Consider the following 888,434-nt stretch of genomic DNA (forward strand, 5'->3'; position numbering starts at 1 on the left):
AAGTGGTTTTATTAAACTTACTTATTTTCCAGAATCTTACCGTAAGTTACTAGCAATTTACGTTTAATCTCACTGGACGACGGGACAACTAGTTTCCTTTTAAAAGTACCTTCCTATTACTTTACCACAACAGCGCTGCAACTGTTCTTCCCATTCTGGCAACATGTTTTTTGTCGATATCTTCTTATCCTGAGTTGTTACACGAAAGTTCAACAGCCTCTTTCTTTCTTATTCTTCGTTGACGAGTTAAACCGTCTTGCCTCTTAACCCTTCTTCCAACGTAAGAAACAACCAAAAGTTGACAGGGTGCGAGGAGTCCGGGCTAGGGTATGGGGGTGCGGAAGACAGATAATTCTCGTATTATCCATACCTCTTTAGTGCACTTGAGGGCCGTGTGTGGGGCGGGCGTTGACGTGGTGCAAGAGCTAATGACATCCTTCCATCTCGGCGCTTCTGGCATGTGCTTACGTAGTATCATCAGTAACAGGAGCTTATTACTCCTTAGGTAGGACTATGTCTGCCCAAGACGGAATCAAAAGAGTTGGTACACCAACCCTCTCGAAAATCAAATATGCAATAAACTAAAAAATTCCGTGGGAGTTGGGTCAGTCGAACATCTATCATTTTCAAAACACTGATAAATTAATCAATTTTTTTCACTTAGAGAAGCATCGGTATTGAGGTCTATCTTTAAACGGATATTTACTAAACATTAACTCTTACAAAACGCAATTTTGATATATGCTTACCGTCGACCCCCAATGAAAAAATATAGTGCAGTACTCTTTTGACACCCTATATCTTATTATTGAATATCTCATTTGATTAAATACAAATTAGATTTATCCCGTTGAATGGGACGAATAAAAACTGAACCAGCCTCAATGCATTTGATGCCAATTTTCGCACAGAATGAGGGAAATCATTAGATAGGTTCACTTCGTCGTATCTAAAAAGCGAAATGCCGATGAGCATACATTTTCTTTTCGATAGGATTTCTTAACTATAAAACTACTCACCTGCAATCAAAGTTCTTCTACATGCTCCGACACATGATAATATGAGAAATCAATTTGGCTTCATAGAGCTTTCTGCAACTTTTACAACTCTGGTGTATCTCACCCTCATGACAAAATAAAACAAATATTAGTGAGAATTGCCCTTAAAAAAAATCACTTTTATCCCAAGACAAGAGCGAAATACGATAAATAGCGTTTGACCGAGGACATATGAGAGTTTAAGTTACTTAGTTCACTAGCATGTTTACTCTTTGATATTAGGCGAGAAAAAACAAATATACACAACGAGAGTCAAGAAATCAACTCCTGAACAAGAATGTAAGTTGTTTCACATCGACCATTGAGGTTAAACTGCAAAAATACAAAAGATGTTCATTTGTTTTATCAGAGCTTCCCGATTTCTATAATTTATAAAATTATTCGCTACATATCCTATTCTAAATATCTATTTCTAATATTCTTCCAACCAGATCTTGCGCCCTAGTATGAGTATTGCTTCGTAAAACTCTCTTTGGTTTTGCTGATGATATAAAGGCATATGTTAAGATTCAATCATGTAATGATATTCTTTCTTTTTCAAATCGGACCCATATATTAATGTTCTAGCCGCTCGGGTATGAGCTAATGGCTTTGCTATTACAATTTGAGGACCCATTGTTTTTTTTTCTTATGATCATCATCAAGAATCGTATCTTTTGCGATAACAATATACAATGTTAATATCATCGCCTCCTTACAGTGCAAAGCTATACAAAAGAGCCGCGGTGGCGGATGTTTGATCCATACATCTTTTTCCTTTGCCTGATAATCAAATAGCGATTATGAAAGTACTCTAAAAGCGCTTAAATATAACTATACTTTGTTTTTCAGTAAGTCTAAAGAATTCTTAAGACGTCCAAAACCCTACTTGAACACATTGAAACTCTTTTGTTATACCATTATAACTGTATGTCAGTCACTACCTATAATGGACACATCCTATCTCAACAAGTGCAACTAATTGCAAATTGACGCAAACGAAGGGTTAATAGCAAAAAGTTGAGCGAAAAGAATTCAAAGAGTTTTTCTCAGATTCAACTTCTGTATAAGGACTAGAAAAGCCTGTATCACTCTTGATCATGACCTGTCCCCCTCGGCTGATATCCTCACTACAACAATTGTTTGAGCAAATGTTAATACATTATTTTAGTTACAATGATCCTTATTTATCTAATTTGAGCTGCTTCCATGCGTTTACCTAAAACTCACCTGAACTTAGTTATAAACTATTTAAAATCTTAGGCAAAGGATTTTCCCAGCCAGGTTCATTGAGCGATCTAGGAACATTAACGTAATACTAATTCAAATAGTTTTGATAGAGGACACAGGTCGCCAGAAATGAGGTAAGGCGTGGTTAACATCTGTACCAGTTTATGACCCTCTTTAAGCTATCTAGCATCTGAAATATTAAAATACTGCCTCAAGGAGGAAATTCCTTTCTGAATACCTAATTAATTAGTTTGTTGTGATTATGTCCATCTTTTAAAATAAATCAAATTTTTATAAGTTAATTTTACCTACTTTATTATCTTGTACCGTTTTTTATCTTTATTACCTATTTCTTTTTTTTCTAAACGACTTATTTGCCAATCTATCTTGTTTCTTATAGTTTCAATTGTAATGTTTTTATGCAAATGGGCCCTTTAATGAACCCGTAGCGGAACTGTAAAATAAAAACGAAAAAAATATCTTAATTCAGTGACTTGGTGGCAGAACTTTGTATTGGTGAATTCTTATCTCCGAAAGAGTATTAAACGGACAAAGCTGACCGCATTTTTTCTGGGTTTAAGAACTTTGTCTTCTTTGAGAAGAGAGATAAAATTTATTGCTTCTCACACAAGCGTCTCATGAAATTGAAAAAAAAATAATTCATTTGCGGAAGAAAAATGGGGGGTCACGCAGTCCCCTGCAAGAATCACACTTCTTTACCAGAGTTTGGACAAAAATCAATTTAAACTTTTTCACGACCCCATCTAACAACAAATTTTGAAATTTTTTGAAAGGGAGATCTTGGATCCTAGCCATTGAAAGGTTCATATTTTTGAAGAATTTTCGGACATTTCAAACTCCAGATGGAGAAATCTTTAACCTTTACAAACACCCTTGGCCAACGATGTTCGGAATGGGGCAGAGCATGGACTAGAATGGTGGCCGCATGGAGAATGCACGTTTCGCACGAGTGCTTAGCTCCTATAGCAACAGACAAAATAGGATTGTCAATTGCCAAACTCTGACAGAAGTTGTGAAACAGTTCCGTCCTGGCATCGTGAGGTATTTGCATGATATTGTTTAAATTGTAGCAGGGATAATAACCTAGTACCCCTGGAAAATAGAAGGTACAGATTCCGATGAATTACTTTTCACTCACCATAAAACATGACGCCTGATTAACTGCGACCATGAGCAGTCCTGATAGCTTATTATACCATTACCAGAAGATCAATGACGTTTCAAGGAATTTAAATGAGTACAATTTGAGAAGGAGTCAGTTAAAGGATATTTTTTTCAAGGAAGCGAGGTTGAGTGGTCATATCCATATTAGAAACCTATCAGCCATGCAAAACACCGCCCGACTCGGATTTTGATGATAAATTTATTTACTTGATCAGAACCACCTAATAATGAACCCTATCACACATGCAAATGATTAATGGGGATTCATTCTAAATCGAAAAACCACACACATGAGATATTTTTGTAATTTTTGTTTAGGTTTATTTAAGAATTATTTTCAAGAAAAGTATAGACTTCAGTTACTTTTCATTTACCGAGACACGAGAGGGTCATTAATTTTCTTTATTTTTTTTTTCTTATTTATTTATTTTAGGTTATTTGGCTATGTTTTCCCAAGAAAAATCAACCTTCATCCCCCGCCCTAATATATTGTTCGTCAGGAATTGATATTGAATAAATATTTTACTACGATTCGAATACTTCAATGAAGAGTATGTAACTTGAGAGTCAAATGCATAAAATGAATAGACAATACCCTCCATGACTGTTGCTAGCGGTTGATATTAGAAGTATGTAGCTCTAGTCAGCATTTAGCGGCCCACCCCCCAACCCCCAACACCAGCCCCTCCCTATTATGCGCTGCCCGAACATATATAAGCACCCCAATATATTAAAATCCCCCCCCCTTCACCCCCGTCCGACATCGCCCCGCCGCGGCCTCCAGGGGCCACACAATCTTGTGGGTATTGGGCTTAACGTCTCTTTATTTTTTTTTATATTATTTTTAATGAATATTTTATATTATATTAAAATTTTTTTTATTTATTTTTTATTTTTATTTTATAATTTTTATTTTTTCACTTTAGGTCCTGTCCGAAAAAGGCCTAAAACAACTGAAAATACACCCTTACCAAAGAATATCCAGATATTATCTCGAGATTCCCTTCTTAATAAGTTAAATCACCCCCCTGAAAAGCCACTTCAATTAATCTGTTGCTCAATTTTTTGACCTTAAATATGTCCTTACATGTCTTTGTCATTCAATGTATGTGTGAAAAAGTGAAAACAATGGTATTTTGGTTTTCAATTTAATCTTTTACGGACTTTCTTCGGAGATTTCTATAGTTTATTATTCTTTTTTATTTTTTTTTAATTTTTTTCCCGAAAAAAAGGTAGGACCATGCAAAAACTTGAAAAAACACTGAAAATTATTATCTGTATTTTATACCAAATATAAAACACCACCTTAACTTAGTTACCCTACAACTCTACATCACTAATACACTTTCGTCAAAACACTGTATTAAATTACCCTGCATACTCACACACCCGTACCACCTGTACCCCCATACTACATCACCCTGCGCTCTACACCCTCCAACCCTTTTCACCCAACACCCGCGCTAAACCGTACACCTATATTCAACCTCTCCAACCACTCTTCACCTCCCATAAACCAACAATACGCCACAACTGATCTCCCCCCCCATACCACAAATACTACCAATCTCTCTCACCTAACATCAACTACCCAGTTACAACACCACCACCTTTATCAGCGGACCTAACTATTGAAGTAGTACAATCAAATAAAAACGCAAAAATTGCTTACATCATCCTTTATGTGACTGACAATGTTTAATTCTCAAAGCACTTGGCATGTATGAAAACGGAATGTCGGTGGAAATTATAAAGTTGAAAAGCAGTTATTTGTTGGGGGTCCGGTAAAAATACCCTTTTCTCTTTTAGTCTCAATCTTATGCTCCCAAACATTTTTATAAAAATGTAAAAAACTCAAGAGACGGCTCGCTTAACGTGAAACACAGCCCTGCCTTAGAAAAATCACTCATTATTTATAAAAAATAAAATAAGAAAAAAAAACTCTAAATAAACCACTCCCGACCATATATGATGCAATAAGCCCCGAGAATGATAAACCATAACCAATAGTGCCTGACCCCACAGCCAATAGATTGGGGGAGCAACCAGAAATTTTCCGCCCACCGAAGGACTCCGTGATAGTAAGCGGGAAGAATCGCCCAACTACCTGTGAGGAGACCAATGAAATATCGTACGGAAAAATTTCAATTGCGTTGTAGTAGTTTTCCCCTTCACTCCAATCTTTACGATCGGCTTTAAAGTAAGGAAATAAAACTGCAGGTATCCCTGAACTGATGGGCGTCCCTATTCACATTTAAATGTGATTTACTGACTCTTGGATGGCATCAGTATGAGGTTAATAACTTTCAAATGTATTCTGAAATTAAAAATCTGAGGAAAAGATAAAAAGTGCTAATAGGAATTATCAGGACATTAAATTGTTAAAAATTGAGGAAGGTTATTCATGCTGACTAGAGTTGTAGTGTTGTAATTATTAGTTTTGAAAAATTTAGTTACCTATTTATTGCCTCAACATCTCAAGCAAGGGTTTCACTCTTAAAGGGAGGGAAAAAATATGTACAAAAATCATGTATTCAGATATTTTGCGATAAATAAATAGAATGTTATCAATGAGGTAACTGTAAGGTTTGCCCTTGATTCACTCAATTCAGAACTTAGTTGCTTTTTCAACTCAAAGTATTAAATTTACTTCAAAAAACTTTATAATTTTCAGATCTAAAAATTAGACTGTTGCTGATTTAGATCATGGTCTTGTTTGCCCTCAATAATTACTCTAACCCAGAGTAAGTTAAAGTTATGCTAGAAATCTCAACAAATTCGTATGCTGCGTGTGTGCATGATAGGCATGGTTCTTTGGGCCTGTTCTATCCAAATCAGAGGAAGGCAACGACTTTGAGATTTCATTTATGTATCCGTCCACCTCCGTGAAAATTAAAAAGGTTTTTGAAGTATATTGAATGCTTCGAGTTGAAAAAGCAACTAAGTTCTGAATTGAGTAAATCAAGGACAAACCTTACAGTTACTTCATTGATAACATTCTATTTTTTTATCGCAAAATATCTAAATACATGATTTTTGTACATATTTTTCCCTCCCTTTAGGAGTGAATCCATTGCTATATTCACTCCTCAAGTTAGTGGGCTTCTCATACAACAGGAGTCCTTTGGTGAAAAATCTGGGCCCCCAATCAATTGCTTTTTCAATGTAATGGTCGGTTAATGAGATTTTCCTGGCGCTTTGTTCAGTTAAGCGAGCCTCTCTTGAGTAAAAATGTTGGGAGAAGGGTTACGGAAACCCAACATACCTTCACTTTTATTCCACAGACTCGTTTCACATGCAGTGAGAACCATTCAGTAAAAATGTGAGCAATTTTTGAGTTGCTACTTCAAAGTTAGGGCCGATAATTGGTGTAATTTCAGTGTTTTTCAGTTTTGCTGGCCTTTTTTCGGAAAAAAACTCGAAGTTAAAGATATTGAAACCCAAAATACCATTGTTTTCATTTTTCAAACATATTGTGCACACAGTAAGGACCATTTAGGCAAAAATTGAGCGATTTTTGAGTTGGCTTTTCAGGGTAATGGTCGATTATCGGAATAATTTTGGTGTTATTTTCAGTTTTTTAGGCCTTTTTCGGACAAAAGTGAAAAAAAAAGATACTAAAGCCCAAAACGCCATCAGAATTGTTCTTTAGGCGTCTTTCTAATACTCTTAGGAGCATTTTAAAAAAAATTGGAGCAAAAAATAACTTGCGGCTCAAAAGTTATGGGCATTTGAAGGGGGAAGGTTTTGCCGCTAAAATCAGACAAAATCACAACGAACAATCAACCGCAGCACATCAATGAGTGAAGTCAAACATTTTATGCATTTTATTCTCAAGTCTACATACTTTCATTGACATTGTGTCAAATTTTCACTTCAATCCGACAAAAAATAGGCCCGGCGTGAAGTTTTTTGGGAAAAATGACCCTCTCTTTCTCGAAAGTTTGAAACGTCTCTTTCTTGAAAATTCTTAAAACTTCAAAAATTCATATCTCGGTGAGTTTTTCGATTTGAGACCTAATATTTTGCAGAAGTTCATTATTTGGTTGTCTGATCAAGAAAAAAATTTATCATCAAAATCCGAGTCGGGCGGTTGCATGGCTGGTAGGTTCTACATGGAATGACCCAGGAATGAACAAACAATATTTTAAACACTTAAAAGAATGCCGTAGTTAAGAAAGATTACTTTTCTTTTCTCTTTATTCTCTGCTCTGCTACATATTCGTAAAAAAGTGAATGCGTGACACTCAAATGACACTATTCGACACTGTTGAGGTAGCTTAATTAAAGCAGTGGATAATATAATAAAAAGGAAGGCATTGAAGAGAGTTAAGATGACCGAACAGTGATTTATTCTAGTTATCACATTATGTAAGAAAACCTGACTACGCTACAGCACGCAGTCTCACACGACTAGGTTAGTACTCCGTACTACCAACTTAACAGTTTTACACTGCATTGCCAACTTGCACTTCAACACTTCTCCTCAATTTGGCAATGTGAAAAAATGGAAGAAATTCATTTGAGGAAAAAATTGAAATGACAGATTGCTAAAAATTTAACACATAAAAACACTTCTCCTCAATTTGGCAATGTGAAAAAATGGAAGAAATTCATTTGAGGAAAAAATTGAAATGACAGATTGCTAAAAATTTAACACATAAAAACACTTCTCCTCAATCTGGCAATGAATAAAATTAAACACGAAAGTTAAAAAGATGTAAAATGAATTTTTGTTTTTTTTTTTTTTTTTTTTTTATTATTTAAAAGATTCGCGTTTAAAAATAGAACTTTGCTTATAAGCCAAATATATTCAAGGAAAATTTTATTAGAATTTTACACTTTGAGACCGAAGCCATTTGCACAGAATTTTAACTTTGGATAAGTGACAATATGCTTTGCAGCCAAAAATTTTGAGATTCACTAAATTTGTGCGCTCACCTGACCACATTTCTTCTGGTGTATGGTCTGGAATTGCTCTGCTTGGAGATCGATTTTTGAGAAATGCAGCATGATTTACTGCTTCTGCCCAATATGATTTTGGAAGATTTGCATCAAACAGCATACATCTGGCTTTTTCGAGTAGCGTGCGATTCACCCTTTCTGCGACTCCATTCTGTTGAGGAGTGTAATCAACAGTAGTTAAATGGCGAACACCTATATCATCGAAAAAATTATGAAATTTAGAATTATCATATTCTTTGCCATTATCAGAACGTAGGCATTTAATGGATCGATCTGATTGTTTCTCAACTAAGTTTTGGAAGATTCGAAATTTGTTAAATACTTCACTTTTAGCTTTGAGAAAATATACCCAGGTTTTTCGAGTAAAGTCATCGGTAAAAGTTAGGATGTACTTTGCTCCATTGTGTGACGGTACAGGCATTGGGCCACACAAATCAGTATGAATAATTTCTAATTTGGCTTTGGCTCGAGAAGAAGATTTGCCGAAGGGCAATGATGTTTGTTTTCCTAGAACACACTGTGCGCACGGTTTGTTTACTCGAGAGTTTTGATATGTGATGCCATCAGCTAGACTATTTTTAAGAAGATTCATGGAGCGCATATTTAAGTGACCAAGTCTGCGATGCCATAAGGTTTGGTTGTCCTGCAACGCTAAGTTTGCTGAAGTAAAGGAAACTTCAGTTTGCTGTTGAGGAAACTCATTGGATTGAACATCTATTGAAATTTTTTTGTAAAACTTTTTCTTACCGATTTTTCCTAAGACTTGTCGATTGTACACTACAGCTGTTTCGGGTTTTCACCCATCGTCAGGTGTTTTAAAAATATAAAAACTAAAATTTTTTACGGTACGTTTTCGCGATCGCGTGTTGTTCGATGTCCGCGTCCGCGTTCGCGTTCGTGGCGAGACTGATAACCCTGGCATTCTTCCTCACTCCCTGTTATCACGTAGTAGTCCATCAAGGTGGGAGGGGTAATCACTGTTGTTATGGTACTTTCTGTCTGAGAATTAAGGATGGGTTTGGTCTTAAATCTATCTATTTCGAGTTGTTCACAAACGTTCATTTTTTTGCCCTTTTTGCATTTTCTCATCACCTTTACTTCACATTTTTCAAGAGGATGTTTTGAATCAATTAGATGGTCAGACAGAGATGAGTGGCCGTATTTCTTGTTTTTGGCATGGTTTAGATGTTCTTTGGTCCTTGTTTTAATACTTCTGCCCGTTTGTCCTATATATAGAGAGCCACATTCACATGTTATTCTGTAGATACCACTCTGTTCTAAGCTGTCTTGGTTCTCATTTATTTTGCCAGTATTTATGAGAAAGCCACCTAGATTTTTGTCGTTGTTGAAGGTCACGTTATATTCACTTTTTACAAGTTGTGTTATAGACTGGGATAATTTTTCTACGTATGGGATTGATATCCATTTTTTATTTCTATCAGGTACTATGTTGTACAGTCTCTGGTCTATGCGTTTTGACTTTTTCTTCATTAGGATTTTCAGGATGTCTTCCTTCTTGTATCCATTATTAATTGCAATTTCTAATATGGTGTTCAGTTCTTTATTGTAATCTTGTTTTGACAGAGGAACGTTGATAAGTCTATTAAGGAAACTGTGGAATCCTGCCATCTTCTGTTGCCAACTATGGTATGAGTTTTCTGGTATTATTGCATCAGTGTAGCAAGGTTTGCGGTATATGCTGAATTTAAGTTTGTTGTTCTTGATTTGAATGGTTAAATCGAGGTAGTTCAACTTCTTGCCACCAAACTCTAGTTTAAACTTGATTTTTGGGTGTAAGTTATTGAGCTCCTTCACAAACTGTTCAGCTTCTCTCTCAGAACCTAACCATATGCCAAAGGAGTCGTCTACCAGTCTGAAATATTTGAAAATTCTGTTTCTCCATTTCTCTAACGTGACTATTTTATGGTCTATATCATCCATAAATACTTCAGCCATCAGGGGGGAGATGGGCGCTCCCATAGGTAGTCCTTCTTTCAGTTTGAAGGTTGTTTGGTTGTATTCAAAATAGTTATTAGTGGTGGTATACTGGAGGAGTTTACAGAATTCTGATATTTCTTTTCTGGAAAACTTTGAGTGTGTCTCTAGGATGTTTTTAGTTTGTAGCACGGCTGTGCCCCCGTCTACATTATTGAATAGGTTCTCTACATCTAAGGATATTAATTTTGCATTGTTAGGCAGGCGTACCTTCTTGAGCTTTTCTGTTAATTCTGTTGAATTTTTTATTGAGTATTCTGCCTTCCATTGGGTGTGTTTCTTAAACAGTGAGATTAAAAATTTTTCTAATTTATAAGTGACTGATCCTTTGGTTGAGACTACTGGTCTTATGGGTACGTCTCTAATGTCCATAGATTCTGAGGCTTTATGTATTTTGACATAACCCTTAAGGACGGGGATTCTAGGGTTCATCTCAATCAATAATTTAGGGTGTTCAGTAAGTTCTTTACAACTATCAACTAGTTTTCTAAAATGATTATTTTGGGTTGGGACAGGGTTCTTTTTGCATTCCTCAATTTCATTGTTATCTAAAAAGTCCTTCACTTTTTGATTGTATTCACACTCTTTCAAGATTACTAAAGAGTTGCATTTGTCTGCTTTGCTGACTATTAAATTATCATTTTTGATCTTTGTTTTTATAGTTTTTATGGTTTGTATTACATTTCTACTACTTAAGCTGTCTCCAATGGTTTCTTGGAGGTAGGTCTCGACTTTGTGGCTCACATTATAGATGGTTGATTTACTATTTACCTTGTAGGCAGGCGTACCTTGTGAAGGTACGCCTGCCTAACAATGCAAAATTAATATCCTTAGATGTAGAGAACCTATTCAATAATGTAGACGGGGGCACAGCCGTGCTACAAACTAAAAACATCCTAGAGACACACTCAAAGTTTTCCAGAAAAGAAATATCAGAATTCTGTAAACTCCTCCAGTATACCACCACTAATAACTATTTTGAATACAACCAAACAACCTTCAAACTGAAAGAAGGACTACCTATGGGAGCGCCCATCTCCCCCCTGATGGCTGAAGTATTTATGGATGATATAGACCATAAAATAGTCACGTTAGAGAAATGGAGAAACAGAATTTTCAAATATTTCAGACTGGTAGACGACTCCTTTGGCATATGGTTAGGTTCTGAGAGAGAAGCTGAACAGTTTGTGAAGGAGCTCAATAACTTACACCCAAAAATCAAGTTTAAACTAGAGTTTGGTGGCAAGAAGTTGAACTACCTCGATTTAACCATTCAAATCAAGAACAACAAACTTAAATTCAGCATATACCGCAAACCTTGCTACACTGATGCAATAATACCAGAAAACTCATACCATAGTTGGCAACAGAAGATGGCAGGATTCCACAGTTTCCTTAATAGACTTATCAACATTCCTCTGTCAAAACAAGATTACAATAAAGAACTGAACACCATATTAGAAATTGCAATTAATAATGGATACAAGAAGGAAGACATCCTGAAAATCCTAATGAAGAAAAAGTCAAAACGCATAGACCAGAGACTGTACAACATAGTACCTGATAGAAATAAAAAATGGATATCAATCCCATACGTAGAAAAATTATCCCAGTCTATAACACAACTTGTAAAAAGTGAATATAACGTGACCTTCAACAACGACAAAAATCTAGGTGGCTTTCTCATAAATACTGGCAAAATAAATGAGAACCAAGACAGCTTAGAACAGAGTGGTATCTACAGAATAACATGTGAATGTGGCTCTCTATATATAGGACAAACGGGCAGAAGTATTAAAACAAGGACCAAAGAACATCTAAACCATGCCAAAAACAAGAAATACGGCCACTCATCTCTGTCTGACCATCTAATTGATTCAAAACATCCTCTTGAAAAATGTGAAGTAAAGGTGATGAGAAAATGCAAAAAGGGCAAAAAAATGAACGTTTGTGAACAACTCGAAATAGATAGATTTAAGACCAAAGCCATCCTTAATTCTCAGACAGAAAGTACCATAACAACAGTGATTACCCCTCCCACCTTGATGGACTACTACGTGATAACAGGGAGTGAGGAAGAATGCCAGGGTTATCAGTCTCGCCACGAACGCGAACGCGGACGCGGACATCGAACAACACGCGATCGCGAAAACGTACCGTAAAAAATTTTAGTTTTTATATTTTTAAAACACCTGACGATGGGTGAAAACCCGAAACAGCTGTAGTGTACAATCGACAAGTCTTAGGAAAAATCGGTAAGAAAAAGTTTTACAAAAAAATTTCAATATTAAAGTATGGCCGATAAAGTCAACAAGCGAAGTGGATTGAACATCTAATTTATAAACACCATGAAATAGAGATGCTGTTGCAATAATATCTCCATCAGAATTGATGATTGTTCCTCCTTCATCATCAAAGAGGACAGATAAACCTTTGGAGATTAATCGGCTTACAGATAACAAATTGACAGTTAAATCAGGCACATACAACACATCATGAACTTCAATCGGTTCTGTGGATCCTTGCAACTTAATCAAACAATTACCTTGACCTTGTGATTTAATGACCGTGTTACTGGCAGTAGTGATACATTCTGGTGGTAAAGTTTGAAATTCAGTGAGGATCTCACGATAGCATGTCATATGCTGCTTGCTGGCGCCAGAGTCTAGAAACCATTCATTACAACTAAAATTAAAAGATGCTAGTGCTGTGAAAAAAGAGTGTTTAGGTTTCTTTTTCCCATGTTGTTGATTTGTTTTTATGTCTGAGTCTTTGCCATTAGAACGAGATGAGGATGATGCTGAGGCATTGTTAGTGGATGTGTTTGACTCACCATTTCCTTTGGGTTTCTTACGGCAGTTAACAGTGCGATGACCTAATAAACCACAATAATTACATTTAATAGTTTTGTAGGGTCGTTTACCAGTGAAGAAGGCTTGCGCATTTTCTTCTACTTTCTTATCGGCATGGTCTAGAAGCTTACTCTTGATAAGGTCAGACGTGATTTTAGTCTGAGAATGCTCTAGAGCTAGGACCATTGCATCAAAATCTGCAGTTAAACCACTAAGAAGAATAACACCGATAAATTCATCATCGAGTGGGGCACTGATGTCGTTCAGTTGTTGAGACAAATTTAAAACTTCTGAAATATAGTCCGTCATAGTGGGGAAATTTTCAAGACGAACATTGAAGAGGTTTCTTAACAACCTTAAACGACGAGATAGACCAGAGCTTTCATAGGCTTTTTGAAGTTTTTGCCATGCTTGACTGGGGGTTTCAGTATTGCGAACATGCACAATGCAACATGGTTCGATCATGAGATTAATCTTTGCTGAAGCCTTCCGTTGTTTCAGTTTGGTAGCTGAGTTGTTAGAAAGTGAATCATTACCTTCTTGTGTAGGATCTGTTACATCCCAGAGATCATCATAGTTTAGGAAATTGAACATCTGGAACTTCCAAGTTGACCAATTTTCTTGACCTTTGAGTTTCTGGAAGGTGGGCAAGGGAGCCGCTCCAGCAGCCATAGTGGAGTCAGAAGTTTGCTGAGGCTGTGATGCAGGCAGCTTGTCGTTAGTTTCTGATTGATCCTCCAAAGTTGATTCCACTGATTGATCGTCGTCGTCAGTCGTCATAGAAGATTTTTCAGTATTTTCTGAAGAAATCTGCTTCAGGACCGGTACGCGGCACGAGGTGTAGGCTCACGGACATGATACGGCGACGGAACGAAAAAACAAACTCGCGATCGAAAACTGAACAACGCGTAAATTTTACTTATAAGGGCACATAACCTGTTGAGGTAGCTTAATTAAAGCAGTGGATAATATATAAAAAAGGAAGGCATTGAAGAGAGTTAAGATGACCGAACAGTGATTTATTCTAGTTATCACATTATGTAAGAAAACCTGACTACGCTACAGCACGCAGTCTCACACGACTAGGTTAGTACTCCGTACTACCAACTTAACAGTTTTACACTGCATTGCCAACTTGCACTTCAACAGACACTACAATGACTAAATAAACAAAGAGAAACTGATCTTTCTAACAATTGCAAACAAAAAACAAACAAAAAATCATTAGATTCATTTCCTGGTGAACATTCATATTAGGCTCAGGAATTTACTTTCCAAACTGGCAAGTGCATCCATTACTTAATGACTGAAATTTGAGGAGAAAAAACGTGACTTAAGTTCTTCACATCAGATTTTCTCTTGCCGAGCAAAGCAAAAATGTTACATAACCTAACCTTCAGATTTTGCTATCTTCTTCCTTCTATTAAGTTCAATTTGGAGGAAACTGATCCTCACTATGTGTCATTTCTTCGATTTGTATTTTCAATGATGAGCCAAAGCCGTACTGAAAATCTGAAGAATATGTATGCACTTGCGTTTGTTTAATAATACATTTTCTCAGAAAAAAAAGTGAAAATCTAGAGTTGAGTTACAACGTCTTTTCTTTTGATGGCAGATTTACTGGTCCACTCTCTACATTTGTCTCCATACTGCCGCACTAAGGAAGAACGCCGTATAAACCTTCAGGCATTGCTGTATTTCCTTTGATGAAACTCGAATTTCCTGGTAAACTTATGAATATTTTCCTTCCAGTTAATCAGATAATTCCGCTCGCAATTCCACTGAAAGGTCCTAAAAATTTCAAGGGAAAATATTCATAACTTTCATAAAAATGAACAATTTATCGAGGGAAATTTGGCAACTCTCGAATGTTCACACAGCGTTTTTCCTCAGCACGGCAGCATAGGGAACAAAACAAGTTCAAAAAAAGAAGAATCAATCAGCAGATAAAAAAAATAGGATGATAACTTGAACAAACCTGGAGATCAATAGTCATATCATGGAAGCTTGCATGTTTTGGGCATGGCTTCCATCGAAGTCTTAGTAAACTGAAGGAGGTTTCTTTGGATGAGTAATTTGACAATTTTGAGGAGCTCTTCCATCACTATTGCGATGCCTTGGTAACCTAATAATCTACACATATGGTGCAAGTGGCAAGGGCTGACAAAACCTACAACAGAGGCGGATAAGAGTTGAGTGCAAGGATGATAATGACATTGAAACATAAATTAAAGCTTACAAACAGGGAATTCATAAGGTAGGATAAAGACATTTTGGTCTTAATTTAATACATTTCAACGGTGTAAGTCTGCAACCACGTATCTCGTTTTGCGATGCTGCAGACTTCCTGACATACTTAATTTTTTAAATTAAGAACTACTCAATGGCAATTCTTAAAAACTGCCGTGATTTTTCTTCTCAGTGCAAAGAAAATTCAAGAATGTTGTTCATTTGTTCTCCTTCAAAAGAGTAAAATAGAAGGGGAGATTTTCAAACACCACAAACATGAAACATGGTTGCAGACTTGCTCCATCGATTTATAATACATGCTAGATTGTGTTTTCTTCCCTTTAATTCGTGGATTCCTCAAACCTGACTACGTCATTCTTTTCATAGTTTCAGAGAAAGAAATCAGAACTGCAGAAGAAAAATCTCTGTTCGAACAGAGGTTAAGTTAGGGACCTTCTTTTCCGCGAGCAAATTTTTCTTAAGATTTGAAAAATGCACGGAGGAAGAAAATATGGATATTTCAGCAAAAATTGAAAGATATTGGGTCCTGAATTCCCAACAATTATTCACTGTCTTGCTTTGAAAGCTGCTCAACTCAGAGAAAACTGAAGTTTTCGCTGAATGCAGAAAAGTGATCTAGAAAGTCAACCACATCTTTTTTTCTTTTAGGAAAATGACCAGCTTCAAGGTTTACAAAAATTCAATTCGCACATTGAGGGAACAAAAAGTATCACATTTTCGGCAATTTAACTCTTTTGAGGAACTGTGGAACGTTTATAAGAAACCTTTTTCATCAGTGAAAAATTGTCTGCTGCATTCCATTCAATCCGTTTTCTGGATTTTAAGTCTTTTTTTTATGGAGTTTGGTATGCTTAAAATGGCCTGAATAAACTTTAAAAGAAATGTTCTCACCACTAAAACCAAGCACATAATTCCAATAGTACGAGGTTTTGTGGAATTGGTCTATTTGCATCTGATACTGGCCATCGATATCTTTCCTTTAAGTCTTTTTCCCACCTGACTTATCCGCGATTAACGACTCCAACATTGTGCGCACCATGTAAAGCTGGGTTGAGAATGGGCCTGAGAAAAAGAATACAATTTTTAATACTTCCATAAAATGGGAACAAATAAATTAAATCAATAATTAACTGGAAATGTTTATGGAGCTTTTCAACCGGTCTGAGTAAAGAGTTGACAATTTACAAAAGAAAACAGGAAGTTTGCAGCTCACTATTAAAAATCAGGCACCAATCAATACTAAAATATCGTAAAAAAAAAACCTCAGTGGTTTCATTGTAATTTATCCATTCCCTCTAAAACTTTTTTGTGTTTCGGCGAGAAGCTATTTCCATTTATTGTATAACATGGTTAGAACAGTCACACACCGAACATCATGAAACAATAATAAACACCATTAACACAGAATCCTTCAAGAGTCTAGGATTGAACAAATGTTTAACAATAATTTTAAGAGATTCTTTACTTAGATGGATTTTCGAGTCACTTATTGAAGTATTCTTATTATATTTCATAGAGTTAATTAAGTACGGGCTAAAATTAAATGACCTTCAGATTTTTTTCATCTTATTTAAGTGGTACATAATGGAGGTGTTGCATGCGTGAGGAATTTGCGATTTGACTGTTGATTCTTATGTAAAAGCTTGCGAGAAACACAATGGTGCCACTGTTTTTCTCTGAAATCAACTCCCAAGCTCAAACAAATCTCTCAATTTGAGGCCAAAATGAAGGGGATATCCCACGCTATCCTGAGAGTGCACCTCTACATCAAAACAAACTCTCCATGCAAAGATGGGGAGCAAATACATTGACAGGGCTGCCACTTCATTTGGGGACTCTAAAACTGAAAACACAGCAACCCTGTTAATGTATTTGCTCCCTATCTTTGCATGGAGAGTTTGTATTGATGTAGACGTGGACTCTCAGGATAGCGTGGGATATCCCCTCCATTTTGGCTTCAATTTGCGAGCTTTTTTTGAGCTTGGGAGTTGATTTCAGAGAAAACCAGTGGCACCATCGTGTTTCTCGCGAACTTTTACAAAAGAATCAATAGTCAAATCGCAAATTCCTCACACATGCAACATCTCCATTAAGTTACATGCCGACATTCCTTCGGGGCACTTTGATACCAAAGCCACAATCAGGATCTTACTTTCCTTTCAGCACATCCGCTGATGGTTCAACCCCTCGCTGCCAATCGGCACATGTTTCTTGAACAGAAATCAAAATACTGCAATGTTAAAATGAAAAGAACATACATTCGGCAAAGTTAACCTCCATAATAAGCCCTGATCATAGTTAAATTTAAAAGCTAAAATCCTGTCTAAATGCATTAAAATTGAACCGCAAGAAATTTTTTGGAGGAGGAGAGGAGGCGATTATTTTCTTATGAATGATTCATTCTAAAATAAAAATTGTCATTTGTGATTTAAAAAATTGAAATGTTTAGCTTAAAACGGCCAAAATTCCACCGAGAAAATAAATGCAAGAAAGAAACAAAAACTGACTAGAGCCAAGAGATTTTGATGATTAAAAGATTTTTGTGGTGCACGTAACAAAATCTACTGTATAGAGACTTAGATCACAAAAATCACTTTTTTTTTTTGTTTTTTTGTGCCAAGATGTTATGGCCTGCGGAAAGAATTTCGAAGTTCTGGAATGGAATGCTTTGCCCTTTTCAGGTTTCACCGGACTTTTCAAAACTTTTCACCCTAAAAAATAATACTTTAAAGAAAGGAATTGAAGAAATTTAAAGGAAAGAAAGGAAAAGATAATGTACCTTCTGATTAGGTCTCTCTTGTTCTTAATGGCTTTTCTGAGAATTACTTGCACAAAGTCCTGGAGTTCTGCATTAATATTGTGACTGATGGCTTCGGTAAAGAGGGTTTCCATCGAGACATTAAAACTTGCAGGCCTTTGATCATTGCAATAACCCCAATTAGCGCAAATTTGTCCTCTTTCGTGTAGTTGTAACAAGTTGCCTGGGCAAAGGAAAGTGAAGGTTAAAAACAACGAAGAGAAATTTACAAAGATTTAAGGAAATGCTTGAATAAAGATTGAATTTTTATTTTATTTGTACTTTTTGTACATGGAGCCTACAATTTTTGTGGGCTAAAAATACCCGTCATTTTACAATTTCTTAGCGGATCTTACTGACTAATTGGTTTACAATTTGCTTTTTCACTAAGTTCTTTCAAGGAACAGTATGGGTTCACCTTCATACATTCTTTTAATTTTTTTACAAGATGAATAGTAGGGTTATTATTTTTGATCAAATCTCGCAAGCATTCTGGCAATTTATTATACAGGTTTCTGGCTCTGCAGCTTAGAGAATCTTTACTGGATTCCCTAAGGCTTTCTCTCTGTACAAACTTATGTCTCGTGGCGTAGTGCTACGATAGTTCTAGCTAGTTCCAAGATAGGCTCTAAAGAGCTGTCTGCATTAAGTAATACATTGAAATACATTAACTAACGAGACAACACATGAATTGAGAATTTTGAAAAATACACATTATCCACAGTGCCTCTTTTCTTAGCTTTAAAGGCTGAAAACCTGGCACTTAACAATCAAAGTTCGGCACAAAGGCACAGGCCTTCACTTAATTTTCTCAGTGAGGGGAAAGTTAAATAAATAACTTAAAAAAAATGCTACGACTTGGAGAGGGCATTCCAAGAATGGTGACGTACTTACTCTTTCATATTCTTCAGCTTCTTGTGGGCATTCTTCATTTCGATGATGGTCTGTCGGGTGCAACAACTTCCACGAGTAAGGCTCTGTGACAACACTACTTCATTCCAACAGTAATTGTAAACCACCAAGGCTAAATCGGCTGTTTCCTTGTTTTCCTTATCTGTTCTCATTTCTTAGAATGTTGTGTTAACCTTAGAATTATCGAGAAACGAAACAATTGAACAGTTATTTTCAGATGAAAACATGTTTCAAGATAAATGGTTGATACTGGCAAATAGCGAAAAAGATAACATGCTCAATACACTAGATTTCGATGGAAATTCAATTTCTTACAAGAATGCTCCATGTTAAAAACTTGTTACAATACTTCTCACTTTATTTGCTGGATACTGTTCATTCACACACTTGTTATTTCTAAAACAGTGTTGTAAAAAATTAAAGTAACAATGAAAATGGAGGAGGAATTGGTAAGAGGGAGAGGAGGTACCTCATTACTACAGATAGCAAGCTCACTGATGTACTTGACGTGGTCTTTGCATATTTGCGGCTAGTGTACCATCAAATCAGCTTGGGGACTGATTGTAGTAGAGCTCGATAAAGACCATTTTCCAGGGTCTAAATTCTTCGAGCGCTTGATATAGTTGAATGGCGCTATTTGCATATCACCAAAGAGAGGGACAACCTCTAGATTCTGAAAAGGAAAAAGAGAAAGACATCAGACATGGAAAATTGATTCAGACGATGATCTAAAAAAAAAAAAATAAGATAAGAATATTAAAGATTGATAAAAAATATTCACCATGAATGGAGTTCATGATGGATAGAAAAACGAAAATTCAAGTAGGTATAGTAAAAGCTTGATTTTCCAGTTTTAGTAGTTCAACAAATTTTTTCCATGTCCCTGCCAAATCCCTGTGAGGACATGGAGAACATCCTTAAAATTTGATGGATTTTAATCAATCAGATTTGTGTGCAGTACTATGGCAGGGTGTCACCTTGCATTATCGAATTTATATTTTATTTCATTTTTACAATCATCACAGGATTCGTCCTTTCGTAATTATTACAAAAAACTAAAATAGAAACTTTGGAAAAACTAGATAATAGAACCAAAGATCCAAAATTAATTAATACCATACAGGGTTAAGCTATTATACCGCAAGAACTGGGAAATGGAGGAAGAAATACGGAAAACACTGGAGCAATAAACAACTTGCAATTATTGACTGCTTTATCGAAAAGTGTACAAAGTCAGGCAAGAAAATGAGACACTGATAAAAATTGACAAATGATACCTTGAAAATTCTGTAGATTTTACTGAGATTTAGTTTCTTCTTTTGGTCAAGTTTGTTGATATTGCAGAGCTCATTGTCCATCAAACACAAACCGAAGCCCATGACCTGCAAACCAAGACAAGACGATGTTTTTACTGACAGTATTTTCATGTAATTGTGACCAAATCTATGAGAAGGGACCTTTATTCCGCAGAGAAAATTTCCCATAACTTTTTGCTAATTCAAGGAGGAAGAAAATCTGGACATTTTGACGCAAGTTAGACCCTAAAATCTTAAGAATTGAAGGAGATGTTAGTCCTGAAGTTCCATAAAAACATTCTTGGGTTATAGAAAAGTGTGGTTAAAACGTTGGAAAAAAGTTAAGGAAAATTTTCTTCCAGAAGACAAGGTTCTTTTGCACAGATCTGATCACAACTGAAGACTTGGATGATTCCCAAACTTGATTTTTTTTATCAAAGACGAAATATTGTGAAACCCGAGAAAAAAAAAAAAAAAATTCTGTGCAACTTAGAAGTGTCTTGCTATGAAGTCAAGAACTGCGCTGAAAAGGGACTGACAATGAGACACATGGCCAAAATACAAAATCTTATTACAAGTTCACGAATCGCCTGAACTTCAGTTACATTACTTGAATTTAAAAGTTTAGTTTAAAATCTAAGAGAATGAAGAGAGCTTGATGCAGAAGCGGCTTTTTTTCGCCCCCCCTCTGGAATTTCTTCAGACTTTGTCTACTGATTACTCATACTTGAGCGCTTCTTTTCCTAAATTTTCAGACCCCCAAAAAATTTTGGGGGGGAGCTAGGGGGGGGGGGGTGGAAGTCAAAACTTGTGAACCTCGATATCTCCTGAACGAAGAAAGATATCGAGGTCCGGTTTGGACGAAAAAATCGTCTAAAATTGTATACTTCAATATTCTAGAGGTCGAAATCCCAATATCACATTTTTAAGTCAACATATGTGCTTTTTTCCAGTTTTTAGGTCTAGAAAATTTCTTTTTAACAAAAAATTTACAAAGATCTCAATTTTTTATTTGAACCAAAACCAGTTTTTTAGGTTGTTCGTCTTTTTCTGCATCCAACGAGTGGTCCATTAAGCTGGGGAACCAAACGGTTCCGGAGTTATGATCGATTGAAGTTTCCGTTCAACGCGCGCCGACCAATTTTCGCGCGCAAAAAAGTCGGATTGGACTGTTATTAAATCAGATTGAATGTTCAAACTGAGCAAAATGCATTATTAGGGACTATTGAGGGTAGCTGAGTTCAGAAATTACAGATACTTCCCAAAAATTTACGTTTTTAGAATTACAGCTTATAATGCGAATACTGAAGTATACAATTTTAGACGATTTTTTGTCCAAACCGGATCTCGATATCTTTCTTCGTTCGAGAGATATCGAGGTTCACAAGTTTTGACTTCCACCCCCCCCCCCCCCCTAGCTCCCCCCAAAATTTTTTGGGGGTCTGAAAATTTGGAAAAAGAAGCGCTCAAGTATGAGTAATCAGTAGACAAAGTCTGAAGAAATTCCAGAGGGGGGGCGAAAAAAGCCGTTTTTGCATCAAGCTCTTTAAAATCTAAGTGGTAGGCAGAATTTTTAAAAAACACTTTTCTGAGAGTAGTGTTAAAATCTCAATTTTGAGATCTTCAGAGTCTTAACTGGCTTATGACTGGAACAACAGTTCACTTTTTTCCCAAATTTTTTCCAAAACACAGTAATTTCCTTGTGATAAGAGCTTGAGTCCGCAATTTTGGATTCTCGTTTCAGAAAGAGAGCGATTTCGTTTGTGAACAAGATGTTTTCCTACGATCAACGAAACATCAAAAAATATTTCTTTATTTCTTTAATTTAACTGCTGACTCTTATCAGTAGAGAAGAATTCAAGCACTTTCAAGGCCTAGAAAAAAATGTCAAAACCAATCACTTTCGAAGGTCGAACGAATCACAAAGATGGGATCAGGGTGTCTACAAGATTTTCAAAATGAAATTCCCTGACAATTCCAGGTTTTCCATGACAAAAAATGACAAAATTCCCTGACTTTTTGAGTTTAGCCATACGATGAACTAGTTAGAAAATATTAAAAAAACTATCCTTAGGAATGACCCCGTAAAGTCATATTCTGAATTACCATGGCGTTGGAAGGAGTTGAGTAATACTTTTGAAAGGAACGAGATCCTAAATACTCAAAATAAAGCTAATTCCAAAATGGTATACTCAGACTAAGATTCACCTTCAAAATTTAATTTTTAAGCTCTACTACGCTCTCTTTGTGACATATTGCCCCGTATACTTTTGAAAATTCAAACTATAGTTCACCCTGGTGGTTTCATAAATATTGGCATATTACTTAGTGCCCTGAAAATACAAGTCTCTTTTTCTTAAAATATAAAACAAGAGTTGTGAATGTGCCTAACTCAGGTAGATTTTGCTATAATCAAGAGGAAATACGAGTCTCTTCTCGATTTTAGATAAATTTGCATAATTCGGTTTTTTTTTTTTTTTTTTTTTTTTTTTAAGGTCACATAATTCAATGGATTTCAGAACCTATTGTTGGTATTGAATTTGTCTTATACTCAACAAGCGTTGGCTTGTTAGAATATAATCCATCAATAATATTTATAAGATGGATGCACCAGTTGTGAACATGTTGATTTAAGAACCAGAAAAATTTCATGCAAAATGCAGTTGACATTAAATATTTCTTTACTCAATTGAAGAAAAACTAAAATTCTAGCACTTTCATTAAATTTCCTAACTTATTGAAAAAATTGATTAACCATCTGCTCAAAACTGGGGCACTTAGTTTCCTATCATTATTTACTGTAACTTTCTGCTGTTAGCAAGTTAACTTCATTCAAGTCTATTTAGTCTATCTTGCCATTTGGCATGAATTAAGTAGATAAATTAAATAGGGCAGATCGATTCGATCTTTAAAGTTAGCGAACACAAATTAGTGAACCTAGCGGCCGTGTTGCAAACTGGTTGAACAGAGCAGTTTACATTATCAGCCACGCAAGCGCGCTACTCGGCCAATTCGGCAGTGACGAGCAAAAATAGCCGCGAAATGTTCGAATTGCAAAAATTCCCTGACTTTCACCGGTTTTCGATCGAATTCCTTGACTTTTCCCGGTTTTCCAGACAGTGATCACATTCCCTGATTTTTCCCGGTTTTCCAGACCTGCAGACACCCTGGGGATGACATGATACTCACTTTGACCAGCATGTGCTTTTCGGTGGGTGTTAGGTACATTTTTGTTTCGAACATGTGCACACACAGATTGACAAGATCGGACAGAAGCTCTTCGTAACCGATTATTTATTCCAAATTCTCTTTCACCATGTCTCAAAATTTGTTCTGTGTAACGAGAAATATGGATAAATTTTGCGACTCCTGCAGGGTGTGTGAAGCTGCCAAAACTTTAAAGAACTGGGCGGCACTGAAAAAAGAAGCAATAGTGTAGAGACTTGTCACAATACTTTTGAGCTACAACGGAGGTTTGATATGAATCAGAGGGAAGGGAGAAAACTGTTTGATGTCAAGGACAAAGGACTTAACTCTCCACAATGCCACACAGGGTTGCCATAGAGTTAAGAAAAGGAATTTTCCTAACACATTTGGGTAAAATTCTTTGACAATTGAAGATATGCCAGATGGCTGAAAGACATAGAACTAGGGAAAAAAAAGAAGAGACAAATGTCACATCCAAAAATTGCACCACTCAACAGATATTTACATGCTAACCAATGGGCCAACTGATGATTGTTACACTCTGACTGTGACTTTTGTCTCTTCTTTTCTTTCTCCAGTCCTAATAGACTATAATTAACACGTAAAAGACTTAAATACTTATTTTCAGACAGCTCTTATAGAGACTTTTGCGATATTACTTCTGTTCACACATTTTTTTAAAAGTAATCTTCATTCAGGTACACAGGAGAAAACTTCAAAATAGAGAAATCTTTGAATACTTTACAGACATAAACTTACCGGCGATTGGGAGAGTAATCATTTTTCACACTTGATTTCATGTTTTTCAGTTTATCTAGCCCCGTAAACATATTGATAAATTTTCCTTGGGTGAGCAAGTAGGCTTCCGACACAAAATCCTTCCTCTTTTCACGTGGAACAGCCTTTTTACCTCTGCACAAAATCTTTCAATAGCTTTTCGCTGTAAAAGAAATAATTGGAGTTAGAGATTAATGATCTCATTAAAATGATTTATTCCATGACAGTAAAAGTTATGTGATTAAAATGTGCACCAAACTTAAAAACTTTTTCACCTACGTTTTTCATGATCGGTATGCGCTGTAATAACTACCCTCCTGGCCACCATCAACGTTGACGATCAACTGATGATTGTGACCACAGAAGCTGCTGAAATGCGGATTGAGCGTAAAACATGATTTTGTAATTAGAAAGTAAGACTTTTCTAGATGTCATGTACAGTTTAATAGAAGTAAATAAATTGAGGAACAACACCGCTTAACATGGGTTCTGCCCTTCAAACCAAACCAATTTTTTTCATTTCCTAGGTGCTAAAAAAGTCCAAAAATGACCATATAAACTTCAAAAAAATTGTCTGGTGCTCAGGACGCCACCGTTTTGAATTTTTCAAAATTGAGAAAACCCACGATTAGATTTTTGCAAATATCTCCTCAACGGTTCATCCCACAAAGAAAACAAAAAAATCAGCAGAAAGAAAACAAAATTTCCTACCAAAATCACCCTCCCCTGTTTTTTCTAGCTTGCTTTTCGGGTTGTAAAATTAACATTTTCTTCAAAAATTAGCTTACAAAAGGCGCATTTTTGCTGATTTTAGGAGAAACTTTGCTTCAAATCTCCAGCCACGATCATCTGAGAAAAAAACTGTTATGCTCATTGAAAAGAGCGTAAAATTTACCTCTAGAAAACTTATGTCAATAGCTCCTAAACTTGATTTAATTCTGTGAAACAGCAGTTCATTAGCTCCGCCCTTAAATTGTGATTTTGTCAACCATTTCCTTGAAAATCAAGAAAAAAAGAAGAAAAAAAACCTAAAACCGTGGCTCAAACTGTGTAACGATGTGGTAAAACAGTGCTGGGCCCACACTATTTGGAGGGGGGAGGGGGAGTCAAAATGTTCAAACATTTTCAATCAGAGCCAACAATTTTGAGCTCTGATGAGGATCAGTGCAAAACTGATGGGAGTGAGTGTTCAGCTCAGGCAGTTTGCATTGGAATATTTAGGTGAGGTCACGTCGAGAAATCCATAATTTTAGGTCTTTTTATACCTCATCAGTAGATCACACTAGTCAGTGAGATCAAAAGCCCAAAAGTTCAAAAATTTTCAATCAGAATCCAAACTTTGAGCTCTAATGAGTACTAATACGAATCTTACCATCTTGCAGTACAAGCCTCGTACCTCGAACTTGTGCTTTAATGCCGTCGTGGATTTTGCAAGATTTTCAGTTGGGTTCACTGACGAGTGTGATCTACTGATGAGGTATAAAAAGACCCAAAATTATAGATTTCTTGACGTGACCTCACCTAAATATTCCAATGCAAACTGCCTGAGCTGAACACTCTCCCCCATCAGTTTTGCACTGATCCTCATTAGAGCTCAAAATTGTTGGCTCTGATTGACAATGTTTGAACATTTTGGTTCCCCCCCCCCTCCAAATACTGTGGGCCCAGCACTATTTTACCACATTGTTACACAGTTTGAGCCACGGTTTTAGGTTTTTATCTTCTTTTTATCTTGATTTTCAAGGAAATGGTTGACAAAATCACAATTTAAGGGCGGAGCTAATGAAGTGCTGTTTCACAGAATTAAATCAAGTTTAGGAACTATTGACATAAGTTTTCGAGAAGTAAATTTTACGCTCTTTTCAATGAGCATAACAGTTTTTTTCTCAGATAATCGTGGCTGGAGATTTGAAGCAAAGTTTCTCCTAAAATCAGCAAAAATGCGCCTCTCAAGTTCTAGTTTCCTCTCTGAAAGCGTGAAACTTTATTCAGGGCAATAGTACAAAAAAATAACTATCATTTGGCAAGCGAGAATTTATCATTGTATAACCAATTGAGATCTAAACCTAAGGCATATATATCCTAGAAAAAAACCCATTTTCCGATGAATATTAGCAAAAATAAGATGGAAGTTCAATAGACTGAAAAACTGAATGAATATCAAATAGACTAAGACCTCTGACAAGTCCACAGCCAAGACCGTTTTCTTGCTGAGTGCGCCAGGTAATTTCAGGCACAGTGACCGGCATTTTGCATGTACTATAACAATTTTTATTGTTTCAATTGTACCAAATCATACTACATAAATAAAAGATCATACAGTTGTGCAATAAAGGCACCATTACCAGTTTTTGCAGGGAACTAAAAAGCAGAGGGAAGTAATTTTAGTTGATTAAGGAAATATTTTTATCAAAATTTTTAACATTAAAGACTAAGATAATTAATTTAATCGTTTTATCAGTGTAATTGATGTACTTTCGTTTAGTTATTTGTCTTTAAATTATATAACTAAAGACTAAAGGTGTCAGGTGGGTAACCTAAACTATGTTCTAGCATTGTGGCAATTAGTGGAAATTGTACGGTTTGAAGCATTAAAATATCCCTCTTTTCTTGCATGTTTCTCTGGGCCGGCAAGATCAGTTACACTTCTTAGACACATTGGTAGAGAACGTGATGCAAGTTTTCACCTAAAATACACCACTTCAATTACCTACCGAATGTCGAAAACGAACAAAATTAGAATGCTCACCAGAAAATACATGAAATTAAGCAGCTTTTTCACTTCAATAGCTACTACTTCAGCAGTCTTTTCATAGATTTCCACCCAGTTCGGCTGCTCATTGGAATTCGGTTGCGGGATGGCTCGAGAGCAACATCGCCAGGTGCACAGCATGACCGAATGTTCCAAGTCATCTTCCAACAGTTCCTTCTGGAGCATTACAAATAGATATTTTACAGGATTGGTAGATTGACAACTTTAAATTCACAACATGGCAAAGCTCTGAATTTTTAAAACGACCAAAACCAGAGTCGATTAAATTTCAATGAAAAAACCTATTGACTGTTTTCAGTGCATATAATATAAAGGTTCAAAAATGGATACATTTACATTTAAAGGTCAATCTGCAATGGATTCCTTGGATAGTTTGAAATCTTTCAATTTAAATCAAGGTTCAAATGACCTTCCATCAATAAAGTACATAAATTTCTGATTTTATTCTAAAATAGATGCCTCTACCAATTTTCAAAGTGTCTGCTTTAAGTTGAAAACACTTGCAAGGAACTAGCTTTTTGAATACGATGTTTCTGATACTGCCATAGTTCTGTAATGATTTAGGTAAGAGTGAAAGAGTCTTCCAATTTAAGCATGTCATCGGTACTCGATATTATTCATTTCCTGCTAAAAACTTAGGATTTCCTCTCATTTTTCTCAAAATTATCTTGGAAAAGCAAGATTTTTCTGAAAATCATTGAATATTATTCATCATCCATTCAATTAGACGGATTAACGGCGGTCAAGCAGCAGGAATGTGAAGCTTCCCAAACTGGCATGAACGGTGGCTTCTTCAATGTGCTCTGCTATGCCAGTGATGAACCCATTTCGGTCTTCGAAGTTGGTATCGAAGTTAGCTTTGATACACAGTTGTTAATTATGTAGCGTAAGCTCATCTAAGGCGTCAACATTGCATAAGGCATCAGTTAATGTAACCTTGTCTGCCACCATTTTGAGAAGTTGACCTCCTTTGTGCAAAAAACCATCAAAGACATAAAAATGTGACTTGGCAAGCAAGCATTGTTGTACATGGAACTAAGAGAAATGAATGGCTTTGAAAACATACCCACTCTAATTACTTAAAAACTGAGAGTACACTGTAAACCGAAAATAAATATTCTTGAGTGTTGCACGATTCAATACCAGCAAAGACATAATGTCTTTGAATACCAGAGAAGGGTAACGGTGGAGAGTAGATAAAATTGTTCAGATAACTTTATGCCTTCAAGAGGTAGGACAAACTTGTCTAAAACTATCAGAAGTAATACTGCTAACTTGAGGTAGAGGTGTCATCAGCTAAGTTGGCACTTGAATACATATCGTTTGCAAGCAACTGTAATGTAGTCGTCCAACAGGAATCGAGGATTGACTGAGCTCGGGATCGGGCTGCCGTCAATCGCCTATTACTGTTGGACAATTGCAGCACAATTGCTCGCAAAAGAAATGTAAACAAGTGCCAACTAAGCTGATGACACCTCTAGATAGCAGAGTAAACAGGTAATTCCAAAAAATTTAGACTTGAAACGATGGAAGTACAACATAGGAGTGGGAGAATGGGCCAGTTGTGCTGGTCTCAGAATAATTGTGTTATGATACTTTATTCTTGCAGATCAACTAAAAATGATAAGATCTGGCCAAACAGCAAATTTCTACGTTGAATATTAACCGAGGTATCTCGCCTTGAAAAACTCGATTTATGACGTCATTAACCGCGGTAGGACGTATCATGTTTTGCGATACCTACCGCAGTGGATGACATCATAAATTGAGTTTTTCAAGGCAAGTATTCACAGTTCTTGCTATTTGCAGGGGATTGGGAAACAAAACCTGTTAGACACTCTTCACTGTGCTCAGAGGTTCCTTCTTAAATCTTAGCTTCAGTCTCACACACAGGAATCGATTGTTGAAATTCTTATCAGCATGCCCAGGCGTAGGGGATCAAGGTCTTCCTGGCGCAAAGCTCACACATTCCTTATCTTGTCCTGGCATGCCAACAGAGTTTCAAGAACCGGTCTGCATTCATTGATTGACTAGATGGGAAAAGAGGAAATAAAGAGATGCCTCTTGGTCCACAGCAGTCTCCAAGACAAATCCAGCAACAGACAAAAGGACATGTTCCGTCACAGGAGTCTGATGACAATTCTGTTATAACATCGTAATTATGGCAACTTCACTCCGTTCTCATAGAAGAATCAGTACACAGTGTAAGCTTCCGCGATTTAGTTGAAAGAGAGGCAAATGAAAGGAATACAAGAAAAACGACTGACTCCTACCTCTGTAATCCACTCAGGACTTCGATTTCTCCGCAATTCCCATGGCTTCTTCTTGATTTTCGTTGACCCTGGGGTTAAATCTTCGTCTCGAATTGATGGAATATTTCTAAATGAGAAGAGAAGATGACAGTTTTAACGGTTAGTAATTAAAGAAGTTAAAATTAATTGAGCTTGAGCGATGAGCGATCGGAAGACCGGCTGAGGTTGCGCGGAAAAATGCATGGCATGGCCGCCATGTTGAATTTCAAACAGCTGGACGAATATCGAATATCGTATCGAATGCGATTATTCGAGTATCGCACTATCGATTCTTTACCATAGCTTCTTACGGGGACACAGCTATAGTCGATCGTTCACGAAGTTTGGCAAGAAATCGGCCTCATCCACTGGACTCCGTTTTTCTCGCACCGGCTCACTGTGGAGGAAAGCCGCGGCTAGAATTCTTACGATCAGCGACCTTTCTCCTCATTTTACTTTTAAACTTTCAATCTTAGAGGAAAATGTCATAGGACCCGAAATAACGGCCGTGAAATTTCCTATCGGTTCATTACACAAAATTTTCGAAAAAGTAATTTTCGTGACCAAAAATAAGGGTTTTGAAAAGGGCGCAGGCAAAAATTCTTATGATCAGCGACCTTTCTCCTCATTTTACTTTTAAACTTTCAATCTTAGAGGAAAATGTCATAGGACCCGAAATAACGGCCGTGAAATTTCCTATCGGTTCATTACACAAAATTTTCGAAAAAGTAATTTTCGTGACCAAAAATAAGGGTTTTGAAAAGGGCGCAGGCAAAAATTCTTATGATCAGCGACCTTTTTCCTCATTTTACTTTTAAACTTTCAATCTTAGAGGAAAATGTCATAGGACCCGAAATAACGGCCGTGAAATTTCCTATCGGTTCATTACACAAAATTTTCGAAAAAGTAATATTCGTGACCAAAAATAAGGGTTTTGAAAAGGGCGCATGCAAAAATTCTTATGATCAGCGACCTTCCTCCTCATTTTACTTTTAAACTTTCAATCTTAGAGGAAAATGTCATAGGACCCGAAATAACGGCCGTAAAATTTCCTATCGGTTCATTACACAAAATTTTCGAAAAAGTAATTTTCGTGACCAAAAATAAGGGTTTTGAAAAGGGCGCAGGCAAAAATTCTTATGATCAGCGACCTTTCTCCTCCTTTTACTTTTAAACTTTCAATCTTAGAGGAAAATATCGAAATACTCGTTTCGAATGCGATTGTTCGATTATCACACTATCGATTCATTACCATATCTTCTAACGGGGACGTAGCGATATTCGATCATTCACGAAATTTGGCAAGAAATCCACCTCGGCTGGACTCCGTTTTGCCGGCTCATATCACGGTGGAGCGAAATCCTATTAGAATCCCCGGCCCGGTCATCGCCTTACTTCCTAACTTGTTGCGGCTATTATATTATTCCACTCGTTCCTAGGGATTTCGTGCTAAACGAAAGGGTTCATGGGTTATTTTGATCGTAGAATTCATTTTTGACCTTACTTTTCTCGAGGAAATGACGAAAATACACAATTTCACGCTTTCTTACTAACTTTCCGTAGAAACGTAAAAGTAGAAGTTACTCAAAGATAAATTTTACTCATTCTTGTGGGCATTTCGTGTTGAAACTCGGTTTCCTGGAGGCCTTTAGATCGTAGAATACATTCTTGACCTTACTTTTGTTGATTTGTTGACACAAACACATAACTCATGATCTCGAGGGTACAAAGAAAAGGTACTCACCGATAAATTGCACTCGTCCTGGTAGACATTTCGTGTTGAAACTTCGCAAACTAATGGTATATTGATCGAAAAATTCATTTATAACCAAACTTATGCCAATATATATGTTGACACAAACGACGATGACACATAATTGGGGGGGGGGGGGGGGGGGGGTGGTAAGCGGTCCGGATAAGCAAGGCAAGCACTGCGCTTTCCCAAATATTTCAGAGGAAAGAGGAAAAGTACAAGATGTATTAGTAAGTAAATTGCATTAAAAACAGAAAGAGATAGGTAGAGTTACGTATGCAGCAGCCACAAAAGTGGGAAAGCGGCGGCAGAGCGGACGGAGGTGGCGCATGGCGCAGCGAACATGGGCCAACTCATGAAGAATCACTTGCGAAGGGCTGAGCGGAGCGCCAGGCGCCGGACGACTTATCTGGGCGCCAGACTGCTCGGCGGCGGAATGCAGCGGAATGAAGGCGGGCGGGACGGGGAGAGGTACGCTCCTAGTTCGAGCGCCTCGCTGCTTTTGCCTCCGATGCGCTGTCCGCTGTCCTGTTGCATCTTCCCGTCGCGGTTGCGATTGCTCCCTCCGAGCCAATTGTGTCCTCCATTTCAATAATATGCCGCTTACTTGGATCTACTTGGTGATAAATCAGACAATTCTCAAGCATGTTCATTCGCAGAGAGATGTTTTTTTTGAGAAGTATAATAACTCACAAAATTCTGAACGCTGTGGAGTAACGACTAGATGTACCTCAAATAAGTGGCAAATGGAAATCATAAGTGAGAGAGAATGAAATATAACCATTGTTTTTCAGGACGTTCCATCAGATTTCAACCGAAAAATAGAGTAAATTGAGGTTCGCGAGGATCTAAATTTTAACAATTTTCTAGGGAGGCTCCCTGAGGAGGGAGGAATGGGGGCTAGGTTACGTTAAACAACCCCCTCCCCCCTGGATTACGAACGCTAGAGCTTGCCCTGTCATTAAACCCACCACACGCCACCGGGGGGGGGGGGGGGGGGGGTATTTTCAAACTTTTAGTATCGGAGTGAAAAGAAGTTATTCAAAGATAGATGTTACTAGTTCCGGTTGAAAATTCACGTTTTATTGTTGATACTTGATGGTATGTTCATCGAAAATCCCATTTTTGACCTTGCTTATGTTAATTGATTCACATCGATACGCGATTATTCAGCCCATCTCACTCCCTTAAAACTGCACTTTTTCCTCTCCCACCACCTTTTGAGTCATTTTGATACCATCTCTTCTTACCCTTTTCCACCCGTAGATGCCTTTCCAAAGATTTCAAAAGAAAGAAGAAAATTACACCTGTTACATGCATGTTTTACATTTTAGCAAATATAATTTATAAAAGGTGTTCAGTATGTAAATTGCATTAAAAACAGAAAGAGAGAGAGACAGAAATACGTATAGTGCCACTAAAGTATAGGAAAGCAGCAGAGCGGATGGAGGGGGAGGTGGCGCAGCGCGCTGCGCCAGGGACCAGTTCTATAGGACCCTGGACTCCCGTAAGAGTCAATGTAAAAATTCGTGAGCAGGTACTAGTGCTGCATTCTCGCGTAGGATCCTCGCAACTCACTGCTGTTATCAGTTGTTGGACTTCATTAAAATCCGTAGGATCGCGTATAACTGCAAAAAATCGAATTTTTCACCGTAATACTACATGCGGCGGGCCCTTCCTCGTCGAAAGGGGTCGAAAAACGCCAAAAATATACTTATTTTTCAAGAATTCAGCCGCCTTATGTGTTATTTTTCAATCTCCGGCTTAACCTCACTTTTGGAGCGGGCGATGGATGAGTCGAGGTTCGGGGGGGGAGGATCCTCTGAGTTGACTAGGATCCTACGCGAGAATGCGCTGCAATCACCCGCTCACAACAGAACGGCGTCCTATAGAACTCGTCCCTGGCTGCGCGGCCTGAACACGGGCCGACTCATGCGCTGGAGAATCGCTTGCGATCAGCTGAACCGAGAGCCACTGCTCGGCGGCGGAATCAAGGCGGGCGGGTAGAGCGGTACGTTCCGAGTCCGAGCCCTTCGCTGCGCGATCGCAGCTCGCTTCTCTTATAGCGCGCTGCTTCTGCCTCCGATGCGCTATCTTGCTCCCTCTTTCCGTCGCGGATGTAATTGCTCCTTCGGAGCAAATGCCCTTAAGTTCGCTCACTTGATCGAATTAGTGATGAATTAGGAAATTCTCAATCATGTTTTAAACGCAGAAAATTCTAATTTTCTAACTTATTTTTCTAATTTCTAATTTTAAACTTGAAAATTCGAAATAATGTAGAATAAAGACTACAGTACCTCAAATTTAATAAGTGGCAAAATTAGGAGTTAAGAGCATGGAGCCGTCCTCTAATGCTCAATAACATTCGAAACAAGTTGAGTAAGCGAAATCATAAGTAAGAGAGAAAGTAATAAAACCACAGTTTTTCAAGACGTTCCATCAGATTTCATCCGAAAAATAGAGCAAATACCGTAAAATTTTAACAATTTTCTAGCGAGGCTCCCTGAAGAGGGGAAAGAGACTACGTTAACACCCCCCCCCCCCCCCCCCCGGATGGCGAACGCTAGAGCTTGCCCTGTCACTAAACCCACCGCACGCCACTGAGCAAGGCAATAAGCACTGCTTGCCCCAATATTTCAGAAGAAAGAGGAAAATTACACCTATTACATGTTTTAAATTTTAGCAAATATTATTGATGAAATGTAGGTATTAGTAGGTAAGTTGCATTAAGAATAGAAAGAGAGAGAGAGAGACAGAAATACGTATATAGCAGCCACAGAAGTAGAAAAGCGGCAGAGCGGACGGAGGTGGCGCAGCGCGCTGCGCGACCTGACACACGCAGGAACGCTACCCAGGAAGCACTGAGACTCATGGGTGAGGTAAATCTTAAACCAATGCAAAAGGGCGGACAAATATAACGAACACTTCATTCAAAAGCAAACATGTGGTATTACTTACTTGATGTTCTCTCCATTAAATGCCCAAAATTTGTGTAAGCTAGAATGAAAACAGCTAGCTTTTTTTTCCAACCCCGATTACTCATAGACTCCACGAATGATAAAGGACCCCGCACACCTCTTATAGGAAGCTGCACCACGACCGATTGCCTTCTGACTTATGTACTTTCGATTCTCCTCAAGATGCTGATCAAAAGTTATAATTGCGCCAACTTTCTACGATGCACCGTTTTCGCAAAAAAGCTAAGTGAAGATTCAATTATTTGGCGATAAAAAGCCAGAAAGATTCCTCATTTCAGTACTCGAGTGAACAAATCAGGGGAACTCCCGCACCGACCGGCAGTCTTATCTCGGATTCCGCACGCCGTATTCCTCGACCATCCAAATCAGTTGAGCCTCAAACGGACGCATCGAGAGCGGGAGGAGGGGGATAGCCCTAGAGTCGGCAGGTACAGATAAGAAGACGGACATGCGTTAGGTACGTTTTTTCCTTATTTACATCGGGCCTGTTCTGAAATGCTTTGTTCTTTTTTATTCATATAGTCGCCGAATAATTGAATCTTCATTTAGCTTTTGCGAAAACAATGCATCGTAGAAAGTTGGCGCAATTATAACTTTAAATCAGCATCTTGAGGAGAATCGAAGTATATAAGTCAGAAGGCAATCGGTCGTGGTGCAGCTTCCCATAAGAGGTGTGCGGGGTCCTTTCGGTTAAACGAGCAAAAGTTAAGACCAAAATTGACTTAGACGATGAAAATACTGTAAGTTCATCAAGTTTTTGATTGAAAATCCAACTGATTGTATCAGTTGTGTGGCGTCCAAGTGTTCGCTGAAAACCCTATCATATTTTGGAACAATTAATAAATTATGGCGAAGGATGTGGGAAACAATACTTACAGAATAGTTGACAGCAAATAATTAACGGGCGCTTTGGCTTCCGACAATGGCATAATATGCGGCGCGGCGCACAGTGCGTCCCTCTGTGGACAAAAATCAAAAATTCACAACTCGACATCTGAATATTTTTTTCGGAATTCGTCATCTTAAAGATATTTCTGACTCACTATGATGGTTTATTTTCAAATTTTCCGCTCAAAACTACCTCAAATGTGGGTAGAAAGTGGGCAGGAAATAGGTCGGGAATCACTGGTCCGTAAGTATACACGGGAAAAAGACGTCAACTTCAAATGGAGATTTCTCGCTTGAAACGCAAAATGCTCTGGGTGGTTGACATTTTCTTAATCCTCAGATATCCAACTCCAATTATGCGAAAAAGATCTTGCGACTTTTTGCGACTATCTGAGATATTTGAAGTTAAAGTTTGGATGTTTCACGTTGCTTTTACATTGTTAACACAGAGTTAATTCGAGGTTGCCAACTTCGAATGAACTTTTCTTGAAAAATACGCAAAAAAACCTGAGGTATAACATTTTCTTATTCCTCGAGTGTTTTACTTCGAGAGTGCCAAAGGGTTTTCCTACGTCGGTGCTATTATCTTCATTATTCAAAGTTAAGTGTCTTTTGCCGATTTTTGTCCGCATCGTCCATAAGGGTGCCGCACTGTGCGGCGGGGCGGAGAGAGAATCCTGCGACATTCAAGGGATTCGCCGATTCACACCTATCGGTTACCGAATCTGGATGAGAGGGAGAGGGGAACGGGCGGGGTGAGCTGCCCGCTGCGGCGCGGGGGCAGAGCGTCTGTTGAAGGAGGGGAGGGAGAGAGATACAGGAATGTGAGTCGAAAATATAAGGAGTGGGGGTAAGTCGAGCTCGCAGCCTGCCAGCAAGGCGAAACTATCAACGTCTCCCCTTGCTCCCCAGCGTTGAGCGGCGCGGCGCGAGGAAGAACCTCCTATCTCTCATACATTAGTATGCGGAGGAACAACTTTTCTCTCCTTTGGGCTTCAGCGGCGTTATTTTCGAAATTTGACTTTTCAGACTTATAATAGTGGTTCTTAGCTTCATTCTTGCCAAGTTTGAAGGAAATCGCTCTGACAGTTTTTTTTTGCAAACAATCGGTAAATCTCGTTGTTGAAATCTCGGTACAGTCGCTTTTTATATTTCAACATGTTTAGCCCAGAAAAACTAGGTACGTTGATATTTTAAGAGTTTCTATCACTCTTTGTTTACCTAAATTTTACACCTCGTAAATTTTACTTAAAAATTAGCCGAAACGGGTTTACTAATGAGAACACTTTAACAGATTTTTGAAGACTGGTCTTTTTGAAATTTAAGAGTTATTTTTTAAAAGCTGTTTTCTGCCGATTGCTACTAGAGCAGTAAGTAGTGCGGTTTTCAGCAGAGACAATGCCTTTAGCACCGATTTATCAAAATTAAGTACCGTACAGAATTCGAACAGTCAAACTTTTTAAAATCCCCTGAGAAATTGCTAAAAATCACCAGGAGACCATCACTTAGACCTCCCGTTTAACACTCACGTAATAAGGTATGGCAGTATAGAGCTCCAATAAGTATCTGTTGCGACTTATAATAAGTCACAGAAGTAACAATAGTCTGTGTCAGTAGTCTAGTGACAATTGGACGTATTTCTGTCAAACGGACCTAAGCGCCATATAGGGTGAGGAAGGTTGAGGGGGGCTTGGATTGGCGGCGGAATCGGGCGTCGGGATCATTCCGTCCTATGCTCTCAATGCTTTTCCATGGCGCTTAGTTCCATTTGACAGAACGCGCTATCCGGCATTCTAAATTCCTCAAAAGGAACTCAAATTGCCGCTAGTTCCATTTGACAGAAATACGTCCAATTATCAGTGAGAGGTCTATTTCTTTGATTTTTCTTTCAGAATTTTGGTGTATTTGTTACAAAAGCTCATATCTCATGGCCATTGTATTAAAGGTAGCATATTACAATACACAAAAATGGTGAACCAGGGCTCAGATAATGAAACTCGGTCATTGCGCCTTTGAATGCATTTTTACGTACTATCAATCCCTGGTCATGGCAGCATTCAAACTTAAAATTTCAAAGGAAACTACCAAAAATTAAAACGAAAGTACTCACACTTTATGATTAATTAAGTTTCCTGGTCAGCTATTTCTTGCGTCCATTATTAAAAATGTTATCAATCGATTTAAGCACAGGAACAAAAACACATTATGACTCAGCGCTCCTCATGCCGAGATAGCATTTTAAGCCACTTCAGTCATTTCGGATTTTCGAATTTTGAATTTTTTGAATTTTGACAGATTTTGATTTAAAACGCGTGATACTCAAAATCGAAGCTCATATTCGGATTCCTCGTAAAAAATCGATGCGATTTCATGTATCATACCTTGACACCGAATTTCAGAAAAATCCATCGAACAGGAGCCGAGATAGCATTTTAAGCCACGCCCGTCAATTCGGATTTTCGAATTTGGAACATGTGACTTAAAACGCGTGATACCCAAAATCGAAGCTCAGATTCGGATTCCTCGTTGAAAATCGATGCAATTTCATGTATCATACCCGAGCATAGCGTGAAGGAAAGACACGTAACGTAGGCATACTGATTCGAGCATATGAATGCAACGTGGCAACATGGGTAGTGCTCAGGAATGCCTCGGGACGAAACCTGCGGAACGCTTGTTAACGCCGCGCCGGCCGGCGCGGCGCCTCCCCGTTCGGTTGCATCTCGGGCGACCGGCGCGGCGGCGTAGTTCGAAGGGGTAGTACGACGGATTGGTCTTGATCTAAACGCGTCGTTAAACCTCTTTCCTTCATGTTATGCTAACATATGATACATGAAATCGCATCGATTTTTCACGAGGAATCCGAATCTGAGCTTAGATTTAGGATATTACGCGTTTTAATCTATTTAAAATTGTAGGAGAAATTACAGAATTGTCCTTGAAAATTGATCGATCGCAATTAGTATTTTTTTACCCCGTTTTTCGTTCAGGGAAAAATCCCACTTACGAAGTTGGGAAAAATATTGAGTTTATCAATATTTTTCCCAGTACCAAGTATGGTCCTTTTACTCCTAGGACCCACCGAGAGAGGAAGAAGAAGTGTAAACGGATTGTGCGATATTTTGTTGAATACTCCATTGTTCCTGTTTGTTTAGTTAAAATATGTGTCTAATTGTCAATTGAGTGCACTTATTATTTTAATGACGGTTAAATACTCGACTTTACCTATCTAATTTATCTTCCGCGTAAACTAGTCGCAGGACCGTATGAGCCTCGTCCCGTGGAGACGGTAACTGAGAAAAATCCCAGAAGTTTCATTCCTGCGATTCGAACTTGGGACAAATCCCATGAAAACGTCCCGTGGAGACAAGGCCAAACTTCGCGAGTCATTTCATGGCACTCCAAAACCATGAGCGTAGCTAGGGGGGTCCTAGCGGGGGGCTGCCCCCCCCCAGAAAAACGGGATCCTCCATTCCTCCCCCCCCCCCCCGCTCTCTTCACCACGAGAGGTGGTCCCATGCCCCCCCCCCCCCCGAGAAATTTCCCAGCTACGCCCCTGGCAATCGCAACCGCGACGGGAAGAGGCTGTCAGGTCGCGCAGCGCGCTGCGCCACCTCCGTCCGCTCTGCCGCTTTCCTACTTCTGTGGCTGCTATATACGTATTTCTGTCTCTTCTCTCTCTTTCTGTTCTTAATGCAATTTACCTACTAATACATTTCATCAATAATATTTGCTAAAATTTAAAACATGTAATAGGTGTAATTTTCCTCTTCCCTCTGAAATATTGGGGCAAGCAGTGCTTATTGCCTTGCTTATCCGGACCGCACGCCACTGACACCCCCCCCCCCCCCCCCCTTATTGTGTCATCATATATTTTAGCATAAGTTTGGTCATAAATTCATTTTTCGATCAAAATACCATTATAGTTTGCGAAGTTTCAACACGAAATGTCTACTAGGACGAGTAAAATCTACGGTGAGTACCTTTTCTTTTCACCGCCGAGATCATGTATTTGTGTCAACAAATCAACAAAAGTAAGGTCAAAAATGAAATCTCCGATCTAAAGTCCCCGCAGATGCCGAGTTTCAACACGAAATACCCACAAGAACGAGTAAAATTTATCTTCGAGTACCTAACTTATAAATTTTTATGTTTCTCCGGAAAGTTCGAAGGAACGCGTAAACTTGTGTATTTGCGTCATTTTATTGAAAAAAGTAAGGTCAGAAATGAATTCTACGATCAAAATAACCCAGAAATACTTTGGATTAGCACGAAATCCCCAGAAACGAGTGGCATAGCCGCAACAAGTATAAGGCGATGACCGGGGCATTTCTTTCCGGATGAGCCGAGCGGCCGAGCCGGTGCGAAAACAGAGTCAGTGGCTGAGCTAGCTGAGAGGCGGATTTCTTGCCAACTTTTGTGAATGATCGAATATCGCCACGTCCCCGTTAGAAGCTATGGTAAAGAATCGATAGTGCGATATTCGAATAATCGCATTCGAAACGAGTATTTCGATATTTTCCTCTAAGATTGAAAGTTTAAAAGTAAAATGAGGAGGAAGGTCGCAGATCATAAGAATTTTTGCCTGCGCCCTTTTTAAAACCCTTATTTTTGGTCACGAAAATTACTTTTTCGAAAATTTTGTGTAATGAACCGATAGGAAATTTTACGGCCGTTATTTCGGGTCCTATGACATTTTCCTCTAAGATTGAAAGTTTAAAAGTAAAATGAGGAGAAAGGTCGCTGATCATAAGAATTTTTGCCTGCGCCCTTTTTAAAACCCTTATTTTTGGTCACGAAAATTATTTTTTCGAAAATTTTGTGTAATGAACCGATAGGAAATTTTACGGCCGTTATTTCGGGTCCTATGACATTTTCCTCTAAGATTGAAAGTTTAAAAGTAAAATGAGGAGAAAGGTCGCTGATCATAAGAATTTTTGCCTGCGCCCTTTTTAAAACCCTTATTTTTGGTCACGAAAATTATTTTTTCGAAAATTTTGTGTAATGAACCGATAGGAAATTTTACGGCCGTTATTTCGGGTCCTATGACATTTTCCTCTAAGATTGAAAGTTTAAAAGTAAAATGAGGAGAAAGGTCGCTGATCGTAAGAATTCTAGCCGCGGCTTTCCTCCACAGTGAGCCGGTGCGAGAAAAACGGAGTCCAGTGGATGAGGCCGATTTCTTGCCAAACTTCGTGAACGATCGACTATAGCTGTGTCCCCGTAAGAAGCTATGGTAAAGAATCGATAGTGCGATACTCGAATAATCGCATCGATACGATATTCGATATTCTGTAGTGGGGGATTCAAAATGGCGGTCATGCATGCATTTTCTAAACGTAAAGCGGGAAAGGTGTGGCTTATTTTAGCTCTGAAAACTCGTAACAATGACTTTTTATGTTTCAATATGTTTTTTATCAATGTTTGACTGTAACTGAAAATAATTTGTAAGTTAAAAATATATATTTCAATTAATAACAACTTTTATCTCGACGCGTCCCGTTTTAAAGGAATAACCTATAACCATGCTAAATTACGTTCTGTGTGTCAAAAAAGCAGAAATTGGAGAGTAATTGTAACTAATGTTCGATTATATGACTTCCAAGGTTAGTTTTAGCGGTGATGTAGGTCTTTTCTTTTTTATACAGGTTCCATATGGGTTCCAAATGCATGAAATGTACTTTTTTTTTGAACAGCGCGCCAATTCACCCCGCTGTCAAAGATGCTCTTTTATAAGCACGAGTTTTCACTGGACACTAGGACACCATGTCAAACGGATAAGTAAGGAAGAAATTCGAAAAATTCCTACGACATTATTACAATAACTTTCCAAAGAACCTCCCAAAAATTCAAAATTTGAAGAAAACAATACATTTAAACTGAATTGGATCTAATTCTAGCCGAATAATTGATTTTAGTGTATATGCTATTTCATTTACGGTGAGCCTGATTCTGTTTGGCAGTTAAAAGTTTTGTTTACCAAGTTGAGTTTTCGAAAAAAGTCTTCAAAGTTTGTCACATGTCATGAGTTTCTTTAATTGCTAATAATGTGCCCAACAACTTTTGTAAAGATAAATGTTTTCTCACGATTATTAGCCACACCAGGCAGCATTTGATACTATATTTACTGAAGTTATTGTTGCTACAAAAGATGCAATCCACCGCTGAAATAATCAAGAAGTTGGGTAAGTTACATTCAAATTTTACAAACCATCATCAGTTTCATCATCACAAAATTTAGAAATACAATTCATTTCTCATAACTGAATTGAATGTTTCATGCTTGAATCGAGCCAAGAAAAATCCTGTTTGACGGGGTACACAGGTTTGACGATAGATACTTGAAGTGAACACCAGTGCTTTAACTGCTCTCCACTCAACTGAAGAATATGTTTTAAGTAGCCGAATTCATTTATGTGACCATAGGGAGTATGTTTTTCAATTCAACAACTTTGAGTTCCAAGTACAGGACCTAAAATTTATCACAAGAAATTCGCCCGCAAATTTATGTTCTTTTAGCTGCAAACTTCAAACTGGGATCAATCAGGTGTAATTCTTGTGGGACAATGTTTGCAGACCACCCCTCATACCAATATGCTGATTACTCAATTCTGAGTTTTTTTGGAATCACAGGCTCTTTCTCCGTGGATGCCGCTACTACTCATTAAGTCACACACTGTAATGATGGTCTTTTTAAATTTCTCTTCCATGAAGAAAAACCTGTAACTCTACATGTATCATGACAACTTTGAATGCCCTCTACTTCTATTGTGACTCTTTCAGGTCATGATATTGAAGAGATCAGAGTTCGGGCACTGAATAACATTCTCATGAAATTAAACTGCCATGTCCTGACAGTTGAGGATTTGACCGAAAATCATGAATTGTTCATAAAACTCATCAATTGGTTCAAGTTTCCAGTATGCACCGAAAAGGAAAAAGTATTGGAATTGATATTAACTCTAGCAAAGGTAAGCGGAATATTTCTGCTTTAATAAAATTGTCAATTATTTTCTGGATCATATCATTATGCTCTGGCCTAATTGGATTGCATTTAGCAGAAGGGATCAACGCGAATACAATGTTGTAAAAATCTTCATCTTCTAAAAAAAAAAAAACTCCCAAAAGCTCCAAGAATGCTTCAAATTTTTCCTGAAGGATCGTCAATTTTGAAAGAATACTATTCAGTAAAGATCATCAGAGAACGTGCATTCAATTTTTTAAAAGCAAAGAAGAAAGCGCACAATTTTGAAAACATTGTATTTGCAAGGGTTACCTCTTACTGTATTCGATCCAATTTATCTCATGCATTTTAGTTTGATCGAAGGGTATTGCAGATAAAAAACGAACTAAAAGACATGTTCGAAAAATTCAGATGTTAATCATTTTGAATGAAACTTTGCTTTGGGTCTTCCTACCTAGCAAAAAAATTGAACAGTTGAGAATAGTTTCTGGAAAAACATCATATCAAAAAATGTAATCATGAAGCACGATCGCTCTTACTATTTTAGCAAATGACTTTTTGTAGTACTTAACAACAACTTTCAGTAGCTGTTATATCCCTCAAGGCTAATTTTATTCAACAAATTGCTAGACTGGATCAAAATTTAAGTACCTTGAGGTGCTTGTGCAACACATGGACATAATTACACAGAAGAGGACCAAGCTGCACATTTCTCCAATCAAAAATTTAAAGTCAAGAAAAAATATTTTGATCGTGAAAAACTGAAAATTGGCATTTAAGTAAGTTTATTGTTAACACCGAGTCTTGTGGAGAGGTAAAATTTTAAACCTCTTTTTTTTATGTTCGATCTTGATGTAACTCAAGTCATTTCTGATTAACACAACCCTTAAGTTTCCTTTTTAAACATTAATGTAAAGCCAAGTGAAATCATTGGAAATTTTCCAAATTAACGATCAAGGAAAAAATTAAATGTTTTGTGTGTCCATCAATTTAATGTTCCACTTGTCTACAATTCAGTGCTACCAAACTCTAAGCCATTTTCTACTTTTTGCAAAATTTAATTCTGTCCTCTTTTTTTGACATTTCAGACAGAAACAGGCAGATTGAAATTTTTAGAAATTGATCCAAGATTGAAGTTTCTTCGAGACTTTGACATCACAGCCAGTGAAAGAAAACTCTCAACTCTTATATCAAGCATCATCTTTGCGTTAGAATATACAAGTTACCCTCCAAATGGGCAAAGCAAAGTACGAAAGCCAAGTCTGCACTCAGCGCCCTCCTCCGGGAGATCCAGTCATAGTGAAAAATACGAGTACCAATTCAACCAGGGTGCTCCTCAGCTTAGCAATGATGATCCAAATGATGTAAAATTTACCAGTAGCAAGGCGAATCAGTTTTTCAATCAAAAATCCTCTGGCCATAGTTGTGGAAATGTAAAACCGCACAATCACCCTGATATGTTGCATGCAGATTTTTCCTCCTCCTTTCATAGAGATAAGTACTTTCATACAGGATGTAGAGAGGAAATTCATGTGAACGCTAGTTGCAGAGATTATCCTGTACCCCCAAGAAATATGAAATCACATACTGGTTTTAGAAATGAAGACTCTCCTCTCAGGAACGATTTCACTGACGATATCTCTACGAATAATCTAAGAACTTCAGAATGTCCTTTCAATTTTCAAAGTGGAGAGTCCTCCCGTAAATATCTTGGAAACGAGCGACCTCAGTCCAACGCTTCTAGGGGTGGAGACCCTGCGGTAACGAATACTAGAAATGAAAACCCACCATCTTATGAAGCAATAAAAGATACCGTCAACCAAAACTATGGGAACAGTCAAGAATATTTAAGTCACGATTTCAGCCGAGGGGATCCTGTCTGTCGTGGTTTTGAAGAAAATATGAAGCCCATGAACTACGATCAACACCACAGACTGTATCCTGGATTAGGCGAGTCAGTTTCAACAAACCTAAGGGTTTTTCCGGCCCAAGCGAAGCCCAGTCAACCAATGAGTCCAGAAAGTCGAAGTAGTAGTTCAGTGCACAGGGAAGATGTCTCCTCTAAGAAACAAAAAAGTGACCCAGTTATTTTCTCAGAACCTAGTGCTTCAGTTTCCGAAAGACCCAATTTATATCAGCAGAACAGGGATGCACGCCTGGAAGCAGAGCCATTCTCAGCAAGATCTTCTGGATCATCGAAGACTGCACAATCAAAAAGCTCAATAGAAGGTAGACTATCAAATCATTTATCATACTCTTCTCAGCAGGACCAGTCAGTATGAATCTGTAAATCGATAGCTGAAGTTGAATAATGTGTGTCGCTGATTTTTCGTTGCAAGTATCCACTTAGGTTTTATTTCGTTAAGGATACGAATGAGAGGTTTTTCTTCAATATTTTTGCATGTTTTTTTTTCACTCGTTCTAAAATATTCACAAAAATACATCTAAGGAATGTCTGGATTAGTTTCTCTTAAAAAAATGAAACAGGATCAGAGATTTTTAAATGTTGTGTCAGAGCAGGTACACATTTTTCAATGCTAACCAATTAAATGTTCTTTAAGCTTCAGTTCTCCATTTTCTCCATCAGCTTTACGCAAGCTTTCCAAGCAAAGTAGACTTTTGATTATCTAGGGTTTCTAAGAATAAGCCCATAGCGGAAAAGTGAAAGCTTGTGTTAGTCTGAAGTTCGGAAAAATACTGTATGATGACCATGAGAAAATCAAAATCTTAGTAAGAGTGTCAAAATAGTGTCGAATATTTGCTGCATAGCTTCCCACTAATCTAATTGCTTCTTTACAATCACACATCTGATGATAACACATCCATAAATAAACAAAGCAATTATTTCGAATCGTGTTTTAAGCCATCAAATGTTTAAAATAATCTACTGACTTTATTTTTAAGGGTTTACCCCTTCAAAAATGACAACTTCACTTCAGACCCTACTGTACCCATCTGGTAAGCGGTTGCCGGGTAGGCAAATGAGTAGCTCCCTACAACTGGAAGTTTGATAAGGAATCCATTTATCTCAACTGTATCTCATGTAAAAGATATACAAATCACTGGCAACCTCAATGATGTGAATGCAGATTAGTTCTGCCTTTTTGTAGCTTCTCCTTTGCAAACGTTCCGTACAAATTGTCTATGATTTAATTACATTTTAAAACATGTTTTTCCTCAGAAATTCCCGCACCAAAAATAGATAGTGATTTATGGATCGCGAAGGATAACCTAGGCAAGTTTGAAAGCAAAAGCTCAACTTGGCGGAGCAGTTCTGCAGCAAAGCCTGGAGAACCAAAAAATGGAACGTCAATCGCAGATCGAGAATCTCCATTACCCTATCAAAGTCCTGAAAGGTTTGCCACCAAATTCATTATTATAATTATTTTTAATCTTGCTTGATGCTGATTTCATATTAATATGACACCCTGGAACAGTGTATTTGACTTCTCTAAAATTGCACAACACTAGCTGTGCCAATCTCTCAGTTCCTAATTTTATTTTGGAAGACATTTAAAATGAATCTGACATATTGAATTTAATCGTAAGAATGTTTAAAAAGTAGGTATTGTTGGTGACAGAACTACAAAGCAGATGAATTATCCATTGCCTTGCTTTTGTTGTTCTGTTCATTAGCTTTGTACAACTGGTTGCAAAATTAGTACATGAAGCTCTGCCTAACTTTTTATACCCCTTGTAACTCTGCGCAATGTTAGTGGAAACACCCATCTATCCCCTTGAGCGTAACTTAATGTAACATCTATCCTGTTTGTTGCTTTCATTAAAGAGGAAATTCAGTTGCAATTGGACGTATTTCTGTCAAACTGAACTTAGCGCCAAATGGGTTTCCTTTGGGGGATTTTTGAATCCCGGATAGGGCGTTCTGTCAAACGGAATTAAGCGCCATGGAAAAGCATTGCGAGTACAGGACGGAGTAAGCATCACGCTCCGCAACACTTGCCAATCCAAGCTGCCCTTTCTCGTCCTCCCCCTATGGCGCTTTGTTCCGTTTCAGAGACTTACGTCCAATTATAATACTGAAAATCTATTTTATCTTTCTTTACCAGGTATGTTTTATTGCAATAAATTTTCAATTCCGGCTCCTTTTATTATCATCTGTTATCATTTAAGCTTTCTTAAATTCAAATTTTCTGATCATAGCTTTCAACTGAACGACTTTGATGCGGAAGTTTTTAAAGTTTGCTCGCCAAAGTGGCAAACCCTAATCCTCTCAGACTATCATGTACTGTCAGCAGTGAGTCAGTCTTTAAAGGATCCGAGCCTGGTCGACCATTCTTGTCATTTTTTCATGACAGTTTTGATTCGTGATTTTCCCGCTCCTGTATTCATTCAACACTCGTCAATTTTAAAGGTTCGTCTCTGAACAGACTGTAATTGAAGAGGTAGCTCGATTTTGTGACAGCTTGCGTAGTCAATTAACATGTTGACTACATATTTCTGTTTTTTTTTTTTTTTTTTTTTTTTTTTGTAAATGTTTTTATGAATGACCTTGGGTTGATGGACAACTTTGCTCATCAAAGCTTTAATATTTGATTATTTGCTGTATTGCAATTTGTCACTCGGGTCATAGCCCTTGCATTGCTAAAGCAGTCCTTCAATTGGTGCTTTGATGTGAACACGAAAATATAGCCAAATTGCTATTGTATTTGCTCAGAATGGCTGGTGTGGGGGTTAAACAACTACTGAATCAATGTGATGACCATTAAAAAAGCAATATTTCAATGAAAGAGTAGAAATATTATCCAATATTTACCATAGAACTTCTCAAAGATGTGATTGCTCATTTGCAATCACATGTTTATATTGCTATTGAAAATATTGCGACTTTGTGGCTGAGAAAAAAATACTTTCTCAATCTGTTCGTCTTAAAAAGTTTTGAAATTTTACCTTTCTTCGATATCTGGACTGATTCTTTTATTCCAGATAATAAAGCTCTCTCTCTCTAACGAACATTTTGAAAAATGTGAAAAAGTTTGCCTTTGTTTACAGTGTACGTTGCAGTATATCTCCATATCCTATTACATTCATAAGGAGTTTTGAATCTTAAATGAAATCATGTTAATTTTTTCCTCTCCTGTTTTTTGTAGAGTTTATTGTGGTTGCTTAAATCTAAATCCTCATCATCAAAAGCTATCATTGCCTGTTTGGATCGATTGGTTTCATCATTTATACAGTATTCGAATTTCACTGACAATCCTGGAACTGTATCCACGCAGACAGAATTTGATGTAAGTTGAATTTGCTTTCTGAAATTTTTCGTGCTGACTCCATTGCTTGGTGTCTTTTTGTTTCTTTTTTTTTTTTCAATGTAAGAAGTTGTCTGGAAAAAAATGAAAATTATTCTGCATTTGACAACATTTTTTGTGAGTACTTAATCATATTGAAGAGGGAACATTCTTAGAATTGAATTGGCAGGTATCTTTAAGCAAGCGGGTCCCATCAGTATTTCTGTGAGCCTTGTCAATAGAATGCATCATTCCATAATGTATTACTATGCCATTGCAATTTCTAATTCCAGCGATCACAATAAAGTGGTCATTAGCATAATAAATTCTGTAGATTCTTTATCACAAGAATTAGGCACAGTCAGGGAATCCAAACAATATTTTCTCTTGAGCTGTCACATTAAAATTTATTGCAGATGTCCTGTTTAGTACCATTTCCATTAATGACCCTGAGAATGTTCTAGTTGAAATAGACTGTTTTCCAGTTCCATATTTATATGTCTATTATTGCCACCATGATGTATTGCTCTTATGTTGTTCTTAGACTCCCAAGAGTGTTCAGAGTGGTAGAAAAATTTGATGTGTCAATCCACTGAACCCCTCACTCAGGCCTTTCTTTCTTTTCTACATTCATAGCTCCGTCCATTCTTGGTCTGTTGTGAGCATAATTTTTTTTTCTTTTCAGGATGTGTCGTCTTCTTCTCCAGCCTCAGGAATCGAAGGAGGTGATAGGAATCCTAACCAGGTAACAAGATAGACTACCTTGGTCTCGATTGGTAGATATTGATCTTTCGATTGAAATTAAGATTAGGTCCTCAACTTCATCAGTTTTGAAATTATAGCACCAGTCCCTCGGCTTGAACAGCCTTTATAGCATAATGTTTTGCACAAAAGAACAGAGAGTATCTGTTAGGAATGCTGCTAAAATTGTTCGATCTCTTTTAACTTGTAAGAATATCTGAAAATTCAAACAGTTTTCGTGTGTATTTAAAAAAAAAATTAAGTAAAATAATTAGAGGTCAATGAAATAAGAAAATTACTCTCTGAGTTTCATTCTCCGGGCCTGCTTTCAATGATTTAATCGTATGAAAAATATTTATGCATTCTTGGCAAAATTTCAAAACACAACCCAACTATCAGTCGAGAACCTGAGGAGGCTAGATGTTTGAAGTTTACAAAAATGCAGCAACATGAGGATGTTAAGTTCTAAATTCTTAGTCGTCGAGTATGTATTCTCACTTGTGAACTTCGCATAAAATTTTAAGCGCTCTTCTGATATAACTGCAACCCCTTTTCAAAATGAACATAAGTTTTTCCTGAATTGTGCTTTTACCTTTAAAAGAATCTTGAATGAAAAATTTCTTATTATTTTTTTCTCTCACAGCAAGAGGCAGATAATGAAGACCTCTGTAACGTAAAATCAGAGCAGATCAGTATACCTCAACTATGCTCCTTAATTGCGTTGCATCTTACCAATCATATCTCGGAGGTTTGCAATTCCGTACATTTGTTCCGCTCTGCGTTAAAACTATTCATCTCGCATTTGGTTTGCGATCCGAAGGAACTATGGACATCAACCAACATTGTGGCCATAGATTGTTGCCAGCATTTTAACACTTTCATGGTTGAGAGTGCTGTTGCATATAAAACGTATGTATATTGACACATTATTATCATTTTAAAGTTGTATCACTAATTTTCACTTTGCCTTCAGAAATGCCTTGAAAACACCAGAGATGCCAAGTATTATTAAGAGCCTTTCTCTTCTTTTTACAAACAGAAGTCTTTACAGATGGAACATACATAGTCATGAAAATTTTCCAATGAATCTTCTATGAAGATCCAGATCCAGTGTATCCAAAGATTTAGATTTATTTTTCCTCAAATGCCGAACAGAGCCTAAATTTTGTCGTACGAACTGTTGTTTGCACCACTGCAAACCAAGATACACATCTCAACAGTTTCATCGTCGACATCAGTGTTCAAAACTCACCTTTGAGTTTTAGGAGCCATGTGGCGCATCAAGCCCGATTTTTAGGCGCCATTGAATATTTTTTAGGGGCCAAATTGACTTATTGCCTATATATTACGGCGCATTTAGTGAAAAGTCAGACATAAGATGTTTTCGTAACAGAACTTGTAAGTAGCTGTAACTTGGGGAAGTCAAAAGCACTAAGGATGAAATCGTGAAGAATAGGAAAAGCTTTCACTTGTAGTGCTGAAAATTTTGAATAATTACGTAATGAGAAAATTCAGATTTTTAGGGGCCCTCATTGGCGCAGAGCCTTCTTTTTTTAGGCGCCATGGCTGATTTTTTGGCGTGTTGGCGCCTGTGAGTTTTGAACACTGGTCGACATCTCTCTAATGCTAAATTGTGCTCAAGAATTTTTTCCCCTATATTGTAAAAAATCAGATTTTAAGATGAAGACATTATTACTACTACTTTTAATACTACTACTACTACTTTTTCAGATGGGCTGGCGACTCTTTCAAGCAGCTGCGATTGATAGCGTCAGTCTGCGAGTTTTTAGACAATCTTGTACCTGTCAGCATAGCAAGGAGGGTAGTCCCAGAACTTCTGCAAGAAATTCTATCCCATGCAATTTTAGATCCTATATTGCTTTTCCTGTATCCTAAATTACATGGTTTCATCTGCCAATATGGTAACATTTTTCAGGTATGAGCTGAATACTTGGGTTTTGTAAGTTTGCTTCAGTAATTTCCATTCAATTTTTTAACTATATTTGGAAACTGCAAAAAAAAACATGGAAAATTTGACCAGAATATTGCAGGTGACAGAAAAGTGCTGGGTCTCCACAATTCTGCGGGGAAAGCAATCACAAAAATGAACTCTAATGAGTTTCAGTGCAAGACTCATGACGGTGTTCGATCGCTGTCTAGGATTTTGCAGGGCGCTAAGCTGGACTCCTTGTCTGAGTGCAATCTGCTAATGAAGTCTAAAAAGATCCAAACGGGTTTCCGAGGTCTGTTAGATTAGAAACCAGATTTTGGTGATAACTAGCCCAGTGTGCATCCAAATTAGGCTTCCTTGGACTTTCTTGATAGCTGATAATATACTGAAGAATGCCAGGCTCACGGATTTTGTTTAATTTGATCAGTGTTTATTCTGTGTCCTCTTGAATACAAGTAAGTCAGGTTCGTCTGCGATTTTCATCATGCAATCACTGATAGAGCAAAGATTTAACATTAAATTTTGTTTTAACTCGGTATACCTTGTACCGAAAATTTTGGTATGCTAAGTAAAGTTTACTCAGATCGTTGTATGAGTTGTTCTCACTGTTTTGAGTGGGTTGAACAATTCAAAACTGGTCAGGTGTTCGTCGAAGATGAGAAGCAGAGGAATCGACCATCAACGGCAACTGATATTTGTCACGTGGAAGAAGTGCGGGCAAAAGTGCTCGAAAATGGTTGTTTCGAGCTTGCTGAACAGTGTAATATTTCTGAAGGCTCTGTACATACAATTTTGATAGAATATGTAGACATGCATCGAGTTTCAGGTACCCTTGCCCCTTTATTGTTGTCCGTTGAACAAAAATCCGACCAAGTGTCAATTTCCCTTTAGCTGCTTGAACGTTCTAACAATGATCCTACATTTTTGGATAGGATAATTTTTGGTGACAATACTTGAGTGTACAGCTACGACATGGAGACGAAACTCCAATCATCTTGTAGGTTGAAAAATTTAGTGCAAGACCGAAAAAAGAGACAAGTTTGGTTAACCATAAATATCGCAGAACACCCATGAGGTTGCCTTACTTCAAGCCACATACCAACGAAGCTAATCAGAATTTTTCAAATTTGTGAACGTAGCGTTCTTCAGTATATTTCCAGTTATCAGGAAAGTTCAAGAAAACTTAATTCAGACGCATTGTGGGCTAGTTATGACCAAAATCCGGTTTCTAATCTAACAGACCTTGTATATCTCTCAATGTGACCTCAGCTTAGTATTCCAATGCATCCGTCTGAGGTAAACACTCCCCCCTCTCCTCCCTCAGTCTCGCACTAAGACTCATGAAAGATTTTTTTTTTTTTTTTTTTTTTTTTTTTTTTTTATGTTTTGACTTTGATTCCTCCACAAAATAGTGGAAATTGCTCAACTCCTTCATTCCAAAAATCTTCGAAACTTTAAAAAGATCAAGAAAAATGTTTTTCTTTTGTTTCTTATCATAGCTAGATTTATTTAAAGTAAACGGAAGGGAAAAAAAATTATTTTCAAAAAATATTATTGATTCCATTGTAAATTACAGCTCTGAGGGCCATATAACCTGCAAAATACTTGAAAATATCCCTAGTTTCTCCGATAAAAGTATCGAAATTTTGGCATTATAATTACTGGCTCTTCTTTTTTGCTTGCAATAGAGCCATACATAAAGGATTAAATGAAATCAGGAGCATTAAAAAAGGGTGCTTAAAACGAAATAATAAGTCAGAGTTCTAGAGCTATTAAACCGAGTAAAATTCTCAACTATTGAAAATTCCCAAACAATTTCAAAAGTAATCATTTTTTAAATATATTTTTATTTGAAAATTTAGTAGACCCTCTTAAAGAAAGTAAACCGAGTTTGAAGTTTTTTCAAATCATCTGTGAAAAAGGATTAGGTATCATAACAACAATATCAACAAATTTTGTACTTTGACCCTGAAAGACACAAAAGTCCCTAAATATTTCGAAGTAGAGATCTAAATTATTTTTCAACATTGATTTCGTTATCAGTAGGCCCTCCTGAGTGGAGTGAAATAGATCCTGTACCACTAGCGAGTTTTTGCGTACATTTTGTCGCCTGGTAAAATCAGATCATTCATTTTCTCTCCGTAATGTTAGATTTCATCTCTTAAACCAATTGAAAGGAAAGTAGTAAGGAAGAAACCGTTATTTTGTTTATTTTCAGCACACATTTCAACCAAACAGACCAGACTAACATCAGTGTTTGATTTCAGAAGTCAGAAATTTCAGTCTACAACGAGCTGACAGTTGTCAAGGAATCTATGTCATCCGCAAGCATATTTCTGCAATCAGGTTTAACCATGCCCATCTCTGATGCTCTACAAAATATGTCAGCTGCCCTTCTAAGCATACCTTTCCATCTCAAATTTGAATTAATCCGCTCATTTATTTATTTCTGCTCCCAAAAGTAAGCTTTTTTGTATTCTCATTCTCCAAAATTAATTTCCTTTCAGGTTACCTTGCTGCATTATCAAGGTTTGCCACAGTCAGGGAAAACCGGGAAATGTCCAGGAATTTTAAAAAGTCAGCTAAAACCTGGCAATGTCGGGGAATTTGACGAACATGTCAGGGAAAAATTGTTTGAGTCACCTTTATTTGCATTCTAGGATGTGTTTGACTGTTCAAACAACAGATTTTGCCAGAGAGCTATTACTGATTATGTCTATTTAATAGGGCTGTGCGAATATTCGCAATTCCGACTATTCGCGCCGCGAATATTCGCTTCGTCTGCCTCGCGCACTATTCGCAAATTGCGAATAATCGCGCCGTCGCGAATAGTGAATTTTTGAACTGACATTTTCAAATATTCGCGCTGTCACGAGGAATGAATTTTCAAATATTCGCGCCATCAAAAATAACGAATTTCCGAGTGACAATCGTGAAACGTTGCGAGGACCTACGCAAGGCTTCCGCTTCCACCCGAGACATCGCGAACGGCGGATCTCCTTTGATCTTTACCGACTTTGCCGAGTTTACGAACAGCGAGCGCGATTGCGATTGGGGGAATAAGCAAAGAGCCCAAATTAAGGATTGAAAGACACAGAAATTTCTGAAATTGAAAAAAAAAAGTTCATAAACACATTTTTATTTACAGTGAAAAAAATAAAATACTAAAATGTGTCTAGTGATCCTTCGATACTAGTTTGACTGCCCGCGCAGTTACCTTCAAATCCTGGAAATGCATACGTAACTGCAGGGACAGTCAAGCCAGCATCCAGGGATCTTTGAACAAATTCTTAACAGCCTAGGCTACTATCATAGCATTTCATTGTTTTCTGTGCAGGCGTATGAGCAAATGGAAAATTCTTAAAAATTAGTCACATTTTTTTTGTCGACTTTTGTAATATTCGCGAATTTTCACACTTAGAAAAGTCATTTCCAATTATTCGTTTTACTATTCGTAGCTGTGAATAATTGACTTAAATTATTCGTTATTCGCTTGCTATTCGCGAATAGTTGCCGAAATTATTCGCTATTCGCTTCGTTTGGAAAATTCACTATTCGCACAGCCCTACTATTTAACCATCTAGCACATATTAAATTGTCAGGGAATTTTACCAAAATATGTCAGAGAATTTTATCCTCTAAATTCTGTGGCAACCCTGATTATGCTTTTTTTATAATTTCTTTTTGAAATATCTGTCACGCAAGTGAAAATCTGCTAACTTCAATGCCTGGTTCTTTTCATTTTAAGTGATCCTTTTTAACTTTGGAAAGTTTTCCCTTCACCGCTGAACATTTCTGATCATCATTGTGTTTTTTTCCCCTTACAGAATCATTTCTAACAAGGAGGATATGGAGCTTTCAATTGATATCACTCTAAAATTGCTAGCAAATGGTTGCAGTGATATTCGGTCGTTCATGTATAGCGAGTGTCATAAATTGATTACCTCCAAGTTAGGAGTTGAACAAGCGGTCAAATCGTCAGATCCAGTTCCTCACTTGAAATTCTTGTTGAACTCGGAGGTCATTTCAGAGATTGCTCTGTATGGTGTTTTCGACGATATTCCTGAGGTTAGTTTCTCTCCTGGTAATACATTTGGCACTTGTGAATTTTTTTCCACCAGCTTTATAAAAGGGTGGAGGAGGAAATGAACTATAAATGAAATAACTATACCCCTCCAATATGTATTTGGATCTGTCACTGGATTGCATTTTGCAAAAAGGAACCAGGAACATTGCAATGTTGTTAAGATAGTGCAACTTCTTTTGTCTTGGAGGAAAAACCTGATTACCCATTAATAGTTTCTATTTTACTTGCTAAAAACTGATATTGAAGACAAAAATTACCATTTAAATACCATACTTTTTCAAGATTTCCGTAATTTTATTGCAAAGGATGAAGTTGCACAATCTTAGCATCATCGCAATGCTTCTGGTTCCTTTTTGCAAAATGCAATCCTTATAGAAACTCTCCATGGAAAAAATAAGTAGCTTTCTTAAACATTCATGTAAAGGCCAACCACGAGCTATTCAGCCATGAAATTTACAAAAATTTGGAAAATTTTGGTATTTCTCAATTATTTTCTTTGATAAAATTACCATTAGTCTACCTAAAAAATTGATAAAGAAAGACTTATTTACTAGGATCATACTTTGCATTGAAAAAAAAAGTTGAAAAAAATGGACCAGTGACAACCGGGGGATAGCACTTCGGAAAAAAAAGGCAAACTTTATGGGTTGCCACCTTATTCCAATATTGGGTTTCAGTGTTGCCCCTTAAAAAATCACTCCTCAAAACCCCATGAATATCCTTTAAAACGGGATTTTCCAACAAAAAAGTGCAGGGTTTTTTTTTAAGTCTATGGACTATTCGCACCAATCAGAATTTGAAGGTATAGTTGTAATTTTTGAATGAAAGGGACAGAGCTAAGGAGAAATATTAAAAATTTGCAAACCTATTGTAGAGTCTACCTGCCTAGGTATCACTACATTTTTTTTTTTTTAAAGATTTAATCATTTATGATTACTTGTAAAAAAGTCAATCTTGTGAGTTGAGAGACATAATAGGTACGTAACATTTCCGTCTCCTCTATGCTTGCAATTCAAGACTCACTCAATTTTCTTTCAGATTCAGGAAGAAGCAAAAGATTTATTGATTCATATCTTATCATGCCGTTTACTGGTTCCAAAATATTCTTTCAAAACAGTTCTATCTGCCATTGGGCCTGTACTACCTCTTTTGGAATGTCTTGCAGAGAAAAACACCGAACTTGGCCGTTGCGTTCTTGGGGTGTTGAACCCAGATTCCTCTCCTCTCTCGCAATTACAGGTAACTCAATCAGCCTCCTACTCTATTCTGTAATTTATTTGAAGTATGACCGTTTTGATTTGGAAATCTAGAGTCATATTTCTAGAGAAGTGGCAGAGAATGTCTGGCACCAGGTTGCGGAAAAAGGTTCTGGATTGGGTTCCTCCGGTAGGTTTTGCAGAGGGCGTCTTACGAGAAGGTGGATAGATGGCATCCTGGAGAGAGTTCAGCTTCTGGAAAATCTCTACCTTGAAAGATTCCAGTGGCGGTTGGGTGTTCCAAAGCACCCCAGCGCGTCATAAAAGCAACTGCTACAAGTATACCAGAGAAGTGAGACTTCCTCTTATTTTTGGTGGTATATCTTGTACCAGCAAATGCTCTCTCTCTCAAAAATAGTGGAATGAAAGCTGTCATTACAGAACTTTAAAGATTAAATACTGATATAAAAGCAAGTCGAACGTTTGAAATTTGTTCATTGAGCTAAATACTACAACATAAAAAAGTATACAAAATATGTAATATGTAATAAAAGCTCTAGCATCTCTCTAAGGGAACTCAAAATGATAAGGTGGTTAACAAGTATAATTTTGATATACATATTCATTGCAATCTAATTATCTGAGTATGTATCGAATAATGAGATATTCATTGGTGATAAAAATAATTTAAAGCACAAATTTTTCTGATCTTTTTTCTGTGGTCTTTTGGTTTTAGTTACTCACCGGAAATTTACGGCTCATGTTTCGGAATGATAGCATTGTTCGTGAAGAGGGAATTGCGCGAGTCATGTGGCTGATGCGCACAACAACTGTAGTCGAACAAGCCTCGGGAATATTCATTGTTGAAAAACCTGCTCACCAGCGACAGATCTTAACTGGAGTTTATGAGGCAAGAGTTGTCAACAATTATTAAAACTTTCAGACAAAAATAGTTTTTAGAATACTAAGCGTAGTACTTAATCCCAAAATTTATGATCTTGAATTCACAGACACACACACACACAAAAAAAGAGAAAAGAAGTGCACTTTTTCTAGGTATGGAAAATTAGCCACTTTTCCTCCTTCAATTGTCCATTTTCAATCAAATTTTCATAAAATTTTAGCTAATGATATTTTATTTTTAAATCTGTAATAGAACAAGTAGTTGTTAACTTAGAGCTCGCTTAAACTCTTTTGACAGTTAAGTTTCAAGTTTTAAATATTATCCCTTTAATCTATGTAAAGCATGCATAATACGGTCAGAAAGAAATTGGAGAAGTTTCTCATTTCAGGCAGGAAGTATGATTCGAGTTCTCGAGCTACTAACAGCGCCTTGTGTCGAAGATAGGCTTCGGCGCTCTGCCTTGATTCAGTTGAGTGTTATGACGGAAGACTGGCGACTTCATGATATATTTCTGGAACAAAATGGATTGAAAGCTGTCATAGACGTTCTTAAAAATGAGATTGTAAGTATCAAAATAAAAGTATTTGTTTGCTCTAGTCAATCCTGCAAGAATTTACTTCTTTCTTGAATAGTGCTCTTAGGGAAGTGAGAGTATATTTGTATAGAATTGAGGTTTTCAATTTTTGAATTGATTGTTGGAATATTCCAGCCAAAGATGAGTGTAGGTTGCCTCTTAGGCTTAAAAACCTGAACAGTTGGGAAAATTAAGGGAAAATTTATCTAAAAATTTTAGAAAATTTCTCAAAACGGACCGAAATTTTTCTGCTCCATTGACTTTGAGTATCTTTTCAGTTTTCAACAATACATCGGCAGATTTTGCAAATTGTTTAATCCTCCCCCTTCTTTTTCTCTTGAAAGAATACTCAAAACTTGAAGGTTAGTTTTGAAATCAGCAGTGGGAATTACCCTTTTTATGAACGCATGATAGTAGATTTTAGGCGTGGAAAAGTCAGCAAAATTTGGATTTCCGGGTGCCTACCCTGAAATCTTTTATACATATTAGACAAATTTCCTTAGAAGAATAAAATTTCATTTCCTATTAGATTGTAAAACTCGTCACTTTATTTGATAGTTATTAGTCTCCGGGTGAGAAGTTTCTTCAAATTTTAAAAGGAAAACAAAGAAAGCAGAGGGTATGTAAAATGAAATGGTAATATGTAGCTCGCTATTAGTACTATGAGTGTAAAAGATTCCACGTTAGTTGGGACAGTTCAGACGATGCAGTAATTGTTTAACCTGCATTTTGCCTGTACGGACTTGAGTGTGATAGATTCTTACATACATAAACGTTTCAGTAAAACGTTATTTCCTGATCTTCTTATTTTATGTCCAATTGGTTTTATTTTATCATTTTTCGACTACTTTTATAAGTTTTTCGTATTTTTGCCCCCCCCCCCCCCCCCCTGTATTAGGAGGAACCACGGACCGACTCAGGAAGGGACATGATTTTGTCAACAATCTGTGTTCTGAAGAATATAGTGAGACATAATACACATTTACGCTTGGAGCTATCAACTGATTTTGAGGTTTATAAAGCAGCATTTTTAGGTAAGTTTTAGTCTATTCTTATTTGTCAAAAATTTGTTTCCAAATGTTTCATTTACATTGTTTTACTTCTCGAATAAATCAATTTCAATAATCATAAAAGAAGAAAAAGCTTCAGGTCTTAGCAATCTTTCACAACAAAAAAGCCCCTCTGGCCCTCTCTGGACTAAGAGGAGGAGCGACAAGATACATGAAAAATCTTGTGCGATGGGGCCACAGCCAAAATGACAGAAGAGCAAATGTAGGGCTGGATTTATGAAGATTGCAGTTGCTGTATCTGCTGACCGGTCCCAATGTAAATACACAGTACATTGTAAGATTTAGTTTTAGCAAATTACAAAGCCATTTATGTGGGTGATTTTTTGAAATGTAGCATTCAGAAAGAGAAAACATGTTTTTTACTGGTACTTCAGACACAATGAGTCAGAAGCGCTAGATGTAGAATTTTGATGGTTCAAGCTTATATAGAGTAGCAGAAAACAGTAAGATCTTTTGGAACGCCTAATTTTTACGACCAATATTAACAGAAATATCTCCTTCGAAAAACTTTGTATGACGTCATTCACTGTGGGAGTTCATAAGATGATTTCTTTTGCCTTGGATAAGTGATACACTAATATGCTTTGGCTGCTTGGCTTAAAATAAGGATGAAAATAGTGAAATTAATAAATTACTTTAGTCGGTCCAAGTTGGTTGGGTCCAAGAAGTTAATTTTTTTTCATGTAAGTTTTCTTGAGAATGAGGTATTGATTCTAAATCTGAATACTCTGAACAGCAATTGTACTGAAACCATCATTTCATGCTTTGACGGTTTTTACTGTTAATTTTTCATTTAATAGTCTTGAAACTCCTCACACGAAACACACTTTATTTTTATCTAGGTTTGTTCAAATATCACGATGAGCTGAGGCTGAGGAGGGATGCCACCGAGCTGTTCGCCCTTTTACTCTTTGCAGAGCAAATTTTAACACCAACAATTGCCTGTATCTCTGTGGTTGACCTAGTCAAACGATCTGTTATTTTACCCTTTGAGCTCAATTCTCACGCTAAATCAAGTCCTCATTCTGAACCTCAGTTAACTGGTAAATAGCATTAACTTTTTCACCGATTTCTTTTCGGAGACTTTTATTTTAATTTTGATTGATTGAATGAATGTGTAGTTTCAATGAAATTATGTAAATCAAACCAAGTTTCCCTCCCCCGAGGTCAGACGGAAATGAAATCCCTGTTTTCTGATCCTAATGTCTCTGGAGAAAGCAATTTGACTCTTCATTGCCCAAAATCCTTTTAATAACTTGCTTTGTCAAGTTGCTTAACATTTAAAGGAAATTAAATATGTATTTAGTCAAGAAAAAAGAGCAGCATCATCGGAAATAATCATCTGCTTGTAAGAAAAAAGAAGGAAAATTTAATCCCTTCTTTTTTACTGGGAGACGAAAATTTTGGCTGTTATGAGATTATGTACAGAATTACGGAATTATTGCCGCTGGATACATGTATAGTGTTCCCTCTCTAGAAGGCAAGCAACGCGTAAGGTTTGTTTGAACTTTTCTACTTTTTGAGAGTCTTACTTAAATTGTGCCGTCAATATTTAATGCTGCCTGTTACTTTTACTTTCAGGTATTATACTTTTATCGTACATTTCTTGATTTTAGGACTCTTAAGTGATGAAAACTGTAAAAAGTGCCTGAGTATTCACTGGCATATTGTCAGTTCTAGTGGTGGAAACATCAACAGTCTCATCGAGAATTATGATGATGTCAACAGTGACAGATTAGTAGTTTCTGAGAAGACCATGTTTCAACTGCAGTCAGCATCGCTGCCGTTCAGCATCACCCAGTTACTCTACGCTATTCAGAACGCAACTCATCATACCACTGTCATCGAAACTTTGGATGTCATTGCCAGGTATTCTTATCATCCAATTAATCAACATTTTACAAACCAGACCATTTGAAGGAGAGAGAATAGAAGAAGGAACGTTGAATAATTCAGGGTGGCATGAAACGTAAGAAAGAAATGAAAGATTGGACATTTTAGTGAAATATTTCATGAAATTTCATGAGGTTGTGAAATATCTCATGAAATTTCACGAGGTTGTGAAATATTCATGAAATTTCCCGAGGTTGTGAAATATTTCATGAAATTTCCCAAGGTTGTGAAATATTTCATATTTTTCAAGGGCCAGAGTATTCAACCCGCTCTCAAACACACAAAAATAAAAGTAAGTCACAATTTTTACATTTTGCAAAACATGAAAAAGAACCGGTATTTTTCAATATCTTTCATAAAGAACCCCCGCACAGAGCATGGGCTCAGCGGCTCTCTATGAAAGTCGATGAAACTTTAATAGATTGATATAAAGTTCATAATTAAGGGAAAGCCAAAAAATTAGCTCATTTTTGCGAGTAGAAACCGAGATATTCGCAATTGAATCCGGACTATTTTCTATCATGCCGCAGCATGGCGGAAGAATTCCGAGTCCCCTCTCCTCTCGTTGTTCGGCGTTCTCGATCAGACCTCACGTCACTCACGTGAAGATAGGTGCATATGCGCTCGGCTGGTGCGAATGCTGTACTCCCCCCCTCTCCCTGCATCTGTCAATTCTGTTTCAGCAACTACATTTTAGATTAAACTGGCCGGCAACGCCGGCACGGGAGAGGTGCGAGAAGCAGGGAATTCCATATCGCACAGCCCGAACGGAGCATCCTAATGAAAGGAGTGAGTGTAAACAATGCGACATCATAGTTACCTGGTGGGGAGAGGGGGTTTCCTGGCCGAAGTGCTCAAGCAAGGTAAGGCGACACGGAGAATTTGCTTCCGCCGCACAGATAATAGTCCGGGTTCAATCGCGAATATCTCGGCTTCTACTCGCAAAAGTGAGCTAATTTTTTGGCTTTCCCTTAATTATGAACTTTATATGAATCTATTAAAGTTTCATCGAATTTCATAGAGAGCCGCTGAGCCCATGCTCTGTGCGGGGTTCTTTCTGAAATTTCATGAAATTTTGCCACCCTGGAATAATTAGCTGCTAATGACCAGTAAAATTGAATGATAGAATCCTTGGTAATAAATTGCAGAAAAAAATGTGGTTTAGTTCTCTTGTCTAACCTAGTTTTTGTCTTTTTTTTAATCTTACAGATATCTAGAAATGTATTGGTTGATTACTGCAGAAGAGCTGAACGAAATTCCACTCAGAGCCTCCGTAGAAAGATTTTTATCCTCACCACCGTCAAATGCCATGGATCAGGAACTACTCGTAATTGTACTGAAATTCATCGCAGAGCACTCTCTCATACTCAGACACCATCTTACATGGCTCCCTAGTCTTTTGTGCGATGAAAGGAATGCTTTATCAAAACTTGTGGTATCTCACATTGGCAATGATAGTACTCTCACAAAGGTACATGAGATCTTTTTTTCTTTGTCTTTTCCTTTGAAAATTGTGTTGCATTATTCTGAAAGTCTGAGTCCTAAATGTTGTGGAGCAGTCAAGTGATTCTTTATCGTTTTTTTTTTCTTCTTCGTTCAGAACCCATCTACCCAGAGCCGGATTTAGAAGAGTGCAAACGGTGCCATTGCACTGGACGGCAAATTTCGGATTTTTTTTTTAGTTTAGAGAAAGAGAAGAAAGAGAGAGTGAGAGTGGAAGAAAAAATGAGGGAAAAATATTGGAAGGATTAGACCACAGTCAGGTTAATCTGCACGGTGGCAGCGGCGTAGCACTGACTTCCACTTCGAATTTATTCTATCTCCGGGTGAGCCATCGCACCCCTCTCTGAAAATCATGGGCAACTTTATGGCGGCAAATTTAATGACTGTATAATTTATACTATTTAATTCTAGATAAGAAATTACATGAGCAATCTTTCTCTACTGTAAGGCAAGTGCACAATCATTTGAGGACATCTCAACGGTAGGAAAGGCTTGTGAGTGTTGCCATTATGTCCATTGAATTTGACATTAGTGATGTGCAACTGGAATTCACTGACATCATAGTGGAGTTTGAGCTTGCTAATGCAAGAAAAAAGAATTTCTAGAGCTTTCAATGCCTTGATGAAACTTTCTACCCCTCAAATTTTCTCTCCCTTTTCATCTTAATTAATCCTTAAGTTTTTCAAAATAATTAGTACATCAATAGCCAAATGGCAAAGCCACGTACCTCCATTTGAAATGCTTTTCTGTTATTTTCACTCTTGTATAATGTTTGTTTGAAAAGTATATGCGCAGTCTTGCAAGCATATAAATTATTATATTTTACCCCACAACTCCTCATCTTTTAGGGGATCAAAATACTTCATATTTTTCTCTTTTGAGCACAGAATGGTGTCAGTCTAGAGCATTTTAATGTTATCTCTCGATTCCTCTGCACTGTAATCATCTATCCACAAATTTAAAGTATCCTCTATAGTATTGCAGTGCTAGGAAAAAATGATGTGTCAGCCTTCAAACATCGCAACTTTCCTATGAAAAAGTACAGACTTTTCCGGAAACTTGTGGATATTTTTCCTCCAACTTCGCAGTGAATTTCATTGAAAAATACTTATAATCACCCTTAAAAATAAACACTTTATTGGAGGCAACTTGGCAACATTTGAAGTTTAATTTAACGTTTTTCCTTTACGTGGGAGAGTTCTATCTGCAGCTATTCCGAAATTGGAAAACATCAAGTCAAGTGTCTTCAAATTTTAGGCATCGATATTTGTAATATTGTTGATTTATTATTCTCTTAATAACAGCATGAGTCTCGGTCAGCAATAACAGCAAGTCGACGACTCATTTAATTTTTGTTTCCGGTTGATACTGGAATTGTAATTACCTCAAAACGTTCTGGGTTTTGTCTTTTGATTTGTCCCCCTTTTGTAGCCTTTCTCCAAATTAAGTTGTTCTTTTATTATGTGTTTTTGGCTGATTAAGTTGTTCTTCACTCATTATTCTCTCATTTCAGTGGAAAGAAATATGCATAGAAGTATTCCATTTGAGCAGGAAGTGTGTGCAGCTATTCAGGTCGGAAAATTGGACTCACATCACCAACAATATTGAAAAGTGCCTTAGATTCAGCCACACACAGCATTTCTACAACCTAGCATTTCTGGATGCGTTGCTATCCTGTTTTGTGGAGATCACCATAGCATCTCCATTGCAACCAATTGATTCCACCGAACTTTGGGAGCTTATATCCGCGTTCCACTGCAGCAATCCTCAATCATTCATGGGGCTCAGCGTCACAAGGAACACTTTGATCCTCCTCAATCATCTTTTTCACTTTGCGGTGCGGTGTAAAGTGAGTATTAACAAGTAACCCAAATCCCATCATAACCAGCATCAAAGATGAAACATTCCAGAAGTGAGCAGTCATCAGAAAGTGAAATGGACTCCCTATATTGCGCTGATTTTTAACCATGCCTATTACATGCAGGGTCGCCACAGTCAGGGAACACCGGAAAACTGGGGGACGTCAGAGAATTTTTAAAAATCGGGTAAAACCTGGAAATTTTAGGGGAGCTGACAAAAGTATTAGGTAAAAATTGTTAAGGCACCTTTATTTGCCCTTCAGAATCAATTTGACGCTTAGAGCAACAAATTTTGCATAAAATCTATTTCTAATCAAAATCAAAATGTGTCAGGGACTTAAATTTTTCTAAATTCTGTCGCAAACCTGTTACACATTTTAAGGCTAAAGATGACAAATTTTCAGTAAAAAAAAGAAAAAAAATTAAAATACAGCCATAATTTTTCTTCCAAAAGTTGAGGAACATGATTTATGAAAAATTTTATACCTTTAGTACTCAAGTATCTTCTCAATCTATCAACCTGTTCTAATTATTTTATATCTTTACGAAAGGTGAATGGCTCTTTTGTAACGGGACAAATCATTAATGTAAAAATACTCTTGAAATTAAAGATTGCATTTTGCAATTTTCATCAATTTCTTTTCTTGCAGAGATGGGAGGATGTTTGGCTTGTCGAGAGCCGTATGATCTGGTTCCCGCTGCTCTTCGCAAGCCGTGACGTAATTGTACGGGCTTCAGCTTTCCAGTTGGCCAGCGGTCTGACAAGCTCAAGAGCGGGTGCCGAATTTATGTTGACTGCAGTTGATGGTCTTTGGAGCACGTCTTTAGGTGTTCTTATGAATCATCGAGAAGCGAGTGTTGTAAGAGAGAATGCAGGCATGATCTGCTCCAACATCATAAGCCATGGAACCAAAGAAGTGAGCTCATTCACTTATTTTTTTCTTGCAGATCTGGATGAGAGAATTGGGGAATTAAGTGTTGAACAAAACGAACAATTTAAAATTTTCTATTTATAGAATGGCGCTGTCTTGCAAATAAATAACCATTTGTGACAGTCAGGGGAAAGAGGATTTAAAACGTATTCTGCTGAATTGGTTGTTTTTTTGTTGGTTGCGTCAGGCAAAAACGTTCACAGTCACCAGTGTTTTGACCGGCGCGTTTTCATTGCAGTGACCAGGCGTGTATGATTGATTATCGATATTCCTCCATTTGCAGCTAAGGCAAAGAATCGATTATCAAGGTGTTCGTTGCAATCACCCTGTTTTTCGATCCTTTTCCATAGTATATATGGCTGATCTATTGATATATATTGCAAAGCACGCCAAGCCACTGTTTCATCGTGCTGCTAAGTAATAGAGGTGCTGTCTGTAGGCCTTCCAAGGAATTAATTGTAGAGCACTAGTTATGTATTTAACCAATGCAGCCATGCTAAGGAAGAACCCTGCGTGAACATTTGAGAGTTGCCTTTCTCTGGCTAAAATATGTATTTTTGAGGAAAGTTATACATGTTTTTCCTTGAAATTTTTTAGATATTTCAAGCAAAATTATCTAGAAAATTCGAAGGAAAATATTCACAATTTTCCCTATAAATTAAGTTCATTAAGTTCATGTTAAAAAAATATGGGAACGTATGAAGGCTCATACAACTTTTTTCCTTGGCAGGACAGAATAATAATAAGGCTAGTGTTGTGGCAAATGGTGAAGACTGTGGTATCAAGCATGCAAATTCCGCTGTTTTTTCTTACTGTTAATCTCGGTCACTAGATATCTGTCTCTCCTTCATTTTAACCAATGTATCCAATATTATTACCTAATTTTGCATCCTTTCTCCTTATTTTTCAGTTAATGGTAGACCGGTGTAAAGAAATAGGACTCTTTGAATATTTTTCTGTTATTGTCGCCCAGTTAAGGATATCACCTCTTATGGTCGCAACGCAAGAAGGATCTCCAACAACAAATGGAGACTATGCACCAACCACGCCAGATTTACTGAAAGTCTGTTGCCTCCTCCTAATGAATTTATGTTGTTTAAAGGAAACCACTTTGAGAGACGCCTATCAAGATGGATTTACAGTTTCTTTGTTTAGGTAAACTGTTAGATATGTTTGAATTTATTCCTCAACAAAATTATCCTTCATGTTTAAGAAACCTATGAACGTAAGTCCTTATGCCTCTAATTAATTGAAGACATTACGATGAGGAGTGTTATCCTCATTAATGATCAAAATTTCGGCTATTTTTGAGGATAGTGCTGCGTGACTAGCTTCTATCTTTGCCATCAAAGGGAATCGGAATCAATATCAGGGAATGAATATTAACTGGGAAAAACAGGGAATTCGGCCAAGAATTAGTGCTTAAATTGGGGAATTTTTTCTCCCGAAGTGGTTTGATCAAATTATCCTTAAAACTGGTGATATGTGTTAACTCGGCTTCTAGGAATTGAAGAAAAGATGAAAAAGCAAAATTTGGAGCAAAATTTTATTTTTTTCTAGAGAATCTACCGGAAAGTAAGTGGAAATTGTAGGTTTTCATCAGGGAATGTTTCCAAGAAAATCAGCAAAAACCAGGGTATTATCAGGGAATGGGAAAAGTAAACAATGCTGGACACCATGAATTAGATCTGCAGCTGAGTTAAAGCAATTAATTTTTCATCAGTTAACCTGTATTTATGATGTTGAACCAAATATTTAATTTGTTTCAGATTTTTAAGTTCTTTTCAAGTGCCAAATAATTTATCGCGGGATGTTGTAACTATGTTAACTGCCATGTGTTCGTTACTAGCTCATACAATGAACAAAGTTGAAAATATTCTTGTGCCCAACTGTTCCGTTGCCATTTTGCCTCTGTTGAATACTGATTTGTTTGGTGAGTATTTTCTATGCATCCTCCCATTTTGAAACAATAAATATGCCTAAAAAATCCTTGACATCCAACTTGACTGATTCGCCATGACCCAAGGGACTTGTTATATCTCACAAATTCCTACAACAAAGCTTGTTTTCTCTTATGGGAACCATGAAACCCTGGGTTTCTCCTTCACTATAATACTACTTCTCAGAATGTGATTGTATTTCTTTTCCTTGAATGTTTCTAAACATATATTTTTAGAGATTGAACTGAGTACCTATTATGGAAATTCTAATAAGACAGAATTAAATGTATCCTTTCCTTGCAAAGTTACAGGAATGTTTATTTTAACCAATTTCCCAGAGAACTTTGAGTGATTTCCTATTATGACACATACATTGGGATTGTTCTGTGGAAAATTGCATCATGCCTAGTGTAATAAGCTGTGATATCCAAAATTATATGCATCTGATCAAGTTGAACCTCGATACTCAGGAATTTTCTAAAGATCATCTTAAAAAATACAACTCCAAAACTTCGAACTCTTTCAGGACTGTACATCTTCTTGCTTTCATTTATCTTTTTTTTTTGCAGGTGAGAATTTAACGCTAGAGCGCGATGCCTTGTGGGGTGAATTGTGGTTTTTTATATCTACAATTCCATCATCGTCCAGCACACTAGTCAATTTAAATCCTCCTGCAATTTCAGCATTGTTATATTCCCTCTCCAGCTCCAACCGGACTCTACAAATGAATGCATTGGTCGCCGTTAGAGCTTTGTCTCCAAGTTTCAATAGAGGTTAGTGAGTTTGATGCAAATTATTTTTCGAGAGTTCTCACCTAGAACCTCACCAACTGATAAATGGGGCCCAAAATTATTTAATATGAGCGCAATTGGACTGCATTTTGCAATTTTGAACTATAAATTTAGGCTCTTCTTGAAAAACTTGTATGTGCATAGAGAAACTAGTGGCACATACGCTGTTTTTAAACCGGGCTAGAATTTATAGTTCCAAATTGCAAAATGTAGTCCAATTCATCTTTCTCATCCTTACCTTTATAACACTTGAGTACGAGGGCTGTCCCAAAAGAAACCGGACTTTTGTCATAGAAGGCGAACCGAGCGTCGTAATGAAGTTTTCTTGGGCTTGTTTGAAAGCTGATAAGCTACTGGAGATGCTTGTTTTTACAGAATGCAAAAATTCGTCTTGGTAAGGAAACTACACGCTTTGGAATAAAGGAAAGTCAAACTCGAGTTGCGATTTTTGTCTTTATTTCAAGAAAAATTTGGATACAACTTTAAAAAAAAACCCAGGTTTTAAGTTAAAAACTTCGTTGCTCTCTTATTCAAATGCTTAAAAATAAGGAAATTAACATTTTAAGCAGCTTACCAAGTCATCACCTATCCCCTTCAAAATACTCGCCAGCTTTGTCGATGCATTTTTGCCACCGTTTCTTCAATTGGAAGAAACACTGTTGGAAATCCTCAGGTTTGAATGATCGCAATTCCTTCAAGGTGTTCTCTTGAATTTCCGGAATGGTTTGAAAACGTCGACCTTTCAAGGTAGATTTAAGTCGTGGAAATAAGAAAAAATCACACGGAGCCAGGTCAGGTGAATAAGGGGGATGAGGGAGGACACTCATGGCATTCTTTGCACAAAATTCGCGAATTTGGAGGGATGCATGGGCAGGTGCATTATCGTGATGCAGAAACCAGGAATTGGCTCCGTGTGATTTTTTCTTATTTCCACGACTTAAATCTACCTTGAAAGGTCGACGTTTTCAAACCATTCCGGAAATTCAAGAGAACACCTTGAAGGAATTGCGATCATTCAAACCTGAGGATTTCCAACAGTGTTTCTTCCAATTGAAGAAACGGTGGCAAAAATGCATCGACAAAGCTGGCGAGTATTTTGAAGGGGATAGGTGATGACTTGGTAAGCTGCTTAAAATGTTAATTTCCTTATTTTTAAGCATTTGAATAAGAGAGCAACGAAGTTTTTAACTTAAAACCTGGGTTTTTTTTTAAAGTTGTATCCAAATTTTTCTTGAAATAAAGACAAAAATCGCAACTCGAGTTTGACTTTCCTTTATTCCAAAGCGTGTAGTTTCCTTACCAAGACGAATTTTTGCATTCTGTAAAAACAAGCATCTCCAGTAGCTTATCAGCTTTCAAACAAGCCCAAGAAAACTTCATTACGACGCTCGGTTCGCCTTCTATGACAAAAGTCCGGTTTCTTTTGGGACAGCCCTCGTATATCCTTTCAATGACTTTAGACAAAAGAAAGGCCAAATTGTATTTGCATGATGAAGTTAGGTAATAGAAAATGTATCCTCAGTCAATTTTTCCTGAGTTACTTATACTTGTTGGTAGAATTTGAGGGTGATATTGAAATATGTTGTTTTGAACACATTTAGTTTATTCCTCGAAAAACAATGCGATTTTCTGAGTATCTGATCTTCTTGCTCACAGTAACTCAGGTGCACATGTCACAGACTCGTGTTTTCATACCTGCATTATATAGATTAGGCAATAATAGTTTGATCTATCTTTGATGGTGTCAAGTCATAAGAGGTGGTTTACATCATTACTGCGGGTGTTGTTATAATTTCGAAATAAATCTTTTGTGAACATGCTGGCTGCTAATTAAAGCAAATATCTTCAAAATACTACAGCTGTTTCTCTCAGGTCATCAAAAAATTTTCATGATTATATTTCATTGTTTTGAATATTTCCATCGGCGTAGACATGGAAGCTTGCCGTCAAAACAGATCTCATCTATACTAATGAATCTAATTAACAATCAGAGTACAATCCTGTAAAATTTTCCATTGCTGGTAATTATCTGGATTTTGTCGCATTTTCAGGAGTCAGACAGGTAGGCGAGAACACCGGGAAAAATCCTGTCGGTTCAGTTCATTTTTGGACTGCGTTAAGCAGAAAGGAACCAAGCCACATCAGCTATTGCCAAATTTAATTGGGCAATTTGGTTTTCTACCCGAAAACGGATGTGCAGATTTTTGTGCAAATTTCAGTGAATTTTCTGCATAGTACGAAGCAAATTATTTAAAATTTTCAAAAGAATCCGCACAAACGTTCTCTTGTAAAAAATTAAATTGCCCAGTTAAAGTTGGCCATAGCTGATGTGGCTTGGTTCCTTTCTGCTTAACAGGGTCCATTTAGGATCATCTTTGACTGGTGTGCTTCCTACTTGCAGCAAAAAAAACAACTATGATGGGCTAGTCTAGGGCTGTTCTATCGGTTGTCGGTAAGCCACCGAAACAGTTCCGTCAAGAAAAAGTTACGATAAGAGCGCTCTTGCCGATAGCGATCAGAGTTTTCGGAGATGACAAAATAAGCTGTTGCCATTTGTACATCTATTTTATGCGCCACCGCGCCAGGCAATCTGATAAACCGACACACGGGGCAACAATGCATTGAGTACGAGCTCTCAAAAATCCGATAAGGCCGGCTGTTAACGATATCATCGCCACTGTCTGTACTGCCGCCAGTTTTGGTAAGAGACGATATTGACAGTGTTCCGGCAAGAATTCGTTTGAACACCCCTAGGCCAGTCTAAGCACTGATGGGCCTACATTCTTTGTTATTTTTTCATTCCGTCTGCCCCTGTACATGTTTATACTGTAATTATGTTCATTTTGTTGCAGATACAGCAAATGAGTTAACTGTTTCGTTATTAGCTCATTGGGATGTATTTTCAAGTGGGAGCAAGCGATTGGCTTTGTATTCAGCATTAGGTCAACTGTTCATGGACTGGGGCGAAACATCAGTGTGTGCTTTGAAACATGATTTTGGAAACCTTGTTTTGTTTAGATTGAAAAAAATTCACGTTGATCTCAGTGTGGCTGCTCCAGACATCCTCCGATCGAAAAAAGTAAGACCTAAAACTTCATGTCAAGATACTGATCTCTTGCATGACGCAAAATCAGCTCTTTTGCCGAGTGCAACGCTTTTTGTCAGCAAGAAACTTTGTTGACAAGAGATAAGCATTATTTCAGAGTAAATATGCATTAATGATCTTTCATTTTCATTATATTTTATTTTCCTGTGCTACAGATATTGGCATGTTATGAGGAAAGGGTGCATGGTCATTGGAGACAGCTATGTGAACCATCAATATATCTCCTATTGGCCAACCATGCCTAGCTTGATATAGTCAATGAGCGGAAAATATCTACGAATGGCCTGTAGGATAAAACTGTATCTTCAACCATTTAACAGATGCTGTCAGAGAATAGTAATTTTTTTTAACAACTTCTGTATAAAGAGAATCATGAATTTTTTTTTTTTTTTTTTTTTTTTTTTTTTTTTTTTGTCAAAGAGCCACCCCAGACTCATTAAACTACAGATATTATTTTTTTTTTCTTTTATTCCACGCATAAGTTTTGTACCTTTTTTCTCATTCCAGAATCATCCTACTTTAACTCACCTGATTGATCTTCTAGGCTTATTGAGCAATTTCTTAGCTAGCAGTGAATTAGTAAAAAATAGCATGGCAGAGAATGGTCTTGCAGCTGTCTTTCACAATTTATGGGTATGGTGCTCTTTGAACTCAAACCTTTTCCAAAGGTATTTAGAAGTTCTGTGCACTTTTACTGCAGATTCACCTGACGGTAAGCTTTTTTTTGCCTTAATTATTGAAGAAAGCTTTAAGTATTTAATTTTTTATTCCGTTCACATTCACATTTTTTTAAACCTTCTCCAAGTTCTCATTGAATAATGATCTAATTTTACCTTTCTGTATAATTTCTTCGAAATTATAACAGGCGCTGAATTGTAAAATGAATCGGAAAAATAAAAGAAGAACTCGCAACTGTATTTTGAAAAGATGAAATTTTCAGAACCCTGTGGTTCCCTTTTCAAATTTTAAATCCTGACTACCTAAATCTTGCCGTTTACAAATTGGCTTCTGAATATTTACAGAAAATACCTTAGGTTCCAAAATTTGTTGCCTCATTTAAATAGGTAAATTAATATTTTCATTATCCTTATGTTTGAGTTTTATAATTTTTCCAAATCATTTTTCAGTTCCTTTTCTTATTGTCTTTTTTTTCAATTTTCAGATGTTTGAATTGCTACGTGTAATATGCATTAATGTATTTTTTTGAACAGTTACTTTCTTTATCCTGGTCATTAAGAATGATCAACATTCACCGCTGGTAAAAATTTATGAAATCAAGTTTTAAAATCTCAGTACTTTTGCCAAAAAGATGTTCTCAGTTTTGAAATGACTGATTTGCCTTCGGAATTGTGGTGCTAGATTATAAGCATTGATAATTTCAAACAAAAAATTATCCTTTACTCCATTGCACAGAGTATATTTTCGGACCAGCTCAATTTCAGCTTTTCAAATCTTTTCCCTTAACGAATCAGTCGAGGTTTTGTTGATAGTCACATTTTTGTTGCACATTTTTTCTCCGTACATATTGTCAATGGTCATTCCTGAAACTCTGTAATTTTTCTTTCCTTACAGCCTGCCATTCATTTGTCTCTAGCACCATAATCTGTGGCAAGACACCACGGTCTCCATCTTTGCTTCATGCTTTGATATCTTATGTCATCAGTGAAGAGAGCTTTTCAGTCATGTTTCAAGCAGCTCTGACAGTCCTAAGCCACTGCTGTCAGTCAAAGCAGTGCAGGCTAATTATTTCCAAGGTAAGAATTCAATATTTTTTTGCCTCAATGGTTTCAAAGTAGAACTTAAGACTTTCATGTTTTTACTTCTGCAAATGAGGTTTTTCAGATAGTTTATGTTTCTTAGAAATTACGTAAAGTTTAAAAAAGCTTTGCATTACATAAATTCTCACTATGAGTGTATAATTGTCTTATATTTATTCTTTTGCAGAATCAAGTTACATCTTCTATCACCAAGATAGCCGGGAAAAAGAAACTTAACGAAGACTTCGACTCTCACTGGTTAAGATTTTTTTGTTGCTTTTCTAGTTTCTATGAAGGTCAAATCAGCTTGATCCAATTACCAAACTTTTTTGAATCAATAGTGACCCTCGCCAATCACTCGAAGCAGTCAATTAGAACTTTAGCCCTCAATGTTCTGATGAACTTAGCATTTTGCCATCCTAACCAGTCAAAAATAGTTTCTGATGACAAAGTTCTACTCATGCTCTCAGGAAAGCTAGATAGAGTTACAAATTTGTCAAAGATTGAACTTAAGTACATAGCAGCGACTACTTGGGTTCTTGCCGCAAATTGTCAAAAAGCAAAACTGTCAATGAAGCGAGTTGCGCTTCACAGTAAGTTGCAAGCTGCTGCTGGTTTGGTTGTAGATGATGACATCATCAAATTGTTAGAAAAAATTGCTGCGCTATTCCTTACATAGTACTCCAATGAGCTCCGTGATTTAGCACTGTTCAAGTGATCCCACGGTTCTCTTGTCAATACTTTTTTGTCAATGAAGCTCAATTGTATTTTAAAATTTATGTCCCTTCTAATCAACAATAAGACTGATGTTTTACGTTCATTTCTTTGACCGCACTATGTTTTTGCCTTATTATCTGTGGAGATGCCTTGTCGGTTAAATTTTTTATGTTTTAGCTATGTTTCTTTTTATCTTGTACGATTTTATTACTGACCACGTATAATTCCCAGGAGGAGAAAGTATTTCTGTCTGTTTTCTTTGAGAACTATTTTTATCGTAAATATTGTGAAACTGGTTTCCAAAGAGCACAGCTTCTCTTGCAAAACATATCACTACCTTTTAATTGTAAAAATTTGATTTGCATTTTTTTAAAATTAACATTGCCTTATACTCGTTTACATGTTATTATGAGAGAACAGAAGGAAAAGTCGTAGAGCGAGGCTGAATCTACAGCACTTTTCTTTGTTAGATACCTTGTGTCAAAATTCGTGTTAAAGTTTTTAAAGAGGCCGGAACATTTTCACTTTCGTAACGCCTTTATTATGTATTTTCCTATTTACCTGGGGGGGGGGGGGGGGGCTGTCCTGAACATCTTGACTTCGGGGTCATCATCTCTCCTTTAGACATTTTCGCTCTCTTCTCTCTGAAAATTTTTCTTTTTTTACACCATATTATGAATCCATTCCATCCAGATTTATAATCTATCGTTCCTCAATATCGGAGTTAGTTGGTAAGAGCAAATAGATAGCTCAAGCGTGTGGCAATCGCAGTTTACATTCCAATTTTGAAAAGTTGCGTTACACCTCCGAAAGAATCATCAAAATTCAAATTTCGCGGTTTTTTGTGAGCGCTGTCGACGGTACAGCGCTCTATATTCGGAGATGCGCAACTCGAGACCACGTTGTAGGTTATGTCAAACATGTCAACAATATCTCTTATCAATTATCCCCTTATCAACGTTTTAACACGCCTCTTCATACCGGTCTGATCTCGATTTTTACGTATGTACATGTGTCTAAAGATGTATTTCACTATCTAATATTTTTATCTCAGCAATATATATTTGTGCTAGTGTATTAAAAGTCAGACTGATTATTTATCTTCTGCTTTTTAGACTTATCATCATCTGGATAATCCAGCACTGAGGATTTGATAATTATCGTGTAGAAGGTATGGTTGGGAATTGTTTCCTCTAGATAGTGGCTTTATTAATTTTTCAATAGATTTTAACGTGCAGTCTGCCATTGACTATCCACCTCCTGATCAAAGAACCTAAATCCCTTTACTGAAACACTCTTGATCATTTATTGACTTCTAATCCATGAAGTTCGGAGCTGATACAAGACTTCTCGATAGTACCATCTCAGCCCTAACGCACAGTAGAATGAATTGCGCCAGAATTATTGTTGTAGGCGGTGGAGCCGCAGGCACAGCAGCTGCAACGAGATTGGCTCAAAACGGGTTTGAGAATGTGACGCTTCTGGAGGCTGGAGGAAGACTTGGTGGGCGGTGTCATACTATAGCTCTAGGTGAGGAGCATGTTGACCTGGGTGCTCAGTGGATCCATGGAGAAGAAGGAAATGCTGTATATGCAATGGCAGCCCCATTAAATTTGACTAAAGACTCGATTGTCAGCAAAGCTAGCATAGTCAATGCCAAGTTTTTCAAGCCCGATGGAAGTATGATGGATTCAAAAATATCCGATTCCCTCTTACTTTACTGTTTCAAAATTGCTGAGAAAATTCATGCTCAAGAGCCATCTTCGAACCGTTCCTTGTCTCTTGGTGATGTTTTCATGAAGAGTTTTAATGAAAACCTACTTGAACTGAAAGACGTCAACATTTGTGATGCCGATATTAATCAAATTCTGGAGTGGTTCCATAAATTTGAAAATTCTTTAGAAGCATCAGACTCTTGGTACGATGTCTCCTTCGAGGGTTATCGCAAATATGAAGAGTGTAATGGCAATCTAAATGTTGCTTGGAAAACTGGAGGCTATTCAAACGTTATCGATTTACTGTTGCAGCGGCAACCCAAGTCAAAATCGGAAATACATTTGAATGTGCAATTTGGTAAAGAAGTTACCAAGATTGTCCAGGGAGAGCATGAATTGGTTTTAACATGTGCTGACGGAAGTGTTTTCACTGCTGATCACACTATAGTCTGTGTGTCCTTGGGTGTTCTGAAAGCGAACGTCCCGTTCATGTTTAATCCACCTCTCCCTGGAAAAAAATTGCTTGCAATTAATACATTAGCGATGGGAGTTGCTGAAAAATTATTTATTCAGTTTCCATATCGCTGGTGGCCAGACGAGTGGCCATCTCTTCAAATTCTGTTAGACTCTAATATCAAAGAAGAACTTAAAGAGATGAAGAAAGAATGGTTGGAGGAAGTCTTTTCTTTTTTTGTGCTGGACAATGCTCCAAATACTCTCTGTGGTTGGGTAGGAGGGAACGCTGCTCGCTATGTATCAAACATACCGGATGAGGAAATTAAAAATGATTTACTCTTTCTTTTAAAGAGGTATTTGTCAAAACTTTATCAAATTCCCAACCCAATTCGATTTGCAAGGTCAAATTGGTACGGCAATACCCATTTTAGAGGCTCTTACTCTTTTGTCACCGTTCAGGCGAATGAGAACAATTCATCAAGTGAAGATTTAGCCGAGCCCATCCTAGATGCCTTTGGTAGACCGGTGATAATGTTTGCCGGTGAGGCCACCCACTCGCATTTTTTTTCAACTGTGCATGGAGCCATTGAAACTGGCTGGAGAGAGGCAGATAGATTGCTCTCATATTACAGTAAAGTGCAACATGTGAATACCGCAATCATTGGCGGAGGTATGGCTGGTTTAGGGGCAGCAGTCACACTCGAAAAAAATAATGTGGATTATGTCATCCTGGAAGCACAAAATCACTTGGGTGGAAGAATTCAATCCATAAATGAAGGGTCAACAGTCATGGAGCTTGGAGCACAGTGGCTTCACGGGACGGAAAACGGCTTGTATCAATGGGCGCAGGAAGGTGGTTTATTGTCTGATCAAGTGGGTTCCGAAGGGAAAGGCTTGTATCTGAGGGACGATAAAACAGTGGTGTCGCAAACCATTGTAGATAGAGTCAGTGACGAAGTTGACTTAATTTTGAAGGAGATGGAGGACTTTTCACCATTCAGGATGAAAAATTTGTCTCCTAAAACCACAACAACAAAATCAGTGGGTGAATATTTGGCGGCAGAGTTCAAAGATCGTCTTTCCAAATTACCGGAGGATATTTTGCAAACAGCTCTGCAGCTTTTCAACTGGCATTGGCGATTTCAGATTATCGATAACGCCTGTGATTCCCTTGACTCTCTACCGATCGAAGAGTGGGGCAGTTACTCTTTGAATGGATCTCAAGATAACATTGTATTGAAAAATGGATATTCGTCTCTTGTTAAACTTATTTCTTCAGCTCTATCACAAGACAGGATTAAGCTGAATACTGCCGTTAAAAAAATCCGATGGTATGGAGGTGCATCTTCAGATCATGTCCAGCTCTCCAGCTTTAATATTATATCAAGCAATATCACTGATGAGCTGATATCAAAGTTAAATTTAAAAAATTGCACCAATTGTGAGTCTGCTCATCAACTCCAACCATTGAGCACTTTATACCCTGTCTCGATTTTGTGTGAAAATGGAATTCAAATTCTTGCTCGTCATGTCATTGTAACTTGCTCGTTAGGGTTTTTGAAGAAACATCACCATGAACTCTTTTCACCCCCTTTACCTCTGCTCCATCGCAACATGGTAAACACCATTGGCTTTGGTGCGATAGAAAAAATTTTCCTCATCTTTGAGCAATGTTGGTGGAATCAATCTACAGAAGGATTCCAGCTGTTATGGACGCAAGTCACATCTCACTCCACTGAAAAAGAGTTAGGTATGAGTTGGATTCGGGATGTAACGGGTTTTGATGTTCTTAGTCGTGAGCCGCCCATATTAGTTGGATGGGTTGGTGGTCCCGGGGCTAAGGTAATGCAAGATCTTTCAGAAGAAAAACTAGCCCAAGATTGTCAAGTCCTGTTGCAAAAATTTCTTCATGAGAAAGTGCCATTACCAAAAAAAGTTGTTCGATCGCAGTGGATAAGTAATCCTTTTATTAAAGGGGGCTACAGTCATGCAACTAGAAATTGTCAGCAACTTGGATTAAGACCAGTTGATCTAAACAAAGTTATCGATTTTAGTAGTGTCAACAATACTGTTCGCCATCCGGTCATTTTATTCGCAGGAGAGGCCAATAGTGAACATGATTTTTCTACAACACATGGGGCGTATCACTCAGGTATTGATCGAGCTTCTATTTTGGTGGAACACTCAAAGATAATGAGCAAATTATGAAATAATTATTTGGCACCATAATTGGACTACATTTTGCAATGAGGAACTGCGATTTTTGGCTCATCCATGAAAGCACCTATTTGCATGAAGAATCTATTGGCACAAATGTTGTTTCTCAAATGAGCTGGAAATACCTATTAGTTTTCCATTGTAAAATGTAGTCCAGCTATTGTCACAATTTAATTGTTACTATAAATTAGGGATACTATCTTTGAAGTAAAAAATTTGTTTGGGAAATAAAAATAATGTCTTCATTTTTTGGCACAAAAAATTATTTTGTTTTAAAAGTTACCTGAATAATTTAGCAAAGGAGAGGGAAAACAACAGAATGCCCACTACTTAATTATATTGCCAAAATACTATTTAATAAGATTGAAATATTGAGTATCATGAACAAATGACCTCCAGAGCAAAATAATATTCACAACAAAATTTCAAACTCGAAGTCCTGTATCTTAGTAGTGCAGGTGTTACTCAGGATGTAACTTCATGAATTTACTTAGGTATTTGAATTGAAAATGTGTTTTTATCCCTCACCCAAGTAGCACAGTGCAATGTAAACATTAAAATAATTTTGCAATTTAATGCAATAAAGTTGCAACTTTTTTTTAGCTTGTAATTGAATTGAAATTTGAATTTTTATTTAATTTGGTCAATAAATACCGATTTTAGATAATCAACAAAATACAAGTCCCATGTGTTAACGGAGGCAATTTGCAATGCGAATCAAATCGCTAAGTATTTAAATTTCATTGTTGTAAATTTCAATGAGAGGAACTCCTCCATTTAGTGAAAAGGTAACACACGGGACACTCTGATACAGTAGCAATAATTTTACTATGTAATTGCAATTGATTGCAACCTGTGCTGCTTGGACAGGTCAAATACGGAAACAAGTTACAAATTTTTAAGACACTTTAACCCTGTAACGGTTGCTGTATGGTAGTAGGAACATTGCTGCATTATAATACCTATGTCTGTAGCCAAGAATATAATGTCATAGCAATGTTCCGTAACGTTTTTGCAACCCTCTTGATAACCATCGCAGGGCAGGTTTAATAGTTAAGTAACGTAAGGATTAGGTGAAGCTGTGTTTTAGGTTACCAATAGACTGTGATACTCAAGCATTGAAACAAACTTTATAATCTCTATGCAGGACTTCATTTTGCAATGAGGAGCCGCTATTTCATGTACATCCATAATAACGCCCATCTACAAGAGAAAACTAATTGAACATAAATATGTCGTTAACCTAAGTCAGAGGTAAAAGTTCCGAATTGCAAAATGTAGCCTAATAGGACTGCACTTTGCAATTTGGAACTATAAATTCTGGCTCTTCTTGAAAAACACTTATGTGCATAGGGAAACTAGTGCCACATACGTTGTTTTTAAACCGGGCTAGAATTAATAGTTCCAAATTGCAAAATGTAGTCCAATTGAATTTTAGCTTAATGTAAGTTTCAAATTGTATAGCTTAAGAAAATTTTTGTAAGTGCATTTTTGCTTGTCTGAAATGTTAGAATCAATATACATGTGAGTGAGGAGCAATACAAATAAAAATTAAAGTTTTTTTTTTAACACATCTTAGATCTACTTATCTGTGCCAAAATACCCTCTTCATCTTTTCAAATAGTCTTTGAATATGCATTGAAGGGGCATTTGGAAAAAGAGCTTATGTCCATCTGCTGTTGCTAAGATAAGATAGTGCAACACCACTGTTCCTTTACTCAGATTAAAATGTACTTAACAGCACACAAAATATTCATAATGTTTTGGTCTCCTTCTAAAATTAAAGTAGTGGATATTTTAAAACACTACAGCTGCAATATGCATTTCCGCAGTGTCACTGGCGATGTTTGCTCTTTTCCTGGATGATCCTTCAGATGAGTTCCTTACCTCGAATCTATGAGTAATAACGTACATACTGAAACATGAAATTAGCATCTCTCTCTTTCACAAATTTGTGTAATAGTTGGATGAAAGCACTCAACATTTTTTTTTGTATTTCTGCTAGAAGTTATTTCATGGTTCGTGCTGCCTTGAAAATTGCTTGATTTTGAAATGTTTTTACAAGACCTTAAAATTGCTTGGTTTTCTGGCAGATGCTGAAATTTTTCTCTTTACTTAACCTCAGTGGTAGATGCTTGCCAAAAACCAATGCGATGCTTGGTAGTTGCTTGATAAAACCAAAGTGTTTGACATTAAGTAAATTGTCGGGAAAACATCCTTTTCCATGGAGGAAATTGTGAGTGCATTAGAAATTCTCAACTTACACTCATGATACTGAGAGAAAACTACATATAGAAGAAAATTACGAAAAAGATTGTAGGAAGTGCTAGATTTTTCATTCTTAAGGCTGAAAGAACCCTGCTTTTTTTTAAGAGTATCATCTGAGCTGATTGAATTTCCTTTAAGTGAGAAACGACAAACTACTTCCAAGTACATGAAAAAACAAGCATACTATCAAATTCGTAGGTCATTTTATTTTTTTACATAAAATACAAACGGCACGATTAAGTAATTCCAATAGAAACATATGATGTAGAGTTCAATTGAAAAATCTACTTTGGGAACATGATGATTGAGGTGAATTAAATAACTAATAGGATAATTTACACTTTGTCTTCAACGGCAAACTATGAACTTAGTTATATGATAAAAGAACTCCTGTACTTCGTCACACCAAACCACTTCTACTGGAGTCAAAAAATTTTCTTTCAACTGGCTATACCTACAGGGTTTGCTTAAAAATCACTCGAGCGAAAGAAGACTTAAACATCATTTCATATTACTACTGTTTTAGGTTTTTTTAGTCCATTGAATTTTTATGTGGGGAGGGAAAAAATATGAATAAAATAAAAACTTAATAATAAATGACACACAATTATCTGTTAACGAAAGGGCAAAGTAACATATTTATACTTTGAATAAAAAGAAGTATGCACCATTAACTTAATGCAAGAGGAACGTAAAAGTGATTCAGTAATGACAAATGAGATTTGTAAATGCCATCGAGGCTGGAGGATTGTTGCAAAAAATGAACTGGGACAAGATTAAAATTTTCATCAAATAAAACTTTTACACCGCATTTTGTGGGTGATTCGTGGAGTTTTGTAACAGACACTTAGATCAATGATGAAAAAAAGGGCAAATATCTTGCATAAAGTTGAACCCTAATGCCAGAAGCATTCTTTCTACTGATTTCTTTCTTTTTTTTTTTTTTTTGAAGAGTTCATCATGAAACCGAAGACTAATACCCACACAAGCAATTAAAACTGGTCTATTTAGGATTATAATTAAAAATTCATAATTGAATTCTTAGGATTTAAATAGAAGTATATTAATATTGCACAGCCAAATTTATGTATACAACAATGCCAGCTTCAGCTCTTCGAAGTGGCCAACTAAATCTAGACAGCAATATAAAGACATACCACTTGAAGATTTCAATTATCGTGGTTTTGAATACCAATTAAGTTTCTAATCTTAGACACTTACTACGTACACTTAGTAAGATTACCTGAGGGCTATTCCGCGCAAAGCAGAGAGCAACCTTAAAATACTATACTAGAACCTACCGATCAGACATCAAAAATTGAATCAATGTACATTGATGGTGTAGAGAGATTTATCAGAAGTTCCGCTAGTCACTTCAAATTGTTTGGTGCCAGAGGAAATTTCCTACTAACTACTGATGACACTTGTGTATTATCAAAACATCAAAATTTTAATAGCTGCGTATGAGTAAATTGTACTCATCAAAGCACCAGGTATTGTTCTAATACCACTTAAGGCTCAAACAGGAGTAAATTAAAAAAACAACTGCCTACACTTCATTAATCACTTTTAATATTTTTCTTTTTTATTTTAAAAATTTGAAGTGTCTCAAGTGACATATATGTGACTGTCCATTCAAAAAGGGTCCTTAATCCTAGGAAAGAAACTTTTCTTCAGAAGAACGATTCTTGACGATTTAGATCGATAAGTCAATATCCTGAAGTTGCCAACGGTTTAGTTCAATTTTTGTGCCAAAAGAGGGCATTTAGTTGCATTTTAATCCAGCTGCTTCATGCCCTGAACACAGCAGTTAAGAATTTTCATTACCCTTCCTCTTGAAATTGGCTTTTCCCAACTACAAACTTCGAATTGCCATAACTACAATCTCGTTTGATTTTTTGGGGGTTTTTTGTGATGAGATGTTTGTAGGACTCCCTTAAATGATGTGGTATCTACAAAGGCTGTCCCAAAAAAACTGAGAGTTGCCTTGGTCTGTGCAAGTATTATAGATATTGAAATACGGTTTGCAGGAACTTGTAGCTTAATTGATTAGCTTTTGCAGTCGCATCTTGCTTCTGAAAATGGGCAAACTTCATTTTGAGTGTTTGTTTGTCCTCACAGAAAGGAAGTGGAGATTAAATAAAAAATGACGCAAAATTCCAGGGGGTTTGCTTATATATGTTGCCGAAAAATCGCTGTAAAAATGTGAATTTTTCATCAAATGAGTTCAATAAGGGCTCATTGGAAAGCTAATAAAATAAACTACAAAATCTTGCAAACTGTATTCTAATATTTTCAATAGTTTGCTCAGAGCAGGCCAACTCCCAGCTCTTTTGGGACAGCCTTTGTATTACCCGATAATGAATTTTCGTGGACTAAGTTCCCTTTCTCTGTGGACAGTCACATACATATTTCCCATAAAAGATTCCTGTGATCACTTTTACCACAAGGTAAGTCGTCAGTTACCTGTGAAATTATTTTCTGTCTTGACCAGACAATCAGCAACTCGTATTTACTGAGATAGCATTTTTTCAAAAATTTAAAGCTATCTAAAGCAAATTTATAAAGTTTAAAGCTTTGAAATGCCATTTGGTTATTACAGTCAGTTATAGTTCAAAATCTATTATTGTGCATGAGGAAAGGACTTGAAGTATTCTTTCAACTCTTAGAGAGTTCCCTGGAGCAGAGGGATTTATCTGGTTATGAAATGAGATCAAATTGAGAAACTGCAAACATTTACCTTAAACTCAAAAATAGTTGTGTGTATGTTTTTCAGTTGTTATGCACCAATACAATATATTGACAGCAAAAAACCAGACCACATATCTCGGTTTGCGACAATGCAGACTTTCTGTCATACTTTATTTTTTAAATGAAAACCACCCAACATAAATTTTTCCCGGTGAGAAGAAAGCTCTGAATACTCCAAGGAATGATATTGATTTGCTCTCCGTCAAAAAAATTAAATGGGAGAAGAGATTTTTAAACACCGCACACAAGATACTTATGTGGTCTGATAGTTTCACTGTCAAGATACCAGCTGCTACTTTCATTGTGTATACTTAAGAATCAGGATAAAGAAGAGAGCTATAAGAATTGAGAGACAAGAAAAATGCAAGACCAAGAAAATGACTAAGCTTACTAGTTTTGGACGGGATTTGATGGACTATTTGAGGAAGTTACAGGACTCTGTAAATATTGGTGCTTCCCCTGGGCTAGGACTGATTGTTTGTTGTGCGATGACAGGGTATCATGATTATTGTTCATTATACTCTTATCCAACACAGCACCATAAGGGTGAAACTCGTTATAACAATTACTGTTCGTATCCATGGGAGTTTCTAATTTATCATCTAAGCTTTGATCAAAGAATGTGCTTTTTTGGGGATTAATTAGATTTTTTTGATGCCCAAACAACATGCTATTGATTTCGTCATGTCTCCTTCTTGGACTAATTCCTTGCGTGGACATAACATGGGAGTATGATCGCGGATCAACTGGATTACTATTTTGATCAGAGGACAAGGCGGCATTATTTAAGAGGTTACTATACATGGCTGCTTTGGCACGGTCTTGGTCTTGCGAGGGTGGTGCTAGTTCATGAAAACTAATCAAGTGTCTTTTGAGGTACAACTTGTTTTTGAAAGTCTTGGAGCACAAAGGACACGTCACACACTCTGGATTGTGAATTAGTCTAATATGCTGTCGTAAATTTGATAAATTGCTGTAAACATGTCCACAGACTGGACAAGGGCGAGGATCTAGAGAATGAGATCGAGATCCTTCTGGACCACCTAAAAGAAAGAAAAAAAAAATTAGTAAGAAAATAATCTAACCATCCATGCAGTAAATAAAATGAATCAGTTTTGCAAATCATTGAGTTATGTTTTGACAGTTAAATCCTATAGATTAGTCAAAAATAGATTAGTCAAAAATAATTAGTCTCTCGATACAATTGCAGTTCCCGCTCGTTTCTTAGTGTTTTTTCTCCTAATTGTGATGGAGTTTCCTTCGAAGAGTATCACAGTTACTTATTGTATTTGGAAGAGGAAATCTTGCTGAGAAAAGATCACATTCTCGATATGTGTACCTTGACTGAAAATCATACTCAAAACGAACTTAATACCCTCGGTCAGTAGATAAACGAACAATTTTCCTGTACTTACTTTTAATGGTGACATCGGCAATTACTTCTCCAGGGAAATTGAATATATTTGCTGCTCCCTCAAGGGAATCCGTGTTTCCTGAGGACACAAAGAGTAATTGAAATTTGATTTTTCTAAAGAAAGAGAAAGGGGGGGGGGATTTAATGTGAAGAGTGTTACTTGTAGGAGAACATAAACGAGCGCTGAAAAAGAGGAGGAAGTAGGTGGCAGAGATTTGATTGAATCAGCAGGATGTGAAAACTTTTAGAAAAAAATCTGTCTCTTTTGCCTAAAAATTTTGTTCAAAAAACGCTACTTGCTAAGATTAAATTTGCAGTGGTCTTGGATAAAAATAAAGTATAAACCTAAAAGAATCCATCAAATCGATGGCTAAAGTGCGCAACCAGGTATCTCCATTTACGATGTTGCAAACTTCCTGTCATACTTGACATTTTCTTTGGAAAACTATATGATGTAATAACTTGAAAACTTCGTTGATCTTTCCTCTCGGTTAGCAGAATATTCTGTATAGATTTTGAGCCACTAAGATGGCTTGTTCCTCTTCGCAGAAATGAAAGAAGAGCAGAAATTTTGAAATCGCAATGGAGATAAATCATTTTGCACTTTGGCCATCAATGTGTTGGCGCAACTTTTTTCAATCAGATAGAAAAATCAACTTTCTTGCTACAAAGTGAAAGTAATTTAACACTCAACGATGCACCTTTCTTCACCCCTGCCTTGAGTGTATTGTTGATCTTTTGTTGCAAAAGAATGTCAGTGAACAGCACTAGATTGCTAAACTACCTAATTATAATTTCATTAAATTCACCCCCACTGGAACAGCTTTCAGCAACAACATTCAGACTAAGTTTTGGACAACCATCTTTGTTCCGGGTTTTCAGACGAATATTCCTCTACGAAGCTAAGGAGTTAAAAATTGTATAAAAATCAACAAATTAACAACCATGGCTTGATCAACACTTTTAAACTGTTTCATTTATTGGAATTGGGGTCTAAAGGTAGAGTATTAGGAAAATTTACCTTGAAACTCCATACTGGAGCTCTGGGACTCAACGTGATTGTTACTGAGAATTTCTGGGTTAAATAGTTGTGATTTCCTAGAGCAAGTTTCACTTGTACCTTCAACAACATTTTTCAGCTGCAAGAAAAAAAAAAGAAAAAATGGTTCATATCAATATTCTTGAGTTACATTTTTCCACTTGAATAAATGAAGAGAATTCCATTTTGCAGATAAGATTAAATAATAAATATGAATGCCCACAAGAAAATCAACCTTGGTCCATGAAAAATTTTCAGGCAAGCCCTTTTTGTCAACTTGGGTTAAAGAATGAATTTTGAGATTTTAATGAAAGGCCCTCTTGTGTCTTCTCGAAGAATCTCAGAAACTAGGCAACATTGAAGATGCAAGAAAGTTTACTCGAAGTTGTGCACTCTAGAATTATGATCTATTTTCAGGCGAGCCCTTTTTGTCATACATACATACATGAGTCGCTTTTATAGCACTCTTTGGCGCTGTGCGACGCCTAATCGCCACAAAACTCGGCCTTCCCACAGGTCATCAGGGAGTTGACACTCCCTCATTTCATTTAATACTCCCTGTCGCCACCCTCTCACTGGGCGTCCCCTTCGTCTCCTCCTAGGAGGAACCCAATCAAGCATCTTTTTTGGCAGCCTCTCTTCCATCATCCTCTTGACATGACCGTACCAGACACACTGTTTGGTCATGACGCCGAACACGATGTCATTTTCAACTTCCATGATATGACGTATTCTCTCTCTTTTGACAATGTGGGTTAAAAAATGAATTTTGAGATTTTAATGAAAGGCCCTCTTGTGTCTTCTCGAAGAATCTCAGAAACTGTGCAACATTGGAAATGCAAGAAAGTATACTCGAAGTTGTGCACTTTAGAATTAAGAACTAATTTAAGAATTGGAGTCTAAGTTGTTGCCCTACAAGAAGCACCATAAATTAAAACTACCTGTACTATTCTAAATGTAGGTATGATTGATTTACCTCCTCAAAATGATTAATCCTTGGTTCATCAAGAAGAGTTGACTTCCGTGACATTTTTTTGACTGGAGGCATGACCTCTTGCTCACAGTCTGGAACCTCTCTTTTGATATTCTCGACTGAAGATGTTGACTGGAAAAAGGTTACCAAAATGTACAGATTTAGAAATTCGAGATGAATAAAATTACTGAAAGAATAGTTTGTTGATTTGATATTACTCAGGAAGTCTGAAGCAGCATGGATCACTTAACGAAGGTAAAAATTTAAACATTTTGTTGTAAGAATCCTCTTCAAATTCTTGTGTAGAACATGCCTTTTGTAATGGAAATTACTAAAATTAACTCCTAACCAAGATGTTAACGTTTTTATTTCGCACTGTTCACAAATAATTTAAATTTCCCCCTCACAAGAAAAATTAGAGTTTATGTGATGCACTGAGACGGATTTGGCAGGCTTCTTAATGAAGCAGAGTTTCTTCCTTGCTCTGTATTGTACCAAGAGTAAACAACATGCAACTCAGCTAAGCCGAAGCGTTGAGATTAAGGCTGCTATATACTTATAGGTACTGCAGAGCCTGTTACGATGACGTTCAGTGTCCAATTGAACGCAAGTAGATTGTTTTTTTCATGAGTGGTAAGTTTGAACTTAAGCATAAAAAAAAATGTAGCTATCTTGATTAGGAATTGCTTTCAAAAATGTTCGTTGCACACATCAGATTCTGCATGAAATTTTGATGAAAAAACATGCATGATAATACTTGAATTTGCAACTTGTCTAGAAGTGAATTGTAATACATCGTGAAGCTGAAACTGGTCTTTTTAATATTGACAAAAACTGAATTAAAGAAAAAAGAAAGTAAACAAAATAATACTTTCGAAGGAAGGAGAATTAATGATCAGATTATTTTTTCTGACAAAATAAAATGAGAGTAGAAATTTATGAATACTGTAGACAATAAGCTACATTTTCATCCATGTTTCTTTCATTATTTTTCTACAGCTGTGACGACAGGATATCATAGACAAAAACAAAGAGACGAAGGAAAACTAAGAAAGAGAGGTACCATAGGAACTGAAGTTGAAGAGGTTTCTGTGAGACCCCGTATGTGAAGCATATCAGCTGTACGTAAGAGAGATGGCATGAGTTTTTCAGACACATTTACAGCTCCAGTGTACACATACTCCAGAATTAGCTTCAATATATTAGGATCAACATCTTGCAGCATGACTATAGGATGCTTGCATGGGTTATCCTGAGAAAAAAAGAAATAGGTGAAATTGCATGAATGATACAGATTTCTAAATCTTAAGGTTTTCTAGTATTTTTAAAATTCCCCAAGTTCATTGCAACAACTTGGTTCATGAATGATTCCGATAATTAATCCATATGAAAGACTGTCACAGAGAGAAAATGCTCAGACATAATTACCACTGAAAAAAAGCAGTGTCATTTATCCAATTTTCAGTGATCTTGCCGATTACAAAAGATATTATCACTACATGACTTATTTACCCTATGCTGTCTTTTTGCAGTTAGTTTTCACTGACATAAATACAAAAAAGGTTGGGCCTGCAAACTGATGATGACTGCTACTCAAAGCTATAATTTTCAAAAACTCTCACCAGCTTCATATAAAAAAAAAAAAAAAAAAATCAAAATTGAAAGTTTTTTCTAAAATTGCATGAGTAAACAGCATTTGATCAGATAATAGGGAGATGAGATTGGATCTTACCCATCCACTACGCAACATTTGCATCAAATTGCAAAATATGGTTAAAGTTGCATATTTCTGAAAACCCTCTCAACCCCAAGAGTTGACGATAAACATAGTGGATTGGTGTGGGAAAAATAAAAAAAAAACACAACTGCAAAATTTGAATGCATGACTCATGTAGCAGTTTAATTTGTTGCACATTCCAACTATTTTGGTAATTATAGGATCACCTAAAAGATTTTAGATGTACGTGAGGCAAGATTTCCTGTTTTGGGTTTATTGCAGCCTATCTGAGTTTCTTTTATATTTTTACTTAGCTAATTGGATTGCGTTGAAAAGAAAGGAACCAAGCCACATCAGCTATTGCCAAATTTAATAGAGCAATTTAATTTTTTACAAGAGAACGATTTTGCGGATTCTTTTGACATTTTTGAGGAATTTGCTTCGTGCTACTCAGAAAATTCACTAAAATTTGCAGAAAAATCCGCACAACCGTTTTCAGGTAAAAAATTAAATTGCCCAATTCAATTTGGCAATAGCTGATGTGGCTTGGTTCCTTTCTGTTTAACGCGGTCCAATTACTTTTATACTTTTTTTTAATTATTGAAAGAGGCTTTCAATAATGGAAAGTCAATTATGCTAGATGAGCTTTAAATTCATTTGACCAGATTATTCAATGGTGTTACCTGGAAAATTTGTTTGAAGTATGGACTAGAAGCAGATAGAATTAACTTGTGAGCTTTGATTTGTTTTGCTCCACAAGAGAGAGTCACATCAACAAAATTTTCATCATTCCAAAAAGATTCAAGTTCTGACACAACATTTGTTTGAAAATTGTTCCACCGTAAACAATAATGCTGGTCGTTGTTCATTTTCTGAAAGTAAATAAAATACTTAATTAGACAATTAGATCATTCAATAAAAGTATGAATATTGAAATTTCAACAATTAAAAACACAAGGAAAATGGGCTGGGTAAATAAGGCTAAACTACACAATAAAATTTTCCACTTTTAGAAGAAGTCTCAATCCCCTTACTACTAGGAGACAAAACGCAATAAAATGAGAGTGACAAAAAATTAAATGTAATCAGCAATAGGTACTTAAGTACCTAATCTTTGTTTTGAATTTTTGCTCATTTTATTTCAGTAGTTTTTGTATCTTGATAGACTTTCGAATTGAGACCACCCTGAAACACTATTGGTAGTTGATTGTGTATTTTGGCTTTTACTTACCCACCTATTTTGCATTTCAACATGGTAAGTCGGCAATCACATAACTTGGTTTGCGACGTCGCAGACTTTCTCTGATACTTTATTTTTTAAATGGAAAACTACTCATAGGCAATTCTTTAAAACTGCCGTGATTTTTCTTCTCTGTGCTGAGAAAATTCTGCACAAACTCCAAGGAATGATGTCAATTGGTTCTCCTTTAAAAAAATAACATAGAGGCGGAGATTTTCAGAGACCGCAAACAAGTTATGTGATTACCAACTTACACCGTCGACATGTGATTACAGACCTATGCTGTCGATTTGTTTCATACCTGCATGGAGCTGTCTCTTGATAACAATCCCTGGCGTTCTACGGTGCCTAACTGCCACTGCACTCTTTCAAGCCACAATCCTTTAGAAGTAAAGCATTTTTGCAATTCAATATTCAATATCATCCCTCCAACCTCTCACTGAATGCCCTCTCCTAGAAGAAACCAAATCTAGGACCTTCTTCCGTAATCTGTCTCCTGCCATTCTCTGAGTACGACCATACCATACATATAAGTAATTTGTATGTCATGCTTCATAGTCTGTTGGGCATTCATGGCCCTCTGAACTATCTTACTCTGGAAGCAACCCTTTGGAAATACCGGCTGATCTGCACTAGAAGTCCGCCTCTGTTCTCTCTAAAACCTCTCGGGTCGTCTGTTTCTTCCGCCATGCTTCACGGCTATAGGTTACCATGCTTTTGACGATTGCATTGTAAATTCTGCTTTACTTACTTGGAGGAAAGCTCAAAATTCATTTTGATTTAATGATCAGGAGCTCTAGCAATATCAATTTTCTTAGACCAATCAATGATCTCAATGATCAGAGCTTCCCTATTTTAGTACATTACATGTGAGGAGGCTCTTGAAAAGGTATTTAACCCGTCCATACATCAAGAAAAAAGTTATCTCCATACGAAAACTGAGCCATTTTCAAAATTGAAATCGACTAGTGTGAAAGACTACGGCTAAATAAGTATAAAACTAAATTAGGAGTGAAGAGGCTAACCTCAAAGCTTGTCTACTGGTTGCACACAATAAGTAGACGGTCAATGATTGAATTAAAGTCCATTAGGCAAGAAAATGTGAGACATTCTACGATAATTAGATGACTTCATCAAAATATCATGGTGCCTCTATAGAGTAACAGGAATTTGATGATAAGTATTCACATTATCACACTGTAACTGTAATCACTTATCACTAATCATATGGCCGCACAAACACAACAATCAGCACAACAATAGCAACCTGGTTGCCAAGTTTGCCCGAAATTAAACTAAAAACATCTAAAAATCCCCGTTGAGATTCTCTGATCGTCCACGGTCCAGCACACCACTTCTGAAACTATCCTGAATGCAACCAAAATAATTCCTGAACATTTTACGGCAGAGAAACCTTTGGGAATGTGAAACTACGTTTTCAAATATCACTCCAGTAATTTATTCTGCAGTTCGGCAACAAAGCGTGCCTTCTTCAACACTGGCGTATAATTTTTTGCCTACTGCCGATTTTGAAGGCAAAATGAGGCCTCGATATTTAGGTCTTCGGAAAATTAAAAAAACTGCAGATTTTCTGAAATCCAAAAGCAGGGGTTCTAAAAGTTCATGAACAAGAGAAAAAAGAAGGAGAGGAAGACCAAGAGGGGGGGGGGGGTGTGTGGTCTCACAAAATCATGATACACGAAACATGTGAAATTACAGCACGAAAAGAATGTGATAAACTGCAGGCAAAAAATGAATTGAATCTATTTATAAATAGGCTAAAATATTAGGAATGAATCATTTAATAAAATATATCCAAGATTTTGAAACTTTTGAGTATTTCGGAAAGGAGATATCTAGGCAAGTCATTTCAGGCGCGCTTTACAGACTTCGGAATAACGACCCACCAAATCGATTCCATTTCACTTTCATTTTATTTAACCTTCATTCCTACGGTCCTACTCTTTCTGCGCGACCTCGATAGCTTGAATACCTCACAATAACCAGCCCAAAATCAAAGTAATCAAGTACAATAACCCCCCCCCCCCCCCCCAAATGAAAAGTCTGTCCACGCATCCGCGGATAATGCGACCGCGGATATTGAAGACTACACCATGCACTATTCTGCCTCTCAGATGCGAGGCATTGGTATAAAATAAAGTATGTGACCAAGCAATCACTTACTTCACTCAGCAAGTTCCTTCTTCGATGATACAACACGATGCGATGTAGTTACACGCGCGATTTCAGTTATCCGCGAACTACGATTCGGCGAGATGTTGAGATTCCGCGGTTGAAAAGCTCGCACGAGCGAACTTTGCCACTGCCCGGTGTGTCGAAAATAGCGAAGGCGGCCAGGCTGGAATCTATCCTACACCGCACCAGGATCCGGCCAAGACTCGAATGATAAAAGCGACGAAACAGAATTATGATGATTATAGAATGGTGGCATGGAGGATGGCGAGGCCAAGTCGAGTCATCATCATTATCCTTAATGACAACACATTTGTTGCGGGCGGAGCGGGGGAGAGGGGCGCAGGAGGGAAGACCATTACGACCGGCTTGCTGCTTCGACTTCAGTCATCATCATTAATCATTGACCATCGTTTGAAAGTGCGCATTATCTCGCCGTGCGCATCCCCGGCGCGGAACGGAAGGAGGGAAGTTTCGTTTTGAGGCACTTACTTATCTGTCGAAATTTTCGTACATACCTTCAAATAAGTTGAACATTCGACCCGGGTTCCTCATTGAGTGGATATATGCGCGTTCAACAGAAAGGAATCAAGCCACATCAGCCATTGCGAAATTTAACTGGGAATTTTTTTTTTTTTATTTTTTTTTTACGAGAAAAATTTTCTTGAAAATTGTAAGGAATCTGCTTCGTACTATGGAGAAAATTTATTGAAATTTGCCCGAAAATCCGCCCAACCGTTTTCATGTAAAAAATTAAACCAACTGATTGACTTTGGCATTAGCTAATGTGGCTTGGTTCCTAATTCTGTTTCACGCGGTCCATTTTATATAGCCTCCAAATAACACTCCTTCCCGAAGATCCCAATAACTCTGGCCTGAATTAAGGGGCTTGGAGGTGGAGGACAACGCGCATAAGTGCAGTTTTTGAAAAAAATTGAGATATTAATTATTTCTAGTAAAACTAGCCTTAATACATATTCTTCGAAAAATTCTTGCTTCAAAATTCAATTTATAAGCGCAAGACTCTCCATTTTTGAACTTAATGGAAAATTTGAAGATGCCTCCTGAAATTATGTCGAGCAGAATATTCTAGCTGGGCGTTTGGGCAGCAAAATAATCAAGATCATTTAAAGATACATAGGCTGTCCCAAAAAGAAGTGGACTGATGCTGTAATTTCCGAACTGATCATTGCAGCGATCTTTCTTGGTCGCGTTTTAAAGATCAACTCAATACCTATCGATTAAGACCAAGATCATCAAAATCGGTCAAAAATTGACCGAGTTATGACGTTTTCCGTGAGAGGAGTAACAATTCAGCCTACCGTTTTTTTGAAGAAAAAATCATACCGAGAGTTACGCGTGTCAAGCTTCATCTCCACTGTATAACTTCTCTCCCGTAATGTTTTCCTTCATCAGTGATACAATATGACTAAAAACCTGTTGGTAACAGTGTCTAGTCGGTGTCCGACTCATGCCGTAACCATAGCGACCAGGGAGGACCGGGGAGACTCGCGCAGAATTCGGCGACAATTTCGCCCGCCAGCGACAGTTTTCGAGTTTTTGTGAAATTGTGAAAGAACAGACAATTTCACTGTCCTTTTCCATAATCCCGAAAAAACGAATGAAAGCGCACCCCAAAGGGGGGGGACTCTCCCATTTTTGAAAAATCTTAAATGGGAATAATTTTGAAGGATTTGCACACTCCTGGGAAATATAAATTATGTTCGAAGTCAGATATTCTAAGGCTGGGCGTTTGGGCAGCAAAAAATAATCAAGATCATTTAAAAGATTATTTAAAAACACCAACCCAAAATAAAAAAAGGGTTTTTTTTGCTTTTTTTCCTGCATAGCGATTTATCGTCACCTTCCAGTCATGGCATCACAAGCACCATTAAACATTTCCGCCCCCATTTCAGGTTTTTTACAGAGAAATTGTTCAACGAAGCTGTCCGAAAATTTCAGTGATTTTTTTGTGTCGCCAATCAAATTCGGTAAAATTTTCAAACAGATTCAACCAGCAATTTTTCCTACCAAAAAATAAAATGGCGGCGGAAATTTTTAAACGTCGCATGGCGCTTTTGATATTTTGGCCGGAAGATGACGACATGTATCAATATTACTTTATCTTAACATCCGCGAAACCCGAATGGGAAGGGGATACTATACCTATCGCAACTTCGAGAGAATTTTAATCATGGGGATAGGAAGCAATGTTGCCAGGGGATATTGCATCAGTATTGGAGGTCAAAATTAGCACAAAACAAAAATGGTGCATTTTTCTTAGCTTGTGTGTTTTGTCCGTTGTACTGCAAATTTTTGCGTGACTTTTTTTAGGGAAAATTGCCTGGAAATATCGCAGTCGTTAAGTATTGTTCGGAATTCGCAGAGAACATTGTTTAGTGCCAATATCTCATTGCAAATATTCTTTTCATCTCAAAATAAAGTTTTATCAAGATCATTTTAATTTTTAGAGACCAATATTGCCTAGAAACTAGCGCATGTAATGTTGCCTTTCCATCCCGTCACAGGGTGGGCGATCCTGACTTACAAATTAGTTACGATTTTGCGCGCCAGTGTTGGGCGTCCGTCAATTCAAATTTCGCGGTACTGTTTTCCAAGAAACTATCACCCCTGCTGCCATGTTTAATGACAAAAACTTTTTTAAAAAAGTTTTTTTAAAGTGTAGTATTTACCAGTTCTTTTCGGGAAATAGTCGTGAGAAACCATCATTAATTACGACCAGGATTTTCAATTTTGAATAATCTCACCTTCTAAATGATTATCAAAGATATTTTCGTAGCCGTAAAGGCTTTCTACGGTTAGATTGGCAACATTGTGTATCGATGGTATAAAGTTGATTTGCGATTCGATAGGCTGTCGAACGATCGGGAATCGATATTTTGTTTTCGAGATTTAGGTTCTGAAATAGGAAGATAGGCTATAATTTCTTCAAAATTTCTTTTATCACCAATTTTACGCCCTTATACGCATTGTTTAACGATTAACTGTGTTGTTTGATGTACTTGATTACCATGTAAATCTAATTTTTGTACAGTGGAGTTCTGTAGTTTTTTTTATTCCGAAATCAATCGCTTACTACGTGTGTAATATGGCTGCAGACCATCAATTTTTCTACGAAGATGAAGTGTTCAGAGTCAATAAAAATGGAAAAATTATGTTTGGAATGGTCGTGGAAAACTTCAAACTGTACAGCAGTGATGATTCTTCCTCCTCCAGCGACGATGAAGAGCCGAAAGTTGAAGAAGGTCATATCAGAGTTGCGTGGCACCCTCATGGAAAGAAAGAAGTTATCTCTGAGAAAAAAGTAATTAAAAGCTGATCGATTTACTCGTCCTTCACTGTCGCATGCTTCATGTACCTTCCTCTTGCTCCTTACTCCTTTTTTATCTTCAGATGTCTATGTCCCCATCAGAGATCCCTCCTTTATCATCCTACTTATCATTTTTCTAACTGACAAGTTGTAGGGTTAGGAACTTGCCCTAATGTATCTTTTTGGTTGAGTCACTTTGACACTCCTCCTACTACTTTACCATCCTCTGTAGATGAAATCAGATGATAGCATAAATTCTGTAGTACCATCAATCTGCGTTCTTTAACCCAGTTTTGTAAGTAACACTTCTACCTTTCGATCCATCGTTACATCACTCAGCCTCCGATAATGATCATCCCTAATACTACCATTCGAGAGTTTATTCGTCTCTCCTGTCCAATTAAGGAAATGCTAGTTTGTCCCTTTTGACACTAGCTGTGTTAAATACGTAATGTAATGTAGTCAAAGAAAATTCTATGGATCATTTCAATGATATGCTTATGTAGCTTGTCTACTCTTCGTTGTGACGGACGTTAACCATCAAATCTGAATGAAACAGTGCTCACTAGAGCTTGCGCATCGCATGTTGAGACAAACGTCAAAGTATTGTTTATGTCACCATTCACCAGTGGTGCCACCTGACTAAATGTATTAACCTGTTGAGTGGTGCAAATTCAGAGCTTATCGGAGATTGACGTTTGTCTCAACATACAATGCCCAAGCTCTAATTTGAGGGCAGCAGCACCCTGTGCCGATTAAAACAAGAATTAACAGTCGTGAATTTCAATTAATTTTTGCACTTATCAAAGTAGGCCATGCTTATTACTTCAGCCATTGCTCCGTCTCTTTCTCTCGAACTTCTTACTAATTGCCACCTGATCCTTACTCTTATCCTTTAATAGTTAATATTCCCATAACTCATGATTCTCTTTGAGATACCATCTGTTCTCATTGATGATAATGGAAATGTTATCATATCCTGTACACTCTAGCTGTGATCAACTCTTGAGGTTAGGCAATGCATTTGGCTTCCACCCTAGCCGATTGTGTACTTACCCTTACATTCCACAATTTAAGGAGAATTTGTACTGTAGGAGTAGGTGAATAACTGAATTATTTCTGTCTTATAATTCTGAAACCGCTTCCATGTAGCGAATCTGTTCTAATATGAAATCAATAGATGAGTTTGAATATTACGCCTAATAACTGAAGTGTTTTGTGTTTTTATTACAGGTAGGGCTTGCCAACAGGTCTCTAATGCCAGGAGATGTTGTTCGCCGATTGAGTAGAGGAGAGCACTCAATGAAAGGTTACTGCCGCAATATTCATGTCAGTGCCTGCGTTCAGATTAAAGGAACAAACAAAATTATTGAAAATGTTGACAGTAAATCTCTCATTCCATTTGAAGTAAGTTCATTTGCTCTTAATGCCCTTTACACTTTCGTTTATGGGTGGCTTTCAGCTAATGGAAGAAAATGGTTCTGAAAAAAAGTTGAAAAGTGATTTGGCTGTATCAAGCTAGAGACTACTTTTCTGTTATCTTAGAGCTCCATACTATAGCATTTAATTTTGTGCATCGCAATATCTTTATGATTATTTTTCTTTACCAAGCCTGACATGTCAGTTTGGTTCGGACATGTCACACAACATTTTGCTGTTATTAATTGGATTGCATTTTGCAAAAAGGAACCACTAGCATTGCAACGTTGCTAAGATTGTGCAACTTCTTTTGTCTTGGAGGAAAAACCCGATTATCCATTAATAGTTTCTATTGTACTCGCTAAAAACTGTAAATTTAAGACAAAAATTACCATCTAAATTTCATAGTTTTTCACGATTTCCGCAATTTTATTGCAAAAGATAAAGTTGCACAATCTTAGCATCATTGCAATGCTAGTGGTTCCTTTTTGCAAAATGCAATCCAATTTTTCCTGCCAACTTACAGTAACAAAATGAAACGAATCATAGAGGTCAGGTTGAGAGGCCACCTGTAGATGTAAGAAAAAAATACTTAAATAATATTTGCCCACATATTCCACCAAAAGTTTTGATGGGAAACAGTGTCACCAAACTGATATTGAATAAGTGAGACACTCCAAAAACCTCAGAAAAAACTGAAATCATGCTGAAATTGGACGAAATATTTGGACTTATCAAGTACACGTCTGTTCGTTCTCCATTTCTGTACTCAGTCACGCTTTAATCCGCACACAAGCGCTATCTCTTGAGTGGCCACAAACTAAAACGCTTAGCGTCACCAAACTGACGTAATATTGAGAAATATTGAGTAAATTGAATAATATAGTTTTCTGGTGTTTCAATGCATATTATATCAAACAATATACATTCAAGACTTAAAAAAAAATCAGACAAAGCTCGCAAAAGGTCCTGGTTTATTTATATAACAATTTGATACATTGACTACCTCCGAGTTACACGTCACCTAACTGACATTTTCACTGTCTAGCACGGTGAAAAAAAGGTTTTGAGTTATTCAAATCTCTTGAGGAATTTTTTCGTGGTTGGTGTGACCTGCTTTTACGCCAAAATCCAAACATCGAAAGAAAATATTATAATTGAAAGTTTTGAGCAACCAGTTAAACGTCTTTCCCATATTTTATCCCATTAGCTGAAATCCACCCTTATTATAGTTACAGTAATAAATGCTTTACTTTTAGACAAATGGATCTGATTATGTCTTTGAAAAGGACTTGTCAGCATCTTTAAGAGAAAAAGTTTATTTTTCAAATCTTCAGTTGTACAGAAAGGCAAGAAAGCAGTCCAAATGATAGTAACTTATGTTTCCCACATTTATAGCATATCTTGCCATAAACAAGTGTCATTTTACATTTTACCCTGAATGAACTGTTGGACAGATGACTTCTTTATTTGGCGTTCTTTTACTGGCTCTATCCGGGGTTTATTTTTGTCTTATTTTTTCTTCTCATCATTGGAAGCTAGTTTCTTTTTAAAATGATTATTTTCAACCATCATTATCTCTGTACACTTTCTCTACGTGTTTGTGTTAATTTTGTCAATTTTAAATTATAGAAATTATCGAGTGGGACGTCAATTGTCATGGATTCATGGGTCGGTGGCGTTCAGCTAGTCCACATTCGCCTCACATTATTTCTTCGGGATGGCTCCAAATGTTATTTAAGCGACCCCGAATCGTACTGTTTTCTCTCCTGTAATGAACAGAATGATGTAAGTATTTTTTTTGCCAAGATATGATAAGAATTTCTTAAAGGACAACGTACACCAGAAATCACACTGCTGGTTAATGAAAATCATCCAAGGTAATGGAGGATAACAGAGACCCTCGCTATTGTGCCAATCCTAATGGGTGACTTTTGGGCTCCCAGGTGTAGTCTGTGTTGCAAGTCTTTTTAAATCTTCATCCTCCTGGAAGGGGTTGAGGGTTGGTCGTGAACTTTCCCAGTAGAGAGAGGTGTAGGAGGCCTCCTTTGGGAAAAATTGAAATTTCAGACCCTCTCAAACGCAATTTGAATTATTTTTAGCACACATCATATGTGGAAGAAAGAGGAAAATTCAGGCTGAATATTGAATGTAAGCCCTCTGATTGACTGATCGGCTATTACAAGGTTCTGTTCCCATGATTGCTGACAACAGCCAGTCGTGGAATGTCGAATCCATATCGAATGACTTTAATCAATGAATCCTCATCTTAACAATGCTATTCATGTATCAAAGTTGTTTGATAATATTCAATAATCCAAGCGTTGGAAGCAACAAAAGAAATTAGTCATTGGTGGTTGCTCATCAAGCAATCTCTGGAATCTTCGTTTTTTAAAAAGGGATTAACTGATGAAAGGAAAATAATTTTAATGTCTGTAAGTTGAAACAACCAGGAGTGCAAAAAAGAATCAATCGGGGAATTCTTGTTTCTGTTCATTCGCAAAAGAGTTGCGATCTGCACATTTTTTCTGAGAAATTAGGTATCCTGCCTCAAAATCAGACGTTTAATCGCAAGGCTGAATTGGGAGTGAGGTGAAAATGCTAGATAGTAAGAAACAGATTTTTTTTGGAACTTTTAGCACCTTAGAAATCAACCTGATCACCGTGAACCTGATAAAGCGGTGCTTTATTTACCTGCTGCAAATTAGAAAAGATTCATCAAGACGAGTCAATGAGACAGGCGGCTTTAATAGGTCACCAAATAAATTTATTGTTTCACATAACACTCTCTCCATGAAATTTTTGAGCTTTTTCTGTTCAGCATGTTATCATTTTTTAGAATTATCATGAAATATTTTTTTTTTATTATCCAATGCTATGATACATAAAAGCTGTTATGCAAGCACCTAATCAATTTCCTTTGTTTTCAATTAGAAGTTCGCTGAGAATTACTATCCTGGACAGTGTTTGCGAGGACCTATCAAATACTTGGATACAGCGGAGTGGATTCATTGTACAAAAAGAACTAAAGCACTTCTAGCAAATAAATCAGCTAAAAAAATTAAGGTATGCTCAGCACTAATTAGGAAGGATTTCACTACAAAATGTAGTGAAAATATGGATTATCCAGATTTATCAGGAAGATACTAAATTTAATCAAATTATAAAAAATCCAAACATTTAAAAGGTAACCAACAACCAGTTAAAATAATTAAATATTAATGAAGTAGAAAACACAAACTACCTTGTTTTAATGAAGTAACTCACGCAATTTGTTGTAAAGGGTCTGAAATATACTTGTGGAACTTTAAATCATGTAAGCACCCAGTGTCCCTATTTCATAGAGAGCCGTGCATGAAATGAGTCTATAATGATAATCTTTTAATGAATGGCATATGACTTGATGATCAGATTTTCTGGCTTATTTGAGGGTACAAATTTCATTGTGAGGTTAGAAAACAGTAAGCTTTCTCCTTACATTACCGCCTCACCTATGATATCACATGATGCGCATTAAACAAACATGCGGATTGCATTTAGCAAACAGGAACCAGCGAGATTACAGTGTTTTCAAAATTGTGTGACTTCTTATTTTCTTTTAAAAATACTTAATATATGCGCAGTATTAAAAGTTACACAACTATATTCCCTTAAAATTAACAATTTTTCGGTGGGAAGCAAAAACTTTGTACTATTCTGGGAGATTTATAAAATAATTATGAAAAGGCAACATTTTTACAACATTGTAATTGCGCTGGTTCTTTTTTGGTAAATGCGATCTACATATAAGCCTACGTTTAGAGGGAGACATCAATTTAAGAAATGAGCCTCTGAGATTGAGGGAAAATCAGGTGAATATCAGTTTAATAACAAACTTTAGATTGAATTGTTTAATTAATGGATAAAACTAATGATGTCATTGGAGGCACCAGTTGAAAATTTCATTCAAGGCCTGAGTATAGAAAGTAAAGAAAGGATTATTTCAGAAGAAAAAGTAAATGACTCTTCAAGGAATTCTCTGGATTGTGGAGAATCCCTGCAAAATCTCAAATTTCCATTTTGGAATGAACCTGGTCATTGTAATATTTCTGCTGATTCTTCCTCCCGTTGTTCCTTAATACAGTAAGACCACGATTTATTGGATTTCATAGAACTGACGATTGCAGAATCCATTTTTTGTGCAAGATCATCGATGTTAACAGTTCACGCTGTACTTAAAGCAAATATTCATTCGGATTTTTCAATGTTCTGTGAACCTTGTTTGTGTGTTCAGGTTTATGTTGAAGCTGTTGATACTGTCTCAGCACTTGTCGACTGGAAGTGTCAAATATGTTGCAAAGACGGTGACACCAGTGGTAAACCCCTTCACACCATGATTATGGGCGAAGATTTCAAGAAGTAAGTGTATTCAGCCTTATATTTCAATTGAATAATATCTACATATTTAGTCAGGGTTGCCACAGTCAGGGAATACCGCGGAAACCGGGAAATGTCTAGGAATTTTCCAAAGTCAGGGAAAACCTGGAAATGTCGGAAAAAGATGAAAAAGTGAGGGAAAATTATTAATGTATCAGGGAAAAATTGTTAATTCACCTTTATCTGCCTTTGAGAATGGGTTTGACGTTTTGAACAACAAATTTTGCCTTAAAACTATTTCAAATTATTTCTTTTTAACCATCCGGCATATCTTCAACGGTCAGGGAATTTCACTCAAATGTGTCCGGGAAATCAGGGAAATGTCAGGGAATTTCATCTTCCAAATGCTGTGGAAATCCTGTATTACTTTCAATTTGAACATCAACGTTGTAAAGGAAAATTGCTCACTTAATTAGAAGACAAGTGTCTTCGCAGGGATGCAAGAAGGGTAGAAATAGTACAGTTTACCTTTGAGAAAACTCATTTAATGGTTGTACATTAAGTGGATGAGCCTGAAATTTGGATAACCATGTTTGAAAACATTGATAATCAGCTAAGGGTCCCATCGCAAATTTTAATTTTTGTTTGTTTGACTAATTACAGGCTGCGACTCTTAAATTATTTTAAAGCTTGCACTTTGCAAGTAGGAGATCGCAATATGTACCGCCTGAAAGACTCCGATCAGCTACTTACAGTCTCTGAGTGGAAGAAAGGTTTGAAAGAAAAACTGTCTGTGATCGGTAGAAACTTGCCAAATTCTTCCGATGAGTTGAATAGACTGGCCAGAAAACGATCGTATTGTAAGTACCCATCTGCATTTAGATTCTTTAAATTTTATATTTAGAGTTCCAGGCTACATGTTATCAGGTATCAAGGGTAATGCTGAGGTTATGCTGTAATCAAGGAGAAAAATCCATCAGTGACACTTCTTTCTGATATCACTTCTTTTGTTGACTTTATCGGCCATATTTTATCAAATTTAGTAGAAACTTTTTCTTACCCTTTTATCTAAAATTGTTGATACTTTTTACACTACAGCCGTTTCAACGATGAGCGGTTGCTTGAAATAGCCGTAGTGTAAAAAGTATCAGCAATTTTAGATAAATCGGTAAGAAAAAGATTCTACAAAATTTGACTTCTATCTGATTTACTGCGGCTAGCTGACTTGCTTTAATAAGAGCGAAGCCAGTTCCTGTCTAACAGTGAGAACTCAACGAGGTATTATCAATGCACTTGTCCAAGCTGAACGGACTAGGAGACAAGTTACAAATTTAAGCATACTGATACATGACTCTCATTTAAAAGTTCATGTTGAACATGATCTGCGTAGCAAAAATTACTGAAATCAACTCCTAACCAAGGTATTAAAGCTTTTAGTTTACATTGGTCACTGGAAATTTGACTTCCGCACACAAGAAAAACAACGGTCACTTGAGTCAAATCGCAAACTACAATTGTTTTGGCAGGTTTCTTCATTGAGCACTGCTCCTTCCACATTTTGTGTCGTTCAACATGTTAACAACATGCAACAGCTGAGCCCAGAATTTTATCGAAGACCTCATAGCACTAATTTTGGATTTTGGACCCTGTAGCTTTGATTTCCAACATCTGACTATTTGCTTCTTTTAGTATTAAAGTATCTTATCTCTGCTTAAATTAGATGGCATATTAGTCTTTAAGTGATAAATATACTTCAGGGGAAACCTTGAAAGACCAGAAAATATCAGAAAGCTTGATAAGTCAGAAAAACGATGAAAATCGCACAAGTACTCAAATGTTATTATATCTGTTATCTGATTAAATCTCTCCCCTTGAATCTTCTAAAAAAAGTAACTTTTTGAGGGGGGGGGGACAAATTATGAAAGAATATTGACAAAAGAACAAGTTTTTGCAGTTAAGTCGTATTTTGTTCGACGAAACAACTCGGAACATCTCGTAACAGTCCTATTTTGTTCGAATGTTATTTATGTTAAGGGGCGTGGCCTATTTTTATTCGTTTAATTATTTTGCACAATTTGGCAACGTTTTGCGACATTGTTTCGAAACAATCGGAACGTCCTCGGGGGATTGTTACGACTGTTGTGTACATTTGTTAACAAGATTTCTAACCTCACTTCTAGCTGCTTTGCTCTCATTGGTTGTGAAAAAGTGACACTAATAACACAAAATCGGTAACAGGAAACAATTGTTGCGGCGAACAAAATACGACTTATATCTAACAAAATAGTATCAATTGCTAAGGAACAATACTGCTTATCTGTGTACTGACGATTTTACAGGACAGAGAAAAAACTTTGCCACTTTTGTAATTTGAAAGGTCAAGTTTGCAATTTTTTTTTATACATAACAGCATTATTGCAGCGCTCCCATGCGAAATTGGAAAAAACGAAATAAACCAGCTTGCGTATTTTATACTGGAGAATGCGGCAGAGTTGCTCACTCATTTTCGCCAAAATTCCAGTCATGCAGTATTGTACCTCGGCCCTCAATATGCTGTTTCCTTGAGGGTCAAGTTTTTTAAATTTTTTCCTCCTATTTCATTTCAGGCAATAGTCAAGCTGATGAGCAGCCAACTCCAGCAGAAAAGACGGGTAGTGGTGAAATGGATATTAGTGGAGTAGCTAGCTCTAATGAAAACTCAGATGATAATAGTCTACTTGATTCAAATGTGAAAAGATCTGATAAGAGCAGCTGGATGCAAAATTTACTAGGAATTGCCAAACCCACCATCGATGAAGTATATTCTCTAATTCATCTATCGCAAAAGAAAGTCTGTGGTCATTTCAACAAGACTAATTCTGTTGATGAACTCGGCTCGAAAAATCCACCTCAAACAATGGATGACGAGTCCATTGTCAGTGGGAACTTATCCGCCATTGAAAATAAGGCTAGACTTGAATCTACAGCTTCAAATGAAAATAACTCCAATTTCTTAGACAGTTTAAAGGTTAGAGACTTGCCAAAAATAACAGAAAATGCAGCGGTGAAGTGTAGTGAAGTTTTTAAGTCCACCATGAATACAACTTTAAATGCCCTGAACAATTCAGACTGGCAAGAGTTTAATGTCAAGGGGAAGAATCCCGAAGAAACAGGTCCTAATATCAACAGCTTTGAAGAGTTTCCGCCTTTAGAAGCCAGTAAAAAAACAGATGATGATGTGAACGATACCTGTAAAGAACCCTACGAATTGTCGGAATCATATGATAGCGAATGTGATGAAGACTACTCAGATGAAGAAGAAGAGGATGCAGAAAGTGTGTGTGGAGATGGACCATCCAGTTTGTCTAGCACATGTAGTTCAACAACATCGAATAAAAGCAGCAATCAAAGGCAGGGTAAATCAGTCGTTAAACTAATGGCCAAAGTTCTCAAAAAGAAAAAACTGAAGGGAGCCCGCAAGAAGAAGCCAAATTTAAATGTGCAACCTGGTGATATGCTTGTTGTTGAAACGGTTCGAACATTCTCCGCCGCCGATGTTGTTTGGCAAGATGGATCCATAGAACTTGGCATCCCCTCCACAGAGCTGTATCCGATCCATCATTTAGACGATCAAGAGTTCTTCCCTGGTGATTTTGTCATCGAAAATCGCACAGAGGACACGGAACTCTTAGAGCGTGTCGGGCCTGAAAAATACAATAGACTGTACGGTGTAATTCAATCAGTGGATCATATAGGGCGGACTGCAAAATTAAAATGGTTTCTGACTTACGTGAGCCCCAGCGATCCAGTTCCATCTCTTGTTCAAGAGAACGAAATGTCAGTCTATGATCTTAAGGACCATCCAGACTTTCAGTTTCGTCCTGGAGACGTTGTTGTCAGATTAGGTAATGTCGATAATGAGCATCAAAATGCAACGGCTGGGCAGATACTCGACATCTATCCGGAAGGACAGGTTTATGTTTGGTGGGCAGAAGGATTCAAAACTATGTCCTGGCCTCAGGACCTCTATAAACTGAATGATACCGATAGCGATGATAGTGAGATTTGGGATCACTCTGGCAGTGAAGGCGTTTGGGAAACAGACAGTGAAGAAGTTGTTTAGTGAGTATCTTTATCCTTTAATGGTATGTTGCAAAATTAATTGAGTTTTGGAGCAAAGGCGAATGTATCTAATAATCTAGTCAAAAAAATGTTGAATTATGAATGAACTTCAGGTTCTTATGTTAGAGGTAGAAATTTTGCTCATACCTTAGCAGCCACTTGAGCACAAGCTTTTCAAATGAACAGCATTAACTGTCTAATCACAGTAAACCCAGAGATGGCAGATATTTTTTACATGTTACCGTATCTATACTGTAAGCTTGGAGACCTCTTAAATTTGCATATCTTGTAACGCTTCGTTCCAGCGTTCTACAGGGCTGTTTCTCCTGATTTTTGCGGCTATCGACAGGCAGTTGTCTCTAAATGAGCCTGCTATACTCAGATTTTGAAAATATGACCTAGGATTTTTTTATATCAAGAGGAAAAGTTGGGAATTCTCCCACTTGAACAGTTTCAATTTCAATTTTTTGTCACAGTTCGCTAGAGCATTTTACTGAGCCGATTTCCATGATTTTTGCGGTTATTGACAGGTGATAGTCCCTAGATTATTATCCCTCTGTAATCAGAATTTGAAAATAGGACCCAGGTTCTTTTATATAAGAGTAGACCGAAGAGCTCAGGAAGGGGGGCAAAATTTGAAATTTCCGCCAATGAAAAATTGCGGGAATTTCAAATTTAGCGGAAAATTAATTATAGGGAAATGTTGAATCTTGGTCTGTTAGCAAAGATAGTGAATTGAAGGTATGCTCCTTTGCTACAGAGTATTTAAAAGCGACAAAACGCTCCACTATGTTTCGGTTCAGTCTTGGCGTGAAGATTGAAATAAACGCCGATTTTTTTATTCGATTCTTATTGGTTCAACCGATCCCAGCCAGAGGAAGATTGGACAAATGAGAGTTGGGTATGAAAATCTTTTCATTTTTTTGGTCGTTTTTTTTTCGATGCGGGCCTAAAAAAACGTGAAGTGCCCTCTTGGGGCATAGTCCCCTAGTAACTATTATATACTGTAATTAGCTTTTACTTTCGACTTGAAAGTTAGATATGTTATATTTTGTTTATTCAATAATATTTTTTCTTCTTTTTCAGCACCCCTTCATCACCTGTGGTGGATAACAACTTCCTTGTGAAGATCAAATTAGCAAACAATATTGAAATGGCCCGTGGAACGCTGAAACGCCTAGAAAAAATGATCCGGGACTCTCCCGAGCTGCTCACTAGTGAAAACATTAAAAAGTTCTATGGCGTGTACAGAGATTGCAGGTTTGTCATCTATTTCATGTCCTTTCTATGCCAGTTTTGTACGGTGAATTCAGGCATTTCAGTTCTTTGCATGGCCACTGCTGTGCTGCGTCTAATTATGAATATTTTTGAGGCTGTTCTAAAAAAGTTGGATCCACAGGACGTCGTCATTTGTCTGGATAGTGTAGTCTCAAATGTTAAGGTTATAGCACTCAAATAAAGGTGTCCATTGACGTTCTTCCAATAACGGTACTTATAGATTCAAATTGAGCCATCAAACCTCGCTTGTGTGCAACTTTCAATAGACACCAAGGAAAACATGCAATCTAATGAAACAGCAGAATGCCTTTCAGCAGTTCTTCCATTAAATTTGTCACTCTGAATAATCGAAAAAGTATATAGAACAGTGTAAGAAGATCGTGTCCAAACTGTCCTCATGAAAAAGTAATTGCACATCTTCTTCTGAATCAGAGTTGCTCAATCATAGTGTCATAATTCTATTGCTGCTCAAATCTTACTTAGGTTTATAATTCTGTTGCAGGAGTTTAGATAAATATCTAGGAACATCTTTCTTCCGTGACAAACGCTTCTACACTTTAATATTTGAAGTTAAAGAACTGGAACGAACTGGTGAACAGAAGAAATCCGATGCCAAAGTTGCCAATGATCAAAATAGTGGTAGTGAGATTAAACAGTCTTCATTACACTCTGTAAAACGGCTGAACTTATTAAAATCATCGAGCTTAAATTCCTGCAATGAAGGTTTGTTCTCTTTTTATTCAACTTAATTTAAATAATTAATCTGGTTACTCTCACTGTGCTCCTAGTATTATTTCTGCCTTTCTACTAAACGCACCAAATGTGTGCGCCAACAGAAATGTAAAAAAACTGTCTGGCCTTATATCAGAAATATTATAGCACTGCACATTTATCCAAAGGTTTTCAAGGTGGCACGCTTGGTATTCGGAGCTAATATGAATAAATAAATCAGGCAATCACCAGTTGTAGTCTCATGCGGACTAGCTATTTTCGTCAAGTAGACCTGTGAGGACACACCAACACAGGAAACTTTTCTGTCGAGTCATTCTTTGCCTTTTCGGCAATTCTTGAATTCTTGCAAGACTTCAATCACTCTGTCACTTATTAAAAACCTGCCACTGCTCTCGAATAGGTTAGGAATTTTCAAACATTTCTCTACCACCAGAAAGCCTGTCTGTAAAAGTTAACTTTTGAAATCCTTAACCCATTGATTTATAATTTAATTTGACTCCGCAGGGCCAAGAATTCCGATTCAATTCGGCGAAAATCAGTAACTTTGAACACTTTACAATAATCCAAAAATTCCTTCTTGGAGGGTAAGAATGGACCAAATAAGCATTCACAATACAACGTCTGAGAAAAATGGCGAAAACTTTGAACAAAATGATTTTTTTATTGTGATTTATGGCTGTTAAAGTTGCAGAAATCGCAAAATCAGGTTATGTCATGTTCAAACGCACAACTTTAGGTATGATAATACTGTTACAAAACAAGAAATTACCGTACACAATAAGTCACAGGGTGGTCACACTAATTATATAAACATTGATGAGAACGCAATCTACTGGAGAATTGCCGAAATAAGGCAAACAATCGATGGGCGGCTCTGAGCCGTCTTTTCAGATCTGGCCCAGCGTAGTGCGCACAGCTGGGAGCTGTCAGTTTAAGTCAATGGGTTAAGCATGGAAAGTTTGGAACCAGGAGCTGAAGGCTGGATATTCTTATCTTAGTAGCATCTTCGAAAATGCGCATCTGAAAGTCTTATGTCGTCCCAAACCTTACACAAAATGCGCAGACTAAAACTGTAAGTAGGTAGCTTTTTCTCACAACAGAGTTTTATGAACTGCGAACATCAAAATGCCATAATTCAAGTTTGGTTTGATATTTATGAGCATTTTTTTCCATCTTATCAAACACTCTTCTAAACAATAGTAGGTAATCTCAGTTTTGAGGACCCAGGTTCAAGGTTCCTTTTTCCACGCAGTTATACATAATGTAAATATGTAAATATATTTTATTTTCTGTTGTTTTACTTTGACTTTTTTTCCTCCGTCAGAGACTGAAACTGTTGTAAGCCCGGAATTAGACAAAAGTGATGAATGGAGCTCCCCTGCTGCCAAGAAAAGTTCACGGTCGCTGTCCACTGTCACCGGGGAATTTTTATCTGCCAACCTAGCTAGTCTAGAAATGGAATTCTTTAATAATTCCGTCGTAAATGCTGCCAAATCAGATTCAGCACTTAGTAGTTCAATTGAAGACACGCAAATGGATTCTTGCCAGAACAGCTCAGCCGAACAACCAGTTGATCAGCCCAAAAAAGTGATAGCCGCAACTGGTGGCTGGAAGACCACCTGTCATCCGTGCGTAGAGTTGTGTCAGTTAATCCTTGAGCAGCTTCTTAAAGCAGAAGCAGAGGTCTATAAGCTGCTCAACCATCCCTCTTGTAAATCTTTGCAAGAGGAGTTGACAGGAGTCAAGAATGCTGATGGTAAGTTATTTAAGCCCCCTTAGTTTCATTCTAAGCCAAAATTGTAGACTTCTAAAGAAAGTTTGAGGTCAAAGGAGCTTAATTCTTTACATTATGACTGTGAGGACAGAACTCTAGATTTTGAGAAACGCAACTGTTCAGTTTTCATTAAACTTTTTTGTATCTCAGAAGTTCAGGTGAAATTTTCCTTTCCATACTGGCACGCATCAGAAGAAATGTCAGAAATGAAGCGAATATGATAGGAACTTTAGTTGACCAGGAAAACGGAAACTGAAAAATACAACAGTTTTAATGTGAGGTCAGAACTTTTTCGTCTCAATAGATTTTAAATCTACCTACTCGCTTCCTCTTTCTTTTTTATAATATCTTTTTTTTATTTTCTCTAAATCATTCAATGTCTTTGCTTTTCAGAAATGATTGATGATATTCATAAATATACCCAGATAAACTCCTTTGCCTCTGAGAAGCTGACACCTATCGAGGGTCCAATTCCTGACTCGCCTGAATCGCCTGATCCAGAAACAGCAGATGTTCGTTTTGCCGATGGATCAATCATTTACAGAAGTAAATCTTTGCTAGACCTTCTTGCGGAAACACAAAAGAGTCAAACCATTGTTGTGTATGAAAATGATACATCAGCTGATTCTGGGGTAGATGCTGAGTTTGAACTACCGGCTTCCGTGTCAAAAGTCTTACTTCAAAAGGAAGGAGAAGGTAAGAAATTTGTCAGGCGACACAGAATGCTTTTTGAACCAGTATGTTTACTTTCATTAAGTGATTCTAAGGTGATTCTATGTGATCTACAAGATTCGCCTCTACGTTGCGCTGCTATGCGATTTGTCTTTGAGAAGCAATAATTATCATTACGTGCAAGTTATTGCACGAAACTGATCCGTAATGTGCAGTAGCATTAATACTGAATAGAATGACATCAAATTTGTTAAGATTCATCGTGAATTTATACATACATAAAGCCGCTTGTATAGTGCCGCCTCGCGCTCTGCGACGCCCAATCGCCATTGCCCCCTATCCTCCCAGAGATCATCAGGCAATACCAGAAACAATGATAACGGACATCGCCCATTGACTCAATGTGTAAGAAAGATACGGTGCTATAATGACTGCTTACATGTTGAATCAATGAGCGTTGTCAGTTATTGTAGTTTCAGGTATACATTTACAATTAATCTCCAAAAATTTGATGGCATTCTACTCAGTATTAATGCTGCCACGTATTATGGATCAGTTTCTTATATTATCTTGTACATTACGATAATATTGCTTCTCAAAGACATAAACCATGAGGCAGCGCAGCATGGTGGCGGATCTCATCGGCAGATCACATAAAATCACCTTAATAATCATTGTTAGGAATCATAAATGTGTTGCCTACCCTTCAATACTGTATCTGTAGATGACAACGACAGGAGCCTCAATGATCTTGGTGGTGCTAGGACCACCCTCCAGCTGTAGAAGTAATGAAAATTTCACAATTACTTAGATGGAGGATAGTGGTCTCAGCTGGGCAGGAAAAATTGTTACTAGTTGCACACAATGTATGGAGGCCAGCTCAAGAGATTAAATGAGGGCCAGTATAAGTCTTTTTGCATTTAATGTTCTAAGGCTGCCCTTATATTCTTCATTGGACATGCAAGGGTTGCCCTACAGTAAAACCTGACGTTGTGCTTATAATATGTATTTTTTTCAGTTTGCAGTCAGTTTTTGTCCTCAACTTTCTCAGAAATCACCTAAGTGTCACTATTATCTTGAAAATATCTTTTTTTCAGGTTTTTCTATGCTGAGTGCTGTGCCAGAATGCCATAAGTATGAGTCCTCAAAATATGTACTGCCACATGTAACCAATCCAAGAAACTTTATGAAAACTGTGAATAATGAAATCAAGCTACTTCTCACGTCTTTACCATGTGGAATAACTGTCAAAGGATTTGAAGGTCGAATGGTGAGTGATGGCTGAATTCAAATTATTGATCCTCGTTTAATAATAGAACGAAACCTGAGTAACCAGGTAGAAATACAGCGAAATGGGGAGTTATCCAGAAAAAATCGTGTAACCAAATCCTGTGTGAAGGCCATCATCAGGTTGTCCTAAATGACGCATAAAAAGATTATTGCGGTCTAACTTCAGAAGACCACTTAAAATGCCTAAAATTAAAAATGCCATAGTTTATTTTCTGCGGAAAATACATTAAAATGATATGGCTCTCTAGAAATTCAGAATTTTAAAATAGACAGGTAGAGTCATGTGATGTATCATTTGCTCATTTTAGCCGTAGATTTTAAATGCAAGGTCAAAAAGACCCTTAGGCAACTAGGGTGCCTCAATCCAAGATTTCGACAAAATCTGGAATGCATGAGGGTATATTTGTTTTTTTTCTTTTAAATATTGACACAGTAAGTTGATAGATAGATAGATTGATAGTTAGAATACTTTATTTTTTATCCTGAGGAGGATTTAACAAAGGGGGTTAGGTTGGGAGATCATTTACAAACATGAGATTTCTTCATTATGCTACACTTATCTCTAAGATTTGCTGGGTTTACAGTTATGTACATGAAATAACAGCGTTCATGATAGGCAAACTTTGTTTCTTGGTGCAATTATTCATTTATTATGAACGATCTTATACTCAGAATTGTCGCAAAATAATTATAAATATCTGTAAGCTGTTGCTCGTTTGAGCCTTTGCTAAGAATTAGGTTTATGTCTTTGTTAAGGTAGCTGTGTAAATAATATTTTTGAGTGTTATGGTAAATGGGGTAAACAAAGAATAAGTGGTGCGCATCTTCAGGCTGTTGAGTATTACAGATTGTGCAAATTTCGTCAGGGTTAATTCTATGTTCATCTGATTGATAGTGAGGTTAAAGGAGGTAGCATTGACTTAGTAAGTCAAACGAGGTGTGATTGCCTCAGTAATATTTATTTATTTATTTACAAAATACACAGATAAAGTCCATTAACAAAACTACAACAATAAAACCAAACAAGGATGGCAGAATGGAAACAAAAACAAATGTGAACAAACTGGAACAAATTATAAAATGTAATGTATAAATGTAATTAGTGTAGATTTCAAATATGAATTAATAAATATCCCTTGATCATCGTGAGCATCTCAAATTGAAGGGCGAAAGGGTTCAAATTAGTTAAATATTCACAGAATCAGCCAAGCACAGTATGTATCATTACCCGTGTAGTTTTTGCATTATGTTTCAAATATTTGTATGTAGCAGAAAATGTTAAGAAGTCGAACTGTTTCAGTTTATTCAATAAAATTCGGTACAGAAGTGATGGGTTTTCAATAGATTATTAAGTAATTTATGGGTACAAATAATACCCAAAAAGTAGCCTGAATAATTTTACGAAATAAAACACAAGAAATCGGGAAACCAAGGCTAAATAACTTTGTTCTACCCTCTCGGTGCCTGGATCAATCTGGGAATCAATCTCAGTTTGAATATCTAACAGCGGTCATTTGTTATTTATTACAAAACATATTTATTATTGCTCAACACCTTGGCTAAACCCTATAAAAATACATATCGATAGAGAATTTGCAGGTGTCTGAAATTTGTTGAATTTCTTGTTTAAGTGGAAACTAGTGAGTGAACTGAACATGAGGATACCCTTGGTTCATGATTTGAACAATTATTGGAGAAGATAGGACAAAATGATCTAATCTGCTAAAATACATGTGTTTAAATGGGAAATGTCGCCATATAACGTCACTAAGTGGTGCATTTTTTCACTTTTAAATCTATTTTTATACTATTTCCCATATCAGAAAAAAATTATAAAAAATATTGTGAAATCAGCTCTTTCAGAACTTTCAGATGAAGCAATAAAAAATTTGCACGCAAATTCTCCATTATGGTGTTGCTAATCCCCGAGCTCATTCAAAATAATTTTAACTAGTAGAATGGTATATTAGAACTCAAATTTTGTTCTTTTTTGTAGGATTTATATTCAGCCATGATAGAGGGTCCTGAAAACACTCCCTATGAAGATGGACTTTTCTTCTTTGACATCCAGCTACCTTCCGATTACCCAGATCAACCACCTCTGTGCCACTATACCAGTTATTGCTCTGACCGACTGAATCCGAACCTATACGAAGATGGTAAAGTTTGCGTCAGTCTGCTTGGAACTTGGAGCGGACGAGGCACTGAAATGTGGACCTCCTCCTCAAATCTACTTCAAGTACTTGTCTCAATTCAAGGTAAGTCTCGTTAAGTTCAAGTTCTCTTACTTTGAAGCTTTCTACATTTTTTGGGTAATATTCAAGTCGCAGCTCTCCAAGGATGCCCACAGCTGTAGGAAACAGAAATGACCAGGAAAATTCATTTAAGATATAGAATTTAAGGTATTCAACAAGTGTCAAATGTGAACCACTCGACTGTCAAGTTGATGATTTGGAAAAGACGATCAGCACGGGATCGCAGCCTAAGTGCTGGACCCCTTTGATTTCCTTTGAATGTATTGTGACTGTTGACTTTGGTGGCGCATATTGTCAACTCAAGTGCAGCACCTTAATGCCAAAAGAATCTAGCAGAGTGTCTATCCTCTGGATTTGCCTCCACATTATCTCAGTAAGGTCAAAATCAGTTCAACATTACGTTGGCAAGTCCCCAAATTTCGGGAAAAGTTAAAAAAACGAAATTTAAGGTGATTAAATTTGACCGTTTAAATTTCGTTTTTTTAACTTTTCCCGAAATTTGGGGACTTGCCAACGTAATGTTGAACTGATTTTGACCTTACTGAGATAATGTGGAGGCAAATCCAGAGGAAATTGGCTTATTTCGCAGGAAAATTGAATGACCTTTGAATTGACGTATTTGGGGGTCCGAGCCCCCCCTTAAAATTAAATCGAAGTGATTTCTGCAATTTTTACGTAAAAGCGAACACAATTTGGTAAATTTTCCCGTTTTATTTTTTTCTTTACGATAATTTGAACCGGAGTTATGATTTTTTGAAAATAGGTCAAATTTGACCTTTGACCTATCATAACTCGGTCAAAAATTGAGATATTGATCTGCGGTTTGCGCCAAAATTCTTAGTTTTTTATAAGTCTGGAAAACCAAGCGGCAATTTCATCAAATAAAAGAAATCTGGGAAAAGTCAGGGAATTTTATGCAAAAGATTGGATTTTTGAAGAATCTTGAAACTTGAAATCTAGAAAAACATCAGTGTAGCCTGCATAGTAAAGGAACAAGAAATTCACAAGTCTAGTCCAGCATTCAATGCTCCTATTCCCACTCTAAATAGTGAATCTATTTAGAAGAATAATTTTCAATATGGAATTGTGATTCTATTTAATGGGTCAGTTGCGCTGGTTACTGAATCCTGTTTTGGTGTTTGATTTTTGTGAATCGGCTAAAAATAAAAAGATCTGTCCCATTAGCAACTCTCTACGTTCAATATTAACCGAGATATCGCGCTTTGAATAATTTGTTTAATGACATTCACCACAGTAGTGACACCCTTAGTTTTTTCCACCTTGCTTTCATTTGTCAGTAAGACACACATTTTCACTGTTTACTCAACGTGAACTTCAGATGGAAGCAAAGTGGAAGAAACCAAAGGGTGTTTCTAACGGGGTAGATAACATCAACAACTGAATTTTTCAAAACTCGATATCTCAGTTAACATGGAGTGTAGATTGTTGCTATTTGGACAGATCTTATTATTTTTAGCTGATTGACAAGAATCAAGCATCAAAACACGATTCTGTGATCAGCGCAACCAACCCATTGAACAATTATTACCTGATGAAAAAAGGTTCACATGTTTCTGTTATTTGCCGTGGAATGTGCAGGACTTAGAAAAAATTGTTTACCAAGGCCACGAAATTCTAGTGAGCCAATCAGTCAAATATTTAGGTTTCCATATTGATCAAAATCTAAGCTGGAACTCTCATGCCAGTTAAGTACAGCGTAAAGCTGCGTCCAAAATATTTGCCATTAGGAAACTAGCCAGTAGAGTTGACGGAGACTCCGGAATGAATTATTACTATGCCGACATTAACGCCATTATTAACTATAGCATTCACCTGTGAGGACATGCCTCGGATTCGAGTGATATCGTATTAACCCAAAAGAAAGTTTTGCGAAAAATAGCAAAAAAAGGTAGACTTGAGTCTTGTAGAAGGCTGTTCCCTGAACTCCGAGTTATGACAGTCTCTGCTCGTTACATTTTTATCTCAATCAAGGAAGCGATAAAAATGACATATATCAGTAAGGAGAGAAGTTAAAATGACCATCAAATGGAAACAAGAAACATTCTGGTGAGAACTATGAGAAATTTTAACACGGGCTGGGACTGGGATAGCTTTGAGTTTAGGGCCGTCAGATTTTTCAACAAGTTACCCAAAGAGTTGAAAGAAATCTTTATCAAAGCTGAGTCGCCAAATTTGTTCATTAAGGTATTAAAAGAACACTTTTTACAAAGCCCTCTTTACACCTTGCAAGAGTTTTTGAATTTGTAAGATTACTCTTTTTTGTAACTTTTTCTAATGTCTTTTGTATTGAGCCTTTCTGTTCAGGCTAATGTACTAATCTTATAAAAAAAATTAATGCCAAAAATTTTTCATCTTCAGTTCTACGTTTGCAAATTATCAATGTTAAAAGTCAGGGAATTCCAATAATTTGGCAGGGGAAATAATCGGTATTATTTCAAGCCTTGGAAAAAATTAAGGAATTTTTAAAAAGTTTTACAAATCGAGGAATTTAGATTTTTCCCCAACTTTAAGTATGAAGATTATAAAGCAATGAGCTGAAATTTGTAGCTTTTAGCTGACTACTGGAAATGTTTAACTGCTGCCTCATGTAGGCTGATTATTGAAAGTTTAAAGTTGCCCGATAAGACATCAAAATAGTATATATTGTATGGTTAATATAGGGCTATGTCTTATCCCGTCAAGCCGACATAGTTTCAATAATCGAGCCGCTGGTGAGGTTGCTCAAAGGAGCACCTATTTGTATCGGTGAAGGGAAAGTGGGGGAATTTTTTTCTTACTTGCAGTTAGCTGGTAGCCTTTGCAAGTTTCATCAAAGTCATTTAAGTTTATCTCTTTGGTTCAGGTCTGATTCTGGTGAGTGAACCGTACTTCAACGAAGCAGGTTATGAAAATCAAAAAGGAACACAGCAAGGCCATTCAAACTCTCAGCTTTACAACGAAATGGTTGTTTTGAAACTTGTGCAAGCCATGACGAAACTGCTCATCCATCCGCCTTCAACGTTTCAGCAAGAAATAATGAAGCATTTCACTGCCAGGGCGGAAAAATTGATCACACGCCTCGAGAACTGGCTCTTCATTTCAGAAAACCACTCAGCATACATCAGCGGTCTGATCGATCTACAGGAGAAACAAAATCGGCTCAAGAAGTTAGGAGCAATCAAACTACCAGAATACCCCCTTTTGCCAGCTTCTAAAGGCTTTTGCCTGTCTCTTAGAAAAGCATTAAATAGTTTCAAGGACACATTAAAATCAGTGGGTATTGTTTTTAGTCAAGAACCGGTGTTCACAAGTAACAGTCAACTAGGCAGTGACAAAAGTGGTAGTAGTAGTGTAGGCGAGCCTCAGTCAAATAGAATCTTAGAGTCAAAAATCGGTGAAAATCTAGAAAAGAGTCGAAATTCTGAAGACTCAGTCCAGAAAATTGAGTCTGATGAGAACTTAGTGAATAGGGTAAGTAATATACAAGTGCGGAAGGTAGATCGTAGTAAAAGCTGTGTAGAAAAAGTCAAATCTCTCTCAAAAATTGATGAAAATTTCAAATCTGGCCAAAACAATATCTGCAGTTTGAAATCGTCCTCTTCAAAAAGTTAGGCCTATTCATTTTTCCCAGTATTTTCATGTGTAATTTTTTTTTGTTCCATTTTATTTACATATTTTAAAAGCCCTTTGAATAGGATTGAGATTAGCATACGCTCTATTTTCTTTCTGTATATCACTATTAATTCGATTTTTACTTTGTGTACAGTGTATAAATGAGCGTATCAAAGGATGAATGTGTTGATGTGTACCATAGATTTTTTATGTGCCTGGCAAAAAAATTTTGTTGATTATTTATATCATAATGAAATGTTCTTCTCTTCCCTTTTATGTGCTTAAAATTCACCTTTCCTGGGATCGAAAGACTGAATTGAATGTAACTCTAAAAATATCTCTATGTTCTGAAAAATCACTCAGGCTGCAAGTTGCACACTTATAAATGTTTTGGTTTTAACACTTAATCATTGTAACTTTTTGGCTCTCTTCTTGAACCTAAGGGTTTTCTCCTTCTTAGGCCTTCACAGTAATTTTTTTATACTTGAACTGAACGTAAAGATTGGGTATTTCAAATTTTTTGGGGTTTCCTCCCTGTTTCTCCTTTAAATCTTGTTTTCTGTCACCATAAAATCCTGTTTTTTCAGCCCTTTGTGCATCAAAAATGTGTGACGATTTTGTCATATTGACTCTTTATCTATCATACAAGAAGGCTTTCTTAGTTAAAGAAGTACATCAATTTGATCAAATTTGAGAAGTCAATGTGACAATATGTGACTGAAGTAAATAAACCCAACAAAGACATATTTCCATATTTTAAATACTATAATAATACTGAGGAAAATTTATGTTTAACTTAATTGTACCATTGCAAGAGATGTGCTGGAAGCAAGCAGAGAAAATTAAATTTGTAAGGTCATAAGTATTTCAATTGAAATTAGCAAACTCAAGTTGGTTTATTGCCGGTGAAGAAGTTAAAGGCTCGTATTCAAAGTCATATCTTAATCAGCTCCTTTCCTTAGGTGGCCTAATAAGGTTCACATCGTCACTAAAAGAGGTTTAGGTAGATCCTTAACTAAGCATTATATAAAGGAATTTCGAGTAAAATTTAACGGTAAAATTTTCGAAAAAGATCCTTGCAAAGGAATATAACGATTTGCCACTGCAAAAAATAGAAAGCAAAAACTTTTGCCAAGTTGAAAAATTGGAGGGGCCTCCTAGAAGAAGGAACTGCTTTCAGAATGACCCTGAATATGGCCCACAGTCAAATAAGTACATAAACTAGCTCTGTGAGTTTAAAGATCTCATTGAATATTAGTTTTTCCCTGTAATAGCAGCATTCATGAATTCATCCACGTTACACCGGTGGAATGCCTTCAGTAATCAGAATTTAGCGTATACTTGTTATGAGTTGCCTCACTAGAAACTGCGTCCATTAATTTGTGTCAAAGTATCAGCTTTTGTTTGCTCTTGCTGCCGTTTTTTTTTTAAAATGCTGTTCAAGTATGCCTCTATGCTAGTTTTCTCTTAATTTAATTTGATTTTCCTACGTTTTTTAATTTACTGTTTAACTATTGTTGTTGCTTCTTTTTTCTCTCTGTTTAAAAGCATCAGATTGCTTCAACAGTTGTCTCAATTCATCTTATGTAATTTGTTCGTGTTTTCAAAGTTTAAACTCTTGTGATAGTCCATAGAAAATAAGTATGAACTTTTTGTTTGAGCTGTTCTCTATTTTTTTTTTTTTTTTCAATCGTGAAACTGTCAACAACTTCTTTTTTTTTAGTTTTTTTATTTCCGTACATTTTTTTTCTCTCTTAAGATTCTCACTATGTAACTGATATTAGTCCTAACAACACAGGGTTCTAAAAGTTTTGTTTTATGGAAATTTCGCATGGAATAAAAACAGAGGAGGTAATAAAAATTAGTATATTTTACTCAAATTTCATCAGTATTGAATGAAGGGGGGGGGGGGAGAGGAGGGCAAAGAATAAAAAATCAAAACAATGCTAATCTGTAGATTTTAAACTTTGAAATAGGGGATAGGAGGTCAATATGGACAAAAAAAAATTCCGATCTCAACTCTTGGTTGAAGTCTTAATTGAACCCTCCCGCCCAGTAAAGGTTTGGTTTTATTACTATCCCTAAAGAACTGTTCGAGACGTTCTTCCTGCGTAAGCTGGAGATCTCAATTCTTTTTTTGCTTTTCATTTCATTTAAACATCTCAGATATTTTGCTTAACATATCTTGTTTCTGTTTTTCCTTGATTCACCAGTAAGTCGTGAATAACATTTGCCAGCAAAAGTTCGAAGCAACTATATGATACAATTTTTTTAAGCTGGATCAGGTTCCTTTTGGCCTAGTGCTATGTAAGAAAGTTAAAAAAAAAATTTAAAAAAAAAAAAAAAAAAAAAAAAAAATCTCCTACCTCATATGAAAACAGTTCATCTCCTTTCACATCCTGTTGTTGAACTTTTTTTTGTTCATTATGTATTGTTAAGTCGTTTTACAAGTATTAAGTACACTCTTTCAAAATTCGAGACGGTATGCATTTCTTTTGCCGCTCCTCTTACTCTAGAAATAAGTTGAATACTCATGTTACTAATCATTGATGGCATATTTCAATTCTCGTCACTTTTTCTAATTGCTTGCACACTCTTTTCCAGCAGTTTTTTTTATTTTGCTTGAATATTTGGACTAAATTTTGCACTAAAGAACTACTATTGCTGGCTCGCTTTGAAAACAATGTAGGTGCCATAGTTTTTCCAGGCAGATACGTGCTTTTATAGATGAGACAGGAATAGTAGTTCTGCGTCAGAGAATGGAGTCCATTTGAAATCAAGTGCAGAACGAATAAAGAATGATGTCAGCTGGGCACAAGACAAAAGAAAAGCAACATAGGAAGACTAGTGATCTAGTAGGAAACACGGTTTTTTCAATTCGTCAGAAGCTCAACATTATCTGTTACCGCGCAATTCTTTCAGATCCCTCTGTAGCTTCATCATGATTTCATCTGTCAGAGACTTAAATCTTACGTACTCGAAAGTTTGCAGAGATAAAAGATATGAAGTATGCAGGATCCCATGTGCTCCTATGACACTTGGCTTCTTAAGCAATGCACATACTATACAAAAATGATGGCTGAAGTAAAAAAATGCGTTTCTCAGATTGTGACGTTCTCTGCTCATATTTTACATTATATTCCTTTTAAAAGGAAAACTCTTCAGCTGTATCAATCAAAATTTTCTGTGAATTTACTCTACTTATTATAAAAAAAGTACATTGAATTGCAAGGCACCACTTGGATTAGGTACTTTTCTTCTATAAAAATAATGCATAATCAGAGGTTTTTAAACGTTGCAATTGAGATTCGCATTTAGGCATTGATATTATATATCATGGTCAGGTGTTATGTTTTCAGTGGGTCATTTTTGGAAAATTCTGACCCTTTAGAACATTAGTTTGTTAACTGCAGGAAGAGGTGCACAAATCATAGATTATCCTGCCTTTCTGGGTGATACATAACATATTTCATGTGAAACTACTTTTGCACCAGTCTACTTTTGAAAATTAAGGATAACTAGCCTAACATGGATTAGTATTTGTCCAAAATCACAAGTATTTGAGAAAGTCAATACTTGTTCTCAGCTGATGTGACTTGATCTCCTAAAATAACTCATCAGTAGTAGCCCGGGCATATTCTCTGTCAGTTAAGTATCTACCTTGACACCAGAGTATACTTAAAGGAATGATGGCTAGAACAAATTTTCCCATGTTCAAAATGTAATGTCAATTGCAGCCTTGAGCCATCATATCCATCTGTTCCAAAGTCTGCGGTCAAACTCTTTGAGACTGATCTTACTCAGCTTAGTCACTTTTGGATTTGATCAAAAGTCATAACAGAAACTATGTATTTCTCAAATGCTAGTTGTTTTGCTAACGAAAGTTTTTATCTCACAAGTCATCAGTCAATGCTAGGTTTTGATACCATTTTTCCTCAACGCGATCCTCAGTTGAATTGCCTTTGTTCAGTCTACTTATGTGCGCAGCTTAGTCTTTTATGAACACCTCTCTAGGAAAACAGTTATTAAGCTTGCTTTAGATACATCTCCATTCTGTATTCTTTCTCTTAATTTATTCGTAATGTATAATGTTGTTGCAGTGCCAACCTCAAGTAATGTGAATTATTTGATAGCATAAGAATTTCTACAAAGTTCGATGAGTTATATTTTCCTTGGTTATTGCAGGTGCGTCCTTGCTTCTCCCTTATTTCATAGATTCTAAGTGTACACATGCTTTCATCAATAGCGAGTAACCAATCTACTTTACTTCCAAGCTAATGAACAAGAAAAAAGATGGGAAATTTGAATCTTTGGAGTAGTATTCGGTTTACATGTAAAAATATTTTGTTTCGTCTTTATTATTTTTTCGTTCGTTATTTTTGTGTTTTATTTTTAAAATCAGTTTTAAATTTTTACTTATTTTTATATTTTATTCCTACCGTACGAGGAAATGAATAGAATAGAATAAAGTGAATAAATAAAATCGTTTCAATTTTTATTTGGTGCTCTTAGTTCATTTTTCATTCCACCATCGTTTTGATAACTCTGCGCTGAATAATTGAAAACAGTAATTTTTTCAAGAACATATGATGTATAATCTTGATTTTTTAAGTAAAGGAACTAAAAAAAGGCATACATATCAATAGTAAAACTATAAAATCTTGTACCACACCAGCACTGTTTCATTTTTCTGCTCTTTCTCTACTTTTTTATGGAAATATTTCTTACCCAAAATTTCTGCATGAAATTTCAGTGAAGATTCGTAATAATGGGAAGGATAGTGAAACTGAATACTTTGAAAAGATAATAATCCTTTGTCTTTCAAGGAAATTAACTGCATGGCTAGGAATCTGCAATGTTTCTAACCTAGGTACAGGAGTTTACAGTTTCAGTATTGATACGATTTAGTAATCTAAAACTGCGTGTCTCCGTCAGCAAAAAAAAATAATTTTAGATTTGTAATAAAAATTGAAGGAACCCCCCTCCCTTACCAGAAATAATAAGTCAAATGTCTTTCTTGACAAGAAGAAAATCAGTTGCCACTATAACGCTAGGGTTCAGTCAATTAAGTTTAGCTCCATCAGCATTTTTTAAAGATTTTATGCCATCATTGTTACAGGTTTTCTTCTTTTTCAGAAGGGAGGGGAGAGAGAACATAATCTGAACAAACATATTGAGCTTCAAATGAAGCAAATTTTTACTGATCAAACAAGAAATAGACCACGAGTATTCCTACAGCCTTAATCTGGATTCTGGAAGTACAGTTTCAAGGGTAAAAAATTGAAGAATGGGTATAACATCTCAAAATGTTTATTTACAAAATAAAAGTAGTTTTATTTAAGAGCTAGTTTGTGAGAGTTGAAGAACAACCTTCCACCAATTGAATGTGTACACTATGATTACTATTAGATCAAAATTTGTGTGAGAGGAAAATACTGAAAGAAACTTTCTTTATTTCACATTTGAAAAATCTAGAAAATATTTCATTCATTTGTGATAAATATAGTTATAGAGCTCGGCATATTTCCAGTGTAAATTACAGATAGTGAAGGAAAATAATGGAACATCTAAAGACAGGCATGATATTGTTTAGATTTTCAAAATATTATGAAAAACAGGAAATTGGAAGAAGCTTCAAGCTGCCAAACTTAAATTTCCTGATATTATTGCCAATGATTTTTTCTCCCCCAAAAATGATCACACATTTAGTACATTTTCTTGGCAAGTATATACAGAAAAAGCGGAAAACTCAAAAAGCATTGTACAATATTTAACTAATTGAGGACTTTGCGTACCGGAAGAAAGGCATATGTATAAAAGGTACAGCATTTAAGAAAAAGAACACATCTGAAGTTGAAAAAATCGAGTCCCAATGAACACAGTGGACTGATTGGTTAAATACTTAGACCATTTTTTGAACCTAGCTCATTAAGTTGTGGGACCCAATTATACTTTGAAAAAAAGTAAATTTTATTGAAGGACCTTTTCTGAAAAACAATTAATTCTTCTGAAATTGTCCTTAATTGAGAATTTTCCATTTTACAAATAGATCAACAAATACAGTTAGGAAACTCAGGGCACCAACTAAATGTACAAAATATACAGACAGATACTGCCATCTCTACTTAAAAATAATATGTCCCATTTTGAGCTAAGTAACCTGTTTTTACCTAGTAAGAGGGTATTCCTTTCAGTTGTGGCATGGAATACACTCCACCACACACACGCTACTTACTCATTTGCACAGGTTTGACTGAGTTGTGATCAATGCAATAGTAAAAAAGTCAATCCCACCGCATAAAGTATTAAAATTTTTATTTTTTAAAGCACAATATATTAATTTGAAAAAGTATTGCGCAATAACAGGTCATTGTGATTACCTTTTTGCTCTTTTCATTATTTTCCATTTAGAATTGAACGAGTAGGTAATTACAAAATTAGTTAATCACAAGATTTAAATTGGAATGGGTAATTCTTTTGCAACAAGAGGTAGGATTGATTCTGTTGTTAATTTCCAATTTTGGATTAGTTTTGAGACTTTACACCATTGTTCGCCATGGTGAGGTTCTGCAGCAATGCATCGTTTCTTGACATCTTGCTGAGACTCTTCAGTCCCATTGAGAAGTTCAAATTTGTAGAAGTAGGCCCAAGCATCTCCAAGATCAGGATCAATTTTAACTGTACGATTGAACCATTCCCTACATTTAGTGATTTTACGTTCACACCAGAACAATTTGGAAACTGCTAATAAAACATGGGCGTCGTGTTCGCATTTTTTCAGTGCATCAACACTTTTCGTTTTTCTTTGCGGACGTGGCTCTAAGAATATGGCTTCTGCCCACAGTATGCCAGCATTCGGGCATTCCTGCAAAGCTTTTGCCATCAAAGTATTGGCGATATCACGTAAACCTGCTCGAAATTCTATTCTGATCGCTTCTAACCACAGTTCAGGATTGTTTGGATTTCTTAGACGACCTTTTTCAAGGTAGGAACGAGCTTTAGTGAGCATTTTCCTTCTTTCAGCCAACCGTGCAAGCATTAGCCAGACTGGAATTGATGTGGCACATTTTTTCAACGCTTCATTATAGGTTGCATGAGCGTCATCTGGTCGGTTCAGTTGTTCTTCAATCTGACCTTTCATCAACCACAATTTCGCAAAGTCAGGAAAAACTTGAATGGCGTCTGCAAGTAATTTCAATGCGAGGTCATATTTTTCAAGGTACCATTCCAGTTTAGCAGATTTCATCATAACACGTGGAGTGGGGGCAGATGCTCGTGCCTTTGCTAGCAAACGCCTTGCTCTTTCGTATTCTGAATTTTCAGATTCTAATTTGACGGCAGCCAACCAGATTTCTTCCGAATTAGGATTAGCTTGAAAAGCAAGAGAGAGAATGCCTCTGGCTGCAGGTACATCTCCTGCCATCCACTTTGATTTTGCTCCCATCAACCATAGTACTTCGGATTTAGGGCAATGAGCAACAGCTCGCTGTAATAATGACTCCAAGGATTCACGAGTGCCGTGATTCTTCTCGAAGTATGCAGCGCGTAACCAAATTGATTTCTTACTTGGGAACACTCCTAAAGCATGACTGTAAACAGCTCTGGCACACTCGTACGCTCCTTGATTTGCGCAAGATTCGGCCTCCTCTATCCATGTATGTTTGCGATCTTCTTCTTCAATACCATACCCAATGATAGCTTTGATTAAAGCCCTGCATGTATGGACAGAGCCAGCTTTTTCTGCTTCAATAGCTTCTTTGAACCAATGCTCCCTATTGATTTCAACCCCGTTGGCGGTGAGAGATGAAATCGCACGATCTATGATTTTTTCTACCATATTGATGTTTCCATTAGCTTCTTCAAGTTTTGCAGCAGTGGTCCAAATTTGCCTGTCTGTGGGAATATTTTCTCGCGCTTTGTTCAAAACCTTACGCGCATTTTCGTAAGTTTCCAGTCGAGCTAAGGCAAGCCACAAATCAACACTTGTTGGGCAGCATTCAACAGCACGACTTAGCAAAATTCGGGCGTCCTCAGGTTCTTCCAACTCGACAGCTGCTTTCCACAAACGTACAGAATTAGGAATATGTTCCAAGGCTTTTCTGAAAACTTTCTTAGCTTTTGCCTCTGTTTCTAGCTCTGCAGCTTTAATCCAAATCCTGACGGATGTGGGGATATGTCTAACTGCCTGAGCAATAACAGCTTTGGCTGTCTCTGGAGGCTGGAGTCGGGCAGCTTCGAGCCATAAGTCTTCTGAGTTTGGATTCTCTTCACATCCTTTCATGATCAAATTCCTTGCCGCTTGTATTTTACCAGTTACTTCTTCTAAACGCGCTGAGGCAATCCAGGCAGGAGGGTGATTCGGATTTGTTTCACGGACCGACTTTAAAAGTAAACGAGCTTTCTTGATATCATTGATATCACCCCCATATGATGGAATCATGCTTTGTAAATCTGTGAGGTACCCTTTTGGGTCAACGACCGTTTGCCCCTCAACTGAATCAGAAACTTGGCTCAGCTTAACATTCATCAAAGTGCTTCTAGCTTGTCCCATTTTCCGAAGATCCATATCCCCAGTGGGAGTTAGCATACCAGGAGTAAGGGCTCCATGAGGTATTTGACTCATAAGTCCACTCTTAGGATCAATGGCAGCTGCAGTTTCACCACCCAAACCATGAGATAAAACGGAGTCAGGTAACGGTGTGAACTTTTCAGCACGCGGGTTTCTCATTTTTCGATTACGGGCATCCCCAACTTCAGGTACATTTTTCCACTCATCTTCCGAGACAGTAGTGAGTCCTCTTTTCAGATCACTGAACTGCTGTTGGATTTTTGGACGTTCTTGACGGTATTTTTCCAACTCTTCTCTCAGACGCTTTTCACGGTACTCTTTCCTCTTCTCATCCATTCTCTTATCAATCTCTTCGTAAATCATATCGGCTTCCTCATCATCTTTGTCATATGGATCCTTGCTGAAGAGAGATCCACCATAACCAGAAAATTCATCGTAGTTTGAGTCGTTTAGATCCTCCTCATCATCTTCTTCCTCCTCTTTCTTTTTGCGTTTACTTGGAGGAGCATGACGATCATCGGAGACATCATTTGCATCACGAGCAGGACCAATATCAGATCGAGTCGTAAAACCAGTGGCACCTCGACCAACACCAGCAACATATCCAAGGGGTGCAGGAATACCCAGAAAATGCTTTTTGTTTTTATTGATTGTTGGGGGTGGATTCATCGTTTCAGTTTTTGAGAGATTTTACTACGGAAGATCTCACTTACCGATGACCCAGTGAGGATGAAAAATGGCACATTTACACTCCAAAAACTCAGAAACTGTCAGTGAGAGGTCAATAATATAACAATGAAAGTAGAAATCACGAGTTTTTTTTTTAAATTACGAGAAGAAACTGTAGGAAACGTTCTGCACTGTTTACTGTTTCGTCTTTTACGTTAGGTTATGTTTATGTTTGTTTTGATTGTTCTGGTTTATGGTGCCCGGTCATTGATGAACTTCTGGAGCTGTCAAAGGAGCTTCAAAAAGACCGAAATTTTATCATTCGTCTATTATCATCATTATTATCACTTCAGCGCTCGCATATTCAACCATGGCTCCGTTATTTAGCGCTTTCGGGAAGCAGTTATGCAAAAATACAACGTTCATTCTAGCCCGGTAAGTTCTCCTTCTTTCTGCACCACATTATATTCCATTGATTCAGTATTCTGAGCAAGTAAAGGGCAGTTGTCAAAGCACTGATTTTCATCTGTCAGTGTCTGCACTTCGGTGCTTTCCTGAAACTTTCTTTCCCGAAACTGCGGAATTGACTATTAACTGAGTGTTTTGACGTTTTGCCATTCCTTTTCGCCTTTCCACTCCTCTCGTCTTCTTCCTTGTCCTCATTGATTCTTACTTTTACTAAGGAAGCTCTATCCGCACTCAACCTGAAAATAATTTCCGAGTCGAAAAGGGCATCACTTTTGCTGCTATTTACTGTGCTTCTATAGGTGCCTCTGCTTTAAGTGCATTCATGACTTTCTATCTCACTTGTAAATACTCCTGCACCAAATATCAGTTTGTGGATAGAACCTAACCATCCGTCGACTTTAGATACGGAAGATACTGTTTTGAGCGTCACTATTTAATGAAGTTTAACAAAGTTCCGCATAAGGAGAAGTGAAGAATATCTCCTAAAGACTAGCCTCAAAACTTTGCAGTTTTGCTCTTGTTAAATTGTGTGAACAAGTACGTGGATATGTTGCATGACCTCTTGGTTTTTCCTCCAGGCATTTACAGCTTGAAATTTTAGTAAAATCTCCACCCTGCATTGAGGCACTTTTCTCTGTTATTGTAGCCTTGCCAGAAATTTTCAAGTATCCTCCAAATTCTTAAGCTCATGCAATTCTAATCATTGAACTTTGATCAGCCAAGAACAAATGAGGGGTTTCAGTGATAGTTTGATATTTGTCAGTTGTATATCTTGTCAAGAAAGGAGTGGAATATTTTACACTGCCAATTGTTCATTTGTCCAGAAATTATTAATTCTCACTCATCGACCAATTCAGAGATTACATTACCTGAACCCTTCAACATTTCACTGTAGGTATTCAGAAGAGAAACTATTTTTTTAAATTGTTTCTCAAGTACTGTTTACCTATTTTTTTGTGTGAATTCTTTGTAAACAAGTAGAGATCACGAATTGACAACGATTATAAGTAGGTAGTCCTAAACAATGCTGATAAGTTTTTGGAAACAGCCTCTTCTTCCAATTCTTTCAGAACAATTAAGGAACATGCATGACTTAAAGTGTTGAGGCTATCATGCACTCTTTGTTTATCGTTATAAACACCTGTCCTCGATTTATTTGAACGTTGTTGTCCTACTGCTCATGAGTTAGACTTATCAGTCTCTCAGAGTAGAAGAGAGAGAACCGAATACCTTTGAACATGATGACTAATGTCACTTCAGCATTGTCGTCAGTTTCAAGTTGATTATCTGAGCCTGATAAGAAAAATATGTGGCCACCAGGTGTCATTTATTCAAGTCTTGATAAGAGCCTCTTTTGTTTTATGAAAGTATTCACTCACCAACGAACCCAAAACTTTGATAGAGATAAAGCAGGTATAAATGTGTGCAGTTTCTTATCTATCGACAGTAACAAGTAAATGAAATGATAATACCCGTCTCTAGATATCCAAAAATGTGAGGCTCAAAGGTCAATATGCAGTGCACTTGCACTTATTGTCAGTCGGAAATATCCCCCACAAGGAAACCAAGATTTAGGTTGCACAGCTGCATTCCAATGAATTTTTTCCAATAACAGAAATTTTCATTTTTAAGTTGCAAATCTCCCTCTCCATTCATTTATTTTTACATGAAGCTAACCAATTTTGGTTTCTAGGACCCAATGATTTTTAATCACTATCTATGAATACCTTTTGAAACCTCAAGGAATTTTGGGAATTTTCCCTGGTAGCAGTGGCTGTTGAGAAAAGTTGTAAAAAACTCGTACATTTTAAGAGAACTTAAAATTTACATCAAAACTACTTGAAAATTACTTTAAAAAACTCTTGAAATATTCGTATCAGGAGACCCTTTTTGGGGCTTTTTTACTTAAAATTGAAGAACAATTTTAAGTTAATTTTTTTACGTAAATTTTAAGTAAAATTTACGAATTTTCTTTTTTTTATTATAAATTTCCTGCGTGCAAAAACGAGGGAACGTTTTTGTGAAATTGGAGTCTTTCCCTCAAACCAAAAGTCTTTTCACGAAAATTGTTTTTAAGTAACCTTGATTAATATGAAAGCGAAGAATCTGTCTGTGCCCCTGGTTTTTTAATATTTGAATAATTTCACAAATTTTTTTAAAATTTTTTTAGAAATGTATCTACCACAAGTCCAACAGCCAACTCTGAAGGCTGGCTTAGCAAACTACTCGTTCGCAGAATTGAGCCGACAAAAGAGCCACATTCCAGAATGTTATCAGACAAAGAAGTTATTTATGAGCTTCATACGCATAACATAAGACCTGATCAAGGGGACAAATACATAGCCAATTAGTAAGTACTTCAGCACCCATTTCCTAAAAGAAAGAAAGAAAGAAAGAAAGAAAAAAAAAAAAATTAGAAAAACACTTCAATTCACTGACTACCCAGTTGGATTGTATTTTGCAAAAAAGAACCAGGAGCATTGCAATGATGCTAAAATTGTGAAACTTCTTCTGTCTTGGAGGAAAAACCTGATCATCTTTAAAAAAAAAAGTCCTAAATTACACGCTAAAAACTGTAAATTTCATATTTTTGCATAAATTCAGTAGTTTTATTGCTAAGGATGAAGTTGCACAATCTTAGCAGCATTGCATTGCTCCTAGTTCCTTTTTGCAAAATGCAATCGAATTGATGCTTGTTGTATGAATTTGATGAAAAAGGTATAGCTTGTTTGGAAAAAAAAAACTGTGGAATAGGGTTATTTTGTATACATATTTTTAAATTATTTTTTTAATAAATAGAGTATCGAACGCTCATTCAAATATCCGAGACAATTAAATCTGTGATTAAAAATTTCCGTAACCAACAAAGCCCAATTCAGAGGAGAGGGTCTAGAGTTGTGGAGGTGGAAGGGGCGTCTAACCTACGACTCCAAGCATGAAAACTGTGGTAATTCATCCAGAAAATTAAAACAAAATTTTTTTGCAAGCGTTTTTGATTAGGATGTCCTTGGCCACCTACAAACAGCCAAAAAGATTACATTTTGATTTGATCAGACCCTAAACGTAAAAGAAATGCTAACCAAACCAAAAAAAAATAGTGCAGTTGTCTTGAAGTCAAATTGTTCTACTCTTTGGTGGAAATCTTCAGAATTTTACAGCTGTTAGCTTTCATTTTTTAATATGTTAAATATGAGTTCTTAAGATTGCACCGAAAGTTGAATTTTTAACACCTTCTTCCATTTCTGTTGCATGAATGCTCTTCCTGATTTTTTTTTTTCTTTTTTTGCAGTGAAGAGACTGTCAAATTAATTGAAAGTAGGCAACCAAAATCCAATCTAGACCTTGTTGGGTCTTGGACAGTAACTGTTGGAGACTTAGACCAAGCTCTGCATTTATGGCGTTACAAAGGAGGATTTGCTAGTGTTGACAAAGTGAAACAATCCCTAAATGAGGACAAGGTAAATTTACTCTTCAAAATATAAAATATTGATCTCAATAATAAATTTTAAATTATTTATGTTGTCCAGTACACGAGTAGGTTAATCCATTTTAACAAGTAATCCATCTAGGAAAACTGATGCGATTATCCTTGAACTTTCAAACTTATTTGATTTGTGATTGGTCTGCCTGTGTTATTGGTATTTGCAGCTTACGAGATAGGCCATAGAATTATGGCTACCAGAAAGGCAGCAGTCGGCCATCTTTGCTCCCATTCTTGAAATCCCCGGGACCCCCGCTCAGCCTACCGTTTCAAATTTTGCGAAGAAAAAGAGCAAAGTCCGCCGCTCTTACCTTACGTCTCTCTGCCGTTTCAAATTTCGCGGGATAAAGAGCAAAGTCTCCTTAAAAAAAGTGACCATATGCGATCTTATGGGAGGATCTGCCTGTTACCTTTCCGGTAGCTATTATTCTATGGATAGGCTTCGAGGAAACCTTATTTTGGACAGTCCTAACTTAATTATAATTAACGTATACATTTAAAGTTAATAAATTCATATTTAAATCAATCAATAGATCATATTTTATTACTATTTAAATTATTGTATCTAAGTAATTTTTTTATGAAAACAATTTTATTTTCTTAAAAGCAATTTCAACACTCAATTACGAGTGATGTGGCTAAATTTTTTTTTCACCTGAGTGAGACTAAAGTGAAATAGGTTTAATGAAATATATTTATGATTTTTTTACATGCAATTAGAAAGGCTTTCAAACAAGATAGTGATAAAAATAAAATATCACCTTTACAGCAGATAAGGGTAATATTTCTGTCCTTCTAAGATGAAATGTTTCAACAATTTTAGGTCTGCATCCGGCATCCACAATGGAACGATGAACTGCGCCTGTTGTTTTTTTTAGCACAACACTTGATCTCTCTCTTTATGGGATGGTCTTCTCCTTTTCAAATGTCATTACCTTTTTGTTCATGAGATATTCTGTTACTATTCTCTTTTCAGAAGTATCAGCTATTGGTGAAGGAGCGTGGCAACTACCTTAGATCTCGCCATCTCCAATACCTGCTGGCTTTTAGTTACTGGCCTGCCATTGAGGCCAGAGGAGGAAAGAATTTGTATGAAATAAGGAGCTACAGTTTAAAACCCGGCACTATGATTGAGTGGGGTAACAATTGGGCAAGAGCTGTGAATTATCGACGAAACAACAACGAGGCCTTTGCCGGATTCTTCTCCCAAATCGGCAGACTGTATAATGTGCATCATATCTGGTGTAAGTATGCTTTTATATTGCTAGTGTGAAATGTGTAGAAATGGTTGCAAAGAACAGCCTTTAATGCCAAACACTGTCACTGTATTCGTGCGAAACCACGCATCTTCATTGCTGTGGTTCAAAAAGTCTGCTCCTATTTTATTTTTTCCAAAATAAACGAGCCATTTTCAAAGCTTGAAATTCATGCAGAATATTCTGTCAATAGCAATAGAATAGTCTGTCAAAAACGGGATTCCTTGAAAAAAAAAGGAAGTTTTGAAAACATTACATCGACTACTTTTTCAAAGAAAATTTAAAGTATGACAGGAAGTCTGTAAAGTCGCAGACAGAGATACATTGTTTTGCACTTCGACCATCAAAATATCTCTTCACAAAAAATGTCCTAAAGTATCCAGGAAGTTCAATAGGTTCGAAGTTCGCAGTTTAAAAAATATCGTTCAATGCCTTAGCATAAGAATGAACTAAACCTCTCGCAACTTACTCTTTAGGATGCCAGAGAGTATTCGAGTCCAAAACTCAGACACTTGTGAATTTTTGGACCGAACCTGACAGACAGTTATCCCCTGAGAAATTTATCTCCCTGCGTCAAAAATCTGAACTATCAAACATGCATTTTCATTCTGGAACCCTTATAAATTCTCCGATAGTACCTGTATGGTATGAATTCTAACACACATCTAAAGTTTTTTTAACAAGATATATCTGTGCTGATTTACAGAAGAAAGTAAACAATTGGGTATGTCTACAGCATTTTTTTTTATTCTCAAGTTCTTGAATATCTTGTAAGTTAGGTAAATTGCTGGAAGTCACTTGTAATTGTAACCTTGTGGCTAGTTTAAAGCATTTATTTTCATCCTGTTGGACAATTCTATATTTCATGTGTTTTTTATCAAAGCTTTATATTCTTTACCAGGTTATTCAGACTTGCAATCACGGAAAGAAACCAGAGAAAGTGCTTGGAGATCACCTGGATGGGATGAATGTGTTGCGTATACTGTGCCACTAATCAGAGAGATGCAATCACGCATCTTGTTACCTACCTCCTTCTCACCAACTCAGTGAGGAATATTCTGCAAAATCTTGAAATGTCTGGAGCTTAACGTTGCTGATGCTCATTCAAGTGTCGAACAGGGTTTGTTGAAGTTCTTAAGACAAAATTTGGCAGTCGAAGAACAAAAATTTCGTTGGGGGAGATATTAATTTTCATTCAATCAGAGGTTAATCTTAAAAAATAATCGATGTTACCAAGGGAGTGATATCATGCTTAATTTTATTAAAATTATACCTCCACTTATTGGGGAGTATACTTTTATTTTGGTTCTACTCTTGAAGCGGCATAAACAAAAACATTATTCAGTCTCTTCTTATGATTATGAAATTTTTTGCTGTGCAAACATCTGTTTTGTGGTAGGTAAATTGAATTTAGAACAAAAATTCTTTAAAAATCTCTCTCCTTAGAATTCTCGTTTTAGTCAAGAAAGCTAATAAAAGCAATAATAAGAGTGGGTTAGTTGCTTTAAATACTTGTCTTTTGATGGTTTTAGCATACAGATCAGCAAAATAATTCAGATCTGTCCAAAGCCAAATTTCTATATGTCCAATAACGAAGGAGATATCACCCATTGAAGAACATTGTGTATGATATCATCCACCACGGTATCATATACAAAGTGGTTTCTGCCACTTATTTTTGCGCAACCAGTGCAAATGTGTGAATCTCTAATTGATGTAACCAAAGTGGATGGAATCATCATCCGTGCTACTGCTGTCGGTGATGTCATAACATCGTGTTTCTTGATGAACATTTTCTCCGTCATATTGGACATAGATAAATGGCGTTTAAACAGATCTTAAAATTGTTTGCTAATCTCTAAGCTTAATCCATCAGAACCCAATTCTGTGTCCAGTGAAATTGACTCGTAACGCAGAAAGAATAATCAGTAGTTTGTTACTTTTTGAGTCAATTCTGACTGCCAGTCAGTGTTTTAGCTTATGAACTATGTATAATTTGAAAGACTGATTGTTATGAAAAGGATATTTTAAGTGCTTGAAAGTATCTCTTATTAAAGCTGATTGTGAGTAAAAGTTGTAATAAAAATGCGATGCTGAAAGAATGATTATAAAAAGTCTGCATGGCAAACGATGAAAAAGGAGAAATAAGTTGGAAGATTCCTAATATCTGTGTGGCCCATAAAACTTAAAATGAGATAAGTATCAATCAGGTTTGTTGATCTCATCCAGGGAAGACTGTTTGAAAGATTCTTCTTTTTGCTCAGTTGATAGCTAATTTGGCGAAACTCATATCAGCTGTTTCACTGTATGTAAATTTTGCAGTGTGCAAGAGAGGAGTGTGAGTTTCTCGCAGCATTAAAATTTTTGGAAGAGTTGCGCTAAAATGAGTTTATAAAGTCAATTATTTTCAATGCATCATTTAAAACTATCACGTGAATTAAGCCTGCATTTATTTCCTTTTTTTTTTTATGATGACCACAGCAAGGAAAGTTGACCACATTTGAAAGATTGCATAGCGAAAAGCAAGGTGCTTTTTTTATCTCCAAAAGTGATGACTTTGGCAGCTATCATACATGATTTATCGAAACTTGTAATTTCCCTAATAAATCTGTGGGAATCTCAGCTCATGTCATCTTTCAACCCTGTTGTATGAAATAAGTATTGAGAAAACAGGATAACTTCTTAGCCTAGAAATTGCACAAAGTAAATATTGCTCCAATTGCTTTCAACCCCCTGATTTTACCCTCAAGTCCTCTTGTATATTTTTATTCACTCATTCCTTTTCTCACTGATTTTCATACCTATTTTCCTCTTGCCTGTTGATATGCTCCAGGAAGTTAAATTGCCTATTATGATCATTTCGTATCCATAGGGGTGTAGAATTGTTAATGTTATTTTTTTCTATCTTCTATCTCCAACGTTCTCAGCCGTGTTCCAATACTTAATGGCCACTTTTTCCATTCTCATCTCAGTAGCTGATAGAACAGATTGCTAGAAAGCATGTATTATTATAGGTAAATATACTCTCCCAGTAATTAAGAATATTTGCATTTAAAATGGCAGAATTGTGAGAACTCTCCTGCACAATTTTCTTGTTTTGCGTTTTGGTGAGATAGTTCAAAATCTGAACCATTTCTCATGAGGAGTTTAGACTGAATGATTCAGTGTTATTGTAACTACTCATTGTTATAATTGGCTTGTGTCCGAGCGTACTTTTGATTATTCATTTATTACTTTTACTCTTATTTTTTTCTTATTTATTATATCGATGGTGTTATTCTCTGAGCCCATCTTTCGCCAGTCATTTTTAACATCACCTCTACAGTTGGTAGACAAAGAACCTTTCATCACTTTTTTATTTTTAATATTGTTCAAATTTTATTTTTTACCTCATGTTTTATCGTATGAAAATGTTTTCTCTTTAGAAACTTTATGAAAAATATAAGAGATTCAGTAATTCAGTGTTTTATTTATCTTTTGTCAATGTACAGAAAATTTTCCAATTCCTTTTTGAACCTATGCTCTTACCGTTATTGAAACTTGTTACTGAGGATTTCACCGCGATGCTAATCGTAGAAAATAAAAAAATTCACATCAAGTGCAAACATTTGCAACTGAAGTGAAGGGGGCTAGAAGTGAAAAAACAATTCAATTCAATCAACTATATTTTATCATTCATTCAGAATGTTTCACCTACAGTACAAAGCACTAAAAAATTTCAACAGTTGTCTGTTCTAGAGCATTTTAAAGTCTGAGAATGAAAAAAATTGATTTTAAGGAAAAAGCAGTGACCGTTTTGAAACAATTTTACGCCCAGATTTCGGCATCTTTATCATTCAAAATGAGATTTTGCTCGTGTAATGACCTCAATATTGTATTATGAAGTATTATACCTTTTTAGGTATTCGACGTTATAAAATCTTAACAACTATCACCGAGATTTCATTATAGACCACGCCTGTCATGTCGGATTTACGAATTGTGACAATTTGATTTCAAATTCAAGTTTCTCGTCAAAAAATGCCAACTAGTGTCAAGTTTCTCACAAATCGAGTGAGCAGGAGCCGCATAGTGTCGGCACCAGTCAATTTACATACGTTAGGGCGCCTTCAATTACGTTTGATACTGTGCAACACTTCTGAGGTGGAATAGTCGCTTATGGCGCCTTTGAAAGTATCGCTTCGACTTGATGGTAGGCAATCAGGATTACCGCTGGATCCTAATTTAGTGCGTGCGCAGTTGCACATTTTCCCATCACCGACGTTGGGACAAAAAAATATTCAAACCTAGAATAGCGACGTTGCATGTTTTTCAATGCCTATTTTTGACGGGTGAAGCTACATGAACACTTATAAATCGGCCGTGATTTTTCAGAGGTACGATGAACAATTTTTTCACCGTTTAATCCAAGCTAATGGGTGTGATTGTACGCTTTCGTTAAATCTGACCGGAAATTCGACTTTTACGTCCAAAAGTACCGCTTGACACCAAGTTTCACAAAAATCGATCCAACAGGAGCCGAAATAACATTTTAGGCTACATCCACCCACTTGGATTTTCGAATTTTGAAAGTTTGAGTTGAAATCAGGTGTTTCCTAAAAAAAATGCCAGCTAGTGTCAAGTTTCACAAAAATGAAAAAATTAGACACTAAGATGGCACGAGGATCGCACTTTTGTGTCATGCCTCGGGTCATATCCATGACGGCGTGTTAATGCCGTCTTGGATTTTGCGGCATGTTAAGTTGGGTTCACTGCCGAGTGTGATCTGCTGATCAGGTCTAATAAGGCCCAACAAGGGCGGACTGGCCATGGGGGCGCGGAGGCGATCGCCCCCTAACAATTTGTCGCGGAGGTCCCGAAGGGGCCCCGCGGCGAATTTTTTTAGAGTAATCGTTTTTTTCCCGTAATGTTGTAATTTTCTTATCCTTTTCAATCACTAACAGGCCCCGAATTCCTTGAAAATTTATCTCTAAGAGACATGAAAGGTCGCCTACAGCTATGTGATGAAGGGGCCCCCGAAGAATCCTAAGAATGGGTTATATTGAAGTTCAAGTACTGTAGAATCCAACTCCAATAATGCCTACGTGTTTAAAAAGTGTGAAATTTTCAAAATTTACCGGGAGAAAGCCCCCGGACCTTCTTAGAGAGGCCCTCGAACGACAAGAGGGGCCCTTACATTTAGGTCTCCTCCTAAGTTTTCGACTACAAGTCCGCCCCTGTGTGCCGCTACTGCAGTTTTGACCGTTAAGGCCGTAGTTTAAGGGCGCTAAAGCCAGGATTGTATTTCGCAAATGGATAGTGTTTGCAGAATGATTAAAAATTAAGGAGCAGGAGTAATTTAACTAAATAATAAAAGGATCTCAAATCTACAATATAATGCAAAAAATTTGGAAAATCTCGTCATGTAAATACAGAAGATTCGAAAACGCCTTCAATTGAAGCGTGATACCTCACGCGTTCCGGAGAGTTAAAATAGTTGTATCCCTGCGCCTTAGCAAGGCGATGGAAGTTCAATATTGAAGTAGCGTCCCCGCGTCGTTTTTCTGTTTTCCTGTGCCGCTACTACAGTTTCGACCGTTCAGGCCGTAGTTTAAGGGCGCTAAAGCCAGGGTTGTATTTCGCAAATGGGTAGTTATTGCAGAATAATTAAAAATTAAGCAGTAGGAGTAACTTAACCCTAGTCTGCCTGAGCCTCTGAACCAACGAGAAAGCCTGAGCGGGGTCAATTTGACCCCAGCTGAAAATCAATTAGTTAGCTATGTTTTTTTCTGCCCCCATCTGACCCCACTCAGGCAGACTAGGGTTAACTAAATAACAAAAGGAACTCAAATCTACAATACAGGGTGATCCAAAAGTCCCTTCCACCCCCTCTAACTTTTTACCTAATTGAGGTAAAGATTTGAAACTTGGGGGATATTCCTAAGTCAAAGGGAGCTACTTTTTGGCCCCCCTAAAATTTTCAGGGGGTCCCCCTTGGGGGGGGGGGGCAACGGCCCCCAACTTTTAATTTTCAAATGGGAAGACCCCCTTTGTGATAGCTCGTTCGAAAGAGCATAAAAAAAAACTTTTCGCGCAAACCCGAAGTCAATATCTCAAACCGTTTCGAAATGGCGGCCGGTTAAAGTTCAAAATGGCCGACAATTCACACCGGTTATTTGTCGATGGATTTGCGCGAAAATCGGTATGTAGGGGTATTTTGACACGAGAAAAACGAATTTGACGTTAGATTTTCAAAAAAACCGAAATTTCCAAAATGGCCGCCGGTTAAAGTTTAAAATGGCCGAAAATTTTCACCTCGGTTTTTTGCTGATGGATTTGCCTAAAACTTGGAATTTGAGAGTATTTTGGCATAAGATAAACAAATTTGAACTTAGATTTCTAAAAAAATCCATTTTTGGTGATCAATTTTGGCGATGGAAGCTTAATATTGAAGTAGCGTCCCTCTATGGTTTTTCGGCTTTCCTGTGCCCCTTCTGCAAACGGCATTAAAACGCCGTCATTGATATGACCCGAGGCATGACACAAAAGTGTTATCCTCGTGCCATCTTAGTGTTTAATTTTTTCATTTTTATGAAACTTTACACTAGCTGGCATTTTTATATGAAACACTTGATTTCAACTCAAACTTTCAAAATTCGAAAATCCAAGTGGGTGGATGTAGCCGAAAATGTTATCTCAGCTCCTGTTGGATCGATTTTTGTGAAACTTGGTGTCAAGCGGTACTTTTGGACGTAAAAGTCGAATTTTCGGTCAGATTTAACGAAAGCGTACAATCACATCCATAAGCTTGAATTAAACGGTGAAAAATATTGTTCATCGTATTTCTGAAAAATCACGGCCGATTTCTAAGTGTTCATATAGCGTCACCCGCCAAAAATAGGCATTGAAAACATGCAACGTCGCTATTCTAGGTTTGAATATTTTTTTGTCTCAACGTTGGTGATGGGAAAATGTGCAACTGCGCACGCACTAAATTAGGATCCAGCGCTAATCCTGACTGCCCACCATCAAGTCGAAGCGATTCTTTCAAAGGCGCCATAAGCAACTATTCTACCTCAGAAGTGTTGCACAGTATCAAACGGAATTGAAGGCGCACTAACGTATGTAAATTGACTGGTATCGATTCCAACTGTATACCGACTAATCCTACAATATGCGGCTCCTGTTCCCTCGAATTTGTGAAACATGCCTCAGATCATCACGTGTCTACATTTTTATCGAGGGATTTAAACGATTGGGTAGAAAAAGGGTACGATGTGTAGAAAATATATGATGATGTGAGGAGAATAGATAAACATGGACCGCATTTTGAGCAGGAAGAAACCAAGAAACCCGTACAACGTTAGTACTTCTGTAAAGAAACAAATTTTCAAATGAAATTCATCGATGGCTAATGTGACTCGGTTACTTTTTACTTAACGCGGTGAATCAATCGCTAAAGTGCGAAAGCACGTTTCTCCATGCGGCGTTTCACCACATTCACTCCCATTTTATTTTTCGAAGAGAAATAAGCCATATTTAGAGCTTGGAATCAATGCAGAATAATTTGCCGATAGAAAATAAAAATTAAGGCAGTTTTCAAGAAATCACGTTGACTAGATATTCAAATAAAAAATGAGGCGCGGCAGAAAGTTTGCAACGTTGCAAACGGTGGTACATGGTTTCGCAATTTGGCCATCGATTTATGGTAACCGTGTTGTCTAAAGTTTGTTTTCGTTCTCGAACTGTTAAAGCACTGGTCATTCGCAGCCTTGGTTACGATTTTCACAACTTATCGTGTTGAAATGATGTAAGGAATCTAATTCAAACGCTCCGGTTCAAGAAAACACGCAAATTAATGTATATTTTCAATTTTAAAATGGAGTAACCCTGCATAAAGTAGGTTCTGGTCAGTTATATTTAATGAAAATGTAACATAAATAGCGTCAAAAATGTCTAAAACTCAAATAGAGATGTTGCATGTGTGAGGAATTTGCGATTTGACTTTTGATTATTTTGTAAAAGCTCGCTAGAAACACGATAGTGCCACTGGTTTCTCCTAAAATCGACTCCCAAGCTCAAAAAGAGCTCTCAAAGTTGAGGGCGTAATGGAGGGGATATCCCACGCAATCCTGAGAGTCCACCTCTACATCAAGACAAACTCTCCATGCAAAGATAGGGAGCAAATACATCGACAGGGCTGCCACTTTATTTGAGGATTCTAAAACTGAAAACACGGCAACCCTGCTAAAATATTTGCTCCCTATCTTTGCATGAAGAGTCTCTCTTGATGTGGAGGTGGACTCTCAGGATTGCGTGGGATATCTCCTCCATTACGCCCTCAAGTTTGAGAGCTTTTTTGAGCTTAGGAGTTGCTTTAAGGGAAAACCAGTGGCACTATCGTGTTTCTCGCGAACTTTTACATAAGAATCAATAGAAATTGCAAATTCCTCGAACATGCAACATCTCCTTTAGAGGGGAATTTTAAGTGGTTCCAAGGGGGTTAAAATCTTTCAGCGAAGAAAACCAAGTTTTTGTCGATTTTCCCTCACGAGAGGAGGGACTTCGCACAGGGTAAATTTTGCAGCTATGTGCGGGACCCGTGCGCTTTCCACGGAGAAGAGGAGGAGACATAATTGAGCAAGAACAGGTGGACGATCGATCACATTTTAAGGTATGCCGGCCGCGCCGACAGCTAACAGAGATCACGAGAAGATGAACTCTCGGGGCCTAGGGTGTGAAGTCGTGGGGGGTGGCGGCGTGGGGATGGGGGGGGGGGGCGAGACATTCATCCGTCTTAGTCAATCACGAGGATGAGGAGGACGGAAGCAAGAGAGCAGACGACCTCTGATTACGCCCAACATCCAACTAATTACTTCGCAACTCATCGTTTCATTACGAGCTGAGGCGTTGCCGCCGGCTGCCCTAGTAAAAATTGGCGATGAGAGCTGCGTTTCAAAACGCCATAGGAATTTTTATAGCCAGCTAAAGAAGGCTACAGAAAATCATTTAGCTGGCTGTAGAATGCGGAGAAAATCATACGGTCGGGCTATACGAAGCGATAAAAAATTATGCAGCCGGGCTACAGTTCCTGTCGCCGGGCTTTACACTTTATCGCCTGGCTGTTGCTTTTTCCGCCATCGATTATAAAAGGCTATAAGAAATTGTGTAAAAATTCGTGTGCTTTGGAAATCATTAAGTTTGATACGGAACCACCTTAATATTTACAAAACACACATTATATTTTCCTTTAATACAATATTTTTTTTCATCAATTAAAATGAAAATAATCCATACAGGATGTGCAAACATTTCAAAATCATGAGTTGAATAATGCTGACTCCGCCAGATTAAATATTAGAGCAAAACACAAAGCGGAGCGGCGACGCACTGGCGCCTACAAACCTAACAGGGATACGTCACGCATTGCGCAACGCGTGAAGTATCCCTGTTAGGTTTGTAAGCGCCAGTGCGTGTTTCGCGCTGGCTGCCCGCCTGCCGCGCCGCAGCGTGTCACGGCGCTTGAAGCAACTATTTCACACCAGAGGTATTGCACAGTATCATATGAAACTGAAGGCGCTCTAATATATTAGTAATGGCAGGCATCCATCAAAAGTACGGAGCTTTCCTCGCAAAATAAATCAAGATACTACGGCCCAAAAAGAGAGCAGTGTTCCAAAAACTCACTAAGTCCTAGCATCCGTAATTATCGTATTACTAGCCAGTACAAAGAAAATTCTGAGAATCTCGTCGGCCACGTTTTGTTGAGTTGGTGAGCCATTCAATACCTTGAGCGCTCTACTATAGTAGAACTCTAGTGGCAAAACGAAAACAAGAAGCGCCTGAAGTTAATCCATGAACGGGCCATTTCGAGCCCCTTGTTCGCCGGAAAGTGGGAACCTTCTGGAAACTGTTTGGCATTTTCTAACACGGCGGCTTATGGGAGAATCGCGGGCTGCGAGTAGTTTTCGGAATTCATTCATTCAAATCAATCATTATTTCCGCGAATTTTGGCAAATTGTGTTCACCGAAGTCAGAATCAGTGAATCTCGAAGGAAAATAAACGGAGAATTTACAGCGCCATCGTGAAGAGCATAGTTACGTACGGGAGTGAGGTCTGGCAATTAAAGAAACGATCCGAGGATATCTTACGGGCAACCGAAATGGACTTTTGGCGAAGGTCTGCAGGGATCTCGCGGAGAGAGCGCGTTCGTAATGAACGAGTGCGTGAAATAATGGGAGTTGAGGAAGATATTGTGCACGATATCAAAACCAGGCAGCTGGTTTGGTATGGACATGTGCGGAGAATGGCAGATAGTAGGTTGCCCAGAAAGGTATTTGATTGGGTTCCTTACGGAAGAAGGCGGCGTTGACGTCCAGTAAAAGGTTTGCGAGAGGGAGTGGAGGGGGAGATCAGACGGTGTAATCTGCCCGATGATTTGTGGGAGGATCGATTCCGATGGCGATTTGGAGTCGCAGAGCGCTCTAGTGCGCTGAGGTAGCGGCTTGATATGTATGTATGTGTTCACCGAAGTCATTTAAAATTAAAAAAATTTACAACACTCCCGAATGAATTTTTTACCTGTATTTCCTGAGCTAAGACCGGAGCTGGGAGTTCGCGCATACGGCATCGCTAGTCACCGCAAACTAGTTTCGGGAGTACTAGACAAAACAGCCTCAAAAAGTGACTTCATCGGCGCTCCAGAACACTTGCGATTCTATTGTACTCTATGGCTTAAAATGGCAAATATGTCTCCGAGACGTAATAAGGCGAGTCTTATGTAAAATTGAGGATTCGAAAATGACCTTGATTTTTTTCCATCACCCTCCAATTTTACGTGAAAATCTTTTTCCTCCCCGGAAACAGGGCATTTTTGGGCAATTTGAAGGGCGTAATGTGATATTTCCCAATAGGGCATTCCCTACGTGAAGGGGGGCTTAGACAGTTTTGGCAAAGCAGCGCAAGTTTACGCTATTTTCAGGTTCAAAGTTGATTAATCGTAATGAGTAAAAATTGCAAAATTAAACGTATTGCAGTGACCGACAGACTTCTGAAATTACAGAAAAAATAAAATATTAATGCCACTAGACGCATCCAAGCATCATTCTTTCCAAAAGAACCGAGCCAGAGCTGCGGTTTACATGAGCTATAGATGCGGGTCTGCAAATCCATCCTGAAAAAGAATTAGTTATGAACCTAAAAAAAGAAGAAAGAATCGAGTATCAATACAGCAACAGACGGGGGAGACGTATTCGGGCCTATTTTTTAACTTTTCTCCCGAATCTGAGCGACACCTCATTGACAGCATGTAACAGAGCATTGAGAGTTCACGCATCGCGTCATCGCGCCTTCAATTTTTCAGATGCAGCAGGGACGTCCATCAAGTACGAATAGTTGCATCTCTGCGCCGTTGTAAACGCGCATCCTTTCCCTAGCTCTATTTCCATATTATGTTCGTTTCCGTTTGCCTTCTTCGTAGTGGTGCTTCAAGCACTACTCGAGTAACTCAGCCAAAGATAGGGGACACGTATTCGGGCCTCGTTTTTTAACTTTTCTCCCGAATCTTACCAGCAGCATGGAGCAGAGCATTGAGAGTTCTCGACTCACGCCACGCCATCGCGCCTTAAATTTTTCAAACGCAATGTGGACATCCATTTTGCACAAATATTTTTAGCGCGTTTAGATGTCTCTTTTTTTTGAAATTTGAGATAGGTTAAGGTTGAGTTTGCTCGAAGTATGCTATGGAATGTCTAAATCAATAGTCATTTTGAAAAGGGAGAAATATATTTAAAGGTTTCTCAAGAGCTCTGAAAAGGGTGCATGTTTCTAAAAACCGAACCGACCATCGCTTCTAAGGGAGTTATACATAGCGGATGAAGGACGGGGATGATAATGCGCCTGTATGTCAACAAAAATTTGAAAATTTCACAGAAAAGTGCTCTCGCTTCAGAAAGTAGTTCTCGGACCTCTGTTCACCACATCTTGCGCACGAGCACTTTTCTTTACTCTTTATTCTCTCTCATTTTGTTAATTTAAGACATTTTCTGTAAATTTTCTCGGTCGTAATTTTTTTTCTTTTTCCCTCTACTATCTGTCAGAGGGGCGCTATTTGGCGTGCCAAGGGGGCGTATCAGCCAATGGCAGATTGGCCTTATGGCCAGTCCGAGCCTGGTTTTAAATCGTAGATTATTTCGTTCAGGTGACCAACACTTTCGAGCACCGAGATTGAATTTCGGTACAGCCAACCGAAATTAGACTCCTATAATAGAAAATTCGGGTTACTTGAACCGAATCCAGTCACCGCAATTGCGAGATTTTTTTTCTTAGCGCGACAGATCGCGTGAGAGCAAGTAACACTCGAAATTTCCCATACCGAGATGAGTGCTTAGTCATCTGGGATTATGGAAACTTACTGAATGATGAATGAAGACGTGAATCAAATTCAGCAATTGTTCCGGCACCATTCATTTGAGCTCGAAAATTGCTCAAAAAAGCATCCCCTTTTGTTTTTAGTACTCGTAATTTCCAAGGTCACTTCGCAGAAATCACTCCTATCGATAAAATTTCCACTCTATCCTCGCACGCATTCCGCATCGTTTCAAACTTGTATTTTTCAAAGTAAATAGATGGTATTTTCCTTATATCCGTATCTCACTCATCAAAACATTCTTCTCTAACACCAAAAATTTCACGCCCTGCCCTCGCTTGAAATCTCTTCTCTTACCTGTTTGATATATTACGATGAATAACTTTCTTCTTAGTTTTCATTTTTCAGATTTTCTATCTCTTCAACCTGTTTCTCACAAACTGAAGAGCCGCAGATCGGTGCGTAGTTATATTTTTAGACATTATTATTAGTACAGATAAAAGAAAAAAATAAATTATGCTTCTTCCCTTTTTTGGACATTACAATGATGCACACACTCTCGCCCTCCCTCCTAATACCACCTATCCATCCCTCCGGGCCGATTTTTGAAATTCTGTCTTTGTCGATGACAGGTTGAATGGCGGAGCGTGATTGGTCGGCTATATCTTATCGCTGCAGGTGGAATGGATGACATACTGCCGGAAACTCAAGAGGTGCTTTTCTAGCTTGTTGTGAATTCCACCTGACGAAGGGACACCAAAGCAGCGATAAGACATAGCCAACCAATCACGCCCCGCCATTTAACCTATGTCCGCCCGACGAACACATAATTTCAATAATCGGCTTGCTTAGGTCATTATTGATTGCAGTTATTTGGTCAAGGCTGCGGAGAATACACGGGATCGTAAAAGGAGGATTTAAAATAAATGATTTTTTACTTGACAAAAGTGAATTTGTTCCGGGCATGGAATTTTCAGTTGAATTTCTGGGCGAGATTGATAAGATGAAACAGATTTTTACGGCAGAATCAGGGAATCGCACTTTTAATGAAGGGAAAAATTATTTAATGTATACTAATACAGGGGATTTTGCCCTCCGCTGAACGCAGTTATTACCAAACACACTCTCTTACGATTTTTTGAATGGCCAGTAATGGTGAGTAGAATTTTTTCTCCTGTCGCATTTATTGACATTTAAGAACAATTCTACCAGAAACTGCCTCTTTTAGGGATATTTTAAGCAGGGCAATAGACCGTTCATAAATTACGTCACGATGTAATTTTTAAGTATCTTCCGAACACTCTCAATCCACACCAGGATCGCACAATTCGAATCGAAAATTCGATCAAATTCGCTCTTCTAAATAATTACATATTTATCCCTTTTTTTCCTGATACTGTCATTGCTTTCCTAGAATCATTACCGTTTTTCGTAAATGCGCAGCAGGAGCACCACACGCAACTCAGCACGCGATAAAGCCTGGTCACGCAGCACAAAAGGGGGAAAAATAGATGAAAAAGAGGAAAAAAACATAAAAATCAAGGCGGCCGTTGAAATTGGGGAGGAGGTAAATTGCCAATAGCTCAAATTCCACGTGTTTCTTCGAAAAGCTCTGCTCGAGACTTGCGTGTTTTTCGTAGAATCGCAGTAAAATGTGTTTGTTAATTACTCGTAAAATCGCGGCAATTCGTTCATAGTATGGAGCGCGATCTGTTCCAAAACTGGTTTTCTTGATAGAAACTTTTTACTCTCCTGGAGCAGATTTTTTGTTGAACGAAATTTGAGAACACAAGTTGTTTGAATAAAACCATAAAACAAGCATAATTTCCATCTGTATGCTGCAGTCATGAGAAGCTGCTCTCGGAGAACGATTCCTGACACAGACATTTGTAGACATAGAACTAGGTTTTTAGGTTTTGATTATTACCGAAGTAAGTGTCTATGTTGGAAAAGTAACACTCCCAATGCTGAAAATGAAGGGTGAGGCACAATTAAATATTAAAATCTCTGAGAGGAAAAAGAAACAGATCTAACTGAAGAGCTACTTCGCTTCATCTTCAACCATTAAGAGCAAAACGTCAACGAAACTTTTTCATTTGCAGGTTTAAAAAAATGTTGCACGGTTTGGCAACACAGGAGCCCACCGGAGGAACCGTTGGGGACATCGTAATCGAATCAGCGAATCGATTGTCAAATAACAAGAAATAGCGTTCGACAGGGCAACGTTGGGGACTTGATAACTTCGAAAAATAAAAAATAAAACTATTCATTTTTATCAGTATTTTCTCTCTCATGGTAGTAAATTTCTCTCTCGGAAGACAAACATTTCTCTTGGCAGTAAAAAGTTTCTCTCGAAAATAAAAATATTCTTTCCAAAAAAAAAAAGTTTCTTCGGGGGAAAAACAGTTTCTGTCAAGAGAGCGAGTTTTTCAACAGATCACGTTACATAGCATAGAAGACAAAATTAAGATTTTATACTTGTTTAGGGGAAAAGGGGGGTTTTAAAATGACAGAGCCACTTGGAAAAATAGAGAGTCTAAGAACTACAATTTAGTTTTCCTCATTCCCGCAGTTTTCTGAAATTTTTCCCTTGTTTTTTACAGTTTCTTCCGGGAATAAAAATGACCTCATTCAAATCTGTCTATTTTCGCACTGATATTGCCGACGAGAACGTTCGGAAAATCCGGCGTTTCTCCCACGAAAGAACGTCATTACATTTCAATGTTGCCAAATTTTCCCCCGTAAATTGAATTTTTACCGAGAATATTGCGTATTTCCAACAGAAAATTTCCCTAGATTTTTCCTCCGATCTCATGCAAAAGTCAGATAAAGAGGAAAAATTGCACGGGTTGGTACATTCTTGTAAAATACTGAATTGTTCGAGTCAATTTTGTCACCTTGGAATGGTGTTACGTTCCCTCGTCCGGGGAACCTCGAATCTTGAAAACATCTCAAAAATGTCCCCGAAATATTTCTGATTCATAGGGGACGACGATGAAAACGAGGATCCCGCACCCTCCCTTCAGGGACGTCCACGTGACGATGATTGAAAGGCCCTGCAAATCCACTTTCATCCCTCCACAGCCGCGAGGAGAGAGAGTTACTCGCAATTAAATTCATTCCATTTACATGTGCGGTGCGGGCGGGGCAAAGGGGGGGGGTAGGGTGTCAGCAATTTTTTTAAGATTAATCGGTCACTCCAATCCCTCGGCTGTCCCGGATCAGGGCGGACCAAATAACTACTCTGAGAAGGAAGGACGTATGAGCGTTCGAATGTTGCCGAATTGACTCCTGTAAAATATTTTTCCGCAGGATATTTTTGAATATTTTTCCTCGAAATTTTCACCGGTTCCGGTTTAATTTGTGGCTGATATTCTCTACGAAATTGAAAGATACAAATTCAAAAATTCTCTAGAAAACGCGTATGTATCGAGAGAAATTTGGCAACGTCTGAAGGCTTACACGGCGTTCTTCCGCCGAATTAGGTAACTCCTGTAAAATATTTCTCCTCGGGATATTTTTGAATATTTCTCCTAGAAATTTTCACCGGTTCCGGTTTAATATGTGGCTGATATCCTCTACGAAATTGAGAGATAAAAATTCAAAAATTCTCTAGAAAACGCTTATTTATCGAGAGAAATTTGGCAACGTCTGAAAGCTTACGCGGCGTTCTTCCCTAACACGGGGGGGGGGGGGGGGCATGAGTGGAACCGTCCACTAGAAACGGTCTACATTATGAAATCAGGAACTACAATTTTATTGTGGCTCTTCCGTAAAGACAATTGGAACTCGTTTAGCAAAAAGGAACCAAGCCACATCAGCTGTTGCCAAAAACCGGACGATTCAATTTTCTACAAGAGCACGTTTGTGCGGATTCTTTTAAAAAATGTAAAGGAATTTGCTTCGCACTATGCAGAAAATTCACTGAAATTGGCACAAAAATCCGCACCACCGTTCTCACAAAGAAATAAAATTGCCCAGTTGAATTTGGCAATAGCTTATGTGGCTTGGTTTCTTTCTGCTAGCCGTGGTCTATTTAACCTTGCTCCGAAACTACAAGAGAGAAACACTCGCCCACAGTTAAGCCAGTAGGTGTAACAACGGAAGCGCCTTCAACCGCAGATGCATACAACTATTCATACTCCGAATACAATTATTCGTACTCGATGGACATCCGTGTTGCATACGCCTACATTGAAGGCGCTCGGATTTCCCTCGCCGTCGCGTCGTCTGATGTGGCATGGTATTCCTCTCTGCTCAACACGATCCAGTTTATTGAGTACATCAGAGCTGTGGATGAAGGTATTTTACAATTAGGGTCAATCTTAAATTATGCAGACCCTGCGTTTGAACCGACAGTTCTTGATCAGATTAAAATGAACCGTGACTGTAAATTTGGCTGAAATTTTACAACCGAAAATTACAACCGTTTTCATGTGAAACATTAAACTGCACAGTTTTTGACATTAGCTGATGTGGCTTGGTTCCTTTCTACTTAACGCTGTCTAATTTGTTCAATAAGGAAACTGAAAGTACGTACGTTGTTTTAAAACTAAGCCAGATGTTTTAGTTCCTGATTACAAAATGTAATCATAGTGGACCCTCCCAGAGGTACCTATAGAAGAGACTCTGAATATGATCCTCTACAACTATACTTTACACAAAGAACATGCGACTGCAATTTAGCGTCCGCCTTCAATTCAATATATATGCAATCTGAGCTACACGGAAGTTAAAATAATGGTATCGCGCGTTTTAGCACCAATTAGAGCGTTAGCGTGTGTCATTAAAAAACGCCGTATGCACATTTGAATGTTGCGAACTTTTTCTCGCTAAAACACTTAGTTTGGGAGAAGATTTTGGATTTTATCCTTTGAAATATTTCCGTACTTTAGATTACGTAGCAAAGAAAAATCTCTGTCAAATTGGAGGAAAAATACCTACAAAATTCCACACCGAATTCGTATTCTGTCGAAGGAATTTTGACGACGGCAAAAGGCTAAAAGAGAAATATAAAATTTGAAGATAAGATAAGCCTGTTTTAAAAAAGGAGAAATTTGGTGATAGCGTTGGTAGGAGTTGGTCCATAATTAGATATTGATGAATGAAAAGTTTTATCTTAATATACACTGTCGCATGTCATCACTTGGTGTGGATTGTAAAATCACTGGGCGCGAATCGAAAGTTTTCGCAGAAAAAAAGGAGGAAGAGAGTGAAAATGCATCGAAGCCCGACATGCAGTGGATCAAGTCAATGGGAGGGATCGGACAAACTTTGAAAACTTTAAACGCTTATAACTCCGGTTATACAGTACTTTGAGGTTCTAAAAGTTGTTTCATTGGTTTTCTTGCGAAATTCTCTTCTAGAACCAGCCGTTAAAGTTTGAATTGTGACGAAATAAACATCATAATTTGCAGTTTTAGTCAAAAATTTCATGTCCGACCTCTCTGATTGACTCGATCCACTGTGCGGCACCTCGGTCGTCGACGATACTTCAGCCATTCATCCTGGACTTGGGACGGAAAGGTATTCGAGAAATTGATTAAAATATTCATTGTTTCACGGCTGGAACTTTTGTATTATTTTTTAATCGGAAATTAAACTTAGTCAATTAAGCCCTCAGCGCGGGGCGAAAGTTTTAATTTCTCCGCCGGCCAACTCGGCAGTAATGACTCCCCTGAACTCTTTTCAAAGATAAATATAATTTAATTTGTCTCCCGAAGATAGGGACAACGACAACTATGGACTCTGCTCACGAACAGAAGAGTTAATCATGTCTTTTTAGAGGAAGCCTTTTATGCTCCTCCCGCCTCGGGATTGCAGTGGGCTTCCCCTCTGAGGGTCGATTCTCGAATCGCTATCAGACGATTGATCGATACATTCCTATCTTAACGATGCTATCTACCGATCAAGGTCATTTCGATATCGATTGAATGATCGACCCGTTGATTTAAAGTGCATTTTGAGACTGGAAACTCGGAGATTTTTTTGTAACTTCGCCGGGTTTGGCACTATTGAATTTAAAACGTTTCAGTCGTTTCAATGAAAACTTTCTCTCTGAAGATCCTCTCCAGCGGGGGTTGAATGTGGTGTAAATGATCCTCATCGATCAATCGATTCTATCGATTATCCAGGCGCTTATACGTAAATCTCGCCTTCCCGATCGCAGGTTCCGGGAACGTGGATTTACGAAGACTGAAGAGGGGGCGGGAGTATTTACGGGGGGAGGGGGGTGGTTATAAACTTCAAGAGCGTCTATTATACCGGCAACTGAATGAGTCTGTTGCATGCTAGAGATACAGCTGTGTGAATAGACTTCATCGGGGTAAAAAGGCGGGAAAATCACGAGGTCAAAAAAATAAGTCTGAAATCCACTCCTTCGCACTGAAAAAAAATTATCGGCGTTTTTACCAAGGTCCGTTGGTACCTTTACCATCTCAGTTTTTTGACCAATTATTGGTAATTTTACCAAGACAGACTGGTAAACTTACCTAAAAACCGGTATTTTTACTGTTTTTTTCAGGTAAGAATACCACTTTTATTGGTAATCATTTCCCGGTAACTTAGCCATTTTATCTCGGTAATTCTACCACAGTCGATAAAAAATATTGGCGTTTTTACCGGGGTCCAATAAAACTACCGAGGAATTCAATAATTTTACCGAGATTTCTCGGTAAAATTACCAATTCCATAAATGGTAATTTTACCAAGAAAAAACTGGGATCAAATAGAACCCTGAATTCTTGGCAATTTTACCCTTTTCTTAGTAAATACACAGAGATTTTTTTCTCAGTGCGTGCGATACTTCTATGGTTCGGAACACGCTTTTTCAAATGGACTGCATTTTGAAATTTGGAGCTATAAATTTCGGTTCATCTGAAAAAACACTTATGTGCATAGGGAAAATAATGGCACATACGCCGTTTATAAACCGGGTCAGAACTTATAGTTCCTAATTGTAAAATGTGGTCCAAATAGTCACCGGAAACGAGCAAACTGCAACTTCAGACGGCATCGGTGGCTACCGAAAGCAGAGACGGAAAGTGAAATTGCACGAAATTTCAAAAGGCTCGAATTAATTTTACAAAATTTGAAATTTGCCAATTTTTTGGCAATTATTTATTAAACCTTCAGAGGTCCGGGAAACGTTTCAGGTGATCCTCCCGTTGACGTGGCAGTATATCGACGGTGAAACTACCAAACCACGTATCTCGTTTGCGGTGTTTAAAAATCTACGCTCACATTTTATTTTTTTGAAGTAGACCAAATCCATATCATTCCTTGAAATTTTCACGGAATTTTCTCCGCACAAAGAGGAAAAATCACAGAAATTTTCAAGACAGGATGTTAAGTAGTTTTTCATTTAAAAAATAAAGTATGACAGGAAGTCTGCGACGCCGCAAACCGAGATACGTGGTTTGGTAGTTTCACCGTCGATATGCTACTAATGAGGAGCTACACACAAAGGGGGCAGGGTGGCAAAATTTCATGAAATATAAAATCTTGAAATTTCTCATGGAAAAGTTCATGAAGTTCAGGAATTCATGAAAGATATTGAAAAATACCGGCCCTTTTTCATGTTTCGTAAAATGACACGTTTCATATTGTGACTTTCCTCTATTTTTGTGTGTTTGAGTGCGGGTTGCGTACTCTAGCCCCTAAAAAATATGAAATATTTCACAGTCTCGTGAAATTTCATGAAATTGTTCACTGAATTTTCCAATCTTTCATTTCTTTCTTACGTTTCATGCCACCCTAAAAGGGGGGCATTTAGCCTCAACCTAACCTCCAAACAAAACGAAAACATTTGCAACGGGTGAATGTTTAGACTCGGGGTAAAAATGTCAAGGTCGGATTCACTGATTCTAGGCGTTTCTTAGCCTCCTAAATGCATCCCCAAAAGTTTCAAAAAATTCCGTGAAATTTCACGCGAATAAATTTGCTGATGAAGCTAATACTCTAAACGAGCAGAGCTGCGGGCCTTGGGTGAAGTGGTGAGTACCTGGACACTGGACAGTCAAAACGCCTTCACTTCCGCTCGTATGCAACAGGGACATCCGTGAAGCCCAAATAGCTGCATTCAGGAGTTACAATGAGTGTTCGTCGCATTCGAGATGCGCCTCGCTTGTTTCTCTGGTACCACAATTTGACCAAAACTGCAAATATTGATGTTTATTTCTTCAAATTATTATGATTTAGAGGCGATTCTAAAGATCATCTTACGGAAAAGCAAATGGAGCCAATTTTATAACTTTAAAGTTTTGTAATGACGGAGTCGTAAGATTTTAAAGTTTCAAAATTTTGTCCGACTTCTTCCATCGACTTATTCCATTGTGCAGCGTGGCATGAAGTTGGCGCAGCAAATCCGGTTTTTACGATTGTTTCGCGAGGACAATCAATCAGACACAGATTAAATTGTCCCGACGAATAAAATACATCAATAAAAATTCATCCGCCATTCTGCCTTGCTGAGGAAAAGCGCCGTATGAACACGCGGGTGTTGCCAAATTTCCCCTGAAAAAAGATGTATTTTTTAGGAGAATCATGCATGTATTTCCTTGAAAATTTCAAACTTTTTAAATTATACTGCGGACAAAATTGTCCGTGAAATTTGAAGAAAAACATGAACAATTTTCCTGTTAAATTCAGTTTTTATTGAAGGAAATACGGCAACATTTGAAGGCTTATACGGCGTTTTTCCCTAGCGCGGCATCATTCGTCGAATCCCTGGAACGGGGCAACCGATCTCTTCGACGCTCTCCTTAATTTCAGGGTTTCCGAGTGTCATTAATCAATCCCCGCACAGTGGGTCGAGTAAATAGGAGAGGTCGGACAAAATGTGGAAACTTTAAACGCTTATAAAGTCGTTCATATAAAAGTTTGAGGTTCTAAAAGTGGTTTCATTGGTTTCCTCGTAAAGTTTTCTTCTAAAAACACCCATTGAACTTTATATTGCGACGAAATAAACATCAAAATTTCCACTTTTAGTCAAAAATTGCATGTCCGACTTCTCTAATTGACCCGATCCACTGTGCCCCGGAGAAATCGATGCTCTCGATACGCTCAACTCTCAACGGACCGCTCATAGGTAGATAGGGTACGAATTCGAGCATCTTAGAACATGTTTTCTCATCAGATTTTATGCAAAGTAAAAAAATAAAATAAAAATAAAAATAAATACATGATAAATAACAAATGTACCGAGTTCATCAGAAAGGAACCAACCCACATTAAGTTGAAACTAAGAAAAAGAGGTTTATAGTTTTATTCCGTAGTAAGGCTCAATGTAACAAATAAACTTTAACCTCTCTTTTCGCAAAATATTTTTTGTTTTTAGACTTCCAGTTTATGGCAGGAGAAAATGTACAGCTAGGGAAACTGAAAAACATTCTCGACTGAATTTTTTCGAAAATGTGGGTTGGTTTCTTTCTGATAAACTCGGTCCAAATATATAATATGGACTGCATTTTGGCAAAAGGAACCGAAAGCATTGCAATGGTGCTGAGATCGTGCAACTTCTTTTGTCTTGAAAGAAAAACCAAGATCATCTATAAACATTTCCCATTCTACACGTTAAAATCTGTATATTTAAGACAAAAATTACCATGTAAATTTCATATTTTTGCGTGATTACAGTAGTTCTATTGCAAAGGGTGAAGTTGCACAATCTCAACAACATGGCATTGCTCCTGGTTCCTTTTTGCAAAATGCAATCCATATTATACATCGTAATGAAGCCACATCAGGCAATGGAGATGTTGCATGCGTGAGGAATTTGCGATTTGACCATTGGTTCCGATGTAAAAGTTCGCGAGAAACACGATGGTGCCACTGGTTTTCTCTGAAATCATCTCCCAAGCTCAAAAAAAGCTCTCAAAGTGAGGCTAAAATGGAGGGGATATCCCACCCTACCCTAAGAGTCCACGTCTACATCAAAACAAACTCTCCATGCAAAGATAGGGAGCAAATACATTAGCAGGGTTATGCCGTGTTTTCAGTTTTGGAGTCCCCAAATAAAGTGGCAACCCTGCTAATGTATTTGCTGCCTATCTTTGCATGGAGAGTTTGTTTTGATGTAGAGGTGGACTCTCAGGGTAGGGTGGGATATACCCTCCATTTTGGCCTCACTTTGAGAGCTTTTTTTGAGCTTGAGAGATGATTTCAGAGAAAACCAGTGGCACCATCGTGTTTCTCGCAAACTTTTACATCAGAAACAATGGTCAAATCGCAAATCCCTCGCATATGCAACATCTCTATTAGCCGAGCAAAAGCTATGTTGATGACTAAAGTGCAAAACCACGTACCTCCTTTAGCGACGTAGCAGACTTTCTGTCTTACTTAATTTTTTCTTTGGCAAATCCGTCAACTTAATTTCTTGAAAACCTCCTTGATGTTTCTTCTCAACTAGCAGAATGCCCCGTAGCAATTTCAAGGTATTTTTGTTGACTAGTTTTCCCTTGGTAAAATAAAATAGGCGCAGAGATTTTCAAGCAGCGCAATGTAGAAATGTCGTTTTGCACTTTTGAGCCATCTGCTCCGTTGGTAATCCTTGCTCTCTACAGTTTTTTTCTCTTACTTTTTGCCTTCTCGTAGTTATGATACGGTGCCATACCCAGAGAGCAAGCAGAACAAACTAAACGTACGGAAAAAAATACGCAAAATCACGCAAAGAGGGATCCAAGTTTTTTGTTCATGTGCACTTTTTGAAGAAGCAAAGTCTGTCCTTATGTACCTTGTCCTAAGCCCCTCAGTAATAATTTCTTTCTTTGCGCGAAAACTTGTAAAATGACGCTCAAAACGCACCACTCACTCACACACACACACCCCTACACACCCTAACCCTAGCAAACTTAAAAGCCATCAAGAAACGACATGATGGCAGGAGGTTTGAAAGGTGATGCGATAAAAAAGATGATTTGTCTGGTTGAAAACAATTTTTTTATTGGTACATCATTATGCCAAACGCTACGCATAATTTTTTCTCGTCTGACGTCCATGTTGACGCAATTGCGTCATAAGGCAGCACGCGCGGTGTGCATGATTTTCAGAAATTTCAAAATAGGATTAACGTGTTTTCAAATTTTACAGCAGTTGGTTTAAGAGGCTCTCCTTGATGGTATCTTTCCTGAGAGTACAATGTCGCGAAATAATACAGCTTGCATATTTTGAAGGTCATTGGCACGTGGATTTTCTTCTGATCGCTATTTTATAATTCTTAGTGAATGGATGTTTTTTTTTGTTTTTTGAAAAAAAAATCAATCGGTTTGTTCGTTTTTAAAGGCTTGCAAGTCCTTCAGCATGTCTCGTCCTATTTCTATCTTCTCGGTGTTACTCACGCAGCATGTGTTGACGAATACGGTAAGAAATCCTCTCCTCTTAACGCAAAAAGCGTTTTCTAAGCTGTCGCGCTGAGGTAAAACGTTATACGAACATTCAGAAGTTGCCAAATTTCCCCTGATAAAATATTTACTTTTGAAGAGAGTTATGAATATTTTCTCCTGAAATTTTCAGATACTTTAAGTTAAATTGCAAACAACATTCTCTGAAATAATCGGAGAGAGATATTCGCGAGTTTCCTTGGAAAATCGTATTTTATCGAAAGAACTTTGGCAGCGTCCGAAGCTTTATGAATCACTCTTCCTTAAATATTTTAAAGTCTCAAAGTGTTCGGTTATGCCTTTTGACAACATTTGGTTTCGGGCCCCAAAAAAGGTCAAAAGGTCAAAATTTTTAGAAACGGCAAAAGACGGGTCCATTTTATTTCCATAACCTACCACATATATTTATTTCATTAAAATCGGTGATCCAAAATTAATTCGTGCAACGAAGGGTTAACACAATAACGATAGTGTGCGGGTGGGAACCCCATATCGACGGTGAAACTACCAAACCACGTATCTCAGTATGCGACGTCGCAGACTTCCTGTCATACATTATTTTTTAAATGAAAAACTACTTAACGTCTAGTCTTGAAAATTTCTGTGATTTTTCCTCTTTGTGCGAAGAAAATTCTGTGAAAATTTCAAGGAATGATATTGATTTGGTCGACTTCAAAAAAATAAAATGCGAGCGTAGATTTTTAAACACCGCAAACGAGATACGTGGTTTGGTAGTTTCACCGTCGATATTTTCTTTTTGCTTCATACATATCGACGGTGAAAGTCGGCAATCACATAACTCGTTTGCGGTGTCTGAAAATCTCCGCCTCTACGTCATTTTTTTAACGGAGAACAAATTGATATTATTTCTTGAAGTTTTTGCAGAATTTTCTTTGCATTGAGCTGAAAAATCATGACAGTTTTAAAGAATTGCCGTTGAGTAGTTTTCCATTTAAAAAATAAAGTATGACAGGAAGTCTGCGACGTCGCAAACCGAGTTATGCGATTGCCGACCTTCACCGTCGATATACGCATTAAATAATAATAAAAAAAGTCCACTGATTTATCGGAAATCGATCGATCAAATTCGATGTAATCGCTTCGGTGACATGTCACTTTTTTGAGTATCAGAACAGACGGACTAATATTGAGGCAATACAACTTTTAGACAATTCCAATGAACTCAGACGCCTCAAAAGGATGAAGCCGTGGGAACTGGCCAGCCCCTCGGTTTGAACCAATATAATCTTATATTTTTTATAGTTTTTGTACTTAGATAGGTTACAAACTTCTCGGTTGTTTGTATTTTCACTTTTACTTATTCTTTAGAAACAAAGTGTATATTTTCATTGTGAAAGCTCGCTTGATACTAATAATAAAAAAAAAAAAAAAGAACAGACAGAAGTGCGATCGTGCTGCCGTGTTGAGGAAGAACGCCATATGGACGTATTTCTGCCAAACGGAACTATGTGCAGTAAGACATGAGCCCTGAGACCCGTAGGAATGTATGCATAACACGGCTCACGTCATAATGCACATAGTTCCGTTTGACAGAAATACGTCCATATGAGCCCTAGGTGCCAAATTTCCTTTGACAAAATACACATTTTTAGGAAAATCTTTGAATATGGTTCCTCCGATTTCTAAGTAGTTTTATTCGCAATCAGATCTGAATGATCTGAAGGTTTCAAGAGAAAATGCTCATAACTTTCTTCGGAAATGAACATTTTATCGGAGGAAATCCAGCAACTCTCCAATGTTCATACGGAGTTTTCTCGTGTCACAGCAGCGTAGTTCGCGTGAAAAGGGGGAATAGTTGGACCGCATTTTGCGATTCGGAGCTACAATTTCTGGCTCAGTTTAGAGACAACGTATCGACGGTGAAACTACCAAACCACGTATCTCGTTTGCGGTGTTTAAAAATCTACGTTCGCATTTTATTTTTTGGAAGTAGACCAAATCAATATCATTCCTTGAAATTTTCACAGAATTTTCTCCGCGCGAAGAGGAAAAATCACAGAAATTTTCAAGACTGGACGTTAAATCGTTTTTCATCTAAAAAATAAAGTATGACAGGAAGTCTGCGACGTCGCAAACCGAGATACGTGGTTTGGTAGTTTCACCGTCGATATGAAGTTTTCTCGTGTCACAGCAGCGTAGTTCGCGTGAAAAGGGGGAATAGTTGGACCGCATTTTGCGATTCGGAGCAGCAATTTCTGGCTCAGTTTAGAGACAACGTATGTACCATTAGTACTCCCATAAACATAAGTGTTTTTTACGGATTTGCTATAAATTGTCGTTCCAAATTTTAAACTGATGTCTAATTATTGAAAGCAACGTTGCCTCGTCAAAATTTACACTCATTAACTTAATACAACTCAATTGAGTTGAGCTGGAAGCATTAGCGTAAAAAAGGTGGAGGCGTCTATGAAAGCACCGCACCTATTTGTATACAGAAATAACATTGAACCTTAATGAGCAAAAAATCGTAACATAGAGGAAATTCAGGTGGGGTGGGCCAAAAAACGGCTCTCAACTCCTTTTTAAAATATTTGCAGAAAAGTTATTGAACGCAGATAAACACTTCCGACCGAATCGACAATGGTTCAGTTGTGCTAGTCACAGATGGAAGTTTTTAATTTAAAATTAAGCATTTTATCAAGATCGGATTTGTAATGTTCAATCAACAATCCCCGAATCATGCGAAATACCCATCCAGGAAATCGACCCATCGGTTCAAGGGGGGGGGGGGGGGGGTTCAAGACGTCTGGACCCCATGACTGGAAAATTTTCACAGTGAAACGTCATTTTCCGCGATTTTCAGGAATTTTGAACTTATGACCCGCCCCCCTTTCTTTGAGGAATTGTTCACTCCAGACCAGCTTTGAAACATTCTAACTTCCTGGTCGCAAAAAATTCTAATTTCCTGGGTTCTGATTTTAAGATTACCGGTTGTGCTAAAGAAAATCCTTGTTGCGTTAGGAGAGAGAGATAAATTATCCACGCCAAGTACAATTTCATTATGATGAGGAAACTTCAGTCGTCAGGATGGACATTTGGACGTATTTATGCTAAAAGGAACTATGTGCATAGAGTTTGCGCGAGACGTAGTTCCTTTTAGCATAAATACGTCCATTTGGACGTATTTCTGTCAAACGGAACTAAGCGCCATAGGGAGAGGAAGGTAGAGGGGGGCTCGGATTGGCGGCGGGACCGGGCGTCGGGCTCATTCTGTCTTATGCTCGCAATGCTTTTCCATGGCGCTTAGTTCCGTTTGACAGAACGCGCTATCCGGCATTCTAAATTCCTCAACAGGAAATCGAATTGGCGCTTAGTTCCGTTTGACAGAAATACGTCCATTTAATATGCCGTATCAATCGCTTATTTGATTCAACGGATGTACTGAAAATACTTACATGCGGCAGAGTACTGCCATTTCTGTCCCGCTCAATGATTGGTTCAACAGTTTAAGCCTTATCATGGAGCTCTTGTGACCCCTTGTAAACAAACCTAATCAAAAGGAGTTCGTAATACAAAGAGAGCGATAATCACACTAGAAGTGTAATTTTCGGACAAATATCCATTAAAGTTTATCCATATCCAATTCAGAAGTTGCAATTAAGGTGATTCGATGGACGCTATATTTTGTGTCTGAGCAACATGCGATACATCGCATCGATTAGTTCCATTTCCTCAGCTTTTTGTCATTTTTCTCCAATTTTGAGATCGCAATTCTGTTGTCAAGAGACTGTTCACTTAATTTTGACAAACAAATTCAATTAATTAAAGGCGTGGTTATTTTAGAGAAAAAACATCGCATTCGATACTGATATCGAAACTGCACTCGAATGCGATAATGGACCACTAGACAAGATACGAATTTAAGCAATCTGATACATGTTCCTTGACCAGAATTTCACGTAGAACACGATTCGCGCAACGAAAATTACTGAAACCAACTCCTAACGAAGATATTAACGTTTTTATTTCACACTGGTTACGAGGAATTTGAACTGCCCGCTCACATGAAACTCAAAGCTCTGTCTACGTGAGTCAAATCGCGCACTACAATGGTTTCAGCAAGCTTCCCAATCGAGCAATGTTCATTTCCCACCATGTGTTGTTCAAACTATGAGCAATTTGCTAGAGCTGAGCCAAAGCGTCAAGATTGAGGTTGCCAGATTTTTATATCGCAGAGACTGTCATGATAACGTTTAGCGCGCGATGTGAATCACGTGAGCATTGAGTTTTAAAGAGCGGGTGGTTTGAATTCACGCACCAAGAATCATTAAATATCTTTTTAAGGAGTTGATTTCGGTCATTTTCGTTGAGCGCATCGTGTTTTACGTGAAATTTTAATTAAGAAACATGTATCAGAATGCTGAAATTCGTACCTTGTCTAGTGGTCCATTACCCTCTAAAAAAACCACGCCTGTATTACTTTGAATTTGTTTGATAAAATTGGTAACTGAATTCTTTAGTCTCCTGACACCAGAAATGCGATCTCAAAATTCGAGAAAAATGACGAGTAGCTGAAAAAATGGAACCAATCAATGCGATGTATCGCATGTCGTTTTGACACAAAATATGGCGTCCATCGAATCACCTTACAAGTCTAGAATTCCGTCCTTACCTTACATTTGGTTACATCGCTGTTTGTTTGGAGGGGCTACCGTGTAAGACTAAAACTCGCCGACCAATCAGAGAGCGACACACTTTTTCAATGGTGAAAGGATTGTGATGACAATCAACTCCCATGGCGACGGTGAAATTACTAGATCACCTATTTCGGTTTGCGGCGTTGCAGACTTCCACTTCTCATACTGAATTTTTAAAATTGGAAACTTCTCAATGATGACTCTTGAAAACCTCCGTCATTTTTCCTCTCAGTGCGAAGAAAATTCAGTGCAAACAAGAAATGATTTTGACTTGTTTTCCTTCAAAAAAATAAAATGAGAGCGGTGATTTTTAGACACCGCAAACGAGATACGCGGTCTGGTAGTTTCACCGTCGATATGCAGGCACTGGTACTTTGAAGTGATTCCTTCAGCCGAAGGAAGACTTTTCTCCGTGCTAATCGACCTAATGGAGATGTTGCATGTGTGAGGAATTTGCGATTTGACTGTTGATTCTTTTGTAAAAGTTCGCGAGAAACACGATAGTGCCACTAGTTTTCTCTGAAATCAACTCCCAAGCTCAAAAAAAGCTCTCAAGTTGAGGCCAAAATGGAGGGGATATCCCACGCTATCCTGAGAGTCCACCAAGTCCACCTCTACATCAAAACAAACTCTCCATGCAAAGATAGGGAGCAAATACATTGACAGGGCTGCCACTGTATTTGGGGACTATAAAACTGAAATCACGGCAACCCTGTCAATGTATTTGCTCCCTATCTTTGCATGGAGAGTTTCTCTTGATGTAGAGGTGGACTCTCAGTATGGCGTGGGATATCCCCTCCATTTTGGCCTCAACTTGAGAGCTTTTATTGAGCTTCGGAGTGGATTTCAGAGGAAACCAGTGGCACCATCGTGTTTCTCGCCAACTTTTACGTAAGAATCGACAGTCAAATCGCAAATTCCTCACACATGCAACATCTCCATTTCTAATTTCAGTGATGAGTGACGAACATTCGACGATACCTCCTTACCGATCAAATCGTCGCCCTTCTGACACAGAAGCGTGACCACACTTCGCGATGAACCCTGGCGTCCATTTAATTCAGTGTTTCCCCGGGCTCATCGCAATGTGTACTTACACCCCTTTGTCAGCCAAGCGACGAAATCATGTAAATCATCGGCTCGAACTCATTGTTGTATTTCAATTGATTACAGATAATCGTGGCGGCTCATGATGCTAACAATAATCCTTGCACCGGTTTGGGCCAAATCCAACAGCCAAACACATACAATTGGAACAGCGCAGATGCATACTGCAGAGGGGTCTTAAGACGCGCTCAGAATTATAACTACATTACCTCAGCACAATGTAGAGCGGAATGCCGCCAATACGAAACATACGGAACTTACGGTTACCGGAGCTATGCCTACACATGTGTAGGGATACAGCCAAAGCCAAAAACAGGAATTCTGGCATTCATCAGTTGTTTTAAAAAAGAGAAAGAAGTCGTATTTTATCTTTGGAATATAACACGAGGTAAAAAATACCATTAAAGATAACTTTACAGGGTGAATGTATGGTATCCTCTCTCTAAAGGTGAAAGGAGATAAGTGCGGCTCTCCCAAAGAGCGGGAGGGATATTTTTTTCCTGCAAAATTTGGAATTATATTTGTTTTTAGTCGGATGAACCTAACAATTTTTGCTTTTTTCTGAACAAGGGCTCACTTAATATGACGTCAATGATCAAAATACGAAAGCACGTAACTCTATTGCGCTGTTCCAAACTTTCCGTTCCTCTTTCATTTTCTTGAAGATGTAAAAATTATATAGAATATTCTGCTAGCCGAGAGGAAAAATCAAAGAGAGATCCAAGAAATTACGTCGACTAGTTTTCGAAATAAAAAAAAAAGTATGACAGGAAGTCTGCAACGTTCAAGAGGAAGATACGTGTTTTTGAACTTTGGCCCTCGATACACAAATATTATTTGGACGTCACTAAAAGCAGCCGGTATCCGAGAATCTGTCCATAGTGGATATTTTGCAAAAACCTATACCTACGTCGTTCAGCACAATTCGTCACCCTCCGGCCAAAGTGTCACAAGTGCCGAGCGACACTTCAAAATTCCCACCGGCATTTTATTTTTTTACAGAGAAATTTGTTCAACGAAGCTGTCCAAAAATCTCACTGAATTTTCTTTGTGCTGTCGATAAGAGTCAGTGAAATTTCCAAACAGATTCACCCAACAATTTCTCTGAAAAAAAAAATAAAATGAAATGAAACAAAATGGCGGCGGAAATTTTGGAACGAAGCATGGCGCTTGTGATACTTTGGCCGCAAGGTGACGATTTGGGGGAAAATCTTCTTCCTCACTGGAAAAAAAAACACATTGGATCTAGAGTCCAGACTCTTGAAAACATTGACAAGAAAAAATACTCTTGATTCAATCGGATTTTTGCTTGAATCAAAACAAAATCCGCTTAAATTAAGAGGCTTGGTTCTTGATTTAAGCTAGATTCTAATTGAATCAAGAGCACTTTTTCTTGTCGATGTTTTTAAGAGTCTGGACTCTAGATCCAATGTGTTTTTTTTTCCAGTGCTGTAATGAAAGAATTTACCAATTTTCATCACCATACAATCATAAAATGTAGAATAATCTTGCTTATCTCTCTGTTTCTTTACTTGCTTTATTAATATTTTGGGTTTAATTCCTTATGTACTATCTTACTCTGCTCATCTTGTATTTTCTATAAGATTGGGAAGTTTAGAGACAGATCATTTACACATCTCGTTAACTACTCGTAGTAAACTCGTACGTACTCGTCGTACTCTCTCTGTTTTACTACTCGTTCTACTGTTTCTACTGTGTGGGGACTTAATTAGTTCTAATTTCTTTTATAGTTTTGATTGAAACTGTTGGAAGATCAACCTATGAATTTTTCTAGACGTCTCAAATGTGTAAATATCAGCGTGGAGGATATATCCACGACCAACATCTACATTGTCTCCTGTATGACCATTATCTAACCATATTTCTTACTTTTGTGTCCATGTGAAAGATCAGAGAGTATGGAATACTCAAGACCCTCAAAGCCAACAAGCCCCGGCCTATCAGCCCGCACCACCCCTAGGTTACCCGACTGGCAGTTCTGCTTATTCACAGTCCTCCCCTACACCGAAGGGATACTCAACAAGGGACGGCACAACAGGGGACGGCACAAGAGCTCTGTCATACGGGACGAATTCTGGAAGGAGGCTTCCGAGAATTAGACTGGAGTCTCCTGATACAAGTCCTGTGCGAAGTCCTAAAAATCGTGAAAATGGCAATGGTGGAAGTGCCATACCGGCCGATTACCCATATGCCGAAATAACAGCCAGCGCTGCAGCTTTCGGCGCTAAGGGAAAACGAGATCACATGGAGGACAGATTTGTTATCGACGAGACTCTGAAAAAACAATTTGGTGTTTCAATTTACGCGGTTTTTGATGGACACGGTGGAGATGTAAGTGTATGATACATACTATATTTAAGTAGTTTCAAATAGAGTCCCTTTACACCCAGAGTTAAGACAACTCGATTAACAGCTGACTGGCAGCCGGCCTTGGCTGGCCATGGAGGCCGAAACGAGTGCACCCAAACGAACGATATTGAGGGATAAGGATCAGGAATCCGATGTCTGTCACACAAAAACAACAACATCAACAAATTGATCAGTTAAAACGAAAATGAGACTGGTTTGTGAATAATTTCTTAATCTATTTTCATTTTGGACCGATGGAAATAACAATTTACTCTTGAAGAACCACAATTAGGTAATATTATTTCATTATTCTTGTTCACATTCGAGGTACCGCCATCTTGGTGCACTCGTTTCGGCCTCCATGAGCGAGAACCAATCAGAATTGGATTTTTTTTTCGGCCACTTTCAGCCCAACCCTGGCCCAACCAAAAGTGAGTTGTCTTAACTCTGGGTATAAAGGGACTCTAGTTTCAAACACCAGGTGCACGGAAACGAGAAATCATAATAAATGCACGGTTGTCAGATGCAAAAAAAAAAAAAAAACAAACAAACAAATGCACGGGTCCATTTTCCTCAGATTCCCTTTACTTACCAATTGTATATCTCTGCCGCGCGAAGAGAAAACGCCGTACGAGCCTTCAGACGTTGTCAAATTTCAATTTATAAAACACAAATCTCCCGGTAAACTTATGAATATTTTTCGTCCAATTTTATTCGCAGCTTCACCTAATGTTCCTGAAAATTTCAAGGAAAAATATTCATAACATTCCTCAAAAATTAGCACTTCATCGATGAAAAGACAACTTTCGAGTGTTCATACGGCGTTCTTCCTCAGTGTCACGCCATTGATGTAAATCATATCGATGGCTAAGCAACAATATCGCCTACCTGCGGATCGCAGATTTCGCGGGATTAAGACAGAACCTCGCCATTTTTGTAATTTTGCAATTATTTTATACACTACAGCGTCGACACAGCGCTTTCATGTGGACGTTAGAAAAATTAAAATCATCAGATTGCGTATTTTATAATAATAAAGAATAGAGTCCCTTTATACTCAGAGTTAAGACATCCCAATTTCCAACTGGCCTGGGCTGGCCATGGTATCACAAAAGTGTGCACTGTGCACCCAAACGAACGGTATCGAATTATAAGGAATCCTGCGATGTCTGTCATCCAAAAACAACATGTATTTTCATTTGGGTGCGATCAGAATGACAATCCAGTCTTCATAAATCAGAATCAGGTTATGTTTCCATCATTATTGTTCACATTCGATCCACCTTCATCTTGGTGCAAATAGAGTACCTGAATACGGGAGAGTATTGCCATCTCAATCCTTTTACTACAGAGAAGATGTGCCGCTCACAGGGGCGTGGCTAGGAAATTTCTCTGGGGGGGGGGGGGCATGGGACCACCTCTCGTGGTGAAGAGAGCGGGGGGTGAGGAATGGAGGATCCCGTTTTTCTGGGGGGGGGGCCCCAGGACCCCCCTAGCTACGCCCATGGCCGCTCACTAATTCGTCGACTGTCATGGAGCCCCAAAGTTGGCCCAATGTAAACAAACCCCAGCCCCTCCGCTCCTAGTTTGTTCCAATGTAAACAAACAAGATGGCGACGAAGTTCTAGACGTGATTTTGGATGTGATAGACACTTTTTTCCCGAAAATTAAGCTTCGAGTGTGATCATCATTCATTTCTCCGTTTATTTACATTGGGCCAACTTTGGAGCTCCATGACAGCCTAAAACTGATGAACCAATCAGAGAGTGGCACAAAGATGGCAACACTCTTCCGTATATAAGTACTCTAGGTGCACACTTATTTTGCGACACCATGAGTGAGATCCAATCAGAATTGGATTTTTTTAAGGCCACTTTAAGCCTAACCAAGTCCAACCAGAATCGAGATGTCCTATCTCTGAGTATGAAGGGACTTTACCACAGAATGCAGAGGCTGACTCATTTTCGACAAAATTATTATTTATGTGGTATTCCTCTTTCACCCTTGATTCAGGACCTTTCTAACGAAAATCGCTGTGTAATGAATGAACTGGTATCCCGCCAGGCAATCATGACCGCAATTTTGTCGTAGCGATATTTTACTCTGCCTAGAAACAGCAGAGTGCGCTCCGTCTATCATTACTTTTAAAATCTCGTTCAGTTGGTTTGGAGGAACATAAATTTGCGAGAATAACAACAATAGTTGAAATATCAACGCATGGAAAATCGGGATCAACACGGGACTCGGCAGTCCGGTCCCTGTGACGTCGTGTACGCGAGTCAACAAGCCTGTAAATTTTCTGTGACCATCTATTATTCAAAGGCACTGCACTGATCGTCAGCAAGGCAGTATTTTAATGCCGCGAAGTTTGAACCTGGAAATTTTGATCGTATAATGTTTGACTTATTATTGTTCACTTTGACGCGAAACTAGAGGGAATACCCGCACTGGTATCTTCGTAGAGGGTAAAAGTTACTCTCAGAATTCCCCGCTCAGATGTGCTCAGTGATCTCGGACTGCATTTTGCAATTAGGAACTACTATTCGTAGCTTATCCATGAAATCAGCTATCTGCATAGAGAAGCTGATGACACATACTTTGTTTCCCAAATGAGCCAAAAATATAGTTCCTTATTCCAGAATGGAGTATATATTTGACGACCAAAGAATCTAGCGATATGCGTACGATCGAATTGAATTCAGTCAGGTTGGTTGGTTGGTAAATATATTTATTTGTGGTAGTAGTGGTAATAATGGTAATAGTGGTAGAAAGAGTAGCAGTAAATAAGATTTATTGGGCTTCGAAGCATCCAATGGCTACAAGGCACCTTAAACTCGATAAATAAATTAGTAGATATCGATGGTTAAATTACCTAACCAAGTATCGCGGTTTGCGACGTTGTAGACTTCCCGGCATATTTAATCCTTTAAATGGGAAACCACTGAACGTCAATTCCTTCGTGAGTTTTCCACTGTGTGCGAGGAAAATCCTGAGGAGTAAAATCCTTAAGGAGTAACCAATGTGATTTGCCCCAGAGGCGAAGCGCGCATGATCGATTATCGATATTTTCCCATTTGAAGCATCGGTAAATAATGGATTATCAAGGTGTTCGCTGCGAACTCCTTGGTTATCTATCCTTTCCCTCAGGTTTGAATGGCAGATCAATATTTGGATTTGCGTGTTTACACATTTCACAGGTGCAACGATCCAGCTTATCATCATGAAGTCTATTAATTTCGACAGCAACATTTACGAGATGTGATGTAAAATATCGTAAAAATTTCAAACTTTGATTATGATCATGTTCAAGTTTTGTAATAATGCCCTGGTGATGGCGTTAGCCGAAAGGTACTTAAGTAAAGTATTAAATTATATCCATGACACCTTGGTTCTGATTACTACCTTCAATGCATAATGGTGTTCAACTAGAACTCTATAAATATCAATTTGGTTCGCTTGAACGAATCTCTTCTGTAATAAGGGTTTAAAACAGTTTGGATTTTTATTAATGCTTAATGTTTTTCTTCTTCTGATAGGCTACTTCAGAATGGGCAAGGGTAAACATAATCCAAGCGTTAAAAGACCAAATTCAGCTTGAGAAGCAGAGAATACTATGGAAATTACAAGAAGGTAAGACACTTAATGTTATTGCATTCGTGACTATTCACGAAAAACTGCATAGAAGTTGGTCGGTAGTGGCGTGGTGTGCTTTGTGACTTATCGATTCATCTGCCATTTAAATCTATGGAAAATGATCGATAAACAGGGTGTTTGCAACGAATGCCTTAATAATCGAATCTTTACCATCGTTCCAAATAATGGAATATCAATTATCGATCATGGATGCCTCGCCACTGGTCGGTTGGTTTTTTTTTTTTTTTTTTTTTTTTTTTTTTTTTTTTTTTTACAAAACAGTCATTGACACCTTCGAAAAGAGAGATCGATACAAAGAGATGATAATCATAAGTCAAACATGGGGGAGAAAAGGACAAATAAATAGGAAGAAGGGAAGAAAGGCATTTGTAAAAAATAAAAAAGACACGAAAAGAATAAATTAAAGTTTCTTAAAAAGGGAGGGATTCTGTGAAAAATTTTAAGAGCACCTATCTGATTGAGATCAGAAGGCTGGAAGGAAAATTGTGGATGGAAATTGGTTGGTTAATGGTAACTTAGACAGGGATCTATACTATAAGCTCCGAGACCTCCTACATTTGCATATCTGATAACGCTTAGTTCCAGCGTGCTACCGGGCCGATTTTCATGATTTTTGCGGCCATCGACGGACAATTTTGTCTAAATGAGCCCGCTTTATTTAGATTTTAAAAATACGACCCAGGGTTTTTTTTATATTGCGTGGTAAAGTTTGCGAATTCTAAAATTTAAACAATGTAATTCTTTATTTTTTTTCAAAGTTCGTTTGAGCGTTCTACGGGGCCGATTTCCATGATTATCGACAGGTGATAGTCCCTAGATGAGCCCGCTCTAATCAGATTTTGGAAATAGAACCCAGGTTTTTTTTTACATAGAAGTAGACCAGAGAGCTCAGAAGGGGGACAAAGTTTGAAATTCCCGCCAATGAAAAATAGCAGGAGTTTCAAATTTACCGGAAAAATGAACTAAGTGGAAAATGTTGAATCATGGGCTGTTAGGAGGGTAAGTGAATTGACGGTATGCTCCTTTGCTACAGACTATCAAAAAGCAACGAAACGCTTCGTTCCGTTTCGTCTCAGTCTTGGCGTAAAGTTTTTAAATAAATGCCGATTTTTTTCATTCGATTCTTATTGGTCCAAGCGCTCCCGGCAAGAGGAAGATTGGACGTTTTTCTGCGCATTTCCTTTTATTATAAATGTGTCCGATTGGACAAATGAGAGTCGGGTATGAAAATATTGTCATGGGAATGGAGTTCCCCATGTTGTCATGGGAACGAAGTTCCCCATGATATTACAATCGTTCCGTTGCTTTCGCTATGGGATTCCCTATGCCTCTGAGACCTTGAGCGTTTCGCCCAGTCTTCGATTTTTGGTTGATTTTCCGATGTATCAACAACCGTTGTATTTTTTAGCCAATCATGTCTCTACGTCAAGTTGTGTTGATTTCTAAAATTCGTTTTCGGCGAGTTTTTTTCCACCTTGAGATGTCGTGTCTGACTGGTAAATCTGCGCAGAACCACGAAGTTCCGAGTTTGATGGTACAAAATGTTGATAAATGACACCTCGAAAATAAAAAACACAATAAGCATCACTTTATCGGTCGACTTTTCGATTTACGGCGATGAAGAATCTTCCTTAAAAACCGTAGGCGTAAACTTTCCTCGCTGATTTCAAATTGCCATAACTCGGTCAATTTTTATCCGATTGAGCTGATCTTGGTTTTAATCGATAGGTATTGAGTTGATCTTTAAAATGAAATCAAGATCATGTCTGTATCTATCTTACTTTCGAAGTTACAGAACAAGTCCCGGTGCTTTTGGGACACCTTATGTATACTTTACGCCGAAAAAGCGAACCTGAAACTTAAATGCGTTAACTTCCGAAAACCATATATAATCCAACGAAAATAAATAATTGGTACATAACAGCTTTCTTGTATGCAAAGAAAATAATTAAAAATGTTAAAAAAGAGATGTCAACACAAAATTACATAGCCCCTTCAATTCAGAAGATACTACAAACGAACTGTACCTTAACATTTTCATATCCCAGAAGCTAACGTTCCCATGACGAATATTGCTATCGCTAGCGATTGCAAAATCCAACTTGTTTTGTTTTCATTTCTGAAAACAATTTTTTTTTTCTAAATACAATTTTTACAACTTTTTTACAATTTACAACTAAATTTCTAAATACAATTCTAGCTGAAGCGCACTTAAGCGCATTCATGACTGCAAAAATGTTAACGGAAATCGAAAAGGCCAGCGTGCATGAAGGCTATTTCAATTACAATCTTCCGTCGCATTTCTAAGGCGCAATGATACAACTATTTGAACACTCCGGAATGTGTGAGGTATTACGCCGCATTTGAAGGCGTTTTCAAATCAGCCAAGTTCCGATACCCGGATTATCGTTTTGCATAGTTCATATTCTTTTGTTATATTCCGTGCCACTTGTTTATTTTCAATTAGTTGTATCATTGCGCCGTAAGAATGTGACGGAAGATTTAAATGGAGATAGCCACCATGCACGCTGGGCTTGTCGATTTCCTCTGAAATTTTTGCAGTGGTGAATGCATAGCTGAAGTGCGCTTCAGCTAGAATTGTATTTACAAATGGGTGGTTTTTCTACGAGGATTAAAAATAAACAAGTGGCACGGAATATAACAAAAGAATATGAACTTTGCAAAACGATAATCCGGGTATCGGAACTTGGCTGATTTGAAAATGCCTTCAAATGCGGCGTGATACCTCACCTACCCCGGAGAGTTCAAATAGTTGTATCATTGCGCCTTAGAAATGCGACGGAAGATTACAATTGAAATAGCCTCCATGCACGCTGGGCGTGTCGATTTCCTCTGAAATTTTTGCAGTGGTGAATGCATAGCTGAAGTGTGCTATAGCTAGAATTGTATTTAGCAAATGGGTGGTTTTTCTTCGAGGATTAAAAATAAACGATGGTACGGAATATAACAAAAGAATATGAACTTTGCAATACGATTATTCCGATAACGGAACTTGGCTGATTTGAAAACGCCTTCAAATGCGGCGTGATACCTCACGCATTCCGGAGAGTTCAAATAGTTGTATCATTGCGCCGTAAGAATGTGACGGTAGATTTAAATGGAAATAGCATCCATGCACGCTGGGCGTGTCGATTTCCTAGTACGGTGGGTACACAAAAAAACCCTGCACTTTTTGATTGGAAATTGCCGCTTTCAGGGATCATTCTTATGGTCATAAGAAGCCCTTTTAGAAGGGGAAGCACTCTGGGGTCCGTGCAGGAACCAAGATGGCGGCCGTTAAAGATGGCCGCCGAGCGTTTTTTCAGCGCGCTATATCTCGGAAACTTCGTGTCCGATTTTCGTTTTCTTGGTCTCTTTTTGAAGCTTAAATGCTTCTCCAGAAGTCTACCTCATAACTTTTTTCGCCTGAGGCACACATAAACGGTCATAGGAAAATTTTGAAATTTTGAATGTTCACCCAATTTTCAAGAGCGTATAATTATTTAACACGCGAGAAAATGATGTTTTTGCCTTAAGTAACGACGATGGGAAATTATCTGACTTTTAATTTGATACCAAAACAATTTTTTTACGTCAAAAAATGCACCCGCTAGAGCAATTTAAGTGAGCGTCGCGGTACGCGGTGCGCGGTGAAAACGACGGAATACGGGCAATTAACGCGCTACGCAAGTCATACGCGCGCTATATCTCGGCACACTCTCGTCCGATTTTCATTATTTTGGGCTTGTTTAGAAGCTATGTTGAAAGTCAACGAGTGTAACGGATATACTTGCGTTTTTCCTCGGACTTTTCCGAGTATTTTCCAAATGAATAGAAAATGTTCAAATTGCCAAAATTTACAACGACGAATAATTTTCAATAGGGTGGAGAAACACACCTCCTCTCGTGTTTTGTAGAAAGATCATTTTCTGACGTTTAAAATGATACCACGACCATTTTTGTGCGATGATAAATAAATCCATGAGCTCAATTTGAAGCGCACCCCCGTGGCAAGCACTTTCCGTTGGTAGGCGTTTTGACCCGATTCGTCGCCGCGCCGCGCCGCGCCTTATGCAACCTAAGTGGACGCGACTTTGCGTGACTTCCCGGATTCTAAGACAGATTCTTGATAAATTGCGATGTACAGAGGGTTATCTCACTTCCCATAAAACTTAATTTTTTTATCAAGATGAATTTTTATCGGTATGGTTGGTATATACGGAGGGGAAAAGGGACAGAAATTCGTAAAAATCAACATGAAAGCGTATTCTCTTTTGGCCTTGGGGTATTTGTTGTCTGGTATAAGACGTGATATGAAATGGTTTGAAAGATCGACTAGCTGTTTTCGATGTTTTTTCTGGGAAGTTTTGCAACGACGGAGGAAAGGTGGAACGCGATAGGATTATTTTGACCAAAAAATTACTTCGTACTTATTTAAATTCATTTGTAAATCTTGAGAGAACATGAACATGATTTTGAATTCCGTAATTAATCGGCATTCCGGCCTTTCACTAAAAGTTAGGCAGTACCGCGTCATATCCTCGGTTATTGTGTGCCTGAAGCAGCGATTGTGCACGTATCGTAAAGGTCTTGGGGGAAACTTTTATTTGAGCTACAAAACTCTTCAGCAAAAATCATTATGATATGATTTGCGCTCCGCATGATAGTGAATTTCGATCGAAAAATTCACATCTCCACGTTAGTCCCCCCACCCCTAGCGAATTTTTTTTAATTTGAGGAACAAGAATTTTTTAAATTTCCGAAGTAAGAAATTTGAAATTATTGGAAGTCGGGAAAAGGAGGAAGATGTTGGTGAAGCAATTTATCTGCCTCTGTTATTGCCTGTCTTTTAGAAATGGCCAAATTCAAATACTCGTGGGTAGCAAAAGGAATCATATCTCTGGAAAGGAGAGAACACCATGGAATCTTCCAGCCTTACAGAAAGGCCGCTACGTGCATAATTTATGGATTAAAAAATAAGAAATGAAAACAAACATTAGGTTCTGAGTGTACAATTGAGATGATAGTCAAGCTGACTGATTCTTCAAACTCTCACAAAAATAGAAGAGTAAACTGAAAGAAAATATCATCAGCATAGGTAAGGCCAGGTTATTTCGGCCCCCCTACCACCGAAGAATGATGGGAGCGTTGAAACCCCTCCCCCTTCCTTCACCGTACAGTTCAAAAAGCCTCTCCCTGAAGTTTGTTGTAATTTCAGCTATAATCGGACGAATTTCGAGGTCTTCGTGAGGACATTTTTTCTAAAAGGGCTTCTAATGACCATAAGAATGATCCCTGAAAGCGGCAATTTCCAATCAAAAAGTGCAGGGTTTTTTTGTGTACCCACCGTACTAGATTGGGTGTCCCCCTGGAGGCTCGCGGACTGTAGGAGTGCTTGACAACCAATGACGCCTCGTCACTTCGAGCGATACCGAGCCGTCCCGATTGGCTCCTGCCTCATCGCGGAGGCGAAACTGCGTCCTTCTACGCCTTCGATCACGTTTCCAAGGGGGTTCATTAATAAAAAAAACTGTGTGTTTTGACGTCCGAGTTAGAGGAGAACGAGCATACAGGGAGGGTCATAAAAACCAATGATGGATGAATGCGTGATAATGTGACGATATTTTAGAATTGTGCTCGGTTCATACTATAGGGGGCCGTTCATAAAATACGTAGCACTATAAGGGAAGGGGAAGGGGTCTAGGACAGGGTGGCAAAATTTCATGAAAAATAAAATCTTGAAATTTTACCTGAAATGTTTCATGAAATTTCAGAAATTTATGAAAGACATTGAAAAATACCGGTTCCTTCTCATGTTCCGCAAAATGTAAAAATTGTGACTTTTTTTGATTTTGTGTGTTTGAGTGCATGTTGCATACTCTAGCCCCTGACAAATATGAAATATTTCATTGCCTCGTGAAAGTTCATGAAATATTTCACTGAAATTTCCAATCTTTTATTTCTTTCTTACGTTTCATGCCACCCTGGTTCAGGATAGTGTTGCGCTTTTTCGTTTTGACGTTTTACAGAATTGGGAACCACTTCATAAAAGCGCTAAGAGGGGGTGGGGGTTAAAGATGATACTTTGTCATGAAAAATAAAACAATTTTGTATAGAGAACTGTAAGAATCACAAAAATAGTTAGTAAAATCATATGAGTAAGTTAAAAAAAGTTTAAATAAAAGGAAGAGGAAAAAAGAAAAAATACTGAGCTGAACCTCACATAACACAGAAGAGGGTTTCTCAGAGTCGCAGAAAAACCCGGCCTAACTGTGCCTGCCGGAAGGAGATGTGGGGGTTGAGTGCAGAGCTTAGGATTGAGTTGGCGCAGGATTCGCAGAGAGGGGTGATGCAGTGATGCAGGGATATATTACATGGAGAATGCTTCTAAAGAATATGCCATCTTATATAGAGAAATATTTCGCTCCAAATCTACTGAACTGTCAAAAAGTTTGTAAAAAAGTGAAGAAAATCGGACGAAATCGATTTGAATCAGCCTGATTATATTTCATATTGCCTAGTGTCCCCATAGGTTGTATTAATTTACAGAGAAACCAAGCAACAAACACTTTAGATCTTTTCATCAATATCCTTGATTATGAATCATGTACTCCCAAAATTTGAAGCCAGAATGTTTCTTAATTACTCTTAAAGAAAAGAAAACATGAGAGAAAAGTAGGCAATAATGCGGATAGAGTTAGCCGAATTCTGGTTAATGTTAAAAAAAATCCTATTCGACGAAAATAATCGGTTCTTGAGTGTTTCATATTTAATACTGAGCCACCCTGTATGCGTCGAATCGAAATGTTCTTATTGACATTCCACCCCTGGGCATATCAAGTCCGATTGTAGGGGAGAGGCGGGCAACGTGGAACGGGCGGGCAAAGTGGAATTTGGCCTTTTAAAAAAATCTGTCAGTCCTATGGCGACTCTAGTGGTTGAAATTGAAACTAGAGAGGGTACCCATCTATTAGAAACTGTTTCTATGCAAAAAACAACAACACAACCAATAAAAAATGACGGCAATAGAAAACCGGTCCTCCGCAAATTTTTTTCGCGCCCATGAAAACTTACGGGGCCACGGGCAAAGTGGAATGGGCGGGTAAAGTGGAATTCGGTCATTTTAAAAAATGTATTCATCATGTGATGCTTGAAATCGAAACTAGAGAGGGTACTTATCCATTAGAAACTGTTTTTATGCAAAAAGAAAAATATAAGCAATAATGAATCACGGAAGTAACTAGCCGACCCTCGCCAGATTTGGCCCGCGTTCGTGGGAGCTTGTTCGTATTTAAAAGTGTCAAATTAATAAATCCATTAATCTTACCGAATCAGTATTTGCTCTAGTTTCGATTTCAAAAACAAAATCTAACTGAATCGGTTTCTCCTTTTAATTATTAATACAATATCAAGGGGCGGTGTCTCGAATTCCGACTCGATGTCCCGACTTAAGTCGGGCAAAGTGGAATTTGGCCTCTTTTTTTGTATTTAATTTTCTTGGCGCATTTTGAAGACTTTTCCAGCTTCTTTTACCTTTTTTTGATAAAAAAGCGATGAAACTTCAATTATAAATAAACAGAATGTCTTAGGTAGTTGAGACAAATTTTCTGTAGCGCGTTGAAAAAAAGTGTTCCACTTTGCCCGGCTCTCCCCTATCACCCCGTACCTGGAATTATTTACAGCAACATTCCAATATCAGCTAATGAAAGAGCAGCCCGGGTATTCGTTATTGCTTTTCCCGTTACAATAAGTTAAGCCTGATGAAAACCTAAAAATAAAAAATGTATGAAAGCCTATTCATGTCGCGGATTCTTCCTCTAGAGAAAGGAAATTAATTATGAGGAAAATATTTAATTGCCTTTTATTTTTAAAATTTAATATATTGAACACTGGTATCCTCGTGTAACATCTCAAGATAACTTTCATATTCAATTTCTGGGAAAAAAAGGGGACTCGATCGAAGCTCTTGCATTCGTGAAGAATTTGCGATTTAAGTATTGATTCCCGTATATTTCGCGAGGAACACGATGGTGCCGTTGGTTTTCTCTGAAATCAACTTCAAAGCTCTTAAAAAGCTCTCGAAGTTGAGGCCGTAATGGAGGGGATATCCCACGCTATCCTGAGAGTCCACCTCTACACCCAGACAAACTATCTATGAAATGCAAAGATAGGAAGCAGATACACTAACAGAGTTGCCACCTTGTTTAGGGACTCCAAAAGTGAAAACACGGCATTCTTGCTGATGTATACTCACTCCCTAACTTTGCGTAGAAAGTTTGTCTTGATGTAGAGGTGGACTCTCAGGGTGGCGTGGGATATCCGCGCCAACTTTGAAAGCTCTTTTTTGAGCTTTGGAGTTAATTTTAGAACAGAACAGACAACCAATACCCCAAGTCCAGTTGATTTTTACGAATTTCTGTCCCTTTTCCCCTCCGCATATACCAACCATACCGATAAAAATTCATCTTGATAAAAAAATTAAGTTTTATGGGAAGTGAGATAACCCTCTGTACATCGCAATTTATCAAGAATCTGTCTTAGAATCCGGGAAGTCACGCAAAGTCGCGTCCACTTAGGTTGCATAAGGCGCGGCGCGGCGCGGCGACGAATCGGGTCAAAACGCCTACCAACGGAAAGTGCTTGCCACGGGGGTGCGCTTCAAATTGAGCTCATGGATTTATTTATCATCGCACAAAAATGGTCGTGGTATCATTTTAAACGTCAGAAAATGATCTTTCTACAAAACACGAGAGGAGGTGTGTTTCTCCACCCTATTGAAAATTATTCGTCGTTGTAAATTTTGGCAATTTGAACATTTTCTATTCATTTGGAAAATACTCGGAAAAGTCCGAGGAAAAACGCAAGTATATCCGTTACACTCGTTGACTTTCAACATAGCTTCTAAACAAGCCCAAAATAATGAAAATCGGACGAGAGTGTGCCGAGATATAGCGCGCGTATGACTTGCGTAGCGCGTTAATTGCCCGTATTCCGTCGTTTTCACCGCGCACCGCGTACCGCGACGCTCACTTAAATTGCTCTAGCGGGTGCATTTTTTGACGTAAAAAAATTGTTTTGGTATCAAATTAAAAGTCAGATAATTTCCCATCGTCGTTACTTAAGGCAAAAACGTCATTTTCTCGCGTGTTAAATAATTATACGCTCTTGAAAATTGGGTGAACATTCAAAATTTCAAAATTTTCCTATGACCGTTTATGTGTGCCTCAGGCGAAAAAAGTTATGAGGTAGACTTCTGGAGAAGCATTTAAGCTTCAAAAAGAGACCAAGAAAACGAAAATCGGACACGAAGTTTCCGAGATATAGCGCGCTGAAAAAACGCTCGGCGGCCATCTTTAACGGCCGCCATCTTGGTTCCTGCACGGACCCCAGAGTGCTTCCCCTTCTAAAAGGGCTTCTTATGACCATAAGAATGATCCCTGAAAGCGGCAATTTCCAATCAAAAAGTGCAGGGTTTTTTTGTGTACCCACCGTACTAGGAAATCGACACGCCCAGCGTGCATGGATGCTATTTCCATTTAAATCTACCGTCACATTCTTACGGCGCAATGATACAACTATTTGAACTCTCCGGAATGCGTGAGGTATCACGCCGCATTTGAAGGCGTTTTCAAATCAGCCAAGTTCCGTTATCGGAATAATCGTATTGCAAAGTTCATATTCTTTTGTTATATTCCGTACCATCGTTTATTTTTAATCCTCGAAGAAAAACCACCCATTTGCTAAATACAAGGCAAGGCAGTATTTTAATGCCGCGAAGTTTGAACCTGGAAATTTTGATCGTATAATGTTTGACTTATTATTGTTCACTTTGACGCGAAACTAGAGGGAATACCCGCACTGGTATCTTCGTAGAGGGTAAAAGTTACTCTCAGAATTCCCCGCTCAGATGTGCTCAGTGATCTCGGACTGCATTTTGCAATTAGGAACTACTATTCGTAGCTTATCCATGAAATCAGCTATCTGCATAGAGAAGCTGATGACACATACTTTGTTTCCCAAATGAGCCAAAAATATAGTTCCTTATTCCAGAATGGAGTATATATTTGACGACCAAAGAATCTAGCGATATGCGTACGATCGAATTGAATTCAGTCAGGTTGGTTGGTTGGTAAATATATTTATTTGTGGTAGTAGTGGTAATAATGGTAATAGTGGTAGAAAGAGTAGCAGTAAATAAGATTTATTGGGCTTCGAAGCATCCAATGGCTACAAGGCACCTTAAACTCGATAAATAAATTAGTAGATATCGATGGTTAAATTACCTAACCAAGTATCGCGGTTTGCGACGTTGTAGACTTCCCGGCATATTTAATCCTTTAAATGGGAAACCACTGAACGTCAATTCCTTCGTGAGTTTTCCACTGTGTGCGAGGAAAATCCTGAGGAGTAAAATCCTTAAGGAGTAACCAATGTGATTTGCCCCAGAGGCGAAGCGCGCATGATCGATTATCGATATTTTCCCATTTGAAGCATCGGTAAATAATGGATTATCAAGGTGTTCGCTGCGAACTCCTTGGTTATCTATCCTTTCCCTCAGGTTTGAATGGCAGATCAATATTTGGATTTGCGTGTTTACACATTTCACAGGTGCAACGATCCAGCTTATCATCATGAAGTCTATTAATTTCGACAGCAACATTTACGAGATGTGATGTAAAATATCGTAAAAATTTCAAACTTTGATTATGATCATGTTCAAGTTTTGTAATAATGCCCTGGTGATGGCGTTAGCCAAAAGGTACTTAAGTAAAGTATTAAATTATATCCATGACACCTTGGTTCTGATTACTACCTTCAATGCATAATGGTGTTCAACTAGAACTCTATAAATATCAATTTGGTTCGCTTGAACGAATCTCTTCTGTAATAAGGGTTTAAAACAGTTTGGATTTTTATTAATGCTTAATGTTTTTCTTCTTCTGATAGGCTACTTCAGAATGGGCAAGGGTAAACATAATCCAAGCGTTAAAAGACCAAATTCAGCTTGAGAAGCAGAGAATACTATGGAAATTACAAGAAGGTAAGACACTTAATGTTATTGCATTCGTGACTATTCACGAAAAACTGCATAGAAGTTGGTCGGTAGTGGCGTGGTGTGCTTTGTGACTTATCGATTCATCTGCCATTTAAATCTATGGAAAATGATCGATAAACAGGGTGTTTGCAACGAATGCCTTAATAATCGAATCTTTACCATCGTTCCAAATAATGGAATATCAATTATCGATCATGGATGCCTCGCCACTGGTCGGTTGGTTTTTTTTTTTTTTTTTTTTTTTTTTTTTTTTTTTTTTTTTACAAAACAGTCATTGACACCTTCGAAAAGAGAGATCGATACAAAGAGATGATAATCATAAGTCAAACATGGGGGAGAAAAGGACAAATAAATAGGAAGAAGGGAAGAAAGGCATTTGTAAAAAATAAAAAAGACACGAAAAGAATAAATTAAAGTTTCTTAAAAAGGGAGGGATTCTGTGAAAAATTTTAAGAGCACCTATCTGATTGAGATCAGAAGGCTGGAAGGAAAATTGTGGATGGAAATTGGTTGGTTAATGGTAACTTAGACAGGGATCTATACTATAAGCTCCGAGACCTCCTACATTTGCATATCTGATAACGCTTAGTTCCAGCGTGCTACCGGGCCGATTTTCATGATTTTTGCGGCCATCGACGGACAATTTTGTCTAAATGAGCCCGCTTTATTTAGATTTTAAAAATACGACCCAGGGTTTTTTTTATATTGCGTGGTAAAGTTTGCGAATTCTAAAATTTAAACAATGTAATTCTTTATTTTTTTTCAAAGTTCGTTTGAGCGTTCTACGGGGCCGATTTCCATGATTATCGACAGGTGATAGTCCCTAGATGAGCCCGCTCTAATCAGATTTTGGAAATAGAACCCAGGTTTTTTTTTACATAGAAGTAGACCAGAGAGCTCAGAAGGGGGACAAAGTTTGAAATTCCCGCCAATGAAAAATAGCAGGAGTTTCAAATTTACCGGAAAAATGAACTAAGTGGAAAATGTTGAATCATGGGCTGTTAGGAGGGTAAGTGAATTGACGGTATGCTCCTTTGCTACAGACTATCAAAAAGCAACGAAACGCTTCGTTCCGTTTCGTCTCAGTCTTGGCGTAAAGTTTTTAAATAAATGCCGATTTTTTTCATTCGATTCTTATTGGTCCAAGCGCTCCCGGCAAGAGGAAGATTGGACGTTTTTCTGCGCATTTCCTTTTATTATAAATGTGTCCGATTGGACAAATGAGAGTCGGGTATGAAAATATTGTCATGGGAATGGAGTTCCCCATGTTGTCATGGGAACGAAGTTCCCCATGATATTACAATCGTTCCGTTGCTTTCGCTATGGGATTCCCTATGCCTCTGAGACCTTGAGCGTTTCGCCCAGTCTTCGATTTTTGGTTGATTTTCCGATGTATCAACAACCGTTGTATTTTTTAGCCAATCATGTCTCTACGTCAAGTTGTGTTGATTTCTAAAATTCGTTTTCGGCGAGTTTTTTTCCACCTTGAGATGTCGTGTCTGACTGGTAAATCTGCGCAGAACCACGAAGTTCCGAGTTTGATGGTACAAAATGTTGATAAATGACACCTCGAAAATAAAAAACACAATAAGCATCACTTTATCGGTCGACTTTTCGATTTACGGCGATGAAGAATCTTCCTTAAAAACCGTAGGCGTAAACTTTCCTCGCTGATTTCAAATTGCCATAACTCGGTCAATTTTTATCCGATTGAGCTGATCTTGGTTTTAATCGATAGGTATTGAGTTGATCTTTAAAATGAAATCAAGATCATGTCTGTATCTATCTTACTTTCGAAGTTACAGAACAAGTCCCGGTGCTTTTGGGACACCTTATGTATACTTTACGCCGAAAAAGCGAACCTGAAACTTAAATGCGTTAACTTCCGAAAACCATATATAATCCAACGAAAATAAATAATTGGTACATAACAGCTTTCTTGTATGCAAAGAAAATAATTAAAAATGTTAAAAAAGAGATGTCAACACAAAATTACATAGCCCCTTCAATTCAGAAGATACTACAAACGAACTGTACCTTAACATTTTCATATCCCAGAAGCTAACGTTCCCATGACGAATATTGCTATCGCTAGCGATTGCAAAATCCAACTTGTTTTGTTTTCATTTCTGAAAACAATTTTTTTTTTCTAAATACAATTTTTACAACTTTTTTACAATTTACAACTAAATTTCTAAATACAATTCTAGCTGAAGCGCACTTAAGCGCATTCATGACTGCAAAAATGTTAACGGAAATCGAAAAGGCCAGCGTGCATGAAGGCTATTTCAATTACAATCTTCCGTCGCATTTCTAAGGCGCAATGATACAACTATTTGAACACTCCGGAATGTGTGAGGTATTACGCCGCATTTGAAGGCGTTTTCAAATCAGCCAAGTTCCGATACCCGGATTATCGTTTTGCATAGTTCATATTCTTTTGTTATATTCCGTGCCACTTGTTTATTTTCAATTAGTTGTATCATTGCGCCGTAAGAATGTGACGGAAGATTTAAATGGAGATAGCCACCATGCACGCTGGGCTTGTCGATTTCCTCTGAAATTTTTGCAGTGGTGAATGCATAGCTGAAGTGCGCTTCAGCTAGAATTGTATTTACAAATGGGTGGTTTTTCTACGAGGATTAAAAATAAACAAGTGGCACGGAATATAACAAAAGAATATGAACTTTGCAAAACGATAATCCGGGTATCGGAACTTGGCTGATTTGAAAATGCCTTCAAATGCGGCGTGATACCTCACCTACCCCGGAGAGTTCAAATAGTTGTATCATTGCGCCTTAGAAATGCGACGGAAGATTACAATTGAAATAGCCTCCATGCACGCTGGGCGTGTCGATTTCCTCTGAAATTTTTGCAGTGGTGAATGCATAGCTGAAGTGTGCTATAGCTAGAATTGTATTTAGCAAATGGGTGGTTTTTCTTCGAGGATTAAAAATAAACGATGGTACGGAATATAACAAAAGAATATGAACTTTGCAATACGATTATTCCGATAACGGAACTTGGCTGATTTGAAAACGCCTTCAAATGCGGCGTGATACCTCACGCATTCCGGAGAGTTCAAATAGTTGTATCATTGCGCCGTAAGAATGTGACGGTAGATTTAAATGGAAATAGCATCCATGCACGCTGGGCGTGTCGATTTCCTAGTACGGTGGGTACACAAAAAAACCCTGCACTTTTTGATTGGAAATTGCCGCTTTCAGGGATCATTCTTATGGTCATAAGAAGCCCTTTTAGAAGGGGAAGCACTCTGGGGTCCGTGCAGGAACCAAGATGGCGGCCGTTAAAGATGGCCGCCGAGCGTTTTTTCAGCGCGCTATATCTCGGAAACTTCGTGTCCGATTTTCGTTTTCTTGGTCTCTTTTTGAAGCTTAAATGCTTCTCCAGAAGTCTACCTCATAACTTTTTTCGCCTGAGGCACACATAAACGGTCATAGGAAAATTTTGAAATTTTGAATGTTCACCCAATTTTCAAGAGCGTATAATTATTTAACACGCGAGAAAATGATGTTTTTGCCTTAAGTAACGACGATGGGAAATTATCTGACTTTTAATTTGATACCAAAACAATTTTTTTACGTCAAAAAATGCACCCGCTAGAGCAATTTAAGTGAGCGTCGCGGTACGCGGTGCGCGGTGAAAACGACGGAATACGGGCAATTAACGCGCTACGCAAGTCATACGCGCGCTATATCTCGGCACACTCTCGTCCGATTTTCATTATTTTGGGCTTGTTTAGAAGCTATGTTGAAAGTCAACGAGTGTAACGGATATACTTGCGTTTTTCCTCGGACTTTTCCGAGTATTTTCCAAATGAATAGAAAATGTTCAAATTGCCAAAATTTACAACGACGAATAATTTTCAATAGGGTGGAGAAACACACCTCCTCTCGTGTTTTGTAGAAAGATCATTTTCTGACGTTTAAAATGATACCACGACCATTTTTGTGCGATGATAAATAAATCCATGAGCTCAATTTGAAGCGCACCCCCGTGGCAAGCACTTTCCGTTGGTAGGCGTTTTGACCCGATTCGTCGCCGCGCCGCGCCGCGCCTTATGCAACCTAAGTGGACGCGACTTTGCGTGACTTCCCGGATTCTAAGACAGATTCTTGATAAATTGCGATGTACAGAGGGTTATCTCACTTCCCATAAAACTTAATTTTTTTATCAAGATGAATTTTTATCGGTATGGTTGGTATATACGGAGGGGAAAAGGGACAGAAATTCGTAAAAATCAACATGAAAGCGTATTCTCTTTTGGCCTTGGGGTATTTGTTGTCTGGTATAAGACGTGATATGAAATGGTTTGAAAGATCGACTAGCTGTTTTCGATGTTTTTTCTGGGAAGTTTTGCAACGACGGAGGAAAGGTGGAACGCGATAGGATTATTTTGACCAAAAAATTACTTCGTACTTATTTAAATTCATTTGTAAATCTTGAGAGAACATGAACATGATTTTGAATTCCGTAATTAATCGGCATTCCGGCCTTTCACTAAAAGTTAGGCAGTACCGCGTCATATCCTCGGTTATTGTGTGCCTGAAGCAGCGATTGTGCACGTATCGTAAAGGTCTTGGGGGAAACTTTTATTTGAGCTACAAAACTCTTCAGCAAAAATCATTATGATATGATTTGCGCTCCGCATGATAGTGAATTTCGATCGAAAAATTCACATCTCCACGTTAGTCCCCCCACCCCTAGCGAATTTTTTTTAATTTGAGGAACAAGAATTTTTTAAATTTCCGAAGTAAGAAATTTGAAATTATTGGAAGTCGGGAAAAGGAGGAAGATGTTGGTGAAGCAATTTATCTGCCTCTGTTATTGCCTGTCTTTTAGAAATGGCCAAATTCAAATACTCGTGGGTAGCAAAAGGAATCATATCTCTGGAAAGGAGAGAACACCATGGAATCTTCCAGCCTTACAGAAAGGCCGCTACGTGCATAATTTATGGATTAAAAAATAAGAAATGAAAACAAACATTAGGTTCTGAGTGTACAATTGAGATGATAGTCAAGCTGACTGATTCTTCAAACTCTCACAAAAATAGAAGAGTAAACTGAAAGAAAATATCATCAGCATAGGTAAGGCCAGGTTATTTCGGCCCCCCTACCACCGAAGAATGATGGGAGCGTTGAAACCCCTCCCCCTTCCTTCACCGTACAGTTCAAAAAGCCTCTCCCTGAAGTTTGTTGTAATTTCAGCTATAATCGGACGAATTTCGAGGTCTTCGTGAGGACATTTTTTCTAAAAGGGCTTCTAATGACCATAAGAATGATCCCTGAAAGCGGCAATTTCCAATCAAAAAGTGCAGGGTTTTTTTGTGTACCCACCGTACTAGATTGGGTGTCCCCCTGGAGGCTCGCGGACTGTAGGAGTGCTTGACAACCAATGACGCCTCGTCACTTCGAGCGATACCGAGCCGTCCCGATTGGCTCCTGCCTCATCGCGGAGGCGAAACTGCGTCCTTCTACGCCTTCGATCACGTTTCCAAGGGGGTTCATTAATAAAAAAAACTGTGTGTTTTGACGTCCGAGTTAGAGGAGAACGAGCATACAGGGAGGGTCATAAAAACCAATGATGGATGAATGCGTGATAATGTGACGATATTTTAGAATTGTGCTCGGTTCATACTATAGGGGGCCGTTCATAAAATACGTAGCACTATAAGGGAAGGGGAAGGGGTCTAGGACAGGGTGGCAAAATTTCATGAAAAATAAAATCTTGAAATTTTACCTGAAATGTTTCATGAAATTTCAGAAATTTATGAAAGACATTGAAAAATACCGGTTCCTTCTCATGTTCCGCAAAATGTAAAAATTGTGACTTTTTTTGATTTTGTGTGTTTGAGTGCATGTTGCATACTCTAGCCCCTGACAAATATGAAATATTTCATTGCCTCGTGAAAGTTCATGAAATATTTCACTGAAATTTCCAATCTTTTATTTCTTTCTTACGTTTCATGCCACCCTGGTTCAGGATAGTGTTGCGCTTTTTCGTTTTGACGTTTTACAGAATTGGGAACCACTTCATAAAAGCGCTAAGAGGGGGTGGGGGTTAAAGATGATACTTTGTCATGAAAAATAAAACAATTTTGTATAGAGAACTGTAAGAATCACAAAAATAGTTAGTAAAATCATATGAGTAAGTTAAAAAAAGTTTAAATAAAAGGAAGAGGAAAAAAGAAAAAATACTGAGCTGAACCTCACATAACACAGAAGAGGGTTTCTCAGAGTCGCAGAAAAACCCGGCCTAACTGTGCCTGCCGGAAGGAGATGTGGGGGTTGAGTGCAGAGCTTAGGATTGAGTTGGCGCAGGATTCGCAGAGAGGGGTGATGCAGTGATGCAGGGATATATTACATGGAGAATGCTTCTAAAGAATATGCCATCTTATATAGAGAAATATTTCGCTCCAAATCTACTGAACTGTCAAAAAGTTTGTAAAAAAGTGAAGAAAATCGGACGAAATCGATTTGAATCAGCCTGATTATATTTCATATTGCCTAGTGTCCCCATAGGTTGTATTAATTTACAGAGAAACCAAGCAACAAACACTTTAGATCTTTTCATCAATATCCTTGATTATGAATCATGTACTCCCAAAATTTGAAGCCAGAATGTTTCTTAATTACTCTTAAAGAAAAGAAAACATGAGAGAAAAGTAGGCAATAATGCGGATAGAGTTAGCCGAATTCTGGTTAATGTTAAAAAAAATCCTATTCGACGAAAATAATCGGTTCTTGAGTGTTTCATATTTAATACTGAGCCACCCTGTATGCGTCGAATCGAAATGTTCTTATTGACATTCCACCCCTGGGCATATCAAGTCCGATTGTAGGGGAGAGGCGGGCAACGTGGAACGGGCGGGCAAAGTGGAATTTGGCCTTTTAAAAAAATCTGTCAGTCCTATGGCGACTCTAGTGGTTGAAATTGAAACTAGAGAGGGTACCCATCTATTAGAAACTGTTTCTATGCAAAAAACAACAACACAACCAATAAAAAATGACGGCAATAGAAAACCGGTCCTCCGCAAATTTTTTTCGCGCCCATGAAAACTTACGGGGCCACGGGCAAAGTGGAATGGGCGGGTAAAGTGGAATTCGGTCATTTTAAAAAATGTATTCATCATGTGATGCTTGAAATCGAAACTAGAGAGGGTACTTATCCATTAGAAACTGTTTTTATGCAAAAAGAAAAATATAAGCAATAATGAATCACGGAAGTAACTAGCCGACCCTCGCCAGATTTGGCCCGCGTTCGTGGGAGCTTGTTCGTATTTAAAAGTGTCAAATTAATAAATCCATTAATCTTACCGAATCAGTATTTGCTCTAGTTTCGATTTCAAAAACAAAATCTAACTGAATCGGTTTCTCCTTTTAATTATTAATACAATATCAAGGGGCGGTGTCTCGAATTCCGACTCGATGTCCCGACTTAAGTCGGGCAAAGTGGAATTTGGCCTCTTTTTTTGTATTTAATTTTCTTGGCGCATTTTGAAGACTTTTCCAGCTTCTTTTACCTTTTTTTGATAAAAAAGCGATGAAACTTCAATTATAAATAAACAGAATGTCTTAGGTAGTTGAGACAAATTTTCTGTAGCGCGTTGAAAAAAAGTGTTCCACTTTGCCCGGCTCTCCCCTATCACCCCGTACCTGGAATTATTTACAGCAACATTCCAATATCAGCTAATGAAAGAGCAGCCCGGGTATTCGTTATTGCTTTTCCCGTTACAATAAGTTAAGCCTGATGAAAACCTAAAAATAAAAAATGTATGAAAGCCTATTCATGTCGCGGATTCTTCCTCTAGAGAAAGGAAATTAATTATGAGGAAAATATTTAATTGCCTTTTATTTTTAAAATTTAATATATTGAACACTGGTATCCTCGTGTAACATCTCAAGATAACTTTCATATTCAATTTCTGGGAAAAAAAGGGGACTCGATCGAAGCTCTTGCATTCGTGAAGAATTTGCGATTTAAGTATTGATTCCCGTATATTTCGCGAGGAACACGATGGTGCCGTTGGTTTTCTCTGAAATCAACTTCAAAGCTCTTAAAAAGCTCTCGAAGTTGAGGCCGTAATGGAGGGGATATCCCACGCTATCCTGAGAGTCCACCTCTACACCCAGACAAACTATCTATGAAATGCAAAGATAGGAAGCAGATACACTAACAGAGTTGCCACCTTGTTTAGGGACTCCAAAAGTGAAAACACGGCATTCTTGCTGATGTATACTCACTCCCTAACTTTGCGTAGAAAGTTTGTCTTGATGTAGAGGTGGACTCTCAGGGTGGCGTGGGATATCCGCGCCAACTTTGAAAGCTCTTTTTTGAGCTTTGGAGTTAATTTTAGAACAGAACAGACAACCAATACCCCAAGTCCAGTTGATTTTTACGAATTTCTGTCCCTTTTCCCCTCCGCATATACCAACCATACCGATAAAAATTCATCTTGATAAAAAAATTAAGTTTTATGGGAAGTGAGATAACCCTCTGTACATCGCAATTTATCAAGAATCTGTCTTAGAATCCGGGAAGTCACGCAAAGTCGCGTCCACTTAGGTTGCATAAGGCGCGGCGCGGCGCGGCGACGAATCGGGTCAAAACGCCTACCAACGGAAAGTGCTTGCCACGGGGGTGCGCTTCAAATTGAGCTCATGGATTTATTTATCATCGCACAAAAATGGTCGTGGTATCATTTTAAACGTCAGAAAATGATCTTTCTACAAAACACGAGAGGAGGTGTGTTTCTCCACCCTATTGAAAATTATTCGTCGTTGTAAATTTTGGCAATTTGAACATTTTCTATTCATTTGGAAAATACTCGGAAAAGTCCGAGGAAAAACGCAAGTATATCCGTTACACTCGTTGACTTTCAACATAGCTTCTAAACAAGCCCAAAATAATGAAAATCGGACGAGAGTGTGCCGAGATATAGCGCGCGTATGACTTGCGTAGCGCGTTAATTGCCCGTATTCCGTCGTTTTCACCGCGCACCGCGTACCGCGACGCTCACTTAAATTGCTCTAGCGGGTGCATTTTTTGACGTAAAAAAATTGTTTTGGTATCAAATTAAAAGTCAGATAATTTCCCATCGTCGTTACTTAAGGCAAAAACGTCATTTTCTCGCGTGTTAAATAATTATACGCTCTTGAAAATTGGGTGAACATTCAAAATTTCAAAATTTTCCTATGACCGTTTATGTGTGCCTCAGGCGAAAAAAGTTATGAGGTAGACTTCTGGAGAAGCATTTAAGCTTCAAAAAGAGACCAAGAAAACGAAAATCGGACACGAAGTTTCCGAGATATAGCGCGCTGAAAAAACGCTCGGCGGCCATCTTTAACGGCCGCCATCTTGGTTCCTGCACGGACCCCAGAGTGCTTCCCCTTCTAAAAGGGCTTCTTATGACCATAAGAATGATCCCTGAAAGCGGCAATTTCCAATCAAAAAGTGCAGGGTTTTTTTGTGTACCCACCGTACTAGTGGTGAATGCATAGCTTAAGTGCGCTTCAGCTAGAATTGCATTTAGCAAATGGGCGTTTTTAGGAGGATTATAATTAAACAAGTGGTTAGAAATGGAAACAAAATAATATGAACTATGCAAAACGATTATTCCGATAACGGAACTTGGCTGATTTGAAAACGCCTTCAGATGCGGCGTGATACCTCACGCATTCCGGAGAGTTCAAATAATTGTATTATTGCGCCTTAGAAATGTGACGGAGGATTTAAATGGAAATAGCCTTCATGCAGGATCGCCAAATCCCATCTCGGGCCCTGGTATCAATTTTAAGGTCCGGGCCACAAGCACGGAGGGGGGGGGGGGGTCCGAGGGGCATCCCCCGAGAAATTTTAGAATTTATACGACTAATAGGACGCATTTTGAAGCTTCCATAAAGAACTTTTTTATCAATTTCTGTAGAATAATTATGTGTTTTTTTCTACTTTCAGCACAAAATACTTGCGAATTGTTGCATTCAAAACATCTGGATTTTTTTTTTTTTTTGGGGGGGGGGCATATGATACTTTTTTCAGATCTAAGAGGGCCAGGGCCCCCCTGGACTCCCCCTTCGTTTGTCTATGGCAAGGGAGTTGAGCCATGAGCCATTGAAGTCGAGGATTCCCAGACTGGAGACTCTTAGCATCTGACGACGGAAGAAAATGAAACGCAGTTACTAAAAATATCCCTCTGTACTGAAAATCTTGAAAATAGATAGACATCTTCCAGGAAGTATACTTCTTTGAGAATTTAAGAAGAATTCTACAGTGCCCCAGCGTGTTTCTGAAAATCGATTCACCTTCTGCGAAATTTTTAGGGTAACTTTTTCACTTTTTCTTACGAATCTATGGTTGCATGTGAATTCGTAGTGGTTTTTCACGGGTAACACGGGCCCCCTCCGGAGCCCGGGCCCCGGTACCAGGGACCCAGTATCCCCCCCCCCTTTGTGGCGGGCCTGCTCATAATCATGAGTGTCATCCAAACACTTTGACGGTTTAAAGGTCATTGCATTTTTCCAGGCCGGGCAATTTTGATCTTAGATTGAAACCTTAGAATGGATTTGCTTGTCGTTTCCATTCTAAATACTACTCGATGGTGAAACTACCAGACCACGTATCTCGGTTTACGACGACGTCGCAGACTTCCTGTCATTCTTGATTTTTACATAGAAAACTACTCATCGTCAATGGAGATGTTGCATGTGTGAGGAATTTGCGATTTGACCGTTGATTCTTTTGTAAAAGTTCGCGAGAAACACGATAGCGCCACTGGTTTTCCCTGAAATCAACTCCCAAGCTCAAAAAAGCTCTCAAGTTGAGGCGAAAATGGAGGGGATATCCCACGCTATCCTAAGAGTCCACCTCTACATCAAGACAAACTCTCCATGCAAAGATAGGGAGCAAATACATTGACAGGGCTGCCACTTTATTTGGGGACTCTAAAACTGAAAACACGGCAACACTGCTCATGTATTTGCTCCCTATCTTTGCATGGAGAGTTTGTCTTGGTGTAGAGATGGACTCTCAGGATAGCGTGGGATATCCCCTCCATTTTGACCTCAACTTGGAGAGGGGATTTTGAGCTTGGGAGTTGATTTCAGAGAAAATCAGTGAGACAATCAGTGACAATCAGTCAGAAATCAGTTGTTTCTCGCAAACTTTTACATAAGAATCAATAGTCGAATCGCAAATTCCTCACACATGCAACATCTCCATTCTGGAAATGTTCCGTGATTTTTCTTCTCTTTGCGATGAAAATGCTGTGAAAACATCAAAGAATAATATTAATTTGTCCTCCTTCGAAAAAATAGAAAGAAACCGGAGATTCTTAAACACCGAAAACGAGTACGTAGTCCGGTAGTTTCATCGTCGTGCTGATCGAGCGCTTTTGCGGCATAATTTTAATTGATTTTTCTTCTGTGGTGGTGCGAAAAGGAATTGACTATAAATCGATCTTCGTGAATATAATTGAAGAAATGGATTACAAATACTGTGCGGAGCAGCGCCAGCAGGCGAGGCAGGGGTACATGCCTGGAGGGATGCGGATACAGGGGCAGAAGCAGCCACAAGGAATAGAAGATTCGGGTAACTCAAAATTATTTTAATGTACCTCTTTTTATGTCAAATTTATCTTTTAACATGGACTAACAGCTAAATTCGAAAAAAGAGTATCTTTGTTACAACAATTTTAAATTACGAGCATCCATTACTCTCCTTACCTGAGAAATATCCAACATTTCCAGAAAAACTGTTAGATGGTCTTTTAAAAAGAAAATAATACGATTGGAGGGTTTAAATCTTTCCTGAACTTTTTTCAACTTAAGCCATACAGAAATGAAGACTTTTGCCACGCTACAGATGGACAGTAAGCATGTGCCGAATTTTTGAAACGCATGCCTAGCACGCCGCTTTGAAATCGTTTTGTATTTTCAATTCAGCAGGTGACATATGGCACTTCGATGCCCAAAGTGCGCAACCTCCGTGCCCTCCGAACTTCTACGTGCCTCCGTTTGCGATGTTGCAGACTTCCCGTCATAATCTATTTTTTTCTTTGAAAGGCTATAGGCGACGTATATCTTTGATAGTGTCCTTTACTTTTCTATTCTATCCTCAAAATATTCTGCGTGAATTTTGAACTAAAAAGTTGGCTTATTTCTCCTTAAAAACGTAAAATAGGAGCGGAAATGACATGGAGAAACGTGGTTTCACCATGCCTTACGTAATAATTGAACGATCTAGTATCTGTGTTGGGGGATATCAACGACTATTTTGTGAGAGAGTAATTGATTATCTAGCATCATCCGACTTCGTCATTGTATATTGGTTGGAAAAATTACAATTCCAAAAAAAAACAAGAAAAAAAAGAGACAACAGGGTTCGTTCATTTCACAGCTTTAGTTGATATACGCGTTTTGTTTCTTTTTCTTCTTGGTGTTACAACACTTTATGTAGATGATAGCAAAACTCATTTTTAAAAAGCTTCTAATAGAACAGACCCCAAAAAGTTATTCATACCATTATAGAGCACGCCATACTTAAACTGTTATTTCGGCCGACCCGTTTTTTCGCCCGATCTTGCTCTGGGAATATCAAATTATGAGAGTAATGCGTAACACATGACGCCTGAGCAACGCGCTGCTCCTTCCATACAAACCAACGCCCCTCACCCTTCATCCCTTTATCACTCTGGATGCAAAAAAGTATTTAATATTTAATTTCAAATCTCTTATTTTATTTGTTTTTAGTTCACTTTTTAAATTTGCTTCATTTTTCATTCCTTCTTTACAATTGTCTGTTTCCTATTTCTAAACTCTGTAATGAACATTATGAGAACACCATGATATCTTATTGTTTTTGGAAACCCGCATACACGAAAGCAGCGAAATTCCTCGGGGGGTTGGATCGCAGAGCCGTCAGGGGGCATCCACTTAATAAAATTTATACGCTTAATCTACTGTTATTCTTGAACATTGCATGTTTAAACAAATTAGGTTCCAATGCGCTGGTCAAGATAATTGAAACACTATGCTACAAACGCGTGTAATTGATTAATTGGTTTGCATGTTTCATCGGTGCAACATTCAACTCAGTGGAAATGTCCTATTTTAAGTGTCCAAACAAAATTTCCAACAAGAAATGTCCTTGCAACAATGTCCGCTCTAACATGTTTAATGCACTTTGGCACATAGTAAGTAAATGTTTATGAAGAGAAATGCCCGGTAGTAGATTTTGTCTATATGAATCTAAAAACCTTAGGGTGTTAAATGTCCCGAAGGAGGTATGCGTAAAATCATAAATGACGGAGAAGGTAAAAATGTTGTTGATGGATTCCACAGTATTTTCCAAAAAAATTGTTTGAGCTCACCTCAGTTAATATTTGGCGGTTCATAGGACCAGCAACGTGATACAGAGAAAATCAAAACTTCGTGCGTGGGACCCGAAGTTGAGGTCATATGGATCTCTGAAGTTTTCTGATCACGCATCCGAAAACTTGAGGTCGAGCTGCCAAAGTTCGGGTCAGACATCGAGGCACTTCGGCATGTACCGGAGTACTTCAGATGTGTGACCTGAACCTTTCGGTCTATATCGAAGTGCTTCAGATGTCTGACCCGAACTTCGGCAGCTGGACCTCAAGTTTTTAGATACGTGATCCGAAAACTTCAGAGATCCATATGACCTCATTTTCGGATCCCACGCACGAAGTTTTTTTCTCCGTGTAAATTGGACATTTTAAAGAGGACATTGTCGTGATGGACATTTCTTGTTAGACGTTTTAAACAGGACATTTTCACCTTTCACCGTTTCATCTCTCTTTATTTAAAGTAAAAATGTCTCCCTTTAGGCAGCACTGCAATAATTGCAGTGATGGATGGATCGCGGTTGTATGTGGCAAATGTAGGGGATTCTCGAGCTTTCGTGTGTACTTCCGACGGACAAGTAATAAAGCTTTCGGAGGATCATAAACCTAATTTGGTAAGTGCCTATGAGTTGTTTAGGGCAGTGGCGTGGCCTGCTTTGCGATATATCGATTGATCTGCCATTTAAACCTATGGAAAAGCATCGATTGACAGGGTGTTCGCAACGAACACCTTCGTAATCGATCCTTTATCATACGTTTAAATGGGGATATGTCGATAATCGATCTTTCACGCCTCGCCACTGGCTCTGGGACTCATTTAATTTTTCTTTTACGTAGAGTTAACGAGAGGCTAAGGTCTGGTCTCTTACTAGGGGAGATCCCGATAATTGTTCTCGAAAAATACTTTAAAGGTAAATTTAATACTATAAGATCAAATATTTATGTAGATGCGAGTATCTTCTGCTCAGAGGAGCAACTTTCAGGTCTAGGAAGTTAAATTTTAAGACCATACATGGCAGTGGCGTGGCGTGAATGATCGATGATCGATACTTTCCCATTTGAAGCTATGGAAGAGAATCGATCATTAAGGCGTTCGCTGCGAACACCCTGTTTATCGATCCTTTTCCATAGGTTTAAATGGCAGATTAATCGATATATCGCAAAGCACGCCACGCCACTGATACATGGGCGAAACCAGGAGCTTTTGGTGGAGCAGAGGGGCAGCTCATAAAGGGAGGTCCCCAAAGGGGCAGCTCATAAAGGGAGGTCCCCAAAGGGGCAATAAAAGACACTCCACTGAGGAGCCTTCGCGGGACTCTCCGGGCTCCAAAGCAGTGTTTGAGGGATTTCCCCAGCACCAGAGGGGGGTTTCAGCCCCCCCCCCCCCAAAAAAAAAAAAATATTATGGTGAGCTGTTCCCACCAAAAAGTTATTATTTAGAAGATAAAAGAAAAGTAACGCTTTTACTTAGAAAAATCTGCAGACTTTCTTGGGAGGGATCGAATAGGTATCTGAGGGGGGGCAGGCTGCCCTCTATTTCCGCCCATGAGACCGTATCAAGTTAATTGACTTTCTGAATTGTTCTGCAGCGGAGAATATCTTGGCAGCACTTATCGTGATTTGGGGGTCCCAAGCAGCTGATCCACTTAAATTAAGTATTCTCATACAGTTTTTTTTTATTATCGATTTGCTTCGATATTTGCATCGTAACATTGACTTTTAGTTCCTCATGGAAAAAGACATGAAGGGTTACGAAGAGGCCAGATTGGTCATTACAACGCGGCATGACGTGGCGTCCGTAAGTGCTACCGTAAAGAGTCCGCTTTTCAGGACCCGTACCCGCCGAGAAGTGCCGTTTTGAAATTCATAGTTTTGGGGCGTTCTAAAGGGTCCCTCGTACTTAGACAACCACAGGAAAATGACTATGGCAACAGAACCCTCAATCCTTTCGATACAAAACAAACTAGTACGCATATGAATGCAATAATTTAAAAAATGCAATTATTGTGAATCACGCAACAGGAAGCTCAGAAGTTAACTCATTAACACGAAAAGAGTGCTTAAAAATGACAATGGTCAAATCAGTGGCGTGGCGTGCTTTGCGATCTATCGATATTTCCCCATTTAAAGCTGTGGTAAATAATCGATTATAAAGGTGTTCGCTGCGAACACCCTGTCTATCGATACTTTTCCATAGGTTTAAATGGTCGATCAATCGATATATCGCAAAGCACGCCACACCACTGGTTCAAATGGCTAAAATACAAATAACGTCATTCGATTAATCTGACTTCCATTTAATCTGTGCTAACGATACTTGCTCATATCTCGTTCAGGAGTCGATTTCTAATAAACCTGCCGTCGGGTGAATTGTTTTCTACGTCAGATAATGAAAAGGTAACATGTTCAGTTTTTATCTAGTTCAACCTTGTCTAGTGGTCAACCAACAGGTCAGCTTTTGGATGGATTACAGAATGTTGAATGAAGTAAAATGAAAAAAATCCGTAAAAATCTCAGTGATATATTTCAAATTGAGTTGAACGTACCGAATTTTTAATTTTTTTGTACTTGAATTTTTGATTTTCCATTTTCAGGAGCCTCGCGCTGAGTAAATTTTTGTGATTAGCAGTTTTGTGAAGAATGCAATCGCACAATACACGGGGAGAAAAATGCAAATTGATGGATTTAGGGAATTCATGCTCAAGCACGCTGAAAAGTCAGGGATCTTTGGAATCCAAATCATCCTGACTTTTGGCAGCTCTCCTGAATAGTGAATACCCCTCCCTCATACTGCCATGCTAAGGAAAAACGCCGTATGAACATTCGAGAGTTGCCAAATTTTTTTTGATAAAATGCTTCTTCTTGAGGAAAATTATGTGTTTTTTTCCTTGAAATTTTCAGGAACTTTAGATCAAAATACGAACAAAATTCTCTGAAAAATTGGAAGAAAAATATTCATGCGTTTACAAGGGAATTCGTGTTTTATGAAAGACAATTTGGTAACGCCTGAAGGTTCATACGGCGTTTTTCCTTAGCACGGCAGCATACGTGGATGTATCTCTATCAAATGGAACCAGGGACAGGTGAAAAAGAAGGGGCGTGCTCATTGGTTCTGGGCCGAAAGAATGAATTGGAATTAGAAAGCAACTATGACGTCAGCGGCGACGCGGCCATCCGTGGTCGTTGGGTGAATCATTAACTCATGAGCCCTGTCCGCAACGCTCTTGCCACATGCCCATGGCTCATGAGTAAGCATTTAGTTGGCGTTTAGTTCCGTTACCCGATTCTACAATGGGTCACTGAACTATGAACGAATTTTGACTTGCGAATACAATAGTCTGAAGGTAAATGACGCGTAGAACACGATGCGCACATCGGAAACGCGAAAAAGTACCTCAATAACCGAGAAATACGCAGTTCAAATCGCGCAACTTATCCGCAAAACGCTCCGGTTTCGCGCCGAACCGAGTGATGTCATCCGGCACTAATCAGATTAAGCGAGCACGGGTTTCTACGACTTCCATCAAATGTCCATTTACTCCTCGTATGTGAGAACAATACTAAAGTCGAACTTATATCTTTAGAATTAAAGAATCGAATCTCATTTATGTTATCTTCAGTAGACAAGCAATAATTCCACAAAGAGAGACGTTTTATTTTAACACACATCAGTGGAAAATGAGAGAAGATTGCGATTTGACTACCGCAGTACATCACCATCGACAGTTTCCTGCCATTTGGTTGCGTTTGAAATGGCTTGCATGTAGTTCTTAGATTTTTAAATAGCGATTTTCTCCGCGATTTCGGCTCCATAAAAATGCGGAAAAATCACCACATTATCTCCTCACATAGCACTTTCAGAATATTAAATAAATTAAACAAGGTTTAGTGACCCATTCCCCAAAAGGAATTTTAAATTGTTTCCAGTGGCGTGGCGTGAATTGCGATTTATCTATTGTTATGCCATTTAAAACTGTGGAAAAGGATCGATAAACAGGGTGTTCGCAGCGAACACTTTAATAATCGATTCTTTACCAAAGGTTTAAATGGCATAACAATCGATATATCGCAATTCACGCCACGCCACTGATTGTTTCGTGTGCAGCTAGCACCATTAGCACGAGCATACCCCATCTTTTCAACACCTATCAGTGGCGTGGCCTGAATGATCGATCATCGATATTTCCCCATTTAAAGCTGTGGTAAAGAATCGATTATTTAGGTGTTTGTTGCGAACACCCTGTTTATCGATTTTTTTCCAATAGGTTTAAATGGTAGATCGATCGATATGTCGCAAAGCACGCCACGCCACTGATACTTTATCTCGTTCCGTTTGGCACGTCCAAGTTTGAGCTTTACGCGTTCCGCCTACAAAATGGACGTCTTTATCCTCCCTGATTTTTGTTCATGATTTGCTTTGCTGTTTCCAGGAAAAAGAGAAAACAAGAATTGAAAGATATGGTGGAAGAGTTACTGCACTGGAAAATGATGTGCCCCGAATAAACGGAGGTCTCGCGGTGTCAAGAGCTTTGGGAGACAGCTCATTTAAAAAAGGTAAAACCCCTGAAAGCATAATAACGCTTAACAAATATTTATGAAAACAATGGAATGTTAGAGAGGCGTGCCTTAAAAACGGACGACAAATTAAAACATCTCAAGCATGACTAAGGGTATGACAAACATGACAATGTATAAGGGAATTAGTTATGTCATTTGTGCATTTTTAAAAAGTTTCTACATCATTTTTCAATTTATTTGTAAAACAAGGGAAGTCATTAAAAGAGAGTATAAGTTTTAAAATTACATTTCAAAATCTCAAATAAGAGCTCTACAAGGTCTCATCAATTTTTTCTAGAAAAATATAGAGTAACAATCATCAAATATTTTTATTCTTATTTTAAAATAGCATTTAACAATGGGCTCTCTAAAATATTTTTTACTCTATTTTTATCTTGAGTACCAATAATGAGAACATTTTTTTTTACAGAGATTTGTGGAAAGCATTTTCATGAGAACTGCGAATTCCCAAGTTGTAGTCTGAAATCAACTCCTTAATGACATTTCCTAGATATTTCATAATTTCTTCTGTCTCTTAAGATACATATCTAAACAAGCTTGTTTTCCGTGTGTTATTAGGGAAATTGAATGGAATATTGATCGCTACACCAGACGTTTTACAATATGACGTCAAAAAAGGGGACTTTCTTGTACTTTCATCGGATGGACTGTTCGAGCACTTTTGGAAACAGGAAGACGTTTGCAATTTTCTCCGGCCAAAGCTCACTGAACCATACTTTGGAGCTAAAAGTGCATCTGAGACAGCTGTCAATGGACATGCGGAAGATAATACTACCACTTTAGTGGTTAAGATGCAAACCGGCACTCCGCAGAGGAGTCCGCAGAGGAGTCCGCAAAGGAGTCCGCAACAGCAGATAAGAAGTAGGAAATTTACATAGTTCTAACGAAAATTTCGCGCTAGCGGAAAAATAGGTCAGTCCCTCTTTCATTTGTTCAGTTCCTTTAATTTAAGCTTGTAACACACTTAGAAAACTTACCCGGAGTTCCTTCAGGACGCGGTGGCGATTTTTGAAAATTGGCAACACTGTTTTGCCTTCATATAAATACATGAAAATGATCAATTCTTGACGGGCAGCTTGCCGCACCTAAAATCGATATCTTCAATGGATTCATGGAATATAAACTGGAGTGCATTTTGCAAAAAGGCACCAAGAGCAATCCAATGTTGCTAAGGTTGTGCAACTTGCATTCCTTGCAATAAAATTATTGGAAGCCTGCAGAAAATCAAATCTACAGAGTAATTTTCATCTTGATATTATAGTTTATTGGGAGTAACATAAACTTGTTTGGATGATCAGTTTATACTTGCGAGGTAAAAGGAATGGCACAATCTGAGCAACATTGGAATGCTCTTGGTTCCTTTTTGCAAAATGCAATCCAACTGTGCTGCCTACTTGCGAAATCGCTACTGATATCGTATTGTTGTCATTTTCCCGGTCGAGCGGCGTCATTTGGACGTATTTCTATCAAACGGAACTATAGGCATTATGACATGAGCCCTGAGACCCATAAGAGTATATACATAACAAGGCTCACGTCATAATGCACATAGTTCCCTTTGATAGAAATACGTCCATTTGTACTACCTAACTTCCGCTTTATCCATGTTAAAAATACTTGTTAACATGGTTCAGGAGTTGATCTCCGAACTTTGCTCGTAATGTGAATTGTTGTTTTCGTAAAATTTGGAAAAGAAAACGTGTAACGTTTTTCTCTAGTTAAGACCTTGTCTACTGGCCCATTCTGGTTGTCGTGATAATAATCCGATTGAAGCAACGGGAATTCGGGTTGTCTCAAAATGAAATCCGATGAGGCAGAATACAGGAGGATTCAAAAGTCTCCCAACGCCCCTATAATCCTCAGGGTTGTTGCTCCTTTGAACATTTGGGGATTCTCGAAAGTTGTTTACTTTGATCTAGAGTACCTTTATAGACAGAGTATGGCCATTTCTGTTCCGGTTTTTCATTGGTCGCGAGCGAATAGGCTGACACGATGCTCTTAGGGCCGTGAATAAACAAACAAGATGGCTGTTATCAGCAAGCAAGTTTGAGGTTATGCACATCTTACATCCTCCTGTGATATAGGCGAAAGGCGATTTAACAGTGTTTTCATGTGTTTTTTATGTGTTATTCGTAGATATGCTAATTTAAATTGTTCCTGCCGTGTAATTGAAATTTTTGTCAAATTTTAGCTTCTAATCGATGTTACGGTGAGCCGCCATCTTGTTTGTTTATTTACGGCCCCAAGAGCATCATGAAGCCTAAAAACTCGTTGACCAATCAAAAAGTGGAACAGTTTTCCTGTAGTAAAAAGATACGAATGGCCATACTCTGTCTATAAAGGTACTCTACTTTGATCTCGGAGCACTTACATCTTAAGTCTCTACCTCAATTTGTTAAAAAAATACAGGGTTCTTGGGGCGCGAGACTTTTGGATCACCCTGTATATTAACAGGACGTTCTATAGGAACTCGATCAATCATAGACGCCTCATGCAGTCGGGGACCCAGTTGCGATTTTTGCAAGTTGATAGCAGTGGCGTGGCGTGCTTTGCGATATATCGATCGATCTACCGTTTAAACCTATTAAAAAGGATCGATAAAAGGGTGTTCGCAAGGAACACTTTGTCAATCGATTCTTTACCAGAGCTTCAAATGGGGACATATCGATAATCGATCGTTGATGTCTCGCCACTGGTTGGTAGCACCACTGTGTATTTTCCAATGAAATGTATGTAAAAGAATCGATACAATATCGATTGTATCGATATTGTATATAATGGATTTAAACTGAGGGAAAACAGTCAACTTTCAAGAATCGCAACTGGACACCTGACTGCACTAGGCGTAGCTGCTAGAACTGGGGAAATGAAAGAAGAGACAAAAATCACATCAGTGTGTATGGACCAATTATCAGTTGGCCCATTGGTTAGCATGAAAATATCTGTTGAGTGGTGCAATTTTTGGATGTGACATTTTTCTCTTCTTTTCTTTCCCCAGTTCTATTTACCGTCGGGCAGTTCTAATCAGTAAGCGTTTTTTATTTTATGTTTAGCTTTTAAGTTTTTAGCGTAAGCGTATATTTTATTGTCCTAGGTTACTTTAGACGGTATTTTATACCGAACGTACTTTTAACTTAATTTCATCTCACTACTTCTGTTCTCTTTTACATTTTAAGGACTTGCTGACATGCAGGCACCTTTTGCTTTCAAACTGCCACTAGAACTCTAAAACATTAGTGTTGGCTGCGTTTCAATAGCGCACCAACTCACCAATGAGGTGTCAAATACCGATTCTTTTATTATAGAAAAAGTTTAGCCCCCTACATATTTGCAAATATCTTCAACGCCGAACCCTGAAGGAAATTAAATAAGGTACGCAAGTTCTTTCGAGGACACGGTTCATTATGAGGTCTTTAAATGGCGAACAAAAAATGTGTGCATGGCCACACGCCAGAATGACGGGCTATTTAAAATCCACTATATATGTCGTACAAGGGTATGTTTGTTATTACTTTCTAAATCGTTGTATCTTCAACGCTTAAATCGTTTCGTTTTCTACTTTAAAATGGGTTAGGGGGTAGGGATTTTCTTTGCGGGCTATCTAAAACAACGGTCAAATTTATACATTTTAAAAATCCAAGGCGGCGGATATGCTAAAATGCAATTTCGGGACCGAATCAAACGATCAGAGTGTAATTTCGATGTAACGGTAATTATGCATCGAACATTCAGAATTTAGATTCAAATTGTCAGAATGAGGGATCCGAGATAATCAGTGTGCTGCAAACTCAACCTTGCAGCAGTCTAAAATAATGAATGAAGTATGCTCTTATCTACGATCCGATGGTTAGAATTTGAAAGGAATTCCCTTCCCCACGACCATTTCTAGCGTCCCTTTATTTTCCTTCACAAGAGGTTATTCGAAATTAGGTCCCCTTTTAATACCCCCCCCCCCCCCAAGGTATGCAGAATGTTCACAAACCAACGACCGATCTAACCAAAGGTCGATCGCGAACTGTACAGGCAGTGGGAAAATTGCGTATGCTGTGACTTTGAATAATGGATGATGTAAAATCATTAGATCGGATTCGATAGTAGTTCGATGTATCGTTTGGTACAAAACAATAGAACATAACCTCAAACGAAAAGTTTAGGATTTAAGTAGGGAAAGCTGAAAAGGAGAAAATTCCTATCAATTTTACTTTTCATCGCCATTTTATACTCATGAGAATAAAAAATCTATCACAAGAAACCGTTTCCCTCAGATTACTTTGACTTTTGAGGCTATGTTAACAAAACGAACCAATCGATAGCGGTAGAATTTCACCTGTTTGATGTATCGAATACAATCCATTCCTTTTTTTTTTTCAAAAATGCGCTCCATTTTTGCGCACATCTTCTCCTAAGTTGTTCACGCGTGCTGCCCTGCTCATTTCCAAACAGCGAGAGCATCTCGGATCGGACCTCAGCGCGATTCGCAAGTCGAGTGCCGAGAGTGAGACTGGAGATTGGGTAGAGATTGTGCGGTGCTTGAAGTATCCCCTAGGTTTTGCAGGCGCTTCCCACGATTTACTTTTGCCCGAAGTTCGAAGTCTCCGAAATGTCCTCCTGAAAGACGATCTCTTTTCACAGATCCGGTCACGATTATGAAGGAACAAAATTTTTTCGCATATCCACAAAAATGAAAACAGATTTTGATCTCTATTCCGCTAATTCGGGGATTGTAACGCATTATAGAGTAGGTGGATGAGGTGGAACGCGTGATACATCAATTCAGTCTTCCAAATAGGTAAACTTGCATATCGACAAAATGAGGGAGAATTTTTTGAGGCTGACTCGGAGACTTTAACGCAGGAGTAGAAAAGTTGGATGGGGCGGATTGTGTGGTACGACTATTTTGACCTCCAGTAGGTAAAAATGCATATTCACAAAATGATGGAGAACACGGTGCTCTTTACCATCCCAACTATTCGATTCGTTTAACCCAACTTTCAGCTCTTGTAACCGAACGTCCGGTTCGTATAACCGAACTCATGTGGTTGGAAGAAGTGATGAGAGAATGATGATCGAAGAGGTTCGGTTAAACGAACGCTCGGTTCTTTTACACGAATAAGAAAATAGTTTCTTTTAGAAACAAAAAATCGGTCACATCTTTTTTACTATTTGGAGTGAAAGCCCAACTCACTGATTTTTACAAAGACTCACGGCAAGGTTGTTGATCTTTTGTAAAGATTAGTGCGACCGCACTGATTTTTACTAAATCAGTGTGAAAGCGTTGAATTTTTGAGGAAGTTACCGGGTAAGTGTCAATTTTTTTCGGAATATTACTACTTGAATGTTAAATTTTTTAAAAAAATACTCCGGAGACGGCGAAGTTTTAGAAAATTACTGCTAACGCACAATTTTTTGGTGAAAATTACTGCGAACGCGCAACGTCATAGTGCGTAGGCTGAATCCTAGGTTACTCATAACTGCGTAGGTTGCAATAATTTCCAGTGGCGTGGCGTGCTTTGCGATATATCGATTGTTATGCCATTTAAACCTATGGAGAAGGATCGACAAACAGGGTGTTCGCTGGGAACCTTAACCCGAATAACCTTAATAATGGAAAAAGACGCGGAAAACTCTCCTTACAGTATGATACATGAGAGTAACGCATAACGCGTAACGCATAACGCTCGAGGCGTGGTGAGCTGGGGGGGGGGGGGGTTGGACCGCGAAGTGGTGAGGGAGCGTGTCCCACCAGTATTTTTACAATTCCCAGTGTCACGATATATCTGATCGTTAGCTGACTAATTAACTATTTGGGCTCATTTCTGCCAAACGGAACTATGTGCATTATGACGTCAGCCCTGTTGTGCATAAATTAATTAAAGGGTTTAAGGGTCTCAGGGCTCATATGTCAATGAACATAGTTCCGTTTAGCAGAAATACGTTCACTCAGAGTTTAAATGTTTCAGCTATTTAATGTCGCATTGGTTTGCTCAGTGTATTGCATAGGTACTTTAACTTTGGAAAAGAGGCATTTAGTGTAATGGTGTAATTATTTTATTTTTATTCATACAAATTAATTTGAATTTTTTTATGTGTATATGGTCTTTGTTTTCTATTTTTTTTAGATTATTAGACCGTCATTTTAGGTCTTTCTCATAGGCATGAAGGCATGGGCGGAACGAGGAACTAGGAGGGGGCAAAAAAGCACCTCATGAAGGTGGTTTCGGGGGACTGAAAGGTATTTCACTTACTTAAGGGGATTTGTGTGATTTGGGGGGAGTTTGGGGGATTTCTCTCGATTCAAAAAGAAATTCGACGGTCTCGGGGGAAAATTTTTGAAAAATTGAGTCGCCCCAGGAGCAATTTTGAGCTATTCTCGCCGAAAAATTAATCTAATCACAGTTTTGAAGATGAACGATATCTCACCCACTCATGTAGCAAAATCTCTTAATTTCTTGAGAGAGGCCGAGTAGATTTCTGGGGTGGAGAAGGGAGGCATCTTCAGCCCCCTTGGTTCCGCTCATGCATAAAGGTGCTACTTTATTTAATTACAACAAAGGATGTATCTTCGCACTGCATCAAAGAATTTCAAACATTGTAAATACGAAATTTAATTGTGATTTATATTTGTAACTTCGCAGTTTGTTTAGTTAATTTTGGAGAATGTTTTTGTTTTTACTGTAGAATACATGATCTGCCATTGCATAATGTTGATGTAACTTTGCGAACAGTTAAAGACAATACTTTATATTGTCTTGTGATTTAAAAACTAAAAGTAATAAAATAAAATAAAATGTTAAAAATGCGCTAATTGTGATTTTTTTTAAAGAAATTGTGCGGTCCTCTGTCCTCACCCACCCTTAGTAATTGGGAGAAAAAATGGCCAAAATACTGGTCGTAGTCCAAGGAAAGCTCTTTAGTGAGCGGAAAATTGTGTGGCTAAACCAATAATTTGGATTGTTCCTCCTTACAACAATTGAGAGGCTTGGAGGACAAGGCGCATAAGTGCAGTTTTTACTTTTTCGAGAAATACGTGTTTGAAGTTTCGAAATTGAATGGCTCCTTCTGGCAAAAAGAAAATTCAAACTGACTTTTTGATGTTTAAAAATTGGAATTCGGGAGCGAATTTTTCATAGAGTATATTTTAAGACTAGTTTCAGTTGAAATCATTAATATTTTAATTTTTTCAAAAACTGCACTTATACGCCTTGTCTTCCAAGCCCCTCAGTTACTATATCCTCGAACCTCATTAATATATCAAAAATTACTTCAATATATATGTACATTGAGAGATTATTGTTTTTTAAAGTCTGTATTCACGGAGAAAAATGAAATTACCGATGTAAAAATTCTGTGTATATGATAAGAGCAATAACAAATAAGTGTCCGACATGTTTTAATGTAGATTTTACAGTTAAAAAATGCTAATTTAACTACTAGGCCGGCTAAATTAGCTTCCCACTATTATAAAATGTACGTTTGAAACATGTAGGAAATAATTGTTAACAATTTAATTGTTAAATCAGCAATCCATTATTTTCCGTGTTGATTAATTCCTGTCATTTTATTTTTAGCTCGCCAGCAGTGGGAACAATCTTGTCGCCACATAGCGAATTGTTTTTCCACTTTCTTCGGCGTGCTTTGTCCCAAAATGTTCGTGGAGAACCCCTCTTCGTTCTGTTATCAATAACTTGATTTTGTGCTTTTGCGGAATGAAGCTGCTAGGATAGTCATTTTTCTGAGAATTGAGTCGCTCGAACCTTAGAAAACTGGCTCCGCAACACTGCCGTGCTAAGGAAAAACGCCGCATGAACCTCCGGGCATTGCCAAATTTTCTTTGATAAAACACGAATTTCCTTGTAAACTCATACGAATATTTTTTCTCCAATTTTTCAGATAATTTTGCTCGCAATTCCACCTAAAGTTCCTGAAAATTCCAAGGAAAAATATTCATAAATTTCTTCAAAAATTAATATTTTATCGAAGGAAATTTGGCAACTCTTGAATGTTCATACGGCGCTCTTCTTTAGCACGGCAGAATAAGGCCTTATTTGAATCGGAGCAAGGCGCACAAAGGAACAAGTTTAAAGAAGAGATCGGACATGAAATTTTTGGCTAAAATTTCAAATTTTCACGTTTATTTCGTCACAGATTCAATTTCAAGGGGTGTTTCTGAAAGGAAATTTCACAAAAAACCAATTGAGCTACTCTTAAAATTTTTCGTTTCATATTTTCAAAAGTATAAACTTTCAAAGTGTCCAGATTATGCCCGACTTCTCCTATTGACTCGATCCACTGCGCGTCGGACCCCTAATTTTTTATCCGTTGCGGTATTCATGTTTTATTTATCGTGTTTTCTTTGGCGTTCTCGTGTTTTCTAATTTTCCGAGGAGTCAAGGAAGGACGACGCGGTCGCTTATTTCAGCGGCTCTTTCCTGGCAAAGCGAGCCTGGAGGCTCTCATTTTGAAATTCTAATGACTTGTGTTATTGTTTTCCCTCGTTTGTCGATAGGAAGTATTGAGTAAGTTCCCTCCGCCAAGTTTTTATATGAAAACGGGTCGGAGATTTGGAAGATCCAACAGACGAGAATTAAAAAAGTGTGCCTAGAATATGACTGCAATTTTTCCCGATTTTTTCCATTTCCAAATAATGGTGGCAGTACCCAAATTGAGGAGCTTTCCGGAAAAAGGGCACATAAAAAAATCGCGTTGGAGAAAAATGCATTTGGAGTTTCCATCATTACTCTATGGCCACTGATTGCGACTTACGTTCGAAATTGGGAGTCCAAGCTGCGATGTAAGTTACCATCAGTGGCCAGAAATTAAGAATGGAAACTTAAAATTCATTTTTCTCAGATCGCGATTTTCTGCTATGTGCCCTTTTTCCGGAAAGCTCCTCAATTAAATGTGGTGGTACCCAAATAAATTAGGTTACTGACCAAAATCATCACCTTCCGGCCAAAGTATCACAAGCGCCATGCGACGTTTACAAATTTCCGCCGTCCTTTTACTTTTTTTACAGATAAATTTTTCAACGAAGCTGTCCGAAAATGTCACTGAATTTTCTTTGTGCTGCCTATCAAATTCAGTGAAATTTTAAAACAGCCCTGGTAAAAATTGGCGATAGGAGCTGCGTTTCAAAATACCATAGGAGTTCTTATAGCCGACTGAAGAAGGTGATAGAAAATCATATAGCTGACTATAGAAAGTGGAAAAAATCATACGGCCGGGCTACACGAAGCGATAAAAAATTATACAGCCGGGCTATAGTTCCTATCGCCGGGCTGTTGCTTTTTCGCCATCGGCTATAAAAGGCTATAAGAAATTGTGTAGAAATTCGTGTGCTTTGTAAATCCTTAAGTTTGTACGGAATCACCTTAATATTTACAAAACGCACATTATATTTTCCTTTACTACATATTTTTTTTCATCAATTAAAATGAGAATAATCCATACAGAGTGTGCAAACATTTCAAAGTCATGAGTTGAAAAACGCTGACTCCACGAGATTAAATATTAGAGCCTAACAAAGCGGAGCAGCGGCGCACTGGCGCCTACAAACCTAACAGGGATACTTCACGCATTGCGCAATGCGTGAAGTATCCCTGTTAGGTTTGTAGGCGCCAATGCGCGTATCGTGCTGGCTACCGCAGCCGCAGCGTACCACGGCGCTTGAAGCAACTATTTCACACCAGAGGTATTGCACAGTATCATACGAAATTGAAGGCGCTCCAACATATTAGGAATGGCAGGCATCCTTCAAAAGTACGGAGCTTTCCACGCAAAATAAATCAAGATACTACGGCCAAAAAAGAGAGCGGTAGTCCAAAAACTCACCAAGTCCTAGCATCCGTAATTAGTAACGTTTAGCATACACTTTATCGCCAGGCTGTTGCTTACTCGCTATCGGCTATAAAAGGCTATAAGAAATTGTGTAGCCAGCTATAGAAGCTATTGGAAATCTTACAGCCGGCTGTAGGTCTATGGTATTTTGGAACACAGATTCTACTGCCAATTTTTACCAGGGAGATTCAACCAAAAATCTCTCTCTAAAATAATAAAATTGCGGCGGAAATTTTAAAACGTCGCATGGAGCTTGTGATACTTTGGCGGTATGTTGATGATATGTTGCGGCACTACCCTTAGACTTGAGTTGCGGTACTACCACAATTCATTGAAAATGCCCATATCATCCAACAAATTGAAGTAGTACCACAATTTTAGGGGACAACCCCTAACACTTTTTCCCGTACTGTTAAGTTCTAAATTAAAAACCACGTATTCTTCCTCTTCTTCCCATCAGTTCTTGTATCCAGGAAAAACATTCGAGGAATGCAAAATTTACAAATAATTTCATGAATGGTATAAATGGCTAGTATTTTAATGATTAAAAAATGATCAGGATTCAAAAATGCCTCAGTAAGATACAGAGTACAACGAATCTTCCCAAACATCATAAGTTGAAAGGCTCACGTATGAAAATACTCAGCTTCATAGAGAAAATCGGTGAAAAATTTGCAACTTCCGTGTAAGTGATGATTTCTACTTATATTATATGGCAGAAAATATATTGCGTGAAAGTTGAAGATTAAATTTTGAAACAGCGAAAAATCTACTTACTCAGTACAAAAAACAGACCACTGTGCTGAATATTACTAAATCATATACCCTCATGCGTGATGAAATCATCATTTCGAAAAGAAAGTTTGATTTGAATTTCTCGAATACAAGCAAATAAATATAATGAGTTTTTAGCTATTTTGGAATAGGAATTAAGAAAAAATTTAACCTTGTACCTTGCCTAGATTTATATGTTTTAATAAAATTACTTTCGGATATACACCTGATGGGACTGAAAAACCGAAAAGGATACGATGTATATTTACGTACATTACGAGTCAGTTTCAAGAATATAATAAAGGAGCCCTAAATGAAAACATTAATTCTGTAAAAATTAGATCTCCTCCAGGTAGAGCTAAGTTTTAATATTCAGGATCAAGCAGCAAATGCTACTGAAATTACTTTTAGATGAATAAGTATTCATCTCCGTCACACCTGGCCTCAGCGCGCCGGAGCAGAAGCATGAAAAGGTAGAATTGTGCGTTGATGGAAGTAGAAACTATGTTTCGAAGGCGTTTTTATTGAATTAACGATTACGCCAGCAGCGGAACGACGGTATTAGTATTAGTAACTTTTCATAGTAAAAAGCACGGCAATCGAATCAAATGTGTATGCTGGGAAACAAATTAGTAATGGGTGGATTTGGAATGAATTAGTAATTCATTTTTTCCTCACAAAAATTCAGCTTTTTAAAGTCACTCAGAGCAACACATTTAGAACGTCAAAACAGGGCGTAACGCTGATCTGGAACGTTACGTATCTCCTTTATGATGATTCAAAATTTCCGCTCCTATTTTATTTTCTTGAAGATAAACAAGCCGACTTTATGGCTTGAAATTTATGCAAAATATCTGCTAACAGAGGAAAAAATTAAGGCGGTTTTAAAAAAATTACGTCAACTAAGTAGCTTTTCGAAGAAAGAATAAAGTATGACAAGAAGTCTGCAACGTCGCAAAAGGAGACAGGAGGGTTTCGCACAATAGACAATACATATAGTTAATCAACTACATTTCGCGTTGCCTAATTTTCTCTTATGTTTTATTTTTTGAACAGGGACCTACACTATTTACTGCAGATAAACTACGTGTTAATTAACCTTAGATTGTGAGGATTAAACTCACAAAATTTTAAAGTAACAGTGTCACATACTTGCTTGTTACAAAAAAGGCTGATTTTGATCGAATCCGTCTAAAATAATTCCCAAAAAATTCCTCACTTTGCAGCCAGGTCAAAAACATGCAATAAGCAAAAAAGATTCAACCAATGAGCGCACGTTTTCCAGTTTTTCTAACCACGGTAAAAAAAAAGTTTCAAGGGTTATTCCCCTAAAAATTGTGGTACCACCCGAATTTTTTGGATGATAGGGGCATTTTCAATCAATTATGGCAGTACCGCAACATTTGTGTTAATAACCCAATTTATTGCAGCGCCACCACGATTTTTTCGGGTACCACCACAAGTATTTAGGATACTACCCAATTCATTAGACATGCTCATATAATCCAATAACCCCAATCTATTTTTCTCCTAGGGTCCCTTTATACTGAGAGTCAAGACAATGTGAATCCATTTCTGATTGGTTACCGTATTTTAGGCCTCCACAGTGTCACAAACGGGAATAAAGATTACATTTTCACCAATTGCAAAGATTATAATCTGGAATGGACCGAGGAATTACGGGTTCAACAAGGAAAAAACGGAATGAGAGAAGGAACGGAGAAAGGAATTTGAGAATGAGCCGATCAAAGATTACGGAAAACGTTCAATTTGTGTAATCTATATTCCAGTTTGTGACTCCACGAGGGGGTCTTGTCTTAATTCTCAGTATAAAGGGACTCTATTTTTTCCGCGAGGTTTTTTAAAATTTTTGTGGAAAATAAGATTAATAAAAAAAATTAAAACCTGATTGATTTGAAAAATTTTCCGACGCTCTCGTGGATTTCCCTCGCGGATTTCCGCGCACGGGGAAACTGTGCTCAGCGGAAAAATCGCTACTCTTGTCGGTGAAATGGAGGTAATCGGGGAAGGCGAAGGGGGTGATGTTTGGTGATGTTTCGGTGCGATGCGATGTGGTGTGGTGAGCGGTGGATAGATTCGTGACGCGCGCCGCTCATTTGACGTTTTGACGCGTCGATTTCCACGCTCGCGGTTGAAAGCTTCCTGTGTTCCTCTCAGATACCGTGATGCCAAATTTTAATGTTTCATACATTGATAATTATTTTTTTTTTTTCAAGAAAAAGAGCGAGAAGGGAGGCTCCACATGAACGATCCAAGCAATGTAGGCGAGTGAGGCAACACTCTAAGTAACAAAGTCAACAGTAGTTTAAGAGATCACTTTCTTGTAAATTTTTTAAAAAATACTTCCGGACTTTGAAACAAATGAACCATCGTCGATAGTATTTTCAAGGATTTTTCAACAATTTTTAAGTGATAAAGTCTTTTGCGTTTATCAGCGACCGTTTGGTACTGACCGGTGGACTGGTAACTGATGCTCAGAGTACTGCGGGCCGATTATTGAAATTGATAGTAAAAGCTATAGACAAAGAAGACAAAAAAGATACAACAGGATCTTATTGGTGGAAACCGGTGGTTGTAATGGACATAGATGGTAGGTAATAGACTTACTAACGGCAACCCACGAGGGAGTGAGGGACCCGATAGTCAGTCGATCATTTTCTCCCTTAATCTATAGGAGCCACCCATTTCAACCAATAGGATAGCTCCATACTCCCTATGTCTCTTTGACTATAGCCAATAGGATACCTCCATACCCTATGTCTTCTTTGACTATAGCTTTGTCTATCAATTTCAACAATCGGCCCGCTGGTCGACTTTGGCCTAGCAGCAACCTCACTATATCGTCACCTTCCAGGCAAAGTATCACAAGCGCCATGCGACGTTTAAACATTTCCGCCGCCATTTCATTTTTTTACAGAGAAATTGTTCAACGAGGCTGTCCGAAAATTTCACTGAATTTTCTTTGTGCTCCCGATATAATTTAGTGAAATTTCCAAACAGATTCAACCAACAATTTCTCAGTAAAGAAATAAAATGGCGGCGGAAATTTGTAAACGTCGCATGGCGCTTGTGATACTTTGCCTGGAAGGTGACGATATGTTTACATTAAGGAGGCTCCTCTGCGGCAACGCTGAGTTTTTTGTGAGATAGGCTCCCCTCTAAAGTGAGCATTCGAGGGATTTGTTTTCTTCCAGATTCTGAGGGTGTAACCGCTGATGGGAGTCGGAAGAAAATGCAAAAGACGTGTCTATCAGAGCGAGCCACCCACGCGAGCTCCGCCGTGCAGAGGAAAAACGCCATTCTCGCGCCTTGCCAAATTCCTCGTACTAAAATCTACATCCGCCACTGGGTAAGGTCTCAACTAGGAAAAAACGGCAACGTTGCATCGTGTCAACAAAGCAAAAATCTAATCGTGGGCCCAATGAGTGTTGACGTCATGCTCACGCAGTAAAAGGTCAAAATTGGCCCCAAGCATGGTGTCAACGATCACGATGTGATCAAACCGAAAAATATATCCCTCACAAGTAAACTCAAAAAAATCAGTCTCCAGGAGAGGCTCAGGTCACAATTGGATTGCATTTTGCAAAAAGGAACCGAGAGCATTCCAATGTTGCTAGGATTGTGGAACTTACATTCTTCGCATAAAATTACTGAAATCATGGAAAAAATTAAATTTGTAATGGTGATTTTCATCTTGAATTCATAGTTTGTCGAGAGTAAAGATATAACTTGTTTAGACGATCGGTTTATATTTGCAAGGAAAAAAGGTTGCACAATCTTCGCAACATTGAAATGCTCTTGGTTCCTTACTGCAAAATGCAATCCAATTAGTATACCCAAAGACGCGATACGACTATTTTAACTCTTGCGTAGCTAAGATTGCATAAACATTGAATTGAAGGCGGACCTAGACTTGCAGTTGGTATCCTATCGTTGTCAGCCCAAGTAAATCTGTTTAATAAATCTATACCTAAATTCTCCTCTTTATCATCTTCTCTTCCTTCTTCAAATTTTAAATGCAACTTCATCTGCAAATCGTCGCTCTTAAGGGCGCAACTCCTTTTTGAGTAGATCCTGCTTGTCTATATGACTCGGTGGCGAGGCGTGAAATATCGATTATCGATATTTCCCCATTTGAAACTGAAGAAAAGAATCGATCGATAAGGTGCTCATTGAGGACACCCTATTTATCGATCCTCCCTCTCCAAAGGTTCAAATGGCAGATCAATCGATATATCGCAAAGCACGCCACGCCACTGATACGACTCCATGTGTTTTGAGGCTGACGTAGAAATGGAATAGCCCTCCCATACGTTGGGAAGATGACGAATGTTAGAGGTCCTGCGATCCGAGCCTGTCAGACTACGGCTAAGGGACGATCATGATGTAACGAGTCTCAGAATAAGTGGTTGAAAGAGGAGGATAGGCAATATCTCCACTGTCGCGGTTCCTACTCTGCCGTGCTAAGGAAGAACGCCGTATAAACATTCGAGAGTTGCCAAATTTCCCCGAATAAAACATGTATTTTTGAGGAAAGTTATGCATATTTTTCCTCGAAATTTTCAGTTATTTTAGATTAAATCGCGAACAAAATTATCTGAAAAATTTAAGGAAAGATATTCACAATTTTCTCATTGAATTCGGGTTTTCTTGAAGGAAATATGGCAACGTGTGATGGCTTATGCGGCGTTCTCCCTTAAGCACGGCAGTACTGCGTTGTGCGTGGTTGGATCCTCCCGCAGGTAAGTACGTGACGTCATTAAAATCCGGAATCGTCATCATGGCTCCATTTGTTTGGACGCTTCTCCCGCGAGGAGAGACCCACCCGGGGTCGTCCCTTCCAATTACAGTCATTACTCGGCCGTCGGCGGCGGGTCACTAATCTGCAGTGTTACAGATAAACGCCGCGCGCGCATTCAAAGTTTGCCAAATTTCCTCTCTGATAAAACTTATTTTTGAGAAAAGGGATGAATATTTCGTATTGAATTTTTCAGACGGACCAGATCAAATTATGAACGAAATTGTCTGAAAAATTGGAAGAAAAATACTCTCAAATTTTCTCCCAAAATTCAAGATTTGTCGAAAAGGGGTTTGGCAACGGCTGTAGGCTTATACGGTGTTTTTCCTTATAGTAGGGCAGTAATCCTAGGTGTGTCTCCGTCTTCGGGAACGACACCCCTGCATCAAACTTCCATTAGCCCGCGTGTTAATTTGACGCACAGGTGACACTTCAAACACCCCGCGAGCGCCGTGTGGTCCTCTGTGCTCCCGTGCATAGGAAGAACACCGTATGAGCCTTTAGGCGTTGACACATTTCCGTAGATAAAATACGAATTTCCCAGGAAATCTGTGAATGTCATTATGATTCCAATTTTTAAGCGAATTAGGTAATTCGATGGACGCCATATTTTGTGTCAGAACGGCATGCGATATATCGCATCTATTGGTTCCATTTTTTCAGCTACTCGTCATTTTTCTTCAATTTTGAGATCGCAATTCTGTTGTCAGGAGACTAAAGCACTCACTTACCAATTCTAACAAAGGAATTCAACGTAATAAATCTGTGGTTTTTTTAGAGGGAAAATATCTCATTAGTGCAGTTTCGATATCAGAATTGAATGCGATGTTTTCTCTCTAAAGAAACCACGCTTTCATTACGTTGAATTTGTTTGTAAAAATTGGTAATTAGTGAATGCTTTAGTCTCCTGACAACAGAAATGAGATCTCAAAATTTGAGAAAAAAGACGAATAGCTGAAAAAATCGAACCAGTTGATGCGATATATTGCATGCCGTTCTGACACAAAATATAGCGTCCATCGAATCACCTCAATCTCCAGTTTAATCTGACGCATCTTAAAATGTCAAGGAAATATGGATGTATTTCTGCCAAACGGAACTATGTGCATTAAGACATGTGCCCTGTTATGCATGTATTATATGAGTCTCAGAACTCATGTCTTAATGCACTTAGTTTTGTTTGGCAGAAACACGTCCATATACTTTCAACTGGACCGATTTTATCAGAGAGGAACCAACCCGCATCAAATTGAAACTGAGAAAAAAGAGGTTTGAAGTATTATTACTCCATTAGAATCAATGTAGAATGTAAATTTTAACCCCTCTTTTCAAAAACTTATATTTTTTTTCGACTTCGAGTTTTTGGCAGGAGAAAATATCCAACAAGAAGAACTCAAACACAATCTTAACTCAATTTTCTCGAAAATATGGGTTGGTTCCTTTCTGAAAAACTCGGTCCAACTCTCCTCAAAAGTTAATACTTCAGTAGGGGCATTGCTAGACAAACCCGCCATTCGATCGACAAGCCTGTAAAGCGATCGACAAAACCCGTGAATCGATCGACAAAGTCGTGAAACAATCGACAAACCCGTGAATCGATCGGAAACTCCGCATGACTCAATCGAAAACTCTGTGAATTGATTACAAAACCGTGCATAGATCGACAGCTCAATAAATTGATCGACCTTTGTTGTTTGAGTGAAGGATTGTCATGCAAATTTTTTATTGCTTCATTTGAAAGTGCTCAAAGAGCTGATTTCACGGTATTTTTTATAATTTTTTTCGGATATGGAAAATAGTACAAAAATAAATTTAAAAGTGAGAAAATGCACCGCCTAGCGATGTCATCTGACGGCATTTCACATTTAAACGAACGTATTTTAGTAGATTAGATCATTTTATCATATCTTCTCCAATAATCGTTCAATTCATGAACCAAGGGTACCCATGCAAGTGTTCAGTTTACTCAGTAGTTTCCACTTAAACACGAAATTCATCAAATTTCAGGCACCTGCAAATTCTCTATATTGGTGTCTATTGAGCCGTTATCACTCGATTTACATTTTTACTTTTCGATCAAATCCATACTGTCCATACCCGTCCACAACAATAAGCTGCGGGTTCGTCCGCGTGTCGCAACCCTCTCCAAACACCGCGGAGTAGCATGGGCATGTCTATCGAAAGGTCCCGACTTAATTAGAGATACGGTGCCTGCATAAAAGCCTTCGCATGCTCTCGTAATATACGCGAGAGTTATACTCGACCAGGGTGAAATAAAGCAGCCATTAAGACGCGGCGCGGCGGTGGAGTGCGGAGTGGGGGGTGTGGGGGTGTGGGGGAGGGAGTGCGCTGGGGGTCGGTCCGCTAACTAACCCCCGTCTTTCGGTCGTGGGCATCGCCGCGCATAGACCTAATGGAGCAGAAACGGCAAGAATAACACCTAGAGTGTTTAGTGTTTTCCATCGCGCTAATATTTCACTAACGACCAGAGCGCGCTGGCCCCCGCCGCACGATGGGCTTTCGGGAGACGCTTTTGATCCCAGGGACCGAGGAGGAGGTAGAGTTCCTTCATACTGAGAGTCAAGACAATGTGAATCCATTTCTGAATGGTCTCCGTATTTTAGGCCTTCACAGTGTCTCAAACGGGAATAAAGATTACATTTTCACCAATTACAAAGATTATAAACTGGAATGGACCGGGGAATCACGGGTTCGGAAAAGAATAAACGGAATGAGAGAAGGAACAGAGAAAGGAATTTGAGAATGAGCCGATCAAAGATTACGAAAAACGTCAAATTTGTGTAATCTTTAATCCCGTTTGTGACTCCATGAGGGGGTGTTGTCTTAACTATCAGTATAAAGGGACTCTAGGATGAGGCGGACCGGTTTTTACAGATACGTACCAAGTCGCGTTTAGGTGATTCGAGGGCCGCCATATTTTGTGTCAGAACGACTTGTGATGTATCACATCGATTAGTTCCATTTTTCAGCCCCTCGTCATTTTTCTCGAATTTCGAAATCGCAATTCTGTTGTTAGGAGAATTGGAGAATCGTTGGAGAACAGTCATCAGATGGTATACTTTGATCGGAATCGGTTCGGAAGTTGATCATCTACCGAGACCTTCGGACAAACGATTTTACCGCTCGATGCTGAAATTTCAGAGGATTTTCCGGTAAAGTTATCAACGGAACTTTGACACGTTAGAAGCACTCAGGATCACAAAGAGAACTCGAGGGTCTAAAGTAATGAGAAATGCCCCACTGAGCGTTTAGTTTGAGATAGGATCTATTAAACACCCTCTAGCGTACCGATACAAACTTTTAATACACTGCGCACGATTTCATTTCCTTGTTTTTCCACCCGAGACGCTTGATTTTTATCCCAATTTTCTACCTCTGCCGTTGCCACATGATCTCGGGAAAGTTCATGGGTATTCGATGAGCCAAGATACGAAATAATACACAGGCTCATGACTTCAATTTGCAAAAGTGCAAATAGCGAACATTTCGCTGGCAAAAATAAATTTCAGTTACCATGATGTGAGTACTGAGTACACTGAAAAAAATATTGGTACAATTCACCGTTCCTTCACGCTGTATTTCTCACAGCGTTAATTCAGAGTCAATTTTGCTAGAGAAAAGGTAAACAATACTATGGTGCTGGTAACCATTCCTCTGGCAGAATCGACTTGAAGATTCGTAGAATTTACCATTCCTTCACGCTGCGTAAAATACGCAGCGCGAAAGAGTGGTAAATTCTACCAATCTTTTTTTTCAGTGTACTCTTGCTTCACACAGTATACGCAGTTTAAGCTTTTTAGACATGAATTACCCTAAATATATATAATTATTCTTGGAAACATCACTCAACTTATTTGACTATTATACACTTCATCTGTAATGACTGTACAAAAACTTGAGTAAGGTTTTGTAGAAGATGGAACACGCTCGGTGAACTTCACTTTAGTTATGTATCGACGGTGAAATTTCAGGGTCGAGTATATCTTCGGCGGTGTTTCCAAATTTTTGACTCGATGATTTTATAAGAGCAGAGCAGACCAGTGCTATTGGTTAAATTATTCTTTACACCGGGGAAACAATCTTTCAAAAACTCATTGAGTATTTTTCTGAAACTTGAAATTTTGTGCGTGCATTCCTCATGATGGTGGGTAAATTAACAGAGAGATCAAAGAAACTGAGTTGTTTCGTCCTCCGTAACAAAAATAAAACATTAGAAGAAATTGGGTGACGTGAAATGCTGTTAGGCTGATTGCGCTGAAATCCGTCCAAGTTGAAATGGAATCCCCGGATTCATCTAAACAGAGCTCTGCCATGCTAAAGATAAACGCAGTATGAACATTCGAAAGTTGCCAAATTACCGTCGATAAAATGTTTATTTTTTTTTCGGAAAGTTATGGATATTTTTCCTTTAAATTTTCAGAATCTTCAGGAAAAATTGCGAACTTAATCATCTGAAAAATCGGGAGGAAAATATTCATAAATTTACCAGGTAATTCGCGTTTTATCAAAGGAAATTTGGCAACGCCTGAGGGTTTATACTGCGTTTTCCCTTCGCACGGCAGAGCTTTTCCCTTGCTTTTGCTTCCCTGCACGTGGGTTCCTTTTTCTGTTCACGATCCTGGGTGACGTCACCACCCACGGGGCCATGGAAAAAAGGACCCAGGTTACGAAAACTAAAAATTGACATTGGAGCATAGAGGGATATTTTAAAACCATTTAAAAAAATTAAAAGCCGAGAAACTTCAAACCAAACGCTTTAACATTTCTGGTTCAAAAAGTACAGTTTTAAGAATATAGCTATTTAAATTCCTAATCCCCTTTGTTCAGAGGGTATGCAATTTCTGGATTATAATGTTCCTCTTCACCCTCTTTGGGTACAAACATGATCTTATTCGCCTGCAATTAAGTAGTCTACACAAGACGCTTGAGCGAATTTTTGGTTGAAAAATCTCAATTTTTTGACCTCGCACGATGATTATCGCTCCCCCTAGTTTGTCTTCGTGCGTGCAAAGGCCCCTTTGCGTATTGACGGTTTTTCAAATGGAGGAATCAGTCTATTTATTTGTTCTCTCGATTGCGGTCTTGCCCGCGTGGACGCCTTCATTTCTGAGTGATACGACTTTAGAGACTTGATCGTTGCAGCAGCACGCATACCCATTTATTTGAAGGCGCTTTACAGGGTCCATCTCAGAAATGTCTCAATTACTGAGTGGATAATCTACAGCAGATCTTTTACGTACGCACCAGATTAATTTGATGAACCAAGGTTTGTTTTTCGAAGTCCCTTTTGTATACAAATAGAGATTCATTCTGAATATAAATATGTTCATGGTTCACGCTCACGTGTTAAAAAGAATGCACGAATTTTCAACAAGGAAGTACGTCGATCGATGGCCTAAGTGCGGAGCCGCGTATCTCCAATTGCGGCGTTGCACATTTCCTGTCACAATTCATGGATTCCTGGAAAACTAGTCATCGTAATTCATCAAAAAGCTCCCTTGATTCTTCTTCTCCACTAGCAAATTATTCTGAAAAAATTTCAAGCTATACGGTTAACTTGTTTCTCTGAAAAAAAAAGGAAATAGGAGCAGAGCTTTTGAAACGCCGCAATAGAGACACGTGGTTTCGCACTTTAACCATCGGTGGGTGGCAGCATTTCATGAAGAATAAAATTTTGAAATTCCACTTGAAATATCTCATGAAATTCAGAAATTTATGAACGACATTGAAAAATACGGATTCCTTTTCATGTCTCGCAAAATGTAAATATTGTGACTTTCTTCTTTTTTGAGTGTTTGAGTGCGGGTTCCATCATACTCTAGCCCCTGAAAAACACGAAATATTTCACAGCCTCGTAAAATTTCATGAAATATCTCACTGAAATTTCCAATCTCTCATTTCTTCCTCACGTTTCATGCCACCCTGGTTGTGCTGCGGTGCTTTGAACCTCACCCAGTCTCGCGGTCCAATTATCGGAAGAACACGAATCCGAAGGGAGGGTTTTCTTTTGTCGCTACAAAACAAAAAATCGACCTGTTGAAAGTCATCGTATACTGCCGTGCTAAGAAAAAAACGCCGTATGAACCTTCAGGCGTCGCCAAATTTCCTTTGATAAATCACAAATTTCGTGGTAAACTTATGAATATTTCCCTTCCCTTTTTATAGGTAATTTTGTTCGCAATTTCACCTAAAGTTCCTAAAAATGTCCAAGGAATACATTCATAACTTTCCTCATAAATAAACGTTTTATCGAAGGAAATTTGGCAACTCTCGAATGTTCATACGGCGTTCTTCCTCAGCACGACAGTATATCGGTCCAATTTACCTTTAGAAAAACGGTCAGCGTGTCGATTATCAATATCTTGCAACACTGTTCCCCCTTCCTCTCCTCCCATTTCGACCGTCTCTTTTGTTATATCCTCCGTCTATTCTGCCATTTTTTAATTTCTCCCCCCTCCCCCACCCCAGCTTTCTTTCCCCGTATCTGCATCAATTTTCGCGCACTCGTGCTTCCGAGGGTGGAGACCGCGGTGATCATAAGAGCAGGTGTAATTAAATTTGATATTTATCGGTGTATCGGTGCACTGTTGCCTCTCGCCGCACCATGGGGTCGTCTTTGGATCTAGAGGACTTAGCGAGAGGGTTTTCGGGCTATCGTTGAAATTGATAGACATACTGCCGTGCTAAGGAAAAACGCCGCAAGAACATTCAAGAGATGTAATTTTGAGGAAAGTCATGCATATTTTTCCTTGACATTTTCAAATATTTTAGATTAAATGGACGTACTTCTGGCAAACGGAACTATTTGCATTAAGACATGAGCCCTGACACCCATGAGAACACATGCATAACAGGGCTCACGTCGTAATGCACATAGTTCCGCTTGACAGAAATGCGTCCAAATGGTGAACAGAATTGCCTTAAAAATCCGAGGAAAAATATTCACAATTTTCTCAGTAAATTCGGTTTTTCTTGAAGGAAATTTGGCAACGCCTGAAGGTTCATACGGCGTTTTTCCTTTACATGGCAGTATAAGACAATGCTATGGACTAAGGAAACAAAGGGAAAATGGAGCAATCCATCGGGATGATTGTTAAGGTTGGTAGACAATCCGATGGCCGAAGATTGAACAGGGATTTGAATGGTCGCATTTGGGCGTTCTTGTCACTAGAAAATGCTCACTGCCTTCAATTTCTGGACATGCAACACGAGTATTCATCGAGCATGAATAATCGAATCCAAGCGTAGTTGCTGTTCAGAGAACCGGCGCCTTCAATTTTTTGATATGCAGCACGGGCACCCATTAGGCACAAATATTTGTATCCGGGCGTTGAGTCCACCATTTCCCCCATTGGTTCGTAGCAAACACCCGTTTCAATCATGAGCGGGCTGATTGTTGAAATTTATAGACAAAGCGATAGACAAGGAAGATATAGGGAGCGTGGAGCGATCCTATTGGTTGAAAATCCAATTGATTGGTTGGTGGTTCTCATAGACTAACGGGGAAAATGGTAGGTTTACTATTGGGTCCCTCGTGGGTTGCCGTGTGTTGGTCTATCACCTACCTCCTTGGTCCATTGCAACCACTCGCTTCCACCAATACTGCCGTGCTATGAGGAAGAACGCCGTATGAGCATTCGAAAATTGCCAAATTCCCTTCGGTAAAATGTTTATTTTTAAGAAAAGTTAAGAATATTTTTCCTTGAAATTTTCAGGAACTTTATGGGAAATTGCGAAGAAAATTATCTGATAAATTTGAAGGAAACTAATCATAAGTTTACGAGGAAATTCGGTTTTTATCAAAGGAAATTTGACAACGCCTGAAAGTTCATACGGCGTTTTTCCCTAGCACAGCAGATAACATACTTCCATATCCTTTTCGTCTTCTTTGTCTATAGCTTTGTCTATCAATTTCAACAATCCATACCTTCCCCCCCTCCCATTCGAAGTGTCTGGATCCGCCCATACGACTACGGAAAAATATCGTTTACTCCCGATTGAACTTTCAAGGTATCTCACCATCCCTATCCTTATGAGCCCTACGAAGGTCCTCTATTTGGCTTTAGGTGGAAGTCGGTGGCGGCGAGAGCCTGTGCGGCGGGGGCGGTAATGAGAGACTATTATCTCGTTTGCCTCGGCGGAGTCGGGAGTCTTTTCTCGTCGGAGATTTATTAAACGTTCGATGAGCGGGATAATGAAGCAGAAAATATGAGCCCGCGCCGCGCCGGCCAACTCCTCGCTCGCCCGGTGCGTCCCCCGTCGCCTTCACTTTTCGCCCCCCGACCGCACCCGCCCCCTCCCTCCTCCGCCCACGCCACCCGCCGTCAGTCATAGGGGAGGAAAACAAAAGAAACCAATGAATGGAGAATTCGCAGGTGCCTGAAATGCAGAATTTGCACGCACATTTTTTATTGCTATATCTGAAAGTGCCTAAGGAGCTGATTTCACAATATTTTTTATAATTTTTTTCTGCAATAGAAAATAGTACAAAAATATATTTAAAAGTGAGAAAATGCGCCACTTAGTGAAGTCATCTGGCGGCATTTCCCATTTAAACACGTGTATTTCAGCAGATTAGGTTATTTTGTCATATCTCCTCCAATAATTGTTCAATTGATAAACCAAGGGTATCCTCGTGTTCAGCTCACTCAAGAGCGGGCCATAGGGTGGAGCGAAAAACACTTTTTTTCGAAATCGTATTCGGCAACATTGTACACAGAAAAAAATGGATGGTGCTGGCGACAGAACCTTTTGTTCATACGGCTCCCACAGTTTTTTTGTTACACTTACAGAACTTTCTGTCGTGGGAACAGAGTACTCTGTTCCCACGACAGAAGTTCTGTTCTCACAACAGAAAAGTTCTGTAAGTGTAACAAAGAAACTGTGGGAGCCGTATGAACAAAAGGTTCTGTCGTCAGCACCATCCATTTTTTTCTGTGTAATGGTCATAAATTCAAATCCAAATTTAGTTTATTGCTATACATTAGCCATGGTAAATTAGGCTAGGTACAGGTCACAAGATGAACATAAATGATATTGACGTATCATAATCATGGGGATACGACAGTTTCAAGACGTTCAGTTGAAATCAAACGGCGCTGGCCCGTTTGCCAGGGGAAAAACCGTGATTTTTTCGTAAGGTTCAAAACTTTACACGGAGAAAAAAACTTCGTGCGTGGGATCCGAAGTTGAGGTCATATGGATCTCTGAAGTTTTCGGATCACGTATCTAAGAACTTGAGGTCGAGCTGCCGAAGTTCGGGTCAGACATCTGAAGCATTTCGATATATACCGAAGGGTTCGGGTCACACACCTGAAGTACTCCGGTACATACCGAAGTGCCTCGATGTCTGACCCGAACTTCGGCAGCTCGACCTTAAGTTTTCGAATGCGTGGTCAGAAAACTTCAGAGATCCATATGACCTCAATTTCGAGTCGCATGCACGAAGTTTTTTTCTCCGTTCGGGTGGACCGTGCCAACGGAGGGAGTCAGAATTTCGGAAGGAGAAAAAATACGGGTCCGTTTATATTACGAGAGGCAACTTTTCTGATATAGCCGTCAAGCGATTTCGGAAATTTGTGTTTTTCGCTCCACCCTAGCCTCGCCTATCCTAGCCTAGCCTCCATCCTCGACTATACATATATTTTTCCATTATGATTTTTAACGACTGAATTTATCAACTTTCATTATTATAACAAAATAAAAGTTAGAGTTTTTATATTTATCTCTTTATTTTTATTTATAATGTTTATTAACATTTTAGGTTTGGTTCCCTATGTTTTTTCTTGCTCTTCACTTGCAACTTTTCTGATATAGCCGTCAAGCGATTTCGGAAATTTGTGTTTTTCGCTCCACCCTAGCCTCGCCTATCCTAGCCTAGCCTCCATCCTCGCCTATATATTTTTCTATTATGATTTTTAACGACTGAATTTATCAACTTTCATTATTATAACAAAATAAAAGTTAGAGTTTTTATATTTATCTCTTTATTTTTATTTATATTGCTTATCAACATTTTAGGTTTGGTTCCCTATGTTTTTTCTTGTTCTTCACATTTTGTGTTTTCTATTAGTTTTGGTTTTCCTTTTTGGTTGACTTTTGTGTTTTTGGGTTGATTTAATTTTAATAGTAAGTGTTTTTCTCATCTAGTTCCTTCGGGTACTCCTTTAACTCCTTGTACTCCTTAGCAGAGCGGAGCTTGTGAAATGGAGCCGGGACAGGCGGCCGTTGCGATGCGGCTCTCGAGACGGGACTGTTTAATTCGGCGGGTTTGATGCTGGATTGCTGGAGGTGCGCGCGGGCCGCGTCTTGGCGCCGTCATGCGCCGGGCACTCGCAGCATCGCCTCCGTCGCCGGGTTCGCCGTCCCCCGACGCCAGTCCCGCGTCTTTCCTCCCACGAGCCTGTCGCACCCGCGCGCTCCGCCAGGACGCGACTTCGCAACCCCAACTTCCGCGTCGCGCCGCAAACCGGTTCGACGGAACTTCGCATTCGCGAACAAAAAACACTCCAGGAATCCGTAACGCACAATTTTTGGATTTTCACGGAAACCGGTTGTGATTGAATTGGGCATGTTCTCAAATTGTCCATAATTCTCATCTGTTTCTTCGTACAACTATCTTTAATTGAGTCGGAAAATTGTTTCGCTACCATAGGAGTCTGTGAAGCGCCTGAATCGGATTTTTATTGAAACCGGTTGTGTTTGAATACAGTATATTTCTTGATAAATCTTTCCTATCTCTTCGTAAAATTCTCTGGAAGTGCGTGGAGGAGAATTTACACTGCTGTACAAGTCCGTGACGCGCTTTTTTGGATTTTCATGGAAACCGGTTGTGCTTGAAGAGAGGATGTCTTGAAAGTCCTATCTTTTCAAAAAATCTCCGACAGAAAGAATTTTCGCTCTCTCGAAGTGTACGGTACGTTTACTGGATTTTCAACAGACCTGATTCTGCCACCAGTGATGTTTGTGAAACGCGTGCCGGTTTTGGATATATTTACGAGCATAGCAATCCAGAAACCATTTCGTGCTTCCTACTTTTAGTTCATGCCTGTTGCGTGCAGTTATAGAAGGATAAAGTCTTAAAATATTTCATAAGTTTTCTTCATTTCTAAATAAGGTTCTTAAAAATTGGTTCGAAAATAATCCGTGCCACTGCGAAAGCCCGTACAAAGCTCTTTTTAGATTTTTTCGAATATTGGTTTCAACACTTAGTTACACCTAAAATGCTTGCCATATTTGAAAACATTCACGGGCATAAAAATCCAGAGACCGTTTTGTTGTGCTTCCCATTTTTCGTTTCACGTATATCTTACAATTCCAGCAGACTTACGAATTTAAACTATGTATCAGATGAGTCACAGTAAAAATTATTTTTGTATCGCAAGTGTCGAGGATTTTTGAAAAAAAATCGTCCTACGTGTTGAATTTTTTTCTAATACGATTTTATGCTTTAGACACAGAAGTCTCAAGAACGTATGTTCTTTGTTCCAGCCATCGGCATACACTACTTACCTCAGTTTTGAAAGCAACAAGTTACTGACCAAGGTCAACCCAAAACTTGTGTAAATTCAACTTTTAACCTTTTATTGAAAGCAAAATAAAATACATCAGAACTTGTTTCATTTCGCGTCGAACAAATATTCGTTCTGCGTTCAAATGGACTAAAAATGATAGCACAAATGCCACACGGATCCTCGATTCTCAAAATAGCTCAATCGAATTAGTTGTATCAAATCCCACGGTGAATTCCTGGAAATCAAGCTTGAACCTCCCCATGAAATATTCACTTCTGGTATGACCTACAAGAAGTCAAAGGCACGATTAATAAATGATGATGTTCATAAACATTTATGAGCGTTCTTGTTACTGCAACAGCAACTAATAAACTTTCGCTCGGAAAATAACAGGTCAAACATCGTCTCTGGAAATTGACGAAACAGTTGCAGTCCACCAGAGCGGGAAAAAACATTAAATTTCCGTCAACGTGACAGCCTCTACTAATAAACACTCGCAGGAAAAACTACTCAGGCAACAGGCAAAACAGCCTTTCGGAGCGACTTCAATTCTGCAGAAAAACTTAAGGTCAAAGATCGTCTGAGGAGATTTACAAAACAGTATTTCACCGAGGATTAAAACCACCGGAAACGTATCAAGTGCCATATTCAAAGCAAACAACCTTTGGCCGACGAGCCAATCGGATCTTCGGGTCGAGTTAGCAACGCGAATTTTATTCGCTCTCATTAAGATGATCTCGTTAACTCACAATTAGCGGAGTCTCCAGTGCACTCAAGATTAACGTCAATTACCGCCGGATGGAGTGATGATCGAGTCTCGAACATGTAACGACAATCGTAAATTCCGCCCTCCTCAATTTAACTTCCCTCGTCCTTCCCTTTGAGGGCGAAGAGCCTCCCGGAAGCCGAGAACTTGTTAATTTTTGCGAATTCCGCGCTCATAACTCGGCTTATAGTCGGAAGCACCGAGTTCTTGGAAATTAGCGTCGGTTTGTTTCGCTCCGCGGTGCCCGTCTTCCAATTATCGAGTGCGTCGCTTAGTTTTCGTAAAGCCTCTTCCCGAAACGCGAAATGAGCAAATCGGAAACTTGAAGGGCCCGCGCTTAATTTCACGCTGTCGCAATTTTCGGTCCGCGCGCAAATTCTAAGGTTAACAGTGCTAAATGTCCCGGAGTGCTCAAGATTTTGATGCTTTTTGATGCTGTGGAAAAGCGCCTTGATCCTGCGTTGAGAACGCGAGTGACGCGTTGAATTCTGACGTGGATTTTTCGACGCGGAATATTTTGAAATCTGAGGTGTTTGAAGTGTGCGTTGTTCTGGGATTCTCTGGACGTGGCTGCCCCAGCAAGTTTTGCCAGGTAAATCGAATTTTCAATTTCATATCCCGCGCTGAGAAAAATATTTGACTTGACAAAAAATTAGCCTATATGCATGAAATTACAAAATTGTATTGAATTAATCTAACACGCCGATGCATTTCGCCAAACGCCATTAGCAAAGTACAACTTATAAAAACACATAAAATTAACAAAACAAAGCAATGAAAAGTAATATACCTAGTAAGAAATTAAATTATATTAATTGGTTGAAAAAGAGATACACTTAAGAAAAAGTCGCTTGGATCTAGAGTCCAGACTCTTAATAATATTGACAAGAAAAAATACTTTTGATTCAATCAGATTTTTCATTGAATCGGAGAGCCAAGACCCTTGATTTCGGCGAATTTCCTTTCGAATCAATTAAAAAGTCCGATCGAGTCGAGAGTATTTTTTCGTGTCCATGTTTCTAAGAGTCTGGACTCTAATTCCAAGCTACTTTTTTCCAGTGTGAGGTGTGAGAGGAAAATATATAAAAAAAAAAAAAAAATGTGTTATTGGGTCATTTTCAGTCAATACGAAACACAAATGATCTTATTGAAAAAATACTTTAAAAAATGAGCATGACAAGGCTAAGTGGAAAGTAAACATAGCTAGGACGTTTAAGGCAAATTATATGTCCGTTCTCATCTGGAACATAGCGCTAAAAATTAAAAATTAAATCAAGAAAATGAACGTACGAGGGGCGTTCAATAAGTAAGTATCCCCCCCCCCTCTAAAATCCATAAGAATGGACCAATTTTAAAAAACTTGGGCTCAAAATCTTCCTTAGGATATTTCGAGTTCAACAAAACAAACCGCAACAAAATCGGACCATTTGCGGCCGAACGCGAGCCGTTTGAACGCGCCGAGGTGCTCGACGCTCCCGCCAAATCTGCGAGGATTTGAAGTCCGCTACAGGAGAAGAGCTTCTCTGCCAATGCCTCAGTCGTTCATGACTGACGAAAAATCAAAGAAATTTTTGTAGAATAAGGGGCTTACCTCACTTCTCCACATAACCAGCTCGATCCAAGCAAGTCTGATACTGAGACTAAGACTAAGAGAACAGCTTTTGGATGCCTCGTGCGTGGAAGTCTTTCAGCTGACCGCGGATGAAAGAGTGGACGGCTTGTTTGACCTCTTCCACTGATTCAAAATTAACTCCTCCGAGTTCAGATTTCAGATACGATAATAAATGGCAAACCAGACCACCATTTATTCCCGTTCCTGAAATCTGAACTTGGAGGAGTTAATTTTGAATCAGTGGAAGAGGTCAAACAAGCCGTCCACTCTTTCATCCGCGGTCAGCTGAAAGACTTCCACGCACGAGGCATCCAAAAGCTGTTCTCTTAGTCTTAGTCTCAGTATCAGACTTGCTTGGATCGAGCTGGTTATGTGGAGAAGTGAGGTAAGCCCCTTATTCTACAAAAATTTCTTTGATTTTTCGTCAGTCATGAACGACTGAGGCTTTGGCAGAGAAGCTCTTCTCCTGTAGCGGACTTCAAATCCTCGCAGATTCGGCGGGAGCGTCGAGCACCTCGGCGCGTTCAAACGGCTCGCGTTCGGCCGCAAATGGTCCGATTTTGTTGCGGTTTGTTTTGTTGAACTCGAAATATCCTAAGGAAGATTTTGAGCCCAAGTTTTTTAAAATTGGTCCATTCTTATGGATTTTAGAGGGGGGGGGGATACTTACTTATTGAACGCCCCTCGTACATCCGACCGTGTCACGCGTGTCAGTATTTACGCTCATTTCTGGTCAAATCGCGTACCACGGTTGGTACATGCTCATTTTATTGCTTTGAATTTAGTGTGTTTTCAAAAAATACACCATTTTAACTTTTAGCTTTTGTTCCGGTCAAACATGGCCGAAGCGTCCTGGCTGTGTTTATTTTTCATTTAGCCTTGTCATACCAATTATTTAGTGTATTTTTCTTGTATTCATTGTTGCATCGGGTTATTTCGTCGTGTTTCTCTTAATCCAATGTTTAAGGTAATTTTGTTTGAATTGGTTCATAATATCAAAGGTAACAATGAGTAAAGTGGAAAAACTCAGAACTAACCTATGGGTTCGGTGGTGGCGACAAATTTTCATGGAACTGACGAGTGGATCTGTAAGGTAAGCAGAATTCGCTCGGCCTTAATCCGTGAAAATTTGTAAGCCCGAGCATGGATGTCTACCAAACTCCCTGATGTCTTCGGACAATAAATAGTGCCTATAGATGGCTGTAGATTCCTAAAGGAATAGAAGCCACTAAACTCTCAATTAAAAAAAAAAAAAAAAAAAAAAAAAAAAAAAAAAAAAAAAAAAAAAAAAAAAAAAAAAACCTATGGGTTATGCCATTTACAGCTTTCCTTCTAAATTTAACCAAATGTCTGGGTTATTTTCTTTTCTAATTGTAAATGAGGGAACGTAACTTCAACTCACAGTTGAGAAATTGACTTAAACAATCTCATTTTCTCCAAGTTTACGACCGAGCAAATTTTGTGCAAAATTTTGCCAATTTTACTTGTATTGAGAGAGAAAATTAGTAAAATTTTCAGTGAGAGATGCTACAACATGCTCCCGAAAAGATAAAAGAATACAATATACGAGCGAAAATTGTGTAACGTTGGATTGAAGAACGTCCTTTCGTCCTGGAAATGACGATTATGCGAACATCAGCAAGATAAGGGACCTCACTCCATGAAAACTCTAGATTGAGTTATCGATATGTACAAGACCGAAAGAGTGTCCTGTGAAAATTTTGGGACGAAAACCAGTTAAAGGTATCAAACCGAACCGTAACTGAGGCAATTTTAATTGCTCAATTCGAGGTTCGTGGTATATAGAAAAGAATTCTTCAATATCTTAAACCGGCATGTCCACAGCATGGAATTTCTGGATCACCCTGCGGCTACGCGGCACAAAGAATAAAATTCTTTGTGAAGATTTTTACGCGAATTCATTTTATTTTCAGTCTTAGTTTCAAATTTTAAAAAAATTTACAAGGTGGATTTTCCCTCCGCACTAGACCGCCAAAATTTAATTTTTATCATTTTATTTTAATTTGTTTTGATGTGATTGAAGAACTAAATTTAACACTGTCATCACAGTTTCGTCAAAATATATGTGCACCACTCCGATTTTAAAATCCTCATTTGACCTCGTAAAAAAAAATATAAGCCTCTTCTTCTTTGTTGAACCGAGATTTAAATTAATTTTTTTTTTTTTCTTAACGTTCGTCTAATAAGCCCTTGACATCAGGTTCAAATTGGGTGTAGTAAGCTTATTTTGTGGGCAAATGGTCGAATATAATAAGTGTTTCTCTTCTGGCCAATAGCTGGTTTTCATAATTTCATATTGTAATTGTTGTTCTAGTCATAAATGAGAATTGAATCGGGCTGTGAGTCGGAATCACACCATTTTAAAAATTACATTATTTTTCGAGAGGCCAATTAAACGCACTTTTCAAACTTTCAAGTTGTAAGTTGATTTGAGACACCATGAACGGATCCGCCTTCATCTACTCACATAGGCAACTTGAGCTCCTGAGAGTTTGAATAGTCGCATGGAATCCCCATTTGGATTTTTGAAGGCGCGCTGGCTCGACTGCAATCGCGCATATGTATTGTGGAATTCTACGTATCTGTCTGTTAGCATCTGTGCTCAGGATTTTAATCTCCGTCCCAGTTTTGAGTTCGATGACAAACACTTTATTAATTCACAAGTTTGACGTGCTGTAGCTCGGCTTAAGAGGGAAAACTTGATTTAAAGCCGACGCGATTCAAATCCCTCGGTCTTCAAATGGACGTATTTCTACCGAACAGAACTATGTGCATTGAGACATGAGCCCCGAGACCCATAAGAATGTTTGCATAATAGGGCTCACGTCATAATGCAAATAGTTCCGTTTGGCAGAAATATGTCCAAATATGTCCCCTCGCTTGCAGTGACAACCCATTGGAGATAGTGCCCTGGAAAAAGTTAAATGTATGGTTGAAGAGGACTAGACGGCCTAAAAAAGTTACAATCGTGGAGTTGAAACTTCGGTCGTTTTTTCATTTTTTTTTTCAGGCTGCAATTTAAATTTAATAGATGATGAGAGAACATCGTTAGACATTACAAGATTTTATAAAATGTTTTCCTTGCCACTTAAATAGGTACAAAGATTTCACTCAAAAGTGATGCACCAAATTGGCAAAGCATATGCCTTAATGTGGAAAGAAATCAGCGCGGCGGAGGGTCAAAATAATGTTTAAGTATAATTAAAATTAAAAGATAGTTATTATCTTAGCTGAATCTGATCGTCGTGAAGTAAAAATTGCGTAAAATTCATCGGATTTTTTTACCGGCATACCGGTAGCCAACAGCCTTCAAGTAAGCAAGTCTATCCTCCTGCGCTTTCGCACTTTTTCGCACACTATCCATAACTCTCTCACTTCGTTTGTGCTTTTAACAACATTTGCGGGCTGATTGTTGAAATTGGTGGACAAAGCTATAGACAAAGAAGACATGAGGAGTATAGAGCGATCCTATCGGTTGAAATATGTGGTTCTTACAGACTAAGGAAGAAAATTATGGACTAACTAGTGGGTCGCTATCGAGGGTTGCCGTTAATTTGTCTATTACCTACTTCCTTTGTCCATTGCAATCACCTACTTCCACCAATTGGATCTCTCCATATCCCTTTTGTCTTCTTTGTCTTTAGCTTTGTCATAGTGCACCAAATTGAGCACCATCACCCCTCGCCCCAAAGTTCTACGCGTAACAAGGGCAACCATCAAATTTTCTCGCCCCAAAGTTCCACGATTTTGGGCTCGCCCTAAATTGTCTCGCTCAAGAGGGATGCGACCTTTTGACTTAGCTCTCAATTATCAGCCCGCAGACCTCATTATTCAACGATTTTTCATGTCGATGAATTAATTTGAAGAGATCATTTTTTTTTCATTTGGATGACTTCAAAAGTTCTTCAGTTTCTCACTGTGCTTCGAGGCGACAGCTGTCCGCGTTCCGAGGGAGACGGGCTAATCAAAGACGCTGCGCAGGAACAATGAAACGAATCAGCGTAGTGCGAACCCCGACAAGTAGATTAGGAGCTTATTACTGGAGATTACTCCGGGAACTTAGCGTCAAGGACCATTGTTATTCATTTGATAACGCAACAAACGAAGGAATAATAATAACGTTGACAACTTTCCTCTCCCTCGCAACTTTTATCTCGGCTGCCTCTGCCCCTGCGCGCTGCGCCGGGGAAAAATATTCATGGGAAAGTTTGCGTCGCGCATTTTCAACGGATCATTTTCGTCCCCGGTTATACTTACGACTTGTAGCGAAGCTGCGGAGCACGAGTAGAATTAATTCCGCGTCTGCCGAGGGGATGAGGAACGCCCCAAGTGTTCTCTTTTAGGAGTCGTAAAGTCTAGGGAATCAATCCGATTCATTTTTCGTTACTATTTATTAATGCAATCTCGATTCATTTTGAATGATTGTTTTAAAATTGGATTAAATTTTGCAATAAGGAACCACTATCTCTGGCTCTCCCATAAAAGCACGTGTTTGCATAGGGAAACCAATGGCATGTATGTTGTTTCTAAAATGGGCCAGAAATAGTGGTTCTGTATTGCAAAATGTAATCCAATTATTTTTGCTTATCTAGGCTCAAACTGTGAAACCACGCATCTGCGGTCGGACATGACAAATTGGACTGCATTTTGCAATTTGGAACTATGAATTCTGACTCTTCTGGAAAAACACTTATGTGCATAGGGAAACTAATAGCACATACGTTGTTTTTAAACCGGGCTCGAATTTATAGTTCCAAATTGCAAAATGTAATCCAATTTGTACACAGAGAAAAATTAGGTCGGACATTACGAATTCGTACACAGAAAGAAATTCGGTCGGACGTGACAAATTCGTACACAGATAAAAATTTCTTTACAAAAGTTTGGTTAACACGGGAAGTATAACAAAATAACCCCAGCCTTTGGTTGACAATTTCAAAAGAAATGTCATGAGTTCTTGAAGAAATAAAATATAACGCGTGGTGGATACGAACGTCGCAATTGGAAGAATGCATTTTCCCTGTGGAATTCATGTTTTCTGCGCCAAATTCACCGTAAACTGTACCAGAATTAGAACAAACTTTGTGTTGGTTTGTGTCTCACCTCCTAAATTAATCAAAAGTAACACAAGAACACAAATATTTTTATCAGTGAAGCATTCTAAAACACCTGCGTGCTTGAGTCGAGCGAGCGCCTTCAAAAGTTCCAATGGGAATGCGATACAATTATTCGAACTCTCAGGAGCTGGGATTGCCTATGCGAGCAGTAGAAGGCGGATCTATTTATGGAGTCAACTCTACTTGCAACTAAAAAGTTTGAAAATTGCATTCAATTGGCCTCCGGGAAAATTCTGCAATGTTTCAAATTGCGTGATCTTTGCGGTGTTTCAAATTTCCTTTCCTATTTTCAATAGATTACGTTGACTCTTTTCCGAAGAGCCAGTCTTATTACGAGAATACTGTTCGGTGGCCCAACTACATAAGGGATCGCGTTAAACAGAAAGGAACCAAGTCACATCAGCTATTGCCAAATCTAATCGGGCAATTAAATGTTTTACGAGAGAACGTGTGTGCGGATTCTTTCGAAAATGTTAAAGAATTTGCTTCGTACTACGCAGAAAATTCACTGTTTGCACGAAAATCTGCTCAACCATTTTTATGTAAAAAAATTAAATTGCGTGATAAAATTTGGAAATGGCTGATGTGGCTTGGTTCTTTTTTGCTTAACGCGGTCCATTAAATCCGCAATTTTTTGAAGTTTTACGACTTGCATCAAGCGTCACATACACTGTTCAAAATTTTGGAGTAAAATACTCTGCCGGAGTCTATATATGGACGTACTTCTGCCAAGCTGTTCGTTCTGTACTTCTGTGGAACTATGTGCATTACGTGAGCCCTGTTGTGCATACATTCGTATGGGTCTCAGGGCTCATGACTGGGCACATAGTTCCGTTTGACAGAAATACGTCCATATGTAGTGCCCAAAAATTCCGAGTGATATTCCCTGCCCATCCTCTGTCCATTGCAACTACCCGCTTCCACCCTAAAATCCACCCTTAAATGAAAGCACCCGCAAATCGCAGCGTAGGTGGACTGCGGGCTGATTATTGAAATTGATAGACAAAACGTTAGACAAAGAAGACATATGAAGCTATCCTATTGGTTGAAATGGGTGGTTCCTATTACTATGGAGCAAAATGATGGCGTGGCTGTAGGGTCTCTTATGGGTTCCCGTTATTTAATCTATTACCTACCTCTTTTGTCAATTGCAACCACCCGCTTCCACCAAAAGGATCCCTTCGTATCCCTTTTGTCTTCTTTGTCCACAGCTTTGTCTATCAATTTCAACGTAGGGTACGGATATATTGCATGAAAATGTCTCATTCTCAATCCACCCCAAAATGAACAAATCCGCGAATCGGAGCATGGGTGGACTGGACGGAAACGAGGCCCTTCGAGCAAGCGCGCGAGCGTTTAAGAGCTCCCTTCTCCATCGACAGGTTGAGGCTGAGTCTGAGGCTGGTGGATCCCGTGCTCCTGTGGCAGGTTGATAAGGCTGTCTCGCAAGGTTTACTCCACCCCGATGGAAGCAAGTGTTTTATGTCAAGGGTTACCCTCCCCCCCCCCCCCCCCGACCGCTCGCTCCTTGGCATCCCCCCAGGCGCGAGGCAAAGACCCCGGTGTTTCCCGATACCCGACGGGATCTCTCCGCGATCCTCATGCGAGGGCGGGGGGTGTGGGGCTTTCGAAATAAATATATAGACATGCGTCCGAGGGTGTGAGTGTGTTCCTGTCTTCCGGCACACTGTGGTGCGTGGAGGAGGAAACCTCGGATAAGGCCAGCGGAATACAAATCAGCTCTTGCCGAAATTAATTAAGCACTTTAATTTTTTGCAATCAGGAGTACTAAAATATTTGGCTCCGTTTTAACACAACGCATGTACCTCAAGTTTCCCTATTGACCTAATCAGACCGCGTTAAAGCAGAAAGGAACCAAGCCGCATTAGCTATTGCCAAATTTAATTCAGCAATTTAATTTTCTACATGAAAACGGCTGTGCGGCTTTTTGTGCGAATTTCAGTGACGTTTCTGCTCAGTGCGAAGCAAATTCCTCAAACATTTTTCTCATTATGACATCCCATTAAAATCAATTTCCAATGTACGTGCCATGTCCTCAAAAATAACTATGATTAAAATTATACCCAAGTAGTGATGTGCTCTCAATTAACAATAACCATATCCAATGACGGCATTTTCACCATCGGTAAAATTTTCATTCGATGGTAAAAATATTACTTTCATTGATTGTGGTTAATATCATTCAGAGGTCATGTGAAGCAACAATAATTTGCTTACTTTAATTATGGCTTCACAGAAAAAATCGAAATTGCTAATTTCACAATTTTGTAACTAAAACATTTTCTGAGATGTTTTTATGTAGATTTTACCAAAAAAAAATAAAAAAAATAAAAAAATAAATAAAAAATAAAAAATGCTGCTTTAACTACCCTCGTGGTTGAATCAGCTTTCCACGATTATAAAATGCACATGTGGACGCATTTCTGTCAAACAAAGCTACGTGCATTACGTCGTGAGCCCTGTTATGCATGTATTCTTATGGGTCTCAGGGCTCGTGTCTTCATGCACATAGTTCCATTTGAAAGAAATACGTCCATTTGAAACATGTCGGACATATTTTTTTAACAATTTAAGTGTTAAATCAGCAATCGATTTTTTCCCTGTATTTCTCAATACACGAGCAACAACTTTGGGGGTGAGGGCTCTGTATGCTTTGGCCAGATTTCCAGGTCTCACATCCCAGTGTGCGGCATCTCTCTCTTTGAAGGGGAGGGGGAGGCGGAGGGGGCTTTCGAAATAAATATATAGACATACGCGCGCGCGTGTGTTAGTGTGTTGTATCGGTGCCGATGAATGGAGGGAGGCACGGTGTTAAAAGTCCCCGGATCTATTATTTAAATAATCACCTATTCGGTGAATCCGATGAGAATCTATCCCGCTCACGGCTCTGGTCTGTCGAAAGTCGAGAGGCGTGTGATTTGTGTATTGCACCCCTCCTCCCCTCCACCCCCATTCACCCCCCTCCACTTATACTGAAGGGCCGATTCGGCTCCTGTGTAAATATTAATAGCTGCCGCGAGGTTGTCTATTCTGGTAGATTTGTAGGTTTGCGTTAGGTTGTCGATTGTCGGGTATTGAAATAAACGATTCACCTGCATGTAAGTTATGAGGCCGTATCATTGGGCTGTATTCGTAGTGTTTCGGAAACAGCGTCTACCCCTAGGAAAGCTCCAGGTGGTTTACATTAGGGTTAAGTACGCCATTGGCGCTGCATCATAAAAAGGACAATTTTAGCGAAATGTAAGTAAAATACTTCGGTTCGACTACAGAAATAGATCCTTACGACGATTTGCCACTGCAAAAAATATAAAACACACAGGAGGAGAACATATTAGAAGCTTTGGAAGTATCAGGGCCGGATTTGGGGCAAAGGTGGCCCCGGAGTGAACCTGTGATGGGCGCCATAGGGAGGACACAAAAACATGTTTTACCGAAAATCAATACCTATTAGTGCGGCAAAGTTACACTATTTTAATTGTTAAAAGGAATGTATATAGTATTAGTAGCAATGAGACGGTAACAATAACCCTGACCGATGATATACCTGTTGGTAATTTCGGCGTGTCTCGGGACGCAAACACTTAATTGAAGGAAATCTTGAATTAATATGATATGAATGATATTTAAATGATGAGACTTGTAAAGTATTTGTAAAATTTTGAGATACAAAAAAAAAAAAAAAAAAAAAAATTCCTTATGGAAAACTAGTCCGTATACTTTCTTGAATACTTCCGTGATTTTTCCTCTCTGGAAGTTGAATATTCTGTATTTTAAGCTTTGAAGTTGGCTCGTTTTTCTCTGAAAAATCGAAATATAAGCGGAAATTTTGGAACTCCACGAAAAAGATACGTGGTTTCGCACTTTTGCCATCGATATGTTCCCTCCTGGAGTGAGTCCATATCGCAAGTCGATAGCAGACACTACTATGAAATCCTCAACATTTATCCTGTTTGCTTTTCGAAATGTTCTGTGGAATTTTCCGATTCTTCTGAAAAAATTCAAACGAAAAAAATGCTTCACGATAACATCACAAAAGTATTTTGAGAATATCGTCATTTTGATCTTTTTTATTTTTTTAAAAATTATTTATTATCAACTCAATAATACAAACTCACACAATACGTAAATAACTTTAATCCTGATAATAAATTAAGGGTGACTCTTCCGACAGATTATCCCTAAGTTAAATTAATTTTATCAACCTCTGGTAAGAATTTACTGATAACAAATTCAAGCTAATCTTCGATTTATAAAGGAAATTAAAAACTGTGTAGCACTGGAAAAAAGAAACACATTGTACCTAGAGTCCAGACTCTTATAAACATCGACAAGAAAAAGTACTCTTGATTCAGTCAGAATCTAGCTTAAATCAAGAACCAAGTCTCTTAATTTAAGCGGCTTTCGTTTTGATTCAAGCAAAAATCCGATTGAATCAAGAGTATTTTTTCTTGTCAATGTTTTGAAGAATCTGGACTCTAGATCCAATGTGTTTTTTTTTTTTTCAGTGCAAGGGTAACTTATTCGTAACCAGATTTCAAAATTTATTATCGGCCTAAACGGCCTTTTTGATTCAAGCAAAAATCCGATTGAATCAAGAGTATTTTTTCTTTTCAATGTTTTCAAGAGTCTGGACTCTAGATCCAATGTGTTTTTTTTTTTTGTTTTTTTTTTTTTCCCAGTGCGGCGTTTTGATCTGGCACCGGTGCGGTGGTGGTAGTGGTGTGTGAATGGTGTGGTGGTTTGATGGTTCGAGCCCCCCCCCCCCCCCCCCCCCCACGGATTCTCACACAAGCGCCCTCAAGCTCGTATGGTCGTCCAGCCGTGGTCGTAAAAGTTCGAGAACATCTGTGATCCTTGTCGGGCCGCTGATTACTTGAAATCTCCCCCCCCCCTCCCCCTCCCCAGGGCCCGGGGCCACACTCATCGCCGCTGAAGTTATGGAAAACCAGACGAATGTCAAGGGCTTTGATGTGCTCCTCTTGGATTCGGCCGAGGCTTCGACGACCGCAGACTCCAGGACGGGAACCGGGAACCGGGAACCGGAACCGTGACAAGGAGGAAGGTGGAAGGTTTCCGCCCCGAAAATTTGACGTCTGAGGACTTCATTTCGACCCCGTCCGGGATGAGCATCACGCGTGCCAATTTCACTGAAATTCAGTCATTACTATGGTCTCGGAAACTTCAGATACTGCCACGTATGAAAATAATAGTTTTTAGTCGTGTTAAAACTATTCTGCCGTGCCAAGGAAAAATGCCGTATGAGCCTTTAGACGTTGCCAAGTTTCCTCCTATGAAAATCGGATTCACTGGGAAAATTGCAAATATTATTTTACAAAATTTTCAGACAATTTTGTACGCAATTTAATCTGAAATATCTGAGAATTTCAAGGGAAAATGTGCACAGATGTTGTCAAAAATACATGTTTTATCAAGGGAAATTTGGCAACTCTCGAATGTTCATACGGCGTTCTTCCTAAGCACGGCAGAGTTGATAGACCACTAGACTCAAAAATAAAGCCTATTACAGTCTAAAAGAATTTTTCGAAGAACCTTTCATGCATTTTGCTTAAATTGTTATAATTGTTGTATAAATTGTTTTGACTTGTGCCAGAGCTTTTTACTATAGTAAAAATCTCTACAGCTTATATATAAACTGTATGCATCAATAAATTCCATCTATCTATTTCATCTATCTATCTAACTAGACAAAGTTTGACGTTAAGGATTCTTATACAAAAATTGACCAAAATTTCACGTAGAATACGATTTGCGCACGTAGGGGGCGACGTAGGGGACGCCCAGTGAGAGGTTGGCGACAGGGGGTGTTAAATGAGATAAGAGATTGTCAACTCCCTGATGACCTGTGGGAAGACCGAGCTTTGTGGCGATTAGGCGTCGCACAGCGCCAAAGAGCGTTATAAAAGCGACTCATATATATATATATATATATACGATTTGCGCAACGAAAGCTACTGAAATCAACTCCAGTGGCGTGGCGTGCTTTGCGATATATCGATTGATCTGCCATTTAAACCTATGGAAAAGGATCGATGAACAGGGCTGTTTTTGCAGCGAACACCTTAATGATCGATTCTTTACCATAGAGTCAAATAAGGAAGTATCGATAATCGATCATTTACGCCGCGCCACTGATCAACTCCTAAGCGGACCGCGTCCATCAGGAAAGAACCAATCCACATGAAGTTAAAACTGAGAAAAAGAGGTTTGAAGTTTTATTTCTACATAAGGCCCAATGTAAAAAATAAAATAGATACATATTTTTAAGAGCAGCCCAACGCAATGATAACAGTGGAAAAACAAGGATGAAAAAACGGGAAACAAGGCTAAAAATACACAATTTATGAACCCGAGACGTTTCGACTCAAAACTGAGTGATTTTCAGTCGGAAACGATAAAAATGTAAAAGAAACAACGATAAAAAACCTGAGCCCTACATGGTGGCGGCCGGGATCTGAGAGAAAGAGTAAGAAATAAACGTTAACCCCTCTATTCACAAGACAATTTTTGCTATCAGACTTTCAGTCGTCCACTGCAGATCTAAAGTCATGAAACAGTAAGAATCTGAAATAAATAATTTAAATAAATTATTTAATTTATGAAATAGTGTATTTCCTTCGGAAAATACACTAAAAGCGAAGAAGATGCGCGAAGCGCACTCCCGCGGCGGCGGGCAGTGGCGGGGGGAGGGGTGTGAGTGTGTGAGTGTGACTGCCTCGAGACCAGCTAGCCCCGCCCCACTCCACCGGCCCGCGGGCCAGCGGGCCCGGCTCCGGCCAATTTCGCGCAGTTTCGCGAAAGCAGCCTCACTGCAAGGTTCACGCGTCGCGGCGTCGCCAATCTGTCATGTCCGGTCGGTACCTTTTTGATCCTGCCATTTGTTTCGTTTTAACATTGCTCCTTGCTACTTAGTACGAGTTCTCTCAATATCTGTGCAAGTTTTAATCGTCTCTTCGTAAATTGTGTGTACTCACGACAAATTATGCACTCGGCCAAGGTGAAGGAAAGTGTCTTTTCCAAAATGCCGGGCGTGAACGCATCCCTCCAGCCTCTCGTCTCATCGGTTGAAGTACTCGTTTTCGTGTTGTGCAAGTGAACTTCTCGCTAACGTTCGGTTTAAGTTTTCGTGGACGTGATTCGATTTCGATTAAGACTTTTCTCGAATATGGAAACACGACAGATTCGGAAGTATTGAAAACGGCGGGAACGTATCTTTCCTCTCATCTGTTGAAGTAATTTGGTTTTTGCACTTCGTAAGTGGCCTTCTCTCGGTTATCTGTGGAAATTTTTCGTGGACGTGATTTCGAATTCGATAATTTAGTGCTTTCTCATTCGAAAGAAAACCGATGAGATCTAATTATCTTCTTTGTTGCGATCACTCGATCGATTGTGTTCGGCTGAAATGAGGAGAAATTGCCTGGTGTTCCGTTCGAGTTCGATCGCGTTGATTTTCGAACCTCCAAGGTCCCGTGTTCCCTTGCTTAAACCCAGACATTCCTGTTCGTCTTACATTTGTATTTCATCGGTTTCTGTAATCTCGAAGTTCGTCCGATGTGTGTGTTCTTTTCGTGGCGGTTTCGATTATTTCAATTCCTTTCCATGGTCGCGTTCAGTTTCGGTAATTTCGGTTCTTGTGTTTTCGGATCTGATTATCAGTGGCGTGGCGTAAAGGATCGATTACCGATATTTCTCCATTTGAAGCTGTAGTAAAGAATCGATTATCAAGGTGTTCGTTGCAAAAGTATAATTATTATACTTGTGTTTTCGCGTCGTGTGAAACCGTGAGTCAGTGATAGAGTTAAGTGAGTTGTGTGTGTTCTGTTTTCCATCCAGTGGGATGAGCCTCGGGAATTAGGTCTTTGATTATTTTGGATTATTCTGTTCACGCTATTTCCGTCTGATATTGGTCAAGCTCTCCGGCCAGGTCTGAAAAAATCAATTTACTCTATTCTGATTTCAATTCTGTCCTAATATTTTGCGTTTCTTTGCACTGATTGCCACTTTTATGGTTATCGGGTTGTGCACTGAATGAGTGCATGTTCCCCCGAAGAGGTAACGAGAAGTTGGCTTTTATTTGGACTACATTTTGCAATTTGGAACTATAAATTCTAGCCCGGTTTAAAAACAACGTCTTTGCCATTAGTTTCCCTGTGCACATAAGTGTTTTTCCGGAAGAGCCAGAATTTATAGTTCCATATTGCAAAATGCAGACCATTTAGCCTTTCAACTCCGAAAAGACTTGATTCTTGTATCATAATAATTTTTTTCCGTTTCCTCATCTCTTCAATTTACAAGTTTTTCACCTTCTTTCAACACAACCTTCGCAGAGTCAATGATACTAGATGTCTGGTAGGCGAATTCAATCCGAGTATTGACCGTTTACTTGCTCGTAAATGAATTTAAATTTGAATTTTTTTCTCGGCAAACGTGGCAGCATGATAGCAGCTTCCGGATCAGGTGCAAAACACTCAACGCAAAACCACCATAAAATATAGTATTCAAAAGCTGAAAGTGTTAAAGTTCGTTGAAATTCAGACTAACGAAGGGAAGCTTGTTGCGCGGTAAATTTAAGGGCTAGCGACATCTGGTGCGACCCATTAACATTTTTATAATCCGTTTCAATATGCTTTTTTTCTTCGCGGTGTGAACGACGGTCAACCGCGTTGCCAAGTTTTTGGCTTTGGTTTTTGGCATCCTCAGCGCGGTTTTCATTTTATGTCATTTTGAAAAATATATTCGATTTTAAAATTGGAGGGATCGCAAAGTCAGTCCCATCTCACGCTGAGAAAGACTTTTATTTGCACCAAAGAGGACATACAGAGACGCAGATATATTCTGTCGTTTCCCGCACGAAAGGATGTAACTGCATTTCAATGTTGCCAAGTTTCCTCCCGCAAATTACACTTAAGACTTTTATTTGCACCAAAGAGGACATACAGAGACGCAGATATATTCTGTCGTTTCCCGCACGAAAGGATGTAACTGCATTTCAATGTTGCCAAGTTTCCTCCCGCAAATTACATTTAAGACTTTTATTTGCACCAAAGAGGACACACAGAGACGCAGATATTCTGTCGTTTCCCGCACGAAAGGATGTAACTGCATTTCAATGTTGCCAAATTTCCTCCCGTAAATTACATTTAAGACTTTTATTTGCACCAAAGAGGACACACAGAGACGCAGATATTCTGTCGTTTCCCGCGCGAAAGGATGTAACTGCATTTCAATGTTGCCAAATTTCCTCTCGCAAATTACATTTAAGACTTTTATTTGCACCAAAGAGGACACACAGAGACGCAGATATTCTGTCGTTTCCCGCACGAAAGGATGTAACTGCATTTCAATGTTGCCAAATTTCCTCCCGTAAATTACATTTAAGACTTTTATTTGCACCAAAGAGGACACACAGAGACGCAGATATTCTGTCGTTTCCCGCGCGAAAGGATGTAACTGCATTTCAATGTTGCCAAATTTCCTCTCGCAAATTACATTTAAGACTTTTATTTGCACCAAAGAGGACACACAGAGACGCAGATATTCTGTCGTTTCCCGCACGAAAGGATGTAACTGCATTTCAATGTTGCCAAATTTCCTCCCGCAAATTTCATTTTTACCAGGAGGATCTTGGGTATTTTTAATCGAGTATGTCACTAATTTTTTTTTCTGATCTTGTGCGAAAATTAGGAACACTTTGAACACAAATTGCTCGGGTGCATTCTTGTAAAAAAGATGACCTTAGAATGGAGTTACGTTTTTTCGCACGGAACGAAAACGATTCGAGCCTTTGCTAGGAGATGCAGATCACGAAAATTTCGGCACAAAAGCACCTTCAAGTACACCACCACGTTAGTTTAACTTAGGTACCGTGCATTGTCATTTTTCAATATAAGTACTGAGCATACTTTCATGAAAAATCGATTTATTATGATAAAAATTGAAAATTCACAGAGCATGAAGAGGCTATCAACTCTCGTCCGAAAGTCAAAATTGCATGTAGGCAGGTTTGTGGCTCCGCAACTTGACCTGTACTAAAAACGGACACATAAAAGCGAAAATAATCCATCTTCACCGTAAGATGAGCCACAGGTGTGATAGTCTTCACATGATTTCAGGCTCACGACGGATGGAAGATTCATCCCTTCCGCCGAATTCGGTTCATGTCGTCGCCCCTCTGACGTAAGGCCGTATCTTGATTTCCACGTGACCCCTGTGCTCCATAAAACTCTATACTCCTAAGGCCCGCGTGGAAAAAGAGATACGCCCTTTTGTCAAAGTGGCGACGATATGTCGAGGCATTCTCCCGCGAGGAAGGAGCAAGAGGAACTTTAGTGTCAATAAAGTTTACTGTCAACCAGCGCGAGCGTCCTCGGCTGAGAGCTTTTTAAGAGCCGGAATGAACCCCTGATGACAATTTTGACACGAAAGAATAGTCAGCGCAATATAAGTAGCTCCCAAACACCCGGCCGAGCAAGCAAGTGGACCGAGAGTAACAAAACGCAGCAAGTCGCTTCAAGTTTGAACGCAGAAAAAGTGGCAGCTTTAATTCCTCCATGAGACTCCTTGTAAAGGGCAAATTTATACGACAGTTATCACGATTAACATTTTTTTCTGGATTTTGAATTTTGTCGGGAGAAAATTAACGACTGCTTTAATTTGGACGTACCTACATCGGGGAAAAAAAACACATTGGATCTAGAGTCCAGACTCTTGAAAACATTGACAAGAAAAAGGACTCTTGATTCAATCAGATTTAAGCTTAAATCAAAAGGAAATCCGCTAAAATTAAGAGGCTTGGTTCTTGATTTCAGCTTAACTCTGATTGACTCAAGAGTATTTTTTCTTGTCGATGTTTTTCAGAGTCTGGACTCTGGATCCAATGTGTTTTTTCTCCAGTGTTTTTCTGTCAAACAGAACTAAGCGCCAAATTGAGTTCCTTTTGAGGAATTTAGAATGCCGGATAGCGCGTTCTGTCAAACGGAACTACTTAAGCGCCATGGAAAAGCATTGCGAGTATAGGACGGAAGGAGCCTGACGCCCGGCTTCACCGCCAATCCAAGGTCCCCTCTTAGTCCAGGCGCCTGGTGAGTCTACCTTGAATTTTGGGTACAAAGCGATTTTTTTGCCTTACTTTATGTTTTTTTGGGTCGCTGAATCCGAAACTGAAGTTTCCTACCGCGTATCTGGTGAGCATTTTCCGCGATTTTGAAAAAATGGCCAGAGAAGGCCTTTTTTGCGGTCTTTTTGATATAGCGGCTACGCATGAGAAAAAGTCCCGGATTTAGTTAATGTTTTGAATGGCTGACATAATTTGGAAGAAAATGGTGTATACATATGCTAGGTTTGTTTAAAAATTGAGGAAGATACAGCATCGTGAACATCGCGCCCATTCACGTTTTCGCGGCGCACCCGTCAACGCGCGATCCGGCTCGCCCCGGTCAGCCAAGTTCCGAAGCGTTCCAAAGTTCCGAGCTCCGAGGTTCCTCAATTTTTAAAAAAATGAATTAAATAAACAGAATCCGAGATTCTGAATCGTTACAATACAGGGATACACTTTCACTCAAATTGTGGAAAAAACGGGACAGAGAATCAAGGATAATGACGTGCAGTCCTCCCTTTGCGGTGATTTTAGCGGCGCGCCAGCCAGGGAGATCGCACGGGACGGGACCCAAAAAATTGCTGGAGTGTGGCGCGCCTTCAATCCGACTGGCAGCAACATGCTTACACCCGTGGTCGAATAGTTGTATCACTGCGCCTGCCATGAATGAGCTCAAATATCCTTTCGTGCACGCGTAAGGAAGCGTATTTAGCTCCCACTGCAACGTTGCAGACCTCAAATAATGTCTTATTTTTAATCATTCTTGTTACGGAAGGCAAATACAGTTTTTCTAAAGATTTTCCGCGGATTTTCTTCAGTCGCCGGAAATTTTGACGCAATATTTTCGCTCGTTTCGTACCTCATTTTAAGCAAACCTTGCATATTCATATACCATTTTTTTCCAAATTATGTCAGCTATTCAAAATATTAACTAAACCCGGGACGTTTTCTCATGCGTAGTCGCTATATCAAGAAAACCGCAAAAAAGGCCTTTTCAGGCCATTTTTCAAAATGGCGGAAACTGCTCACCAGACACGCGGGAGGAAACTTCAGATTCGGATTCAGCGACTCAAATAACATGAAGTTAGCCAAAAAAAGTCACTGTGCACCCGAAATTCCAGGTAGCCTCTTTTTTAGCTACCAGGCGCGTGGACTGTCTACCTTCCTCCCCCGATGGCGCTTAGTTCCGTTGACTAAAATACGTCCATTTAAAACCATACCTAACTCTTTTTTTCCCTAAAGAGAGACTTACTAACTCTTCTTTTTTTAGAAAAAAAAAGTTATCGTATGCGAGGAAAAAGTATCATCAAAAAGAATTTAAATGTTGAATCAGATACCTGGTCTACCAGTTACTTATTATTACCTCGATGGGATACGTGACACGGACTGCACAAGTCTAAAATGATTAAAATGATTAAAAAACTATTGAAATGTCGAGCGATCCCATCGGTAGATATGGTTGGTTTGCATAGACTAAGGGGGTAAATGATGGACTAACCATAGGGTCTCTTGTGGGTTGCCGTTAGTTAGTCGCTACCTTCTTTGTCCATTGCAACCACCAATAGGTTCCCTCCGTATTCCTCCAGTCTTCTTTGTCTATAGCTTTCTCTATCAATTTCAATAATCGGCCTGCTGCTGCAGGTCAAATGCTCGTAGGTACAAAATCGTTTAACCATCTATGGTGTGCAACGGACCCATTCGAAGAGGCGGCGATAAAACTCTGTCGCGGATCCAGCGGGGATGTGGTCACCGCACAGTGGGGTGAGTAAATGGAGCATGTCAAACACGATGTGGGAACTTCAAAAGCTCGTATCTTCTTAAAAATGAAACGTGTAACTTTAAAAATGGGTCCATTGGTTTCAACAGGCATCCATCGGAATTGACGATGGTACGAAATAAGCATGAGAAGGATGTGTCCTATTAAGGAGGGTATTTTGGCCCTAACTTTGGTCGAAAATTGAAACAGCTTAGAATTATGTTATGTATGGTCAAATCGACTCTTAATCATCTACTTTGTGAGAACTTGTCCTTATTTGAGGTGTTTTTGAAAGGTTTTTGCCTGATTTACCAGCGCAAAATAGTGAAGTTTTGCAGTTTTCTCGAATAATTGCTCATTTTCGGGCCTGACTTAGATTGTTCATGTATGAGCACAAGTGACTACCACTTTCTCCTTTAAATATGTTGTAATGGGTGTACTAAAGATTCACATATTCGAATATGAAAGTGGTAGTCGCTTGTGCTCCTACATAAACAATCTAATTCAGGACCGAAAATGAGCAATTATTCGAGAAAACTGCAAAACTTCACTATTTTGCGCTGGTAAATCAGGCAAATGAAGATTGCCTAGAATTATGTTATGTATGGTCAAATCGACTCTTTATCATCTACCCTGAGAGAACATGTCCTTATTTGAGATGTTTTTGAAAGGTTTTTGCCTGATTTACCAGTGCAAAATAGTGAAGTTTTGCAATTTTCTGGAATAATTGCTCATTTTCGGTCCTGAATTAGATTGTTTATGTAGGAGCACAAGCGACTACCACTTTCATATTCGAATATGTGAATCTTTAGTACACCCATTACAACATATTTAAAGGAGAAAGTGGTAGTCACTTGTGCTCATACATGAACAATCTAAATCAAGCCCGAAAATGAGCAATTATTCGAGAAAACTGCAAAACTTCACTATTTTGCGCTGGTAAATCAGGCAAAAACCTTTCAAAAACATCTCAAATAAGGACATGTTCTCTCAGGGTAGATGATAAAGAGTCGATTTGACCATACATAACATAATTCTAAGCTGTTTCAATTTTCGACCAAAGTTAGGGCCAAAATACCCTCCTTAATAGGACACATCCTTTGAAGTTTTAGACAAAAATGCGATGTCCAACCTCTCCTAATTGCTCTCACCGATGTGCGTCGGAGGAAACTAAAGCCGTCGAGTGTATAATTTGAAATAATGAAGTGGCGACCGATCCGGAAGTAGAAAAATGAGGTTATTGACGGGAAGCCCGGGAGAACGGCGAGGGGGCCGAAGGGGTGGGGGCGGGGGCCGGTATGTGTGGATGACTGTGTCGAGTTAAATGACACCCTCCGATCCGAGACTCAGAGCGCCTTAATGCTATGCAATTTCAACCTCCCTCACCCCTCCCGCCCTCCGCCCTCTCACCGCACTTGAATATGTCGATTTTCGCGGGGTAAGTGATGGACCTATCGAAGGGGATCTCTAAGAGTAAAATCCTCAGAGTTTCATAGGTCAGATCTGGTTCGCGTTTTGATCGAATCTTTACTCTCTCGTCCTTAGAAAAAACACGGCAACTTATTCGTAACCAGATTTTAAAATTTGTTATCGGACTAAACGTATTGTTACAAAAAATCTACTTACTTCATGCTTGATGTAATTGATGTCATGATGATTATTTTGGCTGTACCGTGGCGGGGCGTGCTTTTCGATGTATCGATTGATCTGCCATTTTAACCTATGGAAAAAGATCGGTAAACAGATTGTTCCCAGCGAGCACCTTGTAAATCGATTCTTTGAACTTCGAATGGAGAAATATCGATAATAATCGATCATTCACGCCTAGCCACTGTCATTATAACTACCCACCTAAGTAATTGTATAACACATTTATGCTGAAGAATCGTAGGATGGATGTTTGCACCTTTTTTAACTGAGATAGACGTGCAAAATCTGGAATGAAGATACGCGTTTTCGTCGTGGACGGTAATACTGTCGTATCATCATAAAGAGTGATAACGATCAAATTTAAAAATCGAGTTTCCTTCAAATTTCGATCGACTTCATTGAAATTTTTCCTATCGAAAAGGTACATACATCGTATTTTTACAAAAAACTTCATTTTTTCTACAGAGTTACCTAACTATTTTTGGCGTGTAGTTAGTCCACCGTTTTCCTCCTTTGTCCATTGCAACCACCCGCTTCCATCTATTCTATTTTCCCTCCGTCCTTTTCGTCCATAGGTTTCCCTATCAATTTTAATTATCAGTCCGCAGTTACCTCGGTCGACAACTGTCAGGAGTGTCAGGCAACGGCGCACGGTGGATCGAGTCAATAAGAAAGGTCGGAAAATTTTTTGAAATTTTAAACGCTTATAATTCTGTTCGTACAAAATGTTCAGGTTCTAAAAGTGGTTCCATTGGCTCCCCCGTGAAATTTCCTTCCAGTAGTACCTCATGAAATTTAAAATGTGACGAAATAAATATCAAAATTAGCAGTTTTAGGCAACATTTTCATGTGCGACCTCTCTAATTGACTCGATCCACCGTGCGGTAACACCGTCTAATTTTTAACGCAATTCATATCACAACGCCTGAATGCAACTATTCGTGCTTAATAGATAGAAGTCCGTATTGTTGCCTGTCGAAAAATTGAAGGCGCACTGAGTCACTCGCAGAAAAAACGGCACGTCTCTGTTATGGTTAAACTCAGTCCAAACAAAGATGTCCATACTCTTCCAATAAAAGCACTCTATCCTGATCCGAGATGATTGTGGGAGGAGCAGAGATTCTGCAGCCCAGTTAGCGCTAGTAAATAGAGTAAAAAGACAACTTTGGGAATTTCGAGAGGAGGGTATCTCGTAAAGCAGTGGGAGAGGACGCTACACGCTCCGTCAGAGAAAATACCGCTGACGCGACGTAGGGTCTCCGCGAGCGTAGTTAAGTTTATTGCGTTTTAGACTGCAACGATATTGCAGCGAAACGTGAGTCCCCGCAGCTTTGCTCATGCGAAATGAACAAGAAATCAATAGGAAAAATGCTCGATATGGAAGCTCCTATCGGCAGGAAGCAACGGGAATACCTTTCAAAGGACGCCCGGATTGTACCTGGAATTCGGTATGGGAGACGTATCTTTTCATCAGGAGCATTGGCACGTTTATGAGGGTGAGACGTGGCGCGCTCCAAAACCACCCCCCCCCCCGCGCCCCCGATCCAACCCCCTGCCCTCCCCCGAAAAAGAAAAAAAAATGCGACCGCTGCCAAACTTTCAACCGGGTTTTATTCCGCCATCGGTGTGCAACGATACAAAAGTTGGTTTCATCCATTCATTTTTATAGACTTTGTGCGCTATGCTGCCGTGCTAAGGAAGAACGCCGTATGAACATTCGAGAGTTGCCAAATTTCCTTGGGTAAAATGTTTATTTTTGAGTAAAATTATGAATATTTTTCCTTTAAATTTTCAGACTCTTTAGACCAAATTTAAAACAAAATTATCTGAGAACTTGGCGGGAAAATATTCAAAAAATTTCCTGAAAATTAGTGATATGCCAGAGGAAATTTGGCAATGCCCGAAAGCTCATACGGCGTTTTTCCTTGGAACGGCAGTATATTTGTGGTCACTTTATGAAAAATTCTCGAGTGATATGCAGGACGTTTAAGTCTCTATATTATGACTAGGGGCTTGAGTGGTTTTGGAGTCGTATTCAAAGTCGTTCCTTTCCGCTCATTTCCTTCCTCAGTGGGCCTCATATACTGTCGTGCTGAGGCAGAACGCCGTATATACCCTCAGGCGTTGTCAAGTTTCCTTTGATAAAATTCACATTTATTGAGACAGTTATAAATGTTTTTCTTCCAATTTTTCAAGCCATATTCTTTGCAGCTTAATCCAGAATATCTGAAAATTTCAAGGACAAATGCATAACTTCCTTTAAAAACAAATATCCTATTGGAGAAAATTTTGCAACTCTCAAATGTTCATGCGACGTTTTTCCATAGCTTGGCGGTATAGTTCACATTCTGATTATCGGGTTCAAGTTTTCTAGTTCATCTAGAATGGAGTTACGGCGGTTTTGCTGAGGACGGCAGTATAGTTGAGCCTTGCCAACTCGAAGAGTCCTCACAGAATCGGAGAAACCCTCGAAAAATTCGACAATGAGAGGGTTTTATCCAGTGGCGTGGCGCGAATGATCGATTATCGATTTTCCCCCATTTGAAGCTGTGGTAAAGAATCGATTATTAAGGTGTTCGCTGCGAACTCCCTGTTTGTCGATCCTTTTCCATAGGTTTAAACGACAGATCAATCGATATATCGCAAAGCACGCCCGTCACGCCACTGCTTTTCGCGGAGACGAATCCCGTGTCGAAACGATGCGTGTGTCTCTGAGTCGGTGATGTTTCACCAGCGGACTGATTATTGAAATTGATAGACAAAGCTATAGACAAAGAAGACATAGGGAGTATGGAGCGATCCTATTGGTTGAAATGGGTGGTTTCTATAGACAAAGGGAGAAAATGATAGACTAACTGTCGGGTCTCTCGTGGGTTGCCGTTAGTTAGTCTATTACCTACCTCCTTTGTCCATTGCAACCACCCGCTTCTACCAATAGGATCCCTCCAAATCCTTTTTGTCTTCTTTGTCTATTGCTTTGTCTATCAATTTCAATAATCGGCCCGCAGGCCACCAGGCCGCAAGTTGAGTCGACACACTCGTGGGCGGAAGTCGGAAACCATCGGTTGATGGGAGACATGCTTTTTACCTCCACTTGAAAATGGCTTCATGCAAAAATAAAGTGAACCTGTGTCGTTGCCTGGACTCGGCGAGAGTTCATAAATTACGCAATGCACTTAGCGATGGGGTTCCCATTGCGTCACGGAAGGGGGATGGGTAGGATGTTGGGGGGCATGTACCCCACGCCCACCAGACTCCACGATTCCAACTATCAGATTGCCTGGAAATGTCTCGGGAATAGTGAAAAAAAAGTGTGAACAGAGACTTTGGAGAGCCTCATCGGTACACGCAGGAGGCAGATGGCGCGGCGACAAGTGCTATGTGGCAGTAATTATGGCGCTGGTTGTAATACTACCGTCCCATGGTAAAACACCATATGCACATTCGAGGGTTGCTAAATGTCTTCTGATAAAATGTCCATTTTTGAGGAAAGGCATGAATGTTTTCTGTTGAAATTTTTAGATAATCTAGATCTATCGCTAATAAAATTCCCTGAAAAATCCTGGGGGAAAAGTATCAACAGATTTTCCCCGAAAGTTCATACTATATTGAAGGAAACTTGACAATGTCTAAAGACTCATACGGCGTTCTTCCTTAGTACGGCAGAAAAGTCAAGAATCCCGTTTTTGGCTATTTTTTAAGCAAAGGTCAACTCTGCCGTGCTAAGGAAGAACGTCGTATGAACCATTAGGCGTTGCCAAATCTTCTCTGATAAAACATGGATTTCCTGGTAAAATTATGAATATTTTCCTCTTAATTGTTCAGATAAGTTTGTACGCAATTGCACCTATAGTTCCTGATAATTTCAAGGGAAAATATTCATAAATATTCTCAAAAATAAAAATTGTATCGAAGGAAATGTGGCAACTCTCGAATGCTTATACGCCGTTTTTCCTTAGTACGGCAGAACTCTACTTAAATTTATGTAAAAAAATACTCGCAAAAATGACTACCTTCATGAGAATTTTTCCACATGTTTTTCGTCAAACATTTTTAATATTTATGAAAGAACATTTGATATTTTAAAAGTTTTTAAATACTTTAATTGGAATGTTACTCAAATTTTATGCCTCGTAAATTTTTCTCACCAAAAATAATTTCAAAAGAAGTATCCTGGTGTTTTAAAACGAACATTTTAAAACAGCTTCCAATTCAACTGAACTTCACCAACGAAAGAGTCACAAAGACTTGTGTATATTATTCTGCGGTGCTAAGGGAAAATGTCATATGATCATCCGAATGTCGCCATATTTACCAATATAAAATTGTTATTTCAGCGGAAAGTACTGGAAAAAAAACACATTGGATCTAGAGTCCAGACTCTTGAAAACATTGACAAGAAAAAATACTCTTGATTCAATCGGATTTTTGCTTGAATCAAAATGAAATCCGCTTAAATTAAGAGGCTTGGCTCTTGATTTAAGCTTAAATCTAATTGAATCAAGAGTATTTTTTCTTGTCGATGTTTTTAAGAGTCTGGACTCTAGATCCAATGTGTTTTTTTTTCCAGTGTGCAATTAATATTTTTCCTTGAAAATGTCGGATATTTTAGATGAAACCGCGGACAGAATTCTCTGAAAAATTTGAGGGAAAGTGTCAACAATTTTCCTAGTAAACACTTTTTTATCGAAGGAAATATGGCAATATCTGAGGGCTCATACGGCCGTTTTCCTTAGCACGGGAGAGTAATAGCGAGTCCTCTTGGATGCTGGCGAGCGCGTCTTAATTGAAGGAGACTCTTCAAGTTAAAGATCTGTCCAAGGGACTCGGGGACTACTCGACTACTCGAGGAGCCAGGGACTGGGTCCTCCATTATTCATGACTGTCCCTTTCTTTCGGGCACGAGGGCCGGAGCAGGGGCCGGGAAATCAAGTCTCATGTCCCTCCGGCGAGTAATTAGCCGAGATTTTAATCAGATTAAGTCCCCGCTGTTTGATACCGTGACCCCCGGGCTGAGGCCGCCTTCTTCGACTCTGACGTCATTCACCCCGCCGGGGTCGTAAGAAAGCCGTAACAACCAAATTTCCTGAAAATCCAGCCGTGAGGTCGTAAGAGAGCAGTAATGCCCGAATTTCCTGAAAATCCAGCCATGGGGTCGTAAGGGAGCGGTAACGACCGAATTTCCTGAAAATTTGATAAAATCTTTTAGGGATCTTTCAAGGGAAATTTGTGAGTACTTGTCCTCAAAATTTTTAGAGAATCTCATTCGCAATCAGATCTAAATTATCTGAAAATTTTAAGAGAAAATTTTGATAGGTTTCTTTAAAAATATAAAATTTTACTGGAGGAAGTTTGGTAACTCTCGAGTGTTCACACGACATTTTTCAGTGAGAGTGCTGAGGGAAAAGAAGGGTATGGATTCGATCGACATGCATTGATCGTGACACCGATTTGATCGACAAAAGTCGATGGATTCACGGGTTTGTCGATTGACTCGCGGATTTTATTGATTCATGAGCGGGGTTTATCGATCGATTCACAGGATTTGTCAATTGACTCGCGGATTTTGTCGATCGATTCACAGAGTTGTCAAGTGATTCACTTCGATCGATTCACGTATTTATTTTTCGATCGATTAACATTTTTATGTTTCGATCGAATCCATACTCTCCGGGGGAAAACATTCTTAAATTTACCTCTAAATAATTAATTTTCTTGGGAAAAATAATTTTCTTAAATGAAGTATGATTCTTCATTTAAGGCATTTTTTTGTTAAATCCAAGCGGTTTTGTCTTATTTTGAGAAAAATTTAGTTTGAATCAAGATTTAAAAAAAAAAACAAAAAAAACAACAACAACAACAACAACAACTAGCTATTAGAGGTAAAATTAATTAAGGATCATCTTGTGTGAGTCAAGAACTTTATTTCAGTGAAGTGAGCAAAAAACATAATCTCATTCATTCCGTCATATATTTTATTGATTGATGGTCAAAGCACGAAATTATGTACCTCCGATTGCAACGTTGCAGACCTCCTATCATACTTATTTCTCTTCAAAAAAATAGTCAACTTAATATTTTGAAAACCTCGTTGATTTTTCTTCACTGTTAGCAGAATTTTCTGTATTTTCAAGCCATAAAATTGGCTTGTTTCTCTTCGAAATAATACAATAGGAACATAAATCTTGCAACACCGCAATGGAGATACGTAGTTCCGCACTTTGGCTATCAATATTCAAAAGAGCAATGTCAATGCCACAAATGGATTGCATTTTGCAATAACAACCTATATGTCATTGGTTTCTTTGGGCAGAAAGGTGCTTTTGTGAAAAAGCTAGAGACAGAGGTTCCTTATTGCAAATTGTAATCCAAATATTATATCGTGAGTAATATCGATGACAACATTTCATTTTTAACGATTATCTTTTTTGTGTTTCAGGTAAAAAATGCTGTCAATTTTTCATATCAACCGGAGTATTGAATGAGTTCTCGTATTGGTGAGTGAATTGCCATCAGCCCTGAAAAGTAGCTTGTTTCTGTATAAAGTTATGTGCTTTCGACATCTTTTTACGTTTGAATTACTTTTTTTTGGCACGGCGAGGATGCAAGATACGGCACGGATTGACGCATGAATCGATCGAAAAATAAAACCGGGAATCGATGGACTCCGACTCGATCGACAAAAAATTATTAAAAAACCATTCGGTGTCTACTCGATTGACATATGAGTCGATTGAAAAACAAAAACGTGAACCAAATGACATGATTCAATTTACACCGATTTGATAGATTTACGGCTTTGTCTATCAATTCACGGGTTTGTCGATTGACTCAATGGTTTATCGATCAATTCACGGCTTTCGATCGAATCGGTGTTGATCAGATCACGTTTTTATTTCTTTGATAGATTCATATCGATCGAATCAACACCGGTTTTTTAATAATTTGATCGCTTCGATCGATGCATGGCTTTGCCGGTCGATTCATGAACTTGTCGATCGATTTACGGCTTTGGCGATCAATTCATGGGATTTTTTATTGAATCGACGGTTTATCAATTGATTCACGGCTGTCGATCGATTCACATTTTTATTTTTCGATCGAATCCATGCCCTCCCTACACCTGACCTTGCGAACCGGTTCAGTTTTGAGGAATAAACCGAATGCAATCGACCGGAATTTTCGTGGAACGTTCCGCAATGATATTCCAAATCATCCGACGGGGAGTTCCGGGGATATTACACGCCACAAGACAAAGCTGACCCAGTTGGGTCGAAACTTCTGCAATATGCCTTTGATGAGCGAAAATTGGACCGCGTTCGCCCTCCCCCACCCCCTCCCTCGGACAGGGCCCCGGTGGCTTTTTTGGGGGGCTTTCATCGACCACAAAATGACGCCTTCTGACTCCTCCTCAGCCATCCCAAGGTTGTCAGGTTGTGCGATAAAATTTGTATAGTTTACATGGGTTAAAAGGGGGAAAATGCAGCTTTTCTAGCACAACCTGGCAACTATGAGCCCTCTCTACCCCGCTGCCCGCCCTTTTGACTCTATATTTGCTAACCAAAGGAAGCTCTGCGCATCGGAAATTTTAATCAAAGTTACTTGACGCCGGAGCCACTGCCTCTTTGAGGTGCCCGCTATCTCTGTGTCTTTGATTCCTAAGAGGCTCGGTTGGGCCTCGCGAAATACAGGATGTCCATAGCTCCGGTTCAAATACACACGGAGGTACTGTCATGCTAAATAAGGACGTCGTATCAGTCTTTAGACGTTATCAGATTTCTTTGATGAAGTATGAATTTTTAGGAAAATCTGTAAATATTTTCCCGCGAATTTTTCAGAGAATTTTAGTCGAGATTAGACCTTGATTATTTGAAAATTTTAAGAGAAGATACTCGTAACTCCTCTCAAAATAAACACTTATGTGAGACAGTATGGCAACTCTTGAGTCCATGTGGCGTTTGTCCTAAGTAACTGTCATGCTCGATATGGAGACGGTTTGAGACTTTAGGGAGTCGCAAAATTCTAAGTACAATTTTACGGAATATTGTGTGAATGTTCACAGAGAGGATGAAATTGCTGATTTAACAATTTTGTGTTTAAAAAGGTGTCCGATGTGTTCCAATGTAGATTTTACAATTAAACAATGCTAATTTTACCACCCCGGTGGTTAACTTAGCTTTCCACTATCGTAAAGTGTACATTTAAAACATGTTGGACATATTTTTTAAGTATTTAATTGTTGAAATAGCAATCCATTTTTTTCCCGTGTGATTCCTCCGAAGTTTCAGAGAACAATCCTCATCTTTTAGTCAAGAGTATCTGAAAGTTTCAAGGTAATATATTCATAACTTTTTCTCTACAATGAATATTTTTGACGGAAGAAATTCAACAACATTTGAATGTTGACACGGAATTTTTCCTGCATGAGGAAAGCAGCACTGTCTGTCTTTGATATCTATGAGACTCCAGAAACATGGCTCTTCGAAATACAGGATGTCCATAAAGTGAATTTACGGCCGTGTTCTCAGCCTTTATGCCACGATAAATTCGAGGGATGTCCCTTCGCCGACACTCCGTAACCCGGCGATCAATTCGCAGGTCGAGGGTGTCAACTTCGCAGGCGGGAACGAGATCATAAAACCGGTTGGTCTTTATTTATGTTCCGGTACAGAGTTCATACTTTTTCCTGCCGCTTTTATGTGAATATTTTTCCATGTCAAGGTCGGTGACGTCCGTTTTCGCTCCTGCAGAAAAATCCTCATCAGAAGCGGATCCAGCAATTTGGCAACACCGGATATCCTCCATTTAAACCTATGTTAAATAATCGATTTTTGTCGGAGCACCTGGCCCCTACAAGAATCGATACATTTCCATAATTCAAATGGGGAAAACAGTGTTGCCACTTTGCTAAATCCGCTAATGTTCCTCATCTCGGTAGGGGTTTAATGCACGAGAAAATGGTATAGTTTACAGAACCGGAAGTTAAAGTACAAACCGAATAGTGCGTTTGATGCAGGACACCATACAGCCGTAGTAAGGAAAAACGCCGGCTGGATATAGACCGCTATTCGGTCATGAATTTCTGCGGCCCGGCGCAACATGCAACTATTCGTGCTCGATGGTTGTCCGAATTGCATATGCGAGCAATTGAAGGCGTACTTAATTTCCACGCTAAGAGCAAGACCTTATACAGCAGAATACTGGAACATCTTTCATTGAACAGCTACTGTAAACATCAGGAACGCTATTGAAATTGAACATTCCACTGTGGCTTCAAGAATTGGCTTAAAGATGATAAAAATGGATATTCATATCCGGCATTCTGGAGTGTTATATCATTTTCCCCCGACTAAATCCTGGCTAATCGGGAGAAAATCTCGATCCAACAGCTCATTCCCTGACAGAGTTTTATAAATCTAGTTTTTCTGTATTCAATATTAAATCCTGAAATCAATGCTGATTCTCCCTCTATGTTAAGAAATGCTCCGATGCTAGAATATTTTTCTATGAAGAGTATTATAAATCTAGTTTTTCTGTATTCAATATTAAATCCTGACATCAATTCTGATTCTCCTTCTGAGAAATCGGAAGGTGTTCGGTTTGTTTCTGCTAAAATTGTAATTACCCAAATCAGTACTAAAGGAAATAAAACTATCAAAATAGAGACGAGGGTCAGGGAATGAGCTCCTGAAAATCAGGGAAAATCAGAGAAAAATCAGGAAACGAGCTTGGTCAAGAATGGAGATGTTGCATGTGTGAGGAATTTGCGATTTGACAATTGATTCTTATGTAAAAGTTCGCGAGGAACACGATAGTGCCACTGGTTTTCCCTTGAATCAACTCCCAAGTCCAAAAAAAGCTCTCAAGTTGAGGCCAAAATGGAGGGGATATTCCACACTATCCTGAGAGTTCACCTCTACATCAAGACAAACTCTCCATGCAAAGATAGGGAGAAAATACATTAGCAAAGTTGCCACTTTATTTGAGGACCCCAAAACTGAAAACACGGCAACCCTGCTAATGTATTTGCTCCCTATATTTGCATGGAGAGTTTGTCTTGATGTAGAGGTGGACTCTCAGGGTAGGGTGGGATATCCCCTCAATTTTGGCCTCAACTTGAGAATTTTTTTGAGCTTGGGAGTTGATTTCAAAGAAAACCAATGGCACTATCGTGTTTCTCGCGAACTTTTACGTTAGAATCAACAGTCAAATCGCAAATTCCTTACACATGCAACATCTCCATTCTAGACACCATGACTCATTTTTCCTCAGTGCAAATTGGCAACGTCGCGCTACCTCCGAGTTTCCCCACCAAATAGCAACTTTTTCCGCTCGGGCCTTTTTTTTTTAGGATTCATCGATCATCCAGCCACCTCGCCGCGCCGTTGCTCAGTGCTCAGTTTCCGTTTCCGGCGCCCTCCCCCCTCCTCCCCGCGCACCGCCGGCCCCTCCGCCACCCGGGTAGATGAGGATCCGGCGAGAGGATCGGAGATGGAGATTACAAGCTGCAGTTAAGATGATTTTAAAGAAATAGGAAGGTGATTACCATCATTAATCACGCCCTTTGAAATCGCTCGCCGCGCCCCCGCCAAGGTGCGAGCACCCCGGCCCCCGGCCCGCTCGCGAAAAACCCCGACGGGGGCGCTGCGGTCAGCGTTGCCGGACTTGGGATGTTTTAGCCTTGCTTGGATGCCCATGGGATGCCGTGCTACCCAAGATAACAGCGAGGAGAAAAATGAAATTGCTGATTGAACAATCTCGTAGTTAAAAAGAGTACCTGACAAGTTTCAATGTACACTCGAAAAAAAACACATTGGATCTAGAGTCCAGACTCTTAAAAACATCGACAAGAAAAAGTACTCTTGATTCAATCAGAATCTAGCTTAAATCAAGAACCAAGTCTATTAATTTAAGCGGATTTCGTTTTGATTCCAGCAAAAATCCGATTGAATCAAGAGTATTTTTTCTTGTCACTGTTTTCAAGAGTCTGGACTCTGGATCAAATGTGTTTGTTTTCCAGTGTAGATTTCACAATAAAAAATGCTATTTTAACCTCCCCTGTGGTTAAATGGGTCAGTTGCGCCCGTCACAGAATCGTGTTTTAGTGCTTGATTCTTGTAGATCAACTGGACTGCATTTTGCAATTTGGAACTATAAATTCTGGCTCTTCTGGAAAAACACTTATGTGCGTAGGGAAACTAATGGTACATGCGTTGTTTTTAAACCAGGCTAGACTCTATAGGTCCAAATTACAAAATGTAGTCCAACTGATCCGAGTGATCCGAGTTTCATGGTGAGTAACTAGTGCAAATGTTTGTTTCCCTGATTGATAAAAGCAAGATGGAAAAAACCAAGGGTGTCTCTACCGCGGCGGATGACGGCAAAAACCCGACTTTTCAAAGGGCGATATCTCCGTTTATATTGAACGTAGAAAGTTGCGGTTTGAACGAATCTCATTAATTTTAGTTTATCTACAAGAATCAAGCATCAAAACACGATTCTGTGACCAGCGCACCCAGACCATTAGCGTTCCACTATTGTGGAAAATGCATTTGAATCGTGTCGGATATATTTTTTAACAATGTAATTGTTAAATCAGCAATCCACTTTTTCCGTAAGTTTGACCAAAAGGGACGAAGGAGCCGTTTACAAGCTATAGGTGACATGAATATCGATGGCCGAAGGGTCAAACCACGTATCTCCGTTGTTTTGGTGCAAAAATTCCGCTCCTATTTTATTTTTCCGAATAGGAAAAAGCCAACTTACAGCTTTAAATGTATACTTATGACTGAAGTTACGAAGAAGTATCAGATACAGAGAGCTTTAAGCTAATGTGCTTATCCCCCAGAATTGAAGGACAGTCAACCATAGAAAAGGCTTTACCATTCGCTTATTCGTTTGAATTGCGAATACAATTATTGTGGCTCCTGGCCACCTGCTTATACCTACCTTGTAATCTGAAGGCGAATCAAGTTGTTCAACAACATGTCGATGACCGAAGTGCTAAACCAAGCACTGGAAAAAGTGGTATGCTGTTTTAGCACCTAAGATGTCAAATATGTGTCTGGTGATCCTCTGATGCTGCCTTGATTGCCCACGTAGTTGAATTTGCATTCACAGGATGTTACTTTAACTGCGGGGGCAGTTAAAAGTGGCATCTTGGGATCACCAGACACACTTTTGACATCCTAAGTGCTAAAAGAGCGTATTATTAATTTCAGTGCGTGGACTTCCTTCAAAAATTGTTCGAATTTTTAAAGCATCTAACATGCAATTTTAATCAATCTCAACATGAATAATTACCAAAAGCGTCTCTCCTTCTTCCTTCCTCCGTTTTCTCCTTTTTTCTTTCCTCCCTTTCTCTTCCTAGTTTTTTTGGACGATCGGGGATGGAAGGAGGGCGCACGGCCCACCCCTCATGGCTCCACCTACGACCCGCTCGATCGCGCGGTCGAAAGCTTTCCGCACCCCCGCGATTTTGATGAGAAAACATGGAGTGCAATACTTGATTTCTAACCTTTTCCAGGAGCGGCCGACTCGAGAGGCGTAGGCCCAGACGAAAAAGGGTCGCGAGGGAGCCCTTTGGTCCCCGGGAGCCGCACTCAGCGGTCATTTTCGTCGTGTTTCCTCTGACTTGTCTTTAATTAATGACCCACTCACCTCGGCCTAGGCTGCGCCGGTCCCCGCTAACGACGTCAATCCTCCCGCCCTTGAATGAATTACTCACCCGTTTTTCGGCCCGATCTTACCTCAAACATTTTACGCCCCGAGCATTCCACTCTACCGGAAGGGTTTCCCCGTCCTTCGGGGCCAAAACATGGGGTGCAGATTCCACATGTAGAAGGAAAATGGAGAACGATCCGATGGTCCATCAGTTAGATCACTTGCATGCTACAGATATTTGCAATGCATCACTAAAACCCAATGGAGAAGTTGCACGTGTGAGGAATTTGCGATTTGACTATTGGTTCTTATATAAAAGTTTACGAGAAACACGATGGTCCCACTGATTTTCTCTGAAATCAACTCCCGAGCTCAAAAAACGCTCTCAAAGTTGAGGCTGTAATGGAGGGGATATCCCATGCTATCCTGAGAGTGCACCTCTACATCAAGACAAAATCTCCATGCAAAGATAGGGAGCAAATACATCAGCAGGGTTGCCGCGTTTTCAGTTTTAGAGTTCCCAAATTAGTTGGCAGCCCTGTCAATGTATTTGCTCCCTATCTTTGCATGGAGAGTTCGTCTTGATGTAGAGTTGGACTCTCAGGAGAGCGTGGGATATCTCCTCCATTTTGGCCTCAACTTGAGAGCTCTTTTTGAGCTTGGGACTGAGGTAATTTCAGAGAAAACCAGTGGCCACATCGTGTCTCTCGTGAACTTTTACGTATGAATCAATAGTCACATCACAAATTCCTCACATGTGCAACATTTTCATTCACACTATCGAACTCCTCATTCAACTCTTGACATAACTTGTCAAATAAAAAGTTGGATAGTGAGACACTGGCGCGAGAAAACGACAATTCGATGAAAAATTGAACGGAAACTTGAATGTGACGTCACATTTAACTTCTCGCTCGACTTTCTATCCAATTGGCGCCGGCAATTGCATGGTAAGTTGAACGGAGGGCAATTAAATCAAATTTTTTGAATTCAACTTTCCATCCAACTATGTCGCCCGAAATACATACATTTCCGATATTTCAATATCCGATAAAGATAATTCCCGAAAAGTTTCGTTTGGGAAAGGTAGGATTTTCAATTTTTTGCACGTTTTTTAAAAGTTTCCCCCCCTCAGCTTGGATTTGTTACGTAACGCTGGGCTTGACCCCCTTCTCCCATTGTAATGCCCCCTCTCCCTTAAGTGCGTTACATAATAATTGGATGTATTTTTATCAAACGGAACTAAGCGCCATAGGGAGAGGAAGGAATAGGGAGCTTTGATTGGCGGGTGTTGCGGAACGCGTTGCTCGTTCCGTCCTTTACTCACAATGCTTTTCCATGGCGCTTAGTTCCGTTCGACAGAGACAGAGATACGTCCAATTGAACGACCTCATAGGTAAAATACTTGTTCACTTATGATGCACAGTGTCTCAGTCAAGTGATTGATAGTGTGCACACGTTATCTTGAACGCAATAAAGGTCTCGTAAATGAGAATCAACGCATCCCGTGGCGGATTCGAGTAGGTTGTTAATCAATTTGTCCACGATGGCATCCCTCACAAAAAGAACCCATCGCAAGCGCGCGTTTCGTCGCAGCTTCACCCCACGCGGTGAGAGATTTGCTCTTCGAGATACGCGGCGAGATCTCGGAACAAAATAAATCATGTTCTAATCACGGTTTCGTCAAAAGCGCGCGGCTAAAGCGTCTTAATTAGCGCGCTCGAGCCGCCGTACTGGTCGAGAGCCGCAATCTTGCCTCATGATTTTCAAGAGCCGACTTGAGAATTTCCAGATATTAAGACGTTCCCAGCTTCGCGCGGGGCGGCCGGGGAAGAGGGTTGCGCCCAAATGCGCTGGGCCTTTGAGGGATCGCCGGGCTGTGGGATTCGAACTTAGGATTTTGGATTCTGGATTTCACTGGAAAGAAAAAAGAAGAATTTCTACGGTCCGGCGCAACATGCAACTATTGATCGATGGTTGTCCAGATTGCATATGCGAGCAATTGAAGGCTTACTTAATTTCTACGCTAAGAGCAAGACGTTATACAGCAGAATACTAGAATATCTTTCATTGAACAGCTACTGTTAACATCAAGAACGCTTTTGAAAGTGAAAATTCGACTGTGGCTTCAAGAATCGGCTTAAATATGAAAAAAATCGATATCCATATCCAGCACTCCCAAGAGTTATATCGTTTGCCCCCAACTAAATCCTGGCAAAATGGGAGAAAACTTCAATGCATTGGAAAAAAAAGTCGCTTGGATGCAGAGTCCTGACTCTTTATAATATTGACAAGAAAAAATACTCTTGATGCAATCAGATTTTTCTTTGAATCGTAAAGCCGAGCCTCTTGATTTAGGCAGATTTCCTCTTGATTCAAGCAAAAAGTCCGATTTAATCAAGAGTATTTTTTGCTGTCGATAATTTTAAGAGTCTGCACTCTAGATCCAAGCGACTTTTTTTCCGCAGTGTTAGGAAGAACAAATTCGAACAATATCTCGAACGTATTATCCTTAGGGGCCGTTCAAGTATTACGTAACGTACTTACGGAGGGAGAAGGCGTTGAACCAGCGTTATGGCACGATAAAAAGGGGAGGGGACCAAGCCAACGTTATATGTAACAAATTTAAGTCGGGGGGACGATTTGAAAAAAATGCGCCAAAAATTGAAAATTCCGCAGTTCCCGAATGAATCTTTTAAAAATTTTTGAAAAATCTGAAAATTAAAATTTTCATGAATTATTTGAAAAAATAATATCTTTTAACCGTTTTCGTGGAATTGACTAGATCCACGATCCATATTCTTGAATTTTCGTCGCACCTCTGTCAGAAAGCATTGAGCTACAAGGAGGACACTGCCGTGCTAAGGAAGAACGCCGATAAACATTCGAGAATTTCCAAATTTTCCCGAATAAAACATGTATTTTTGAGGAAAGTTATGCATATTTTTCCTTGAAATTTTCAGATATTTCAAATTAAATTATGAACAAAATTGACTGAAAATTTTAGGAACAAATATTCACAATTTTCTTAGTAAATTGGGGTTTTCTCGAGGGAAATATGGCAACGTCTGAAGGCTCATACGGCGTTCTTCCTCAGCACTGCAGAACAAGCCCCACGTGAAAATTGAGATACGCCTTACGCAAAGGAGCGAGGTTTTGACCCTTTGAGCGGCAAAGTCAAGTCGGAACGCGGTTCGTCAAGGAGGATAAAACTGAGTCAAAGGCCACACGGAGCCCGGCGAGTAGCCAGACAAGACCCGAAACAATGAAATCCTCCCGTTCTTCCCCGCGGATCACCTGGGATCCCCGGAAATTCGGCAACTCCGCGGGGCGGTAATCCGGCATTCCCGGAGGAGCTTCATTGAAACTTCTGCGACTGTCAAATTTGCAATTTGCATCACAAAAGAAGCGGCGCTTTCGGGTCAAATACGGGGTAGCCAAACCTCCCCGAATCTCAAATCGCGGAAGTCGTTTTCAGTCCTCGCTAAGGAAGAACGCCATGGCGGGTGTCTTAAGATTAACAAGCGGGAAAGTTCTAATACTGTCGTATTAGAAAAGCGCTCAGGTGTTAGTCAATGTATTTAGTGAAGAAAGGAAGTATAAACTCCGTCGACTTGGCTGGGAAATGGAAATAAAACATCAGCTGATAGCAAACAAAGGTTACCAAGGAAACCGTAAACGCGTTTTTTCGTCTCCCGAAAATGATAGTCACCGTTGAGCTCATCAGGCGCGTTTTTTAGGCTTCATTTAAGTTCAACGATCAATTTCGATAAGAATCACTCTACCGCTAAGAATTTTTCTAATAGACAAACGATCGAAACTACCTGCGCATTACGTTAAAAGCATAAAATACAGTTTTCACAGCTTCATTTATTTTAAAAATGGACCTCCCCTAAAAGCCTACACATCGATGAGCTGGTTCGCCGTTTAAACGAATTAGCACTAGTATACTAGTATTCTAGAGGCAAGTCGAAATCAAAAAAGCGCTGCCTATCGGCTGAGCGCTTTAAATACCAGTGCAGGGTCAGACTGGCTCGCATCTGAGAACGTAGACCCTTGGCTGGTTAAAGGGGCGTAATGTGATGTTTCCTGATGGGGCATCTCCTTTGTGGAGAGGGGTTCAGAAAATTTTGGCAAAGCAGCACAAGTTTACGCTATTTTCAAGTTCAAAGTTTATTAATCGCACAGAGTAAAAATTATAAAATTGAACGTATTGAAGTGACCGACAGACTTCTGAAATTAAAGAAAACGAAAAAAAATTAAAACCACTAGACGCATCCAAACACCATTATTTCCATAAGAACCATGTCAGTGCTGCGGTTTACACGAGCTTAAGACAGGGGTCTAAAAATCCATCCTAAAGAAGAATCAGGCAAGAACCTGAAAAAAGAAGAAAGAACGAGTATCCACACAGCCGACGACAAGAAAGACGTATTCGGGCCTCTTTTTTAACTTTTTTCCCGAATTTGAGCGACACCTCATTCGCAGCATATTGCAGGGCATTGAGAACTCACGCTTCGCGTCATCGCGCCTTCAATTTATTTGATGCAGCACGGACGTCCATCAAGTACGAATAGTTGTATCTCTGCGCCGTCGTTATCGCGCATCCTTTCCCTCGCTTTATTTCCATGTTGTGTCGAACTGTGACGAAAAATGAAAATTTAGAGGGTTAGAGAGATCAAAGCAATGATCTCCCAAAGTACTCGAATCAGTGCAACAGCATTCCCTATTTCGTGAGAAAATCATCGTTTGTTTCAAAGTCTGAAAGTCAAAATCTGAAGTTCTACAATTTTGGGCTACATTTGCCATGGAGTGTTTGTAACACCCATTTATGCTGAGGTATCAATGACTCAATTTTCTTTATTTTCCTGATCGAACTCCTTCAGGCTCAACTCAGTTTTTTCAAAAGGTATTTTTAAGAAACGGCTGAAACGTGCCTCGAAGCCTAACAGATCCGTTTCTTATCAAGCACTGGAAAAGATAAACCCACATTGGATCTAGAGTCCAGACTCTTGAAAACATCGACAAGAAAAAGGACTCTTGATTCAATCAGATTTAAGCTTAAATCAAAAGGAAATCCGCTCAAATTAAGAGCTCGGTTCTTGATTTAAGCTTAAATCTGATTGAATCAAGAGTATTTTTTCTTGTCGATATTTTTAAGAGTCTGGACTCTAGATCCAATGTGTTTTTTTCCAGTGAGGTATTTTTAGGAAATGGCTGAAATGTGCCTTGAAGCCTAACGGATCCGTTTCTTATCAAGCTTAAACCAATTCCAGTATTTTATCAAGATTTTTCTGATATGCGGATATTTGCAAACTTCTGCCTCAGATTCTCCTCAAACGTTCAAAATTTCTGAATTAAATTCGCTTATACTGACACAAAATTTCGCGAAGTTCGAATTTTCATCAGGCGCTCTTCGTTGAAGCGGCAAAATATTTTCCATTCCCCTTCAAACCAATTTCAGTATTTTATCAAGATTTTTCTGTTATGCAGATATTTGCATTAGATTCACCTCAAACATTCAAAATTTCTGAATTAAATTCGCTTTTACTGAAACAAAATTTCGCGAAGTTCGAATTTTCATCAGGCGCTCTTCGTTGATGCTGCAGAATATTCTTCATTCCCCTTCAAACTAATTTCAGTATTTTATCAAGATTTTTCCGATATGCAGATATTTGCATTAGATTCACCTCCAAACATTCAAAATTTCTGAATTAAATTCGCTTTTACTGAAACAAACTTTCGTGAAGTTCGAATTTTCATCAGGCGCTCTTCCTTAAAGCGGGCAGAATATTCTCCATTCCCCTTCAAAACCGGCAACGTTGCCCGAGTGATCTCTCAGATTAATTTCGGGCGTTTGCGCCTCGGAACGTTCGATTTTTAATTTGCCCCCCCCCCCACCCCCCACCCCCTCCTCATAACTTCTGACTTTTGTTTCCGGCCAATTTTGAATCGGGGATGCGACACGACGCCCGTCTCGTCCCGAGTGAAAACCGCCTATCCGCACGGGATTTCCTTTGACGTTTGCGCGGTTTTCACTTACGAGATGCTCGTAAGACAGGCGTGCCGACTCCGGGAGAGCTGAGCTTTCTGAAGCTGACATACCGCTGACACGCTCCCCGAAGCGCTGACAAACCCTCCGCACCCTCGACTTCGACGAATACTTGTGCTCGACGCGTAAAACTTGTCTACTAAAAATTCTACCATCCATGAAATCGATGTGTTGATGTTCAATTCAGTAACTTTTAAAGGCTCAATATGGACTGCATTTTGTTATATGTAATGTGCTGGTTACACGCTCAAATTCCCGTCAATTTCCGATCAAATGGTGACTGGTGCGCACCATCTACCATCAAATTTCTGCGTTCTGCAAAAATTTGATGGTAGATGATGGAGCTGTGGGGCTCATCCTTCATCTGATTTCCACACATTCGTCCCTATTTCATGCTTATTTCAATCAACACGCTGTTTTAATTAATTTTACTCATCAACCTAGATGACTCTCCACTGCCATCTTGGTCATAATTTTGATCGGAATTTGACGGAAATTTGAGCGTGTAACCAGGCCATAAGGAACTACCATTTCTGGGTCGTCCGTAATAACACTCATCTGCGTAGGGAAACTGGCGGAACATCCGTTGTTTGTAAAATGAGCTGGTACAAGTACTGCTAAGGAAAAACGCCGTATTGAACAAGTGTTTTTTCTGAGGAAAGTTATGAACATTTTCCCTTGAAATTTTCAGGGGCTCTAGGTGAAATTACGAACGAAATTATCCGAAAAATCGGAAGGAAAATAATCATGAGTTTACCAGGAAATTCGGGTTGTATTAAAGGAAGTTTGGCGACGCCTAAAGGTTCATACGGCGTTAGTCCTCAGCACGTCAGAGTAGTTCTTTGTTGCAGAATGCACTCAAATAATGTGTTGATTCTAGGCGTTTTTAGTATTTTTTGTTCTTTCGTGCAATTAATCAAAGAAATGCGAGAAATTTCGACGCTACTTCTGTTGGCACCTCACGCGAGAGGGTACTTTTTGTGCACCTCGCGACAGACCTGTACTGCCGTGCTAAGGATGAACACCGTATGAACCTTTAGGCGTTGCCAAATTTTCTTTGATGAAACACATCCGTTAAAAAAAAAAAATAAAAAAACCCCTGAGAACCGAGTCAGTATTAAAGTCATTCCTTATTGATTGCGGGGCAAACGCAGGCTTTCGAACGCCGTGAAATCATCGAAATCCAACCCGGGTTTTTCCGAGCTGAAAACGGTCATTTCCATCCCGGGAACGCCGCCACTTTTTTCAAAAAAAAAAAAAAAAAAAAAAAAAATATCCCTGCCGGAAGCAGACGAGCGTGCGATGGCGGACCCTTCAAAAGGAAGGATCAGCGGGCGGACAGGAAGAAGGACTAGCGCTCGGCAATTCACTCGGATAATTGCCCGACGGCAGATTCCGCGAGTCCGGCTCCCCGAGGACCAGATATATTAGCGCAATAAAAGTAAACTGCGTTCTGTTTCTCGGAACCGGGCCCCGGGGGGGAGGGGGAGGGGGGCGAAACGACACGCGCGAAAAAAAAAAACAGAGCGGAAAATAATAAAAAGCGCTGAAATTCAATTGTGGTCGCTCGTTGTTTGAACGGGGGCGAAATTTGCAGCTCGTGCGGTGCGGGGCACTGCAGCACGTGAGCCCTCCCCCCCCCCCCCCCCCTCCGTTCTTTCTTGTTGAGGGAAAACGCCGTATGACCCATCGGACGTTGCCAAATCCTCTTCGATTGGATTTTTATTTTTGGAGGAATACACGCATGTTTGGACCGCGTTAAGCACAGAGAATAGTACCGTGCTGCGAGAAAACATCATATGAGACCTCAAACGTTACCAAATTTAGTTTCATACAAAAATAATTTCCAGGTATCGTTGTGGATATTTTTGTTTAAATTTTTTAAGCGTAACAATTAAATCAAATATATCTGAAAATTATAACGTGAAATGGGCCGCGCTAAGCAGAGAGGAACCGAGCCACATCAGCTATTGCCGAATTTGACTGGGAGATTTAATTCCTTACAAGAGGACGTTTGTGCGAATTTTTTGAAATTTTTGAGGGATTTGCTGTGTACTGTGCAAAAAATTCACTGAAACTTGCACAAAAATTTGCACAATAGTTTTCATGTAAATATTTGCCCAGTTAAATTTGACAATATCTGATGTGGATCGGTTCCTCTCTGCTTAGCGCGGTCCATTTCACCTTGTAATTTTGAGATATATTCGATTAAATTGCGAACAATAAGTTTTGAAAAATTTAAAAAAAAATTATTCACAACTATACCTGGAAATTTCTTTTATTAGAGTAAATTTGGCAATGTTTGAGAGCCCATACGACGTTTTCTCGCAGCACGGTAGTTTTCCTCTGCCTGGCGGACCCTCAATTCTCCCCGGTGACTTTTTTTCTTTTTTTTTTCTCCTTTTTTTTGCGCAAAAATTGTCCGCACACCCGAAATCGTTAGTGGCACGGAAAGTTGGTGGCACTTAGACGTCTATTTTATTTTTTACGAGGCCTCGCCGCGTCGGGGCTTAAGCCACCCCCTCCCTCCCGCCTGGGGACCCCTTTTCACCTCTTTGCATTTCTTCCAGCTTTAATCGCCCCCGCCCGGCGATCACTTGAGGAGCTTGCGGGAATTGCACCTTTTTTTCCGGATTAGATCGGCTCGCCGCCGTCGGCGATGCCCGATTTAACCCTGAAAATGGACCTATTCTTGCTAAAAGGAACTATGTTCCACGCAAACCTTATGCACATTGTTACTTTTAGCATAAATACGTCCAAATATAACATAAACTGTGGGGAAAACGGGACTCGATTTAAGTAGAGGTATTCTTAAATTTGCGGCCGATGAGACATTCCTCTTGAATCATGGAGAAACGATGTTTATATCAATGTCGCTTGAAAAAGGCGCTTATATAAAATAACACTCAACTTGAATCAAGGAAATTTATATTTGCTTAAAGAGGAAATCTGTGAGGGGGGTGGTATTCGGGGTTGTTGTTGTGGATAATGAGTAGGCTTAAAGGTACATAGTACTGACGTATATTCTAGGTGAGGTTAGGTTACAAGGGTGCGGAGAAGCCGCGTCTTTATTGCGGGACGAGCCGCGTCTTAATGCGGGACGAAGCCGCGTCTTATAGCGGGACAAGCCGCGGATTTGAAGGGGTCTACCCCAACTAAAGAGAACTTACTCTGACTGGTATTAACTTGTGACTGGATGCTCGGAGGCCCCGCCGGGTGCCTTTTATAGCTGATCGCCAGCCTCCCACCAAGTTGGTCCATGCAAGTTTGGAGATGGGAGACTGAGCGATCAAGCTGTTCGTTGCGGCCGGCGGAGGAAACTGCCTCGCAATGAGGCAAGTGCGCCAAGCGGGGCGGCCCGGCTCATCACCACTTGAGGTGATGGATTGAGCCGGGTTGCGCCGCCACAAATCTTAAACAAATGGAGCTTATCTTTAAGAACGATTAGTAACACGTAAATAACTATGGAGTTGCCATATAATCATGCGCTCAAAAGTGACCTTACGAAATGGGACATTTTTTGAGAAGCGACGCTTCGGAAAGTGAAAATCGAGAAAAGGAGACGATGCTAGTTGATGACGGCGCAGAGATACAACTATACGTACATTATGGATGTCCTTGTTGCATCTGCAAAATTGAAGGCGTCATGGCGCGAGGCGTGAACTCTCAATGCCCCGTTCTATGCTGTCAACGAGGTGTCGCAGCTTCCTCAGTGTTTGTGGCAAAATATACTTAAGCTGAAGAATTGCGAGTACGCAGTTAAACATTTCCGTGTTTAATGTTACGCTATGTTACTATGTGTGGTAATTTTTATTGTGTCAGGTCAACCTAAAGGGCTTGGTCGTTCAACTTACTTCGGTGTTAAATCGACCCAAACCTTAAACTACTCTGAGACATCGAATCATGAAGGAAGTGTCCTGCCGAACTTATGTGCTCTTGTTTTCCTCGCCATGATCAGTGGTCTCGCATGCGATTGGCTAGCACATCGAACTCAGGGTTGCGCGGGTGAAATGATAAGTATGAAATATTGAAAATCTCCGTAAAATATTTCATGGAATTTCACAAAGTTGTGAAAAATATGAAAAATATGAGACACATTTTCAGGGCTTGGCTATGCAACACGCACTGAAAAACACCAAAAGGGAAAAATCAGCCGCTTTTCTCTTAATTTTGAATTTAATTTCGAAAAATATTTTTCTAAAATTTAATGAAATATTTCACATGAAATTTCAAGACTTAATTTTTCATGAAAAATTGCAACCTTGATTATTGAAATATCACCGATGTGATTCAATTTCGATCCAGGAAACTCACAACTAATTTTTAAAGAGCCGCCACCGCTTCCTAACACACAGATTTGGCCCCTTCAACTCAAAGATTTGGTCGATTTGACGCAGGGAAAACTTACACAAAAAAAGCAACCAACACCTTGTGTTACTTCATGTTTTATTTTCTACATTAACACAAGATTTTAGTTACTTTTTCTTAATGTGTTGGCAAATATCGTCACCTTCCGGCCCAAGTATCTTAACCGCCATGCGATGTTTCAAAATTTCCGCCGCCATCCTTTTTTTGTACAGAGAAACTGTTGGTTGAATATGTTCGAACATTTCATTGAATTTTATCGGCAACACAAAGAAAATTCAGTGAAATTTTCGGACAGCTTCGTGAAAAAATGTCTCTTTAAAAAAATAAAAAGTTGGCGGAAATCTTCAATCGTCGCATGATGCTTGTGATACTTCGGCCGGAGGGTGACGGTGTGTGTTCTTAACCAAGACCCAATGAATGAAACATTAAGACCTAGGTACCATATTGCAGCTTTTTGGGGCTTTGCGTTCCAAGTTCAGTGAAAGATGAAAAAATAAAATTGGCAACAGGGACGGAAGGGAATCCCTCCACTTGCTGCCCCACCCGTCGGTAATGAGGCGGGTTATCTGAACGTTCTCTTAAAGTTTTCAAGTTAAGACTTCTAAAGAGCGTCCCGCAATGCCCATCCCTCGAATCCCCCATCCACTTATTTACCTGGTTTTCGGGCGATTCCTCGGCTTCCACAGCTCAACTTCCACCGGGAGTAGAAAACAATTGGTTTTTTTCGGCATGAAATACTTTTGAATTGTTCGCTCTCCAGCGAGGGCAAATCTCACCCGCCCTTCCGCGTTTCCTGTGAGATAGATCGACGCATCGAAATAGAATTTATGTTGGATCTATAGAAATTCCAATTAATATTTCCCGCACTGGAAAAAAAAAACACACATCGGATCTAGAGTTCAGACTCTTAAAAACATCGACAAGAAAAACTACTCTTGATTCAATCAGAATCTAGCCTCACTCAAGAACCAAGCCTCTTAATTTAAGCGGATTTCGTTTTAATTCAAGCAAAAATCCTATGGAATCAAGAGTATTTTTTCTTGTAAATGTTTTCAAGAGTCTAGACTCTAGATCCAATGTGTTTTTTTTTCCAGTGCGGGCCAGGATTTTTGATGAGTCAACAGGAAATCTTCCTATTTGGACCGCGTTTAACAGAAAGGAACCAAGCCACATCAGCCATTGCCAAATTTAATTGGCTATTTTAATTTTTTTACGTGAAAACAGTTGTGCCGATTTTCGTGCAAATTTCAGTGAATTTTCTCCATTGTGCGGAGCAAATTCCTTAACATTTTCAAAGGGATCCACACAAACGTTTTCTCGTAAAAAACTAAATTTCCCGGTTAAAATTGACAATAGCTGATGTGGCTTGGTTCCTTTCTGTTAAACGCAGTCCATTTAAATGGTGCCTACCTATGTTCTTTCAAGGAAACGTTCCGAAGCTTTCAATGAGCCAAAATCAATTGAATTGCATTTTGCAAAAAGGAACCAAGAGCATTCCAATGTCGTTAAGATTGTGCGACTCTTTTTACCTCGCAATTACATAAAACTGATCATCTCTCAAGTTTTATCTTTACTCCCAATAAACTATAAATTTAAAAAGAATATACCTTTTGTAAATTAAATTGTTTCATAATTTCAGTAATCTTATCGCAAAAAATGTAAGTTGCACAATCCTAGCAACATCGAAATGCTCTTGGTCCCTTTTTGCAAAATACAATCCTTTCAGTTACCTTTCAGTTCAATACCTTTTCAGTTTCTGAGTTTTCTTTACTGCGATCACTGTAAAATCAAACATTAAAACATCGGCCATTAATTTCCCTCCTCCTCCCCCGAAAAAAAACTCCACTTGAGTTGTGCGACGAGCAAGACGGGGGTCGCTTTCCGTCCCAAAATCCACTTCTTCGCCGGGGACTGAAGCGGAGCCGCCAGCCCGCGGGGGATTCTCAAAGATTCCCGGCCCCGACAGAGAGGGAAATTCGGGATTTTCGGGTGCATGTGGTGGTGAAGCGCACAAGTGCACCGCGGCGCAGGGATTAATGCATCCGGTTCAAAGGCAAACAAAGGGCCAACATAAATTACGGATGTATGCGCTGCTGCCAAAGTTCAGGATCGAATATTCGCCCGGAACCTATTCTGGACTACAAGAGTTGGCAAAAGAGTTATTTGGAGACCGATCAACGAGATTTGATCGACAAAATTCGATCGATTCATGGAGACTTCGTGGGGGAGGGGAAGGGAGGGGACGCCACAAGTCAAATTGTGATTAATTGTTTAAACTTTTTTATCGATCGGTTCATGATTTTGCCGATCATATCACAGAATTTTTGATCGGTTCACGGAATTTTCTAGCGATTATCAGGTTTTACTGATCAGTTAACAGGTTTGTCGATTGATTGACGGGTTTTTCGGACGATTCATGGCTTTTTCGGTTGATTGACGGGTTTATCGATCGATTGACGGTTGTCGATCGATTCATGTCGATTGAATCCATACCCTCCCCTAGCGTAGTGGGCATTGTCTCCGTCGTGGTCCAGTGGCTACTCTAAGGGATCGACAGTGATTTTTATCAGAATGACGGCTGGTGAAGTACTGAGCAACAAGTTTGACAAACAAGACTTTGAAAAACTTCCTCGGTCAACTGCTCAGCAAGCCACGACGTTAATGTCCTGATGTCCTTAAATCCTGATGTTAATGACTAGGTTGGACAGGCGGAGTATTCCGTTGATATTGGTTGGATTTTCGCTGATTTTAATTGAATCTCTACCCTATATCGGTTGAATATCTACTGATGCAAGTAAAGGTGTAGCGATATCAGTAAACTTTCTACGTGTCTTTAAACCATCGAGGAAAGATTTGTATGCTGACGAACTCCGGTTAAATCTGCATCTAAGAATCAAATCATTGCATAAGACAACTTTAAGGTTCAAAAAGTGATAATACGATCCTGTCCAGTAACAGTACTTAGAAAAATTTAAAAAAATGTTGTACCGATGTAAGTAGATAAGAGTAATCTGCACTGATGTACGTAGATCGAAAGCGAGTAGGCTTACCCATCGTGGTTTGCATCATCCGACATTCTTGGCACCACTTGGCAACCCAACGAGGGCTCGCTAACAGTGTTGCCGCTTCTCACACGGAAAATATTACCTTCTTGTACATTTCCGACGCGGAAACTTAAAAGACCACGGCTCGTCGGCAATTCCGTCGTCGGGCCGCGACATCTCTCTGTGACGACCAGGCGAAATTATTAACTTTTTATTTATTGTTTCCTGGTTAAATCTTAAGTATATTAAAAAAATGATAATGCGAATAACTCGCGTCGGAAACGCGCCGCCGCACGGTGGATTGAGTCAATAGGAAAGGTCGGACAAAATTTGGAAACTTTAAACGTTTGTAACTACATTAATACACAACTTTGAGGTTCTAAAAGTGGTTTATTAGTTTCCTCGTACACTGACAAAATGGGATGCCGGTTTACCACCTAGGATGTCAAAAAAGGGTCTGGAGATCCTAAGATGCAGGCTTGGTTGCCCACGCAGTTGAATTTGCATTCGTAGGATGTATAGTTAACTGCGAGGGCGGTAAAGGCAGTATCTTGGGATCACCAGACACATTTTTGACATCTTAAGTGCTAAAATAGCTTATTATTTTTTTCAGTGTGGAATTTTCTTCTGGCGGCATCCGAAAAATCGCATCCAAATTAAATGTAACGAAAAAAACAACAAAATTTGCAGTCACAGTATACAACTCATGTCCGATCTCTCCAATTGACTCGATCCACTGTGCGCCGCCTGGCCCCGGCGACTGGGAACGGAAAATGAGAAAGCACTTCAAAGTTGGAAAAAAGTGGAGTATAAATATGGCTAAAAGCACAGCAGTTCCGAGGGAGCCCCCCTCCCCCGCTCTCCCTCCCTCAGGACCCTGCCTAACAGACTCCTCTCAGCGTCTCGACATCCTCGTAATGCCATGCCGGTGCGCTTCACTTAAATTAATGAACATAAGTACTCATATATTTCCTTAATACCCTTAAGTATTAGTTGCCGATGTGCGGCGCTAGATGTCGCTCCGCTCGGCGGGTCCTCGTCGCTGGGACTCTCCAATCAGCGGGATACTCCATGCTCCGTGCGCCCGTTTTATTCGAGGATGATTCGATTCCGAAGATGGAGCTGAATTGACGAGCCGAGATACGACAGTCTCGATTTGTGATTGGTGTTTGATCTCGTTAGGTTATTGGCGCAGTGCCATTGCTCCCGAAAACCTGTGCCTATTTTCTTGGGAAGGGGAGAGGGGGGGAGGTTAAAAGAGGGAAGAGTCATCATTATGGAGGCTTTTATGCCGAATTTGTACGTAGAAAATTTTGTAAGAGCGGAAAACGGACCACCTTTTGCAGTATGAAACTACCATTGCTTGCCTAGGTACACTGGGAAAAAAACACATTGGATCGAGAGTCCAGACTCTTGAAAACATTGACAAGAAAAAATACTCTTGATTCAATCAGATTTAAGCTTAAATCAAAAGGAAATCCGCTCAAATCAAGAGGCCTGGTTTTTGATTTAAGCTTAAATCTGATTGAATCAAGAGTATTTTTTCTTGTCGATGTTTTTAAGAGTCTGGACTCCAGATCCAATGTGTTTTTTCCCAGTGTATAATCAGCCTGCTGAGCAGTTATACCTCAAGACATTTCGACGGTGCAATCGCTGCCATACTTTATATTTTAAATGAAAAACTACTCAACTGCAATTCTTTTTTATCTCAGTGCCAAGAAAATTCTGCAAAAACTTAAAGGAATGATGTCGATTTGTTCTTCTTTAAAAAAATGAAAGAGGAGCGGAGATTTGCAAACTCCGCAAACAAGATACGTGGTTGCGAACTTACGCTGTCGGTTTGAATTTTTTGTGGAGACAACATTTGGCTCACTCGTTACCGTTAACACCCCATGTGACATTTCGCTCCTCAATACATTCACCGAACGAAGCGTGGCATGGCGTTTTTTGCGATATATCGATTGATCTGCCATTTAAACCTATGGAAAAGTATCGACGAACGGGGTGTTCGCAACGAACACCTTAATAATCGATTCATTACCATGGCTTCAAACGAAGAAATATCGATAATCGATCATTTACGCCTCGTCACTGCGAGCGAAACGTCTGGCAGTGAATCGGAGTTTGCTGTGGCATGGGTTTTTACTCAAGATCAAACAATCGGAGTAAAATGTCGTAGACTAGTGCCGCGTTGCGAAATTTCCCTCCAAAAACATAGATTTAACAGAGAGCTCAAAGGCGTCGTTTATAAATTCAGCAGCAGGGATAAAGGGTCAAAGGGACGAATAAGTCAAACAGAACGGGACTGGAAGGGGGGCGGGAAAAACTGAATAAAATTAAAACGTCAAGGGACGCGGAAAGGGAGGAAGATGAAAGCGAAAAGCGCACATCTCCAGGCCGGGCTTCAGCGAGGTAATGGGGTTCTGGATCGGTGGCGGGTTAAATGATTTTCAAACGGCATCAAATTCATTTAAATCGAGTAGTTGGCGGAATAAAAGTTTTGGGATCGAACCATTGCGCTCGGAATTAAATCAGCGCTAAACACTCGCCCCGACCCCGAGGCGGTTGATAGTGCGCGACGGAGTTTTCTTTCTGTTTTTGTTGCACTCGAAATTGAAATTTACGACGTCGGAAATGAAGCACCGACCGAGTCTTGGGCCACCCCCTCGCCAACGCCGCTTCACCGTTCAAAGCCTCCTAAATTCTGTCTGAAGAAATATTTATTTTTAAGAAAAGTTATGGATTTTTTTGCAAGATTCTTGGGAAATCTATATAAAGCTGCAATGGAAGTTTTGTGAATAATTGGATGTATATATATTCTTTATCATCAAAACAATGTCACAATTGAACATAATTTTTCAGATATTTAAGACTTAACAACAACTACCGGCAATTCAAGCCAGTATCGGTCTGTTTTTGAGGATAACACAATTTTTTTCACAAAAATCGACCACATGGCTCATGGTTCGTGCCACCTTGAAAAGTGCCTATATGAATTTTTTTCAAGGCCTTAAAATTGCTCGATTTTTTTTAAAGTATCCGAGTTTCACTCTCTTCGAAATGTCGGTGATAACTAGTCTCTGCATGCACGGAGTTAGTGCTGATAAAATTAAGCAGAGGAAAAACAATTGAATTCTTCTGTATTCAAATTATCATTTGTCACGCCGATCAGATATTCTAAAATCATAATTACCTGGCTTTCCTCGCGACATTTCTAGGATGAAACTATTCATACTAGTCATTCATACGTATACGAAATTACACTTTTGCTAATTTTTTGCAACACAATAATTTTAGAAATCCTAGCCTATCTTGCCAAAACGGCCGCAGCAAAGTGCCCACCCCGACATTCGTCTGCCATCATTATGGGATTCAACATTTGATATTTTGCGCGAGTAATTGCTCATTAACCAGGTAGTTGGCCGAAAATAGCATTCAGATTGGAACTTACCTTTTGTCTTACTCAAGTGAATTGCTGAAATTGTCACTGCAGGGTCTTTAAAATGTTCTGACTCGGAATGTGTACACTTGAAAAAAAAACTCCGGCGGCGGAAGTCGTGGTTCCGGGCTACATAGACATACTGTATGCGTTTCGGGCTCACAGGCCGAAAGTTCCGGGCTTAACACCCGGCGCAATCGAAGCTACGACTCCAGCACCCGAAACTCTCGGCCTCTGAGCCTGAAACGGACGGTATGTCTATACCGTCGTGCTGAGGAAGAACGCCGTATGAACCTTTAGGCGTTGCCAAATTTCCTTTGATAAATCACGAATTTCCTTGTAAACTTATGACTATTTTCCTTCCAATTTTTTAGATATTTTTGTTCGCAGTTTCACCTGAATTCCTGAACATTTCGAGGAAAAAGATTCATAACATTCCTCATAAATAAACATTTAATCGAGGGAAATTTGGCAACTCCCGAATGTTCATACGCCGTTTTTCCTCAGCATGGCAGTATATAGCCCGTAACTTTTTTTTCAGTGTATATTGTTCTATTATCTCCTTCTTTCTACGTCGAGTGTCGCGCAGCAAACTCATCGCTCGCAATTTTTTCACCCAGACTTCGCGTTGGATCCAACGACTCCACAAATTCATTAGCCTCGCCGAGTGAGACGTCACTCCTGACTTCTTGGACCCTTATTAACGCTCGACCGGGTCCGGCCCGACGGAGGGCGCGTAATTTAATTTCCACCCCTGGGGTCACAGACGCCGACCCACCCCGGCGGAAAAATAACGACATTCGGAGAAACAAATTAAACCAGGGATGGCGGAGGGGGTGGCTTCCGCTTCCTTCCCGGGCGCCTATCGCGCGCGCGACGCAAACATAAATAAGACGTTAGGAGGAACAATGCAGCTGTCAATTGGCGGGGAGGAAAAAATCCGCGAGCAGAGACGAATAATGAGAGTGAACTCGCGATTTAAAAAAAAAACGCGCGCCGATCCTGGACTGGTGGCGCTCGTTTCGTCGGGGGGCGCGGGGTGGAAATTATGCACCAGCTGCGGCGTCCTCACCGTCGCGGGGAGGGGGGGGGAGAAGGAGGGCTGGGGGGTCAACCCCTCTCGCCTAGGCCCGTCGAAGTGACAATGAACATTGAACAGAGCCCGGTTAGTTTATTCTTCGCGGCAGATTCCTTCACCCCTTCCCCTGGATCTTGACGCCGTTGCTCCGTTGTCGGCTTGCCCAATGCTAAAAGGAATGATAATCTTCTTCTTTTTTTCTCGGGTGAAGGGAGGGGGAGGGGGTCGATCTAGAAAATGAAGGGCTTGAAGGACAAGGCACATAAGTTCAGTTCTTTAATAAAATTATTTATTAATTATTACAACTAAAATTAGTCCTAAAATTAATTCCGTGAAAACTCACCGCTAAAACCAAATTTTTAAGCATCAAAAAGTGAATTTCAACTTTATTTAGTTGAGGCTTCGTGAAATTTTGAAACGTTAGGGACGACTTTTCTGAATTCAAAAAGGGGATTTTTATGCGCCGTGTCCTCCAAACTCCTCAAGTCAACTTCCGATTTTCCCTCCAAACATTTCAATTTTGGATCGACCCAAAACAGTCGATTTTCGGTGGAATCGCTTACTTAGATTTTGAGCCTGTATCACGAGAGATTTTAAACGAGACTTCGTTTCAGAGAAATACTTCACAATTTGGATCAACATTTGTAAAAAAAAATTGTTCGATTTAAATTAAAGTAGGTTCAAAAAGCTAAATCTAATTTTAAATCAAGCTTAGAAGATGGATTTAATTTAGGGATAAAACAAAATTGCATTTAAATAAGAGTCCGAGACCCACTGAAATAAATAAATATCTAAACCTAAACCAGCATTTGTTTTTAAGAAAGGGGAAGAATATAAGAAATTTTTAAAAAAAATTGTCTTGCTGTTGAGTGATGTGCGGTCTGCATTGCGGCCCCAGATCCCAAGCAAGGCAACTTGGGGCAGTGGCGTGGCGTAAATGATCGATTATCGATATTTCCCCATTTAAAGCTGTAGTAAAGAATCGATTAATAAGATGGTCTTTGCGAACATCCTGTTTATCGATTTTTTCCATACGTTTAAATGACAGATCAGTCGATACATCGCAAAGCACGCCACGCCGATGCTCGGGGAAGAAAAACAGAGAAATCCGACAAGCCTGTCTGCTATCTACTAAGCCCGAAGATGAAAATTGCAGTGGAGGATTTTCGAGACATTTTTATTCAAAGGCGAACATTCGAGCAATTGATTAACGGTTGCCATATTTTGCTAAACATTCTGTCGTTTTTTCCGAGCTGACTTAATTTGTTCATCCAGTTCATCACAAATGTGGCAACCTTGGATTGAATTTTTCCTTCGCGAGAGTATGAACTCAAAAAATGAGTTGGCTGTTAGGGGTTTTGCCCCCTAGAGATGATGAGACACTCCCTTTAACCCGTGTGACAAAATATACCGTGTACCGATGATGGTGGCTGCTGCAAGGGATTAACAGTGATTAAACTTATCAGAATTATAGTTGATAAATGAAGTTTTCAGCAAATAATTTGATGAACGATACGTTGAAAGACTTCCTCGGCAAACTGCTCAACATGCCATTCATGAGCCATTTCAGGACTGCGCTTGTAGATGGTATCTCAGTAGAAGAAAAAATGTTATTCTCGCGTTGGTGACGGCGCAGAGATACAACTATTCGTGCTTGATGGATATCCATGTTGTATCTGCGCAATTGAAGGCGCCAGGGGAGACCTCGCAATGCCCTGCCTGGTTCTATTCTATGCTGCCATTAGGATGTCCCTCTATGAAGCCCCTCAAACTGGAAAAAAATTAGGATCTTTGAAAGAACCTTGAAACTCCTTAATTTTACCATCAATTTTGAAAAGAATGTCATGCATTCTAGTAAGCTTTTTGAAACTAAAATATTCTTGGAATTCCTTGATAGATCTTTAAAATTATTCTCACTCTTTTGACCCTCATGAAAATTGACGGCGTGGCATGGTATTAAAATCTTCCGTTTCCAAAGGAGAACAAATCAACGTCATTCTTTCCAGTTTCCCCAGAATTTTCCTTGCATAGCGAAGAAAAACACGGAAATTTTCAAGAATGGAGAATTTGCATGCACATTTTTTATTGCTTCATCTAAAAGTGTTTAAAGAGCTGATTTCACAGTATTTTTTATAATTTTTTTCTGACATGGGAAACAATATAAAAATTGATTTACAAGTGAGAAAATACACCGTCTAGTGACGTCATCTGGCGGCATTCCCCATTTAAACACACGTATTTTAGCAGATTAGATCATTTCGTCGTATCTTCTCCAACAATTGTTCAATTTATGAACCAAGGGTATCCTCCTGTTCGGTTCACTCTGTAGCTTCCACTTAAAAACGAAATTCATCAAATTTCAGACACCTGCAAAATCTCTTTTGCACAGGAAGGAAAGTCGCTTGGATCTAGAGTCCAGACTTTTGAAAACATTGACAAGAAAAGATACTCTTGTTTCAATCGGATTTTTGTTTGAATCAAAAGGAAATCCGCTTGAATCAAGAGGCTCGGCTCTTCGACTCAAGTAAAAATCCGATTGAATCAAGAGTATTTTTTCTTGTCAATGTTATTAAGAATCTGGACTCTAAGATCCAAGCGACTCACTGGAAAAAAAACACATTGGATCTAGAGCCCAGACTCTTAAATACATTGACAAGAAAAAATACTCTTGATTCAATCGGATTTTTGTTTGAATCAAGGGGAAATCCGCTTTAATCAAGAGGCTTAACTCTTCTCAAGTAAAAATCCGATTGAATCAAGAGTATTTTTTCTTGTCAATGTTATTAAGAGTCTGGAATCCGGATCCGAGCGACTTTTTTTTCTAGTGTGACGTTTCGTGGTTTTCCATTTAGAAAATAAAGTATGGCAGAAAATTTGCGACTTCACAAACCGAGATACCTGATCTGGTAGTTTCACCACAATCGATTTCTTCTTTCTTTTCTTCTTCTTTTTTTCTGCACTTTTTTCTTCTTCCGCACTGAAATGTCAGGTTTAAAAAGGTAGGAAACCCCTCCTTGGAGCGAGCATGGAGTGTCGCTCACGATCGGGGACAGACTCGCTGCGCAGGGACGCGCGATTCAGAGGATAAGTCTATCCTTCATCTTCCCCATTGTTATTACACGATATAATTCTGTCTGATCCTCGTCCCATGAATAAAAGTGTTGTGCCAGCGGATTTAGCCCCTCCCCAGCCCCCCGCGCGTTCCCCTCTCTTTGGCCGAAGAATGTGTTCGGGTATTTGTATTCCGTTAGAATACTTTCCCGCGTCCAGTTTACCGGACCGAATGCAGTAACGGAGATAAAGAGCAGGACAGTTAGCGGTGCAGTGCAGCGTTCTCCCGTGCAAAGGAAAAACGCCGTATGAGCCTTCAGACGTTGCCAGACTCCCTCTGATAAAATATTAATTATCTGGGAAATATTCTGATCTTATTTTCCTTCAAGTTTATCAAAGAATTTTATCTGCAATCAGATCTGTTATCTGCAAATTTCAAGAAAATACATCCATACCATTGCTAAAAATTCAGGGATTTGACGGAGGAAATTTAGCACCTCTTGAATGCTTTTATGACGTTCTTCCTTAGGACGTCAGGGTTGGCGAAAGGGTTTTTGTCGATCGATTGGGGCGGACAAGGAGGATGGTGTGGTAGCCAGGTTCCAAGTGAAGAATTATGTTTAGGATTTATAAACGCCACTGAAAGAATGGTGAGGCTTTTTATTGTCCGCGCGCCATCGTCGGGGTCGAGAAAAATTCGCGGACTAGAGCTCCCGTGGTAGCGAAGAGAGCTGTAAGTGTCGAATTTTCGAAATCGACTTTCCTTCAAAATTCGTCTTATCTCTTTCTGATAAAATCACTGAAATAACTAAAATAGCAAAATTCATCATAATTGTATTAAAACGAGACACATGCACGGAGAAAAAAAACCTCGTGCGTGGGACCCGAAGTTTAGGTCATGTGGATCTCTGAAGTTTCCGGATTGAGCATCTGAACACTTTCCGGACACTTAGGTCTATCTGAAGTACTTCAGATGTGAGAGCCGACGTTTCTTGGATGTGAGAACCGAAGTTTTTCGGATGTGAAAATCGAAGTACTTCAGATGTAAGAACTGAAGTTTCAGATGTGTGATCCAAACCTCAGCAGCTGGACCTAAAGTGTTCAGATGCTCAATCTGAAAACTTCAGGGATCCATATGACCTAAACTTCGGGTCCCACGCACGAAGTTTTTTTCTCTGTGTGAGAAAGCCGCAAGTGCACAGAAATGACGTAGTTTTAAGCAAGACACCAATTATGTAACACTAGTCTTTCGGAGATGAAAACAGTGCTTTCCAGTGAAGTGCCACCTTTCTCTGCTAATCTCTAACCTGAAAATCTGTTTGTCGTGTGTCCAAAACGCAACCACGAAAGCATGCAGAAGATAGCACTTACGGCTGTCTTACCTAATGATAGCATAGGATGAAAATGAAAAATACCCTTTATGTGGGAATGAGATAAAGTCGGTCGATTTTTAATCATTCAAACGATTCCTAAGAGTCATTTGGATAATTAGTGGCAATTTGACAAAGAAAGGAGGCTACTTTAAATACAATCCTTCGACCACATGCTTCTGGGTCAGTTTTCTCAAAACTTCATTTTTGCACTCGGAAGTCCTTCGGCCCGATTATTGAAACTATGTCGCCTCGACACGACAAGACATAGTCCCAGGGGGCAAATCTAAGGGGCGGCAAAATTTTGCAATTTTTTTAAGTGTCGGTATAAAACAAAATCGGATTTAGAAAAAAAATTACAAACGAGAGAAGGCGACAAAATCCTGAGAGTATAGTAATTTCTAATTTTGTCGTCTCTTAGTGATACAAGAGACAGCACTTTTAATCAGTCGAGTTAAGAGAGAAACCAAACATGGAATTTGGCCTGGACTTAGAGAGAAATGATGACGAGGACTTGAAATGAAAAGAAGAAGCCCTCGGCGCGGCGATCGGCATGTAACACATATTGGCGCCCACAAGACTGCACGAATACTTCACGCATTGCATCAAACACAGTGTGGTCATTGCGGTCAGCGTGAAACGCATAGCGCCTACAAGACTGCGTGAATACTTCACGCATTGCGTCCAACACTGTGCGTTCAGCAGCGGTCGGCGCGAGGCGTGAAACGCAAAGCGCCTACAAGACTGTCGGAATACTTCTTGCACTGCGCCAAACACGGTGTGGTCTGCGCGGCGCGGCGGCGGAAGTTAAAATCATTAAACCACATATATACGTTTGTTCTCTCATAATTTTTTCGTTCATTTCTTATGAATGGAAGGCCTCGTCCACACAGAGATAGGTTTAATTACGAAACTTAACTTTCGCGCAAAGTTCCGTGAACTTTTGCTAGTAGTGTTGATAGGGCTTTCCCAAAAAATGTGTTCAACTCTAGTAAATGCGTCTTATGCACCCCTTCCCCGCTGGCACGTTCACTTGATGGTTTTTATCGAGTTTCAAAACGAATGAGAAGGGGACGGCGATATACAGGCGGCCCTTGGGCGGCAAGTATAGCTGAATCCGTCCCTGCGGGCTGATTATTGAAACTGATAGACAAAGCTATAGACAAAGACGACAAACGTGATTTGGAGGGATCCTATTGGTGGAAGCGGGTGGTGGCAATGGACATAGGAGGTAGGTAATGGACTGACTAACGGCAACCCACCAAAGACCCGACAGTTAGTCCATCATTTTCTTCCTTAGTCTATAAGAACCAACCATGTCAACCAATAGGATCGCTCTATACTCTCTGTGTCTTCTTTGTCTATCGCTTTGTCTATCAGTTTCAATAATCGGCCCGCTGCATAGCCCTATCTGAATCATGCAATATATCGCAATTCGATGTCTTATCGGGCTACTTTAATATTTCCTTCGGCCCGCAGTCGGAAATCCGTGCGGAATTCAAGAGCTCCACTCGGCAACAGGGCTCGGATAGAATCGTACTCTGGACTGGGGCCCAAGATCCGGAACGTGGTTGGGGGGGGGGGGGGGGGGGGGGAAGGAGACGGGGGTGAAATTAAAATGACACATAAACGCGCTCGCTTTGCCGGGGTAATCGAAGCCGGCAATCAAATTATTAGCGGGGAGAGCCCTGAAAAATTCGCACGGGGCCCATGCCCGTGATGGCCCGTAAATAATGAAGGACGGGAAATCGATAATGCGAGAACATAACAAGTGTTACAATGTTTGCACTCGCCCCCCGTACCCCGCGCTGCATAGGTCCTTTCCCGCCCTCTCCCTGCCACCTGCCCGCCAATCCTAGGACGAGCCGCACAGTGGGCCTGGGGCTGTAAAGGTAGAACTTAAACAGCGGGCTGATTGTTGAAATTTATAGACACGCAGCGATAGATAAAGAAGACATAAGGAGTATGGAGTGATCCTATTAGTTGAAATAGGTGCGGTTCTTATAGACTAAGGGGGGATGGGACTATGGTCAGGGTCACCAGTCGAAAACGCCTTCAGTTTCGTATGATACTTCACCGTCAACAGCGGAGTTAAAATATTTGTATCAAAAATCATTGTGCATCCTGATACTAATAGATCTTTCAATCGCTTATCGAGCATTAAAGAAATGTTGTCTCGCATTTAGTCCTCTTGCGAATGTTCCGTATATCTTCACAGATTCTAACTTGCGCCAGGGCGAAGTGAGGAGTGGTTTCGTAAGGAAAATCGCCCAGTCAACAGAGGATATTGAAGATGCCAGAGGGTAAGATACGTTCATCCTCTAGACTTTACAAAATTTCGGAGGCTAGGGCGCCGAAAAATCTTTTTCACCAGACCGACTTCTCAATTTCATGAAAATTTGTTGCTATCACCTGGATTTGGACTGGGAATCTACAGCCAGGCGCGCTATTTGCTAGGCCAATAACCTAGCTAACTTATTCTTAACTGTATAATCTGTGTCGGAAATTCGTGTATTTTCATACTGCTTTACGCGTTCATCTTAGCGTTACGTAAAGCAGCCCTAACCACTTCTTTTCCTCCCGGAACGCATCCGTAACGCAGGCTCCAGCCCTCGCCCTTCGAGCGGTACCTATTTTATGAGCCCTCCTTCGGCGTTTTGGCTGTGGACAGTAGCGTCGTTTCCACTTGCTTTAACGATGACGCGACGTCATATTCTGCCGTGCTAAGGAAGAACGCCGTATGAACATTTGAGAGTTGCCAAATTTCCATCCATAAAATATTTAATTTTGAGGCATGTTATGAATATTTTTCCTTGAAATTTTTAGGAAATTTAGGTGGAATTGCGAACAAAATTACGTAAAAAATTGGAAGAAAAATATTCATATGTTTACCAGGAAATTAGTGTTTTGTCAAAGGATATTTGGCAACGCCTAAAGGTTCATACGGTTTTTTTCCTTAGTGCGACAGTATTGCAGGCAGCTATGAGTGGAGTTCGAACCCACCGCGCGGTGAACACGTTGTACGTCCGATGCATTGAGAGCCCGAGCCACTCGAATCGAGTGGAAAAACATGCGGACGCCAACTCGGAAAGAATGTCACTCGGACAAAATTAAATACTAATCGAGCAATTACTGTCCGTGTTCTCCGTTCACTTCACTGTAGAGATTCCCCGTGGACTTTGAGTCCTTTGATCGTCGCACCGATAAAAACTCGACGCTGACTTTTATGCGACTTTGCAAACTAACGAGCTTTTGAGCAGAGAAAATGTATTTTAGAGACCCCGAACTGACAATCTAACGCAATGTGACCGAGTAAGCCGAAATCTAAATTTAGAGGTCAACGCATTAACGAATTTTCGAACGAAAACTTATATAATTATTTAAGTAATGAATGACCGATAAGTCGTCGTCTCTCTGACGTAAAGGCGTGTCTCTATTTCCACGTGAGCCCAAAAAAGCATAGAGTCGTACGTGTTCGCATTGGCGGATCCAGCAATTTGGCAACACCTGATTTCCTCCATTTAAACCTATGGAAATGTATCGATTCTTGGAGGGGCCAGATGCTCCGATAATAATCGATTTTTTAGCATAGGTTTAAATTGAGGAAATCCGGTGTTGCCAAGTTCCTGGATCCGCCTCTGCGCGTTCGAGTGTTCAATGTTTAAACCAAGGGTATCCTCGTCTTCAGTTCACTCAGTATTCTCCACTCACACACAAAATTCATCAAATTTTAGACTGAAAATTCTCCATTTACCGAAATTTAGTTCCTACCACCAGAAACTTCGGTTAACTGAATTGTAAAAGTTCGGGTTGAAGTCTCGTCCCCATGCAACCGAACTTTGTTTCTGATTGTAGACTAATGAAACCAAAATTCTCGCAGAGACCCCTTTACTCAATACTCTCCACTCAGACACAAGATTCATCAAATTTCAGACACCTGAAAATTCACCATATACCGAAATTTTGTTCCTACCACTAGAGATTTCGGATAACTGAATTATAAAAGTTCAGGTTGAAGTTTAGTGCCTGCAACCAAACTTCGCTTCTGATTGTAGGCTGATGAAACGAAACTTCTCGCAGAGACTTCTTTGGATCCCCCATCCAATGCCCGACTAGGCGCCAAGTAAACAAATCAAGGGAGGCCATTAACGTATCAGGTTCCCGTCGTGAGTCGCCGTGACATATTCGCGCCTTGCGCAACCGCGCCAATCAAGACGGCGGCCGTCCCACGGAAGACAACCGTAACTCCACTTCGAGATGAGCCTCGGGACCCGTTAGAACACGTGTCAACCAGGGCTCACGTCCGGGCGGACTTACTGCTCTTTTCCGCAACACGGTGGAGGCGGCGGAGGCTTCGATAAACTCCCCGTGTATTTACTTTCATATTTCCGCGGGCAGACGCAGCGACACGCCAATCTCCGCTCCCCGCGGTCCATTAAAAACACATTACGGGACACAGGGAAGCAGCGTTGCCGGATTGTGTTGGAGTGTCCCTCAGGAACGTGAGGGGGATGGGCGGTTTGGTGCACGAGCCGGCTGGGAGGGTGCCGTGTAGCGCGGGTTGCAGCCCTGCAGATCGCGGGCACGAGCCGCCGCGGCCGTAACTCAGGCGCCGGAGACAGAGACAACCAACGGCCGCAGAGAACGATCGGTGACGACCGGTGGCGCCGCTTCTTGTTGCAAACTCGGGGTTTCACCAGAATCAGATGCTTCAAGCGTATTTTCGCGTCGGATCCAGGGTTGCACGGGTGAAGTGAAATGTATGAAATATTGTGAATTTCGGTGAAATATATCATGAAATTTCACCAACTTGTGAAAATATATGGGCATCGAAACGGAATGGACTACTGGCGTAGATCGGCCGGAGTGTCAAGGAATGATCATTCGGAGTGAAAGAGTGCGTGGAATTATGGGCATCGAAAACAACATTGTGCATGACATTTTCACATAAAAGCTTGTCTGGTATGGTCATTGGTCATGTGCGTGGACATGAAATTTCGAGATGCTATTTTTCATGAAAAATTGCCACCCTGGTCGGATCGGGAAGAGCGTGTAGGTCCGATCCAGGGAATTTTCTCGTGAGCCCGATCCTCGTTTTCGGGGCTCATCAACGGGTGGTTGGTGCTCGTCATCGTTGGATTTCAACATCGTTGATCAACATGAACACGACAGAATTCCACCCAAAAAACCAAACAAACGCTTCAGACGCTCTCTAAGATCAGCTGACCTGTGCGAAAATTTCACTTTTACGATTGGTTATCCTTTAATCATTAGTTTTAACCTGAAATATTAAAATTTCTATAGAGCTCCTTTGACCCTAGTGCGAGAAAGTTGGCTTGATTTCAGGCAAAACAGTAGCAAGTCCACATTGATTAACAGAGGAGCTCGTTCTCTATGGTGCAGTCATTCTTTTCTGCCAACTTTTCACCTTCAAGTTAGTTTTCTACACAAAAATCGTAGCCTCTCACTCGCAAACATGTAGAAGGTAGTACTTACTGCTGTTTTGTCGAACTTAAAAGATCGCTAATCTTCCGACCGATTTCTAAGATTTTCTGTATAATTATTTACAATTTTACAAAAAACGGAGAACTTTTTTCAACAGAATTTCCGCTTGTAAAGCCCCGAATATCGACTATCTCCAAATTTCATTTGGAAGTATTTCTCCCAAACGGAACTATGTGCACTATGACGTGAGCCCTGTTATACATATATTCTTATGGGTCTCAGTGCTCATGTCTATTGGCAGAAATGCGTCTATTTCTTTCACGTACTGCTCTTTGCTGCAACACGGGGCGCGGAACTGCGCCTTCGCGATTTTATCGCTCCCTTCACTAGAGGTCGTATCTTTATTTCCTTATGAGCCCCGCAAAGCATTGAGTTATAAGGAGAGCAGGGTTCACGAGAGGCTCGGGATACGCCCTTGTGTCCGAGGAACCGCGATTTGGCACTTTCGGAGAGGACGACAACCAGCGCGGAATTATCACCCACTTTGCGAACTCTTAAAAGCGTTGCGAAAGGAGTTGAAATTATGTGTCGCGCGGTTCACACCGCATAGGGTGTTACAATGGGTTTTAAAAAGAAAAACTGAGCTCTCTAAAATATTCTTCGGGAGAGGAGACTTTTTTCGCGCGAGGCAAACAGTCGTCGTAAATCAGTTACAGTGTTTCACGTTCCTTCTCGCACGAAAAATTGTCGCCCTAAGAGACAGGCCATCTTTTCCTCATAGTTTTTACAACTTATTTTAGCTTACGTATTCTAGAACGGTAATGCTGTGCTGAGGAAGAGCGCCGTATGAGCATTTGAACGTTGCCGTATTTCTCTCGATAAAAAATTCATTTTGGAAAAATTATAAGAATATTTTCCCTTTAAATGTTCAAGGATTTTAGATCAAATTGGGAACACATTTGTCCGAAAAACTGGGATAAAAATATTCTCAAGTTTCCTAGAAAATTAGTGTTTTAATAAACAAGATTTGGCGACGCCTGAAGGCTTATACAGCGTTTTTCCCTAGTTCGGGGAGTATATTCTGCAACTTTTACTGTTGAACAACCCGTAGGTCCTTTATGAAAAGCGCATAGAGAAAATTAAGTACTCAGCATTCGGACTTACAACTCTCTTTCTAAAAACGACAGCTCTGCGCTCAATGGCCGTCCATATTAACGACGTCGTGTGCGGGGGGGGGGGGGGGGGGGGTAAGCCAAACCTGCCGATCAAAGAGAATTCGACTTCACGCACTGATTCCTAAGAAAATAATTTCGATCGGAAGAAGGCCAGTGGCGATTATGCAAGTCGGCAACATTGTTTTTCCAGCGTTTGAATACATTAAAAATATCGAATTTAGGTGAACCAAGTTGCCTCATCAAGAATCGATTGTTTTACATACATTCAAATGGAGGTGAAATAGAACTACTAATTTTCAAGAATTACTACTGAAGAAGGCTTCAGTGAACGAGTTTTTAAGAGAGGCCTGACATGAAATTGTTTACTAAAACGGCAAATTATTTCGATCTATGTTTGTTACATTATAAATTTTAAGGACTGCCTTTGGAAGGATTTTTTTGAGGAAAGAGGTACAAGGATTTGAACCGTGGCCCTGCAAAATCATTTGCTGCTGACCCAATTATTGTGATAAGAATTTGCGTTCGTGCGGCTCCTCCGTTTCATAAAGACAGGACAATATCCGTTCCTGTCACTCAGAGCCCTTGCACAAACTCGCTCAATCAGCAAGCAATCGAATTTTTGGCGTGATGTTTCAATCACGTTACATATCACCAATCAAATTAGAGATATGATTCACACCGTATTCGTTTTACTAAAGCTAAGTCCTCTTACAACTCGGCTAAGGGAGAAAATGTTAGACTAACTGTAGGGTCTTTCGTTGGTTCCCGTTAGTTAGTCTATTATCTACCCTCTTTGCCTATTGCAGCCACCCGCTTCCACCAATCGGATCCCTCCAGCGGGGCGATTATTGAAACTGACGGCCAAAGCAATAGACAAAGAAGACTTAGGGAGTATGGAGCGATCTTATTGTTTGACATGATTGGTTCTTATAGACTAAGGAACAAGATGATGGACTAACTGTCGGGTTTTTAGTGGGTTGCCGTTAGTTAGTCCATTACCTATTTCCTAAGTCCATTGCCACCACCTACTTCCACCTATAGGATCCCTCCAAATCCCTTTTGTCGTTTTTGTAAATAGCCTTGTCTATCAGTTTCAATAATCGGCCCGCAGATCCTTTTTGTCTTTTTTATCTATAGCTTTCTCTATAAATTTCAACAGTCAGCTCGCTAGCGGTACGAAGTATTGAGATGTGACGGGAAATTGCGGGCTCGTTTTGCGGATAAACCCTTAATTCATGTTGTGTTCACCGGATCCTGGTTTTGAATGCGTTCAGGGTGGCAACGTGGTGCGATTAAACGGAAATTCAGGCTAATATTAAAAGGCAGAATAAATACACACGCACTCGACTCGAGCGTAATTGTTTGGGCGTGAATGAAACTGCAGAGCGAAGGTGGCGAAGCGCTCGGAATTTGGGCGTTGCGAGGGGCGCCGGGGGCCATGGTGATGGAGAGGGGGGTGGGAGGGGGGTGAGTCGAATGATGAGCTGACGGAGCGTCAAAAGTGGCGAGGGCACTGGGTCGCGCGAGAGGGATGTCCTGAAGAACGTGGGGGTGAAACCAGTGTTGCAGATTTCCACAGAAAAGGGCTGATTGAAGCCCCAGAAATTGCCCTGAAAGTACTGCCGTGCTAAGGAAGAACGCCGTATGAACATTCAGGAGTTGCCAAATTTCCTTCGATAAAACTTGTAATTTTGACAACATATGACGCGTTATATGTAACAATGGCGGGTGTGAAAAATTACCTTTTCGAAACACATTCAAAAAACTGTTTTGGCATCGAGAAAATTTTGAGAAAATACTTCAGATGTGATCCTTGAGATCTGTACATCATGCCAGAGTCAAGCATATTAATTTTGTGTGTGTTCAAAACAGTTTTTTATGCGTGTTTCGAAAAGGTACTTTTTCACATCCGCTATTGTTACAGATAAGTCCTCATATATGCATATTTTTCCTTGAAACTTTCAGAAATTTTAGATTAAATTGCGTACAAAATTGTCTGAATATTGTGGAAAATAACTCTCACAATTTTCCTAGCAATTTTGGTGTTAATCTGAGGAAACTTGGCAACGTCTGAAGGCTTATACGGCGTTCTTCCTTAGGACGGCAGAGTTGGTGTTTCCACGGTGAATTGATTAAACACGGAATCGATCAAAAGTAAATCATTTCTGAATCAATGGTAAAAGAGGTAAATTTGAAATAAAGCTAGGTATTCGTGAGGCTGAATAAACATGCAGGGTGGAGGAAGGATGGGAGAAGGGTCGAGGGGGAAGGGTGTAGGGATTAAATATTTTGTGCGGAACTCATAATATGAAACCCTCGAAAGGTTTATATCGAGAATTGAATTTTATATTTACATATTTTCAATAATGTGATGATGCTTTTAAACCCCTAAAAAAGAGTGGAATAGGTACGTCATAACCAATGTTATTTAATTATGGGCCATTTTGATACATGTTAGTCGTTTGTGTAGAACAAGTGAGTCAGTCATCTAAAGGTTAAGAAACGAGTTTCAGACCTCGAAAAAGTTCAAACATAATTTTTATTTTACTAAAATAATAGAGGCTTAAAACTGAAGATATTAATAAAAGAAAGTTTCTCATTGGCCTAAAGCTTATCTGCCATGTGAAGGTAGAACGCCGTAGAAGTGATCAAGTCTTGCCAAATTTCCCCCAGCAAAATAAGTATTTTTGAGGAAAATTACACATATTTTTCCTTGAAATTTTTATATACCTATTTACGATCAAAGTAGGAGTTAAAATTGTCAAAGAAATTGGAAGAAAAATATTTAGAATTTGCCCGGTAAATTCGTTTTTTATGCTTAGCACGGCAATTACGATGTCATTCAAGATGACAACCCATCGTTTCAACCGTTTTGACTCCGAAGCAAAATGCCCGCTGTGTGTTCAAATCAAGCACTAACAATTAAGTTACCAAAAATGGCAAAAGTGTTCATTTCAAACATCGGTAATATTACGATCATGGTCGAGATACATCATCTTTTGTTATTATGTTTACCGAGAAGTAAATAAATAAATGCTCATGAAAGGGTACAGTGTTACATGACAATCAATCCGTCTTATTATGTCACGGAACCTGCTGACGCGATATGTTTCTGCTTGAAATGGGGTTCGATTTTTTGTGACTTTGAAAGTCATTTTCTCAGCTGAAAGTTTAAATGAAAAACGGATGCACGCTAGCATTCTCATTTTAACGTACCTCTTGAAAAAAAAACAAGCAGGAAGCTCCAACGCATTCGCGTCGGAAAGCGGCTCTGGCGACGGTAGTTGTTACGCGTTTACGGTTTCCTCGGTAACCTTTGTTTGCTATCAGCTGATGTCGAGTAGTATGACTAGGAAGCTCCAACCACGGCATTCTTCGAAAAAAGCGCGAAAACTTATAGATTTGAATTTTCAAATTTTAAACGTAAAGTACATTTTTTCCAGTGCGAGATTAAAGCACAGACCCGTTTTGAATTATTGACAGTATCACCATGATTCCAAAAATACACTACACAACATAGCATTCGCTCACAGGAAAAAGATATCAATTAAAATAAAATCAGTCCCCCCTAAACAGCAGAAAATGGCGCCGATTTCCATCAACCAACGCGCGGTCTCTCCAATGTAACATGGTCCAATGATACTCCCCAGCTGGGACCGTCCGGAATAGCAGCTCTAGTGCAAGCACCAGAGCCGCTAAAATTAAAAAAAAAGTGACAGCCCCATTAAGGCTAATTGCAGGAAAACCTGTTCCAAAGCGGTGTAGTTTACCCATCAACAGGATGGAGTGAAATTCCACTAATTTCCGCAGTTTTTTCAACCTCTAATTTTTCAAACTTTTCCTGTCATAGGCAACTTTATTTGTTACTGATAACCTGACGTCAGGTTTAACTTGAACTTTTCTCGGCTGTGAAAGTCTTTTTCTCCAGTAATTTGATCAAAACAAAAAACGGAAAAGTGCAGGCATCCTCATTTTTTACCTACTTCCCGCCAAGGATTTAAAATCATGTGAAACAGCCCCATTATCTAATTGAATCCATCCCTAAATTTGATTTTCTTCCTCAAAACTTCCAATGTGAATGAACTTCTCCCTCACATAAATTCATTCATGTAAGGAAAGCTTCCTCGGTGTGTTGAAGTTCTCCCTCCCCCACCAACCCCTGGCCGAAGCATATTTTCAACAATAGGAGGCAAGAACCTTTCCATCGTCGTGTTTACCCTCGACCAAGCTGGAGCCTCGGTTCCACAAGCAGAGCGCGACGCGAGGTCAGCCGCGCAGCAACTGCATTTTGTAATTTTTTTATTTTTATTTTTGCTATTCTTGGTTCACTGTGGAAACAATATATGTGCCATCAGATTCTCTATGCAGATACGTCATGTGTGCTTTTTACATTACCTAGAAATATTATTCCCTTTTTGGAAAATGTTGGGATCGCGCGGTTGACCTCTTATCGCACTTTGTCTGTGAAGCCGTGGCCTTGGCTGCCGAGCTTTTTACGGGTGGACATGCGGACTATATTGTCAAGAACGGGGACAAGCGCTGAAAAAACATCCACTCAACGAAATCGAAAAGACCGGGCGGTTGCACTCCGCCGAATAAAGTAGCCGATATTACTGCATGAGGACGTTGACATCTTCTCAAAGGTGCACATGTCTTTTACGAGCATGGCTGCCGCTTCGCATCTGATCTGCGGTATACTTAAATCAAATTTTTTATTCCATTGGGTTTTCTTTCAAGTCTTCCCCTCATCTGCATTTCCTTTTTTTCAGGTATATTCTGGTGACAATTTTACAAGGGGTGACGTTCCTTCATATCGCGGACATTTTCAATGTAATCAATCGCTCTTTTTGCAAGAAGGAACTTTAGTGAAATGGAGAATTTGCAGTTTTACACAAACTGACAGCAATTTGCAGTTGTCTGAAATTTGATGAATTCTGCATTTAAGTGGACGCTACCAAGTGAGCTGAACATGAGGATACCCTTAGTCCATAAATTGAACCATTATTGGAGGAAATATGACAAAATTATCTGATCTGCTAAACTGCATGCGTTTAAATGGGAAATGCCGCCAGATGACGTCACTAGGCGGTGCATTTTCTCACTTTTAGATCCATGTTTATACTATTTCCCATTGCAGAAAAAAATTATAAAAAATACTGCAAATTCAGGTCTTTAGGCATTTTCAGATGAAGCGCAATATAACTTTTGCGTGCAAATTCTCTATTTCAGTAATGCTGATATCGTGAAATTTATGTACCTTTTCAGAAAAATCTCGAAATGTTCACAGTTTCTACGTGGACAATACATAAGATTGAGTTATTGAGGTGTTTTTTGTGTTTAAACGGAAGGTGCCTCTTTAACGGCAGTTCGGAATTTCCGAAATTTAGATATAGTTTTCCCTAAAAACTACTTCCAACTTCTAATTTCGAATCGTCATAGTTCGTCGAATGTTCGACTTGGTTTCCAAAATCTTTATAGAATATTCCTTGATACTCCGGTGTTGAAAATGTCAGCTACATTTACACGGGACTCACATAATGCCGCGTTTTCCTGGAAATGGCCGGCACGCTAGAGGCTGCACCTCTTTACGTTTGATCACGTGGAATATATCGAATATCACGTAGCGCATTATTGCTCATGAATCATCATGAGGTGAAAATATCGATAATCGATCATTCACGCTTCGTCACCGATACAGATGAGCCCGGGAAAGCATTGAGTCAAATGAACAAGAGGGTTCATCTCGAAGTGTGGTTAGGTAGGCCCTTATGCGAGGAGTGCCACGAAATGATTCAGCCTGGAGGTGAGGCCTCTAGTTTTGCTTCATTTGTTGACTATGGAAAAACAAAGTGAGGTCTCTCGTCGTTTGTGAGGAAAGTGAGCCTGGATCTGGAGCTAAGACCGAGGATCTTGCCAAGAAAATGCGAGTGGAGGCGCAATGTTAAGCGCATTAATGTCGCGCCTCGCCCTCGCTTACAAGTATTCAAGTCGTCGACGACGAAAATCAAGTTCCCACTCCAATCTAGGACTCGCTAAATAATTAGCCTATTCTTTCTGCAATACTCTTCCTTGTCGAGCAATGATAACATTCATACCACTGCACAGTTTAACTCTTCATCCGGTGTCTGCGAATTTCACCGTCCACCATATGAGAAATTTTCTTGTCAAAAAACGCACCAAGTATGTATCTTTACCCCTCCAATATCTCGCGAGGAACACGATGACCAGTGGCGAATCACTTTTCCTAAAACATTGTTTCCTTCTGCAAGTTTTCCCAATAGCTTTTTCCTACTCGTTTTTTGTCCCATCACAGTTAGTCCTACAAGTGAGATATCCCACTAGCTTTTTTTCTAGGAGCATTTGTCCTAAATTCAATTTTAAAAAAAACAACATAGGTACCTCACAAGTTAAAATTGTGGCCGCATACCCGCAATTAGTGGAGCTTCATCCTCTTCCTCGTATCGAGGGTAAAGAAAGCTCAGATTGTGCTGTCTCCTATTCACGCGCTTATATTCGGCTCACTGGGGAAATTTTACACTTTCTGAAGCCTTTCCCTTTGCTCTACTCGTGTTTACGTTTCAATTATTATTGAATTATTTGGACAAACACCCTTAGGAAAAAAAGCCAGTGGCACATCTCACTCGTAGGACTTACTGTAATGGGACAGAAAACGAGTAGGAAAAAATCATCAGATAAACCTAATGTACACTGGAAAAAAAACACATTGGATCTAGAGTCCAGACTCTTAAAAACATCGACAAGAAACATTACTCTTGATTCAATCAGAATCTAGCTTAAATCAAGAACCAAGCCTCTTAATTTGAGCGGATTTCGTTTTGATTCAAGCAAAAATCCGATTGAATCAAAAGTATTTATTCTTGTCAATGTTTTCAAGAGTCTGGACTCTAGATCCAATGTGTTTTTTTTCCAGTGTAGGGAAATTTTTTTTATGAAAAATGATCTAGCTCCAAAATATTCGTAACTGTCCTGAAACATAGGCATTTTATCGGATGAAATATGGTGGCTTTCGAATGTTCATACGGCGTTTTTCCTCATAGCACGGCAGAATATGAGTGACAAGCCGAGTGACCCTACGGACCCGAGCTAGCGCGCGAAAACTAATCGGAAAAGATAAAAAAGACGGAGGGAGGACCGTCGGGCGACTCACCGGTGACTGCGGCACTTCCGGGGAAAGAACTCACACACTCGTCGAGCGGGGGGGGGGGGGGGAAGCTCCGTCCGTGCGGGGAGTTGGGGATAAGCCCGCCGCGGGAGGGGGGCGGGTAGGGGCCCACCGCGGGTTTTGAGTAAATTGATTGCACAGATTAAACTGTCAACTGATAATATGCACCAGAAAATGTGCACCATTTACTTTCTCCGGTTGCCGAGAGGCGTAAAAAAATAATAAATAAATAACCGCTGTCAACTCGGTGAAACTGTTCCCGGAAGAATTGATCCGGGACGGAGAAAAGTTGCCGCCCGCCACCGTCGCGGCCTCGCTGCCGGACTGAACAAAAAATCCGGGGAAAAAATCCCGGGCTGAAATTTCCGTTTCCCGTTCGAAGGAACGGAACTCCATTCCAAGGTTCCAGCATTGACTCGAACAATGGAGATGTTGCATGTGTGAGGAATTTGCGATTTGACTGTTGATTCTTATGTAAAAGTTCGCGAGAAACACGATGGTGCTACTGGTTTTCTCTGAAGTCATCTCTCAAGCTCAAAAAAAGCTCTCAAGTTGAGGCCAAAATGGAGGGGATATCCCACGCTATCCTGAGAGTCCACCTCAAGACGAACTCTCCATGCAAAGATAGGGAGCAAATACATTGACAGGTCTGCTACTTTATTTGGGGACTCTAAAACTGAAAACACGGCATCCCCTATCTTTACATGGAGATTTTGTCTTGATGTAGAGGTGGACTCTCAGGATAGCGTGGGATATCCTCACCATTTTGGCCACAACTTGAGAGCTTTTTTTGAGCTTGGGAGTGATTTTAGAGAAAACCAGTGGCACCATCGTGTTTCTCGCCATCTTTTACATAAGAATCAACAGTAAAATTGCAAATTCCTCGCACATGCAACATCTCCATTCGATTTCTTGCAGAATGCACTTGGGCAACTCTGCCGTCCACAGCAAAAACGCCGTAATTCCAATTAACCTTCGCATTTTTTTTCAACACATACCATACCGAGAATACACATACTGAGAATTCAGAATGTACAATATAAAACACGTTTAAGATGTAAAGATGTTTTACTTTGTACATTCTGAATTCTCAGTGGTACGCTACAGTTATTTCAGAGCCAAGAAGGAAAAATTGTCGTTAGTTTTTCGGCAGTAAAATATTTTTTCGGTAAAAAGCTGATGAAATCTAAAATGTAGTTACGGCTTTTTTGCGAAGGACGGCAGAACATTTGTCCAATTTTTTTATTTTGTATTATTATTTAGACTACATTCGTTTTTTACTATGTAAACTACCACCAATTAAGGTATTAATTGAAATTATGAGCATTTTTCACGATGGTGCATTGGTCAGGAGGTCAGGCGTCTTGAATTTCGAAGGTACTAAGATAGCGTTTTTGGCAAATTCTGTCATTTGGGATTTTTGAATTTCAAAAATCTGAGTTGAGATTCCAGTTCCTCGTCAAAAAATACCCCCTGACACCATGTTTCATAAAAATCTATTGAACAGGAGCCCAATGCTGCAGGATCAACGGGACTCCAAACAGTGGTGAGCGGTAACAGTCAATTTTCATACGTTAGTGCGCCTTCAATTACATTTGATACGGTGCAATACTTTCGTGGTGGAATAGTTGCATTGGCGCCTACAAACCTAACAGGGATACTTTACGTATTGCGCAATGCGTGAAGCATCCCTGTTAGGTTTGTAGGCGCCAATGCAACTATTCCACCACGAAAGTATTACACGTATCAAATGTAATTGAAGGCGCACTAACGTATGCAAATTGACTGTTACCGTCATAGTGTCAGGAGGTGTTTTTTAACGAGGAACTTGAATCTCAACTCAAATTTTTAAAATTCAAAAATCCAAAATGGCAGAATTTGCCAAAAATGTTATCTTGAGACTTTCGAAATTTAAGACGATTGACCGCCTGACCCACGCATCACCATGAAAAAAATGCTCATAATTTCAATTAATCGCTCAATTGATGGATGTTTACTCACTAAAAAACGAATTGTAAAATTCTAAAGGGAGTCACCGTCAATTGAGTCATAACCAAAGGTGTCAGCCGAGACCATTATCAACAAGCGAGAATTGCACAAAGTATTTACAATGATTATTAAAAACTGATCACGTGCTTAATTCAAAATGTACACATCAGTATCTTGTTCTTTCATTAGAGCGTAGCAAATTTTGACAGGCGGGTTACCCGCAATGTATATACCTCTGTTTGAATGTTTATTGCTCGGTTCATTCAACCAATCCGGCAAAAATCCGATTGAATCAAGAGTACTTTTTCTTGTCGATATTTTTAAGAGTCTGGACTCTAGATCCAATGTGTTTTTTTTTTTTTTTTTTCCAGTGCATACTGCGTTTTTCTTTAGCACGACAGCATTGACCTCTGGCCTTCACTCCATATCGTCACCTTCCAGGCAAAGTATCACAAGCGCCATGCGACGTTTAAAAATTTCCGCCGCCATTTTATTTCTTTACTGAGAAATTGTTGGTTGAATCTGTTTGGAAATTTCACTAAATTTTATCGGCAGCACAAAGAAAATTCAGTGAAATTTTCGGACAGCTTCGTTGAACAATTTCTCTGTAAAAAAATAAAATGGCGGCGGAAATTTTTAAACGTCGCATGGCGCTTGTGAGCGCTTGTGATACTTTGCCTGGAAGGTGACGATATATTAACCAAGAGTAACACAAATATTTGTATCAGTGTACGATTTCCGGGTTCAGGAGCCGTAATTCCGGGCGTTCAACTCAGCACTCGAAGAGTATGCATGTCCTCACGCTACTCAATCGATAACTCGAAGTTTCGGACCGGGAAGTTTTTCCGCCGTTCAAGTCGACCGTTTAATTATTTCTACGAAGCGAGCATCCGAAACAAAAAACTATGAACGCGCGCAATCGATCGTCAACGTCTATTATCCGAAATCCGCGACAACGCGGGGCGGGCGGGCGGCGACCCGAAGTTTCCGGGTTCGATGTCGTCGCCCGGGAGGACTTGCCCGCATGTGTGAAAAACTTTCCGTCAGCTTTGTTGCTCCGCGTTATGACGTATTGAAGGGCTTTCACAGCCGCTCGACAAACTCCGAAAGTATTTAACCGGACGCTTTCCCGCTCAGGTTAGCCACTCCAATCTCGCCGCTTCCACCCCCCCCCCCCTTCGCGCCCTTCTCGGTTGCTTTTAATTACGAAGCGCCGACCCGCGACCCGAGGCTTCGCGGCTGGATTTTTGACAGTTTCCCGGTCATCTACACTAAGGAAGAACGCCGTATGAACATTCGAGAGTTGCCAAATTTCCTTCGATAAAATGTTTATTTCTGAGGAAAGTTATGAACATTTTGCTTTGAAATTTTCAGGAACTCTAGGTGAAATTACGAACAAAATTATCTGAAAAATTGGAAGGAAAATATTCATGACTTTATCAGGAAATCCGTGTTGTATCAAAGGAAATTTGGCAACGCCTGAAGGTTCATATGGCGTTTTTCCTTACCACGGCAGCGCTGTCCTTTGAATTTTTTAAAAGCCAGAAGGTGGGAAAGTGAAATGCTGGAGAGCTACCTTACCGTTCTATAGAAGAGTGCCGTATGAACATTCGAGAGTTGCCAAATTTCCACGGAAAAAATATGTAGTTTTGAGGGAAATTTATGCATGTTTTTCCGTGGAGTAATTAGTTATTTTAGTTTCAATTGCGAAGATAACTGTCTGTAAATTTGGAGGGAAAATTTGCAAAACTTTTAAAAAAAAATCGTATTTTATCAAGAGCAACTTGGCAGCGCCTGAAGTTTCATACGCCGTTCTTTCTTAGTGCGGCAGTACCGCGCGGAATGAGTTCAACGGGGCTGTTGCATGATTTGGGAACCGCCTCGAAAGTAGGTGACTCTGAGGTAAAATTCAGCAAAAAACGTTTCCCCGAGCTTCAAAAGCTTTTTTATTAAGTGGATCGTATTCAGCAAATTGGAACCAGCGCGATTACAGTATTTTCAAAATCGTGCGACTTCTTCTTTTCTTTTAAAAATACTCAATGTATGTACAGTATTAAAATTTACACAATTAGTTCCCTTTAAAATTAACAATTTCTTGGTTGGAAGCAAAAAATATTTGCCATTCTAAGATATTTTTTAGGTAATTATGAAGAAGCAACATTTTTACAACACTGTTATCGCGCTGAGTCCTTGTTACAAAATATGCCATCCAAGTGTGAGTCGCTTTCTACGCAAGATTTTAGGTCTCGATACACGATCCAATTCCCGAACCAACTACCATCAAAGGGTCGGTAGTCATCAGTCTTAAAATCATTACTTTGCTTAGTTTTAAAATGAAAACTTGGTAGAAATGTTTCGCGCCGCAGGGAATGATGAATGGTGGCCCTCCATTCTGATCAAAATTCGACGGTCCGTCCAATTTTGATCAAAGAGGACTGTTGCATGGTGGCCATCAGTCATGAACTCGTTTACTTTGATTAGAATGGACCACTAGACAAGGTACGAATTTCAGCAATCTGATACATGATTCTTCACCAACATTTCACGTAAAACACGATGCGCACAACGAAAATTACCGAAATCAACTCCTTCCCGAAGATATTTAATGATTCTTGGTGCGTGAATTGAAACCAACCGCTCATGAAAACTCAATGCTCTATGTGATTCACATCGCGCGCTGAACGTTATCATGAACGTCTTTGCGATAAAAAAATCTGGCAACCTCAATCTTGACACTATGGCTCAGCTATAGCAAATTACTTATAGTTTGAAAAATACATGGTGGGAAATGAACATTACTCGATTGAGAAGCTTGCTGAAACCGTTGTAGTGCGGGATTTGACTCACGTAGAGCTTTGAGTTTCTTGTGAGCGGGCAGTTCAAATTCCTCGTAACCAATGTGAAATAAAAATGTTAATATCTCCGTTAGGAGTTGGTTTCAGTAATTTTCGTTGCGCGAATCGTGCTCTTCCTAAAGTTCTGGTTAAGGAACATGAATCAGATTGCTTAAATTCATACCTCGTATAGTGGTCCATTGGTTCGGAATTTGCTCGTGTGTCCTGACCTCTAGAGGAGAAAACATGTGAATTATTTTCTACTCCAGACCTCGGCTACAGGCGCCTAGTGCGTTCCGTAGTGGATTATAGACATTTCTGATGCACTCGACGCGACTTTCTTTGGATTCCACCTAGATAAAGTCTACTCACTCGGCCGTATCCCTCACGAGCAAGAGACCCACAGGGATGGCTCGGTGCCGTCTAGTCTCTGCCTCCTCATCCCTGACACTTTTAATTACACGGACTCACCGGGTAAAAAACCCCGGCCGCGGGGGAGGGGGGGACTCCGAGCAGGTGCCCTTTATGTTCATTTGAATGCCTCGCCCCGCGAGAGGCCAGGCGCCCCTTTATTAATTTGAGTTATTGCACGGGCCAAAGATTAATAGACGGGAAACTCGCACTTTTTGAATGGGGGCACCGGAGGGGGATGGTGGGGGGAGGGGGGGATCCGCGCCTTTTTCCCGCTCGGAATGGAGCGGATGATTTTCGAGTTAATTTCACAACCGGTGCTTCCGCTTGCCGCGCTAAGGAACAGCCTTCGAGTGTTGCTACATTTCAGTCGGTGAGAATCCTCTTCGAAGGAAAAGTTGGGTCGTGTCAACCAAACTTCACAGAAAAACCACAGATATTCTCAAGAATAGAGAATTTGCAGGTGTCTTAAAGTTTGAGAAAGTTAAAAATGTTAAAATGGGTAACTCACTTGCACGTTTTAATATTCTTTTTTGCAGACGCGTTTCGGGCATCGGCCCATCATCAATGTCGCGATTTAGCATTGATGATTGGCCGATGCCCGAAATGCGTCTGCAAAAAAGAATATTAAAACGTGCACGTGAGTTACCCATTTTAACATTTTCAACTTTCTGAATTATTTCTTGTGCGGTAAAAGCTCCCCTCGAAAGAATGTCTTAAAGTTTGTGAATTTCATCTTCAAAATGACACTACTAGGAAAACTGAGCACGAGGATGTCGTCAGTTTCTAAATTGAACAATTATTGAAGAAAATATGGCAAAATAATCTGATTTGCTAAAATACATGTGTTTAAATGGAAAATTCCGCCAGATGACATCATAAGGCGGCACATTTTCTCACTTTTAAATCTATTTTTCTCCAATTTCCAACGTCAGAAAAAAAAATATGAAAAATACTGCGAACTCAGCTCATCAACACTGCTCAGATAAACAATAAAATTTGTGTGTGCAAATCCTCCAATAACCGAGTCCAGTCGTAAAAATTGGCCTGTAAGAACTCTCTTATGAAGTGTTTGATTGGTCGATGGATACAATTTCCTGTTTGTTTTAAGAAGTTCCTGTCATGCCATGCCTCGTTCGACTAGCAGTAACGGTATTTGTTTTTGATTTTGCAGATGCGGCTAGTGTTGCTCAACTATGAGATAGTGACTTGAAGAGGCTCCGCCATGCAAGAGGTGTCTCTCATCGTGCTTCTGCTGATCAACCTCCGGATTGCTGCTCCTGCTGATCTCATCCTCTCCGACCTCGACAAACCAAGTGAGTTTCCAACGGCATTTACGTGCCTGCTCATCATCCTGTGATCATTACCCAGTTGCTAATGCCGGCATTCCGGTTGAGGACGAACTAAGAGTGGATACTAGAAACTCCTGCGGGCTGATTGTTGAAATTAATAGACATAGCGATAGACATAGGAGATAGAGGAAAATGAAGCTATCCTATCGGTTAAAATGGGTGGTTGGATTGTCAAAGGAGGTAAGTAATATACTAACTCGTCGCTGCTCTGGCGTAGGGGCGTATCTGGATTTTCATGTGAGCCTTGTTCTCCCTGTAACTCTATGTTTTTCGGGGCTCATGTGAAGATACAGTTACGCCTTACGGCAGAAGAGCAGCGAACTAGTGGCAACCCACGAGAGACGCGACAGTTATTCCGTCATTTTCTCCCTAAGTCTATGAGAAACATCCGTCTCAACCAATAGGATCGCTCCATACTTTCTATGTCTTCTTTATCTATCGCTTTATCTATCAATTTCAATAATCAGTCCCCTGGAATGATGTTAAACAGACAGATGTTCTATGCGCTCCAGATCACCCAATACTGTTGCAGTTTTAATTTCCCAGTGTGTATAGCATCTTGTACACAATTGGTCACTGTCCTTGTGTTTTTATCTAATGCTCTGAAAGAACCGATTGAGAAGATTACGTATTACGATTTATTGCGTATTTTTGGAGTCAAAATCCTGGACAGGCTAGCTTTTATAAAATCTCAAGGACTCGAAAGAATCTCAAATGCGCCGGAAAGGCGGGAGAAATGATCACAGCAAATTACTACGGCAGTCAAATCGCTTACTCCTTCTCATTTTCCGCTTATGTTTTTTCAAAATAAAACTTATTTCAATGTGGAATTGTTGTTTGTCTGCTACAGACATCATTAATGATATTCGATTCTTTGGTTCTGAAGATACAATTTCGACTTTCCTATTGTTTTCAAATACGAGGAGTAGAAAGACATTCGACGAAAGTCGTAGAGGTGCTCGCTTCTGATTGGTGCCGGATGACATTCGGTCCGGCGCGAAAACGAAACGTTTTATTTGTGGAAAAGTTACGCATATTGCGACAGAGCACAGGGGAAAATTTCATGAGCCGCCCTGCGCCGTCCGCAGCGCGCATGGCGCACCACCCGCCTTTCATTATTACACTTCATCTAGCGTTGAGAGTTCATTAATTACTTCACACGACCAGTGTGTAATTTTAAAAGTCGAGCATTTAAAACAAACTCGAAAACAAAATGTATACGATATACGAGTTTCTCAGCCAGGAAGCTCTCCCCGCAAGAAATCGTTCACCACCCAGCCCGCCGGGCGCTGCTCGCGCATGCCAGCGCGACACGCTCACTGGCGCCTACAAACCTAACAGGATACTTAACCCATTGCGTAATGCTTGAAGTATCCTATTAGGTCTGTAGGCGCCAGTGCACGTTTCGAGCTGGTAGCACGCCGCGCCGCGCCGCAAGTGTAATTCTTAGCGACTCAAAAGACATCAGTTACAAAACTTTCGCGATCTTTCAGTCATTATCCGACTTATTTCTTCCTATTCTTGAGTTTTGGACCATAGTGCGCCGCGGGCGGCGGCGCTCATGAAATTCTCCCCTGTGCTCAATCGCGCTTATTGAACTGCGTATTCCTCGATTTTCAAGTTACTTTTTCGCATTTTCAATGTGTACATCGTGTTCTACGCGTCATACACTTTCAGGAAATTGTATTCTTACGTCAAAATTCGTTCATGGTTTAGTGATCTATTATCCCAATGATTCAGTGCGCTAAATAAGATATGTAATTATAAAGCATACTGAAATTGGTTCCCTGGGTCATTTGACTCAAGTGGATTTCGATTTTTTGTAAAGGCGATTCATGAAATTTAGCAACACCGTTTTCGCTCCGTTTAAATGAATGCAAAACAAACGATTCTTTTTGCCTCACCCAAAATCGATATTTTTGATGGATTTAAACGGAGGAAAAATAGTGTTGCCAAATTGCAGAAGGGCTGGTGGTTTTTTGGCGAGAAAGACGTTCGAATCGACAAGAGGAGGAAACAGTGATGAGTTGAATCTGGAAATTTTCAATGGAGCCACCGTGTTTTACTTTGGTGAGCAAACATATACTCTGCAGTTCTAAGGAACAAAAACCGTATGAACATTTGAATGTTGCCAAATTTCCCCTGGTAAAAAATTTATTTTGGAAAAGTCATGCATATTTCGCCGTGAAATTTTCAGATATTTTCAATTAAATTGCGAACAAAATTGTCTGAAAAATTGGAAGAAAATATTACACTTTCAAAATAAATCCGTATTTTATCTATGGAAATTTGGCAATGCCTAGAGGTTTATATGTCGTTTTTTCTTAGCATGACAGTCTTTGGTGTTTAATATATTACCCCAGTTGATGGTCCAAGTCAAGCCAAGTATAGATTAGTATAACTCGGCCGGTTTTTTGTAGGCACAATATGTTGCCTCTATCCTCTCAGTCATATTTTCGTCGGTAAAATTGGACAATTTCTGTGCGGGAACCTCACACAAAGCTCGGAGCTTTTGACTTGAACCGACGCACGGAAAATACGAGCGTGGAAAAATTTCAAATGGGCCGAGGAAACCCAATCCCCGCTATCTACCCCCTCCTCCTTTCCACGCCTCTGAGTCCCTGTGGGACAAGGCGAGAAGTGTTTTCTTGGCACTGTTGTCAAATTGTAGCAATAGTGGTTTATTTAGCACGAATGCATTAAGGCCCAGAAGCCTAAAAAAGTCTTCATGTCAGGTACACTGCCGTGCTAAGGAAGAACGCCGTATGAACCCTCAGGCGTTGCCAAATTTCGATTGATAAAACACGAATTTCCGGGTAAACTATGAATATTTTTCGTCCAATACTTCAGATAATGTTGTTTGCAATTTCACCGAAAGTTCCTGAAAATTTCTAGGAAAAATATTCATAACTTTCCTCAAAAATGAATATGTTATCGAAGGAAATTTGACAACTCTCGAATGTTCTTACGGCGTTCTTCCTCAGTACGTCAGTACATGCGATCGATGATTTTTATGCTATACATGATTTCGGAAATGAAGGAGTCGTCGTTTCTTGTATGAGAGAACGGAGCTACATTTCAGTGTTGCTTATTACCTGTGGTAGTTTTATTTTTACCAGGAAAATGTCAGGCATTCCATACTAAAAATCATTTGGAGTCTCCTGCAGACAGAAAATTTTGACAGTTTTTCAGCCGTATCCCTGCGCAGAGAATGGACTGCTAGCCAAGATACAAAACTTAGCACCACAATAAAGTATCAACGGTAAAATTTTCAAACGACGCATGGTAGATCGAGTCAATCAGAGAGTTCGGACTTGAAATTTTTAACTAAAACTGCAAATTTTAATGTTCACTTTGTCTTATTTGAATTTCAAGGGGTGCATTTAAGAAAAATTTGCACGATGAAACCAGCGGAACCACTTTTAAAATCCCAAAGTTTTAAAGAAACGGTGTTATGGACTTTTAAAGTTTCCAAAGTTTGTCCGATCGCCCCCTTTGACTCGATCCATTTTGCGACGTTTCTCGATTCCGGTGTTTCAAAATCTCCGAGTCCACAACTTGGAGAAAACTCAATTTTGGACGTTTGAGCAACACCGCTCTTTTTGGTCGTACACCGGAATACCACGTGAAACCATCCGGACTCGTGCATGAAATCCATTGCTCTGGAAAATGTGCATATCTTATCGTTCAGCCTGGCATCCACGTAAACCTCTTGAAAGCTCAACAAAAATATCAACGCCAAGCGTCAAAGAGTTCACGTACCCAAAATTTTTTCTCTCTCCTGGACGATAAAAGCGTACAAGTCGATAAAGGACGGAGCATAACCTTTCACTCTATTCCAGCCAGACCTTCGCCCTCGAAGGTTGTAGAAAGAGACGGCATGACCTTCAAACCCGACCAAATCATCCAAAATAACATACAAATCCTTCAACTTAAAGGTTGCCAACTTCGCTAAATTTGGCAACTCTATACGTAGCAGCGATGCCAAATGCTTAGAAAAATCCTGGTTTTTTAATCGGGGCTTGACTTTAGCGGTGCCTCAAACGGCAACATTGTCGGGTATTTTTCGGGCGTGGAGCAGGGAGTATTTAGTAGCTGATAGGGTAAGTTTGCCCTCGGGACACACTGATAATTCTGTTCGACAATGAGACAGCTTTAAGGCGGGGAAGAATGTTGAGGGGGTGAGAGGGGGGAGGGTGCTCTAGATTTTTCTCCCGTACGTGATCACGTTCTTCGTAACGTGGCCTTTGTGAATATTGCGCGGGAATTTTTTCGTGACTTGTCCCGCGATCTTTATGACGTGTGAATTGTAAAGGCAGGGGTTTTGTATGTGACCGTTCACGGGAAAAGGTCAAAAGGGACCCTGGTCTGGAGATCTAAGTCGGAGCTTTTCCGGGAAAGATCTCGTCTATACTCGCTTTTAAGCCACTCTCCTATCCCGGGAAACTTGTTACATGCTCATGTGCTTTCCTATCACTCACGATCAATGGCGAGGCGTGAATGATCGATTATCGATAGTTCCTCAATTGAAACTATGGTGAAGAATCGATTTATTAAGGTGTTCATTGCGAACACCCTGTTTATCGATCCTTTTTTATAGGTTTAAATGGCAAATAAATCGATATATCGCAAAGCACGTCACGCCACTGCAATCACTCACATCGCGTACCGCTTATCCTCCGGAAAAATCTATTCTCTCCAATCGAGTTTGATCACTCTGATTCGATTACACGGATCGAGTTTGACAGATGCGTACCAAATCACTCCATCGAAATGAATGCGTAGTGAGTAGTTTAGGAGTTTACCTAGTTATATATTTTTCCCTGTCAATAATTTTAAATCCGAGAAAAAATATTTCGGCCATGAAAGTTGTCGAAAATCCCTAATCTTTCAAACCTCTTTTTTTTTTCTTTTTAATTTTTGCGCATCATAAGTGTTCATTGAGCACAAATAACCGCATCTAATCGTTGTTGCTACTGAGGAATCCAGCGCGCCTTCAATTTTTGAATATGCAACACGGGCATCCATTAAGCACGAATAGTTGTATCTAGGCATCGTAATATGAGAGGTTCATAACTTAGGCCACGTTGCCTGTCGCCAGTGAGTGGATCATTAGTTGGTTCAATTTCTAAACCCGTGCTGATGAATCACACTTTTTCACTTTTTCCTAGGAGACAAAAACTTTTCTCCCTGTTTTAGATTGGGAACGATTCCGGAATAAGTTGAACAAAATGAACCATATGTCACTTGTTGGAAAAACATGTGTCGGACATGCATTTCGGGTTTACTTAACCGCGTATTCTCTCGTGTTGACAAATCAAATTAAATAATTATTTTTCAAATTTGGAACCAGTCGAGAAACTGCGTCTACAAAATCGTCTTATAGAGGAATGAAAGTGCCGTGATAGCAAATAGAGCGTTAAAAAATGCAAAAATGAAGTTTTGAGAAAACGGGCTAATAAAGTGTCTGACCGGAAAAAGTCACTGAAAGAGGCCTCCGTTCTTTGTCAAATTGCCACGAATCATCTGAAAGACTCCTACAAATCGTCTGGATGATTAAAAATCGATCGATTTTGTTTCAATTACGTAAAAGGGGTATTTTACATTTTCATACTAGGTTATTGTTAAGCAAAACAGACGTAAGTGCTATCCCCTCTATGCTTTCGTGATTGCATTTTGGACACCAAAAACACACATTTTCAGGTTGGAGATTGACAAAAGAGGGCGACTTTTTACCCGAAAGCGCTGTTTTCATTGGCTCTCTGGAGGAATAATGTCACTTACTGCTGTCTTGCCTGAAACTGCGTCATTTTTTTCGCAATTATGGCTTTCTCATGTGTCTCGTTTTGATACAAACCCTATCCGGTCCGCGACAGTTTTCCACGGCCGCCGTGGCAGGTCCGCGTCTTTTTCCCGAATTTCGGCCAATTTTCGGTCACTCCTACGCTTTTCAGTTTTTCCATCTATTTAAGCCTTATAAACTAATTTTTGATGGTTATGGGGGTTCAGTATGAAGAAATGTATGTTTTTATCCACAACAAATTGTATTAACACAATTTAAAGCAGTCGAATATACCCGACACCGGGCCTGCGCAGAATTCCAAACTATTGGGCGACTATATCCGACATGGGACCTAAACGCGTTATTTTTCACGGCGAATATATCCGACATTGGGCCGGAAAGGGTTTAAGAAAAATTTTGCTGTTTTAGCTATTTCAGTGATTTCACCTAAAAGAGATCAGACGAATTTTGAAGGAAACTCAATTTCGAAAATTTGTCTTTTAATGCTCTCTTCGCTATCGTCGCTTCAAGTCTTTTTTCTTGATTTGCGCTGGATTTGACCCGGTTCGTTCCTTTTAAACTTGGTCCAAATATTCATTATTCATGGAGACGACGCAGATAATTCAGTTGCGTTTCCATCCGCTGAATGTTTCAATTATATTTTTAATCACGGAGCCAGAACTCCATTTCAGCGAATTCCTGAAACATTCGAATAAGTCACCGAGTCATCAATTATTTCTACCGGCGCCGCGCAATTTTTAATGGCCGGGCCGGATAAAAAATTGAACATCAGCGTCCGAATCTCCTGAGGATGGCTTCGCCTCCGTCCGCAATAAAAACCATTTGAATATACACGGCGTTGCCAGTTTAAATGCTGAAACCGCGATTATTCGTCTTTTTGGTTTGGAATAGACGGATCGGTAAATGAGTGGTCAATGGAGCGTATCCAATAGTGGTACGATGTATTGTTTGGTTCAAAACAATAGAACATGCGACCTCAAACAAATATTTTAGGATTCAAGATAGAAAAGCTGAAAATGAGAAAATTCCGAACAGTTTCAGTCTTCATAGCCATTTTGTACCTATAAAGATCAACAATTTATCACAAAAAAACCCTTTCCTTTCAGATTACTCAATTGAATTCTGAGGCTATGTTCACATGTTGAACCGATCGATATCGAAACAATTTCACCTGTTTGATGAATCAAATACGATCCATGCCAGGTTAGTAATGTGGAAATACCCCCGTTTGAAAGAAAAACGCCGTATGAGCCTGCAGACTTTTCAAAACTTGTTTTATTAAAATTCAAATTCTCAGGGAAATCTGGTAATATTTTTCCTCCAATTTCTCAGAGAATTGCATTGAAAATCGGATCCAAATTATCTGAAAACTTTCAAGAGAAAATATTCATAACTCTCCTTAAAAATTAACATTTTAGCAGAGGAAATTTGGCTACTCTCTAATGCTCATACGGTTTTTTTGCCGTAGCATGGCAGACTATACTCCCCGCCTTTCCATTAATCCCGAAAAGCGGCGGAAATTTGTAAACGTCGCATGGCGCTTTTGATACTTCGGCCGGAAGGTGACGATATTGTCCCCGGGTCGATCGGTGTTCATTCGGAAGGGTACATTTCTTCCGGCGATTTGGCAGAAGCACTTCGACGAAACCGAGGTAAGGTTTCCGGGAGCCTGAAGTTTATTCGCGACTGCAAACAATGTCTAATTATTTCCGCAAACCCCAGGAGAGTTCTTTTAACTCGACAATGGGCCCAACTCGCCGTTTTTTGCCACTTATGAAATAATTCATCGTTACATCTTCTGTTCGCAGCGAGCTTTTTCGCTGTCGGTCGATTTGAAAGTTTTCCCGAAACTTGCCGGCGAAGTTCTCGGAAAAGTTGCTTTTTCTAGGTTCCTAGAGGAACTCATACTCTTTTTCCAGAGTCTCTCCGTGCCCTGGGATGGGGCCGCAACCTGATTTGCATTAATATTCATGACTTCTCTTCGAAAGCTCTTAAAGTTCCTCCATCGAAACCGACTTACTTTCGTTTCCGATGGGTTTTCCTCGAAAAAGTCAGATTTTAGCCTAAGCTTTAATCGTGTCTCAGCCCTTATGCAGTGACTCTTTGAATTTTCAAGGATTTTTTATTATTATAGCTCTGATTTTCCCCGATTTCTGTTTTTGAAAAAATAATAAGAAAATTATGTTTTATGGGAAATTAGGGCAAATAGAAAACCGGAAAATAGGTCTCACGATTCTAAGTATCTAACCTCACAAAGAAAAGAGTTTTGGGTTCAAGGAGCGAACTTTGGTTTTTATGGAACAACAAGAAGTTCGGTTCACAACCGTTGTTTTAAGTTTATTTATACATTTTACAAAGCGTTACACAATGTAGTACATACCATGATTTCTTCCACCTTGGATTCATCAAATCTATAGCTAAAGTGCGAAAACACGCGTTTCCGTTTGCGACATCGGAGACTTCCTGTCATACTTTGCTGTTTCTCTGAAAAACTAGTCGACATACTTTTTAGGAAATTTCATTGAGTTTTCCTCTTTGTTAGGAGAATATTCTGCAAACATTTCAAGCTCTAAAGTGGTCTTATTTCTCTACGAAAAATAAGAAAGAACCGGAAATTTTGAAACATCTTAAGTGCTGCCGTGCTAAGGAGGAACGCCGTATGAACATTCGAATGTTGCCAAATTTTCCTTGATAAAACATTTATTTTGGAAGAAATTCTGGCAAGATGGATGTACGTGATTTCGCATTTTGGTCATCGAAATAGGGATCCATATATACACTGATCGCTCGACTTGAGACACGGATGAAACCATAAAAAGTAGAGAAAATTGCAATGCGCATCACCGCGATGGATGACGTCATACGCAGTAGCGTGGTGTGCTTTGCGATATATCGATTGATCCGCTGTTTAAACCTATGTAAAAGAATCGACAAACAGGGTGTTCGCAACGTACACCTTAACAATCGATTCTTTACTATACGCCTCAAATGAACCTCAGTGAGAACCGAATAATCACACCAATCTCGAAACAATGAACACTAGATCTAGCTCGACGACACAAAACTGCATAGTAGACGAAGATGTTAGTCCAAGAAAAAGATGTGTGGTGCCGAAAGACAAATACTAAAGGACGCCCTCTAAAGGTCCAAGTTGTAACAGATGCCCTAACTTCAATGGCCATCAGGAAAATCGACTGTCTTCGATTAAAATTGAGTATTTTCGAGTTACCGAGTTGTTGTGTTTTCTTTCTCACTGATCTCAAATGGGGAAATATCGATAATCGATCATTCACACCTCGCCACTGGTCATACGCCGTATTTTTCGATGGGCGACATCATTGTCAATAATTGACGTGAAAATTTGGTGTTTTGACAGCTAAAATCATCAAAACATGGTTCTGTGACCAGCGCGAGTGACCGATTGGAAATTTTAATTTGTCCATCGTGTGCTCCGCATGAAATTCTGACGCGGAAACATATATTTCAATCAATGGCGTGGTGTAAATTGCGATGTATCGATTGTTGTGCCATTTAAACCTAAAGTACAGAATCGATTATTAAGGTGTTCGCTGCGAACACCCTGCTTATCGATCTTTTTCCATAGGTTTAAATGGCATATCAATCGATATACAACAAAGCACGCCACGCCACTGATTTCAATGCTTGATTTTTGGCTGTTGAGTGGTGCGTTTTCGCGGTTGGTGACCGGTGACGGAATTTCATCGGTGATGAGTCCGGCAGCGGCGGAGGGTGCGGGAAGCGGTGAAATATTTGCATGCGGCTTTAAATCGGTTGTCCACGGCCGCGCGGCCCGCAACAGGGGTGACGAGGGACTGGGGGACGAGTATGATAATTCAGCGCGCCGCACCGCCGAGATGCAATTAACTTCCCCGAAAATTAAATTACAAATCAAAGGTCAATATTTTATGATCCGTCCCGGAACTCCGATTATGAACGCCCCTGTAATTTCCGCGTTTTATCCACGTTCTTACGGCTCCGGGGGTTGCCCAATAGGGCAGCTTGAATGGACGTATTTCTATCAAACGGAACTAAGCGCCATAGGGGGAGGAAGAGAGAGGGGGGCTTGGATTGGCGGGTTTTGCGGGATGCGATGCTCGTTCTATCCTATACTAGCAATGCTTTTCCATGGCGCTTAGTTCTGTTTGACAGAACGCGCTATCCGGGATTCTAAAATCCTCAAAGGAACTCAATTTGGCGCTTAGTTCCGTTTGGCAAAAACACGTCCAATTAGCCGGTACTTGTAGTTTTCCTTACGAAAGAACCTAACTTCATTTCAATGTTGCCAAAATCACCTCGCAAGGTGCATATTAAGCAGGAGAATCTTGAGCATTCCTAACTGAAAATCTCACTGAATTTTCCTCAGATTTCACGCAAAAATCAGGAAAATTTTGGATACAAATTGCACAGGTACAACTTCATAAAACAAATTATATATTCGGGTGAATTTGACAACCTTGAGATGGGGTTACGTTCCTTCGTGCGGGAGTCAACGTATTGTGCCTTACTGCCATGCTAAGGAAAAAACGCCGTATAAACATTCGAATGTTACCAAATTTCTCCTTAGAAATTATGCATTTTGGAGGAAAGTTATGGATATTTTCTCTTGGACTTTTAAGGCACTTTAGATCAAATTCACCAACAAGATTCTCTGAAAAATTGGAGGAAAATTATTCAAAAATTTTCCAGAAAATGTGTGATTTGTTACAGGGAATTTGGCAACGTCTGAAAGCTCATAGGGCGTTTTTCCTTGGCACGGCAGCTTAGCCATCGAAACGCGACTAATTTCAAGCTTCATGGCCGACAACCCGACTCGAGGGTTTTCAGGTGGTTCTCATGATTTTTTAAGACTCGTTTTCTTCTTCTTTTCCCTCACCACGGAAACGTTAAACAGAAGGTGTTTTTTTCCGCGCAGCAGTTCAACGGACTGCCATTCAAGGAGCGGACGGAAGACGTTGCCGGAGTGGGCAAAAATATCCCTCAATTACATCAATTCTCGCACGAAAATCCGAAGGAAGTCGCCGAGATTGGCAAGCGCGGATGTAGAATCTGTCCCGGCTCCGTCCGGATCCGCCCGGTTGCGACAGGAAATGTGGGTCAAATTTGCATTTAAATCGTATTTAAGAGCATCTCGTTTACACAATTAAATAGAATCGATTAGATTCAGCGCCGCGGACGAAGCGCGGGAAAATTAAAACCCGTAATTGGGTAAAAAAAGATAAGAAAACTCGAGGAGACGCTTCCTCTCATAGACCGCTCATTCGACGGGACCGCCGCCGAGGAGCTTTCTTCCTTTATTTTTATTTTTAAATTTTAAAAGTGCACTCGAGCACTTGAACCGGAGAGACACGTCTCTGCAATCCTACGCTTTTCATTTCCTTGTTCTCCGGACGAGAACGTATGCACTTCTCAATGTTACAAAATTTCCACTGGCAAATTATTGGACGTGTTTCTACCAAACATAACTATAAGAGAACAGAGGGTATATAATGTCAATGTCGCATATCGACGGTGAAACTACCAAACCACGTATCTCGTTTGCGGTGTTTAAAAATCTACGCTCACATTTTATTTTTTTGAAGTAGACCAAATCAATATCATTCCTTGAAATTTTCACGGAATTTTCTCCGCACGAAGAGGAAAAATCACAGAAATTTTCAAGACTGGACGTTAAGTAGTTTTTTATTTAAAAAATGAAGTATGACAGGAAGTCTGCGACGTCGCAAACCGAGTTGTGTGATTGCCGACTTACACCGTCGATATGCATCCGGTCGGTGGGTCAGGATGTGACGGAGTTCAATTGTAAAAAAACCGCGACGTGTCCTGATTTTGGACGCCGCAATGGGCCAGTTGCGCTGGTAACAGAATTGTGTTTTGATGCTTGATTCTTGTAGATTAGCTTAAAATAAGAAGATCTGTCCAAACAGCAACTTTCTATGTTGAATATTAACCGAGTTATCGTCTTTTGAAGAGTCGGGTTTTTGACGTCATCCACCGCGGTAGCGCATAACATGGTACGTACTCCCGCGGTGGATGACGTCATAAACCGAGTTTTTCAAGGCACGATATCTTGATTAATATTCAACACTGGATTTAAAAAAAATTGATCTAGAGTCCAGACTCTTAAAAACATCGACAAGAAAAAATACTCTTGATTCAATCGGATTTTCGCTCAAATGAAGAACCAAGCCTCTTAATTTGAGCGGATTTCCTTTTGATTTAAGCAAAAATCTGATTGAATCAAGAGTATTTTTTCTTGTCAATGTTTTCAAGAGTCTGGACTCTAGATCCAATGCGTTTTTTTTCCAGTGAACGTAGGAAGTTGCTGTTTGGACAGATCTTATTATTTCTAGTTGATCTGCAAGAATAAAGCATCGAAGTACGATTCTGTGACCAGCGCAACTGACCCATTATGTCGGCAAGTCATGAACAGAGATAAGCTAGAGGTGAACCACCTCTTTAGACGTGCGGATGAAATTGCTCAAGGTGTCATCGTAGCAGGAGAGTATCTTCGTACTCAACGGCCAATGACTTTCTGATCCATAATTATAAATAATACATAAAAGTCAGCAAGTCGTTCCAGGTTAAACACCTTCATTTTAGAGAGTTTATCCAACGTCGTTCGTCATCAAACTCTTACCTCCCGTTCATCGCAAGCAGCTTTTTGCACCACTAAGATAGACCCATCCTCCCTTTGACTCCTATGTCTATAGCTTCGCTTTCAATTTCAATGATCAGGCCTGAGCCGACATCAAACCCGAACCTCAGCTCGGAGCCGAAATGCAGTCGCACCCGCCGACAACCCCTCCCCCCTCCCTCGACACCGGCAACTCAATTGCGCTTGCAAGCGAATTAGTTGTCAAGAGAGTGGAATTTAATTTCACCCCCTCGCACCCCTATCCCCCGCCCCCTCCCGCCCGCGCGTGGATGCGCCCGTAAGTCGGCGGATAAATTTATGTACATATGTTTGCACTATCTTCCCCGTCTGGCGGTGGAAAAAAGGGCGCAGCCATTTATCACGGGATGAGCCGTCGCGCGTCGCTCCGCCAATCGGAACGCCGCAACCGCCGCCCCCCGCCCCCGCGCCACCCCCGCCGGGCATAACGCCCCCGTCATAATGATATGTATAAAAAATAACGTAATAATAGAACAAACACAGTCTTTGTCTTCTTCGCCCGTTATTTTTATAAGTAAAAAGCGCATTCATCCCCCCCCCCCGCCGCCCCCGAAAGCGCCGAGCTGAGCTCCGCGCTTTCTTTTTCATACTTGAAAACAAGCCAATAGAAAGACACAAAAAGTGGGCAGCGATAAATTACGACCTTTGAGGAGAATGCCACGGTTTCTTTCGGCGCGTTTATCACGGCCGCCGCCGCGCCGCGCCACCGTCGCTTCTAATTGCTCGGAAAATAGTGCGAGTTGGGGTGTCCCGTCGGGGGGCGGACAGGGGGGAGGGGGGGTTCGAAAACAATAACAAAAGCCGCGCGAATCTAGCTGAGTCAGGGCGCGGCGGCTGCCAGCACCCTCTAACGCTGCGAAATCGCGTGTAATCCCCTGCACCTATCGTGCGAAATGCGCTGTTTTTGATGCGATTTGGCAACTTTATCGCGGGGCTCACCCAGGGTTGTCGATTGCTGGACGAGTCCACCGAAGGTGGGTTTAATTCTGCCGTGCTAAGGGAGGACGCCGTATGAACCTTCAGGCGTTGCCAAATTTCCTTTCACAAAACGCGAATTTCGCCGTAAATTTATGAATATTTGTCTCCCAATTTTTCGGATAATTCAGTTCACAATTTTACTTAAAGATTCTGGAAATTTCAAGGAAAAATATTCATATATTTCCTCAAAAATAAACATTTTATCGAAGGAAATTTGGCAACTCTCGAAGGTTCATACGGCGTTTTTCCTCAGCACGGCAGAATTGCGGCGCGATTCGGGGAGGTGTGGCAACGCGGCCTGACCGGTGTAAAATGAACTGTGGGCATTCGGTGCCGGCGTATTTTTGTTCCGGAATCTGGCGAGCAAACACGGCTATCGGGTCCATTAAAGGCGCGGCTGCCGATTCGGGGGTGGAATTCGCCCCGGCTCGGGGGTGGATTCCGGGCGATTGCTAACGCTGGTTTAAGCCCCCGCGCGGACTGCCACGTCGATGTGCAAATGCTGATTTATGAGCTCGTCTTTTACCGGGCTTTTGACAGCCAGCTCGTGAATAAAGGAAGGCCTTCGCGGAATGCGGACGAAAAATGCCCGTTATGGGACTGGACGTTTTGGAGCATTGAATGCAGACTTTTTTGATGGATTTCACGTGTTCGTTTCGTTTTTTGAGAATTCTAATTTTGGTTAAGTAACTTCGCTGTGACCGCCGATGATGATACATTATCCGCGAAAGCGAGTGCCCATACATAATAAATTTGGATGGCCACTTATTTTTAACTCCCTGCTTGTTTTCTTGCTACATCAAGCGCGGGCTGATAGTTGAAATTGATAGACAAAGCGAAAGGCAAAGAAGACTTTGTGAGTATGGAGCAATCATACACGGAGAAAAGAACTTCGTGCGTGGGACCCGAAGTTTAGGTCTTATGGATCTCTGAAGTTTTCGGATTGAGCATCTGAACACTTCAGGTCCAGCTGCTGAGGTTTGGATCACACATCTGAAACTTCAGTTCTTACATCTGAAGTACTTCGGTTCTCACATCCGAAAAAATTCGGTTCTCACATCTGAAGAACTTCAGATGTAAGAACTGAAGTTTCAGATGTGTGATCCGAACCTCGACAGCTAGACCTAAAGTGTTCAGATGCTCAACCCGAAAACTTCAGAGATCCATATGACCTAAACTTCGGGTCCCACGCACGAGGTTTTTTTCTCCGTGCAAGTTCTGTTTGGTAGAAATACGTCCTATTGTAACTCTGGCTGTTTTGTTACCTACATCCAGGATTGAAGGCGACTTCAGTGCTCCCATTTCCAGGATGGCACCAAATTTCAGAACTTTTGAGATTTTCCTGAACTTTTCTGGGAACTTGTGAGATTTCCGAAATGTTTTGGATCTTTTGCATTTTCCGGAACTTTTGAAAAAATCTCAAAAGAATCCAGGCACTTTTGACGGTCATGGAGTGGGAGACATTAGAACAAAAAAGTTCCGAATCTCGGAACTTTTGACGAACTTGGAATGGAAGCACTGGGCGACTCATACCTTCACGTTTCTTCAACGTGCATCATTATTTGTAAGTTTGTCTGCATGCTGTTTTGTACGTTCGCTCTTTGAATATTTACAGGAGAATATACTAGCCGGCTACGAGGTCCAACCATTTTTCAGTCATTTTCCGTGCGTTTGCAACAATCCTCCTTTTCATTCGGGTAAAAGTTTGCAACAGACCCATTATGTATAGGGGAGTGATGAGCATACCATTACGGGCACATAATAAAGAGGAAGTAGGAGTTCCATCATTCTCAATTAAAAGGCACAAAAGTCAGCGAGAACGCGGGGATCGGACCTGGCGATTTGGCAAGCAAACGGGCTCGCCATTCGGAGGCGTCAGTGATCGATTACTATCGATATCTGCCCATTCGAAGCTGTGTTAAACAATCGATTATCAAGGTGTCATTTGCGAACGCCCTGTTTATCGATATTTTTCCATTTGCTTAAATGGTGGATCAATTGATGTATCGCAAAGCACTGCTATCAACTTGCACCCTTAACACCTTGTGTATCGATATTTTTCCATAGGTTTAAATGGTAGATAATTCGATTTATCGCAAAGCACGCCACGCCGCTGCCTGGCGGTGGTCTGGTCCTCCGAAGCCGGATTCCGGACTTGGACCCGAAATAAAGGGAGCTTTCGCTCAACTTTTAATTGTGATTGATGAATTTTTAAAGGCGGGTCCTCGGCTCGGCTCGGAACAATGGTGCGTTTGAACAGGAAATACCCGGCTCGGACCACCGAATCAACCCTTTCTCTCACGGCCGTGGCCAAAACCACGCGGATCCCATTGTAGATCCAATGGATGTTACGACGTTGTTAACTAAACAATGTTCCCCTATGCTACTGTGCTTCGGTAAAATGCCGTATGAACCTTCAGGCATTGCCAAATTTTGATTGATGAAACACACATTTCCTTATAAGCCTATGAATATTTGTCTTCCAATTGTTTAGATATTTTTCGCGGTTTCACACTAAGTTCCTGAAAATTTCGAGGGGATATTTATAACTTTTCTTAAAAATGAACATTTTATTGAAGGAAATTTGGCAACTCTTGAATGCTCATACGGCGTTCTTCTTTAGTACGGCAGTATGATGAATCTCGGCCGTGGAGGCGTACCCTAACAATAAGCTAGTTTCAGAATTCTGCTGCGTGCGAAATTCAGGCGAGTTCTGCCGCAAAAAGGAAGAACGCAGTATGCACACTCAAGTGTTGTCAAACTTCTTGAGATAAAATATTTATTTTCGGAAGGAGTTTGTGGAAATTTTCAGAGGGTTTCGATCAAATTGCGAATTAGAATCCTTGAAAAATTGAAAGAAGTACATGATACATGAGGCTCGTGAAAATTCGGGTTTTATTGAAGGAAATTTGGCGGTGTCGGAAGGTGCGTGCGGCGTTTTTTCTTAGAACAACACTGCTGGAAGCCGTGGATCGTCCGAATTAATTGTGACGGTCGGTCGATTCGAGTAATGAAAAGCGCGGTTAATGTAATGCTAAATACGGTGAAAAGCATGCCCTGGTAGCAAAATTACGCTTAGAATATGTTTTTAAAATATCTATTAAACAATAATGAAATATTTCACAAATGTTTTTTCCAAACGGGGAAAACTGAAGAATTTCGAAAAAACTTTAGAACGTATAAGGAGACAAGTTATGATGTCGTCCATGCGTTTTTACATGTTTTGAAGTCAATTTCTCAGCATTTTAATTGAAAAAATCCTGAAAACGTTTAAAAATCTTTAAAACATCGCAACAATTTTAAAGAAACATTTAATACTTCAATACATATTTTACAACATTTTTATGAGATATTTATGAAATATCTATGAAAATAAATTTTCAATATTTTGTTTACACATTTTAAAAGTATTATTTCTATACCAACCAATTCAGTCGACCAACCAAGTCCATTTGATTGATCTGACCGAAAAAAAAGTAACGCAATGTATATGTATAACCCCAAAAAACCATAAACATGGAAATGTTTAACTGTGTGTGCAAGTACGTTTGATTATACAACATCTCCTAATCATCAGCAACACCAGTCGAATGATTTGGTTGGTTTTGGACGAACATGGTGCGAAAGTAATGAAACTGACTCACAGACTCAAGTCTAGTGCGCCTTCAACATTGCGTGATACACTACGCACCACCGCGGAGTTAGTTTAGATGCTTAACCTAACCAAACCTAACTTACCTAAGCTCTCTGTCACTCTCGGGACGTAATGAGCGGTAAGCGTATCAAGTTCACCTCGCAACGACTTGTCCTCTGTGAAATTAGTCAATACTTCACGCAACAGTAAAATAAGTAAGTTATAGCAACCGTTGAGGAATGGATACTTAAAATGTAATTTATTCTAATTTTGTATATTGCGTCTATTTCTTTAGAATGGTTTATTTATTAATGATGGTCATGGTCTAATCTGCTTGGTTTTTCAATCTTATGTTTCCTAGTTTAATATCAAATAGTTAGTTAGTTAGTTTTTTTATTTATAGACATTCAGCATCCTAGGCTATTAACGTCTTTACAAAAAATTTCGAAAATGGGTGTATATACAAAAATTTAGATTTTTAAATTAAGCGAGGCAAAGAGTTTTAATAGTTTGGCGTGTCATTGGCTGTAGTTTGGTCGTGACATTCATCGCATGTTCGTGGGTTTGTATTGTACCACTCACTAAACCACGTCATATATAATTTTTCGCTTTTGTGTTATTTTACTGTAATTTTTTCGTGTAATATTTGTTCAACCAGATCTTCAGGTTTTCGGCCACTCATAAAGCGGAATAAAAAGTTTAGCTATTAGCCGACTTTATAAATAAAATATGCAATAATTGCTACTCACGCCATGCTTTAATAAAAAAACAACGTGCAAGAGGATGTTAATATATTTACAATTTTACCTTAACATGGTGGACACGCAAGCGTTTCGACCAACACTTCGGCCTTCATCAGTGCAAAGGAATAATATGTACTACAGGCTTTTTTAACGTGCCCAACGTGATTTCCTGTGTTTTTTACGCATAGAGAGTACATTTGGACATATTTCTGCCAAACAGAACCATGTGCATTATGGCGTGAGTCCTGTTATGTATATATTTTTATGGGTCTCTGGGATCATGTCTTAATGCACATAGTTCCGTTTGGCAGAAATACATCCATTTATTTGGCTGTATCCTTCGAGTGCACCAGGCCCATTGCAGGATTTTTGAGGCTTCGCCGGCGGTGTTTCCTTCGAGGGCAGGAAGTGGGGTGGAGAAAGGGTGGGGGAGGGGGGGTATTGTGGCACGCGCTGAGAACAGTTGATGGTTGTGAACGGGTGATAATTATTCATTTGAATAATAAGTGTGTGGCTCGGCGCGGAAGGCGTCACAACGCAACGCGCAACACAGGGGCCGAGATTGTCGTCTCGCAATCCGGAGCTGAGCCCAACTCGCGAATTTCCTAACCCAATAATCCGACAATTAGATTTTAAGATTACGCTCTTTCCGGCTCCCGGAAAACGGGAAACTTGCCGTAACTCCTCCGCTCGCAGATCGACCGTCGCGTTGTCGCGTCGGTGGCAAATACTCACGTCGTAAGGAAGAACGCCGTATGAACATGCGAGAGTTGTCAAATCTCCTACAGTCAAATCTCAGGAGGACAGTTCTGAATGTTTTCTCTTGAATTTCCCCAATAATTTAGATCTAATCACGAATGAAATTCTCTTACCGAAAGAAAAAGAATGCTGACTTAATATTCTGGATGTAAAAAAGTGTGCGACAACTCACAAAACGCTGAATTAATCGCCACAGCAGTTAGTTTTACATCTCCTCATTGCTATAGTAATTGCTGTAGCGGTTAATTCAGGGTTTTGTGAGTTGTCGCACACTTTTTCACATCCAGAATGTCGAATAAGCATCCTTTTTTTTCGGTGCTGAAAAATTGGATGAAAAATATTTGCAGGTTGCCCGGAAAATTCATATTGCTCCAAAGGGCATTTGGCAACGTCTAGAGGTTCATAAGATATTTTTCCTCAGCATGTTTGTACACTGACGTGCTAAGGAAAAACGTCGTATGAACATTCAAATGCTGCCGAGCGTGCTCTGATGAAATATTAATCTCTAGAAAAAGTAATGAATAATTTAATTTGACATTTTCAGATACGGTGAAATATCGCCAAGTCAAGTCAGATAGGAACCGAATGAAATTTCGACTCGAACGGATTTTCTTCTTCTTCGCCTTACCGCCTAATAACCCGCGTTGTGCTCAAAAATTTGAGCTGAGCGGTTTCGCCAGTAACTTACAAGTGATTTTTGAGTAATTTAAAGCATCATAAAGCACGGTGAACTTGATAAGCTTATCGCTCATTACGTCCCAAGAGTAACAGAGAGCTTAGGGAAGTTAGGTTTGGTTGGGTTAAGCAACTAAATTAACTCCGCGGTGGTGTGTAGAGTATCGCGTGATGTTGAAGGCGCACTGGACTTGAGTCTTTGCGAATCAGTTTCACTACTTTCGCACCATGTTCGTCCAAAACCAGCCAAATCATTCGACTGATGTTGTTGCTGATTAAAAGCTGTTTTATCACGAAACGCACTTGCACACTCAGTTAAACATTTCCGTGGTTATGGTTTTTTGGGGTGACATTGCGTTACTTTTTTTGTCAGATCGAGTCGAAAATACAGATACGTCCTCCTAAACCTAACCATAGCTCATACAGAAATACGGTTCTCTTCCGTAGTGCGACAGTGTAGCTACGACTTTCGATTACATTGGATCTGAGATTTTCTGAAAAATTGGAAGAAATATCCAAAAGTTCCCTGAAATTTCGTTTTTTATCGGATGAGATTTGGCATCGCCTGGAGGTCATACGGCGTTTTTCATAGAGTACCTGTATACGGGAGAGTATTGCCATTTCAACACAGATTTACTACAGAAAACGTGCGCCGCTCTTTGATTGGTCGGCTATCATGGAACTCCAAAGTTGGACCAATATAAACAAACCCCAGCCCCTCCGCTTCTAGTTTGGCCCAATGTAAACAAACAAGATGGCGACAAAGTTCTGGACATGATTTTGGGTGTGATAGAAATTTTATCATATCCAACTTCTGAATTGCGTTCGGATCGAACGTAGATGAATATTTTTGCCGAAAATTAAGCTTTGAGTGTGGTTATCATTCATTTCTCAGCCGATAATACGTGTTCCTCTGGGTCGGGTTTGTTTACATTGGGCAAAATTTGTTGCTCCATGATAGCCTAAAACTAATGAACCAATCAGAGAGCGGCACGGAGATGGCAATACTCCCCCGTATACATACAGGTACTCTAGTTTTTTATACGTAGCACGGCAGAACGCGGCAGTACATCTGACTTGAAACATTGACTCGGACGGTTGTTGTGGATTTAAAGGAGCCAGGCAGAAACGCATAAAAAGCAGAAGTAAATAAACAACCGAACCAGGAGGAGGGGACAACGGATTGCATTTGTAAATCTCGGTTTCGACCGGGACCGATTCGTCGGTCGGCGGCAAGGGCGGGTGGCGTAGGGGGGGGGGGGGGGGGCTGCGCCGCCCGCCGGTGTTGGTTTTTTTTTCGCGTGCCAGCGTTTAGACCGGGGGCGAGGGGGGCATGTGCGGCTGCTCTCGGTTTGTACCCGACGATTGTGTGGGTGTGTGTGTGTTTGCGGTCGGCGGAACATCGTAGAACGCGTGTTCTGGGTTTGTGTCGTGTACGACCAGCGAGGTTGCCAAGTTCCGGCCCTTGAATCGTTGTAAATCCAAAAACCGTCATTAAAGTTTCTAAGTTTGTAATTGGAGGTTAAATCGCATGAGACGCAAGGAACGAAAGAGGAGGTGCGGTCCAACTTACAAAGGGCGCCTCGCGCCCCCTAAGGCGGTCACAGAAGCCCACTTCGTGAGCTTCTGTGAGGCTCATCAGCAAGATGGACTTAGCCACCTTTATCTCAAGATGCTTTTAATTGTAATGATGAGAAATCGGGAAATTTTGTGGAATTTCACTGAGGATTTTCACAAAAAATTGTATTGACCACGAAGGAATTTTGGCGCCCATAAGTATAGGCAGATGACTAAATTACGGAATTTCAGAGACTCGCATGCACGTATAAAACTTCGATTAGGCCAGGAGGTGTATTGAACTGATGCAACTCAGTGCGATAGAGCCCCTCGGCACCGTGCTAAGTAAAAACGACGTATAAGCATTCAAATGTTGCAACATGTTTTCTTTGAAAATATTTATTTTTGAAGTAAGTTATGGATATGTCACCTTGAGAATTTCAGACTTTTTCTTTAAACGCACGCACGAAATCCTTTGAAAAATTAAAGGAGAAATAGTCACAGATTCTTCTGAAAATTAGTGATTTGTCGAAGAAAATTTGGCAACGCTTGATGGCTTATAAAGCGTTTTTACTTAGCACGGTAGTTCGGAGATAGGGGCACGTTCACAGCCGTTCGGCTCGGCACCTACGTTGGAAAAGCCCCCCCCCCCCCCCCCCACTAACCGGCAAGTCTACCCTCCCCACCCACGCCGGCTGATCCCATCATTCAGAAACATTTTACGACGGTCTGGATTTATTCATGAACTTTCTCCCCCGCGTCTGCCTCTCTGGCCGTATTTATTTTGAATTTATTTGTTGATATTCCCAATGACGATTATTATCAATTTAAATAAAAGTTCAATCGACTCTGTCACCCTGCAATTCATTTCTCATTCATCTTCCCGCGGAAAAAAATCGCGGTCGGTGTCTATATATTTTTAATTTTTTATTTATTTATTCAGGTTTTTTTTCTTTCTTTTTTTAACGGGAGAGGTTCGGTCGGCGCACAGTGGGCTTCAGCGGTCGAATGTTGAAATTGATAGACAAATCGATAGACAAAGAAGACACAAAGAATATAGAGCGATCCTATTGCTGAAAATGGGTGGTTCGTATAGACTAAGGGAGAAAATGGTGAGCTAACTGTAAGGCCTCTCGTGGGATGCCATTAGTTAGTCTATTACCTACCTTCTTTGTCCATTCCAACCACCCGCTTCTATTAATAGGATCGCCGGATAGGTTCGGATTGAAGGTGGTTGGAACCATGAGTTGTTGCCTCATATGAAATTAAAAGCTTCATGCCATTGAGAAATTTACTTTCCTCAGTTGCAATTTTTAGCCTCTTTTTCACTTAGAAAGGTACAGTGCTGAGCTTTTTAAAGCTCGAAACTCGTTTATCGCTTAAAAGACTGGAGAGACACCTGTTTTCAATACTGAGAAATTTTTCCGTCAATTTATTCATTGACAAGAACTCTCCTGCGGGGCGATTATTGAAATTTCTTGTTTGTCGGGACGACATAGATGACATAGGTTAAAAGGCGGAGCGTGATTGGTCGGCTATGTCTTATCGCTGCTTTGTCGTGCCTTTGTCAGGTGGAATGATCGACAAGCTAACGGCACCTCTTAAGTTTCCGACAGTATGTCGATCATTCCACCTGACAAAGGCACGACAAAGCAGCGATAAGACATAGCCGACCAATCACGCTCCGCCTTTTAACCTATGTCATCTATGTCGTCCCGACGAACAAGAAATTTCAATAATCGCCCCGCAGGAGTCAACTTGACATCGCCTTGAAGTCACTGGACGTCTCTGAAAAGTAACAGAGATACCTTTTAACTCTCTCTTTGCACTGGAAAAAAAACACGTTGGATCAAGAGTCCAGACTCTTAAAAACATCGACAAGAAAAAATACTTTTGATTCAATCAGATTCAAGCTTAAATCTTGGACCAAGCTTCTTAATTTGAGCGGATTTCCTTTTGATTTAAGCTTACATCTGATTGAAGCAAGAGTCCTTTTTCTTGTCAATGTTTTCAAGAGTCTGGACTCTAGATCCAATGTGTTTTTTTTCCAGTGTGAAACAAGGAATTTTCGTCCATACTGTCATCATTCATCGTCATCGGATACTGTGCATCGGGATTTGGTTGATCTAACAAAAAATGTTCTCCGTGGAGGCAATTCCTGGTTCCCCAATAGCCCTATTGATCACGGTTACTATCAACCAAGAATTCATGTCGATGGCCAACGTGCGAAACCACGTATTTCCGTTTGCAATATCGCAGACTTCCTGTCATTCTTTAATTTTTTTTTTTATTAATTGCTTGAAAACTGTCTTTAACTTATCTGTTTGTTGGCAGAAAATTCTGTTTAAAAAAGCTATAAAGTTGGGGCTCGCTTCTCTGCGAAGAAATGAGGAGTGGACATTTTGAAACTCTGCCATGGAGTCGACCTCAATCGACGCAAACCGTAGTTCGGGTCGATTTAACACAAAGGCTGTATTGAGCAAGTTCTTTGGATTGATCTGACACCAAAAAGCATCACAAAGTAACACAAAGCAACACGAAGTAACACAAATTAACCCGAATTACACAAAGTAACACAGAGTAACACAAAGTAACCCAAAGCAACACAAAGTAACACAATGCAACACAAAGCATCACAAAGTAACACGAAGCAACACGAAGTAACACAAATTAACCCGAATTACACAAAGTAACACAGAGTAACACAAAGTAACCCGAATTACACAAAGTAACACAGGTAACACAAAGTAACCCAAATCAACACAAAGTAACACAAAGCAACACAAAGTAACACAAAGCAACACAAAGTAACACAAAGCAACACAAAGTAACACAATACAACATAAAGCATCACAAAGTAACACAAAGCATCACAAAGTAACACGAAGTAACACAAAGCAACACAAAGTAACACACACTAACACAGAGTAACATGAAACACGGAAATTTTTAACTGTGTTTGCCTAAATTTCGGTTGTGTCACACGCCGTATTTTCAGACTGAAAGAAGGCGTGGAGCCTTACCACAGTGCGACGCGGTTGCCTTAAATGCGATGTCGAGGGATTTGATGGCGCTTTCAGCAGTTTCAGCGCCACTGATGAGTCTTTCAGCGGGGCAGGGATTAGCTCGCTAAACATATACTTAGTGTTGAGCCTTTGCGTGGAAATAAAAGGCGACCGAATCGTTTAATTATCCCAGAGGATCCCGCATGTGCTCGCCAATGTACCGTGTCGTCTGAAAGGATAGCTCGCGTTCCCCCAGGAATCCAGATGTGCCCCAGTTCTTATTTTTAGAGGGTTTATTTCCGTTGAATCATATTCCCTTCCGGTATCACCCTTTAAATTTATTCAATGGCATCCTAATAAAATTAAATACCGTGTTATTTTTTACTCGAGGGGAAAAATGGACGTATCTCTGTCGAACGGAACTATGTGCATTGAGACATGAGCCCTGAGACCCATAAGAATATGTGCTCAACAAGGCTCACGTCGTAATGCACACAGTTCCGTTTGCCAGAAATACGTCCAAATTACCGGCCGAGCATCCATTCAGTTTAGATAGATTGAAAGTGGCCCAAAATCAGCTGAGGACAAAGGGATTAGTGAGATTTTGAATCAATAAAATCGTTTTCCGAATATTGAAATGGACGTAGGTTCTCTCTTTACGGGACTTTTCTGGGATTTGTCTGGGGGAAAAATCTCACATGCGAAGTTAGGAAAAATATTGAGTTACCCAATATGAATCACAGTATCAATTACTATATATGTATTAATCAATAGCTATTGTAATATAATGTGTATATAGCGACCCATTGTATATACCCCTCCAGCATCCCCTATTTCGGGGGCAAACCCCATGTTAATAGTCCTTAAAACATTAATTTTTGAGACCATTAATGGGTATTTTTACTTGAAATTTTCTGATACTTCAAGTCACATTGCGAGGAAAATTCTCTGGAAAATTTTCACAAGTTTTCCTAAAAATTCGTATTTTACCAAAAAGAAATTCGGCAACAGACGAAGGTTCATAGGGCGTTTTTCCTTAGAACGGCGGTACTGTTCTTTTACAGAGGACGGACGTCCTGTAGCCAATTTGGCAACGAAGAAGCGATGTTTAGGAAGACCGTGGAGTGGAAGGAGTTGGCGGGCAGGAGGGGGGGATGTTGCTCGTAAATAATTAAGCACGGAGCGGTCTTTGTTTTTTCAACTTTCGCACTTTCTTTCACGCCGTCTTTCAATCCCCGGACTCGAGAGGGGCTGTTTAATTATTTAATTTGCCCGACGCCTCGGCTCGCGCCCCGGCGCCGAGTTAACACCTTGTTGCGGTCGCATCTCGTCACCCGTGAAAGGCGTCAGCCGCCCCGACCCCGAGTTTTCCGAGCCGCCATCGACAGTCCCCGCGCCGCAGGAAAGTTACGCCGCCCGCTAAAAAGGGTTTAGGGTTTGGCTTCTCACTCTCCCTTTGTCCCTTGCCACCCCGTGGAATGTCAGGATTGTCCCGGCCTCCCGGCCAACTCCTAAACGTCTCCTTTTAGCCGCGGATCTGTACTCCTGTACTCAGGAAGAACGTCATATGAACCTTCGGACGTTGCCAAATGTCCTCAGAAAAATCGCAGATTCTCAAGAAAATTCGTGGACATTTCCTCCCTAATTTGTGCACCTTTAGAGGGAGAATTTCTTCAGCGAATTTTTTTTTGTATTTGTGAAGAAAAGCTAAAAGGATTTAGGGTTTAGCCTCTCATTTTCCGGTTGTTCCTTGCCACCCCGCGGAATGTCAGGATTGTCCCGACCTCCTAGCCAACTCCTAAACGTCTCCTTTTAGCCGCGGATCTGTACTCCTGTACTCAGGAAGAACGTCATATGAACCTTCGGATGTTGCCGAATGTTCTCAGAAAAATCGCAGATTTACAAGAAAATTCGTGGACATTTCCCCCCTAATTGGTGTACCTTTATAGGGAGAATTTGTTCAGCGAATGTTTTTTTTGTATTAGTGAAAAAAAAGCTAAAAGAATTTAGGGTTTAGCCTCTCATTTTCCGTTTGTTCCTTGCCACCCAGCGGAGTGTCAGGATTGTCCTGGCCTCCCCGCCAACTCCTAAACGTCTCCTTTTAGCAGGGATCTATACTGCCGTGCTAAGAGTGAACGCCGTATGAACATTCGAGAGTCGCCAAATTTTATTCGTGAAAATGTTATTTTTTAGGAAAGTTATGAAAGTTTGTGTTTGAAATTTGAGACACTTTAGTTGAAATCGCGAAAAAAATCATCGGAAAAGTTAGAAGCAAAATATTCATAATTTTTCCAGGAAATTCGTGTTTTATCAAAGGAAAGTTGGCAACTCCTGAAGGTTCATACGGCGTTTTACCTTAACAAGGCAGTGCACTCCTGTATACCGAGGAAGAACGTCGTATGAACTTTCGGACGTTGCCAAATGTCCTAAGAAAAATCGCAGATTTTCAGGAAAATTCGTGGGCATTTTCCCCCTAATTTTTGTACCTTCATAGGGAGAATTATTTCAGCGAATTTTTGTTTTGTATTAGTGAACATTTGTGTGACCTGACAACCCTTAGGGAAAAGATTACCCGGACGACCGCCTAAGAGATGGGCACAAATCTCAACATCGAGGATATCTTACTGCGAAGTTGAGGGACTTGACGATTCCGCAAGGAATCGACCGGAGTTTAATCACATTTTAGGGTTTTGGCCGCCCCTCCCTGGTCCTGAAGGAGGCATGAAGGGGAGGGGAATTTACTTGAAATCTACAGAATTTGAACGACTCATATCCCAAACAAGGTATCTTCGTTCGGCTTTAAACCACTGTAAAGAAGAAGAAAGAACCCCGAAAAATTTGACTTCCTTTTTGAAGTTTCCAGTCTCAAACCACCACATTAATAAGAGTTCGAATGCAGAACGTCGTAATATTTTGGAAGCCATTCTTTGAATAAAACTTAATTTGGCTCATTTTGTATGCAAGAAACTTTTTTAACTTGTAGATTTCTCGTCGGCATTTCAAATTACTCGGAAAGTCAGCCTGAAAAAAGATGCTTCAAGATGACCTGGAAACGCTTAGAACTGCCAAAATTAAGAATTTCAGTCTTTTCCACGGACTCCTCTCATAAACAAGCACGTCTCTCGTCTACTGAGGCATTGAATTAAGTGACTCGCTACCACAGCTTCAAATGGAAAAATATCGAAAATTGATCGCCAAGCCCATGTTTGGGTCAGTATTAGACCCAAATAGAGGCCGGAAATGACCGAATCGTGATGCATTTCGTAAAATATAGGAACTCAATACTAAAAAAATCGCATAGCTGAGGAAATTGAAGGTGGGTCCAAAAATCCTCACTATTTAAACTGGTACAGGTAACCATTCCTCCGGCAGAATCGTCTTGAAGATGGGTAAAATTTACCATTCCTTCACGTTGTGTGAAATGCTGCGAGAAGGCATGGTAAATCCTACCCATCTTTTTTTTCAGTGTAAATAACGCATGAAAATCACGTTGGGCACGTTAAAAAGTCTGTAATACGTTCCTTAGCTCGCAATCTGCGTAGTTTGTAGTACCCTTTTTCGAGTTTCCCTGACGCAATAAATACAAAATTAGAATAAATTAAATCTTAAGTATCCGTTACTCAACAGTTGCTGTAAGTGTGACGCACTTGTTTTACTGTTGTGTAAAGTATTGACTAATTTCTCAGTGGACACGTCGTTGCAAGGTGAACTTGATACGCTTACCGCTCATTCCGTCCTGAGAGTAACAGAGAGCTCAGGTCAGTTAGGTTTGGTTGGGTCAAGCATCTAAACTAACTCCGCGGTGGTGCGTAGAGTATCACGCAATGTTGAAGGCGCACTAGACTCGAGTCTCTGTGAATCAGTTTCACTACTACTCCGAAAAAAATGGTATGATGTTTTGGCACCTAGGATGTCAAAAATGTGTCTGGTCATCCTAAGATGCTACCTTGATTGCCCACGCGGTTGAATTTGCATCCGTAGGATGTAAAGTTAACTGCGAGGGCAGTAAAGGCAGCATTTTGGGATCACCAGGCACATTTTTGACATCCCAGGTGCTAAAACAGCTTACTATTTTTTTCAGTGTATCGCTACTCTAGATGAACCCACGCATTTTCGACTTCCCTCATCGACGTATCCCGATGCTTAGTTGTGACTCCTGTCTGGCAGTCTATTCTATTAAGCTGAGACACTTAAGTCGCGGCGGGGGTTATAAAAAGCGAAACACCATCGCATCGACGACGGTGAAAGTTCCGCTGAGCCACTTCGAGTCGAGACGAACCGAGGAAGAAACCTCTAATGATCTGATCAGTGTCATTCGGGCTGAAAGCAAAGTTCCCGCCGCCGCGCCACTCGGCAATACCTCCACAGTGTACTTAAGATAATTAAGCCCTGAATAAATGAATAGGTGCGCCCGTAGTTTTTAATTAGGGGGAATGTGGGGACGGGAGCGGTCTCGCCTCCTCCCTCGCTTTCTCAGCTCCCGGGTTTACCAAGGACAAAGCTCGAGGTCATCCCTCTGTTTGTCGAGGGTGTAACGGGGGTGGCTCCCGGAGTCTCCGCAGGGATCGTCAGGGAAGAACGCCGTATGAGCCCTAACCTGTTGCCTTTTCTTCGATAAAATTCGGATTCTCGAGACCCACATAGTATCACTGGAAAAAAAAATTGGTAGAATTTACCACTCTTTCACGCTGTTTTTCACGCAGCGCGAAGGAATGGTAAATTCTACCGATCTTCAAGTCGATTCTGCCAGAGGAATGGTTACCTGTACCAGTATATAGTAACGTTTACCTTTTTTTTTTTTAGCAGAATTGACTCTGAATTAATGCTGTGTTAAATACAGCGTGAAAGAATGGTAAGTTCTACCAATCTTTTTTTTCTTAAAAGGAAAAGTAAACGACATTGGGACGTATTTCTGCCAAACGGAACTATGTGCATTATGGCGTGAGCCCTGTTACGCATATATTCTTGTGGGTCTCTGGGCTCATGTCTAATGCACACAGCTCCGTTTGGCAGAAATACGCCCATTTGGTCCGAGTTTATCACAAAGGAAGCAACCCACATTTTCGAAAAAATTCAGTTAAGAATGTTTTTGAGTTCCACTAGCCGTATGTTTTCTCCTGCCAAAAACCAATAGTTGGAAAACAGAAATTAGTAAGTGATAAGAGGGGTTAAAGCTTGTTTTCTACATTGAGCCTAGTGCAGGAATAAAATTGCAAACCTCTTCTTCTCACTTTCAACTTAATGTGGATTGATTCCGTTTTTAATAAACTAGGTTTATTTGGACGTATTTTTGCCAAACGGAACTATAGACGAGTCGAAAAGATGGAGTTTTCTCCAGAAAACTCCATAAGAAACAATGTTAAAGTGGGCGTGATTCCCTTTGGAGAAATGGGAAAGCGGGATTTTACATTTTGTCAAACGGAACCATGTACTGCAACTGAATGCGGCACCCATGAGCCATGGGCATGTTACATGAGCGTTGTGGACAGGGCTCATGAGTTAATGCCGACCATGCGGAGCGGCGACTTTGTCGCCGCTGACGTCACTGGAGCATTATTGTTCCCGCTCATTCTTACGGCCCTCGACTAACGAGCACACCCCTTCTTTTTTACCTGTCTCTGGTTCCGTTTGGCAGAAAAACGTCCATTCTATGTTAATATGGGAATTGCTCGTACGGTACACTGTTAAAAGTTTTTCACGAAAAACGTAGCTATATTTCATTTTTTGCCGAATTTCCTCGCGCAGATTGCATTTTTAAAAGAAGAATTTCGGAAATTTTTAATTACAAATTTCACTGATTTTTCCTCTGATCTCATGCAAAAATCATAAAAATTTTCAACTTAAATTGCGCGGGTGCATTCTTGTAAAAAATTGGATCGTTTACACGGAAATTTTTAGTCGTTTAAGTTTGATACAGCATCTTTTAATCAGCAGCAACATTCATCGGACGCTTTGACTGTTCTTGGACGAACGTGGTGAGAGAGTAGTAAAAATTATTTACGGAGACTCGAATCCAGCGCGCTTTCAACATTGCGCGATACTCCACGCACCACCTCAAAGTTAGTTTAGTTGCTTAACCCAACCAAACCTAACTTAGCTTACCTCTTTGACTCTTTGTAGTCCGCAGGACGTAACGAGCGGTAAGCTTATCTAGTTCACGTAAAGTAAAAGAAGTAATTTAAAGTAACCATAAACACAGACATTTTAATCTTTGTGTGTGAATATTTTCCTTCACTTTTCTAGACAGTTTCATCCGCAATCAGGTCTAAAATCTTTCAAGAGGAAATATTATCAACTCTCCATAAAATTAAACATTTTATCGGAGGAAATATGGCAACTCTTAATTGTTCATAAGTTGTTTTTTCCCAGCACGGAGTCATTGATGTGAGTCTTCAACGCGTGACCGCCCTCCCCCTCGTCCCCGCGAGTCGCTAGGGAGCGAAAAGTTACTGGCGCGAATTTCCTGGCACTCTCGCGGTGGAAGAATGCTCAACACGTGTTGTTCTTTGGCTGCTGAGTGGAAGTGCTCAATAATGAAGAGGGGATTGAATTAAAACTCGCGCGTACGAATGAGATGTCGCGAGAAATGCTCGCCAAAAGAGATGCGTCTTGGATGCCAGGTCTCAAAAGCCCGTATCATAGACAACAGGCGAACTTCCGCCATCAAATGGACGTATTTGTACTAAAAAGAACTATTTTGTACGTAAACCCCATGCGAAAAGTTCATTTTCTATGGTGTCTAGGAAGAAGAATAATCGGGAAAAACCGGGTTTCATCAGGGAATGAAAATTCTTAGGAAAAATCAGGGACTCAGTTCCAGAAACCGGCAATCTTTTCTTCTACCACTTAAAATCATTTCGTTCTCAAATTTTGCGAAAATTTCGAGCACCCTTTTTTCATGGAGGTTTATGTTGTTTCGCCTGAGCAACCACTATTCTGCCGTGCTCAGAGAGAACGCCATATGAGCCTTCAGACGTTGCCAAGTTTCCTGTGATAAAAACCGAAATAACCGTGAAAATTGTGAATATTATTTTCCAAAATTTTTCGACGATTTTGTACGCAATTGAATCTAAAATATCTGAAAATTTCAAGGAAAAATGTGCTTGGATGTCGTCACAAATACATGTTTTATCAAGGCAACTCTTGAATGAACATACGGCGTTCTTCTTTAGCACGGCAGTACTGGCCTGCCCTTGAATGGCATATTGCATCTTCAAATCATCATCATAATAGAGGAAATTTCATTGATCAGATAATATGAACACCACGGGCACGCTTTTGGAACTAATTTCCATGTGCGACAAAGAATCTGCTGAGGGGTAAAAACAACTCGATTCTCAGAATCGGAACTCGAGAGAATTATATGGGTTTTTTTCCCCCAAGAAAATCTCGAGAAATAGAGAAAACTTTGGTTCCTCATCAGAGAATGAGCTGCCGGAAATCAGGGAAATATCATGATCAAAAAGTCTAGACACCATGCTTTTAGCATAAAAAGGTCGTTCCACAGACAAAGAACGATTCGCTTGTAAATGCTTCGAGGAAATTAGTTTCCCGTTTTCCACCACGCCCCGGCCGAAACACGTGAAAACATCATGGAGTCGAGTAATTTAAGTTTCAAAAGTTATTTCGGGCGTGTGAGTGTAAGAAGAAACAATCCCTACTTAACTCGCGTCAAAGTGTGTTTTTCTTGAATTTTTCTAAATAAAACATCATGGAAGCTCTGTATGACGGATTGTCGAGAACTTTTAATATCCGAGCGAGAACTTGGAAGCAAACACCTTGTCGGTCATTTTAATTAGTCAAAACTCTCCATATTAGTCAACGTTGCCAACTTACACTTTCAATTCCTTCAAGCCCATTTAATGTTTAACAGGGAGCAAGAGTGTCAAATTTCAGACAAAAATATCTAATCCTTCATTTGGACGTATCTCTGCCGAACGGAACTATGTGCATAATGACGTGAGCCCTATTATGCATGAATGCTTATGGGTCTCAGAGCTCATGGCTTAATAAATGGCAAAAATAGTTGCCGTTTGGCAGAACAGAATTACGCCGCAATTTCGCATTTATTCAAACCTCGACTCGAATGAGAGCATCATTTTACAGTTAGGGGTTAATTTCTGGATTTGGTTTTTAAATGAAAAATAAGCTTATCAAACCCGAGACCTTCGAATGGAACACATTTTACATTTAGGAGTCACACTTCCTGCCTTGGTTTAAAAACAACGTATATGATATTAGTTTCCTTTTGGATGTATGTTTTTTTACGGATGAGCCAAAAATTGTAGTTCCTCACTGCAAAATGTCTGAACATATAGGGTGTTCCAAGGTTAAGCCACCAGACTGCAGGATACCGTGCTCTATGGATCAGACTTTCTTCCTCTAAACAGTATTTTATTTTTCAAAGTGCCTTTATAGTGACTTGCAGATCCATGTCCCCGATTGCAATGTATCTTGGTTTATTCTAAATTTTGATAATAGTCATGGACAAATTTTTGTTTTAATACACTGGGGAAAAAACACATAGGATCTAGAGTCCAGATTCTTAAAAACATCGACAAGAAAAAGTACTCTTGATTCAATCAGAATCTAGCTTAAGTCAAGAACCAAGTCTCTTAATCTAAGCGGATTTCGTTTTGATTCAAGCAAAAATCCGATTGAATCAAGAGTATTTTCTCTTGTCAATGTTTTCAAGAGTCTGGACTCTAGATCCAATGAATTTTTTTTCCAGTGTAGCCACAGTTTGTTATTAACATGAAGTTTTGCATCTTGGACCGATGGATATTTTCATGCACTTAACCCATTTTTGGTGAAGAAGAAAGTAAAAGCTGAAAATTTTGGAGGATGGGGGGGGGAGGGGTTAGGGAACCTCTTTAAAAATATGTCCAACCTTAAAGTAGCTAAAACGAGGAAATAGCATAGAGCAAAATGACCCCACCTCAGTTTAAATAATCGATCCTTGAAGTTTCCGCCTTTCGATTCAGGACACCTTTTACATTACAAAGCGTGATCTCTGAACTGCATCGCAACTTTTAATTGGTTTTCACTCATGAGTGAAAATTATAAAACTGAAAAAAAAATCTAATATTTTATCAAGAAATGTTTTTTCTTGAATCAAGAGTGACGGTACTTAATTTAAGCTCCATCTTTGCTTAACACAAGCGTTTTATTTGTTCTTGGAGAAATGCAGCTTGAATTAAGATGATAAACAAAAAAATTTATTGGTAGCAAAGTCAAGAATCATTATAGTTGACCCAAGCCTTCTTTCTTTTGTTTCTATTAATATTTATTATTTTTAATTATTTTTAATAATTATATTATGTAAGCTGCACGAGTGATTTTGATGAGACACGTACTGCAATTCTCGCTTTGGGGCTCTGTCTAGCGGTCCAATTGGACGCATTTCTGCCAAACGGAACCATGCACATTATGTCATGAGCCCCGTTATGCATATATTCTTACGGGTCTCAGGGCTCATGTCTTAATGCACATAGTTCCGTTTGACAGAAATGCGTCCAATTCGAAGCGGAGGGAAAAACAGTGTCGCCAACTTCGCCTCGCCAGCACCGCCTCCGCTCTTGAGAGGCGAGTTTTAATTTCGACATTTACAGGGTCGACTGCTAACCCATCCGCCGAACATAATTACAAGGCACGGAAGGGGATTTCTGATTAGCGGCGAGAGTCAACAACTAACTTGTTGCCATGGCGACGCCGAGTGCGGCTGGTCGTCCAATTTGCGCGGAAATTCGCGAGGAGACGCGGAAATTAGTGGCGGGAAAGCGGAAAGCGTAATTACACACCGGCGACGAGAGCCTCTGTCATCGGACGGCCGCTAGAGAGCACTGCGTGCCTAGTTATTCTACAACTCTCCCGTTTTACTAAAGAAGATCTCTTTTTACCAATTTTCCAAGAATCCGACCAATGTTTTTTTTTCTTTCTTCTCTTTGAAAAAAATCCTCTCAACATTGGTGGATCCAGCAAATGGAGAATTTGCATGCAAATTTTGTGTTGCTTCATCTGAAAGTGCTTAAACAGCTGATCTCACAGTATTTCATATACTTTTTTCTAATATGGGAGATAGAATAAAAATAAATTTAAAAGTGAGAAAATGCACCGCCTAGTGACGCCATCTGGCGGCCTTTCCCATTTAGACACTCGTATTTTAACATATTAGATCATTTTGACATATCTTCCCCAATAATTGGACGCGTATTTCTGCCAAACGGAACTATGTGCATTATGACATGAGCCCTGTTATGCACGTATTCTTATGGGTCTCAGGGCCTATGTCTTAATGCACATAGTTCCGTTTGACAGAAATACGTTCAATTCAGAAACCAAGGGCACCCTCGTGTTCAGTTCACTCAGTAGTTTCCGCTTGGACACAAAATTCATCAAATTTCAGACACCTGCAAATTCTCTTTTGGCAACATTGTAATTCCTCCATTTAAACCTATGAAAATGCACCAATTCTTGGAGGGACCAGACGCTCCGACAAGAATCGATTATTTAGCGCAGGTTTAAATGGAGGAAATCCGGTGTCGCCAAATTTCTGGATTCGCCTCTGAAATTGAGTCAAAGTTGACTTTCTCTAATTTTCAAAATGGAAACAGAATAATACCACTTTCAACAATGTAGCGGTAAGTTACACATATCGAAACCCCTCCACGCAAACCACCGCTGTAAGTCGAACTTCAAATGGACGTATTTTTGCTAAACGGAGCTTTGTGCATTATGGCGGGCATGAGCCCTTTCATGCATGTATTCTTATCGGTCTCAGGGTTCACTTCATAATGCACATAGTTCCGTTTGGCCTTGTCTCCACGGGACGTTTTCATGGGATTTGTCCCAAGGTTGAATCGCTGGAATAAAACTTCTGGGATTTTTCCCAGTTACCGTCTCCACGGAATGAGGCTCATACGTCCTCATACGGCTCATAGTCCTGCGACTAATTTGCGCGGGAAGATAAATTAGTTAAAGTCGAGTATTTAACCTTGATTAAATTAATAATTTCACTCAATCGACAATCAGACACATTATTTTAACAAAACAAACATGAACAATAGAGTAATCAACAAAATATTGCACAATTCGTCTTCACTTCTTCTTCCTTTCTCAGTGGGTCCTAGGGGTACAAGGACCATACTTGGTTTTACGAAAAATATTGATTAACTCAATATTTTTCCTAACTTCGTAAATGGGATTTTTCCCTGAGACAAATCCCGTGAAACGGCCCGTGGAGGCAAGGCTTTTGGCAGAAATACGTCCAAATGCGTCAAGGAAATGGCAAAGCACGGATCCTAAAAGCACAAGGATCAAGACCTCGAGGAACCATTTTTTTTTAAATATTCCTCTCAAAAGTTGAAAAAAAATAAAAATCATTCGCAGAATCGGAGGCGGGCGGGCGGACATCGTAAAGGATTTCCGGCCGGTCTGAAAGTCTGAAAGGGACAGTCTGGGCGTCTCATCCGAGCCTTTGACCGCGGTGTCGCCTCTCTTTGTGGAGCAGGTAGACGAGCACAGATCGATAATTTGCATGCAGAACTTTGGCGGGGGCGGAATGGGAGGCGCGGGGGGGGGGGGGGGTTGGCCGCGCTCGAAGAGCGCTTTTCCGCCTTCTTTGTCGCGAGTCAAGAGGTCGAGGTATTTCCGGTCAGCGACGGAAGCGCCCGACGCGACGCGACGCGTGGGAACCGCCGACCGCCCTTCCCGGATTTTGCCGGGGGGGGGGGGGGGGGTCTCGCGGACTGGGCGAGGAAACAATGGAGGAAGAAGTGGACTTTGTTTAGCTCCGGTCGAACAGGGTTTTTTTCTTCTTTTTTCCGAGCGGGAGACTACTGCCGTGCTAAGAAAGGACGCCGTGTGAACATTTAAACATAGCTAAATTGCTCTTAATATAGAACGCACCTGTTTTGAGAGAACGTTCGATTTGTCTCGATATAGAAGCGATCTGGGGGCGTACAGCGTACACCCTCGTTCCTAAATAAAACATCCGACGCAAAATCAGTATTGATCCGTCAGATCGGTGAATATGTCGAAGGCAAATAGTCAAATCAGGCATTTTGGCAAATTTCTAGGCAAATAGTCAAATATTCTTACTAAGATTGAATTTTGATTTCTTACCGTAATTTCAGACAAAATTAGTTGTTCCTCTATGAAAGAATTCTCCGTAAAACTATACAGCATACAATAGTATTTTAAACGATTTTAAGATCCTGGATGCATATTTTTCATAAAAATTTCAGCTTGTCATAAAACAGAATTTTTAAAGCATTAACATTTAAAAGTATACTAAATGCATGTAAAAATGAAGGAACAAGGAGATCTCGCAGAGTTGAAGAATTATTCTTCCCCAAACATTGGAAACCCGTGAAATCCCCGCCGTCACTTTAAAGAATTCCGCGAATTGTCAAAATTTGATTATCGGCTTAGGTATTTGATAAAATGCCTGATTTTACTAATTGCCTTCGACAAATTCAATTGGCTCTAAAAGAAACTCTCTCGTTGTGAAAAATCACATAGAAAAATAATAGGGAAAATAGAGAAGAAGAGGAGGAAGAAGAAGAGTAAGAAGAATAATACGAAAAAGAGGAGGAGGAGGAGAGGATAAAAGAAAAACTAAGAAAATGAGCAAATAGTTATTAAAAAGGAGTTTGATGAAAAAATCAGCTGAAAAAAGAGATGATAAAGAGAAGATGAAAATGCGGAATGAAAGGTTTAACATGAGAATTTATTGTGCGAGGTTTGTTTTTTTCCCTCCGCTCGCAAAATTGCCACGGAAAAACGCTTATTAAACTGACGTAGTTTACGGTGCGTCTCCTGGGTCCCCGAATACTTGTATTTATAATTTCCCGGTATTTAATTTCGCAACTCTGGTCGCATAACGAGCAAACTGAAGCGCATCATTACTCGCCACGAATTACATTGCCGATCGCCGCTAACGATGCGAACAAACCCTTTCTCCTCGATCGTAAAGACGTAAGTGCACGTTGAGACGAGACCCAAGCTCCACGCCCACGCGGGAGTACAGTTACGCTGTTTCGTCAAAGGAGTGACAAGATTACACTCGCACCATCACAAAGCCCCTTCTTCGTAAAAATATCGAGCAAAAAAATGGAATGAAAATAAGCGGCTTACTAATTCTGAGTATCGGCAAGATATTTAAAACTTTCCGGGAAGATAAACCAAAGCCCTTTGCGCACAAAAGCTCCGCCGTGATCGATTCTTCTAAGCGATAGATTCCCCGCCGGGAGACGAAAGCGCTTCGATATTGAACGTCCCCGCTTTTCAATAAAATCGAAGCGTCGCGTAAAAATAACCTTAAAAATGCGATCCTCGTGATTCATAAATTTTCATTAAGACGCTTAAAAGGGAGGCAACTGCTTTGACGCTGCAAAATGTATTAAATCATTTTTTTTTTTTTTTTTATGAAAAAAGAGTCAACAGACTTTCAGGGAAAATAAAAGGGAAGAGGGTTTGAGATAGAGATTACTTTCAACCAACTGCAGGTTGGCACTGCTCATAGGTAACATCGGAACTACTTCGTTCGTGGTATCGTGGTATGGTGCAGTACTCTGCCATGCTAAGGAAAAACGCCGTATGAAAATACTAGAGTTGCCAAATTTCCCGGTTAAAATATTTATTTCTGAGGAATTTCGTGAATATCTTTCCTTGAAATTTTCAGAAAAAATAGGAAAAATTGCGGAAAATATCATCCGTAAAATTGGAAGAGAAATATTCATTTGCTTACCAGGAGATTCGTGTTTTATCAAAGGAAATTTGACAACGTTTGAAGGTCACGTGGCATTTTTCCCGACAGCATTGTCTGCCAGCGTTCTCGTAATAAGACGATGGCGTTTCATTTCTCACAACCTTCAATTTTTCGTTCCGGGAAGAGGGAAAATGGGTTGAGGATAAATTGAATTTGCGAGTTATTTTTAATAATATAAGAATTTCGCCGATGAAACCTTTTGCTTCTTTTGATATGTTAAAAAAAATATCAAATCAGAATATTTCAAATTACGTTGTCGAAGTTTTTCCCAGAAACCAGTCGAGTCGAGCTCACAAAGAAACGTCGTCTTTTTCCGGATCGTAAATCACGATCCGGATGCTGTAGATATCGTCGTTTTCCGCACGAAAGAACGTAACTACATTTCAATGTTGCCAAATTTCCTTTCGTAAATTGCATTTTAACCAGAAAAGTATTGGGCATTTCTAACTGAAAATTTCACTGATTTTTCTTCCGATTTCATGCAAAAATCAGACAAATTTGGATATAAATTGCACACTTACATTTTTGTAAAATAAATTAATTGTTGGAGTCAATTTGGCAACCTTGGATTGGAGTTACGTTCCTTCGTGCGGGAGACGTCGATATGAGTCTAGCTTCTTACAAACGTATTTTTAATTTTCAATATTTAATTTATGAAGGAAAATTCCCGTGTATAGAAAGTTGAAGTAAAAAATGCATAATTCTATTGCCGAGTCTCAAAATTTCTGAGTATGTCTTGTTGTATTCCAAAGAAAACTGGTCAAAGTATCTCCTCCAAATGTTTCGTGAATGTTTTAGAACATTTTCAAATGCTTGCAGGAAAATCATGATTTTAAAAATAACTGCCGGTTAATCGTCTTTCAAAGAAAGAAAATATACGCAAACGCCGTCAGAGATACGCCTGTTCCGAATCTCCCGTTCGATGAATCGTTTTTTTACGTAAGATCTTAAAAAGAAAACTTGCTTCTTTAATCTAATTAAAACCGTAAGTGCAGACTCACTTCAGAAGGTTTTCCTCGAAACTACATTTTTTGGTGCAGTGAACTCGCAACAATTACAGCTTTAATTTAGTTTACGAGTTTTACGTATTTTTCGTCCTAAAATTTCCACCAAACACTATTTTTTGCTTTGGGATCAATTACTTTATTTTAAGTTCGCGTAAACTGCAGTAAATCGATAAAAATATGTAAATATAGTAAACTGTGTTATAAACATGAGTAATTCCTTTTATAGAGTATTGAAAATAAGTTGTGTTCTACCTCTTTTTCGGGAAAAAAGCAGAAAATTGATGAAAATCAACCTAGATTTTCAGCCTTTTTACCCCCAGGGAAGCTTACGACATACGGCATCCTTGGCTTGATCCCCTCAACCCCTTCTTTCCCCGTCGCCCACCCTCATCCATTGATAGACCTCCTCCCCCCCCCCCCATATAGATGACTTAATTGGATGTATTTCTACCAAACGGAACTATGTGCATTAAGACATGGGCTCTGAGACCCATAAGAATACGTGCTTAAAAGGGTTCACATCGTGATACACATAGTTCCGCCTAACAGAAATATGTCCAATTTATGGGCGGCCCCGAAGTGAATTGGGAGCTGCGGTGAATTTAAAAAATAATAAAAAAGAATAAAAAATTATGAAGTTTGTCAACATGGAAAACGTCGATCGTTCCTCGCGCGTTTATTAATCATAAAATCTATAACGCAGCAGTGACGCACCTGCTAATCTTTGATGCTGCACTTTGGTGATTGTCTCGGGCTCTTTGCAAGCGGAACTTTGACGCATCACTTTCCTCTCGATAATAAAAGGTGAAAAATAGGGGGAAAAGAAAACAAAAGCTCAAGATGCGCTCGTGTCATCCGCTCTCATTATCGCATCTCCGTAATTTTTTCTCCTAGGATACTGGGAGATGGACTTAACGGTGTTTTGTCGGAAATGACGTCAAATTTTACGAACACTATTCACTCACGAAGGGCCGTCCGTATAATTCGTTTAATTCTACGAAAGAGAGGAGTCTATAAGAACGTTATGCAATTTTATTTTTACGTACCTACGTCACCATAGCTTACTACGTGATCGTTCCCTTTTATCATGTGATTTGAACGATATTTCAGTTATTCAAGTAGAAACGTGCAAGTGTTTTCAGCGACTATCAGTTTCTCTATGCACAAAGTATTTTAACAGACGAGCCAGAATTTGTAGTTCCCTGTAGCAAAATTTAGTCCAATTGTAGGGTCTCTTGTCTGTTGCCATCAGTTAGTCAATTACTTACCCTCTTTGTCCATGGCAACAACCCGCCTCGACCAGTATGTATAGAATCGCTATATTTTCCCTCTGTCTAATTCTCTGCCAGTCTCTTTCTCTATCAATTACAACAACCACCCGTGTCCACCAGTAGGATCGTTCCATTTCTCCTCTGTCTTCTCTATCTATCGCTTGTCTATCAATTACAATACTCAGCCGGCAGGCAGCTCCTCATGATTCTTTCCTACGAATCATGTTGCCCAATGTCCGCACATGTTCTACCTCTACTGAAAACGTCGCGGCAGGTAGGTTTTCCAGACGTCACATTGTCAAAGGAGAGTAATCCATCGAGCGGGTTGCGTCGAGGGGCTTGAAGGAGTCGCGCGCGCTGCACCGTCGTTGCGTCGTCACACGTGAGAGCGGAATATCCAATACACTTGTTACGAACACCTCTTAATTGTTAAACTCTCGGCGCCTTCAACACCCCCCCCCCCCCCGCGTTGAATTTTCACCACTCATTCCTCACCGGCGCTAGGGGTCGGAGATAAAGAGCTTTAAAAGTACTTTTTCTAGCGCCCCCTCCCTTTATCTCCCGCCCCCCTGCCCGCTCGTTATCTCGGAGCCGCACGCCGCCGCCGCGCTCCAATCCGTCGCGCGTCAAAGGGCGTTTATTTACGGCCCCCCCCTCCCCCGGTGGAACGTATAACTTAACTGCAACTATTCCTTAAGCTTGTTTGCTTAAGTCGTCGGGAACTGAACGTCGAAAAAAAAGGGGGGGGGGGACCCACCCGCGAAACGCCGAAACGCGGTCCCATTTATTCTTTTCGAGAGCGTTTTCACGTCGTCATCGCGTCGAGCGCTCCGAGCACTTCGCTACTCGGGACTCTTATCTACGCACGGGGGGGGGGGGGATGGGTGGAGGGGGCGTGAGAGACTCCGGGGAGACAAAGTGGTGGAGTCTCAGGAAAATATGACTCCGAGCGGAGATAGTGCTCGGGAACACGGAGGTGGTGACCTGCTCGCGGCCGGGGTGCGTTTTTTCAAGTGGCCGACTGGAAATTTGTGCTGACGGAATCCAGCGATATGAAAACTGGACGTATTTATGCTAAAAAGAACTATGTACAAGTGGAAAGATGGGGTGTGCTCGTGGAAGCTGCATGAGAAACAGTGTAAAATTGTGTATAGTTCCTTTTTGAGAAAATGGAAAAGCGGAATTTTCAATTAAATCTAGAGGGACTGAGCGCTAACTCGTGAACCGTGGACATGCGACAAGAGCCTCGAGGACAGGGCTTATGAGTTAAAGAGTCCCGTCACCAACCTTCTGGTCTCACCCGGTCCTGATCGCTGCCGCTGACGTCACTGGCGCTTTTAAAGTCCTATTCATTATTTTGGCCCGAGCACTAACGAGTCTATCCATCTATTCACTTGCACATAGCTCCATTCTAGCATAAATACGTCCAAATGGAAGTATGTGCAAGTGGGAAGATGGGGTGTGCTCCTTAGTGATCGGGCCATAAGAGTGAATGGGAAATATAAAGCGCCAGTGACGTCAGCGACAACGAAGCCGTCTCCGTTTTCGCTCTTGCTCGGCTTTAACTCATGAGCCTTGTCCACAAGGCTCTTGACACACGCCCACGGCTCACGAGTTAGCGCTCAGTTCCTTTTGCTGTAATGTCAAATCCCGCTTTTCCATTTTCTCAAAAGGAGCTATATCCACTTTTACACAGTTTCTTATCCAGCTTCCACGAGCACACCCCATCTCTGCTCGGAGCGCAGAAAAAAATCGGACAGTAATCATCGAAAAACTGTCAGCATCAGCATTCGGAGTTGCTGGCAATGTATTTGTTAATGGAATGTTCATTCATTAAGGTTTACTAACATTTGTGTTGCTTTCTGTTTCAGGTGAGTGATGCTGCCCATTTCTTACAATAACTGCCTAGTTGGTTAAAAGTGAGTCGTTTCGTGAGTACGTTGATTGTTAATCATTACGCTAGAGAAAATCCTTTTTTTAATTAGGAGATGGTCTATAAATATGATGTCTCACGGGGGAAAGCCCTCTGTTCACTCTAATTTAAAAGCAATATGTTCTACCAAAGCACGGAGAGGCGTTTTATCATATGTTCTGTAAGTATAAAAGGCCAAAAAATATAGGACAGGTCAAAATCACTCATTGAACTGAATAATTGTAAACCTGCAGATTAGTTTCCTGAATTTGATCAGAGAATTTCCGTGAACGAGAATGCAAGAGTGTGCAAACATTTCAAATTCATAAGTTGTAAAACCGTAACTCCGCGAGTTTAAATATTAGAGTCAAACACAGAGCAGAGCGGCGCGCGGCTTGCTGCCAGCGCGAAAAACGCACTCACGCCTACAAACCTAAAGGGATACTTCACGCATTGCGTAATGATTGAAGTATCCCCTTAGGTTTGAAGGCGCTAATGCACGTTGCTTGCTGGCAGCATGCCGTGCGCCGCTCCGCTCTGTGTTTGACTCTAACATTTAAACTCGAGGAGTTACGGTTTTACAACTTATGATTTTGAAATGTTTGCACACTCTGCATGGATTATTCTCATTTAATTTGATGGAAAAAAAAATATACATTCAAGGCAAATATAATGTGTGGTTTGTAAATATTAAGGTGGTTTCGTGTCAAATTTAATGATTTCCAAAGAACTTTAATTTCTCCTTGTATTTTTGTGCTTTTACTGTGCTGCAGTGTGGTATACGCGCAACCAAACGCTCAAAATTGGACGTATTTGACTTTAAAAGATCGATGTACAACTGGGTTAGAACCAAAGATCGCGTGCCTCTTGGTTTCTCCCCGCTTTTATTCATTTTTGTACAGTTCCTTTCAACATAACTACTGCTCATTGAGATTAATATCGATGCCATCGCTTGGGAAATAAATATTTACAAATATTATCATTTATAAACAAATACTTGCTACGTTTTAAAACTGTAAATGTTTTTAAAATGAAGTAATATTTTCATTACATAAAAAAAGGGTTATAAAAGTTTTTTTTAATGTCAAAAATTTAAACGATACAAATAAAACCAAATATTCACCAATGATAATTTGAAAAGATGATACCAAAGAAGGAAGTAACATTTCATTGAAAAAATGAGCTACTATAACAACACCCTCTCTCTCAATTTTCTCATTTCGATACTGACAACATGATTTTACATACGGACTATAACATAACACTTGGACCAAGTCACATTTGATTAGTTTACGCATGAACAAAACGCACGGACAAAAAAATTATTGACGAAATGGCATGAAACCTCGAGGCATTTACGCAATTTTTCAAGCAATTTTGTGTGAACCAAAAAAATCGCGTGTCTCTCACCTCAATATCGCAGCATTCATCAAAGTCAGTGATTTGAGACTGACATAAAAACGCACATACCTACGCAAGAGATCAAATAGCAAGCTTGATTTCTACATTTAACGATGCAGATATTAAACCATTCACAAACTTCAGTAATTTGAGACAGGCGAAAAGCTAAGATTTTCCTTCATTTCTGTGTGATACCACATCACATTCGTACTCCAAAATCAGAACAGTTGGTGTGAAAGTTCTACAATTTGCGTTTTATCCAGGGGTTTTATAAAGACGCACAGTGGATCGAATCAATCAGAAAGGTAGGATATGCAATTTCTTACTAAAACTTCAAATTTTAATGTTTAATTCGTCACTTTTTAAATTTTTAGGGGTGGTTCTTGAAGACAATTTTACGAGAAAACCAATAGAACCACTTTTAAAATCTCAAAGTCTTGTATAAACGGAGTTATAAGCTTTTAAAGTTTCCAAATTGGTCCGACCTCTCCTATTGACTGGATCCTCTGTGAGACGTACGAAATCAAAGCGATTTTCATCTCAGTGGCGCACGCCTCCTCCATGTCCGTAAAATACACATCCATATTTAATCCGATCCTCGATTATTTTTTCATTTTCTCCGCCGGGTCCTTCCGCGAGTGCGTTGTTCGGCGCGTTACGGCGTTACCCGCCAGCGTTACGGCGCGGCTGTCGGAATAAAACGCGTGAGATACAGCCGCGTGAGTGGCGGTGGCGGGTCCCGGGAAAAAATGAATATGCTCGTCGTCGGGGCGCTCGCGAGAACTCGTAAGGACGTATCTTCATCCCTACATGAGCCCCAGGATGCATGAATTTGTAAGTAAAACAGGGCTCACGTGAAAATCGAGACGCGCCCTTCGTGTCGGAGAAGCGACGAATTCTCTCCAAGTTCTCGGAGAGCGCTCAGTCACCGTACAAATCGGTCCCGGGACAAAGTGTTGTTTTATAGTTTGATGGTAATCGAAAACAATTCGATCCTCTCGCGGGCCCGCGCAATTTGTTAGACATCATTGGGGGCCGCCCCCCGCCCCCTCACGATTCGCTCCCGCCGCCCCCCCCCCCAGGACGTCGAGTCAGCTCCCGTAATCTTTATTTCCATGCGACACTTATTTCTTTTCGCAACACTCGTTTTTGTTCCTTCCCCCCGGTTGGGGGTGTGGGTGGGGGGTGTAGGGGTGCCTGCGGATATTTTCGCCGTGCAGTTGTTCCGGTGGAAAATGGCGGTTTGGAGAAGGTGCTGCGTAATCAAGTTCGCTTTGCGCGCCTGATAAATTTTAGAGATCGTCGGGCGCTCTGCCCCTCCGAGGATACACGCCCTGTGAACGTCTAGATATTGTCGAATACCTTTTGATAAAATGAGAATAGTTTAGAAAACTTATTGATATCTCTTTTTTGAGTTTTTTAAAGGGGTTTATTCATAATTGGACTACATTTTGCAATTTGGAACTATAATGGGCCTGTTGAAAACTTCAGTTTGAGCAAAAAGTTGAATGAGGAAAACGCCCCGTGAACGACTAGATATTGTGGAATACCTTCTGATAAAATGAGAATACTTTAGAAAACTTACTGATATGTATCTCTTTTTGAGTTTTATAAAGGGCTCAATTCACAATTGGATTATCCAATTCGATCCAAAATCGAGTATCCTGAGAGAATATAGGTTTTTTTATTCTAAAGATAAGAATTTTCCTCCTCATGCCATTAGACCCCTATTAAATGAGGAAAATAGATGCACAATCTTACTCAAGTAGCTCAGATTGCAATAAGTATCAATTACGTTGTAAAAATATTGCAATTCCACTGAATGTTGTGTATATTGCCTAGCTTCTATTTGAAGGGGACCCATTTATTGAAACTTATTGCAATAAAATTGAAATAATGTTGCAATTTTCCATTGCACTGCACATTGCCTATCTTTCTGACACATGGAGCTCACTTTGTTGATTGTTCTAAATCGGCATAAATCGACTGAATGATGTAAAAATATTGCAATTTAATGGTACAAAAATTACCATTTTATTGAAATCAAATTGCAATTTAATTTCAATATTTTCATTGCCCTGTGCTACTTGGGCAGCAATACCTGATGCTTCTTACTTTGTTGGTTTTTGAATTTCCACTTTTCAGTGCGAAACCCCTCGCTCGTCATTATCCCTCCTGGAAAGGGCCCGAACCCTCGAAATTATAGATGACCCTCGAAGGAAAGGAAAGGAGGAGGCCAAGAGGGCGCAAACCTCCCCATTCGGGGACTTTTGACCGGGGCTTTCTTCTGCGCCCCTTTTCACAAATTAGCAGTCTCCCACCCCCTCGTAGGCTTACGTAAATATTGATAGCCTGATGACTGGACGTGGAGGGTGGGTCGCGGGGCACTTGTAAATCGTGAGGGGGAGGGTCAGGTCGGGGAGGAAACAATGAGGGTTGAAATTAGAGCGGGATTACTCCCGTTTATGAGTGAGGGATGCGGTGGTGGCGGTGGGCACGGGGTGCTCGAGGGCCGTGTTTCGGAGTCGGGACGCACTTAATGAGCGGTGTGAAAGCCGCCGCGAATCGATCCTCATTCAATTTCGCCCCGGCCGACCCAGCCGAGGCTCCTTGTCCGACAAGCCTCTCTTCTCGCCGCACCGTGGACGGGTCCCAGGCGAATTTTGGTGATGAGAACCTCATGGAATGTGACAGTTTGTAGGGCCTTGTCTCCACGAGCCGTTTCACGAGATTTGTCCCAGGGAAAAATCCCACTTACGAAGTGATAACACTGGTGTACGTCGGCAAACACATAGTTATGTGATTGACGAGATTCGAACTTGGAATGTCGTGAAACGTCACATCGGGACAAGGCGTGAGTGAGATAGAAATTGTAGTTCCTGATTGCAAAATGTGGTTCATATGGCGTTCTTCCTTAACCGCAGCGTACTGTACAGTGTACACTGAAAAAAAGATTGGTAGAATTTACCATTCCTTCACGCTGTATTTCACATAGCGTGAATTGGACGTATTTCTGTCAAACGGACTAAGCGCCATCGGGGGAGGAAGGTGGATGGGGGTGGATTGGCGGCGGGCCGGGCTTCAGGCTCATTCCGTCCTATATTCGCAATGCTTTTCCATGGCGCTTAGTTCGTTTGACAGAAACGCGCTATCCGGCATTCTAAATTCCTTAAAATGGAACTCGAATTGGCGCTTAGTTCTGTTTGGCAGAAATACGTCCAATTCAAGTCGATTCCACCAGAGGAATGGTTAACTGTCCTGAAAACAGTAAGTTACCTTATCCTTCTGCAGAATTGACTCTGAATTGACGCTGTGTGAAATACAGCGTGAAGGAATGGTAAATTCTACCAATCATTTTTTTTTCAGTGTACTCGGGTATGAAAAACTGCTTCCCAATGCGCCGTCATTCATGAACGACCCCGAAAGATGCTCGTTTGCGAAGCCCGTGTGCGGTTGGTCCGCCCGGGGAACGAGCCTCTTTTCGGGCCGCTAACGACTCGACACAAGCACAACCAACGCGACGTGATACCGGGATGTTTGCCGATCCAAGAGCCAACAACCCCCGCCCCGCGCCCCCAACCCCCGCTGTCCACCCTCGATTTGTGAATGAAAATGCACATCGATTTCACACCGGCTTTTATGATAATTGAGGTCACCGGTCCCCACGCCTCCCCCCCCCCCCCCCCCCCCGCGGTCTCCACTTCGGACCCGTGGATTACGGCTTAATCCCCCGCACGGAGTCCGACACTCCGGTTTCGCTGCCCGTTTCACGCGTTGGTCGTGCTAGGGAAAAACGCCGTATGAGCCTTCACGCGTTGCCAAATTTCCTCTTGCAAATCACTAATTTGCAGGAAAAGTTTTGAATATATTTCTGCCAATTTCTCAGATAATTTTGTTTGTAATTTGATCTAAAGTGTCTGACAATTTTAAGGAAAAATATTCATGATTTTCCTCAAAAATAAACATTTTATCGAAGGAAATTTGGCAACTCTTGAATGCTCATACGTTGTTCTTCCTTAACACGGCAGAGTTGTCCCCTAAAGACAGTGCTCCCATTTCCCGGAACTAGTAGCGAATTCCGGAACTTTTAGATTTTACTGAGTTTTTCCCGGAACTTTTGAAATTCCCGAAATGTTCCGGATCTTCTGCATTTTCCGGAACTTTCTCGGAGCTTTTTTTTGCTGTTTACTTGGCAATTCTCGAATGCACATGCGGCGTTCTTCCTTAGCACGGCAGCACTGTCCTTCCTCCATTTGGACGTATTTCTGCCAGACGGAACCAGAGACAGGTGGGAAAGAAGGGGTGTGCTCGTTAGTCGGGGGCCGTAAGAATGAATGGGAATTATAAAGCGCCAGTGACGTCAGCGGCGACGAAGCCGGCTCCGCGGTCGCTATGTAGATCATTCACGCATGAGCCCTGTCCACAACGCTCTTATCCATTTTATTTTCGTGGAAGGGTTGTTCTTTTTTTTTTAACAGCAGATGCTCATATTTGTTTCCGGCCAGACTGTAAAGATTTGAAATTAAATCTGCGCCACAGCTCTGTGGGTGGACAGGAAGCTGCGTTCGGCCGAAGGGGTCGCAGGGTGTCGATCTCCAAAAAACCACGAAATCGGAAAAAATTAGGACATTTGATGTCATCAGGAAAAGCAAGAAAATATCAGGAAATCGGCCTTGGATCAGGAAAGTCTGAGAGCTTCAAGCATTTAATTCAAGTCATTGAGCGCCGTCTCCACTCGTCAAAATGGCGTTATATAATGCATAAAAAAAAGATGCTGTAGTAACATCTCGGATGTCACGGTTGTTAAAAAAAAAATGTACGACAACACTTGGATGTTGCCATTAACACTCTGGCAGTTAACGTAGGATAATAGTCACAGCCAGAGTGGCAATGTACAACATCCAAGAGTTGTCGCACATTTTTTTAACATCCAGGATGTCACTATAGCACCTTTTTTTCGGTGATGGAAGCTCAAAGTGAATCGATTTCAACGATAAGTGGCTCAAAGTCGGGACTTGATGCGATTGGTGAGTGTTGCAACTCAAAATAGAGCGGCGCGACTCTTTTCTGATCGTATTTATCGATTCACTTTGAGCTTGACGCCATTTTGACGAGTGGATACAGGACTATGTAATATGCTGGTTTGCAAAATCAAACGATCGTAAAATTATTCGCGCAAAAATTCATGAATTTTCATTTAAAATTTCTGAAAAAATCAGGAAAATCCAAATTAAAATATCAGAAGACACCTTGGGTCGGTAAGAGCATACTTACGTTTCACTTACCTCGAGTCCCGTCTTTTAATTGAATTCAGTGCTTTTAACGGCGTTTCTCGGAGACATTAGAAGCGACGGGAGTGACGCACAATTCGACCGCTCGTCTGGCTCGGGGGCGTGGGTGGGGGAGGGAGGTGGGAGGCAAAATTGGGTCATCCGACTGGAATTATCGCCCCGGGATGATAATCTACCTGCGTGATAAATACCCCCCGTCTCCGGTTTCCGTCTTGGACGTTTTCGCGACGCGAGAAGGCGAACACAGAGCGGACGAGGAAAAGAAAGCGGCGCAAATGAGAGGTAAGCGACAGTGAAATTAGCTAATAAAGTGCGCAGTCAAAACCTCGCATCCAGCTCGAGCATCGTTGCCGCTCATAGAGAAAAAAAAGGAGGTGTTTGCATTTCGGGCATCTTGGAATTTTCTGATGATTTGATGACGTAGGTCGGTACAGCGACGTTTAGCGTGAAGGGGACGTCGCTGTACCGACCTACGTCATCAAATCATCAAAAAATTCCAAGATGCCCGAAATGCAAACACCTCCTTTTTTTCTCTATGGTTGCCGCTCAACTTTTAAAATGGTTCTCCCTCCTGCTTGGGGCGCCTACCGGGGTGGCATGAAACGTGAGAAATAAACGAAAGATTGGAAATTTCAATGAAATATTTCATGAAATTACACGAGGCTGTGGAATATTTCGTATTTTTCAGGGGCCAGAGTAGGCAACCCGCACTTACACGCACGAAAATAGAAAAAAACCACAATTTTTACAATTCGCGAAACATAAAAAGGAATCGGTATTTTTCAATTCTTTCATAAATTTCTAAAGTTTTATGACATATTTCACGTGAGATTTCAAGATTTTATTTTTCATGAAACTTTGCCACCCTGGCGCCTACCGACAGTGAAAACCGGAAAATATCAGGAAATTTGATGTAATCAGGAAAATCGGTCAAGAAATTCCGAGTGTGTCAAGCACTTCTTACAACTACTAATTTAGGAAGTCTTTCTCTATGGGGCATCTTCAATTCGTACAGTACACATGTATATCCCGATCTCCTTGAAATGTTTGGTTCAAGTCTCTACGCGACAATGGTCATTTGCCATTGGCGGTATAAATGATTTGTTAAATGTGTTCTGCCAATTTGTATGTTCATCTACCAATAATATTTAAATTTTAATTATTTTGACGCTTTCGCAACCAATGACAGTGAACCCAGTAGAAGAACCTGATGATAAAACTAGATAGTTCCGAAATGGCCATCGTCACTTAGAAACTTAAACAATAAAATTCAATGTTATCAAGATGAAAAGGTATACTGTGCAAATATTTCAACGGCATGCATTTGAGATCATGCAAAAGTGAAACATTCCATTCAACCCATCAAATATCGATGTTGGGTCTTAAATTCGAATAAGTGTCAAATTACTTGCGTCAAAAATCAGGATGTTTTACTATAAATATCAGGAAAAGACCAGAAAATCCAAAATGAAATTTTAGTAGACACCATGTATATTTATGATTTTGGTCATTTTGAGGTGGTCAGGGTTCGTATAGTCCAATGTATTGCCGCCAAAGACAGTATTTTTTGTCTGTGGTGAGCGGCTTATCGTGTAAAAAGCCGTATCTAATGATGATTGATGCATGTCAAAGGGGGCTTTTTGTTAGGCGAGTATTTGGAAAATATGTCAGAATTGCAGTACCTAAATTTTGCTAAGTACCTAGTTCTCTCGTATGATGCACGTGTAAAGCAACCTTGTAAAGCAACATGTAAAGCTTCCTTTTCATCTATATATTTTGCTTAACCGATTGATCAATTGTTGGATCATCCGTCATAATTCGGGGAATCCAAGCGTTTGACTCCTGAAAGTAACTTTTACACTACAGAATAGATAGCGTGCGGGGCCTCTAAAATTTTCTTTGATATTAAGGTGATTTGATGGACGCCATATTTTGTGTTACAACGCCGTGCAATATATCGCATCGATTGGCTCCATTTTTTCAGCCACTCGTCATTTTTCTCGAATTTTGAGATCGCAATCTTGTTGCCCGGGGACTAAAGAATCCACGTACCAATTTTCACAAATAAGTTCAACGTATTAAGGGCGTGGTTTTTTTACAGGAAAAATATCGCATTCTACACTGATATCGAAACTGCACTCGAATGCAATATTTTTCCTCTGGAAAAACCACGGCTTTAATACGTTGAATTTGATACGTCAAAATTGATACGTGAATTCTTTAGCCTCCTGGCGACAGAATTGCGATCTTAAAATATGAGAAAAATGACGATTAGCTGAAAAAATGGGACCAATCGATGCGATATATCACATGTCGTTCTGACAGAAAATATGGCGATCATCGAATCACCTTAACCACAGTTTACGTGTAATTTTGACGATGGATGACGGTGTTTAGCTTCACACCTTATTCAGGGGCCCATTTGGCAACGCTGTACTCCTCACGGTGGGCTAAGTGAGCGGATTAGCCCCGGATTGAGTTTTTCTGACGTTTCTGTTTCGTTAATGAGGAGACGAGTAAACTGTGTCAGGGATAAAAATTTGCGCGAGATGCTAATCTGCTTCGTTATGACGCCGACGTTAATTTCAAAATAATCCCGCTACCCCTGGCATCCCCCCCCCCCCATCTCATCCCGTCCATCTCTGTTTTATATGTTTCCGTGCTCGGCGAGGGGCGGCCGAAGCATCTGTACATTAGTTATAAATCATCGGGGTTGTTGCACACTGGAGATACAGCTAATGAAAAAACGATGAAAATATTGCTCGATCACTGTTTGTAGGTTACAGGGCAGTAGAATATTGCTTGGATCACACTATTTTGAGAGGAAAACGAAGTAGGGGAAAAACAAAAATCTGGAATTTTAGTTACAATGAAATATTTTCAAATGAACCTCATGTGTGAGGAATTTTCCGTTTTTGCATCAATTTGAACCTCTCACTCCTTTTAATCCGGAATTTCCAGAAATAGTAGTGATTTCTTAGAGGCGGTCCGGAAGTACTTAAAAAGTGCGGAAACTCCGCAAGGAGGTTCGGAATTCCTCCTTCATACCCCGCGTGTTTTTAATAAAGGCTGAAAAGTGTGCAATCCTCAATGCGGTGATTCTTGGAGTAGTATTTGCCTGCAAGATTGTGGTTTTTTCGTGACATTTTGACCCGTTTGATTGTGATTTAAAACTCAAACTGTAATGCACACTTATGGGTCGATAATGAAAATGGTTTTTATTTTCTACGTGTACCAGGGTGTCTACTAGTCCGGAATTTCCAGAAATAGTACTGATCATTTAAGCAGGGCTGTCCAGAGTTACTGAAAAAGCGCGGGAACTCCACAAGAAGGTTCGGAATTTTTTCCTTCATATCACGAAGCATGCGTGCTTTTTAATAAAGCCTGGAAATTATTCAATCCCCTGCGTGTTGATTCTTAGAGTAGTATTTGCCTGCAAGATCGCGATCTTGCAGTCATTTAATCTTCAAGTCACCAATGAAATTGTGTGGCTACCTTGTTTTAGTCGCAATTCGAGCGAGAATTTCAAATTTCGAATTTTTCCGGATTTCGCCAAATGGAGGTACTTAAAAGGTACTGATTTCGTCTGTTTGATGAAATATTGAATATTCTGGGAATGTACTGAAAAAGCGTTGTAAAAGTACTGCTTTTTGTCAGCCTGTTTAAATAGACATCCTGTGTGGCCTGTGAAGTTTTGACAAAGAAACGTATCTTGTAGTACATCCAAATGAATTCATTTGAACTATATGTTGCAATAAGGAGCCACTATTTCTGGCTCATTTTAGGAATCACGCATAAGCCATCAATTTCCACACGCAGGTAGGTGCTTTCAGGGATGAGCCGGAAATAGTAGCTTCGTATTGGAGAATTAAGTCAATTTCATACTGTGTCTAGTGATCTACGTCCATCACAAAATGGACGTATTTCTACCAAACGGAACTATGTGCATTAAGACATGATCCCTGAGACCCATAAGAATGTACACATAACAGGGCTCACCCCATAACGCACGTAGTTCCATTTGGCAGAAATTCGTCCAAAATGAAGTCCACTTTACGCTCACAACGGCCGTTGTCACGTCATCGAGGCTCTCCAAAAAACCAGAGCAGGCTCTCATCCTCCTTCGCACCAGTCGCGAGCCCTTCAAGCCCGGACCATTCACATCTCCCCGCGGGAGAAAGTTTCCACGACCCCCCCCCCCCCTCTCAACCGCCGAGTCCTGCGGCCGAAAGCGCCCTGACGAGATGCGAGGCCCGGGCGGGCGGGGCCGACATCCATGTTAAGTACCCACGCAGATTACCCGACATCAGATTAAGTTATAAATACTCCGACAACATTATTCAAAAGTAATCGTCCCCTTTCCCACCCTCGCCGGCCTCCGCCGCCGCCCAACTTCCCCCAAAAACTTCGGTGTCATCACACTCGACCGCGATCCCGAAGGGAAATTAGGCAACCCTGCCGACGAAAGTTTCCTTTCGCTAAGTCTCAGCTTTGAATCTCGGCCGAGGGGGTCGGTGCGTGGGGACCCGGGGGGGGGGGGGGAGCAGGGGTGCTGGCAGCTAGCGGTTAGGCCCGTTCCGTTATTCGCCCCCCCCCCTCCCTGCACCCAAGGTCATTTCGGTGCTGTAACTTTGAAGATTAGGATTGCGGGAACTCTAGATGAGATAATTTCCCGGTGCCCATCTTGTAAGGCCCTTCGTGAAATGCGTAACGCACCGGGGTGAGATGGGACGCGGGCCCGCGGGATGAACTTTCGTTTTTCGAAAGATTATTTTTTATGATAATGATGCTTTTCATTTTTTGCTTTTCCGGTTTATTTTAAACAACAGATTTTATTCAACATTTAATTTGAATGTTTTTCCCTTTTGTTTTGTTGCGTTTCATTTTTCTTTAAATTTTATCACTTTTCTAACCGGTCGCATTGTTTAAAAAATGACGAAATTGGACGATTTTGTTCTCCGGTTTTAAGCGATCGCTCGGTCCGCACCAGTCGCTCCGGAAATTCCCTCAATTTTTTAATCATTTAGTACCTTACGGGACAACTAGACCGAGTTTATCAGAGAGGAACTAACCCACATTAAGTTGAAACTGAGAAAAAGAGGTTTGAAGTTTTATTCCTCCATTAGACTCAATGTAGAAATAAACTTTAATCCCCCTTTTCATATACTAATTTTTATTTTTCGACGTTGAGATTTTGGAGGAATAAAACTTCAAACCTCTTTTTCTCACTTTCAACTTCATGTGAGTTGGTTCCTTTCTGATAAACTAGGTCTAGTTGTCCCGTAAGGTACTGAATGATTAAAAAACTAAGGGAATTTTCGGAACGACTGATGCGGACCGAGCGATCGATTAAAACCGGTTTGCGACCGGTTTGAGCAGTGATAAAATTTAAAGATAAACGAAACGCAACAAATAGAGCTCAAAAACATTCCTAACTCAATTTTTTTTAAAAAATGTGGGTTGGTTCCTTGTTGATAAACTTGGTCCAACTCATCGTGAACTGATCCAACTATCGTCCACCCCCGAAAACGGCCAACATTCGACCGATCTGGATCGCGGCGCGACTGCAACAATATTCCGGGTGATATACGCGTTGAAACGGCCGAACACGACACAGCTAGACGCCGGCGGGAATTAGTAAAAGTAATTTATTCTCATATTCGTCATGCAGGCGATAATTTAGGGGCAGGGTAAAGTTCGAGACGAGCTCAAAATAACCCCTCGAAATCGCGGGTCGATCCTTTCCGGCGGGAGGGTAGAGCGATATCGAGAGAATATCGCGACCAGCGCCATCTGGCGGGGCGGCGAGCGTAATTGAGGAATGCGGCTGTCCCGCGATAAATAGCGTTAAAACAAGCGTAAAAGTAATTTATCGTGTTCATTTATTCTCCCGGTCGGGGCGCCACCGCCAGCAACAGAAACGCTGTTGAAAGATCACACCGGAATATCCCCGGTTTTTATTATTTTTTTTATTATTTAATGATCGTGGATTCAATTTGACGGTGGAGGGACCGACGTTAACTGCCTGGCTGCCAGATTGGCGTTATAAAGCGTGGTTTTATGGTCCTTTTTCAATGATTTATTCTGGGGGCGAACATTAAGACGGAGCGGAAACTGGCTCATCGTGTTGCCTGAGAACGTGGTATTCAATTTGAGAAAATCAGTTGTTATGGCTCATTTTAGAAACAAAATATCGTCGTTTCCCGCACGAAGGAACGTAACTGCATTTCACTGTTGCCAAATTTCCTTGCGCAGATTGCACTTTTACCAGGGGAATTTTCGGCATATCTGACTGAAAAATTCTCTGATTTTTCTTCTGATTATATGCGAAAACCAGACCAATTTTTGACAAAAATTGCACACGTCTATATTCTTGTTAAATATTGAATTGTTTGAGTCTATTTTGCAACCTTGGAAAGGAGTTACGTTCTTTCGTCCGGGAGACGACGATATGTGCCAGTGGTTTCCCTATGCAGATGAGTGTTTTTGTGTATGAGCCAGAAATTTTAGTTCTCAATTGCAAAATATAGTCCAGTTGCACGATGTTACTTACGGATTCTTTATCACTGATAATAACGCCTATTCTATAGTCAATTAGGATTAAATTTTCGATTAATGAAATGTTTTCCGCTGTGTCACATCAATGTTGACACTCGATGTGTCGGTGACATATCTTTGAATTTTAGAGCAAAAGGTCCCAATAAACACGCGGATTTGAGTGACTTTTCCTTCTTTTTTGAGATCACTGACTTCGAAATTTGATAAACTATTCCCGAGACTTGTATTACATTTCTGTGAATTTAATTTTTGTTAGACCTGCTTATGACGGTAACCTGCTGTTGGTGGAAACATGTCTTCGGTCTCTCGGATTCTGTCATGATCAGATGCCACTGTAAATGAAAAAAACTTAAAATGACGCAAACTATGATCTTAAACATGGTGGGAAAATAGTGCTGGGTCCACATTATTTTGCGGGGGAAATAAGGCAAAAAAAGAATACAAATTTCAATTAGAGTCAAAAATTTCGAGCTCTAATGAGTACCAGTGCAAGACTATGGGAGGAGACCGTCCAGCCAGGAGTGTTGGTACTGGCACTCATTAGAGCTCAAAATGTTTGACTCCGATCGAAATTGTTGGCCTTGTTTTTCTCGCAATATAGTGTGGACCCAGTAGTATTTTACCACCTTTTTACATACTGTTCGGGTCACTTTTCCTAATGTTTTTTCCTTGTTTATAATCATAAACAAGCAAAGAGGACCCGGCTAAGACCTGCTTATCATAGAAACCTGATGTTGCGGAAACTCTACTGCGCTCTTTCGCACGGAAAAAAAAATTTGCCGAAGTAACAACCCGAATGTTAAGACTTTGTGCGACAACTCTTGAATGTTGATCTGAACCCTACGGCTGTTAATGCAACGGAGCTAGGAAGTTACTTTAACAGCCGAAGCGTTCGGATCAACATTCAAGAGTTTTCGCAAAAATTCTTAACATTCGGGTTTAACAGAAAGAGGAACCCGACTATGACCTGCTTATCATGGAAACTTGATGTTGACCAAGATTTTACTGCGCTCTTTTGCACGGATAAAAAAGTTGCTGAAGTAAACAACCTGAATGTTAAGAATTTGTGAGACAACTCTTGAATGTTGATTCGAACGCTAGGGCTGTTAATTCAACTTACACTGGAAAAAAACACATTGCATCTAGAGTCCAGACTCTTGAAAACATTGACAAGAAAAAGGATTCTTGATTCAATCAGATTTAAGCTTCAATCAAAAGGAAATCCGCTCAAATTAAGAGGCTTGGTTCTTCATTTAAGCTTAAATCTGATTGAATCAAGAGTATTTTTTCTTGTCGATGTTTTTAAGAGTCTGGACTCTAGATCCAATGTGTTTTTTTTTTTTTTCCAGTGTATAGCTAGGATATTACTTCAACAGTCGTAGCGTTCAGATCAACATTCAAGAGTTGTCACACGAAGTCTTAACATTCTGGATGTTACTTAGCAATTTATTCCCCGTGCGGGTTCTGTTGTGATCAGGTGCAACTGTAAATCGAAATGACGGAAATCCGCACAACTGCGAAGCGTGGACACCGTAAAATGACGAAAACTGTAATCATAGACAAGGACTGAAATCCGACACCGAAAGAGAGACGAGCCGCAGAGAATCGACATGGCCGGTGGGTGGGGGAGGTGGGGAGGGTGTCGTAAATTCCGCGGGTGAAACCGCAACTGCGTTTTGATACGCGGTCTGCAGATCACTCGTCGGGTCACTTTCAGCACCGCAGAGCGCGGACGAAATATTCAAGCAGAATCGTCCCACCAATTTGCGGTCCGTCACCATCTGCGGTGTAATGAAGCCTTCGCGCCGCTGAAACGCTGAAAGTCAATTGAAACGCACGAGTGGCCCCGGTCGCGATGCCCATTTCTCGGAAACGCTGTTTTTTTTCCGTTTGGGCACGTTGTAAATAATCGATTCGCACCAGGGCAGCTTGCCACGATGAAAATCGATCACTGCACATATTTTTCCCAAGATGTTATTTTAACTTAATTCAAACGTTGTTTCTTGTCCACAAAATTTGGTTTGTTTTTGGTTAAATCCGTGTGGATTTAACTTAAGGTCAATTTTTTTGAGTTAATAGGTAAATGAAGAGAAAAAAAAACTAGTTTGGTTTTATGTAATATTATATCATTTGAAATGGCGATAATGCCAACAAACTTTAAAACTTCAAAATCATAAGCTGAACATCGCTGACGCCGCAAGTTTGAATAACCAGATCAAACTAACGCCGCGCCGGCGGCGCGAGGCTGGCGCGCACAGTGCAAACTACAGAATAGCGCCTTACAAGTCTGCAGGATACTGCGTGCATTACGCGTACTGCACGGTGCGCGCCACGCGTAGTATAGCGCCTTGCAAGTCTGCAGGATACTTCATGCATTGCGTGTATAAGACGGTGCGCGCTCAAATCGTTGAGAGGTCGTATTTTCTTGGTGTAGAACCTACCCCGGTGTTCTTAATATCCGAACAGTGCACACCGTGAGCTTCCAATCCTAGGATCACAGGATTGTCCAGCTTTTGCAATCCTGCATGTTGTCCGGTGAAAATATAATTTTTTCCGGCCGGTTCGAGGGGCCAGTCTGCTTCTAATCTTAATGGCAAGGATTCAGAAATTCGGACGATGTCTAAAGTGTTGTTTTTGTTGATGAAAATAATAATGAAAATAGAATGAACGAAACCATCGGGTTGAAATTGGTAACGTTCTTAAATTTTGTTTGAAATCAGTTTGGCGCTTCTGATTCTTTGTACAGTTTTTACGATTGATCAAAGGGAAAATACGTATCGTTATTGCAACGATTCAGAAACTCGAACAACGTAAAATTAATTTGGGTGTAACGAAAAGAAAAAAGGACGAACGAAAATATCTTGCCAAAATTTTGGATAATTCCATATTAACCAATTTTGTACATGATTAGTCGATTTTTAAAACCTAAGAAGTCATTTTCCTGACGACCCCTTAGTTCCGTAAGAATGCTTGTTTCTAGGGCTTATCACGTGATGGACGGGAGCAGTTTTACCACAGACCGACATAGCTCTATCTGGGATATTCAGTCTCCGAAAGAGTTCGCTAATATTGTCACTCCTTATGGGCGTATCTGGATTTCTATGTGAGCCCTGTTCTACATGTAAATCCACGCTTTCTAGGAAATCCAGAATCCAGATACGTCATCTAGTCAGAAGTGTCATGATCTTTTTTACGAATCAGTCCGAGGCAATCGTAACAGGAGAAAAGCAAGGGGGAAAGCGGGAAACAAGACTAAAATACAACACTAAAAACCCGAGACGTGCCGACTCAAAACTGAGTCATTTTCAGTCGAAAAATAAATTTAAATTCGACAATACCGAAGAAAAAACCTGAGTCCTACGTGTTGGTGGCCGAGATCCGAAAAAAACCCAATTTTAGTAATATTATATATTTACCCAATTATTATAATGAATTATTTTATTGTAACACCCAATTATTTATTTATTAACCTATAGAGTTTTCTCGAATCTCGGACACCAACATGCACACGGAAAAAAATGGATTGCTGACCTAACAATTAAATTGCTAAAAAATTTGTCCGACATGTTTCAAGTGCACATTTTACAATAGTGGAAATATATTTTTACTGCGGGTTGATTGAATCAGCATTTTTCTATTGCAAAATCTACATTGTAACATGTCGGACACTTTTTTAACTACAAAATTGTTGAACCAGCAATTTCATTTTTTTTTTCGTGTAGGTCTTAGGTTTTCTCGTCGATATATTTTAATATTGAATTTATTTTCCGAACGGAATTGACTCAGTTTTGAGTCGGAACGTCTCGTGTCTTTGGTGTTGTATTTTAGCCTTGTTTCCGTTTCCCCCCCTTGTATTCCTCCTGATATTACAAGACGCGTGCCCACAAAGCCATACTGATCTGGAGTGCACCGCTCTTATCTTCACGCTTGTCCGGAGCACGAGCACGCCTTGCCGTGACAAAAACTTGGACGACGCAATTATTCCAGGCGTCCGGCAATGCGGAGCATGTCAGAGCCACCCCGTCTGGTCATAACAAACCAGTGCTGCAGTCACAGATGCGTTCTCAGTGCAGGAACGACACTCGCACTCCCAGCTCAAACTCAACGGCAAACGAGGGAACGCGCCGCGCAGTGGGACGAGCCATTCGAAGAGTTCGGACATGGAATTTTTGGCAAAAATTGAAAATTTTTATGTTTATTTCGTCCTGTTTCCAATTGCAAGGGGTGGCTCTGAAGGAAAATTTTACGAAAAGTCTAATGGAGCCATTTTTAAACTTCTCCGTTTGATATTTTCGAGGATACAAGCTTTGAAAATTTCCAAATGTGTTCAGACTTCCACCGCAGTCTTGTTCTACTGTGCGCTGAGGGAGAAAAGCTATGAAAACCATCCTTGTCCACCAATCTTATTACGCAGAGCTGCAGGGTGACCTAAATCGTCGTTTCCCGCTTGAAAGATCGTAACTGCATTTCAATTTTGTCAAATTCTCTCCAGCAATTTGTACTTTTCTGTCGTTTCACGCGTTTCAGTCGCTGGCTCAAACCTCCCCTCCCCACGTAAATGCGTTACGTAATACTTGAAAGGCTTCAAAGGGGTCCTGCGGGCTGATTATCCAAATCGATAGACGAAGCTATAGACAAAGAAGGCAATACAAATATGGAGGGATCCTAGCGGTGGAAATGAGTGGTTGTGATGGCTTAAAGAGGTAAAGTAATAAACTAAATTACAGCAAATCACGAGAAACCCTATGCTTTGTCCATCATTTGGATTACATTTTAAAAAAAGGAACCAGAAGCATCGCAACATTGCTAAGATTGTGCAACTTCACCCATTGCCATATAATAATTCATATGCTGAAAAATGTGAAATTTACATGGTAATTTCTATCCTCAATTTACAGTTTTTAGAGAGTAAAATAGAAACTGTTTAGAGGTAATCAGGTGTTCCTTCCAAGACATTAGGAGCAGCACAATTTTAGCAATATTGTAATGCTCCTAATTCCTTTTTGCAAAATGCAATCCATTTACCCCCCTACTCTACAGGAACCACCCATTTCAACCAACAGGATCGCTTCATACTCGTTGTTTCCCGCACGGAAGATCGTAACTGCATTTCAATTTTGTCGAATTCACTTCAGCAATTTGTACTTTACCCTCTAATGTCTTCTTTGTCCATATAATAGCTTTGTCTATTAATTTCAATCATCAGCCGAGGCAATGGGGGGGGGGGGGGGGGGGTTGGAGGGTCGGGTAATGCACCTGTGCAGGTATCCAGATCCCGGTCGATAGACCCGATAACAAGTGACTCGGCAGGAATTAGAGCTCTCCGCTCCGGTACCAGATTCGCGGGATCCCCGGAGCCCGGAGCCGCGCCGCGTCGACCGCGACTGTTTGTTCGGGGGGCTTCGCGAGGGGCTTAGACGCCGCCGAGGAATCCGACCAATTACGCTCGGCCCACCCCCCTTCCCCCCGCCCCATCGCGGGGGATTTCGCCGGGACGTGAGCCGGGCGCGGGGACGGGAAGGGGGGGATTTTCCATTGAGCGCAGCAATATTCTCATTAGGCCTCTGACTGACGGCATCGTTAGAGATCAGTCTTCGGTAGATCGAGCGGAACATCATCCCTGATAAAACGGGCTCAACCGCTGTTCCCCTCCCCCCCCACCGCCGCGGTTGCTCCCGCGCCCACGGCAATATCCCGCCCTGATATTCTTCTGTTCGGCGTCTTCGGAGGGTGATTTCGGCGCGAGCTCCCCTGGATCGTGTAATAGTTGCGGAGGGGGTTTTCTCGCCGGAGACTATTCGGAGCTTCCCGGCGAAGGAACGTAACTTCGTTCCGAGGTTGCAAAATCGATCGGAAAATGTCTGATTTTTGGATGATCATAAGGAAAATCAATGAAATTTTCTGGTTGAAATTCCCAAATTCTCCCGGTGATTGCGCAATGGAGATGATGCATGTGTGAGGGATTTGCGATTTGACTGTTGATTCTTTTGTAAAAGTTCGCGAGAAACACGATGGTGCCACTGGTTTTCTCTGAAATCATCTCCCAAGCTCAAAAAAAGCTCTCAAAGTGAGGCCAAAATGGAGGGGATATCCCACGCTATCCTGAGAGTCCACCTCTACATCAAGACAAACTCTCCATGCAAAGATAGGGAGCAAATGCATTGACAGGGCTGCCACTTTATTTGGGGACTCCAAAACTGAAAACACGGCATCACTGCTAATGTATTTGCTCCCTATCTTTGCATGGAGAGTTTGTCTTGATGTAGAGGTGGACTCTCAGGATAGCGTGGGATATCCCCTCCATTTTGGCCTCACTTGAGAGCTTTTTTTGAGCTTGGGAGTTGATTTCAGAGAAAACCAGTGGCACCATCGTGTTTCTCGCGAACTTTTACATAAGAATCAACAGTCAAATCGCAAATCCCTCACACACGAAACATCTCCATTCTCCCGGTGATTGCGCAATTTGTTTGAGGAAATTTGGCAACATTGAAATGGGGTTAGGTTCTCTCGTGAGATAAACGATGGATTGTCCAGGTGCTCTCGTTGACAACATCAGTCCGAAAATAGGCGAATTTTAGGGAGGGTCTTGCTCCTCCGTGCTGCGGAAGAACGCCGTATGAGCATTCGAGAGTAGCCAAATTTTCCTTCGATAAAATGTTTATTTCTGAGAAAAGTTACTGATATTTTTCCTTGAAATTTTCAGACACTTTACATCACATTACAAACAAAATTACCTGAGAAATTGGCAGAAATATATTCAAAAATTTTCCTGAAAATTAGTGATTTGCAAACAGGAAATGTGGCAACGCCTGAAGGCTCATACGGCGTTTTTCCTTAGCACGGCAGTGCTGTCCTCTGGAGAATTTTGGAATACAGGGGAAAATGTGGGAAAACTGAGGTTATGAGGAAAACTGTGCAATACTTAGTTCTTAGCCCTCATGTTTTTCAAAGTGGCCTTCCCATTTCAACTCCCTCCCTTGCTGAGTCAAGGAGAACGTCGTATTAGCCTTCAGACTTTACCAAATTTTCTTTGGTAAAATATTAATTTTTAGGGAAATTTATCAATGTCTTCCCTCTACTTTTTCAGAGAATCTTATTCGCGATTTGATCCACGGTATCCGAAAAATGTAAAGGTGAAGGAGAAGAATAGCCGTTAGCTGTGATCAGTTTATTCAATTAATACATTGCCGAAGCTTTTCGTCCTCACACGGACATCTTCAGGACAGAACTAAATACATGCATGAAACTAACAAAATTAAATAAAATACATGCACAAACTACCAAACAACTACATTTTTAAGCAAAGATGTGTGCAGCAGACGGCAGAAATAAAATTTATAAGTTCATAACCTTAAAGTAAATAACATCAAAACAAATATAGACGAAAGCTTATTTTTTAACTACTAGGAGCAGCACCATACGGGTATGTAGGAAAGTAAACAAGCGGGAAATTCAAACACTAGGTGAGGAGGAGGAGTTACAATTCACAACATTTATCCAATAGTACATTATTTGCATTATCTAAATCAGTTTGGATATTAATTAGCTCCTCGTTATTTTTAATTGCTTTCAGAATGTGTAATTTTTCATTTGCTCTTAACACAGCTTTGTTGTTTGATAAATTACAAATTGATACGCTGTTAATAAGGTCAATGTTGTGATTAGTATCCTTTATATGTTTAAATACATTGGAATAATCTTTCGCTAAATGCTCACTAAATCTTAGCCGAATGCTACGCTCGGTTTTTCCGATGTCACACAGCTAACGGCTATTCTTCTCCTTCACCTATTCATTGTTCTTAGCTGTTAACTGCACGATGATGAAAAATGTAAGGATGTACATTGATAACTCTCTTTAAAGATACATATTTTATTGAAGGAAATATGGCAAGCCTCGAATGTTCTTACTACGGTTTCTCTAAGCATTGTGCTATTTTGGCGTGGCATCGGAGAGAGTAGTGCGCCGAAAATGAAGTTTTGAGGAAACGGACAGACTTCTAGAAATTCCTGCTGACCTCCTCTAGACATTCATATCTGTCGCTTTTAGCATCCAAATCAGAAAAATTGACGGCGAAATTCGGGCTAGACCCATAAAATCTCAAATCGAATTCATGTCCTGAAAACTTGATTGAGCGTGTTTTGAGTTTAAGTACGCTTATGCATTTTCACTAATTTTCACTAATTCCAATAATTTTCTGGAGAAAACGAGGGCGTGCATTTGAATTATCATTTGGACTACATTTTGCAATTGGGAAATACCATCCCTGGCTCATTTTAAAAAAGACATATGTTTAATTAGTTTCCTCATGCAGATAGTTGTTTTTATACATGAGCCAGAAATTGTAGTTCCATATTGCAAAATTTAGCCCATTTAACCCTCACTGAAATCTAACTATATAATTTGCTCGAAAATGATTACTCACTATTTTTGACAGCCTCCATTTTTCATACGGTCTCCGATTTAAGTATATTTTTTCTCATTGTTTTTTTGTCTCTTTTCTGTTTCAGGTAAGGAACGAATAATTTTCAAAATACCATGATAATTGTGGTGAGTCAAATCATCATCGATTTTTATGTGCACTAAAATACAGGGCAATCCAGGGTCAAACGGTTAGACTGCAGGAGCCGAAGCACCCCCAAACCCCCTCTTTAAATTAAAATTTCGATTTTTCTGTTAGATCATGTATAAATTCAGGGCATAAAAGTACAGGGGAGTAAAAATTTTCATGAGATTTGGTTTACAACCGTTGCCAAAATTCAGGGAAAAAAAATTTACTTTCCGAAATTTTGGGGGGGGGGGGGTAGCTCCGACTGGGGACATTTTCGGGGAAAACTTTTTACAACCAAAAAGTCCCATTTTGACCCATAGAACACGCCTCTGCAGTCAGGCCGTTCAACCCTAGATCATCCTGTATTGTTTGGAATAAGCAATCACCTTACCATTTTTCTCAGTCCTCGATCAAAATTATCTCTGAATTTCATCCATCGAAAGCCTCAGAAGTCTTAACCTTCTTTTTACTGCCAACCAGTGGTGAAAACGGTCAAGGAAGTACTAATATTCAAAGAGTGAAGGAGTTTTTTTTAATGCCTGAGATTCAGTGAATAAGGAAAGTAGGTAAAGAAACTTTTTCTTTACTTTTTCTGAGCTTGGCTTTGAGGAGCGGGCTCAGTGCCATTCCGCCCCTGGGGGCGTTGTCGTCAAAGTTCAATTTTAAAGAAACGAATTTCCTTTTGATGACTCAAGTGAGTAGAAATTTACTCCGAACTACATGGCACAAGCCGGGAGTAATCTCAGAGTACACAGTAGCTACGCAAATAAATTAAATTCGAGCATGCCTTTTCCGTTCTATTGGACAGAGATAAAAGTTTTTGTGAACCTCGGGAGATGGATGGAGAAAACGCTCTTAATTCTTTTACGTTTTAAATCACTTGTAGCATCTTTTTTCTTCTTTTTTTTGTATACTTTTTCTAAAGTTAGCCCTTACGCGCTTTTCTGCGTAGGCAAACTGCTTTTCCGGATCTTCGTCTTGTCCAAAAATCCAAACTGTTCAAAGAGGCCTTTTACAAGTCGAATAATGAGCTTGATCAGTAATTGCTCGTTCAGACTCATACAAATTCTTACGCGTGATATAATGAATTATTTGCTATTCTAGGGATTTTTTTTAAATGAAAACGCACGGTTTTTACAATCCTGTAATGGCTTTGGTTTCCTTCTACTAAATGCGATGTAATATAGTGGTACCTACGAGAGGAAATTTTAATAATGTATTTTTTGCTCACCATTTTCACCAGGGAGGGCAGACTTTGTCGTTTCCTCTAAAACGACGAAACTACATTTTAATGTTGCCAAATTTCCCTTCATAGTTTGCATTTTTTCAAGGCAAATCTTTAACGTTTCTAACTGCAAATTATGTAGACTTTTCTTGAGATTCATGCAAAAATCAGAAAAATTTTGTTCAAAAATTGAGCTAGTACAATGTTTTAAAACACTGAGTTTTTTAGTCAATTCTGCAACCTTGAAATGGTGTTAGTTTCCTTCGTCCAGGAAACGACGACTTAAGGATACTGATATCGAAACCGCACTCGAATGCGGTATTTTCCCTCTAAAAAAACCACGCCTTTATTACGTTGAATTGTTCTTAAGTCTCATGACAACAGAAGTGCGATCTCAAAATTCGAAAAAAATGACAAGTTGCTGAAATTATGGAACAAACCGATGCGATATATCGCACGTCGCTCTGACACAAAAAATGGCCTCCATCGATTCACCTTAAGCAAGGAAAAAACCCTCCCTGTCCCCGGTTGATCGCGTTGGCAACGTTGCCTCACCGCTGTCTTTTTTATGACCTTAATTTAATCCGGGGGCCTGAGGGTCTGAGCTTAGCGCTGCTCAGGCGAAAAGTTGCCGCTTTTTTGCTCGGGGAAGCCAAGATTATGCCCCCGCCTCTCCTTCCAATCCTACAAGTATTTAAGAAACATGATGAGCCCGGCTTAACAAAAGCTTAGACCCGGAATTATCAGTCATCAACCGTACTGGAATATACATTCAGCAGCAGGTTTTTTATTCGCTCCCTCCCGCCCTCCGTCCCTGGAGAGAATGAATTTTAATCATTTAGTGCTTGGATGTACCCGTGCGTTTAATTTTTTATTCTCTAAAGGACAGAGCGGGGATGTGTTTATTCCGTTGACGAGTGTTACGATGTATCGTGGGAAGGCGTCCTGGGTAAAAGTAATTTCATGATGTTTCCCTAGGTGTAGGAATTTTTCTAGTTGCTCGCAAAAATTATTCATCAGGGTGTCTACAAGTCCAAAATTTCCGGAAAGTTCGGAAATAGTACTGATTTTTTAAGGGCGGTCCGGAAGTACCGAAAAAGTGCGGAAATTCCGCTAGGAGGTCCGGATTTTTTCATTTTTGTCGCAATTTGAGAGAAAAATTCAAAATGTTGAAATCTCGAATTTCGTCAAACGGAGGTACTGATAAAGCACTGAATTTTTCCGTTGAGGAGGTACTGAATTTCTCGGGAATGTACCAAAAAAGTACTGTAAAAGTACTGATTTTTGGCCAGTCTGTTTTAGTAGACACTGTTCATAACAGGAGCACAAATAATGAGTAGCAATACTTTGTTATGATTTTTTCGAATTTCGGGCTACACAATACACGAATGCACGTTGATTCAAATTAACACAATTAAGTAGAGCGTTTAACAAATGGGAACCAATTCCTACAGCAAAGAGGGAATCTAATAAGTTAGGTCATAGATATCTTAAGGTGATTCGACGGTTGGTATTTTTTGTGTCGGAGCGACGTGCGATGTATCGCATCAATCCGTTCCATAATTTCAGCTACTTGTCATTTTTTCCGAATTTTGAGATCGCACTTCTGTTGTCATGAGACTAAAGCATTTATGTACCATTTGACAAAGAAATTTAACGTAATACGGGCAAGGTTTTCAGAGGAAAAATATCGCATTCGATACTGATATCGAAACTGCACTCGAATGCGATATTTTTCCTCCGAAAAACCTTGCCTTTATTACGTTAAAATTCTTTGTCAAATTTGATACATGAATCTTTTAGTCTCATGACAACAGAAGTGCGATCTCAAAATTCGAAAAAAATGGCAAGTAGCTGAGATTATGGAACGGATTGATGCGATATATCAAACGTCGCTCTGGCACAACAAATGACAACCGTCGAATCACCTTATCGCACGTTGGCTAAAAATTCCAACATACTGCGTTACTTAATACTCAAACAGCCCCTTACGTTATACGGGCGACGCAATGGACCACTAGACAAGGTACGCATTTCAGCATTCTGATACATGTTTCTTCAACAAAATTTCACGTAAATACGATGCGCACAACAAACATCACCGAAATCAACTCATTCCGAAGATACAGGGTGATCCAAAAGTCCCTTCCACCCCCTCTAACTTTTTACCTAATTGAGGTAAAGATTTGAAACTTGGGGGATATTCCTAGGTCAAAGGGAGTTACTTTTTGGCCCCCCTAAAATTTTCAGGGGGCCCCCCTTGGGGGGGCAACGGCCCCCAACTTTTAATTTTCAAATGGGAAGACCCCCTTTGTGATAGCTCGTTCGAAAGAGCATAAAAAAAGAAAACTTTTCGCGCAAACCCGAAGTCAATATCTCAAACCGTTTCAAAATGGCGGCCGATTAAAGTTCAAAATGGCCGAAAATTCACACCGGTTATTTGTCGATGGATTTGCGCGAAAATCGGTATGTAGGGGTATTTTGACACGAGAAAAACGAATTTGACGTTAGATTTAAAAAAAAACCGAAATTTCCAAAATGGCCGCCGGTTAAAGTTCAAAATGACAAAAAATTGATTTTTTTGGAAATCTAAGTTCAAATTTGTTTATCTTATGCCAAAATACTCTCAAATTCCAAGTTTTAGGCAAATCCATCAGCAAAAAACCGAGGTGACAATTTTCGGCCATTTTAAACTTTAACCGGCGGCCATTTTGGAAATTTCGGTTTTTTTGAAAATCTAACGTCAAATTCGTTTTTCTCGTGTCAAAATACCCCTACAAACCGATTTTCGCGCAAATCCATCGACAAATAACCGGTGTGAATTTTCGGCCATTTTGAACTTAACGGCGCCATTTGAACGGTTTGAGATATTGACTTCGGGTTTAAGCGAAAGGTTTTCTTTTTTTATGCTCTTTCGAACGAACTATCACAAAGGGGGTCTTCCCATTTGAAAACTAAAAGTTGGGGGCCGTTGCCCCCCCCCAAGGGGGGCCCCCCTGAAAATTTTAGGGGGGCCAAAAAGTAGCTCCCTTAGACCTAGGAATATCCCCCAAGTTTCAAATCTTTACCTCAATTAGGTAAAAAGTTAGAGGGGGTGGAAGGGACTTTTGGATCACCCTGTATTAAATGATTCTTGATGCGTGAGATCAAATTACCCGCCATTGAACTCAATGCTCTACGTGATTCACATCGCACGCTAGACGTTATCATGACCGTCTCTACGATATACAAATCTGGCAACATCAACCTTGACACTTTGGCTCAGCAATAGCAAATTGCTTATAGTTTGAACAACACATGGTGGGAAATGAACATTGCTCGACTGAGAAGCTTACTGAAACCATTGTAGTGCGCGATTTGACTCACGTAGACAGAGCTTTGCGTTTCTTGTGAGCGGGCAGTTCAAATTCCTTGTATCCAATGAGAAATGAAAACGTTAATATCTTTGTTAGGAGTTGGTTTCAGTCATTTTCGTTGCGCGAATCGTGTTCTGCGTGAAGTTTTGGTTTTAACACATGAATCAGAATCCTTTAGTTCGTAGCTTGTCTTGTGGTCCCTATTTCTAATCCATTATACTTTCCCGCATAGATTCGTCCTTATCCCAAGATTCGAGGACAAGCGAGATCGCGATTCAGCTCGACGACAGAATGTTAAACAAGCCCCGGCTCGTGGCTCGTGGCTCGTGGAGTCGTGGCCCGATCCGACACCAGAATTGAAGATGTAAACCTGGGCGCCGCGAATTCCCGGCGTAATGCACTGCTCGCGCTAGCGAATTCCCGCCAGGACTCCAAACCGCGCTCGCGCCCGCTCCGGCTAGATTAAAAAGCTGACAATTTATGGCGCACCGCCGCGCCGTTGCCGCCGTAACGGGTAACGCACGCTGCGCGAAAAGGCGTTGAAAAACATGAAGACGTGAAAAAGATCGGAGGAGATCCGGCAAAACGCCCGGCACCGTCGAGTAACGAACGAAATCGGTTGTGATAGCGTGCTGCTGAAGTGCAAAGCGGCTTACTTAAAATTCGGATGGGAGTCAAGTCGACAGTGTCGCGAGCCGTGCCACGCAACAACGCCCTATGAGTTGTAGGACGTTGCCGAGTGTGCAGGGTGTCTACTGAAACAAGCTGGGCAAAAATCAGTGCTTTTACAGTACTTTTTCAGTATATTCCCGAGAAATTCAGTACCTCCACAACAAAATAATTCAGTGCTTTTTCAGCACCTTCAACTGACGAAATTCGAAAAATTTCGAACATTTGATTTTTCCCTCAAATTGCGCCAAAATGACGACAAAATTTTAACAAATTCCGAACCTTTTTCGGAATTTTCGAACTTTTTCAATACTATTTCCGGACTTTCCGGAAATTCCGGACTTCTAGACACCCTGGAGTGTATCAGTGAGAATGAAAACACATCGAAGGGGCCGTTCAAGTATTTCGTGACGCACGCAAGGGGGGGTAGAGGGGGGTTTGAGCCAGCGTTACGGTGCGTTATAGGAGGGGGGGGGGGTCAAGCCCAGCGTTACGAAAGGAATCCGAGCCGGGGGAAAAAGAACTTTGAAAAAACGTGCCAAAAATTGAGAATCCCGCCTTCCCGAATGAATCTCCTCACACCTTTGTTGATCTCTTCCCTTCGTATTTCAGCGAGATCGCTCCTAAAAAAAAAAAAAAAACCCGAATTTTTTTCAAGCTGTTTTCTCGGCGTTTTCTCGATTCTTTTAAGATGGAGGGCGGGGGGGGGGGGTCGGGGTCAGGCCAGCGTAATATAATTCAAAAAGGAGGTTGTAATGCTGAGTTATGGGTGCGTTACAAAGGCGAGGGGGTAACAAATCGGAAAAACTGCGTGAAGTTAGTTATATACTTGAACAGCCCTAAACCATAAAAATGACTTTGTTCGAGAGACACAAAATAACTCCGTAACACACTCTTAAAGATCGAAGAGTGATATTTGGTACCGGAGTCTATTTAGCGCCCAAAAACTACGAGAGATATGCATTCGAAGAGAAATTTGTGCCAGAAAAACATGTGACACTCCACGAGAAGAGTAGATTCCGCTCGTGATAGTGTAAGTCACTCCGTAAGGAGCGTAGATTTCGCTCCGCATTCATTACACTCGAGGTTTTCAGGCGTTATGCAGACTTCCGCACATTATTTCATTCCAAATTTTGTGACGGTGAGTAAGAATGGAAACACACCAAACCGGAAAAATGAAAATTTCCAAGAATTAAAAACAGTCTGATAGTTGTCAAAGTTGGTCTAAAAAAAGGCTTTTTGAAACCGATTTTAGGCCGTAGCGACGCCATTCTTCCTTAATTATTTCAACTTTCTATATCGATAGCCAAAGTGCGAAACCGTGTTTATCCGCGTTTGCGACTTTGCAGATTTTCCTACCATACTTTCATTTTTGTTTCGGAAGAAGTGTGTATCGTAATTTCTTGAAAACGTCCCTGATTTTTCTCCTCTGTTGATAGAATATTCCGTACAAATTTCAAGCTATGAAATTGGCTTGTTTTTCATCGGAGAAAAATAGGCTGAACAATTTCGAAACACGGCAATGAAGATTATACGTCGTCTCGCACTTTGGCCGTCGATACATTTTTTCGATATTAAGGGGGAGTGCTCCCCCAAAAAAATTGATAAAAATCGGTCCATTTCTACTACTGCGCCTACATTTCAAAGCCTGGCCATTAGTCTTACACATCCATGGATGTCACGTCGTGATTTTCTCTGGCCCAGTTCACGGAGAGGCACACTACGGCTCCGAACAGGCTCTGACAGGGGTTGCCATCGGCTCTCGGATCTCGTTTTTCAGTGTTTTCACGCGTGATTTAAATCAAGAGAATGCGGATCGAAGCGGCAACGCTGCTCCGACACGCGTCACAGTTTATCAAAACTGCACACGTCGGGGTCTCACCCTCTCCCCTTTGTCGCTCCCCTATCATAATATTACGATGTACGAATTCAATTCAGGCGCGAGATATCTTCAGAACTTCCCGCGGCGCACTCGGAGATAATGTATTTCGGAGACCCCCAAACTAATGGTCTCCCAGTACAGTGGACTATTTACTATTTACTACGTAAAAGTGCAGTAAACTGTGAGTATAGGTAACTGGAATGTTTTCTTAAAATGGGAAATACTTTGGAAAAAAAAGTTGCTTGGATCTAGAGTCCAGACTCTTAAAAACATTGATGAGAAAAAATACTATTGATTTAATAGGACTTTTTGCTGGAATGAAAAGGATATCCGCCTAAATCAAGCTTCTTGGCTCGTTGATTCAAGGAAAAATTGGATCGAATCAAGAGTATTTTTCCTTGTCAATGTCATTGAGAGTTTGGACTCTAGATCCAAGCTACTTTTTTCCAGTGTACTTTAAAATATTTTCGCTCTTGTGATACTTTTGGTTAATCTAGGAAGTAAAACACAAACCAACCCTTTAGTGTTTCTTTTGGTACAGTTTGCGGTGAATCTAATGCAAAAAACAATGGAGGGACTGGGAACCCCAGACTCAACCGCATGCTTGGACTATTTTGTGTTTTAATTCTCGTACGAACCAGCCTTTTGTGTTGAATTTTCTCTCTGTGTAGGACACAAAATGACACAAATTTCGGCTAATCATTTCGTTTCGATTTTTTTTCGATGAAATTGACCAATTTTTTTGGTTAATATAACTGCCGCAGTCAAATAGTCAAATCAGGCATTTTATCATATCGACGGTGAAACTGCAAAAATGCACATCTGGGTTACTGCGTTTCAAAATCTCCGCTCCTATTTTAGTTTTTAAAAGGAGACCGAACATCAATCAATCCTGTCGCCACTCTTTCACTGGACGTCCCCTCCTAGGAGGAATCCAATTCACTGGACGTCCCCTCCTAGGAGGAATCCAATTTACTGAACGTCCCCTCCTAGGAGGAATCTAATTCACTGGACGTCCCCTCCTAGGAGGAAATCCAATCAATCATCTTCTTTGGCAGCATTTCCTCCGTCATCCAGTTAGCATGACCATACCAGACAAACTGTTCGGTCATGACGTTGAATACGATTTCATTTTCGACTCCTATGATCTGACGCACTCTTTCATTGCAAACCCGATCTCCTCTGGAAACTCCTGCCGACCTCCTCCAAAAATCCATCTCCGTTATGCAGAGATCCAATGACCTCAACTTCAGGTCCTACGCACGAAGTTTTTTTTCCGTGCATCTTCGATTTTTTCGAAAGATCCGGAAAATTTTGGGAATCTCAAAAGTTCCGAGAAAAATTCAGTGAAATCTTAAAAATTCCGAAATTAGGCACTATCTCTGGAGATGGAAGCACTGCCTTCAAGGAAGAACTACGAACGCGATTCAAGAAGGCGCTTCCCAGAAGTAAAATCCAGGGTCATAAGTTCCGGGATTCTTCTTCGCAATTTTTTCGAAAGATCCGGAAAATTTCGGGAATTTCAAAAGTTCCAAGAAAAATTCAGTAAAATCTCAAAAAATCCGAAATTAGGCACTACCTCTGGGAAATGTAAGCACTGTCTTCAAGGAAGAACTACGAAGGCGATTCAAGAAGGGGCCTCCCAGAAGTAAAATCCAGCGTTTGAGCAGTCTCCCATTCTTGTCTGTCAAAAGTTCCGGATTGGAACTTTTTGTTCCATTCTCTCCCTCCATGGCGTCAAAAGTTCCGGATTATCTTCGATTTTTCGGAAGATCCGGAAATGCGAAAGATCCGGAAAATTTGGCAATTTCAAAAGTTTCGAGAAAAATTCAGTGAAATTGTAAAAATCCGAAATTAAGTACTATCTCTGGAAATGGAAGCACTGCCTTCAAGGAAGAACTACGAAGGCGATTCAAGAAGGGGCTTCCGGGAAGTAAAATCCAGGGCACTGAGCGGTGCGGCTCAACTCTCGACGCGCGAACGAGCGTAAGTGACACCAGTGACGAGCGCGGCAGATAACAATGAAATTAGGAGACAAACGACAGCTCCGAGAGGGGGGTAATAGTAGCGACTACCGAGAGGAATGGAGCCGAGCCGCCAGGAAAATCGAAGTCCCGGAGTGAAAAAATCGCGGGAACATCAATAATTCAGCGGTTTCGGGATCGGGAGCCCGGGCGTACGTGTGGAGCCTCGCGAATGGAAAACGGGACCAGGAGAAGTGGTTTTCGGGGGAGGGGGGAGGGGTGGAGGACGGGGAAGGGGGGAGGCTTATGTGCTCAGCCTTAGCCGGGTTCAAACGGGAGTGCTATTGCAATTTGATGTTGCATTTCCACGCGGGGTCTGAGGTGCATCGAAAGCGGACCCGGCAGATGCGGTGGGTCGATTCTTGAGTCGCTGTCGAGCGGTCACGATCGATATAGAGTACCTGTATGGGGAGAGCACGGACGCGTCAAAATATGGAGCTCTTAAGACCCGAAGAGCAGCGACCCGTCTGATAGGGAAAGCGACAGAAATATGCTGCTGCCAGTCTTCAGATTCCAATATCAAACCAAGATGGTCAAAAATGTTCATCATAGACGGATCGCCTTCAGCAGATGGGAACCAAGCCACATCAGCTATGGCCAAACTTGATCGGACGATTTAATTTTTCACATGAACGGTTGTGCGGATTTTTGGGCAAATTACATAAAGAAATTTGCTTCGTACTTCGCCAAAAATTTACTGGAAGTTGCACAAAAATCCGCACAACTGTTTTCATGTAAAAAATTAAATAGCTCAGTTAAATTTGGGAATAGCTGCGATGCGGTTTGGTTCCTTTCTGCTTGCCATGGTTCATTTAATCTTGCTCCGAAACTACAAGAGAGAAACACCCGCCCACAGTTAAGCCGGTAGGTGTAACAACGGAAGCGCCTTCAACTGCAGATGCATACAACTCTTCATACTCCGAATACAACTATTCGTACTCGATGGACGTCCGTGTTGCGTACGCCTACATTGAAGGCGCTCGGATTTTCCTCGCCGTCGTGACGTCTGATGTGGCTTGGTTCCTCTCTGCTCAACATCAAACCAAGATGGTCAAAAATGTTTATCATAAATGGATCGCCCTAATCAAATGGGAACCAAGCATTATCAGCCATGGCCAAACTTGATCGGACGGTTTAATTTTTCACATGAACGGTTGTGCGGATTTTTGGGCAAATTTCAGTTTTTCTATCCCTAAAAAAGTTGACCCTCAAAAAGTTGCGTTTTCTGAACAAAAAAGTGTTCCATCTGGTTAAAAAACAACTATAAATCTGTTAGGAGGCTATTATCTCAAATTTTTAGAGCTCTGGGGTAACTGCTTCAGCCCTAATAAAATCACAAATCGACGAAATTCGTCAATTTTCGGAATCGTACATTCCAAAAATATGCTATTCGCCAGCACTTGAACTTCACTAGAATTCTGAAACTTGCGCAAAGTTTTTTCTTAACTAAATGATGCACTTTTTTGTCCAGAAAATGCAACTTTTTATGTATTGACTTTTTGTTGGATACCCTACTCAACACCTTCTACGAATTTTGAAGCAGTACGATTGACTTTTGAGTCTACGACACGCACGTCACAAATTTTCATCGTGATTAGGACTCGACCGTTCGGGAGGTGGCAAATAAAGTGCAATTTTCTCTTGCACGGGGATGCATCAGTCAGGTTGGAAAGGACCCAAGAGGAGTGAAGGAGCGGGATTAATTAAGCCCCAACACGTGCGATGCAGCGATGAGTCAGCGTCAGCGATTACGCCGCTCCGCCAACGTAAGGGCATAACCGCTTTTCGAGTCGAGCCCTAGCGTCCATGTAACTCCACACATGCCAGGGCTCATCCGTAGCTGAGTTATGCCCTTACGTCAGGGGAGCGACGATTAGTGGCCGCCTGAAAAATCCGCACACGTGAAAAATCAGCGACCTGCTCAAAGATGGCGCCAACATCTCATCGCGGTGGCGTCATATCGTGAAGAATTCTTCACGCTGGTCACTCAGATATTTCATCATTCATATGCAGAGACAATATATTTCTGACTTCATTTGCACGAAAAATCTTAGCAATGTTTTCTGGTTTTACGGATGTGAAGTGGGCCACGAGACCATAAATGGACTGCATTTTGCAATTTGGAACTATAAATTCTGGCTCTTCTGGAAAAACACTTATGTGTATAGGGGGTCTAATGGCACATACGTTGTTTTTAAACCGGGCTAGAATTTATAGTCCCAGATTGCAAAATGTAGTCTAAATGAACTGAAACTTGCGAGTACATTCCTTTAAAGCTAAATAACGCGTAGAACACGATGCACTCACACTGAAAAAAAAAGATTGGTAGAATTTACCATTCCTTCACGCTGTATTTCACACAGCGTCAATTCAGAGTCAATTCTTCAAGAAGGAAATTAAACGTTACTATTTACTGGTATGTGTGAAATTGTAGTTCCGATGTGCAAATGCAGCAGAATTGTGATATCGGTACTGGAGCATGTAGGAGTTTGTTACAATAATATTGAGACAAAACCACTCAAAAATATCAGACCCAACCGGAGTTTTGGCGATTTGGAATAGCATCATAACTTATGACTTTACCGACATTTTTTGGTTTTGAAAATTCTCTCCAAGTGGCAACAGTGGATGCCACTGACTATCCGTGGTCTAATCGAATTAGCACTGCAGATGTACAGCTCTGGAATTGCGAAGCCTTCTTAACCTCCAGCCCCCTCTCTTCCCCCTCGAAGAAAAAAAAAACAACAACGTTTCTGCTGCTTTAGAAAAAGGGCCAAATGAATGATGGAGAAAAATTAAAAGGAAATTGGACTGAGAAGCTGAATTGTAATCATTAAGCGAAAAAGAAACTCAACTGAACCACTACGATTATATGTTTTCTTTTGAATGATCGAATAAGAAAATAAAAGAATCCATAAGTAAATACATTAGCATAAAAATGAAAATAAATAAATTAGCACGCAGTTTCAACACATGGAAAATTCAAAGTGCGACGACATCGGGATCTAAATTAGCTGAGAGCATATCGAGTTTAAAATCGAATTGATATCTCGATTGCAAATTTGGATAATTTCGAAGGTTCCAAGATAAAACTTTATTTTATACCACTTCCTCCATATTGGATTTTTCCATTTTCAAAATTTAAGTTGAAATTCAAGTTTCTTGTCTAAATGACACTGGCATTAAGTTACACAAACATCAATCAAACAGGAGCTGCATATCGTAGGATTGATAGGACTCTTCAAAGTGGTAAAACAATACCAGTCAGTTTACATACCATAGTGCGCCTTCAATTACGTTTGATACTGTGCAATACTTCCGTGGTGGAATAGTTGCTCAGTGCGCCTTCAGCAGTGTCGCTTCGCTTTGAAGACAGAAGATAACGATTACCACTGAAATTACGCACTAGCGCGTGTGCAGTTGCACATTCTCTCACCTCCGACGGCGAGGTAAAAATCATCTCTGCGACGTTGCAAGTTTTTCACCGCCTATTTCATGTGTGTGAACGAAAATATTACTTTCAAATCTGCATTTTTCCCGAGATTTGATGAAAAATATGATTTTGGTGTTTCAATCAGGTCGATTTGTATGTGTCGCAGGCAAATAGTCAAATCAGGCATTTTATCAAATGCCTGGGCAGATACTTAAATTTTCAGAGTTTACGCGATCTTTTATGTTTTCACAAAGACGTCTCTAATTTTCAATATTTTGAGACAAAAAATCCGTTAAAGTACAAACTGTCATTTTATTTCCTGTTCAAAAATGCTCCTCATAATTTTTCATCCGTCCAAATCGTGAAAACTTTTTATTTTACAAAATGTTGCATATTTTGAGACAAATTCGCATCAAAGGAATAGAAGAAACGTATTTCTGATCGTACGGAACAAGTTTTTACAGGAAATTCTTTTCCACGTGATCAGAGAATTATTTCGTCTACTGTCAGCAAAATAATCAGAATTTAAGTCTAAATAGGAATATTCAACTATTTGCCCAGGCATTCAACAAGATGCCTAATTTGACTATTTGCGTGCGACATATGCTTACGTTAGAATGTGAAAAAGAAGTATAGCAGGAACGTCTTATCGAACAAAGTCGTATCCGAAATTTATACTATTTGAAATGAACGGTTCGGAACAAGATTTGCAAAAGTGTCAAACTGACCGTGCGTTCAAGTCAGCTCGCTTTTGCGAGATGGAAACATTATGCATCTTGATCATATTCCTCCCAATAACCAAAGAAAGAAAATAAAAAACATATAAATGAAAATCAATCACATGAACATATAAATAGTTAGTTAGTCAGTTTTAGTTAACGACGCTATTTACGTCGGGGACTAGGCAATTTTAAATTTTTAAATTTAATTTCTTGAAGAGTTTTAAAATTTCTGTTACTACCATTAAATAAACGAGGAATTGGAAGGTATAACATAAAAGCAGACATCCCTTTTCGTCGTTATTGAACTTGAATTTTCTCGGTAAAATCTCACCGGAACTTTCATTCCGTACTCATATTTTTCAAACTGGAAACTATTCTTTTTCCAGCAGTTGGCTAAAACTAAATTTATGTTGACTTTCTCTAATGGGCTTACATTTTTTTCTACAAAAATTACAATGCTACTTTGTTGCGACGAAGACGGTAAATCTCGTTGCTGCTTAAATACCTTGAAGGAAATCCTATGAACGCGATGCATATTCTGTGTTTTTAAACCAATTTTTAGCCCCCTGAAATGTGCTGTCGAGCTACCTGACTGTCAATAACGCTTGTATATGCAATTATGTTTGATTTGAAAAGGATCAACCCTGCCCACCTCCCTCAGCCCTCACCTAATCCGTAAAACTGTCGCTTCATTGAGAGGGGAAGGGGGGCTTGTTAAGCTGTGAGTTGAATACGGCTCGTAGCAAACCAGGTGATAATTGCGTTGCTCGTATTTGACTGATTAACAAATTAAGCTGCAATACTTGGTGAAATTTCACAGTCAGGAGTCTGATGGTTGCTTAAATTTTTCCACGTAGTTTGAACGTCAGTATTTATTTTCGTCACTTGCCGAGATGATTGCAGTAGATCTGTTACATGCAGGAGAAGGGGCAAACTGAGTAGATTTATTTCAGGTTTCATATCACGAAAATCACATTAAACACGTCAATGTTGCATTATTTGCGGGGTCTGTATTTCAGATTTTCAAAAGTCTGCCCGACTGAAATCGACCTGAATGCCAGTCTGTGTTGCGATGAGTTAAGATTCTTTGACTGTTGCTCTTTTCATTTGACAGGTTAAGAAAAACTGTGCATCACAGGTGAAAAACAGTTTTTATGGAGCTCATGTAACTTTGTTGGTTTGCCCAACAATAAGTTTGATATAGTGACTGATTTGAGCAGCTGTAAATTTAATATTTTTTTCTCTTTTTTTGGGGGGGGGGGGGGAGGCGCAGAAAGTTTGAATTTCCTAACTTTAGGGTAAGCGTCAATTCTAAATACCCGTTTGTAAGTTAATTTTAATTTTTAGAAACAACGTATGTAGTTTCCCAATGCACACAAGCGTTTTGACGGATGAGCCAGAAATTGTAGGTCCTATAATCGCAAAATTTAGTCCAAATCGACGGCGTGAGTCCGCATTCACATATCTCGTTTGCGGTGTCTGAAAATCTTCGCCTCCATGTTATTTTTTTGAAGGAGAACAAATTGACATCATTCCTTGAAGTTTCTGCAGAATTTTCGTCGCACAGAGAAGAAAAATCACGGCAGTTTTAAAGCATTGTCGTCAAGTAGTTTTCAGTTTGAAAAATAAAGTAGGAAGTCTGCGACGTCGCAAACCGAGGTATGTGATTGCCGGCTTACACCGTCGAAATGGTTCCTAAGCTGTCAAATAAGAGATTCCCCGCCCTAGAACAAATTCCGTGATTTTTTTCTCGAAATTTCTCATTTCCTGACGAATTCCGGTCTTCGCAATTTCTCTAAGTTCTAAACACCATACTTCACGCTGATTATGGAAGATTTGAATAGCACGTACTTTCGATACGTAGTCTGGTCCGTCACGCTAAGGAAAAACGCCGTATGAACATTCGAGACTTGCCAAATTTCCTTCAGTAAAATGTTTAGTTTTGGGGAGTGTTGAGAATATTTTTCCTTGAGATTTTCAGAAGTTTTAGATAAAATTACGAACAAAATTATCTGAGAAATTGGTTGACAAATATTCAAAAATTTTCTCTAAGAATTAGTGATTTGCCAAGGGAAATTTGGCAACGAGTGAAGGCTCATAAGACGTTTTTTCTTACCACGGTAGCACGGTGCTTCACCTCAAGCCCAACTCTGTCCCGCGCGGTCTGGAGCCACGTTCCGTTTTTTCATTCCCCGGCGGCGCGGTCCGCGTTCCGACTCGGGGAACCGCACGCGAACGCGGGGAAGCGGTCAGCGGAACGTGAGAGGCGGACGGCGGTGGCGGCGGGAAAAGTGTTCGCTTTTTACCCGCGGGATGATTAATGACGCTGGCAGCCAGAAGCCAATAACCCGACCTTTATTGAGTCACGCAGCGACTTTATCCCTCCGCGACGGCATTTCGTCTCCTCATCGACACAAGAACGCAACTGCACTCCGGCGACAAATCTTACCCTCCGTTTACCTTCATACTTTCCAGGACCAAGATTCAAATGGAGATACGTTGTTTTGTCGCGAGGATGACGATACAGTCGAGTGCAGCCGGACAGCTTTCGTATTATTTCTGCGTTTCGTCTCCATCCGCGTTCGCCTCCCCCGGAATGAATGTCAATCTTAACGTTTTTATCTGCGTTACGGTAATATCTCTAAGGAGCTTTCGGTGCGTTTCGCCGGGGCCCTTTGTATTTATTTGTTAACAAGGCCCGTTAGGCGGCGCGGCGGTGGAGGATAAAATATTCAAACCGCAGCCGTTTTACGCCCCGGCGTTTTTCGCTCCGGGCGCGTGGTTCGGGCTGGCTTTCAGTGGTCTGTCCAGGAATGTTGTGCGGATAACACCGCCGTTCCGAGGAAGAACGTTGTATGAGCTTTCAGACGTTGCCAAGTTTTTTCCGATAAAAACCGAATTCACAGGAAAATGGAGATGTTGCATGTCTGAGGAATTTGCGATTTGACTGTTGATTCTTTTGTAAAAGTTTGCGAGAAACACGATGGTGCCTCTGACTGTTTTTCTCTGAAATCAACTCCCAAGCTCAAAAAAAGCTCTCAACTTGAGGCCAAAATGAGGGGATATCCCACGCTATCCTGAGAGTCCACGTCTACATCAAGACAAACTCTCCATGCAAAGATAGGGAGCAAATACATTGACAGGGCTGCCAGCTAATTTGGGGACTCTAAAACTGAAATCACGGCAGCGCTGCATGTCAATGTATTCGCTTCCTATCTTTTCATGGAGAGTTTGTTTCGATGTAGAGGTGGACTCTCAGGATAGCGAGGGATATCACCTCCATTTTGGCCTCAACTTGAGAGCTGTTTTTGAGCTTGGGAGATGATTTCAGAGAAAACCAGTAGCACCATCGTGTTTCTTGCGAACTTTTACATAAGAATCAATTGTCAAATCGCAAATTCCTCACACATGCAACATCTCCATTTTGTGTGCAATTTAATCTAGAATATCGGAAAGTTTCAAAGAAAAATAAACATGAAAGTTGTAAAAAATACTTGTTTGATCAAGGGAAATTTGGCAACTCTCTAATGTTCACACGGCGTTTCTCCTTAGCACGGCAGAATACTGTCGCTCGTAACGAGAATGTTGAACTTTATACAAGATTTTTGGGTTTTTGTAGGTCGGAAAGTTGGGAATGGACTAGTAGACAAGGTAGCAATTGAAGCATTCCTGTATGTTTCTTAGTCAAAATTTCACGTAAATTACGATTCGCGCAACGAAAATTACTCGAACTAACTCCTAACTACGATTTTAAATGTTTCCTAAGCATTTTGATACATGATTTTTAATCGCAATTCCACGTTAACTACGATCTACGCTATACGAAAATGACTGAAACTAACTCCTAACCATGCTTTTTAATGTTTTATACAATCAAAATTCCATGCAGCATGATTCGCGCGATTTGTCTCTCTCCTCTAAAAAATGGCACCCTTGTGCGATGAAGATTTCAGCCCCCGGCGCTGTCTCTCCGTGTGTGGCTTTGTAGAATTTAGGAAATAATTTATTTATATTCATAATGCAGGGACTCGAGGAGCAGTCGTTCTCACGGCTTATCTCGCCAGCCCCGGTCGACATTAAATTCTCCAGTTCAGTTTTCGGGAGAGGAAGAATCCTGTCATACTAAGGAAGAACGCCGTATGAGCATTCGAGAGTTGCCAAGTCTCCTCTGATTAATTTTGTATTTTTGAGGAGAATTATCAATATTTTTCATTGAAACTTCCAAAATTTTTAGATCAAATTGCGAACAAAATTATCTGATAAATTGGGAGAAAAATATGATCAAATTTTCTTGAAAATTAGTGATTTGTCAAAGGAAATTCGGCAAAGCCTGAAGGCTCATACGGCGTTTTTCCTTCACGGCAAAATTCAACCTGTCACACGATGATCACGATATGAAACATTAACCACCTCTTTAGCACCCCACCTCTTATCCGCTCCTATGATTTTTTCCTGTGTAAATGTTTGCCACGCCTGACATTTTCTCTCGAGAGAGGAGGGTGCGAAGGAAGAGAAGGAGAAGAATAAGAATGGGCCGACGAGGAGGAGGAATTTAATCGGACGTGGATTTACAAATTCTCGTTTCAATGCGCATGGAACCACGTCTTACAGAAAAAGTGTTTGTCACTATTTTTTGTTTGACGAGGAATAAAGTCATTCCCCGAGCATTGAGTTCTCAATATATTTCATTTTCAAATGAAATGTGGCAGGTTTTCCCTTTGAGCACACGAGAACGCGTATGCAGCCGTATATAGTGTAAAATTTTAAGGTATTCAAGGATTTATAACAATGCGGGAACAAATTCGAATATATTCACGGACTTTTCGAACCCTGGTAGATTACATGTATATCTGGTATATACGTTATTTAATGAAATAAATCCAGATAAACAAGATTTTTCCAATATTTCCTTCGTAACGAGGCTTTACACTGCCGTGCTACGGCAGAACGTCGGATGAACCTTGAACCGTTGCCTAATTTTCTTTGATGAAACACGAATTTCCTGCTAAACTCATGAATGATTTTCTTCTGATTTTTCAGATAATCTTGCACGTAATTTAAACTGAAGTTGCAGAAAATTTCAAGGAAAGACGTTCATAAATTTTCTCAATAATTAACATTTTATTGAAGGATATCTGGCAACTCTCAAATGTTCATACGGCATTCTTTCTTAGCACCGCAGTACAAAAAACCATCCTAGTTTTTTTCTTTTTTTTTTCTTCTTCTTCTTAATCATTCCCAATATAAAACATACAGGATGAAAATGCTGAAGGAACTACTAAGAAAAGGGCTCTCTTTTTGGACTAAGAATATTAATCACCTCCTTCCCATTCTTGACCGTTCCACCATGTTTTTTCCTTCCCTCTCTCCATCTACCGTTCAATTTCCTCCCTCCTCTCTGAGCGTGCCCCAGGATGCACTGCACGGGCTGGCGCTCTACGAGAGGACGACTTTAAATTTTTACCGAGCGGGGTCGTGGCACAGTGGAGCAAGTCAGTGGGAGAGCTTGGACTACAAACGGAATACATCGCTTATATTGTCACCCCTCTGATATAATGGCGTATCTAAATTGTTGCATGAGCCCCGAGAGCATGTAGTTTTACCAGTGGCGTGGCGTGCTTCTCGATATATCGATATTTCTTCATTTGAAGCAATGGTAAAGAATCGATTAGTAGGGTGTTCGCTGCGAACACCCAGATTATCGATCTCTTTCCATAGGTTTAAATGGCATAACAATCGATATATCGCAAAGCACCCCACGCCAATGAGTTTCACAGACAATCGGGCTCATGTGAAAATCGAGATACGCCCCACGTCAGAGGAGCAACCATTTCTTCCTAAATATGAAACGTTGAAATTTAAGGGTCGTATTCATAATCGTTTCTTGAACACCTCTTTACCTCAGGAGGCCCCATATTAATCAATTATTTTCAAAATGGAATAGGATTCCCTCTTAAGGGTCCATTTTCGGAGTTTCTCTCTTGAATTTCACTCAAGATTTGTAGAAAGTGTCCACTTCGTGATTGAGACTACTACTCCTTCTTTCAAATTAATGCTAACCATAAGGGAACGAGCTGAAAAAAGGAACGACTGAATGCAATCCTGAATTTTATTTGATGAAACACAAATTCACTTGGCAACTTTGACCCATTCATGCAAAATAAGTCAACGATATTTCAGAAGATACATCTATGTCATAAACGCAAAAATTCTCAAAACTCCTTCATTTGACGTGCGTATGCAATACGCATATCCATCATGTTAGTATAGTTGTATGCACGCGCCTTCATTGAAGTAGCATCCTTGCGTAGAGACCGCGACGCAATAATTGAAACGCTGGGTGCAGAGAGGGCAATTCTTGGTTGCGGTGTTTCAAATTATCCATTAACGGGTCATCCAGTATTATTAAAGAAAATGGATGTAATTCATTGAAACTCTCACCGAATATTCTTCATGATCTTACAATGCTAAGAACTGAAAATTTTAGATAATTCCCCCAATATTTTCCTCTCTGAAACATAAATGAGAAGTGGATTATCTGAAACACCGCAACCGAGCAATGCCCACTGAGCGAATTTTATTTAGAGGTTGGGTATACTATTTTTGTGCCTGAACCTCCAAGCTGTCATTCTATTTGAGTTCGGAACTTCTGATTCGGTGACTAACGCATCGCAACGTTGGCGCGTGATTATGGTACCACTTCGCGAGGTGGTTCTAAAAAAGGTTCGACCTATCGAAAACCTATAGGTTTGACCCGTATGATTAGTCGAATTTGCTAACAATGGTGTCCACTGGGGTTGGTGATTGATGAGACAAACCTGGACAGGACTTCCCAAAGAGGCCCGGAACTTTAAATAAAATTCGCTTTTTCCGAACTCAACGTCTCAATTACATATGCGGACCTAAAATTTGTTTAATTTTCCTCAAGATTCTTTCATTCCTTCGATAATTACCGATCAAAATGTATACAGGGCGATCCAAGGTTAAACGGACTGACTGTAGGAGTCGAACCACCCCAATCCCCCAAACGCCCTCTTCAAATTGATATTTTCATCTCTGTGGTACCATCTCTGACTCATTTAAAAAAAGACATATGTTCAATTAGTTTCCTCATGTAGATAGTTGTTTTTATACATGAGCCAGAAACTGTAATTCCATTTTGCAAAATGCAGTCCGTTTAACCCTCACTCAAACCTGACCGCATAATTTGCTTGAAATAATTTATAACTGAGGTACTATTTTCAAAAATGATTACTCACTATTCTTGACAGTCTCCATTTTTCATACGGTCTCCGATTTAAGTGTATTTTTTCTCATTGTTTTTTCGTCTGTTTTCTGTTTCAGGTAAGGAAACGATGATTTTCAAAATACCATGATAATTGTGGTGAGTCAACTCATCAGCGGTTTTTATGTGCACTAAAATACAGGGCAATCCAGAGTTAAACGGTTAGACTGCAGGAGCCGAAACACCCGCCAAACCCCCTCGATAATTTGAAATGTCAATTTTTTTTTAGATCATGTATGAATTCAGGGCATAAAAATGTAGGGGAGTAAAAATTTTCATGATATTTGATTCCCAACCGCAGCTAAAATTCAGGAAAAATGATTTGATTTTCGAAATTTGTCTATGGGGGGGGGGGGGGGCGTAGCTTCGATTAGGGGCACTTTTGAAAAAACATTTACACCAAAAACAGTCTTATTTAGACCCATAAAACACGCTCCTGTAGTCCAGCCGTTTAACCCTGGATCATCCTGTATGTTCAATTTGTGATGAAATAGACCCAAAAAACCATGTTTTAGTCAAAACTTCCATGTTGAGATCTCTCCTAACAACTTGTTCTATTGTGCGGCGCCGCGGTGAGAGGGATGAAGGGGCGGGGGAGGGGGATAGTGGGGTTTAACTCGCTCAACGAAATTGCCGGATCAGAATACGTGTGTTGGAAAAGGCGGGGAGACAGCCGGACGCCGGACGTAAAAATCGCCCGGCAATTATCTCGTCCTTCTCCAGACGTTCTCTCATCTCTCCTCCTTCCCCCAACCCCGCGGGCCCCGAGTAGGGGGTGGAGGAGGGTTATAGCGCTGCGACGCGACGCGACTAAGTCACGTCATAATTCAATGAAGTCGAGCGGGCCGGGTCAAGATGGAGCTCGAGCGAGCGGACGCATTTGCAGCGCACAGTGCGGAAACATTCTTACAGCGGACACTTTTAGCTCTTCTTCCGGCGTGAGGGTGTAATCCAGATGAACTACATTTTGCATTGAAAAAACTATTTTTTCTGGTTCACTTTAGGAACAATGAGCCTTCAGACGTTGCCAGATTTCCTCTTGAAAATCATAAATTTTCAGGAAAATTTTAAATATATTTCTGCCAATTTCTCAGATAATTTTGTTTGTAATTTGATCCAAAGTGTCTGAAAATTTTCAGGAAAAATATTCATAATTGTTTTCAAAGATTAACATTTTATCGATGTGCAATCGAACACGATGCGCACGATCAAAACTGCCGAAATTAACTCCTTACGAAGATATTAAAGGATTCTTGGTGCGTAAATTGAAACCACCCGCTCATGAAAACTCAATGCTCTCTACGTGATTCACATCGCTCGCTAAACGTTATCATGAACGTCTGCGATAAAAAAATCTGGCAACGTCAATCTTGACGCTTTGGCTCAGCTATAGCAAATTAATTATAGTTTGAAAAACACATGGTGGGAAATGAACATTGCTCGATTGAGAAGCTTGCTGAAACCGTTGTAGTGCACAATTTGACTCACGTAGAGCTTTGAGTTTCTTGTAAGCGGGCAGTTCAAATTCCTTGTAACCAATGTGAAATAAAAACGTTAATGTCTTCGTTAAGAGTTGGTTTTAGTAATATTCATCGCGCGAATCGTGTTCTACGTGAAATCCTGGGTAAGGAACATGTATCAGACGGTTTAAATTCGTACCGTGTCTAGTGGTCCATTGGGTTAAGACCTCGCGTTCGGGAACATTTGCACCCCCTGGAATGATAACCCCTAGAAATACTTAATTTCACCCCTTAAAACTACTGTTAACGTCGTTAAATATGCTGTATTCTGTTTCTAAAAAGTTAGCATGAACCGCGCGCATGGTTTTTTTTTTTCCCCCCGCATTAGGATGGTACTGTGTGAGTTGAATGTGTAAATTTTCCAAGCGGCAACTTCTACATTTCCCTCGCAAAGACTTATTCACAGAGTCTCATCCGACTCCCCAGGAATAATCCCGGAGATTATCCCGTCAGCGGACCTTTTGGCTGACCGCCGCTTCGTCAGGGCTTAAAGACACGCCGCGACATGACACGGCACTTCGTCGCCAAGACGAAGATGACAGATTGAGGCTTTGGGCGCGGTTTTGAACTTTGAAGCACCCGCGGACGAGGCGAAGGTTAAAAATAAGCACCACTTTTAACTTTCATTGTAAGCTTGTCCTTAGCACGAAAAGCCCCTCGTTTTAAAATGGATGGATTAAAACAACATTGTATCGCCCGATCTGAGCGTTGACCTCCGTAACTTTACATTACAAGTAAGGAAGCCTAATTCGGGGTCTTTGAAATAGTTTACCTATCGGCCCAAACCCCTTTCAAGCTCTATTTTTTAATTCGAAAACTAAACTAAAACGGCAAAACGGCTGCAAGCAACTATTGCTGCTCCAAAGCCGCTAAAATTGCCTATTCCAGTTTTTGAAGGCAAAATGGTTTGGCTGTGAGACGTGTGTCGATTGTGGGGGGGGGGGGGGGAGGCTTCAAGATGTTTGGAAGGATCATATAACTTTTTCGCGCAAGAAATCAAATAGCACTTACGATGTTTCCTATATGAGACAAAATTAGTGGTTTCTGATTGCAAAATGAAGACGTGTAATGATGGACTTGTAATTTTAGAGCTGGCATGTCTACGATAGATCGGGCTATATACAGACATTCGACAAACCGTCCACGTTCCGGGCTCAGAGGCCGAAGGTTCCGGTTGACACCCGGAGCAGTCGAAGCCACGGCTCCAACACCAGGAACTTTCGGCCTCTGATCCCGGAACGGACGGTATGTCTGTATAGCTCGTAAGTTCGTAACCCTTTTTTCAGTGTATTTCTTCTCCAAAGTCGCTAATATTGCCTATTCCACTTTTTGAAGGCTAACTGCGGGCTGATTATTGAAATTGGTAGAAAACGCGATAGACTAAAAAGACAAATAGGATATGGAGGGATCCTATCGGTGGAAGCGGGTGGTTGCGATGGACAAAGGAGGTATGTAATAGACTAACTAACGGCAACCCATGAGAGACACCATATAGTTAGTCCATCATTAACTCCCTTAGTCTACAAGAACCATCCATTTCAATTAATATAATCGCTCTATACTCCTATGTCTCCTTTGTCTATAGCTTTGTCTATCAATTCCAGCCCTCAGCCCACTGGTTTGGCTTCCCGAGTTCTCTAATTCATATCATTCGAAAGCTAGGTATATTCCCTTAAAACGTGGCGGCATTGCAAACAGTCTTCAACTCTAATTTCTTCCGCTTTTTCTCCCCCGCCCCCAGCCCTCACCCCTGCCCCCTCCGCGTTTTGATCTTTCGCCGTCATTGCTTTGTTTCATTTTTACGAAAATTGGACCGGTGAGAAAGTTTCATCGAGAAAAAAAAAACACCAAGTAGGACCGAGCCCCGACTAAGAGCCCGGGAAAAGGACGAGGGGGGGGGTGGCGGTAATGCAATTAATTAATGACTTTGCCTGCGTGAAAAATTACGGATGCGGAAATTCGTCCGGGCTCCGGAAGAGACTCGCGAGAGGGATTTCTCGTAAGGGACCGGCACGGCAAATGAATCGGTGTCTGCCAGACGGGCGTAAGTCCCTCAACTCGTGAGCCCTAGCCTCTTGCGAAATCAACGGAAAACAGGGCTCATGAGTTCTCGGACTTAGCGGACACCGATTCGAAGAGGAGGAGGGCTCCTCGGTTGAAATTAACTTTATACACTGCAGAAACTCGGTGTGAACTGAATGCTTCCTAGTTTCTTTGCCCGAGCCCGACCTCCGATTCGTGCCGAAAAACAGTTGATTTTCGGATGGTATATCCGTGCATCGAACATTTTTCAGAGGAAACTAGGCGTTGAAGCTCTCTTGAAAAATTCCTCCGAGGTGGACATGTAAAATGTATAACTGGACGATGGGTCACTAAACCTGACATTTTTATTTGATTTTCTGAAAGTTTAAGGGGAGTAGATAATGCAGTGCGTATATTAGACCGCGTTAAGCAGAAAAAAACCAAGTCACTTCAGCTATTGCCAAATTTAATGAAGCAATTTTATTTTCTAAAAGAGAACGGTTGTGCGGATTCTTTTGAAAATTATAAGAAATTTGCTTCGTATTACGCCAAAAATTTATCGGAGGTTGCACAAAAGTCCGCTGAATAGTTTTCAAGTAAAAAATAAAATTGCTCAGTTAAATTTGGCAATAGCTGATGCGGTTTGGTTCCTTCCTGCTTGCCATGGTTCATTTTAACCTTGCTCCGAAACCACAAGGGAGAAATACCCGCCCACAGTTAATCCGGTAAGTGTAACAACGGAAGCGCCTTCAACTGCAGATGCATACAACTCTTCATACTCTGAATACAACTATTCGTACTCAATGGACATCCGTGTTGCATACGCCTATATTGAAGGCGCTCGGATTTTCCTCGCATCATTTGATGTGGCTTGGTTCCTCTTTGCTCAACACGATCCAGTTTATTGAGTATACTAAAACTGTAGTGGATGAAGGTATTTTACAATTAGGGTCAGTGTAAATATGCAGACCCTAAATTATGCAGACCCTGCGTTTGAACCGGCAGTTTTTGATAAGATCAAAATGAACTTTTAATTTGACAACTAAGACAACTCTCTTTATATCAAAAACATTAAAGTTCGCAGGTTTGTAGGTGTCAAGTTTCCAATACAAGTCGTTTTGCGGGTTAAAGATTCCATGGTTTGCAACAGTATCGTCCGTTGGAAGTTTGCCTTTAATTCACCGCATAAGCATCAAACTGACCAGAGATAGTTCTCCATCGAAAAAACACACATTCAAAGCGATTTTGATACGGTACGCTTTGGTTGAACTGCTGAAAAATTTCAAATAACGCGTTCAATTTCCCTACAGAAGCAACAAATCCACCGAAGGAAGATGTTCGATCGAAAGTAAACACATTTATAACGCATTTTTTATGCCTAGGCTGAACTGGAAGACAATTCCAAATATCGTCTGCAATTTGAATTTGACTATTTATTATTTACTGCATAGGCAACAAACTTACCAGAGATAGTTGTTCTTCCGAAAAAACACATTAAAAGTGCTTTTGATACGCCTTGATTGAACTGATAAACAATATCGAAATTCGCCTTCAATATCACCTTATAGGCATCAAGCTTACAGGTTTCGATACACGATCAAATTCCGAACTAATTCCGATCAAAGTAGACCAGTTGATGACTGATGATCACCATGCAACAGTCCTCTTTGATCAAAATTGGACGGGCCGTCAATTTGATCAGAATGGAGAGCCACCATTCATCATTGCTTGCCACGCGAAACATTTCTGCAAGGTTTTCATTTGAAAATTAGGCGAAGTAACGATTTTCAGACTGATGACTCCCGACACTTTCATGGTAATTGGTTCGGGAATTTGATCGTGATCGAGGCCTTAGAGAACACGAATAGTTATGTACACGGGAGACACCGTTAAACTTTGAAGGCAAATATCCCGAAACGTCTTTTTGCCATTCACGCCGATTTTCCACCTACACCCGCTCCCACATAGACAGAATGACGTTCAGTTCCAGTCGGAAGATGTGAGGGAGTTCTCTGCAGACGCGACAATGTTCGTATGACGTCGCTCTAATTACTTTAAACACTCGCGAAGTTCAGTGCCGAAATTTCCGAGCATCTTACGTGCGCCAATTTGCCGGCGCGTGCCCGCTTTGACGATCCCTGTTTCCCGAGTTTTCGGATCCCGCCCAAGTATCGCATCCGCCTCCGCCATTAACGCGATTGCCCACCTTTTCCTGAGACATTCCTCACTGTGATGGGTCAGTTTTGCCGGGTAGTCACATCAGGATCAAGTTTTGATGGTCACAGCTCTTAAATTAGCAAAAAGTTAAAAGATCCTTTCCATAATGCCAATCGTCTACGTCAAATGTTACCGGAGACATTGCCCCCAAAAAATGTGACGTATGACGTCATTCTCCGCAGTCCGTACCTATCCATGGTGGATGACGTCATACACTGAAAAAAAAGATTGGTAGATTTTAAGATTGGTAAATTCTACCAATCTTCAAGTCGATTCTGCCAGAGGAATAATTACCCATACCAGTAAATAGTAACGTTTACCTTTCTTCTGGCAGAATTGACTCTGAAATTACGCTGTGTGAAATACAGCGTGAAGGAATAGTAAATTCTATCAATCTTTCTTTTCGGTGTATACCGTATTTTTAAATGAGCCACATCCTCGTTAACATTCGACGTGAAAACTGTGAATTTTGGACGGATTCTCTTAATTTTTGCCAATCTCTAAGCGCCAACCAGGAAAACGCGATTCTGTGACCGGCACAATCTAACAGTATCACAGACTTAACCATAAGCTAACGTCTTATCCTCTCTGTTTGAATTATGTAAGATTGTCTATCCCCCCTCCCAAATTTGTTCAAACAATAACGCTGCAGAAAACCTATAAGATTGCTTCATTGGAAAATATTATCATCCATCAAAATGGGAAGCTTGTATACGTAAGGGTGGGTCTAACCGTTTTCCTCTCGTAAGAGCAGCTCAAATCCTCCACCTCTAAAGAAGCTTACGTATAAATCTTGGACGGCGGCGACTGAAGATAGTATAAAGTAACTTGTAATCAAAGTAAAACGATTATTTATACCGTCAAAAAGAAGAAAGAAATGGATTAAGAAGCAAATGGAAATCTACCGCTGAGCTGGTCGCGTTTGTATTAGTACGTCTATTTTTGATTAAACCGAGCCAGTCTTTTTAAAACGGCGCACAGTGGATCGAGTCAATGGGAGAGGTTGAACGAAATTTTGAAACTTTAGAAGCTCATAACTTCGTTTACACAAAACTTTCAGGTTCTGCAAGTGATCCTATTGGTTTTCTCGAAAAATTTTCCTTCAGAAGCACCCTTCAAAGTTTGAAATGTGACGAAATAAACATCAAAATTTGCAGTTTTAGTCAAAAATTTAATGCGCCACCTCTCTAATTGACTCGATCCACTGTCTGGCGCGGGTATCAACGGGCGTTTTCTTCCCGAGAAAAGGACGTATTTGTGCTAAAAAGAACTAAGTGCAGAGGATTTTCGTGCAAGATAGTTGCTTTTAATATAAATATATCCAATACTGCCGTGATATAAGGAAGAACGCCGCATGAGCACTCGAGAGTTGCCAAATGTCCTTCGATAAAATGTTTATTCTTGACGAAAATTATGAATATTTTCCTTTGAAATTTTCCGACACTTTAGATCAAATTACAAACAATATTATCTGAGATATTGGCAGAAATGTATTCAAAAATTTTCCTGAAAATCAGAGATTTTCAAGAGGAAATTTGGCAACGACTGAAGGCCCATACGGCGTTTTTCCTCAGCACGGCAGAATAGGAAGTCGGAGCAGTGCCGCCACCGCCACCGCCATTGCCGTCGATTCCGTTCGTAAGCGAATTTGTTTACCTGAGCAAGTTTATTGGATTCCTACGTGGAATGGAAAACTTTAAACGCAATTTACTTAGAGTAATGTTTCGGAATCACTCCGTCTCTCTGGCGTTCGGAATCGCGAGCTTTTACGAGGAGCCTCCGATGGCAACGAATTAATCATTCGCGGAAACCGTTAGTAATTTCAGACGGAACTTTTGAGAATTTAATCAGCTCCACAGCCCGAACGCACGCAGACTACCATCGAGGCATCATTAACATATTTGGGTGCTTTTAAAATGATCCTTCTGGAAAACTCGTTTACGTACTGCCGTGCTAAGGAAAAACGTCTTATGAACCTTCAGGCGTTGCCAAATTCCCTTTTGCAAATCACTAATTTTCAGGAAAATTTTTGAATATATTCCTGCCGATTTCTCAGATAATTTTGTTTGTAATTTGATCTAATGTGTCTGAAAATTTCAAGGAAAAATTCTCATAATTTTCCTCGAATATCAACATTTAATCGAAGAAAATGTGGCAACTCTGGAATGCTCATACGTCGTTCTTCCTTCCCACGGCAGCGTAGTTCGTCGTTACCCTCACGAAAGAACGTAACTGCATGTCAACGTTGGAAAATTTTCCATTGGAAATGCATTGTCAAAAATCGAGGAGTGAAATTTTGTGCCGGAGTCCAATGAGGGCGGGATTTTTAATTTTTTGCACGTTTTTCAAAGTCCCTTCCCCCCTTGTAGCGCACCGTAACGCTGCCCCCCCCCCCCCCCTAAGTGCGATATGTAATACTTGAACGGCCCTTAACTGGTCTACATTTTGCAATTTGGAACTGTAAATTCTAGCCTGGTTTAATAACAATGTACGTGCCATTAGTTTCCCTATGCACTAGAGTGTTTTTCCAGAAAAGCCAGAGTTTTTGCTTCCAAATCGCAGAATGCAGTCCAACTGTGCCACCGAGTCCACTGTTTCAAAAAATCAAAACTCAGTGTAGAAAGCACACCCCTACACGATCATAACTGGGTAGCCTACAGCCTACACACCGCACCGGGCAGGAAATAAAGAAATTAGACGGTCGATGCCTGAGTAATAATTATTTGTTTCCTACAAGGTAATTTGAATACGTGGGGAGCAAAGTAAGTAATTCGAAGGGCCCGATGTGAATCTTGAGTTGAACAAGCGCTTTCCCCGATTGCTATCGGACATTAACGCTCGCACTATTAACGCTCGCTTTATTTCCCACTCGATACTTCGAGATTCGATGTATTTCACACTCGAGATAGCGAAAATTTTCGAGGCCGGAATCGAAATGCCGCTGGAAGATTGAAATCCGACGTTGCAAAATTGGGTGATCTGTGTTTAAATGGTCATGAAAATGAATCGGAATTTTTCTTTCTTGTCGGCAGCGGTGCCACACTTAATTAGATATAGGATGTTGCATTTTACTCGGTTAAAAATTTTGGAGTGAAATTCTGTGTTGTAGTCTATATAGCACCCAAAAAACCAAAATGATACAAATGCGGAGCGGAATCTATTTTCCTCACGAAGTATGTTACACAGTGGCGTGGCGTAAATCGCGATATATCAATTGTTATGTCATTTAAACCTATGGAAAAGGATCGATAAACAGGGTGTTCGTATTGGCGCCTACAAACCTAACAGGGATACTTCACGCATTGCGTAATGCGTAATGCGTGAAGTATCCCTGTTAGGTTTGTAGGCGCCAATGCGAACACCTTAATAATCGATTCTTTACCATAGGTTTAAATGGCAAAACAATCGATACATCGCAATTCACGTCACGCCACTGATGTCACACTATTCCGGAGCGGATTCCACTCTTTTTTCCGGAGTGTCATACACTTTTATAGAGCTAATTTCACTTCGCATTCACATCACTCGAGGTTTTTGCGTGCCATATAGACTTCGGCACCGAATTTTTCTCCATTTTCAAAGAAGTAAATTCTATATCCATATCATAGGTTGTATTAAAATTGCTTCGGTTATGAAAAGATTCAAGGATTGCTCAATAGTGGGAAAAGAAAAATACGATCCAGAAAAATAAAATAAAAAAACTGGCCGTCCAATTTTGATCGCAGGAGAATAATAGATTCTTTGATTTAGCCAAGGTGTTGGATTCAGATAATTAGTTAGGTACTCCTTATTAGCACCGAAAATTGTTTATTTTATTGATGATCCGAATCCAACGTCTTGGCTGAATCCAAAAATCTATTATTAATAATAGTGCTGTTAAAAATCCTACTAAATTTAAAGGAGAATGTTGCATGGTAGCCAATAGTCAGCAAATCACCTATTGATCGAAATTGGTTATGAATTCCGTCGTCATCCTGATAAAGAGCGTAACTACACTCTACAAATAACCTTGCCTTCTATTAACTTTAACGCCTTTCCAGGATCATGCCAATATGCAGTTACGCCCTTTTGTCAACCGGGTGACGGATTGATCGTTTATCGCGGCCTTAACCCAATGTGCAGGAACTCGCTAAGCAAAGTGGTCAGCCCGACATTTATCAGACATCATTTCGTCGATTTTTTTGTTGAAGGAGTTGCTCATCAACCTTCACAAGATGAAAAGTAGCGTTGACCTCCGAATATAACTATTGCCTTACCCGATTTTATCGTTTAGCTTATTAGGGTGGGGTCTATACAATATATTCTTGGTCATATCGAATTAGAACAATGAAATAGCTTCGAGTTAGAGTGCTTACATGGGGAGAGCACAGAATTGTTGAACTTTTGATCTCTTAGTGCCCAAGAAGGCAGCCATTCTGGCACGAAAAACACTATAAAAATGCCGCTACCAATCCTCAGATTCCAACATCAAAACCCAAGAACTTCAAGAACATTTACAATCGAGCGTTCTTTCGCAAAAATGAGCAAATGAATGCAAAAATTAAGTCAAACACTTAGTGTTCAAATTACGGGTCAATAGTAAACCACTCTGGATAGTTGGACTACATTGTGCAATTTGGAACTATAAATCCTTGCCCGGTTTAAGAACAACGTATGTGCCATTAGTTTCCCTATGCACATAAGTGTTTCCCAATTCCAAATTGCAAAATGCAGTCTAGTTTAAGCCCAAAGGTTGTTTTTTTATTCGGGCCCTAAGCGCAGTATGACCTAACCTCCGAAATTGCCGAGATTCCGTACTCTCCCCAAATAGATACTCTACTTTGCGTTGTGTGTCCTGTCCACAGAATCGAAATTAAAAGTTGATAATTCCTCGTCCATCCGGCAACGAGGCACAGGCGGTGGGTGACCCGGCCGGCGCGGGGAAATTGCAGGATAGCATGCTTTGGGGCCGTTAAACGCGTAGTTGTCCGCCGCGATTCGATAGAGAGCGCTGCTTGCGACTCCGTGGCCGCCTCCCGCTGCGCCGCGTGCGATCCGTCGATCCGCGATAGCTCGCGCTAATCGAGCGTGATAATTATGTGCTCGTGCGCGCAATTAATCGCGCCGCCGAGTTCAAATAGGGCAGGACCGTTATAAAATTAGAAACTAATAACTTCAAGTTCCTCTTTGGTGCTCATTCCCGACACGTCGAACCTGCTCATTTCGCATCGATTAGACAGTCGCTCCCAGAAATTAGCTAGGGTTGTTCTTGTAATCGTTCTTTAAACAGTTCCTCTCTGTTGGGAACCGCCGTGTGATATACCGGGAAGGTCGCCCGGGCCTCTACGCGGCCCAACCTGTAGCGGCCACTTTGCGCGAGGGACGAGTTTTATAGGACCCTGGACTCTCGTAAGAGCCAATGTTATAATCCATGAGGGGTTGCTGATGCTGCAATCTCGTCATTGACAACATTGTAAGTGATGAAAAAACTAGGTTTTTTATGCGATGTGATGTAACGAGGGTACTGAATCCGTTACCGCGTAAAAGTGACCGTTTGAATGAGTCGGTTCCAAAAACAGCTTTTTTTGAGTTTGGGAGGTCATTTCAAGTTTTTTTAGTAGCGTCATAGTTTTTTTTTTTTTTTTTTTTTTTCGTGTTTGCCATTGGAATTAGTTATCAATTCGTAATAAATCCCTGCACCTTGCAACATGCCCATTATCTACAGGCTTGTATACATCCCTGCACCTTGCAACATGCCCATTATCTACAGGCTTGTTTTAGGCACTATACGGTCAAGGATCCATCAATCGGCCGTGAGGGGGGGGGGGGTTGTTTTTGAAATCCGGAACTTCCGCCCCCCTCCCGAATCCCGCATTTGCGTCGTAAAACCTTCGCCAGCCTTCGCCACGTCCACCGAAGGAGCACCGACCCGGTAAATCATTAATTTCTCTCTGCAGGTATTGTGCGTAAAGAGACTAGCGAGTGGCCGGTCGGTGGGGGACGGCGAGGGGGGGGGGGGTACGCGGTCACGAAGAGCTAAGGTTGGACACTGCAGTTGCCGGCCCCAATAAGATTAACTTTTGCCGGCGAATTAACCAGAGATGCTCACCTTTGCCGTGATGCCGAGTTAAGGACGAAAAAAATCCAACAGAAAAATGAGGGTTGGATAGGGTGGCAAAATTTCATGAAAATTAAAATCTCGAAGTCTCATGTGTAATATTTCATGAAATTGCAGAAATTTATGAAAGATAGTGGAAAATTCCGGCTCCTTTTCATGTTTCGCAAAATGTAAAAATTGTGACTTTCTTCTATTTTTGTGTGTTTGAGGGCGGGTTGTGTACTGTAGCCCCTAAAAAATATGAAATATTTCACAGCCTCGTGAATTTCATGAAATGTTTCACTGAAATTTCCAATCTTTTATTTCTTTCTTACGTTTCATGCCACCCTGGGTTGGATATTCGAAATTTTAGAAAAGGATTCAATTCAATAATGCACTTTGGTCATATACCAAACCTATCAATCAGCAGTGCTGATTGATAGGTTGTGCTGACAAATGTGCTGATCCAGCACATTTATAACTTTTTCAGGAATTGAATGGATTCTACTTCCAAATTCCATGTCCTGTGGTTTCCCTGGATTATCCCTGATTGATTGCTTGAACTACCTCTTTGTAATTACCACCTCTGTAACATTCGTTACAGAGGTGTAACACAGCCACTTTCCTGAGGTTCTGATAGCTGACAACTTAAAAGGGCCACCAATGCATTTTGACTTTCTTATATACCCCTACTACCACACAATATTGTTCTGAAAAATATTGTGCTTAATAATGTTCAAAAGTCACACGGAAAAAAAGTATCACTATCCGAACTATGCTCCTGGCTGATTTTGGCGATAGATATTAGATTAGTTGCACAAGCCAGAGGTATGATTATGTCAGCTGAAAGTGTGGTTGGATCAAGCACACCTCTGGTTGGTGCCATCCTAATCGTCATAAGTGGGGCTGCATTAACTTTGTCGCTGGCTGGTGCCTTTACATCCCCAGCCAGTGCAAATACTGTTATGACTGGCGCCAAAAGCACAGCTGGAAGTATAGTTGAGAACGTGATAATTTTTTTTTCAGTGCATGGAAATAAATCACAGATTACAGAGTTAACGTCAAATTTGCAGAGTTTTCCTCAAAATTCCATCCCCTGGGTTTTCCCTGAAACAAGACACCCTAGAATAGATAAATTTTTCTCGTGCAAATTCTCCATTTAATTCCAACTCGACAGTCGCGCCGCGAGGAGCCGCGTCAAAAACAACTTCCCTCGTTTTCCTCCACGGCGAGTTTCAACTATTCTGCCGTGCTAAGAAAGACCGCCGTATGAGCCTTCAGACGTTGCCATGTTTCCTTCGATTAAAAATCGAATTTCCTGGGAAAATTGTGAATATTATTTTCCAAAATTTTCAGACAATTTTGTACGCAATTTAATTCAACATTGCAGAAAATTTCAAGGAAAAATACATATGAATGTTGTCACAAATACATGTTTTATCAAGGGCAATTTGGCAACTCTCGAATTTTCATACGGCGTTCTTCCTGAGCACTGCAGTATTTATCTCCAATTTTATTCCGGCATTTTTCCGGTGTCTCATTTTTCCTTCCACCGCGCTTCCCCTCGCCTTCCCGCCTGTCTATGCCAATTTCTCAACTCCACTGACCGCGTCCTAATTGCTGCAGACTTCTCTTGTTCTCCACGCCAGGAATAGGAGGTGGAAGGGGGGGGGGGGCGTCGGCATGTAGTATCAGGTGTGTGCACTACTAATTAGTTAACCCGCATTCAGGAGTGAAAATTCACTATGTCCGTCTTAATTGGTGGTCTCGAGGAATAAAACCAGAATGCCGCGGGTCTTTGCTGCAGTGTTATCGAAGGAGGAGTAACTGAGGGAGTAAAGTTTTGAAAAATGGACCTGCTGCATGCTGCCGTCTACAGCAAAAACACCGTAACTCCACTCAAAATGGTTTCATTTTCTCCGAAACGTACTGCTCTATTACAAGAAAATGCGATTGCCACAAGGGCTCATCTTCTAATTTTTAGTTCCTAATGGTGTGGCGGAGTTGGATTGAAAAAATGAAGGATGAACATTCGTTAGGTTTTTTGTAAAACAGCATTATGTCAGGAAGAAATTGAAAAAGTGTTGAATGGAAATACGACGTTTTTACTTTGGACGGCAGCATGTTCTTCAGAATTCTTAACCTTGCTCATCCCTAGATTTTTCCCTGATTTTCAGGAGCTAATTTCTCCTATAATGAGAAATCGAAGTTTCCACTTAACCGGGATTTTCGTGGGGAAAAACTCTCTGGAATTCCAGATATGAATGTCGATGTTTTTCCATATTTAAGCCAATTTTTCGGCATACATTCAACCGTTCAATTTCAAGAGCGTTTCTGGTGTTAATATTAAGAGGTCGATGAAAGATTCTCTATCATTCTCAGTATAATCTAATCACAATATGCAGCACCTGTATATTTTGTAAATACAACTAGGATCGGTCCTCCGGCCCACCCATTAAATCATTGTAAATTGCATAAGCTAAATTAATAAGGATCATACATTACTGTAGTCATCTATACATTTCATAAGAAGAAAAAGTAAAAATAAAAAAAAAAATAAATAAAAAATCATGCTGATGATTTGAAGATTCAAAAGTCAATAATGTCGTCTCAAGTGCAATAACATAATGTTAAAATGGTCCCTTAGCGGTAAAATATACGAGATTTCAGTTTCTGGAACAGATGTCCTGATTTTACCCTAATTTCCTTGAATTCTTCATTCCTGATGAATCCGGTTGTAACCGGTCTGAGACACCATACCCACTGGAGTCGGAGCAGAGATTTATCGAGTGAGACCTCTAATTTTCGTAAGATTGTTCTTAATCATCCAAAATTCCCGTTACAAGAACAGTTTTCTACGGTAGATTTTGAAGAGAAAGCAAGCAATCCTTTTTTTCCTACTCCGGACCTTGTTTAGAAGCCATTCCGCAACATTGGAATAGTGTTACGTTCTTTCGTCTTGGAAACTGGAAACTTGGTTACTTTCCCTCCAGGTGCATTAGGATCCGAAAGCCCTTATTGGGGTTGTTCACCTGGCGTCCGGTTCCATGGCATCATCCGCCCACAAGTCGAATCAAGGAAACCCCAACTTTCAAGTTGCTTAAAGTTGGGATCAATCAGTGCTCAGGTTTATGTTTATCTTTCCGGCCGTAAATCTTCAACTTTTCTTGGTCAAAACTTTCGTCTTGAGCACCAGGATATCCGCATCGTGCTTGACCCTATCCACGTCTTAGCCCCCCCTTTCCGCCCCCCACAACCCCCGTTCTGCCCTCACCCACTCCTTCCCCTCGATCTGGGAGAAGCACGTCCACTTGATTCAGATGTTGATCGTCAAGACTTACTCTTCTGTTTTACTTTTCCAATTTAGTTTTGAGGCAAAAAAGGGAATATTGACCACTCTCCTGTGTTGAAACAGTGGGAACTTATTGTAACAATCAAACGTAAGGTATAGCTAAAATCATTCGATCCTGTGACTGTATCTTGCATCGGATTTTCATCGAAGCAACTTTAACATCTATCAGCTAAATTTAGAGCGCATTCTCTTTCGAGTCTCAAAATAATTTTTTGTCATTTTGTAGAAACTAATCGACATAACACCTTACAACTTTCTATCAATTTTCTTTAGATTAGGAGGAATAAACTCACAGGATCTCAATTCAGATCGTTGATTAGTGTACTGTAAGAAAAATGAAACGTAAGCAGAAGTTCACTAACTGATTCAATGCGTTCTGCAACTTAGTTCTGTTAATACTCCATTTGAATCCTTTGAATGTATCGATTCTACGTGAAACAGACTACCTCGTCAAGAATCGATTGTTTAACGTGCATTTAAATGGAGAAAAAACAAAGTTACCAACTTGTAAGAGCCTTACTGGTCTGATTTAATTGGGCTTATTCTGTTTAAAAATCCATCCAATTAATATATTTAAGAGGAATTTTGGTCATTAGGTGACGCGGTTGTGAACTGGAACAAAAGTAACTTGATATGATATGAGCAGGAATGTTCTTGCATTTACTGCCAAGCAAGAAGGAATTTCTCCTCAATCGATGAGAAAGGATGATTATTTCAATGTCAAAATTCCTTGTTTCTGGTCTCAGAGAAATAACAATCACTGGTAAATTGTAATATATTTGTGTCTTAGGAAAAATATAAAAATCCAGAGTAAAAAAACAAGATAGAATGTACTGATATTATGCTTGGGATTCGAACATATGTGTTTTTATTCTTGAATGCATGGTAGCACCTATTCAAACTTGCAAGTGCGTTTTTTGAACTCAGTGGCCTCAGTTCTGTTTGGTCTGAACAGGCAACTAAACTAACTTCCTGGCAAAGCGGAAAGTATCATCGGGCTTTGAAGGCTCCTGAGCCGAGTTTGTGCTTTTGAAATTCTTCTTCCATGAGGACGTTTACTAAGTAGATGCAACTTGCGGCGATTTGAAGAGCTAAGACGCATGCCACCTGCGAGTTGCCGGCGATTTCTGACTGCCTGCGACATTCGACATAACAAGTACATTTCTGCTTGATTAAAACAATTTTATTCTTGATTCAAATGGAAATCTTCTGACGGCAAATTGAAGTCATTTTTCCAGTTTACAAAGCAACGCTGTCAATGACACAATGACTAAAAGAGTCAATACACATGAGTTTTCTACACTAAACCCTCGCCGAAACTTTCGAACGCTCCTTCAATTAGCGCGTCACGCAACCCGCCTCCCATCTTAAAGACACTCCACTCGGCCTCGTAAGCGGATCGGTCCTCTAAGGAATAAGAAGGCCAGCATGAACATTCGAATGTTGCCAGATTTAAATTTATTTTTGAAGAAAGTTATGAATATTTCTCCTTTTAAGTTCAGAAAATTCATGTTTAATCGCCAACAAAATCATCTGAAAAACCGGAAGAAAAATATTCACAAGTCTACCAGGAAATCTGTGTTTTATCAAGAAAAATTCAGTAACCTTCGAAGGCTCATACGGCGTTTTTCCTGAGGAAGAATTTCCGATCGGCGACGAAGCACTCTGCCGAGCTAATGGAAAACGCCGTATGAACATTCAAGAGTTGCCAAATTTTCCCTGTCAAAACATGCATTTTAGAAGAAAATTGCGTTTATTTTTCCTTGAAATTTTCAGATGTTGTAGATAAAATTGCGAACAAAATCGTCAGAGAATTTCGAGGAAAAAACATTTAAAATTTCTCTCAAAAAGTCATTTTATCAAAGGAAATTTGGCAACGCCTCAAGGTTCATACGGCGTTTTTCCTCAGCACGGCAGCTCTCACACTCGCATCATTGCGCCCGAACTTTCGTCGTCGCCCGGTGGGGGGGGGGGTTGGCGTCGAAAGTTCCTATCGGGCGCATCGCATCCCCGTCTGAAACAATTAGACTCGAGTAACCGGGCGTGAAAAATGAGCATCGGTCGCGGGGCGCTGCGGGGGGGAGGGGGCTAATTCTTGCGAGCGCAATTACTGGAACAAGTGGGTAAACGGGGTAAATGAGATTAATGAAGTGTTACCGACGCGGTTAACTTGGCCACCGCCGCGACAACTGAGCCGCCGCCGCGCCCGGATCTCCGAATCGGCACCCTCTACCGCGCGCCGCAGTCATAACTCCCGCGTTTTATATCCGGGGGGGTTGTGGGGGTGATGGGGGGGTGGGGTGGAAGGCGCTCGTTCGGGAATCAATCGGTGTTTTCGCTCCATTAATTTCGGGAGCTTTTTCTCCCCCGCTTATGGGGCCCCGCGATGCGGAAGAGGGGTCGCGAGGCCATGGGATGTTGCGGATTTTTTCACTGGAGCATGTACTGCTGATGCACAGCGGATCGAGTCAATAGGAAAGATCGGACAAAATTCTGAAATTTTAAGCGCTTATAACACCGTTCATACAAAATGTTGAAGCTCTAAAAACGGTTCTATTGGTTTTCTCGTGAAATTTTCGACTGGAAGCACCCCTTGAACTTTAAATTAGGACGAGATAAACATCAAAATTCGCAGTTTTGGTCAAAAATATCATGACCCGACTTCTCCAATTGTCACGATCCACTGTGCCCCGTTTCGATGGACTTAACTGCCGTGCTGAGGAAAAACGCCGTGCAAGCCTGCAAGCGTTTCCATATTTCCTTCGATGTATCCTAATTTGCTGAGAAAATTCTGCATATTTTTCTCTCGATCCTTGTCACAATTTTCTTCGCAATTAAAGCTAATGTACGTGACAATTTCGAGAAAAAATAAGCATAACTTTTCTCAAAAACGAGTGTTTTGTCTGGGGAAAGGCAACATTTGAATGCACTTACGGCGTTCTTCCTTGGCAAGGCGGCATACGGCTGTGCCAAAAAATAATGCTGTATGAATCTTTAAATTTTGTCAAATTTTCCCCGATAAAAACATGCATTTTCAAGACAGCAGGTTAAGAATATTATTTCTTCGATTTTTCAAATGCTTTGAATCAAGATGCAGACAAAACTATTTGAATAATCCTCCGATTTAGTTTCAAAAGCTTTCCAGAACACCCCCTTCTAGAAAACTGAACGGAAACTTAAAAAAAAAAAGAAAATACAAAGTCTGAGATAATTTTTCGAATCAGCAAGCTGCTCAAAGTACACCGATCTACATATCGTGGACCAGGGTTGGCCCTATATTCTGTCGCGCTGAGGAAAAACGCCGTATGAACCTTCAGGCGTTGCCCAATTTCCTTTGATGAAACACGAATTATGCGGTAAACTTATGAATATTTTTCTTCCAATTTTTCAGATAATGTTGTTTGTATTTCCACCTATAGTTTCTGAAAATTCGAAGAAAAAAATTCAAGAATTTCCTCAAAAATAAACATTTTAGTGAAGGAAATTTAGCAACTCTTGAATGTTCATACGGCGTTTTTCCTCAACACGGCAGTAGTTTCCGTAACATTTTTGGTTTATTTAAAAACTAAACCATTAAGTGGTCCATTCCATCCAGTGTCTCCAGTTTGAACGTTCCTCTTCTTGCTTGATTAAAGAAACTGCTCTGGATTTACGAGACGCCTTGTCTGTAAAATACTGAAGGATGTCTGAGACACAATACATTGAGGGAGCGCACCAGTCCACGTTTATCTCCTCCTCCACTTATTCTCATGAGCCGCCCCCCGCCCGCCCGCCCGCCCACGGTGCGTCCCCTCGAGACCCCACGTAAGCTCATCTGCTCGGTGTTTGCTTTGAATATTTACATACGCCGTGTAGCGATTATGCTGCAACAAGCTGAACACGACCGCCCACGCGGATTGAAGACAAGCCGATGTGTATTAAATAAATCATCATTGACGAGACGTCTCCACTCGGTGCTTTCGTTACTTGCTGCGTGATTTTTTTTCTTCTACACTGTGGGATAAATAAACGCTACTAAACGAAATAAGGCTAATGCCGCCGCACTAAGGAAGATCGCCGTATGAACCTTCAAGCGTTGTGAAATTTCTTTCGATGAAACTCGAATTTCCTGGTAAACGTATGAATATTTTTTTCCAATTTTTCCGGTAATTTTTCTCGCAATTCCACCAAAAAGTCCTTAACATTTTAAGGGCAATGTTATCGAGGGAAATTTGGCAACTCTCGAATGTTCATACGGCGTTTATCCTTAGCATGGCAGAATACGTGTCACTGAATCTTGAGTAATTTCATTTAATATCCCTGAAGTATTATGTAAGTAGATGTAGATTACATACGAGTATCAGTTCCTTTTTTTTATTATTATTTTTTATTTTCATTTTTTTAAAATTTCAGTCCAGTTTCAAGACCCAAGACCCGAATTAACGGCATCCCATAAACTCAGAATAAGAATGAAAGTCCAGTGGCTTTTTTCGGATAAATTAATAAGAAGTCGAAAAAAAAGAACAGATCAAAAGCACACCGGGTCAGATTGCCAAATCATTGCTCCTTCCCACGATTTCCCCTTGAATTCGGTCGGTTATTCCACCCGCGCAACACCGGGAGATTCCCTGAATTTAGGGCGCTATCAAGATTTATTTCGGTGGAGATACGGGCGGCGGAGATCACGTCCTCGTCACTGGCGAAGATGTTTTATGCCCGACCTCCGGCGAAAAACGCGGATCTGCATACGGTTTTCGGCGGACTTACGCGGTTTGCGCCGAGGAGGGCAGACCTGAAGTTGGACCCAGAGGGGCTCTCAGGATTCCTCTAATTAAACTTATGATTCAGATCGAGCAACCCCTCCCCCTTCAGCTCTGTTCAAAGAATCGAGATCTTGCCGAGGGCACGAAGGAATTTTGCTTATACGTAAAGGAAAAACAACGTATGAAGATCGGAGCGTTGCTGGATTTCCTTCGATAAAGTAAGATTTTTTTTAGAAAATGAGTAAATTTTTTTCTTCGATTTTTTTTTTAGAAAATTTTAAGTCTTACTCGATGATACTGCTCAAATATAATTTTAAAATAATGTTCAAATAACACAATTTTTTTTTTTTTTTATTAATCATAAGTGAGCTCTCATAATGAAAATATACATTTTGTTTCCAACTTAAATAAGGAGAAAATACAAACAACAGAGCAGTTTGTCACTTATTTACATATTATATATAATGAATTAAAATTAATGACTCAGACCGAGGGGCTGGCCAGTTCCCACGGCTTTACCCTTTTGAGGCGTCTGTATTCGTTGAAGCAAATAACAGAATATTTTGAAAATTGTCCAACTTTCTATCGTATTTGTGCGTTGAACCTAGTCATTTAATTGGAGAAAAAATAAAAAAACCTAGCCATTTATTTTATTTTTGCCCAAAAACCCTATTATCTTCCAGAAATTACACATTTCAGTGGTGAAACATCATATCGAATTATCAAATTTCCGCTGTAATTGAAAATATTTTTTTAAACATTTAAATCAACTTCTAATTTTTGACCTATAAAATAGTCTCTCCCGTAAGTACTAAATTCTTGGTTTTTTCCCATTTATTTATTTATTGAGCTTTTTATGAAAAACCTGTCATGAAGTTTAATTTTTAAAAGAAATAATTTTTGTAAAAATTCTGATGTGGTATTATGTCTTAAATTTTAAAAGTCTCATAAAAAATTTAATTAGAAATTATGCAGTTGAAATATTAACAATCATATTTTGGCAACAAGTTATCCAAAAAGTTTCAAGAAAAAATGTTCATAATCTCTTGTTTATAAATTAGTTTTTTCAGGTTGGATTCGGCAACATTTAAATCTTTTTACTGCGTCCATCCCTAGCACGGCCGTTCAGGCTGTAGCTCATTGCACAAGAAAACTGTATAAAATTACAGCGATGGCCAGGTTACGTTTAAAACGCGGCTTCAGAACAGGGGAACCAAAAAGTTTCAAATCGGATAAAATTTTACCAGCTTCCACGGGGTCAGAAACGAGTGTTTTTTCGCTCTTAGTGTAGTTCTCCAGTTCTTTGGAGGACGATTCGACTTATATACTTTCTAAATAGTGTATAGCATTTCACTTCAAAAATAGACGAACATATGCATAAACTTGAATGAAACATGAAAACAAAATTTTTCATTTTATATCGGAAAAATCAAGGCTGATTTGAAAGTGTCTAGTAGGTTTACCCACGTAAAATAGGCGTTTAAAAATTTGCAAAGTCACAAATTATGGTAGGAATGTTCTTTTCCTTGGCGACGATGATGAGAAAATGTGTCACTGCGTAGGCGCTATAGAGCTCGATCTTTGCGGTAATCAAGATCTTCTACCGTTGAAGGCGCTCCGTGCAACTATTCCACCACCGAAGTATTGCACAGTATCACACCCAATTGAAGGCGCACTAACGTTTGTAAATTGAGCGGCATCGTTTACCTCCGTGTGAGTCCTACTGATCTCACGATATTCGGCTCCTGTTTGATCGATCTTTGTGAAACTTACCAGGTGGCAAATTTTGACGGGGAGCATGGTTTTCAACTCAAATTTTCAAAATTCGAAAATGCAAGATGGTGGAAGTGGCATACATTGCTATCTCGGCTCCTGTCCGATCAATTTTTGTGATGCACCGCTACATTTGCTTCACAGTTAGTGTCTGTGAGAAGCAATAATTGGATAACATTTTGCGAGTAGGATCTACAATCTCTGGGCTCATCCATAAAAACACTTATGCACGCAGGGAACATAACGGTATTTACGTTGTTTCTAAACAAGGTGGGAAAAAAGTGCCGAGTCCGCACTATTTTGCGGGGAAAATAAGGTTCGAAAGTTCAAAAACTTCAGTTAGAGTGAACATTTTGGGATCTAAAGAGAATCAGTACATTACTGAGGGGGGGGGGGGGGGAGGCAGTGTGTAACTCAGGCAGATGCATTGGAATATCAAGTTGAAGCCAAGTTGATCTATAACGTGTTGAGTCTTTTTAGACCTCATCAGTAGGTCACTGATACTCGTTTTAGCTCCAAATTTTGTCAATGATAGAAATGTTTGCACTTTCTAGCCACGTTTTCTCCGGAAAATAGTGTGGACCCAGCACTATTTTTACCGTCCTCAGCAAAAACGCCGTTAATCCACTCTACATTTTCTCTGCTTTTTACCGAAAACACGTTTTATTACCGACAAATCAACGATCAGGCATACCACCGAGAATTCAAATTTACAAACTAGAACACCTCAATGATCAGGTTTTCTCGTAATAAGATAGTACGTGCAGAAGAAAAAAGCACAGCATTGATTGGAGTTACGGCAGTTTTGCTGTTGACGGCAGATTTCACCACCGTGTTACGATTCGGACCACATATTTTAGTGTGTATTCTTGTTGTTTCTACACATAAAAAAAAAGTATCACAATCCCAACTATACTTCTAGCTGATTTTGGCGCCAGATAGAATAGTTGCACAAGCCAGAGGTATGATCAAGTCAGCTGAAAGTGTGGTTAGATCAACCATACCTCTAGTTGGTACCCTCACAGTCAGCATAAGTGGACCGCGTTTAACAGAAAGGAACCAAGCCACATCAGCTGTTGCCAACTTTAATTCGGCAATTTAATTTTTTACATGAAAACGGTTGTGCAGATTTTCGTGCAAATTTTGGTGAATTTTCTCCATAGTACCAAGCTAATTCTTTAAAATTTTCAAAGAAATCCACACAGACTTTCTCTCGTAAAAATTTAAATTACCCGATTAAATTTGGCAATAGCTGATGTGGCTTGGTTCCTTTCTGTTAAACGCGGTCCAAGTGTGGTTGGATTAACTAAACCGCTGGCTGGTACCTTTACACTTCTAGATAGTGCAACTACTCTTATGGCTGGCGCCAAAATCAGCTAGAAGTGCAGTTGATATTGTGATACCATTTCTCCATACATTTTTCAGTGTAAACCACCCCTAACTACAAAATGTAGTAAAATAGACGAAATGCAACTGAATATGCAGGGAATTAAGCCATAACGCTAAGCAGTATTGGAACTCAGTATAATGATATCAAATACGCGACCGGCCAAAATTTGAGATTCTTTGATCTCTGAGAAGACCAGTACCAATAAGTCACGTAGTCCGTTTTGCGTGCATGGACTCGCTTCGTAATTCGCTTGACGAAGTCAGTCGGAGGAGGTACATATGCACGTTTACGCACACATCCAGATGCCTACGTGCACGACGGTCCATGTTAAAACAGCGTATGTTCATCATAAGATGGACTCAAGAATATAGGGATTCCAACGAGGTTCAAGGCATTCAGAGAATGGACTTGAAAATCGGCCGTTGAAACGGCACATGTCTATTGTATGATGGACCCTACAATGTGTGCATTCTTACGGAGTCGAAGGCTCTCCATAAAATGAGACTTTTTAGGTTCGACGGGACCGGTTTACATGTGCATAGAGCGGGGCTCTGTTTGCGGAGCCGGGAGTATTGCAGAGCGCACAGCGGCGGAACATACGTGTAACTGAATAATGAGAGTTATTGAATCGGAGCTCGCCACACCCACACACCCACACACACGCGAAAAATGATAATGGATAAACTTTCCGATGCGCGGTCGTATGCAGAACTTCCCGGCAGCTCGTTAAAAGTTACATGTTTGCACGTGGGTGCGCCGGGCAACTTTTAAAAGCTCACCTCCCTGGTCTTGCGCGGGGTTTCCGGCGCACCCCGGGCCAAATTAACCGGGAGCCGTGGATGGACCCGGAAATCCCGCAGGAAACGATGAAAGAAAGCAATGGGTCAGTTTCGGTGGTCGAGGAATCATGCTTTGGTGGTTTAAGATTATACAGGGTGATCCTGAAGTCCCGCGCCATCAGCTTCAGGCATCACCAGGGTGGCATGAAACGTAAGAAAGGATTGAAAGATTGGAAATTTCAGTGAAATATTTCATGAAATTTCACGAGGCTATGAAAGATTTCATAGTTTTCAGGGACTAGAGTATGCACCCGGCACTCAAACATAAAACTAGTAGAACGTCACAATTTTTACATTTTGCGAAACAAGAAAAGGAACCGGTATTTTTCAATATCTTTCATTAAATTCCCAAACCTGAATGAAATATTTCACGTGAAATTTCAAGATTTTATTTTTCATGAAGTTTTGCCACCCTGGGCATCACCCTTGTAACTTTGGGGCCGCTCAAATATTACGTGACGCTTTCTCCCAGATTTTTTGACTCCCCCTCCCTCCGTGTAACGCACCCGTAACGCAGCCCTACACCCCCTTCCCTTTTGAATTACGTGACGCTAGCTCAACCCTCCCCCTCTCTCCTAAGTGCGTTACGTAATACTTGAAAGACCCCTTTTGAACAGATGATTGAGATGGAGACTTGAAATTTTGTGAGAGATCCTAAGTCAAGAAAACGACTTTTGAGACCCCTTAAGGTAAGTTTGCAGTCCTATCTTTCCCCCCGTAATTTTAGTCAACTTTAGGTACACTTTCCTGAAGAAATATTTGTCCTAGAAAGTTGAAATTTGGTATTCATATGTGTTATCGATGGAAAATTTGAGGTAACCAACTTAGTTTCGAATTTTTGAAGTTTTTGGAAATACTTCCTTTTTCCATTTGTCTTCTCTACCGCCGAAAAAATAGTGAAGTTGATTTAACATTTTGGATGTTAAAAAAGTGTACGAGAACTTACATGAATTACCCGCTACAGCAGTTACTTTAAAAATGTCAAGATGTAAAACTAACTACTGTGATGGGAAGTTCAGCATTTTTTTAGATTTCGCACATTTTTATACATCCAAAATGTTAAAATCAACTTCACTTTTTTTGGGTGATGTCTATCATTTTGTGGAACGACTTCAATAATCAGCCCCTGTTCTGAAACACTAAAATTGAGCCCGACGTTTTCGAATTTCATCATCGATAAGAGGACGATTTTATTTTGTCCAAGTCAGCGCGCTCATTTTCCTTCTGTGCGGCAACTTGCTCAACGAGAACTGAGTTTTGCCCTCAAAAATATCCATTATTTTGCGGCGCTATCGCAGAAGTTGGATCCTCTTCCGTTTTAAGGTCTCGTGTCATCACTAAATTCGCGAGCATATTTGCTCGTAGTTTGGATTCGGCCCGCGACGCGGCGCAGCGCTGCGCCCCGCCGAGGATTTGACTCGCGGTGTTTTGTGTTGAACAAACAACTCCGGTCGGTGCTCCGGGAAACTTTTCGTAAACACGGGTGTAAAAGGAGTTCCGAGATCCGATTTCTCACCGAACGCGGGGTCGCAGGCCCGAGGTCAACCGTACGGGAAAAAGTAGAGTGTAAAAGGGATACGTCAAACAAACTCCAAACCAGAGACAATGTGTTTTAGAGACCTCACACTGTGAACCTGCGTTTCAGAGTAGAAGGTACTTCCGGGAGTCAACGCTCAGATTCGCGTGATCATGACTGATAACCAAAGGGTTCAGCAATTGGTTTATCCCAACCTAATTTACAAAAAATCGCTTAGCAAAGTGTACACTGGAGATGACAAATTTCATGAAATTTTATAAAATGATTTTTTATAATTTTTTTTAAACCTCTGCCATAGACTTTGTATATCACGAGACTCATACTGCTGTGCTGAGGAAAAACGCCGTATGAACATCCGAGAGTTTCCTAATTTCTTTTGATAAAACGTCTATTTTTGAGGAAAGCTATGAATATTTTTCCTTGATATTTTCAGGACTTTTAGGTGAAATTGCGAACACAATCATTTGAACAATTGGAAGAAATTTTCTTGCAACTTTCCCCGAAAATTTGTGGTTTACCGAGGGAAATTTGGCAACGCCTGAATGTTCATACGGAGTTTTTCCTTAGCACGGTAGTATAGTTCGTTGGATGTTTATAAAACATTAAATATTTTTGAAAAGAAAAACAATGAGCCAAATTTTTAATTTTCTTATTCAGTTTTTTGATAATGGAGATTTACTCCAAAAACTTATATTGCTTCATCTGAGAGTACTTAATGAGCTGAGCTCACAGTATTTTGCATAAGTTTTTTCTGAAATGGAAAATTGTAGGGAAATAGATTCATAAGTGAGAACAATTACCGCATTGTGAAGTCATCCGTAGGCATTTCTCAGTCGGTCACTTGTATTCTAGTGAATTAGATTACTTACTTTTTTCGGCAGGTAGTGAGTTCCCAATCTGAGATTTTTACCGCTGAGCACAGGATTTCGGATCAGCCCGCGGTTGGCGATGATTCCGTGTTGCGCATCATCGCATCGTTGTGCAGTGATTTTAATTTGGACGTGCGCAGCGCCCCCCCCCCCCCCCCTCTCCCCCGGGCGGGGGAACATCGTTATTAATGTACCTGTCAAAGGTTATTAATGGACGGGGCGAAGATTACTTAAAATATTCTTCGTTTCCGGGGGCGCAAAAATCCGAATCCGCTGCCGCTGCCGCTGCGAGAGGCGAGACTGCGACTGTTGGCGAAGATAAATGTTCCGGCGGCGCTAATCAATCATACACAAATCGTCTTTTGAATTTCGCGCCACCCGCGACAGACACCCCGAGCCCCCCCCCCCCTCCCCTCGCGCCGAGATGGGTTCGGTGATGATGTCACTATTCGATGTATCACGGGACCGAGCCTCGGGAGAGGTGTCTCCGAGAGGCTCGCCGGTCTGGTCCGCGCTTTCATTTAAGTCTCAATTTCCAGTGCTGCCATTTAATTTCGTCAAAAGATTCCGGAATAATGTCGATTCCCGGGAACAAACGTCGATTTGCCGAAGTTCCGAGAAAAATTCCGGGGGAAATTCCGAAATACGCCCGGATTTAGTTCCGAAGATCGTCAAATTTGCTCCAAAAGTCCCTAAGTTTGGTCAAATAAATGGCCAAACTGGCGAAAAACTGCAAATTTCGAGGAAATTCTGAAAATAGCTGAAAATTCCGGGGATTCAGAAGATTCCGGGAGAAGTTCCGATTATTTAAAAAGTTCAGAATTTTGGAATCAATTCCGGGAAATGACAACACTGTCAATTTTAGGGCAGAGGCGAAGTGCACTGCCTTGTTAAGGAAAAACGCCGTATGGACCTTTAAGCGTTGCTAAATTTCCTTTGCAGGGTTTTAACTGCCGAGAAAACCGAGAAAACTCAATGAATATGATTATTGAGGGATAACGCAGGGAATCTATATTTGCATAACACAGCAACTGTTACGGTAACGTTTAATGCGCAGTTTGACTCTATAAAAGTCTTTTATTTTTTCATGAGCAGGAGGTTTGAATTCGCGCAACGAATAACGGAAAAAAAGAACATTCAGAGACAAGAGACCCTCCAGTCTTATCTCGGCTATTGTGGAAGCTTTTACTTTCGGGACAGCAACATTAAACTGTTGACCTACCTACATGGTTGATGTTTAACACCGTGTTGGCAGTTCCGTTTTGCAAACAAGCCAAAAAAGCCGAAGTTTGGGAAACTTGTTAATTGGCTCATGACATCACCCGAAGCTCATCATCCACCATGTAGGAAGGTCAACAGCCGAATAAAAAGTGATAACTATTGTTCTCCTATAATTGTCCATGAGGAAGTGTTGAATCCCCGAAAGTAAAAGCTTCTACCTGTAGAGAGGCCACTGAAGAGTCTCTAATCTCTGGGAACCCGGAACATTGGTGATTGTGACAACTTTCCTGCAGAGAAGCGGTAACACGGGCCAGGATCACGGCTGGAGAGCTCTGAAGGAGAGGAGGCAAGTAAAAGAAAAGTTGTGCTCGTGTTATTTAAAGTTCATGGGGAGTTTATCAAAAGCCAGGGGAGAGGGGCTCACAGAATTATGACTAATTTGCTTTTTCGATGTAATCTTTTCGTTGGGTACTGCGAGCGGCAGCGTGGCAGGATAAATGAGCGAACATTTACTCGAAGTAGATTTACGGGACTTCATGGCTACGGTCCTCAGATATGCACAGCCACACTGTTGCCACCCCTCCCGCAGGATCAAGGCAGATTAATATCAATTTTTTTGTACTTCTTTTTATCAACGAGTCACTACTCGTGTTTTTTATTTTATATTCTGAAAGTACAAGGTGAGCAGATCACGTGGTGATTGACTGCGTATTATCGGAGCCAAAATCCCGGACAAGCCCAATTTTAAAAAGTCTAAAGACTCGAGGGTATTTCAAAAGCGCAGAAATGGCGGGAAAATGATGTAGGTAATGGACTACGGCTATCTTCTCTGATCTTCCACTGATTTTTGTTAAAATAAAACGTATTTCAATATTGAATCGTCAATTGTTTACTAACTCCTACAAACCTAACAGGGATACTTCACGCATTGCGCAATGCGTGAAGTATCCCTGTTAGGTTTGTAGGCGCAAGTAAACAAGTAATAATGTCATATAAAAATACGTTTTATTTTAACAAAAATCAGTGGAAAATCAGAGAAGATAGTCGTAGTCCATTACTTTTATCATTCTTTCACCATTTCTGCGCTTTTGAAATACTTTCGAGTCTTTGAACTTTTTAAAAGTGGGCATGTCCGGGATTTTGGCTCCAATAAGACGCCGTCAATCACCACGTAATCCACGCACCATGTACTTTCAGAATATAAAATAAAAAACACAAGGTTAAGTGGGTCTTCAAGGTCTTCATAATGTCAAGTCATTTCACAGAGGGTTTAAACGCGGTTAGTGCCTCAGCACAATCTTATCAGTTACCTACCTCATTTTTCCATCGCAACCACCTTTTTTCACCAATAGGATCGCCGTAGTTTCTATTCGTCTTCTCTATCTATTATTTTCTCCATCGATTTCAATAATCACTCAGCAGCAGGCTGATTGTTGAGATTGATAGACAAAGTGATGGACAAGAAAGACACGGGGAGATTGAGCGATTCTATTGGTTGAAATGGGTGGTTTTGATAGACTAAGAGGGTACATGATAGACTAACTTACAGGGTCTCTCGTGGGGTGCCGTTAGTTAGTCTACTACCTACCTCCTTTGTCCATTGCAACCACCCGCTTCCACCAATAGGATCCTTCCACATCCCTTTTGTCTTCTTTGTCTATAGCATGGGTGTCTATAGAGTTCTTGGCAAAGCTCATTCCCTGATTTTTCCCTGATTTTCAGGAGCTCATTCCTTGATGAGAAACCGAAGTTTTCTTCCACTTACCCGGAATTCTCGTGGGGAAAAGAATATAATTTTCCAGAGTTTCAGATATGAATATTGACTTCAATTAATCTTACAGCCATTTCTTTGGCGCACATTCAAAATTTTAATTCAAAAAAATGTTTCTGATGTTGATATTATCTGGTCAATGAAAGAGATTCCCGGTTTCTGGAACAGATTCCCTGATTTTCCCCTGATTTTTCCGGTTACTTTTCATTCTCTGATGAATCCCGGTTTTTAAAAAAACTAGACACCGTGTCCATAGCTTTGTCTATCAATTTCAACAATCAGCCCGCACGGTCAGTGCATGATTCAACAGACTCTTAATATTTTATAATATCATTATTTTATTTTATTTTCATAATATTTTTTTATCTTCGGCGTGGAGTGCCCCGAAGGAGGATGACAACACGGGAAACCCGAAGCGGAGCCCGGGTTGGCTGCGGGCCCGATTCCATAATTACCGCACTCCTCGGCACCGAATCCCGCTCCTCATGCAACATTCCCCATCGATTCGGCGCCGGACCGAACCGGAATCCCCGCCTGCCCGCCAAGCGATGCGGACCGGGAACGAACCGGCAACGCTCGGAGCCCTGCAACGCGGACACTTATTACGAGGCGGGTTAATCATGATCCGGGCAACTTTTTTCGACTTACGGAGGCGGAATAATACTCGTAATGATGACGAAAATGCACGGCCTGTCGTCGCCGTTATGACGCTAAAAAACAGTGTTTAGCCGCTCGGGGCTGCGCGACGTGGACCCCGCGAGGGGGGGGGGGGGGGGGGAGCTTGTCCGAAGGCGTCGATTTCAAGATTTTGGCGTTTTCTTTCCGCGGGAAAAAAACTTCAGTTCGTATATGGAAAGCCTTAGAGTCCCTTTACACCGAGAGTCAAGACGATGCGAATCTATTTCTGATTGGTTCCCGTATTTTATGACCTCACAGTGTCACAAACGGGAATTAATATCACAGTTTCACCAAATGCAAAGATTATAAACTGGAATTGGCCGGGACAATGGGGGTACGGCAAGGAACAAATGGAGTGAGAGAGGGAAAGGAGGTAGGAATTTAGGAATGGGTTGATCAAAGATTACAAAAAACGTCCAATTTATGTAACCTTTATTCGTGTTTGTGACGTCTACACGGAGAAAAAAACTCGTGCGTGGGACCCGAAGTTTAGGTCAAATGGATCTCTGAAGTTTTCAGATTGAGCATCTGAACACTTTAGGTCTAGCTGTCGAGGCTCGGATCACACATCTGAAACTTCAGTTCTTACATCTGAAGTACTTCGGTTCTCACATCTGAAGTTTCAGATGTGTGATCCGAACTTCGGCAGCTAGACCTAAAGTGTTCGGATGCTCAATCTGAAAACTTCAGAGATCCATATGACCTAAACTTCGGGTCCCACGCACGAGTTTTTTTTCTCCGTGTATGAGCCGCTTTAGCTTAACGCTCTCTACAAAGGGACTCTAGAAAATCTCATAAAACAAAAAAAAAGCAAAAAAAAGCTGAAATTTGATTGAGTGGAGTTGCACACTAAACGCCATTGTGACATTTCTTTTCGGGAAAATGAGAAAATGATCATTTATCGGATTAATATGGATAATTATTAATAATACATATTTTTTTTGTAAGTTTGAAATTCGTATTTTAATAAGAGGATTGTGGCAACATCTGAATAAGGCTCATACGGCGTTCTTTCTTAGCATGGCAGTATACAAGAAACGCACCTCCGGCTCCCTTTTAAAACACAGCAGAAATGCATGATATTGACCGTGCAAATTAAGAGTTCTGGAGTAGCTTCTTGATATTCCTAATGTGTTCATCGTTGTTTTTGCGCAATTTTCCCCATGAAAAGTATACGTAGGTTATATTACAACAAATCCATTGCAGTGCGAATGTAAAACACGGTATGAGCCTTCAGACGTCGCCAAATTCCCTTAGTTAAAATATGTACTTTTAGGGAAGCCTTTAAGTATTTTGCTCAGAATTCTTAAGAGAATTTTGTTCATACTCAGATCTAGATTATCTAAAAATTTCAAGAGGAAATATTCATAGCTCTCTTCAAAAATAAACATATCATCGGAAGAAATTTGACAACGCTAGAATGCTCGTACGGTGTTTTTCCCTAGCACGACAGCTCGTTAGGCCTGAATGCTCTTTCTCTGGGTGTTGGTGGATTTTAAATTTTCATCCGGGACATTCATCAGACGCAATAGCTACCCGATTCCGGAGTCTGTTTGACCGCAGCCCCCGGTTTGGGTGTCTCGAGTGAAGGTCGGAAAGTTTGCTTGCTGTGTAATTAAAAATTAATAATAAAAGTGAACGAGGCAATGCAAAAACGGAGTTTCGAACATCGTTGCTAAATCTAAAAAACCCGCGGTACACGCCATTATGAAAAGCAAAAAAACCGCGCGGCATGCTTCGAAAATTCCCGGGGGAATTTATCGACCTCGCGGGACTTGCGTGTTTTGTTTATCAACAGCGAGGAGGGAAATTAAGAATTGAATTTGAAAATACTAAATGGACTGATGATACAATTAAAGTACAGCGCGTTTTTTGTCGGGGTTCCCCGCCCTGCCCGCTGAGTCCCTGGTGTATGTTTGTGCGTTGCCTGTTTGTGAATTCCATGTTGACTGAGAGTTATGCAAGGGGGCGCGTGCACTCATTCCAATTCACAAATACCATTTAAAAATCACTCATGGTCGCGTAAAGTTACTGTCTTTGAATTCTCTCTTTTTTATTTTATTGCTTGCTTTATATCTAATTGTTCGTATGTTTCATTGCTTTGAAATTAGGCGATATTTGTTCGTTTTTATGTCCGACACTGCATAGTGAAAGATTAGGTCATTGATGTTTTTCCCCCAAAAATATTGAAAAATAATTGAAGTGGGTTGTTACGGATTTCATTGTATCCCCGCAGTGTCCATCAAAATGTAAAAAATCACAATTTCTACCGAATTTTCGGAGATACCCACCAATGTTTTCAGCTAACTTAGCGAGTAAACTGAAAATTTGCTGTTATATTTTTAAACCACTCTGCAAAACTCACGGCGCGCTGTTCCAATACTAAGTGTAGGAATTTCCTGCTTATCGTCGTATTCGAGTTGATCGCCGAAGATACTGCACGCATTTTTTGGTAGAGTCCTCAAATCTAAAGTTTCTTTAATTATACCTATTCCCCCTTCCGGCAGAATTTACATATTTCACATATGTTCGCGTATGTTCACATTATTTACGTAGGCTCTGAGCCAATGCTCCCATTTCCCAAAACTGGTTCCAAGTTTCGGAACTTTTGAGATTTTCCTGAATTTTTCCCAGAACTTTTAAAATTCCCGAAATGTTCCGGATCTTCTGCGTTTTCTGGAACTTTCTCGGAACTTGAGAATAAAATCGGAAAAGAATCCCGAAACTTTTGACAGTCATGGAGTGTGAGAAATTGGAACAAAAAACTTCCGAATTCCGGAAATTCTGATGGCCATTCACTGAAAAATAAATCTCGGTGTATTTACTTAGAAAAGGGTAAAATTACCAAGAATTCAGGGTTCTATTTGATCCCAGTTTTTTCTTGGTAAAATTACCATTTATGGAGTTGGTAATTTTACCGAGAAATCTCGGTAACTTTTCTGGACCCCGGTAAAAACGCTAATATTTTTTATCGACTGTGGTAGAATTACCGAGATAAAATGGCAAAGTTATCGGGAATTAATTACTAATAAAAGTAGTATTCTTACCTGAAAAAAAACAGTAAAAATACCAGTTTTTAGGTAAGCTTAACAGTCTGTCTTGGTAAAATTACCAATAATTGGTAAAAAAGTGAGATGGTAAAGGTACCAACGGACCTTGGTAAAAACGCCGAGAATTTTTTTTCAGTGTTGAATGAGAGCACTGAGTGACCCATACTCCATGTTATTTTTTGCGGAACAAGGTTGCGGCAACATGGCGGGGGAGGGGCTTCATTGCGGTCCCATAAATCCGCCACCTTCCCCGTCCTCGCGCGAAAACCCCGTTTTATGGAAAAAAGCAGCCCCCCCCCCTCCCGCCGTTCTCGTCATCATTTATTTCACATTCTTTTTCGCTCGCCTAAACAGTAAACTCTCGTGGCATTTACCTCTGTCAAAATGATTGATTCATAGGCTCCTCCGCTCGTGAATTAACGTTCAATCTGCCTCTCGATGTATCTCACCTTTCGCGCCCCTCACGCTTTCGCTCACTTTAATTCAACTACATTTTCCATTCGGGGACCATTAATTCAGGCTCATCCGAAAAACTCCTGTCTCCACGTAGAATCGAATGCCACTAATGCTGTTTTTATAATAATCCAGAAATTATAGCTCCATATGGACGTATTTCTATCAAACAGAACTATGTGCATTATGACGAGAGCCCTAAGACGCATAAGAGTATATGCATAACAGGGCTCACGTCATAATGCACATAGTTCCGTTTGATAGAAATACGTCCATATCGCAAAATGCAGTACAATTCTGGCGTGCTAAGGAAGAACGCCGTATGAACATTCGAGAGTTGCCAAATTTCTTCGGATAAAACATGTATTTTTGAGGAAAGATATGCATATTTCTCCGTGAAATTTTCGGATGTGTTAGATCAAGTCGCGAACAATATTATCAGAAAAATTTGGGGGAAAAATATTCAACATTTTCCCAGTAAATTCGGTTTTTAGTAAAGCAAGTCTGGCAACGTCTGAAGGAATTGAACGGCGTAACAATCGCACCAAGACGGAAGATTGCCGCAACATTTTTTGAAGGATTTTCACATGTTTCTCAGAAATCTGTATTTTATCACAAGAAATTTGGCAACGTCAAATAATTTTTAAACGATTTTACCGACTTAAACGATTTTTTCCCAGCATGGCTTCTTACAGTGTACCATAAGGTTAAAGAGCCTGGAAAGATCTATTGATTGAAGTTGTTGAAATAGTGTGTACTAATTCAGGATTGGGCGCCTTCAATTCCGGTGATACCTCCAGGCTTACCGTTAAGTTAGTTTAGTTGCGTGACCTAACTTGACCCAACCTGCCTCAGTTCTGATCGGTTACTGAGCTCTCTGGCCGATCAGACTTTCACAACTCGGGCATATTCAATTACAGCAAAGACAAAATGTTTTCTTACGTCCCGGAATTATTTTTTATGTCTTATTTTTATATAAAATTTAAATAAATAAATTTTTATTTTTTTTCAAAATCCCAGCTACACTTATCACCAAAATTACATAGCATTTTTGGCCGGGGGTATTCTTCATCCACTTCATCCATTTCTGCTCAAAAAGGAGAAAGAAATTTATTGCCAAGTGAATAAGGAGTTTTTATTTAAAGCAATGCGCCTCTACACAATTTGAAAAGAAAAGCATGAGTTTGACGATCTAGTTTAATTAGTTCAAGGGTTGCCAGACGTCTTGTATACCATTTCGAGCATTTATTTCACTAATGTCTCCTTCTTCTTTCTGTTCCAGGTATGTGTTCACATTTTTAAGCCGAAACATCAATTCAGTAAGAATTTTTATTTTTATCCCCTAAATTTTTTATCCTCATTAATAAGAGGAACCTCACGGGAAAGTGCAATTTTTGACGATTTTTGAGTGTCTAATGTCAAATTGGGTCAGATAATCAAAAAGCAAGACCGAAAATAGTGATGTCCCTAGAGGGTCTCAAAGACTGCATATTGAGGTTAGGCGCACGGATCAATTATTTGTAGTTTTTTTCATGAAAGAACGTAACTACATTTTAATACTGCCAAACTAGACCTATCTGCATACCAATGAAATGGCACATGCGTTGTCACTACAACGAGCTGGAAATGGACCACTAGACAAGGTACGAATTTTAGCATTCTGATACATGTTTTTGAACCAAAATTTTACGTAAAACACGATACGCACAACGAAAATTACCGAAATCAACTCCTTACGAAGATATTTAATGATTCTTGATGCGTGAATTCAAACCACCCGCTCATGAAAACTCAATGCTCTACGTGATTCACATCGCGCGCTAAACGTTATCATGACAGTCTCTGCGATATACAAATCTGGCTACCTCAATTTTGACGCTTTGGCTCAGCTATAGCAAATTGCTTATAATTTGAACAACGCATGGTGGAAAATTAACAGTGCTCGATTGAGAGGCTTGCTGAAACTGTTGTAGTGCGCGATTTGACTCACGTAGAGCTTTGAGTTTCTTGTCAGCGGGCAGTTCAGAATCCGCGTAACCAATGTGAAATAAAAAGATTAATATCTTTGTTAGGAGTTAGTTTCAGTCATTTTCGTTGCGCGAATAGTGTTCTACGTGAGATTCTGGTTAAGAAACATGTATCAGAATGCTTGAATTCGTGCCTTGTTTAGTGGTCTATTGTTGTTCTCCACCGCAAAATGTAATGCAAAACCATTTGGAAAACATTCTCAGGGTGACCACTGTCAATAAATACCGAAAAATAGGCAGAAATTCAATGCCATTTTGAAAAAGTAGTAAAATTTAAGGAAAATTGGTGGTGGATTCGAAAATACCGAGTGTTTCAAGCAATTTTCAACTAGTTGCAGTTTCGCATATGCAGAAGCGAAACATATTAGTCAATTCATCAAACATGTTTGTTGGTTTGTTAAGATAAACGATGGCCAAGTTTCTCGGGCATAAAACAAGAAAGAGCCTCCCAAAAAAGGGCCTTTTTTGGCCCCTTCTCTGAAACTCGGGGATTTCATTCAAATCAAGAGAATCAGCAGTATTACCGTATCAACAGGAGTATGGATTTGAAGATAAGACTAACTGTAGGTAAAATGTCTCAAAATGACATATTATATCCGATGGAGTTGTTTTTTAAAGTAAGATATTTGAAAATATGCGAATTTTTCAAGCTTAAATATGCAAATTTTGCAACGCTGTATCTTGAAAACTGGACGTATACTCAAACTAAAATTTTTACTGGAGGCTCGTCTCATCATGAGGTTTCATTTAAGCTGCATACGAATGAAATCCCAGAGTTTCAAAAAAGAGGCCACTTTTTGGTAGGCTTTTTCATTTATAATATCAGAGAAAATCGGTAAAGTATCAGGAAAATCCAAACTAAAATTTCAGTAGATTGGTATTATTGGCGATTGGAAGTTGGACTTCATTTTGCAATCAGGATTCAGTTGTCGGTCTCCTATGGTGTAGTAGTTGTAGCGCTAGCTCTATGATCTGGAGGCCCCGGTTTCGATTCTTGGCCAGGCGATCCGAGTTTGATGGTCTCAAACAATGGTTGCCTGGGACTGGTTGTAGCGACGGAGGGGGACGAGATTAAAACCGAAGGGACAAAAAGGGATCAGCCCATGTGGGCTACTTGAAGTAGTAAAAAAAAAAATGAACTACAATATTTGGAGTAGTTTAGAAACAACGTATGCATCATTAGTTTCCCCATGCATATACGTGTTTTTACAGATGAGCCGGACATTTTAGTTCCTAATTGCAATTTCATACCGATCCGACAACCGTCTCGGAGTTGAAAGCAATCGCCTGACTATTTATGACCTTGCCTACAGGTGAGCACTCTCAACGCGGCATTATTTTTACGAGTAAATCATACCCGCGGCGGCGGGCTTGATTTCATATCCCCTCCCCCTCTCCCCATTTAAAAGGCAAATGAAAACGGCACCAATAACTTTTTTTTTACGGCCAATGAAAGGAAAACGGGCCCCGGTGGAAACTTGAACTTGCCGGCTCTATTTGCATATTATCCTCCGCGCGCCCGCCCCCTTCTTCGACGAGGGGGGGGGGGGGCGAAAAAAACCGCGCGCCCCCTATTCTCGCATCTGTTTCCTTTCCGGAGCCGCTGGGTTGAAGAAAAACGACGTATGAACACTTTCAAGTTGCTAGATTTCACCCGTAAAACGCAGTGGCGTGGCATTCTTTGCGATATATTGATTGATCGGCCATTTAAACCTATGGAAAAGGATCGATAAACAGGGTGTTTGCAGCGAACACCTTAATAATCGATTCTTTACCGTGGGCTTAAATGGCATAACAATTGATATATCGCAATTCACGCCACGCCACTGATAAAATGGTTTATTTTCGAAAGAAGTTATAGATCTTTTGCTTGAAATTTGTTGACACTTCTATTCTCCCTTTTCTGGACAGAGTCGGATGATTCAGACTCACAAGCTAAGGAAAAAAGGACAAGCGGGAGACACGAACAAGAAGAAAAAGAGAAATAAGTAGGAGGAAAAGGAAAATATAAAGATGCGCATGAAGAAATTCTGCGCCCTCTTCTTTGTTATTTCTTCTCCTCTTCTCATTCCGCTTCTCTTTCGTCCTCTCCTTATCTTCTATTTTTTCCCTCTTCATCCTCCTCTTATTTTTTCTTATTAAGTGCTCAGCCAATAAGGTGCACTTTTTGATTTCAACCCGCCGCTTGAGTTCTAGAATAGTACAGTATTGCAGGAATTGAACGGCGTAACAATCGCACTTAGATGGAATTTTCTCAACATTTTTTGAAGGTTTGTCGCACGTTTCTCAGAAAATCTGCATTTTATCAGAAGAAATTTGGCAACATCAAATTATTCAGAACCGATTTTTTTCCCAGCATGGCTTCGTACAATGTACCAAAGGAGATAAAGAGCCTGGAAAGTTCTATTGGTTATAGTTGTTGGAATAGTGTGTACAAATCAAGGATTGGGCGCCTTCAATTCCGGTGATACTTCCAGGCTTACCGTTAAGCTAGTTTAGTTGCATGACCTAACTTAACCCAACCTGACTCAGTTGGGATCGGTTACTGAGCGCTCTGGCCGATGAGAGTTCTACAACTCGGGCATATTCAATTTCAGCAAAGACAAAATTTGTTCTAACATCCCGGAATCAATTTTATGTTTTATTTTTTACAAGGAGACTCATCAAATTATTCCATGAATTTGTGTCACGTTGTATGTTTGGTAGGTAAATGCTATCTCGGCTCATGTGCGATCGACGTTTGTGAATCTTGGCATTACAGGGTATTTTTTAACGGAACACTTGAGTTTTTCAGTCCAATTTTCGAAATTTTAAAATCAAAGATGACAGACGTGACCCAGAATGCTATCTCGGCTCCTGTTCGATCGATTTTTGTGAATTATTTTCTGACGGAAAACTCGATATTTTAGTTAATTTTTCAAAATTAAAAATACGTCAAAGAAAATTTACGATGAGAAACTTTAAAACTTCCGCTAACCACTCCCCCGATACCTACATATTAGAGGTTCTCACTCGTTTTAAACACAACTCCTCTGTCTTTTTTCATCTTCTCATCCTCTTCTATTTACTATTTTGACGTTATTTATGATGAAATGAACTAAGTCGTACGCAAACCATAAGCACATCGCTCCGTTCACCATGAATACGTCCGGTTCTGCCTACTTTCTCGTTTTCTTTATCTCTTTCTTCTTCCCTTTCTTCCTCTCTCTCTCGCCTCTCTCTTTTCTTTTCAATTCATTTCTAGTATTCCCTTTTCTCCCAGCTCTTGTTTGTTCTCTTTTACTTCTTCTATTTCTTCTCTTCCTGTTTCACTTTCCTCTCAATTTTTACTTCATTCCCCTTTTTTTCTAGCTTTCTCTTTATTCTCTTTTGTGTCTATTTCTTCCAATTCGGAAGGCAAAAACCCTGCTAACTTATAAAGTTACATAAAAGTTACTTATAAGTATAGTTACTTATAAGTAGGTATAGTTACTTTAAAGTTTACTTATAAAGTTTAAAGTTATTAAAGTTGCTTGAGGTTAAATGGAGAATTTGCAGGTGTCTGAAAATTGATGAATTTCGTATTTAAGTGCATGGAAACTGAGTGAACTGAACACGAGGATACCCTTGCTTGGTTCATGAATTGAACAATTATTGGAGAAGTTGTAACAACATTATTTAATCTGCTAAAATACGTGTGTTTAAATAGGAAATGCTGTCAGATGACGTCACTCGGTGGTGCATTTTCTCACTTTTAAATCTATTTGTATACTATTTCCCATATCAGAAAAAAATTATAATAATACTGTGAATTCAGCTCTTTAAGCACTTTCAGATGGAGCAATAAAAAAATTTGCATGCATATTCTCCTTGATAATACACAATGGTCTAAAAATTAGGAGAAAACGAATACATAGGAGTGCCCCCAAAAATTCACATTAACAAAGGAAATTTGGCAGCGTCTGAAAGCTCATACGGCGTTCTTCTTTCGCACGGGCCCGTTTTATGCGTCCCAGAAGCTGCTCTCGGGATCCCTTGGAGAGGACGTTTACTCTTTTTTATTCGCGTGCAAACAACGTCCCGAATCGTTCATACTTCGCAACTTTGTAGGAGCGTTCCAGAGGCTTATCGGAGAAACGACGCCACAGTCATTGGATCCGTATGACGGTTACGTTTTTTTCGATCAGCCGATCGGGTTTGTTGATACTCGAGCACGGGAACACGAGAGTGGCGGGCACTTACGGGCCCGGTTTTACGACCGGGGTCTCTGATAAGTTGCGCTTCGATTCAGCATGAGCAAGGCTCGGGGCGCCAACTCCTCAGCCTTGAGGTTTGGGTCAATGCACGCACTGTATGAATATGAATAAGTCCACGATGGAAGCTAAAAAAGTTAATAATTTTTTGAAAATTTTAAGGTGATTCGTCAAGCTCAAAAGAAGTGGTCGAACTGGCATGCGATACATTGCATCCTTTAAGTGAAAAATTTCGGCAGGTTTTGAATTTGTAGCAGAACAAAGGACGATAGCCCCTGCGCATGAGCCTAAAGAATCAATCGAAATTCAAAAATTCGCAAATTCAGAGAAAAGAAAGCAGAAAAATGTTAGGGAAAAAACCTCGTATTCGATTCAGCTATCAATTTCTGTATTGAATGCGAGGTTTTTTTCCTAACACTATTCTGCTTTCATTTCTCTGAATTTTGCCGATTTTTGGGTTTAGAATGATTCTTTAAGCTTATGTGCAGGGGTTATCGTCCTTTTTATTCGCTAAGAATTCAAAATCTGCCGAGATTTTTGACCTAATCGGTGCGATATATTGCATGCCAATTTGACTACGTCACTTGAGCTTAACGAATCACCTTAACCTAAATCGAGGTTTTAAATTAGTTTTTTTTCCAATTCCGCATCAAAGCGTTATTATGTATACAAAAACTTAGAAATAAAAACTCAAAATTACAAAAATGGCTATGTTTCTTCGTCCTGTAAAACCGTCTGTTTGCGGATAGGCGGTATATTGCTGCGTTCTACCATAGCACTGCAGAGTAGTGAATCCAGTGATTTTATACCCATCCGCGACTAATTGTGTGATATAAATAGTGCGTAAATAGTATTTTTAATATCATTTTAAATAGGTTTTGTCACCAGATAAAGCTTTTTGCGGCAAAACCCAGAAATTTAACTCAAGTACACAATCTAAAAAGTAAGCAACTTAGCATAAGAGAGATCAAGAAGGACCTGAAGATAGGAATTTTCCCGGAAAGGCCATCGTCTAAAATAATTTAGGAGAACCGGGAGATCAGGAAACAGAAAAGGTACATTTTCAAAAAATTATTATGATCCAAATTTCATGGTCACTTCTTTAGCAAGACTCCACGGTGTCTACGAGTGCACGAGGAGCCGTCATCATACAGCTAATGATGACAGAAAAATTTGCTGAGGAACGGCTCCTCTCAATAAAAAAAAGAGAGGGAGAGAAAAACATGTACTACAGAGAACCCAAACCACGCGGGTCGACAAACGTGGAGGGGAGAAAAAATCCAACCCGGTCCGCGTAAAGAGAGACTAAATGCAAAATGCGGAGGCGCTTGCTTTACTTGTTGCCGGGGAGAATGTGCTCGCTTAGGCTTGACACGAAAAAACATATTATTTTGCCAGCAAGATGCCCTGTCATGTCATGTTATTTACCCTCACAGGGAGACCAAAAAGCCTCCTCGCTCTTACAGATGTTAATAAATGAATACAAATTAACTTCTCCCTGTTGCGGGGAGCAAGAGGTTGTAGACTTGTTTTGTGCTTGTGAATTCACTCTTCTTTTTCTTCCTCTTCCACTTCTCCCTCTTCTTCTTAATTTTCCTCTCTTCTTCTTCCTCTTCTTCCTCTCCTTCTTTCTTTCCTTCTTTACCCTCCTCCTCATCTTCCTTTTCTTCTTTCTATTCTTCCTCTTCCTCCTCAACTTCCTCTTACTCTTATTGTTCTTCTTATACTTCTTCTTATACTTCTTCCTATTCTTCTTCTTCCTTTTATTCTTCTTCTTCTTCTGCTTCTTCTTCTTCTTCCTCTTCCTCTTCATCTTCTTCCTCTTCTTTTGACCCAAAGTGCATTCACAGGGAAAGTTAAAACAACGCGGCTCATGAATTTCACAAACGGGAATAAAGATTACACAAATTGAACGTTTTTTGTAATCTTTGATCAACTCATTTCCGAATTCCTGTCATCGTTCCCTCTCTCATACGTTTGTTTCTTGATATTCCCCGGTCCAGTACACTTCATAATCCTTGAAATTTTTGTAAGTGTATATGTTGCAAGCAATTAGCAATCGCCAGCAATTTGAAAGGCATGAGTGAATAAATAAAAAAGAATAGATTTCAGAAATGTAGGAACAAGATTGAAGTACAAAGTACTGATTATTTTGCCTTTAATAAGAGGGGACATTTTTTCCTCCATAAGAGAATGGTAGTAATAGGTAAACTGACGAGAGCGTATGGTGGAAGCCATGGCCTTAGTTGGGTTCAGTTGGGTCACGCAACTAAACTAACGCCGTGACAAAGCGTTGAGTATCACAAAAAATGAAGGCGCTCCGAAACGAGATCATGCTTTTGAAGGCCTTAACGCATCAGGCCTTCATTAAGCTGATTCACATCGAAAAAGTGTAAATGCTTGCAAACTGTCGACGATTGCCAATTGCCAGCGACTAACACTATCTTCAGTCCCATTTATGACACCGCGGAGGCTTAACATCAGCCTAAAATACGGGAACTAATCAGAAATGGATTTTTATTGTCTTTACTCTCAGTATTTAAGGGACTCAATTTTGGCCGGGTGATAAACCCCGTTTTTCCAGCCATCACGCTATCAGGCTCGTCCAAAAGGAATAAAATTAATAAAAATTGATTGAAAACCGATAGAACCTGGAATCTGAAGTGAGCTTTATAAGAGTAACCATTACCTGTTCCATGAATTTAAGGCACTTCTTTACCATCTTGGGAATGACTGTCTGTATGTTAAAACGCTAAAAAAAATGTGCTATTCTTTATTTCTAGTGGACACTAGTGCAAAAAGCGCTCGCTATCAGCCGGCGCTTAAAAAATCATAATTTTTCACTTGTAAATGCATCAACCACGTACATAACATACTGCATTTCAACGCCGCAAGAAATCTGCGCGCATCTTGTATTTTCACTAGGAAACTGTTGGGCAATATTTTACTAGAAATCTCACTAATTTTCATTCCAAGTGAGTACTTTCAGCTATATATTGGACGGGTATCGCAGTTTTTTTCATGTCAAAATACATCGTATCTTCTTACAGCATATCTAGAATAGCATATTCCGACATTTTCATCGTGATATTTGAGTCATATTCCGTAAGCGTTATCTTTTCTTTTGCCGTTGATAAATTTCGCATCGTACTCATTGAAAAATTCTGAGTCTCATCCTGAAACTTTCGGAGCATGGTGTACGTTTGTATGTAAAACGCAGTAACCACGAACAAATAAGTGCCAGGACGTTTTCCAAGAAAGAGACTTGCGTTGCATGGTTGCGTTGGCCCTGTCGCTTCGCTTCCGACGCGTCACTCTGTTTTAACAAAACTCCATCAAACCCAGACTGTTGCGACATGCAGGGCATACAGTAAGAAATAGGAACCGACATTTTGTTGTTCATATGAGAAGTAGAACACGAAATGGATTGCAGTTAGGAAAAATATCGAACCAGCGAGATTACAGTGTTTTCAAAATCGTGCAACTTCTCATTTTTTTTTAAAAAACAATACTAAATATAGTACAGAATTAAAATGTACACAATTATTTTCCTTGAAAATTAACAATTTTTTGGTGGGAAGCCAAAATCATTTGTTATTCTGGGAGATTTTTTAGACAATTATAGAGAAGCAAACATTTATACAACACTGTAATCGTGCTGACTCCTTTTTGCTAAATGCGATCCAAATAACCTAAACGTCCGGTTAATATTTTTCAGTTAGTTGACTTTTAGATTCCTGGAAAAAAAGAGGTTTAAGGATCGTTGGATGACATGGGTATTTCCAATTAATTGCGGTAGTACCCCAATAAATACTTAGGTCACTAGCCTAAATTATGCAGCATTGTCCTAACTTGAGTTGTGGTACTACCATAATTAATTGAAAATGCTCACATCATCCATCAAACTGGGGCATTACTACAATTTTAGGGGATAATCCCTAACCCTTTTTTCTGTGTTACATCAGCGTGGTGCACATTTGGCAATGTCGGAATGTTTTTGGTCTGACCCCCTGAAATTAATCCATTTGATCAAAAAAGACTCTCTGCCGAGTTTTAGCCAAATCGGATAGTATTAACCCATGCCAACAGAGCCGTCTTTTTTATATGGGATTGTATATTGAAAAGCGCTTTTTCTCCAGAAAAATATTCTTGACTTTGCCTCCTATCTTGAATGAGATTTGCTGACTTTTTGTGCGATTTAATTGGACGTATTTGTGCTAAAAGGAACTATGTGCATAGGGTCTGTGTGAAACATAGTTCCTTTTGGTAAAAATAGGTTCAATTGACACTTGTATGATTCCACAAATCAACATATTTAATAAATTAAATTAATATTAAAATAAATTCGAGAATAAATAAAACTGTTTATTCTATCGATAAACAACTAATTCAGTAGTTCATAGTTCTTTTTATATACAAACACGTCGAGTTTCCCGTGCTCAAACAGACAACAGTCGAATATGAAAAGCACCGGAGGCCTTTCAGTTTTTGCGTTTACATCCCAGGGCGGGAGTTGAAATTGTTGATTTTAAAACGGAACGTAAAATTTCCTTTTGTCCGCACTCGCACCGAAAATGTTCCGAATTCAATCGCGTGCAACATTGTCGAAGCTATCCGCGGAACGGCAAAAATAACCCTTGCACCTCAATTGAACAGCCCACGCGAAAAACAACGTAAATGCTGCAGGTATTCGACGGTAACGACGTCCTTTTTCGAGTAATTCGAGCACTTCAATCAACAACGAAACACAACGGTCCTGTGTATCGATTGCCTCTGTTTTCAATGTTCGTTTCCGACTCTTTCGATCAATGTCGCCGATTATTGCGACTTTAATGCAGATGCCTCACGAGGGAATCGAATAATTTTTATATTTTGGCAACGCTGTTTGTGATACATTCGGTCATCCGCGAATCAAACGTGAAATTCTTGCTCGGTCGAAAATTCCACCCAGTGCCACGAAATAATAGTAAAATCTACAGGAGAGCATTGCGTGTGCACTTTGCAAGGGTACACGGGGCGCATATTGTTATCTATGCTGCCGTGCTTAGCAAGAACGCCGTTAATTCATCAAGATTTTCCCTTGTTTTTTGAAACTTAACACTTTATAAAATTAAAACGGTTATACCCATGCACCTCAGATTTTCAGGATAAATTGTTGATAGTATTTGCAAAAAATTCTTTAAAAATATTGTCCAAAGGTACACAAGTTTTTCTGCTTTGATACATTGTTTCCAATAAATGTAAAATGGCGTTTACGGCGTTTATGCGTTGCACGGCAGGATGGCGCAAAATGAACAAGATCAGCCTAACTGCATTTCACGTTGCGTAATTTTCTCTAATATTTTAGTTTTTTAAACAAGGGACCAAACTACTTTATAGTTTTGAACTCTCGGAGAATTTACTCTACAATATACTTACAAAAATTTCAAGTTTTAGTGTGTTCAGAAATCTGCGACATATCTCAAACATCCAAAGAGAGCGGACTCTTCTAGAAAGCATCGACCACTGATAGCCGCAAAAACTAAGGAACTCAGCCCGGTAGCTCTTTGAAACGGACTGTGACAAAAAAAGAAAATTGTAAAAGCCCAAGAGTCTTTACATTTGATTAAGTTGTTCATCATTTCAATGAAGATGGACCAAAACTTTTATGCATCGCTTCTCTTTATGCTCGCGTACCTCTCGAGGTTCAATAGCGGTATCAAAGGGAATAATAGGAGCTTTTTCAATCCACGGATAAAAGTCTCTTGCGGGTCGATTTTTGAATTGTTGTCGAATGAGTTGATCGAAACCTCCCTATCTTCTTGATGGTATATATCGATCAAGGTCATTCGATAGCTCCCTATCTTCACGATGGTATATATCGATCGAAGTACATATATAATCGTTATCGAATGAGTTGATCGATAGCTCCCTATCTTCACAATGGTAAATGTCGATCGAAGTTATTCGATAACGATTCGATATTCGACCTGCTGTGCGGAGTACTTCTCGAGACGGTGAGTGTGTTAGACCAAAGCTTCACGTCGAAATCATCTCTCGTAAGTCGGTGAAAGAAGGGCGGTCCCACCTTTGGAGCGAGCCCTTATCGAATGGTCCATTTAAATTTGGAGCCTCTCCGCGTAGAGTGTATCGCAAATAAACTTGAGAGTTCAGTGTCCCGACAGGGTTTTCACATCTCTAGAAATCGGAAACTTTTGAGCCGGAGAGCTCAGTCTCAAACACACTGAAAAAAGAGATTGGTAGAATTTACCATTCCTTCACGCTGTATTTCACACAGCGTCAGTTCAGAGTCAATTCTGCCAGAAGAATGATAAACGTTACTATATACTGGTACAGGTAACCATTCCTCTGGCAGAATCAACTTGTAAATTCTACCAATATTTTTTTTTTCAGTGTAGACAGGGTTCTCGTTGATCGGGAAAACAGGGGTTCTTTAATTTTGCAAGACAATCTTTGGGAAAACAAATTGAATCCGTGCAAAAACCTGTAAATAAATGGGAGGTCTGTACCATGTATGAGTAAATGCGAAAGAGATAATTTTTTAGCCTTTAAGTTACATGTATAGGTAATGTATTTGTGCCATGTATAGGTAAATTCGAAAGAGATAATTGTTCAGCTTCAATGTTCCGAAAACAGTCAAATAAAGGCCTGCCGATGATCGCAAAGTCACGAAAAACGTCGCGAACCGAGTTAAGTGGTCTGGTAGTTTTACTGTTGATACTTTAATCGCAGCATGTTAAAAAAAAAAAAAAAAAAAAAAATCTGAACAACATTTTAAATTTTCTTAAAAAGCGGGTTCATTGGAAGTTAGTGACTGCCAACAGCCGCAAAAATCATTAAAATCGGCTCAATAGATCTCTCGAAATGAGACATCAGTTTAAGACTGAATTTGAGCGCACATTGTTGAAATCATCCTGTCGTTTAAGAGTTCATTCATCTTAATGGTGCTCATCTTCTTCGGGAATCTGAAAAACGCGCCTACATACAAAACAGCTGAGTGCTTCTCTAATAAAAAGTATTAGAGCTTTCCCGATTGTTTTCGATTGCATGGCAATCTCTTTATAAGAGTGGCTAGTTCTCCTATGTCAGAGACAAAGTCGCATTTTATGGAGCAATCTAGCAACGCCGCCTCACATTATTCTTTAGCACTTGGTCGCTTTATTGTTGTCCTGGCGATAAATATGATAACTACATATTCGCGCTGAATGTTCGTGAGGACGAGTATACCCTCTTTTTATTCAAGTTTTCCCGTCATAACGGATGTTGCAATGTTTGCACGTCATTATTTCCTGCAATGAAAAAGCGCATAAAGGGGTAGGATCATAAGCCGAATCGATGATTTTGCAAATGCACCGGAACAATTTGGCTCACGTAAGTAGAAGGGAGCCAAACTTAAGGAAAAAAGAATCTATCTGAAAATCTCAGTAACGAGGCAAATGCGCAACATGTTTGCTATCAACTGTCCCTGAAAAAAATTGAGATTTTCCAGTAAAATGGAGACTTTGCAGGTGTCGCATTTTGTAATTTCATGTTTAAAATGATACTGCTAGGAATACTTACCCTTCGTTTCTAAATTGAACAATTATCGGAGAAAATATGACAAGATAACCGCATCTGCTAAAGTACATGCGTTTAAATGGGAAATATCGCAAGATGATGTCACAAGGCGGCGCATTTTCTCACATTTAAATCTATTTTTATACTATTTTCCGCAGCCAAAAAAAAATTATGTAAAATACTGCAAAATCAGTTCTTTAGGCGCTTTCAGATGAAGCAATTAAAAAAATTGCGTGCAAATTCTCCATTCTAGTTCCTACACCGAAACTGAATCAAAGAGCCACACACATGAATATGAAACACATGAACACACATTATTATGAAAGCGTTGGTGAAAAATCATTTTCGTCAGACTTTACATGCAGAACTGCCAACCCGTTCCACGAGCAGGTCTCTTCTCTGCCATGGTTCCTGCCCGCTTAAAGCTGCCCATCCCTGTTGGGGGTAAAGCCCGCCGGAAAACAAAGATATCCTGTTTCTTACGGTACTTTCACACGAGATGAGATACGCGTAAAGTGGGGACTTTAAATTGCGCCGAGGTAAACAGTTTACCGACGCTGGGGATGGGGTTACCTTGAGAAACTATCCGTGTATTTAGGCCAGCGCCCCCCCCCCCCCTTCAGCCGTTTGCCCGCCCCGCCACCCCATAGCTCCTTCGCAGACTCACCCCGTGCGCATTGATTGTATCTCGTGTCAGTCGCGCTAACTAAGCCTGACATTTGCATCAACGGCGCAACCCTTTGTTGCCAAATCACTGAGGCTCCGCCGAAGTTAGGGAACGCACTAAAAAAAATTGTATGCTGTTTTAGCACCTTGGATGTCAAAAATGTGCCTGGTGATCCTAAGATGCTACTTTGAGTGCCCACGCAGTTGAATTTGCATTCATAGGATGTAAAGTCAACTGCGAGGGCAGTAAAGGGAGCATCTTGGGATCCCCAGACACATTTTTGACATCCTTGGTGCCAAAACAGCATATTATTTTTTTCAGTGCGGGCCTCGCATCATGGGTATTTTAGGCTCCAAAAGGGTTGCCAACATTCCCCTATTAGATATCCAATAATGCGTAGATGTATTTTATGCTTAATGCGCGTGAAGAATAACGGAGCTCTTGCGTTAATAAGGAATTTGCGATTTAAGTACGAAAGGGTCATCAGTTGTGCTGATCATAGAATTGTGTTTTGATGCTCGAATCACGTAGATTAGCAAAAAATAATAAGATTCGTCCACACCGCAACTTTCTACGTTCAATATCAACCGAGATATCGCCTTTTTGAAAAGCCGGGTTTTTGACGTCATCCACCGCGGTGGTGACACTCTTGGTTACTTCCACCTTGCTTTCATCCGCGTTTCACGTAGAGTGACCAGTGCTAATGTGTGTCTCCTTGACTGATGAAATCAAGGTGGAATAAATCAAGGGTGTCACTACCGCGGTGGATGACGTCCAAAACCCGGCTTTTCAAAGGACGATATCTTAGTTAATATAGAACGTAGAAAGTTGCGGTTTGGACTGATTACTTTAAGCTAAAATCTACGTGAATCAAGCGTCAAAACAAAATTCTGTGACCAGCGCAACCGACCCATTGATGTGTAAAGTTTCGCGAGAATCAGGATGGGTGGTTTTCTCTGAATCAACTCCAAACCTCAAAAAAAGCTCTGAAAGTTGAGGCCGTAATGGAAGGGATATCCCACGCTACCCTGAGAGTCCTATGAAAAAATAGGGAGCAAATACATTAACAGGGTTGCCACTTTCTTGGGAGCCTCCCAAACTGAAAATATGGTAACCCTGCCAAGTATTTGCTCCCTATCTTTGCGAAGCGAGTTTATCTTGATATAGATTTGGACTGTCAGGGTAGCGCGGGACATCCCCTCCAGCACGACGTCAACTTTGAGAGCTTTTTCTGTGCTTTTGAGTTGGTTTTAGAGAAAACCAGTGGCAGCATGGTGTTTCGCGCGAAATTTTACATGGAAATCAGTGTTTAAACTGCAAATTCCTGACACATGCAAGGGCTCCGTCAGGCGTTCACCTCCGATTACATCGCTTATATTGTCAGAGCGAGGTCTCTAGAATATATTTTCTATGGTCCTCCGAGTAGAGTACCTGTATAGCGAGAGTATGGACAGATGTGAAACTCCGAAAATCCATCAGGCCTTCACCGATGCTTCTGCGAATAAAGTTAGGGCCCAGAAATGCAGCCAACCTATGAATTTCAATTATCCAGAACGATTTACTAATACTATTGTTACGAACCGTCGTTTATTAAGCACGTGTTTGACTCAGTTTTTGCATAAATTTACTCAATTTTGCGGAAGAACGCTCATTTCTGTACATTCTTTGCCATCATTGTTAGAATTGGAATCTGCAGACTGGCAGTGAAATTTTGTGCGTTAGAAGTTGGTTAGAAGGGTGGCTGCACTTTTGGGCCCTAAGCCCTCCATGAAGCGATCTGTCCATACTCTCGCTATACAGGTACTCTACCTCCGAGGACATTTATGCAGATATGACTATATCGCTAAAGTTGGCAACAGTGTTAATTGTATCAGCGCTGTCTCCGCGAGACAGTCTCTCGTTTTTGTGGCGGTTCGCGGTAAAAACTAACCGCACCCTCAAACCCCCTCCTTTACCCTCGCACCCCCTCCATCCACCTCTCGCTCGTCCCATAACGCTGTCGTGCCGGGGGAAAACGCCGTATGAACTTTCAGGCGTTGCCAAATTCCTTTTGATAAAACAAGAATCCCTTGATGAAGTTATGAATATTCTTCTTCCAAATTTTCAGATAATTTTATTCGTATTCTCACCTAAAGTTCCTGAAAATTTCAAGGAAAAATATTCATAACGTTCCGCCAAAATAAACATTTTATCGAAGAAAATTTGGCAACTGTCGAATGTTTATGCGGCGTTCTTCCTTAGCATGGCAGGACGGTAGACTCGTGAAGGGTATCCACGGCCTGGTCTCGGGTCGCAGCAAAAAACGCCCGGGAGAGATCGGTCGAGATCTTCCTGTCAGGTTAGTTTGAGCGGCGTCGGGTCCATCGCAACTTGGCTCGCGGGACAGAGATAAAAACCGCGCAATGGACCACTAGACAAGGTACGAATTTAAGCGATCTGATACATGTTTCTTAACCAAAATTTCACGTAGAAAACGATTCACACAACGAAAATTACGGAAACCAACTCCTAACGAAGATATTAACGTTTTTATTTCACATTGGTTACGAAGAATTTGAACTGCCCGCTCACAAGAAACTCAAAACTCTACGTGGGTCAAACCGCCCACTACAACGGTTTCAGCAAGCTTCTCAATCGAGCAATGTTCATTTCCCATCATGTGTTGTTCAAACTATTAGCAATTTGCTATAACTGAGCCAAAGCGTCAAGATTGAGGTTGCCAGATTTTTATATCGCAGAGACTGTCATGATAACGTTTAGCGCGCGATGTGAATCACGTAGAGCATTGAGTTTTCATGAGCGGATGGTTTGAATTCACGCATTAAGAATCATTAAATATCTTCGTAAGGAGTTGATTTCGGTAATTTTCGTTCTGCACATCGTGTTCTTCGTGAAATTTTGGTTAAGAAACATGTATCAGAATGCTGAAATTCGTACCGTGTCTAGTGGTCCATTCCAGTTAAAATCCTGCGTAAATCCGTCCTTCTTGTCGGGCTATTGTGTAGCTAGTGCGTTCGGAAAAGTCGCGTCGCAAGTTTCGTCACCTTAGAACCGCAGTATGGAGAAACGCTTTACGAATATTGGCCGCTGCAAAATTTCTGTTGAGAAAAAAAAAAAAAAAAAAAAAAAAAAAACAGATTCTCTCAACAGGGTTGTCACGGTCAGGGAATTTTAAATCGTCAGGAAGAACCTGGAAATTTCAAGAAAAAATTGTTAAGCTACCTTTATTTGCTGTCTAGAATAGGTGTGACATTTCGAACAACAAAAAATCGAATTCAAGTTATCAAAAAAAAAGCAATAAAACAGATCAGAGATACTGTAGAAAACGAGAAATTTCGAGACACTTGAAGTCAAAATAATAATTCATCTACATTCTGAGACATTCTGATGATAGTTCATTCTTGTGAAATGTATGCCAACATCAAATTTTCGATAAAAAAAAGCGATAAAATAGAGCAGAGATACTGTAGAAAACCAGAAATTTCGATACATTTGAAGTCAAACAAAAAATTCATCAACATTCTGGACATTCCGAGATGAACAAAATCGACCCATTTGTAATATATAAATTAGGAATTTAAGTATAAAATAATCAACTCAAGTAAAGAAAACACACAATTTAATACTCTGTACCTATCCGTAATGAATCTGTATTTCATCATCATCAGTACTATCATTAAAATAGGTACCCTGAAGGTACATACAAAAATATTCTTGTATTAATGATGTCTATAATTTCTTTTAAACTCTAGAAAGTTTTGATGCATAGAAAAATTTTGTGAGTTGCAAATATTATCACAATTATTGTATTTTAATTGGATATTTGAGAAAGTTTGATGAAACAAAAAAAAAAAAAAAAAAAAATAAATAACGTGGTTTGCTTCTTTCAAACTTGCAGACCTTAATTCATGGATTCGACGAAAAAAATGAAGAAATTGAGCTGGGATTTCTTAAGGAATTTTTTAAAAAAGTAAAGTCTCAGACCTAATATTTATCTCAGTGATGACATTTTTGAATGATTGCAAATGCGTTGTTTCTAGTTTTATAATTCAGAACTCGCGAAATGAACGCAATTTTTGTTCATGAAGATTAGGTACCTGCGAGAGATGAACACAAATGGGAGGAGAAAGAGGAGCGCAGATAAAGATTTTCATTTCATGCGTGAGAATGGTCAAAAACTATCAGTTAAAGCTCTATTAATGCATAAAAAAGGTGCTAGAGATAGGGTCATGAGACATTACAATTTGAATAAATTATTGGCCCCTGTGTATTACTACCAAAACCAGCTCATATTTTGTCGGCGATTAGCCGAGGGTAAAACCCTCGTTTCCACCGTCCACCACGAGGAGGAACCGACATCAGACGGCAACGCTTCCACCGTCCAACTTACAACTCCCATGGCATTACGTTAATTTGAAATTCAAAATTTTGAAGAAATTTTGAAGAAATTGAGAAGAAATTTTAAAAGACAAAGGCATGGGGCTCATGCCTTTGTTTCACTCGAGATCGGATGCCCTATAGCCGGTCCGGACCGACCAGTTTCCTCCTTAAGATCTCTTCTCCGTTCTGCTTTTTTCACACGGACTCCCGCGCGAACGAAGCACAACGGATCTACTCAGTTCCTACGAGATCAGAGGTTTAGTCGAGTGAGATTTAGTAAGGATAACCAGTGACCTCTTCAAGATCTCATGCCATGAAGAGTTGGGTCGCCTCGAGGTCGCGCACCCTCACTCACAACAGTGAACAATTCGCAATGACCGAATGCAGGGAACTCCTCTACCACCGTGCGATCCAGCAGTGAGACAACAAACTCGTAGCTGGATACTCTCTACAGAGATAGAGATTGCTGAAACTTTGTCCGGCTTGTTCGGCCCAGGAGAACAGAATACCCTGAGCCACGAGACCCCGGAACTCTCGTGAAGTATTCGGCTCTCCTGCATCAAAACCTACTTCAATCTGCAACATCGCCCCAACCACCAGCCCGTTTGAGAGGCGTCCGACCCTCCGGTTCCGACTTTGCCTGGTCTAAAGTGTCCCGGGGGGGATGACGGCTTTAGACTTAATGCGCAAGCATCGGCAGATACCGGAGGTTGACCAGTACAGGATTGCCAGGCTTCGATCGGTCACCCCTGCAATTGGTCACTGACGAATCGCGCAAAGTCGGTCACAGATCGGGATTTTCAGACCACTGCGTACCGGTTGATCCTTGCACCTCGCGGTTCAAGGATATGGCCTAACTACTATCAGTGGTCCCCTGAAGATCATCGTTCCCCTCATGTTCCTAAGGTTCCGCTTGATCTCTTCCGTAAGCCAGGATATGGACTAACAACCAAGGTAATAACGTACCAAGGTTCCGCTTGATCCAAGGCTGCAATGGATATGGGCTAACGACCAAGATAGCCCTGCCGAAGCAGGACACCGAGGATGCGCTTGATCCATGCCTGAGCGAATTAGGGATATGGGCAACAACCAAGGTAATAACGTACCGAGGATGCGCTTGATCCCATTTCTCTACGATATGAAGAGATATGGGCTAACAACCAGAGGCGAGGGAGGGTGCTGAATCACAACAGGTCCTCTGAAGATCATCTTTCCCCTCATGTTCCTAAGGTTCCGCTTGATCTCTTCCGTAAGCCAGGGATATGGGCTAAAAACCAAGGTAATAACGTACCAAGGTTCCGCTTGATCCAAGGCTGCAATGGATATGGCCTAACATCCAAGGTGTGAACAGCCCTGCCGAAGCAGGGCACCGAGGAAGCGGTTGATCCATGCCCGAGCGTATTAGGGATATGGGCAACAACCAAGGTAATAACGTACCAAGGATGCGCTTGATCCTAAATAGCTCGTTACGATGTGTGAAGAGATATGGGCTAACAACCAGAGGGAGGGTGCAGAATCACAACAGATTGCCGGCGTTTGGCACGGGTCAGAGACCCGTCCCAGGTCCACCACGAGGAGGCTCCGGCACCAGACCCTTTTCTCTCGCTTCTCACGTTTCCTCTCGCTTTTCCTCTCGATTTTCTTCTCACTTTTCTTCTCGCTTTTCCTCTCGCTTTTCCTCTCGCTTTTCCTCTCGATTTTCTTCTCACTTTTCTTCTCGCTTTTCCTCTTGCTTTTCTTCTCGCTTTCCTTCTCGCTTTCCTTCTCAATTTCCTTCTAGCTTTCCTTCTCAATTTCCTTCTCAATTTCCTTCTCGCTTTCCTTCTCAAGCTTTCCATTTCAATTTCCTTCTCGCTTTCCCTCTCACTGTTTTACTGTGTGCTTTCACTGTTTTATTCTCTTTTATGTTCTCTCTATTCTTCTCTTCTTCTCCCATGTCTCTTCTTTTCTCTCCTCTCTTCTCTCTTCTCTCTTTTCTTCCTGTTCTTTCTCTTATCTTCTTCCTCCTCTTTCTATTCTTCTTCCTCTCCTCAAACTTTGATTTTACCCTATACGAAGAGGTACTTTCACGAATGAGCCGTAAATAGTATTTTTTTTATTGTAGAATATAGTCTATTTGATCCCCAGGGAATCTAGTAGCCAGTAATAGACTTCTGACAGTGCTTCAGAAGACAAACGCACACTCCGTCACCGAGACAGAGAATTGACGAAGGAAGTGATTCGGTCACTTCATTCAAAGTTAGGAATAGTCTCAAAATTGTGAGCAATAGAAAAATGTTGAACATCTTATTTGTAATCAAGAATCTCATTCCTAGACAAAAGTCCTGAGGACAGAAGAACTCGCGATCCCAGTGGCGTGGCGTGAATTGCGATTTATCGATTGTTATGCCATTTAAATCCATGGTAAAAAATCGATTATTAAGGTGTTCGCTACGAACACCCTGTTTATCGATCCTTTTCCATAGGTTTAAATGGTCGATAAATCGATATATCGCAAAGCACGCCACGCCACTGCACGAACCGTCCATTTTTCATCATTTATTCCGGTAAAAATAACGTTGAATCAATAAGAAACTCAATGAAACACAACCACACCGAAACACACTCGCTCATCATATGTATGAACTGATATTAATCAAAATTAATCATTTATTGTCTCAAACTGTGTTTTTTGCTAAGTCCTGACGACGGCTGAGGCCGAAAAGCTTCGACTATTAAGTTCCTGAATTTCAAGTTAACGTGAGTTGACAGTTTATTTTAACCCATAGCACTGGCTACCCGACAAACCAAAAATTACACAAAAACTACTACCATAATGTTGTAAATCAACACTTTCAATACAAATTGTCATTGAAAGAGCAAAATTGACTCTGCAAGACGGATTATAAATATTAGTCGAAAAACAGTAACCTCAGGCGGAATTTTTTTCGTTTTGCAAAACAACTTCTAGTATAGCAATAATGAAAGTTTTGGTGGCTCACTTGCCTCGGCACAGTAAAACTAAACTTAAGAGAGCTCATCGTTTCCCGCATGAAAGAACGTAACTTCATTTCAATGTTGCCAAATGTCCCCTCGCAAATTGCATATTAAGTAGGAGAATCTTGAACTTTCCTAACTGGAAATTTCATTGATAATTTTCCCCGAGATTTCATGCAAAATTAAAATAAAAATTACACAGGCACATTTTCATTAATTTGTTTTACAAAGTTATGCCTGAAAATTGCACAGGCATAACTTTGTAAAATAAATTAATTGGTTGAGTCAATTTGGTGACCTTGGAATGGAGTTACATTCCTTCGTACGGGAGACAAGTTTTACATTTAAACGTCTGGTCAGTTCTACTTATATGTGACAGACGAGGGTTAAATGGACTACATTTTGCAATTAGGAACTAAAATTTTTGGCTCATCCTTAAAAACACTTTTGTGCATCGGGAAACTAATGGCTCATAAGTTATTTCTAAACTGAGTCAGAAATTATAGTTCCCAATTGCAAAATGTGGTCCAAATGAGTCTGGAGGCTATTGGAGCGGAGGAAAACTTATTATTCATGTGGAAGCTACCTTTCATAACAATATGACGGGCCCCTTTTACTAGTGACCAGATCTGTAAGAGGAGACCTATCTTTCTGAGGACAAAATTCTTTTACTCAAGAAATTTGATCCTAAATCTCAAAAACTGTCGTGAAGCTTGAAGACAAAAATTCCTAGGTTGTAGAAAAATGTTGTTCATGTGTCCGCAAAAAGTTAAGAACAATTTTTTCCCGGATTAGAAGCTCTTTTTACACAGATCCACACACAAATGGACTGCATTTTGCAATTGAGCACTAAAATTTTTGTCTCAAGTTTAGAAACAACGTAAGTACCCATAGTATCATATGCACATAAGTGTTTTTATAGATGAGCCAGAAATTGTAGCTCCGAATTGCAAAATTTAGTTCAAATTAAGTAACGTTGACTCAGACCGCTCTCGGCGCTCTCTGCTCAATCTTCACCAGATTGAAGGCAAGAAGGAAGTAAAGCAGATTTCCACCACGACGCACTTTTAGACCCCAGCTCGTCAAAAATTCTTCCAAAGACACGAGGCACTCTGGAAATTCATGAATAATCATCCAAAATTGTTACATATTGTTACTTTGCTCTATGATGACCCATGTCTCCAGTAAAAATCTTAGCTTGAGGATACGTCTGGTTAGAAATACAGCGTTGACAAGTTTCCATATTTAAGCTTTAAAGATTATCGTATTATCAAGTATCTTATTTTCTGTAAACAACTGTCATTGGATGTTTCGTGATATTTTAAGACATTTTATCAACAGTCAGTGTACATTTTTCTAAAAAAATACGTTAATAATAAATAATTTTCCTACGTTAATGCTGTTGATTCCGTTGATACAACGTTGCAAACTTGACATCACAGACCTATAAAAATGCTCATTTTGTTCCGTTTTTGAATTAAAAAACGAACTTATTGAGCACCTAAAGGTATGATAATGTGGTTTAGCTGAAATTCTATGAGAAGATTAGTCTTGTGTAAAAGTTTTACCGCGAGTGTAAGTATAGATCTAACGATACAGCGTTGCAAAGTTTATGTATATAAGCTTTAAAAATGTTTTTATTTTTAAGTTCAGTGTTTGTTTGTTTGTTTTTGTTTTTTTTTTTATTAAATAAACCATAAACGTTATCTGCAGATGTAAGATTGATTTGTAGTGATACAGCGTTGCCAAGCTTACAATTTTGAACTCAACGAAATATGATTTTTTTAAATTTTTTTTTCCAGTTTAAGATAAAATCAATGGGTATTATCCCTCATATCAATCCAAAATATCAAGGTCTGATGTCTGTTCCAAGTGACAATTGGTTTTTGCAATAATATTTTCGCCAAGTTTATTCACAATTCTCTCCAAGCAATAAATAATAGACGATTTTAAAATAAAGATGTTTCCAGTAGTTATTTGATTTTGCTTATTTTTTTATTTACATTGACTTTTTTTCTTTCATTTTTATATGACTTTCTACCGTACATTATTTTTCATTTTTTTTATTTTTATTTTTTATAGTTTTTTATCTTCTTCCTTCAAAATATTTTATTCATGTGATGCTTCAGTATCAGTCCTGTCTTGCCTTCAAATATATAGAAAACGCCTAAACATAATGCCAATTTTAAACTTTCACCCTCCAAAAGTCATATTTAAATAATTTTAAAATTCTCTCTTAAGGAGGCGTCTGGGTTTTTTATACATTAACGCAATTGAGATTTAAATATTCTATTTAGGTTTCAAATTATATTTTATTGTTTTGTTGGTGTATTTATTATTTTTCGTTCATTTAATTTACTTTGCATTTTTTCCCCCTTTTTTTCCCTTCTTTTTAATATTTTCAAATTTTCCATTCTTACGTTCAACATACTCAGTTTTTAATGCATAATGAATGTATCGTCTATATCGAGATTTTTTTTCTACTTAAAAAAACCCAAACGCCTCTATATTCTATGTTAGTTTCTTCATTACACCTAAAAAAGGTTGAATTTGCAACTAAGTCTAGGCAGAATATTTCAGATCTTGAAAGCAACGCTAATGCTGAATCATCCATTGTATTCCAAATATCCTCTGGAATTACATTTTAAAGTAAAATAACTATTGGAAGTATCCTTACTTTTAACTAATTTTATACAATCGAATGTTAAAAGAAAAGCAGATAAAATTTGCAACGATGTTATTTTAATGCAATTGTCACCCAGGATCAACATAAAGCCTCCACATTTCGCTTCACATTATTAACCATTAACTCATATTGTATCATGTCTCCAATACAATAACAAGAAAAAGTAGACATTTTCATAGATGAAAGATGTAAACTTCGCAACGCTGTATTGCCCAAAATTATCGTATACTGATTAAATCTATGCGATACGTCTAAACTTTGCAACGCTGCACTGCCTAAAATTATCGTATACTGATATAAATTTTACCATGAGTCTGCGAGTATCTCTAATTGTATATTATATGTCTCAAATACTGCTACAACATACAAAACTATAACAAATGGGTATTTTTAAAGGACAAGAATGTAATTTTTGCAACGTTGTACTGCTATTAACGGCTCATCCACAATTTGAAACTTTCACTACGGATTTTCTTATAATTTTTCAGTTACGCGTCATGTTTACTTGAAACTTACATTACTTGTTACTTACATTACTTTGAAATTGGCTTTAGGAAGAAATTCTTCAAAAATATGAGGATTTTTAAGACTCAAACATGCAAACTTTGCAACGCTGTAGCTCCAAAACCAATGACGTGGCGTGAATTGCGAAATATCGATTGTCATGCCATTTAAACCTATGAAAAAGGATTGATAGACAGGATGTTCACAGCGAACACCTTAATAATCGATTCTTTACCATAGCTTTAAATGGCATGAGAATCGATACATCGCAATTCACGCCACGCCACTGTTCAAAACCAAACGTATCCTCAAGCTAAAATTTTTACCGGAGGCTTGTCTCATCATAAGGTTTCATTTCGGTCACGTACGAATGAAATCTCCGGGTTTCAAAAAAGGTCGCTCCCCTGACATAAGGACGTATCTCACTTTTCACATGAACCGCAGAGAGCATGGATTTGAATGTGTCCCAGGGCTCACGAGGAAATTGAGATTCGCCCCTTCGTCAGAGGAGCGACGAAACGGGGCCACTCATTGGGAGGCTTTTTAATCTATTTTCCCCCCTCAATTGGACTGCATTTTGCAATTTGGAACTATAAATTCTGGCCCGGTTTAAAAAAAACGCATGTGCCATTAATATCCCTATGCACATAAGTGTTTTTTTTCAGATGAGCCAGAATTTATAGTTCCAAATTCCAAAATGCAGTCCAATTCGTTGTTACCTCCCACGAAAGAACATAACTACATTTGGATTACATTTTGCAATAAGGAACCACTATTTCTGACTCTTCCATAAAACCACCGTTCTGCACAGGGAAACCAATGGCATATACGTTGTTTCTAAAATGAGCCAGAAATAGTGGTTCCTTTTTGCAAAATGTGGTCCTTTTCATTGTTGCCAGATTTCGCCTCGTAAATTTGAATTTGTAAAGGAAAATGTTAGGTATTAATTGTACATTTCACTGATTTTTCCGCTGATCTCATGAAAAACAAAAATAAATTTTGGATAAAGATTTCGCTTTCTCGTGTTTGTGAAAAATTGAATTCTTTGAATCAATTTAACAACCTTGGAATGGAGTTACGTTTCTTCGTCCGGGAAATGACAAAAACTGAAGCTGAATCCTGTCGTAGCGAATTCAGTGAATAGTTTATTCTGCAGAATCTTGGAAAAATAAGACAGTTTCAAGGCATTATGTTCCGTAGTTCTGCAGTATTACAGAAACAGAACATCAGGAAAAACTAAGCATCGTCAAATCGTCGCTCCTCTGACGTAAGGGCGTATCTAGATTTTTGCATGAGCCTTAGAAAGCATAGAGTTATACGGAGCACAGGGGTCACGTAGAAATCATGTTACGCCCCTACGTCAGAGAAGCGACGAAATGTAGCCTGTAGAAATCATGTTACGCCCTTACGTCAGAGAAGCGACGAAATGTAGTTAAGTTGATTCTACGTACACGGAGAAAAAAAACTCGTGCGCGGGACCCGAAGTTTAGGTCATATGCATCCCTGAAGTTTTCGGATTGAGCATCTGAACACTTTGGGTCTAGCTGTCGATGCTCGGATCACACAGCTGAAACTTCAGTTCTTACATCTGAAGTAATTCAGGTGTGAGAACCGAAGTTTTTCAGATGTGAGAGCCGAAGTTGTTGAGGTGTGAAAACCGAAGTACTTCAGATGTAAGAGCTGAAGTTTCAGATGTGTGATCCAAACCTCAGCAGCTGGACCTAAAGTGTTCAGATGCTCAATCCGAAAACTTCAGAGATCCATATGACCTAAACTTCGGGTCCCACGCACGAAGTTTTTTTCTCCGTGTAAAATCGCCCGAATGATGACAGCGGCGATGATCAGCGTTGAAGAAGAATGATGGGCTTGTAGGACAAAGCGCGTAAGTGCAGTTTTTGCTACCTCGAGAAATATGTGTTTGAAGTTTTGAAATTACATGGATCCTTATGGCGGAAAGAAAGTTCATACTGACTTTTTGAAGCTGAAAAATTGAAATTTGAGAGGGAATTTTTCACAAAACATGCACTTAGAGTAGTTTTACTTGAAATCATTAAAATCTGAACTTTTTCCAAAACTGCACTTATGCGCCTTGTCCTCCAAGCCCATATGCCAATATGGCCCATATGCCAACAAGCCAATATTTTAGCAGCCCATTTCAAAAATTGAAATTATTGACGGTAACCGATTCATCAGAAGTTGAGGTGATTCGATGAACGCCATATTTTGTGCCAGAACGACATGCGAAATATCGTGTCGATTGGTTTCATTTTTTCAGCTACTCGTCATTTTTCTCGAATTTTGAGATCTCAATTCTGTTGTCAGGAGACTAGAGCACTCGCTTACCAATTTTAACAATGAAATTCAACGTAATAAAGGCGTGGTTTTTTTAGAGAGAAAATATCGCATTCGAGTGCACTTTCGATATCAGTATCGAATGCGATGTTTTCTCTCCAAAACAACCACGCCTTTATTAAATTGAATTTCATTGTTAAAATTGGTAAGTAAGTGCTTTAGTCTCCTGACAACAGAATTGCGATCTCAAAATTCGAGTAAAATGACGAGTAGCTGATAAAATCTGATGCGATATATCGCATGCCATTCTGACTCAAAATATGGCGTCCATCGAATCACCTTATAAATTGATTTTACCTAAAATCGCCTGAATGATGACAGCGGCGATGATCAGCGCTAAGGAAGAATGAGAGGCTTGTAGGACAAAGCGCGTAAGTGCAATTTTTGCTACCTGGAGAAATATTTGTTTGAAGTCTCGAAATTACATGGATCCTTAAGGCGGAAAGAAAGTTTAAACTGACTTTTTGAAGTTTAAAAATTGAAATTTGAGGGGGAATTTTCCACAAAATATGCACTAAGACTAGTTTTACTTGAAATCATTATCGAGAAATATGTGTTTGAAGTCTCAAAATTACACGGATCCTCATGGCGGAAAGAAAGTTCAAACTGACTTTTTGAAGCTTAAAAATTGAAATTTGAGAGGGAATTTTCCACAAAATATGCACTAAGACTAGTTTTACTTGAAATCATTATCGAGAAATATGTATTTGAAGTCTCAAAATTATACGGATATTTATGGCGGAAAGAAAGTTCAAACTGACTTTTTGAAGCTTAAAAATTGAAATTTGGGAGGGAATTTTTCACAGAAATGCATTAAGACTAGTTTTACTTGAAATCGTCAAATTCTAATTTTTTTTAAAAACTGCACTTTTGCGCCTTGTCCTCCAAGCCCTTCAAATATTTTGGCAGCCCATTTCAAAAATTGAAATTATTGACAGTATTCCATTCAATAGGAGTTAATTATTGAAGTTGGACAGATCTTACCGTGATGATGTGATGATCTGCAAGGTCAGGAACAGCTCTGATGCAGAATGAAGATTTTCATCTTCGTGTCTCGTTTTGTCGAATCCTGACGGAACCAGAAAATATTGGCTGCAAAAAAAAAATGAAACAATATTAGAGATAAATTCAACAAAGAATTGTTATAAATTGTCTATTATACGGAGTTAAACCATTCTCAAGTAACACAGCTCGACAAAATATTGAAATAATGTTGCAAAGTAATGGAATTAAACTGCAATTTTTATACCATAAAATTACACTACTCTTACATAATTTGGTCGATAAAAAACGATTTTTAACGATTAAGAAATTTGACATTGATGGCTTAAGTGCACAACCACTCGTTGCCGTTTGCGACTTTGCAGACTTCCTGCCGTACTTCATTTTATCTTAGGATAATTGGTCCACCTAATTTCTCGAAAACTTCCGTGATTTTTCTTCTCCGTTTGCAAAATATTTTTTAAAAATTTCAAGCTATGAAGTTTGCTTGTTGCTCTTAGAAAAAATACAATAAAAGTGGAATGTTTGCAACGCCGCAATATAGATACGTGGTTTTGCACTTTAGCCATCTCGTGAAGAAATTAGGCAATTCGCAATTGCAAAAAAATTGCAACACATTTCAAAAAGCGGAATATCTTCAAGTAGTAAAATAACAACATGCACAACACTTTGATCGTTGCCAGTAACTGCTATTTTTTTGAGCCGACTTGAGTTGTAGGATAAATCTTAGCACTGCACTTCCCTAAGATACAAGGCATATGATTCTTGCTGCAGTTACGATATATTAAAATAATTTTTTTTCAAATGAACGAGTACAAAACCTCTTAGACTGGCCCTTAAGACGCCATATGATCGGGCCAACGTTTTTGATTTCCTCTCAAAGCCTCTACTCTGTTAACCCCAGTCTCCTTCTTAAAAAGAACCATTTAGTCCCTGTGGCTATAAAAAAGGCCCAAAACAGCCACAGAAAAACCTCAAAATTAAGGTGATTCGATGGACGCCATTTTTTGTGTCAGAGCGACGTGCGATGTATCGCATTGATTCGTTCCATAATTTCAACTACTTGTCATTTTTACTTTCTCGCTCCCATAGGGTAGAGAGGAAGTATTGTCATCCTCCAAAAAAAAAAAAAAAAAAAAGTTGAAATTTCATCATTTCTAGACGTTTTAAGGTCCCAGGAGTAAAAATAACCATACTTGAAAAAATGTGTGTCCGTCCGTGTGGCGTCCCCCAAATCTGTCTACAGCGATATCTCAGAATCTATCTGTTCGATTTCATTCAAAATTGGCACAGGACACCATATCTATGGTCTCCTTATGCACGTTCAACGATTTTGAGGTACGCTAAAATTTGGGGGGGCTACGCTCAATTGTCCATTTTTAGCAAAATCACACGGAAAGCTCATTTTGAAAGACTGTAAATTTTGAAAAATGTCTTTAATTCTTTAACAATGGGCATCAAGCACATCACCTGGGTCATTAATTTAAGTTCCAAAAAGATCTTTGGACTAAACTCAAAATTCAAGAGATACGAGGCCCAAAAGTAGGGCACTTTGCTCCGCGAAACAGCTCATTTTCAAGGACTGTAAATTTGAAAAAAAATAAAATAAAATGCCTTCAATTCTTCGAAAGTTGGCATCAGAGCACCACCTGGTTCATTAATTTAAGTTCCTACGAGGTCTTTGGACTAAACTAAAAATTGAAGGGTTACGCGTCATATAGCGAGGAGAGCACTTCGGTCACACGGAGAGCTCATGGACTGTAGATTTTGAAAAAATGCCTTTAATTCTTTGAAAGTTGGCTCAAAAGCACCATCTGAGTCATTAATTTAAGTTCCTAAAGGATTCATGGACTAATCTCATAATTGCAGAGGGGCCGATAGGAAACGCTCAATTCTCTGATAAATGAGTCGGAGCGCTTCTAGATAATAGCAGCAAACGCTTTGAGTCAGGTGAAACCTAGGAATTCAAATGCATTATATAATGCATCATATACTATTTCCAAAATTACTCCGTAGGTAATCACAAAGCAAAATTAGACAACTAATTAGATACATACTCACATTACAAAGGTACTATGAATCATCAAGCTAACGCCAAGAACTGACACTTAGATCTTTATTAAAAACTAATATGTTTGTTGTTAATGAATTTAGAATCCCGGCAGATTCCATCTTTTGCGGTTCCTTTTTACGAGGTACTAAGCACAAATATAATGTAATAATTCGGCACAAATATGACTGATTTAATGCTTGTTAATGAAGGAGGTTATAATTGTTATAACGTGACGTTTGTTGACTTGTCTCTCGTTGACGTTTGTCGATGGCGCTCTCTATTGTTTTCGCTTTGAGTTACGGGGATACGCGGTAAGGAGATGGCGCTCCTGGCGGGCGTGTCGTGAACCTTCCAGCAGGTAGATTCGCCCGCCAAATTTAAAATTTGGGAGATGCTAAGCGAAAACCGTTTAGTTTTAAGACTATTTGAACATCGAATATTCATTCTACCCATTCAAGTAGATATTTGATGGCTTTTGACCGTGCTTAAGGAGAGATTATAATATAAAATCGTATCTGAAGTATGATGTCAATGAATCTAATGGATCCTAATGAATCGTAGAAAAGCTAAGATTTTTACGGATCGCCATCTTTGACAGGAGACTTAGTTAATCAATTACATATTTAATTGAAGATGCCTCATAAAATCAACAAGTCGAGTCCGAATATATGAATTCACCACATATCGCGAAGACATTTACAATGAAGTTCAATGGTTTGAATAAAAATTTCATAACTATTATCCTGTGATCAAAATTCCAATCAAACTTTATGATTTTGTAAAATTGGCAGTATTTTTCTAAATATTCCAGTAAAAGTGTCTATGCCGGCGCGAAGCGCCGGCTCGAGCGAGAAAGTCCCGTGCGGTCCCCGCACCAATCCGCTAAGCGGATGGGGGGGCGAAGCCCCCCAAATGCCGGCGCGTAGCGCCGGTACGCGGCGCGAAGCGCCGCGCATAAATTGGCCGGAGGCCAATTTTTTTCAAATTTGGAAATCGCTCTTCTGTTGTCATGAGTCTGAAGCATTCATGTTTTGAATTTGACTAAGAGGTTTTTTTAGAGGAAAAATATCGCATTCGATACGGATATCAAAACTGCACTGGAATACGATATTTTTCCTCTTAAAAAAATCCTGCCTTTATGACGTTGAATTTCTTCGTCAAATATTGTGCGTGAATTTTATAGTCTCGTGAAAACAGAAGTGCACTCTCAAAATTCGAAAATAATGACAAGTAGCTAAAAGAAAGTAACTGATCGATGCGATATATCGCACGCCACTCTGACACAATAAAATGGCGTCCGTCGAATCTTCTTCAAAAAATTAATTTATTTTCACCTAATCCTCTTGAATTCTCTACTAAAATTTTATACGTAGCAAAATCTCCTTGAAAACTATATAATTTTTGGTGATATAAGAATTACCTAATCAACACTAAGGAGTGTTTGAGTAAAATGACGCCCAAAATTATATTCTAAAACCAAATATCCTAGAAGTCCCTGAAAAAATGATTAATCATGCAACGACAACAAGCATGACTGGCACAATAGTAACTCCACTGATTGTGAAAAAAATCTCTATAAAACCGCCCACAGGGACTCTCAAATTAGGTATTAAGGTGATTCGATGGACGCCATATTTTGTGTCAGAACGGCTTGCGATATATCGCATCAATTGGTTACATTTTTTCAGCTGTTCGTCATTTTTCTCCAATTTTGAGATCGCAATTCTGTTGTCAGGAGACTAATGCACTCGCTTACCAATTTTAACAATGAAATTCAACTTAATAAAGGCGTGGTTGTTTTGGAGAGAAAACATCGCATTCGATATTGATATCGAAACTGCACTCGAATGCGATATTTTCTCTCTAAAAAAACCACGCCTTTATTACGTTGAATTTCTTTGTTAAAATTCGTAAGTGAGTGCTTTAGTCTCCTGACAATAGAGTTCCGATCTCAAAATTGGAGAAAAATGACGAGTAGCTGAAAAAATAGAACCAATGGATGCGATATATCGCATGCCTTTCTTACAAAAAATATGTCGTCCATCGAATCACCTTAATGGCCAAAGTGCGAAACCACGTAACTCCGTTCTGAACGTCGCAACTTCCTGTCATTATATTTTTTCTGGGGAAAAGTAGTCAATTTATTTCTTGAAAACCCCTCCTCATTTCTTGATTTATTTTTCCTTATCTCCTTCTTTCATTTATTTTTAATTTTTATTTCCTTTTTTCGTTTTGATTTTCTTGATTTTTCTTTTTTTTCTTCTTTTTCTCGGTAAGCAGAATATTCTGTTTAAATTTCAAGCTATACAGTTGACTTATTTTCCCTCGAGAAAATAAAATGGTAGCAGAAATTTTAATTGAAATGCGCGATTTCGCACTTAAGCCATCGGAATTATACGCGACCACAATTCCCTCGAAAAAGGAAACATAACAGTGATAGGAGCAAAGTGACTTACCGAATAAACGCTGAGGAACATACGTATGAACAAAATGACTTCCGGAACTATATCCTCAATCCAAATTTCATGGAAATATCACAGAAAAAAGATTGCCGAAAATTCGCACGATGACAACCGACACGAAACACAAATAACTAACTCCATTGATCGTAAAACATAGCAAACCGCTGAACTGGACTGAAAAACTAGCGGCTCGAAGACTAAAACTTTCGGCGGATAAAAAACGAGCGGAAAATGAGGTTGCTCAACTTTTCACTGCACCTTCTATATTCACAGGATAGTTCACCGAGAAAAACTATTAAAATGAAATACCGAACGCGAAACTACTCTGATGGTAATGCACTTCAATCACACGTTTATCACACGCCGTCCAGAGATGAAACACTCCGAAAGACATTTCACTGTGCTAAAACTCGGAAGCACAAGAATCTAAATATGAATTTTTCCGATTTGTCTATCCTTTACACTCAAGCTCACACCCAACGACTGCTCAAAATCGACTGATAGAACTATCAGAAGTCCCGAGCCTTCGAGGTCTCCAACGTTTTCCTTTTTCTTCCGGAAGACAAAAGAGTGGCCTCGATTTCCAAAATATCCCTACATTTTGGGATTCCCCGGGTGAAAGCGGCACACTCGCACAAAAGAAAATGCCTTTATTGACCTGAAAACCAATGATAATTAATGAGGGTTGGATTTACCGGTCAATGCATCTTCCACTTTTCATCACTTTCCTTGTTCGCTGAAAAGTAGTGAGGGTCCATTCATGAATTACGTAACCCATTTTTCCCAACTTTTGACCTTTGACCTCTCCTTCTCCCTCTGTCACCTGGATGTCACTTACTTCCAGGCACCTTTCCCTCTCCTCTCCGAGAAATTACGTCATTTCAAGCGTGCCTCCCCTTTTCGCGTAGGTATGAGTCGTAGCAAACCCTTGCTCCGTTTTTCATTAAAGGAGGGGTATCGATAAGGGCCTTTTTTGACCCCTCCTAGAATCTAGAAATTTACGCGAGTTTTCTAAGTTGACTGAATGTAGCTTACGGAAATAATCATGATTTAGCCCATAGGCCACTGGATACGTGTTAAACGGTTGCCTAAACATAGGTCTGCAGGCGTATTTTAGCGAAATTCGTGTTTTTCTATCACTCCGAGGCTTTTTTGACACCGAGCGCATCGTCCAACTAAAAAAAGCTTTTAGTATGTTATCAAGGAAGCCTTAGGAGACATTTTAACCATGGTTTGGTTTTAGTTAGATGATGCGCTCATGGTAAAAAAAAAACTTTTTCAAAAGTCGACGTTCAAGGCACATCAGTAAAAATCCTACGGCATTATGTCGTTAGGTTCTTTTTTGGCTATAATTAAAGAAAATCTCCTTGTAAGGGTTTAACAAGGCTTGATAACTGCCCTTGATAATATACGCAGCGTGCATAGAGTTGGAGAGACGTGTTCCCTATGATTTTTGCGGATGTCCCTTAAACGTCGACCTTTGAAAAAGTTTTTTTTTACCATGAGCGCATCATCTAACTAAAACCAAACCAGGGTTAAAATGTGGCCTAAAGCCTCCTTAATAAAATATCAAAAGCTCGTTTTAGTTAAACGATGCGCTCGGTGTCAAAAAGCCTCGGAGTGGTAGAAAAACACGAATTTTTGCTAAAATACGCCTGCAGACCTATGTTTAAGCAACTGTTCAACACGTATCCAGGGTCCTATGGGCTAAATCATGATTATTTCCGTAAACTACATTGAGTCAACTTGAAAAACCCGCATAAATTTCCTGATTCTAGGAGGGGGCCAAAAAAGGCCCTTATCGATACCCCTCCTTTTGCTTGTAAACTAGTTTTGATCATGTTTTGAGAACCATCTAGTACAGCTTAAAATTTAAGAGAATTTCACAAGGATGTGTTCGGGAAATCAGGAAAATGTCAGGGAATTCCATTTTCTAAATTCTGTGGCAACCCTTTCTCAATAGTCCAGGCGCCTGGTAGCTAAAAATGAGGCTACCTGGAATTCTGGGTACACAGTGATTTTTTTGGCTCATTTTATGACTTTTGGGTCGCTGAATCCGAATCTGAAGTTTCCTACCGCGTATCTGGTGAGCATTTTCCGCTATTTTGAAAAAATGGCCTAAAAAGGTCTTTTTAAGCAATTATTTCAATATGGCGGAAAATGCTCACAGAAAGGCGGTAGGAAACTTCAGATTCGGATTCAGCGACCCAAAAAACATAAAGTAAGCCAAGAAAATCGCTGTGTACCCAAAATTCCAGGTAGACTTACCAGGCGCCTGGACCACACTCATTTATGCACGCGCCGAGGGTCAATCGCACTTTAACCATGGAATTGCCTTGGCTCAGCACTGCCTTGCCAATGGAGAACGCCGCATGAATATTCGAGAGTTTCCAAATTTCCACTTTAAAATATTTATTTTTGAAGGAAGTTATGAATATTTTCCTTGAAATTGTTAGACTTTTTAGCTCAAACTACGAACGAAATCCTATGAAAAATCGGAGGAGAAGTATTCTCAGATTTTTCGGAAAATTCCTAATTTGTCGAAGGAAATTTGGCAACGACTGATGGCACATACGACGTTCTTCCTCAGCACGACAGAGTAGTCGCACAGTGGATCGAGTCAATTAGAGAGGTTGGACATGACATTTTTGACCAAAACTGTAAATTTTGATGCTTCTTCTGTCACATTTTAAATTTCAATGGATGCCTCCAGATGAAATTTTCACGAGAAAACCAACGGAACCACTTTTAGAACCTCAAAGTTTTGTATGAACGAAGTTATAAGCGTTTAAAGTTTCCCAATTTTGTCCGACCTCTCCTATTGATTCGATCCGAAAAAGCAAAAGTGGCAGCATGGTCATCAACTCGAACAATCGGATCATCGGGCGGCTCAAACTAGCGTATGCACCTAGATGCACGCAACGGAGGAACAAAAGCGGTGTGCGTTTACAAGCGGCTTGCAAAAGCGGCTTTACAAACTCAACAAAACTCCTCTGATGAACCGCACCGGCCACCGGTTTCTAAGCCAAGACTCCCACTCGCTATTATTCCGCCGTTAAGGAGGAAAACCGTGTGAACTTTCGAATGTTGCCATATTTTCTCCCGTAAAACATTAATCATCAAAGAAGTTTTGCATGTTTGGTCTTGAAAACTTCGAATACTTTAGATCAAATTGCTAATTAAAATCTCCGGGAAACTGCAAGAAAAATGCTCGCAAATTTCCCAGGAAATGCGTAATTTATCGAAGGAAATTTGGCAACATTCCAACTGTGCTACGTTGTTTTCCCTCAGCACGGTATAGTGTTGACCCCCGCTTAATAAATTAATTCCATGCTAATTCATTGCCAATAGGATTGTGAGCTGCATTGTGCTGTGTTCCGCTTTGAGCGGAAACAAATGAAAAATCAGTGCGAAAACGCATATCTCAATAGGGTGTTTCGAAATTTTAGCAAGCCAACTTCGTGGCTTGAAATGCGTACAGAATGATCTGTTGACACAGAAGAAAAACTAAGGGAGTCCAGAAATTACGTTTACTAGTTTCCGGAAGAAAGCATGAAGTATAATAAGAAGTCTGCAACGCCGCAAACGGATATACGTGGTTCCGCTTATCGAGACGTGTACTTACAAAATTTTTCCCAAAGTGTCCATTTAACGACTTGGTCGCATTCGTTTTTTTTTGTCAGCAGTGACGTGGCATACTTTGCGATGTATCGATTGAACTGCCATTTAAACCCATGGAAAAGGATCGATTATCAGGGTGTTCGCAACGGACAACTTCCTAATCGATGCTTTACCGTAGCTTCAAATGAGGAAATATCGATGGTCGATCATTCACGCCACGCCACTGTTTGCCAAGGCATATAGGAGGGACGGTACCTCATATTATATGCGAGGACAGCGTTGTTTTACATTTACATTGCCAAACCTTTTTTCGGAAAACTAACATTGTCACGCTGAAAATCAGCAATAGTTTACATCGTTGTCACAAGAGACAACGCTGGGATTATCAATTAAGTCATAGTGTAAGATACTCAAGAAAAGCTCCATTTGATAGTATATCATGCGACAAACACTAAAAACATTAGAACGCCTGGATGCAACTATTCGAGCCCCTCGGATGTCCGTGTTGCATACTCACGGAGATGAAGGCGTTTTGACGCTCCAGGCACTCACTTCATCACCCGCGGCCGAGGACAGCGTTGGCCGGACTCAAAAAAACAAAGTGTCATTCATTATTCGTTTACATTATACAGACACTTCTTCGTTATTTACACACGAAAAGCTGTTCCGTGAATCGTGCTTGTATCAAATCGCGATATGAAAACTAAAGCTCAAGAGATTCTCATCTTTTGCCTCTGAGCAAATTTTCGTGTTTTAAATTAAGAGATGTCCTCGTAATTGAAACTGTTATTTTGGATTTTCGCAGTACAACCCGCCGCACAGTGGATGGAGTCAATCAGAGAGGTCGGACGTGAAATTTTTGCCAAACACTCCGAAATCTCCGCCTCCATTTTATTTTTCTAAGAAAAGCAAGCCAATTAAGCGCTCAGCCGATAGGCATCGCTTTTTGATTTCGACTTGCTTCTAGAGTACTAGTACACTAGTGTTAATTCGTTTAAATGGCGCATCAGCTCATCGATGTGTAGGCTTTTTTGGGGGGGGGGGGGGATCCATTTTTAAAATAAACAAAACTGTGAAAACTGTATTTTATGCTTTTAACGTAATGCGCAGGTAGTTTCGATCGTTTGTCTATAAGAAAATTTCTTAGCGGTAGAGTAATTCTTATCGAAATTGATCGTTGAACTCAAATGAAGCCTAAAAAAACGCGCCTGATGAGCTCAAAAGTGAGCTTATTTTCGGGAAACAAAAATACGCTTACGGTTTCCTTGATAACCTTTGTTTGCTATCAGCTGATGTTTTATTTCCATTACCCAGCCAAGTCGACGGAGTTTATACTTCCTTTCTTCACTAAATACATTGACTAACACCTGAGCGCTTTTCTAATACGACAGTATTAGAACTTTCCCGCTTGTTTTATAGTTGATATGTTGAAATGCTGGTTTGACTTTTTGCCTGCGACTTAGACTCAAAACGCGTTTCTTGAGTAGATTTCGCTCCCGATCGGCACACGCTAAGCCGGCGAATCTCGTATTTTTCCGGCGCAGTTTCCTCGGGCCGGAGGAGCCGGCTTTGATGTTGCAAACGAGGCATTGATTGTTGTTTACAGTGAGTCTTAATGACCCGAGAAACCCACCGCAACGAGCCGGAGTCGAGCCCCGGAGCCGGTAACAAGATTTCCCGCGGAGGCGGGGGCGGGGGGGGCGGGGGGAGGGGAATTAAGATGCAGAAATGAATGGGGAATAAAAATCCTAATAAAAGAGTAAACCACTCAGCAGTAACGATTGCTTGCCGAGCTCAGGAGTGAATGGAGTCGAAATTGAATTAAAATTACAGTCTCAGGTCGAGGCGTTGCTGCTTCTTGCGTCGCTGCTCCGCGCTCCGCTCCCGCGCTCAAAGGCCCGTGACTTCCGAACCTTAAATTTCATAAGTATCTTTGATTTCGCAATGGAAGGAATCCTCCCCCGGATGCGTAATGAGAGGACGCCTTTGCTCCTCCCTCTTCCCCCCGCTTTTCCTTCCCCATCGCCTTTGCGTCTTGCATTTCCTTTGAAGGCTTTGTTGGCAGACTGCTTGTCGATGCAATGGATTTTAGAGGATTTCCATCCTGAGACCTTGCTCAAAACGACGAACAGGAACAATCGGATTGCATTTTGCAAAAAGGAACCACTAGCATTGCAATGATGCTAAGATTGTGCAACTTCATCCTTTGCAATAAAATTGCGGAAATTGTGAAAAACTATGAAATTTAGATGGTAATTTTTGTCTTAAATGTACAGTTTTTAGCGAGTAAAATAGAAACTATTAAGGGATAATCGGATTTTTCTCCAAGACAAAAGAAGTTGCACAATCTTAGCAACATCTGCAATGCTAGTGGTTCCTTTTTGCAAATGCAATCCAATCGAGAATCATGCTAACACTAGTCGAATCTCAACTGCGGGCCGATTATTGGAAGTTTAAAGCAGTCCGATAAGACATCGAATTGCGATATATTGCCTGGTTAAGATAGGGCCATGTCTTGTCGTGTCGGGCTGACATAGTTTCCATAATCGGGCCGCTGTTGCGGTAATATGAGCCTGTCAAAAACGTGCTCCTTTTTGGGGAAACTCACATTCTTAAAAATCGAGAAGTAAAATTTTGGATCAATTTTTCCACTCTGGTGACGGTACAAGATGGCAGTGCGATACTAGCGTCGTAATGGCGACTGATTTCCTTCACTGACGACCCGTGGAAAATTCTTTTCGCAACAAAATTTTGCGCTCGGGGTGTTTACTCTATAAGCCAAAAGTGTCTCAATTTTGGATCAATTTTTCCACTCTGGCGACGCGACGGTACAAGATGGCAGTGCGATACAAAATCCCCGGGTCCTTTTTTGACAGCCTCTCTTAGTGGTATCAGTAGAATTTCACTTCTCGTTTTTAGTCGATTCATATGAGAAGAGATCTGCAGGCTGATTGAAACTGATGGACAAATCTATAGGCAAAGAAGACGTAGGGTGTATGGAGCGATCTTATTAGTTAAAATGGGTGTTTCTTATAGACTAAGGGAGAAAATGATGGACTAACTATGGGGTCTCTCGTGGGTAGCCTTAGCCTTTTATCTACTTTCTTTGTCCATTGCAGCCTCTCGTTTCCACCAATAGGACCCCTCCATGTTCCTTTTGTCTTCTTTGTCTATCAATTTCAATAATCGGCCCGTTAGACTTGACTTTTGCATCAACCGCATGTATTGCTTAGATATATCGTCACCTTCTGGCCAAAGTAGCACAAGCGCCATGCGACGCGCGACGTTTACAAATTTTCGCCGCCATTTTATTTTTTTACAGAGATTAGTTCCCATGAAGCTGTCCGAAAATTTCACTGAATTTTCTTTGTGCTGCCGATAAAATTCCGTGAAATTTCAAACAGATTCAACCAACAATTTCTCTGTAAAAAATAACATGGCGGCTTAAATTTTGAAACGTCGCATGGCGCTTATGATACTTTTGCTGGAAGGTGACGATATGGTGCAAGGTCTCTAAAATACTTTGTCTCCGAAGAGGCCTCATTTCGTTTTTCTTTTAATAGGCAATTTCTTTGAGAAATGTGGCGACTTAGAGGCTCGGGCGCATTCAGAGCGGAACCCATTTCACATCCATCTCTGCTCGCCGATAAAAAACCGCAAATTACGGAGCGGAGTATGAGAAGGTCTTGCCGAAAGTCTGTTTGCTGGGTAACATGTCATTATGATATAAGCTCGAATGTTAACATGTCTCCATGCTCTGCTCCGAGAAAGAGGACTGACACAGAAAAGTAATAACCGAGGCACCCGAGGAGCCTCCTCGTAAAACTATGTAACATCCAGTGTTGCCAGCTCGTGATTAATTCCTCATTTTTCAGACAGAAGAGCGTAACTACATTTCAACGCTGCAAATTTTTCACTTTTAAACTCCACTTTTACAAGAATACTCTGAAAAGTACCTTTACTTACCTCTGAAATTTTGGCAACTTTCGATTGTTCATATTGCGTTTTTCCTCTGTAACATACTGCCAAACCAAGGAAAAACGTCGTATGAACCTTCGTCGGTTGCCAGATTTCCTCACATTTAATACGAATTTTCAGGAAAACTCTGAAGCATTTTCCGTTAAATTTCTCAGCGAATTTTCTTCGTGATTTGATCTAAATTACCTGAAAATCTTACGATAAAATATTCATAACTCTCTACGAAAATAAACATTTCATAGGATGAAATTTGGCAACTCTCGAATGTTGATACGGCATTTTTCCTTAGCACCAGTGGCGTGGCGTGCTTTTCGATCTATCGACATTTCCCCATTTGAAGCTGTGCTAAATAATCGATCATTAAGGTGTTCGCTGCGAACACCCATTTTATCGATACTTTTCCATGGGTTTAAATTGCACATCAATCGATATATCGCAAAGCACGGCGGTATAGGCAGATCCCGTAAAAACTCACAAAATAGACAGAGACATAATATCTCAATTTTATTTTGTCAACTGCAGGTATGCGAATCGGATGGTCTCCAGGCGGGTTCATTTCAAAAGTTCTCAACCTTTCCGTTCGTCGTAAGCCTACGTAAACAAATTAGCCCCGGTGCTCTCAGAAACCAAGCGGCTGAAACTCGAAATGAGGGAATCGGAACACAATAAAAGTAGCTAAGTTGGTTTTTCCGTTTCCATCATCCACCCAGCGGGGCTAGGGTCACATATCGTTGCCCCTCTGACGTGAGCACGTATCTCGATCTCCACGCCAGTCCTGTTTCCCATATAACTCCATGCTTTCCCATTTCATGTGATATTTGAGATACGCTCTTATACATCCGGTTAGCGGCTATAAGTCTGCAAAAGGCAAACGGAGTTGACAATCATGTGACTCAAGTCTCGATTCTATCCTTGTCTAACAAACGGGTCAAAAGCTGAGCACGATAGGGAAAGAGCGACTTCCCCCTCGAAAAGTGAAGCACGTTTTTTTCGTAAACAATAGGGAACTTACGAGTGGACGAGTATGACGTAAACTCCAGGGAATTGCAAGTTGGTGCGCGGAATTTCGTGTATTTCTCTCGTCGCACAAAGAAGCGAGTCTATGGGAGAGATCTGACAAAATCTGGAAACTTTAAACGCTTATAACTCCGTTTATACTGAACTTTGAGATTCTGAAAGAGGTTTCATTGGTTTCCTCGTGTAATTTTCCTCTTTATGAAGCTCTTAAAATTGAAAATGCGACGAAATAAACATAAATATTTTCAGTTTTAGTGAAACATTTAATGTCCGTAGTCTCTAATTGACTCGATCTACTGTGCGTCGGAGGAGGCGAAATGTGGGAGCGATGTTTACGATTATCCGCGCTCGTTTGTATGTTAAAGCTCGCTCGCTTTCGGAGCTCGTGAAACTATCAAAAAGTGGTTCCCGCCGCACAAAGGATCCAGTCAATTGGACTGAGTTAAGCAGAAAGGAACCAACCCACATTTTTGAAAAAATTGAGTTATGAGTGGTTTTGAACTCAACCACTGCTCTACTATCTATCGCCAAAAATTCAAAGTTTTTGTCGGAGCAAATTTTACAGAAATTGAACTTAAAGTTTACATTTTACATTGAGCCTTATGCAGGAGCTAAACTTTAAACCTCTTTTTCTCGATTCGATCCCGATGTGGCTTGGTTCCTTTCTGTTTAACTCCGTCCAATTAGAGATGTCGGACATCAAATTTTCGACTAAAACTGAAAAGTTTGATGTGCATTTCGTCAAATTGTATAATCAAAGGGGTACTTCTGGAAGAAAAATTCACGAGAAAACCAATAGAACCACTTTCAAAACCTCAAATTTTGTATAGACAGAGTTTTATGCGTTTGAAGTTTCCAAATTTTATGGGACTTCTCCCGTTGACTCGATCCACTGTGCGGCGATTCGGAAACTTCGCTCCGCTTTTTGATGGGCCCTCGGGACGTCCCGATGATTCGTCTTTAATGAGGATTCATCGCACAGCCTGCGCCGAAAGTTTTAACGAACGGGATGAAATCGGGTGAATAGATTTTTAGATGGATCGTTTTGGACTCTTCCGGAAGCTCTAACGGCCGTGAATGGACAACAGAACGGACGATGGAATCCTAGTAGCATCCTCTAAAATATATTTCAGAGACCCCACACTAACATTAACAATCACGGAAATGTAATCGAGTGAGGGGAAAGTTGAATTCGGAGGCAAACGCTACTTTTTGCCGCGTGATGAATGGTGAGAGCAACTTGTTGATCAAAAAATCTGATGTAAAAAGTCCGATGGAATTCACCGAATTATGATTCGTGCTTGTGCAGGGTTGTCGGCGGTCTTGAAAATTGGGGCAAGTCAGGGATTTGCGATGACAGGGAAAAATCAGGGCAATTCTCGGAATTCCTAGGAAAAGTCAAGGAATTTCTGACCATTGGCAAATCTAGCAAATTGGCAACATCGTTTTTTCTCCATTTAAACCCATGGAAATGTATCGATTCTTGGAGGGGCCGGATGCTCCGATAAGAATCGATTTTTTGACGTAGGTTTAAATGGAGGAAATCCGGTTTTGCTAAATTTCTGGATCCGCCCCTGTTACTACCACATTAGGGTGGCCCTTATTTTCGACTTTTCGGAAATTTGAAGTGCGGAACCCTGCAAATGGTTCCTTTTGGTGAGGAAATAGCGGGGAAAAAATGAAAATGAAGAAAAAAAAATTTTAAATGGCGCCTCAAAGAGCCTAAAGTTGCGAGCGTGGCGTGCGAAGTCGCGTTTTTCCGTCATTTCGCGAATTTTTTTCTCCCCTTTTAAATGTTGCTACGGCTTTGAAATTTTCTAAAATGGCACATTATTTAGTGTACTTTACGAGAAAAATCACAAAATTTACCGCGCCACTTTTAAAATGCCCCCTTTCCCCCTCCAAAGTTGCCACATCGTGCGATTTCGTCGACTGTTCGTAACATTCTCCCAGCACGGTTTGCCGGAACGAGTTTAATTTTTTTGAAGAGTCAATAGCAAAAATTCTTCAGATTCTAGAAGTAGAGTGTCTACAGAGTCATCTAAGCCAAAAAGAAAACGATTCTGTTCAGCTGCTGGAAAACAAAGTCGATTTAAAGGTATATCGGGGCTGACATAGGAAAATTACCGGTGTAAAGTTCCGTTCTATTATTGAAAAGAAACGTCCTTCATACTTAAAATGCCTGAAGGTTTCTCAGATATTGTTGTTTAAAGTACTCGAACACTAATACCACCAACTTCAGGCATATCGTAAATGTTGGTGGCCTAAAACTACCCCCCAGAGCTGAAGATTGCTTAAATTTTAATTCCATGAAGCTCTCCAAAAAATGACCGGTTTTTTGGGCAGTCAATTAGGCCGCCGAACGGAGTTTGAAATGGAAGCTTAAAATGACCTAAAGCTCACAGAAAAATTTTAAGATAAGGTAAGGACGGAGACAAGGAACAGTTTTCGAGTTATCGGGTTACTTGGGGGGGGGGGGGGGGGGCAGGGGGGCCAATGGGACAAAAATCCAATCTAATATTTGCTGTTATCTTGTTAAAATGATGCTGCCATGGGCTTCTCATCGTTTTGCAAATGTGTTCAACATATCGATACTTCATTATTTTAACACGTATAATTGAAATTCTATGTCAAGGAGTCGATGTTTTGATTCGTTATATCGATTTTACACTAAAAATCGGTGGTTTTCCGGGATTCAAATTCGCTATCATCGATTTACGTAAGAGATAGTAATCCGTATGAGATCAGAAAAATCGTAACCCGGTAACTCGGAAACCGTTCCTACGCTCATCTTGAAATTTTTCTGTGAGCTTAAGGTCATTTTAAGCTTCCATTTCAAACTCCGTTCGGCGGCCTAATTGACTGCCCAAAAAACCGGTCATTTTTTGGAGAGCTTCATGGAATTAAAATTTAAGCACTCTTCAGCTCTGAGGGGTAGTTTTAGGCCACCAAAATTTACGATATGCCTGAAGTTGGTGGTATTACTATTCGAGTACTTTAAACAACAATATCTGAGAAACCTTCAGGCATTTTAAGTATGAAGGACGTTTCTTTTCAATAATAGAACGGAACTTTACACCGGTAATTTTCCTATGTCAGCCCCGATATACCTTTAAATCGACTTTAACTGGTGAAAAAAAAACCTCTTGAACCAATGCCGCATTGCATTGACTTAAGAGTGCAGTTTCTTGTCGCCGGATTTAAGAGTCCTGAATTCTTGTTTCAAGCGGATATTGCATTGATTCATGCGGATTTTGCATTGAAACAAGAGTCCAGACTCTTAAATCCGGCGACAAGAAACGGTGCGAGTTTCTTGTTGCCGGATTGTCTTGAACCAAGAGGTATTTTTTTTACCAGTTTTGTTTTCCAGCAGCTAAACAGAATCGTTTTCTTTTTGGCTTAGATGACTCGGTAGACACTCTACTTCTAGAATCTGAAGAATTTTTGCTATTGACTCTTCAAAAAATTTAAACTCGTTCCGGCAAACCGTGCTGGGAGAATGTTACGAACAATCGACGAAATCGCACGATGAGGCAACTTTGGAGGGGGAAAGGGGGCATTTTAAAAGTGGCGCGGTAAATTTGGTTATTTTTCTCGTAAAGAACTCTAAAGAATGTGCTACTTCAGAAAATTTCAAAGCCGTGGGAACAATTCAAAGGTAGAAAAAAGACACACCGTGCGGGGAGATTGTTAGGGAAAATCGCACGACGGGGCCACTTTGGAGGGAGAGAGGGGGCATTTTAAAAGTGGCGTGGTAAATTTTGTGATTTTTCTCGTAAAGTACACTAAATAATGTGCCATTTTAGAAAATTTCAAAGCCGTAGCAACATTTAAAAGGGGAGAAAAAAATTCGCGAAATGACGGAAAAACGCGACTTCGCACGCCACGCTCGCAACTTTAGGCTCTTTGAGGCGCCATTTAAAAATTTTTTTTCTTCATTTTCATTTTTTCCCCGTTATTTCCTCACCAAAAGGAACCATTTGCAGGGTTCCGCACTTTAAATTTCCGAAAAGTCGAAAATAAGGGCCACCCTACTACCACATACACTTATCACCAGGACAAGTCACTGATCTCCCGACTACTTACCTCCTCCAGTCATTTTTAAGGCTTGTCGTCTTTCAACCAGCTATACTTTGCCCTGCTGAGGAAGAATGCCGTATGAACATTCGAGAGTTGCCATTTTTCCTTCAATAAAATGTTTTTTTAGGAAGGTTATGAATAGATCTCCTTTTAATTTTCAGGATCTGTAGGTAAAATTGTGAGCAGCATTATCTGAGAAATCGGAAGAAAAATATTTATAAGTTTAACAAAAAATTCGTGCTCTATCAATAGAAATTTGGCAACGCTTCAAGATACATAGTTCTTCCTTAGCATGTTAGTACTTAATGCCTTTTTCCACAATTTGATCTCTCAATATGGAACATTTGTCTAAAAATTATCAAAAGTCAGCGTATTAAAAAACAATTTGTTCGAGGAAATCACAAAAAAAGTCAGGGATAAGTCAGAACATTTGAAGATGAGGAAATTATAGCAACCCTGGCATTAGATCGAGCGTTTTGTCTGAGGAGTTACTGTAAGTTAGGATATAAGGCTTTGATTGACGATCAAATTCTAAATGATTTCTAATGAGGTCAGCATTCCCAAAATCTTCATTTTGCATTAGTTTCTAACTAAAACTTGGCAGAAGTGTTGAAACTTGGAGTCTTAGCATTGTCGAGATGTATTTCCGTTCTCTCGACTAGAAAACTACAAAGTTTCTCGTGGACTATCAAGTCATGTTAAACGTGTCCGAACAAAAAAGGACAAAAGGACAGAATCCAATCATCTTGCAATAAAAAAATCACATCCAAGAGTAGGACCATGAAGTAATTAGGGGAATAGTTTCATCATCATAGTAAAACTGCAAGCAGACGAACAATCAAATAACTCGAGTGCTAACAACAATAATTTGAGTTATTTACTGACGACTGCCTGAGCTTCATGGAAAGCTTATTTTGCGCGGTAATCAAAAAGCTGCCCACAGAATGCCTGTGCGTTCTCTCCCTATTTGGGACCTCAAAGTGGTCACTAGATAATGAACCTTTATTAATGGATTAAAGTGGATGAAACCAGGAATTTAACAACGCTAACTCAATTTCAACCCTGCGGTCTGGTTATTTCATTCTTTTTCCTACTTTCAGGAGCCTTTAATACCCGATTCTATGACGTATCGCGGGTTCTCTACGCTGTCGTGCTAAGGATAAACGCCGTATGAACCTTGACGCGTTGCCACATGCCCTTTGATAAAACACGAATTTCCTGGTAAACTTATGGATATTTTTCTTCTAACGTTTCAGATAATTTTTTTCGCAATTTCACCTGAAGGTCCTGGAGATTTCAAGGGAAAATATTCATTAATTTCTTTAAAAATGAACGCATCATCGAAGGAAATTTGGCAACCCTCGAATGTTCATACGGCGTTCTTCCTTAGCACGACGGTACATGTGCGGTAAGAGCCAATATCTCGAGTTGTTTTTATCTAATTTCTGGAATAATCGCTCTGCTTATTTTTTCGCTTTCAAAGTAACTTACGTTTTGAGATGAATTTCGGACGAAAAATTGTCATTTTACATCGATTTTTCATCATATGTATATCTTTGATTGCACCGGCGGTAGGTGTTTGATTTACTTCTGCACTCCTATCCTGTAATGCAATGGACCACTAGATAAGGTACGAATTTCAGCATTCTGATACATGTTCCTCAACCAAAATTTCACGTAAAACACGATGCACACAATGAAAATTACCGAAATTAACTCCTCAGAAAGATATTCAATGATTCTTGATACTTGAATTCAAATCCCTCGCTCATGAAAATGCAACGATATACGTGATTCACATCGTGCGCTAAACGTTATCATGACAGTCTCTACGATATACAAATCTGGAAATCTCAATCTTGACACTCTGGCTCAGCTATAGCAAATTGCTTATAGTTTGAACAACACATGGTTGGACATGAACATTGCTCGACTGAGAAGAATGCTGAAACCGTCGGAGTGCGCGATTTTATTCACGTAGAGTTTTGAGTTTCTTGTGAGCGGGCCGTTCTAATTCCTCGCAACCAATGTGAAATAAAAACGTTAATATCTTCGTAAGGAGTCGGTTTAAGTAATTTTCGTTGTGCGAATCGTGCTCTACGTGAAATTTTGACTAGAAAACTGTATTAGAATGCTTAAATTCGTACCTTGTCTAGTGGTCCATTCCTTCGTAGACTTGGATCCCTTAGAACGGCAATGAATTTACCAAGAAATTCGTCTTTTATCAAAAGAAATTTGGCAACGATCGAGGGTTCGTACGTCGTTTTTCCAAAGAACGGCAATGGATTTACCAAGAAAGTCAGCGTTTATCAAAAGGAAACCTGGCAACGATCGAGGTTTCATACGTCGTTTTTCCGTAGAACGGCAGCTTACGACGGTAGAGCACCAAGTCCATTCTATGATAACTTCATTTTTGGGCTCACCGCTCTGCTCGGTAACACGGGAGAACAGGGAGCTTTACGACGCCCGGCGAAAAGCGGTGGCGGTGGTGGGGGGGGGGCGAGGGCCCCCGGGTTGGGGGTGGCATCCGGGGGCGGCGGCGGCGGGGGTGGATTCTTTTGTTCCCCCGAAATAATTGCCGGCGTCGCGTCGCGCAGCGCCCGGGCTTCGGGATCCGGATTCGGCTTGGAGAAGTTTTAACTCCCGATAATTGAACGTGGAGATTGGAACAATACGATTAACATGGAACATAAAAGAAGCACGAGCAGACGCTCCCTGTTTAATATTGAAACTTTTAATTAACGCCCCCGATCCCGATCGCGACGACCTCTCCCGGCGCCGCGTTGCCGCTGAGTCTTAAACGGGGAATCCGGGGCGCATAACCTATGAAATCGGATAAGGCCAGAGAGGAGAGACCAGAGGGAGAGACCCTCCACTAGTATTTTGGCCATGGTGGAAGCTTTTACTTTCGGGGTTTCAACAGTTCCCCATGGACAATTATAAGGAAGCAACAGTCATCACCCTAATTTTGGCTGTTGACCTACCTATATGGTGGATGATGAGCTTCGGGTGACGTCATGATCCAAACAAGTTTCCAAAACTTCGGTCAATTTCGGCTTGTTTGCAGAACGAAACTGCGAACATGTTGTTGAACATAAACCATGTAGGTAAGTCAACAGTGGAATGCAGAAGTCCCAAAAGTAAAAGCTTTTATCATGACCAAGATAATAATTGAGGGTCTCTTGTCTCTGGGCAAAACGTGGTGTCTAATACCGGAGACACTGGGATTCTTGAGGCAATGAAGAATTTTAGAGAAAAATCAGGGAATCTCTCACAGAAATCGGGAATCTTTTCTTTATGGTGTCTGGTGGGTTGCCGGCGGTTTGGAAAACGGGGAAAGTCGGGAAATTAACGGTGACCAGGAAAAGTCAGGGAAAGTCGAAAAATTCACTGGAAAAATCAAGGGATATTGTGAGGTGCGCTCTGCAGAAGCGAGTGTAATTTAAAGGGGCTCAGACTGAATACCAAGTGTAGACTGCCGAACAAAGCCCCCTCAAAAAAAAACCCGCCATTTGACTTATCGAATCTTCAAATCGCCAGAAAAACATAGGAAAGCTTTCAGTGACCGGATAATATGAACATAAAAAACGTATCTTGAATTAAGAATTCTAATGTGCGCCAAAAAATCGGCTAAATTATGAGAATAATCTATACTCATACCTGAAAACTCCAGAGAATTATATTGTCTCTCTCCGAGAAACCTCGGGGAAGTGGGAAAAACTTCAAGAAAAAAAATCAAGGGACGAGCGTGGTCAATAATTTTAGACACCATGTAAAATTCGGATGTCAATGCTATTTTTCGTCTAATGATAGTTTATGAGCAACATGTCGGGCAAAATCTCAAACAAAGTTTGCGAAATGATGAGTAATAAATGTCAAGGTGAGCAGATGTCTTTTTCCAAATTATGACAGGACTGCGCTACTTCCTTGTAAATTAAAAGCATTCTCCTAAAATTTCAGTGTAATTGAAATTCATGAAATTTCATCTCTAACCTTTTATTTTTATTTCTGTTCACAGGTAAGTTTTTCGATTCATCCAGTCTCCTAACTCTCCGAAGTTTGTAAGTTGAAAAATTCAATTTTCTTTCCGTTTCTTCCCATTGTCCTCGAATTTTATTCAAAATGCCTGCTTTGACGGCCAAATTTTGAATTAGTCCCTTTTTTTACTGAGCGAATAAAAGTAGCATTTCCTCACGACCTATGATTAGCCTCGTGTCGATTCTAGGATCAAGAGATCGGGAATGTTCTGCATTCCTGGAGCTATAACCTCATCATCAACAAAAAAAATTACAAGGAAAAACACGCTAAAAACAGAAAAAGTTAATGGGTTTGAAGAGCTTCGAGGAAAATTGCATTTGATTTAATCGATAAACACGAGACTGCTAAATGTTGGGACTTTTTTATTCGAATAATGCAGATGAGCCGCTTTATGCATAACTAATCGGCATCAATGGCCCCATATATTCACAGAGCCATCCTCCAACTCGCTGGAAAAGTTTGAATTTAATACACTATTACGAGCCGAATTAGTACTCGCTTATTGCCTCGAAAATTTTGGCAAGACCTCAAAACTTCCCGCGGGGTCGCAGAGTAGTTTTACAGTAATTTTATGATAGCTTTTTTACAACTACGGGCAACTGTTCTCTCAGTTTTAATGCTCAAGTTCTCCGAGTTGGCGGGCTAATTCGTGTATAAGAGACGCATCGTAAGTGCATCAGGAATCGCTCGTCCAAGAATATAGCATCGTTGCTCCTGCATACTCTTGACTAATGCAATAACGCATGCAGAAGCTTCGGATCGTAAGTGGATTAAGAACCGTTCACCTAAAAATATTGCATCGTTGAATCCTTCATATTCTCCGTGCATCGCTGGTTTTATACATTCTATCCTGTGTTAAAGACTCCAACGTGGTTTCCAACACTAGCGCCTCGTATATACGATTTGACTCAGAATCAGCTTTCATCGTCACCAGTGTTGTAAACTCGTTGCTGTTCGTCACGAAACATGGTGTGGATTGGCATTGAAGAATGCATTCTTCCACACCAAGCACTTGGTAGCATGTAGCATTTACGGATTGTAAGAGTAGGAGTTGTTGGATGATATGCATTGCATTTTGCAAAAGAAACTAAGAGCATTCTAGTGTTGCTAGGATTGTGTAACATACATTCTTTGCAACAAAATTACGGATATAATGAACAAAAAAATCATATTTACGAGGATAATTTTCCTCTTGAATTCGTAGTATTTTGAGGGTAAAAATAAAATGTGTACAAATAATCAGTTTAGATTTGTAGGGGAAAGAAAGTTGCACAATCTTAGCGACATTTTAATGCTCCCGGTTCCTTTTTGCAAAATCAAATCCATATGGGCATTTCCATTTCTTTGTAGTAGTATCCAAAAAAATTAGGTTACTAACCTAAACGCTGCGGTGCTATCTCAACTTGAGTTGCGGTACTACCACAATTAATCAAAAATTCCCCTATCGCCCAACAAATTGGGTTAGTACCACAATTTAGGAGATAATCCCTCGCATTTCTCTCCCGTGTTTAGCAGCATTTAGTGTTAAATTTGACTTAAAGAAAAACTTTAACAAATAGTCGAGTGAATGAGTTAAGGAGCCTTTCTTGTTCTTATTTAAGTAAAATTTTATGTGGAATTTACGTCAAAGAAGTCATGAAAAACAAACTGTCATCAAATTTCGTAAAATTCCAAAGATGATTCACATTATGAGCACGCGTATTATATCTCAGATCCAAAATAAAATGCAAAACATGCACCATAAAAAACTCACAATTAATTTAAATTTTTTTCAAGATTATCATTAATTTTATTTCGTATTTTTATCCTATTTTAAATGAAAACGAATAAAATGGGCTCCCAACTCAGATCCTTCAGAGTTTTCCTCACGTCAGAGAAGCGACGATAATGAAGCAACGTTTGGGGGGCAATTTTACCTTGCAGGACAGGTTTGCACGGAAAAAATGAAATTGCTGATTCCACAATTCTGTGGTGAAAAAAGTGTCCGACATGTTACAATGTAGTTTTTGCAATAGAAAACATGCTGATTTAATCACCCCCGCAGTAAAGTTATCTTTCCACCATTGTAAAATGTACTTTTGAAACATGTCGGACATATTTTTTAAAAATGTAACTGTTATATCAGCAATCCATTTTTTCCGTGTGATCGGCAACCGTTCCGGTGGAATTGGTGATATCACCGGGCTCCCCCCCCCCTCCCAAACAGTATCAAAAATCGACAACGCTGGTAAGGCAGAGGGGGTGGGTAGGGGGGGGGTTGAGACGTCGAGAAAGTTTCATTGATCTCGGGGAGCACTCGGTCCGTTATCTCGTGATCGGGATGGCTAATTTCCTCTCAAACACATTTCGTCGTCCCTCCGACGTAAGGGCCTATCTCTGTCTCTACATGAGCCGCGAAAAGCGTTGGATTATACGGAGCGCAGGGCTCACACGGATATTGAGATACGTGGTTACGTCGAAGGGACGACGTTTTAAGCGAAAGAAAGCAGAGAGCTCCTCCCTAGACGAAGGCAACAGGACGGGGGTGGGGAGGGGGGCGAAGCTAAGTAAGAGCCGAGAGGAAAAATTAAGATCGACTTCAAACGTATTAGTCTCGATTGGTAGTGAATAATGAAGGGCCTTTGTCTCTTGTCTGCGGTTAATTAGGCCCCCGAGGAGGGATGGGGGGTAGTGGAGGGGGGGGGGGGTTGACGGATTCGACGGGAGGGTACGAATTCGAAGCCTCCGCGCTCGGTTTGTGTTGCGGTGGATCAACGCTGGCTCCCTTTCATCTGCGACCGCGACGGAGATAAGGTCCCGGATGCAAAGCTCCGGTTTCAGACGCCGGAAAAAATTGAGATGTTGCATGTGCGAGGAATTTGCGATTTGACTGTTGATTTTAATGTAAAAGTTCGCGAGAAATACGATGCGGCCACTGGTTTTCCCTTAAATTAACTCCCAAGCTCAAAAAAGCTCTCTAAGTTGAGGGCGTAATGGAGGGGATATTCCACGCTATCCTGGGAGTCCACCTCTACATCAAGACAAACTCTCCATGCAAAGATAGGGAGCAAATATATTGACAGGGCTGTCACTTTATTTGGGGACTCTAAAACTGAAAACACGGCAACCCTACTAATGTATTTGTTACCTATCTTCGCATGGAGAGTTTGTCTTGATGTGGTGGTGGACTCTCAGGATAGCGTGGGATATCCCCTCCATTTTGGCCTCAACTTGAGAGCTTTTTTTGAGCTTGGGAGTTGATTTCAGGAAAAACCAGAGGCACTATCGTGTTTCTCGCGAACTTTTACTTAAGAATCAATAGTCAAATCGCAAATTCCTCACACATGCAACATCTCCATTTGGATGTTTGATTTATTTCTTTCGGAAAGGTGACCGGGACTGTGAAAAGGGTCCTTATCTTACGGGAGAAGATTTTTCTTGAATTTTGCAAATGCGTAGAGGAAGAGGATCCGGTAACTTTGACTCTGTCAATTGTAATTTTTAGCCTTGTTTCCCGTTTCTTCTATTATGATTTTAATAGCAAAAATATGGAATTTTCACGTTATTATGGCAACGTTACATGCAACGCCCGCTCCTGGTGGCAGCTGAGACGGGCAGCGGCGGCGGTCATGCATAAAGTGTGATGCATGCACGAAAAGCGCAGTGGAAGTCGTCCAGGTGGAAACGGAACGGAAAAGGGCAGCCTGGTATTTCCGCGTCCTCCCTGTCTCAATGTTCCAGGTGTTGAGATTTCTATCACTGCAGCGTGAGAAAAGAAACGCGGAGCGATGCATCAGGAATCCGACGCAAACGGACGCTCTCCTTACGAGCCGCTGGTCAATCTGCGAGGAAATAATTTCCCGACTGTGCTCGTGAATAAAAGGAAAACTTTGGTTTATATTTGTATGGAATACCGAAGTTTTTGGTACGGGTAGACCAATGCTTTGGTCATAATAAGAACGGAACTTCTTTTCGGATAATCCATGTTTTTTCCAGTCGCTCTAAACATGATGTCAGTTGTAGCGTGGCGTGCTTTGGAACATATCTGTCGAAGGCAATTAGTAAAATCAGGCATTCTTCAAATCTGCGAACTCTCCTTGTTCCATTCTATTTCATTTTTACATGCCCTAGTACATTTAAAAGTTAAAATTTTAAATATTCTATATTTTATGACGTGGTGAAAATTTCATGAAAATTTCATTGAGGTTCTTAAAATCATTTGAAATACTATTGTATGTTGCATATTTTAACAGAGAATTCTTTCTTACGGAAGCAACAAATTATTGTGTCTAAAATTAGGGTAAAAAAATCAAAATTTCAATCTACATAGGAATATTTGACTATTTGCCTAGGACTTTGACAAAATGCCTGATTTGACTATTTGCCTTCGATTGATCTACCACTTGAATCTATGGAGAAGGAACGATGAACAGGATGTTCACAACGAACGCCTTAATCGATCTTTTACCATAGCCTCCAATGGGGAAATATGGATAATCGATCATTCACACCTCGCCACTGCACGATTTTAAAAGAATCGTTACTCCTACCAGAGTATCTACACTGCCGTGGCAAGGGAGGATGCCGTACGAGCCTTCAGACTTGCCAAATTCCTTTTAACAAATCATGAATTCTCGGGAAAATTCGTAAATATTCTCTTCAACTTTTCCAAAGAATTTGGCTCGTAATTTGATCTAAATAGTATGGAAATTTAAAGGAATGGTAAGCATGACAACCATCAAAAATTAATGTTTTCTGTGAGGAAGTTTTGCAACATTCGAATGCTCTTACGGCGTTTTTCCTTAGCACAGTAGTACACTTCTACAGGTTCTGAAATTTCTGAAGGTCCCGGAAAAGTCTGTAATTTCTATGACCGGTTCTAAGGTCAAGAATAAGTCTGTAAAATTCACCCGAGATCCCGAAAAATTTAAAAATTCGCGGTTTCTACTCGTCATCATCAACGGATTAAACCTGCACATCGAGATTGAGTGCAACGTTTTGCAACATTTGACATTTGCTTAGAAGTCCAACTTCAGAAACCCGAGAATCTCCTTCATTTTTGCGTGATACCACAAACCTACTCCGGAGTTCGAATAGTTGCGCGCTTGACTTCCTCATTCCCCATCCCCTTCAAAAAAGCAACTCAGCGCGTTTCGTTTAACTCGGTCCATTATATCATATTTAGGCGAGGTGTGAATGATCGACTATCGATATTTTCCCATTTGAAGCTATGGTAAAGAATTGATTATTAAAGTGTTCGTTGTGAACATCCTGTTAATCGATTATTTTCCATAGGTTTAAATGACAGATCAATCGATACATCGCAAAGCAAGCCACGCTACGATTGAGAACTCATCGGTATTCCTCGCGTGAAGAATACTATTCACCAATTTAAATTGCCACGGGAATATTCGCAGAATATACCGAAAATTTTCTAAAGATCCCTAGCGTATTCGCAATAATATCACACCGTATAGGGAAGAATTTTAGGAGGCTCGGCGGTTAGCACCATATGGAGAACAGATGCTCCATCTGCTATCGAATGATATTATTCAAAACCCAGGGGGAGACACAAAGACGGGGGATTTCTCCCCTTTTTTCGTGCAATTACCTGCGATTGCACGCGCGAGGAGGAAGAGAAAAGAAGAGGTCTCTCGGATTCGCTCGTGGATGTTCTCATCCCAAGAGCCGCTCGCACCCACCTCTCGAGAAATTACGTATAATGCCCTTCCGAACTCATCGGGCACGCCCGGAAAAACAACGTATGTGCGGTTTGAGACGAGTCCTATCGCCCGCGTGCATCCCCGTGCTCTCCCGGACTCGCTGTAATATGGAGTTGTGCTGTTTCGTCACCGGGGTGTCGGCATCGAGGGGGGAGGGGGGATAAAATTCGGCGGGAAACCACAATAACTTCTTCCAGCTCCTCGGCTATCCCATTCAACACCCGCGAAAGTTCCCCGCCGCCCATAAATTGCTTTCATGCCAGTGTGAATGACACGTTTTGAATCAAAAGTTCAAGATCGAACTTCGGTCAAAGTTCGGGTCGCCTAAGTTCTAACTTCCAAGGAGCTCTGCATAAAGGCCTAGCCACGCTGTTGACAAAGTTTCGAAAAAAATTGAATTTTAAATATTTTATCGGATTTCTAACAGATGTAACACGAACGGCTTATCAGTTACCGATCATTGTTTTCAGGGCTGAAAACCCGAGAATCACCGAGAAAAAAGATTGGTAGAATTCACCGAATTCAGAGTCAATTCTGCCAGAAGAAAGGTAAATGTTACTATATACTGGTACAGGTAACCATTCCTCTGGCAGAACTGACTAGGAATTCACGCTGTGTAAAATACAGTGAGAAGCAATGGTAAATTCTACCAATCTTTTTTCTCGGTGATTGTTAGAGGATCCTATCGGGTCGGAGAATTTTATCAAAAAGACTAGACGTTTTTATGTCGAGTTTTAATGTGAAAAGTTAATGAATTTCGATCATTTCGGCCAGTTTTAAGCTGAAAAAGTCAGATAATCCCCCTAAGTTTGAAGGCACCGGGTACTCTGATGAGTGATTTTTAGCAAAGTTGCGCAAATGCAAAATAAAACGGGTCATCCTCGAAGCTTTCTACAGAGATACATCCCGTTGATGACTCTATTTTGCAAATTTTGAGTAATTAAAATATTCATTAATCTTTTTTTCTTTTTTAGAGGATTGGTGGAACATTTGAAAGAAAACAAAGGGCCATACTAAACACTAAAGTCAGGCAATGAGTTTATTCAAGTGACGAGAAGTCAGTTTTTTAACCGGGTAAATGGAACTTTAAAAATCGAAACCAAATCTCGGTTAGCTGAACCGAAATTCGCTTTCCGCCCGCGGCAACCGTCGTTACATGAACCAAAATTTTTTTTCCATGTAGCCAGCTCCAAGCTTTACTTAAATTGGATGTATCTGTATCAAATGGAACTATTTGCATAGGGTTCACCTGCAGCTTATATCCTTTTAGCACGAATAGTCTGTTTAGCTCATGAGCTCAAAGTTGTATTTGGACTTAATTTTGCAATTAGAAGCAACACTTTGTGGCTCAGATCAGAAAGAACGCAAGTACTTTTAGTTTCTCTATGAACATAGGTGTTTTTATGCGGATGAACTAGAAATTGTAGTTTCTAGTTGCAGAAAGTAGTCCTTTTGATCGTCTTTGGAACAACACGTGTCCTCAGTTCAGTAACAATGTATGCACCATTAGTTTTTCTATGCACATGAGTGTTTTCACGGATGAATCAGAAAATTGCAAAATGTGGTCCTTTTGATCGTTTCTGGATCAACAATTCAGCAACAACGTTTGTACCATTAGTTTCCCTATGCAGATACCATCAGTTTTCCTAGGTGTTTATACAGATGAACCAGTTCTAATTGCAAAATGTAGTCCTTTTGATCGTTTCTGGAACCAAAATTATTGCCTCAGTTTAGCAACAACGTATGCACCATTAGCTCCCCTATGCACATAGGTGTTTTTACAGATGAGCCAGAAATTGTAGTTTCTAATTGCGAAATTTAGTCCTTATGATCGTTTCTGGCAACGCTGCGATGGTCCGGGCTGAGAAAGGGGTGTCTTAGGGAGCGCGCGCGGAGGGTGAGACGGGCAGCGTGATGAGTTATTGGCCGAAGATTTGTAAATGAGCTAATAACTTTTGATAATTTGGCGAGGGTCCCAGGCTCCAGGCTCCGGATTCGATTTCGAAGAAAGTTTCCTAATATCCTTTGACTAGGGATTTCAGCGCTGATAGGGCCAAGCATCGAAAAGCTGCGAGCTCGACGAATCCGATTGCATCGCCTTTAGCGTCTCTTGCTATTGAAGGAGACAGCCGGCATCCGGTGCACCGTCGTGTAGATGTTGCGCAAGCCTGATAAATGTTGGAATCAGTCGTCTGTGCGTGTCACCGAATTATTGTTCTTGATAGGGAATCTCACGAACGAAATAGATGAACACGAAGGCCTGCAGCCTAATCGTGGAAACCTTATTTGGACGTATTTCTGCCGAACGGAACTATGTGCATTAGGACATGAGCCCTGAGACCCACAAGAATATATGTAGAACGGGGCTCTCGTCAAAATGCATGTAGTTCCGTTCGACAGAAATACGCCCATTTGATTTTGTGTGTAGGATAAGACAAAACATGACATATCTGTTTCGGGTAATACATCGATTTTCGATGTCTTGTCGTGCAGACATAAATTTCAACAATTAGACTGCTGGACTATTAAAGTTACCAAAGAGGGCAGCAATGTAACTTTTGAAGTACAATTTTGTGAAAATTAGCCGAGGAGAGTCCAAAATGGAAAATTTGTTAAAGCCCACTATGCATCTGAGGACTCAAGTTCTTTAAATCCTATAAAACATATCTCAATTTTACGAGAAAATACGTGCAGTTGACCTATTTGAGATGTTTTTAAGAATCTAATTTCATTCAGTGCTCCTATGCACTCTATGATGCAACATCGCTTTATCTCGTACTCCGAACGTCATGTCGTGCGAACCGAAAAAGCCAGTATCGAAATTTGGCTGTTTTGAAAACGCCCTCAAGTGCGGCGTGATACCTCACGCATTCCGGAGAGTACGTATAGTTGTAGCATTGCGCCTTACCAAAGCGACGGGAGATTTCAGTTGAAGTAGCCTCCACGCACGTGGACCTCGGCGGTTTTCCTTTGACATTTTAGCAGCTGTGACCTCACAGTTGCAGAGACGTGCTCAGAAGTGTTGCATTAGCTCATTTAGTACGGTGGGTACGATCAAAATCGACGATTTTTTCATTGGACACTGCCACTGCGGGAGGTCTTATTGGAGGGAAAATACTCGTTTTTGTCTGTAGAACCACTTTCAAATTCGTACAGGATTCGAGATGACGGCCAATCGTGTTTTTGTAGTGCTATATCTCTGTTGCTAATTTCCGATTTTGGTAATCTTTTTTTTGAAGTGAGAGCTGGAAGGGCCCAGAATACGATTATCGACTCGACCAATATTTTTTCCCATGAAAAAATCGTCGATTTTCGATCGTACTTACCGTACTAGTAGTGCGATCCTTCACGGAGAAAAAAACTTCGTGCATGGGACTCGAAGTTGAGGTCATATGGATCTCTGAAGTTTTCTGATCCCGCATCCGGAAACTTGAGGTCGAGCTGCCGAAGTTCGGGTCAGACATCTGGAGTACGTCGATATATACCGAGGGGTTCGGGTCACACATCTGAAGTACTCCGGTACATGCCAAAGTGCCTCGATGTCTGACCCGAACTTCGGCAGCTCGACCTCAAGTTTTCGCGGTGCGTGATCAGATAACTTCAGAGATCCATATGACCTCAACTTTAGGTCCCATGCACGAAGTTTTTTTTCCGTGCACTGGAAAAGAAAACACATTGGATCTAGAGTCCTGACTCTTAAAAACATCGACAAGAAAAAGTACTCTTGATTTAATCAGAATCTAGCTTAAATCAAGAACCCAGCCTCTTAATTGAAGCGGATTTCGTTTTGATTCAAGCAAAAATCCGATTGAATGGAGAGTATTTTTTCTTGTCAATGTTTTCAAGAGTCTGGACTCTAGATCCAATGTGTTTTTTTTTCCAGTGTGCACATCACCATTTTAGATCTTCGTTTAGCGCGGAAGCACACGAGCAGTAAAACCGGCACCCATGTCCTGGGGGAGGATATGACGGACAGCAGATCGTTTCTGTAATTAAAACCTGCGTGACCGAGCGCATTCTATCACACGTCGAAACGAGGTGCAAGCAGACGTATCCCCGCCCCCCTCCCCCCCCCCCCGCCGCCGCGGGGGAACAGCTATGAAAAAGATGCCTATCAAACTAGTGTTACTCATCTGGGCTTTCTTTATTGACTTAATTTTCGTTCTAACGTTTCCGTTGTACTACACCACACCCCCGCCAAGTCTAGCGTCCCGGCCGACGCGAAACAGCGCCTGCAGTCGGGAGATCGGCAACCGGGTCATGCACCGGGGTACAACCTTGTGTTTATTCACCATTACACGGCGCTGCGGCCGCGACCGCGGAAAGCAAACAAGGCTCGCTCCCTCGACTCGTCGCAGCTTTCTTAAGAAGTATCGAGTCTCGATGTATCGATGTATCGATCTATCGAATGTGGATCTCGGCCGGTCGGCGCGATGGCCGGAAGTACCACGGAAGGAGGATTACGATTTCCGGCCGGCCGGCCGGCGCGAGGTTGCCGAATCGGGCCGTACAATTTTTCTATCTTTATTCGAGTTGTATGTGAATTAAGCGGTGATTATTTTTGCGCGATTCGGCAACCAAGGAGCGACATGAGTGGTGTTCTTGAGCTTGGACGTGCGCCTTTGCCTCCGGAAAAAAACTGCGGTAAGGCGGAGTTCCTACAAGGGTCGGGGGCACTTTATTCGAGCCATTATTTCTGTGTAAAACGCGACTACATTTCGTAAATAGGGTACTCAATTTTCTGGCTTTTCAAGAAAACAACATATGAGCCATCGATTTCTGAATACAGATACAAGCTTTTATCAAAGTTGTGACTGTCAGGAACCGGGATGTCGTTAGGAAAAATCAGAAAAATATCAGAAAAATTAGTCACGGACCAGGGAATTCTGAGTGCATCGAGCAATTTCGCCCAAACATGCTGTCCTGTTACGAGAAAACTAGATCACTATGATGTTTCATTATGTAAATTTTGATTCTTAGTATGCCACAGTTATTTTAGAATTAAGTCCTTACTAATGGTCGTTGGTTTTTCGGTAATAACACATTTTATGAATAAAAAGCTGACAAAATGTAGGATGGACAAAATGTGCTGATGTACGGTGTTTTTTCTGAGGACGGCAGTCATATTGGGGTCAGTGGCGTGGCGTGAATTGCGATATATCGATTGTTATGCCATTTAAACCTATGAAAAAAGATCGATTATCAGGGTGTTCGCAGCGAACACCTTAGTAATCGATTCTTTACCATAGCTTCAAATGGCGAGATATCGATAATCGATTATTCACGCCACGCCACTGATTGGGGTAGGCGGTAGGTATACTTTACTTTAGTGGTCCATTCGTCCTATCACGAGAAAACTAAATTACTATGAGGCTCCATTTTGTAAATTTGGATTCTTAATGGTGTGCCACAGTCAACTGAGAATCAAGAAGGATAAATATTTGTTGGTTTTTCGGTAATGAAACATCCCATCCTACCTATAATAATTACCCGACCTATGTCAGCAATTCTTTCGTTCACGATAACTATCGTTAGATTTACGTTAGCTTCTTCAAATTTCGCAATTTTGTCCATCTTGGTCTTATAAAGAACTGTATAAATTTTCGGTTAAATCGCATTTACCGTTTACTTATAAACGGTAATTAACGTAAGTGCCCTACTTACGCTGTTTTCCACTAAACTGTTTTTATGAAAGTTCCATTCCTTGGTTTCCTTGGTAACCTTTGTTTGCTATCAGCTGATGTTTTATTTCAACTTATTTTTTTCTTTTTTTTCATTTTTTTTCTTTCTCTTTTTAATAAATCATTGCTAGGTTAGTTCTAATTTTTTTGCCAGCATTAATTCCCCCCCACCCGCAGCTAATTTTTCTAGCTCCATCACCCTCTCCCCACAACTCGTTTTTCTATCGATTTTATCATTTTTTTGTATGGCATGTCTTGCTCCCCTACCACCATTTTTTCGGGGTTGTAGATATTTTAGCGGCCTCTAGACCCGGGACTCAAGTCACGGGCATTTCGCTAGTTTTGTTAATAGAAAGCTGACAAAGTGCTGGCTGGAGTTACGGTGTTTTTGCTGAGCACGGTAGAATTAGGGTACTTACTCTACTTTAAAGGTTCATTCGTTTGCCGTCCCGGAGTTAGAATGCCACCCCGTAAGGATTTTAGTGCGTCGGAAAGTTCTTATATTACCGGAACGGTTAAAAAAGTCTCGACTCTCGCGACTCAGGAGTTCCGCTTTTGTTTCCGGTCAAAACGCCCCCGTCCCAATCCCACGGATTGAGGGTCGCTTAATACCGTTCATTAAAACGTTTTCATTGGAACGGTGAACTTTTCACGATCCGTTTCAAGAGGCGCCCTCCCCTCAGTCCGTTAATTACTCTTTTATCGGTGACAAAGCGAAACGATAAGTCGGCCCATTCACCGGAAAGCGGAAGACGTTCGTCGCGGAGGTTTCCGAAGGCAATCATTCTCCCGGAGCATCCAATTTCAGTCCCTTCAGCCGTCTCCATGGGGTGTTTTAATAAGGCGACAATCCGCGATTTTATAAGCAACAACTTCCTCCCACGCTCCAGTCGGGGGAGCAACAGGTTTTTGCACTTAGGTGCACTAAAGAAAAAACTCCGGTCGTGGAATCCGCACTTACGGGGGCTATATAAACATACCGTTTGCATTCCGGGCTCAGAGCCGGAAAGTTTCGGGCGTAGCATCTGGAGCGATCAAAGTTACGGCTCCAGCACCCGGAAGTTTCAGCCTCTGAGCCCGGAACGGACGATATGTCTGGACAGTCCGTATCTGTATTTTCAGCGTGGGTTCAAAATGCAGTTTTCCTAAACTGTCGTTGTGATTTCGCACTTGAGTTCTTTTGTTTGAAGGTCGATGGTATGCATATGAAGTCCACGCAAAAATTAAAAAAAATAATAATCCGTGATTTTGAATGGCGGAAAGGTAGGTAAGAACAGGATTTTACAGATAAATTTTTAAGATATGAAAGGCAGCATCTCTCTATTGATAAAACAACAGGATCAAAGCGCAAACTTGGAAACTGTTAGCGAAGATAAGGATAAGCTTTTCAATTGATTATCCCTCTGTGGAGGTCATTTCAATTCTTCCGATTGATATAAAATAATGAAAGGCTAATAATGATGAGGTAAGTATGAAAGAAAATTTATTTACGACTACATTCATCAGCTTTTGAGTCTTGGAACTTTACTTTCTAGAAATTCACTTCCCTCTTGATTGAATACTTGAAAGAAACTCTATTCTTTCGACTACGGTTCTTTTTTACGGACAGTTACAATTCGCTCAAGAACAGTTAAACAATCGTTTACGGAAACCGTCTCATTACCACGTTTTGGTTTAAAATGCGAAAGCACTGTCAAGAATCCAAAGCTAGGTGATGTAAATGTAGCACGTGAGAATGGCCACCGTCGACATGTTCTGGTAAATTATCAAAATGCCATGGTTCGTGGTACGATGAGCCACTTTATCATCTTTTAATATAAAATTTTGGTGACGGTTATTGGCCAGAACTCATAGACATTGTCTACCATCATTCGATTTCAGCGATGAATCGTTCATGACCTGAAAAGTATCAACATTTCAAGTTAAAGGGGGATTTCAAGGCATCTGATCTTCCGACAACACCACTTCCTATTTGGACGCATTTCTGCTAAACGGAACTATGTGCATTTAGACATGAGCCCTGAGACCCACAAGAATATGTGCGTAACAGGGCTCACGCCATAATGCACATAGTTTCGTTTGGCAGAAATGCGTCGATTTCTCCCGCGCCCAGTAAAAACGCCGTAAAAACATTCGAATATCGCCAAATGTCTTCTCTGAAAATATTATCATTTTTTGAAGAAAGTTATGAATATTTTTGTTGTTGAAATTTTCAGATATTTTAGATCAAATTGAGAACGAAATCCTCCAAAAAATCGGCGGTTAAAGATTCCTCAATTTTTCCGAAAATGCATGATTTGCCGAAGGAAAATTTGGTAACGCCTAATGGCTCATGTGGCATTCTTACGTAGCATATCAAATTTAGGCCTGGATTTTGCTCTCAGCACGCGTATCAGGCGTCCGGTAAATAAGTAAGAAGAGGAAAAGAAAAAACGGAAAAAGGAACGAAAACACATAAACCTCAATTTATTGAGATAGTCCATACGAAACAAGTTTGTTTTTACGGATGTTGCACGCTAATTTCCCCTCCCGACAAAATTTACTTTATCTAAAAATAAAACTTACAACCGAACACGTTTCCGCAAAGTTAGACTAATTTCTCAATATTTACATTCTTCCCCTAATTTACGACTCCATTCGTACGGGCGCCAACGTAAACCACGTTTTTATTTCGCCCCTGAAAAGCATTTCGTTTTCACACGTCGTCGTGAGCAGAAAATCGCTCACTCACACCCCCACATCGAGAAGATCCTCTTCATTCCAGCCGTGCTAAGGAAAAATGCCGTTTGAGCATTCGATAATTGCCACATTTTCTTCTACGAAATGTTTATTTTTGAAGAAAATTATGTATATTTTCCCCTGAAATTTTCAGACACTTTAGATCCAATTATAAACAAAATTATCTGAGAAATTGGCAGAAGTATATTAAAAATATTCCTGAAAATTAGTGATTTGCGAGAGGAATTTTGGCAACGCCTAAAGGCTCATACGGCGTTTTATCCTTAGAACGGTAGTGCTGTGACTCTATTCTCCCATCCCCCTTCTCTCCCTCAGGAGGATAATTACGAGCGCGTATGGCGAAAAATAAATTTGGCATGCATGTGGAGACGGGATGTGGGCCACGGAAAACAATGATCATAAAATGAATAAAATTGAACGAAGCGCAGGGAGACCGTTTGCAGAGACGCTGGCCCGACAGTAACACATGCAGTTAATGCGAGCGTGTCTCATGTCCCGCTGTCGCCGGATTTAATAAAATTGTCGCATGGAAAAGTAGCCAGGATAAAGGCATTCGAAACTCAAGCTGCATTGAATTCCGGAAAAATTAAATTTCGTCCATCAGCGAAACTCTAAAGGTAATAATGACCCAACACCTTAATAATTTTCATTTATTTTTTTAATAAAATAAAAAAAGGTAAAAGCCCAAAATAATGAAGACATCAATGTAAAAGTCGAAACAACCCCTAAAACTTGACTGGCTACAACATATCGGTCACTGATTGACTCAAATTTCAGAAGTTCGCACATTCTCTGGAAATCTCTAACAATGACTTGTCTGCGTAGTTGAACTTTTAAAAGTAGTAGGAAAGAAGTTGACTTTGAACTGTTTCTGCGAAAACGCCTTCAATTTTAAAATATGCAACACGGGCATCCGTGAAGTTCGAATAGTTGCATCCTGGCGCCTTTATCGAAGCCAATGTTGCCCGTCCTGGAGCAGCTGTAATTGCACTCTGCGCATCAATTCGCATTGAGAGACGCCGAGCTGGAGAGGTTTTGCTTGAGGCTAATAGTCTCATAGATCCGCTAGCGTGTTTGAAGAAAAAATTTGCTCCAGTATGACTATAATTTTGATGAAATTATGAAGATATTCGGGCGATCGCGTAGTATATGAAATTGACGACTGTTTTTCAATATGCATTCTAGTTGATGTTTGGTGAATATTACAAAATCGTTTTGCTCTGATCAGATATGTGATGCATCTGCAACTTTAATCAGTAATACGTGAAGAAATAAGATTTTTCGAAAGCTGTGCAAAATCTGTACAATATCTGTGCAAAACCGTACGAAAATTGCACGGAAATGATACGGAAACGAAAAGGAATGAAAGGAAAATTGATCACCTCATCATTCTTGTTAGAAAAAACTAGAATATATTTGCGGAAATATGAAATGTGAATGTTTTGTACGAAATATGGTGCAAATTGTGCGAACGAATAAGTAAGCCGAAATACGCGGCAAAAAATGGATTGCTGATTTAACAATTATTTTGTCGAAAAATATGTCCGACATGTTATAAATGCACATTTCATAATAGTGGAGAGCTACGTTCACCCCGGGGATGGCGAAATTAGCATGTTTTTATTGTAAATCCTACATTGAAACAAGTCTGACTCATTTTTAACTACAAAATTGTTAATTCAGCAATTTCATTTTTTTCCGTGTATGAATACACTGGAAAAAAACACATTGGATCTAGAGTCCAGACTCTTAAAAACATCGACAAGAAAAAGTACTCTTGATTTAATCAGAATCTAGCTTAAATCAAGAACCCAGCCTCTTAATTGAAGCGGATTTCGTTTTGATTCAAGCAAAAATCCGATTGAATCAAGAGTATTTTTTCTTGTCAATGTTTTCAAGAGTCTGGACTCTAGATCCAATGTGTTTTTTTTTCCAGTGTGACTCATTTTTAATTACAAAATTGTTAAATCAGCAATTTCATTTTTTTCCGTGTATGAATACGGCCCTGTAACAATATCTCTTCATCATAGATGCGCCGGCCGGGGTAGGCAACCTCGCTTTGCAGGGCGTAATTGTACGAACTCAGCAAGTGGGCGCAGTAACGTCGCCTCTGTTCTCCACCTCCTCTGTGTTCCTCCTGTGTGTGCGGCGCGTTTCGTGTTTCGGCGGTGACCACGCGGGCAGCCGAAAGAGACGCATCTGCTCTTAATCCGAAATGTATTTAAATTATGCAATTTCCAGCGAGGATACACGCTGCCCGGGCTGAGTAATTACCCGAGAGAAAAGGGGGGGCGGGGGGAGACGCTCATTTGGTCACCGAAAAAAGGTCGCCTTGACGAACGTAACGACCCGGACCTATGTCAATACTAACAAGTGTTCCCAGGCCGTGATTGCGGGAACGCGGGATATGGGGGAGGCTTTTCCAGTGCCGTAATGGTTTTGTCGCACACAAAAGATGCAGCCGGCTGTGTAGAATTTTTGTATGTGAAACCGCCCGAAAATCTCGCCGAGCGACTAGGAAAAATGGCTAAAATACACTCTCCACTGGGAAGAAAAAACACATCGGATCTAGAGTCCAGACTCTTAAAAACATCGACAAGAAAAAATACTCTTGATTTACCTTATCGGATTTTTGCTTAAATCAAAAGGAAATCCGCTCAAATTAAGAGGTTTGGTTCTTGATTTAAGCAAAAATCCGACTGAATCAAGAGTATTTTTTCTTGTCGAGGTTTTTAAGAGTCTGGACTCTAGATCCAATGTGTTTTATTTTCCAGTGAGGATATACAATTTGCTTCGTTCGTACCGCGTAGTTTCAACAAGATTGCATTTTGCAAAAAGGAGCCAAGAGCATTCCAATGTTGCTAAGATTGTGCAACTTTTTTCCCCTCACAAATATAGGCTGGTCTCCGAAACAAATTTTATCTTTACTCCCAAGAAACTATAAATTCAAGACGAAAATTACCATCATAATTTTAATTTGGCGCGTGATTTCAGTCATTTTACTACAACGAATGAAAGTTGCACAATCCTAGCAACATTGGAACGGTCTCGGTTCCTTTTTGCAAAATGTACTCCAACTTGTCTGCTTCAGCGGGTAATTTTTTTGTGGTCGCCAGCCATCAAGTTTCCCTTGAGAGGGATGGTAAAAAAAGGCCCCAACTTAACAAACATAGAATCTCGCAAACTGTTTTCAAACTTACTTACCCATAATTTTAATCGTTTAGAGGAGAGCATTTTTTTCTTCACTCAGGAATAAGGCACGAGCAATTACTAAATTCTATGATATAGATACGCTCCGAAACGGAAAAATCACCTGGTCTGTATCCTATACTTTCATTAATATACGGAAGTGAGTTCTTCCTTCTGATCTGCAGTTGCACTGGTCACAAAATAGTGTTTTGATTAGTGGTCCTGTAGATTAGCTAGAACTAATAAGATCCGTCCCGCCAGCAACTTTCTACGTTCAATTTTAACCGAGATATCGCCCTTTCGAAAGTCCGGTTTATGACGTCATCCACAGAGGTAGTGACACCCTCGGTTTCTTCCACCTTGTTTTCATCAGTCAGTGATACACAAACTTGCACTGGTTACTTAACGTGAAACTCAAATGCTAGCAAAGTGGAAGAAACCAAGGGTAACGCTATCGCGGTGGATGACGTCATAAACCTGGCTTTTCAAATCATGTTTTCTCGGTGAATATTAAACGTAGGAAGTTGCTGTCTGGACAGATCTTATTATTTTTTATCTGATCTACAAGGATCAAGCATCCAAACACGATTCTGTGATCAGCGCGACTGACCTATATGAAACATTTGGTCTTGTAGCTTTACTGTCACTTTACGACTCGCTCAGTGCAAGCATAGGATGAAAGGGGCAAAAGAATCTCCATCCTCGTTCTCAAGAGGTCGATGTGCCGCACTATGAAAAAACAACGTATCCCTGTAAGCTTTCACCTGTGGTAATACGCGTTTTTTACTTCTAAGGATGGCTTCGACCCACATTCTAATAAGCTACTTATTTCTCCCTTTCAGATCTATTTTTAATTTGTTTACCCCCAGTAGGGATTTTAGTCGTCATGAATTTTGTAGGAGCTTAGGTTTGTTTTTCAAAACGTTCCGATCTGTAAGTTCCGTCGAGTCCTTTTGGGCGCTTCTAAATCTTTTTGACATTACAGCGACGCTGCAAGCTTTTATGTTTACGATGTGAACTTTCGCATCTTGAAGCTCTTTCTGGAAATGTCAGTCCATTAAGTACTCGCTTTGTTCTGCAAGGGTCTGATGTCTGTTCCGAATTAAAAAGGTTCGACCGAACGTTAGAGTAGATTCTTAAAGTCAATTTTACTATAAGGAACTACAATATTACCGTCCCATACATGAAAACACCTATCTGCACAGAAGAAATTAATGACAAATAGGTCGTTATTCTAGCGCGAGCCACAAATTACAGTTTCTAATTGCAAAATGTAATTCATTTAGTCAGCACTCTTGTTTAAGGAAGAGAATTTCGATAGTACGAACTGTTTAACACCTTAGGTATACGAGCAGGTCTACGACCTACTCCACAAATTGTGTCTTAATAATGCACTTGCTACTAAAATTGTCACACCTCTGTAAGTTTCTTTTGACACTTTTAAATGGTGCCATTTAAATGTAGGTATTTTCTTTTAATTTTATAACATTTTAAGAATCATCACTAGTTTATCCGTAGGTAAAAATTAATTTAAACGTTTCTATCCGTGTTTCAGGTAAGTACCGATGAAATTCATACACGGCTCATACAGTAAGTATAGATAAGCTGAGGAACGGCACTTTTTGTTCACCCCACGAATTTTATTTAAAATTTCAAGAAGCAATACAAAGAATTTGGTTTTTGGAATTTCTAAGGACTTTTTGGACTTGCCAAATAACTGGGGAATTTCCTTTTTTTACAAGAGGACGTTTGTACGGATTCCTTCAAAAATCGCATGGAATTTAATTTTGTACTCTGCCGAAAAATCACTGTTTGCACAGAAATCCGCTCAATAGTTTTCAAGTAAAAAATTTAATTGCCAATTAAATTTGCCAATAGCTGATGTGGCTCGGTTCTTTTCTGCTTGCCGCGGTCCCTTTAACCTTGCTCCGAAACTACAAGAGAGAAACACCCGCCCACAGCTAAGCCGGTAGGTTCAACAACGGAAGCGCCTTCAACTGCAGATGCATACAACTATTCATACTCCGAATACAACTATTCGTACTCGATGGACATCCGTGTTGCATACGCCTACATTGAAGGCGCTCGGATTTTCCTCGCCGTCACGTCGTATGATGTGACTAGGTTCTCGTCTGCATCACACGATCCATTTATCTTGCACACCAGAACTGTGGATGATGGTATTTTACAATTATTAAGGTCAATCTTAAATTATGCAGACCTTGCGTTTGAACCGGCAGTTTTTTATAAGACTAAAATGAACCGTGACTGTACATTCGGCTGAAATTTGCACAAAAATCCGCCCAACCGTTTTCAGGTGAACATTAAAGTGCCCAATCAAATGGCAGTAGCTGATGTGACTTGGTTCCTGTCTCCCAAACGCTGTCCAGTTGATCGTTCGAATATCAAATCGTTTTCAAAGTGCTGACAATGCACCTCAGAATTTAATTTAATGTAGACAAAATTATGAGTTTTTTTTTCTTTTACATTTGACAAGTACCAAGACAGTCTGGATTTCCCCTTAAAATCCACTTTAAATTTAATTTCTTGTAAACGAAAGTATGGTGTTTTTTTTATTTATAAATGTGACAACTAGCGAGGTAGCAGCCTCAATTTGTAAATCTTCCCATGAGTCGGATACCCGGTCTCGGTTTTGTCTCCTCCGCGGAAACTCCCAAGTTGGGAAGATTGATGTAACGACGAGGAAGTTTTGAGGAATCAGTCAATTTGTCGCTTGAAAAAGTTGAGTTTAGCGAGGGGCGCGGGGAGGGGGCGGGGCGTAAAGATGTCACTCTACGTAACAAGGGCTCCGCCGCCAAATCTAAGTCCAAATCTTCGCTCTCCCCGCGTGTGTTCTGCCGTGCTAAGGAACAACGACGTATGAGCCTTCAGACGTTGCCATGTTTCCTTCAATAAAAACCAATTCACTGGGAAAAATCGTCATTTTTTTAAAAAAAATTTCAGAAAATTGTGTTATCAGTTTTATCTCAAATATTTGAAAATTTCAAGGAAAAATAAGCGTAACTTTTCTCAAAAATACATGTTTCATCTGAAGACATTCGGCAACTCTCGAATGTCAATACGGAATTTTTCCTTAGCACTTTAGACGTTTCTATATTACCTCCAATATAAAATGAATGCACTGGGAAACATAGGCGTCTTTTATTTTTTAAAATTTCAGACAATTTTGTTATCAATGTTCTCTAAAATATCTGAAAATTTCAAGGAAAATAAGGAAAACTTCAGACGTTGCCATATTAACTTCAATAAAAAACGAATTCACTGGGAAAAATTATTGTCATTTTTGAAAAACATTTCAGACGATTTCGTTATCAATTTTCTCTGAAATATCTGAAAATTTCAAGGAAAATAAGCATAACTTTCCTCAAAAATACATGTTTCATCTGGAGACACTTGGCAACTCTCGAATGTTCATACGACGTTTTTCCTTAGCACGGCAGTATAGCTAAGTTTTCTTTCAATGAGATAAAACGGTCTTCACCATATCATTTGGATGTTATTAATGCTTAAACGTATTTTCTCTTTCACATATTTCTTAGATGAGTAAAGGACGAAGATAGACCGGCCATTGTCCTCTTGGCAATGGTGGAAGCTTTTATTTTCAGGATTCCAACATTCAACTCTTGACTCTGGCATGAGTCAAATTGCGCACCAAACATTACAGTAACAGTCTCTGCCGTATAAAAATATGGCAACCCCAATCTCGATGCTTCGGCTCAGTTGTTGCACGTTTTTAACACTTTGAACAACATAGAGCGTGGAAGGGGCACTGTGCGATTAAGGAGCCTGCCGTGACCGTTGTATTTGATTCATCCTGAATTGATTCAAGTAGACTACTATTTTTCCTTATGAGCTGGGATTTTAAAATTCATTCAACTAATATGAGCTAAAAACGTTGATACTTTAGTTATGAGTTGATTTGAGAAGTTGCCCTTTCGCCACTCGTGTCAGACTTAAAATTCGCAATGAGAACCTTGTATCTAAATTCTCGAATTTGTCCTTGTCTGCTGGTCCACTCAGCCACGTGTGACATACGTCTTCCTAAAAAAAGAGGGAAAAAAACTGTTTTATTAAAAATAAAAAAAGAACCCTCCAATGTACTAAGTTACCGGGAGGGAATTGAAATACCAACCTTGCGCTGTGGATTCTAAACCTAAATACATAATATTAATCATTTCCATTAAAAAAAATTTGTCAGCTAATTTGCAGAATTTCTCCATTTTTCATCGAGGAGGGGGGGGGGGGGGGGAGGATATCAGGTCGGGCCTCAACTTGCAGAATATCCAATCCGGCAACGTGAATTTGAGAATAAGACTTTTCTCCGACCCCTTTGCCTCCCTGAAGCGATCCCCGAAAGTAGCTCAACTTGGAATGCCGGTAGCTCTTGGGTGTGTCAATAAGACCGTCACTCAAATCGTCGCTCCTGTGGCGTCGGTGGGTATTCGTATTTCCACGTGAACCCCAGAAAACATCGAATCGTACGGAAGACGGGGCTCACGTCGAAATGCCGTTACGGCCTTACGTCACAGGAGCGACGAAATGCGGGCCTGAGACGTCTCGGCCCGCTCCCGGCTCGGCTGAGGTTTATCCCGCAGGTGTCAAAATGCCCTGCGATCATCGCCGCACTCTTTTCTTTCTCTTCTTCCTCTTCTTCATCTTCTCCCTCTTCTTCCTCTTCTTCCTCTATTTCCTCTTCTTCCTCTTCTTCCTCTTCTTCCTCTTCTTCCTCTTCTTCCTCTTCTTCCTCTTCTTCCTCTTCTTGCTTTTCTTCCTCTTCTTCCTCTTTTCCTCTTCTTCCTCTTCTTCCTCTTTTTCCTCTTCTTCTTCTTCTTCCTCTTCTTCCTCTTTTTCCTCTTCTTCCTCTTCTTCCTCTTCTTCTTCCACTTCTTCTTCCAATTCCTCTTATTCTTCTTCTCCCTCTTCTCTTCCCTCCTCCAACCTATGTGCAGTAGGATACTGCACTATATTCAACATGGTCGTCGCCAATCCACCAAAACTGGCCAAAACCGCCAAAACGCACGTGCCGGGACCGTGGCCTAACCTGTGCCATAGTATCGTTTTTGAAGCGAGAAGCTCAAAAAAAACAAAAAAAAAAACGTAAATTTCTCACGTAAATTGTGAAGTTAGGAGTGCATTTCAGACTTTGCCGATGCGCTCATTGTGATTTTTGACCCATTTTCTATAAAAAACAACTCTTACACTCGCTCTAGCAAAAGTTTGCAACAGGCCCATTGAGTCAATTTATGCAATAACTATAAGCTAAGTAGGTACGCGCTTTACAAACGAAAGGTTGTAAACATCGCAATACTGAATCATTCTGGATAATTTGAGTCTACAGATAAGCTGTTCTTTTGGGCCCTAAAAGCTACATTACCTTACCTCCAAATTACGGGTCCGTGCTCTTTCCACATGGGTTCTCTAAATTTCACCATAGAATCATAGTTATAGTCAGAATTGTACAATACTCCCCGCCAGATGGCGCTTGGCGCCCGAAACTCCCAACCTCGCGGTGCGGTCGAAGCGGCAACGGAGCCGGCTCAATTCTCGCGGCGTCGATAAATGGGAATCAATCATAACGTCACGTCTTTGTTTGTTTGCGGAGTCGGACCGGAGCGCAAGGAAACTTTCAGATGAGGTTACTCGGATTCATACTCTTTCCGCCGACATTTCTAATGGCAGGCTGTCGTCTCATGATTCCGTGTCGCTCATCGCGAGACACGAATCCCCACGCTTAACCCTCGCCTCATAGACTCAGTCGAGACACCAGCGGGCTGATTAATGAAATCGATAGACAAAGCTGTAGACAAAGAAGACATAGGGGGTATGGAACAATCCTATTGGTTGAAATGTGTGGTTCTCATATACTAAGGGAGAAAATGATGGACTAACTATTGGGTTCCTCGTGGATTGCCGTTAATTAGTCTATTATCTGCCTCCTTTGTCCATTGCAACCACCAGCCTCCACCAGTAGGTCCCCTCCATATCCTATTTGTCATTTTTATCTATAGCTTTGTCTATCAATTTCAATAATCGGCCCGCTGTGGGATGAACAGAATTGTTTATTCATAGGGAGGGTCTAAACTGTAAAATTCTTGAAAATCACGAAAGATGACGGTGTTCCAGACAAGTCACCAGAAGGGAGGAGATCTAGGACCGGGACCTCCCCACCTTCCCCCCGATCCGAACATAGGCGAATCTAAGGGGGTACGTGTGCCTGCGCTCCCCTAGTTCGTCCGAAAAAAAGGAGGAAGAAGATTGGAAGGAACGGAGTAAAGACGCTTGCGTTCGGCAATTATTCATGACAAAACTGACTTAAACTGCATATTAATGCTTCAAAAATTTTCTGGAGGTAGGGGGGCTCGAACCCCTCTTACGCCCTGCCCTCTTCCTAGTTCGAAGTGTCTGGGTCCGCCTATGCCCCTGAACACGCTACTGCTTGTCAGACTCGAATATCTTTCCTCCGAATATCGCTAATTTATGTGTGTAATAATGTATTATAAATTATTTAAAGAGATCAATTCTTGAAATTCACGGATTTTTGTACCATTTTCCGGCAGGGGTCGGTGAATTAAGAGCCCCACTCCACGTTACTGCTTGTCAAACTCGAATCTCGCGCCTCCAAATCGGTAAAGGATGAATTAGGGAAAAGAAAAAGAGATAAGAATAAGAAAAAGGAGAAAAAATGAAGCAATGTAATCCAATATTTCTCTACGTTTGTTCCTCTTCTTAATCTCCATCTTCGTTTAGCTCATCTTTTCCTCTCTGCTCTCTCCCTTCCCTCTTTCATCTTTTCCTCTTTTTTCTCCTACTTCTTCCTAAACTGATAATTTCTTCTTCATTATCAACGTTCAAGGATTTCAGACTTTATGTCTCAATTGGACTTATTCACTCTCCAATTCGTAACTACTTTTTCCGGCTCATTTTAGAAATAATATAATAGCAAATCGATTCCTCGTGTAGGTAGGTGCTTTTGCGGTCGAACCAAAAATATCTTTTCCAAATTGCAAAATGTAACTCATCATGATATTTGAGTTCTAAGATTAACACAAACAATTTAGGAAGACAATGAATCGGATTGTGTCCGGAATTAAAAAAATTGATACCAAAAAACGACTTTTCGGTCTTCTCTGGGTTAATATTTTTTTGTCAGCAACATCAGCATAGTCTCCTTTCGCTTTCTCGTGAAGATAGGTTGCTCCTAAGAATGCAAAAATAGTAAAATAATATTTTAATCGATGTTATAATTTTATGTAACAAGGTGGAGAAATGGTGCTGAGTCTACACCATTTTGCGGGGAAATCAAAGCCAAGAAGTTCCAAAAATTATAATTAGAGTCAAAAATAATGTTTTTTTAACTCTAATGAGTACCGGCACAAAACTGAGAGGGGGAGAGTGTGCACTGAACACTGTTCAACTTAGGCAGTTTGCATTGGAATATTTACAATAATTTCAAATAGTAGTCTTTTCTTAATTAAAAAATGTCATCCGACTGATTTTAACCAAAGAAAATTTTTTAACTTTTACTTGAAAACTTTTTAGTAGACTTGGCTAAGATTTTCTTTGGGATTTTTCGGTAAAAATCGTATCAATCTGTATGCCAATTCTGCAAACGGGGGAGGACGTACGGCTGCAACCTATGCAAAGGGAGGAATGACCGGCCAACGGGTCGATTATTGAATCGTTATCGAATGATCAATACACCCCTATCTTGGCAAGGCATTTTATCGATCAAGGTCATTCGAAACATAGATTCAACAATCGAAACCCTGGTATCCGCCTCTCAACCCGCTGGGGAGCGACCAATACGAAAGTGCAGAGGGGGAACAGAAAGCATTCACCGGTCCTCCGAGACACTCATTGCGACTAGACTGACCCTCGTCTCATCATTTCCCAGATTGCCAAATCTTGCTGGAAACGGAATCGTCACCTTCCGGCCAAAGTATTACAAGCGCCAGGCGGCGTTTCAAAATGTCCGCCGCCATTTTATTTTTTTACAGAGCCCGAAGCTGTCCAAAAATTTTACTGAATTCTCCTTGTGCTGCCAATAAAATTCAGTGAAATTATCAAACGGATTCAACCAAAAATTCCTCGTTGAAAAAATAAAATGGCGGCGGAAATTTTGAAACGTCGCATGACGCTTGTGATACTTTGGCCAGAAGGTGACGAAATCTACATCCTCCGAAAACCCGGTGTAAAGTGTGAACGTTGCATCACACAATCCGGCTGTTGTGACTTACACAATTCGGCAACTCTGCGTTTCGTCCAATCAAATGCATGTAAAGCAATCGATATCTGTTGAGGTAGCCTGCTGAACGTAGAATCGATTATTCAAAATGGTTTTATAAATCGAAAAAACCGTGCGGCCCTCTTGTAAAATGTGCCGTCAGATGCGACGCAAAATAAAACGCCTTAAATTGACTGGGTATGCAACACGGACAACCATTGAGCACGAATAGTCGCATGCAGCGCCTGAGTTGTGGAATTACCTTGGATTACCTTGATCGATTGACGGCGTTGCTGAGATAATGCATTGTTATCGTTTGAGGTCGATCGATAGCGATTCAATAATTGACCCGCAGGCGTTACTATCACTCAAAAAATTTACATATACCGTATCGCAACTCTTTATTTTCCAAAAATCGTAGTTTTTCTTCAATGAATGTCGCCGAACAAAATGTAGGGAATGGAGCTTTAGTCAGTAGTGACTCCTGCAAGTCGGCAACACTATTTCACCTCTATTTAAATGTATGTTGAACAATCGATTTTAGGTGAGGCAGCCTGCCTCGCCTAGAATCGATATAATCAATGCATTTAAATAGAGTATTGGCATTTTTGCCAAATTAATAGAATCACCACTGTCTCTAGACAAGGTACAACATGAAGCCCCCTGTTCCATGATTTCCTTTCAAAATTAGCTAAGTAGAAAACGATTTATGGAAAGGGACAGAATGGATAACAACTCACATGAGTTTTTATAATTTACCATAGGTAAATTATAAAGATGTTTCCTTGAAATTTTCTATCACATCAGACTAAATTTGGAGTGAGCCTAATACTTCGAAAAATTCAAAAAACAAAAATGGATAAGTTTTTACAGAAAATCCACTTTCTACACTGCCTTGCTAAGGAAAAACGCTGAATGAATATTCAACAGTTGCCTAATTTCCTTCGATAAAATTTTTATTTTTAAAGAAAATTTGATGGTCAAATGCGTGCGAAACCACGCCTCTCAGTTTGCGAAGTTGTAGATTTTCCGGTCTACTCTATTTTTTCATTGAAAAACTAGCGAACGAAACTTGGAAACTTTTTTTATTTTTCCTCTTGGTTAGAAGAATATTCTGCAAAAAATTTCAAGCTGTGGAGTCAACCTTTTTTCGAAAAAATGAAATAGGAGTGGACAATCTGAAACACCGAACTGGGGATATTTTGGTTTCGCACCTAGGCCATGCGCTTTGGCCGTGTGCTTTGGCTTTATGTAAATTTTCTCTTGAAATTTTCAGATAATTCAAATCTGATCGTTAAACAATTATCTGAGGAATTCAAAGAAAACTCCTCACAGATTTCCTTGAAAATTTACATTTTATCAAAGGAAATTTCGACTGTCTGATAGCTCATACGGCGTTCCTCCTCATCACAGCAGTTTAGTCAAAAATTCGGCAACGCCCGAACATTAACATGACGTTGTTCTATACCACAGCAGGGCTTACCAGAACGTCAATTTACACACATTGTAATGAATGTAATCGATATTAATCCAATTTGCTACCGACTCCCAAATACCTAATAACGAAGAGAAAAAGAGGAGTGAATATTCCGACCCAGTTTCCCATTTGAAATCCTGCATGCGTTTAAATCGTCGGTGTCACTCCTGGAAATGTTGTACAAAAAGGTGCAAATACTGTCGCTTTCTCGCGCGAACTCATATCTCCGCTCCTTCAAATTGAGAGCGTAACTCCTTCTCGATGAGCCCTGGCATGTGTGGAGTTATACGGAAGACAGAGCCCATCTCAAAGTGCACTTATGGCCTCTAAGTAGACGGAATGACACTATGGCGTTGACGTCAGTGCGGAAAGATGGCTTCTCAAAGGCATTCATGCTTGAATTGTAGAGCGTATTCCCTTCCGCTGAGACCCACGGTTTTTAAGAATGTATAACTGTGAAATAGAAAGAACCTCATGAATGGAGGGTTGAATTAAGAACAGGATTCGAATCGGATCGAGTTTTAACAGGAAGAAACCATATACACTGAAAAAAAAGTGAAATTGATTTAACATTCTGGATGTATACAAAGTGCGCGAAAACTTATAAAACGCTGAATTGCCTGCCAAATCAGTTACTTTAGCAATGCCAATAGCCCTGTGTCCACTCGTCACAATGGCGTCAAAATTGAAGCTCAAAGTGAATCGATAAATGCTATCTGTTCGCGATTGTTGATCAAAAAAGAGTCTCGCCGCTCTATTTTGAGATGTAACACTCATCAATCGCATCAAGTTTTGACTAATAGCCACTTATCGTTGAAATCGATTCACTTTGAGCTTCCATTTTGACGCCATTTTGACGAGTGGAGACAGAGCTAAGATGTAAAACTAACTGCTGTAGCTGGTAACTCTGCATTTTACAAGTTCTCGCACACTTCCTTTATGTTAAGAATGTTAAATCAACTTCACTTTTGTTTCGGTGTATTCCTCAGGAAACAAGAGATCTTCTGGTTGTAGGGTTTCTTTTTAATTCTTTACGAAGGGAAGTTTTCGTTTGAAATTTCGATTCATTTGAAACAGTCTGACGAAAAGGCGGGACTTCAAATTGCTGAGTATTCCTGATGAAATCGATCTTGGTAAAATTCATCCGATTTTTTAATTATTTCAAGATTATCGGATCTTTTCTAAGCTATAATTTGCATTAATGAGTATGCTTATAACGTTGCATAATAAGATTGCGAGACGATTTCCTCTTTAATCGAGAATACACGCGCTTGAATCAAACATCAGGTTTTTGCTTGATTCATATATGAGCTACTTTATTCTCTTTTGAGCATATTTTCTTCTCATAACAAGGAGAATTCTCTGTTTGCAACCAATTCAAAAACATATCTGCTTGAATCTAGCCACCTGCCTTTCAGCATTATTTTTGCGTGCATATCTATATGCGTTTAATTTTAACTCGAATAATTGCCATCTATTTTTCCTGCTCACATTTCCAGAGTTTCACTACTGAATTTTATTGCCGGTTTGCAAAAAATCGCCTTTTCTCACAATGGTATGTTAAGGATCTCCTTAAACCCTCCGTAATCACGATGTAAACTATACAGGATCTGCCAAAGGAAGGAACTTTTTAAAGAACGACAATGTATACAGCCCTCAGGCTCCTTGCTCGACTAGTGGCTCATCAGGTTCCCTCCCTGTGAGCAGAGATGGAAAGCGAAAGGACCCTACAACAAAACGGCCAAATCGGCCTAAACACGGAATCGTACGATTTTCTCAGGGATGATAGAGGGTCTTCCCAGACACTCAAAACTGGTCATATTTTTTGCCTAACCCCCAGGGAAAAGGGGGGAGAGGGGGTCAAAGTCAAAACCTTTAAATTAGCATAACTTCTCAACGGTTTGTCGTAGAAAGATGATCTTGGTGTCAAAATTTCCAAAAAAATGAGAGCTTTCAGAATATATGTATGAAATTAATTAAATTTTAAAATTTGACCCACTTTTGGGGCATTTTACAAGGTCCCCCTTTCGTAAATTTTCGTTTTTTGAGATTTTCGGTTGTTCGGTTCGCACGGATCAAAACAAAAACAATTTCAAATGAAAGTAGAGCGTTTAAGCTTTAAAACAAGCCCAAGATGATCTTGGGGAAACGATTAGAAGCGGAGTTATGAGTCTTCAAAGTTGACGCGGCGCGCGGGAACCTTGTATGTTCCGAGTCTCAAGGTCACCTGCGCGCCCCGGATTGCCTGCAGGTTGCAAGTTTTTGTGTTTTTATGCTTCTGTAGGTCATTTTTAATGTAAATCATTCAATGAAGATAGAATAATCGAAATTTTTTAATTTTACGGGAGGAGCGAGAGGGGGCTTAGAGTATCAACCATTATGTCCATCATACCTCATTGAACATTTGCTGACGATGACGATTCTGCTCTTATAATTTAGAAGAAACCATGGACCCTCAGTTCAAATATACATAATGCTCCATACAGAACTGAACCATTTAGAAATTATAACCCATTGATGCCAAATTTTGGGGTACCCCTAATTTTAAAATTTTTTAATTGAGCTATAAGCTACAGCGCTTGACGGAACTCACTTGGTAAAGCCAAATAGTTTCTCGTAGAAGCAGACGAGCTTTGAGCTTCAAGACAAGTCTCAGTTATTCTTGAGGGGGCTATTTGAAACGCAGTTAAAATTTTTTGACGTTAATGTGGTGTACCTCGCCGAAGGCCCATTGTGTAAAATTAAAAAATTCTGATTATTCTATCTTCATTGAATGATTTACATTAAAAATGACCTACAGAAGCATAAAAACACAAAAACTTGCAACCTGCAGGCAATCCGGGGCGCGCAGGTGACCTTGAGACTCGGAACATACAAGGTTCCCGCGCGCCGCGTCAACTTTGAAGACTCATAACTCCGCTTCTAATCGTTTCCCCAAGATCATCTTGGGCTTGTTTTAAAGCTTAAACGCTCTACTTTCATTTGAAATTGTTTTTGTTTTGATCCGTGCGAACCGAACAACCGAAAATCTCAAAAAACGAAAATTTACGAAAGGGGGACCTTGTAAAATGCCCCAAAAGTGGGTCAAATTTTAAAATTTAATTAATTTCATACATATATTCTGAAAGCTCTCATTTTTTTGGAAATTTTGACACCAAGATCATCTTTCTACGACAAACCGTTGAGAAGTTATGCTAATTTAAAGGTTTTGACTTTGACCCCCTCTCCCCCCTTTTCCCTGGGGGTTAGGCAAAAAATATGACCAGTTTTGAGTGTCTGGGAAGACCCTCTATCATCCCTGAGAAAATCGTACGATTCCGAGTTTAGGCCGATTTGGCCGTTTTGTTGTAGGGTCCTTTCAAAAGGCTCGAATAAATTTCACAAAACTTGAAATTTATTACCTTTTCCGGAATTATTAATTGAACCTAAGGAGATCCGGAAGCGTTAAAATGTTCTTCCTGTTGATGTGACAGTATCATACTATCCTACTTGAGTGGAGTATACGAAGGGGATGGGTAGCGGCACAAAGGGTAATTTCGAGAGAAAAGCTCCAACCTAACCTCCAGACTAAACGAAAACATTTACAACGTGTAAATGTTTTAGGCTTGTGGTGAAAATTTTCAAAATCTAGTATTTATATTTCTAAGCGTTTCTTGGCCTCCTGAATGAATCCCCAAAAGTTTCAAAAAATTGAAACTTCGTGAAATTTTCTTTAAACTCCCTTTTGTGCCGCTCCTCCTCCCTTGCGTGTACAGCACCTCAGTAGGGTAGCATTATACTGCCACATCAACAGGGAGAACATTTGAAACGTTTCCGGATCTCCTGAGGTTCAATTAATAATTCCGGAAAAAGTAATACATTTCAAATTTTGTGGAATTGTTCAAGCCTTTTGAAATTCAAAACATTTCACGATATTTCATGAAATTCCATGAATTTTCACGATATTTTACAAAATTTCATGAATTTTTACGATATTTCATGAAATTTCATACAGATTTACGATATTTCAAGAAATTTTACCGAAATAAATGTTATGAAATTTTCCATCCCTGCGTGCGAGATGGAGTTTCCTGTCGCTGCGGGTGTTCGACGGGCTGCGTTTGGACGATGGAAGGGGCGTAAGATGGACGGAGAGGGATGTTTTGGTGCCGGGGGGGGGGGGTGGCAGGAGGGTGTTGTTGAGTCGGGGCGAGAGTGGATGGAACTGGGTCGACAGGCTAATTCCGTTGCCGGCTGTTCCGGTGCCGGTGCTCGAGCGAGTGCAGCGCCGCGCGCCGGCCGGCCCTCCAATTCCGTTGCAGCCTGCATCGCCACCCTCACTTGCCAGCTTGCTCACCCAGAGAAATCCCATCCTTTTCCGCCCGGAGGAACCTAACCTCATTCCGAGGTCGAGGAATAATTTACTCAAGCAGCTCAAATATTCCATGTCTGTCAAAAGTTCCGAGATTCGGCACTTTTTTGTTCCAATTTCTCCCGCTCCATGACCATCGAAAGTTCCGGGATTCCTTTTAAATAGTTTAAAAAATCCCAAGAAAGTTCCGGGAAAATGCAGGAAAATCTAAAAAATTTCGAAATTTTGAACGAGTTTCGGGAGATGGGAGCTCTGGGGGCTCTTGGCAGGGTAAAAATGGACCTGTAGCTAACTTAGACCGCGTTAAGCAAAACGGAACATATCACATCAACTATTTCCAAATTTAATCGGAAAATGCAATGTTTTACATGGAAACGGTTTAATGGATTTGTGTGCAAATTTCAGTTTTGATGTAATCGTACGAATAAAATTCTTCAAGGTTTTCATAGGAATCCGAACAAAAGTTCTCGTGTAAAAAAGAGGTTGTTCCGCAGAGAGGAACCATGCCACATCAGATGACGCGACGGCGAAAAAAAATCCCTCTATGTGGGGTACGCAACACGGATGTCCATTAAGTATGCATAGTTTTATTCGGAGTATGAAAAGTTGTTTGCGTCTTCAGTTGAAGGCGCTTCTAAGCAATTTTTGTGCAAATTTCAGTCAAATTTACAGTCACGGTTCATTTTAATCTTATCAAGAACTGTCGGTTCAAACGCAGGGTCTGCATATTTAGATTGACCCTAATTGTAAAACACCTTCTTCATCCACAGCTCTAATGTACTGAATAAACTGGATCGTGTTGAGCAGAGAGGAATACCAAGCAACATCAGACGACACGACTGCAAGGAAAATCCGAGCGCCTTCAATGTAGGCATATGCAACACGGATGTCCATCGAGTACAAATAGTTGTATTCGGAGTATGAATAGTTGTATGTATCTTCAGTTGAAGGCGCTTCTTTTGTTACACCTACCGACTTATCTGTGGGCGGGTGTTGTAGTTTCGGAGCAAGGTTAAGTGGCACACGGCAAGCAAAATTAAATCAAACCACACCAGCTACTGCCGAAGAGACTCCCAAAATAAGGGCTGACGTTTCAAAATTTCCGCCGCCATTTTATTTTTTTTATGGAAAGATTTTTAAACGAAGATGACAGTAAATTTCACTGAATTTGCTCTTCGCTCCCGATAAACTTCAGTGGCATTTTCAAACAGATTCAACCAAACATTCCTCTGGCCAAGAATAAAATTGCGTCGGAAATTTTGAAATGTTTCATGGCGGTTCTGATGTTTAGGCCGGAATGTGACGATTTCTTGCCTGTTTGTTAAATATGGAAGGTTGATGAAGATTTTTTCATACTTTGCCTCAAGTTCGGAAAGTGAATCTCCGGTTTACTGATTGGAAATTCGGTCGTCTGATTATTTAAGAGCCTCTCATAATAAGGGCTGACATTCGCCCCTTTTTCGGCATTCGATTCGACCATCGAACCAACGTTTAAGTGGATGCTCATGATTACAGAAAACTCAGGAATAAAATTTTAAGATGAGTATAGGAACCGTTTTCGAAATGCGGGGGGGGGGGGGGGGCAAAGGGGTTCGACTCCGGCCATAATCTTCGTTATTTTCTGGTTGATTTGATGTATCTACGGGGTTGTTATCGTTGTTCACACATGTAATACACAACGGTTCCAACGTATATTTACACAAAATATCGAAATTTAATGTTGACGAGTCGATATATCGATCGATTAAGGGCCTCTTGGTTGCCCGGGGGCTCAGCCCCGGTGTAGGGCCTCTTGGTTGCCAGGGGGCTCAGCCCAGGTGCAGGGCCTCTTGGTTGCCAGGGGGGGCAGCCCCGGTGCAGGGCCTCTTGGTTGCCCGGGGGCTCAGCCCCGGTGCAGGGCCTCTTGGTTGCCCGGGGGCCAGCCCCGGTGCAGGGCCTCTTGGTTGCCGGGGGGCAGCCCCGTGCAGGGCCTCTTGTTGCCCGGGGCTCAGCCCCGGTGCAGGGCCTCTTGGTTGCCCGGGGGCTCAGCCCCGGTGTAGGGCCTCTTGGTTGCCCGGGGGCTCAGCCCGGTGCAGGGCCTCTTGGTTGCCAGGGGGCTCAGCCCCGGTGCAGGGCCTCTTGGTTGCCCGGGGGGCAGCCCCGGTGTAGGGCCTCTTGGTTGCCCGGGGGCTCAGCCCCGGTGCAGGGCCTCTTGGTTGCCAGGGGGCCACCCCGGTGCAGGGCCTCTTGGTTGCCCGGGGGCTCAGCCCCGGTGCAGGGCCTCTTGGTTGCCAGGGGGGGCAGCCCCGGTGCAGGGCCTCTTGGTTGCCCGGGGGCTCAGCCCCGGTGCAGGGCCTCTTGGTTGCCAGGGGGCCAGCCCCGGTGCAGGGCCTCTTGGTTGCCCGGGGGCTCAGCCCCGGTGCAGGGCCTCTTGGTTGCCGGGGGCTCAGCCCCGGTGCAGGGCCTCTTGGTTGCCAGGGGGGCAGCCCCGGTGCAGGGCCTCTTGGTTGCCCGGGGGCTCAGCCCCGGTGCAGGGCCTCTTGGTTGCCCGGGGGCTCAGCCCCGGTGCAGGGCCTCTTGGTTGCCCGGGGGCTCAGCCCCGGTGCAGGGCCTCTTGGTTGCCCGGGGGCTCAGCCCCGGTGCAGGGCCTCTTGGTTGCCCGGGGGCTCAGCCCCGGTGCAGGGCCTCTTGGTTGCCCGGGGGCAGCCCCGGTGCAGGGCCTCTTGGTTGCCGGGGGCTCAGCCCGGTGCAGGCCTCTTGGTTGCCAGGGGGCCAGCCCCGGTGCAGGGCCTCTTGGTTGCCCGGGGGCTCAGCCCCGGTGCAGGGCCTCTTGGTTGCCCGGGGGCTCAGCCCCGGTGCAGGGCCTCTTGGTTGCCCGGGGGCTCAGCCCCGGTGCAGGGCCTCTTGGTTGCCAGGGGGCTCAGCCCCGGTGCAGGGCCTCTTGGTTGCCAGGGGGGCAGCCCCGGTGCAGGGCCTCTTGGTTGCCCGGGGGCTCAGCCCCGGTGCAGGGCCTCTTGGTTGCCAGGGGGCTCAGCCCCGGTGCAGGGCCTCTTGGTTGCCCGGGGGCTCAGCCCCGGTGCAGGGCCTCTTGGTTGCCAGGGGGCTCAGCCCGGTGCAGGGCCTCTTGGTTGCCCGGGGGCAGCCCCGGTGCAGGGCCTCTTGGTTGCCCGGGGGCTCAGCCCCGGTGCAGGGCCTCTTGGTTGCCCGGGGGCTCAGCCCCGGTGCAGGGCCTCTTGGTTGCCCGGGGGCTCAGCCCCGGTGCAGGGCCTCTTGGTTGCCGGGGGCTCAGCCCCGGTGCAGGGCCTCTTGGTTGCCCGGGGGCTCAGCCCCGGTGCAGGGCCTCTTGGTTGCCCGGGGGCTCAGCCCCGGTGCAGGGCCTCTTGGTTGCCAGGGGGCCAGCCCCGGTGCAGGGCCTCTTGGTTGCCCGGGGGCTCAGCCCCGGTGCAGGGCCTCTTGGTTGCCAGGGGGCTCAGCCCCGGTGCAGGGCCTCTTGGTTGCCAGGGGGGCAGCCCCGGTGCAGGGCCTCTTGGTTGCCCGGGGGCTCAGCCCCGGTGCAGGGCCTCTTGGTTGCCCGGGGGCTCAGCCCCGGTGCAGGGCCTCTTGGTTGCCCGGGGGCTCAGCCCCGGTGCAGGGCCTCTTGGTTGCCCGGGGGCTCAGCCCCGGTGCAGGGCCTCTTGGTTGCCAGGGGGCTCAGCCCCGGTGCAGGGCCTCTTGGTTGCCAGGGGGGCCAGCCCCGGTGCAGGGCCTCTTGGTTGCCCGGGGGCTCAGCCCGGTTCAGGGCCTCTTGGTTGCCCGGGGGCTCAGCCCCGGTGCAGGGCCTCTTGGTTGCCAGGGGGGGCAGCCCCGGTGCAGGGCCTCTTGGTTGCCCGGGGGCTCAGCCCCGGTGCAGGGCCTCTTGGTTGCCAGGGGGCTCAGCCCCGGTGCAGGGCCTCTTGGTTGCCCGGGGGCCAGCCCCGGTGCAGGGCCTCTTGGTTGCCCGGGGGCTCAGCCCCGGTGCAGGGCCTCTTGGTTGCCCGGGGGCCAGCCCCGGTGCAGGGCCTCTTGGTTGCCCGGGGGCTCAGCCCCGGTGCAGGGCCTCTTGGTTGCCCGGGGGCCAGCCCCGGTGCAGGGCCTCTTGGTTGCCCGGGGGCTCAGCCCCGGTGCAGGGCCTCTTGGTTGCCAGGGGGCTCAGCCCCGGTGCAGGGCCTCTTGGTTGCCAGGGGGCTCAGCCCCGGTGCAGGGCCTCTTGGTTGCCAGGGGGCTCAGCCCCGGTGCAGGGCCTCTTGGTTGCCCGGGGGCTCAGCCCCGGTGCAGGGCCTCTTGGTTGCCCGGGGGCTCAGCCCGGTTCAGGGCCTCTTGGTTGCCAGGGGGCCAGCCCCGGTGCAGGGCCTCTTGGTTGCCAGGGGGGCCAGCCCCGGTGCAGGGCCTCTTGGTTGCCCGGGGGCTCAGCCCCGGTGCAGGGCCTCTTGGTTGCCAGGGGGGCAGCCCCGGTGCAGGGCCTCTTGGTTGCCCGGGGGCTCAGCCCCGGTGCAGGGCCTCTTGGTTGCCCGGGGGCTCAGCCCCGGTGCAGGGCCTCTTGGTTGCCCGGGGGCTCAGCCCCGGTGCAGGGCCTCTTGGTTGCCCGGGGGCTCAGCCCCGGTGCAGGGCCTCTTGGTTGCCCGGGGGCTCAGCCCCGGTGCAGGGCCTCTTGGTTGCCAGGGGGGCAGCCCCGGTGCAGGGCCTCTTGGTTGCCCGGGGGCTCAGCCCCGGTGCAGGGCCTCTTGGTTGCCCGGGGGCTCAGCCCCGGTGCAGGGCCTCTTGGTTGCCCGGGGGCTCAGCCCCGGTGCAGGGCCTCTTGGTTGCCGGGGGCCAGCCCGGTGCAGGGCCTCTTGGTTGCCAGGGGGCTCAGCCCCGGTGCAGGGCCTCTTGGTTGCCAGGGGGGCAGCCCCGGTGCAGGGCCTCTTGGTTGCCAGGGGGCTCAGCCCCGGTGCAGGGCCTCTTGGTTGCCGGGGGCTCAGCCCCGGTGCAGGGCCTCTTGGTTGCCCGGGGGCTCAGCCCCGGTTCAGGGCCTCTTGGTTGCCCGGGGGCAGCCCCGGTGCAGGGCCTCTTGGTTGCCCGGGGGCTCAGCCCCGGTGCAGGGCCTCTTGGTTGCCCGGGGGCTCAGCCCCGGTGCAGGGCCTCTTGGTTGCCCGGGGGCTCAGCCCCGGTGCAGGGCCTCTTGGTTGCCCGGGGGCTCAGCCCGGTTCAGGGCCTCTTGGTTGCCGGGGGCCAGCCCCGGTGCAGGGCCTCTTGGTTGCCCGGGGGCTCAGCCCCGGTTCAGGGCCTCTTGGTTGCCCGGGGGCCAGCCCCGGTGCAGGGCCTCTTGGTTGCCAGGGGGCCAGCCCCGGTGCAGGGCCTCTTGGTTGCCCGGGGGCTCAGCCCGGTGCAGGGCCTCTTGGTTGCCAGGGGGCAGCCCCAGTGCAGGGCCTCTTGGTTGCCCGGGGGCTCAGCCCCGGTGCAGGGCCTCTTGGTTGCCCGGGGGCTCAGCCCCGGTGCAGGGCCTCTTGGTTGCCCGGGGGGCCAGCCCCGGTGCAGGGCCTCTTGGTTGCCCGGGGGCTCAGCCCGGTGTCAGGGCCTCTTGGTTGCCAGGGGGCTCAGCCCGGTGCAGGGCCTCTTGGTTGCCAGGGGGGCAGCCCCGGTGCAGGGCCTCTTGGTTGCCCGGGGGCTCAGCCCCGGTTCAGGGCCTCTTGGTTGCCAGGGGGCTCAGCCCAGGTGCAGGGCCTCTTGGTTGCCAGGGGGGGCAGCCCCGGTGCAGGGCCTCTTGGTTGCCCGGGGGCTCAGCCCCGGTTCAGGGCCTCTTGGTTGCCCGGGGGCCCAGCCCCGGTGCAGGGCCTCTTGGTTGCCCGGGGGCTCAGCCCCGGTTCAGGGCCTCTTGGTTGCCAGGGGGCTCAGCCCCGGTGCAGGGCCTCTTGGTTGCCAGGGGGCTCAGCCCCGGTGCAGGGCCTCTTGGTTGCCCGGGGGCTCAGCCCCTGGTTGCCGGGGCAGCCCGGTCAGGGCCTCTTGGTTGCCCGGGGGCCAGCCCCGGTGCAGGGCCTCTTGGTTGCCCGGGGGCTCAGCCCCGGTGCAGGGCCTCTTGGTTGCCCGGGGGCTCAGCCCCGGTGCAGGGCCTCTTGGTTGCCAGGGGGTCAGCCCCGGTGCAGGGCCTCTTGGTTGCCGGGGGCTCAGCCCGGTGCAGGGCCTCTTGGTTGCCGGGGGCTCAGCCCCGGTGCAGGGCCTCTTGGTTGCCCGGGGGCTCAGCCCCGGTGCAGGGCCTCTTGGTTGCCGGGGGCTCAGCCCCGGTGCAGGGCCTCTTGGTTGCCCGGGGGCTCAGCCCCGGTGCAGGGCCTCTTGGTTGCCAGGGGGCTCAGCCCCGGTGCAGGGCCTCTTGGTTGCCCGGGGGCTCAGCCCCGGTGCAGGGCCTCTTGGTTGCCCGGGGGCTCAGCCCCGGTGCAGGGCCTCTTGGTTGCCCGGGGGCTCAGCCCCGGTGCAGGGCCTCTTGGTTGCCGGGGGCCAGCCCCGGTGCAGGGCCTCTTGGTTGCCCGGGGGCTCAGCCCCGGTGCAGGGCCTCTTGGTTGCCAGGGGGCTCAGCCCCGGTGCAGGGCCTCTTGGTTGCCAGGGGGGCAGCCCCGGTGCAGGGCCTCTTGGTTGCCCGGGGGCTCAGCCCCGGTGCAGGGCCTCTTGGTTGCCAGGGGGCAGCCCCGGTGCAGGGCCTCTTGGTTGCCCGGGGGCTCAGCCCCGGTGCAGGGCCTCTTGGTTGCCAGGGGGCTCAGCCCGGTGCAGGGCCTCTTGGTTGCCCGGGGGCTCAGCCCGGTGCAGGGCCTCTTGGTTGCCAGGGGGCCAGCCCCGGTGCAGGGCCTCTTGGTTGCCCGGGGGCTCAGCCCCGGTGCAGGGCCTCTTGGTTGCCAGGGGGCTCAGCCCCGGTGCAGGGCCTCTTGGTTGCCGGGGGCTCAGCCCCGGTGCAGGGCCTCTTGGTTGCCGGGGGCCAGCCCGGTGCAGGGCCTCTTGGTTGCCCGGGGGCTCAGCCCCGGTGTCAGGGCCTCTTGGTTGCCAGGGGGCTCAGCCCCGGTGCAGGGCCTCTTGGTTGCCAGGGGGGCAGCCCCGGTGCAGGGCCTCTTGGTTGCCCGGGGGCTCAGCCCCGGTGCAGGGCCTCTTGGTTGCCCGGGGGCTCAGCCCCGGTGCAGGGCCTCTTGGTTGCCAGGGGGCTCAGCCCCGGTGCAGGGCCTCTTGGTTGCCCGGGGGCTCAGCCCCGGTTCAGGGCCTCTTGGTTGCCAGGGGGCTCAGCCCCGGTGCAGGGCCTCTTGGTTGCCCGGGGGCTCAGCCCCGGTGCAGGGCCTCTTGGTTGCCAGGGGGGGCAGCCCCGGTGCAGGGCCTCTTGGTTGCCCGGGGGCTCAGCCCCGGTGCAGGGCCTCTTGGTTGCCGGGGGCTCAGCCCCGGTGCAGGGCCTCTTGGTTGCCGGGGGCTCAGCCCGGTGCAGGGCCTCTTGGTTGCCAGGGGGGCAGCCCCGGTGCAGGGCCTCTTGGTTGCCCGGGGGCTCAGCCCGGTTCAGGGCCTCTTGGTTGCCAGGGGGCTCAGCCCAGGTGCAGGGCCTCTTGGTTGCCAGGGGGGGCAGCCCCGGTGCAGGGCCTCTTGGTTGCCCGGGGGCTCAGCCCCGGTGTAGGGCCTCTTGGTTGCCAGGGGGCTCAGCCCCGGTGCAGGGCCTCTTGGTTGCCCGGGGGCTCAGCCCCGGTGTAGGGCCTCTTGGTTGCCCGGGGGCTCAGCCCCGGTGCAGGGCCTCTTGGTTGCCCGGGGGCTCAGCCCCGGTGCAGGGCCTCTTGGTTGCCCGGGGGCTCAGCCCCGGTGCAGGGCCTCTTGGTTGCCCGGGGGCTCAGCCCCGGTGTAGGGCCTCTTGGTTGCCAGGGGGCTCAGCCCCGGTGCAGGGCTTCTTGGTTGCCAGAGGGGGCAGCCCCGTAGCAGGGCCTCTTGATTCCCATTCGAATGATATTGCTGTAATTCGTACCCCGGTGCCTGCAGTGAGTAAATCGCCTTCAAATGGGCGGGTATGCAAAATGACTACCTCGACGCACGAATAGTGGTATCAGAATTTTGCATTAAGTTTACGATTGACTTGGAAGGCGCTCATCTGTACCCATTGTGAGTGGTCTTGTTTAATGATGTTGACCAAAAAGTTCATAATTTTGGGTTGTAAATCGAGCCACACATTCGAAAAATTCCGCGGAATTTTGTCGTTTGAAAAAATAATGAGTTTGTTTTAGGTATCCACGTCTTATTTTCAAGAAGAGTGCGCAGGCGGCTGGATTAGATTGTGTTTTATAAGTCTCTTGGTTCGGTCAACCTATTCTGAATTGAAACTGAAAGATTCGCCGTATAGAAGATCGCAGCTTACTCAAAAGCGGTTCTGAATTTAAAATGTTTCGCACGGATAGAATGATCTTTCTTTGATCAAGGGGTCTACTTTGACCAGAATTGGTTCTGAATTTGATCGTGTATCCAGACGTTTCATCCACTGTAATTAAAACAAATGCATGGAATTCGTTGAAACTTTCACTGAATTTTCATTATGATTGGACAATGTTGAAAATTAAATTTTTTCAGAAAATCCACACAATAGCTTCTTCTCTAAAATATCAAACAGCAGTGGATATTCTAAAACATCGCAACGAAGAAATGTCCTTTCTGCACCGAACTCCTCATCCACCCCCATAGTCCATCCCTCACACTTATTACTGGAACTGATGAGCCCCCGTCAGTGGCGTGGCGCGCTTTGCGATAAATCGATTGTTATGCCATTTAAACCTATGGAAAAGGATCGATAAACAGGGTGTTCGCAGCGAACACCTTAATAATCGATTCTTTACCATGGGTTTAAATGGCGTAACAATCGATATATCGCAATTCACGCCACGCTACTGTCCGTGATCCGGCAACATTCCTCAACGCTAAATAAGCCCCTTTCAAGCGGCGATACGCAACATGCTCCACGCTCACACTCAAAGGCAAGCGTTCGCTTCCTGTGGGTAATTATCATCGTTGCTCGTTTGTGCGCGGTGAAAGTACTCATTTCTGCCTTTATTTCTATTTCAAAAGCTAGGGGCCTCCAGCGCAATCAAACAATCTGGGTAATCAGCCGGAATGTTGAGATTATTATGCGAACCGCTTTCGTTTGAGGCAAAAACCTCATATAAGGAAAAAAAAGTATTGCTGATTCAGCAATTCAAATGCTAAAAACAGTGAGTGCAATGTTTCAACGCAGATTTTACAACAACAAAATGCTACTTTAACCACATTGTAAACTAATTTAACCACGGGGGTGGTAAAATCTGCGTTAAAACATTGCACTCACTGTTTTTAGCAATTGAATTGCTGAATCAAAAATTTTTTTCCGTGATAAGGATCGATCATTCGTCCAACCCAACAACGCCGCAGGAAAATAAATACTGACATTTTATAGGTTTTTAAATTTGTGTTCGTTTTTCGTTTGGGGAGGGAAGGGGGGAATTAGAGTACCCTACATAGGGAGAGTGTGGACATGTCGGAAATTTTGAGGTTAGGTGATGGAGCTCTTAGGGCCCAAAAGGGCAGGCAATCCATGAATTCAAATTATCCAGAGTGATTTATTATTACAATTGTAAGGAATTTTTGTTGGTGAAGCACGTATTTGACTTGGTTTTTGCATAAATTTAGTAATTTTTGCAGGAGAGAGCTGATGTATAAACATTCTTTTCCATTTTGTTCTGATATTGGAGTTTGAAGATTGGCAGTGACATTTTTCGTTTTCAAAGGTTACCTGCCCTTTTGGGCCCTAAGAGCTACATATTTCGACATGTCCATACTCTCCCTATATGGGTACTCTAGGGGGTATGTCATGTCCCACGGGTTGTTACGCCGTATTGTTTTCAAGCTAGTGCGCCGTTTGAACGCAATTTCACTAAAATACCAGAATGGGTCAGTTGTGCTGGTAACAAAATCATATTTTGATGCTTGATTCTTGAAGATTAGCTAAAAATAATGAGATCCGTCCAAAGAGCAACGTTCTACGTTCAATATTAATCGAGATATCGCTCTTTGAAAAGTCTGGTTTTTGACGTCATTCACCGCGGTAGTGACACCCTTGGTTTCTTCCGCCTTGCTTTCGTCCGAGTTTCACGTTGAGTAACCAGCGCAAATGTGCGTCACACTGACGGATGAAAGCAAGGTGGAAGAAACCAAGGGTGGATGACGTCGAAAACCAAACTTTTCAAAGGGCGATATCTCGGTTAATATTGAAGTAGAAAGTTGCTCTTTGGACAGATCTCATTACTTTTTGCTAATCTACGATAATCAAGCATCAAATCACGATTCTGTGACCACACTGAAAAAAGTTTGGTAAATCCGAACTAGTTAGGATCATATGGAACCACGATTTTGTTCGGTACACACGACCGAATTTTTCGGTCTGCTCAGCCGAACTGTTCGGTCCACTGAACCGAACTGTAAGAATTTATTATGGTTCGGTCGCACAAACCGAACAATTCGGTTGAACAGACCGAATAATTCGGTTGTGTGTACCGAACAAAACCTGGTTCCATATGATCCTAACTAGTTCGGATTTACCGAACTTTTTTTTCAGTGCAGCGCAACTGGCCCATTGTTGAGAAAGGTTGAAATTAAAAAGAGCTTCCTACCGACTGAGCGCTCAAAAGTGCATGGTATCCGATCGGGAAAAATTTGCCTTAAACCGCTGAGTTACATTTCCGTGTCGCTCGTGAGTAAATTTATCGGTTTGCGCATCGATATCTCCGGCTAAATTCACCTGAAACGAGCCACGTCCACGATGGAAAGACGTCAGTTTGTGTGAGGGAGGCCTAAATACACACACGGCTACAAATAGGCGCATTCTCTCTCCCCGCGAGATCGTCGGTTAAATTGGTCGAGGTTGAAGTGTACCAAGCGCAATTCCTAATGAGCTCCGAGGTCCACGCGAATGCTCGCAGCACAAGGCTCATCAGATAATAAACGTGCACGGGAATATCGAACGATTCAGTTATGAATCAAGTGAAAATTCAAAGGGGCAGGAAGTCAGTGAGCCGTATTGATGACACGTGTTCTATCTCGAATCGACAGCGCGGAAAGCGGTCCAGCGCCGCGATCCTAAGCAAAAACCACGCATTTCTGGGTCGTTTCTAAGTGGAGTTACGCTGTTTTTGCTGGGCAGCGCGGAGCGGGCTGCCTACAGTTCCAGGCGCGGCTGACAGACGGCGGGGAAAAGATTGGTTTTTCGCGGGAATTCGAGTAAAAAAGGCGTAATTAACCGCGAAATTTGGCAGCCTCGGCGGCTGACCATTAGTCGCTGGGACAGCAAAAACACATTAAACTCCAGACCGGTCTCATTTATCAGTCGATATCCGCGCCACTATGAACATCGAGATGATGCCGGATTTTTTGGTTGTTTTTCCGTGGAATTCAAGGCTTCGCCTGGTCAACGGAGGAGAAAATGAATTTTTGCCAAAATTGAGGTGTAGATTTTATAATTACACTGAAAAAAAACCCTTGGATCTAGAGTACAGACTCTTGAAAACATCGACAAGAAAAAATACTCTTGATTCGATCGGATTTAAGCTTAAATAAATAACCAAGCCTCTTAATTTGAGCGGATTTCCTCTTGATTTAAGCAAAATCCGATTGAATCAAGAGTATTTTCTCTTGTCAATGTTTACAAGAGTCTGGACTCTAGATACAAGCAGTGTTTTTTTTCCAGTGTTGATTCTACTTAACGTGTTGGAATTTTAAATTTTACCCGAGGGAAAAAAGACTATTTTCAGGAGGGTGTCTAGGACTAGCCCTATCAGACTGACTTTTAGCGTAATTTATAGAGGGGTAAGAAACAATCGCGCTCAACGCACATTTTTAGCAAAAATGAGTTTGTTAGAAATGAGTCATCGAGATGATGCCGGATTTTTTGGCTGTTTTCCAGTTGAATGCAAGGCTTAGCCTGGCCAAAATTGAGGTGTAGATTTTGTAATTGGATTCTACTAAACGCGTTTGGATTTTGAATTTTACTCGAGGGAAAAACGACTATCTTAAACAGGGTCTCTGGGACTAGCTCTACCATACTGACTTTCAGCTTAATTGATAGAGGGCTAAGAAACAATGCCGCCCAACTCACATTTTTAGCGAAAATGAGTTTGCTGAAAAGTACGCAAGCTGATGTTCTTGGTGTTTTCCAACTCCTCACGGGTGCATTGTAAAGACGCTGTAATGTATAAAAGAAATTGCGAATCTTAACTCCAAATTACTAAAATGACGTAGTTTTTCTTTGTTCTGCAAAATCGTCAGTTTGCAGAAAGGCGGTATGGTTCCTTAGCTACCGATCCTGGATAAGACTCGCAGAAAATGGACGATATTTTGCAATAAAGGAATTACAATTTCTGGTTCGTCCATTAAAACACTTTTGGAAATGAATGATTCATACCTTGTCTCTAACCTGAGCCAAAAAATTGTAGTCCATAATTGCAAAATGTTGCCCAAATCAAAAAACATGTCTCTTCATTGAAATTCGTCCCCTAACTTTCACGGATATTTTTTGGGGTAGGGGCAGGGCACGGGCCGCTGTGGCACCCCGGGTCCCTGAGTTTTACGTGAGGGTACACAATGTCAATATCATATCCGCATCCGGTAAGCGGGCCAGGAGGTGACGGTGTTCAATCATAAAAACCCACAGCGTGTCCTGATTTTAGATTTTAAAATATCAGTTTTGCATCCGCGACCGGCCAAGGGGTCAGTAGGTGACGGTGTTCATTCTTAAATACTTAACGTACTTTAGAGCTTTACATACTTTAGGGACGGTCCCCTGCCAGAAAGCGCAGAGTCTTACAAATGGATCGCACTTCGCAAAAAGGAATCAGCGCGATTAAAGTGTTGTAAAAATGTTGCTTCTTCAAAATTTTGTAAACAACCTCTCAGAATAGCGAACAGTTTTTGCCTCACATCAAAAAATTCTTAATCCTAAAGGAAAATAATCGTGTAAATTTTAATACTGTACATATATTGAGTATTTCTAAAAGAAAAGAAGTTGCACGACTTTGAAACCATTGTAATGGCGCCGGTTCCTTATTTTTGCTGAATGCGATCCTAATTCTCTTTCTACACTGAAAAAAAAAAAAGTTCGGTAAATTATGGAACCACGATGTTGTTCGGTACACACGACCGAATTATTCGGTCTGCTCAGCCGAACTGTTCGGTCCACTGAACCGAACTGTAAGAATTTATTATGGTTCGGTCGCACAAACCGAACAATTCGGTTGAACAGACCGAATAATTCGGTTGTGTGTACCGAACAACATCGTGGTTCCATACCGAACTTTTTTTTTCAGTGTACATGGGCTTTCTAGTTTTTTCCACGTAAAATGGTGATTTTGGCAGCGTTGTGGAAAATTGGGCTGTTTTGAGCTTACGCACGCGGCTGGAAGGTGCATTGAAGTCTTTTTAGGTGAATGAAGTGGTAATTCCTTTCTCGGCCGGGCCGACTAATCGTCTTCTTTGCGTGCCGCTGCCTCCGAGGAAAAGTAGGAGGGGAAGGCTAAATATCGAACGATCTCACCTCAGCCGTGTTGTAATAGGGTCGGAATCATTCTGCATTTACGCTTGATTATCTTTAAAGTCAATTTTCTTCGTTTCAGCCCTATTGCTTTCGCCCTCGCTCTTACATCACGCACAGTGGTCCAAATCTTCCTCGCCTTTCTTTCTTTCCGAGAGAAATTTTGGCGCGTATACGTAGTATACCGCCTTTGCGATCGTTTCGACCCCCCCTCGATACAATAACCGAGTCCCCTAGTGCCTTACCGAAAAGTGACTGGCGCGAACTTTTGAGATTTTCCAAAGCGTGTAAAAAGTTTACTAATCCGTCAATAATAATGATTAAAATTTGTTTCTCATTCTGGGGCTCGCTAGTTTATGTGTAATGAATACCAAGAGTCTACGTTTCTTGGTTTTTTTTAAAAAAACCTTAGAATGGGGCGCGCTGATTTAAAATATGCATATATAAGCAGAAACAAGCTAACTGATTCGAGGATGGCTGACCAGGCCGGCACTCTAGGAATGAGAATTTTACTCCTCCGTTTCGTTCATAACGTTGCTTTGACAGATCTCCACACCACTGTTAGGCTTTTCAAAAGTTGGTACCTTTCCTCTGATAGCGAAGGCCACCCAGGATAGACGTAAGTGCAATCTGTGATGAGCCTCAAAACTCATTAGACCATGTGCTAACCATAACACATACAGAAATCAGTTTGCTTTTACAGAAAACCACTTACCCTTTTCCTCCCCGCACACCGGACCTCTGTCCCGACACCGAGGCAGTGTCTTTTGTCCTCCCGAGCGACCCGACCCGGACCCTCACCCTTGATTTTACGCTTGATTAACCATTTCACCGTCACGCTAGGATTCGTCCAATTTTCAAACAAAATTGTTTCGCGTGTACTTAGCAATTTTTTTCTTACTATCCGTTAAAAGACGAATTAAAGAGAGGTCTCATTCATAAAAATCGGCCGAATAGAAGAGAAGTTACAGTATTCGAAATCCGAAGAAATCGACGAAACTTCTCCAGACAAAAAAAATAAAATGAAGGAAAAAAAGAAATGTATAAATTACAATTAAGTATAATTGACCTCAGAATTTGACAAGCAATTCAATTATATAACGAGAAAAAATTGGGAGAAATTACAAAAAATTCGCCTCTTGCAAGGGGCTTCCTTGTAAGAATTTTGACCTGAAGATAAGGTTTGAATAGCAGCAGTACTCTGTACAATACACGGTGTGCCTGAACGAACATTTTTTTTTTGTCAAATCGAAAATTCTTTATATTTTTAACTACAGTGTCTCTTAAGTCGTTTAAGCTAAAAAAAATCCGTCAAGATTCTGGAAAGTAAAGGCGCTTTAAAAGTATTCTGGGGCTATAATAGCTAAGTCACCGGGAGTAAATTCCGTTATATTATTAAAAAGAAACTGACTCCATAGTTTAATGCCTTAGTTTCTTGAATACGATTATTTTAAGCACTCAAACATTTATACCACCAATTATAGGCATGGGGTGATTTCCTGAGAGCCGATAATATCACGAATTTCTCTTAGAACCTTTCAAAAATGGCTTGCTTTTTGGGCAGCCGATTCGGTCATCGAACCGGGATTTAAATGGAAGCTGATAATAACACAAAGCTCTGAGGAAAATTTTGAGATGAGTATAGGAACGGTTTGTAAATAACGAGGAGAGGCGGGCAAAGCGGCTAAAATCCTATCTAATTTTTACCATTATTCTGTTGAATGAATGTTGCCGCGGACTGCTAACTGTGTCCACACATGGTTTCTGTTCTGGTTCTGGTTTTCTGATATGCATATCGATACGTGAGTATTTTTACACGTAGAATCCAATGTTCACGTCAGGGAGTCGACACATTTCGATTTTTTCGATTTTATACGGAAAATTGATGGTTTTTCGGGATTGAAATTATTGTTTCATGAAAAGTAAATGCACCCAAAATGACTATAGCATATTGATTTTTACATATTTGCACTCACGAAATTGGTAAGTAAATTCAACGAGTGGGTGCATCGACTTGGTACATCAAGTTTCTGCAATTTTTTACGGCAAATTGGTAGATTTTCGGGATGTAGATTGCTTACTTTCAATTCATGAATGAATAAAGCATGGTCATGGTTGAACTTCTTTGCATGGAAATACGTTTAAAATAACAAAATCAAAACATATCTAATGTAATTGCATTTATATCGAGTCAATTTCTTTTCAATAATATAACGGGATTTATAATACCGGTGATTTAGGTATTTTAGCCCCAAAATACCTTTAAATCGACTTTATCTTTCAGGAGTTCGACAAAATTTTTTCTTTCTTCGCTTAAATTATTACTTAGCACTTTTCTTTAAGAATCTGATAAGGTCTTGCTTGGGGCAGATCAAAAAACTTAAACTCGTTCGAATGGCTTTTCACATTCACAATACACGGTCTCGTCAAGGTGCGTGGTTGACCTCTCAGTGTTGGATCGTATGAATTCTCTTGTTGTGCTAGTTTGCCTATTTTGAAATCTCTGTAAATGAAAACTAAAGGGGTTGATATGTGCGAGTTAATGACGCGCCTTATCAACACATAGTGTTGGAGTTCACTGCTTGTTTTAGTTTACAAGAATATTTTTAAAAAATTTTCTGATTTTTTACTTTTTTATATTTTGTTTTTAGTTTTTTTTTATTTTTTTGAAATTTTTATTTATTTTTTAAACTTTTATTTATCTTTTTAATCTTTATCTTATTTTTTTAAATTTTTTCATTTTTTTATGTGTTCAACTTTTTTAAAATAACATTTGGTCATACATACAGATATTGTACCATGGATATTTGGCAAAAATGAGATAGTATTGAAAAACCAACATCATTCATCATCAAAAATTTAGATTCGGCAGTGAAAATCACTTCTGGCTGCAAAATTTCATGACTTTTGCCCCAAAACACAAAACGGTGTCCAGAATTAAAGAGAAGTGGATATTTTTTAAAAACTTTAAAGAGCTGTAACTTAGCAGGGTTTAACTGTCGAATCCACGCACAGAGTGAAAAAACCTGATTTTTACCTGAAGAGTCACCTCTTGCAATCCCATTGGTTATTTCCAAGACACCCTGTATATTAAAGTGTAGGAGTAAAATCATTCATTTTATGTCGGGATTTTTCCGAATGGCTTTGTGTTGTGCACCCGTGATATCAGAGGTAAATCCAATGAAAGATGGATTTTATGGAATCGTCAGAAAATTTAAATTTCATTTGAACGTAGAACAACGCAGCGCAACATTCCGTTTACCTTAAAGCTGTGTGCAGACGTTTTGGCTCTTTGCGTAAGAATACTTCTGAAGTTCAAGACAACGTCTTTACTTTTGTATTTAAGTTCCTTTTAAAGGAAGTTTTCCTCAGATTGAACTTTCACGACTAACCCCCTAAAGTTCCTCCCTCAGCCTCTTTAATAAGTGCAGTCTTTTCCAAACCACGGAAAAGAATAATACAGATTTTTTCTCTTTTTCTTTTTCACTTACTTAGACAATGCCGCTCTCCTCCCTCCTACAATAAAACCCCCGCAGAAATCTCTCTATTTTGTGCTCTGAAAGAATGCTCCCTTCGAGATGCATAACAGTCACTTCAGTGGCTTTAAAGTCTACCTGCTTAGACCCATGACGATTTTTAGGCGAACGTAATTTAAGTTCCGGTACCACTTATCATACGCTCGCATAATATCTGGTAGCATCGTAAACACAATTCCTCGAAGTTTACAGCATTGTTTTTACTCCATTCAGATCTTCAATGGACAAACGTACAACAACCTACGAAATACCCTGGTTTGGTTGCAGACGCCTCAACGGGCTTGTTGCAAACTTTTGCCAGAGCAAAAATGGACGTATTACTGCCAAATGGAACTATGTCCATTGTGACGTGAGCCCTGTTATGCATATATTCTTATGGGTCTCATGGCTCATGTCTTAATGCACAAGTTCCGTTTGACAGAAATACGTCCAAATAAGAGTTGTTTCTCATAGAAAATGGCTCAATATCACAATGAGCGCATCAACAAAGTCTGAAATGCACTCCTATAACTTCACAATCTGTGTAAGAAATTTACGTTTTTTTGAGCTTCTCGCTTCAAAAACAATACTACGTTACAGGTGAACATTCCGTTTGAAGAGTCGTTCCCTCCAACCTCTATGCAGTAGGATACTCCGCAATATTCAACATGGCCTACGCCAATCCGCCAGAACTGGACAAAACTCATGTGCCGGGACGGAATTCTAGCCACTTGTTAACAATCTGGCATGTTTACATTCCCGTTCTCCTCGCGTTGATGAAGATCCATCTTGATAGTGTCGGTTATGTTGAGTATTGCAAAATATGCTAGTACCCAAGGGTTGAATGGAACGACCCCTCTTACGAAATGCTCACCTGCTGTGCCGTAGTATCGTTTTTGAAGCGGGAAGCTCAAAAAAACGTGAATTTCTTACGCAGATTGTGAATGTAGGAGTGCATTTCAGAGTTCGCCGATGCGCTCATCGTGATTTTTGAGCCATTTTCTATGAGAGATAACTCTTATTTGTGCTCCAGCAAAAGTTTGCAACGAGCCCATTGAAAAATGCGGTCCAATTTTTAGTCTGAATTCGCAAAAATTGCCCTCTTTGTAACGCCATGTTAAGGATCTCCTTCCATCTCCATTAATGGACCACTAGATAAGGTACGAATTTCAGCATTCTGTTACATGTTTCCTGACCAAAATTTCACGTTAAACACGATGCACACATCGGAAATTACCAAAATTAACTCCTTACGAAGATATTTAATGATTCTTGATACGTGAATTCAAACCACCCGCTCATGAAAACTCAATGCTCTACGTGATTTACATCGCGCGCTAAACGTTATCATGACAGTGTCTACGATATAAAAATCTGGCAATCTCAATCTTGACGCTTTGGCTCAGCTACAGCAAATTGCTTACAGTTTGAACAACACATGGTGGGACATTAACATTGCTCGACCAAGAAGCTTGCTGAAACCGGTGCGCGATTTGACTCACGTAGAGCTGTGAGTTTCTTGTAAGCGGGCAGCTCAAATTCCTCGTAACCAATGTGAATAAAAACGTTAATATCATTGTTAGGAGGCGGTTTGAGTAATTTTAGTTGTGCGAATCGTGATCGACGTGAAATTCTGGTTCAGAAACATGTTTCAGAATGCTGAAATTCGTAGCTTGTCTAGTGGTCCATTATAAGGTAAACCCCGTGGCGCCTCCCAAGTGAAGGCGCTGGTTAAGGGACGACTACGGATACGACCCATAGCCCCAAGACGGCGGAGGTGAGGGTTGGGCCGCGAAAAAATTGATGGATGGCTGACTCGACCCCAGGAAATGATACGCGGGCGCGGGTGAGCCCGAATAATTGCGCCCCAATTTCATCGCCCAAATCCGTCCCTTCCAACTCGCGGCGCGGCGTTATCCGGGAGGGATTCAAAGACGCTCCGCAGGGACGCCCTCCGCCCGCGCTCCGGCTCCGGGGCGGGATGAGAGGGATGACTGGTGGAGCGAAAAAAGGAAAAAAGCGTCGAGCACTTTACTTAATATGATATAAATTGCAGTCTCGGTTAGGAGTAAAGTAGTTTCGCTGAAAGAACTGATATAATTTCGTCCTCGCGTTAAACTTATTTACAATTCCTAACAGCTTTTACACGGCGCGAGAGGTGTGCAGCGATTCGCTTTACACGCGCCAGCTCTGCGTTTTTAAGCTTTACGCCACGAATTATGACGATCCGGGATGTTGCTAGCTTGTGCAATCAGTTGCACTGAAATACATGTATCACAATCTCAACATTCTCAACTACACTTCCAGCTGATTTCCACTCAGCTTCCACCAGCCAGTGGCATAGTGAATCCGCAGCCATACCTATGGTGACTGTGAGGGCACCAGCTAGAGGTACGGTTGATCCAATCACACTTCCAACTGACCTAAATATACCTCTGGCTTGTGCAACTACTCAAATATCTCGCGCCAAAATCAGCTATAGTTGGGCTTGTTATACATTTTTTCCGTGTGTGCACGGAAAAAATTGAATGTTATTTAAGCATTTACTCGTATAACGTTAAAAAATTGCGCGACAAGTATCAAATGCTGATTTTACAATAAAAACATGCTAGGTTAAGTACGACTACGGTTAAATGAACAGATTCAATGTTGAGTTAGCAATTTTTTTAATGTAAAATCAGCATTTGATACTTGTTCCACATTTTTTCAACAGTACAAGTGCTAAATCAACATTCAATAATTTTTCCGGATATATTATATCATTTTTGTCCCAAAAGGATCTTAAAACATTTCTTGAAATCGATTGATAATTCTATCACGTTATAGTACGTCAGGGCAGGTGTTTGCACAGAAATTTTGAATTGTGGAATGACTTCCATAGCACATCTCGAAAGAACATCGCCAATCGACAAAACTATTTGCAATTCCCACTCAGGGTTTACTATCTGAATTATTTCGATTTGTTCCCTTGTCGTAGATGTAGGTATTTCATTTTAATTTTAAAACTTTTCAAAAATTACTAATGGTTTATTCATATCTAAAAATTAATTGAAATATTTTTCTGTGTGTTCCAGGTACGTACGAATGAATTTCATGCATGGTCCATACAGTAAGTAGCGTGACTGAGTTGAAGAACGGCTCTTTTCGCTCATACTTTATTACAATTTATTTCACTTAGCATTATTTGAAATTTCAATGAAACAATACATGCATACAATTTGTTAATTGGTCTTTTCGTGGAGAAACTGTGTTTCATTTTCTGGCTGCACAAAAAATGTTTCATTTGCTGGCTGCACAAAAAATGTTTCATTCAAGCCGGTTTTTTTCATACCTTTCTGGTGTCAGCGATGAATCGTAGAGTGCTGCTCTTTCGGCCCTAAGCCCTCCTCGAAACGATCTGTCGTTGTCGCACAGTGCAGGCCTCTGTGGACAACAAATAATATTTCACAATTCTACATCTGAATATTTTTTTGAAGTTCGTCGTCTTAAAGATATTTCTGACTCATAATGATGGTTCATTTTCAAATTTCCCGCTCAAAACTACTTCAAAAGTGGGCGGGAAATGGGTCGAGAATCACGGGTCCATAAGAAATACACGGAAAAAACGCGTCAACTTCAAACAAAGATTTCTCAATTGGAACGTAAAATGATCTGAGTAATTGACATTTTCTTAATCCTCAGATCTCCAACTTCAATTCTACCAAAACTATCTTGCGACTATCAGAGATATTTGAAGTTAAAGTTTGAGTGTTTTACGTTGCTTTTACATTGTTAACTCAGGGCTGATTCGAGGTTGCCAACTTCAAATTAACTTTTCTCGAAAAATACGCAAAAAATTCCGAGTTATAACATTTTCTTAATTCTCGAGTTTTTACTTTGCTATTGCCAAAGGTTTTCCTATGTCGGTGCTCCTATCTTCATTATGTAAAGTTAAGTGTCCTTTAGCGATTTTTGTCCCCATCGCCCATAAAGATGCCGCACTGTGCGTCAGTACTCTAAGCCTGACTACATCTGACATTGCTTGCACTTCTCTCATATTATTTTTTTGAGCAAAAAATGAGCGATATTCTGACTTGATATTGCGTGAGTGTATTTTTTATGACCAACAGAACATTCGCAGAAACTTCTTTCGAGTTTGGATCTCTCGATGAACTTCTCTCATATTAATTTTTTGCGCAAAAACTGAGCGATATTCTGACTTTATATTGCGTGAGAGTATTTTTTATGACCAACAGAGCATTCGCAGAAACTTAGAAAGCGTCATGTTGTTCCGTTTTTTATGAAAGAACGAGAAAAAATTATGTAACGTGAAACGCGGATAGGTTGATTCTAGTTTAATTCGTCCACATTGCCGGTTTAGTTAACTCTATCAAATTACTCACATGATCCGCGACCGCTTTTTGTTACCAAAAAGGGTGCTCTTTCAGGGATACACGAAATGCGAGACCTCCTAATTTTAATCCTACATACCTGAATCAACAAAGCGCGGGGTTCAAATGAGGTAATTAGCGCGGCTCCTATGTTTTGCTTTAAAACGCTCATTCCGGGCAATGCATTTTCGTACGTAGGTACACAACCTTGTGCATGTGCACTCAAATGCTCGTCCTTAATTTTGATGAAAGCGCCAGATGGGCTCCCAGGAACCGGAAGTATTCCTCGAGCCAACTCATAGTTGCGGAAATAGTGGCGTCGAATCGGAAGATATCAAAACGGGACTCGAGCTTTCGCCGATGAGCCGCGAGATGCATTGTGACCCTCGTGTACGGGGGCTCATCGAAAAACGGACGTATCAGGTTTTAGAATCGGCCGATCCGGTCGCGGAAATAGTGGAATTGTAGTCGGAATAGGAACGATCAGCGCCCGGAAATGCTCGCCCACATCAAAGAGTGTGGGGCGAGGCTTCAGTTCCCGACGTTGCCTCTTGAAGGGTTTCGTTTTTTTTACGCCGGATACAGGGTGATTTGGAGATTGTGGCCGGTTGTGAAAAAATTAACTTTGCGCGGACACTGAAACTATAACCTTTGGTTATTTCGAGTCTGACCGGCGTAGATCGCAGGACTCCTAACACATTTCTAATGAGAACGCACTGGGAAATGGAGGAAGAGTAAGGTGAAAAAGGAATTGGAGAAGGAAAATAGGCAGAGAATATGATAGCACCGAAGGAAAGGATGCTGGTTTAACATTCAAGATATGTAAAAAAGTGTGCGACAAATCACAAAACGTTGAATTAACCGCTACAGCAGTCACTTTAGCAAAGTCAAGACTAAAACTAGTGAAGAGTATCACAAGAGTAAAACTGATTGTCGCGGTGGTTAATTTAGGGTTTTGTGAGTTTTCGTACAGTTTTTTACATTCAGAATGCTAAATCAGCATCCTTTTTTTCGGTAAAGAAATGGATTTGAGAATAATGAGAAATCAAAGGAAAATTATAGGAAATGGAAAAGATGGTAAGGGAAACAGGAGAAAGGAAAGAAGAGTTTTATGAGCAGAATCATAGGAATTGAAGAGGATTTCTATGATTTAAATAGTTAAAATCCAAAAATGATTTCAATGATTAAAAGGCTGAGATTATGACTAATTTTGCTATGAAGAACTTTCAGAATCTCTTTACGTGTTCCATCCTCAAGCTATTTGCGTAAGTGTGATTTGTTTTATTTTATTTCTTTTTTATCAAAAGTGTTCATGTAGATATGACTATCGTTCGATTTCATCCAATTGAAGCAAGTCTTTGGTCAGGAGAAGATCGTCAAATCTGCTCATGACCCATTTAGCACTCTAAAAATAATATTCTGCCGTGCCGGGCACGCCGCGTTGTATGAGCCTTCAGACGTTTCTAAATTTCCTTTGATCAAAAATGAATTCGAGGGAAATCTTGAATACTTTTCTGCGAATTTTCATAAGAATTCCATTGCGATAAGATCCAAAATATCTGAACGTAGCAAGATCAAATATGTATAACTTTCCGCAAAAATAAACATTTTCAGGTGGAAATTAGACAGTTCTCGGAGGTCCGTACGGGGTTTTCCTTAGCACGGCAACATCACGGTGGTTTATTTTTCTTCCCGTTCAGCGATCAATTTTGAATCACCCCGTGAATACTCGGAAATGCGGGGGTTTCGGGTGACCTGGCAACGCCGCCCACACTCGCAAGTTGCGGCTCAAAGTGCAAAAATGAGCTATAGCTTAGGCGGCTCCCTCTTGTTCTTCCTCCTCCACTCGCGATGGCCCTTCAAGGGTGCTCAAGGCTCCACCTAAATGGGAGTTTAAATGATGCTCCCTTTTTCTGGCCCAAGGGTCCGATCTCCTCTGCAGAACTTTTATCGGGCTGTTTGATTTTTTCCCGCCCCCTCCTCCTCCTCCTCTCCCCCCCCCCCCCCGTTGTGTTTTTCTACCGCGGTCTCGCTGCGAGGCTTTTGTGTGGTCAGCTAGTCGGACAAGTGGACTACATTTTGCAACGAAGAACTACTATCTTTGGCTCATTCATGAAAGCACCTACATATACTGCCGTTGTTAAGGAAGAACGCCGTATATGAACATTCGAGAGTTGCCAAATTCGTCGGAATTAATGTTTATTTTTGAGGAACGCTTTGAATATTTTGTCTTTTTTTTCAGAAACTTGTGAACAAAATTATCTGAAAAATTGGAAGGAAAATATGCACAAGTTTACCAGGATATTCGTGTTTTATGGAAGGAAATTTGGCAACGCCTGAAGGTTCATACGGCGTTTTTCCTTGAAACGGCAGTATATGGAGACTCCAGTGGCGCAAATTCTGTTTCTGAAATGGCCTAGAAATAGTAGTTCTTTGTTGTGAAATGTAATTCAAGTGTAATGCTGCCTTTATCGGGTAGACATTTAAATACCCGTATGGTGACACTAATATCACGTTGTTTCTAAAATGGGCCAAAGACAGTAGTTCTTCATTATACAAGTGTAATACTATCTTTGATATGCCTTTATCGGGTAGATATTTAACCTTTTCCACCTTTTTCGGGAGATTGTAATCTCCGGATCATTCATGAATGCACCTCCTGTATGGAGACTCTGGTGACACAAATGTTTTAGAAACGGGCCAGAGATAGTACTTCGCTGTAATGTAAAATTTACCTAATGCAAATGTAATGCTGGCCAAGTTTAAGACTTGTTTCATTCACACCTTCATCGGTTTGACATTTTGAGATTTTTATTCGGAAACGGTATACTTCGAAATTCCAGTTGAAAAAAAAGTTGGATACATTTTGATTCTAAAATCCTCCTAATTTCAGCTCTTCATTTTAAAAATCGTTTACTTGGTGCAAAAGCAACTTCCATTCTACTGAAAAAATGATATTCACTAGATGAGTCATGATAAAATAGGTGCAAAAATGTTGAAACACTGATGATTTGTTTCGTTCTTTACGGATAAAAAAAGTATCACAATCCCAGCTTTACTCCTAGCTGATTTTAGCGCCTATGTTTAAGTAGTTACACAAGCCATAGGTATGCTTTAAGTCAGCTGAAAGTGTGGTTAGATCAACCATACCTCACTGGAAAAAAACACATTTGATATAGAGTCCAGACTCTTGAAAACATCGACAAGAAAAAATACTCTTGATTCAATCAGACTTTTGCTTAAATCAAAAGGAAATCCGCTCAAATTAAGAGGCTTGGTTCTTTATTTGCAAAAATCCGATTGAATCAAGAGTATTTTTTCTTGTCGATGTTTTTAAGAGTCTGGACTCTTTATCAAATGTGTTTTTTTTTCCAGTGCTCTAGCATGGTGCCGTCACAGTCACCATAGGTGTGGTTGGATTAACTAAACCGCTGTTGGTGCCCTTACACTTCTAGCTAGTGCAACTACTCTTATGGCTGGCGCCAAAATCCGCCAGAAGAATAGTTGAGATGGTGATACCTTTTTTTTTCAGTGTTAAGCCATCGATATCCTCTCTGATCGTAGTGTAAAGAGTAGAAATTGGAAATATCCGAATTGCTGAGTCAACTGGCACCGCTGCTCTTTGATGGAAGTCGGAAATCGAGAGACGATCGGGGTCCGTGGACTTAGACAAACTACCGTTCGATGCCCGTTTTATCAGGAGCATGTGTTACTGCTGATTTATTCAATAGCCGAGGAAGCGACGATAATTTCCAGTAGGGGCAATGTCATATTCCGTGTCTTTCGCCGCGGTGCCGCCCCCCCCCCCCCCTTGCACCCTCGTTGCGGCCCCGACTCGGCAGTCCGATCGATTCGTTCGGCCATTCCCGGCTCCGCCACCACTACATGTCTATTTAAAAAAAAAGAAAAAAAAATACTGACTCAAGATCGATGAGCAGAGAACCGAAAGGAGCGGTAACTTTGGAGATGGAGTCTTGAGAAAATGGACCTAGGAATGTTGTCTGATTTTTTCGAACGGAATTCTGACGAACGGCTGCTCCATTTTCCGCCAGTTAACATTGTCAATCAACACCTGCAAAATTGCTATTAATCGTTCGAGTGGGACATGATAGAAAAGAAGAACACGCTTTTTTTGAAATGGAAATGTAAGTTTCTTGAAAAAGAAATTGGATGCTCATCGGACGTCATCCAATCCATCTAAACAGGTATACCTCGGAAATCTGAGTTTTAGGTATGAATATGGATTTTTTCATCTTTCAGCCCATTTTTTGACGCCCATTCAAATTCTTTACCGGGCGCCCCTGATGTTTATATCATCCGGTTAATGAAAGCTTCTTCAATATTCTGATGATTATATTAATAGGATCGCTCCAAACTCCCAATGTCTTCTTAGTCTATCGCTTTGTCTATCAATTTCAACACTAAGCCCGCTGATGCTCATGGAAACATCACACGGAGAAAAAAACTTCGTGCGTGGGACCCGAAGTTTAGGTCATATGGATCTCTGAAGTTTTCAGATTGAGCATCTGAACACTTTAGGTCTAGCTGCTGAGGTTTGGATCACACATCTGAAACTTCAGATCTTACAGCTGAAGTACTTCAGATGTGAGAACCGAAGTTTTTCGGATGTGAAAACCGAAGCACTTCAGATGTAAGAACTGAAGTTTCAGATGTGTGATCCAAACCTCAGCAGCTGGACCTAAAGTGTTCAGATGCTCAATCTGAAAAATTCATAGACCCATATGACCTAAACTTCGGGTCCCACGCACGAAGTTTTTTTCTCCGTGCATGATAATGTTTTTGTCTGATCTTTTTGTGTGTTCTGATGATTATATTAATAGGATCGCTCCAAACTCTCAATATCTTTTTAGTCTATCGCTTTGTCTATTAATTTCAGGAATGAACCCGCTGATGTGCATTCGAACATCATGATGATGTTTCTTTTTTCCCAGCGGGACAAGGGAGCAGAAAATTGTTTACTTTCGCGTGGATAAGTTATCGGTGGGAACCTTTGGGTAGCGGCGAACCGGGCTGGGAGCGCGCGAACTGCGATTTGTCACGCGCGAGCGATTTGGCGAACGGCGGACAAACGCCGCCGCCGCCGTCGGCGGAGGAATGCGGCGACTCGTGACTCGTCATTTGAATTTAATTTATCGGCATCGGGAAGCGGGGAGCCCGGAGTTAATAAAAATAAATCCGGAGATAAATCGAAGAGTAAACGGCCATCGTGTGAACCCGGCGTATTTGTTTCATGCGCTCCCGTTCCGCCGTGTTATGACTTCATATGTTCCGTCGTCGAGTTCCTTGCGCCGCCCGGTCGGGGAGGAACGTTTCGACTGGAACCACACATGCCCGTCAACGCGGCCGGGTAAAGCGCCGTATCCACATTCGAATTTTCCTGAATTCCCCCCGGAAAATGTTTATTTTCCAGGAAAGATGAATATTGTTCCATGAAATCTTCAGACACATAATACACGGAGAAAAAAACTTCGTGCGTGGGACCCGAAGTTTAGGTCGTATGGATCTCTGAGGTTTTCGGATTGAGTATCTGAACACTTTAGGTCTAGCTGCTGAGGTTTGGATCACACATCTGAAACTTCAGTTCTTACATCTGAAGTACTTCGGTTTTCACATCCGAAAAACTTCGGTTCTCACATCTGAAGTACTTCAAATGTAAGAACTGAAGTTTCAGATGTGTGATCTGAGCCTCGACAGCTAGACCTAAAGTGTTCAGATGCTGAATCCGAAAACTTCAGAGATCCATATGACCTAAACTTTGGGTCCCACGCACGAAGTTTTTTTCTCCGTGTATATGAACGTAACTATGCTAAATGGAACTATGTGAATGAGGGAAGATCGCTATGAGGGTGTGCTCGTTAGTTGAGGGTCATAAGAATGAATGGGAATTTAAAAACGACAGTGACGTCAGCGGCAACCGGAGGGACCGGGCACGACGGGGAGATAGGTGGTGGGACTCTTTAACTCATGAGCCCTGTTCACAATGCTCTTGTCATATGTCCACGGCTCACATGTTAGCGCTCAGTTTTCAAGTATTTCGCAAGTAGCAAGTAGCAAGCATACCCCATCTTTCCACCTGTACATAGCAGTTCTTTTTAGCATAAACACGTCCTATATAACCAGGGTGTCTACTGCCGAAACGAGCACTTCCTAGTATCCAAAAAACTATGAACATAGGCACTTTTTGCCCCCCCCCCCGAAAAAAAAAATCAATAATTATAAGGTCACCAGCGGAGACTGAACAAATTGTTTGCAATTTTTCCCCCTATAACCTTTTTCGTAATGCACGTTCGTACATGACAAAAATTCAAGCACGACACCCCAGGACACCCTGTATACGGTAGAAACGATCCGACAACTAAAAGCTCCTATCATGATCGTCCCGCAGCCGCAACTCTGGGGGGTAAAATCAGCGCGCCAATTTGCACCCCCCGTCCCCATCCTCAGGTACAAAAAGCTGCCTTAGTACGGAAGAGAGTAGTAAGTTTATTTCTGTGTGGACCACGATTAGCACAGTATTGAACATGTTTCGAGGCTCATCCCAGAGTGGTCTGACTGTTGTTCTCCATAACACGGGAGGAAGGTGGACGATGGGAAAAAAGGGGGGTAACAGGCCTCCATTTTTCATGAGCAATCTTCGAGTGTTATCGCGGCAGAGTCGGGCGCGATCTGCTCCAGTTCCACCGGGGGGGGGGGGGGGGGGGGCAGAGGGCCCCGCGCCCCCGTTTTCGCAGTTTCGCGCCCGCACGCAATATTTCATTCTGCACACGTCAAATGCGATTCACTTTGAAAACATCCCACTCAGCCCACGGTTCTAGGATGATGCACCCGCCGTTCGCCGTACGGGAGTGTCGATTCGCAGGCTATTTCAGGATTTTCGCATCGCCGCATTACTCTGTTTGCACCGCGTTAAGGAGAACGGAACCAAGGCACATCAGCTGTTGCCAAATTTAATTGGGAAATTTAATCTTTTACGAGAGAACGTTTGTGATTTTTCTTTTGAAAATTTTCAGGAATTTGCTTCGTAGTATGGATGTAATTCACTAAAATTTGCACGTAAATTCGCACAACAATTTTTTGGACAGATAAAAATGGACTGCGTTAAACAAAAAGGCTGCATCAGCTAATGCCTTTAATTGGGCACTATATTATTTTACATGAAAACGGTTGTGCTGATTTGTGCTTAAATTTCAGTGAATTTTCTGCATAGTACGAAGCAAATTCCTTAACATTTTCACGGGAATCCGCATGAACAACGTTCTCTTGTAAAAAAAATAAAGTCCCAGGAATTAAGAAATTGAGAGGAACCTAGCCACATTAGATGACACGACGGCGAGGAAAATCCGAGCGCCTTCAATGTATGCGCATGCAACCCGGATGTCCATCGAGTACGAATAGTTGTATTCGGAGTATGAATAGTTGTATGCATCTGCAGTTGAAGGCGCTTCCGTTGTTACACCTACTGACTTAACTGTGGGCGGGTGTTTCTTTGTTGTAGTTTCGGAGCAAGGTTAAGTGGCACACGGCAAGCAAAAATTTCCCAAACCACACCAGCTACTGCCAAATTTGATTGGGCACTTTCATTTCTTTACCTGGAAACGGTTGCACGGATTTTTGTGCAAATTTCAGCCAAATACAGCCACGGTTCATTTTAATCTTATCAAGAACTGTCGGTTCAAACGCAGGGTCTGCATATTTAGTTTGACCCTAATTGTAAAATACCGTCATCCACAGCTCTGATGTACTCAATAAACTGGATCGTGTTGAGCAGAAAGAAATACCCTGCCACATCAGACGACGTGACGGCAAGGAAAATCCGAGCGCCTTAAATGTAAGCGTATGCAACACGGATGTCAAATGAGTACATATAGTTGTATTCGGAGTATGAATAGTTGTATGCATCTGCAGTTGAAGGCGCTTCCGCTGTTACACCTACCGGCTTAACTGTAGGCGGTTGTTTCTCTCTTGTAAATTTGAAGCAAGTTTAAATGGACTACTGCAAGGAGAAAGGTACCAAGCCCCATCAGCTATTGCCAAATTTAACAGGAAAATTTACTTGTTAACTTGAAAACGATTGAGCGGATTTTTGTGCAAACAGTGAATTTTCTGCATAGTACGGAGCAAATTCCTTGCGTTTTTTGAAGGAATTCTCCTAAACGTCCTGTTGTAAAAAAGGAAATTCCCCAGTTAAATTTGGCAATAGTTGATGTGGCGTAGTTCCTTTCTGCTAAACTTGGTCCATTTTTTAATTTTCGTGTCGTCACTGCGGTTTGATTATTAAAATTGAAAGGCAAAGCGATAGATAAAGAAGAGACACGGGAAATGGAGCGATCCCATTGGTTGGATCGGTCGGTTTTACAGGCCAAAAGGGAAGTCACGGACTAGTGTTTCTCGTATGGATTTCCGATAGTTATAGGCTATCGCTTGCCTCCTTTGTCCATTGCAACCATCCGCTTCCGCCAAAAGGATCGCATCATTTTCCCTTCGTTTATTTTATCTATCGCTTTAACTATATCGATTCCAATAATCAGCCCTCTTGCGTATTGCAGCTATGATAAGTTTCTTTTTTGAAGAGCCGAAATGCCAAGATCTAGGCATACAAAAAGTTGTCCTTCAACGCTTTTGAGTCTTCTAATAAGTTTAAATATACTAAATATTTCTTTGTGGAAGAGCGTAGCGTCACCTAAACCGTAAATATGGCTTTCTATGTCAGGCCGTATACATCTCAGTTCTTATAACATCACTTACGGTGCTCGAAACGCATTCCCAGTTCATTAAACCGAGGTTTCAAACTGAATCGATCGATTAAAGAAGCTCAATTTCGTGAAACGAGGATACGGTTCCAAAACCAAGAGTACATGGTTACGTGAGCCGAATGCTACACGACGGATAAAAACAAATCAAAACATAATTAAATTTAATTTGAATGAACTTTCTTCCTTAGTGTTATATCCATCTAGCATCGTGAATTGATTACTGTAACCGGAAAATGACTTATTTTCAAATTGATCCTTTTAACCAGTTTCACGCTCGAAAATAGGTCTGAAATGGAGAATTTGCATGCAATTTTTTTATTGCTTCATCTGAAAGTGCGTAAAGAGCTGATTTCACAGTATTTTTTGTAGTTTTTTTCTGACATGGGAAATATTATAAAAATAGATTTTAAAGTGAGAAAATGCACCGCCTCGTGACGTCATCTGGCGGCATTTCCCATTTAAACACACGTGTTCTAGCAGATTAGATCATTTTGTGATAGATTCTCCAATAATTAGTCAATTCAGGAACCAAGGGTACCTTCGTGTTCAGTTCACTCGGTAGTTTCCACTTAAACACGAAAGTCATCAAATTTCAGGCACCTGCATATTCTCTATTGACTTTTACTTTATTTTAGATGTGAAGCCTTTGACAGGAGCTCTTGGATTCGAAACTGTTGGGACGTACATTAGCACTTCGGTAAGTCAAAATTTGTAAAAGGCACGTTCGAAATGGCAACAGTGTGGCGAAGAGATGACACAACTCGGGGTTCAGTGCGCACTCTGATGAGACATTCGGAATAACAGATCGCGATGAGACGGGACCTAAACTCTCTAGAGGTTAAGTGTGGCCAAGACCTGGCCGCAAGGTTGACATATTTAAAGCACGATATTCAGCTCCCTCAACGAGGCAGCAATAACTAGAGGAACGTATATGCCGAAAATTGCACGCTGTGCCGTAATTATTCAAGGATTCGTGGAATCATATCAACCAGAAGAGCGACCTAATTTTGGAGAGGAGCGCAATGCATTCGAATGCTGCGCATTTTAATGCAACCCCACATTTCGTGTCATTCGATTGACAGGTGCTCTTCCATGCTCAAGATCTCGATACACAATCGAATTCGAGGCAATTCCGATCAACGTAGACCATTGATGACTGTTGATCACCATTGCACAGTCTTTGTTGATCAAATTTGAATGGTTTGCCCAATGTTGATCGAAACGGAGTGCCACCATTCATAATTTCTTGCCACACGAAATATTTCTGCCAAGTTTTCATTTGAAAATAAAGGAATGTAACTATTTTATTACTGATGACCTCCGACTTTTTGATATGGTTTTAATTCGGGAATGGGTCAGTTGCGCTGGTCACAGAATCGGTCTTCAGCCGCGAGGTGACGAATGGCATCGCTGAAAAAAAGTTCGGTCGTTTGCACATACCGAAGTTCGGTGTTCCATATCATCCTAACTAATTCGGTTCGTCAAACTGAATTTTCGGTTTGTCAAACCGAGCTTGTGCGGTAAAGTGATCAAACGAACAAGGTTTGATTATATCGTCACCTTCCCGGCAAAGTATCACAAGCGCCACTTTGCCAACTTTTCAAGAGACACAAAAAACTGAATTGCGACCGTAAAAGACGGATGTTTGGCTTGAAACTTGAAATATAGATCCAGCACACCTCCCTGCTTCGAATTTTAATAAAATTTCTTTAAAAAAACGGGTTTTTCTTTGAAAATTGGCGCTTGTGATATCGGCTTCTCGGGGCACTCTGAGAATCTATTGGCGCTTGTGATACGAAAGCCCATCAAATTTAACGGAGTTTTTTCCATATTTCTTCATTTTTAATCTAAAAAAAAATATTATTTTCGTATGTAAATGCATCTCATTAATTCAAAACTACCCATAACTCAACTTTAATAAAAATAGCGCTTGTGATACTTCGGCCGAAAAGTGACGAATCGCTCCAAGTCATTCCAAAAGTTGTTGATACTAATATCGAAAATCAATCTCAAAGATGAGCGATTATTCCCAACTTGGCGCTTGTGATACTTTTCTCTTACATGGCGCTTGTGATACGAAAGTTCGTCAACTTCAATGGAGTATTTTAAATATTTATTTATATTTAGTCTAAAAAAAAATATTACATTCGAAATAACGAGATGTAATTACATGCGAAAATAATTTAGTTTCAACTCATTCCGAAGACTGCCGTGACAAAAATTGTAAAACAATCAGAAAGGTAGGCGGTTGCCGAACTTGGCGCTTGTGATACTTTTCTCCCAAATGGCGCTTGTGATACGAAAGTACATCAACTTTAATCGACTTTTATTCATATTTCTACATATTTGTTGTAAAAAAAATGATTATTTTCGTATGTAAATGCATCTCGTTATTTCGGAACTATTCATAACTCAATTTCGGTAAAAATGGCGCTTGTGATACTTTGCCGGGAAGGTGACGATATATGCAGGATGTTCGGTTACACGAAATTTCTAAATGTGGCTTGCGATGCTTTGACCGGAAGGTGACGCAATGAGGAACTTACGGTCTTCCCTCGACGGGAGCGGAAGATTTAAATAAAAAACCCCTCCCGGAGCGGTTGCCCGGGCGGAGTCGTAGATAAAATCGGTGGAGCGGTCACGGGGGTCGGGCACAAAAGAGTCAAGTGGACGTGGAAACAGGAGCCGGCATTCATTTGCGCGCCGAGTGCGGATCGTGGAGTGTTGAGTGTCGAGTGTTGAGTGTCGAGTGTTGAGTGCGGAGCGTGGTCATTCATCCGCGATTGACGACGTGTTGACTCAACCGCCGTGAAAACGGAGACCTGCCTCCGCCTCGGCCGCCATCGCCGATCCACCGGCCAAGGATCCGCGATAACCCACCGCCATTTAAATGAATGCCTAACACGCATCCGGACGGGACACCTCCTCGCTCCTCTGACGTGAAAGCGTACCTCAATTTCCTCATGAGCCCAGTTATATATGTAGATAGATGCTTTTTGGGGCTCATCCGGAAATTGAGATACGCTTTTACGTCAGAGGTCCGACGACCTGGAATGCAAGCTCCCCCACCGCGCAGTGGCGACTCTTGCACGTTGGCAATGCAGTTTTTCCTCCCTTGAAATGTATGTAAAATAATACGGGGTTAAATATTAAGGTGATTTGATTGGTGTCATTTTTTGTGTTACAGTGACATGCGATATATTGCATCGATTCGCTCCATAATTTCAGCTACTTGTCATTTTTTTCGAATTTTGGGATCGCACTTCTGTTGTCATCAGACTAAATAATTGGACTGCATTTTGCAATTTAGAACTATAAGTTCTGGCTCTTCTGGAAAAACACTTATGTGTATGGGAAAACTAATGGCACATACGTTGTTTTTAAACCGGGCTGGAATCTGTAGGTCCAAATTGCAAAATGTAATCCAATCCATGTACCATTTGACAATGAAATTCAACGTAATAAAGGCAGGGGTTTTTAGAGGAAAAGTATCGTACTCGATACTGATATCGAGACTGCACTCAAATGCGATTTTTTTTCCTCTCGATCTCAAAATTCGATACAAATGACAAGTAGCTGAAATTATGAAACGAGTTGATGCGATATATCGCACGTCGCTCCGACACAAAAAAATGGCAATCGTCGAATCACCTTAATGTTACATTAGGAGTCTAAAGTTCTGACACGGAACCGTAGCAGGCGTTTGGAGCAGAAATCTATAGTTAAACAAGAAATGAAAAATATAACGTGCATTATCGATGCAAAATTAACAGATCTCGGAAAGCCGAATGAAAAAAAAAAAAAAAGAAAAAATAATTTTCATCCCTTCGTGGAACGAAAAATCATCGTTTATCACCATGAATATAAAATTTTTTTTTAGTGGTGAACGTTTAGCTTTCGGGGACGGGAAGTGCTACAAGAGGAGCGGAAGAGCCATAAGTTTTGATACAACTATTCGTCCTCTCTGGATGCCCGTGTTGCATATGGACGGATTTGAAGGCGTTCCGATTTGCCTCGTGTTTTTAAGGTATACGTATAAGTAGTATGGTGCGACCTATTATAGTCACATTTAGGGACTCTCCTCCCCAAATAATGCCTACTTTACCAAATACCTTCCAGCAAAGCCACGCAAATAAAAATTTAGCATCCATAAATTGACTATTCTGGGCTACGCCCCCTTGCAAGACGTAGATCAACCCCCCAGAGGACAGCTTCTAGATGAATTTTAGTCCCATGAATGGCAGGTACTTTAAGTATGTTTCTTAAAACTAGTTTTTTTTAAAAAAAAAATCTTCAAATTTCCAAAACTTCTCGGATGTTTTTTTGGCGCTTTTTGTGCCAATATGTGTTTGTAAATCGCTCCCTTAGCGGCTATGTGGATCCCTGAGTTTTGACTTTCCCATCATGCCAGGTCCCATTTCCCTTGAACAGTGTTTAATGAGTTATTCGGATCAATATGCATGTCCTGATGTTATCGCATCTAAATTCAAAGGTGGTAAAATAGTGCTGGGTCCACACTCTTTTGTGGGGAAATGAGGACCATTAAATTCCAAAAATTGCAGAATTTTTTCAAATTTTTGGAACTTCGTGGCCTTGCTTTCCTCGTAAAATAGTGTGGACCAGCACCATTTTACCACTTCGTCACATACAGTTCAGGCCACATTTTTAAAATTGTTTACTTATCTACGATTACATTTTTGGTGTTAGAGAATTGTTACTTTTAGTATCTCAGATATGCTACTGACGAGTCGCATCGTAACCAACTGTCCGTAAGAAGGCCGATTAGTTTTCAATTAAAGTTTTGTTCCGTGAGAGAAGAAAAACAATCGCGTAAACCAAAAATTGCACTCGGGAAAAACTGTCGTGGAAGAACTATCGTCTGTCCTCGGCCTATCATAATTCCTAAACTCTCTTTCCAGAAAGCGGCTTTTTTTGCGGGCAAAGTTTTTCTATCTTATTATTTTTCTTTCGGTGCCTCACGTCTGCTCTGCCACAGTTCGTGTTGCCGAAATTGGCGCTGAAATCGTTGCGTTTCAGATACATTTTTATTAATTTTTATAGAACTTCGTCCCGACTGACAACACGGGTCACGACCGCTGAAACCGTTTCTAAGCTGCTTTGCTACTTCAAGACTTGTTGCCATAATGTAGAGGTTTCGGCTGGAGGTTGACAAAAAATTCAATTCTTTCGGTGGAGAATTCTCCAGAAATGAAACCACGCGCTGTAAGCTTATATCATTCCTCAACAATTTCAACTTACGTTCGTCGCAATGCAGTTTTCCGTCGTTTACTATAACGCGGTATCCACTCAAGAACACCCTTATCGATTGGTGTCATAAATTTGTAATTAGTAGTTTTTTGTGTACACACCAAGAAATGGACGTATTTCTACCAAACAGAACTATGTGCGGGTGAGAAATGTGGGGTGTGCTCTAGAAATCTGGATAAGAAGCAATGTGGTCAGTGGGCGTGGTTCCTTTTGAAGAATTGGCAAAGCGGGATATTGCATTCTATCAAAGAGACCTATGTGCAACTGAGTGCGGAACTCATGAGCCGCGGGCATGGCAAGAGAGCCTTGTGGACAGGGCTCATGAGTTAAAGACCACGCTGCCGGGCATCGTTGCTCCCGTCATCGTCGCTGACGTCACTGGTGCTTGATTATTATCATTCACTCTTACGCAAAGAGACTAACGAGCACACCCCATATTTCTCACTTCCACATAGGTCTGTTTGGTAGAACCACGTCCAAATATACCATGCAGACATCATTTTTGGATACCAAATTGTGCCTGATAAACTTTCTTGCCAACAATTACAAACATTTTTCTGGCATGACTAATTTGACGTTGTTTAAAAACGGAGAGCACTTATACAAAACCACCCTAGTAGTCCAGGCGCCTGGTAAGTCTACCTGGAATTTTGGGTACACAGCGATTTTTTTGGCCTACTTTATGTTTTTTGGGTCGCTGAATCCGAATCTGAAGTTTCCGCACGCGTATCTGGTGAGCATTTTCCGCTATTTTGAAAAAATGGCCTAAAAAGGCCTTTTTTTGCGGTTTTTTTTGATATAGCGGCTACGGATGAGGAAAAGTCCCGGATTTAGCTAATGTTTTGAATAGCTGACATAATTCGGAAGAAAATGGTGTATACATATGTTAGGTTTGCTTAAAAATTGAGGAAGATACAGCATCGTGAACATCGCGCCTATTCACGTTTTCGCGGCACACCCGTCAACGCGCGATCCGGCTCGCCGCGGTCAGCCAAGTTCCGAAGCGTTCTAAAGTTCCGAAATCCGAGGTTCCTCAATTTTTGAGCAAACCTAGCATATTTATATACCATTTTCTTCCAAATTTTGTCAGCTATTCAAAACATTAGCTAAATCCGGGACTTTTCCTCATCCGTAGCCGCTATATAAAAAAAACCGCAAAAAAAGGCCTTTTTAGACCATTTTTTCAAAATAGCGGAAAATGCTCACCAGATACGCGTGCGGAAACTTCAGATTCGGATTCAGCGACCCAAAAAACATAAAATAAGCCAAAAAAATCGCTGTGTACCCAAAATTCCAGGTAGCCTCATTTTTAGCTACCAGGCGCCTGGACTATAGGGCCAATTCAACCCGAAAGCCGCTTCGGTGCACATAATTTTCCTGTATATACAAGAATATTTTCGTGTCTTGAAATCCGTCTTATTACGGAAGACACCAGTAACTCCATTCGCATCCAACGTGATTTCACGCGCTTCATGGCCCACCTCAGAACGGAATTACCACTGTCTTCCGTAAAACGTCGTCGCCTTGCGATGTATAGATTAAGCCGCCACTTAAACCTATGGAAAAAGATCGATAAACAGGGTGTTCGCAACGAAGCCTTAATAATCGATTCTCTACCACGACTTCAAATGGAGAAATATCGATAATCGACCATTAACGCCTCGCCACTGGTGAGCCCTGCATTACATATAGACCCATGCTTCTCGGGGATCTTCCGGAAAACGAGATATGCCCTTGCGCCGATGTCAGGGTGCTGCACCGCGTCTTCGGGCCGTTCTGCCGTGCTAAGGAAAAACGCCGTATGAACCCTAAGGCGTTGCCAAATTTCCTTCGGTAAATCATGAATTCTCGCGAAAATCTAAGAATATTTTTCTTCCTATTTTTCAGATAATTTTATTCACAATTTCACCTCAAGTTCCTGAAAATTTCGAGAAAAAAGATTTATAACTCTCTTCAAAAATAACTACACTGGAAAAAAAAAATACATTGGATCTAGAGCTCGAGACTCTTGAAAACATTGACAATAAAAAGGACTCTTAATTCAATCAGATTTAAGCTTAAATCAAAAGGAAATCCGCTCAAATTAAGAGGCTTGGTTCTTGATATAAGTTTAAATCTGATTGAATCAAGAGTATTTTTTCTTGTCGATGTTTTTGAGAGTCTGGACTCTAGATCCGATGTGTTTTTTTCCCAGTGTATTTCCTGCAGAGAAAAAATTTGGCAACTCTGGAATGTTCATACGGCGTTTTTCCTCAGCACGGCAGCGTTAGCCGCGGGATCCGAATTCGAAGGATCAATGCGAAGGGACGGGAGACCGGGGGGCGGAGGGGAGGGGGGGCTGTGGGAAAATGAACAGCACCGATGCACTCGGAGCAGGGGCTTGGGCTGTCGAACACGTACACAGTTTTATAAACTAATTCAGTATTGACATGACCTTGCCTACTGCAACGATCGACCACAGCCAGCTCTCCCGGTTCGCCTCCGCGATGTCCCTTTTCGCTATCGGCGGCCAATGCGTCTCGTCCCTTTCACGTCGGAGGCGTGAAGGGTCTGTTTTTCTTAGCCGACTCCGTCAATCCAACAGCCGGTGCGCGGCGGCGGTGGCCTAGCCAATCCAACTGTGCTGCTTGCCATATCGACTGCTTAGCATTACTGCCGTGCTAAGGAAAAACGCCTATGAACATTCGAGAGTTGCCAAATTTCCCTTGATAAAACATGTATTTTCGACGAAATTTATACAAATGTCTCCTTGAAATTTTCAGATATTATAGACTCAATTGCGTACAAAATTGTCTGAAAATTTAGGGTAAAAATATTCGCAATTTTCCCTGTAAATTCGGTTTTTATCGGAAGAAACTTGGCAACGTCTGAAGGCTCATACGGCGTTCTTGCTTAGCACGACAGATAAGAGTACCTATACGTATAGAGAGAGAGCACAGATATGCCAATAATTTTGAAGTTAGGTGAAGGAGCTTTTAGGGCCCCAAGGGGCTGCCTATATATGAATTCAAATTATCCAGCGTGATTTGATGAGCAATGCTATCTTTAGTTTTAACCCAATTGAATCGGTGAGTTCGAAAACACACCAACTCGGTAACTGGAAATTGCTCAGTTTTCATAAGAGACCGTCAATTTTTGTAAAAGTCATTCTGTTCCTAAGCGCATCTGTTCCTACTTGCAGCTTTAAAATGCCCTTAAGTGCTTGTATTTCGGCACCAAAAATCTCTTTCTTAGACTGATTTCTTCATATACTGATCGGTTTCGTGTGTGTCTTGATTCTCTTCATTTTTCCGAGTTGATGTGTTTTCGGTCTCGCTCATTCATTTGTACATCGATATTTTAGAGTCCAATACGTCCAATTGCGCGTACACTACGCTACAGCACAGTAAAATCACAAAATATAAAAATAAAATTAAAGAGCTTCGGAAACCATTCAAGTTGACGCGGAGACTCCCTCAATATTTATAAAACACACATTACATTTTCCTTAAATACATTTTTTTTCTTTTTCATAAATTTAAATGAGGATAATCCATGCAGAGTGTGCAAAAATATTTCAAAATCACGTGTTGAAAAATGCTGACTCCGCGAGTTTAAATATTAGAGCCTAACATGGAGCGGAGCGGCGGCGCGCAGCGTGATGCCAACGCAAAACGCGCTTTGGCTCCTACAAACCTAAGGAATACCTCACGCATTGCGCAATGCTTGAAGTATCTACTTAGGTTTGTAGGCGCCAATGCGCTTTGCGTGCCGGCCGGCCGCCGCACAGTGCGGCATCCTCATGGAAGATGTGGTCCAAAATCGGTAAAAGACACTTAACTTTAAATAATGAAGATGGTAGCACCGACATAGGGAAACTTTTTAGCACTATCAAAGTAAAACACTTGAGGCCAGAAAATGTTATATCCCGGAGTATTTTGTGTATTTTGAAGTTGCAGAGAAGATGAGAAAGTTGAAGAAAACGCAGTGATATTCCCTGGAATTTAATCATTACGGGTGGGATCACAATGATATGTCGCTACAAAAAATACATTCGTATGCACAAATTTTCAGTTTTGTACGTTTTACGGTAGATTTGTACCTACCATAAAGTTTCTCAAACTCGTATAATTTTCCTTTTGTAATTTGTACTTGTTGCTACAGCAAATCATTCTAAACGTAATCTCTTACAAGCATTTATTTTTTCAATTAAATTATACCGCTGAATTCTCCTCAGAATTTACAAACATTGTCCATTTTATGATGGTATGCTCAAGGTTTCCTCGAGGCTGCCTAAAACACAATTAAAAGCAAATGCTACTTCCCAAAGCAAAGGAGCTATCCGAGGAACATCTCTGAATACAACCCTCAGTGTGAGCAGCGAATTCTGACTCTGAGCTAAAGTCACAACAGATATAAAGTTGTGTGTGGAGCTTAAATCTCCATATCCAGCCCCTAGAACTTCCCAAGTGCACCGCTGCGCCGCTGAGGCTAAAGTCAACCGCAGCGATGCCAAATCATGTATCACCCTCATTGCAATGCAAAATGTTTGCTGATAATACTTCTGCTGAACTTAGTAAGAACGCCGTAACTCAATTTTGCATTTTTGCAATCCTTCCCTTGTAAATTACTCCATGTCGTCTGTTGCACACAATAGAAACACAGGCAACTTATAGCACACTTTTTATGAGTAAAATCTTACCATCCTGAACCTACAAAATACGTAATCAGCTGACATTTTTTAAGTTGGCATGTTTTCATACTCTACTTGAGAATGAATTTTCTCGTAAAAGTTGCGTCGAGGAGGAGTCTCTGTTGGACAATTGAATGATATATTTTAGTGCAAAAACAAACTGAACTTACCACGAAACTCGCAAGTTAGGTATTTATGGTCGTACCTCAAACAGCTCCTCTCCTAAGGAAGATTCAGATGTTTTACTTTGAGATTTAGGAAGGTTTCAGGAAATCCGTCTTATAGAATTATGACGTTCGACAATTTTTGCAAATATCGAATAAAATTCAAATGTATTACTATGGAAATGGATCCTAACGAGGGATTACAATGAATTGTCGTTGCAAAATAGTACAAAATATAGAAGACATTTTTTGTTTCTTTTGACAAACTTTGAGGTAAGTGCAAACCCACCTTTAAACTTTACAAAATTCGCAATATATGTTCTTCCATATTATGCACTTTTGACAATGACAAATCATTGTAATCCCTCGTAAGGACCCATTTCCATAGTTTTCCTGTTGAATTGTTCTTTTCCATGACACTATGTTGAAGAACACCGTAAACCGTATTCGGTTATCATGTAAACCGTACAGGGCCGAAGGAAAGGTGTTGATTAAAGGCAACGGTTGATCATATTCCAGTATGTTACGTATCTAGGAGTCCCTCACATCATATACGAAGCTCATATGGCCCGTCACCTTTGGGCCTAGGTCAAAATCTGAGGTGGAACCACAAAAAACGCGATTTTTCAGTTATTTTGGGCTCCGGAGCCATGTTTGTTCAGGCCCCTGTTTCGCAGCCAAAAAAATGTGATTATTGGCATAACTTGACCATTTCTGTCAAATATGCATCGCCAACTGCCATCAAAAAAATTCCCGATTTCGTGGAAGGGCCGATCTCGGCTCAAATCGCAACCCCTCCTTTTTCTCTCCGTTCGGAGGGGGCCTGTGCGTGGCTCCCTTCAAAAACGTCGTAGCCGTCACATTACACGTAGCTAACGACCTCAATTTCCCACCGACTAATCGCCATCACGGGAGACATCATCCGCGCGAAGAAATCAGTTCACCCCTCGCCACCCCCCCCCAACCCCCACCCCTCCGGTCCTACCGCTCCTTTATCAGGGAGCACAGTGGCAGACACAAAACAAAGAAGAAGAAGAAAAACCGTTGCAGGTCGGAGGTTCCTTGCATGTTCATTTCAGTGCCGGTGTAAAGTGGTGGAGCTGTCGGTCGCTCTCACGTCTGCAGTTTCGTGCTGTTGGTTAACAGCTTTTTAATATTCAAGCGATGTTGCCGAATGAGACTGTAAAAACGGGTCTTGTAAAAGCGCAACACTGCAGTGGCAATAAGGTCGTCTCGGATCCTAAGCGATCGGGAAAACTTAGAAATTTCAATTTTATGGAAAAATAATAAAAAACCGAGGGAGGTGATGAAAAAAAAAACCCCGACGGATACAAGGAATTTGCACGAGGAAACCGACAAATTCAGGGACGTTGGTAACAATCGAATGTATTTATACCAAACGGGACTATGTGCATTATAACGTGAGCCCTGTTATGCATACATTCTTATAGGTCTCAGGGCTCATGTCTTAATGCACATAGTTCCTTTTGTCAGAAATACGTCCAATTGAATCGTGTCGTGCGAAAAAAAATTTGACGACATTCAAATGTTCTCATGGCGTTTTTCATAAGCATGGCAGTATCGTATACACAGAAGTAAGACTCGCGTTTTTTGACTTTTTCTGGAATTATCGAACGCAATTCATTCTAGAGATATTACCTGAAATGTCCGAGGAAAACTGTTCGAAATTTTCTTACAATAAATATTTTATCGAGAGAGCTTTTGCAACATTAAAAGTTTCATGTCATATGTCGTCACCTTCCAGGCAAAGTATCACAAGCGCCATGCGACATTTAAAAATTTCCGCCGCCATTTTATTTTTTTACAGAGAAAGTGTTCAACGAAGCTGTCCGAAAATTTCACTGAATTTTCTTTGTGCTGCCGATAAAATTTAGTGAAATTTCCAAACTGATTCAACCAACAATTTCTCAGTAAGAAAATAAAATAGCGGCGGAAATTTTTAAACGTCGCATGGCGCTTGTGATACTTTGCCTGGAAGGTGACGATGTCTTCTTCGTACAGCAGCACAGTGTAGTAAACCAGTGATAAAATTACCAAACTTCTTATCTTGGTTTGTTACACAGCGGATTTTCCTGTGACATATTGCATATTTTACGGGTATTTTATCGTTATTGGACCATTTTTTCATGAATTTTGTTTGCTTTGCCAAGAATGCTCTCCGATACTCCATTTCAAAAATGGTAAGTATCGTTTTTTTAAAAAAATAAAGAAGTATCGGATATTTTGTAACCCAGCATTCGAGATCAGCGTCTCCGTTGTTCTCAGCACCATCGATACTCATTACGAACATTCAAGTATTATGAGCTTCCGGGAAGTGATGAGCCCTGGCAACATAACTAATGCACGCTGTGCACGGCTCATGAGTTAATGAGGCCAAGTGCATCCAATCAAGCGGAGCAGAGGCGAAGCGAGTGATAAATAAGTACAAATGATACATTCGCAGAGAAAGATGCTCGGCTGAAAGTCGTTTATCGGCCAATAAATACCACGAACCCGCGCCGGCACCCGTAAGCCCTTGATAAATGATTGAAAAGAAGCAATTGGACTAATTCTTTGGTTGATCCTACTAATAAATTCCGTTTCGCGGGCGCCACTAATTTCGATCTTGGGTATTTCCGCTCGGGACATAGATGGCGGGCTTTGCGTTCGTCATTCGACCCAAGTCGAACTTCGATGATTTTAATGGTACTCGCGTTAATTTTCACTCCGGTTACGTTACTCCTTAGTTCCTTTCAGTTGCTTTGCGATGTATCGATTGTTATGCCATTTAAACCTATGGAAAAGGATTGATAAACAGGGTGTTCGCAGCGGACACCCTAATAATTGATTCTTTACCATAGGTTTAAATGACAGAACAATCGATACATCGCAATTAACGCCACGCTTTGGTTCCAATCGACCCATCTTGTCATTCGATTCTTACCGATTCGATTTATTCTCGTGGACCTTATCGACGGAAGAGAGGGAAATTGAATCATGATGAATATCAATCTTTGATAATTTCAATGGTCTCATATAGTAATTTTCTCTCCGATTGAGTTACTTCTTAATTTCACTCAACATACCTACCGCGCCATTCTATTCTTTCCGATTCGGTATTAAACGTTGATCTCTCATATGAAGGGAATTGAAATCTGACCAACGCTAAATTTCGATAGATTTGATGGTTTTGTATGGAACAAAAAAAAAAATGTCATTCCGACGCCCTCGTGACATAAAGATGTAATTGCACTTTACCATGAGCCCTGTAGTCCGTGTAACTCAACGCTTTCCTTGGCTCATCGGCAAAAACTGTAAAAGCAGTGGCTATTTGGGTAGGATAAAATTGTAATTTTTCTATGAAATCTTGCATATTGAACATTCAAATGCTACTACGAGGGGCGTTCAATAAGTAAGTATCCCCCCCTCTCTAAAATCCATAAGAATGGACCAATTTTAAAAAACTTGGGCTCAAAATCTTCCTTAGGATATTTTGAGTTCAACAAAACAAACCGCAACAAAATCGGACCATGTGCGGCCGAACGCGAGCCGTTTGAACGCGCCGAGGTGCTCGACGCTCCCGCCGAATCCGCGAGGATTTGAAGTCCGCTACAGGAGAAGAGCTTCTCTGCCAAAGCCTCAGTCGTTCATCACTGACGAAAAATCAAAGAAATTTTTGTAGAATAAGGGGCTTACCTCACTTCTCCACATAACCAGCTCGATCCAAGCAAGTCTGATACTGAGACTAAGGCTAAGAGAACAGCTTTTGGATGCCTCGTGCGTGGAAGTCTTTCAGCTGACCGCGGATGAAAGAGTGGACGGCTTGTTTGACCTCTTCCACGGATTCAAAATTAACTCCTCCGAGTTCAGATTTCAGGAACGGGAATAAATGGTGGTCTGGTTTGCCATTTATTATCGTATCTGAAATCTGAACTCGGAGGAGTTAATTTTGAATCCGTGGAAGAGGTCAAACAAGCCGTCCACTCTTTCATCCGCGGTCAGCTGAAAGACTTCCACGCACGAGGCATCCAAAAGCTGTTCTCTTAGCCTTAGTCTCAGTATCAGACTTGCTTGGATCGAGCTGGTTATGTGGAGAAGTGAGGTAAGCCCCTTATTCTACAAAAATTTCTTTGATTTTTCGTCAGTGATGAACGACTGAGGCTTTGGCAGAGAAGCTCTTCTCCTGTAGCGGACTTCAAATCCTCGCGGATTCGGCGGGAGCGTCGAGCACCTCGGCGCGTTCAAACGGCTCGCGTTCGGCCGCACATGGTCCGATTTTGTTGCGGTTTGTTTTGTTGAACTCAAAATATCCTAAGGAAGATTTTGAGCCCAAGTTTTTTAAAATTGGTCCATTCTTATGGATTTTAGAGAGGGGGGGATACTTACTTATTGAACGCCCCTCGTACAACATAAAAAGAGAAAAAAAGTACCTTTCCAGTAGCTTTTCCTCGGTTTTCCTTATTCCCTGAAAATTAATTTTTTTGGCCATTCTCGAAAATCCTTGCTTTTTCCTTACATTTTTCTTTCTCTGTCCTTACCTCACACGCATTTTTAATTTTATTTGGATTGGAAACTTAAAATAATAGAATGACAAAGGAATATACGAGGAATCGAACCGAGAACTTCGTATACTTTGACATGAAAATCTCAAATTTCCGTACCTTTTCACAGAAAATCCGTACCTTTCCGTGCTTCCGTACCGACCTTCCGCAATCCGTGCTTTTTCCTTACTGTAGATACCCTAACTTTGACCATTGACGGGACAGAAAATGACCTTTATTCGGACAGAATCCTTTTCAATGTGAAAAACTGATCGTGCTATGTATGAAGTTTCGACGAGTTGACATTTATCACGCTGCTCGATCTGACCCTATCAAGTCTGGCTCATTGTGGGAAAAAAGCCTTTCACTCGGAGCTTGTGAAAAAAGGCCTGCTTTGTAATTTTAATTAAATGCGATCAACATGCCATAAAAAATAATTCGCACGCTGCACAACAGCAAATGAACTCATTCAACGATTCCAAGAAGAGGGAATGCGAGGCCCGACTATGAATCCTCGAGTTGATAATCCCGCTGAGTGGCGCCGCTCGTAAACTATTGTTCTTCCTTTAACCGATCTCATTTTTTCCTCCAACCCATGGAAATTTACGGATCGAGGGACAGGATGGTATCATCGTTAATGCCTCATGAAGAAAACAATAAACTCACACAATTTACAAGCAGCCGATCTAAAAGCGGGAAGCACGCTGATCATCGAGGATGATCATATGTGGAGCACTCTTTCATAATAGCCTTGCACTACACTGCTTTTGAACGTTGACAAATTTCCCTTCAACGAATGAGTCACCAAACTTTGTGTGTTCCAATTTAATGTTCTAAAAGTACAATCCATGATAGTAGAAATCCATGTCTAAAAGCGGATCTATTGGATTTCTCATCAAATTTTCTCAAAGGAGTGCTGGGTAGTCGATTTTTTCGAAAATTTTCAATTTGAAGGCTTTGACGTCATTTGACTCAGCAAAATCTCATCATTGATTTGAGACCAAAATTTAATTTTGTTGACAATTGCCAAACCAAGTTGAAGTTACCATTCAGCAAGCAAAATCATGAGCACTATACCTTAGCTTTATCCCTTTTCAGGATGATTTCCTCGATACTTCAATTTTTGCACTTATACACCCTGTGCATTTTCCTCAGAATATAGATATCTTCATTGACTCTGATTTGCAGTAGTTCACTAATATTTCAGAAAACTTTTTTTTATTTTTGAGTTTTTAAAAGTAAACGATTTTGAAATTTTATCTATAAAATTTTCGAATTTTTGCCGAAGATTAAAATCTCCCAAATTTTTACATTTTTCCTGTAGAGTAAATGCTGTGAAAAAATAGTAAAACAAGGTTGAGTTGCCCAAACTCAATTACTCCCTGGGAAACGTGTCTCTTTTACGAACCTAAATTTACGCGGACTCGCGTAGGGCAGCCTACTCCCCTAAAAAACCACCCCTTCAAATCCAAAATGCAGCGGGACAAACATAAAAATCACAATTTTATCCCAGTCAAAAATTCCGCGTCTGACCTTTCACATCTGCATTCTTCCTCTACCGCGCGTGGCTCTGGCGGCGGGGGGGGGGGGGAACTCCGGTATTGTTTACCCGCAGTAAAGTCCTCCTCGTCGAGCGGGGGCGCCTTTTTGATTTTCCACTTAAAGGACGAGGACAGACTGCGCTCGGCCCCCCGGGGGGGGGGGGATGAGGGGGCATTCCTCGGGACGTCTGCTATTAACGCGTCCGCGCTGCATCGTAGCAGGCTGCAGCCGAGTCGGTGCATCGTCGGGCCCGGGGCGTTCATCCGAAAGATTCGATGCGAGGGGCTTCCACATACGGGGGTTGAGAAAACGGGGGAAAGAAGCACTTGCGCATCCTCCCTCGCGTTGTCGGATTTTCGTTCCCAGTGGCGTGGCGTGCTTTGCGATGTATCGATTCACCTGCCGTTTGAATCTATGGAAAAGGATCGATTATCAAGGTGTTTGCAGCGAACACCTTAATAATCGATTCTTTTCAAATGGAGGAATATCGATAATCGATCATTCACGCCTCGCCACAATTCGTCTCGTACCCTCGTCCTTGATCGAGAAAAATCTTGGATTTTTTTGGGGGGTTTAACATCATCAGCGGGTTGACTGTTGAATCGTTATCGAATGATCCTAATCGATAAAATCCTATCTTTGCAATGCTTCTATCGATCAAAGTCATAGGATATTGATTCAACGATCCAGCCGTAGGCTTGTCGTCGCGAGGGCCTCAAACAAAACGTACTCGCTCGATGTGCGATTCGTAGGGGTCCCAAAATGTCTCCATCTCTGGAAGGTGCGGATTCAATCGACGTATATCGATCGAGAAATAAAAACGTGGACTCATGAACACCGATTCGATCGACAAATTATTAAATAACCCATCGACATGAATCAACCGATAAATAAAAACGTGAATCGATCGGCGCGATCTCGAGGAACAGAGCTGTTGAAGGATCGACTCTGAATACGGTCCTAAAATCCGTCCAAAAATTAAAAATAATACACAAAATACATACATACTGCACTGGAAAAAACACATTGGATCTAGAGTCCAGACTCTTGAAAACATTGACAAGAAAAAATACTCTTGATTCAATCGGATTTTTGCTTGAATCAAAAGGAAATCCGCTTAAATTAAGAGGCTTGGTTCTTGATTTAAGCTAGATTCTGATTGAATCAAGAGTACTTTTTCTCGTCGATGTTTATAAGAGTCTGGACTCTAGATCCAATGTGTTTTTTTTTCAGTGTGTTTTACATACTGTTAAACATTTTTTTGGAGTGGCATCGAAATAACGTCTTGCTCGTAGCGATGGAATTCATGACTCTTTGGATTGTTCGCATATGCAATCCAGACAGACATCGAGCACGAATAGTTGCAAGTTGCGCCGTACGGAAGAAATGCGCGTCCGAATAGAGGCAGATTTCCTGTTAACATCGTTTCTTAAGTAACAGCTCTATTTCGGAACATGGTAGCGAATGATGATGGAATATATTCCGATTCTCCTCCGAGAAATAACTTAGTGTTCTGGAGAGAAATAATTTCTCCCCGTAGCAATTAGATAGTGCCACGGAGAAAAATATTCTCTCTCTCGAACTATAACTTATTGCTTGGAGGAGAAAATATTTCTCTTTATTGTACTAACTAGTTGCTCAAGAAAGAAAATTTTCCTTTCGCAAGCAGTGACTTATTGTTCCAGAGAGTAAATATTGCTCCCCGTAGCAATATCTAAGTGAGAGTTTCTTTTGAATAGCGCTAAAATTCACCCCAACTTTGGGGGTCGATATCTCACGAATGGGGTATCAGATGGGCAAACCATTCAAATATGCCTCTCAGAATGATGTAAAGACCCTGTATATCAATTTTCAGCCAAATCGAAGGGGGTCGGGTACCGGGCCTGGTTGAGTTGACCTGGAATGACCCAGTATATGGGTGGAAATACACAAAATTGTTCGAGTTCATAGACCGGATGAAATTCCCGACATTTGAAAGTGTTTCATCGCGGAAAGAAAACATCCACGAGGAGAATCGCTCACGTCACTCTACTCAGACATGGCAAACCGCCGCAGACACCTTTGTTCGGGTCTCCTTCGCGCGTTGCGTTACTTCCAGCACGATGGCTGCGCACAGTGGATCGAATCAATTATAGAGCTCGGACATGGAATTTTTTATTAAAACCGGAAATGTTGATGTTTATTTCGCCACATTTTAAATCTTCAGGAGTATTTCTGGAGGAAAATTTCACGAGGAACCCAATAGAAAAAACATTTAGATCCTCAAAGTTATGGAGTTGTAAGCGTTTAAAGGATGACTGGAAGAAAAACACATCGGATCTAGAGTCCAGGCTCTTAAAAACATCGACAAGAAAAAATACTCTTGATTCAATCAGATTTAAGCTTAAAACAAGAACCAAGCCTCTTAATTTGAGCGGATTTCCTTTTGATTTAAGCTTAAATCTGATTGAATCAAGAGTCCTTTTCCTTGTCAATGTTTTCAAGAGTCTGGACTCTAGATCCAATGTGTTTTTTTTCCAGTGTTCCAAATTTTGTCCGACCTCTCCTATTGACTCGATCCAGTGTGCGGCGGCCGAAGAAAGCGAACTCTTACTCTGATTAAAATTCCGTCATATTTCGCATGCACGGCGCTTTCATTAAAGAAAAATCACGGGGTCGCGCTCCCGAAATCTGAGAACTGCCAGGCGGACCGAAAATACGGCTCGAAACAAACGGCACCGGGAATAAAAGAGGAGACTGCGGGGTTGCCAAAGTGCACGGTCTTACAGCATTGTAATATGTTCGTGTTACGGTAACGTGTGAACCTTCAAATATCGCTTATAGGGAATTTCAGAGAATTTTTGTAATTTTTCCTACCAATCTTTCAGTGAATTCATTTCGCAATGAAGAATCTACAGATGTCTAAAAATTGAAAAAGTGGAAAAGAAATTTCTTCGGAAAATATATTAAAATGTTTCATTTTTCCATCATACTTAGTGCTTAGGTAATAATTCTTAATTGTTCTGAATTTATAATACATGACAAATTCATCAACTCCGTCTAAATGACGCTTGCGTCAAACTGCAATCAGTCCATATGCATTATACCCAGAAAAAGTTGACCATTTTGAACAGGTGACCTACAAGATTTACTGACATTCGCTGATTCTGAATTAATTGATGAAAATCACCGATACAATCAAAATTCTGAGTGTACTGGGAGCACGAGTAAATCCTTCAATATTTAACAGGTTATAGGGAGAATCATTAAAACCACCGATCACCCGTTCGAACTTCACCAATTCGACTCTATTAAAGATTGAAGTTCAAACGGGCGTTGAAAAGTTTTGGTGATTTTTTAAGTATACTTCTGTAAAGTGATTCGGAAGTTACTTTTCTTTTTATTATTTCGGAAGTGATTCTCAACTCCCACAGTTCATCAGGTAGGTGTAACAACGGAAGCGCCTTCAACTGCAGATGCATACAACTATTCATACTCCGAATACAACTATTAGTACTCAATGGACATCCGTGTTGCATCCTTATACCTTGAAGGCGCTCGGATTTTCTGTTCGGTGCTTTGAAATATCTCATTACATGTCTGAATTGACATTTAAGGAGTTATAACATATTTGATCTTATATTCTAAAACAAATCTGTTGGAACGGGAAATGCATTCTATGACGTCACAAAGAGATATATGTTCTCATCATTGAATCTATTCCTCTCCATTTTCCCGTATCAGCAATGAATTGTAAACCATGCTGTGAGCTAATTGTCACCTCATCGCAAGGCCTTCTCATGTGAAGGAATAAGCTCTCTTGATAATCTTCAATTGGACGTATTTCTATCAAACAAAACTATGTGCATTATGACGTGTGCTCTGTTATGCACATATTCTTATGGGTCGCAGAGCTCATGTCTTAATGCACATAGTTTCGTTTGATAGAAATACGTCCAATTGAAGATTTGCAAATGAGCTTATTCCTTCACATAAAAAGGCCTTGCGATGAGGTGAAAATTGGTTCATAGCATGGTTCACAATTCATTGCTGATACGGGAAAATGGAGAGGAATAGTTATTCCGTTTGGCAGAAATACGTCAAATTCAACGGTGAAACTTCCAAACCGCTATCTCGTAAGAGATTTTTAAAATCTCCGCTCCTATTTAATTTTTTCAAAAGAGAAAACATGAGCATAATTTATCGAAAATTCCGCAGATATTTTTTTTGGTGCATAGTGAAGAAAAATCATGGCAGTTATTAGACATTGCCGTTGAGTAGTTTTTAATCTGAGGAAAAAAGTATGACAAGAAGTATGCAACGTCACAAATCGAGGTACGTGGTTTTGGAGTTTCTTAAAATATCTGAAAATTCCGAGGAAAAGTATTCATACCTCTCCACAAAAATAAGTCTTTAATTACGGAAAATTGGCAATGCCCTTTCCATGTAACGTTTCTCTATAGTACGGCGAAATAAATATGAATACTTCGGTTTTTGTTTGGTTGTTTGTTTTTTTTACCAAAATTTGTCACGGGGGCCACGAGATGTCGAAGGAGGGGTGGGGGGGGGTGCAAAAGGGGATGTTTGATCCCGGACTACGGGAACCTGGTCGCGCCTTCCCGAGGCGTGGAATAAATCACAATGCTCCAAGATCCTCAAACAATACTCTTTTCGTTCGGATGTTTGTCGTCAGAATTGGAGGGTTTCTGGGCTCTGCACTCGAGCTCATCACATGACGTCATCCTTTCGACGTAAAGACGTAACTTCATGTCCACATGAGCCCTGAATAGCGAGGGTCTGTACGCATAATAGGGCTCATCCTCGAAGGAAACTACGTCTCTTTCGTCAGAGGAGAGACGATGAGTGAGGTCGGTAAGCCGCTCGCAAGTTTTGTTTGTGCAGTCGCTTAACGCCACCGTGGTGTTAAGCTGGTGTCACCAGAGACAAAGCAGCATCTGAGTCGTGTCGAACACTTTTATTTTCGGAGATTCGATATTTTCTCATGGACAGTGGTATACTCGCATCTTCTCCCATTGTAGCTGGTTGAGTGCAGTCTGTCGTGGTAAAGAAGAACACCGTGAGAGCCTCCAGACGTTGCTTTATTTCATTCGATAAAACACAAATTTACTGGTGAATATCCCAATATATCTGTTCCAATTTCTCAGAAAATTTTGTTCACAATCTAATCTGAAATTCCTAAAAATTTTGAGGAAAAATATGCATAACTTCATACGTAAATAAGTGATTTGTAAGGGGAAATTTGGTAATAGTTGAATGCTCATACGGCGTTCTTCCTTAGCACAGCTGTTCTGTCGGGAGCTGTCTGCTCTCTTTCCTAGAGGTTAAAGAAGCATCATCACCGAACTAAAATGGGTCGGTCGCACACTGAGGATCCTCTACATGAGTAAGCTTTTTAAAAGTAAAATTATTGACCTTTTTAATGACATATTTGAATCTTCGAATTATCAGAATAATAGATAAGCCTACATTGACTAAATAGTATAAACAAAAGAAATGTTCTCGGAATTGAGAATTCAAATGTGCGCCACAGAATCAACTGATAGATGAAAAAACGGAAATGAGCCTCTGAAACTCCGGAGAATTTTGTAGTTTTTGCGGTTTCGCAGTTGAAGCGCCTTCAACTGCAGAAGCATACAACTATTCATACTCCGAATACAACTATTCGTACTCGATGGACATCCGTGTTGCATACACCTACATTGAAGGCGCTCGGATTTCCCTCGCCGTCGCGTCGTCTGCTGTGGCTTGGTTCCTCTCTGCTCAACACTCTGCTGATAGATGAAAAAAAGAAAATGAGCCTCTAGAACTATCAGGAGAGTTTTGTAGTTTTTCCGAGGCAAACCCGGGAATGTAAGAGAAAACTTCGGTTTCTCATCCGGAAATGAGCCCTTGAAAATCAGGGAATGAGTGTGGTCAAGAATTGGATCGCATTCAGCAGAAAGTAACCAATCCATATTAGCTATTGCCAAATTTGAGTGGGCAATTTAATTTTTTTTGGGGGGCAAGAGGAAGTTTGTGCGGATTCCTTAGAAAAGTGTAAGGAATTTGCTTCGTACTATGCGAAAAATTCACAAAAATTCGCACAGATATCCGCACCGCCGTTTTCACGAAGAAATAAAATTGCCCAGTCAAATTTGGCAATAGCTGATGTGGCTTGGTTCCTTTTTGCTTGCCGTGGTCCATTTAACCTTGCTCCGGAACTACAAGAGAGAAACACCCGCCCACAAGTTTAGCCGGTAGGTGTAACAGCGGAAGCGCCTTCAACTGCAGATGCATACAACTATTCATACTCCGAATACAACTATTCGTACTCAATGAACATCCGTGTTGCATACGCCTACATTGAAGGCGCTCGGATTTTCCTCGCCGTCGTGTCATCTAATGTGGCATAGCTCCTCTCTGCTTAACACGATCCAGTTAATTGAGTACACTAGAACTGTAGTGGATAAGAATGTTTCACAACGAGGGTCAATCATAACTTATGCAGACCTTGCGTTTGAACTGGCAGTTTTTGATAAGAATCAAATGAACCGTGGCTGTGAATTCGGCTGAAATTTGCACAAAAATGCATTAAGCAATTTGCTTCGTACTATGGAGCAAATTCACTGAAATTCGCTCAGAAATCCGCACCACCGTCTTCACGAAGAAATAAAATTGCCCAGTTGAATTTGGCAATAGCTGACGTGGCATGGTTCCTCTCTGCTTAACCCTGCCAAATTGTAGACACGATGAGTTTAAGAACAAAACCATGGAGTCTGTTTCTAAAAAGAGTAATCCCAACAAAAAATGTTCCAGGATGGCAGAATTTTGAATTGGAGTCGGTGAATTAATGACGGAGGGTCTTGAGACCTGAGCCCCCTCTGCGAGCAATTTCGTCAAGTTATGCCTGGGGCCGGGGGCGCTGAAAATGAACACTCATAGTTGGGGTCGAGGAACAATTAGTGCGAACAAAGAAACGAGCAAACGTTCATGAGCATCCATTAACTTTGCCTGGGCCCGGCTAAATAAGTAATTTAACCTGTAATAGCGACAAGTCCTGTTGCAAAATCGTCAACATTACCTCAATCCTCACTCCAAATTAGAGTATCTTCTTGTAGAGAGTTCCAGCTTAAGGATCCATTTTTGATTGACATAGCCGTTTTAGGCTTCATGAAGCTTTCAAGACCTCACAAAATGGCGAGTGTTGCATGCAGATGAATTCAGTGCTGCCAGTTTATTTTACGGAAGATTCCGGCATAATTCCGATTTCCGAAAACATATTCCGATTTGCCAAAGTTCAGAAAAAAATTCCGGGGAAAAATTCCGAAATTTTTCCGAATTTCCGTATTTCGGAATTTTTCCCCGATTTAGTTCCGGATTTAGTTCCGAAGATGGTCATATTTGATCAAAAATTCCCTAAATTTATTCAAATAAATGGTTAAACTGGCGAAAAACCTCAAATTTCGAGGAAATTCCGAAAATAGCTGAAATTCTTGGGATTCAGGAGATTCCGAGAAAAGTTCCGAATTCCGGAATAAATTCCGGGAAATGCCAGCACTGCAGATGATTCGAAATGAAAGAAAACGAGGTCTCATTTGCTTTTATCGCCGTCAAGTTTAATCAAATTGCATAGTTAGGCGAATTTACTCAACTGGAGCAAATACTGAAAACCGAGTAATTTTGCCGACCCTATTGTCTAGTTTTAGTGATCCTTTTCGGTATTTTTAAACGTTTTCAAAAATGAAATATGGCAACGGTGGGTGGTGAGTATCGTGAGAATGCACGTCCCAGACCATGGCTGAAACGTCTCTCGGCGCGGATATTAAAATTGTTGCCGAAAAGCATTAAAACGTTTCCTCCCTAGCCCACACAGGTGCGGCCAATGGAACGTATTTATGGCAAAAGGATATACGTCGCGCGCAAACCCCATGCGCATAGTTCTTTTTAACTTAAATACGTCCAATGGGTCCTGAGCCGCCTCTGGTTTTAACATATTCATAAGTCAAAACGGCGGGGGAAGGTAAAAGAGGAGCGAAGTTGGGACGATTCTCCGAGCAACAGTTGCTCTAATACTCAGCTGTATAATTACTTCTATTAATTTGGACGGCCTATGCCATCCAAACCGTGCCCTTTTACGCACGCTAATAGCTCCAGAGCAGTTTTTAATGACAGGGACACGAAAATTGACCCGAGGGTTGATTGTTAAATTGATAGACAAAGCGATAGACAAAGATGACATAGGGGGTGTGGAGCGATCCTATTGGTTGAACTGGGTGGTTCTTACAGACAAAAGTAGAACACGATGGACTAAGTAAAGAGTCTCTCGTGAGTTGCCGTTAGTTAGTCTATTACTTACCTCCTTTGTCTATTGCAACCATCCTCTCCCTCCAATAGGTAGTGGTATTGTCTGAAGTATATTGCCTTCGCTGAATGACTTTTCTCCATATTTTTCTCCACGTGGAACTGTAACTTATTTAACGTCTATTGTTTGAAAATTAATGAGCTTCGTTTTTTCTTATGTTTCAGGTAAGTTGCTGATGCACTATGAATGACTTCTTCATTAGAAAACTATGAAAGACAAGGTTAGTAACCATATTTTGGCACCCATCTTCATTGCTAGAAACTATTGGCATATCGGCGGCGAAGCTCTCGGACCACACATCTCGGTTTGCGATGTTGCAGACTTCCTGTCATACTTTATTTTAAATGAAAAACCACTCAACGTCAATGATTGGAAACTTTGATGATTTTTTTTGTGCGTGAAGGAAATTCCATGAAAAATTCAGGGAAAATAAAATGCGAGCGGAACTTTTAGATACCGCAAATGGACGTATTTGTGCCAAAAGGAACCATGTGCATAGGGTTTTTCGCGGAACATAGTTTCTTTTAGCATAAGTACGTCCAAATTTAAAGATGAAACCACATGAAAAACCACTCATTGTCAATTCTTGAAAGCTTCGATGAATTTTCTTTTGTGCGTGAGGAAGAGTCTACGAAAACTTCAGGAGAAAATAGAATCCGAGCGGAGCTTTTAGATACCGCAAATGAGAAGATGGCGCGATCCTGTTGGTTGAAATGGGTGGTTGTTTTAGACTGAGGAAAAATAATGGACCTAGGTGAATTACCGTCACTTAGGTCATTACATACCTCTTTTGCCCATCGCAGCTACTAGCTTCCTCCAAGAGGATTGCTCCAGCGGGCTGATTATTGAAATTGATAGACAAAGCTATAGATAAAGAAGACAAAAGAGATATGGAGAGATCCTATTGGTGGAAGTGGGTGGTTGCAATGGACAAAAGAAGTAGTTAATAGACTATCTAACGGCAACCCGCGAGAGACCCGACAGTTAGTCTATCATTTTCTCTCTTTGTCTATAGGAACCACCCTTTTCAACGAATAGGATTGCTCCATTCTCCGTATGTCTTCTTTGTCCATAGCTTTGTTCATCAATTTCAATAATCAGTCCGCAGATCCCCTTTGTCAATCGCTTTATCTATCACCAATTTCAATAATCAGCTCGCAGACGTCATTTATGGACGGCCCCTAATTTCCAGGGGACCCGAACTCGCCGGAACGAACACACGAAAAACAATGTTTCCACTGGGTCCGAAAACTTTCCGGGCACAAAGCGAGCCAGGTTCATAACAACTTCATTACCCGAAGTTTAACAGCGCTTACCATGATTAAAGTCGCATTAAAATTCCACTTTTCTGTTGCGCGGGGCTTACATTTTCGGAATGCTCAACATTCGCTCCGGACGTGGCCGAAGGGGGAGGGGGCGGCGGGGGAGGTTGACCTCCGCTCTGGACCGGGGGAAAACAAAAAGGGCGGCGTAACAACGCTTGCCATTTCGATCAATTACATTAAAACTTTAAAATGAAAAGGTCGGGGCTCTCCCGTTGTTGCGAAGTTCTCGCTCATGCCCGAAACGAAATGGACGTTTTTTCGCTGAAAGGAAGTATGTGCGTAATGTTTGCATGCGAAATGCTTCGTTTTAGCATAAATTCGACCGAAAGTCTGTGCGAGGCGGTTGCAAATCAAATTGAATGCTGCCTTGTTACTGCAAGAGAACGGTAACTTCAGAAATCGTCGTTTCCAGAAAGAAAAACGTAGCTCCATTTCAAGCATGCCAGCGGGAAATTTTTTGAATTTTTTCGACAAAGCGATAGACAGAAGAGGGAGAAAAATATGAAGTGGTCTTATTATTGACGCAAGCGGAAGTTTGGAATGGACAAAGAAGATAATTGATGGACTAACTAACGGCATTCCACAAGAGACCCTTAGTTAGTCCACTATTTTCTTCCTCAGTCCATTGCAACCCCAGGTTTTCATCATAAGGATCGATTCATTTTCCCTTTGACTGAAATTCTGTATATAAGTTTCAATTATCAGTCCATTGAGTAAAAAAGTAATAAATTTCTTACAAGAAAACGACCGTAAAATGTCTGTCCAAAATTGTGCTGACCTTTGCGTGATGTGAGAAGAAAAAAGAGTGAAATTGTCTGTAAGGAACAGCCGACGGTTTTCTAATGTAATAAAATTCACGCGTGAAAATATTACAAGGTTGAAATTTAGTGAGTGTTTATGCATGTATGAAATTTAGTCACATTTTTTTGACTGAGAAATGACTAATATCCTGGGAATTTGTGAGGGAAGATGTTTGAGCGGAAAATTTAATGTAGCAAATCTTACGGGGTTTTTTTCTTGAACTTCCAAAATGTATGTATCTCCCAACCCATTCCCTTACGTCAAAAATGTTGATGCTAAATAACTTATTCTCTGGTGCTTTAGTTGCAATCGAGTCAGTTAATTTCATTTGCTACCGCCACTATCTTTCATTAATTGTTTTCCATTCTCCATTGGAGAATTTTTAGGTGTCTGAAATTTGATGAACTCCGTGTCAAAGTGGATGTCACCAAATGAGCTAAATACGAGACCCTTGGTTCATAAATCGAACAATTATTGGAGGAGATACGACACAGTAACCTAATCTGCTAAAATACATGTGTTTAAATAGGAAATGCCGCCAAATGACGTCACTAGGTGGTGCATTTCCTCACTTTTAAATCTATTTTTTTACTTTTTCCCATGTCAGAAAAAAGATAAAATGTACTGAAAAATCAGCACTTCAGACACTTTCAGATGAAGCAATAAAAAATTTGAGTGCAAATTCTCCATTTTTTTAGTTTCAGAATAATATGTCAACCCTGTCAATTGGGAATAGAGGTGGTGAGTCGCTCTTTGCTGTTAGACATCGAAAAAACATGAATGGAATTTCGTTCGTGCATTATAAAAGCTGCTTTTTCGATGGGACCAGACTGTAAAGAGGGTCGCAGTTCCGAGAAGTTTGGTTAAAATATTAAACCATCGAACAAAGCATCGTTCCCTTTGAAGCTTGTTCGAAACCTATTATCGTGTATTGCTGAGTATTGAAGGTTTCTCTGTGATATCATTTTTCTGTACGGTCAACCCGATGAAGAATTGAAGTTGTCTGTAAAAATAGATAAATATTATTTACATCAATCTATACTTCGATAGTAAATGGGTTTGTTGTTACGAATTTCGGATCAAATTCTGAGAAAAATCGATGTATCGTAAGGTCATTTATTTTCTTTTCTTTTGGATGGATCGTATATAACAGAAGGGAACCAATTCATTAAAACGTTTAAAAAAATGTTTCTTTTCAATTTTATCTAAAAAATTACACAGAATTGCACGTGAATTTTGTTCATTTAAAAAAATTAATTTTAAAGGAAAAATGTTGTGTTAATTGTATTATTGTAAGTATTTTTAGTAGTTTGTAAGCAAAGTGGTGATTGCTTGATTTTGAAAACTTTGTAATCGAGTTGATTCCCTTCTGTCAAATGTAGTCCAAATGTGACAAATGTTATGAGAGCATCTATTGCGACTCCGATGTAGCTGCCTAGTGCTAGAAAGCTAGAATTGCCTAGTCACATGATTGGAGGCAATCCGACTAATTTGTCGTTGGGACGCATTTATTTCACTTGAATTTTTAATAACATGCAAGAAAGTTAAAAACAACATGTTCAAAACAATATTTTCCATCATAATTATGGTTTTCAACATCACTTCATTCCTTCAAACTTTTTGAATACCCGTTTCATTTTATGTTCGGGTGTTAAGAAGGTACCTGCCGAGGCGTCCTTTATGTTATCTATCCTGAAAAGTATATTCTAATTGCCAATGTATGACCTTTTCGCTCACATTTTCATAAAGCTGGACTGTATGTGACTAGATAGAGGAGCACCAGTAATCAAAGTTCAGTCTCAAAATTGTTTTGAAAAAATTGCCTAATGCGTTTGAACTTTCAATTTGAACTCTCCAACACGATAGAAACGACAATAAACAGAAGAATATTGATTGCTGATTTTACAATTGAATTGTTACAAAATATGTCCGACATGTTTCAAATGTACATTTTACAATAGTAGAAAGCTGATTAAACCATGAGGAAGGGTAAAATTAGCATTTTTTAATGGTTTGCACGCAATTTCTTTTATTGCTTAATCTGTAAAGGCTCGAGGAGCTGATTTCACAGTATTTTTATAATTTTTTCTGATATGGGAAGCAGTATAAAAAAAGATTTAAAAGTGAGAAAATACACCGCCTAGTGACGTCACCTGGCGGTATTTCCCATGTAAACACATGTTTTTTTATTAGATACGGTTATTTTGTCGTATTCTCTCCGAAAATTATCCATGTCATGAGCCAAGGGTATCCTCGCGTTCAGTTCACTCGGTATTTTCCACTTAAACACGAAATTCATCAAATTTTAGACACTTGCAAGTTCCATTTGTAAAATCTACATTTAAACATGTCGGACACCTTTTTTACCTACAAAATTGTTAAATCAGGAATTCAATTTTTTCGTGTGAAAGTAGTAATCGATCGACGGCTACAGTGAGTGAGATGCGTATCACGCCGGAATGGAAATAAGAAGCATCGAAAGTGAGACGGAAGAAAAGTAGATTGAACACTTGAGGGCGAGGAGACGCGGCTCTTGGTAATTTTATTCAAATTGGCTTCCCTCTTTGTTTAGCTTGTATCGCTCCGTCTTTGAATTAATTTACAATAATTAATGACGACAGAAAAAATTCATGGAGGGACCGACGAGATATTAGCAAGTGTAATTACAGTCATCGCCTCGGGCTCCCAGAGAAAGTGAACCTATTTTCAAATAATCATTTTTTTAGAAAAAAAAAATTCCCTCACCGCATCTGTTTGAAACCTTTGGGAAACATGACTCAGCCTGGAGGTGATAGCGGGTTCTTTTCCGAGGTTCTCATGTAGATGAACTTGTTTTGCGTGATGTTGCTCCAAGAGAGGAACCTATCACGTGAAAGGAATCTATCCACAAGAGAGTTAAGCTAGGCCAACTGCACGGAGAATATGTCTTATTTCTACTCTGAAGGTAGACATCTGGACGTATTTCTGCTAAACGGAACTATGTGCACTATGACGTGAGCCCTGTTGTGCATATATTCTTATGGGTCTCAGGGTTCATGTCTTGATGCACATAGTTCCGTTTGGTAGACTAATTCGCAATCGGATCTAAATTATCTGAAAATTTCAAGAGAAAATATTCATAATTTCCTTCAGAAATAAACATCGCGCCGAAGTAAAGTCGGCAACTTTAGAATTTTCTTATGACGTTTTTCCCCAGCACGCTACTATGGTAAGCAACAACGCCGTATAAACAGTTGAGAAAAGCCAAATTTCCTTCGATAAAATGTATTTATTTTTGTGGAAAGTTATGCATATTTTTCCTTGAAATTTTCAGGAACAGTTGAAATTGCGAACAATATTATCTGAAAAATCGGAAGAAAAATATTTACAAGTTCACTAGGAAATTCCTGTTTTATCAATCGAAATTTTTCAACGCCTGCAGGCCGATTATTGAAATCGATAGACAAAGCTATAGACAAAAGAGACAAAAGAGATATGGAGAGATCCTATTGGTGGAAGCGGGTGGTTGCAATGGACAAAGGAGGTAGGTAATAGACTATCTAACGGCAACCCACGAGAGACTCGACAGTTAGTCCATAATTTTCTTCCTTTGTCTATAGGAACCACCCATTTCAACCAATAAGATCGCTCCATCCTCCGTATGTCTTCTTTGTCTATGGCTTTGTCCATCAATTGCAACAACCAGTCCGGCTCATACGGCGTTTTACCTTAGCACGGCAGCACAGCAAAGTAGCCTACCTTTAACCGGTGATTCAACTCGTTTACCCCTTGTGGTCCCGCCTACGCGCCTTCCATGCGTGGAACGCAACCACGCACACACGTCTTGCTCGGGGCGCGGGGCCTTAACCTTAAAGCGGCTCTGCTCCTGAGGGGGGGGGGGGGTGTTCGTCGAGCTTGTCAAATTTATCCTCCCCGCGGGCTCGGCGACACCGACGTCCGTCGCTGGGGCGGCGCCGACACGCTAGCTCAATTAGTCGCGCGCATTAATAAACAAGCTGCGAGATTAATTCGCCCCCGACAAATTTTTCGTGAGCGCCCATTTCTCAGCCGCCGCCGCCGCCGCCGCCGCGCCGCGCCACGCCATGATTTTTCACTGCGTAACCCGCGGGTTTAATTACACGCCCTCCTCGGAGGCGACGCCGCCGGGTGGGCGCCATAAAATTGATTTTTGCTAGATTCAGAACCCGGGATCTAAGCCCGGGAAAAACTGCACGGAAAAAAATGGATTGCTGATTCAACGATTACATTTTTTAAAAATAGGTCCGGCACGTCTCAAATGGACGTATTTCTGCCAAACGGAACTGTGTGCTTAATGACATGATCCCTGAGACCCATAAGAATACATGCATGACAGGGTTTACGTCATAATGCACATAGCTCCGTTTAGCACACTGGAAAAAAACACATTGGATCTAGAGTCTAGACTCTTGAAAACATTGACAAGAAAACATACTCTTGATTCAATCGGATTTTTGCTTGAATCAAAATAAAATCCGCTTAAATTAAGAGGCTTGGTTCTTGATTTAAGCTAGATTCTGATTGAATCAAGAGTGCTTTTATTTGTCGATGTTTTAAAGAGTCTGGACCTTAGATCCAATGTGTTTTTTTTCTACTGTACTAATGTAAATTTTACGATAATTGAAAGCTAAGGTAACCACAAGAATGGTTAAATTAGCATTTTTTTATTGTAAAATCTACATTGAAATACGTCGGACACTTTTTTAACTACAAAATTATTAAATCAGCAATATCTTTTTTTTCTGTGTGGGATTCTTGAGGGAGTGAGTTTCAGGAAAAATCAGAGAACCGGAAACCAGGAATCTTTTCTTCTACAGCTTAGCACAGCCACTTCATCGTTTCCTAATTTTGCGGAAATTTTAACTACCTACAGCTATTAAAGTTTATTTGAATACACCTAAGCCGCCACTATTGACCTACAGAATGGCATATTTGAATCTTCAAGTCGCATCCCAATAATTGAGAAGCTTTCATTGACCAGATAATATAAACATCCCGAACGCTTTAGGAATTGAAATTTTGAATGTTAGCTTAAGAAGCAGTTGAAAAATTCAACATCGTTATCTAGAACTCCTCAAATTTATAAATCCGGGAAAGTGGGATGAAAACTTTGGTTTCTCATCAGAAAATTAGATAATGAAAATCAGGGAGAAATGAGCAAGAATTCTAGACACCATGCACAAGACGTTGCGAATGGGTCAGTCGCGCTTGTCACAGAATCATGTTTTGATGCTTGATTCTTGTAGATCAGCTTTAATTAATAGGATCCGTCCAAACAGCAATTTCCTACTTCCAATATTAGCAGAGATGCAGCCCTTTGAAAAGTCGGGTTTTTGACGTCATCTACCATGGTAGTGGCACCCTCGGTTTGTTCCACCTTGCTTTTATCAGTTGCAACTACTTTATCCACCCGCGGTGGTAACACTAGGCCCTTGGTTTCTTCCATCTTGCTTGCATCAGTTGGTGTGACGCACATTTGCACTGTTTTATAAACGTGAAAGAAACCGAGGGTGTCACCTTCGTTTCTTTCAACTTGCATTCATCCGAGTTTCACGTTGAACAACCAGTGTCAATGTGCGTCACACCAACTGATGAATGCAAGTTGGAAGAAAGCAAGGGTGCTACCACCGCGGGTGGATAACGTCAAAAACTCGCCTTTCCAAAAGGCGATATCACGGCTAATATTGAATTTAGACAGTTGCTCGATCTTATTATTGTTAGCTGATCTACAAGCATCATGACACGATTCTGTGACTATCGCAATTGACCCATTGAACAGGCTTTTTGAAGAAAGGCGTAACCACCAAAAATCCAGCTTTGAGAGGATATGAAAAAACTTGATTTCTCCGACAGTTTTTCATGCTCCTTTTCAAAAAAGTATCCAATGCACTACGTAACACTAACACCCGTAATAATAAGACTACGGTCGCCTGAAGGTGGTCGGAAAAATGTAGCAATAAATGAAATTCTTAAAAGTTTAGGCGGATGCCATTTTTCCTCTTACGCAGGGATTTAAATGTTCAAAAAGTTGTTTCAAGAGCAAGTAGACGTATTTCTACCAAACGGAACTATGCGCACTAGACGTGAGCCCTGTTATGCATATATTCTTTTGGATCTCAGGGCTCATGTCTTAATGCAAATAGTTCCGTTTGGCAGAAATACGTCTAATGGACCACTAGACAAGGTACGAACTTCAGCATTCTGATACATGTTTCTAACCAAAATTTTACGTAAAACACGATGCACACGACGAAAATTACCGAAATCAACTCCTTACGAAGATATTTAATGATTCTTGATGCGTGAATTCAAACCACCCGCTCATGAAAACTCAATGCTCTACGTGATTCACATCGCGCGCTAAACGTTACCATGACAGTCTCTGCAATATAAAAATCTGGCAACCTCAATCTTAGTGCTTTGGCTCAGTTATATCAAATTGCTAATAGTTTGAACAACACATGATGGGCAATGAACATTGCTCGTTGAGATGCTTGCTGAAACCGTTGTAGTGGGCGATTTGACTCACGTAGAGCTTTGAGTTTCTTTTGAGCGGGCAGTTCAAATTCCTCGTAACCAATGTGAAATAAAAGCGTTAATATCTTTGTTAGGAATTGGTTTCAGTAATTTTTGTTGTGTGAATCGTTTTCTACGTGAGATTCTGGTTAAGAAACATGTATCAGATCGCTTAAATTCGTACCTTGTCTAGTGGTTCATTGTGGGATAGAATCGTTCCGTAGCAAAAAGCGTCAAACCTCAAATGAAAGTGCTCGTCGAAAACATTCTTCATCGAACCCGCTCAATTGTGGGTTTTTTCACACGATTGCGCAGCCATGCTCGTTGGTCCGTCACTGTTTCCTCTGATGCTTCTTGATGGGGCGTCACGTGAGCCGGTGCCTGTGCTGCAAAATCATTTTAAAACGAGCGGAAAGCTCTTAAACTTTTCTTCTAAACATTATGTCTTATGGAGGAATGAAACTTGAAATAAGGGGCTTGGAGGATAAGGCGCATACTTGCAGTTTCTAAAATTATCGAGATGTAAGTGATTTCTAGTAAAACAACCCCTAAAATGGACGTATCTCTGCCAAACAGAACTATGTGCGTTATGATGTGGTCCCTGTTCTGTATACATTCTTATGGGTCTCTGGGCTCATGTCTTAATGCACACAGTTCCGTTTGGTAGAAATACGTCCAAATATTCTCTGAAAATTTTACTCATAAAATCCACTTTTTTAGCACCAAAATGTACGTTTGCACATTTCTTTCCGCCAAGGCTCCATGCAATTTTCGAAGCTCTAAACTTTCATTTCTGGAGATAGCAAAAATTGCACTTATGTGTCTTGTCCTCCGAGTCCCTCTGGTGTGTCTTGGTTTTCTCGGCACACTAAACGTTACCATAATATTTCTGCGGCGTGAAAATATGACAACCTCTATCTCGGCGCTTAGGCTCAGTCATTGCATATTGTTTACGTTTCGAACAATACAGGCGAAAATCATGCCATCACTGTTGCGGTTCGCGATTTCATTCAAGTCGACTCTTAATTGTTTTTATTGCGAATAGGAAATTAAAATTTGTCGTAACCGATGATAAGTAAAAACATTATAATCTTGGTTGGGAGTGAACTCCAGTAATATTCGTTTCAAAAATCGTCTTTTACGTGAAATGTTGAAGATGTAACGTATCGGTGGCCAAAATGCGAAGTCACCTATCTCCATTTTGTGACGTCACATGAAGTCACTCTCGTCTTACTTAATTTTTTTTGTGGACAACTAGTGAGCGTATTTTCTCGAAAACATTTTTGACTCTCCTTCTTTCCTTGGTGAGTACCTATTCTGTATAGTTTTGAAGCTTTAATGTTGGCTTGGTTCTTTTCGAAAAAATAACATTAGAGTGGAAATTTTGAAACCCTGGATGGAGTTACGTGGTTCCGCACTTCGGCTATCGTTCAGTGGCGTGGCGTGCTTTGCGATATATCGATTGATCGGTCATTTAAACCTATGGAAAAATATCGATAAACAGAGTGTTCGCAGCGAACACCTTAATAATCGATTATTTACCACAGCTTTAAATGGGGAAATATCGATAAATCGCCAAGCACGCTACGCCACTGCTATCGTTATATGGACGTATTTATGCCAAAAGGAACTATGTGCATAGGTATTGCGTGAGACATAGTTCCTTTTGGCATAAACACGTCCATATGTGAGAGTGCTGAAAGTCGTGCTCTGTCCAGCGGTCCATTATATTGGAGGTAAATTTGGCAACGTTGGCTCGTATCACCTGTTCACCTTTATTGAATTTTTGCTTTTGATGTTGATTGATGACCTTCCGGAAACAGGAAAAGGATGATCCAGTCATGATTGCTCCACCGTGTTACCAAAGAGAGTAGTATCTAACGATACCAAATTGGCGAAGTAAAGTTTTCTTTTAAATCTCACCGGTCTTTTAAATGAACCGAATAATTCCACTAAAACAGCGAAATACTCCATATTTATTCAATACTATGATTTTCGAAGGCAGCAGGTTCGCAAAGTTGATGCACAGTTGCCACAGTCAGAGAATACGGGGAAACATCAGGGATTTTCAAAAAGTTAGGGAAAAATTATGAAATCACCTGTATTTGCTTTCTAGAACAGGTTTGATGTTTCAAATAACAGATTTTGCGTGAAATTTTGTTTTTTCTTCAAATTATGTATTTTCAATCGACTGGTATTTAGGCAATTGTCGGGGAATTTTGCGAAAATTTGCCAGTAAAATCAGGCAACTGTCAGGGAATTTCATTTTCTAAATTCTGGCACCGTCGCAACCGTGCATGACATAATTTTCAAAAAATCAGCTCTAAGTCTACATTATGTTTGAGAGAGCTGTACTTACTCCTGTTATTTGTAAAATAGCAACCGTCACGTCTCACCTTAAATTTGATTTTTTTGTTTTTCTTAAAAACATATTTAAGCAAGCTGGTAGAAGATTCACATACAGTCGTTTTACTAAACGTGAAATAAATAAGTCCGTTCTTAAATCAAGCGCAAGTCGTTTCTTAAGCACTTTAAGGATTAAAACGGGTCTTTTGGGTGATTCTTGAGCATTTTGCGAAACATTTATTAGATAAAACTTCGCGTTAGAACAGACAGTATCAGGTTTGTTTTTTACAAGGTGGTTAAAAAGTGCTGGGCTCACAATTTTTCACGAGGAAAAACAAGGCCAAAAAGTTCAAACTTTTTACTCATCATTGAACTCTTTGAACTTTATGACCTTGTTTTTCCCGCAAAAAAGTGTGGACCCAGCACTATTTTAGTCGAAAAATGCTTACTCCGTTCCAAAGTCTTTAAAAGTATCCAATTATATTTTGCTTTATCAGAAGACATTTAACCATCATATTTCCTTAAAATTCTCTGGAGATATGTTTGCATTTGCAAAGGAAATTTTTAGAAGATTTTCAACAAAAACTATTGGTTGGTTCAGTTTTTAAAAAATGAAATATGAGATGATTTTTTATTTATTTATTTTTTTTTCTTTACAAGACGATTTTCAGAGGGAATCTCCAATTTTTTACGATGTGGTCCTTTTATGGGTCCAAATCATGTTCGATTGCATAGAAGTTTTTAGTTCTGCTATCATTGAAGGCCAGGGAAAGTGTAATCTGGCAACCCTGTGTCATTGTATATTTAAATGAATTTAATTAGCATAGTGTTATAAGACTTGGTCGCTGACTGAACTCGAATCAACCCTCCTCCCCTCCTGCCCTCCGTCCCCCCACTCTCTCTGTCCTCCAATTCACTCCCCCTTTCATTTTTAATTAAAGTGAAAGTCCGATGTTTGCATTGCAGCAATTAACTTATTATTTTTTTTGCGTAAAATCGCTATCTTTGTCGTCTCGCTGAGGCAAAGAGGCGGCCTCTGCGATCCGTATCTGCGGCTGTCAGATCAAAAAGGCGAAAAAGGTTTCAAACTCAAAGTTCTTTATCCCTGACCGGGTGGACATTCTTCTACGAAGAACATGGACTTTCGGTTGACTGGACGAGTTTGTAGAGAGGAAACGTAGTCTTAGTTATGAAACCAGAGGCGGATCCAGCAATTTGGCAACATCGGATTTCCTCCATTTAAACCTATGACTAAATAATCGATTCTAGTCGAAGCACCCGGCCCTTCCAAGGATTGATACATTCCCATTGGTTTAAGTGGAGAAAAACAATGTTGCCAATTTGCTGGATTCGCCAATGGTTGAAACCTCGTCTTCCACACTGCTGTATTACCGAACGAAGCAGTAACTTTCATCAGGCTGATTATTGGAATCGATAGACAAAGCATTAGACTTAGAGGACTTAGGGAAAATTGATGGATTAACTATACGGTCTCTCGTGGGTTGTGTTGTGTGTTTTTATGGGTGAGCTGGAACTTTAGTTTCCAATTGCAAAATGCAGTCCAATTTCAAGTCAGCAGGAAAATGGACTACATCTTGCAATAAGAAACAATAATCTCTGGCTCATCAATGAAAGCACCTATCTGTATTCGTTAACGATGCACACGCGTCGTTTCTGAAATGAGCCAAAAATAATATTTCTTTATTGCAAAATGCAGTCCAAATATCGGCTTAACAACAATCTTTCTTTTTGGCATCTTAGGAAAGCTATCAAGGGGATTATTTCTGTTGAGTCAACAGCCTAATTTCTCTGAGTACACAGCTCAATGTACATTGATTTCCGGCCATGACATGATACACTCATACCTTGACTTTGATAAGTACGATTAAAACAGTTATATCCGCATTTTTTGCTGTGTTCGATCAAATTGACACGTCAAATAACATCCGAAAAATGATTCCCGCTTCTTCGATGAATTCAACAAGCGCCTAATTTTGATATAGAAATAGATGGCATAACTTCGTAACGAACAGAAAGGTGCTCATCAATATGCAAAAATTTCGAACACGAATCAACATTGGGAATCATGATATTACCTCTGAACAACTTTCCTGTTCTTACTTTTTTACGGGGCAACCTTTTCGAATCGTCAATTTTCAATGACGTCAAACGTGGAAAAAATGGGTTCTGGGAAAAAATCCCATCAGTTCATGATATCGCGTTTTCCGTAACACCTGAGTGAAAATGTGTCCTAGCAGCTTAGAAGACTTTTATGTCCCCGATAAAAAACCTACATTTCGATGAGATAGGAATTTTAAATGTGCTTTCTCTTCCTCTGTCGAATGAGTGACAATTAGAGATGGGGATGTTACTCGATTTGTGACAGAAAGCACTCTGCCTCAAGGAAAATGGTGTTTTATACGCCTAAAATAAAAAAGTGCGAAACTTCAGGTGAAGCAAAAAATATTGATGAGGCCTGGAGATGTTTTTGCTAGTCCAGCGGACTCATTTTTTGTCAGGAAGATGTGCGAAAAAAAGCAATGAACGCTAGGTTTGGAAGTTGGTTTTTTTACTACCTTTCGGATTTAAATCGATTCGTTTTTTAGGACTTATAAACTAATGCATATACAGCTAATTTAACAGTGGCGAGGCGTGAACGATCGATTATCGATATTTCCCCTTTTGGCGCTATGCTCCAGAATCGATTATTAAGGCGTTTGTTGCGAACACCCTATCTATAGATCATTTTTCAAAGGTTGAAACGAAAGATCAATCGATGTATCGCAAATACGCCACGCCACGCCACTGTAATTTAACCATGCATTTATGCTTAAATTTTGATATTATAAAGTAATTTGCTACTGCCCGAAGCTCGTTCAATAGTTTCATTTTTTTTGTTCTCTTTGCAGCGGTAAAGAGGTGTTAATTGCTAAGGCACCGCTTTAAAATAAGTGAATATTGCCTCTTATACCCATAATCCAGGTTCAACGTTTAGTAGTATATTTGAGGATACTCTGTCATGCATCTGAGGAAAAATACCGTACATATTCAAATTTTCCGTGACAAAGTATTTATTCCGCAGTCGACCGTGAATATTTATCCTCGCAATTCTGCGATGATTTAGACCACATTGTGGATAAAATTCTCTGAAAATCCGTATTTTTTATCAACGGCTCTACGGCTTTCAGCCTCAGTACGCCAGCGTAAATCCGCAATCACATATCTCGTTTGCGGTGTCTGAAAATCTCCGCATCTATGTTATTTTTTTAAAAGAGAAGAAATTGACATCATTCCTTGAAGCTTTTGCAGAATTTACTTCGCAAAGAGCAGAAAAATCACGGCAGTTTTAAAGAATTGCCGTTGAGTAGTTTTATGAAATTAAATTAATTTGCTCAAAGTAAATCTTCCAACCCCAACAACTTTGAAATATCTGAGATACATTCTTTCCGCGAACGAGTGAATTTTTAGCAAAAAGAACATCAGAGTCCCCCCTTCTAGTCAGAAAAAAATCAGCATTTTGAGCGTGAATTTACTTGCTCGTCTAAAGCTTTTGCATAGGATATGATCGGAGCCCTCTAGCTCTTCGAGTGAATGAACTATTTTTTTTTTAAACAGGAAAGCCTTTTTAATCATTTTTTGCACAGTAAACATCCAAACAGACGGTTTCTAGGCTAGGATTCTATGACACGCAATGGATGACAGATTTTTTCCAATTATAGCGAGCAGATAATGTATCGAACTCCTCGTTCCTCCTCCGATCGTTGCAAAAAGTTAATTCTGTTCCTTTTTTAATCGCCAGTAGCGGGCACACATGGGCTTTTTAATTTTTTCCTGGTAATTTTCCGCCCTTTTAAACATGGTTACGTCTTTTGTGTTCTGCGAATTCGTCCTCGTAAGTGCTCTGACCTCACACTCAAAGGTTTAAACGACTTTGTAACGAACGCAGGTGTTCCCATTAATTTTTTTCCCTCGCGGACAAAAATCGAAAAAAGCGTCATTTTTGCGGAATAATGGCTCCTGTGTTTTGATCGTCGGGAAACAGATCGATAGTTTTAAAAAAAGACAATATTTTTTGGCTGATGGGCCTATATAAAAGTTGTAATCGCTGTTATCTTGGCTCTCACTCTCAGTTTGTCGAACGCGGTGGGTTGAGTGTTACGACAACATGAGATTTTGTTTTGTGGTAACGTGTTTCCTTCTTGCATTGATCATCCTTCCCGTGACCGCCAATGTTTCCGCCAGTGTGAGAAGGAATTTTTGTGAGTATTCATTCTGCTTCTCGTATATTTTATCAATGCTTCTGTGTCAAAGTAAGTGTCATACGGAACTGGAAGAATATTTGTTCATGCCATCGTTGGGAGGAAAAGTTCAATGTATACCTAGACTCCTTTTTGCAGCACTTATTTTTACTACGCCTCCCAATATTTCTGGCACATCCATAAAACAGGTACAAAACTATTGCCTGATAAGGTAATAAGCATGGTCAACCTAACTTCCATAAAAGCACCAATATTCATGGGATAACTAATGGCTGATATTTCTAAAATGAGTCAATAATAATGATTTACCAAGTCCAGTTATAGGGGTATTTCAGGTACTTTTTAAAATTCCGCCTGGCGTTGTTTTTTTAACCATGAACTTTAAGAAGCTCTTGTTTGGTAGCCCAATTTGTTGAAAAATTTAATTTTTTACAACTTTTTTGGGTGGATGGGGAAACTCGCAACTTTTTTTGACGGAACACTCTCTAAACCTACAATATTTCAGCACTTTTACAATGTACACTGGAAAAAAAACACATTGGATCTAGAGCCCAGACTTTTGAAAACATTGACAAGAAAAAATACTCTTGATTCAATCAGATTTAAGCTTAATCAAAAGGAAATCCGCTCAAATTAAGAGGCTTGGTTCTTGATTTAAGCTTAAATCTGATTGAATCAAGAGTATGTTTTCTTGTCGATGTTTTTCAGAGTTTAGACTCTAGATCCAATTTGTTTTTTTTTCGAGTGTATCTTCGAAAATGTCACCATTATTGCAAACGTGTTACGAACATTTTTTTAATTAACATTTTCACGATGATATTTGGACAATAATGGTGTAGGGAATCGAACCCTCTCCAAATGTATTTCAAACATCTTTCCTAACCATTTTTTTTACTCACTAGTAAAATTTATAAAAATTAAATACATTTAACCGTATTCTAAACACGATTTTTCTCAGAATTTAATTTGTTTAAAAAATGTCGTAAAAGTTTACATGATTACAACCGCTAAGTATTTTCTCAAAAGCTTTAAAGCATTTTGTAATTCTGGTTGGTTTTCAATAGACTCGTTTCTCTACATTTAAGGTTCCATCATGCAATAAATTGGGTCCGTTTTTCTATATCTTTTTAAGTACGGTATTCTACATGTGGAGCAGTGGAGGTTAGGAGTCGTAGAGCGCGAGGGAGTGCTGTAAAGCGACTTATATGTATGTATTCTACATGTCTTGGTGAACACATCGTATCTTTATTGAAGATATGAGCTCGTTTCTTAGTATGGTAGAATTACGGTCCAGTCTTCAAAGGAACCCCACTCTTTATAACAAAGGTTTTCAATTTTTGCTTTGTAAGTGTATTGCATTCGGGCTCTAAGGCTTTCTTTATTTAACGCACTTGATTTTCATTTTTTTGAAGCTGAGCCCCGTCAAACTACTTTCACAAAACTTACATCAGCAACTAGACAGTTCAGCAAAAGGCTCAGCAGTTTTGGCTCATCTGGCAGATCGCTTTCAGGTAAAATATTTGACTCTTCTCATTTTTGACATACATACTTAGGGATTTTTTGCGTACAAACCGTAATCGTAGGAGACACAATTTTGTGAAAATTCCCCGAAAATGTGTTTGAACGCGTCACAAATGCATTTAATTCACTTTAAAACGCATAAATTTCTCAATCCGTTATATTTTTGGAGTGCTCAGTGGACGGGGCAGGCCAACATTTGTGTAAAAGCTCTTGAATTTTTTGCAAACCATAACATAGGGGTATTATTGATAAAGATGATGAACGTGCATTTAGAAAAATTACTCGCGCATTAAATAAGGAACCCGTCAAAGCACTCTTCAAGAGGCCGAAAATTCAAAAAGAAAAAAAAATCAAAATTGTATTTTGCCGTTCTAAGGAAAAACGCCGTATGAACCCTTAGGCGATGATTTTTTGAAGAAGCTGTAAATATTTTCCATCACATTTTTCAAACTATTTTGTTCGCAGTTCAGCCCAAAATATTCGAAAAGAGCTTGATGCAAAAACGGCTTTTTTCGCCCCCCCTCTGGAAGTTCTTCAGACTTTGTCTATTGATTACTCATACTTGAGCGCTTCTTTTCCCAAATTTTCAGACTCCCAAAAAATTTTGGGGGGGAGCTAGGGGGGGTGGAAGTCAGAACCTGTGAACCTCGATATCTCTTGAACAAAGAAAGATATCGAGGTCCGGTTTGGACGAAAAATCGTCTAAAATTGCATACTTTAAGATTCTAAAGGTCGAAATCCCGATATCACATTTTTAAGTCAACATATGTGCTTTTTTCCAGTTTTTAGGTCTAGAAAATTTCTTTTAAACGAAAAATTTACAAAGATCTCAATTTTTTATTAGAACCAAAACCAGTTTTTTAAATTTTTCGTCTTTTTCCGCATCCAACGAGTGGTCCATTAAGCTGGGGAACCAAACGGTTTCGGAGTTATGATCGATTGAAGTTTCCGCTCAACGCGCGCCGACCGATTTTCGCGCGCAAAAAAGTCGGATTTGACTGTTATTAGATCAGATTGAATGTTCAAACTGAGCAAAATGCTTTATTAGGGACTCTTGAGGGTCGCTGAGTTCAGAAATTCCCGATACTTCCAAATAATTTACGTTTTTAAAATTACAGCTCCGCAGCGCTATTTTAGAGGCCCACTGAGCGCCGACCAGTCGCTCAGTGGTCCTGTTCGAAGCTGCAATTTTAAAAACGTAAATTTTTTGGAAGTATCGGTAATTTCTGAACTCAGCGACCCTCAAGAGTCCCTAATAAAGCATTTTGCTCAGTTTGAACATTCAATCTGATCTAATAACAGTCAAATCCGACTTTTTTGCGCGCGAAAATCGGTCGGCGCGCGTTGAGCGGAAACTTCAATCGATCATAACTCCGAAACCGTTTGGTTCCCCAGCTTAATGGACCACTCGTTGGATGCGGAAAAAGACGAACAATTTAAAAAACTGGTTTTGGTTCAAATAAAAAATTGAGATCTTTGTAAATTTTTCGTTTAAAAGAAATTTTCTAGACCTAAAAACTGGAAAAAAGCACATATGTTGACTTAAAAATGTGATATCGGGATTTCGACCTTTAGAATCTTAAAGTATGCAATTTTAGACGATTTTTCGTCCAAACCGGACCTCGATATCTTTCTTTGTTCAAGAGATATCGAGGTTCACAGGTTCTGACTTCCACCCCCCCTAGCTCCCCCCCAAAATTTTTTGGGAGTCTGAAAATTTGGGAAAAGAAGCGCTCAAGTATGAGTAATCAATAGACAAAGTCTGAAGAACTTCCAGAGGGGGGGCGAAAAAAGCCGTTTTTGCATCAAGCTCTTTCAAGGAATAATATGAATGAATTTCGTCCAAAATACACGTTTTATCCGCGGAACTTTGGCAACTCTTGAATGTTCATACGGCGTTCTTCTTTAGCACGGCAGTATTCTACTTCAGTTGTATATGTTTAAGATTTCATGTTGTCTCCCACTTTGGTAGAAGATCTTGGCGATGACTTCGGAAGTTAAGTAAGTTGATGTACCATCAGTTGTGCAGTTCTAAGATTTTAATATTTCATTATTTTAATGTACAGGAAGGCTTAAATGGTTATCTTCACCCAGCGGGCATTCATCTGGGTATTCATCAGGCAGTGGGTACGAATCTGGAGGAACACCGAGAAGAAACCGTTACCGAAGGCAACCCAGTAATACACAATAGTAAATATAAGATGCAACAAAAATCGGTCTTATTTTGTAAGAATTTGATGGCAGGCAATCTGAAAGTGCTGCAAGTTTCATCGGAGTCAATGGCCAAAATATTATTATTATTCTATCCATGTTATGTAAATAATCGATTCTTGATCAATATATATATCGATTATTTTAAGCTTATTTAAATGGATGACTTACAGGATTTACAACTCTCATGAATTACCACTCATTTTCGAGGCCACTCGCTTGTGAGAATCGTGCTGGTCTCTTGAGAAGAATCGATACATCGATATTTCCCCAATTGAAGCTATGGTAAAGAATCGGTTTTGAAGGTGTTCGTCGTGAACACCCTGTTTATCGATTCTATTCCATAGACTCAAATGACAGGTCAATCGATATATAGCAAAGCTCTCCACGCCACTGGAATCAACCGCACTTTTACTCAACGGAAATATGTAATTGTAAATTTTAACGGTTCTTCTTGTTTGTTTAAACTAATTCATATCATTTTAAGCTACTTAATTTAGTTTGTTTATTGTTTTATTCCATTGTTTCAAATTTACTTTGTTATTAGCAATTTGAGTCGGTAGAGCAGTCAAAACCAGCTGCTAATAGTTGAATATTTTCTTCTTTTTTCTTCTTCTTTTTTGTTACATTTGATGATCTTTCATAGTGTTAAGTATCTAGTATGAATAAGAAGAAACACCATGTTTTTCCGAAATTGATTTCAATTGTGTTGTTCTTTTTATACTTCTATTTTCCAGTAAAAGAAACATATGGCCAAAGTTTGAAACTACGTATTTACATTCGCAAAGTTTCAGACTTCCTGTCATACTAACTTTTTTCTTTGGAGATCTAGTCGAGACAATTTTTTGAAAACTCCTTCGATTTTTCTTCTCTGTTAGCAAACTATTCTGAATAAATTCCAAGCTCTTAAGGTGGCTCATTTCTTTTCGAAAAAATAAAAGTAGTATACAAATTTTGAGACATCGCAATGGAGATACTGGGTATCCTACTTTGGCTGTTGAAATGATTCTGTGAATAACTCTACTCGAAAAATAGGATTTGTTACCACTTGAAATTTTTAAAAGTAATTTTTAGTCACGCTGAGGGGAAGTTGTTGCGTCAAAGAAAAAAGCTCATCACGCCGAAGAATTTGCACTCAAAGAAAACTTTACAGAAAACTTCCTGTTAAAAAACTGTAATACATAGCAAAAATAAATCGCCCTTGAGGACGCAATCGTTTCAACAATTGGACGTATTTATGCTAAAAGGAACTATGTTGCACACAAACCCTATGCACAATATGCACATAGTTCCTTTTAGCATAAATACGTCGAATTTTTGTTCTCGGAGGGCACTTTAGTTTTATTATGGATACCTCCTTTTAAAGGACTTTTGATGGGAAAATTTCCTTTACGTTTCATTCCTAATTTCCCAAGGCGAGGCGTTATTCTAGAGCCACCGAATTTCTGTTAAATAAAAAACATATCCATGATTTTAGCAACTCCTGATGGCGCTCACCAAGTTTTTAATATACTGATTTATTGACTACGTCGTTCTATATAATATCAAACTCTTAGTTCGGACCAAAAAAGAAAAAAAATGTAATTACCTAACATTTCTTCATGTACAAATTCTTCATGAGTCAATGGTGTTAGTTAATTAGAATTTAGTCATTGACAAGTCATAAATCAATTTAGGACTCATTAAACACGAGCAATTTCGATTGTAAGAAACACATGACGTGAAGAACGCTTGATTCGCTTCAACGCGCGTCTGACTCTAGACCAATAGGTCCCGGGTTCGAATCCCGGTGGTGGCGACAAATTTTCACGGTACGGACGAGTGTATCTGCAGAAACATACTCTACTCGACCTAAATCCCTGAAAATTTGAAAGCCGGAGCATGTATGTGCAAAAATCTACCTGATGTCCACTGACAATAAAAAATAATCTCTACGTTAAAATTTTGTGTATAGATGGCTGTAGATTCCCAAACTGGAATAGAAGCCGAATAAACTGCAAAAAAAAGAAAAAGAAAAAAAGACAAGGTTATGTGTTTGTTTACGATTGAACAATGAAGTAGCCAATAAATTGTTCTATTTCTACTCTTTAAACCGCCGCACAGTAGATCGAGTCAATCAGAGAGATCGGTCCTGAAATTTTCTGCTAAAAATGCAAATGTTGATGTATATTTCGTCACATTTTAAATTTAAGGGTTACTTCTGGAAGAAAATTTCACGAGGAAACTAATGGAACCACTTTTAGAACCTCAATATTTTGTATGAACGGAGTTACAAGCGTTTAAAGTTTCCAAATTTTGTCCGACCTCTCCTATTGACTCGATTCACCGTGCGCCTTAGCATGTCAATTTTTTTTAAAACAACCGACAGACACACGTTCGAGGCGTAAACGTCGAAAACTGAAAGGGAAAAAAACTGAATGCGTCTCTAATTTCAATAGAAAATATGATTCGATCGCATCGCACAAATCTTTTTTACACCAGTAGAAGTCAAAGGAAACGTCGCTCCTACGACACAAGGGCGTATCTCAATATCTCGTGAGCCCTGTTCTCCGTTTCACTCCACATTTTTCGGGGCTCATAAGGGAACAGATTTACGTTATTACGACACTGAGGCGAAGAAAAGGAGGCCCAGTCAAGACGTCGGACCCTGTCCTCACTTCCGCGGCCTCGGCGAACCGGGGAATCCGGGCGGAAACGGGTTTCCGGGACCCATTTCCGGCGGTCGCCGCAAGATTTCGGCGGGAGACCCGGGCACAGGCGGGCCGACGCGTGACCGAAATTAAGCGATTTCAGCCGGGAATTTCGGCTCGGTCCCGCGCCGCGAACTTGCCGGCGTGAAATGGCTCAAGTTAGTCAACAATACAGCTGTAATCTTTCCCGCCGCTCGGACCCGGGGGGAGGGGGGGGGGCGACCGAGTGGGATCGATTAAGCCTGTCTGGTTCCGCCAGGTTGCCAGGTTCACCCGGACGTGGTTATTTTCTGGTGCATCCAGAGGTGATATGCATTCGAGGTGGAAATATTTTGGGGATTCAAAGTCGTGAAATTTCACCTGAAATATGTCCGGAAAAGAAGGGTGATAAGGGCCCCGCTGGAAAAAAAACACATTGGATTTAGAGTTAAGACTCTTAAAAACATCGACAAGAAAAAATACTCTTGATTCAATCAGAATCTAGCCTAAATCAAGAACCAAGCCTCTTAATTTAAGCGGATTTTGTTTTGATTCAAGCAAAAATCCGATTGAATCAAGAGTATTTTTTCTTGTCAATGTTTTCAAGTGTCTAGACTCGAGATCTCCAATGTGTGTGTTTTTTTTTTTTTTTTTTTTTTTTTTTTTTTTTTTTTTTTAGTGCACGATCGCCCGACTCTGTAATTTTTCGATATTCAGTACTTTTTGACGTATATTTTACAGAAATATTTGTGCTTTGCATTTTTCGACTTCAGAACGGAGGTCTAAACTTGGGTCCGAAAGCCGACAATTCGAGAAAATTCCGTGTTTTTTCAGTGTTTCACTGTTCCACATCGGATTCCATGCTGGGCCTAGAGGTAGCGGCTCATGAGCCTTGAATATGTTATTCGTGGCCAATTGAGAGGTAAAATATGATGAGATAGTCAACCCTCACATTGGGGTCAAACATGATATCTGATGTGGAACACTGAAAAAACGCGAATTTGCGTGGGCCTCGGATCCGAGTTTGAGCCTCCGTTTCGAAGCTGAAAAGTGGGAGAAACTTTACATCCCAAATATTACTCTAAAATTTACGCCATCAACTGAGAAATATCTGAAAATCTTGGGATTCCGAAAGAGGGCCGATTTCCGCTCTTATGAACTCATCCTTACTGAATTTTGTGAACTATAATGGAGAATAATATGCAGAGTTTCAATTCTATTAGTCCTCGCTTAATACGTATAGACGCTACCAGTATTGTTCGGAGGTGTCATTTTACTAGTTTCATTTTTCGTGCCGCACAAATGAAGAAAATATCTAATGAATAGAAAATTAATCCAATTAACGACAAACATGTAAAAGAGGGGTATCAGTGAGGGCCGTTTTTGGACCCACGGTAGCTAGCTTTCCTCAACTTTTCGATTTTTTTACTCATCGAGGGTCCCTATTTTACAGTGTAAATCAGAATTTGGGCATTTCCAGTCTCTTAACGGGTTTACCATTGGCCAGAGCATGGACCTAATGGGCCAACTCGAGGTAAAATATCCAAATTTTGAGAGTTTGTTGCGGAATGTCAGAAAATTTGCATTTTTCGCCAAGATTGGTCATCAAATAGGCCAAAACTAGATCTGAAAAGAGACCGAAAATGACCAAATCATGACGCATTCATGATGTATCAAGGAAAAACGCCGTATGAACATTAGAGGGTTGTTAAATTTCTCCGCATAAAACAAGCATTTTTAAAGAAAGTTCCGCACATTTTTCCGTGAGATTTTCAGAGATGTTGGATCAAATTGCGGACAAAATATTATCAGAAAAATTTGAAAAAACTATTCCAAATTTTCCCAGTAGATTCGTTTTTTAGTAAAGGAAATCCGGCGACGTCTAAAGGCTCATACGGTATTTTTCCTTAGCACGGTAGTGTAGCCTTCCTTTCCAACCGTACAAATACTATGATGGTAAGTATCACCGCTTTTCTGCCGGAATTAGGGCGTATCTCAATTTCCACATGAGCCCCAGAAAGCATAGTTTTACACGTAAAACAGGGCTCACGTGAAAATTAAGATACGCTCTTACGTAGGAGAGGCGACGCACACGGATCGAATCAATTAGAGAGGTCGGACATGAAATTTCGGACAAAAACTGCGAATTTCGGATGTTTAATTCGTCACATTTTAAATTTTAAAGAAAGCCCTAGAAGAAAATTTCACGAGGAAACCAATGAAACCACTTTTAGAACCTTAAAGTTTTATATAAACTTTGTCATAAACGTTTAAAGTCTCAAAATTTTGTCCGACCTCTCTTACTGACTCGATCCACCGTGCGACGACGGAGGCGGTGCATTCGGCAAGGCCGCGCCGGGATCCGAGGAAACTAGCCACGGAGGAATATCTTATTCAAGTTTCTGGTCCGAAGTTGGCGGGTGACGGGTGGCGGCGGAATCCCATCCCGGGTTAAGTTGCGACAAAGTTTAATAACTGTTCCAGTATTTCCTATTCTTAATTCATTATTCATAATCCGATCATCCTCCTCCCCTCCCCCCCCCCCCCCCCGTCCCGAACCTCGTTGGAATTGAGCCGCCTCGCCGAAAGACCCCGTTACGCGCGGTTACACGCATCTCGGCGAATTCGCAACGTGATAGCTTTGAAATTAGTTGAAGAACTAAGGGCTGAACCCCCCGGCTACTTCGCGGACCGACATTCTGAAGCTTTCCATGTCCCTCCGCGTTGCTGAGAGCCTCTTTATAGAGAAAGCCAAGAAAGGTTTCAGGTCAATCTGTCGAAGTTTTTTTGTCCGCGCACCTATTTTGTCCGACTTAACGTCCACGCGTTAAATTAGTTAGTTACTTAGTTATTTTATTTATAGACATTCAGCATCCTAGGCCACTAACGTCTATACAAAGAATTTGGAAGATTGGTGTACGTAAAAAATTAAGATTTTTAAATTAAGGGAGGCAAAGAGTTTCAGTAAACAGTGACTTGGTCCGAACGTTATATTCTAATCCGTATGTAAAATTATATCGACAATATCAAAATGAGAAAATTGAGAGAGAAGGAGGTGTTTTCATGGTAATTCATTTTTAAATGAAATGTTGTTTTCTTCGTTTGATTCATCTTTTCGAATTATCATTTGGTGAATACTGAATATTTGGTTTTATTTCCATCCTAAAAATTTTCCATAAAAAATATACCTTATGTATACCTTTTTCTTACTTCTTTTCATGAAAATATTAATTCATTTTAAAAACATTTACATTTTCAAAACGTGGAAAATATTTGTAAATATTTTTCCAAGCAATGGTATAGATATTAATCTCAATGAGACGTAATTGTGCTGAAATAAACTATACAAAAATGAATAAAGGAGGGGAAAAAACCAGGAGGTTCCTGTTTTACCAAATCTACCAAACCAATCTTCAGTTTTAATCCATTTTTTCATCGATCATTTAGAGTCGATTACGTCCGATTTTGAACATTTAGTTGCGCTTACTCCATACTGCAGCATAATGAAAGCACAAAGTATAAAAGAATAAATTAGAATGCTTTGGAAATCATTGAATTTGACACGGAAACATACCTTAATATTTAAAAAACACACGTTATATTTTCCCTTAATACATATATTTTTTGACATCTATTTTAATGAGAATAATCCATGTGGAGTGTGCAAGAATTTCGAAATCATGACTAGAAAAATGTTGATTCCGCGAGTTTAAATATTCGAGCCAATCACAAAGCGGAGAGGCGTGCTTCCAGCGTGTCACGCGCACGGCGCCTACAAACCTAACTAGGATACTTCACGCATTACGCAATGCGTGAAGTATCCCTGTTAGGTTTGAAGGCGCCAATGTGCGTGTCGCGCCGCTCGTCCACGCCGGGGCGTGCCACGGTGCTGTAAGCAACTATTTCGCAACAGAGGTGTTGCACAGTATCATACAAAAATTGAAGACGCTCCAACGTATCAATAATTGCAAGCATCCTTTAAGAGTACGAAGCTTCCCTTGCAAAATAAATGAAGACACTTTGGCACAAAAAGAGAGCGATAGCCCCAAAACTCAGTAAGTCCTAGCATCCATATTTAATGACGTTTAGCCTAAATTTTAAACATCATCACAGAAAAAAGCGACTCGATTTAGGCAGAAACATTCTTAAGTATGCCGTCAAGAAGATTTTATTATGAATCAATAATAAAATAGCTGAATAAAATCGGATTTCTGCTTGATGTAGGCGACCAAGCTTTTTGTATAAGCACCTTTTCTTCCTTAAACAAGCATTGTGTTCTTCATTGATTCATTAAGAAATCTTCTCTGCGGTAAATTTGAGCATACTTCTGCTTGAATCATGTGACTTTTCCTCTAATGAAGTTCAAAAATTAAGCTAAACGTTATTGAAAACAGATACATGACGGCTCTAACCCATTAAAAATAAATTTATAAATATCATCTTACACTTGAATCGACTGAACAGATTGGCGTCTCTATTTAGCGAGGAAAAGAGGAAGTAGTGCAGAATTTATTCTTGAGAGTCTTTGAGACTTCTGAAAGCAACGGACGACGTTATTTTAATGGAAATTTCGCAACCTTGGAATGGAATTACGTTCTTCCGTGCGGTAAACAACGATACACCGCGTTTTCTCCAAAACGGCGAAGATGACCCGCACGGCAGCCCGTAAAAAAGGATGCGCTCCGGACATTATGATAATGCGGACCCCTCTGACGTAAGGGTGTATCTCACTTCCTACGTGAGCCCCGTCCTACATATACATCCATTCTTTGTAAGGTTCATGCGACACTCGAGATACGCCCTTACGTCACGAATGACGCCGACGTAAAACGGGTGTCACGAGTGCACAGCCGCGACACGCTAATCAAAACCGCACTGCTCTGATGTAAAAACTAGGCAAGTAACGCTGTTTTTGCAAAACAAGGGCCACTTTGAGGGGAGTCCGCATATGGAATGAGCGCCGTCCAAAGGACGTCCGTGCGAGGCGTCAAGGCGGAAGGACGCGAGGACGAATTAAAAGCGACGCGTCCAGGGGCTGGGGGGTGAAAGGTGGGAGGGGGCGGGAGCCGTTCCGGAAAATAAAGGGGCACAATTATCCCCCTCGCGTCTTCCGCGTAGCTTCACGGACGATTTGAGAAGAATCACAAATGCCGCGTAAAAAAGATCCCGTCCGAGCAGGTGATTTCCCGGAAAGCTCCTTTGTCCCGAAGCGCGGGCAGTGCCACCGGGCTAAGGAAAAACGGCGTATGATTATTCGAAAGTTGCCATATTTGTCCCGATAAAAGATTTATTTCGGAAGAAAGGCATGCTTATTTTACCTTAAAATTTTTAGATATTTTACACTAAAGTGCGAACAACATTGGAGGAAAAATTGAAGGAAAAATACTAACAACTTTCTCAATAAATTTGTATTTTATCTAAGGAAATTTGGCAAGGCCTGAAGGTCCATACGGCGTTTTTCTTTAGCAAAGCTATACTATGCTAAGGGAAAATGACGTATAAATATCCAGATGTTGCCAAATTGCTCCTTGTCAAACATTCAGTTTTGAAGAAAGTTATACGATTGTTTCTTGAAATTTCCGGGCACCGTGCATTGGAACAAAAAGACGCTTGGATCTAGAGTCCAGACTCTTAATAACATTGACAAGAAAAAATAATCTTGATTCAATCGGATTTTTCCTTGAATCGAAGAGCCAAGCTTCTTGATTTAAGTGGATTTCCTTTTGATTCAAGCAAAACTCCGATTGAATCAAGAGTACTTTTTCTTGTCAATGTTTTTAAGAGTCTGGACTCTAGATCCAAGCTACTTTTTTCCGGTGTAGTAGATTAAATTGCGAATGAAATTCTATTAAAAAGAAGGAGAAAAATATCCGCAAGTTCTCTTGATAATTCCTTCTTTTTAAGGAAATTTTGCAGCATTTAAAGGCCCATACGGCGATTTTTCCTTTGCACAATAGCGGTGAGCGTGGTTTCGACTTGATCGCATCCGTCTTAAAATAATGGGCCTGTTGCAAACTTTTGCTAGTGCAGAATGAAGAGTTGTTTCTTATAGATAATGCCATCAAAAATCACGATGAGCGCATCGGCAAAGTCTGAAATGCACTCATAAATTCACAATCTGCGTAAGAAAATTGCGTTATTTTGAGCTTCCCGCTTCAAAAACGATACCACTGCACAGGTGAACATTTTGTTAGAGGAGTCGCTCCATCGTCGGCAATATTCATCATGGCCGACGCTTGCGCAGTTCCTCGCGTAATTCGAGGAGAGTTCAAGGTCAATTAAGGCGGGCGAGGAAAATATGAACGTAAACACGCCGATTGTTATGTGGTTTAATCCTGTTCAGGTGTTATCTCGTCCCATCACACGTGTTTTGGCGGACTGGCGTCGGCCATGATGAGTATTGCCGCCAATGGAACGACTCCTCTAACAAAATGTTCACCTGTACCGTAGTATCGTTTTCGAAGCGGGAAGCTCAAAAAACCGCAAATTTCTTACGCAGATTGTGAAGTTATGAGTGAATTTCAGACTTTGCCGATGCGCTCATCGTGATTTTTAGGGCATTATCTGTAAGAAACAACTCTTAGTTTTGCTCTAGCAAAAGTTTGCAACAGGCCCATTGGTGACTATGTGAAGATGCTTCTCTGGTAGATGGCAGCAGCCATTGCATTGCTCGCTTTGCAATGCAAAATGGTCAGGATATGTTCAAAAGTTTCCGCAAAGACCTGTATTAATATTTGTTTCTCTCTTTTTTCAGGTGAGTAACAGCAATGAACCCTCAGACTTCCTGTTCCTTTTTGGTAACGCAGTGAGTTATTTTTTCAAATATTACTCCAGTTTAACACACTGTAGCTGAAAAGTCTTGCTTGCTCTCATTAAATTCCATCTTTTCTCTGTGAACTGTTGCGGAGGTCGAATTTCTTAACATTTTAATTTAACCCTCGGCGTCGGCAACGCTCTGCGAAAAACGTCTTGGTGTCATATGACAATATTAAAGCCAAGCATCGTTTCACATGATACCAAACTTAGTCACTCCTCTGGCATTAGGATGTAACTCCGTTTCCAAGCTATCCTTAGAAGCCATGGAGTTATACATATAGTCCAGTCAATTTAGCTCTAAATAAGGGTCATCTGGGAAAATCCATATATAGAAGGGTTTTTTGCGGGAACATGTTGCATTAGGCTACCAGAACAACATATCAAAAGTTTACCAAAATCGGCCGTCCGCTAAGGCCGCCATCTTGAAAAAAGGGGGGGCGGGGGGCCAAAATACGCCGCCGGCGACCGGTTTTTAGCTTTTTTCTTGAAAAATATCGATCCTACGGAAAAATGTCACGGAACCTTTTAAAAAGATCATAAAATTTCCTATTAGAAACACTATACATTTATCAAGTTGCGACTTCTGGTTTGTGAGATATGGCGGTAGTTTCCTGCGGCTAGGAAAGTCAAATCTTGCGAGAAATCACGTTTTTCAACAAAATCTGTAATTATCTTAAAAACGGCGAGCCTGAGGCAAAAAAGTGTTCCCACCGGAATGAAAGAGCATGAAATTTCCATGCTAAAAATGCTTATGGATTCACTAGGGGGTCCGCCCCCGGAGCACTATGCGGTCCGAACCAACGGCGGCTACTACGCGGTGAGGCTCGGCTTGGCCGCGCCATGCATTGTTGCGGTCCAAGATGAAACGGCTTCACTTTTTTGGTAGATTTACCACGAGGGTAAGTCATATTATCCATTTAAATATGTGCTAATTTCCTTTCATCATGAACCGCCCCCCCTCCCCCTTTAGGTCATGCATGTTGTATAGTTAACAAATGTCAACGGTCGCGCTTGAAGATAATGTTATTATTTTATGCTTTCTTATTCAAATTAAATTTGTCAAACAACAAATCTTCTTTTTTTAAAGTAACTAAAAGGAAATGAATTAATACAAAATATAGAAATAGGAATAAGACAAGCATTTCTTCGTTTATTACCTTAAGCGGTGGAATCGTTTATTAATACCTATGTGTTGAAAAGCATGATGGTCTTGAAGGTTCAATTGTTTTTGATGGATACGAACAAAAAGCGCAATAGATTCTACAAAAAGCGTTGAAAGGTGAGGTCAAGAAAACCGCAAGTACATTTTTACCGAAATCAGTTAGGGATTACTGGAATATAATTGAGGAGCTTTCCCGAAAAAGGGCACATGGAAAAAAATCGCGTCGGAGGAAAATGAATTTGGAGCTTCCATCATTATTCTATGGCCACTGATTGTGACTTACGTTCTCAATCAGGAGTCCAAGCTGCGATGTAAGTTACCATCAGTGGCAAGGAAGTAAGAATGGAAACTTAAAATTCATTTTTCTCAAACGCAATTTTTTGCTCTGTGCCCTATTTCCGGAAAGCTCCTCAATTTATCTCTGTGTCGACGCTGCTCAATGAGATCTCGATACTGCTGGATTTGCATTGAAGAAGGTGCCTTGCTTAGTTCACAGAGATTTTTATGATTGTTTCTTCTCCTGCACATGCCGTATTTTGATCAGCACTTCGCAGTACGTGTATTACGTTCTGAACGCCTTCAAATTTTAATGTACGCAACACGCACATTCCCTGAGCACGAATAGTCGCATTCAAGAGAAAATAGCAGTGCGATGTCTCTGAAGCATTGTCTCCAGTGACTGACCGCACAAAATAAGGGCGGAAAAGTCACAACGCCCCCTTAAATTCCAGAGACGGGTGGTACGGCACATGCGTTCCCCCGGTATGAATGCGCTCGGAATATTCCGGACGGGCGGCCGCACTAATTAAGCGCAAAAATCCGGGGGCGGGGGAAAAATGGGAGTCTCAACGACCGAGTTGCCGGAACTATTTAAAAACTCGCCCGGCCGGACGGACATTGTCCCGGCTGGATGGACCGCCGCACAAAGGGACGGGTCCTTGAGCGAGGTTGGAACTGAATTTTGGGATGTGCGTAGTGCGTGTAACAAAATTTGAAGGCGTTCTGACACGTGATGCACAGACAGTAAGATAACCTAAACTATTTTCTCTGAAATGCAACTATTCATGCTCAAGGGATGTCTGTTTTGCGTGTACCTAAAGTTGAAGGCGTTCAGCTGTATGAAGTGAAACTGCATGTTTTAATGTTAATCGTGCTGTTGCAAACCTCAGCGGGAGCACAAAGAAGTATTAATTCTTCCAGAAAATGACTCAAAAATCACGATGAGCGCATCGAGAAATACACTCCGAACATCACAACCTGCCTAAGAAATTTGGGTTTCTTTAAGCTTGCCGCTTCAAAAACAGTACTACGGCACAGGTAAACATTTTGTAAGAGGGGTTGTTCCAACTAGCCCTTGCGCTTTTGGATGATATACAGTATTCAACATGACTGACGCTTCCTCGCGCAAATCGTGAGGAAGCACCAGGCTCTTAACTCAAAGAATATGTAATGATTATAAACACGCTGACTTATAAAATCCTGTCTCGCCACGTGTGCTTTGATATTTGATGTCGGTCATGTTAAATATTGGCGTAGCACTCTAGTGTGCAAGGATTGGGTGGAACGACTCCTCTTACGAAATTTTAACTTGAGCCGTTGTAGCGTTTATGAAGAGGAAAGCTTAAAAACATATTTCTTACGCAGACTTTTTCGATCCTCTTATCGTGATTTTTGAGCTCTTTTCGAAAAAATAACAATTTTTTTTGCTCCAGCAAACTTCAGTTTGCAACAGGCCCAGTCGCTAGCCAATCACAAGCCGCAACCTATGAGTGTTGTGAGAAACAAGAGTGCATCATTTCAGCGGGACACTCTCTTCATCCGCAGATATTTCAGTGTAAGCTACGGTTTTGGTGGATCTAACTAAAACTGTTGTCCACAAACTGATTGCGGTAAACGCAAGGGTCGTAAGACGGGACTTTGGAGATTTTTAGCCAACGTGCGAAAAAGTTCAACTTGAAGCTGATATCTCATTACGGACGTATCTACTGTTGCTCCAAACAGCGTATCTCTTTGAGGGAAAATTATGCTTATGTGTGAGCTTTTTCCCTCTGTAATGAGATATCAGCTTTAAGCTGAACTCTTTACGTTGGCTAAAAAACTGTGGTTGATCAACTGAGTCCTTTTGATCGATCTAATCGAAAAAATTAACTCAATGTAACAATAAACACGGACATTCTTAACTGTGCCTTGTGCAATCAAAACGTGAGGAATTAAGTCTTAGTCTTGTTAACGCACGATAAAAACGCCTTCATTTTCAGCTGATACTGTGCAACACTCAGAAGTTGGAATAGTTGTATCATGGATATTTCCTACTATTTCGCGATGGTGGTGTTACCAAGTGATCATGCCAGTGTATTTTCAGTCTTTCCAGTCTCAGGGTAACCGCCGGTTGTGGTATAGATCCAACTAAAAATTTGGTCGGCCAGCCAAGGCCTTTCGGTTGATCTGACCGAACAAAAAAGTGTCTCAAGTTAACCTAAAGTAACCACTAACGTGGAAACTTAACTACCTTGCAAATTTAAACTGATCATCTAAACAAGTTTTATCCTTTCTCCTAAAAAAATATAAACTCAAGACGAAAATTACTTTTGAAAATTTAGTTTTTTGCATCACTTCAGTAATTTTATTGGAAGGAATAAGTTGCACAATCCTAGCAACAGTGGAATGCTCTTGGTTCCGTTTTTCAAAATGCAATCCATTTTGCAATGAGGAACCGAACTAATTTCGGCTCATTTTAGAAACAGCGTATCTCCCACCAGTTTTCATATGCAGATAAGTGCTTTTACGAACGAGTCAAAAAAGTGGTCCCCGATTGGAAAATGAAGTGCATGCAACTGTGCGGCGTGCAATGCGGTGCCCGGGCCAGGTATTAATAATCCGGATGATCCGGGCTCGCCGGCCGGATAATTCGCGCGATATTCGATTCGCGCGCGGCGAGCGGCGGGCGGACGGCGCGGTTTCCCGAAAAACGCCCGGCTCATAATTAATGGCGCGAAACGAATGGCTTAACAATAAAAGTGATTCACGCGACCGGACAAAAGAGCACTAACACGCACGGATCGCGTTGCAGGATCGCTGAAAACTCCCGCGTTTCAGTCGACATTCATCAGGATGCCTTTTTGAGCTTGTCAAATTTCCGTCGGAGTTCGCTCCGTCCAGCACGACAAAGAACGAGGGTGCTGAAAACCGAACGTCGGTTCATCAGTGGCGTGGCGTGTTTTGCGATATATCGATTGATCTGCGATTTACACCGATAGATCGTATTCGATACATCAAACGGGTGAGATTGTATCGATATCGATTGGTTCAAAACATCAACCCAGCCTCAAAAGTCAATTAAAGTCAGTCGTTTGAGTAATCTGACGGAACGGGTTTTTTGTGATAGATTTTTGATTCGTATGAGAACTAACTGGCCAAAAGTAGTAAAATTTCTCATTTTCAGCTTTTCTGACTAATATCCAAACATTTTGGTTTGAGGTTATATTCTATTGTTTTGAACCAAACGATACATCGAACAACCATCGAATACGATCCATAGAGAATAATCGATAGACGCTATTCGCAGCGTGCAATTTAATGATCGATTCTATACCACAAGTTCAAATGGGGAAGTATCGATAATCCATCATTCATGCCTCGCTTCTGCGGTCCTTACCGTCGCTCCTTTGACGTAAGGACGTATCTTTGTTTTTACATTAGTCCGGAAAAGTATACCCTGAAAAAATATTTCTTGAGATATTATTTTGACATCGATCTTTTAGAGTCGAATACGTCTAATTTTGAACTTTTAGTTGCGCATTTACCACGCTGCAGCACAGTGGAAGCACCAATTATAAAATCAAAAATTAAGAAGTTTTGGAAATCATTAAAGTTGACACGGAGGCATCTTGATATTTACAAAACACATATTTTATTTTCCTTAAACACATGTTTTTTCCATCAATTTAAATGAGAATAATCCATGCAGATTGCGCGAACATTTCAAAATCATGAGTTGAAAAACGTTGACTCCGCAAGTTCAAATATCACAGCCTAACACAGAGCGGAGTGGCTGGCGTGCTGTCCGCACAAAACGGGCCCCTACAAACCTAACGGGATACTTCACGCGTCACGCAATGCTTGAAGTATCCACTTAGGTTTGTAGGCGCCAACGCGCTGGCTGGCCGGCCGCCGCGCCGCAGCGTGCCACGGCGCACGCCAGCAATTTCGCAATAGATTTTGTTAAATGTGTCAATTTTCAAGCAAAACATGAATATCCAATACAATATATACCGACGAGTTTTGATGATGAAGTTCTCCATTAAATCGATTCTTGGTGAAGCAGCTTATATCGATAACCTAGTATCGATATTTTTAGTGGATTTGAAAAGAGTGTTGAAAAACAGGAAAAAAACACTGAGGAAAACCAGTGTTGCCAAATTGCAAAATCTTTACCGGCCACGCCGAGGCTGTCACGCTAATCATGTCACAAATCGTTTTCTCCTCCGCTTCCCACTTTCCCACATAATTTTGAACAATATCTATCGTTATCCGAAAAATAAAATTTAATAGTGGTGAAAGTATCTAATTTTTGCCGTAAATTAATTCGTAGCACTTTAAGATATACATCTTTGAAACAAACTCAAAATAATACAAATCTTATTTTAAATTGAACGTATTTCCGTCAAACGGAACTATGTGCATTGAGACATGAGCCCTGAGGACCATAAAAATATATGCATAACAGGGCTCACGTCATAATGCAAATAGTTCCGTTTGACAGAAATACGTCCAATTCTGCCTAAGAAACTAGAAACCGAGAAACTTAGAGAAAAGGTTTTCCCGAGGTAAATTTCTTCCGTATTCTCTTGCTCTTCTCACATTTTCCCAACTACATTAGGATTCCCTATTTGGTTAGGTACGATATTTTCAGGCCAATTTGAATTTAGAATATAGTTTTTTAATTCCTTCAGATTTCACTCTTTTTTCAAAGGTTCCTTTCAGCGTAAACACGTCGAATCGGCAACCTCGCAATCGCGCTCTACCTTTCCGCCCCTCCCCGCCCCGCCGCGCAAAATATTTAACCCGCGATGTGAATTCATGCGGGCCATCATTTTATTGCGTTGAGAGCGTCGTTAAAGTTTATTCTCATTCATGAACCGTCGCCCGAAGAGTGAATATTTTCATTTTTCAGACGTTTTGCCGTTTACAGCTCCCCCCCCCCCCCCCCCCTTGAACCCTGCAAGACTTCCGCGCGGCTACGGGAGGAACCGCGTTATCGCGATAACGCGCAGAGTCGCGTCAAACCGCGTAATGGTCGCTTCCTCATCGAAATCGCCCCCCTGAATCCTACGGAGCCATCGCGAAGTGAATAGTGGCGTGGCGTGAATTGCGATTTATCGATTTTTATGCCATTTAAACCTATGGTAAAGAATCGATTATTAAGGTGTTCGCTGCGAACACCCTGTTTATCGATCCTTTTCCATAGGTTTAAATGGCATAACAATCGATAGATCGCAATTCACGCCACGCCACTGGAAGTGAACTTTCGCTTATAACCCCGGTCTGGTAGACTTGGGGTTTTTAGTCCCGACTCAACTCAACGAGCCATATATGGACGTATTTCTATCAAACGGAACTATGTGCCTTGTGACGTGAGCTCTGTAATGCATATATTCTTATGGGTCTCAGGGTTCATGTCTTAATGCACATAGTTCCGTTCGCCAGAAATACGTCCAACTCGTCGTTTCCCGGACCAAGGAGAATAACTTCATTCCAGGGTCGCAAAACTGACTGAAACATTTAATTTTCTACAGAAAGGTACCTGTGCAATTTTTTCCCACAGTTTTCCCGATTCTTGCACGCGATCAAAAGGAATAATCGGTGACATTTTCAGTCAGAAATGCCCAAGGTTTTCCCTGTAAAAAAATAATTTGCGAGGAGAACTTTGGCAGGATTGAAATGGAGTTACATTCTTTCGTTGGATTATCACCGATGAGACCCAGCTTCGCTCCTGGCGGGTAGCGCCTGATTTTGACAAGGTCGCAGTTTTGTACACACAAAGAGGGTTATACAAAATCGGCGATTTTACCCCCCTCTTGGATTTTGCCCGGAGTTGGATATGTTGTTCCCTATCACAAGACACGCCTTTTTCCGGCGTTGGCAAGTTCACCTGAAATTTTTCCCGCGCGCTACAGCGTTGCCAATTTGAAAACAGGCAAATTCCGTAAGTGGCGTTAAAATTGAGCTATGAAGTTGCAGTTTTAACGAAAATTCTCTAAAAATTGCGTACTTTTAGGAGATGACCATCAATTTTATGTCGCATTAACTTTAACATGCATTGTTGCCAATTTTTCGATTTTTTAATTCGACTAATTTTACAAATCCGCAAATACCCAAAAAAGCTATCTTCAAATTTGAATAAAAAGTTGTCTAATCGATAGTTCGTTTGATTCCGCATCCATCGATATATTATAGCTCGCTAGGAAACTTTTGGTTCGCGAGATATCATAGTTTTTGTAAATAGCTTTATGGAGCGACGACGCTTTTTGAGTCCGGGCGGATAGAAATTTTAGCCTCCAAAAACACAGGTCAGCATTAATTCCATGGTTTCCTATGTAATTTTTGGCGCTGAATCCGAATTTGACCATTTCATAACAAAATTGTCACCAAGAAGTTGCCAAATTGGGCAAAAATGGCTTAAAATCGGCCTTTTTGGCGGATTATGGCCAGTGACTTGCCAGGAGTTGATCAGACGACAAAATTGGTTATTTCCACAGTTAAAACTCGTTGAACTTTCTACAAGCTGAGTCAAATTCTTCCTGCTCGCGGCAAAATTAAATGCGCGACAAGCAGCAAACTGAAAAAAAGACACCAAAATCGGCGCTTTTTGCGGTTTTTGTCCTAAGTTTCTGATTTTCCGATTAAGAGAATGTTTCTAGACTAAACTAATGAACAACATGAGCAGAATTTAATAAAAATGAACAATAAAATATTATCGAACGTATTCCGATGTTGCCAAGCTTAAACAAAATACTTGAATTTTCGCTGGTTTTTTCGATATTTGTCCTATATTCTTTGTTCACTTCTTATTTTTAAATTATTTAAATGTATCTCTCGTGCAAAATAATAAACTTTTGCAGAATAATTTTATTTTTAACTTAGATATAAACTAATTACTAGGATTTTTATTCCAGAGAGGAAAAATTCATGAAGCAGTGAGTTTTGTCGAATCGTGTCAATAAATCACATTTTGAAACAGTATTGGAAAACTTTCTGCTAAAAATTAATGAATAAAATGTACTCCTCAGACTGACTTCATTAAAAAAAGACAAGACGCATTGCAATATTGCCAAAATTACGTAGAATCGTTGAATTTTGGCGGTATTTGACAGTTATTATTCATCGCCCTATATTCAGTATACAGTTTTACTTTATAATTCTGAGAAAATGGAGTTTAATAGAAAAAAGTATCAATACCAAAGTCAAGAAGCCGCCTAGGAAAGGGCAATAAGGGGCTTAAAAAGGAACAAAGGCGCTCCAAAATACTGAGGACCTGTGGGAGGACAAGGAACTATGGCAGTTAGGCGTTGCGTGGCGCGGGACCACTGTTAAAGCAGCTCCTATCTATGTATGTAACAATACAATAGTTTGTCGTTACACTCTGTGTAATTCAGATTTTCCTAAGAAATGTTCATTCAGTCGGAAAACCAGAAACTTAGGACAAAAACCGCAAAAAGCGCCGATTTTGGTGTCTTTTTTTCAGTTTGACAGGGTGTTCGCAGCGAACACCTTAATAATCGATTCTTTACCATAGGTTTAAATGGCATAACAATCGATAGATCGCAATTCACGCCACGCCACTGGAAGTGAACTTTCGCTTATAACCCCGGTCTGGTAGACTTGGGGTTTTTAGTCCCGACTCAACTCAACGAGCCATATATGGACGTATTTCTATCAAACGGAACTATGTGCCTTGTGACGTGAGCTCTGTAATGCATATATTCTTATGGGTCTCAGGGTTCATGTCTTAATGCACATAGTTCCGTTCGCCAGAAATACGTCCAACTCGTCGTTTCCCGGACCAAGGAGAATAACTTCATTCCAGGGTCGCAAAACTGACTGAAACATTTAATTTTCTACAGAAAGGTACCTGTGCAATTTTTTCCCACAGTTTTCCCGATTCTTGCACGCGATCAAAAGGAATAATCGGTGACATTTTCAGTCAGAAATGCCCAAGGTTTTCCCTGTAAAAAAATAATTTGCGAGGAGAACTTTGGCAGGATTGAAATGGAGTTACATTCTTTCGTTGGATTATCACCGATGAGACCCAGCTTCGCTCCTGGCGGGTAGCGCCTGATTTTGACAAGGTCGCAGTTTTGTACACACAAAGAGGGTTATACAAAATCGGCGATTTTACCCCCCTCTTGGATTTTGCCCGGAGTTGGATATGTTGTTCCCTATCACAAGACACGCCTTTTTCCGGCGTTGGCAAGTTCACCTGAAATTTTTCCCGCGCGCTACAGCGTTGCCAATTTGAAAACAGGCAAATTCCGTAAGTGGCGTTAAAATTGAGCTATGAAGTTGCAGTTTTAACGAAAATTCTCTAAAAATTGCGTACTTTTAGGAGATGACCATCAATTTTATGTCGCATTAACTTTAACATGCATTGTTGCCAATTTTTCGATTTTTTAATTCGACTAATTTTACAAATCCGCAAATACCCAAAAAAGCTATTTTCAAATTTGAATAAAAAGTTGTCTAATCGATAGTTCGTTTGATTCCGCATCCATCGATATATTATAGCTCGCTAGGAAACTTTTGGTTCGCGAGATATCATAGTTTTTGTAAATAGCTTTATGGAGCGACGACGCTTTTTGAGTCCGGGCGGATAGAAATTTTAGCCTCCAAAAACACAGGTCAGCATTAATTCCATGGTTTCCTATGTAATTTTTGGCGCTGAATCCGAATTTGACCATTTCATAACAAAATTGTCACCAAGAAGTTGCCAAATTGGGCAAAAATGGCTTAAAATCGGCCTTTTTGGCGGATTATGGCCAGTGACTTGCCAGGAGTTGATCAGACGACAAAATTGGTTATTTCCACAGTTAAAACTCGTTGAACTTTCTACAAGCTGAGTCAAATTCTTCCTGCTCGCGGCAAAATTAAATGCGCGACAAGCAGCAAACTGAAAAAAAGACACCAAAATCGGCGCTTTTTGCGGTTTTTTGTCCTAAGTTTCTGATTTTCCGATTAAGAGAATGTTTCTAGACTAAACTAATGAACAACATGAGCAGAATTTAATAAAAATGAACAATAAAATATTATCGAACGTATTCCGATGTTGCCAAGCTTAAACAAAATACTTGAATTTTCGCTGGTTTTTTCGATATTTGTCCTATATTCTTTGTTCACTTCTTATTTTTAAATTATTTAAATGTATCTCTCGTGCAAAATAATAAACTTTTGCAGAATAATTTTATTTTTAACTTAGATATAAACTAATTACTAGGATTTTTATTCCAGAGAGGAAAAATTCATGAAGCAGTGAGTTTTGTCGAATCGTGTCAATAAATCACATTTTGAAACAGTAATGGAAAACTTTCTGCTAAAAATTAATGAATAAAATGTACTCCTCAGACTGACTTCATTAAAAAAAGACAAGACGCATTGCAATATTGCCAAAATTACGTAGAATCGTTGAATTTTGGCGGTATTTGACAGTTATTATTCATCGCCCTATATTCAGTATACAGTTTTACTTTATAATTCTGAGAAAATGGAGTTTAATAGAAAAAAGTATCAATACCAAAGTCAAGAAGCCGCCTAGGAAAGGGCAATAAGGGGCTTAAAAAGGAACAAAGGCGCTCCAAAATACTGAGGACCTGTGGGAGGACAAGGAACTATGGCAGTTAGGCGTTGCGTGGCGCGGGACCACTGTTAAAGCAGCTCCTATCTATGTATGTAACAATACAATAGTTTGTCGTTACACTCTGTGTAATTCAGATTTTCCTAAGAAATGTTCATTCAGTCGGGAAAACCAGAAACTTAGGACAAAAACCGCAAAAAGCGCCGATTTTGGTGTCTTTTTTTCAGTTTGACAGGGTGTTCGCAGCGAACACCTTAATAATCGATTCTTTACCATAGGTTTAAATGGCATAACAATCGATAGATCGCAATTCACGCCACGCCACTGGAAGTGAACTTTCGCTTATAACCCCGGTCTGGTAGACTCGGGGTTTTTAGTCCCGACTCAACTCAACGAGCCATATATGGACGTATTTCTATCAAACGGAACTATGTGCCTTGTGACGTGAGCCCTGTAATGCATATATTCTTACGGGTCTCAGGGTTCATGTCTTAATGCACATGGTTCCGTTCGCCAGAAATACGTCCAACTCGTCGTTTCCCGGACCAAGGAGAATAACTTCATTCCAGGGTCGCAAAACTGACTGAAACATTCAATTTTCTATAAAAAGGTACCTGTGCAATTTTCCCCCCTTAATTTTCCTGATTTTTGCACGAGATCAAAAGGAATAATCGGTGAAATTTTCAGTTGGAAATGCCCAAGGTTTTCCCTGTAAAAAAACAATTTGCGAGGAGAACTTTGGCAGGATTGAAATGGAGTTACATTCTTTCGTTGGATTATCACCGATGAGACCCAGCTTCGATCCTGGCGGCTAGCGCCTTATTTTGACAAGGTCGCAGTTTTGTACACACACATTTGGTCACTTCAACACATAGATTTGGTCGATACGACAAAGGGAAAGCTATTCCATACACATACAAAAATAACCAGCAGCTTGCGTTACTCAAAGTTGCCACAGCCAGAGAATACCGGAAAAACCGGGAAATGTCAGATAATTTTAAAAGTCAGGGAAAACCTGGAAATGTCAGGAGAAATGACGAGAATGTCGGAGAAATATTGTCAAGTCACCCTTGCTTCCTTTCTAGACTGGATTTGACCTTTTGAACAACAAATTTCGTCTGAAGGCTATTTCAAATCATGCCCTTTTAAGCATCAGTCATATGCCTCAATTGTCAGGGAATTTTACCAACACGTGACAGAGAATTCAGGGAAATGTAAGGAAAACATTCTGTGGCCACTCTGGTTACTCAGTGTTTCATCTCCTACATTGACATACAATTTTGGTTACTCTATTTTACTGTGTAGTTAATTTTGGAATTTTATTGATTTTGGACGCAACACCCCGAAAAAGTCGAATATGAAGAGAATGACGCGGATGAGCGTCTAACACAGTACAGTAACGTATCACATTTGATCCCGCACCGAAAAAAAAGAGGTGCTGTAGTAGCATCCTGGATGTTAAAAAAATGTGCGACAAGTCTTGGATGTTGTCATTACCACTCTGGCTCTTAAAGTAACATCTTAGGATGTTACTTTTACACCTTATCATGCTACGTTACCTGCCAGAGTGTTAACAGCAACATCCAAGAGTTGTCAGACATTGTTTTAACAACCGTAACATTCGGGATGTTACTACAGCACCTCTTTTTTTTCGGTGAGGGATCAAATGTGATACGTTACTGTACTGTATTAGACGCTCATCCGCGTTATTCTCTTCATATTCGACTTTTTCGGGGGTTGCGCCCAAAAACAATACAATTCTAAAATTAACTACACAGTAAAATGGAGTGGCCAAAATTGTGTGTCAATGTTGGAGATAAAACACCGAGTAATCAGGGTGGCCACAAAATGTATAAAATGCAATTTTCTCACATTTCCCTGAATTCTCCGTCACATGTTGGTAAAATTCGGCGTGGAAAGCCACTTTTTGTGCAATACGGACCTCAAACTGGGGAAAAACCCAGTTCCGATGGAAGAACCCGCATATCGACGGTGAAAGTCGGCAATCACATAACTCGGTTTGCGACGTCGCAGACTTCCTGTCATACTTTATTTTTTAAATGGAAAACTACTCAACGGCAATTCTTTAAAACTGTCATGATTTTTCTTCTCAATGCGAAGAAAATTCTGCAAAAACTTCAAGAAATAATATCAACTTGTCCTCCTTTAAAAAAATGACGTAAAGGCGGAGATTTTCAGACACCGCAAACGAGTTATGTGATTGCCGACTTTCACCGTCGATATGTACTTGTTAGGCCTGGAAGCCGGAGGAAGCTGCTGCGTGGGCCGGGAGCAGCCGCGCAGCTTGCACAATCACAATCACAATCCTGGTCGGGCACTGTGTTCCATTTGCATAATTCGAAGCCGAATCCGGCTTGTTTACACTGCTTAATGCCTTGTTTCTGTAATTGGCGCTTTAATCTCTTCATGAAATTCAAACTTGTGCGCCATTGATTGTTCCCGCTTGTTTCCCGAATCCCGATTCGACGAGCCCGCTTGTTCCCTCCACATCCGGCCGCGCTGCGACGTTCCTCGCGGCCAACCGACGCTCGTGTTCCTAGTCGCGGGGGTCAGGGGTGTGTACCCAGATTAAGGGTTCATGCCAGTGGCGTGGCGTGAATTGCGATAAATCGATTGTGGTGCCATTTAAACCTATGAAAAAAGTTCGATTATCAGAGTGTTCGCAGCGAACACCTTAGTAATCGATTCATTACCATAGCTTCAAATGGCGAGATATCGATAATCGATTATTCACGCCACGCCACTGGTTCACGCATAGTCGTTCCTTCGACTTGAATCTTTGCCTAAGAGGCCCCGTATGGTATACTTCCGGGTGCACGGTGGATCACTAGATACACTGGAAAAAATAGACACATTGGATCTAGATTCCAGACTCTTGAAAACATTGACAAGAAAATGGACTCTTGATTCAATCAGATTTAAGCTTAAATCAAAAGGAAATCCGCTCAAATTAAGAGGCTTGGTTCTTGATTTAAGCTTAAATCTGATCGAATCAAGAGTATTTTTTCTTGACGATGTTTTTAAGAGTCTGGACTCTAGATTCAATGTGCTTTTTTCCAGTGTATACTTCCGTGTGCACGGTGGGTCACTAGATAAGGTACGAATTTCAGCATTCTGATACATGTTGCTTAACCAAAATTTCACGTAGAACACGATTCACATAACGAAAATTACCGAAATTAACTCCTTACGAAGATATTTGATTATTCTTAATGCGTGAATTCAAACCACCCGCTCATGAAAACCCAATGCTCTACGTGATTCACATCGCACGCTAAACGTTATCATGACGGTCTCTACACGGAGAAAAAAACCTCGTGCGTGGGACCCGCGAAGTTTAGGTCATATGGATCTCTGAAGTTTTCAGCTTGAGCGTCTGAAAGGCCCGACTTCGGCGTGAGGAACTGAATATTCGGGGGCGTATGCGGGCGTGTTCGGCATAACACACCGTGGTCCCAAATTGGCCTTTGTCTGCTGATCTGAGCATTTTTCGTTCTCCGTCCCGAAGTTTTTCGTTTTGCCGACTGGGTATTCGTATCAAGCTACCGAAGATTTTAGCAGACAGGGAACGACGCTAGCGCTCTCTGTCTCTGAACGCAGGAATTTGATGACTCCGCAAACCAGTGCGCGAAGCGCGACGTGCATCGTTCCGTTCGGAACAAAACTACGTAGTGCGTACGATCCGAAGATTGCGAGATGTGAGTTTACGAATTCCTCTTATCGTACACTTTAAACACACACGAAAGCATATTCTTATCCATTTCTAAATTTTGCAAGTAAAAGCCGTCCGCTTGAACGCCTTGATCCAGCTCGGCTGGACTTCAGAAAGTGCGTATCATTTGTTGTTTTCTCTCAATTGTAGAATTCAAAGTGACAATTGTTTCTCAAGTGACTCATTAATCATACAGTTAACTTCGAATATCGACTTAGAAATCAGCTCATAGCTTCTCTCAGTGCCGGAACTCAATTGTTTTTTCTCTTATCGACCTAACCTACAAAATCGTTTCGCTTATCCGCTTATAATCTAGGAAAGGAACTAAACCATCCAGATCAAATTGTAGAAGACAGGTTTGAAGTTTAATTACTTTACGAGACTTAGGTATGCCAGAGGGAAAGTTCATTGCCCATTTGCACATTTCAAAATGTTTATACTCAACTTTAAATTTCTGACCAGAGACGGTCATCTCTACTCTCATCTCATGTACCTTACTTTTGTCCAAAAATGACTCGGTTTTCTCTGTATAGCTTAGTCCTAGTCACTCTCAAGTATGTGGAAAAGTTCACAAAGTTGAATTTGTGTTTCCAATTTGCTGAAAGGTTATCATTGACCTTGATTTATTTTATTTTAACTTATTCTTTCGTCTCCTACGAAACATCAAAGCCTGCATCGTTCATTATTATAGTTTCCAGCTCTTTACTGTAATTAAATTGCGAAACTATAATTTGATCATTAGCAGAATATCCTTCGATGTACACTTTCAACCCATAGAACTCGTAGCGCAGACTACGGAGCTACAGTGATTGGCACGGATGAGAAGTCTGTAAGTAAATTTATGCACTAACTTAACATGGCCCCATTATCAGTTACAGTGTTAATATTATGTCTAGATTTCATGGAAACGGTTACAGCTTCATGTTTGTCTCCCTGCATGCTTTGTTTTGGTTTGGCTATTATTAAGGAGTCAAGAGTAGAGAATTGGAAGTCTGCGGGAGAATTGATCCATTTATTTCCAACATTATCAGTACCTATAGCCAAGTTTTACATTTGTAGAGAATGATGCGGTGTAGGAAAGCTTGAGTCCTCCTTTCCTCTGATTTCTTTCAATTGTAGATATGATTTTAAATTTATTATGTTTGTGTAAGGGAGTGTACATATTTTATTTATTGGTGATAACAAATGGTTCCTTATGCTGGGCACTTTCAATTTAATTATATACTTAGTAGACCTTTCGTACCTAATATTATCTATTTGCTATCTACCTAACTTATGTTCTTGTTTGTACCTTGCTAAGTGCAGTGATTGTTATCATTTAAAAAAATGCCTTGAAATTGAGCAAAAGATATTATCTGGTGTGAACTTTGGGAACTGATAACGGTATAATGTGCGTTTATAATTTGAGTATGTACTCTATCCTCGTTTCTTTCCTTGCTATCTGATCTGAGGTTTTTTTTTTTTTAATTTTCATCATTTTTTCATGTTCCATAGAGAGAGTAAAATGAAGTAAAATAATAGAATAAAATAAAATAACGAACAAATCCATGTAAATTAGATATATCCTGGTTGTCCACAGTTCAATTCGAACATTAATGCAAGTTTTTCGCCGTCACTCCAAGCGTCCGGCATAGCTCAGTAGGTAGGGTCTTCGATTAGCGTTAGGTAGGTTCTAGGTTCGATCCCCGATGTAGGCAAAAATTTCTACCCATCAAATCATTGTTCAGGCGTTGTAATACCCTTCTATTTTTTTTTTTTTTTTTTTTTTAAATTTATTTGTGGGGGGTTGGGTAAAAGGCCCCCTCCCCTGGCTAAGAGCAATAAGAGCCCCCCTGAATTTAATGCAACCTTGATAAGATCCACTAGACTTCGATTCATGCATCCAAGAATTTCGGTTAGGTGTACAGAAGCCTTCGGCACGATGAGCCGAAGTTCGGTTCCCCGGACCGAGAACTTCGTGCTGACAACCGAAAAATTTCGGCTCGTTCTACCGAAGAACTGGAGTTCAGTGAACTGCTATAATTGGTGTTCCATATGAACCAATCATAGCGGCACAGGCAACCGAAGTTCGGTAGCTGACGCCGAACTTTTTTTCTCCGGCACTTTAGGTCTAGCTGTCGAGGTTCGGATCACACATCGAAACTTTACTTCTTACATCTGAAGTACTTCAGATGTGAGAACCGAAGTTTCTCGGATGTGAAAACCGAAGTACTTCAGATGTAAGAACTGAAGTTTCAGATGTGTGATCCAAACCTCAGCAGCTGGACCAAAAGTGTTCGGATGCTCAATCCGAAATCTTCAGAGATCCATATGACCTAAACTTCGGGTCCCACGCACGAAGTTTTTTTCTCGGTGTAAGATATACAAATCTGGCAACATCAATCTTGACGCTGGTGGGACAAGAACATTGCTCGACTGAGAAGCTTGCTGAAACCGCTGTAGGTAGTGCGCGCTTCGACTCACGTAGAGCTCTGAGTTTCTTGTGAGCGAGCAGTTCAAATTCCTCGTAACCAAATTGATATATAAACTGTAATATCTTCGTTAGGAGTTTGATTTAAGTAATTTTCGTTGTGCGAATCGTGCTCTACGTGAATTTCTGACTAGATAAATTTTATCAGAATGCTTCAATTCGTACCTTGTCTAGTGGTCCATTTTGTGGTTAGAAAAGTGTCAGACTTGTTTCAATTTAGATTTTACAGAACAAAACTGCTAATCTAACCATCTCTATGGTTAAATTAGCTCTATACAATTGTAAAATGTACCCTTGAAACATGTCGGACATGTTTTTCTAACGATTTAATTGTTAAATCACAATTCCATTGTTTCCGTGTGGCATGAAACGTGTGAAAAATATGCAACACCGTACAGTTTTGTGAGATATTTCCGGAAACTACAGGCCTGTGAAAAGTCTGAAATGTATGCCATTTTTGAAAAGTATTTTTAGGGTCCATGGAAACGCAACCAGCACTTAAATGTAAGAAACCTTGATCTTTGGCACCTAAACTCCAAATGAGAATTGAGAAATTTATTTTATAAATTTCGGTTTCCGGGAGTATTTCAAGAAAAATTTCATGATTTTAAATTCCATGAAAGTTCCAAATAAGGATTTGAGATCGTTTTTTTTTTACTGTGAATATAGTTCCATACATTTTTTTCCGTCACATTCTAATGTTGTTGATTCCTAATTGTTGAAATTAATAGACAAAGCGATAGACAAAGAAGATATTGGGGGTTCGTTTCTTATGGTGAAAATTAGATGGGAGTCATAAATAATGACGCATCGTCTAAGTGTCGCAGCGATTTCAGCGTTCGTCCCAGCCGCCAGAGTTATTACGGCGGTCAAGAAATCTTCGCAGTGTGACGCGCCTTCAATCCGGCGAAGCTGCAACATGCTTACAGCCGTGGTCAAATAGTTGTATGTCACGCCTGCCGTAAACGAACTCAAATATCGATGGTTCCACGCGAAAAGGAGCTTGTTTCCCTCGATTGCAACGTTGCGAACCACAGTTAATGCTTCAATTTGAGTCAATATTTTTTAAAAATCGGCGCATAGATTCTCTGAAAAATTTACTATAATTTTATGAACGACTGTGATTGAAATCACGCGAAATTTCGTCGCGATATCAAATTTATTCCTATTTTCTTTTTATTTTACCGGAAAAAAACCATGGTCCCTGATTCTAAATCGTAGCTTTTTGGATAGTTATTTTTGTTTCTTATGTTGAAAATTAGATGGGAGTCATAAATAATGACGCATCGTCTAAGTGTCGCAGCGATTTTAGCGTTCGTCCCAGCCGTCAGAGTTATTACGGCGGTCAAGACATCTTCGCAGTGCGACGCGCCTTCAATCCGGCGAAGCTGCATCTTGCTTACAGCCTAATAAAGGCTCATATTGAACACCGTTAATATTGGTCTCTGGAACATGTATTGACGGTGAATAAATAATGGCAACTGCAACCACTAGTAGTAGCAGTGGTTACAACTATTACTAATAGTTGTAACAGGTAATACTGGTAATTGTAACCGCCAATTTTAATGCATCCGCTCTAATTGGTTCACCAGGCGACTCGACTCAACGTGTAGAGAGCGCGAAGGAAGTTCCTATATTATTTGAAGTCCTCCCCTTCTTTGGGGAAAATAAACACTTTTCGAGGTGGTTTTTAAACCAGAGATTTGAAGAGATCGCGGGAACGAAGCGGGTGAAAGGAGCAATTCTCAAATCGCTAGAGGTCGCGAGGCCTGATGTCACGGAGATACGTACTGCCACCGGCAAAATGAAAATGTGTGCGACATAAATTTCCAGCTTGAAAGGGGAGGAAACGCAGTGCTTGACTGTTAGAGCATAGTTGGGCACTCTTGCCGAATTTCAGTCTCAACATTCTATTATGTGGTAATAGAATTTATGTTTTGAAATACATGTAACACCATAATGATACAAGCATATAGATTAAACGTTGACCTGCAGAACCAAGGGAACCATGTATTTATTTAGATATGACAGAGTGGATATTGGCAAAATATTATAAATGCATAACAATCATTAAGAGCAAATAAGCCAAATGGAGTTGTTTATTTTTGTATATTTATTATATATTTTTATGAGAATATACACTGAGAAATGGCCCGAACTGTATGTGTCAAGGTGCTGGGCTCACGCCATTTTGCGGGAAAAACAAAGCCAAACAAGCGGGAAAGCTCTAATACGTGGGTATTAGAGAAGCGCTCAGCGGTGAGCGCAATTTTAATGAGTCCCAGATTTAATTTACTACCTATTAACTGAGTATGTTAAAATTTGCAATAATTAAAACATCTAAAATTGTGCTTCCTCCCCCCCCCCCCCCGAAAAAAAATCCAAGATCCATAAGAAAAATAATGATCCATTACTTAAGTACCGAAATATTAATACATAAAAAATCCTCGATTTCTCATAAAAACAGAGAAAACTATTACGGCTCCAAAAAAATAACTTTTCTAGATCATTTGAAGAAAATGTATCAAAGATGAACGTATCACTTAACGAGGCCAAATTAATTGTTTTAATGATGCCCTAATTGGACACGTAAAAAATATTATAGGTAAATAAATGAACGAAATATAAATATTAATAGGTAAATGATGAGACAATAAACGAAATCAATCAACTGCAACTGATTGTGAGTACTGAAGGTAACTTTTCGCGAATCGAAGGCACCATGTGTCCGCTAGGTTGCAGCACACTACGCTAAAACCTTCTAATGACTCATGATCAGACACAACCTTTCCTATGTTTATTGTTTATGCTCTATGATACTCTGTCTTCGTGATAACAGGATTTCATACAATACAATAATCTAATACGTAATTACGTAAATAGAGAAAGAGAATTCTTACAATACCAGAATTATAACCAGGGTAAACGGAAATTACATTCATTTTTTCCTCCTCATATTATGTTGAGCCTTAGTGAAAAATCTTTCCCACTTTCCTTCCGCAGTTTTCCTTCTGACAGCAAATTGTTAATCATGTTCTCCTGAAATCCTTGCTTTCATTTAGTAGATTCGGAATTTCTCATAAATTTTAGGAATTTAAATGCGTTTACAGAAATTTCTGGCCAACCAAAGGCAGAAGTTGCCTCTACGCCTTAATTTATAAAGGTAACTTACGTTCTGTGTAATTAATAAACCATGCTGGCCCAAATATCTGAAACCCTCTACTGTGATAACATTCGAATCAGTCACTGTTACAGGGACAGTAATATCTTCAATGTAATCTGTAGGGATATTGTAGGTATAGGTATATCGTAACAAGTCAACAGTGAAACTAGCAGACCATGTATCTCGTTTGCGGTGCTTAAAAATCTCCGCTCCCATTTTATTCTTTTGACAGAGAACAAATCATTTTTCCTCCTTGGTTTTCACAGAGTTTTCTTTGCACAGAGAAGAAAAATTGCAGAAGTTTTTATAAATTGATGTTGGTTGGTTTTCCGTGTAAAGAAGAAAGTATGAAAGGAAGTCTACAACGTCGCAAACCGAGATACGGGGTCTGGTAATTCCACCGTCCAACTGTATTTTACAGAAATTACATTGTGAGTATGGAGCTGATCACTAGAATTACTATGCATAGATATGTACCTAGGATAAGGGTGGTTGCAACAGTATTTGTCATGAATGGTCCATGACACCTGCAGAAAAGATCGGTGGTTCCTGAGTGATGATAAGCAGGACTCGTAGGTTTCGTTGAAACGCATGATTCTCATATGTATCTGTAGAGGTATAGATTTTTGGCCTGCTGAGGAGTTGAGTAAATTAGGAGCCATTGCTCATAAGCTGATAAAGTTAGGAGGAAACACGATGAAACTGTAGAACTTTTGATACTTTGAGAATGTAAACAAAGACTCAACCTCAAAAATCTTTCACAATAATATTGTGTACTCAATTTCCAAAAACTCTATGGTTCATGAATTTTTTAATCAAAGGTAAGTAAAAGTTCTCCAACTGGATGAGAGATGGCCGTAGTGATCATTCGACGAAATTCTCTCTGAGCCATTTTACCTATTCATGGAATCAAGTAAATGTAGGTCCCCGTTTATTAGACGATGCGACGCATGAAAAAATGCCAGGCGAAAGCAGTATCTTTTGTTATTGTAAGTCATAAAATCAGGTTGTAGGTAAGAAAACTTCCTCACACATGGAGGTGATGTAACTTTCAACCTCATCTCCTACATAGTCTGGTGGAACACTTATTATCGTCTTACGGTAAGTAATGGAGAAACCTTGTTTTATCGTCTCAAAGCGAGTCCTTAAGGAAGGTTATTTACCTTCTTTACTGAAAAGTAGACAACAGGCCAGTTGAAATTTTGCTCTCATTGAGCGTTCAAATGCCTGTGTTAGGTCTGCGGAGATAACACATAAGGTGTCTTGCAATGAATCTGACGGAACCAAATTCACCAGAGAGTGAATGAGTAAATGAGTCATGAAACCTAGAATTTTTAGTACAAATAAGAGGCTAACACATACCTTTGTTATGGAGCAATGTGAGAGGTAGAATGTAGCGGTTTCAGAGTAGAGTGTTATAAGGAAGATTTATGAAACTGTCGGTGCCGCAAAAAATCTTAGACTTTGAAAGTACACAATTTTCTGCTACTTCAGATATCTCAGATTTTTTGACACCTAGTTAAACTCAATAATTAGAAGTTGTGAACTGACAGGGATGTGATGACGACATCGCTTTGAGAATAACAGATATTCTATGATCAAGGATACACTCGAGCGGTCCTTTTCATAATTTGCAGCGATGAGGTGGTGACAATTACGAAGGTACAAATCCCTGCGCTTGAGCTGCGCAAAATGCTCCAGTCGTTTATCTATGCTATTCAGCATAAAAATGCAAACCGTGTTGTAATTGGTGCTTGAGAACAACTGTGGTACACTAGTATAATGAAGCATTTTGCATGTATCGCAAATGGCAGATCTCCTACCTGACATACTTTAATTAACCCAAAAACACTAAAACAGTCTCTGAGGTAGCATGATAATTGGTCAAATAATTTCACAGCATTATACTTCAGAAACTTTCACAAACTTCACGAGGTGGGCAGAACGAGTCTGAAGACAAGACACGACATACGTTGAATAATTCCAAAATATTATGCTTCAAATTTCAGACAATTTCACAATCTTAAATTTCACAACACAATCTTAAACGAGGCGGATGGATTATGGAATTAATTATGGATGGAGGGAGATGGACGAAATATGAAAACACAAAGGAGTAAGCGAGACGCGAGAAGCAAATACGGGAGAGTAGTGTCATCTGAATCTGAATCGCGGCTATGTACCTACAGAAAATGAACATTGATCTTATTAAGCCAGAAGAGGGCCAAAGACGCCAAAACTCATGAACCAATCAGAGAAGGGCAAAAGGATGGCAATACTCTCCAGTACCTAGGTCAAAGACACATAACCTAGATGTAGGCGAATTCTACTAAGGTCTCCGAATAAGGTTATCACCGGTGGAAAAGTTTTCGGAAAACAGAACGCGAATCTTGAACTTTCAGAAGTAATTATAGGATAACTATAAACCGCATAGCAAAGAGAGTTTTAGGACTGTTATTTATTTCTTACGCTAATTTGCATTTAATCGTATTCACAGAGGCATAATGAGGTAATCAAAAAAAAAAAAAAGTAAAAATGGCGTTTCGTGCATCGATGAGTTGGTGCGCCATTTGATCGCTTGAGCACCCTAGTATACTAGAGCTCTAGTGGCAGGTCGAAATCAAAAAGCGCCGCCTATCGGCTGAGCGCTTAAAAGTTCAAAAATTTCAATTAGAGTCAATAACTTTGAGCTCTGGAATAAATTTTATCTAGAGCTTTCGGTGAATATCATAAATGGAAAAATGCCTTAGGAAGTGTTCATTGAGTGCGATTCCAAGTATCAATTTAAGAACATCTGTGGCCTGATGACTGTCATTATGTTAGCCAAAACTCCGTAATGTATGAAGGAGGAATTCAAATAATGACTGGAAGCTCCAGGTGAAATTAAAACAAAGACGTTTTAATTTTCTCGGCCATCATGTAGTCTGTTGGAGAAGAATAATGACCGGACTTTTCTCATGACATTTTCACAGCGTTTCTAGAAAGAGCTAACTGAGATTACGTGAAATTTTTTGAGATGGTCATCACAAATCATTCTCTCAAGAAGATATAATTTGTAACAGGAAATATGTTACAACATCTCTAACCGAATTTACACTACTAGCGCTGAATTAACCCAAAGACTAGTTAAAGCAGCACAAAACCTTCAACTAGTAATACCTAATGCGTGATGTATGTTTAAGATAAATCTAACGTGACCTAGGGATGAAAACCGTCACTACCCTGTGCCACTACATGGCCGATGCCTTTAGTAAGTGTAAAGGTAATCGTCATCCACAAGTTTGTATTAAAATCCGAACCATATGCATATATACTATAAGCTCCGAGACTCGAGGTAGAACGCTGGAACTACAGTTGACATGCTGAACGCTACTACGCTGAACAAAGTTGTATAAAAATTCGAACCATAAATGGACCGTGTTAAACAGAAAGGAACCAAGCCACATCAGCTTTTTCCAAATTTAACATGGCAATTTAATTTTTTACGAGAGAACGTTAGCGTGAATTCCTTCGAAAATTTTAAGGAATTTGCATGCCTTGCGCTATGGAGAAAATCCACTGAAATTTTTCTCGAAAATCCGCGCAGCCGTTTTCATGTAAAAAATTAAATTGCCCAATTAAATTTGGCAATAGCTGATGTGGCTTGGTTCCTTTCTGTTCAACGCGGTCCAAATAATATTTCACAAGCATATGTAGGATAAAGAATATGATGTTAAAGAGCCGAGGAGCCATTTTTTTAATACTTTACGTCGAACAAAAGAGTGCTGGTTCGCGCGTGATGCTTGAATTGTTTTGAGACTTGGCAACAGCTGACTTAGCTGATCCTCCAAGCCCAAGATTTATAAGTAGTTATTAAGTACATTTATTAATAAGTATTGATATGTATTTATCATGTAGTTATTAGTTGTAGCTGTTATAAGTTGCGTTATTAAGTTTATGACTAAAAGACGAATTCATGCTAAAAGGAACCATGCGCAGAGGATTTGTGTCCAACATACTTGGACTACATTTTGCAATTTGGAACTGTAAAGTCCAGCCCATTAGCCGGAAAATTTGGCTGCAGCGCATAACCCACGGCGCCTAGGGACCGGCTACAAGTGTAACGAAGCTGCGCCTCCAAGGTGCAAAGCAAAATCGCAGCGCCTGCAATATACGACGACGCAACACGGCCGACGCGAGGCTCGTAAAAATTTACGCCAATATTATGTGCATCCGAATGAACTCTTCGCCCGCGCTCTTGTGGCATCTCCAGCGAGGTATCGAACCGCGATGTATCGAAGATCGAGACTTCCACTGCTATCTCCGTATCGATGTATCGGAAGCCCGCTCGATCGGGAGTCGCTCTGCAGTTTCCGAGTGTATTTCTGTGTCGGCTTCGGGAGATTAAGTGGAATAACGGCTCGAGGAATCAATTCCATAACTAGTGTACGCTCAAAGCCACCTCGTTGAATTGAATCTAGTTTCACCGACTGCGGAATCTCTCACTACTGCGTCGGGTTTTCTTTATGATGGATCCTTATATAGAGTGAGCTATGCAGAGAATGCATTGTTGTCTGCGCCACTCTCTGATCGAGTTACCAATTCGAACCAAACTGTAACCAATTCGTATACCAGAGAAGAAAAGGCTATCAAAAGTGTGTATGGTGAACCCTAGATGCCGCTAAGATTGCCCTTGCATTAAATTTTAAGTAATTTGTTGCTCCCTGGACGGAAGGACGTAATTTAATCATAACGTTCAGAATTTGTATTCAAAAGTTGCATTTTTGCAGCAGACTGATGGGCATTTTTAACTGAAAATCATTGATTACCCTCTGATTTCTTGCAAAAATTAGCAACATTTTGAACAGAGATTGCACAGTCTTATTTTTGTACTAATTTTTTTCCAGACCTGCAGCTTTCGACTCATAATGTTCGCGGTTTAATTCAACATTTCTAAGCTACTTTTTTACCAAAAATTTCGCAAAGCAATCCTCCTCTTCTGATAATTTTGTGTTTTTCTGGATGAACATCCCTTTTTAATATATATATTTTTTTTTTAAAAAAAAGCGAAACGTAATCGAAAAAAGGCATGCGACGAAGCAAAGCAATCCTCCTCTTCTAGTAATTTTGTGTTTTTCTGGATGAACACCCCTAAATTTTATTATTTTTATAAAAAAAACGAAACGTAATCGAAAGAAGGCATGCAACGAAGGCTCGCATTTCCTAAAGTAAACCATAAAATCCTTGCGCTTTCAAGTCCCTTTTTTGCACCAGCGCGCACCCTGTAAAAACACGATTCCACCGCAATATTCCTCAGTCCGATATGCCGCCCCACCGCGCGGCGGGCGCCCCGAGGGGCGCTAAACGGGGGAGGCGGTCAAAACCCCGGACGATATTATGAATGGTGCCAATTCTCGCATCTCGAGGCGGGTCCCTCCCCCTCGTTCATTGGCTTATTCTTTATTTCGGCTCACCCCTCCCCTGCGCCCATCGCCGCCGTTGTAACTGACCACATTTTCCACCCCCCCTCACCTATCGTTCCGCTTCGCCAATCATAACCCCCCCCCCCCCTTTGCTCCGTCCAGCCGCCTGTGTTCCCTAAATACATTATATCTGCCCCATTCTTTGGTCGGACTTATATCTGTTCGGACCATCCCCCCTGTCTTTTCCTTCGCCCCCGAGGGCGGGAGGGTGGGCGGGGGTAATGTAAACCCGGTTCTGCCCCATCGATTTGTTTGCTCGAGCGATTAATTTTGAATCATGGAGGTTCGAGTCGAGCGCGCTTCCTTGTGCGCGTCCATCGCTCGCGCTCCTCTATCGCGGGGATGCTTCGCGAATGTTGTGAAATGAAGCGCGGAGTCGGAGCAGCGGCCCGATTATTGAAATTGATAGACAAAGCTATAGACAAAGAAGACATAAGAGGTATAGAGCGATCCTATGGGTTGAAATGGGTAGTTCTTATAGACTAAGGGAGAAAATGGTGGACTAACTATCGGGTCTCTCGTGGGTTGCCGTTGGCTAGTCTATTACCCACGTCCTTTGTCCATCGCAATCACCCGCTTTTACCAATAGGATCGCTCCAAATCCCTTTTGTCGCCTTCGTCTATAGCTTTGTCTAAAAGTTTCAATAATCGGTCCGCTGGTTGGTGATCAGTGGCGTGGCGCGCTTTGCGATGTATCGATTGATCGGCTGTTTAAACCTATGGAAAAGTATCGATAAAGAGGGTGTTCGCAGCGAACACCTCAACAATCCATGATTTACCACAGCTTCAAATGGGGGAAGATCGATAGATCGCAAAGCGCGCCACGCCACTGTTGGTAATATGTGTTCAAAAGAAGGGATCCGGGGAATACGGGTCTGTTTTGCTATTCGTAGGATGATTTTTTTTGTTCATAAAATTGATGGTTTTAACCAGCGGAGTGGATACGGGTGGATTTCAGCTAATGGGAGAAAATATGGGGAAGACGTGTAACTGGTTGCTCAAAACTTTCAATTATAATATTTTCTCTCGACAGTTGGATTTTTGCGTATAAGCAGGTCACACCAACCACGAAAAAATTCCTCAAGAGATTTGAATAACTCTAAACCTTTTTTTCAACGTGCTGAACAGTGAAAATGTCAGTTTTGTGACGTGTAACTCGGAGATAATCAATGTATCAATTCGTTATATAAATAAACCAGGACCTTTTGCGAGCTTTGTCTATTTTTAAGCGTGCCTATAGGGCTCGCTTTTTGAAATCACTCGGATGTACTGTAGTACAGCACACCGATCGACCAATGCTTTTCAAGGGGCGGTCCGAATTTTTTTTCCGTCGGATCCGTTCTTCCGTTTTTGAACCGTTATAGTGTCAAGCCCTGAAGGTCATTCATCGAGAAACCGAATTATCCTGTTACTGGAAACCCTTGAGAACATTTTCCCGTGGAAACCGTATTATTTTCTTTCATAGGTACGTCAAATAAGCTTTTCTACGCTCGGAGGATTTAAATTAGAAGTTTAAATGCCGCCATAACTATTTAGCGAATCAGCGTCTTTTCAAAAGCGGTTAAACCCAAGTTGGCTGCATCTCCATAGTTACAACTGCAGCGAAGTGAGCAATCTCCAATTCGACCAATTGGAAGGCAGAGTTTTGGAGGTTAGGTTCCCTTGTTGATTCTCTGAGTGTAAGTTGCATTTTTTTTTTTTTTTTTTTTTTTTTTTTTTTTTGGTGTCACGTTTTTTTTTTTTTTTTATTTCCAGAAAAGATACCTTAAAGTCTCATTTTAATACAAATCAATCGAAGAAAAGAGAAAAGACAAAGTTTGACTCATTAAACAGAGTAAACTCCATACTCTGCTGCTGCAAACTGAGCAATCTCCAACATGACGCAACAAACTGAACAATTTCCAAACTTTAATTTGAAATTCTGAATGAACCAATTCAGTTAAATGATTTATGATGTTATTTTCTTTGTTCATCCAATATAATTATGTTACTTTCTTTATTCAATAAAATGTATTTTCAATAAAATGTATTTACATTCAACGGTATCAAATCAATAATTCCTCCCCAATTTGCAGAGAGTACTAATTTATACACATCTCGTTGAAATGGAAATAGTGCACACACTAGATTTCAGTTCTTCGGCACGCTTTTCCAACATATTCATGTTGGATGTTTCTTCTTGTTTTTTTTTAAAGTCTTGAATGTATATTGTTTGATATAATATGCATTGAAACATCAGAAAACTAGAATATTCAATTTAATTTGAGACTTGAAGCGTGTAACTCAATATTATGTCAGTTTGGTGACGCCATGCGTTTTAGTTTGTGGCCACTCAAGAGATAGCGCTTGTGTGCCGATTAAGGCATGACTGAGTGCGGAAAAGGATGACGAAGAGACGTGCATTTGATAAGTCTACATATTTCTTCCAATTTCAGCATAATTTCAGTTTTTCCCATGGTTTTTGGAGTGTCTCACTTATTCAATGTCAGTTTGGTGACGCTGTTTTCCATCAAAACTTTTGGTGGAATATGCAAGGAATATGTGAGCAAATATTTTAGCGGCTCTGGTGCTTGCACTAGAGCTGCTATTCCGGACGGTCCCAGCTGGAGAGTATCAATGGACCATGTTACATTGGAGAGACCGCGCGTTGGTTGATGGGAATCGGCGCCATTTTCGACTATGTACCTTGTCATGACTTTATTTTATTGCATATTGTTTTATTGTTAGCCAATGCTATGTTGTGTAGTGTATTTTTGGAATCATGGTGATACAGTCAATAATTCAAAACTTGTCTGTGCTTTAATCTCGTGATGGAAAAAATGTACTTTACGTTCAAAATTTGAAATTTTGAATTTTAAAGTTTTCGCGGTTTTTTGGAAGATTGCAGTGGTTGGAGCTTCCTAGGCATATTACTCGATATCAGCTGATAGCAAACAAAGGTTACCAAGGAAACCGTAAACGTTTAACAACTATCGTGGCCATCGGGGCGATTATTGAAATGACATCGACTCTATGTCGCCGCTTACGACAGGACATAGCCCTATCTTATCCGTGTAATATATCGCAATTCGATATTGTTTTGATTTTTAAATGGAGCAATTTATTTGACAAAATGTGTCTAGGCCCTCATTCTTGACTACAACTACCGTCGCCAGAGCCGCTTTCCGACGCGAATGCGTTGGAGCTTACTGCTTGTTTTTCTTACATCTACAGGTGGCCTCTCGACCTAACCTCAATGATTCGTTTGATAGTTGCTGTAAATTAGCAGGAAAAATTAATAACAAAATGTCAGTTTGGCGACGTCACCAAACCTGACATGTCCAAACCAAACTGACATGTCAGACTTGGTAAAGAAAAATAATCGTATAGATATTGCGATGCACGTAATTAAATTCTATAGTTTGGAGCTCTAAGATAACAGAAAAGTAGTCTTTATGGCCAAATCACTTTTCAACTTTTTTTCAGAACCATTTTCTCCCATTAGCTGAAATCCACCCATATATTCAAGACCCTGCACTGCTGCGGAGAGACCGCAGAACCCGCCTTCACCTCTTATCCAGCAAAAAGCTTCGAAAATCTGATTTTTTTTTTTTTTTTTCAAACTATGTTGCTCCGAAATGACGCGTTTCTGAAAAAAACTATGCAGTACTTTCTCCGCTGGATTTTTTGCGCCCATCCCGCGCCGTTATCTGTTTTTCTAAATATCATCAACCGAAAAGGTTATTTTCCGAGGACGTAGGTCCTTGAAAACACGAAAAATGAAGAGAACGCTAAAAAATACCTCCCCCATTCAATGTTTCAGCTACTTACGACAAAATAACGAGGAGTTCCATCAATTTGAAAGAAAAAGAATGGCAACTTTGGAGGCGCATGGCTCACTTATTATGAAGCCTTTTCGGGCACGCTGAAAAAAATGGTGCTCGGCTCAAGCACGACGATTCTTGAATTTGTCGCCAAGACTTTTTTTTATCTTGATCTAAGCTGAATTTTTCTTGATACAAAGAAAACAATGCTCAGGTTAAGCTGAACTTCTATTTGTAATTAATATGGGGGATTTTATTTCAGAGGACGGTGCCTCTCTTTGTAAATTATTTACAATAAAGATAAAAAAAATCGAAATTTAAAAAAGAAAACAAAAAAATCGAAAAACTTCGACACCCGACCGCAGCCGTTTTGAATTTTTTGTGGAATTGTGATACTGTAAATGGTAACACATCTGTATCAAATGGTGTCTTCGCTTTCGCGAATTTTTGAAGCGAGGCGCACAAAAATACCAACTTTTCTCATGGAAACTAAATGAATCGAACAAGGACAAAAAGGATCAACTTGAAGGTACAAGCAGTCAAAAACTTAAATTATTTATTCAAGGAAATGCTACACATCAGTATCAAAAATTATTTAGGAAACAAGTCAATTACCGAAACCCTTAATGACTAAAAGTATTTTTATGAAAATAACAATGGGTATGAATCGCAGAACTTAATCTCCAGTGTATCAATTTCCATTTAAAGCAACGCTTATCCAAAAGTGTCGCTATAACGAATTGTGATACAGACTTTAAATTTTTGAGTGCTCCTAGGCCAAAGAAAACTACTTTTGAGAACCTTCTACATTTTCAATTCATCATTTTTAAAAGAGGCAATGACCATAGGGATTGCAGGTGTGGTCCGGGAGTTTTGAATCATCCTGTATAATGTATTATTCCCGTCTCGAACGTAGAAAAGTGACTTGTCTTGGGCCAGTTAAGGTAGTTCCTCAAAAATCTGGAGAAAAAGTCGGTAGTTCATCGATAAATTAATCATTTAGACTCAGGCTAAGCTAAGAACAAATTCATTGTAAATACTTTATTCAATCAACATATATAAATTGTATTATCTAACTCAACCTGAATGTACGGTCCCTGTACATTATATATATTGGAAGGGCCGTCCATGAGTCATTTGTATATATTTCTAAGCTAAAATTATTGGGGTTCTTACCTGTATATTCTACCGTGCTAAGGAAGAACGCTGTATGAACATTCGGTAGTCGCCAAATTGCCCCCTCAAATCTGTTTATTTTTGAAGGGAGTTGTGAATATTTTCTCTTGACATTTTCAGACTGATTAGCTCTGACTCAATATAGATTTCAATAAAATTAGATCTGACTCAATATAGATCTCAATATAATTAGATCTGACTGCTAATAAAATCTTATGAAAATGCGAAGAAAAAATATTTTCCTATTTCCCGGAAATTCGTATTTTATCAGATGAAATTTGGCAACGTCTGAAGGCTCATATGGCGTTCTTTCTTAGCACGGTCCTTATAAGAATAACTATTAATAAAAAAAGGGACTTAAAGAGATTTTTTTTCTAGAGATTCTAAGCATCACATTACGTCACAGTTATGTGCACACAAGATTTGACAAATCAACATTTTGAAATAAATGAGAGAGTAAAATCCGAGTGCAAATCTCAAATATTTTTCGATACATATTCTCTCGGGACGTGCTTCAAAAGGTACTAAACTTTCTTCGTCAAATTTTTTTGCACAAATACAGGATAAAATAATTGTGAGGGGCTATCCCCTAAACTTGCAGCACTAGCCAATTTGGATTATATAGCGTCGCGTCCAAGATATTGTGCTCCATGCTAACACTTGATATACTAGCCTGCTCATCTCGTCCAAGATCTAGGACTCCATGTTCATCGCTGCACTTTTCACTTCTTCACTTGAGCATTGAGTCCAATATCAAGGAGATCTCCCTTATGTCTATTCATGTTCCAGTTTAAATGTCCATCCATTCTCCATCTTCATAGAAAATCTTTTCTTATCTAATTTAACCTCAGCTGACCTTATCTTACCTAACCTAACTTAACCGTACAATATCCAAACTTAACCTAAGTGGAGACAAGAGACCTTCCACTGGCCTCTTGGCGACAGGTGGAAGCTTTTACTACAAGGCCTTAGAGAAGTCGTTCCATCCAAGCCTTTTGCAAGAAGATGCACAATATACAACCTGACCGACGCCAATCCGTCAAAACACGCGTAATTTTATAAACAGGCGTATTTATATTTACGTATTTCTTGCGTTGATAGAGACCGTGGTGCTTCCTTACGATTTGCGCGCGGAAGCGTCAGCCACGTCAAATATTGTGTAGAATCCTAGTGCGCAAAGGTTGAATGGAACGACACATCCCCACAGGAAATGTTCACCTGTGCCTTAGTATTGATTTTGAAGAGGGGAACTTAAAGAAACACATATTTCTCATCAAGATTGTGAAGTTAAGTTTGTATTTCATAATTTTCTGATGCACTCATCCTGATTTTTTAGACATCTCCTGGAAGAATCAACTCTTCGCTCTAGCTGAAGTTCGAGACAGGCCCACTCGATGACAGCAATCGATCGTTCTATCGACTCATTCTTTGTGACGTCGTAAACTTCCCGATGCCTAATCTGCCATGCTAAGGAAAAACGCCGTATGAAGCGCCAGGCGTTGCCAAATTTCCTTTGATAAATCACAAATATCCTGGTAAACTTATGAATATTTTCCTGCCGATTTTTCAGATAATTTTTTTCGCAATTTCACCTACAGCCCTCGAAAATTTCAAGTAAAAATATTCATAACTTCCTTTCAAAACAAACATTTAATCGAAGGAAATTCGGCAACTGAGATGAGAGATTTTGTATATATATATATATATATATATATATATATATATATATATATATATATATATATATATATATAATATTCGGCAACTCTCGAATGGTCATACGGCGTTCCTCCTCAGTAATGGCGGATGAACTTGGCAACGTTGATCGTGTATTGCGACTCCCTCGCTTTTGACTCCATCATGCGTCTCCGGCGGGAAGTACCTGTTCGTTAAAACCTCCACGTGCAAAGGACAGACTCATTATAAATATCCGATTTTGTCGCGCAACAAGCCCGTCCCCCGTGTTGCGGAAAAGAGCTGCAAGCGCGTTTCTGTTTGAGCCCCAGTTAGCGCATGCTCCGGTGTGTCTGGAGGCTCATCCCGGATTCCACTTGGGTCTCTTTTCGTAACGAGGGGAACGCAGGGACTAGGGCCGGGGGGCACCCATCTCGAGTGCGGATCCACATTTGTAAACACGCCTGCGAGATATCATTATTGAATGTGCAAGTTGTCTTATTGCACCGGGCTTACGTACGTCTTTTGTAGTCGCGAGTTACTCGACAATTTCAAAGGAGAAAACTGTTAACAAGGGCCAAGTCCTCTTCCTCTCTCCTTATTATTTACCAGGGGGCCGCCCCGCTGTCCCGCGGAGGAATTTTCGGGCAACATTTTCTTAAGGAGATGTTCAAATTCGGGTTCAGCGCCAAAAATCACATGGGAAACCATGGAATTGATGCTACCCTGTGTTTTTAGAGGCTAAAATTTCTATCTGCCTGGACTCAAAAAGTGTCGTCGCTCCATAAAGGTGATTACAAAGATGATGATATCTCGCGAACCAAAAGTTTCTTGCAAGCCATAATATATCGATGGGTGCGGAATCAAACGAACTATCGATTAGACACCTTTTCATTCAAATTTAAAGATAGCTTTTTCGGGTATTTGCGGATTTGTAAAATTTGTCGAATTTAAAAATCGAAAGATTGGCAGTAATGCATGTTAAAATTAATGCGACATTAAAAACACGGTCATTTCCTAAAAGTTCGCAATTCTGTTTTCAACTTGGCAACGCTGTAGCGCGCGGGAAAAATCTCGGGTGAACTTGCCAATCCCGGAAAAAGGCGTGTCTTGTGATAGGGAACAACATATCCAACTCCGAGCAAAATCCAAGAGGGGGGCAAAATCGCCGATTTTGAATAACCTTCTTTTTATTGCTTCATCTGAGTGTGCTCAAAGAGCTAATTTTGTAGTATTTTTTAAAAAAATTTCTGGTATGGGGAGTAGTATAGTATAGTAGTATAGATTTTAAATTGAGAAAATTCATTTCCTAGTGATGTCATTTGGCGGCTTCTCTCATTTAAACACATGTATTCTAGCAGATTAGATCATTTTGTCATGCCTCTTCCAATAGGCGTTTAATTTTATGAACCAAAGGTATCCTCAAGTTCAACTTACTCAGTAGTCTTCGCTTAAATACGCAACCCATCAAATTTCAGACCCACGCAAAATCTCCATTATCGCATACGTTGTTTATAAAATGAGCCAGAAACAGTACGGTTCCTTATTACAAAATGTAGTCCAAATTATACTGCACTGCAACAACACCTTTATCATGAATGAGATTCAGGAGGACGGGGCACCTTAAAATTGCGAGAGCCATTAAACCAGTGCAGTGGCGTGGCGTGAGTTGCGATATATCGATTGTTATGCCATTTAAACCGATGGGAAACAATCGATTATGAAGGTGTTCGCTGCGAACTCCCTGTTTATCGATCCTTTTCCATAGATATAAATGGTTTGACAATCGATATATTGCAAAGCACGCCACGCCACTGACCCAGGCGAGGCTTGAGTGTTCGATTTTTGCTTTTTCCCCATTTGAAGCTGTGGTAAAGAATCTATGTAAGGTGTTCGTTGCGGACACCCCGTTTATCGATCTTCTTCCATAGGTTTAAACGACGGATCAATCGATGTATCGCAAAGCACGCCATTGCGTTAAACCAACCCCGAGGGAAGAGTTGGCATATTTCAAGCTCGCGGGCGGAGTTACAGGAAAATATTGCGCGTTTTAAGGCGGTTCCTGGGCGGCAAAACTGCGGGGAGCTTCGCTTCCGATCTTAAAACGACGCGATTAAACTACGCGCACGTAGACATTAAGTCCGTCAATATTCACCCGAGTGATGGTGCGGGAGGTGAGGCTGTTGCTCATCCCTTCTGCCGTGCTAAGGAAGAACGCTTTATGAGCCTTCAGACGTTGCCAAGTTTCATCCGATAAAAACCAAATTTTCTGGGAAAATGGACCACTAGACAAGGTACGAATTTCAGCATTCTGATACATGATTCGTAACTAAAATTTCACGTAAAATACGGCGCGCACAACGAAAATTATCGAATTCAACTCCTTCCAAAGATATTTAACGATTCTTGATACGTGAATTCAAACCACCCGCTCATGAAAACTCAATTCTCTACGTGATTCACATCGCGCGCTGAATGTTATTATGACAGTCTCTGCTATTTAAAAATCTGGCAACCTCAATCTTGACGCTTTGGCTCAGCTATAGCAAATTGCTTACCTATAGTTTGAACAACACATGGTGGGAAATGAACATTGCTCGATTGAGAAGCTTTCTGAAACCGTTGCAGTGAGCGATTTGACTCACGTAGAGTTTTGAGTTTCTTGAGAGCGGGCAGTTCAAATTCCTCGTAACCAATGTGAAATAAAAACGATAATATCTTCGTTAGGAATTAGTTTCAGTAATTTTCGTTGCGCGAATCGTGTTTTACGTGAAATTCTGGTTAAGAAACATGTATCAGATTTAAATTCGTACCTTGTCTAGTGGTCCATTGTGGACATTATTTTCCGAAACGTTCAGACGATTTTTTACGCGATTTAATCTAAGATATCTGAAAATTTCAAGGGAAATGTTCATGCGGCGTTTTTCCTTACCACGGTATAGCGTTGTGTAATGTCCTCGTTTATGAAATCATGGTCTTTAAATTTACTCCTTTATCCTCGAACTTCCCTCGTTGATCGTCGGTGCTTCATTCGAATGAGACACTTTAAATCTCGGTGTATTTACTAAGAAACTGGTAAAATTACCAAGAATTTAGGGTTTTATTTGATCCCAGTTTTTTCTTGGTAAAATTACCATTTATGGAATTGGTCATTTTACCGAGAAATCTTGGTAAAATGATTGAACCTCCTCGGTAATTTTACTGGACCTTGGTAAAAACGACAATATTTTTTATCGACTGTGGTAGAATTACCGAGATAAAATGGCAAAGTTACCGGGAATTGATAATCAATAAAAAGGTATTCTTACCTGAAAAAAAAAACAGTAAAAATACCGGTTTTTAGGTAAGCTTACCAGTCTGTCTAGGTAAAATTACCAATAATTGGTAAAAAAAAGTGAGGTGGTAAAGGTACTAACGGACCTAGGTAAAAACGCCGAGAATTTTTTTCAGTGGAATTTCTTATTCTTTTCATTTTGTACGGGGAAGAAAATCGTACCTCGAAAAATTCATCGGAGGGATCAATGTTCCAAAACTGCCCTTTCGATTATTCCAGCACTGCCTGAGCGTTCGACCGATGCATGTCTGAATACGACTATTCGAACTTCTGAGTATTGCACGGTATCAGTCAGGAATGAAGGCGTTCCTTCGTCAATCGGACGTATTCATGCTAAATGCAACTATGTGCAAGTGGAAAGTTGGGGTGTGCTCGTTTGTTGAGGGCTATAAGAATGAATGAGAATTTCAAAGCGCCAATGACGTCAGCGGCGACGATCGGGCTCAAGGTCGATAAGGAGCTCGCCGATTTGTGTGCTCTAACTCATGAGCGCCTTGTACACCATGTTTTTCTCACATGCCCACGGCTCATGAGTTAGCATATTTTGGCGCTCAGTTCCTTTTGATTTAATGTCAAATCCCGCTATTTCTTTTTCTCAAAATGAACTATTTCCACTTTTATATTGTTTCTCATCCAGCTCACCACATCTTTCCACTTGCACATAGTTCCTTTTAGCATAAATACGTCCAATTGGTGAAACTAATATTCCACGCCTCCTGTTCCTGAATGAAGCAAGATTCCATGTTGAAGTTCTGTAAGTGTACTAACTACGGCAACGGACGAGTAACCCCAAAGTTAGTTCATCATTTTTCCTCCTTGTCTATCACAATCACTAGTTACAACAAATAAGATCCCTCAATTGTCCCTTTTCCTTCTTCGTGTGTAGCTTCGTCTGACGATTTCCACAATCAGTTTGCAGGAGGCGTGCTGTATTAATTGGACCAACCGAGGAAGAAACGCCTTCATTCCTGACTGATACTGTGCAATACTCACAAGTTAGAATAGTCGTATCCAGACATGCATCAGTTACTCTCTCAGAAATCGCTTCTGAACGAAACTTGGACGTATTTCTGCCAAAGGAACTATATGCATTATGACGCGAGCCCTGTTATGCACATATTCTTATGGGCAGGGCTCATGTCTTAGTGCACATAGCTCCGTTCGGCAGAAATACGTGCAAATGTATGTCGACGGTGTAAGTCGGCAATCACATAACTCGATTTGCGACGTCGCAGACTTCCTGTCATACTTTAATTTTTAAACGGAAAACTACTTAACGGCAATTCTCTAAAACTGCCGTGATTTTTCCTCTCTGTGCAAAGAAAATTCTGCATAAACTTCAAGGAATGATGTCGATTTATTCTTCTTTAAAAAAATAACATGGAGGCGGAGATTTTCAGACACCGCAAACGAGTTACGTGATTCCCGACTTACACCGTCGATGTGTAAAGCAGGGCGCACGTGGAACTCGAGATACGCCGTTGCGCAGACGGACGTCTTTATACTAAAAGGAACCATGTTGCGCGGAAACCCTATGCACATAGTTCCTCTTAGCATAAATACGTCCAGATTACCGACGACATGTCGGGTTTCCCGAGGACGTAGTCTATCAGACCACAGGTTGAAACGGATGGGAATCAGCGCTCTTGAGCCCGAATCGCGATCGGTTGCGCGCGAATGCGAGGCCGGATTCCAGCGTCTTTTGACCGAAGCCCGGGCGAATTCCAAGGGATCCGCTCAAGGATGTCGCGATTGAGAGGGTTAAGGTTACGGGTTCAGCCCCTTCAGTCCGCGTATTCATAGACGCGCCGCCCCACCCCCGCCCCCACGCCGCCGCCGCCGCCGCCGCCGCAAGATGCCGCTTTTGAAAGCCGAGTCAAGAAGCTCAAAGCGCCCGGCATCAAAGCTCGGCTTTGATGCCGCCATCAACTTCGGAATTGATTCATCGAGGCTCCGGAGAGCGGAGGGCCCGAACCTCCCCGGAAAATATCGGGATAAACATGATTAAAATGCCGGGCGCGCATCTATCAAACGCAAACCCCCCGTGTAATTCCTGAATATAAATAAAGAGTTTATTGCTGTTTTTTCTTCCTTATTCTTCTTCTTCTTCTCTTTTTTTCGGGGGAGATGTATCTCCAACGACAGTGCGAAGTTGCCGTGTTGGCAGTGGCTTTCGTGCGCCTTCTTACTGTTATTGAAAATAAAAATCACCTGTTCTTAATTTAATTGAATCGGCTCCTAGTGCGAAATCGTCCGTTGACGATTCGGCCGAAATCGGCAGTATGGACGCGCGGCATTCATATCCATTATTCACTCTCTGAGTCAATGCAATCATAAACGGAAGACCCATCAGAAGGGTCAGTTGTATCAGTGTCAATCGAATTGCGGCCCGTGGGGGTTGGGCTTCTCGGATGCCAAGGGGGCAGCCCCTGGGGGTTGGACTTCTCGGATGTCAGGTGGGGAGGCCCCCGGAGGTTGGGATACTTGAAAGCCAGGTAGGGCACCCGCGGAGGTTGTGTCCCCTAAAAAACACGTATCACATTGCTGACATTCGTACCCTGTTGCGCGGTCCAATGATTCGCCTTCAATCAGCCGGCTATGCAAGATGACTGTCGTGGCGCACGGATAGTGGTATCAGAATTTTGCATTAAGATTACGCACTTGGTTGAAGGCGCTCTTCTGTATCGTATGTGGTTGGCCCTTTGCAGCGATGTTAACCAATAATCTTCAGTATTTTTGAGGCTTCAATCAAGCCGTAATTTCGAACAATGCCCGAAGAACATTATACTTTGTCCTAAGATTTTTTTTTCGTCCGTAAGTCTTATTTAAAAAAAGAGAGACCAAAAGCTCCATAGTACTAACCAAGTATGTCTATTACTTACTTTCTGTAGTCCATTGCAACCACCCAATTTCACCAATAGCATCGCTCTCTTCTCCTTTTTGTCTTTTTTGTTTATTGCATTGTCTATGAATTTCAAAAATCAGCCCACAGCCTAGGCTTCAAGGTAAAATTTAAAAGTCGAGCCGGGTTTAATGTATTTCCTGAAAAAAATTATATTTCTCGACCTGCATTCCTTCACAAATCGTGATTTCAATTTCGACACGCCGAAGCAAAACAACGATATAGAAAGGGCCTTCGCGAGTCTATTATTTAGTGTTCTGAAATATACCGTATGAAACTTCGTACATTGCCAAATTTCCGTCGATAAAAGGAGAATTTCCAGGAAAGCTTGTCAATATTTTTCCTTCCAATTTCACAGCAAAATGTATTTGCAATTTAATCTGGACTATCTGAAAATGTTTTATTTAGTGTTTTGAAAAATGCCGTATGAAACTTCGTACGTTGCCAAATTTCCGTCAATAATAGTCTAATTTCCAGGAGAGCTTGCCAATATTTTCTCTCCAATTTTACAGCAAAATTTCTGTGCAGTGTAATATCTGGACTGTCCGAACAGTTTCAAGAAGAAATATTCAAATTTCTCTCAAACAATAATTTGTTTAAAAGAAAATTTTGCAACGTGCGAATGTTCATAAGGCGTTTTTCCTTAGCCCGGCAGTGTTGGCCCGTAGTTTATTCGCTCACCAGTCCGTACGTCTGTTTGTTTATTCGTTCGTTTTTTCGTTGTTGCGGGAGGGTTGCCGTCGAGGGTGGTGAGGGGGGGGGGGGGGGCAGGCGGCCGGCGAGGAAAAAGGCGAAGAAAAAAGTGGAAGAAAAACGCGGGAGGGCTAATCTGGAACGGCGATAACTTACAGCTGTAAATTATATACTCGATTGCAGTTTTATTGTTAGGCGTTCGCCGTGAGAAAATAAACGATTTCACCCCCGCGCCACCGCGCCGCCATCACCCCCCACGAGCTCCCCCTCGCATCGCACTGTGGAGCAGCCTCGAAATTTTTCCCACTAAGGAAGGACGCCGTAAGAGCCTTCAGACGTTGTCAAATTTTCTTGGAAAAAATACGAATTTTCAGGGATACCTGTGAACATTTTCCCCTCTATTTGTTAGAAAATTGTATTCGTAGTCAGATCTAAATTTTGTGAAATTTTTAGGAGAATATATTCATAAATCCCGTTCAAAATAAACGCCAAATTTTCTTTGGCAAAATACGAATTTTTAGGGATAACTGTGAACATTTTCCCCTTGATCTGTTAGAAAATTGTATTCGCAATCAGATCTAAATTTTGTGAAATTTTTAGGAAAATACATTCATAAATCCCTTCAAATAAACGTTTTCTTCCAGGGAATCCGGCAATTGTCGAATATCCATACGATTTTTTTCTGTAGAACGGCAGAACCAGTTTAAGTGCATTACCTCATTACTCGTTACCTCATTTTCTATTTTGACTTATATTTTATCTGAGAACTGAACCAACTGACGTAATGGGTTTTCTTGTGAATTCCTCCTAGATGAAAGAGAATATACTCACAGAATTCAAGCCTGAATTTTGCTCAGTTTCCCTTTAAAAAGATAAAACACAAGAGGAGATCAAGCAACATGTGGATTCAGTCGCTCTGGTTTTGTCCTCACCTGTCGAATTTTTCATTTTCCCAACAACTTTCGAGAGTTTATTAATGCATGTCTGAATACAACTATTCTAACTCGTGAGTATCGCAGGGTATCAGTCAGAAATGAAGGCGTTTTATCCTCGGCTGGTCAAAACCATACTGCTCAGCTCCTGCTCTTAAATTGTTGCTCCTCTGACGTAAGGGTGTATCTTGTTTTCCAAGTGATCCTGTGAATCCTGATCTGTTTTAAATAAAAATCCATGCTTTCTGGGGCTCTTGTGAAAATCGGGGTACGCCCTTACGTCAAAAAAGCAACGAAATGAAGCGACTCTGATGTTGCTTGAAATTGGGAACGTCTTCGTTTTCTTGTTTTTTTTTCAGTGTATTTCACATCAGATTTACCAATCGTAGAGCTTTTTTAAAGATTGTTTCATATATCTTAGTATGCGGAAAGAATATCTTTGTACTGTCTGTCAGCACCTTCGTGCAAAAAGCGTCAATTTAACTTAATTTCTTCGTCTTTCGCCATCACAAAAGAGGTTTGTGTTCTACTGTGCGGTGCTCTAGTCCATCTTTGGGTACCTCGCCACTGAGCCCTTGAAGAGTGCGCCGGACCCAGAAAGAACGGTCAATATACTGAACAATACTGATAATTACTCTTTCAAAGAGGCGTAGCCATTCCCGTCGCTATAAACCAACGCTGTACAGCAAATAAAATAAAAAAAAAAAAACGAATTGAAAGATTGCCCGCGAAAGCACGTTTTTCAAACACGTCCCTATTTTTTCTGCGTTCTGTTCTATCGATGGATCATGAAACAAGCAGTTCCAACGCCAAAGCGTTGAAGGGCGCTTCTTTAACACTGCGCATGCGAGGAACGTTTTCATACGGCCAAGCGAGAGTATTGCGGACGGACGATGTATAACAAATTGCCTACGTGAAGGTGGTCCGGCAGCAACATACCCGCCGCTAGTCTCTGGAAAACAATAGAAAATAGTAGTTGCGTACGTTGCCAGCGAGCGCGCTGCGAGCGCATCTGTTTCAATTACCTAGCATCGAGTCGGGCCTCTAACTTTCTATTCTCTCTGACATAACCTTAAACCTTCAACCCAGAGCCGCAAACAGCTGACGCTTGACGATGCTGCGCCGAGAAAATGAACCAATCACAAAATAGCACAGTAATACGTCACTAAAATGAAGAGATCACGTGACTGTTCGTGATTTTTTCGAATCAATCTGAAACTACAACCTCGAATATGAGGCATTTAAGCATAACGAAGCCCCAAAATAGTTTAACCAGGTAATACGTCCGTGCGAGATTGTTATGCTTAAAAGCAAAACATTTCACGAAAACTTTTACGAATACCAGATGCAGAAGAAAATCAAATTTTCCCGGGTGTACCAGAATGGCGTCATTACCCATAAGGCAAAACGGTATGTAGTATAGTACATGTTACATCGGGGGAGTCGAACGGCTGGAAAGGGCGCATCTGGTACCCAGAAGCGCCCAAAAATGTCGTGACCGCATTGGAAACTATCGAATGGGCCGCGTTAAGCAGGAAGAAAGTAAGTCACACTCACACCAACCATCGCCAAATTTCATGGACTCATTTTTTTTTTTAATTTATTTTTTTTACTGGAAAACGGTTGTATGGGTTCTTTTGAAAATTTCAGGGAATAAGTATCACGTCATAGATGGAATCCACTGAATTTTTTTTTCCAAACAGAAAAATCTAGATACGCTACCGTTTTTTAACAAGAAAATAAATCATCCGATAAAATTGGAAATTACTGAAGGGACTTCGTTCTTTTCTGCTGAAAGCAGAGTGCTAATCGCACTTAAAAAGAGATTGGTATAATTTACTATTCCTTCACGCAGCATTTCACGCAGCGTCAATTCGGAGCCAATTCTACCAGAAGAAAGGTAAACGTTACCATAAACTGGAACAGGCAATTATTCCTCTATCAGAATCGACTTTGAATTCACGCTCTGTGCAATACAGCGTAAAAAAATGGTAAATTCTACCGATCTTTTTTTCTAGTGCGCGAATCTCGTTAACCAGAACACGACCCCAGCTCTACACCGAAAAAAAGTGAAGTTGATTTAACATTCTGGATGTAAAAAAACGTATGCGAGGACTTAAAAATTGTTGAATTCCCCGCTACAGCAGTTACTTAAGCAATGCCAAGATTTAAAACTGACTACTGTAGCGGGTAATTCAGTAATTCATAAGTTCTCGCACACATTTTTTTCCATACAGAATGTTCAATCAACTTCAATTTCCTTTCGATGTACGTTTTCTATGATCCGCACTCTCCCTAAATAAGTAATCTAGTTTTAATTGAGGTTTAATTGGTTTGGTCTAATGTAAAATACCGAGGTTAGATTTTTTTTTTTTTTTTTTTTTTTTTTTTTTTTTTTTTATTTTTTTTTTACTAATGAGCTACCTCTGGCGCTAGTAGTCACGTCCAAGTGCTGCGCACCGGGGAAACTCAGGGAACTCGTCCGATGGAAGCCTGATGCTTTCTTTGTCTAGCGTTCCATTCCAATAAAGTCCCAACTTTCGAAATGATGAAAATCATTGACAGTGAACTCTTTCCTCCCCTCTCTCCCCTCCTCTCCTCTCCCCTTCCCTCCCCTACCCTCCTCCTCCGCCTCGAATTAAAAGTGTCACCCGCAAGCGCGGGAAGGAACACAGACGCGACAACGGAAAGGACCCGCTCCGATCCCGTCGGGGGACACGGGGCGCCTGAATTATCAAGCGCCAAACTACCCCGCCGGCGACCCTGCCCCCCCCCCCCCCCGCGCTATCGGCGACGCGACGCCCCCTACCAATAACGGAAGGGGGGCGACATAACAGCCCCTGCCAGGTCTTGCCCTCTAATTAAAATCGCCGTCATCAAAGATGCTCCCGCTTTCCAATAATCCCTCCCTCGTTTTTCTTCCGCCCATCCCTCCCCTCCCCCTCGCCCTCTCGCCCGATAATCCCCCGTCCCTCGCCTGGCGTAAGTTTCCCGTCGGCACCTGTGTCCCGCGAGCTTTGAGCTTTGAAGTTCGCTCTTCGCGGTCTTCCTGGTCAGTGCTGCTGCGATGAGGAAAAACGACGTATGAGCCTTCAGGCGTTGCCAAATTTCCTCTTTCAAATCGCTAATTTCCAGGAAACATTTTGAATATATTTCTGCCAATTTCTTAGATAATTTTGTTTGTAATTTGATCTAAAGTGTCTGAAAATTTCAAGGAAAAATAATCATAATTTTCCTCAAAAATAAACATTTTATCGAAGGAAATTTGGCAACGCTGGAATGCTCATACGGCGTTCTTCCTTAGCACGGCAATGTGGTGGTTAGGTTCTTTATTCATTTATTTCCTCTTTCAAATCGCTAATTTCCAGGAAAAATTTTGAATATATTTCTACCGATTTCTTAGATAATTTTGTTTGTAATTTGATCTAAAATGTCTGAAAATTTCAAGGAAAAATAATTATAATTTTCCTCAAAAATAAACATTTTATCGAAGGAAATTTGGCAACTCTTGAATGCTCATACGGCGTTCTTCCTTAGCACGGTAGTGTGGTGGTTAGGTTCTTTATTTATTTATTTCACGCGGCTCATGGTGTAATCAAAGGTCTCTATTTTTCCCGGTCCTTTTTCACCCTCAAATTGAGCCATTAGTCAAGGTATACGAAGTTAAGCATTCTGACATCGATGTATTCGGTAACTGCATTTTTTTGTCGCATTTATTCCTTCAGTGAGCTACGGTCAATGGCTCGCGTCGCACGAACAGTTCAGTTAGTTCGTACGTTCGTGCGGAAGCAGGTATACTTTGAATTTATTTCTGAAGCGCAGTGTTGTGACGCAAAGGTGCTTCATGTCGGTCAAAGTATGATCTCAACGTGGTCTCGACGTGGTGCCATCATCATCTTTTTTCGCAGAAATTTCAAAGGTACGTGTTAATACCGAGTAGGAGTCGACATGACACCTTGTTTCACACACGAACATGGTCCGAAACGGACAAAATCATAATTGACGCAAATTCGTAACAACATGATCGTTTTTAGCAATGGTTTCCGAGTAACCAAAAAAAGTTCCAAGAGGTAATGGGTCTGTTGCATGCAAGAGATACAGCCAAAAAAATTTGCGGTTCATGGGTAAAAATTACGCAATTAGGCACGTAAAAAAAGTCTACAATCCATTCCTTAGTGCGCAATCTGCGTAGGTTGTGACACGCTAATTCAATTATTCCACATCTGTGGACAGTTTTTTCAGTCACCGCAGACCAGGTTTGCACGGACGGGAGGCTGAAAAACTGATCTAATTAATTAAACGGTTTCACTAACTTTTTACTGTACATTTCAGGTGTTAGTTGCTTCAAGCGCCGTGGCAGGCGGGCAGCCAGCGCGAAACACGCATTGGCGCCTACAAACCTAACAGGATACTTCACGCGTTGCGCAATGCATGAAGTATCCCTGTTAGGTTTGTGGCGCCAGTGCGTTGCCGCTCCGCTTTGTGTTAGGCTCTAATATTTAATCTGGCGGAGCCAGCTTATTCAACTCATGATTTTGAAATGTTTGCACATCCTGTATGGATTATTCTCGTTTTAATTGATGAAAAAAAATATGTATTAAAGGAAAATATAATGTATGTTTTGTAAATATTAAGGTGGTTCCGTATCAAACTGAATGATTTCCAAGCACTCGAATTTATACACACATTTCTTATAGCCTTTATAATCGATGGCGAAAAAGCAACATGCCAGGCGATAAAGTGTTAAAGCCCGCGATAGGAACTATAGCCCGGCTGCATAATGTTTTATCGCTTCGTTAGCCCGGCCGTATGATTTTCTCCGCATTCTACAGCTAGCTATATGACTTTTTGTAGCCTTCTTTAGCCGGCTATAAGAATTCCTATGGTATTTTGAAACGCAGCTCTTATCGCCAATTTTTACCAGGGAGAACATTTTCCCCTGAAATTTTCAGGAACTTTAGGTGAAATGAAGAACATAATTATCCGAAATATCGGTTGGAAAATATTCATAAGTCTTTCAGGAAATTCATGTTTTATCCAAGGAAATTGGGCAACGCCTGAAGGCTCCCACGGCGTTTTTCCTTAGCACGGTAGTGTATCACTTGCGTGCGATAGACTCATTCTACGACACGGCTCTTACGTCTTTTCGTCCCGGAAACGACGAATTGGACGTATTTCTGCCAAACGGAACTATGTGCATTATGACGTGAGCCCTGTTTATGCATGCATTCTTATGGGTATCAGGGCTCATGTCTTCATGTGCATAGTTCCCTTCGGCAGAAATACGTCCAATTGAGGAATGAAAAGCGTCCGAGGCCGAACTCGAAAGAGACGATACGCGAGGATTTTAAGGAAATTTAAGGACATTTTCTCCTGAAATTTTCAGGAATTTCAGTTGAAATTGAGAATATCATTACCTGAAAAATTTGTTGAAAAATATTTATAAGTTTACCAGGGAATTTGACAACGCCTGAAGGTTCATAAGGCGTTTTTTCTTAGCACGCCAGTGTATCACTTGCGTGCAACAGACTCATTCTACGACATGGCTCTAGAGTTACGTCGTTTCGTCCAGGGAACGACGAATTGGACGTATTTATGCTAAAAAGAACTATGTGCATAGGGTCTACGTGAGACATAGATCCTTTTGGCATCAATCTGTCCAATTGGACGTATTTCTGCCAAACGGAACTATGTGCATTAAGACATGAGCCCTGAGATCCATAAGAATATATGCATATCATGGCTCACGTCATAATGTACATAGTTCCGTTTGATAGAAATACGTCCAATTGAGCAATGAAAATCGTCCGAGGCCGAACTCGAAGGAGACGATACGCGAGGCGGTTCTTAATGTTTGAACGCCGGGGATGGAGGGATGGCGGTGTTGACGGTGACAGGGACGGGGTGGGGGAGGGGTGGGAGGGTGAAGGAAGGGAGAAGGGGGCGAGATCGTGGTTGGATTGCGTGCTCGATTGATTATTGAGACGCGGGAAATATTATTATGAGCCGCTGAGAGATACTTGGCGGGTCGTCCACCGCGCAGTCGGCTCCTGCCCACAATCGCCGTTTAAACCCGATGGATCTCTCGCGGGTCGCCGCCTCCACAACCGTTTTGTCACGCTTGCGGGGAATGTTCCGACGGAATTTAACAAGAATCCACCTAACTGCGTTTCACGTTGCCTCGTTTTCTCTCTTGCTCCATGTTTTTTTACAGGCTATGACCATTATGACAAGCTGCGAAGTTAAACATCATCATATGGATTGCATTTCGCAAAAATGAACCAAGAGCATTGCAATGGTGCTGAGATTGTGCAACCTCTTTTGTCTTGGAAGGAAAACCCTGATCATCTATGAATCATTTGCCATTCTACGCGCTAAAATGTGTAATTTAAGGCAAGAATTACCATGTAAATTTCATATTTGTGAGTGATCACAGTAGTTTCATTGCAAAGGGTGAAGTTTCACAATTTTAGCAACATAGCATTGCTCCTGGCTCCTTCTTGCAAAATGCAATTCACATGTTTTCTCATCAAAATTTCACGTCGAGCAGAATCACCCAGCAGTCTGATTCTGCCTGATCAGGAAATACCGAGGAAACCGCGAAATGACAGGGAATTTTAAAAAGTCATGGAAAGCCTGGAAAGGTCAGGGAAAATGACGAAAGTGTCAGGGAAAAACAGTTTAGCCACCCTTATTTGCTCTCTAGAATGGGTTTTAACGTTTCGAACAACACATTTTGCGTGAAAACTATTTAAAATTATGTCCTTTTAACTATCTGGCATATCTTTAACTTTCAAGGAATTTCACCGAAATATGTCAGGGAAATCAGGAATGTTCGGGAAATGTCAGGGAAATTCAGATTCTATATTCTGTGGCAATACTGAGAGCAGAATCACTTCCAAGTCGGCATTATTTTCTTCGATCACTATCAGTACCGCCATAAATAGAACAACATTGATCGCGGCGCTTAGATACAACCAAACGTACCTAACAACTATCCATGTTGCATATAGCGAGTATTGAAGGCGTTTTTGAAACGCGCTACCAATGAGTCCTCAGACAAGAAGTGAATTTAGTCATTATTATACATGTTTTTCCAGAGAAAACTCACGTAGAGCACGATTTGTACAACGAAAATTACTTGAAGTAACTCCTAACAATTACATCGACGTTATTTGGTGCATCAATTTAAACTTATTGCTCATGAAAAAAGCATCATCTGTTTGAATTAAACCGCTCACTAAGCAGCTGACAGATTTTGCTGTGTAACTTTATTACAACCCTGCGTTCAGCGTTTTGACACAGCGATTGCATGTTGTTCACACGTTGAACAAAGCTGGATGGGAATGAAGGACATAGCTCATCTGAGAATCCTGCCAAAACCAACTCAAAAAGTTCTGAGCAAGAATGTTTGTTAGCTCATCGATTCAAAAAGGAAGCGTAAGAAAGTAAAAATAAGCAACGTCTGATGGAGTTAAGTTGTCTCAGATGGATTTAAATAGAATCCGCCTACCTGAATTATACGTTGCCTAGTTTTCTCTCGGCCTTCGTTTTTTTTTTCCTTTTTTTTGTACACTGTAAAAAAAGATTGGTAGAATTTACCATTCCTTCACGCTGTATTTCACACAGCGTGAAAAGTCGATTCTGCCAGAGGAATGGTTACCTGTACCAGTATATAGTAACGTTTACCTATCTTCTGGCAGAATTGACTCTAAATTGACGCTGTGTGGAATACAGCGTGAAGGAACGGTAAATTCTACCAATTTTTTTTTCAGTGCAGATAATGATACAATATGAAACCTCGACAAATTCTGTAGGTAAATTTACTCTCGATCATGATGAAGAAGATAACGCATTACATTTAAGCCAGAACTCTCGCTTGGTTTTCTGTTACAAGAGAAGTCCGTGGATGGATTATTTTCAGAAAAACAATTTTTCAGCTTTACGTACCTCAGCGCTGGACTTCTCTCCTCCTCTTTGCAACGCACCTTGAACGCAGGCTCAGATACCCCTCCCCCCCCCTGCCTCCTTTAAGTTCCAACGAATTTTATGAACGGCCTGTTATATCTTTCGAAAAGAAGCAAATTAAAGAAAATGAGAAACAGCAACAAGCTCCCCTTGATTGGTTCGATTTGATCGTGCAACTTGACAACGCGTCCCGAAGGGTGATTTGTGCTTGAAGCGTCTACCCCCTCAGCCCCCTTTGTCCTGATTGGTCCCCCCTGCGAATGATTAAGGCGGAAGGGGCGCTTAATTTTGCCACCATTACAGTTTCTTCACTTTCATTATCGTTGCACAACACCCGGCCGATGACTCCTACGATCGGTGTAGCCCGCTGTGACCCCGCCGGTCGTCTCCTCCACCCCCCTCCTCCCCCAGTTATCAACCCCATCAGTGACCACCGAGGAAGCAGACATTTGTAATAAAGAAATGTTTTCATAAAAATGCTTAGAAAAGAACGGTGATAGCATTGATATCCAACTTGATTCCAAAACGAATATGACTTTACAGACATTTTGTAATCACAAGAAATGTTTTTCAATAAAAATGCCTTAGAAAAGAACGGTGATAGCATTGATCACATCCGAACTTTGATTTCCAAAACGTAATATGACCGTTAAAATACATTTCTGTCGCAAGCAAATAGTAAAATCCGGCGTTTTGTCAAATGCCCAGGCGAATAATCAAGCATTCACGTTTGGATTGAAATTCTGATTATATTCCTAATTTTTGACAGAGTAAGTCATTACTCAAGGATTTCTCTGTAAAAATGCGTTTCAAAATTAATACGATTTTTAGCTCCTACGTACATTCATCTTGACGTTTTCAGCATGTCATAGAAGACTTAAACAATTCCTAAGATTTCTACTTTGAACAAGGAGAGTTCAAACATTTGATGATTCATTTTTCCTAATTATTGAAAACTCTCAAGCTCTTCGTCATAAATTTAAAAAATTTCGTGAACTGCCCAAATTTGACAATCTGCCCAGGTATTTGATAAAAGGCCTGATTTTACTAATTGCCTGCAACATGCCCGCATACATTTACACTTTTAAATATCACACGTGAAAATTTAGTGTTTATACAAATCCAGATCGATCTGTAATCTGAAATCACCAAACAATGATTTTGTGACTATCGCAACTGCTTTATCGTGTAAGTAACAAACATTAAATAAAGACTTCCTTGTGGGACTTACCATTAAGTATTTCCTCTAGCTGACGATTTTTTTCAGGCTAGGTTTATTTCAAGTCCGCCTGTCATAAATTCTTCCGAAAATCGTAATTAACATCAGTGCAGCCGAAACCATGAAAGCTGCCTACAATTTATGATAGAATATTCTCGGCCGAAGTTTTCCACCCCCATACTGCCATGCTTTGGAAAACCGCCGCATGAACATTCGAATTTTGCCAAATTTCCCCCGCTAGAAAACGTATTTTGGAAGAACGTAATGTATATCTTGTCACGTAATTTTCAGATATCTTAGATCAAATTGCAAACACAATTTTCTGAGGGATTGGAAGAAATACACTTACAACTTCTCCAATAAATTCGTATTTCATCAAAGAAAATTTGGCAAGGCCTGATGGTTCTTACGGCGTTTCCCTCAAGTTGGCAGTCGAGCGATGCCCGTTCTGCCGTGCTAAGGAAGAACACCGTATGAACATGTGTATGTTGCCAAATGTCCCGTCAGAAAATATTTAATTTTTGAGAAAATTATGAATATTTTTCTTTGCAATTTTTAGATTTTTTCACATCAAACTACAAACAAAATCCTCCGTAAAATTCGAAGAAAAATTTTCACAAATTTCCCCGAAAATTAACGATTTGTCGAAGGAGATTTGGCAACGCCTGAGGGCTCATACGGCGTTTTTCCTCAGGACGGCAGCGTTTGTATGTGGGTCGGGCGGTGCGGTGGCCCTAGGGTGGCGTGCGGCGGGGATGTTTCGCGAGGGCGCCCCTCGCAATCGGGCGCCGGGATCTTAATCAAAACGGAATCAAATTACAAACAAAACGGTCATAGTTGACCGGCCCCCGACCCTCGCCCCGCCCCCCGGCCGCAACCCGAAATACGTGTAAACGACTCGTTCCTACACGGGGGATCGCTATCCCCCCTCCCCCGCCCTTCGCGGGGCTAATTTATACTAATTTCACACGTGATGCCTAATTTATCATGGGATTCCGTGCCGCCCGCCCCTGATATTAATACACCCGAAAAATGAGTGATAAAACCTCCCCCGCCCCCCGTCCAACGGGTTCGGGATTGCCGGTTGGGTCTCTTGTCCAATTGGACTACAATCTGCAATTCAGAACTACAACCTCTGACTCAGTTTAGAAACAACGTATGCACCATTGATTTTGCTATGTACATGAGTGTTTTTGTGGATGAGCCAGAAATTCTAGTTCCTAATTGCAAAATGAAGTCCAATTATGCTGCCGTGCTAGAGAAACACGCCGTATGAACTTTCAGACGTTGCCAAATTTTCTCTGATTATACACGAATTTTCGAGAAAACTTATGATTATTTTTCCTCCACTTTTTCAGATTATATTGTTTGTAATTTCACCTAATGTTCCTGAAGATTTTAACAGAATTTGTTAAAAAGTGGGATTTTACGGGTTAAATTCCTGCTTTCCGATCCCGGACCCTCCTCTGCACCTGGGGGGGGGGGGGATTCCATACTCCCCAGACCCAGACCCCACGGTGGGAGGTTTGTCCCTTCCCAGAACCTTATCCTGCATACGCGCTGTTCTGGATGAAGGCTCGTCGTAATTAGTCTTGGCTCTTTTTAACCATGTTTCCGTTTGCTTTGTTTCAGTTCCTGTTTACGAAGTCGAAGGAGTGGTGGGCGAAGCGGTGGAGATGCCATGTGACATTTCCGTACGTGATGCGAGGGACGCCCTGCACATGGTTCTCTGGTTCAGGGAATCGGACGGCGAGACCCTATACAAGTGAGTAACAACCTCGAAAATGGTTTTATCAACTAAAGGGATTGGAGAAGGCGCTTAAGTGCAATTTTTGAAAAAAAAATTGAGATATTAATTAGTTTAAGTATGACTAGTCTGAATGCATATTCAGTGAAAAATTTGCTCCCAAATTCCAATGTTTAAGCATACAAAAGTCAGTTTGAACTTTGTTTCCACCATAAGGATCCATGCAATCCTGAAACTTCAAACACGTATTTCTCAAGATAGCAAAAACTGCACCTATGCGCCTTGTCCTCCAAGCCTTGCAATTGTACTTGACACAAAGAGACAGGGGCAATGGATCCCAGAAACTCCGCACGACTAAATGGACCACATTTTGAAATTGGGGACTAATATTTTTTGCTCTTTTTAGAAGTAATAGTGCCGTTAGTTTTCTCGCGTAGATATACACTGTAAAAAAAGGTGCTAAAGTAAGTAACATCCCAGATGTTAAAAAAGTGTGCGACAACTCTTGGATGTTGTCATTAAAACTCTGATATTAAAGTAACATCCTAAGGATGTTATCATCATTCAAATTAAATTAAAGTTTCTCAACCCTCCAAAAGTTTTATCGGGAAAACGCAAAAATACAGACAAACGTTTTTTTTTTTAAAAAAAATCAATTCAAATTTATCAATTTGTTTTTGGTGCTATTGTACTACAAACTTATGATGTTAGCATTCCTTACACAATTCAATTATTTCCTAGTAATTTTAATAAATATAAAAAGGTTCGTGCTTTGAATGAGCTCCACCGTTCGGACGTTGGAGCCAACCCCTTGTTTTCCTTTACCCCAAGAACAGCGCATCGCATGAATGAAAGACGATGCTAAACAGCATATTTTCTCTCGCATTTGATCCTATTCATCAAATTTCGCAGGCTGTTTTGCAAACGCACCCAGGTGCCAGCTCACGCATCGGCGCAGCCTCAACCGCTGAGCGCGCCTACGTGTCTCGCGGAAATGCGGCAACGCGGGAGGGTATGACGCCCGTAATATCGGCGCCGCGACGTCAATATGCAGCGCGCCGCGCGGCGTCTCCAAGGGAGGAATGCAAATCAGCGCGGAATGTCTCGGAGCATCAAACGGGCCCGATTTTAAATCAAAACGCATTTAAACTCCGGTTTAAAGTGAGGCAGGCGAGGGTTCGCAGTCTCGAGCTCGACGTTGAGATCTCCTCGCAGACGCACTGCATATGTGACGTCTTGGGCTACGTTGCCACGCTGAATGGAAAAAAACCTACGGGTTTTCTTTCCGTCGCACAGTGCGGCCTTCTATGGACAAAAATAAAAAAAATCACAACTCGACATCTGAACATTTTTTTTGGAGTTTGTCATCTTAAACATATTTTTGACTAACAATGATGGTTCATTTTCAAATGTTTCGCTCAAAACTCCTTCAAATTTGGGTAGAAAATGGGTCGGAAATGGGTCGAGAGTGGTCCATAAAAAATACTCGGAAAGAGATGTCAACTTCATATGAACTTTTCTCGCTTCAAATGCGAAATGCTTCGGGTGGTTGACATTTTCTTAATCCTCAGATATCAAACTTCAATTCTACCAAAAAGATCTTACGACTATTAGAGATATTTGAAGTTAAAGTGTGAGCGTTTGACGTTGCTTTTACATTGTCAACATCGAGTTAATTCGAGGTTGCCAACTTCAATTGAACTTTTCTCGAAAAATAAGCAAAAAATCTTGAGATATAACATTTTCTTTGTTCCTCCAGTGTTTCAATTTGATAGTGCCAAAGGGTTTTCCTATGTTGGTGCTACTATCTTCATTATTTCAAGTTGAGTATTTTTTACCGATTTTTATCAGCTTCGTCCTAAGGATGCTGCATTGTGCGTCGCTACATTGGCGTAGCGTACTTTGCGATGTATCGATTGATCTGCCACTTAAACCTACGCAAATGATCGATAAACAGGGTGTTCGCAACGAGCACCTTAATAATCGATTCTCTACCATAGCTTCAAATGGGGAGATATCGATAATCGATCATTCACGCCTCGCCTCTGAGTCGCTCCTCTGGCGTAAGAACGTGACTCGGTCTCCTCATGAGCCCCAGATATCATGGATTTGCGTGTAAAACAGGGCTCACGCAGAAACTAAGGGGCTACCCCGGTCTAACAATGGCCCAAATTTTCCCTTCATTCGTAGATTTGTCTATAAATTTCAATAATCAGCCCAGAGGAGGCGTGCAGTGTTATTTTGACCATTGTGCTTTGCGATATATCGATCGATCTACCATTTAAACATATAGAAAAGGGTCGATAAAGTGGGTGTCGCAGTGAACACCTTAATAATCGATTCTTTACCACAGCTTCATATGGGGAAAAATCAATAATCGATCATTCACGTCTCGCCACTGATTTTGACTAGCCGACGGAGAAACGCCTTCATTTCCGACTGATACCGTGCAACACTCACAAGTTCGAATAGTTGTATCCAGAAATGTATCAGTTCAAATCTGAGAAATTCTCCTGGATGTCTCAGCTGTTACGCTAATAAAACTAGTAATGTTCTGTGCCCACATGGTAGATTATGTCAGGTCAATGGACCGAGCCCAATAAAACATCAATTTAATGGGAATTAAAGTAATTCAGGGTCATTTTACTGCCACTTAGAGTTCTTTAGAGTCAGCCAGAGGAATGCATTTACATTTCATTCAAATTTAACTCATTCTGAAAGGCCAAAATGCCGTCAACAAGGATGCTGAAACTTGGTTTTTGCACTATGCTTATAATTTTTAATATGATCAATAAGCTTAAATCGTCAAAACACGTGTCTCCGACTGGCTCAACTGACTTACTAACTTGTTTTTAGCTTAGTTTTTTAGATCGGACCTTTGAAATAACGCAGTCAGAACAAGTCGCAGCTGTCTTTAATGCGCTGATATTTAACCTTTTCACCAAGTTCGGTGTATTTTACATTATATTTTAATGGTGAATATGTTATGTGGCGCTTTAATTCTCATCCCTATGTCCAGTGGCTCATTGTTTGAGTGTTCAACCGCAAAAATATATCACAACTCAATCGACTTTTAATAGCGGCCAGCTCCATCACCCCAGTTATCACGATCTAATCTTAAATCACTCTTTCAAACTATTGTTATTTATGGTCTTTTTTATGCCACATAAAAATGTAATGTACGGGTATTTTTTCGGCGAACCCTGCATAAGAGAAAAATTGTCTGGAATAAACTTGTATCTCAATCCACTCGCTAAACTGACCTAATTTTTATTATATTGGCACCGGTTGGAGGATTTGAGATTAACTCGCTCAACATTGTCAAGCTGGCTTGATTTGTCTTTTGAACTACTGTCAGAATAAAACTAGGCAATTTTACCAGATTTTTTCCGCATACTTAAATCAATTCATTTAATTTTGACTACTCTGAGAAACATTCATCTAGATTTTACCAAAAGTAAAATAAAAATGTTTCCTCCAGATTTTTCATGTTTTTTTTTTTTTTTTTTTTTTTTTTTTTTTTTTTTTTTTTAACGTTTCATTAACGTTAAAGTTAAGAACACAGTTTTTCATGACCAAAACTTAACGGTAACAAAACAATGTTTCTGTAACTAAAAAAAACTGGCTTTAAAAAAAACAAAATTTTGTCGACAAGAAACGACGTTTTAAGTCAGAATAATATTTCAAGAATATGTTTTTTCAGTGAATCTTAGTTTTAGTTGGAGTGCACTGTGCAAAAAGGAACCAAGAGCATTACAGTGTTGCTAGGATTGTGTAATTTACATTTGTTGCAAAAAATTACCGAAATCATGAAAGAAATTACATTTCCGAAGGTAATTTTCGTCTCGAATTCATAGTTATTGGGAGTAAAGATGAAACTTGTTTAGATGATCAGTTTATATTTGCAAGGTAATAAAAGTTGCACTATCTTAGTGACATTGGAATGCTCTTGGCTCCTTTTTGCAAAATGCTAACCAGTTATAGCGTCCATGAAACGACGGAATGACATGGGTGGATTTTGACTCGGAGAAATAATTCAATTCCGTCGGGTGGCGCAGATTTGGCGTCGAAGCCGAGAGGAGACGAGGTTGCAGTAAAATTTTGATTCATTAGAAGGCAGAACAAATACAGAGCGGGGACCGCCTGAGAAAAGCGCAAAATGGCAGTTTCATGGAGATTTATGCCCAAACAAAATGCAAACATCCTTCATGTGAATAATGTCATTTAAATGCATAGTAATAGCTCCCAAATAAAGCCTCCCCCCTCCCACCCTCACTCCCGAACCCCTCTCGATTATTTATACTCACCCCTTCACCCCCTCACCCCCCTCCGCCCCCGCCCCGCCCCGACCTCTTGCCCCTATTACGTATGTGCATGTATGTCCCGATTGTATTTTTCTATTTTTTTCTTCTTTTTTTTTAATAACTGCTTCCTTCCCGGTCCCATTAATTCTCGACAACTCATTTTTATGTCGCAATCCGTATGCGATTTGGCGTTCGCGGGTGCTCATTTGGACGCATTTCTGTCAAACGGGACTATGTGCATTATGATGTGAGCCCTGCTATGCATATATTTTTATGGGTCTCGGGGCTCATGTCTTAATGCACATAGTTCCGTTCGACAGAAATACGTCCATTTTGCCGGCGAAATGTGGTGGCTTCCTTGCTGGCTCTGCCTCCACTCGAGGCTTTTTCGGTGTAATTATGTCGCCTGAAAAATTGGGCCCGCACGCTGTTCGCCTCCCATAAAACTGCTATCAGTCACGATCTACCCGGGGAACAATGATGGAATTGACCATGTTCCAATGTGATCTCGGCACCGATCGACAGAGATGATTGAAGTTTCACATATTGGCACTCAGCCGGGCATAACAGAATGTATTAAAAAGTAGACATGAAATAAAAAACTTAGTCATTATAAGTAGACCGTAGCCCTGTGTTTTTTGGATGAAATAGAGTGCAAAAGGTCTTTGGTGTACCGACAATTTTCCTTCAATAATTTAGTTAGGCAAAATAACTTGCTCCGTGTCTCTCTCGTGATATTTTGACCCTTGTACAACAGAATCAGCTCCTGGGTTTCCTAGCTTACATATGCTAGGTGAATACATGCAGTAGAATTAAGAGGAAAGAGGAATATAAGGAGAATGAAAAGGAGGAGAGGATAGTAATAAGAAGAGAGGGGAAATTACAATAACAAGAAAATAAGAAAAAAGCAGAAGAGGAGGAAGAAGAGGATAAATGATGATAAATGAGAAAAGGAAGAAAAAGCGAAAGAATTGTCTTTCATTCTCAAACAAATTAAAAAAAGAGAATTCGTCTCGTCCTTTTTCCTTTCGTTTTCTACTCCCTTCATTTCTCTTTCCCTTTTCGTCTTCTTCTCCTTTTGTCTTGAAACGCAGAAATCCAAGACTCGACCGTACACGTGATCCGAGTCGGTCAAACTCTCAAACGGTGTTGAACGCGCGATGCAGAAGTATTCCTCCAGGCGCTGGTATGCATTTGGCGTAATGCGCGAAGTATTCCTCCAGTCTTGTAGGCGCTTATATAAGTAACGCGCCGACCACATTGTGTAGTGTGCGATTAATTAAACTCGCGGAGTCAGCGTTTTCCAACTTGTCACTACGATTAAGTATTTGCACACTCTATATGGATTACTATTGTGAACACGAGAATGATATAGGCGGTTTTTTCTGAACACGACGGAAACGCGTAAATCCCTCAACGGGGCATTTCGGTGGGGACGGAACGCGAGATTTCCACGAGAGGTCTTTTTCTGCGGGGAACCTCGAGGCAGGCCGGAGTCGAAGCCGCAAGGAAGAACCGCACAACCGCCAACGGCCGACCCGGACGGATACGCTGTTTCGCCGTAGCGAGAGGAACTCGGATTCGCATTAACGGAGTCGCGAGCGGGGCACTCCCTTTCAAACGGGATTAAAAATTAATAAAGGGCTTGATGCGCTTTTTTCAGTCACTTGTAGACGGGGTGGCAGGGGGGGGGGGGGGGGGGGGCAAATAGACACGAGCCACGGGACCGCCTGAAAGGAGCCCGGTGGAAACTGGAAGAAGCCAGCGGATATGAAAGGCTAAGAACGATGAGTTGAGATGTTTAAATTGATAATTCGTTCGGGGGATCCGCCGTTGCCACGGCTGGCAAGACGCCACCGTCCCGAGCAATTCTTAGGTTTTAGTCAGCAGACCAGACATGTTCTATATTGGTCCCTCAAAGCAGTTACACCCAACTGAGGAGCCTCTCCGCCGGTACATTCGCTCGAATACAATTCGCTCGAGTTAAGTAAATCAGAATTGTTAGATCCTAGGCTGACTGTTTGGGTTCTTCGGACTTCCATCATATGTCACATGAAAACGGATTGAAAATCAAAAGGGACATAAACTGAAGGACAAGATCAGGAAGTAGTAGAAGAAAAAGAAAAAGAAAAAGAAAAAGAAAAAGAAAAAGAAGAAGAAGAAGAAGAAGAAGAAGAAGAACGACAACAAGCAGAAGAAGAAGAAAGGAGGAAAAGGAGGAGAATAAAGAGAAGAGAAGGACGAGGAAGAAGAAAGTAAGAGGGAGGACATGAAGAGGAGGCGGAAGAGAAGAATGATAAAAAGACGAAAAGGAGGCAGAAGTGACTTTTTTCAGCCTCTTTTTCTACCCACTGTTCTTTTTCAGCGAATTTTTCTTGATTTTCTCCTACCTTTTTCCTCCTCTACTCTGCCATTTTCATCTTTTTCTCTCTCTTTCATCTTCATCTTTTTCTCTAAATCTTGTTGTCATCGTTGTCGTTCTTCCTCTCCTCTTCCACCCAAATTTGAAAATAATTCATGTCATTCTCATTTTCGTCTCCCTCTCCCTATACCTATTTTTAATTTTCTCCTTTCCTCTCCTCTCCTTTTCCACCTCTTCTTTTTTTCATCCCCGTCTTCTGATCGCTAATGGATTCTCACTTGCATTATTCCAGATGTCCTTCGAAGACTAGGGTGAATCATCCATGGAAGAATCCCTTCACATTGATCTTTAATTTGAAATTGAAGGGGATGGAGATCACGTCATATGTGCATCATAAGTGCAGTTTTTGAAAAAATGGATAATAATGTTTTCAACTAACATAAGACTAGACCTAAAATATTTTCTGTGACAGACTCAATCCTAAAAGCTAATTTTAAAGCGAGCTTTTTTTGAAGAGTGATGTTGAACTATCATAGGAATTCTGCCATAAGGTTCCATGTGATTTTGAACCTTTAAACACGTATTTCTCAAAACAGCGAAAATTGCACTTATTCGTCGCATCCACCAAGCCCTCGATTGAGATCCCTGTCAGAAACTGTTAAGTTCGGCAATCCCGCGCTGCAGCTATTCGCACGTATTGATGGAGCGAAAAAGCTGTCCTCGCTAAGTCGAAAGTAAATACGCTTCAAACATTATTTTTTTACGCCCCCCCCCCCCCCGTCAGCAACCTGCAAGCGAACTGCCAAGCCAGCACCCGCTCTCCTAAGCCAGAACCGCGTACCTCCAATGGGAACCCTATGGAAGATAAGTCGTTTTTGCCGAGGAGGCGCAGCTCCCGACCTCCCCGGGCCACAGGTTCCGTCTTAATTTAAAACAAATAATTTGCCTCTCCATTCAACTGCAACAAATCGGTTTAAAATTCCTCGCGATCTTCGTCTTTCCCTCCGTTTTTTTCCCATACAACCCTACGCTGAATGCTCCGAGCACTGAAAGACTGAGACTAATGCTGACATTGCACTGAGTATCGTCCGGGTTTTGCTTCATTTCAAAAGGCTTCGCCTTTTGCATAGAATTGCCCCTTTCCTTTTTTTCCTTGCCCACACAAAATTTTTTTTTTTTATTTTTTTATTTTCTTCATTACTTTTCTGCAATCGCAAGTCCAATAATCTTCCGTGGAGTAAAACATGAAAATAATATTAAATCTGTTCTTAAGGATCGTCCGTGTCGATGGTCAAATCGTCGTTTCCCCCACGAAAAAACGTAACTACATTTCGGTGTTGTCAAATTTCCTCTCGCAAATTGTATATTAATTAGGACAATGTTAGATGTTTTCTGACTGAAATTTTACTGATTTTTCCTTAGATTTCGCGCAAAATTTTGAAAAACTTTGGATAAAACCGCACAGGTACATTATTGTAAAATGAATCAATTGTTTGAGTCAATTTGGCAACCTTAGATTGGAGTTACGTTTCTTCGTCGGGAGACGACGAAATATGTGATACCACGTATCTTCGTTTGCAACATTGCAGACTCCTGTTATACAATATGCATTGCAGAGCAAGTCACCATAATTTCTCGGAATAAAGCGGTAAATTTGGCAAAATGCCGAAAAAAAGTGTTACGTAATTTAGGGACGGCCCCAGAGTAGGTTTAAAATTCGCTTAATTTTATCTTTAAATCGGGAACGGAGTATTGCAATTTTTAAGAGTGCACATGTTCATACTTTACCTAGGATTTAAATACTCGTGTAAATCGCCTGGACAAAAATGGCGATAAGCTGCGTTTCAAATACATAGGAATTCTAGACCGGCTAAGAAGCTACAGCAAATCTTATAGCTGGCTGTAGAATGCGGAGAAAATCATACGGCCGGCTATACGAAGCGATAAGAAATTATGCAGCCGGCTATAGTTCCTATCGCCGGGCTTTACACTTTATCGCCCGACTGTTGCTTGTTTCGCCATCGATTATAAAAGGCTATAAGAAATTGTGTCAAATTCGTTGTGCTTTGAAAATCATATAAGTTTGATACGGAATCACCTTAATATTTACAAAACACACCTTATATTTTCCTTCTAATACATATTTTTTCTCATCAATTAAAATGAGAATAATCCATACAGGATGTGCAACATTTCAAAGTCATGAGTTGAATAACGCTGACTCTGCCAGATTAAATATTAGAGCTAACTCAACTTGGAGCGGCGACGCACTGGCGCCTTGACAAACTAATAGGGATACTTCACGCATTGCGCAACGTGAGTATCCGATAGGAATTGTAGGCGCCAATGCGCCGTGGGCATGTGACAAGAGCCTTGCGGACAGGGCGCATGAGTTAAAAACTGACGATCTAGTCGTCGTCGTCGTGTCGTCGTGTCGCGCCTCCTCATACCCGGTCCTCACCGCTGACGTCACCAGCGCTTTCAAAGTCCCATTCATTCTTATGGCCCGAGCACTAACGAGCACACCCCTTCTTTCCACTTGCACATAGTTCCATTTCGCATAAATACGTCCAATTTAAAGTCAGATAAGGCGTCTGCCTCGCTCTCTTCAAAGCTCAAACCAGCGAGGAGCAGAGACTTCCATCCTGAAGAACACAAAGTCTCGAGTCTTCGAAGCTCGAGACACACGCCCGAAAGCCAAAGGGTACTTTAAATTGGTCACCCTTCCCTGATTACTGTCCCCGTTTAATTAACGAGCCCCCCTTCCGAGGAGCCGCGGGGGGGGGGGGCAAAAGAAACAAACCCAATAAGAGAATGGAAATTACTGCCAGTCAAACGAGGCAGCAAATAATCCGAGAGCCGCGCACAAAGGATACCTTTATTACTCGAGCACCGCCGTCTTGGGACGTAAGAGCGTATCTCGATTTCCGCGTGGTCCCCGCTTCACATGTAAACCTATACTTTCTGCAGCTCATACGGGAATTGCGGTTACGGCGTTACGTCAGGAAAACGAGGTTTTGACGTTTGATCGCGCCGCGAATTAATAGGACTCCCGGTCTTGAGGAGCGATTTTAATTTCGAAGAATCACTCTTTCATAAAGTCCAACGTGCATAATAATCTTGAGTGCTTATTGACATCGCCCCCCGCCCCCCCGCTCTCCCGTGTGGCTTGTCAGGAGTCGTCAGTTTGCTCTGCCCCCCCCCCACCCCTCCTACACCAGGTGAAATTGCATTCTGCGATTTGCGCTTTTAATCAAGCGTCAACCAGCGATGAAGGGGGTAGGTTCCTTCTGGGTAATACTTTATTGCTCGGAATCCCGCTCAAAGAGGTCGTGAATTTTACCCGCGGCTGAACACTGCCGTGTTAAGGAAGTGCGCCGTATGGACCTTCAGACACCGCTTAATAATTTTGATAAAAGACGATTTTTGGCGCAGCTTGTTTCAGTTTTTCAAAGAGGTTTGCAATTTACTAAAAAATTTCTAGGAAAAATATTTATAACTTCCCTCACAAATACGCATTCATTCGAGAGGAATTTGGCAACGTTCGAATACTCATGTAACTTTTTCCTTAGCGCGGCAGAATAACGTATGTTTCACAGAGGAAATGAAGCCAACTGAAATGACTTTTAAGTGGAATTGCATGAATGTCACTTTGAGCATCTCAGGAATCGTCCTTTCCGAGTCAAAAGAGCGTTTTATCCCAAGATTCTCCAACGGTTAATTTTATAAAGCGGCAAATCAATAAGTCAGTTTTGTAATGCATGAAATATTTAATTCATTTAAATGATGAAAATTAAAATTTGTACAGAATTACATAATTCTGTTCTGGTGAAGTCTTTTATTACTCTTAGATTTTCATGTTGTTTCTCTTCTTAATTGAAGCATTTACCAATTTTTATCTCTATAAAATCATTGATTTCACATTAGACTCCTCTCAAAAGTACGCATTAACAGTGGAGATCTGAAACACCGCAAACGTGAAGTGCCCTACCTGCATCCAACACCTTAATTTTCAAATACTTCAGGAATATCCGTGGTTTTATCGGAACGGAGACGTAAGAAATAACGAGATGAGATCACTGCCGTGCTAAGGAAGAACGCCGTATGAACATTCGAGAGTTGCCAAATTTCCCCGGATAAAACATGTATTTTTGACGAAATTTCAGCATATTTTTCCTTGAAATGTTCAGATATTTTAGATTGAATTGCGAACGAAATATTCTGAAAAACCGGGGAAAAAATATTTACAATTTCCCCAATGAATTCGTATTTTATGAGAAGAAATTTGGCAACTCCTGGAGGTTCATACGGCGTTTTTCCTTAGCACGGTAGATCACCAGTCGCAGTCGCCCCGCGACCAGTAACAAGGGTCGGGACCCCACGTTCCTCCAGTCCTGCGGCTTTCCGTCATTCGGGGTGTGGGCTTCGATTACAGCGAAGGGCATGTTAGCATTGGGATCCCCGGGGGGGGGGGGCGAAAGAGGAGGGGGGGCGAAAAATGCAGATGAAGGAGAAAGAGGTTGAGGTTGTGGGGTTCGTCGCGCCCTTTGCGGTTGCGGCCGCCGAAAGCCCCGATACATCCGATACCATAAACAATGGATTTAATGGACCGCACTAACCCGTAAATAACTCTTTCCTCGCCCACGCAGTTGCCGTTTCTAGCGCTGCGCCTCCGTAAGTGGGGACTTACGTGTGGATACAATTTATTTTAGAGGCCCTCCACTAACAATCTGGCCTCACTAACAACGAGCACTATAATTGGATTGCATTTTGCAAAAAGGAACCACTAGCATTGCAATGTTGCTAAGATTGTGCAACTTCTTTTGTCTTGGAGGAAAAACCCGATTATCCATTAATAGTTTCTATTTTACTCGCTAAAACTGTAAATTTAAGACAAAAATTACCATCTAAATTTCATAGTTTTTCACGATTTCCGCAATTTTATTGCAAAAGATGAAGTTGCACAATCTTAGCATCATTGCAATGCTAGTGGTTTCTTTTTGTAAAATGCAATCCAATTGAATCAGTGAGATCGAAAACACACCAACTCGGTAACTCGACAATGCGCAACTTTCATTAAAGACGGTCAATTTTTATAAAGGTTATTGAAGTTAGCGCCACTGTTCCAACTTGGACCTTTAAAATGTCCGTAAGTGCTTGTCTTTCGGCACCAAAAATCTCTTTCTTAGACTAATTTCTTCATTTACTGTTCGGTTTCGTGTGTGTCTTGATTCTTTTCATTTTTCGAGTTGGTATGTTTTCGTTCTCACTAATTCAAATATAAGAGGAATGAAAAGGAGGAGAGGAAAATAATAAGAAGAAAGGAGAAATTACAGTAACAAAAAGATAAGGAGAAGGCAGAAGAGAGGAAGAAGAGGAGATATGATTGAAAAATTGAGAAAATGAAGAAAAAGCGGAAGAATTCTCTTCTATTCTCTGACAAATCGGAAAAGAACAAAACGAGAATTTGTCTCGTCGTTTTCTCTCCCCGTTTACTACTCCCTCTTCTTCCCCTTTTTCTTCTCTTCTTTTTGTCATCGTCTTGAGATGCAGAAGTCGCATACTTGACCGCACAAGAGAGCCGAGTCGGTCAAACTGTCAAACGGTGTTGAACGCGCAATGCATGAAGTATTCCTCCGAGGCGCTAGTATGCATTTGGCGTAATGCGCGAAGTATTCCTCTAGTCTTGTAGGCGCTTATATGCGTAACGCGCCGACCACACTGTGTAGTGCGCGATTAATTAAATTCGCGGAGTCAGCGTTTTCCAACTTGTTACTACGATTAAGTATTTGCAGTGCGAATACTCTTGTATACACGTATAATTGAATACAGTGATATCGTTAACACGACGAAATCGCGTATATCCCTCAACGGGGCATTTCGGTGGGGACGGAGCGCGAGATTTTCACGAGAGGTTTTTTTGCGGGGAACCTCGAGGCACGCCGGAGTCAAAGCCGCGAGGAAGAACCGCACCAAAAATCTTTTTCTTAGACTAATTTCTTCATCTACTGTGCAGTTTTGTGTGTGTCTTGACTATTTTAATTTTTCCGAGTTGGTGTGTTTTCGTTCTCACTGATTCAATTCCGTGAGGTACAAGTTTTACTCTGAGGTTAACGCTATTTTTCGCCTGATGATGGCTGGTGAGCAACTTGATGAGCATGAAATCACATGAAATCCCCCAAATAATGATTAATGAAAGTCGGTCAGAGCGCTTTGCTTGGTGAGGTTTTGCAAATTAGCTTACAAGTGCTGAACCTATGGGTCACCAAACCTTGTGTTTTTCCGTCAATATTCTGAAAGTACTAGGTGAGTAGATTACGTGAAGCTTCATTACGTATTTTTAGGGCTAAAATCCCAGACAAGCCCGATTTTAAAAAGTTCAAAAACTCGAAGGAATTTCAAACGAGCCAAAATTGCGGGGACACGATGGCAGTGAAATACTGCGGCAGTCAAATCGCTATCTCGGATTTTTACATTAAAATCGAAATTTTTAATATAACTTTAAATTTTTAGGTATTAAATTATTTACTGTATTAAATTACGGTAATATTTTTTTTTTTAATCAATCTTCCTAGAGAAGACCTGCTTCCGCTGTCTCCCTAGTTACAATCGTACCATTTTCATTATAATTTTGATAAAACATTTCTCGTGCAGGCCCTAGAAAAGTAATCTTTATCCGAGAGGTAAAAATGACGGTCGAAACTTGGCAACGTTCCGGACAAAGTTGATCAAACGGAAAACTACCTTCCCGGCCTCTACAAGTTTACTTATGCACAATGACATGACCGCGTGATATATTTTATTTCTCTTTTTTATTTTTATTACCTCTGGATTACCTAACCCTTTGCCTTTGCTCTCTGCCGCTTGGAGGACGGGATTTTTTTTCTCACGCATAAACTCCGCACTTTCAGACCGTCTACCCTCCTCTGTCTAATTTATTGTGAGGAGCCGCGATTTTTACAGGCTGTTGTTCACAAAAGTTGCCTTTCATAACAGATGATTTCTATAAAAGTTTGCCTCTACCAAAGGCCTTTATAGCAGCCGTAAAAACTATCCTTCGAGCATTCCTCCCATGATACTGTGCAGCCTTAATTATGTTAAAAATTGAAAATTAAGTTTGGTTGAAAAGCGGCGCGGTGGTAGTATTGGTCGGTCTTCCCGTGGTTCATGTTTCTGATCAGTCAATCGCTGTTCTGGTTGAAACAGACATTAAAACCCCACTTTCACTTAAATTTACATTTCAAGACATTTGGTGCAGTAAGACAAGAAGGGAAAAATAAAATAAGATATGAACCGTATCCCCGCTAGAATTGGTTCATGTTGCGTTAAATCCTAAATGACTGATTCTTTTTTTCCACACAAACGACTAACAAGGGTCGAAATGACATGTATTTACATATTATTGGTTTGACGTACTCCATTCTTTTTTATGGGTTTGAAAGCATCATCGCATAAGTAAGTAGTAAGTAAATATTAAAACTTTTGAATTTTTTTTAAAAAAAACTCATGCTTTCACTTACTGATACCGTGATTTTTTTTAAATTTTTCAAAAGTTTTAATACAACAGCTTTTATTGTTTATATAAACTTCGATCGTTTTATTAAAACAACAAGTAAATAGTAAGTATAATTGTGAAATTATTATTCTTTAAATCCTTTGAGGGTTTCATATTATCAGTTCTGTACAAGATTTCTACACCTTGTACCCCCTCCCCCACCCTCGCCCCCCGTGTTAATTATTTAGCCTCTTATTTCAAAAGGTATATTTCTTCTTTTGATGCAGAAATGATTTATTTTTGATCAATTTTGTGCTTAATGTATTGTTTTAGTAAAACTGATATGCAGGACCTATTAAAAATAGTCGATTCCAACCATAGTTTTTTCCTCAGGGTGGCAGTGTGCGCATCTTAAACAAATGGTCCGATTCCCAAATGTGAACCATTTTTTGAGTACATGGAAATTGATCTGACACAATACTTCGACAACCGCGCCAAAGAAGGTTATTCATACAGTCGTGTACCAGGAAGAATCCCCTTAATGTGCACCCCGATGTTTGCCCGGAGGGTTGATGATACCCGGTAATTAATTATCAACATTCTCAGCCGCGGGCCTTGAAATTTAATCACTCACTCGTGGAAAATACTCATCACCATTGAAAAGTGAGCCGCTCCTTTTAATCTCCGCTAAATCTTCATTATCTTCTTCCTAGCGAAATTCTCGCTTTCATCCGATTCTCCTCTATCACCTGGGTCTTGCCTCCGTGCGTTACTTTGAGCGGCGCGGCGCACAACGGAGCAAACGGGCCGAAGAGATCGGACACGACGGCGGGCACTAAGGAAAAACGCCGTATGAACCTTCAGGCGTTGCCAAATTTCCTTTTATATAACGTGAATTCCCTGGTAAATTTATGAATATTTCCCTCCCAATTTTTCGGATAGTTTATAGTTCACAATTTTACCTAAAGATTCTGAAACTTTAAAGGAAAAATATTCATAACTTTCCTGAAACATGAACATTTTATCAAAGGAAATTTGGCAACTCTCGAATTTTCATACGGCGTTCTTCCTTAGCACGGCAGTGCTGGACGTTTCCGAGCACTTTGTTTTGAAATTGTTAAAACAAATGAATACTTGGCAACGTTGTTCTTGCCTCACTGTCGTCTGATATGTTTACCAGATTTACTTTGCCTGTAGCCTTTAAGTGCGCAAAAATAATTGGAGATTCTCGCATTTCCCTAATTCTAAACAACGGTAATTGACTGTGAAATGACGCTGAATTACTTCAACGATCAATCCTTCACCACGACTTCAAATGGTGAAACATCGATAATCTATCATTGACACTTCGCCACTGATTTTGACCAGCCGAGGAAGAAACGCCTTCATTCCTGACTGATACCGTGCAACACTCACAAGTTTGAATAGTTGTATCCAGACATGTATCAGTTCAACTCTCAGTAAGTCTCATGAAGCTCTTAGCAAGCCGTTATACTAATGAAACTGGTAATGTTCTGTTCTCATAAGGTAGGTTGTGTCAGGCCGATATACTGTGTCCAGTGAAACATCAATTTAATGGGCTTGCTAAGAGTTTCATTAGAATTTCAGAGAGTTGCACTGATACATGTCTGGATACGACTATTTGAACTTCTGAGTGTTGCACGGTATCAGTCGGAAATGAAGGCGTTTCTTCCTCGGCTGGTGAAATTCGGTGGCGAAGTGTCAATGGTGATTATGGATGTTTCACCATTTGAAGTCGTGTTAAAGGATCGATCGTTAAAGTGTGCGTTGCGAATACACTGTTTGTCGATTCCTCTCCATAGGTTTAAATGGTAGATCAACCGACTTTTCGCAGGACACACAAAACCACGTATCTCCGTTACCGTGTTTCAAAATTTCCGATCCTACTATATTTTTTCGAAGAGAAACACATCAACTTTAGAAGTTGAGATTCATATTTTTTTTTTACTTAAACTTAACGATAGCAAAATACGCTTTTTAACTTAAAAAACTGACTTGCAGTTAAATCAAACTTTAAAAAAAACCGTTGACAAGAAACGACGCTTTTAGTCAAAATATCTCAAGAAAATTGTATTTCAGTGTAGTTTATTTTTTCGACAAGAAACAAGCCAACTTAATAGCTTGAGATTTTTATAAAATATTCTGCTGATGGAGACGAGAAATCAATGAAGTTTTCAATGATTTACGTTGACTAGTTATTCAAGGGAGCTATGGAATATGACAGCAAGTCTGCAACGTCGCAAACGGAGATCTGTGGTTTCGCACTTCGGTCAACGATTTCTAGATTTAGCAAAAAATTTCAATTAATAAGGTTTGATTGAAACAACACCATTTTAATTTGTAAAGAATGAAAACCAAGGTGTTGTAATTAATAAATATTCTTTACAACACCTTGGTTTTTATTCAAATTTACAAAAAATTTCATGTCTGAGCTTACCAAAAAAGTCATTCCTCTGTGCGGCGCGGCGCGGCGGAAGGAGTATGCTAACACGAAAGCCCCTCGATGTTTGTTTAGCAAAGGAATTTCCTGTGAAGTCAGAGAGGATGCGCAATCAATCGGCGCCAGCTTTTTCTCCTCGCAAATATAGAGAATTTCAATTTAACTTTCTTGGAAATACTCCCGCTTCTCTGACGTTAGGGTGTACCTCAAGTTCCACTTGATCCTTGTTCTACGTATGAATCCATGCTTTCGGGGGCTCATGCGGAAATCATTGTACGCTCTTACGTCAAATGAGCTACGATACGAGCTGCACAACGGTGCCGGGTGCCGTGTTACCGAAAAGAGCAACATCCAATATATCTATACTGTAAGCTCTCAAGCCTCTCAAATTTTCATATCTGATAACGCTTAGCTCTAGCGTTCAACGAGGCCGATCCATGATTGTTGAGGTTATCGACAGGAGACCGACGGTGCAAGTCGGCAATCACATAACTCGTTTGCGGTGTCTGAAAATCTCCGCAACTATGTTATTTTTTTAAAGGAGAACAAATGGACATGATTCCTTGAAGTTTTTGCAGAATTTTCCTCGCACATAGAAGAAAAATCACGGCAGTTTTAAAGAATTACCGTTGAGTAGTTTTCCGTTTAAAAAATAAAGTATGACAGGAAGTCTGCGACGTCGCAAACCGAGTTATGTGATTGCCGACTTTCACCGTCGAGACAGTCTCTATAGACGAGCTCGTTATATTCAGATTTATCAACTTTCCTTGTTTCTTCCTCTTCAAATGCTCCTTATACATTTTAATGCTACATTTTTGAAAATTCTGTATGGTGTGACTTGCTGAAAATTTCAAGATGAATTTAAACATTGTTTAAAATGCTGTCGTATGATGCAAATTTTCACAGAGAGTTCTTCCTTACCAGTGCAAATCACTCATAAAGTGTAAAATTAGGGTAAGAATCAGAATTTGAATCCAAGGAAGAATGTTTGACTACTCGTCTTGGCATTTGACAAAATGTCTGATTTTATTATTTGCCTGCGACATATAAACACCTTTTATCACCGTTTTACATAGATTCTTTTGTGGAGAGAGTTCTAATTTGAAATGCTTTCAATCTGCTCATAATTAGGATTCCGGTAAGAGAAAAAGAATCATGTTTCGACAGTGGCTTAATATTTCCATTTTGATGAGTAAAATTGCTCTGGGCGCGAGAAACCCATTTTCTTCGACCGAAACTCATTTTCCGTGAGGACGAATCTCGGCCTTTGCTTCTGCCTCGGCGCGGCGGAATGGACCGACTTAGAAATGTCTAACTACCAACTTGGAATCAAAGTGAAGCAGAGGATAGAGAACAAGAGAGAATCTCACCTCCCGAATGAGACAGTTGCCAGGTTTTAGGAGAAAAGAGTCCTCGAAGCGTTGGAGGTTTCGGCCGATTATCATGGACCACTAGCCAATATGCGAATTACAGCATCCTAATAAATGGATCTCGTTGTACAGAAAATTTGCGGGGAAAACAAAGCCAAAAGTTCACAAATTTCAATTAAAGTAAAAAATGGTGAGCTTTAACGAGTTCCAGTGCAAGACTAAGGGGGAAAGTATTCAGCTCAAACAGCTTGCATTGGAATATGCTGGTACTCATTAGAACTCAAAATTGTTGACTCTAATTGAAATTTTTGGTTTTGATTTCCCCGCCAAATGGTGTGGACCCAGCACCATTTTACGACCTTGTTAGACTCTGGGCCATTTCTCAGTGTTTTTTCTCGTTAAACAGAAAGAAGCCTGGCCTTATCGGCTATTGCCTTTAAATGGGTATTTTAATTATTAAAATTGAAAAAGGTTGGGCGGATTTTTTTTAAAATGTCAGTGATGTTTCTGCAAAATACGAAGCAAATTCCTTAAAAATTTCAATGGAATCCGCGCAGACATTCTGTTGTAAAAAAATTAATTTCCGGTTGAATTTAGCAATAGCCAATGTGACTCCGTTCCTCTCTGCTGAAGGCGGTTCAAATAATTTCTCTTCGAAATTTTACGCAGAAATGAAGACTCAAAACTCAACCCGCAGGCATTTCTTCAAATGTTTCCTTTTTTTTCTTTCACACTGCCATCCAATCGTGTCAATCGTTTTCCAACGCAGATAAGTGTTTATATGACGAGCCAGAATGAAAGGTTCCTTTTCCCCGAAGTCCTAATTCTGAGGTTGTAAAAAAGCTTCAAAATTTGAGGCCGAAATGGAGGCGTACCTTTGGTTTACAAGGAGAGAGAAGCCGACCTATTTATGCAGTCAAATCTTCTTTACAGAGATATGCCTGAATACATCAGCAGGGTTGCCACGACTCAGTAATGGTGCTCGCAGATTCACACTGCTTTCTCTTTCTTTAAATTTACGTGAAACAATCGATGTTTTGAATGGATGAATCAATGGAGAATCGATATTTTTAAGTAATTTCAACGGAAGGAAATTGATTTTGCCGACCCTCAAGAATCTCAAATGCGCACGGCATAACTTATAGATCCTTAAAAACAGGTCACAGTGATTTGTCTCAACAACAAATTCCAAATGCAGAAGAAAAAATTCTATCCCTTTGACAAACTTCAAGTTAGGTAGGTGACATTAAAATCTTCAAAATCTGGTTTCGAAAGTTACTATTTTGTATTTTCAATTTTTTGTTGGTTCGCGCAAATCATTAACATTCTTCTCATGGTCAAGTATTTTCTATGTTATACTGATCAATTTTCTCCGAGGTTCATTTACGTTATCCCTCTTTTGCGACGCTATCTTAGAGATCCCCCTTTTTCCATCATAATAGTGTGGACCATATACGGTCTCTTAACGGAAGGAGCTTTGTAAGAAATGACTATGTGTAGCATAGCACGTGTGAGTGCATTTTGCAAAAAGAATCCAAGAGCATTCCAATGTTGCTAGGATTGTGCGACTTACATCCTTTGCAATAAAATTACTGAAATAATGCAACAAATTAAATTTATAAAGGTAATTTGCGTCTTGAATTACAGTTTATTCACTGGAAAAAAAAACCCATTGGATTTAGAGTCCAGACTCATGAAAACATTGACAAGAAAAAATACTCTTGATTCAATCGGATTTTTGCTTGAATCAAAACGAAATCCGCCTTAATTAAGAGGCTTGGTTCTTGATTTAAGCTAGATACTGATTGAATCAAGAGTACTTTTTCTTGTCAATGTTTTTAAGAGATTGGACTCTACATCCGATTTGTTTTTTTTTTTCAGTGTTGGGAGTAAAGATAACACTTGTTTAGATTATCAGTTTATGTTTGCATGGTGAAAAGAAGTTGCACAATCTTAGCGACACTGGAATGCTCTTGGTTCCTTTTTGCAAAATGCAATCCATGTATACCCTACTTCAAGTGTTTCTCCTATCACATCCAGGAAATGAGGTTTTTCGGGGGCCGTCTGGCAAATGGCGTTGTTGTTTTCTCTGCGAATTAAGATCCCGCCGCGAAGTGGAAGCCAGGAGCGAGGGTGGGGTTAGTGTTCGGGGGGGGGGGGGGGGGGTTGCCTCAACAGGATTTTGATGCGGCCAACAAGTAAATTCAAGTCACTCAGCCGCCCTCGAGTATCTCCTCAAGTTGAAGTAAACGAGAGGGTTTTTAAACGCTTTGGCTTGTCTCCTGCGGTTTGCTTTTGTTTCGGGCGCATCTTTGTTCTGCCCGGGTCAACTCGCCCAACCAGGTTCCTCTGAGTAGAACAGATTTCGTGCAGGTGTAAAGTCCTAACCTAACCTCAATGGTGACGTGCTTGCCTGCCCCCAAATCGCAGATATTCAGAAACGCTGAAATTATTTTTTTTTTTCTCACGGAAAGAAATGAATTGCCGATTTAACAATTAAAGTGTGAACATTATTAATTTTTGATTGACCTGATGATTACCGAGAGATAGAACTCATGCATGTGTCTGGATACAACTATTCCAACTTGTAAGTATTGCACGGTATCAGTCAGAAATGAAGGCGTTTCTCCCTGGGCTAGGAAAAAAAATGCTGTAAACCTTCTCTTTCGAATACGCTCACCATAGAGTGTATGAGCGCAGCAGTACTGCCACACATTTGTAACAAATTTTTATACTCAAAAAATGTCTTTGGCTTCAACAAATGTTCTTTAGATCAAAGGAAATTTTGCCTCTAATCAAAGAGAGAAAGGACCACGGAAAAAATGAAATTTCTGATTTAACAATTTTGTGGTTTAAAAAAAATGTCCGACGTGTTTCAAATGTATATTTTACAATAATGGAATACTAATTTAACAACGAGGGTGGTTAAATTAGCATTTTGTTATTGTAAAATCTACACCGAGACATATCAGACACTTTTCTAACCACAAAATTGTCAAATCAGAAATTTCATTTTTTCCGTGGCTCTTGCTTTCTATAATTAGAGACAAAATTCTTTTTGATCTAAATAACATTTGTTGAAGGCAAAGACATTTTTTGAGTAAAATAATTTGTTACAAATGCGTGGCAGTGCTGCTGCGCTCATACATTCTACGTTAAGCGTACTCGAAAGAGAGGGTTTGCAGCATTTTGTTTTACCAGCCCAGAAAGAAACGCCTTCATTTCTGACTGATACCGTGCAATACTCACAGGTTGGAAAAGTTGTATCCAGACATATGCATGAGTTCTATCTCTCGGTAATCATCAGGTTAATCGAAAATTAATAATGTTCACACGTAGACTTAAAAAATAGGAACGTACATATTTCTGCGTGCGTTTATTTAAATCGTTACTTTAGTGTTTAAATGTGTGACAGTGTAGCCAACCTCATCCATTCTATGGCAAGCACATTCAAAAGAAAAGATGTGCGGTATTATTTTGATAAGTCCAAGTAACGGCTTCATTTTCGACGAGTATCGAGCAGTACTCACAATCAAGAATATTTGTATCAGATAAATGCATGAGTTATAGCCTGCTTACAAACCGTTCTGTTAACTGAAAATAGACAACGTTTATTTGTAAAGATAACTACGGGCACATACATTTCTGCAGACATATATCTGCATATCTCAGAGAAAAGAAACCTTCCACTGATATCTTGGCATTGGTGGGGACTTTAACGTTTGGGACTCCACAACTTAACCATTGACTTACCTACTATATGTAGATAAATATGGTTAACATCGTGTTGAGAATTTGGTTTCGCAAACAAACCGAATTTGGGGAAACTTGTTTGGGTCATAACGTCACCCGAAACTCATCACTCAACGAATAGGTAGGTCAACAGCCGAAAAAAAGTGATGACTGGCGCTGGTGCTCTCATATAATTGTCCATAAGAAGTGTTGAATCCCCGAAAGCAAAAGCTTCTACCTGTTGCCATGAGGCCAGTGGAGGGTCTCTTGTCACTGATATATCTCGATCGTTTTACTTTCGTTTAACAGCGTTGTCAACTTGCGCGTTTCACCGGAACAGGAACTTCCGCAGCTTGGCCACAGTAAAATATTGACGAATGATTTTGACTAGTCGAGGAAGAAACGCCTTCATTTCTGACTGATACTATGCAATACTTGGAAGTTAAAATAGTCGCATCACGACATTCGCCTCAGTTAAACTCTCGGATATTGTCAGGATAATTGAAACGAAAATTGATAAAATTTACTTGTAAACTTAAAATCTAGGGACCATTTATGCACGGATATATTCTGATCGTTTTATTAGAATCGTGTTAATGAAAGTCAGTTTTGCCAGTTCTCACTGTTCACCCGCACAGGAACCTTTCGCTTACAAATAGCATTGAGACCGAAAGTTCGACGAATTATTATAACTTGTCGAGGAAGAAACGCCTTCAATTCTGACTGATACTATGCAATACTTAGAAGTTAAAATAGTCGTATCACGACATTTGCTTCAGTTAAACTCTCGGAAATTGTTAGGAAAATCGAAACGAAAATTGATAACATTTACTCGTAAACATAAAATCTAGGTACTATTTCGTCACCTTCCGGCCGAAGTATTACAAGCAGGGTCGGACTGACGTACCTCTGAGGGCGCAGACCCTTAGCCGGCGAAGGGGGCGCAATGTGATATTTCGGTCAGGAGTATGCAGGAACAATTCCCCCCTCTCTCGGAGGGGCCCGAATTGTTTAAAAATCAAACTCCTCTAAGTAGAATTTTGACAGTATTTTCAGGTACAAAGTCGATTAATCTTACGAGGAAAATTCTGGAATTGAATTGAATTTCAAATGGCTAGGGTATGTCTTGACTTCAGATATGGATTCTACGAAAAAAGTTACGTAGAATTGGTGTGGCGTATCGCCTGTTTGCTTCAATTTTTTTTTCGCCCCTTATTTTCTCCAAAAATACTTGGCTTCTTATGGGGAAATGGGGTTCTTCAGCAATTAACTCCTATTAAAGCTTCTCCCGTTTACTTATAATTTTTAGGCATTTTTTCTTTACTTAGTTTCTTTTCTTCTTGCTTTTTATTTATTATTCTTTCCTTTTTTCTCTTCTTTTTTTCCTTTTCTCCTTCTCTTTCTTCTTTTTTTCTTTGCTTCTTTTCTTCATTTTCTTTATTATTATTCTAGCGGCCGGAAGAGGGGCGCGCCTTTGGGGCGCTGAGGGGGGCGCATCTGCCAATGGCAGATTGGCCTTATGGTCAGTCCGACCCTGATTACAAGCGCCATGCGACGTTTCCAAATTTCTGCCGTCATTCTATTTTTTCACAGAGAAATTTTTGTTGAGTCTGTTTGAAAAGTTCACTGAATTATATCGGCAGCAAGAGGAAAATTCAGTGTTTTTGAACAGCTTTGTCGAACAATTTCTCTGTAAAAAAATAAAATGGTTGCAAAAATTTTGAATCGTCGCATTGCACTCGTGATACTTTGGCTGAAAGGTAATGATTTTTGCAGGGATACATTTCGATCGTTTTTCAATCGTTTAAATGAGAGCCAGTGTTGCCAAGTCTCACTGTTGACCCGGACGAAGCTTTCGATAAGGATCGAGACCTGGCCACGGTGAAAGATTGACAAATCATGTTGACTAGTCGAAGAAAAAACGCCTTCATTTCTGACTGATACTATGCAATACATGGAAGTTGAAATAGTCGTATCACGACATTCGCATCAGTATCAGTAATAGAATCTTAGAAATAATCAGGATAATCGAAACGGAAATTGATAACATTTACTTGTAGACATAAAATCCAGGGACCATTTCTGCACGGATATATTCTGATCGTTTTACAATCGTTTGAATGAAAGCCAGTGTTGCCAAATTTCACTGTTGACCCGCACAAAGCTTTCGATACGGATCGAGACCTGGCCATGGTGAGAGATTGACGTTTGACTGGGGCGCGGGTAAACAGTATGAGCGAATTCGCGAGGGATGAAAGTGTAAACATTGGACTAATCCTAGGAACAAAACAGGAAGCAGAGGGAAAGGGGGTGGTGGAGGAGCGGTGGGAGGGGTCGGAAATACGAGAAAGCGATGAGGTTAAGCCGATTAAAAATTCATTCTTTCATAAAACCCGATCAATTATTGACCCGCTCCCGGACGCGACCCGTGATAATTGTGATAATTTTCCGATTCGCTTTTCTTTTCCGACCAACGGGAGTAAGGCGGTGTTGCCTGATCTCCATTGGACAGATTTATTAGCCTATTGGAGAATTTGCATGCAATTTGTTTATTCCTTCATCTGAAAGTGCTTAAAGAGCTGATTTCACAATATGTATTATAATTTTTTTCTGATATGGGAAATAGTTTCAAAATAGATTTAAAAGCGAGAAAATACACCGCCTATTGACGTCATCTGGCGGCCTTTCCCATTAAAACACACGTATTTTAGCAGATTAGACCATTTTGTCGTATCTTCTCCAATAATTGTTCACTTCATAAACCAAGGGTATCAGTAGTTTCCACTTAAACACGAAATACATCAGTTTCAGACACCTGCAAATTCTCTATTGCATTATTTCCAATCGTGTTTTGTGTGTTTTATAGAAAACGAAACAACTTAACGGCTTTAATTGTAGGGTGAATTTTTAAAAATGCTATGCAGAGTACATTCGCAGGCGTTGAGTATAGTACACTCCGATGACTAATTTTCTCCTGTCGTTTTTTTTTCCAGCAGAAACTAATGAAAATTTGAATTGGAAATCTAGCGTGTATAGAGAAACCGGAAGACAAATCGCAGAGTTTAAAGGCGTTACGGAATATAGTTATCTGTTGGAAAAATGAAACATGAAACATGTTTCTAAATGAGAGACAGTTAGTAAACTCACTGAGTACAATTAAAAAATCAAATTATTAATTCATGATTTTAACTTTGCTCATTGTACATTGCCCTCAATTGCGGATAAAGTTCGATGAGCTCTAATGAAGTCTAGACTCTCTGATGAATAATCGTCATCATAAACAGTTGAGAACAATGATCTGATGGCGATTGCATGCCTGTCATCGAAATTACAATCATTGTGAAATGCGTTCTAATCTTGAAGTTTCTCTGGGTGATCAGGAAAACGAAACATTTGCATTACTATATTACGCGTTCTGATAAAAATAAAAACAGATTCAACCTGAAATTACGGGCATTTTCAACTTGCCGTGATCTAGTGGGTGTAATGACTTACTGTTAAAAATGACAACGTAATGAGGGGTGAGAGGGTGTGCGCGATAAGATAAGCGGGGCTGAAGGATAGCTGGTGGACCGGGGGGAGGGGGTTCGTAAGGGCAGAGGGTAAATTGCATTGAGCGTTGTTCCCTGCACAGGGCGAATTGATCGTAATGCAGGTGTTTGTTCGCGAATTCCGGTCAGGGAGTAATTGAAAACTGCGTAGCTTTGCTTCGGCCATGTTGCCATCCACCAATCATATTAGGGACTGATTTGAATTAGGTTTTCCTCGATCATTCGGCTCTTGCTGTTTTCGGATCATGAACAAAAGCGCATATCTGTTATGGGAAACTAGTAACGCAAATTTTGTTTTTTAAGGTGGATCCTCCGCGTTACGAATAATGATTCGATAGTCAATCGATCTATTGGTAATTCTTGGATTTCAAATAGGTTGTTTCTTCAAAGTTTCAGAACCTCACGTCACGTTGTAAACCGTCAGGTTTTCGAACCCAAAACACCGAAGAACATTCTGATACACAAGAATTTTTCGGGTGAATATTGCTAATCAAAATGTGAAACGGTTTAATGAACGTCCCAGCATATCCAACGAAAGTGGAGTATGACGTTCGTAGTTTGTGGTTTAAAAAGTAGGCTTGAAGAGTATCCATTTGAAATTCTTAAAAGAAAGAGGAAATATTAGAAATGTTCAGGGGTTATAACTTCTAAAATTGTGGTACTATCCCAATATTGTTCGATGGTATGGACAATTCCAATTTATTGTAGTCGTACCGCAACTTAAGTTGGGTTAGCATTGCAACATTTGCTTACCACCGCAATTGATTGGAAATGTCCAGTCCATATTACCCATCAACCCTGTGCTTTTTTTTCCGTGCAATAGACACGAAGTTGATCACGGCGCTTACATACAACTAAACGTACGTAACAACCGTTCATGTCGCATATACGGCATATTGAAGGCGTTTTTGAAACGCGTTACTCATGGACGACTAGACAAAGTGCGAGTTTAAGCATCATAAAGTATGTTTTCTCGTCAAAATTTCACAGAGAGCACGATTTGTACAACGAAAATTACTGAAAGTAACTCTTAACGAAAGATATTAAAGTTTTTCGATGCAACAATTTAAACTATTCGCTCATGAAGAAACTAAATTCCCTGGAGTTAAATCGCACACAAAACGTTACCGTGATAGTCTTTGCGGTATCACAATATGACAACCTCAGTTTTAGCGATTCGGCACATTTATTCCCTCTTGTTTACACTGTAAACACCATAGGTGGGGAAGGAAACTTTTTTCATTGAGAAATCGCTTCCAAAACCGTTATAGTGCACGATTTTATTCAAGTAGACTCTTGTTTTTCTTATGAGTGTAAAATCCAAAGTTTTTGTAACTAATGTTTAATTAACACGTTAATACCTTAGCTGCGAAGTTAATAAGCACATTTTCGTTAGTCAATGTCAACAAAATTCCGTAAACATTTGTCTTGCACGTTAACGAAGCTGGTATTTTCATCAACCAATCACAGCCCGGTGGCCTGTTTACAGGACTGTTGATGGGTTTCAGTCTCTCAACCAGAATCGTCAACAGGTTCTATGACGTGGTCCGAAGCATGGTTACAAAACCGTAAACTGTTGACGAAAATTAAATTAAATTTAATTATAGGCGATTTGGTGGGGAAGGCTAGGTCACGCCCATTTAATCATAAACGGAGAACGAAAATTTGTTTACATGACGTATTTCTTAAACTGTATTACGTCAAAAGTTGACGAACGAAAATTTGCTTCATGCCGGCAAGTTGCGTTGCACAAATCGTGTTACACGTGGAATTTTGAAGCAGAAACTAAAATCAGAATGTCTAAATTCGTACACTGAAAAAATAGATTGGTAGAATTTACCATTCCTTCACGTTGTATTTCACACAGCGTAAATTCAGAGTCAGTTCTGCATGAGGAAAGGTAGACGTTACTATTTACTGGTACAGATAACCATACCTCTGGCAGAATCGACTTGAAGATTGGTGTGAAGATCCTTCACGCTGTATTTAACACAGCGTGAAGGAATGGTAAATTCTAACAATCTATTTTTTCAGTGTACCTTGTCTAGTAGTTCATCATTTCAAGTAAAATTTTACTAATATGGTAGGGATGGCAACCCCTATCGAGAGTCCGCGGAAGGGTTGCTTTGTGCGCTAATTTACTCACCACCCCCTCCTCCCCGCGTCCATTTGTTTATTAGCTCGGTGCAGAAATGTATGCGTTTTGATGCTGAGCCCTCGATCTACCACCTTCGCCCGAAGAATTGCTTCTATTGTTCATTTCCTCATATATTTCCAATTATTCCACCAGGCTCGACCCACTGACCGTCTCTCCGGACAACGGGTCGCGGATATTCATTTGATTATTCTCGAGGAATAACCTCTGCTCGGATTCGAGACTTTGTTTGCCTGGAAAGTTTGAACGCCTGTATTTCGTGGAAATTGAAGGAGGGTCGTACCTTCGAAGTGAATTCATTATTGAATACTTAAAAAAATATGATTCGTTTTCGTACCTTATTTGCGATGCTTCTTTATTTTATCTCATCAAATGTGAATTTCTCGTAGGTTTCATGTAGTCACTCCTCTAACGCAAGGGCGTATCTCGATTTCAGCGTGAGCCCCAGAAATCATACTATTAGATAAAAAAACAGGAGGTTTAGCGACCCATATCTGAACTTTTTTGTCTTGAGTCATTTCATTAGGTGGATCTGAGCCTTGATATCGGAATTTCACTGTAAGAAAAGATTGGCATAATGTACCCCTAGTAGCAGAGTTATATAAAAAATTTGTTTTTAAAAGTTATAAACCGTAAATAACCACAAGCTAAAGAATATTCATTGTTTATGTAATGGATGTAAAGTTTTTTTGTTAAAAGTTTACATTATCAATACGCTTTTTATGTGACCCTTAGTATAAAAGTTATATAACCAAATTCAAACAGTGTATAAAATGAATTTTCATTATTCTTCCTGGCTGGTAGCGCACTCTAGTTATGAAGTGTGCAAGTTTTCATATGCGATACTACCAGGTGGTGGATCATCGTAGAGTTGTGACTTACCTTAAATCCGCGGCGTCCTAGTCGGGATTAGAACCCACACCTCGGGATGGAGTTGCAATCCGAAGTCCAGTACTTTACCACCAGACCAGCCAGGCTTGATATGGATGGGCCCCTAAATTCAATCTCTTAACTATCGCAGGCCTCTGAGTCCGTAATATGTTTGTTTATTGACGGATTCTTATGATATTTTACCAGACTTTATTATTTATTATTTATTTATCTATTGTTTTTTATTTAATGATGTAATTTTTTCATTTTCATTTTTTTTAACTCTCTGTCATTTTTTTAGCTCTCTCTTTTTTTTAACTATCATGTTTTTTAACTATCATTTTTTCTAACTCTCTCTATTTTTTTTTAACTCTCATTTTTTTAACTCTCTCTCTCTCTATTTTTTTTAACTTTATAATTGCGTCTTTTTCCAGTTTTAATTATTTGGGCCTTTTTCTAGTTTGAATTTATGTCGATGTATTTATGTTATTTATTTATTATTATTTTCATTTCCTTTTTTCTTTTAAATTTTTATAATATTAATTTAAACATTTTAAAAAAAATTAAAATTTTTAAAATAATATTTAATAATATGTTTAAAATATTAACAAAAATAATTATGATATACTTTAAAAATATTATAAAATATTATTTTAAAAATTTTAATTTTTTATATTTTTAATATATTTTTAAAATGTTTTAAAAATATTCATTGATTGTATTTCAAAAGTATTTTTGAAAATATTTTAAAAATACATGAAAAACATTTTAAAAATATATTAAATTTCAATATTTTTAAAATATTTTTAAAATATTGCTGTCTAACTGGGCAGGGTTATGAGCCAGACACGCTACCAACTGAGGTAACAGGGCTCCTCGGATTGTGTGCCGAAATATCCCCTTTTAACTCGTCTCGGAGCCACTAATACCTCTAATAATACCTATCCCACGCAGTCTGAGAGTCGAGGGTGTTCATTGAAATGAGATCATCATCATCATTCATGAAAATGAGATAGGTTTACGTTAAAGTCATTCAGGTCATTTATATAACAGTTATATTAAGCAAATTAAGCAAAAGGATACTATGCGTATAAAGAAAATTTATAAAAACCCTTCCTCAATTATATGAATTTTATATAAACGTTATCTTCTGAAAATATGAATAATTATTTTCATGGGCATTTTATATATAAAACTTATATACACGATACATTAACGTTAAGTTAAAAATGGTGCTTATATAACCGGTATTAAAAATTTTTTTTTTTTTTCCCTTATACGTTTTTGTTTTAAGGAAGGGGAAAGTGATTCATGCTACTAAGGGACCCTTCCTTCACGCTGTATTTCACACAGCGTTAATTCAGAGTCAATTCTGCCAGAAGAAAGGTAAAAAGTATACACCGGTACAGGTCGCAGAATCGACTTGAAGATTGGTAGAATTTACAATTCATTTACGCTGTGTTTCACATAGCGTTAATGCAGAGTCAATTTTGCCAGAAGAAAGGTGAACGTTACTAAACACTTGCACAAGTAAACATTCCTCTGACAGAATTGACTAGAAGATTGGTAGAACTTACCATTTATTCACGCTGTGTGAAAAATAGCGTGAAAGAATGGTAATTTCCGCCAATCTTTTTTTTCATAATGTTTCAGTTGAGGGAAGATTGCAGTGTCTGTGAGGTTTACATTTTCTTTGCACCAAGTATAACCTTACGTGTGGAAGTTTGCTCCAAAAGACACCGTTGTTCTAAATCGGCCTGTTGCAACCTTCAGATAGAGCAAAACAGAAGAATTGTTTCTTGAAGTAAATGGCTTTAAAATCACAATGAGAGCATTGGGAAAGTCTGAAATACACTACTTACTTCACAATCTGCCTAAAAAGTATATGCTTTCTTTATGCATTGCTGTAAAAACGATACTACGGCACAGGTGAACATTTCTAAAGGGTATATTCGTTCTATCCAACCCTTGCGCAATGAGATGCTATGCAGTATTCAACACGACTGACGCTTCCGCGCGCAAAACGTGCGGAAGTACCATTGTCTTTTAACGCAAGAAATATAAACCCGCCAGTTGATAAAATCCTATCTCGTCAAGTGTATTTTTGCGGGTTTGCGTCGGCTATGTTGAATATTGTGTGGGATCCTAGTGCGCAAGGGTTAGATGGAGCGATTTCTTTACACAAATTGATTGCGGTAGGCGCACAAGTCGTAAAGACTGTAACTTGAAAATGTAGGCAACGTGTGTTAAAGTCCAGAAAACTGGAAAACTCAATACAGAGGGAAAAAGCTCATTCGAGCAAAATTTTTCCTCAAAGAGATACGCTGTTTGGCTACACTGCACTGATAATGGGTCCAATTAGACCCAAAACGCGTCTGCAGTTGCCTTCCTGAATGGTCGTAACGAGTGTTACACCGAAGAGCATAGCTCTTTGGGAGAAACTTGTGCTCGAAGGAGCTTTTTCTCACTGTATCGGGATTTCCAGCTCTCTGGATTTTAACGCACGTTAGCTACGTTTCCAACTTACTGGCTCTTCTTCCGAAACGTTCACCTGTGCCGTAGATTCGTTTATGAAGCGGCAAATCTTGAAAAAAACGCATATTTCTCATGCACATTGTGAAGTTAAGGGTGTATCTCAGACTTGTCCGATACCCTCTTCGTGATTTTTGAGCAATTGACAGTAAGAAATGTTTCTTATTTTCGCTCTAGCTGGAGGTTGCAAGAGCCCTATTGTCGTAAACGGACCAACCCCAGCGTTTTTTTTGGATTTTAACACACGTTGGCTACATTTCTAACTTACTAACTCCGAGATGTTCACCTGTGCTGTGGTATCGTTTTGGAGCGGCAAATCTTTTAAAAAAACGCATATTTCTCACGCAGATTGTGAAGTTAAGGGAGTATCTCAGACTCTTCTAATACCGTCTTCGTGATTTTTGAGCAATTTACGGTAAAAATATATATTTTTTACGCTCTAGCTGGAGTTTGCAAGAGCCCTTTTCCCGTAAACGGACCAGCGTTGCCAGCGATGAGTTTCCAGGCTGGTCCATTTCGGCAACGAGTCTCGCCGAGGACCGGGAAGAGAAACAGGTGTGCACTTAGAGCCGCGCGTTCCCGCCTAAATCACGTTCAAAAACACCCCCTTTCCCAGCCCCCACCCTCCACCCCCCGCTCGAGAATCGTATATCCCGGCTCCGCATCCATCCGATGCCCGTATTTCGTCCGATGGTCACAATAAACAGTTTAAGATACTCTCAAGAGCGCCCACCCTGGATGCCAATTCGCGGGGAATCTAGTCTGATCGTTGGCCCCGGCTCGACATGTGTACAGGGTGTCCCAAAAGATCCCGGATTAATGACGTAAATCGGATCTAAAGAGGGTGATCTTGGTTTTATACTGAAATTTACATCAGTTCGCATCGATTGAAACCAAAATTATCTCATTTGCTTGAAAAGTGACGATGTTAGGAGGGGCTGAATGGAGGGAATAATATGGTTGTTGGATTGCAGCTCAGGAACTTTTGAGACACCCTGTGCTCAAACCTTGAGAGAACTGGCTCGGTGCTTTAAATTTAACATCGAACAATGCTCTTGGGGGCTGGATGCCATCAACTCTTTCTTTCTGGCATTGGTATAAATGGACGCATTCTCACAAACTATGGGCCGTATTGAGAGTCGCTCTTTAATCAGCTTTTTTCCCTCATTGGAGTTCCCTCTCAACGGCTGACCATAAATGACGTCAGGGCTCTAGGGAAGAGAGGTGGAGGTGTGTGTTTAAGGTGTGCCTGATATATATTTGAAAAAAACGCTTTCCAGCCACAGTGGAAACGAGAGGTAGATTTCGACTAATCGTTTCTGTGAAAACAATTGCGCCTAATGAGCCTGACAGGTCGGAAAATCGTCCCCCTCGAACTTGAGATTTTTCGGATAAGGGGTGGTCTTAGAGGGTAGGTGAAGATAGGTTGTTTTGAAGGCCACGATGAGACGAGTTTTTTGACGTATCACCGACTAAGATCGGACGAGTTTGAAAAATCATCCCCCTTTGGACTTGAGATTTTCCGGATAAGGGGTGGTTTTAGAGGGTAGGTGAATATAGGTTGTTTTGAAGGCCACGACGAGACGAGTTTTTTGACGTATCACCGACTAAGATCGGACGAGTTTGAAAAATCATCCGGACGATTGAAAAATCATCCCCCATTAGATTTGAGATTTTCCGGATAAGGGGTGGTTTTAGAGGGTAGGTGAATATAGGTTGTTTTGAAGGCCACGACGAGACGAGTTTTTTGACGTATCACCGACTAAGATCGGACGAGTTTGAAAAATCATCCCCCTTTGGACTTGAGATTTTCCGGATAAGGGGTGGTTTTAGAGGGTAGATGAATATAGGTTGTTTTGAAGGCCACGATGAGACGAGTTTTTTGACGTATCACCGACTAAGATCGGACGAGTTTGAAAAATCATCCCCTTTTGGACTTGAGATTTTCCGGATAAGGGGTGGATCGATTTTCACGAAAAAGGAAACTTGATCTAGACCTCATAGCAGTGAAGAACCATGCTTAGTTTCGTTTTGATCGTATGGATAGTTCCGGGAAAAAAACGGTCGCAAAGGTTCGTTAGATCCCAGTTATATATATATAAATAGTTAGTTAGTTAATTTTATTTAACGACGATCAGCATCTAGGCTATTTACGTCGGGGACTAGGCAATTTTAAATTGAAATTATATAAATATATAAATATATATATATATCGTACTTTTTTTATGACCTACATTTTTCAACTCAGGGCTTCAGGATCGATGCTCTTTGAGCGAAAATTCCCGAAAATTACGATGTCGTACCGTCTGCAATAGGTAGATATTTCTTCGAAATCTACCTAAAAAGGGTCAAGCCAAGTATTGCCAAAAATTTGCAAGGTTGAAAATTGAAAGTGAACCTGCACTGTAAGTAAAGCAGTATAAGTAAAACATGAGCGAATGGAGATCAGTTATCCGGCCTCTCTTTCAAAAAGGTGATCTCAACTGGGCAACCTTGACTCAAATCATTTCAAGGCTATTCTTTGCCTCAACAAAGAGGGAATTTTTTTTAAATAGAAAAAAATACATTAAAATTGACTAATATATATACAAAAAATGTAAAGTTGGCCGAAGCTTTCCTAAAATATGCCAAACATCCATTAGAAGTCAATATTATTACCTTCCATACCTCTCCTCAGAATGGCTATCCAAATTTGGCAACCCAGATTTCAATAAACTTAAAGGAGATTTTTGGCCCCAAAAGGGGAGAGGAGTTTGCAATGTCTACCTCGCTTTCAAAGCTACACGCCGCCGACACGCTTCAAGTGCGGAAACTTTTGATAGCATACGAGGTGGATTGCCATAATGTGCTATAAAGTCCACCCTGCCAACCCGTGCCTCATTAGAAATTGCTCAATATTTATTCAATTTGGCAAACCGGCTCCAGTGCATCTTTCGCACAAGTTTTGATGCACATGTTCGAATGAAATGAAGCAGGGATGCGGAGGAGAGGTTGGGGCTAAGTTTTATCAAATATTTTAATGGTATCTGTTGAATGGTAATGCTAATTTATATCGGTGTGGGTGGGGAGTTACGAGGGGCTGAAAGATTCGGGCGCGAGGGGAAAGGGGAGTCTTAAATCGAGATTTGTTGCGAGACGCGGTTTGGAGCCGAGTCTCCAGTAACAATTCGTAGATAAACTTGGGTGTTTGCTCTTGCAGTGTGTTGCGGGGTTGCCTAACCTCTCTTTGAAGGCGCCTTACGAGTCAATTGAGACAGGGTTTACGACAACTTGAAAATTCCTTGAATATACTTTAAGTCTTAGTCTCTTCGTAAGTCTCTCCCAGGAATTTCTGCCGACCTCCTCCAGAAATCCATCTCCGCTGCTCTTACCATACCCTGTGTCCGTTCCTTCAGCTGCCAAACTTCACATCCATATGTAAGACTGCAACTTCGTAAAGTCTCCTCTTGTTCTCTCTGGATATTCGCTGATCCCAGAGGATTCCATTGAACATCGCTATAACCTCCCTCTTTAGCATGTTTCATACCTTGGTAACTTGATCGGTTTTTTAAACTGGGTCAACCGCATCCCCAAACACTTATAATCCGCGTAACCTTTGATCTGTTGCCCATCTTCCAACCCAATGCTCTGCTGATCACCTCCTAAAGTCAGTTTCTCAGCTTCGGATCCACTGACTTTCAAACCCCTCCTTCGATACTCCTTTACCAACTTGCGTATCATATACTCGGCGTCATCTTGATCCTGTGCAATCACTACTTGGTCATCAGCAAAGCAAAGAGTAAACGAAGTTTCATAGTCACCCAAGGGTACAGGAACACCCATCTCAGCACATTTGGACGTATCTCTGCCAAACGGAACCTTGTGCATTATGACGCGACCCCTGTTGTGGATAAATTTCTTATGGGTCTCAGGGCTCATGTCATAATGCACATAGTTCTGTTTGGCAGAAATACGTCAATTTTCTCTTCCATTCTTATAGTACATACTCAAGATATAAATTTTAAATAATGTCGGTGACAAACCACATACCTGTTTTAAACCCTTCGTAGCATAAAAACCCATAACAATTCCAGTCTTCCCACAGTTTCACCAAAGATACACTGTCACTGAGATACCCAAAAATTAAAAGCAGCTCTCAAGCTACGACAATTTTATTTTTAATGACCCGGACCTTAACGAACAGGTGATCTTTTAAATACCTGCCCGCTCTGAAACCGACCTGCTCCTCTGCTTCGCGATCTTGCCATGCGAGAGATGAAGTTGTATCTTAATTACCTTAAAATTTCATCAAAATCGTAAAAAAAAAATTTCCACACTTTTTGTTTTCGCAAGAGCAAGCCCATATAATCCCTTTTAAGGATCTATTTCAGAAGTCATTGTTTTGAATGTTACTTGAAATTTTCCGTTTTAGGGGGTGCGGTGCTGAGAATTCTCTCACATCTCTTTTAATCACAATGTGAAACATTTTGAACCTCCATAGGAAAGAGAAACCAAGAAATACGATATTAGACGAATTTTAGCGAATGGATTTGGTTGAAGTTCTCAACTCTTTGCCATCCTCCGTTACAACAAAACGAAATTCCCGCCGGGCGATTGTGCGCCTACAATATTCGGTTTGTATGCTGGCAGCAATGATGACTACATCCGAAATTATCGACTCACCTCCCGAGTTGGGTTGAAAGGTGGATGGATGCAAACTTGGAGCAAAATTCATTTAGCAACTGTGTTTACTTCTTGACTGCAACAGAGCGTTTTTCTACTTTGGTTGGCAACCCTGCTGATTTGGTAAAAAAAAAACCCGACCAACTCCTCTCGCCAAAATTTGCCTACTATGACTATGACTATGACTATGACTAGTGAACCAATCAGACAGCGGCGCAGTTGCGGCAAAAGCACCCCTACGCAGATACTATAATAGTTTCTCTTAGAACGCAATAAAGTTCTTATTCGGAGGGATTTAACAGTCGCGGAGCTGTAGGAAAACAGGGATCGTAATCAATTTCCATGGAGTTAGAGCGCCCTATGTTGGCACGTCAAATCATTAAGAAGGAGGAATCCACCTTAAGCTCGATTGGCTTATCACCGACCAGACGGAAGTGCTGGGAAAGTTCCCGGGAAGTTTCGCCGAGTCATGCCTGAGAGCTCCACGGTGCTCGCCGGAGAGGCGGGGGAGGGGGCGGGGGTGGGGAGGAGGACATCCTGCGAGCTTACGAGATTGATACATAATTCACGGGTTTGACGCTCGGGTCAACTTTTTGGCTTGGCGCCTAATTTGAGCCGTGTTTGGTTAAACGACCCGGGAGTCTCGTCTGTGCCCGACAGGTAGATCGATGGTGTCGTTCGGCACGCCTCGACCGCTCCCCGAATTCCATCGCTCAACAATTGGTTCCCGTTGATTATCCAGACAGAATACTCAACGTATCTTCTTACGTACAACTTTTTATGGAGCAGCCGCAGACAATCGTAACATGAAGGAAAACAAGGGGGAGAAACTGTAAATATGGCTAAAAATACAACACTAAAAACCTAAGACACTTCGACTCAAAACTGAGTCATTTTCAGTCGGAAAATAAATTAAAAGTTTAAAAATATCGATGAAAAACCCCGAGACCTACATGTTAGTACTTGGTCTTGGGGTTTTTCATCGATATTTTATAATTGTTAATTTATTTTCCGACTGAAAATGACTCAGTTTTGAGTCGAAATGTCTCGATTTTTTAGTGTTGTAATTTTAGCATTGTTTCCCATTCTCTCCCCTTGTTTTTTTCATGGTACGCATTATGCATCTTCTCACTGCGGTGTCAGAGTTTTTAAGAGGCTCTACATAGTTATAATCCCTACATGGTGTAAAAGGAAGTTTCGGAGGTCAATCCTGAGATTTGCCTGGTGATCAAGCAGTGTTCAAGTGTTAAGCACATTTTAGCAAACCCAACTTGATTTGCAAAAACTCGCCTGGTAAAGAGCCTACGCCGACATTCTTTAGACATCATTTGGTAAATCTTACGCTTGGCAAGTTGCTCATCAATCGTCATTTTTCAAAAAAGGAACTTTTGCCTCGTATAATTACATTGCTTGGATTTTCAGTGCCATATCTATAAAATGAATTGTTTTAGAGTGTGGTTTATTTTATTTTTAACGAGTTTATAAAGTCTGTATACATCGAAGGGGGAAAGAAGTTTCGTAAACCCAACTTTAGTCATTTACCGAACGAAGATCAATCAAAATGAAGATCAAATTTCTTTTGACAAAAAATTTGAGTTAAAACTCAAAAATATATGAATGATAGTCTATAATATTTGGAGTCCATTTTTGAATTTTTTCTACATATTCGCGTGTTTTCCCTGAGTTTTCAACGAAGGAACATGCTTTGTAATGATTTGATGCTCATTTCACTAAGCCTCTTCTAAAGAGACAATTGCCGTCCAGATTGAAATTGAAGACGCTGCATGAACAACTATTTTAACTCCACGATGATGCTGATTGCATATTCTAAAAATCGAAGGCGTTTGAATTTTATATCGAGAGCGCTTAACGTAAAGAGTCCTTAAGTATGATATTTAGACTCTCAATGGACCGCTGCACAAGACTACCTACATTACCATGTTTGTGCCGGTCCCCGATATCATCACCTTCCGGCCAAAGTATCACAAGCACCATACAAAATTTCGAAATTTTCGCCGCCATTTTATTCCTTTACACAGAATCTGTTGGTTGAATCTGTTTGAGAATTTCACTGAATTTTTTTGTGCTATCGACAAAATTCAGTGAAATTTTTGAACAGCTTCGTCGATCAATTTCTCTGTAAAAAAGTAAAATGGCGTCGGAAGTTTTTAAACGTCGAATGGCGCTTGTGATACTTCGGCCGGAAGGTGACGAATTATGCTCTCCAGTTTTAGGACTTTCTTGGGGCTTTGAGGGTTCGATGAAAACGAAATTGCGAAGAATTAGCATTTTCGAGGTAAAAATGAAAGATACCCCAAGGCGTCCATTATAAACGTACATCCAATCAAAATTTTTCCACTTACGGCGCTTCAATTCCCTTAAATTATGTTCTGTTTGTTACAGTTATGACGTGCGCGGAGGACAGTACCTGAAGCCGAAATCCTGGTCGGCATCTCCGGATTTTTACCGGCGCGTGAAATTCCGACCGGAGGCTGTTCCGGCACATCTGATCCTGGACAAACTCACCGTTCGAGACGAGGGCCTCTATAAATGCAGGGTTGACTTCAGCAATTCGCCGACCAGAAACTCCAAAGTCAACCTTACTATCATTGGTGAGTCTTTAACACTTAATTGAGAAGATGACTGCGTTTGTCATTTGCTGTGAGTCTAGCAGAAAATAAACTACCGAAATCAACCAGAATTTCTTAGTTCTTAGTACAACCAGAACTCTAGCCAAAGAAATCAGAACTCGACGAAAAGGGCTCTCCTCAGTTGATGTTTAAAAATGTAATTTTACAATTACACATAATAGGAAAGAAAAATGTTTGTAAAAGATGAAAATTAAACTGAATATTCTCATAAGTTCACGGTATCCATAGAGAAACATCTCAAATTTATAATTCAGTGATTGCCTCACAAAAAACGGAGGTGAAAGGAGGTAGATCTACCGTGCTAAGCAAGAACGCCGTAAATCCATCAAGATTTCCCCGCATTTTGTGGAACTTAACACTTAAACAAAAAATAAAAACTGTTTTGCCCATACATCTCAAATTTTCAGGTTAAGTTCTTGATAGTGTTTGGAAAAGAATTCAGTAAAAACATTGTCTCAAGGTACACAAGATTTTCTGCTACGATATATTGTTTCCAAAAAAATTAAAATGGCGTTTATGGCGTTTTTGCGTCGCACGCAGGATAATAGACTAAAAGGAGGCAAAAGGAGGTAAGTAATAGACCAACTAATAGCAACCCATGAGAGGCCCTATAGTTAGTCCATCATTATCTTTCTTAGTCTATAAGAACCACCCACTTGAACCAATGGGATTGCCCCATACTCCTTATGCCCTCCTCGTCTATCGCTTCGGCTCAAAGAAACCTCGGCAACGTGCCAACGTCCCCGGTCTCATACGACGTTTCTCTCTCGGCAGAAACTCCACTCGAAAATCTTGTTACGGAAGTCGGTGCGTTCTAGCGATTCGCGTCGGCCGCCTTCAAAGCTCGGATCAAGTGCGCAAGCATTAATTGGAGATTTCACCCCTCCCCCCTTCCTCCCGCCCGCCACTTACTCGTTGATTTAATTACAGTTCTGATTGTTTGTTTTCCAATTACGAGCGGAGCTCACTCGATTAGCGGGATCCGGGTCGGGCGGCGTGGAGGCGGACGCGAAGAGGTGTAGGCCTCCGCGGAGGTTCCCGGCTCCTGGTCCCGGCTCGCGAGGTATTCTTTTATTTCATTACCGGTCCCGGAGCTACGATCCGATCTCCCCGGCCCGAGTTTCGCTTACGCCACGCTTCATTTGCTTGGTCCGTCATTACGCCTTGTTAAGTTCCGGCCGGGCCCCCGCCAGAAGGAACCGTTTGTTTCCGTTCTGTCTTGTCCCGAGGAAATTAGCTCCAGTTCCGAGTCAGTTTCAGCTTTCCGGGAAAAACCCGACGCGTTGCCGGGTCTGGGGAAAAAAATTTAGGTTTTTAGGATGGTGTGCAGGGCCAATAATGACCGGAAATCCCCGGGATTCATCAGGAGATGAAAAAATCTAGGGAAAAATCAGGAAATCTGTTCCTGAAACCGGGAGTCTTTTCCTCTGCCGCCTAAAGATCATTTATTTTGTTTTCAAAGTTTGTGGAAGTTTTAAATTAAGTGCCTGTTGTTATTCAAGTTTATGTTATTTGACCGGAGCTGCCGTTATTGAAATCCTAAATGATAAATTGAATTTTTAAATAATTGTAATAAGAAAGAAGCTTTCATCGACCAGCTGATATATAACATTAAGAACTCTTTTGGAATTAAAAATTTGAATGTACTCTACAAAGTTGGCGGAAAAATGAAATTAAAATTGATAGTGTTTATAAAGGAAATCCTGGGAAAGTATGAGAAAACTTTGGTCTCTGTGGGAACCCCTATTTCTTGGTCGAATGCGGTAAGTAAAAGTACAAAGAACAAATGGGTTAAACACACCAGTTAAATAGACACAAATTGAGTGGTTGTATGATCAGTCAAAGGTGATAGCATGGCTTCGTTCGTGCAAAGTTTTCCCTCTACAATCAGAGGAGCGACATCTCCATGGACTGATCATATAATCAACCAACTTGTGTCCTAAAACAAGTAGCCAATATTTTGTGTTTATATGGAAACTAGCACGTTACCAAAATCGAATTTATTGTTTTGCAGACCAAATTGTGCGAATGATTTATGATATTATGCCCTACGATGTGCCCGAGAAAGTAGTAACTCGAGAAATGATGTTATAAGGAAATGGATCTCTATTCGATCCTCGGTCATGCATTTCTTAGGTCCGGCGCAACATGCGACTATTCATGCTCGATGGTTGTCCGGATTGCATATGCGAACAATTGAAGGAGTTTTTAATTCTTACGCCGCGAGCAAGAAGTTACTCCGATGCTACACTTAGAAGTAGTAAGCGACATTGTGTGTTAACATGGGAAGTAGAATACAAAGCAACCTGATTGTGCGGTTGGTATTCTTTGGACAGATTTTTTTTGGTTACATGGACCACATTTTTTAGTCGAAAATTTGCAGCCTCGCTAAAAATCAGTCCTAAGATGCCAAGATCGAATGTGGATTGCATCGGTAATAGTTCGATGCGCTAGCCACTCGCAAGTTGCAACATCTGATTGCATCTGATTAAAAGAGTGCATAGATCAGTAGAACACTTTTTTCATACCCGTAAGTCCCGGATTGCCCTACGGTTTCGGTCGAATTAATAAAAAATATGGTCTACCTACTAAGTTCTTTTGGTTGATCTGACTCCTAAAAAAATAACTCAGAGCAACCGCAAACACGGAATTGTTTAACAGAGCTTCCTATCATAAGAACTAAACTTCGATTTTGGTAGAAATTTTGGAGTAAATTCGGAGTGTGTTTCACCGTGCAGCCTGTTTTACATCCCTCCACTGGCTTTTTGGAGAAGAACTCCGTAAGGGCCAATCTTATGGCGTACGCAGCTTGAAAGTTAGCCCTCTCTCCTACATTCCTCTGGCATTCCTACATTCCATTTTCAACGAAGCTCCTTGAATCGCCTCACCAAGGAACCGTTAGCTTAACGAAAGCACAGAAGACGTCCTTAAATCCTAAGCAAATTGAGTTACCGCAGATACATTCCTGAAATAAATTATTTACGAGAAAGCTGAACCATCATATCCTCACCAAATAAGAAGTCCAAACTCGTATAGTTAGCCAATGGTATGCCAGATGGCGTTTCCAGCACATCTCCCCACCTTCCATCCTGAGATCTTTCCCCTTGGAGTAACTCAAAATATCACTTATTTTATACATTTTGTTTACCTTTGTTGCCAAACATTTTAATCTTTCATTTCTCCACTCGATTTTACGTAAATCACCCCTCATACTTCGCGCTAATGTACTGCTTCCCTGCTCCTTTGGCCAATACCCCTAAAAAAAGCCCCAACACTTTTAATTTTAGTTTTAATTTCAACTAGAACTCAAGTTGGGGTAGTAACACAACACGTGGATTACAGCGAGAAAAAAATGATGCTAATTTTACATTCTGGATGTTTAAAAGTGTGCGACAACTCACAAAATGCTGAATTAACCACTACAGCAGTTACTTTAGCTATGTCAAAATATAAAACTAACTGTTGTGGGGCCTAATTCACCGTTTTATGAGTTGTTGCACAATGTTTTACACCCAGAATGTTAAATCAGTATCCTTTTTTTTTTTCTCGGTATAGTGACCTCATTAATTGGGGTACTACTACAATAAATTGGAAATATGCATATCATCCAACAACCCCTTGCTCTTTTTTCCATGTGAATTCACTCACTCCTTCAACGTAAGGAAAAAGTAAGAAAAAGGTAATGAATAAGACAGATTCATAGAAACTGCCAAAAAGGACTTTTGGAGCTAATGAGAAGCAACAAATTGCATTAAAAATGAACAAAAACTTGAACATGCATGAAGTATCAGTAAACATCATTTTATGTTCGCCAGCTTGATGAAGATTCTTAAGGATTATTTTTCTTGACCGCGGCATTTTATATCTCGTATATTACGCTAAACAAGTGTAATTATTGGAGTCTAAAATGAGAAAATAAAAAAGCAGCACGAGCATAATGGACAACAACGATTCCCAGTGTAAGAGAGCAGATTTTCCTCCAAAACAAGGGCTACAGTGAGCCAAAAGTATGAGAACGCTCTTGGCGTTCATCCAAAAAATAGCGGAGAATATGATTAGATGAGGAAAAAACTAATGCAATGAAATCAGAATCAATAACTTAAATTATTCAAATGTGGTTTCCAGCTCAAAAGCTTCTCCAATTATAAGGATAAACCGAATAGGTTCTTCGGTTGAAGTATTTATGTGTATAATTTGCTATATATCAGTAAATATTCTCCGTTTAACCAACCATCTTTCAAATAGCAGAAAATACGCAAGACTGAATTGAATTGATGTACTTGATTCAGAGACCCATAGCACTGTATCGCGGAGCATGTTCCTACAGTTTACATTGCGAGTTTCGATAAATTCGTGGAATATGCTGCAGGTATCAAATTGCTATCGAAATACCTTGATCGACAAATCTCTATCTTAGGAATCCGTCTGATGTAAACTTTTGCTTGAGCAAAAATAAGAGTTTTTTTAAGTAGAAAAAATCTCAAAAATCACGATGGGCGCATTGTCAAAGTTTGAAATGCACTCCTGCATATAGAACTCCACAATCTGCAAATTCCCCTGGACCCTTCTCTAAAGCTGGAATAACTCCCCGATCCTTCGTTTGGAGCGAAAAGGGTCCTCCAGATCCCCCTTGATAAGGTGGGTACCCGGTACCCTTCTGCTCCCCCCCTTCGGAAAGTTCCGCCCATGGAGACTGCCTACCCGGTGTATAAAAAAATCATAGATCGTACTGCTGTTTCTTGGGACAAATTCTGGAGTCTGCTAATTATTTTCTAGGCATGTAGTTGATTTTCATACCATAAAAATACATACCATGTTTAAGATCCCTAATGTGAGGACTATTTGTAAATTTTTACTGCCCCTATATAAAATGACAGCGAGGACGGTGGGAAGTAAACTATTTGTCTTTTTGGAAAATGCCTTCAATTTGGAGAGTATGCAATCCGCAAATGTGCGGGCCCCTTGTGCCAGCCAGCACTCCGGGCCTCTGAGCGCTAATCCAGCCAATATTACAAGAAGTTTACAACATCACAATCCGAAGTACGTGGTTCGGAATTTTCTCCGTCGATTTGTATTCAATCTGGCAATGAATTCGCATCAGTCTTTGGAGCGGTATAAACTTACCCTCCCAATCACTCTTTGTAAGAAGATTCTGCTTCGACTCAATGAACTTTTTCTCCTCTAATTGCTATTAATTTGCCATCAATAAAACTGTTTTAACTGCTTCAGTTCACATTTTGCGTCTCCTTCGTTACACTGACAAGTCAAGGTTTTTGAGAGCCTTTCGATTGAGCTTCAGAGTTCGTCGCACGTACGACGAAAGGACGTTACTTCATCCTGACGTTGCGGCATCTACCCCGTCTAGTTGATTTTTTAATAGGAAACGTTTGATCATGGGAATTTCTCATTGAAATTTCACCGATACACGCAAAATTTGGAAAGATCTCCGACAGGAATCACAGGTTGTAGTCAAAAATTGAATTGTTTAAGTCAATGTCCAGTCCTGGTATGAATTAAACTCCGCCTTCGTCAGGAAAGCGGCAATGTATACGAGACCATGTCTTTGAAAGAGCATCCTCTTCTTTTTGTAATCTTCGTCTGCCGATTCTCTGCATAGAATCATACACCCAAATTAGTCCCCCTGAAAAACCCCCACAAGCGGCTCAGTTCATTTTTGCGCTAATTAAGGCGCCCAATTTTAAGACTTGGACGTGTCACATTTCACTCGATGCTGCCTTGCTGTAAATGATTGTTTGCCTTTTGAAGAAGAATGTATATCAGAACAGCGCAGCCTCCACTAAAATAAAGGCCGGCTGGAGACTGTGATGACAAACCATGAATACAACTATACGTACTCAAAGGATGTCCGTGTTGCATGTACGAAATTGAAGGAGCTTCAACTGCGTTCAGAGTGGTCTCTTGCCACAAATAAAGTGTCAATCTATAATCGGTCAGTTATCCTTTCAATTTAGAGGAGCGTCCCTGTTCCTCCTGCTTTGTCTCTTTCCTCCCTCTTTCATTCCTTTTCCACAGATCTGGTCGCAATTAAAAATAATTTTTAGAATTCGGTGTGTTAGTTCGCTCGCGGCGAGAAACCGTAGGGTGTAAAATTTAAAGCAAAATATTAATTCCCATTCATGTTAAAAATGCTCCGAACCACTCACTCCAATGTTTCCAGAGTAAAATTCCAACCTGACAAGTTGATAATATCCGTTCGTATAAAAATATGGACCGATCCCCCGTCAGATTAAATGATTTTCCTGCGCCTGTAAATGAAAATAAAGCTTGCTTCACGACATTATTATGGTAAAAAGGGAGTTTGCAAGACAGAGCAGAGTCAGCTAGGGAAGGAGGAGGGTGCACAACTTCATCCGAACCTCTCATGAATATTCATCGGTTTGTAATAACGCTCTTCAAGAACAAATTTGTATCCTCCGCGATTTCCTCTCATTTAATTGTTTCCAACGAAAAAACACAAAGAAATAAAATCACCTATGTTAGATACAAGCAATTGAGTCAAGATTTTTGTATAAAAAGTACATTGACCAGCTTTAGTGTAACCTGCAGCGGTTGGTCATGTTTGGTCTGGTATAAGCAACTTTAGTTCGATATTTTGTTGATTAACTCTCGATTGAATTCTCACAAGGACGCGTTAGAAATTGGAGGAGTAAGGAGGAAGAAGATCAAGAGGAGGAAAAAGGAAAGAAACAAGAAGATGCAAAGAAAGAGACAAAAAATACGCGAAGCAGAAGCAGGAAGAGAAGGTAGTAGTCGTAACCTTCATATAAACAATCATGAGAGTAAGAACAAGGAGAATTTATTTTCCTCATGCATTACTTCCTCTCCTTCTTTCTCTATACCTTTGCCTTTACATGCTCCTCTTATCCTCTTTTTCTTCCACTCTCCCTTTCCACTCCTCTTTCTTATTCTTTTCCTCTCCTCCTCTATTCTCCTCCTCTTCTTATGGCCTCGAATTTCTCCGTCGTCTTCTCCTCTACTGTTTCGTTTTTTTCTCATGTTGCGTGTTTTTTTCCTCATTGTGGTTCTTATGGCTAATGGAGAATTTGCATGCAAATTTTGTATTGCTTCATCTGAAAGTGCTTAGAGAGCTGATTTCACAGTACTTTTTGTTTATGGGAGACAGTATAAAAAGATATTTAAAAGTGAAAAAATGCTTCGCCTAGTGACGTTATCTAGCTGCAAGTCTCATTTAAACACACGTATTTTAGCAGTTTAGATCATTTTGTCATATCCTCTCCAATAAATGTTCAATTCACGAACTAAGGGTATAGACTCGTGTCTAGTTCTCTTAGTAGTTTCAACTTAAACCCAAAATTCATCAAATTTCAGACCCCTGCAAATTCTCTATTCTATCAAATTTTGGCATGAATCGGAGCTAAATAAGACTTGCTTCAGTCAGACCAGGGTTAAGGTCCTTTTCCCCGTCGACGGTCACAATTTTCGAAGTAAAAACCCGCGATATAATTCAAAGGACGCGGTCTCCGTCTTGGTCCGTGGCGGTGTGTGCGTGCGAGTCGGTGCAGCAAATCTTTTTCCGCGATACCGAGTCTGGTCTCCATTAAATTCTCTCGCCCTTTTATCTTGTCACAGCCCCCGCCCCCTCGCCGCTCCACGCCCTGACGCGTCTTGTGGCATATTAAATTCCCACCAGTTATCATTAATCAATGAGAAAGCACTTCCATCTCGGTGACTCGGTTTGGATTTCGCCGCCAGAGTTAATACTCCCGTCCTCGGGAAGAACGTCGTATCAACGCTTGACTTTGACAAATTTCGCTCGGTAAAACGGACGTGTTTCGGCTGTTTTTGGAATATTTCCTCTTGAATTTTTTATTAATTAATATATAAATAATATATAATTAATATATAAATAATATAATAATTAAATTCCCACCAGTTATCATTAATCAATGAGAAAGCACTTCCATCTCGGTGACTCGGTTTGGATTTCGCCGCCAGAGTTAATACTCCCGTCCTGAGGAAGAACGGCGTATCAACGCTTGGCTTTGACAAATTTCGCTCGCACTGAAAAAAAAATCTCGGTGTATTTACTAAGATTAGGGTAAAATTACCAATAATTCAGGGTTCTATTCGATCCCAGTTTTTTCTTGGTAAAATTACCATTTATGGAATCGGTAACTTTATCGAGAATCTCGGTAAAATTATTGAACTTTCTAGGTAATTTTACTGTACCTTGGTAAAAACGCCAATATTCTTTATCGACTGTGGTAGATTTACCGAGATAAAATGGCAAAGTTACTGGGAATTGATTACCAATAAAAGTGGTATTTTTACCTGAGAAAACAGTATAAATACCGGTTTTTAGGTAAGCTTACCAGTCTGTCTTGGTAAAATTACCAATAATTGGTAAAAAAAGTGAGATGGTAAAGGTACCAACGGACCTTGGTAAAAACGCCGAGAATTTTTTTCAGTGCGGTAAAACGTACGTGTCTCGGCTGTTTTTGGAATATTTCCTCTTGAATATTTTGTGGTATATCCTCTGTCGTTTTATCCAGTACTCTACACGGAAAAAATGTATCACAAGTCCAACTATACTCCTAGTTAATTTTGGCGCCAGATATTAGAGTAGTTGCACAAGCCAGAGGTATGAATAAGTCAGCTGGATGTGCGGTTGGATCAACCATACCTCTAGCTGGTGCCCTCACAGTTACCATTGGTGTGGTTGGATTAACTAAACCGCTGGCTGGTGCCTTTACACTTCTAGCTATAACAACTACTCTTATGGCTGGCGCCAAAATCAGCTGGAAGTGTAGTTGAGATTGCGATACTTTTTTTTCAGTGTGAACATTTCTAGGAAACATGTACATACAACTTTAAACTAAGCTGATTTTCATATCGGGCAAAATTTGGCACTATTTCAACGTTAATATAGGTCATTTTCCCCCAAATACGGTGAAATATTAGCCAAGCTCATCCCAAGCATCGTTTTTTCTTTGACTAAGAAATGTTTTTCCTCTGAATTTGAACGAGACTTGGCGGTAGAATCGTACGGGCCAGACTGCTGTACAATGTCGCACAACTTAAGTTTCGTACGGAGTAGGTGTCAATACTAACTTCACAACATTGGAATCATTACATATAAGATTGTGGTCTTCTTTCCTCACACCACAAAATTCTGTATCAAAATGCAATTTTATCCTCTCTGTTTGGCACCAACATTTACCATACCACTAGCAATGTTTTACAGAACCCCGGAGGGTTCTTCGTTGTGATTTCAATATTTAATTCCAATTCATGAACCATTTTAATGAAAATTGGCCTGCATTTTCTAATGTCTTTTTTTAATCTCTGGCCTTATCAAGAATGCCAGTGCCATTAATTTCATTACGTAGTTTGATTTTTTATAGATGAGCCAAGAAAATTAGTTCCTAATTGCTTCTTGGACTCATAATTATTTGTAAATGTACTTCATTTATTCGAATGTATGCACTTACAATGTAGGAATACGTTTTGGCCTGATTTGTTTTAAAAAATGTGACAATGCCAGGCAAATTTGCCGTAGGATAAGCACGAATTGTTCAGTCCAGCTTGAAAACCGGTTCAAAGTAAAATATCTGCTGCCAGTTTTCGATGTTAAACACTTTCTGATACTCTTAAGAGCACATGGTCAAAATAAATAACAGTTACTTTCGGATGTGGAATTTCCGAGGAAGAAACGCCTTCATTTCCGTCTGATACCGTGCAACTCTCGTAAGTTCGAATAGTCGTATCCAGAGCGAGACATGCATCATTTTAACTTTCGAAAATTGTTAAAGAGTCAAGAAATATTGGACATACTTAATTAGAATCAGTCCTCACAAAACTCGGCTAATTTTCTCCGATGCTTGATTTTTTCAACAGAAAACTGATCAAACGTTGAACTCGAAATTTTGCGAGATGTTTCTGTAGACTGAAAAAAAAAAAACTCCGGCCGTTGAAGCCGTGCTTACGGACTACATAGACATACCGTCCATGTTCCGGACTCAGAGGCTCGTTGAAGAAGTCGAAAATTAGACACTTTCAAGCAGAATCAGCTGATTTTCGGGTGTGTTAGGTGATGTCATTGTTTACTGACTCTTAACTCGAAAAGGCCATTTCTTTTTTCTCTATGCTTATTACATGGAAGTTGTCTATAAAAACCACCAATTTTAACCAAAAGGATCGCTCCGTACTTCCTACGTCTCCTTTGTCTATAGCTTTGTCTATCAATTCCAATAATCTGGCCGCCGAAAAAAATATCGGTAACGCTGCGGAGTGAATTTCCATCGACTCGGCAGCCTCGGACCGTTCATTTGCTCTGGGTATCGTGTAAATACTCGACTCTTTACCTTTGCCCTTTTCCCTTCTCCTCCTCCTCCTCCTCCTTCCCTCCTCCTTCGTTTATTTAAACTAATGGAATTCTTTAATCACGCCAAATCCGATGAGTGGATGAGCGTTGTACAGAGTGAAGGTGACAACTCGCCACTCGCCCCGCTTCTGCCTTCTTTTTATTCTCCTCCTCCTCCTCCTTCTTCTTTTTCTTTTTCTTCATTATCCGCGACTATTCCCACGACCCTCCGACTACACACGTCACCCCGCTTGGTTTCCTTCCGCATGAGTGCTTTGGGAAGCGCTTTCAGCGAGCTTTTGAAGTGGCGCGGCGCGCGCTCCCCGGGCCCCAGATTCGGCGCCTTCAACTTGAAACGATACCAATTTACGTACACCTGCGATGAGTGTAGGCACGAGATCAAAAACGTCGTTTCACACGTAGTCGTGTTCTCACCTGCATTCTTGTGAATTTTTGTCAGGTGATTTCTGCAATGCCGTCATTGCTGCTTCAATGTGTTTTCGTCGAGGATTGATGTTAGTCACGCGCGCAAACAGGTCGCAAGCATCACGTCGAAAGTCCAAAGTCAATTTTTAGAACTTCCAAGATTTCCCATGAACGGGTTCTACTCGGCCTTAATCGCCAAAAATTTAAAAAGCCTGGAGTATGGATGTCCCTATTGCCCTGTTGTCTAAGGACATTAAATATCTGTCTGTAGTTGGCTGTAGACCTCTGAGAAGAGTCATAAGCCATTAAATCTGCTTATATATAAAAAAAAAAAAAAAAAAAAAAAAAAAAAAAAAAAAAAAAAAAAAAAAAAAAAAAAAAAATTTGCGAAGAACTGTTGAATTTTCAAAAGTTTGAATGTGAGAGTTCGATGAACGCGAGAAAAATCATCAGAACAACCCTTTTAACGTCTTATTTTGTACTTGAAACCTTGCCGACATGCACTGCATCAACCTGCATCTTGCATCGACTGGTCGAAAATTGATGAGAGCTTCAAAACATTTAAGGAAGAATACGCAGTTATTTGGACGTATTTCTGCCAAACGGAACTATGTGCATTATGACGTGAGCTGTGTTATAGATATATTCTCATGGATCTCAGGGCTCATGTCTTGGTACACATACTTCTGTTTGGCAGAAATATGTCCAATTACATGAGCGTAACCGCAGGAATTGGGCAATACTCACACTCGGTTTGCACCCGAAAAATACGAGTTAATTTAAGCATTGAACTTGCCGTTGATATATGTATGTCCATACACAATAGTTCTTCTATACTCACGATGAAATCTTGGTGAAAAAATAAAAAAAAAGAAAATTCTTTAATCACGTCAACTTTTCTTTCAAGTACGGTGGATTTTTTGTGCCAAAATGTTCGCTAAACATTATTCAAAGCAAGAATGGTCCATTAAGTTTCGGTCTCAAGGTTCCTTTTCCCGATGATGGTCACAGGGGCATAAATAGAGTAGATCATTGAACAATAGTTGTGAGGGGGGGGGGGGGGGGATCGTTCCATTTTGAATTAGCATTTTTAAGAAGGACAGGAGTTCAATTTTTCAAACCCGTTTTTTCCCTTGCATTTTTTACGCTCTTTTTACGTGGCATTCGCGCTCCAGTGCTTCTGTCACTCGCTTTCCGAGAAGCGAACTACCGCTCCTCCCTCGGATAATACGGTGTAGACATCTGGAGAGTTAAAAAAAAAGAAATTTACAGAATGGGCTTTTGCCCTTTACTAAAAAATTCACGGAAAGCGCGGTATTGAAAGTACAGATACTAAAAAAAGTGAAAAAAGTACAAAAAAGTACTGAAAGCTCCTTTCAGTTGTGTCTTCATAGTTAACCACCCACCAGTATAAAAAGAGAGGGTAACTGCGTACAAACCCATTGCACCATATTTGGATTACATTTTGCAAGAAGGAACTACTATCTCTAGCTCCTCCATAAAATCACCTTTTTTCCCAAGGAATCCAATGGCATATATGCTGTTTCTAAAGTGAGCCAGAAATAACGGTTCCTTATTGCAAAATGTAATGCATTTCGTATGCTGCGTCAGAATAGTACATGACGTATTTCCTCTGACAGAGGAGACTATCCCGATGAGCTCCAGAAAGCATGGATTTATATGTAAAATAGGGTTCTCGTGAACATTGAGATACGCCCTTTCGTCAAAAAGGTGATGATGAGAGGCGTCGCAGCGCGGTGCGGCGGTTTTTTCCAGCCTCGGTACTTGGTAGCATTGTTGCCGGATAGCGACGACAATCGGCAATATCCTCTATTTAAACCTAGAGTCCCTTTATACTGAAAGTTAAGACAATATGAATCCATTTCTGATTGGTTCCCGTATTTTAGGCCTCCTCAGTGTCACAAAAAAGGAATAAAGATTACATTTTCACCAATTGCAAAGTTTAAGATCTGGAATAGACCGAGGAATTTCGGGTTCGGCAAACAACAAACGGAATGAGAGAAGGAACGGAGAAAGGAATTTGAGAATGAGCCGATCAATGATTACGAGAAACTTTCAATTTGTGTAGTCTTTATTCTCGTTTTTGACTTCATGAGGGGGGCTGCATATCTTAACTCTCATTATAATGCTGTGGTTACACGCTCAAATTTCCATCAATTTCCGATCAAATGGTGACTGGTGCGCACCATCTACCATCAAATTTCTGCGGCCGGCAAAAATTTGATGGTAGATGATGGAGCTGTGCGGCTCATCCTTCATCTGCTTTCCACACAACCGTGCTTATTTTATGCTTATTCCAATCAACACGCTGTTTTAATTAATTTTTCTCATCAATCTAGATAACTCTCGACCGCCATCTTGGTCATCATTTTGATCGGAATTTGACTGAAATTTGAGCGTGTAACCAGACCAAAATACAGAGCGGAGCAGTACGGCGCGGCTTGCTGCCAACGCGACACGCGCGCTGGCGTCTACAAACCTAACAAGGATACTGCACGCATTGTGCAATGCGTGAAGTATCCGTGTTAGGTTTGAAGGCGCCAATTTTGTCAATATTTTGATCGGAAAATTTCCCTTTAAATTTAAACTTTGACAGTTTGGAAGCCATTGATGAGCCATGATTTTTGATCGGAATTGGACGGAAATTTGAGCGAGTAACCAGGCCATAAAGGGACTCTATTTACACCCATGCAATGTTGCATCCGCATTTTATGCTAACGTGGCAACTTGGGTCGATAGGGTGTAGGAAGTAGGCAAGGATTGGAAGTCGACATATTTTCCTCCTGGGTAATCAGGCGGAGGTCGAGGCGCCAGGCCCTGCTCCGGTTCGTGGGTGCGCTCTTTGATCTCGGCGAGAATTCGTGACTCTGTGCATAATTCACCGTCTTTCGGGCTCCGTGCGCTGAATTCTACCCGATTCCCGAAAAGAACTCTCTTCCCGAGCACCCGCGTCAACGGAAAACGTCGTAACGGCCTTCAGACCTTGTCAAATCTCTTTTGATAAAATACGAATTTTCGTAAAAATGGAGACTATTTTTTTCCAATTTTAGGAGAATCTCAATCGCAATTTAATTTAATTTATTTAATTGGACCAGGTTTTGAAATAAGGAACCACTATTTCTGGCTCATTTTAAAAACAAATTATGAATCATCGGCCTTTCTATGCAGAAAGGTGCATTTATGGAAAAACCAGCTAAAGTAGTTCCTTATTGCAAAATGTAATCCAATTTAAGGTGGATCCTCTGCTTCTTGAGGAACGATTTGGTTGTTCGTACACAAAATTTGACGGAAGAATGTCATGTAATAATTTTAAGGGGCCCACACTGGGGCCAAATTTCGCCAATCTCTACCCGGTATTTAAATATACATATAGGATAAGTCTCAACTTCACTTTCACAGTGGACTTGAAGCAAAAAAAAAAAAAAAATGCGACAAAAATTTACTCAAATCCAGTTTGCAGGGGATGGAGTCCATGTTACGTGTGTACTGAATATCGCGAAAAATCAAAATCTTGAATGATCCTAATTTCGAGATACCGCAATTTGAAATTTTCATACTGAATGCAAGTTTTCTATACTAATTTTGATCAGCCTTTTTATTTATTTGTCCATTGAATCGGTGGTGATAGGTTCACGTTTTTATTCTTCGTTCGATTCATGTCGATCGAATACATACAGTCTCGTTACATGCATACTTACTATCATAATCTTTTTTTTTTCAACTGAACACTTCGCCTTCAGGTGCGTCTGCAGCAATTGTTGTTTCGATTATGTTGTGCGTGCTGATTATAGTTCATTACATACTCGACTCTCTGAAGGCGTTTTACGTGCACAAATAGCGCAATCTGTCGGAGAACGAACGAAGTAGGATTAATCGGTTCGTTCAATCTGACTTCTGTTGTCCTCCAACAGGGTGCACTACTTTCGCACATCAAACGCCTTCAAAGAGTCAGGTATGTAATGAGCTGAGATCGGCACGCACAACATATTCGTAACAACAATTGCTAATGACGCAGCTGAAGGCGAATTGAAAACAACCATATAAGTCACTTCAGAAACCATCTCTTTAATCAATATTTTTACACTCAAAAAAAGCTCCGGCCGTGGAGGCCAGGAGCAACGGACCTGGAGCACGGACTGGATGTGCTATATGGCACTACCGTTCGCCTACGCGCCTGACGGCCGGAGTGCTACGTGCGGGGACGATGCGGATTGCTACGGACATGAAAACCGTAAGTCGCGGCCTCGAGCGGCATAGGCAGCTTGCGCTCTCCGCGCTACTTACGGGCTGGACGGCCGGAGCTCTGCGCGCCGACGCTGTCCGCGACGTGGTGGATTTTTTCGGAACTACAGCTGAAAATTCACCATTAAAGTACATTGAAAAGAAAAACTTTCCAGCAAAGTTTTAAACATTGAGTGAATTATCTTGTGTCAATTTCTGAACAAGATTTTTTTTCTTTCCTTCTTTTTAAAATAGGTATATATTTCTTTGTTGATAGTTCATAACAATTTAGTTTCAGGAAAGTTATGGATAATTCACTGTCTAAGAAAGAAAAAGAGCATATGAACGTTAGCTTGTTGATCATGTTTCAGATATCAAGAGAGATTTGAACTCCTTGGCTGATAGTTCAGCAAGTCAATTTGAGAAAAGAGATGAATCTTAGAGAAGAGATGATGCTTATTGAGAAAGAAAATCAGCATATGAATGTTAGCTTATTCATCGTGTAGAGATATCAAGAGAAATTTTCAAAAACCTAACTTTAATGTTGCAAGCCTTCCTAGAAATAAATAAAGCACTGGGGAAGCACTGGAAGGAACAAATGTAGATAGATCAAAAATTCTTGCTACCTATTTTAAATGTAGAACAGACTGCCCAAGGTATGATAAATTGCTAAAACTCATTGCAGCGAAAAATGTAAATTGAAAAATCATTTTTATCACTTGGCAGCCCGTTCTCAATAAATGTAATTACTTTCACTCAATGAGAATTCAGCATTTGTCAAAAACAAAACCTGGTTCATCCCTCAATAAAAAATACGAATGCAAAGTAGGAAATCACCTAAATGATTAACAAAGGAAAACCACAGGCGTAGGTCTGGGTACTTACAGATTTTTACTCCTTAAGACTAGAAGAGCTTCAGAATCTTGAAAATGAGGTTGAGAATATTTCAAAGTGTAAATTCAGTAGTAAAAGTTGACAAAACTTCAAGATATAACTCTCCGCAATAACTACCGGATACAATTTCCACATAATATTAGCGAAGAAATATACCACCGAAAATTGTCACAGTTGTTAAAATTGTAGATCTTCCCTTCAGCAAACTGAAGCGCGATTCACACAAAATTTTACCACTATTACAGTACACTGAGCTCCCTAGAATTGGGATATGGAATTAGAGAGATTATTCACAGCAACAATGTTTGCACTGGCTCTTATCGGATAATCAACGCAGGCAAGATTGGCTTATAGCTTCCGCTGGCGGACAGCTATTTTGGCAACAGAGAAGGGAGGTGTTGGATGTCGGAGAGTGAAATACTACCTACTCTCAATTGAAAACATTTAAGTATAAGCCAGAGATTAGATTGAAATGGAATAAAAAATCAATCCGATCTTATGAGCAAGCAAAGGTGGCACAATGAAGTTGCAATCGGTAAATAGACATTCTCGTGTCTACATTATCAGTATTTTAGTGTGGCGGTAATTTACTCTGTGGGAAGATGCGTGGCAGGTAATTGATTGCTTTTCTTTGATTTAAGTTCTTTCCCTTAGTAGGGGGAAAATAAGTGAATTGCAAACGAACTTACAGGAGGAGAGGATATGAGCTCAGTGCGTAGGTAAAACTGACAATTTTCACTTAACTCTCGTCGCATTTCCGAAAGTATTTGACAAGCGTTATCACACAGAACTTCAGAATCAATCGTGCACCGCACAGAATCAAGAAAATATATCGAAAACCTCCAAAATTAAACGAAAAACGAACACACGTAATGAGCAATGACCAACAATGACAAGCAATTTACTAGATTCTAACCTCAATAAACAACGCTGAGTGGTGGCTGCGATCGCTCCCGAAAATGTTCAAGGCTGGCGGCAACTTTAAATTCACGCACTGAATAACATTGACGTAAAATATTATAATTTTCTGCGAATATACACGTAGCCGTCTCAATTTTAATCTGATGGTGACGCCATTTTCCGAAAACTGAATCTCACCTCACTGCCAACGGCCGTGGAAGCGGTTGGTTCCGATCCTGAAACCCGTAACTTACGCTCGGCTCCTAACCGGTCTTACGGCCACGACGGCCGCGCGCGCTCCACGGGACATCGGCCGCGGCGTCCGGTACTAGCTGGCTGACAGCGCGTTAACACCGGGATCACCAGTGTCCAGAGCAACCGGGTCACAGGGCCGTAGTTTTTTTTTTGAGTGTACCAATAGAGGGTTGTATTTTATGGTCATTATATGGGGGATTCTGGAAAAACTTTTCTACATAAAGAAAACATGAGACATGACTGATGCTCTGCAGTCTGCAGCCCATGATAAGATTTACAATAATAAAACAAATTATACAGCCGGTAACAAGGCTAATTTTCACGTGAATGATCACCAAAACGTTTTGGCTGAAAACTCAGCCCTCCGCAGGAAACAATTGTACAAATCTAAAAATTTAGCACTCTGCTGCACCTTTCAAAGCAAAGAAAATGTTGTTATTGCAATTTTTTAATTTTAAATTCTTTTCTGGACGAACTTTGATGTATATTCTCACCCGGAAAGCCAATTTTTTCCATAAAACTCATCCATTTTCCCTTTCCTAATACAAATAGCTCTCGGCCGATTTTGTTTGCAAAGCTCCTGAAGAGCCTTGCAAATAGTTACAAGGTATCTAGCGTCAGTAAAAATCGGGACAATCGTAATATGTCAGGGAATTCGATGTCATCCGGAATATTGGCCATGGATCAGGAAATTCCAGAAACGTCAAACATTTTTCCAACTACTTACATGCAGTTTAAGCGCAAGCAAAATTAAAAAATTCTATTCAATTCACCGAAGATGTTAGTTTGCAAAATCCAACTAGTGTCAATTCATCCGCCCAAAAAGTAAGGGAATTTCATTGAAAATTCAGGAAAAATTAGTAATATATCCGAAAAATCCAAAATGCAATTTTAGCATACACCCACGTCTAAAACTGATGAACCAATCAGAAAGCGGTACAGACACGGCAGTACTCTCTTTTCTCGGGTACTCTTATATGGATATCATGCACAAATGAAGAGATTCCGGGAAAAATCCGCCATTTCAAGGGGAGAGCCGACAATCGCGCAACGGGGTGAAAGTAAACGAGTGACCCTCGCCGACGAAAGTGCGACGTTAAAAAATATGTAACGCGATCCGAACCGGGGTCCGGGGGTGGAGGAGGGAGGGTAGGGGCTGATATGACCGATTCCCGGTCACAAATGAACTTGACGAGCAGGAGGATTGGCCAGTGGCGAGGCGTGAATGATCGATAATCGATATTTCCCCATTTGAAGCTATGGTAAAGGATCGATTATTAAGGTGTTCGTTGGGAACGCCCTGTTTCTCGATTTTTTACATGGGTTTAAATTGCAGATCAATCGATATATCGCAAAGCACGCCACGCTACTGGGATTGGCGAGGGGAGGTAGCCGAGGCCTCAAGTTAACTCAATACTTCTGACCTTAATTAATTGATATTCGTGCTTAATGACGCGGCACCATTTTTTACTCTCGCCGATCCCAAACCGGGGCCGCCGGATCATGCTGTCACTTCTCGACGCAAGGGCGTATCTCAGTTTGTACATGAGCCCCAAAAAGCATGGATTTATATGTAAAAGAGAGCCCTCGTGAAAATTGAGATGCGCCCTTAAGTCAGAGGAGCGACGATATGAGCCTCATCCCCGTAGATAAGTTATTTTGGTGGAGATTTGGCGGTTGTGTTTATTACTTGATCGGAGGGTGTTCGAAACGGCTTTGCGAGGTGTCGTTATGCGCTTCTTGTGTCGCGCTCTGCTGCGCCGAGGAAAAACGCCGCGTGAACGTAATACCGTTCTGAATAGAAATATTTGCCGAAGCGCCCGGAAAACTGCTGGTGCAAGATTCGGGAATGGCCTGAAAAATAGGTGTTTCTACAGTGAAGTTTAGCTAGAGTCTCGTTTCCAACTCAATAGGGTTTGAATTCGGTATTGGCGACGAATTTTCACGAAACTGACGGTGGATCTGCTGAAACAGACTCAACTAGGCCTTAAGGTTGCTATTTTTGAGTCAGAGCGACGTGCGATATATCGCATCAATTCGTTCCATGATTTCGGCTACTTGTCATTTTTTTTGAATTTTTAGATCGCACTTCTCTTGTCTTGATACTACAGAATTCATGTACCAAAGACAAAGAAATTCAACGTACGAAAGGCAGCCAGAGGAAAAATATCGCATCCGAGTGCAGTTTCGATATCAGTATCGAATGCGATATTTTTTCTCCAGAAAACCCTACCTTTATTAGGTTGAATTTCTTGGTATTCTTTAGTTTCGTGACAACAGAAATGCGATCTCAAAATTCGAAAAGAATGGAAAGTATCTAAAGTTATGGAACGAATTGATGCGATATGTCGCACGTCACTCTGACACAAAACATGGCAACCGTCGAATCACCTGAAGCCTCCTGATGGGCGTATGGGCTGTGTCCGTTTGGGCCGTTTTTGGGCCCATTCTAACTGATTTTCCTCAATTTTAATGCTTCTTTCCTCATCGAAGGTCAATATTCTTTGAATTATGCATAATGATTTGGTCATTTTTGAAAAAATAAGATAGGAGCAGAGATTTCGACGCTTCGTAATGGAGAAGGTTCCTCATTTTTAAGTGCTCTCCAAACATGAATTTGAAAAAAATCCGAAACAGCACCATTAAGGTAATATTTTTAAAATCAGTTTCAGAAAGTCTGACAACAATGGTATTAAAATGGCGAGCAATATTAACGCGAATTAATATAATGTTAACGATCTCGGGGGCCTAAAGCAACGCACGCGATAAGTGACTGATGAGAGGGCAAGAAAGAACATTAGGCTCTCCTATATTTACGGACTTAATTTCAGCCAATTTCTTGAATGGAAGATTAAGTGAGTGCGTACGTGAGTGCGTACCAACTAATTTCACCACGTTGCCAAATCAGTCGAGCAAATCGTCGCGATAAGATTGGGGATTCCGACCATTTTCGCTTTTAATACGTGCCGTATTCATAATTGGACAAAGTTTATCAGAAAGGAACCTACCCATTTTTCCAAAAAAAAATTGGTTCTGTATGCTTTTGAGTTCCTTTAGCCGTTTAGCTTCTCCTGCCAAAAACTATAAGTCGAAAAAGAGAAATTAGTTAGTGAGACAAGGGATTACAGTTCACTTTTCTGTAGTGAGCCTTATGCAGGAATAAAACTTCAGAACTCTTTTTCTCAGTTTCAACCTAATGTGGGTTAGTTTATTTCTGATGAACTTGGATCAATGTCCCTTAAACAGCTCTTTTTCCTAGGAGGTCCCATATGGTTAACATCGGGATTAATGAAGGTTCAAGTAGACAGTGACCATCCAATGATATTTATATCCAATGATGAATAATGTGATAAAAAGGAAAATGTTTATCGGGCATTTGTGAGGGGTCACGATGATCACAGTGTATTTATTATATGTTATCAGTTTAAAGCGAGCGTTAAGTAATAAAAAATAAGACATCGGGTAAGAAAAACTTTAGTGACTCTTGGAAAAAAAAAACGGTGACTTGTAGCGTTCTCGTCCAATGCGCCTTCGAGCGGGGGGTGACGGAACGGATAAACTTTCAACTATGGGAAGTTAGACGACAGCGTAGTTTCGGAATACTAACGACGGCTAATCAAGGAGAAGGGAGCCGAACCCTCTTTTCATTGCTTTTCTTCAGATGATTATTAGTAATGGCCTTCATTTGGTCACTTTATTATTAGATCCCTTTAACCACTTCATTAGTTTTCGCATGTTTTACGGCAATTTGACGACTCATGACGACAGCCCGTTGGTTTTCAGGTGGTGGAATGTAACTGAAATCCAAGTTTCCAAAATGTTTAAATTCTAAACCGCTTTTGAGTCACAATTAGATATAATAAGTTAAATACAAGAGACAATTTATTTTTAATAGTAATGAGAAATCAAACTGTAATGCTAGGTTAAGGATAAATAGTGCCCTTTACTATTTATCAAGCACTGCCAAATTTGTATGATATGAATCTTCCCATTTCGGGTGGGGCTGCTGTCGGCCCCATTCCAATGTGTAATAAAAGAAACAAATAAAATATGTTACCATTAAAAAAAAAAACAAAAAAAAACCGCTTTTGAGTAAGTTGCGATACTCTTTCAGTCTCGCTTTGGAAAACGATGACCGAACCAAGGGACTTAAAATACACAGTCTGATCCAACCGCCTGAGCTCTCTTTTTTGATATAAGACGTAGAGATAAAAAAAAATCGTATTATTTTTTCAAAATAATGTTCCTCGGCATTTTTCGAATATGCGGCTCGAGTTAATACCCAAAATTTTGAACTTTTTGGTCAACATCATTGTACAAGGCCACTCACAATGAATACAGAAGAGCGCCTTCAAATCGATCCTTAAACTTAATGCAAAATTCTGATACCACTATTCGTGCGTCACGGCAGTCATTTTGCATACCCGGCCATTTGAAGGCGAATCATTGACATCAGGTAACGGGGTATGAATTGCAGCAATGTCATTTTTCAGGTACTGCAATTTAACTGAAATCCAAGTTTCCAAAATTGACGCAAGCAATTCAAATTTTCGATCACACATTTGATCCCCGTCGATTGTTTTACCCCTAAGAAAAGGTTGAATTTACTTTCACGAAAAATTAACAAAAGTATCTTATTTTTGAGTCGATTTTGAAAAATCTTAGCATATTCAACGTGTTTTACATCAACATTAAACGAAAAAACACGCCTTTTGATCCTTTAACACATCCCGAGAAAAAATGGATCATTCAAGCTCATTGAAAAATGAACGATCCGGATCATTCAATTTGAATGAGTTTTTCGTCAGCTCATTCAAATTTGAATGATCCAGATCGTTCACTTGATCATTGAATTTTAATGCGCCCGAATGAGCTTGAATGATCCTGATCATTGAATTTCAATGAGCTTGAATGATCCGGATCATTGGATTTCAACGAGCTTGAATGATCCGGATCATTGGATTTCAACGAGCTTGAATGATCCGGATCATTGGATTTCAACGAGCTTGAATGATCCGGATCATTGGATTCCAGCGAGCTTGAATGATCCTGATCATTGGATTCCAACGAGCTTGAATGATCCTGATCATTGGATTTCAACGAGCTTGAATGATCCGGATCATTGGATTTCAACGAGCTTGAATGATCCGGATCATTGGATTCCAACGAGCTTGAATAATCCTGATCATTGAATTTCAACGAGCTTGAATGATCCGGATCATTGGATTCCAACGAGCTTGAATAATCCTGATCATTGAATTTCAACGAGCTTGAATGATCCTGATCGTTGAATCCCAACCAGCTTGAATGATCCTGATCGTTGCATTTCAACGAGCTTGAATGATCCTGATCGTTGCATTTCAACGAGCTTGAATGATCCTGATCGTTGAATCCAAACCAGCTTGAATGATCCTGATCGTTGAATTCCAATGAGTCAAGGTCTCGGTCTGATGAGAATCTATTATAAAAAAATTGTAAACAGTATAAAAGCAAAAGTACATGGGTATCCATTCTCACTTTGCAGTTTTTCTTCAACAGAAAAATGAAGGGGGGGAAAAAAAAACATATGATGATAGAAAAAGTTAAAAAAACACAGGCTCACCAGAAGTTTCGTCCAATTCCTCTTGAAGTAAGCTCATCCTCCGCCCTATTACAGTAATAGCGTGAATGTACCTTTAATAAAAGTAGTTTGAAGGTGAAAATTTTTGCTACAAACCATCTCCCCCACGCTGTCAAGAATGCAAACCACAAAACAGTCATGATGGGAGAGGCTCGTAGCTTTGCCGCCGAGTTGCAAAGCTGCTGCGGGGATACTTTCCATCAACAACTGAAAAATTTAACTAAAAAGAAACATATTAAATTAACAGCATAACGAGACAAATGTTGAATTGAAGAATGAACCGCGCGTTTAGAATTGCATGAGTGACATCGCTGTTACTCTGATTTAAAAGAAAGAAAGCAGCAAACATTACATTGGAATACAAGGATATGTAATTGATTTTGTCTTTGAAATAATTAAATTACTTAGATTGTGCTTTGAATTGAAACAAGCCAGTAGGTACTTACAATTTTGTGCTTGAGTGTTTGTTCAAATGAAGTGTCAACGATGGAGACCATATTATTGGAGTAAAAATGTATCTTCAGAACACAAAGCAGTGCATTTGATGGCTGGAGCACAACTCACAGGTATAAGGTAAGATCATACTGATAATTTGTTAAACGGTCTAGGGAAAAAACGAGAAAATTTAAAGCAACACAGAAGAAAAATCTGAGCGGCGACACGCTAATGATACGCAGGCAGTAAGACTAATCCTAGTCCTAGACTGATCAGATCAGACCAACGCGAGCTCCGCGAGCCCTCGGCCGCGTAGGTTTGGGGTGGAATTTCCAAATCTTCCCTTGCTCAACGGCATCTTCCTTTGTTTTCCTCACGCAGCAAACTGCAGAGTGGCCAGTGGCGGGAGGCGGGAAAGTAACGGCGTTGCCACATTGCTTAAATATTCTTCCATCCTCCTGTCTTAAGGGTTGCTACGATTATGTCACTTTCTTGTCTCTATTTTTTATATTATCATGTAAGGCTCATTTTTTTATTGTCATAAGACTAACGAATTTACCGGAAAAGCTAGTGTGAGGGAAACCCTCCTTTCCTCGATAATTAAAATCCTCTGCTCTGTAATTTCTCCTCTATACTGCTTTGAATTCTATCTCTTGTTATTTCCCTAGACTGTTTAACAAGTTATAAGTATGAACTTACCTTATACTTGTGAGTCGTGTTCCAGCCATCAAATGCACTGCTTTGTGTTCCGAAGACACAATTTTATTCCGATAAAATTTTCTCCATTGATGACACTTCATTAGAACGAACACTCGAGCACAAAATTGTAAGTACGTTCGGCCTTGTTTCAATTCAAAGCACAATCTCAGGTAATTTAATCATTTCAGAGGCAAAATCAATTACATACCCCTATATCCCAATGTAATTTTTGCTGCTTCCTTTCTTTAAAATCAAAGTAACGGCGACATTGCTCGTGTAATTCTAAACGCGCGGTTCATTCTTCAATTCAACATTTTTCTGGTTATGCTGTTAATTTAATATGTTTCCTTTTAGTTAACTTTTTCAGTAGTCAATGAGAAGTATCCCCGCAGCACTGCCGTGCTAAGGAAGAACGCCGTATGAATATTTGAGAGTTGCCAAATTTTCCTTGATAAAACATGTATTTTTGAAAACATTCTTGTATATTTTTCCTTGAAAAGTTCAGATATTTTGGATTAAATTAAGTACAAAATTATCTGAAAATTTCAGAAAGTAACATCCGCAATTTCCCAGTAAATTTGGTTTTTATTGGAGGAAATTTGGCAACGTCTGAAGGCTCATACGACGTTCTTCCTTAGCACGGCAGAGCCAGAGCAGAGCAGCTTTACAACTCGGCGGCAAAGCTACGAGCCTCTCCCATCATGACTGTTTTGTGGTTTGAATTCTTGACAGCGTGGGGGAGATGGTTTGTAGCAAAAATTTTCACCTTCAAACTACTTTTATCAAAGGTACATTCACGCTATTACTGTAATAGGGCGGATGATGAGCTTACTTCAAAAGGAATTGGATTAAACTTCTGGTGAGCCTGTGTTTTTTTAACTTTTTCTATCATCATATGTTTTTTTTTTTTTTTTCCTTTCATTTTTCTGTTGAAGAAAAACTGCAAAGTGAGAATGGATACCCACGTACATTTGCTTCTATACTTTTTACAATTTCTTTATGATAGATTCTCATCAGACCGATACTTGAATATCCGAATCTGCTGATCATATCATCCATATCATTCTGGTGGCTTATTCAACTTCAATAATCTTGATCGTTGATTTAATAAGCTTGAATGAGCCAGCATGTTGGGTCGTTCAATTTCAATGCTCTCGATGATTCAGTTACGATAAGCCTGATCATTGGCCCAATGAGTTTGAATAAGCTGATAAATTGAATCATTCAAATTGAATGATCCTGATTATACAAGTTGAACGATCCAACGAGTCAGTGCATCCATGTCGAATGATCGAATGAGCCAGCGCATTCAAGCACATTGGGTGAATGACCCGATGCACATTCAAGTTGAACGATCCAATGAGCCAGCGCACTCTAGCTCATTCGGGATCATTCAAGCTCATTGAAGAATCATTCAAACTCATTCAGGATCATTGAAAATTGAATGATCCTGAATGAGCTGGAACGATCCATTTTTTCTCGGGATACTCAACAAAGCCGCTTAACGAGACACCATGACGACTAGATTGTAATTGAAGGCGCTCCTTGAGCAACTATTTGAACTCCACGATGATGCTAATTGCATATTCTAATAATTGAAGGCGTTCGCTGCGCAAGAGTGTATCAATTTATGAGTCTTCAAACATGACCTTTAGAACGGAGCGCCATTTCAGTGCATCGCGTTAGAACAAGACCATAGAAAACGAAAACGAGAAGAGAAGGTAAAAGGAAGAGGGATAAGGAGAAAAAGAAAAGGAGGACGACAAAAACAAGGAAAATGGGATTTTTGTTCTTTCTTTCTCCTTCTTCCTTCGCTTCTTCTCACTCATTTTCCTCGCTATATTCGCTGTTCATATTTTGTTCCTTCTCTTCGTGGACGAAAAGAATCGTTGACCTCCAAACTTAAGATTTTGACGAAGAAAATGGAATTTTCCGTTTTCTTCTTTCTCTTTTCTCCGCTTCCTATTCTCATTCTTCCTTCTTTTGATCCCACTTTTCGTGGACGAAAAGTAGCCTCGATTTCCATTCTTCACTCGACTACGTTGCAAAGACTGTTATCGCGAGGTCTCAAAAATATATTGTCTCTGTTCCAACCCCACAAATTATCCGAGGCTAAACAAAATTATTGCGGCCATGAAGATTTAACTGCTTATTTTTACGTATGAAACCGACATTAACTCCTGACGAGAGCATTAAACGAAGATCCATCAGAACAGTCAACGTTTTACGGTGAATCGTCAACATGCAGCCCCGAATATCACGCTCAGGTGTTAACCTTTTCGCCCGCTGGCGTCACCACGCCCAATCATATAATAATCCGAGGGGGTCGTCGGGCCGAAATTTAATCCGTTTATTACAATTGGTATCGTTTCAATTACGGAGCCACCATTGTTCGGTCCCTCGTTCGGCGGGCATAAAATGCACCTGCCTGACACTCCAATCGCTGGATGCTAAAACTCGACATTTCCATCACACGATGAGCCCCAGAGCGCGCGTGTTCTTATGTAGCTCACGGTTCATCTTAAAACGGACTTGTTGGGTTATCACATCGAACGATTTACTTATCGGATTCACAATCTGCTGGTTTTAATTACAGCCAGCGCTTTTTCTCCGACGGGGAATAAAATTATCAGCAGTTGGCTCCCCGAACTATTTCCTGAGCGCCAGTTTAGTATATATTGCGAGCGTTACTTTTGGCACATTTTTGGTAACCCTTAAATTGAGAGTTTTGTTCATCGAGTTTCGAAGCTATTGCTGGGTTTAGTACTGCAACTGAAAACAAATTGAGTAGAGCTCACCGTAAAAGTATAACCACTTTTAAGCGGAAAGAGTCGTTTGTGGAAATTGGCTGATTGGGGTTTACGTTTGGACGAATTTTACAGGAATCGGCTGACTAAATCTCACGTCGCCAAATGATCAATTGGACTACATTTTGCAATTTGGAAATTCTAGCCCAGTTTAAAAGCAACGTATGTGCCATTAGTTCTCCTGTACTTATAAGTGTTTTTCCAAAAGAGCCAGAATTTATAGTTCCAAATTGCAAAATGCAGTCCGATTATGGTTCATTTGTTTCACAGAGAAATGAACTTCTCAACAGCTCCTAACTTTTTGTGAATTTACTTCAGATTATAAAGGATATACTCACAGGCTTCTTTCTGAGAGAATGCCGGGAAAGTTTCGAGACGTCTTGTCGTTTAGTTCTCTTGTAAATACGGAAATCAAACATAAGACAATAGGAAATTCACTTGAGTTGATTTTCATTAGATCAGTCTAGCCCCAATTAACAATGCATGTAATCTGCTGTTGCTATAAGGACATTCCGTCAACGATTTTTTGTCCTGCTTTGTCCAGCAGTTTACGTCCACGCGTAAAATAAGCAACATTGACTTGATCCAAGCATGATATTTTAGTCCGTATGTAAAATTATATTGAAAATATCGAAATGAGAAAATTGAGAGAGAAGGAGATTTTGTAACTCATTTTTAAAATGAAATGTTACTCTCTTCTGTTCATTCATCTTTTAAAATTGTCATCGGCGAATATTTGGTTTTATTTCCATCCTTCAGACCTAACTCGATATGAATTATACCTTCAATATACTTTTGTTTATGAAAATATAATTTCATTTTAAAAATAATTACGTTTTAAAACGTGGCAAATAATTGTACAACCTTTTTCAAGTGATGGCTTCGAAATTAATCTCAATAAACCGTAGTGTGTTGGAAGGAACAATACAGAAATTAATGAAAGCGACAAAAAAACCAAGAAAAACGTAATCCTTCGATTTAACCCATTTCTACATCGATATTTTAAAGTCAAATACGTCAAACTTTGAGCGTTTGATTGCGCGCACACCACGCTGCAGTACACTAAAAGCACAAAATATAAAAGAAAAAGTTAAAATGCTTTGGAAATCATTAAATTTGACACGGGACCACCTTAATATTAACGAAACACACATTAGATTTTCCTTCAATAATGTTTCTCTTTCCATCAATTTTAATTATAATAATAATCCATGCAGAGTGGGCGAAAACTTCAAAATCATGAGTTGAAAAATGCTGACTCCGCGAGTTTAAATATTAGAGCCAAATACAGAGCGGCGCGGCGTGCTACCAGCGCAACACGCGCGCTGGCGCCTACAAACCCAACAGGGATACTGCACGCATTGCGCAATGCGTGAAGTATCCCTGTTAGGTTTGAAGGCGCCAATGCGCGTACCGCGCTGGTCGCCTTCCTCGCCTGCCGCGGCCGCGACGCTTCTAACAGCGATCCCGCAACAGAAGTGTTGCGCAGTATCATACAAAATTAAAGGCCCTCCAACATATTAAGAATGACATGCATCCTTTAAAAGTACGGAGCTTTCCTTGAAAAATAAAGCAAGATACTACGGCACAAAAACAGAGCGGTCGTCCAATAACTCACTAAGTCCTAGCATCCGCATTTAATTACGTTTCGCATAATTTTTGAATTTCGTAGAGGAAAAAGTGACTCGATTTAGGCAGAAACATTCTTGAGTATGCCGTCAAGAAGATCTAATTATAAATCAAGAATAAAGTCGCTGAATGAAAGCTGGTCTCTGATTAAAAATCTATCATAAATAACCTGTTCCCTCAAATCACTTCATTGACTTAAGAGGCTATGTTTACATGTTGAGTCAATCGATATTGATACAATCTCATCTTTTTGATGTATCGATTACGACCCATAATCAAATTACAACTCAGCGACTTGCGCAACTGACCTATTTTGGCCAGAAAACGTCACACGCTCACTGGGAGAAGAAAAAAAAACCACTTTGGATCCAGATTCCAGACTCTTAAAAACATTGACAAGAAAAAGTATTTTTGATTCAATCAGAATCTAACTTAAATCTAGAACCAAGCCTCTTAATTTAAGCGGATTTCCTTTTGATTCAAGCGAAAATCCGATTGAATCAAGAGTATTTTTTCTTGTCAATGTTTTCAAGAGTCTGCAATCTAGATCCAATAATGTGTTTTTTTCCAGTGCTCGTTGCGGCTGTATTTCTCGAAACTGGGTTTGGGTTGGTAGCCGAGTGCTAGAAATAATGCAAAAAATGTTTTCAAAAAACACTTACATTTTATTAATAAAGTACCGAAGCTTTTCGAGGCGGACGCCTCATCGTCAGGGTAACATCACAATCAATATCACAAAGGCCGTTGCCATACTTTAAATTTCAAACTAGGTAACCTAGGTAAAGTATGGCAACGGCCTTTGTGATATTGATTTTGATGTTACCCTGACGATGAGGCGTCCGCCTCGAAAAGCTTCGGTACTTTATTAATAAAATGTAAGTGTTTTTTGAAAACATATTTTGCATTATTTCTAGCACTCGGCTACCAACCCAAACCCATATATATATATAGTGCTACTACCTCCACACATTGCTTGACAATGTTCGCTGACTTTGGTTCTCGAAACTCCTGAAGATATTTCCCCCCAAACGAAATGCGTCGATGGAAAAGTTGAAAAACGTGAATTTTCTTTGATTTTGTTGCAGTTCCACCGGAGCAGCCGGTCATCTACAACAAGCAAACGGTGCGGCGAACGAGCAAAGTGGAGTCCTACCGGGAAGGCAGTGACGTTAACTTGGTCTGCGAGGTATCCGGAGGTAAGCCACTCTCTTTTACTCACGCTTAACTCTCCTCCGCGCTTGCCGCCTCTAAGGAGTCGCGCACGGATATACGAGGAGAATTCCGTCTTTCTGTTTATTCCGTCTTCGCCGAGGGCCACCGCGCGCCCGGTAAAAAGCGAGACAAAGCCCAAAGACTCTTCGTGTCACTCCGCCGGAATTTATGTGCTGCAGTGATCCTAAGGAGCTCTGCAGGTCCGAGCAAAAACGCCCTATCAACTTTCGGATGTTGCCGATTGAACACGGAGAAAAAGCTCGGTCGTATGTACCAAAACTCGGTGATCTACATCATCCCAATTTTTTCCGCCTCGCCAAACTGCACTTTAAGTCTGGCAAATAGAACTTTTGGTTTGTCAAACAGAACTTTCGGTTTGTCAAACTGAACTTTAGGTTCATGTAACCGAACTTGTGCGGTATAAAGAACTGACAAACTAAGTTCGGTAATATATGTCGAACGTTCGGTTAGACGAACCGAAAGTTCAGTTTGAAAAACCGAATATTTGGAATGATATTGAACGCCGAACGTTCAGTTCACATGACCGCAATTTTTTTCCAGTGAATTGCTTTTTTCGAAAAAATTCCATTTCTGCGAAGAAAAGTATCTGAAGACACGAAACACTGTTTAGAAGACAAATTCACGCCTTACCACCGAGTATATCAATAAAAAAGCACAGGGTTAAAGCAGTCCAAATTTTGAAATTCAGTTTTTTTCTCAGCTTGATAAGTACTTTTTCTTGAAAACTAAGTTTTCTTGGAGAAAGATCTTCGCTGTGTGGTCACAAGTAAATTCTTTATCTAGGGAAATCTGGCAACTTCCGAATGTTCCTACGATGTTTTTTCTTAGCACAGAGGTAAGGTGCTCCGGTGTTCCCACGACTCCCCGTTTAAAACGCTGAAAAATGGCGTGCTTAGATTTGAACAATTTATGGGAATGAGGGTGAGTAATGAAAATGTATTTAGAATGTTTGACCCGGATTTTATTTTTTACGCTTCGCTAGGCTCGGCTCTATTAATAAGTTTATGACATTATCAAAGAGAGCACAAAACTGATGAAGACGGGTGTATCACTACATAAAAACTAAAACGACGGTGTAAGTCGGCAATCACATAACTCGTTTGCGGTGTCTGATAATCTCCGCCTGTATGTTAATTTTTGAAAGGAGAACAAATTGCCATCATTCCTCGAAGTTTTTGCAGAAATTTCTTCGCACAGAGAAGAAAAATCACGGCAGTTTTAAGGAATTGCCGTCGAGTCGTTTTCCGATCAAAAATTAAAGTATGACAGGAAGTCTACGACGTCGCAAACTGAGTTATGTGATTGCCGACTTACACCGTCGAAAAAAGAAACTATCCATTCTATATCTCATTTGCAGCGTTTTCAAGTTAACATTCGTGTTTTATTTTTTTTCTTTAATAAAAATTTGAATCAAATAAGTAAGAAAACAACGAGCATTTTTGCTTGAATAAAAAAAAGGTTTACAAATTTTAGAAAAGCGAAGACAAACTATACAACATTTCAGGAATGAAAAATGGAAAATGATGAAAAACATTAACAACCGCCGGCACGCAGGCTATATTTTGATCGGAAAAATTTGATTCTGATTTCTATAATCGACCTGCCAGAAAACTAAGTTTCTTCGGAGTGTGCAAGGATTGGACCTGTTGATCCAAACAATAAATGATTTTTTTCAATTTCAGGGCGCCCGAAACCGAATGTAACTTGGTACCTGGACAACAAAATGATTGACTACACAGTTGAGTCTGTGAACACCGACTTGAACGGTCAAATCACAACGATCAACGAATTGTTGTTACCGAATGTTGGGAGGAGAGAGCAGAACTCCACTCTCTTGTGTCAAGCATCAAACACCAACCTCACGCCCCCTACCTCGAAGTCCATCATGTTGGATATCAATCGTAAGTATCGTGCCAGGCAACAATTCCTTCAATTTCCTGATTATCATATGAGGAGGAACGTTTATTGTCGGCTGCATGATATAAATAAGATTATAAGAAATACAAGAAACACATTGCTTTGTTGATTTTTTTAAACAAAAAGCCCGACCACAGAAATCATATCTTTGAATGACCGTTCAATAATACAAGTATACAGCTTGTAACATCTAAGTATCTCTCAAAATTGTTAATTTTGAACGGAAAAAAATTGTGTTAACTGGAATTTCACTTATATTAAGTATGTTCAAAAGAAAATATGAAGTTTCAAAATTTTGAAAACACTGTAATCGTGCTGGTTCTTTTTTGCTATATGCGATCCGCGTTATGAAGATACCGTCATTTTTCAGGCCTTGTCCACACGAACGCGGTTCGCGGAACTCAGTTCGAGGAACTTGTTCCCGGAACAAGTTTTTTGCTGAGCTGAAACTTATTCCTCCAAAACCTGGAATTTCCCCCGTGCTCCGAGCTTCTAAATATGTTTCTTTTGATGTGAATTTGCTTGTTTTTGTTTTTCACGTCCTTTACATATGATCTTGACATTTATTTTTGTTACTTTGGCGGTCATAATAATCTATTATTTTGCAATAATTGTATAGTTTTATTGAAGTTCCGGTTCCAGTTCGGACGAACCCGTGTGGACAGCATGCCTCGTTTCAAGGAATAAGTTCCTGGAACTGAGCAAGTTCGAGGAATAAGTTCCGCGAACTGCGCTCGTGTGGACAAGGCCTCATGTTTTCCTCAAAATGTTTTACTCACACATGGCTCTAATGAGAGATTTTCCATTTCTGCGCAGTGAAACCGATCTTCGTAAACATCACGAATAAGAATAAGACAATATCGGCAGACAAGAGGTACTCAATTGAGTGCGTTGCATCCGGCTCCAGACCGGAGGCTGTCATCACGTGGTGGAAAGGGAGCAAGCAGATTAAGAAGCTCGCTAAAAATGTAAGTGTTTAAAACTTTCTGAAATTTATTGCACTGAAAACATTTATTTTCTTTCTTGCGGTTTCGTGCGCATGAATAATGCAAGTTCTATCGTACATACATACATAAAGTCGCGATTATAGCGCCGCCTCGCGCTCTGCGACGCCCAATCGCCATTGCCCCCTATCCTCCCAGAGATCATCAGGCAATTGGCACCTTCTGATCTCCTCCTCCACCCCTTGTCGCCAACCTTTCACAGGACGTCCACGCCGTCGCCTTCCGGGAGGAACCCAATCGAAGACCTGCTTGGGCAACCGATCATCTGCCATCCTTCGCACATGTCCATACCAGACCAACTGCTTGGACCTGATATCGTGCACGATGTCCTTTTCCACACCCATTATCTCGCGTACCCTTTCATTGCGGATACGCTCTCTTCTCGATATCCCAGCAGACCTTCGCCAAAAGTCCATCTCGGTTGCCCTAAGCATGTCTTCAGTTCTTTTCTTAAGTTGCCAGACCTCACTCCCGTAAGTTACGATACTCTTCACGATGACGTTGTAAATTTTCCTTTTGGTCTCCTTGGAGATACTCTGGTCCCAGAGAACCCCATTTAGCATCGCGATAGCTTTCCTGCCTTGCACATTCCGATCTTTAATGGCCCGATCCAAATTTCCGTCCTTAGTTAACCAAACTCCGAGATATTTATACTCTTCACAGTCCAGGATCTTCCGGCCATCCTCCAGTTCAATGCTTTGCTGATCACCACCGATAACCAACTTCTCCGTCTTAACCACATTTACTTCCATTCCCCACTTTCGGTATACTTCCACTAGCTTCCGCGTCATGTAATTCGCATCTTCTTCGTCCTGAGCTATTACCACCTGATCATCAGCAAAGCACAGAGTATAAAGGGTGCCATCTTCACGTAGCGGGACGCCCATTCCCGAACAGCATCTTTTCCATTCCTTTAAAACTTCTTCCAGGTACACTTTAAATAAGGTTGGCGACAAACAACACCCTTGTTTCAGTCCTTTAGTAATTAAAAACCCCAACGATAACTCCCCATGCGATTTAACCCTAGAGAAAGCCCCACCATAAAATTCCTTAATAGCACTAATTAGTCCCCCACTAAAACCCCTTTTGTTCAAGGCTTCCCAAAGTTTCATCAATGGCACACTATCGTAAGCTTTCTGGAGATCCACAAACACTAGATGTAATTCCTGGCCAACTCCCTTCTTTTTCTCTATGACGTGGATGATGGTAAATAAGTGATCAATCGTTGACCGACCGGCTCTGAAACCTGCTTGCTCTTCCGCTTCATGTTCTTTCCACTCCTCTTCAATTTTTGCTTTCAAGATTTTTCCATACACTTTGCTCAGGGTACCTGCAACCGACAGTCCTCTATAGTTATCACACTCATCTTTTCTACCCTTCTTCTTGTATATAGGTGACACCCAAGACTCTTTCCATTCTGTCGGTACCTTTCCACCGTCCAAGCAATCTTGCATCAGGTATCTCAACCGTTGAAACAGCTTGCAGGTTCCACACTTGATCAACTCAGCAGGGATATTTCCCGGACCTGGAGCTTTATCGTTCTTCAGCTCTCGTACGGCCTTTACCACGTCCTCCATATGGATCTCCAAGTTATGATTATCGTTAGTATACTCCAAGCTTACGCCTCCATCTTGAAATTCAGGTCGCCTTTCTGTCAGTAAATTTTTAAAATACCCCTCCAGTTTATCAATGGATATCGGAGATATTAAGTCACGCTTCATGTCCCTTCGCAGCCCTTTCAGCAACTTCCAGCTCTCAGTGCTTTTCCTTCCTCCTATGTACGTGTCTATTTTGTTACAGCTCCTCTCCCAAGATTCGTTCTTTTTCTTGGTTATGAGCCTTCGTACCTGCGTCTGAGCTTTTTTATACGCCTCTTTGTCTTCTGTTTTTTTAGAGGAAAGGAACTGATGATATTTTTTCCGTTTCTCCTGAATCTCCTTCTCAATTTCTTCGTCCCACCAGTAAGGTTTTTCGCTAACTTTCCTATCATCAGCGACACCAAGAGCTTCCATTGCTGCCGAGTGAATGCAATCCTTCAGGAACTGATACTGCTGTTCGGTATCACCGTCCCTTGATTCGCCCAACTTCTCATCCAAGCGCTTTCCATATAAAGCCCTTACACTTGGATGCTGCAAGCTGTCAATGTTATAGTTTACAAGCTTGACACGATCTTTTTGTTGGTGAACTTCTTCCTGTGCTTGCCTGGTCTCCTGGCTCCCTTTCACTGGGAAAGCTATTTTCGCCCCGAGGAAATAATGATCACTGCCGCAGGAAAGACCTCTCCACACTCTAACTTGCTGAATCTTCATTCCCGTGTCTTGTCTGACAACCACATAATCAATGATTGATTTCAATCCGCGAGTAGACTGAACCCAAGTAAATTTATGGATATCCTTGTGTTGGTAGAACCCATTGAGCACCTTCATGTCCCTTTGCTCACATACGTCAATGATACGGGCTCCGTTATCATTTAGTGCCGCCTCTCCGAAAGGGCCGACGATCTTACTTTTAATTTGACGTCCTATTCTACCATTGAGATCTCCCAACACAATGATTTCCCTCCTGGATCCAATCTTACCAATTTCCTCGTTCAATTCTTCGAAAAATTGGTCCTTCACTGCGACAGTGGAATCATCGTTGACTCCATACACTCCCAAAATGGTGATTTTATGGCCAAACACTGTCATATTCATCTTTATCATTCGGGGGTTAACAGCTTCCCATGTAGTGATGCACTTCCGTAGGCTCTTGCGAATAAGAATTGCAACACCCTGTTGAGCTCGCTGATCTTTTTCCACGCCACTATAAAACAAATCGTATTCCTTTACACTTACAGAGCCTTGTCCTTTCTTCTTCGTTTCTGTTAATACCGTGACATCAAATCCGCGACTCCCTATCTCCGATACCACTTCCGTCATTTTCGTAGAAATTCCTTGTACGTTCCATGTTCCAAAAACCATCATCCGTTTACGTAAGTTCTATCGTCGGTGCAAATATTTTGACCTCTCAATTCAAATCATAACCGATTGTTCTCGCTGTCGCTTCACAATTCAGCGAGAATAGCTTTCGAACGGTTGGAAGGGTAGGTACGTGATCGACGCACCTTTTAACTCTTCCAATATTAAGTATTCAAATCAATTCTTGCTAGCAATATTAGACTAAATAAATAATACCCGAGAACTGAAGAAAAGAAAGGTTTTCTCATGACCGATTCGTTGAAATATACTCGAAAGTAATTCACAGAGAATAATAAACCGTATTTATTTTCCTTTTGTGGACAAATTCCGTAAATTGAAATGTATTACTACTTCTGAATCATTAGAGCTGATCCAACCGCGTTCTTTTCGGGAAATATCATATCAGTACCTATATCCTCACGATGAAGCGCAGTTTTCAGAATGCCTGAATTCTTCCATTCCCTGATGGTTTCCTATTTACGCGGATAAATTTCTCGATGAAATTTTGGGATTTCTTCCCTTTTTTTAGGATCGCTTGCAGGAAGCCAAATTTTTCACCTTATTTCGAGTAGAAAAATAAACTATATTCGTCGAATTCTCTAAGACTGTATGAATGTACAAGGGGGGAAAAGTACGATAATTTCGACTATAATCCTGGCTAATTTTGGCGCCATTCGTAAATTTGAAGGCAATAGCCAAAGCTAGCTGTTGATTTAGTAGAAAATTGGGTAGAATCATCCATTCGGGGGTTGGCGCAACCCGGTGCTAAAATCATCCAGAAACATAGTTGAAATTAACGCACTTTTTTCCGCGCGGACCACAATTTTAAATTTCATTTGATTTCGGAGCTTAGAAAGGATAAATTCCAAATTTTTAACTCCAATTCTCTTATTTTACAGGATTCTTATCGTTTATCGATGAATCCTGGTATTTCTCAATTGATCTGGATTTCAAACTATAATATGGACGGTTCTTAGCAGAGAGGAAAGACGCTACCTCAGCTATTTCAAAATGTACATGGTCAATTTAATTTATTATAAGAGAACGTTTGTGCGGATTCCTTTGAAAATTTTAAAGAATTTGCTTCGCACTATCTAGGGAATTCTCTGAAGTTTGCACAAAAATCAGCACAACCTTTCTCACGCGAAAAATTAAATTGCACAATTAAATTTTTTAATAGCTGATGTGGCTCGGTTCCTTTCTGCTCAATGCGGTCCGTATAAAGGCACAGTAATCCTGGTCAATTAATTCCTTCCCAATTTTTACGGAAAAAATGTATTGCTGATTTAACAATTAAATTGTTAAAAAATATGTTCGACATGATTCAAAATATGTACATTTTACAATACTGGAGAGCTAATTGAACCATGGGGTGGTTTAATTAACCTTTCTTCATTGTAAAATCTACTTCGAAACTTGTCGGACACATTTTTTAACTACAAAATTGTCAAATCAGCAATATCATTTTTTAGTGTTTTTTTTTTCAAAAATAAAAGTATATCCGTAATTTTTTATTTTCGTGACAAAGGCGGAACACCCCGTACACGGGGTATCGGTCATCTACGAAGGTGCAAACAGGGGGAAAATGAGGGGAGCCAACGAGGAAATTGGATCCTTATCATAAATCTGCCTGACATCGACGGGATCGCCCCCCCCCCCCCCCCCCCCGCCCCCTGCGGCCTTTCGTGCGTGCGACCGCCGAATCACTCGCCGCCCCCGCCCCCCACCCCAAGCACGAGTCCATCGTTGCCTTTCCCCCCGAAAATACTCCCTTTAACGCACCTGAAGTAGAGCATTTTTACGGACGACCCGGCAAGCGCTCTCCGAGCACATCGACTCACCGCGTCATGCAAGTGTAATGTTTTAATTAAACTTATCGTCGTATTTTCGTCGTCTCGAGCCTCGTTACAGCCATTTTCTTTGCCGAGTTGCCGCATTTCCGATTATTTTGGTTTTTGATCGTTCAATCGTGAAAAATAGACACAAGATATGTAAAGAGCACAGAGAGAGTATACAATTTAATGACTCGCACTATCGATCGAATCGATCGATCACAAGATACACAGAGCCATTGCCATTTTCTTTGCCGAGTTGCCGCATTTCCGATTATTTTGGTGTTTGATCGTTCAATCGTGAAAAATAGACACAAGATATGTAAAGAGCACAGAGAGAGTATACAATTTAATGACTCCGCACTATCGATCGATCGATCGGTCGAATGGAATCGACTGAAGCAAAAGTTAAATTCGGAAATCGATGCTACTTTTTGTCTACGAAGAGAAAGAGCAAAATATGAAAAAGGAGGGTAAACAAAAAGAAGAGTGTGAAGGAGAAAGAAAAATCTCGTTTCCCTCGTCTTTTTCATCCTCCTTCCTCCCTTTTCTCTTTGTTTCTTATCACTCTATTGTTATTCCCATCTTCTTCTTTCTCGTCTCCATCTTCTATGGTCTTTTACCTGCGCTAAAGGGTTAAAATATCGCACCGGTCTGAGAGTCATGCTCGGAGACTCCCAAGGTTTTGCGCTCTCGCGCAACAAACGCCTTCAATTTTTAGAATATGCAATCAGCGCCACCGTGGAGTTAAAATAGTTGCTCATGTAGCGCCTTCAATTTCATTCTAGTTACCAAAGTGTCTTAAGCTATCTGTTGTAAGTTAGTGTCGATCTTGTCAGTATCTTAGCGGAGTGTGTACGTAAAATGAACGGTTGAAACTTCATAGCCGCAACAATACAGATTATCTTAAAATAACAACGCGTAACTTTTTAAAAAAAGAACCACACAAAATTTGCCGAACTTACTGATGGATATCGGGATGAGCAATTTCCTGGCAAGATTTCGTAAATTGAATTAGGATTGCTAAACGAACTGTTCGGCTCTTTAAACGGTTCAATGAGCAGTATTTGAAAGTATTTTGGTTTTGTGTTCTAAATTGTCGAGTCAAATATTGTGGAAGCCATACTCCACTAAACACACCGAAAAAAAGTGAGGTTGATTTAACATTCTGAATGTTAAAAAAACTGCGCGAGAACTCACAAAACGCTAAATTACCCGTTACGGCAGTTAGTTTTACATCTTGTCATTGCTACAGTCATTCAGCAAGTTTTGATGATTCAGCATTTTGTAAGTTCTCGTACACTTTTTTTACATTCAGAATGTTAAATCAACTTAACTTTTTTTTTCAGTGCACAATTGATTTTCAGAATTGACTAAAAAACACAAGCGATGCTTTGTAACTATCATATAAAACAAAGTGACGTTGATGCATAGCGTGACTGCGTCGATTGACGTAAAAATACCGAAACGCGTATGGCACACCATACGTTGGCTTTTGCTCACATTCCGTTTGCACGCGACCGCGATGCAGTCGTCCAATAGGGAACCGGGATTGTACGCTCACAATCAGTCTGCATTCAATCCTCGATCGCTATTGGACGATTCCATCGCGATTGCTTGCAAGCGGAATGTAAACAAGTGGCGAATTAGATGACGACACCTCTACCCAAGGGTACAATAATTCCACACAACTACAGTTAAATGAAAACCTCCTGTCCCTGAGAAATTGGGGGTACTCTTTGGGAAGCTCTTTACCTTGTCGAAGTGATGTACTCTCACCCCATTATCGAGGCACAATGTAGTGTTCCCCAAAGAATCTAGAAGTGATTTGAAAAATTCAACTCTTTTCAGGCGATTCACACCTGAAAATTGAGTCATTTTCTGGGGATGAGATAACAGAATTTCGATATCATTGCTTACAAACTGATTGCAGTAGACGTACTTTAGACAGAAAGTTGATAATGTAGCCAACGTGCGATACAAATCAGCATAAAGCTGAAAATCTCAATACAGAGGGAAAAAGCTCAAATGAGCAAAAATTTCCCTCAAAGAGATGTGCTGTTTGGTGCAACACTAGTCCACCACCAGCACCAAACACCATATCTCTTTGAAGGGAAAGTGTGCTCATATGAGCTTTCTCCCTCGGTACATCAGCACAATGCTGAAAAGCTCAACACAGAGGGAAAAAGCTCAACTGAGCACAATAGTCCCTCAAAGAGACGTGCTGTTTGGTGCAACACTAGTCCACCACCAGCATCAAACAGCACATATCTTTGACTGAAAATTGCGCTCATATGAGCTTTTCCCCTCTGTATTGAGATTTTCAGCTTTATGCTGATTTGTAACGCACGATGGCTACATAATAAACTTTCTGTCTATTATGTGCACAATAAATTTTCCCTCAGAGAGATGTGCTGTTTGGTGCTGGTGGTGGACTAGTGTTGCACCAAACAGCAAATCTCTTTGAGGGGAAATTGCGCTCATAAGAGCTTTTTCCCTCTATATTGGGATTTTCAACTTTATGCTGAATTGTAACGCACGTTGGCTACATTACCATTGCTAAGACCTTCCCAAAACCGGCACCTGGGAGTGATTCCAAGAACTCTCCGATCTTTCAATTTTCCGAACTCATACGGCACTACCTTGCTGTTTACCTTCCCCTTCATTTCATTACCTTTGCAACCACCGGTAGAGCTTAAGGGCCGCGAGCTTTTCGTGGCGGCGTTGTCGTTTCAGTGAAAACTCGCTCGTATCTCCTACCACAGGCCGCGTGCATTTTCCGAGTTTGGCAACGCTGGATCGGAGATCACGCCTGTTAATTCTCGTTAAGCTCCGTCGTTAGGTTCTCGTAATATTCCTGGCTCGCGCGGTACGACACTCCGACGCCAAGACGTGCCAAAAACGAAGAGCAAACAACCCCCGAAACAGGCGGATTCAGTGATTTGAATCGATGCTCCAGACCGTAACGAAAACTCAAAATTCGATGAGTTACGGAGAGTATACAGGATGTCCCTCGGCTGAGTGGTCAGACTATTTCAGTTTTGTCTAAAGGGCCACATAACTTTTTTTTTTTTTTTTTTTTTTCAAAAGCACTATCACTTAGAACTACCTACCTTATGTTTGAGAGAACCATCGCTCATTCTGAACTTTGATGGAAGCCAAACTCTTAAATTTTGACTTTTTTCGATAATGTATTCTCTGAACTCATCAATGGCTCCCAAAATGTCAAAATTTAAATTTAAATGGGAATTTCAGGAGATCCTAAGCTCTGATCCATTCGACTCAGTTTGTCAAGGCCTGGATACACGCTCAAATTGTCGTCAATTTCTGATCAAAATATTGACAAAATTGGCGCCTTCAAACCTAACAGGGATACTTCACGCATTGCGCAATGCGTGCAGTATCCCTGTTAGGTTTGTAGGCGCCAGCGCGCTTGTCGCGTTGGCAGCACGCCGCGCCGCACTGCTCCGCTCTGTATTTTGGCCTAGTTACATGCTCAAATTTCCGTCAAATTCCGATCAAAATGATGACCACGATGGCGGTCGAGAGTTATCTAGATTGATGAGTAAAAATATTGAAAACAGCGTGTTGATTTAAATAAGCATGAAATAAGCACAGTTGTGTGGAAATCAAATGACGGATGAGACTTACAGTTCCATCATCTACCATCCAATTTTTGCAGGCCGCAAAAAATTGATGGTAGATGGTCACCATTTGATTGAAAATTGATGGAAATTTGAGCATGTAGTCAGGCCTTTACACTAGTGTGATGTGTCCAGCTTTGAGCAGAAGTCGCCCCTTTAGCGGCGCCATCAAGAAATCAAAACCGAAAGAACGTGCGAAATCCCGCGGAAGATCTCAGCGCCCTCTGCATTCGCTTTCACGAACTTTTTAGGGGGACGTCAGTAATGATTTCTCCGAGTCGATGCTAATTCCGAAAACTTCTGAGGAACTCCCTGCTCACTCGCTTCCGCATAATCTCCCCTCGGTTATATTTTCGCGTATCATTTCGCGCTCAAAAACTTCTACTTGTTGAGAAAGCGGCGGTGGTAATTTATCGCGGAAAAATTCCGCCCGACCCCGCCAGAGCGCGCCGATAAGCTCTTATTTTATTAACCGCACGTTGAGCCACTATATTTTTCGCGTTTATCGCGCGCCGCGATTCGCCGGCCGCTGAAATTTACGGGCCCTCGGTCGAAGGTTTTGTTTAAGTTGAATACTCTTCCAGGCATTGTTCCTCCCGGGAAGTGTTGAGCTACTTTAAGTATCTTGATATCGCCCGGTTTCTTAAGAGAACCTTACATCGCATCTGCCCCGCGTGTTTCGGGCAAAGTTGTGGAGAGCTTTCGCATTTTTCGGTTGAACCATCGGGTGTGGGTCTGTTGTACACAGGAACGATTTATTTTAGAAACTACGGGGAGAAACTAACAATCCAAGGACGGTATTCATTAGAATCCTTTTATATACTGCACGGAAAAAATTAAATTCTTGATTCAACAATTCAATTGCTAAAAAAAGCGACTGCAATGATTCAATGTAGATTTCACAACAAAAAAATGCTATTTTAACCACCTCCGTGGTTAAATTAGCTTACAATAATGGTTGAAGTAGCAATTTTTTTGGTGTAAAATATATGTTGAAACATTGCAGTCACTTTTTTAGCAATTAAATTGTTAAATCAGCAATTCAACTTTTTCAGTTTGAGTGTAAACGCAATAGGATTCCATTTCTGATTGGTTACCGTATTTTACATGAGTCCTCTATGTGTATCACTTTGTCCATCAGTTTCAATGGACCACTAGAAGGTACGAAGTTAAGCATTCTGATACATGTTTCTTGACCGTTTCTTGTAGAACACGATTCGCGCGAAAAAATTACTGAGATCAACTCCTATGTTTCTTGACAGGTGACTTAAAACCTCCCACTCAATGGTCTACGTGGGTCACTCTAAGTGAGAGAAGGAACGGAGAAAGGAATTTGAGAATGAGCCGATCAAAGATCACGAAAAATGTTCAATTTGTTTAATCTTTATCCCCGTTAACGACTCCACGAGGGGGTGTTGTCTTAACTCTCAGTATAAAGGGACTCAAGGATCACCCTGTAGTGGTCCATTAGCGTTCGCAACAACGAGTGAGTCAATACATTTTCCCCGAGCGCGGCGCACACACCCTTGAAATCGTCACCAGGGGGAAGCACACCGCCGTGAAATATCGGCACCTCTCCGATCGGCGCGCGGATCTTAATTCGAAGCGAACAATATCTGACTTAGACAGGAGACAAAAGGACATCATTTCCCGGGGACCCGCGACCCCCGCCGCCGGGGCTCAAAGATGCGTCATCAATTTTTCAAACCAGAAACTTTATTAAGTCAACAAGCGTGGATTTCTCCGACGATGCGAAGCCGGCCGGGGAGGGGGGTCAGGTCCTCGAGCGGAACATTAAATCAATATGTTACCAATTGGACGTCGCACCTCTGAGCCGCGGTGACGAGACACAACCGCGCAACTCCCAATGGTAGCTATGGGTTGATATGCGGTTTTGGTGGCGGGGGGGGGGGACGGAGAGGCCGCCGCGTTAAAACTGCCACTTATCACTCGCCAGCTGTCCTCCGATTGAGATAAAAGTTTCGTTTGGATTGCCCCGGAATCGCGCGATGGTGTCGCCGCCTCGAAAATGTCTTTTCGCGTCTTATATCCTTGCTTCATGGTGAGAGGAAATTCGGCAATATTCGCACTTTGGAAAGCTTGGTAACCAAGGCCGAAATTCTTGGTCTAGACTGCTGAAATCGGGGCACACACTGGAAAAAAAGTCGCTTGGATCTAGAGTCCAAGCTCTTAAAAACATTGTCAAGAAAAAACAATCTTGATTCAACCGGATTCTTGCTTGAATCAAAAGGAAATACGCTTAAATCAAGAGGCTTGGCTCTTCGATTCAAGGAAAAATCCGATTGAATCAAGAGTAATTTTTTTTCTTTTCAATGTTATTAAGAGTCTGGACTCTAGATCCAAGCTACTTCTTTTTCCCAGTGCAGTTTACAGAGTGTCTACCAATAGTATGAACTCAAAAATGTCCGGGGATTTGACTCTATCAGGAAAAATTCCAGCACTTCTGAGAACTACTCGAGTACTTTCTGCCAATGACATGTATTTTGTGCGATTCCGGCGTTTCAAAATTTGTTTCATCGTCAATTTTAATTTTTTCTTCATAATTATTTATACTTGAATTTATGCCCTCTTTTGTACAGATGCAATGTCTTTTTTTTGAATAAACCAGAAAAATAATCAGGAACAATTTAGAAACTATCAGAAAAATTGGTATGGATCAGGAAATTCCGAGTGCGCACAGTGCAGTGTCCAATGGAAATAAGTCAAATTTTCGAACATATAAAATGAAAAAAGTAATGAGATATACGAAAAATGGGGACATTGGCGGTATTATTTTCAATGTTTGTTTACCGATTTGCATCGAATTGGCGTGAGGGAAGGTGATGAGATTTAAGCTCCGCGCGCGGTGACCGGTAGCCGATGACGCGCAAGTGTTGTGATAGCAGTTATCAAGGCTGATTGACACGGTACCACATGTCCGGTTTGTGATAAAAATGGCTACAAACACTCCTGGTAAGTTATTTAATTAAGATTTAATCGTAAAAATTATTTTTTCAACTTCTAAACATTACTTTTGAGCACGTTTTTCGATGGTACTCTAATTTAGTATTCTTCCCTCTTACTTAAACTTTAAAGACGTTTTTAAGAAAAACCAAAAATAACCAATTTTCCTGACAAGTGATAATGATTGCAAATTTCCTGTAGATTCTGAATTTTCAAGTCTCATCTGCGTCTGGCTGCGAATAATAAAGTTATATAGTTTTTTCTGTCTCAAGGTCTTGCTCTGAAAAATTCTGATTAGTCCAGGCGCCTGGTAAGTCTACCTGGAATTTTGGGTACACAGCGATTTTTTTTTGCTTACTTTACGTTTTTGGGGTCGCTGAATCCGAATCTGAAGTTTTCTACCGCGTATCTGGTGAGCATTTTCCGCCATTTTGAAAAAATGGCTTAAAAAGGCCTTTTTTCTCGGTTTTTTTTTTATATAACGGCTACGCATGAGAAAAATACCCGGATTTAGTTAATGTTTTGAATAGCTGACATAATTTGGAAGAAAATGGTATATGAATATGCTAAGTCTGCTCAAAAATTGAGGAACCTCGGATTTCGGAACTTTAGAACGCTTCGGAACTTGGCTGACCGCGGCGAGCCGGATCGCGCGTTGACGGGTGCGCCGCGAAAACGTGAATGGGCGCGATGTTCACGATGCTGTATCTTCCTCAATTTTTAAGCAAACCTAGCATATGTATACACAATTTTCTTCCAAATTATGTCAGCTATTCAAAACACTAACTAAATTTGGGACTTTTTCTCATGCGTAGCCGCTATGTAAAATAAACCGCAAAAAAGGCCTTTTTTCAAAATGGCAGAAAATGCTCACCAGATACGCGGTTGGAAACTTCAGATTCGGATTCAGCGACCCAAAAAACATACAGTAAGTCCAAAAAATTGCCGTGTACCCGAAATTCCAGGTAGCCTCATTTTTAGCTACTAGGCGCCTGGACTAGATCTCTTCCACTTGTAGACACGGGCATCGAAAAAAGAGTGCGTTACAACAATTGAGGGGAAACTCCGAGAACTATTCGCAAACAAACGTGTCCCAGACGAAAATTTGACAAAATGTCTTGTATTTTTTATGGATTTTTTGTATTTTTTATGGCTTTTTTGTATTTTTATGGTTTTTTTTGTTTTTATCTTTCTTTTTTCTCTTGTCTCTTGTGAAGTTTAATTTTGCTGTAAATTTTCGGTGATGTTTTATTGTGCTGAATTTTTTATTTTTTGAAATGCCTTTTCCTTTTTATTAAAGACTTGTAATATGACCAAACCCAAGTGTTCGTCCTTTTTCTCATGCTGATCCTCGGAAACCTCATTATTTTATAATGTATATTTGAATTTTTCAGCTTTCATTTCACGCAGCATTGAAATTCGGAATGAAAGAAAGGATAGACCTTAGTTTTGTTAGGCCCGGAGTTAAAAAATAAAATATGCATCGTTAGCATCTGTAAGTATACAGTCGATTTTTGGAGCGAGCTTGCGTTAATCTATACATTTTAATCCTTGAATTATTGCTTAAAAAAGGCTTTTTCCAGGCGCGTTGGCAATACTGTATTTAAAAGGGAGGTGTTATGAGAGGGCCAGATATACCCTCGTAAGCCTTATTTGTTGTGATTTCAGGTTGGTTTTCTCTCCTTTACCCACAAAAATAATGTACTCATGTCATTAAAATAAGTGGAAAAATAACGGCACATTTGGAAAAATTTGGCAACACCATATTCAATCATTTGGGGAATTTTGAAAACTTTGACTTTAATACAAGCAAGCACATGATGAATACTTAACACTGTAAAAATTTCATTGAATTCCATGCATTATTCGATCAGATATGAATTATTTCCCATCCGCCCATAAGGACACTGCACTGTGGTGCGTCAAGAATTTTTCAGCCACATGAAGTTAGGGCATGTAAAAGCATCAAATATGTTAGTTTGTAAAATCAAACGAGTATTTGGACGTACTTCTGCTAATCAGACCTAGGCGCCATAGGATGTAGAAGGGAGAGGGGGAGGGTTGGATTGGCGGGTGCAGGTGGTTCACGAACGAACCACTTTCGTCCTATGCTCATAATGCTTTCCCATGGCGCTTAGTTCCGTTTGACGGAAAGCGCTATCCGGGATTCTAAATTCCTGAAAAGGAACTCAAATTGGCGCTTAGTTCCGTGAAGCAATGATAAAGTGAAGTATCGCCAAGTCAAGTCCGAAAGGAACCGAATGAAATTTCGATTCAAACGGATTTTCCTCTTATCCGCCTTGCTGCCTAGCCCGAGATGTGCTCAAAAATTTGAGCCTAGCAATTTCCAGTTACTTACAAGAGATTTATGAGTAATTTAAAGCATTATAAAGCACGGTGAACTTGATACGCTTATCGGTCATTACGTCCCGAGAGTAACAGAGAGCTTAGGTAGGTTAGGTTTGGTTGGGTTAAGCAACTAAACTAACTCCGCGGTGGTGCGTAGAGTATCAAGTGACGTTGAAGGCGCGCTGGACTTGAGTCTCTGTAAATCAGTTTCACTACTTTCGCACCATGTTCGTCCAAAACCAGCCAAATCATTCGGCTGATGTTGTTGTCGAATAAAAGCTGTCACAGCTGTTCATGAAACGCACTTGCACACACAGTTAAAAATTGTACTGTTGGAAAGAAGCACCGCTCTCTTCTGTAACACGTTAGTGTAGCTACGACTCTCGATTACATTGGATCTGAGATTTATTCATATAGATTCATTGAGATTTATTCATGTTCAAATACGTCCTATTTATTCGCGCAATGCATCCGGAAGTTTAATTGAAAATCCGGAAAATCCAAAGTGAATTTCGGTGAGTAGACACCCGAGTCAGAAAGAAAAAAATTTAAGCATGAGACCATAAGTTCGAGTTTTATGGACCTTTGAACGGATTTAAGACGCATCAACCCCAACTTATTTCACATGGTCTGGGTATTTTTCAATTTTTTCACAGGAAAGGCCATGAAAATAACGCTTTAAAAACTTAGCCAGTTTCACTGTTAGCTCTTAGGAGTAAAGAATATGCTCTAAACATTATAGATAGAACATCGGTCAGTTTCCTTACAAAAAAACAAAACAAGATATAGGAAATCGGGCATCATCTAATGTGGTTAGGCTGAATCTGATTAAGCCCGTCGAAAAGTTAAGGCAGACCGCGTGAAGGTTTCTTTCCTGCCTTAAAAAATAAATAGATCGGATATTGGCCGTGTGTCGACTCGACATGTGTCATTCTGTCAGAGTTGAAGTTAAGGAAAAAGCTCAGTATATTGAAAATCATGCATACTGTATGCTGTAAACATGTTACTGAAAAGTGAAAAATAAAGGCCGCAATATTCCCTCAACACAGGCTCAGCCACTCTTCTTTCCTCCTTTCTAGAGCGTTACATGTCGACGTTACAGCGTTAGGAGCGTTACACTTGAAACTGCAAAAATGCGTAACGCAGTCGCAGTGTTTCGAAATTTCCGCCCCTAATTTATTTTGTGAAGGAAACCAAACCAACATCACAGCGTGAAATTTTCACAGAATCTTTTTCATGTATAGAGGAAAAACCTTCGAAATTTTTAAAAAATGACTTTTAGTTGTTTTCCATGTAAAAAATACAAATTTTAATTGGAAATATGCAACGCCGCAAACCGAGGTACGCATTTCTAACGTTTCACCCAGTAGCGTGGCGTGCTTTGCGATACATATTTCAATTGATTTGTCATTCAATCTTATGAGAAAAGATTGATTGGCGTTCGCAATGAGCACCTTAAAAATCGATTCTTTGCCATAGCTTCAAAAGGTGAGGTATCGATAATCGATCATTCTCGCCGCGCCACTGGTTTCACCATTGATATTCCGCTGAAACTTTAAACAAGAAGCCACGGTGCACGATGTCATTGTGGATTGGCAACAAGTCCAACCTAGAAAATAGTTGTGAAATGACATCAGTACATAAACTACTCGTCTTCTTTCGTGTAAACCAGTGACTATTTTCACTTCTGTCAAGTGTTTTACCTATTGGATTACATTTTGCAATAAGGAACTACCATCTCTGGCTCTCTCATAAAAGCACATATCTACATACGGAAGCCAATGGTATGTATGTTGTTTCTAAAATGGGCTATAAATAGTGGTTCTTTATTGCAAGATGTAAACCTGGTATTATTCTCTTTTATTCTATTTTTCTTCGAATCCTTTAAGTTTCATCTTCTTGCTTTTTACTACTACCTTCCAAATGTGTTCTTTCTTTGTAACAAACCCTTAAACCCAACTACAGAGGTGTTACTGGCCATAGTTGCTAAGGCACCGTTTAAAAAAAAAATGAATAAAACCACTACTTTCACGTCATCTCCAAGAAGTCTGAAACTTTCAGAGATGAGACTGAAAAGATGTAAGCGAAAGCTGTAAATCCGCGTCAGGCCTGAACTCAAAGAGGAAGAAGCGTCTCGGTGACAAATTTTCAGAGTGGCAATCCCATCTTTCACGTTGCTTTTCTCGTTAAACCACTCAATTAAATACGTGCGTCGCGTCCGTCATAAACAAAACTCTCGAAAGATGGCGTCGCAATCGCACGTCGCGCCCGTCGTGGGACCAGCGCGTCGCTCGCAGCGCAATCTATCGGACTCGGAAAGTTCTCCGTGTTGACAATCATAAAACTATGATGAGATGCAAACAGTTGAGCCCTTTATTACGACGGCCCACCCCCGGCTTTTTCTTTTACTTTATTTTTATTCGACTAACAAGACTCCTGTGCATTAGGATCGCGGCAGCTTCTTTTGGGAAAAGTTAACTTTTTGTATGAATAATTTCCCTGCGGGCAACTTTCCGCGATAACCGTATTTTTCAATGAAGCCCCTCCACGTCTCTCCGCGGTGCTCCGCCGTTTCAATCCTCAGACGTTGCAAAATTTCCGCAGATAAAACGGACGTATTTATGCTAAATGGAACTATGTGCGAGTGGAAAGATGGGGTACGCTCGTTAATTGAGGGCTATAAGAATGACTGGGGATTTTATAGCACCAGTGACGTGATTTCCCCAAAATAATCCACCCAAAAGGCTATAAATTAAGTAAATTTATTGTACCCAAAATGTATTGCGCAATAGCTAAAGATTCACCTCAACCGGAATCTGGTCTGAAAAGGCTGATATCAAGTTCAATCTTCATCCTTTGTTGCGGGAAATTCGTGAATATTGGAATTATCATACAGCATTTTCTTTTTGGCGATACCTCTTTCCCATAATTTCGGAGTATTTTTGAAAGATTTTTCAACGAGGGATCGTGTTTCGTCCCACAGTGCCAGTGAGTTTATTTTTTCCGTGCTCCTCCGTCTATTTTTGTTTTTCACGGTGAACTGAGCCTCCTCCTCGGCGTGCGTTTGAAGGCGAAACGTGTGTACTGTCATAACAGTTTTATTTAAAGCAGAAACTGAAGGAGAAAGGGAAACAGAGCTGCGTAGGAGGAAACCCGAATCCTTTTTCCTCGCCAAGGAGCGACGAGGGTCTGAAAAACAGCACGAGCCTAATTTACGTTGATTTTTTTGCACCGAAATAGTTTTCGCTAAGGTGCAAACCTTCTCACAGGTGTATTTCTATGTGTTGTTTTTGAGCTCGCCCACTCGGGAGAGCTCTTTGCGATCGATTTCTTTTAGCATTGGTAGTGTCCGTGGCGACAAATGGATGGTTCTTGTTGCCGTCGGAGGAACGGCCAAAATCCCATTGATTTCAAGGTCTAAAAGTTGAATTTTCGCGGGTTACAGTTTTCCTCCGTCGAACATTTCCGTTCCCTCATTCAACTGAGGATTAATTGTTCCTCGTTTGCTACACTAGAGAGCAGCACTTTCCAGTGGCCGAGCATATCATAGCATGTTTCTATGGTTTTATAGCAAATAACCTAATTGTATGTTATCATCCTCTTGGCCGTCAGTTATGACTTACCGCTAGCGTACTCTGCTGGAGATCTCAGAATGCTGAGTTTCTCCCCACTCGTTCTTTTTAGCCAATGATCGTTCCCGTGAGGCTTTTTATCCAACTTCAACCAAATACTGTGTCTGCAGACTGTTGTTATTTCACTCAATAAAAAAAAAAAAAAATCTTTTCAATGCAGTTTTTGTGTGCAGTTGTACTTGCAATTGTTATTATTTCTTAAAATAAAAAACATGGTGACCTCGACGTGATTTAATAATTTGTTCAATTAATTTTAAGGTACTAAGACTAAGATTGAGATTTGCGCATAATTAATGGATAATCCTTATTGGTACCATAGAAGGTTTGCTTGAGAGCTCGGTTGAGACTCGCATTGGGATCCTTTCAGAGTTTGTTTAAACCTCATATTAAGAATGCTTTAGGATTCGTTTGAGCCCCTCGCATTAAGAATGCTTGGGAGTTCGTTTGAGCCTCGCATTAAGAATGCTTAAGAGTTCGTTTGAGCCTCGCATTGAGTTTCTTTAGAGTTCGTTTTAACCTTAAAATACAGATGCATGAAGTGCTCTTTTGAGCTCCGTGCTATTTATAGTGCGCGAGGTGCTCCATTGAGCCACCGCATACCTACAAAGGCGAGATGTGCTCCATTGAGCCACTCGCATACAAAGGCTTGAAGTGGTCTTTCGAGCTCCACGCTAAAATTCAAGTGAATTCCTTTTCAACTCTTAGTGTATACCATAAGTATTGTGTAAGAATTATGGTAGAAACGTTCCTCCGAACCGTGCTCAATTATAGTTTCTTTGAACTCTGTGCCGATAAAAATTGAGAATTTCAGACTGCCAGCTTAACAAAGTATAACCTTTATTCAAGTTGGCGACTTGATTTAAAAAAAAAATTAAAATTAAATCATATGTTTCATTGTAATGTGAAAAATTTGTCATATGAAATTACGTCATAACATTTTGCATCGGCATGTAACCTCTGATAATTGGGTAAAGATTCATTTAATACATATACAATTTCAGAAAAAATCATTAATAGTTGTTAATAGTTTCCCAAAGGCGAGCTCTCCAACACAGTAGTGTTGGAACCAGCAGCTTGTTTTAAGTGTATTTTTGAGAATAGATTTATACCTCGCAGCGTTTGAATATAATTAACGTCTGGTACGTAAGTCGTTCTACAGCACTGCAGCATTTAGGGAAAACGCCGTATGAGCAGTCGAATATTGCCAAATTTCTCCAGACAAATTACTGGTTTTGAGGAAAGTTACGAATGTTATTCTCTTGGATTTTCCGAAACTTTACGTTCAATTTTGCACATAGTTCTACGTGAAATTGAAAGAGTTTTTCTTACAAGCTTACCAGGGAATTTGTGTTTCATCAAATAGACGACATTCTGCAATTTGGAACTATAATTTCTGGCTCATCTGTAAAAACACTTTGTGAATAGGGAAACTAATGGTACTTACGTTGTTTCTAAACTTTGCCAGCAATTATAGTTCCTGATTGCAAAATGTAGTCCAAATATAATTTGGCGACGATTGAAGGTCCATACGACGTTTTCATGATATAAAACACCGTGTCAAGGAAGAGACTTGCCCAACCTCTGAATCTTGAGAACTTAGAAGTTGAAAATCGCCTTCAAAAAATCGTTCCACGACCCGCACGCATGAGCGTTTGAATAGTTGTATTCCAGAACGTTGTCTTTTGCATCGTCCGCGGTCGTTGGGCTCTACTGTTTCAACGGACGGACGAACTTTCTTTCCTGAATTATTTCAACTTGACAGAATCGGGTCTTTTAATGTATGGTATCAAGAAATCGGGTCATACTTACAAGGAAAGCTTTAAAATGGCACAAATGTGCATCAATTGAGGACTCTAATATTTTTTATCTTGCAAATTGTGTATTATTTTGTTCGTATTATATTGGAACGCATCAGAAATCAGAAGACGGAGTAGGAGAAGGAAAAGAAGAAGTGGAAGAAGGAGAAAATTATGCTGATGAAAAAAAGAAGAGGTAAATATGATGAAGGAGACGAAGGAAGGAAAGAGCACGGAAGAAAAAAGGAGTTGGAAAAGACGAAGAAAGATGAATTCTTCCAATTTCTCCTCCTCTTCTTCTCCTTTTTCTGTGTATCTTCCTCTTTTCCATTTTTCTTCTACATATTTTCTTTTTTCTCTCTCTTCTTTCCCTTACTTTTCCGCTTTGTCTTCCTTCTCTTTTTCTCTTTTTCATCCCTTTCTTAATATTCTTTTCCTTTGTCTCCTTCTTTTCTCTAGCCCGATTGAATTTTATTTCTTGTCTTCTTTCATTTTTCTCTGTCTCTTCTTTCGCTTCACGTGCCAACTCCTCTACTCCCTTTATTCCTTCTCCCGTTTTTTTCCCCTTCTCCCTCTTTTGGTTTTGAAAGCATCCCTATCGATAACGTATGATGAGAGTCCTATGATCTGAGTCTGTCAGACTACCAATGAGGTTAAACTATTTTCTCGAGAATATAATCATCGAGTCGGGAGTAAGAGCGGGCCATCACCCCTTTTCTTCAACTTTTCTCTTCCCCGAGAATTTGATTCTACTAACTCCGACCCAGAACAAACAATTGAACTGTAAGGAAAAGTTCGGAGTTTCTTTCAGCCACCTCCTCCAGCCGCCCGGAAGTAAAATTCCCTGAGAAGTAAGAATAAAACTTACCATATCGAAGCAGACGTTTATCCGACCGAACGCATGCCTTCTAGTTGACTTCTTTCTTCAGGGGGATTGTAGGCTCGGGTGGAAAGGTTAAAAGTGCCAAAAAACTTGTTGCACTTTGGAAAAGAACAGTAAATATAAAATCATATGACTTGTACTAGAAGTATCTTCGATTTTGACGTTTTTGGGGTTATTAAGTGAGAGGAAAAATAGCATTACATTATTATGTATCCTGCGGGCTGATCGTTTCAATCGATAGACAAAGCGATAGACAAAGAAAGATAGAAGGAGCCTGTTGGCGGAAACAGGTTATGCAATGGACAAAGGCGGTAAGTAACGTACTAACTGATGGCAACCCTCGAGAGACCCCCTTGTTGGTTCACCATTTTCCCCTTTAATCCTTTGTCTATTACTTGGTCTATCAATCCCAACAATCAGTCCGCATATAAGATTATGAAAATCAGAGTCAACATGGTAAATATGGCCTGCGGAATAAAGACCCTAGATCACAAGGGGGTTTTTCAGCACAAAGCGTTTTCTTAAAACTATGTTTTCTGACCAGCTAACTTCCAACTTTAGCCTCTTTAGCTAAAAATATCCACATCAATAATACAATATTCAAGTTTTTGCGAACAATAGTCTCGAGTCTCGCCCTTTGTGAACAGTCACAAGTGTATTGCACTGCGTGTACACTTTTCCTGCCTTACTATCCTAACTAGGACCGTCTTCGGTAATATGAACCACGGTGGCAAAAAACTACGATTAGAAATATTTTCGCCATTGCGCAGGAGTTTTTGTGGACCTCTCAGCGTACAGAAAACCAAATGAAGTCTTAAAAAAATTAAAATTATGAAGTGTTGAGAAGAAATTTCTTAAATTATTAGTCTGCCATGATGTGGCAATTGTAGGACTAAGAATGTCTTGAAATGCACACAAACGAACCAAGCCGATTATGAGAGTTCATTGGGACTTAAGAGTGCGTTTTGGCATCGATTTTAGGACGAGGAAAAGTATCATTCCGCACTTTTTGGAATGCAAACGCATTTTCAGGGAGAATTTAGCAACGTCTCGATCTTTGTCGATAGGAAAAAAGTCAGAAAAACATTATTCCAATCCACCTCCCCAGTCACAATTCATCGAGATAGATAATGGAAATCGGATAAAGTCAACGTTGTCGGTACAGCGACTTTTTTCTCCTCTCTTCCAAGTCAACTCGCCGCCTAGCTGACGTAAAGTCGTATCTCAATTTCCATGTAGGCCCTGTTTTACATTTAAGTCCATGCTTTTTGGAGCTCATGATAAAATCAAGCTACGACTATACGTCAGAGGAGCGATGAAAAAAATACAGAGATTGCGAGGTCTTTTCAAGTACATGGCACCGAATCACTTTCTCTCAGACTCAGAATTCAGCGCTCTGACCCTGCATTTAACGCATCTGTCAGGTTTTTCAGCGCAATCAATGGATTCTCCGTCGGTTTTCATCGCTAAGCCTCGAAAAATCTGTTCACTCTGGCAGAGGAATGGCGGGTTTAATGACGAGTCTTTAGCAACAATCTATGCTTAAAATCTCGCCCAGAAACGATAGCGTAAGCATTTCGATCTCTGTTAATAAGGCTCTTTCGGATTTAGCGCATTTCCCCTTTTCTATTTTTTCCTCGCTGTTTTCCTCGTTTGCGCGTTCAAACGCATTTCGTTATTTCCATTCCGTTCGTCGCTGGTTCGAGTTTTTGATGGCTCTTGCCAGTGGACATAGGAACGCAAAGTCTGACTTTCCGATCAAGTTAATTGTTTGTGTTCTGTGTACGGCCGAGTCAAGGAGAAATGGCGTATGAACGTCCAAACGCTGCCAAACTCTATCTGATGAAAGATATATTTTTGAGGAAGTGTACGAGTAGTTTTAAATAACAGCAGTCTTTCGTCTGAAATAATGAAAATTCTGATAATGTAAATATCATTCTCATTATTAACCAGGTCAGATGGAGAAATCCTGGTTGTTGTGACAAAATATACTCTACATTCAGTAATATTTTAAAAGAATTATTTTATCACTAAAACATCATTTTTTTTTTTCATTTTAGAATGAGTATTTGCGGGTTTCCTAGTGTATTTAGATAGTTAATGTTGTTAATTATGATAAAATGTGTGTATATTCAGTCTCTTGGCTTTGCTCCGATATTTCAAGTTAGGTTTGCATCAGAATACTTTCGGGCAGCTCTAAGGAAACATGTTCGCAAGTTTTTTTTCTCCTGCTGCTGAAGTGAGATTTATTTCATCTATGCAATATGTTTTAATTTCACACGTTCATAAATTATACGTATTCGAGAGATAATGGGCGTTGAGGGGACTATTGTGCACGATATCATGACCAAGCAATTGGTATGGTATGGGCATGTGCACAGGCTGGCTGATACCAGGTTGCCGTAGAAGGTGTTGAAGTGAGTCCTACAAGTAGGCGACGAAGAGGGCCTCGAGCCAAACAGTCGGTAAGGGGCATCCGTGAAGAGATGGAGATGTGCAAGCTTCTGGATGATCTCTACCATGACAGATTCCTGTGCACTGAAAAAAGAGTTTGATGCGCAGAACGAGAATCTAGTGCGGCGTACCAGAATTTTTTAGTTATAAACTGACGTCACGTACTGGTTTATGCCGCGCACCAAACAAGTTTGGTAAGCGGCACGATTCATCTCGTTTACACCATCATCCACGGCAAATCATTCCGAGCTGTTACAAAAATGGCCGTTGCGTTGAGGTATCAACTACAAAGGTTTCGGACCCTTTTTCGGGTGCGTCAATTTAAAAGTCCCCGCTTTAATTTAAATGATTATTCTATTTTCCCGCTTCTTGGGTTGATAGTGCTGCTATCTTTAATAATTGATGTTTTTGCTATGAACAGTAAGTAAGGCAGGTTGTTGTTGGTCTGGATTGTTATCAGTGTCTTCGTCATCAAAACATGCCAATATTCTTTCTTGTATCTCTTTGACTTTAAACATTTAATTCTAATTTCACCCTATCTCATGTTTACTCTAGTATTCAACAGTTTGTTACATTACTTTTCCTAACATCGTGTCTTATGTGTGGAAAACCGCGATCGTACCAAACCGAAGTTCCGGCCATTACCAAGTTCATATCACTCAGATCCCTCACAATACATAATATCGGTAGTTTTTAGCATGTTTATTCGTTAAATATAATTACAATCAAGGATATATTTATCTTGAACATGTTCGAACCTAATTGGTTTTGTGATGCCGTGAAGTTTTGAAGCTACTCTAGCTCCTAAGTGCACTTGCCCACAATGTCGACCGAGACCTTAATCTCTTTGATTGTTTGTTTTCAAAGTAAGATTACTTTGTGCTTTTTCCATTTCCTAGTTGTCTAGAAGTTTTCATTTTATAATCTTTTCAAACGAAATTTTACTTCGCTTTTCCCTTGTCCACCTCTGAGAATGTTAAATACCAGGGCAAGATGTTGATGGATGCATGATACGCTAGATTGCCTGGGTACCATGATTTACTTGATAATTTTCCTATTTCATCTAAAACTCTCTTATACCCATGAAAATTCAATGTTTTGTGCTTAGAACTACAGAGAGATACATCAATGCACCAAAATATGTGCTCAACCGGAGAAATTCTTTAAACGCTTTTCTTCTATGATTTGGGATTTCCTGAGCGACTGCGCTAAACAGTTTCAAGGCTAATAAGGATACTTATTCCTCTCTCTATTAATCGTTAATTTGTAAATAGAAACTGTCGGTCTTGGCTTTAGATTGAATGATGAAAAATACCACCCTTACTCACCATCTTGTGCCCCTGAGTAACATTTTACATGGTTACCTTATCAATATTCATTACCTACTTTAACGCTCCAAGTAATCGCTTACAACCAGCTTCTATTCTGTACCCTGTGATTTTTGTGATTTCCTATTACTCGAAAGTTCTTGATCAATGATTGCTAAATGGCTAGTGTAAAACATCAGGTTGACAGCTTTTCTCTTGTGAGTTAGAGTTAGCATTACTCAAAATCAGTGTTTCTTATGTTTTCCTTATTCATCCTTCATATCCACCGTGCTCATGAACATAGGTTTTTTTAAACCATTACCTTTCTTGAAATCTGATTCTTAAAGTAAATGTGTCAGTCTACTGGACATTTTACTAAAAAATCAGTTCACAGAAATTATCATCGTTATGGATCTACCTACATTGAAATTCTTTGTACCCAACTGCTGTCAGATCTTACTACTGGATTTTTCAAATTGTGAAGCCTGAAGGTGAGTATCTGCTATTAAGCATCTTAAACTGTATCTTTTCTTCAAAAATGTGACATATATTCTATTAGCCAAAGTGTAAAATCACGTATCTCCATTATGAAATGAGATCCGAGAATGTTAGTATTTGTTCCGCCTGGCTGATTGAGATTCATAAACATTCCGCGAGGCGCAGCACCGCGCAGCGCTGTACCAAACGAGTTTCGTGGCGCGCGCCATTCGAATTGGTGGCCGCCACTAGGCAGCTCCGTACAGCACCTCAAACGGGTACCTACCACACCAGTTTCGTATAGCGCGTTATATCATTTTTTTCAGTGTGGCGGGTAGGCATCGCAGAGCGCCTCAGCGCGGCGTAAAAGCGGCTTATACATACGTACAAAAGTTTCAAACATGCCTCGTCACGTTATGGCTGAAGGTCGGCGCCTAACACATAATAGCGCCTACAAGACTGCATGAATACTTCTCGCATTGCGTCAATCGCAGGGCAGTTGGTCAGTTGGCGTGAAACGCACATTAGCGCCTGCAAGACTGTAGACCCTGGCGCGCCGTAAAAGCGACTTACACATACACATAAATTATAATTTTCCTCAAAGTGACAGTGCGTTTTCAGGTTCAATAGTCCTTGTGCAATTCTTCGTCAGAGAATACACATAATTCCCTCACAAACTAGGAAGATCCGAGATAATCACAATTTGGGTCCCTCCATCCGCGGCTCACGTTACACTACACGTTTCTCGATTTTCATTTTCGTTTTTCCTGCGTCGGTTTTTTCTCGATTTTCTTTTCTTCTCCTCTCTTTAATCTGACGGAAACCGTGCATTATTCAAGTAGGACCCCATCAGTCTTCCCCGGATCCCGGTTATTTCCGGTCGAAAATAGATCACGAAAATGATTACGGGATTTCGGAGATACGGAGTGAAAGGACAATTACGTAATGCTTCTCATCTCCTCGCTATTCTTAAGGAGACAGATACCGATTGATGACCCCACCCCTCGCCCTCTCTCACACTGTGCTTGCAAGCTTCCTTTTTTTACCCCTGTCGCACAATAGGCACCATATTCCACGTTCTTGGGTCAGAAAAATATTCGAGCTCCAATTCAAAATTACAGGGAATCCTTCCAATTTTCTTCAGAAAAATAAACACATTTTGGACACTGAAATTACCAGAAAGTTGTCACGTACGTGTCATGGAAAACATGCCATTATTAGTGGCGTTGCGTGCGTTGCGATTTATCGATTGATCTGCCATTTAAACCTACGGTAAAGGATCGGTAAGCAAGGTGTTCGCAACGAACACCTTGATAATCGAGCTTTTACCGTAGCTTCAAATGGGGAAATATCGATACTCGATCATTCACACCTCGCCAGTGGTTTTTACGGTCGTCTTTTGTCTTTTATGGATAAAAAAAAGCAATAATGTCCGCTGAATTAAAATCCACCGAAAAAAAGTGAAGTTGATTTAACATTCTGGATGTAAAAAAAAGTGTGCGACAACTCACATAATGCTAAATTACCCAGTACGGCAGTTAGATTTAGATCTTGGCATTGCTAAAATTACTGCTGTAGGAGTTAATTCAGCATTTTGTAAGTTCTCGTACACTTTTTTTACATCCAGAATGTTAAATCAACTTCACTCTTTTTCTGTGTAAATAGTGTATTTCGACTATATTTTGCAAAAACCAACTTCAACTTCAGATCCATTTTAGAAACAGCATATGCGTCATTTATTTCCCCATATAGATAGGTCCTTCTATGTATGAGCAAGATATTGTAGCTCCCTATCACAAAATCAAAGAGAGCTGCAGTTATTGCAGTCATAAAGTTTACTAAACCCAATATACCAATCAAGTGGAATAATTTACTGTATAAACACCCCGTTTGCGGAAAACGTTCAATGGTTATTTCAGAGACTAATATCAATCGTTCAAAAAGTAAAGAATCAATAAATTTCTCAATATTGCTGCTGTTTTTGAAATTGCTAAAAATTGCATTTTTACCAAGTGAATCTTTCTTCCTTTTTTTCCCTTTTTTTGTGTCTTGTGGAGATAAAAAATTTGCATACAAGTACCACCATTTAATCAACTCTTGGAAACCTCACGATGGTTTTGTGTATCTCAACTCCAGGTGAATCTTGGGCGTTTGTATCTGAAAATTTCAGTGATTTTTCCTCTGATCTCATACAAGAATCAGTGAAGTTTCGGACAAAAACTATCCAGGTACTATTCTCTTAATAATTGAATTGTTTCAATCAATTTTGTAACCTCGGAATAGAGTTACGTTTCTTCGCCCTGGAAACGCCAAATTAGATCGGTTGAATTGGACGTGTTTATGCTAAAAGGAACTTTATTACCTGCAATCCCTATGCACATTGTTCACTGGAAAAAAAAGACACATTGGATCTAGAGTCTAGACTCTTGAAAACATTGACAAGAAAAAATACTCTTCATTCAATTGGATTTTTGCTTGAATCAAAACAAAATCCGCTTAAATTAAGAGGCTTGGGACTCGATTTAAGCTAGATTCTGATTGAATCAAGAGTAATTTTTCTTGTCGATATTTTTAAGAGTCTGGACTCTAGATCCAATGTGTTTTTTTCCAGTGTTCTTTTTAGCATAAATACGTCCAATTTGCGAAAAAAACTTCGATTCAGAGATTTTAGTCATCTCCGCTCACTTGGGTAACACGGCAGCACAGTGCGACCTGCCATGTTGTGGGTGGTGGAAGGGGGTGAAGTGGGGGAGCTGGGAGGTAGCAAAGCTTCGAATCTGTCAAGATGGCTCGGCGAATGAAAAGATATCCCGTGCGGTTATTTAATTTCTGGAAACCGATACGTCTCGGTCGGGATACGTCGGATGTCGGGCCAGATAGCAGCACGATCGCGACCGTCCTTTGTTTACCGCTTTTGTTGACGTCCTCGTATTTATGTTGCCCTCCGCGGCGTTGCCAGGCTCTCCGATTTTTCCGAGATATTAACGAGGAAAAATCGGGAATTCGCAGTAGATTCGGCAATCGTGTCATCGACAAAGGGGCACTGCGCCCTCGGCTATACTGCCGTGCTAAGGAAAAACGTCGTATGAGCCTCCAGGCGTTGCCAATTTTCCTTTGATAAAGTGCCAATTCCCCGGTAAACTTAAAAATATTTTTCTCTCAATTTTTCTGATAATTTTGTTCGCAATTTTATCTAAATTTTCTGAAAATTTTAAAGACAAATTTTCATATAGCTTTCCTAAAAAATAAACATCTTATCGAGGGAAATTTGGCAACTCTCGAAGGTTCATGCGGCGATATTCCGTAGCGCGGGAGTATAGGGTCCTCCTCACTCGTGGACGTATCGCAAATTGGACCGTTATTTATTACCCTCCGCGCCTTGCGTCCACGCCAAAACGCACCGGAATCTAAATATTGCGATACGTTTAAATGATATAAACGAGTGTCCGATACATATCGGAAGCTAAGTTGCTTCGAGAGAGACGCTGATCCTCTGACAAATGGTCCACGTTTTGCAAAAAGGAAATACCGTTTCTGGCTAATTGTAGAAACAACTTATGTCCCATTAGTTTTCGTGTGCAGATAGGAGATTTTATGGATGAGCCAGTAATGGCTGTCCGCATTTCAAAATGGACCGCGTTCATCAGAAAGGAACCAAGCCACATCGACTTTGGCCAAATTTAACCAGGCAATTCAATTTTCTCAGGACAGAAAGTCTGTGCGAAGTCCTTTGAAATTTTTTAGGAATTTGCTTTGTACTATGCAGAAAATTCACTGTTTGTACAAAAATCCGCACAACCTTTTTCAAGTAAAAAAATTAGATTGCCCCGTTAGATTTGGCATTAGCTGATGTAGCTTGGTTCCTTTCTGCTTAACGCTGTTCAAATGTAATCCAGCTGAGGACTGTACATTAAAAGTATCCCTAGCAACATCACTGCTTAGCTTAATTTATATTTAATAGGATGTATGACAAGCCTTCAAAAAAAATTGAAACATCACACCACAACATCGGTAGTCTCAGGTGACAGAGTTTTAATGAGGAGGAGGAAATATCTGAAATGTAACTTTTTTACTTGAGAGTGTTGCAAAGTATCAACCGAAAATTAAGGCGTTTTGTCTTTGTGCGTCAACGAGGATCAGACTACCCCTCTCGTATTGAATGTACCTTCCTCGGAATTTGCGAGGTTTCATGGAAATTGTTTTTACCGAAAATGAAAAGATCGTGGAAACAGCTTTCACTTGAAATTATGAGAAAAACGTATTTAATCTTGTAAGTTTGAAACATTACCCTCCAAAAACGAGCAAGTGTAGGTGTAAGAGTTAAAATTAGTAAATAACCGTGATACAACTATTAAAGCTCAGGAGTATTGCGCAGTATCAGCCAGAAATGAAGGCGTTTTGTATACTCGCGTCAACGAGGCTAAGACCGCATCACTCACGTTTTAAATGCAACTTATAAGGTTACATGGAAAGGTTTTTCACCTAATTATAAAAACAAAGTGCATTAAATGTGGCAACGTCGGTTTACTTCACACAAGGATTAATGCTAAGCTTTCAAACGAGGGGCTTAGAGGGCAAGGCGCATAAGTGCAGGTTTTGCTATTTCGAGAAATGCGTGCTTGAACTTTCGAAATCTTATGGAATTTAATGACGGAAAGAAAGTTCAAACTGACTTTCTGATGCTTAAATGGACGTATTTCTACCAAATAGACCTATGTGGAGGTGAGAAATGTGGGGTGTGCTCGTTAGTTCTCTGGCCGTTAGAGTGAATGGGAATAATAAAGCGCCAGTGACGTCAGCGGCAATGATAGTGCGCACGCGCGAGGGGGAGATCGTCGTTGGGGCGCTTTAACTCGTGAGCCCTCTCCACAACGCTATCTTGCCATGCCCGCGGCTCATGGTTCTCGCATTCAGTTGGCACATAGGTCTGTTTGATAGAATGCAAAATCCCGCTTTTCCAATTCTTCAAAAGGAATCACGCCCACTTTTACATTGCTTCTTATGCAGCTTCAACGAGCACACCCCATATTTCTCACCTCCACATAGGTCTGTTTGGTAGAAATACGTCCAAATAGTGGAATTTTTGAGCTACTTTTTGACAGAATTTTCATCAACACTTGTTTTACTTGAAATCATTAGTATCTCCATTTTCTTTTAAAAAAACTGTACTTTTGTGCCTCGTCCTCCAAGCCCCTCAAATGGTATCAAAACATTACACGACAACATCGAACAGTCGTAGGTGTCAGAGTTAGAATTATAGGCTTCATCTGAAATACAACTATTCCAACTCGGGAGTATTGCACAGTATCAGCCGGCAATGAAGGCGTTTTGTTTTCCTTTTCCTTCGAAAAGGCTAAAGACTCTACCCCTCCCGTTTTCAATGGACCCACTTCGGACCTCCCGAAGTTTCATGGAAATTGTTCTCACCTAAAATTAAAAGCAAAACGCATCCAATCCCTCGGCGTTTGTTTTCTGCACGCAGGGATTAATGCTGAGCTTCCAAACAAAATAGGAACACCGTCGACTCTCTAGGTCGAGGACACTCCTCCAGCACCAAACTCTCCGTCCAATTTCACAGTGTTTGCCCCCGCACACAAGGCAAATCGAGCAAACACACGCGCCAAAACCGAAAAAACTAAAAAGACACTCGCATAATCGCCAGCGTTGCATCGCACAGTGGATCAAGTCAATAGGAGAGATCGGACAAAATTAGGAAACTTTAAGATCGTATAACTCCTTTTATACAAAATGTTGAGGTTCTAAAAGTGATATCATTGGTTTCCTCGAGAAATTTTCTTCAAGAAGCACCCCTTAAAATTTAAAATTTGACGAAATAAACATCAAAGTTTGCAGTTTTGGTCCAAGATTTCATGTCCGACCTCTTCTTTCCGTTTGTTTCACGGTGCGTCGCTCCGCGGTGCGGGGAAGAAATTCGAAAAACAAACCCCGGACCCGCAGAAGGAAAGAATCCAAGAGGAGTCTCGTTGACACAGCTAATAACAACCCTGGGTGGGAGCGAGAGGGTCGTGAAACCAACTCGACGACAAACAAAACTACAAACAACCCCCCTCCCCCCTCTCGTCACCGTCCCGGGCTTCAACAGTTTGGCCCGAACTTAATTAAACGTAAACAGACTTCATAATTTAATTCATTCATGACATTGTCGAGCAAGACCGATCCGGGCCTGCCCGGATTTAATCCGACATTTGTTGGTCGCGATGAATCAACGCATTTACTCACGTATTTATTTGCGCTCCGACAGTTTAATTTGTGTGTTTACGGGCGCTTAGTGTAGCGATTACAATGCTTCGGCCGGATTTACGAATTCGAGTGCTGAGTGAACAACTCCGCGTTTTCTTACGCGATGACTTATTTTTCGTTTCATTCTTTGACAAGAAACGGGTACATTATGTTTAGAGGATTGTTCTAGTCATCTTCTGGCTGGAAAATGGACGGATTTAAGTAATATCAGCTTAAATACATTGCTTTGTTGTCTGATTTCCTCCCATGTTTCATTTTGTTTAGTGAAGAAAGGAACTATATGTACTAAAATTCTTAAAGCTCTTTGTGAATTTATCCTTGATTATTGCAACAAATATATTATTGCACAAAATTGCAAGTTTCAGTATTGCTTACTTTTTGGTTTAGAACATTATAAACATCATAGGCATTCAGATGACCTCTGGTGTAGTTCGGCTGATTCCGATTTAAATTCAAATAATTATAATTATTCAGTTTTGTTGTTGTTAACTATACAAAAATTAATAAAATACGAAAAAACCCAGAAGCACGCAATCTTTAGTTTTAACCCATTTGTACATCAATCCTTCAAAGTCAAATACGTCCAGTTTTGAGCGCTTGGTTGCGCGTACACGATAGTGCAGCACAATAAAAGCACATAATATAAAATAAAAATGGACCCATCTAAATAGTTATAAAACACACATTACATTTTCCTTTAATATATATTTTTGTTCATAATGTTAAATGAGAGTAGTCCATGTAGAGTGTGAAAACATTTCAAAATCATGAGTTGAAAAATACCGACTCCGCGAGTTTAAATATTAGAGCCGAACACAGAGCGGAGCGGCGTGGCACGGCGTGCTGCCAGAGCGACATGCGCACTGGCGCCTTCACACCTAACTGGGATACTTCACGCATTGCGCAATGCGTGAAGTATCCCAGTTAGGTTTGAAGGCGCTGGCCGGCTGCTCGCCGCGCCACAGCGTGCAACGGGGTCTCAAGCAACTACGAGGGGCGTTCAATAAGTAAGTATCCCCCCTCTCTAAAATCCATTAAAATGGACCAATTTTAAAAAACTTGGGCTCAAAATCTTCCTTAGGATATTTTGAGTTCAACAAAACAAACCGCAACAAAATCGGACTATGTGCGGCCGAGCGCGAGCCGTTTGAACGCGCCGAGGTGCTCGACGCTCCCGCCGAATCTGCGGGGATTTGAAGTCCGCGACAGGAGAAGAGCTTCTCTGCCAAAGCCTCAGTCGTTCATCACTGACGAAAAATCAAAGAAATTTTTGTAGAATAAGGGACTTACCTCACTTCTCCACATAACCAGCTCGATCCAAGCAGGTCTGATACTGAGACTAAGAGAACACGCTTTTGGATGCCACGCGCGTGGAAGTCTTTCAGCTGACCGGGGATGAAAGACTTCCACGCGCGTGGCATCCAAAAGCGTGTTCTCTTAGTCTCAGTATCAGACCTGCTTGGATCGAGCTGGTTATGTGGAGAAGTGAGGTAAGTCCCTTATTCTACAAAAATTTCTTTGATTTTTCGTCAGTGATGAACGACTGAGGCTTTGGCAGAGAAGCTCTTCTCCTGTCGCGGACTTCAAATCCCCGCAGATTCGGCGGGAGCGTCGAGCACCTCGGCGCGTTCAAACGGCTCGCGTTCGGCCGCACATAGTCCGATTTTGTTGCGGTTTGTTTTGTTGAACTCAAAATATCCTAAGGAAGATTTTGAGCCCAAGTTTTTTAAAATTGGTCCATTTTAATGGATTTTAGAGAGGGGGGATACTTACTTATTGAACGCCCCTCGTATTTTACAATAGAGGTGTTGCACAGTATCATACAAAATTAAATGCGCTCCAACATATGAAGGATGACAGGCATCCTTTAAGAGTGCAGAGCTTCTCTCGCAAAATAAATCAAGATACAGCGGCAGATAAAGAGACTGGTAGTCCAAAAACTCACCAAGTCCTAGCATCCGTATTTAATAGAGTTTAGCATATTTTTTCAATTTCATCAGAGAGAAAAGTGACTCGATTTAGGCAGAAACATTCTTGAGTATGCCGTCAAAAAGATTTATTTTAAATCAAGAATAAAATCGCAGAATGAAAGCGGATTTCTGCTTGATGTACTTGACTATTCTTTGTATAAAAGCATCTTTTTTAAACAAGCTAAAAAAAAACTAAATCTTCTTGGTAGTGAATTTGAGTATATTGCTGCTTGAATCAAGTCACTTTTTCCTTTGCTGAGGTTCAAAAATCATGCTGAACGTTATTGAATACAGATACTAGGACTTAGTAAGTTTTTTGACTACCGCTCTCTTTTTGTCGTCGCTGCTCGATTTAATTTGAGAGGGAACTTTATGGTTTTGAAAGATGCCATCAATCATGATGCGTTGAGATGCCTTCAATCTCGAATGATACTGTGCAACACCTCCGTGTTGAAAGAGTTGCGCCTGACAGACAATGATTCACAGAGGGGAAAGTTCAGAAATTAACTCTCAAACAAGATATTAACAAGTTTTTAACTCAAAACAACAGGGAATTGAATTACACAAATTTCATTTTTTTGTATTTTTACCCCTAGGCCAATTTTATACGTAGGCATTTACATTCTGCATGTAGATTGATTCTCAGATTTTTGCTGAATCATTTCGTGAAGTTTTACAGAGAAAATATACTGCACGGTGTGTAATTCATACCTTCTCTAGAAACTCATCACTCATCACGGTTTTCTTCACCTAATTTTTTTAATCATCCCAATATCATCCAATCTGCCAGATCTCTTTCAAACACGCTGTATCTCCATTTAAAAATTTGTTCGATTTTTTCTTGACAAAATACCTTTCCAGAAGAAAACTAGCAAATATTCATCCTTCATTTTTTCGATTCGACTTCGGCATGTCATTAGAAACTCAAAATTAAAATGTTATCGCATTTTCTTGCAAAAGAGCAGTATACGTGGAAGAAAAATACAAAATACGTAACGAAGTAACGGCGTTTTTGCTGTGGACGGCAGTGGCGTGGCGTGCCTTGCGATAAATCGATTGTTATGCTATTTAAACCTATGGTAAAGAATCGATTATTAAGGTGTTCGCTGCGAACACCCTGTTTATCGATCCTTTTCCATAGGTTTAGATGGCATAAAAATCGATATATCGCAAAGCACGCCACGCCACTGGTGGACGGCAGTTTTCTCGGCGATAATGCACCAATCGGCATCCGAAGGAATAAAATTTAAGCACGGTCGAGTCGTAACGCCCACGTTGTAACCCGTTAAGAGTCGGGAGGAAAGGTCCGTTGAGAAGTTCACCTCACGGGGAACCCCCCCCCCCCCCCCAACCATTTCCGCTTTTGGGGAATTCAATTTTTACCCAAATCAACCGGTCAATCGCTGTGTTTGGGCGTTGGGCGATACGTGCGTGGAACTTTTCGAGGCTCTCTTTGGATCCGGGTCGAATCGCCCGAGAGAAACCACTTATCCGGTATGAAATCCTTGCGAAGATGTGTGGTTTTTGCCGATGACGGTAGCGGTGTGCTAAGAATAACAGCTGCTCCGACTTAAATTGAGACCCGTGTCGCGTACTCCCTACCGACTTCGGCAAAGTTGGCAATACTCGCCTTTGTTGCCACGCAATACAAAATGTGTCGTAATGGATTCTTTTCGTCGTTAGTCGTGAGTCGTCAAACTCGACGTAAGCTGCTTTTGCTTTTATTAGCCGGACGTATTGAAATCGAAAGGAACCAAAGGCCTGAAACTCTTCACCTCTCTTAATTTAAAAATCTAAATTTTCGTTTATACTCCTATTTTCAAAATTACCTGTAAAGACGTTAATAGCCTGAGTCGCTGAATGTCTCAAAATTATAATAACTAACTAACTATACACATACATATAAGTCGCTTTACAGCACTCCCTCGCGCTCTACGACTCCTAACCTCCACTGCTCTCTTTCAAACCACAAATCTTGGGGGATTGAGCACCAAAGGAGCACCAAGGGATTGAGCACCAAAGGCTGATTATTAAAATTAGTAGACGAAGCAAAAGACATAGAATACGGTGGAAAAATGGAGCGATCTTATGGTTGAATCGGGTGGTTTTTATAGACTGAGGGAGGAACGATAGACTAACCGAGGGGTCTCTCGTGGGATGCATTTAACTAATTGCATCTATTACCTACCAACTTTGTCCATTGCAACCACCCACTTTCACCAGCAGCTTGATTCTTCAAATGCATGAACAAAACTTTAGACAAAAGAGACAAAAATGCTATAGAGGGATCCTACTGGTGGAGGCGGGTGGTTGCAATGGACAAAGGAGGTAAGAAATGGACTAACTAACGAGAGGCACTTTAGTTAGTTCATCATTTTGCCTCTTAGTCTATAGCAACGACCCATTTTAACGAATAGGATCGCCTCATATTCCGCAAGTCTTTTTTGTCCATCGCTTTGTCTAACAATTTCGACAATCAGCCCACAGGATCGCTAACTTTTCTCTTAAGGTGGAAGTTTCTGTAGATGTAAAAACTTGGCCACGGTTTGGCGTGTGAAAATGTCCACGGCGAGTGTTGATTAGCTGTTTTCGACGACCGGCCATAAATTTCTCACTCACACTGGCTCTTTGCCAGTAATTTGTACCGCACAAATTAATAAGTACTTTCTTCAGGTTTTGATAATCTACCCATGGCGTCAATTTCAGCCAACTTCGTGCGAAAAGTAGAAAAAACCTGACTAAGATATTAAAATGGGCCATTCACGTTTTTCCAAGTGGTTCCAAACCCAATTACAATTTTTCAAGTTGATGAGAGTAAAGAAGCACGGTAATTACGATGCCCCAATCTAATTTTGTTTAAAAACAACAGTCGGTTTAAGTGCATTGAACGGAACTATTGAACATGAAACTGTTTGAAAGTTCGATCACGAGAATAAATACACGGAGAAGCATTGCACTCACATCAAATCTAAAAAAAACACTCCATCGTTAAAGTTAACCGTGCATGAGCTTATTATCAACGTAACAATTATTTTTAAAACAATTTCTACCGTTCCGAAAAATTAGTGTGTTACATTAATCACTATACTGTCTCATCACGAAAAAAGCAGTGGGGAAATTAGATTTTCATTGAATAGAACACAAATTCTCTGAAAAACATGTGAATACTTTTCTGTAAATTTTTCAATCAATGAATACACAATTTAATATGTAGTATCTTAAGATATTGTGGAGAAATATACTACATTCTCTCCAATAATAAATATTTTATCGGGAAAAATTTGGCAAATTCCTGAGATTTATACAACGTGTTCCCACAGCATGCATTTTATTTGCATAGTCTCATACGTTCAGGCAAGATTTCTCGAGGTGAGACTCAAGGAAGAATCCCGAGGTTCAGACACCCTCATTTGAATCGGTCGTCATAAAAACCTATTTTGCTCATTTCCTGATAAGCCTTTACCTCCGTAAGAATACCTTCATTCCAGGGCTCATTGAAGAACAGGCATACTTGGTTTCAGCATCCTTGGATTCGTTTGATTATTAACTAAAATCGCACTCCAGATACGTCGTTGAGCATCTTCGTTTGCTGTCGTCGCACAATGAAAAAAGCCTTGCGGAAAAGCCGCACATGACATTTTCGATAAAAACTGCACATTTTTATGTTCATTCTGTCACAATATAAATTTAAAGGGATCCTACGTATCGGAAATTTCACCAAAAATCTCAAGAAAACAAATTTTGGACCTCTACTTTTTGTGTCAATGAGGGGATAATCTTTTTACGTTTCCACGTCATGATCCCCCATTGACTTCCTCCACTGCGAGTCGACTCTTTTTGATGCTTTGATGCACCCTCCCCCTCCCCTGCCATCATTCCTTTACAGCTTTCATCCTCCCCACCCCTCCGACCCCAACTCTAATTACAACGAAATAAACTGCGCCGACTTCAAGGAGCGGCGCTTGGATTGTTGAATCGCTATTGAATGAGCTTGCTCGATAATTCCCTATCTTAGCAATGCTATATATCGATCAAGATCTTTGATAACTCCCTACCTGAACAATACTGTATATCGAATGACCTTGATCGATAGTTAACACTGGTAAGATATGGATATATCGACCAGAAACATTCGATAACGATTCAATAGTCGACGCGCGGGTCGCAACGGCGCGGCGTTTGCGTCTCGCAACGAGGCGGCGCGTTTTAAAGGAGCCGAAATCTTATGAATAACTTCGGGATTCGCAGATTGCAGCCCCTATTCAATCGCGCAAACAACCCCCTACCCCTTCTTTCGCACGCCTGTGTAAGTCCCGGGATTCGCGTTTGATTCTGCTCGGGTCTACGAATTCGTCGTCGCGTAGCGTTAAGGGAAGGAAAAATTGCCACCCGAAATGATGTGCGAGACTTTTCTCAGGGAGGGTTTTGGATGAAAACGAGTGTCGAAAAAATAATTCGCTGCTGAGATAAAAGAAAATCGTTAGTTTTAAGGAACCGACGTAGTCAGCAGGCATTTTTCGTATCACACAAGTAAGCCCTTGTGAGTACAGGGCAGCGAAATTTTATGAGAATTAAAATCATGAAATGTTTGGGAAATTATGTCCCGTGGGAAATAACAAAATGTGTGAATTATACGTTTCAAATTGCAGATATTCAGCTGTACAAGTAATAAAAATGAAAATTCTCTCAAAAGTAGCTGGATACACTTCATTTACATCGTCACAAACTTTGTATGATTAATCACGATTGACGAGTAATGTTGCGCAATTGGTTCGCCCTATGACTGACAAATTTTGGAGTCATTATTCTGCTAGAGGAATTTTTTTTGGCACTAGGTTAGGTCTACTAAACCAGGTACTCATACCTCACTACAGGAAAACTTTCAACGCATTTATTTTGCTTTCCATGAGCTTTTAACGATGAAACATACCTTGTAATGTTCTAGTAATTACTGCCGCTAAGCCGCGAACAACACACTTTGACGACTAGCTTGAAATTGAAGGCGCTATATGAGCAACTATTTGAACTTCACGGTAATGCTGATTGCATATTCTAAAAACTGAAGGCGCTTGAACAGGTTGCTCATCGACAGGCGAAAAATACAGTTAATCTCCGATCTCAAAGATTTAGAGTGCGGGGTGTTTAAGGTGATTCTATATAATCTAGGACGAGATTCGCCACTACGCTGTACTGCCCTCAGGTTTACGTCTCCGAGAAGCAATAAAAATCGTAATGTACAAGATGATGCAAGAAACTGATCCATAACTTGTAGCAGCATTAATACTGAGTAAAATGACATTAAATTATTGTAGATTCATTGTAAATTAATACCTGAAACTGCGATAACGGACGTCGTCCGTTGACTCAATGCGTAAGAGAAAGATATACAGCTATGACGACTCTCTCTTACACATTGAGTCAATGGGCGACGTCCGTTATCATAGTTTCAGGGATAAATTTTCAACAAATCTAAACACATTTGATGTCATTCTACTCAGTAGCAATGCTACTACACGTTATGGATCAGTTTATTGCATTATCATGTACATTACGATTTTTATTGCTTCTCACAGACGTAAACCTGAGGGCAGTGCACTAGTGCAGCGTAGTGGCGAATCTCGTCCTAGATTATATAGAATCACCTTAAACACCCCGCACTCTAAATCTTTGAGATCGGAGATTAACTGTATTTTTCGCCTGTCGATGAGCAACCTGTTCAAGCGCCTTCAGTTTTTAGAATATGCAATCAGCATCACCGTGAAGTTCGAATAGTTGCTCATAGCGCCTTCAACTTCAATCTAGTCGTCTAAGTGTCTTGTTCGCGGCTTAGCGGAGTAAGTATTAGAACATTACAGGGTGTATATCATCGTCAAAAGCTCATGGAAAGCGAAATAAATGTGTTGAGAGTTTTCCTGTAGTGAGGTATAAGTACCTGGTTTAGTAGACCTAGCCTAGTGCCAAAAAAATTCCTCTCGCAAAATGATGACCCCAAAATTAGTCAGCCATAGGGCGAACCAAATGCGCAACATATTACTTGTCAATCATGATTAATCATACAATATTTGTGACGATATAAATGAAAAGTAACCATAATGGACCTCTAGACAAGGTAGAAATTTAGGCAATCTGATACATGTTTCTTAACCGGAATTTCACGTCGAACACGATTCGCACAACGAAAATTACTGAAACCAACTCCTAACGAAGATATTAAAATTTTTATTTCCCATTAATTACGAGGAATTTTAACTGCCCGCTCACAAGAAACTCAAAGCTCTACGTGAGTCAAATCGCGCACTACAATAGTTTCAGCAATAGCCTCTCAATCGAGCTATGTTCATTTCCTACCATGTGTTTTTCAAACTATCAGCAATTTGCTATATCTGAGCCAAAGCGTCAAGATTAAGGTTGGCAGAGACTGTCATGGTAACGTTTAGCGCGCGATGTGAATCACGTAGAGGGTTGAGTTTTTATGAGCGGGTGGTTTGAATTCACGCATCAGGAATCATTAAATATCTTCGTAAGGAGTTAATTTCGACAATTTTGATCGTGCGCTTCGTGTTCCACGTGAAATCTTAGTCACGAAACATGTATCAGAATGCTGAAATTCGTACCTTGTCTAGTGGTCCATTATTGAGCCGATGCATATCTCTCAAAAAAAAACAAGATGGTGGGAAGCGTGAAAAGAGCTGAGATAGAGGCAACGGACCCAAAGAAAATAAACTACAGAAATAAATTTAGGTATTGCAGAGATCAACGACAAACTTTAATACAAACAAACTTTATTGAGAAAGGGCTCGGTGGCCTTGATAGCTATCACAGAAACATATATCACGCAATCACAGAACTTTGAGCATTGAATAAATTATCACAGAAATTTGGGCTGATTCAGATCCTACTTAGACTACTCAGAGTGAGTTCGGTCTAAACAATCGGCTGGGGTCCGATAGGACTAGAAGGTGTCAGAAGGACACAAACTTCGACTACAAACTGACAAAAGTTGGACAGAACAATGAATAAACTCAGCTGGTGGTGAGACTAAAGATGATACTGATGGTGAAACCGGTCCAAGGGTTTTGTTCAGACAAACAGGATGTACGAAAATCAACGATCTAAATCAGCAATCTAAATCAGCACATGATAACAGGATATCACACAGGATAGCAGTCTAAATCCACATTGGATCCTATAGGTAAAACCCTGTTGAAAGATCAGATTTATTTAGTACCAAGAAACAGGAATGAGACCTCGGTAAACTCAAAATGCAGATAGAGCAGAAGGCTCGGAGGAAACTTATGGGGGTTTGACACAATGATTTGGAACAGAATAACAATTAGGAAAAACATGCTTTATGTGATCATGGAAGGCACTGAGTACAAAGTACGAACTGCCTGGTCAGACGGACGCAGGCCTAAGGCTAAGTTAGGTCCATGTGCATGATCAATTATCAGGAAAAATAAAGCTAAAAACAATACTGGGGAAACAGCTCTGCCTTAGGGGCTTCAGGATAACTAAATCTGCAGGCTCAGAAAATCTAAGTACTGAAATTCTACTGAACAAGGTTGCGGCTTGCTTTAGGCCAGCATGTATTGAACTAGGCCCGGAAAGGCTCAGAGATAAGACTAGAAATAACAGAATAATCCTGCAAATGAGAAAAATACACAACCATAATAAAACAAGGAGCACTCAGGGCTCATACAGTCTCATCTGTCAAATAGAGATCAAGTAAACATAGAACATCAGAAAACATAGTGCTTAGCACACCTGGATAATGCTCGCAGCGCATCTCAAAAATAGGAGCTTGACAGTTTGGCCGAGAGAAAACATGGAAACATCTCTTTCTCTGAGTGAGAGTGACAACTAGGTCTAAAGTCTATGTAACAGGAGAAAGAACCAGTTTCTGAGGTTGCCGAGAAGTTCGGTAACCAGCACCAGAAACTAGGTCTCTGCGACAGGTGATCAGATCGGAGAGCCTTCATGCGTTCTCCAGGCCAAAATGAACAAGTTAGATTTGCTAGAAAAACCAACATTCTTGTGCTGGGAAAGAACTGAAAATGATATCCTTAATTTGAGGTTCAAAGAGATCATGGACTTTGGTAGGTCACTTGATTTAGGTATGACTTGGGCAGAATCGCCACGAGGCTAGAAAGCCTAAAAGCTCAAGATAAGGTCAAGATTCACAAGTCAAACTTACCCAAAATGGGGTTCGGAAACTGCGGTTTTAGCAAGATGCGGCTAGCACAGGTCCCAGGCTTCCAGGTTACAGGAGATGCTCAGATGTTGAAGAAAGGTGATGATAAAACTTGGCACCAAAAGGCAAAAACTCTCGGTCGGCCGACAAACAGAGGTGAGAGAGAAAAAGTGGCCAGGCCGAGGCCTGGTCACGCAAAAAGCTAGGTGCACACGCACCGGACTTGGGACTTTGCACTCGAATGAATCGGACAATAACAGACAAAATGGCTCCCGGAGTCGCTAGGATCTGAGAAGTTCAAGGCGAATCAGACAACCGGAAAGAAACTACAGCGCTCCTGGAGGGGAAAAGTGAAAGAGAAAACTAGGGTTCCGGCGTTAGCCACGAGAGAGCGCACCAATGCTGATTCTGATTCTTGCAACTTACCAGATCCTGGGAACTCGGACCAATTGCAGCAAAGTAAAAGTTTAAAAATAGCCCGCGAATTAGTTTACTATTAGATAGGACTTTATAGGATGGCACATTATCGCCGATAATATAAGACACAAACCGCATAGCAGCGCAACGTAGTGGCATATTTTGTCCCTAGATCACATATAATCATCTCAAAGTTTGTCGTCCTCGGTTCGAAGTAGCGAAAAAATCGATCCGAATAAAGCGAAGGCGCACGGATCATCGAAACCATCACCCGCAGAGTGACGAATCCCCGAAACTCGAAGTCATTTTTCCTCCCTGCAGCGGGGTGGCTCAATAAGGGACGGCGGTCAGCGTTTATCCCTGCCCCTCCCCGTCCTCCCCCCGAACTACCCCCACCTTAACCCTCCACCCTCCACTCCACGGCGGCCGCAAGACGGATGACTATGACTCTCGTCTCGCGAGCCAAAAATATCAAACAATCCGCGGGCGTCCATACCGGAGCGGAGTTATACAAGAATCGCCGCGGGGTAAATTGAATGGAGAAACCGCGCAAGCACCGCCTCCACCCCGCGGGACTTACGTCCTTCTTCGAGGGCGCTCCAATTTCGTCCCCGAAACTTTCCCGTCAAACTTGCGAGCAATTTTACGCATCACCTGGTCCCCCGGAATCCGGATCCCCGTTGCCGGTGCGCGTGCGTTTTACGCGGTTTTTTACGCGAGAAATTACGGGTTTTCGGTAGATTTGACAACGTTGCGCGGGAATCGAGATCCGGATCGCGGGGTGGACACGTACATGCCGGGGAAATAAGCGTCGGCTTGGATGACCTTACAAATAACTTGGACACCAAGTGGATTCCAAGCGGACGTCCGCAAGAAATGAATGTCTTCGTATTGTTGCATATACTGTGCCCCGTGAGGTTACCGAATGCCTCAAAAATGTATGAGGTTGGGTTTATGATCGGCTTTTAAACAGTCTATTTCGATGAAGAGACTTCAAGTTATTGGAGGAAATGCAAAAAGGCGTATCTCAGAGTATAACGCTGCAGACCACTTTCACTTTATTTTATTTTTTTAAATAAATATTCAACGGTTTTGCTTAAAAATGATCTCTATTTTTCATCGGTTTGGGAATAATCTTTTATTATAATTTAGACCGCGTTTAGCAGAAAGAAACCAAGCCACATCAGCTATTTCCAAATTTAAGTGGGCAATTTAATTTTTTTACAATAGAACTTTTGTGCAAATTCTTGTGGAAATGTTTAGGAATTTGCTTCAAAGTATGCAGAAAATTCACTGACTTTTGCACAAAAATCTGCACAGCCGTTTTGATGTAAAAAATTCAATTGTCCAATTAAATTTGGCAGTAACTGATGTGACTTGGTTCTTTTCTGCGTATCGCAGTCCATTTTAGTTTCGATTGCAGAAAGTAAACTACTGTGTATAACACCAAAATTTTTCGGTTCAGAGGGCTGCTTAATGAAATCATTAGACAAAAGCTATAGAAGATGGACAAATATAGAATATAGAAAATTGAGTGCAAAATTGGTTGCAATGGACAAAGAGGTCAATAGTAAGCTAACTAGGCAACCCACGAGGGACTTCATAATTAGTCCATCATCTTTCTCCTTAGTCTATAACAACCACCCGTTTCGACCAATAGGATCGCTCAATTTTACCTTTGTCCACTTTTTCTATCATTTGTTATTAAAGTCTTGGGTTGTAAGGACCAAATTGGTTCCCTGAAATCAGGATTCTTTAACACAATTGCAAATACACAATTGTCTATCGTTTGTTATTGAAGTTTTGGGTTGTAAGGACCAAATTGGTTCCCTGAAATCAGGATTCTTTAACACAATTGCAAACACACATTCATGTTTCACATTCATGTAACTACCCTGTGTACGGAAAGGCACGTAGAGGAGCTTCACTGTCGTGAGATGCTGGGTATGAAAGCGAAAGAATCCTTTGTCGAGACGAGAGGAGTCTTCAGATCCATACGTTTCGTTGTAAGAAAGAAAGGAAGAAATAAGCTGAACTCTTTATTTGCGGGTCAAAAAATATTTCCAGGGGCATCAAACAAATATACATAAACATGGTTCGTCCTCGATTGCAAACCTTCTTGCCGCACAGACGATTGGAAAATACGGCATTTTGGACAGAATTATCGACCTTCTGAATGGGAATGGCGCTGTGTTATTCCATTGTGCGATTTCATATAAATGTATATCTCTGTATTTGAATATTATTTAAATACTTAATCCTCAATTATTCTTGATAATTTTGAGTAAGAAGCTTTCAAAAATTCTAAAAGTTGATCCTCTAGGAACATATTAAATTTTATCAATGATGAATTGGGACTGAAAGGATTACGTGGTTAAAGTATGTTGGTGCTATTGCTGCTGTTAGGGACGATTTATTTCAATCATTTTAAATATCATTATCATTGAAAATTTGCCATCTAATCGTCTGAACTGGATAAAACCCGTCCTAGAGTTTTCTTCAAAATGTTACGTGGAAAACAATGCGGATTTGGGAAGGCATGGCTCAAAGCAAGTTTGGAAGTTAACCTCTAAATCAGACGTTATCAAGTATTTTTAACACAGGTCAAATGGAAGTTAGACATTACAAATAACATCATTTGCATTTTTATCATTTAACCATTGTTGAAGGAGTTGACTTCCAGACTATCCGTCGAAAGATTCGTTATCCTCGTAAAATTTGAATAAATAATTTCATAATTATAAATAATAAAATAAAAAATATGAAGAAAAAAGTATAATGAAAAAAGTGTAGTAGAATAAATAGTTGTATGATCATTTAATTTTTTCCTTGTCATTATCAAAAAACCTTAAACGCCACAAATGAAACTACGAGAAAAATCTCATCGAACTCATTTTAATCGACCTGCTCTGAATCTCTGAACTCTAAAAGCAATTACATTATCAATCACCTTAGTTTAAATCAATCTAAGATTCAAAACTAATCAATTAATACTTGGTTCTGCTGTTTTTTTCTTCAAATTTTCATCGGCGCTTAAGTTTTTTGAGGAAGACCAATTCAATTCGAGTTTAGGCATTTTTTGTCCGACCCCATCACGAATATTTAAATCAAAATGCAACGGCCCTTCTTTGAAGAACCACGATGGTTTGAATTCGTGTAGAATGAACCCGCGTGTGCGGCGAGAAGCGGCAAAGTCGTCGACAAGTCTGGGCGGCAAGTGGCTGCGGCAAAGCGTTCCGAAATTCCAATCTTCTCCCGGATTTTTATAAATCGTCACTCCTCTGACGTATGGGCGCAACTCGGTTTTATCGTGAGCCCTGAAAAGCACGGAGCTATACGGGCGATAGGGCTCATCTCCGAACGGGGTTAGTGCTTTACGTCGGAGGAGAAACGAAATCTGCCGTCGAGCAGCGCCACGTCCCTATACTTATGACCTCTGAGCCCTCGGCGTCATCGCCTCTTCAACCCTGCATCCGGTTGCCACACCGGAAAATATCAGTCTTTTCTCGAATCGTAAAAAGTGTGTGAAAAGTAAAAATAAATTTCACCTCCCACGGAAGGAGTATGGAGGGAAAAGGAAAGGCCTTTTCGAGTTGAGGATTTGCACTCACTGACCTCACCGAAAATCAGCTGATTCTGCTTGAATCGGTCCAATTTTCCACTACTTCAACGATTTCTGGAAGTTTAACTGATGAACATGTTGATACAACTATTCTAACTTGTGTGTGTTGCACGGTATCAGTCAGAAATGAAGGCGTTTCTTTCTCGGCTGGTTAAAATAATACTTCACCTCCTCTGTGGGCATGATTGTTGAGATCTATGTACAAGAGTATAGACAAAGAATACAAAGAATATATGGAGTGATCTTCTTGGTTGAAACTGGTGAAATATTATAAACTAAGAAGAAAAATTATGGACTCACTAAAGGGTCTCTCGTTGGTTGCCGTGAGTTTATCTATTGTTCACCTTCCTTTTCCGTTGCAACCACGCGCCTCTACCGATCGGATCGCTCGATTTTCCTTTCGTCCTCTTTGTCGATCGCTTTGGCTATCAATTTCAATACTTTTTTCAAAGTCCCTCGATTAAAGCCCTTCATCTATATTAATATATTCGGCAGTATTACGAACAAATTAGAGGAGAATTAGGCTCAGTTGCAACTGACATTGACTACTTTTCAGTGTTGTGTTGTATATACGCAGTGAAACTGTAAAAATGCATATATGTCATCTGCCGTATTCAAAATCTCTGCCCCTATTGGCTTTCATCGCAGAAGAACAAACCGACGTGATTGCTTGATTTTTTCACAAGATGTTTTTTCATACAGAGAGAGGAGTCAGGAAAATATCCAATAAATATTATCGAATATTTTTCCTTTTCGATGATAAATAGTGACAGAAATTTTGCAGGGTCACAAACCAAGATACGCGTTTTTTCAGTTTGACAGTCATATGTTGAAGCTAAAAAGGGCGAAGTAGGTTGCTGCCCGGTCGAAGGTCGAGACGCTGATGCGAAAAGTTCGAGGTCTCGTTTCGTTTCGTTTCCTTCGAGTGTAACGGTCTGACACTCAGTTTTATGAAATTTTAACCTCCGCTGGCCCTGTTTATTTCTGCTCACGTTCTAGCCTCTGAAGTTGCTCCCTATCCCCCCCCCCCCCTCCGACCCTCTTGCACAGCCCGGCCCGCTGAGTATCTTGGTGACTCGTGAAAAAAGCTTAAACGTGAAAAATAAAATTTCAATTGATTCCGAGAAACATTCCCTCGTTTCAGTTACGTTGCCGCTTTGTACCTTCCCCCTTTTTTCAAAGTTCACCAGTCGGATGAACTTAACCAGAATCAATTTATCCGAAATTCATGTTGCCTAATCTCCGTTTTTTCTTATTGCTTTTTGTTCAAATCAAGCAACATGCTGTCTTGAACATTTCCGCGAATTTCCCGCAAATTTTAGAGAATAAAATTCCAAAATCTCAAGGCAGAATGTCGTGTGGTTTTCTTGAGCAAATTTGAAACATGAAACATTGAAGACATTTTATAACGCCTGAAGTAGCTAGGTTAATTCTGATTAGGTCTGTGCATTTCATCACAATTTTATGCAGTATAAAATGGAGTCAACTAGTTTTATCAGTCCGCACAAAATTAATCTAAAATTAACACTTTTCACTCACGTATTTCATATCGTCATGACAGCTGAATTTCGATTACGAGTGATCAATGATTTTTTCACAATCCAGACGAACAGTGCAAACTGATTATTTACTGGGTGACTATGTCCCTCCCACACCCTGTTACCTCAAAGGGTCAGGGTGTAGGAGTGACATTACTACCCACGGTCACGATGACTGATATTTGAGTGTCCATAAATATCAGTCACCTCCGGAGATTAAACCCGGAACCTCAGTATTGGCAGCGAACCGCCTTGACCACTACACCACTGAGGCTGATTGTGAACCAAGTAAACAGCTGCGGCAATGAGATTGTTCATCCTCCAACATCACTCAAAATATTACTTACCATAATGCAGTGCAATTCTATGTTATTATCATGGCAATGCAGTTTGTCTGTTTTTGAAACATTTTTGAAAACTTGGTCAAATTGTTTAAATAAATCCAATCCAATCGCTTTTAATTTTTATTTTCCATCTCTTCCTCGCTACACTCGTTTAACAATTAGAAAATTAGAAACTCAAATGAAATCGGATACATTTGCATTGTTTAGAGAACTTCTAATCTTGCCTGTACGAATTGCAGGTAACCATAGAAGGCAAAGTGTAGTGAAAGTTAATGGATTTGGAAATGGGTCAGGCAGTGGGTTAAAGGAGTGGCCTGATGAGATCATCAACGGCTGGTGGGTGACGTGAATACTGAGGTCCATTTATGGGTTAGGGAAATTAAATGGGATGATAAGGGTTGAGGGGGGATGGAGGTGATGGAGATGTTGGGGATGGTGGAGATGTTGGGGATGGTGGAGATGTCGGGGATGGTGGAGATGTTGGGGATGGTGGAGATGTCGGGGATGGTGGAGATGTCGGGGATGGTGGAGATGTTGGGGGCGATGGAGTCGTTGGCCGTGTTGGGCGCGTTGGTCGTGTTGGGCGTGTTGGTCGTGTTGGTCGTGTTGGTTGTATTGGTTGTGTTGGTTGTGATGGTTGTGTTGGTTGTGATGGTTGTGTTGGTTGTGATGGTTGTGTTGGTCGCGTTGGTGGTGTTGGTGATGTTGGTGGTTTTGGTGGTGTTGGTGATGTCGGTGGTTTTGGTGGTGTTGGTGTTGGACGAGGTGGGCGCGTTGGAGCTGGTGGGTACTTCTGGCCGTTCAAACGTTGGATGAGGCCCATGGATTCCACACCGTCAGCGTGAAGGTTGCCGCCAGTTTCGCCTTGTGCGTCGTTCATTGTGTTAAGCATATATTCCGAACTGACATCCTTGTCCCTGACGTTTGAATTCCATTCCGAGTACTCGAATGATTTCGAATCGTCATCATCGTTCATGAACTTAGTCCTCAAGTTTTCAACTTCGCCATGACGGAAATCGTGAGGATATGCCAATGCATGTAAGCCCGCCATGTTGACCATCGCAATCGTAAGCGCAGTCACTAGCACGATTTTGAGCGTCATCTGCAATGTACAGAAAAATCGTAAAAATATACAAAACAGACAGCTACTATCACTTGGACCGCGTTCAGCATAAGTGAACCAAGTCACATCAGCGATTGTCAATTTTAACCGTGCAATTTAATTTTTTTACAAGAGAACATTTTTGCGGATTCTTTTGAAAATTCTAAGGAATTTTCTCGTACTATGCAGAAAATTCACTGAAATTCGCACAAAATCCGCATAACCGTTTTCAAGTAAAAAATTAAATTGCCCAGTTAAATTTGGCAATACCTGGTGTGGCTTGGTTCCATTCTGCTTACTGCGGTCCACTTCTCCAATGATAAAGCCAGTTCAAAATTGACCAAATCTCGAAAAAATACAAAAATTCTCATAATTGCAGAAAAACGGCCGTTGGCGTCAAACGTACCTGTTATCATTATTTTTATTTTTTTTTCAAAAAAAAATTATTTTACCCCCGAATAAGGTCACACAAAGGCAATAGTTTCTGTTGAATATACCGCGACTGCAATTCTCGCTGAATCAACTGGAAATATGTTTAAATTGACAGAACATCTCTTTGAAGTAAAAGGAATATTGTTTTGAAATAAGAGGTTCTGTTCTTATAACGAGGTATTTCTATTGTGGTATATTGATCAGGAAACTTTTCTATAGGCGTACGTTTATAATCGGCAGATCCCAATTAGTTGGACCGCGTTCAGAGTAAAGGCACCAATCCACATCAGCCATTGCCAAATTCATTTGGGTAGTTTAATTGTTACATGAAAACTGTTGTGCGGATTTTAGTGGGAATTTCAGTGAATTTCATGAATAGTGAGAAGTAAATTCCTTAAAATTGTTAAAGGAATCTGCACAAACGTTCTCTCGTAAAAAATTAAATTGCCAAAGTAAATTTGGCAATAGCTGATGTGGCTTTGGATATTTTCTGCTAAATGCGGCCCTGTTGGAACTTCTAAGATTATAATTTCTGAAACGAAAAAAGCGGAAACTTAGATATCACTGCATATAATTAGTGTCTTAATGAAAGATTAAAACTATGCGCCAAATCATGTTTAAGTCTCTTATTGGTGAAAGATTAAAACTATGCGCCAAATCATGTTTAAGTCTCTTATTGGTGAAAGATTAACATTATGTGCCAAACTATTTAAAAATAGTAAAGCATTAATAAATAATAGATGCATTGGATGCAAAAAGGGCACTTCTCGGTTGCAGTGTTTCAGAGTCTCCTCTAATATTTCATTCGTTGTAAGGAAAGTGCATAATGCATCCTTTTCATGAAGCATTTTATTGAATATTCCTCATGATTTTACAATTTTCCATGAAGAGATTTTTGGAAAATCACCCATTAAATTCTTCTCTGAGGGATTAATTAGCAACAGAGACTCTGAAACACTGTAGTCGAGAAGTGCCCTTCTCGCACCCAGTGCCTCAATTAATCATAATTATCTCTAATAAAGCATTTTTTTATAAATTTTTAAACACGGATTCAAACAAGTTTATTTGACAAATTCAAGAAGAGGACTTTTTTTACCTTTGTGTGTGGTATCACCTCCTTGTTCACTTTTCAATAGTTTCTCAGTTGACAAGACCTCTACCAAAGCACAGGTTGAACTGAATCAGTGCGATCATGCGTTAACACTAAGGGCCATTAGTAATCAAGTGCTTTCGCAGTTCTCATAGATGCGATAACCGTAAGATTTGCTGCACCTAATTTTACTTTTTCAATAAATATTTACATTTTGTTCGCTCGGGGTATAACGTCATCTGTCGTACGACATCGCATTGCTCTCATGTCTTCTTATCGAACACTTAACGCAACAAGTAATAACCCGACTCATAGGCCCGAAGATAGTTGAGGATAAATTGATTTACTATTGATGCTGGATACGCACTTAATGTTCTTTCCGTCATGCTATTTCATGTTGAATAGTGAACTCTGAAGTGCTCTTTCCTGGCAGCCCTCGACATTGAAAACGAACGCAATTTAACTTAAGTACCTGCATGAGCGTCAAATTCCATCGTCCTCAAAAAAACAGGAAAAACTATGACATTCTCTCGAGTCCAAAAATAACTACGTTTCTGAAGAATACCCATTGGACTGGGATAAAAAGATCGAGCGCATGGCAAATGTCACGTTTCCCCCGTTTTTCTCAAAACTTTAATTTTGGCGCTTTGGCCCTAGAAAAAAATATCAATCAATCGGAGGTTTCCCCAAAAATCTTGAGCTTTAGTTTCCTCCATTTCTCCAAATGACATTTTGTGTTTCATGTAACACTTCGACGGGGTTAGTCGGAAATCACATAACTCGGTTTGCGGCGTCGCAGACTTCCTATCATACTTTATTTTTTAAACGGGAAACTATTCAACGGCAATTCTTCAAAACTGCCGTGATTTTTCCTCTCTGTGCGAAGAAAATTCTGCAAAAACTTCAAGGAATGATGTCAATTTGCTTTCCTTTAGAAAATAACACAAAGGCGGAGATTTTCAGACACCACAAACGAGATATGTCATTGCGGACTAACACCGTCGACTTGCACAAAACATGCAACATAGATTACCGATAACTTGCCGTACCTACCATCAATTAAGATCCATTTGCTCTCCACTTTCTGATCTCAATACCATACTTTCAAAGTTTTTTCATGAAATCCCTCTCTTTTTCGAACGAATTAATCTCCAAATTAAACGCATTCTTTCCTTGTTTTATCTTTAAATTTTGTGTACTACCCTTTTGTGACCCCTACTTTTTAAATTTTTTAAATTCTGTACTACACTATTTTGATCTCTCCTTTACCTCTAAGGTGTAATGACCCACACTTTTTAAATTTTTTAAATTCTGCACTACACTTTTTTGATCTCTCCTTTACCTCTAAGGTGTTAATGACCCATACTTTTTAAAAATTTTAAATTCTGCACCACACAATTTTGATCTCTCCTTTAAGGTGTTAATGACCCAAGTGATGAAAAAACCTTCAAATAAACGTATCTACCAACCCAACCATACAAATTTATTCAAAAATCAATGTAGATCAGACTAGTTCGTTTAGCACCAGCCAAAAGCCGCAATTAAATCCACTGTCCGTGAAAATTTCATCATATATCCTTAAAGTTTATATAAAAACTAATATTTTATCCGAGCAAATTTTGCAACATCCTGAAGCTCATACGGCGTTTTTCGGAGGGACGGGTGCTCACACCTACAAGTTCATTTGGCGAACTAAATGACTGGGTCCGGTTCCCTCGCGTCTGAGCGAGCTGGAGCCGGCTGCGCCCTCTCAAAAGGTTATTGTTCAATTTCACCCTTTTGTCGCGTGAATTACTTTCCTTATTGGCCTCTCCGTACTCTCCGCTCTGAGCATCAGTTAATTTTCCCCGTCTACGTCCCGTCCGCCCACGCAGACTGTCCCTCTCGCTCTCGCTGTGCCTTGGTCCAAGTTGCATCTTCTTTCCAATCTCCGTCGCCTGAATTTGCACACAGCGGGGTTGCACCCAGTTTAAGGTACGCTTCCATAGGCGGTGCCAGACGAGATTTGCGCCATTGGGAGCAATGCTTTTTAATACCTGCCAAGTTAAACACAATAATATCCTGCGCTCCTACTCTTTCATATACATTCACAAGAGTATAGCGCATAACGCATGGGGCGCGAGGCGTTGGAGGGTTTGAACCGCGCTGAGCGGTCAGGAGCCTAGTTCTAGAGTACCTGTATAGGGAGAGTAGCGACAGATCGGTTCATGGAGGGCTTAGGGCCCAAAAGTGCAGCCACCCTTCTAACCAACTTCTAACGCACAAAATTTCACTGCCAGTCTGCAGATTCCAATTCTAACCAAGATGGCCAAGAATGTACAGAAATGAGCATTCTTCCGCAAAATTGAGTAAAATGCAAAAACTGAGTCAAACACGTGCTTAATAAAGGACGGTTCGTAACAATAGTATCAGTAAATCGCTCTGGATAATTGAAATTCATAGGTTGGCTGCCCTTTTGGGCCCTAACTTTATTCGCAGAGGCATCGGTGAAGGCCTGATGGACTTTCGGAGTTTCAGATCTGTCGCTACTCTACGTATACAGGTACTCTACCTAGTCCCCGGTGATGGAAAATTTCATGAAATTTGTTCGCGTGAAATTTCACGAAATTTCATGAGATGCATTCGCGTGAAATTTTACGAAATTTTATGAAATTTACACGCGTGAAATTTCATGAAATTTATTCAAGTGAAATTTCACGAAATTTCATGAAACTTTCTGAAACTTTTGAGGATGCATTCAGGAGGCCAAGAAACACCTAGAAACAGTGATTCTCAATTTTATCATTTTTCACCCCAAGCCTAAAACATTCGAACGTTGCAAATGTTTTCATTTGGTGTAGAGGTAAGGATTGGGCTTTTCTCTCTCAAATTCTCCTTTGAACTCCTCTTAGAGTATAGCACCCCAGGAGAATACCATAATACTGCCGTATCATCAAGAAGGCTATCTGAACTTATTCTGGACTTCCAAAGATTTAATGTAAAATTCCGATTAAGATTAAGAAATTTCAAATTTTGTGAAATTCATTCGAGCATTTTGAAATTTCAGTTTCCAACGCTGCAGTAGTCCCCGAGTTGAAGATTAATAAAGTCAAATAACTCGTTGATTGAGTCGGTTGACCTGGAGGCAATGAATGAGTAGAGGCAATCGGACGTATTAACTATAGAATTACATTAGAATTTGAAAAAAAAAAGTTATTAATTTGCTTTAAACAGCAGCAAATCCTGCGCTTTCGCAAAATAATATGATTTTGTCTCATTGAAAACGAAGTTAAAGAAAATATTTGTACGTTGCGACTATTGTAGAATTTAAGGTAGGTTCCTACCTAACATAAGTTCATCAAAATCAGATAATTTTCCCTCTATATTTTGTACTTTTTTGCAATGGCAAATCATTGTAATCTCAAGTGAGGATCCATTTTTAGGGTTTCTTTCCTAAATTTTACTTAAGATTTGCAAACATTGTCCTTTTCTTTGGAGCTATCATAAGGATCTCTTCACTTCCTCCTTGTTTAAAATGTAAGTCGTAGGGGCCTTTCTTAGGCGAGAAACTGTTCAAGAAACAACAATGAATACGACCCTCATTTTTTACAGATGATTTTTGCTGTCACAGCTGAATCAGTCGAATTTTAAAGAAAACTCTATGTCGAATATTTAGGCGTTACTGCTGTCTCCGGTATTACTGCTGCAGTGCAGTACATATGAGGCGATTTGCGTCTTTTGTATCCGTGGCAAATATCCGGGTGCACGAATCTACGTCGCGGTCGACTTCACTTCGCGCGCTACCTATGGAGAAGAGGCTTAACCCTCACAATCAGCGAGCCGGCGATTCGGAATGTCGATATGAGTGCCACGATTCTCGCATACCCGCAAGGGGACAGTTAAGTTTTAAAGCGCGGAAAGCAGAATGTATAGAAAATGAAGCAAAACTCAATCATCTCGAAGTACGATATGCGTAACAATTTAATATCGGGAAACAGCTGTTAAAAAAGGAAAATATATACAAATCAGGGCGTTTTGAGGTGACAAACGACAAATATTAGAAACCAGTTTAAATCCCTCGAAGAATCCCCAATAGATTATTTTAATGCATCTGCTTGAGCTGAACACTCTCCTCTCAGTCTTGCACTGAAACTCATTGAAGGTCTTTCTTCAAGGTGGAAATTAAAGCGTCTTGAGCCATAATGCTTCATATTTCACGGAATCGTGAATATCAAATTTTGGAGAAGAAACTTACATCAGAATGCTTAAACTTGTCCCTTTCCTAGGAGTCGATTATAATTTTGGTTTCCCCGCTTGTTTTTTTCTTAAATATGCTCAGGATAAGTCACATCCATTAAAAAATTCGCTGCAGCAGGGCTTCTGATTGACCGGTGCACGGTGGAGCGAACTAATACACGAGGTCGGACATGAAGTTTTTGGCTAAAATTTCAAATTCTTATATTTACTTTTTCGCAAATTTAATTTCAAAGGTTGCCTTTTTTTCATATTTTCGAAAATTTAAGCTTTCAAAGTTTCCAGATTTTGTCCGACTCCCCCATCAGCTCGATGCATTGTGCGGCGCACAGTAGATCGAGTCAATGCTTCGATTCTTGACAGCATACTCAAGAATATTTCTGCGTAAATCGAGTCACTTTTTCCTCTAATGAAATTCAAAAATTATGCTGTACGTTATTCCATACAGATGCTAGGAGTTAGTGAGTTTTGAACTATCGCTCGCACCTTATGCCATTGCCTCGTGCTTTAATTTGCAAGGAAAGCTCCTTACTCTTAAAGGATGCCTATGTCACTCTTAGTATGGTGGTTTGCCTTCACTTTTGTATGATACTGTGCATTGTGCAATACCTTTGATGTGAAATAGTTGCTTGAATAGTTGCTGGCACGTTTCGGCGCGGCGGGCGGCCAGCTAGCGCAAAAGTCGTATTGGCGCCTACAAACCTAACAGGGATACTTCACGCATTGCGCAATGCGTGAAGTATCACCCTTAGGTTTGTAGGCGCCAATGCAACTATTCTACCACGAAAGTATTGCACGGTATCAAATGTAATTGAAGGCGCACTAACGTATGAAACTTGACTGTTACCGTCATGGTGTCAGGGGGTATTTCTTAAAGAGGAACTTGAATCTCAACTTAAATTTTTAAAATTCAAAATGGCAGAATTTTCCGCTTCGTGCTTCGCGCTGGCAGCACGCCGCACAGTGGATCGAGTCAATCAGACAGGTCGGACATAAAGTTTTTGACTAAAACTGCAAATTTTGATCTTTATTTCATCAAATTTGAACTTTTAGGAGGTGCTTCGTGAAGAAAATTTCACGAAAAAACCTATGAAATCAATTTCGGAACCTCAAAATTTGTATAATCGGAGTTATTGGCGTTTAAAGTCTTCAAATTTTGTCCGACCTCTTATATTGACAGGATCCAGTGTGCGGTGGTGGAGTTTCAGCCTATCAACAGATGTTGCATTCCGGTGCAAAAGCTCTGTCGAAGTTCGGCCCGAGAGACCCTGGCGATGTTGCAACAGGGAAGGAATGGGAGTCGGCAGGGACCTGCAAGATCATGGGGAATGCGGGGCGAAAGAGACGTCTCAAAGCCGGAGTGGGGGGGGGGGTGGGGGCGGGGGGCCGGGGCAAAGAACCCGTGTTCTTCGCGTCACTCAAATTAATTAACAACGGGAGTTCCTAATGTGATGTAAGTCTCCAGCGACGCAGGGCGGCAGGGCGCGACGCCACTCAAAAATGGAAATTGAAAACCACCATCCGCGAACAGATTGCTCGATGGAGCCTGAAGAAATGTGTCGACCCCATCTTCCCCCTCGCCGCCATTCGCCGTTTTAGGAGCTAATGCGCCAGTTGCCAAATCTGCCGTGCTGAGGAAGAAGGTCGTATGAGCTTTCAGACGCTGCCGAATTTTCTTTGATGAAAACCGAATTTACTGGGGACATTGTAAATATATTTTCCCAAAATTTTCAGACTATTTTGTAAGCAATTTAATCTACAATATCTGAAAATTTCAAGAGAAAATATGTTTAAACTGCGTCAAAAAAACATGTTCCATCAATGGTGACTCAAAACCTTGTCAAAACACGTGCTTCGCGGGTTGAAATAAGAGGCCGCTGCGCTTTGGATTTGAGCGGGTGTTGACGGCTTTGGATACAGGTTTACAACAACAACCGTAAAAGAAGCATGAAACACCAATTTGAAGAAAAAGAGAAAACAAACGAAGGACATAACACCCGAAAATAGGAGAAACGTAATCGGGAATAGTTTTACAACTCTCTCCCGAATCTGAACGACACCTCATTGGCAGCATGTAGCGGATCATTGTAAGAGCACGCCTAGCGCCTTCAATATTGATGATGCAACACGGACATCCATCAAGCACGAATAGTTGTATCTCTGCGCCGTAGTACATTTTTTTCACGGCACCCAGAACCGCTCCTCATGCGCTAACTTTAATGTGGCCCTGCGACTTTGAAAGTAATTTTTTGGAAGTTCACTGATTGTTTGACGAAAAATGGGAAACTTTTTAACCAAATCGTTCCATTGAAAGGCAGTATGTTACTTTCTAAAAACTTTATTTTTGGTCTCTACTGCTCTTTTTGGTAACGAGGTAGTTCATCACATTTATGCGTCATGAATTTGATATATACTAAAGCGATTTCTGAAAGAATTCTGACACATCAACCTATAAAATACGTATTTCTGCCGTATGGAACCAGAGCCCGGTGGATGAAGGATGGTGTGCTCGTTGGTCGAGGGCCGTTAGAATGAATGGGAATTACAAAGCGCCAATGACGTCAGCGGCGACGAAACCGCAGCTCTAGGAGTCTTTAACTCATGAGCCCTATCCACAACGCTCTTGTCACATGCCCATGGCTCAACAGCGCCGCATTCATTTAGCACATACCTCCGTTTGACAGAATGTGAAAACCCGCTTTCCCATTTCTCCAAAAAGAATTACGCCCACGTTTACATTGTTTCTTACCCAGCTTTTTAGAGTACACCCTATATTTCCTACTTATCTATAGTTCCGCTCAACAGAAATTCGTCCATTTAACATTAGAGGTGTTTTGATAATGAGAAACATTGGCGAAAGTGCACCGCCAGGTGCCCAACAATAATAATTTCTATTTTTTCCCCGCTCAGTGCATATTTGTACAAGCGGCCGAGAGAGAAGCGTACGTTCGCAATCGGAATCAAAATTTGCGTCCTTTTTTATCGGGTCCAGTTCATATAGAAAGATAGAGAGACAATCACATTACTATGTAACAAATGCCCTAGAGGATGTTCCACTTTAACTCAACCGATTTGAGAAGCTTAATATGGATGTATTTATTTTAAAAGGAACTATGTCGCACGAAAACCCTATGCTCATAGTTCCTTTTAGCATGAAAATGTCCATATGAAATTCAAACTACGGTTTCGAGTTGGAATGAATGTTTTCGTTCCGGGCAAACGTATTAAAATAACCGAACTGCTGAAATTAAAACAGTGAGTATGACGCAAGAGAACAACTTCATTTTGAGTTGAGCCCTATTTCTCGTATGACTTAATGCTTTTCAGGGCTCACGTGGAAATTAAAATATTCCTTTATGTTAGAGTAGTGACGTGTTTTCCCAGAAAATAATTAGACCTTTAAAATTCAGGGATAGGGCAAAGGCGCGCTCCACCCGGGGGAGTACCCTATTTAATTATTATTTTGTTTCATATGCAAAATTGGTTTTATTTTTCGCGGTTCGTGGGTGGGCTCTAAGTTCGATTTTGGACTCTAATTTAATCATGAGTTGGCTCTGGCAAAACTTTCGGCGAGGGTTTGTTATGGGCGATGAGCGAATCTTGTAAAAATGGTTTTGAATTGAAACCTACCCTGAGTACATTCACGAGCAAATTTAGGGTGTGTATTCTGATCGTGTGACATCCGCTTATGCCGCTTTTACAACGCTCACAAGAAACACATTGGATCTAGAGTCCAGACTCTTCAAAACATTAAGACAAGAAAAAATACTCTTGATTCAATCTGATTTTTGCTTAAATCAAAAAGAAATCCGCTCAAATTAAGAGGCTTGGTTCTTGATTTAAGTAAAAATCCAATTGAATCAAGAGTATTTTTTCTCGTCGATGTTTTTAAGAGTCTGGACTCTAGATCCAATGTTTACTTTTTCCAGTGCTCACTCAACGCGTTACTCAAACGCCACTTGGCGCATCCTCCTAACGGTCCCAAGGCAATTGACATTGTATAATTTCTCCGCACTCTTTAACCCTAGTCTGCCTGAGCCTCTGAACCAACGAGAAAGCCTGAGCGGGGTCAATTTGACCCCAGCTGAAAATCAATTAGTTAGCTATGTTTTTTTCATGTTTTTAGTTTATATTAGTGCACTAACCTTACAGCTCTTAACCATAAAACATATCTAAATTTTAAAAAAAACACGGCGCAGGGTATGCAACCATTTTATCATACACATGTTGCCATGTTGTTCTCAGCATGAGAAAAAAAATCATAGGGCTACTAAATACTGAAAATGAAAAAAATCTGAAAAATTTTGCTTGTTTTATAAGGTTCTGAAAAAAATTAAAAAGAGAAACATGAATACACCTTCAAAGTAAGCTTTTGTGATGCTCACTGGTAAAATATATGTTATAAGGATATCTGACCCAGCTCAGGCTTTCTAGGGGTACTCGTGAATTTTTTGATCTCTCATGCACATTTTTTTGTTGTTTTTTTTCCCTTCAAAATCGTGTAGATGTTTTTGTAGAGCTGTTTGTGAAGGACAAAAAATTTCGTGCATACCACGAGAAATGGCAAAGAGTTGAAACTCCCGTGGGGTCAATCTGACCCCACTCAGGCAGACTAGGGTTAATATAGGTTCCAGTGATCGATATATGATAATTGGAGTCTTGCTCACTACCTATATTTTGAGCGAAGGTATAGTCCAAGAATCCCTCCATTCCTTTAGGATATCAGAGCTCCATGGAAAAAACTGTCTGTCTGTCACGTGATATTTTAACTTATCGATATCACACCTAGTCGCAAAAACGTGTCATATTCGTTAAAATGAACTCGTGTCTTCCTAGTTGGACTCGATTGGATTAGGTTGTCTTGCCGAACCCGGCGCATAAATGAAGTTTTTGCTATTTTAAGAGAAGCTTGATAAACACGCTGCCTGCGGTACCACCGCACTCAATTGGAGATGCCCGTATTATCCTGCAAATTCGGGTAGTACCACAATTATATGGGATATCTGCCCTGCAGACTTTTATCTTCGTATATATTTGCAATTTATACCAACTTGTGCTACTTAGTTTTAGTAGCACTAACATTAATTACAATTTTTTCATTTTGAAAACTTCAGTTTTTTGCGTTGTCCTTTAAGCACCTTATTTCAGAGCACCTGTCGCTAGATTAATTTGAGCGGCGCGAACAGAGACGACCCCCGCGAATGTTTTAACGCTAAAGGGTTGACTGTAACACGTTACGGAGAATGAATCAGTAGTGAGGGGTGAATGATCGATTGTCGATTTTTCCGCATTTGGAGCCATGGTAATGAATCGATTATGAAGGTGTTCGTTGCGATCACCCTCGTTATTGAACCTGGCGATTGGACTCTCTTTTTTGAAATAAGACTTACATACAAAATAAAATCTTTGAGTGCAAAATAATGTTCATTGGACATTTAACAAAGAAACGACTATTGAAGACTCCGAAATCTAAACATTTTTGGTCAACATCATCTTACAGGAGGACAGGGCCATTCCGATAGGAAACAGAAAAGCGCCTTCAACACACTGCGTAATTTCAATGCAAAATTCTGATACCACTATTCGTGCGTCACGACAGTCATTTTGCATAGTCGGCTAATTGAAGGCTAATCATTGGCCCAGGCAACAGCGTACGAATTTCAGCAATATTATGCGTGTTTTTTAGGGACCAAATCCTCCGGAGGTGCCTTCCTGGCAGCCAAGGATCCCAACCCCACGGGGGCTGCCCCCCTGGCATCCGAGAAGCCCAACCCCCCGGAGGCTGCCCTCCTGACATCCAAGGAGCCCAACCCCCAGGAGCTTCCCCACTTGGCATGGACGGAGCCCAACCCCCCGGAGGCTGCCCTCCTGGCATCCAACAAGCCCAATCCCTGCTTGGACTGCCCCACCTGATATTCAAGGAGTCCCTTGGGGCTGCTCCCTTGGCATCCGAGAAGCCCAATCCCTCAGGGCCGCCCCACTTCGCATCCAAGAACCCCAAATCCAAGAGGCTGCCCCACTTCGCATCGATGAATCCCAACTCTCTGTGGTGCCATAGACATCGTAGGTTGTTTTTCCTCAGCGTGGCGGTATGAAGCGTCCGTGTCCGGTTAAATTCATAAAGATCGGTTTCGCTGCCACGTTCCTAATCGTGGAAATGAGAATCGGGACAGGGTCTGGCGCGGAGATAAGTTAATTTCGTCGAAAAGTGGGTATCGCGGGCGCGCGCGTCGTAAACGGACTTTAACGACCGCCTTTACGTAGTGTCAATAAAAGAGGCTTCATTACGCAGGAACACGTGCAGGCAAGGTGATGAATAAAGGCGGGATTCGGGCTCCCCCGCACTGTGGACGAAGCACTCTGATCGGCGGTCCAAATCAATCACCAAGCCAAGTATCGCTGAAGACTTCGATACCTGTAGTGCGGCGTGCTTGGTGATATAACACTTGATCTGCCATTCAAACATACCGAACACCGTAATAATCGAATTTTTATTATAGCTTCATGGGGGAAATATCCATAATCGATCATTTACATCCCGCCCAAAGGAGAGAACGTCTGTTAGGAGTTATCAGTACAAAAAGTTTACCGATATTCTTCGTCTTCTCTTTTCCTATCCTCCATTTTCCCTATAGTTTTTCCCTGTCCTGTGAAAAACAACCCTTTTAATCTCATTGCAGAGAGATACCAATGGGCACAGTTGCCGGCACATCGCTTAAAAATAAACTAATGCTACTCTGCCGTGCTTAGGAAGAACGCCGTATGAACACTCGAGAGTCGCCAAATTTCCTTCAATAAAACGTTTATTTTTGAGGAAAGATATCGTTATTTTTCCTTGAAATTTTCACACTATTTGGATCACACTACGAACAAAATTCTCTGAAAAATCGAAAGAAAACTGTGAATAAATATTCTCAAAAATTCGCGATTTATCAAATGAATCTTAGCAACGCTTAAGGCTTACACGGCGTTTTTTCTTAGCACGGCAGTCCTGATATCATCATTATTTCCTTATCCTCTTCTTCTGCTTTTTCTCCGACTCATTTTTCCCCCGGCTCTCTCCTTTGTTGCCCACCGTGCGACGAGGGAAGGTGCGCCATTCTTCGTAGGCGGGGGGCGGGGGGGGGGGGAGCGCATCAAACACGAGGTAACAATAAAAGCCCGAATAAAAATAATTTCGATTAAATTATAGTTGGCGGTCCTCGGGCTCTTTATCGTCAGTTTGATGTTTTTCCGCGGTGCTCAGGATCGACGGCCCGTGAAAACCCGGCCCTCGTCTCCTTCGGATTCGGCGGGACCCTGTAACGACCCCATGGGCCACGCTTCGAAAGGACCCTCGTCTTTGCCCAATGAGATGCGCCCTCTCACTCAAAGCAACAATAAAATATCAAGTGCTCTGCAATCGGGAATGACGGGGTTATGTCTGTGTGGCCAACTAGTCTAAGCACTTCGATCCCAAGAATCTTAATCAGAATGCATTTGAAACTCGCGTAAATGGGTACTTTTAAAAGCAAGAGTCCTTTCCTGGGGAAATTGACACTAGTTTTACGAATATAGGTCATTCAGATACGATGCGTCATTTTACTGGCATTTTGAACTTTTGATTTATCAATTTGAATTATTTTTATTTTTAATAAAATTAATCAACCTAAAATTTATTATAAATCTATGTTTATAATATCAGTGTTATTAATACCAACTTTCTACAGATGAAATTTGATAATATGTTACTTAAAATTTGACATTTCTATAATTATTGTATTAAGAATTATTATAAAGTATAATGGGACGCTAAGGATCACCTTCTGTAGTGGTCCATTAGCGTTCGCAACAACGAGTGAGTCAATACATTTTTCCCCCAGCGCGGCAAACGGTGGGCGGACAACGTGCACTAGATCCTTGAAATTCGTCACCAGGGGGAAGCACACGCGCCGTGGAAATATCCGCAGCCAGCCCTCTCCGATTCGGCGTCTCGGATCTTAATTCGAGCGAACAGAATATCTGACTCGGCAGGAGACAAAAGGACATCATTTCCCGAGGACCCGCGACCCCGCCGCGGGGCTCAAAGCTGCGTCATCAATTTTTCAAACCAGAAACTTTATTAAGTCAACAAGCGTGGATTTCTCCGACGATGCGAAGCCGGCCGGGGAGGGGGGTCATGGTCCTCGAGCGGAACATTAAATCATATGTTACCCAATTGGACGTCGCACCTCTGAGCCGCGTCGACGAGACACAACCGCGCACCTCCCAATGGGATATATGGGTTCATATGCGGTTTTGGTGGCGGGGGGGACGGGGAGGCCGCCGCGTTAAAACTGCCACTTATCACTCGCCAGCTGTCCTCCGATTGAGATAAAAGTTTCGTTTGGATTGCCTCCCGGAATCGCGCGATGGTGTCGCCGCTCGAAAATGTCTTTTCGCGTCTTTATCCTTGCTTCATGGTGAGAGAAATTCGGCAATATTCGCACTTTGGAAAGCTTGGTAACCGAGGTCGAAATTCTTGTTTAGACTGCTGAAACCGGAGCACACACTGGAAAAAAGTCGCTTGGATCTAGAGTCCAAACTCTTAAAAACATTGAACAGAAAAAATAATCTTGATTCAACCGGATTTTTGCTTGAATCAAAAGGAAGCATGCTTAAATCAAGAGGCTTGGCTCTTCGATTCAAGGAAAAATCCGATTGAATCAAGAGTATTTTTCTTGTCAATGTTTTTAAAAGTCTGGACTCTAGATCCAAGCTACTTTTTTTCCAGTTGCAGTTTACAGAATGTCTACGAATAGTATAAACTAAAACATATCAGGGGATTTGACTCCTTCAGGAAATTCCAGTAGCTTCTGGAAACTACTCGAGTATCTTTCTGCCACTGACATGTATTTTGTGCGATTCCGGCGTTTCAAAATTTGTTTCATCGTCAATTTTAATTTTGTTCTTCATAATTATTTATTATTTGAATTTATGCCCTCTTTTGTACAGATGCAATGTCACTCTTTTGATTAAACCAGAAAAATAATCAGGAAAAATTTAGAAACTATCAGAAAAATTGGTATGGATCAGGAAATTCCGACTGCGTCAAGAATTTTTCAGCCACATGAAGTTAGCGCATGTAGAAGCATCAATTATGCTGGTTTGTAAAATCAAACAAGTATTTGGACGTACCTCTGCTAATCAGAACTAGGCGCCATAGGGTGTAGAAGGGAGAGGGGGAGGGTTGGATTGGCGGGTGCAGGTGGTTCACGAACGAACCACTTTCGTCCTAATGCTCATAATGCTTTTCCCTATGGCGCTTACGTTCCGTTTGACGGAAAGCGCTATCCGGGATTCTAAATTCCTGAAAAGGAACTCAAATTAGCGCTTAGTTCCGTGAAGCAGTTATTCGGTGAAATATCGCAAGTCAATCCGAAAGGAACCGAATGAAATTTCGATTCAAACGGATTTTCCTCTTATCCGCCTTGCCGCTTAGCCCGAGTTGTGCTCAAAAATTTGAGCTTAACAATTTCCAGTTACTTACAAGAGATTTATGAGTAATTTGAAGTATTATAAAGCACGGTGAACTTGATACGCTTATCGCTCATTACGTCCCGAGAGTAACAGAGAGCTTAGGTAAGTTAGGTTTGGTATGGGTTAAGCAACTAAACTAACTCCGCGGTGGTGCGTAGAGTATCACGTGACGTTGAAGGCGCGCTGGACTTGAGTCTCTGTAAATCAGTTTCACCCACTTTCGCACCATGTTCGTCCAAAACCAGCCAATCATTCGGCTGATGTTGTTGTTGAATAAAAGCTGTCACAGCTGTTCATGAAAAGCACTTGCACACACAGTTAAAAATTGTACTGCTAAAAAAAGCAATGCTACTCTTCTGTAACACGATAGTGTAGCTACGACTCTAGATTACATTGGATCTGAGATTTATTCATATAGATTCATTGAGATTTAATCATATTCAGATACGTCCTATTTATTTGCGCAATGCATCGGGAAGTTCATTGAAAATCAGGAGAATCCAACGTGAAGTTTTAGTATACCCCGTGTGTCAGAAAGAAAAAATTTTAAGCATGAGACCCTATAGTTCGAGCTTTATGGACTTTTGAACGGATTTAAGTCGCATCAACCCCGCCTTATTTCACATTGTCTGGTTATTTTTTCAATTTTTTCACGGGAAAGGCAATAAAAATAACACTTGAAAACTTAGCCAGTTTCACTGTTAGCTCTTAGGAGTAAGGAATATGCTCTAAACATTGTAGATAGAATGTCGGTCAGTTTCCTTACAAAAAACAGAACAAGATGGAAATCGGGCGTCATCTAATGTAGTTAGGTTGAATCTGATTAAGACCCCGTCGAAAAGTTAAGGCAGACCGCGTGAAGGTTTCTTTCCTGCCATTAAAAATAAATAGATCGCATATTGGTCATGTATCAACTCGGCATATGTGTCATTCTGTCAGAGTTGAAGTTAAGGAAAAAGCTCAGTATATTGAAAATCATGCATACTGTATACTGAAAACATGTTACTGAAAAGTAAAAAATAAAGGCCGCAATATTCCCTCAACGCAGGCTCAGCCATTCTTCTTTCCTCCTTTCTAGAGCGTATACATGTCGACGTTATAGCGTTAGGAGCGTTACACCTGAAAACTGCAAAAATGGCTAACTCGTCGCAGTGTTTCGAAATATCCGCTCCTAATTTATTTTGTGAAGAAGACCAAAACAACATCATAGCTTGAAATTTTCACAGAATATTTTTTCATGTAGAGGAAAAACCTTTGAAATTTTTTGAAAATGACATTTAGTTGTTTTCCATGTAAAAAATACAAATTTTAATAGGAATTTTGCGATGCCGCAAACCGAGATAAACGCATCTTCTTACCGTTTCAGCCAGTGGCGTGATCAGGCCCGCCACAAGGGGGGGGATACTGGGTCATTGGTACCGGGGCCCGTGACGCAGGTGACAAACCACTACGAATTCATGTGTAACCCTTGTCTCGTAGGGAAAAGTGAAAAAATTACCCTAAAAATTCCGCAAAAGGTGAATAAAGTTTCAAAAACACGCTAGGGCACTATAAAATTTTTCTTACTTTTTTAGAGATTTTCAAGATTTTGAGTATATGTAGAATGATATTTTTAGTAACTGTGTTTCATTTTCTTCCGTTGTCGGATGCTAAGAGGCTCCTTTCTGGGCATCCTCGACTTCAATGGCTTAACTCCCTTGCCATAGACGTACGAAAGGGGAGTCCAGGGGGGCCCGGCTCCCCATAGAATTGAAAATTATCATCTGCCCCCTCAAAAAAAAATTTATAGATGTTTTGAATGCAACAATTCGAAAGTTTTTGGTGCTGAAAGTAAACAAAAAGGCGTAATTATTCTGCAGAAATTGATGGAAAATCTCCATCATAAGAGCTTCATAATGCGTCCAAATAGATTTAAAATTTCAAAAATTTCCCGGGGGAGGCCCCCGGACCCCCCCCCCCCCCCTGTGCTAGGGGCCCGGGCCAGAAAATTGGTACCAGGGCCCGAGATGGAGATGTGGCGGGCCTGGGCGTGATGTGCTTTGGCGATGTATCGATTGAACTGCCATTTAAACCTATGAGAAAAGATTGATTATTAGGGCGTTCGCAATGAGCACCTTAAAAATCGATTCTTTACCATTGCTTCAAAAGCGAGATATCGATGATCGATCATTCAAGCCTTCATACTGGTTTCAACCATTGATATTCCGCTGAATTTTAACAAGAAGCCACGGTGCGCGATGTCATTGTGGATTGACAACAAGTCCAACCTAGAAAATAGTTGTGAAATGACATCAGTACATAAAACTACTCGTCTTCTTTCGTGTAAACCAGTGACTGTGTTCACTTCTATTAAGTGTTACCCTATTGGATCACTGAAAACAAAACTCATTGGATCTAGAGTCCAGACTCTTGAAAACATTGACAAGAAAAAGTACTCTTGATTCAATCAGATTTCAGCTTAAATCAAGAGGAACTTCTCTCGAATTAAGAGGCTTGGTTCTTGATTAAAGCTTCAATCTGATTAAATCAAGAGAATTATTTCTTGCCGATGTTTTTAAGAGTCTGGACTCTAGATCCAATGTGTTTTTTTCCCCCCAGTGGATTACATTTTGCAATAAGGAACTACCATCTCTGGCTCTCTCATAAAAGCACATATCTGCATAAGGAAACCAATGGCATGGATGTTGTTTCTAAAATGGGCCTTAAATAGTGGTTCTTTATTGCAAGTTGTAATCCTGTTATTATTCTCTTTTATTCTATTTTTCTTCGAATCCTTTAAGTTTCATCTTCTTGCTTTTTACTTACTACCTTCCAAATGTGTTCTTTCTTTGTAACAAACCCTTAAACCCAACTACAGAGGTGTTACTGGCCATAGTTGCCGAGGCACCGTTTAAAAAAAAATGAATAAAACCACTACTTTCACGTCATCTCCAAGAAGTCTGAAACTTTCAGAGATGAGACTGAAAAGATGTAAGCGAAAGCTGTAAATCCGCGTCAGGCCTGAACTCAAAGAGGAACAGGCGTCTCGGTGACAAATTTCCAGAGTGGCAATCCCATCTTTCACGTTGCTTTTCTCGTTAAACCACTCAATTAAATACGTGCGTCGCGTCCGTCATAAACAAAACTCTCGAAAGATGGCGTCGCAGTCGCACGTCGCGCCGTCGTGGGACCAGCGCGTCGCTCGCAGCGCAATCTATCGGACTCGGAAAGTTCTCCGTGTTGACAATCATAAAACTATGATGAGATGCAAACAGTTGAGCCCTTTATTACGACGGCCCACCCCCGGCTTTTTCTTTTACTTTATTTTTATTCGACTAACAAGACTCCTGTGCATTAGGATCGCGGCAGCTTCTTTTGGGAAAAGTTAACTTTTTGTATGAATAATTTCCCTGCGGGCAACTTTCCGCGATAACCGTATTTTTCAATGAAGCCCCTCCACGTCTTCCCGCGGTGCTCCGCCGTTTCAATCCTCAGACGTTGCAAAATTTCCGCAGATAAAATGGACGTTTTTATGCTAAATGGAACTATGTGCAAGTGGAAAGATGGGGTGTGCTCGTTAGTTGAGGGCTATAAGAATGAATGGGGATTTTATAGCACCAGTGACGTGATTTCCCCAAAATAATCCACCCAAAGGCTATAAATTAAATAAATTTATTGTACCCAAAATGTATTGCGCAATAGCTGAAGATCCACCTAACCGGAATCTGGTCTGAAAAGGCTGATATCAAGTTCAATCTTCATCTACTGTTGCGGGAAATTCGTGAATATTGGAATTATCTTACAGCATTTTCTTTTTGGCGATACCTCTCCCCTAATTTCGGAGTATTTTTGAACGATTTTTCAACGAGGGATCGTGTTTCGTCCCACAGTGCCGGCGAGTTTATTTTTTCCGTGCTCCTCCGTCTATTTTTGTTTTTCACGGTGAACTGAGCCTCCTCCTCCTCGGCGTGCGTTTGAAGGCGAAACGTGTGTACTGTCATAACAGTTTTATTTAAAGCAGAAACTGAAGGAGAAAGCGAAACAGAGATGTGTAGGAGGAAACCCGAATCCTTTTTCCTCGCCAAGGAGCTACGAGGGTTTGAAAAACAGCACGAGCCTAATTTACGTTGATTTTTTTGCACCGAAATAGTTTTCGCTAAGGTGCAAACCTTCTCACAGGTGTATTTCTATGTGTTGTTTTTTTAAGTGTATTTTTGAGAATAGATTTATACCTCGCAGCGTTTGAATATGATTATCATCTGGTACGTAAGTCGTTCTACAGCACTGCAACATTTAGGGAAAACGCCGTATGAGCAGTCAAATGTTGCCAAATTTCTCCCGACAAATTACTGGTTTTGAGGAAAGTTACGAATGTTATTCTTTTGGATTTTCCGAAACTTTACGTTCAATTTTTAACATAGTTATATGTGAAATTGAAAGAATTTTTCTTACAGGCTCACCAGGGAATTTGTGTTTCATCAAATGGACGACATTCTGCAATTCGGAACTATAATTTCTGGCTCATCTGTAAAAACACTATGTGAATAGGGAAACTAATGGTACTTACGTTGTTTCTAAACTTAGCCAGAAATTATAGTTCCTGATTGCAAAATGTAGTCCAAATACAATTTGGCGACGATTGAAGGTCCATACGACGTTTTCATGGTATTTTTACACCGTGTCAAGGAAGAGACTTGCCCAACCTCTGAATCTTGAGAACTTAGAAGTTGAAAATCGCCTTCAAAAAATCGTTCCACGACCCGCACGCATGAGCGTTTGAATAGTTGTATTCCAGAATGTTGTCTTTTGCATCGTCCGCGGTCGTTGGGTCTACTGTTTCAACGGACGGCCGAACTTTCTTTCCTGAATTATTTTAACTCGACAGGATCGGGTCTTTTAATGTATGGTATCAAGAAATGGGGTCATACTCACAAGGAAAACTTTAAAATGGCACAAATGTGCATTAATTGAGGACTCTAATATTTTTTATCTTGCAAATTGTGTATTATTTTGTTCGTATTATATTGGAACGCATCAGAAATCAGAAGACGGAGTAGGAGAAGGAAAAGAAGAAGTGGAAGAAGGAGAAAATTATGCTGATGAAAAAAAGAAGAGGTAAATATGATGAAGGAGACGAAGAAAGGAAAGAGTACGGAAGAAAAAAGGAGTTAGAAAAGACGAAGAAAGATGAATTCTTCCAATTTCTCCTCCTCCTCTTCTTCTTTTTCTTCTTCTTCTTTGTATCTTCCTCTTTTCCATTTTTCTTCTACATATTTTCTTTTTTCTCTCTCTTCTTTCCCTTACTTTTCCTCTTTGTCTTCCTTCTCTTTTTCTCTTTTTCATCCCTTCCTTAATATTCTTTTCCTTTTCTCTCCTTCTTTTCCCTAGCCCGATTGAATTTTATTTCTTGTCTTCTTTCATTTTTTCTCTGCTTTCTTCTTTTGCTTCACGTGCCAACTCTTCTACTCCCTTTATTCCTTCTCCCGTTTTTTTCCCCTCCTCCCTCTTTTGGTTTTGAAAGCATCCCTATCGATAACGTATGATGAGAGTCCTATGATCTGAGTCTGTCAGACTACCAATGAGGTTAAACTAACTTCTCGAGAATATAATCATCGAGTCGCGAGTAAGAGCGGGCCATCACCCCTTTTCTTCAACTTCTCTCTTCCCCGGGAATTTGATTCTTCTAACTCCGACCCAGAACAAACAATTGAACTGTAACGAAAAGTTCGGAGTTTCTTTCAGCCACCTCCTCCAGCCGCCCGGAAGTAAAATTCCCTCGAGAAGTAAGAATAAAACTCACCATATCGAAGCAGACGTTTATCCGACCGAACGCATGCCTTCCAGTTTACTTCTTTCTTCATTGGGATTGTAGGCTCGGGTTGAAAGGTTAAAAGTGCCAAAAACTTGTTGCGCTTTGGAAAAGAACAGTAAATATAAAATCATATGACGTATACGAGAAGTATCTTCGATTTTGACGTTTTTTGGGGTTAATAAGTGAGAGGAAAAATAGCATTGCATTATTATGTATCCGTGCGGCTGATTGTTTCAATCGATAGACAAAGCGATAGACAAAGAAAGATAGAAGGAGCCTGTTGGCGGAAACAGGTTATGCAATGGACAAAAGCGGCAAGTAACGTACTAACTAATGGCAACCCTCGAGAGACCCCCTTGTTGGTTCATCATTTTCCCCTTTAATCTTCTTTGTCTATTACTTAGTCTATCAATCCCAACAATCAGTCCGCAGATAAGATTATGAAAATCAGAGTCAACGTGGTAAATATGGCCTACGGAATAAGGACCCTAGGCTCACAAAGGGTTTTTTTTAGCATCATAGCTTTTCTTAAAACTACGTTTTCTGACCTGCTAACTTCCAACCGGTGAGCCTCTTCAGCCAAAAATATCTACATCAATAATACAATATTAAGTTTTTGCGGACGATAGTCTCGAGTCTCGCCATCGTGAACAGTCACAAGTGTATTGCACTGCGTGTACAATTGTCATCTTGACTGCCATGTTTTCCCAATTAAGACCGTTTTAATTAATAAGAACCATGCTGGCAAAAAACTACAATTAGAAATATTTTCGCCATCGCGCAGAGTTTTTGTGGACCTTTCAGCGCACAAAAAACCAAATAAAGTCTAAAAAAATTAAAATTATTAAGTACTGAGAAGAAATGTCTTAAATTATTAGTCTGCCATGATGGGGCTAATAATATAATGTAGGACTAAAACATGCCTTGAAATGCACACAAACGAACCAAGCCGATTATGAGAGTTCATTGGGACTTAAGAGAGCGTTTTGGCATCGATTTTAGCACGAAGAAAAGTATCTTTCCGCACTTTTTGGAATGCAAATGCATTTTCAGGGAGAATTTAGCAACGTCTCGATCCTTGTGTCGATAGGAAAAAAGTCAGAAAAACATTATTCGAATCCACCTCCCCAGTCACAATTCATCGAGATAGATAATGGAAATCGGATAAAGTCAACGTTGTCGGTACAGCGACTTTTTTCTCCTCTCTTCCAAGTCAACTCGTCGCCTAACTGACGTAAAGTCGTAGCTCAATTTCCATGTAAGCCCTGTTTTACATTTAAATCCATGCTTTTTGGGGCTCATGAGAAAATCAAGGTACGACTATACGTCAGAGGAGCGATGAACAAAATACAGAGATTGCGAGGTCTTTTCAAGTACATGGCACCGAACCACTTTCTCTCAGACTCAGAATTCAGCGCTCTGACCCTGCATTTAACGCATCTGTCAGGTTTTCAGCGCAATCAATGGATTCTCCGTCGGTTTTCATCGCTAAGCCTCGAAAAATCTGTTCACTCTGGCAGAGGAATGGCGGGTTTAATGACGAGTCTTTAGCAACAATCTATGCTTAAAATCTCGCCCAGAAACGATAGCGTAAGCATTTCGATCTCTGTTAATAAGGCTCTTTCGGATTTAGTGCATTTCCTCTTTTCTATTTTTTCCCCGCTGTTTTTCTCGTTTGCGCGTTCAAACGCATTTCGTTATTTCCAGCGCGTTTGTCGCTGGTTCGAGCTTTTGATAAAGGCTTTTGCCATGGACATGGGAACGCAAAGTCTGACTTTCCGATCAAGTTAATTGTTTGTGTTCTGTGTACGGCCGTGCTAAGGAGAAATGACGTATGAACGTCCAAACGCTGCCAAACTCTATCTGATGAAAGATATATTTTGAGGAAGTGTACGAGTAGTTTTAAATAACAACAGTCTGTCGTCTGAAATCATTAAAATTCTGATAATGTAATTATCATTCTCATTATTAATCAGGTCAGATGGAGAAATCCTGGTTGTTGTGACAAAATATACTCTACATTCAGTAATATTTTAAAAGAATTATTTTATCACTAATACATCATTATTTTTTTCATTTTAGAATGAGTATTTGAGTATTTCTTAGTGTATTTAGATAGTTAATGTTGTTAATTATGATAAAATGTGTGTATTCAGTCTCTTGGCTTTGCTCCGATATTTCAAGTTAGGTTGCATTAGAATACTTTCGGGCAGCTCTAAGGAAACATGTTTGCAAGTTTTTTTTCCTCCTGCTGAAGTGAGATTTATTTCATCTATGCAATATGTTTTAATTTCATACGTTCATGAATTATACGTATCCGAGAGATAATGGGCGTTGAGGGGACGATTGTGCTCGATATCATGACCAAGCAATTGGTATAGTATGGGCATGTGCAGAGGCTGGCTGATACCAGGTTGCCGTAGAAGGTGTTGAAGTGAGTCCTCCAAGTAGGCGACGGAGGGGGCGTCGAGCAAAACAGTCGGTACGGGGCATTCGTGAAGAGATGGAGATGTGCAAGCTTCTGGATGATCTCTACCATGACAGATTCGTGGCGGGTAGGCATCGCAGAGCGCCTTAGCGCGCCGTAAAAGCGGCTTATACATACATACAAAAGATTCAAACATGCCTCGTCACTTTATGGCTGAAGGTCGGCGCCTAATACATAATAGCGCCTACAAGACTGCATGAATACTTCTCGCATTGCGTCAAACGCAGTGCAGTCGGTCAGTTGGCGTGAAACGCACATTAGCGCCTACAAGACTGTAGACCCTAGCGCGCCGTAAAAGCGACTTACACATACACATAAATTATACTTTTCCTCAAAGTGACAGTGTGTTTTCAGGTTCAATAGTCCTTGTGCAATTCCTCGTCAGAAAATACACATAATTCCCTCACAAACTAGGAAGATCCGAGATAATCACAATTTGGGTCCCTCCATCCGTGGCTCACGTTACACTACACGTTTCTCGATTTTCATTTTCGTTTTTCCTGCGTCGGTTTTTTCTCGATTTTCTTTTCTTCTCCTCTCTTTAATCTGACGGAAACCGTGCATTATTCAAGTAGGAGCCCATCAGTCTTCCCCGGATCCCGGTTATTTCCGGTCGAAAATAGATCACGAAAATGATTACGGGATTTCGGAGATACGGAGTGAAAGGACAATTACGTAATGCTTCTCATCTCCTCGCTATTCTTAAGGAGACAGATACCGATTGATGACCCCACCCCTCGCCCGCTCTCACACTGTGCTTGCAAGCTTCCTTTTTTTACCCCTGTCGCACAATAGGCACCATATTCCACGTTCTTGGGTCAGAAAAATATTCGAGCTCCAATTCAAAATTACTGGGAATCCTTCCAATTTTCTTCAGAAAAATAAACACATTTTGGACACTGAAATTACCAGAAAGTTGTCACGTACATGTCATGGAAAACATGTCATTATTAGTGGCATTGCGTGCGTTGCGATTTATCGATTGATCTGCCATTTAAACCTATGGTAAAGGATCGGTAAGCACGGTGTTCGCAACGAACACCTTGATAATCGAGCTTTTACCGTAGCTTCAAATGGGGGAATATCGATACTCGATCATTCACACCTCGCCAGTGGTTTTTACGGTCGTCTTTTGTCTTTTATGGATAAAAAAAAAGCAATCATGTCCAGTTAGAATTAAACTTGGCATTCTACAAATATGCTGTAGATTTAATATGAAATTTGTAAGAATGCCCACTTTTTACATCCAGGATTTTATCTTACCTTGATAAATCAACTTCACTCTTTTTCAGTGTTGTAAATAGTGTATTTCGGATCTATTTTGCAAAACCAACTACAATTAGATCCATTTTAGAAACAGCATATGTGTCATTTATTTCCTCATATAGATAGGTCCTTCTATGTATGAGCAAGAAATTGTAGCTCCCTATCACAAAATCAAAGAGAGCTGCAGTTATTGCAGTCATGAAGTTTACTAAACCCAATATACCAATCAAGTGGAAAAATTTACTGTATAAACGCCCCGTTTTGCGTAAAACGTTCAATGGTTATTTCAGAGACTAATGTCAATCGTTCGAAAAGTAAAGAATCAATAAATTTCTCAATTTTGCTGCTCTTTTTGAAATTGCTAAAAATTGCATTTTTACCAAGTGAATCTTTCTTCTTTTTTTTTTTTTTGTGTCTTGTGGAGATAAAAAATGTGCATACAAGTACCACCATTTAATCAACTCTCGACACTCTCACGATGGTTTCGTGTATCTCAACTCCAGGTGAATCTTGGGCATTTGCGTATCTGAAAATTTCAGTGATTTTTCCTCTGATCTAGCACAAGATTTAGTAAAATTTAGGACAAAACAATTTTCATAAAATTGAATTGTTTCAATCAATTTTGTAACTTCGGAATAGAGTACGTTCTTTCGTCCTGGAAACGCCAACTTAGATCGGTAGAATTGGACGTGTTTATGCTAAAAGGAACTACATCACACGCAATCCCTATGCTCATTGTCCATTTTAGCATAAATACGTCCAATTTGCGGAAAAAAACTTCGATTCAGAGATTTTGGTCATCTCCGCTCACTTGGGTAAACACGGCAGCACAGTGCGACCTGCCGTGTTGTGGGTGGCGGGAGGGGGTGAAGTGGGGGAGGCTGGGGGGTAGCAAAGCTTCGAATCTGTCAAGATGGCTCGGCGAATGAAAAGATATCCCGTGCGGTTATTTAATTTCTGGAAACCGATACGTCTCGGTCGGGATACGTCGGATGTTGGGCCAGATAGCAGCACGATCGCGACCGTCCTTTGTTTACCGCTTTTGTTGACGTCCTCGTATTTATGTTGCCCTTCGCGGCGTTGCCAGGCTGCCCAATTCCTCCGTGATATCAACGAGGAAAAATTGGGAATTATCGGTAGATTCGGCAATCGTGTCATCGACAAAGGGGCACTGCGCCCTCGGCTATACTGCTGTGCTAAGGAAAAACGTCGTATGAGCCTCCAGGCGTCGCCAAATTTACTTTGATAAAACACGAATTCCCCGGTAAACTTAAAATATTTTGCTTCCAATTTTTCTCATAATTTTGTTTGCAATTTAATCTAAACTTTCTGAAAATTTCAAAGAAAAATATTCATAACTTTCCTCATAAATAAACATTTTGTCGACGGAAATTTGGCAACTCTCGAAGGTTAATACGGTGTTCTTCCTTAGCGCGGGAGTATAGGGTCCTCCTCACTCGTGGACGTATCGCAAATTGGACCGGTATTTATTACCCTCCGCGCCTTGCGTCCGCCACGCCAAAACGCAGTGGAATCTAAATATTGCGATACGTCTATAAGATCTAAACGAGTGTCCGATACCTATCGGAAAGCTGAGTTGCTTCGAGATAGACGCTGATCCTCTGACAAATGGTCCACGTTTTGCAAAAAGGAAATACTATTTCTGGCTACTTGTAGAAACAACTTATGTCTCATTAGTTTTCGTGTGCAGATAGGTGATTTGATGAATGAGCCGGGAATGGCTGTCCGCACTGCAAAATGGACCGCGTTTGTCAGAAAAGAACCAAGTCACATCGGCTTTGGCCAAAATTAACTACGCAATTCAATTTTTTCAGGACGGAAATTTTTTGCGAATTCCTTTGAAAATTTTTAGGAATTTGCTTTGTACTATGCAGAAAATTCACTGAAATTTGTACAAAAATCCGCACAACCTTTTTCAAGTGAAACAAATTAGATTGCCTCGTTAAATTTGGCAATTGCCGATGTGGCTTGGTTCGTTTCTGCTTAACGCGGTCCAAATGTAATCCAGTTGAGGATTGTACATTAAAAGTATCCCTAGCAACATCACTGCTTAGCTTAATTTAGATTTAACAGGATGTATGAAAAGCCTTCAAGAAAAATTGAAACATCACGCCACATCATGGGGTAGTCGTATGTGCCAGAGTTTAAATGAGGAGGAGGTAATATCGGAAATGTAACTATTTTTACTTGAGAGTGTTATGCAAAGTATCAACCGAAAATTAAGGCGTTTTGTCTTTGTGCGCCAACGAGGATTAGACTACCCCTGTCGTTTTGGATGTTCCTTCCTCGGAATTCGCGTGAAGCTAATACTAAGCTTTCAAATGAGGGACTTGGAGGACAAGGCGCATAAGTGCAGGTTTTGCTATTTCGAGAAATGCGTGTTCGTACAAAATTACATGGATCTTAATGGCGGAAAAAATGCTCAAACTAACTTTCCGATACTTAAATAGTGGAACTTTTGATCTAATTTTTCAAAGAATTTTCATTAACACTTGTTTAACTTGTAATCATTAGTATCTCAATTTTTTTTTTCTAAAAAAAAAACTGTACCTATGGGTCTCGTCCTCCAAGCCCCCCAAATTGGAGCAAAACATTACACGACAACATCGAACAGCCGTATAGGTGTCAGAGTCAGGTCAGTGTCAGAGTTAGAATTAGGCTTTATCTGAAATACAACTATTCCAACTCGGGAGTATTGCACAGTATCAGCCGGCAATGAAGGCGTTTTGTTTTCCTTTTCCTTCGAAAAGGCTAAGACTCTACCCCTCCCGTTTTCAATGGACCCACTTCGGACCTTCCGAAGTTTCATGGAAATTGTTTTCACCTAAAATTAAAAGCAAAACGCATCCAATCCCTCGGCGTTTGTTTTCTGCACGCAGGGATATGCTGAGCTTCCAAACAAAATCGGAACACCGTCGATTCTCCAGATCGAGGACACTCCTCCAGCACTGAACTCTCCGTCCAATTTCACAGTGTTTACCCCCGCACACAAGGCAAAGCGAGCAAATATACGCGCCGAAACCGAAAAGACTAAAAAGACACTCGCATAATCGCCAGCGTCGCATCGCTCAGTGGATCAAGTCAATAGGAGAGATCGGACAAAATTAGGAAACTTTCAGAGCGTATAACTCCGTTTATACAAAATTTTGAGGTTCTAAAAGTGATATATTTGGTTTTCTCGTGAAATTTTCTGCAAGAAACACCCCTTAAAATTCAAACCGTGACGAAATAAACATCAAAGTTTGCAGTTTTAGTCCAAGATTTCACGTCGGACCTTTTTTATCCGTTTGTTCCACGGTGCGTCGCTCCGCGGTGCGGGGAAGAAATTCGAAAAAACAAACCCCGGACCCGCAGAAGGAAAGAATCCAAGAGGAGTCTCGTTGACACAGCTAATAACAACCCTGGGTGGGAGCAAGAGGGTCGTGAAACCAACTCGACGACAAACAAAACTACAAACAACCCCCCTCCCCCCTCTCGTCACCGTCCCGGGCTTCAACAGTTTGGCCCGAACTTAATTAAACGTAAACAGACTTCATAATTTAATTCATTCATGACATTGTCGAGCAAGACCGATCCGGGTCTGCTCGGATTTAATCCGACATTTGTTGGTCGCGATGAATCAACGCATTTACTCACGTATTTATTTGCGCTCCGACAGTTTAATTTGTGTGTTTACGGGCGCTTAGTGTAGCGATTACAATGCCTCGGCCGGATTTACGAATTCGAGTGCTGAGTGAACAACTCCGCGTTTTCTTACGCGATGACTTATTTTTTCGTTTCATTCTTTGACAAGAAACGGGTACATTATGTTTAGAGGATTGCTCTAGTCATCTTATGGCTGGAAAATGGACGGATTTAAGTAATATCAGCTTAACCACATTGCTTTGTTGTCTGATTTCCTCCCATGTTTTATATTGTTTAGTGAAGAAAGGAACTCATATACTAAAATTCTTAAAGCTCTTTGTGAATTTATCCTTGATTATGAAGAAAATACTCACAAAATTGCAAGTTTCAGTATTGCTTACTTTTCTGTTTAAAACATTATGAACATAATAGGAAATCAGACGACCTCTGGTGTAGTTCGGCTGATTCCGATTTAAATTTAAATAATTGTAATTATTCAGTTTCGCTGTTGTTAACTATACATAAATTAACAAAAGACGAAAAAAATCCAGAAGCACGCAATCTTTGGTTTTAACCCATTTGTACATAGATCCTTTGGAGTTAAATAGAGGTCCAATTTTAAGAGCTTGATTGCGCGTACACGATAGTGTAGCACAATAAAAGCGCATAATATAAACTAAAAATTAAAGTGCTTTGGAAGTAAGTACATTTACATGGACCCATCTTAATAATTATAAAACACACATTTTATTTTCCTTTAATATATATTTTTGTTCATAATGTTAAATGAGAATAATCCATGTAGAGTGTGCAAACATTTCAAAATCATGAGTTGAAAAATACCGACACCGCGAGTTTAAATATTAGAGCCAAACACAGAGGCGTGGGCATGGCATGCTGCCAGCGCGACACGCGCACTAGGCGCCTTCAAACCTAACTGGGAAACTTCACGCATTGCGCAATGCGTGAGGTATCCCTGTTAGGTTTGAAGGCGCTGGCCGGCTGCTCGCCGCGGCGCAGCGTGCAACGGGGTCTCAAGCAACTATTTTACAACAGAAGTGTTGAGCAGTATCATACAAAATTAAAGGCGCTCCAACATATTAAGGATGACAGGCACCCTTTAAGAGTGCGGAGCTTCTCTTGCAAAATAAATCAAGACACAGCGACAGATAAAGAGACTGGTAGTCGAAAAACTCACCAAGTCCTAGCATCCGTAATTTAATAGAGTTTAGCATAATTTTTCAATTTCATCAGAGAGAAAAGTGACTCAATTTAGGCAGAAACATTCTTGAGTATGCCGTCAAAAAGATTTATTTTAAATCAAGAATAAAATCGCTGAATTAAAGCGGGTTTCTGCTTGATGTACTTGACTTTTCTTTGTATATAAGCATCTTTTTTTAAACAAGCTAAAAAAAAACTAAATCTTTTTGGTAGTGAATTTGAGTATATTGCTGCTTGAATCAAGTCACTTTTTCCTTTGCTGAGGTTCAAAAATCATGCTGAACGTTATTGAATACAGATACTAGGACTTAGTAATTTTTTGACTACCGCTTCTCTTTTTGTCGTCGTTGCTCGATTTAATTTGAGAGGGAACTTTATGGTTTTGAAAGATGCCATCAATCATGATGCGTTGGAGATGCCTTCAATCTCGAATGATACTGTGCAACACCTCCGTGTTGAAAGAGTTGCGCCTGACAGACAATGATTCACAGAGGGGAAAGTTCAGAAATTAACTCTCAAACAAGACATTAACAAGTTTTTAACTCAAAACAACTGGGAATTGAATTACACAAATTTCATTTTTTTGTATTTTTACCCCTAGGCCAATTTTATACGTAAGCATTTACATTCTGCATGTAGATTGATTCTCAGATTTTTGCTGAATCATTTCGTGAAGTTTTACAGAGAAAATATACTGCACGGTGTGTAATTCATACCTTCTCTAGAAACTCATCACTCATCACGGTTTTCTTCACCTAATTTTTTTAATCATCCCAATATCATCCAATCTGCCAGATCTTTTTCAAACACGCTGTATCTCCATTTAAAAATTTGTTCGATTTTTTCTTGACAAAATACCTTTCCAGAAGAAAACTAGCAAATATTCATCCTTCATTTTTTCGATTCGACTTCGGCATGTCCATTAGAAACTCAAAATTAAAATGTTATCGCAATTTTCTTGCAAAAGAGCAGTATACGTGGAAGAAAAATACAAAATACGTAAGGAAGATAACGGCGTTTTTTGCTGTGGACGGCAGTGGCGTGGCGTGCCTTGCGATAAATCGATTGTTATGCCATTTAAACCTATGGAAAAAGATCGATAAACAGGGTGTTCGGAGCGAACACCTTAATAATCGATTCTTTACCATAGGTTTAAATGGCAGAACAATCGATACATCGCAATTCACGCTACGCCACTGGTGGACGGCAGTTTTCTCCGCGATACTGCACCAATCGGCATCCGAAGGAATAAAATTTAAGCACGGTCGAGTCGTAACGCCCACGTTGTAACCCGTTAAGAGTCGGGAGGAAAGGTCCTTTGAGAAGTTCACCTCACGGGGAACCCCCCCCCCCCAACCATTTCCGCTTTTGGGGAATTCAATTTTTACCCAAATCAACCGGTCAATCGCTGTGTTTGGGCGTTGGGCGATACGTGCGTGGAACTTTTCGAGGCTCTCTTTGGATCCGGGTCGAATCGCCCGAGAGAAACCACTTATCCGGTATGAAATCCTTGCGAAGATGTGTGGTTTTTGCCGATGACGGTAGCGGTGTGCAAAGAATAACAGCTGCTCCGACTTAAATTGAGACCCGTGTCGCGTACTCCCTACCGACTTCGGCAAAGTTGGCAATACTCGCCTTTGTTGCCACGCAATACAAAATGTGTCGTAATGGATTCTTTTCGTCGTTAGTCGTGAGTCGTGAAACTCAACGTAAGCTGCTTTTGCTTTTATTAGCCGGACGTATTGAAATCGAAAGGAACCAAAGGCTGATTGTTAAAATTAGTAGACGAAGCAAAAGACATAGAATACGGTGGAAAAATGGAGCGATCTTATGGTTGAATCGGGTGGTTTTTATAGACTAAGGGAGGAAAGATGGACTAACCGAGGGGTCTCTCGTGGGATGCATTCAACTAAATGCATCTATTGCTTACCAACTTTGTCCATTGCAACCACCCACTTTCACCAGCAGCTTGATTGTTCAAATGCATAAACAAAACTTTAGACAAAAGAGACAAAAATGCTATAGAGGGATCCTACTAGTGGAGGCGGGTGGTTGCGCAATGGACAAAGGAGGTAAGAAATGGACTAACCAACGAGAGGCACTTTAGTTAGTTCATCATTTTGCCTCTCAGACTATAGCAACGACCCATTTTAAACGAATAGGATCGCCTCATATTCCGCATGTCCTTTTGTCCATCGCTTTGTATATCAATTTCGACAATCAGCCCGCAGGATCGCTAACTTTCCTCTTAAGGTGGAAGTTTCTGTAGATGTAAAAACTTGGCAACGGTTTGGCGTGTGAAAATGTCCACGGCGAGTGTTGATTAGCTGTTTTCGACGACCGGCCATAAATTTCTCACTCACACTGGCTCTTTGCCAGTAATTTGTACCGCACAAATTAATAAGTACTTTCTTCAGGTTTTGATAATCTACCCAGCGTCAATTTCAGCCAACTTCGTGCGAAAAGTAGAAAAAACCTGACTAAGATATTAAAATGGGCCATTTACGTTTTTCCAAGTGGTTCCAAATCCAATTACAATTTTTCAAGTTGAAGAGAGTAAGGAAGCACGGTAATTACGATGCCCCAATCAAATGTTGTTTAAAAACAACAATCGGTTTAAGTGTATTGAACGGAACTATTGAACATGAAACTGTTTGAAAGTTCGATCACGAGAATAAATACACGGAGAAGCATTGCACTCACATCAAATCTAAAAAAAAGCACTCCATCGTTAAGTTAACCGTGCATGAACTTATTATCAACGTAACAATTATTTTTAAAACAATTGCTACCGTTCCGAAAAATTAGTGTGTTTCATTAATCATATACTGCCTCATCACGAAAAAAGCCGTGGGGAAATTTAGATTTTCATTTAATAGAACACGAATTCTCTGAAAAACATGTGAATACTTTTCTGTAAATTTTTCAATAATGATACGCAATTTAATATGTAGTATCTTAAGATATTGTGGAGAAATATGCTTCATTCTCTCAATAATAAATATTTTTATCCGGAGATTTTCAGCCACGCATTCATTTTAGTTTCATAGTCTCATACGTTCAGGCAAGATTTCTCGAGGTGAGACTCAAGTGAAGATCTCGAAGTTCGGACACCCTCATTTGAATCAGTCGTCATAAAAACCTATTTTGCTCATTTCCTGATGAGACTTTATCTCCGTAAGAATACCTTTATTCCAGGGCTCATCGAAGAACAGGCATACTTGGTTTCAGCATCTTTGGATTCATTTGATTATTAACTAAAATCGCACTCCAGATGCGTCCGCGAGCATCTTCGTTTGCTGTCGTCGCACAGTGGAAAAAGCCTTGCGGAGAAGCTGCACATGAAATTTTCGACAAGAACTGCAAATTTTGATGTTCATTCTGTCACAATATAAATTTTAAGGGATGCTACGTATCGGAAATTTCACCAAAAATCTCAATAAAACAACTTTTGGACCTCTACTTTTCGTGTTAATGACGGGATAATCTTTTTACGTTTTTACATCATGATCCCCCATTGACTTCCTCCACTGCGAGTCGACTCTTTTTGATGCTTTGATGCACCCCCCTCCCCTGCCATCATTCCTTTACAGCTTTCACCGCCCCCCACCCCTTCGATCCCCACTCTAATTACAACGAAATAAACTGCGCCGACTTCAAGGAGCGGTGCTTGGATTGTTGAATCGTTATCGAATGAGCTTGCTCGATAACTCCCTATCTTAGCAATGCTATATATCGATCAAGATCTTTGATAACTCCCTACCTTAACAATGCTGTATATCGAATGACCTTGATCGATAGTTAACACTGGTAAGATATGGATATATCGACTAGGAACATTCGATAACGATTTAATAGTCGACGCGCGGGTCGCAACGGCGTTAGCGTCTCGCAACGAGGCGGCGCGTTTTAAAGGAGCCGAAATCTTATGAATAACTTCGGGATTCGCAGATTGCAGCCCCTATTCAATCGCGCAAACAACCCCCTACCCCTTCTTTCTCACGCGTCTGTGTAAGTCCCGGGATTCGCGTTTGATTCTGCTCGGGTCTACGAATTCGTCGTCGCGTAGCGTTAAGGGAAGGAAAAATTGCCACCCGAAATGATGTGCGAGACTTTTCTCAGGGAGGGTTTTGGATGAAAACAAGGGTCGAAAAAATAATTCGCTGCTGAGATAAAAGAAAATCATTTAGTTTTAAGGTACCGACGTAGTAAGCAGGCATTTTGTTATCAGTGTTTCACAGCGAAAGTAACAGAATAACTTAGCGGTCGTTGCGAATCAGATACCTTCATAAATGAGATTCACTTCATTTACATCGTCACAAACTTTGTATGATTAATCACGATTGACGAGTAATGTTGCGCATTTGGTTCGCCCTATGACTGACAAATTTTGGAGTCATTATTTGCTAGAGGAATTTTTTTTGGCACTAGGTTAGGTCTACTAAACCAGGTACTCATACCTCACTACAGGAAAACTTTCAACGCATTTATTTTGCTTTCCATGAGCTTTTTACGATGAAACATACCTTGTAATGTTCTTAGTAATTACTGCCGCTAAGCCGCGAACAACACACTTTGACGACTAGCTTGAAATTGAAGGCGCTATATGAGCAACTATTTGAACTTCACGGTAATGCTGATTGCATATTCTAAAAACTGAAGGCGCTTGAACAGGGTTGCTCATCAACAGGCGAAAAATACAGTTAATCTCCGATCTCAAAGATTTAGAGTGCGGGGTGTTTAAAGGTGATTCTATTGTAATCTAGGACGAGATTCGCCACTACGCTGTACTGCCCTTCAGGTTCACGTCTCCGAGAAGCAATAAAAATCGTAATGTACAAGATGATGCAAGAAACTGATCCATAACTTGTTAGCAGCATTAATACTGAGTAAAATGACATTAAATGATTGTAGATTCATTGTAAATTAATACCTGAAAACTGCGATGACGGACGTCGTCCATTGACTCAATGCGTAAGAGAAAGATATACAGCTTATGACGACTCTCTCTTGCACATTGAGTCAATGGGCGACGTCCGTCATAGTTTCAGGGATAATTTACAACAAACATTGAACACATTTGATGTCATTCTACTCAGTATTAATGCTGTACACACGTTATGGATCAGTTTTGTGCATTATCTTGTACATTACGATTTTGTATTGCTTCTCCGAGACGTAAGACCGTAAGGCAGCGCAGCGTAGTGGCGGATCTCGTCCTAGATTACATAGAATCACCTTAAACACCCGCACTCTAAATCTTTGAGATTGGAGATTAGCTGTATTTTTCGCCTGCTGATGAGCAAACCCTGTTCTAGTGCTCTGTCAGTTTACCAGAATCCTGCAATAAGCTTTCACCGGGGAAGTTTAAAATAGTTGCTCATTTTGCGCCTTCAATTTCAATCTAGTCGTCAAAGTGTCTTGGTTCGCGGCTTCTGTAGAGGGTAAGTATTTGAAACATTACTAGGGATTGTTTCCATGCTACTGGTACAAACGGTTCTTCTTCGGTCAGTTTCTTGTATTCACTTGTATGTAACGTATAATTATCGCTTCCTCAAAGACACAAACCGCATAGCAAGCGCAACGTAGCGATATTTTTGTCCCTAGATCACATAGAATCATCTCATAGTTTGTCGTTTTCGGTTCACTACGGTAACAAATCAAAATCGATCCAAATAAAGCGGAAGGCGCTTCGGATCATCGAAACCATCACCCGCAGAATGACGGATCCCTCGAAACCTCGAAGCTCTTTTTTCCTCCCTAGCTCTGCGGGGTGGCATCAATAAGGGACGGCGGTCAGCCGTTCTATCCCTGCCCCTCCCCGTCACTCTCCCCGTACTAAGCCCCCGCCCGGGACTTCCCCACCCCCACGGCATTGGGCCGCAAGACGACCCAGATGATGACTATTGACTCTCGTTCTCGCGTGCCAATATTTTCTAACAAATCCGCGGGCGTCCTTACCGGGAGCGGAGTTATACAAGAATCGCCGCGGAGGTAAATTGAACGGAGAAACCGCGCAAAGCACCGCCTCCACCCCGCCGGGACGGACGGCCTTCTTTCTTTCCAGGGCGCTCCCAATTTCGTCTCCCGAAACTTTCCAGTCTTTCTGGCGTAGCAAAAAAAATTCTTTACGCATCACCTGGTTCCCACCCCGGTGTTCCGGATCCTCGTGGCCAGTTTCGCGTGTGTGTTTTACGCGGGTTTTGTTACACGCATGTATATTTGGGGTATGGTGGTTGATATGGACAACGCTTGCGCGGGAATCGAGAATCCGGATTCGCGGGGGTAGGTACCCGTTCAATTCCGGGGTTTTATGCTGCGTGGCGGCTTTGGATGACCGTTACAAAATAACTTGGACACCAAGACGTGGGATTCCCCAGCGGACGTCCGCAAGAAATGAATGTGCTTTCGTATTGTGTGCATATCGACGGTGAAACTACCAAACCACGTATCTCGGTTTGCGACGTCGCAGACTTCCTGTCATACTTTATTTTTTAAATGAAAAACTACTTAACATCCAGTCCTGAAAATTTCTGTGATTTTTCCTCCTCTTTGTGCGGAGAAAATTCCTTGAAAATTTCAAGGAATGATATGATTTGGTCTACTTCAAAAAATAAAACTGTGAGCGTAGATTTTTAAACACCGCAAACGATGATACGTGGTTTGGTAGTTTCACCGTCGATATTACTGTGTGCTGTAAGGTTACCGGATGCCTCAAAATGTATGAGGTAGTGGGTTTATGATCGTTTTTTAAACATTTATTTCCGATGAAGAGACTTCTAGTTTGACGGAGGAAATGCAAAAAGGCGTATCTCAGAGTATAACGCATGCAGACCTCTTTCAATTTATTTTTTAATTTTAAAAAAATATTCAACGGTTTTGCTTGAAAATCATCCCTATTATTCATCTTCATGGGAAGAATCTTAAAAATAGATTTAATTTTGCCCGCATTTAACAGAATGGAACCAAGCCACATCAGCTACTACCAAATTAAACTGGGCAATTCAATTGTTTTACAATAGAACGTTTGTGCAGATTTGCTGTAAAAATTTTAAGGAATTTGTAGAAAATTCACTGACTTTCACATCAAAATCTACTACAATTAGCCGTTTTTCATGTTAAAAAATGAAATGTCCAATTAAATCTTGGCAATAGCTATGATGGCTTGGTTCCTTTCCTGCTCATCGCAGTCCATTTCAGCTTCGATTGAGAAGGTAAACTACTGTTAGTAACACCGAACATTCTTCGTTCAGAGGGTGCTTCATGAAATCAATAGACAACTCTAGTTGATATAGACAATAGATACAGAAAATGGAGCGATCGCGTTGGTGGAAGTCGGAATGTTTGCTATAGGACAAAGAAGGTATGTAGTAGTCTTAATTTGAGTGCAACGCCACCAAAGGACTATCATAATTTAGTCCACCATTTTCCTCCCCTTAGTCTATTAATTAGACCACCCCGTTTCGAACCAAGAGGACCGCGTCATTTTTACCTTTGTCCACTTTGTCTATCGTTTGTTATTGAATTTTTTGGTTGTAAGGACCAAATTGGTTCCCTGAAATCAGGATTCTCTAACACAATTGCAAACACACATTCATGTAATTACCCTGTGTACGGAAAAGCACGTAGAAGGAGCTTCACTGTCGTGAGATGCTGGGTATGAAAGCGAAAGAATCCTTTGTCGAGACGAAAGGAGTCTTCAGATCCATACGTTTCGTTGTAAGAAAGAAAGGAAGAAATACGCTGAACTCTTTATTTGCGGGTCGAGAAAATATTTCCAGGGGCATCAAACAAATATACATAAACATGGTTCGTCCTCGATTGCAAACCCTCTTGCCGCACAGACGATTGGAGAATACGGCATTTTGGACAGAATTATCGACTTTCTGAATGAGAATGGCGCTGTATTATTCCAGTTTGCGATTTCATATAGATGTATATCTCTGTATTTAAAAATTATTTAAGCACTTAATCCTCAATTATATTCTTGATAATTTTGAGCAAGAAACTTTCAAAAATTCTAAAAGTTGACCCTCTAGGAACATATCAAATTTTATCAATGATGAATTGGGACTGAAAGGATTACGTGGTTAAAGTATGTTGGTGCTATTGCTACTTTTAGGGACGACCTATTTCAATCGTTTATAAAATACCACCATTTATTAAAAATGGTCCACTAGAAAAAGTCTGAACTCGATAAAACACGTCATAGAAGTCATGTGGAAAACGATGCACATTTGGAAGGATGTGTTTCAAAGCAAATTTGGAAATCAACTTTTGAATCAACATTACAAATAATTTCATTTGCTTTTTTGCCATTTAACCAAAATTCAGCCAATTTGAAGGAGTTGATTTCTAGACTTTCCATCTAAGGATTCGTTTTCCTCGTTAAATTTGAAGAGAAAATATGTTGCATAGTTTTTTTGATCCTTACCTTGTCATTCTCAAAAAACCTTGAACGCCAAAAATGAAAATACGAGAAAAATAGTAAAACTCATTTAAATAGACCTGCTCTGAATCTCTGAACTCTAAAATCAGTTAATTAATCAATCAACTCAATTTAAATTAATCTGAGATTTAAAATGAATCAATAAAGAATTGGTTCTGCCGTTTTTCTCAATTTTTCTTTTCACTTAAGTTTTCTTAAGGGAGACCCATTCAATTCTAGTTTAGGCATGCTTTGCCTAACCCCATCGCAGAATCGGATCCAGCAATTAGCAACACTGGCAATCCTCGATTGAAACGTGTGGAAATATATCGATTCTTGTCGGAATACCTGGCCCCTCCAACAATCGATGATTTTCCATAGGTTTAAAAGGAGAAAAACAGTGTTTTCATAGTGTTGGATCCACCAATGCCCCATCACGAATATTCAAATCAAAATGCAGCGGCCCTTTCGTGAAAAACCGCGATGGTTTGAATTCGTGTCGAATGAGCCCGCGTGTGCGGCGTGAAGCGGCGAAGTCGTCGACAAGTCTGGGCGGCAAGTGGCTGCGGCAAAGCGTTCCGAAATTCCAATCTTCTCCCGGATTTTTATAAATCGTCACTCCACTGACGTATGGGCGAAACTCGATTTTCTCGTGAGCCCTGTAAAGCACGGAGCTATTCGGGCGATAGGGCTCATCTCCGAACGGGGTTAGTGCTTACGTCGGAGGAGAACCGAAATCTGCCGTCGAGCAGCGCCACGTCCCTATACTTATGACCTCTGAGCCCTCGGCGTCATCGCCTCTTCAACCCTGCATCCGGTTGCCACACCGGAAAATATCAGTCTTTTCTCGAAACGTGTAAAAAGTGTGTGAAAAGTAATGATAAATTTTCACCTTCCACGGATTAAGCATAGAGAAAAAAGGAAATGCCTTTTCGAGTTAGGGTGATTCGTCAAGCTCAAGTGACACGGTGTCGAACTGGCATGCGATGTATCGCGTTTGACTAGGTTCAAAATTCTTGGCAGATTTTGAATTTTTAGCAAATAAGGACGATAGCCCCTGCGCACGAGCCTAAAGAATCATTCTAAACCCAAAAATGGCAAAATTCAGGAAATGAAGTAGGCAGTGTTTGGGAAAAAACCTCGCCTCGATACAGAAATCGTACTGATCGATGCCGTTTTTTCAACATATTTACTTCATTTCCTGAATTTTGCCAATTTGGGTTTAGCATAATCTTTAGGCCATGCGCAGGGTTATCGTCCTTTTTTTTTGCTAAAAATTCAAAAATCTGCCGACATTTTTTACCTAGTCGATGCTATATATCGCATGCCAGTTCGACCACGTCACTTGAGCTTGACGAATCACCTCAAGGATTAGTACTCATTGACATCACATAACACACCCGAAAATCAGCTGATTCTGATTGAATCCGTCCAATTCTCGACTACTCCAACGATTTCTGAGAGTTTAACTGATGAATGTGTGGATACGACTATTCTAACTTGTGAGTGTTGAACGGTATCAGTCAGAGATGAAGGCGTTTCATCCTCGGCTGGTCAAAATAATACTCCACCTCTCCTATGGGCATGATTATTCAGATTATGCATACAAAAGTGTAGACAAAGAAGACAAAGATAAAATGGAGGGATCCTATTGATTGAAACTGGTTGGAATATTATAGACGAAGACGAAAATGATGGACTCACTATGGGGTCTCTCGTGGGTTGCCGTGAGTTTATCTATTGCTTCACATTCCTCGACCGTTGCAACCACGCGCTTCCTCCGATCGGATTCGCTCGATTTTCCTTTCGTCTTCTTTGTCAATCGCTTTGGCTATGACTATTTCAATATTTTTTTCAAAGTCCCTAGTAGTAGATAAAAGCCCTTCGTAATTATGTTTGGCAGTATTACGAATAAATTGGAGGAAAATTAAGTTAGTTGCAACTGACATTCATTACTTTTCAGTATTGTAGCTGTATATACATGGTGGAACTGTAAAAAAACATATGTCATCTGTGGTATTTCAAAAGATCTGCCCCATTGGCTTTCATCGCAGAAGTATGAAACAACGTGATTGCTTGATTTTTTCTCACAAGAGGTTCTTTCACACAGACAGAACAGTCAAGGATATATCCAATAAATAATATCGAGTATTTTTCATTTTCGATGATAAATGGTGAAAGAAAATTTTGTAGGGTTACAAACCAAGATACGCGTTTTTGCAGTTTGACAGTCATATGTTGAAGCTAAAAAAGGAAGTAGGTTGCTGCCCGGTCGTAGGTCGAGACGCTGATCCGGAAAGTTTCGAGGTCTCGTTTCGTTTCGTTTCCTTCGAGTGTAACGGTCTGACACTCAGTTTTATGAAATTTTTAACCTCCGCTGGCCCTGTTTATTTCTGCTCACGTTCTAGCCTCTGAAGTTGCTCCCTATCCCCCCCCCCCCTCCGAACCCCTTGCACAGCCCGGCCCGCTGAGTATCTTGGTGACTCGTGAAAAAAGCTTAAACGTGAAAAATAAAATTTCAATTGATTCCGAGAAACATTCCCTCGTTTCAGTTGCGTTGCCGCTTTGTACCTTCCCCCTTTTTTCAAAGTTCACCAGTCGGATGAAACTTAACCAGAATCAATTTATCCGAAATTCATGTTGCCTAATCTCCGTTTTTTCTTATTGCTTTTGTTAAAATCAAGCAACATGCTGTCTTGAAAATTTCCGCGAATTTCCCGAATATTTTAGAGAATAAAATTCCAAAATCTCAAGGCAGAATGTCGCGTGGTTTTCTTGAAAAAATTTGAAACATGAAACATGAAGAAATTTGATAACGCCTGAAGTAGCTAGGTTAATTCTGATTAGGTCTGTGCATTTCATCACAATTTTATGCAGTATAAAATGGAATCAACTAGTTTTATCAGTCCGCACAAAATTAATCTAAAACTAACACTTGTGACAGTCTTACGTATTTCATAATCGTCATGGCAGCTGAATTTCGATTACGAGTGATCAATGATTTTTTCACAATCCAGACGAACAGTGCAGACTGATTATTTACTGGGTGACTGTGTCCCTCCCCCTGTTACCTCAAAGGGTCAGGGTGTAGGAGTGACATTACTATCCACGGTCACGATGACTGAATTTTGAGTATCCTTAAATATCAGTCACCTCCAGGGACTAAACCCGGACCTCAGTATTGGCAGCGAACCGCCTTGACCACTACACCACTGAGGCTGATTGTGAACCAAGAATACAGCTGTGGCAATGAGATTGTTCATCCTCTAACATCACTCAAAATATTATTTACCATAATGCAGTGCAGTTCTATGTTATTATCACGGCAATGCAGTTTGTCTGTTTTTAAAACATTTTTGAAAACTTGGTCAAATTGTTTAAATAAATCCAATCCAATCGCTTTTAATTTTTATTTTCCATCTCTTCTTCGCTACACTCGTTTAACAATCAGAAAATTAGAAACTCAAATGAAATCGGATACATTTGCATTGTTCAGAGGACTTCTAATCTTGCATGTACGAATTGCAGGTAACCATAGAAGGCAAAGTGTAGTGAAAGCTAATGGATTTGGAAATGGGTCAGGCCGTGGGTTATAGGAGTAGCCTGATGAAATCATCAAGGGCTGGTAGGTGACGTGAATACTGAGGTCCATTTATGGGTTGGGGAAGTTAAATGGGATGATAAGGGTTGAGGGGGATGGAGGTGATGGAGATGTAGGGGATGGTGGAGATGTCGGGGATGGTGGAGATGTCGGGGATGGTGGAGATGTCGGGGATGGTGGAGATGTCGGGGATGGTGGAGATGTTGGGGATGGTGGAGATGTCGGGGATGGTGGAGATGTCGGGGATGGAGGAGATGTCGGGGATGGAGGAGATGTTGGGGGCGGTGGGGTCGTTGGGCGCGTTGGGCGCGTTGGGCGCGTTGGTCGTGTTGGGCGCGTTGGTCGCGTTGGGCGTGGTGGGCGTGTTGGCCGTGTTGGTTGTATTGGTTGTGTTGGTTGTGTTGGTTGTGTTGGTTGTGTTGGTTGCGTTGGTTGTGATGGTTGCGTTGGTCGCGTTGGTGGTGTGGTGATGTTGGTGGTTTTGGTGATGTTGGTGGTTTTGGTGATGTTGGTGGTTTTGGTGATGTTGGTGGTTTTGGTGGTGTTGGTGTTGGACGAAGTGGACGCGTTGGGGCTGGTGGATACTTCTGGCCGTTCAAACGTCGGATGAGGTCCATGGATTCCACACCGTCAGCGTGAAGGTTGCCGCCAGTTTCGCCTTGTGCGTCGTTCATTGTGTTTAGGATATATTCCGAACTGCCATCCTTGTCCCCGACGTTCGAATTCCATTCCGAGTACTCGAATGCCTTCGCCATAGAATCGTCATCATCGTTCATGAACTTTGTCTTCAAGTTTTCAACTTCGCCATGACGGAAATCGGGATGAAATGCAAGTGCATGTAAGCCCGCCATGTTGACCATCGCAATCGTGAGTGCAGTCATTAGCACGATTTTGAGCGTCATCTGCAATTCCAAGGAAAATCATAAAAATATACAAAACAGACAACTACTATCACTCACGCCGTATTCAGCATAATGGAATCAAGCCACATCAGCTATCGTCAAAAATCGTGCAATTTAATTTACAACGAGATAACGTTTTTGCGGATCCTTTTGAAAATTTTAAGGAACTTCCTCGTAATTTCAGTGCATTTGCTGCATTGCTGCAGAAATTTCACCAAAATCCGCACAACCGTTTTCATGGAAAAAAGTTAAATTCCCAGTTAAATTTGTGTATGGCTGATGTGGCTTTGTTCTTTTCTGCTTACCGCGGCTCATTTCTTCAATGAAAAAGCCAATTCTAGAATGGCCAAACCTCGGAAAAAAGACAAATTCTCCTAATCGTAGAAAAATGGCCGTTATCATCAAACGTACCTGTCATTTATTTATTGTTTTAAGACAGGTTTTGATCCCCGCATAATGTCACCCAAACAAATAAATTTATGTTGAATATACCGCGACTGAAATTTGCGCTGAATCAACTGGAAAAAAATTTAAATTGGCAGAACCCTCCCTGGAGTAAAAGGTATATTGTTTGAAATAAGAGGATCTGTTCTCAAAAGTAGGTATTTATTTTGAGGTGTATTTAATATGAATCCATTCGGATTTATCAGGAGACTCTTCTTTAGGTGTACATCTACCACTGGCAGATCCCAATTAGTTAGACCGCGTTCAGCGGAAAGGAAGCAAGCCACATCAGCTATTGCAAAATTAATTTGGGCAGATTAATTTTTCACATGAAAACTGTTCTGCGGATTTTTGCGCAAATTGCAGTGAATTTCCTGCATAGTAAGAAGAAATTCCTTAAACTTTTCAAAGGAATCCATACAAACTTTCTCTTGTAAAACAAATTCACTGCCGAGGTAAATTTGGCAATAGCTGATATGGCTTTGGTTATTTTCTGTTACACTGAAAAAAAAAGTTCGGTAAATATGGAACCACGATTTTGTTCGGTACACACGACCGAATTATTCGGTCTGCTCAGCCAAACTGTTCGGTCCACTGAACCGAACTGTAAGATTTTATTATGGTTCGGTCGCTCAAACCGAACAATTCGGTTGCACAGACCGAATAATTCGGTTGTGTGTACCGAACTTTTTTTTTCAGTGTAAACGCGGTCCTGTTGGGACTTTTAAGATTATAATTTCTGAAACGAAAAAAGCGGAAACTTCGATACCACTGCATATAATTAGTGTCTAAATGAAGGATTAAAACTATGCGTCGAATCATTTGTAAGTCTCTTATCGGTGAAAGATTAACATTTTGTGCCACACAATTTTAAAATAATGAAGCATCAATAAATAATTTAATCATAATCATCTCTAACAAATCATTTTTTTTAAAACTTTTTTCAAAATTCAAACAAGATTATTTGACAAATTCAAGAAGAGGACTTTTTTTTACCTTTGTGTGTGGTATCACCTCCTTGTTCACTTTTCAATAGTTTCTCAGTTGACAAGACCTCTACCAAAGCACAGGTTGAACTGAATCAGTGCGATCATGCGTTAACACTAAGTGCCATTTGTAATCAAGTGTTTTCGCAGTTCTCATAGATGCGATAACCGTAAGATTTGCTGCACCTAATTTTGTTTTTTCAATCAATATTTACGTTTTGTTCGCTCGGGGTATACGTCATCTGTCGTACGACATCGAATTGCTCTCATGTCTTCTTATCGAACACTTCACGCAACAAGTAATAACCCGACTCATAGACCCAAAGATAGTTGAGGATGAATTGATTTACTATTGATGCTGGATACGCACTTAATGTTCTTTCCGTCATGCTATTTCATGTTGAATAGTGAACTCTGAAGTGCTCTTTGCTGGCAGCCCTCGACATTGAAAACGAACGCAATTGAACTTAAGTACCTGCATGAGCGTCAAATTCCAAGTCTTCAGAAAAACAGGAAAAACTATGACATTCTTTCGAGTCCAAAAATAGACTACGTTTCCGAAGAATACCCATTGAAGAGGGATAAAAAGATCGAGCGCACGGCAAATGTTATGTTTCCCCCGTTTTTCTCAAAACTTTAATTTTTGCGCTTTGGCCCTAGAAAAAAATATCAATCAATCGGAGGTTTCCCCAAAAATCTTGCGATTTAGATCCCTTTATTTCTCCAAATGACATTTTGTGTTTCATGTAACACTTCGACGGCGTAAGTCGGCAATCACATAAGTCGGTTGGCGACGTTGTAGACTTCCTATCACACATAATTTTTTAAACGGAAATCTACTCAACGGCAATTCTTTAAAAATGCCGTGATTTTTCTCTTCTGTGCGAAAAAAATTCTGTAAAACTTCAAGGAATGATGTCAATGTGTTCTCCTTTAAACAAAAATAACCTAGGGGCAGAGATTTTCAGACACCGCAAACGAGATATGTGATTGCGGACTTACGCCGTCGAGTTGCACAATACATGCAACATAGATTACCGATAACTTGCCCTACCTACCATCAATTAAGATCCAACATTTTCTCTCAGCTTTCTGATCTCAATACCATATACTTTCAAAGTTTTTTCGTGAAATCCCGCTCTTTTTCGAAAGAATTAATATCCAAATTTAACGTATTCTTTCCTTGTTTTATCTTTTAATTTTGTGTACTACCCTTTCGTGACCCCTACTTTTTCACTGAAAAAAACACTCCGACCGTGGAAGCCGTACTTACGGGCTATATAGAGATACCGTCCGTGTTCCGGGCTCAGAGGCCGAAAGTTCCGAGCGTAGCACTTGGAGCAGTCGAAGTGCTCCGGGTGCTACGCCCGGAACTTTCGGCCTCTGAGCCCGGAACACGGACGGTATCTCTATATAGCCCGTAAGTACGGCTTCCTTGGCCGGACTGTTTTTTCAGTGTTAAATCTTTTAAATGCTATACTACACTATTTTGATCTCTACTTTACCTCTAAGGTGTTAATGACCCATACTTTTTAAAATTTTTAAATTCTGCATTACACTATTTTGATCTCTCCTCTAAGGTGTTAATGACCCAAATGATGAAAACACCTTTAAGTAAACGTATCTACCAACCCAACCATACATATTTATTCAAAAATCAATGTAGATCAGACTAGTTTGTATAGCATCAGCCACGTTTCGCGACAGTTCACCGCGGACATTTCACCGCGCGACAGTTCACCGCGGACATTTCACCGCGCGACCTCACACCGCGCGACCTCACACCGCTCCGACCTTACACCGCCACTTTATTTCACCGCCACAATGCCAGGCAGTGCAGAAAGGAGAATGGGAAAGGGAGTAAACAAAGGTGGATGACCCTTGTCTACCTGAGCGGTCTTAGGGAAAACCCAAGAGATGCGAAAGGGTTGCAAAATGACCTCTCGTGATACGAAACTCATCGCAGTCCGATATTAACTGTCGGACTGAAATGTGTGTAGTGCGTTGTTTTACAGAACTTGTTCTCGTCGTTCGTTTCAACAATTGATTTGATTAGTATGGTGAATTTTAATTATTGATGAAATTTTAATTTTTGAATAGGTGTTTAAGTTTTGGTGCAATTATGGAATTTGTTAATAGCTCTAAAGGAAAGCAGCAAGTTGTTTATAAAGGGTATTTATACAGCACTGAGAAAAAACTTTCTCAGTCCGAAATATGGAAGTGCGTCGAAAACTGGAGTAAAAGGTGTCGCGGCAGGCTTCACACCAGGAAAATGGAATTTTTACAGACAGTCGGTACTCACAACCATCCACCGGATCCAGCAAAAATACGTGCCAAGAAATTCATGTCACAACTCAAGGAAGACTCAAAGGTCACAAGGGAGTCTACCCACAGTGTCGTCAGCACAGCTTTAGCTGATTTTCCTACTTCTTGCTCTAATGAGTTGCCGAAAATGTCGTCTATCAAGAGAAATGTGCGGAATCCCCTTAAAAGTCGTGGAGCGGTGAAAAATCGTGGCGGTGAAAAGTCGTGGCGGAGAAAAGTCGCGGCGGTGAAATGTCCGCGGTGAATTGTCGCGCGGTGAAATGCCCGCGGTGAACTGTCGTACATTCCATCAGCCAAAAGCCGCAATTTTATATACTGTCCGTGAAAATTTCAACCTATATTCTTTAAGTTTATATAAAAATTAATATTTTATCCGAGCAAATTTCGCAACATCCTGAAGCTCATACGGCGTTTTTCGGAGGGACGGGTGCTCACACCTACAAGTTCATTTGGCGAGCTAAATGACTGGGTCCGGTTCCCTCGCGTCTGAGCGAGCTGGAGCCGGCTGCGCCCTCTCAAAAGGTTATTGTTCAATTTCACCCTTTTGTCGCGTGAATTACTTTCCTTATTGGCCTCTCCGTACTCTCCGCTCTGAGCATCAGTTAATTTTCCCCGTCCGCGTAGACTATCCCTCTCGCTCTCGCTGTGCCTTGGTCCAAGTTGCATCTTCTTTCCAATCTCCGTCGTCTGAATTTGCACACAGCGGGGTTGCACCCAGTTTAAGGCACGCTTCCATAGGCAGCGCACGACGAGATTTGCGCCATTGGGAGCAATGTGTTTTAATATGCCTGCCAAGTTACACATAATAATACCCTGCACTCCTACTCTTTCATGTAAATTCACCAGAGTAACGCATAACGCATGAGGCGAGAAGCGTTGGAGGGTTTGAACCGCGCTAAGCGGTCAGGAGCCTAGTCTCCAGTGATGGACTTCATGAAATTTGTTCGCGTGAAATTTCGCGAAATTTCATGAAATGCATTCGCTTGAAATTTTACGAAATTTTATGAAATTCACTCGCGTGAACTTTTACGAAATTTGATGAAATTTATTCGATTGAAATTTCACGAAATTTCATGAAATTTTCTGAAACTTTTGAGGATGCATTCAGGAGGCCAAGAAACACCTAGAAACAGTGATTCTCAATTTTGTCATTTTTCACCCCAAGCCTAAAACATTCGAACGTTGCAAATGTTTTCATTTGGTGTAGAGGTAAGGATTGGGCTAAATTTCTCTCTCAAATTACCCTTTGAACTCCTCTTAGAGCATAGTACCCCAGTAGAATACCATCATACTGCCGTATAATCAGGAAGGCTATCTGAAACTTATTCTGGACTTCCGAAGATTTAATTTAAAATTCCCATTAAGATTAAGAAATTTCAAATTTTGTGAAATTTATTCGAGCATTTTGAAATTTCAGTTTCCAACGATGCAGTAGTCCCCGAGTTGAAGATTAATAAAGTCAAATAACTCGTTGATTGAGTCGGTTGACCTGGAGGCAATGAATGAGTAGAGGCAATCGGACGTATTAACTATAGAATTACACTAGAATTAAAAAAAAAGGTATTAATTTGCTTTAAACAGCAGCAAACCCTGCGCTTTCGCAAAATAATATGATTTTGTCTAATTGAAAACGAGGTTAAAGAAAATATTTGTACATTGCGACTACTGTAGAATTTAAGGTAGGTTCCTACCTAACATAAGTTCATAAAAACCAGATAATTTTCCCTCTATATTTTGTACTTTTTTGCAATGGCAAATCATTGTAATCTCACGTGAGGATCCATTTTTAGGGTTTCTTTCCTAAATTTTACTTAAGATTTGCAAACATTGTCCTTTTCTTTGGAGCTATCTTAAGGATCTCTTTACTTCCTCCTTGTTTACAATGTAAGTCGTAGGGGCCTTTCTTAGGCGAGAAACTGTTCCAGAAACAACAATTAATACGACCCTCATTTTTTACAGATGGTTTTTGCTGTTACAACTGAATCAGACGAATTTTAAAGAAACCTCTATGTCGAATATTTAGGCGTTACTGCTGTCTTCGGTATTACTGCTGCAGTGCAGTACATATGAGGCGATTTGCGTCTTTTGCATCCGTTGCAAATATCCGGGTGCACGAATCTACGTCGCGGCCGATTTCACTTCGCGCGCTACCTATGGAGCAGAGGCTTAACCCTCACAATCAGCGACCCGGCGATTCGGAACGTCGATATGAGTGCCACGATTCTCGCATACCAGAAGCGGCGTGCTACCAGCGCGAGAGGCTCATTGGCGCCTACAAACCTAACAGGGATACTTCATGCATTGCGCAATGCGTGAAGTATCACCGTTAGGTTTGTAGGTGCCAATGCAACTATTCTACCACGAAAGTATTGCACGGTATCAAATGTAATTGAAGGCGCACTAACGTATGAAACTTGACTGTTACCGTCATTGTGTCAGGGGGTATTTCTTAACGAGGAACTTGAATCTCAACTTAAATTTTTAAAATTCAAAAATTCAAAATGGCAGAATTTGCCGCTTCGTGCTTCGCACTGACAGCACGCCGCACAGTGGATCGTGTCAATCGGACAGGTCGGACATGAAGTTTTTGACTAAAAGTTTGGCGTTTATTTCACAAATTTAAACTTTTAGGAGGTGCTTCTTGAAGAAAATTTCACGAAAAAACCCATGAAATCAATTTTGGAACCTCAAAATTTGTATACTCGGAGTTATTGGCGTTTAAAGTTTCCAAATTTTGTCCCACCTCTCATATTGACTCGATCCACTGTGCGGCGGTGCAGTTCCAGCCTATCGTCAGATGTTGCATCCCGGTGCAAAAGCTCCTTAGAAGTTCGGCCCGAGAGACCCTGGCGATGTTGCAACAGGGAAGGAATGGGAGTCGGCAGGGACCTGGGAGATCATGGGGAATGCGGGGCGAAAGAGACGTCTCAAAGCCGGAGTGGGGGGGCGGGGGGCCGGGGCAAAGAACCCGTGTTCTTCGCGTCACTCAAATTAATTAACAACGGGAGTTCCTAATGTGATGTAAGTCTCCAGCGACGCAGGGCGGCAGGGCGCGACGCCACTCAAAAATGGAAATTGAAAACCACCATCCGCGAACAGATTGCTCGATGGAGCCTGAAGAAATGTGTCGACCCCATCTTCCCCCTCGCCGCCATTCGCCGTTTTAGGAGCTAATGCGCCAGTTGCCAAATCGTCACCCTCTGGCGAAAGTATCACGAACGCCATGCGATGTTTCAAAATTGCAGCCGCCATTTTATTTTTTTACGGAGAGATTGTTGGTTGGATATGTTTGAAAATGTCACTGAATTTATCGGCAGCACAAAACAATTTCGAAAAACTTCGTTGAGCAATTTTTCTGTAAAAAAATAAAATGGCGGCAGAAATTTTGAAACGTCGCATGGCGCTTTGTGAGATCACGCCTAGCCCCTTCAATATAGCAGATGCAACACGGACATCCATCAAGCACGAATAGTTGTATCTCTGCGCCGTAGTACATTTTTGTCACGGCACCCAGCACAGCCGCTCCTCATGCGCTAACTTTCATGTAGTCCTGCGACTTTAAAAGTAATTTTTTGAAAGCTCATTGACCGTTTGACGAAAAATAGGAAACTTTTATGACAAAATCTCTCCATTGAAGAGCAGTATGTTACTTTCTAAAAACTTTATTTTTGGTCTCCACTGCTCTTTTTGGGAACGAGGTAGTTCATCACATTTATGCGTCATGAATTTGATATATACTAAAGCGATTTCTGAAAGAATTCTGACAAATCTACCTAAATTTGGACGTATTTCTGCCAAACGGAACCAGAGCTAGGTGGGAAAGAGATGGTGTGCTCGTTAATCGAGGGCCGTTAGAATGAATGGGAATTACAAAGCGCCAATGACGTCAGCGGTCAGCGGCGACGAAACCGCAGTTCTAGGAGTCTTTAACTCATGAGCCCTATCCACAACGCTCTGGTCACATGCCCATGGCTCAACAGCGCCGCATTCATTTGGCACATACCTCCGTTTGACAGAATGTGAAAAACCGCTTTCCCATTTCTCCAAAAAGAATTACGCCCACGTTTACATTGTTTCTTACCCAGCTTTTTAGAGTACACCCTATATTTCCTACTTATCTATAGTTCCGCTCAACAGAAATTCGTCCATTTAACATTAGAGGTGTTTTGATAATGAGAAACATTGGCGAAAGTGCACCGCCAGGTGCCCAACAATAATAATTTTTATTTTTTCCCCGCTCAGTGCATATTTGTACAAGCGGACGAGAGAGAAGCGTACGTTCGCAATCGGAATCAAAATTTGCGTCCTTTTTTATCGGGTCCGGTTCATATAGAAAGATAGAGAGACAATCACATTACTATGTAACAAATGCCCTAGAGGATGTTCCACTTTAACTCAACCGATTTGAGAAGCTTAATATGGATGTATTTATCCTAAAAGGAACTATGTCGCACGAAAACCCTATGCTCATAGTTCCTTTTAGCATGAAAATGTCCATATGAAATTCAAACTACGGTTTCGAGTTGGAATGAATGTTTTCGTTCCGGGCAAACGTATTAAAATAACCGAACTGCTGAAATTAAAACAGTGAGTATGACGCAAGAGAACAACTTCATTTTGAGTTGAGCCCTATTTCTCGTATGACTTAATGCTTTTCAGGGCTCACGTGGAAATTAAAATATTCCTTTATGTTAGAGGAGTGACGTGTTTTCCCAGAAAATAATTAGACCTTTAAAATTCAGGGGTAGGGCAAAGGCGCGCTCCACCCGGGGGAGTACCCTATTTAATTATTATTTTGTTTCATATGCAAAATTGGTTTTATTTTTCGCAGTTCGTGGGTGGGCTCTAAGTTCGATTTTGGACTCTAATTTAATCATGAGTTGGCTCTGGCAAAACTTTCGGCGAGGGTTTGTTATGGGCGATGAGCGAATCTTGTAAAAATGGTTTTGAATGGACCACTAGACAAGGTACGAATTTAAGCAATCTGATACATGTTTCTTAACCAGAATTTCACGTAGAACACGATTCACATTATGAAAATTACCGAAATCAATTTCTAACGAAGATATTAACGTTTTTATTTCGCACTGATTACGAGGAATTTGAACTGCCCGCTCACAAGAAACTCAAAGCTCTACGTGAGTCAAATCGCGCACTACAACGGTTTCAGCAAGCTTCTCAATCAAGCAATGTTCATTTTCCACCATGTGTTGTTCAAACTATTGGTAATTTGCTATAGCTGAGCCAAAGTGTCAAGATTGAAGTTGAAGATTTTTACATCGCAGAGACTGTCATGATAAACATTTAGCGCGCGATGTGAATCACGTAGAGCATTGAGTTTTCATGAGCGGGTGGTTTGAATTCACGCGTCAAGAATCATTAAATATCTTCGTCAGGAGTTGATTTTGGTAATTTTCGTTGTGCGTATCGTGTTCTACGTGAAATTTTGATTGAGAAACATGTATCAGAATGCTGAAATTCGTACCTTGTCTAGTGGTCCATTGAAACCTACCCTGAGTACATTCTCGAGCAAATTTAGGGTGTGTATTCTGATCGTGTGACATCCGCTTTTGCCGCTTTTACAACGCTCACTCAACGCGATACTCAAACGCCACTTGGCGCATCCTCTTAGCGGTCTCAATGCAATTTACTTTGTAGAATTTCTCCGCACTCTTTAATATAGGTTCCAGTGATCGATACATCATAATTAAAAGCTCGTTTACTACCTATATTTTTAGCGACAGTAGTCCAAGAATCCCTCCATTCCTTTAAGATATGAGAGCTCCATGGCAAAAAACTGTCTTGCATTAATTTCCTTACGTGATATTTTAACTTAACGATATCACACCTAGTCGCAAAACCGTGTCTTATTGGTTAGAATGAACTCATGTTTTCCTAGTTGGACTCGATTGGATTAGGTTGTCTTGCCAAACACGGCGGAAAAATGTAGTTTTTGCTATTTTAAGAGACGCATGGTAAACACGCTGCGGTATCACCACAATCGATTAAAGATGTCCATATTATCCTACAAATTCGGGTAGTACCACAATTATATGGGATATCCACCCGACAGACTTTTTCCCCCATTTATAATTGCAATTTACATAGCAACTTGTGCTACTTAGTTTTAGTTACTTTATCATCAATATCCCATTTTTATTTTCGAAAACTTCGCTTTATTGCATTTTCCTTAAAGCACCTTATTTCAGATCACCTGTCGCTAAATTAATTTGAGCGGCTTGAGCAAAGATGGCACCCGCGAATGTTTTAACGCTAAAGGGTTGACTGTAACACGTTACGGAGAATGAATCAGTAGTGTGAATGATCGATTGTCGAATTATCCGCATTTGAAGCCATGGTAATGAATCGATTATGAAGGTGTTCGTTGCAATCGCCCTGATCATTGAACCGGTCAATTGGACTCTCTTTTTTGAAGTAAGACTCACATACAAAATAGAATCTTAGAGTGCAAAATAATGTTCATTGGATATTTAACAAAGATACAACTCGATTGAAGACTCCGAAATCCAGTCATTTTTGGTCAACATCATCGCGCAGGGCCATTCCGATAGGAAACAGAAGAGCGCCTTCAACACACTGCGTAATTTCAATGCGAAATTCTGATACCACTATTCGTGCGTAACGACACTCATTTTGCATAGCCGGCGAATTGAAGGCAAATCATTGACTGAGGTAACAAGGTACGAATTTCAGCAATGTTATGCGTGCTTTTTAAGGACCAAAACCTTCGAAGGTGCCTTCCTGGCATCCAAGGAGCCCAACCCCCAGGGGTTGCCCCACTTGGCAGCCAAGGAACCCAACCCCCAGGGGCTGCCCCTCCTGGCGGCCAAGGAGCCCAACCTCTCGGGGGCTGCCCCCCTGACATACAAGTAACCCAACCCCCCGGGGCTGCCCCACTTGGCAGCCCAGGAGCCCAACCCCCGGGGTACGCCCCCCCCCCCCCTGGCATCCAAGAAGCCCAATCCCCCTTGAGCTGCCCCACCTGATATTCTAGAAACCCCATGGGGCTGCTCCCTTGGCATCAAAGAGCCCAAAATTCAAGGGGCTGCCCCACTTTGCATCGATGAAGCCCAGCTCCTTGTGGTGCCATAGAGGTTATAGGTTGTTTTTCCTCAGCGTGGCGGTATGAAGCGTCCGTGTCCGGTTAAATTCATAAAGATCGGTTTCGCTGCCACGTTCTTAATCGTGGAAATGAGAATCGGGACAGGGTCTGGCGCGGAGATAAGTTAATTTCGTCGAAAAGTGGGTATCGCGGGCGCGCGCGTCGTAAACGGACTTTAACGACCGCCTTTACGCAGTGTCAATAAAAGAGGCTTCATTACGCAGGAACACGTGCAGGCAAGGTGATGAATAAAGGCGGGATTCGGGCTCCCCCGCACTGTGGACGAAGCACTCCGATCGGCTGTCCAAATCAATCACCAAGCCAAGCATCGCTAAAGACTTCGATACCTGTAGTGCGGCGTGCTTGGTGATATAACACTTGATCTGCCATTCAAACATACCGAACACCGTAATAATCGAATTTTTATCATAGCTTCATGGGGGGAAATATCCATAATCGATCATTTACATCCCGCCCAAAGGAGAGAACGTCTGTTAGGAGTTATCAGTACAAAAATGTTACCGATATTCTTCGTCTTCTCTTCCCCCATTCTTCCTAGTTTTCCTCTGTCCTATGAAAAACAACCCTTTTAACCTCATTGCAGAGGGATACCAATGGGCACAGTTGCCGGCACATCGCTTAAAAATAAACTAATGCTTCTCTGCCGTGCTTAGGAAGAACGCCGTATGAACACTCGAGAGTTGCCAAATTTCCTTCGATAAAACGTTTATTTTTGAGGAAAGTTATCATTATTTTTCCTTAAAATTTTCCCACTATTTGGATCACATTACGAACAAAGTTCTCTGAAAAATCGAAAGAAAACTGTGAATAAATATTCTCAAAAATTCGCGATTTATCAAATGAATCTTAGCAACGCTTAAGGCTTACACGGCGTTTTTTCTTAGCACGGCAGTCCTGATATCATCATTATTTCCTTATCCTCTTCTTCTGCTTTTTCTCCGACTCATTTTTTTCCCCCGGCTCTCTCCTTTGTTGCCCACCGTGCGACGAGGGAAGGTGCGCCATTCTTCGTAGGCGGGGGGGGGGGGGGGGGGGAGCGCATCAAACACGAGGTAACAATAAAAGCCCGAATAAAAATAATTTCGATTAAATTATAGTTGGCGGTCCTCGGGCTCTTTATCGTCAGTTTGATGTTTTTCCGCGGTGCTCAGGATCGACGGCCCGTGAAAACCCGGCCCTCGTCTCCTTCGGATTCGGCGGGACCCTGTAACGACCCCATGGGCCACGCTTCGAAAGGACCCTCGTCTTTGCCCAATGAGATTCGCCCTCTCACTCAAAGCAACAATAAAATATCAAGTGCTCTGCAATCGGGAATGAGGGGGTTATGTCTGTGTGGCCAACTAGTCTAAGCACTTCGATCCCAAGAATCTTAATCAGAATGCATTTTAAACTCGCTTAAATGGGTACTTTTAAAAGCAAGAGTCCTTTCCTGGGGAAATTGACACTAGTTTTACGAATATAGGTCATTCAGATACGATGCGTCATTTTACTGTCATTTTGAACTTTTGATTTATCAATTTGAATTATTTTTATTTTTAATAAAATTAATCAACCTAAAATTTATAATAAATCTATGTTTATAATATTAGTGTTATTAATACCAACTTTCTACAGATGAAATTTGATAATATTTTACTTAAAATTTGAAATTTCTATAATTATTGTATTAAGAATTATTATAACATGATAATACAAATACATGATTAAACAAATCATCGTTATAGTAAACGCTGTCCATATGCTGAAAGATATGACAATCCATTCTAACTTTCTATTTAATTCTGAATTGATGGTTGTTCGAATCAATCCATATGATCCTAGTTTTAGTAGAATTCACAGATTTTTATATTAGTTAGAATACTTGTCAGGGTGGGAGCTGGCATTGGTTGAACTGTTTATCCTCCGTTGTCTTTAAGGTTAACACACAGGGGGCTATCATTTACGAGCACTTTTTTTATAGCATAATCTGAGAGTGGTTAAAGAGCTGATTTTTTTGCAATTTTTTTCTTATAAGGGCAATTGTATAAAAATAATGTGGATGTATAAAAGAATTTCGGTGTATTAGCAATCGGAAGGTGAAACAGCGGTGGAAAAACGAGAAGGGATGGTGGAATCTATGAGGTTTAAACAGGGATAAGAGAGTTGTGTCCCTATTCATTTTTTCTTCAACTGAAGTGTCAGTAATATTGCTCCGTATGAACAACACCATTGAAAGTCAGCCACTTCATTTTATGAAAGCGCCCGGAAGAAATCCATAAATTATCCGCCTCTTATTAGTCAAAAGCTAGCCCAGTCCAGTCGGCTACTTGACCTGTCATGTTTATCGGTTTCCTACCCTCGCATATGCTGCCGTGCTAAGCAAGAACGCCGTATGAACATGCGAGAGTTGCCGAATTCCCTTCAGTAAAATGTTTATTTTCGATGAAAATTGAATCAGTGAGAACGAAAACACACCAACTCGAAAAAATGAAAAGAATCAAGGCGCACAAAAAACTGCATCGTAGGTTAAGAAGGTAGTCTAGGAAAAATATTGTTGGTGCCTAAAGGCAAGTACTTAAGGACACTTTAAATGTCCAAGTCGGAACAGATACGGTTAGAGTCCCTTTATACTGAGAGTCAAGACAATTTGAATCCATTTCTGATTGGTTCCCGTATTTTAGGCCTCCACAGTGTCACAAACGGGAATAAAGATTACATTTTCACCAATTGCAAAGATTATAATCTGGAATGGACCAGGGAATTACGGGTTCGGCAAGGAACAAACGGAATGAGAGGAGGAACGGAGAAAGGCATTTGAGAATGGGCCGATCAAAGATTACGAAAAACGTTCAATTTCTGTAATCTTTATTCCCGTTTGTGACATCCATGAGCCGAATTGTCTTGACTCTCAGTATAAAGGGACTCTAGATACGGTAACTTCAATGACCTTTATGAAAATTGTCTGCCCATAGTGAAAAGTGAGCATTTTCGAGTTACCGAGTTGGTGTGTTTTCATTCTCGCCGATTCAATTATGAATATTTTTCCTTGAAATTTTCAGGAACTTCAGATTAAATTGCGAACCAAATTATCTGAAAAGTTAGAAGGAAACTGTTCATAAGTTTACCAGAAAATTTGCGTTTTATCAAAGGAAACTTGGCAACGTCTGGAGGTTCATACGTCGTTTTTCCTGAGGACGGCAGTATAGTGGAAAGTTAGCATGTCGTCCTTAACTACTACCAACACCTGCAGGCCGATTATTGAAACTGATAGACAAAGCTATAGACAAAGACGATAAAAGGGATTTGGAGGGATCCTATTGGTGGAAGCGGGTGGTGGCAATGGACATAGGAGGTAGGTAATAGACTAACTAACGGCAACCCACGAGAAACCCGACAGTTAGTCTATCATTTTCCCCCTTAGTCGATGAGAACCACCCATTTCAACCAATAGAATTGCTTTATACCCCCTATGTCATCTTTGTCTATTGCTTTGTCTATCAGTTTCAACAATCGGCCCGCTGACTCACTTAACGCTGCCAAATCGGGCCAAGGCAAAAGGACTCTTGGGGTAGGCATTTCGCACATTATGTGATACTGCGTCTATCGAGTAGACTGTTTAGTGAGATCCAAAGAAAATCACGTTTATCGCATCAGAATCGTCTAAGATATATCTAGTGCACTCCAAGTTTCACAATTCGCTTATTGCTGAAAAAATTCCGGTTGTATGAATCAAAATTTCCGTCCTCTATTTCATCCTAACCATTCAGGTGGTCAAACTGAACTTCCAAAGTGTGTAACGAAACGTTCGGTTCATGCGACTGAACTTCTTTCATCTATTACCGTACCACCATCCTTACTTTACAAGTTCCGTTACACTTTGTGAAGGTTCAATTTGACTAACCGGATGTTTGGGACGATATTGAACACAGGACGTTCAGTTCATACAATAGAGCTTTTTTTTTTAGTTTAGGTTATATCATAAATTTTGAAATGCATCTCCAAAGCCAGCATTTTTAAAACAGCCACTGGCTTTACGATTTGCCTCGAGAAAGGTGAAAACAAACCTACACCGTGCACTAAATTACGTTTAAAGATATACTATACTTCGATTCTCACTGAAATCAAACTTTTTAGGTTCTGTTAACCGAAGTTTAGTAACTTAGCCTATAACGATTTATTTTCTTAGTATTTGATGCGAGTGCATGAGTTCATGTCCAAATCCCCCATAATTAAACAAAATTGGCAGTTGTCAGAATAAACGGGTGCAATTGAACAATTCGCTGGAAATTGGGAGAAGTTCTATGCGATGTTGCAACCGCGGAGGGTGCCAAATTAGGCAGTTTTCCCCGACTATTTTATGTAAAATAGGCCAGGTTTTTGCACTATCCGGTGACACGCGGCGTGCGTGTTAGCGCCGGTGTAGTGCAGTAATTACTTCCGCCTGACGCAATTATCCTAATACATACTTCGGCTCAGCTCTCTTGCCAAATAGCCGGTAACACTCCTAACCATTGATGTAAAAATTGTGATTTTTTTTATAAAATTCGCAACAGTGCTGATGCATGCTTGGAGTAGTGATTGGCGCTGAAGTATACATCACAATTTCACCTCCTCGCCGTAGGGCACTGGTTGTTTCAAGTAATTGCGTTTTGATTGCTACACAACTTCCCTATTTGCAGATGAAACGCGCGTCTAAAAGGCCCGGTTTTTGAGTTAAAGGAGGGTTAAAGGGAATCATCCTAATTGTTGCCGGTGAACCCACTATTTTCCCGCTGAGTTTGAGACTGGTTGAGTTGGGACACTCGGTTCGCCTTAAATTTTTTTGGTATGCAACATGGACTATCGGTGCGCAGTAATAATTGAATCCTTCGCGTGTTATTCGCGATGTAGCACAAGGCAACTTAATCTGGCGCAGAGGCTGCCTGACAAAAATTTAAAAAAAAAACATTGTCATGTTTTTAAGTGTACCACAACCTCTCATTTTACCGATGCAAAGTGAAAATATATGACGGAAAAAAAGTAAAATTGGCAGGCCAGCATGTGACTTTTTTCCCTCTTATGAATTTAAAGATTTGTCGAATACTACTGCCTCACTAAGAAAAAACGTCGTAAGAATATTCAGACGTTACCAAGTTTCTTTGATATACCTTAACTTTTTTCTTCAAATTTGCAAATATTTACGATAAAATTGCGAGTAATATTGTCTGAAAAAATTAGGAAACAATATTTGCAACGTTTTCTAAAAATTCCCATTTTATTCCACGAATTTTGGCAGTATCCAAAGGCCAATATGACGTTCTTCCTTTTAAGACAAATGGTTAAGCAAAAAAAATAAAAATAGAAAAATACGTCAAAATATACAGCGTAACAGCAGTGATTTAGTGTTCTCTTTGCGTAGGTAATTGTTCAATGATGAGAGAGAGACTTTGGAATTTCGTATGGTAGACGATAATTTCTCACTTATAATTCGGTTTTTGAAACTTTTGAAGTGTTCCTCATGCTTCACACGAAGTTGCGATGGTTTTAGATCCGCGGCGCTACTTGTAAACCTGTCCTGTGGTTCCCCGGTGGAGCACCATTCACACCTTTTTGGGTCGTTTATGCGAGGGTTTAATCCTGCTAACGAGGTTATTGGAGAGGACGTTAACACCCTCTTAGAACTTCTCTTTTCAGTGTTTGAACTTCCCATGCATCCCCCTATCCTCGCCTAAATCTGCGCATGAATTAGGTGATTGACTAAGGGGGTAGAAACTCTCATACTTTCATCACACACGCCTACACCCTATACTTGTTACTGCGCGTTCAATTGAATTCACGCACATGTGCTTCAAGTTAGATTCCTAATTTATAAATCTGTTGGAGTAGGATTTGGTATCGGCTTACTTTTTGAAAAATTATGTTGAGGGAAGATTTGTTCAGTGAAAAAGTTCATGCGTGCTTTAAGTTGAATGCTCAATTTACCAATCAGTCGAAGGAGGATATGGTACCGACTCCTTTTTGGATAATTTTATCGAAGAGGGTTTCAAATTTCTGCAAGAAACAAACCGATGTATAAATGATCCATCCTTTTTTTATTTCAAAATTAGTCTTGCGGTAGATTTTACTCAATTTGTTTGACAGTGTCTTGATGTATGCCTCTTTAAGATCAAAATAGCTTCAGAGGTAAACTTGGTATTACTACAGCTAAATAGCTTCAATTTGATTAAACCAGAGGTAATCATGAACTTTACTGTGAACAAAAAGTACACCCAAAACCAGTTTGTGCAACGAATGGAGTGCATTTAACAGAAGGGAACCAACCCGCGATCATAGTGCTTATTTTAAAATCGTCCAACTTCTTTTTAGCTTTGAAAATACTACAGTACGGTAAAAAACTTACACTATCGGTTTCCTTTAAAGGTAATAACTTTTGGTAGACAAACAAAATTGTTTTGCTTTTTAGATAAAGGTGGAGATGTAGAGCATTACAACGTTGCAATCGAGTTGGTTCCGTCGTGTTGAATTCGCTCCAAATAGACTGCTAATTGGACGTATTTATGCGAATGGAACTGTGTTTCACACAAACCCTATGCACATAATTCCTTTTAGCATAAACACGTCTAATTATGAGCCGGCTACCCTAATCGGTGTTGCATATTTAAGTAATTATTAGTATTGTCCAAAACTGAGTCGACACTGATCGCCGATCTTATTTTGTTGTATGGTGTTAGATTGCGGGAGCTTAGCACCAATCTATTGGTGTACGCTATGAATTTAATTATGCTGAACACCAATTGGATTGGATTTTGCACAAAGGAACCAAGAGCATTCCAATGTCGCTAAGATTGTGCAACTTTGTTTGCCTTGCAAATATACACAGTTTATCTAAATTAGTTTTATCTTTACTCCCAATAAACTATAACATAAACACGAAAATTACCTTTGTAAATTTAATTTTTTGCATGATTTCGGTAATTTTATTAAATGAATATAAGATACACAATCTTAGCAACATTCGAATGTTCTTGGTTCCGATTTGCAAAATGCAATCCAATTAAGTTGAGGTAGAGCATTGGTTAGCTGACTCAAAATGAGCTATTTTTACTTTTTCTGTGCATTATTTGCGCACAGATCATAAATGATCTTCAGGATGTTTTGTTACCGGAAGGTAATTGGAAGTAATATCATCTTTTTAAAGGGACCCTTGTATGACTTCCAATAATGAAATTTTAATTTGGTTTTGTTGCAGTTTTCAAAACCGGGGGACACCACTGTTAGCATCCTAACCCTGGAGCCAACGATGGAAGATGACGGGAAGAATCTCACCTGCCGCGCTGAAAACCCGATTATCACGAATAGTGCGTTGGAGGATAAGTGGCAACTCCACGTTCATTGTAAGTCTTCTGTGCTTCACTTCATCATTTCTTTTTCCACTATCCGCACATTTCTTACTTTTGAGAATGAAGAGAAAAAATTGGTAATGCATTTGCCAACATTTCGTAATTTAACCTTGAGTAAAAAAACGTTTAAATGACACTTAAGACACTTAAAACCATGTTCAGCATAGAAATCATTAAGCAAATAATCACTCAAGTCGATATGGACGTATTTTTGCTGAGAAGAACTATGCACAGTAATAAAATCAAAAGAAACTAATGGACACGAGATCCTTTTGCACCATGCATACATTTTATTTTAATCTAATTTTTCGGATAGTTCCTTTTAGCGTAAAAACGTCCATACGTCCCTCCGCCTTATAAGGTTTTGCCTTTAAATGCTCCTTCATTCAAAACCCAGGTCGTCGTAGTCCCCCGGGAAAAGGAACGTAATTCGATTCTAAGGTTGTAAAGTTAACTAAAACAATCCAATTTTTCACAAAATGGTATCCGTGCAGTTTTTGTCCATGATTCCCCTGATTTTCGCATGAGATCAGAAGAAAAATCAGGGAAATTTTTCATTAGAAATACCCGAGGCTCCCCCGGGAAAAATTCAATTTTTAAGGGGAAATTTGGCAGCATCGAAATGAAGTTGCGCTCTTCCGGGAAGGAAACGACGAGTTGTACATGTTTAGAGTAATTACATACAGTAGCGTGGCGTGCTTTGCGATGTACCGATTGATCTGCAATCTAAACCCATAGAGAAGGATCGACAAACCGGTTGTTCGCAACGAAGCACCTTAATAATCGATTCTTCATCACAGCTTCAAATGGGAAAATATCGATAATCGATCATTCACGCCTCACCACTGATAACATACGTTTCAAACCTCTGAGAAGCTCGTATGATTCGGAATCAGACATCTAATGATATCTGTTCGAAGCAAGGAAGGTCTAGACTCTCAATGCCAAGATATGAGAGAGAACTGCATTTCTCCGATGTTAAAATGGGCATTTTCTTGATCACTTTGGCAACCGAGCGATCGAGGCACACCGCCCCCCGAGTCGTAAAATGGAAGTGCGCCACTTTGAAAAACACTTCAAGCGCAAATTAAACGCCTCCCAGTGAGAAGCTATCGATTCCTAGCGCAATCTTTGTCTCCTCTACTCTGTGCCTTTGACTCTCGCAGACTGGCGGAATGGGCCTGTTGCAAACTTTTGCTAGGGCAAAAATAAGAGTTGTTTCTTGTAGATAATGCCTCAAAAATCACGATGAGCGCATCGGCAAAGTCTGAAATGCACTCATAACTTCACAATCTGCGTAAGAAATTTGCGTTTTTTTAAGCTTCCCGCTTCAAAAACGATACTACGGCGTAGGTGAACATTTTGTTAGAGGAGTCGCTCCATCGTCGGCGATATTCATCATGGCCGACACTTGCGCGCAGTTTTGCGCGTAATTCGAGGAGAGTTCAAGGTCAATCAATGCGGGCGTGGAAAACATGAACGTTAAAACACGCCGATTGTTATCTGGTCTAATCCAGTTCAGGTATTATCTCGTCCCATCACACGTGTTTTGGCGGATTGGCGTCGGCCATGATGAGTATTGCCGACGATGGAACGACTCCTCTTACAAAATGTTCACCTGTGCCGTAGTATCGCTTTTGAAGCGGGAAGCTCAAAAAACCGCAAATTTCTTACGCAGACTGTGAAGTTATGAGTGCATTTCAGACTTTGCCGATGCGCTCATCGTGATTTTTGAGGCATTATCTATAAGAAACAACTCTTAGTTTTGCTCTAGCAAAAGTTTGCAACAGGCCCATTGCGGGAGATTCCTCCAATCCTGGTCGAGAGGGTCAAACTCTCAGTGCATAAAAATGAGGACGGTGGGCTGATTATTCGGATTGATAGATAAAACGATGTAAAAAGAGGGCAAGGGGAAAATTGAGTAATCTTATAGGTGGAACTGGTGGTTGTTATAGACTAAAGGCGAATATTATGGTCTAACCATACGGCCTATCGGGTTGCTGTTAGTCGGTCCATTACTACCCTCCCTTGACAATCGCAGCTACCCGCCTCCACCAATGAGATCAGTCTATTCTCCCCGTGTCCTCTTGTCTATCACTTTGTGTACACTCAAAAAAAGCTCCGGCCGTGGAGGCCATAAGCAGCGGACCTGGAGCACGGACTGGATGGGCTATATGGCACTACCGTTCGCCTACGCGCCTGACGGCCGGATTGCTACGTGCGGGGACGATGCGGAGTCCTACGGACATGAAAACCGTAAGTCGCGGCCTCGAGCGGCATAGGCAGCTTGCGCTCTAGGCGCTACTTACGGGCTGGACGGCCGGAGCTCTGCGCGCCGCCGCTGTCCGCGACGTGGTGGATTTTTTCGGAACTACAGCTGAAAATTCACCATTAAAGTACATACTTAGAAAAGAAAAACTTTCCAGCAAAGTTTTAAACATTGAGTGAATTATCTTGTGTCAATTTCTGAACAAGATTTTTTTTCTTTCCTTCTTTTTAAAATAGGTATATATTTCTTTGTTGATAGTTCATAACAATTTAGTTTCAGGAAAGTGATGGATAATTCAATGTCTAAGAAAGAAAAAGAGCATATGAACGTTAGCTTGTTGATCATGTTTCAGATATCAAGAGAGATTTGAACTCCTAGGCTGATAGTTCAGCAAGTCAATTTGAGAAAAGAGATGAATCTTAGAGAAGAGATGATGCTTATTGAGAAAGAAAATCAGCATATGAATGTTAGCTTATTCATCGTGTAGAGATATCAAGAGAAATTTTCAAAAACCTAACTTTAATGTTGCAAGCCTTCGTAGAAATAAATAAAGCACTGGGGAAGCACTGGAAGGAACAAATGTAGATAGATCAAAAATTCATGCTACCTATTTTAAATGTAGAACAGACTGTCCAAGGTATGATAAATTGCTAAAACTCATTGCAGCGAAAAATGTAAATTGAAAAATCATTTTTATCACTTGGCAGCCCGTTCTCAATAAATGTAATTACTTTCACTCAATGAGAATTCAGCATTTGTCAAAAACAAAACCTGGTTCATCCCTCAATAAAAAATACGAATGCAAAGTAGGAAATCACCCAAATGATTAACAAAGGAAAAGCACAGGCGTAGGTCTAGGTACTTACAGATTTTTACTCCTTACGACTAGAAAAGCTTCAGAATCTTGAAAATGAGGTTGAGAATATTTCAAAGTGTAAATTCAGAAGTAAAAGTTGACAAAACTTCAAGATATAACTCTCCGCAATAACTACCGGATACAATTTCCACAAAATATTAGCGAAGAAATATACCACCGAAAATTGTCACACTTGTTAAAATTGTAGATCTTCCCTTCAGCAAACTGAAGCGCGATTCACACAAAATTTTACCACTATTACAGTACACTGAGCTCCCTAGAATTGGGATATGGAATCAGAGAGATATTCACAGCAACAATGTTTGCACTGGCTCTTATCGGATAATCAACGCAGGCAAGATTGGCTTATAGCTTCCGCTGGCGGACAGCTATTTTGGCAACAGAGAAGGGAGGTGTTGGATGTCGGAGAGTGAAATACTACCTACTCTCAATTGAAAACATTTAAGTATAAGCCAGAGATTAGATTGAAATGGAATAAAAAATCAACCCAATCTTATGAGCAAGCAAAGGTGGCACAATGAAGTTGCAATCGGTAAATAGACATTCTTGTGACTACATTATCAGTATTTTAGTGTGGCGGTAATTTACTCTGTGGGAAGATGCGTGGCAGGTAATTGATTGCTTTTCTTGGATTTAAGTTCTTTCCCTTAGTAGGGGGAAAATAAGTGAATTGCAAACGAACTTACAGGAGGAGAGGATATGAGCTCAGTGTGTAGGTAAAACTGACAATTTTCACTTAACTCTCGTCGCATTTCCGAAAGTATTTGACAAGCGTTATCACACAGAACTTAAGAATCAATCGTGCACCGCACAGAATCAAGAAAATATATCGAAAACCTCCAAAATTAAACGAAAAACGAACACACGTAATGAGCAATGACCAACAATGACAAGCAATTTACTAGATTCTAACCTCAATAAACAACGCTGAGTGGTGGCTGCGATCGCTCCCGAAAATGTTCAAGGCTGGCGGCAACTTTAAATTCACGCACTGAATAACATTGACGTAAAATATTGTAATTTTCTGCGAATATACACGTAGCCGTCTCAATTTTAATCTGATGGTGACGCCATTTTCCGAAAACTGAATCTCACCTCACTGCCAACGGCCGTGGAAGCGGTTGGCTCCGATCCTGAAACCCGTAACTTACGCTCGGCTCCTAACCGGTCTTACGGCCATGAAGGCCGCGCGGGGTCCACGGGACACCGGCCGCTGGGTCCAGTACTAGCTGGCGCACAGCGCGTTAACGCCGGGATCACCAGTGTCCAGAGCAACCGGGTCACAGGGCCGTAGTTTTTTTTTTGAGTGTATCTATTTCAAAAAGCAGCGTGCAGGGTGTCTAGAAAACTAGATCTTGTCAGGGAATTCTACCAGGTTAGGAAACTAAGGGAAGTTTATGGAAAAGAACTTGAAATTTTGAAAATTCTTGAAACTTTGAAAATGCATCATTGTCTGTCTACACAATCGAGCTTCAAATTGGTTCGGGGTTCAATGGACCACTAGACAAGGTACGAATTTAAGCATTCTGATACATGTATCTTAACCAAAATTTCACGTAGAACACGATTCGCGCAACGAAAATTACTGATACCAACTCCTAACGAAGCTATTAACATTTTTATTTCACATTGGTTACGAGGAATTTGAACTGCCCGCTCTCAAGAAACTCAAAGCTCTACGTGAGTCAAATCGCGCACTACAACGGTTTCAGCAATCTTCTCAATCGAGCAATGTTCATTTCCCACCATGTGTTTTTCAAACTATAAGTAATTTGCTACTGCTGAGCCAAAGCAGTGTCAAGTTTGAGGTTGCCCGATGTTTTCATCGCAGAGATGTTCATGATAACGTTTGCGAGCGATGTGAATCACGTAGAGCATTGAGTTTTCATGAGCGGGTGGTTTGAATTCACGCACCAAGAATCGTTAATATCTTTGGAAGGAGTTGATTTCGGTAATATTCGTTGTGCGCATCGTGTTTTACGTGAAATTTTGGTGAAGAAACATGTATCAGAATGCTGAAATTCGTACCTTGTCTAGTGGTCCATTCTCTAAGTTACGCGCTAAATAGTGAACAGAGGAATAAGTTTCAAGATGACGTAATTGTTCACCTCCGAAAACTAAAAGTCAATGATTTTGACCCCAAATCGGGTTTTTTGTTAAACAATCTGAGACTTCATTTCCAGGGCCTTCTCACCTGACTTAATCACATACTGATTATAGATGTGATATATATTCATAAATAATTTGTCGAATATGTTTGTTATAGATATGCCCGTTGTTACTCTAAAAATGGGTTCAACCCTCAACCCAAACGATATCAAAGAAGGGGACGATGTTTATTTCGAGTGTAATGTTCGGGCCAATCCCAAAGCACACAGACTCGTTTGGTACCATGATGTAAGTATCAACTCGATATTTTGTATCTACCAAAAATCTTAGTTTTACCGTCAGTAAAGTTCGAAAATAGGCAGAAATGGTAGTTCACAAAAAAAGGAAATTACTCATTCTACAATGAAATTGTTATAAAATATATTCGACATGTTTCTAATGCACATTTTACAATAGTGGAATGCTAATTTAACCATGGTTGTGGGCAAATTAGCATGTTTTAATCGTAAAATCTACATTGAAACATGTCGGCCGAATTGTTTAAATCAGTGTGTACTTGCTACATCAGCAAATTCATTTTTTGGTGAACTACCATTTCTGCCTCACCAATAAAAGCACCTTTCTGTGTGGGAAAAGTAATGCTCTGGGCTTTATTTGACAAAAGACACGACAAAACCTACATCGAAATTTGGCGGTTTTGAAAACGCCTTCAAATGTGGCGTGATACCTCCCGCGTTCCGGAGAGTACGAATAGTTGTATCACCGCGCCTGCCACATTATTACTAACTACTAGTTGTATTACTAGTTGTATTACAAGTTGTAATGCCACATTATTACTATGCTGCCGCGCTAAGGAAAAACGCCGTATGAACATTCGAGAGTTGACAAATTTCCTAAAATAAAACATTTAATTTTGAGAAAAGTTACGCATATTTTTCCTTGAAATTTTCAGATATTTTAGATTGAATCGTGCACAAAATTGACCGAAAAATTTGCGGGAAAATATTCACAATTTATCCGAGTACATTCGGTTTTTCTTGAAAGAAATATGGCAACGTCTAAAGTTTCATACGGCGTTCTTCCTTAACACGGCAGTATGGAATGTGTTCCTTTTTGCAAAATATAATAATTTTTTCGACTAATTTTTGGGTCCTTTTTCCAGGGTGAGGAAATTCATCATAACGTGAGCGACGGGACGATTCTGAGCGACCGGAGCCTGGTTCTGCAAGGGGTGAGCCGCCGATCTGCCGGGCAGTACACCTGCATGGCCGCCAACTCGGAAGGAAAGGGAAAGAGCGACCCCGTCCAGCTTCAAGTCATGTGTAAGTCAAAAACCTTCCCCTATGTATCTTATTTTATCAATGGCGCATCCTTTAACTGGACGTATTTCTGTCAAACGGAACTAGAGACAGGTGGGAAAGAAGGGGTATGCTCTTTAGTAGAGAACCGTTAGAATGCATGAGAATTATATAACTCCAGTGACGTCAGTGGTGACAGATTTGGTATCGGGATTGACGTCCGGAGTGTTAAACTCATGAACCCTGTCCACAAGGCCCTTGCCACATGCTCGTAGCTCACAAGTTCTGCATTCAGTTGGCACTTAGTTCCGTATGACAGAATGTAAAATCCCGCTTTTCCATTTCTACAAAGAGGATCACGCCCACCTTAATATTGTTTCTTGTTTGATGTGGGGCAGCTCTCTAGAGTACCCTGCCCCCTATCTAATCCACTCGCCCATAGTTCTGTTCGGCAGAGATAAAAATTTCCACTTGACATGGTGTCCAAAACCGAGAATGCCGAAGGAAAATCGGGATTCATCAGGGAATCTATTCTAAAACCCGAGAATCTCTTTTACTGCCGCTTGGATACCATTCAGTCCGTGGATAATTTAAGTACCTCTGTTATTGAGGTTCATGCTGTTGCACCTGAAAAAACACATTTGAATCCTCATATTATCAAAATAGTAGAAAAGCTTTCATTATTATGAATAGGTAATCATCAGAAACATGTTCGGAATTGAAAATTTGAACGTGCCGGGCTGACAGTTGAAAACAATTCCGGATGCATTTTTGATCTTCCTCAAAATCGATAAAGCTTGAAAATATAAACGCAACGTGGGTTGGCCTTCTGCCCTGGTTTTCCGCCGGAACTTTTCAATTTTATTTTCCCACAAAGGAACTCCGGGCCCGAGTCGTTTGGCCATTTGCAAATACCCACATTTCATTAGACCGCCCCCGGGGAACAGTGAAACACCTCTCGGTCAGGTCCGCACTACACCGCCCGACGCATCCATTAGTGACGTCATTCTTTTTATTCCGCGTTATAATGGTAATTAAAAGCATCGGGGAACATAAAAATCAAATTAAATCTAATAGCAGTCGACAGAGGGCGGGTTCGTTTGCGTCACTGCGACGCGCTCCGGGCTTGCCGACACCACCTCAAAAATCAGCCCATTTCTCAGCACGGTGTGATTTGATATCAAGCTTAAAAATTTAGGCCATTCAATATTTTCTTAAAATAATATGTTTTAGTCATTTCTCTGCGCAAAAGCTTTCCCTTGGAAGTACTGCCTTGCAAATTTCGAGGGTAGACAATGGAGAATTTGCATGCTAATTTTTTATTGCTTCATCTGAAAGTGCTTAAAGAGCCCCCCATTAATTATGGTAGCGCCCCAACTAATTATGGTAGTCCTCCAATAAATTAGGTAACTAACCCAAATGTTTCGGTACTACCCTAACTTGAGTTGCGATACTAATACAAATAATTAGAAATGTCCATATCATCCAACAAATTTGGGTAGTACCACAATTTTAGGGGATAACCCCTGACACTTTTTTTTCCGTGTTATTTCGGCGTGAAGAATTAAAATCTGAAATATTCGGATTTAATCCTGAATCATCTTGCGTTCCAATCGGAGAAGTGGGGCTTTTCCTGCGCCGAAAAAAAGATTGGTAGAAATTACCACTCCTTCACCTTGTATTTCACACAGCTTCAATTACAGTCAATTCTGCCAGCAGAAAGGTGAACGTTACTATATAATGGTACAGGCAACCATTCCTCTGGCAGAATCGACTTGGAGATTGGTCGAATTTACCATTCCTTCACGCTGTGTGAAATCCAGCGTGAAGGAATGGTAAATTCTACCAATTTTTTTTTCAGTGCACCAGCTGGCAACGGCGCATCCAACGTGACCGCGCTCCTTTGTTCCGATTCAGTCGTTTAGTCCCTTCGGATGTTTCATCCCTCATTTGTTTGCTTGTTGGATTTGGATTGTTTTCGTTTTTCTATTTTTCTTTCTTCCCCCGGCTCGGGATCTTCTCCGACCGGGGCGAGTTGCCAAGCGCCCCGAAACGCGCCTGATTTAATTGACTTAGATGGTCCCAGATTAATGAAGAAAAATCACCGCTTGAAAATCACCGGAATGGCGTACAACTAACGAACCGAGTTTTCGCTTGCCACGCAAATCCTCGCATCGCACCATTCGTTATTTCTTTTCTTTTTACTCAGCTTTGAGGCAAATTTTTTTTAAGAGTTAGTAATCTGCCGTGCTAAGGAAAAACGCCGTATGGACATTTGAGAGTTGCCAAATTTCCTTCCATAAGATGTTTATTTTTGAGGAAAGCTATGAATATTTTTCTTTGGAATTTTCAGAAACTTAAGGTGAAATTGCGAACAAAATTTTACGAAAAATTTGAAGAAAAATACTGACAAATTTTCCCAAGAATTCGTGATTTATCAAAGTAAATTTGGCAATGCCTGAAGGCTTATACGGCGTTCTTCCTTATCACGGCAGTAATATCATAGGTGGATCCGATGGGGGCATAGAGGCCTCCGTCCCTTTCGATCACTCGAAGGAAAGAAGGAGGAAAAGGGAAGAATGAAAGGAGAAGAATGAAAGCCGCTTGTATTAGGTGATTTTTCACGTCGAAATTGACTCAAACGGCAAGTAAGAACTTTAAAATTTCGAAAATGTTCTCCGAGAAGCCCCCAGATCCCCCTTTCACCCCCCCCCCCCCCCTCCGTACGAAGTGTCTGGGTCCGCTTATGAGTAATGTACCGTCCTGAAAAAAGTATGGCTTTTACCAGAATTAGGGTAAATTCAATCTTGAGTTTACTTGATTTTTTACATGTGATACCCTTGGACAAGAATAACCTAATATCTGACACATCACAATCTATCATCATCTATCTATCATCATCTATCTAATATCTGCAATGGTTCACTAAACCACCAACGAAGTTTGACCTGCGACTAACTCGTCGTATGCGATTCGGGTGATTGAAAAATAGTGGTTAATCTTCATCTATTTCGGATCATCCAAGTCAATTAAATCAGGCGCGTTTCGGCTTGGTGTTCGTAGCCATTGATTTTTTTTAAATTTTTGAATTGAAATTAGCGGCTAGCGCAGCTCAATTTTTTCCAAAATATGGCTTAGGTTCTTTCTCTTTTAATCAGTCAATGTGTCTTACATTCTTTTTTCACGACGAAACGAAGACGTAAATTTGTAGCATTCCCAATGTTTATTGAATATGGCTTAGGTCCTTTCTGCTCAGCTCATTCGATGCGTCTAACATTCATTCTTCACAACGAAACAAATACGGTAGCTTGTGGCATTTCCAATGGTTATTAAAGACACATTTTTACGATCCTTCCACGAACCGCAGTATAGATTCAGTGAGCGAGAGAATGACCGGAGGATCACAACGCTTCTCCTTAATGACCCTGAGGGTTCAATTTTTCTGAACGGAAAAAAGGAAAAGTGAAAAGAGTGATAAAATAAATCGAGGAACGGTAAACTGATACGAAGTTGAGCTGCGCTTGTCACGTCTCGGGAAAAATGTCCCGAGACTCTGAGGAAGTGGTGCGTGGGAGGTTTTTCGGTGAAACTTGGCAGCCGCGTGTGGGTTCCAGCGTGGTCAGGGTAATTGAAAAAGTTGAGAAGCTAGTTAAAAATCCACAGGCAAAATATTTGTATTGCTTTTCTCCCCTAGCTCCGCTGTGTCTTTGGCGCGAGAGACGTCGTAAATTCTATTCCGTTTCACCTGAAGAGTGAGTAAAGCAACACGACGCCGCTCTGCCAGTATCGGCTAATTTTTCTCAACTCAACACTGAAATTACAGTATGGCAATTTTTACCAGAAGTGTGGTAAAGTTTGTCATTAGCAAGGTGGAGAAATGGTTTTGGGTCCACACCATTTGGCGGGGAAAACAAAGCAAAGAAATTCCAAAAATTTTACAATTACAGTCAATTTTTTTTTTTTTTTTTTTTTTTTTGCTTTAATGAGTCTGATCTTTTGCTCGCGAAATGGTGTAGAGCTACCACTATTTCTCTACCTTGTTACATACAGTTTGGGCCATTTTAGTGTTTCATTCAAAGGTCATTTAAAGAGACTAGCTTAGCTGGCGCCTCTAGAAAGGGATCCTTCGGTCGTAAAGACCAGCTATATTTCCGCGATCGAATTTGGAACATATTCGTTCGATACGAATACGATAAGATGTTCGTATTTTTAAATTAACGCCTCTCAATTATTACATTCTATCCCAGGTATGTTTGCCTCAAAGTATCTGTCAAAATTCCTAGCGTCCGATAGGAATAAACTTTTTCCACCGGAGAGGTTTTCTAGTTAAGAGGATGTAACGCAAAATTATGGTAGCTGTTCCTCATGAGGGCCGTAGAAATTGTCAAATGCAGACCTAAAGTTAGTGGAGCACTCGGGACAGAATGTTCGCCTGAAAAATTTAAGTCCCAAGTTCTGAGCGAAAACTTAAATCGAGTCTAAACATCCAACTGCACAAGATTCTATGCGCGGCTGAGAGAGACCGCATGCTCTCAAAACGGAGCTTTTAAAACGCTGATGCCAAGTGGAATAATTTAAAGCTTTAGACGCAGTAAGGATGTGTGATCTTTCGTCTCAAGTAAGAGCCCTGTAGGATGAATAGAATGACGGTGCCGAAAATGTTACAGGCTAATACGGCCACTATTTTTCTGTCGAAGTAACAAATCTCTGAAAAAAAAGTAGCTTGGATCTAGAGTCTAGACTCTCAAATACAATGACAAGAAAAGGTGCTCTTGATTCAATCGGATGTTTGCTTAAATCGAGAACCAATCCTCTTCATTTAAACGGATTTCCTTTTGATCCAAGAAAAATCCGATTGAATCAAGAGTATTTTTTTTCTTGTCATTGTTTTCAAGAATCTGGACCCAGGATTCAAGCGACTTTTTTTTCCAGTGATGGGTATGTTGCATGAAAGATACACAGCTAACGGAGTAGAATTTTTACAGGCACAATGTTGTAAGCTGCGCGTTAAGAACAGTAAGGATGTAAAATACTCAAAGACGCAAAGCCTTGTGATGCACATCATGTATTTTCATTTATATCCTTTGTCGGAGTTAAAATCATTAGGAAAATCTTCACTTTTTTAGAAACTATTCGCAAAAACCATGGACCAAAACTCACGAGAGTCGGAAATTCTCAAACATTTTTTCGCTTGGAATTCATATATGACTCCAAAAATATCAAAATTTTGAGTGACAGGGTCACTGGTCAGAGGTCCAGGGGAAGATCTGAATTTTTTACCGTGAAAGGTCCAGAATGCTCCTCTGGGTTTCCTCAATATTTTGGAGGCTTCGGATGAATTCAGCTACAGAAATTAAGGGAAAAATATATTTTCATGAATTTGGGTCCACAACTATTGCCGCAATCGAGAAGAAATGACGATTTTCCAAGAAATATAGGTGGTCATACCTCTAATTTGCGGCATTTTCGGAAATAGCTTCACAGATTAAAATAAGCTAATTTTGACTCGCTGATTACGCTCCTGAAGTCCAGTCATTCAATTCAGGAACATCCTGTACAGGGTTTTCAATGCACGGTCTTTGAAATGGACGGATTTAACTGGAATTAGTCTAGTTACAATTCAATTTTCCTGATTTTCTCTCATGTTCCTTGTTTTAACATAGCTCTGGGGCACTAAACACGTTTACTTAAATACTTTGTGAATTTACCGTAAATTTAGTATGAAGAATATACATAAAAAGTTTCAAGTTTTAGGAAAGTAAGACACCTGCAGACCGATTATTGAAATTGATAAACAAAGCTAACGACAAAGAAGACAAAAGGGATATGGAGAGATCCTATTTGTAGAGGCGGGTGGTTGCAATGGACAAAGGCAGCAGATAATAGACTAACTAACGGTATCCCACGAGTGACTGTACAGCTAATCCATCATTTTCCTCCTTAGTCTGTAAGAACCACCCGTTTCAACCATCAAGATTGCTACATATTCATTTTGTGTTCTTTGTCCAAAGCTTTGTATATCAATTTCAATGATCACTCCAGAGGAATCTTGTAGTATTATTTTGTAGCCGGGGAAGAAACGCCTTCATTTCTGACTGATACTGTGCAACACTCCCAAGTTCGAATAGTTGTATCCAGCTCTGCATCTGTAAAACTCTCAAAAATTGTTTAAATAGTCCAAGATCGGACCAATATACGCAGAACCACTGAATTCAAATGAGACGTTGACTAATTTCCTCCAATATTCTATTTCTCAACAGTAAACTTATCAAAATTCGAACTTGAAATTTTGCGAGTATGTTCTGTGTAATGTAAAGAAAATTCGCACAGAGTTTCAAAGCGTCATGACATGTATTTTTCTGTCGATGAAATGAAACATGAGAGCAAATTAGGCGTTGTTTCCGGGCTTATTACTGAATTTTCTCTACGAATTTATAGACAGAATAGAGAAAGAAAAAACGGAGCGTTCCTTTTTGTCTTAACGGGTGGTTTAACAGACTTAGGGAGAAAATGATGGACCAACTAAAAGGTCCCTCGTGTGTTGCCGTTGGTCAGTCAATAACTTACCACTCGTTTCCACCTTTAGGATCGCCCCGTTTTCCTTCTGTCTTTCTTGTCTATTGTTTTGTCTATCGATTTCAATAATCAGCCCGCTAATGTACTTAGGTTAAAATTTCTAAAACAGCAGCTCGTGACAATGGTCATATCAAAAACCTATCAAAAACAGGAAACAACACGGAAATGTAGACATAAAAATCAGAGACGTTCCGGCTCAAAACTGAGCCATTTTCAGTTAGAAGAATAAAAATAAAATACAAAAATTCCAAATAGAAACCTGCAGACTACATGATCGCCAAGGAAATAAAAAAAAAGACTTTAAACAAATCAAAGACAATTCAAGAATCATCAAGACATTCAGAGTCAAAACAAAGACTATTTGGAATTTTTATATTTTACTTTTATTCTTCCGACTTCGATGGCTCAGTTTTAAGCCGAAACGTCTCGGAGTTTTTATTTGTACTTTTTAGCCTTGTTTCCCACTTTTTCCTATGTTTTTGCTAATGTAGTTAGGCTGATTCCAGCTGAATTTGCCCATTTAAATGTCTCAATTCGGCATCCTCGCCGGCGTCGGCCGTCGTTGCGAGAGATGAAACAGACGCATCGCGAGTCGCGAGTTTTCAGCAAGTCAAGCGCGAGGTCATTAAGGGAGTACGACGCGGGGACGGGAGGCAGGGCTGAGGGGGGCGGAAGGGCGCATGGTTCATACGAGTATTAAATAAGAGGACTCGGCGAATAGGTAAGTTCGTTAGTTGGCTATAATTATCCTCGAGGTGGCGATAAAGGTGGAGTCTGTTGGATGTCGGGGCTTTGTTGCTTTCCTTCACGTCGTCGCCGGTTCCTGCACTTTCAGGCTCCTCCAACTTTCCTTAGCAGAGCCTAAAGGAGCCGCCGGTTGCTAGGCCAATGAACCGAATGCATTTAAACGAGAGCGGTCTATCTGCATCGGAAGTTTTCCGAAAAGACGTCGCCGTTTCTCGAGCGCAGGGTGGGGTGAAAGGTAAGGAAGAAATGAAGGATCGGAAATTTCAGAGAAATATTTTACGACATTTCACGAGGCTGTAAAATTTCATATTTCTCAGGAGCTTGTGTATGCAACCCGCACTCAAACACTCACAAAAATAGGAGGAAGGCATAGTTTTTATATTTTGCGAAACAAGAAAAGGAACAGGTATATGTAAATATATTTCATAAATTTCTGAAATGTCATGTGATATTTCACGTGAAATTTCAAGATTTTTTTTTTCATGAAATGTTGCTACCCTGCTTAAGCAAATAAATCATTGCTTCATCTGAAAGTCCCTAAAGAGCTGATATTGCAGTATTTTTTTATAATTTTTTTCTGGAATGGGAAGTAGTATAAAACTATTTTGAGAAGTGAGAAAATGCACCGCCTAGTGAAGTCATCTGGCAGCACTTCCCATTTAAACACATTCATTTTAGCAGATTAAGTTATTTTGTCATATCTCCTCCGATAATTGTTCAATTTATGAACCAAGGGTAACCCCGTGTTCAGCTCTCTCAGTAGTTTCCACTTAAACACAAAATTCATCAAATTTCAGACACCTGCAAATTCTCCATTCGTTAATGGTTCAGTGACCCATCCTGTCGAACTATAATGAGCCTTGGATCTAAAAACCCCAAATCTGTCATATTTGAGGGAAATAAACTGTACCACATCAGAATCGTGTTCATCGCATATCTCTTCCGCAGTGGCGCCGCATGCTTTGCGATATATCGAATGATCTGCCATTTAAACCTGTGGAAAATATAAACCAATAGAATGTACTGGTACATTCTTGTGAAAATTTGAATTATATTTGTGTCAGTATTGTGACCTTCGATTGGGGTTATATTCCTTCGTCCAGGAAACGATGATTTGTTCAAGGGATCGCTAGATTCAGGCAAAAAAGGATATCTTTATCGTAGGATTACGACGTCAGTGGCGTGACATACTTTCCGATATTTCGATTGATTATCTATTTAAATCTATGGAAAAGTATTGATAAACAGGGTATTCGCAGCGAACACCTTAATAATCGATTATTCACCACAGCCTCAATTGGGGAAATATCGATAAATATCGATCATTCACGCCGCGCCACTGCTCTTCCGTCCGTAAATTCCACCATGTAATCGACAGCATGCGCATCTGCGCCGAGACGTAACGTATCGAACCCGAGTTCTTCCCTTCGAGCAAGGAAGTCAAACACGGAAAAGCACAAAGTTTCCCTCCGGCTGCTCCGCCTCGAATCAAAATTCACAAGCTAATAGAACCCGTCAATCTCAACCACCCATGCCCTCCATCCGACGAGCCCTAGATTACAGAGGTTCTTACGGAACTTATAGCTCATCGAAAATCTGACTTACGCGGTTTCAACCCCGACGGATCCATATATCACGGGTCCCCGCGCCAAGATTGAAGCTGCGCTGCATTGATTGCACAGGGTCGAATCAATGGTATCAAATGTTTTCATAATCTGAACGCTCCTCTCAGCCAGGGCGGGTAACGAATTAATTCTGTTTGCATGCTGAAATGTGTATCGAGTGGTTTTTTCAGCCCCCGCTCCGCTGTAGTAGCTCTCGAGATCGACGCTTACAAGAGGGTCGAGTGCTTTTCAGCTGCCTCCCCCTCGCCCCCCCCCCCGCCACCGCGCTCCCGACGCGATTGGCTCTGTTGATTTTTATACAAATTATGTATTTAAAGTCGGGGTTTTTCCCCCTCGGTGTGTCTGAAATGTGTCCCTGGAATTTTACGTAAAGTCGTTCACGATCAGAAACAGTCGGTTTTTTTGCTATAATTTCCGGAGAAATAACTAGAATCAGCCTGATTGCATTACACGCTGATTGATCTCCTCTCAGGGGAGTTTTTTACGATAAGTTCAAGCAATATTTATTGATTATTCGGCTATCATGGAGCCCCAAATTTTGACCAATGTAAACAAATCCCAGCCTCTCCGCTTCTAGTTTAGCCCAATGTAAACAAACAAGATGGCGACGAAGTTCTACAAAGCTCTAGACGTGATTTTGGATGTGATAGAAATTGTTTTATGATCAACTTCTGAGTTGAGTTCGGATCGACCGTTAATGGATATTTTTGCCGAAAATTAACCATTGAGTGTGATTATCATTAATTTCTCAGCCGATAATACGTATTCCTCCAGGTCGGGTTTGGTCAAACTTTGGAGCCCTATGATAACGTAAAACTGATGAGCCAATCAGAGAGCGGCACATAGATGGCAATACCCTCCCATATACAGGTACTCTAGGTTGGGCTAGAGTCCATTTATACTGAGAGTAAAGACGATGGGAATCCATTTCTGATTGGTTCCCGTATTTTAAGCTTTCAGAGTGTCACAAACGGGAATGAAGATTACATTTTCATCAATCGCAAAGATTATAAACTGGAATGGACCGGGGAATTAGGGGTATGACAAGGAAAAATTGAATGAGAGAGGGAACTAAAACAAGAATTCGGGAATGGATTGATCAAAGATTACAAAAAACGTGCGATTTGTGTAATCTTTATTCCCGTTTGTGACATCCATAAGCCGCGTTGTCTCAATTCTCTGTATAAGGGGACTCCAGGTTGGGCCACATAGCGACTGGGGGCGTGTCCCTTAGTTTTATGAATGACCAAAACCAAGAATCCTCGGAGATTTCGGCATTTTCGTCCGGATACATCCTTTTCTTTGTCCGTGGCCGTGGCGTGGGTTTTTAGTCCTCTTTGAGAGTTGGGAAGTCGTGAGCTCTCCACGGTTGAGATCTTAGCGAGTCCAGAACAAACTCGGGGAGTCAATGGAGCAGAAGACGGTGGAGCAAGTTGCGGGAGAAGATCCGCGGGATCCCCCTCGTTTTCTCATTATCCCTGTCCAAACAACGCAGACAAAGCAAAACTTCCCCGGTCACGAGTCGAGTTACATCCAGGTTTCGATAGTTCTCCTCCTTACTTCTTCCGCGGCTCCACTACTCTCCTCCGCCGCTCCGATGCCACGGTGAATAGATTACTCAGGTGATGTATCTTGCTAAGAGGTGGAGAGTGAAATTTCTTAAGGCTCGAGTAAATTTCACAAAAGTTGAAATTTATTAATTTTTTTTAGAATTATTGATTGAACCTTTGAAGGTCTGAAAGCGTTTCAGATGGTCTTTCTGTTGATGCTGCGGTGTTATGCTACTGTACTGAAGATGCCAGACACAAAGAGGGGGCAAAAAGGGGAGTTCAGAGAGAAAATCCCCAACCTAACCTCTAAACTAAACGAAAACATTTGCAACGCGCGAATGTTTTAGGCTTGGGGCAAAAAATTTCAAAATTTAGAATCACTGTTTCTAGGCGGTTCTTAGCCTCCTGGACGTATCCCCAGAAGTTTCAATATATTTTATGAAATTTCATGAAATTTTCCATCTCTGATCTTGCTCTGCCTGAGGAGTCCAGAAATCGAGACTGGAAAATGGACAAGTAGGCAAGGTGCAAATTGAAGCATTCTCATAAATGTAGCCAAGTCAAAATTGTACGTTGAACACGATTTGCACAACGAAAATGGGTCAGTTGCGCTGGTCACAGAATTGACGCATTGAATTGTGTTTTGATGCTTCATTCTTATGGATTAGCTAAAAATATTAAGATCCGTCCAGACCGCATCTTTCTACGTACAATAATAACCGAGATATCTCCCGTTGAAAAGTTGGATTTTTGACGTCATTCACCGCGGTAGTGACGCCCTCGGTTTCTTCCACCTTGCTTTCATCCACGTCTCACGTAGAGTAACCAGTGCTAATGTGTGTTTCCCTGACTGATGAAACCATGGCTAAAGAAACCAAGGGTGTCCTACCGCGGTGGATGACGCCAAAACCCCGACTTTTCAAGGGGCGATATCTAGGTTAATATTGAACGTAGAAAGTTGCGGTTTGGACAGATCATAATATTTATAGCTAGTCCACTAGAATCAAGCATCAAAACACATTTCTGTGACCAGCGCAACTGATCCATTTGAAATGGTAGCTTGGCCCATTTGGGCTCTAACTCTATTCACGGAGACATCGGATGCCTGATGGATTTTTGAAGTTTCACACCTGTCCATATTCCGGCTTTACTGGTAATATAATCTGGAAAATCCCTGGAAAGCTCTAAAGGTTTGGATACACGATCGAATTCGGAACCAATTCTGATCAAAGTAGACCTGTTGATGACTGATGGTCACCGTGCAACATTCCTCTTTGATCAAAATTGGATGGGCCGTCAAATTTCAATTAGAACAGAGTGCCACCATCCATCATTACCTGCCGCACGAATCATTCCTGCTAAGTTTTCATTTTATAACTTATCAAAGTAACGTTTTTTAGTCTGATGACTCCCGATATTCTTTGATGGTAATTGATTTGGGAATTTCATCGTGTATCGAGACCTTTTAAGCAAATTTGCGCGATCAAATATCATTCACCATTGTATGATATTCAACGATTGTGCATTTTTTTAAAACGATATTCGACTTCATCGTTGGTCTCACCGGAGGCCGGTGAAACCCATCAATTTGAAATTTCAAATACACCTCTGGACTTGAATTCGATTTTTGAATTGATGCAATCGATGTCAGAAACTTCATCTCTCACCAGATTTTTTGTTTTGTCACTTCTATCTGTCGTGTTTTATCAATTCAATTCTGCTGTGTTTGCAATCTGCTGCATTTTAGTGTTTCGTATTTTTTATTTTCTTCTTTAATTTCATTTAAAAAAAAAAAATCTGAACCCTGATTGGCTCCTGCTTTCACCGATCATCGGCATCACTCAGCATTTATCAATTCACTAGATGAATGATATTAGATCGCGAAAATTCGCTTTTTGAAAGGAAATCTGATGAAACCCGTGTCTTATGTTTGTTGCAGATGCACCGGTGTGTTTGTCGGAGCTGGACGAGCTGGTGGGGGCCGTTCGGGAGGAGACGGTGCAGCTGCGATGCGAGGTGGACGCGAACCCGGCGTCGGTGCTCTTCACGTGGACGTTCAACAACAGCGGGGACCTCGTCCAGCTGCCCCCGCACAAGTACACCACCGGCACCAACGCCGGCACCGTCTCCCGGCTCAACTACACCCCCGTCTCCGACATGGACTACGGCACCCTCTCCTGCTGGGGCCGCAACTCCGTCGGCACACAGGCACTCCCCTGCCTTTTCCAGGTCGTCGCCGCAGGTAAACATACACATTTTCTCACGAATTACCGCTAAAAAATCATCCAGCGGGGCGATTATTGAACTTGATAGACAAAGCTATAGACAAGGAAGACAAAAGGGATGTGAAGGCATCTTATTGGTGGAATCGGGTGATTGCAATGGACAAAGGAGGTAGGTATGAGACTAACTATCGACAACCCATGAGAGACCCTCTAGTTAGTCCATCATTTTCTCCCTTAGTCTATAAGAACCACCCATCTCAACCAATAGGATCGCTACATACCCCCTATGTCTTCTTTGTCTATCGTTTTGTCTATCAGTTTCAATAATCAGCCCGCAGGTGGCTTAAAATAAAACAAAGTGATATCTCCAGCCCTCGGGTGCCGGAAAGGGAGCGATTCAAAGTTCCCTCGAGTGGGTTATCTATTGAATTTAATCGACCGGAGGCGAGTTGAAATATGGCAATGCCGTGAGAGCAAAAATTAATACGTCTTAAATCAGCTAAGTTCTCTGTAGATTTTTCATAACCTCACAATCGAGTAATCGATCAATCGACGTTTAAAATTTTTAAACTTTGAAAACTGTTGCTTCATTAATAAGTATCCAAAAGTTAAATGAGCAGCGTTTGAAATGAGCTCGGATTTTGGAAAATTGCTAATTTGAACTGTTCTTTTCGTCCAGAAGTCAAACAGAAATGGACCGTTTTGAAGTATGCGGTAGATCGCGATATTTTCGCTTCAAGCAAACGGGTGAACCACAGATCTTCAGATTAGCGAATTGATCGGGAGAAGCGATCATGCTCAAGCATTGAATCGTTTAAAAGCGCTTCCTATCGAATGAGTGCTTAAAATTCAGTGTCAACATAACCAAAGATTAGAGAGACGAAAACGGGCATTAAACTTAAACTTTAAACTTACTTAAAATCTTAACTTCCTTAAAACTTGTATGCCGTATCTGCGCAACAAGACATTGTCAGCATAGAGCGATTGAGCACAAGGGAGAATTTCATGAGCCGCTACCCGAGTCGCACCATGGTCCAAAACCCAAGAATAAGAAGAAATCCGTCGGATGTTGACTGAAAGATCACGAAAGTTTCGTAACTGATATTTTTTGAGTCGCTAATTTCGAATTTGTTGTCCAATTGCCAAGATTTTAAAACCCTGGCCTATTAAATGTGGGCAAGTTTTTGGCAATCTGCGGTGCGGCGTGCTGTCTGCTCGGAACACACATTAGCGCCTACAAACCTAAGGGATACTTCACGCATTGCGCAATGCTTGAAGTATCCCCTTGGGTTTGTAGGCGCCAATGCAACTATTCCACCACGAAAGTATTGCACAGTATCGAATGTAATTGAAGGCGCACTAACGTATGAAAGTCAACTGTTACCGTTCACCACTGTTTAGAGTCCCGTTGATCCTCAGCGTAGTGCGCGTTTCGCGCTGGCAGCACGCGGCGGTGCTCCCGACGCGACGGGCGGGTGTGACCAGGAATTAAATTGACTACCTTCTTTATTTTAAAATTATCAGTTTTTTTTTATAGAAAAACGTTTTATATAAAGATGTAAAGATGCATGGTTTTTACAACACCGTAATGGAGCTGGTTCCTCCTGTGAAACGTAATCCAATTCCAGGGCAGGATTTTACTTGATTTTCGTATAAATAAATAAACCTCGAGTGGAAATTAAGCGGCACAAATGTAGTTAGTCTGATTCTCGCAGCTACCGTCCATTTTCAAAACCAACAAGATTGTTCCTGTTTGCAAAATACATTTTTCATATTTTTTCCTAATTACAATACTTGCTCAGTCCAAGTTGATTGTTTGCGCAGTTCCATTATCCCGACCTCCCGCCAAAACAAAGAAATGAAGAATTCATTCTGAGGAAGCGACCGGGGAAGGTGCATTTGGACGCACCTCTGCCGAACGGAACTATGCGCATTACGACGTGAGCCCTATTCTGCATGCACTCTTATGGGTCTCAGGGCTCATGTCTTGATGCGCATAGTGCCGTTTGGCAGAAATGCGTCCATTTGTTAGCCGCAGGGCCCGGGATGAAAAGAAAACATCCTGTTTCCCGGCGGATAAAAACACGGGATTGAGATACCGGCGCTGGCTCGAGGAGTGAGCCCTTTGACGGAGCCAAGGGTCGAATCATATTTGCAAACTTCAATTTAAGTTTCTCGCCGGGAATTCCGACTAGTTTTTTGCGGGGCGTAATTTCTGACCTCCCGAGCGTTTGATGTCGGACGCGAAACTGAAAAAGTTGCGCGAAATATATTCAGCGACCCGGCGACGGGGGAGGGGGCGGGGGGAGGGGTGGTCCGGGACCGTGCAAAAATATTTCCGCCTCGAAGAAGTCAAAGGGCCCAAGACGCGAGCGTTTAATTATTTTTTAAGAGAGTTCGGTTCCGTTCTCACTCTCAGGTTTCGAAACTCACGCTCGGGAAGACCCGCCGAGTTCGTATTTTGTTCGTCCAGTGTTGTCGGCCCGATTCGAAAAAAAATAAAAGTATTTACGGTCACGAAAATTTTGGTCAACGTGGATCTCCAAATAGTTACTGTATCACTGAAAAAAAAACTTCGGCCGTCACGGAAAAATAAGTATCACAATCCCAACTGTACTCCTAGCTGATTTTGGCGCCACAAATTAAGAGTAGTTGCCTAATCCAGGGGTATCGTTAAGTCAGCTAAAAGTGTGGTTGGATTAAGTATACCACTGGCTGGTGCCAGCCGGTGCAACTCCTCATGTGGTTGGCGTCAAAATCAGCTGGAGGTAAGTTGAGATTGTGATACTTTTTTTTTTCAGTGATGAACCGAATATACGGTGTTCAATATCGGCCGTATTGTGCGGTTCATGTAACCGCTCACTCGTTCGGTTCATCACTGAAAAAAAGTATCACAATCTCAACTTACCTCCAGCTGATTTTGACGCCAACAAGAGTAGTTGCACCAGCTATAAGTGTAAAGGCACCAGCCAGTGGTATACTCAATCCAACCACACTTTTAGCTGACTTAACGATACCTCTGGATTGTGCAACTACTCTTAATTTGTGGCGTCAAAATCAGCTAGGAGTACAGTTGGGAGTACCTTTACGGGAATAGTACGGACAAGTCGGTAATTTTGCAGTTAGGTCATGGTGCTTTTAGGGCCCAGAAGGGCAGCCGACCAATGAAATCTCATCCAGAATTATCTATTATTCCTCTTGTTACGACTCGTCGTTAGTGAACAGTGGCGAGGCTTGATTGGTTGATTTCCTATATATCCCCATTTGAAGCTATGGTAAAGAATCGATTATTGAGGTGTTCGTCGCGAATACCCTGTTTATTGATACTTTTCCATAGGTTTAAATGGTGGATCAATCGAGATATTGTAAAGCACGCCACGCCACTGTTAGTAAAGTACGTATTTGACTTTGTTTTTGTATGGACTTACTCATTTTTGAGGTAGAACGCTCATTTATGAACATTCTTGGCCATTTTTGTGTGATATTGGAAACCGAAGATTGGCGATGATATTTTTTGTGTTACAAGGCTGGCTGCCTTTTTGAGCCCTAAGAGCTCAATATTTCGACATTTTCGTACTTTGACTTTGTAAGTACTCTACTGTACAGAGTCATCCATCCATGACTGGCTTAGTCATTGAAGGCTCATGAAGCTATCAAGATTCAAAAAAAATTTAAGGATGTTACATTCAGGTGATTTGAAATGACCGAAAGTAGGATTTGATTTTCTCATATCACTGCCCGTTAAAAAGAACGACGATCTAAATTATGTTCGTGGTTGATTTTCGGGCCACTCTGAAAAGCGGTCAAACGCTGGCCAGAGGTATGGTCGAATTGGTCATATTTCTGACCAGCGCCAAAATCAGCCGAGAATATAGTTGAAAGATATTAAAAACAGATATTACATTATTCACCACCCATTAGGAGAATTCGATTCTTAATTGATCAGTAATTACTAATATTTAGATTTTGGGTATTTTCTTCCCAAATCTCCGAAAGTTACAACACTCTGCAAAGTTTCAGGTATTTGTGCTTGCAAAATGTATCCAAGATTCGCTCTATAGTAACTCTGAAAGTAGGTTCAAAAAAATCTACCACAAGTGCAAGGACAAAATTAATTTTTAAATTCACTCGAGACGTAATGTAGGAATTATTTTAAAGTATTTCTTTGTCAAAGTGTGTGTACAAACACCTGGCGCGCTACAGTGATGAAATGTGACTTTTGAGATATTTCTGGAGAATCATCTCAGGATCAGCGTATTGCAAAATAAGAAAGTGACATCTATTGAACAGTCTCAGAGGATGAAAATGTATTAAAGAAATGTAAATAAGTAATGCACATAAACCAGATAAGAGCAGTCCTGAAAAAAATAATGGAATGAAACCTATTCATAACGAACTCTGCTCGGAGCGGAAAGCCGATCTTAATGGAAATTGTCTCCGGTCCCGTGGTACATAAATGCATGTGAATAAATCTGCTCATAGCAAAAACCTCATGTCAACGGAAAAATTTCTCAGTCCCGAGAGATCCTGTTATGAACAGGTTTCACTGTAACAAAATGCCCTGAGAAATGAGTTGGTGTAACACTGAGTGCATTTATGTGTTTTATCCGGAAATACGAGTCTCTACGGAACCAATTTAGACTCCCCCAGACGCTCTTTTACCGATCTTTTAAACTATTCTTAAGAGATTACGGGCTCAGATCGTGTTCTCACGAAAGTAAGTAAACGCGCGTCAAACGTTGATGTTGCACAGTTGGAAAAGGTTCCCGGCATTTCGATCGAAAAAATCGAGAATTAGAAGAGCCCTGAGGATTGGCAGCCCTGCATAACGAACGAAACTCGACGAAAAAGTGTCTGAAACAACTTGAGCTAGGAGACGTCATGTTGTTTTTAAGTTGGGGAGCTATTTAAAACTTTAAAATAAATGAACCAATGCTTAGCCGAACAGTTCTGCCAAACGTGGGCCGCGCTCTCATGTGAACACCGAGGGACTCTTGAACTTCGCGCGCAGACATGACATCGGCGCAGTTAAAACTTTAGTTGGCAGTGCTGAGTCTGAGGCAGGATCAGCAGATTTCTCTTAATTTTGGAATTTTACCGGGAAGGTAATTAAATATAGTCGCAAATCGGCCTGTTGCAAACTTCAGTCAGAGCAGAAAAAAATAACTATTTCGTATAGAAAATGACTCAAAAATCACAATGAGCGCATCGGAAAAATCTCAATTGCACTCCTAACTTCACAATCTGCGTTAGAAACATGCGGTTTTTTAAGCTTCCCGCTTCAAAGACTATACTATGGCAGGTGAATATCTCGTAAGAGGAGTCATTCCATCCAACCCCTGCGCATTTGAATGCTACGCAATATGCAACATGGCCGACGCGACGCCAACCCGGCCAAAACACAAGTAACGAGACGGGATTTTATCAAACGGCGTGTTTATATTTACATTTTTCTTGCGTTGATACACATTAATGGTGCTTCCTCACAGTTTGCGAGCGGGAACGTTAGCCATGTTGAATATTCTGTTGCACTACAGTGCGCTGTTAGCTCGGGACACGCATTAGCGCCTACAAACCTAAGGGGATACTTCACGCATTGCGCAGTGCTTGAAGTATCCCCTTAGGTTTGTAGGCGTCAGTGCGCGTTTCGCGCTAGGATCGCGGGTTGGATCGAACGACTCTTCATACGAAATTTTCACCTGTGCCGTAGTATCATTTTTGAAGCAAGGAGCTGACAAAAACGAATATACTTTTACGCAGATTGAGAAGTTAGGAGTGTGTTTCAGACTTTCCCGATGCGCTAATCGCGCCTTTTAGACAGCTCTTCTTTTTCCGTCAGCTAAAGTTTGCAAAAGCTTAATAAGGGAGGCTTCAGGAATCCCTCAAAATATCATCATAGACAGGATAATTGTTGCTAACCTCGAATAAAATTCAATCGTATAACTTTCTAAATGAGTCCTAATTTTACCACGAAATACGGAGGAATTTACAATTTTGCCTAACTGGGTAGGTGCGAGCCTAGCTTAATATTTACAGAACTAAAATTTTGTATTTTTTGTAGTGGTAAACTGTTAACCTAACCGATAATTAAGTTCCAAAGTTATACTCCTAGTTTTTACTCACATTTTGCAGAAATTCTTTCAGACTTTCCCAATGCGCTCATCGTGATGTTTGAGTCATTTTCTTCAAGAGCCATTTCCTCTTTTTGCTCTAGATGAAGTTTGAAACGGGTCCATGTCGGCAAGCCTGGAAGTAGAGGCGTAGGTAACTTTTCCGCAGATCTGGAGGCCAAGTTCTGTTTGACAATATTCTTCAAGTGTGTATCCTCTCTCAGGCTCAGCTTCTCGGAGCAAGTTTTTCGACATGCGTTGATTAGTTTTCTTAAGGTTAACGAGGCGGAGTCATACTTCACCCGTAGACGCTCAAACGATGAAATTTGCGGATCGGTTACCGCAGAGGAGCTTGCCTTAGGCGAAGGCAGGACGCCGTATGAGCATTCAAACGTTGCTAAATTTCTCTCGGCACAATGTCAAATTTTGTGAATGGTTATGAATCTTTTTCCTCGAAATTTTTGGACCCATCAGATTAAATTGCAATTAGAACTGTGAAAATTACAGAGAAAAATCTTCATGAATCATATGGTAATATTCGGTTTTTATCACCAACACTGGAAAAAAACGCGTTGGATCTAGAGTCCAGACTCTTGAAACCATTGACAAGAAAAAATCCTCTTGATTCAATCAGATTTTTGCTGAAATCAAAAGGAAATCTGCTCAAATTAAGAGGCTTGGTTCTTGATTCAAGCAAAAATCCGATTGAATCAAGAGTATTTTTTCTTGTCGATGTTTTTAAGAGTCTGGACTCTAGATCCAATGTGATTTTTTTTCGAGTGAGAAGTTAAGCAATTTCTGAATGTTCAAACGGTGTTCTTCCGGCAGATTTGATTTGGTAATGCAAGGGAGAACATTCAATGCACGAGAACTTTCTGGTAGAAGAAGCCCCATTTGAATGGAGCCGGGGTGGAATTAATACTTTCACCTATTTGAATAATGTGGACGGTTTCCTCCTAGTATTTTGTCCGTATCCAGCCCACAAGAATATTTAAAATGTATCTAAAATATAAACTACGTACAGTAAAATAAGTTTAGAAATATTTTAGACGACAAAACCTAAGTACAACTGAGCGAAATTGGCGCCTATGCCCTCCATAAAAGTTCAGAACATAATTCTGCTCTTTTTATGTTTTAATGACGGTGCAAAGATACAACTATTCACGCTTGATGGATGTCCGTGTTGCATCCGCAAAACTGAAGGCGCGATGCTTGCTACCAGTGGCAAATTAAAACTTGGATGCCCTAGATGAGTGTTACTTTTAGTGATTGACCATTTGACGAAGTACGAATTGAACCATTACGACACGTTATACTCAGCCAACATTTCACGAGAAACACGATTCGCTCAACGAAAATTACGATAAGTAACTCTTAACGAAGCTATTCAACGGTTTTGATGTTCTTTCTCAAAAAAATAATACAGCAGCAAAAATATTGCAACACCACAGTAGAGATACGGGGTTTCGCACTTCAGCCTCCAAATACGTGAGAATTCATGCATATCTTTCCTCGACTTTTTGGCGCGTATACGTAGTATACCGCCTTTGCGATCGTTTCGACCCCCCCCCCCCCCCCTCGATACAATAACCGAGTCCCCTAGTTCCTTACCGAAAAGTGACTACCGCGAACTTCTGAGATTTTCCAAAGCGTGTAAAAAGTTTACTAATCCGTCAATAATAATGATTAAAATTTGTTTCTCATTCTGGGGCTCGCTAGTTTATGTGTAATGAATACCAAGAGTCTACGTTTCTTGGTTTTTTTTAAAAAAACCTTAGAATGGGGCGCGCTGATTTAAAATATGCATATATAAGCGGAAGCAAGCGAACTGATTCGAGGATGGCTGACCAGTTCGGCACTCCTTGAATGAGAATTTCACTCACTCCGTTTTGTTCACAACGTTGCTTTGACATATCTCCACAACACTGTTATCCTTTTCAAAAGTTGGTACTCCTTGCTCTGATAGCCGGGGCCACCAGGATAGTGGTAAGTGCAATCTGTGATGAGCCTCGAGACTCATTAGACCATTTGCTAAACGTGGCTCATACAGGAGTCCACTAAGCCCTCTCGTCCCCACGCTCCTGATCACTGCGTCGGCGTCACGAAGAACAATGGGACTTGGGTCCCAACGCGGCCGATACCCGTACCCCAATTACTCACGCTTCATTAACCATTTCACCGTCACGCTAGGATTCATCCAATTTTCAAAAAAAATTGTTTCGCATGTATTTAGCAATTTTTTCCTTACTCTCCGTTAAAACACAAATAAAAAGAGACCTCATTCATAAAAATCGGCCGAATAGAAGAGAAGTTACAGTAATCGAAATCCGAAGAAATCAACAAAACCTCGACTCCTCGATACGAAAAATAAAATGAAGGGGAAAAAAAGAAAGTATAAATTACAATTAAATATAATTGACCTCAAAATTTGACAAACAATTCATTTATATACCTAACGCTGAAAAAACTGGGAGAAATTACAAAAAATTTGCCTCTTGCAAGGGGCTTCTTTGTAAGAATTTTGACCTGAAGACAACGGTCGAATAACAGCAGTACTCCATACAATACACGGTGTGCCTGAACGAGTTAAACATTTTTCATACGTCCAAATCGAAAAATCTTTATATTTTTAACTACAATGTTTCTTGAATCGTTTAAGCAAAAAAAAAAAAAAAAAAAATTCCGTCGAGATTCTGGAACGCAAAGGCGCTTTAAAAGTATTCTGGGGCTATAATAGCTAAATCACCGGTAGTAAATTCGTTATATTATTAAAAAGAAATTGACTCCATAGTTTAATTCCTTAGTTTCTTGAATACGATTATTTTAAGCACTTAAACATTTATACCACCAATTTTAGCCATGGGGTGATTTCCTGAGAGCCGATAATATCACGAATTTCTCATAGAACCCCTCAACAGGGGCTTGCTTTTTTGGCAGCCGATTCGGCCATCGAACCGGAGTTTAAATGGAAGCTGATAATAACCCAAAGCTCTGAGAAAAATTTTGAGATGAGTATAAGAACGGTTTGTTGTAAGTAGCGAGGAGAGGCGGGCAAAGCGGCTAAAATCCTATCTAATTTTTACAGTTTTTCTGTTGAATTAATGTTGCCGCGGGCTTCTGACTGTCCACACATAGTTCTGTTCAGCATATCGATACATAAGTATTTACATTTTACATACGTAGAATCTAATTTTCACGTCGGGGAGTTGACATATTTTGATTTTTTCGATTTTATACGGAAAATTGATGGTTTTTCGGGATTGAAATTATTATTGTTTCATGAAAAATAAATGCACCCAAAATGACTATAGCATATTGATTCTTACACATTTGCACTCACAAAATTGGTTGGTAAATTCAACGAGTGGGTGCATCGACCTGGTATATCAAGTTTCTGCAATTTTTTACGGCAAATCAGTAGATTTTCGGGATGTAGATTGCTTACTTTCAATTCATGAATGAATAAAGCAACGACATGGTTGAACTTCTTTGCATGGAAAGACGTTTAAAATAACAAAATCAAGACGTATTTAATGCAATTGCATTTATATCGAGTCAATTTCTTTTCAATAATATAACGGGATTTTTACTACCGGTGATTTGGGTATTTTAGCCCCAAAATACCTTTAAATCGACTTTATCTTCTAGGAGTTCGACAGAATTTTTCCTTTCTTCGCTTAAATTATTCCGTAGCACTTTTCTTCAAGAATCTGATAAGATTTTGCTTGAGGCAGATCAAAAAACTTAAATTCGATCGAATAGCTTTCTACTTTCACAATACACGGTCTCGTCAAGGTGCGTCTTTGACCTCGCAGTGTTGGATCGTGAATTCTCTTTTTATGCTGTTTGCCTATTTTGAAATCTCTGTAAATGAAAACTAAAGGGGTTGATATGTGCGAGTTAATGACGCGCCTTATCAACACATTGTGTTGGAGTTCACTGCTTGTTTTTAGATATTTTAGATTAAATTGCGTACAAAATTGTCTGCGAATATTTCGGAAAATAGTATACGCAATGGAGATGTTGCATGTGTGAGGATTTGGCGATTTGACCGTTGATTCTTACATGAAAGTTCGCGAAAAACACGATGATCCCACTGGTTATCTCTGAAATCAACTCCTAAGCTCAAAAAAAGCTCTCAACTTGAGGCCAAAATGGAGGGGATATCCCACGATATCCTGAGAGTCCACCTCTACATCAAAACAAACTCTCCCCGCAAAGATAGGGAGCAAATACATTGACGGGGCTGCCACTTTATTTTGGGGACTTCAAAACTGGAAACACGGCAACCCTGCTAATGTATTTTCTCCCTATCTATGCATGGAGAGTTTTTCTTGATGTAGAGGTGGACTCTGAGGATAGCGTGGGATATCTCCTTCATTTTGACCTCAACTTGAGAGTTTTTTTTAGAGCTTGGGAGTTGATTTCAGAGAAAACCAATGGTACCATCGTGTTTCTCGGAAACTTTTACGCAAGAATCCATAGTAGCCCAGGCGCCTGCTAGCTAAAAATGAGGCTACCTGGAATTTTGGGTACACAGCGATTTTTTTGGCTCACTTTATGTTTTTTGGGTCGCTGGATCCGAATCTGAAGTTTTCTACCGCGTATCTGGTGAGCATTTTCCGCCATTTTGAAAAAATGGCCTAAAAAGGCCTTTTTTTGCGGTTTCTTTAATGTAGCGGCTACGCATGAGAAAAAATCCCGGATTTAGCTAATGTTTTGAATAGCTGACAAAATTTGAAAGAAAATGGCGCATCATACAGGGTGTTTCAGACCACCCGTACCAGGCCTTTTTCTCGGTTGGTATAGGTCGTACGAAGTCGGAGACCGCGGGGTTGAATAGGGAATTGACCCCAAGGAATCCGAATTTCGTGGTCCCGAAATCCCCCCACGCCCCCTTGGGGGGTAAAGGGGGGGTCAAGATGATAAAAGTCACGGTTCCCGACCGAATTGTGGATGGATCGCATCAGAATTGAAAAGCACGGAAAATTTCACGTGAAATTGACCCCTAAAAATCCAAAATCGGACCATCCAAGGCCCAAAAATGACCCCCTAAAGAGGGGGACACTACCCCCCTCCATAACGTCTCTTTGGTCTCAAAATTGACGTAGATTCTCCAGAAAAAGACAGTTTCCCAGGTAATCGACCTCGAGAAATCCAAATTTCATGGTCCCGAAGCTCCTCTAGCACCCCTTGGGGGGTAAGCGGGAGGGCCCAATTTTAAAAATCGGAGGTCCTTCCCGAATCGCAAATTGATTGCATCCAAATTGAGGAGCAGAACACATTTACATCTTAAGTGACTCCTAAGAGTTCTAATTGATCCCCCTGAACGGCAGAAAGTAACCCCCTAAGGAAGGGGGCCTCGCCCCCGCCAAAAATTTCTCAAGATTCCTCTTTGGTCGCAAAATTGACGTCGATTCTCCAGAAAAAGACGGTCTCACATGTAATCGACCCCGAGGACTCTAAATTTCATGTTCCCTGAGCTCCTCGGGGTCGATTACAAGGGAGACCGTCTTTTTCTGGAGAATCGACGTCGATTTTGCGACCAAAGAGGAATCTTGAGAAATTTTTGGCGGGGGCGAGGCCCCCTTCCTTAGGGGGTTACTTTCTGCCGTTCAGGGGGATCAATTAGAACTCTTAGGAGTCACTTAAGATGTAAATGTGTTCTGCTCCTCAATTTGGATGCAATCAATTTGCGATTCGGAAAGGACCTCCGATTTTTAAAATTGGGCCCCCCCGCTTACCCCCCAAGGGGTGCTAGAGGAGCTTCGGGACCATGAAATTTGGATTTCTCGAGGTCGATTATCTGGGAAACTGTCTTTACCTGGAGAATCTACGTCAATTTTGAGACCAAAGAGACGTTATGGAGGGGGGTAGTGTCCCCCTCTTTAGGGGGTCATTTTTGGGCCTTGGATGGTCCGATTTTGGATTTTTAGGGGTCAATTTCACGTGAAATTTTTCGTGCTTTTCAATTCTGATGCGATCCATCCACAATTCGGTCGGGAACCGTGACTTTTATCATCGTGACCCCCCCTTCACCCCCCAAGGGGGCGTGGGGGGATTTCGGGACCACGAAATTCGGATTCCTTGGGGTCAATTCCCTATTCAACCCCGCGGTCTCCGACTTCGTACGACCTATACCAACCGAGAAAAAGGCCTGGTACGGGTGGTCTGAAACACCCTGTATGGTAGGTTTGCTTAAAAATTGAGGAAGATACAGCATCGTGAACATCGCGCCCATTCACGTTTTCGCGGCGCGCTCGTTAACGCGTGATCCGGCTCGCCGCGGTCAGCTAAGTTCCGAAGCGTTCCGAAGTGCCGAGATCCGAGGTTCCTCAATTTTTGAGCAAACCTAGCATATTCATATACCATTCTCTTCCAAATTTTGTCAGCTATTCAAAACATTAGCTAAATCCGGGATTTTTTCTCATACGTAGCCGCTATATAAAAAAAACCGCAAAAAAAGGCCTTTTTAGGTTATTTTTTCAAAATGGCAGAAAACGCTCACCAGATGCGCGGTAGGAAACTTCAGATTCGGATTCAGCGACCCAAAAAATACAAAGTAAGCCAAGAAAATCGCTGTGTACCCAAAATTCCAGGTAGACTTACCAGGCGCCTGGACTAAAGTTAAATCGCAATTCCTCACACATGCAACATATCGACGGTGCAAGTCGGCAATCACATAACTTGTTTGCAGTGTCTGAAAATCTTCGCAACTGTGTTATTTTTTTAAAGGAGAACAAATGGACATGATTCCTTGAAGTTTTTGCAGAATTTTCCTCGCACATAGAAGAAAATTCACGGAAGTTTTAAAGAATTACCGTTGAGTAGTTTCCGTTTAAAAAATAGAGTATGACAGGAAGTCTGCGACGTCGCAAACCGAGTTATGTGATTGCCGACTTTCACCGTCGATTTGTAGCTTGTCAATTTGTTGGATCCACCAATGACCAATCGCCGAACTGGAACTGACACGGACGTCCGGTGTGTTACAGGTCGGCCGCTTCCGTTGGTGAACTGCTCGGTGTCGAACCTGACGGTGTCGTACCTGCGGGTGGAGTGCGAGGAGAGCTTCGACGGCGGGCTCCCGCAGTCCTTCCTCATGGAGGTCCTCAAGCTGCCCAGCCTGGAGCTCCAGTTCAACGTCTCCAGCCCGCGGCCCCAGTTCGACTGGCACGGCGCCGACCTCTTCTCCAGCTACAGGATCCTCCTCTTCTCCTACAACTCCAAGGGCCGCAGCGAGCCGGTCATCCTCGAGGCTGTCGCCCTCAAAGGAGTCGCCAAGTTCACCGGTAAGTTCCGCATTATTACCTACTTAGTCAAGTTACAGGATGAAGTACACAAAAATATAGCCTGGAATGACAAAGACAGCAGAATGGGTCACTAAGCCATGAGCCAATTTCGACTTGCGAATGCATTTTTCTGAAGGTAAATGACGCTTACAGGGTTGCCACGGTCAGGGAATTCAGGGAAAACCTGGAAAAGTCAGGGGGAAAAAAAGTGCTCTGGAAAACCTATAAAAGTCAGGGAATTTGACCAAAAACAGCCAAAAGTCAGGGAAAAATTGACAATTTTCACGAGTTGCTTTAAATCTTTCTTTTTTCGGTTTTGAACGCAATATAAATTGCGATGAAGTGGCATATCTCGCAATGCATTCAAGAGTTAAGTATTTCCAAACGTTCTGCAATTAATTTCTAACTCCTTAGCTTTAGCGTGTTTCAAATGAGACGCTGTATTAGTGCGATGGTAGCTAGCAAAGTGTAAATTTGGCTGTGCGATCATGGCGCGCGTTCTCAATGTCAGGGAATTTCCACATTTTTCGTCAGGGAGAACCTGGAAAAGTCAGGGAAAATCATTTCCAAATTTTTGTGGCAACCCTGCGCTTAAAACACGATGCGCACTTCTCGAGTTCATGTGTTCCTTAAATAGACGACGATGCGCATTTCGAGCTTTTTGAAGCTCATCTTCTGGTCATTTAAATCTTGACGGATCATCCCTCTTCACTGGAAAAAAACACATTTTATCTAAAGTCCAGACTCTTAAAAACATTGACAAGAAAAAGTACTCTTGAATCAATCAGAATCTAGCTTAAATCAAGAACCAAGCCTCTTAATTTAAGCGGATTTCGTTTTGATTTAAGCAAAAATCCGATTGAATCAAGAGTATTTTCCCTTGTCAGTGTTTTCAAGAGTCGGGACTCTAGATTCAATGTGTTTTTCTTTCAGTGTTTTAATCAATCCGCTGTGTCTATTGATTTCAATAATCGCCTCGCAGGTCTAGTTAAGATGCGGATTCCAGATTTTTACACCTGCTTTTATCGTGATTCCATTCGGTTTTTCGTTTAAAATGTTTTTTGGAATCGACCCATTTGGACGGATTTCTACTCATGAGCCCTGACCACAACGCTCTGGACACATGCCCATGGCTCATACATTGTGCACATAGTTCCGTTTGACTGAATGTAAAATCCCGCTTCTCCAATTCAGCAAACGGAATTGTGAGTCAACTAAACGCGGCGCACATGAGCCATGGGCATGTGCCTAGAGAATTGTGGCCAGGGCTCATGAGTTAAGGTCGTAGCCCGGCGACCGCGGTGGCGGCTCCGTCACTGGCGCTTTATATTTCCCATTCATTCTCGTGGCCCGACCACTAGCGATCAGACCCCATCTTTCCCACCTGCACATAGTTCTCTTCGATAGAAATGCGTCCATTTGAGAGGAAGAAAAATGTTGCGGATGGAAAACAATTCAATCGCGAGCCGGAAGCTACTCCTGGAGGGATCAAAACCTCGCGACAGGTGGGGGGTGAGAGGGGGCGGGGGTGACGATAAATCATTTGGGTCGTTGAATAAATAATAAGGATGAGTCATAAAAGGCTCAGATTATGACTCCCTAATGAATAAGCGTGAAACATCATGCAAAGCAGCATTTAGCAGCACATTTAGACACTAATGCCGGTCGCGCCAGGTTTATTGCCTCGACTCGCCTCAGCAAGGCCAATAGAAACCCTCGTCGGTGTTTTTGTTTCGAGTGGAAAAACTTCGCGCCTGTCGCCCGGTCACCGGTTCGCGCTCCCGTACTCAGGGAAAACGCCGTATGCTCCTTCAAATTTTGCCCGATTTCCTCTCGGAAAATATTTATTTTGGAAGACAGTTATGACAATTTTTCCTTTAAATTTTCACACAATTTATGAGAAATTACGAAAAAAAATTCATGGCAAATTGGAAAATAAATATTTACTATTTTCCCTGAGAATTCGTGTTCTGTCGAAAGGAACGGAACTAACATGTGAACCTGCTTAGTTTTTAAAGTAAAAAGGCATTATGCTTGTAGTAATAGCAATTCCTTTCAATTAATAACTAGGAGGCCGGGGTAATATCTCTGTGTGATAAGAATCTGGCTACTTACATATTATAGAGTTTATTTGTAACTTGTGTTTGTGTTTTTATTTTTTATTTAGGCCTGCTTAAACAGACTCTACTCGGATTTAATCTTTGAAAATTAGAAAAGGACAATAAATAACATCTGTAGGTTCTTAACTCAGAGTATAGGCCAAATGACCAGCCAAAAAAAAAAGAAAAAAGAAAAACACCCAACACTTCTAAACTTCTATCTAGGACATTAAAGGGTCTCTCGTCGCAATCATGGAATCTGATTTTTCAGCCCAACTCGATCCCTAAAAATTTTCCCTCCATGGCGTGAAGTCTTTCTTTCCTTGAACGGTCGCCAATAGACCGAGTTTATCAGAAAAGAACCAACCCAAATTTTTGAAAAAATTGAATTAAGAATGTTTTTAAGTTCTCCTAACCGTATGTTTTCTCCTGCTAAAAACTAAAAGTCGGAAAAAAGAAATCGGTTTGTGAAGAGAGCAGGGGTTAAAGTTTATTTTCTACATTGAGCCTTATGCAGGAATAAAACTACAAACCTATTTGTCTCAGTTTCAACTTAATGTGGGTTAGTTCCTTTCTGATGAACTCGGTCCAAATACTGGAAAAAAGTCGCTTGGATCAAGAGTCCAGACTCTTAAAAACATTGACAAGAAAAAATACTCTTGGTTCAATCGGACTTTTTGCTCGAATCAAAAGGGAATCCGCCTAAATCAAGAGGCTCGGCGCTTCGATTCAAGGAAAAATCGAATTGAGTCAAGAGTACTTTTTCTTGTCAATGCTATTAAGAGTCTGGACTCTAGATCCAAGCGACTTTTTTTTACCAGTGAAAGTATTTTTTGTCATGGAATTGTGGTTAGGATATTTGGATCGGGAATTTGACGATTCCCTTCGTCGCTGGCACCACGAACGACGGAAGCGACTCTTCCTCCCTCCTCATGTCCCTTCCTTGGCACTTGGCAGGACGTGAACTGGTATTTAAATTAACGCCTCGCGCTATCGGTGCAAAAAACGGGAGTCTTGTCGGAGGCTTGGCCAGGCACGCAAATACTGAAGGGTGGCGGGGGGGGGGGGGCGAGGGTTGGCGGGGAAAAAAGGGTGCGCAGCTTGCAGGTTGCAGGACAGGGACAGGGGTGTTTGTAGAGGTTAACTGACAATGACACTTTGCACGTGATCCTGTCGGACGCTTGAGCAGCAAATTACAAGACTGTCAGTCCCTGATACACAGAGTAAACACTCACCGCCGCCAGCGCTGTTGAACGCTCGTGCGGGGAAACCGGGAACTATACTCTTTTCCCGTTCAGGAAAATCCGGAAGGTTCGGAAATAGTATCGATTTTTAGAGTTTCAAATCAAAACTTGGCTGAACATTTTCCGTGTCGCAAGAAATAATAAATGGTGGAGCTCCATTTTTCCGTCTTGAGTGGCTGTTCGATTTTGATCAAAGAAGATAGTTGCCTGGTTCCTGACAGTCATCGAGTGGTCTATCATGATGATCAGAATTCGTTCGGGATTGGATCTTCTGCCGCAATCACACGCTGAATTTGGCAGCTGAATATGGGAGTCAACAGTCATTGCTCAACAGCTGAAATCTCGCAAATGCAAGTTATTTTCATCCAGATGTGTATCAAATCTATTCAAATAGTACGGACAAATCCGACATTATCCGATGGTCGCTGAGAATCGTTGCTGAATTTTGCGTGTCACGCACAAAATTCAGACATGGGGACGATGACTTCCACATTCAAGCCACATTCAGCTCCCACAATCGGCGTGTGATTGCGGCATAATACCTAGCCTTGAAAATACTAGGGACTTGGCGCATCTGATGGGATGCTCTGTGATTTGTCAATTCTGATGGATTTAAACTGATTACACCGATGTCACCAACTCCAAAATACAAGAGACCCTCCACACGTGTCTCGGACATTGTGGAAGCTTTTACTTTCGGGACTTCAACAATTCCTCACCTTCCAGGCAAAGTATCACAAGCGCCATGCGACGTTTAAAAATTTCCGCCGCCATTTTATTTTTTTACTGAGAAATTGTTGGTTGAATCTGTTTGGAAATTTCACTATATTTTATCGGCAGCACAAAGAAAATTCAGTGAAATTTTCGGACAGCTTCGTTGAAAAATTTCTCTGTAAAAAAATAAAATGGCGGCGGAAATTTTTAAACGTCGCATGGCGCTTGTGATACTTTGCCTGGAAGGTGACGAATTAACTGTTGACTTACCTACATGGTTGATGTTTAACAACGTGTTGGCAGTTTTGTTCAGGAAACAAGCCGAGGTTTGGGAAACTTGTTTGGCTCATGACGTCACCCGAAGCTCATCATCCACCATGTAGGTAGGTCAACAGCCGAAAATAGAGAGATGACTGTTGCTCCCTTATAATTGTTCATAAGGAAGTGTTGAATCCCCGAAAGTAAAAGCTTCCACCTGTCGTCAATAGACCGGTGGAGGGTCTCTTGTCTCCCAATTCCATAAGATTCAGAACTTTTCATCCACTTCGACGCAATAATTTGCTTTTATTCAAGTTCGGAGGTCAACTTCACTTTTCATCCAGTATTGATTGATGAGCTTGTTGGGCGAAAAATCAAATAAAATGTGCCCAATGATGACAAATGACCGTCGGGGTGAGGGTTTTTTTTTTTTTTTTTTTTTTTTTTGTGTATATTTAGTCAGCTTAGGATTGCGAAACCCATTGGTCAACTCTCTAGTCATCAGGCATCGTTGTGCGAATCTGAGCGTTGACATCCGAAAGTAACTTCTACACTGTAGGAAAGATAGTATTGCGGAGTCTCTAAATTGGTTTACATTTTGCAATAAAAAACCACTATCTCTGGCTCTTCCGTAAAAGCACCCTCCTGCAGACGGAAATCAATGGCATATATGATGTTTCTAAAATGAGCCAGGAATAGTGGTTTCTAACTGCAAAATGTAGTATCTGTACCGATAGCTTGTATACTTTAATCAACGAAAGTCTAGATGCGCGGTTTTGTTACAAATTATTGTAAATCCACCCAATTGCCGAATGCATTTTCCCTACTCTACCTAAAAGCTCAATACGATAGTTCTCACAGTGCACTCTTCACGTGTAAAATAATAAACCGTCAACTGTCTCCCTGACAAAAACCAGAGCGATAACTATTCGAACATGGGCGTTGAAGGAGCTGCATACCCGCGATTGTGAAGGCGATTTGCCACACGCATCACAAAATGAAAATTCCTAGCCATACACATGGTATCTGACGGCATTCAAAATCGCTAGTATGCAGCTCCTTCAACGCCCGTGTTCGAATAGTTATCGATCTGCTTATTGTCGGGGAGACAGTAGATAGCTTATTATTTTACACGCGACAAGTGCGCTGTTAAAACTATCGTATTGAGCTTATCAGCAGTTGGTAGCTTATTATGGACGAAGTATGGCCGGAATCGGCCAAAGTACATCAGATGTTGCTGAATTATTTCCAATGTTTTATTTTCACAACAGAAAACTAGGCAACACCTAAATCAGACGCATTTTTCAAAAACTCCATTTTAGTGTATTTTCCGAAGGAAATACACTATTTTTAGACTTACCTCTTTCACGGGTAACACGGTCATGCATACACCTACCCTGGATTCAATCGACTTGGCAATGCTTTGAAACTCGGATTCAGGGCTGCTTTGTCCATGGTTGCGGTCCATACCCCTCTAATCTGAGCTCTGCATAACATTTCTCAATCCACTATCCCCGTCTCACCCCCTCCCAACCCCTCGCCGCCACCCCGTGCTTCATGCTCTCAGTCTTGTCTGTATTGCCTGTCACTCCGACGGGACCATCCCACGCAAGAAAGAGCGATTTCGTTCTCAGCGTTGCGCATTTTATCCTTCCTGCGGGCTGATTATTGAAATTGATAGACATAGCTATAGATAAAGAAGACAGAAAAAATGGAACGATCATGTCGGTGGAAGCTGATGGTTCGAATGGACCAAAGAGGCGAGTAGGTTAAGACTAACAGAAATCCACGAGTGACTCTATAGTTAATATAATAAGGACTATATAATTAGGTAATATAATAGTCCTCATTATATTATTCATAAATGCTACTCCAATCATGTTTAATGACTCTATAGTTATTCAATCATTTTCTATCTTCGTCTGTAGCAACTACCCCTTTGAACCCATGAGATCGCTCCATTTTTCCTATGTATTATTTGTCTATCGTTTTGTCTATCAATTTCTACGATCAGCTCGCAGCGTCTCGATTGTGGCTTGAAATTTTGCCCCTTTTCATAATTTTCTCTTTTCTCCTACCAGAAATCCTCCGTGATTGACTAATGTATGTCTGGATACGACTATTCGAACTTCTGAGTATTGCACGGTATCAGTCGGAAATGAAGGCGTTTCTTCCTCGGTTGGTAAAACCAGCATAAATAACAACCACTCGATTCAACTAATAGGATCGCTCCATTTTTTGACAAAACAATTGACAGACAATTGATAGATAGAACGATAGGCAAATAATACGAGGGAAATGAAGCGATTCTGTAGTTAGTTCATCATTTCCTTGGTCCATTGCAACCACCGTTCCTTTTTTATTTAGGACGGGGAAGAAAAATTTACCTCGAAAATCTCACCGTAGAGATCTAGGTGGGCTGATTCTACTCGAATCTGTCGACTTTTCAATTATACCAGTAATCCTCAGTGTTTGACTGATGCGTGTCTGGATACAGCTATTCGAACTTCTGAGTATTGCACGGTATCAGTCGGAAATGAAGGCGTTTCTGCCTCGGTTGGTAAAACCAGCGAAACTCTGATTTGAAGCTCTGAAATTGCACTAACTAACGGCAAGCCACAAAGGGCCCAATAGTTAATCCATTTTTTTCCTTCTCAGTCCACAACAACCACCATTTTCAATCAAAAGAGTTGCTTCGTTTTTCTTTTAGCTTTACTGTCTAGAGCTTCGTCTATCAATTTCAGTATTCAGTCCATAGAAAAAGCCCAGTTTTCTCTCACGTTTCATTACTGCAACAAATAACCACATGCCATACCGCCCTGAAACTCTCTGCGGATTTTCTTTACATTATACAGAATGTATAAACTCGTATAGTTTCAAGTTCTGATTACTTTTCAGTTGAAGAAATAAAACATCAGAGGAAATTAGTCGACTTCTGAATTTATTTCCGTTGATTTTCCAATAGGGTTGTTCCTTTTTCCTGTGCGTTTTGTCTATAGCTTCGTCCATCAGTTTCAATGATCAGCTGGCTATCGCACTTGGCAAGACCCCTCGTAGCATTTTTTAACGGAAAAATTGCGATATTTTAAAAGTAAGTTGCGATTATTCTGCAAATTTTTTTCACGATTTTTTATTGCCTAAAATCATAAGGATCATCATCTGAGCGATATCCTCAATTTTGTCGCAATTTTATCTCTATAAAATCGCGTTTGATGAAATCGAAATTGAATTTCAATTTATCTCGATTTTTTGTTCAATGATACTGGGATAAAATTATCGCAAATTTATACGATGAAATCGCAATGTATCACAATTTCTATCCATTAATATTTCAAAAAAATCGACGTCAATAACATCGCAACACATTTTCCGATCGAATCGCAACTTATCGCGATCACTGCTACTTGGGATCCGAATGTTTATACGCTGTTCTTTCCTAGGAAGGTTGAGCATTGGCATATATTCGGTCTCTATGAAGATGGGAGAGGTCATAATTCTCCCGAGGGCAAAGTTTAAAGGGAGCCTTTGGCCCGTATCTTAGAGGGGCTCCTGTCCGGTACCGCGGCAGTATAAGTACCCTCGTGACCCAATTCGCCACCGATCGCCCGTCCCGCGTGGAATCGAAAACAAACTGTAATCGCTCCATTAACCGGCCTCTTGCTCTTCTATTGCCCCCGTATTTTTTTATAGTTTGCCCCAATCCTGGAGTGGTTTTCCTCCCAGCTCCGGTGCCCAGGTGCGCCTATATTGATTCAAGAAGCCTTTTTTTAAGCTGTCGTTTGATCTTTGCACAGAGTTGTCATGCTGTGCTCTTCATGAAACAAGATAGTCCCAAATAATGAACATACGTGAGCATCCATAGGAGATGGAGTCATATTTTCAGAAATGCTAACAATAGTAATGATGGATCACTGGCCAATTCTATCTATTGCCCCAGCAATGGGTTACTAAACCTGGTTTTTTTGCACTGAAAAAAAGTGAAGTTGATTTAACATTATTCTGGATTTAAAAAAAGTGCTAGAACCTATGAAATGCCGAATTTTCCGTCTTAGCAGTTAGTTTTACATCTTGGCATTTTTAAAGTAACTGCTGTAGCGGGTATTTCAGCATTTCATAGGTTCTCGCACACTTTTTTTACATCAAGAATGTTAAATCAACATCAATTTTTTTTCGGTGCTTTAATATTCTGAGAGTACCGAGTGAGGATGTTGCATGAGGATTTATTGCTAATTTTTGGAGCCCAAATTCTGGATAAGTCCGCTTTCAAGAGTCTAAAGACTCAAAGGAATTTCTGTATGGCGAGGAAACTGATGGAAGTGACATACTGTGGCAGTCTGAAGATGTAGCTCTAACTTCCATTTTGGTTCCATTTACGAGGAGTAGAAAAAAATTTGATTGAAGTCGTAAAAACCCGTGTTCGCATCTAATTGGTGCCGGGCATCATTCGGTTCAGCGCAAAACTGCGGCGTTTTAAAGCGGAAAAATTACGCTTTCTGAACGGAGTATTTCTCGGTTTCTGCGTTATTTTTTCGCATCTTAAATGTGTGCATTGTATTCTCTGCGTCATTTATCCTCGAAAAAATGTATTCGCAAGTTAAAATTCATTCATGGTTTAGTGATCCATTGGTTTAGCAAAACCTAATTGGACGTATTTCTGCCGAGCGGAACTATGTGCAATGTGCATTATGACGTGAGCCCTGTTACGCATATATTCTTAAGGGTCTCAGGGCTCATTTCTTAATGCTCATAGTTCTGTTTGGCGGGAATACATTGAATATAGCCTAGCAAAGCGCTCATCCCGACACCCCTCAGTCATGATCAGGAGGATTTTATTCGATTTTTTGCTCAGTAAGTTTTTCATCAATCAACATTTTGAAAAAGACCTCTTCATCTCCGAATCTCATTTTAGCTATACTCGATCACATTGCTTTCGATTATTAATGACAATTGTTTAAAACATATTGATTTTGCTTTAAAAAAAGTGAAATATGGGTATTTCAAGGCCACGTGCATTAAAATAACCTTTTAATAAAAAACAAGACGTTTTGAGCCGTCATAAGCTTTTTTACCTGCAAAAGAAAATAGCAGACATCAACATTTTGCAGAATTTCGAATATTGGAGCGAAATGAGAGCGGACGACGCGAAAAGTCCCCCTCTTTTTATTTTTTCAATATCCTTCAATAGCCTTAATTTACCCATTTGTTACCCTTTCGATTATATTCTATTGTATCCGTATTTTTGGGCTAAGTTATTTTGCTTTATCCTGCTTTAAAATGTGTATCGAAACCCCGAAACTACCGATCCTCAAAAAAACTCAAATAATTCTTCCTACTTTTCTGAAGTACCCATAAGACGTCACATCCGGTGCGAAATAATTTTCGCTCCCCTATTTTCAACCCATCCAAGGATCCTCACAGTCCGGAGAATTACCACCGATATTTCCATCGGGCACTCGAACGGCGCCTTCCGGGGCTGGATTTATGCAACCCGCCCGGCAAGACCCCGAAAACGGCTAATTTATCGGGCCGAGGAACCCGGCGTCGGAGCCCGAAAAATATTATGACGTATTGCCCGGGATCACGGATAATTTTTGAGCTCGTGCTCTTGGCTACCCGTTTCCCTTTGAATAATGTATTTCCGATCTCTGCCAGTGCTGCCACATCCACGCACCAAACCAAAATACCAGCGGTCACTCTCCCTGCGACCTCACTTCCCAGCGGCATCCGTGCGCTTTTCCAATCCGAGCATAAAAGATTCACTCAACGCGGTGTTGCCACTCTGTATTAGTTACTTCTCGAATAATGAATGAGTGAATCGAGATATTCGGGGTTTCTTTGTGGTGGGTTGGCAGCGGTGGAGTGTTCGACCATCCCCGGCGAGAATTCTAGATGCTCATTGATTTGTGGCCGTCCTTTTGGCCGCAGTTTTAACTTTATTTTACGGCCTGACAATCTCGTTTGTCACAACGCTCCGTCCGTGGGTTTCGCGGTAGGCTTGCAGGTGGCTCCAGGAACAACCCCGCCGTTCATAGGGTGCAAAGGCCTTCGAGAGTTTTCGATTCTTAAATATAAATGTGACCGTCAACGGGGGAAAAAAAACCTTAGCCCACGAAAAATCGAACGTGAATTATTGATATCCGAGCGAGGAAGGCGTTTGACAAATATTCCAAAACCAGAACGTAGTTCTCTGAGGAAAGAGATTTTCCATGGACCACCAGCACAAAATTGAGTGAGATAAAGCATTGAAATCAAGGTTTTTTTTATTTTCAAGGAATGTCGTTCTTATGTAAAATATCAAAAACCGAGAGTCTATTTTTGCAACCCAAGACTCCCTTCCTCCACCCCATCTATTTCTCCGCTGTGCTGAATAATTTGAGTCCTTTCCTAAGCAGAATGTGCCTTAAAAGCATGTTGTCAAGGATCGAGAAAAACCAGGAATCATCAGGGAATGAAGTATCTTAGGTAAATTCAGTGAAAAATCAGGGAATCTGTTTCAGAAACCGGGAATCTCTGCTCTTTCCGCCCAGGGACCACTTTATGTTCAAATTTTGCAGAAATTTTAGGTACTCATTGTCATTAGGGTGTCTGTTAATGCACCTGAGAGCCATTATTGACCTCTTGAACCTTCGATTTTACCTTCGAGTTTACCAATTGGTTAGTGGTGCTGGTCATAAGAATTGTGTTTTGATGCTAGGTTCTTGTAAATTAGCTAAAAATATTAAGATCTGCTCAAACCGCAATTTTCTACGTCCAATATTAACCGGGGAATCGCCCTTTCAAAAGTCGGGTTTTTGACGTCATCCACCGCGGTAGTGACACCCTCGGTCTCTTCCACCTTGCTTTCATCCGCGTTTCACGTGGAGTAATCAGTGCTAGGGTGTGTCTTCTTGTGTGTTTTATCACGCCTAGGGTGTCTCCTTGTGTGTTTTATCACACCTTGTGTGTTTTATCACACCTTGTGTGTTTTATCACACCTTGTGTGTTTTATCACACCTTGTGTGTTTTATCACACCTTGTGTGTTTTATCACACCTTGTGTTTTATCACACCTTGTGTGTTTTATCACACCGTGTGTGTTTTATCATACCTTGTGTGTTTTATCACCCTTGTGTGTTTTATCACCCTTGTGTGTTTTATCACACCTTGTGTGTTTTATCACACCTTGTGTGTTTTAACACACCTTGTGCGTTTTATCACACCTTGTGTGTTTTATCACACCTTGTATGTCTCCTTGTGTGTTTTATCAACGTGGAAGAAACCAAGGGTGTCACTACTGTGGTGGATGACGTCAAAAACCCGACTTTTCAGAAGGCGATATCTCAGTTAATACTGAACGTGGAAAGTCACTGTTTGTACGAATCTTATTGTTTTTAGCTAGTCTACAAGAATCAAGTATCAAAACACGATTCTGTGACCGGCGCAACTTACCCATTGATGATTGATGAATGTCGGGCCAGAAGAATTTGAAGAAACTTGGACCCTGAATATGTTCTCTTTTCAAATGCCTTTCTGTACAGCGGGCCGATTATTGAAAATGATGGACAAAGCTATAGACAAAAAGACAAAAGAGATATGGAGAGATCCTTTTGGTGGAAGCGGATGGTTTCAATGGACAAAGAAGGTAGGTAATAGATTAACTAACGGCAACCCACAAGAGACCCGACAGTTGGACATTTTGCAATTTGGAACTATAAATTCTAGCCCGGTTTAGAAACAACCTATGTGCATAGGGAAACTAATGACACAGTGTTTTTCCAGAGGAACCAGAATTTATACTTCCGAATTGCAAAGTGCAGTCCAGTTAGTCTATCATTTTCTCCCTTTGTCTATAGGAGCCACCCATTTCAACCAATAGGATCGCTCCATACTCCCTATGTTTTCTTTGTCCTCAGCTTTGTCCTCAGCTTTGTCCATCAATTTCAATAATCAGTCCGCAGTTCGGCGTCTCTAATACGTTCTCACGGTTGTGTTCCAGGTTCCCGCGGGCTGCACATAAGCTCGGTGCTGGCGGGGTTCGCGACGGTGTGTCTGGCGCTGGTGGTGGTGGCGTGCGCCTTGCTGGTGGCCGCCTACCGCAAGCGAAAAATGGAGCACGGCTCGCAGGTCAAGCTCGAGCCCGTCAACACCTCCTGCCCAGGGGTCCTCCTCATCCCCAACAACTCCTGTCAGGAACACAAGTCCGCCGATGATAACCCCGATATCATCCCCAATCAATATGGTAAGCTACACCCCCGACTCCCGCATGTTGCATCCAGCCTCCGGATTCTATTATCGCCTCTTTGAGCTTCGTTTTGTGTCTGCCGTGCAAAGGAAAAACGCTTTATGAGCCTTCAGGCGTTGCCGAAATTCCTCCGATAAAGTACAAATTTTCAAGGAAACTACTGGATAGTTTTCGTTACATTTTCAGTGCAATTTTGTACAGAATTGAATCATATGGCCCGGTTACACGCTCAAATTTCCGTCAAATTCCGATCAAAATGATGACCAAGATGGCGGTCAAGAGTTATCTAGATTAATGAGTAAAATTAATTAAAACAGCGTGTTGATTGAAATGAGCATGAAATAAGCACGGTTGTGTGGAAATCAGATGACGGATGAGCCCTACAGTTCCATCATCTACCATCAAATTTTTGCAGGCTGCAGAAATTTGATGGTAGATGGTGCGCACCAGTGACCATTTGATCGGAAATTGATGGGAATTTGAGCGTGTAACCAGCACATAAGATTTCTTAAAATTTCAAGGGAAAATATGAATAACCTTCCTCAAAAATACTCGTTTAATCCAGGAAATTTGGCAACTCTTGAATGTTTGTACGACGTTCTTCCTTAGCACGGCAGTGTATCGCTTCTTTGAGTTTGCATAGTGTGCGGTTGGAGCTTTCAGGTATAGTCCAGGCAAATAAGCCATGAAAGGGGCTATAGCCTGCAAAAATCCCGGGTAGCAATGTTTTCATCGATTCCTATGTAATTTTTGACGCTGAATCCGAATTTCAACTTTGCGCCATTAAATTCGGACCGGAAAGTTGCCAAATTTGGCAAAAATGGCCTAAAATCGGCCTTTTTTCCGGATTATGGCCTGTAACTTGCCAAAAATTGATCTGACGATAAAATTAGTTATTTTCAGAAATGAAGCTCGTTAAATTTCCTACAAATCAGTTCCTATACCTTTTTTTGCTCAGGGCAAAATTAAGCGCGCTGGCGGGCTCCGAACTTTGTAAAATGTGCGAAAATTGCGCATACTGTAATGTGTTGGGTTATCCTTATTATTTACATCAATTCATTTCACTAAGTGTAAATTTTATCATCTGCACTTAATTTGTCCAGAAATTACTCGTCGGACGATTAAAACAGGAGACATCGGGCAAAAACCGCGAAAAACACAATTTTCGCTCATTTTTTAAAGTTCGGAGCCCGCCAGCGCGCTTAATTTTGCCCTGAGCAAAAAAGTGTATAGGAACTGATTTGTAGGAAATTTAACGAGCTTTATTTCTGAAAATAACTAATTTTATCGTCAGATCAATTTTTGGCAAGTTACAGGCCATAATCCGGAAAATAGGCCGATTTTAGGCCATTTTTGCCAAATTTGGCAACTTTCCGGTCCGAATTTAATGGCGCAAAGTTGAAATTCGGATTCAGCGTCAAAAATTAGATAGGAATCGATGAAAACATTGCTACCCGGGATTTTTGCAAAAACCGCAAAAAAACGCGATTTTCGTTCATTTTTCGAAGTTCGGTGCCCGTCAGCGCGCTTAGTTTTGCCTTGAGCAAAAAAGTGTATAGAAACTTTTTTATGGGAAATTTAACGAACTTTTTTTTAAAACAACCAAATTGTCGTCAGATCAATTTTGGACGAGTCACAGGCCTTAACCCGCAAAAAACCAAATTTTCGCTCATTTTTCAAAGTTTGGAGCCCGCCAGCGCGCTTGATTTTGCCCTGAGCAAAAAAGTGTATAGGAACTGTTTTATAGGAAATTTAACGAGCTTCATTTCTGAAAATAACTAATTTTATCGTCAGATCAATTTTTGGCAAGTTACAGGCCATAATCCGGAAAAAAAGGCCGATTTTAGGCCATTTTTGCCAAATTTGGCAACTTTCCGGTCCGAATTTAATGGCGCAAAGTTGAAATTCGGATTCAGCGTCAAAAATTACATAGGAATCGATGAAAACATTGCTACCCGGGATTTTTGCAGGCTCTTTTCCTTGTTTGCCTGGACTAGTAGTTAAGACTGAAATGACGTTCTTTCATTTTTTTTTCATTTTTTTTTAACAAAAGTTGTTTTGAAGTGTTTAAAAATCTTCTATTAAAAGCAATCACTCAAAACAGTTCAGTAATCTACATCCAAGCATCTCACTGTCCGTGTTGGATGCAGCTTCCAGATTACACGATCGATCCTTTGAGTTTGCAACGAGTCGTATAAGGTTCCAGGTAATGGAGGGTGTGAATGACGTTTTTGAAAATTAAAAAAATGAGTGTTTGGCCATTGGAACTAAGGCGCCTTTCCAAATGAAGTCATTGTCTCTTCTCTTCATTTTGAAATTATTTGATGTCATGAAAACGACCGGCAAATGAGGAATGTGCGTAACACGTTGAGAAAAAAATTAGTGAAAGAATCCTTTAATCAAAACCTGCTTTTGATTAGCTGATACGCGTGATATAATTCCCAATCAACGTAGTAAAGCTACATTCGGGCATCTCACTGCCCACTGATCACCGTTGGTTGCAGCTTACAGATTTTACTATCGGTCCTTTGAGTTTGCATCTTGTCATTGAAGGTCCCAGGTAATGGAGGGTGAGGTGGAGGGTGAAAGTGGCGGTTTTGGAAAACAAAACAAAAATGAGTTATTGCATATTTTGAGCAAGACTGGTTCAAAGTGGAAAGATTCAACTTTAATCTCAGATTATCAGCCCACGCTAAATAAGTATCAAATACTTAACAATGCTTAGACTCACACCTTGTATAGTCGTCCATTAGTAACGCGTTTAAAAAACGCCTTCAATATTCTGTATATGCAACATGGACAGTTGTTAGGCACGTTTAGTTGCATCCAAGCGCCGTGATCAACTTCGTGTGTACTCACACGTCAGATGCATTGAATGGTTCAACTCTAATAGCAGGTTATCAGCTCACGCTGAATAAGTAACAAAGCTCTGCTGACATTGTTTAGAGGTGAAATTGTTGTTAGGATAACTCCTGCATTTTGATCACTCATGCATGTTTCCTGAGCGATGAAGGAAAATGCAACTCTGGAGTTGGATGAAAATTTTAAGGATTTTTGGTCTCGACTTTTTATGGTGAGGGTTACATATCAAACTCATGCAATGAATATTTCATATTTTTCACAAACTTTACAACCTTAAGGAATTCCATGATATACAAATTTCACGTAGGTTTCTAATCTTTCATAAGTTTCATGACAGCAATGCCGCCCTTATCGTAAGCACTATACCTCATGAAAGAATAAATTAAGTACCGAATATTTGTCTAAAACTGTAGCACCGATCGAGTCCGATTTGAAATGAGGAGACGTTTTTGTAATCAATTTCCGATGTCATAAGCGGATGTCCCGCTCAACTAAAGATTCCTTTAAGACATCGAAAAAAGTGGGGAAATTGTTGAATTTGAGAAAATAATAAAAAACAGCGTACCTTTTACGACTGAATGTTCGATGACAACTTCTTCAAAAAGAACTCTATTGCTTTTTGCTTTTTATTGCTGATTCATGCGCAACTTTTTTTTAAAGAAAACGATGCTGCAACACGCTCGCAAAACTTTAAAAAACCGATGCTACAAAAACACACGGACAATTTAAAAAAAAAAAAGAGAAGCATAAGCTGACAATCTCGGGGGACATAACTCGCACGCACGATGTTTTTGGAATCCTGGATTTTGTAAATTGGGCCAGCCAGCAACTGTTTGCTTTATTGGAACTCTGGTTCAGTTGCTCTGATTTATCTAAAACCAATATATTAAGTTCTAGTGATTCTTAAAGCCTGGAGGATCACTTTTATTAAAATATGGCGGCTGTGGAAAACCATTTGTTTATCACGTATAAGACAGTTTTTGATTGTGCCAACTTTCATCTTGAAGAGAGATGGACAAATTGCACATCATAAAATTGAATGCAATCTTAGCTGTCTTCGGTGCAGTGTTGCGTATTGCAAAGTGCATGTAAAGCATGTTCATTGCATTAAATAACACTTGAGGTGAATTGCTTCGGATTGAAGTTTTAAAAAAATAAAAAGTTAATGCGCAAAAAGCCGTAAAAGCAACGAGAAAGAAAACGAGTTATAAAACGGAGTAATTTAAAGTGGAAACTCACTCAGAATAAAACCACTGTTTTTGCTGGAATGACGTGTTTCTCTTTTTGAATACGAAGCAATAAATCGTAATCACGTACTTGACTCAAGAAAAAGACAAACTCTTGCATCTCTCCGTCAAAACCAGCTTTATGTTATCAAGATAGATGTGTATGGGGATATCTTGTACCCATAAGTTTACAATTTTACACGGGAGGAGTTTTGTTGAATATAACTAACCCCTCATTATTTCTTTAAAAAAATATTTCAGTGCATCTTTCATAAGGGAAAACTTCAATCAAACTATGGAAATTCAAAAAAGCTATAAAATAATCTCAAAGTACCACACAGGCATACTTATTCAGCGTGAGCTGATAACCTGCTATAAGAGTTGAATTTTTCAATACCTCTGTCGTGTGAGTACACACGACGTTGATCACAGCGCTTAGATACAACTAAACGTGCCTAACAACTGTTCATATTGCATATCGACGGTGAAACTACCAAACCACGTATCTCGGTTTGCGACGTCGCAGACTTCCTGTCATACTTTATTTTTTGAATGAAAAACTACTTATCGTCCAGTCTTGAAAAGTTCTGTGATTTTTCCTCTTCGTGCGGAGAAAATTCTGTGAAAATTTCAAGGAATGATATTGATTTGGTCTACTTTAAAAAATAAAATGCGAGCGTAGATTTTTAAACACCGCAAACGAGATACGTGGTTTGGTAGTTTCACCGTCGATATACAGAATATTGAAGGCCTTTTTGAAACGCGTTACTGATGGACGACTAGACAAAGTGCGAGTTAAAGCATTTTTAAGTATTTGATACTTCTTTAGAGTGAGCTGATAATCTGCAATTAGCGTCGAGTCTTTCAATACCTCATATTTTTCTCAAATTTCATGTGAAAAATCACGATTTTATTTCTGATGAAATTTTGCCGACGTGCTTATAAAAACGGCTCCAAGGGTAATTTGATCGCATTTAGCAAAAAGGAACCAGTGTGATTACAGTGTTTTCAAAATCCTGCATTTTCTTCTTTTCCTTTAAAAAGCACTAAGTATGTGTACAGTATTAATACTTACACAATTCTTTCCCTTGAAATTAAGAATTGTTTGATGGGATGCAAAAAGCATTTGCTATTTTGGGAGATTTTTTAGATAATTATGAAAAAGCAACATTTCAACAACAGTTTAATTGTGCTGGTTCCTTTTTGCTAAATGGTATCCACTTATTCAACGACCCCTGCCCAATAAATATTGTCGCCTCCAACACTGGAAAAAAAAAAAAAAAAAAAAAAAACATTTGATCTAGAGTCCAGACTCTTGAAAACATTTACAAGAAAAAATACTCTTGATTCAATCAGATTTAAGCTTAAATCGAAAGGAAATCCGCTCAAATTAAGAGGCTTGGTTCTTGATTTAAGCTTAAATCTGATTGAATCAAGAGTATTTTTTCTTGTCGATGTTTTTAAGAGTCTGGACTCTAGATCCAATGTGTTTTTTTTTTCCAGTGAAGAACCGCTCCTAGAATCCCACATGAGCCCTCGGGAGCTGATGTTCTAAAAACGGGTGCGAGATTCCGAGTAGAAAAAATTGATCTCTATTTTAGGGTGAGCAGAGAAAGGGGGTTGCGGGGAGGGGTGTGGGGGCGTGGGGGGCGGCTGATCAGGTGGACCAGGGTGGAACGGGAAAAAATAATTACTCTGTCAACTAAAATTTGATGGGTGTACCGAGATGGAGACGAAGACCGTGAGTGCCAGCATGCTGCGAATTATTGATGACGTGTCAAGCCCACGTCTCACGTCCGTGGTCAAAGCTCCGCCGATCGTCGTCGCCACGTTGCAGAATTTCCCCATTTTCTTCGATTTCCCAGCTGCATCCGCGAGGAGACTTTCCTGTCGAGTGGGCTCTGAAGATCGAACAGACTATTAGTCAAAATCGGGAATGGAGAATTTGCGTACAAAAATTGTATAATGCTTTATCTGAGAGTCTTTAATGAGCTAAGTTCGCATTATTTTACATATTGGCGCGTATACGTAGTATACCGCCTTTGCGATCGTTTCGACCCCCCACTCGATACAATAACCGAGTCCCTTAGTTCCTTACCGAAAAGTGACTACCGCGAACTTCTGAGATTTTCCAAAGCGTGTAAAAAGTTTATTTATCCGTCAATAATTATGATTTAAAGTTGTTTCTCATTCTGGGGCTCGCTAGTTTATGTGTAATGAATACCAAGAGTCTACGTTACTTGGTTTTTTTTAAAAAAACCTTAGAATGGGGCGCGCTGATTTAAAATATGCATATATAAGCAGAAGCAAGCGAACTGATTCGAGGATGGCTGATCAGGTCGGCACTCGTTGAATGAGAATTTCACTTCTTCGTTTTGTTTAAAACGTTGCTTTGACAGATCTCCACAACCCTGTTATGATTTTCAAAATTTGGTACTCCTTGCTCTGATAGCCGGGGCCAGCAGGATAGTGGTAAGTGCAATCTGTGATGAGCCTCGAGACTCATTAGACCATGTGCTAACCGAGGCCCATACAGAAATTCACTCCCCTATCAGGCCAAAACAGTGCTCAGGCAGGCACAAAACCCAGGTAGTGTCCCGGTCCTGGCTCGGTTCGCCGCGTCGCTTCCCAGCTGAAGAACAAAAGGCGACCCTCGCGGTCCTCGTCACAGTCAGACCTAATTACTTTCACTCGATTACCCATTTCACCGTCACGCTGGGATCCATCAAATTTTCGAAAAAATTGTTTCGCGAGTACTTAGCAATTTTTTCCTTACTCTCCGTTCAAAGACGAATTGAAAAAGGTCTCATTCATAAAAATCGGCCGAATAGAAGAGAAGTTACAGTATTCGAAATCCAAAGAAATCAACGAAACTTCTCCAAACAAAAAATAAAATGAAGGGGAAAAAAGAAATGTATAAATTACAATTAAATATAATTGACCTCAGAATTTGGCAAGCAATTCAACTATATAACGGAGAAAAAATTGGGAGAAATTACAAAAAATTCGCCTCTTGCAAGGGGCTTCCTTGTAAGAATTTTGATCTGAAGGCAAGGATTGAATACCAGCGCAATACACCATACAATACATGGTGTGCCTGAACGAACATTTTTTTTTTGTGTCAAAATCGAAAATTCTTTATATTTTTTAACTACAGTGTCTCTTGAGTCGTTTAAGCCAAAAAAAAATTCCGTCAAGATTCTGGAAAGTAAAGGCGCTTTAAAAGTATTCTGGGGCTATGTATCCTAACTGTGTCCACACATGGTTTCTGTTCAGCATATCCATGTGTAAGTATTTTTACACGTAGAATCTAATTTTCACGTCAGGGAGTCGACACATCTCGATTTTTTCGATTTTATACGGAAAATTGATGGTTTTTCGGGATTGAAATTATTATTGTTTCATGAAAAATAAATGCACCCAAAATGACTATAGCATATTGATTTTTATATATTTGCACCCACGAAATTGGTTGGTAAATTCAACGAGTGAGTGCATCGACCTGGTATATCAAGTTTCTGCAATTTTTTACGGCAAATCGGTAGATTTTCGGGATGTAGATTGCTTACTTTCAATTCATGAATGAATAAAGCATGGACATGGTTGAACTTCTTTGCATGGAAATACGTTTAAAATAACAAAATCAAGACATATTTAATGCAATTACATTTATATCGAGTCAATTTCTTTTCAATAATATATCGGGATTTATAATAGGTACCGGTGATTTGGATATTTTAGCCCCAAAAATACCTTTAAATCGACTGTATCTTTCAGGAGTTCGACAGAATTTTTCCTTTCTTCGCTTAAATTATTCCGTAGCACTTTTCTTTAAGAATCTGATAAGATATTGCTGGGGGCAGATCAAAAAACTTAAACTCGTTCGAATGGCTTTCTACATTCACAATACACGGTCTCGTCAAAGTGCGTCGTCGAAGAGTTGGATCGTATGAATTCTCTTGTTGTGCTACTTGCCTATTTTGAAATCTCTGTAAATGAAAACTAAAGGGGTTGATATGTGTGAGTTAATGACGCGCCTTATCAACACATTGTGTTGGAGTTCACTGCTTGTTTTTTTTCTGGAATGGGAAATTGTAGAAAATAGATTTAAAAGCGAGAAAATGCGCCGCCTTGTGACGTCATCTGGCGGCATTTCCCATTTAAACACGTGTATCTTAGCAAATTTGGTTATTTTGTCATATTTCCTCCAATAATTGTTGAATTTAGAAATCAAGGATAAACTCTTTTATTTTAACCATGAAATTTACATAATTTCCAACACCTGCAAATTCTCCATTCATGCATTATCGCACACGTTTTCTCGTCAAAATTTCACAAAGAACACAATTTTTATAAGGAAAAATCCTGGAAGTATCTCTATTCAGTCATCCATCGCAAAAACTCCGTAACTCCATTCCAAGTTGTGTTTTATTATTTCATACATACTGCTCTAATACAAGAGAATCAAATTGGCACAATGCTTCATATTTCAATTTAAGTTCCTAACGGTGTGCGAGAGTGATCGCAAAAAATCGAAGGATGAATGTTTGTTAGTTTTCGTGTTAAACAGTATTTTGTCAGAACCACGCTCAAAAAATGTTGAGTGGAGATGCAACGTTTTTACTTTAGATGGTAGTAACAGTGCCGTCCTTAACAGTCACGACGTTGATCACGGCGCTTAGATGCAACTAAACGTACCTAACAACGGTCCATGTTGCATACACAAAATATTGAAGGCGTTTTTAACCGCGTTACTAATTGACGAGGAAACAAGGTGCAAGTTTAAGAATTATTATGTATGTTTTCTCATCAAATTTTCACAGAGCGTACGATTTGCACAACGAAAATTACTGAAAGTAACTACTAACGAAGATATTACCGTTCGTATTTTAAACAACCAACTTTAATATTGGCTTAGGGCTGTCATCTGACTCTGGCTCAGAGACCCAGAAAATTATTTATCTCCAAGTGCACCCGAGATTCAGGCGGATCAATCCCTACGGATTTTGGCATTTTGAATATTTTATTAATAGCATTTTTGCTTTCAGCAATCATTTTGATATGAAACCATCTGTTTAATTTCAGAAAAAAGGCCTTTGAAAAGCTTCATGAAAATTTACAAAACACCGCCGCAGAAGCGAAAGAAAAAAGACCAGGAATGCGTGGAGCAAACCAAAGCCGTAGATGAAAATTACTCAAATTTTAGTCATTCGGTGATCGTCACATCGAAGTCTAATCAATTTACAAATTATGTAAGTATTTTTCATTTTTACTGTGATCATCAATTATTTCCTTTTTTTAAAGTAGCTTTCTTCTCAATTTTCTATCACCTCAAGAGTCCTCTTTCCTGGCAACATTACTTGCGACTGAATGGGTTATTTGATGAACGGTGCAACCGCCTCGAGTCAAGTCTCGAAAAAACATAATAAAATTTGTTTAACAAAAATCAAAAAAAATCTACGATGATTTACGTTCCTGTTTGAAGAAATTGAGCGATGTTCTAATACACCATTGGTTGGAGGAATAGAACCAGAATTGATTATAATTTAAAATTTTGTTGGATGTACCCTTCTTCCACAAAACCGTCCGGTATTGCCATTTTAACATTATTATGACAGTCACAGAGCACGAGTGTGCGATGGCAAAATTGAAAATCATATATTTTGTGCCCGGATTTATAAACTAATAATTCAGTTTATACATCGACCTACAATATGTTAACACAAAAAGCAAAAGATGAAAATACAACCCACAAAAACATTCCTTTACGCAACGTAAACGTTTCGACCCGTGTTCGTGAGTTGTATTTTCATATTTTGCTTCTTCTGTTAACACCATGTGGGTAATTTCATTTTATTTTTTGGCTTTTAGCTGTTCGATACATCATTTACCATGACTTTAATAGCTTAGCCAGCCATATTTGGCATTAAATGTGTCCTCCCTTACTTTTGGAAAAAGCTTTGATGGAAAACTTTCTCACTGTGTGTTGCAGGTATTTAATAGTAATTCTAGCTCGAAATTGAATCGATTAGGAAGTCCGGTGAGTCCTGGGGACATCTCGAACGTGGGATCGTTTCGGTCCTCGAGCAGTCAGAAGCTGGGCCCCGAAGTCGTGACGGCCACGCACAGACTCCAAGAAAGTTGTATATAACTGTCGCCCGACGACCCTTCCTATCCAAATTCTTGTACATTGCCATAGTATATTTTAATGATCTTTTTTAGGCTAATTTCATTCGGTTGAACCATGACTCAGGATTATCAAGGTCATGCCTCTCACCGAAATGTTTCCAGAATGTTTCTGCGAGGAATATATGGGGCTGATACCTCACTGAAATGTGTTGGAATGGCATGGGAAACATCTATCGGACGTTTCTGTGAAAGAAAATTTAGGGGTGACATAGAGTTGTTTTAGAGACCTTTTCAAAACCGCTTGGACATATGATATGTTTTCAAGATGTTTCATTGAAATGTTTCAAAGATATGTTTTCAGATCAATGACACATTTTAAAAACATTTTCAATCCGACTTGTGCTAGCAGGGTCCATGGTAAAATCATTCGGAAAAATACCGTTTTTCAAAGATGAATCTTCTGTGGCGAGAAATATTTCCGCACCGCGAGCGCCACCGTCGTAAATTGATTTTTTCGTTTATGCCATTCGAGTCCTTACAGCTGAACGTGAGTTTTTGAGTCATAATGTTATTTAAAGGAAGAGCAGTTAAATTTGAAGAGTCAAAAGCTGTAGCTAGCACATACTTCTTCATATAATCTAGCTCTAGCTATTATTACAAAACTTTGAAAGCTCGTTTTTTTTTTAAAAAAAAAATTCTAGTCACATGCAGCTGGACCTAATGAGTCTTAAAATGTAGCATAAATAGTTCGTTTTTAAAAATCTCTGATTTCGGAGCCACATTTTAGCAGCGCAACAAGGTAGTTTTTTTTTTTTTTACCTTATGACAGTTTAACGCATCAGAGAAACACTATCTTGCCCAAAAGGAGCATTGTGTCCATGAAAAATAAGTTTTCGGTCGATGAAATCGATATTTAAATTGGCTTGATAACCTCATCCCGACTCCGTTAGGACTGGTCTCTATGTGAACATCGGTCTTCCACGTTCATCTTTTGGCTTCATTCTATTATTTTTGCATAGTCCTGGCCTGTCCAACGTGCAGAGTAAAATTATAAATGGCATACGATAAACATGCCCCACATATTCTGCGCTGTTTCAGCAGGCTAGAATAGAATCGAGGAAAACCAGTAAGACAAACAAATTCAGTTCGAATGGCGCAATACACATTTTGACCTAAAAACCTGAAGTTTTTGGTCAATTATACGAGCCTAATTATGGCTACCAGTTGTGGCTACCAATTATGGTAGCTTGTTTCAAGACTGCGATAATTCTCTTTGCACTAATCTTCTCATTGGTGAGAATCACTAAAATTGTTTACAATCCGAAATCATTTGAATCCAATCATCTCAATGTAAACATCCTGATTTAGTAAATCAAGTGGTTAAAAATATTCCGACTGAATAATCTGAGAATAGTTTTGTACTTTTTGGTAACATCTATGCTAATTTTGAACGGAATAATTGATATATTTGACCAATTTTTTCCCCTACTATAGGAGCCCACGATGAATTTTATATTGTCTCCTTGGTGTTGAAATAATGCGAAAGAACTGTCTCATTCCCATGCAAGCATATACTATTTGACGATAGTTCTAAGGCCCGATTCTGGTGATCGAACATTCTGCTGTGGTTTGGACAATTTGTCAAACCACAGCATTTGATCAAACTGGCTTTATTTGAGCTAAGTCCTGCTCATCAAACAAGTTTTTGAAATGTCTGTAGTTTCATTCGCAATTTTGGTGTTTGGAAACTCTTTCACGCAGCCTGAAATTCTATTTCTTTTTTTTATGAATCTGTCACTCAGAAACCAATGGTCCTGATTGTGAGTAATGGATAAATACTCATTGGTTCAAATACTACATTTTTCTCCAAGCTCCCAAGCTTGAAAATTTCGCTCACTTTTGTTACCAGCCTAAAACATCATTGTGTACATTCACTCATTTGTAAAAATCTTTTTCTGTAAAATTTTTTGTACAATAAATTACAAGTTACTTCATTCTTTGTGTTTCATTACGTTCACTCATTAGTTCTAATGTGTCCTAATATAGTAAGGACAAATAAAAATTAGCCCTTAATACGTAATTTCAAAATTCATAATAATTGAATCAAATCATGCTGAAGGGCGTAAGTCCAAAAAATCATGAGACTTGGCTTTCTTTGATTACGCAAAACGCCAGGGCTCATGGGTTTTTGAACTTAAGCCCTTTTAGAATGAATGGATTCAATATATAGAAGGTGAGGGTATTCAACCAGCACATGGGGGAATAAAAGAGCAGGATCTCTTAAACTTTTTCGTGTTGATCTACTTCAGACCAGTGGCGTGGCGTGCTTTGCGATGTATCGATTAATCTGGCATTTAAACCTATGGAAAAGTATCGATAAACAGGGTGTTCGCACCTTAATGATCGATTATTTACCACATCTTCAAATAAGGATAAATCGATAGATCGAAAAGCACTCGGCACTTTCTAGCACTCGGCTACAATCCAAATTCCAATATATTCAGTGCTACTACCTTCAGAAATTGCATTGATATCGAAAAGCACACCACGCCTCTGATTGAGACCCCTCCTTCTATGATCTAGTGATAGTGAGAACCAACTCCTGCAGCATTTTGGAACTGAAATTCAGACAACGCTTTTGCAGAATTGAATACATTGTAAACCATATGACTATACTTATCTAGACCATCCTCAAGAAAGGATCTGTTCCAGAGGCGTCTGTAGGTCGTATTCATAGTTGCTCCTCATACAGCTCCATTTCTTAGGAGACCCCTTTGATTTTCATTGTAATTAAGGAAAATTCGTGAGGATTTTGTAAAAAGGACAATTTTTGCAAACTTCGAGTAAAATTCAGAAGTATGACACTGGGAATAAACCCTTAAAAATGTCAACAATTAACCACCACAGAAAATAAAAAAATTGAGTTCTGTATAGGCTATAGGTTCGCACTTAATTTGAAATTAGTCAAAATTTTATAATTATTTCCTCCGTATTTGGTGACAACCACTTCTAGGACCCATTTAGAAAGTCATACGGCTGAATTTTATTCGAGGTTCGAGAAAATTATCTTATTTATGATACTTTTTTGAGCCTGCTTTGATGGGCCTACTGCAAACTTCAGCTAGCGGGGAAGAAGAGTTGTTTATAATATGGACCGAACTTACCGGAAAGGAACCAACTCACATTTTCGAAAAAATTGAGTTTAGAATGTTTTTGAGTTCCACTACTCGTATATATTCCCATGCCAAAAACTCGAAATCGATTAGCTTGTGTTAAGAAAGGTTGAGGTTTATTTTCTACATTGAGCCGAATAGAAAAATAAAACTTCAAAACTCTTTTTTTTCAGTTTCAACCTTATGTGAGTTGGTTCCTATCCCTGAAACTCGGTCCATATTAAATGGCTCAAAAATACGATGGCCGCATCGATGAAGTCGGAATACACTTCTGACTTCACAATCTGCGAGAGGAATATGCGTTTTTTAAGCTCCCCGCTTCAAAAACGATACTACGGCCCAGGTGAAAATTTCGTTAGGTTAAGAGTCGCCCAATCCAACCCTTCCGCATTAGGATGCTTCGTTATATTCAACATGGCCGACGCCAACGCCAAAACACATGTGACGAAACGGGATTTTATGAACCGGCGTGTATGTTTTTACAAATCCTTTGCGTTGATAAAGACCATGGTGCCTCCTCACAATTTGCGCGCGGAAACTTTGGCCATGTTGAATATTGTGTATCATCCTCCGCAAAGTGCGCAAGAGTTGGATGAAACAACTTAGTATCAGTATTTTGTTGAGGACAATAGTCTCTCATATTAAAGCAACGGAAATAAACAAAGACAATCTGGAGACGAAGCAAGGAAAAGGAAGCGCGTGGATGACGGCGCAAAGATACAACTATTTGTACATGAAGGATGTACGTGTTGCGTCTGCAAAATTGAAGGCGCGATGGCGCGAGGCGTACACTCGCAATACTCTGCTTTTGTAGCAAGTGGTATCGCTTCTGTCCAGGAGAGATTTTTTTTTTTTAAAGAACAGACCAGATTAAGTCCCTCCTATTCTAGTCTATGTGTTGCTCACGCTACCTGCGAAGTTCACTGCAAATTTTTAACTAGATGGCAAAGTTACACATATACATAATTTTGATAGGCTTTACAGTTCAAAAGATTATTTTAAGTAAATAAAAAAGTTGTTTCTTCATAATACTTGTTGAAATTAATATCATTCCGTTTCTCTTTTTTTTCAACAATTGGAAAATTGAAGGAGAGGCTAATCTCGTCACTCTCTGGCTAGAGTATCACAAACGCCATGCGACGCAACGTTTCAAAATTTCCGCCGCAATGTTATTTTTTTCTGGAAAGATTTTTTAACGAAGCAGTCGGAAAATTTCACTGAATTTGCTCTTTTGCTGCCGATCAGTGCTGCTGATCAGCCGAATTCAGTGATATTTTCAAACGGATTCAACCGACAATTTCTCTGTTCAAGAGTAAAATTGCATCGGTAATTTTGAAATGTTTGATTGAAACGGCCATCAAGATGAGTATAGGAACCGTTTTCGAGTTCGAAGGGGGGGGGGAGGGGGCAAAGGGGTCGTTATTTTCTCGTTCAATTGATGTGTCAAAGGGGTTGTTATCGATGTATACAAATGTCATACATACCACTTCCTACGTACTTTTTCACTCCTAAGTTGTCAGGTGGCAACTTTGGCTACTTAGGGCCAGGGGGGCGGCCCCCGGCTTTGGCTCCTTGGGGGACAGGTGAGCGGCCCACGGCTTTGGCTTCTTAGGAGCCAGGGAAGCGGCCCCCGGGTTGGGCTTGTTGGTTTGCCAGGGGGACAACCCCTGGGATGGCTACTTATATGCCACAGGGAAAGCCCCCGGATAGGGCTACTTGGATGCCTGGGGGGCCGCCTCCGGGTTGGGCTTCGTGGTTGCCAGGGGGGACACCCCCGGGTCAGTGACTCTTGGTTGCCAGGGGGGAAAGCCCCGGGACAGGGCCTCTTGGTTGCCCGGGGGCTCAGCCCCGGTGAAGGGCCTCTTGGCTGCCCGGGGGCTCAGCCCCGTCTTTAGGCCTCTTGGTTGCCAGGGGGGGCAGCCCCGGTGCAGGGCCTCTTGGTTGCTAGGGGGGCAGCCCCAGTGCGGGGCTTCTTGGTTGCCCGGGGGCTCACCCCCGGTGCAGGGCCTCTTGGTTGCCAGGGGGGGCAGCCCCGGTGAAGGGCCTCTTGGCTGCCCGGGGGCTCAGCCCCGTCTTTAGGCCTCTTGGTTGCCAGGGGGGGCAGCCCCGGTGCAGGGCTTCTTGGTTGCCCGGGGGCTCACCCCGGTGCGCAGGGCCTCTTGGTTGCCCGGGGGCTCAGCCCCGGTGCAGGGCCTCTTGGTTGCCAGCGGGGGCAGCCTCGGTGCGGGGCCTCTTGGTTGCCCGGGGGCTCAGCCCCGTCTTTGGGCCTCTTGGTTGCTAGGGGGGGGGGGGGGCAGCCCCGGTGCAGGGCCTCTTGGTTGCCAGGGGGGGCAGCCCCGGTGCAGGGCCTCTTGGTTGCCAGGGGGGGCAGCCTCGGTGCGGGGCCTCTTGGTTGCCCGGGGGCTCAGCCCCGGTGCAGGGCCTCTTGGTTGCCCGGGGGCTCAGCCCCGTCTTTGGGCCTCTTGGTTGCTAGGGGGGCCACCCTCGACTTTGGCTCCCTAAGAATATCGAATGACATTGCTGTAATTCGTACCCCTGTGCCTGCAGTGAATAATTCGCCTTCAAATAGGCGGGTATGCAAAGTGACTACCTCGACGCACGAATAGTGGTATCAGAATTTTGCATTAAGTTTACGAATCAATTTGAAGGCGCTCAGCTGTACCCATTGTGTGTGGCCTTGTTCAATGATTTTGACGAAAAAGTTCATAATTTTTGGTTGTTAATCGAACCACACATTCGAAAAATTCCGAGGAATTTTATTTTTTGGAATAATAACGAGATTTTTTTAGGTATCTACGTCTTACTTTCAAGAAGAGAGCGCAGGCGGCTGGATCAGATTGTGTCTTATAAGTCCCTTGGTTCGGTCATCCTATTCTGAATTGAAACTGAAAGATTCGCCGTTTACAAGATCGCAGCTTACTCAAAAGCGGTTCTGAATTTAAAAAGTTTCGCACGAATAGAATGATCTTTCTTTGATTAACTCTGAATAATTAAAATTCAAGAAAAGGTTTTTTGTCCACTGGTCCATTAGGAAAGCATAAAGCATGATGGATGGAGCATCGATGACCAACTAAATCCTATCTAATAGGGAATTTTAAGTGCAAAACCCTTATTTCAGTCTTTAAATGATCCAAATCTACCGACAAGTTTAAAACACTAATTGCAATAATGCGTATCTCCTGATGAAGTGTCGCTTCTTAGTGCCAAAAACGCGAATCTCGGCATTTCTGCTCTATTTTCTAAATGTTCGAGAAATTATTGAAACTGCTGACGGAGTTTGAAGGAAACATCTTATTCTTGCTATCCTTTAAGAATTATTACCCTTTTACCGACAATAAAGAGGAATGCAGACAGTTTTTTTACTTTCCTGGAAAATCGTGTTGTCCGAGATTCGCACTTCTGCACTTTCACCATCGATAAAGTTGTTCAGTATTGTTTAATTACCATTTGCACAGGCAGTGATTGTGATCGTCCAGTCAGTAATTTTTTTTCTCATTAATTTCTTCACTAACGTGCTCAGGTATGTTGCAGGCAATTAGCAATCGCCGGCAAATTTCAATCTATTTGTGTTTAATCAACAAATTAAATCGTTTTAAAGTGAAAAAACGAGATTGGAAGTAGGGATTATTATGCTTTGAATTCAAACATATGTTAGCCCCTTCTTCCTGGATACATGGTGCCAGCTAGCACACTCGCGAGTTCGTGAAATGTCATCAATAATCGGTGTTAGGTTCGGTTAAGCAACTAAACTAACTCCTTGGAAAAGCGGAGATTATCGCTGGATTTGAAGGCGTAAAGAAATCTTTACTATATCGATGTTATTTTAATTACAATTTGACGAATTGACAAGTACGGAGCTTGCAAATTGCCGGCGATTGCTGACTTCCTGCGGCTTATACACTGATAAAGATTTCAGAGGGATTTATTTCCATCTTTAAGTTTTTATGTACTTTTCTCTCTTCTAATCATCATGTGTGTGTTTTTTTGTTTCTGGTGCATCGCTCGGAATTCTTGGATTCAAAAATCGATGATCTTCCTGGACAACGCAAATCGTCAATTAAAAAATTGGGATCGTTCAGTTATACGGGACACTCGATTCACTTAAATGAATCTTTAAATTAACTGAAAACTCAAATTTACCACAAATTCTACGAAATTTTGGGAGGCTCTTTACCCGTAAAGCGACAAACCGCGAAAACGACAGGAAAATATAGGGATCCTTTTGGTTGGGATGAGTAGTTATCAAAGATTGAGGGGGAGAATATTAAACTAACTGTAGGATCTCTTGTTGGTTGTTGTTAGTTGGTATTGTACTCACCTCATTTTTCCATTGCCACCATCCGCTTCCACCGATGAGATCACTCCATGTTTTTTTGTCTTCTTTGTTCATCGCTTTGTCTAACAATTTCAATAATCAGCTCTTTGGACTGACAGATCCTTTCTGATTGTGTACTTATCGTTCAACCAAGATTTTGCTGCTAAATATCGATGACCAAAGCGCAAAACTACACACGTCAGTTTGCGACGTTAGACGTCCAATCATATTTTATTTTTTAAATGGATAGCTATTCGACATATCTTCTCAAAATTTTTCATGATTTTCCCTCTCCGTCAGCATAGTATCCTGTATAAACAGGCTATAAAGTTGGCTTGTTTTTTTTGGGAAAAATCAAGTAGGAAACATCGCAAAGGAGATAAGTGGTTTTGCAGTTTGGCCATCGACATTTTGAATCGTGCCGTTTGATTTCTTACCCCGTCCGGCGGTTCGGTTTATCCAGGCAGCCTCAGATAATGGAACTCCTTTGACGTCATTGCGCAAGGAAGAGCGCTGATGGGTGATATTTCAGAGGAATATTGTGACGTCAGCGGTCCTCTGCGGGTCGCTTGTTTGTGTCCGACGTGATGAGGCGTAATGAGGGAATTTACGAGCGGCGGCACACCCGCGCTATTCAGTGGAGTGGCATGAATAATCGATTATCGATATCTCGCCATTTGAAGCTACGGTAAAGAATCGATTCTAAGGTGTTCGCTGCGAACACTCTGATAATCGATCTTTTTTCATAGGTTTAAATGGCACAACAATCGATATATCGCAATTCACGCCACGCCACTGGCGCTATTCCGTGCCGTCGGGCGAAAACAACCAGAAAGTAATTTAGCAGTAAGTAGTAATTTGGCACCAGAAGAGGGTCGCAGTGCAAAGTTCGTTTTCGGCAAAAGTGCAGACTCCGCCGAAACCGGAAATAGGAGAGGGAGCAAGGGGGTGATTTCTTGACGTCGGAGTTGTTATAACCAATAGTTGCTCAGAAAGAAAAAAACAAACAAAAACAGACAAAAGTATAAATAAAATTATTCTTTTTTTCTTACTCAGCCCTCACACCACATATGCGCTAGAAAATGCCTTCAATAGCTTTGACTGCAACCATCATTACACGTTTTTCTACTACACCTCGTCTGACATAAACAAACAATATTGAAAGAAGCTTTGTCGAGCCAATGACTGCAACCATCATTACACGTTTTTCTACTACACCTCGTCTGACATAAACAAACAATATTGAAAGAAGCTTTGTCGAGCCAATGACAAGCTATGACAAGCATTTAATCCTAATAGTAATTGAGTTAATAAACTCTCGAATGGCTATTTCCTAAAATTTCAGAAAGAAAAGCTACAAAAGTAAGTACATATTTTGGTGTTCACCGCATTCTTGCTTAAAAAAACAACTTAATCCGCCCGAGACACTAACAAGGAAACAACTTAAAACGGGACTAAGGCAGCAAATATAAAAAGAAACACAAAAAATAAAATAAAAAACCCGGGACGTTTCACAGGGGTCACACCCGCATTTTTCCCCTGTTTTTTTTATTTTATTTTATGTGTTTCTTTTTATTACTTGCGGCCTTAGTCCCGTTTTTAGTTGTTTCTTTATTCTTGGTGAATAAAGTATACTATGCTCTGGAAACTTCACCCACGCAACATCCAGTTTTAATTTTCTTATTTTTTTGAGTAAGCTATGAATATTAGCTCCATATTGCAAAATACAGCTTATTTACCAGGGTTTACTGCATAGAGCAACCCCAAACCCAGTTTCCATACGGTTACAATAATGTAAAATTCGTCCCCTAAATAGAGACGCTCTTTAAGCGTGTTGGATGTCCGTATCGGTCCGACTGAAGTGCGAAACCACGTATCTCCATTGCGGTTTTCAAAATTTCCGTTCTTAATCCATCTCTTCCATGAGAAACAATCCAAATTTACGACTTTAAATTCTGAACCAAATCTTCTGCTATCGAATACGAAAAATCATGGAGAATTTAAGTTTTATGTTGACCAGTTTCTCGAAAGAAAAATAAAATTTCTAAGGAAGTCTGCAACGTCGCAAAAGGAGAAACGTCGTCTTTCATTTTGCCCAAAAATATGTATGTATAAAATTGAAGGCATTACGACTGGCCTCTCTCAACTTATATTCGTATGTAACGATAAACAATGGGACGCGTTTGCTACGGCGCTTTGATACAACTATACAACCTCGACGGATGTCTGTATTGCGTTCAAAAAATTGAAGGCGTTTTGCTTTCCTACGCATAATACCTGTAGTTGATTCGATAGACAAACGCGTTGGTCGGCGATGACGGGGACTGGATGCAACTATTTAATAAGATCAATGTAAATATTGCCGTTCCCCGAGAGTAAGAACGTAACAAACGGTTGGAAAACGATTCGGAATATTTTTTTTCAGATAGGAATAGGACTGCAGTTTTTGCCAAATACATACATTAAGCCGCTTTTATAGCGCAGCCTCGCGCTCTGCGACGCCCAATCGCCATTACCCCCAGAGACCATCAGGCAATTGGCACCTTCTGATCTCCTCCTCCTTCCCTTGTCGTTAACCTTTCACAGGACGTCCACGCCGTCGCCTTCCGGGAGGAACCAATCGAAAACCTGCTTGGGCGACCGATCGTCTGCCAATTCTGCCATCCTTCGCACATATCCATACCAGACCATTTTTGCCAAATTTTGCATGTAATCAGAGGGAAAATCAGTGGAATCTTCAATCACAGACTTTTGGCAGTTCCGTAAAGAAAAGGGCGGCACCCGATTCCCTCCCGGATCCGATTCCCTCCCGCTAATGACCGCTGCCCAAGTCCGTTTCCGATTCCCTCCCGCTAATGACCTTTAATAAAATGAAGCGGCAACGTCGCATTAATCATTCAACTTACCATTTCCAGAGAGATGCGCTGTTTCCCGTGAGTGTTTCAGGAAAATTAGGGTATATTCACAAAATTATGATGGTTTGATGAAGAAAGTGGGCTAGGTTGATAGATAGTTCCCAAAGTCTATTTCATAAGTAGTATGCATAAAACAAAATTTGAGAACGCTCTCCCCCTTCTATAACCCTCCTCATGGCTGCTGGATGTTCACAGAAAAACTAAAAGGGGTGTAGAGAGCCAGATGCGTCACACAAAAAATAAAATCACAGTAGTAAGTCATGTTCATGGCTGCCGGATGTTCACAGAAAAACTACATACAACATGCATATGAACACATACATATGAAACAGACTTTGGGAACTTTCTATCAACCTAGCCCACTTTCTTCATCAAATCATCATAATTTTGTGAATATACCCTAATTTTCCTGAAACACTCACGGGAAACAGCGCATCTCTCTGGAAATGGTAAGTTGAATGATTAATGCGACGTTGCCGCTTCATTTTATTAAAGGTCATTAGCGGGAGGGAATCGGATCCGGGAGGGAATCTCGGGAGGGAATCTCGGGAGGGGATCGGGTGCCACCCAAAGAAAGCAGTCGAGGCTTTGGATGCAAAAAGGGCACTTCTCGGTCGCAATGTTTCAGAGTCTCCTTTAATATTTCATTCATGGTCAGAAAAGTGAACGCATCCATTTTACTAAAAATTTTACTGAATATTCCTTATGATTCTAAAATTTTCTATGGAAAGAATTCTGGAAAAACCACTCATTAAAGTCGTCTCCAAGGGATTATTCAGCAACAGAGATTCCGAAACACTACAATCGAGTAGTGCCCTTTTCGGATCCAGTGCCTCAATTTTGAATAGAAATTTCACAACATCGATAAGACCGTAATTACGTTCTTCCATCCGCGAAACGACGGATATAGCCGAGCTGTTTGACACTATCCAAACGATAAAAAAATAAAAGGTGGGAAGAAAAAATTCGCCGGGCGGATTTTGAAGTTTTCGAAACATTAGTTCCCGGAGAAACGACCCCGTTCTCGGAAGTTGGATCTCCTTCCAAACTTCCGATATTCATCTCGAAAGAATGGAACGCTCTAAAAAATAGGGGCGAGAAAAAAATGAATTTAAAACCGGGGGAAAATTGGAATCGGCACAAAAAAAAGCAGTCGGAGACCGCCAGGGGGGAAGATAAATCAGGTGCGCTTTGAGGTTAGCCCTCGTGCGGCGGGGGGGCGGCGGAGGAGGGGGAGGGGGAGGCGTGGGAGGGCGGGGGGTTAACACGCGACGTAGCCTGCTTTAGACAAGTTTCGCATGCACCAGGTAGCATTAGTCTGGGCTGAAGATTGATAAGTCTTTGTAGGAGACAGCTTGGCTTGGCGCGGGAAGAGTTTCAACTTTGATCGCTCCTGCTCACACACAAGTACACAAGTTGGAATAAGTTCGCCTACTTCCGCTCTTCTCCGGTGTTGATTCCCGGACTTATAATTAATGACAGGCATGATGTTATGATTCGCTTTAATGGCGCCGCCCGCGCCTCTCTCTAATTTCAGGAAAGCACTGTACTTAGCCAACGTAGTTGAGCTCTTAGGGCTGCACCCATAGGGACACAGATCCAAATTCGCCGGCGAGCTTTTCATTCCATTTATTGTTGAATCCTCCGTTTTCATAACCCTGCACTGAAAAAAAAAGTCACGGGCTATCTAGATTTTTGTCCGTTCCGGGCTCAGAAACCGGAAGTTCCGGAAAATTGTATGTCCAACCTCTCTAAGAGACTCGATTCACTGTGCGACGTGAGGACGTATCTCAATTACCATGTGAGCCTTTTTTTACATTTAAATCCATGTTTTTTAGGGGTCATGTGGCAATCGAGATAAACCCTTACGTCAGCGAGCGACGATAAAAGGCAGAGTTTACCTTGCTCTGTGGTGCTCTGCAACACCTCTTAATCACAATGTAAAAAAATATTGAGCCTCCTGAAAAAGGAACCGTTAGAGAAACGACCATGAATACAACCTATAGGTTTCCTTTCAAAATCGTGGATAGCACACCGAAAAAAAGTGAAGTTGATTTAACATTTTGGATGTAAAAACAGTGTGCGAGAACTCACAAAATGCTAAATTACCCGCTGCGGCAGTTAGTTTTACATCTTGACATTACTAAAGGAACTGCTCTATCAGTCAATTCATCATTTTTTAAGTTCTTGTACACTTTCTTTACATCCAGAATGTTAAGTCAACTTCACTTTTTTTTCAGTGCAGAGTTTTTCTGAGTTTCTCCTTTTTCGATAAAAACGATTAACTCAGGTATGATCGCAACTGCCGGGCGAGTCGGATGTTCTATCCGGTTCGAAACCACTTTTTTATGAGGAATAAAGCGCGGAGCTTCATTTCGCGAGCGGGGGTGGGGGTGGGGGCGGTTTAAGGGATGCACCGCGGAGCATGTTGTGGGGAAGCCGGGAAGATGCTACGCTGGCACCGAGGAATGACACTTTGGCCGCTCCGGTGCAATCAACATCTCTTCCGTAACGAGTCCAATTTGACGCAAGGCACTGAATTTTAATTTCAATTATAATTACTTTTGCTCATCCCCCGTGAAACACTCATAAACAAAGGAGCCGAGCAGCTCCGATCCCGAGCAGCGTCGAGCTATCATTTTGTCGACCCCCTGACGTAAGCTCCCGTCCTACGGACAAACGTCGTATGAACATTCGAGAGTATGCCAAATTTCCTTCGATAAAATGTGTATTTTTGAGTAAAGTGGTAAATATTTTGCCTTGACATTTTCAGGAACTTTAGGTAAAATTGCGAACAAAATTACGTGACAAGTTGGAAGAAAAATATTTATAAATTTCGGGTCGGAACCGCGTCTTCGCTTAGCTGAAAACGAAATCTTCAAAATGGATCCAGTTCGAGTTAGTTCCCCTCTATGAATTTAGTGTCATCTTGAAAAAAACCGAAATGTAACCATGCTTATGGTTGGATCCACGTAAACGCCAGTTGCCAAAAATACTGAGCCAAAACCCAACGCGAGGTTGACCTCTGAAAGAAAGAATAAATTGGACTACATGTTGCAATGGGCCTGTTGCAAACTTTTGCTAGAGCAAAAATAAGAGTTGTTTCTTATAGATAATGCCTCAAAAATCACGATGAGCGCATCGGCAAAGTCTGAAATGCGCTCATAACTTCACAATCTGCGTAAGAAATTTGCGTTTTTTTAAGCTTCCCGCTTCAAAAACGATACTACGGCACAGGTGAACATTTTATTAGAGGAGTCGCTCCATCGTCGGCGATATTCATCTTGGCCAACACTTGCGCGCAGTTCCGCGCGTAATTCGAGGAGAGTTCAAGGTCAATCAATTCGGGCGTGGAAAACATGAACATTAAAACACGCCGATTGTTATCTGGTCTAATCCAGTTCAGGTATATTATTATCTCGTCCCATCACACGTGTTTTGGCGGATTGGCGTCGGCCATTATGAGTATTGCCGACGATGGAACGACTCCTCTTACAAAATGTTCACCTGTGCCGTAGTATCGCTTTTGAAGCGGGAAGCTCAAAAAACCGCAAATTTCTTACGCAGACTGTGAAGTTATGAGTGCATTTCAGACTTTGCCGATGCGCTCATCGTGATTTTTGAGGCATTGTCTATAAGAAACAATACTCTTATTTTTGCTCTAGCAAAAGTTTGCAACAGGCCCATTAGGAACTATAATTTCTAGCTCAGTTTAGATACAACGTGTGTACCATCAGTTTCCTTATGCATATACGTGTTTTTACAGATAAGCTAGAAATTAGTTCCGAATTAGTTCCAATTGTGGCTCGTGCGTGAGGAAAGGGATATGAAGTGCTTGCATAATTCGACAAATATCTGTAATAATCAAGTTATATCGTTTATTTACAAAACATTTTAAATTCCGATTATTTTACAAAAGTCTCTGATATCACAAAAAATAACCTGGTAGGTTTCTTATATATAAAGCGGACCAGTGTTTTACAAAATGAAAGAAAAATTCAAGAACATGACTAAAAGTCACATTCAGTATTTACTAAAATAAATTCCGAAGAAAATATAAGACACTAACGTTTTTATAGAAATTGCAAATCAGCTGATTGTTGGACTGTTGTTGCGATAGGTACATTTGGACAGTTTAGAAAGGAACCAAGCCACATCATCGCAAAATTCAATTGGACCGTCTAATTTTTACAAAAAAACGGTAGTAAGGATGTTATTGGTATGTAGGGTGTAGCCAAGTGCTAGAAATAATGTAACAATTTTATAAAAAAAAAGACAACGTAAGTTTAATTTAATATAATAATTTAACATAAATTTATAAAATTTTTACATTATTTCTAGCTTTTGGCTACACCCTACATACCAATATATTCAGTGCTACTACCTTTTAGACATTGTGTAATCCTATGTTTGCTGAACTTGATGATAATACAAATACATGATTAAACAAATCATCGTTATAGTAAACGCTGTCCATATGCTGAAAGATATGACAATCCATTCTAACTTTCTATTTAATTCTGAATTGATGGTTGTTCGAATCAATCCATATGATCCTAGTTTTAGTAGAATTCACAGATTTTTATATTAGTTAGAATACTTGTCAGGGTGGGAGCTGGCATTGGTTGAACTGTTTATCCTCCGTTGTCTTTAAGGTTAACACACAGGGGGCTATCATTTACGAGCACTTTTTTTATAGCATAATCTGAGAGTGGTTAAAGAGCTGATTTTTTTGCAATTTTTTTCTTATAAGGGCAATTGTATAAAAATAATGTGGATGTATAAAAGAATTTCGGTGTATTAGCAATCGGAAGGTGAAACAGCGGTGGAAAAACGAGAAGGGATGGTGGAATCTATGAGGTTTAAACAGGGATAAGAGAGTTGTGTCCCTATTCATTTTTTCTTCAACTGAAGTGTCAGTAATATTGCTCCGTATGAACAACACCATTGAAAGTCAGCCACTTCATTTTATGAAAGCGCCCGGAAGAAATCCATAAATTATCCGCCTCTTATTAGTCAAAAGCTAGCCCAGTCCAGTCGGCTACTTGACCTGTCATGTTTATCGGTTTCCTACCCTCGCATATGCTGCCGTGCTAAGCAAGAACGCCGTATGAACATGCGAGAGTTGCCGAATTCCCTTCAGTAAAATGTTTATTTTCGATGAAAATTGAATCAGTGAGAACGAAAACACACCAACTCGAAAAAATGAAAAGAATCAAGGCGCACAAAAAACTGCATCGTAGGTTAAGAAGGTAGTCTAGGAAAAATATTGTTGGTGCCTAAAGGCAAGTACTTAAGGACACTTTAAATGTCCAAGTCGGAACAGATACGGTAACTTCAATGACATTTATGAAAATTGTCTGTCCATAGTGAAAAGTGAGCATTTTCGAGTTACCGAGTTGGTGTGTTTTCATTCTCACCGATTCAATTATGAATATTTTTCCTTGAAATTTTCAGGAACTTCAGATTAAATTGCGAACCAAATTATCTGAAAAGTTAGAAGGAAACTATTCATAAGTTTACCAGAAAATTTGCGTTTTATCAAAGGAAACTTGGCAACGCCTGGAGGTTCATACGTCGTTTTTCCTGAGGACGGCAGTATAGTGGAAAGTTAGCATGTCGTCCTTAACTACTAGCAACACCTGCAGGCTCACTTGAAACTGATGACAAAGCTATAGCCGAAGACGACAAAAGGGACTTTGGGTAGGCATTCCACATTGTGTGATACGCGTCGTCGGTAGGCCAATGACTACACCTAGGAGGTAGCGTAATAGACAAACTGCGGAACGCCATGCCGTTTAGAAGCCATAGGGGGGTGGAGCCAGTTAGCTAACCTCATCTCCATTTCTGCTCTCTTGCCCTAGTTACATGTGAAAACACCATGTCAACTTCAATTTTTAGGATTGCTTTCATACTCCCTATTGAGTTCATCCTTTGAGTGCGTATTGCAATCTTGTCTCATCAGTTATTCAACATATTCGGCACTGTGCACTCTAACAGTTAACGGCTGCCGCAATCGTGGCCAAGGCAAACCTATGGCACTCACGTTCGGGTCTCTAGCACTGTCGCACATTATGAGTGTACTGCGTCTATCGAGTAGACTGTTTAGTGAGATCCAAAGAAAATCACGTTTATCGCATCAGAATCGTCTAAGATATATCTAGTGCACTCCAAGTTTCACAATTCGCTTATTGCTGAAAAAATTCCGGTTGTATGAATCAAAATTTCCGTCCTCTATTTCATCCTAACCATTCAGGTGGTCAAACTGAACTTCCAAAGTGTGTAACGAAACGTTCGGTTCATGCGACTGAACTTCTTTCATCTATTACCGTACCACCATCCTTACTTTACAAGTTCCGTTACACTTTGTGAAGGTTCAATTTGACTAACCGGATGTTTGGGACGATATTGAACACAGGACGTTCAGTTCATACAATAGAGCTTTTTTTTTAGTTTAGGTTATATCATAAATTTTGAAATGCATCTCCAAAGCCAGCATTTTTAAAACAGCCACTGGCTTTACGATTTGCCTCGAGAAAGGTGAAAACAAACCTACACCGTGCACTAAATTACGTTTAAAGATATACTATACTTCGATTCTCACTGAAATCAAACTTTTTAGGTTCTGTTAACCGAAGTTTAGTAACTTAGCCTATAACGATTTATTTTCTTAGTATTTGATGCGAGTGCATGAGTTCATGTCCAAATCCCCCATAATTAAACAAAATTGGCAGTTGTCAGAATAAACGGGTGCAATTGAACAATTCGCTGGAAATTGGGAGAAGTTCTATGCGATGTTGCAACCGCGGAGGGTGCCAAATTAGGCAGTTTTCCCCGACTATTTTATGTAAAATAGGCCAGGTTTTTGCACTATCCGGTGACACGCGGCGTGCGTGTTAGCGCCGGTGTAGTGCAGTAATTACTTCCGCCTGACGCAATTATCCTAATACATACTTCGGCTCAGCTCTCTTGCCAAATAGCCGGTAACACTCCTAACCATTGATGTAAAAATTGTGATTTTTTTTATAAAATTCGCAACAGTGCTGATGCATGCTTGGAGTAGTGATTGGCGCTGAAGTATACATCACAATTTCACCTCCTCGCCGTAGGGCACTGGTTGTTTCAAGTAATTGCGTTTTGATTGCTACACAACTTCCCTATTTGCAGATGAAACGCGCGTCTAAAAGGCCCGGTTTTTGAGTTAAAGGAGGGTTAAAGGGAATCATCCTAATTGTTGCCGGTGAACCCACTATTTTCCCGCTGAGTTTGAGACTGGTTGAGTTGGGACACTCGGTTCGCCTTAAATTTTTTTGGTATGCAACATGGACTATCGGTGCGCAGTAATAATTGAATCCTTCGCGTGTTATTCGCGATGTAGCACAAGGCAACTTAATCTGGCGCAGAGGCTGCCTGACAAAAATTTTAAAAAAAAAACATTGTCATGTTTTTAAGTGTACCACAACCTCTCATTTTACCGATGCAAAGTGAAAATATATGACGGAAAAAAGTAAAATTGGCAGGCCAGCATGTGACTTTTTTCCCTCTTATGAATTTAAAGATTTGTCGAATACTACTGCCTCACTAAGAAAAAACGTCGTAAGAATATTCAGACGTTACCAAGTTTCTTTGATATACCTTAACTTTTTTCTTCAAATTTGCAAATATTTACGATAAAATTGCGAGTAATATTGTCTGAAAAAATTAGGAAACAATATTTGCAACGTTTTCTAAAAATTCCCATTTTATTCCACGAATTTTGGCAGTATCCAAAGGCCAATATGACGTTCTTCCTTTTAAGACAAATGGTTAAGCAAAAAAAATAAAAATAGAAAAATACGTCAAAATATACAGTGTAACAGCAGTGATTTAGTGTTCTCTTTGCGCATGTAATTGTTCAATGATGAGAGAGAGACTTTGGAATTTCGTATGGTAGACGATAATTTCTCACTTATAATTCGGTTTTTGAAACTTTTGAAGTGTTCCTCATGCTTCACACGAAGTTGCGATGGTTTTAGATCCGCGGCGCTACTTGTAAACCTGTCCTGTGGTTCCCCGGTGGAGCACCATTCACACCTTTTTGGGTCGTTTATGCGAGGGTTTAATCCTGCTAACGAGGTTATTGGAGAGGACGTTAACACCCTCTTAGAACTTCTCTTTTCAGTGTTTGAACTTCCCATGCATCCCCCTATCCTCGCCTAAATCTGCGCATGAATTAGGTGATTGACTAAGGGGGTAGAAACTCTCATACTTTCATCACACACGCCTACACCCTATACTTGTTACTGCGCGTTCAATTGAATTCACGCACATGTGCTTCAAGGTTGATTCCTAATTTATAAATCTGTTGGAGTAGGATTTGGTATCGGCTTACTTTTTGAAAAATTATGTTGAGGGAAGATTTGTTCAGTGAAAAAGTTCATGCGTGCTTTAAGTTGAATGCTCAATTTACCAATCAGTCGAAGGAGGATATGGTACCGACTCCTTTTTGGATAATTTTATCGAAGAGGGTTTCAAATTTCTGCAAGAAACAAACGATGTATAAATGATCCATCCTTTTTCTATTTAAAAATTAGTCTTGCGGTATTTACTCAATTTGTTTGACAGTGTATTGATGTATGCCTCTTTAAGATCAAAATAGCTTCAGAGGTAAACTTGGTATTACTACAGCTAAATAGCTTCAATTTGATTAAACCAGAGGTAATCATGAACTTTACTGTGAACAAAAAGTACACCCAAAACCAGTTTGTGCACCAAATGGAGTTCATTTAACAGAAGGGAACCAACCCGCGATCATAGTGCTTATTTTAAAATCGTCCAACTTCTTTTTAGCTTTGAAAATACTACAGTACGGTAAAAAACTTACACTATCGGTTTCCTTTAAAGGTAATAACTTTTTGGTAGACAAACAAAATTGTTTTGCTTTTTAGATAAAGGTGGAGATGTAGAGCATTACAACGTTGCAATCGAGTTGGTTCCTTCGTGTTGAATTCGATCCAAATAGACTGATAATTAGACGTATTTATGCTGAAAGGAACTATGTTACACACAAACCCTATGCACATAGTTCCTTTTAGCATAAACACGTCTAATTATGAGCCGGCTACCCGAATCGGTGTTGCATATTTCATTGATTAGTATTGTCCAAAACTGAGTTGATGCTGATCGCCGATCTTATTTTGTTGTATGGTGGTAGATTGCGGGAGCTCAGCACCAATCTATTGGTGTACGCTATGAATGTAATTATGCTGAACACCAATTGGATTGGATTTTGCACAGAGGAACCAAGAGCATTCCAATGTCGCTAAGATTGTGCAACTTTGTTTGCCTTGCAAATATACACAGTTTATCTAAATTAGTTTTATCTTTACTCCCAATAAACTATAACATAAACACGAAAATTACCTTTGTAAATTTAATTTTTTGCATGATTTCGGTAATTTTATTAAATGAATATAAGATACACAATCTTAGCAACATTCGAATGTTCTTGGTTCCGATTTGCAAAATGCAATCCAATTAAGTTGAGGTAGAGCATTGGTTAGCTGACTCAAAATGAGCTATTTTTACTTTTTCTGTGCATTATTTGCGCACAGATCATAAATGATCTTCAGGATGTTTTGTCAACCGAAGGTAATTGGAAGTAATATCATCTTTTTAAAGGGACCCTTGTATGACTTCCAATAATGAAATTTTAATTTGGTTTTGTTGCAGTTTTCAAAACCGGGGGACACCACTGTTAGCATCCTAACCCTGGAGCCAACGATGGAAGATGACGGGAAGAATCTCACCTGCCGCGCTGAAAACCCGATTATCACGAATAGTGCGTTGGAGGATAAGTGGCAACTCCACGTTCATTGTAAGTCTTCTGTGCTTCACTTCATCATTTCTTTTTCCACTATCCGCACATTTCTTACTTTTGAGAATGAAGAGAAAAAATTGGTAATGCATTTGCCAACATTTCGTAATTTAACCTTGAGTAAAAAAAACGTTTAAATGACACTTAAGACACTTAAAACCATGTTCAGCATAGAAATCATTAAGCAAATAATCACTCAGTCGATATGGACGTATTTTTGCTGAGAAGAACTATGCACAGTAATAAAATCAAAAGAAACTAATGGACACGAGATCCTTTTGCACCATGCATACATTTTATTTTAATCTAATTTTTCGGATAGTTCCTTTTAGCGTAAAAACGTCCATACGTCCCTCCGCCTTATAAGGTTTTGCCTTTAAATGCTCCTTCATTCAAAACCCAGGTCGTCGTAGTCCCCCGGGAAAAGGAACGTAATTCGATTCTAAGGTTGTAAAGTTAACTAAAACAATCCAATTTTTCACAAAATGGTATCCGTGCAGTTTTTGTCCATGATTCCCTGATTTTCGCATGAGATCAGAAGAAAAATCAGGGAAATTTTTCATTAGAAATACCCGAGGTTCTCCCGGGAAAAATTCAATTTTTAAGGGGAAATTTGGCAGCATCGAAATGAAGTTGCGCTCTTCCGGGAAGGAAACGACGAGTTGTACATGTTTAGAGTAATTACATACAGTAGCGTGGCGTGCTTTGCGATGTATCGATTGATCTGCAATCTAAACCCATAGAGAAGGATCGACAAACCGGTTGTTCGCAACGAACACCTTAAAAATCGATTCTTCATCACAGCTTCAAATGGGAAAATATCGATAATAGATCATTCACGCCTCACCACTGATAACATACGTTTCAAACCTCTGAGAAGCTCGTATGATTCGGAATCAGACATCTAATGATATCTGTTCGAAGCAAGGAAGGTCTAGACTCTCAATGCCAAGATATGAGAGAGAACTGCATTTCTCCGATGTTAAAATGGGCATTTTCTTGATCACTTTGGCAACCGAGCGATCGAGGCACACCGCCCCCCGAGTCGTAAAATGGAAGTGCGCCACTTTGAAAAACACTTCAAGCGCAAATTAAACGCCTCCCAGTGAGAAGCTATCGATTCCTAGCGCAATCTTTGTCTCCTCTACTCTGTGCCTTTGACTCTCGCAGACCGGCGGATTTGGTCAAGAAACATGTATTAGAATGCTTAAATTCGTACCCTGTCTAGTGGTCCATTGCGGGAGATTCCTCCAATCCTGGTTGAGAGGGTCAAACTCTCAGTGCATAAAAATGAGGACGGTGGGCTGATTATTCGGATTGATAGATAAAACGATATAAAAAGAGGGCAAGGGGAAAATTGAGTAATCTTATAGGTGGAACTGGTGGTTGTTATAGACTAAAGGCGAAAATTATGGACTAACCATACGGCCTATCGGGTTGCCGTTAGTTGGTCCATTACTACCCTCCCTTGACAATCGCAGCTACCCGCCTCCACCAATGAGATCAGTCTATTCTCCCCGTGTCCTCTTGTCTATCACTTTGTGTATCTATTTCAAAAAGCAGCCTGCAGGGTGTCTAGAAAACTAGATCTTGTCAGGGAATTCCACCAGGTTAGGAAACTAAGGGAAGTTTATGGAAAAGAACTTGAAATTTTGAAAATTCTTGAAACTTTGAAAATGCATCATTGTCTGTCTACACAATCGAGCTTCAAACTGGTTCGGGGTTCAA

At 40.3% G+C, this 888,434-nt stretch overlaps 9 protein-coding genes, 1 long non-coding RNA gene and 1 pseudogene across 15 annotated transcripts; 5 read left to right on the forward strand and 6 right to left on the reverse strand.

Moving 5' to 3' along the window:
• Positions 1 to 7,721: 7,721 nt before the first annotated feature.
• Positions 7,722 to 38,619, reverse strand: LOC140223783 (cytoplasmic FMR1-interacting protein-like; annotated as a pseudogene).
• On the forward strand, positions 34,287 to 72,943 carry ana3 (rotatin homolog anastral spindle 3). 2 transcript variants are annotated; one of them, XM_072303478.1, is made up of 27 exons: positions 34,287 to 34,754; positions 41,969 to 42,156; positions 43,238 to 44,378; positions 45,331 to 45,505; positions 46,311 to 46,521; positions 47,258 to 47,398; positions 48,081 to 48,140; positions 48,780 to 49,045; positions 49,868 to 50,072; positions 52,355 to 52,548; positions 53,915 to 54,155; positions 55,213 to 55,413; positions 56,107 to 56,280; positions 56,663 to 56,836; positions 57,747 to 57,882; positions 58,761 to 58,961; positions 59,535 to 59,787; positions 61,021 to 61,282; positions 62,828 to 63,163; positions 63,824 to 64,090; positions 65,016 to 65,260; positions 65,875 to 66,038; positions 66,615 to 66,818; positions 69,689 to 69,915; positions 70,450 to 70,654; positions 71,515 to 71,696; positions 71,887 to 72,943. In XM_072303478.1, the coding sequence occupies exons 2-27, from the start codon at positions 42,016 to 42,018 to the stop codon at positions 72,376 to 72,378; spliced, it is 6,498 nt and encodes a 2,165-aa protein (XP_072159579.1). In that variant the 5' UTR covers positions 34,287 to 34,754; positions 41,969 to 42,015; the 3' UTR covers positions 72,379 to 72,943. The 2 variants fall into 2 exon arrangements, with proteins under 2 accessions (XP_072159579.1, XP_018903432.2); XM_019047887.2 differs by lacking the exon at positions 34,287 to 34,754 and adding an exon at positions 39,908 to 41,370.
• A 78-nt stretch (positions 72,944 to 73,021) lies between these two features.
• On the forward strand, positions 73,022 to 78,377 carry LOC109034642 (uncharacterized). Its single transcript, XM_019047890.2, has one exon. It carries the CDS (start codon positions 73,739 to 73,741, stop codon positions 76,793 to 76,795), a length of 3,057 nt encoding a protein of 1,018 aa, XP_018903435.2. The 5' UTR covers positions 73,022 to 73,738; the 3' UTR covers positions 76,796 to 78,377.
• Positions 78,378 to 79,258: 881 nt separating this feature from the next.
• On the reverse strand, positions 79,259 to 90,604 carry LOC109034643 (uncharacterized). Of its 3 annotated transcripts, none has more exons than XM_019047892.2 (7): positions 90,391 to 90,604; positions 87,650 to 87,838; positions 86,313 to 86,501; positions 85,253 to 85,381; positions 84,259 to 84,376; positions 83,239 to 83,316; positions 79,259 to 82,866 (listed from the first exon to the last, which is right to left on the reverse strand). In XM_019047892.2, the coding sequence occupies exons 2-7, from the start codon at positions 87,833 to 87,835 to the stop codon at positions 82,214 to 82,216; spliced, it is 1,353 nt and encodes a 450-aa protein (XP_018903437.2). In that variant the 5' UTR covers positions 87,836 to 87,838; positions 90,391 to 90,604; the 3' UTR covers positions 79,259 to 82,213. The 3 variants fall into 3 exon arrangements, with proteins under 3 accessions (XP_018903437.2, XP_018903436.2, XP_018903438.2); XM_019047891.2 differs by lacking the exon at positions 90,391 to 90,604 and adding an exon at positions 89,232 to 89,458; XM_019047893.2 differs by lacking the exon at positions 90,391 to 90,604 and adding an exon at positions 88,958 to 89,201.
• Positions 90,605 to 93,283: 2,679 nt separating this feature from the next.
• LOC109034637 ((E3-independent) E2 ubiquitin-conjugating enzyme UBE2O) lies at positions 93,284 to 119,717 on the forward strand. Of its 2 annotated transcripts, none has more exons than XM_019047884.2 (14): positions 93,284 to 93,724; positions 94,964 to 95,137; positions 96,782 to 96,937; positions 98,084 to 98,215; positions 99,423 to 99,547; positions 100,169 to 100,365; positions 102,112 to 103,606; positions 104,693 to 104,866; positions 105,387 to 105,607; positions 106,941 to 107,372; positions 107,784 to 108,086; positions 109,160 to 109,332; positions 111,349 to 111,610; positions 114,471 to 119,717. In XM_019047884.2, the coding sequence occupies exons 1-14, from the start codon at positions 93,509 to 93,511 to the stop codon at positions 115,217 to 115,219; spliced, it is 4,809 nt and encodes a 1,602-aa protein (XP_018903429.2). In that variant the 5' UTR covers positions 93,284 to 93,508; the 3' UTR covers positions 115,220 to 119,717. The 2 variants fall into 2 exon arrangements, with proteins under 2 accessions (XP_018903429.2, XP_072159539.1); XM_072303438.1 differs by having other exon boundaries at positions 98,087 to 98,215.
• A 796-nt stretch (positions 119,718 to 120,513) lies between these two features.
• Prp6 (pre-mRNA processing factor 6) lies at positions 120,514 to 124,669 on the reverse strand. The gene has a single exon (XM_019047885.2). The coding sequence runs from the start codon at positions 124,455 to 124,457 to the stop codon at positions 121,674 to 121,676; it is 2,784 nt and encodes a 927-aa protein (XP_018903430.1). The 5' UTR covers positions 124,458 to 124,669; the 3' UTR covers positions 120,514 to 121,673.
• A 49-nt stretch (positions 124,670 to 124,718) lies between these two features.
• Nipsnap (protein nipsnap) lies at positions 124,719 to 133,119 on the forward strand. The gene is made up of 5 exons (XM_019047886.2): positions 124,719 to 124,892; positions 127,096 to 127,275; positions 128,215 to 128,383; positions 129,383 to 129,650; positions 130,564 to 133,119. Exons 1-5 carry the CDS (start codon positions 124,828 to 124,830, stop codon positions 130,710 to 130,712), a joined length of 831 nt encoding a protein of 276 aa, XP_018903431.1. The 5' UTR covers positions 124,719 to 124,827; the 3' UTR covers positions 130,713 to 133,119.
• An 86,905-nt stretch (positions 133,120 to 220,024) lies between these two features.
• Positions 220,025 to 868,441, forward strand: side-IV (sidestep IV). Of its 2 annotated transcripts, none has more exons than XM_072303132.1 (15): positions 220,025 to 222,513; positions 298,488 to 298,629; positions 631,763 to 631,895; positions 669,775 to 669,983; positions 699,360 to 699,470; positions 701,190 to 701,408; positions 702,241 to 702,392; positions 810,870 to 811,014; positions 816,433 to 816,563; positions 817,438 to 817,597; positions 830,011 to 830,313; positions 843,399 to 843,695; positions 855,985 to 856,227; positions 865,404 to 865,570; positions 866,311 to 868,441. In XM_072303132.1, exons 2-15 carry the CDS (start codon positions 298,539 to 298,541, stop codon positions 866,467 to 866,469), a joined length of 2,520 nt encoding a protein of 839 aa, XP_072159233.1. In that variant the 5' UTR covers positions 220,025 to 222,513; positions 298,488 to 298,538; the 3' UTR covers positions 866,470 to 868,441. The 2 variants fall into 2 exon arrangements, with proteins under 2 accessions (XP_072159233.1, XP_072159234.1); XM_072303133.1 differs by lacking the exon at positions 220,025 to 222,513 and adding an exon at positions 235,534 to 236,634.
• Positions 741,717 to 743,667, reverse strand: LOC109039090 (uncharacterized). Its single transcript, XR_002009678.2, has 2 exons — positions 743,149 to 743,667; positions 741,717 to 742,154 (listed from the first exon to the last, which is right to left on the reverse strand). It is a non-coding gene; the product is annotated as an uncharacterized lncRNA (long non-coding RNA).
• On the reverse strand, positions 749,174 to 751,855 carry LOC140223746 (uncharacterized). The gene is made up of 2 exons (XM_072303302.1): positions 751,697 to 751,855; positions 749,174 to 750,168 (listed from the first exon to the last, which is right to left on the reverse strand). Exon 2 carries the CDS (start codon positions 750,166 to 750,168, stop codon positions 749,446 to 749,448), a length of 723 nt encoding a protein of 240 aa, XP_072159403.1. The 5' UTR covers positions 751,697 to 751,855; the 3' UTR covers positions 749,174 to 749,445.
• On the reverse strand, positions 791,657 to 794,360 carry LOC109040654 (uncharacterized). Its single transcript, XM_019056645.2, has 2 exons — positions 794,204 to 794,360; positions 791,657 to 792,763 (listed from the first exon to the last, which is right to left on the reverse strand). The coding sequence occupies exon 2, from the start codon at positions 792,761 to 792,763 to the stop codon at positions 791,876 to 791,878; it is 888 nt and encodes a 295-aa protein (XP_018912190.2). The 5' UTR covers positions 794,204 to 794,360; the 3' UTR covers positions 791,657 to 791,875.
• Positions 868,442 to 888,434: the final 19,993 nt, after the last annotated feature.

The sequence above is a fragment of the Bemisia tabaci genome, chromosome 8, assembly GCF_918797505.1.
Source record: "Bemisia tabaci chromosome 8, PGI_BMITA_v3".
NCBI classification, from domain to species: domain Eukaryota; kingdom Metazoa; phylum Arthropoda; class Insecta; order Hemiptera; family Aleyrodidae; genus Bemisia; species Bemisia tabaci.

Coding starts and splice junctions, on each gene's coding strand:
- ana3 (XM_019047887.2), top strand. CDS start 41,337: ATGCAATCCACCGCTGAAATAATCAAGAAGTTGG. Junction 46,522..47,257: donor AACACTCGTCAATTTTAAAG/GTTCGTCTCTGA, acceptor TGTTTTTTGTAG/AGTTTATTGTGGTTGCTTAA. Junction 66,039..66,614: donor GTTGAATACTGATTTGTTTG/GTGAGTATTTTC, acceptor TTTTTTTTGCAG/GTGAGAATTTAACGCTAGAG.
- LOC109034642 (XM_019047890.2), top strand. CDS start 73,739: ATGAAGTTCGGAGCTGATACAAGACTTCTCGATAGTACCATCTCAGCC.
- LOC109034643 (XM_019047892.2), bottom strand. CDS start 87,835: ATGAACAACGACCAGCATTATTGTTTACGGTGGAACAATTTTCAAACA. Junction 86,502..87,649: donor ACTTCAAACAAATTTTCCAG/GTAACACCATTG, acceptor TTTTTTTCTCAG/GATAACCCATGCAAGCATCC. Junction 85,382..86,312: donor CTTCAACTTCAGTTCCTATG/GTACCTCTCTTT, acceptor ACCTTTTTCCAG/TCAACATCTTCAGTCGAGAA.
- LOC109034637 (XM_019047884.2), top strand. CDS start 93,509: ATGGCTGCAGACCATCAATTTTTCTACGAAGATGAAGTGTTCAGAGTC. Junction 93,725..94,963: donor AAGTTATCTCTGAGAAAAAA/GTAATTAAAAGC, acceptor TTTTTATTACAG/GTAGGGCTTGCCAACAGGTC. Junction 108,087..109,159: donor ACTTCAAAAGGAAGGAGAAG/GTAAGAAATTTG, acceptor TCTTTTTTTCAG/GTTTTTCTATGCTGAGTGCT.
- Prp6 (XM_019047885.2), bottom strand. CDS start 124,457: ATGAATCCACCCCCAACAATCAATAAAAACAAAAAGCATTTTCTGGGT.
- Nipsnap (XM_019047886.2), top strand. CDS start 124,828: ATGGCTCCGTTATTTAGCGCTTTCGGGAAGCAGTTATGCAAAAATACA. Junction 127,276..128,214: donor GACAAATACATAGCCAATTA/GTAAGTACTTCA, acceptor CTTTTTTTGCAG/TGAAGAGACTGTCAAATTAA. Junction 128,384..129,382: donor AATCCCTAAATGAGGACAAG/GTAAATTTACTC, acceptor TTCTCTTTTCAG/AAGTATCAGCTATTGGTGAA.
- side-IV (XM_072303132.1), top strand. CDS start 298,539: ATGCAAGAGGTGTCTCTCATCGTGCTTCTGCTGATCAACCTCCGGATT. Junction 631,896..669,774: donor GACGGCGAGACCCTATACAA/GTGAGTAACAAC, acceptor TGTTTGTTACAG/TTATGACGTGCGCGGAGGAC. Junction 811,015..816,432: donor GTGGCAACTCCACGTTCATT/GTAAGTCTTCTG, acceptor TGTTTGTTATAG/ATATGCCCGTTGTTACTCTA.
- LOC140223746 (XM_072303302.1), bottom strand. CDS start 750,168: ATGACGCTCAAAATCGTGCTAGTGACTGCGCTTACGATTGCGATGGTC.
- LOC109040654 (XM_019056645.2), bottom strand. CDS start 792,763: ATGACGCTCAAAATCGTGCTAATGACTGCACTCACGATTGCGATGGTC.